The following is a 1,153,433-nucleotide window of genomic DNA, read 5'->3' as shown; positions in this document are numbered from 1 at the left end:
GCAAGGCTGTAACTCTCTTCAATTCTGTGAAGGCTGAGAGAGGTGAGGAAGCTGCAGAAAAGTTTGAAAGTAGCAGAGGTTGGCTCATGAGGTTTAAGAGATGAAACCGTCTCTATAACATGAAAGTGCAAAGGAAAACAACAAGTGCTGATATAGAAGCTGCAGCAAGTTCTCCAGAAGATCTAGCTAAGATGATTAATGAAGGTGGCTACCCTAACAACAGATTTTCAATGTACACGAAACAACCTTATACTGGAAGAAGATGCCATCTGGCACCTTCATAGCTAGAAAGGAGAAGTCAGTGACTGGCTTCAAAGCTTCAAACGACAGGCTGACTCTCTTGTTGAGGGTTAATGCAGCTGGTGACTTTAAGTTGAAGCCAAGGCTCATTTATCATTCCAAAAATCCTAGGGCTGTTAAGGACAATGCTAAATCTACTGTGCCTGTGCTCTATAAATGGAACAACAAAGCTTGGGTGACAGCACATCTGTATACAACATGGTTTACTGAATATTTTAAGCCCACTGTTGAGAATTACTGCTCAGAAAAAGATTCCTTTCAAAATATGACTGCTCATTGACAATGCACCTGGTCACCCAAGAGCTCTGATGGAGATGCACAACAAGATTAACGTTGCTTTCATGCCTGCTAACACAACATCCATTCTACAGTCCACAGATCAAGGAGTTATTTTGACTTTCAATTCTTATCACTTAAGTAATACATTTTGTAAGGCTATACCTTCCATATATGGTGATTTCGTTCATAGATCTGGGCAAAGTAAATCGAAAACTTTCTGGAAAGAATTCATCACTCTAGGGGCCAGCCCCATGGCCGAGTGGTTAAGTTCACATGCTCCGCTTTGGTGGTCCAGGGTTGCGCAGGCTCAGATCCTAGGCACAGACATGGCACCACTCATCTAGCCATGCTGAGGCAGCATCCCACATGCCACAACTAGAAGGACCCACAACTAAAAAATATACAACTATTTACCAGGGGGCTTTAAAGAGAAAAAGGAAAAATAAAATCTTTAAAAAAAGAATTCATTATTCTAGATGCCATTAAGAATATTCATGTTTCACGGGAAGAGGTCAAAATTATCAACATTAACAGGAGTTTGGAAGAAGTGGATTCCATCTCTCATGAAGGACTTTGAGGGGTTCAAGACTTCAGTAGAAGAAGTAACTGCAGATGTGGAAATAACAAGAGAACTAGAATTAGAAGTGGAGCCTGAAGATGTGACTGAATTTGCTGCAATCTCATGATAAAATTTTAAGAGATGAGAAGTTGTTTATTATGAATGAGCAAAGAAAGTAGTTTCTTGGGATGGAATCGGCTCCTGCTGAGGATACTGATTGAAGATTGTTGAAGTAACAGCAAAGGATTTCAACTACCACATAAACTGAGTTGATAAAGCAGTGGCAGGGTTTGAGAGGATTGAATTCAATTTTGAAAGAAGTTCTACTGTGGGTAAAATGCTATCAAACACCATCGCATGCTACAGAGAAATCATTTGTGAAAGGACGAGTCAATCAATGCAGCAAACTTCACTGTTGTCTTATTTAAGAAATTGCCACAGCCACCACAACCTTCAGCAACCGCCACCCTGATCAGTCAGCAGCCATCAATATTGAGGCAAGACCCTCTACCAGCAAAAAGATTATGACTCCCCGAAGGCTCAAATGATGATTGGCATTTTTTAGCAGGAAAGTGTTTTTTAAATTAAAGTATGTACGTTGTTTTTTTTGGACATAATGCTATCGCACACTTAATAGATTATAGTATAGTGTAAACATAACTTTTATATGCACTGGGAAATGGAAAAATCTGGGCAACTCACTTTATTGCAATATTTGCTTTATTGCAGTGGTCTGAAAACGAACCTATCTTGGACATATGCCTGTATTATTTCCTTACTTATGCTAATTTTAGGTTTAGTTTCTTTTTCTTTTTCTAGTTCCTTGAGGTAATTTGTTTATCCAAGATCTTTCTTTTTTCTTAATGTAGGCATTTATTGCTATGAACTTCTCTCTCAGATATGCTTTTGCTTCATTCCATAAGTTTTGGTATGTTGTGTTTTCCCTTTGCATTTGTCTCAAGATTTTTTTTTTCCTGAGGAATATTAGCCCTGAGCTAACATTTGTTGCCAATCTTCCTCTTTTTTTGCTTAAGGAAGATTAGCCCTGAGCTAACATCTGTGTCAATCTTTTTCTACTTTATATGTGGGTCACTGGCACAGCATGGCTGATGAGTGGTGTAGGTCTGTGCCCAGGATCTGAACCCGTGAACCCGGGGCACCAAAGCAGAGCATACTGAACTTAACCTCCAGGCCATGGGACCAGCCCCTCAAGATAATTTTTTATTTCCCTTTTGATTTCTTTTTGACTCACTGGTTGTTCAAAAGCGTGTTGTCTAATTTCAATATATTTAAAATTTTCCAATTTTCTTCCTGTTTTTGATTTCTAGTTTCATATCATTGTGGTCAGAAAACATACTTGATGTGATTTCAGTCTTCTTAAATTTAAGACTTGTTTTGTGGCCTAACATATGACCTATCCTGGTGAATGTCCCATGTGCACTTGAAAAGAACATCTAATCTGTTGCTATTGGGTGGAATGCTCTGTATATATCTGTTAGGTCCATTTGGTCTATAGTGTTGTTCGAGTCTGCTTTTCCCTCACTGATTTCCATGCTAATATTTTTGCAGTTTTTATGAAATATAATCACCAGAGCAAAAATTACCAGGTTATTTGATATTTACTTCAATTGGTTGTAATATGTTAATGAGGCCAATGATATTATTAAGAAGTAACTAATTAATGTATTAATCATTTTACAAGAATTATCACTGTTAAGTTTTACAAAAACACTTAAAGATACATATTGTTATTATCTCCAGGTGAAGAAACTGGAGCTTGAGAACTAAGATATTTATCCAATGCCACAGAGCTACTAAATGTGTAGCAATATATTCAAATCCACCTCTGTTTGAGTCCAAAATCTGAGTTCTAAATAATCAGGCTAATAATTCTATTGTTCCACAGAGGGTTTTTTCCTCCATTCCAGGACCAAATTGAACTCCTTTTTAACAGTTTAACATATATGCACCTATAATTACAATTTAAGATCTGGAAAGAGAGGGAAAATAGATTGCTTAAATTAAAATGATTATTACTATTGTTTGTTTGTTTTTTAAAAAAACTCACAATACACATATAGTGGTGACATCATTGAAATACTAACAGAATACATCTTTTTTTAGCATCTGATATTGCTTTTATGAGGTGGTCAAGTAGGTGGTCAAGAGATGATATTTCAAGGCTGGGAAGGCAATATATTCAAGGCATGGTCCATTAATAAGCATGAAGGTACTCTTTGGTGTTCATATTACTTAATCTCATATGATATTGACATTGATGACACTGGCTTCCCATTGACTTCCTTGGCACCATGAACCCTAAGCTTTCCTCATGTCTCTTTAGACATTCCATGCCAGTTTACTTTGTAGGTTTCTCTTGCTCAACTCATTTCTTTAATGTTGGTCTCCTTCATGTTTATGTTTCAGGTTTCCTCTTCATTTCACCTACGCATACCCCAGATGGTTCCATGCATGCTCAGGGTTTTAATTACAGTCTATATGTTGATGACTTTCAAAATTCTTCTGGACCTGAATTTCTCTCTTGTGCTCCATATCCACATACATAACTATATATAACTCTTATGTAACTATAATATCTCCACCATCCACCAGTTACCCTGGTAGGAATCGTGGGCATCATCTTTTATTCCCTCTTTCTCTCTCTTTTTCTATATCCAAAAAGTTACCAAGTCTTTTAGAGTCCACTTTTTAAATCTCTCCCAAATCTGTCAACTTCTCTCCATCTTTTGATTTAAATCTCCATCATTCTTGCTTGGATCATTGCAACAGCATCTTAACTGTATTCCTAACAGTACTTCCCTGCTGTGATCCATTTCCAAATACAGACAGAGTTATTTTTATATTGTCTGCACCCACTTAAGAAAAATCTCCAGTGGCTACTCATGGCCTTCAGGGTGAAGCTCCAAATCCTAACAAGGATAGGAATTGTGTTCAATAGTTGACATCAGCAACTTCATGTCTTCTCACTCCACCCCAGTGTCTAGTCTCACATCACGCTGTCTCTAACCTTTGTGACCTTGTTCATGCTGATACTCCTCACTGAAAAGCTTCTCCATCTTTCCCTTGCCTCCTTCTTCCCACCTCCACTTCTGGTCTTTGGCTTCTTATTCTTACTTGTCCTTCAGTTCTTAGCTCAAATATTACTTTCTCTGGAAAATTTCCTGGTTCCAAAGGTTGAGTTATATGGCTCTACTATATCCTTTCATAGCACCTTGTACTTAATCTCGTCCTAGAACTTACATTTCTTTACAGGGCTGAATTATGATTGTCTACACACTTGGCTTTATCCTACATAAGATATCAAGCCCATAGGCGTGAGGACTGTGTCTCCTTTAAGTGCCTGGCACATGGCACATAATAAGTATTTGTTATACAAATGAATGAATGGCACAATCCAGAGACCAACTTGACCTTTCAAAATTTAACCAATTGAGATTAATAGAACCCATATTGTTTCATTTAAATGATGGTATTAAGCCCAGTAAGATATGAATGAATTTAGACAGGATAATAGATTTCTTCTTTCTTCTTAAGTAAGTATAAAATATTAAAACTCAACAATTAATGATTCAACCAGCATGGGAGAAAAAAATCTCCCAGATAACAGATATAAGGATGCACTAAGCTTCATTTATTTAGAGGTTGACAGTTATTTAGAAGCTCTTGTTTAGTAGGTAAGAGAAGATAATTTGCCTTTGCCATTTCCTAAGTCTATAAATGGTTGATTAATAGTAAAGGATTAGCAGAGGAGAAGTTAATCAAGAGCCCATTCCTTGTTCTTGAAGTTTACAAACAAGCCTAAAGCTTAAGACTCTCACTTAAACCCTAACTAACATAAGCCCATCTGTCATTTCTGGTCATCACCTCTGTTCTATGAATAGACATACCTCATCACTTCCACCCACTGACAGGATGGAGTGCTAAGGAATGGAGCAGAACCAGGAGCAGTTAAGTGTGTGGTGCCTGGGCTCACTTAGGAAGGGTAAAACGTGTTTTAAAATAACAAGTATTATGACCCAGTTATTTAATTTAAGCAAGAAAAAAATACAAAACATCAGATTTTTAAGCATTTGAAGAGAAACGTTTCCCCCCTCTATCCAGTTCAAGTTATAGGGTAAATAGTTTTCAAATCTAAATGGAAAACTTTTATTTACTTTTTTACTAGGCGAGCATTACCCTTTGTGTGCTTTGCATACTAACTCTTTGGTATTCTTTCTGGAGCTACGTGCTTTGGGCTTGTCTATGTTAAGAGAGTTCTCGCACAAGTGTGTTCTGATCCTGCTGTTGTTAACTGATGCTGAGCAACGGTCCTGGCTCTTGTAGAGCCGTTTGCCTTTGCACTTAGCATATTGCACAGATGGGGAAAGCACACGGAGATTTTATCTTATCTGTGACCATATTTCCCATCAGCAGTGAAAAGCTAGAACACTTTCAAAGAAAGTTCTGTTTCAACCAGAATTTTCTCTTTGATCTTTAACCAATTATTTTATTACTGGGCTGTGTATTTATCTCTTATCCCAAAATAGTGTCAGTTGCGGGGAGGCTTAACATTTCTATCTTTGAATTCAATCCTTTTATTTAAGAATATCTGGGAAAACAGCCACTATTTTTTGACTGAGTCCAACCTATCATATGCATAAATTCACTCAATTTTTTTTAACTGTACTTCTCACCAAACTCAATACTTTGAAAAATATGTTGAAATCAATGCCTAAAATGCTTAAAGTAAGTATCCATCCTCTTACAGCATTTGGAACTAAGCATTTGGAGTTTCAATTTCAGATTGTTTTGCTTGTTTTAGTTGTATATTTTAATAAGATAGTGTCTTTAACATTCTGTAATTAAAGAATAAAATTCTTACTGAAAAAAAGTCCTAAAATAGCAAATATTTTGTTAGTCTGTAACATTCCAGAGTTTTTCCATAAAATGGTGTTTTTTCTTATTTGTACACAGATATAATAGTAAAGATAAATTTTAACTGAAGTCACTATGCTAAATTCCTGAGGATCCTATAGTTCAGTCTGCAGAGAAAAGTACACTGAACATTTAGGAAACCACTGAATGGTTTACATTTCAGTTCTGGGTCTCCTACCCAAAGAAAAAAATTGCAGGGCAGTCTCTCTCCTCTTTTGTCGTTCACTAATTGCAAAGTAAACAGCTCTCCACAGCAGTGAGACCGCTCTGAGAGTGGAAAAGTTCAGCGCTACACTATTTTTAGGAATAACGTTGGAAGTCGTTTGTTCTTACAACTGACCTGTAAATTTTGCGTATATTAGAAGATCTGGTAAGCCTAAGATTCCCAAGTTTATTTCTGGCAACTCAGTATACTGCGTTCATCGAACACTTCCTGCTTTTCCCTCCCCAGTCCTTCCTTACAGGCTACATAACAAATGCCTCAGAATAATGAATGACAGCGGTGTTGGAGCGATTGGCAGTTCATTCTTAGCGTCCAACAGACCTTCCATTTCAAACAACTGACCTACATCTTTTATAAATTAAAATGTTTAAATTACTTGGTGAGTAGTGGTTCTTATCTCTTTTTCTTTCTTACTTTTTATTCTGAACAAAAATTCCAAGTATACCAAAAAGATACAAGAACAGTATAATAATTCCCTTTTGCCCTTCATCTAAGATTCACCAGGCTCTCAGCATTTTGCCATGCCCTGTTCTCTCTGTCTCTCTGTCTCTCGCTCCCCCACTCTTCCCCATCTCTCTATATACTTATTGGTAGTAAATTTTTACTACATAAATTATTAGTAGTAAATTTAACTAGTATTTTTGCTGACTCATTCTCATATAACCATAATATAATTATAAAATTTAGGAAATTATTTTTATTGAAGTATAGTTGACACACAATAGCCTATTCATTTCAGGTGTACCACGTAGTGATTCAACTTTTATATACACTACAAAATGATCACTACGACAAGTCTGGTTACCATCTGTCACCGTACAAAGTTACTACAATATTTTCTACTATATTCCCTATGCTGTATGTTCCGTCCCTCTGACATTTATTTTATATCTGGAAGTTTGTACCTCTGAATCCCTTTCACCTGTTTCACCCAGTCCCCCAGCCCCTTCACCTCTGGAGACCACCAATTTGTTCTTTGTATCTATAGGTTTGTTTCTGTTTTGCGGTTTATTTTGTTTTTTAGATTCCACGTGTAAGTGAAATTCTACAGTATTTGTCTCTCTCCATCCGACTTATTTCACTTAACATAATACCCTCTACGTCCATCCACGTTGTTGCAAATGGCAAAATTTCATTGTTTTTTATAGTTGAGTAACAGTCCATTATATATATATATGTATATATACCACATCTTCTTTATCCATTCATCCATTAATGGACACTTAGGTTGCTTTCATATCTTGGATATTGTAAATAATGCTGCAATGAACATAGGCGTGCATATATCTTTTCAAATTAGTGTTTTCGTTTTCTTTAAATAAATATGCAGAAGTGAAATAGCTGGATCATCTGGTAATTCTATTTTTAATTTTTTGAGGAGCCTCCATACTGTTTTCCATAGTGGCTGCACAAATTTACGTTCCCAGTAACAGTGTACAAGGGTTCCCTTTCCTCCATATCCTCTCCAACGCTTGTCATTTGTTGTCTTTTTGATAATAACCATTCTAACAGGTGAGAGGTGCTGTCTCATTACGGTTTTGATTTGCAGTTCCCTGATGATTGGAAATTTTGGGCATCTTTCCAAGGGTGTGTTGGCCATCTGTGCGTCTTTGGAAAAACGTCTATTTGGATTCCCTGCTCATTTTTTAATTGGATTGTTTGTTTGTTTGATATTAGTTGCATGAATTATTTACATATTTTGGATATTAACCCCTTATCACATATATCATTTGCAAATATCTTCTCCCATTCAATAGGTGGCCTTTTGGTTTTGTTGACTGTCCTTTGCTGTACAAAAGCTTTGTAGTTTGATGTAGTCCCTTTGTTTGTTTGCTTTTTTTGCCTTTGCCTGAAAAGACAGATCCAAAAATTATTGCTATGACCAATGTCAAAGAGCTTACTGCCTAGGTTTATTCTAGGGATTTTATGGTTTCAGGCCTTACATTTAAGTCTTTAATCCATTTTGAGTTTATTTTTATATATATTGTAATAAAGTGACCCAATTTCATTCTTTTGCATGTAGCTGTCCAGTTTTCCCAACATCCTTTTTTGAGGAGACTGTCTTTTCCTCATTGTATATTCTTGCCTTGTTTGTCACAGATTACTTGACCATAGGAGAACGGGTTTTATTTCTGGGGTCTCTATTCTGTTCCATTGACCTATGTGTCTGTTTTTTGGGTTTTTTTGAGGAAAATTAGCCCTGAACTAACTGCCACCATCCTCCTCTTTTTGCTGAGGAAGACTGACCCTGAGCTAACATCCATGCCCATCTTCCTCCACTTTATATGTAAGATGCCTACCACAGCATGGCTTGTCAAGTGTTACCATGCCCGCACCCAGGATCCGAACCGGCGAACCCCGGGCCGCCGAGAAGCAGAACATGCGCACTTAACTGCTGCGCCACCGGGCTGGCCCATATGTGTCTGTTTTTGTATCGGGATCTTAGAGTTACGCTCATCTTCCCGGTGAGGATTTCCTGGGATGGGGAGCCCAGTGTGTGGCTCTCACTCATCGGGAAGGACCTCTGCCATCGTGATGTCCCTCCCACTTGTGGATCACCACCACATAACCTAAGAAAAGCCATGGAACTGACAAAGAACGTGATAGGTATGGGATAGTGAAGGAACAAACTTACATTGAGCAGATGGCCCACCAGAAATAGCAGAAAACAAAATTAAATAGGTAAAATCAGCATAAATTGTGAATGGGGGCATTTAAAGTTCAGCCGTAGTTCAGAATTGTTGTAGCTCCACGACGTCAACTACATTTTAAGAAGAATCTTTTAGTAACAGCATTAAAGTGGATGAGGTCAGGGTGAGCAGTAAAAATCAGCTACATATTTGTTACAATAATCCAAATTAAAATACTAATATTGAGAATAAAGAGACTGGGATAAATCCAGGAGACTTATTAAATGAGAAGAAAGAAAGGTGCAAATTTGCAACTTTGTTATCTAATTAATTTTTTACTGAGGTAACATCAGTTCATAACATTATATACATTTCAGGTGTACATCATTATATTTCAACTTCTGTATAGACTACATCACGTTTACCACCCAAAGTCCAATTGCCATCCCTCACTGGGAGACATATTTTATATAGAAAACAGTGGAATTTTTGAAGTACAGATTTAGGTTCAATATCTGTTCCCTCTCGTCTTCCCTTTCCATCTACGTCACAGGCTTACGTGTATTTGGAAGTGTCACTCCATCTTCAGTATTTTGCCCCAGTTTATTCAGTTGTTCTCCATAAGATTTCTAACATTTCCTGCTTGTGAATACTCTGATTTGCTGATACCATTAAACTCAGATACCCAGAATAGAGCATAGTATCTCACACGTGCCTGACCAGGACAGGGTGCAGAATTGATCTGAATATGATACTTACACTAATGCAGTTGACGTTGACATGAGACATTTTTCCTGCAACATCACATGATCAGTTCACATTTATCCTGTAAAATCAACTCAATTCCTTAGATTTTACATGAGGATATTCAAAGTCAGGCTATCTTCTAAATCTTTTTTTCAAATATTTTTATAGGTTATGCTCCCAAAATACTTTTCACTTTTTAAAAATATTTTTATGTCCATTAAAATGTAAAAGAGACATTCTAGGCATGGGCAAACTTTTAAAAATTTTTAGGGACATTTTTAAATCTGTAAGAGCACTTTTTTTGTTTGTTTGTTTTTTTGCTGAGGAAGATTCACCCTGAGCTAACATTTGTTGCCAATCTTCCTCTATTTTGTATGTGAGCTGATGCCACAGCACAGCCACTGACAAGTGGTGTAGGTCTGTATCTTGGAACTCAACCTGGGCCACAGAAGTGGAGAGCTCCAAACTTAACCACTAGGTCACCAGGGCTGGCCCCAGAGCACCTTTTTTCGGTATTACCTGACTGCTATTACATAGACTTGTAATGTGTGGGTCCATAATCGAATGCAATATTTATATGCACAAATTATTTTCTTTTACTTACATGATAAGAATTTACTGAACATGGTTACAGAAAAAATTCTAAAACCTCTATTCCTGACTTTACCCCTAGAAAGCAAGGAATCTGAAGTCATGAGATATAAATTCGCCAAGAAGCCAGACATTTTCTGGACACTCATGTATAAAGGCAATATTCTCACTACCAAATATGGCACTATGATGACAATTAGTCCTATAATGTCCTTTTAATGACCTGGAAAAGGAGTGAAAACTATCAGTGATGACTTACCAGACTTTCATCTTCTTAGAAGGAAAGCAACAAGTAAATATGGCAGCTTAAGACCATCTCCCCCCCATATGCACTTATGCCAATCTTATGTGACATTGCAACTCCTCTAGCATTATCATTTTCTTCTTGAAAAAAATTTGCTAAACACTGAAAATCCTCTCATCTCAATGACTTAGTGACTCAAGAATGGATGATCAAAGAGTTGTTTTTCTAGTAAATAAAACATTATTATTCTTTGGGCTTTATGGTAAAAAAAGTTTTACCATAAATTTCATGTTTGAACATATCCTCTCCTACGTTAAAAGTTTCTTCAGGAGTAAAAACACTCTTGCACTTCTTTTGTGAATAGTTGCCTATAGGTGGTTTCACAATAGATATTCAACAAATACTTTTTGTTAAATGTAAAAATCTGTGATGGCAACAAAGAAAACCCATCAATATGTAAAAATATATATGTGGATGCCTTTCAACAAGGGAGATGAAACCTTTTGGCATATGAAGATGAGATTGGTGATAGAAGGCAAACTCTTTTTTTTTTTTCCAATGGTACTCTGAATAAATAAGAGGGAACTTCCCAGCAAAGTGTGTAAGTCACTCGGTGGGGGGAGGGCGGGAAGAGAGGGAGAGAGAGACAGAGAGGAAGAAAGAGGGAGAGAGAGAGAGAACCACTAGAGGGCGGTAGCCCCCTCACTGGCCACAATGAAGTTTCCTGTAAGCATAACTTCCTATGCCTACAGATGTTTAGTATTTCTTCCGGCTAATACTTGATAATTGTCTTCTTCTCACAGCAAATATCTGCTATGTAATTTCACTAACTTTGAAATCCCAGTAATTTAGAGGTATAATACTTGGGAGCGTGAGACTGAATAAAACATAGAGAATTGTTGTATTTATTGTAAATTTGGTCCAAAATTCAGAAATAAAGTAACACCTTGGATTTGGGTGAGAAATCATTTCTCGCACCAAGCACTTTCGTACAAGCAAAATTTAGTCTGTGACCTGTCAAATGCTGGTTAAGATAGCTTCTTCTCAAGGCACACTTTGCCCTTTATCCTAGTGCATAGGCAGCTGCAACAAGAGAGCCAGTCCCTTTGCCCCAAATAGCTCTCCACCAGCCTGTCTCTCTACCTGAAATCTGTTAAGACAGTAGTTCCTCAAAGTGAGGGCTCCTTACAAGCAAAATTTCATAGACCCCCCTGTGATGACTCTTGAATTCTTAAGATGAGTAGATTTAAATATATACATACATATATAAACCATAAAAAAGATACTATAGAAAGATACTTTAACTTCAGGAACATGCTTTAATGAATTAATATTGTATTAGCCACAATAGCATTCATTTAAAAGACAGCAGTATACATATACAAAATATATGATTTAGTCCATTGACAGTTAAGGCTCTTTGCCGAAGCAAGTTCATGAACTCCTTGAAGTAAACCCATAGTGTACCCTTTACCTACAGCATCAGGTCTGGGATCTGAAAGAAGAGAATCACCAGGGCTGGCCCTGTGCCTAGTGGTTAAGTCCAGCATGCTCCACTTTGGTGACCCAGATTCAGTTCCTCAGGTGCGCTCTTACACCACTCATCAGCGGCCATGCTATGGTGGCATCCCACATAAAAAATAGAGGAAGACTGGCACAGATGTTAGCTCAGGGCCAATCTTCCTCAAGCAAAATGAGGAAGAATGGCAACAGATGTTAGCTCAGGGTGAATCTTCCTCAGCAAAAAAAAAAGAGAAGAGAATCATTGAATTTACGTGTTATCTCACTATACCTCCACTTTTAAGGTGGAAACATTATATTTTCTGGTTAGATTTTTTTTTAAACCTTACCAACTCTTAGAAATGGAAAATGTGTATCTTTCTGGATACAATTAAGAAATGCCACAGTTCTTGGCATTCATCAGTTAACACACCTGACATAAGTGTGTGTGTAGCTGCCTGCACCTGTTCTTCTTGTGCAGATTTACCAAGGTTAAAGTTTTTAAAATATCAACAGAAGTTTGATCTCTTAAAGACGTCAGTTCCAAATACAGTTTGTCTGTCTGACCTGAGCCACTTTCTTTGGTGTCCTCCTGAGTATGTAGCATGCATTCTTAGCTCAAATGTCCTGTGAGTTTTGACGTCATGGATGAAATTTGCCCGGCACCAGCAGCGCATCTGGCATCAGGTAGTTCTGCAGAGCCAAGATTCCAACAGGCGTCAACGGGCAGTGAGACGCCACCACAGTCCTGGGAAAGTCAAACTGTATCTCTGGGGAAAGTCCTTTGTACACTCTGCTCCTGCTTCTTGTCGGAATTTATCAGCCAAAGGACAAGGTTTTAATTAAATCAAATATATACTCACACATCCACACTTTAATTAATATCAGGGAAAAGGTATCAAATATAGTAAAGATCTTATATGATACTAAACTAAAGAAAACAAACTTGCTCAAAAGATAGCATTAAGAAGCCATCATATCATAAGGAGGAAATTAATGGCCTGTACTTTTCTATGCCACAAGCTTATTTTACTGTAAAATAGAAATGATTATTCTTACTCTCGTCAAATGTGGAAGAGGGGTCTATGAGTCAAACGCTAACAGAGAGATTGAAGCTTGTCCATAACCCATGTCAGTGTTTCTCTCCCTTCTCAAAAGTCCTCTTTGGAACCTCATGACTCCACAGTCTTTCAACACGCAGTGGTGGGACTCCGTCAGACGATTCTGGGCTGCTTATGCATTTGTGGGCCCTTGGCAGCGGATAGGACCCTCTGGAACTTGAGGGCCAGAGGTTGGGAAATGCTGATCCGGACTAACCTTCATTTTCTGAGGTCCAGAGAGATTAAGGAATTTGTACAAAATTACACATTCATTAGGGTGCGATAGAGCTAAAATACAAATCTCTTCAATCTTCGTCTCACACAATTTCCACTACCCCGGAATTACAGATGAAAGGACATAGAGTCATTGAAAGAAGATTCCTATGCTAATTCTGAGAACCGTGTTTTCAGGCAAATCCATCAGCTGAGTGCCAAAAGCACTGCTATGCTTTATCTCTGGAAACTCAGAAGAGTGTTCAGGAAACTTATAAATAGAATGGTTACAAATGGTTTGATGTCAGTCTTAAGGCATAAATAATGTTTAGCAGGTGTCAAACCAAGGCCTGGTTGTGTTTGATATTTTCATCAGTGACCTAGATAAGATATTGGCAATCTAGAGAGCCAAAATCTCTCAAAAGAATTTGACCTTTTAGGAAGCGTTCTATTGTCTTCTGCCCACAAATTCCTGCTCCTGCTCCCGTAATAAGTTCCACTTCATTCCCACAGCTCAGTTGATCTCACCTAGGAGTTAGCATACTTGATTAATTAATTACCACTAAGCTGTGAGTGACTAATAGAACTCCTCTTCCAGATGTCTTAGAGACCTTTAATTTTCAAAAAATGAGTTTACTTATCCAAGAGAACACTATTTAATGGGCAGAAATATGTATCTCTGTGCCGCTTAGTACTAGAACATTTCTTCTTGCCAAATATAACCATAATTCCTCTAAATTCCTTAACATTTTTTTAAAAATTCTTGAAGATTTCAAAATCACAACACTCTTTCTTGCTGAGCCTGAACTAAACCTCTGAACTCTTGTCAATATGATTCTCCAGGCAGCCACTAGCAATGGGTCAATGAGAACTCGCAGGCACACGCAGTAAACCCTATTTGCCATTTCTGACCCATATTATGTGAGTATATTCCTGCTTGGAGGCAGAGAATGCTATCCTATAACCTCTCAAAAACACCCCCTCCCACATAGTCCATTTTATAAAAAAGATAAGGTTATGTTTCTGTTTTGCTCTCCACTTCTTGTCACTTGTCAACGAGACGGAAGTTTGAAGAAAAAGAATATAGCAGCAGCTTTTGTCTGTCTCTAAGAGAAAGCAGATTCTTCTTCAGGATCACTCAGATCTTAAAGTTATTTCCTGAAGTAACCAAAATGCCTGCAGGGGCATGAAATTTTGTAGAGTGAAGTTTTGGCCATATGTAGTGTATTTTTAATGAATACACTACTTTTTTTTTTTTTTTTATAAAAATGATGCCACAAGTGAGGGCTTACAAATGAGGCCACTTCGAAGCAGCCACAAGTATCTGACAGGTCAAGAAAGTAGACTGTCTCATACAGGCTTTGCTGTTAAAAATACTCCAGTGATGTATTTTTTATAGGCAGGCGAGGGAAAATGTCCATAAATAGCTCTGGGGAGTTTGGCCAAGAAGCTGTTGCCAATAAAAATATTAAATTGACCATGATTAGAACTATTTCAAATGTAGTTAATACTCAAAAGGCAAAAATAAGAAGAAACTGAATTGTAGCAATATTTGTTTGTAGAATTATTTTGTCTATGTTGTGTATTTTTCTAAATTTTTCCACTGTTTCTCTTCCCGTTTTTGGATCCTATGATTTTCCCATCCGAAATTTTATTGTCATTCATCATCGATTTAAATGTTTTATTTCTTTTCTGTTCCAAAGTGTGGAATTTTTACCTTATCCCAGAAACTTTCCCTTCTGCATATCAAATCTTCACAGCAAGTCAATTTCTTTTTAAGGGAAAAACACTTAAATGGGCGTGGTGGGTTGGCAGGGAGACTTTCCGCTTTCAGATGCTGGCAATCCATGCCAATAAGACAGACACCCCTCATCCTGATCTAGGGTTCCCTAAGTGTCAGCTCTCGGCACTCGACCATGAACTATGACTTGACACCGGTGATCTCTAATCCTAACTCAGGTTTGTGACGTTTCACAGTGTTCTCCCTTAAGAACAGCCAATGCTGAGCAGACACCAAGCACAGATACTTGAAGAACACTCTCCTCAGTTCCACAGAAGGACCATGGTACACAGTCACGGCAGCCTTCCAAATTCAGTATCAACTGTGACAGTGAGGACAAGGCTTTGTAACCTCTCTCTGATAGCATCTCCCTAAAGAGCTGGAGATAAACCAAGACTTGAGTTGACGACATTTCAAAATGACAGTCTGATTATGGTGACTCCTAACTTATTAAGAAAGATACATATTTGTATACATGAATAGCCAATTAATTGGACAGACACTTAACTGGTTATAAATTTAAAAACTGAAAAGCTACTTGAATCAAAGTCTTAGGTGTTTCAGCTCCCTCCTCTGATGAATTTAGAAGAGTCTCTTTAACCCTTCATTCATGCCTGAGTTCATGAATGAAGGAAGGAGCAAGAAGAAAAGGAGGCCAGAGCACAGAAGCAGGACCAAGGCCAAGCTTGAATCATCTTTCCAGTCCTTTCGACTTTTGGAAGCTACCTTATTTGTATTTTCTTTGGACACAGACAGTATTCTCCCATGTCTTAAGTGTACATTCTTGTTCTCATGAATAGAATTTTTAGTCTATGAAACTTGAAAGTTCTCTCTTATATTTCAATTGTCTGTATGCCTCCTCTTTCACAGTTCTTTAGTAGATACTACAATAGAGGTAATTTTGGCTAGCAATTTTAGAGAATACATTCAATTTTAATGTAAAAACATCCTTCTCAAAATGCTTCCAAGTGACTCATATCATTTCTTCGGATACTCTGCCACCAAAGGCTACAAAAGAGGTTAAGTGTCAACAAAAGTTCCCTTTTCCTGTTTTCCTCAGTTAATTTCAGTTTCAAGTTCTTCCTGGGGATTTCAATGTAAACAAGAAGGAGTTTGCAATGATTTTCATAACATGGTCCTTGAAACTCTGAGCCTGATAAACATCTCTAGGGCTAAGTAGAGGTATGCAGAGTAGTCACAGCTGGATTTAATTTATTTTCTCCGTTTTTCCATAGCCTAACTTAACAAGACTGAGGTTCAGAGACACGGAAAATGGCCTTACCTCTTGGAAACACTGCTGAAGTGACACACACTCAACTCAACGGTTGAAGACAACCATGGCACCCCTCGCTGCCAGGTCTCTCAGGACACATTTGATAACTCAGAGTGAGCTGTGTTAGTCTTCAAAACAGGGTAGAGGAATGCTACTGGTTCGCTTTTGGCAAAACATATTCATTCTATACAGAGGAGAAGAGGGCAAACGGCGAGGCTCTGCAGTGTGGCTTATGTTCTTCACGTTTCACTCTGGCAAGTACATCAAAGGTTAATAACGCTCTGTAGAATTTTAATTTCCAAAACGCTCTCACATATGAGCTTAAACGCTCCGACAGTTAATTAGAAAACTGTACTGGCGGGTGTGAACACTGCTTGTTTCACACGCAAAATGTTTCCAGCAAACAATACTGGGAACTGAGCCAAGAAATGTCATTTCTCTCGCTTCATACTTCCATAATAAGTCTCCATCCCTGTACGCTTTCTCTGTTCCAACCTCTGACTAATCCGTCCACTCCAACTCTTTCCTGTTTACACTGTAAAAGAATGGTATTTAAAAAACCTTACCCCTTAGCAAAAGCACCCAAAAGAGAGCCTTGCTCAGAGCGACGTGTCATAAATGTCATTTTTGAAAATCTTTTAAGATAGATATCCCTTTATGAATTTCATAGATCACAAAAAGAAGTTAAGTTAAAGCTAAACCCAGCAACTGAGTCTCCTTATAGATGTGCCACTGTCAGAGAGCACTGAACATGAGCGCAAGATTTAAACGCTCAAAGATTTTACTTTATTTAACACACAGATTGCTCAGTCCTCTAATACACTGAATCAATATCAGTTTTTCAGGTAAGTTGGTCCTGGTTCGGCAGAACCTTCGATTTTTCTTAGTTTGTTAAATTGATCCTCTCCCGACCTAGATTATTGAACTTTGTGGGAGATGTTATTAGGCATAAGCAAAAGTGTATTTCTGAAATCTGAATAAAAAATAAACATTCACTCATATGGTAGGTGACGATCCGTGGCCATTTCTCTTATATAAACAAATTGCTCTCAACTAAGAAGTCCAGAAACATCCTCAAGTGACAGTGCCTGCAAAAGGCCAACCTGGAGTTTATTTTACTTTGCTCCTATTGTGGAAATTTTAAAAACCATCATACCATTTTTTTTTTTTTTTTTTTTTTTTGCTGAGGAAGACTGTCCCTGAGCTAACATCCGTGGCTGTCTTCCTCTACTTTATATGTGGGACGCCTACCACAGCATGGTGTGCCAAGCAGTGCCATGTCCGCACTGGGGATCCAAACCGGTGAGCCCCAGGCCACTGAGAAACGGAACGTGCACTTAACCGCTGCACCACCGGGCGGGCCCCAACGTCATACCATTTTTTAAAACTCTTCGTGTAGCGCTGGTCTGGTGGCACAGCGGTTAAGTTCACGCGTTCCACTTCTGCAGCCCAGGGTTCACCGGTTCAGATCCCGGGTGCCAACCTACACAGCATTTATCAAGCCATGCTGTGGCAGGCGTCCGCTGTATAAAATAGAGGAGGATGGGCACAGATGTTGGCTCAGGGCTAATCTTCCTCAGAAAAAAAAAAAAAAGCTCTTTATGTAGCTCTTCATAAATTAAGAAATTGTTTGGATGTCTCCTTAGAGGCATTGCATTGATTCAGTTAAGTTGTTTTCACTCTCCCTCCACTGAGGGACTGATTCTCATCCTGTGTTTTCAGCAAACGTTTAGAAAGACATTCAAATAAATCTGCTTGTCTTGTTTTCTGTCTCCAACATTACCCCCATCCTTCAAGATATCGCCGTCTTTGAGTTAAGCTGCCCTTGGCAAGCACAAACATTGTATCAGTTTTGGTCCCTACCAAATCTACCACTCTCTGCCGTCACATTTGACAGTTGGGTCAGTGTCCTGCCATTACTGGCTATAGAACCTCAAGGTCGCTGTTGACTGCCCCTAATTATATTTGGCCTCCCTTACCTTTGTAGTTACCAGAGCTTGCTGGTTCTCTTTATAGGCATCTCTCCGACAGGCACCAATTTCCATTCAGAGCAGTTCCTTTCACAAGCCTTTGTAATTCACCACCTGACTATTATCATCTTTTGCCCTTCTGCCTCTCTCCCCTTTAATCATCCTAAATGTTATTTGTCTGATAGTAACACATAAGAAAACAATTGTAACTGTAAGCCACAGTTAACAATAAATGCATAGTATCATTATTCTATAATCTTATTAAGTAATTAACATCAAATAACTTTTGTTTTTACTCTCTAACATCCAACACATCTGGGGCAAAGCTTGGAAGGTGAGGTCTGGGCACTCAGCCATATCGGGAAGAGTATTTCTGGGGTCACATTAGAGATGATTCACTCAACAAGACAGATGAGTGACAGCGCTGAGCCAGGAGGGAGTCCAGCCGTGAGTCTGCTCAAAGAAATGAGAGTACTAACACAAGTAGAGCAAGGTGTCAAACCTGAGCTCAGCCCTCAGCAAAATCAAAGCGTAGGATGAAGAAGAGGTAAGCCATTGCAGGAAAAGATGGGGTGAAGTGTAAAGGAACCGAGTCAGCCTCCCCTATCAACACCCCACACTTTGTAGCTCTTCTCTACCTTTGTTTCACCTCCACCCATTCACCCTGGACTCTCAGCTCAAAGAATTTTGCTTCCTCCACCTCCTTTCTTTCTTGCTCTTACTCCTCCTTATTATGTTGATCCACCAGCTTGTCTGGCCTTTTTGTTGTTTTTTAAGCTTTCTGTTTGCTTTACCCATTCTTCTGACAAAACCTAAAATATCCAGTTTTGCAAATCCATAGCTCTTCTTAGATGGAGAGGAGGGGAAGGCTGGGAATCCTTGGTCCTCTATAGCTCAATGGGAGTTCTCATCCCCGTTGTACGATAAGAGTAACCTAAATTGTTTTCTAATTTTTTTCAAGTCCTGTATATTAATTTATTTCCTCAATTGGACTAAAGATTCCTTGAGAGAAAGGAACACGTCTTATCTTCTTACTTTTCTTTGTAGTCTCTTGATGGCAATTAATAGCCACTCAACGCTCATTGATCAACGTACATATAAGATATATGTTATGAATGTGTCAAGACGTTTTAGCAGAGTTTTATTATATGTGCTACTGAACACTTAGGAAAAACTTTTGAAGCAAGTGAAAAATTATGCGCTTATGTATGAAACTTAAAAAGTCAAGTATAAAAGACAGGAAAATACATAAATCAATGACTTTTTAAAAGAATTTTATTTCAGTGAATATATTCGTGTAATACAATGCATTGGAGGGGGATTCCTACTATGCCCTAGTCATTCCTCTAGGTGCTATCCATGTAATAGCTCACTGGCTCTTCACAAGAATGATGAGTATGAAGCAGGGACTGTACTATCCCTAATTTAGTAATCAAGAATTGGAAGCACATAACAATACCTTGTCCAAGGTCACCCAGGGAATAAGTTATACAGACAGGATTCTAACAGGATATTTTGACACTTAACCCATGTTATAACCTCCCTACTCTGCTACTGTTTCAATGCAGAGGTCACTTGAGTGGACAAAGTGTGACCAACGACTCTGGTCATCATACTCGTGATCGTTAATTTTATGTGTCAACTTGACTGTGCCAAAGGGTGCCCAAACATTCCTCTAGGTATTTCTGTGAGGGTATTTTTGGATGAGCTTAACTTTCAAATAAGTAAACTGAATAAAGCAGATTTCCCTCCCTAACGTGGATGGGCCTCATCCGATTAATTGAAGGCCTGAATAGAACAAAAAGGCTGACCCTCCCCCAGTCAGAGAGAATTCCTCCTGCCTGCGTGGGACATCAGCTCCTCCTGGGTCTCCTGCCTGCCAGCCTCTCAGCTGGAACTATACCATCTGCTCTTCTGGGTCTCTGCTTGCCGAATCACCCTACAGATCTTGGACTTAGTCTTCATAAATGTGTGAGCCATTTCCTGATAATAAATCCACATAGATATAAACACACACATAGATATATACACACACATCATAGATATATACACACACATCCTATTGCTTCTGTTTCTCTGGAAAATCCTGACTAATACAGTACTTCATCTATGTGCTTCCATGGGGAGCTGAGTTTCTTTTTTGAGATCCTTGCATTTTCTCATGAGGAAACTATTTCAATGTAATTCCCTTAAAATGTAAAGACATGATTTACATTACCTTATGTTATAACTTAGTGCTTGAGATTAAAAGTCTTAGATGTTCACATGAATAATGACTTTGAACTTTAATTTTCAAGTGATCAACTTAAATATTTAGGGGCTCGGCAACAAATACTCATATCTCAATTTAGTCATATAACAAACACTCTAGAAACCCAGTTTTACTGCTGATCTGTTGCGACCGAAGTCTAGTAAAATGTGGAAATAATTTAGGATCGTTAGCTGTCCATTTATAGTAGTCCATTTTCAGAGAAAAAGTTCTTTTTTCATTCACTGTATTCTTCCTTTAAAATATTTAATCTATTCCCTGTACGTTGATTTTGCTCTTAGTCTCAACTGGAAATACTACACTCAGTTTTTCCTGCTTAAGCAAGTCTCAACTATTCCCACATACTTTGCAGTTTTTATTTGTAGGTTTGGTTGCCACATGAGCTTTTGTAGTTAATTTTTCAAATTAGAAATCTTACACTTGGGAGCCGTGCATTCATGCAGGTAATTGATCAAATATGTAATCTCATGTTGAAATAGCATCTCCAACTTCAACAACCTGTGATTTAGTTCCTTACATTGTTATTTCAAGACAATTGGTTCCTCCTACTGATCTGCAAGTTTTGACAGCGAATTTGTTTTTTCATGGTTAGCATTCTGAAGTCTAAATTAGATAAAAGACCAGTTATTTCCTTCACTTAGTGGCCTCTTAAAAATTGCTATTTGGGAGCCGGCCCGGTGGCATAATGGTTAAGTTCGCACGCTCCGCTTTGGTGGCCCAGGGTTCACCGGTTTGGATCCCAGGCGCAGACCTATGTACCACTCATCAAGCCATGCTGTGGCTGGCGTCCCACGTATAAAGTGGAGGAAGATGGGCACAGATGTTAGCTCAGGGCTAATCTTCTTCAGCAAAAAGAGGAGAATTGATGGCAGATGTTAACTCAGGGCTAATCTTCCTCAGCAAAAAGAGGAGGATTGGTGGCAGATGTTAGCTCAGAGCTAATCTTCCTCAAAAAAACTTGCTATTTGGAACATGAAGACTAGATAAATCCCAATCAAAAAATTAAATGTAACTCCTCAGGAATATAAACTGTTTATGGTTTCCCAAAGTTTTTATTTCTCTAGTACAATAATATTTATAAACTGGAAGCTTTATTCGCTTTGATTACTCTCAGCTTTGTGTTTTTTAAATTAAATCAAATTAAAGCCTTGTCTTAGATTTTGAAATATTTAGATCCCATCTCCCCTCATAATAGAAGGAGTTCAAAGCAAAGGGATTGCTTGATGGTATACAACAGAGGTTAAAACATCTAGAGTCAGTCATGAGAATTGTGTTAGTCTTAATGTCTGAAAAGGGAGAAAGAAAACAATCATGTTTCTATGAGACTACACAGCAGCATTCTGTACCGTTGGTTGGACCCAGTCTGGATGTGTGAGTTTTTTCGTCTTACACTCTCCTGTTTGAACTACCTTATAAAATTATAAACACATTCAACTGATAGTTGAATATAGATGAGATCTAGTTTTTAAAAGTGTAATTATTAAAATTAAAAAGTCTCTTACTTAACTGGTGATTTATTTAACGAGTCTCCAATTATTTTGGGGGAAGGATATCCACATAAATTAGGACAGACTCTTATTCAGCCTTGCTAATTATTGTGTACCATATAAAAGGAATCCAAATCACATAATTTTGTATTGTTACCGGTTGATTACTTTAGTAATTCTGCCTCTCCATATGGGAGTTATAGGAAATTACTGTTCAACGTCCAGGATACAATCTGCAGCGTGCTGTTATTATCTTCCAGTCACAGGTTTTCAAGATGTGATTCCTTTATAACTCACTCATATTCTCTTTCTCCCTTTTTCCCTCCAACCTCCTCCTCCCTAAAAAAAAGCCAGTCACATCCTGAACTTTCTCTTTTCTTCAGAGCATATCTTTTCAAACCAGCATTTTCTTTCTGGTGTGATTTGTTTACTTTATAACCTATGCAACTAAGTTTTTTTCATTGGCAAGTCCTAAGTGATAGCTACATAACAACGTTATAGCAACATTTAAAACACTTACGTGCCTGGGCGTGTATGTGTGTGCTAAGGATACAGCTGTAATTTTTCTTCTCCATTGTTCTGTGTGGTATTCAGTATAGATAAAAAAGTAGCTTAAATAATTACTCTAGTTCATTACCTTACAATTGGATGCCTCCTCACATCACAGAGGAATGGATCCAGTATTGGAAACGAAACTAGCATTTTACTGTGTGACTAATACAAACAGAATGATATGCTTGACAACTTAAAAACACAGCTTTTTTTACATGTAAGAATGCGGGCCTGGGCTCACAGTCACGCAGAGCTCACTTGGAGAGAGAGTGGGGAAAAATATCAGGACAGTTTAACTATAATCTGGAGTTTTTAAACATTCCATAGTACTTTAGTCTTAAGAACTAGGAACTTTGGCAGACAGTTGGTGAGATAAGACCAATTAGTATTGTTATAACTTAAAGGTGAAGACACAGAAAATACTTCCTCACTCGGGTTATCGCTTCTCTGACAAGATTAGGTGGGCTTTGGGGAGCCTATATAATCCTCTCTGAACCACAAATCAGATTACAAACCACAGGGATGATGAATCCATCTGAACTTTCCTCTTTATTTTAAAATTGATAATACCTAGGGATTTGTGTGGAAAGGAGGATTTTATTTCTTTAGGAATGATTCATCTAAAATTAACTCTGTCATAATTTGTGTAGGAAACATTCTGGTGTATCTTCAGGAAGAAATGATTAATAAAAATTTAAAACTACAATTACTCTTCAGTGATGGCCCATCTGAGGAGTAATAGAACTCTTTTGAGACGATTAAATGGACTACATCACAAATACATAGGAGGGGGAATAATCGTACTTGCTACTACTCATTCTTACTGCGTCAGGCACTGAGCAAAGCACTGTCTATATAGTATTTTGTGTAAGCTTTATAAAAACCTCTAAGGTAAGAATTCATAGTCCAATTGTACACATAAGAAAACTATAACTTGCTCACATCGTTAGTGCGTGGTTGATCAGAGACTCAAACCAAAGTCTGACTGACTGCCAACTCTGTGCCTGTAAGTTTATGCTGTGCAGCCTTATCATGTTAAATGTTCCCAACATCAATCTTAGAGAGAAACATAAATAACAGAAAGAATACAAACCTTGGTGTTTTTGAAATATATCTCACTTGTGTGAGCAATTGGAGGGAACTAAGATTTGTGGGTGGGAAGAACAATGCATTAAGGTAGCACTGGCATAAGGGCCAGACAAATCTCCCCACATCAGTGGCTTTAACAGAATGGTTTTGTTTTTATTTTCTTGCTCACATGAAGTCAAAACAGGGATATCTGATAAGTGGACAGCTTTGCTGCAAGAGGTAACTCAGTTCCTTCCTTCTTATGGCTTTGCCATCTTCAATATGTGGCTTTCAAGGGCACCCAATAGATGGAAAAGCAGAGCAGGTTCTGAATTGGAAGTTTATATGATCCAGGCCTGGTAGCCGCACATAGTTCTTCCTCTCATTTTCCGCTGGCAATAATTTAGCCGCATTGTTACACTTAACTCCAGGAAAGGCTGAGAGTAGTCTAGCTATGTGACCAGAAAAAAAAAAAGAGGCCAAGTTTGATGCTATGGCTTAGTGTTGTGGAGATGAGCACTACAGAAATATAAATATCTTTGGTAGTGGCAAAGAAACACTATTGACCATTTGCACAGTTAAGCCATCATTGTCTTTAATTTTCTTTACTTGTTCTTGTTAATGCTCTCTTATTTTTCAGCATTTAATTTTTGCTTTTTAGGTATTGAGAGGGAGCCACAAACTAATTTCAAAATGACAAAATGCACAAGGGCCGTGTATATGTGCACATGATTGTGTATTTGATTTGTCAAAGTTGCATGAATGGTATAAAGATCTGTTTTGTGTTTTGATTATTGCAAGGTTTTGTCTTTTCCACATGGCTTATACATATATTAATAGTAACTGTATTGAATTATTATATAGCAATAAAAGGATTGATGGTAAAATACCTGGGAATAAATTTAACCAGGGAGGTGAAAGACCTGTACACTGAAAACTATAAGACATTGATTAAGGAAATTGAAGACAACACAAATAAATGGAAAGATATACCATGCTCATGGATTGGAAGAATTAATACTGTTAAAATGTCCATACTACTCAAAGCAATCTACAGATTCAGTGCAATCCCCATAAAAATACCAATAGTATTTTCCCCAGAACTAGAACAAAGAATCCTAAAATTTATATGGAACCACAAAAGACTACGTAGCCAAAGAAATCTTGAGAAAGAAGAACAAAGCCAGAGGTATCACATGCCTTGATTTCAAACTGTACTACAAAGCTATAGTAATCAAAGCAGTATGGTACTGGCATGAAAACAGACACACAGATCAATGGGATAGAATAGAGAGCCCAAAAAAGCTCACTCACATATGGTCAACTAATCTATGACAAAGGAGAAAAGAATATACAACAGGGTAAAGACAGTCTCTTCAGTAAATGGTGCTGGGAAAATGGACAGCCACATGCAAAAGATATAAATACACACACACACACATAAAAGGGGAATGAAATCTTGCCATTTGTAATAACAAGGATGGATCTAGAGGGTATTATGCTAAGTGAAATAAGCCAGACAAAGACAGACAAATTCTGCATGATTTCACTTATATGTAGAATCTAAAAAACAAAACAAATGAACAAACAAAATGAAACAGAAACAGACTCATAGATACAGGACACAAACTGGTGGTTACAGAGGGGGAGGGACTGGGGTGGTAGAGAAATTGGTGAAGGTGATTAAGAGGTACAAGCTCCCAGTTATAAAATGAATACATCATGGGAATGTAATGTACAGCATAGGGAATATAGTCAATAACATTGTAATAGCTTTGAATGGTGACAGATGGTAACTAGAATTATCACAGTGATTATTTTGCAATGTATGTAAATATTGCATCACCACGATGTACACCTGAAACTAATAGGATACGTTATGCCAATTATACTTCAATTAAAAAATTATTTAAAAAGTGGAATTTATGCTTCTAGATATGATGGAGTAACAGGGACAACATTTGCTTTTCATCTTAACTAAAAACTGAATAATATGTATGAAACAATGCCTTTCAACACTGGACAACTGGCAGTGTAGCACTGTCACCCCTGATAGAAGAAAACAGACAAGGTGAGCCCTGTAATTGTCTCAGCTTACTGTCTGGAGGTATTTTCCAAGCCACAGAACAGGGAAGTAGAACCCAAAGAGAGCCCAGAGTTCTCAATGCACTGAGGAGACAGAGCTCAGAGTTCTGGGAGGCTAAGGCAGTTAACTTTGCGAGACAGCCGTCAGCTTCACAGAAGAGAGAGCTCAGGGCTCTGCAGAAGGCTTTCCTGAACTTTTTGGCTGAGTACTGATCTGCCCAAGTGTGAGAAGAAACTACTTATTCATGGCTTTAGAAAGCAGAAAACCAAACAATTCCTGGGATTCAGACAGAGCTGGGAAGTTTGTGCTCCCACCAGCCAGAGTGGAAAAAGCTTTTACTACACAGGCACTGGACAGAGTGCTCAGAAAGATACACCTTCATAGTGGAGCTGACTTAGAGCTGGCTGACTAAAGGCTGCTCTGACACATCCTAACAAAGCTAAATGCCAACTTGAAAGTATTAAACGAATCCCAAGTAATTTAGCTGTGTCTCAGAACAATTTCCTATAGCATTTAAAGGAATACAACAGGATATAGCACCCATCCGTGTAAAATTCACAATGTTCAGCAGCCAATCAAAAATTACAGCATGCAAAGAAGCAGGAAAATACGACCCAGTATGAGGAGAAAATTCAGTCAGTAAAAACAGACCCCAAAGTAACAGAGATGATGGAATGAGGAGGTAAGAACATTAAAAGAGCCATTATAAATCTTTTCTATGTGCTCGAGGTCAGCGAAAACATGAACATGATGCAGAGAGAAATGGAAGATATTAAAAAAGATACCCCTGAAACTTCTAGAGATTAGATATACAATATCTGAAATAAAATTATACTAGATGTGATTAAGAGCACGTTAGACACTGTGGAAAAGATCAGTGAACCTGAAAACACAGCAATAGAAACTATCCAAAATGAAGAACAGGGAGAAAAAAGATCAGAAGATAATGAACAGAGCATGACATGATGGACAGTGTCGCTGTTCTAATGTACATGTGTGTGGAATCCCAGAATGGGAAGAGAAGCACAGAAAACTGTTTGAAGAAGCAATTGCTGAGAAATTTCCAAAGTTAATTAAAAATATAAACCCAGGGGCTGGCCCCGTGGCCGAGTGGTTAAGTTCGCGCGCTCCGCTGCAGGCGGCCCAGTGTTTCGTCGGTTCGAATCCTGGGCGCGGACATGGCACTGCTCGTCAGACCACGCTGAGGCAGCGTCCCACATGCCACAACTAGAGGAACCCACAACGAAGAATACACAACTATGTACCGGGGGGCTTTGGGGAGAAAAAGGAAAAAATAAAATCTTTAATAAAATAAAAAAAAAAAAATATATATATATATAAACCCACAGGTCAAAGAACATCAACAAACCCAAGCAAGATAAACATAAAGAAAACCACTCCACAGCACAGCATGGATGCATTGCTGAGAAGTCCTGATGAAGACCAAAATCTTAAAGGCAGCTGGAGAGAGAGAAAAAAGAAAATACAGGGGAAAAAGATAGGAAGGACAACAAAAACTGGTTGTCAGAAACAATGCAAGCCAGAAGACATGGAACAACATCTGAAAGGAAAAGGAAATAAGTAAACAAGAACTTGCCAACCTAGGAGTGATACTCGGTGAAAATCTCTTTAAAAAATAAAAGTGAAATAAAGACATTTTCAGAAAATAAAAGCCAAGAAAATTCATCACAAGCAGACCTACAATGCAAAAAATGTTAGAGGAAGGACAAAAGGTAAATGGTACCAGATGGAAATTTGGATCCATAGGAAAAATAAAGAGCCCCAGAAGTGGGTAAAAGATGGCAAATTGTAAAAGGCATTTTTCTTCTATTTTAAATCCCTTTAAAAGATTTTTGATTGTTGAAGGCAAAAGTAATAATGCATTGCAGAGCGTATAACATATGTAGAAGTAAGGTGTATGACAAAAACAGCAAAAAGGGGAAGCAAAATGGGAGAATACTATTGTAAGCTTCTTACGTGTGGAGTGGTATAATATTATTTGAATAAACACTGTGATAAGTTTAAAAACATGAATATTATAGATCCTTTGAGAAACCATGAAAAAATAAAACAAAGAGCTGAAGCTAATAAACAAAGTGTGGAGACAAAGTGGAATACTAATAATAATTAATCCGAAAGAATGCAAGGAAAACAGAGAGTGGGAAAAAAGAGCAGGAAGCCAGGGCGACAAATAGAAAAGAAATAGTGAGACGGGCGATTTAAACCCAACTCTGCAATCCGACTTCTCGGGATTCAGTCCACTGAAATGAAACCTATGTCCACACAAAAACTTGTGAGCAAGTTTGTAAACTTTTATATACGTTGATATAAGCTATAAACAACTCAAATATCCATAAACTGGTGAATGGATGAACAAAATATGGTCTATCCACACAATGAAATACTTTACAGCAATAAAAAAGAACAAACTACTTATACATGCAAAGACATGGCTGAATCTCAATGGTATTACGCACAGGGAAAGAAGCCATTCACAAAAACCTACATATTATATGATCCTGTTTGTATGAAGTTCAGGAAAAGGCAAAACCACAGCAACAGAAAGCAGATGAGTGGTGGCCCGAACCTGGAGGGGCAGGAAGAGGGTTGATTACAAAGGGGCAAGGAGGGAAATTTGGAGACGCAATACAGTTGTTCTATATCTTGACTGTGATGGTAGTTACACAACTGTATACATTTGTCGACTCATTCAATTATTTATTTAAAATTATCCCTCAGTAAAGCTGACATTAAAACGAATTAATGATTTGACAATCACATCTTTAAAAATAGCAACTTGACATTATCAGCGAGCTAGTGAACGCCCTTGAAATAAGACCCCAGTGTGGAGAGAAGAAGGGTAACTCACTGGAAGAATGCGAGGGGAAAAGATCAGTAGAACCTATGTTCCAGGAATGCCGGGACTGAGGGTATTAATAGAGACCCTAATCCCTTCTCTATAGGAGTCTGTTAAAATATCCCTGCGAGCTTTGGCTACTCTCTTATCTAAACAGAAAGAATGACTTCATGACAGCTAGTTCACTAACTGATTTCATGTCGAAGGCATCAGGTAATACAGCAAGTTGGAATACCCGTGTATTTGCTACCTAGCTCCAAAAAGCAAACAAACAGGCCTCATTTGGCTAATCGAGGCCAACTGGTTTCAGTCTTAAGCAGTCACTGGATTAAAACAGATGACAAATGCTTCTGAGATGGATGTGTATAAACCATTTTAGAGCCTGAGGCAGGGCATATCACACTACAAGAGGGCAGCATAAGGCGGAGCTGGAAAAGAAGGCACACTTTAAACTAAGGAACAAGCTGATGGCAATGCCACACGGAAAGTTAGAAGGGGGAGCAGAGGAGGCACCTGTCTGCTTCTCAGGCTCATTAAAGCGTTTAGAGGTTGGATAGTTTTAAAACCTCTCTAAGCAGGTAAATGCGGTTGACTTTTTACTCTATCTGCTTACTATGTAATCTCTTATTTAGCCATTGAATTCTCATTAAGTTATTGGTATATGAACATTTTTAAAAATAAAAGTAATAATAAACACGATTTTTTAAAAGCCTTGAACAAGTACAGAAATGTAGAAAAAAGGAACTTGAAAGTCTCTCTTCCCAGTCCTCATGCCTATTCCCTTCTAGAAACATAAGCAATGTTCAAGTCTCCTGACTCGTACAAATGTGATCTTTATACTGTAGCACTTAATATTTTGAGATTTCTTATTTTTAATTCTTATACATATTTGTATCAACGAGCATCACTCTGATTTCCCCTTAAAAACCTTTGCTCTCCCATTTGCCTTGAGCGCTCTCCACATGTCAGCAAGCAGCACGCTCATTCATTCATATGTTCAAGGCAAGAATGTTGGAATCATTCTTGATTCCTCTTTTCTTTTTTAATTATGCGCCATATTTAAACCACCACCAAATATCTTCAGATCCACTCTCAAAATATTTGCAGTATTCCACAGCTTCTTACCATATCTGCTACTACCATGCCCAGATTTCAGCCACCATTCCTCTCCTCACTGGTCTCCCTGATTGTACCTTCACCTTCTAAAGTCTGTGTTTACGGAATTATGTCCTCGCCCTGTTAAAAACCCTCCCATGACTTTCTGACGCTGGAATGAAATGCAGGCTTCTTCATGGGCTCCAAAGCCTGACATCCAGCCTTTGGCTACTTCTCTCATCTCATATCAGACTTCTCTCCCTCTGCTTCATTTTACTCCAGCAAACTTGCCTCTTTGCTGTTCTGAAAACAAATTCAATGCATTTCCTTCTCGAGACCTCTTTGTTTGTTTTTTGATTTTATTCTACCTGAAATGCTCCTCCTCATATATTTGTGTGGCTCACTCTTTTATATCACTCAGCAGTCTGCTAAATGTCACCTCCTCAAAAAGCTCTTGTCCTAAAATGTCACCCCATCCCGTCACACCATCACTCGCGTCCCCTTATCCCGCTTTATCAGTCTTGATAGCATTTATCACCACTTGCAAACAATGTATGTACCTGTTTCATTGCCTGTCAGACACACTAAAACGTTAACTCCATGAGGGCACAGACTTAGTTTATTTGTCACAATAGTTACATGCCTAGACCAACGCCTGTCACAGAGTAAGCACTCGATAAATATTATTTGACTGAATAAATGAATCCTTCAGCACTTTTAGCTGTCTAGATGGTTTAATCAAGTGCTTCCTACTTCAATAAACTGGATGACTACTGGGATCAACAGGTACAGATCAACTGGAAATATCTGTTGTTTTCTCTATCAGAGATGCAAAGAAAGAGCCAACCAAAAATAACTGAACCACGTCTAGTACTGGTTTTTAATATCTCGTCAATAATCTAACACGCTAGACTGGGTGATTAATCACGTGTTAGAATCTTTGCCACAAAGCAGATAAAGAAAAAAAGAAAGAAAATAGTGTTAATGTTTGTATATTTCAGACACTATGTATTGGATCTATTCTTTTTGGAAACACAATCTCATTCCTAAGGAAATCTTGACAGATGTCTCCCAGTGGAAGTTTGGGCCCACCAGCATTAATCACACACTTGTTTGCTCCAGATACTATACTGGCCTTCCCGAGTCTTCAGGGCTGTGGTGTTCTATATTAAGCTGGATCACTCTGATCCAGCTGGTTCTGGAACACTGCCAAACCCAGGGACATCTTCAAAGGCCTTTGTAAATTGCCGGGTGGAACTGCATTCTCTGAGAATTTGTTTGTGTTCTTCACGATGGAGATGATACTCTTTCTTAACTTTGGACAACATTGTTCGATGGTTTTAATCTGTTTATATCTACAAGAATACGCTATATAAGTAAGAAAGGAAAACTTTATCACTTTTTACCGTCTCCGGTTTAAACAAATGAGATATGAGATTCAAAAGCACTCTCAAGATATCCCTGCCCCCTGCCCGGATATGTAACAATTTACTCCATTACTCTCATCCCATCCTTCATTTGGCAGGATGACATTTGGTAATCAAGTAAAACAGCCAATGAAGGGAAAACTTTTACTCTGTTCATGGTTTCCAGTGAAATATGGATTATGTTAAAATAAATTTAGGATTTTAGTCTAAAAAATCTCTCAGGCTGCATTAATGAAAAGATATCTTGATTTGGATATTGCCTGCAGGTTTTACACACTCAAGTGGTCCTCACTTAACAAGAAAAACAATATAAATCTCAAATATGTTAGTCATTTAGTAATCATATATCAACATATAATACCCAATATTTTGAAATTCTTGGCTATGAAGGAACTAGGACAGAAGAAAGGAACTTGCCAAAATCTGGGTTGTAAACCTTTTGTCTTGAGTTTAAAATATAATGAAATTTATCTAAAGCGGCATTCGTAATGGAACTAGTAGGAAGCAAGGGTGTCACAGTTGAAAGTCCATGGGGATTACCAATAATGGGCCTAAAAGTCAATAAACAAAAATGCCAGACTATTTTCTGGATATAGTTGTTATATTTGTGGAATTATCAATTGATCCATGTCAGAATTCCAGTAATAATAGGCCTTGTCAGGGCCAAGTTCTATTGTACTTATTCAGTTCTCCCATTTGGAGTGAGGTCAGCTTGGGTGTCTTCTTTAATCTCTCTTCTCCTGGTAGTGGCCTATGTAGACTGTTCCTTAACTGGAAAGCGTTCTGGGGTTTTGATGAAACTGTGCAACAAAACTGAGTGCTTCCCCCTGAGCTAAGCACACAGTGGGTACTCAGTAAGTCCTGTTTTCTCTCATTTATATGCCGTGTTTTCTAATTTCTGAAATGATGCTTACATTCAAGTTTGGATTCTATTTTGTATTATCTCATAGTTTCTAGAAAATGCCATGAAATAAACAGAACATACAGAAAAGCTTTATCCTTGAGTATCTCTGTTGCTACATGTATAGCTTTCATTAAGAACTCATTTATAACTTTCAAAGGAAAGATTACTCAGTGAGCAGTGATGTGGTAGAATCACAGTTAAAAGATTCTTGGCAATGTTATTTTGAAGAATAGAAATCTTTCCATATGAAAAAACCATCAAGTATGGACAAATGAATAGCTACTTTCTAATATCTAGCACATTACATCTCTTTCAACAAGGTTCTACTGTTCTTCCTATCTCGAGGGATCTCACACTTTACGGAGATCAAATAGTGGGTTCCACTTGGAATTCTTTGTCAGGCCTCAAAAGAAGGAATCGGTCTGAAGGAAAAAGAAAAGTTTGGTTTAGTTGATCCATGGCTGTATTTTTTGCTTGCTTATTTAAGGACCTGTGGGCAAATATGTAAATGGCTTCTTCCTTTACATGAGTAAATGTAATTGCACTAAATACTAATTTTATAAACCAATCACCATTGAGCTTTGAAAAAAAAATTCACCACTTTAAATCATGATCCAATGTAAAGATTTTTAAATTAAATCAACACACATTTATTCAGCACCTACTATGTGGCAGATATCCTTCCAAGACCCGGGGATACAGCAGGAACAAATAACAGTCCTTGTCCTTGCGGAGAGGACATTCTTGTGAGAAGGTTTATCTCAAGCCCCACTCAAGAGGGCTTAGTTACTCAACCACCTAAAGAATTTCTATACGAATCTCATCAACCAAGCTTACTTTCTAGCAGAGACTGTGAAATGTAACATTGAGATTTCTACATAACATGCAGATATAGCAAATAATTAAAGTGATTCAATGATATGATACTTTGCTTAATAGTCTTCTCCCCTAAAACAGATTCCAGAACCGAAGAGGGCTGAATGATGTGAAAGTGACAGATTGTGCCGCAGACTGTGATGACAAAGGATCAAGAGTATGAGACAGGCCTCTCTGCAAAATGGATGTTTAGTGAGAGAGCAACTTTAAAAAGTTTGAGCCTCTCAGCCTATCAGATATTTATGGAAGACCCTTGGGTTCCCAACCAAACTGCTTTCAGATTAAACAGAAATAATATTTTCAACACTATTTTTCGAAAATGATATAGGAATCATCTTCCCGAGGGGAGTGTTGATGTTCCAAAGGAAGAGCAGAAATTACAGATTTTGGTACACTTTGGTATATTACTGTTAAAAAATACACAACACTTCCCGTGGTTCCTATCTGCCTTCTTGGCCCTCCCTATCACCTCATTCCCCATTCTTACTTCCTTCCCTGTTTTTCTTTGCATTCTTGGGAAAAACACAGCAAAAATATCATTTATCTTTTTGAACCCATAAAACTGCAGATGCTATTTTAAACAGCTGTGTAGGTAATACATGGACATGGGATGTAAAGTTTGAAATCTTTTCATTTAACCCACAGACATAAAAGCCACGTGGATCTGTGTATCTGTGAAACGGGAGTCAAAGTGGAAGACTGACTCTGAGTGATTATTAGGAAAAGTGGGGGTTTCCCTTTCCCATCTCTCCCCAGTGTCGGGATAACATGAATGAAAAAACAGGAGAGATTATTCTTTTAAAAAAAAAGCATAATATTTTCCTTGCATTTTTATTTCCAAAATTTCTATTTCAGCCAAACTTCGACCACTAGCTGTGTAACTTGGAACAAATTGCTTAATCTTTCTAAATGTCAATGTCCCCATCTGTAAGTGTCAATAAAAATTTTAGCTACCTCAAAGTGTTGCTGTGAGAATACTCAGGTAAAACACTTAACCTAGAGCATTATAACAGTGGGCACACAACAAAGAGGGCCACTATTATCTGTTATTTCTCTTAGGCCAGATAAGCAAAAACGTATGTGGTTATACTGAGAAATATTAAACGAAAAATTAATGAATGCATTCTATGTCCTATCACTGCAGCAGGTGCTGAGGGGTGCATTAGTACACAAGATGAATGAACTCTGCCCTCATGGTGCCTATGGTCTGGAAGGCAACGGTGACATTAAACAATAATTACTCAAATTACTAATGTATAATTGCTATCATAACAAGAGAATATGAAGGAAAAGTCCAGGTGCTATAAAAGGGCAAATACAGGGTGTGGAGATGCATAACTTACCCTGGAGAGCCAGAGAAGGCTGCCCCAGGGAAGTGACATTTCAACTAAGATCTAGAGTCACCAAGAGAGATTTATAGAGGTGGCACTGATGGAATACAGTGAAGTAATTCAAATGTATAAATAAAACCACAAAAAAGATCTCATTTCAGCTGAGGACGTTTTTATTTTAAAATAGAAATATTTGTCAGGGTCCTTACAGTTTGAAACTATTATTATAGGGTATTACCAGATTATTAGACTCAATATGAAAATTAAGAAAATTTTATTTAGTGAAATCCATTTAAATGGATCAATTTGTTACAAATTTAGGTCGTGTATATTCAAAAAGCTAGAATTTAAAAAGCTCAATCTTACTAAACTTAGGCTTCTAAGATGTAACTTACAAGATGAAAATGGATAAGGTTTTATTTGCTTTGGGGAGTTCTTTATTCATCTGTGTTTTTAGGCATCGTGGAGTGGAAAGAACATTGACTCTGACGTCAGGAGGTCTGGGTTCTATTTCTGACTGTTACTTGCTCACTGGGGAGCCATAGGCAGGGCAATTAATCTACAGTTTCCTCTTTTGTAAAAGGGGATGCTATTTTCAGACACCCTGCACTACAGAAGCTTAGCAGAGGAGCGCTGTTAGCTCAGGAGACAACACAAGGGTATGATTGGGTTCAGAGGGTTCTGGAAACCTCATCCCTCTTTCACCTAAACTTGGTTTGCCTACTTTTCTGGCTTGATGACAGAAGAGGACCAGGAGTCTCGTTACCTTAAGATTGAAAGAAGAGAGAGAGAGAGAAAAGAAAAGATCAGCAGCTTTGGGTAACAGTGATGGAACAAATAACTAAGAGGGGCAAAAATTAACTTGAGAGTAAAGAGGACACGATTGGAACTAAATATTTATCACCACAGTTACATGGGAGTCTTTTATCTTCTGGGTGGTGCTTGGGGTCCTGTTGCCAGAAATAATCATACTACTATGAGAACCACTAAACTGCCTTCTCAGAATTTCTCCTGCATCTTTCTCTTCTTTCTAAGCAACTTTCTGCCTTGGCCATCCCATTCTCCTTTCTTTTTGTTTCCTTGTCTCTTCTCCTTTGTTTTCTCTTGCTATTCTTTTTCCTACTCCTTCTACATTCCCCTTTCTGTTGCTTCCTCCCACAAGAACGCAATCATTAATAAAAACCCTTAATAACCAAAGCAAAAATGTCTTTTAATAAAAGCCTTAAACATTACAATCAGTTATAACTATGTAGTACAACAGCAAATTTGTCAGCAAATAACATCCAAAGGTCATACTTCATGTCGCCCAGTACAACTTTCAAAGTTCATTTGTAAGAAAGCAGGATCCTACCACTCATATGTTGCCCCTTACAATTTTTTTAAGGGAAAAAATGTGAATAGTAAGCATTGTATTTATGCTCAATGTGTAGGCCACTCTGAGCTAAATATATCATGCTCTGATATTGTCATAATTTTATTGTCATTTTTCAGATGGGCTCTTCAAAGAAATTACTTATCAATCCATAATGGTTGTAATTATATAGATAAGAAACTAAACATAGATAAATAAATCTGAGGAAAAAAAATAGAAGATTGCCTTAGACTTTGCAGAACTAATCAGGGAATTTTTCAACTTCAAAATTAAAAAGTGAATTATTTTGGTGAAACTATCTATACCCAACAATATATTTGCATAGAAGATAACCAAATGTCATTATTTCAGAGATATTACTGGTTTCAGAATGCTACAGCAAGGAAATTCCTCTGCATCCCCACCATTTTGTCACTAATGCTCTACTCGCCAACCTTCTGGGAACAGACTGGCAGAGGAGGAAGCTCCCCTTTACAGTGCCAGAATCAGACGGCGTTGACAATCGATGAAGCTACAATGAAATGTTCTCCGATATTATCCTTTCAGTTGGAACTGATTTTTAAGAATTCGTGTCAGTAGGCAGGCCGTTTGATCAAGTCAAGTTCTTATGGATTGGCGAGGGTTGGGTTAGAAGGGAAGCCACTTAGAACAAATGAAGGAAGACATGAAACCTCTGGCTCTGTGGACTAAAGCATCTCATGTACTCCTCTGTTACTTAGTCTGAGAGAGTTAATGAAACAGAAGTTCTAATCCTGTAATCTGAGAACGCTTGAAATTGTTTCAATTCTCAAACCTTTGATAAAGAAAAGCTAATATAGTAATAATAAATTGGTGGCATATTCATGCACAAAGGAGAAACAAAGTGTCTGATTTATTCATCTCATAGAGAAACAAATATTAATAGAATCAACAAGCTTGCAAAAAGATGAAAAATATTTTTTCTGATGTTCAAGTTGAAAATCTGAAGTGAGAACTTTGATTCTTTGAGATTGGTTTATAGACTAGTCTTTCCTTAACAACCCGGAAAAAAAGTTAGAGCCCTTTGTCTGAAAGCTGAAAAAACAGGAAAAAAACCTGTATTTGTGTTTTGCCAGTATTCAAATCTAAATGACCTGAGGGATGGTAGATAGCACACCCAGGAGTCAATAGTTTCTAAGTTGATTGCCTCCTAGACTTCAGCAAGAGGCCTGGAAGTTTCCCTCTAAACAGAAGATATTAATTTAAAATGCTACTGAGGTAGGTAAGCTACAATCTTGGAAACTAGATATCTTCATGGTGAAGTATTTTAGTAATAGAAAAAAATGGAAATGAGGAAGTTTAATAAGGAAGAGAGTGAAAGTAAGCCGTGTTAGTGCTCTCCAACCCTGGCCTGGGGCAGGTGTGCTATGAGCATCACCCACTGAAGTAGTCATCCAACAAGGGAAGAGTCCATCTGGCTACCCCAACAGGATGAGGTTCTCCTAACTTCATTCACCCCTTCTTATTCTGATTCTATTCTTGATGAACAAACTTTAACCTAAATTTTATTTTTCAATTAAACTTTCCTGGAAGTAAAATGACCTGAGCATTCCAGATTGCTTCACAAGTATTCTATATTATAAATCAACAAGTTGAATTTCTGGGTTTTTCATTAGCTTCCAGTGAACTTTATTATTGGCAGGAATGAGTCCGCGAGAGTCTGTCTATTCCTTAGTTGAACTAATAAAGTGAATTTCTGAACATGCTCAGTTTTAATTGATGGAGACCTCACGAAGATTTATTTGCTCTGGGAGTTTCAATCTGGAAAAAAACCTGCCAAGTGTTTTCTTTTTTACCAACTTTTTAAGTGCAACATGGATGAACTAAAACCCACATTTCTTCATTTAACCTGAAAAATAGTTTGTGAAATCTTGTCATGAATAAAACTTATCTTTGTTTAAAACTACATGTACAACTAAAATTATATTAATGATGGTTATTGTTGAGGCTAGGTAATGGATACATTGGGAGTTCATTATATTATTCTATTTTGTGCATGTTTGAAAATTCCATGATAAAAAGTAAAACAAACAAAAAGACATAGCAAGAGACTGAAAATCCATCTTCAAAGAACTTTCTAAAATTGAGGGAACGTGATTTGTTTGCTGCCTGGATTTTCAGTGTATTTGTCTCCACAACAAGCAAAAGCTGAGCTCAAGTTACTGAAGCTGCGCTATCAGGTGTCCCCCGCCCCGCCTCTGTCGGTGGGGCGTCTTCGCCAGCAGGCACTATATTTGGATCTCTGTGTAACAGTTGATGCTTTGGCTCAAGTTGTAATGGGACCAACTCATTTCTTTTCTAGGAGGAATTGATACTTATTTGGCCCTGCCCAGCATATGGAAATATCTGTGAAATAGACCGGATTTTGATTTTCCTAGAGGTGTTTCTGCCGTCTTGATAAAAAGAACTAGAGCTTCTCTTTGTGTTCCAAGGTCTCTGTCCTCTTGGGTGCCAACAGGGTCTGTTGTTCAAAATTTATATGCGCTCCTGTCTTTGGGCCAGAAACACTTTAGTGTTACCAAGGCTAAATTCTGAAATGATAACACACTGATTTACTTATTATATAATTTATATATGATAGTATATATATAAATTTAATATTAAATTCTAAATATTATAAATTTAATAAATAATATAATTTATAAGTAATATAAAATTATATTAAGTATAACTACAAGAATTTTGTCAAGGAATCTGACCAGATAGGTATAAATAAAACTAGAGATGCCCTCAGTTTTTTTCTCCTGAAGATTAAATCCTACATAGAAAGACTTATCAGCCTAATAAATTTCATTAAAGGAGATATTCAATTGATGTCAATTTGGAAAATGTGCCTCATTTACTTCACTGTAGTAATCATTTTGCTTATGTTTTTCACAGTACTTCTTGTCATATTACCTTAACTGGTGTATTGAACGTGTTTGTTTTAAAAAGTTATCAAAAAACTTATCTTTTACCATTTAATACATCTTTCATTGACTACTCTAGTAAGATTCTTTAGGGCTGGCCCCACGGCCAAGTGGTTAACTTTGTGTGCTCTGCTTTGGCGGCCTGGGGTTCCCTGGTTCGGATCCTGGGCGCGTAACCATGCACCACTCATCAAGCCGTGCTGTGGCGGTATCCCACATAGAAGAGTTAGAATGACCTACAACTAGGATATACAACTATGTACCGGGGCTTTGGGGAGAAAAAAAGAGGAAGACTGGCAACAGATGTCAGCTCAGCGCCAATCTTCCTCACCAAAAAGCAAAAAGAAAAAAAAAAGATTGTTTAAGGTATATTGATATCAAATACCTGGATTAAGTTAAAAAATTAAATTAAATTAAATATTTGAAAATATCTAATAGTTTGGTTTTATCTAAACCAAATTTGTGGATACTTTATTTTTCAGATTTAATTGGGATGTTTGATTTTGTATTGATGGAACAACCACATATAGGTTCTCAAATTTTCCTTTCTAGAAGAAATTCATAGAGAAAACCAAATACCCTGTGGAGATTTTAATTTAATTTTTTCATTCTTTTTCACATACTGAAAAATAAGTTATTATTATCAAGAGGCCACTTCCTGTAGGGAAGGCTATAAATCTTAATTGAAATAATGGTTTCAGCTTAAAATGTTTGAAGAAAGTATTTCTTTTTATCAGGTTTAGAGATTCATCACTTAATCCTGAAATGACTTTTATTATGATGAATCTTTTTACCTTATTGCAGCTTACTCGTCTAACACTCCTTGTCAGTTCTAGGCAAAAACATAAAAATCTTCGAGGAAGTTGGCTTCCTGAATTAGAACCACATTGGGCTGAATCAGACTTGCTCGAAAAGAAAATTTCACATACAAACTTCCATAGTCTACTCTGTAAAAGCAACCACGTATTTCAGTAGAGTACATGTGCTCCACGGTCAAATTGTTTGGGTTCAAAATCTGTCTCTGCCTATACTAGTCAGCCAGACAACTGTGGGTTGTATTAACTCTGTCCCTTCATTTCCTTATCTGAAAATAATAGGACCTAGCTCCTGTGGTTGCTGTGAGGATGAGTAAGCCAACACTCAATATGTATAAAGGATTCAGGTGAGTATCCTATCCAGCTATTAGTGTGTTCAAAAGGAATGGTTATTATTCAAAATTTCAATTTATTTCAAAGATATTTGTTATATGTATATACCAATGTATATAGCAATATATATGTTTATAACAATGTTATGTATAGTAACATGTATTAAAAATGCTACTCCTAATTTTCAGTTTATTATAGAAGTAAAATGTTTTCATAGAAAACTTGAAAAGCACGAAAAGCAAAGAGAAGCAGAATAAAATTATACCCAGTTTCACCACCCAGAGGCAACCACGGATAACACTTATATCTAATTTTTCCATGAATTTTAAAATGTAAGTTTTAATGTCTAGTGTAATAATATTTAAGTAAAAATGGATGGACTTTGTTATTTATACATCATAAAACTACAGTTTTTTTGTTAAAGCTTTTAAATTCTGAGAAGAAGCAGGCATCAAACTTTGGCTAAAGTATAGTTTAAAAAATATGTTGTCATGTGAAATAATCAGATTATAAAAATATTTAAAGATTCCAGTTTCATATCTCATAGATTTAAAAAAATGTCTTGCTTACTTTCTTCATCAGTTAACTTTTTCACAGCTGGCAGAAAGTGGCTTTGATGAATTTCCCAGAGTTAATTTTATGAAATTAAATGCCAATAGGTATGTGCATATTACACACTGGCAGAATTTGATGTGATGTGTGAATTGGATATTTTCAGTGGAATTAAGTATATTTCTGGTTTATGTTATTGATCTATATTCATTCCTTCATATTATTCCTTATCTTAAATACAATTCTATGCTTGAATCAGATTTTTGATGAATTGATTCATCATTTTTAGTACTACAGCTCTTACATTTTGGCTAGGAATGGCATGTCTTAATGCATTCCACCATGACTACACATGTGGATACCCTCCAATGAAAATATTAGTTTCCTTGCTTTTCCCAGAGTATGTAAACGGATTTTAAAAACCCTTAGTAGAGGTACTGTTTTTTGGGTGGGGAAATTTTACTGTAAATAAGGCATGTTAAGATTAGATTTTCCCAAGGATCTTTCCAATCCAAAATACGACTTGTTTAAATGACCTTATTTGTACACTAGTCTTTTAATAAGTATGTCCTCACAGCTCCACCATTGATGGAGACAAGCATGGAAAAACATGAGAAATTCTAAACCCCGACAACGTGAAAAACTACCTAATGGATCAGTAGAGATTACATCGTAGTTTGGGACAAACCATACTTAAAAAATTAAGATTTAAAAACCAATTAATTTAAAATTAATTTTGGGCTAAGATAGGTTTATATTATCATGATGAATTTAGTCAATTCATGTGGTTTTTTAAAAAACAAATCTGTGTTGCTCTATTCTCATTATACATGCAATAAATATTCTCTAAAAATCAGAAATATAGACTTTACTTATATAAATATAGACTTTAATATAGACTTGACTTTATGAAGTAAAAAATTAATGACCTTCTAATCCCTTCTCCCAAAGATAACCAGGGTTAATACTTTATGTATACATAGAGAAATCTAGATTTAATAAGTATTTTATTTGTGATTCAGAATAATCACAATTGTTTCAAGCTCTTTTATTGATTAGAAAGTTGACAATGTGGAAAGATAACATTTACTTCTGGATTCTAAGTGATGGTAGGTTATACCACAACACTTTAATCTGATGGAAATGCTTCTAAAAACCCAAAAATGCCTGATGTAAAAAGTCATTGATTTTAAAAACCCAAAAAGCAAAAATCCAATATTTTTCCAAAAAATCAATTTGCCTTTAAAAACATATCGACGGAGTTTACGGCATGGGAGATGCTCAATAAATGTGCACATAACATTTTAATGATTTATGCCAAGGTGTCAATGCTAAAAAGAATCATCAATAACGTATCAGTCAGGGTCCTGTGAGAAAACAGATGGTACGTTCAAAAGTATTTAATTGAAGATAATTTAACAAAGGGACCCTGTATAGATGTGTGCACCCAGTGTATTTTCCAAAACGACCTGGGACCTGTTGTAAGTAAGGTCTATCAAAGGGAGCACTCTCACACTGAGCATTCCAAATCTTCCTTCTTCACTTTTTCCTAACTCATGTAGTGCAAATGTGCCATACGTTATGAGTACATGGAAAGCCGACAGTTTTTTAATTTATCTTTTTGGTTTCCTAGCCCAGTGCTTCTCAACTCTTTTTAAGTCAAGGCAAATGTGGAAACTGAGGAAAATGGATGACGCTTCTTCCCAGCCTGCTGGACCTCCCAGCCTGAGAACATTAATTTCTTGGCACAACCAACTCATCGGGAAGATGTGCCTCAGACTCATGTCTTCTTTCCTTGACTTTCTTCAAATAACATGTTTCTTCATACAACAAGCTTTTTCAATTGTTGACCTACATATTTTGTTTCTATCTCACCTCCAAAATCATGTCTTCTTTATCCTGTCAACCTCCCACTGGACTTCTCAAAGAAACGACGTAATCTGAGTACGACATCAGGCTGGCTAAACCTTGATCTTATCATGAGGAATACTCCTCGCCTTCTGAAATCTCAAACTTGAAGCTCCCCAGTGCTTTGTTCAGTGCCCTTAGTATCAACCCTTCTTATTCATACCCCTCACTTCCCAACTGGCTTTTTTTTCGCTTACTGGAGATTGCTGGTGAAATGCATAGTCCCTTCAAAACGTGCTCCTCTGCCTTCAATATCAGTTATTAATATCACCCCCCAAACCCAGACTTGAAAGCTTGAAGCTAGTTTTAAGAAGTTTAAACTTCTTTTTAACTTCTTCCTCAATCACACGTTTGCTCAGTGGCCCAGTCTTCATGGATTTGTTCGTGGAGTCGTTCTCATCCATTTATTCCTTTCCACGCTTTCTGTGCCTGCTGTGGTCCCGGCCCTCCTCCCAGGACTCCTTAGGAAGTTTTAGAATGACACTATGCCTTCTAGCTCTTTCTCCCTAGATTACCAGGTGTTTCTTTAGGTATGAGAATAGTTAATGCCTCCTCTCCATTAGATTTCAAACATGAAATACCTATGAGTGGTTTATTTCCCTTTCAGGATTTTAACTTAAAAGACAAATTGACTTAGAGTGATGTAGGAACTTTTTAAAAGGCTGGCACTTTGTAGTTTATTGGGTGCAACTGTAAAACTCATCACAGCCATGCAATCTTGTAATTAAAGTTTCTGTTATTTTTGAAGTACAGCAAGAGGATTCTGAGTCATACATTGGATAATGTTAGAGCAAACATTCGCACACTTAGGTAAATACTATGTTTAGATGGAATATTCTTTAAAACTCTTCCCGCTAAATCACTTCATCTTTTGATCTAATTTTTTCCACTACTTTAGCTTTGTGTGCACTGGTTATGACAAAGTGAAGCTTTTAATACGGTTTCCTTAGTGGCGAGTGCCTCATTGCTTAGCCTATAGAGTTAATGAGGCTAAGACACTGGTCTGACTTCCCAATGTATCAGTTATCTTCCTGCTAGACTGTCCTTCAGACCATGGCCAACCATTTCATAAATGTTAGTCATGAGGGAGACGGAGAAGCGGAGTCAGAATGGTTCCGTGGCAAGTCATTCTAAAACAAGTTAAGGCAGATGCCTCGCCGGAAGTGGATCAGGAGTTTCATCCTCTTTCATAGACAAATAACTCAGTGTCTATTTAATTTCCATAATTTGCTGCAGGTTGCACCTCTATGGCCCTCAACAGTGTTAGTTGCTATAGCTTTTTATAGCTTTCTTTGGTCTTTAAGCTGGGCGGCTTATTGAATCTACAGAGGGGAAGTGTGTTGAGATGAAAAGGACATGGTTTTGGAGGCAGACCCTCTGCTCTACTTATATTACTAATTAGTTGTGTGTCCTTGGTTATATTTCTTAATTTCCAAGTTTTTGTTTCATCCTCTGAAAAAATACCTACTCTATATGGTTGTAACAATTAAATAAGATAATGTGAATAAATCACCAAGAACATAGTACATGCATAATGAAGGTAAGGTTTTCTACTTGTCTTTTATGACACATAAATAAATCTAATCAATTGGTTAGGAAAGTTTCATGTGGCCACCATTTATTTAACAATTACTCAGTGCCAGGCATGTTGCAAGGTGCTTTATATCTATTGTCTCTACTCCTCATGACAACCACAAAAGGTTATTTCTAATTATCAATTCTTTTAAGATGAAGAAACTGAGATAAGTTGCTGCTGTCTGAGATGCATGGTTCTCACCTAAGCACAATACACAGTAAATTGGGGATATAGAGGTATATCTGGGGGATTGGTTTTTAAGCATTTCAGTTTAATAATTACCTGGAGGTGGGTAGGGAGTATTCGTTAAAAAGGCAGATTCCTGGGGCCCACCTGCAAAGATCCTGGATCTGGGGGAGGTCCGGGAAAATGCAATTTTAACCAGCCACAAATGTCATTCTGATGCAGTTGGTTCTTCAGGGGAAACGGATAGATATCAGCCTTCACATCTTACCTTAATCTGGCTCATTCACTCTCTACCCTAGGCTTTCAGCTGGGGGAGGAGGAGGAGGACTGAGAGGTAGGCCAGCATCTGTAGGCTAAAATTAAATTTGCAAAGGTAGGCAACACTGCCCCTACTCAATTCTTCCTCATCACCTCGAGATGATATTTCCAAATGCTGCCTGTAGTTCTCCATGTCTTTAGTCAACCTTTGTTGATCCAGCTCAATTTAACTGTAGCAGCAGCAGACAGATGAGGAGGAGCAGAGATGGGACCCTCATAGGGTAACTCCGGCCATGGTCTTGCGGAGCTGTCACAAGCTGTCGTCTCTTGCAACCTGAATTTACTTAACTGTAAATGGAGAAGACATTCATCTTATAAAATTATTGTAAGGATTACCACATTGTCTAGCACATGGCAGTTATTTGAAAATGGCCACTATTATTATTATTTATTTAATTTTGAGGTGAGATGTCAAACATGATAAAATATATTAAAGAACTCTGTAAATGAACTCTCACACTAGGAAACCCTTTCCTCCAACATAATCTTTTGGAGAATGTGATGAAAGCTATGGAGAAGTGCCATCCAGTGAAGATATAATGCGAGTCACACAGTAATTTAAAATTTTTTAGCATCAGATTAAAAAGGCAAAATTAATTTAACGTATTTTAGCCAAATATAAAAATCTTACCGTTTCAACATGTAATCAATATAAAAATTATTAATGAGGTATTTTATATCATATTTTTCATAATAAATCTTCAAAATTCAGTGTGCATTTTTACACTTCCATCATATCTCAATTTGGGAACTAAATTTTCAATGGTAATGTGAAATGTAGTCCAAGCCAAACAGTAAATTGTATTTAACGCTAATTTTTACTGTGCTTCAGTTTTAAAATGCAAATTAACTGGAATTGTATAAATCAAAAAATTCAGCGCGTCCATCGCGGTAGCCACATTTCAGACGCGCAGTCGCCGCCCCAGCCGGTGCCTCGGCTTTGGCAGAGCAGTTCCGGCGCTGCTCCTCTAGAATCTTGTTTGCACTTGTAGGGGATTCAAGGACCCCACGAAGTTCATCCTTGCATTACATGTCCCTTAGTTAAGACTTGTCTTTTTCACATTTTATTAGCCAATTTACAGTTTAAAACAGTCAACAAGATACTTTCCGTGTGTTTACTGAACATTATTCAAGTCTGCTTGTGAATAAATTCCTTGGGCTAAATCAAGCAACTTTGTGGAAACTGGAAAGTGGGCTATTGATTCGGACTTAGAAAATAAGCTGAGGTTGCATAGTGGTTGAATCACTTTTGGCCGCTACTCTATCACTGCCTTCTGGTGTGATCACAGGATTTAACTTCTAGCTATTAGGGTTACCGGTTTTCACCTTCCTGACCCACAGACTTCAGGGTCTGCACTTCTCAGGGCACGTAAATAAGCTCTCTCAAAGAACCAGGCAGTAGCCGCTGAACTTGCAGATAGGGATTGATCCCAAACTCCCTTCTATTTTTAGCTAGAGAAACTGCTTGCCAATTCAAAGTTTCTGGAGGGACAAATGCGTCCACTCCAAAGCAGACACGTGCAGCAAACCATTGCCAGGTACTGCTCCAAATGCCCTAAGCCTACTCCCACCGAAACTCGGGAGCGCCCCTGTTTTCCGCGGCGCCTTGCCTTCAGCTCGCCCCAGCAGGCCCGCGCACCAGCTCCCCGGCAGCCGACTCCGCCCGCTCGGGGCAACCTTGCCCGGCTGGGGGCGTGGCCGGGAGCGGAGGGGGCGTGTCCGGCCGGGGGCGGGGCCGGAGGGCGCCAGGAGGCGGAAGTTCCCGCGGGCCGTGGGGACAGCGCACGCACCGCGAGTCACTTGTCAGCGCTCGTCTGAGGTGGAGGCAGCGCCGCGCCGCGCCGAGGTGAGTGGCTGGCGGCCGGGGATGCGCGTCGCCGGTCTCCCGCAGGGAGGAGGGAAGGAAGCGGGCGCCGGGCGCGTGGAGGGAAGCCGCGCTCGGGAGGCGGAGGGGCGCGCCTCGGGCGGAGCTGCGCTTCAGGTGCTTTCTGGGCGCCGAGCGGCGGAGGTGGGAGGGCGGCGCGCGAAGAGGAGCTCCCGGGGGCGGGCGAGCCCTGGAAGTCCCCGTCCCGGGCGGCCGGGCGCGCGCGGCGGAGGCAGCGACGCGGAGGGCTCCCGGGCACCCCCGCACGGCCCGCGGCCGGGCGCCCCCGCCGGGGCTCGGGTCCCCCGCGTCCTGCGCGCATCTCTCGGGGGTGTGGGGAGGCAGCGGGACCGAACGGGGGAGAAAGGCGTGTTATTTTTTGTTTACTTTCACGCTGAGAAGCGTCTATTTCCTCCCCGATATTTACGATTGTGTAACCTGTTTGGGGAAAACTTCCCCGTGTCCCGAAATAAAGCTGGTTTAAAAAAACAAATCTGTCGTGATCGCCAGATTTATTAATACTTGCGTACTTCTTGGGGCTTTTCTAAGACGGTGCCTTCAGTGCGTTTGACAATAAGTGGAAAAAGGAAGGGCGTATGGACCGGGCAGGGCTTGGAAAGAACATTCGTGGCTGCGCTGGCCAGGGCAGGTCTGGAGTGTGAGCGCCAGGTCCTACCCCCGGGCCGCCTCCTGACCGTGCGGACGTCGGAGCCCGCCCGCCGCGGAAACAGCCCGCTCGGGAGCCTTATTTGGCAAACAGGGCGAGGCGTGAACCTCTGCTGGGAAACTGTCCCGGCGGCTGCTTTCATCCTGTGCCTCTGGCCTTTCGTTCTTCAGCCCTTCCTCCATCCTCTCTCAGTCTGGGGAAAAAGAGACTCTCCAGATAGTGCTTGTGAATTTCAGGCCCTTCTTGTCACTCTGAGTGGTCCTACTTTCCCCTTCCCACCCATTAAAGAAGTTGGGATAGAAGTGTGGGCGTTACCAAGCTTCCTTCCCAAGTCCTAGAGCAAAGACATTATTTAGACTTTCCCTGAAAGAAAATCCAGAGCTATACAGAAATTCCAACATTTTCCACGTGTTTGAAAGCAGAATAGGCTGCTCACTATTTCCTGCCTGCTTGGTATTTTAGGAGGAGTTTGGGCACTAATAACTAGATGGAGGAAACCTGGAAAAGGCTGATAATGTACTGTTGCTTAAGGATCGGAATATTTTAAGGCGAATGAAGCTAGCTGAGGGAGAATACTAGAAATAAAACCTCACTGACTAGAAATGAAATGATACTGGTTTTGTAGTGTGGCTGTGACCTTGCCAGTGCTAGAAAATTTAATAACCAATGGGAGAAGTCTGGAAGGGAACTCGCAAGTAAAGGGAAGTTGCATGTGCTGTGGGTTGATATATAAATTAAATACATTTTCTTGTAGGGAACAGTGGGGCCAGAGGAAGTTGAGCCTAACTTTCATAGTCTCCTCTTGACACAAGTTAAAGATTAAAAAAGGAGGGGCAGGCAGCCTGTGAAGTCTGTTGGCTGTACATGCTTCTGATTTGTATCCTGTGCCAATATCAAAACTGTCCTCCTGCACTGGGTCTATGAAAATCCTCCCTTATTATAGCAGGAAAGCAATTTAATTTTGTGGTTCCTCCTTGCCTCCCTACTACTGGTTTTTCGCATGTTTCTAGCAGTTTGACTTCTGGCTTGGCCTTTGGGTCTTTTTAGTGCTTGGTGCCTGTTCCATCAGCCCTGAAGTAATGTTATTATTGCCCAGTAGCTCAGGGTACCACCATGCCAGCGGAAAAGCTCATTTAGCTTCTAGGTAGATCTCGTGCAGATTTCTGCTGATTTAACTTTATTTAAGAACTGGACTTATTTGAAAGTTTTGCCTCATTTTCCCCTTATGAGAAGATGGAATGTTTGCCTTTAATACACTGGTTTGAATAACTACACTGCCACTTTTAGTTTGGTAGGATGGGATAGAAATTTTGAAAAAAATGGAAAAATATTTTAAGACATAATAAAAGGTGATGATTTGGTTGAACAGTGCAGATTTTCCAAGGAAGTATATCTTAAACAGCTTTTTTAGAAAAAATGGTTTTAAACTTATTAAATTATACATCTGTTATATTTCAAATATTTTAAAGGAGGGAAATGGTATGTTTCTTAGTATTACATTTTAGAAAATCTCCATTCCTACCAATTTCTCCCATCCACATCTAGCCACCATAACAACCAATACCAAACTCAAGTCACACTTTTTTTCCTTTAGTTTTTTATTATATAAAAGTACTATCGTGAGAGTCATTCTGAACACACTTAGAGCAAAACACAGAAAAAGGACCACTGAAGTGTCGGTTCTTTTCTAAAGCTCCAGTTCCCTGTCATGTGTTAAGATTAACCCTGTGCTCCTACCATGGTTAGTCACTTTTGTTCACCGTGTGCTCACTACGCACTCTCTCTCTTGCCTGATGTGTGTAGGCAGCAAAAAGCAGTTCTGACTGAAATCTCACCTTGCTGGAGTATTGCCTATCATTGCCTGACAGAAGGAAAAGTAAATATTACTTTCAGTGTGGAAAATGCCATGTCCATATAAAAGGAAAGACAAATTGTAATTTAGGATGGAGGGAATAGTTTTGTGCATTAAAAAACATCTCATTTTAAAGAATTTCGTATTTGGAAAGCATGAACGAGAGTCTATGAACGTGCAGTCCTTTTCATATGTTAGAGTAACTTAGAAGGTAAGTAAGTGACATTGAAGGACTCTTGCCAACTGCAGGCAAAAGAATGCATGAGGTAGAGGGAAGGGAAAATCATTTTCAATTAAAACTGAAATAGAATCTTGTTGTTTTTTATATATATAATGAAGTGTTGTAAAGTGCTTCGAGTTAAAGTTTGTATTGCAGGAAGCCACAGATTGGATCGCAGCAAGTTGCAGAACTGATCAAGTATCTAGAAATATAATTCTGATATGGAATTTTTAGACTCTGGAAATTGGCTTGAATTTAGAAATTGTATATTAGCTCACAGATTCCTTTTCTTAGACTGAAATGGGAACTTAATATGTGTTTGTGCTGTATTTCCTCTTATACCCCCAAAACGAAATACTGAACATCATTTAGTTGGGTTTATATTAAATACGTTTCAATATGTAATAGAGTTTCAAATAAACATTTTTGTTAACCATCTAATTTTCTTTCACAGTCTCTCATTTTCTGGGATTGGACTTTGAGCCATTAGAATCATGAGCAACTACAGCGTGTCCTTGGTTGGCCCAGCTCCTTGGGGTTTCCGGCTGCAAGGTGGCAAAGATTTCAACATGCCTCTGACAATCTCTAGTGTAAGCAAACTTTACAGATTTTGTTACAGATGTTCATTCACTGCTTAGTCCTGGAAACTTCAGGGCTGAGTTGTTGAATTCTCTGGATGACCTGTACTCTGCTTATTACAATTGCTTCTAGGATTTGATCTCAGCACAGTTAGTTATCTGTAATAAACGATGGTGCGGGGAGGGAATTTAGCAAGGATAATTGATTTCAATTAAGTTTATTTTCAGTTTCCCTTCATCTTATTAATAATAAAGTGGACAACATTTCACACTAGAGCAGACTCCAAATCTTTGAACTGCCACCAGTTTGTGGAATTCTCTGGGCCTTAGTTTCTTCCTACGTAATGTTAGAAGGTTGCACTAGGGGATTTTCATGGTCCCTTTCAGCTCAAAGCTGTTTATTAAACACTGTTGATCAATATGGAGTGAAATGACTGTTTGTGGTGTTATTTCCTCAGCTCTGGTGAAGGTGGTAGCCAACAGTAAAATGGCCCAAAGCTACTTCCCTTTGAAGAGGAATTGAAGGGCTTGGATCTCCAGCTAGATAGGCAGCCTATGAATAATTGAGATTTGGCTGTTCACCTCAGTATGCGTTTAGTTTGACTGTATTCTGTGTATATATTTTAAGGATCTGTTTTCATGAGATGATGATACCGATGAGGGGAGTAATTACAGCTTTTGTTTGTTGAGGCTTGACGACGTGTCAGGCACTGGTTCACTTTCATCATCAGTGGGTAATTATTGCTATTAATTACTTGTAAACTTTTCAGAGGATTTTTTTAATATATTCGAATAAATATGAGTATCTACTCATTTTACTTATATGGTAGCATATCGTACGCACTGTTCCACACCTTACTTTTTTCTCAACAAGTGCCGTGGAGAACTTTCCCTATTAATATATAAAGAGTTTTATTTTATTTATTTTTTTAACAACTGTATAGAATTTTATGGGGCCGGCCCCATGGCCTAGTGGTTAAGTTCACGCCCTCCGCTTTGGTGGCTCAGGGTTCGGATCCTGGGCGTGGACATAGCACTGCTCATTAGGCCATGTTGAGGTGGCGTCCCACATGCCACAACTAGAGGGACCCACAACTAAAATACACAACTATGTACTGGGGGTATTTGGGGAGGAAATAGAAAAAGCAGGGAAAAAAAAGAAGATTGGCAACAGTTGTTAGCTCAGGTGCCAATGTTTATTTTTTTATTTTTTTAAAGATTGGCACCTGAGCTAACAACTGTTGCCAATCTTTTTTTTTTTTCTGCTTTATCTTCCCAAACCCCCCCCCCCCCCCCCCCCCCCCCGCCCCGTACATAGTTGCATATCTTAGTTGTGGGTCCTTCTAGTTGTGGCACATGGGGCACTGCCTCAACGTGACCAGAGGAGCAGTGCCATGTCCTCGCCCAGGATCCGAACCCTGGGCCGCCACAGTGGAGCCCTCGAACTTAACCACTCGGTCACAGGGCCGGCCACCAATGTTTAAAAAAAAAAAAGAAAAAATTTTTCTTGTAGAGAAGTTACATTTATTTAACCAGTCCTCTATTCAAGGGCATTTATATTTGTTTCCAGTGTTGGTATTGCAAACAGTGGATACCATATATACATGATTTTCTTTGTATATATAAAATTTTGATAGGTTGTGCTGATTTACACTTTTGTGCAATGCAGGAAAATATCAACCCCCAGGGCCCTACCCCACCTCTCCCACAGCCTTACCAGCAAACTTTTGGATTTTTGCCAGTACCTTGCACGTATCATCTCTTTTAGTTCTCCTGCCAACCTGCGAAATAGTGGTGTCATTCCCCTTGTCCAGACTATGCTGTGAGCTCACATGGCTGATGTGGAAGAGGTGGCTTTCAAGCCATGACGCTATGCTGCCTCCCTAATAATAAACTTCCTCCTAAATTTGGGTAGATTATTTCTCTGATCAGATATTTAGAAGTTTATGGTTTTGTTATAATTGTATATGTGTAAATACATATATGTATATACTTACATTGCTTCTTACACTGTATGTATCCAACTTGATTTTGAAAAATTAAAAATAAATTTGTAACACTTACATATCTCTATGAAAATACTGGAAATCCCAGTTTACTAGTGAAGTTTTCCTTGTTTCTTGGCTGTGGACTTTTAGTTATCTTTAATTTATTGCTAATTTCTGTCTTGATTCTGGTTAATCAGATTTTACAAGGAAATCCATATACATAATCCACCCTGCAACTTTTAGGACTTTTTGTGGTTGGATGAAATTTTAAATGTAAAGTATCCATGTGAAAATGTGCCTTGTCATTTATTATTGTTTGAGCAAGGCCGGGTTTTTTTTTCTCCTGCTGAAGAGCTATTATGAGGAAAGGAACAATATTTGAATATTGTCTGTTTTTATGTTCTGTTAACATTATTTTATATTAAGTCTGAATATCCTACTTTATGATAATGGATTAAAGACAGTTATTGTTTAGTTTAAATTACTTCCACTTTTGCTTAAAAACAAAAAGCCCAGAAACAAATTGACACCTAAATGAAACAAACTTAATGGTCACTTTGTTGTTTGGTAATCCAAATGCAAATGAAATATGTAAATTTTGTGGTGCCTTGCCTTTAAAAAAGTTTTCTGTGCTTCAGTTTCCTGGCAGACAGTTTGAGGCGCTCGCTCCATGTTGTGATGCTGATACAACAGAACACTGTGTACATACATGTGTGCCCTCCCCTGGCACAGAAGAAATGCTTTCCTTGTGTAGACAGAGTGCTAATTAAAGGATTTTGAACATACTGATTAAAAGAGACTACGGTAACAAAGCTGCTGAGTTATTTCTGTTCTCTTACAAAAGTCTCGGCCCTCTCCTGTGACCTTTTTGGGCCTTGTGCAGTGGGGCATGCAATTCATTCTGGGCTGGAGAGGGTGGGAAGGGGAGGGGGAGGAGAGAAGGGAATGTTGGCTCAACTGTGCTGCTAGGCTGTTGGCCTTTCATTGTAGTTATTTTTAACCCCTTGTGTGGTTCAGTTTAAACATGCCTGGTAACGTTGCCTAATAAAGATGTGTGCTTAATAACTGATTTATATTGGTGTAGTAAGATTATTAATGTTATACCTCATCTTAATTAGTTCTCTGGTTGTATTTATTCTGCCTTAATTATGTAAAATTATTGGGATATTTCAGTAGTTACCAGATTATTTAATTAATAGTATCAAGAAGCAATTAAAACTTGAAAGCATGCCTTAAAACATTTAATTTAGTGATTCTCTTATTTTAATAATGTGTATGAAATTCTTTGCAAGGTCTGGCACATAGTATTCTCTCAGTTGTTATCTTTTGCAATACTATTATTATAAAATTAAAAAAATGACTTAGAGACTTGAAACATGAAGTCCCTCATAATTGTAGGAAACGTAGCAGTTGTTTTTTTGCTTACTGTCTGTCTGAATTAGAAAAGAAAAGAAAAACACAAGTTTGTGCTTAGCTAGGAACCTGCATGTTTATATTTAAGAGTTCAAAAGTATTCAGTTTTTCCTCTGGTCAGGTATTATGTTGAATTCCAAAGGACTATTTATGTTCCTTTATAACATTGGAACTCTGCGATAGCAAATGTATTTGAGATAAATAAGTCATTGGCTGCGACTTGAACATTCTGTTTTCTTGAGATTTTGGTATTAGCATATGAATATGCAACTATGACTGCATCTTAAAGTAGACAAACTATAAAATTTTAACATTTCATTCCAATTTGTTCATCACCTATATTGCATACTTTTTTAGTAGGTGGATTTCTAAGATAAGATTGGTAGTTCCTGCAAACTTTTAGAAAGATCCTCACATTGCTGTAACTGCCTGATCACATGTCATTGTCTGCAATTTCCTATCCTTAAAATGGACTGCTGGCTACAGGAGTTTGCAGACTGTCTTTTTATGACCCTGTATTTATGGAATTGCCTGGAAGCCATGGAATGTGGGGATGGGTTTCCTTGTAGCAGTGTGGGTTTGTTGATCTTTGCCAGTATATTTTATAAGAAGAAATAGGAGACTTGTGGCACAATACCAGGCCATATTTTGGCAAGTTGATGTTCCTCATGATGGAATTACAAGACGGATAATGTATTTGTGAATAACATCTTTCCTTTTTCTTGGTGAGGAAGATTGGCCCTGAGCTAATATCTATTGCCAGTCTTCGTCTTTTTGCTTGAGGAAGATTGTTGCTGAACTACCATCTGTACCAATCTTCCTCTGTTTTCTATGTGGGATGCTGCCACAGCGTGGCTTGATGAGCGGTGTCTAGGTCTGTGCCCAGGATCTGAACTGGCAAATCCCAAGCCGCCGAAGTGGAGTGCAAGAACTTAACCACTATGCCACTGGCGAGGTTCAGTTTGTGAATAACATCTTTTAAGTACATCATCCTAAAGTGAAATGTTCTGTGTGTTATTTTCTGATGTATGATGCTTGAGTTTTCTCTTAAATGTAAATATTTGGATTTCCCGAAGGTGATCTCGTAATTCTCCATAAACACATCTACGACCTTTCTTTTCAGGTAAGAATGAGGTCAGACGGTTTAATACTTAAATAGTAATGACTTTGATTTTCAAGAGTTAGGGCATGATCCGTTGTTACTAGCTCAAACAAGGTTTTAGTTGGATTTGAAAAGCAGAAATTTACTATTTCCTGGAGTATAGAGCCCTGATTGGGAGTATAACATAGAACAGAGCAAGACAGAATCCTGAAACACTTTGCTGTAAATTCATTCATTCAGCAGTTAAAAGGGATACTTCCTAGAAGCCATTGAAGAAGTCATAAAGTATTGGAGAGTACAAAGGTTGGGGAGAAAGAATAAGTACAGTACCAGAGACAGTGTCATAAGACTTGTCACAAGAACATATTTGATGAAATGACAAAGATAGAGTAAGTGTTTCTCAGTTTCAGTGGGCAGAGATCTTTTGTATTTGTGGAGTTTGTCTTCCTACAGGAGAAATTAATTGAACTGGTCTTTGAAGGATGAAATTTGAACACCTCAAAGTCAAGATTTTTTCTGTGTTGGTTTTCAGTGCAAAGTGAAGATGAAGCCTCTTTTTGCAATTGCTTGACTGAGTAAAGCTGTGAATCCAGTTGAGAGATTCTCCAGACAGGCCAGCTGCAGAGTTTTCCTCCTAGAGGAGGAGAGAAAGAGGCTTTTAGTCCTTTCAAGCTGAAATGGGAGAACCCTCCTACCTTGAATAAATGGGCCCATTGTTAATTTTAAGCTGTTGAGTATTTTCTTTTACATTCCCTCCCAACTACCCTGTCATTATGCCAAGTTAGAAAGTTGATAATTTCGTTTGTGTAACTATATAATGTATATTTCACTGTCTACTTTTAAAATATTAATTACCTTTTGTGTGGGGCTTAGGGACCTGCTTTTTCTACATGGCAGTTTTCTATCATTTGTGGTCACAAGAATCAAGAATCTCAAGATAATTCTGAAGATATTTTTCAGGTCTGTTATTTGTAAAGAAATGAAATCTTATCAGTATGTTTTATTGCAAATTAATAGTTTTAGAAAAAAGGGGCATGCTTATTTAGACTTTAATGAATGTTAGGCATTTTGGAAAGTTATTTGTTAAAATAAGAGGAATTTTACTGCTATGCAGGACATTTGTAGCTCATGGAGGAAACAATATCGTTGAGAGTGAGTGAAGTAAGAATAGCACTTTAGACCTAAGGAGATTTTCATCCAACCTGTTCACCTGCTCAGGAGTTAGATGTAATGCCGACCTACTTAAACTGAGATTACTGAAGCCCATGAACTTATTTTCAGTGATTTTTGAGAACCTTGAAGGTAAAGAGCTTGTCTTTATGAGGGTGTTGGTCAGGCTGCAGTGTGCAGATAGGGTGAGCCGGTTGTCTTTGTCCAAAGCATCCTGTTTATAAGAGTTCTTGCGCAGATTCCCATGGACCGCAGGACCAGTCATGGCCTTGTCCCACAGTTATGACTGCGTGGAGGAGAAATGTGTTAGGAGTTCATCTGGAAGCAGACATTGCTCTGGACAAAAAGAGAGGTCATATCTTTGGCGTCTTATAAGGGATAATGATGTTTCAGCTTTAGTAGGTGAGGCTCTAGGCCTTTAAGTAAGCTTTCGAGATGTAGAAACATTGAGTATATAATAAAAAACAGAACAAGACCCTAGCATGTGAAATATTAATATATGTATGCATTTGCAAATAAATGACATAGTAATGGGAATGAAAAGAGAAAACATCAGTTTAAGCAACTGAAGAGCAGTGAGCACGGTGACTCCTGACATGGGTATTCCAGAAGCAGAGCCACTGATAGCCCTGGGAATGCAGGGTTGGTTTTTTAATTACAGAGTGGGAAAATCGCTTTTCTAGCACAGATACTCTGTTTTTATTACGGTTTTTTTAAGGTAATAAAATATTTATGAATGGATGGAACAGACAGAATTGAATGAGTGTGTGAAGTTGGGTTTGGAAGAATTTTTCCTACTGTTAAAACTGAGTTTCTCAAATCTCATAATCACTTCCCCCATCTTCCCTCACCTTGTTTTTTTTCTTTCCTGTTGCATAAGTGGCGTTATCTGCCCTTCTGTAAATACTCAGATTTCTTTTACAGCTGATGTTGTTGCCCATTTTGTGTGACAGTTACTGGAACAGAGTTCATCGACCTCTTGGCGGTTAGTACTCCCAGCAGGCCGAGCAGTTGCAGCCACTGTCCCTGAGAGACCACCAAGAGACTGAAATGAACTGGGACAGTCGACAGGAGTGAATGAAAAAGAACAAGTTAGAGGGAAGGAGAAAAGAAAGAGGGAATTTTTAAAAGGCCGCAGGAGGAACAGTTATTTACTGGGTCAAATTTGGCACTCAGGAAATTTTAACCTTTTAAAGTTTGGTTAATTTACGCTTTTCTTTAGGTAAGACATTCATATGATTTGGAACTCAAAAGATGCTATAAGGTTTAGAGGAAAGAGTCTCCTATCGCCAGGCCATTCATTTCCTCTTCCTAGAAGCAACCTGTGTTAGCCGTTTCTTGTGTATACTTCCAGAGAAAATCTATACGGATATATGTAAATAGAAAATATCCTTACCACCCCCCTTTTCAACACAAATAGTATCCTTAAAAGTATACTTTTTTCACTTAACCCCAAATCAGTAAATGTAGCCTCGTTCTTTTTGTACAGCTGTGTTGCGTTTGGATTTATCATAATTTATTTCACCAGTTCCTAATGATGGACAGTTAGGTTGTTTCTAGTCTTTTATTGACACTGCAGTGTAATTTTTGCACATACATATATTTTGCCTATGGCGAGCCTGTCAGATAAATTTCCTAGAAATGGAATTGCTGAGTCAGAGGGTTGTATGGGTTGTATGCATTTGTAATTTTGATTAATATTGCTAGAGTGTCTCTCTAGAGACACTCCTACCCACAGTGTGAGCATGCCAGTTTCCTCATTCCTGTGCTAGCACACGTTTCAACAGACTTTGGTCTTTTCCAATCAGATAGGCCTGTTTCCACCTTTCTCCTTTTTATGGGGTTTGCTCATAAGTATTCTGCTGAGGATTCTGCGTTCTTAAGTGGTTCATTGTTTTCCATTTTGCCTGAGAATATACACAAGAAAAATGTGCTGCCCTTATTGAAATGACACCATTAGTTTCTAGGGATGCTGTTCTTTGAATTTATCCATTCAGAGCTTTAATAGTTATCTCTATCATTTGTTTCCTATTTCTAAACGGATTTCCTCTCTGTGTTAACATATCACTTCCAATTATATGGCAAAAGATTTTTTATGGAACAGTGTTTGGCATAGTGTTCCCGTCATAGACTTTCTGACAAATTAAATCACATTTAATAGATGCAAGCTTGTTATCTTTGGAGTTTGTCCAGTAACCTGATGTATTGTGTGGTTTTGAATCCCACTCTTCTCCAGCTCCCTATAAACGACCAGGAGACTGACTATAATGAGGTGTTCCTAATGGTCCTGGGACATAGCAAAATTCTCTCTTAGGAGCCTCACTGTGTTTTTATCATCAACCTTTGTGAGCCAGTTAACTGAAGTCACAATGGGTTATGGAGTGTTCCACAGCACAGCGAGTCGAGTCAGGCATTGTAAAGGATTACTGATGTGTGTGTGGCACAATGTATTTATTCATTTTGCCTGGATGTAAGCAGTAGAGTGTATATGTTGATAATCTTGGTGACAAAAAGAGTAAGGATGACAGGAATGTTTGTATTTTTATGTGCTTAAAGATGGGGGAAGGAGGAATTTCCCTTTAATGTGTTGCTGTAATTTTTTAAGTATCATGAGAAGAGCTTAGAACTGGATAAGAATTTGCATCATTTGTGATTTGAATTCTGTGACTTGTTAAACATTTTTCCTAGGATCCAGAAATTGATCTAGCAATGACCACTGTTCTTCATGATAACTGTCTTGGGTAAATTTTGATTTACCAAAAGAGGTAGTGGTTATTTTAATGACATTAACAATTGAATGCCGTATACCATTGATTCCATCAGGAATTTAAATGTTGTGATTTGGTTCCAGTGAGGATCCAGTTATTAACTAGTATTTCTCAAATGATTTCTGAGATATTAACTTTTAGAGACGGTAAAATTAAAAAATTTTGTAGGGTTGTCTAATGCTAGCCAGAGGAGATTGTGGGTATGTTCTTAAAGTATTTTTCTTCTTGAAAAAAGGTACTGGAGAACAAATGTTCTTTAGAAAACAAAACCTTTGTCCTTTAACTAGGGACCCTTAGAGATGTTCTGGAGAACAAGCATTGTTACACATGTAATTTTTATGATTTTGGACATTCTCTTGAAGTATCTCTGTGCTACTAACTTCCAAATATTCTACAAATGGTTCTTTTGATCTTTTAATACTAGGCATTTCTGTTTATATGTACCTCCAGCCATTCTGGAAGATTCTAGTTAGCTGGTAGCCAATTCTCAGAGTGATACTTTGATATTTTAGCAGATAAGGGTGTTTCCAAACTTCATCAATGGCTTATCTCTTCTTAGGTCGGTTCCTCATCCTCAGGCTGGCACCTTGCCCAAGCAGGAATTCTAAAATCCTACATTCAATACGTTACTACCCTCTTTAAGAATTGTGAGGGCTTCCCATTGTCTGTTGAATTATTGCTTAACTTGCCTGTTTGCGGTTCAGCACTGGATGTAAATGGGCCTACTTAATACAATGGAGTTTATGGTCCACAATGCCTATTTTGAACCCTGAAGTCCTTGGTCCCTTTATTCTTTGTGCCCACTACTTTTGTTTCTTCTTATCCCCAAAGCCCTACCCATCCTTTAAGGCACATACATATGCCAGGTGCTCTTCAAACTGTTTGAGTGCTCCACCTGACTTCGGTCTTCTTTCTTTCCTGTATTAAATAATAATAATAATAATGAAAATCTGCTGACATTTATTGAGGCCTTGTTATTGTCTGGGCCCTCTTCTGGATGTTTTGCACATGTTCGATTATTGGATTCTCATAACAACCCTCTGAGGAAGTATGATTTTATATCTCTGATTTACAGATGAAGAAACTGAGGGACAGACAAGTTAAATAAGATGCCCGGTGTTACACAGTTAGTAGTTGGTTGGGCTTAGGATTTGAAACTAGTCCAACTGTGTAGTAGTAATGCTTTTAACCAGGGTACTCTGTTTTCTGGGAAAAGATGGCAGCTTTCACTGCTGACAGCCAAGTTTGTGTGTGTGTGTCTTAGAGAGAAGACGTGCTGTGGAATCAAAGACCTGTATAAATGGGACTAACTGAGATTATTAAGAAGAAACGTGACTGGTTTCCAAACTAATCATCAAAATCATCAATGAGATTTTAAAAATGTAGATTCTGAGACCTTGCCCCAGACTTTGAATTCAGGATGTTTAGGGATTCTCACATGCTTTCTGGATGTTTCTCATGTACAATTTCAGTTCTATTTTGTACACTAATGTTTGGGAACTGTATGTAGCTGTGCTATTTTAAAAAATATTTTTATTATGGAGCTTTTATTACTTAGATCATTTAAGCAAAAAGATTAAGGCAGAGGTACAATGGAACTGCTATTGACTAAATAACGTGTCAGATCTCCTTTTCTCCAGCAACTACTCTTCCTATTTTTCAGAGTTCAGTCATCATCCGTCACATCCTTTTTGGAAATAAATGGCAGTTTTAATAATATATGATGTCAAGTTTTAGTTCTGTTTATGATGCTGTATCTTTGTGACAAAAGATTTAGAGGACTTTAAGATGGCATACTACTGATAGTGTTTTAATACTATAAAGTTTAATAATGAATGTTAAATTTATCAAAGACTTTGGCTATACTAGGTTTTGTTTTGCTCCTCATTATTAAGCTAAAGTGGCAATATTTAAATTAAAAAGAACCAGCTACGGTCCTGCTGAGGCCATGGACTAGAGATCAGTTAAAGTTTTGGTCTCCATATTAGATTTGACAGTTTAAGTACATATAAATAGGTCATATACTTTGTTAAATCAGGAACTTCTCTCACCAGGAAAAAAATCTACACTTTGGTCTTATTTTCTCTAGATCGTGTTAGAATTCCCAGTGTGTGTTCAGTAACTATTGACTGATGATCATAATGATAATAAGAGACAAATGGGAAGCTGGGTTGCAATAGAATCAAGTTTTTTCCGGATTTGTTTTGTTAATGTACATGATTGATGGTTAGAATTGGCTGATGAAACATTTTGGTTTTCTTTGTTTTTAGTCCTAGTCAGGGTTTAAGTTTCTAGGAAATGCCCCAGAAGTTACACCAGGTAATAGCCGCCTGCCTTCCAAGGTGTGGAGTCTTCCTGTGTGTCAGCCGGAATTTATTTTCTGTGTATTTGACCCAGCGGTTTTACTTCTGTGTTTTAGTGTCATACACAGCAAAGGATAACCCCTTGTCACGTTGCAGACAGTCACTTGGTGACTGAGGCCTAGTTCCCTTTGAGTATTATGGATCTTCTGTAGGAAGCCGTTTCTTCAAATGTTTCTCTCATGACACTTTGCCTCTTTTTATACCCCTGAGTGTTTGCCTTTAAAAGTAGTTCAGCTTTTAAATGTCTTTTTATGTATAACTCCTAGAAGTAAACCTTACACTTCAGATATGATAGGACTAGTGCAGAAGTATAGTTATTAAGTAAGGAGGCTGATTTTTGTGTGACTGGATAGTGCAGAGGTTAGGAGCTGCTCTGAGCAATGGGCTTGATGGTCCTTTCACTGTTCTCTGTACACTTTTGTCCTGGAGGTTAGGAGAGCCTCAGAGGGGCAGAGATTTGTGTGTGTGCACGTGTGTGCGTGCGTGTGTGCTATTTGCATGAAAGATCAAGGAACCTCGTGGGGAAGAATTTAGGAAACAGATAATTGAGTTATGTTCAAGCTTAGTTCTTGGAGATCTTTTTACTATTCCTCATTTTCTTTTAGGAGAGATGGTAAATTCTTGGTCCAGCAGGGTACATCCTCTTGGTATCATCTTCTGGCCAGTGCCCTTCCCTTGATGACTCATGCTAAGCCTGAGAGGAGCAGGTGTTAGTCAGCTCATATTTAGGGATCCCTTACTGTGTTCTAGGCCTGGGATACAGAGGGTGGGTCTCTATTACTGACAGAAAGGCACATGGAACCTGATATGGACTATAGGAAGGAGCTTGGACGTAGAGGACATATATGTAATCAGAGCCAGGAAAAGAGCACAGTAACCTGTGTGTTGACCATGCAGCCTGTGTCAGAATAGCAGGAAACTTCTAGACTGGGCTCCATAGAATACGTGGAGGAGACACACAAGTAGCAGCGGCAGACAAAATTTGTTATACCTCCATCTGGGCATGGTCATTTATTCAGTATCATTATTGAGCACCTACTGTGTGCTCAGTACTGGTCTAGGCACTGAAAATACAAGGATAAGCAAAACAAAGTTCTTAGTGTTATGGACCTTCTATTCTAGGAAGAGAGACTGATAACTCACAAGTATATAAATACATAAGCAGTGTGATTTAATAAGATGATGTGCTAGGGAATAATCAGGGGAAGAGGATGAGTGTCTGGGGTAAGGGTTTTACTTTAAATTGGGTGGCAAGACGGGCCCTTCTGACTGAAGAGGCAACAGTGACTGAAGAATAAGAAGCGGTCATAGGAAGAGCAAGGAGAACAGCACTGGAGGCATAGAGAGCAGTAGGTGCAAGGCCTTGAGACAGGAAAGAGCCTGGTGTGTTCAAGGAATAGAGAGAGGCCACTGTGGTGGCATGCACTGAGCAAGGAGGAAAGCAGAGTGAGACGAGGGAGGGAGGGGGGTCCATCCAGTGCCAGAAGGAGAGAGAAGGAGGTTCAGGGTGGGGAGGAGGATAACAGTGGGGCGTTGGTGGGACAGGGCGTGGGGACTTGAGAGGGAGTCTAATTCCTCTGGATCAGAGCTGAGCTTAGAGAGTGGGTTGCTGTTCTTGTGATCTTACCATATCTGCAAGTGGGTGTGTTTTTAAATAGGTTTTGATAGAAATTTCAAGGGGGGAATTCCGAACTTTTTTTTTTTTTAAGATTTGATTTTTTCCTTTTTCTCCCCAAAGCCCCCCGGTACATAGTTGTATATTCTTTGTTGTGGGTCCTTCTAGTCATGGCATGTGGGACGCTGCCTCAGCATGGTTTGATGAGCAGTGCCATGTCTGCGCCCAGGATTCGAACCAATGAAACACTGGGCCGCCTGCAGCGGAGCGCGTGAACCCAACCACTCAGCCACGGGGCCAGCCCCCCAAACTTTTTTGAGCAAAGGAATAACCACATAGTTTCCTTGTTGGCTATTTGAAATTAAAATACTCATTTTAATATATGTTTGTTTTGAAAAGTTATTTATAGTTAGAACAAGTACATTTTTATTATTTTTCATTGTTATTTGCACACTGATTAACACTGATTACATTTTCCTACTTTGTGTTCTTTTCAATGTTTTTATTATTACTGTAAGAGGCAGCTTGTTTCCCAGATGGCTTCTGTTTTCGTTTCCTTGTGATGTTACGACCTTTTCTACATCAGTAGAGCGATGTTGCATACACATTCAGGAGTTGTTTACAGATTATGCTGGTAACACTTTTGTTAGAGTCGGCCTCAAAGACAGAGTGAGTGTTAGGATGTTTATTCTAGGTCAGATATGTTGAGCTGAAAAAGGTTTTAAAATGTGGCTATTTTTAAAAAGAATGTTGTAGTCTATTGGTTGGTTAATGCACCCAATGCCAAAAGTTATGTTTTGTGATCCTTTTATCATTTCAGCTGGAGGGAGTTGATAAGTTTAAAGTTTTTCATTTCTCAACCTTTCAGGGAGGTCACTTGAGTAGGGTTAACATCTAATAAGAGAAGGCCAACAGTTGACAATTCAGTAAATTCAGATTTTCTTGCCTTAAACATTGTTAATGGATAAAAGTGTCATCAATATCATATCGCTGTAGTTCCGCAGTAAAACTCATATTACCTTAGCAAATGACATAACTTCATACTTCGTATTTAAGGTCAACTTTTTATAAATTCAGTGAAAGAATGAGTTTTCCTGTGAATTTTGGGGTATATTTGCAAAATAATGCTTTACAACCAAACTTATGATTATCTGTATTACATCAAGGATGATAAAATAATATACTAGTATAAAAGAAGTATTGCTTTAGATATAGTTTTCTTAATGATTTTTATCTTAAGATTTAAAGTAATCTAATAATAATTAATTTCTAACCTTAAAAAATACTCTTCATACAATTGTGATTATGTAATGATGGATGGTCAAGCATCTGTGAATATTTTATTACCAAAGCTAATATATTAGTATTGTATTTCTTATTGATTTTTTTTTTTTACAATGACTCTTTAGTGTTTCTATTTTCTCCAGACTACCATTTAAGATTATCTTTTTAGCGGACAATATTGTGCCTGCTCTTTACTGTAGTTGTTGCATGTGTAAGCTCTGGAGCACATGCCTGGGGCTGAATCCCAGCTTATAGTTTACCAGCTCTATAGATTTGGACAAATTACTTAACTGTGTCCCAGCTTCTTTAACTGTCAATTGGGGGTAAAAATAATACTTACATCATAGGATTGTTGAATTGAATAAATTAACACATGTGAAGTGCCTGGCACATAGTGGGTACTCAGTGAAAGTTACCTAATAATAATAAAGGTTACCTTATAGTAATCAATATTTACTGGTAATATCTAGTTGAAGCAGTTTTGCCACTATGATTGAAATAATATTTCTAGATCCATCACTTGTTAGATACTGTCATCTTCCAAATCAGTTCTGGTTTTATTTTCTGTAGGTTTTTAGATAAGATTCTTTAGAAGCTCCCTTCTCAACACGTGTGCACACGGGCGCACACACACAGTTTGAATTATTTCATGAAGCATCTTCTTTTAGAGGAGGTACATAATAAATATTTGTTGAACGAATGAGCCATTTCCTCCTCCTTTCTGTCATGAGCTGGCATAAACTCTCGAAGAGATTTGAAAGGAGACTTGGCACCAGTACTACCTCCAATGAGACATTCTTTCCACAGTGATTGCCGTTTACTATGGTTTTTTATCTTTTTAATTCTTTTAAAGTGACATGATAAGCTGTGTTGCTGGTGAGGTGGTTGCTCTAGGGAACAGTTTTCTTCTCCAGTGAAGAATAAGTTCAATGGTAAGAGAGAATATGTAAGTGGAATGTAGACTAGACGAGTTAAGCAGTGTGTCTGCCATTTGTACTGTCTCATTCCGGGAGCTTTTGCAACATCAGCAGCCTTCGTGTGTAGGTCCCTGTGCTCCTTCCTTGCCATCCTTCTTCTCTGGCCATAGCCAGCTGGAGCTGGGATGGGGGGCTGACCGAAATGTAGTCATCTTTAGACAAAGTTAGGAGAGGTGGAGTGTGGTCATACTGTTCACAGCTCTATGAATTTTATGAAATATAAAATTTAACTGCTCTGAACTTTAGTCACACAAATAAATATAAATCATTGCTATTTATTCATTGATTTATTTACTTATTCTGCAAATATTTATTGAGCATCTGTTATATGCCAGGCACTGTCGTAGTAAACTAATAAAAACAAGTTGTTGATAAATATGTGGGGCAAAACAAAGGTGTATAGGGAAACGGATGGTGGTTGAATGGGGGTTACCGATTTATAGAAGGCGAGCAAATAAGGCCTTGTGGATAAGGTGACATCAAGCAGAGATTTCAGGGAAGTGCGGGAAGAGCATTTTGGGCAAGGGGTAAAGACTCTGAAATGAGCGTTTGCTTGGCATGTTCGAGGTATGGCAAGACTCATAGTGGCTGGAGGAGACTGAAGGGGAGAGTGTAGGAGCTGGTTTTGGAGGGTTGAGGGTAGTTACTTCCCAAGGTTAGTTGTATTAAAATCTGCAGCAGGTTAGTTGATAGGACAGAAGCATTTTGCTTTTAGATTAAAATAAGACTTTGTCAACATACTGAGTTTTTGTTTGTTTGTTTTTGGAACACAGTACTGTGGTACACAGTAAACACTTTCTCTGAAGTGTGAAAAGTCTGTGGATTGCCATGTTATTTTATTCAGGACTGGTGTTAATTTTTAATAGTATTTATTTGAAGTTCAAAAGGTTGTAAATATTGGTATTTGTATTCGTAGTACTGATTTTTATATGTAAGAGGAGTAACTGATTATAAATGAGAAGTGGGGTCAGATTAAATATATAGTTTAGTTATAATAACTTTATGGAGCGGTGACTACTCATTTAATTTCATTGCCATCACCCTTACAATAGCATTCACTTCGAAAGGTAAGGCAAAACAGAGGATTATTTTTTTCTTCACTCCAAGATTTTGGCTCTGCCCTTCTTCTTCGAGTTCATAATGGAGATTGAGAAGTTTTAGTATCTGTTGGGTAATCATAAAGTAACATGTTAATATGTAAAATGATTCAGTCTGTTTACAAATTTGTCAAATGATATTGGAAATTGCCTTTTAAGTTTCGCTTTCAGAAACATTTCATGGGAAGCTTTGGTCTCATTACAATGGATGATCATGAAAACATTTCATTTATACCTGGCATGAATGACCTTTTGAAATCAACTAACTGATCAGGTGAACTGGTAACCATAGGTGACCTGTCTTGGCTTCTGTTATAGTCACTAGACTGTGTTTCTGTTGAAATTTTAACTAAAAGTAACTAAATATTTTCTTGGGGTGGGACAGTTTTTCCTAAGTGTATTTATTTTATCGTTATTAAACCTTCATTCTTCTTAAGACTTGTTTTATCACTAGACAATTATCTAGGTTATCCCAATTAAAAATTTCGTAATCAACTGTATTACCTTTTGCGTCAGTGAAACCCTGCCCTTTCATTTGCTTGAAGGAGGGGCAAGAAATGTTAATATTTTAGGATAGAGGTATATTTCAGATCATTTTGGGTATTTGGTCCAAGCATCCACACATACTCCTTCTCCAGTCCCCTCTCCCTTCAAAAGTTTGTGCATGATACTGTTTTGTGTCTGTTGGGTGGAGGCAGGGTGAGGGGAGTGTGGTAGAAGGGAGGGTTTGGGTTTCAGAGACCTGGACAGAACTCTGTTTCTGGCCATGTTACCTTTGGCGTATCTTGGGTGGCCTTTGACTAGAGCTGCTCTAAGTACAGCTAGCCTGCTGTATCCTGGAAACTAGAGAATAGTTTTAAAGGTTCTCAACCCTGGGCTAGGAAAAGACGATTTAAGTTCAATACAAATTAATGAATTTTGGCATGTAGTCTACCTTGGAGATGCACTCTGTAACCTTCTTGAACATTGTCTTGATTTGTGTGTCTAAGCATTCTTCACGCATTAAAAGTGGCCTGTGTTATTTGAGAGAGACTTCCTTTTTTGGAATTGACCTTTTTGACTTTTCCATGTTTATAGGTTTTTTTAAAACTTGAAATTTGGAGAAGAAGAGTAGAGTTGTGACTTTTAGTTTTTCATTTTAAACTGGGTTTTAAAAGTGGCCTGGAATAGAAGAAATGTAATAATACAGGAAAAATTTAAGAAAATTTGAACTGTGGTTACATATATTTGTAAAATTTTATTTTAGTAAAGTCTTCTATGAGCCTCCTTAAAAATCAATGAAAAGTTATTAATCAAATGAACCTGTATTCTATTTGTCATTTCATTTTTTGTAAGTGTACATATAAAATAATAGTTGATTTCTGACTACTAATTTTTATGTATCATTCACTTTTGATAGCAAGTCAAACGCACAAGAAGTTAAATGAAGTTTCTGTGACCAGTAGAATATGGTTTAGTGTAGTATTACTACTATACCAGGTCATAGTGAAGCTCACTCTGGCTGTAAGTGTTAGTGTATGAGCAGGAACATTAGGCCACTGGTTCAAATTTATAGTATCAGTGATTTCTAGAGACTGGTGTTTTTCATTTTGCAAAACACACTGAAACCACTATTTTGGTATGCTTTCTTTTTTTACTTTATTCTTAACTCATTGTCTTTCCCAATATTCATTAGTCAAAATGACGCTCTAAGGCAGTTTGTTGAGATCTTTGTATACCGGATTGTTTTCAAGGCAAACCATGATGAGAAGCTAAACCATTCTTAGATTATTCTCTCTTATATTAAGATATGGATAAGATATAGATAAAGTAGTCTTATCATATCTTGCATTATTTTTCACATACAACCTATTTATATGTCCTCACCCATATTGTCATCATTTTATGGTATTTGTCTTTGCTTTGATTCTGAGCTTTTAGTCCTGGCAGAAATACACTGGCAAAAGTTGTTCTAAGTCTAATTTTCAAGCTTCCGTATAAAACTTTCCACTGCCTTTCACCAGCTTTTGAGTTTTTCTTGCTCCTGGAGAAAATGTCACTAGGAGGATGGGAAGAAGGAAAAAGTTAAGAGTTTGAGAGGAAGCTCATTTTAATAGTGGGTTACTAAATTAGCAGCCGTCTTTTTATATAATTAATTCTTTAAACACTACTACTTTTATTCACCATGATGAGTTTATAGATAAATGTGGGCCACAGAGGATATACATAAGGATCATTCGTGTTAAGTGATTCTGGGTCTTGGGTAATTTTTACATCTCGGTTTTCTGTGTTTTAATGTTTGTTATTTTGTCCCTAAAAAGTAAGATCCAGTAAGCATTACTTTGAATTACCTGCCTCTTCTATTGAAATCTCCCATTAAGTTTCTTGATTTTAGGAACTAAATGAGTCAGCGTCCAGTTAGGAAAATGGAAACACTCTAGATGTCCTAAACAGGAAATTTTAATACAAGGAATTGGTAAACAGGTTTTGGCAGAGCAGAGAAACCAAACAGGGTATGCTGGGCAATCTAGAGATGAGCAACAGTGGGAAACCATTGCCATCCTTAGGACCAAGAGAGACAGTGGAAAATAAGGTGTTACTAGAGCCTGGACTTGGGGGGCTATCTGGCAGGAGCTGAAACCACAGAGAAGGCATCAATCCAGAGCTGGGACCATGGAGCCAGGGGCTGACTGACTAGAGATGGAACCATAGAGAAGATGGAGAAAGAAGAGGGAGAAAGAACAAGGCTTTTCTCCTCCTTCTACCCTCTGCCATCGTTTCTCCTGCTGGGAGGACTTTTCCAAGAAGCCAGAGCAGGGACCTGGGGAATGTAGTTCCTGCTGTGCAGGGAGTGGGCAAAGAACAGGAAATTGATCTGAGAGCAAATAGGCAAATGACCAGTACAGACAATAAAAAAAAGTGTTGATTTTTTTCCCCTGGAAACTGATACTATTATTGCTTTCATATTCTAAGACACTCCTCTTTTCCCATGGCTCAGGATCTCTTGTATAAGATGGAAATAATTATGATGTACATAGTCTCAGTTTTCAGGACTCCTTTATATTTAATGGTATTATGCTGTTATTACATTTGCTGAATATATTTCTGCCAGTCTCTTCATTTTTATTGTTTGTACATTTTTGACACACAGAAGTTAATCATTTTCATTTGTTCAAATCTTTTCCTTTATGTTTTTGTATGTCTTCAACGCTTAGAAAGTCAGTTCCCTTGAGATATTTAATAAATATTCCATCCTGTCATCTGCTTTTTTAGGTTTTAAACATTTTTAAACTCTGTGATCCATCTGGAATTAATTTTCGTGTGGGGTTGATGCATTATTTTAAGCTCAATTAAGACAGTTTATTCATTTTTAAAGATTACCTATGCTTTCAGAATCTCAATCTTTTCTTTTTAAATTGCCTTGTCTGTATTGGATTTCTTTAATTTGATAGATACTTATCTATAGTAATCTAAATTTTTGCTTATAGTTCTAAATAATTCCTTATTGACTGTAAAGTGTAGTTCTATTTTTAATCATCTTTGAAGTGGCTATCCAAAAGCATTTTACCTCTTTTTTTAAAATGAAAATGTCATGATTTGCATTACTTTTAAGACCTTTGGATATTAACTAACAAATAGGTGTGAGTTCAGTATGGACGCATGCATCTCTGTTTATTGCTTTTTATGTGCAAGTTCATAAAGGACTGTCACGGTTTTCATTTTTTTAACTTAGTTGTGGGAGACTAAAGTTACTGTGTTGAGTAGTGAGTGACTAATGTGTTTTGAACTTGGCCTTTTAAAATCAGTTGCGGTAGTCATATTCATCTGGTAATTGTGATATGGAACGTTGTCTACATTTAGTAGACAGGAAAATAAAAGTTAAAGTTTCAAAAGAAAGGAAGGGTAGATTACTTGCTTAATTATTAACTCCTTACCCTTTTCCTTGATGAATTTCTTGACTTATGAGGATATTGGAACTCTCAAAGTATCTAAATAGAGAGGGCATGAGTTTTATTTTATTTGCTCCTGAAATGTAGTGTATGATGAAGTGTTTGTACAGTGACAGAATAGTTAACATAGCATTGTAAAAAAACTGAGTTGTAAAGGAGGGTGAATGAGGAGAGAAGGTGTGTTTTAAAATGCATTATATATCAGAAAACATTCAGAAAAACTAACTTCTCGTATTTAGTTTTGAAGTAAGAGACTTTAGTTTTCAATTCCTCTCTAGTGTTAATTATAAATTTTGGTGTAATTGTTACTTATTAAATACTTCTTAATATAAGCCTAAAATATTTAATGTGGAAGAATTTGACATTATAAAAATAGAATAATGTAATGAACCCAATGTGTCCATCACTGAGGTTCAACACTGTAGCTAATTTCATTTTATCTCTATTCTCATTGACTTCTCCCTTCACTTCTGGATTCTTTTGAAGCAGATTCTAGCTATCATATTTCATCCAAATATTTCAGTGTGTAACTCAGATAATAACTCTTTTTAAAAAAATGTAATCACAATACCTTTATCATATCTGAAAAGTTGACAGTAATTTCTCAGTATCAGATATTCAGTGTTCTCATTTTCCCAGTTGTCATTAATAAGTATATATATCTGTGTATGTATAATAATTATTATTTTTTTAAACAGTCTGTTTGACTCAGGATCCAGACAAGGTCGCTACTTTAGGATTGGTTTATAAATTTCTTAAATCTCTCTTAACCTGTAACTTCCTCTTCCATAGTTCTTTATTTCTGCTAAAAAAAACTGGATCATATGTGTTATATAAAACATTTTATTTGATGGATAACTTTATTATAGAAAAATAAAGATGATTCATCATAAGTGTTTTCTAGACTTGTCATTTGTCTACTGTTAATGATTTTTGCCATATCCTAAAAATATTTGCTTACTATTTTCATGATTACTGTCCTGCTTTTAAAATCAAAATTCATACTTTATTCTCATTCTAATCATTCACATTTATGGAATCATGGATTTGATATCTTTGTTATGTTTTAAAATGCGTGTTAAGATAAAATTCTTCACCCTTGTACCCTCTAGAATCATTGTGAGTACCACACATTAGGAAACACTGCGTTAATATCAATGCCTCTTCTTAGTCTCGCCGCTCACCTCTTGTACTGAAATCTAATCAGTTACCCCAAGAGGGACCAATTTGAAACCTTAGATGTATTTCCTACATGTCTCCAGAAACAAGGTACATTCTGTGCAAAGTATGGTTTTACCAGCACCCTGCTAGTGAGGTGTTACCAATCTGAGATCATGGTATCTAGCCTGCTCAGCGCTTTTATCTTTCAGATTCGCATTCCATTACGTGTGACATGTAATTTTATAGGGGAAGGGAAAAAAAAACAGGAACCTGCTTCCGGGTTGTCATTGAAATCTTCAGTTTATCGTTGGTAAATGGAGTTAAGTAATGGCTGAAAGCATTTTTCTTTTTGTTGAATAGGAGTTAACTTTTAGGGAAAGTTAAATTTGAAGACTATAAATTGGGAAGAAGAAAACATAGTGACTTTTTTTGTTTCTAAAAATTTGTGGAGAAGCCATTTCAGTAAAATAATTTGTTTGAAAATATGAACTTTATGGAAAAGAGAATTTATTAATTTACTTTGTGGGGATCAGTATATTTAACTATGTTTTATATGTGAAGATGAGACTTATTTATGTATCAACATAAATACGCTGTAAGTAATTTGCAAAGCTCTTTCATATACACTTTAGTTGTATCTCATGTTACTCTCTGAGGAGTTATCATCTTCATTTTACAAACTAGGAAGCTGAGGGAAGCGCAGAGAAATCCTGTGTCTTGCCCATAGATGCTCAGCTGGTCAGGAGATACTGAGAATCATGATCTGTCTTAGGTGTGAAAAGGCAGTGGATTTGAAATCAGATGTTCTGGCCCTAGTGCTGTTTATTAGCTAAGCTATTTAAGCTTGGGCACTTTATTTCAAATCACCAAGCAACAGTCATTCTAACTGTAAATTGAGATAATTTGCTGCAGAACTTTCTTGAGAAGGAAATTAGATAATGTGTATGTGAAAGCAATCAATATAAAATTTTTAAAAATTTATAAAATGAATTCTCTTGTGAGTGCATATTATTGTCATTTTATCCATTTCAGTAATATAATCGTCAATAAATATTTAGAAATAAGGACTCATTGCCTTTTAAAGAAATTTTCATGGAAGTCTGAGTAATAAAAGAGTAAAGGAAGACATTCCTGTATGTTTCTAACACAATTTGGTTTCTGTGGAGTTCTTATTTCTTTAATTGGGAAATTAAAAGTACATTTCATTCATTTGGTGAATTTTGATGGTCTCTGGAGATAGAAAAATGAATCAGGTATGTTTCCTTTCCTTGAAGAGATTACAGACTTAAAAAGTGAATTTTAGCAGAACGTGGAAATGCTTTATCAGAGGATGAAAGAGTGCAGCGAGAGTTTGAGGGAGAGATCAGTCATGATCATATGTGTGTACCGGACTAGGCTCATATGCCTAGTATTTGTCTAGACACAGGGAGGTTATGCCCACATGGGGCTCTTGGACAATAAGTTGTCACGGGTGACTTTGTTGAAGCTTTACATGATTAGTCAAATGACTAGATAAAAGGACGGTTACCTGAGTTCAGGGGATCTTCCCCCACCAGGTGTGTCTCTGCTATTGAGAGGAAGGTGTGTTGTGAAGGAAAGGAGTGAAAGTGGAAAGAGAAGCTAATGTTTTGAGAACACAAGGTGAACACATGCCTCATGGGCATCTGTTACTTGACGAAGGACAGAAGAAAGTACAAATCACCTAGCTAAATTCTATTTCTGTCCTGTTCATCCATCTTTGCTAGTTTCCAAGGTTATTTCTCTTAGGCTTGTCCATTTAGTCCTGTTTGCACTCTAGGATTCTGATCGCAGTGTGTCTCCCTTTGGTTATATATTATTGTTCATATCATCAAGTGATTGTGTGTATCATCAAATGAAATGATATGATAAAATGTAAATAAAAGCGTTTGTTTCACACACTGCATGGCCAATGTAATATAAATGCTGTTGGGAAATTATGTGGTTGAAGTGAGTCAACAAGTGCATAAGCCTTAAGGAACATTATCACCTCCATTGGCTCTCCTGTCGCTTACGAAACATAAATCATGTGATGTTTGTGTGGTGAAGACCAATAGGTTATGCACCTGGGCTAACGATGGATAGAAGGTCTCAGAGTTCCTCCTCAAGGTCGCGAAGGCAGCACTGGGGAATCAGTGTGCTTCTCTGAGATCCCATAGATTCACCTCTCAGAAGACTCCTGTACATGTATGTACGTTTTGCCTCCATTATATTAGTTACTATTTCTCATGCTCCAACCACTCAGTACAAATCTGTAGGTTACTGCCTGTAAATATCTAGCTTAGTACTAGCATTTCTTTCCTTAAAATAGTCTTTGCATTTTTTATATTTGGAAACATAACCAAATAATAAAGAATACTGTCAAATAAGGATCCTTTAGCTTTTGGTAAACTAGATAAGCTTTTATATGCAGTTTCTAGATAAAAATGCTATACTTATTTATAGGGCTAAAGCTCTAGGAGGTAAAAGAGAGGTCTTTTGTGAGTAGGATACATTGGTATCTTAGACCATAAGTAAGCTTCTAGACCGAAATGCTGAGGTGACTTTTCTCATGATAACGTTGTGGGTGACAGACACTGCAGTTCGCCTGTCCAGTATGTTTCATCCCCTTTTCCTGACTACCAGTGCCCTCCTTTCTTTGGGGTGACAGTGGGCTTAGCTGAGAGGCTTCCCTTGGTAGACTCATTGCAGTGCAGTCTAAGTATATGTTTCCTAGCGTATATTTCTGTTTCCCTGAGTCAGCTCTCCTTCATTCCCTGTTGATTTCCTTCTTTTCCTTCTCAGGAAAGTGGGCCTGGTGCTTGGGCTTTCTTGCTACCAACTGTGACAATTAGAAGTAGAAGAAATCTCTGTATGTGAGTGGCTGAGGAGAAAGAACGAAGAGCCTGGGGCAGTAATGCCATTGTGGAGCTGCCTTGGACTGTCTACCTATGCCCTTCTCTTTACACAAAGAAAATACAATTTCTTTTATTTTTTTGCAGAGGATGATTCACCCTGAGCTAGCATCTGTGGCAGTCTTCTTCTGTTTTATATGTGGGTCGCCACCACAGCGTGGCCACCATTGAGTGATGTAGGTCTTTGCTTAACCACTCTGCCACGGGGCTGGCCCAACAATTTCTTTTTAATTAAAACCACTGTAGGAGGCTGGCCCCTTAGCTGAGTGGTTAAGTTTGCGCACTCCACTTCAGGGGCCTGGGTTTCACTGGTTTGGATCCTGGGTGTGGACTTACACACAACTCATCAAGCCATGCTGTGGTGGCATCCCACATGTAAGAGCTAGAATGACCCACAGCTAGGATATACAGCTATGTACTGGGGCTTTGGGAAAAAAGAAAAAGAGGAAGATTGGCAACAGATGTTAGCTCAGGGCCAATCTTCCTCATCAAAAAGTATGAATAAAAAAAACCCACTGTGGAAGGATTTTCTGTTATGTGTAGCTGAATATAATCCTAACTTTACTGCATAAGAAACATTTTTTTTTTATTTCACACCAGAGCCTTTGTTACTAAAAGCTATTAGTACTCCCAAGATAGAGATTTTGTCAGTGAACTTTAACCAGTGTGGAACTTGACCAGCTGAGATGAAGAGGTTATGAGAAGAAAACATAATTTCAATGTAATTTTGAGCATAGTATATCATCAAGAATCATGCAATTCAAGACCATTCTCCTCCTGAACAGTAATTTGAAGAAAATTTGGGATTCAGATGAGTTCTTGCAGTTTGGTTTGATTGTGGTGTTTGCAGCTTTCTTACCTCTTACAGCCTGGCCATTTCTTAAAAGGTATAGCCACTAAGATGGATGGCACATGGCTCGTATCCAAAGGAGCGCTGTGTTTCTCCTTGCTGATTTTAGCCTGCCTGTGCTCCCTTCAAAATATTCGTTATGAATGGAGACTCCATTGTGTTGACTGATCCTATGCTGCAAAAGTTCACAAATTACTTCATTGATTATGCATACCACGAGAGTTGTTCTGCGGTGGGGTGGGAGTAATCAGGCCTGCTTCTGGGTGCTTGTGGATGGACTGTGTGTGTTTAAGAAACTTGAGAGGTGTCAGGGAGTCTCTGGAATGAGGTTTCTTGGCTTGCCAGTATCCAGAAATAGCTGGAGCTCTTAATAAAAATGCATGTCCCTGTGCCTCACTCAAGACTTAGTGAATTATAATCTCTGTGGATAGAGAGTGGGAATCTGTGTTTTTAACACACAGTGCAAGGATTCAAGGACACAAACATTTGAGAATTACTCTCTAAGTCTTTTAGATTTCCTCAACCTCTTACGCAAGTCCCTCAAGTTGGGTGTTTCTGTTAAGATGACGAATTAACCTCTTCCTTTTGGCAATTGCATCCTTCGCTGTAGGCATTCGTTGTTGACACTGGTGTGTTCTAGCTTGCCAAATGGTGGTTCTGTATGCAAAATCAACTTTTAGGTTTAATGTTTGAGGAAAGTACTTTGTCTTAGAGTAATTGATATTACATTGAATTGAAACAGTGTTTTTCTAGTAATAGCCAGGGAGCTGTTTTGCCTTAAATGGTGCTTATCTGACTTGCAAGAGTCCTATTCACTCAGGTTTTCCAGAAATTCATATTTACCTTCATTTTATTGGGGAAATATTTTCTTCTTTCCTTTCATTTAATGAAGTGTTGATCAAAGTATCAATTTTTTAGTCACTCTTTCCCATACCCCTTTAGAAGTAAATGGAAATATAATTTTTTAAATAAAAAAAATTTATTGCCATCCTTAAAATAACTTGCCTCTCCCTTTGAATAATTTTGAAAAATGTGGCGTCACTTCTAAATCATATCTTTGCCATTAAATGCATACTCTAAGTAGCCATTAAACAAACATCTCTTGTTATTTTTTTGGTACAAAAATTTTACTTCCCAGTAAAATATATAAGGAAGCAAACCTTTTTATGAACCTGAATCTATATATCTTTATTATAGAACACTTGCACATTTTAAAGTGTTTGTGCTTTTTGAGTCATTTCTTCAGCAGTGCCAGTTTCTGTTTAGCTAGTAGGTATTTTTGAGGGCTTCTCATTGAGCATGTGTTTTGCATTCCCTCTCACCACCCCCTTATTTATTGGGCTGTTTTAGTCATTGTAAAATGCTTTGCCCTTTCTTAGAGCAAATGCCATAAAGGATTTGCCTTAAGGGCTATTATTTCTCCATGAGTTAAGGTGGAGTGAGAGGGCTCAGGAAGTGAAGCAAACTGAGAGGACAGCTCATCTCCCTTTATGGAAAGTTATCTTGCAGGAAGCATTACTCTGCACGCCACCCATTGAGAGTCAGGCATTTCAGAAGATGTCCCTTTTGGAATGGTCATAAAGGTGTGTTTTCTTCTATTGATGAAATACAAGTAGCCCAAGAAGATTTGGCAGTCCTTCAGTCTTGGATAGAGTGTGGGCCCTCTGTAGTCATGGAGGAATAGAATGGACGGGTGAGACAAGTAGTATCCTAGCAGCTGTGAACCAGGCACTGGTCAGTCTGGGACACTCTGTCCCTGGTCCTAGAACTTTACAGGCTGATTGGGAATGTTTGCGATCTTAGTTATGCAACATGCGGTCCCTATGAATGCATATGTGTATAATACATACTTTGGATAGACACTTGTATGTAAATGATAAATAGCACATGAATCATGAAGTCATTCTGTAGTTTGACTATCAGGTAGTTGAAATTTGTTGCTTTTATGGTTTTGGTCATAATATGATCCTTACTAATGAGGTGTAAAATATCAAGAATGTTGACTAATATCTGATAAGATCTCTTTTAAAACAAATATATATCTTTATCTAAAAATTAAAGTTTAATGATACTTGTAAAATATTCAAAGAATATAAAAGTGTACAAACTGTAAAGTAAACTTTGCTCAGCCTCTTCCTGCCTCCATCCTTTCCAGAAGTAATCTTTCCAGCTTTTTCCTCTTCATTTTTGTGCTCTAATGTGCACCACTCTCCCCAGCAAGTACATATTGTTTTGCAGCTTTCCTTTTGTTCTTTAATATCTGTGATGGATATGTTTCCAAGTCAGTATGTATAGGCATTTATCATTGATGTACATAATTTATGTAGCAAAGTCTTTGACATTGTGAGTATTCTTTATATCCAAAGGCTTTTTAAAATAAATATTTGCTTGCTTATTTTTTTGCCCAATACGTATCTTTATGAGGCCGTAAATAACAGAGAAAAATCAGATATAAAGTGTGGGTAATCTTATTAATGAGTGTTATGATGAGTTATCTACAAATTTCAGTTAAAATTAATAAACAATTTGAAAATGACCTAAACATTTTTGTCAACGATGACTGAAATATTGTAAACTCTGCTTATGAATGTTTTTCTATATACTTGATTCTGTGTAAAATAATATTCAGATGATTTTAGATTGCATTTTAAATCTTTGAAACTTAAGCATCTGCAAATAAGCTATCCATTCAATTTTTCTTAAGATTAAAAATATGTAACTAATATCATGTCAGTTATACCTCAATAAAAAATTTTTATTTAAAGATTTATAAGTAAAATAGCTAGAAATACAGTCCCATAAATGCTGTGTATTATTTGTGAAAATTCCTATGTCCTTCCATATAATAATGGATAAAGAATTGGTGAGATGACCCAAAGGAGTAGATGGTCAAAATTAATTTATTTTGGATATTGCATTATTATCTTTCTAAAGTTTCTCTTTAGTTTGATATTTATAATTCTATTTCATGTAGGCTGATAATAAAACAAGTCAGTGTTTCTGATAGTTACACAAATGGTAAATAACAGCAGAAGCCAATTTAGGATTTGAAAAAATGTTGTGGCTTGTCTGCTAATCATATAATCCAAATGTGAAAAATTGAGAGGTGATTCAAGAAGGTCAATGATTCTTTTAGACTACCATTTTAATAAATAGCAATGTTGCAGTAAATTCAGTAAACTAATTTGAGTTCTACCCAAAAGGTAGGAGTGGTTTCTCAGTATACCTTTCAGTTTCATGACTGATTCTTTTTGTGTACTATATGTGAATATGAATTTTGTACATAATATTAAATGACTCTGTACCATTTTTTCTTTTACATCTTTATTTGTTGGAAGCTCTTTATTTTCCATCTCTGTCACAAAGCAACATTTATCTATTTGAAGTGGAAATTTTTACATGCCAGTGTGAGCCTTGTTTGTGTTCACTAACAGAGATCCTTGATATATTGATTTAGGGATGTGGTCGCCTTTTCATTGTGCAAGAAAATGCAGTGATCATCACCTTATTCAGAACAAAAGCCAGAAACTGATTCTGCCTGCTAGTGGGATTGATTTAATTGGCATCTAGCATTTATACTTAAGACAGGAAACTTAACCCTCTCCCGAGTTTTTGAGCTCTTCATGTGTTTGATTAAATCATTTTCCGTGCATAACTTCTTAACTCTGACACTGATTATCCTTGTCTGATATTTTAAAGTTAATATTATCATATTATAGAACCTTTTACTGTTGCTAGTTCATACTTAAATTCCAGGACAATTTCCTTTTCTTTTTGGACTGACAACAAATTGATTGATCTCATACAGAGAATGTATGTTCAGTGTCTAGCTAACTTGCTGAATACATCACTTGCATATTATATTGCTATTCCTTCATGTCTTTGGAAATTTTCAGGGACAACTAATGTTTATAACCTTTACAACTGAGACGTGTCCACTGTTATTTTTTCATAGCATCAGTAAGATGAATGTCCATTTCATCACCAATGAGATCATTGAAGTTAGAGGTTTTCTTGTGCCAGAATTAGATAAAGGAAGGAATATCATTTTTCTAGTAAGATAGAAATCTTCAACCTACTTTAAAAATATGCTTTTAAAATAATTTCGTAATTGTCAATATTGATACAGTTTTTTCTGCTTTTAGATCTTGAGCTAATTCCAAAGGACATGTTTATTTTTAAGAATTGCTTTTTTCCCCACTATGCATTGGTAAGGAGATAATAGGACAAAATTAAATTTATGAAGCAGGATCTATATGTGTTTTCTAGCTTGAAAGGCACTCCAGATTTTTAATCAGATAATTAACTGGTTTTTATGTCAAAGTATGCTTTTTTACCCAATAGAAGTTTATTTATTTATTTATTTACTTTTGAGGAACATCAGCCCTGAGCTCACATCCATGCCCATCTTCCTCTATTTTATATGTGGGACGCCTGCCACAGCATGGCTTGATAAGCGGTGCATTGGTCTGCACCTGGGATCCGAACTGGCGAACCCCAGGCTGCTGAAGTAGAGCGCACAAACTTAACCATTACGCCAGTGGGCTGGCCCCAGTTTAGTTTGTTTTTGATGAGTTATAAACAGTATTCAAATACATCTTTGAGTTTCCATGATGGAAAGATAAAGGAAAACAGTACCTTATAATCGTAGTAGGAAATACATACTGCTGAGAAAATTATTTTCTGTGCATATAAATGTTGACTTTTAAAATACAGAAATGGAGTCATTATATATGTTTTGTAATCTAAATTTTTAGCAGCTTTACTGACATATAATTGGCATACAATATACTGCTCATCTTTAAAGTGTATAATTTGGTGACTTTGGACATATCTATACACCCACAAAACTATCGCTACAACCAAGAGAATTAACATAGCCATCACCCCCAGAAGTTTTCTGGGAGCTCTTTGTAATCTCTTCCTCCCCCACCTCCCTCTTCTCATCCCTGGCAACCACTGATCTGCTTTCTGTCACTATAGATTAGTTTGCATTTTTTAGAATTTTATATAAATGGAACCATACAGTATATACTCTTTTATTATTTTTTTGGTGTGTATTTTTTCACTCAGCATAATTATTTTGGGATTCATGTGTGTTGTAACTAACAGTAGTTAATTCCCTTTTATTACTAGGGGGATGCCTTTGTGTAGATATAGCAGAGTTTGTTTATTCGCCTGTTGATGGACATTTGGGTTGTTTCCTGTGCTTGGCTACTAATAACAAAGAAAGGTGCAGTGAACATTCATGTACAAGTCTTTGTAAGGGCATATGCTCTCATTTCTCTTGGTTAAATACCTAAGAGTAAAATGCTGAATTATATGGAAAGTATATTTTAACTTTTAAGAAATTGCCAGTTTTCCAAAGTAGTTGTACCATTTTACATTTCTGTTAGCAGTGTATGAGAGTTCCACTTCCTACAAATCCTCATCAACACAGTATGATCAGTGCTTTTTTTTTATTATTATTTTTAAATTTTTTTTTTAAAGATTTTAATTTTTTCCTTTTTCTCCCCAAAGCCCCCTGGTACATAGTTGTATATTCTGCGTTGTGGGTTCTTCTAGTTGTGGCATGTGGGACGCTGCCTCAGCGTGGTTTGATGAGCAGTGCCATGTCCGTGCCCAGGATTAGAACCAATGAAACACTGGGCCGCCTGCAGCAGAGTGCGCAAACTAAACCGCTCACCCATGGGGCCAGCCCCTGATCAGTGTTTTTAATTTTAGGCTTTCTAACATGTATGCGTAGTATCTATTTTTTTTTAATCAAGATGAATCATTAGGGTCTTCAACATGTGATGCACTATTCGTTTGGTTTTTTTAATTGAAGTGAAATTCACGTAACAAAATGAAACATTTTATAGTGAAGAATTCAGTGGCCGTTTAGTATATTCGCAGTGTTGTGTAACTACCAGCTCTTTCTAGATTCAAAACATTTCATCACCCCAAGAGGAAACCCCATACCCATTGAACAGTGACTCCCCATTCCCCCTTCTCCCTAGCGCCTGGCAACTACCAGTCTGCTTTCTGTCTCTTGCATTTACCTATTCTGACTATTTCATGTGAATGGAATGATACAGTATGTGACCTTTTGTGTCTGGCTTCTTGAATTTACTGTAATGTTTCTGAGGTTTGTTCACATTGTAGCAGATATCAGTACTTCGTTCCTTTTTATTGCAGAATAATAATTCTGTTGTATGGATGTATCACAGATTGTATCCATTCATCAGGTGATGGACATTTAGGTTGTTTCCACTTTTTGCTATTGTAAATACTGCTGCTGTGAACATTTATGTCCAGATTTGTATGTGGAAATGTATTTTCATTGGAATTACTACGTCATATGGTAGTTCTATGTTTAACTGTTTGAGAAACTGTGAGACTGTTTTCCAACGGGGCTGCACCATTTTAATTCACATGAGCAGTGTTAGGAGGGTTCCACTTTCGTCTCATTCTTGTCAACGCTTGTTATTGTCTATAGTCATCTTAATGGGTATGAAATGGTGTCATTGTGGTTTTGGTTTGCATTTTCCTGATGGCTCATGATATTGAGCATCGTTTTATGTGTTTATGGACGTTTGTGTATCTTCTTTGGAGAAATATCTGCTCAGATCCTTTGCTCATTTTAAAAGTGGGATATTTATCTTTTTATTTTTGAGTAGTAAGAGGTTTTTTTTAAACATATATTCCAGAGACAAGTCCCTTATATATATGATTTGCAAATATTTTCTCTTATCTTTTCACTTATCCTTTGAAGTGTGAAAGTTTTTAATTTTGATGAAGTCCGATTTATCTATTTTTTCTTTTGTTTCTTGTGCTCTAGGTGTCATATATAAGAAGGCTTTGCCAAACCCAAAGTCTCGAAGATTTACTCCTACATTTTCTTCTAAGAGCTTTATAGTTTGGGTGTTACATTTAAGTCAGTGATCCATTTTGAGGTAATTTTTGTGTATGATGTGAGGAAGAAGTCCAACTTTATTGTTTCACATGTGGATATCCAGTTGTCCATCTTTTGGTTTTAATTTATATTTCCCTAATGACTGATGATGTGTTGAGCATCTTTTCTTTTTTTTCTTTATTAGTTAAAATTTTTTTCAGCCTTATTGAGATATAATTGACATATAACATTGTGGGAATTTCAGGTGTACAACATATATTAAGGTATACATATATATATATAGTGAAGTGACCACAATAAGGTTAGTTAACACATCCGTCACCTCACATAATTAATATTTTTGTGGTGAGAACATTTAAAATGTATTGTCTTAGCAACTTTCGAGTATGTAATACAGTATTTTATTGTTACATATGACTTTCAAGCATGTAATATAGTATAATGTTGTTAACTATAGTCACCGTGCTGTTGATTAGATCCCAAGAACCTATTAATCTTTTAACTGAATTGAGCATCTTTAATTTGCTTTTTTTCCATCTGTGTATTTTTTTTAGTGATGTGTCTTCTACTTTTTCGCTTAACAGTATGCCATGGACTAAAATTTAAATATATAGACCATATATTTATTGACATAGAGATCTAATTCCGTTATCCTTTCAATTACTGAAGAATATTTAATTGCATGAATGTATTATACCTTTTTAAATTCTATACCATAAAGATGGTCATTTGCTGTTATAAAAGCTGCTGCTCTAAACGTCCTGCACTCTTATTTGATAATTTCCTTAGAGTAATACTTAGAGGTATAATTGCTAGAGCCAAAAGTTTATGTATTTTTAAGCTTTTTGCTAATTAATGCCAAGTTGCCCTCAAGAAAGATTATACTCCATCCGTGGGAGCATGTGAGAGGGTCAGAAAAGCCTTTGGAAGCACGCACTGACCATAGGATATCATCGCCTGCCTTCTCATGCTGCACACTGCATCTCGACTAGATCACACTATTTCCTGATTGTGTACTTACATGTCTCCAGGTCCTTGTAGGTTTTGCTCCTTCTGGTAGATGTTTCTCATGTGTTGTTGAGGCTTTTATAGCTATATTTCTTTGTACTTTTTACACTGTATGCCTGGAAATGCCAGCACATCTTTTAAGATTGAAACCACTGTGGCCCTCCTCAGTTTTTTTCAGTTCCAACCCCAGAGTATAAGTTTATTCTAGCCTGCACTGCATTTTATATGTTCATCTTTGAATTCCAGGACCTACCACTATGCCTGGCATATATAAGTGGTTTTCCTCAATACTGACTAGTTAAATTATGCTTGAATCAAATCAGATTTTTTACCCTTTTATATTCTACAGTATGTCTTTTATGTTATGCTATATTCAACTTGAAAAGCTTATTGATCTGATTATATTCCTAACTAGAAGCATTATACTAAAGATTCCACTTGTGTTTGTGAATGTAGATGACATCAATGCACATGTTAAAATAATTTTTTATTTCAGAATTTTTTAATCTCAAGTGACACCTCTAAGCATGGTCTTATTTTACTGTTTAGAATTGCAGAGTAAAATATTTTGTTAAACTTTAGCTTAAGACTTTTCTTAAGATTTTTTCATTAAGTTACAGTAACCTCTAAATATGGTTCGGTTAATTTGTGTTCTAAGTTGACCTTAACGACGTCTGCTATTAAGTAGCATGGCAGAAATTGAAATGGAGCTTAGTTATTTTTTAAAAAAGGTTTAGGGGCTGGCCTGGTGGCACAGTGGTTAAGTTTGCATGCTTTGCTTTGGTGGCCTGGGGTTCATGGGTTCCGATTCCAGGCGTGGACCTTCATACCGCTCATCAAGCCATGATGTGGCGGCACCCTACAAACAAAATAGAGGAAGTTTGGCACAGATGTTAGCTCAAGGACAATCTTCCTCAAGCAAAAAGAGGAAGATTGGCAACAGATGTTAGCCCAGGGACAGTCTTCCTCACCAAAAAAAACGGCTTAGCATTCTAGTGTTTGTCCATCTCCTTGAGGCTTGTAGATTTGTCCATTAAGCAATGAGAACATAATTTTCATGTAACTATCTAGGAATTTTTTAAAAATTAGAATCTTTTGAATGTTAAATTGAAATTATTAAGTAAATGTGTTACTTGCTTTGTAGGTAAAAACAGGAGTGACTATTCTATTGCCAGTAATAGAATTCTTGTGGAAATCTAATTAAATTGATGAATATATAAAAGGACGTTTTTATGAGATCAGTACAAGCTGTCTTCCAAGTAAAGTCTGGAGAAGTGCTTTATTCTTGCAGCTTGAACAGCACTAATGCAGCAAGTTGAATTATTGTGGGGCTGGTTTGGCCTGAACACTGATGCCCAGAAAATGTCTGGGCTGATGGCTTGCCAGATGTACATTTGACCTAATAAAGGAGAAACCAACCGACCACTCACTGCCAATTTCAAGTTCCATTTGACCTAATCCTAAAAACTAGAGCATAAATAGATAACAGCCTACAAATTCACTTAGTTCCAGAAAAATCAGATTTATCTAAATTTGTATCTCTCATTATAGTATAGTTCCTCTGCAGTTATTATTGATGGTAGTAAATAAAAAGGCATTAAAGTTTGAGTCTTCCTGATTTCAAAAGATTTATGCCCAGCAGGTGTGACACTTTCAAGCTCACAGCAAATGAGTGAAATGTGATTTCAGAATTGCTTAAGGCTACACGTTGGTTAGGCGTCTTTTTTCTGAAGGCTGCTTTAGATATTATTTTTTTGTCATGTGTATTACTTAAAGGAAGGCATTGTCAATGGATTTACTTGAATTAGCACTTTCCTGTGCTGTTTGTGTGTTCCTACTGATGTTGCTGAGCATTATGAGGGCGTGTCTTAACAACAATGTATTTCCTGTCAATAAAATCTTTCTGCTTAGTATTTTAAAGTGGAGAAGATAATTGATTTTTTATCCTACTAGTAATGACTGCCTTTTATTTAAAGAAGTGAAAATAATAATTCAGACACCTAATATCAGTATCCTAATAGAGGTAAAAAAGTAGAGGAACAGCTTATACCAAGTGAACTATATAAAACATGATAAGATATGATCATGATAGAAATATGGTTACCAATTTTACGATACAAAATTCTCTTTGGAAACATAAATTGACCGTGCTCATTTGTTAAGATAATCTTTTGGGGCTACTTTGACATTCCTATTAGAGAGAGAAAGGGGAAAAACATCTTAATGAATTATTCTGGAGTTCAGGGTTAAAGCTTGTTTGTAGTGTGGCTTGTCTACATATCATCAAAAAGGTTTATGTGGAGATCATGAAACAGCTTCATGACCCATAAAATAGGAATTTGTTTTGTGTTAATTATATATGTATTGCAACATAGAAGAATGTGTATCTAGCGTGTCATCCTCTAGTTCAAATCATAGATTTTGGACCAGTTGGCTGCCAGCATTTTTCTCTTCAAAGCTGCCGGACCGATGTGTGTACCTACATGCTGTGAGGGAGTTGACTGAGAGGAGTAGCTACATTGTTATATCTGTTGTTGGAGAATCCTTGTTGGGGAACTAAAGGGGTTATTTTGACACTGCTTAGCTAAACCTAGATGTTCAGCCAGTGATCCAAATGAGGAGTGACCTGGGCTTTGAGGTCAGGGCTAAGCATTGAGAAGCCAAATGTGTGTGCTTTAAAAAGCAGGCTCATTTGGATTGTACCTGCAGAGAGATGTTAGAGTTATTTTTATTCCTCACTCAAATTCAGTGGCTAAATTTAAAATTTGGGCACCCCCAGTAGTGATTTCAGAAGTCTTTTGCTCATGGCTGAAAATAAAAATTAAGTATATTTAACAGAGGTGCTTTTCTGTTTTCATATATTTCATTGAGTTTTTATATATTTTGCTGTTGTAATGATGTATTCCCAGCTCAGGATATTCATACATACTGATCTTCCTTTTGAAATTCCTTCTTCCTGGCTGACACTGGACTTCCTGAGTCACTGCTTGATGCCTACACTAATTGAGATGCCCATATTATTTACTCTCATGGTACCTTGCATTAAAAACGGGGAATACGTTTATGAGAATTATATTTAAGTACTATGATTTTACTAATTATTTAATTTGTCTACTTTCTATACTAACTTCACAAAGGCATAGCCTGCATTTATTTGTTCACTGCTGTCTTGCCTTCTTCTCATTGCCTCCTTGGTGTTTGACGAATGTGTACAGAATGAATGGATACACGCACGCATCCATTGTGAAATGGGGAGGGGAAACCAAAGCAGGAGGCGAGATCTCTGAATAATAAAGTTTTGAGGTTTTTCTCCTCTTACAGCTCTGTTTTGGATAAATTCTTTTTTTCTTTTTTTTTTTTTGAGGAAGATTAGCCCTGAGCTAACTACTGCCAGTCCTCCTCTTTTTGCTGAGGAAGACTGGCCCTGAGCTAACATCCGTGCCCATCTTCCTCTACTTTATATGTGGGATGCCTACCACACCATGGCTTGCCAAGCAGTGCCATTTCCGCACCCAGGATCCGAACTGGTGAACCCCGGGCCGCCGAAGCGGAACGTGCGCTCTTAACTACTGCGCCACCGGGCCGGCCCCTATGTTTTGGAAACAGGTTCTTCGATCCTTAATACATAACTCTTCACAAAGTAATTAAGTTTTTGATCAAAGCAGTTTTCACTTCATTATGTGACTTCATAATTATAACTGTTATTTTATTCTCATTTAGCAGATAGCTCAAACAACAGGTGTAAAAGCTATTAATGGTATAAATAGAGGGAGACGAAACTTTGCCCGTGGGTTTTAATTGCACATTATTTCATGGGGTTCTTTAGGTTGGTCTTTAGTTTGGTAGGTAAGTGGAGTAGTTCTCCTGTGAATGAAAGCATGAGCATTTACAAGTAATTTGAGATAAGATTGGTTAGACCAAATGTTCACCACAATATACTTTGTGTTAATAGGTATTTCTGGAAAAAGCGAAGCCATCTCTGTAGAAGACTTTCTTATGGTTAAGGGGCATGTAATTTGTTATCTTTTTCAACTGCTATGAGTACAGTTCTTTATCCAGTTATTAGAGATGAAACAAAGTGGAGGAGAAAAGTAATTATCCATATCTTCTTTCCTCCTTTCTTGAGAATGAACTTTAAGTTTCATTCTTTTATTTATTTGTATATTTACTGAATGAGTAATACTTTTGTAAGGTTCAAATAAGAAACAGTGTAGCAAACATATATTGTAAAAGATCTCTGTCACCTCTGTCTGCTCTGCCAGTTCCAAATGTGTAACCTCTGACCTCTGTCTCCTCTGTGCCCAGCCTCCAAGTCAGTAACCGTGTTTAGTAATTTTTTGCGTATCCTTTCAGAAATTTTTGTATGCATATAGAAACAGGTGAATTTATGTTTATTTTCCCCTTTCTAATAGAAATGGCAGCATTTTGTGCACACTGTTCTATACCTTGCTTTTTTCTTTTTAACTTAACCTGTGCTATATAGAGATCTTGCCTTGTCATCACTTAAAAGCTTCCTCATTGTTTTTCAGCTTTGAGTATAATTGACAGATAATTCCTCATTCTTTTTGTGATTGCAAATAACTTCACTGTGTGAATGTCCCATAACTTATCAGTAAGAGACAGTGCTGCATGCAGTCAGTTTTGCTCTAATGTTTGTTTTGAATATGTGACTTTGTTCCAGCATGACTGATGTATCAGGGAACAATTTGAGCATAATGCGAATTTTGCATTTGTGAATGGCTCATTTAGTCTGGGAGAAACACTAGGTGAACATAGGAAACCGCACCCAGCTGAACTGAGCTGCTTAGGAATGAATAAACACACACACCTCAAACATCTGCTTAGTTCATGGAATGTATTATGAGCCCCCTCCATCTACATCTGTTGTTACAACTTCCATTCAATTTCGGATAACCCGCCTTCCATCACGTCACAATATCCACCTCCCAAGCTACAGCCCGCTTCCACAGCAAACTTCCGGACTTTTTCAAGGTAAAGTCCCAGAGTGTTGTGTCTTTAACCCTCTTTTTTGCATAAGCCATATTTTCCCCATAAGCCATAGTTTCCCTATAAGGTTTTTGTTGCATGCTTTTGCATAGTGCAATGACTTTTAGGAACACATATGTCGCATTGTAGCAGGACTGAGTGTACATTATTTTACCCATGGTGTGAAGAAATTTGTAGGATAAATTTCCAGAGGTAGAATTGCTGCATCAAAAATTATATATATGCATTTTTAACTTTAATATATTGCCAAATTGTCCACCAGTCCTGTGGGAGCGCCTGCTTCCCACACCCTGGCCATGTGCTGTTAGCACATTTGTACTTTAGCTCTCCGATAGGGGAAAGGTAATCTTAGTGTTTAGATACTTTGCATTTGTTTTAAGAACATATATTTCCTTTTGTGTGGAAAACTCTTTTAATATAAAAACCTGGTACATAGAGAATCTAGAAGTGATAGTACTTTGACAGTGGTGACTATTTGTACCTGACTAACTCAAAGTATAATTTTTTTCTTGAATAAGTTACCGTACCTGTCAGCAAAATGAGCTCCTTTCAGAACATCTAAAACCTTATAAGAATATTTGCAAAGTTGTGATTTTATTAATGTCTGTGAGTTCTTTCATTAACTTTCAGCCAAAGGGACATGTGTAAACACACTTAACTTTTTAATAGACCTTCCAAACTAGGGGATCAATATCCATAATATCCAGCCGCAGGAAGTTTTACGTAAGTAATTCATACATTTTCTTTTTACAATGGGGAATTGAAGGCTGAGTAAAAAGAGGAAGAACACAAAAGAAGTATAAAAAGGGGCAGAAAAGATGTTTTGAGTATTCAGGCCTTCCTGTGTCATAAAATAAGCTACAGCAACTGAAATGATATTTATTTTTAAAGTTTTATTTACTTAAAGTTTTTATTTACTCTTACTAGTTTTTAAAATATAGGATATAAAGAAGAAAATTTTTAAAGTTGGCCGTAATCACATTGTCTCATCTCTCTGGTAATTCCTGTTGACACTTAGAAAAAAATGTTTTTCTAAATTTCTAAAAATTTTGTAGGTCTTTCAAATATCATGATGTTTAAGGCACGGAAAGTGGTCTTTGATGTTCTGATATAGTGTTATTGAGAGTGTTGTCCATAGCATGGTCAGTTTGTCATAACTTAAGTTCTGAAATTAAGAGTATTTGGAAATTTTATAGCAATTTGACCCAGTAATTTTATGTCTGTTGAATCTAATAATAAAAATTAGGGGCTTCTATTTTATGTATTTTAAAAATTAATTTTTCTGGTAATTTTTTTGTTGTATTTTTACTAAAGTATTGGTCTGAAACAGATAGGAGACATGAAACAACTGGTTCACAGGCGCTCTGAGAAGCCGTGCTGTCTGTGACTGCCTCGCTCAGCCATATGTGAGCTGCTCTTGCTCCCTCACCCGTCTTCTCAGAGAGAGGCCTCCATCCTTTTCCATCAAGGGCGAGCAGGGAAGATCCTCCACCGAAGTGAAAATGTGGGGCGGAAGTCAGGTGACAGCCGGGCTTGAAGGCAGGACTGGGCAGGCGGCTGCTCTCCTCCCCAGGCAGCCTGTGCCGGGGGTTTGGAGTAAGATTAGTTCCATAGAACTGCAGGGGTTTTGAATGGAGATAGGAGATTCTGGGCTCCGTCCTTTCCTGCCACTTTCCCTCTCTTCCTTTACTTCCTCTTTCCTATTTCCCCTTCTCCTTCCCCCTGCCCCTCTCTCTCTTCCTTTTTGGTCTAAATGGTTAGAAAAATTTGACTGAGAGTTGGCTCAGAGTTTGACTGACTGGCAGTTTAGAGTTAAACTTTCAGGGCGAGAGATTTCCCTCCTGGTTATCAGCCTAGTTTATCTAAGTAGGAGGAACAGATCGATGGGGCTTAGGGAATAAACTGTTCAAGAATAAAACGTGTGCATTAGGCTGCAGTGTGCAGTGTTATCTCAGGAGGACGAGTGGCAGATGACGTGTGGTGGGAGGGCAGCCCAGCTGGTAGTCACGAGGCGGACCTTGGATCATACTGCCTGGGTTCCAGCCCCAGTGCTGTGACCTTCCAGCTCTGTGACTTTAGACTGGTAGCTTAAGCTCTCTCTGCCTTCGTTTCCTCACTTATAAGTTGGGAATGCTGGCACTTCCTCTGCAGCGTTTTTGTGAGGTTAAATGAGTTAATACACGTAAGACATCTAACTCTCCACAATGTGGTTTTCCCTTTCCTCCTCCTCTTCTCCATTATTAGCATCAAGCCTGTACCAGGTAGCATGTAGAAATAGATACCTTTGTGGGCGTTGCTGCTGGTGTCGGTACTAGCCAAATATTTTACAGGAGGGGCACATTGAAAGTTTTATTGTTGTTTTTTAAATCAGCAAACAGAAATTTGTGATATCTTTTTTCAAGATTGGAGATACTGGATGTTGGGTATTTCTTAAATTATTTACTGTATCCCCATGGAACCGACAATCACAAAACAGAGGCATAAAAAGATAAATTGTGAGAGTGGCAAGACATTTTAGATTATGTGGTTCAAACTGGTGCCCCCCCCCCCACTTTTTTTCTTAAACATCTGAACAAGTTCAGGACAGATGAGTTCAGTGATGGATGAAGATAACTTTGAAAATAACTATCTTGAATGTTAATTCAGTATTTAAATGATCACTACAGAGGATTCCTTAAACTCTTTAGCAAGTAGAATTTTTTTTTTCTTGAGGAAGATTTCCCTTGAGCTAACATATGTTGCCAATCTTCTTTTTTGTATGTGAGCCGCCACCGCAGCATGGCCACTGGCAGACGAGTGGTGTAGGTCCCTGCCTGGGAACTGAACCTGGGCCACCGAAGCAGAGCGTGTTGATCTTAACCACTAGGCCACCGGGGCTGGCCCTAGCTGGTAGAATTTTTAATTGAGTAATATGGATATTTTTCACTAATCTCTTCCAAACTAGTATTGTTTTATTATAGCCTTTCACCATGTAGGAGGACAATGTTTTTGACGGTGTAACTTCACATTGGGACAAGAATAGCAGTATTATTGTCCAGGTCATGTGTGAATTTATTTTAGAGATCTGCCAAGCCTCTCCTCCTAGGTGTTTGTGTCTGTCACTTGGCCACCAGAAGGAATTCTTTTATTGCCAATTAAACCACCCAATCTCTGATGAGTGTCCGGTTTTAAAGGCCCAGAAGTGTGATTGCCTGTACCAGCTCACCACCTGAGACTTGCTTTGTATCCAACGCACAGGAAAGGCCACTGGAACATCTAACCCCAGACCTCCCAGAGCTCTCCCCCTTTTATATCCTCACTCTCTTTTGCTTGTTTCTCACTCTGTCTTTGCTGTGAACTCCTAAAATGCAGGTCGTGATATTGGCTGTCTAATATTCTAACTTAACGTGAGAGTTCATATTTATTACATGCAAAATGATAGGAAAATTGTGTTTAGTTGCACAATCTTTTTATTCCTGTTTGGAATGATTGCTATTACATCTTTATGGGACAGTTTACATATCCTGTGTAGAGATAATTTTCAGTACCCTGAATAATCAGAATTCTGTCTGGCCTGGGAGACCTCCTGCTCTCTTGTCTCTTCCATTTACCAGTGTCATCGCAGTTTAGCAGAAAGTTATTTTAGTATTGTCTTTTGAACCTATGTTTATTATTTATTTTAATAATATAAATCCAGTTACTCTGAACTCTAGCTACACTGAAACTCATTTTTCATTTTACGGCATTTGCTACAGTAAAGCAAAAATGTTTGCAGTCTCATTGAAATGCCTGTGCTGTGTGATGAGGATCAGAACTTCGTGGTTGCATTACTCTCATGGAGAAAGACCATTTACTGTGTGTAACTGAAATTGTGTAATGGTTTTCTTGTGTCTGGTCGTTTACTGACCAGTAATTTGTTGGATACTTACTCTATTCCTCATTTTCAGATTCATATCATCTCCTGTACAGTACCCATGGCATGTGACTGTCTGCCTTCTGCTTAGACTTACCCAGGAATAGGAATCTCATTACTTTGCAAGGAAACTATTTTATTTCTGGAATGTTCTGAATGTTTTCAAGCCCTTAACTGAGCTGAGAATTGAAATCTTTCTTTCTGGAACTTGTACCCATGGACCTTAGTTCCTGCCTCGAGGATTATTAGACTCAGACTTTCTAAAGCGGAATCTCTTGTAATGAGTCTCCATAGTCTGTACTTTTAACAAGCGCCCTGAGAGATTTTGCTCAGCCAGCTGTGGGAATCACTGCTTTGTAAAACACAGTAATTCTAGTCCACTGTTATATTATACACTCAGTCTTTTCAACACTGTCCATTTTTAAGTAATTCCTGGTATGATATAACTTCTGGATCTTTTACTGTTCTGACTGTGGTTTTTGCTCTGGTACTGCATTACACATAATATTCCTCATATGGTCTAAACATACAGAATACAGTGGGACTAACACTTTCCCTAATGTGGATAGTACTTTTTTTTTTTTAATGCGATCTAAGACTATATTACTACTTAAAAATAATTTTTAAAAAAGCCCAACAAACTCTTACACTCTTGACTCATGGGGATAAGGTACATAGCTTTCTAAAATCTCCCTGATTTTATTTTTGTGGACTCCTCATCAAGCCTTCCAAGTCCTATTGAATTAGAATTTCTCTTTGAGTAATTTGCTTTTGAATCTAAAAACTGGGTTGTAGATTTATTGCTGTATGTTGTGGATCTTCAAGTCAATAAAAAGCTTTTAAGTTTTTCTTCCATGGCCCAGCGTATCCTCTCTTTTCTACCCTGTTTTTTGACATCTACAAATTGATATACATACCTCCTAAGTCTATAAAAAGTTGTTGGAAACAAATACTGATCAGCTCCAACAAATGGAGCTTGTGTTACTGATTTCTTGTGATTGTGGAGTAATTATCAAGTGAAAATCAAGAAAGGAGATTTCATACATTTAATCAAATATCTAAAGATAGTTTTAGATTTGGGAGTGAAGAAAATAAATATGGTAAAAACTCCCTTTCAATTAGGGCTGGGTCATATCTGCCAGTTTTTTGCATTTGGGGTGTTTTACATAGCTTCAAGGAGAGAAGTTTTTGGTTTACAAATCACTTTGGTAGGGCAGAATGCCTCCCTCTCTCCTCCCTTGTTTCTTCCAAACAAAATAAAATATAATGAAACAAAAACAACACTTATATGAAAAAGTCTTTACTCTTGAAGCTTGCTATAATTCCTCAGAGAATTCTCAGTAAAATTTTATGTTTCTATTTCATTGGTTTTGTGCCAGAACAATTTTTAGTTCATGAAGTGTGCTGCCTGTGATTGAAAAATGTGTTGCAAAGTGTATTTCTTCCCTGAGTGTTTCTGAGCAGGTGGACATCACCTGTGAGTGCCCTGGTCTCTAGTTTATGTCTATAATGTTGAACAGTGAGGCTGGAGAACTCACGGGCTAGTTAGGGGCTTTTACTCCTGGAATAAATTTTCTAATTCAAGTAATATTTTAATATTGTATATTATTTTGCACCTTGCTTGGAAGCTGAGAAAATGACTTGTAATAATTTCCAGCAGAGAATAATAACTAAGCTAAGTGGAGAGTTACTACATAGATTTTCTTGGAAATGTATTCTTAATGTTTAACTTTTTGAGCAGTTGTTTGCATATATCGAGGTAATGTTAAGGCAGAATGTTAATTCACCTGTGAGATAGAAGAGAAAATGTAGCATTTTTCATTTGTTATCTGGTCTTTGTCATTTTACATGTAGAAGTGGAAGGTTTTGTAAAAAGAGAGAGTAGAGAAGTGCCTAGCATAGTGCCTGGCATGTAGTGAGTACTCAATAAATGGTAGGTAGTCTTATAAATATTATCTGTTAATTACACATGATTTGAACAATTAAAAAAATATGTAACTCTGTTACCTCCCCCTTTCTGCCCCACCACACACACTCCCACACACAGCCTATGAGTTCGTATGTATCATGTACTTATTAACCATTTACTGAAAGAATGGAACCCATGTCAACTACTTTAACATAAGTCAAATTCTTAAGTAAAACGTTGTTCTCTTGTCAATCACTAATGATCAACACTTGGTAGTACTGATAATTTCTGACTTACACAAGGAAAGCTCTGAATAAATCCTAGATTTATCTGTAACTTCTGCTAGTAAATTCTTGTTTTCTTGAAAAATAATGGCTTTAGTCTTATCCTTGTATTTGAGTGACTCTGAGCTATTACGCTGAAGGGAAGAGGTGGTTTGATCAAAGTGCTGATGTCCTGAGTGGGAAATACAGTGAAGGCGAAACAGGAGACAGTTTGCTTCAGATGTATTCTAGCAGGCAAACCAAAATCTTAGCGCCTCTGCTGCCTCACTCCCAGCCCTGTGTAGACTTTGCACAACCGGGAGCAGTGACATTGCTTAATAGACTTGCCCTAACTGCTGTCAGCACCCTGCCCCCTGCCAAATCTAGTGTTACCCAGAGCTCAGAAACATATGGTGCACCAACTGCACTGGAACAAGAATCATTCAGTGTTGCTCCAGTCTCTTTTAGTTTAAAAAAAGAAAAAAAATAGTGGCACTGACGTAAGAACATTTCCATTCCATTTCTAGCTGCTGTTTGCAATTGTGTGTTTGTTTTCTGTGGAGGGAGTGAAACATCTAGAGAAGATCAGTGTTTTGTGACTAGAGACCAGAGTGCTAGAAGTGATCTACCAACATTTGGTACTAATTTGATAAAAGCCAATTGTGCAGGCTAGATTCTTGGGCTGAGGAAATAAACCTGGGACTGCAAGAAAAGGTACAGGAGACCTTTAAGGATATTGACCTAAACAAAGAGAGCTGGAAGGAAAAGGATCCCTAGGATATTTTTTTGCTCAACAAATCCCAAGCAGGATAAATAAAATAATTCCATATCTGGAAACATTAATTCCTTGGGTCCAAGTGTTGGTGTGTCTTGGTTCTGAAAGGCTACAAATGTACCAAAAAAAGCCAAGGCCATGCTTCTTGGGACAGGAATGGAGTGAAGACTTAGGCATCCTCTTTAAGGGATGAGAGAAGTCCATGGTAGAAAAAGCCCTAAAAAGAATCAGGAGTTGACAAGCATGGATCTCCTTCTTGGAAACAGTATGGCATCTGAGAGTCATACTTATATAATGGAAGCAGTCTGTTCTAAGCAGTGACGTTTTTAAGGAGACCACTCTAGTTGATGTGGAAGCAGCTTGTAAACTTAGATTTTTCAGGAGTTGTTTATTGTCCCATCCTCTGCCCTCTGTTATATGGCTTTGGGCAAGCTGGCCAGCCTGGGCTCTCAGGTTCCCTGTCACTTTCTCCCTAATGTAGGCACCCTTAGCTACTTGCCATTCCCTGGAAATGGCAGTACTTTCATACCATCCTGTCTTTCACATGCTTTCTGTTTTTGCCTAGAGCACATGCATCTCTCCTGTTTTGTTTCTGCAAATTCCAACCCATATTTCAGCACTCAGGGCAATCATCGTTATCTCTGAGAACCTTCTTCATGCCACCTCGGTATATTAGTCACTCCAGTCTTGTGTTATTGATAACTTTTGTAAGTTTCTTTATTGCTCTGTAGTGTCCCAGAGTGTCCTTTACCCTTACTTGCCCCTCTGCCTGGAATGCTTTCCCTCCAGATAGTTGCATAGCTCTTTCTCTTACTTCATTTTGGTCTCTGTTTAAATGTCACCTCCCTGGGAAGTCTTCCCTGACTACTCTACTTTAAAAGACCATCTCCTGACATTTTCTATCCCCTTTCTCTGTTATATTTTTCTTCTGTAATACTTACTACTTCCTGATATTTTACTATTTATCTGTATGTTTATTTGTTGATTGTCTTTTTCCTCCTGAGTGAATTTAAGTTCCGTGAGGGCAAGGGCCTCATTTTGTTCCTTCTTGTATCACCATGCCTAGAACAGCCTGACACATAGTAGACACTTGGCAAGTATTTGTTAAATGATGGGATAAATGAATATTTGCTTTCCCCATTAGCGTAATAATTCATCCTTATAGTTAGCATCTGGTCTGTCCGTAATCGCTTGGTAAATGTATGATGAACGAATGAATGCATAATTCAGTATTAAGTACCAGAGGGCTCAGCTGCTACCGATGGAAAGGAGATTCTCATCTTTTACACTACTACGTCTGAAAAGAAAACATCATCTGGGGTCTGCAAAGTAGATAAGCTAGATTCTCTTCTTTTCTAGTTAGCTCTGAAACCCAGCCTTTTGGGTTTCTAATGCTGATATGGTTTTAGACTTTTGAAAAGCACCCATGTTTGCCATTTTAATGTTTTGTAATAGAGAAATAAGAATAATAATATGAAGTAATTGGAGAATAATACAAAATTTATTTTAGTGCCCAAGCGAGTAATGAATACTAATTGTAATGACTGTTTAGACTAATGAGAGATTGTGAAGTCTGTGTAAATATTTATTATGGTTTAGAGTTGAAAGCGACCCTAGAACATCTGATCCCTCTCTCTTGGACAGCTGAGCAGGATGAGGCCAGAGATGTAAATGACCTCCCCAAGGTCACAGGATTTGTTAGTGGTAGAGCTAGAATTACCCTCAGGTTTCCTTTGTAATACTAAGGACTGCAAGGGTCTGGATAACAGACGCTTTCATACACAGTTTGCAGAATTACAAATGGCTACAAATATTCTTGTTGGCAGTCTAGTGTCATGGATCAAAAATTTAATGTGCATACCTTTTTAGAAACCTTTTCTAAAGAAAAAGTCAGATGAGTGTGCCAAAATAAATGTATACTATCATTCATCACTTTAACATAAGAGCAAAAAAAAATGGAAATGAGTTAAATTATTAAATAATAGCCTATTTATTAAATACCTTTAATTTCCAGTGTGGTAACTGATCAGATGTTTATTGTGTGTGATATTTAAGTCCGTGTATGATGGGCCTAAAGAGAAATAACATGTATGGTCATTGCCTAGATGTAGTCATTGCCTTGAAGGATCATCCTTGTTGGTCTGCAAACCAGCAAACTGGTGGTTACAGTTTGAGATGAAATAAGGACAGAAATGAAGAGTAAGTATCTAGAACCTTCTGTAGTTTGACAGTTTGACAGAGTAATTTTATGTCTGTTTAATCTGATGATAAAAATTTGATCTTATATTTTGTATGGTTTCTTTAAATTTTGTTTTTCCAGTAATTTATCTTTATTATAGATTACAGAAGAATTGGTATATGGCCAGATAGGGAGAAAAAAACTTTCCCCACAGATGGTGTCTTTTGCTGTGTGGATAATTTGTGGAGCACTGCTTTGTGGAAGTTGCATGCACATGTGCAAAGTGAACTAGCATCAAACAGTAGGTGAGGGAGAGGTCCTGCCTGCTCTTGTCTGCGTGGTCTCAGAATTCCATGTTGAATTAGTGCCTTATTGGATAGACCCTTATTAAATGCTAGTGATTTACAGTGCGAAGATTTTTAAAGTTTTTTAAAAGCAAGTCCTTGTTTTTTTAAGGAACACTTATGTCATTAGCATGTGAAATCGTGGTTTTGCACCACTTTGAATAAATGTTAATTCTGCTTTGAGTTCTTAAATTTTCTTAATGCTGATGGATTTTTTTGTTTTGAAATATCTTTAGCTTGTGGGTTTTGAAGGCCTTGTGGGTTTCTCCCCTGTCATAGAAGTATGCTGGCACTGGTGGTTTAAGAACCACACTTTGAGAAATACTGTTCTAAGGTTTCATTAAATCATTAGTTCTTAACATTTTTTTGGTCATAAATGCCTTTGAGAATTTGGGGAAAGCTATGGACTGACTCAATGGAAAATACATGCATACTTGCACATAATTTGCATATAATTTCAGGGAATTCTTCTCATCGGTGAACAGAACCTAGTGAGGAGGGAGGGTTGAAATGTGTGAATTTCAGTGTTAATGTGTTCCCAGGTAGACTAGGAATTGACTACTTCGTTTTTAACCTTTATAGCTATCTGTGACATTTACCATTTTCCTTATTATTGAGTGAACTACATAGAAACACTAATTTCTCTGTAATTAACAAATGTGTTACCTTTTGCGATGTTTCTAGATGTGCACTTTTTTCGCTAACCACCATACTTTTCATATTTCTGGTATAATCATATTCACACATTAGCATTAACATTAACAACAAAGCACATTAAATCTCTGGGCTTAAACACATACAGCTTACTAGAAAATGAGTGTTGTGTGGCATCTTAATAGTGAATGCGAGTTTAAGATGGCATATTTCTATTTTTATTAGGATGCTGGTAGAGAAGAACAAAGGTGTTATTTCAGTAGAGAAGGACTCATCCTGGGAAATACATTTAGGCTAATAAAACAAACAGTATGAGCAGAAGCCCTGTGTTTGAATGAGGCGGCTTGGTGACTACATAAGGAAAGAGGCATAATCGCCCTCTCACTTCCGGTTGGTTTTGTAAGGCATAATGACACATACTTTGAGGTATTCTCCTCATTGCTGCCATATAAGGTGTATTCCCAGACTTTTGGGGAAAATTGATTACAGTTTGACTCATAAGCCAAAAAGTGAGGCCCATAGTTAAAGTAACCAGTGCTCTCATGAGTCAGGATTTTACAGATTTCCTCACAGAGACACGTCAGTTATTGCTTATTTTATCCCCCCATTCTAACTTACAAAAAGCCAAATCCTTTTATTTCACAGAGAAGGGAATTAAAATGAATCCAAAGTGGGCTCAGATTTTAAAGGGGCATGTTGACATTAGACATCCAGGCCAGAGATGGCATTTTATAGGTAACTGGGTAGCGTTTACAGGCTGGTCAAGGCACCAAAAGGCCATAACAATAAATAGGACAAGACAGGACAACGTTAAGTGCAGAGTGTGATATTGTAGGGCGGACTCATAAGCACTGGAGCGATAGTAAATAAATTGGGACTTGCAAAAAGCCTTACAGGTTATGTTTGAAAAAAAAATCACTTCTCAAATGTTCTTTAGTTCTGCTCACTTTAGTGGCTAAAAACTCCACCGCTTTTGTTTATTTGTGATATTTGGTGGTGATTGAGTTCACTCATCATTCATCAGGAAAACAAGTTCTGTGAGCTCTCTATTTTGGTGTAATGCTCATACATTCTTAGTGCTTTGGGTGGGTGGTGGTGCAAAAAGTCACATTCATGGTATTCTGGAAAGTATGTGGTAGATAAATACCTAAAAACTTGCAACCATAAGCTCATACGTCTGGATTTGAATTTTTTGTTTTACACTAGGTACTAGAAAATACATTTTAAAGCAAAATTAAGATTGCCCATTAATTGTTTCTTAAAATAAGACTTTTGTCAGTGCTTTCCTCTGCCTCAAGAAAATCCTGTTGGTTAAATTAATATTTTATTAGTATATTTCTCCAAATTTTGGTAATGGCACTGTTAGAAAAACAACAGCTTTTATTTTCCCATGGTTTAGTTCCCATGGTTTTTGGACATGGGAAGTTTCTGTTAGTGTTTCTTCTGTCGCTGTCATATTTATATGTTCCTTTTCTGCATTTACTAAGTCTGGTGGCATTCCTGTCATACCCATGGTGTTAGGGTCACACATTTCCAAGCACTCCATATTTGTTAAAAATATGTAGAAGGCTGGAAACTTGCTCATTGCTAGTGGCTTGCTATGTAGCTACCTGTCTCCTACTTCTTACCTGTAGTGTATAGTTGGATAATTAACCAAAGTAAACGTCTTTTGAATCAACGTAAGTTGTTCGTAGTAAACACTATTAGAATAGTGTTATCTATATTATAAAAAGATCTCTGTAATATACTTGGGCATATATATTTTCAATAAATCATTTCTATTGCTGACATCTGTTTTCTGAGGTTTGGCTGGCTTACTTCCAAGAGAAGGCAAATAGAGAATATGTGTGCATATTGAGAATTCCCTATGATTTGGAAGGGCACTTTTCATTAGAGAATTCTAACAGTACTGGAGTCACTATGGCTAAATATTTCCCCTCGTATGGAAAAGCTTAGGGCAACATAGTATCTGTATTAAACTATCATTTTAAGGAGAAATCTTAGGCAGTTAGACTTACTTAAAGTGAGATCTGCCATATTGGGTTCTAACTTTTAAAAGTGAAAGTTCCATAATGCTTTCATTGATTTTTGTTTGTTTTTTGCTATGAGTTCAATAATTGGTTTGTTTCTGGGATGTGCTCTTAAGAGGTTAACAACTAGTCTAACAGGTATATCTCTAACTCCTTATCAATCCCAAATAAGATAAATGGATAAGCTAAAATATGGATAAGATAAATTTTCTATTTAGTGCATTTTGAGATCTAAGTGTTATGCTATCTTGAGATCTAATATTTTATTTTCAGTGCAGTTTCATAAAAATGTAGGGCGACTTTTCTCTTTTGTTAAAAAGTTTTAAGAAGAAATGCTGCTGGAACCACGCATTTTTACAGAAGCTAAGCATTTGGAGGAAGTTCAGTTATAAATTTTATTTGAGTACAATAAAGTTAATGACAGGTTTAATGACACAAGTATTACTTTGAGTTAATTGGCTCTAAATCGTAGTTATTAATTGTAGTCATTTAGGTTCTTTTAGTTATTCAAAACAAAGTATAAAATCTTCTTCCTTCTACAATTAATTACTTTGATGTTTTGTTCAATTTAAACATTATTCTTTGCATGTGCACGTGGATGTGCAACACACCCAGAGACAAGGCCTGGATCTAGCTTGCCACACTTGGCATAGATACCTCGTGACCTTTTCATCCCTCATGGTCTTGGTTCCCTATTCTGCCTTCTGTACCAGGACCCTCCTTTGTTCCCCTTGCTATGTGTTCTCTTGTTTTCTTTCCTTCCTGTCCTTCCCTGACCCCCAAATCAAGGCTTCTTCACCAACATCACTGTGTTGATTCTTATCCTTTGGCCTCTTGGTGCAGTGGCAACACCTGACTGTCCTGGGAAGTGGTGATGTGAGGTCCCTATCCTGTGGGAATGGAGTTTGGAGAATTCAGACTTAGTGGTGAGCAGCGAAGGAGGACGCGGTGAGCTGGAGTTGTGCTTCTGTGGCACAGTGAGCTGTACTGCTCAGGGAGGGGAAAGTTTATTAGGGAGGCAGAGGGGAGAGAATGAGTGAAGGAGAGGTGTTTAATTTTCATTTAAGGAGAGAAGGGAAAAGCCAGAAGGTCTGACTGAAAAGCTGTCTATGAGGGCCCTGTAGGTCCCTCAAATAGGTGTCCCATGTGAATTGGTGGCGTAGTATAATTATAGTAATAATAATAGTTAACATTTGCAGTGCCTTGTGTGCTATGTGCTGTGCTGGTGTTTTATGTGATATGCTTAACAGCTCTGTGAGGCACATGGAGTTGCTGTCCCCATTTTCAAGGAGAGCTAGCTGAAGCTTAGCGAGGCCTAGTATTCACGTCACACGATTAGTAGATGGCAGAGCATGACTATGAACTTGTGTTTGCCTAACGTCAAGGCCTCTGCCCAGCACTGTGTTCTTACTTGCTGTGTGGATGTACGCAAATCGGTTAATCCCTTTGAAGCTTTTTTCCCCATCAGACTAAAACTACCTGATGGTGATAAAGAGCGATAAAGGGCCTCCCAAAGTCCCTGACTTACTGTTGATGCTCAGTAAATAGTCCTAATTACTGTTTCTCAGTTATTTCTTTCTGAGGGCAGAAAAAGACAATGTGAGAGGAGCTACCCCTCAAAAATGACTGGAGAAATTTTACCTTTGGGAATTTCATAGTCAAAGTGAGATAGGGGAAGCCCAAGTCTATAATGCCCTTTTCCCTTAAATCCTCCCTGACACCACACACACACACACACACACACACACACACACAGAGTCTACTGTCTGCTTACTGAAGACCAGACTTCCTTTTCAAGAGAAAACTTCTTGTAATCTGTGATTTTAGATAAAAGGGTTAAAATGCCTCCGTAGGGGTTTTACTCCAAGGACAGGTGATTGATATTAGATCCTTTCTTATCTAAGTTAATGGAGAGGCTCAGTAAAGATACCATTCTTTTGAAGAGCATACACTTGTCCTACTTTACCTTCATTTCTGCAACAGTAAACAGAGGCTCAAAAGTAGTTCCAACATGTGCATCCATGTATGCTTGCAACTTACGTGAGACCACAAAGTGGTGTTTTTAAAGAAGCATGCAGCTGCTATTAAGTTTATGGAAAAGTGGACAACAGTACTGAAAAGCGCATTTAAAGATCAAAGGAGAAGCACTTGCTTGTGATTGATTTGATTTCTACTGACCTTGACCCAAGAGCCTCCCAAAACCGCTTCCTTCCTACACATTGTGCATTTGTGCATTTGTGAAATACACATACACTTATGGCTGCCATATAATATGTCGAAGATTTGATGATGACAGAAAGTTATTACTGCTTCAAACAAATGCAAGCTATTTAGACTTGCAAAAACAAAGGAAAAAATGAACTATGCAAATAACGAATGATCTTGTAGTCTTTCCTTAGCTGCTCACAATTCATAATAATGCTACATCCTACCCAATTAAGGGGAAAAAGACGTTTATCTTTCTCATGAGTGGATGGCTTGAGGAAGTGGTTCTGGGGATAAAGGAAGCTCATAGGAGTGTTCAGTGAGATGCCACCTTTAACAAGTCTTCAATTTGTTTCTATGCGTTGGAACTTTCTCACTATACATACAAGATTAGTTCAGGCTCTTCATGCTCTTTAAATTGTGTGAGTAGAAAGCCTGAGTCTTGAATGATAAAGACGGTTAGAGATTTAGAAAAGATCTTAATGTCAAAAACCCAAGACAGTTAATATTACTAAGCTCAAAAAACTGTAGACAAAAAGGAGTTTTGACAGTTTAAATAATATGAAAGATTGTTTAAATAATATGAAAGATGGCAATCCGCATTCATTTCCATTTCTGAGGCTTGAGAAAGGGTTGAGATTAAATATAATTAAGCCCTTGATAACACTTGTTAGAGAAAGTTACCAAAGGGAGTAGTGACATCTTTTTGGGAGTCCTAGGAAAAATATATTACTAACTATCCAAAATGGGTGTGCATATTCTATTGGAAATGCGGTTTGATTTTTGATGTTATTTAGGTCAGTTCAGCCTAATGATTAATTGAAGATTCTCATTTTCACATTGGAATCTATTTTTCTCTCTTTGGTGAATTAAGTGTATTTCTACTAGAATTTAGCATATTAAACTGATGTCCTGATTTGTTGATTTCTTATTTTCTGTGGTTTAATCAGATATTTTTCTAATACCTATAATATTCAAGGCTCTCGGAGAAGAGCAAATTATGAAACATGTTCCCTGACCTTATGGAGCTTGTTTTGAAATTGGAAACAGGTAGGTAACAAATTATAGATGGTTTGTATTTCAGGCTTTAGTTTTATTCTACGTTGTAGGAAGCAGATGGTATTTGAAGTCTTTTCACCCTCATTTTATAAATAGTTGATATGATTGGAATTCTCCAGTGTGAAGTGGTAGTAGGGCCACCGTTATGGAAATGTGAAGATGGAGGAAAGACAGAGGACTATGGAGAGTTGAATATGGATGGTAGGGAGGTCTTTAGAAAACTCTTGCTGTAGGCAGTAGGCAAGATCAAGGTGACAGATGGTCATGGACTAGCATGGGGGAGGAAAGGAAAGACCGACAAAATTTAGTAATTTTCCTAGATGTGGTACCCAAGGAAGAGGCAAAATTCACAGAGGCTGTAAGATTTCTGTGCTCCACGATCTGAAAATAAGGTGGCAGTTAGAGTAAAAGCAGTCCTGAAAAGATATTCTAAAAGTCATTCTGAGAATTTGGTTTGAATATACTGAGATCATAGGAGCTCAGAGTCTAGTAAGCAGCTGGAACAAAGGAGTAACAACAATTTAATCTCATTATGACATTGGATTTGATTAGATTATTTTCTTTCTACATTGTTCATTGCCTTGATATTACTGCTGGACTGGAAGTATTTAAATTGCTTTTGTTGGAACATGTAGACAAATGCCCACAGGTTTCAGTGTTGTGTGGTAAGGGTAAGGCTACTTTATGTGAGGAGTGGTGAGGTGATTTAGCTGTGTTCTATTCTATTTCTGTTTTTTTTTTTAATGCTTGCCCTTCTTGGCTAAAAGAAAATCTAGGATAAATTATGTTTATACTTTGTCTCATTGTCAGGATTCAAATTTCATTTCATTTGCTCATTTTAGTAGGGAATGGATGACCCTTTGCCCTGCCAACAGTCTTGCAGACTGCTTCTTATTTTAGGTTTAGATCTGTACCTTTTTGCAGATAGCTCACAGATAGATAAACTTTTAAACTGGAGGGGACCTCAGAAGGCCTTTGAGATCATCTAATACAGCCCCCACATTGCTCAGATTAGGGATCTGAGGTCAAGGGAATAGTAATAACAGTGACCTTTATTGAGCTCATGTCTCACTTGATCATTCTAATAGCCCCATAAATAAGTCCCATAGAAGGTGGGGGCGTTGCTGGCTTACAAACTGTTTTCTTTGTAAATGTCCTTCACAATTTAAATAATTTAGTTCAGTGTAGAGAAGAACAATTATAATACTTCTGTTGTCAAATTAAATGATTTCTTTAATATTTAATAAAAAAATACTAATTATTAAAAGGCTGTTCACACCTATTATTTAATATAGTAAAACCATACAGTAGTTATCATTTTTAAAGACTTTTTTCTTACTCCCAAACACACGCATAAACGTTGCTTTTATATTTTAGTGAATATATCTGCCTATACAGTATTTTAAAAATATACTTAACAAACTTCTATCTGAATTATTTTCTTCTTGATCCTGTGATCCTGAAATCTGATTCATTTAATTTTCATTGAATTTTGGAACTACTTTGTCAACTGTTTAATATATAATAAAAAGTGTGTGTATGTGTACATATATATATATGCATATATAATAGCTATGTTGATAAATTTGATATGAGTTAAATTTTGATCTGTTTTGTTACTCTGGAAATTTCTTTAGTGTCAACATTTCATTAATTTTTCTTACCTTTAAGTATCTGGGGAGCTGAGAGGAATTGTTCTGTTATTTTGTTTCTATTAGTACAAAGATGAAAACAAAGTCACTATATACTGTATATGTGATAGAGAATATTTCACTTGAAAGGTGTGAAATCTTTTTTTATACTTTGTGTCTGTTAGACTTTACATTTCCTTGCTCAAATAGATACTTTTTCTTAGTACTAATTTCAAGAACTATGTCAATCACTTGATAGCTACATGTTAAAATGAACTGTTTCAATTTATGTTAATTTTAGTTTTTCGTAATTTCGCAGTTTAAAACAAACCATAGATTTGCCCGTATTGAATAATAAATACACAGCATCCACTCATTCAGCTTGTGTTTTGTGAAGGTCTGTAGTGTGTCAGGCACACTTCCAGCATTAGGGTGTGGTAGGCAGGAAACAGACGTGGGCCCTGCCTCCACGGATCTAGCTGTCAATACTGTTTTATTGATTTTAGATCCAAATACTTGTTCTTGTGTACTAAGAATTTGACAACCGATAGTAATCAAAACCTAACTGAACTTACAATATCTATTGTATTTATTGCTTTACTTCCAGATTATGAATTCCAGCACTCAGTACTTTTCAGTTTGCCGAGGGATATTTTTTTTTATTAAAAAGTGATTTTAATAAAATGTTCTCCAAGATATTTAGTTTTTTAAAAGTTGTAGTAAAATATCCATATCATAAAAGTTAACCATTCTAACCATCTTTAAGTGTACACTAAGTTGCTTTAAGTACATTTACAGTGTTGTGCAATCATCACCACTATCCATTTCCAGAATTTTTCCGTCATCTCTAATAGAAACTCTGTATACAATCTTTAGTTTTAAGTATTAGAAGAATATTGGTTATTTTCTTTGTTTCTATTTTTGGGCCTCATCTCACCTGTCTTCCATCAACCCAATATTCAGTGTGATCTGCTTGTACTTGGTGAATTCTGAGCTTGTCATTTGAATTAGAATGGTTTCTTTTTATTTGTACTTTTCCATTTTTTTAGGTATCTATTAAAATTGCATCATCTTTCATTTTACTGCAATTTTATATTTGCTTATTTTGGAGCAATGAAAAGATACATGTGAAGTTTGAGGGAGACCTAGCTAAATAATGTAAACACATAGAAAATTTTGTAGAGAAGGCAAGGAAGACTGGGGATTAAAGCCTGTGGTACACACAAAGTTTGACAGTCTCCGTTCCCTTCCCCTTCCGCTCAGTGCCTGGAGCAGGAGGCACATCCAGTGTAAAAGGTACTTGGGCCTGTGATCCAGAATCACTCAGTCCCCCAAACGCTGGATGTCAATCGGACTCAACAGGAAGAAGTGTTCAGTGGGTCCTCCATCTGTATTACTCTTTGTGTTCAAACAAAAGTAAAGCTGTTTAAAGAGTTTTAAAAATTATTTCTAAAGGAGTGTTAAATACCCTATTCACATTACATTCCTTTTCTGCTGAAATGTTTCCTTGACTTCTTCATTCATGACAGTCACACACTACTGTTACACAGTAAAGAAATGGAGGAATTATCAGGGAACCTTTTTCAGAAAATTATTTTAGATTTTTAGAGAGCAAATAAGAATTTAAGAAAATAAACATGAAAGTCATTTGAATTTTAACTTTATAAGCAAGATAATTTTTATTACTTTGTCTAATGGTATATTTATATACTTTTCCTTCAAAATAAGGAAAAATGTAATTTTCATTTATGTTTATTATTGTTTACTTTTTAAAGAGTGACACTTCTAAAGAAATCTCTTTATTACAGCTAAAGGATGGCGGCAAAGCATCCCAGGCGAACGTAAGAATAGGCGATGTGGTTCTCAGCATTGATGGAATAAGTGCTCAAGGAATGACTCATCTCGAAGCCCAGAACAAGATTAAGGGCTGTACAGGCTCTTTGAATATGACTCTGCAAAGGTAAATTGCTTTCTGTTTGGCTTTGAGAGAGAAAACAACACTGAGGAATGTGTTTTTGTGTGTCTGACTCATGGTGTTAACTAAGAAGCAGTTTCTGCTGCCATTATTTCAGGTAGATAAATAAAAAATAGAATGGCTCTTAAATTGGGTAATGAAGCAGAACGAGTATTGGTGAAAGCTTTTGGATTATGCATTCACATACTTATAAAAATTGTGTGTAGAGTTTTAGAGAATTTAAGAATTCCTGAAATTTCTCAGTGGAGCACAGACTAAGGATTCTTATTATAGGGTAAAACTCTTGACCTTAATATTCTGGGCAGTATATTAGATGGTGTTCTTTTAAAGTATGGTTTGGCTTTTCTTTTCCTTTTTTTTCCCTGAGGAAGATTCACCCTGAGCTAACATCTGCTGCCAGTCTTCCTTTTTTTGTATGTGAGCTACTGCCACAGCATGGCCACTGACAGACGAGTGGTGTAGGTCCGTGCCTGGGAACCAAACCTGGGCCACCAAAGTGGAGTGCACAGAACTTGACCACTAGACCATTGGTGCTGGCCCTGATTTCGCTTTCCTTAGTATGCCTTTTGCCCATTTTTTCCTAGATAGAAAAATAATTTTGTAATATACTTATTTGAAGTCCAGATTTTGTGAACTTACTGTTTTTTTAAAGTTACTCTGGCCTCAGTTATAAAATAGCTAATCATCTCATTGCTTATACTGCATCAGGGATTTTGAGCATCCCAACATTTGACCTGCATTGAAATCACCTGGATCCCTTGTTAAAAATACTGATAGGAGTCAGAACATCTGGAAGTAAGGATGAAGAAGTATATTTTAATATGGTCCCTGTGATTATTATGAATTATGAAGTGAGAACCTCTTCAGTATCTTGGTCTGAGGGGAAGGGAGGAGAAGGAGGGAATGGATGGAGGGTGCCTGAATGATAGCTCTGAACTTCAGGTTATAAGGAAGGTTCATTCCCTGGGTGGTTATGGAGGGTTGTAAGGAAGTTTGTTTTTTGCTGATTACAAAAGTGTTCTCTGTTCTATAAAATTTGGAAAACACCATTTTTTCTTGCAAAATATCTCATGGTCTTGCGTAAGTTATCATGTGTGTTGTAAATCTTTAATAGGGGAATAACACATGGTACTTTCCAAATATATTTGGCTATTGAACCTTTTTTTTTTTTGGAGTATTTCCTGGGACTGTTTAAAGGATATATACATGGTAAATTATATGTACTTGTCTGCAGGACAAGTGGTCTTAAAAAAGTTTTTATGTGGCCTGGCCCTGTTGCCAAGTGGTTAAAGTTCCACATAGTCTGCTTCAGTGGCCCAGGTTCACTGGTCTGGATCCTGGGTGTGGATCTGTTCTGCTCATCAGCCATGCTGTGGAGCCATCCCACATACAAAAAAATAGAGGAGGATTGGCATGGATGTTAGCTCAGGGCTAATCTTCCTCAGGAAAAAAACAAAAAAAATTTTATGAACTTAGACTTACTTTGATGTGTCATGACTTTCTTACCAGTTTCCTTTTTTGGGTATTTTTTTTTTTGTAGGAGAAATTACTTTCAGTAGGGCTGTTGTATTGAAGGTTATGTGTGTTTAAATTTTGATAGCTATTAGCTATACATTTTAACACATATATGAGTAATCAATGAAAAAAGTAACCATACTAAAAAGTTTTGTTTCGATAGTATCCTTTCTGTTCTATATATTGAGACACATAACTAAAAATTAAGTGAAAGTAGTCATTTTTATTTATAGGCATTTTTACTAAGTATGAATTTTGAAAGGGAACCAAGTCAAGAAGCTTAACTTGTCTCAGATATTGACAAAACAAAACAAATACAGATGATTATGGGCAATTTCTCAAATTCTGAAGCTGAAAGTTTCTGGAGGGTCTAAGCTCTTTTCCTGGACCATATATTGTTTCTTTCACACCAGCCTACTTGTTTTTACATTGTGCGCCCTATTTTATGACTCAGGACCCAGTATCTTAATTTCTATTGAAAACACTTCTGGGTCCCCTAAGAATAGATGAAAACCAAATGTTACCTTATTTGGATGCATTTCCTATTTAAGTAATCTGCTACTGACTCTAATAAAGATTCTTTAAAGCTGCTTAGAAAATCTAATAAACCAACTTGTTATAAACATTTGGAGATGCTACTTAATCTTGTCTTCATATTTCTGAATACAGATATTCAGGGACCCAACATGTGAGAGAATTTTAGAGTCCTGTTATTATTCATTGTAATTCTGCTCAAGTTTTTGAACACTTCTTGTGTTAAAAAATGTCAGCCTGAAAAGAGATTTGCGTTGAAGAGAATTCATGGTATACAGTTGACAATGCTACTGAAAAAAATACTTTTTTTTGCCTTTTAAGAAAAAATAAAACTTCGAAGAGTTATCTTCATTTCTTTTCTATACTAAGGCCATTCTCTTCCTAAGTTCTGTTTCTTTCTCATATCAAAGCAAATATTTTTCTTTCACTTATTTCTGAATTCGAACCACGGTGTCCAACCAAACTGCTCTGCATTTTCCTTCCAAACTGAATGAGTTACAACAGTACTTTCTCTGTGTTCTTTTCTTCATAACATGGACTTTTCTTCATGAATATGTAGTACTTTCCTTTACAGACTACAGACTTGCCTTAGTCGGGTTTGCCTAGAAGCAGAACCTGAGATGGGATTCATGGGCAAGTGATATATGCAGGGAGTTCTTTCAGATGTTTCTTACAAGGGAGTGAGTGAAGCAGGATTGGGAAGAAGAAACTGAGATGAGCAAAGATGTGGTTTCAGGGATGTCTAGCCTCAGCTTGATCCAGGAGGGAACTTGGGAACAAAATTGTACCACAGAGTCTATCTTGCCTTGAGGCAAAGGATCTGGGCTTTTGTCCTGGCTTCCCTGCATTTATTAGTCATTGTCCACCAGCTGTCCTGAAAGAATGTGTGTGTGTGTGTGTGTGTGTGTGTTTATGCAGGGGAAGGCTAGGAGGTAGCTTCTGTTGCTTCCACAGAAGGTTGCTGTTGTGAACCATTAACAGCAATGCAGAGAGCACCTCGGGGATGGGTGTACCAAACGAGCAGAAGGGTTCTAGAGGACCCAGGCAGGGCACCACCTGCATGTGCTGTGTCATTCCGTCCAGATTTGAGTCCTCTGCTTGGAGGATGAGGCTCTCTGTGACTTAGGCCTACTCAGATTGTCTTCTCCAGATCATCACACTCATCACTGAACGCCATGTATCCATTTAAGGCATGTTTCTTACCGTCCCACATGCCTTTATGTCCTCTCATGAAATTTGCTTCATCTGGAATGCCTACCCACCTCCCAGTACATGACTCCACATCGACAAACCTCATATCAAACCTCATCCTGCCCACAGTCTTTTCTTACTGTTGCAGCTCATTTATTTCTTTTCACCTCTGAACTCCATGACAGGTTTATACCATGCGATTCAGCGTTTAATTATACTCTGGGTATAACCGTGAATAACAATGCAGATTCTGTGAGTCACATACAAATAAACCTAATTAGTTAATAATCATACCTAATACTGTCTATGTAATTAACTAATTACTCCATGTATATTAGTTCTCTTTTTCTAGCTAGACTCCTTGAAAGCAGACTATGTTTTTTGCGCTATTTGTATTTGACATCTTGTGTAGTTTTGTGTTTTTAGTATCTAATAAACATTTAATGGATACTAGCATTATTTCCCAAACTTGGAATCATTTATTTATTCCACAAATAATTTTTAAGCTCTCACTGTGTGCCAGGCACTGTCGTAGGTGCTGGGGACACAGGAGTGAACAGACAGACAGAAACCCCTGCCCTCATAGTGCTGGCCTTGTAGTAAGCGGAGACGGACAATGAACAAGTAAGGAAAAACCTGTAGGATATCACATGGCCGTAAGTGTTATGGGGAAAAATAAAGCATATAAGGGAGATAGGGAGTGCAGCGGTGGAAAATTGCAATTTAAAATGGAGTGGTCAGGGGCTGGCCCTGTTTCCTAATGGCTAAGTTTGGCGCGCTCTGCTTTGGTGACCTGGGTTTGGTTCCCGGGCACAGACCTACACCACTTGTTGCCAGCCGTGCTGTGGTGGCGACGTAGATAGAAATAGAGGAAGATTGGCACAGATGTTAGCTCAGGGCAAGTCTTCTCAGCAAAAAATAAAAAATAAAAAATGAATAAAATGGAGTGATCGGGAAAGCCTTAGTGAGCAGGTTATTGGATTTGGGTCTTGAGTGTCCCAGGCAAATGGAAGAGCTGGTGCGGTGGTCTGTCAGGGAGGCCAGTGTGTCTGGAGCAGATGAGTAAGGGCAGAAGTGAGGTCAGAGGTAGATTTTTAGGGCCTTGTGGATCACTGTAAGAAATGAAATTGAGTTGTCCTGGACCTATAAGAAATTGTGAGAAAGGCTTGGAGGGTTAGAACTGCTTGGCCAGATGTACAGGAGGGTTTGGGAGAGAAGGGACTCCGTTATTGGGAAGAGGGGCTGGAGGAAGGAGCAGACCCAGGCTCTGTCCAGTGTGGACAGGGCGGCACTGCCCTTTCCTCTAGGCTGTAGACACCCTGGGTGACTACCGTGGCTGCTCGGTTCTGCTCCCTCCACACAGGAATCCCCAGGCACGAATGTGAAAGAGAAAACCCACATTTGTTTTTGAGATGAAAGTTACCAGCAGTTTTGCTTTGTGAACTTTTTTTGCATTAGGTATTATTGTTATGTATCTGTTAAAAAAAAAAAATATATATATATATTTATATTTAATTGATCTCTCCTTTAGGTCCAACTGCAATATCCTAGAATAGGATTTAGATAAGAAAAAGTGGGATAAAGGTACTCACATGGTTAAGGTTATTTTGCAACTGTTTTTTCTAACTAGTCTAAGTTGGAGGTATATAGTAAAGCAGGTGTATTGTCTCTCTGTGATATCCTAAAAAAGAAGACTTGACTCGCTCTATTCTGGGTATCCTAATGAATATAGAGTTGTGGAAGATTTCATTTTGATTTGTCTTTTATCCTTGGAACAGATTGGAAAATTGTTTTTTCTGCAGCTGGAACTGATTCTAAGAGTACTGCAAGTGGACAATGAAAATTTCTATTTAAAATTATTTTTCCTCTTGGGGAAATTAGGCAAATAGCAGTGTGCTTATTTTTAAATATCAAATGCATTTTGCCTATGCTTTTGATCCAAGTCAAAGTGGATCATTTTTTAAATTACATTATTCAGCTAATAAAAGGAAAATTACTTTCTACAGCTTTGATGTCTATTAACTTTATTAATTGTATTAGAGTTGGATTCCGTGAATAAGATTTTTAACTATTTCATTTTCTTTCAGTAATTCAATTCTCTCCACAACATAGATAAACTTGTTACTAACTTACTGTATGAATTGGGGCAAGTCACTAAACTTCTGGGTCCTAATTTTCTTGACTGTAAAATGAGGTCATGGGTGATTTCTAAGTTCCCTTAAATTCTGGTTCTTGTTCTGGTTTTTCAGCTTGAAATGGCTAAGTTCCCTTGAGCTTGTTGTTAGATCAAACTAACTTAAGCTTGCTTATTTTGGCTGAGAGAATCAGGAAATTGGACTTTCTTCTTTGGAGTTATCTTAAACTGTGCCAGCTTGGCTAAGTGACTTGTACTGCTCTGCTGACTTTAAGGTGAAAGGTAGGTCAGATGGATATTCAAACAGCATTTAATCGTTAAGAGATACTTTATATGTTTGTCCTTATTTTATATTTTTGAATTAATCCTCTTGGAATCGCAGAGAATATCTATATAGCTTTTCTAATCTTGCTTGTTTTTTACCATTCAGGTAGTGGCACATCTGTGTTTTGTTTTGTTTGTTTTGTTCCTTAGACTTCATTTAGTGTATAACTTGTTATGATTGGAAGTGAAAGATCTAGAACGATTGAGTTTTGAAAAATATTGATGTACTCTCTTTTTGACTCCCTCCTCTTCCTCATCCTTCAAACAACAAAAAATTGTCGGAGATCCAGTAACTACTACTAGTGAATGACGGATTGGAATAATTTAAGTTACAGGAAAAAAGAAAAAGCCGCTTTTGTATCAGACTGAAGCTATTAGCTATCTTTTGTTTCATTTTAGCAGATTGCTTAACATCCGTTTACTGTTAGCTTTATGGGTTCAACTCTAGTCTTCTTTTCACTAATAGGATAGGAATAGGAAGTATCTTTTTTTAATCAAAGTTTCCAGTTTCCTATCTGGGATATTTCAATTCATGTGAATTAAAAGACATTTAGTTCGATTATCTTTTCTTTTAATTGGAGTTGCATATTATCCCATTTCAGGTGACTTTTTTCCCCTTGGTATTTCACATGCTTTTCTAATGTCTGTTTTGCAATTTAGGCGTCCCTGTTTTTTGTTTGCTTGTTTGTTTGTGTTGGTTTTAGTTTTATTTTTTAATTCTTAGATTGAAGGATGACTATTTTCAGGACTGAGTCTGATTGCATTTCCTGCATCATTAAAATAAGAAGTGCCACTTAGGAAAGGGAAGGAGGACAAGCATGCGTTGACATCTCTTTCTGCAATCTTTTTTTATATATCTCCATTGAGAAAGGAGTTAACATACCCATTTTTCAGATGAGTACATTATGGCTTCTAGAGTTTATCTGACTTGCCTAACAAACCTAGGTCAGTTCAAAGCCTGTGCCCTCCCCACTTTCTTTGCTGTAGCAAGGGACTTCCTGACTATAGTCTCCTCATAAAATTTGATACATCAGGACAGTAACACAATAGGAGTAACTCTGACTCTGATTAACTTGTAAGCAACAGCATCTCTGTCCAAATGTACTTTTCATTTTCACTCTACCTCTCAGTATTCTATAATAAATATTGTACCTAAATTATTTTCTATGTGATTCATAAACCCTATATATTAGAATGAAAGTAAAAAAAAAAGGGGGCTAGGCTGGTCCCGTGGCCGAGTGGTTAAGCTCGTGAACTCCACTGCAGGCGGCCCAGTGTTTTCGTTAGTTCACATCCTGAGCACTGACATGGCACTGCTCATCAAACCACGCTGAGGCAGCGTCCCACGTGCCACAACTAGAAGGACCCACAACAAAGAATATACAGCTATGTACTGGAGGGCTTTGGGGAGAAAAAGGAAAAAAATAAAATCTAAAAAAAAAAAGAAAAAAGGGGGCTAACTAGTTTAGTGGGCCTCTACATAGGAGAGTTCATTTGGATACTGACTTGTGTAAATTGTTGCCTGTCCTAAATCAGAATATCATCTTTTCTTTTTCCTTTCCAAGTTTGTAAGCCTGTTGACTGTATTTGCTGATTTATTTCTCTACTAGAGTTTGAAGATTTAGTTCTTCAGCAGGCCTCTATCTTTGTGTTCCGGGAATAACTAAAGACTCGGGAATTTTTAAAAATATGTTTTTAGGAATATTTGCTCAATATGACACTGTCAATCACCAAATCAATCAGCAGACATAGAAGAGAAATACTTATCTCATAGCTCTTTTCCTTCAGTTCACTGGGGATAAAGATTGTTGAAAGTGAACTTGAAGGCTCAAGTTAGTTCATCTTTTTTGGTAGTCTGTAGCAATACGACAGTAGCAGATTTGGTAAATATGGGTTGGTCAGGGTATATTTTGCATTTTGAAATTCATCTCTTTGAACTTTACATCTTAAAAGTGTGCAGTTATTTTTTAACATAAAAATCTTATTTGTTCCTCCAAAGGAAAAGTTATTTCAATCTGTAATCCTTTGGGAAAACAATTCTAGGAAATAATACATTTAAAAACCTGTTTAGGGGCCATCCTGGTGGCACAGCAGTTAAGTTTGCATGTTCCACTTCAGTGGCCCGGGGTTCACCAGTTTGGATCCTGGGTGTGGACCTACACAGTGCTTGGCAAGCCATGCCATGGCAGGCATCCCACATATAAAGTAGAGGAAGATGGGCATGGATGTTAGCTTAGGGCCAGTCTTCCTCAGCAAAAAGAGGAGGATTGGTGGTGGATGTTAGGTCAGGACTGATCTTCCTCCAAAAAAAAAGCTTTAAAGCTTTATTGAAATTTTTAATATGTAGAATTTTTTGTATGTGCAGAATTTTAAAAGAAGGGGAATGATAATAACACTGGCTTTGAAATCACTGGCAAACTTGATAGAAACCTTGGTTCCACCACTTCCTAGTGTGTGACCTTGGGCAAGTTATATAACTGAGTTTCTGTTAGCCATTTGTAAATGGGCATGGTAACAACTGCCTTCCAGGGCTGTTAGAGAGATTGAATGAAATAGCACATGTCTAGAACCTAGGACATAAAGATAAGTTTCCTCTCCTTTCTTCTTACTTCTCCCCTTGTAGGTGAGTAATAGTTTTGTATCCATTGTAAAGTCACTTCTAGGAGATCATATTTATTTTGTTTCTTAGCAACAAAATGGCTGTGATTGGAGGGAAATAGGGAGAAAATGAGAGGGCAGTCTGGTAGGTAGTTATCTGAGTAAGCCAGGAGATGATGATGCACGTGTTAGAAGAAAGGATTGTTTAGTCAAGTGAATGATTTTGGATCATACAATTGAAATTAAAGCTTTTTAAAAGAGTGTGGTGGCTACAAACATTGTGCTTTACTGCCAGCTAACTGCTGCTTTGGTTCAAAATTATTGTCTTAACCACTAATTTATGGCAGCAAACAGAAACCGGTACGCACCTAGTCTTGTTTACTCTGCTAATTCCTCTTGTTTTCCTTAGAGGAACAATGCAGATATAGTTTCTCTCTTACTGTGGCTTAAGTCAGAAAGACAAAAAAATGAGTTTTTCTCTCACTCTCCCACCCAAATTTATGTGTATTCCCTTTAATTTCCTGAGTAGCATGTTAAAATCAAGCTAAATTACTAACTTTTGGACTGTGTTTTTATGATACATTTAGAAGTAATTTTCTCTTAAAACCCTTCATCAACACTAGTATGAATTACTTAAGTTTAGTGGGAAAAAAATCCCATAATGTTCGAAATTTTAAAAAATTGGACTTTCCCTCCAGATTTACCTTATGACTAGCAACCATAAGGGGTAGATATAAAAAGAGGCAGTTATGATTTCTGCCTTTAAGGAATTTATCATCTTTTCATTGGGATAAGAAGAGACAGAAAGTGTTACAGGAGTTCAGAGGGCAAAACCCCCTTCAAATAGAAGGTTTCCTGGAGGTGCTGAAACTTGGACCAGGCTTTGAGGGAAGAGGAGGAGATCTCAGAAGGAGGCATACCCTCTGAAGTCATGTGGAGGTCGCCTGTCCCCAGGTATATGTTGGGATGAGCATGTTGATCAATTGGAAATAGAGATAAGAATAAAAGGAAAATTAGATGAGAATACTGCTTTGCAAGGTCTTAGACACTGAGGTATTAAAAGTTTTCATCAGAAAAGTGCCATTTTCAGGGCAATATTTAGTGAGAGTGTTTGAAAGAAGGTGAAAAGACACCAGAGGCAAGGAGACTGGTCAGGCGAGTATTGCAGTAACTTGGCTACCTGAGGGCTTGAAATGGAAAACAGGAGAAACGGGAGAGAGGGGAACTTGTGAGCAGTATTCTAAGAGCCACAGGAATGCTGTGGATATGAGGAAAGAGGGAAGAGCCAAAGATGGCTCCGGTTCTTAGCCTGCTGGACCTGGCTCTGCTCTCCTTTCACCCTCCCCTGCTCTTCTGCTCACTGGAGTCTGGCTGCAGCTCCTGTCGTGATCCCAAAACTGCTTCTCACTGGAGGTCCCACAGATCCCTCAGACTCAACCTGGTCAGAGTGAGCTCTACCCCTTGGCTCAGCAGTTTGCATCTCCTGCACTTATCTTGGTGAACAGCCCACCATGCACCCATTACCCAGATGAGAAAGACTCATTCCTTGCCTGAACCCCTCACATTCATCTGTAAGCATCTGTTCAGTAGCATTTGTATACATCTCAAAACACACTGTGAATGGAACAAAATAAATCAGTGTGGCCTTAGGGTGTGGTGGTGGTGGGGAGAGGCACAGCTCCTAGTCATAGTATCTTAAATGGAAACCTTTACGATCCATTTGTTCAGCGTATACATAGTACATCGCTTAACAGTTGGGATACATTCTGAGAAATGTGTCATTGTGCAAACATCACAGAGTGTACTTACACAAACCTAGATGGTATAGCCTACTACACACCTAGGCTATATGGTACTATATACCATCGTATATGCGGTCTGTCATTGACTGGGAGGCCATTATGGGCACATGACTGGACTAAGTGAACACTTGCTGTGCTTATCACTGCGGCTAGAAGGGAAGTCCTCACACCTGCCTTCGAGGAGCTCACAGTGTGGGGCACTGGTTTCTAACTTTAAATAAGAGCCTTTTTCTAACATCAAATATTTCATGAGCAGCTCTTCCCCCACCACATTAATTGTAGTTTTAGTAACTGCAGATTTTATAAATACTGTATTACAGTTTTAAATGAAGAGGAAGACTTTTTACGTTTATATACAAGAATCTACGTTTATGTAAAAATCCAGTGTTTACAAGATTTAAGCAGACTTTAAACAGTGATTAGTACACAGATGAATTCATGTATCACTTATGAAAACTTGAAACTGTGTGCCAGTTACCTCCATCTGCTTCAGGTGTCGTTCAGAGGCTGGGAACCACTGGCTAACAACGTTTTAAGCCGTCTGAAGGTGGAGACAGGGAAGCGGAGACGTCTATCCACAGGCGAGACTGAGAGACAGCATGAGGGTGGGGAGGGAAAAGGAGACAGAAAGACATAGCAGCAGGGCTGTTGAAGGAGTAACATGAGAAGATTTTCCTGATCACATCTGCTTATCTGCAGATTAAAGGGACCATGATTCCACAGGATTGGATTCTACCAAATTACCCTTCATCATCATTTTAACAAAGAAAAAAAGCTTAATTTCATAGTTTTAAAATGAGAAGCATACAGTATTTCCTTGTATAGAAAGGAGTATCTGAGTAAGCACACTGAGTGGCAAGAAGGTCACACCCAGCTCTTGAGAGCAGAAATAATGTTCTATTTATTACATACTCCAGTGTCTACCACCATCACTTGGACATAGAAGATACTCAAAAAGTATTTATTGGACTGGCCCGGTGGCGCAGTGGTTAAGTTCCCACATTCTGCTTCCGTGGCCTGAGGTTCACTGGTTCGGATCCCAGGTGCAGCCCTATGCACTGCTTGTCAAGCCATGCTGTGGCAGGTGTCCCACATAAAATAGAGGAAGATGGGCACAGATGTTAGCTCAGGGCCAGTCTTCCTCAGCAAAAAGAAAAGGATTGGCAGATGTTGGCTCAGGGCTAACCTTCCTCAAAAAAAAAAAAAAAATTATTGCATTGAGTTGTAGAGAATGCTACTTTTAAAAGTGTAGTGATTTTTGAGCCAGCCCTGATGGCCTGGTGGTTAAAGTTTGGTGCTCTTACTGCTTTGGCTGCCTGGGTTTGGTTCCCAGGCCTGGAAGCACACCACTCATGTGTCAGTAGCCATGCTGTGGTGGCAGCTCCTACAGAAGAACTAGAAGGACTTACAACTAGAATACACAACTATGTACTGGGGCTTTGGGGAGGAAAAATAAAAAAAGGAAGATTGGCAAGAGATGTTAGCTCAGGGTGAATCTTTGCTGGCAAAAAAAGAAAAAATACAGTAATTTTTGCTACTTTTGCCTGATAAATTTAGAATAATTCACAAGAAGTTATTAGTGAGATAGAATGACAAACTGGTCATTCTTCTGTATTTAATGGCAGCAGTCTCCTTGGAGTTCCAAATACACTTTTTTTTTTTTTGAGGAAGATTAACCCTGAGCTAACATCTGCCGCCAGTCCTCCTCTTTTTGCTGAGGAGGACTGGCCCTGAGCTAACATCTGTGCTCATCTTTCTCTACTTTACATATGGGACACCTACCACAGCATGGCTTGACAAGCAGTGCCATGTCTGCACCCGGGATCTGAACCAGCGAACCCTGGGCTGCCAAAGCGGAACATGCAAATGTAACCGCTGCACTACTGGGCTGGCCCCTCCAAATGAATGTTTTTGCCTATAGAATCAAGCTTTTGAAAGGATTGAAATTCAAGTCATTCCCAACTGTTTCCAGTGGCTGTTGTTGCTGTTAGGGTCTCAAAGACTGGAATAGCTTAGGCTTTATATGAGTTGAAGATTAAATGAGAGTGCGTGGCTGTGCAAAAGATATATGCGGCCCAGTATCTATACTGTCAAACTTTGTAGCTTACTTTTTCTTTAATATATTTTAAAGCCTGCATTTTCACAGTAAACCAGCTTTGTGAACAGGTGTCTAAATGTTACTAGTTCTGATAATTTCTTTTACCAGCCATGATCCCTATTAACAGTCTTTCTCTGAAATTTAAATGCGTATAAAAATAGTCTTTCATTTATCTACTTTTGTGTGTGTGTGTGAGAATTTTAATTTCTTGGATAATACACCAAGAGTTCATGTCTGCCTTACAATAAAAATCCATAGATGATAATCTTAAATTCAGTGGCGGCGCCTCTTACAATTGAGTCTGCCTTTCTTTACTCTGTTTTGGCTGGAGTTTATAGCATTGTCTTCCTGTGTAATTCATCCTGTTAACAGTGAATCTGAGGGACTTTCCAGGTTCTTTTGTTTTACTGGAATTATGTTGTATAATCTGTGCTTTGAAATAACGGATTATTTATTAGTCCAGAGTGTTTTTGTTATCCTGAGACTATGTTTGGTTACCAAATTATTCTTAAAACCAAGAAAAGTATCTTTGTATTTGAAAGACAAGCCAGTTAAATGCCTGTTTCAAAGTAGGAATTTAATCTCTTTGACACACTGAAATACAGGAAAATATCTCTTTTCCAGATTTCATAGGTTCTATAATGCTTGTGTAGATTTCATTTTCTAACGGGAAGCCTGTTTGCTCTGGGAGGTAAAGAATTATCTCCGAGGGATCAAAGTGAATTGTTCCTTTATTGAAAGTTTGCTGTGATGTTTTGGATTTTGCATGTAATTTCTATTGCTGTATAATATTTACAGTTGAAATTATTTTGGTATTATGCCAAAAAGAGTTCATTTTTTATTCTTCCTTTAAAGAAGCTTATATTGGTTAGAACAATATTCGTGTTTCAAAGAACTTTAGATAATAGTTTTTCTTCTGAGATATTTGATGGAAAAAGTGTTAAAGGTAGCTAGGGAAGCGATTTCAGTCTTGTTTCTTAGTACACGGACAGAATTTAGTTAAGTAAAGCATATTAAAGAAAAAGAAACTGGGAGTTTTTGTTGTTGTTGAGGAAGCTTAGCCCTGAGCTAAAATCTCTTGCCAATCCTCCCCTTTTTTTGCTTGAGGAAGATTTAGCCTGAGCTAACATCTGTGCCAGTCTTCCTCTATTTTATTTGTGGGTCACCCACCACAGCAGGCTGACGAGTGGTGTAGGTCCATGCCAGGGATCCAAACTTGTGAACCTGGGCTGCTGAAGCAGAGCACGCCAAACTTAACCACTATGCTGTGGGGCCCTCCCCTTGTTTTGTTTTTGTTTTTTTTGCTGAGGAAGATTTGCCCTGAGCTAAGGTCTGTTGCTTATCTTCCTCTTTTTGCTTGAGGAAGATATGCCCTGAGCTAACATCTGTGCCAATCTTCCTCTATTTTGTATGTGGGTCGCTGACAAGTGGTGTAGGTCTGTGCTCAGGAACTGAACCCAAGCCAACAAACCAGAGTGCACTGAATTTAACCACTAGGCCACAGGGCCATCCTCCAGAACTGGTGGTTTTAAATTCTTACTCTAACACGTTCCTGAGCTGGGAACTTCATATACGTTAGTCATTTAATCTTCATAGCAATTATTGTCACAGATATTCTCACCCCACTCTACAGAGAGGCTCAGTAAGTACTTCACAGTCACACAGCTTGTAAGTACATACATCCAAATTCAAGCTCATTTCTGTTTCCCTCCAAAATAATGATTCTACAACATCACACTGTCTCTGTAAATAAGGAATTTTAAAGAGTATTTTTATTGTACAGTCATCGTAATGCCTGTTGTCTGAAAGTTCATTTTCTTCTTCCAAATACACCACAGTAAGAATTTTTGCCATTAAATTTGTTCCATAGGAGGCAGAGAAAGAGGCAGTTATGGAGACATTTGTTTGAGATTCCAGTAATTTCCAATTCCATGGAAAATATTAGCAAGGAGTCAATGCTCTTTGAAAAATTTGCTTTTTTAGAAGTTCACAGAATATTCTAGCGGTAATATTACCTCATTCATTCCTTTAACAACTCCAATGTATGCCTTCTCTGGATAAACTAAGCAGCTTTAATAATATCTTCATCTGTGAAACAGTTTTTCAGTTGAATTGCAGTGCATAGCCAAGTTCAAGTGTAGAGGACAGACTTCATAGCTCCACAGCATTTCAGACTGCGAAGCAGCTCCACTCATCAACCAGTGGAGCCTCTAGTCCACCGGCCGCGTTTGTCTCTAGCTATTCATCAAAACTTCTTTTTGATCTGTGTAAAGTAAACAGTACCAAAGTGACAGCTGTGTGACAGTGGTGACACGGGATCGGAGTTGTGCCGCAGGGAGGAAAAGAGGAACACACAGGTGTTAGCCTCTGAGCTTCACCTTCTCGCCCGGCCGGTTCCCCCTGCTCTGCTCTCACCGTCTCTTTGTGGTCTGATGACAGTGTGTCTTTAGGTGTCTTGTCAGTGTCTCCTGCTGAGAATGGAAATATGCTGGATTTAGCTGTAAACTGGTTTATAGCAAATACCATAACTATTAAGGAAAACAACATGTTTTCTCTTTTCTCCTACTTTAAGTTGCTCATTTTGCTGCATTTCTTTCTTTCTTTAGAGCCTTAAAATTCGTCCACTTGCCTCTACGGTGTCAAAATGTCCTCCGCAGATTACACATGTCTGGAGCTTGAATAAACCATATGTAACTGAAATACAGAAATAGGAAAAATGTTTCTGTTAGTTTCAGTGGACATAGAGACCTTAAAAATGCTAAAGTACAGCACCCCCCACAACACACACACAAACAGATGGGATGGTGGTGATGGCAGGAAGGAGCAGAGTAGCATTGTTCAGTCACCTGAAGTTTGCAGTTCTGAAAAGGAAGAATTTTTTAGACTAAGGGCAGTGAGAAAGTTTGCTGGAATCCTACAGAAGAGAGATCTTAGTTCAGAGTGATTCCAGTTCAGAGTGATTCCGTGATTAAAATACAGGGCAAGTTATAAGTTAGCACAAAAAGTACTCAGTTTTCCCGGGAATCAAATGAGATGAGCTGAGCTGGAGGTTGGGATCAAGCATAAATTAAGAAGCTTGAAAGAACTGTAAAAACCTTAGCAGTATGTGAATGAGTAACAGGATGATCTGAGTTTTCTGTGACTTACACTTATGCGTGTGTATATACACGTAATATATGTATGCATAATGTTACAACTCATCCCCCTGAATTCCTTTGTAGAGTAGAAAACTGTATATGTGCTTTAGGCTGCTGACTGCATTTTTCTGGCCTAAGAGGTCTTTTATGGGGAATGGAGAAATGTAGGGGAAGATTGGGGCCATGATGTGTGAGAGAGAAAGCACTCTCTTTTCCTCACTCCCTTTGTCCGTCTCTTTAACTACAGTGTCTTTAACTACAGTGGTGTGCTTGTGACTATGCTAGGATCATGGAATAGGTAGAGAAATAAATGCTTCTCTTAGTTCAGAAGCCTCTAATGAGAAGAAATAGATATTTTTATAATACAGGTCGACGATTGTCAGAATGTTTGTATATTCAAGTAGCTTCAGAGCAGAGAGGAAGGAGTCTGAGGAGGCAAAGCTGTCCGTGAGATGACGCGCGGGTTGAAGCTTGAATATGGAATAGGGGCTTGCCAGGGGGTCACAAACAGGAGGAGGAAAGAAGGGATTCTAGGAGAGAGGACAGCCTAAGAAAGCCACACTCTGTTCTGAGTCAGAAGTTGTCAGTATGTTGTCACTAACACTACTAGTCAGTGGTTCATTATGGCTGAAAGGTAGTTTTTGAGAGCACATGAAGACTGGGAGATGGTTAGAGGGTTAAGAGGGTTCAGATTCTTAGAAAAGATCTCAGCTGCCTTGAGTAAAATTTTGAATTTTGATTCTTAGTTAATGGGAAACTATCGAAGAGTTGTTTCGCAATACAATAACAACAGGTTTAATAATAATAGTTAACACATTGAGCAGGTACTATATGTCAGGCATTCTTTTAAATGCTTTACATATAACTCATCTCATCCTTTCAAGAACTCTGTGGGGCACAGGTGATATTATTTTCCTATTAAAGATAAGGAAATGGAGGGAAACCCTGCCTGAGGTCAGCCTCCAGGGTTACAAGCCCAGGTCTTCTGGCGGTGTGTGATATGTGGAGGGCCGAGAAAGGAGGAGACAGGTTAGGAGACTATTTCACAAGTGTAGGTGGGGCCTGCTGACGGCCTGGGATAGGAGAGTGTCTGGGCGGAGTGAGTTCTGGCTGTGAGGGTGAAGTTCCAGAGCTGGCTGAGTAACTTTCTGTTGAGCAGCTGTGCTGATCCGTGTCTCACTGCCTCCTTTCTATTGCTTATCTCCTGTTCTGTTGCTTTTGTTCTCTCTTCTCTTCTCCCATTAATAATGCTTATTAACTCATTCTTTTAACAAATATTTGTCAGGTTTTTAGTTGTTGTGAATCTACATTAATCCTTGTCCAGTGACAGAAAAAAGACAAAAAGTGGGATAAACACAGAACCTGTCATTCAAGTCAGTGTGAGAAAGGCCGTCAGCATGAGCAGACTCCTGGAAGAGCCAGGGTCATTTGACTGTGCCCTTCATAGGGCCATTGTGTATTCTATTTTTGGGAGTGTGAAATACTTTATGTCTGCTAACACGCACACTCCTTCCAAATTTCCCAACACTTTTGCCTTAAGAGAAAAAAACTCATTGATGTAAAACCTCGTTCACATCTGCTACTGGGCTGTCAGCTCCTAAGGACAAAGGCTGTGCCCATCTTGCTTTTAGCCTTGCATCCTGACCTTTCCTGTAGACTCGCCCCCTGGTGTGTGCTAAAATATTTGTTGAATTGAGTATTGCATCTGAGGGTGAAAATTTCCTAAAAGTGCCTTTACCACAAATTAGGAAGTGAAAGCACGCAAGAGTACAGAAATGAGTGAGGCTACTGAGCACATGTTTGTGACGCTAAATAAAACTATACTAAATTGTAGCCACAGATTGGCAAGAACAGTTTTATGGGGCAGCCCCATGCCACATCCCTCTCTGGGGACCCATAACTTTAATGTCTTCCTTTTTAGATCTTGTTTATATACTCAGCCCCTTTTTTCATCCATTACCAGCTGAGGAGTGAGGTAACTCATTCTCCTTTCTATTGCCTCCGCCCATTGTGAGAACAGTACTTCGTACACATCACCTCTGCCCACCTGGAGAGGGGGCTGATGGAAGATTCCGCTTCTGGCCTTCAGGTTACCTCCTCCCCTGGGCGTCAGAGTCTGTGCCCGATTCCTCCTGACGTGATATTCTTCGGGCCACAGTTGTCAACGAGCAGAGTGAGCTGTGCCATAACAGATCGTAGTCTCCACGTTCTCCCTCTTCACCTTCTGTCCTCAGGTGTGGCAGGTGCCCTGGGCAGGGGAGAGGCCTGCTGTTGTCTCTTACTGCCTGTTTCTTTTTTTTTCTTTTTTTTTCAAGATTTTATTTTGTCCTTTTTCTCCCCAAAGCCCCCCCGGTACATAGTTGTATGTTCTTAGTTGTGGGTCCTTCCAGTTGTGGCATGTGGGATGCCGCCTCAGCGTGGTTTGATGAGCAGTGCCATGTCCGCACCCAGGATTCGAACCAACGAAACACTGGGCCACCTGCAGCGGAGTTTGCGAACTTAACCACTCGGCCGCGGGGCCAGCCCCTGCCTGTTTCTTTTTTATCTACTGTTTTGATAAGTGAATGGAGTCAGGGAGATGGAATTTAAAACAAGAGTCCCCCCTTTGCTCCAATATAAATCAGAAGCCCTGCATTTGGGCCTTACAGGGGCCTTGCACACGTAAAGGGTTTACTCTTAACCTCTCCTTTGCCTGCAGTCTTGGTAGGCCGTAGCCAGCAGCAAAGGAGGTTTCAGCGATGCATCTTGCCTTCTGGGTGAGAGAAGGTTTGGGGACCGTCTGGTCAGTACACTTCATGGCCTGCTTAAGTGGCTGGTATGTCTCTTTGGGTTAGAAGAAATCTTTGTGCTTCAATACCTATACACTGAATCAATATTTCACTTATTGGCAATGAATCTTTTCCCTTTTCTTTTTTAAACCATTCACTCTGTTTTTACAAATTCAGCTGTTTCCAGTGATCTCAAATCCCTTTTATTTCATGTATTTAATATGTTAGGAGTGAATGGTATTCTTTCCAAGGCTACTGGTAAATTTAGCTTTAGCCTGAGTTGAAGAAATAAATAGGAAAATCGTTAAAAGAGAAAATTATTTGTCTTTCCTGGAAACAAAGCTTAATGGTTATAGTTGCTGATTTTTAAAATATATTTACTGGGATACCAAGTACACTTTGGCAATTCATTTCACGGTGAGGAAAGACATATGTGACATTTTCCACCTTGGAAAAATGCAAAAACGGACATTTGCATGTAGAATGGCTGCCCCTGGGATATATGGACTCAGTCATAGTAATCGCTGATATTGATTATATACTTACAGATCGAGGTGCTTTGAATACACTGTATCATGAAATCTTTTCAACACTCTTTTTTAGTACCGTGTTAGTTTCCTGTGGGTGATGTAACCAGTTGCCACAAACTGGGTGTCTTAATACAGCATTCCTGTGGCTCCATCACTCCTGTCTCTGCCTTCCTGTCACTCTGTCTCCTTCTCTTGGTGTGTCTGCGTCCCTCCTCTTCTGTATCTTACAAGGAGATTTGTCATTGGATTCAGAGTCTATTCAGGTAATCCAGGATGATCTCATCTCAAGATCTTTAACTTAATTACATCTGCAAAGACTCCCTTTCCAAATAGGGAACATTCACGGGTCTGGGTATTAGGACATGGACATAGCTTTTTGGGGACCACTATTCAACCCACTACAGGTACATACTCTTATTATCTGCATTCTCCAGGGAGACATTGAGTGAGTGGTGAATCTGTACGTCTCTCCAGCAGCACGCTGGGATGCCATGGTACTGTATTCTGCTCTATTTGTAGACGATCTGTTTTGAGGCATTACTTCTATGAGATCGAGTCCTTTATTTAATTAGGAATGATTTCACACTTGGTAAGATTTTTCTATTTGTTGCGTAGTATCTGTTTTGGGAAGTATTTGCATAGGATCCATTGGTGAATTCTCTTGGTGCAAAGATTAGAGTTATCTTGCCAAGATTAACTCCAGCAAAAGAAAGACAGCTCGCTGCTTTGACAGCAGCGTAGACTTGTTTTTCTGGGTTAGTGAGACCAGTCAGAAACATCAGAGTTCTAATCCTGACATTGCTAGCTCTAGGGCTAGGGGCGAGTTACTTCAATTCTTAGAATTTCTGTTTATTTATCTATAAATTAGGAGTCCTTATTTTGTAGAGTAGTTACATTAGTTGGAAAAGTTAAACCTGAGAATTTAGTAAGAAGTTTGCCTAAATTAAGTGTATAAATATTTTTTAAAATATAATTTCAATGTTTATGAATCTCTTCAGGCTTATTTAGACCTCTTTTTTTTTTTTTTTTTTTGGTGAGGAACATTAGCCCTGAGCTAACTGCTGCCAGTCCTCCTCTTTTTGCTGAGGAAGACTGGCCCTGAGCTAACCTCCATGCCCATCTTCCTCTACTTTATGTGTGGGACGCCTACCACAGCATGGCTTGCCAAGCAGTGCCATGTCTGTAGCCGGAATCCAAACCGGTGAACCCCGGGCTGCTGAAGTGGAACGTGCGCACTTAACCGCTGTGCCACCGGGCTGGCCCCTAGGCCTCTTTAGCTAGTAATAAAAGTTATACTTTGGGGGCCGTCTCGGTTGGTGCAGTGGTTAAGTTCATGGGCTCTGCCTCAGTGGCCCAGAGTTCACGTTCAAGTCCTGGGTGCGGACCTACACACTGCTTGGCACGCCGTGCTGTGGCAGGCATCCCACGTATGAAGTAGAGGAAGATGGGCACAGATGTTAGCTCAGGGCTAATCTTCCTCAGCAAAAAGAGGAGGATCGGTGGCAGATGTTAGTTCAGGGCTAATCTTCCTCAAAAAAAAAAAAATGTTATACTTTTTAAACAATTCTATATGTCGTAAATGGTGGAACTTGCTCCTTTAAATTAAAAAAAATGTTAATATGTCAGCGTCTTTTATTATCCATGTACATATATGGTATCTTTTTAAAAGCCCAAATAATATTTGCTTTTGGCTGTTTGTGGTGTCTCCCTCGGCACACTTTGGTTTGTTGTTTGGTATGTTTTTGGTTTTTTTTTAAAGGATCGTTCCACCTACCTAGTGCCTGACACACAGGCCAAAAAGGGAAAAATTACGAGAAAGAACGTTGCTGATATCACGTTATCAGATTGTTGTGCTTCCAGCATTTTGTGAGTGATAGCCCCTTCCTACGGAGACATTCTTGTCAAGGTTGGAGGTCACTGTTTCTGAGAGCGCTGTGTTCCAATTCTGAATAATATTTCCTGGACGAGAAACATGAGCATCCTTCATCTCATTGTCCTCTTCAGCAGATGCTTGTTGAGAACACTGGGTGCTGGATAAACAAACTGCCCCAGGCCCAGCGTTCTTGCTGCTTCTTGTTTGTCCTTCACAGTTGCCTAAGCCTGTGTGATAAGGTCATGGTGGTTGGATATAGTTTTCATCTATTTTGTGATGAAAAGAATTTTTTTCAATGTTGTCTTCTTATATCCTATTAAATAACTGACAACTGAGAATTTTTCAAAAATGTATGTTTTAGAAAACAGTGTTTTTTTTTGAAATTGTCTTATTTCTTGGCATCTTATAAAAACTCAGACTGTAGTCTTAATGTAATCTGCCCTAAATGGAACTGTTGGTTATATAATGTAAAAGCCTGTGAAGTTGTAAGCCCATTTGAGTTGTATTTGTAAATATTTGTTTTCCACTTTTGTGTAGCTAATACAAATGACAGGTGTAAAATTTGTTTCGACAATTAACATTTATGATGCTTGCTTCAGGAAGAGCATGTTGTCCCAGAACTGAGTGTAGTGATGAATTTTTAAAAATATTCTGAATCAAATGGTATTGTAGTGCTAATCCTGCCCCTGCTATTAATTTCCTCCTGCAGTAGAAAATGGTTTCTCCCCTCACAACCCATTTAAACATACTCTTCACCCCCACACGCGTTCGTGTGCACATACCTACATTTCTCTTCAAAGCAGAATAGTTTCAAAGTGGAGGTAACAATGGAGAAAAAGATGCACTGCACCTAGAGAAGTATATGTAAGTAGTATTTTTCCTCCTTATATTTACTTTTTTTATTGATATCAAACAAAAAGCTATATTTGGAAACCTCTGGAATTTACTCGGAAGAGGTTCCAGACACATTTCTGTTTGCTGATAACTCTTACTCGTTAGGGAAGTACATCAATGTGTTTAATTATTTATCTGATATTAAAGATAAGTGAAATCTTCCACCAAGAGAAGATGTTTTGAAACGTATGTGGCATTTTTGATTTTTATAACATCCCATCTATAATTTGAAGTAACTTTTAAAGTGTAAAGCTAGGGCCGGCCCGGTGGCGCAGCAGTTAAGTGCACATGTTCTGCTTTGGTGGCCTGGGGTTCGCTGGTTCGGATCCCAGGTGTGGACATGGCACCACTTGGCAAGCCATGCTGTGGTAGGCGTCCCACATATAAAGTAGAGGAAGATGGGCACGGATGTTAGCTCAGGGCCAGTCTTCCTCAGCAAAAAGAGGAGGATTGGCAGCAGTTAGCTCAGGGCTAATCTTCCTCAAAAAAAAAAAAAAATTAAAAAAAGAATGTAAAGCTAAATTTAATCTATGGTACGAGGTATGAAAACATCAGGGATGTAAAATTTTTAAACATTAATGTTTAGTATATATCTTACTTGTAGTTTTCACTTAATATGTTCAACTCCAGTATTCCTTTGGCAATAGGCCCTTCCTTTTTCAAATCTAAATATTTAATGGATTTAAGATATTAGAAACTACATCTGGGTTATGTTGTGGTTATCTCAATTAGCATCGTAACATCTAAGTTTACAGTTAACTGTTAGTGATTTGAAGCTTAAGGAAAAAGAGCATTTATCTAAAGTTGTGGTAAAACTTCAGTTTTACCCAAAACCTCAGAGCATGGCTAATTCTGAATAATTGAATTTTCTAGATAAGTTGACATTAAATACCTCAATTCTTTAAAATGTTTATTGTAACATTTTCACAAAAGACTTTCGGAAGTTGTTTCTTTGTGTGTTGGTTTCCTATGGCTGCTGTAACAAATTACCACAAAATTAGTGACAGATGCACCCCCACAAATGTATCATTTTACAGTGCTGGAGGTCAGGAGTCCGGAATGGGTCTCGCTGAGATCCCATTAAGGTGTGGGCAGGGCTGTCTTCCCTTCTGGGGAATCCAGGGGACACCCCTTCTCTTGCCTTTGCCAGCTTCTGGAGCCGGCCTGTGCGCTTGGCCCCGTTCTTTCCATCTTCAGAGAGGTGGAGATGAGGGAGTCTCTCCCGTCACACTCCCACACTCACTCCTCGGGCTTCCTCTTCCACAGTCGTTACGTTGGGCCCACTGGATCATCCAGGATAGCCTCCCTATTTTAAGGGCATCTGCTTAGCAGCTTTAATTCCACTTTAGGAGTACTTTACTTCCTCACTGCCATGTAATTTAACATTGTTTACAGGTTCTGGAGATGAGGACAGGGACATCTTTGGGAGGCCGTTATTCTGCCCACCACACTTTACCTTCTTAAAGTGTTATGTGTACTGAACTAGTCAGTTTTATGTAACTACATATAACTCTGCAGATTGCATGAGATAGGAGCTCCGACTGATTTATTTTATCACCGTCTGTTGTCCAGGAGTGAAATTTAAAGTCCCTTCCCGGCTTTTCTCAGCTTGGTTGGCGGCCTGCTTTGCAGCTCGCTTGTCCTTTTGGTGGGTGACTGCACTTCTCCAAACACAGCAGAGGTTTTCTGTGCCGGTCATCGAGGGCTGCTGTGGGGATACAGATAGAGATGAGTGCCGGACACCCTCTCTCGCTCCTGGGAAGAACGGCACCATTAAGTACTCTTTCACTCGTTCACTCTCCCTGTTACTGCAGAAAGGCCAGCTCCCGTCCTTCTTCCGTCTCTCACCTTACACAGCTGCTGTGTCTGATTTCCAGTCACTTAGGGTGCAGTTTTTTGAGACATCTGATCTTGATCAGATTCTAGTTTTGCCCTGGTCTGTTTCCTGTCTGCTGCACCCTTTGTTCTTTCACTTCTTTTTTCTTTATGTATAAGAGTACTTTTATTTTTTTAAGATGGAGAAATGGAAGTTTGAGGAACTTGCACAAGATTACTCATTGATGGCTGGATTCAGGATTTGAACCCAGGTTACTTAATCCAGGAGAGCCCATGCTTACTGCTCTATTGAGTTGCCATCTAACTTTTATTCCAAACCCTGAGGCTTTTCTTTTGAAATCCATTTGTTATGACATTTTAATAAAGAAGTCTTTGCAACTGGAAGGGAGAACCTTACATTGAACGTAAATTTATCTACTGCAGGAAGTTGGGAGTAAGATGGAATGATGCTTTCTCTCTGCCTTACCCCTTTAGAGGGCTAAAATGGGGAATCTGAGGGTAATGCCTACGTTGTAGTAGATTCAGTGGAAACAGTTCATATACACCTAATTTTCAGTTCACGAGGAGATAAGGAATTAGGCTGTTTTCATGACATTCTTCTGAGGGAAGATAAGAGAGGAAGTAGAAGGGTGAACCAAGAGACATCAGATATAAAGTGCCTGTTTACTCCCTGTGAGTCACTCACATTATTCTGCTTTAAAAACATGTTAGGAATTCGTCTAATCTTCTTCAGGGCACACCCGCTTCCCTCTAAGCCTAGAATGGTTCACAGATAAGTTGGTCTTTCTCAGCTCACCACTTTTGCTATGCAGTCACCTTGCCAACGGTGATTTGATGTCCTGGGCTGGCTGGCCAGGCTCTTCCTAGTCTGTCTGTTTCTTCCTTATATAACTGAGTTCCTGACTCACAAATATTTTACCTAATCCTAAACTTTCCATTGCCTTGGCAATATTTCTGTGAACTGACAAAGCTGCTAAGGTGCTAGGTACGTAATGATGGCCGCTTTGTCCTTCAATTCATGTTTTGCTTTAATTGACTACTCTTCTTATATTCCTACATTCTTGGTTTCCACAAATGATTATTTGCAGAAAACATCCATTTTATGTGGATTTGCTCTCTGTCCTAAAGTTTAGGACTCTGTATGCAGAGTTCATTGACTTTCATTTGCATGCTAATACTCTGTTTGGGGCAATAGAACTGCTGCAAGCTTCATATTCTTGTGTAGAGTGTGGAGATTCTGTACAGAGTGTATGCTTAGTTTCTAAATGACTCTGTGCTCTTTTACCTCTGTCTTAATATATGAGTTCTCATTTTCCTGTTAGATCGACTATTTGTCTGTATTCTGAGAAAAGACCCTGATGGACATGAGTTCTGACAGTAGGAACTTACATTTTTATATATTTACATTTCTTTAGTTTTGAATTTTTCTTTTTGTAGAAGGGACTGCATCAAAAATATTCTCTGAATTGAAAACTGTACTAGAATTCAGGATTCATGATAACCATATGAATGACTGAAGTTACTTAAAGATATTTGACATCTGAATAGTCTAAAATATTCAAGTTATTACCCTCTAGCAAAAGTGTTTTGAAAATACATATGATAATTTGCAGCTGGGAAAATTCATTTGAAACCTGAGAATGTTTCTTGGGTATGGCAAATTATTACTATCTGAATCTCCTGGATAAATGAATTGTTCTCTTTAGCTGAAGGAGACGACATGGTACAATGGAAAGAACATGTTCAGTGTTAGAGCTGAAGTTATCTCCTGGTAACATTTACTTGATTTCTGTTTTAGAACGTGCATGATTTAACATTTCTGAGAGTTCAGAATCTATTTTTGTAAGTAGCATCTATCGTAAGGTGCTAAAGATGCAGTTGTAGGTGGCAGCATGGTGTAATGAAAAAGTTTTTGATTTGTTGTTAGTCCAAGATTTAGATCTCTGTTCTGTCATTTACTAGCCATGGAGACTTAGAAAAATTTTGATTTCTTCTTCTTTTTTTTTTTGAAAAACAAAGTTTTATTAATTAATTAATTTTTGGAATGAGTAATATATTTATATTGTTCAAAATCCAAAAAGTACAAAGCTTTTGCAATGACAATTCTTTCTCCTCCCTACTGTCCCTCAGTCACCTAATTCTCCTGAGAGCAACCAGTAGCAGATGGTTAAATATATTTTGACACATCTGTGTATTGAAACACTGTGCAACTATATTTTTCCAGAGATGTTTTATACATGTAAGAGCAATACATATGTACATTTTCTTCTCTGTTCCTACAAATGGCAGATAATACGCGTACTGTCTTATATCTTGCTTTTTTAACTTTTTGAACTTCAGCTTATCTTATGGATTTCTCTATATCAGTAATAAAAACTTGCTCATTTTTAAAATAGATGTATAATGTTCCATGGATGTGCCAAAATGTATTGAACCCATTTCCTACTGATGGACACTGAGTTTGCTCTTAACAGTGTGCTTTAATGGTTTATTTTAAATAGGCTTCATTTCACACATGTGTGAATCTATGGGATAAATTTCTGGAAATAGAGTTGGTAGGTCAGAGAGTGTATCTGTCTTCATCTTTAGAAGGGAGCAGACCTTACAGATGTCAGAATGCTGTTGGTGTGTGCTCAGGTAACATTGCTTCTCTTTCGTCCCTCCTGACGCACGTATGGACGTTGAGGGGCCTGGGTCAGTGGAATGCAACTTGAGTCCAGCTTTTGTGAGACGCCATGAATGTCAGCATTGTTGTTGTCACTTTTAGTTTGCCTCTGCCCATAAAGAGAGAATGAGCCCTGTGGACATTGTTGTGTGGCTCCCTTCTCCAGAAGTCGTTTGTGTTTCAGAGACAGAAGCAGACATTTCCAAAATATCTTCATCCTTCTTCAAAAGATCTGATTCTTCACAATTGCATCATGTCTTCGATGTGTCATCATATCATGCCAAGATTGAAAACGCTGTCCTTGATTTTTTTAAAAAAGTCACTAGCAGAGAGGAAAGCAGCACTTTCTTGTCACCTTCCCCTCTGTCTCACCTGCGGTGTGTTTCCTTGGAGTGTGAGAGGCAGTCCTTGATAAGTGTAAGAATGGAAGCTGACCTTTATTATTTCAGTGTGTGCGAGTTTTCCTCAGGCTGCAGAAGATTCGGCTTCTTCTGCTTTTGACATATGACCATGTCACAAAAGTTTTGAGAATTTTTTTTTCTAGTTTGAGCTGAATTCTGGGTTTTAGGCACATTAACATTTCATAATAGTCTGTGGGTTGTGTAGTTTGCCTGTACCATAGATCAGTTCTTGAATGAACTTTTCTAGTTGCGTTCATTGTCTGAGGTGCACCTTCTCCTGGGTACATAGGAAGATGGTGAAAATGAGGACAAGAGCCATGTGCTAGAACACCTGTCACGTAATTAACAAGAGCTAAATCATTATTCTGATTTATACATATTAACTCATATAATACTCATAGCATCTTCCCTGTGAAATAATTGGTGTTCTTATTCACCACTTTATATATGAACAAAGTAAAGCACAGAAAGATTAGGACACTTGCCTGAGGTCCCCCCTTTCTGAATGGCAGTGCCGAGCTTTGGCCCCAGCCTGGCTGTGAGTCCACGCTTTCCCTCTACAGTCCGTGGCCTTCAGTTTAACAGGTGCATCTGTAGTGTGGTATTTTGGTATTCTTAGGGGCTGCTGAAATCTAAGTGACTAGCAGCTTAGCTTCCTCCTGTTGCCCATCCCTCGCTGCTCCTTGCTTCACACCTTACACACACATACCCTGCACAAATGCTGTGTGGCTCAGGTGCTCTTGTGGTACTAAATTTCGATTGTGCTTTGATCCTTCTGTTTTCTGGTTCTTTTCTCATCTCTGAAGTCAGTGCCTGTTTTTGCCCCCGTGCCCTGTCTCTTTTCTCACTTCTAATAGACCTTATTATCCTCCACTATTGTTCTCCTTCTTTCTGAAATCTTTTTCATCTTTGTCACCTATTACTTATCAGCGTTGTGTGGAGGCTGTAAACCCATTAGAGAGCACCCCTCTCTTTGGCACAGTGAGCACCCCTCTTTGGCACAGTGAATTGAACAGCCACTTTGCTCAGCTGTGTTTCTTTGCTCTGGTTGTCAGAGGTGGCTTTTTCGTTATTGAAAAAGAAGTTTTTGTTAGCTACTTTACCCATTCATTCTTAAAGATCTGTAAAGCATGCCTGGGCCAAGTTCTTTACAACTGCTAGGAAAACTGAGATTGGTAAATTGTAGTATAATCAGAAGGCTTGGAGTCTAGAGAGGTCTTACACATACTATGATTCTAAAATTCTTCAGGAACATAAATCTTCAGTAAAATGATAATGATACCAATACCTCATGTTTGTATAATGCTTTGCAGAATATAAAACTTCTGTTTATATGCTTCCTTGCTGAAGTCAGTGGTAGAATATCCAGCATACACACAGATACACAGACACTAATTATATGGAAATTATAATATAATAGTATATAATTATACAATGATTCAATAGAATTGTCATCTGAATGTATTTTCTTAGTTTGCTTATTTTGCAAGGTTTGATTCAGGACATGTCTGTGGTCTTAAATATCATTCTTGCCCTAATCTACGTTTGCATAAGAATTATTTTTCTATATAAAATACATTTTATTCTCACTTTCTGGACTCAAAGTTAAGACATTTCAGAAAGATTAATGCATTGTCTATTTAGTAGAAACTTTTCAGTTATTTTCTGGAATCTGAAGACTAAATGAATCACAGAGGATGAGGAATTTAAAAGACTTGTTAGCAAGCATTTAACATGTGCTATTGTCCTTGTAAAATTATTTTAAACTCTATCTGTTGTCACACACTGAAAGATGCAAGGAAACAATGTGGCTTTGGCAAGAGCTTATCACTTCTCAGAATAACTTTGGTGTATTATCTTGAGCAGCCTTTTAGCTTATTTGGCCCACTTCACAATATCCCAGAGACACCACAGATTGACTAAAGCTTTGATGACTTGCAGTTCCACAGACATCTAATTTTGGAACTCTAAAGGATTGGAATTCTAAAACTGTAATTTTGAAATTCTACGTGCCCAACAGCCGTTCTTTATACTTGAAGGGCAAAGGGGAATAGTTCTGGTAGTTGTGATTAATGATGTTTTTAGTATTTCTCTTATTAAAATTTACCTGTCATAATATTTTGGCGTGTTATTTGCACAAGCATTACTAGAAAGAAATCCATGAAAATAGTGTGTAACCTTTCTTGGAAATACACTCTGCCTGCGCTATGAGGTGGCTGTCCTTCTCAGAATAAAATTAAATAGCTATAAAAAGAACTAAGAGAATGAGAAGTGCCAAAAAAACAAACAAAAAGCATAAAAGCCTGAACTTAACATGGCAATTTAAAAATTCAAATGGAAGAGCAAACACTCAAGAAGAGTTTAGAAAAATTTTGAAGAACTAGGTAAGAGGATTACCTTACCATGTTTCACAATGTAAAGCTAAAGGCGTGTGGAACTGGTGATAGGAGGCTGCAAAATCCTTTTAGTGCTTCAGCTAGAAAAGATCATTCCCATCTCAGAGTTTTCTAGTTAGTCTGTCTCGAGCTCAGTTAAATCCACATTTTTGTTTTCACTGAAGCTATTTAAATTATTAATTAACATTTATTTAGTAAACCTGTTGTGTACCTATTTTATGTCAACCATTCTGCCAAATGCTAAGGATAGAAAAATTAGTGATTTGAATGAAGACTGATGGATTTACTGTTTGCCACAGGCCCCACAATCTACTTGTGCTAAAGCTAGATCCTAATGAGTTTATGAGTGTGCAGTGAATCAAAGGGCATCCCTTAGATTCTCCAAAATCCAGGCCCCGAAACTTTATGGAACTTAAAAAGCTCGAAGCAGAGGGGCTGGCGCCGTAGCCAAGTGGTTGAGTTCACGTGCTCCGCTGCAGGTGGCCCACTGTTTCGTTGGTTCGAATCCTGGGCGCGGACATGGCACTGCTCATCAAGCCACACTGAGGCAGCATCCCACATGCCACAACTAGAAGGACCCACAACGGAGAATATACAACTATGGGCCGGGGGGCTTTGGGGAGAAAAAGGAAAAAATAAAATCTTAAAAAAAAAAAAAAAGCTCGAAGCAGATTGCTGGGTTCCATACCCAGAGATTTTGATTTAGAGTCAAATCTTTCTCTCTCCATAGCCCATATATTTCACCACTGGCCCTTGTTTATTTCATCTCCCCAAATAATGTTAAGATCCTTGAAGAAAGGATTCATTTCTTCTTCAACCACGTGGTATCTCCTACAATACCCATAACAAGTCTTAACACACAAGAGATGCTAAAACATGCGTGAACGTGAGGAATTAAATCCATGCAACATAATGGTTACCTAACTAGCCACTATGTCCAGTATATGACCTGTAAATGAAAAAAGGGTAACAACTGATGTCAGCTCAGAAGGAAAAGTTTTCCTGTGTAAGAGGAAATGGAGGAGAGGAGGAAGTTTCCTGTCTCGTTGCTTTAGGAAATATGTTATTCATTCCCCACAGAAGGACTTTTTTCCTATATAGGGTCTGATGATTTTTTATGTTAAATAGGCAAAGATATTGCATAGTAAAATTTGTTTGATTAACGTAGGATTTTTGACTCTGCCTAGTGATTTTGAAGCTTGCTTACTCGCTGTTCTAGTAGGTGCCTACTGCCAAGGAGAGTGTGCTTCTCCAGCTGAGAGGGCTGGCAATATTATGTGTTTTACTGCGGTCATAAAACAAACACTTTGACGATTGTTTTTTATATATCATCGCAGTTAACTATTTTCAGAATTCGAGACGCTTCATCTCCTTTGTAAGTCATATATTCCATTTAGTGACAACTGTTTCTTGACAGTGTAATATATACTCTAGTAGACTTTTAAAATATCCACAAGTTGTCAGGTTGAGTGGCTGAGAGATTTGTTTAAAGAAATGTGGGCAACATTCTTGTGGTTGGAAAAAATAGGGAGAAAACGAAAGTATTGTTTGAAAGATGTTTTTAAAGGTTGTGTTATGAAATGGATTATATCTGAGATTTAGAGTTTGTTTTTAAAATAAAAATGAGGACAGACCATATTCTAACTCTGTAAATATTGTCATTTATAATAAATAGGAGTCACTTAGGATTAAGATTAACTTTTGATTATGCATTCCTTGACCTCAGTAGAGCGTTTGTTGACTAATTGACTGAAAATAGACATAAAAACCTCTTAAATATAGCAAAATATAGCAAAGTTTACTCCAGGTAAAATCTTATTTTAATATATACTATTATATGAATATAAGTCTGTGAAATTTTGCATATGAAAAAATATAAAAAAGAATAGAATCTTAAAAAAGGAAAAGAACTTTTTCCCTTAGATTTTGCTTCATAAAATAGTGGTGTTTGATATTAGCTAAGGAAAGATTGATCTGGCTTCATGCAGTGGCAGTAGGGAAACAGGCACAGAGGGCAGCATCAAGACCATCTCTGACATGGCCGTGGAGCCTGGAAGGGCAGGGCAGGGGGGTGACTTCAGGTCGTCTGATTTGATTAGTGGATCTGGAGCAGCAGGGGAGCAGACAGACATGAGGGGAGGTGTGTGTATTGGCAGATATGAATGTTTTTGTGGGTTTCCTTTGTTTTATTTTCCAGTAAATCTAATTTTCTTATGTGGTATTTGAGATTATTAGCCATAAATTCTCTTTTTATTTGTATGTATCACTAACGTTACTACCTTATTTCGTATTTTGAATCACCAAATATACTTCTTAAAGGTTACCTTTATTTTTATTGAAATATTTTATACAAATTATGTAAGAAATTGAAAGGCTTATATACAAAAAACCCCAGCAGTCCCTTTTTTTGCCCCTGCACTTACCTGGTCTCTTTCATCAGAGGCAGCCAGTTATTTCCCCTGGTACTTACCATTGTATTCCCGAATAATAATTATCTGCTTACTCTCGCATCATCAGATTCAGTTACTGTTCACTGACTTCCTGTTTTGGTGGGTGAGAATGTCACCTTCCTTCTGGCTCTACTTCTTTTGCCGTCTTGTCAATATCATCATTTTGGGAAGAATTATTTAACAGTACAGTTTTTAAATCCATATTTATTCTTCTCATTCTAATGGCAATATAAATATTCAGCGTCGAGCCAATGTTTGGGAGAATTCAGTGTATCAGAATTGAAGGAGAGAGCCTACAGAGTCCCACAGAGAGCACTTCCAGGCACTGTGGGCCCCCGAGGAGTGTGAGCCACTGCCCCGCTCCTACTACATGGAATAGCTTAGCGTGCCATGCAGTGGTCCTGGAGCTCACCTCTCCTCGCCAAATGGCAGAGCTGCCCATGTGTTGTGTTTAGTATTCACATGTTTGAAATCCAGTTCTTACATATATTAAGAAATTCAGCATTTCACAGAAGGCATGTGTAGACATAGCGCGGGAAGATGAATGGATTGGCTGAGCTTGTGGGGAATGTGAAAATATTTTCTGAATATACGTTTTGTACAAGAATCTCTTCTTTCACATTCTTCATATTTTATTTCTGTTGTTCCACAATTTTGTCTCCACAGATAATGTCTTTGCAATCACTTTGTCATAAAAGTCTTTGCTGGAATGAGACATTCATCTTCCCTTTTGTTATTGTGCTTCTCATCTTTCTATCGTCTTTATACAGTTCTCATCATTTTATTTAAAACTAGTTGATTGTTTTTCTTTCTGTCCCTTTTCCTGAGTGCATGCCATAATCCCTTTTAGAAGCCATTTCCCATCAAGAAATTACAAAATCCTTTGAGTGTAAGTGGCTTTCAAGTTAATGCTGTTGTTTTCCTTGTTCTCTGTTATTTTTTGTTTCAAGCACTTTTAAAGAAAATATTTAGTTGCTACTTTCTGTTTGTAAAACAATTACACATGTATTGAAGAACATTTGGAAGATACAGAAAATAAAAAACTCACTTGCTATCCAGAGAAAACAAACATATTTTGGTTTACGCTCTTCCAGTCTGACTATATGTATACACACACGCACACAAGTTACGCATTCTTTCAACACATACTTCAGGAATGCAGAGGTGAACAAGATATGGTACCAAGATATGGTATCATGAAGCTGCTGCACTAGCTAATAAAGGAGATAGTCAACCTATAGTAACATACTTATTTAGTTTTAATTTTGACAGATGCATGTGGTACAAGAGCACAGTTTTACGGAAGGGGGTAGTATTATCAAATTCATGAGCAAGTTTTGTTATTAAAAAAAATCTTCTGTCATAATATATAATAAAATGCGTCTGTAATATGCTCTCTATATAAAAACATAGTCTCCACTGTAAGTTTGTCAGATGTTATTTCCCCTAGGGAGATATAGAATTGTGGCTAGTAGAATTGAATACTAGTGTGAAGTATTTTTCTGCTTTTAACTTTACCTTTAGTATATAAACTTTTTCATTTGAAGTTTTTACTTCAGCTGCTACTGAAGTGCCAGAGGAGTGAGATAGACTGCTCATAATGAATTTGCCCATAAAAGGACCATACGATGATTATAATGTTAAGAGATTCATTTTATAAATACATGGAAATACTATGCAAATTATAGGCTATTTTATTTGCGGACTACAAGTCATAGTTATAGCGCTAGATAATTTGCATATGTTAAATCATTTAATCCTCAGAATAACCCAGTGAGATAGGTGATAACCTCTTTTACAGGTGAGAAAACTAATTCAGAGAAGTTAATTAAATCGGACTAACTTACTGTTGTGAAGATAGTATTGAGATGTAAGTCTTGCTCGGCTCCAAATAAAATCGATGCTTTTAAATTTCTTGATATTATGCTCTCTCCTTGTAATGGTGAGGTAGACGAGTGGGAATTATTATACCCATTTCTCAAATGAGAAAACTGAGGCATAAAAAGGCTAAGATTTCGAGTGTAGTAGCAAGGCAATGAAATAGTCGTCATCCTCTTCTTTCTGAACTTGGTTTTCTTGAACCCCCTGTATATGAGAACTCATCTGTATCCACCTCTCCCTTGAAGTGTCCTGTGGTGGGGTTGCCAGGAGGCCACTATAGTGCCCTGCTTATGCTTGTACTGCAACCAGGGAAGCGGTACTTTTATTTGTTTTATATATTGGACCTGGAAATACTTTCAAGTATGAAAAGGATTATAATACTAACCTAATTTGGGAATAAAAGTTTGGGCTTTCAGGTTTGATTTACTACTTTACTTTTATTCTAGATGGGATCATAAATAAATCAGTTCTCTGTTATATTTTTCCATAAAATGAACTGTCAGGGTCTTTTTGTTTTGGTAATATAAAATTTAATGAAAATTAAGTATGTAAGTGGATATTGATCTTGATTTTTTTTTTTTTTTTTGAGGAAGATTAGTGCTGAGCTAACTACTGCCAGTCCTCCTCTTTTTGCTGAGGAAGCCTGGCCCTGAGCTAACATCGTGCTCATCTTCCTCTACTTTATACTTGGGACACCTACCACAGCATGGTGTACCAAGTGGTGCCATGTCCACACCCGGGATCCGAACTGGCGAACCCTGGGCCACCAAGAAGCGGAACGTGCGAACTTAACTGCTGTGCCACCGGGCCGGCCCTTTGATGAGTGTTTTAATACAGCCATGTGTGGTTTCCTCTGCAAGTAGTTATGATGAAGTTTTTTGTCTAGAGCATTTCAGCTGTAGCAGTGAGCTTTGAGTCTATGTGTAGGTATTCATGCTCGGCATTTTTGGAAAACTAAAGAAAAAAATTCATATTATAGAATGAAGGATTTTGATTAGACTAGTGGGAAATTGTGACCGTTTGACATAGACCAAGTTATTATTGTTTGCCTATCAGGAAATCTGAAAAAAATGTTAAAATTTTTATTATGATTTCGATGTTGATACTATGTAAAGTCGGTCTACATGACCTGTTAAGATCTGTGTGATTCTTTCATTTCTCAAAACTTTACTGAGGATTTTGTCAGATTTCAGAAACTGGTCCAGTTTTCTTAGTATCCAACTTTATCGAGCATACACTACAGCAAATGTCTAGGTTACAGCAAATATTTTTGGTGACTCTGAAATGGAAAGTTGTAATTATCTGAACCGGACCTTCTATCTGGTGCTATTTTTACAAGGCTGCTCTATTCCTTCTAAATAACTGGTTTTTTAACGCCACACTCATCAATATTCCAGCACCTTTAACTGCTGGTCTCTTTCTTCAGAACTCACATAAGACACATAATTCGACAAGAAGAGCAGTGAGTCATGCCACATCTTGTTTTCAGAAGAACACCAAAGCATAAGCCTATGCCAGTGTTTGCTTTGGGGTAGGTTTCCCTAGAAAACAGGAGATCAGTGAGATGGTAAATTGCAATTTTATGTGACAGACAGCTGAAAACAAGGCCATGTGTGAAAGCAGCCAAACGCTTAGATGTTGTGCATGTCAAAACAGGAACAAAAATTATAATGCAAGTTTAATTTCCTTAAATATGGATCCCAACATTGAGGTATGTAGCTCACCCACAGCTTTGGGTGTGGCCCATGAAAACAGCTGCTAACTCTGACCTGTAATTATTATATTTTATTGCTATGGATGACTGGACCTTTGGGTTATAACCATTGATGCAAATGAGAGAGAAGGAGAACATGTTGCATGTACTGTAACATACATATTTTTGGCTTTGGCTACTTGTGTCTTCATAAGTTGTTTTGTTCATAGAACTTCAGTACTTGGAAGCACTTTTGGAGAAAGTTTTAATATGCTGGGTTTCTTGATAGAGTTTGAGAACAGAGCTTAGTCTCCAGCCAGTTTGTGATAGCTTCTTATCTGTGTGGACTGTTGCCAGTCACTGTGATGGTTTCAGAGGCATCCAAGGTCAATGCTGTGCCCCAGCAGTGCATGTGACTGCATGCTGTGATGATCCTCCGTGTTGTCCGTGTACCTTGGATTCCGTGAAGCACCTCAGGGGAATTCAGAAAAGGAGAGGCAGACGGCCGGCCCAGTGGCACAGCCGTTAAGTGCACATGTTCCGCTTCGGCGGCCTGGGGTTCACTGATTCGGATCCTGGGTGCAGACATGGCACCATTTGGCATGCCATGCTGTGGCAGGCATTCCACATATGAAGTGGAGGAAGATGGGCACGAATTTAGCTCAGGGCTAATCTTCCTCAAAAAAAAAAAAAAAAAAAGAAGAAGAAAAAGAAAAGAAAAGGAGAGGCATTGACTTCACCTTGGGGATTCAACACATCATACTACTTTCTCCTCCATCTAACTTTTCAGAAATGAATGTAGCCGTCACCAAGCCATGGACTGTTGTTAGTTGAAAGAATTGTTTAGAAGACAAGTAGTCTTAGTCTACTTTAGTTTAGACTTTAGTTTCACTCTGAGGATTTAGAGGTGATTCTCTCTGTTATGGCTGATTTGGAACTGGTTCTCTCTCCCATTTTCCATCACCCTCAATACTCCTCCATTATTATAGTAGCCAAGTGACATTTTCTAAACTGAGACTGGTGAGGTGACTTTCACAAAAATATATTGAGTTTAATGTTAGATTCTTCCTCTCTCACTAAAGCCTGGAGCCTGAAAGAAGATTATAACCACCATTTATGTTTAGTTTTCAAGTCATGGAGGATGATAAATATCACAGCTGACACTATGATAGTGTCTGTTTATATGACAAACACAATTCTAAGCACCTTACAGACATTTTTTCATTCAGTTTTCACGATAACCCTCTAAGATAGGTAAGTATTGTTATTATTCTTATCTTACAGGTGAGGAAACTAAGAGAGAGAGCTTAAGTTAACCTAGGTTGAACAACTGGTAAATGGAAGAGTTAGGATTAGAATCTGGGTAATCTGCTTTTAACTCTGTGAGATACTGGACATTCCAGAGGCTGTGTTACGCTGCTTATCAAAGTGACCAGGCTAAGACTTAACGTGAATTTTTTAAATTTACCTGTGGTTTTCTTGTCTTTGAGGCCAATGTTAGTGTCGGGTTTATTTGCCAGTCTGTTCTGAGTCATAAGTAATGACATAAGTAATGACGTAGATAATAACTACCTTGTCATAAGTAATACATTCCTAAGAGAAATAAAAGAATTAGCTAATGTAGACAGATGTTCAGAATGAAGAACACTGTATGATACAGACCGTGTGATAGAGGTGTTCGTGTTCCCCTGAACTTGGAGGGACCTCATGGGCCATTTGGTCCAGCCTTCTCTTACGAAAGATCCCTGAAACAGTGATACAGCTCCTGCGTGAACATCACCACTGGGCAGCCCATTCCAGTCAGACAACTCTAATTAAGAGAAAGTCCTTTTAATTAAAATATCACTGTCAGTGTTCAGCAAGAACATTTTAGAAAAGCAGCCAAAAGAGTTAAAAATCAGAATAGTAATGGAAGAAAAGAATCATTATCTTGAAAGGAATCAGGAACTTTGATGCCCAAGTTACATAAGTATTTTTTCATTTGTTGTAAGTATTTTTTTTAAGACCACAGTATCACTGTGTGTTTTTCTTTGCACTGGTTCTTATCCTTTGTGAGCTCTCAGGTCCTTCTGTGAGTCTGTAAAAAGAGGAAGTAAATGTGGTAGGACTCTCCTATTCCCGTTCTCTGGAGATCTCTCAGAGGCTGCTTACTGCCAGCATCTTCAGATGTCAGGGAGGCGTCAGACTGGAGGATGTGTTTTTCTCTCACTAATGAATCTAATACACATTTAAGATTATTTGTTTTAAGAGTTAGGTATTAGCGTTTGGCTTCTCTAAATTTTCACACATTATCAAATAGAGAAAATTTCTCTTGTCTAGTTCAGTGTCTTAGTACTTGCTAGAGGATGTCAATGTTGGAAAAGTACATACAGTAACCTACGGTCAGCATTTCTGTTCTTCTCAGTTACTATAATTCTGTCGAAAGCAAATTTGGTGAGGTTAAGCTTTACAGACCTGTCCTGTCCATAACCTTGTGTTAATTGTTGTTGCTAGGTCTCTATATTTTGTGCCTTTTAATGCAAAGTTAAAGGTAGTGTAATATTGTTTTATGCATGGCTATTTCAGTTTAGTGAGCATTTGTTGTGTCACCACTATTAGCCAGCCATCATGTTTATTATATGACCTACCAAGCTTTCAGACCCTTCTGAGCTCCCAGCCTTTGAGTCAAGATTAGTGTTTATCAAACTGAGGTTTATTGTGTGTTCAGTTTTTTGAATCAGGACCAGCGTGTCCCCTCTTCCCCTTTTTGTTTTGTAAATGAAACAGACTAGAACAGAATGTATGTTAATGGATTGATTGCGCATGAAAATATGTTTCATTGGTTCATATTTGTACTAAATAGATCATGATATAAAATATATTTCTGACTGTATATTGTGATAAAAAGTTTGAAAACAGTGGTCTGTGTCCACGTTTCTCAAGTTTGTGGTCCCTGGACACTGGTGCAAGTCTGAATTGTTTGTTCCTGGTCTACAATTGAGATAAGTACCGAAGCCGAGAATAAGCATTTAGAAATTTTCATAGCAATTTGACATCGCTGCAGTTTTCCAGCTTTTGATCAGTGGATTTGTCCCATTGAACAGGTGTGGACTAGTCTGGTGGTGTTGAATTTTCATGTTGAGTCACTTATGTTGTAAGTTGTGTACTGTTAAGAAGAGCTATTCTAGGCTCATTTTCTAATGTGTTAGATTCAAACAGTGGTGGAGGAATGTTCATCAATCTCTCAGGGTAATAAGCTTACCTTTTGGTAAAGTAGGCGGAATGTGTTGCTAACTTGCTACACTGTCGGATTTTCTTCCTGTAATGACAGAGGTATCAGAGTAGGGAATGCAATTTATAACATTTTATTTCATCCCTTTGTTTTAAAAATAATAGTAATACTCTGTTAACATTGGAAAGCTTTAGAATTCTAACGTAGCTTGAATTTTACAACAAAATCCATTGTTATCAATCAGAAATATAAGCAATAGTCTTATTATATAAACAAAATTTAGTCTCCATAAACAAAAATAAAGTTTCCTAATAAATATAAGAAACAATTGAATGTGTTCCAGTCCTTTCTACGTGATAGTATAAATGTGAAGTTAATCAAAAATAATATAAGAACTTGTTAAAATGAACAATTTGAACATTTGCTGGCTTTGAATTTTCCTTTTTTATATTTAGATATTATCATCTTGAATACTTGAACTAATTTAATGAGATTTGGTGATGAGGATATTGGACAAGATTCTACTTCTTAACTGTAATGTGAAATTAAGGGCTCATCTTAAAGTTATTAAACAAGGATAGATGTGGCTTATCTATGGCTAAAAGAGCCACATGAGATCATTAATTTTTAAATTCCTTGACTCTGAGTAACTACCTCCAAATTTTTAAAAAACCTAATCCCACCCAAAATTATTCAAGTATTAAGTACATGGAAAAAACTAAGTTGAGACTATAAAGAATGAGTTTTCATTTCATGTGCTCTCCACCAGACAGTGGACTGACTTTGTTTTCCTAATAAGGCTGTGCTAAATGCTGGAATGCTTGTCCCCTTAAATTTTATTGAATACCTAAAAATACCCACTTTACAAAAAAAGTTTGCAATTTAATGTGTTTAGCCTAGACAAGAATAGGAAAGGAGATGTATCTGAAAAAAGTTAGTGGCAAAATTATGCCTCCAGTATTAGCATAGCACAGAGAACATATAAATGTGGACCTCAAAGAGCGTTATCTCACACTTTGGATGTCTGAAGAACAAATTAGGTATTTTGCTATTTTCCATTTGTATTTTGTCTTGCTATATTTAAGATTTGGGGCAAGTTTTAGTCCCCCTGTCTTCCCCTTCTTTTACTTAGTAAGTAGGCTTATACAGTTCAGACATATACAGACTAATTTATTGCTCAGCACTGTATTTAGATTTAATCTTCTTTAATTGGATATTTGGGTTTAGCTGCCTTACAAAATGGGGTACTGTGTTTAGGAATACTTTCCCATCTTACTTAGAGGAGTAAGAGACCAGGTCCTCCTCGTGGCCTAAAGTAGCGTGTGGGTTCTGGCTCCCAGGTGTCTCTCTGGCTTCACCTCTCCCTGCCCTGCCAGCCGTTGCTCCCCTTCCAGCCCCAAAGGCACAGTCCTGCTTCGGAGACTTTGCACTTGCTGTTTGGTCTGGAATTCTTGACTGCAGGTCTCTGCTCAGATTTCTTCTTACCGCAGAGGACAGCTCTGACTCCTTTCTATAAAATAATGGATCCCTGTCCCATCTTACTTTATTAGACTCCGTTGCACTCAGTACCGTGTGACATACTTTTTGCTTGTTTGTTTTTAGTCTGCCTCTTCCAAGTAGAATGTCAGCACCATCAAAGTAGACATTTGTCTGTTTTATTACTGTTGCCCCACCTCCTACAACAGAGCCTGTTTTGTTAGGGGATCAATAAATATTTGTGGAATTAATTAATAAATTAATGAAACATTATTTAAGGAAAAGATACAGCACAGTTGTTGCCCTTGAACTTGAAGTAACTTTGGGTATAATACATATTGGTCAGGAATGAGAAGGTGCTTAGTTAACATAGTTCATGGTAATATAGAAAGCCATACTAATCATAACAAATCTGGTGGTTAACAGGAGCTAGATTCTGACTATAACCCAAGAGTGTGTGTGAGATTCAAAAAGAATGGAATGCTATCAAAAGTGTTATTATTCAGTGACTAGGTATATATGTAGGTATATTTATGTAAGTAGATGTATATCCAGTGATGAGGTATATATGCATATGTAGCCAAAACCAGATTGAAAAGGAACCATCATGGTTATTTCTGCAACCTTACGTGCTCAGTATACAACACTGTATCACCGGGCATGTCAGAGCTGCAGTCAGATTCGTTCTGGATTATTGGTAGCATGTCGCCATTGATAATTGTAAGTGGGGACTGTGATGCTAGTTCCTTTATTTTCTCAAGAGCGTGAGAAAGAGGACTTATAAACATGAGGTTCTTGACACATACCTACAAGAAGATCGAGTGATGTGGCATCTTGAGATCTGCATGGCCACTGACTTCAGAAGCTGGTTGTTATTTCGAACAGAACACCCCGTTTAGCACCATAGATGATGTTCATTAAGGAACCTCTAGCCCCATCCTGCTGGAAAATGAAATCATTAGAGAATTCCTTTTGCTGTGGGGGAAAATACTCCTCTTCTCTGGAAAAATAAAGAATAATGAACTGAAGGCTCTTGTTTCTTTGTTTTTGCATGTTTAGTAAGCTTTAACTGAGAATTTTCTGAAATTCTTATTTATGTATGTATTTCTCAAGCTGTAAAATGTGCATTTTCTATAGATAGAGAAATAGGTAGATCTACATATGTCATCTATCTCTATGTAGCTATATATTAACTACTTATATATATGTGTGTGTGTGTGTGTATTACAATGAGAATCTCCTGTGTTTAGGTGAATTAAACCAAAGATGGCATTCTGTAAATAACATGATTAAAAACAAATAGTTATTAGTTAATAGAAAGTTAATAGTTATTCATTGTTTGAAACCATTTCTCTCTGAAGTTTTTTACCAGAGTTACTTTTGTGATTTTCATCTCATTTGGTGTTATTCCTAAAAGGCAGAGTATGAGTTGCTTATCTGCAGGATTTGAGTTCAAATCCTGGTTCTGCCATTTTCAAATTCTAAGTCGTGGATGAATTACTTAACCTATTTGACCTTCTGTTTCCTACATTTAAAAAGAGAACAATACTACTTTCTCAGGAAGAATAAATGAGATAATTTATGTAATGGACCGAATGAAGTTATTGGCATTTGGTAGGTACTCAATAAGTGATAGTGTTTCCTCCGTTTCTAGTTTGTTGTTGTCTTCTCTTGAAACTTATGCTGGTAGATAATTTGCTTTGATTATAACAGTATGCAACCAGAAACAGAGAATAATTTCCAGAACTCCAGGGTCTAATTTTCTATGTAAGGGAAAAGTAGTATCTTTCACCGCTTACTTCGTGCAGTCACTCTGCTAGGTGTGTTACATACATGACCTCATTCCATCCTCAAAACCATTCTGCAAGGAAAGGATTACTGTCCTTGTTGTACCAACAAAGAAACTGTAGAGTGGCTAATTAATTTTGTTGGTAACCTCCATTTAGCTATTTCTCCTATTTCTCAAAAAACTTCTCTATCAGGGAAGAGCTTGATAAGAGAAAGCCTGAATATGAAAAGAAGGATCTCTCTGTCTGGTTAGGGTTGTAGCTTTTCCTAGATGGAAGAAAAAAGTAAGTAGACAAACCTCAGGTTATGAATTGTGCCTGCCTATACTATGTTCACCCTGCTCTTTAGCATCTGACCCTTATCCAGGCTTTCCTGCAGCAGTTCATTTCATATGCATCGCTAGAAGTCTGTGAAAATCCAATTGTGCATATGGTTTGTTATTGATGTCTACTCTCTTAATATTAATTTTAACCACATTTGTTGTTCAAACGTATTTTAATAGTGTCACAAAAGAGCTATAAAAATTTAGATGTATACATGGAACTTAATTTTTCACATGCAGATTATTTACTTTGCAAATCCTATTATTTTCATATTAGTAATGAAGTACTGTGTTGATAAAAATGTTTTTTCTTTGTCTGATTGGAGCTGGGAGAGAAGATATACTAAGTAGAAGTCATTACCATTGTGCACAAAGGAAGATATAAACCTAGTAGGTTTTCAGAGAATGCAGCTCTGTTATAGATTGCTTATTTCTATCAGTCTGAAAAGTATTACAACCCATGCCTGAAATGAAATAAGTAGAGTTTCAGTGGAAAACAATGGGAAAGAAGGAAATTGTACTTTTCACCTTCTCTTACAAAATGCATGGTGTATCCTTTTTAGTTGTTCTTTTCTAATTTTTTAAAAAACAATTACATTACTAATGATTCCACTTATAATACGTAGAAGCAGAAGATGAGCAGTTTTTAGTAGCCTTTATCATGTTTTAGCAAGTGAACTGAGGTGCTGAGTAGCAGAGTTTAAAATAGTGCTTAAAATGTCATCCTTAATCCAATAATCTTAAACTTGTCCCTTCACCAAGCTTCATTATCAGCACTGTGTGGTGTGAATTTCATTTGAATGGGTAGTTTGGGAAGGTTAGGTGGGTTGTTTAGTTGCAAGTCGTATGAAGGTTTGAGGCAGAGGAGTTAAGAGGAATTGAAAGGTAGTGTCCTGCAACCACAGAAAGAATAATGAGAAGCTAAGCTCTCGATTCTTATACCTGTCAGGGTCTGAACAAATTATAATTAGGGGTTTTTCGCTATGTGGAATGATTATGAAGCTTAGCGTCCAAAAAAGCCATGGTGATGTCAGACTGTTTCCTAGAAGGTTTGGTATAATCAAAACTGTAAAATGATCTAAACCAAGGGTTGGCAAACTATGACCTACAGGCCAAAGCTAGCACAACCCCCTTTGTCCCCCGATAAAGTGTTATTGGAACACAACCATGCTCACTCATTTACATTTTGTCTGTGTCATCTTATTTGCTATAATGGCAGACCTGAGTAGCTGAATCGAGATCCTGTGACCTACAAAACCTAAAATATTGACTCTTGGCCCTTTACAGTAAAGTTTGCCATTTCTTAACAGTGGGTGGGGTATATAAAATAGATTTCTTATGTATAATCTTTTATTGAAATAATACTTTCATTTTAAAAGAGTTTTACCCATAATAAAGATGAATCATCCTGATTAACCTTGAACACATCTAAATTATTGTACAATTTCTTCAATATTCTTTTTGATAGAAATTATTTTATAAATACTAGTTAGAAAAATGCATTTTTAACTTCAATGATTCTGAGGTTTTGAGTGTAGACCTGAAGCACAATGGACAGATGAAACTTTCTTCTCTGATAAAGATTTTCTTGTGAAAATAAATATTAAGTAAAAACATAAATTCCTTCCATCTAAAATCATGTAGAATAATGTGAAATTTTGCGTTTATCACTATATGAAACTGTCTTATTTGTTGACTTGTTTATTATCTGCCACCTCCATTAGGATGTAGATTCCAGGCGGGACCTTCTTTGGCTAGTTTACCACTGTGTTCTCAAACCCCAGAACAGTGCCTGCGGCTCAGTAAATCCTGATGGCTGGACAGGTGAAAGGATGATCTCAAGTGATGGATGTCAAATAATATATAAAACTGTCACCAAAACTAGGTGACAGTATTTAAGTTGATCAGTATTAGTTTGCATTTCTGAAGATCTTAATAACATTGAATTGGTGAGCTTCAATCATAGAAAATAAAGCAGCATATCATGAGAGGAAGAAATCTTTGTTAATTTCTTGGCTCCTGTGGAGTGAGATGGATGTATTAGAGGGAGGATAATGTGGAGATTGGCATTAAACTCTTTAGTGGTCCAAGTTATTTAACATTTCTACGCTTTATTTCTGAAACTTAAGCAATAAATTGTATATAAACCTTTAATTCAGTGTTGAACTCCTAGTAAGACCCCAATAAGTGGTAGCTGTAAGGCTGATGTTCTCATTATTTGTATAATGGGAAATATTTTATCATTTTAAATTTAGCCTAATGCTCCCTTCTCTACCCCGCTGTCCCCCAGTTTTTTCTCCTTGAAAATAGTGTAACCGTGCAGGTCAGGGAAACTCAGTAGAAGTCCCTCTCTCCCTCCCTCCCTTCTTCTCTCCCTGCCTGTCCCCCCTCTAGCTTGATTTAGAACTGGTTGATGAAAATTTCTCCTCAAAGCCCATCAGCTGCTGTGACCACCTGAAAAGGATCTTTACAACAAAAGCCCTCACCCTTACCTAGGGAAGTAATTGTCAAGTGGGGACTGCCTGTTCTGGATTTCTCAGAGCCATACCCTATTTCAAGCCAAGCCCAAGCAGAAGGGGTCCCATGTACCCAGATAGGCTGGAGCAGTTCCCTTGCTTCTGTCTCCCATTCTTCAAAGTCTGTGCAGATTTGGGTTATTTCTTTCTCTCTAGAGGGAAAAAATGTATTTCATTAGTTCTCATAGTAGGATAGAGAAGATACAAAGAGTGAGAAAGAGAAAGTGAGATTGTGTGTGAGTGCCTGTGTATGTGGTGAGTACCATCTTTTTATAAGCTACTGGGTTTTATAACATGCTGATATAGAACTATTTTGTACTTTTGTTTATAGAAAATATAATCTTTATAAATTCTCATATCATTTAGAAAAAACCACTGATACATTGCCGTAAGTGATTTAAATGTTTGAGGTTTGAGTTGTTAGGAAAGTAGACTGACTGGAAGTACAATAAAATATGGGGAAATTGTTTAAAGAGACATCCCTCTGCACACTTGAGTGCTCACTTTTTCCCCTCTGGAGTGGCTTTGTTATTGCAAATTGACAACTTTGCAATTAAAGTGATTAATGACATACCCTAGTGTTTATGGGTCCTGAGGTCAGTGAGCCCAAAGATGGCCATGCTGTGGGAAACTTAGATGGGGCTCATCTCACAGAAGATGAACTAAAAATCCTCCTCTTTTCTGTGTAATTGTTTATGAGTTAAGTATATGAGGAATGGTTGAAGGAGTCACCAAGACATAATGAGTGATGCGAATAATCCTTATCAGTCTAGTTCTGTTGCCTGAGTCCTCATTCTTAAACGCTAATGTGAACATTCATTGGCTACTTTATTAACTAAAAACATGTTATCTTATAAAGCAGTATTAGAAAAATGCGTTAAACTAGTTAAAAATATAACTTAAATATAACACCATTCATTAGGTGTTCATCAGATGCAGTTTTACTTGATTCCTTTGAATCTGGTTCTCGTTAGTGTTACTGCTTGTTGATGGCATTATTTTTCCTATCCATTATGCTAACCAGGGCCTCACAATTCTAGTTTCTAATACAATGCATTATAGCTTAGAACTCCTTTCAACTGTTTAGCTAGAAGTTCTGAAACTGGTTGTAATGCATCAGGGATTTTTATTTTGGATACTGCTCTTAGCAAAAATCAATCAATTTTCAAAATAGATGGTTCCAGCCACACTGACGGCTTTGTTCTTTGAATTCCGTGAGTTGAGGATAGTACTGGGCCAAGGCACTAGTCTCTCACCATCATAGCTTACTCCTGTACAGTGACTTTGCACTCGGGGAGGAGAGAACAATAGGCAAATTGTTGAGCCCATGGCACTAAGCCATTTCCAGGATCTCTGCTGGTTTGAAACACACACTACACAAAAGTGACTTGTGATGATCACTGTGATTGAAAGGGAGAGATTTTATCCCATTGCGTATTTCCCAGGATTGAAGAGAAAAATGTAGGAATAACTTTGAATAATTATACCTTAGTTTTTAAAACTATTTAAAAATCTTTACAAAATTATTTACTTTTAAGTAATCCATGACATTTCTAAAGTAAAGGAGCAGATGGTTAATCTAGTAATTTTCTAAAACAAAAAGAAAAAGAAACTATAAAAACTTTAATTTTGAGAAATAGTTTTCCTCATTCGTATATTAGGATTTTCTCCTCAGAGAGTATAGGAAATATATATTTCACTTTGCTGAAGGAAATGAGATTTTCCTGCATAAACATTGATTAAATTATGCTCCTAGTCTTTGAGTATCTTATTAAACAAAGTTCAAGAAAGCACTAGTTCAATAAGAAATATGCTGTATAACAAAAGATCCTGAGGATTTTATGGATTGTACTATTTCTTTCCCTTAATTTTAGCTGCTTGTAAGAGACTTAAGTAAACATTTCAGACTTACAGAGGTTTACTTTCTTTGTTTCTTTAAAATAGCATTTCCCAGAGGGTTTTCCCCTTCCTAACTCCAGTCTTAAAAAAGGGCTCCTAAATAAATGAGTAACTAAATAAATGAGTATTCCATATTTCAAATGGGTATGGACAACAATTCACAGTATTTTCTTCTTTAGGCGTTTAAAGGCTCTGAGAAGTCTCGCGGCTAAGATGCTTATGTAGCTTCAAGTTTTCCAGATATCTTTGATAACAACACCTTATTCTTTTCTTTTGTGTTTTGGAAAGTAGTTTTCTAGGAGGCATGCTTTGAGACATAGTCTTACTTATTATAAAAAGTAACACATATACATTGTATAAAAACACACAGAAGAGAAAAAACAAATATCATCCACAGAGAGCCTCTACTAAATTGTTGGTGTGTGTTTCCATCTACTTTTTTCCGTGTACCGATATGCTATATATGCTATTTTATATCTTCCTTTTTTCACTTACCATCACAAAGTAAGCGTGCTCTCACGCAGTTGTGAGAGTGACTTTAATCTCTGCACAGTGTTCCATCGTGTGGTTATATTACAGTGAACCACTGCCTCATTGTTGTGAATTTGATCAGTTGTTCCCAATTTTTCACTAGTGTAAGTTATACTGTAGGCAACAAGTATGTTTATACATAAAGTCTTTTCTATATTTCAGATTATTTCCTTATAATAGATTCTCAGAAGTTGATTATTATGTCACAGGGCATGAGCTTTTTCAAAGCTTCTTATAAATAAATGCTAAATTATTTTCCAGAAAAGCCGTAATAATATACAACTCTTCCAGCAACATATAGAGTATTCTCATAAGCATTATGTATTAATATTTTTTAAAAATCTTTACACATTTGAAAGCAAAAGGTGGTGTATCTTTTTGTTATTCTGTGATAATCAGTAAAGTTTTATTCTTTTGAGCTAGTGTTATTACTATTCAGTAATTTTGCAGATTTCATTTGTCATGTATTCTAAATATTCTGAACCACAATAGTTTTAGCGTCATAAGAGTATGTGATTACATTTAAATAGATTTATCTAGCCTCCTGATCTTTTAAAGTGTAACTAATGCACGTTATAGATTTTATGTACATATACGGTGTGTTAAAAATGTTTTTCCAAATATTTTTAGTGTGGACAGATTGATTACTTCTGTTTACTCCAAAAAACGAACACGCTAAAATGAAGACCATTTTAAACAGGATTCAAAAATTACATGGTTTAAATTGTGACCTGCTGTAATTATTCAAACAGAAGTCGGACGAGTACCTGATTGGCTTGTGATAAAGTAACTCTGAGGGACCTTCTAAGTTTCAATGATTCTATGACTCACTGTGTTGTTATTTAAATATTTAAACCAACAGAACTAATTTTTATTGCATCTAGTGTCAGCTGTGTTATTTGATGTTTAATTATAAGCCATCTATTTTTTTCCTTCCAAATGATTGTGTTTTTAATGTGCAGTGGACTCAATCCTGGGATCCTGAGGGCGTGTAGCCCCTCTTTTCTCTGACTGCTTGTCTTAGTTCATGCTGTTGCATGTGTGAGATTTTATCAGAAGGCAAACAGGGCAAACAGATTTGAGTTTCAGATTTTAAAATTTTTTTGTGAGTTCAAGATTTCAAGCAGTTTTTTTGTAGAACTTTCACTCTATAAAGTACGTTAGGACTCATTATTATTCTGTGCTTTCTCCACAAAATAAGAAGTTAGACTTCAGAATTAATGAAAACTAACCATTGTGGTTTTGTTGTTGCTAACACTGTTTAAGTAGGAACTAACACCTAGAAAAAAACTAAGGGGTTTGTTTTCTTGGACATAGAATATATGCATTTTATTCCATTTGGAAACCTAATGACTGTTAAACATCTTGTTCTTTTTTAGAGATTGTTTTTATATTGCTAGATGAGCTCCATGCACCTTTTAAGTGTCCAGATACATAAGGATACCATCCTCTCTCTTATGGCAAACTTTCAACAATGCCTTGGGTGGTTTTAATAAGTAGATCCTTTGTGATTACATCTTATTGTGAAATTTCAATGAAAGGAAGATTCCACTGTTGTGTACTTGAACTTGTTTCCTTTGCTTGTAATCATAATCCTGTAAGGTAAAAGAGAAATTGTCCATTTGAGAGTACACATGGTTGTGCAACTGCACACAGTCTAATTCTGTTCTCCAGTAACTGAATGTTAGCATCCTTTGTGGCCTCTCATTAGGTTAGCCAATTATTCAGTCAGTGCTTGCCCTAGCTAACAAAATTAGTTGTTATTGGAAAATTCAATTGCTGCCAAAAATGTTGATTGGAGTTCATTGCTAGGTTATGCTCGTAGAGACCAAATATCCTTTACAAGCGTTTTCTATTGGTGATCTGTTATCACTATAAGTAAAATGATCTCATGGTTTGTATCTTAAAATTATTATCACTTATAATTTACCTACTACGGTTGCATTTCTTGAATTCTGCACTTGATGTCTTATCAGGTTTGTGTAAGAGGAGTGAAATTGCTTCTGGCCTAAGTAAACATAACATATACCTTAATACTAGGTAAATCATTAGAAGTTTTCCCAAACATTTTGTTACTGTCCTTGACTACAGCCAGGGCCTTGTAATATAAAAGAACTGTTGGCCTTAGCCCCATCCTAGTGATTTACTTTCTCTAGCTTTGAAGTTCCTCATCTGGAAAATGAGGATACTGATAGTTGCTGCTTTGCTTATTTGTCATGAGATAATTGCTCCAAATCAGTTATTGTTACTATTAGTCCATGATAACCAAAGAGACGGTAATAATACAAAAAAGCATATATTAAAAATAATCTGAACTTGCAAATAGTCAAATTCTGTGCATGGATTTTTGTGCTTTCCTTGTTCTCTGTTTTCCACGCTTATTACTGATGACCTCTATGACATGTCAGGCACAGTGCTGATACAGAGACACAAATGGGACATGGTCATCACCCACTGAAATTATAGCCTAGAGGAGGAACTTACAGTTTAGTTTTAGTATAACAAATGTATTAACTTGCATAAGGACTTACAAGTATGAGTACGAAATAAATACTCATTCGGTGACCCAATTCAACCAGAATTTACTCACTATCTTCACAGAGGAACCCAGTAGCCTATGGACATATTCATGGATGTCAGGAGAAAAGGCACATACTGTTGGAGACAGAGATTCGGCTTAGATGAGGAACCCCTCAAGGATCAGAAAGTCACGCTTATTCTACTTTGCCCTTTTGGATGGGGAATAGCCTTAATTTAAAGCTTAAACATGGGTTCATCAGCTAACAGGATTGGTGTTTGTCTTCCCTCGTTTGAGTATGTAGAGAACTAATGATTATCTAGGATGAAAGGGTATTGGATCTTGCAGCATTTGACTTACATGAACTAATTAGTAGTTTGTAAATAGTCAAAATCATGAATTAAGAAACTATAAATTCTGATGGTTTAGTATACTAAGGTATATAATAAAAATTCCATTAATAAGATTTCGAGTTTGCAAAAGTCATTTTTTTCTCTTTTTCTTTTTTCCCCCTCAGAGCATCTCCTACATCCAAGCCTGAGCTGGTTCCTGTTCAAAAGGTGCGTTTCTATCCTAGTATCACTAGGGTACCATTTGATAGCCCCTCTTGAACCCCTGCAATTTCATTCCTGTCTTAGGCCATACTCACAATTTGTAGTTTCAATACAGTTTTCTTCACAGTTCTTTTCCTTTAAAGATAACAGGGGAAAATGGAAATTAACGTATACAGGATTACCATCTATAATTATACCTGGATGATTAAAACATTATTTCCAATGTCATATGTTATCAATAACTTATGTCTCAGTTTCTTACATTCACTTTTAATTTGCCTATCTTTATTCACATTTTCTAAAGAGAATAAGCGGTTACTGAAAATGAATATTACAATAAGTCTTTAATAACATTTTGTTTAATAATAAGTTTTTAATTATGTTTTCAGAGTATTCTTAGATTAGGTTATTGGCAAGTACCCTTTTCTCTCGTATATATCCTCATTTTGTCCCAAACCATTATTCATATACATCTGGTTTATGCTTTTTGGAGTTTTCTCCTTAATTCTCCTTGTGCCTTTCCATTGAATTACTTATTATATTGATTTGCTGAGGCATTAAGCTATTTCCCCCTCTCAGCTAGCTTTATTGTTTCTGTAAGATTAATTTAGATCACGTTTTTCTTCTTAAAATTAAATTTAATAGAACCACCATTATATGCTTTAAAAAAAATTTCATTGTTTTTCTTTGGAGATGGTAGGGTGAGTAGAGATTTATTCTTAAACATCATAGAAACTTAAACTGTTTTTTTCTCTTAAAGTTTATACTTGCTTTGGAATAGGGATTTGCACACACAAATTCTGTTAATTTTAGGAGAAATTGATCTTTCTTACTAGCTTTTCTTTTTTTTTATTTTTTTGCTCATGGTAGTGAAGAAACATCTAAGATCATTTTTTTCCTTCTATAACTATTAAATATTTATTTTGGAAAAAGGAAAGAATTTTATTCCATCTCTGAATGATATCTCAGAACATTCCAGAAAGAGAAACAGGTGGATTGCAGGAAAGGGAAAGGATTGATTTTTTTTGTTCATTTGTTTGTTTTTTTGTTGTTTTTGTGAAAGCAACTTCGTGATTCAAAATAATTAATTAGAATGTGCACATTTCTGAGTTAGATGAAAATCATCTTACTCTTTTTTTTTTAATTGAAGAGTTAGAAATGTGCTCTTCTTTCTGCATGAATCAAATAATTCTGCTCTGGAGAGTAATTAAACCTGTTTGAAAGATGGAATTTTAATTGAGACTCTGGATATTTTAAAATAAACATTTCAGTTAGAGATATTTTGTTTATTATGGGGTATTTTTAAAATGTTCCTTTGGAATATGTCTCACTTGACACTTATGATGACCTTTAGGCTTTATGATAGCTTTCCTGCTCTATTTCCCAAATGTTTTGAAACTCCTTTCGTTTTTATTAAAAAAATATATTCACTGTGTGCATCTGTATTATGCATGTTGGGACCCATTAGCATGCATGTTATGCTATATCAGCTCATTGTTTTTATCTGGAAACATGTAAAGTTTGGGCTGCTAACATGATTGTGTTTGTCTTTTAGAAACTAGCTGTGTGTTCTTTTCAGTGAATCCATTTTGCATGTGTTTGGTGTGTTTTGTGTATGTTTATTTTTATTTTACATAGGGAGAACCTAAAGAAGTAGTTAAACCTGTGCCCATTACATCTCCTGCTGTGTCCAAAGTCACTTCCACCACCAACATGACCTACAATAAGGCACCCCGGCCCTTTGGCTCTGTGTCTTCACCAAAAGTCACATCCATCCCATCACCATCGTCCGCCTTCACCCCAGCCCATGCGACCACTTCATCACATGCTTCCCCTCCACCCGTGGCTGCTGTCACACCTCCCCCATTTGCTGCGTCTGGACTGCATGCTAATGCCAATCTTAGTGCTGACCAGCGTCCATCTGCACTGAGCGCTGGTAAACCTGCAGTTACTGTCCCACGGCAGCCCACAGTCACCAGCGTGTGTGCCGAGACTGCTCAGGAGCTAGCAGAGGGACAGAGAAGAGGATCCCAGGGTGACAGTAAACAGCAAAATGGGTAGGTGGCCAAGGGTGCTTTCTGCTTTTATCAAAACTCTTTTTTCAGGCAATTTCCAGGAAACAATCTACATTCCCCCAAATCAGCTGTTCTTTGAAGGAAGGAAGGTGAAGTTTTATTTGCTTCATTAACATGTAGCTTTATATTATATACATACAGCACTTTCTGCGAGGCAATTATAGGTTAATCGAAACCTAATTATGCATTTTGACGTGTCATGAACCATGTAACCTACTCCATAACTCTTTTTCTCCAAGTCCTAGCACAGCATTGAGCAGCTGGCACTTATAATGCAGGGCGAATCTTGAATCTTTCTTCCTCAGTTTTTCCATCCTTTGATTAGCCACCTAAAGTTTAAACAGTGTTACAGTTGTGTCAGCTTATGTCTCTCACTCTGAGGAGAGAGGAATGAGGAGTTGGTGAGAAGCTTTCTTTCTAGGAAATAATCTTAAGAAGACAGAAAGCAAATTGAGTTTTAACTCATGTCTATGCATCCTGCATTAGTTTAGGTCAGATAGCTTGCAACACGCTTTTCAGATAACCTTAAGCTAGAATTTAGTCTTTAAAAGCAAATAATAATGGCAGAACAGTAACATTAAGGGGTACGTAAAAAACATCAGAAGCAAATTAGAAAATATTTTCATTGTAAAGATTTTTCTAAAATGAACAGGTTTAAAGCAGTGGACAGCAAATATGTAATGTCAGCAGAAGTTTTTGAAAATCTATTCCTTATTATTTTTCCCTTTTTGTGGTATATTTTTTGAAAAATTGGTTGAAGTGTATTTTCAATGGCCTCCATTTATAAGTGGTCATTTTATTCTTTTTGGAATTCAGTGACCATACTCTAAGCCGAAGTCATTTTTGTAAAATCATTTTGATCAGATTTATTGTGACAAAAATGTACTTTAAAAGGAAAACAAAGGGAAATAATCTGCATGCGTGAAGCTTTTTACCGATGCCAGTTCCCAGGAAAATATAATTAAACTAATTGTGTGGATAGGTCTTTTCTGAGATAATCCCTTCCGAATGTTAATTCATGTAATGAAGGGGCTGTGCTTTCTGTAGCGCTGCTGCCATGGCGACTCTGGGGCCCTGACAGCGAAGGTGGCAGGGCTCCAGGCTGCCGCTGAGAGGGAGAGCAGGTCTGGAGGAGCAGCTCCCAGGCCCACAGAGGGTTTTGTGGTTGTGGGTGGCTTTTTACAGTTCTGCTGTGTTTATTGAGAAAAACGAATCCCTCAAACAGTGTTATTTCTTCTTTCATGTGAGGAAGAGAATAACATAGTGTTGAGGTGTGTTTGGTTATATTTTTTTGTATGTCTATGTTAAGACGGTAGATTTTAGAGTAATTGAAGTAGATATCCTGAAAAGACAGATGCTGCCCCTCAGGTGCTAGCCCCACAGAAAACTAAAAGCAGAAGTTTACTCTGTTTATTAAATTTCAGGTTTGGTAGAAGAAAGTTCGTTGAAAGAAGTGTTTGAGCTAAAATCTTTTCTCCTTACTAACACTTCTTGAAATTTTGTAAGAAAGTCTTTTTTCTGGAAAATCATGGAAGTATAAGCAAGTCGAGGTTATGAAAAAGTACGACATTTAAAACACGTGAAAATACCAAGCTTAAATTTTGTGTTTTATAAGCACAGCTTTGGTGATTAAATTTGAAACACTTTAAAGCTTATTATTTTCAAACTATAACTGTAGGCAGTGGTATGGTTATAGGGCCGCTATGGTGGCTTCTTAATCAGTCGACGTGGGATTATGGAGCATGTGCCTGGTGTCCAGCACTGGGCAAGACTCAGGAGAAAAGGGATTATTACATATTTTGCATCATCAGCAAGCAAGTTACTGCTTTGCATTTAGAAACTGGGTGTATTTGAAAAGAGCTTGACTTCAAATGTTGTCCAGCTGTTAGGACAAGAACTGGATTTCTGTGAAAGCAACGTGTGGTGTCTGAAATTCTAAGACAAGTTTGCAGTGCCCTTTCTCTTACTGTGTTTAGATTAGTGAAATCAAAAATAGATCACACCCTTTACTAGGCAGTCATGTGTCGTTTTGAATAGTAGGTGTTTTGTGACATTGACGAATGCATTTCCTACATCAGACGTCAGATGGTTTTTCTGAAATCATTGTCAGATTTTTTACTAATTATGTGATAATTAAATTTCCCATATTTTTATAATGTTACAAAAGGTCTGCAACAAAGCTCTTTCAAAGTTGAGAGTGGTTACTTTTTATTAATTAATTTTTATTTTATAAATAATATATTGCCAGTAACCAAAACTTTAAGAGTTCAGAAGAATTAAAGTTAAACGCATAGTTATCTTTTTCCTCAAAGTAGGAGGACTGTTAGTTTCTATGTGATTTAAAGTAATAGCTAATGTGCCTGTTTGAGAGACATCCCACACAAATTTCTATAGGATTAATAAATAGAAGACACAAATGCTTATTAATTAAGCATCATTACTGAGAAATAGTTATTCATCCTGATAGTATGAAATCTATAATTATGTTGATATTTTTAGAATGTTTCTTAATAATACCACATAAGCATTCCTGTTCTTTCTTATAAATAATAATGAACAAGGCGCTTTAAGAAAGTTTTAATCTTTCTTCTGCGTACACAGATAGTTGGTCTCGGCTTGCTGTTTTCTTTACTACTCTCCTTCCTCTCCTTAGAGGAAAATGGGCTTTATATTCCAGACTGGAGGGGAGCTCTTTGCGTCAGGTAGCTGAAGTGATTACCTTTTTCCGTTTCCAAAGGCCTTTGCATTATAATGTGCCACTGCTTTCAAGAGGTAAGTCTTTCATAGAGCCTTCCTAAATGTCAGTTTTGTTGGACTGCAGTCTCTTCTAACAGTTCCTATGTGGTATTTTGAAGAATCTGGCCTTGGAACGTACAAAATAAAAAAACAATATGGTAGTAATATTTTTAAATGCTTTTCTTTTTGCAGAAAACACAAGTGACAAAGTTAGTATCTACATTACTGGAGAGGAAATATGGTGATTTATATATGAGTAAACAGCATGAATGCCTGATTTTTGCAAAATTAAGTTAAATTTTGCAAAACAGCTGTAACTTAGAATAACCACATTTAGTGTTTTCAGTAGGTTTGGTTTGCATTGCTATGTTGTGGTGAATTGCTTTATAGTAATAAATGGTAGTGTTTAACTTTTTTCATAAAATATATGTGGGGTTTGCTGTGTAATGGTTTAAAAGAGGTAATGCTTGTGGGAATGTAATTTGTATCAGTTGAGACAGAAGACAACGATAAAGATAGATGGAGAAGAATAAAGATACGTACCTCTAGTGAATAGCATATATAAAACTAAGTTGATTTCCAAATTCATATCAAAAACCAGTGTTTCCCAGGAAAGTCTCTAAAAGCTTTATGAGTTTTCAAACAATATTCCTGGAAGGTTTAGACCTCTGTATGTGCAGTTGTGTGTTACTGGATGATAGAAAGTTATACACCTTTGAAATTAGTTGAGAGAGATAATTACGAACTTACTAATGTCACAGTTAGTTGGCATAGGCATTGGGAATCACTGTGATCTAATTTTAAAACCTTGCTTTTATGTCTGTTAGTATTGACAGTAAACAGGCTGGTGATTACTAGCTTTAAAAATTGATAAAAATCACATTAGATAAGAACTTAAAGTAATTTTGTTTTAATGGAGTTATGATTATTCTGAGCATGTGGAGAAATTTCTTATCACATTGTAGAGCAGCATTGGAAATAGGGAATATCAGTCTTAGACACACCCACGAGAATTCACTTTGAATTATGAGAGCAGCTTCCTTCTGGTGTGGCTGTGGTCTCACTGACAGGATGGTTTCATGTTGTACACACCTAGGAATACTATGCACCAGTGTACTGGTCAGACATCCCCAAACCCTCATTTCCTGTTGTCTAGTTAAAGTGAGATTCTTATACACAAAGATTTTAACTAGTTACTAGATTCCAACATAACAGTTTGACTTGTAAAGGAGGAAAAATAAGACTTGGAAAAATAAATTTAGCTTTTAGGTTAATTATAATCATTTTTTAATTCCAGATTCAGATTCATTAAGTTATTAGGTGTTATTGTGCATTGTGCTAGGTCTTCCTAAATGCATTATCTGATTTAATTCTCTTTTAGACTTTGAACAATGAGAGGTTATGTAATTTTTCAAGTCATGTAGCTTGTAAGTGATAAAGATTCGAGATTAGGTCTTTGGAAGCCAAAGTTTGGTATGCCTTCCTCTGCATCACCTGCTTGTGACCCGGGCTTATTTCTGTTACTTGAAATTAGTGTTTGTTTTTAGTGATTATGGACTTGAGGAAAATTGAGTGAATTGAGGCTATATGAGTGAATAATGTGCATAAACTACAGCCAGGTTTGATAGCACTTTCCTTGTTTTGAGCAGTTGGGGAATCGATACTAACAGCAAACCTGTACTTATACAGTTTTTTTTTTTTGAGGAAGATTAGCCCTGAGCTAACATCTGCCAATCCTCCTCTTTTTGCTGAGGAAGACTGGCCCTAAGATAACATCCATGTCCATCTTCCTCTACTTTATATGTGGGACGGCTGCCACAACATGGCTTGATGAGCAGTGCCACGTCCCCACACGGGATCTGAACCTGCGAACCCCGAGCCGCCAAAGCGGAAGGTGCGCACTTAACCGCTGCACCACCAGGCTGGCCCCCTATATAATTTTTAAAGTGCTTTCAAATATGTTAAACACATGACCTTACCAGAGGTCTGAAAGACAGAGAAATTGTAACCCATTTCACTGTTGAGGAAAATGAGGGTTCTGTGACTTGCAGCTTGCCCAGGGCACAGGCGAAGTGGGCAGCACAGCTACGGTGAGAAACCAGGCCATCTGACTGTCACCTTGGCACAGATGCCACTGCCGTGTATGGTTGCTATTTCATTAGGGTACATTTTCTAAAATACGTGAAAATATTTGTTTGACATATTCAAGTTGACATCTTCCAGTTAAAACCAATCAACCCCCCACTTGCTGCCCCCACCACGCCATAGAACATTTACCCCCAACTTCATGTTGACATAAAGATTTTCCTAAACTTTCAAATGTTTAAATAGATGTCTAAAATTCTACTCTGTTCAGGAGAAGGTAATTTGGAAAATATCCCTGCTATTTAAAATAGCAGTGCAGAGGAGAGAATGCTTTGCATTGTGGCTACAGAAGAATAAATACCTGTAAACTATTGAGATCGACTTAGTCCTGCGTGTCACTCCCATTCAGCAAAACTCAGCCCTCTGCTGAGTTAATGAAACTGACTCGAGTGTGTGGAAATATAGCGTAGCTACACTGCACGGTCTTAGTGTTCAGACTGCGGGGCAGTGTTTCTTACTACATTTATAATGAATTAGTAGTTACTCTAACTAAACTTCATTGCAGAAGGATTGATTCAACAGTGTGTTGACACACTTTATAGAGTTTAGTCTTCGCTATCCATGATGGAATATGAATATATTTGTTTCTAATGATTCTACGCTTCATCAGCTATGTGAATGAATTATGTTTTGAGGTTTCCCTCTTCCGGTGTTACTAACCTCGTTCCTTAACTGTATCATATCAGACGTGCCCTTCTGGGCAGTAATGAGGTCTCTGCTGTTACAGAATGGTGGAGTTCCCACAAATCAGTTCTAAACTTACTGGGATATGCTTGCGAATGAGGGCAGTGTAATGCCAGACAGGAGAGTATGAAAATTGAGTGATAGTTCATTATTTATGACCCAGTGTGTTTCTTATATTTTTTCATCATAATCATTACATTGCAAAAAATTAGAGAATATTTTCAAATAGCTTATCATTCCTTTTTAATATATGATTTAGGATAGTTTATGTGAGGAGATTACACTTGCTATTAATATATACTTGTATTATGTGACAGTGAAAGATTTTCTCTTATTCTGATCGGATTTTAAAAGTGGTTTCTAAAATGATCTGTTTCTACATCTTACCATCTAGTAATTATTTTATTGTCTGCCTTTTGTTAGGAACATGGTAGGAACTTAGATTCGTGATAAAATGGATTTTATAGAAACTTAGAACTTTTTTTTTACATAGTGGATCTCTCTCCCTTGGTATTAGTAACTTGAGACTTGAACTAGCATTAATATATAAAATTTTTCTCAGTGTTTTGGGAAACAGAAAAACATTTATAAAACTGTTGTCCAAATAATAACAGTGTAACAGGATTTTGACTAACATTTGTTCATTTTTGTTTTTGTGTGTTTACATGATTATTTTGAAGCATGATGTTTGTGTAACATCTTCACATAAATTCGTTTCTAATTTCGTTATTTCATTTTGTTTCTTTTCTTCTTCTTTTTGGCCTCATCTTTGTCTGTTTTCCATCATCCTGGGAACATCAATGTCTTCTCTGCTCTATAACGTCTTTTTGTGTGTATTACTCCTCCAGTAACCCTGGCACTGTGTAAGTACCTAATCACTGGTTCCTTTTGTAATTTTCATCGTTGTCTCTCTGTAACTTTCCATCTTGCTTTCAACTTAACACCACCAGTGGATTTTTAGTGTCTTCTCATTGCAAGAATTTTCAGATCTGTTAAGGAGCCTAGGAAACATGTTTAACATCCTAGAGAGCTTCATTTGAATCATTGAGTATATTCAGAACAACCATACTTCTATAGTGGAACAACCTAGTAGGCTGATAAGTAAGTATACAGACGGTGTGCACTAGAGTTAGAGGTGTAGTTTGGGCCTCCTTGGTTTAGTATTTCTTAAAAATTTGAATGAACTTGCTAATTTTGAATGTCTCTATTTTGAAATAAAGTATTTGCTCTTGATAATTAAATTTATGTTCTATCCCAAATACATTTTTAAAAATAAAATCACTGAGATTATTCTCTTCTTTAATCATAGAGTATCAGAGTCTAGAGTTTCGAAGCCAGAAAACACTAAGTAAATGTTTAGAAACTTCTATCACTTAACACAAGACCTTGAGCTGTGGTGAATGTCACAGAGTATAAGGTGCACTGTACTTTTTGCAAGGGTGTCGTGGGTAAAAGATATTTTTCAGTGGCGTCATTTTATTATTCTTAGTATCATAGCTTGACACTGCTGTTTTGTATTTTTATAGACCAAACCTATAGTGGCACTAAAATTGGCACCACTATAAGAGTCAGCTACACTCACTCACTATATAGAAATGTAGAACTATAATAAGTAGCTAAATAAAAGGTTTTTCAAATTGCATAAGATAAAGTGTCGTCTGTTTTGGAATTTATATCTGTTAAAGGAAGTGTATTTATAAGGTAATCTGTGCCTATTATTTCCTAATTTTTAAAAATTTTGTCTTTTAAAAAGCATTAGGTTTTCAATATTAGTAAAAGGTATTTCAGATATTTCACTCTGAAATCTTGAAATAGTACCATAAATTATAATAATAAGTATAATGGGTATTACTAATTTTGTGTGTAAATACTATTGATTCTGTTATGTATGCAGATGACCCATAGTCTTAGAACATGCATCACAAATACATTTTCTAGTAGTCATAGACGAACACATTATGTGATCATTACTGTACTAGTATGGGTTAGTTACCGTGGAAAACACTACATACATTACCTATCTTACATATTCCTCAAAATAACCCTTTAAGGTGGATGCAGTCTCCATTTGTCAGATGAAAGTTACTTGACTTATCTACAGCACACACTGAGTGGAGGATGTGGTACTTGAAACTATTGTGTCTGACTCTAAAGCCAATGTTAACTTGAATTCTGTCATGTTCTTCACTGGACACAAACTCTTCTTGTGTACCGAGACGGTTTTGATAGTGTGACTGTTAAAATGACAGCAGTCCTTTGGCAGGCTTAGAGTACTGTGATTTTCTCAGGAGTTCTACCCAGCAGGTGTTGCCACCCACACCTGACACTCTTAGAGTGGTTTCTCTCCTTGGGTCTGTGCCAGTCGTCTGCTAGTCCAGAGTCAGACTCTTCTGATGTTAAATTCGTAGCCTCGGAAAGTTTGCATTTCTCCTGTTTTTGGGGGAGGGAGGAGAGAGGGGACGAGTATGTATTATGTTCAGTAGATCTTAGGTTAAAGTGTAAAAACAGTATACATTGTAAATTCCTTAATATTTATGGTTTGTTAATAGAAAAAATGAATGTTCTTAGCAAACTCAAAGTTCTTAAACTCTGTAGTTTACAAATCCCTTTCACATATATTATCTCATTTAATCCTCAGAACAATGCTACTTTGTGATAATCTTGTTTTATAAATGAAAAACTGAGGCTCAGTGAGATCGACTTGTCCAAAATCAAGCATCTGGCAAGTCACAGAGCCAAGATTTACCTCTTGGTCTTTTGATAGGTGTTTCGTTGGTTTCTGATCCACCACAGCTCTTCTTCATTCCGCTCGTCCTGCACTCACTCTATTTAGAATGAGGGATATCTGTACAAGTGAATGAGAAAACTATAGAAAATGGTGGTCTGGGCCTTTTCAAAATTGTTTTTGGAATTGCTGGTTTAGCCTGTATGAAACCATTTTTTGGTTCCTGGGCCTAGGGAAGATATGATCATTTAATTTTGTGAAAGTCAGTACCTTTAGCAGCATATCGATATTTAACAGTGGTTGTAGTCCGTATCTGTGATTTATTAGGCATACAATACAAGTAATTTCTAAATATTTGACTTTAACTACTGTGTACTTTTTAATTTCTTATTTTCCTTCTTTTCTTATTCTTTTCTTTTCTTGTTCTTCATGTTGGAAATCTTTCTTCTGCTGCCTTCTTCTGTCAATTAAAAGGAAAATCCCGCCTAAACGGTAACCTTTCTGTTGAATAGATACTTATACTATCATTTTATATTAGTGTTTAAGTACCTTTTGTTTTTTTACTAATTCTTTAAAAACCTAGTCTACTCTATTTTAGAACAATGTCTTTTTTTAAAAAAAAAACTGAGGCTTAGTAGCAAAATGTATAAGAGGAACATTGAGGATTAAATGTATAAATGATGAATAATTTGCTGGTGGATATTTTTGTCCTTAATATAATTAAAAATATTGTAATTCTTTTTTTCTTAACCCTAGCCCACCAAGAAAACACATTGTGGAGCGCAACACAGAGTTTTATCACATACCCACTCACAGTGATGCCAGCAAGAAGAGGCTGATTCAGGATACTGAGGACTGGCATCCAAGGACCGGAACAACCCAGTCTCGCTCTTTCCGAATCCTCGCCCAGATCACTGGGACCGAGCATCGTGAGTGCATATTTAGGGGTTCTAATGGATGCTTGTTCTTTGTCATAGAGAATAGCATTTAGATTGATAGACAGTTATTGGAAAACAGTAATTTTCCTGAGACAGTTTGCTTTTAAATTATGCCATGCATAATATGGGTACTGTAAATAAGAAACTAGCCCAGGAGTCTTACACTGAAAAGTGTAGTAGTGGTAGTAGTGGTAGTAGTAGTAGTTAGTAGTGGTAGCAGTAGTCATACTGACTATAGTATATAGCCAATGACAACATATTATGGAATTTTTTTAGTGGCACTCTGCAACTTGACCATTTGGTATTGATTCGTATAGGTAATTGCTTAAGTGACTTTAAAGTTAAAAAAAGCTTACTAATACTGAATATTGCTTGTTGTGTTTCAGTGAAAGAATCTGAAACTGATAATACAAAGAAGGCAAAGTAAGTTGTCCGTCTTTTTGTAAGTTGAATGCTTTCCTTTCATGAATGGTCTCAATTTGTTTTTTCACGTTTTCAAGTGTAATGATATGGCATATTGTCTTTGCAAGTAGAAGCTAAGCATTTAACTTTGGTGCCTTTTGTGGGACTTAAATGTACAACTTAGAGATTTTTAAATTAGTAGAATTGTGTGGATTTTCTCTCTATGCTTCTTTTCTTTTGTATTGCAGTAAGTGAGCAGCAGGTGTATTTGGGGGTGCTTTGCTAACACTACAGATCTCTGTGTATGAGTTCAATGTGTTGTCTTGCAGTCACTTTATTTTGGGCATAAAAATTGATGTTTCCCAGAGGGCTCTATGAATTAATTTCTGTATTTCTAAAAATGCTCTCCCCTTAAAATCTTTGCTATTAAATAAAACAGCTATGTGAAATTAAGCTTTATAAGGCATGTTTTCTGCATGATGAACTTAGAAACTTTTCTTTCTCTTTCTTATGACTCTTCTATCACTTTTCTTTTCTTTTCTCTTCTTTTTTTTATTTCCACAGGGAAAAGATACCCCTTCACGTCTTTAGTCCCAAATACACAAAATTACGTGACTGGCACCATGAAGTTTCAGCACGTGCTCTTAACGTACAGTGATTTATGAGCCTTGCCCCCCCAAGCAGCCAGCACACACCTTTTCATTCACTTTGTTTTCCGTCTTCGTAGCAAAATCTGTGTTAAATTTGCCTTATGAAAAAATAGAACTTTTTCTATACTCTTCTAACCATTTCCTGCTGTTGTGAAAATGGGAGGATGAACATGTTTTGTGCTAGTAGGTAGCTCATAGATGTTAAACTAAGAGAGCAAATTAAAGGACTAGATCTCTTCAGTGGATTTACATCTTTTTCCATTGTTATTAGGATAGTGACCTTGGAAAAGGAATTCTTTTCGTAAGTTGAATTTGGTTGGTCGTTTGAAGCAGAGATGGATGAGCAAATAATGTCCTTGTCTAATTTGGAAAATACTTCCTTTATGTTACTACATTTTCCAGGATTACTTTTAAGTTTATTATTATGTAATGTTCTAAGTGGGTTGTAAATTATTCTAAATAAACAAATATGAGGAGGCAAGACAAAACAGAGAAGAATTTATTAGAATAGAGTTCATTATAGGTTTGAATATCTTTTAAAGCAGGAACTATTCAGGATGGCTGTATGAAAAGGAGGAGGCTCAGATTTGGCTCCTAAAAACGGAAAAAAGAGAATGCTGCCCCTATTTTCAATGGGGAAATGCAGTGTTCTTTTGGTTGGTTAGTTTCAAAAATCCTATTTTCTACCAAAGGAAATATTTCTAAGCCGGTGGATGTTTTTAGGGTATAGACAACTTCTAGACACTAACTAGTAAGATATAGAAAAGATAAGTTTGCTTTGTTTCTAAATTAGAGAAAATGAACATAAAATGCAATACGAATGATTCTTTATGTGACATCAGAGAAATATTTTACTTAGTGATATAAACTATCGTGCATTGCTACTGTTCGTAGGAAGCTCTGTTTTGGGCAAAACATGCAAGCTAAATATCTGACTAGAAATGCTTTCTGTCTTGTAATATAATGTATTATATATTAGATCTAAATTCAATAATACATGCATTTTGAAGTTTGGAAAAGTATTGTAATAAAGTTGCATTTCACTTAGCTTTGTACTTGTTTTCTGTTTCCTTGAAGCTAGTAACAATACCATCCAAGACTGTTAGAATATTACTTGGGTAAAATAAATAATTCTCTTGACCTTTCATTGGGAAAACATTTTTAATGTTCCTAAAATGTGAGTATGGAATATGACAAAGGCCCATATTCGATTTTTTTCCTGCATTGTTATATTATTTAACATAACATCTTATATGAGTAGCATAAGATCAGTTAGACTATGGCACAAAATAGAGTTAGTCTTTGTTTGAAGATGATTACTGAAGAATCTTGCCTGCATTCAAGGTTCCATTTTTCACTTTTCCAGGTTTTCTTCACTTTAATGTCACCATAGACTAGGACAACTACCTGATAATTTGGAGAAACTAACGTTAATTTCAGTTAGTGATTGATTACTATTTGAAATTTGGCATGTCAAATTCATTTAAAAATAGTTCTAGGATGTATCTGTTCATTTTCTACTACATAATATATTAACATGTCTTTCTTTTATTGCATCAGCTGTTCTTCACATACTGCTTGTGATTTTATGACTCGGCCGTCAGTTCCGGTTATTACTGTGTCTCTGGCCTCTATAAGAAAATCTACTTTCTTAGGCCAGGCTTTCCTATACCTAATAATTCTTCATTGATTTCAAAAGATGATGTTTGAAAGAAGACAGAATCAAATTCTCATGAAAATCAATGGTGTGGGTATAGTAAACATGATATTTTCCACCAAGAATCAAATTTCTAGAATAACTACAGAGTTGAGAGAAAGAACTACTAGAAAGAGACTTTGAGGTAAATAAAAGAATTTTTCCCTAATAGAGACAAGAGAACCTGTATAGAAATTTATAACTTGAAGTAGGTACAGATGAAAATAAGAATTTCATACCTTGCCTAGTTAAAAATAAAGTATTTAATGTCTCATGAAAGCAGAGACTTACTTAAATGGAACGATTCATATTTGAGTATGAGGGTGAATATTCAGCCAGCATCACAAAGGACATTCCATTTGACCCTGTCAGAGGTTGAATTCCTGTGCTCAATTAATCTCCTGGGACATCTTATATTCCTAGCTGAAAGGCTAGCCAAAAATTATAAAAGCTTCTTGCAAAAATATTATTGCAAGTCTAGTGACCTGATTTATAGCTTGTTTTTGTTTGTCTCTCTTATACAGACTTTCTTTATCATAGGCTTGTTTTTAAAGTAAAATTGGAAAGTTGCTCTTAACAACAATTTGTCAACATTTTTTTTCTTAAACTGTTTTACCAGTCAGAAGATGGAATGTCTCCCACACAGTCAATAGTTTTGTTACCTCAAAAAAGTTATTATTTGTGGAAACAGAAGCCTACTCATTTTGTACATTATTATACCCTTAGGAAGTCTCAGATAAAAATCTCTTAGTTTGTTAAATAGCAGAACCTTCTTTTATTCAAATTTATTCAGAACTATAGAATGAAGTGATCTTCCCCAGACAAATAATTTTGCAATTGTTGTGTTTCTGATGTATATTTAAAGTCACATAAGTCATTAATATTCCTTCATTGCCTGCATTCATTCCTTGACGTGAATAATTACTGAATAGTGCTTGAATGCCAGCTGCTAGGGATTCAGTAGTGAGTAACAGGTGAATATGTAAACATGATGACCTGAGATGATTGTGTTACCAAGATAATCAAATAAGTTAATATAAAGGAAATTTGGCATAGGCAGGGGGGGTTACTTAGATGCTGTGGGCCTCTGAGGAGATGACCTTAATGTGGTCACCCAAGGGAAGAAAAGGGGTCCATCACATGATCTCTTGGGATCAGAATGGAAACGAGTGTGGAAACCCTGAGGTGGAAAGGAGCGTGGCAAGCATTGACCTGAAAGGACAGTGTGGCCAACATGTGGTGTATGAGGGGAAGCATGATACAGAAATAGAATGTTTATGCATATAGGCAGATGACACATATTCTCAATACTATTCACAGCATTTTACCTGAGAAGTTGTCTTCTTATTGTATTTAACGACTTCCAAGTAAAATTAAAACATGAAGAACCAAGGAGGTTATTTTGCTAAATAAAGTCCATTCCCCTAGTTAGTGCCAGCCCTGGGCATAGTTATCACTTTAATGCTTTTCCCGTTGAGACCTGTTGAAGACCTAAAAGAAGGAGGCATTAATACAGTGCTTGTTGGTGATGCATGTAGAGACTAGACTGCCCTGTAAAGCATACATAAAGATGTTCAAAATCAGAACTTTCATGTATAGAAATCTGACAGATAATGCTCTATTTGTACTTTAGCGATGAATTCGACAATTTAATCCTCTCTATATAAACCTGTCTAGAATTGTTTGGACCCATTCCTTTCACTTATCCCATTCAAGAAAATTCCTTAAACCAAGTAAATATTTCCTTGTTCATTCTTTCCAAAATAGACGTCAGCATTTTTTTGTGGTTATCATATTAAGAAACACAGAATGATAAATTCTTGGTCTTAGATTCAGATTTGTGGCTGACTGCTCTCTGCCCCTGAGTTTCCACTTCTTTAAAATCTGCAGTGAGAATCGGTGGTGGACGCTCTGCTGCCCGCCCAGGCACTCTGTCAGTAGAGCACTTGGTACCCTGCTGCTGGCTGTGCCGGGGTCAGCGCCTTCTCATACCACTTCCGTGGCAGCACTGCCCCCTCCAAGACCACAGCCTTCCTGGGGCTGTCCACACGCAGTGAACTGACCGGGAGGGGGGCGCAGTGAGAAGCCTGGCCGTTTCAGCCCAGCTGGGGACAATTGGGAAGGGCCCTTCCAGCTCCAGAACTGCTGTGCGGTCAGCTGACTGCCATAAGTCCTGTATGACAATTCAACGCCTCCTCCTGCATACTCCTGCTTCCTGGCTTCCCTCTTTCACAGGTGTTGGTCCTAGCGGCCCTTGTTAATAAGCACCCTCCATTCTAAACTCTGTCTTGGAGTCTGCTTTCTGGAGAACCTGATCTGCCACAGAATCATCATCTTTTCGATCCCAGTTTGGACCACAGTTGCACAGGTTCTCAAACAGTGTGGGCCTTGTCTTCATCTTCTCATCACTCTCTGTCTTTGTCACTTCTCATCCCTTCTCCTTAAATCTTCAACCCAGACCACAAACACTGTTTAGGGAAATCATTAAAGTGAAAGATCAGGTAAGTGCAGCCTGAAAGGTGTATGGAAGTTAAAGGAAGATACATTTACTTTTCTTTGGCTCAAGTAGAGGATGTTTATTTATTGATTGTATCAGAAGCATCCCGGGAGTAGGTGAAGGTATTGGGAAATCAAATATAGTCAGGGCGAAATGAATGAATCAGGGAATGAGAAGCTTCAAAATAGAAAATTAGCATTAGCTGAGTAAATGTAATGAACACTTGTAACTGGTAAGCAGCACTCAATAAAATATTATGATTTTGTATAATTTTCCATATGCAACATTTAGAATCAAATGTGTTAGCCATTTAATCAGTCACTTAATAAATTTTGTTTGAACACCTCTGCCGTTTTCTTCACATCCTTAAAAATTTACCCCTAGTTCTCCTGAGGGAGATGCTGCTCTGAGTAGCCTTTGGGAATGTGTAGGAGGATAATACTGTATTATTACAGATCTTATGAGGTCAAGAGGTGCTGCAGGAGGCTAGGGATGCTCAAAGTAATGCTCTGAATAATCCCACAGATTGAAGCGTCTTCCTGCCCAAAATGCCAGTGGTGTGCCAGAGAATGACTGGGCTGCGTGCAAATGCTCTCTCTTGAAAGGGTTTCTTGTTTCTTCCTAAAACTCTGACCATACAGCCTCACCCATAGTGTACTGGCCCACCCTCCCTGGGAGGAATGATCCTCTCCCTTCTGGAATAACATCCTATAGTATTTTACCCCTCTTTGGGCACCTCCATTTCTAATCTGTGTTATGGATATTTGTCTGCATGTCCCAAACCTCCAACTGCAGTATGTGCTCTTGGAAGACAAGACTCTTAGTATGATCATACTAATTGGAAGGAAAAGGCATTTTTTTTTTTTTTTTTTGAGGAAGATTATCCCTGAGCTAACATCTGCTGCCAATCCTCCTCTTTTTGCTGAGGAAGACTGGCCCTGAGCTAACATCCGTGCCCATCTTCCTCCACTTTATGTGTGGGATGTCTGCCACAGCCTGGCTTGCCAAGTGGTGCCATGTCCGCACCCGGGATCCGAACTGGCGAACCCCAGGCCGCTGAAGCAGAACATGTGCACTTAACCGCTGCACCACTGGGCCGGCCCCAGAAAAGGCATTCTAATAAACATGGTGTTTCTTCCTGGATGAGACTGTAGCTGTATAAGTAAAGATCTATACATTCAGTATATAAATCTGTATATATAAAGGGTCATTTGTGTAGAAATATATTTATAAATGTAATATAAATATACAAATTTGATTTGCAAGTGGGTGTTAGGATTTTAAGACTCTTCTCTGGTAAACTACTTCTTAAGAAGTACATTATATTAGCTCAGGCTGCCATAACAAGTTGCCACAGACTTGATGGCTTAATAACAGGTATTTATTTTCTTACAGTTTTAGAAGGTAGAAGTCTGAGATTAAGATCCTAGCAGATTTAGTTTCGGTGAGGCCTGTCTGCATGGCTTGCAGATCCCCACCTTCCCCTGTGTCCTCGTGTCGCCTTTCCTCTGTGCACACGCAGAGAGAGCAAGCGAGCTCCGGTGTCTCTGCCTCTTCTTCGGAGGACGCCAGTCTTATCAGGATTAGGGGCCCACTGGTAGGATTCATTCAACCTTAATTACCTCTTTATAAGCCCTGTCTCAAAATCCTGTCACATTGGGAGTTAAGGCTTCAACATATGAATTTGGCGGTGGGGGCAGGAGCGCACAATTCAGTCCATAACAAACACAGCTGCCTTTCTGTACTAATACTCAATTTGACAGATTAGCATCCCAGAAAAAGTTATTCCTCAGTAGTCACTGACTTGGACCCATTTGAAAGTGTTGCAGCTACGTTGTGGTGCCTCCTTTTTTACTTTGGATGACATGTATTTGTCTCCACCTCCTGTATCCCTAACTAGAGTAGAGACTCTGTGAAACAAGGGTTTTAGTATCCTGACCATATTTGGCACTAACTAATGGTTACTAATTGTATATAATTGCATATTTGTCAACTCCCTCATTCTTGAGTTTTAGAGAAATTGTTTACAGCATAGTATACATAACTTTTAATTGAATATAAATTCAGTATAAGGTCAAATTTTCATAAAAATATCAAGACATTAATGTCTTTACTGAAGGTAAAGTGGAATCATACCTAAGTTGTTTGAAAGGAGAATTGTTGTGTTTTTGGTAATCTGATTGGCAGTGGGTGACACTTTACCCCTGATATCATCTGTTTCTTAAATAGTTGTGGAAGATTTTTTTTTAATGAAATGAAAATTTATTTCTTAATTCATTTTCCTTTGTGTTTTTGGCCTGTCTTAACATGAATAGTCCAGTGGCGCCTGTGACAGGACGATACCTGACTAATTGTAGAAACAGGTGTATGAGATGCTTAGTGCTCTGATGGGAAGAACCAGTAGATGTAGTTTTATCGTTGCTAAGGACATGCTTGAGGTTGAGTCTAATCTACAACATTGATTAAAAAGAAGCAACAGCCATATTATCAGTAATATATTAATAATGGAAAGCTAGTAATAATATGTGGCTTACCAGGATAGAGAATTATGGGAGACCATAGAAGATTTCATTGAAAGATAATTCTTTTAAAAACATACACCTAAAATATATCATGTGTCAAGCAGTATATAATTTAAGTTAAAAGGTGATTTTCTTGATCTCACTATTTTCTCTGTTTCTATTATATGGTAAAATATTTATCTAATAAACAATTTTAAACTTTTCATGCTTATATAGGTCTATATAAATGAGCATAAAATAGCAGTTTAGTAAAAAGATACATGAAATTACCATGATCAAAACATACTTTTATCTCTCCTTCTCAAAGAATAGTGGGTTCTGATTTTCTCATATATTATGATGAAGAATTGATAATGTATGATATGGATTTCCAGTTTTCAAAGATATAAAATACTCTTTAATTGAGAAGTGACTGCCTCTCTTCTTAGAAGGAAAACAGTTCAAATTCCAGTTACCAGTTATATTACACAAAAATGAAACAGTTATGGGGGAAAAATCCTCGTATAGGCTATCCCATAGCAGTAAGTCCTGTCCACATGATTTCCAGCTGAAGGCCCTCAGGACAGATCCTAAGTTACTTCTTGAACAGAGACCTATCACCTTTGTACATTCATTGAAAATTTAGGAGGCAGAAACTACATAAATATTTCCAAATATACTCATTTTACAGCAAGTTTTAAAAAAATGTTAGCTTGTTCAGATATTCATATGACCCACATAAGGTGGATTAATGAAGAAACACAGTTTGCTGACTTGTGCCATGTCTTCATTATTGCTCTGTTTCACAGATATACAGGACTCTGTTGCAGATCCTTATTAAGACACTTGTCGTTTGAGTAAATCACCTAAAACTACTGTCCTTTATATGCTAGGCAAAGAAATCAGGAATCATTCCCTAGTTTCATATTCTCACATAGTCTCATAGGTAAGAATTAACAATCGGATTTTCCCAAAAACGCAGAACAAAAGGCATAGTCTAATTTTTAAAAATAAAATAAAACAATAACAGCCAGATAGAATCTCTTAGCTGATGCCATCGTATACATTCCTGCAAAGTATGTTTGCCAACCTAGAAAAAACCCACAGGGTATATAACCAAGCAATAATTTTTTTCTGTTGCAAAATATGAAATACTTGTAATTTATCTCCTTTCCTTTTCTTCTGGTAGATTATACTGTCCTATGCAAATACTGGTTTGGTAACTAATGTAAAGATCGCCATCTGTTGAACATAAGTAATTATTACACTTTAGTTCCTGTGATAATATTACTTTAAAATTATTAAAGCAGGAAGCGTAGTTCCTATCTACCTTATGTATTTTCACACACAAATTGTTTAGTTATCGAAATACTTGTGTACTTTTACCAAATTGAACTAGGGAGACTACCATTCATGAAAAATTTTTTTCGTGAAAATCAGTAATATGCAAAAATTGACTTTCATTGCCCAGAATATGCACTAAGTTCCTTAGAAGTTTTATTGGACCAGCGATGCTTCTCTTATGATGCTGTTTGGATAAATTCTTTTTGTTTGCTTTTAGAGAGGCAAATTACACAACAAAATTATTGAATTTAAACGAGAAAAGGAACGTGTCTTCTTGACTAAAACTCAGTATTGAAGACACGTTGAGTATTAAAGACACATTTACATTTCTTTTAACTTCAAAGGAAATCAAAACTTAATAAACTTACTGAGGAGCATTGACAGTTGACAATCTTCGCCATGATGGAAGCCTTAATTTTCTATCTTTTGCGGCTATTCAGTTTTACATACTTCAGTCACTTTGAAAGTTTCAGAAGCCCAAGTTTTTCTACCTTTATGTTATGTGAAGGTATGTTGAAGGTATTATGATGGTAGAATTTTATAAAATAAAGTTGAAATAAGATATTACATAATACAGTATAAACTATATGACAGGTATGGATATATAGACATCTTAATTTTTCTCTTCTTAGTCAAATTAAAGAATTCTATTTTCAAGTTACATTAATCTTAAAAGCAGTCTCAGCTGTCCGTGTGTCCTATTTTGTATTTCTCTATTTTTATACCTATTAACAGGTATATGTTGAGTGCTGCTTTCATGTCCAACTTTGTGATAGGTGTTCCTCTCCCACATGCACCTAATTAATTACCCTCAAGAATCTGTATTCACTTCTGGAACAGAAGGATGTGTTAAAACTAGGATGACACCTCTGCAGTGTCTGAGTTAATGGTCCACTTTTATTTTGTCTTTTCACATGCTTTATTCTTTATCCTTATATACTAGTAATTCATAAGAAGAAAAAAATGTCTGAGAATAAATTTCTGAGAGATTTTAATGGTATCAGGTAGTTGTATATCACTGGTTAGATAATGGGTGAATTTGAGGTTTTAATACAGAGAAGCAACACTTTTAAGTAAACTTTGTGGACTCACACTTTCCTTTTGCTTACAGCAATGGAATCAAGTATCTCTTGTTAAAATCAGCGAATCTCTTGGCAGATATTAGCAGGGATTTTGAAGCAGTACCACATGCATGTTGAGAAAATGTACCTCCACACACAAGAAAGTCATTTAAGTGTGAAAGATAATGAGGCAATATTAATTCAAGAGATAAAAAAGCAAAAATGTGAAGTGATATTGTCAAGGGTTATTATGAAATTAATAAATGCTCATTGTTGAAAGGTATAAACAAGAAAAGAGAATCACCCAAACCCAGAGGTAAATACTGAAAAGATTTTGGTTTGTTTACATTCAGGAGGGGCTTGAAGCCCCAGGTGGAAAGTGATTCTAAATGAGCTCTGTGTAGTTTCTTTTTCTCAGTGGTTTATAGTGCAAGTGTGTAGAGAACCTACAAGTGAGATTTGCTAGGTAATGCTATGTGAATTTTATTTAAAAATAATTGGAAAGAAAATACAGAACTGGGAACAGGTAAATATAGTGCTGATTTTCAAAAAAGAAAAACGTTAACTTCTAAACTATAAACTAGTTTGAACTGGAGGTCACCTAGAGAAAAGTCCAGAAGGCTTTCTTAGAAGCTCAGCTAGTGAGCACTGGGAAGAGGAGGGCAGGATTGCCAAGACCAGAATTAAGTTCTCAAGAAACAGATCACACCCAGCTTAATACATTTGGGATAGACTGGGTGAAATGTTAATTTTAACCAGTCAGTCATCAAAGAAAGGCTCTTAAGATCCACTTGAATTTAATAATGAAATGAGGCTAATGATCATCAGGTTTTTAGATACATAACATATTGAAGGAGTTTAACCAAAGGATATTGTTTACAGGATCAGTCAGTGACTTGGATGAGGACCCCTTTAGCTTGGTGCCTAAATCTGTGGGTGTCATGAAGAGGGGAGATGTAGCATACATGCTCCGTCACTGGATCATCCTTCAGAAATAGTTGGGAGTCTAGGAAAATGGGCCAAATCAAGCTAAAAAAGAAAGAAATTTAATGTGGTTATGTGCAATTTAGATCAGATCATTTTGCTCTTCTGGGACATATTTGGTGGGGTGGGAGATAAGATTAGCAAAAACAAATTTAAAAATTTAAGAATTTTAGAAGAAAATAAACCCAACATGACTTTGTCATGTTGTGTGGCTCCCAAAATTACAAGGCAAGCAGTAGTTCTATTCTGCACTAGTAAAATCTCCTGGCGTATTATGTTTAATCATTGGTGTTAATCTCTAACAGTTAAATAGATAATCCCAAGAAAATAACTGAAAAATCTGGGACAATTAAGCTGTCTTTCGGTCAGAGGCAGTCATTATTTTAGCTAATAATTTGGGCTAGTTCCTTGACCTGAGAAATCCACCGCTGTGTCTTCTTCTTCCCCAAACATTCTGCCTTGGTCATAGGCCTCATAGATTAGCCATAGTCCCTGCTCATGTTTATTATGTGTTGTATTTAATAAATAAGTCCTACAAATGCTTATGAAGTACTTATTGTGTGCCACTCCTGTTCTAGGTGTTTGGTTTATAGTATAGTAGGGGCAAGGTGCTGTCATGGACTTACAGTCCAGTGGAGCAGACATTCAATAAAGTAAATAAAATAGTTTTATGTTATTATGTATTCTATAAAGAGATAACATAGGGCAATATAATGAGTATAATGGGGAGAGGGCAGGAGAGGAGTAAAGTCATTAGACACTAGTTAGGGAAAAAAAGATATTTGAGCTGAAACGTGGATAACCTGAAGTTAAGCAATCAGATATGCAGGAGATAGGCTCTCCAGGCAGAGGGAATAGCAAGTGCAAAGGCCCTGAGACAGGAATCAGCTTATTGTGTTTAAGGAACTGAAAGAAGGCAGGTATGACTGCAGCACAGTAAATAAACGAGAGAGTGATGAGGGAGAGATTGAAGAAGTAGTTAGGGGTCACATCATTTATTACCTTGTTGGTTCTGTTAAGGGATTTAAATTTTTATCCCAATAAAATAAGAAGCCAAATAATAGCATTTTAATCATGAGCATAACATTTGGTGTATGTTTTTAAAAGATCACTCTGAATACTGTGGAAAATTGATTATAAGGGAGAGTTAATGAAAGCAGGAGGCTAGTTATGTGTATTCCCTTAGTTCAGGCAAGAGATGATAGCGGCTTAGGTCGTGGAGGTACTAATGGAGACGTAGAGAATTGGGTGAGTTTATATTTTAGAGGAAGACTGAAAGGTGTGTGGAGATATTGGGGAGCGTGAGTGATGGATAATGGAAAATTGCTGAGTCGTGAATTTGGTGAGAATTCAGTTGCTAAGAGTCGGCGAAATTGGTAAGAGTCAATTCAGTACAATAAAAATACTAATAGAATCAAGAGGTAGAGGGGTAAGTGAGTTAGAAATAAATGTGCTTGAGGGGCTGGCCCCGTGGCCGAGTGGTTAAGTTCACACGCTCCGCTGCAGGCGGCCCAGTGTTTCGTTGGTTCGAATCCTGGGCGCAGACATGACACTGCTCATCAAACCACGCTGAGGCAGCGTCCCACATGCCACAACTAGAAGGACCCACAACGAAGAATATACAACTATGTACCGGGGGGCTTTGGGGAGAAAAAGGAAAAAATAAAAATCTTTAAAAAAAAAAAGAAAGAAAGAAATGTGCTTGAAATCCAGATTTTAGATATGTTATGCTTGTTGATGAAAAAGTAGAGGTTATGAATTCTGGAGTGCATGGCTGAGGTATTCCAGGCCTAGGAGTTGACCTTGGAGGAATTATCACTGAAGAGAAGTCAAAGGATTTAGCACACAGATTATTCAGTGATTCCACATGATCACATTGAAGTCGTCAAGAAAGACCGTTGGAACAGGGCAAAGAGGAAGGCAGTGAGCCAGGGGCTAAAGTAGGCAGTTGGCAAGGTGGAGGAAAGACAGTGAATGGGTAGATAGTGAGTGGTTGTAGTCTGATGACACGAGCCTCAGAAGAGTTGGGATTTTGGAGGACTGAAGATGACTTGATGCTAGAAACAGTAACAGGCGGGCACTTGCTCATCTCCAGGTTTATAAACATACAGGGTTTGAGAGAAAAGGAACCTCTCGTTTCGAGGGACTGCGAGGAAGGTGCAGAGTGATGAGGGTACAGTAGAATGACAGAGGGCTTGTGAGGGCTGAGAGGGGTGGGCACTTGATAGATCAGAAGATACGTAAAACAGTAATCAGTCCAGGAGGTAATGGATGACCCAAGCAGTTTGCCATTCTGCTTGTGGCAGGTAAACAGGGACGGAAAGTAGGATGGGATTGATCTTCATGGTCTGTTAGAGGAAAGTGGGCTCTAGCGTGAAGATCTGTGAGGGCAGGAAATTGAAGTGGGCAAGGATGCCTGCAGCAAGTGGGAATTCAAATGGTATTTTGTTGTTGAATGAATGAGTGAATGCAGTGAGTGAGTGAATGGCAAAGCTCAGGACATCTGATCCAGAATATTTAGCAAGAGTGTGTGTGGCCTGGCTTTTGTTCTCTAGTGCTGGCAGAACACTCACTGGAACGTGAGGTGCTGTGGTAGTGTTCTGAAGACACCGGTTCTCCAAGGACTCACGGTGGGTGGCTGTTGAATAGTAGGCATTCAGACAGATTCATTTACATTTTCAAATAGGTAACAGATTGACTCATCACAATTTGTTGAACAATGCATCCTCTTATCCTGAATCTGGAAAAATATTTTTATCATATGTAAATTATTTTTATAATATGGGGGTTATGTTAATAACCCCAAAACAGCAGATTTTTGCCCCATAGAAGAAGCTGTTCCTAGCTAGTAGAAATTGCTGCACTCCCTAATGGGAATGGTCCAGTGGAGAAATTGATAACGCAGGGTGAGAAGGGCTGAGGTGAATGGTAAGTGCCCTGCAGTTACTGAGAGAGTCAGGCTTCTATCAAGGGATTGTTCCAAGTGATTTTTAAGTTGATGTTACCCCTTAAAATCCTTATATTACAGTCTTGTGCTGTGTAGCGATGCATTGGATCGGTGATGAACCACTTATACGATGGTGGTCCCATGAGATTAGTGCCATATAGCCTAGGTGTGTAGGAGACTGTACCATCTGGGTTTGTGTGAGTACACTCCATGGTGTTCGCACAGTGATGAAGTCTCCTAAGGCATTTCTCAGAACATATCCCCAGTGTTAAGTGCAACATGATTGTATATAGGCATTCTTTTATAGACATAATATAATATGTACTCATTCTTTACCTATCTTATCTTTAGACCCATTGTTACATTTTCTCTAAAGAGATCAAGGAATAATATAGATAACCAAAGAGTTCACATAATATTAAGACAGGACGTGTAATAATCGTGAAATCCATTAGGGAAGGCAACAGCAGAGAGATAGATGAGAGTTACGGCAGAGTTTGAAAGGTGTGAAGAACATGAGATGTATCAACAAAGAGCAGATTTGTCCTCCAACACAAATAATAAGTTCCAGTTCCTTCAGAGATGTCTCTTTTTGTTTCCCTCTTTTCCTTGCTTCAGTAAACTGGGAACCTCAGGAAAACTTCTTTCTTTGAGTCAGTTCATTTTCTTTGCTCTCTCAAAAAGTAAACCTCGTTTTTGGTGGTATTTTCATGTTTTATAATTTACTTCATAATCTTTTAACCTCTAACAGTCCTCTCTGCTTCCCCATGTGTAAAGGAATGATGATTTTTAAATTCTCTTCAAGATGCCATCTATAATAAATGTAGAATTCACAGGCTCAAATAATGTTTTTAGGCTGCTGCAGACACAAAGGCTATTGAAATCAATTAATAAATTCAGCTTGTGATTAAGAGTACCAGAAATTTCCAGCTGAGGTTTAGTTGATTTAATTTTCCAGAAGGGAGATGATAGTTAGAAGTGCACATACTCACCATATGTATTGTCACAAAGCCAGTGGAAGATACTCATTTTTCCAGACGACTAGCAATTTCCCTGACTGAAATGAATAGCTTTGCTATGCTAATAGCAGAGTACTCCAAAAGTACAGATGCAGCTGTGATCCTGGTATATTCCACTGTCTGCTTAACAGTATTATTGTGTGAATGTTTGCTTTTTGGAAGAGTGAAAATGCCAAGGACAATTTATTGTCATTTTTCTCCTTTACCAGCTGTAAAATACATACTTTAAGGTTTCCGAATTTTTCCTGTTATTGAAAACTTGCCATGTGGGGATGTAATATATCATTCTATTTGATTATTTTATGATATTTATATGGAGAGTGAGGAGGCATTGAAGTTTTTAGTTGGAGACTTGAGGTTTTTATGCTGCAAAAGAAAGTTTCTGCATTCCTTTTAGAGGTTAGCCTTTGTGAAGAATTTTTTTCTTATATATTTTGCATATCATCCCATCAAAATATGGATGAGCCAAATTAACATTTTGAAATTTCGTTACTGGTGGAGAGCTTTAACATCATGCAACCAGGAATAGCCAATGAAATAACACTAAAAACAGGCATATGTGTAGGGTCAAGGCACAGAAGACAGGAGACTAGAAGGAGTGGTCAATTGGGTCAGATACTGAGGCTAAAAAAAAATGAGGAATGCGAACAAAAAGACACAACTGTATGATTCCACCTATGTGAGATATCTAAAGTAGTCAAATTTATAGAAACAGAAAGTAGAATGGTGGTTACCAGGGTCTGTGGAAAAGGGGAGTAGTTGTTTGGTGGGTAAGAGTTTCAGGTTTGCAAAATGAAAAAGTTCTGGAGATCTGTTTCAAACAGTGAATGTACTTAACACTACTGAGTTGTACACTTAAAATTGGTTAAGATGGTCAATTTTATGTTGTGTTCTTTCCCACAGTCAAAAGAAAATGAGGTATATAAATTGTCAATTGAATTTAGCCACAAAAGGTCATTAGTGACCTTGGCAAGAATATGGTTTTATGAGGTTGGGGAATGAGGCCCACTTGAGGGGTTGAAGAGTGGCAGGCAGGTGAGGAAATGAAGGCGACATGAGTTAACTGTCATTTCACAGAGTTTGGCTGTTAAGGGGACTAGGAAAATAGAAAGTGAAGGTAGTTTTGTTTTTGTTGTTTCTTTTAAGAGAAACTATAGCATTTTTGAATGGGGACTCAAAGCATGCAGTGGGGAAGAAGGAATGGAAAATGCAAGGCATTCGAGGTAGATCAGATGAGGCCCCTGAGAAACAGGGAGGAGCTGGAGTACATAGCATACGGGTGTTGCTGTTTGACAGTTGTCACGACTGGAGCGTAGAGAGAGAGTTCTTCTCGCTGGTCCTGCAGGATGGTCAGGAGCCAAGTTAATGACATGGGCAACCTCATGCCTGCCTTGCCTGGACACCTTGCTAGCGTGGGTCCCCAGTGAAAAGCATAGAAAGACAGTGCAGAGATTGTGCAAAGAAAGACAATTGCAGAGAAAAAGAATGCACAAATAGCTCTCTGTTCATTTTTCCTGAGAAAAGCAGGCCAAAAGGCTGCAAGCCCAGCTCTCCAGACATATCTGGGAGGGAGAAAGTCTTCATACCTTTCTCTGGTGAGAAATGAAAACTCACTTAAGTAACAGACAGAGCAGAAAGTTTGGCTGCTACAGAGGCACTATTAATCAGAGCTCTTCCAACCCTAAAAGGAATAAATATTAGCAAACGACAGAATGAGAATAGATGTTGATGTCTCTTCCGTATTAAATAAGATAGTTTAAGATTTTGTGAAGTCTGCTATTTTTAGAGGTTGGCCAAACAAGGGACTAGGTAATCAGTGTGTGTAACACATGGGAAACCGCCCAAGTGCATTTGTTTGGAAACTTGGAAATCTGGCAATAGAAGGTATTTCATGAGTTATATGAACTTTGTTCTCAAGTGGCAATCATTGTTCCAGTCAACAGAGTTCTCATTCCCTTTTCTTACTTGTCCTTATTAGATATTAATATTTAGACATTGATAATTTTAACTATATATTTTTTTAGAATATTGATAATTCTTTATATTATAAAGGACATTTTTAAAGATATTTTTGGAGTCCTAGTCATTTCTTTCAGGTTGATGATATGCCTTTTCTTACTAAGACAGTAATAACCTGTTTAACCTGAATTGTGATACAGTCTCTAGAAGGTAAAAATATGATCTCAGAAATATAGTTGTGCCTCCATATCTGTGGGGGATTGGATCCAGGAACCCTCTCGGCACCAAAGTCTGCAGATGCTCACATGCCATGTATAAAATGGCTTACTACAGTGAACACAGTCAGCCCTCCATTTCTGTGGGTCTCCATATACGTACACAGAGGTCTGACTGTATGTTTCAGCGAGTTCTGTATTTGAAAACAGTAAATTTCATTCATGCATTTATTCAACAAACACTTATTTGTTGTTTACTTTGTGGTAAGCACTTTGTTACACTTCATTTATAGCAGGAAACATAGTGGTCCGTAATCTCAGGGAACTTCTAATCTAGTGAGGGAGTCCAGATTTAAACAAATAATCACACAAATTGTACAATTACAATAGTAACAAATTCTGTGAAGAAAAAGTACAGAGTCCTGTGAAAGCATATGATGTGGGCAACCTAAGGTGATTTAGGGAATCTGAGAGGCGTCCCTGAGGAGGCGGCATTTAAACTGAGGCCAGAAGGACACTTAGGAATTAGTCCAGTGAAGGTGTGAGAGAGGAAGTGGGTATAGAAAACGAGAAATAGATGACTCTGCAGAGGCCTTGTGGTGGGAAGAAGCTTGGCCTGTTTCAAAGAGAGATGGACGACCAGTTGGACTGGGGCAAGCCTGAGGAGAGGAAGAGCTCCCTAAGATAAGGCTGGGAGTAGGCAGCCGAGGATGACAGTAGTCCTTAGAGCAGTGCTGGGACGTCCAGGCACAGCTGGGATCCCGTTGATGTTGTTCACTTTGCTCTGGTAGCTGTGTGGAGATGGTATTGTCTGGGACAGGGAGCAGCAAACCTGTTCTGTGAAGAGCCAGATAGGAAATGTATGAGGCTTTCTGAGCCATATGGTCTGTGGCAACTGCTCACCTCTGCGTGTGGTGTGAAAGTACCGTAGACGTATGCAAATGAATGAACCTGGCTGGGTTCCATAAAAGTTTATTTACGGATGCTGAAATTTGAATTTCATATAATTTTCATGTGTCATGAAATATTACTATTCTTTTCATTTTTTAAAAGACATTTAAAAATATGAAAACCACTCTTCATTCACAGACCATTCACAGACAGGTGGTGGGAGCACTGTGGCTTCAGAGCCACGGTTTGCTGACCCCTGTTGGAGGACGTACATTGCTTGTTCTTTCCACTGTGTCTGCTTTGCCCCTGAAGTGCTATTTTAGTTCTACCATGACGTTTTTCTTAAGTTGTCTGCATTTCTTTTCAACACTCTGGTAAAGGTATGACCGATACTAAATGAAAAATGGGAAGATAACATCTCCTTTTCTGTTTCTTTATCCTAGCCTTACGTTTTGCACTTGAAAATCAGTATAACATGACTGTCCCATTCTATTTTTTATCCATAGGCCCTTTTTTAAAAAAAATAGTGGGTAATTTTTTATTTTTCCTTTTAATTTTTTTCCCAAAGTGTTATTCTCGGTGCTTTCTTCTTTCAAACCTCACACTGAGTTTTTCATCTTTTCTTTACCTGGTAGTAGTTCTAAAATTGAATTCTGGCATTAAAAAGAAAAAAGGGTACAGACATCAGAAAAACGAAGTAAAAAATACTCAAAGCATGCAAACGTTTGTTGTGTGACTAGATGGAAGACGTTGTTTACATCAAGATAAACAACATCCATGTAATTTCGGATATGCAAACAGCGTTCTGAGCTGAAAGGAAATGCCTAGTTCCTTTCTTGTTGTGCGCCATTCAGGCAGCTGCCCCACAAGGAGCTGGAAAGCAGGATGTGGTGGAAGTAATACGGACAGACCTGCCTCAAATTGCGCTGACCCTTACTAGGTATATGATATTGGGCAACTTAATTTCTTGAAGCCTAAGTTTTTCTGAAGCATGCAAAATATGTAGTATATGGAAATTTCCACCCACCTTTCTTCCCCTGTAAGCATAATCTTTTCCCACGTGGAAGCAGCCATGTTAAAAAATTGGGGGGAAAACAGCCTGTATTTGGTGGTGTTGAGGGTGTCGGTTTTGGTTTTAACCTAATGCAGATAGGAAGTTAAAAAGAACCTAGCAGTATTCCCAAAATGAAACCAATGTACACTGAAAAGGTAGTGAAGATGATAAATTTCGGTACTTTTCATTAATCCTTCCTTTGCCTTGTTTATTTTACTTCTGAAAACCTAGGTTTGACAGTTCTCTCGAAGACCTCCCTCAGAGTGGACCTCACCCACCTGCAGCTTCTCAGGTTTTACATATTGGTGGCCAAGTAGCCACACTTTCTAAAGTAACTACGTATTCTAGGTAGAGTTTTTCAAACTTCTTGGGGTGTCTAAATTTTAATGCTGGTGGTGAAATTAAACACTAAAACTGACTAAAAAGGAAAAAGTGATCATAGATTACAGAACTGACATGATTAACATATAGGCAAGAGAGCTTGGCACTCAGCCCTGGCACACTGCTTTTACACCACGTCTATATTTTACATTTTTTGGTTTAGATTCTAAGTTCTAATGTAGAGTCAAGAAATCTGTGCATTTTATTTATTCACTGTGATTTGGAAAGTCAGCTTTCTTGAGTTTGTCCTAATCTCCTTTCCTGAATTAGAGCGTTCACCTCTAAAAGAGGAGCGATAGAGGTCATAGGTTCCAGGTGCCTAGACATATTCTAAAGATATTTAGGTTAATTCTTCTTAGAAGATTTTGCTGGACTCTGCTGGTACTAAGTCCTTTTATATTATTGTTTGTGATACAATATGATGAAAGAAACTCATTACAGTTTCCTTTTCTTCTTACAGGAGAAGGATGATTTAGCTGATTTATTTTTTTAGTTGATTTTTTATAGACTTAAGTTTTTTGTTATATTCACCATTACTTCCCCCAAATAGTAGCCGTTGCCACAAAGATGCAGAGTAATTGAGAAACTCAGAGTTGAATCACTTGCTAAACTTAGTTCTTCCCCTTTGCGTGACGCTCACATTACCCTCTCCTGCCACTGATAGCATCTTTGTTTTTTCTCTTTCCAGCCCCCATTCTTTCTTTTCTAGCCATTCCCAACAGTTTTTAAAACATAGTCTACAATTCAATTAAATTATAGACTCACAAAAAAGTTATACTTAATTCTGTATAATTTTTTAAAAATCGCTTGCCACTGTGTTTATTTTGCCTTCTGATGGTTTGTACAGTTGTAGGCAGTGGAACTAGGAATAATGGATTATTAGATTCTTCTGACAGGGAGAAGAAACCTCTGTGAACCCCCACGGTCTTAGATGTCTGAGCGCTCATTAACTTGGGTTGAGTTTGGCACATCATTACTTTATGTTGGAGGTGGCCACTGTTACGAATTTTGAAAAAGTGATCATAGTATAGTGAGTTATTCATTAATAACTTGCACCTATAAATGAAGAAGACTACAGGTTTCACACTATGTATTTTAGACTTTCTTTTTACTTTACTTAATAAAAAAGAAATTTTCAGTTCAAATTTGATAACCAATTTGGAAATCATTAAAGTCCTAATGATGGAGTGTTACTTCCTCTCCAGGTGTTTGACCTTTTCTAAAAGACCAAGGGAAAATTATTATTATTTTAAGTAATGAGTTCTGAAGATAAAATTTTGTACCAGCATTTTTTAATCTTTACAGAACTTACTGAAAATAGAAATATAGAGCATCAGCAGAGGTGATGTTTTAGTCACATTCACTGTAACTACTGTTTATTTTACAAAGGTGCTTGCCCCTGCCCCAATAGCTTTACTCTCAATATTTTAAACAGTAATTTCTGTTCATATTAAGCTGTATTGCCGCTGCTTACTAGGCAGCCGGTTGTACCCACTTCTCCTGAAAACACTAGTCTCATGAAAATGTCAGGCCCTGGGTGTGGATCACCCCTAAGGTAAAACACTTTCTCTAGAGACTTTTTTGAAAAATCGACATAACTTTCCTTCTTTCTCTGCTTATAGAAATTCAAACTTCATGTTTAGATTTATTTTCTACTTAGTTGTTGACAAATCAATCTTCAGATGTGTTTGATTTAATTTTAAATAGGATTGGAGACATGAACTTAAATACATTCATAAGTGTTTGTGTCTCAAAAATCAGTTTTATGGAGGATTATATGTCAAATTTTAATTTCTCAGAAATAAGCAACAGTGAATAAATGACTGAACTCCTCTCACACTTCTGACATGTCCCCCTTTTAGAATGTCGGAATATTAATGCGGGATGGTTGCTATCTTATCCTCATTATGCTGCCTTTTCTCACTTTCCTTTTTGTTCCTCCTCTGTCCTTCTTTCCCTACCTGTCAATTTAAGCAGTTCCCTGAGAAATGTGGCGGCAGGTTCTGTGGAAGGTTTTCGAGACTTTTCTGCCTTCTCTTCTCCTGCTAGATATAGCGCTGCGGTTCTGAGCGGTGCAGCCGCTACCGTGTCTGCTGCTCTTGCTGCGAAAACCAGGTAGAACTCACGTGCAGTGCCTGTCTGGTGTGACCCCAGCGCTTGCCACTGTCCCGCAGTCACCTCAGAGAAAACATGCCTGTTTGAAACACTCACAGCTCTATTATGAGATCTTAATCGTACTGGGGACGTTTTCTCTAGGTTGTGGATCTGTACATCCCACCATGTGTATTACTGATTTTTCTTTAAATTCTCCTTTTATCTCTTTCCGTTACTACCATTTATATATAACACTTCTCAGTTGTGTGGATTGTTGCATGTTGTGTGCCTGTTGACTTTTGGGTTTTTATAATTTTTGGTTTTTATGTCTGGAACAGAATCAAGCATAAATAGGTATTTTAAGTTTCTATTGGTTTTATCTTTTCCCACAAACTGATTACATTTGAGGGTGATCTAAAGCCTAACTATTCTCTGCAATACCCCTTCCTCCCAAAAAGGAACAAAACCTTTTTACTTTTGTGGAGTTTAGTTTTTACGTAATTTCTGGTAGTCTTTACTGTTTTAAATGCTTTCTAGAAGATGGCCTTGATCAGTCTTGGTGAAAAATTAATCAAGTCTATGCTAATGAGTAAAATAATGTGATAGACTCTTAGCCCTTCTTTCTTCTGCTTTGTTCTGTCTGTCTGTCTCTCTCTCTTTCTCTGTCTCTGGAATGCTTCCAATCATAGACTGTGAAAACTTCTTTCTGCTATTAGTAGTGTGATTTTTCCACTTAAAACTCTTTCTAAATGCTCACCAGGCTCTCCAGTCCTGAAAAATATCACTCCCTCCTGGATGCACTTTGCATCGGCCCTGTGTCCAAGCCTCTAGCTTTTTCTTATCTCCAGGCCTCGAGGAAGTCAACTGGCTCTATCCATGTTAGGAGAACAAGGTACTGTGGGAGGGGATGTCACAAGTGGTGGTTTGCTGTCAGAGACGCTGCTTTCTGTAACACTTAACCACCACATTAACAGGCCAGATGAGAAAATCCTAGAGCTGATTTGTGTCCAGTTTTAAATTAACTGTAATTTCAATGCAATGCAAATGCACAAGCACGTTATTTTGTATGATTATTAACTCGCTTTTTAACCCTTTGTGACATCTTTTATTAGCACACTTGATGTTTGGTGTGAAGTTATGAGTGAACCCTGTCTTTTATTGCATGGATGTAGCTGTACTAGAATAGTCACATGTTCAGTAAGATATACCTTTATACCTTTTGAAAAAATGAAGAAGAGTAAAATAATTGTGGCTGCTATCTTACAGTTTTTAAATATGAAGATTTTACTTGGGCAAACAACTTAATTTTCACTGTTTCTGGGAGATACTGAAACATAAATTGTTTTTTCTCCTAAATTTAACAATTATGCCAAAAATTATAGACATAATTAGAAAACTAAAATATCCAAAGTGTTTACTAAAGGTATAACCTGAATGAAATAACGGTATAGCATCATTTCTGACAGAACATAAAATTAATGGCAGAGGACAACCATGACTACAGTGAGTAAAAGCCTAGCATGACACAGGCTGCCAGTGATCACATGTTTGTATCCTATCCACTGTTACCGAGGTTTTCAATACAGTTCATTATAATGGTGGGTAACTTCTAAGGGAGGTATTTAAACAGGAAGAGAGATCATCGTACATTTTTCTCTAAGAAAAAAATACCTGAAATTATATTGTATTTGTGGGGTTGTGATTGTTTTGTTTTGTTTTTTTGAGGAAGATTAGCCCTGAGCTAACTACTGCCAATCCTCCTCTTTTTGCTGAGGAAGACTGTCCCTGTGCTAACATCCATGCCCATCTTCCTCTGCTTTGTATGTGGATGCCTACCACAGCATGGCTTTTGCCATGTCTGCACCTGGGATCCGAACCAGTGATCCCCAGCCTACTGAGAAGCAGAACGTGCGAACTTAACCAGTGTGCCACCAGGCTGGCCCCAGTGATTGTTAAATGAACAGAAATCTGTCCTTGTCAGGGCTAAGTCTGCACAGAGACAGGTTACTGACCACGCTTGGAATTAAAGTTCCCTTTGAGAACCTAATGGAATCCTCTACATCCTCTCCCCAGAAAAGCACCTATTGCATTTTTTTTTAACTAAATGGCCAATGGTGTATTTTGATTGACATCAAATGGAAATGGGACAGGGAAAAATACTGGTTCTGTGAAAAAACCCCTTTCTCCATTCGTGGCATGCTCATTCAGCTCTTATCTTTTATTCTAGTAAATTATTTTGCTCTCACTATTTAAGAGAAAAAGAACAACATAAAAACCCTTGCGTATCTTATTTGATTGGGGAATTTTAATGTTTTTCATTTATCATTGTAAAACCAAGGGTAATTTTATAACTTTTTTGTACATAGCTATTTCACGTAGGGCAATCTGTCTTTAGGAAGGGATAGATTACTCTAAAAGAAATGAATCCGAGATAGTTTTCCCTTCAATTCAGGCATGTTGTTGTTTAAATAAACCCTTGTTTAAACAAAAAAAAAGGGTGAGCTTGCAGTTATGGACTAACTGAAGCTATCCATGGACCCACTCCTAGAGCAAGTGTTCGTAGTCATTATCAGTACTCTTTATTTATAGCAATAGGCACACACTAAACACATTTTGATATGTGGGAAAGGGAAATGGTCTTGACAAGGTAAGCCAGTGGCGTTCTGGAAGGCGGGAACGCAGGGTTTCCTGAGGAGACCTTGCTGACTCAATGAGAAGGGTTCCAGAAAGAGCTGTCGGGATGGTGTCAGAGATATTATATCTGATCTTTTGCCTTTATGTGATGATAATCTCTAAAGTTATAATAAAGTGTAGTATAACAACAAACTTGTTTGTTTCTATTGTAGTATATTTAGCATTTTGAATTTTGGTACAAAAAGTCTAAGTTAAAGAATTTTGCTTAGGAAGATACAAAAAATTTTCTTATAAACACAGAATCCTGGAAGGAAGGAGACTCATGACTCCTCTATATGTCTAGGTCCTTTTTAGAATTCTGACAGAAGAATTCTATTAAAATAAAAAGATGCTTACAATTATACCTTTTGAGAAATATCCCTTCCCTACTACGTCAGAGTCTGTGTATTAGTATATCAATCTTTTGTAAGCCTTTAGCTAAAAACTGTTTCGTTTAAACTTTGATAATTAAACCTACAATGTACAGTTGGCTTTTAAAAAATTTAAACAGGTAATTAGGATAAAACTTCTAACAAAAGTTTTTCCTTTGAAAGTAGGTTTAAAATTTCCAACTGCTCCTAATCTGCAGCTGAAGTTTACTTGTTGAAATAGTTAAACAAATGTGGGAAAGGAATGTAAACTCAAGATAAATCAGGTTACTGACACTGAAAGTTAACTTTTCTTCCTTTTTCTCTTTTCCTCATTAGTTCAGTTTTGAAAAGAAACCTTTGATACTTTAGTATATTTTTCTCCATTTTCAGTTTTTGAAATTTGAAACAAAAACTTTGGTATTCTTGAGATGAAAGTCGTAGTAACTTAAAATTTCACTTCAGTTGCTTATCCATGTGGCAGACTGATGACAGTGACTATATTTGATTCTTAGCTTCTGTGGTATTAGCCAAGTGCATTTATGGATTTACTCTGGTTTCCTCATTAAAATCTTGTAGAAAGCATTTTAATTTTGTTTAGAATTTAGGTATACCTTAAACAAATTAAATTTAGAAAAAATATATATGCGTCATATTTCAGAAATAAGATACCAATCTCATTTAAGTAATCATGCCATACTATACTATATTAATGTTAGTCATTAATTTAAAATATTTTGCTCTTCGTGATTATTAATAATATTTTATTCCAAAATATAAAATAATGTGTCCAATGACTTTAATTCTTAATCTTTAGTATATGATACCTAATGTTTCTGTATTTTCTTTAAATAGTAGCTAATAACTATAAATTAGAAAAAAAGTCAATAGATTTTTAGAGACCTAGACATCGTATATTCGGATATGTGATTGTCTAGATAAAACCTAGTGGTGTTCTATTACTACGTTAAATGTTTTAAGTAAATAGAGATCAGTTTCCCTGGAGAATATTGAACTCCGCTGATCCATACTGAATTTAAATATAAATGGAACAACTTTCTTGCTCATAACTTAGATTTTTACAAGTTCTTTATAGTATACTGCACACCCTTTGTATCTAAAGAGTACTGTTTAAGATTTAAACGTCTTAGGACTTTTGGGAGAGAATGTATACAAGACTGTGCAAAGGATACAATAAAAAATGAAAACATTTTTTGACTTATGAGATACTTATTGCATGGGAATTTTAAGAAATATTGTGTGTTATTTAAAATTGAGTTGAGGAAGCAAGATTGTGTCTGATCCCAAAATTCTGGATCAAAACTATCCACAAGCTACATTTAGAAGCAAAATTATTAGTACAGATTAGAGGTGTTTATTAGTAAATGTACATATCGCTAGATATCTGAGCTAGATGTCACAGGATGTATCATTTCTTGAGCATCAGCTCTGTGCTCAGCACTGTGCTAAGTACTTTACATGTGTCATCTCATTGTATTTTGTATAATCCTAACAATAACCTTGGAACAAAGGTAGTATTTTTATCTCATTTTACAGATGAGGAAACTTACCAAGTTTAAGTAACCTACCCAAGGTCATAGCAAATGCCTCAAACTCAGATAGTTTATAATGTAGAGGTAGAGATGAGATATATAAAGTGGTAGAGTGTGGACGAGATACATAAAGAAGTTACTAGTAATTTTTTTAAATCCTCTCTATTATGAATCGAAACATAACTGTATGCCTCACAGTTAATATGTGCCATGAATTGAAAGAAGGAGTGTCTTTACTTCAAGAAGATTGAATGATTAAATAAAATAATATATGTTAATTGCTTAGCATGGTCCACAGTGCATGATGGATGTTTTTGTTACTGCTACTACTATTAATTATGGATAGGATTTGGACTGGTGCGGAGGGAGAGTGGGGGGCACGCCGTCTATGTAGAGCCTGGAGAGACAGAGGAGAGGGAAGGTCAGAATATCGTTTGTATAGCAGAGTGGGAAGAGATAGGATTGGAAGGTTGGTTGTAACTACATCTTAGAAAGCTTTGGGTGTCATGCTGAAGTGTAACTTGGCCCTCCACCCTCTACGATATCTCCATCCTCTGCTTGAGTACCTTCTGGAGAGAGGCCTCTCACAAAAGGGGTTGTTAGGAAACAGATTTTTTCCTTTGGACGATTTTTCATATTGGGAACTACTTCCTTTCGTTGAACCAAACTGTCTCATGGCAGATTGGATTCGACATTAGCAAACAGAATATAGCCACACTGAGTGGATCCACATGTCACGTGTGTGAGAACTGCTCTTAAACGTCTCCTGAGTTTTCTTCATACGCTGGGTCAGTATTACCAGTTCCCTCAACCCGACTTCACTGGGCTTGGCACTGATTTCCTATCATCCTGTTCACTTTTGTCTAAGTAAGGTTGTCTGGCAACTCTCCTGGAATACCTTTTAATTCTCTCAGGTTATTAAACATTAAATGATGATTTGGGTTTTGTTATTATTTCCAGACTATATTTTTGTTTTGTCTGTAACTTATAATATTGCTTGGTCATAAATTTTTCTTCTTAGAACTGTGACTATATGGATTATTAGTTATTTTTTTCAAATCTACGTGAGTAATTAACCCTAGAATTAAAATAACCTGTATTTCTCTGTTACTTTCAGAAGTCATTTATTTGTAATGTATAAAAATATTGAAAATGTCTTTTATTATTTGAATACATTAATTATCCTTTTCACATGTTAAGCTCGTATTCTGTGCCTTAGACTGTGCTAAGTACTTTGTACGTAATTCTCTTTTTTAAGCCTCATGGAACTCTTATGAGCAAAGTATTAGCCCCATTTAAAGTTTAGGTAATTGAAGCTTAGAGAAGTAAAATAATTTGTCCATCACAAAGCTTTTTATTAAAAGGCACTATGCCATAATGCTTAAACTCTGTCTCATTAATGTTATTTATTGTGTCATCTTTATTGATTCTTGTGTCATCTTTATTGATAATTTTGTTCATCCTTGCCATTAAGTAAGCAATTTTTCACTTTTTATTTATGATAAAAATTATTAAAGTGCTTAAATTTTTCATTTTATAGTAGGTTCACATCAACTAAGTTTTAGTTTTTCATTAAACTGATTAGAAATAATAAAAGAATTTGATAGCTCTATTACACTTGAATTTGAGAGAACAATAATGGGGAGCAATGTTTCAAGAAAGTTAAAATAGCTCCAATATGATTTTTCAAAACTATTTAGTGTCAGAGTTGCCCCAAGGCCACCTCCAGGTTTGCTGATTGACTAGGGGACTTAAAGAATTCAGTATAGTTGTACTCATGGCGAAGATTTATCATAGCGGAAGAATACAAAGCAGAGTCAGCAGGGAGAAAAGGTACCTGGGGTCAGGTCCAGAAGAAAAGAGGCCGAAGTTTCCAGAAGTCCGCTCCCAGTGAAGTCACACAGGATGTGCTTGATTCCTGCGGCAGAGTTACGACAAAATATGCAAAGTGTTGTCTACCAGAGAAGCTCATTGAAACCAAATACTTCAGGCACGGTTTTTACTGGCACTTGTCACACAGGCACCGTGTCTACTTCATACCAAAATTCCAGACTCTCAGAAGACAGCAGGTGTTTAGCATAAACCACGTTGTTTATATAGTTCAGGCACAGTGAGCCTCTCTTATCTTTTTTGGAAAACTCTATGTGCCTATGGGGAGCTGTTTACAAGCCAAGTTCCCAAATGCCAGTCAAAGGCCAACCTTGTACACAGGCCTTCCTGAGCATGGGCAGCCTCGGCCTTCTTTGTTAGGTCTCATCCGAGATGTGGGAGGCACTGGGGAAGTTAGGTGTTCTTGTTCATTTGGGAGTGAAGTGGACTTGAGTGAACTGGACATTTCTCTTGGTAGAAATAATCTCAATCTAGACAGTATAATTAAGCTTATTTATTTTAGTGAAGTTATTAATATAATATCCTATCTTTGTCAAGCTGTTCTTCTGGCTGTCAGTTTCAGCTGTTGAATGAATTGAGTTTCTGTGCATGGAATTATTTAAGTAATCAGTACCTCAATTTCTATTAAAAAGTTAGTAGGATGTATTATTATCGTTATAACAACATTATTATTAATATTATTTTATTATATATTATAATAGTAACAATATTATTAGTGGTATTAGCATTATAATACTTCACTTGAGAGAAACTGCTATGGTATTGTATCATTCCGAAGTGCATATTTTATAATGTGAGCTACCTAAAATTGTTTTTTTGGGAAATGATGATTTATAATTATAAATAACAAATGACTGGGTAATAAAAGCCATATGATCGGGGCCAGCCCCATGGTTGAGTGGTTGGGTTCATGCGCTCCGCTTCGGCAGCCCAGGGTTTCACCAGTTCGAATCCTGGGCGCAGACGTAGCACTGCTTGTCAGGCCATGCTGAGGCGGCATCCCATGTACCACAATTAGAAGGACCCACAAGTAAATGTACAACTGTGTCCCAGGGGGCTTTGAGGAGAAAAAGGGAAAATAAAATCTTTAAAAAAAAAAAAGCCATATGATCTTAGAAATCAAACTAGAACCAGCACAGATAAGGCCTCCTATTAAGCTAATAACTCTGATTGAGAGAGGACAGTGGCAGTCTCGTCTCTCGTTTTCCTGTTGTATGAACACAGAACGCTGGATGTTCTGTTGGGCTGGGGATGTTGTCTCTCGTTTACTGCTGTGTGGCCCGTGCATGGCACAATGTTTGGCGTATAGTAAGTGCTTAAATATTTACTGAATGAATAAGTGACTGAGTGAGAATGTGAGTGAAAAGAGTGACTTGTGAGATGTCAGGGAAACTGAGTTCATAAAATCTTAGAAAAATGTGGAAAGGGGAAAAGAAACACCTGTGCCGTTTCATAGAGGTTATCAGGGATTCTCCAATAATTGATTGTTTTAATCTAGATGACTCTTCTGAAATGTTGCAATCAAGAGGAATAGGAAGAGGAAATTAGCTTATTATTTAAAAGGATTGACTGTATAAGTTTTTCAATAGCCTAATTTCTCATGGTAGACCTTTTGAAGAGAATTTCCAAAATATTGAACAAATGCAGTCTGACTCTTTTCCTTCCTTTTTTCTTTTCTGTTTTAAAGAGGCAGTCCCTCAGTCATGGTTTTAGTGTTTTTCTTTTTTAAAATATCAGTTAATAAATGTTTTTGTTTTCCTTAGAGATTTCATAGATTGAGGAAAGAAGGTGTAATATTACTAAGTCAGATTGCTACCATTTCACCAAAACATTTCCTTATTTTCTTTCCAGCAACACCCAGGAGCCTTCTCAGCAGCTGCCTGTGTCCGTGGCTTCGGCACGGAGCATGCCCGAGAGGCCGGCGAGCCCAGCCTCCGCCAGGGCAGGGGTGGCCAGCCTCACCACCGCTGCCGCCTTCAAGCCTCTGGGATCCAGCAGCGCTGTCAAGTCTCCGGGCTGGCAGCGGCCTCACCAAGCAGGTGCGCCAAAGACATCTCTCGCCTTAACTGTAATTATGAAAATGTGTTCTGGGATATATGATAGAATTCACTGATGAAACCTATTTTCAACCATCTAAGATTTTAAAAGGACTGCAATGAATTGCTATGTGTTTTTCTCTCTGAAGTGTCTCATAAGTCTCTGTGTGTTTCATAGAATTGTCATTTGCTTTTAATCATTATAGAGTTGAGTGTTTCCTTATTTCCTAGATTACTCAGGGAGCACGTGTTAAATTGTAAATTTGGGGTCTTCTTAACAAACAATATTGTTGGAAGGTAGCCTTGGTAATACAGTGTTTTAGTTTTGATGATACATACAAAATAACAGCAGAAGCATTTATTGCCATCAAATAGTTACTGAAGCAAGGATCTTTTACTACTTGTCCTCTGCAGATTTACAAGGCAGATGCAGAAGGAGGACATGTTACTAGACAGAGAACGTTTGAATGATAGGATGGAACAATTTGGGCTCAATCTGGAAACCTGAGTCTTCATTCACTTCTACAGATAAATAGCTTTAAACAAAGTCACTTAACCTCTTTGACCCTCTGCAAAATGAGGGGAGACTGAATGATCTCCTGTTTCTCCCAACATGAAGAAAATTTATGGTAAAGGACTGTAGTGCCTCCCTTAGCAGGAAGATGGGACTGTGTGTAAATGCTGCAAATCCCGCCTTGGCCTTCGTCCCTGCCCACTCTTAACATTCTCCCTGGATGGTCTGTCCTCCCGATTCCTTCTACTGCCTAACCACTGATAATTGACAGTCCTCTCTCTCCTGAACTCCGTATCTGCAAACTTGTTGACCTGCTTGCTGTTTCCAGGTGGCACCTCAAATGCAGCATGTCCAAAAATATCATGACCCCTCTCTGGGAGTGGTCCAGCCACCCCGTCACCGGAGCTAGAATGTAAGCCTGTGACCCGCCTCCACCCCCTCGTCTCACAGTAACTGACACCTCATGATTCCACTTCTTAGTATTTCTCAAATTATTTTCTCCTCTCTGTGGGCAGAGCCATTACCTTGGTTCAGGCCCTTGTCATTGCAAACAACTTCTAACTAATTTGCTGTCTCCTCTCACCACACCAGCCTGTCCTCTGCTCAGCCAGTGGTCTTTCTAAAGCTCTGATCTGCCTACGTTACCCTCCCGCTGCAGATGCTTTCCTGTATCTCCCATTCCTTAATTTACCACTTAAGACCTTTTTCGCTCCAGCCCCTGCTAACCTCTCAGTCTCGTCCCCTGCTTCTCCCAGTTTATAATCTGTGCGGTGGTCTTACGAGACATGCCACCTCACCTAGCTTTGAAAGTTCTGTCTCTGCAGAGAACACACCTTTTTACCTCGTCTCCTGTATAATTCTAGTCTTTCCTCATCAGCTGTGGGATGAGATTGATTGAATACACAAGGGGCTGCTTTTAAAAATATAATAGTTTTAAGAATTGGTCATTATTATTAAAAATGTTTTTACAGTTGCAAGTGTGGATTTTTAGTTAATTTAATGAGGAATCCACCTTTGTTTTGTATTTTCCATAGTGTTTAAATATATTAGATACTAAAAACTTCATTTATTATAAATAAGTTATCTTTAGAAAAAATGCCAATTATTTATATAGTTAAAATTTATTTTCTAGTGTGATTTTGTATAGTTTTGAATTACATTACAAGGTACTAATTTTGCAAAGAAGCTTGAAGTTTTGTGCTGTGGGGGAAGGATAGGGCGCTGCATGCCATCTAGACTATTGTAAAGAAAAGACTAGTTTATTACTTTTGAAAACTTAAAATATTTAGACTAATATCACTAGCTTCTGAAATTTCTGGACTATTAATTAACTTAGCAAGACTTATTCTCATGGGAAAAAATGCTGACAACTCAGCCTCATACATTTTTAGTTGTTTCCATCCACTTAAAGCTTATCTATGATGCTGGAGATTTGCTGTAATTATTTTGTGTGTGCATTAGTATACAGAAAGTAACTTTCAGAACAATTCCTTTGGCGTGGTAATTGAAAGGGAACAGGAGAATGTGTCCTAAAAAAGCAGGGAAAAAACTAAATTTCTGAGATGGAAACTGAAGAGAAAGGCACAAAGTTCTGTGGAGGGCAGAAAGTCTATGTACTGCTTTGGGAAATTCAGAAACTAAGGTCAAAATACCACTGCCTATTAAAAAGATTCCAATCGATGTGGAACTCCTGGAGAATACACTGCAGCAAAACTACCACAAGAGGGCGACAGAATTCTTTCTTCTCTGAGTCTAACTTGTTACAGTCATCAAAGCAGGCAAATAACACAACTATGATCGTGATTCACATGGTTAGTATTTAAAATATACTTTTTACAGAAAATTAAGTGAATTTAATTTGAACAGCTATAACAGTATAAAACATATACATTATATAACGTTATAAAGCAATATTATAAAAAGAAAATGAGTTGCCACTGTGAAGTCATAGCTGAATTACATCATGATGCTTAGCTCAAATCAGAAAATATTTGCAGAACTCCTGCTGTTTATCTTGCTGTAGGTGCTTCAAACTGGCCTTTAATGAGTCATCATGTTATAGAAAAGTTACTCATTTTACACTATTTCGTCTAAGTTCTAAAATAAATATGAAATTCCCAGCCGCTCAAATTCTTTCATTCTGCTCTACCATAGTAGAATATATCATAGCAGTATACCATATTTGAAAATGGAAGGAAAACACCTCAGGATCTCCTCTTAGTCTTTGACAAATAGTTTCAGGAGCTTCCTACTGCAGATGAAAAAGGTCTTTGGTTTAGGAGGTGATGGCTGTCTCATCGTGGGTTCTTATTTTCTTCACACTCCTGTGAAAACTGCAGTGCCAGCCAGAGGGCTGCGGAAGCTGGGCAGGTGAGTTGCTGGCCTCTGTGGCCTGAGATGCAGCACTAACACAGCTGGCACTGCTGCTGCCACGCTGGGGACTTCAGGCTTCTTTCTCTAGAGAATTCCTCGCTGTGCTCTAGTCTGGGTGAAGAAAAAGATTTTTTACCCCACTACCCAACCTACACCAAAGAGTGCCTGTTACCAGCGATGTCATTTTAAAATAATTCTGCAGTCCAGTGGGAAGCATGGGCTCGAAATCCCTGAAGTGCAGTCTGTGACCCACTTAGGTGATTATGAAATCAGTTTAATGGATCATGGCCAGTATTTTCATAAGCAGTGAAATAGAAAATATAAGAATGTTTTAACTTATTAAGTATTTTAACTTAGTATTGTATAGTAATGAGGATAGGTATTAAGCTATGAAAATGTGGTTTTAGTTTATGTATATGTAAATATACATGTATACACACATACAAACATATATTTTGGGTCAGGAGGTGAAGTGTATTTCTTACTGTGTTTTATAGTTAAGAAAAAGTTTAAAAGTCACTTATTTAAATAAGTATTTTAGTCATACTTTTATCTATTGGGTAACAACTAATGTAGTTTTGAAACGATAGCCAAAAAAAAGACTGCATTGAAAGGGCTAATTGAAATTTTAAGACCTACTAGCATATTCTGAACCTATCATGGGTTTCTCTTACCTCCACTGAAGTTCTGACTTTCAACCTCAGGTCATTTCGCTTGTGGTGTTGTATAGCCTGTGTTACGCAGAAGTCTTAGAAGAATGCAGGAATGCTGTCATAGGAACTAGGTGTTTATGTGCAGCATGATAGTTTAGATTGGATCATCTTCCTTTCTTTAGGCATATAGTTCAACATACAGTGACTGATAAAGAGCTGAATATTCAGGATGCAAAATGTTCAAAAGTTCCTAGTCGGCATGAAAGTATCAAGATACAAAAGAAGTAAGACTCCAAGCTTGAGTTGTAGATAGGTCAGCAGTGCTACCTCCTGCTTGCCCCATGTCTTTGGTAATACTTCCGTAATTCAGGTGCAGTCATCCCTTTAGAAACATTGACTTGATCTAGAAAAATACATAAAAGGTGAGATTTTTCAGAATTGGGGCTTTGTACTTTTTTTTTTTTTTGAGGAAGATTAGCCCTGAGCTAACATCCGTGCCCATCTTCCTCTATTTTATATGTGGGACGCCTGCCACAGCATGGCTTTGATGAGCAGTGCCATGTCCGCACCCAGGATCCGAACCAGCGGACCCTGGGCTGCAGAGGCAGAGCATGCGAACTTAACCACTACGCCACATGCCAGCCCCTGTACTTTTTTAAACTTATATTTTAATTCACTATGTTTGTATGTCTAGTAGATTTTTTTAATGTTTGAAACCTTCATATTGTTTGTAAGTAGATAGAGATTTTCAAAACCTTTGTAAATTTACTGGTATAAGTTTAAAAATACGTTCCTGTGTTTATGTAGGTGACCTAATTTGCTATGTAATGTTTTCTCTAGATTCTGATTAGGTTATGGATACCAGATTAGGTAATTTTTGTTCATTTGATGCAAATATACATATAAAATATTGCTATCTTATCAAATACAATCAGATGTTTTTCACGTATCCAGTCTTAAAGTCCTGCAGAGCTGTTATATGTTGGAAGCACATCAGTTTTCTAACTTTAGTTTCATTATGCACACAATGAGAGTGACTAATTCATTAGAACATAAACAGTGTTTTGCTAGGTCAGGCTTATTGTTCGTTGCACCCAGTTTGCAGACAGTGGTGGCTCTGAAGGACAGGAATGCCTGTCCTGTGGGGTGCGAATTTCAGAAGGCCAGGGATGTTCCCTGAATGGAGTATTTTGAGCCTTCAACTTCTTTATGTCTTAAAGTAAGGATCTAAAAAAGTCACATATGGCACTGTTGTGCAGCTTAAATGATGTAACATGTTGAAGTGCTTGGTACATAGAGGGTACTCAAGAAAGCTTAAGTTTTTACCCCTATAGAAGGTATAACCTTGTAGTGACAGCATTCATAACTTACAGTGTTACCATCCAACAGAACAGTTCTCCTCATGTAACTTCCCTCCTTGAGAATGTTTTGGGCTCTCTGCGCCCACATATTGAATGTTTGGCTTGTGGTCCTTTACAGCTCCACGCCAACCTTCCTCTGCAGTCTCATTTTGTAATATTGTTCCTCAGTTCCAAGTGGTCGAGTTGCACTAAAGTTCACGAGTTCATACCATTCCTTGGGCATATACCTCTGTGCTGTGGACAGGCTGCTCCTGTTATTTGAAAGGCTTTTCCACCCCTCTGGCCCTGGTAAATTTCTATTCATCCTTTAAGACCAGATATCATCTCCTTTGTGAACCTTTCTTGAGCCCTCTAAATGGGTGCCTATTCTTTCTCTATGTTCCTACAAAGTTTTGATGATGGCTTTTTATAGCATTCATCATATTCATTTTAATTGTTTACATAGGTATTTTTTACCACTGTTTTTAGATCCCCTTGAGGACAGGGATCATGTCCCACTAATCCTTGTTTATAGCCCCTAAACCGCCCCTGGCACAGTTGATAGGCCCTCAGCAAATGTCAGCCAGACAGCGAGTGAGTGAGTGGATGGGTCAGTCTGATTTTGGATGTCGTCTTCATATGATTTGAGGGATTCAGAAGGCGTTGTTCTTTCCTCCTACCAGACTTGAAATTCCCACAGCAGTCGCTGATCAAAGGTGCACATGCTGTCTGCCAAAGGCTGCCATTAAAAACCGCACATACGCTTAAGGAGAAGAGGACTGCGTTCTCCTTGAAGCATTAAAGTCCCGTAAGACTTAAAAGTTGTGAACATAAGCAGTACCATAACTAGTACAGTGTTATTTATTTCCAATAAGTAAAAAAACTAATAATCAATCTGCAGCCCTGTCATAAGAATTTTTTTCTCAAAAAATATGGGAATTTATGACATATGAGGAACCCAGCATTGGAGTGCAGAGGAAATATTAGGGATATTCACCTGTTTTGTCACTGTGGGCAAATTAACTTGGATGCAAGGCACCAGTAAATAACAGAATCCAGCAAAAAGGTGCAAAGAGTTAAATCAGGTTACATGGTCCAGGTCAGAAGGTGTGGCAATCTGGATCAGTGGAAAGGAAGAAAGACCGATAAAGTGCCAGTGATAGAATGCTGAGGTAGAATATATATATTTGTTTATAGTGGAGTCATGATGCAGGAATAAAGTGTTAATGTTTGTGCCTAAAGTAAAATCACATGTAGCTGATGCTCCCTGAGTATTGTTAGGAAGAGGCCAACCTGGAGCAGGAACAACATACGCAAAGGCTCTCAGAGAACTTGGCTTCCAAGAGGAAGGGCAAGGAGTCCAGTGTGTGCAGGACTGTGCAGTGGCCAGAAAGTTGGATGGGTTCATAGGGGCCGGTAAGAAAGGGCTTTGAAAGTAAGAGTGTGGATTGATGCAGAAAGGAAGCTATTAAAGGATTTGTAAGCTGGAAAGTGACACAATCAGATTTGCGTTATTAAAAAATCATTATACTGTTAAAGTGTTTAAAAGATCATTATGACCTCAGCGTAAAGATTAAGAGTGGAGTCCTAGAGACTATTTCAGAGATTGTTGAAGTAATCTGGTATAGAGATGATGATGGTAGATATTACCCTGGGCAATGGTGAGAGGAATGGAGAGAATTCCAAGAGCAGAGAATGCAGAGTACTTACACACCTGACTGGGTGCAAGTTCTGAGCGTTGCTCTCCCAGGGAGCTTGGTTCCCTGTAGAGTATTTGTCCTTCATTAAAACATTGGTAGAGGGGCCGGCCTGGTGGCACAGCAGTTAAATGCGCATGTTCCACTTTGGTGGCCCAGGGTTCGCCAGTTCAGATCCTGGGTGCGGACGTGGCACCACTTGACAAGCCATGCTATGGCAGGCATCGCACATATAAAGTATTGGAAGGTGGGCACAGATGTGAGCTCAGGGCCAGTCTTCTTCAGCACAAAGAGGAGGATTGGTGGCGGATGTTAGCTCAGGGCTAATATTCCTCAAAAAAAAAAAAGAAAAGAAAAACACCTGTAGAGGATTGTATTTGGCTTGGAGAAACTGTGCTTGGTTCTGAGTAAGTCAGACTATGGTACAGAAAATTGGTTGAATGTATCTTTAGGTTTTTTTATGTAATGTGTCTAGTTAAAAAATATAAACCTGAGTGGATGGCATCTTGTACTTGAGAAATACAGTTTAGTTTTATAACATAACTAGTCTATTTTTGCAGCATTTCCTCAGACGAGTGCATTTATTTCCCCTAAATCAGCATTTTCTACATGTTGACTCTTTAAATTCTTTACGGTTGCAAATAATGAGATTGGTAGCTTTGGCATAACCCTCAGTGCCTTGCTTGCCTTTGCAGGGAGCACTTGCACTACATATTGTTATGGAAGTAAACATTATGAGATGGAAAAGGGGCTTCTTCCAAGACAAAAGAAGAAAAATTCTATAGATCCCCGTTAGTCAAAAATTAAACACTCATCTTGTTATTTGTATGTAGTTCAGAAAGCTTTCAAGGACATAGATAGGCTTTAAAATTTTTTTTTATTACAGTTTTTTTTCTTTCCCACTTTCAAAATATGTTGATTTTGAGAGCATTTGTAGCACTACTTATATGTATTGACATTATCATAAGTATTTAATAAGTAACTTATAATTTCTTACTCAAAAAATCATTGAGCTATACAATATTGGCTAATACTCTAATCACCGTTTTCTATAGAAAACAGTGTGTCTTTATTTCACAGAGCCGTTGAAAATGAAAGCTTTGTTGTGTTTTCTTTCACAGTCGTTAGTGTTGTCTAGCTGTGCTGAAATGTCTGCTTTGCTGTTTTCATGAGCAGTTCTTACAACGTGTGAGAATAAGGCCACCTTCATGCTGTCTTTATTGTATGTGCGCACAACTCACTGTTTGTTCTTATGTCCCCTGATATTGGCAAGAAGTTGCTGGATTTCTTTTTTCTTTTTTTTTTTTTTTACTTTTATTGTTAAGTATGTCTTTGGAGACAGACATTCAACCAAGGAAAGTAAAGACATTTCGTTGATATTATAGTGACGTACTCAATACACTAGTAGTATTAGACATTCTTAACCTGATGCTTCACATTGAACAATATTAATTTTGCTATATTCTACTTGTGACATCGTTCTCTTTATATGTATCAGGTAGTATGTATATAAGCTTTTTATTAGTGAATTTCTTTTTTCTTTGTGAAACAGTTTTAATATATGCAGTAAAGGCAAGGGCTCCTAATTGACAATGAGATTTGTACAAATTGGTGATTCTTTTTTAAACTGTCAACTGTATTTTGAAGAAGCACATGCAAGTAAAGTGTAAATAGAAAAGTTGGGATCATTTGAAAGTCTTTTAAGAACAGTAAATTTCTTTTGGTCAATGAAAAAGGGAAAAAGGCACAAACTTACTTTTCAGAATGAATATTTGGTTAATTTTAGCTCCTGTTCCTTCCTGTCCTGGGGCATACTCACCATTCCCCTTTTGCCTTTTGGAACTCAGGAATAGAGTGAGTAGTCTTGAAGGGGTCAGACAACCTCATCTAACAGTAAAATGGTGGGTATCATTGATTAGTGGTAATAATTATGGTTTTATAATACTTTTAACTTTTAAAAGTATCATTTTATTCAGAGTGTACAATAAGATAATGTCATTAAGATTTTAAATGGGCATCATTTTACCAATGAGGTGACAGAGTCTGAGAGAAGTCAAAAGAATTGTCCAGAGTCCTATGGTGATTTGAACCTAGCTGTTTAACTAGATAGTGCATTTTCCTGTATCACCAGTTAACATCAGTGAATATGTTTTGGGAGACTAAATCTCTTAGGGCTAGTGTTGAAAGTATTCCTGCCTTGCATAGGAAGGATAAACTAGGTGACTAGCAACTGCTAAGATCTGTTTCAAGTAACATTTTTTTTTGCATCCAAACTCTATTTTTAAAATTTAGTTAAGATTCTAGTTAATTTGACCCTCTATCATACTCTGCCTCTGGTGTGTGCTACATTTTAGCAATAAAGAAAAGCTTATTTATTCATTATGGACAGAGCTGGAGAGATCTGATGTATTCTTACTGGTTTTTTTTCAAGGAAGACTCAGATATATTTGTGAGATCTGATTAGATCAAAGACTGAATGATGTGCATCTCGGTTATAAGTGCATATAAATTCTATCTTTTATTTGAAGTCTAAAGGAGATAGGGGTGAGAAAGGAAATTACTGTTTCTACAGCCATCCCAAATTTCATTGTAGGCTTTACGCTACAGTAATAAATCGAGATAACTAGATTTGTTTAGCTAAGATGGATAGATTTATTGGTTCCATTTTAAAATTTTTATATGAATAAGTAAACTGCTACCAGTTGCGTATGTTTCATCTCTTCTAATAATGTTTTATTGCCATCTGCTCCCCTGCATTTTGACATCATTAAACTAAACAGTCCGCTTGCCGTGAAGACCGGACTGGAGCTGTCCATTGTCAAAACCACGGTGTGAAGCATGTAAATATGCTCTGTCTCTTTACACAAGAAGTTTTTATTTAGAATCATGACTCTCAGATAAGAAAAAATAAAAGTAACAACCATTAACTGTCTTATTTTTCTTTCTAAATGTCCTCTTACTGAAAGTTATTTCCATGTTGGAAGCTTTCCAGTGGTCTTGTGAAAGTTCTTTCTCCCAATTTTCCTTTTATCCTGAGATTAAAATTTTCTCTTATATAAGGGAAGATACCTGGATTTATTCATATATGCTTTTCATAAAGAATTATTCCTTCTTATTCATGCATATGGTTTAAACCAGGAGTTGGCAAACTGTGGTCCTTGGTCACATCTGGCCCACCACCTGTTTTTGTAAATAAAGTTTTATTGGAGTACAGCCATGCTTATTTGTTTACATGTGTTCTGTGGCTCCTTTCGTGCCGCAGTGGCAGAGTTGAGTGGTTGCAATGTAAATAATATGGTCCACAAAACCTGAAATACTCACTCTGGCCATTTACAGAAGAAGAATGGCCAACCCTAGGTTTAAACCATAGGAATAAAAAAAATTATGCTTGATAATTCTGCACAGTCGATGCAAACTTTATTGAAAGTTATGAGCACCCTTGGCAGCATTAATCCTAAGGCACTCTGTTGTGTGTTTACTTGTGAGCATCACTTGTAAGAAGAAAACCTCTGGGAGCAGGTAGCTTTCATACCAAAAGAGTTCCTACATCTAAAACATTGAATGTATTTTCTGAGCAGTTGCTGAATGAGTGGATACTTTATTTTTCTTAACCATGTAAGATCCTATGTCAGAGTTTAAGAATAATTGACATTGATGAAGCATTTCTTAAACATTCAAGGAACTGTAAGTAAGCACTTATGATGCCTCATTTAAGCCTGGCACACTTTGAGGTGGTTATTATTGTTGCTGTCTTACAGATCAGGAGACTGAGACCCAGCATGATGACATTTCTGAGTTCACAATGCCAGAAATTAGAACTAGGAGCCCAAGTGTATCTTAACATTAATCTTTATGCTAGATGTACTGCTTCAGCATAAAATAGCTGACCAGTGTTCTCTGCTTTTAAAAGATGTGAAATTCAAGCATAGCTTTGGAAAATGATAACAAAGTTTCATTTATTTCGGAGATCTAATGACTTTCCTTGAGAGAGAAGTCTTAGAGAATTAGTAGTAGTAATAGAAATGGAAGGAGTATCCCAGGTTTTAAGTTTTCTGGTAGCCTGTAATCATCATTAGAGATATTGTTGATTTTGTTTGACGTGGAGAAATCTCCTTAAATTTTCTTTTCCTTTCTGTTTCAGTATTTTTGCCTACATTAAAAGAATTCTATTTATATGAGCAACTCAAACCTGAGATACATTTCTCCCTTATTTGTGAGATGGGCCTGCTTTCTCACTTATAGAAATAGATGAAAATTGGTGGGAAAATGGTAAAAGCCAAGCCCATTTGGGTTTCATGTTACTTGGGAAATGAGATAAGGATTTTAGATATAATGTGAGTATAAATAATTTTAATATAGGTCTTTATGGTTTTCTCATCTGAATATGAGCAAAATTCTACAAATTTAATATTTTCAATAAATTCTTACCTTCTAGAGTCTGTATGAGTTCGCTAGTGATTCGCTTTGGTATCCTTGAGGTCGTGAGTCACTACCCAGATTGTTTTTCTGTGAATATTTTATCTGCGTTTTTCTTTTTTGTTACTTTTTCTTTATTCTCCCCCTCTTTTTTTTTTTAACATAGAGTCTGGACTTGTCTTTCCATTATAAAATCAGTAATTGAGACAGTGATATGGAGATTATTTGGGAAATCACATAAGATATATATAACTAACTGATAAATAAAAAATTTGTTGATTTTTAGTAGAATCATGGCAAAACCAGTCATTTTAAGATCTCATATCTTTGTCTGCAAGGTATGGACTGTTTTTTTTACTTGTAACTCTGACCAAATGGAAGTTTTCTGTGTAAGGTCAGTTAGTAGGGAGAAAAAGGCAACTCTGTGTATCCTGAATTTTGATGATGTGTGATGCAAGAAATTATGAAAGAAGAGAATGGAACCTAATCCAAGTCCCCACACTCACTTTAATTAAGACACTCTAGATCCAGTTTAATCTGGGTTCTTAGAGTTGAAAGGCTGGTTGCTAATGGAAGAAACTAACCTCCTGAAGTTGTGGAAATATTTGATACTCAGCCTTGGGCGCACCTGTTCCAATTCTTTATGGCATACATACCAGCATTCTCCACTGCTTAGAGAAACGATAATAGTTTAATCTGTCCAATTTTGCTTTTAATCATTGAATAAAAAAATCCTTGATTCCATTTAATAAAATTTGCACAAACCTCTCTAGAATGTACTTTCCTCTGATCCTAGATCTTGGCTTAACTTTAAACCTTTTCTGTTTCTACTGGATATGATTTCATGCCTGGATTATGAAGAGTAGACTGTTGTTTATGCTTCCATCATAAGGAGCTTGACAGATAGAATGCACAGATTCTGTGCTTCTCTTGGCCACCATCTGTTTGAGATGGTTGGGGAAGGGCAGAGAAGAAGGCACTTGCTGTGCACGATAATAAGCAAGTGTGTTGCCATCACTGCCACCCAATTTAGTATGTGTAAAATTTCTACCATACCTTTGTGAACATACTCTCTGAGATGTTGAATTACAATATTTTATCTCCCCAAGTGCCCGCATGTCACTTTGATGTAGCGTAGTTATTTATATGAGTACAACATTAGCCTGAGCGTTTATAACAGGAATACCCCTCCCAGTTGAGCCAGTTGTTTTTCACACCATAAAACCTCACATCTGACTTCTGTCCTTTTGAGACTGTAGGCATTTGTCTCTTTTTCTTTGGCGAGGGTACATTAGTATTTTTTATATCAGTCTTATTTATGATTTAATAAGAATGAAATATTCCAGGAATTAAAAAAATATTTTATGGTTATCCTAGATTTACTGCCAAAACTTTCTCTGCTGCTTTATCTTAATTCAAATGTAGTAGTTGAAATATTTATACCAATATAGCGTTTGTACAGCAGAATGGATTCACCATTCTAATGCTACAAGCCTGTTTATCCTTAGAAAAAATCTTGGCTCTCTAATTCTATTTCCCTTTCTGAAGCAGAATACATAAATCCTCCTAAATGTTCCTCAAAACATGAAGACTCTAGCCTTATATCTGTATGTTTTATTTCAAGAATTTTGAAGCCATTAATTATAATGGCTGAAAAGTATGGGCAGCCAGGTTTAGGGAAAGAAAGTTAGATGTCTGTAGGAAACTCATCTTTTATGGAATACAGGAAGGGCTTAAAAGTGAGAATCTAAGCCATTAGGCACCCCAGGGCAAATAAAAAATAATGCTTTCGTACATCATTCCTAAATTTATCCTAGCAGACTCGTTGAGGAAATTAAAATAGCAGAAATTACTCTTCTCAGTTATCACTATCACCTCCTGCTGAAATGGTCCAGAAGTTAGTACTCAGGTTCAGATCACATTTGGGGAGATCTCCCTTCGTGTTTTCATGAGTTAAAGCCATGACTAGAAAGAGCTTGGCACACAGTAGGCACATGATAGCTTGAAGGATGAATGCGTAGGCACACAGGCTTTGGAGGCAGACAGAAATGGTTTTAGATCTCAAATTCTCCACTCTCCTGGAAATGCACTCTCCTGGTTTTTCCCCTCCCTCTCTCTGTCCCCAAGGTGTTTATGTCATTTGCCTTCTGCCTTAAGAGTTCTTCTCTTTTTATGCTACTCTTTCCCTGAACAATCTCATTAACTCTCACAGCCTCAAATATCATCCTCATACTGAAGACTCTTGACTCAATTCTTCTAGCTCAGATCTTTTTCCTGGGTTCATACATTCAATAGACTGTCTGTACTTAGACGAACCACAAGCACTACCAACTCAAAAAAACCCAACTATGAGCTCTAGGAGGGAAGGGACCGCACATGTTTTGTTCTCTGGTGCACCCGTGCACAGCAGAGTGCCTGCCACATTGTGGGCTTTCAGTATATCCTAAGTGAATGAATATCTGTAATTAAACTCATCATCTTTCCATCATTCTAGCACTTATCCCATTATGACATAATTGGCTGTTTCTGTTCTCTTACCATCTTTAAACTCCATGAGAGCATAAATCATGTCTGTCTTATTCTTAGTGGTAAAGCCTAACACGTTATTTGGTACAAAGTGGCTGTTCAAAACACATTTGCTTTATATTATTGTTCTACATGTCTGTGGGAAAGTCATTTATCCTTTCTAAGCTTTGTATTCTTGATACATTAAATAGTAATAGTAATACCTTATATGTTGTTGTAAAGATGAAACAATTTAGTATGTATAAAATTTCTTTTTTTAAAACTTTGTACTATAGAAAAAAGTTCAGATGTAAATGTGTGTATATATGTGTATACACACACATATATATAACTAGAGACTTGGTTTCTTCTACATGTATATTGCAAGGAGTGGGGAGATAAAGTGAATTACAGATGAGAAGAGCTTGAAGAGACAAACAACCAAATGTAATGTATGGACCTTATTTGGATCCTGATTAAATTGTGTTGGGATGTGTGTGGTAGGCAGAATAATGCGCACTTCCTGCGACAAAGACATCCCTATCGTAATACCCAGAACCTGTGAATATGTTAATATTACATGGCAAAGGGGAATTAAGGATGCAGATGGAATTACCATTGCTTATCAGCTGATCTTAAAATATGTAGATTATCCAGGTGAGTTCAATGTAATCACAAGCGTCTTTAAAAGTAAAAGAGGGTGGCCAGCCCTGGTGGTGCAGCAGTTAAGTGTGCACATTCCGCATCGGCAGCCCGGGGTTCGCTAGTTTGGATCCCAGGGGCAGACATGCCACTGCTTGGCAAGCCATGCTGTGGTAGGCGTCCCACATATAAACTAGAGGAAGATGGGCACAGATCTTAGCTCAGGGCCAGTCTTCCTCAGCAAAAAGAAGAGGATTGGCAGCAGATGTTAGGTCAGGGCTAATCTTCCTCAAAAAAAAAAAAAAGAGGGAGGCAGAAGGGAGGGTGAAACTGATGCAATGTAAGGACTCAACCTGCTGTTGCTGGCTTCGAAGGTGGTGGAAGGGGGCCATGACCCATGGAATTTGGGCAGCCTCTGGAAGCTGGAAAAAGTAAGGAAACAATTTTCCCTGGAGCCTTCAGAACACAGCCCTGCCAACACCTTGATTTTGGCCCAGTAATATCCATGTAGAACAGTAAAACACTACACTTGGGTTGTTTTTAAGCCAGTAAGTTTTTAGTAATTGTTAAAACAACAATAGAAAACTAATAAGCGGATAATCAGAAGAAAATTGAAAATTGGCTGGTTATATGATGATGTTAAAAATTATTTTATTTTAGGTGTAATAATGGTATTATGGTTAGGTTTTTAGAAAAGAGTACTGTTTTAAAGATCATACTGAAATATTATGTATTAAATGACAGACCTTGAATTTGCTTCAGAATAGTTCAGAGATGGCAAGGGAATGAGTGGGATATAAATGCAATATCACTTATGAGGTGAGAAATTATGAAAGCTTGATTCCTCCCCTTTATTAAATTTTACTGGTTTTTAAAATAATGAATTGGTTCCTTAGCATCTTCTAAAGAAGATCAATGCAGTTTTTTTAAATTCTGGAGTTATTGTGAGCTCGTGGGTTTAAACATATTTCCAGCGTTTCAGTCGTTTGTGGTTCTTATTCTTGTTAGTGCTCAAACTGCCCCACGTGCTTCTTGGAGTGCATTTGAGACAACTCTCGTAGTCTTGGAGAGCTGCTCTGCTGTTTTAAGTTGACAAGATATTCTAGACTTCCCATGTTCATTTTTTGCCCCAATCCTAGAATCAGCAGTTTCTCTAAGGAGTCTGGCTCCTTTTAGTGGGAAGACAATAGTTTTGGTGCTGGGGTTATTCATTCTCTAAACAAAGATTTATTAAGCAATATGCCAGGGACTGTTCCAGGTGTTAGAGATAGAGCAACGAATTAAATAGACAGCAGCCCTGGTCTCAAGGTGTGGAGAGATAGATTTTTTAAAAAGAAATAAAAAAAGTGTATGTAAGATGGAGATGAGCACTATGGAGAGAGGTAAAACAGTTAAGGAGTATAGAGAATGCTGGTTTGTAGGGGAAGGGGTTGCTGTTTTCATATAGGATGGTCAGAGAAAGCCATGTTGATAAAATGGCCTTTGAGCACAGAACCTGAAGGAAGTGAGGGAGCAAGCCGTACAAATGGCTGGAGAAAAGATTTCCAGGCAGAAGGAATAGAAAGTACAAAGACCCTGAGTCAGAAGCATATTGGCCATTTAGAGAAATAGCAAGGAAGCCAGTGTGCCTCATATATAGTGGGCATAGGGGTAATGGCAGATCAGATCAGAGAAAGAGCAGGACTAGATTCTGTAGGACCTTTGGTTTCAGTTCTGAGTTAGAAGGAAGCTATTGGAGGGTTTTGAGCAGAAGAGTATCATTATCTGACCTAGTTTTTACTGACCTCTTGTTGGCAAGGGTGAAGCAAGATCTATAGGCAGTCACTGCAGTAAGTCAAGCAAGAGATGGTGGTTCTTAGACCAGGGTGTACCATGGAGGTGTAAGAAGTCATCAGGTTATGTGTAGCTCATATTGTCATGAGCAGTTCATCTTCCAACACCAAACTTGCTCACCTACTCAGTGGTGTGTTCAGCAATTCAAAAATCTAGTAGGAGTAACCTGCCTTAGAAGATACTAGCAACATCACTTTTCACTTAAGTTTACTTTTTGGGATATCATCCCCCAGCCCCATTGACTTACATTACGTTTCCAAGTAAAGTTTGACAAAATGTAGTATTTTTTTACCTAGCACGTATCAGTACTAAGAATATTTTACTGGGAGTTGAATAATTTGACTTGAACCAAGAGAGTTAACTGATGAATTTCATGCCTGTGTGAGTACGTTCTGGTGAGATGATTAACATGTACACTATAATCCTCACTACTTGGTTTTTTTGAGTGTATTGGTTTAGAGTTAACAGCCTTGTTTGAACAGGGATAGAAAACAAAAATGTCAAATAACTCACCTTATTCTTAGTGCAGTTAGAAAACATCTATTTTCAGAGAATTCACACTTTGTACTATCAGGAATTCTGTTTATCTTAATCTGTTTTTTCTCTCTGGAAACTGTATAAACAAATGCCTTTTAGTGAGTTCAGCTATTTTTGAAGCATATAGTAAATAATTAGATAGTTTCCAATTCCTTATATATTACATATTATTTTATGATGTTATATATTACACATGTAATATATGTATACATAACACATAATATTATAATATTATACAAATCCCCAATAGTATACTTATGTGGCCCATTAATGAAGTTACTTGGATAAACTTGATAGTCACTTGGTTAGGGCCTTTCAGTAATTAGAAGAGAAAATTAAATCTCAGGATAAGATTGCTTAAAACTTGTGTTAACTAATTTGCTAAATAATGCAAACCTCAGTCTGCTTGAGGAAAAATGAAATTAAGATCTTTCTAGGGTAAAGAATTTTCACTGTATCTTTCCAAATGATGTATCACAAAGATTTACCCAATAACAGGAGGTAGGTGTTCTACTAAATTAAGGAATATTATATGGTCCATTTTTTTAAAATTCCTTGTCTCCAATTTATAGTCCATAGTCCAAAAGAGATGTTTATTTGTTTGTAGTAAATTAAATTTCATGTTTAATAAGTCAGGAGTCTGTTTGCTTTTTTAGAAAGTATTACCCCTTAGAATTCTCAGTATATCACTATGACAAATATTTTAGGAACTAGCAACTCAGCATATTCTGGGTTGAATATATTTTACTTGATTAAACTGACAACTTTACGTATTATATACTGAGAAAGTATTCTAGTATGCTGCTAGGTTTCCCACTAATTTATGTTTACTTATTTAATGATAATCTTTGTAATCTTGGGTTTGACTATCATGGTGCTGAAAAACAGAAGCATAGAATAAGTATGAATGTATGTCATTCTAAACCTGTAGAAGACTTGTCAGTGACAATTCTAAAGTTAATCAAAGATATTCTCACCAACACTAGTTGTTTGAAGAGTAGCTGGTGACTTTACATTTCGGGTAAGTTTTGTGGTGCTGAAATGTATTTGATACAAAAGAAAAAAAATTAATTTTCAAACATGGTCCCAGTGGGGTAGAGATTAGCCACAAAAGAAGCCAAATTTAATAGAAGTTGCTCAAAATTAAGGTTAACAAGGAAAATGCATCAAGAACTGACTTCCTTCTAACGTTCTCGTGACACTTTACTGACTCACTCATTATTCAGTTTGAATAAGTCACTTCAATTTTTTGTGACTTAGATTCCTAGGTTATGAAATGGGGCTAATTCAGTGCTCCTATTCAATAATTCTACTAGAAATTAAAAGAAAAAACTATTTTTTCTTACAAATAAGTAGATTATCATCTGCAAACTGCCGTCTCTAAAGAGATGTATGTTTTTTTCTACGGAAGTGATTTTTATGCTGAGTTCTGTAAATTTGGAGCATTTGGTCTCTGTACTGCCCAGGCAAGACTGTTTTTCTCCGTCTGGGAGTGCAGTTCTCCACAGAATTATGAAGGAAGCAGGGCTCAAAGTGTGATGCTTCCTCTCTCCCCAGACCTCACCTTCTCACACCTCCCTTTCCCAGTAAGCCAGGCGAGCAGAGGCCCAGGCTTGGCACCTGACGGCTCAAAAGTCACCCGTTGCTGTGCTCGAGTAGTGAGAAATTCAGTCTGAAGAAGTGAAGCGTCACTGTGTTCATTCGGGAAATAACTGTGCCTTGGCAGCGTCCCGGGCCTGGTAATTAGCAGGGCTTGTGTAGCGTTGTGTGCGGGCCAACGTGCTAGCAACACAGCAACAAAACGGAGGTGTGAGAATTTCTGTCTTATCCAAAGTGGTTAAAATGGGGCCGTAACAGAAAGCAAGGTTTTTCTTCCCAAGAAAGGAACAGCAGCAAGTTTAGAGTCTTTTTCTATGTGTTTAAGACACAGTCACATGTTTCGTGGTTAAGAATGGCTTCTCATGTTAAATAAGTTCATTCCCCAGGTACCTTCTCCTTGAGGCACGGACCAGATGGATTATGTCCCATTTTACAATGACTGATGGAGAATTACTATGCTCTTTTATTGCTAAAAATGTCTCAGTGACTCAGTACTTTAGGGCTTATGCATAGATAATGTGATAAAATAAAGGCATATGGTAGATGAAAGGGTTTGACTCTCTTTGAGGTCTGATTTTCAGATTTTTCAATTGGTAACTTTCCCACTGTTTGAAATCCTGAAGCTAATCCACATTTTTAAAATATCTGTCTTAACAGTGTTCTTTAAAAAGGCAAAATGAAAGTGATTTGGAACATTCTCTTTCATTTATTTGATTAAATATTAATTTTTTGCTTTCTATTTGTAAAGGCAGTTTTCTGGTAGTGGGTAGAAAGAAGTATGTAGTCTGTCCTCATTTTTTAAGAGTTTATCATTGACTTAGGAAGGAAAAGATACTACAGGATATTGATAAATACCAAGTAAATTATACAGGCGGACTTGTTATAGATGTTAAAAGGAGCGAGAGAACACTTCTGGCTGGGATGCTCAGAGATGCTGGGGAAAAAAACGGACCTCCCGTGAGCCTTGCAGAATGGGAAAACTATGACTGGTAGTGGAGAAAGGAACGTTTCATTGGCTGAGGGTCATGGAAGTAGGGTCTGGCATGGCATGTCCAAGAGACAGTGAGTAGACTATGGCATAGCGTTTAGGAGCACAGACTCTGGAGCCAGACTGCCTGGGTTCAGGATTGCCCTTTATTTGCTGTGTGTCGTTGGGCTGATTTCTTAACCACTCTTTGCCTCAGATAGAGTAAAAAATGGTGCTAATCGTGCCTAAATCATAGAGCTGTTGTAAGGATCTGAGAATAGTGCCTTCAGATAGTGATGCCCAAATTAAATATTAAATAAGTACAATCGAGTATGTTGATGAGGACAGGGATGTAGGTGAGCATCAAAGACAAGGCTTTAGCGAAGATTAGGGTGCACTCACTGAGGAACTGGACTGTCAGGACTGCGTCTAGTTTGCAGTGGGGAGTTACGGAAGCTTTACAAGCAAGCAAATAGGACCAGAGTAGTGTATTTGGAAAAGGAATCTAGCAGAATAGGTTGAAAAAGAGACAGGCAGCAGAGAGGCTGGTTTGGAGACTTGCAACTGTCCAGGCTTGAGGGATTCAAGACCAGGACTCAAAGGATAGAGCGTGGGTTTGGATTAAAAAGAAGGGACAGACCTTGGAAACATTTACAGTGAAACAGGTGTTAGCATCTGGGGACTAACTGTCAGGGCTGTAGGAGGCAGAGGGCTGCGCCTGAGTACGTGTGAGAATCCAAACCTATAGGAATTCTTAGGAGGAGCTGGTAGTGTGTGCAAGAAGGTGAAATCCGTTTTGCATGTCTTGAATTTAAAGACAGGAACAGGTTTTGGCATTGAAAAATGCATATCAGGCGCTCCGAGGGAACTCAGGCCTGGAGATAGAAATTGAAGGCTCACAGAGGAGGCAGTTGTGCTGTGCTGAGGTAACAAGGAAGAGAATGTGCAAAGTGAATTATTACAGTGATTTTCTTTCCCATTTCTATAAGGGAAAATGTGAGTCCAAGAGAATGAAACCATGTTCCTAGTCCAGTTGACTCACTGGAAGCATGGGCAATAGTAGGCTCCCTGGCCTGTAAAGTGCTGTTTAACAGCTCAAGTGCCGGGCGGAGCACTGTAGGAGATGTGCTGTGTTTATAAACGGGGTTTCTGGATCTGTAATTGCACATCATTACAAACAGGCTTTCTTCCGGTGAGGGAGAGTTATCCTTTCAGTTTTCCTAATTAATCCTATCCAGTTCTAACCACAACTTTAATATGTATCCTGTCAATATGCACACAGACAGACAGACACTGTGTTTATTTATTTATATGCTTTTCTTAAAAGTTGTTCCTTTTAAACCTTTTCAGTGTCTTTTTCTTCCCTTGCATTTTAATTGCCTATGGGTAAGGAGCAGGCCTTCCATTGGTTTCCATCCCTCACAGTTTTCACATTCATTCATTAATGTGTTGATTCCAGTTTATTTATTCATTTCAGATACTGTATTAGTTCTAGGGTAATGAATAAGACATAGTTCCTGCCCTCAGGGAGCTTTCTATCTAGTTGGAGAGGAAAAGATACATATATGTTGTAAAAGCAATAATAAAGTCATGCAGAGAAAATTATGAGAACGTGGACACGGAGAAACATTTAATGTGGATTATGTGGAGGGTGCAGTGGGGAAAGGTGGTTTAGGGAGGATTTTTGGAGCAGTGGACTTCTGGGCTGAATCATAAACAATAAGTAGTGGTTACTAGGTAAATAGGAAGAAGGGTAGAGAAATGACAGTGATGACAGCCTGTCGTGTCTCTTTCACTGTGTGGTAATCCTGGATTTTCTTTTCTAATTATTTCTGTAGTCACAGTCCAGTGTTTGGTACATAACCTCTCTATAAATGTGAGTGAGTGAGTATATAAGCAAGTGAATAGATTATTTTGTTAAGTAGTATTATCATTTGATTATTAGAAAAAGTTTATATTTGGCTTATTCTCGTTCTGATCCTTCTGTATTTTAACCCCAGCACCTTCCACTGGAAGAATCTCAAACAGTGCGACTTCCTCAGGAGCAGGGGCACCAGCCAGCTCAGCAGGGGGGCAGCCCCAGCCAGGCGACCAGGATACTTTAGTGCAGAGAGCCGAGCACATTCCAGCTGGGAAGCGGACCCCAATGTGCGCCCACTGCAACCAGGTCATCAGGTTGGTTGTTTGTTTTTGAAATTTTCTTGAAAGTACTTAATACCAGTATGGATTTCTTTTTAATATTCTGAAAGATTTGAAATTTTCTTAGTGAAAATATTCTTGGCCATATTTCTATGTAATAGTTATTACTGAAATAGATAAATATGAATATATAGATTTGTTAGAATCTATTTTAATGAAAAGTAATTCTGAGCTCTGTGAAAATAAAACTAAAAATGCCCATTTTGTCAGTTATTAATTCCTATCAGAACTAAGGAAAAATAATGATTAATGTGGCCCTTCAGAGAATAAAATTTTAAGACTTGAAGGGACCCTTAGGATCATTTATCTGAACTTCATTATTTTACAAATTATAAAAGTGAGGACTTTCATTCAGATGAAAAATGACTAGTGACATAAAATAAAGAACTTTGAGCCCTAGAGAAAAGAAATTGGATTTTCAAATACCTAAGCACTGAGAGATATAATTACCTTCAGATCTATTCATAAATGCTTTAAATTTTAGATCGGTCATAACCTGCTTCTTTAAAATGTTTTTTATCCAAATCTATTTTATTGTCTCTTAAATTCCAAGAAAGAAAAAAGGCCCAGAGATCTTAAATGAGTGTACTGTCCTGGCATTTACTAAATCTCTGAGCATTTCTTAATAAGTGGCTTTTAAACCGTTAGGAGGTAGAGGTGTGGGTGTTGGCTCCAGGGAGCCCCCCAGCAGGACCTTGTTGCCTCTTGGTGAGTGGCTTTGTTGGCAGTGACAAATGATCGGTTGAAATGACTGCTCAAGCTCTCTCCTCATTTTTAATTTATCCTGTTTTGAAATGGTTGAAACAATGGCTTCCCTAAAGTTGAATGAGGTTGAGACTTGCTTGCATTTTCCCTGCCTCTGTTACATAATTATTGTCTAGGATAATGTTTCTAGTTAATACTCAAAATGGAGACAAGCCTCACTACCTTATTTAAGAACCAGACATAAATACTCTCCTCCTTAACCATTAAATAATAAATGTGTCAAGAATACAGCACACAGTACGTGATTGCAAATAAAATAGCTTTTGTATTTTAAAGGTAGTCCATGTTCATTGTGACGTTTCAAAAATATAGAAAAACAGAAAGCAAAAATAAAAGTTCATTCATAATTTCACCTCCCCAGATAACTGCTGTTAATATTTTAGTTCACACTTGAAAACACACACACAGAAGGACAGATGTTTTACAGAAATGGAATCGTGATATCGTATTTTGCAAGCTGTTGTTTTTCACTTCTGTTGTGTTTTCCTCAGTGAGTACCTGCTTGGTAAGAGCTAGCCAGTGGGCTGGGGCTAGTGATGGTGGTTATGGGGAGAAGGAGAGAGTCAGTAGAGGTTTCAGAGTCGAGTGCAGTGTCCAGCACCCAGAAGGCGCTCGGTGAGCGTGTGACTTGAAGAGATCACACGTGACTCCGGACTTGCCATCGTTCAGGCCATAGTATCGATTTGGCTAGAGTCATTTTCTGGACAGTACTACTTTAGGGTTACTGCCTCACAGAAATATTTAAACTGTTAGAAAATCTAGTGTGGTATTGCTTTGTCCCCAAAGCGAAACAATGTTTTTAGTTACTAACTGTATTTTTTAAGTTTAATGTTAATAAAGTAAAAGCTCTGACTTGTAACATGTTTCTGTAAGTTAGGGCACTTTGGTTACCTAGACTGGTATTTAGGGATAAAATATTCTGGATAAAAACGCCGTTATGAAGACAGGATTCACGGCTGCTATTTGTGTGCTGTTGTAAGCAAGTAATTACTGGATGGGTTAACAAAGCGTCAAACTGTATAAGTTGCTGATTTCTTCTTGTTGTGTGATTATCAAATTCTGTAACATCCTGTAATCAGTACAGCACATCTGAAAAACTTAGTATGAAGAAAATATGAAGATCAAAACAGAAATTACATTCCCCACCCATACCTTCCTTGGTTTCAGTTTTAATGCTAGACCAGGATGTAATTTTAATGCATCATCTTCCTGCCATGTGAAATAAATATATATTATGTTAACAACATGAATGGCCATCACTTTCTGCCCCCTCATCTGTTAAATTTTGTATTGTCTGGATTATACCAGCACTTGTTATCAGTTAAGCGTTAAAGCTTCATCTCCTAGGGAAGTTAATAGGACCAGGTATTAGTTCATGTCAAGCTCATATAACAGTAATTAACGTGCGCATTTGCTTGGTGCTCAAGTGCTACTGCAGCTTGAATAGATTGTGGTCAGTTCACAGACCTCATCAAAGTATAATTCTAGTTCTTGGCCTCGGTTTTCAGTATCACTTAACCAGAGCAGGGAGCCTTAGATCAAGTGACATTCTCTTGGACACCTGTTTTAAAAACAAGCTGCAGTTGCAGGCTTGATAGTTTGAATATAGAATACTGCAACCTGGCAAACTCTGAGAAGTTTAAGATTCCTTTATAATTTATTTGTTTGTAATTTATATTGTTTTATTTTGTATTTATTTTCTAAATATTTAAAATTTTCAAAAACATTTCTAAAGAAAATATATTAAAAAGGGAAATCCATTTTGGTGGATTTTGTTTGTTTTAACAAAGTTAATTGTTTTTGGAAAACCTCGGAAACCTAAATCACTCAACATTAATACTGAACTAGATATCTCTTATAGAACATATTTAGCTTAAAATTATACACATCATTTTATTTGGATCTAATGTTTAAAATTTTTTGGTTTATTTGAACCTCGAAAAGATTATACGTGTTTTGCCTAAATTGTATTGTTTAGGCATTACTTGGATTAGTTGCTTTTACATATGGATAGGGTGTTAAATTTTAGGAAATTTTACTGAAGCCTTGATTAAGGTTGCTTTGGAACATTTCCAGTCCGTTTATGGTGGAAGTACCATGCCTTTGACCTTTATATTCATGAATGGACTGACTGTTGGAGTGCTGGTATGAAGGGAAATAGAAAATCAGGCTAATATAGCCAAAACCACATTTTAGTGTCCCTTATAGAATGGGCTTATCAAAACTCTAGCTTATTTCTTGACTGTTACATCTAGTGGCATTAAAATCTATTGACCACTTGTATTACTTGGAGTTAAATGCGCCATTCACATTTAGCTTCTTATCATCTTTGTGAAAGACAGAAAGAATTTATGGTGCTCGAATTTCTTCTTAGATATAGACTGCTTTAAAAAAATAGCCACAATCCTATTATTCCGTCTTTGCCTGCAGCACAGCATCAGAACAATTGCAGTCAACCCATTGTTTAATCCAGTGAGAGGGAATTTTAACATTATTGATTTGTTTCTTGCTCAGTGATTTTCAAACTTTGCTCATAAGCAGAGCCATCTCCGTTACCCCAAGGAGAGGCCTCAGAGTTTTTTGTCTGTCTCACCATCCACTTCAATCTCTGAGCGCTCTTTTATTAATAGGTTTTATTTTCCCTTCTGGTTAAGATTTTACTCGAAAACAAAAGCTTTCTTGGCTTAATATGTTAGCTCCTGAATTTAAGGAAACAACCAAAGACACAGACCAAGATTTATGAGCAAGACGTAGACCAAGGTTTCAGATTTACTGTAGTGAAAAATGCGAATGAACATAAATCTTCAGCATCTATGTGATGTAATATTATAGTGCCATTAAGATCCTCTTTTCAGATAGTAATAATAATTGTTTAATGTGTTCTTAGCATATGCCGAATGTTACCCTAAGAATTTTTCCTGAATTCTCATAATAACTCTGTGAGACCATTGCTGTTACTGCCTTAATTGCACAGATGAGAAAACTTAGGACAGAGAAGTTACGTATTTGCCAGAAGTCACATAGATAGTAAATGAGAGAACCTGAATTTGAGCCCAGATCTAACTTTAAATTTTATTCATGCTTTGAACTATAACTATTTAAGAAAATGTTTATAGTATTATATTAAGATGAAAAAAAAGAAGTACAGAACTCTAAATAAAGTATGGTTCTAATTTTGTGTAAAGAAAATAGACACCAAGATATATTAATATGTATACTATACATAACTATTATGAAGATGTATACATATAATCATATATGCTACTGTATTAAATCAGGGAGAAAAAACAGCTTAAGGAGACCTGCCTTAACTTGAGTGTAGCAGTGTACTTTTCTTCATAGTGTTTGAACATATATAAGTGAGAAAGACGAGAGTAAATAATAGATAGGTTGAACAATTAAAGGTTCTTACCTCCCCGCCAAAATGACTTTGTACCACATGCACGCATTCTTAGACTCATATAGATAGCCTGGGGTTCACTTTTCCGGTTTCTTATCTAATGTAGAAATATAGTCATTTTATAAGCAACATTCATTGGGTGTTTTGTGTGCCACCACTTTTAGGCACCACTGATATAGAAATCACAAACATGTTCCTTTAGCTTAGTCCATATTATGGACTGAATTGTGGCCTCTGCCGAAATTCATATTGAATTTGATAGGGTTCAAGACGTAACCCCCAGAACCTCAGAATGTGACTATATTTAGAGATAGGGTCTTTAAAGAGGTAAAGTGAAGTCATTAGGGCAGACCCTAACCGAATATGATTGATGTCCTTATAAGAAGGAGGAGATTAGGACACAGACGCCCATAGATGGCCGGCTCTAAGCCAAGGGGAGAGGCTTTAGAAGTTAACCCTGCCGACACCTTGATCTTAGACGTCTAACCTCCAAAATTGTGAAAAAACTAATTCCTGTTGTTTAAGCCACCCCTGCTGTGGTACTTTGTGAAGGCAGCCCAACAAACTAATACAGTTAAACACTCCAGTAAAAAATACAAACAGGCAAATCAACGACCATGTCAACATGGTAAATCTGATAAGATAGATCCAGAATCCTATTGGTGCGAAGGGGAGAGGGGATTATCCAGCTTCAACAACCAGTTTCTTTTGTTTGAAAGGAATGGCAAACAATTAAGGTTCAATAGTCTACTTATAAAACAACACTTTTATACAACAAAAGTCCCTTGAAAACTTAGCAAGTGTTATTAGCTAATACTGAGACAGTAGTCATATTACAATATATAAACGTATCAAACCAACAAATTGTACACCTTAAACTTATGCGATGTTATATGTCAATTATATCTCAATAAACTAAATAAATAGTAAAGAAAAAAGAAAACTTATGTGCAAGTTGTCGTACCTGTTTTCATGTGTATTTTGTCATCTGATAGAGAAGTTAAAGCCCTGGCACAGATAACCCTAACACAATAATGTCAGTACCTGAGCGGTACATACTACCCTTATAGCAATATAAGAAATATATATGTACGACCCTTATGTCCCTAGTAAGGAGTCCTGAATCATGGTACTTAGGAAAAGTATCTATATCTATAGGGTTCTAAATTGTCACAGTTGTAAAGTTGAAAAATCAGTCTTGCCTCAGGAAAATATGTTAATAATGGAAATCCATTTTGGTGATCTATATATATTATTCTTTTAGTAGCCAGGTCTCTTAATTTCCTGACATCTTCTACTTTAGTGATCCCTCTAGCCGACTTCAGCCACCGAATTTCAGTCATACCCTAGATCTTATCTTTACCGTTAACTAGAGTTCCTCCATAATCTCATTTTTAAGCATCCCACTTACTTCAAGAACTATCACCTGTATTTTCGCTCTTTCTCTATTACCTCAAGTCCAGCAATCCTTTGACCACCCCCCACCTCCCACCTCCCAGCAACTTCTAATTCATTGATCCAAATACCTTTTCACTGTCTCTCAGGTCCTAGTATCCTCCCTTCCCTTTTTATCCAGTCTGAATTCCATAGTCAGTCATTATAATTAATACTCACTCCTTTGTATACATCCTCGATTCCTTTGCCCATCTCTCACCATATTCACTTAACTAAATCACTAGCCTGGATAACATCAACTGTTGGTCTACTCTGCCCACACCTGAACTGAAGGATGTGCTGGAGGGAACCCACAACCATACTAATCAGTGTCACTTTAAATTCTTGACTGTTAATCTCAGGTGTGTTCTTAATAGTGACAAAAGTTCTCTAGTACGTTTACTTTCCCACTCTCCCAGAAAGCAATTTCATATCTTCTCCTTTCTCCTTAAACTTCCAATACCTCCTTTCCTGTCCTCACTGTCAGCCGATGACCTTGATTCCTCTTTCATTCTTTCATGTAGGAAAGGGAACAAAAAAGACATATGACATAAGGGTCAGCCTGGTGGCGCAGTGGTTAAGTTCACACATTCTGCTTTGGTGGCCTGGGGTTCACCAGTTGAGAGTCCAGGTGCAGACCTACACACTGCTTATCAAGCCACACTGTGGCAGGCGTCCCACATATAAAATAGAGGAAGATGGGCACAGATGTTAGCTCAGGGCCAGTCTTCCTCAGCAAAAAGAGGAGGATTGGGGGCAGATGTCCGCTCAGGGCTAACCTTCCTCAAAAAAAAAAAGGCACAACATAGAGAAAACAAAAAACAAAATGGCACTTGTAAATCCTACCTTATCAGTAATTACATTAAATGTAAATAGATTAAACACTCTAATTAAAAGACAGTGGGTGGCAAAGTAGATAAAATCATCATCTGACTATATGCTGCCTATAACAGACCACACTTTTAAATTAAAATATACAAATAGTAAAAGTATAGAAGAAGATTTATCATACAAATAGTAACCACAAGAGAGCTGGAGTGACTGTACTAATCAGATAAAATAGGTGTTAAGAAAAGACTTGTTACTAGAGACAAAGAAGGACATTTTATAGTGATAAAAAATTCAACCCATCAAGGAGGTATAACAATTATAAACATACATTCATCTAACAACAGAGCCTCAAAATACATGAAGCAAAAACTGGCAGAACAGAAGGGAACAACATAGACAATTCAATAATAATAGTTGGAAACTTCAGTACACCATTTTCAATAATGGATGTAAGGCCTACACAGAAAGTCAACAAGAATTAGAAGCCTTGAACAACACTATATACTAAATAGACTTGACAGACATCAATAGAACAGCCTATCTAACAAGAGGAGAATATATATTCTTCTTAAGTGCACCTGGAACATTCTCTCCAGGATAGACCATATATTAAGCCATAAAACAAGATTCAATAAATGTAAAAGGACTGAAGTCATACAAAGTATGTTCTCTGACAAGAATGGAATGACATTAGAAATTGATAACAGAAGAAAATGTGAGAAATTCACAAATAAGTAGAAATTAAACAATACACTCCTAAATAACCAATGGGTCAGAGAAGACATCACAAGGGAAATCAGAAAATACTTCCAGATGAATGAAAATGAAAACATACAGCAAAACATTCAGTGCAGCTAAAGCAGTGCTTAGAGGGAAATTTATAGCTGCAACTGTCTGTATTAAAGAAGAAAATTATCTCAAATCAATACATAACCTTCCATTTTAAGACACCAGAAAAAGAAGAGCAAACTAAACCTAAAGCAAGCAGAAGGAAGGCAATAATAAAGATTACAGAGGAAATCAATGAAATAGAGAATTTTTTTTAAATAAAAAACTCAATGAAATCAAAAGTTGGTTTTTTTTTAGAAGATCAACAAGGTTAAACAAATCTGTAGCTAAAGTAAAGAAAAGAAGAAGACTCAGATGACTAAAAACAACACAAGTTATTCTCTCACAGTTTCTATGGGTCACAAGTCTGGGCATGGCTTAGCTGAATCCTTTGCTCAGCATCTGCCCAGGTGAAATCCAGTGTCAGCTGAGCTGCAGATCTCGTCTAGAGGTCAGGGTCCCCTCTTCCAAGCTCAGTTAGGTTGTTGGCCAAATTCAGTTCCTTACAGCTGTAGGTCTGAGGCCCTCAGCTTCCAGAGTCCACCCCACCTTAGGGAGTTCACAACATGACTGCTTTGTTCCTCGGCCAGCAGGGGAGCATCTGCTGTTGCTTTTTAGCTATCTTAGGGCTCACCTGGTAAAGCCAGGGCCCATCTAGGATAATCTCTCTTTGATACTGAGCAGCAGCTCACTCTGCTCACTGTGATCTGAGCCAATTAATCACAATAAGTTGGAGATTGAGAAAGGAAGTTTAATTAGATTAGCCAGCTAATTGGAAGACAGATAACTAATGACTCAAAACCCGTCTTCAAGGTTTACAGAATCTTGAGGCAGTTATAGGGAAGATGGGCAATGAAGAGGGGCTTCAAGGATGTTGGGCTCCAGGCATCACTGGCTCCAGGAATCACATTGTTCTATTCTTCTGTCAGCTGTGATGGATACGTTGTAGGTGTGTTTCCCACCTGTGGTCAGCCTGTTCCTGGAGAGAAACTCATAGAACAAAGTTTTAATTTATCCAGGTATCAGGGAGTACATACGTAAGTGGAGGCCATAAATCAGGAGAGCATGGGAATTTTTTAAAGTACGTGCAGAGCAGCGAGTTGTCACACAGGGCTGGGGCCATGTAGCAAAACAAGATGGCCTCACTTTTGCTAACTTACATCTTGATTAACTCAGTGTCAGCTGATTAGGGAACTCAGTTACATCTGCATAGCCCTTTTTGCCACGTGAAGTAATCTAATCACAGAGTGATATCCCATCATATTCACAGGTCCCACCCAGGTTCAAGGGGAGGGAATTACACAGCCCATGTACACACTGGGCAGGAATCTTGGGGGCCATATTAGAACTCTACTTACCAAACCTTCTCTTCTCCCTGTCTTCCCCTTCTCGGTTAGTGGTAGCTCTATTTTCTCAATTGCTCAGACCTCATGTGATCTATCAGCACATCCTTTTGGCTCTAAACTTGTAGATACATCCAGAATTTGAACACTTCTCACTGTTTCTAAGACTGCCACCCCAATCCAAGCCACTGTCATTTCTCACCTGGGATAATGGAGTAGTTTCCTAACTAATCTATCTGCTTCTGCCTTTGCCCTCTCCCTGTCTATTATCAACACAGTAGCTAGAGTAATCCCAATAAAACATAAATCAGATCATGTTACTCTTTTGCTTGAAATGCTATAATGGCTTCGCTTTTGGTAGAAGCCAGAATCCTCACAATGGCCTAAAGGCCCTGCACAGTTCCCCTCCCCCCACCTCCTTATTTCTCTCTTCTTATTGCTGGCTCATTTCTCCCTTGGTCCCTCTACTCCAGACACACTGGCCTTCTTGCTGGTTCTTGAATACCCCGGTCCCCTTCATCAGGCCCCTTCACTTGCTGTTCCCTATTCCCGGATTCTCTTCCCCTAGGTTTACGCAGAGCTCACCTTCACCTCCTTCAGATCCTTACTCAAATATCAAGGGGGCCCTGGCCACCCTATTTAAATCCTCCCACCCCTCCCCCTGCAGTCGCCCCATCTCCCCTGTCTGCTTCATTTTTCTCCCCAGCACTTGACCTCTAACATACCAGATACTTTATTCATTTCTCTTATTGGTTGTTTCTCTCCCGCATACTAGAATGTAAGTTCCACGTGTGCACGGCTTTTTCTGCCTTTGTTTCTTGCCACGTTCTCTGCTCCTAGAACAGTGCCTGGCACATATCACTGCATTTAGTAAATATTTGTCCAGTCGATGAGTGAACTTTTTAAAAATATTTGGAGGAATGTGTGATGTTAGTCTTGCCAAGGTGAAATTATATCCCACTTGTCTTATTATATAGAATCGCATTTCTCCTGCTTTTCTGATTTTATAATAACCTCAATATAAAGAACTGACTGTAATTGTCTCTAATAAGCTTTTTTTAAAATTATCAATTAATGTTACCTTTTTTTAGAACTTGTTCTTTTTGTTGACTATTATGTTTGGGCTCATTTTACCTGTGCATTTATTCTTGAGGAGCAAGTCATTTGTGCCTTTAAATAAAAAGCTATAGTTGGCCTCACAACCTTTTAAATGCAGTGTTTTAAGAAGCTAGGAATTGAAGATGATACTCAGTGAAAGGAGAACTATATTTTTTAATGTTCCAAATTGGAAAGTTTGGGCATAATCCACTAGAAGTGAAAAATTAAGGGTGTCAAAAATATGGTGTTTCTAAATTTTAGGAAGGATTCTTAATATTTCTAATTTCAAATATTGTAAATCTTGAAAGATAGTCACTGTGTGTTACTCTCCTCTCTTCCTCATGTGTCTTTGTGTATATTTGTGACTGTGTGTGCAATTTCTCCCAATAGTCTTTTCTATTTCACTCTATTCTTGAACTGTTTGCTCATGCCAGGCCCTTCCTACAAGTTGACTATCATAAAACTGGCTTATACGTGTTTGTTATTTATTATATCTAGTTAAGTAGAATATCAGATTCCATATTTGTTTTTGAGCAGGTGAGTTCTTTGCTACATGGCTTTGTTTTTAACTTTTGTTGATTAACTTCTTTTGATCTTGTAACTTCTTTTTTTGTTTTTAACTTGTATTGATGCAGTGGCTTTTGGTTGAATAATATTTTAATCTGTAGTGGCTGGGCCCTGGAGGATTCCAGCCTTACAGTTCGTCATCCACATGATCTAGGAAAGTTGGCTAACTTCTCCTGTGTTTTCTTCATCTATTTATAGAGTTAATTTCCATCACTGAGGATTGTGGTGAGAATTAACTAACAAAGGGAAGCGAAGAGTCAGCATTTGATTCTGAAGCTGAATCCCTGTTAGATTAGGCCTGTGGAAATTTGCAGTGCCTTTCACTTCCTGACTGCTTGTAAGCTTTTCTTCTCCTCTTAACTCTTCCTTGGCATCCTTCCTTACCTTTCTTCTTTTTGCTTTTTGGCATAAGTCTCACAGAAGATAAGCAGGGTAAATGTTTCATGCCACAGCTCCTCTCTCTCAGCCGGTCAGTGCCTTTACTCTCTCCCTCTCTTCTCTTGTCAGTCAACGAGTATTTAGTGAGGGCTCATAGGGCGCACGGTGCTCTAAGAGGGAGCTGAATGCTTAATTCCACTTCGCAGTTATCCAAGCCTGTCCCACTTCACAAATGGAAACCCAAGCCTGCCTGGAACAAGAAGAACTTCTTCAGTGTTAATCCTGTGTTAATGAATTTGTTAAATTAGTCTCTGCTGACACACAGAAGACAGTACTTTGTTATATGTAAGAGATTTTATTGTCTAATCTGCACAGAACTTCGAGGGCATTGATGAGGAAAGATGTTCTCAGCGCAGCCAAGGAGTGTCAAGTTAAGCCAGTATCAGCACTGAGCGTGTGTGTTTGAGAAAGATCTGGCCGGAGCAAGGGTCATTTTCAACTCCCCTTTGAAAGGTGCAGAGGGAGTTTCTTCACTATCGTTAAGATCTTTCACTATTCAAATCTGATAAAGAAATTAAGGAAATATCTTAAAGTTATCCTTTCAATGGATGATCGTTTTTATTTTCAGTGGACTCTATTCTAGAAAGCTTTTAAAAACACTTAAGAATACATGAAATGTAAGAAAATCTAAATTACAAAAGGGAGCACAAGAAGAATGAAAATCATGGATGGAACCATTAAAAATGAAGACTGGACAAAAATTTGTCATTGAGACTGGACAAAACCTGCAGTGACGTGCATATTTGCCTTTGGTTAGACTAAATTTGTCTTTAGGCCTTCTAATGATCAACAAAAAAGGAAAGTTAATTTTCCAATTTACTATACAATGAGATAAAAATAAACGCATTGCTCAAAAGAAGCAAAATTATTCTGGTTACAAAAACCTGCAAGGAATTTCTCCAAGGAGTCCATGTGAAACTGACCCTGAGTTGCAGGCAGGGCGGGGGTACTGTTGTAGAGCTGTTTCCTGTGACAAGTGGCCCTGCAGACTCATGTGTCACACCGAGTGCTGGGCGCTGGGCACTACAGGAATACTCTGTGGACTGGGGCAGCCCAATATGTGTGATCGCAGAACCTGGTTCTCTGCGGGTCTGACTTGCGCTAAACACATATTTTAGGAAATCTGGAAAATGGATTGCGTGTCATTGTTTTTAAATGTCTTTTTTTTCTCAGATGAACTTTGTTAAATGTTTGCTAACAGTGATAGACATGTTTCAGGAGTGAAGCTCTTTACTCCAAGTGCATACCAATACTTAACGCTTTAACAGAATGTGAAGTTTGAGGTTGGATTGACTTAATTTGCAAACTGAAAAGCTAAATAAGGGGGCCGGCCCTGTGGCCGAGTGATTAAGTTTGCTTACTCTGCTTCGGCAGTCCAGGGTTTCGCTGGTTCGGATCCTGGGTGCAGGCCTAGCGCCGATCATCAAGCCATGCTGAAGCAGCATCCCACATACCATAACTAGAAGGACCTACAACTAAAATATACAGCTATGTACCGGGGGGCTTTGGGGAGAAGAAGGAGAAAAAAAAAAACTAAATAAGGACACTGCCTCAAGGGGCCATCTAACCTTATGGATGGCTGAAGATAGGCCCTAATAAAAAATTCACCCAGTAAATTGTTTTGAATCTACCCTAATGTCCAAGACAAATGGCAGCATAAAATCCCCGAGTTCTACCACACTCTTTGTTACAGTCACAGTAAAGTTAGCCTGGCAGATTTTTCAAGCCTGTATAACCAGATACCCACCTGGTGGAAGAGCTCAGAACACTCTTTAAAAGTTGTCTAGCTTTGAGCATTGTGACTCCTTAGTTTATCTCTGAAGGTAGAGTACTTGCCAGATATATACTGAGGAAATGAAATGAAGGCACTTGTTAAGTAGGACTGTTATTTATAAACCAGTTAAAAATTGAGGGACAACCTGCCGAATGGAACATACTTGGTTACAGAACAGGTGACCTGTCGCCATTTTTTTTTCCTGGCAGGAATTGGTTAACAAAGGCATTCCTTGTTAGTGATAATAAAACTATAGCACCCTGACATTTAAAAAGTAATAATAAACTACTTGTCTTAAATGCTTAGAGAGCTGCATGCACTAGCTCATACAAAATGACATCATATTATTAATAAGAAACAAGTTAACAAAAACAGGGGCTAGCAAACACCGTCTTGGACCACACAGAACACGTTTTCATCATTCGTCAAGAGCCTTTCTGCTTTCTTGACTCTTGCAGAATTAGGTGCTGGTTCTGAGTAAATATCAATGTATTTGCAAGGAATTTCCCAGTGGGAAATAGGTGCTGAATACCAAAGACTGTTTATTGTCAAAGACTAAAAAATGCTTCGACTTTGTGATGCTCATTACTGTGACTTTTCCTGTTAACATCTGCCTAGAAGTCAGGCATCCAAGGCTTACGAACACTTAGCCTGTGGTCACTCAGTGAGGATCAGTGGTGGTCATGAGGTCAGAGACAGTGCCGGTTGACTAGAGCAGCATGCTAGAATCAGGAAAGTCAGCTTCTGGCCTTCACTCACTCAGGGGTTTGATGATACGTGTCATATCTTTTGAACGTTCCGTATCTCAGCTTCTCCGTCTGTTAAACGGAGTTCATAAAAACTGCCCTGGTCTGTCTCACAGGAGTGTTGCAGGGACAAATTAGATAAATGTAAAAGTGCCTTGGAGGTAAAGCCACTCTGTGAATAACAATTAATGAGATGTAGCTACTGAAAAGTATGTTGCCGAGGCTACACTCGTTCATCTCCGCAGGCTGCCTGACTAGATAAGGCTTCGTAATGGATTCCTGTCAAGCAAACCAAACCCATCTTATCAGTTCCTGACTGTATAGTATTTAATGGAAAAAAATCTCTTAACAAATGCGTTACCTTGATACAAATGTACATTAAGAGTCAGTCATGTTTGAATTCAATAAAACCTTTCTAAGTAGCTTCAGACGATCTCTAATATCCAGTTTACAGTTTCTGTAGTCATTTTGGAGGGTGAGGATTTGACGGGTTTAATGAAGTTGAGAAATAAGTATATGAAACCTTGTGTGGGGAAGAGAAGTTAACTAGGATTTTTTTCTCAGGTAATAATTATTACTGTTTTTAAGCCTCTGACATTACCAAATTGAAATTTTTCCTTTGTTTATTTTATAAAAATGTTAAATTCTGGTCTCCATAAGCCATATATTTTTTTCTGGTGACTTCATTTTCTGTCCAAGTTAACATCCTCATTCGCAGTCATACTCATGACACAGACAGACTCACTCACTGCAGCTCAAAAAACGTAACCACCAGCTCTTTGAAGACAGAAAGAAGTGGAGGCGCTGACCTTTCTTGAAGGAATCCCTTAGGCGCTCTGACTCCTCTGCCCTTTCTCTTCACATAAACGCACAGAGAGTTCCTGTGTGAATTGACTGCACCCATGTGTTCACTCCTCGAGAAGGAGAATTGAGCAAGTATGTAATTGTTTGGACATTCATAAAAGAAGTCCTATGCAGGCTCACTTTACAAACTTTTGTTCCTGAGCCAACTTGATCTCTTTCTTCGGCAGGGGACCATACCTGGTGGCACTGGGGAAATCTTGGCACCCGGAAGAATTTAACTGTGCGCACTGCAAAAATACGATGGCCTACATTGGATTTGTGGAGGAGAAGGGAGCCCTGTATTGTGAGCTCTGCTATGAGAAGTTCTTTGCTCCTGAATGTGGTCGATGCCAAAGGAAGATCCTTGGAGTAAGTATTGGAAACGTTTTTATTCTGAGTGAGTTTTCATGCAGGATAATTTTTTGTTATGAAACCCTTCCATCATTTTTGCTTTTTATTTTCTTCTTGCTTGATTCCCTCTCTGCTTTCATCACTGTTTATTATTGTAAAGCAAAACTAAATAGACCCCTGTTGAAGTATATCGGACTCCTGGGGTTAAGTTGTCTTTGGTTTTGTCTTACTGAGGGCTGGTTTGTCTAGTGAAAGTCTAACCACTGTGGGGAGAAAATAATTTACTGCGGGTGTGCCACCTCAACAGGACCCTGTTTGCTCAGGAATGAGGAGGTCGCACAGGACCACACACATCAGAGTTCTCAGAACTGACACCTCCACTGTTTTAAATTAAATTCCATAGCTTTTATAAGAGCAGCGTTCCCCCATTTGTCAGAGTTCAGGCACAGGGCACAGATCTCATGAAATACATAAAACATGAGGCTTATAAATGATATTTTTCTTGAATGCATATAATGTTTAAAAATATAACCTCAGTTTTATGAGAGTGTACATGTGATAGAAAAATAATCAAACCACACCTTTTTTTTTTTTTTTTTGCAAGAAGGAAGTCATTTAGGAGTCAGAATCATAATAAATAATGATGAATGAATGAATTTCCTGCTCTGGAATACCCAGTTTGCATCTACAAAGTAAGGGTTAGGCATTTCCTATGGGTGACCAGGAGTTGGAATTTTTTTTTTTAGAAGCAGCCAAAAATGCGTGGTCTCATACAAAACTCATACAGAAGTTGAAAATGGCATTGCTGAATTCTAATATTCTCAATATGAAAATATAATAATGAAACTCTAATTCATATCAGTTGAGAGAAAAGGTAGTATGAATTATTGAGTAGTCTTAATTTTAGAAATTAGGACCCATCTTTAAATGGGTCCAAAACTTTGAGGACACTTAAATTGTAAATACACCACATGAAATATTTCTGTATTATTAATTTGTACAACATGTTGGTAACAAAAGAGTAGAATAATTCAGGCTATTCCTTCCCAAATGACAAATAATTCATAAGTAGAATATATATTAATACTGTTTTAGTATATAAAAGTTTTCTGTGGATTCTAGAGTAATTAATAAAACAAAGTCAGGTAAACCTCTTAGAAGCAAATGAGGGTCTAGGAAGTGGGCCTTATGCTCATTGCTTTAGAGATGGACCAGAACTTCACTGAAGGGACAGATTCTCTGGATTGTGTTTTGGTGGTTTGCTTGCCTACTGAAGAAGGCATGGTAATCTTCTCGAGGATAGAAAGGAAGTGCGTTCTGGAAGCCTTGGGAAATGATTGGACTCACTGTACGTTTGTTGTACATGTTCATGGTGATCTTTTCGGATCTGCACAACTGTCATTTCTTCCTCTTGTCCTTTAGTAGTGAACTATGGCATTTTCTTTAGCTAATGACTTATTGTATATCACTTTATTTTCTTTTGATGATTTTTTTATTATAAAAGAAAATATTTCACTCTACAACAATTAGAAAATACAAAAAATGTAAAGAATAAAATTAAAATGACCTATACATTTACCAATCCCAGATAATTCCTGTTAACCTTAGGATGTATTTTCTTCCAGTTTGCTCTTTAGAAGTAATTCATTTAGAAAATTGTAACCATACTTTATGTATAGCATCCTCTTTTTTTGTAATAAATGTTATGGAAATAATTTATTAACTATTCTTCAAAATGACTTTTAATGGCTCCATCTCTCTCAACCTAAAGAAATGATTCCTTGCAAAATCAACTTCCCAAAACTTCTTTTCCTAATTAAAATCTGGCCCAAGTCTTTGAAGCTTGGTCTGTTTACCCATAGGGCCATTGTTGACTGGAATCCATGCATTATGGTTCAAATTTTAGACACTCATTTGAGCGTGTGCTTAGTGCAGTCACAGCTGGTTTCCCAAATCTAAACACGTGTTAAGCTGATTGGATTACACTGATTATGTTATTGCTTCCATAATGCACCAAAGTATAGGTTTGTTTTAGTTTTTAAATGTTTTGCCCTTCCTCCATGACATTTTCAAGATATAACTATGAAACCTTTATAAGTTAATGTTTCCTGACACCCTTTTGAGAGAAAGCAGAATGTGTTGCAGCTTACTTTATTTACCACATGTATAATGTTTAAATACCACAGTAATCATTCTTTAAATAAGTTTACTGATGTTGATTTGTGAAGAACGCACATATTATATAGTGCATCAGTTTAGATGATTGGTGAGCCTCTCGTTAAGTGTCTCCTGTTACTTAGATGAAAAGCTCAAGGCAAAGACACAGCCTGTGTGTCTACTTTGGGTCCCTTTAAAAGGGTATATTGGTCCCATTAGTAGAATAAGCACTGGTGTATTGTCTTCTTTCTTGACATCCAATTACCTTTCTGTAACAGGAAGTCATCAATGCCTTGAAACAAACTTGGCATGTTTCCTGTTTCGTGTGTGTGGCCTGTGGAAAACCCATCCGTAACAATGTTTTCCACTTGGAGGATGGTGAACCCTACTGTGAGACTGGTAAGGTCCTGAAGCCGTTCGTTTCTTACATTTTGAATAAAGATAAAACGTTAACCCTTATATTGCTATAAAGTTCAAAGGAAATACTAGGCAAAATAGTTTCCCTAATTATCTTAGGAGCATTTAATGTTAGTCTAAATATATAGCAAAAAACTATGTAAAATTTTTATGTGACTTTGTCAAAACATGTTCCCAACGTCATTAAGAGAAGTGAGCATGTAAGCATTACTTAGAAAAATATGTTGCTTGAATTCCAATAATTTATGGATATAAATTCTACCAAATCGTGCAGGTTGAAGCCATCTCTTACACTCCAGTAGTGAATTTTCAGTGGTTATAAACATGAGAAATGTTCAACTTTTGAACAGGATATTGATTTCTCTTTAAAGCAACTGTCTTGACAATAAATTGGAAATCCTTTGTTACTGTTCCTGAATGAGAGGGTAATTCTGGCATGGATTGCTTCTTGGTGAAATTGTTTTTAATAAACTAGGCTCTAAGGACCAGACTACTACATTTGTCTTATTACCTAACCTGTGAACATTTCCTTTTCCTTCCCAAAGGCTGTAAGTGACCTTTCATAACACTTATTTGTTAATATTACCCTTACTTAGATATTACTACCATGCAGATCTAGTTCAAAAAATAAAATATTTTTCCTTTATCATGCCCCACCTCGCTACCGCTGCTTTCCCACTGTGGAGTTTTATTGTTGTTCTACCTTGAGATTCAAAATTGAAAATTAGGGGCTGGCTCAGTGGCACCACAGTTAAGTTCACGCACTCTGCTTCAGTGGCCCAGGGTTCATAGGTTCAGCTCCTGGGCACAGACCTACACACACTCATTGAGCCATGCTGTGGCGGCATCCCTTAGACGAAATAGAGGAAGATTGGCACCAATGTTAGCTCAGGGCCACTCTTCCTCACCAAAAAAAAAAAAAAAAAGAATTGAAAATCCCTCAACCCCTCTTTGCCCATTGAATATTTTCTTATTTTCACGTTTCTTTTAGCTCCTTAGTTAGGGCCAGTCTAGATCTATGCCATACCAGATGCCAGGAAACCCTATGGAAATTCCAGTGAACTATCCCATGGGCCGTTTTGGGACAGGCTGGCTACAAGTTGCCTACCCTGATTCAACCAGAATATTTCACATTTTGTAATTCACTTAATTCTTTTAAGAAAGAGCTGTTTGTTTTAGAAGCTTTTCAAGACCTTTTGGCTAACTGGCAGATAGCCTCTATCTAGCCAAAACACATATAACCTATCTAGCCTTAGTATCACATTTAATGTAGCCTAAGAAGTCATATTTTTTAAAACCGAAAATTGAAACCAGCCTGATGGCACAGTGGTTAAGTTCGCATGTTCCACTTTGGCGGCCCATGAGTAACACAAGTAGTGAGAGTAGCCACAAAAAAGAAAATAAAAATGCTGATGAGTTCTAATTGAGTAATAGTAAAGAAACGTCCTGTCAAAACTGCTTTCTTCAGAAGGAAATCCTATTAGTATTTTATAAACCTGTGATCTGTGTCTAGTAAGTGGTGTTCTCTGGTTAAGGATTTTCAGCATAAAGTCATAAAATTGAAAAGAAAATACAGCAAACAAAAAAAGTGGCTAATACTGTTGTGTTACAGTCCAGCTAGAAACTCAGTCATGGCACTTATTCATGGAAGTTTCCTGTGACTTTTTTTTCCCCTTACCAGGTCAGATTCACTGTGAAATTTGCTAAAATCAGATATTTCTTCTTGACTTAAGTTCATTAACCTTATTGTTGCTAGTTATTGGAAGTTCTCTTGTATTTTGTTGAAACAGTCATATCTGTTGTTAACTTATCGAAGAGTGTTGTTCTTCATATGTATTTGGGTGTTTAAGTAGTTGGAGAAAAATGAGAAAAATGGAAAAATATAATAAAAGATGTTAAGTTGTGTAAATAACGCTTACTGGGGTAACCTGAAATATGCTGTACATATATCTCAAACCAAATATTACGCCATCTGAAAGTTTTCCAGTTACTACTAACTTTACCCTCATCACCTCCCTTAATTCTAAGTTGTGGCTGCTTTCTAGGAACTATCATTCTAAAGCTTTACCGTGTTTACATTATGTCTCCCACACCCCTGCCCCCATTGCAGATTACTACGCCCTCTTTGGTACCATATGCCGTGGGTGTGAGTTTCCCATAGAGGCTGGCGACATGTTTCTGGAAGCTCTGGGCTCTACCTGGCATGACACTTGCTTCGTGTGCTCAGTAAGTAAACTCCTATTTCCAAATTAAAGTGGCTTAGTGTGGCCCGTTCTAGCCTAACCATGAAGTGGCAATAACAGTATCTTTCAGTCCTTCAAACCTAAAAATATTTCTACAGTGATTGTGAAAGTTGTTTATGAGAATTTTTGGCGCCTTTTGAAATTATTTGGTGCAGAATAAGATGCCTACCCCTTTAGAGAAAATCCTATTTTTAATACATTTTTGTTTACAAGGAGAAGCTATATATTTCTTAAAACAGAAAAGTCCTTTACTTTTTTTAAAACTGTTTTATTGGAATGTTTTAGTAATTTTTGGAAACATATGTAATTCTTGAAATAGAGATAAACAATTATAAAAATCTATTATTGAATAAACACTGGAAGTAAATTATATGTTGATCCATTTCCTTCCTTAGCAATAGTCCATGAATATTCTTTTCTTTTTGAGACTATAATAAATATATAGTAATATATTTACCTACTTCATTTGATACTTTAATATTTTTAGTTTTATTTTTAATATAATGATAGATTCAGAGATTAACGTTAACCTAAGATGTGTATTTTTTAATTTAGAAAGTAAATATCCAGTAAAGTTACTCTGTTTAGATGTTTTATTTTTTTATTAGAGTTAATATATCTAATATTTTTCAATACTCATTGTATGACAGGAAAAAAGTCATGTTAATTGAAGTTGAATGATTTCCCCAAACGTTACCATTATTTATCTCATCCATCTCTTGGACTTCGTAAAATCCATAAAAAGTAACAGCTTTTAGAGGATTTGCCTTCTTTCTCTGGTAGAGCTGCTCACGAGCATTATAAGTAACAAAGGCAGTAGGAGAGACAAGAAGACATAAAAGTGGATAGTTAACTGACTGTGTAATCATCCGGCGACCAGATGTTGACCAGGGTTTTCACTCTAAGAAACAAAGAAATTAATTAAAAAGAAATCTCGGGTATCCTGTACCTGTGTATTTGGGGGCTTGGGAACATTTGGCAAAGCCACATTGTGTTTTCTTTTTGAATGCTTTGGCTCTCTACAACAGGAGGCAGATTTAAAGCATTGGTTAGAATTTGGGAACAGAAATTATATTTAATGTGACCTCTTTATGTGTTAATTTTTTCATTAGGGCTAAGTGCTTCACTCCCAGTAAAGAAAAATAATGATCAGTGACTTAAATAAATTAGAGTGCATTCCAGGAAAAAGTCATTCATTCTTGCTTTTGAAAGATTACATGAAATATCGTAGTAACTGTGAAATGCCCAGGTGTCTAATACAGCCAACTGAAGTGATTTGTCATATTGTCTGTTGAGTGAAAAATCATTTTCCCCTTCTTGTGTATAAGTGATAAAATAATGATATTCCCTTGAATAATGCTTCTTTTTCAGGTATGTTGTGAAAGTTTGGAAGGTCAGACCTTTTTCTCCAAGAAGGACAAGCCACTTTGCAAGAAACATGCTCATTCTGTGAATTTTTGAAAGTCAACAGTTCAGGAGATGAGAAGAAATTTAAAGAGAAAGAGGAGAATTAAAATTACCAATTAGTTTTTAGATTTAATATTTATATGGAATTTTGAAAAATAATAGTGGCCCTGAAGGGATAAATTTCAGCTTTAAAAACCAAGTCTATGAGGAAGTATTTGGCTTTGTAAAGTAAAGACACAGTTTGGCATTTATTATTACTTTTTTCTGTATTTTCTGTCCATAAAATAACTTTTATAAAAATCAACTTCCTGGTTGACTATTAAATTCATCTTAGAATTAATTAATGAAGAATTAAATTTTAGAATAAAAACCTCCAACCTCTGTGCTGAAATAATTATACTTTCTTTCCTTGTTAGGTAGTGATGAGCAAATCTGTAAAAGGCAGTGAAGATGCCTTACACTTTATCAATAAGTGAAACGTAGTATTTTTTTTTAAATGGTGTTTATCTTTATAGCAGTAAATAGGAATTTAAACAGAGAATTTTACCAGTGGTAGGTGTCAGTTTTTTAAACATTGTGTGTACATTTTTTTACAGTTGATCATTCCAGTAGGAAAGGACAATGAGATTTTTGATCAAAATGTGTCATGTTAATAAGAGATGTTATATTTTTCTCTCATCCCCCTCCCCTAAAAAGCCACCATATAGCTTATAAATCTCAAATTTTTGCTTTTTACTAAAATACGGATGTTTCTATTCATTGTGTATGTTTTATCACCTGTATTAGTCGAACTCCATTTAAATGTTTTCCCTTCCCTCATGTTGCGATAAAGAGCTAATTGAATGACTTTGGACTCTGACAGTTTTCTCTCTCTTTAAAGAGAATAAGTAGAAAAGAATGTGGTTGGGAATTACGGTCAATCAGAGGATTGGATCCAGAAGTTTTAAAAATTCCCCCTTTTTGGACAGTGAATCAGTTAGATGAGTTTCAGAGTTATGTACTGACTGATGAAGGTTTGAGAGCTCTCTTTGCAGAATAATTCTTTGTCTTTGATTCTACATTAGAAAAATAAAAGATGGGCTTGGAGATATGATAAAATCTAGATTTTGTTTTTGGCCCTTCTCTCTCAGTAATAAGTGAACCACTTCCTGAATGTGATCACCAAGTTTGGAAAGTTTTCTTCACAGGGGTTTGGTCATCTGAGAGGGGAATATGATTAATAACTCAAACTGGCCCATTATTTCTTTTCTTCATTGGAGGAGAAAAGTTATGTAGATAACCACATGAAGACAGAGAAACAATTATGGCAAAATCACGGATCCTCTTTGCCCAGTGAGAAAAGAGATGGTGGCGTTTGATAGTTTTCTCTTTGTTTCCAGAATGGATGAAAGCCCAGGATCGCACTGAGTTATAATTTAAATCTGTTTGGGGCAAGGTGCTTTTAAAGTTGAGACAGAGCCCCAGGTCCTTCCTGCCCCGTCCTCAGTGACCTTTCACCTCCATTGTGTGCGTGTTTGTTGTGGAGGGAGGGCTTAGCTAAGGTATTTGTTTAACCTCCCTAAGAACTTCCCAAGGCATCTATCCTGAAAGCTGTTAATTTATGGTCGAGCAGATTAATATTATATGCAGATAATAGTTAACTGGGGATAAAGGAATGAGAAGGTGTCCCCCTTCTCAAAGTGGCAAAGTGAATGCGTCACCAGTGGCAATCCCAGCTCCCTCCTCCCCTCCGTTGTGGAGGGAGGCAGGACGGTGTTGTTGAAGTGCTGGGACTGAATCGTGTGTTATTTCTCATTGCTGCTGAAAGCACCCTGGGAAGACGTGCTGGCTGGCGTGGACTGTCACGTGTCTCAGTGTCAGTCTGTTGCTTATACAATAATAAAAGGAGTTGGGGGTTTTGTTTTGGTGTGGTAGAGGGTTTTTTTTTTGTTATTTAGTTTTGCCTTTATAGATTATATGCCAAGATAGTATTTGATAAGTCAATGGCATTTGGGTATTTCCTTCAAAGAATTTTATTTGACCTGGATTTCTTACAAAATTATCTTACATTAAGGATATAATTTTTATTAGACTTTTCTATGTATTATTCGTGGAGCGTAATGTTGCATTTCTCTAAGTTTTATCCCTAAAAGGGTAATGTTGCTTCCTAATTTATCATTTTGTCTTTGTGCTTTGTCCTCCTCTTCCGTGGCAAAGCTTTATCTGCTCCAAACCAGTTAATCCTGTGAAACACATACTGATTATAACCCAGAAGAATCTCTGTATTTTCCAGTGGGGAACGCCATATTCAATACACCAGCATTAATCTTTTAATAACTGGCAGAGCACTTTATTCTTCTGGTGAGCTCCCTGAGTATTTATTTTTCTTATTATAAATATTCCATGTCAGTAGTATTTTTCTAATTATTACCTCTTTGCTATAGAGCATTTACTTTTAGTCTCTCTGGATGTATATTTTGGAGTGGGGTACTCAGTATGATATGGATTAAAATCACAGTACGTGACTCTTAAACACCCCCTACCTGGATTTCTCAATTTCCAAATTCAGTGATAGGTTGAGATTTAGAACATTTCTCTAGACTTGCAAGGACTGAATGTTGCCCGCTAAGGTAGCAGCCTAAGAGTGATGCTCCCTGCTTATGCTTGCAGCAGCATACATGTTTCCTACTGATTCACGTTACATTTAGAGTCAAAAACTAAAACCTAATTATTTGATCACAGTATTACGATAAATAAAAATAAGAGTTTAAATCTTGAAAATATTAGTGCAGCGTTATATTTAAAAATTATCTACAACAGAAATGTGTTCTTGGTACCATTTTCAAGGGGACTATATGAGAACCAGTTTTATAGACAATAATTCCCGCCTCTCCCTGCTCAAGTGTGAATCTTGTGTTCTGGTAATTTTTATGATATTTGGAGTTTGGTCATCCCTATTGGAAGGAGAGGCTTTTCAGACATCAGGGAAGGGAAAATGTACTGAATCGTGTTACGCAAATCTAATGGGGCTTCAGTTTGTGCCCCTCCATCCCCCAGATGTAGGGTATTGGGTTTGGATTCTCAATGTATCATTAATATTAATCTCTGTCTTCTGTTTCTTTAAGTTTTTAGGTTTGTATCTGTCTGTGCTGTATTGCTTTTGGATACATTTTCTAATTAAAAACCACATGAGAAATATAATCAGTATAGTAACGCCTTGATGTACACATAATAAATAAATGGCTGCAGTGATCTACACGAGCTCTCCTGGGGTGTTTTTGGGGGGCAGGGGATTGGTAGCCGGTAGTTTCCATGAAGTCATCATGGGAAGAAGTCATGTTCACAGAATAGGATGAGAGGAATAATTCTTAGAAGACTCCGTCTTCTATGACCTTTGCTTATCAAAATGTCTCAGAAAAAACACATTTGAAAATACTGCCACATTTATTCTACTTTAATTCATTTTTATGTTCTTCATGTAATAGGTACACAATAAATCTTTGTGAATTAATAGATAAATAAGCTCTATTGTCTTTTAAAAAATATTTGTTGCTGAAATTATTCATTGGAATAACCTGTTATATCTAGCAATATATTGTATATCGTATTCAAACAACCTAAGTCCCCGTCTACATTTTTCGTTGGCCACAGTATGTTACTTCCTGCTTAACTCATCCTGATCTCATTAGCTCACTTTTCTGTAACTAGGTCGGCCCACCTATTCCTCGTTTGTTTATTGACTTGAGTAAGATTTTTTCCCAACTGTATAAAGTTAAGAGGAAATATTTCTGTTGCAGACTATATATTGGAAATAAAACACAAATTCAAGTCTATTTGCTCACAGTATATTAAACTCCAGAAGCCAAACTTATAAGAGCATCAAGTCGGCATCTGACATTTTAATAGCTGCTGTTTGGTTTCTATCAATCACGTCATTGCACATTAAAATGCACCGACAAAATAAGAGATCTGTCATTCCTTCGTTAAGAAACAGTAATCCAGGACAAGATTTATAGGCGTAAGACTCAACAGCGTGTGTTCACAGTAAACCCCCATTCAGTGCTCAGACCTGAACAAGCCTCGCTGTCGTTCAATGCTTTATGCTCAAAACCTCCCCAGTATAAGATTATCAAAGGTTTTCTTACAGAACTATATATAAAATCCTTTTTGCCAGCAAAAGCTTAATTTAGGTTGGCGGTTTCCCTCTTGGAGTACTCTCAGACAAGATCTTGGTTATATCAGAAACACGTAGAGACTGATGTATTATTAGCGGGCCTGGTGTTAATTAGGGAGAATTACCAGAAATAGTTTGCTTCGTGGGAATTTATTACAGAATCACACTTGACTGATGGCAGAATAGGAGTTGCTGAGAGAGAGCAGCTCCCACTCATAACTGCTAATTAATAGGGTGCCAAAATTCCGCAGAGGAGGTTTCATCCCAAGTGTGGGAGCCTCACAGGGAAAATGGTTCCTTTGCAGTATTTAAAATTTAACAGAGGAAAGGGGCCGGGACCCATGGCTGCCCAAGAGAAGTCGCAGACTGATGCAGTTCTGTGTTGTTCTTATGAATGAGAGCATTTAAGTCAAGAAGCACGAAGCCCAAACGTTTGTGAAAGAATCCCTTTCCCCCCGAAAGTCAAAAGTCGCCTGTGTGTTTATCATACTTAGGAGACATGCATAGTGTTTTCAATGTGGCAAGTGTCTGATTCGTTCAACTGTTCACTTTATGAAGAGAATTTAGAACAACTCAGTCGTCTGTGGTATTATATTACTGACCTTTTGCTCTTTAGTCAGTGATTTAGGAGCTGTCTGAGTAGGTGGCAAGATTACATCAATGATTAATAAGAAAGGTGTGGCCTCCACACCTTGAACACAGAGTTGGGGAAAAGCATGGCGTGCTTAGTGCTTGGTGATTGGCATTAATGGCAGAGCACTGAGGGAGCCCTATTAAAGACAAGTTTGCCAAGAAGGAAGTTTTTCTCCTATGTCTGTGACTGCGTGTAATCACATACAATGAAACTTGGAGCCGTTGCTTAGTGTAGAAGAATAAAACATTTCCATGTCAGAAAACCACTGATCACTGACCTCAGGGAGAAAAATTAAACAATTTAGAATTCACAGAGAGTATAATTTTTCACTTTCTCTTCAGGCAAATATAGTTCCCAAGGAAAACGACTTCTGTGCCAGCTCCGTGAACTGATTGACATGGTCCCTAATGCATCCATGTTTCAAAGGACAAAGTTTTCTGTTTAATGATTGGGTTCCAAATTAGTTTTTCATCTTCATGTTCTAAATTGTCACATTTGCTCTCTAGTTCAAATATACTTAGGTTTGTTTTTTCTTTCTTTTCTTTTTTTCTTTTGCTTGTAAAGCACACACAGCTGGTGCTATTCTCTAAGCACTTACTCAAAAGTACCATTGTTTGTGTAAAGTATTTTAGTAGACTATAATATCTTCAGAGGTGTCTTTTGATTTTTTTTTTCATGTAGTGTATTGCTGATATGCCAAATTGCTCCCTTGGTAAATAGGAAAGTAAATTGAACTTCAGTGACTTATCATACCAATATTAGTTTTTGTGTAAATAAAAATCTTTGCTTAGGTGACCCTATATTGATGTCATCTGACCCTGGAGCTTTCTCTGTCCCTTGAGTCTCAAGCCTCCTTAGTTGAATGAAATGGACAGCAAAAGAATCCATGAGCTTTTCAGGGATGAACTTTGAAACAGAAGTTAAATTAATCCTGGCTTCATCAACTGAAACTTACCATTCATTCTGCTCTGTTAAATTATTATGCTACTGTTTAATAATTTTTCTGGTACCATTATAAATGCTTGAAATAAAAATGAATTTAATAAGCAAGCTGAGAAGCACTGAAGCGAAGCCTGTGCTTGTGCCCCCGAGGAGAGAGAGAAATCAACGATGTGAATCCATTATAGATTTCTCATGCCTGAATAGTCAGGAAGTTCTAGCTGATCTCTAACGTCAACATAGAGTAGAGGTTGAGAGTATAAATTAGAGCTTAGGGGGAAAAATGTGTTTGATTACTCCTGGTGGGTCAGACTGGGTCCCATCATGAGACAGAAATCACACAGTAACTTAACAGGAGAAGTTTAGTATAAAGAATTGTTAAGCTGTGAGAGGAGAGCAACCATGAAAATATAAAGAGAACTCTAAAGGGTAACCTAGGGCCAAGGGAGAGGACCCGAGGAAGGACAGCCTTCGAAGGAGGCCCCCTCCCCGTGGCTGAGGGTCAGACCTTGTTGGCAAAACCATGTTTGCAGCCCCCAGGGACAAGTTCTCTGGGTTGCTGAGGCCAGAGTTGGTCCTCAGTTGCTTCGACAGGGAAACCACCCTCTGGAATACAGGTAAGCTAAGGTTGGTGTGTGGGTGTGCAAGGGAGTTGGGGTCCTGCTGTGGGCGTGAGGCCTGGAATACACAGTATCCACTTTGAGAAGGCTGTGGCACCAGGTGGTCACCCGGCCTAGGCCAGGGAATAAAGTCACCAAGGGACCATGCACTCTGGATGCACAGCTGGGGCCGAGCTCCACCAGATGTCTCCAAACACGGGCACCGCAGACGGACCATCCAGCTGGAGCGAGGGAAAGCAAACGCGGCACCTGGAACCAGGAAGAGCAGCCATTTATTTCTGCACCATTCCTTTGGCTTCCTTGGCTGACGGTCAACAAAGCTTGACACTGTGCTCCCTATAGGAGAAACGCTTCAAGAGTCCAGTCCACTCTCACAGAGCAGGTGCTCAGGGGGACGTTTGGAACCAAAAATCAGTCAGTTGATAATTGGCACATCTGAGTACAAAACAAAACCTTTAGAGTCCTAACTAAATTGAAACCTCCATTATCCAGACCACCAATGCATATTGATGGTGAATTGGAAAGTCAAACATGAAATTCTCCTAACTTCATTCTTTGTTGTCCAAATCCTCTGATAATTATTACACCTTCAGTATGCAAAGTAAACACAATGCTGCATTGATTGTGTTTTTCAAGGTCTGCGCTCTAAACTTCCAGTATAATTGAACAGTTCTGAATATTTCAGAAATTTAGTTGGATCTATCCTAAGACATAACCAAAGAGTTTTTGTAGTGAGTTCATTTTATTATACTGTAATGCTTTTCCTACAGTTAAAATGAGTAAAACATTCTTAACTGAAGGTTTGTGTTACTTAATAGAAGTTTTTCTGTATAAACCTGAACTCCTATCATGTAGAAAAGTAGATTTTTTTCATATTCAGTAATAGAAAGCAAAGAGATTAGCAATTTCCCCTTCACAATAAACTAAACCATGAAGAATCAAGCCCAGTGGATCTATAATAATAATTTATATTTGTTGTATAGTCATTGTAATTTGTGTGGTGTATTATCTCATCTGGTACACCAGAGTACACTAAACCCTGTAAGCTTCCATTAATGGGAGCAAGTCTGAGAGTCAAGTATTTTAAACCCACATATTAGAGAAGAGAAGATGAAAACTCAGAGAGATGATTCTCTAAAAGCATGGTCAGTTACTGGCAAATCTGAGACTTAGACTTCTAATAGAAACAAAATTTACTATTTCATCCACATTGTCCTAGAGTCCCTTTTATTAATAAGGGACAATTCCTATATATTCAGTTAGTAAAATGCAGATTTATGAATTACTCAATTTTGATAGAATATATAAAACTTAAAAGCTGCGTCTATCTGACTTGTACACTTGCATGCCACACAGATGTCAATATTTGGGAGGTTTGCAATTGGACCATCTGTTCTGCATGGGTATATGTGACGTGGTTGAGCCCTCTCTGCAATGCACCATTTGCTGTTCTTTGTGTTTTTGCTGTTTTAAAGATGTGCAGGAATAATGGGAGTAAGTTGGTTTGAAGTGTAGATAATACCAAATGTGATACCAAACAAATGAGAAAGCTACAGGAAATGCAATTGAAATTACTTCCGGACACAGAGGTCAAGAATACCTATTTAAAAGATGTTGGAAAACAGGTCAGGATGGTTGACACCTAGTTCATTGTTACCGTGCAGTGTGATGAAGTTAGGTCCAGTCCGAGAGTCTGAAGAGTGGAAGGTGGAAAAGGTGAGACCTGAGGGAGAAACTGCATATACGGCCAATTATACTGACAAGGTTGCCTAAGATTCTTTTTTTACTCAGTTGAAATAAAATCTCTCTGCTGTTTGGCAATGGCAGGCACTGCTGCTAAGTCCACTGAAGCATAGCTGGAAAATCCAGCTGCCCTCACATCTGTTTTGCATGACCTTTCAATCATCAGCAAATGCTTCTGCCGCTAGGAATGGAAGCCTGGGTAGGATATGGCTGTGTGACTTTCTAAGCTATCGCTATGGAAAACATATTGAAAGAAAATTCACGCATGCCATGCCCTGTGCCCAGAAATTATAGACTTGTCTGGGCAGTGTTAAGGTTTTGACCCATCAAGAGTGCTCACACCTGCTTCTTACATTCAAGTTGTTAATCCTTTGTTCAGAAAATGAGACATATTATGAAATATGTGAATGAACTGCTATGGCTTAAGTCTTAAGTGTGTAGGCTCTTAAACTGGTTCAAACTGAAATAATGTTGATGAAATAATGTCTTTTAGACTTCTAACGATTACATTTAATAGACGTCAGAAAGCTGTATGACTTGACTTGACTCTGAGATTATTTAAGAGCCATGACTTGGTTACAGTGCTTGCTTGAGTTCCACGTTGTAAAGAAATGATCTGAAAATAAAAAAGAGGGGAAAAAAATCACTAAAGAATCGGGGCTGCCCCAGTGACATAGTGGTTAAGTTTGCGTGTTCCACTTCAGTGGCCCGGGGTTCACAGGTTCGGGTCCCGTGCGCGGACCTAGCACCGATGGTCAATCTATGCTGTGGTGGCATCCCACATAAAATAAAGGAAGACTGGCACACATGTTAGCTCAGGGCCAATCTTTCTCTCACACACACGAAAATCACTAAAGAATCTCTTGAAAGGATTGTAATAAAGGTCACTGTCACGCTAGTAGATTTCATTCTCACACTGATATGGTGGGAACCCTTGGAAAATGTTCAAGAACACAGTTCAGTCTATCTTAGGACCAACTTAAGCTGTTGTCACAGTAGAGCATCATCAGTTATATAGTAATTATAGTTAAATATTTGAGCCACGAGCTTGGGAAGAGAAGACTTGGCTTAGGAGCAACACAGGCACTGGAATGTGATAGACCTGAGTATGAATCTTGATTACTCCCAGGTTGAACTTATATTTAGGGTTGCCACAGGCAGGCTAATAATTGGGATTGCCTCCAAATCAGTGGCGTTGCTTTTTTGTTTTTATTCGATATTTATGTAGAGGGAGGGCTGAGCACTTTGTCAGGAGAAAGCAGGAGGTGGAGGGTCCCTGGAAGCAGAGGTCAACCTCCAGTTAGCTCTGCCCCACGCTTGTCCACCCGCCTCGGCAGAGCAGCCCTCAGCAGGGGGTTCGCTGGTCTTGCTCCAGAATGTCCCTTCAGAGTCTCACTTCCGGACTCTGAGCTGTTCATCCAAGAATCCCGTCCAACCCCATGGAGTTCTCTCCCCAAGAATCACCCTCATAAATTACGATTTTCTCCATCTCATCACGTTTCCAGGGGTGCTTTAGAGCTCCTTGTGGACTGCCACCCTAGGGAGGTGACCAGAAGACCAGCTTCTTTAACTAGCATTCCCTCACTTAGCAACCTTCTGACCTTGGAAAAGCCACAGAACTTGGTTGAGCCTTGTTTTCTTTCACTAGTGTGTCCCTTCACTATCTTGGAGGATAATTCTCAAATGTCTCAGAGAGTTGTTGCTACACTTAGATAGTGTAGTGAACACACCAGAGCTACAAACAACCTATTCAGCCTTTTTCTAGGAGACAGTAAGAGAGATTGCTCAAAAAGCAAATTCAAGTTGTTAGCCCTTTGTTCAGAAAATGAGACATATTATATAATACTTGAATGGACTGCTAAATCTTAAGCATTCCCAAATAAATTTGGAAATTGCCATCACCTATCTCAGAGATTCACAATGCACCTTTAAGCTGAGTAGTCGTGCCATGAAAAAAACAAAAAGTTTTAACTATGTATTTCCCAAAATGTATTTGGGAAATACTGGCTTACCCTTTCGTCTTTTTTTTTCCTTAGGGTAAATGCCCCTAGTCATGCCTGTCTTCACTTTTTGGTTTTTTTTGGGGGGGGTGAGGCAGATTTGGCCCTGAGCTAACATCTGTGCCGATCTTCCTCTTTTTCTCTCAAGGAAGATTGTCACTGAGCTAACGTCTGCACAATCTTCCTCACTTTCGCATGTGAGACACGTCCACAGCATGGCTTGATGAGCAGTGCGTAGGTCCATGCCCAGGATTGTCTTCATATTTTAAACCAGGGGTTCTCAATTTTGGTGTGTGTCAGAATCTTCTAGAGAGCTTGTTAAAACTAGACCGTTGAACCCCACCCCTGCATTTCTGATTTAGCAGGCCTGGAGCAGGGTAAAAATCTGCATTTCTACCAAGTTCCCAGGTGAAGATGATCCTGCTGGTCCAGAGACCACTAGGGGAAGCCCCTGCTCTCCAGCTAGACCGCTGCTTCTCACTCACTATGCAACTGACCTGAGGCTCTTGTTAAAGGCGATCCTGGGCCCACCCTCTGAGGCTGATTCAGCAGGACTGGGATGCAGCCAGTAAGTTTGCATTTCTGACCAGCTGCTGCTGGTCCACGGCCCACACTTGGAGGATGGGTTCTCCTGCTTGGCTGTCCTGAAACGAAACAGTGAGGAGACTTCAGATAGAAGCCAACATTGTCTCTCTCCCACTTGGGTCTAAAACCAGAGACTCATGCTTCAAGTTCTGAAAAGTAGATGAATAGGAAAATATGATCTGCTTTGGGAATTTTGCAAGTTTCTTTCGCCTTTTTTTCCTTCTAGGATATCTATGGGCCTCGTGGAAAGCAGAGCAGACACCACAGATCTGGCCGTTGCCTGAGCTGGAGCACTAAGTGCCAGCAGTGGGTGTGCAGCCCTGCAAGGGAGTGAGGAATTAAATGAAATCCTTCATGGTTTTCAACATTCCAGATGAGGAGTGTCAATTTTCCTAACCTTTAAAGATAAACCTCGAGGTGGGGGTGTGCTCACAGTAAGTCGTAGAGGAGCAGGCACTGAGCCAGGAGCGATGGTCTGGGCGTTGGGTGCAGTGGATCACTAATTCCTTCCGACCCTGGGAAAAGTGGCACTTCACCGGTCCTGACCGGATCCTCCTTCTCTATAAAAATTAACTAGATCCACCGTTACCACACTGTTTGTTTTACTCTCTTTTGAAACATCTTCAGAACCCAACACAGAAAACAGGCAAGAGGTAATAACATTTGGCACTTGTATTTCTTAATTTTTTAGCAGAAGATACTTCTAATTTGTGAAACCGCTGAAGCAGCTCTGGCCTCCTCAGGTTCTCAGGAGCGAGATGCGCAATCGCTTTCACAGGAAGGCCCCTACATTTCTTCTGCTGAAACGCTGAAGCCCCTGCGGGCATCGTAGATCTGCGCTCAGACACACCCATTCGCTTTCCCTGCAATGACCTCGGCTTCTCCTAAAGAACTGTCTTTTTTTTAAAAAAAAAAATCATAATCCATTTTTTCAATGTTTTCCCTCCTAAAACTCACAAGTAGGGTTTTGGTTTTTTTTTTCTTTTCGAACGATTGCAAACGACTTCAGTGTGGGAGGAGGAGGTAAGAGGAACGGTGCCTGCAGCCACACAGGGAGGTCTGGGAGTCGCTTTGTTTTCTTAGCTGTGCTGTGCAAATGAACTGAAGGTTTAACACTTAGGTGCTGTTTGAAGATATAATACAGCAGAGCCCAGAGTCGGGAGTCCAGGAACGCGGGCCGGCCTTGCCCACGGCCCCCGGCACAGCTGTTCTGAGGGCTGCGGAGCTAAAATTTGTTGCCATGGCTTAGACCTAAACAAACCCGTGCCTGTTCTGGTCTGCGGATCATGTTCTTCGAGGGCAGCGCCGCTCGCTCGCTCCGCGGCCATCTGCGGGACACCGGTTGCCGTCCTGCCTCGCGTCCCCCGCTCGAAAGCGCGCTTTGTTCCGTGATGGAGTGCCTTGTCACCTCGCGGCAGACGCCACGCTGCTGGAATCGGCCTGTTCCTCCGGCCTTTCTCCAGCTATACTGGAGCCTCTGTCCTCAGGGACTTTGCTGTGGGACCACCTTGCAGGCGTTAATACTTTTCCCACTAAACCTGCTTGGACAGAGGCCAGCGTGAATGCGGTACTCAGAGTAATGGAGATTCCAGAAGACCTTCAGGTTGGCGTGGAGGCAGCAGAGCACAGCATTCCCCCTTTTCCAACAGGGTCTCCTCTTTTAATTTCCCATTCCTCTCTTTCTCGCTCTGCCTGCCCACGCTCTGGGAAATGAGTCTCCTGTTGGTTTATTCTAGTATAATGATCTTTGGCCATACTTTTGAGTTCCCTCCATCTCAAAGGATTCAGAAGCAATTTTAAGGACCAGGAGGTCTCCCAGGAAACAGTAAAATAACGTTACTTCTAATTCCATCCAGCATAGTAGGGAGCTAGAAAATACATATACATTCTAGTATCATTATAAAGCATAACCAGCAAGAGAAAACCACAAAATTTACAGACAATTCTAATTAGAACAGCCGCTTACGTGTGCACACACACACACTTTGCGTGTATTAGTAATGGTGGTATTAAGTTATTTTCCTGGCAGCTGTGAGAAAGGTGTTGTGTGGGTCTGCACAGTCAGATTCTAAAGATGCAAATAAGTGTCACCCTGGGAAAGCCTCCTGGCCCCGGATTCTTGAAGGAATTTATTGTGGTTATCCTTGTGTGAGATCCTTGGGTACCAGATGGCCCATGTTTTCAAATTCTGAATGGGTGGAAAAGACCATCATTTGTATAAAATCATGTTTTATATCAGCTCTAAAAGCAAAGTATTAAATCTCTTCCCAAAAAACATTTCTGCAAGGGAGTTGAAAAAATATGGCCCACATATGTTGGTGGCTCATCCACTCTTTCACACATTTATTGAACAAATATGTGTTGGAGCACCTAGAATTTACCGTGCACCGTTTCGGTTCCTGGGGATTCAGTACGAGTCTCTTCCCTCCAAAAGCTTGCAATTCCGGTCAGGAGTGACACAATCAACACGGCAGCAACTGAATATGCAGAATCAGATGCTAAATGAAGTGAAATACGGGTGAGGGAAAAAAAGTGTAGGTGTGGGTGAACCAGACAGGAAGGGAGGGAGAGAGCCACGTGGATTTTTGGAAGAAGGCTGTTCCAGGCAAAGGAAAAATCTTGGCATTTTCAAAGAACAGCAAAGAGCCAGTGTGGCTGGAGCAAGTGGGAGAGAGAAAGAGGAGATTGGGGAGGGGGAGAAGGGGCTCCGGAAGGCCTCAGGGGCCTGGTGGGCCATTTTTAGGACTCTCTCTGGCTTTTGCTTTGATGATAAATAGTTAACAAGTCCTTTCGGTTGGTGTCCGTTATCCTCTCTCTCAGTCCCCGCTTCTCAGGCCGGTCTTTGGCAACTGGTGGACCACATTCCAATGTCTGAATGAATGAAGGCCCGAGTGTCTGTAGCGTTACTAACAACCTTTGACTTTTACTGTGATTTGCTCACAGGGCAGGGCTTCCTGAACAGTATTTTTGGCTTGTAAGAGAAATTATGTAGCTCTCATCTTGATGAAATTTCACAAGTCTGGACTCCCTTTAATTTCCATAATACAAAATTTAGTAGTCTCCAGTTTTCCTTTTCTTGTTTCTCGCTGTTTCTGGGCCTGGAGGAAGCTTGTTCTCACTGGGACGCTGCCCTATAAGATGAGCCTTTGACGACCCCTTGCTCAGATCAGCTCATCAGCACTTGGACGGGGCTCCCCAGAGGATTCTTGAGGCTGGAATGAGTGGGAAGTAGGTGAAATGACCAGATGTTAAGTAAATTGCTGAAGGCCCAGGAGGCTCCGTGGATGTCCCTGCATCCGCAGGCGAGGGGGGTAACCTCTGCCTTCTTCCCACGAGCCCCCGGAAGAGGTGTTGTGGAATTCACTTGAAATTAAAAATGAAACACTTGCATTTTGTTTTGTTGTCTTGAGGGGGTTCTAACCGCTGTTCAAGAGACCTGCAAAGCTTTTGGGAAATCACATTTGGAATCCCCACCCCAAACATTTTTACCGGGGAAAAATAACTGTCAGGAGCAGTTTAAAGGTAAAAAGGAGTCCCCAAAACATTATGAATGTGTGCATGTCAAGAGAATGTGAAGACATGAAGCCTCCATCTTGGTGTGGGGGATTGCCTGGTGGTGGTGGAGGATGGGAAGCGCCCGTGTGGCCGGGCCCCTCAGAGCTCGTTTAGCACCATCAACACAATGGCTTTCTTGGCTGTGTCCTCCTCCTTCCTGCCCTTCGCTTGTCTTCTTGAGTTACTGTCCAGCTGGACAACATTCACCTTGTTCTTCAGACTGCTTTCTGGCCACGTAAAGTTTTCAAAGCTTTATAGACAGTTCCCTTTAAGCACACACAAGAAAGTTTTATACGCATGACAGTATTTGTTCCTTCTAGACTCCAGGTACATTGTGTGCATTTGCCAACTTGCGTGGCTAGTTTTTATGAACTTCAGAAGGTTATGAACAGTTGACAGCAATCATTTGTTGCAAGTAAGAAAGGCTCATGGGTGTTGTGTCCTCCATTACCACCCACCTTGACCATTCATCAGAATAATTCCCCCAAACACTTCTCTCTAATTCTGTCTCCAGATCACCACCTCTATGTGACATCATGGGAACTTAGTGCAAATAAATCTCCAGAGAAACCTATGCTGGACGGATATTGAAATGGATTGCTGCAGGAGGGCATTGCTTATCTCCTCAGAGAGCAGTGTTTATCACCAGAGTGAGGCTTTGACGAAGAACACTCACGGGGCTTCCGTGTGCCTCGGTGTATCCAGAGCGTTTCACCGTCAAGTCTGGACGTAGCCTGGAGCAAAATTAGAGCAGGATCTTATTAGCAGCTCAGAACAAGGGCCATGTTTTAGAGTACAAGAGGAAGCAGCTGTGACAATACATTCTCGTTATTATTATTGATATTGTTGTTTAACCAGCAGATGGAAGAGGCTCCTGGTTGTGACTATTGAAATTGGTGCCTGGTGATATTGAAAAAGCAACCATCAAAAAGATACCTCTTTCCCAAGTCTCTGAATCATCCTGCATGGAAGTTTTACGTCACTGCAGGGGGATTGTCCGGCTGTATGTATGCGACGATGCTTGGGATTAAGCAAATTTGAAACCTATACAATTTCTGAGAGTATCCTCTTTTCAAATAATTTCACTCTTTCTAACTGAGGGTAGAAATTGACAATGGGAGTTGATCATTTTCAGCACATTCTCTGAAATCCAGAATGAGACAAAGGGACAGCAGACAAAATACTTTAGGGGATGGCAAAAACAAATGCTTATGTAGGATTTTACTAGATGGCAAGCGGTGGGATCAGAACTCGCATCAAGATGTCTGTCTTCATGCCCGTGTTCTCTGCCCTCATCTGTCAATCAGGAGTGTTGGACTCAGTTGCTGACTTCAAGAACAGAGTAAAAAGAAAATAATGTGTTTGGGGCCCTAAAATAAGTCAGGGCTACATGACAGTCTATCAGAATTTTTATCCTTTATCTCAGAAATTGGAGACAAGCAATGTGTCTACCCGCCAGTAGTGATCTTTATATGGCCATCAAGTTTAACAATTTTTACACATAGTTCAACTATAAAAATTCTATAGAGTTTACACTCAAAAAGTCAGATTTCTATCTTGTCTCAAAAATGAGAGAGATTTGGCAGCTCGTGGCCTTCCTAGTTGGCCCGGAGGTGCTGGAGCCAAGTGGCTGCCGTCCCTTTTCCCGGCTGGGTGGTTGGTTTGCTCCTGGACCACTGCAGGGCTTCACTCTTCTCCATCACCTGCCGGGCCGCCGAACCCTTGAGTGCGGGGCTCCTCACTGAACAGTGAAGAGCCGCGGAGCCCTCTCAGGAGGAGAGAACATGATTAAAGAAGAGTTTTAAGAAGCAAGAAAAAGAACAAGGTGATGCATGAAAAGAGATCTTTAAATTTGCTGCGTGTGGCCCTTTACGCGATCGCTAGCCGTCTTTAGAATTCACTAACCTCCATTCAAATCTGCCCGCTGAGCCAGCTCCTCTAGGGAGCACAGTATGATTTGTAAGTTCAAGGAGCCAACAAGTGTGGGATGTTCGTGTGGGGAGGTGCTTTAGCAACTGAGTCCAACTCTTGTTTTACAGTTAGGAGAGAAAGGCCCATCCAGGAAAAGCGAATGTACCCAAGGAGGCCTGGCAGGAGAGCTGCTCTCTGTTGAATATGCGTGAGAAGGTTCATTCATTCGTAAGGCGTAAAACGATGCGCAAAGGATCAGGTTTTGAGTGAAGGTCCTAAGGGAAGTATACATTATGCCCAATGAGCCTGATTTTTTTTAATTCCTTTTTTCCCTCTTTTTTTTCTTTTTCATATTTCTTGAACAGGAAAAAATCCTTTTTTTTTCCTTAAAGATTGGCACCTGAGCTAACAACTGTTGCCAATCTTTTTGTTTTTCCTGCTTTATCTCCCCAAATCCCCCCAGTACATAGTTGTATATCTTAGTTGCACCTCCTTCTAGTTGTGGCATGTGGGACGCCACCTCAGTGAGGCCCGCCAAGCAGTGCCGTGTCCCCACTCAAGATCCAAACTGGGGAAACCCTGGGCTGCAGCAGTGGAGCACGAGAACTTAACCGCTTGGCCATGGGGCCGGCCCCAGGAAAAAAATCTTCTGCCCCCCCCCCCCCCCCGCAGGGTAATTCTCCCTGGTGGGCTGTTCTTCTCCACACACACCTGAATGTGTCGAAGGTCTTGGCCCCCTCTCCCCCACTTTTTTGACAGAGGATAATTCAGCCTAGTCTATGAGAGAAAACCAGTGGCCTGGAAAATAGAAAATACAGTCAACTTTTGGTTCTGAGGCTTTTGGATTCTATGTAGCATTAACATTTCCAAAAAAACAAAACACAAGGGCTGTCAATTTTTAAATTTTCCACAGATTGACAACTCTCATTTTCTGTGGAAATCATTACATAAAGAAAGACCATTTTAACAGCAAGGAAGCTGAAAGGACATAATCTCAGAATAACTGACAATTTTTCCTGATTAGAGATTGCTGGCAGTCTAGCCCTGACATACACGTATATATTTGTTTTTATGTATATAAATGTTACCTGTATAAATATATCTGATTTTGCTCTGAATGAGTGGACATTTTAACATAGCCTTGGATTTGAGAACATTTGTTCTAAACAGCCTCCAACTACAAACTGAAATGTTTATTGTCACTATGATTAAATTTTCATTATTGCTTCGTTTTCACATCAAGCCATGTCCCTAGTTTCTTTAAAATCTGAAAGCCCCTTCGCAAGCCATCCTCAAGCATACTTCTGTGCTTGTAGACATCCACTTGTAGATGTTTACAGTCCGAACTCTGGGCCACTTCTGGGTGCGCTCCTAAGACCCTGCAGACAAGGAGCCGTCTGCCCTGTGCTCCCGAACTCACAGTTCTGTCTGTGGTTGTAGTTTGATTGCGTTTAGTATAAACTGTGCCGTGGAGGTGAATTTTGCCTGCTGGTGGTCACGGGTAAGGCAATTACGAAGTCTGACATTTTTCTTGGAATGATTTTAAGCAAAATATCATAGTTCCTCAAAACCTGTCTGCAAAACGCCAACAAGTTAATAGTCATTTATGTACAGAAGGAAAAACTTATGGCTGCCAGACCACCTTCATGTGGGAGATTTGGCCATAAATTTTAAATATCCATTGTGAGAATTATATTATGTGCAAGGAAATCAGCATCCTGCAGTTTTACAAGTGGGCCTGGAAGGGCATAATGCACAAAGAAAGGTTTAACAAGAAGTGCAAGCAGAACAGGCGAGTCAGAAGCCATCTCTGAAACTTCTGGCACCTCCTCCAAGGCTTTTGGGAATCAGCACAGTTCCTAAGGCATACTCAAAAAAAAAAAAAAGAAAAGACAAAATGGTGGCATGGGGTCTTGAATGTCTTAAACACAATAGCTACCGGTGTTGAACACTTCCTATGTGCTTAGTTTCTTAGTGGATCGTCTAACGGAAGCTTCGGAAGAGCCCTGGGGTTATAGGTAGTGATGCAGCTGAGATTTACTGAGAGAGTGGTCACTTACTTGAGTTCTTACCCTGGTAGGCTGGCCTGCATCTGGCATCTGTATCAAATCAAAAAAGGCGCTATATAGAGGTAGACAAATTACAAAAGGGGGCTCCACTGGGCAAAGGCGTTACGTCCATATAGCTCCCCAAGGGGGATTCAGCTGAGACATCCTGCAGTATAGGTGTCATCTTTGTAACAGAAGAGAGGTGCCCCTTTTTTGGAGCAGACACAGCCCTGCACCGGGTCATAAGGCTTGGTGAGCAGAGGGCTGAGTTTAAACTCCAGTTCTTACCTAACTCCCCCTGCACCTTGATGTTTTACACCAACTGCCCTAGCCTGGCCGCATGGCAGGTAGAGAGTCAAACCCAGGCAGTGTGACCCTGGAGGTCATGCATAGGTGCGATTCTCCATCACCTCTCTTATTGATCCTCAATACCCAGTTCAGCTCACTGGGCGGGTATCTTTATCATCCGTGCAGAGGACCAATGTTTCCTCTTTCCTTTTCCTTCCCACCACCATTCCATCAACCTAGGCCACATAAGCATTTCCATCCCCAGTGAATGAGACAACATGAATCCTGCCTTCACAGCATTCATGTTGATGCTCATGGTGGTGAGTGCTAGTAAAGGGAACACAAAAGAAGCTACAAGTGCACAGGGAGGGGCAACTGACCCACACTCTGGCATCAGAGAAGACTTCTGGGTGCTGCCTTGGCTAAGCTGATAACTCCGGAAGGAAGAACAGAAGGTAACCAAGAGAAGGGTGGGGGCAGGGGCCTGTGATAGAGGCAGAGGGGTGGGCTATGGAGGCAAGCAGGGAGCAGATCATGAGGGACCTGTGGGACCCTCAAGGAGTCTGGACGTTATCCTAGGGCTCAGGGAAACCGTTGAATGGTTTTAAGCAGAAACGCGGCTCTCAGGTTTGCCTTTCAGAAACTTTATGTCTTCTGAAATAACAATCCTGTTTGCCCGTGCAGCCACGTGTTCATGTGCCCTTGGGACTTTGCCTTTGCTTTATAGTCACCTTGTATAACAAGATCTTATCTGGTTTCTAATAATTTCAAATAATTTTCGAAAACATTATCAAATCTTCCCCCAAAGGTTAAGTGACTTACCCGGGGTCTCCTGACTAGATTTGGCCCGCCACTGTCCTCCACCATTACAGAGTTTAGCAAAATTCCGTTGACATACTTATATTTCTGCAATGCCTTGTTTATTTGCTGGTTCCCAATCTGAATATAAGCTCTACGAGAACAGGGACCTTGTCTGTCTTGTTCATTCACATAGTAAATGTTCAGTAAATCTTTGCTGAATGAATGAATGAATGCCCCATGGCGAGTGGCCATGCTACTCCCTGTTATCTAACGGCTCCCAGCAGGTAGTCCGTGGGAGCTGACAACAAGGCATGAGTTGTGAATTTCCTGCCACTGAGTGAGAGTTGAGAACAGGCTTTCAGGTTGCACACAGTTAAAACTGTGTTTCATGCAGGCTTCCCTGGTGTTGACATTATGCTGTCACTGTATTTCCTCTTAGGGAGTCTGTGCCCGTTCATGGCCTCGTGCTGAATAAAGTAGAAATTATTGGAGATACTCACCAGCCACTGGAAATTAGGGCTTTGGCTGCTTTGGAAGAAGGATGCCCAACATCGTCTAAGTCTGGGAAGAACCTAGAACTGAGACGTCTTCACAAACCCATAATGTTTTAATGTTTCTCTTTACATCTCATATTTTGGGTTTCAAACTGGATTACACATTGGACCCTGTCAATTCAAGTACTTGTATTTCTAGATGGTGAATCAGGTTCTAAATTAGTCGGGAGTAGATGGTCATTCTTTGGCCGCTGTATTAGTTTCCAATTTTTGCTATAACAAATTGTCACAAACTTAGTGTCTTAACACAATTTACTTATCTTACAGTTCTGGAGGTCAGAAGTTGTTATATTCTGATTTACAATAAAAAATATATATTTAGTCTTTGTCCCCATCCCTGGCACAGGGCTCCTAAAACGCTTGGAATTTCCTAAGTGATGAAAGCAATAAAGGTGTCTTTTGTTACCTTGATGAGGTGACTTTTGGAAAGCACCTAAGGAAGGGCACTGGTCATCAGAGGAACCAACCATGTGGTTGGAGGATTAGAACTTTCAGTCCCATCCCCCTGGCCTCCTGAGAGAGAGGGACCAGAGATTGAGTTCGATCACCAATGGCCAATGATTTAGTCAAGCGTGCCTATGTAATGAAGCCTCCATAAAAACCCGAAAGGATGGGATTTGAAGAGCATCTGTCGGTGAACAAGTGGAGACCAGAGTAGAGTGATGTACCCAGAGAGGGCATGGACGCTCCAGGCCTTTCTCCATGCCTTGCCTTATGCATCTCTTTCATGTGGCTGTTCCTGAGTTACATTCTTTTATAATTAACCTGTAATCTAGTAAGTAAGCTGCTTATATGAGTCTGTGAGCTGCTCTGGCAAATTAATCAAATCTAAGGAGGGGATCGTTGGAACCCCTGATCTGTAGCCGGTTGATCAGAAGCACAGGTGACAACCTGGCCTTGGGATTGGCTCCAGAAGTCGGGGAGGGGAGCAGTCGTGCAGGACTGAGCTACCTCCAGCTGGTGTGGGGCAAAAAACATGTAGGAATTGGAATTGGCACCACAATTGTAGTGGTAAAAATTGGATCTTAGAGGGCTAAAAATAAGGGTTTGGCAGGGCTGTGTTACATTCCTGGAGGCTGTAGGGAAGAATTTATTCCTTGCCTTTTGCAGCTTCTGGAGGCTGCCTGTATTCCTTGGCTCTTGGCCTCTTCCAGCAATTGCATCACTGTGACCTCTGCTTCCATCATCACATCTCCTTCTCTGACTCTCCCTCTTTCCTGTATAAGAACCCTTCTGATTACATGGGGCCCACCTTCATAATCCAGGATAATCTCACCTTCTCAAGATCCTTAATTAATCGCATCTTCAAAGTCCCTTTTGCCATGTAGATACTATGTTCCTAGGTTCTGAGGATTAGGATGCCGGACATCTCTTGGGGACCATTATCTGCCTACCTCAGCTCCTATGTGGTGGTTATAATCAATTGGTTTAGAAAAAATGGTGTGGGTTTTGGACTTGAATTAGACCTAATTCCAGTTCATCTCCACCATTTACTAGAAATGCAAGCTTAGGTATGTTACTTAATTTGTTTAAGCCTCAGTTTCCCCATCTGTCCAATTGGAAGAATATTACCTTACCTCATTGAGTCATGATCTTTATAGACAATAGTACATGCCACTGCCTGCACCTAGTAAACACTTTAAATGTTAGATATTATCATTGTTAATTTCTTTTCCTTGAGCGGGCATCCCTGATAGCTCATGATTCTCTTTCAGTTGGGGAGATTTTTCAGAGGTTTACCATGGTATTTCACCATTTTCCTAACAAAGATTTTTGTTAACTTGGAGTTTCATAGTTTTCATAAAAGGAAGTTATAAAATACTCCATAAAAGTAAGTTCAGAAATAGTCACTGAGAGCAATACAAATTTTCAAAAACTGCTTTTAATTCAAACAAGAATTTTATTTAATTTGGGGCCTGGGTGTACCCCCAGAAATATTTTTAAAGTACATCGCTCCAATTTCAATGGGTCCAAGGGTCCCATCAGCTTCGGGTGCTTGTGGTCTTCATCAGAATCTGCTTTCCCCTGTCTTTGAGCCTTGGCAGAAATTGCTTCTAGACTCATACTAGAAATCATCATCATGACGTATTTAGGACTCACATTGTAAAGTAGACTGTGCGTCGCCTAGTCTCCTCTCAAAGGCTAAATTCCCATAGAATAAGACTCATTTCCTGCTGCTTTTTTCCCAACTGACTTTTGGATAATCAATTCCCTATAAATTCAAAATGAGATGCCAATTTGTCATAAAAAAATTTTAAGAGATCCTCAACAGCTGCCTGAACTTGCCTTAAGGCAAAGTTCTATTCTATCCTTTCATTTCCTCTCTCCTTATTGGAGAGCAGGTCCGCCTGCGGCAGTGAGAGCTCTGTTCTTTGCTGACAACTGGCCCAGAGTCTCAGCACAAGCGCTTAGGTCTTTGTGCGTGTTTTGAAAAACTTGAACAGGAAAACAATTTAAGAATGATAAATGCAACCCCCCTTTTCCCCACTCCTCCAGCGCGCACATGTTCACACATACACACAAACACACACACAAGAATGTATGAAGAAGGATCCCTTGAAGCCCAGAGCAGAAATGAATTGCCAGGACAAAAGGAATAAAGCATTTTGAGGTCATTTCTAGAAGTTCTGAGCTTCGGACAAGGACAGTTCGTGGCTTAAACACCTTTGCTGTAAGCGTTACCAATCTAAAGTACGATTATTGAGTAATGAAACTCGGTTTCTAACAACATGCCAGAAATTCTCCATCCAATGATTGGCAATTATCCATCCACTCATTCATTGCACTTATAGATATTGAGTTCAATAGATATTGTTAAATGACCAGAGGTTTTACCCGTGAGAAGTAAATGTTAAACCCTCTGATCATACAGTAAATATAGCTTATTGCTTTTACAGAATAGATGGTTCCTGAAATATTATGTGAGTTAGAGTTTTAAGTTATCGTTAATGCCTTAGAAGACTTAGTCATTTTAAGCTTCCTTGCAGTAAATCTTTCTGTATAACTGATATGTTTCAAAAGTAATTGGGGAAGTATTGACACCAGGATAGACAAACAGATCAATGAAAACAGATGATCCAGATTCAAATCCACGAACACATGAAAATTTGATCCATATCAGAGGTGGCTTTTGCAGATCAGCCATGGAAGGTCATCTTTCAATAAATGGTGCTGCTATTATTGATTGCCCATATAGGGGGAAAATTGGATTTATACTTTAATTATACACAAAAGTGTATTTCAACGTATAAAGATAGAAATGTAAAAGTAAACTTTCAAAAGCGCTAGAATAAAATATAGGACACTTTTTATTACTTTGAGATAGCGTAAGTTTTAAAATATCAGGCCCCCCAAAAAACATTGATAAATTCTTCATTAAAATATAAAACCTAGGTTCATCAAAGATCATTTTGAAAACTTCTGACATTTAAAAATGACATTTTTAAAAAAGTCAATTTTTTAAAGAATGAACAATATAATTTTGAAAATATTGATACGCAGATTTTAGTTGTTATTTATGACATAAGATGACTTTTCCCTGTCACAAAGAGCCAGGACAAAACCTATTTAACAGCACAAAAAAGCATAAGCTTTGGGGACAGCCTACCAGCTCTGGACTCCAGCAGCGGTTGACGTTCTCTGCAATCAGCAAGAAATCCGCTGTATATGTTCTGGGTGGCCATTTGTGAACCCATCCCGCTTTCCTGCACTGGGCCTCAGGTGCAAATTACCTGAGGACATTGGAGCCTCTCAAGATACCCAGTTTTCAGTCCCAGAAAGAGTCCTGGTGCTATTAGTAAGGCATTCTGCTTGAGCTCCAAGGAATGAGCCCCTCTCCTGCACTTATTGGGTCTAGGAGTGGGTATATGGAGGCAGGCACTGATGCTGCAGGTATTTCTCACCTCTTACCTTCCCATACTCTTGTATCTGTGTTTGGTCAATACCCAAGTCAATACAACCCGATCTATGAACATAGTTCACCTCTCCATTTATTCAAGTCCCTTTAAAACTTTCTCAATAAAGCTTTACAGATGTCTACCTGAAGTCCCTATATAGCTTATGTTACATTTATTTCTAGGACTTAAAATTTTTATCACTATTTTATATGATGTTTTAAAAATTACGTTTTCTTACTGTTTTTTGCTGGTGAAAAATGGTGATAAAATGACTTGGGGAATTTTCTCCCTTTTTTTGTTCTCAGAATGGTTTGTGTAAGATAGCGTGACTTCTTCATTAAATTTTTTGTAGATGTTTCTGGTACAGCCATCCGGGTCTAGAGGATTGGTTGGTTGATTGATTGACTGATGGATTGAATGATTTGAAACACAACTTTTAATTTGATTTCTTTAGCATTATAGGATGTTCCAGTTAACTTATTTCTTGAGTAAATTTTGGTAGGTTACATTTTTCTGTAAATGCATTCATTTTATCTATATTTTTAGATTATTGGCATAAAATTGTTTTTAATATTCTTCAATTTTTAAGTTTGCAGCATATGTGGTAATATTCCTTTTTCATTTCTGATAGTCTGTAAGTTGTATCTTTTTGCTTTGATTGATCAAAATCTCATCAAAGGTCTATTGTCCTCATTATCACTCTTTAAAGAACAAACTTTTGTCTTTGTTGAATCTACTATATACTTGCTTCTATTTAACTGATTTCTGCTCTTGTTTTTATTTTTTCTGTGATCTTTTAAATTCTTTTACCTACTCTAACTTCTTGGGATACCTATTTTGCTCATTAATTTTTAGCTCTTGTTTTTTCTACTGTATGTATTTGAAGCCCCATATTCCTTGTTTTATCTATCTATATCCTTAAAATTGGAAAGTTAGTGTTTTAATGATTATTCCATTCAAGATGCTTTCTGATTTGACCCTTGAATCATTTATAAGTAAATTTCATAATTTCCAAACACTGTAGAATTCCAGTTATCATTTTGTTATCTATTTCTAGCTTAATTGCTAGAATTTATGGTTTGAGAGCCGACTCTATATGATTTCATTCATTGAATTTGTTGAGACTTGCTTTATGGCCAAGATATGTTTAATATTTGTAAATATGACATGTATTTTTGAAAAATATGTACATTCTACGTTGTTCTTACTGTTATATGTATGCCCACTAGGTCACATTTATTAATCAGGTGGTATCTTCTCTTTACTCTTATTGCACTTTTGTTCATTTGTTCTATCAAGTTACTCAGAACTCTTGTTTTAAGTATTTCTCCTTTCAATTCCGTCATTTTGCTTTATACATTTTTTACTGAGTTATAATTTATTGAGATATCATGTTAGTGTAAGGTGTACAACATGATTCAATATATGTATAGATTGTGAAATGATCAGCACAATTGTAACAAAAACTTTTAAGATGTACTCTCTTAGCAACTTTCAAATATACAATACAGTATTATTAACTGTAGTCACCATGCTGTAAGTTACACCTCCAGGGCTCACTCATTTTATAACTGGAAGTTTGTACTTTTTAACGCCTTCACCCATTTCACACACTCCTCAGCCTCCCCAGCCCCCACCTCTGGCAACCATCAATCTGTTCTCTCTATCTATGAGTCATTTTTTGTTTTTTAGATTCCACATATCAGTGAGATCATAAAGTCTTTGTCTTTCTCTGTCTTACCTCAACTGTAGGTTTTCATCTAGAAAAGCAACATGACTATAGCTATGAGCTTGGGGAGATTATTCTGGCATACTTTGTATTTGATTGGCGTGACTGCAGCGATGCACATTTAGATGCCATTGAAATAGTTCAGACAGCAACAGAAAAGAAGGAGTCAGGAAAAAAATGAGGAAGTTTGTGATGACAGCATCAGCATTGGGCTAGAAGACAGATATTGGCATGTGGGGGCATCTGTCTGACCAGGAGAGTAAGGGGCTGGCAGATGACAGCATGGGCATCATTTGTCATTCTCTTAGCTCCTTCTCCTTTCCTCCTCCGTCTCCTCCTCTTCTTAAAAAAAGGGAAACATTCCTTCACTTGCAATACCCCTTTCAATGTCCAGTTGGCCGTAAGTGCCTTGCAGGTAAGGAATTTCTCTCTTTTGTTCACTGCTGTAGCCTCCAGTTGGGGCCAACCCACAGTTGGAGCCCAGTAATTATTTGTTGAATGAATGAAGGAAGAAGAGCTGGTTTGAGGTCGGACGTGATGACTCCATTTTGAGATTTGCTGAAGGAAGTTCAGGGGCCAAAAGGATACACAGAGAAATGTCTAAAAGGAGGCTGAGAATATGGGCCTGGAATTTAGGACCAAAAGTGTTGAATAAGGAGTCATCTGCATAAAACTGATAGCTGAAGCCTTGAGCGTGGAAGTCAAAGTAGGGATGAAAATGAGCGACGAGAACCTATGATAAATTCAGAGGGACTTTTCAAGGATACAATACAGTACTATTAACTACAGTTACCAAGCTGTAGATCACATCTCCAGGACTTACTTATTTTATAACTGACAGTCTGTACCTTTTGACCACCTTCACACGTTTCACCCACGCCCCACCCCCTGCCTCTGGCAACCACCAATCTGTTCTCTGTATCTATGAGTTAAATTTTGTTTGTTTGTTTTGTTAAGATTCCACATGTAAGTGAGATCATACGGTATTTGTCTTTCTCTGCCTGACTTGTTTGGTTTAGTATTTGCCCTCAAGGTTTATCCACGTTGTTGCTAATGGAAGGATTTCCTCCTTTTTATGGTTTAAAATATTATTTATATATATATCACATCTTCTTTATTCATCCATCAATGGACACTTAGGTTGTTTATTGGCTATTGGAAATAATGCTGCAGTGAACATAGGGGTGCACACATCTTTTCAAGTTAGTTTTTTTGTTTCCTTTGGATAAATACCCAGAAGTGTAATTGTTGAATCATGCGGTAGTTGTATTTTTTTTTTGAGGAAACTCCATACTGTGTCCCATGGTGGCTGTAGCAGTTTACATTCCCACTAACAGTGCACAAAGGTTCCCTTGCCAACACTCTCTTCTTGTCTCTTTGATAGTAGCCATTCCAACAGATGTGAGGTGATATCTCACTGTGGTTTTGATTTCTATTTTCCTAATAATTAGTGATGTCGAACACCTTTTCATGTACTTCTTGGCCATCTTGTGTGTCTTCTTTGGGAAAATGTCTATTCAGATCCTCTGCCCATTTTTCTAATTGAATTCTTTGGTTTTTTTGCTATTGAGTTGTATGAATTCTTTATATATTTTGGATATTACCCCTTATCAGATATATATGATTTGCAAATATTTTCCCCTATTCCAAAAACTGGTTTTTATTTTGTTGATGATTTCCTTTGCTGTGCAGAGGTTTTTACTCTGACGTAGTCCCGCTGGTTCATTTTTGCTCTGTTGCCTTTGCTCTTGGTGTCAGATCCAAAAAATCATCGCCGAGACTGATGTCTAGGAGCTCACTGCCTGTGTTTTCTTCTAGGAGTTTTATTGTTTCAGGCCTTACCTTCAGGTCTTTAATCCATTTTGAGTTAGTTTTTGTGTGTAGCATAAGATAGTGGTCCAGTTTCACTCTTTTGCATGTGGCTTGTCCAGTTTTCCCAACACCATTTTTTGAAGAGACTGTCCTTTCTCCATTGTGTATTCTTGGCTCCTTCATCATAAAGTAAGTGGCCATATATGCACAGATTTATTCCTGGGCTCACTATTCTGTTCCATTGCTCTATGTGTCTGTTTTTATGCCAATACCACACTGTTTTGATTACTATAGCTTTGTAATATAGTTTGAAATCAGGGAGCATGATGCTTCCAGCTGTGTTCTTCTTTCTCAAAGTTTCTTTGGTTATTCAGGGTCTTTTGTGATTCCATACAAATTTCAGGATTGTTTGTTCCAGTTCTGTGAAATGTCATTGGAATTTTGATAGGGATTGCATTGAATCTGTAGATTGCTTTGAGTAGTATGGACATTTTAACAATATTCTTCCAATCCATGAGTATGGAATATCTTTCCATGTATTTATTTATGTCTTGAGTTTCTTTCATCAATGTCTTACAGTTTTCAGTGTACAGGTCTTTCACCTCCTTGGTTAAATTTATTCCTAGGTATATTATTGTTTTTGATGGAGTTGTAAATTGTATTGTTTTCTTAATTTCTCTTCTGATAATACATTATTAGTGCATGGAACTCCACAGATTTTTGGATATTGTTTTTCTAATCCTGCAACTTTATTGAGTTTGCTTATTCTAACAGATTTTTTGTGAAGTCTTTAGGGTTTTCTGTTTATAATGTCATCTCATCTGCAAATAGTGACAGTTTTACTGCTTCATTTCTGATTTGGATGCCTTTTCTTTCTTTTTTTCTTTCTTTTTTTGGGGGAGGGGGCCTAATTGCTCTGGCGAGGATTTCTAATACTGTATTGAAAAGAAGTGGTGAGAATGGGCATGCTTGTCTTATTCCTGATCTTAGAGGAAGAGCTTTCAGCTTTGCACTGTTGAGTGTGATGGTAGCTTAGGCTTATTGTATATGGTCTTTTTTATGTTGAGGTATGGTCCCTTGCTTTATGCATTTTGAGGCCATATTCTGAAGTGCATACAAGTTTAAAATTGTTCTATTTTTCTAGCGAATTAAACATTTTGTCTTTATTAAATTACTATTTTTACTTCAAATTATGCGTTTTTTTGCCTTGATGTGTAATAAGTTCCCCATCCTGGGGACGTTGCTGAGACAGAGCCAGCTTCCTCATACAGCACAGGTGCTGTGAACTTGGACTGCGAATCCAGGCAAGGGCTGGCTTACCCCTGCCTCTCAACTGTAGCCTGAGGATGTGCCCGTTTGTACCCCAGCTTGTTGTGGAGAGGATTTCTTATATATGATCTTTTATCTTGTATGGATCCAGGTCTCTGGCTTCTTTTCCTTTTGACTGCAAGGATCTTAAGGAAATGTTTGCAGACATGAAATTCTCGGAGGAAGAGGCATCAGCCATAGTATTAAAACTATATAGATGAGGAATTTAAACACGTGGACAAAGAGAACAGATTAGTGGCTACCAGGGGAAAGGGGGTGGGGGGTGGGCACAAAGGGTGAAGGGGTGCACCTACAACACGACTGACACACAATAATGTACAACTGAAATTTCACAAGGATGTAAACTATCATAAACAATAAAAAAACTATATAGATGTTGAAGGGCTTTTTGTTCTTGTATACTATTTAAATAAATTATGCATTTTATTTGGAAGTAGTTAGAAGGATGGCAGACAAACGCACTGAATATACTAAGTGCTGTTTTCCAGTTTCAGCTACAAATTAGTCTTTAATAAAAATATTATTACATGACTAGCATGTGGTGAGCTCAGTATTCAAGTCCAGACAGCCTGACTCCAGAGCTTACTTAAGTTAAGTGGACACAGAGAAAAGTTAAAGTTAATCAAAGTAAGAGCCCCCCTCCTGATGGTAGAACATCCCTGTATTTCTGTATACCATGTGCCCTCTGAGAGCACCTGTTAGAAAACCGAGTCCACATCAAGCCTAATAAAGGCCTCTCAACTGAGTTCGCTTCTTTGAAATTCAGCAAAGCTGACTAAAACAATTCACACATATTGCTAGAGAAATTTTTCATATTGTCAGTAAATATTTCAACAAAACATTGTGTTCTGTTTAACATTACACAAATATATCACATAAATCAACGTTGTTTTTTGATTCACAAGGTACATTCATATTCTCTACAGCAGGCTGTATTTAAACATGACTTCATTTTCTTTGCCTCACTAAGAACACAATATGTGTTCCCTTTCCAACTTTGTTTAAAGCAAATAAACTGTGCATCATATTCTTAGGTTTATATATTATTTTTAAGTGTCTGTTAAGGAATTGGAAGATTTTCCCAGTCCTTAATTTTATGCTGGACTAAAACACCTATCTCCAGGCCCCGTCTTCTTGAAACGATTCTTTTGCCTCCGGCGCACTTAGCGCGAGTAGGTATGATGTTTAGAACATTAAATACATTTATTTTCTCATCCACAATGAAGCCATTTTTATAAGTTTTTAGTAAGTCTGTCCTTTAGAATTTTGTCTTTTTTTTTAATTGTGGGAACTTTGATCCTATTTGCTCTTGATCTGATGCTTACAAGAGAATATTTAATGGGTTGGTGGCATTTTTATTGCCCTTTAAACATTTAATAGGTTTTCTGCATAATTTCTCAATGTGTTCTTGTTTGTTTATTTTTTTATATTTTTGGTATAAAATTGAAGACTTATGGTATTGAATTTTATGACACTGGCACAATTCCTCCTCCACAGTTGTAGTATATGCTCCTACTATACTCATATTTCTAGGGGCTAAAATATGAACTTAACAGTGCAACATGGCCTTGATCCATAAAGTTTATATTTGGATCACTATTTCAAATTGAAAACTTTTTCTTTATTAAACTAATAAGATTATAGTTTTCTTTTATTTTAATTGTCACTTACTATAAATATACTGGCAAAATCTGGGACTACATTTTTAAATAATTTTTTAAGTTCAACATCAGTTTCGTCAACTTTGTTTTAATTGCCCAACTATGTTCTAAAGGAAATGGCACCAGGGTGGAAGTCAGGAAAGTCAGATTCTAGTCATAACACTGGGTTTCATTCAGGTGCTCTGTGATCCTAAGCCTCAGTTCGGACTAGGTCAGAGATTTCCAAATGTTTTAAGATGAAGACTTTATGTTTACAGTATGGAAATCAGAACACAACATCTGAAAAAGAGTGGAATGTATCATTTTAGTTGTTACTTTACAGTTCTGAAATAGTACAGTTTACTTGATAAAGCAAATTAATCCTTGTAAGAGACTGGAGAGAGCTTTTTCAGTTGTTTGGAATGGCTTTTGCTCTTCGTGGCTAATTTGCAAGCACACAAAATTATAAGCTTAGGAAGTAACTTTGCTAACAACTCTTGCAGATCAACTTATAAAAAATTCCTATCAGTCTGTGCACCGATATCATTTCTATTGATATTGACATTAGGAATTCAGTAAAAATAAAAGAAATTTAAAGATGCAGTTTTCAAAAGTTTGTACTTTAAATGAGAATAATCCTGAATGATGATACTATAAGAGAGCTTTTATTTGGATTTAGACTTTGTATAAAGTGAAGAAACACAAATAGTTTTGTTCTTAATTCTGTACATGAGAAAGTTCGTTGCCATGTCTTCTTTTGTCCTTTGGGAAATGCTCCGAAAGAACCTGACTGCGTATCACAGTTGATTTCAGACAAGCCGTTTCATGCATAATTCAGAACCCACTGTCAGGAGACAGAATGACATTCTGTTGTGTTACGGAAAAGCTGAGAGTGAATGTCCACTTTATCTTTTGTTCTCACTCTCTGAAGTCTAGTTGTGAGCAGCACCCACTCATGTCTTCGGGCACTTCCCTTCTGGTGACCTAACCCAACCTCCGTCTGCCCCACAGCCATTCCCAGGAGGCCCGGCTGCCCTTCCCGGGGGAACAGCTCCCTGCACCTAATGAGGTTGCCTGGGGCATCTAACAGGGCTCTCACCCATAAACCTCCTTACTCCCCTCCTCTGCTCTCAGTTTTGTAGCAAAACTTGGAAGTTCGGGTGCCCACTCCTTCACACTGGTTGTTTCAGGCCACTCCTTGCTCCTGTTTGTCCTGAGTGGCACCCCACAGCCCAGGCCTGAGCCCAGCCTCGCCTCACCCAGGCCTCCCGACGCCTAGGGAGTCCCCGTGGAAGTCCAGAGTCCCACTAAGTCAGGACCAATGATAATTATCACATCGCTCTTTTAAGTTGAGTGAATTCTAAATGGAAGATGAGTTTATATTTTAAGTCATTTGATGGTGATTTAGGCTGTAACTCTTTCAGTCCAAAGAAAGACAGAAGACACCCCCGAAATTATCTTTTTTCTCCCCTACCAGTCTGTAAATAAACTAAAATCCTTTAAAAGCTTGCTTTTCCATGAGCATTTATACAAGTCTTCTTGGGAAAAACTTGACCAAAGCCCAGGTAACAGTTTTGAACTCTATTTTGTATGGATACTAAGTTAATTAGTGCTTAATATTTTTATTCTTGATGCCTTAATGAATAATTCATACACAGTTGTAGGATTGAAAGGATCTTTGATTCATGTAGGTGGGCAAACATCTGAAAATACTAGAGTAACTCTTCTTTTATTTATTCTTTCATTGTTTGACAAAACGACATTTATAAGGCATTTACACTCTATAAGATTCCATAAGGGAAAAGCTTACGATCTAATGAATAGGTCAAAATAATAAAAGCTCATACAAATATGTATTTTTCCCTCCTTACATGGTTATCATATGTATTTATTTATCTTCTTGCAGTAAGGACAAAAATCCCTTTTAAATATACTGTTTTCACTAAATCATGAAAAGTGTTTTATGGTACAATTCCATGTAAAAACTTCAGTTCTTAGACTGTAAAATATAGTATTATACCTTGAATCTTAAACATTCTTGCTTGTGAGCTGAAAATTAGGAATCAGGATCCAGCCAAGCCCTTCCAATTGCTTTTGGAACAGGTGCTGGGGCAAAGCTGTGAAAACAGAAGGCCGAGCGCCAAGAATTCCCATGGCCGTCAGGAACGGAACAGACAAAACCAAAGGGTGGTCCAGCCTTCACTGCCAAATGACATAGCTCACTCTAATCACTGTATATTTTGAGAGCAAATGCACTGGAATAACTAAGCTTTTTTCCTTTATTTTTACATTTTTAAAAATAGGAACTATGACACTTGTGAGAATTTTCTGTATTCGAAAGAGAAATTATGGGGAGGGCTCTGAAGCTGCGATTTTTCATTAGGAGAGGAAAGAAAGACATAGGTCCCTGCCCCTCGGAGTACCGAGTCTTCCAGGACTCCAAGGGTCATCCCAGCTGGAAGAGCTCAGGGAGGGGCATCTCTCCGGGCTCCTACACAGCACTCCTGCAGCTGTCACCACACTGGGGACTGTGGCCCTTTCTGGTGCCAAAACCCTCTGGTTACTTTCCCGAGTGCTGCTGCAGGTGCTCAGCACTCAGGAGCCTCTAATCTCATTTTGCTCCTTTGACCAGTCAGTTAGCATCTCTGGGGCTCAATTTCCTTATCTGAACATAGGATAAATAGCAACAAGCTCACCTACTTCACAAGATCAGATAAAAGTATGTATACAAATGGACTTTTATCTTGCACTTTCTTTTTTTTTTTAGTTTTGTTTGTTTGTTTTGAGGAAGGTTAGCCCTGAGCTAACATCTGTTGCTAATCCTCTTCTTTTTTTTTTTTTTCCTGAGGAAGACTGGCCCTGAGCTAACATCTGTGCCCATCCTCCTCTACTTTGTTTGTGGGACGCCTGCCACAGCATGGCTTGACATTCGGTGCATAGGTCCACACCTAGGATCGGAAGCTGTGAACCCCAGGCTACCAAAGTAGAACGTGTGAACTTAACCACTGTGCCACTGGGCCAGCCCACAAATGCACTTTTAAAAGCAGAAACCTAAGATGTGAAGGTAAGTATTTCAATTTGCACTGTGAACTGCCAGTTGATATAATAAGATGTGCTTAGAAGTTTGAGAGAGAGTTAGAGAGAGAGATATCATGAGCACAAGAAAGATGTTGGTTAGGAAAGAAGAACTATATTGGGGCTGGCCCCATGGCCTAGTGGTTAAGTTTGGCATGCTCTACTTTGGTGGCCCGGATTTGGTTCCTGGGCGCAGATGTACACCACTCATCAGCAGCCCTGCTGTGGAGGCATCCCACATACAAAATAGAGGACGATTGGCGTGGATGTTAGCTGAGGGCAAGTCTTCCTCAGCAAAAAAAAAAAAAAAGAGAACTATATGCAAGGTAAGACCAAAAATAAAATAAAAATAAGAGGAAATTAAGGGGAAAAATAGACGACAAGTCAGAAATGTGAGACGAGCTCTGACACTGTCTGTGTACAGGTTGTCTGGTTACAAACAACAAAAACAAACTCCAGATGGCTGTGCTGGGGTGAGGAAAGCAGACAACAGTGAGGGACTGAGAGGGTGATGACAGGAACAAGGGGTGAGAACTTACAAGTGATGTGGGGACAGCAACCACATTGCAAACTCCTAAAACAGAAGTATCTATTTACTTCGTCTTGTATGGACAGGTACCTAATTGGGTGTAAGAATAACTTTTAAATATTTAAATAAGCTCAGATTTCACAAAGTAAAAAGAAATACACCTCTGACAATCATAAGAAAATGAAAAGAAAATAAATCGTTTATTGGAAAAGTATTGACCAGTGCATAAAAATCTAAGGAAAAACTGAAGGATCAGATCTGACTGCAGGAATGGCTGGAGAGTCTCTTCAGGGCACAACTAGTGACAATCAAGGTGCAGGGTGCTGGCCAAGTCCTTTTATTCCCTCCTGCCCAGAAGAGGAGAAACAGCCCAGAGATCTTATATGTTGGAATTTCATGACTTCTTTTAACTTTCATTTTGACACAATTTAGACTTACGGAAGAGTTGCACAGATAGTACAGAGGGTTCCGGTGTACCCTTCACCCAACTTCCCCTAAAGTGAGCATCTTGTATACCAGAGTACAGGGGTTAGAACCTGGAAATTACGTTGGTACGATACCGTTAACTAAACTGCAGACCTTATTTGGGTTTCACCAGTTCTCTCGTGAACGTGTTTCACCTGTACAGAATGCAAGCCAGGATTCCGCATTGCATTAATTGTCGTGTCCCCTTAGTCTCCTGCGGTCTGTCTGTGGCAGTTCCCCAGCCCCTCCTTGTCTTTCGTGACTTTGACCCTTTTGAAGAGCATTGGTCAATTGTTTTGTAGAATGTTACCCAATTTGGATTTATCTGATATTTTCTAGTATTAGCTTGAGGTTTATGTATTTTTGGTAAAAACACCACAGAAGTGATGTTGTGCCCTTCTAGTGATGTTGTGCATCATATCAGACTTTGTGTAATGTCAATTGGTCATCTTACTGGTGATCTTAACTTCGCTCATTTGGTTAATGCGGTGTCTGCCAGGCTTCTCTACATAACGTTGCTATTTTTCTCTTAGCTATTAAAAAATGTCTTGTGAGGAGATACTTTCAGAGGATGCAAGTATGCTGTTTCTCATTGTACCTTGCTCACTAAATTTGACATCCATTGATGGTTCTTGCCTTAAAACAATGTTTGCTTAATGGTGATTTTTCTGTTTTTCTCATTCCTTCTCCATTTATTGAGAATTCCATGATTTTTAAATCAATACTTGATTCGGGGGTGAAATGATACCCATATTCGGGAAAACAATATTTTTACTAAAAACAACAAAATTTGGTTATTGAAATCCAGGTTGAATTACTGAGGCTTCCTATAGTTAATTGCTCCTAATTAGTGCCTAACATACTAATTTACTGAATGCCTCCAACTATTTTAGCCTTATGAGATTCCATTAAAACAATCATACAGAAGCTGGGAAATTGGAAAGATACTTTGTGACAACTAAAAGACTTATATAGCTGGGGTAATTTGGTATGACGAGATAAAGACCACAAAATTAGAAAACCGTTATGACTGAAGGAATCCTGATTGAATCAAATGATGCTTATTTTCATCAATTAATTATTCAGACTTGGTTGGCATGATATGGGAGGAAATATGTTTAAAATAGATGTAAAAAGGATGTAGTCCCTTCAGAAACCGGAGTGCCCACTGTAGGAATTGTTCCAGGCGGACCCGGCTCTCAGTAAGGGTGAGGAGAGCCTTGCAAAATGATTTGCCACCATTTTGATAAAAGTAGAAAGTGCACAGAGGCTCCGAGCTCCAGCCTCTAAGTCAGGAACAGTCCTGGGGGAGAAAAATTAAGAGCCTAGAGTAACCAGAAGGTGTTAAGGAGGCAATAAAACCTTTTCCTCTATATGGCAGCCAGGAACTGGCTGGAGGGGAAGGTGCCAGGGGCCATGAAAAGGTCCAATAACTTGAACCTGTGGCATTATTTCAGATCACAAAGTTGAGTTGGTGTAACTGATAAACACGGTGCGTAACATGAGGAAAATATTCCTACTTTATGGGGTCGTGGGGAAAATGAAATAAAATAAAACATGCTTAGTGGCGGCTGGTATTCAGTAAACAGTGAATAGATAGTATTCATTTTCACAACAAACATCCTTTCATGTAGTTTTACACGTAACCATTTTGGGCCTTAGTCTTTTATAGTCTTAAAGCAATTATACTAATGACTTCTAAAGTGCCTTTAACTCTGAAAGGCTATGGCTGCACTGCCATACGTGGGGAATGTAAAACAAAAAACTGCAATTGGACTTTTATCAAGACTGACCCAACTGCCTTCGTTATTTATTCATTAAACACTGGCTGCGTAACAGGCACCATGCTGAAGGCTAGAAAATTCTAAACTAAATAAATAGCTCTCATGCCCTGACTTACTTCAGCCTCACATTCTGTTTTGACAGAGGAGCTTGCAGACGAACTATTAACATGGCATTTGGTAGAGAAGTGGAAGAAAGGGGTGGTCCCCCCCGCGTGAGTAAAGGCTGGCCTCCGAGGAGTGAAGATACGAGATCTGCTCCACGAGGAGTCGGGAGAAGTCTACCAAGCGGAGAATAGCACCGACCACGTAGAAGAGGGTGTTTGAACAAAGGCACAAAGGCATGGGAGTGTGGAAGTGGGCGGTGGCTTAGGGAAGAGTGTTATACTTTGGTGTGTGGGGAAGAAAGCTTAGAGTCAAGTTAAGTTGGGACCAGACTAGAGTTTGACCTCTAAAGGCAGCAAGGATCCATTGAATATTTTTATGTAAAAGAGTCACACGATAGGTCAGTAGTTTACAAAGAATCTGTCAGCAAGGTAGAAAATGAAATTAATGGGGCGTGGCTGGAGGCTGAGAAAACAGTTTAAAAGACTGTTTCAACAATTCAGGAGGAAGCAATGACTGGAGCTAGGGCAGGAGCCACAGGAACAGAGAGTGGGGGAGGGGTGCTATGAATATTTGGGGACTGTGGCATCTTCTATGAGTTTCACATCTATAGTATGACTATAGGAGTATTTATACTAACCTTTTTACTGAAAAGAAATACAAATGCTGTGCATGTGTGTGTGTTTTAAGCATCAAAATGCTGAAAAATTAGTAAGGAAATATCAGGCCACAATCGATGTAAAAGGCAGTAACCAGAAAGGTAGGCAGAGCTGTTTTGCTGAAGCTAGCTTAACGTCTCAGGGCCTCGTGGAGCGGGAAGGGCAGAGCCCTCCTAATGTAAAACCGGTTCTGACAAGGAAATCCCTAATCTACGTGGGACCTCAAGGGGTTAATGCCACATGTGTAAGGATGTAAGAGTGAACCAATAATCAAATCTCTCTGCACCTTCCTCTCCCCCCACCTCAGAGAACTGGAGGAATTGCAAGGAAAGTTATTGGGCAAAGCAAGTTACGGAAAAAAAGTAATAAAGCAATCCCTGAGAAGATGCAACCACAAGCCTGTCCTAAAGAATTTCATAGGCAAAATTCACATCTTCTGGGAGGCCTCCAAATGTTCATGCCTTGAATTTATCCTAAAGTGTTCCTGAACTCGTAGTCCCCCTGCATACCGGGCCGAAGTAAATACAAATCCCCTTGGGAGAAACCCACCTACATCCTAGGCCTCAAAAATTTCCTACATAGAATTTTTCAAGGGAAAAGATAGTTCACAAAGATAATCAAGTGCACAAGGGAATAAGGTGCCGTGGGGGAGAAACACCAGAAACAACAATCAACAAAACAAACGTGTATATATTTCAAATGTTGGTATAATGAAACATGGATTTTCATGTAAATGTGAGTATAAATTTATATGTCTAAAACAAATCATACTTAAAGGAAGAGAAGACAAAGCTTAAAAATACCTTCAAGAAACAGAAAACAGGGGCTGGCCCTGTGGCGCAGTGGTTAAGTGCTCAGGTTCCGCTTCGGCGGCCCAGGGTTCACCTGGTCGGATCCTGGGTGCGGACATGGCACTGCTTGCACTCCATGCTGTGGTAGGCGTCCCACGTATAAAGTAGAGGAAGATGGGCACGAATGTTAGCTCAGGGCCAGTCTTCCTCAGCAAAAAGAGGAGGATTGGCAGCAGTTAGCTCAGGGCTAATCTTCCTTGGAAAGAACAAAAAAAACCATTTTTTCCCTTGAGTTCATAGTAGTTTACGTCATTGTGAGATTTCAGTTGTACATCATTTCTTGTCTGTCACCACACAGGTGCTCCCATTCACCCCCTGTGCCCACCCCCCACCCCTCTTCCCCTGGTAACCACTGAACTGTTTTCTTTGTCCATGTGTTTGTTTATATTCCACATATGAGTGAAAGCATCTGGTGTTTGTCTTTCTCAGTCTGGATTATTTTGCTTAGCATAATTCCCTCCAGGTCCTTCCACATTATTGCAAATGGCATGAATTTGTCTTTTTTTTCCGGCTGAGTAGTATTCCATTGTATATATATACCATATCTTCTTTATCCAATCACCAGTCAATGGGCACTTGGATTGTTTCCATGTCTTGGCTATTGTGAATAGTGCTGCAAGGAACATAGGGGTGCATATGCTACTTTGGATTGTTGATTTCAAGTTGTTTGGATAGATGTCCAGTAGTGGGATAGCTGGGTGTATGGTAGTTCTATTTTTAGTTTTTTGAGGAATCTCCATACTGTTTTCCATAATAGCTGCACCGGTTTGCATTCCCACCAGCAGTGTATGAGGGTTCCCTTTTCTCCATACCCTCTCCAACATTCGTTATTTTTAGTCTCAGTGATTACAGCCATTTTAACAGGCATAAGTGATATCTTAGTGTAGTTTTGATTTGCATTTCCCTGATGATTAGTGATGTTTAACATCTTTTAATGTGTTTATTGGCCATCTGTATATCTTCTTTGGAAAAATGTTCATATCCTCTGCTCATTTTTTGATCAGGTTGTTTGTTTTTTTACTGTGCAGTTGTGTGAGTTCCTTATATATTATGGAGATTAACCCCTTGTCAGATATGTGATTTGCAAATATTTTCTCCCAATTGGTGGATTGCCCCTTTGTTTTGATTCTAGTTTCTTTTGCCTTGCAGAATCTCTTTAGTCTGATGAACTCCCACTTGTTTGTTTTTTCTTTTGTTTCCCTTCTCTGAGAAGACATGGTATTCAAAAAGATCCTTTTTAGTTCAATGTCAAAAAGTGTACTACCTATATTATCTTCCAGGAGTTTTATGGGTTCTGTCTTCAAGTCTTTGATCCATGTTGAGTTTATTTTTGTGTATGGCGTGAGATAATGGTCTACCTTCATTCTTTTGCATGTGGCTGTCCAGTTTTCTCAACACCATTTATTGAACAGACTGTCTTTTCTCCACTGTATGTTCTTGGCACCTTAGTTGAAGATTAGCTGTCCATAGATGTGCAGTTTTATTTCTGGGCTTTCAGTTCTGTTCCATTGATCTGTGTGACTGTTTCTGTACCAGTACCATGCCATTTTGATCACTGTGGCTTTGCAGTACATTTTGAAGTCAGGGATTGTGATTCCTCCAGCTTTGTTCTTTTTTCTCAGGATTGCTTTAGCAATTCTGGGTCTTTGGTTGCCCCATATGAAATTTAGGATTCTTTGCTCCATTTCTGTGAAGACTGTCATTGGGATTCTGATTGAGATTGCACTGAATCTGTAGATTGCTTTGGGTAGTATGGACATTTTAACTACGTTTATTCTTCCTATCCGTGAGCATGGTATCTCTTTCCATCTCTTTATGTCATTATCAATTTCTTTCAGTAATGTCTTATAGTTTTCATTGTATAAGTCCTTCACTTCCTTGGTTAAGTTTATTCCTAGGTACTTTATTCTTTTCATTGTGATTGCAAATGGAATTGTATTCTTGAGTTCTCTTTCTGTAAGTTCGTTATTGGAGTATAGAAAAGCAACTGATTTTTGTAAGTTGATTTTGTACCCTGCAACTTTACTGTAGTTGTTAATTATTTCTATTAGTTTTCCAATGGATTCTTTGGGGTTTTCTATATATAGGGGCATGTCATCTGCAAACAGCAAGTTTCACTTCTCCACTCCCTATTTGGATTCCTTTTATTCCTTTCTCTTGCCTAACTACTCTGGCCAAAACCTCCAGTACTCTGTTGAATAAGAGTGGTGATAGAGGGCATCCTTGTCTTGTTCCTGTTCTCAGGGGGATGGCGCTCAGGTTTTGCCCATTGAGTATGATGTTGGCTGTGAGTTTGTCATATATGGCCTTTATTATGTTGAAGTAATTTCCTTCTATCACGATTTTGTCAAGAGTTTTTGTCATAAATGGCTGTTGGATCTTGTCAAATGCTTTCTCTGCATCTATTGAGATGATCATGTTTTATTCCTCAGTTTGTTGATGTGGTGTATCAGGTTGATTGATTTGTGGATGTTGAACCATCCCTGTGTCCCTGGTATGAATCCCACCTGATCATGATGTATGATCCTTTTGATATATTGCTGAATTTGGGTTGCCAAAGTTTTGTTGAGGATTTTTGCATCTTTGTTCCTCAGCAATATTGGCCTATAGTTTTCCTTTTTTGTGCTGTCCTTGTCAGGCTTTGGTATCAGAATGATGTTGGCCTTGTAGAATATCATGTGTTCATGTGTTAGTAAATGTTCCACTTTCCCTAATTTTTTGGAATAGCTTGAGAAGGATAGGTAGTAAATCCTCTCTGAATGTTTGGTAAAATTCCCCAGGAAAGCCGTCTGGTCCTGGGGTTTTATTCTTTGGGATGCTTTTGATTGCTGTTTCAATCTCCTTCCTTGTGATTGGTCTGTTCAGATTGTCTGTTTCTTCTTGATTCAGCTTTGGGAAGTTGTAAGAGTCTAAGAATTTATCCATTTCCTCTAGATTATCCATTTTGCTGGCATATAGTTTTTCGTAGTATTCTCTTATAATCCGTTGTATTTCTGTGGAGTCTATTGCTATTTCTCCTCTTTCATTTCTGATTTTGTTTATCTGGGCTTTCTCTCTTTTTTTTTTTGTAAGTCTGGCTAGTGGTTTGTCAATTTTATTTATCTTCTCAAAGAACCGGCTCTTGTTTCATTGATCCTTTCTACTGACTTTTTTGTTTCAATAGCATTTATTTCTGCTCTGATTTTTATTATTTCTCTCTTTTTGCTGACTTGGGCTTTGTTTGTTCTTCTTTTTCTAATTCAGTTAGGTGCAGTTTGAGATTGCTTATTTGGGATTTTTCTTGTTTGTTAAGGTGAGCCTCTATTGTGATGACTTTCCCTCTTCATACGGCTTTTGCTTCATCCCACATGACTTGGGATGGCATGTTATCATTTTCATTTGTCTCCAGATATTTTTTGATTTCTCCTTTAATTTCTTCAATGATCCATTGCTTGTTCAATAGCATGCTGTTTGGTCTCCACATCTTTGTCCCTCTCTCGGCTTTTTTCTTGTAATTAATTTCTAGCTTTATAGCATTATGATTGGAAAAGATGCTTGTTATTATTTTAATTTTCTTAAATTTATTGAGGCTCGCCTTGTTTCCCAACATATGGTCTTTCCTTGAGAACGTTCCATGCGCACTTGAGCAGAATGTGTATTCTGCTGTTTTTGGATGGAGTGCTCTATATATGTCTATCAAGTCCAGCTATTTTAGCTTTTCTTTTAATTCCACTGTTTCCATGTTGATTTTCTGTCTGGATGATCTATCCCTTGATGTGAGTGGAGTGTTGAGGTCCCCTACTATTATTGTGTTATTATTAATATCTTCTTTTAGGTTTGTTAATAGTTGCTTTATGAACTTTGGTGCTCCTGTGTTGGGTGCATAGATATTTATAAGCATTATTTCTTCTTGATGGAGTGTCCCTTTGATCTTTATATACTGCCCCTCATTGTCTCTCTTTACCCGTCTTATCTTGAAGTCTACTTTGTCTGATATAAGTATTGTGACACTTGCTTTCTTTTGTTGGCCATTAGCTTGGAGTATCGTCTTCCACCCCTTCACTCTGAGCCTGTGCTTGTCATTGGAGCTGAGATGTGTTTCCTAGAGGCAACAAATTGTTGGGTCTTGTTCTTTAATCCATCTCACCACTCTGTCTTCTTATTGGAGAACTCAATCCATTTATCAGAAAACCATTTTTTAAAAGTCTTAGCAGGTTTTAAAAAGAACCAACCAGAACTAGACAAATGATAATTGAAATTTAAAATCCAATAGCATTAACCACAGCCACAGCCGAAGGCAGAATTAGTGAAATTAACTGGGGATCTGGAAAGGCCTTATTGAAAACAAGAGTTTGCAGAGATCTGGGGCAAGAATATTTCAGGCAGAGGGAATAGAATAGCAAAGAACTTGAGAAGCAAGGAAGCTTATATGTTAGAAGACAGACAGTATAGTGAATGAGAGAGATAGCAGCAGAAGTTGAGGTTAAAGAACGAAGTAGAGACCATATCACATAGGACTTCGTGTGTTCATAGAGATTCTTGCCGTGTGGAGTGGGATATTATAAAAATTGTGCTGGAAGCCACACACACTTTTAAGAGGTTTTAAGACAAAGTGTGATTACATTTTAAGACTAGCACTCTGACTATTCTGTGTGTAGAATGGATTGTAAGGGGGTGATAGTGGAAAGAGACCCTTTAGAATCCTATTGCATTGGTCTCCATGAGAGGTAATGGTAGTACTGATGAAGGTAGAAGAAAAGATAAATACTTGAACATGTGATTTATGGAGGGGCTATTGGGAGGCAATTCTCTGTAGGTCTTGTATTTCTGTGTGTCTTGCAAGAAGAGGCACTGATGGTTTTTGTTCTGGACTGTCTCTTTTGGACAATATCTCTCTCTATAGGAAACAGTCTTGGAGAACAGAAATATAATGCCTTCCCCTGGAGCAAATGGCAGGCATACTTACTGGCCATTATAAAAAAATTGAGTTCTCCAAGTTCAAATTTCTCCAGGAAAGTGATCCACTGTGTATGCAAGTGTTACCTGGCCCTCTTTGCAATGCCCTGTGGGAACTGGAGCTTGAGGAAGTGGTGCAAGAAAATGCTAATATTCTAGCTATAGCTAATGAGTAATAAACTCCTTTGTCTCTAACTCAAAATTTGTATGTCTACTGGTAGCATCCATAAAACTGAGGCAGGCTAACTCGGTAGCTTGCAAGCAGGGCAAAATATCAGATCCTTCACAGTTCTTGACAAGAGGTTTAGACTTACCAATGAACTGTACAGTGACTAGAGATCCAATAAGAAATGAGATCTTGTAAGAGGCGAATGCCCAGTAATGGAGAACCCAAGAGAGGGGATCCTTGGAAGTTTATATAAGAGACAGCCAACCATGAGAAGGAGAAATCAGACCCTCGTCAGGGGTATAAGAACAGAATTTTATCCTAGGAAGATGTTTGATGAGATCAAGAGAGAATTTCAGTACCAGAAGTATGTTGGAATACCAAATAGGGTATCAAAAATTATTTAAAAAGAAATCCCATGGGAAAACACCCAGGTATATGAACTAAGGCATGCAGAGGAAGGAAAACTCAGACAAGGAAACCCATGAGAAGTTGAACAATGTGATAAAATATTAGACTAAGAGGTTAACATTTGTAATTTTATTTGGCAAAGAGTAACGGAAGTGGAGAGTCAGAGGAGTATAACTGGCACACTGTAGAAAGAATGTGGGGACAGAGCCCTGACCTAGGGACATTGACCCCTCATAAACAAGGGAAGTACCTCGATATTCAGCTTTACCAGAGAGGGAGGCAGGTTATGGTTACATTTAAGTACTCACCGTCTGCTTCAAACCTGGATTGATCTTAGAATTAAGGGTGTGAAATGGGCAGCCCATCTGCGGAGGCTTGAAGAGCCAGAAGTATCGGAAGAGAAAGCAAGAGTGAGAGAAGTCCTCCCTTGACGACTCCATTCTCTTGCATAAATGCCTTCATGATTCTTAACATTGCATCCCAGAAATATTCCAAATTTGTTTCTCATCTCTACCTTTTGCATGTTGTAAACATTTGAGATGTACAAAGACTATGTCCTGAGCCCTTTTGACTATTTCTAGGATGTATTTCCCTTTTAAAACCGATTTCTTGAGTAAGTTAACAGTTCTGTTAGGAACAAGAAGTAAGAGAGTCCCCGACTAGCTGTGGCTTAAGCAATAAAGACATTCCATGATTTCACACAAAGGAAAAGCGAAGGTAGGCAGTTGCAGGTTTCATGAAGAAACAGCAATATCACCAAGAACTGCCGTTCTTTCTCCTTTTCTATTTACCATCTTTCATCATGGTAACAATTTGACTGTCATTGTCCTCACTCAGCTGGTTGAAAGCAGGAAGAAAGGGTGACAGTAGGTCTTTCCCTCATGAGGCTCAGTCTTTTCACCTGGGAGGAAAACCAGTTTTCCAGAAGCAATGAGCTATCTCTAACATCCCTTTGGCTAGAACTGGGTCCATACACATTAGCCCAAACGGGGTCCCATGCCTACCCCAATCACTAGCAACAGGAAAGGGATTACCATGACTGACATGTCTCAGATTTTGCTGCATATTGAAATCATCTTTGGAGCCTTAAAAAATACTGATGCTTGAGCCTCACCTCCAGAGATCCTGATGAAATTGTTGTGGGGTGGGGCCCAGTCATCAGATTTACTTAAGTTTCCCCAGTGATTCCAATGTGCAGCCGAGGTTGACAACTATTACCTAAAACACCAATCATGATCCCTCAGGGCTGAAAGAAGGGCCTGACTTTACAATTTCAAGAGCTCTCACCTGCCATCTGAAAACTGAGGTAGAAAAATGGCTGCTGGTGGCCTCAGGTTCACATTTTTTCAACCTAGCCAACCCAGTGGAGAAAAGGTACTCTTTGCCAATATTGTCAGTAAAAGTCCAGGATTGAGTCCCGTGGGCCTGTCTTCGGGTCTGTGCCATCCTTGAGCCAATCATTATGGCCAAAGGGATAGAAAATACTAATGGACCGATCCTGGGTCCTGTGCCAGGAAAGGAAATTACACCAGTGGAACCAAATAGACTGCAAGTGGGAAAGGGGAAGAGATTATTCCCCAAAGGAACATGTAGGTGCTGTTATTAGAAAAAGAGGAAAGGAAAAAAACCAGAGGCTCACTAATGCTCAATATATACTTGTTGAATGAATGAGTGGAAGAATGATATTATTGCTCACCTTTTCCACTCCCACGTGAGCAAAGGGAATAATTAGCAGACTTCACTCTCATTTAATCTGAGTTCCATTCTTCAGAGTGACCCTACTGAGTCTCAGGACATGGATCTTTGAAATACAATTTCGTTTCTCTTCATGTGCTTAGGATGATTATTTCTAGTCTCAGGCAGCGAAGTAACTTCCCCTGTACAGATAATGAGGACACTTGTATGAAGAAGGACATACCTTTAGTATGAAATAAAATTGAGTATTTTTGTTCAAGTTCAGCCCTCTGGCCATGACAATACCAATTGCACGTCTGTAATTGTCAAATATTTAGTATCAGAGAATACCATACCACCTGATTATCAACCCTTAGTAAGCAAACGTATTTCCATCTGAAAATAAATTGTTAATAGCTTCACAATGGAATCAAAGTATGACTTTATTGTTGACAGGTCTTTGTAAAAACCAAGGAAGTCCTATTGTGGTTCATTATCTGTCTTTGTGGCCCCTTTGAGCATCAGCGTAGCTCCGCGTTACAAACTCTGCAGGCCCTGCAGGAAGCTCAGGACACGTGATGAATAGTCAAGAGGAAGTCAATGTTAGGAAGCCAGAAGCATTTCACTGAAGCTATATCCTGACTCTGTGACGCGCTCACTACGGACTAACCGGTAACTTCAAGGTAGTGGCTCTGCCTGCTGAGTTTTTTCAAGAGTGGTCCAAAAGATATAAAAACAATCATTTTCATAGCACAGCAGCACCTTACATGAGGGGGCAGTGAGGTGCTTCTTACAGATCTCCAGGAAGGGAGAATGGAGGAAAAAATGTAATTCTCTCAAGACCACTGGTGACTCTCAACGCAAGGCAAGCTGGGAAAGGAGAAATGCTGATGAGTCTTGTGGTTTTTTATTTGTTTTTTGGTTTATTTATGTGTTTGGTTTTAATATAATAGATGAAACATGTTCTTGCTAGTTTGCATTGGTCTGTTGACTCAGAGCAAAGAGCAAACGAATGGAGGGTTTCATTGTCTTATTTCATCGCAGTACCTTGAATGGAGGAATCCCCTAGGGTCAACATTTCTGTACTTTCACAGGAGCCGTGGAGGGGCGGGAGGAGAAACAGGCAATCACGTAAGGGTTAACAATGCAAAAGACACGGAACACAGGGGTTGAATTCGGTCTTCGTCCCTGACATTCTAAACATAGTCAATTCCAACCAAGTCAATTGTACACGTAATCCCTGATTTTTATGTGTACATGAGAGCATCTCAATCCTACTTACATTCTGCTTCCTTTTTTAACCTTTCACTGGAAATTTAAGAAAGATAAATACATACAAAGAAGGATACATTGTTTCATATTTCTACCACTCAGGCTTAACCAATCTTAACATATTTCCTTCTTTCTTCCATTCTTATTTTCCTTTCTTCAACTTAAGAAAGTTTTTTTAAAACTTTCTTGCTTTTTAAAAAATATTATACATGTTGATTGTAAAGAATTCAAACAATGCAGAAAAATACAAAAATGAAAGGAAAAACCCTCCAAATCCCATACCCAGAGATAACCCTCATTAACATCAGGTGAGCATCGGTCGCAATATTTTTCTATGCATATAGATATGTAGAAATCCTTTTCTAAAACTGGAATCATGCTATAGATGCTACTTTTTTTTTTTAAAGATTTTATTTTTTCCTTTTTCTCCCCAAAGCCCCCAGGTACATAGTTGTGTATTCTTCGTTGTGGGTTCTTCTAGTTGTGGCATGTGGGACGCTGCCTCAGCGTGGTCTGATGAGCAGTGCCATGTCCGCGCCCAGGATTCAAACCAACGAAACACTGGGCCGCCTGCAGCGGAGCGCACAGACTTAACCGCTCGGCCACGGGGCCAGCCCCTATAGATGCTACTTTTAATATAAACATAAAAGTGTTTAATTTTACTTGAATGTTAATAAAAAGGAGAAACTGAAATGGAAGAGAACGAATAGTTGTACACATACATACACATACGCACATATGTACGCTTAGGAGATATTATTTCCTAAAAAACTATGCTAAAGCTAAAAAATAATTTGCAAATAACTTTTAAAGTTGGCGTTGTCATGATTTTTTTAAAATTGTTTTAGTAGAAATTGATCCTTGGTTGTGAAAGCTAGATCATAATACCTCTTTTTCCCTCCTTCACATCCTGATTTTTGTTGTTTACATTATTGTTTTTCTTTGCCCAGGTTTATCATGTTAACATTCTGTTCTGTGGAACACGTGCCTGTTCTTAATTAATTCCATGTTTAAATTTACTTAGTGCTACCATCAGCACTTATCACAGCTTTCTTATTTCTGTGTATTGTGATTCAGCTCTTAAAGGCTGGATTTCATTGTTGTGATTTTTTTTCAGAAGAGCTCATAGGGCTGTAATCTTAAGTTCCTTTCTTTATCTCTGAGAATTCTGCCCGTCGCATTTATATTTGAACATCTTGGCTGGCTATAATAATTACGAGTCATGTTTTCTTTTCCTCAGAACTTGGTGAACTTGCTTCACTGACTTCTAGAAGTGAACTTCACTGTGAATTAGATTAAGAGTCTACACTGATTTTCTCTCTGAGTAGATTTTTTTTTTGGCCTGTAACCTGAAGCTCAATAACCTAACTGGGGTGTGTGCATCAGGCTTAAGATTTCTGTACTGAACTTTCCTGACATACAGTCTGTATCTACAAATAGCATTTTCCCCTTCATTTTAGAGAAATTTTCTTGTATTATATTATCTTTGAATGTATCTTCTATTCTTTTCATAGGCTCTTTGCTTCTGATCTCAATTATCCTTATTTTGGAATTGACCTCATCTTCCCAAGCTGTTATCTGTGTTTCTTTTCACTGCCGTAGTTCTTTTTCTCTCCCTTTGCTGTGTAATCACGGCTTTACGCTCTTGTTTATTATTGTTGTTTTGATATTCTTATTCAGGTGAACAATGCCAAGCACTGAAGAGGAATCTCCTTCTGTGTTTTGGATTTTATTTTTTTCTGGCTTGAGGGTTGGGGGGGGTGTGTGTGTGTGTGTGTCTTCTGGACGATTTGTTCCTACTCCTTTGGTTCATTTTGTTGGTGGCTTTTGTCGCGTCTTGCTCTTTGGATGTTTGTGGGTGGCAGAGTTGCTGTGCTGTTTCCTTTTGTATCCTTCCTGCCTGGGAGACTCTCCACTCTCTTTGCTCTCAGCATGGTGAGTGACAGCTGAACTCTGTGTACAATATCTGAGGGTTTGTCTTTTTTCACTTCCCACCTGCACCTTGAGATTCTAGACGTTCTTACCTGCGTTTTCTGTACCCTCAAGGAGTAGCGGGGAACAGGAGTGGTGTGCAGGTGTGTTACATGACCTGGGTCCTGCACATTTTTTCCGAGATTTTATTACATAGCCTATACAAGAGTTCACGCCAATTAATTAGGACTTCATACCATCCACCCTGGGGAGGACTCTTGGGCTTTGAGTTGTTTTCTGTTTCACCCATTGCTCCCCTTCAGCCCTTTTCCACTATTCCTCAGTCAGAAGAGGAATTAAATAATAAAACCAACTCGGTTTCCTTTCCTCCATGCTTGGAAGTTTTTGTGGGAATTCTCGGATTTTTGTGAACCCACCATCATGGTTTCCGGAAAGCTGAGGGCTGGCTTCTGAGCCAAGCTATGTCTTTTACCATTGCTTCATTCCAGAATCAGCTGCTTCTTATTGCAATAGATTCTGCCTCTTTCCTTATTTGGTGGTTTGACAGATCTTTTTGTTGTTGGTTTTTACATTTTCCTGAATTATAAAAGGCAGCTTTAGTAGAGTGGATGGAGGCATGAGCTCCGGAGCCGCACCGCCTGCCTCAAGTCTCTGCCACTTGCTCCTTTTGAGACTCGGGTCAGATATTTAGCGTCCATGGTGTTAGTTTCCCAGACTGTCAAGTGCCTTTCCCAGAGGATTGTTATTAAATCAGTTAATACATGTAAAGCTTTTGGAACAGTCTCTGGCATATGATTACTTTATGAATATTAGATAATCTTTTTATTGTTATTACGGCTAACTTTGTTAAGGATTCAGCAGTGGAAAATTCTTTTCAGTCTGCTACCTTAAACTAGAAGTCTTTGATTCTATTCTTTAGGTCGACATTTGCTCATCTTTTTGAGTCTATGACACACGTGTGGCCTGACTGAATCACACAATGAGGTTACTCAGAGATTGTACCCGTTGGTCTAAACTTTCTATTTACCAATTCAAGTCATATAAACATGTGCATTTTTCCCCTTCTTCTTCATCTTGTCCTTTTCTCAAAAGGATTATGTCAAATGTTGAGAGTGAAGAAATTTATGACTTTTGGGATTTTATTAAGCACATAACAGTATCTAGCGTATATCAGGCACCAATCGATGTTTACTGAATATCGGTACCTAGAATTGCTTCCCACTTGGGTTTCTTATGCCCCTCGAGGGGTCCTTTGAGAGTCCATGCCATTGTTTTATGTAATTGTGCATCCTGAAAAGAACTAACCTAACTAGTTACCTAGACATCATCTTTTATTGTTGTGTAAGTTTAACATGGTGTATTTTCAAATATTTATTTTGGGGCCGGCCCGGTGGTGTAGTGGTTAAGTTCACACCCTCTTTGCAATCTTGATTTCATTTCCTTTGGACGTATACCCAGAAGTGGGATTGCTGGATCACATAGTAATTCTATTTTAAAATTTTTGAGGAACCTCCCTACTTTTTTCCATAGTGGCTGCACCAATTTACATTCCCACCAACAATACACAAATGTTCCCTTTTCTACACATCTTCCCCAACACTTATTTCTTGTCTTTTTGATGATAGCCATTCTAACAGATGTGAGGTGATATCTCATTCTGGGTTTGATTTGCGTTTCCCTGATGATTAGGAATGTTGAGCACCTTTTTATGTGTCTGTTGGCCATTTGTATGTTTTCTTTAGAAAAATGTATATTCCGTTCCTCTGCCCATTTTTTAATCTAATTGTTTAGGGTTTTTTGCTATTGAGTTGTATGAGTTCTTTATATATTTTAGATATTAACCTCTTATCAGATATATGATTTGCAAATATTTTCTCCCATTCCATAAGTTGCCTTTTTATTTTGTTGATGGTTTTCTTCACTGTGCCGAAGCTTTTTAGTTTGATGTAGTCCCACTTGTTTATTTTTGCTTCTGTTGCCTTTGCTTTTGGTGTCAATCCAAAAAATCATTGCCAAGACTGATATCAAGGAGCTTACTCCTATGTTTTCTTCTAGAAGTTTCATGGTTTCAGGTCTTACATTCAGGTCTTTAACCCATTTTGAGTTGACTTTTTCTGTGTGGCATCAGAGGTCCAGTTTCATTCTTTTGCATGTGGCTGTCTAGTTTTCCCAACACCATTTATTGAAGAGTCATCTGAAGTCTTGCTAGAGGCTGAAGGCTTGAGTTTCGTGACTCACTCTCATGGCCAGCAAGTCAATGTGGGTTTTTGGCAGGAGACCTCAGTTCCTCCCCATATGGGCCCCTCTACAGGCTGCTTGAGTGTTCTTCCAGCATGGCAGCTGACTTCCTGCCCCCGAGCGATTGATCTGAGAGAGAGAAAGCCAGACTGAAGCTGTTCTTTTTACGATTTATCCTTAGAATTCATATAGCAGCCTTTGTGCCATGTTGTGTCTGTTACAAGTGAATCTTCACTAAATCTGATCCGTATCCAAGAGGAGAAGAAGTAGCCTCCATCTTTTGAAGGAAGGAGTGTTAAAAATTTTTGTGGACACATTCTAAAAACCATCACAACTAACGTTAAAATAAATACCTAAAGATAGGACTTGAAGGACCAAAGGATATGGAACATGTTAAGGCTTATACATATTTCTGAATTGCCCTTCAGACAACTTGTACTAATTTTACTCCTATAGCTGTATATGCGTTTCTATTTTCCTGAGCCCCGGAAAACAGTGAGCATTCTCTTTAAAGCCGGGCCTCTGCTCATCCAAAGGGTGCCTTTCTAAGAATGAGAAAAAGATATCCCTTCTCTGGGCAGACACAGGCCCCCACCAGGGTGTGTGGCTTGGCAAGAGGGGTGCCAGCTGATTTCGGCTCCCCTGGCCTCCTGGGCTTGGTGCCCTTATGCAGGCCACAAGCCGCACACTCATGCTCAGCGGCTTTGTTGAAAGTTTTGTTTTTTTCTGAACTAAACTACAAATTTGTCTTTTTTCTACTCATTAAGGCAGATTTGATTTTTCTTCTCATCCTGATCATTAATGAATGAGACTGTCTAATTTGCAGTCTAAATTTATTATTATGCATACCTGAGATTAATACAAGTTTACTTCCTTAACAAATTATCATATCCACATTTTATTAAACTGGGCTGGGTTTCTTATCCCTGCTTGCCCCATCTCTTGCCACCCTCCTAAATAAGGACAGGACTGTGTCACCATATTATGACCAAACCGTCTGCAGAAGAGATTTTTCATTTTCTTATGACACAGGCAAGATTGTCAAATGCTAGCCAGGAAAGTTAAGTATGCACTTATAAACATCAATTGCCCTTGACCGTATTCACAGCTTCTGCTTTTTTTCCTCTCTACTTTCATTTCCTGTAAGGGGAGACGTGATAAACCACAAAACTGGCCGCGAATCCTACACCTGCTACTTCTTGCCATTTGGATCCTAACATTTATCTTTCACAAAATATACAAGCATATTTATGCCACTTGACATAAAAACACAACAGCCTATTCACATGTTTTCTATTATAAAAAAATATTTAAATTACGATTTTTATGCTGACTAAACCAGGCTGTAATTACCATCCATTATAATGTGATCCACTGTGACCTTGTACAATATCAAGCATCAGTTTGTCAGTAGTTTTTTACTGTTACTTTCAATCATCACTCATTCCACGTCCTTTTGAGGTTGGAAAATTTCTTCGTTAACTGTTAAATGAAAGATTTTATAATTAAAATTTTGGGAACCTTGACTAGTATAAATGTGGATGATATTGCTAAGCAGTTTGACTATTTGAACTGATCTAACCACAGTGGTGTTTTTTTGTAGTAAATTGACCATTCAGTTTAATTATAAATAGTGAAACTGTTTATGTGGTTAGCATAGTGGAAGCCAGAAACATAGCTGTTGTTTTCACCTCCAGTATTTGGGTATGATATTATCATATTCAGTTCTTCATTAAATCTACACATGGCAGTAGGTGTCAAAAAGCAACAAGAACTCAGATTTACTTCCACAAGACTCATGGGAAGTATAATTGAAACACTACTTAAAATGTAATTGCTTTTCCATCAGAAAATTTAAAACCGAATGATCACTTTTCCAGGTGTCAAATAAGCATTGCATTAAAAAAAGGAGCGGCAGAGTCACTAACGCTTATTAGAATATGTTCTTTACATCAAACAAATAAAAATGAGTTCCGCTATCCCGAAAGCACACAACCTCACTCGTAAAAGAAATAGGAATGGTTACCTCTAAACAGACATAGGAGTTCAATAATTTTCATGAAGGTGAGCATATTCTAATATGACTAAGGCAAAGCTACTCATGACTTAGACTCTGTTCTGAAATAGTCCCATCTGATCATTAGATCAAGCAAAACTATTTTAGTTTTGATGGAAATCTCAATTCTCAATATCATCTTTATTATGTTGTAAGAAATATTTTTTCCCTCTAAAATGTTACTGTCTTTGCTTAGTTGTCAACCTGGACTTTACATCAGTGGAGCGAATGGTGTGAGAAAAGCTGTAACCGGGCCAAGAGTTTTGCTTAAATCAATTTCTGTTAAAGTGCTTTCTCATTTATCACCTCGGAAAGGGCATTTAACAAAGGTCCTCTGATGTCACTTTTGTCAGAGGACCAGGTACACTGCTGCTTAAACATTAGCCTCGCCTGCAGACTGAGGCATGCGGAGGGGGCCGTCCTCAAACCTTGATCTATGTGAGGAAATGAATTTATTTTGGGAAGTAGTGAGCTTCTTTTTCTAAAATAAAAATCTATCACTTGAAATTAACAGTTTCATTGCAGGGTGAGAACTTCAGCGTGAAGCATGATCCAGGGGATTAAGATACTCAAAGGTTAAAACAAATAGGTGGGTGGATGACTGGAAATATCCTTTCCAATGCAACAGTATAAAAGGTTTTATGTGTACTGTGAACCTGGAATATTTGGATCTTGTGGGGGAAAGTTGACTTTGCTGGCAGAGTTTCCCGACGTTTTTTCTTCTTGTTTTTATGTTGTATTGGTTTCAAACTGGACTTCAAAGTAAAGTGAAGGTTTTTATATATGTGGAGAGTAAATCATTTCTAGGAACCATTTTCGTGAGTTTAGTCATATTCATGAAAGTGAGCGAAGTCCAAGGAGAAAGTAAGAGCGTTCAAGGGGAGATGCCACCCGTAGTAAATGATCTGAAGACTTAGGGTAAAGTTGTTTTGAGGGCAAAATGCATCTGAATTAGTCCCTCCATTCTCAGTATCACCTTTTTGGTAGTGACATTGTGTGGATACACCAAATTAGAGGCAGGCAATAAATTGGAAAACACAAGGAAAGAGTAGAGTATGCCTCCACCAAACCCAGCCACACCACCAATGTTTATTGGAACTTTCTTTTTTAATACCACTTGGAATCTGGAAGGAAAGAGAGAAAATCTTTTCTGTTTTATCACTTATGCTGGATGTAGTCAGGAAAAAAGGAGCACCCATGGGGATTTTAGTATTTACTTCTGTTTAAATGAGAATATGAATAGAGCAAGAAAAACGTGAATATGTGTACATGTGTGGGTGCTCACGTGTGTGTGTGTACACCCCCACCCCCACCCCAAGAAGTGGCTGTTGTTCAGAATGAGGGAAGCAGCGGTGAGATGCTGCATGGAGGGAAATCTGTGACTACAGACCAAACCTCCAGGGTGAAACATATTGACTTTTTATTTGTTTCTTGAAAATGCTCTTTGAAAAATATACAGCACAATACTCTGGCACGTTAGGTACCCAAATGTTTGTTAAAAAAGTATAACCCAAGTTCCTCTAGGCCCCCGACCGTTACACCATCAGCAACAACTCCAGCTCTGAACTCAAGCTGCAAGAGTTTCAGGCCCCTTCATGTCTCACCCAGCGATTTCTGGGACTTTGAAAGGAATATCGTATTTGAACTGAAAAGCAGTTGTGTCATGCTCTCTACTCCAGCCCCCTTCGTGATTTCTGCAGATCAAAAATTGCTTAAGGGGTTCAAATGACAATGCTAATATCCTTACTAAGCTCTAGCCTTCTGATGTTCCAAACAGGGCTGCCAGTATGACTGTGTAGGACCATAAAGGTTTTGCCCTGCACAACCTCAGGGAGCACTATTTCCATACACTGTAATGTGAATGACACTCCCTAGAATTGTGCTACAAGGTGGCTTTGCTTGCACATCCTTGGGCATCAAAAACTGACCCTGTATTCCCTGGAGCCCATGATATGTTGATGGCATGTGTGTTGATACAGAAATGGGGAAACTGCTTTTTCCCTCTGTGCCATGACACACTTGGACACCTGAGCACTGAGGTAACACTGCTTGCATCCTGTGCCTTCCAAAAACAGCAGCTTCAACCTCTGGACACAGCCTCCGGATGCACAAGGTCCAGTCAAGTGCAGTGGAACCAAGATTCGAGAAGGGCAGATTGCTGACCCCTTCGCCTAGTCTTAACTCCATGTACACATGAAAAACTTTCGCTCAACTATTAGAGACCTTAACACATCTATTTATGAGGCATACTTGTCGTGTTGACTTCTTGTTTGAGATCAAGCTTGGACTCTTACCAGAATTTGAGTAAATGAATAAATGAATGAGTGACTGGATTTTGGTATCCACATATATGTTTATATGTGTGTGTGTATTAAATAATTATATATATTATATTTATTAAATGCATTAAATATATATTGTATTTATTAAACTTGGTTTGTGAAGGAAAAAAAATGAAACCCATATGTGGTAATAGTTGCCATAGTGGAGTTTGAACCTGAGATCTCTCATTAATGTCTGTTGGAAAGGTAAGTTAATTATTTTAATTATTCCTGTTTTCTATTTATTTAGACCTTCTCTCTGTATGATTGAATGGAAAAAGCTTTCAGTTTGATACAGAAACCTCACAAAAGTTCCTAATAAACAGGCCATTAAATGGACAATAGGAGACAGCCCAACATATTCTCTAGAGGAATTCTAATAATTTCAAGGTTCTGTTTGGTTTGCTTTAAATGGTGGATACCTAATGGTTCCCAGGGCATTTTTAATGTAATTTACTTTTAATTTTAAAACAAAACCTTGGCTACTCTTAAGCCACAGGGAGAACTGTGGTTTTCTGTTTGAGGGTGAATTAACAGTTCAAACACCCTGTCGTTTCCAGAGCTGTAACTCCCTGATGGGAAGGTCAGAGCCTCTAGGCAGAAGGCAGGAATCTACATTCACACACCTATTCAGCCCATGGTCCTGCATCCAGGAAGTCTGTGGATGCAAGTTAGTGTGGATACAAAGCCGTTTTGCTCTTCGCGTAGTTTTTTTTAAGCGTGTTGGTTCTGCCCAGTCTCTACGACTTCTTTAACGTCTCCCAGTTTACCATTGGATACACTCATTGGATTGATCGAAAGCTTTTGAAAAGTGCTCTCTATTATTGATAAAATAATAGAGGTAGATAGATAAAAGCCTAAACTCCTCAACCTGCTAACAAGGCCCTTAATAATGTGGCCCCAAACTACCTTTTTCCCTGTTTTCTAACATCTCTTGCTGTATAGTCTGTGCTCCAGCCAACACGAAACTTAACGTCATTGCCCATAAACATCATAGAGCACCCTTCTGACATTGTGCCTGCCGTTCCTTCTGTCAAGAATGACCTGCCTTCTCTTCTCCACGTAGGATTGTCTTATTCATCCCTCTCTTGCAATCTTTAGAGCTGTTCATAGATGGTCAGTTTCCCCTGCTTTCAGGCAATTGGTAGGATTGCTCTTCCCCATCCTATTTAACTTAGACACGGTCACGTGACTTGCTTTTCCCAGTATGTTGTCAGGTAGAAATTTCTTGGCAGAAATTTTGAGAGGAATGAGAGTTCCTGAGTTCCCTCCCCCTTTGCAGCTATCAAGAAGGCACGTGCTAAGATGAAATCTGTCCCCTGATCGCCAAGAGTCTATGCTGAGCAGCAGTTCCCCAATAACCAGAATTGGCTGTGTAATGTGAATGAGATAGAAACTCCTGAGCCTGTGTTAAATCACAGAAGTTTTGGGGTGTTTGTTACCATGGCTTACCCTCACCTCCCCCAACCGATGCAATAACTGAACCCAGTTCAAACGTGAGTGTATCTCCGAGGCCTGCTCCACACCTCCCCTCAAAGGCACATAGACCCCCAACCTTCCCAGGGCTTTCGTAAGGCTTGGTACGTAACTTCCTTGTTACACTTGCCACATGCTCGGTGATGTTTGTTTACGTGACTGTTTCCCCTGTCACACTTTGAACAGCCCAGGAAAGGACCATATCCTAGTCACCATGGCTATTTCCCCTGCCGTCCGTCCTTTCTCCTTTTCTGGCACACTGCTTGGCACATGGTTGCTATTTAATAACTGTCTTTAAATAAATGAGAAAAGGGCAACAGGAAACCCACTTTTCTCTTGTGATTTGAAGAGGGTTTTTAAACATTGCCTTCATTCAAACAGGGAAAATAAACTCATCAAGTTATCAGGCCAAGCTTTTTTTGTTGTTCATTTAAAGTCAAGAATTATTGATTTTATTTAAATACCTATTTTGTCCTAAGAGAATTCCAAAGGATAATAGTCAATCATTTTATTGATAATATTTAAGATCAGCACCAAAATCTGCAGCTGATATAATCAAATTCTCTCTTACTTCACTCACATTAAGTTAATCATCAATACTGTGGTTGTTTATGAATGTTTCATTCATTCAGTAAATATTTATTGACTGTCTATGTTGTGTCCGGCACTGTGCTAAGCAGTGTGCTAACCGAGATGAATAAAACACAATCCCTAACACCAGGGAGCTTACAGCTTAGTGGGATGTAAACAGATAATCATAATACAGGGTAGTAGAGGCCAGGATTGAGACACCCACAGGGCGTTATTGATGAACACAGAAGCATTAGTCCAGCCTGAAGAGTCTCACCAGGAGAGTGACAAGATCCCTTTCACAATCCTGCTACTTCACTCTGGTTGCAAGACTGCTGTTTTTATATGATGAGGGTCTGACCTTGTGCAAGGAGGGTAGAATGGAGAGAGGAGGTGAAATCAGAAGGGGGTTGGGTCGAGGGGAGAATAAGGAAAGGCAGGAGCCAAAGATGACCTCTGGGTTCTACCTTGCAAGATTGGATATGTGATAGTGCGTAGATTAAGACCACAGCAATAGAAGCACATTTAGATATAAGTTAACAGAATGATCTGGACATGTTGAGTCTGAGGTATGGGTGGGACATTCAGGCTCTATATCCTGCAGAAAATTGAAGATACAAGTCTAAGCTTAAAAGATATCTCTGCTGGAGAGGCAGATTTAGAGTTACCAGCAGTCAGCTGGTACCTTGAGAAGCCAGCATGTAAAGAGCGGCAGAGGAAACTGGAGAAGTTCACACATGTAGTAGACTCATGGTTCTCATCAAGGGAGAAGGGAAATAATGTCTCAAAGGGGGACACTTTTGGTCATCACAATGATTAGAAGTGTGCTATTGGCATTTAGTGTCTATAATGAAGGGACAGTTGTACATAGTAAAGAATTATCTTATATTGCCTATGACTTTTGAATATCTTTCTGGACACTGATGCAGGTAAAAATTGGTCTAAGTCTATTTTCTTTGTAAACAGGGCTTTTTTCCCATGGTTTCAATATACATTGATTTTTTTTCCAGGTATATAACCACCTGATAAATAATTGCACTTTTTTATGTTTAGAACTTTACCAAGATTTGCTTACCATTTTAGAAAATCATAAAGTTAAAGGCAAGATCATTCATGGTATTTGAGTGACGACTGTATCAATGTACATTGTAATTGTCATAACTGGTAATTAAAGATACAGTTTCAAGAATATGATTACTTAATTATGGCTTATAGAATAGCAGAATCAAAGTATTTACATATTGAAATATGTACTAATTTATTATAAATTACTCCCTTTTCATTTATAATGGAATATTTTACTGATTATTTTTAATTGTATGTGTTGTGAAGATATTCTATCAATTAGCTTAACTTCAGGAGCACTGTGCTTCTTTCTCAGTGGTGCCTGATATGAAATAAAACAATTTGTCCTTTATTTTTGATGGTATTTCCTTGCCTGCCCTTAAGAATGTCACTGGTGCTGTGGGCTCCTGAGCCTTCATAGGGATTGTCTCCTGTGCTCTGTAGTGTGTATATCATGCAAGACAGAGGCTTCTGCATCATCTTTAAGGAAAGTTAGGAGTGCTAGCCTTCAACAGAGAGAAATGGGCCACTTCCACAGGCCCAAGGGTTCGGTAGGATCTGAGATTTCAAATTTTTTTTTTTTAAGATTTTATTTTTCCTTTTTTTCCCTAAAGCCTGCTGGTACATAGTTGCATATTTTTAGTTGTGGGTCCCTCTAGTTGTGGCATGTGGGATGCCGCCTCAGCATGGCCTGATGAGCGGTGCCATGTCCGCACCCAGGATCCGAACCAGTGAAACCCCGGGCCACTGAAGCAGAGCGCACGAACCCAACCTCTCCACCACGGGGCCGGCCCCTCAAATTTCTTGAGTGCACTGACTGAGATGTTCTTATGCCAAGTCTCAGGTCCTTCCCAATCATGGTGCTGTAATCAAGCTGACTTGTCAGATTAGAGAACACAAGCTTCTGAACTTCAATCTCTTTCCAGTTAAGTTCAAAGCCTGATCTTCTGCTTTTTCTTCCCTCCAGCTGCAGGAGATGAACCTGGTTGTCAAGGAAGGTCTCCTACTTGCACTTTTTAAATGGTGATCAATCACCGTTGTCGTCATTGTCATTTTCTAATACATCAATAACGCCCAGCAGCAGCCATCTAATTCCATGGTCCTTATAACCACTATTTCCCCCACACTTCTCAAATGCCTGAGATAATAGCACCCTTCAGTGCATTCCCTTCCACCAGCATCCCGTACTCCTTCACTGCTGGTGAACAATTGCATTGCTACATATGCCAGCACACTATATTTGACCTCTGATTCCCCCTCCAAAACTATAGAACTGTTCCTAGGACCACTTCCAGTTCCAAGTGCTAGGTTGGGTTTCCTGGAAACAGACTCTGAGATGGAGATTTGCACGTATCAGGTTTATTGGGAATGTTCCTGGAGCAGCGCCTGTGAGGAAGGGACGACTAGGGGCAGAAATCAGTTGTAAAGGAGGCCTCGGTTGACCCCACAGGGAGCTCTGCAAGTGGGGTGGTCCTCCAGAGTTGTCCCAAATGGAAGCAAGGGGGCCCAGGGACATTAAAACACCACAGGAACCGGTGATTAAATGTAAGCAATCCCTGAGAATAAGACAGAGCTTGGGCGAGGCAGCTACATTTGGCCAAAAGTAATTCCCAGAGAGGGATGCAGTTATGACCCATAAGCAGCCAAATTATTATTAAATTATTAACTCTAGAATTAGGGGGTAGGTGGGGAGGGAGAAGTGCCTTGGTCCTAGGGGGTGACCTGGGTGGTGCACTGCAGCATCATGACAGTTAGGAATCACTACTTCAAAGGTACTAGGAGGGGAAAGGGACAAGAGGATTTCAAGGAAAAGGGAGAGATGAACCGATTCATGTCCCTCCCTGCCCCCTGTTCATTGCCACTTTCTAATTCAACCAAGATGTTGTGGAAAGAGCATGGGCTCTGGAGTCAGACAGAACTGTTTTCAAATTACCGCCTGAAGCTTGCTAGCTGTGTGACCCTAGACAAGATATTTAAACTTAGACTTCAGTTCTTTTTTCTGTAAAATGAGGCTAAAATAATTTCACACGGGGCTGTCATAAAGATCAAAATTTATGAGGGGGCTGGCCTCGTGGCCTAGTGGTTAAGTTAGTGCACTCCGTTGCAGGCTGCCGAGTGTTTCGTTGGTTCAAATCCTGGGTGGGGACATGGCACTGCTCATCAAACCACGCTGATGCAGCATCCCACATGCCACAACTAGAAGGACCCACAACTAAGAATATACAACTATATACCGGGGGGCTTTGGGGAGAAAAAGGAAAAAAATAAAATCTTTAAAAAAAAATTTATAGGGGGGATCTCTCAAGATGGTGCTGTAGGCAGACTCTGAACTCACCTCCTCCCATGAACACAACCAGGTTACAATTATTTTTGGAAAAATTACCCTGGAGAGAAAACTGAAAACTGGATAAAAAGAACCCTCATAAGGGACAGTCCTGATTGAGGCGGAAGAGGCAGAAATTCTTTCTGGAGAGAAAAAAAGCCAGTTTGGTGAGCAGCAGAGATTCACAGCCAGCCAGGCATGAGCCACCCTAAGGTACGCAGCCCTCCCTGGAGAAGTGGGGACTTTACTGGGGGTCCATTACCACTATATGCTTCTTTCAGACTCAGCACAACCGAGACAAGTGTCCTACTATCTGGCTTCACTAGCTACTAACTGTAGTGTGGGATACCTCCAGAAAAGCTATGGGACAGAAGCCGAAAAAACCTGGCTCTTAAAGGACCCATCCACAAATTCACCAATCTCAAAGAGCAACCTAAAATCACCAGAAAGAAGGATATACAGTCCTTTGGTGAAAAGAGACTCACCTGGAAGGCTCTGGGTACATCTCAGTGAGAGGTGAGACCTCTCCAGAGACTGAGACACTGGTGGAAGCCATTGTTGTGACCTAGTACAGGTGTGCTGATACAGTTGTTCTCAGATGCCATTGAAGCTCTTCCCCTTGTCTGCTAGCCCAGGGGTCTGCCACACCCACTAGAGCACAGAATTAATCCAGCTCAGCCAGGGCAGGCAGCCTCCCCTAGGAACCAGCCCCACCAAACAGAAAGCGCTCAGGCTACTTGTCAGCCTGCATAGACTAGGTGCCTTGATCCCCTACAGGGAAGCAAGAGGGTCTGCCTCTGTGAGGCAGGGCCTGTGTGAGGACCAGGTGAACTGTGGGGTGCATTGGTGGAGAGGTAGGGGCCTCTGCATTGGGGCAACTGGATACACTTGAGGAGGTCAGGAAGTGTGCACCAGCCAAGACTGTGTTGACAGTGTATTTGGACCTGTGAGGGGGTGGGGCTTATCAGTGGCAGAAGACCTGTGCTTCACCAACAGCCACAAAGAGGATTGGCCCCACTTTCCAGAGCCTGAAACAATTGGGTGCTCTTGGGCCTAGGGCCAACCCCACTCAGCTGCAATCCTAAGAGAGCTGACAACAGCTTTGCAGGCTGAGGCCTACAGCAACTGTAAGGCCCTGAGCCTAGCAGCACACTACACTGGGTACCTACCCAATTAACAGGAAAACTGCAACAGGAGTGTGGTATTAGACCTGGTAGTCAACAGTGCTGGGGCTCCCCAAACCCAATTTACAAACGGCTGGCCAGGGAGGGAAAGCCTAGACTCCCTGAGTAGCTGCAGTAAGAGCAACCTGCCACAGCAAAAGGACACAAGTAGCCCACACAGGGGTCACTCCTGGATCATTTGGACTGGTGACAAGAGGGAAGCACACTGCTGGGCCTCAAAAGGCATCTCTTACATAAGGCCACTTCTCCAAGATCAAGAGACATAGCTAACTCATCTAAAACATAGATATAAGCACAGAGAAAGAGGCATAATGAGGAGGCAAAGGAATACATTCCAAGCAAGGGAACAGGACAAAACCCCAGAAAAAGAACTAAATGAAACAGAAATAAGCAATCTACCTGACAAAGAGTTCAAACAGAAACTCATAAGGATGCTGACAGATATTGGGAGAAGACTGGATGAACACAGTGAGAACATCAACAAAGAATTGGAAAATATAAAAAAGAACCAATTGGAAATGAAGAATACAATACTGGAAATGAAAAATTCACTAGAGGGTCTCAATAGCATAGTAGATGATACAGAAGAACGGATCCGCGAGCTGGAAGAAAAACTAGAGGAAATCACTCAAGCTGAATGATAAAAAAGAATTAAACAGAATGAGAACAGTCTAAGGGAACTCTGGGACAATATCAAGTGCACTAACATTTGTATTATAGGTGTCCCAGAAGGAGAAGAGAGAGACAAAGGGGCAGATTATCTATTTGAAGAAATAATAGCTGAAAACTTTCCTAACATAAGGAAGGAAACAGACACCCAAGCACAGGAAGCACAGAGAGCACCAAACAAGATAAGTCTAATGAGGCCCACACCAAGACACATAATAATTAAAATGTCAAGTTAAAGATAAAGACAGAATCCTAAAAGTGGCAAGAGAAAGGCAACAAATTACATGCAAAGGAAAGCCCATAAGGCTATCGGTGGACATCTCAGCTAAAACCCTACAGGCTAGAACAGAGGGGCACGACATATTTAAAGTGCTGACAGGAAAAAACCTACAGCCGAGAACACTCTATCCAGCAAGATTATCATTCAGAATGGAATGAGAGATAAAGAGCTTCCCAGACAAGCAAAACTTAAAGGAGTGTATCACCAAGAAACCAGTTCTACAAGAAATTCTGAAGGGACTTATTTAAGTGGGAAAGAGAAAACCACAAATAGAGATAAGGAAATTACCAAAAAAAAAAAAAAAAAACCCCACCAGGCAATAAAATCACTGGTAAAGGCAAAGATATAGTAAAGGTAGCAGATCAACCACTTATGAAGATAATATGAAGGTTAAAAGACAAAAGTATTAAAATTATCCATTTCAATGATAAGAGGGTAATAGATAGACACACACAAAACAAGAGAGTAGGTATGATTTCAAAAACAAAATGTGGGAGGAGGGGAGTAAAAGAGTAGAGCTTTTAGAAAGAGGTCAAGCTAAACAGACTATTAACTCAATATAGATTGCTATATAAGTAAAATACTATATAGGAACCACATGGTAATCACAAACCAGAAACCTGTAATAAGTAAACAAATAAGAGGAAAGAAATCAAACATATTACTAAAGAAAGCCATCAAACTACAAGGGAGGAGAGCAAGAGAAGAAGAAAGGAACAGAGAACTAGTAAAACACCCAGAAAAGAAAAAGTAACAAAATGGCAATAAATACATATTTATCAATAGCTACTTTAAATGTCAATTGACTAAATGCTCCAATCAAAAGGCAGATGGTGGCCAATTGGATAAAAAACAAGACCCATATATATGCTGCATACAAGAGACACACTTCAGACTTAAAGACACTCACAAACTGAAAGTGAAAGGATGAAAAAAGATACTCCATGCAAATGGCAAAGAAAACAAAGCAGGGCTAGCCGTACTTATATCAGACAAAATAGACTTTAAAACAAAAACTGTAACAAGAGACAAAGAAGGGCACTGTGTAATGACAAAGGAAGCAATCCAACAAGAAGATATAACACTTGTAGATATCTATGCACCCAAAGTAGGAGCACCTAAATATATAAAGCAATTATTAACAGACATAAAAGGAGAAATAGACAGTAACACAATAATAGTAGGGGACTTTAACACTCCACTTACACCAATGGATAGATCATCCAAACAGAAGATCAATAACAAAACACTGGTCTTTTTTTTTTTAAGATTAAAAAATTTTTTTTTCCTTTTTTCTCCCCAAAGCTCACTGGTACATAGTTTTGTATTTTCAGTTGTGGGTCCTTCCAGTTGTGGCGTCATGGCCTGATAGGCGGTGCCATGTCTGCACCCAGGATCCAAACCAACAAAACCCTGGGCTGCTGAAGCAGAGGACTTGAACTTAACCACTCAGCTACGGGGCCAGCCCCCAAGGAAACAATGGTCTTAAGTGACACATTAGACCAGATGGACTTAGTAGAAAAATATAGAATATTCCATCCAAAAACCACAGAATACATATTCTTTTCAAATGCACAGGGAACATTCTCCAGGAATGATCACATATTACACCACAAAACAAGTCTCAATAAATTTAAGATCGAAATAATACCATACATCTTTTCTAACCACAAAGGTATGAAACTAGAAGTCAACCTCAGGAAGAAAATCAGAAAAGCCACAAAGATGTGGAGATTAAACAAAATGCTACTGAATAACGATTGGGTCAATGAAGAAATCAAAGGAGAAATCAAAAAATACCTTGAGACAAATGAAAATGAAAATAAAACATACCAAAATCTACGGGATACAGCAGAAGTGGTTCTAAGAGGGAAGTTTATAACAATTCAGGCCTACCTCAACAAACAAGAAAAATCCCAAATAAACAATCTAAGAGCACAACTAAATGAACTGGAAAAAGAAGAACAAACAAAGCCCAAAATCAGCAGAAAGAAGGAAATAAAAATCAGAACAGAAATAAATTAAATAGAGACTAAAAAAAAATGGAAAAAATTAATGAAACCAGAGCTAGTTCTTTGAAAAGATAAACAAAGTTGACAAAGCTTTAGCTAGACTCACCAAGAAAAAAAAGAGAGAAGCCTCAAATAAATAAAATCAGAAATGAAAGAGGAGAAATTACAACTTACACCTGAGAAAAACAAAAGATAATAAAAGAATACTAGGAAAAGCTATATTCCAACAAATTGGATAATCTAGAAGAAATGGATAAACTCTTAGAATCGTACAACCTTGCATAACTGGATCAAGAAGAAGCAGAGAATTTGAATAGAATGATCACCAGTAAGGAGATCAGAACAGCAATCAAAAACCTCCCGAAAAGTAAAAGTGCAGGACCAGACGGCTTCCCTGGTGAATTCTACCAAACATTCAAAGAAGACTTCATACCTATCCTTCTCAAACTCTTCCAAAAAATTGAAGAGGAGGGGAGCCTCCTAACTCAATCTACAAAACCAACATTTTCCTGATACCAAAACCAGACAAGGACAACACAAAAAAAGAAAATTACAGGCCAATATCAGTGATGAACATCGATGCAAAAATCCTCAACAAAATACTAGCAAATCGAATACAACAATAAATTAAAAAGATCATACATCAATCATGATCAAGTGGGTTTCATTCCAGGGATGCAGGGATAGTTCAACATCCACAAATCTATCAACGTGATACACCACATTAACAAGATGTAGAATAAAAATCACATGATCATCTCAATAGATGCAGAGACAGCATTTGATAAGATACAGCATCCATTCATGATAAAAACTCTAAATAAAATGGGTATAGAGGGAAAATACCTCAACATAATAAAGGCCATATATGACAAATCCACAGCTAAGATCATTCTCAATGGAGAAAAACTGAAAGCTACCCCTCTAAGAACAGGAACCCGACAAGGATGCCCACTTTCACCACTCTTATTTAACCTAGTATTGGAAGTCCTAGCCAGAGCGATCAGGCAAGAAAAAGAAATAAAAGGGATCCAAATTGGAAAAGAAGTGAAACTGTTACTATTCGCAGGTGACATGATTTTATATACAGAAAACCCTAGAGAATCCACTAAAAACCTTTTAGAAATAATAAATGAATACAGTCAAGTCGCAGGATACAAAATCAACGTACGAAAATCGGTTGCATTTTTATTCACTAACAAGGAAGTAGCAGAAAAAAAAATTAAAACTACAATCCCATTTACAATTGTGGCAAAATGTATAAAATACCTAGTAATAAACTTAACCAAAGAGGTGAAAGATCTGTATACTGAAAACTATAAAACGTTGAAAGAAATCGAAGAAGACACAAAGAAATGAAAAGATATTCCATGCTCTTGGATTGGAAGAATTAACATAGTTAAAATGTCTATACTTCCTAAAGCAATCTACAGATTCAGTGCAATCCCCATCAAAGTTCCAACATTTATCACAGAAATAGAACAAAGATTCCTAAAATTTACATGGAACAACAACAGACCCCAAATAGCCAAGGAATCCTGAGGAAAAAGAACAAAGCTGGAGGTATCACACTCCCTGACTTCAAAATATACTACAAAACTATAGCAACCAAAACAGCGTGGCACTGGCACAAAAACAGACACACAGATCAATAGAATAGAACTGAAACCCCAGAAATAAACCCACACATCTATGGACAGCTAATTTTCAACAAGGGAGCCAAGAACATACAGTGGAGAAAGGAGAGTCTTCAATAAATGGTGCTGGGAAAACTGGACAGTCACATGCAAAAGAATGAAAGTAAACCATTATTTTATACCATGCACAAAAATGAACTTAAAATGGATTAAAGACTTGAATATGAGACCTGAAACCATGAAACTTCTAGAAGAAAACATAGGCAGTACACTCTTTAACTTTGGTCTGAGCGGCATATTTTCAAGTACCATGTCTGATCGGGTAAGGGAAACAGAAGATGAAATGAACAAATGGGACTATATCAAACTAAAAATCTTCTGCACAGCAAAGGAAACCATCAACAAAACGAAAAGACAATCTAACAATTGGGAGAAGATATTTGCAAACCATATATCAGATAAGGGGTTAATATTCAAAATATACAAAGAACACATATGTCTCAACAACAAAAAAACCAACAATCCAATTAAAAAAATGGTCAAAAGACCTGAAGAGAGGTTTCGCCAGAGAAGATATACGAATGGCTAACAAGCACATGAACAGATGTTCAACATCATTAGCTATCAGGGAAATGCACATCAAAACTACAATGAAGTATCACCTCACTCTGGTCAGAATGGCTATAATTAACAAGACAGGAAACAACAAATGTTGGAGAGGGTGTGGAGAGAAGGGGACCCTCGTACACTGCTGGTGGGAGTGCAAACTGGTACAGACACTATGGAAAACAGTATGGTGTTTCCTCAGAAAATTAAGAATAAATCTACCATATGATCCAGCTATTCCACTGCTGAGTATTTATCCAAGGAACTTGAAAACACAAATGCATAAAGATACATGCATCCCTATGTTCATTGCAGCATTATACACAATAGGGAAGACTTGGAAGCAACCTAGGTGCCCCTCAAGGGACAAATGGATAAAGAAGATGTGGTATTTATACACAATAGAATACTATTCAGCAGTAAGAAATGATGAAATCCGGCCATTTGTGACAACATGGATGGACCTTGAGGGTATTATGCTAAGTGAAATAAGTCAGAGGGAGAAAGTCAAATACCGTATGATCTCACTCATAAGTGGAAGATAAAAACAATGACAAACAAACACATAGCAACAGAGACTGGAGTGGCGGTTACCATAGGGGGGAAGGGGGGAGGGAGGAGGGCAAAAGGGATGATTAGGATCATGTGTGTGGGGATGGATTGTGATTACTCTTTGGGTGGTAAACATGATGTAATGTACACAGGATTCGAAATATATTACAATGTACACCTGAAAGTTATGTAATGTTATAATCCAATATTATTGCAATAAAAAAAATAAATCTGAAAAAAAAAGATTCATGTTTACCGAATTCTTACTATAGATACAAGGTGCTCTTCTCAGTGCTTCACATTAACTCACACGTACTAACCCTGTCAGAGAGAGATTATTGCTACTCATTTCACAGATCAGGAAACTGAAGTACAAAGATGTTCAATACCTCACCTAAGATTTCAAAACCAGTAAGCGTTTTTTGGGGGATTTGAACCCACATAGTTGTCTTTGCAACCTTGTCCTTTTACTATTATTGTGTACTGCCTTGCTTTCTTTAAGTAAAATATTTTATTGAAAGAACTCATGAACGTAGCGTGCCTGCCACAAATGCACTCAATAAATGTTAACTTCCTTCCAGTTTCCTCCTGGATGGATTTCTGGAATTGTCTAGGTTGGTCTTCTGGCCCCGTGCTCAGAGGCCTTGTGTGATAGTGTTCCATGAGCACTCGAGACCAGAGCCTGTGTGTTTTATTCATGCAATGTGTTCATATATTGATGTGTTGCTGCAAAATAGATGCTCAAAACATTTATTAAATAGATAAAAGAATAAAGGTAATGGATAATTTTAAAAGATATCTTTTGAAAGTATTCTATAACATGATTGTGGTGGTGGTTCCCCTACTGTATACATTTGTCAAAACTTGCATTGTATGCTTAAATGGGTAAATTTTATTGTTTGTAAATTATTCTTCAATAAAGCTGATTAAAAAATAGTTTAAACTCTTAGAGAAATGAAAAAGCAGCTCCCTGTAATACGTTTAATCGCTATGGGATGCTGAGCAGACTTTTCTGTCGCTAGAAATGGAAGCTACTAGCACAATTAGGTCATCCATTGCGAAAAGATTAAGTTTCTGGTTCAAGCAAGATAATGTAACAACTTGGGCTCAATGTTTCTCTAATTGATTTACTGTTTCCTCTCTGCTGCGTCTGTTATCCTGAGAATACTTTGAGTAAGTTTTAATTTTAATTTTAAACATGACTTACTAAATTTTCTAGGAAATTGAACTTCAGTGGCACTGTCACATATTGGCCACATCCATAAAGCCCTATGGACAGGAAACAGCATATTGTTTTACAGCCCCAAAGAGTCACATAGAGCAGTCTCAATCAGCCGTGTTAACATGGGAAGAAATTCCCCATTAACGACAGGAAGTCTGCAGTAAGAAGACTCCTTCAGATGTTTTTATCTTTTATTTTCTGAGGGTTGGAGGAGGAGTAATTTCAATAAGTAAATTTGTCTGTTTATTTATTGGTGAGAAAGATTAGACCTGAGCTAATATGTGCTGCCAATCCTCCTCTTTTTTTTTTTGCTTGAGGAAGATTAGCCCTGATCTAACATCTATGCCCAAGCTTCACTGATGAGTGGTCTAGATGTGTGCGTGGGATGCAAACCCGTGAACCTGGGTGGCCGAAGCGGAGCATGCCGAACTTAACCACTAAGCCATGGGGCTGGCCTCCGTATGTTTATTTACTTAAGGTGTCAAACTCTAAGAATTAATTTTATGTTATGGCTATGAATAATATCACTTATAACCATGTCATTTGACGTGGAAATACAAAAAGATATGTAGTTTCAAAATAATCAATGCTGAGAATAAATCTTGAAAGTTTTTATTGTACAGAAGCAACTTGGTTTTCTAGAATATTAATTCATTTTGGTATTTGATCTCATGCTAACAAGAAAAAATGCGATACTGGGTCTTTCAAAAGTTTTTCATAACAGGATTATAGATATAACTTTATCAAAATTATATTGGGCCAAATATGATGGATCATGTTGTACAGAATTCCTGGTTTGTTGTTGTCTCTCATATTTTCATTTGTTCGTTTTTAAGCAACAGAATTACATATTTTTCGTTTTTGTTTTCCTAGCCTGATCAATCAGTTAATGCCTGCTCACTGACTAAGTGTGAACAAAATAGACTGTCAGGTGATTTCAAGAATAGCCATGGGGCACACTGAAGGCCACTTAGGCAGCTCTTCCCCGTGGAGAGGCAAGGTTATTGCTGGAAGAGGCTCCAGAAATCTCAGTCCAACGAGTACAGTTAATAGAAAATGAAACTGAAGTCCAGAGACGTTGTGGTGATTTGTTCAATGTTATCTAGCAGAACTAGACCTGGAATTTAGGACCCTTGCATTCCAGTTCATTTCTCTTTTAAATAGCTGATACTGGTCCTATGGATTTTTAAAATCATCAGGTAAGCACTCACTCATTCAATAGTAACAAATATTTACTGCACTCCCATATGTCAGGTACTGTCCTAAACATTGGGGACAAGATAGTGAACCATACATATGTCCTACTCTTATGAAAGCATGGCTTGCCAGGTGGTGCCATGTCCACCCCTGGGATCCAAACCAGCGAACCCCAGGCCACTGAAACAGAACGTGTGTGCTTAACTGCTGTATCACCGGGCTGGCCCCTTGGTCTTTCTTTTTTGTAAGGACACGGCCTTTTTCACCTCCATATAAATTTAGAAATGGCATGTCAAATTCCATATACCCTTGTAATATTTTGATTAGATTTATATTTAATGTATAGATCAGTTTGGGAGAAATTAGCATCTTTATGATATTGAAGCAATCCATGATCATGATAATTTTCTCCATCTTCTTTAATATTATCCCAGAAAACTCTATAGTATTCTTTGTAAAGACCTTTTAAAGATTTATTTCTAGGTGCTTTACATATTTTTTTATAGTATTGTAAATGGCACCTTTTAAAAATTACATTTCTATTTGCTTGTTGCTGGCATATAGAAATATCTGGTATGCATTGCTTAACGATGGGGATATGTTCTGAGAAATGCATTATTAGGTAATTTTGTTGTTATGTAGACATCATAGAGTGTACTTACACATACCGGGGTGGTACAGCCTACTACACTCGTAGGCTACTAACCTGTACAGCATGTTACTGTACTAAATACTGTAGGTACTTGTAACACAATGTCCAGTATTTGTGTTAACATGTCTAAACATAAAAAGTTCCGGTAAAAATATGGTATAAAAGATAAAAAATGACACACCTGAATAGGGCACTTACCATGAATGGAGCTTGCAGGACTGGGAGTTTCTCTGGGTGAGTCAATGAGTGAGTGCTGAGTGAATGAGAAGGCCGGGGACATTACTGGACACTCCTGTAGACTTCACAAACACTGGACACTTAGGCTACACTAAATTCATTTTAAAAATTTGTCTTTCTTCAATAATAAATTAACCGTAGCTTACTGTAACTTTTTTACTTTATAAAGTTTAATTTTTTTTAACTTTTTGGCTTTTTTTGTAATAACAGCTTAAAACAAAAACACATTGCATAGCTGTACAAAAATACTGTCTTTCTTTATATATTTATTCTATAAGCTTTTTTAATTTTTTTATTTGGAAACATTTTTGTTAAAAACTAAGACACATACTCATTAGCCTGGGCCTATACAGGGTCAGGACCATCAATGTCACTGTCCTGCACTTTCACCTCCTGTCACTCCGGCAGGTCTTCAGGAGCAATAATATGCACGGAGCCATCATCTCCTATGATAACAATGCCTTCTTCTGGAACACCTCCTGAGGGACCTGCCTGAGGCTCTTCCTGAGGAGGTGTCACTCTTCAGAAATATGTCCATAGTGGTTTGCTTGGTTTGTTTCTTTTTTCTTGTAGATTTGCTTGTAAACAGATAACACATCATAAACATTCCTCTCTATTAAGGAAAATCTTTTGGTGTTGTGGTCCAGGTTTTCAAACTTTTTAAGGAGCTTGTTGAGGTCTGCAAATACTTTTTCTAAACCCTTTACTGTGAATTTTCTTGGGAATTCTTCTTCTTTTTCTTCTCCTACCATTTCCTTTTCTCTTGCCTCTTCTTCAGCTATGCATCCCTCTTCCAGTTCTAACAACTTCTCACTAGTCAGTTCCTCAGGAACCACCTCTAGGAGCTCCTCAATACCATCCTCATACACATCCTGATTAAAGTTGTTTGCCATCTCAACCACAGCCTTGTTGATTTTTGCAACCTCCTCATCCTTGAGAAATCCTTTGAAGCTGTGGACAAACTTCCTGAGTGTCTTCTTCCAGATGCCGTTCATACACTCCTTGGTGACACTATCTTGAGCCCAAGCAAAGTTCTTGATGAGGTCGTGGATGTTGTGATCTTTCCAGAATTGCATCAGTGTCTTCTTTAGTTGCAGCAATAGCCTGGGCAAATGTCCTCCTCGGGTAGTAGGCCTTAAAAGCTGCTATAAGTCCTTGATCCATCGGTTGTATCTAAGAGTTGGTGTTTGGAGGGAGAAACACCACTTTGATATTGGGATGAAGATCATCAATAAAAGGAAGGATGTCCAGGAGCATTATTAACAATAAGTAAAATCTTGAAAAGTATGCTATTCTCCAAACAGTACTTCTCCATTTTGCTGGCAAAGAAATTCAGGAGGGCATCTTGGAAGAGGAACTGGGTCATCCATGACTTCGTATTGCTCCTGTAGTGCACTGACAAGCTTATTGATATGCTTGAAGGCCGTGGGTTCTCACTGCGCCAGATCACAAAGGGTTTCCATTTATAGCCTGCAACATTGCTCAGAAGGAAGACTGTTATTCTGTCCTTAAAAGCCTAGAAACCTGGCATTGACTTGCCCTCCTTATGGATGAAAGTCCTTTCAGGCATCCATTTCCAGAATAGGGAGGTTTCATCCATATTGAACATTTGCTCTGGCAAGTAATTTCCCTCCACAATCAGCTTGTCTAGAGTTTCCAAAAATTCTTGAACTGCCTTCACATCAGCACTCAATGACTCACTACTCATTTTCACATTAAGTAATGAATAATGATTGTTGAATCGTTTACCCAGAGCTAGCAGTAAATTCAGCATTGTAGTGGGGTCCAGCCTTTGAACATTGCAAACAAACTTTTTCCCTTGACTGTGATTGTCATAGTGCTGAGAGGGATATGCTTCTGTATCTGGTCTTCAATCCAGGTGATTAGAAGTTTCTCCATGTCTGACATAGGCCCTTCTTGAATGTTAGTCTCATTGCCTTCAATGAAGCAGATCCTTTAACAGCTTCCATCAATTTGTTCTTGTTCTTCAAGATCATGGGTGTGGTAAAATGGGACATGCCTGACTGGCAAACAGTAGCCATCACTGACTTTCCACCTTCGTAGTCCTTCATCACTTTTAATTTCATTTCCAGATCAATCACTCAATCTAGCCTCTTAGGGAAATATTAACAGTGGATTTTTTACACTTAGGGACCACAATGAATGAGATTAAATCAAGCACAAGAGAAAATGATGCAATCAAGAAATGCAGTAAACACAAGATGTATGAAGCTGCTGCTGGCGTAACTAGGCAAAGAGTTTTACAGTAAACTTTTTTTATAAGTAAAAAAATTACACTCTAAAGTAACGATAAAAGTCCCAGCATCAGGAAACTAAAAACTCCACCCTCAGATCATGGTAATACCACCATTTTGTGAACATGCATCCTATGAAGAGCCATGATGATTGATTACCATTGCATAGATCATCAGTTACCTCACTTCTCTTCCCCTCCAATCATCTATTCCCACACTTCAGACCACCTCATCCCTTTACTGCATAAATATCCCTAATCCCCAGTTTCTGAGGAGGCGGATTGAGATTGGTTCTCCCACCTCCTTGTTTGGCTGCCTTGTGATTAAATCCTTTCTCTTTGTAACTTGTTGTCTCAGTGATTGGCATAATCCTATGGTGTGCAAAATTAACCTGGTTCGATAACAATAGGATTATAAAAGTTGGAATGTTTAAAGTAATATTGTATGAGGAGGTTATATCAACTTTGCCTGAGTGCTTTTTGAAATGGAAGTTGTGTGTAGCTGGAAATACTTCCCCTGCCCAATATTATATGACCAAAACTTATTGATAAAGCCCTAATGGAAGTTATGATTAGAGGTATAAGAATTGATGGAATTAAGAATAAGTTTTGTAGGAAAATTGGTATATTTAAGTGGGTTTTACATGAAATGATTGTATCTCTTTTGCCTGATTGTATTATAGATTACATTGTGGGGATAGACATTGTGTCTCACTGGGAAACCTTTCCCCTGCCTGATATTATAAAGCAGAGCACAAAATCTGCCCTTTGGCAATGTTAGTTAAACATACTAAAGGAAGTCAGTAAAGTTGACTGAGCCCACACAGTGTGGGATTAAAAACTAGAGGCTGATATTCAAGGAGGAGTTAATAGAAAAGACAATAACCACTCCCTACCCCAGGGTAGATTGGTCTAGGGTTGAATTGTACACTTAAAAAGAAAACCTTTGTTAAATGCTTTGTACACACTGTAAAGGTATGACACATTGTCCTAAAGTCTTAAAGCATAAAAATCTTTTGATTTACCTCTTAAGTTAAAAACCTCCCTGATATAAAGAAGCAGTTGGAAACATGTAGCTAGAAAGGTGGGTCACCCTCTTCTATCATTCAGACTGTAATCCAGTTCCAGTTCTTTGGGGAACTGAAAAAAACCCAACCATCTCTGTCTTATAAATCTCTGCTGGACTCAAGATGTGACTCTAGAAAGCAGTTCAAAGTTCATTGGTCCTTTTCCAATCCCCAAAACTCCCCTATTCCTCTCAAAATGCTCACAGATGTTGGGATGTTGGAGACTGATAAGGTAAATATGCCCTAGAAACTCCATCTTGGAAAAAACTTAAATATTTCTCTGTGCCTTTGTGATGTAGATTTTCTACTCCAATATTCTCTAGGACCTGAGAACCATTCTTGAAGTACAAATGTTTCTCATCAGAGGAAATAAAAACCTTTAACCATTCAAGCAGGTAAACTTAATCTTTCCAACTGCTGAAACAAAATTTGGATCCAACTATTCTGCTATAAAGTAGTGAGTTTTGTGTTGTACCTGATTCGTAGCAAAAATTTAACAGAAGCTATAAAGTCTGTGTCTCTGTCTGTGTCTTCATGTAGGTCTGTATGCATATGATGTAAATGTGAGATATTTTTCCACCTCCCAATGGTATGGCCAAAATTAAGAGCTCTATTTAATTGTCTTAAAGTAAGTGCTTATATAAATTATTCCTAAATGTAATAGAAACTAACCCAAAAGTTTTTCAACCTAACATGGTGTAAATTAATCTTTGTTGAATTAAAGTTTATTTAAGTTTGTCGGTTTGATTGAAATAGGCACGTCTTCATAGTTATCAGCATTGGATATGGTGCAGATATGCAAGTTTTTATTCTACCTGGGTTTATTAGTCAAATAAGCTCATGTTATCTCCATTAGAAAATTTGTCAGCAAAAACAATAACTTAAAATGATAGCTAATTTTGCCTAATGTCTCATGAAGTTTTTGTGGGTAATCTAAAAATAGTTGTTGGGAGCAAATGATTTGATTGTAAGTGAGATAAGAGTTTATAGATAAAATTTTAACAATAATTACATTTTATGACATGTATATTTACTTCCAAGATCTCTTTGGTAACTTAAAACTTTAAAGTTTTGCTAGATGAAATTAAGTGATGGGAAATGCACTGAATCTCTAGATAATTTCCAAATAAAATAAAATATCAGATGTTAATTACTAAGTGTAGGTTTATCTATTTTTGGTTTCTTATTACAGAGAAACTAAAAGGTGTTTGGATCTATTAATAAACATGTCTTGTATTTTACTAAAAGATTTCACTATGAAGTAACATGTTTCTAAAAGTTATGAAAAATATTTGTAACCTCACTAAGCCACAGAACGTTAACGTAAAAGACAGTTCGTAATTGCTTACTTCTTAATTTTCACTAAAAACTAAGGTTTCTAAGAGTTAAAAATTCTAATTAATATATGTGACTAAAACTACTAAAAATTAATAAGGAAAACATCTTTATATTCAAGGAAAGTAAGATGTATGTTTTTGGTAAAGTATGTATGTATGTTTTCACTAAAGGTGTAAGAAATAAAGATATTTGTGTTTGTTAAAAGGTTTATAGAAGGTTTGTAAAAAAAAAAAAGACAACTCTGAGAAAAGAGTTTTGTTCATGGTCAGACCAGCTAAGATTGAAATATATGTAATTAAGCAAATGAGTTTTAATATCAAAAGCAAGATGGTGCAAAATCAGAATTTGTTTTTTTCCTCCTCTCATAAAAGGATAATTTTCTTATAGTCTGTTCTTGACAAAGAAATTATAAAAGTTTTTTTTTTATTTTGGAGTAAGTCTACCTAAAAGACAGAAAAATCTATGTTTTGTCAAAATATAACACTTCCTGTGTTCAAAAAGGCTGAGGTCTCTCTATTAAGGTTTTAAAAAACTGTTTAACTTTCTCTGTTTGCCTTTAACATCTTCTGTTGTCAGCTTGTTTAAATAGATAACTAAGCATTGTTTCCTATTTGACAAAGTGTTTTAAAACATTTTGATATTTTTGACAAAGTTCCCCAAAATTCAAACTTTCAGAATTTCCAATGGGCCCCTGGGACTTCTCAAAGAATTTGTTCTCTCTTTCTGTAAAGAAGGAGATAGTAAACTAATTAGGCTTATTTGGTATGTTAAATTATGTGGGAAACAATTTCAAATAAATGATAAATTTCCTTAGGTGACATTGTGTGGGTAAATGTTACTAATAGAAATATTTTTTAAAATTATATAACATTCCTAAAATTCTGATCTGCTGTAGTTAGTCATAATTCTAATTATTATCTCAAAATGTTATATGTGACAGAAATGGTCAAGTTCCTTTGTCAATTGCCATTTTTAAGTATTCTGTCATTTACAGACAGTTATTGTTTTACTCTGACGTTTTTGCAAATATCTTTCATCTTCAGAGAGATTCATGGAAAAGACTCTGACACTTACTCTAGAATACAGGTTTCTGATAAACTTTTAGACCATAAAACTGAACTAGGTAAGAAATTATAAAACTCTAATGGAGAAACTGATGACTTCATGAAACTGCTAACAAACAATCAAGATCAAGAGATGATCACATGGGCCGGCCAGGTGGAGTAGTGGTTCAGTTTGCACAGTCTGCTTTGGCAACCCAGGGTTCACAGGTTCAGATCCTGAGTGTGGACCTATACATCACTCATCAAGCCATGCTGTGATGGTGTCCCATATACAAAATAGAGAATATTGGCACAAATGTTAGCTCAGGGACAATCTTCCTCACATACACACAAAAAAGTGTTGATTATATGGGACTAAATGAACTAATGAGGATGACTATAATTTTTATGACTTTCAAAAAATATATTGCCAATTTTTTTTAAATGTTTTGTTTTTCCAGATTTAAGGAAAACTTTTTCTCTTAAGCTAATTATGACATAAAAATTTGGTAAATTATACTTTTCTGAGCAAAATTAAAACATTTATTTTTTTCTCCCTACCTGGTCCCTCCAGAAACTCTTAATGAGTGAATATTCTTAATTTCATGGCCATATAGTTATTTGCATAAGTTCAGCAAGAATCTGTTCTCCTTAGAACACAACTGGAAACATTTGTTATATTACCAAGGCTTTGACTGGAATGTCATATTTGAGACATACATAGACCCAGATATAACCAGATAGCTTTAAGGAACAAAGATTAACTTCATGAAATAAAGTCACTTGAAAATATTGGCCTGGGACCCTACTTACAGGGTTCCTATCAGCCTTATCAAGTAAGTAAAGAAGGTTATTTCCTGGCAGATGCAAAGACTTATTTGACAAATTGGTTAGTCTTAATTTGGCTATCTTTGGTAAAAATGAGGGTGATTTTAGAGAGAAAAATTGTATTTTACTAGAAAATTATAATACACATTCTAGTTCTGTTAATTGTCTTTGAGGTTTTTTGTTTTCTACCTGTAAACTGGGCTGGACCCTGAATTCTTCTAGTCTCCTAGAGTATCTGGCTACAAATCTCCAAACTAACATTTTCAGCTTTTTCCATTCTTTCAATTTGGAATCATTGAGAACTAAAACTACTTTTTCCTGCAACCCTGAAAACTGAGGCTGAACAATTTGATATAAACTTGAGAGAGATCACCATGATAGCCCATGATTAGACAATCTTCATGTCTGTTGTTGTATAAGCCACTCAAAAAGATACCTGAAAACTCGATGACATCATCAGAGACATTTCAAACTGGAAAAGATGCTTCAACCATGACATCTAGAAATCTTCTTGACCAGCTATCCCCTGGGCTGAGAAACTGGTTTATAATTTGCTCCAAACATTAACCTTATTTTTCTTTTTGTTTCCATAGAAATGTTTCTTAAAATACCTGATTGCTTGCTTACACAAAATAGGCTTAACCTTAGAAGCCCACTTGCATCACCAGCACCTGAAATGAATTTAACTGGACTGACCGATTATCAGGACCAAGAGACACATTCAGTGAGATGGAGCAGTCTATCAATTCAGCTTCTGGACTATGAAACTTCTTGAAGCTTCAAAGTTGGGACTGTGGGGGATCAGAATTTGCCACTCAAAAATGTGTCTCTTTGGTTTGACTATTTTTAAAAACAAAAGACTGAAAAAGAAACTTTGATCTTTCCCTTAGCTGCCTAAAAGAATTTAAGAGAGAAGGCCTGTCCCAGGAAGGAACTATCACCATAGATAACTCCAGGTGTTGTAGACTGGGAGGAACCTTGCTAAGCCCATTTTTATCAAAGTTCTCTCTCAGGTCACATTGTCTATAGATGGCCCAACAAATATTAGTTTATCAAACATTTGCTTTTCCATCTCCATGTAAATTAAAAATTCCTCCCCTCTGAATTCCCAAACCACTACCCCCAACATCCTCTTTGTTCTTAACTAAAGATGGTATTTAAGGTGGTGGCTTTGGTCATTTAGGTGAGTTACTCAGATTTTCTGGGTTTCTCTCATGTATACATGTTATAAAGCTTTGTTGGATTTTCTCCTGTTATTCTGTCTCATGTCAATTTAATTCTTAGACCAGTTAGAAGAAACTAGAGGGTAGAGGAATAATTCTTCATCCTGTATACAGTGCATGAATGTAATAGATTTTTATACATTTATTTTGTATCCATCAGCCTTACTAATCTGTGATTTCTAATAATTAATCTGAAGATACTTTTGCATTTTTCTACATAGACAATCATAGCATCTGTGAATAATCACATATTCCTTTCTTTCCAATACTTATCCTTTTATTTTTTTCTCTTGTCTAATTCTGCTGGCTTGAACCTTTTATGAGTATCAAAAAAAATTTTAAATTAAAAAAATTTACCTTTCATATAAATATCTAGAATATAGGGTATAATTATGTGAAATTGCTGCACTGACTACCACCTGATTGATTCAGAGTTATCTATCATATTAATTTGGTGGTCCCCACCTGAAGAGAAAATCGTAAATCAAGTCAGACATAGCTCAAAAAAAAACATACAAACTCTTACCTTTTCTGAATTTAGAAAGTGATATTATAATTTTAAAATTCACCCTTCTAAGGAAATTTACTTGACTAAAACATATCTTTATTTAATATATTTTTTAAATGAATATGTCCTTTGAATTATCCTGTCCTTTCCTACTTCTGGGATTTTTCAATTGCTCCCTCTTCTAAGAAGACTCTTCTCCCTTGCTTTCCATATCGTGCCCATCACCTGTGCATTTAGAACTTTTGTATCCCAGAGGTAGGTGTCTACTTAACTCTCACTCCACTAGAGAAACCTTCACTGGGCCCCAGATTATATGCAGTAATGGAGATCTATTCTTCAGAATGTACTCAAATCTTTACTGAGGAATTACTGTGTGCCAGGTGCTGTTCTAGGCACCTGTATTTTGCTTAAGTAAGCATCTGTTTGTGTAATTCTTTAATGATTGGCTTTCCTAATAAATCATAGGCACCATGAGGGGTGGGGACTCTGTTGTGGCCATCATTGTCTTCTCCAGAGTCTAGCTTACATCTGGCATATAAACCTCTAATAAATATTCACTAAATAGATAACATATTCAAGAAGTCATTTTGAGGCTGATAATTAGACTTTTGGCTTCAGGGCCTACATTAAGGCCATAAATTTATTCCACACCGATTGTCTTTATCTGTGCTATTCAAAATGATGTCCCTGGCAGGCAGTATCAACACCGTCTTGGAGCTGGTTAGAAATGCAGAATCTCAAGCCCCAGCCCAGAACTACTGAATCTGCATTTTAACAAGATCCCCAGGTGATTTGTATGCACATTAGCATGGGAAGCCTTGCTTTGCAAGTTGCCTGCTGGATTACCTGATCTAGGATCCTTCCAGGAGTTTAATCTTTTTAGGCTGTGCCTGACTCTTTCTAAAAAAGCTGAAAATCCTCCCACATCCAGTTACTCGGCTGTCTCTAAAACATGCTGAACGTCCTGGGAATTAAGTACAGGCTGTTGTTTTTCTGGTCAAAGGACAAGGATTTCCTTCAGGAGCACAGTCAATTCAGGATGTAGATGATCTTTTTAGAGAGGCCTGAAAACTTCTCCTTCCTTTTTTCACCAAGAAAGTGCTGGGAATATTTGGGAGACAGTATGTTCAAACCCATCATGGTCTGTGTGATACCAATCCTCTGAAATGCAATAATATTTGCCTTAAGTGGTAGAATGCTGGCAATCTTTTCTGTGTGCTTGAAAATAGCGTATACACCACATTTGTTGAGTGCAAATTTCCATATATGTTTTTAGATCATACTTTCAAGCTGTCACATATGCATTCCAGGCAGCAGTGACCAGGAAGGCAAAAAAAAGGGCTTCTCTAAACCTAGCTGCTTTTAGGAAGACTTGGCAGAAGCCCCATACAACGTTTTCCTTATATGTCAGTGGCCAGGAATTAGTCACATAACAATACCCAGGTACATTGGAGGCTGGGCAACATAGGATTTATTCGAGTGGCAGTATGCCCAGTTAGGAATTGGGGTTATGTTTCCAAGGAAGAAAGGGAGGATAGATATTTGTAGGCAACTAATAGTACTTGTTACATGTAGTACAGACATTTCCTCACCTCATTAACATAATATTTACATTTCTATTACTTGCTAGCTGAAACCTGGCTCTTTTTCTCCCAAATACCACCCACTGAGGGAGCGGAGGTCTGACCCAAATTGCTCTCATTTCCCAAAACTATTTCAAGACCACTCATTAATTCCTTTTCTTTAAAAGCCCCTTGTCCACTTGAGCCATGTGTCATTCAGCTACATCGTACTTTCTCTGTGTCACTGTCAACATCCCAATCACAGTCCTTTATTCACTGAAGACTTGAGATTCTGGGTCTTCCTCTCCACTCCCATCCCTAGCATCATCCCTTTTAACTTAACGTTCACGAAGAACAGTGGTTTTCAAAGTATGGTTCAGGGATCCTGGAGTTCTCTGAGACCTTTTCAGGGAGTCTGTGAAGTCAAAACTATTTTCATAGTAATTCTAAGATGTTATTTCCCCTTTTCACTATTATTCTCTCACAAATGTATAGTAGAGCTTTCCAGAGACTACCTGATGTGTGATTCATAAAAGGTAAAGCAATGTTACTTTTACCTCTAATTTTTAATTTTAGAAAATAGTTATTTTTCATAAAGATATGTTATTTGTGTTAAGATGTAATAATCTATTATTTTGAAATGAATATATAATTTTTTAATTTAAGTTTTCAGAGTTTAAATTTCTTATACAGTAAATATACATGAACAAAATCTTTTTGGGGTCCTCAAAGTTTAAGAGTGTAAAGGTTTCCTGAACCAAAAAGTTTTAGAAATACTGAGGTAGACCAAAAAAAATCCAATATCTCAGCCTGCCAGTTCCGTGCCTTTATTGAAAGCATACTTACCCCATGAGTATAATGGAAGAATAAGGAGCAACAATTTGTGTCTGATCTCCACATTCAACTGTCCAGCATAAGCAACTTCCTTCTTAATGTCTTCAATTAGATGTCTCATGGATCCTCAGGCTCATCACGTCAAAGGTAAATTTCATCACTTCCTCACCAAACAAGTTCTTCTTCACTTTTACTGTTTCAGAAAAACGGCATCATGATCCACCCAATGTCTTTTTAAACTAGAAGCCTCAAAGTAATCCTTCATGCTCTCTTTCCTCTATTTCCATATCTGATAGTTTACCAACTTCTGTCATTTCTCGTATTGTTTTCTTTGGTGTTCGTCTTTTTTACTTTTTACTTTTTATTTATTTTAATTGAAATATATTTGACATAAAACTGTGTAAGTTTAAGGTACAGCATGTTGATTTGATACATTTCTATATTACAATATGATTGCCCTTGTGGCATTAGCTAACGCCTCTATCATGTCACATAATGATTTCTTTTTTTGCAGCGAGTCTGAAGTTTATAATATAGTATCGTATTCTATAATCTCCATGCTGTGCTTTCGTTCTCCAGGACTTCTTTATCTACACGTTGCAAATTTGTACCCTTAAACAACATCTCTCCTATTCCCCAAATGGTCCTAGCCCTGGTAACCACCATTTTATTCTCTATTTTTATAGGTTCGGCTTTCTTTAGATTCCACTTAATACAGACAATATCATACAGTTGAAATCCTGACACTTGTGACATCCTGGATGGACCTTGAGGACATTATGCTAATGAGATAAGTCGAGAAAGACATTTCTAGTTTAATGGCTCTTGAATCTGTCCTCTGATCTTCAATCCCAGTGTCACTACCTTAGTTAAGACCACCAACATCTCAAATTCTGGTTACTGTGACAGACTTCCAAGTGTCTCTTTGTTCCCCTCAAAACTATATTCCACGTCTCACTCAGATTGATTGTGCTGAAACAAATCTGACCATGTCATTTCCTCACCAAAAATCTTTTATTGACTCCTTACTCATTTCAAGGTAAAGTATAAACTCCTTAAGATAGCTATTGTTTAGTGAGCCTACATTATTTCCTCAAGACAACCCTATAAAACAGATACTATTATAACCTTTATCATCCTCTTTTGAGATCATGAAACTGAGGCATAGAGAGGTTATGTAACATGTCCAATGTATCAGTCAGGGCAACAGATCCATTGTGAGTTACAGGATAAGGAATTTGTTATAGTATGAGTATATACAGTATTATGAGATGTTGCAAAGCATCTGAGGGGTCACCAGCTAGTCAATAAGAAAAACCAGGCACCATCCAGCCACCCAAGTGGGACTGTGAGGGTACTGACAGAAAAGTCTGTGGGTCTGCAGTCAAGCATCCAGTCATGGTCCTAGGGCTGCTCCTGGTCAGAGGAGCCAGAGTTGAGAAGAGCTGGAACTGGACCAAAGGAGAGTGAGGATGAGCTGGAACCCTCCAGGCACTTCTGTATCTGTCCATCACTATATCCAACTATGATGATCTTCAGAGGGTAAGGCTGCTGCTTCACTTCCATTTCCTAAATCTTGCTCAAGTTCCTTATCTGGCCAATGCTAACAGAGAACCATCCAGGGAAAGAGAACGTGAAATACGATTCTCAAGTTAACCAAGCTGATAGAATGATCCAGCACACCTAAAGTCATCAAGACACAGCTTGTAAGTGTCTGAACCAGGATTTGAGCATAAGCAGCCTGTCTCAGATTCTGTAACGGTCCATCTTATTGTGATCTGGTTCCTCATTACGTTGCTTACCTCTCCTTTCACAGATTCCTACTTCATGTCCATCCTCTACTTTAGCCATACTGAACTGTCCCTAGTGCCCTGACTGTGGATGATCTCTCTGACTTTTGGGCACAAGCACCAGAACACTCTGCCTTTCCTCGCTCTTTGTCTGGTTAAGTATTTTCCTTTTGGGTTGCAGCTAGGCTGTCACTGCCTCCGGAATGACTTTCTTATCCCCTAAAGACTGGTGTAAGTATCCCTGTGTGATACAATCTGATGCTTGATGCTAACTTAGGACTTAAAATGTACTCTCTACCAGAGCAGAGGCCTGTCTTGCTCACTGCTGTATACCTAACACCTAGCACAGTGGCTAATAAATCATGAATAAAGAACCATACTGCTTAGTAATTTCTTATTTATTTAACTCCTTCTCTGGACTACAAACTCAACTGAGACAAGGATTTCTGTCTTGCCTAATGTATCCTCAGCATCCAGCATAATGTCTATTTGTGTAATATATGTTGAATTAATGAGGCAAAAAACCACTGAGAAAAGCTTAAAATTCAGATAATCAATTGAATGTGTTCTCCACCTGGTAAATTAGGTAAACAAAGACCTTGTGAAAATTAGCTTGGAATTGAATATTCTTAAGCCTAGATTATTAGACTCATTAATCAATCTTCTCTGTTCATCTTTTCAGGCAAAGCTACTAAGGTAAATTTATACCTTAAAATTCCAGGCTATTCTGGTTTTAGTGACACAGCAGTCAAAATGTGACTTCTTAAAAATATTCAGATGTAGCCAACAATAAGGATAAATAAGTTATCACTATTAGAGAATGAGAAAAACACTCTGACTTCCTCTGAAAATTCTTGCTGATTATTCTGTTTGACTTATTACTGGGAGGGCTGCACTTAACAGTTCTGCTTGCTCATGAATTCTGATAAAGTCCAGGGAATGAAGTAATTATGGTGCCCGTTCAGAAAGAGGCTGCAATCCAGATGTAGGACATAGAAAGGTAGAGTTACTAATGTGTTTTCTATGAAAATACATGGTTTCAATAGGAAAACCAAAGTGAAAGAATATGCTGTACATTAAAGTGAATCCTAAATCTTAGAAATCCCTCTATGAGAAAAAAAACATGGAGGAGGAGATTACACGGACTAGAATACGATCTAGGAAAAGAGATGTAATGTATACTTCATGGCTATATTGGAATGCCACAGGTGAGGAATACAAACATTTGTTAAAGGCAAAATCAATAGTATCAGCCACCCAGGGCAAACACTAGGAGAAGATAAGCCTTTGAGAGATAAGGGAGAAAGTTTTAAATAAATGATTAGCATGTCATAAAGTTTTACTTATTTTAAGATTAAACAAAAATGTTAGTTAATCATTGCAACTGGAAGTGTTAATGAGTGTTTATGAATCAGGGTTCTGTTTCTATTCTCTTATGAAGGATAATTATTTGTTTAATAAGACTTTATTCCTTGATGATGAATGTCAACAAATGCGAGTGTTGGCTGAGCCTGGGTGAAAGATGAGATGTTTATAATATGCACACGATTGTGGACATTCAAATGCAGAACTGTTTTGTTTGAACACATGATTACGGTTAAAGTAGAAGTGTAACCAGGGCCATAATTCATGACACATCAATTCTTTTTCCCGCTGTAGTCATTAGTTTTTCTCCTTCACAGTAACACCCAAATGACTGCAACAAAACAGACTATGACTCAAGCATTTGGTAAGACCTTGCTTCACAAGAAAACAAAAACTAAAACAGACAAGATATTATGAAAAAGTCCTGTGAATTGCAGTTTAATGAATTCCCTATACTTATAGAACTACATAGCCAGGCTATGGGGGATTCAACTGTCTGAATCTTCTTTCATTTCCATATCGGTTATATTTATATTGACATATTATAAATATACATTATATAAATTAGTCAGACCTAGGACCTAAATCATTTCCTGAGTTAGTTTTAAAGAAATGGAAATCTAGGGGGTCGGCCGGGTGGCACAGCAGTTAAGTTCACACATTCAGCTTCTCAGAGGCTTGGGGTTCGCTGGTTCGGATCCCAGGTGCGGACATGGCACCGCTTGGCACGCCATGCTGTGGTAGGCGTTCCACATAGAAAGTAGAGGAAAACGGGCACGGATGTTAGCTCAGGGCCAGGCTTCCTCAGCAAAAAAAAAGAGGAGGACTCGCAGTAGTTAGCTCAGGACTAATATTCCTCAAAAAATAAAGAAAAAAAGAAAAGGAAATCTTGGTATCAGGGCTTTCCATCTGCTACTGTATCAAGACTGTATTATGTGTAAGGAATATGGTTGAATAGAGTCCAGTCTGGTCATGGTTATATAGAAACAAATGCTGCTTTTTAACAACATAGTAAAACTTAGGAATCTTCAAATGAGAAGTCTATTCTCTCATAGGTATGCTGAAATAATGCCTACAAACTATTATTAATTGAGAAGTAAAGCGATAAAATAGAATGGAATTCTGAGGTTAATGTCTTTTTGGTGTAATAGATAGTAAAGCTTGTAGATAATTGGATTCCTAACCTTGTCACCTCCCTGTGAGCATCACATGCGCTATATTCTATCATACTCTCAAGGAGACGTCATCCTGGAACGTGAAGGTCATTAAAACAACAATAGCAGTCACAGAACAACATCTTAGTTAATACCTTGGCTACCTCTATACTAATTTTATGTATATTATACACTTTGCTTTCATGATGAAAATTCTGTGTAACAACACAAAAATGTTAAGTTGCTAAGTGTAAAAGCATGAATATCAGTAACTTTGAGATTATGAGTTGCAGATACAGTAATAATTCATGTGAAATGTTCTACTGAATAATTTGAAAGTCATTAAAAGCCCTCACAATCATTAACTTGTGTCAATTGCCTCAATTCCTTTCTCCTCAAAGTACAGTGACTTGGGCAGCATAAGTGGCAGCTTTATTAACCAGTGTTCAAAAGCAAAAGTAGCCTTTCTCCAAGGAGGTTTCTCACCGCCCACAGGATATTCTTCATGCTTGTTCAGTGTCCTTTGGCTTGTTAGCGTCGCTCAACATACCATCTCTGGTTTCTGTGTGATGTGCGCGGTAGACTACTGTTGCTGATGTACCAGGCTTCTTGTCAGCTCGAGGCCTCTTTCATGCAGGGCTGATACTTGGAGTCTGAAGGATGATCTGTCCCTGTTTCAGGACTCATGTTAGAGTACCAGCATGGTTTTGCTTCATTTATTCCTCAATTCTGATATCTATCTACCTGTCTCCAATACATAGAGGTCAGAAAAACATAGTACGATGCCAAAGTGGGATTCAAATTGCATGATTTATCTATTTATTAAACATGTATTAATGTTGGTTAATATGCTACAGAGTGTGTTAAATGCTGGAGACACAAAAATGCAAAAATATAGCCCAAACCTCAGGAAATTTAGCAACTAGTAAAGGAGAAAACTGAAATAAAATTCAATATAATTGCAATGCTTGAAAACTTTCAAGAGAAGGAAAGGGAGATGCTAAGGTAAAATATTTCCTCACTCTCTGTTAGTACTGGAATTTCAATCAAGCATAAAAATGGTATCTTTAACATCAAGTGATATCGAATGTCCTCTGTGGTATCTGCATGATAGCTCTGTCATTAACGTTTCACAGTCTGAGATATCATGTCTGTAGGTAACAGCAGTGAAGTAACTTTAAGGCAGTGACACAGATGGTAGAGTATCCTCAATCATTAACTGTTTACCTCTTTTTGTTTCATAGTAGAACAACATTCTAAGATAAGTCCATGGTTGTAGGAAGACATTACTAACAGGAAAAAGAACAAAATGATAGATTCAGTTAGAAGTACTTTACTCAATCCATGCATTAGCTTGCACTGTTAATTATAGATAAATGTGTGGCAGTATTCAGAAGGTCTAGAGGGGTGTTGTGGTTAAGAATGTGAGTTCTACTCTGTAAAAAACCTGATTTTAAATATCCACTCCATCATATACTTGCTCTGTACGAGTTTACTTAATTTCTTTCTTTCTTTTTTTGGTGAGGAAGATCAGCCCTGAGCTAACATCTGTGCCAATCTCCCTCTATTTTGTATGTGGGATGCCACCACAGCATGGCTTGATGAGTGGTGTGTAGGTTCGAGTCCAGGATATGAGCCCAAGAACCATGGGCCACTGAAGCTGAGCACACGAACTTAACCACTACGCCACCAGGCTGGCCCCAAGTTTACTTAATTTTGTTCATCAAACTTCATTTTCTTCATCAAAAAAATGATGGTGTTAATAGTATTCATGATTAAATAAGATAACAAAGTAAATGCTATAGTACCTGGTACATAGAAGCAATCAACAGATAATAGCCATTATTTCTATAAAATTATTGTGTTTATTTTTATTTCAGTTCACCCCCAATTTTATTTTATTTGGTCTGTAATAGAAATGCGTGTGAGAAGAATCAATCTGTCCTTTTTCCTGTATAAGAGCACTTTGTGTTTGAAACAGTAATGCTGTGAAATTGATATTAATTGTCATCTTATATTATTTATCATTCCTCATGTATTTATCAAATCCTTATATGTGCCAGGTGCCAGATTACTAATCGTGTGTCTGTGTCCTCAAGGAGCTTTCATTTGCATCAGGAAACATCTTGGAACATCGCATCTTGTTCAGATACGAATGCTATGAAAATCTCTCAACATTCTCAGCAGTATGATGATTTGAGGACTCTTTTCTAATACTCACAGATGATAGTTATGAATTGAATATTTGTGACCCCCAAATTCAGATGTTGAATCCTAACCCCTAATGGGATTAAGAGATTGGGCCTTTGGGAGGTAATTAGGTCATGAGGGTAGAGCCCTCCTGAATGAGATTAGTCACTTTCTTTTTCTGCCATGTGAGAATACAATGAGAAGTCAGTCATCTGCAACCTAGAAGAGAGCCCTCACCAGAACTCCACCTTGCTGGTACCCTGATCCTGGACTCCCAGCCTCTAGAACTGTGAGAAAGAAACTCCTGTTGTTTAACCCACCCAGCCCATGGTATTTTTGTTATAGAAGTCTGAATGGACTAAGACAATAGTTTTTGAATTCCTGAGCCAGAAATGAAGCAATTTTATCCCTGAGACGGTAACTCCCATGCCTGACTGAAATTCCAGCCCACACCCTCCTCATCCTACACCCAACCCAACTACTACTCAGGTTGGTCTGGCAATTTTGTGCTTGGCCGTTGCTTGCCCTGGCCTCATGGTAAATAACCTTGTGTGTTTTTTCCTTCATTTAAAATTTTTCCCCTATTTTTCAGCTTTTATAAATCCCCAACAAAACTCCATGTATCCTGCTGCTTGTTATACACCATTTTCAGGATGTTGTTTCATAGGAACTTTTTGAGTGGCCAATACAACTGGGAATCTACAGATGGTTCTAGAATCCAGCCTCATGATTCTAACATAATTGTGAAGTTTTATAGTTCTATCCTCCTTCAACAGCAAAGATATATAGAGCACCTCTTACGTGCTAGGCACCGTGCTGCGTGTTAAGAATATAAAAAGCTATAAAATATACGAGAATGGTAATGCTGAAGTGTGAGAAGGAGTGACTAATAAGCCTGGGGAAATGAAGATAGATTTTATGAAAGAAAAGACATTTGACTAGGATCTAGAAGGTGAATGTTGGATGACGAAGGGATAGCGGTCAGGGCGCCAGACGGCATCCCAGCCAGGAGAAATTGTGGGAGGTGTGAAGACGTTTGGCAAGCAGCCTGTGAGTCTGCAGTGTTTGGCAGGAGATGTGCTGGAAAAGGATGCTGAGGTCAGATTGTGATGGGCCCGGAAGGTCTACTGGGATGCATGGACTTACTTTGTAGGCAAACAGGAACGTCGAGATTTTGTAAGCAGGTGAATTATAATCAGATCTTCAACATTTCACGTATTCTGACTTACTATGTAAATATCTAGCTCGACTTAATGAATAGTGCTACTTAACCAAATCACAGATCTGCTCTACGTGTTAAAATAGAATTCTGCCAGAGAGAAAAGATATATTTTAGAACATAGTTTCTTCAATTTCCTTCCTTAATCTTTCGCTTCCTCATTCCTGTTATTTTTTGTTATTTGGAGGACTTCTTTTCTCTTTTGGTTCTTTCCTCCTTAGACTTTGGTTCTGTCATTTTCCTTAACATCAACAGCAGTGTGAAACTTCATGATTTGTTGAATGTTGCCAAGGAGAGCTGTGGCTTTATCCTGAAGTATGCCCCGGAAACCATCGATTTAGCTATTTTATTTTGTGGTATGGAAATCTATATAGCCTTCAGTGCTCTAGTATGAATATCCCCACAGTGTATCATTTCAATGCCTACGATATTCTTATAATTAGGAATGTCAACAAGTAATCCCTAAAATGTCTTCTTTTAGTTAAGCGCTTATACTCAATACTAGTTCTAACATTAACACAGTGTTAAATCTTTATACATTCATATAAAGCAGTCTCTGAATTCATGGAACAGAGGTTAAATTTCTTTCCTCCACTAGCTTAAAACAATTCTATTAATTTAAGAACATACGTTGGATAGAATAGGCTATTAGTTAATGAGCCAAAACCCATTGTTTTCAGGTAGTTTAATTGGAGACTTGCTCTTCATGTGTTTTTATTCCCTAAGTTTTCTGTTCTTTTTTCTAGTACTGAAGGAAATAGTTGCTGTATATTTCTTCCTGAGGCACACACTGTAAATATACTGTGAGTCAGGAAAACACTGAGAAGTTCCAAGGTTGGCAAATCATTTTAGAAGGAAAAAGTCATCAGGAACATGAGACTCCAAAGAAACAGATGTAAGAATTACTTTTTATAAGTTTTGTTGCAAAAAGTTTCCCTAATTTTCCAGTTTTAGGAATTAGGTAGGTATATGGATCAGAATGGTTCAGAGAAAAAGACGCTTGGGCTTTAGAATTTAGAAAAAGTTTTGAAAATTGAAATGACATTGTATTTAAATCCAGTTTCAAAAGGATTAATTTGTATCAGGCCCTGGATAATGTGGCTGCATACAAATAGGCGGGTATTATATCTTCATTTATTAAGAAAAATTGGAACAATGCTGACAGCAAAAGAAAGTAAAATCATTTTAGCATTTCTACTTCAGATTTTTTTCATGGCTTGTTTCTGTTTCAATTGAGAAATTCTATTTTTCTTGAACTTACATACTAAACAACATTAATTTGTTATAGAACTAGAATGTTTGTTATTTTTTCCTATGTCTAATTACAGTTCTACATAAAAGAAAATAAAGAGAACAGCAGAAAATAGAGTAGAAGCTTTAGGAAAAGGATGGGAGTAATTTGATGTGTATTTTAATTGAGAGATTACAACTGATGTTTTATGCACCAGAATGAATTATCAGCAATATATTCATTCATATTAATATTTATTATTTAACAGTCATATTAATATTATTAACATGAATATTTGTATAAATTATATAAATTACATTTATGTTGATATTTGTATTAATATTTAAATTATTCACATTAGTTATGTTAAATATAGGTTCAGAAAGTAGAAAGGGGTCTTAGAGATTTTTGGTCTGCCCTCCTACCCACTGTAGGAACCTGCTCTGTCATATCACATCTCTACCTCTGCTTGAAAGCTTGTGATGGAATCTCATGACCTTTGATGCAATCTGCTATACAACATGAAAGAAAATCTGATTTTGAGCTAAACTCACCCATATCTAGCTAGCAAAAGTGGTTGTGTTAAAAAAAAAAAAACAAGGCTAAAGAGAGTAATAAAAGATAGGGGAGGGTCCTCAAGAAGTTCATGACTTGGCAGAGGGCCTCGCCAAGGGCATTAAATGCAGACCCAGGAGTGGGAGTGGGAATTTTAAAAGCCACAGATCCTATTGCTTCCCATGTTCCTGGCACCATCAGCTTTTCCCCAGCTGTTACCTTTCCAAGGAGCTCAAGAAACTGTTTAACAAAATATAGAGGAATCAAGTACTTTGCCTTTCCACAATTTCTAGGGTCAGGCTCACACATTATCTTAGATTCAAGATCTTTAGGTATTTTTGTCCAGTGTTTGTTCGTTGGGTACTTAAAAATGTTCTCCCTGCCATAGAGTAGTTTAGTTCACTGAATAAGCCGGAGGTGCTGTAGCCACCCACACTGCCTGGCTTCATATCCTGCCTCTTCCGCTTTGCATGCTCTCTAACAACTCTGTGCCTCGATTTCCTCATCTGTAAAATGGGAATGGAACAGTACAACCTTACTATGAGACCTCAATGTGTTAATACGTGTGAAGTACTTAGTAGTTGCCTAACACATGGTAATGACTCAATAAATTTGGCTTTTATTATAGAAGCTACATGTTTCACCAATACTTACACATTCTCATATTAACAAGTAAGAATTTATATACTCTGGTGGTTAAGAGGTTTAATCTCTTATTTCATGTATGGCAAGTCGATGCGTTAGCAGTGGGTTATAAGACAACCACGGCGGTAGGAATCACAGGGAAAGAGTCGATTTCTTCCTTTTGCTGAAATATTTCTTTCACTTGATTCTTAAAATATCTCAAAGAGACAATCTTTTATTCCCCATTTAGGGAGAAATGACTCAAAAGCACACATTCTAGAATGATACTTAACATAGGACGCCTCGATTTATAATAAAATCTTAATGGTGGGCAGATCCTTTACGGTTTTGGAAGAGGGGGAAGTGGAAGAGGGAAAGATGTGGGAGGAAGGTTATGGATGAAGAAACAGTTGGAGGAAGGGGAAGCTGACAGCACAGAAGCGAGCTCACCAAATCACTGGGTTTCTCAGCTCTGCCCTATTTGCTACGTGTAAATTCCCCAAATAGCAGAGCTGGGAGAATGTCTTCCTTAATGGGAAAGAAGCCTGAGAATTCTTTGAGAGTTCTTGCTTTTGCTGCCCTGGTGTCCTCTCCTGAGACATTTGGAACTTTTAGATGATTTACTTTTACAATTGGATAAAAAAGAAATTGTGCTTTTGCCCAAATTTGTCATTCCACCAAGCCTCTCTCCCCCCCCCCTCATCTTCCCAATGGCTCCTCCCCCAGTGGTCCCTACTTTCTTTAAAAGCACCACCATCCCAGGCGGCAAAGCAGGGAATAGGCTTCTACAACGTTCTCCATCCAAGTGTCTTTCAAGTCTGCTGGTGGTCCTGGAGGCCATGTCACTATCTTGGTTCAGATCTTCACTCTTTACGTGACAGACTCCTAATTGGCTCTGTGCTTCCATTTCTCCCCCTCTAGGTACCTCTAAATGATCTGAAGATCCAAATCTACCATTAACTCCTGGGTTTAAAAATCTCTAATGCTTCCCCATCACCTAACGAGGACAAACCTATTACAGCATATCTGACAAGGCCATTCCTGAACCCTGCCCAGTCTGAGTCACCTGCTGCATCTTTTCCTCAGAACTGGGGTAGGAGCATTGAGCTACCAGCTGCTCCTAAATGCACTATGCTTTTTCATACTGTTCCCTTTGCTTAGGATGCTATTCTCTTTCTAATCATCCTTTGATCTCTAAAGATACCTCAGGACCGTGAGAAAAGGTGATCTCTGTGCAGTTTCTCCTGACATTCCCGGGCAGAATATTTCCTTTTTCTGTGCTCCAACAATTGTGTGTTCATGTATTGATTACCATACTTCTCACATGTTCTAATTAATATATATATGTGTGTGTATATATATATATATATAGCTTGTCTCTTCTCCTGTCAGTTTCAAGAAGGGATGGACAGGGTTTGAATCTCAAACATCAGGTAGTGGTATGTCATAGATACTCAATAAATGTTGATTGTTGAATGGCTTATACTCCAGATTCCCCATCCCTGCCTATTGATAATGCTCCTTCTAAGCCCCACCTCAACAAGGTTTGCTTGATTGGCATGTTTTGTGATTCTCTCCCAACCAGAGTGTTTTTTTGAAAAATGAAAACCTGGGAGGCTGGCCTGGTGGTGTAGTGGTGAAATTCACACGCTCCACTTTGGCTGCCTGGGGTTCACAGGTTTGGATCCCGGGTGTGGCCCTAGCATCGCTTGTCAAACCACACTGTGGAGGCATCCCATGTACGAACTAGAGGAAGATTGGCACAGATGTTAGCTCAGCAACAATCTTCCTCACACACACACACACATGCACCCCATGGAAATTTCTTTATTCTTCTGATTTGGACTTTTTAAAAATATCTAATAATTAAAAAAATTCTATAATTGTAATTTAATTGGAATGGAATCTATCTTCCCCACCCAGAGATGCCTGTATTCCCTGGATCAGTGTCTTATGTCCAGCAGATGCTTAGAAGGATATTTGCCAAATAGAATTAAGCTAAGGAAAGCCATCCTTAGTACAGCTTCTGAAAAGATGTGGATAACCCAAACACACTCTGTGCCAACACTTTTCCCATAGTGTCTGATTTATTTTGCTATAGTCTGTGAGGACTAGAAGTCTAAGAGGAAAAAATATATCTGTCATATAAAAGTTAGTAATTCACACAGTAGAAGAAGTTGCTTCAATCAAATTTCTTCCTTTAAACCTAGTTAATGTCAGAGGATGGGATGATATGAAATTTGAGGAGCAGGAGGAAGGTAATTTAGGAGCAGAGAGGACTTGGGGTGAGGGTTAAATGGGTGTCTTCTACCCTGGGATTCTTGGGACAATAAAATGAGTACTGGGACCAGGGACTAGAATGGAGTTTGAATAAGGGAGGCAAGATAATGTCAATGACAAACACTACCTGTTTTAAAAATTTCTAGTATCCTGTTACACAGAACTTCCTACTTTCAATCTGGAACCAGGAACCAGAATGCAGGTTAGTCCTGATAATATTAGGGTTCAGATACACTATGGGGCAAACAGACTTTAGAGGGGACCCTAACATTTCTCTGGGTACTATGTGCTACATTTCACAGACTCATCAATATATGCCTGGGGCATGACCTGCTCCCAAGTGGGAGCTGCATAAAATAAATTTTTACACAATTGAATTTAGTTTCCTATTAAGTTCAAGGGGTTATATTTAATGTCTAACATAAAAAGTTTTAATGGGAATATTTTAAGAAAAGGGAAGAGTTGAAAGAAAATGTAGGCTAAGAATTAAATAGACCATAGAAATAGACGTGAAGAAAATTGGAACACTATTTCAAAGTGAAATTGTATTATTTAAAAATCGCACGCTTGATGGTGACTAGAGAGGGTTTATCAATATATTTGGAAGACGGAAAAATTTAACAAAAGGAGGAAATTAATTCTGGAGGATAGGCAGCTGAAAGTCACTGGGAGGAAAAAAATATTTGGAAGTCATTCGATAGCTCCCGGGGAGATGAAATTGGCAAAATGGCTGATTTAAAAAAGTTAACAATTCTCCCCAAGTCTCCTGAGAGGCTGTGGACTAGCTTAATTTATATTCACCTCCTTAGAGAATGTTTCAACACTTAAAGATTTAGCAAGGAGACCACAAAGTAAAGACGTTACATCCTTCTCCAAAATAAACACTACTAATTGTAAAGTTTCATCATATACAAATGGCAGGGGTTTTCTTTTTATTAGTTTTTGTTTGCTTGTTTTTGTTTGTTTTTCACAGTTTTATTTGACGAAAGGAAATATTTCATTTCCCTAGGCGGCCCAATTATGTATCTTTCAGGGTTCCTAACGCCCCCGTCCAGAACTGCAGGCATAATTTGATGTATATGAGTATTTTTTATGAGGTGTGTCAACGTTGTATCAACTTCTGAAAAGTGTGAATGGCCCTGAAAAGTTGAAACCCACTGCACTCGGTCATCTTCGGGAGCCCCTTCCAGCTCTCCAAGGACAGCCGTTCCGCGAACCTTTGTTCATCAAACCTAGGTTGCGTTGAAGCCCCTTCTCCACACGACCGAGCAGGCACCCAGGACCGAAACCGCAGCGATGCCCTGAGCGGCGGCCGCAGCGCGGGGAGGCAGCCCGGGCCGGGCCGGGCGCGGTGCGGGCGTGAGGCGCGGGCTCCCGCTGCCCTCGCCACGCCTCGCCCGGGCGGCGGCGCTGGGGCCGCTCCAAGCGCGTGGAGAAGTGTAATCCCTCCGCTAAGTACTTGGCTCTCAGTCTCCAATCACTAGTGGGAGCTGGAGAGGGCAAGTGAAAAAAAAAATTCCAGCGGCCGCCGAGCAGCGAGAGGGAAAAAAAAAGTCCCGCGGCGGCGGCGGCAGCGGCGGCAGAGCGGCCGCGGCGGCCAGAAGTTGACGGGGCGGCGGGCGCGGGGCGCGGCGGCGGCGGCCCGACGGTGCGGGGAGGCGGCGCCCAGGACGCCGGTGCCGAGCGCTCGGCGGGTAAGGCGCGCGGGCTCGGGGGCCTGGCCCGGGGCGCGGGCTCGGCGCGGGGGCCCGGGCAGGACGGAGCGGGCGGGGGGCGGCGGGGTGAGGAGGGGCGGCGGCGGCCCGCGCTTTGTGCGCCGGCGGCTCTGCCGGGCCCCCGAGGCCCTGTGCCCGAGCGGGCAGGGAGCGGGCAAGGGCGGCGGGCGGGACACGTGCGCCGGAGCTGGGGCAGGGGGCGCGCCGGGGCGGGAGGTGGGACCTGCAGCCGAGGGCTGGCCCGGGAGGGGCGCGCGGGGCAGCGCGGAGCCCGGGAGCCCGGCGAGGCAGCCCCGGCCCGGCGTGCGGAGCCACCTGCCCCGGCCGCTCCCGGGAGCCGGCGCCGCGGGGGAGCGCGGGGGGTCGGGGCCGGGCGGGACCGGCCGCCTCTCGCCCCCATCCGCCGCGCCGTCTCTCTCGCGCTCTCGGTGTTACCCCTCCGTCGTCTTCCCGTTCCCGCTGCTCTGTCTCTCTCCCTCCCCAGCCCCTCGGTCTGTCCGTCTGTCCATCCGTCTCCCTCTCCCCACCTCCTCCTCGCGCGCCGTGCCTCCCTCTCTGCCGCCGCATCTCCTCGCGGGCTCCCACACTCTTTGGTCTCCAGTCCAGGCTGACTTTCCGCTCCTTGTCTCCCTGGCGCTCTTTGCCTCTGCCTCTCGCTCTCTGCACCCATCCATCTCCTAGTCCCCGTTCCTGTCACAGCCCCGTATTTCTGCCTGTCCCTCGGCGTGTGAGGGTTTCAGACAGAGGGAAGATCCTCCGGAAGTTGTCCCGGGCGGGCTCTTAGCCCTTTAGAGCCGCACCGCGCCGGATGGAGTCTCGGTCCTTCAGGTTTGCTCTCCATAGAATGGGGACACACTGGTTTCCTTGAGTTATTAGGGATTGCCCTTTTCTTAGTCACCTTTCCACCAAGGTGAGTCAGTGGCTGAGCAGCCACAAAGGTGCCAGTGAAAGAAAACAGAAGAAGAGAGGTGTGTTATTCCCTCCAACATATAAAGAGAACGTACCAAACGTATCTGCAGTGAAGCAGAACCACCTGAGAAAAGGTTCCTGAATTCTGGAAAGAAACACAAAAGGCTCCACCAATAATGAGAGGAGGCAGCGAAAAAGTATTTGAAAATAATTAGAAAGAGCACTTATGGGAATTCCTTGCTATACTAAACTCATGTCAACTAATATCTGTTTTCTTACGTATATTTTTAGGATCCTAGTGACAACTCTCCTAATTATTGTTTTGGGAAAATTATGGGAAATGTCCTGTGTCAACTGGGACATTTGTCTTTAAGAAAATATTCAGTCTTTGTACTCTTATACCTCTTTACACTCTGGTGATCAAGAAGAATTATTTCTAACTGCAAAGAAAATAGGAAAGGATTTGTCAGTAATTTTAAAACATGAGACATTCCAGAGATCAATAATGTCTTTGGAAAACTTTCACTATAAGGATGTTTTGAAGGATATTACATCTTAGTGAAATATGCAAGTTATTACACACTTAGATCATTGTGCGATACAAAAAAATGGTGTGTAAGCAAATCATAGTAGTGATGGTTTTTTATGGGAAACATAGCTGCGAAATTAATTGCTCTGATTTTCACTGTTTTCTTTAGTCATGCATAATGTACCTTTGTTTTTAGCAAAATCTGGCCTAGGGCTGCAAAACTTGATACAGTGTGTTGTTTGTCCAATCTGAATTACCATTTAGAAAACCACCTTTTCCTTTTGGTCACAAGATATAAGTTGATATGATCTCATTACTCATATGCTGGGGTCTGCTGATGAATTTTAATGAGACTGATTTGTGATTTTAAGTCAAAATGTTGGTTTTTGGTAAGTTAAACTCTTGATTTATGTCATGTTAGTGAATCATCACTATTTCTAGGGGCTTTGCCACCTTGTCTGCCAGGTGCTGCACACCATTTAGCCCAGGCAGGGGTGTCTGAAGCTCCCTGTTAGATTATCATCCCTGTGGGCCGTGCTGCCTCTACTCATGGCATGTTCATGTGTGTCCCTCAAAATGTTGCAGTCATAAAATAATATTTATGAAGAGGAAATTGACTTAATTTTTCCTCATAAACTTTGAGAACTGCGTGAGATGGCCTGATAAATTAATTTTATGACAGTAAATGCTGATTGTGTTACTATTTGTTTAAAAATCTAAGTTTAAAAATATGAGGACTGTTTTGTCTGGACTACTTTCTCATTGAGGTGAGAGAGTGTTCCTTTTCTTTCCTTCTCTGAATTTCAGATGCCCGGCACTGTGCTAGGCATAGGATAGGTTCTCAAAAAGTCCTTGAAGATCTATTTGTTCTCTTGCAATTTGTCTAGAACGTGTGGTACTGATTCTTTGTAGATGCAGTAGCTCGAGGGAAAAATATTAGCATGGTCTAAAAGCACATCATAGAGTGAGGGATGAGAAGGTCTTAGAAAGCGTCTCATCATACACATTAATGTTAAAGATGAAGCGAATGAGGCCCAAAGAGTTTGAAAACCATGGTTAGAAACAGACAGTGAAGCCACGTGGGCTATGGAACTGAGACTGTGTCACAGGTCTTTTCACTAGAAGTGGATAAATCTGTCTATTATTAGAAGTTAACAGTTACTATCTAAACTGAAGATTTCTCATGCCAGCCAATAAAAGCCATGCATGAAATTTGTCAATTTGTGGTAACTGATAAGCATTTGTTATACATATGCATGGAGGTAATATTTATCTTTTAGAATGTTGATCTTTAAGTTCTGTTATGTGCTAAGCATTGTTCTGGGTGCTAACTTTGTCATCTTGGGCAGACTCATTATTTCTATCTGCAAAGAAGATGTGAGCTCTCTGGACTTGAATTGTCTCCTCTGTAACTTTGTGTTTGTGTGTTGAAGGGGGATGGGGAGAAAAGAAAGGAAGTTTGGACCAGATTAGTGGCTCTTTTTGATGTTTTTCTTCAAGACCACCGATTTAAGTCCCAGAACAACTGGAAATTCATCTGTTTTACATATCAGGCTTCCTTTGGAGCTCTTGTTTGAAAAAAGGCTAACAGTTTAAAAAAAGCTCAAAGACCACTTCACTTGATGTTTTCCAATCTCCCTTCCAGGCCTTGAATTTCGTAAGATACTTTCGAACTTTTCAATCTGGGTATCTCAGTATGGTTGGTGAAAGTATTAAGGGTGGAAAGAGAAACTGATTTTTCCTGAGAGATGCTAGTTTCAGGTTTCCATATGCCAAAGTTGGCATGATGGTGGAAATTCAAGTAGAAGTGGTGTGAGATAGAGAGACAGGCCAGAATTCAGGGGAGGGCGGGGCCAGGGCTAGAAATGCAGATTTAAAAGTCATTCACATTGAATTAATAATTAAAATTGAGGAAACATCAAACATTTTAGGGATAGATTCTGGAGAGAGAAATAAATGAAGATATAGATGTGGACAAGAAGGACGTTTTATGTTACTTCTGAGTATTTTTGAAGCTGATCTATAGTATTAAGAAGAAAGGATAATGCATAACTTACATCAGGCAATAATCTGCTTTCATGATTTTTAGAGCATCCACTTAGAGCCAGTTATCCTAATGGTATTTATTTTTACTTGAATATTTGAGTGCCTACTCTCTGCCTGGCATTATTATATGCTTTGGGGACACTGCAGCCCTAAGAGACACAAAGTCCTTGCTGTCGTTGAACTTGCATTCTAGAGGGTGAAAACACGACTATAAACAAGCATACAAGTAAGATCATTTCCAATAGAGAAAATTGCCATTAGGAAAATAACAGGGTGATATGACAGCAAGTGACTGAGGCTACTTTGTATGTGATGATCAAGGAAGGCCTCCCTAAGGATATTCCTGAATTACAAGGAAGAGCCAGCCCAGTGAAGCTCTGGGAGAACTCCCTGTCAGAGGGAACATCAGGGCTGTCTGTAAGGCAGCAGCAAGCTGGGCACACGCTGGCCAGTGCGGTTGGACGCAGGCTATTAGGGGAAATGGTAGGAATGAGGTCAGAGAGATAGCCAGGCCCATGTTATGAAGTATGTATTTTATTCACAGTACGTCTGATTAAACCACCCTGGAGGATTTTTAGCAGAAGTGAACAAATATGACTTAGCGTGTCTGTCTGTAGGGTGAGCAAGAATGTCTGAAGTAAGACGATGTGGGAGGCCATGAGAAGGATCTAGCTGAGAGTTTGTTGGTTTGGCCAAGGGTGGAACCTGGAGAGATTGATCAGACATTGTTCTTATCACTGAATAAGAGTCACTAAGTTGAATCATCTTTTTTGTTTCCCCTTGATCTGTCTTGCAGCAACCCACTGGTTCAACAGTTGCTTTTAATTTTAAAATTCAGACTTCAGCACCTTCTCTCAGTTTCCAGATGTCACCTCTTTACCTGCCTCAGATATCTCCTGGGCTGCAAGCTTCTTGGCTCAGAGACTGTAGTATGTCCCGGGAGGTGTTGTGGTAAGATTCTGTAGGGCTCGGGTGATCTTTGGACAACCTGGGCATGCTTGGCTCTTTCAACTACTCTCTCTTCACTTCATTTTGCATAAAGTTTATGTTCTAGTTACAAAGTAAAGAAAGCAAATCAGAATTCTGCTAAACAGCTTGAGTGTCATTTTTCTCTAGCCCTCACCATTGAAAACTTTGGACGCTTCTTGAAGGCCTTCCCGGTAAAGTGCGCAGTGTTACATATGGATGTCTCTCGTGGATCCAGCCCTCTGCAGAGAGCTTGGTATAGTAGGCATTCAGTCACTCTCTGGAATGCTGTTGGGTGCAGTGTATTAGAGACTCATAGTTTTGATTCAGCTGACTTTATTTTTCCTGTCTTTCAACAAATATATGGCTGCATGTGCCTTCAGCTTTAGAAGATGTTAAGTAGCAAGTTTGGAAATGATATTTCTGAAGGTTGTATTTACTTATTGGCTAAAGCGAAAAAGATACAGGCCAATATATCTCTTTATAACATTTCTTGCCTGGCTGTCTTGAGATAAACAGTTTACTCATTTTTATAGCAGATAAATATGGATTTAAACAAGTACAGACACATCTGTCACTAGTTAATTTGTTGATTTATGGATCTAAAATGATTCCAAGGAAGTCTGTAATGATGGTGCCTTTATCTAAATTAATCTCCTGATAGAAATCGGGTGAGTTTCATCTAATACACTTTAAAACCATCTATAAAAGGTACTAAATTATCATCAGTTCTTTTCCTGGAAACAAGCTTCTATTCTGCTGCTGTTCGATAAACATTTAGCTATAATAGTGCACATAATGGGGATTGTCCCCAAATCCGTCCTCTTATTACGGAATGAAGTGCTCGACTCAGTGGGATTGCAGACACCTCGCATCACCTTATTTTTATGTATCTAGCAATTCTGTTTGTTTCTTTAGATCCCTTTCAGTTAGTCAAGAATCCCTTCTGTATCTGAACATCTTCTCTTCCTGTCTAGCTCCATTTTGCTAAAGCCTCGTGCATTATTCCCATTGACTTCTATGTCAGGTAACTTCTGTTTGCCTCTCCAGATCCACTCTCAAACCTTCTACCTTGTACTGCCTGCCCAGGAGCATACCTGGCTGAGCTGCTCTGATTTCCAGATGGCTCAGGTCATGGGGAAGCCCCAGCAGGAGATCAGAGGGAGGGTGGAAGAGGGTCTTTATTCTCTGGGCTCCTTCCCTGCTAGATCAGCTTGAGCTGCCCGTGTCCCTGCACTGAAGTCACTGCTCCTCGTACGGGAGCCTTTTTCATGTCACTCTGTCCTTCCAAATTCCTGTAATCTCTGGAATAGCTCCTCTGCTTTGACTCCCTGATTGACGCCACTGCCCTTCAGGTTCTTTTACGCTCCTGCCTACACCTTCTTAAATTGTTTGTTTGTAAATAAACCCTCTTCGGCTTATCAGAAGCTATAACAATTAAGGTCCCATTTTCTGTTGCTTGAGCTTCCGAGAGCCGCCTCCTTTTCAGAGCCTTCTTGGAATGTTAAGAGCAGTTGGCCCCCTTACTCTGTTGGACATCTGCTTTCCACCGCAGATTATATGCTTCTATCCATGCAACAATGGCCTGGAAAACCTAAGGTGTTGTTGTATAAATACTTTTCTGTCAACCTGCTTATTGGTTTAAACTTTCTAGTTAATAGTCCGTATACCTTCTACACGTGTTGTTTGTTTCACTCGCTCCTTTACTCATTCGTTAATGCAGTGCCCCTGTACAGAATCACTGTTTAAGCCAGGCACTGTTCTAGGCGTGTGGAAACTAAAAGGGCAGATGTTTGCCTTTATTTGTCATGAGGACTGGGGAGGGGGCAGGAGATAAAAAACTGAGTGTAATATTTACAAATCAAGTCTGTAATTAGGGCTCTGAAGGAAGTCAACAGGGAGCGGAGGTAGAGACTAGTAGAAAGGACTGTCATTTGCCTGAGATCACGAGTAACTGGAGGGCAGGGGCCTTTCTAAGTGGCTGTTGTTGACCTGTGTCTGTTACGCAGGCTCTTTGTATGTGAATATGAAGCTTTTCCCAATGAGACAAATAATGAATCTTCTTGGTAGGAGAATTAGAAATTGCAGGTAAACCTACAGAAAATAAATTGCCTTATACCGTTACCTAAAATTAATATTTTGACACACATATGTATATACTCTTTAAGAATTTACTTCTGCATTTGTATGTATTTTTAAACAAAAATAAGATCACATATATTGTTTTGTTTCTTGCAGTTTTCACTTAATCATACATTGATAGCCCCATTCTACATGACTTTATTCATTTTGAAACATATTTAATGTATAATCTGATAGTTAATGATAATAAGGTTCTCAGTCTCCCTGCTGGTTATATTTATTAGAATTTTTAAAACGTTAAATAGGCATGAGGAAAAAAATGAAAATGATCCATAATCCCACTACACAGATAACTTCTAGAAATTGAGACTCTTGGAACTTGAGAGTATGGAAATGGACTAAGTCATATAGATTTTTATTTCATCAAAACTCCTTTGAATTATGATCTCTTATAAAACTAAATGACAACACATGGAAAATAATTTAAGCAAACTTCTCTCGTCTAATTATTACATTCTAGAAATTTTTGGGCCTAACACCATTGCTAGTTATTTCTGTCTCATCACATATTAAATGAAAAATTGGAGTTTGAAGTAGGATGAGCTGTTTGACTAATGCAGGTAAGCAGTTTACATGTAACAGGATGTTCTGCTTGGTTGCATTTTTCTTCCCAGTGTGTTCCAAAGAACAGTGGTTTTGTGGAATGTCAGGTGTATAGCCCAGGAGGGATCCCGTGGGTGGCAGCGTGATCTGCTGGTTAACTGTGGGGACTCCGGAATTTGCCTGCCTGGCTTTCAGTCTTGGCTGTCTCACTTGTGAGCTGTGTGACCTGGGGCAAGTTACTGAACCTTCTGTGTCTCAGCTTCATCATCTGTAAATTGGAGATGACAATACTAGCAATTACTTTGTAGGGTTGTTTGAGGCTTAGAATAGGGAATGTTTGTAAAGTGTTCAGAACAATGCCAGGCGCATAGTAAACACCACAGAGGCATTTGATGAGTAAATAAATGATCAAAGGAATTTGGGGATTGCTGGTATTTTAAACTGCAAGCCTTCTCTCAGCCTTTATTATGCTGATATGCATTGTGACAATCCCAAGGAGGAGTGTTTGACCGTGAGATTTGTGTTTTCCCTGCATATATCATTGGACTAATGTTCCTCAGAACACACTTTGGGGAAAAATTTATACAAATAACTGACTAAACATTTCGCCAGCATATTGTCTCTTGGAAGAAAGGGGTCGTTCTTATTGCCAGGACTTGTTCCTCCACCTGTCACACCTGGTGTAGAGTAGGAACCTAGTTCTCATTATTTTTTTGTTCTCCCCTCCCCCCTTTTTCTTTTTAAAGGTAAAATGAATGATTTTCTTCATTGCCCAGAGAAAGACTTGCTGCCAGTATAGATGTGACTGTACTCGGGGGCTCACTGAGCCCAGGGTTTACAGGGTATAATATTTTCTAAAAAGTTACTTGTTATTTTTTCTAATAATAAAGAATACATATTCATTGAAGTGAACTTGGGAAATATAGGGAACTGTAACAAATAAAAATCACTCCCTCTTCTACCACGCAGAGATAGCCACTATTAACATTTTGGGTGTTTTTTTCTTTACAAAATTGAGAAGCATAACATAATATGGTTTTGTGTCCTGCCTTTCTTTTTAACTTTATTTATATAATATTCTCAATCCAAGACATGCAGGGAATTCTGCCCCTCAGATGATTGGTAATCTACATTTCAAAAGCACTTCCTTCCTTACTTACCGAATTCTGTGGCCAGAGACAATATGAAAATAAAATAGTGTATGTAGAATGAGTTTCTCTCTCTATTTAAGTATTCTCGGAAATTGGAACCACCTGGTAAGCAGTTGGCAATTCTGTTTAAAAGACCTGGAGTAGGTGACCTCAGGTTGCTTCATTTTTATGAGTCATTCCAGTGTTCTAGCCAGCAGCCAGATGGACACAGACGAATCCGTGACCAGGCTGCTTTGGAGGCATGACTTACTCATCAGAGTGACTGTGAGTGCATTTAGATGATGCTGAGATTAACTAGGAAAAGTTATTCAGGGAAACTGGAATTATTCCAAAATAAACTTAACTATTATTTAATTTTTAAATGATAAATCTGTTCCCTCCATTGCATGTTGGAGGTTGGGTTCTAATATGCTAATATGGAGGGCAAACATCATCTCTAAGTATTTTATCTTGTCCTGTAATTTTGAATAGGAAATAATATTGCATAATGTAAAGACTTTAAAAATACTAATTGTGTCGTAAGTTTTCCTCTGTGTACTTCATAAATGATGGATGCTGTAGTGATTAAAATATAACTGCATCGTAAGTCCTTTTTCATTCACAAGTCCTTATTCAACAATTTTGAATCTTCATCCCAGTCAAGATGAAATCAATCACTCTTTAAAACACTTATCTGTAACATCTGTAGCAAATGAAAATATTTAAACTCTTTCTGAAGAGGAAAACCATGCTACACTGTTTAATTGAATTAAATTAGCTTTTCATGGAAATTTACCTAGGAGCTGTTTCTGGAACCAATTTGGAAAATGATCTTTGTATTCTGTGGCATTTATGTTTGATTATGTTTTTCTTAGTAATTCTCAATGGACCTGATTCACTCCTTGCTTCTTCAGTCATCAAACCCTTGCGATTTTTGTAGGCAAATTAGGCATTTCCTACCACATAATTATGCATATTTATGGAATAATGTATGTTTCCTCCTTAAATATAGATGGTATAAGATATTCTATAACTTAAAATTATCTAAATTTTATCATTGTAACATTCTATAGAATATGTTAAGGCTGAGATAAAATAGTCGTGTATACATTAACAGCTTACAAGAAGTGTTTTATAGAATTTGTTTTGACACCTTTACTAATAAAAGCAGGTACTGTTTTTTATAAAAATGACAGAAAATCCAAAACCCACTTGTGAGTATACTGCCTTGAAACAATCTATATTTCAGGCACATCAAATGTTTTGTGCACTACTTTTTTGCATTCTCTCTTACATTGTAGTCTGTTGTTTTACAAAGCAGTGAAGAAATGGAAAATTGCTTTGAAAAACTCAATGTTCAGGTGTTTTAGCTGTAAAATTTATCATTTGTGATGAACAGTATGGGAATATATTTTATATGCTTGGTACAAGGACTATAACTTAATGCATTTACTTCTTGAATGCTTCAGATTTAGCAGTTTAAAGATAAAACTAACAACCTTTGCTTTAAACCTTTGCTTTATCTGCCAGGAGCTGAATGTCAGAAGCAGCTCTTTTTCTACTCAATCCTGTGAATACGTGAAGACTGTTGCATTGTCTTTTACTCTCTTCTTCCCACTCTCTCTCCTCCCCCTTCCCTTCTCTTTTTCTCTCTCTCTTTTGCAGTTGATTTGAAAACACTATTTCCCCTGACTGCTTGTTCTGAGCTGGGGGGTTAGAACCTTCTCGTTTCTAGGATCCTGAACCTCTAGACTGTTTCCAGGGTCCTCACTAGCTTCACCATCCTTGGACTGATTGGAGTTTTGACTAAGTGTGATTGGATTGATGACTTGGTGTTCAGTAGGCGTAACCTTAAAATGCTTTAATAATATCATAGACTGATAATAACAGCAAGATGCATTTCTATTTTGGTATGAAATCACTTACTTAAATATATCATTTTGCTCAAACTATTTTAATGAAATGTCTGTTTTAAACATTTAAAGAAATGCATGCTCATGGCTAAAAAAGCTAAAAATGGAACAAGACATATAAATACACTGTAGATGTTACTTGGATCTAAGCAATTTTCATTCTTTTATACAATCTCTTTGATATACAGCAATCTATAATTGCATTATATAGGTTTTCATCAAATACTCTCTAGCTCCTATTTTATTTGAAATTTCATGTATTTAATAAAGTTGTGGTTTGAAAGCCGTTATTATGCATTCTTAAACATTTTTCTTATGACTTACTAGCATGCAGCCTGACTTACCGTGAGACTGTAAATTCCTTTTTTGGCTCATCTCTCTTAAACCTGGACGTTATAATGCAGTTTAACAATAATATTTTACATCTTTAGTTCATAAATAATGTCTTTCTTACAAATGGAATTATTAAATATTTATGCAATATGAATGAACTTGGTGCCATACTGTAAATTAAAGTGTGTCAAAGAGATAATCAATTCTTGCTCTTAGGGGAAATATGTTTAAAATCACAGATGATACACTATTGAAAAATAAATACAGAGCACAAACAGACTGAAAAAGGGGAAGACAGAATGGGAAGTGGATGAGAACATTGATGAAATGCTAAGGTGGTTCAGTCTGTTGTTCCGTCTTTAGGCGATGCCATCAGGGGATGTGTTAGGGAAAGCTAGGATTGGTCTTGCATGATTTCACTTTCAAAATTTATTATGTATCCTCCAAATATCTTAGTTTTCCTCAGTGTAAACTACTGCCCTATTCTTGGAACTGATTTGTATTTTTTAGCTTGTTTAACTTCTTGGCTTTATGTTTCATTCCTCAACCAAATTGTGTGTTCTAGTTTAAGTATAGCAGCAGTTCCCTAGGCCTCTTTTGGCCTTGTCGGTACTCTCCATCATCATATAGAGTCTGTGAGTCTTGACATCTATGCTGTTTCCTTGTAGCCTTTACCTTTCTGGACTGTAAGAATGCTGACCTTTCTTGTTTTCCTTCATAGGCCTATCCTGTGGTCCTTTTGATCATTTATTTTTATTTACTTGATTTCCTCAGTTTCTAAACCTATTTTTCCTTCCTTTTAGGTGAAAGTAGAGTTATAGTTTTTTCACTCAGAAGTAGATATTTTTGGAGTGTTAGGCTGTGTTAGACAGTTAGTATGTCAAGTAAAGATGAACTATGGTTTCAAATAGGTTAAAAACCATGTTTTTTGTTCTTCAGTGATGTCAGTGCCATTGTTAGCTTTGTTGGCCATGAGAACACATTAATGGAATGACTTTTAGGCTCCTTTTTGTGATAACTAAGGCCCATTATCCTGAGAAGTACAGTCTGCATACTTCCTCCCCTACATGCATAACCCTATAGTTTTCCAGTTTGAATCTTTTTGATGTTTTCCCCCTAGTAACTCGTAAAGTTTTGGAAATATTGTAGGTTATCCTACTGACTTGGCATTTCGCATATTGGAAAAACTTAGTATCTTTTGCAGACCTGGAAAATTTAATCTACATTTCCTCTTCTACATCATTTATAAAGATGTTAAATAAGACCCCTTCCAGCCCCTTCCCTGTTTCTAGTTATACTGCCGAAGTAATGCCTTTTTCACCGTCTTCCTTGTTTCTCCAGTAAAAGTTCATCTAATCCTACAGTAACTCAGTTCTTTTTAATAACTTTTGTGATGGTACCTTCTCAAGGGCTTTTTAAAAAAATAGAGTAGATTATGTCCACTGGTTCCTCCCTCAAGGCTCCACACAGCTTTTAATTTGCCAAGACATGATTTTGTCCGAAAAACATCAAACCTAGCCCCCATTGTTTGCTAAATTCTTCAGTGACCTTATGCTTTAGCATATGTAGACTTCACAAATTTCTCAAATTGCCGAGGAATAATTTTAACGCTAGATTGGGGAAATTTGAAAGAGTGTGGATGAAAGAGATGAAATTTAGCATTAATGTGGATGGTTGAGATACAATTGTATATAAGCAAGCAAAAAACAAAGAAGTTACTGTGTTTGCGTCTTTCCGGTATTCCAGGCAATGTGCTAAATAAGCCCATCGCGTTTCATCGCGTTTGTAGTAGTGATCGTCATCTTCATTTTAGAGACGAAGGAACTTAAGGCACAGTGAGGTTGAGCAGGTGGTAGTCCAGGATTCTAACAGGCCTGTCTGATTCTAATTCCGTGCTTGCATGTTGGAGGCCTGTTAGGGACAGATGTTGTGTTAGTTACTGATGATACAGAGGTGGCAGACACTCAGCCCTGATTGTCCAAGAACTTGGGAAGACTCCTGAGGGAAGGAAGAGACCTTTTCGTAATGACTGCATGAGGTGGTAATTGCATGTGGAATGTGTGAAGAGCACAGAGAAAGGTTGATCATTAAAGATGGTTCAAAGTAGAGACTTGGAGTATTGATCATATTTTGACAAGAGAGGTGGATAAAGAGAAAAATGTTTAAAATCTTTGGAAAAATATATTTTGAACCTTAAATGATATAATCTTTTTTTTTTCCAGTTACGAAACAGAGTGTACTGTCAGTGTTTTTCAGAGCCAAGTTACCACATCTTTACTAAAATTGACTTCCATTTAATCCACATATTTTGTGTGTGTGAGAGAGAGAGAAGGGGCATTTAACATGGGTTAAACGTAGTAACATTTTAGTGAATTTGGAAAATCAGATAACTCAGGTAATTTGCTAAGACTATAGAGATGCAAATGATGAAAAAAGATCATTTAAAAATGATCAATTTATCTGAAATTACATTTTAAAACTTAAGACATTATTTTGAAGGAAGCTCAATAACGTATACCTAATAGACATTGAATTATGGAGGTTGGCAAAAGTTCAGTTGTTAGAAGGGACTGGAAGGGATGTACTAAAAACACAAACACCTTCAGGGGGAGTTTGATCTTGAAACTCTTGTAGGTATTTTTTCTAAAATGTAAATGACTCTAGATCATCGTCTGTAAGAGAGATCTCACCTGTATTTTATCTCTTCTACTTTGGTTTGTTAGAATGTGCTAGAGTGGATGGAAATAAAATTACTGCAGTGGTTTTCCAGGCTGGTGTGTAACCTGCCAAAACTGACATTGTCTGCGCTTAGAGGGTTTGCTTCATATCTTCACACGTCTTTTCCAGAAAGAATTATAAAATCTCTTTGTTTTGAGTGTAATTTTGTTGTTTTCGCAGGGCAAAATGCAGTGAGGGTCTTTTGGCTGTGGCTGTGGAGTTTAGCTGAAGCAGAGTTATTAAATTAATAAAGAAATCTTTAGTTTCCAAAATAACTGGATTAAATGTGTATTTAATCTGGAGCCAAAGTACCATAAGGAAAGCAAAGTTTAAAATGGATTTAGGCATTAAAATGGTAAATTAAAAAAAATTTAATATTACAAATACTATGTGTATGTTAAATCAACACATTTTCACTAGTCCAGTAATCACCATTTGATTTTCCAAAGGAATATAAATTTTACAAAAGCATAACTATGCTATAGTATAATTTGTAACAAATAGAAAACTTCCTTAGTGACTCCTTATATTCCAAAATACAATTTTTCCATTATGGAAAATTATATTTATGTTGAACATAAATAATCAGATATTTGCTTCACTAATGATCCAGATTATTTTAAAATCATGTTACTGGATTTAACGATGCGACCTCTGTTCTGCGACCTTGTGTATTCTGGAGGCTTGTTATGCATGTCAAGGGTATTTCCTTTTATTTGTTTTAATTTTACCTGCCATTTAAATCATTGAATGACCCTTCATAATTTTATTATGAAACCATATAATAAGGAAGGACTAGTTGATTATTTTTTACTTTAACTTTCATAATCTCATATAATTCAAATCTTCTTTGTGTTCTCATTTCTCAGGTCAAATAATTCTTGTTTTGCAATTTCTCATCACAGTAATGGATGAGGTAGAGTAATATGTTTCAATACATTTATTGTTCTTACTTTAACATTTTACATCTGCTTTCTCTTTCAGGGGAGGGAGGCAAGTAGTATGTTGAAAAGAGCACACGATTGGGAGGGAGGAAATGTTATAATTAGTTTTGGAGCCTCATACTGATCACTTAAATAAAAGATTGGCCAAGCTCTCTAAGGTCTTTCTGGCTCTGAAAGGCTGTGATTCTGTAACCCAAATTGGCAAATCTTATCAGAGTTCAGAATTATAGTGTGGCGTTAGTTTCTTGAGAGCGAGGCACCATGACTGTTTCATGTATGTAGTTTTTTTCCTTCAGGTGGTTTTTGGAATTTCAGAGACAGAAGGGAATAGTCACAAATCACTTCCCTTCCAAACCTTATCACCTCTGAGATTTTATAATTTCTCTACATGAGAGACTGCTACTTACAAATCATATAATTATACTGTGTACCATTTTACCTGCTTTTATAAATAAACCCTTTACTGGGGGGTCCCAGATAATTTTGGTCAGTGGGAGGTAATTCTGCCGCAATCAATACTGTACTCCTTTCTTGGAATTATTTTCCAAGAACTGTAAGGCAGTTGTTGAAAAAGGTTTTGTTCAGAAGTCAGGTTCAGTTTCATATTTAACTATATTGGATTATAATGGCTAATTTTATAATAGATAAAATATGCAGAGCATGCCAGCAATATGGTAAATTAGTTTTTGTCATTGTAACTTTTCATTGATCAATAAGACGTGGTTTCTGAGTACCTGTGTATTGGTTACCTTTGTTTCTGTGATCCCCCCTACTAAGTATTGTCTTTTAAAACCCTTTTTAAGATAAAAGCAAAGATTGAGTTAGGTTGAAATGTTGTACAGTTAAACTGATTCTCTCTATAAGAAATTAATGCCCATTCTATTCCTTTTCTTAAAATCTTCTTTTTTCATATTGTTTTAGAATTGGTCTAATGTTCAGCTTCCCTTAAAATGCCCAGGAAAGTTGATATATTATTATTTTCAAGATGATTACTAATTTCCTTTTTTTTAAGGAAGATTAGCCCTGAGTTAACATCTGCTGCCAATCCTCCTCTTTTTCCTCAGGAAGACTGGCCCTGAGCTAACATCCATGCCCATCTTCTTGTACTTTACATGTGGGACGCCTACCACAGCATGGCTTGCTGAGCGGTGCCATGTCCACACCCAGGATCTGAACCGGCGAACCCCCGGCTGCCAAAGTGGAACGTGCATGCTTAACCGCTGCGCCACTGGGCTGGCCCCACTAATTTCCTTTTAAGAACTGTTTTTTTAATGTAGCAGCCAACTCCGTTATTTTTATATGTGTGAAGATTTTGGTGGTATTTTCTAGATTCTCCATAGCAAATTTTTAATCCCAGCCTGCTTCTATGCAGCCTTTTCCTACAGAATGTATGTGTTGAAAGAATCTGTGCTAACAGGAAAATTATGCTTATCAAGCTAAGTAAAATATAATTGAGAAAACAAATCATCAGTGTCCATGAAAATTCATCCTGCAGCATTTACTATTCTGATAAATTGGGAAGCTGCCTCTGAAAGCTGTAGAGCTGCTTCATTACACGAATTGTTTGCTCTTATGAGATAAGAGAAACAAGATAAGGACAAAATAGAAGTTTTTAAGAAATGCTGAAAATGTTCTTGTCCATAGCAAATGGATTAGGGTTCACGATACTAAAATTCTTGAATCAGAAATGAGAAAGACTGTGAAACAGGGTAAGGCAAGTCCCTGTCGTGTGGACTCTTGGAAGTTAGATTGAAAATGAGAAAAATAATCTGACTGTCTTTATGCCCACCATGGATCACTTTATTTATGATTTTCTCATACTATTTTTTTTTACTTGTGTTTTTCCCTTCTTTTGAAATCTGATTCATATTTCACTTTCAGAAAATATTCTATTAATCTCGTCCCCTGGACTCATTTCTTCCTTTTCTCTGCCTGCACCCTCCTCCATTCCTAGGTACTCTGCACTGTATCAATTTGTAGTTGCTAGTTCCCTGAATTGTTAGTGTAATTAGTATCCTCATCATTTTGACTATATTGAATGCCAAAAACTGCTCTCTGTTTCTCTGTTTTTCCACATATTTCACAACATGGAATATAACACCCAAAAGAGGTTTGGTCACTGTTGATTGACTAATTAACTTCCCTATTTTGTATGGTTCTAACCTTTATTTTGTTGTAATTGTGGAAATTTTCACTTTCATAATATGTGAGGAGCCTCAGGATTTTTTTGAAAGAGTGTCATTTATTGTATTTGTTTTAAAATACATCCTGGGACATGAAATAGGAAAAACAATTTTCTTGTATATTAAAGCCAGTGTAGATGTTCTACCCTGGACTTTGTGGGCAAATGCATGGGTGTGTGTCCTGGCTGTCGCACTCGGTGTCCTCATCTCTAAGTAGGGATGTTGAGTACCTACTTAGTGAGGATGTTAGGGAAAGTAAATGAAGTACCTAGAACTCCGCCTGGCATGCGGTAATTCACAGTCAGTCCACATTCACTCTTGTCCTTTATTTTAGATCTGTAAGTGGCATTGGGACTCAGCTTACTTTACTGTGTGTCTGTACAAGATTGTTCTACTAAAATAGAATGAAGAAAATTTACAAAGTTAATTGATCACTTTCTGTGAGAAATAATTTTCTTACAAAATGTTTCCAAATGCAAAATTTTTTAGGTCACAGATATTCATATTAAAATATACGTGCTTAGTTGGAAACAAGAAGCTCTTAGAAATAATAAAGTTATTTCCTTCTCTTTTTGTTCAGTTTGGGATCCTTCCATCTCTATTTCAAATGCTTCTAAAAAACAAAAAGTTTACACTTTATTTCTTACAGAAATAAGAGGATACATTGTATGTTTTTATTAATTTGAATGATATTTTCCCTTGGATGAATTATGAAAGAGTCTGGTTAACTTTGGAATTAGTGGAACTTGAAGAGATGTTAAAATTAAGCAAGTGTGTAGTTGCATGAGATGATCGGTTTACACTGTTGCAGAACCTTAATTAAAGTTTTATTAAGCTGTGTAAACCATGAACCAGTTTGGATTTGAGAGTAGATAGACATCTGTTTCAAATATTATTACCACAGTTAGAAATTAATAGCTTTTTTTCTTTCTGAATGTCTGAAAGTTTCCCTTTTGAAACTTTTGTCTCTTCACTGTTCCCTTTGTATTAAAATATTTTTGAGATATTAAGATTATTTTAAAAATCACACTTACAATCTATATAATATCTATACAAAAGAAAAGCAGGGGAGTGTTTGGAAGTATTTTATCGAAGAACAATAGAACAAAACCCCTCTTTGTATTATGTTAAAAGCGAGTTTCTATAGTTATGCATCAGAAGCATTTAAGGCAGCTTTCCTGATTGGGGACCTTTGTGCCCCCTTCCTCCCTCTCTCCCTCCCTCCTGCTTTTTTCTTTATGAAGTGAAGGCTATTCTAGGTAAATTTTTGCATCATTTTGCTCACTTAAGCAAGAAGCATGAAGTGCCCTAATTCTCTTTCTTTGCCTCAGTGAGATTAGAAAATTCTTCGGCAAATGCATTTCTCTAGCTAATTGTATACGTGTTTTATTCTTAGTTCTGGAAAGGAATTTTGATATCATATTTCACTCAGAATATTTAATGCTATCTAGGGGAAAAAATCAGAATTTAAAATTTCTGTTAAACTATGCTCACTAAAGTGGTAGAAAAGAAAGCTTGTGATATCTCAAAGTTCAGAATTCATTCATTTTCTCTGTTGCTTGCCTTGGTTCTGCAAGAACGGATTATTAAATAAGTACATGTTCCATGAAAACTTCGTAAAACACAGGAACAGGTCAAGAAGGAAAAAAATCACCTGAAATTGCACTGCTTGGAGTGTGTTGTTACCATTTTGATATATTTCCTTTACTCTTTCTTATGTATTATTTTTAGATATATTTTAAAAAACTAGAAAGTTACCATCTTAATTTTGTATTTTATTTTTGCTTGAAATTATATTATGAATGTTTTCTCATGTCATTAAGTCTGCTTCAAGATATATTAATTAATGACTGGAAAATATTCATTTGTTTGAATTTTTCTTATTTGTCATCATAAAGAATGCTGCAACGAACATCTTTATGAAAAGATCTTTGACTATTTATATGAAGGCTTTTATATGTAACACCAAATTGCTTTCCAGTGAAGTCATTCTAGTTTATAATCCTACCAGCCAGTGTCTGTATTTAATTTTACTCATATTTTTAGGTGTGTCAATAAATAGTTCAAATTTATCCATGAAATCTCCATAAAGCTCAGGAAAAAAGACAATGTAAAATGTGAAAGACCTGACCAATAAAGTAGTTTTGAATAAGTGGTAACTTGCTTCATGTTATTTTAATTAAAAAAAAAAGAAAAATAAAGAAAAATAGCAGTTTTTCCTACTTACAAATACTGACCATTCCCTTTGATATATAATTACATTAAATTTACAAAAGAAATGCAGATTAACTGCAATCACTTTTTTGTTATGGTTCTGAATTTTAATTTGTAACAATAGGAATGATTAAAGGAAAAAGCTGTTAATTCACACATAAAACTTGAAGTTAATGGCAAAGGTGACCGAAAAAAATCTGATCCAAATTCTTATTTGATATGTAAAATAAACTTTAAAGTGGTTTGTGCTTTGTGAAGATGCCCTCATATTGTAGCAGAGCTACAGAAACTGGTTTACCTCATTCCTGTTCTTTTCTTGCTTTAAAGAAATGTATGTTTTTAAATGAAACATTTCTTCCATATTTAAGGGCATATAACATATGTACATTTTAAACACGAATAGAGTGTACATATATAACATATTTGTACATTTTAAAGACTGAAAGACTATTAGTCTAACTACTTCTACTAGTCAGCTTATGAAACAAAGCAGTACCAATACCTTTTAAACCTCCTGTGTACTCAATCATATTTTGCTCCTTTCCTCCCCATCTGAGTAAACACTAACCTGAGTTTTGTGTTTATTATTCACTTATTTAAAAAAAATAATTTTACCATATATGTGTATCTCTAAAGAATATATTTTTGAGCTTTATACAAATATTATTCTGTAGCTAGTATCCTTTATCTTTACTTTTCCCCTCTTAAACTTACGTTTCTACAGTTTATCCACGTTACCTGAAGCTGTATTTTTATTTTCATTACTTTGTCATAGTCTGTTGGTGAACACGAGACCACAATTTAGTTTCCCATTCGCTTTTTGATGGATTGCTTTTAGATTTCTGCTACTGTACAGAACGATATCATGAGCTGCTTGTATTGTCTCTTGGTGCGCAGATAGAAGGTACACGGTGGGATTGCTTGGTCATAGAAAAGGTGCATTTTAAATGTGTAAGATAATTCCATATTATTTTCCAAAGTAGTTCACATTCTCACCAGCAGCGTATGATAGTTCCCATTGCACCACATCCTCACGTATGCTTGATATTGTCAAATGTATTAAATATTTACTAGTATCTTATTGGGGTAACGTGGTATCGTATTTTCTTGATTGATAATGATGTTGAGCATATTTTCATGCATTTTATTTGTCCATTTGTCTTCCCTGACCCCTCTGTTGCCAACACTTGAAATGCCTGTTCATATTTTTTGCTGATTTTCTGTTAGATTATTTGCTCTTTTCTTAGTGATTTGTATGGATCCTTTTGCTTATTCTGAATACTGTTTTTTTTTTTTATCAGTTAAGTGCATTGCAAACATCTTCTGATTTGTGCTTTGTTTTATCTTTTTGTGTTAACTTTTAATGAGAGACATTCTCATTTTAATGTGGCCAAAATTTTCCGTCTTTTCCTTTACTGTTTATAATTTTGGTCCCTTATTTAAATCACTCTTGCCCACCCCAAGGTCATAATGATATTCTCTTACATCTTTAATCCACCTGCACTTGAATTCTGTTTGTGAGGTATTAGTTAAGTCCAATTTCATTTTGTTTCCACATGTGTAACCTATTGTCCATTCATTTCAGAGTGATTGTCCACTCATTACAAAGTGATTGTCCGTTCGTGTCGGCTCTGTTGTATGTCAAATTTCTCCCGTCTCCTCTCTGTCTATGTGTGTACACACACACACACACACACGAGTCCATTCTGAGCTTTTAAATTTTGTTCCATTAGTCTGTTTTTCTATCCTTGTGGTGAAGCTGCACTGCCTTAATTATGGAAGTTTATTGTGAGTATTCATACCTGGTCAGACAGTTCCCTTCATCTTTCCCGTCCTCTTTAAGAGAGCCTTGGCTATTCTTGGTGCTTTGCTCTGTGTATACATTTTATAATAAGGTTCTCAAGTTTTTTAAATTGCAATTACAGTGAATTTAAGTATGGATTTGAGGAGAGTTGTCATCTTTGTGATAGTCTTTTTACTAAGAGGTATCATATTTCACGTATTTTTTTGTAGCATTTCACTTAGGATAAGAAATATTCTTCCTAGAGATCTGGCACATATTTTGTTAGGTTTGTTCCTAAATACCTTATTTTTTTTGCTATTGTAAATAGAATTTTAAATCATGTTTTCTCATTTTTTGTTGAATAGAAATTCACTTTCTTCTGTATGGGGATCTTATATCCAGCCACCTTGTGAATTTTTACTATTAATTAATATTTCTTTAGATTTTGAGGGGTTTCCTATGTAGAAATTATACTCCTTATGAATTATTATTCTTTCGTTTCTTCTTTCCAGTCCTTGATGTTTTATTCATTTTTCTTGCCTGAGTGTACTGTTTATAAATTATAATAAATGATGGAATAGAAATAGTGATGGGGTATATTTTTCTTTTCCTTATAAAGGACTAAATCTAACATGTCACCACTGAGAATGATTGATCAAGGTTTATATACATCTTTATCATATTCGAGAGATTTTCTTAGATTTCTACTATACAGAGTATTTTTTGTCTTTGTCATAAATGGGTATTAATTTTTATCAGTTATTTTTCTACATATTTGAGATAATGACAGTTTTCCTACCTTCCTTTAATCTTTTTTCCTAGTTTTATTGAGATATAATTGACGTATAACATTGTGTTAGTTTAAGGTGTACAACATAATGATTTGATATGTATAAGTATTGCAAAATAATCCCCACAGTAAGTTTAGTTAATATTCATCACCTCACATAGTTAAAAATTTTTCTTCTTGTGATAAGAACTTTAAGATTTACTGTCTTTGCAATTTTCAAATGTAGAATAGTGTTGTTAACTATAGTCACCATGCTGTACATTACATCCCCAAAACTTATAACTGGAAATTTGTGTCCTTTAATCATTTCATGTGATGGATTACATTTATTTATTTTATAATGTTAACTGCTGTTATGTTCCTAGGATAGACTCAGGTTGATCATGATGTATAGTTAGTTATCTTTTTAATAGTCTGCTAGATTTGGTTTGCCAATATATCATTTAGGCTTTTTGCATATATGTTCATTAATGAAATTAGCTTTTTTTTTTAATATCAGATTTATTATTCCTCCAGCACCCTCAGCTCTAGGCAGCCACTAATCTAATTTTTGTCTGTATAGATTCGCCTGTTTTAGAGATTCCACATAAATGGATTCACGCAATACTTGATCTTTTGTGACTGGCTTCTTTCACACAGCGTGATATTTTCAAGGTTCATCCATATTGTAGCATGTATCTAATTCCTTTTCATTGCCAGATAATACTGTATGAATATACCACATATTTATCCATTCATTTGTTGATGGACATTTGAATTGTTTACGATTTTAGACTAACATTAGTAATACTGCTATTAACATGCATGTCCAGGGTCTTGTGTGGGCATATATTTTCATATATATTTATGTGTATGTATATATGTATATAGGCGTAGAGTTACTGGGTTATATGGTAGGTCTACATTTAACATTTTGAGGAACTTTCAAACTGTTTTCCAAAGTGGCCTCAGCATTTTACATTCCTACTGGCAGTGTATGAGAGTTCCAATTTCTCCACATCCTCATTGACGTTTATTATTATCTGTCTTTTTGGTTATAGCCATCCTAGTGGGTGTGAAATGGAATGTCGTTGTGGTTTTGATTTACATCTTCCTGATAGCTAATGATGTCAACCATATTTTCATGTGCTTATTAGCCATTTGTATATCTTTTTTGGAAAAATTTCTATTTAGATCCTTTGACCATTTAAAATTTTTTTTTATTATGTAGTTGTGTTCTTTATATGTTCTAAGTAAAAGTCTCTTATCAGATATATGATTTGAAAATATTTTCTCCCAGTCCCTAGCTTGTCTTTTTTACTTTCTTGATGGTGTCCTTGGAAATAGAACATTTTTTGATTTAGATGATGCCAAATTTATCTGTTTTTTTCTTTTATTTCTTGTGCTTTTGGTATCATATTAAGAAATCATTGCCTAATTCAAGGTTATAAATGTTTACACCTGTGTTTTCTTGTAATTATGAGTTTTCACCTTCATTTTTGAAAGATAATTTTGATGGATATAAAATTCGTAGTTGACAGTTTTTTCTTTTAGCACGTGAATATCATAATCCCAGTGCTTTTTGGCCTCCATTGTTTCTGATTAGAAGTTAACCATTAATCTTACTGCAGTTTCCTTGTATGTGCCAAGTCATTTTTTTGTTTTACTTTCAAAATATTCTTTGTCTTTCATAATTTTTACCAAGATGTGTCTGGGTGTGGATCTCTTTGTGTTTATTGTGCATGGAGTTTCTTGAGCTTTGTGGATTTTTATGTTTGATTAATGTTTTTCATCAAATTTGGAAAATTTTGAGTCATTTTTTCAAATTTTTTTCCTCTTTCTTTCTTTCTCTCCTTTCTTTTTGGTAGTCTCATTACACGTATGTGTACTTAATGGTGTCCCACATTTCTCTGAGGATTTTACTTTTCATATTTTTTTAAACCTGTTCCGCAGGTTGTGTGATCTCTGTTGATCTGTCTTCTAGTTTGCCTACCCTTTCTTCTGCCAGTTCAAATCTACTGTTAAGCTGCTTCATCACTTTTTCATAACAATTATTGTACTGTTCATCTCCACAATTTCCATTAAAAAAGATAGTTACTAGCTCTTTATCAACACATTTATTCCTTTCTGTTTGATGAGATGTTGTCATCATACTGTCCTTTATTTCTTTAAGCGTGGTTTCCTTTAGTTTTTGAGCATATTTAATGGCTACTATGAAAGCTTTGTTAAATCTAGCGTCTAGATCCTCTCACAGGTGGTTTCTGGTGCCTGCTTTTTTTTTCCAGTGTGTGGGTCACTTTCCTGTTTCTTTGTATGTCTTGTAATTTTTGGTTAAGAATGGGGCATTTTAGGTAATATATTGTGGCAAATCTGGAATCTGAGTCCTGCCTTCCTCTAGGACTTGTTTTTGTTATTTGTTTGTTTGTTTAGTGACTTGGCTGGACTACTTTAATTAAGTATTTTCCTTAATGAGGTGAAGCCTCTGCTGTCACTTCTCAGAGGTACAATCTTGGCTTGAGCGCAGTTTTCCTGGGGTAACAGTGGTTTTACCAGGGCTCTTTTTGACTGTCTCTTTCTCTGATTAAACTGTCTGCCTCTGTTTTTATCACACCCAGCTGTTAGGCTCCACTTGTTGCTGGCTCATAGTTTTATCGTTTGTGACAGTGCTCTGAGGCATACATTTCTTCACGGTCTCTTATAAAAAATTTCAGGCTACTTGGCAGGGGTAGTTTTTTTTTTTTTTAATTTTTAATTTTTTATTTTTTTTAAAGATTTTATTTTTCCTTTTTCTCCCCAAAGCCCCCCATACATAGTTGTATATTCTTCGTTGTGGATCCTTCTAGTTGTGGTATGTGAGACGCTGCCTCAGCGTGGTCTGATGAGCAGTGCCATGTTCACGCCCAGGATTCGAACCAACGAAACACTGGGCCGCCTGCAGTGGAGCTCGCGAACTTAACCACTCGGCCACGGGGCCAGCCCCAATGGCAGGGGTAGTTTTTGAGGTGAGTGTTTGAAGTTATAATCCCAGGAGGCCTCTTCTCAGCTCTTTCCCTAGTTTCCTCTGGTTATCTAGTTAGCCTATGGTTTAGCTTATATCTCTCATGGAGCTACCAGCCTCCTCTTAATCACTTACCACTAAAATCTTCGTTGTTTCTAGAGTGTCCTTAGGTTTGAACTATCCCATACCTGTGGTTTTAGTTAGTTTCTTTGGCAAGAGCTTTGAAGCTCTCTGTTCTTAGGGATTACCTCTCCCACTGGGCAAAGTCTCTGAGCTGCAAATCTTGAGTGTAGAAGGGGACAATGGCCTGCTTCTCTTGGAGTGACCACAGTTTTGGGCTGAGGTGGTAGCCTGTGGTCTTCTCATCTTGTCATCTTGGTTCTTCTGGTGTGGAACCTTTCAATGATCACTGAGCTGAGTTGAGGGCCTTCAGAGCCCAATACTCTCTGCCTGCCATGCTGGGTGAAGAGCCTTCTCGTGCGTGCTGGCTGGTGGAGGAAGGAAGCACCAACCTCTTGGCTCCTCTCACTGGGAATTTAACCATTGCAACTCAGAGCTGGGGGGGTGACAAATGCTGGTGGCTTCTCCTTCCTGGTGAGATAGTGTGTCCCTTGACTGGGAGCTGAGGGAAGACGGGTCCTCATTTTCTTGGCCACTTTCACATGGAGTGGAGCTTCCCTCAGATTGAACTAGGGGTGGGAACTGAGGATGGGGAAAGAAGGGGCAGATCTGTGGTCAGGTGCCACAGACTCTCACTGTCCTTGCCAAGATTTTAGTATATTTTCTTGAATAAATGTTTCTTGATTTGCATTATGCCCTTAGGACAATTTCCACAGACTTTAAATGGTTTTTAAATTTTTAAATAATTTTCACCAGTTCTGGTTTTTTGACTGGGGAGTAGGTCTGTGGAGTGCCTTATGCTGCTGTTCTGAAAATGGATTATTTGAGATTAGCTTTTAATTTTATTTCTTATTGTCCATGAGAAGTTTAGATATCGAAGGTCTGCTAGCCTAATGGAATGAGATGGAGAACGTAACTTACTTTTCTATTCTTTAAATGAACTTGTTTTTATGGACTGAATGTATCTCCCTCAAAATTCGTATGCTGGAGCTCTACCCCTCATGTGATAATTTTAGGAGGTAGGCCTTTGGGAAGTAATAGGAATTAGATGAGGTCGTAAGAGTGGATCCCTCATGAATGGGATTAGTGCCCTTATGAGAGTCCCAAGAGAGTTTCCTCTCTCTGCTCTCTGCCACGGGAGGATACAATGAAGTCGACAATCTGCAACCTGAAAGAGGGCCCTCACCAGAACTTGACCTTTCTGGCACCTTGATCTTGGACTTTCAGCCTCCAGAACTGTGAGAAATAAATTTCTGTTGTTTATAAGCCACCAGTCTTTGATACTTTGTTAGATTAGCCTGAACTAAGACACTCGTATAATGTTAACATCTTACGTTCCTTGAAAGTTTGATAGAACTTTATAAAATCATCTGAACTTGTAGGGTTAGTTTTAAACTTCTGATTCAATTTCTTTATTTGTTGTAGGAGTTTTCTGGCCTTCTATTTTTCCTCGTGTCAGTTTTTCAAAGTTAAATTATTTTTTAAGAATTTGCTTCTTTGTCTGAAGTTTAATATATATTGGCATAAAGTTTGTAGTGTCTCCAGTTTATGTCTCTCCCCAGATTCATTTAGTTCTACCAACCCCTCAGACCATGGCTACTCACCCTACTTTCTTTTTAGAGTGGCCACAGTACCAGCTCATGCCATTCTCATGGTCATCAAACCCTGGCCATTTTCCTCATAACCTTGTCTTTGACAACATAGGTTGTCTTAGCCTCCTCTTCTCTGCTATGGTGCAGGCTTCAAATGACCTTTTGGGTAGGACCACTGCAAATCTAAGGCAAAGTCTGACTCATCTAGATCTCAGGGTCTCAGTCTTCCCCAGCAGCTGCCTAGAGGGGCCAGGTCGCATAGCCTGGATATACAGGGGAATTCTCATGCTGTGTAACAGGCACTGACCAGTGAATAATAGGAGATAGGAAGAAGATGGGAGATCCGTTGCTTGAGAACCCATTATTTATATTCCCTAGGACATTGTCTTCATCAAAGCAACAAGGAATGCATTGCTGTATCTTCTGCTGAGTGCCCAACCTGCTCTAAGCAGAGACAGACACTGAGCCCTTGATATGGCACTATTCTTGTGGGAGAGGAGATCAGCCAGATACTTGGTGGCAGATGGGTTATCTTGGGCACCTTTGACCTTGGAAAAGAGAGCAAGTTGTCTTTATCAGAATTGATATGTACACCAGATAGAGGTTTTTTATTCCCCTTCAGAGACCTGTCGATATCACCATCTGAGTATGTAATCCGCTGACTGAATGCCTAAAATATCAACATGGTACCCTACGCAACATTTCCTTGGACTAAGGGAACTATTTTATACTTGATCCCGTGGTCACAGGACTCATGGATCTTACCATGTTCCCCAGGACACAGAAGCGTCTGGATAGAAGGGGAGAGTGCCCTGTGGAATGGAGGAAAGGTTCAGTGAAGGCAGCAACTTGAGGACAACTCTGTGGTGTTGGACGCACTACATATGGAGCTGAATTGATAGCCAATAGATAGTGCTGACTTGGTGACAGATTAAAAGAATCTGAAAATCAAGGGGTGGCAGTTGGATTTGCCTTTTACCATCAGTCACAATAACCCACTTGCAGACTTTGTGCTTTCTGTTCTGCAGTCTTAGCCTCTGCTGGGTAAAAGATCCTGATTCCTATTTATAATACCATGAGACTGTCCGTGACTTCCTAGGGTTCCAAAAATGTAGTGATTTGAGCTAGTTAAGCCTGCTGTTGACTATGATTTCGATTACATTCAGAGGTGTATACTATTGAAGGCTCTTAGAATATTGGAAGACTCACTTTTTTTTTTGGTATTTATTTATTATTTTTGTGAGGAAGCTTGGCCCTGAGCTAACGTCTGTTGCCAATCCTCCTCTTTTTGCTTGAGGAAGATTGGCCCTGAGCTAACATCTGTGCCAATCTTCGTCTGTTTTATGTAGGATGCCGCCACAGCTTGGCTTGATGAGCAGTGCTAGGTTTATGCCCAGGATCTGAACCTTTGAACCCCGGGCCGCTGAAGCGGAGTGTGTGAACTTAACCCTATGCCACCAGCCTGGCCCAAAATATTTTAATTTTAATTATCATTAGTAGGAAACTAAAAATAGATGCTTTCTTGTCTTATAAAAATAGGTTACGTTGAACATAATTTAATTTTCTTTTGATTACTCAGTCATTATTACGGACATACTTTTTAAAACTCTGCTTTTATAAAGCCTGCTGATGCAAATGCGCAGTTTTTCCCTGCCCTACGTGTTCTCAGGACTGAATTCCATTGTCTGATTTTTGTCAGTTATTAGCTGGCTGCAGTATTTTTGTCTCCAGTGGGCCCATGCCAATTCCTTCTCTCCTCCTTCCAGTCTCTTCTCATCACCTCTTTTTCCATGGCACAGCACACACAACACATACACCGCTTTGGTACTTCAAGTGCTTGAAAAATTGGAATTGTGTCCAAAATAGGAAAAAATAAGGGCATTAATCTTAAGCCAAGAGATTCTACTCTGAGTAAAGTATCTAAATCTTCTTGTATTTATTGTCTGGCATCTCAGTTAACTAGTCAGTGGCCTTGTTTTATTTACTTTTCAGTCTTTGGCTTTCCAGAGAGTTGAATTTTCTTATTAAACATAATTTAGATTAATTGAGATGCTTCTGTTAAAATATAACTTTAGGGGCCAGCCCACTGTTGTAGTGGTTGGGTTTGCACACTGTGCTTCAGTGGCCAGGGGTTTGTGGGTTCAGGTCCTGGGTTCGGACCTACACACCACTCATTGAGCCATGCTATGGCAGCATCCCACATACAAAATGGAGGAACATGGGCAGGGATGTTAGCTCAACAACCATCTTCCTTAAGCAAAAAGAGGAAGATTGGCAGCAGATGTTAGCTCAGGGCCAATCTTCCTCACCAAAAAATAAATAAATAAAAATTTTATATATATATATATATATAACTTTAGATAGTTACATGAAGTTTTTGAAGCAGAATTGACTATGAAAACATATTAAAGAAAATACAACTGTCTTCTTTAAATAGTGTTCACTAAACAGCCATATATACACAAAACTTACCTGAATAGTATCCAAAGCAATTTAATTGGATTCTTTTAGAAAATTATTGTTTCAACGCAATGGCATTGTTTAAATAGTAACAAAAGAAGGATAATATAGTGTAACTAATTTGCTATGGAAGGATGTATAGAAAACTTCTTATTGAAACATTTGGGTTGGGGCCAGCCCTGTGGCTTTCTCTTGGCTTTGGCTGCCTGGGTTCAGTTCTCGGGTTCGGACCTACACCACTTGTTGGTGGCCATGCTGTAGTGGTGACCCACATACAATATAGGGGAAGATTGACGCAGATGTTAGCTCAGGGAGAATCTTCCTCAAGCAAAAAGAGGAAGATTGGCAACAGATGTTAGCTCAGGGCAAATCTTCCTCACCAAAAAAATATAAAATAAAATAAAATAATAATTTGGGTCTGGATTAACATTTAAAAGAGGTAAAAAAAATTACACCACACTTGAGTTCACTAAAATGGTTGGTGAGTTAGATGATGATAAGCAGATCTATAAAATGTTTAGCCTCAGATTTTTTTTTTTTAAGATTTTATTTTTTTCATTTTTCTCCCCAAAGCCCCCCGGTACATAGTTGTGTATTCTTCGTTGTGGGTTCTTCCAGCTGTGGCACGTGGGACGCCGCCCCAGCGTGGTCCGACGAGCAGTGCCATGTCTGCGCCCAGGATTCGAACCAACGAAACACTGGGCCGCCTGCAGCGGAGCTCGCGAACCTAACCACTCGGCCACGGGGCCAGCCCCTAGCCTCAGATTTTGCTGTTTGAATTTTGTGTTTGATAGATTCATACTGCATTTGTAAAAGTGGTGATCTTTGCATTTTTGGAGATGGTCAATAAATTGTCAGGCCAGGTTTACATGAGCCTTTAAAAATGCTGTCTGATTCTGCAGGCATGCCATGCAGTGAGTAGTATTTAGGTGACATCGCGTTTGTAACAGTACCTACTGAGTCTGTTCTGTTGAACACTGTTTGGTAAAATTGCAGACTTGTGACAGATGTTGGGGTATCAGTGTGTTTCTGAATAGCCTGGACAGCTAGTATCAGTGTATACTGAACAGAACCATATTTTAAGCCTTTCTCAGGTTGTATACCAATAGGACATATACAAATAGGAAATAATGCAAATATTTGAGAAGAGGTTTGAAATTTTTTTTTTTAAGTTTTAGGTTGAGTAGGGATCAGGATTGAATGAATGGAATAAGGGACAGTATTTAAACACATCTCTTGATAGGACATATACAAATAGGAAATAATGCAAATATTTGAGAAGAGGTTTGAAATTTTTTTTTTTAAGTTTTAGGTTGAGTAGGGATCAGGATTGAATGAATGGAATAAGGGACAGTATTTAAACACATCTCTTGATTGCTCTTTAATCTTGTTCAAGACAGACTTTAAGGTTACAGAAATTTTCCCAGAAAAGGGTATTCTTTCTGTGCTTTCAGTTCTTATATGTTGCTGTCATGTCTTTATGGGGCTTCCTTGAGTTTCTATTGATTACATATTTCCAATAATTATTTCCCACTGCCTCTTGAACTTGTTGTGTGGGCTGTAAGGAGACAACAACAAAAAAACAACCTCCAAAGTAATTTTTAACTATTTTTAATTTATCTTTAATCTGTCATTGTGGTCAGGTTGGATAAGATTTACTTGTTTATTTAAATATTTAATGTAATATGGAAGTGTGTAAATAGTTTAACTTCTGTTGGAGTACTCAGAAGTCGAGATATATGTGTGAGAAATAAATATAATTTAGTTGGAACCATTATTTCTCTATTTCCATAATATTTATTTTAAAAGTGCTGAGGGAAAATTTTCATAAATAAATATATTCCTGAAGTATCTATTCTGTAAGCTGAAAGTAGTATTATTGCAAATGTGTTGTATGGAACAAATGCTGCAACTAAATATTAAATATGAATTCAAAAGGTATTGGGAATTATTGACGCAAAAATTGTGGGGGTGGTGGGGGTGGTGGTGGAGGATGTGTGTGTGTGTGTGTGTGTGTGTGTGTGTGTGTGTGTGATTTCTGGGCCCTTTCTGAGGAGATTCTGATTGAGTAGGGTTGGGATGGGCCCCTGAGTTTGTATTTTTAGCAGTACCCTAGATGATTCTGGTTATTAAGTGTGTTTGGCAAACACTTGCATGGGTTGGAGAGTTAAACTGGCAGATAGTGTCTATTGACCGCAGCTGCCAAACAAAGAGCAGTACTTATGCTGTGGGATGAGGACTATTGTCCACGTTCATTAGTGGATGTATTTATAATACCGAGGATGGGAAATAGCTATAGTCATGTCACTGCGTTGTGTCATCATAATATCTAGTGTTTAGTTAGTGTTTGAGATGTGCCAGATACTGTGTTTGTTTATATAGCTTATGTGATTATTTTATAGATCTCATCTAATTTTAATCTCATTTTAGAGATGAGGAAACCAAGACTCTGAGAGTTATGACTTAACTAGGGTCAAATTTAGTGGGCAGTAGAGGTAAGATTTAAACCCAAGTAGTCTGTTGCCAGCATTAGTATTCTTAACCACAGTGTAGGTATATTGCATGCTTCCATTCCCTCCTCCTTTGATAAGAGTTGACAGTGCCAAGGTCCTCAGCCACAGCTTCCCTGTAATAAGAAAGCAGTTCTGGTAAGAGTTGGTGTTGGCTGTTGGGAGATTTGTGAAGGGACTGCTACCATTCCCAATTAAATCTGTCCCATACCTCTCAAAGAATGCTCTGGTGTAAAGAGAGATGCAAGGAGCCTGACATGGTCCTATGGTATCCCCCATTCTTAGCTGGGAGTCTCCAAATATCAGCTGAAAGTTGCACATAAACCACCCCCCCTGCCCCCATTCTATCATATCAAGCCACTCACACACACATTTCTTGAAGCCAGGCAGCCACGTCCTTCACCTTTATTTCTCCTTACTGACAGACCCTTGGCATGTTTAGCTGCCTCAGCCCTAAGTGATAGCTTCTGTGGTGACATCTGCCTGTCAGTCAGAGCTGCAGAGCAGAGCGTTCAGTCAGGGCGCTGAAGATCTGAGGTGTTGACTGTGGGGAAGAGGGCTGCAGAGTGTGCTTTACCCTTTGAGTCCTCAGGCTTATAAATACTGAAGATTTCTCTCCTCCTTCTCTCACCCCCTGTGTTTTAAGGCAGATGAATTAATCTTAGCGTTGAGAATCTGTTCACTCACTTTGCTCCTCCAGAAAGCAGCATCCAGAGAAGAAGACAGAAGACACGCAGCATCCTCAGCAAGTTATGTGGCTTGTGTGAGTCACTGTGGTTTTCATCTAAACCTCATGGAACATCCCGGGCCCGTTTTAGTGTAGTTTCTCAGACTATCCCTGTAAAAGCTTCTCTCTCCAATCCGATTTGAAGCGAAAGGACAACAATGGCTGGCACTCATAATATACTTCTAGAATGTAATTTTTCCCTGCAGCCTCCCCCTCATTCATACTGAGTGAGGACTTTTTCTCTCTATTGTTCTCTTGGTGGCTGGAAAGATCCTGTCTTTGGGAGGTCTGCTGAATAGACTTCAGTGACTCTGTTGGATAGTAACACCGACCCAACTTTCCATCTCCAGGGAGAGAAGATGTTGGGAAATTCCTTCAGACTTTTTAGACAAAGAGGGAGTGAAAGCCAAATTTTGAGGAACAGAAGATTTTCACTTTTGTTTGATTTAAAATGAGTATGTATTTTTTAATTCATTCTGTTTTGAGTGCATTTGATTCCACAGATGTCACTTTTTTTAAGTGGAATTCAATCAGAATATTGAATTTAGTAGTATTTGCAATTGGAATATGTGTTCTCTATTTAGGTAGAACCAGAGGATGATCCCAAATTTCTCTTGTTATTTGCCTTTATACCCTCTTTACCAAAAGGCCTTCTTTCATTGCTGTGTCTACAGAAAGAAATTCTATACTGTTTTCAGCACCTCATTGGCCATGTGAAGTCAGGAATTGCTCTTCTAGCCAGGATTACACACTTAGAATCAGAGATGTCATTTGTGTAGGAGGAGCTTTTGGATCCAGATGTGAGATTTTGTATTAGTTTAGGGTTTCTATTTGAAGAGTGTGTAGGAGACAATTTGTTTTTTTGCCGTTTCAGGCGTTGGGAAATAGCCTGAGTATAGAAGTTTACTTGAAGGATTATTTATTTAGACATTTACTTGTGGTGGGAAGCAAAATTATTTCAAGGTCTTCAGTTGTTTTACTATTTTCTTTGGTCAGCAAATGGCCTTTGGGTGAACCAGACAAGGACTATTCCGCCCCTGACAGGAGTCACGCTCTCTTCTAGAATGTACGTGGGCGGCTGTGAGGGAGTGAGGTCAGCATCCCGGGTTTTCGGGCCTGCCCCTGCCTCTCGTTGCCCGTGTGACCTTTTCCATCTTTGGACTTGGTCCTCAGCTGTAAAATGGAACTGCCATATCACCGACACTATTTGCCTTCATAATTGGGTTTGTTTTGAGGATAAAGAGAAGCTATGTCATTTTAAACTATAGAACAGTTATCTAAAAAGTAATTGTTATCTTAAAAGTTACTTAAAACTCTCGTTTTTTGATATAGTCACTATCCTTGAGGAACTTAGAATTAGTTTGTGTGAACAGGATTTACATTAAACAGATATTTAGAGAGCAGTGTAAGATAGCATACAAGCAAATGCAGTTCTTTCTCAGCAGTTTCTGTATTCTGTAGGAGATCAGGAAACGGGGAGATGGATGTAGGTGGATTAGCAGAGGAGGCTGGCAGGAGAAGGCGGGATGTGGGCTGGCTGTGCAAGTGTGGATAGGGCAGAGAGTGGTCATGGTGGCAGCAAGGAAGGTAGGCAGCTGATTAACCTGATTGTGCCCAAGTGCTGTGGAACTGAAAATCGTCTGCCTTCATGTGCCATCCAAAGCCCTCCACGGTGGTTCCCCATGGTGCCTGGGGCTCAGCTTACTCTGTTGCACATAATAGTTCCTCCTCCTGGAATTCTTCTCCTCCTCTCCTTCTCATTCCTGTCCAGTGTCATGAATCTCATGACTGAAGTGTCATTACCCTGGTGCCCTTGCTGCACAATTCAGCCTTCCCTCCTCTGCCTTCCTACAGTACCTTCTGGAGGGCTCCATTACTTATGACACTTAGCATTAGCTGCTGTTAGATACGGTGCCATGTGGTTTAAATCTGTCATTTCATTTCATCATTATAACAGCTTTATGAGTTAGGTAGTATTATTATTCCTCTTTTATAAATAATAATAAAAATCCTTGAGACTTTGGGAATTTAATTTGTCCAAGGTCCTCTAGCTAATAGGTATTGGGACTTGAACTAAAGCCTATGTACCTTTTCTTCCCAATGATGGAGAATTGAAAGATAATTTTAAAATATTTGATTTTAAGAAGTTTTTACATAGAAATGAGAGAAAAAAATGAGACAAAAATAGACTTTGGAAACTTTCCCCATTTTCTTTTTTGGTGAGGAAGATTGGCCCTGAGCTAACATCTGTTGCCTATCTTCCTCTTTTTGCTTGAGGAAGATTGTCACTGAGCTAACCTTTGTGCCAGTCTTCCTCTATTTTTTGTGAGATGCTGCCACAGCATGGCCTGACGAGTGGCGCTAGATTTGCACGTGGGATCTGACCCTGCAAACCCCGGCCCGTTGGAGCAGAGCACACAAACTTAACTACTACGCCACTGGACCAGCCCTTCCCCGTTATGTTTTTCTTCCTGAATTTTGCTGAGGCAGTAGGTAAAATGAACTTTATGATTAAATAAGTAAAGGATAGATAATGTGTTCAGATAATTGAGTTAATTACAGCTGACTTAGGTTCTTATGAATGTATTTTGTCTTCACTGTGTGATATTTGTACTATTTAAGTCTGAAGAATTCTTTATTTTAGTTGTAGGATTATGTTATTTCATATTTTACAAATGAATTGAATATACATCGAGGCAAATTGATTGTTTAAAAGTGATTTTGTTTATTTTTAGCTGGGAAGAGCGCTTTCCCTGGGGGTAAGGAATGTTTTGTATTTGGTTATAGGTGTAGTCGTTGCCTACTGTGATGGTGGTGAGAGACAGGTGCTGTAGACATTGTGTTTACTGGATGTTTGAATTACTACATTTTCCAGGTCATTGGTTCTGGCTGAATCCCAAGCATTTGTGTTGAGATTGGTCTGGCCTAGGACTGTGCCAGAAGGACTGTTCCCCTTGACAGCAGGGCTGGTGGGAGGCCTGAGAGGCTCGCAGAGCTAAGGAAACTGTACCACTCTGGCAAACTCCTTAGTGGGTTTTTTTTTTCAGGTATCTTTGTCATCTCAGAGGTTCACTCATCTAGCCTAAAATTATCTTTGTCCAAGGATGTCGGTGAAGAGAGAGATGAGTGAGGTAAAAATAGGAGACTCTGGTAAATGTGGAATTTGAGCTGAGCTTTGAGGGATGGTAGGATTTATTAGGTGTGTTGCACAGAGGACATGAGCTTAGACCTAGAACTGACACCATATTGCGAGTTTTACTGGATATTGTGATAGGATTAGAGGAAGATGTTTCATGAGGTCATTAAGGACACATTACAATTCGAATGTACAGAGAAATGTGTACTTTATTTTGTGTGTAATTGATCTGTACTTTCTAGTAAGGCTCATTTACTCATTGCTTCAAAGGGAAAAAATAACTATTAAGCCAATCCAGATATAAAGTAGTTTGAGTTTATAATTTAAGCAGTCTCCTTGGGTAATAATACGTCTCTCTAAGAAACAGTGCTCATCTCTTAGATATCTCACCCTTCTTCCTAGCAGTTCTCCAAGATGGCGAGATGTACGGGCTAGTGGGTAGGGCAGAGTTATGGACCTTGTGCCATTGCCCGTGTCTCTGGGACCACGTCTCTTGTTTCCCTGGTTGCTGAATGCCCTATGGATCTCCAGTCCCCATGCTTGGGGCCAGTGAACTCATGGTCCATTCTTTTTTATTTCTTTCACTGAGTACTCCCTGGCTGACTCCAGACTTCTCCTTGGCTCTTGCTGGACCATGGAGCCCTTGAAGGTCTGATTGTGACACTTCAGGGTCATGTCCTGAGTAGCCCGTCCGGCAGACCTAGAGTTAGAGGTACCTCAGTTTATGGCAGGGATGTCCCTCGGAGAAGCTTCTTGGCCAGATTCCTTGCTATGTTTGCGTCTGGTCCACCCCACACAGTAATCCAGCCTCAGCGACTCCTCTGCCTGCCTGTGAACTGTGGTGTACTTTGATATGGCTCCACCCCAGGTCCTTAGCATCCTAAGACACTCAAATGGGAAAAGGAGCTTGTGAGCAGAGTGGGACTATGAGAAGTGAAAGAGAATCAACATGTGTCTACTTACCTTGGTTTCCTGCCTCTCTCCCCTTCTTTTCTCACAATTCTTCCAATGTCAAAAATGGGCAGAGTTCCTCCTTCCTCTTCTTAGATCTTCCTATGTAGGATTCTGTAGTTCAGCTCAGCAAAGGTGGCAAAAGAAGGATAAAGGGGGGTTATGCAGTCTTCTCGAAAGATAAAAACTTGATTTACAGAGCTTTTGTTTTGCTGGAAAACCTTATTTCTTGAATTTTAGAAGTTGAATATTTCTTCTATCTTGATCTTTGTATATGTAATTCTTCTACAGTAAATCTTAATGTCTCCAAGATGGAAGCTTGGGACAGATTTGGGAAAAGGTCATGTGCTCAAAAAGTCAAAAGCGGGGCCGGCTCCGTGGCCGAGTGGTTAAGTTCGCGCGCTCCGCTGTGGCGGCCCAGGGTTCGGATCCTGGGCGTGGACATGGCACCACTTGTCAGGCCACGTTGAGGCAGCGTCCCACATCCCACAACTGGAAGAACCTGCAACTAGGATATACAACTATGTACGGGGGGGTTTGGGGAGATAGAGCAGGGAAAAAAAAAAAAAAATTGGCAACAGTTGTTAGCCCAGGTGCCAATCTTTAAAAAAAAAAAAAAGTCAAAAGGTAAAAAGCACATTAACATTTCAGAGTATGTTTGTTACAAGTGGTACAAAGTGTCTTAGAAAATTGACCCAGGTTTTTTTAACCAGATTTTCTAAACTGTATTCTGTAGGATTAGTTAATAGTATGCCTAAAATGATTCCTTCCAAAAGGGATATGTGGCCAAACAGGGTATCTCTGCCTCTTGAACAGTCACAACAAATATTAGCTTATTAAAGGTTCTGAAAAGTCCCGCATAAAAAAAGTATGTGTTAAATCTTGATCATGAGGCTTTAGAAAAAATTGTTTAATACCTGCTGATTCTTAGTGGAATACAGTTTTTAATTATGACACACCTAAATACAGGGCAGGGTCCTAGCCATGCCAGTGAGAGCCTAAAACCAAAGAGAAATCGGAGATTTGAACGGCTGTTCACACAACTTGCGTTGTAATGCTTTTTTGCTGAGGACCATTGCCGAGCCTCTAATGAAGATATTTTTCAAAGTAAATGTATGGTTCAAACCTGTTCACTTAGTATTTACTTTCAGCTGAGCTCCAGGTAGAAATCATTTTCTGTGGGTACTATTTTTTTGTAAAGTGGTTTATGTGATGTGGAAACTATTTTGTAACACATGTGCCTAAGTAGTGAGCCTTTTGTAAGATCCAATTAGAGTTTTCTCTTCCGATTAAATGTGAGACTCTGAAATGTTGTTTCACTTGGCTGTAGGCAAACAAATTCTCTTGGGACCTCTTTTGCGTCAGCTGTCTGCAGACCAAGAGTATAATATTAATAATATTTATGTTTACATAATTCTGGAATTCATTATAGACAGAAATAGCCAGAATGTACACTTGTCTGAAGTAATGTACCAACTAATAGTGCTTATTTAAGAGTTCTTCTATGACCTACAAAATGAATAAATAAATATGTTGTGCCTGTTAAAGGGATAGATTAAGACTTAGAATTATGGAATTAAAGACACAAAGAATTTGGATCTGGGAGGAACTAAGCCAGTGCTTCTGTGTACCATATATCAAAGCAGAAAAAATTTAACTAGAGAAGTTAAATAACAATTTTAAGATTCTGTAGTGAGCCCTGAAATATAATTTTACCTTGGTTGGTAAGCTGAACGATGATTTAACATTCAGGTAATTTTGTATTCGGATAAAAGTTACACTGAAACTCAAGGGATCTGATTCCTTTTAAGATCTTAACTCAAACGCACATTATGGATGTGAAATCCCATATTGTCTCTAGATTTTATTCATTGAAAAGAAGTGTATTTGCAAAACATAGAAATATGTGAAGAAACAGCCTCGACTTTTAATTTATTTTGAAAATACAAATATTTCGTGATTGACCATAAATGAAAGATGCAGCTTTGTTGCAGAAGACTTTAATCCTCCAAATGGAGTGGTTTGTATTCATGAGCCACAAAGGAACAAATTTATAATGTGGTATAAATCATACTTATCCTGGTGTTCCAAACGGTTGAAATGAGTTTTAAATAGAACAGTTGCAGAATAATTATATTGTTCTGTTGGGGTAGGAGAATTACTATGGCTAGTAGTGTGAAAAATGGGGAAGCAGTGTGTATGCAGATGGAGATTCTGGCAAAACCCTGGCGTTTAACCTAAAATGCCCTAGGAATGAATAAATCTGGTAGGTTTTTTTCCTAAACTTTTATTCTTTATGTTGAAATCTCCGTATCATAACACATAGTAGCAACTGAATAGATATATATAGAATGAAGGAAGAAAATAGATGAATGAATAAATGTAGATCTTGAAAATTGTAGCCAATAATAATGTAACAGAGGATTTTTCCATACAGTTAAGGTACTCTCAGTTCCCTTACAGTATGTTTATCTGATATTTTCATTGCCTGGATATAGCACTAAACCATATATATTGGAATCCAGTGCCAGATGAAAACATGACACCCAGTAAAGCTTGACCTTCAGATCAACAACGAATAGTTTCTTAGTATGAGTTTGTCACAAATATTGCATGGGACATACTTACACTAAAAAATTATTCCTGTTTATCTGAAATTTGAATTTAAGTGAGTATCTTGTATTTTTATTTGCTAAATCTGGCAACTTTATTACTGCATGCTGAATTTTACATTATTAGCAGTTGATATTCCTTTCTCTTATTACATTAAATACATTACTATTAAATAAGTTCATAATGAGTAATAAATATCAGATAGCTGCTGGTTATTTTTGCATTACAATAATTATATATTATAATGAAAGTCATCTATATGAAAATAATCAAATTTGATATAAAGCATTTGGTGTGGTTTTTATTATAAATGCCTGTGTCTTAATTCTTGAATTAAAAAACCACTGAGAGAGCGAGTGGTGAGAATCCAGTAGAGAGAAGTTGTGAGTGTACTCTCGGTCATACATCAATTAACTAGTGAAATGAATCAGACTTGGGTGATTAAGAATGATTTGATCGAACTTCAAGGAGTCGAACGTGGTGATGGCGAATCTCCTGAACGTGGCAGCCATGCCTGAGACTTTGCGCCTGGACAGAGTGACAGAGGCTGTTTTGTAATCTGGGGAGAATAGAAAGTAAATTCAGTCTGGATTCAGCATTATGTTTCCTGGAACTTTGTTTTATATTGCTTCAGCATTTGAAATAGTAAATAGTAAAGAAAAGTTAAGAAACTTTTTTCATTGCAGTGTTGTACTTGTAGTAGTTGTGATTTTCTGTTTTTTTGTTGTTACTTTGTAGCATTTCATAAATTAAATGAACATCATATTTGTCCCTAATGCTATTTTAAAGGTTTTTTTTTTTGCATTTTATTTCCTATGCAGGCATTATATACCCAATATAAACATTTTGGAATTTACAGAAAATCAGAAAAATTTCTCATGACTCCATTACCCAGAAAAAACCGCTAGTATCATTTTGGTGTTTTAGTCTTTACCTTTTTCTCTATACATATTTTAGATTGGTCATCATTGTTGTTTTATATTATATAAAATTATAATTTTAATGGCTACTTAATGTTGTATCCTGTTGGTGTACAATAATTTACACAGTCAGTCCAATACTATTAGACATTTAGATTGGCTGCAGTTTTTTTATTAGAAGCAATGTTGAGATGAGCAGTTTTAGCATGTGGCTTTTTATATGGTCATGATTTTGCTTTAGGCTAGTTACCAAAGGTAAAATTTTAATGATTCAAATAAATATATGCATTATACAGTTCTAGACATATACTTTCAAAATTACTATCTGAAAGGATTGTGCTTACTTTTTGTCAACACTGGAGGTGTGTCACAATTCCTGTTTTATTTCACTGTTTCAGCACTGACTTTATTTTCACAAGTTTTTGCTAATTTGATAATTTAAAAAGACTAAAATTTTACATTTCTTTGATTATTACTATGATTGAATCTTTGTAAATGCATTTGATGACTGACTTTTTTTGTTCATTTTACTTTTTATCATATTTGAATCAAACTTCAGAATAGCCATGTGTCTAGGCTCGTGAAGGGAGCTTGATAGAATGCTTATTGCTTGAGTAACGTGTGTAGGTAGAATGTTATATAAAATTGTCCTCATTGAGCATTTTCTAGTCTCACCTCCTTTACACTATCATAATAATAAAAAACCCCCCACAAGTTTGCTTGATATGAGGTTACTGTTACTCTGTGAAATGTGCAGCCCGTCAGTTCTTTCATAATGTGTGAGCTTCAGATGATGATATCACTTTCAAGTCTCTGAAGATTGTGCCGACTGTGAGTCAGAGAGTACAAACAATGAATATCTAGTACAGCTGCTGTCTCCTTTATTACGAAATATTCTCATTAAGTGCTTTTTTACATTCATGTATTTTCCCTCCCTTTTGTGTACACTGCACAGTCCCTTCCTGCCAACTTGTGGAAAAGAGAAACAGTATTTTGCATGAATAATTTTTATCCTTCTCTTTCAGCAGCACATTTGTTTTACTCTTCAGAAGCAGTGGCCAAGAGTCTGAAGGACTCGGGAATACTGGTCAGCTTTCTACTGTAGGAAAACCAGTTTTTGCATAAAGCTAAACATCCATCTGGTCTCTGCCTGTATCCAAGATTTGAGGCAAAAGTACAGCCAAGTGTCTCCCACGAGGAGAGGGAGGGACTCAGGTGGCAGCTGTTATTTGACTCTAGAATTGGAATTCTTGAAGGACGTATGTGTGTCAGTGTCACCTGTCAGTTGTTTTGCAGATGTTTAAAACCAGGACAGAGCAAGTGAATTTATAGCTTTTTTGACCCTAAAACAGGTTGGCAGTAGATCCAAGTGGCACAGTCTTTTTCTGTCTTATGTGCCTTAAAATAAAAGTCTCAGGGAATAAGGAGAGAGAATTATGTAGGCTGTTGCTATCTATCGACTCAAGAAATACAGCTTTTTGAGTCATGTTCCCTTGTCATTCTGCATGTTGTCATGCATTTGCTTCCAAGCCGATCAAAGTATTTTTACTGTTTTGTGTTAAAGACCTGTTAGAATTTGTTCAACACTTGGCACTTGTTGGGCATATACCGTCTTTAATGAGTACCATATTAACTTGGTTGTACTCAGAATGCTAAGCAATATGTGGAACTTTGAAAAACATGTAACTTATGACACCATAAATAGGTATATAATCAAATACTGCCAAATATTTGAATAAGTCATTTTGTTCCTGACTCTTGGAGTAGTGTCTAGTCATTTTCCAGGATTAGAAAATCAGTGCAAGAGGAGAAGGTGTAAATTTGGTGTCTGAAAGGGAACTAGCAGTAAATTGTGTTGTGTTCTTGTCCCAAGGTCAGGAATACAGCAGGTTGGGATGCAAGCCTATATCAAACATTTCATCACAGAGATAAAGCAAATGCAATTTGATTTGTATTTTATATGGCATGTAGAGCCAAATTTTAAAAAAGTCTATTCTAAAAATATATAAAATATGCTTCATACCTAAATCTCTTTTACTATAAAGCTATAACCTAAACTGTGTTTCTTGGAGCTGTTGATTATGAGTAAAGCCAGAGAAGAAATATGTGAAGTATGCCGTCCTACTGGGGTGCATTGTGTCTTTTTCATCCTTGTGTGTCGAGTGGCTACCTCAGTGTCAGGCACATAGTAGGGTAATTATTTGATGCTAATTAGATTAATTTGGCATTATTCTTTAAAGCATGGGTCAAATATCTTTGGTATATATAGTTTACATATATAAATTATATATTATGTATAGTATATAAATTATTTATGTAATAATACCTGTAAAATTATATAAATTATGTACTATATTATGTATAAATTCTATGTAGTTTATATGCTTTATATATACTTTATATACTATATGTATAAAAGAGAAATCAAATATCTTTAGTTGTATATATTTTGTGTATATAAATATATATAATCTTTTTTATATTTCATAACATAGTGTTAAGAAGTTTGGGTAGAAAATTTATCGATTATAAGGAAAAATCTGATGTTTATATGATTCCCTCTGAAATGAAAAAAAAGTAGCATAATAAAGGTGACTGCCATTAGAAGAAATAGAAGTTTATTTCTTATTCACATAATGTCCAGAACAGGTTTTCCGACCCAGTGGATGGTTCTCTGACTTGTGGTTCAAGGACCCAGGCTGATCTGATTTTATGGCTCCATCATTTCGCATATATGGTTTCCATGGTGCTTATGTGCATCAAGCCAACTGAAGGGAAAGGGCCAGGAAATTGCACACTGGAGGTTCTTGTGGGCCAGGCCTGGAGGGGCTGCACATGCTTTTGCTCACATCCCATTGGCTAGAACTCATGCACAGCTCCTCACCTAACTGCAGGGGACTAGGAATAGAGTCTAGCTGTGTGCTAGACTGTAGATAATCAACCGCAACTCAGTCTTTATAAATCAGTTTCTTTTCATTCTTAAATAAAATGACTCCAGTATGATTATTATACTCCAGTCAAGGCTAATTATTAAGAGAACTTATGGCTCTTTAAAAAAATTAAGCTTATACTGAATGTTTGAGTACAAAATTCCTAAGTTTAAGAACTGCTAAGTTTCGATACTTTGGTCATGACAACTTTCTTCAATGCTAGGGAGGGAACTTTTGAATCCAAATATTTTCTCTGTCTAAAAGGCCCACCCACAATAACATTCATTTCCAGAAGGCAATGATTTATTGCTCCCTGTGAATGAGCGGCAAAAAAAGTTTTCTACTGAAATATGGTGCCAGTGTTTCCATATAAACACGATTTTATCATATTCAGAGATGTGTTAATTTATTTTTTCGTAGAATTTATAGGTTTTGAGATGTAAATGGTCCTCATAAAGTTCTTGTGCAGTTTGAAAGCATGAAAATATTTAACTTCTATAGTTCAAAAATGGTTGTAGAAATGATAGAAACAATATCTAGAGGACATTTAAAGGTTTTTTTCTTCCAGCTTTTGTGCTCTGCTTGCCCGAGGATATTGTTTTATATTCTCATTCATTAAACAAACATTTACTGGGCACCGACTGTCTTCTGTGTGATGGGCACACACTTAGTCCCTAATTGTCCAGAATTCAAAGTCAGTTAAGGGAGAGAAGCTTAGTCTATGACCTCTAACACATCCAACTAATTATACAGGAAATGGTAAAGAGGAAGAGACTAATGTTTTTGAGGAGAGTTCGTGTAGTTTTCATAGAGAAGATAGCATCTTGGCTTTGAATAATCAGATAGTATTTGCCTGGAATAGAAAGGATTAGCATATTCAAGGCAAAGGACCGCATGGGCAAAGTGATGGAAGTTTTGGAAAGTCACGACACGATTGGGATCCTGGAATTAGCTTCGAAAGGCTGGAAATTTGGCAGTGTAGGGGAGGCATTGTGGGATGTGTGCTTTCCCGATAGGTTAGACTGGTTTTACAGATCATACTGAGGCTCTTTGCTTTTTTCTGAGGCACTGGGTAGGTGTGTGCGTTTCTAATTTGGGCGATGATATAGTCAGATCTCTATTTTAGAAAGATAACCCTGTTAGCACAGCCAATGAGGTGTTAATGTTGAAAAGACCGGAGGCAGGGAAGGAAGGAGGAGGGCAGCCGCTGGGAGTGGAGAGCTCGAAGTGTCCAGGAGAGAGTCCACAGGTAGATTGCCAAAAATTTGTCATCGGTTATTTTCTGCAAGTGGTTTTTTGGTTTGTCATGAGAAATTCAGAAGATATGGTAAGTAAAATTGTCATGCATTTGATCCAAACTTTATTAAATTTACCTTAAATACAGTTTATAGACTTTGAATCAAGTCCAGGAAAATAAACATTAAAATATACAAGAAGATTAAGACAATCTTTATTGCAACTTATTGTGACAATATTTGATGTTTTACTCTAAGGCTTCTTCCCTCACTTCATCTCACATAGAGATTTTAACCATTGTTCTAATTTTAACTGATAATTACACAGATATTTACTGAGCACCTACATGTGCTCAGAGATGATCTAGGTCATGAAGATAAATTATAAAACTCCTGCCTGCATGGAGTTTAATATTTTCTTAAGGGAGACGGATAATACATGAAGTAAACAAGAAAATCTATGTGGTGGCAGGTGGTCATAACAGCTATGGATAGAAACAAAGCAGGGAAGGGACACGGCAACAGTTGAAGGGTCCATTACTTACAGAACTTACAGAACCAAGGAGGGCATTTAGAGAAGGTGAACTTGAGGAGAGACCCCAAGGTCATGAGGAAGCAAGCTCTCTAGATTCCTATGGGAAGGACTTCCAGGTAGAGGGAACAGCTGTGTCAAGGCTGAGGCAGAAACCTGCGGGGCCTGCATGTGAGGAATGGCAAGAACGGCAGTGACGCTGGAGGAGCATGACGGGAAGGAGATGAGGGCCGAGGGCGATGGGGGCCAGATCACTGGAGCATGTAGCCTGTCTTTAGGATTTTGGCATTTTCCCTGAGTTAAACAGGATAGAGAGTTTTGAGAAGAGAGGTGCCACCATCTGACTGAAGTTTTGAAAGGATGGCATTGGCCGCTGTGTTGAGAGTAGACTGTCATGGGCCAAGGTGGGAAAGAGTAAGGACACTACCTCGACAATCCAGTTAGACCAGAGGGATAGGGTGGAGGTGGTGAAACGTGGTCAGATTCAGACTGTATGCTGACAGACTGCCTTTGTGGTATGAGAGAGGAGTGGAGGATGACACTAAGGATTTTGGCCTGTACAACTGGAAGAAGGGAGTTAGCAAAGTCAAGATGGGGAAAGTGAGAATGTGGGATGGAAATATCAGGGGTTTAGTTTTGGACGTCTTTAAGTTGCTATGGCTATAAGAAATGCAGGTGGAAATGCCGAGTAGGCAGTTGCTAAGTAGACTACCCTGGAAGTCTGAAGGTCAGGGTAGAAGTTTGAGTACGTTGTGATCACATTTTGGAGAAAACAATAGAGTTAATTTAAAACTGGTTGCAAATAACTCAATTATGATCTGTTCATAAATATTTTAAAAGATTATAAGATTTAAAAATGAGCAAGGATATGTTATAATGACGAGAAAAAATGGATTGTTTTTATGAAGATGTATTTCTCAGTGACCTTTGTTTTATTCATATTATCTTAAAATTATTTTTCTGTACCATTCTCATTTTTATAAATCCAGAATTTGGTAGAGGAGAACTTCAAAGATGGTTTATATTTAACTTGGATTCAGAAAATAAGCTTTCCTGAACCCAGAGCATATTACTGCCATACGTAAACGTTATGCTTACTAATTGTTTACCTATGTCCTTATTCTGCCTTCCAGTAATAGGAGTTTTTGACAGGGTCACATGGTGAGTGCCAAAGAGCAGAACGGCCTGGTTGTTTAGTGTGTGGCTCTGGAACACATCGTGGGTGTGCAGTGTATTAGCTGGCTGACCTTAGGCAAATTACTTACCTCCTCCTGCCTCGTTTTCCTTATTAGTAAACTAGAGATAATACAAGTATAGGATTGTTGCGAGGATTAAAGATGTTAATGCATATAAACTCCATAGAACAGTGCAGGGCATATAGTAAGTGCATAAATGTTAGCTATGATTATTGGCTATTGATTAAATGGTTACTATATGTCAAAATTTATACTGGATGTTATGCATATATTATTGTACTATAATTTTAAACTGTATTTTCTGTGCAGAATGTATTTACTGCACAAAAGTACAGCATTAATGGGGAACAAAATTTTAAAAAATTCTTGTGAACTCTACCACCTCAAGGTAATGTGGTATTTTCATTTCTTTCTTAGTCCCTCTCAGGCCTGTTCACTTGCATATTTAATGTATCTTTTTGTCATTTTTCCATGTTGTTATATGGTCATAATGATTATACATTTTAATGTTACAAAAATTATGTAGTTATATCTCTGTGGATGGATATTTGGACTATTATAATATATATAGTGCTGCTATGTAATATTATGAATTATGCATATTTTCCAGCAAGTAAGTCTCCTTATTTCACTTTATTTCCTGAGGTTATATTCCTAAAAGTGGAATTGCTAGGAAAAGGAATATATCTTTCTTGCATTGGAAATGTTTTGCTAAGTTTCTTTCAAAACTTTGCAACATATCCTTCTATTAATGATATATACTCAGTATTGGTAGTATTTTTTTGTTTTGCCAGTTTGGTGGTTATTGGTAATATTGGCAATTGTTATTGGTAATATTTTGTATCTTGCTAATTTGAGGGGACATTGTGATAAAGAACATGGCCACTGGAATTAGCTGGTCTGGGTTTTAATCTCAGCATCACACCTGACTAGATGTGTGAGCTTGGGAAAGTGATGTGTCTGTTCCCAGCATGAGTTTACTGGTCTGTAAAGTGTGAGTCATACTGTAGCCAGCCTAATGTGGTTATTGTAAGGAATAAGTTAGATGACATGTATAAAAAGAGCATAGTCTCTGACATTTTTTAAGGTTATTATATTACACCCAATTTTTCCTTTTGGTACTTTTGGCTACTAGCATGATCAGTTATGTTGAACAGTTTTGGTGTCCAAGCTCATCCCATTCTTTAAAGTGCAAGTTGTTTTCTCTTCCCATGTGTCTGTCTGTGTAGAAGTGGTAATTTCACACCTGTGAAGCCTTTTGAGAATTCTTGGCTGGTGTAGGAGATAATAGTTTAATTCTGAGAAGAGTGTACCGCAAAAACCCCTAGAGAATTTGTTTTTGGGAGCCGAACTTTTCAAATACTGTGTCATTTTCCTTTCACGGTTTCAGAAATTTCCCCTTTTCATTCTTTGATTAGCCCATATTCTGTCTCTGCTGTCTTTTAGGTTTGTGGCCTTTGGCATATTAGCCTCAACGCCTCAGTTTCTCTTCCTGGTGTGCAAAATGGGACTCCTAATATCTCCCTTGTAGGCAGGGCTAATAATTAGCCATGTTCTTTTGTTGCGTTCAGCTAGTATCATTCTGATTGATCAGTGCCTGTGTCTAATTGGTTGCTAATTATTTTTAAAATTTCTCCTGCTTCCAGGGTTGCTGTGTGGATGGGAGATAGGGTCTGCAAATGCACCAGGGTCAGGAGGTGATGCTGGCAGGTGGGTGCGCCTCAACAGAAGGCATCAGGATCCTACAGAGAACCTTTTCTGATGGCTCCACACTTTTCCCCTTACAACCACTTTCACGGGAGTTTCTCATAGTGATGGAATGTGGTATATGCCTCAGATGCACTGAGGTGGAAAGACTGGAAACCATAATTCTGGGTGGGTGGTTCTTCACTATCGCTTCATGGTAGGATCACCTGGGGGACGTTAAGAATTAAGTCAGAAACTCTGCAGCTGGGCCTAGGCATCAGCTTTTTAGAAAGCTCTGCAGATGATTCCATTGTTAACCTAGGTTTGAGGATGAATACCCTGGATTATTTTTCTGTAATAAAATCAGTACTACTCTTTGTATGCTCTCTTTTTCATTACTTTATTAGGACTCCTTTATAGATATCCTTGTGGTCAGGTCATTACAGTACCTTTGTCTTGTTCTTTTATTCATGCTCTTGCTATTTTAGTTTAGCTTTCTAGGTCTCCTTATGGATTCAACAAACAATAATATCCAATATTTATATACTGCTAATTTTGTGCCAGGCCCTGCTCTAAGAACTTTATATGTTTAACTCATTTAATTTCCATGACAACTACATAGGATAGGTACTGTTATCACACTCACTTTACACATGAGGAAACTGAGGAGTAACAAGGCTGGATATCTTGCACAGGGTCGTACAGTTGGTCTGAAGCTGAGCTGGACCTCCTCGTTGGTAGAGTCTAAGCTCTTGGCTTCCAGGCTGCAGTGTCTCTGTGGCTGAGCACCTGCTGTGAACGAAGGACTGTTCTGGATGCTGAGATTAAAGCAATGAATAGACATACTGAAATTCTCCTCTTGGGGGAACATACAGTCCGGTGGAAATTCTAAGGTCGCTCCTGATTTTTAGTCAAGATCTGTGTCTCAGAAAATGTTCTACCACTGGCTATTCCCTCATCCCATATAATTACTTATAGTTGTGTATAACTGAAAGTATATGGTATCCTTCAAGAAAAGTTTTATTAGTCTAGACTTATTTTGGGGGATGTTTATAGGAAAAAAAAATCCTACACCCATTCTCTACACTTTCTCAAGTCCGTTTAGCTTCCTCTTATGGGCTGCCCTTGGGCTAGAGGGCACAATGTTGTGGTTAGAGCTTGCCCAGTCCGCTCAGAGTGAAGGACCCTAATGTTTCCCCTCTTTTTCTTTAACTAGAAAAACTCCGTGTCCAGGCTTTTGTTAACCCTCGTTCACCTTTAGAACTTCTCTTGATAGCATCTCATTCTCTCTGAGCCCTGTTAAATGATAAAAGCGGCTGATGAACTAAACCTGTTTGAGCTAAAATGGCTGAAAATAGCTTTAAGGAGCTACCCATTCTGATACCAGTTGCCTTTTAGCAGGAGTTTCCGTGTGAGCTCCACAGAAGGATCGGTGTGGGAATTTCGGGCAGTGGGGCACAGCCAATGGGAGTATTTTTAGCCCTGGGGCCCTTTCATCACCCCCTCCAGTCACACCACTTAAACAGCTGCTTACTCTGTGTGTGTGTAAACAAGTTCTGCTCCCTCCTCCCCAAGGACCTAGATTTGAGACCCTTATTCAGTCCTTCACAAATATAGCATTGGTTGTGACCTTTCCCTCTAATCTGGATGCTCTTGAGATTTTCAAGTACATGCTGACAGAGATTTTGTGGGAATGTGTATCTGTTTCATGGTGAGAAACAAATCTTTTAACAAGGGGCTCACCCAGTGCTGTACATTTGGACACAGTTGGTAGTACTTTTGTAGTGGTACAGAAGTTCCCTAATGAAATTTTGATTTTTGAAAGGTTGGCTTGAAAACACTTTATTCAGTTGTAGTCAGAGGAACACTTTCCTGCCAAAGGAACCGTCCTTGAAACAGTCTGTCACTCTGAGCTTTTGTTCTCTCCTGCTCATTCTCCTTGGCCCCATCCAGTTTGCCTCATGATTCGTGAGTAGCTAACAAAAATTGAAATTGCCTGGATAGGTTGTGTTTCCTACAGAACTGTGAGATCTTTGAGGCGTGGGAAGCACATCTTGTTCAGAGTAGCACTGCAGCATCTCCCCCGGCGATACACATGTGGAATATACGTGTGGAAAGGGAAGGGAAGCCAGGAGGAGTGTTCCCAGGGTGCTAGACCTGCCTGCGGACAGCAGACATTTTAAATCACATGGTCTGAATCCAAAATTTATGGTTTAACTTCACCAGAATATCAATTGTTGGATAAATTTAAAGACTATTGGAATATATGCCATCCACAAAAAAACCTTTGTTTTCTTGGAGAGCTTTATAGAGGTCATGATTTGAGAGTGATTTACCCATCGATGAAGCTGACTGCTGGTCTGCTTTCCAGTGGGTCTATAAACCCCAGGCAGGAGAACGCTTTGTTCATTGTTCATTCTTAGAACTACGCAGTGGGTGCAGTGGGACGTGTGTCTTAAATTACTTAATGCCTTATCATTAAAACATATTTTTCTCATAAAGAGACAGTAATGATTTGCATCAACAGAAACTTTGTCTCTGAATATTTGAAAGAGATCAGAACTTTTTAAAAGGATACTAACTTATTCTCAAAGAGCAGTTGTACCTAGGATTCTTAGCTCAGGTTGTAAAATATAAATAAGAGTCAGAAATGTACATATATTTTCAGTTCTTATAGGTGTTAACAAAATCACGTAGATACCTAATCTAATTTATACTCAGAAACATGCATTAAAAGAGGTAAATTTAAACTGGTTAGAAGAAAGAACCTGATTCATTTTACTTTTAGCACTAACTTCAACCAAATAACACATGTTGTTAAAATTGGAGTTTTCAAATATGCGGTATTCACAATAATTAGAATAATGGACGCTGAGAGATCATTAGAGGTCACGATGTGCTCTAACTCTTACCAGCTGTGACAGGGCATGCCATTGCCATTCCTCAGATTTTGCCTAGAAGCTTTAAAAGAATCTGTTTATAAACTGGAACCAATACTTAAGTGTCACTGGATTAACACTTCAGAATTTCATGTTTACACATATATTTCACAGCTCTCTTTAATATACTTTAAAGCTGGCCGAGACTTATTTATGTGTTACACAGCTATAGTGGGTTCCATCATCTATAGCTACTTTCTTTTGAAATTAAATTTATTGCCACAGAAGATTGTGGCGAAAATAAAGCCAAAAGGTGTTGCAACCTACTAATTGAAAACACGTATTTTGTAACTAGTAAGCGTTAGTAAGCACTTAAGAGGTAAGATTTTAAGCGTTTTTGAAGTTTAATACTAACACAAAATAAAGATTTAAAAATATTATTAAAATTTTCTCAAAAAATAATTTTAGCTAGAATGTATATGTTACATACAATCTTTTTAAAGACTTAAATCTAAATTCTAATCCCAAACAGAATTCCTGCAAAAGAGTTAAGGTTTGGCTTAAGATAATGTGGGACATTGTTCTTGCCTGTGAGGATCTTAAAATAGTTGAAATTAATAAGAGTTCAACAAACAGCAGTACACGTAAGGTATTGACGTCAATCCCGTAAAATATTTGAGCACCTACGATTTGCTAGGTACTGTGCTAGACGATACGGATATAGGAATGAACAAGATGCAAGTGCGAAATTGTACAGATTTAATTAGAAATGCAATAAGGACAAGGTTCATAAGTGTTTTCTTCTTGGGGCCTGGGTGGAACCATGCGTCTACAGCTAGTTAAAAAGGGTTGATTTTAGTAAGTTTGTGCATCTATTTGGGTGGTAGGTAAGCGACTCTTCCAGCTCCCCTCCCTCCCCGTCCCCAGTTCATGAGACTCCAGTGTGTGTGCTGGTTCAGTGCTGTGGGGGGGGGGGGGCACTTGTTTTACTGTGCGGTGGTTGCTGCTTGTCTGGTTTTTACTGGGTTGGGAGCTTCTAGAATGCAGAGACTACTCTTATGTTTACAGTCCACAGCTTCCCAGCCCATTGGACATATTTAACTGTGATTGGATAGATGGGTAAATTAATAAGTTGGAAGGAAAGGGGGAAATTGGAAAAGAGGGAAGAAACAATAAAGAGGAAGGTGGACAGGGCAGAAGAGAAAGAGAACGGAAATAGGAGAGAGAACGGGAGCTGGCTGGCCACCTCGCTTCCGTGTCTTCCTCAGATGAGACTTGCTGTGACCTTCTGTCCGGGGCTATGGGGAGGGCATGATAGCAGGGGCATTACAGTAGGATTTGGGCTGAGGTGGATCTCTAGGGCTCATTGTAACGTCGCTGCCATAGGCTTCATAGCTGGGTGACTAGTTGGGGTGCGTTCCAGGAACGCACTCGAAGCCAGCAGGTAGGGGACCTGTTAGCCCCAGCCTGGTCGTCGGAGCAGCAGCATTATTGCCTGAGCAGCAGCTCAGCCGGCGCAGGATCCCAAGGCTTGTGTGGGGCAGCGCTCTTCGGTCCAGTCTTCCTTCCCCAGTGCTGTGGCAACCTCCCTGTCAGCTAAGACTTGAACGATGATTGCGTTTGAATGGGAAATGAGATTCCTAAGATTTGTGCTTTAGATAAAATTATGCTTTTGCCTCCCAGTTTAAAAAGCATACATGTCAAAAAAGAAATGTTTTCAGGTTAACTTTTGGTACAACGTTTCCGCAGGCAGCTACTGTTTGCCGTACTGTAAGCTTTCCTATTAACCAGAAGCTCTTTGAAATGCTTAGTTGAAATATTTTGAAATCATTTGTTGTTGAGGTTGTGTTGCCCTTTCTCAGCCTACATCCTAAGTTCACCTCACTGAAGAGCAGCGTAAGGTTTTAAAGAATTCTGATCAAAGCTACTTTTAAAAATTTTGGTTAAAACTAGAATAAAGTGGGCAAAGGGAATGGGTCCCTTCGCCTTTGACGGGTCGGTGGGAGAGCTGACAGTGCAAAGTTAGCTTTGTCCCCTTTCCCCCTATGCTTCTCTCCTGATGGCCTGCCAGGTTCTGTGGACGGACATTTGTGAGCTATGGGAAAGATTTTGGAGCAAAGCTGTTTTTTAGATCTGTGTCTTGAGGAGGTCTGCCCCTACTTTAGGGAACCGGTGGCTAGAAAGTGATTCTTACAGACAACTAGCAGAATAGAAGGAAATAGTGGTCGCAGTTTATGAAGAAAAAATAAAAAGACCTGAGATTACGTACTGAGAACTTTTATTGCATACACAGCCCAAACTTTCTACATGGCAGAGTACTGACCTTGCATTTAGTTCTCTGGCCTATTTTCTATCTGAGATAGGGAGTGCAGAAAAGGTTAGATGTGCCTGTCTGAGCAACCTACAGATGGAAGAATAGTTTATCTTAGTGTCCTTTTCGTTTTTAGAGTTCAAAATCTCATTTGGTATTTAAATTTCTTTCAAAATTGTAGTGAAGCAAAATCAAATGTATAATTGAGCTACTAACTCAAATGTTTAACAGTTTAAACCATTTTTGTCTGGATTTTGATGCATTTACTTAACTGCACGATTCTCATGAGCCTGATCATTGCCAACACTTTCCCATGCAGCTGTTCGGGAGGAAGCTAAGGAAACCTTGCTCACCATAAGTTTCTCCTTCTCCGTGAACTCCCCAGTTAATGAGATGCTCCCTTCTTTGGGCTGGTATACAGCTCTGCCGTAGCACTTCCTAGCTGGTGATTGTTCTGTGTCTGGTTTCTTTAGTGGACTGTGGGCATGTAAACAGATCAGAAGTCTTAATCGCCCTAGGAGCTTCCAAACTGCAGACACCCGTGTGGTGCCTCCATGTGACACTTGAACTGCTCTGTTCTTGAACATCCTAGTTATTTCCTAAAATCTCATTAGATCCAACAAATTATAGAATCAAAACATTTTTTTACTGTCTATATGGTGTTTAGAGACTTAAGTTTGTTTGAATGAAAATATTTAATTGTGAAAGAGGACAAGAACCTTATTCAAAATATTTGATTCACAAAAAGCTTTTCTGTTAAGTGGGAAAGTCAGTGGGGGAATTTTGGTGCTAGACTTTTGAGTAAGAACATTTTTATATTAGGTAAGTTTTATTTTGGTCTGTGAATTTAATAAAGTTATATGTAATGTTCAAATTACTGTCTGTTTTCTACAAAATTTTAGATGCTGATTGTTGTAGATATGAATAGTCCATTTGACTAATTTAAATTGACATTTTCTTTCATTGGTATATCAGAATAATTTTGCATAGAAACAGAGAATTTCAATTTAAAGTGACTTGAGCAGGAAAGGAATTTCTAATCTCTCTTGAGTGGATGTCTAGGTAGAGTGGGGCCAGGGCTGATTGAGACAGACTGGAGACTCAGTGACGTCATTGCAGACTGGGTTGGTTTGGTTGTTGTTCTGTAGTCTCTGATATTCTCTGTTGGCCTCATCCTCTGGCTGTTAGCACCACATACCACCTTCAGCTATGAGAACATTTCCAGAGGAAGAACAGGAACCATCTTTTATTATGCCTCTGTCTTAGCATGGAAGAACTCCTTTCCAGAATCCCCACAGCAGGCTTGGCCTGTCTTCTCATTGGCAAGAATTAGGCCACTTTCCCATTCCTAAACTATCATTAACAGGGGAAACGGATGACAGTGAGTGGCTTAGAATTATCATTTGTGTTGAAATGGATGTTGGAGAGTAAATCTGAGTGGCTACTGTAATGGATGAATCTGTCCTGTGTGTGTACAGATGTCAAAGTGCTTTGCTGAATATGGAAACAAAATGGATTTCACATGATCTCATAAATATATATTACGTTTGTGGAGAATTTAAAAAAATTTTACAACAAAGGAAAATTTTTTCTGGTTTTCTGAACATTGGAGCCGGGCATGTTATAACATTTCTTTTTTAATTCCTTGCCTTTGCAATAAGGATATTACTTTTTAAAAATTTCTCTCATGCCGTTGTTTACTGGGACAGGATCTAAAAGTTTATTTTTATTTGTGTAAAAAAGTATATTAAAAATAATTTCATGAAAAGAATATGAAATCATATTTTGTTTCTTGTTTTCTTTGATAATAGCCAGTCAAGAGATAAATGAATTGCTGAAGGGTACTGAGTGTAGAATTTAGGTTTTTGAAGATACATTGTGAAGCATAAGTGAAACTGGTTACTTAGAATGGACTAGCTGGGGCTCTCGCCGGGGACTGTGGCCGCAGTCTCTTGGTGGTGGAGTTGACAGCTTGGGAAGAGTGTTGAGGTTCGAGGAGGGTTGCAGGGATGCTGCAGATGTTCCTCATCTGTCTGTGCCGGCATGTGCACACCTGCAGCGAGGGGGTCGTCTTCTAAAGTGTGTGAAAGCTCACTGGGGCCAGACTGCTTCCAGATTTACCTCCTGCTCACTCTGTTCTCTTTTCCACTGTGCTCTTCTGCTGCATCCTTGCTCTCATTTGTTTAAGCCGTTTTTGTAGGGGAAGTCGTTCTTGTGGATTTTGGATTTTCTTGTAATATGAAAAAGAGGGAATCACTGAGTTTTCTATTAAGGAGTTTTTTCTTTTCTATTCAGTTACCGTTACCATTAGTAAGGTGGTTATAAAGGAAACCTAGTGAATGTATTCTTTAGGGAATACCAGTGAAAGAGAAACATCTGGAAAGTTCTGTACAATAGTAAAAATGGAAACAGATGCATAATTGCTACCCTGCCTCCTGTCAGAAGTCTCTGTTATTAGTAATTTAGGAAAAATTTTATTCTGCCTACCCACAGGGAAAGGTAAATATATACTCATAATATTAAATTGTTGAAACTGAAGTGAATAGTTTTATATTAATCCTAGAGATTTCAGTGAACAATCTTACATTTCCAAGAGTAACAATTTTGCCAGTAAAATTTAGGAATTCAAATATAACAACTTTGACATGACTTTCAAAACAGATGTAAATTCTTTAACTAAAATAATTTATATGATTAAAAAAAGTAGCATAATACTACTTTCAAAATGATATGAAAATAAACCCCAAATACAGAATTCTAAAAAGAAAACCTGTGGATTTTTTAGCAAGTAGTTTTTCTAATATGAAATATAATCAGATTTGGCTGATGAAATGAATACTGTTCCTGAATGGCGTTCTGTTTAGTAGGTGTTCTCTTTTTCCCATTGCTCCCCCCCCGCTGTTTCTCTGCTTGAGCTGGAGGGGTCTCAGCAGCAAAGGCATCTGCTTTCCTAGGGTCAGAGTTTTCAGTGGTAGTTCCTCTGTCTTTGACATAAGACAGTATGGTTATATTATATGAGGTCTGTATTGCCCTTTGGAAGTCTAAATAATCCTTTTAAAGTCAAGTTTGTATAAAGGACTAAACTCTCTTAAACATGTTATTTATGTTTCTGTGCTGTTTTTAAATTACGGCTTCTCAGTCATTCACAGATTCTACAAATGGATGTCAGGTACCTGCAGTGAGCTAGGCACTACCACAGACAAAAGTCTTTTGCCTCATGGAGCTTACATCCTTTAAGTCCTAGTAAATATTCACTAATGCCCTCCTTCAGAAGTGACTCTCTCTTTCTTTTTATTCCCCGAGGAATTCATTTTTGCTATTCTCATGGCAGCCAGCAGTGCTTAGCTTCTAATGTAGCAGTATTCAGGTGTATCTGTCTGGACTAGAATGTGAAAGATTTAGATATGTATGTACTTTTACATGCAGTTTTTGTGGTTAAAAGGAAGGAGAGAGTGAAAAGTTGCTAGATAAAATGAACGGGATGAGTATTAAAGTTAGCAGCGAGCCAGCACCGTGTAATGGAGAGATGACTGGAACGTGAGTCAAAGGACATGTCATCACCTAGTTCCATGAATTGGTGACTCACTTGCTGCTCCTTTCCTCAGTGAACTAACTCGTCGTAACAGTGAGAGGGAGTGCCTGCCATGTCAGCTTCACATGACGTGTTTGTAAACAACAGGTAAGATCTTGTGTGAGAAACTATTTTGACCTAATATACTTAAGGTCTTTAATTCCATTATTTCAAGCATTTTATTAGTAAATGTGAACAAATACTGTGGATTTGTGGCTTTCACAAAATAATGTTAAATTATGCATAACTTCTAATTAGTTGGATTGGTAATTAAAGGATTGTGTGATCTTGGTCTTTGCTTCACACCAAAAGCTACAGAAAGCACTGTGGGAAATGGTAGCGATGATTGGATGAACCATGCCTGCTGTGAAGTTGAGATGCTGTTATTTGATTTGGACAGGAGTCATACATGGTAAGAAGTTGGATTATTTCCAAGGACAGAATTATGTTCTGCTGAAATACATTTTAAGGAAACCATTCTAAAGAGTCAAATGTAGATTTTTCCAAAGTGTATTCTACAGATGTTAATGATTGCTCTTTGATTCCAAGGTTAAATAATTTTGATAAATAATGTAAAACTGTTAATTTACTCCAGAACTTTTCAGAATTTTTAATATGCTAGTGTGTATAGTGAAATTGTAAGAGGGCATATGAAAATGTGTAGCATTTTCCGACAATATTGAGAATGAATGTTGTCCCCTCACAGAACATCTATTGACAGTACCCTAGGGCATTAGTCCTTGAAGTGTGGTTCCAGGACCAGCAGCATTGCCATCACCTGGGCCCCACCCCAGACCTACTGAATCAGAATCCTGAAGGTGGGGCCAGCAGTCTGTGTTTTAACAAGCCCTCCAGGTGGTTCTGATGCATGTGAGAACCACTGCGCTGGGTTCCCGGAACATAGTTTGGAAAATAAAGATCTGCTGAACTTAAAATATACATGCTTTTAAAAGAAAGCCACCATTCTGTCCTGAGTAATGATGTTTAGGTCTCAAGATTTCATGCAGAAGTGTGCGTATGTCTATGTATGTGTGTGTGTGTGTTTGAAATCATCAATGAAAAAAAGTAAACGCATGCTTGCCAAGTAGAAGAGGTGTGGTAGAGTGAGAAAGGTGTTGAAAGTGTATGATTCAGGATTTAGTAAAAGTGAAATTGGATTAGATTTAGATTATATATCTGACCCTATATACCACACCCTGACTACTTCAGATTTATACTTTCATAAATTGAAGAAGTGCATACTTGCCCACTGTGGATTAGAAAGTAAAATTCCTCAGGATTTTAATTTTCATAAGGAGGTGTGTTTTTTATCATTTTCTTTAAGCTTCCTGACTCTCTCAATTTATTCCAGGTCATAATTTCTTTATGGTGCTCTTCTCAGGAAGTTCTTCCAACAGTTACTTATTGGCTGCTTAGTAGGGGCCCGGTAGGCACTGTGCTAAGTGCTGGGCATACGTTGGTGAATACAGTGCTGATCATCACAGAGCGTGTAGTGTACGGGAGGGTAGAGGTGAGGAGACAGGTATTGCCTAAGGCGGGCAGTGCTCTGGTCAGGAAGTCCAGGATGCCAGGGAAAAAGGAGAGACGCATAATCTAGACCCTGGGCGTTGTGAGAGGTTTCTTAGGGGAAATGTAGAATAAAATACAGTGATGTGATGGATGCAGTTCATTAAATTGCCCAGTGATTAACTTGAAAAATAGTGCAGGAATATTGTAACACATTTCTAAACTTGGGAAGAAAATGAGTACTTAGTTTGGAAGCATATCTTTGAGCAGTGGGAAGTTTATGTAAGATAAAACTTAGTGCCTCTGGGGGCCAGCCTGGTGGCATATGGTCAAGTTTGCATGCTCTGCTTTGGCGGTCCCAGAGTTTGATGGTTCAGATCCTGGGTGCAGACCTACACACTGCTCATCAAGCTGTTCTGTGGTGGCATCCCACATAGAAGAACTAGAAGGACTTACAACTAGGATATACAACTATGCACTAGGGCTTTTGGGAGAAAAAAAAAAAGTGGAAGATCAGCAATAGATGTTACCTCAGGGCCAATCTTCTTCTTCTTCAAAAAAAAAGAGTTGAAGGGATCAGTTGAAAAAAAAAATTAGTACCTCTATCTTTTGTAGGTTGAGTTGTAGGAAAAACAAAGACCATAATTATCCTGAATAAAAAAACTTTTGGAATTGTATCTCAATAAAATAGGAAAAACAAAGACCATAATTATCCTGAATTAAAAAACTTTTGGAATTGTATCTCAATAAAATACATGTGTAATGATGGAGTTCTCCAAGCCTCTTCTAAGTAGTATGTTTAGGCTCTCATAAGAAAGAAAATTTGTATTAAATAACTTGCATATATTTTTATAGTGAATTTCCCTAGAAATAAACAATGAATTATTTATTGGGACATCTTCAAAAGGGAAAATTCCATATTTAGGAAAAATTTTATTTGAGTATTTATGCCTTAAAGTCTTTTTCAGGAATGTTAGTATGTGGACACCAGGTGTGATTACAAAATTCTATCCATATGTGTGTTTACATTTATGTGCTTCAGTATATTTTGTGTTTGTGAATATAATCTGTCTCCTTAGAAGATCAAGCTGGTCATACTGTGTCAATAAAGCTAGTCTTAATTTTAAAATTCCAATGTTTAAAATATTTGTGAGTCACTAGTTTTTATTAATTTCTTGTTAATGATGTCAGCATCATAGGTAGGATTTGATTTGGTACAGTTTATAATTTTAGAGTCCTCCTTCCTCCTCTTTTTTAAACTCTTCCAGATACTGTTGCTACTGGAGCTTCCTTTTGGAAAATTTACCTCCAGATACTGCCATGATGTCTGAAATAGTACAGGTGGATATTAATAATGTTAATCATGTAAGTATGTATTAATTTTGGGGGAATTTACTGCTGGCGGTAAATGATTATCTACTCCAGACACCATTATTATTCCAGTTAATTAGAGTTTCTAAGGGTTGATGGAGGAAGGTTTGTTTGTACCATAGAGCAACTGATTTCCTTGTTTGATCAGGTTGATCTCATGCAGAAAGGGAGTATAAAAGTCACACTGCATAGGTCATATGCTCACTCTACGCTAACATTGAGCATGACGTTTCACTTTCTGTGCATTACAGTGTTCTCATCTTTAAAATGTAGATACACATAGTCCCTCCTTCATAGAGTTATGAGAATTAAAAAGGTTAATTAATATGAAGTGCTTAGAATAGTCCTTGGCACTTAGTTGATGGTCAATAAATACTAGTAGTTATCATGTTTCATTTGACCTTCAAAAACCTTTCATTATTCTTAGGGTAAAGAAAATATCCTTAACAAGACCCATACAACAGCCCCATTATCCGGCCACCGTCTGTTCTCCACACTTATCCTTTTTTTCCCTGGTCCTTTCAAGCTACTTTCCATCTTTGGAGGATTTTGTATCTGTCTGTTATTCACTCTCCTGAATCCTTTCTTCCTCATCCTCTCTTGGCCAACTGATTATTTTCTCATGCTTCATATTTGAGCTCAAAAGGCACATCCTTAGCCTAACCTTTTCTAATATTCCCACCAGTCCTCTGCCAGAGGCTGCCCCATCATTAGCTGTGTTCCGTATGGAATTTTAACAGTTTATCATTACAACTGGGTTATTTCTAGGCTGCTGAAGTGGAGTGCACCGAACATTTAACCACTAGCCCACAGGGCTGGCCTTGAAAAAAATATTTTCAATATTTGCAAATTGTGCAAAATAGAAGTATTATTGTGCTTGAAATATGCTGATCATAGTATGAATGTTGCCAGTCATTTTCCATTACACCTGGGGATTTAAATATCACCAGCTGGAACAGCTTCCCTGGGCTGCCATGGGGCTGTAGGAGGCACCGTTGTGTACCCTGGTGTGCAGCTGCAGGTGATCACCCTGAGGCAAGTGCCTGGGGGGAGTCATTCAGCGTCAGGATAAGTTGGACGCCCAGGCTTCTGCATGAGCTTTTCAAGTACAGATGTGTCTGGGGGACAGGTCAGTTCCATCAGGTAGTATTCGTTACCTGCTTGTTTTCCTTTCCTTCTATCCTTTTTTCTCTTACACTTGTCTTACTGTCTTCCCTCCTCTTAGTGTTTCCCCTTTCTTTTTCCTTCCTTCCTCCAACTTTGCACACTTGAGGACTACTGTTTTTCCCCCTTTACCTCCTCTCTGGTTTGAAAAGCCAAGGGAGCCTTTTTTTTTTTTTAATCTCTTTGAAACTCTAAGATTTTTGTGTGCTTCTTTGAATTCTTCTACAACTTTGACATTGGCAGTGAAAAACTGATCAAAATTGAACCGCTTCAAAGACCTTAAATCTTATTTCACTTGGAGATTAAGGTTTGGCGTAGGAAATGGAGTTCTGTACTTTAGAACCTTATGAACCAGAACCAATAAAATGGTTCACCAGAATGGGTGTGTTTTATGCTTTCTGGATCACTGATTATCCAGTGCAGAAAGTTCAGCGTCACCAACACACAGCTGTTAGCAGCTCTTCCATATCTTCCTCTGAAAGGGAATTGGCAGTGCCTACGGTAGATATTTTGCTAGTAAAGGAGACTAATTTTTTCCCCACTGACTGAACTCGACAGTTCTTAAGAATGAGGCTGTCATTAAAATCGCAGAGGAGTCTGAACAACTGTGCGCTTTGTTCATTTTCTTTTCTTTGAAAGTATCCTTCAGAGGTAGGGTATAGTCTTTTCTCCTCACCTCGATGAGGTGTTAACGATTTGAAAACCGTTTGCTTTTTCAGTTTAGAGGCTTGTTTTGGAAGACATAGATTTTATTGGTTTGTCTGAGTCATCTTTGATTATGTAGACAGTTGTAAAGATTTTCCTCTAAGGCGTTTTTATTTTTTATAGGTTTCTACAGGTTATCTTTACAGCAGTTTTTAAAATGTCAGACACAATTTGCTGATAGGTTTTTTTGTTGGCAGCAGCATGCACACGGATCTTCAACTCCAAAGTCATTCCCTGTGCGTGCTAACACTTTGTCTGAAGTTATTTTCTTAAAGAAATGCTGTTTAAAAATGAAACGATCTTCTAGTAAGATTAACAGCTTTTCCGAATTGCAATAAATTATATCAGTTGACAAAACATGTTATGTTGTCATAGCAATAATCTCTTTGGTGATAAGCATGTATGTCCCGAAAGAAGGAATAATATATTTTTAGATGCCAATGTATATTGAAAATATTTATTAAGTGTAACTTTTGTAAAATTCTACTATTTAAAGATTCTATCTCCTAAGACCATGCTAACTTTTAATAAGTGAGATGGGGCTGGCCTTGTGGCCGAGTGGCTTAGTTGGCGTGTTCTGCTTTGGTGGCTCAGGGTTTCACCGGTTTGGATCCTGGGTGTGGACCTAACACCACTCATCAAGCCGTACTGAGGTGGCGTCCCACGTAGGACAACCAGAAGGACATACAACTAGGTACTGGGGGGCTTTGGGCAGGAGAAGAAGAAGAAGGAAAAAAAAGAGTGGCAACAGATGTTAGCTGAGGTGCCAGTCTTTAAAAAAAAAAAAAAAAAAAGAGAGAGAGATTACTAGCCATTTAGATGCCTCATGTTTCCTATTAATGGTAGTTAATCTGATGATGAAAATAATTGTAAATGGTTTTCAGTGTTTCTTGATATACATTCTAATCTTAGTTTATGGGAAGTTTTTCCTATCGAAACACTTAAAGGAGATGACTGTTGGAAAAATTGAAGGACATTATTTTCATAGTAACTCACATATATGTAGTGCTTCAGTCTGCATATGTGCTTTGTTAAGGGCTTGGTGCAACAGAGTAAAAAAGTGCTTAGGAACTTGGTTTTTAAAAAAATAAGTGATTTAATTTAGTGGGTGATTAGGTTTCTTAGGCACATGGTACAAAACTCAGAAGCTGCAGAGGTAAGCTTCCTCCTGCTCCTGTCTCCCATCCACTCAGATGTCCTCGCCAGAGACAGTTACTGGGACCAGGTTCTTGATATCCTTCCAGAGATTGTGTGTGTGGGTGTGTATACATGTGTACATAGACATATATGTGACACAGAACAGTGCGTATAGCATGTATATCATATATAATATATGTATTTCTTGCTTTATAAATACAAATTAGAGTAGCTATATACAGTGATCTGTATGTTGCTTTCACTTAACAGTGTATGTGGTCTGTCATTCCATATTAATGCAGATAAAGCCGCATCATTCCTCTAAGTGCTGCATATAGTTCTTTTAACAGCAGTGTATGGATATGACATGGTTTGGTTTTTCTAGCCATTTGTTATTTGTATACACTCATGCATGGAGCTGCAGGAACACTTCCTAGAGCACAGAGCTGCACGCTACAGAGTTTGTACAGATTTTCCACGCCCACCTGCATGTGTGAGTAACTGCTTCGCTGTCTGCTACCAGTGAATGGGTATCAAACTCTTAAAGTTTTGCAAAGCTGGTAAAGAAAACATACTATCTCTTTAATGTTTTACTTTGCATTTTTCTTATTATGAGAGAAAGTTTGGCATCTTCTCATATAGTTAAAAAACACTTATGTTTGATTTTTTAGTAAAATCTTTGTTCACATTGATTATTTTTCATGAATTATTGGTCTTTGTTCTTGTTTAGTTTTTAGGAGCTTGTTATGTATTGTGGAAAAAAATAGCCCTTTGTGATGATTTGGAAATAATAACAATTTGTATTTTGACTTGATTTATGATTTTTTCGACCTTTTTTTGCCATTTACCATGTGCCAAGCACTCTTTTAAACCCTTTAATTTGTCCTCATAAACTTATTTAATCCTCAAAAAGATAAAAATAACCATGAAAAGTTAAGTAACTTGCCCAAAGTCTCACAGCTACATTGAACTCGAGTCATCTGACCCCAGGGCCTGCCCTCTTAACTCCTATCCTGTGCTGCCTAAGTCTCTTCTTCCTAGTGACCAAAAGTGTAATGTTTCTGAAGTTTTAAAAAAAATTCTAATTCAGAGTATTTTTTTTCCCTGATATGGGCAACTCCTTATTAGCAGGTATACCTTTTAATTATATATATATTTTCCCAATAGAACTACAGGGCTGATTTACTACTCAGTTCAAAGTAAACCTGACAATTATTTGTTCTTGTGGTTAGAGAAGCGTTTTTAACTCAAATTTTTGTATTTGATGCAAGAAATATTAGGCATGGAAGAAACTGATATCTGAAAGGTGATGTTCATAAATAGTATATTTTGATTTATCTTTTTCTGTCTGAAAAAATTAGAATACTTACTATGATTGGACTTTTGGTGAGGTGCGAATGTTAGACTAGTAGGAATATTTTCGGCATTGCAGAACCCTAAGGCACGTGACATGTAAATGCGGAGTCATGTTTTTATGGGGTTCCTAACTTCAGAAAGGTGGGCATCAGGCCAGAGGCTGTCTGGTATTCCCCTTAGAGATAAGATAGGTCCCTTAGATCTCTGTTATTCTCTCCTGGGTACCTGTTATTGAGCAAGACCTTTTGCGAATAGTTGATTTTTTGTCTTAAATATAAAAAACTTCTTTAAAAAAAGATACTGCTGTTTTACGTGCTAGCAATTTTAAGAAGTTTGTTGCCTTAAAAAGTGTAAATTAAGGGCTTATCTACAGTGATGTTTTATGGGTCTACCATAGAAATCAGAAAGTTGTGCAGTGGGTCCCAGAGGAAGAAGACACTTTCACTGGGGAAGGAAAGGAAGGCCGGGAGGGAAAAGGCTTTGAGGATGAGCTGGCAGCTGAGCTAAATCTTGGAAGGAGAAGAGGAAGCAGCCCTGCCCAGATAGGGCATTCCACGCGGGGGAGACGCGCCATCTGTCTGAGGCGCTGCTCAGGGTTCAGTGTGGCCAAAGGGAAGACAAGGCACAGGTAAGAGCTGAAATTGGTTGCCTCTGGCACAGTGCTGTGCAGCAGACATATAATGTGAGCCAAGTATGTAGTTTAAAATTTTTAGTAGCACCTTACAAAAAGTAAAAAATAAACAGGTGAAGTAAATTGTAATAATTTATTTTATCCAAGCAGAAGAATTGGATGGGAGTCAGGATAGCTAGTATTATGTGGGATTTTTTTTTAATTTGTGAAAGAAAAGACTTAAAAATGCTGTAAGCTGTGAGGAGGGACTCAGAAGAATAAAATAATTCAAAATATAGGAGACGAAGTAGGGAAGTATAGATGGAGAGATTGGTCTTGATTGGCAAAAAGGAGAACTTTTCCTCAAAATAGGAGGAGGCAGTAGAGGAGGGCCTATAAAGGGGAAGATTTGTCTCTCACTGGAGAGTGTGGAAGTCTAGGGAAAATTAAAAATGAACTTTCAAGTGTAACGTTTCAGGAAGAAGAAACTTAAAAAAATCCAGATTGTTTGTAAATGAAGAACTCTGTTATCTGTGTTCAGCTTTCAGCTTTCCCCTTTTATAGTAACAGTTCTTCACACTAAAGAAATGGCCTATGATTCTTTAGGGCTGTAGAATATAGATGGCAAGAAAGGTCATGACAGAAACAAAGGCAGCTTTGTTTAGATTTTGGTGGGATGATTCAGGGCTGATCATGCCCCAGCTTTAAGATAACTCATAAAGGAAGGGATGGACGTGCATTGATAGGAATTCTAGATGTCAAGCACATGGGAATAGTGAGGGAGAGGAGTATGTGAGGAGAGAAAGAGGCACTGACTTGAGTAGTGGAAAAGATGAATGGATAATAAAATCTTTGCTCTGTTGCTTTAAGTCATAGTTTTTTCAACTTTTTAACAAAAATATCTATGTGTTACAGAAAATGCATCTCTAACGTTCTTAAACAATGAAAGAGATGTACTGGCTCACAAAATAAAAAAGTTAAAGTGTATCAGGCCTGAGGCAAGGTTTGATCCAGAGGGTCAGAGTGTCATCGGGATCCAGCTCTGTTTTCTGAAATACTCTCGACTCTGCCCTGCCTCACATGTTTGTGCCATCTCCAGGTGGGACGTCCTCATTGCCTCACATCTTCATGCCATATTGTCCAGAGTAAGTGCCTAGAGCATTCATCCCAGAAATTCTAGTGAAAGTGCTGAGACTCACTCTGATTAGACCGTGGGCTTCATCCATGGGGCTGGGCATGGAGTCAGGGGCCCTGGAATCACACACGTCCCCAGTGGAAACTAGGGCTTTTTGGGAAGTGGGAAAACAGATGTTGACGATACAAAGAAGAGTTCCCATAGTACCAGTGGGTAGGGTCAGTGAACACACACCCCAGGGACCTTGGACAAGTAGCCTGAGGCACAGACTTTTTTTTTAATGTCTCTTGTTTTATATTAAATATTAATTATAATTTTATATTATATTCCATAATACACTTAAGTATAAATAAAAAATTGTGTTTAATTCTTTGACTAAAGTGAATGCTCTAAAGCTATTATTTAACCTGTGACTTCAAACATCCTTTGATACCAATAGGTATTTGTAAGTAAGTCTTACATAATTTTTACCTAATAGACTCTTTAATACAAACATTTTGATGTATAAAATAAAGAGAACACTCAAAGATATTTATGAAATATTATATTCTAGAGATATTTTAAGCCATGGTTTTTATAAATTATTGTCCACAATAATTATGCCACAATAATTGTGGCAAGTTATCCACAGTTCACTTCTACTTACAGTGACACATACAGTCTTGGGAAGTAGCCGCTTCTTGAGTATTAATAACCAGGGTAAAAATGTCTGAGGATACTTTATTTTTTGACATGCTGTGTACCCTGGGTCATTAAACTTAGTCTGTAAATGTGTTGAGTGGCTGGAATTGTCCTGCACGACAGTTTAAAAACTAGAGTTGAACTCTTACCCCCAGGTTTCCTCTGAGATAATTAAGGGATGAAAAATAAGAGAGAAAAAGAATCTGTCTTCATTAATAAAAATGCCTCACTGAAAGTACTGTTCAGTACCTTTTAAATTTAATTATATTTTCATTTTACATGTATACACATACACACACACACTTGTGTCTGTCTGTTTTTAGGAAATAGGTATCATTTACTCTGATACCCAGATCTCGTATGAGACTTGGATAGTAAAGAAAACTGTTTTCAAGCAGGAATAGGATTATTATATGCCAGGTACTGTTTTAATGTTTAAAATATAATCACATTTAGTATTTATATCAACCCTGAAAAAGTCAAGTTCCAGTCTGAATAAATAACTTGCCCAGAATTATTCACATAACTGGAAAAAAACAGTCAAGCTAGAGAACCCAGGGAGCTGGAATCTGGGGTTCATGGTCTCAACTACACACTGTTTTGACTCATAGTTGCTCTATTAATAAAGAGTAAACCCTTGCCAGGTAAATCTGTGGTAGTTTATTATGAGACAATTTGTGGTGATACTGTTCATCGACTTTTCTGGTTTGAAAATGAACAGTCAGCCCTGTGTGTGAGCTCTGGCATCGGAGCAGGCTGTTTCCCAGAAGCTCACATCTGTGCTGGACCGTTTGAAGTCATGCTTCGCTGGGTCTTTGATGTGTTTCTTCTGTCCAGGTTCCCTTCAGGTGTCTAACTTCAAATGAATGGTAATGGTGCCATTCTTCACGGATAACGTAATAGAAGGGAGTTCTTTTATCCTTGGTATGTTGGTCATAATGTGCTGGGTTTTTAGAGAAGTTTATTTTAACTAATCAGACTATTGAGTTTTAAGGCTTATCTCTTGGTCATTGTTTTATGTGTTTAGTCTATCAATGACAAATTAGATTAGAAACGTTTAAAAAACATTTTGGGGGCTGGCCCCATTGCTCAGTGGTTAAGTTCGCATGCTCCACTTCAGTGGCCCAGGGTTTCACTGGTTTGGATCCTGGGAATGGACTTAGCACCACTCATCAAGCCATGCTGAGGTGGTGTCCCACATAGCAGAGCCAGAAGGACCTACAACTATGTACTGGGGGGCTTTGGGGAGAAGAGGAAAAAAAAAAAAAAAAGAAGATTGGCAACAGGTGTCAGCTCAGGTGCTAGTCCTAAAAAAAGAAAAGCATTTTTGGAAACACCACCTGCTCTATTTAAAAGAAGTCTGGTGAGTAAATTTTGTTTTTGTTTCAGTAAGCAGCGACTGGGTGGAAGGCCTTAAGAGTTATCCCTCTCTAGCCTCATTGAGATGCAGCTTACCTGGACCTCCTTTATTTTGGAGACTCATCTCATGCTTCTGTCAATTCCATACTGCACTTCCAGTCTTGTTGGAATGGTAGTGAAGGATGAGCTGTGGCTGGAATCCTAAACGAAAAACTTTGAAGAAATAGTAAATACAAACATACTTTCCTATTTTTAATCATCAGTATGATTTGAATAATCATACATTATTTGAAATATTTGAATAATTATTTGAATAATTTAATTGTGGATTGTTTACTTTGTCATTTCTACCATTGTGGCTTGTTTTTTCTTACCTCCTCCTCAAATCCCACCCCAGCCCCCTCTCTTATAGATACAGAAAATGGAGACCAATCTTAAAGAAAATAGATTTGTTGAGAGGATTCAGAATGACTCAGAGGAAGAATTGAATCATGAGGCTTTAGGATTGGAGCCGGTTGTCTGTTGACCTGTGTCTAGACATCCTTCTAGTGGGTGACTTATCTTTGGTCACCTTCTCTGCTCAAGGTTACAATATCTGGGAGAAACGCAGGTCAGTTCCCCACCCAACCCCTTCTCTGGGCCAGAAAGATGGGATGTACTGTGTAGCGAGCCTTGCTGCAGAAGACTGTGGAGATGGAGTGCCGGCAAGGTCTCTCCCTCTCTGCCATCTTCTTTGCCTCTGTCTCTCTGGAGTCCATGCACACTCCCAGACACAGGCAGGCTAATTCAATGCAGGGTTTTGCTCTAGGGAAGAAAGACATGCTGAAAAAAGAAAGAAGTAATGGCTCTGGATTCCAAATCAACTTCATATTGATCGGTGGATAATTCTCAGTGAGCCATGTTTTTCACTAATCAGGAGTGCAAATTGATAAGATTAATGAATGTGGCTGAGAGGATAACAGGAGGCCAGAACCTAGAAACCATGTATTTCTACCTGTGCTTTTCTTCAGGAAGAATCCAGAGAGGAAGGAGGAGGAAGGATTCGATTAGTAATTGTGCTGGTTCTTCCGGTTTAGCTCCTGTGAGACTTCTCTGCTGTTACAACTAAGAGAGCAAAATAGAATGTTAACACTAAAGGACGAGAAAAAGAAAATCATCACGGAATGCTGATAGTTAGAATTTTATAAAATATTATATCACAGATGATGTACAGAGGATTTAAATACATAATTTAAAGAATTTAAAATAATTGGGTAGAAAGTTATACAAGGAAGTAGTTTTTTCTAGGCTGTTTATATTTATTCAAATTTATTCATCTATTTATTTTTGGTGAGGAACTTTGGCCCAGAGCTAACATCTGTTGCCAAGCTCCCCCTTTTCGTTTGAGGAAGTTTGTCACTGAGCTAACATCCGTGCCAGTCTCCCTCTGTGTTGTATGTGGAACACTGCCACAGCATGGCTTGATGAGTGGTGTGTAGGTCTGCACTTGGGATCCGAACCCATGAACCCCGGGCCACGAAAGCCGAGCATGTGAACTTAACCACTATGCCACCGGGCAATTCAATATCAGAATGTTTTTGGATTTTAAGGCAGTTCAAAATAGGTTGTTAAGTCAGAAACGATGAGACTGACAGTAACCAGGAAATTCTTATTTTTAAGAAAGACTGTTTTCAGAACTTGGGGAGACTGCTCTTTGTTTCACTCACAACCTAAAGTTTCTACCTTGTGTTTATATCCTCTATTTAAATTTTATGAAACCAATTTTTAAAAATTGATTTATTATTTTTTTATTGTCTTTATTGCAGTAAGATTGGGTTATAACATTCTATAACTTTCAGGTGTACATCATAATATCTTTCAAATTCTGTGTATATTGCATCATGTTTAGCACCCAGAGACTAATTACAATCCGTCACCACACATGTGTGCCTAATCATCCCTTTTCCCTTCCTACCTCCCCCCTTCCCCTCTGGTAACCACCAGTCCAATCTCTGTTGCTATGTGTTTGTTTGTTGTTTTTATCTTCTACTTATGAGTGAGATCATATGGTATTTGACTTTCTCTCTCTGACTTATTCCACTTAGCATAATACCCTCAAGGTCCGTCCATGTTGTCACAAATGGCTGAATTTCACCATTTCTTATAGCTGAGTAGTATACCATTGTGTATATATACCACATCTTCTTTATCTATTTTCCCTTGATGGGCACCTAGGTTGCTTCCAAATCTTGGCTATTGTGAATAATGCTGTGATGAACATAGGGGTGCATGTATCTTTATGCATTTCAGATTCTTTGGATATATTTTCAAGTTCTTTGGATAAATACCCAGCAGTGGAATAGCTGGATTGTATGGTAGATCTATTCTTCATTTTCTGAGGATACTCCATACTGCTTTCCATAGTGGCTACACCAGTTTGCACTCCCACCAGCAGTGTACAGGGGTTCCCTTCTCTCCACATCCTCTCCAACACTCGTTGTTTCCTGTCTTGTTAATTATAGCCGTTCTGACTGTAGTGAGGTGATATCTCATTGTAGGTTTGATTTACATTTCCCTGATAGTTAATGATGTCGAACATGTTTTCATGTGCTGTTGGCCATCTGTGTATTTTCTCTGGAGAATTCTCTGTTCAGATCTTTTGCCCATTTTTAAATTGGATTGTTAGTTTTTTTGTTGTTGAGATGTATGATTTCTTTGTATATTTTGAATATTAATCCCTTATCTGATAGATGGTTTGCAAATATCTTCTCCCAGTTGTTAGGTTGTCTTTTCATTTTGTTGTTGGTTTCCTTTGCTGTGCAGAAGCCTTTTAGTTTGATGTAGCCCCATTTGTTTATTTTTTCTTTTGTTTCCCTTGCCTGATCAGACATGGTACTTGAAAATATGTTGCTAAAACCGATGTCAAAGAGCGTACTGCCTATGTTTTCTTTTAGACGTTTCATGGTTTCATGTCTTACATTCTAGTCTTTAATCCATTGTGAGTTGATTTTTGTGCATGGTGTAAGTTAATGGTCTACTTTCATTCCTTTGTATGTAGCTGTCCAGTTTGCCTAACACCATATGCTCTTGGCTCCCTTGTCACATGTTAGCTGTCTGTAGATGTGTGGGTTTTTTTCTGGGCTCTCAGTTCTGTTCCATTGATCTGTGTGTTTCTTTTTGTGCTGGTACCGTACTGTTTTGGTTACTATAGCTTTGTAGAAGATTTTGAAATCAGGGAGTGTGATACCTCCAGCTTTGTTCTTTTTCTTAGGATTCCTTTGGCTATTAGGGGTCTTTTGTTCTTCCATATACATTTTAGAATTCCTTGTTCTATTTCTGTGAATAGAGATTGCATTGCATCCATAGATTGCTTTGGGAAGTATGGACATTTTAACTATATTAATTCTTCCAATCCCAGAGCATGGAATATCTTTCCATTTCTTTGTCTTCTTCAGTTTTTTTCAACACTGTTCTATAGTTTTTGGTGTACAGATCTTTCACGTCTTTGGTTAAATTTATTCCTAGATATTTTATTCTTTTTGTTGTAATTGTAAATGGGATTGTATTCTTAATTTCTGTTTCTGTTACTTTGTTGTTAGTGTATAGAAATGCAACCTATTTTTGTATGTTGATTTTGTATCCTGTGACTTGACTGTATTCATTTATTATTTCTAAAAGGTTTTTAGTGGATTTTTTAGAGTTTTCTATATATGAAATCATGTCATCTGCAAAGACTGACACTTTCACTTCTTTTCCAATTTGGATCCCTTTTATTTCTTTTTCTTGCCTGATCGCTCTGGCTAGGACTTCCAATACTAGGTTAAATAAGAGTGGCAACAGTGGGCATCCTTGTCTGGTTCCTGTTCTTAGAGGGGATAGCTTTCAGTTTTTCTCCATTGAGAATGATCTTAGCTGTGGGTTTGTCATATATGGCCTTTATTATGTTGAGGTATTTTCCTTCTATACCGATTTTATTTAGAGTTCTTATCATAAATGGATGCTGTGTCTTGTCAAATGCTTTCTCTGCATCTGTTGAGATAATAATGTGATTTTTATTCTTCATTTTGTTATTGTGGTGTATCACGTTGATTGATTTGTGGATGTTACACCATCCCAGCATACCTGGAATAAAACCCACTTGATCATGATGTGTCATCTTTTTAATGTATTGTTGTATTTTATTTGCTAGTATTTTGTTGAGGATTTTTGCATTGATGTTCATCAGTGATACTGGCCTGTAATTTTCTTTTTTTGTGTTGCCCTTGTCTGGTTTTGGTGTCAGGATAATGTTGGCTTCGTAGAATGAGTTAGGAAGCTTTCTCTCCTCTTGAATCTTTTGGAAGAGTTTCAGAAATATAGGTGTTACGTATTCTTTGAATGTTTGGTAGAATTCACCAGGGAAGCCATCTGGTCCTGGACTTTTATTTTTTGAGAGATTTTTGATTACTGTTTCTATCTCCTTACTGATGATTTGTCTATTTAAATTCTCTACTTCTTTTCATCCAGTTTTGGAAGGTTGTATGATTCTAAGAATTTGTTCATGTCTTCTAGATTATCCAATTTGTTGGCATATAACTTTTCATAGTATTCTGTTATAATCCTTTGTATTTCTGAGGTGTCTGTTGTAATTTCTCCTTTTTCATTTCTGATTTTATTTATTTGAGCCTTCTCTCTTTTTTTCTTGGTGACTCTAGCTAAAGGTTTGTCAATTTTGTTTATCTTTTCAAAGAACCAGCTCTTGGTTTCATTGATTTTTCTGTTGTTTTTTTAGTCTCTCTTTCTACTCTGATTTTTATTATTTCCTTCCTTCTTTTGATTTGGGGCTTTGTTCTTCTTTTTCCAGTTCCTTTAGGTGCACTGTTAGATTGTTTGTTTGAGATTTTTCTTGTTTGTTGAGGTAGGCCTGAATTGCTATAAACTTCCCTCTTAGAACCACTTTTGCTGTATCCCATAGATTTTGGCATGTCATATTTTCATTTTCATTTGTGCCCAGGTATTTTTTGATTTCTCTGTTGATTTCTTCATTGACCCAGTTGTTGTTCAGTAACATTTTGTTTAATCTCCACATTTTTGTGGCTTTTCTGGTTTTCTTCCTGTAGTTGATTTCTAGTTTCATACCTTTGTGATCAGAAAAGATGCTTAGTATTAGTTTGATCTTCTTAAATTTATTGAGACTTGTTTTGTGGTGTAATACATGATCGTTTCTGGAGAATGTTCCATGTGTGTTTGAAAAGAATGTGTATTCTGCAGTGTTTGGATATAATGTTCTCTATATATCTCCTAAGTCCATCTGGTCTAATGTGTCGTTTAAGGCCATTGTTTCTTGATTGGTCTTCTGTTTGGATGATCTATCCATTGGTGTAAGTGGAGTGTTAAATTCCCCTACTATTATTGTGTTACTGTCTGTTTCTCCTTTTATGTCTGTGAATAATTGCTGTATATATTTAGGTGCTCCTATGTTGGGTCCATAGCTATTTACAAGTGTTATATTCTCTTGTTAGATTGTTCCCTTTATCATTATGTAGTGCCCTTCTTTGTCTCTTGTTACAGTTTTTGTTTTAAAGTCTACTTTTTCTGATATAAGTATTGCTACCCCCACTTTCTTTTCTTTGCCATTTGCATGGAGTATCTTTTCCTATACTTTCAGTTTGTGAGTGTCTTTAGGTCTGAAGTGTGTCTCTTGTATGCAGCGTATATATGGGTCTTGTTTTTTTATCCAGTTGGCTCTCCATGCCTTTTGATTGGAGCATTTAGTCCATTGACATTTAAAGTAGCTATTGATAAACATGTATTTGTTGCCATTTTGTTGCTTTTTTTCCCTGGGTGTTACAAAACCAATTTTTATTTATGATATTCTCTAAGTATAAGCAAAAATATTGGGCTCTAGTGCATTTACCTGTAATCTTTAAGAAGAAATACTAAATGAGGGAGTGTTATTATTTTGACTTAATAGAGGATCAAGATATAGGGAAGGAATTTAGAGGAATTCATTTCCCCCCAAGAATGTGTATTTAATCTTTGTTACCTTATCAAGTATATCAAAAGATGTCTTGCAAATTGCAATAGACATAAGCATAAAAATATCCAGTTTAATATAGTTGAAGTATTGGTAAATAAGTGCAGTTCTAGCCTGTCATTATCTTTGGATTCAGTTAGGACTTCGAAGAAAAGTAAAGCTAAATTTCAGTTAAGCTTTTTATTGAGTTTATGAAATCCATTTTAGGAGGGGAATTAAAATTCATAGAATTTCTATATAACAGTTCTCTATAATAATCCCCCAAAGTATTCAACAGGGCCATTTTTCAGTAACAGAAGTATCAAAAAGGAGAAAAAAGTTATTTTAAAGAATTGAATACTGCAGGGATTGTCATATATTAGTAGTGAGGTACAGTTTATTTTATGTTGGGGAATATGATCCTGGCAGAGTGGAGCACAAGTGCAGATACCCCAAGGCAACAGTGTGACTGACATCCTTGAATGGTAGCAGGGAGGCCAGCCTGCCTGTAGGGAGTGATCCAGCGGGGCGTACAAGGGGACGTTCAGAGGGATAACAGGCAGCTAGATCATGTTCAGACTTGTAGGCAGTCTTAAGGACTTTGCTTGTATTTTTAGTGATGCAGAAAATCATTGGAATGTTTTAATCAAATGAGTAATATGAGTTGTCATTGGTTTTTAAAAGATGGTTCTGGCTGCTGCCTGGAGAGTAATGTTAGGAGAGCAGATGGGAATCGAGAGACCTGCTGGAGTCTCCTATACCAGTCTGTGTGAGCCAGGTTGGCATGAGTGAAGCTGATGAGAAAAAGTAAAATTCAGGAAGCATTTTAAAGGAAGAACTGGAAGAATTTGAATTGGATGTGGGAGATAAATGATAGGGAGGCATCAAGAACAAGTGCAAGGATTCTTCTAGATCAAAGGATGAGGTTCCCATTTATGGGGCCAACGGAGACTGAGAGGCGAAGGACTGGGTGAAGTCAGGAGTTCATTTTTAGACATGTTGAAATGTCAATTGAAATGGATATGTGAGGCTAGACTTGAGGGAGGAGAGTGGCTGAAGATAGAAATTTGAGTTTCATTAGCCTATAGGATTTACCTAAAGCCACTAGACTGGATGGGACCATTTAGAGAATGGGTGTAGATAGAAAAGAAATGTGAAGACTGATCCTAGCGCATTCTGAGGTTTGTAAGTTGAAGAGATGAGGAAGAACCAGCAAAGGAGGACGAAAAGGAGTGAGGGGAAGGGCAGTCAGGAGACTGTGACTCCAGGCAGCCATGTGATGAACGTATTGTGAGGGAGTGGAATTGATAACCTTAGTTAAATCCTGTTTAAAGTACAGCAACATGCAGGGTCAGCGGGTGACCTTGAGAAAGCAGGCTGTAGGGTTGAGAGAAAGCCTGTTCGGGTTGGTTTCAAGAGAGGGAAAGAGTGAAGGAAGGAATTGCCAGGCAGCAAGTGTCAACAATTCTCTTGAGGAAAAAAGGAACTGAGAAATGAGTGGTATTTGGAGTAGGAAATGAGGACAAGAGAAGTTTTTGTTTTCTGAAAAATAAAAGTAAATCCAGCATGGTAATGATCCAGTAGAGAAATACGAGAGAGAGGGGGGAACTGTTTTACTGCTGTCCTTGAGATACCAGAGGAGATGGGATCTAGTGCAAAAAAGAGGGGACTGTGGGAGAGGTGGTCTTGGATAAGCACGCAGACTGTTTGTTCTCCCTAGGAGGAAAGGTGGAACGTGTGGTCACAGATGCAGGTTGGTAATTAGGTGTGGTGGCCATGATAAAGTAAGAGGGTTTTTCTGGTGTGTGTTTTATTTATTTAGTTAGCTAGTTTTTGTTTTTTAGTTTCTGTGGGCTGTCCTAGACAGAATATTTAAGGGTGTGGGAACGAGAAGGAAGGGGGGGCTGGGGAAAGAAGGCAGTCCTGGAAACAAAGTGAAAGGCCAGTGGTCAATGGATTATTGTAACAGCTCTTGCCTGTCCTAAGATATGTTGTATTCTCTCTCCATTTGTTTCGACCTTTAGTCCAAAGCTACAGTGCATAGAGGGCTTGTCCCCGACTTGCTCTTTCCCTTCCTCCTGGTTCTTGCTGATAGCTTTCCTTTGGTCTGCACTGCACCGTGAGCAGAAGGGCTCTGTGTGCAGCAGACTTTGACTAAAGAGTTGAGACGAGGGAGATTACCACATAACCCTTCTTGCCTTTATTTTTAAAATCCTTCATGCTTCAGAGCAGTTGATCTTCCTCTTCTGTGCCATGGATCTCTTTGGCAGACGAGGGAAGCCTGTGGGTCCCCTCCTCAAGATAATTTTTAAATGAATAAAAACTCAGAGTATTACAAGGGAAACCAATTAATGAGATCGTTTTTAAAAATCTAAAAGGCAAATGTGATATAATAATATGTGAGTCTTTATTGTGCGTTAAGCAAGTTCTAGTGGTAGGTCGCATGACTGCCTTAATTTGAAAGTACTTAATAAATAAACAATGTTCCGAGATATCTGTAAGAGCTAAGATATGATATGAAATGTTTGTGATTGCCGATGGTGACAAGGTCATTGGTATTGGTACTGTGATTTGTTGCCTACTTTCATAATTAAAGGAAATACTAAATTTCAGTTAAACGTTCCTAAAAAGAGAGATGAAATCTTTTCCCCCATTATGCATTCTGTGTCTGAACCTTTCTGAGGGTCTGTGAACCTCAGGTCATCACTCTTGCCTCAGAGGAAATAGTGCACCTCTTCTGTCAGAGGCTGATCCCGCTGCCTGTGGTCTGGCCTTCTACCCCTGTTTTCTCTGAGACCTGTTCCGTACAGAGAGCCCAGGTTGCTTTTATATCTTGAATCTCTTTTTCTATCTGGATTTTTTTCCCTTTCCTGCTTGGAATATGTACTTGCATTTCTTCTATCTTCCATTTCCCATTAGGGCAGTGAGTAGCCTTACTTGCCTGGATGTGGCCCGCACAGTGACTGGCATGTACTCTTTAAATGTGTATTGTAGAAGGTGCTCATTAAATGTTTATTAAATAAATAAATAGATGCTTCTATTTCCAATGGCAATTCACAGACTTTTGTGTAAATTAGCAAATATTACAACTGTCTTCTTGCTGGTGAAGGGAAGATTCTCATAGGATTAATGAGCATTAATCAAGCCCCATTGGTAAACTCAGTAGATTATGTAAATTCATCAGTCAGTCCATGAAAGTCAACATCCTCACAAAGGGATATGCCAGACTTCCAAATTTAAGTAATGTTGATAAGAAAAGTTGAGATTAACTCTTTGTCAAACCAGTTCATTGGTTTCCATGAAAGCTGGAGAAAGAAGGTAATGTTGAATGATTTATAACTTGCTGGGCTTTAGAATTCAGAAATACGGTTAACCCAAATTTCTTTAAGTTGCATGTGTAGAAATATAGTTCTGATTTAAATTTTGCGGTAGATTCATGTAGACACGAGTTATCTTAGATTAAAAGCTTAGAATTCAATGGCAGTAGAATTTAGTTTTGGAGAAGTATTCACTATTAGTATTAGAAAATGCTTTTTGTCCTTGATATGAAGTTACTTTTGTTCTATCCGTTCCCTGAATTAATTTAGTTTTCTTGTAGTTCAGTAACTGATATTCTCTGAACACATACTTCTGATTTATATAGCTATTAATTATATTTTATCTGTAATATTGGTTCTATTGTTATTTTATATTCCTTCCTTCTTGGTTACTTGAACTTTTGTGTATATGTGTTTATACCAACACACATGAGTCAACTGAGGTAACTGCAAAGCTGTTAGTTCAGTGCTCGCCACATAGTAAGGACCAGACAATGGCATAAGGAACCACAACATGCAGACACACATTTATTCTCTCCACCTAGATTACGAACTTGTGTGGAAACTCTGTGAACGTGGGACCTTGTTTGTTTTGTACATCTCCGTCTCCCAGATGCACTTGCCACAGTGTCTGGCCCGTAGTAGGTTATCAATAAATATTTGTTGCATGAATGTAAGCAAGCCCCTAAGGAGCAGTGATCATATAGGGTGGGAATAGAGATGAAGAAAGTAGAGATTTTCTGGTAAATCGTGCTAAACGTGAACACATTTCCCCTTCTTACCTATTTGTACTCAGGGCAATTAGTATTTCTTACAAATACGTAATGAGTATGGTTAGTGCAGGTGGGTGAGGTGTGGGGAGGTACAGTACTCAGCCAGCACACACTGGCTTGGCTGTCTTGGTCCTTTATGGCCAGCCTCCATTCTTATTGGATATATGTAGGCCATATCAGTTGGACAGCGTTTTGAGTATCATCTGTGGGCTTAAGTGAATATTTGGAAGAAAAGTTATTTGAGTAAGCTGTATAGATAGAAAAAAATATATACACACACACACATATGGACGTTACTATGTGTCTAATTTTAAGCAATGGTAGAAATTTTAGCATATATTCAATATAAACCATCTATATATTAGAGAACCTATAAACTAGTAAGCTATATTTTAATATTGCTAAAAATAAGATATTTTAACACTTAACGTGTTGCGTTTTCTAGTTCCAAATGGTAATGATGGTAGTGAAAGTACATAATTGGTTTTATTACATATATGTACTTGCCAGTTCAGTAGGGGACTCAAATATTTTATAGGGCCATGAAAATTAATCGGTAGCATTTTCTTCTTATAATGACGAGCACCCACATTAAAATTATCATATTCCATGTAGCTTATTTTTTTTTTATCATCTTTGTCTTAATTCTCCTCCTTAAAAAAAGGCAGAGCAACTACTAGACTATATATAATTTTATACTTGCCAATTGACCTTCCCTCGGGGGCTACTGTAGTTTTTATAAATAGCTTGCTGACTTCGAAGAAACAGAGTTCTGTTCTTAGGAACTCATCTGGAAAGGGCATTGCTTTGGGGATATGGAGACCATGTGTGGAATTTCAGCTACAGGAAAAATTCTGGGATTTAGGCAAAGAAATATTGGGTAGTTTAAAATTGAAAGTCCATTTGTGAAAAATTGATTTGCTCTTAATGCCATATTTTTTTTTTAGAAACTAATATATTCTGGACTCATGGTCTCCAGTCTGGGGTTTTCAGACTCCCAGGGACCTACAAACACAGATTGGTACCACTGGTCATATGCACTGATTTGCAGTAGTATATTCTTGATTTATTAAACATGAGCAAATGTTATTTATTACTTAAAAAGGGCAATTTGTTTAGTTTACTCAATTTTTCATAACATGGAGTTAATGGAGTAAAAATAATAAAAAATTCCCTTGGGAAAGACTCGTGCCACTTTGCAGCCTGACCTGTACAGCTGCCGTACATGTGAGTTTGTGACCTCTAGAGATTTTTATTGATTGAATTAACATATTCAAAAAGCTGAGAATACAAACTTTTTAACTGAATTTTAGTTTTTTTAAAACGAGATAATTGACACATTTCAGGTGTACAACAAAATGATTCGACACTTGGATGTATCGCGATCACCACAGTGTCTAGTTAATATCCATCACCACATATAGTTACAGTTGTTTTCTTGGATGAGAGGTTTTAAGATTTACCCTCTTAGCAACTTTCAAATATACAATACAGTATTATTAACTGTAGTCACCATGCTGTACATTATATCCCAGGACTTAATGTATTTTGAAACTGGAAGTTTGTACCTTTTGACCAGCTTCACCCATTTCTGATTGTGAATGTCAAAGTTTAATGAACTACTTTTTATCCTGCATTAAAATTTTTGATGAAAGATGCAAGTGGTTTTATGATATTTCTGTAATGAGAATACATATGGAGGTTGGTGTATCTTGTATTATCCTTAAAGCAATGGATGTGTGATACTGAGTTCATTTTTCTTAAAGTAACTTTCGTTGTACTTGGATTAAGAGATATCCAAAATAAGCTTTGCTATTTTCAGGGCCACTGGGTTTTTTTGTGTGTTTCTTTTTACTTTTCTTTTTCCTTGAGGAGGGGGGAGGTGGTCCTGGTTAGGCTATCAGCAGTAGCCGCCATCAAGCTGCACACTCTCTGAACGTGTATCACAGTGTAACCCCCAGTGTCTCCAATCGTTGTAAAAGCACTATACCTGTTACTGAAGACTGAGTTTGTATGAATTCATTTTGCAACATTAAAAAAATTTAAAACCAACATTAGATGCCTAGTTATAGAATTGCCCCAGTTGACAGTCCAATTTAATTTTTAAGACAGCTTTGCTCATCACATTCTTAAATGACTTAAATATGCTGATAAGAAATTTCTCAGTATTCTGGTGATTCAAAGTCCTTTTCTTCAGGGTGGTGTTTTAAATACCGAGCCTAAATTCTTACTGCAAGTTAAACTTACTCTTATTCAGCCTGTAGTTGAAGGAAGAGTGCTGTTTGAGTTATTTGCATTTCCTCTGGGCTCACTTCATGTTTGAGGACTACTGTGAAACTCTGTATTCTTGCTAGCTGTCTATTTCTTCAAACCCCATGCTGCCTCATCTGTTTTATAACAGTTCTCTAGTGTCCTGAAATGATAAAAAGTTGATATGATACCCCACCGTAATCCTATTGTAATATAAAGGAGAAATTAAATGAACATTTATTTTTTATAAAAAATTTTAGGGGCCGGCCTGGTGGCTCAGCAGTTAATTTTGCACGTTCAGCTTTGGTGGCCTGGGGTTCGCCGGTTTGGATTCCGGGTGCAGACATGGCACCGCTTGGCAAGCCATGCTGTGGTAGGCGTCCCACATATAAAGTAGAGGAAGATGGCACGGATGTTAGTTCAGGGCTAATCTTCCAAAAAAAAGATAAAAAAAATTTTAACAAATACATTTTCAAAAACAACATGAATTTCAATATGGAAAAGCTTGGGCGTGACGTATCAGGAATAATGAAGTAGTTAGTTTCCTGTATGTGTGTGTAGCATCACTGTGAAGACCGCAGCTACAGGTGCAGGCTAAAAAAATTTGTATCAGCAACTTAAAAGCAGTTTTGAGATGGAGGGTGCAACTTTTTGATATGGTGAATCGATTTTGACGAGGCTCTGAACAAAACAAATCCTTTGACTCACGTAGTTGTTTTTCTTGAAAAATTCAATGTGTATTAAAAATTTTCCATAAGTACTATGTGTTTATGTAAAATAGGGTAAGGTTCTAGACTCAGATAATTATAAACATATTTTTCACCCTCATGACTCTCTAGCCATTCATTCAGAAGTCGTGAGGGACCCGAGAAAATTCTGTTTGAAACTCTCCTTTGTATTACAGCAAACAGCAAGCCTCTCCTCGGCCCATGAAAAGCAGATAATACTCCCTAGTCATTGTGCAAGCCCAGAACGCGAGAACTTATTTTAAAAGAAAAAAAGGCCTGGCCTAGGTGATTCTCCTGAGAACTTTTGCTCTAGGCTAAGCTTTTAAGCTTAGGCCCTACTTTCTAAAGCATCAGTTTCTTTTTCCTCTTCTTTAATCTATCTGCTTTTTCTATCTTATACTTCAATATAATCAGTAAAGACAAGGGATTCACATTTATCTCAGAATATACTTAGTATACATTGAATGGTGTGATCTCTAATAATCTATATGTAAAATAAAGTTTTAAGCAAATTAACAGTTGCTACTACACCATTGTGGGTGATTACCAAAGAGATCCTTTCATCTTTTTTGAGTGGAATTCCACTTCATGTAAAGATTGTTTTATTTTAAAATGTGTGGGGGATTGATAATAACACCAAACATTTATAGAGCACTTATCTAAGAGTTATGATGTTGCTTACCTTATCTCTTATTTTTAAGTCTGCTAACCATCTGATGAAACAGATATTATTAATATCTTCATTTTACAAAAAAGAAATCAGAGCCATAGAGGGGTTAATTACCTTGCTCAAGGTCATGCAACTATTAAGTAGAAGAGCGAGATTTAAACTCGGGTTTCTGTGACTCTACAGCAATTGCTCTTAAATTGCAGTGGTGTTTGGGTGAGTCTTTTCAAAGGTAGATCATCACTGTTAAAACATGTCTAGCACAAACCTATAGAGAAACTTTCCCTATTTGTTTTCTAATAACCTGTTTTTCTGTACCTCCTCTTATTTTCCCTTCTTTTGAGTCAAGTAGATATATGGGATATAAAAGTAAATTATACAGAGAAATTCTACTTGGTGTTAGTTAAGTGTCAAAATGGCAATGAGAAATTGATGAGGGCTAAGTACTTCAATCTTGCCAACATCATGATGCTCATCAGTGATAAGCAAGTGAGTCTAGTCTGCCTGTGTGGTCTGGAATAGAAAGAGGATAGAAACTATGAAAACGCTGCCACGTACTTAACAAAAACTGTATGAATAACAAAACCCCAAAGGCAGAGGATAATACTTATTTTTCGTTAACCACCTTCAACTTCAGCTGATGGGAAAGCCTGTTTTTCGTCTTTCTGGTGCTAGTTACCAGCCAAGAAGCGGGGTTTGCATTGCTGCCACTGGTGGCGTCTGTGACTCCTAGATAAGCAGTGCTTTCTAATCTCCTGTGGGTTCTTTCCAGCATTAATAAATGTGTTTAAAATAAATGAAGTTATATGAATGGATCAAATGAGTGCTTCATGTGCTTGACAGTGAAATGATCAGATTTTAACTTACATTTAAAATTGACAGAGGCTTCCCATTAAAAATAGCATTTGGTTGCAGTTGCTGACACAGCCTCTTCCAATTTTCTGGTAAAAGATCAATGAAGACCCAGAAAACAAACAAGCCAATAGAAAAGACTGACTCATTTGCTAGGAATTTTGGTGCCACTTCCTCCACCTACAAGGAGCTGGGGCCTGGGAAGAACAGGCTTGTCTCATGAAGCAGCCCAGCCAGTTTCAAGTGGGAAGTGTAATTTGCTGCTTGTGTAACCTCTGCTGCTTGCTCGGATGCCCATTATGAAAAATGAGGCAGCTCTCCATCTGCTGCAGGGGTGCTCTTTTTCTGAGGAAGCTGTAATGTTACCATCCCTTATGCCTCCATTCTCTTACGTCTTTATGCATCCGTCCTGCAGCCGTGAGAACGTAGAAGGTGGCAAGAACGTGAAGGACTGGGAGAGTTGGAGCCGCCGACTACTGCATCCTGAAAGGAAGAGGTCTCTTCAGGTAGAGGGCCCAGGATGGGAACGGAGAACTGAATGGTAGGCATCTGAGTCTTCAGGTGATCCTTTATCAGACCAGTGATGTTTAAGGAGAAGGCCCCTCTGCAGTCCAGAAGACCAGCTATAAATTAATGCCTGACAGTCGCTGAGAGTTGGGTTTATAACTCTTCATATCTGTCTCCATTCCTGCTACAGCAGTGAAGTGGGGTTTCTATACCCATTGAAGAGCCCAGTGAGCCAGGCCAAGCCCTCTGATGGTAGACGTCATCATCATCAGAGGAAGAGGAAGTAGAAAAACTCAGCAACGTTGGGCCTGTTAACAATGCTCCACTTCAGGATAAAGGCGTATGGTCCTGACGATGCAAGAGAAAGGCACATTTTTGGAAATATTTACAATACTAGAAGAACATTTAGAAAACAGCATAACAGAGGGTAGATGATATGGTAGCTATGAAACTGCAGCAGAGAGCTGTAAGGAGAGAACAAGCTCATGTTTTCATAAAGGTCGGGGAAGATTGCAAGGAACACAGATTAGGAGAGTGGGATTTAGGTCTGCAGAGGAGGCAAGAAAGAATAATTAATGTTTTGAAAAACTAAATCAGTGCTGTGAAGAAGAAACTTGAGGAACTTTCTTAGATTTCAGAGAAGGATCAAGAGGTGAAAACAATGAGGTAAGAGATAAACATAGGGAGAGAGAACTGAAAACCCAGTCTAAGAAAGATAAATATAAATGGCTGATAAAAATGTGAAAAAATCCAGCCTTAGGGTTATGCAAAGAAATGTAAATAAAAATAAGAGTTCTCCCTTTGTGCCAGTGAAATTAACAAATATTAACCAAGTGACACACTTTTGACATAAGTTCAGTGAAAAAGTGCTGCTTGAAATGTACAGTCATTTAGATAGGTAACATTTTCTTAAAAAGCTTAGCACTTTATCTAAAGGAATAATGTGTATATAATAAGGTTTATGTATAAGGATAACAGAAATTGGAAAAAATCTAGTAATCTATGAGAGGCTTAAATGTAGTAATAATTTATAGCCTTAAAATCGTGGTTTTGAAAATATTTAATGATGTGGAAATGTCCTTCCCATACACTATAGTTTTAGAGTTTCCCAGCTGGATGCTAATAGATAAACAAGGAAAATATATGAAGTCAGAAATAAATATGGGAAGCTGCTTGCTCCCTAGATTTGCTATGACTTGCTTTCTAAGTCGTTTATTATGATTTGAAAAGTCATGATAAATGTTAGCACCTTATAGGCTCTGAGAAATCCTGTAATAAAGGCATCTGCTAACTTTGCTTAAACTGTTTTATATCATTTTATACCACAGAACACTGTTTTTAGTGGAGCAGATTTTAATATAATATTAACATCTCCCAGACGAATGTTCTTTAAATACCAGTTTGGGGAACAATATATTAAATTAAAAAAATATATTTTATATGAAATAAAGGTAAATATACAAAATAACTTAAAATTATCTCTGAATAGTTGAATTGTTTTGTACTTATATGTAACTCTTAAATTTTCTTCGACAAGAATTTCTTCAATAAGCGTGCAGTCTGGACTGGCTCCGGGCCGAGTGGTTGGGTGCACGCACTCTGCTTCAGCAGCCTGGGGTTTTGCCGGTTTGGACCCTGGGCATGGATGAGGCACTACTCGTCGGGCCATGTTGGAGCGGTGTCCCACATGCCACAACTAGAAGGACCTGCAACTAAAATATACAACTACTTACTGGAGGGATTTGGGAGAAAGAGCAGGCAAAAAAATGAAGTCCTTTTTTTTTAAAAAAAATACGAAAATATGGCAAATTTATTTAAAAAAAGAAATATGAGGAACTCCAGCTATAAAACTTAATAGTTATTAGACGATATAAAAGGGAACCATCATTCTGATGGAATTCGTGTCATTAATATTTGCCTATTACAGAATTTTGGATTAGGCCTTTATTTTGAAATGTGGAGAGAGAGATTTTGAACAAATCTTTAATGATACAGAGTTAGTTCCTCCTTAACTGTGAATGATGAGTTCCATTAGACCAAAAAATTGAAAGAGTTATTGTGAGTCAAAGTAGAGTGAAAATAGTTATTTTTTGTTTCTTTATTTTGTTTTAATCAAAGAACTGAACACAAACTTTATCTAACCCTAACCATAGGAGAAAAGGGGACGAGAGTTAGTTGCTGTTGGTGATTGAGGGTGTGTGTATGTGTGCGCACACGCACTGTATGTGTGTTTAAGCTTCTTCCTCATTTTCTTCATTTTTAATAGATCAAAGTGAAAGAGACTGTAATCCTATCTCTTCAGAGTCTTTCTCCACCCTTTCCAAATCAACTTAAATTTTTCTAATTATTCACAGATGAGATTAAGTCCAAAAGAACTTTTTTTCCTGTTATTGTTCTATTTCTCTCCTTTTTCTTTCACAAATGACTACTTTTCTTTTTGCAGCTACTTTAATAGATAAGCATGTCAATATAGTGTACTATTTCCATAGTCATATTATTTTATTAATGCAAGAATTTTAGACTAACAGAGGCAAATCTGGAAATGATTTAGATCCTTGCCTTTTTGAAGAATTGAATTGTGGTCCCTTCAGACTGTCTAGAGCAAATTAAATTGGGAGGTGAGAGAATTAAGCTTCAAGAGGCTACACTTTGTGTTAGAATGGGTAGTAGTCACTTTAAGTTGTAAAATGAATTTGAAAAATGCATGTTCTAGTTAATAATTCTTTTTTAAAACGCAGCTTTGCATCTTTTCTATTAGCCAAGTTAATTTTTTGTGATTTAAACTGAAGACTATAGCACACAATGTTAATAGCCTTCCGGTGAGGGATGTTGTAATGCCAGAGTCAATAATCCAGTCTTCTTCTATGGACTGTATTGTGTATAGGGTACAATAGCATTTCTTTCCCCACGTTAATTTACTCAGTAAGACATGATTTCAGAAGACCCTGTGCACACTTATTTTTAGAACATTCAAAGGTAGAAAGTAGTGGAAACCTCATGTGGTCCACTCCTGCATTCTTGATTTGGTGAACACTTTGATCACTGTAGTGTGGCAGTTTTACAGCCAAATCCCAAACCAGGTGGCATAAAGATGATGAACCTTGAAAACAATGAGGTTCAGTGACAAGGCTTTTTAAAAGAAGAGTTAATATGCAGTAATAATAATAATTGAGAAATCTGTGAAAATAGCAAAACATTTTTGAGTTATTTTGGCCCATAGTGTGAGCAGATGACTTCATTGCGTATCAGTGACTAAAGGGTTGTGTAGTTAGGATTTCAAAAGTAAATCATTTCCATTTTATCCAATGAAAAATCCTCTTGTTCCCGGGTCTTCAGGAGCTCAGTTAATAATTTGTGTTGCGATCAGTGTGGTTTTGGGGATTTTCATCTGCGACTAATTAGAACTTGGTTTTTTAATTTGAAATTCCTCCTTCTTGGTGAAGCTCCCTAATTGGAATAAGAGAAGCAAATTTTCCTGCCCCCATTGTCCCTTCACCAATGATTCCCTAATGCTTCCTAAACTGGATGAAGTACTGCTGATGAAGGCAAAAACTGAAGGTTGAAAGAATTAACGAGGCTGTTACTTAAATTTGTATCCCAAATTTTTCACTAAGAGGCGAAAATTTCTCTCCTTTGGGTAGGGAGGAAATGAAGTTGAGGTCTGAGAATTACAAGATGTATGCTACAACCTTGAAGAATAAGAATTGTGTATTTAGAAGCATTTAGCGATCCAGAAAACATCATTAAGATGCTGAGTAAATACTATTTCCAAAATAGTTATCAGATGTTACAGAATGAGATACACATAATCCAATAAAGCGGGGCTCTTGAGGAAAAGGGACATTTCTTTTTTTTTTTTTTTCAGCTGGGAAGAATTCGCCCTCAGTTAATGTCTGTTGCCAATCTTCCTTTATCTGTCTCTCTGTCTTTTTTTTTTTTTTTTTCTAATTTCCCTCCCCAAAGCCCCAGTACATAGTTGTTAGTTCTTCTATGTGAGCCACTGCCACAGCATGGCTGCTGATGGATGAGTGGTGTGGTTCCGTGCCTGGGACACTGAACCTGGGCTGCCGAGGCAGAGTGCGCTGAACTTTAACCAGTAGGCCATCAGGGCTGGCTCTTCTTATTTATTTTTTAATTCCTAGGTCTTGAATAACAGTTTTAACATAATGGGTTTGCTTAAGCATCTATCAAAAAAATAAATAAAACTGAGGCATAAGGATTCCATGTATAAACTAAATAGTTTGTATATATTTTATTAAATTTTTTTCTATGTATTGGTCTCTGTAGACAGGCATTGTTTTTTTAAGATGTGTCTGCTGCTTAGAGATACTAATTTTTATTCTCAGTTTTTGTAGGTGTTTGCTCTTCCTCCTATTAATCAGCACTGAGATTATACTATAGTAAATTCTGTTTTATAATAGTTAAGACCAGCTTTGGAGTTTGGCAGACCTCGGTCTGCTTGATTCTAGGCATTTCTGCTGCTAATCCATCCCATGAAGTCCGCCTAAAAGTTCACTTTCATACGTCTGCCTGCGTGTCTCTTTCAGAGATCTGTTCTATTCCGTTCTGTTCTTTATCCCTTCGTGTGTGTGTGTATTTTTCACTTTCATCTTGAGAGTTATAGGTAGTATAGTGCAGTGATAAGGTAAAGGACACTGCAGCTAAACTCATTCCGATTCCACTTCTGCTACTTACCAGTTGGATCAGCTGGGGTAGATGATTTAATCCCTCTGTGTCTCAGTTTCCTCATGTGTGAGGTTGGGATAATAATATCGCTGACCTCTCAGAGGTGTTGTAGGATTTAATGTGCTAATACTTGTAAAGTGCTTAGAACAATGTGTGGTGCTTATCTAAATTTCTTCGTGGGTCTTTGAAAGCTGATTAGAACTTGCTACCCCGTTTCATCCCAGAGTATTTTCTGAGCTGGTTTGATGTTCGAATTTCACTCTGACCTAGTTTGAGTTCTTCCTTTGGCGTGCCCCACCCCGGCCCTGCAAGTTCCTAGAACTCTGTCCACACTGCTCCAGTAACCTGAGTTCTCACTGTCAGAGAGGGTCCATGTCAAGCCTCCTCTCTTACCCTTTTCTTCCTTCCTTACCCTATGATCCCTGACCTCACAAAACACGGATTACAGAGTCAATTGTAAACTTTTTGAGTGTAGACAAAGAAATTAGGCTTTTGTTATCCCCAGACATTCTTTATTACAGCACTGAGAAAACAAGTTACTTGATAAACACATGGTAATTGTAAAATTGTGTTTGTTGCTAATCTATTTTCCAAAAGAGAAATTTAGATATGATAGATAATGATATAGGTCAGAATCGACTTACACTATTTACAGTTTCAGTTGTGCATTTACTAATAGATTAGGAACAACCAGAGATTGTTCAAATTGTGTATTCCCTGAAACCTGGTGTTTGAATAAAATAGGATCATCGTAAGGCTGAATTTCATTCAGGTAGGTGAATAGTTTGTGTTTATTCCTTATTAGATTTTGGTTGTGAGGAAATTATCCGTTTTAGTAGAAATAATAATAGTAGAAGTTAACTGTGCTTACTATGTGCTAAATACTGCCTGTCTGCCAACACCTAATCTTGACTGAAAAGCCATTAAAAAAAAAGACAAGATGACTTGGGAGATTCCAAATTGAATTATAAATTTTGGAAGCATATTTTTTAAATGGAAGATTCTAGTTTAGAGATTTTTGTGTTTAACAGAAATGTTGCTTCTAGACAGCTCACCAGGCTGTGTCTGGCTCTGGAGGATACTGGTGGCTGGTGGTCAGCAAATGAGGTGGGACACTGGAGGACACTGTCCTTGGCAGCGTGGCATGGTGAATAACAGTACTCGGGTTTTCTTTTCCACTAAAAAATCTCTCTAAGATCTTGAGGCGATTCAAAGTGAAAGGTGAAGAAAATAGTAGCACCCTGTATTTATTTTGCAGTTGCTCTTTGGTTTCTAATTTAGGTTGTGTATTTTCCTTTAATGTTTCATTTTGACATAATATATTTTAGAATGGACTTTTCTTGTGGATAAACATTTTATGATATGATTTTCCTCAAGTTCTAGGCGGCAATGTGGCTGTGTTTTATTTACTTGAATCGTTTGTGATGAGAACCAGACTCAAACTTATTTCAGAAATAGTGTTAATTATACAAATGAAAGAGGCAGATATCTTTTTGATTCATCTGCACGTTTCAGAGTGGCTCTGTAGTGCATTCCTGAAACCATATCTAAATAATCATACAACATCTACTAATGTTGGTAGATATTTTATACTTGCTCATTGGAGGTTATATTTAGTTAAATGACCACATTTATGAGATTCAGTAATGAGATTCAGTACATGGGGAGCTAGTACAGTATATAGTAATGAGGTTAAAGGTTATGGAAGACGGATTCAAATATACCTGATGAATTGTATATTTAAATTGTTCTTTTAAGTATTGCAGATTTTGGCCTATATCCTACTGGTAATTATAAAACAAGACAGAAGTAAAAAAGATGGTAGATCAGGTTATGTTCAATGTTTTGAGTGGTCAAAATTCAAGGAATATGTGTTTTAACAGCAATACTGTAAAGGAACAGTGGTCTTTGGCTCAAGTACCCCCCATTGTAATTACTGGAATCCAGGCTCCAGAAGACCCTCTATTTGGGGTGCAACTTCAGAATTGATCTCAACCTTTCCCATTTTGTGTTTCCTTCATGGCAGGTGAGAAGTAATAGTGGCAGGTGGGAGGATGTCAGGATGAAAATCAGGATTAAAAAAAGACTTCTCATTAAAGAATCAATATTAAGGGACTGTTTAAGAGGCTTTAGGCAGACGAGTAGAGGGAGGAGGAGGACTGGGAAGTCATTTTGGATATTAGGGTGACCTGAGTTCCCTGGGAAGGAAATGTTTGTTAAATACTATTTCTGAGTGGTTTTGTTTTGTATTTCTTTTACAAATGGATCACTTAATAAAAGTCAAAGACTTATTAAAAGACTTAAACTGTGTTTAAGTAGATCATTTCTTAGAATTTCTGGACTATAGATTAGGGACTTAGTTATCTTAGGTTATTGCATTTGAAAAAGGGGTACCTGCTCAAGATACTATATTTATATAATTTTGGAAATACTAGGACTAGAGGTTAAAAGTCAACAAAAAGTCAAACTTACTTGATTGCCTTTTAATCAAGTTTATTTACATCATATTTAAAATTGTAAATAAGGCTAATATTCAGAAAATCTTCAACTTACTATTTTTTCTATTTAAATATATATTTTATATTACACCTAAAAATATTTTTAACAGCTTAGTGGTATATGGAGGTTTGTTTCATAATTTGTAGATGATATACTTCAATACAATAATTTACAGAATTTTGAGAATTTTCAGGTTTATGGATCTAGTCTAGATTAATTCAGAAAAGTAAATGCAGATTTAGTTATTTTTATTTATTATAACTAATATAAGAATGTATTATATAGTTCAAAGTGTAAATCTCTTCCTACTGTTTCTTAAAATCTTCTAACAGTTCCCATGACCTCCAAGATGAAGTCCAGCATCTCTATTACAGAAGCCTGATTTTTTTGGTTATTGATTTGTGAAGCTTCTCTATGTCCCCAGTCTGTTCTCTCTCCCCTTCCTAGTAGGAGTTATATCACCATTGATCTTCTCAAGCTCTCTACTTCAACTGTACCCTGTCGCTTTTTAGAGAATGATCATTGGTTTTCTCTAATCAGGAAATACAGGTCATGAGAGGTGTCCACCAGCTTTCTGCCTCATACCAGCATCCACCTGTTTCCACACACTCATGAGGCCTCCTTGCTTTCTAAGTTTAAGGATTCTCCCTTCTGCCCCGAAACAATATGATTGAGTAAGAATTCAATCATATTCTCTCTGTTTCCTCTCACTCTCCTCCTCTCTTGTTCATCTCTGCTAACGCCTTCTTTATAAACTCTTTCCCCTTAGCAAAACCCTTCCCTGACCCAGTGTCAACCTCTAAGTATTGCTATAACTCTCCCTCTGGAAAGAAGTAGTCTGTGTTCCTGACCACCCATTCATTGTTTACTTCCTGGAAGTAGCTGGAATTGCTTTCATCAGGTTGCTAATGACCATTGATTTGCCAAATCCCATAGACACTTGTTTCAGGCCCTGGCATATCCCCTCTATCCAGTGGTGCCACATATTGAGCACACAATAAATATTAATTAAATGAATGACATTTTTCACTTCTATTATCTTCTCATTTTATTTATATGACTTCCCCTTCTCTAGGCTCTTTTACTGGCTCTTAAATGTCTATGTTCCCTAAGGCTCTGAGAGACCACTTTGTGTCTCACTCTGGCCTTCTCTGGATCGACACCCCATTCACAAACGTGCCTCCAGATATACAGCAGGTCACTCACCTGAAGTCTCAATCCTTATTAAGGCTTTGATCTTTTTGCATGTTCTGTAGATACCTCAAACTCAGTGTGTCCAATTTTGAACTCATAATCAATCCCATAAAATGTAGTCCTTTTACGTTATTACCTGTAAGGGACATCCCTGTAAGTGACATCACCAGACACGCAAACACCGAACCATACATCTGGGAACAACTCTCTTGCTGCCTCTTAGTTTTGAGCCTTCGTCTTCTCTTTATTCTTACATCATAGGGCCTTGGCTCAATGCCATCTCCATTTTCACCTGGAATGGCCTTAGTTAGGTCTCCCTACCTGCCTCTCTAGCTTTCGCTATCTATGTTTCGTAATTTTTTTCTTGTCTTTTTTTATTTTTTTTAGCCTAAAGAAAACTTTTTAGAATTTCACCAGGATGCGTAAGATTTTTTTTTTTTTTAATATTTGCTTGTGATCTCTTGGGAAAACAGAATTTTTCAGAACCTTCAAGAAGTGATTGACGCATTGCTGAATACATGTTTATGGTTTAAATATAATATTGTATTTTTGAAGATTAGTTTTAGATGCAAATTAAGATCATAATGTACTTATCAATAAAAAAGAGGGCTCCCCACTGTCATTGGCTTTGGGTGTGAGGAGATTAATGGGATAACAGTTCCTTGAAAGCGGCCACGAAGTGCCCTTTGTTTCCAATGTTGAAGGATAGGTGTGACTTTACCAGTTGTATTTGAGAGAAAGGCCGTTCTAGGCAGAGGGAAGACAAAAGCCAATGCTTAATGCCATGAAAAAAGCAGGGTGGAAATACTCTTGGAACATGAAAATAAATGTTTTGAATTTATGTAAATGAAATTGACTCATTAATCAAAAGTATTGTATAAGAAGATGAGTATATATATTCAACTGGTCACTTCAATTTATTTAGACAAATATTTCATCTCAGATTCCCGATTTGGTAGACTAGACTTGATGGATTGAATGCCACACTTTAATTTTGTCTGTAACTCCTGAATTCTCATCTGCTTATTTACCTAGTAGTCTGAGTCTCCTTGGAGTCATTATTAAAAGTTAAATGTTAGAGCTCTCTGAGGACAGGGCTAAACGTTAAGAGCTGTATCTTAAATTTCTCTAAAATCTCTTTTTTTTTAAAAAAAGCTGTAGTTTGTCTAACAGTTTCTTAGTATCTTATACACACATATACACACACCTATAAAGGAGGAATGATAATTTGTATTTCTATTTGCTAGATAACTTGTGAATCTAATTTTACTCTTTCTTTAATGTAAAAGATAAACCTCCATAGCTTTTCTTTTAAAGTCTAGAATCATTATTCATATATTGTATGAAAACAATTTTACGCTTTTTTTCTTCAGACCTTTTTCCTTTATATTACTAAGCACCAGAAGAAAGTCACATTTTTCCTGTGATGCCAAAATTTCTTCCAGATCACATGCTGAAGTACCCTTTCCTTTTTCCTTTGAGGCCCTTCTTAGATGATCAAATGTAGACTTTTAAGTATATATGGCCAGCTCTTTAATCTGAGCAACTTTGTCTAAATTTATACTATTCAGATAGCATGTATCTTCGATATTCAGCTTTGCATATGGGCTGTACTTTAACCAGGTAATATTTATTTTTCTTCTTCTTTCAGATTTGCCTGAAATTAGAGGTGTGTTCCATCTATATTGTATGGGTTCAAAAGACCTGCTTGGTTTTGAAATACTCACTCCTATTCAATATAAAATAAAATGTGACTGTGTTTCTCTAAGTTTGTGTACTTTTCCTAATTGGTAACATTTTAATTTGTTATTTTCCTTGAGATCACGTAAGCATTTCTTTTAAAAATTTAGTTTTGATAAAATGGTTCATGTTTTATACACGCTTGGCCTTTATTTGTGTAAAGAAGTGAAGCTGAATGATTGTAAAGAGCAGCAGCACCACTTTCCCCATGAGATCTGGGCAGTATTTGTGTAAGCGTAACAAATATCCTTCAGAGTGGATGAATTATTACTAGTACTTTCAAGGTGATATTTAGCAAGACTTGTAAATGTAAATTTACAGAAAGCCTTGTAAATGTAAAAAGTTACATTACTTATGGAAGAAGTTGCAGAGAAATTTAGATTTTAAGGAAAAGAAATTTATCTTGTTGTCCTAAACAGTGTTTTAAAACTCCCATTTTTATAAATTCTGACTAGTCTTAACTTAATTTTGCTTTTGAACCTTTGGATAAAAACTCATGTACATGGGTTCCTGCAATGTGAACTTAGTGCCATATTTGGGCTTGTTTTTGTGATTTTTCTTTCTCTAAACTTGGAATGCAGTCTTGAAGAATAGGTTTTTGGCTCTCAAGGGCCATCATAGTTCTTAATCACTGTGTCTGTGGAGTGTCTCGCTGATGTAGCTCTCAGTGTATTGACTTCCTCTTCTATTTCCAGCCAAGATTTTTTGAAATGTTTCAACCAAAAAAAACCAACAAACGAAAAACTGCAGTTTTACAATTTGTGATAGAAAACATCTTTACTTGGTTTATGCTATTTGCTGTGTGATTATGGGATTACTGCTATAGTAGAAACTGTCGACTTCAAGTTATCAGTGTGCCTTTTGGATTAATAGCATCCTTAGCTTTTATTTTTTCTCAGTCCTTTTGCTTGCTTCATTATACCCTTAACGTATATCTTTAAGAATGGAGAATTGGGAAGAAAAAGAAATGACTTAATGTTTCACCGTTCAATGCAACTTTTCTTGAGTATGTGAGAGTAAATTTAAAAGTTTTTATTACAATGAGGCTTTGTGTTATCTGTGGATTTGATATTCTTCTGGCAAAAATTATCCTCTGTTAGCACAGTGAGTTGATAATTGCTCCAACATTATTGAAAGTCTTATATTGGATTCTGACCTTACTCTGGAAGCTTTTTCTCTAAAATTGAGATGATACAGAGAAGGTGAACATGACTCAGAGTTTGGGATTTCCCATGTCAGCGCTGGAAGGTGTCTTGTTGTATGCTCTTGAAGAGCAAGTATGGAGCTGTGGAAATGGCCTTAGACGTGGAGCTGAATAAGCTGAGTTCTCAAGTAGACTCTGTTGTTTCCTATGAGTTTCAGACACTCGTCTGTAAATAATCATTTTTTTTTTTTTTGCTGTTAAATGCTGCATGTACGTTATCTTTTTAAATTTTTATAGTACATGTGAGCTAGGCATCATTATCCCATTTTTACAGATGAGGAAACTAAGCCTTAGAGAAGTTAAACAGCTTGCCTAAGATCACACAGCCAGTAAATACAGAGCTGAAATTCATACCCAGGGACTGTCTGACTCTAAGACCTGCCTCTTCACTGCTCTGCATTCTGCTCCTTGTAAAGTACCATGTGGTTATTGTGAAGATTAAATAAGCAAATGTGTGCGTCCTTTGTAAAGTAAGCTATTAGTCTTGGTATAGTAAAATATGGACATATTTGGACCTTGGAATTGTTAATCCCTTCTGCTATTTTAAAGCTTTACATTTCTTTCATAATTTTGTATATAAATATTTTACACCTTCAGAATTGTTAATATTCTGTCAATGTCATGTTTCTTGATCTATGAAGTACTCATATGTTATTTTTCAAAACCTTTACTAAGAGAGAAGGAACTCTATGATTCCCTCCCATCCTGTATTCCCTGGATTTTTGTTCTGAAAAAGAAATCAATGGTTTTGCCTTAGAATCGTCTTTAGGATTTTCTGGACTTCAGAATTTAATAATTTATTTTATTATTAACTTGTAATTTCATGCTAAAGAACAAGATCTTTAACATGCCACTATTTTAAAAAATAATACAAGGTAAACATATAAAAAAGGATTGATTGCTTTAGTAAGAATACTGAATAGTCAAAAAATTTCAAACAACTTAGTTTACTACCTATAAACATCAGCTATTTTGAGTGTTGAGCACTACTGAAATACTTTAAGGTCTGCTTTACTTAGTATGCATTGCTGAAATACCCTAAGGTTTGATTCTAGAATGCTTGAAAAATTTTAAATTGCAAGAGGAAAACAAATGAGTGCTTGCTCATGTTGTAACACTTTTCTGTAATTTCCCTCAATTTTTGAGGTTGTCCTCTGGTACCTTTATTCAGGTTAGGAACAGATTTTAAGTACTCTTGATTCCAAGTAATTTGTTTAATTGTCTTAATGCTATCTTTATAATGATTTTAAGCTGTGGCGCTCTGTGTGCAAGGGCCCGGGGCTGGATAATTGACAGCCAAGCGGTGAGGTCTGCTTTCTCTTACTGGCCTCTTGGTAGCCTCTGTGACTTCACAAGGGTGTTTTAAAAAAATCGTTTAACCTCTAGTAGCTTTGAAGGCCAAGTTCTCGAGTATGGTTTGGGAATTCAAAAATGATAATTTAAGTAAAACTAAGTGTAAATATTTGTAGACAAAGCCCTCAAGTCTAAACTGTTGTTTAAATACCCTCTAAAAGTATAAAAATGTTTTTCAAAATTATTTTTTAAACCCAGGAGCAATAAAGGATGAAAAGTCCCCATCAATGTCATATGTTTAGGGTTGGTTACAGGTATTTGTTTGAAATATAAATTTTGAAATTCTAGTTTTTGATTAAAGTGAGACTATATGAAATTGTTAACGTTACTTCTCAGATGGGAAATAGAGAAATTTCTCCTTTGTCTTCCATACATAGTATGAATTGATGTCTGCTGGTTTTTGTTATATGTATCTTTTATTAGCGATTTCAGGTGTTTAGCATAGCCCCATGTAAACATACAGCAATAGAAGGTGATTGTTTTGCCCAGACAGTTACTTAAAAATGCTTTCTGTGAGCCTAAAACAGAACTTTGATGAAGGATATGAGAGATTACTCTCTGCTCCTAAGAAGTTTGGAGTGAAGAAATTTCAGTTTGATACAATTCAAGGGTAATATAAGTCCATACTGGCTTTGAGAGGTTTGTAGGATAAGTCTTCGTTTATTGGGAAACCCAACTGATGAGCTTGTCTCTGGGGTCTCCCAGGACCACCTCACGTGTGCCTAGACTGTATCTAGAAATATCCTATCTGAATTTTGTTTGCCTTATGCCAGACTTCCTGGGTCAGCATTGATCAGTCTTGTATCGGGTGTTCCTGATGACATTCTCTCACCTCTCTCGTCTGTCTGGCCAGAGCTTTATTTGTTCTGTCACCTCAGAGACTCTCCCTTGAATACTGACCACCTTACTAAATGATCCTCAATCTGTTTCTCGTTTTATCTGGGCCACTCTTCTCTGGTTCGCCTGTGTGCCCGAGCTTTTGCTTTCCTCCTCCAAGGACCTTTGTGTAGCTTGGATCTTCTACCTGATCTTTCTGCTCCTCCTGCTTTTCTAAGTCTTGCCCATACTTCAAGGCTATGAAATCTGACTTTGTAACCTCATTTATGTTACTTATTATCTATTCCTTATTGCCTTTAAAAAACATTGTCATAGAAAACACGTAACATAAAATTTACCATCTTAACCATTTTTTTGTACTGTTCAGTGGTGTTAAGTATATTTACATTGTTGTACAACAGATTGTCACAACTTTGTCATCTTTCAAAATTGAAACGCTCTGCTCATTAAAGAACTCCCCATTTCTGCCTCCTCATGGCCTCTGGTGACCACCATTCTACTTTCTGTTTCTGTGAGTTTGACTACTTTAGGTCCCTCATATAAGTAGACTCATACAGGATTTGCCTTTTTGTGACTGGCTTATATCACTTTGCATATGTCCTCAGGGTTCGTCCATGTTGTAGCATGAGACCAGCATCTCCGTTTTTAAGGCTGAATAATATTCCACTGTATCTATCCACCACATTTTGTTTATCCATTTATTCATGTGTGGGCGTTAGGGCTGCTTTCACCTTTTGGCTATTGTGAAGAATGCTGCTATGCATATGGCTGTGCAAATGTTTCTTTGAAATCCTGCCTTCAGTTCTTTTGGATATATACCCAGAAGTGGGATTGCTGCATCAAATGGTAATTTTATTTTTCATTTTTTGAGGAACTGCCATACTGTTTTCTATTGTGGCTGTACCATTTTATATCCCCACTAACAGGGTAGAAGGGTTTCAGGTTCTCCACATCATCTCCATCACTTGTTATTTTCTTTTTTTAATAGTAGCCGTCCTAATGAGTATGAGGTGAAATCTCATTGTGGTTTTGATTTGTATTTCCCTGATGATTAGTGATTTTGACTATCTTTTCATATGCTTGTTGGCCATTTATGTATCATCTTTGGAGAAATGTCTATTCAAGTCCTTAACCCATCTTTTAATTGGGTTATTTGTTTTTCTGTTGTTGATATGCAGGAGTTCTTTATATAATCTGGATATTAAACCGTTACCAGATATACAATTTGCAAATATTTTCTCCCGTTCTATAGTTTGCCTTTCCACTCTGTTGATTGTGTCCTTTACTGTGCAGAAGTTTAAGTTTTGTATAGTCTCATTTGTCTGTGTTTGCTTTTGTTGCCTGTGCTTTTGCTGTCATGTCTAAGAATTCATTGCCAAATCCAATGTCATGAAGCTTTCCTCCTATGTTTTCTCCTAGGAATTTTAGTTTGTCTTATATTTAGGTCTTGAGTCCATTTTGAGTTGATTTTTGTGTAAGGTAAGGGTCCAACTTCACCCAGCTTCTTTCACATGTGGATATGCAGTTTTCTCAGCACCATTGCTGAAGAGACTGTCCTTTCCCCATTGAGTGGTCTTGGATCTTTTGTCAAAGATTATTTGACCCCATACGTGAGGGTTTATTTCTGAGCTCTCTGTTCTGTTCTGTTGGTCTATATGTCTGTATTTATGCCTATGCTACACTTTTTAAAAATTATTGTAGCTTTGTGCTATGTTTTGAAATCAGGAAGTGTGAGACCTCTAACTTATTTCTTCTTTTTCGGAATGGTTTGGGCTATTTATATTGCCTTTTACAAGTCAATACCATATGTAGCTATTCATGTTTGTGTTTCCTGGACTTGTTGCAATGTCTGGCACACAATAGTTATTTAGAAAATACTAGTTGAATTACTGCTGCAAGCCACTTTTGCACTGAATTTGTGTGCTTTGGATTTTGGGTGAAGGGCTGCTGATCTTCTCAGATAGTTGTGTCGTACACAACCTATATTCCATCTGTGTTGGAATGAAAGGAATGCAGCTGAGTAGTGAAAACAAATTTTCGCTACAAAATAAGCAGATGAAGGAAACTACAGTGTCAGAATACTTTTCATAGTAAAAAACTATGTAATTCTTAGAGATTTTCTCTGAGAATGTAAAGACTCCTTGAAGTAAGAGGATAGAAAGTATTCTGGTACAGTATGAATTAATATGCTTAACCTATTTAAACGAACTTTTCTTTGGTGAATTTTTTTTAAATCAATGATGATCTGAATTCTAAAAAGTAAGAACATAGTGCATTCAAAAGCTTTCCTCCATAAGTGATGTAGTTTCAACATTTATTAAAGCCCTGGTGAATGAGAGGAAATAAGAATATTTTATTGCTTTTTGCTATCTATGAATTCAGTGCCCTAAGCAAGGAAAGTGTTTCATATTTTAAAATATTTCAACAGAGACAGTTAAGTTAATGAATGGACAGATGTTCACTTTTCTTCAAATTGTATACCTGCAGTGCTCCTCTTTGTTAGCTGATAGCACACCTAGATTATCAGTGGTGTAAAGTGGTTTACAGTTCCTGAAACTGAATCAACATTAGTTCCTATGAGATATATACTCTTATGATTGGGCCATAGGAATTTCCATAGGAATTCTCTGGAGACTTCCCTTTTGTCCTAGTGTCTGTCTTTGGGCCATGAGCATTCTGTTCCCAAAGAGTCAGGGCAAATTATCATTTGGGAGTAAGACATGGAGTTTCTCTGGATACTCAGTGCTTATTGTGAGAATTGTCACCCCAGCAGATTGTCCAACCTAAAAAGATGCTGGGGAGCAAAAAGCAAGCAGTCCCCAGCCTGACAGTTTCATTTTATCAGGTCTGCTATTCTTTTGATTTGACTGTTAGAAACCAGAAATTTACCTCTGTACTTTCATGAGTTTAAATTTATAGGAAAATGTCTGGAGGAGTTGGGGCCCCTGATCTAAACCATGTTCTCTCACTCCTCCCAGTTTCAGAGAAGGTTGCCAGTTTCTCACAGTCAAAATTCATTTTTTTGTCTGGATTCATTTTTTTGGGAGAGGTGGCGAAAAAACATGGTGTCATATGATTTAGATATTTGTGCTTGATTCTAAGACTTTCACAAATTAAATATACTGTTCCTGTTCTTTGATAGTCATGAGTCACCAACTCTTTAGAAAAAGAGATTATTATGAGATAGTATAAAAGAAAGAAAATAATAAATATTTTGTTTTTGCAAATTGTAATATTGGGTGATTGACTCAGAATCAAAGTTCCTGGCGTATATTAGGCACCCAGTATTTATTTATTCAATGAAGAAATACAATTTTAATGTAAACTACACCTTGAAAATTATCTAATCCACTCCATTAATCTACTGAAGCTAACATTTATCATTGAGTGTTGGACATTTTCAAAACACCGTGACTTTTTAGAGATGAGGGAATTGAAGCACAGAGGAAGTTTAGTAACTCTTTATCTAAGGCCAAGATGAGACATGTTTGTCAATTTTTTAATTCCTAGTTACTTATCGAACGTCTGGTCTGTACCAAGACTGTGTTTCTGAATGAATTGGTCTTATGTAAGCATTTCAGGCATGGCTGCCTACTGTACGTGTTTCAGTTTGATGCTCTTTGTAGAGTGATGTGACTTATGTTGATTGTGTCATTTATTAATGGTTTTTGTGTGTGATTTGAATCCTTTTAAACTTGTGACAACTTTAAAACACAGGGTTAATAAAAAGTAAATTAACTAATTTCATATTTGGCATAATCTCATATAGATGTGTTTTCGGACTATTAAAATGTTCTATTTTATGAATCCAGATAAGGTCTTTTCTGATTTGGAGTTAAATACAATTGTATTCTAACAAAATTCTATGGTAACTTTGAACTATATATGAAATTCCTTTTTTGTTGCTTTCAGATTGTGGGAGTTTTATTACGTTAAACATGGCAGTCAAGTCTCTTTGTCAATTTAATTCATATATTAATTTGCCTACTATATGATATCATTATAATGAAAAATGTTGTTACAGTCTTATGCTCTACCGTATTTGACCACACAGACATTTTGCTTTTAGTCTTCTTCCTTATTCTGTCTCTCTTGCTTATGTGTTTTAACTGGAAAAAACACATTCCATACCTAATTAAGATCTAATTGTGGCTTATATAAATTGTGGCTTATATAAATTGTGGTTTATATATATTTATATAAATGTAGAATAGGGTATTGGTGATGTGAATACTAACAAAGGGCTACGAAAATCTGATTATTTTTCTTACTTTCTATTTTTTAGTAAATATACTTGGTTAGAAAAATGTTATAGATGAAAGTCCAGTTTATATATTTAGCCTCAAAGTCTGTGGCTATCCTTTTAAATAAGTAAAATCTTTACTTTAAATAATATCCTCAAACTACAGGCCTACTTTGACTTCATATTTGCTACTTTTTGGAAAGATTTCAGACAGATTTCATATGGTATCTATAATTCTATTGGACAGAGTAATCTCTTCTCATGTTTAAAGGCTAGCAGCTCAAAAGTTAGAACTTTCAGATGCAAAAGAGCAAATATACTTTTTTTTTTTTCCAATTTAATATGCATTACCGTTGGCTCAGCATTTGAGTTGGTAAGAGATCACCCACAGTTTTCTCAAGCCAACAGATTAAAGCAAATAGCAACTCAACATTTTTCCCCTTTGTTGACAGGGTGGAATTCAACTTACTCTTTCTTAGATGTGAAAGGAAGGGAAGGTCATTTCATGCTTTATTGATAAAAGTAAGGTCATAGTAATTGTTAAAGAGTTTAGGATGTTTTTTAGGCGTCATTTTTGCTTTTTGACATTCTGACTTTGTGGTATGCTGAAGTCAACAGAAAGATAATATATTTTATACAATGAATGGAATGTACAATTGTTCCTTTAATTATCAGTAAAAACACATAAGATAAGGAAGCTGGTGTAAATCAACATGATAAAGTGCATGTGGATTTGTTATATAATGAGAAAGTAACTTGTGCCTTTCATTTGAAATGTTGGCTTACACACTTAGTCTGTTCATCAAACATTTACACACTTGGTAATAACCTTTTCCCAAATATGGCTGATATCATCATGATAACATTTTTCAGGTTAATACAAACTAGATTACAAAATTATGCTGTTTTCAAGCAAATCCAATCCATTATACTTTCGGGCTGATAGTTCTAGTTGGCTTCACTCATGTGAGAGGGCAAATGTGAAACAGGTGGTGTGGACATCAGAGGCCCCCCCCAAAGAGAGTGCCACAGACCTGGGTGACTGTTCACTGGTAGACTCTTTTCTAACCAGTTTGTCCTTATGTGTAGCTACGTTTTATAGTGTGCTACAGTGTTCAGGCAGTGTTACAAATACTTCATATATATAATCAATTTATTCTTTACAACAACTCTGTGGAGACTGTTAAGATTCCCGTTTTATAGATGATAAAACTGAGCACTGGAAGGTTATGAGACCTGCCCAAGATTACACGGCCAGAAAGTGGCAGAGCTGGGATTAAATCACAACCTCGTGATCTTTACTGCTAATAGTACACTAAAAACCTAGAATAGTATCTGAACAATTACCCTGTAGCTGACCCTTGGTTATCATACATCAGCCGACAGCTTCTGCTAAAAACTCACGTTCTTGGCCAAATCCTTCTTTTATGTAAAACCCTTTGTTTCACAAATATCTCTTAATTTTTGACCACCTCATTTGCTTTCAGTTAGAAACAAATGTATAAAAATTATTTGTGTGGGAATACCAGAGTAACGACTCTCCTTTAATCTCCACAGTTCTGTCCATGTTTTTAAAGATTTAAGTTATTGTAATGAAAGGTGAAGATAATATTCAATAAGAGAATATAATTTTTACCTTTCGATTAGTGAGTCATCATATTTTTAGTTTTCTTTTAAGAAAATTGTTCTAGAAAATGCTTCATTTCATGTTTCCTGGAATATTTACTCAATATTATAAGATTAATGGCAAATCCTATGAGAGGAAATCACTGCATATTTCTCTGAAAATTAAATATTTAGGAACATGAGTTAAATGCTTGTTGGCGTGCAGAAGTTCACTTTCACAGCGTGACTGGTTGTAGAGGCAGGAAATGCTGATCAGAAAGCCTTCAGAGTAGCGTGTGGAGCAGGAGATCCGAAAACCTGCCCACGAGGGCTGTGTTATTTTCAAGTGTGTTACACCTTGTTCTTCTGTATAAACCTTTCTGCTCCTTCTGTAAAGAAAGGTAGTACCACCCACCTGGTGGCAGCCACCTGAATTATAGACGTGGGACCGGGAGGAAGTAAAAAGGCTCTAAAGGCTTTCAAAGCTAAATCTCTTGATTGCCGCCAACTACACCTAAGGTGAGCAAACACCTCTTCAACGTGAGACAAAGTGTTAGATGAAGAAAAAGAACAACGAATGTGAATTAAAGCGTTTGAGGATCTGGAGGTCAGAGAATTTATAAGTCAATTTAGAAGTGAAATCTTAATGCAACTTGAAAAGAGAATAGAATTTTTCATGGGTGCTTTAGTGAGATTGAGCCAGTTAATTCCCCATAAGAAGAAAATAAGAAAAGATGACAATATGAAAGAGGTGACTTGACGCTTGTTCTGTGTGAACATTGCAGAGTGAACTGGTTCATAATGATAGGAAGATGTGCTTTTATTTTTCTTAGATCTTTTCTAGTAACAAATGGGCCATAAGAAGAATAAAAGTTACACTTCTTAATGTGTTTGACTTTAATTTGCTACAGTGGACTCTATCAAACTTTTTATACTTTAGGGCCTGGCCCCATGGCCAAGTGGTTAAGTTTGCGTGCTCCGCTACAGTGGCCCAGGGTTTCGCTGGCTCGGATCCTAGGCACGGACATGGCACCACTCGTCAGGCCACATTGAGGTGGCGTCCCACATGCTACAACTAGAAGGACCCACAACTAAGATGTGCAACTATGTACCGGCGGGATTTAGAGAGATAAAGGAGGAAAAAAAAAAAAAAAGATTGGCAACAGTTGTTAGCTGAGGTGCCAATCTTTAAAAAACAATTTAAAAAAAAACTTTTTATACTTTAAATCTTTACTACATATACTCAGTAAGGTTTTCAGAAAGGTACTTATTCCATATTTATAAAAGATTCCATTGCTTGCTTAAAAATGACCATTTTAGAAGATGACAGCATAATTTTAGGTAAAAAATGAAGAAATGATGCAATTTAGAAGTATTGTTTTTACTGCTTTTTGAGCTATCAATACAACTTAAGTTTTTCCCCTGGGTTAAGTGTTTTGAGGTTAAACTTTCAACATGGTAAAGTCCAGAGCCACTACGTTATGCCATTATACTGAAAAACCCACATTGACTTGGGTATCAGAATCACGGAATTTTCCTCATGGGGAGAGTTCGGTGAGAAAGCAAGCCAGAAACAGTAGGTCTTGATCTGGCTGCTGTCTCTGTCTGAAGGATAGCACGTGGGGCTTGGGGCAGGGCATCAGCAACTTCCAGAGGGAGGAGTTTGGAAAAGGTTTCTCCTGGTTTTTGAGTCTTGCTTGTACTTGTTGGTGGGATCAGAGTTCAACCCCAAGGAATTTACCAGGAGTTGGGATGGGGTCCGAGAACTTGTCAGAGGGCTTGGCTTCAGGGATGGGATTTCCTGCTAGTCAGTGAACTGGAATAAATCAGAAAATCTGGGAGAACCTCAGCCTATCGACTGTGCCCTCATAATTCTGTTGGGAGAGGGCATGCCGCCAGGCTCCTTTCCCTGGGAGTGAGATTTAGAATTAAAATTTAGACTACAGGATCAATCTCAGTCCCACCCCCCAAGTATGTGTAAGGCTTCCAGCACATTGCTGGGCTTTGTGAAGACAGGCCAGAACAGTGGGAGTTGCTCAGCCTGTAAGATAAAATTTGAACATATTATAAGACAGTGAGATCAAGGAAGGTAGAAACTGAAATGCATATATATTTCTCTAGAGATATCAACTATCAAATTTCATTTTATATGTTGTCTAGAAATATAATTAATAGGACAATTAAAACAATATTTTTAATAGTGAAAATAATCCGTGCTTATTGTAGGCATAGAAGATAAAAGGAATTCTGTCAGCTCAATGTTAGCATTTAAATATTCCCTTTTCATCTCTCTGTCTCTCTCTGTATTGAAATTGGAATCATATTGTCTTTATTCTTGAATGGTCTTACAAAACACAATTTTAATGGCTGTACAATCTTCCATTGTATTGTGTCAAATTATATCTCTATAATATATTCCTGAAGTGGAATAACTAGGTCAAAAAATGGAGAACAGTTTTTAAGGTTCTTGAACCATACTGCAAAATTTCTTTCCAGAATGCTCCATGATTTATATCTGTTTCAGGAGTATATGAGGGGACTGGTTTCACTGAGTATTATTTTTATGAAAATCTTTGCTAATTAGATAGGGGGAGTTTTTTATTCTGTTGTTCTAATATGTTATTCTTTGATCCATTCTGAGGTTCTACTTTCTTTTTTTTAATTTCTGATAGACTTATTCCACTAGACATTTGTATTTCATCTTCTGGGAGTTTCCTGTTCATGTGTTTGCTAGTTTATCTATTACAGTTTTAGCTTATTATTATTTTTTTTGCGATCATTATGTAATTAGTATTCTTGATTCTTTGGCTGTCATGTCACATGTTTTTATAGTTTGCTGCTTACCATTCAATTTGAATGAGTTTACTGAAGTATAGAGGCTTCACACTGTATATTCAGGTATGATGAATTTTTCTATATAATTTCTTCTAGTTTCCAGATTTAGAAAGCCAAAAAATGACCATTGTGATGGTAATAATAGTTAATAGATGGGACATGTACTATACTTCTGGACCTATTCTGTCATCCACTCTTCATAACAATTAGGAAGTAGTTGCTGCTAATAACTTGTTTGCAGATGACAAAACCAAGACAGAGAGAGATTAAGTTACTGTCTGAGATAACCCAGTAAGTAAATGGTAGAACTGGCATTTGGACTGGTCATGTGGCTCCAGATCCTGTGCTCTTTACCACTACCTCAACTCCCTGGGAGAACAGAACGGACAAAGGTATTCTTAAAATGACTGAGGTATTAATGGAAAGCATAATGGAAGATGATTTATTTAATACATGAATTTGATTCTCATTTTTCCAATATTCACTGATTTCTTTTTCTGTTGATTGTTCCAGAAGACATTTTTAAAAATTTCCATTATTATAGAATTAGAGCAATATCTTAGGAAAATATTTTGTCTAACCATAGTTCATTATGATTTTCAGTGTCATCAAATCACTGTGTGTATGACAAGACTTAACTAGACGATGAACAATTAGTTTTTAATACAAAGTTTGATAAGTTAAAAAGAACCCTGCACATTGAAAATACTGTAGTTATACCAACCATATGGATTATTCACATTTCCTAGATTAACTCTGAATTTGAGTAATTATGGATTTGTTTTTTGTGACTTTCATGCAGTGTCTAAGAGAAATGCTTATCACACCAACAAAATAATTTTTTATGGAGCCTCTTGTTATTTAAAGTGGGAAAACAACCAGAAAATCCCTCTAATTTTATTAGTGTTTTTTTACTTTTTTTAAACATGCAAGAAGTAAGTATATCCTTGTCATTTAGTGAAAAATAGAATTTTCCTAGCAGGAAAACTGAAAGTTGCGTGTCTTTGATTGGTTTCCATTCAAGAACTGGCAGAATCTCAGAGAGTACTTTCTGAATCATGGTTGTCTCTATATATTTAAGGCAGAACAGCTAATTTGGCCTAAATATAAGGAATTAAAATTATATTTTAATCAACTTTTCAAGATAGAAAACTGCTCTTTTTTCTTTCAAAGGCTTGTGGGTGAAAAAGATGCAGCCCAAGAGCTGTGGCAATGAAAGGAGCTGGGTTCAAGTTCTAGGCTTAGGCGAATATTTACCCTCTCTAGGCCTCCTTTCCTTCAGCAGTAAAATAAGCCCATTGATTTCGCCTCAGTGGATGGCTGTGGTCCCTTACAGCTCTAAAAATAATCTTTGTGGAATTGGCTGAGATCTCCTGGAGGAGTTTACAAGTGAAATGAAAGACTCTTAAGGGTGAGACAGTCTCAACCTGGCTGTGCACCTGACCAAATTTGCCAGGCTTTGAAAAATGCTGATTTCCTTCTCTAAAGGATTGTGATTCTGAATTCTAGATTCCAGACTCGGGACTGTATATTTTTAAGAGACTGATTTGTGAATCTAATGGGTAGCCAAGTTTGGAACTACTGGTCTGGAAAAGGCTCCAAGGTTGCTGTCTTTTACTCTTCTCTCTCTCTTGCAGGGCTGGGGAGGAGGACATCTTTCTGTGGACTGTTTGATTTCCGTCTTCCTCAGAGGGGAGTGTGATAGTCATTAGTGTCTTTTCTATTCCAGGAAGCAAGAAGTATTCTATCACCAGGTAAATGTTTTCATATGGGACCACGTACAGCTCTGCTTTATCTTGGAAACAAGAAACATTATTCTCTTAGCAGAGTTTAGCCTGGGGGTGGGGAATAGGAAAGGAGATACGTAAAGGTTTAGCTGGACATTTGCCGATTGCCTTTCCCCTCCGTTATTGTTGTTTGTTAAACTATTTCTCAGGTGCTATGGGAAGCACTCAGCATACGTTGTTTCATTTCATCTCATCAACAACTCTTTAAAGGAGAGGATGTATTATAATCTATTCTTTTTTACAGATGAGGAAAATCAGAAGCAGAGACTTTGTTTACCCGGTGCAGATAACCTGGCTGGAATTGTAGAATAGTGATTTGAATTTAGGTCAGTCTGACTCACAGTATTTTTAAAAGATACAGTGTCTGTGGTTTTCCAATAGTGTTCTTAAGACCTCCTGGAGGATCATGAGAAAGAGGTAAAATGGTTTCTATAAAGAGCATTTATCAGATATCATAATTATAAATGTAGGAATTAGTAAGTTTAAAATGTTATCACTGTTCCAGTTTGGGTGGCAATGCAACTTGAATGGATAGCTCTTCACCTTCAGAATTGCTTATAGGTAAGTGCAAAATTGTCACCAGGCAAAATTATGAGACCCAGTGGGCTCTTTTGCTTCTCCTCCTTCTCCTGCCGCTCCTCCAAGTTCCTTGGGTTTTTAGGCAGTACCAGTTCTGAGCACAGGGCTCTTTACACTATCTCCCCTTTCTGGCAGCGTCCCATAGAAACATTTAAACCTGGACCTGGAAAAGTAATGGAATTCTAGTTCACCTCCCTTCTTCCACTGATGAGGCAGCTGTGTTAGCTGGATTCCAGTCCAGAGTTCTTTCTTTCAGAAGATGATTCTGGATTGGAGGTAGCTTTTTGGGACAGAGTATCTGTGAACTCTGAAGACTACATGCCAGAGTTGTCTGTCTGTACATTTTCTGGACCGTAACTTCATCAGAGTTTCCAAGGAGTCTGTGTCCAAAAAACAAGACAGAACAGAGAGTTTTTGCATTCCATCACGGTGGCATTCTAGATGGTTTTATCTTACATTTTCCATCTCTGCCACTAATCAGATATTACTGTGATAGCTCATTCTCCAAGGCTTTTTCATTCATTACTAACACACATGCTCATTTGTTTATACCTTTCTTCTATTTTCACAAAGTATTTGAGATTGTTCATGTAAAATATCAAATAACTTGTTAGTAATAATTTGATTTTGATCCAAGGGGAATGCATTTCAAAATGTAATATATATATTAATACATTTCATAAGCATTTCATCTAGTATACTTCCTTAAAAGATGGTTTCTAGATGGAGAAGTCTTTATTGCAGTTTGGTCAATATATATAAAATATAGAGATTTTGAGGTATAAAATATAGGATGCCTATTTAGCTTGACTTTTTCTTTCTAAATTATATTTGCTTCATTGTTATGATTTTGCCAAGCTTTAATTTGACTGTTTTTCTAATCTAGAGGTTGAAAACTTGAATGCCTTGGGGTTGATAGGAGTAGGGTTGGTTCAGGGCGGGACAATAGGGAGTAGTAGGAACTATAACAGAATAGAAAGTAAACACACTGCTGAAGATTTTACATTCACATTGTAGGAAAAACACTGATAACTTAACAAACATAGGCAGGGGAAGATGTCTCTGACCCCTCTTCTACTTCTTTTGTGGAACTAAAGATATGTCAATAATTTGGATACATTTGCAATTAAACTATTATAAACTAAAGCAATTGATTTTTCAGTTATGCTTTGAGGAGCATGCCATTTTTTGATCCATATCTCTGTTCTTCATTAAGCTGAAAATTCCTGGAGTAGATAGACTCCCCAGAACCTACCGGAGTGTTTGGCACACAGTAGGTGTGTTGAAAACACATTTAGTAGTATAGTCAGTTCCAGTCCCTTGTTATTCCCCAAATCTGTCTACTCCTGTGCATCTCCACCGTCAATACCCTGATCTGCTGTCTTTTGCCTAAATCACTGTTGTAACTTATAACCTACGAAAAGATTTTTTCTGGCTCTGGTGTGATCCTTGTCAATCTCCTTTCCACACTGAAGCTAGAGAGATCCTCCAAGGATTCAAAACTAATGATATAATTCCTTCAATTAAAAGCCTTTAATAGATTTCTAATGCTTTTGGGGTAGAATCTTAATTAGCTGCCTATTCATCTAACTTCATATAAAAAACTGACCTGAAGTCAGCTAAATGGAGGATCCCCTCAAATCAGATAGGAATTATGACTCCTCTAGGGAGGTATCAGAAATTTTACATAACCTTGTTTAGGTGTTACAGAATTTTTAGACATTAATAAGATAACATCTTATGAAATATCAACTGCAGAGTTAAGTTTCATATTTACAGATTGTGGCTTGTTAATTGCAAAAATGGCCCCAGTTCTTCCCTTTTCCTTGTTTCTATCTCTGCAATGTGACTTTGCAGTTCTTCCTATTAAGAAGTGGAGTCTGTTTCCCTACCTCTTGAGTCTGTGCTGGCCTTGTGATTTGCTTTAGCTAATAGAATGTGGCAGAAGTAAAGGTATGCCAGTTCCCAGCTTAAGCCTCAAGAGCCCTTGCTTGCTTCTTCTCTCTTTTGGAACCCTGCCACTGCCATGAGAACAAGGACAGAATAGCCTGGTGGAAGGTGAGCAGCCAAGTGGATCACAGCCAAGCTGTTAGACTTGAGGCCGGCCATTCCAGACTAGCTACCAGCCAGCTGACCCTGAAACATGTAAGAGAGTCCACCTGAGATGAGCAGAGCCAGCTACCCAACCTGCACCTGACCACACCTGTTTGAATGAGCTCAGTTGAGACCTGAAGGACCTTCCAGCTGACCCATAGGTTCATGAGCAATAATTAATGTTTGGAGGCACAGTTTTAGGGTAGTTTATTTTTGTAGCAATAGCTAATAGGTACACAAATATCAGTGCCTTTTCCATCCAGTCACTGAAAAGAAGACTCAATAAAAAAGGAGCTAATTAGAAATGTTGCATCTTTATTAGAAAATCATCATTATCGATGTTTAGAAGGGTCTGACAAATGCATCTGCTTATTCCTAAGAATTTGCATAGAATGATGGTGGAGTTTGAACATTTTCCTATTCTGATTTGTTTTTTGACTGGAGCCATTGGAGCTAACATATTTATTACCAGAGAAGAAACTCATAGAAAAGACATTTTGCCAAAATAGCTATCATATCAGTTTTGAATACAGTGTTCAATTTATATAGAAAAAGAACATGACTTTCATTTCTGACATTACAGCATAATAACTATTTTGAAATATCTTTCAGAATTTTTAAAATATAGAATATAAAAAGGGCAATCTAATGTTAAATATGACTTTTAAATGCATTGCTGAGCTAGCAAGGGAAGTCAACAGAGGCCAAAAATAAGAAAACGTGAATCTAGAAAAATAACAGTTTGGATCTGACAGTCTGGTGACCCAACCCTGAAAGTGTGGTGTTCTCAGCAAAAGAGGATGTACTTGGATTAAAACTTTTCCTACAGAAGGAAGCTTATTAAAAGTCTGGAAAATAAGACAATAGAAATAAGTCCAAATATATCAGCAATCACAATAAATGTAAATGTACTGCAAATGTAATATAATGTTCAAAGGTAAAGATTATCTCACGACATGGAAAAAAATCCAGGGCCGGCCCGGTGGCACAGTGGTTAAGTGCGCACAGATTCTGCTTCAGCAGCCCAGGGTTCGCCAGTTTGGATCCTGAGTGCAGACATGGCACTGCTTGGCACGCCATGCTGTGGTAGGCGTCCCACATATAAAGTAGAGGAAGGTGGGCATGGATGTTAGCTCAGGGCTAATCTTCCTCAGCAAAAAAGAGGAGGATTGGCAGCAGTTAGCTCAGGGCTAATCTTCCTCCAAAAAAAAAAAAAAATCCACCTATGTGCCATTTACAAGTACCATGTCTAAAACGTTAAAAAATGGCCAGCCCTATGGCGTAGAGGTTAAATCTGGTGCACTGTGCTTCCACAGCTGGCTTCATGGGTTCAAATCCGAGGCATGGACCTATGCCACTCGTCCAGCCATGCTGTGGCTTGAAACCATAGAAAATAGAGGAGGATTGACATAGGTGTTAGCTCAGGGCTGATCTTCCTCAAGCAAAAAAAGAGGAAGATTGGCAATAGATGTTAGCTCAGAGTGAATCTTCCTCACCAGAAAAAAAAAAAGGTAGAAAATAAAAAGTGAAAAAATATATATCAGCCAAATAACAATAAAAAGTAAGCTTGGGTAGATAGAACATAAGAAGTCACACTTTAAGATTAACATCATTACTACAGATAAAACAAGGTCACGACGTTTTGGTAAGAAATTCAAACATCCCGAAAGAGACAGCACTTCTTAATTTGTGTGTATCTAAAAGCATGGTTTAGATTTTTTTATAAAACTAAAATTAAGTGAGTTCACAAGTTGAAGTTAACAAGTGAACCTTTTCAGTAGATTTGAATGTAATGCTCTTTGCTATTGACTGACCAACAAGGTCCCAAATCAGCAAGCATATAGAAGAGTGGAGCCACACAAATGTGACATTTGACATAATGGCTCTGTGTTGTGTACTGCACTGCAAAATTGTTGAATACACATTCTTTTCAAATTCATGAGAAACATTTTCTAGAAGTGACCATAGATCTTCCAGGTAGCTGAAGACAATGGAGGGTAGTGTAGTAGGTAAGCTCCCCAAATCTCCTCTCCAAATGATATGAAACAAATTTACAACTACTAAATTTCTATGCAAAAGTACACTTTCAACATTACTTGAAGACAGAAGATGTAGAGATGGAGGTAACGTGAAGCCTGCTGTCCTGCACACTCCTGGTCCACTGTTATGCTCATGGGGCAGAGCTTTGCAGTGTACAAACGCAGCCTGAGGACAACTGCTGGGAAGAAGAAGAGTGATGCTTACGAGGGACCCTGAGGAAGAGCTGGAGAGACCACCACAAGGACTAGATACAACCCAAACCTGAAAACACTAAAAAAGAAACTGGGAAGATCAGAGCAAGACTTCAGAGAAAGGATTTAAAAGTCGGTGTTATTTAAAGGGCCAGACCAACAATTTGATGGGAAAGTTTGAGACATGCATGGCTTTTCAGGGAGGGGAAAAGGGAAAAAGGAAGTAAGAAGGGTTCTTTGGCAACTGAATGGTGAAGGAGTAAAGAGGGAAGGGGGTACATTTTGGGTTCTACAAAACAAAAAACCACAGTCTTGAAGGACTGACAACTCCCACCCCCACCCCCAAGTCAAATAAACTAACAGATGGACGAAACAAACCAGCTGAAGCACCTGGACTTTGCCAGACTGACAGAAAAGAGCACCCAAAATATTCCATTATTACAAAATGAACGAAAGGAAAGTAAAATCTATACAGATCTATTGAAGAAAATTGGGAAAGGAATTTTCACGGGAATCAACAACATAATCAAGTGGAGGAAAATACTTCCCCTGTCCTGACAACCAACCAAGAGGTAGGAAAAAAAACTATGTCTGCAATCCAAACAGAATTCAATATATTAAACGAGCTTTTAAGAATATGAAACCCAACTTTAACTTAAAAACCAAAAAGGAAAGATGAAAAATAATGTAAGTATTGAACTCAGGAAATAAATGGAAGAAAAAGAGAAAATTATCTAGAAAATAAAGATAAATTACAAGGCACCCAAGGGAGAATAGGCTCAAATGAAAATAAGACATATCAAAGAAAGGCAGTATCAAAGAGAATACAAATGACATAAACAGCAAAGTAAATCAGAAAGTATTGGAAGTGGAGGGGCTGGCCCCCTGGCCGAGTGGTTAAGTTTGCGTGCTCTGCTGCAGGCAGCCTAGTGTTTTGTTGGTTCAAATCCTGGGCACGGAACTGGCACTGCTCATCAAAGCATGCTGAGGCAGCGTCCCACATGCCACAACTAGAAGGACCCACAACAAAAAATATACAACTATGTACTGGGGGGCTTTGGGGAGAAAAAGGAAAAAAAATCTTTAAAAAAAAAGAAAGTATTGGAAATGGAAGACAGACAATGAAGGAATAATGTAATATAGCTCCTTTCTTTCCTTCCCCTCTTTCATTTGTACCCTCTATGTATGTGTAATTAAAAAATACTGTGTGTATCTACTGATCTTTTTCACAGTCTGATGGTGGTACCAGGGCTGATGGTAAATTACAAGTGGGAGGATGGAGGAAGGCCTTCTGGGAGATGGTGCTTTCTGATCTGGGTCTCAGAGAACTGGGGAGGATTATTGACAGGCGAAAATGGGGAAGAAGAAGATCATTGTAGGTGAAATTCTCTTACTAAAGGCACAGGGGCAGGAAAATGTAGGCTGTGTTTGGCAAATGCAAGTAGTTGTGACTATAGGATGGTTTATCATCATAATAGCATGACTAATAACAGTCATGACAGTACTAAGTGCTCTCTATGTACCAGGCACTGTTCTAAGCACCTGGTAAACATTAGTTCATTTTTTCACACTTGTATGAGGTAGGAGCTATTATTAATCATGTTACAGATAGGGAAACTAAAGCATGGAGAAATTAAGTAGTAACTTGGTCCAGAACTGGTAAGTGATAAAGCTGGGGTCAAGATAGAAGAAGACTGACTGTAAATTTGTGCTTGCACCCATAAATAAAGTGACCAGTGACTCCAAATTTCTAGGCTAGTCTGAAGTTCAAATATTTTATTATAAGGTTATTTCATGGGATTGAATTGTTTCGTTGGATTTTATTGTTAGAAAACCTAATAATGATAGCTCTCTAAGGAAACTACTTTCTCTATTATTTCTTACTCTGAAAACCTGACATTTTACCAGTATTAAAACATTCTAAATTTTATATTTTGCAATACTAAACTGAAATAAGAGTAATCTAAAAAGTAAAATATTGGCTTCAGGAGCCTTACTTTGCTTAAGTGTATGCTGGAGCCTCGAAGAATGAGAAAGAAATGATAATGAAGTCCTTTTAGTATGTCAGTGCAGGACTTGCTCATGTGAGATCGAAGAGAGACCTCCCTCCTAATGAATTTTTATTGGAAGTAGTACAGTGGTGATGTTCCAAATGTGTTATCCAAGAAGGAATGTAATGGAGTTTTAATAAAGATATTTTATCCCCTGCCTTCCTATATTTTTCTTTCTTTCTTTCAAAGATTGGCACCTGAGCTAACATCTGTTGCCAATCTTCTTCTTCTTTCTTTTTTCTTGTTTCTTCTTCTCCCCACAGCCCCCCAGTACATAGTTGTGTATTTTAGTTGTGAGTGCCTCTGTTTGTGCTATGTGGGACGCCACCTCACCGTGGCTTGATGAGCGGTGCTATGTCCGCGCCCAGGATCCGAACCAGTGAAACCCCGGGCACCAAAGCGGAGCTTGTGAACTTAACCACTCAGCCATGGGGCTGGTTCCCCTATATTTTTATCTTAACTTGCCTGTGGTTAAATTTTTTTCAGTCATATGTCACAATATATCTAGAATTTATCAAATATCTTCTACATGATAGGCGTTTTCTGAGTCAAATGTGTCTAAGCCCTCTGATAACTGTGTTATCTCCATTTCCCAGATGAAGAAACTGAGGCTCAGATTAGTAAAATGGAAAGTTAAGATTGAAATTTAGGTTTGTGCAGCTCCAGAGCTCGTGCATATTCTACTCTGCAGTGCTGGTTCTGGTTCTTTCAGAACAGAAAGTGGTCATTGGAAATAATAAAGGCTTTACTCTTTGTTCTGATAGGAACAGAGGAGGTGCTGCTTAGTCCTGAGCCTCCGTCAGGTTCTCCATTGGTGCTGGTGTCCTGCAGAGAGCTTTCCCACACACAGTAACTGTCATGTCCCACAGCCTTAGTGTTCCCAAATGGGGAACCTGAGAAGGAGCCAGGTTTCCTGTGAGCAACAGATGGTAACTGTTTAAATGAGCTAAACTCTGGATCTCATCTGTGAAGTGATTTTGAGTTTTTGTGGGGTGGGTGGGTTTGGAGGACTAGTCAAGGGAACAAGCTAGTAACAAGATTTAGGAGGAGGAAATAAACAAACCCAATTTGTCTGTAGCTTTTTTCACTCTTATGTGCTCTTTAATCACAGTCACATGGCAGCTTGTATTTTTCTGTCCCCTCCTCCACCCCAAAGAGAGGGGGAGAGATGAAGAGCATGGCAGGAGTTGAAAATTGTAGTGTGTTGGCATCCAACAAGTGAGTTTTGCTGTGGGGTAAGTCCTGTGGCTTGTTTTCTGCCTTCGTGAATAGAGCCTTTCCATCTTTGCCAAGCCTGCAGTTAATGCGGTCAAGGGATTTATTATGAAATGTACTAAATCTTGGCATGGAGCTAATTGCATATAACAAGAAGCGTGCTAGAGGCTTGGACCTGAGAAGTGACACATGCAAAAAGCATTCTCTTTCTGATGCTGCTGAAAGAGGTGTTGTGTAGGGGAATGTCTGCATGTCTGCGCTTATTGCTAATGAGGTAACCCCTCACCCAAAGCATAATTCTGAGTTACTTGGTAAAATAAATGCAGAGTTTTCTCTCTCTCTCTCTCTCTCTCATCCTCTCTCTCTCGAATATTTATGAACATTTGGCAATTGAAGAATGGATGTTTATTTACTAACTCCGACTCCACTTCTAGAACTCCTCCTAAATCATAAAAAATACATTCGTGGCCATTTAAATTACATAATCATGGCCTAGAATGATTCTTATGTAAAGGTATAAAAGGCAAGCAGAGAAGTTGTACTAGCACAGGCTGCCATAACAAAATATCATAGAGTTGGTCTCTTAAACAACAGAAATGTATTTTCTCTTAGTTATGGAGGCTGGAAGTGTCAGATCAAGGTGCCAGCCTGGTAGGTCTGGTGAGGGCGCTCTTCCTGGCTTGTAGATGGCTGATCTTTCACTGTATCCTCACTTGGGGTGGGCAGGAGGGGAGACTGAGAGAGCAAGCATGCTCTCTGGTGTCTGTTCCTATAAGAGCACTAATCCCATCCGCAGGGCCCCCTCTCATGACCTCATCTAAACCTCATTACCTCCCAAAGGCTCCATCTTTAAATACCATCCCGTTGAGAGTTAGGGCATCAACATAGGAATTTGGGGGGGTACACAATTCATTCCATAGCGGAGTATTTAAAGGAAAAGACAAATACTGCATCTTTTTAAGCCCAGTGTATGTCCTTCAAAATTTGTCCTTAAAACTTTATTTTAAAATTTAGTTTAAAAGTAGTAAGTGAATAATTTAAAAGTAAAAATTGAATAAATTTTAAATTCTTTTCTATTGTTTTTGTGAAGTTTTGTTGTATGAATTTTCTCAAAGCTTTATTGGGATATTTATCTTTGTATTTGTAACAACACCCTAATGTATGCCTTGTATGTAGTGGGTGCTTAATACTTGTTTGGTATATTAGAAACTTAAACACGTTTAGCACTTTCCCATAGTACATACCATGTTCATCTTAATTTACTGAAATATACAGAGACAAACCAATGAAACTTGGTTCAATGAAACAGTCATATCCTCTCTTGAATATTATGAGAAATATTTTTCTACAGATAATTCTCTTCCCTTCTGATGTCAAAAGCTGGTTTACAAAGTGCGTTTAGGAAATAAATGTAAAGTTTCGTTCATATTTTCCTAGATTAGTACTTTTGTGTGCATGTAAGGCTAAGACCCTGATACTCAAGAAGTAAGTGGGAAGAGAATGATTGTGGCGGCTTCCATCATACGGTTAACACTAATCTTTTTGGTCCTAGTGGTTTTTGGAGTGGCAGTAAATCCTGAGCTTAAAACAAAACATTTGTGGCCACAGATTTCCCTCCTGGCACAGCAACAAGGAAATGTGGGAATGAAAGTGTGAGTAGCATTTGAAAGAAAAAGGTAGCATTCAGAAATAGAACAACTAAGAGATCATTTATATGATCCTTACAACATTGCGAATTCTTTAATGTCTAGGGCTTACTGGGTCAGTCTGAATTTTTATCAGGTGCCAAAAGTTGGCATTGATCAGGGTGATAAAAACCCGATGATTTACAGAGTAGGAATGGTTTGTTTGCTAGTTCATTCATTCAGCATTGATTTACTGAGGTCCTCCTGGGTTTGAGGCACCAAGCCAAGCAGTGCGACAGAGAGATAGACAAATCAATGATAGCTTTTACCCTTGGGAACTTAATTTTGTATTTACTTAACTGATATTAAATTGAATCCCCCCTACATATACAGTACTGTCCTGCCTCTTGGGACTGAAAATACAAACGTCATTAAGAAAGGTCCTTTTCAAAAAAGCTTATGTCTCATCTAGGAAATACACATAAACACATAATTGCTCTTAGTTACTAAGTTTAGTAACTTGAGGTTTGGTGCCAGGTCTAAATAGAGGTTAACATTCAAGAAGAACATATGGCTTTCCACAGCATTCACCAAGTTTGGGATGTGTTATCCCAGTAGTTTGAGTCCTTGCTACCCAAAGGGTGGTCTGAAAACCAGCAGAAATGTCAAGACTTGAGAGAGATACTGGAGGTGCTGGATCTCAGGTCCCACGTCAGTCCTCTGGAATCCGTCTACAGTTTAATAAGATCTCCAGGTTGTTTCACATGTGTGTTGAAGTTTAGGAAGCTTTAACACAAGGTTTGACTTGTACTCATAATTATATAGCTGAGCTGTTTTATTTGCACATGTGTTCTTTCAACAAGCATTTATTGAACACAAGGATTTATTGAAAACATACCAGATATTGTACTGGGAGCTGAGGACAAAAGAAAAATGAAAAAGAATAACTTTTAGCCATAAGTAATAGTTAAATAAATTCTATAACCTGGTAAATAAGTAATTATATCAGTATGGAGGGTAATGAAACTTTAGAGAGGACATGATCCCTGAATTGGACCTTCAAAGATCCACAAGGATTTGTTTAGGAGGAGAGGGGAAACTATCCCAGATTCTTTTCTCAGATTCCATTTATCTGTCAACTTTTGAATAGGTGAATTCCTAGAGATAGGTTGTCGAAAATCTTTAAGAAATTATTAGGTAAGCTCCTAAATCAAGGTTTGAATATTTTGGCACATTTTGTCAATGGGTTGAGGCTATTGTTTCTTAAGGAAATGTGATATAATAAAAATGGAGTTCAGTGTGAGTAATTTTACATTCTGAGCCTCAGTTTCTTCATCTGTAAAGTGGGAATATCGGTTCTACAAGGTTTTAATGAAGATTGCAGTTGTAAAGAATTTAGCACTATAGAGTATAATAAATTGTAACTGTTATTAATGACTATAAGAACAATTTACTTTTGTTCTTGACAGACTTGCTAATTTATATTAGCAAAAGGAAAATACAGTAATGTGACATGTTTAAAAATATTCCTCAATAATATTAAATAATAAATAATAAATTTTCCTTTATAATCTGAGACATGAGAAGATTAAAAAATGAGAAATAGTAAGTCATAATGTCCAAAAACTGAAAAAATGTGTTCACCTTGTTAAAGGGGAAACTCTCAAACTTAACATTCTCCTTTGCCTCTAGACTCTGCCCTTCAGTGTTTATAGTCAATCCCAGGATAGGCCGTCTCTGTCCGTAGTAATGGGCCATTTCGGTGCTTCTTAATGAGGCTTTACCCCAGTGCCTTTTAAATATTTAAATGGTAAATTTGTAGAAAATGGACTTACCATGTTGTGTGTGGGCTTCCCAAGAAGAAATACATTCATATTCCTAGAGAAAATATGACTACTACTACTTCTTTATTTCACAAATTTGGGAAACATTTAAGTACCAAGCTGATAAAAAGCAGCTGAGTCTTTCTCACATAAACAGAAGTTGAAATTGGCTTTCTCTAATCGGTGAGAAGGAAGTGTTCTTCATTCAGTGCTCAGGAGCTGGGTTCACTCAGTGTTCTATAGCTGGAGCCTCACATGACTTGAGGCGAAACTTCTTAGTGCCTCCCCATTCCTATAAAACGGTCTCCAGAGAACCACCAGTAGAAGGCAAAAGGTAAATGGAAGGTACTGATCTGAAGAAAGGCGAGAATGGTGGAGAGAACCTACTGCTAAGTGGCATAGTCAGGAATGGATAACAACGGAAAGTGGGCTGAGGTACACAATTTGAGTCCCACAGTGAAATGTGCTGCTCAAGGTAAACAGTCCATTTGTGTTGTCTTTGGCAGTTCTTGAGAACCTTGTCATGTTAATGTAGTTATTGAAATTGGAAATTGTAATGTTGCTCTCATATTTCACTTAAAAACAGTGCTGCTAACTCCCACCTTGAAAGACATCACACGTATTTCATAAGCAGGGTACTCTAGTATTTTAGTAACCCCACAAGAAGGATAGTGAAATGAAATACTGTAAAAGCACAACTGATCTGCATTTTCTTTTCCCAACTTGCTTGCAATGAAATGCATGATGTAAAAATAACCCACTACCAAGTTCTCTTTACAAATGCACAAATGGTACTCATTGTGTGTCAGAGATCACCCTGGGTGTCTGTGACCTTGGCAGCATTTCAGGGGTTACATTTTCACATGGATCAACTGTTCTTGAACAGTTTCTCCAATATGTTGGCGTAGACCAGCCTCTCCTAAACAGTGAGCATTTATACTTCTTTCCCCACCTATTTCCCCTCACCAAACAGCCATTATGGCCTTTATAAAAGAAAGGAAAGGAGAGAGAGAGAGAAAGGAAGAAAGCAGCCCTAATTACCATTTATGTAGAAGTTTCCATATAGCCTCAGGGCAATGTTGTGATCTTAGTTCATATTTGTCCCTTTTTTATTTTAAAGGATTGGCTCTTTAAGGATTTCCTTTTGAGAATAGTTTATGTTGCTTATTGCTCCCAATAGAACAGTTTAAAAGATATTTATAAAACAGGACCTGCATTTTACTTGACACATCTTTTGATCACTTTTATCATAGGGAAGAGTTGTTGATTTGACTTTTGGTTATTTTGGAATTATTTGAAGAAGGTAAAACTTGTATTTCTTCAAACTTGGTAATCTTAAGCACTGAATACTGAGAGAAGCTGCCAGTTCTTTTTCTTTTTTGTTCTTTCACATTTTAGCCTACTTCTTAAAATGGCTATATAAATAGAGTCCTTTGATCGTTATTAGGTTTTTAAAATTATATCAAATCCATGATGAAATTACAAATTTCTTCCTCTTAGTTCTCTGAGGATTAGGCAGAACAGTTATTCTGCAAGTATCATGATACAGAAGAATAATAGTAGAGAAGAAAACAGTTAATATCAGTGTCTTTAATGTAACTTCTCTTTGGAGAGACTTGGTAGAATCATGTCCAACTTTTAATGTAAACAAGTATCACAACATTCTTTTTTCTCTTGGTTTTACATTTGTATAGCTGGTTCAAAGTTGAAAATGTGTTTGTTCTTGAAAGGAAAATATCCCTCATTGCTTAGATTAATGGTGCTTCAAGACATGTTTATTCAAAGATGGCAGCAAAGAGGTGAATAGGCTAAATACTCCCCATTAGAGATCATTGTGTCATACACAACAGATGCAGCCAGTGGACTGTTTATGTAGCTGCCTTCAATTTTTCTTTGATTTATAATCTCTGAGAAAGTTGAAATGTTTTGTCTCTATTTTTCTTTTTAACAAAAGTAGGGAGATTTTAGGTAAAAACCTGTTAATTCTAAAGATCCATTCATGAAGAAGGCTTAGTTTGCTGTACTGCAGCTCTGATGTTAGATTTTATATTCAGGTTCTTTCAGGAGTTGCTGTATCAGGCAGTTGAACCAAGGAAAAATATCTTGATTTTGGTGTCTTACAGGCTGCTTGCAGGTATATACATAAAATGTATTGATTAGATTTAAACATATGGCACTTCTAAGTAATCGTTAAGAAATACTCTGGTCTTTATGAGGTGTATGACATTTGTCTTTTTGGTGGATATCAGAAGTATGCTTTATATAGCACTTAATTTTTAAAGGAAAAAAATCAGAACTTTTCCTAAACTGTTATGTTTCTTTTGTGTTCAGTTACTGGAAATCATCAGATGAACATTCTAAAATAGGCAAAACCGATCGTACCATATGTTTTATTTAATGCTAAGATGTGATACAAACATAGCAATCCTAAAAGGAAAGGAAATTAACCTGTGTGTATCTGTAGGGTTTCTCGGGAGAACTTCTGGTTGGCATTTGAGTTGAGTTCTGTTGGTGACATAAATATGTTTTGGAGAGTGTCTTTTGTGACCACTCTCACTGGTATGACTTTTTATATGTAACAAGCAATCTTTTATCAGGGATAGCAAAAAGACTTTCTACTTCTAGAGATTTATTTTTCATTTCATGATGTAGTCCTGGTTAAAAGCTCTTTGGAGATTTATAAAAAATATATCTTCACTAATACTAACTCGAAGAATAAAAATGAATAATATCTTTCTTTAGAGGTTTGAAAAAATGTTTATCCTCTTGTTTTGTTGAAATTGATGTAACTTCTCAAATCAGTGATATATATGTCTGTGCATGTGTGCAGAGCCCATGGGTACAATATTTTTGAAAGTTAAATCTAGGCTTCATCTGTTCCAGTGCAGAGAGAGAAGAGTGTGAGAATGGAGTTTGTTAAATTGACGTTTGATAGTTGTTTTGTGTGATTGGTCTTCTGATGCTCTGAGTTTGCTGTATCCAAATCTGAAAGTTCAAAACTAGCTCTAATTTGAGCTTGATCATTTTTTCACCAATTAGTTACAAATAGCATTTCTTTGATTATGTTCCAGTGTTAGGAACTTATCAAGCTCAAAACTACTAAAAAACTACTAAAAAAATAATAAAGCTTTCTGGAGTGTGTTTACATATATAAAATGCCTATAAATTGATTCTTGAATCTAAACGACAATGTAAACATTTTGGAAAAAATGTAATTATGTAGTTCTGATACTCTTTTTGCATGTTTTAGGTTACATTAAGTTTGTAGAGTTTTTCAGGAGTTATTTTTTTACTTGTCCCAATAAGAAAAGCAGATGTTTGCCAAAAATTGTTGGCTTTTAGAATATTAGAATATGTTTTAAAATGATTAAGTGCACAGACTAAGACCCTATTGTATGGAGAGTCTTGGACCAATAAATTAATCTATATCCTGAATCAATAAGTGAAATGAAGAGATGGTACTGATTTGAAAGATTATCTCTTGTGTATTTATAGTTATATGTAGTAGGCAATATTTGTAAAAGTCTGATTTATTTATATCTTGGCTTACTCATGAATGTGAAAGGGTTATAGGGAAACCTGAGATATTTTACCTGATAGGATTTCCATACTTAAATATCAGCCAGTCAGAATGGATTTGAGGCCTCAACCTTGTTTTCCTAAAGCTCTCTGATAAGAAGAGCTGCCCACTCCCCCTGACTAATCCTGGCTCTGCTGCTCCACTGTCATCAGGGAGAGGGGGATTCAGGCCCCCCCCCCCCCCCCCGGCTGAAATGACATGATGTGGCTTTTGGCCCAGCTCTTCCTGCTTATGTAGGATGACCTTGAGTGGACTCCAAAACTTCTTGTGCTCCCAGTGTAAATAAGTGATGGTGATATCTGTTCCTGCACGACTCGTGGAGATTCAGTCATTGTAGGTGATGTGATGCATTTGAAGGCATTTGGCAGTTTTGGCTGCTAAGGAATTGTTCTTATGTTTTCTAGTCATCCAGAAAACTGGAGCATTTGTACCTGCCAACTACCCCTTTTTTAGCACCCTCTGCCCTCAGTGTGTCTGGTGTATTTTAGTAAAACTGGTAAAAAATAAAAAAAATTTGAAAGAAGGAAAAAGTCAGCTATAATCCTGTATATTTATTTCTGTTCTTTTTTCTATGCATTTAAAAAAAGAATTAAAAGCAATAATGTGTATATTCTTTTGCATGTTTTTTTTACATATAATATTAATACATACTATTTTTCCCCCCAGATTCTTTCAAACATTGTTCTGTATACACTGATGGATGTGTAAGATGTTCATTTAGGGAGGTGTACTGTGGTTGGCTTAACTCTTCTTCTGTGCTTGGATGTTTGGATTGTTTCTAGTTTTGATGTTATAGATAAGTGCTACAAGGAGCATCTTAATCCATAAAATTTGATCTGATTGTGGCATGTGTTCTTCATATTGATTCTTAGCAGTGGAATCACTGAATCAGGGAGTAAGTACTTTAATGCTCTTGATAATTACTGAGAAATTATTTTCTGAAAGATTTTAAATGTAGTTTAAATTTGTCCCTTGGACTAGGCATTCTCTTGGCTTTTCACATTTTAAACACTCTACATTTTTCTAGGCCTAGTTCTTTCAAAAACCCTTCCCAGAGTCCCCCAGCATGCTTGAAGAATCTCTCATTATCCCCAAATTTACTAATTTAATTTAAAAATTCAATATATTATCCTGAGATAATAGCAGTTATAGTTGCATTAGTTTCCTGAGGCTGCTGTGATAAATCAACACATCTTAGTGACCTAAAACAACAGGAATTTATTCTCACAGTTCTTGAGGCCAGAAGTGCAAAACCAGTTCCACCAAGACTAAGTCAAGGTGCTGTCAGGAGGTCTGTGCTCCCTCTGGAGGCCCTGGGGGACAGACAGTCCATTCCTTGTCTCTTCCAGCTTCTGGTGGCTGCTGGCGTTGGTTGACGTGTGACTGCATCTCTCTTGTGTCTGCCTCCATGGTCGCATTATCTCTCCTCTTCTGTGTGTGTGTGAAATCTCTCTGACCCACTGCCTTATCAGGATGCTTGTAATGGTGTTTAGGGTCCACCTAGATAATCCAGGATAATCTCCTCATCACAGGATCCTTAATAACATCTGCAGAGATCTTACCATATCAGATAACTTTCACAGGTTGTAGGTAATAGGACCTGAGGTCTTGGGGGACTGCTATTGAGGCCCTATGATATCTATTACTGAGATGGGTAAGGAACTTTGAATAGGGATTTGGATATTTCTTTAAATCTTATGTATTGTTTATAGCCAAATAACTGATATTACGGAAATGATCTAATTGAATATGAATTGTGAATATGAATATAAAGATATGAAGAGCTCCAAGTAGGATTATCTCTTACTAGTATCCTGTGACCTCCTTTTAAAGGTGGCATATTTATATTTATTGAGATATAACAAAAGAAGAGTTTATATTTTGTAATTGATGTATAACATCTTTCATTAGAGACATGAAATTTCCTATTTCAAATTCATGAAAAATTACTGAGAAAATTTATTATAGTTGCTGTCAAAATTAAGCAAGATATTAAGACTTTTCTTTTTAAAATGGGAATGTTTCTACTGGAATTAAATTAGGCATAAATACCTTTGATGTCAGCTGAGTGTCCCTGTTCACCCACATGTGGTGTAGGTATAGCTTCAGGTGTGTGTTTCTGACCATCTATACCAGGTCCAGAGCTCACTGTTCAAATTGCTAATGTACAGTTCCAGAAAATAGCAGGTTGTCGCTTCTAGACTCCCACTATGAGAGAGGAGCTCAGGGGAAAGTGGTAGAAAAGGCAAGGGTTAGAAATAACCTGCCAGTTCTAATCTTGAGAACCGTTGCATAAACAAGATTGGAATGAAAACAGAGGTTTTTTTTTTTAAATTTGGAAACCTGTAACTTATCCAATCATAACATTCCATGCTGAGTGCATGCACACTTTTAGAAAGACACCACACTGTAGTGCACTGGGTCCCCAGCTCTGCTTCAGTACTGGCTTTGTGTATAACTTCAACTTTAGATGTCAGTTGGCTGGATGGTGTATTTTTATATTGCCTCCAGTAAAAAAGATAAAATAGCCAGCAAAATATAGTTAGCATGGCAGTAATACATTCTAAGAACATTGTACATGTTAGTCAGAAGGTTAGATCCTGTATATATAATGCAAAATCATAAAGGTACAATTTAAGTTTTCATATCTATATACAAATATTTAGATATCTTATACAAATATTTAGATATCTTAGTGCTTAGGACCAGCTAAATACAATGGAAGTGTATTAAAAATAAGGGCAAAGTTCTGAGAAGAAAGAAAAGTTAACCAAAAAAGCAACTTAAGATAAGCCCAACATCCTAAGCCTGATTATTTTGTTCAAGAATGCAAATGTCTATATTATTTGAGGCAGTAGTTGGGACAGGAAAGAAACTGTATTATTTGAATAGTAAGAATATCAAGTAATAAGTTATTTGCTTCCTAGGGGCATGAAAACAATTTTGATTTTTTGTTAAGGCAAATGTTGGAACTCAAGTAACTTACAAAATAAAGTATGCTTCTAGTTATATTCAGAATATGCTCCTGGCCCATCTGTCTGGAATCTTAAAGATAATTTACCAAAACACAAAGCAAAACAAAACAACAAAACCCCAGAATAGTTAAAGTAGCTCTTAAAAATAGGTCCCAAGATTGTAGGAGCTCCCATGATTCTGTCCTGTGCACATGCATCTGAAAAGTAGAAAAAGATCTTGTAACACTAATGGGCTGAGAGCCTGGAAGGCCTTGGGCAGAGGCCAGTGAGGCACACTTTGCTGTCAGTGTCTGGGTGGAGTGGGTAGGGGGCCTCAGCTCATCATAGGTTGAAATTCTCAAGAGTATTCTCTTCTTCCTGTGAACATTGGGCATAAAATTATCCAGTGTTTTTCAAATTGAGTGTTGTGACCTATTAATAGGGTTATGGTGTCAATTTAGTGGGTCTCAACTAGCAATTAAATAGATTACAATAAATAGAAAATAGTGCTTCACATATAAGGATAAGCATTGTTTTGTGATTTTTTGGTTTATATTCTGCAACATAATGTGCAAATCTTCTAATAAACTGTTCTTAGATCTGTCTTCTTAGTGGGGAAGAAGTGTTTGATATACCACTAGACCTTTGTGTTCAGATCTTGGGAGGGGTGGAGACACTATGTGGCAGCTTATTACTGGTAGATAAATGGAGTGGGAGCAGATACAGAATGCTCTAAAGTGACAAACTATTTAACATGACTGAGAGATTTTTCCCTGTATTCTTGACCAGCTAGTCACTCTCCTGAAATTGTGAGCTCAATCAACTCAAAAGGTTGTCTATAATCTAGGAAATAGAAACTAAAAAGCAGTGAAATACCACTTTATACCCGTCATATTGGCAAAAAAATATCTGATATCCCCAAAGTTGGCCTGAATGTGGCAAGAGAGGAATTACTTTCCATTACTTTGGAAAGCAATTTGACAAATCTTGGTGAGGTTGAAGATGTGTGTATCCTCTCACCCAGCACTTGCATGGCTCTGTGTCTGCCGTGGAGGTCGGAACTCTCCCGCGTGTGCACAAGAACACTTGCACCAGGGTGTTCAGCGCACCATTCATACATATAAGTATCCCATCTATAGATATATATAGATATATATATACATGACTATGTAGATATAGATGTCTGATCTCTGCTGTTCTCTGCTTCATTTCAACAGTGGAATAGTTAAGAGGGTATTCGAGAATGCTTTCTTTTTTCTTGCTTGTTCTCAATTCACGCTCTGTAAAGGATGTATGTGTGTGTAAACAACTTGACCATCTCTCTGTGGAGGAGCAAATAGCAAACTGAGGTTTATTTATGCTATAAATACTCTGTAGCAGTGGGAATGAATGAGTTAGGTCTACCTGTACCAATGGGATACTTCAAAAAAACACGGGGAAGACAGAAAAAAGCAAACTGCAAAGAACTCACATGGTATCATGCTACTTATGTAAAATTGTCACCCACAAAATAGAATGGTATCTGTTATGTCTAGGCATTTATACACCTAAACAAAAACAAAAAACCTGAATGGAAATAATATTCTGAGGTTCGGTTATTTTTGTAGAGGGAGAGAGTGAGAAGGATGGTGGTGGTACTTAGTGGTATTTGGTGATGGTATCTTAGCTATTGTCTGAAACGTTCTATTTATGACACAAAATAAAGGTCCTGAAGCAAAAAGGGCAAAATGTTAATATTTGGTAGATACGGTTAGTAAGCATATGGTTGTTACATTGTTTTCTGAACTTTTCTCTTTGTCTGAAATATTAAACTTAAAATGTAGTCTATCCTATTTTTAAAAAGTAGAATCCTTTAATTTTTGAGTTACAGATTAATACATTCTTTGGAATTTCCACATTTCTTTGAGCACATTCACTTGTAATTTAATGTTTTGAAGAAGAGGTGAACTGTATCTCAGCAGTCTCATTTGCTGCTCTCCGCTATGCTCGGCATCCTTTCTGTGCAGGAACAGTTAGGAGAGTAACCTGGAGTGCTTTGATGCTTTGTTCTCGCTTATTTGGTCTCTGCGAACTGCTGAATTCAGCCTCTGCATCCTCGGCATACGTTCACTAGAACGGAAATTCCGTCGGGGCCGGGATTTTGATCTCTGGCTGACCCGCATCTAGAGTAGTTAATCCCTGGCACTAGTAGGGTTTGGTAATGTTTGTTGAATGAATGAATAAAAGGATGAATAATGACTCTCCAGCTGTGAATGCTTTTCCATAGCCTGTTGGTTTATGCAGGTAGCATGACTAGTGCACATTACATGCCAATGAAGTTGTGGTAAAAGACGTCAGGAGGGGCTTCTTTAACAATCCATCCTTAGTTGCCTCCTAGAACTTACTCTCAGGGCAGAGTTTCTTTCCCTGGACAAACTTGTGAGCTACCTTTCTCCCCCTTTTCATACCTGGGTTTCTGATTAATTCAGAGTTAAAACAGTGTCCAGTCGGACTCCGTGGAACGAGTGTGTGTATACCTGTGTGTCTACAGTGTCCGCTGGTTTCCAGTTTCTGTGTTTGCTTTTGTTCTGGCTGCTGTTCTGTTTTGTTACCATGTTTCACATAGTCTTAACAATGCAAACTGCCTCAAAAGGTTTTTGAAAAAATTAGGATGATATTATTTCCATAGAAAATTATATTCCTGTAAAGTTGTATATGGCTTACTTTTTATTTTTTGAAAATGCAATCATTTAAAATGTACTTGGGGTCCAATCTTTTTAACAGACTTCAGTTGTAAATTTTGTAAAGCGAATGGTTACTTAGTGTTATGTGCTGAGTTGTGTCCCCCAAACTTTATATGTTCAAGTTGTAAACCACATACTTCAGAATGTGACTGTATTTGGAGATAGAGTCTTTGAAGGGGGTAATGAAGTTAAAATGAGGCCATTGGAGTGGCCTTAATCCAATATGGCTGATGTTCTTGTAAGAGGAGATTAGGGCACAGCCAGTACGAAGGAAGACCATGTGAGGACACAGGGAAGACGGCCATCTGCAAGCCAAGGAGAGAGGCCTCGGAAGAAACCACCTCTGCCCACACCTTGATCGTGGACTTCTAGCCTCTAGAATTGTGAGAAAATAACTTTCTGTTGTTTAAGCCGCCCAGTGTGTGGTATTTGTTATGGCAGAAAATTAGAAAACTAATACGCTTGGTAAAGTGAATGCATATATACACATTTGTCTTTTATTTTGTAAACCTAAATTTTAATAGACAATAACTTGCCATTTATGTCTTACGGAAGTAAGAAATCCTTATATTAAGGAAATTAAAAGATGTCAGAGGTGTATTTTATACAATAATACTTTATGTTTATATCATTCTTTATACTTTAATACAGTGTCATACACCATTGCATTAAGTAGCAATCTGACATCAGTGACTTGTTTTAAAATACGTTCCAGTGCGTCACAATATTTCAGTATCTGGCCGTATGACTTACAGATGTACAGTTCTATAATAATAATTAGTGCCTACAGCAGTGACTTGGAAGTACTAGCATCTTTTAGGTGCTCTGCCTCCTCAGATAGATTTAATGTCAATTTTATTCTAAAAAATAGTAAACAACATATGTTAATAGCAAACAGGGATTCAGGATATCAAGTTAGCTCAAATTGTCATTCCTTGCATCAGTTAATTGGTAAATGTTATTTATTGCATTGACTTTGTGGTAACTAGCTGCACTGGTTTCAATTCACCCACCCCAAGTGATTTGTGAATTACTAGTGAGAGAGATCAAAGATAATAAAATTTTGATCAGTAGTAAAGCTTTTTTTTGCTTCTAAAATGAAAGATGTGCTGATAATGTAAAACATTATGTTCTCTGGTAGAAAGCATGGAAGAAAGTTCTCTGAGGTTTTAAGATAGATTATGAAACTTGAGTATGAAAAGGGTTAATTTTGAGCCTTCTCACTTTTCAGCATTGGTTTGCTTTTATTCTACAGCATGGCAAATATCAAAAAAAGCAAGCTTGGATTATTGCATTCCTCTGTTATTTGTTTTTCTTCATCATCCCTCAGAATTCTGTGTGTATACTTCAAATGCTGCAAGAAAATAAAAGCAATATTTTATGTGAAATAGTCTACCTTGAATTTTGAGTACTCTATTTTTAATAACTCTGAGCTTTAAAAGTCTTGGAATCTTTAAATGATTGCTACTTTTGCCAGAAACCAAAGAACTGTTTTGGATAAACTGTTTTAAAATAGATTACTTCACTTAATTTGTATAGTATTTGTGAATTTCTTTGCAAACACTGTCCAAAGATGGAGAAATATTTCCTTTAGTTTAAGATGGTCATGATTGTTAGAATGTCGTGAACGTCTCATCTGACCTAATAGCATGAGTCAACTTAAATGCGTTTTCTCACTTTTCTTCATTAAATAGTGAATGATGTTTCATTTTTCGTTGGACTGCTTTGGACAGTCATAGCAAATTTCCCAATTTTAATCATATTTGTAATATATAAACTTATTACCATTTAGTACTACTTCTAGTGAAGGCAACTGGTAATTAATGCAGAGCAGTTAATAGTTTAAAAACTACAGATCTTATAATCAGTTTATAGTCAAAAACAACTCTTGCTAACTACAAATATTGTTTAGACAGATTACTTAGTGAAAATTAATCTGTATTTTCTGTTGACTTGGATTTTATGAAAATCAGGCCTCTTTTGACTAATCAGACCTTACATCTACATAGCCTTCCTTCCATTTTCCCCCTTTAATTAGCTCCATTATATGTGTAGCAAAACCTCCATTATGTATGTACCAAAGGTAGTTGGGGTGCTTATGTTGCACTTCTGCGTTCCTTTGCATTCCTGGCAGCTGTGGTGCTGAGGGCTCCCTCACAGAATGCGGACCTCCCTCTGGCTGCTGCAGCTTACCTGGAGCCTGAGTGCATTACAGCGGGTGTGTGGAGGGCAGGGCGTTATGTGTGTGTGTGTGTCTCTCTCTGATTTTCCTTGCATTTACTTCTCTTTCTTGATGGAAAATTTGGCATTTTTACATTTGTTAAGAGAGCAATGATATATTTTACAATTTAAAGAGTAGAGTTCCTCTTTTTTTTTTTTTTAACTGTTCATCCTGTTTTTTTGCTAATAACAGAAATTTGTTTCCCATTGGGAAAGTATTAAGCTACAAAGGAATATTTAATGGATTATAAAATTAACAAAGTAATTTTGATGATTTTAAAGAATTATTTCACAGCTAAGGTTTGTTATTGTCAGGGAAACTCTTATTTTCTGCTCAGCCAAGATTTTTCTCTTCTGAATAGTGTTTGGATGTAATTCACATTATCTCCAGTGACTCCACTTTTTCCTGGCTGCTAAAGCTGAGTAACCCTTCAGATTGATATTTTCTTTCTGTAGATATTTTGATAAATCAATCAGTTTTGAGACAAGTCTAGTTAATTTAGGAACGCAAGTGGGTAAGTGCCTTGAAAATGCCTCTGGAGACCAAATTAAAATTAAAACCTTTTTTCCCCCTTGATATTTGTTATTTTTGTTATGTAAAAAAGCCCAGTTCAAATACCAGTGCATTTCAGACCAGACATTTGTTTGAGTTTTATATGGGCAAAAATCACATAAAATATTCACACTCAAGGTGCAACAGCCAAAAGTAAAAACATTTCATGACTCACTAATAGTCTACCTGACTGCTCATCTAAGAAAGACACATCCTTTCATTTTGTGTCTCTCTGGCCTGATGGTGAATGCTGAATTAAATACTTGAGGGCAATCATGTGTCTTTTTTTTTTTTTAAGATTTTATTTATTTATTTATTTATTTCCTTTTTCTCCCCAAAGCCCCTCTGGTACATAGTTGTATATTCTTCGTTGTGGGTCCTTCTAGTTCTGGTATGTGGGACGCTGCCTCAGCGTGGTTTGATGAGCAGTGCCATGTCCGCGCCCAGGATTCGAACCAACGAAACACTGGGCCGCCTGCAGTGGAGCGCGCGAACTTAACCACTCGGCCACGGGGCCAGCCCCAATCATGTGTCTTTTATCTTCAATTTTTAGGGAGTAGCTCACATTTTTGGCTCCTTAATACAAACAAGATCTTTTGTGTTGTAGTTTAGTTAATTTATGGGTTTTGCAGAGCAACTTTTGGGTTATAATCTTTGCCAGGATTATTTTACCTGCATTCAGGTGGATATTGCAGAATGTTTCACCTGCTGTCACCTTGAAGTCCCTCCCAGCACAGTGTTTGCCCCACAGTGCGCAGCTTCAGATTGGTAACTCTGGGATGTGTAGTAGCATCAGTCACTTGGGGAGGTTTTTCAGAATGCACGTGCCTGTGCTCCATCCTAGATGTAACACTTTTGAATTTTAAAAGTGGTAGCTGGGCATGTACATTTTGGAAAAGCCTCTTGGTGTATTGTGACACGCTCCCTTTTGTGTGTGAAGAGACATTGATTATACCATAAACCCTGAAAATATGTCATTGGTAATACTCCTCTTTAAGTGAGAGGAGGGCACGTTTTGTAGTTTCTGACCCAGAATGGCTTTGCCTATGACAGGTGAAAGGGAATCATGCTATATTAACAGGAAACAAAATATTCATTCAGCATTAAGTCACTCAGGTGGGAAATACTTACTTGGGTGCCTGTTACGTGCTAGGAACATTGAGGATTCAGCACTCAGACCACAAACAGGGGAATTGCCTGTGCATACGCTCAGTCTTCTCTCTCCAAAACAACTCTCGTCTCCATCCCCTCTTTACCTAAATAACTTCATCTGTTAAGATATAAACCAGAAAACGCCACCTTGTTTCAGTGAAGCCCTTACCAGGACCTCTAGGTAGAATTAGAGGCCAACACTATAGCTCTCTGGAGTCTTAGCATATTGCTGTCATCTGTGTATCATACTGTATAAAAATGTTCTCATTATTTATTATGGCTACTTGTGCATGTCCCCCATTAACCTGTGAATTCATTCAGGGAAGGGACAGTGACTTGTCTACTAGCCTGGGAAACCTTTGCGTCCCCAATGCTGAGCATAGCAAGTGGTCTGTGTTTGTTGAATGACTACTTTTTCTATCTATCCTTAGAATTAATGGGAATGCACATGTCTGGGGTCTTTATAAGTTAAAAGGTCATCAGGGAGGGTCCCTTCCAAATAAATATGGGAAATTTCATCTGTTAACCCTGAACAGAAGACAGAAAGATATTTTTCATAAGAATTGTGCTTTATAGACTGAAATAGAAGATTTGACAGTATATTGAAATTTCAGAGTTTTGTAAGAGTAAATTTAACATATTACTTAGTGTGTGTCTGATATTTTACACGCTGTGTTTGAATTTGGCTTTTTGGTCACTTGCTAATTCATTCAACAAGCATCATTTCAGTCTCCTTAAAGCATGATTATTGTGTATCTTCTGTGATGCTCTTCTTTCCTGGTTTTCTTTCTGCTCTCATCTCCTCGGTCTCTCTTCCTTGCTTTTCATCCTAAGCCTCTAAATGGTGGAGCTACTTGAGGTTTTGTTCAGATAAACTTTTCTTTCTCTACGTCATTCTCTGTAATGATATCACCCTTTCCCAAGGCTCTCCATACCATCTGTATGTCAGTGATCCCCAAATTGTGTCTTCACTTTGGTCCTCTTGTTATAGGCAGTAGTTCCTTTCAGAAGCTCAGTCATGAGTAAAGGGCAGACTGATGGATATCTGCAGATGAAGACAGGACTTTTCATCAACTCCAGTGGCGCCTCATTAAGGCAGTCATGTCAGATATCTTCCCTCTTTAAAAGATTTATGAAAAACCCATATTCTTTGCTTTATTAATTCTTCCATATTTGTAGTTCTTATCTACTCCTCATGACCTTACTCTCTCTATTGGTTTCCTAGGACTGCTGTAAGAAATTACCACAAATTTCATGGCTTAAACAATAGTTTTCTCAGTTCTGGAGGCCGGAAGTCTGAAATCAAGGTGTTGGCAGGACCGTGCTCCCTCTGAAGGCTTTAGGGAAGAGTCCTTGCCTTTTCCTAGCTTCCACTGGCTCCTGGCAGTCCTGGGCTTTCTTTGGTTTGTAGCTGCAACACTCCAGTCTCTACTTGGCCTTTTTCTCCATGTTTTTCTCTGTATGTCTTTTCTTCTTATAAGGATATGGACCATTAGACTTAGGGCCCACTCTAATCCACTATGACTGCATCTTAATTAATTATGTCTGCAGAAGACCCTGTTTCCAATGTTCTGGGTGGACATGAATTTTTGGAGGACACTAACCCACTATACTCTAGGTTTATCCATGCCGATACCCAACAGGAGAGGCAACTGTCATGTACAACTAGAGTGCAAAATCTGGAAAATGACTTACAGACTCTGCCACTTATGGGTGTGTGGCCTTGGGCAAGTTACTTAATTGTTCTGTGCTTCACCTTCCTCATGTGTAAAATGGAGATAATAATAGTGCCCACCTCATGAAATCATTGTAAAGATTAAAATATTTACCGTATGTAAGGTGCCTAGAAAAATACCTAGCACAAAGGAAGCGAATTTTAGTGATAAATGCTCCCACAGTCAGTCTTGCTTAATAGGCCTGTGAAGATCTTTCCTGAAAACTTTCTCCCAATTTCATTTCTCCTTCTCCCTCTTCCTGACCTTGCATGTTGTTTAGTTGTTTTTCCGTCTCCCGGTAATCATCTGTGCGCTGTTGCAGGAGGCATACTGTGGCAGAGCAAACGGCCTTCGCACACCTTCCAGGTCAGTTCTGGAGCGACCGGTTCAGAAACCTCTGCATGGCTGAATGGCTGGAGACTGTGGGGCCTATTGTGTCTCCAGATGCCTGCGGTTGCATGGGAACCCTGGAATGTTAATTAATTTTCATGTTTTCCTGTAAGTTACTTCTGTAGCTGGAACAAAGAGTTTCTGAGCTAGGTCCCAAAGTGGCATTGTCGTTCACTAACGCCCTTATAGGAAACTGTACCTGAAGCTTTCCTGTCATTGTAAAGAGCTTGTAAAAGGCATTCTAGGTTTGCAAAGCTAGTTTAATATCTGCTCCCAGGTCTCTCCCTGGAACTTTGGTGACATAGTCACACTGGAGATTCTCGGATTACTTCAGACTGTGTGCCTTGCAAGGCTGAGGCAGATTTATGGCAACTAAGGGACCCTGAGATAAGGGAAGGCACTCCCACTCTCATCTTTCCTTTGAGAACCTTCTGACCTCATTAGAAGTGATTTCACTTCAAAGCGTATCTCGTTTTATATTTTTCTCTGTAGTATTTTTTTTTTTTTCTCTCAAAATTGAAGAAAAAATCATACCAAGTATTTCAGGTGATGGTAGTGTTCTGAGCTTGCTTTGGGACTCCAGCTGTATTCGTTGAAGTAAATTCAAATCTTTTGAATTCTTTCCTGCCATAAGAGGCCAAGGCAAAAAATAAGGCTCAATCAAGCCAAATAATTTATATATGTAAGTTTGGGTGTTCAGTATAATTTGTAAATGTCTGTTGTTTAGATTTGATTACTTATTTATACTGTAACTTGAAGTTAAACTGCAGCATTAAAAATTTAAGATAATTCAGTTTAAAAATTCTTTATTGATAAAAGAGAACTTTAAATTAAGTTGACTCATCCGGTACTTATGTCAATCACGTGTATGTATCCTGCTTTTCACCTCGTTGACTTGTTTTTGGATATTTGGTACATACTAATGTATTCAAAATAGACTAGTTCCTTGTCTTTGTACAGTTGGATGAGCCAAGAAAATTACTCATTCATTCATTCATCAATGTTTATTTAGAGTATAAATTTTGCTGACTTGGTGCAAGCCTCTGAGATGAATGAGATTCAGACTTTTGCTTAATGAATTTAGAAGAGAGAATTGATGTGTAAATCATTAAATTACTGTATAGTATGAAAAGGGCAAGAGATGACAATGATTGACTCTATCTAGGAATGAGAGTGGGGAGGAGTTTGCTAAGAGGAGGTGGTGACACCTGAGCTGTGTTTTGAAAAATAAAGGAAGCTTATCGTCTGATAGGAACAGAGAAGAAGTGCCATGCACCATAAAATAATCATGGTGTGTTTAAAACTATGAGCAACTTGGTGTTGCTGGAGTTTACAGTGCATGGTGGTTCTGTTTCTTCCTCTAGTAGCTATAGTCTTTGGTGTAGTTTATGGAAATTTAGGAAATTTTATTGACCTGTCAAATCATTTGAAGAGATAATGTAATATCAAATTAATTAATGTCTGCACAAGTGAACACAGATTAAGCCCTACTAACTGATATCACAAGTTAGAGATTTGAAAAGTATTAGATAATACTATGTCACAGCATTTTCAGTGTCCCTTCTGCTCCAGTACATCTATGTAATGCACTCCCAGTAGTAGTGGTGGTTCACTGTGGCAATAACTCGTGATGTTGGGCAGTGGTTTGGGGATACGCCCACATAGAGGAGTATATTTGCTGAGGTCAATCTAGTTCTTGTAGCAGATAAATCTCCAAATACAGATGGATTAACACACAACATACTTATTTCTCACCTAAGTAAAGTACAGAGTGAGAGTTTTTATTGGTAAGAGAGTATGGGGTGGGTGGAGGTTAGGTGGGAGGAAGTGGGCTTGGCTCCATATAGTTGCTTAGGGATCCAGGCTGATAGATGCTGCTCTCTCTTCGGCATGTAACTTCCAAAGTGGCCTTGCGTGTCCCCAGCCAAGTGCCATATGGGAGAAGAGAGAATGTGGAGAAGGCCCAACAGCTTTTTGTTTACCTAAGCCCTGAAGTGACATGCATAACTTCTGCTCACGTTCCCTTGGTGAGAATCAGACACGAGGCCCAACCTAAAGGCAGAGGAAGATGAGAAATGTGGTCCCCTCCTGGACCACTGCTTTTCAACAGCAAGTCAGTGCTATAGAAGATGACCACAGATCTTTGGTGGACAACCAGCTCCCTCTGCAACCAGGATGTATTAGAATCCCTGGGGGAGTGAGAGGGTTTGGGGATAGTGTGTAGTTTGAGAAAGCCTTGCAGGTGATTCTGCTATGTCCTCTTAGGGCATTTTTCTCTTCTCAACTTATTTGAGTGTTACCACTAGCCCAATGTCTTCCCATGCAGATGTGGATCCTGAAATTTAGGGAGGGTAAGTCTTGGACAGAGTTAAATGTTAAACTTTGGTTTGGTGTTTCATGTACATCATTCTGACTTTGTTTGATTTTTCCACCATTGTGTGCTTTTATTTTTCTGGTTTTCCAGCCAATTTCCAGTCCATTTTCCTTAAAATTGTTTAGAATTCTTACAGCTCCTACACAAAAATCACTTTTAAATACATCCAAAAAATTACACCGTTTTTGGGGAGAGGGGACAATCCTTGGAGTCATGAGGATTTGATTTAGTTTTTTATTTGAATGTAATTTTCTTTATACTTAGTGTTAAGATTTCGTTGGGAAATAATTTTCAGGTAGACATCATATATGTATTATTTAGCTCATAAGCAGAGATTAAGTGAAGTTTCTGCTTTCCATCTCCATTTCAACAACAGATGCTGTGAGATTTACATTATTAACTTGTATACTTACTTATCTAAGAGGCAGTAATGAGTCCTAAGATTAACAACAACAACAACAAATCCTGGAATGAGATTCAGAATTTCTACCACTGCTGATAATTTTTGATTTTGCAAAAGTCACTTCCTTTCATTAGCTTTTGTCAGGATGGAACTGCTGCAGTAAATGAGATTCGTAGTGTGACAGATTTGAACCACAGACTCCAGTCCTCTTCGAGCCATTTGATTTAAGTATGTAAATTTTGTTCTGCTTTCTTAAGAGATTCTGTTAAAGAATGGTAAAGAGATGGGCCAGACAATAGGTGATGTTTTAGAAGATGATTATTTCTGGTTGTTGTTCCATTGTTTAATGTTTATTTTCACTAATTAGTTGTGTGTGTGTGTGTGTGTTTGTGCACATGCATGTGTGTAGAGCCTACTGTGTTTCAGATGCTATGATAAGTGCCAGGTGTGGATGGATAGAAGGTGCTGTCATGTAGCTTATGTTTTAGTGTAGCACTCTTCAAGAGAACTTTCTGAGATGATGGAAATGTTGTATATCTTTATTATTCAATATGGTAGCCACTTGCCACATGTGGCTTTTGAGCACTTGAAATGTGGCTAGTGCAACTGAGGAATTGAATTCTTAATTATATTTAATTTTAATTCATTTAAATTTAAATTAACTACTTGTGCTGGCTTGTGGCTATCTTATTGGACAGTGCAAAAATATACATTATTAAAATAAACACAATACAAAATGTAAAATTGCAAGACTGATAAGTGGTGTGAAGTAGACATATATGGTGCTTTGAGCACCTGTAAAGGTTTATTTGACTTACACAGGCGGGTCATTAAAAGCTTAAGTTTGAGTGAGCAAGATGGAGAGAAGTGGATAAATTTGAAGGATAGATAGGGTATAAAATGGACAGGGTCTGATCGTTGTTTTGAAAAATGGAGTGAAAATAGGTGGTTTCAAAATGACTTATAGATTTCTTGCTTGTGCAACTGGGGATGAGGCTTATTCACTAAGAGAGAACACTGAAAAAGGACCAGGTTTGTGGGTGAAGCAAATGATTGGTTTTGTAATATTGGGTTGGAATATACAGGCCTGAAGCACAGAACAGAGGTTTGGGCTGGGCATAGACATTTGGTAATTGAAGCCGTGAGCAAAGATGTGCTCACTTAGAGAGCGTCAGTTGAGACGATGAGAGGGCTCAGGACTGAGCTGAGGAGCTCCAGTGCTTCATGGTGGCTAAGCCCGTAAAGGAAGGAGAAGGATGGTGGATCCTGAGAGGACTGAGGAGTCAGTGAACTGGAGGTTCCAATACAGTCAGAGTGATAGAGTTGATAGAGTTGAATGAGTAGGGTTGGAGGAGAAAAGGTGAGGGTTTCTTTAAAATGTTTGACTAAGAGCGTTTTGAGATGGAACATTTAGGGGTCGTGATAATATTCAGGATCAGCCTGTGGGAGCGGCTGACCAAAATAAAGCAGAGAAGGTGGTCATGGGATTACGGAAAAAGAAACCGTACAGATTAGTTAAAGTGAAAACAACTTAATCCCATTTTGACTAAAAAGGCAGACTAAAACTCTCTTATTAGAATTATAAAGTATTAAAATGTATTTCATAATGTGTGTATATTTAAGTAGTAAACTTACGTTATGTGAAACTCATTCGTTATGGTACAAAATAAAGCTAATGATCACATAATATATCTTAGAGAGGTTTTGATCATTCAAAATTTGAAGGTTTGCTGTAGAAGGTTATTTGAAAATGATTAGAGATGATTTACCCCATTATTTAAAGAATTTATACGACCTCCTCAACCTTAGCAGGTACCTTATAATAAAATGCCTTACTTTTGCATTTGTAGCTTTGAAGGTATTATTGTAAATTAAATCACCTGTCCATGCTTTGAAATCCTTAAAACTGAGTATTTGATCATCCATCTTTCACCGGCATTGACTGTTTTTAGCTACCCTTACATTTTTTTCTTCCTTTATATAATTATCTAAAACCACAACCTAGAAAGAACATGAGTTATTTGAATCTTATTCTGAAAAAGCCATTGAAGTTTTAATACCTTTAGGGAAATAGATAATTATCAAAACCATTTTGAATCACTCGCTGAAGCAATTCTCACCCCTCCCCTAGTCTTGCAAAAAGCATACATAAATTGACCTTTTTTTGGGGGCGGGGCGAGATTAGCCCTGAGCTAACATCTGCTGCCAGTTCTCCTCTTTTTGCTGAGGAAGACTGGCCCTGAGCCAACATCCGTGCCCATCTTCCTCTACTTTATATGTGGGATGCCTGCCACAGCATGGCTTGCCAAGCGGTGCCATGTCTGCACCCGGGATCCGAACCAGTGAACCCTGGGCTGCTTAAGTGGAATGTGTGAACTCAACCGCAGTGCCACTGGGCCGGCCCCTAGTTGACCTTTTTAGTTTGGGCTAAGTTGTAAAATATAATTCTAAAGTTATTTTGTAAATAATTTGGATGTAATTGTCCAGTTTGACAAATGTCACATGTTCTCTTGCCTCTCTTTAAATAAATATTGTTGAAATCAAGACACATTTAATTATCATAATGAAGATGATAATATAAAGGAATGATATAAATGATGGTATAAATGAAAATACCAATTCTCAGTTATGATTTATTTGATTTTTTAAAGTTATTTTTTATACTTAGCACATTATAATCTACATTTTTCTGTGGGGGTGCTGATGGTAAAGTATTTGATTTTAATGTTCCTTTTTTGTTGTGTATTTGTTTCTTCTTTTTTCTTTTCTTTTTTTGAGGAAGATTAGCCCTGAGCAAACATCTGCTCCCAAACCTCCTCTTTTTGCTGAGGAAGACTGGCCCTGAGCTAACATCTGTGCCCATCTTCCTCTACTTTGTATAAGGGACGCCTGCCACAGCATGGCTTGATGAGCGGTGTGTAGGTCTACACCTGGGATCCAAACTGGTGAGCCCCAGGCCACTGAAGCAGAATGTGCAAATTTAACTGCTGTGCCTCCAGGCCAGCCCCCTGTTCCTTCTTTTTTTATTAAGGTATAATTGACATACAGCATTATATTAGTTTCAAGTGTACAACGTAATGGTTCAATATTTGTATATATTGCAAAATGATCACCACAATAAGTCTAGTTTGCATCTGTCACCACACAAAGTTACAGAATTTTTTTTTCTTGTGATGAGAACTTTTAAGATTTACTCTCTTAACAACTTTCAAATATACAATACAGTATTATTAACTGTATACTACATCCCCGTGAGTTGTTTATTTTATAACTGGAAGTTTGTGCCTTTTGACTCCCTTTAACCATTTTACCCTACCCCTCAACCCCCTAGCCCTGCCTCTGGCAATCGCCAATCCTTTCTCTCCATCTATGAGATTTGTGTGTGTGTTTGTGGATTCTGCATATAAATGAGATCAAACAGTATTTGTCTTTCTCTTTTGGACTTATTTTACTTCACATAATGCCCTCAAGGTCCATCCAAATTGTCACAAATGCCAAGATTTCTTTCTTTTTTATGGCTGAATAGTCCGATGTGTATGGTGTATGTATGTGTATCACATTTTCTTTTTCTTGCTTAGAGAGATTTGCCCTGAGCTAACATCTGTGGCCAGTCTTCCTCTTTTTTGATGTGAGCTGCCACCACAGCATGGCCACTGACAGATGAATGGTGTAGGTCTGCGCCTGGGAACCGAATCTGGGTGGCCGAAGTAGAGCATGCTGAACTTAACCACTGGGCCACTGGGGCTGGCCTGTGTCACATTTTCTTTATCCATTCATCCATTGATGGGCTCTTAGGTTGTTTCCATGTCTTGGTTATTGTAAATAGCGCTGTAATGAACATGGGGGTGCATGTATCTTTTCAAATTAGTGTTTTTGTTTTCTTCAGATAAATACCCAGAAGTAGAATTGGTGGATCGTATGGTATTTCTGTTTTTAATTTTTTGAAGAACCTCCATACTGTTTTCCATAGTGGCTGCAGCAATTTGCATTCCCGCCAGCAGTGCACAAGTGTTCCCTTTTCTCCAAATCCTTGCCAACACTTGTTATTTCTGTCTTTTTGATAATAGTCATTCTAACAAGTGTGGGGTGAGATCTCATGGCGGTTTTAATTTGCATTTCCTGATGATTAGGAATGTTGAGCGTTTTGTCGTGTGCCTAATGGCTATGTGTATGTCTTCTTTGGAAAAATGTCTGTTTAGATCCTTTGCCCTTTTTTTCTTTTTTTCTTTTGAGGAAGATTAGCCTTGAGCTAACATCTGCCGCCAATCCTCCTCTTTTTGATGAGGAAGACTGACCTTGAGCTAACATCTGTGCCCATCCTCCTCTACTTTATATGTGGGACACCTGCCACAGCATGGCTTGACATGCAGTACATGGGTTTGCACCTGGGATCCGAACTGGTGAACCCCAGGCTGCTGAAGTGGAACGTGAGAACTTAACTACTGTGCCATCGGGCCAGACCCCCCTGCCCGTTTTTTAATCAGATTGTTTCTTTGCTATTGAGTTGTGTGAGTTCTTCATATATATTGGGTGTTAACCCTTTATCAGATGTGTGATTTGTAAATATTTTCTCTCATTTGGTAGGTTGCCTTTTCATCTTGTTGATGGTTTTTTCTGCTGTGCAGAAGCTTCTTAATTGGAGCATTTAGTCCATTGACATTTAAAGTAGATGTAGATAAATATGTATGTAGTGCCATTTTGTTACTTTTTCTTTTCTGGGTGTTTTAGTAGTTCTTCTCTGTTCCTTTCTTCTTCTCTTGCTCTCTTCCCTTGTGGTTTGATGGCTTTCTTTATTAATATGTTTGATTTCTTCCCTGTTACTTATTTGTTTACTTATTGTAGGTTTCTGGTTTGTGATTACCATGAGTTGCTATATAATATTCTATGTTTATAGCGATCTATATTGAGTTGATAGTCTCTTTAGCTTGACCTCTTTCTAAAAGCTCAACTCTTTTACTCCCCTCCTCCCACATTTTATGTTTTTGAAATCATATCTAATCTCTTGTTTTTTGTGTGTCTATCCATTACCCTCTTATCATCGAAATAGGTAATCTTAGTACTTTTGTCTTTTAACCTACATATTATCTTCATGGGTGGTTGATCTGCTACCTTTACTGTATTTTTGCCTTTACCAGTGATTTTATTGCCTTTTTTTTAAAAAAATAATTTTCTTATCCCTATTTGTGGTTTTCTCTTTCCCACTTAAATAAGTCCCTTCAGCATTTCTTGTAGAACTGGTTTCTTTTTCTTTTTTTAAATTTTTATTGAGATTATGATATTTTACATCCTTGTGAAATTTCAGTTGTACATTATTGTTTGTCAGTCGTGTTGTAGGTACACCACTTCACCCTTTGTGCCCACCCCCCACCCCCTCTCCCCTGGAAGCCACTAATCTGTTCTCTTTGTCTACATGTTAAACTTCCACATGTGAGTGGAGTCATCATACAGAGATTGTAAGATTTCTCTATCTGGCTTATTTCACTTAACATAATGCCCTCAAGGTCCATCCATGTTGTTGTGAATGGGACAATTTTACTTTTTTTATGGCTGAGTAGTATTCCCTTGTATATATATACCATATCTTCTTTATCCAATCATGAGTTGATGGGCACTTAGGTTGCTTCCACGTCTTGGCTATTGTAAATAATGCTGCGATGAACATAGGGGTGCATGAGATTTTTGGAATTGCTGATTTCAAGTTCTTTGGACAGATACCCAGTAGTAGGATGGCTAGGTCATATGATATTTATATTTTTAATTTTTTGAGGAATCTCCATACTGTTTTCCATAGTGGCTGCACCAGTTTGTGTTCCCACCAGCAGTGTATGAGGGTTCCTTTTTCTCCAGAATGTCTCCAACATTTGTCACTTTTTGTTTTGGTTATTTTTGCCTTTCTAATGGGTGTAAGGTGATATCTTAGTGTAGTTTTGATTTGTATTTCCCTGATGATCAATGATGATGAACATCTTTTCATGTGCCTATTGGCCATCTGTATATCTTCTTTGGAGAAATGTCTGTTCATGTCTCCTGCCCATTTTTTTATTGGGGGGTTTGATTTTTTGTTGTTGAGTTGTGTGAGTTCTTTATATATTATGGAGATTAATCCTTTGTTGGATATATCACTTGCAAATATTTTTTCCCAATTAGTGGGTTGTTTTCTTATTTCAATCCTGTTTTCCCTTTCCTTGAAGAAGCTTTTTAGTCTGATGAAGTCCTATTTGTTTGTTTTTTCTATTGTTTACCTTGTCTGAGAAGACATGGTGTCTGAAAAGATCCTTTTAATACTGATGTCAAAGAGTGTACTATCTATATTTTCTTCTAGAAGCTCTATGGTTTCAGGTCTTATCTTTAGGTCTGTGATGCATTTTGAGTTTATTTTTGTCAATAGTAAAAAAGAATGGTCAATTTTCGTTCTTTTACAAGTGGCTTTCCACTTTTCCCAGCACCATTTGTTGAAGAGACTTTCTTTTCTCCACTGTATGCCCTCAGCTCCTTTGTCGGAGATTAGCTGTCCATAGATGTGTGGTTTTATTTCTGGGCTTTCAATTCTGTTCCATTGATCTGTGCACCTGTTTTTGTACCAGTACCATGCTGTTTTGATTACTGTAGCTTTGTAGTATGTTTTGAAGTCAGGAATTGTGATGCCTCCAGCTTTGTAGAACTGGCTTCTTGATGGTAAACTCCTTTAATTTTTGCTTGTCTCGGAATCTCTTTATCTCTCCTTCCATTCTGAATGATAACCTTGCTAGATAGAGTGTTCTTGACTGTAGGTTTTTTCCTTTCAGCACTTTAAATATGTTGTGCCACTCTCTTGTAGCCTGTAGGGTTTTGGCTGAGAAGTCTGCCGATAGCCTTATGGGCTTTCCTTTGTATGTCACTGTTTGCCTTTCTCTTGCTGCTTTTAGGATTCTCTCTTTATTTTTAATTTTGGGCATTTTAATTTTAACATGTCTTGGTGTGGGCCTGTTGGTGTTCATCTTGTTTGCAGCTCTCTGTGCTTCCTGTACTTGGACATCTCTTTCCTTCCTTAGGTTAGGAAAGTTTTCAGCTATTATTTCTTCAAATAGATTCTCTGCCCCTTTGTCTCTCGTTTCTCCTTCTGGTATCTATAATACGAACTTTAGTGTGCTTGATATTGTCCCAGAGTTCACTTAGACTGTTCTCATTCTGTCTAATTCATTTTTCTTTTATCTGTTCAGCTTGGGTGATTTCCTCTGGTCTTTCATCCAGCTTGCTGATCCATTCTTCTATATCATCTACTCTGCTATTGAGTCCCCCTAATTTATTATTTTTCATTTCCAGTATTGTATTCAAATCATTTCTGATTGGTTCTTTTTCATATTTTCCAATTCTTTGTTTGATGTTCTCACTGTGTTCATCCAGTCTTCTTCCAGTATCAGTGAGCATCCTTATGAGTTTTTGTTTGAACTCTTTGTCAGGTAGATTGCTTATTTGTTTCATTTAGTTCTTTTCCTGGGGTTTTGTCCTGTTCCCTTTCTTGGAATGTATTCCTTTGCCTCCTCATTATGCCTCTTTGTCTGTGCTTATATCTATATATTAGGTGAGTTGGCTTTGTCTCCTGATCTTGGAGAAGTGGCCTTATGTAAGAGATGCCTTTTGAGGCCCAGCAGTGTGCTTCCCTCTTGTCACCAGTCCAAATGATCCAGGAGTGACCCCTGTGTGGGCTACGTTTGTCCTTCTGCTGTGTCAGGGTTGGTCTTACTGCAGGTACCCCGAGAGTCTAGGCTTTCCCTCTCTGGCCAGTTGTTTGTAAATCAAATTTGGGGAGCCCCAGCACTGTTTGCTACACGGTCTAACAGCACACTCCTGTTGCAGTTTTCCTGTTAATTGGGTAAGTACCCAGTGTAGTTGGTTGCTAGACTCAGGGGCTTACAATTGCTGTAGGCCTCAGGCCTGCAAGGCTGTTGTCAGCTCTCTCAGGATTGCAGCTGAGTGGGGCTGGCCCCAGGCACAGGAGCACCCAACTGTTTAAGGCTTTGGAAGGTGGGGCTGATCCTCTTTGTGGCTGTTTGTGAAGCACAGGTCTTCTGCCACTGATAAGCCCCACCCCCTACAGGTCCACACACACTGTCAACACAGCCCTGGTCTGTGCACACTTCCTGAGCCCCTGGAGCATACCCAGTCGCCCCACTGCAGAGGCCCCCACCTCTCCACCAGTGCCCCCTACAGTTCACCTGGTCCTCACACAGGACCTGCCCCACAGAGGTGGACACATGCGCCTGCCTGTAGGGGATCAAGGCACTCAGTCTATGCAGGTTGACAGGTAGCCTGAGGGCTTGCTGTTCGAAGAGGCCAGTCCCTATGGTGGGCGGCCTGCCCTGGCTGAACTGGATTAAATCTGTGTTCTAGCAGGTTTGGCAGACCCCTGGGCTATCAGGCTAGGGGAAGAACTCCAGTGGCATCTGCCAGGGTGTGTGTCAGTATGTCTGTACTAGGTCACAACAATGACCGCCAGCTGTGCAGAAGCTTTTTAGTTTGGTGTAGTCTCAGTCATTCAGTTTTGCTCTGTTGCCTTTGCTCTTGGTGTCAGATCCAAAAAATCATCGCCAAGATCTGTCAAGGACCTTGCCACCTATGTTTTCTTCTAGGGGTTTTATGGTTTTAGGTCTTAGGTTCAAGTCTTTAATCCATTTTGAGTTAATTTTTCTGTATGGTATAAGATGGTGGTTCAGTCCCATTCTTTTGCGTATGGCTGTCCATTTTTCCCAACACCATTTATTGAAGAGACTATTCTTTCCCCATTTTATATTCTTGGCTCCGTTGTCTTAAATTATTGACTCTATGTGTGTGGGTTTATTTCTGGGCTCTCCTTTCTGTTCCATTGATCTATGTGTCTGTTTTTATTCCAATGCCCTACTGTTTTGATTACTGTGCCTTTGTAATATAGCTTGAAATCAGGGACTGTGATGCCTCCAGCTTTGTTCTTCTTTCTAAGATTGCTTTGGGTATTCAGGGTCTTTTGTGGTACCATACAAATTTAGGATTATTTGTTCTATTTCTATAAAAGTGGCATTGGAATTTTGATAGGGATTGCATTGAATCTGTAGATTGCTTTGGGTAATATGGACATTTTAACAATTCTTCCAATCCATGAACATGGAATATCTTTCCATTTATTTGTATCTTCTTCAATTTCTTTTGTCAATGTTTTTTAGTTTTCAGTGTGCTTGTCTTTCACCTCCTTGGTTACATTTATTCCTAGGTATTTTATTCTTTTTGATGCAATTGTAAATAAGATTGTTCGCTTAATTTCTCTGACAGTTCTTTATTAGTGTATGAAAATACAACAGATTTCTGCATATTGATTTTGTACCTTGCAACTTTACTGAATTCATTTATTACTTCTAACAGTTTTGGGGGTGGTGGTTTGGGGCTTTCAATATAAAATATCATGTCATGATTGTTTTTCTTACTTCATAGTTCCCAGTTGTTTGTGTAGTTGCAGAATTTCACTTGTTCCTCTTACCAACGGCTCTACAAATCACAACAAAAGGGTTTTTTTCACTTAAATTATTCTAGAATTATAGTTGCTATTCTCTAATTTTGCTCAGACTTAAGTTATGAGGCAGTTCTCTTAAAATTGTACAAATATACATACATCACAGCTCATTAATAAGAAATTATGTTCTTTATTCTCATAGGTAGGCTTATCTTAAATGGTAGACGTAACAAGAAGGTAGTTTTACTTGTTATTATTCATAAAGAAATGTAACTTCCTTCTTTAATGGATTTAAACTTCCTTATAAGCTCGTTCTTTGCTTGATACCTGGCTATTAAAAATATAACCTTGCCAGTTAATTGTACTTTAGCTTCTTCTGGCTTAAGCCACTTTTGGTTGACTGATTCTGTTTGGTGTGAATACTTAATCTTTTATTTTCTGTTAACCCTTCGAATATTGCTTTGTAAAATCTCAGCTGTCTTTCTTCTGTGACAATGAGTCTATTCAGTGTTCTCTCCATCATTGTGAGTTCTCTGCTGCTGCGGGCCTGGTTTGATACGAATGTAGATATGTGTCTGTTGAAGGGTGACTGGTTCTCTCTGGCCTTTTGGATCAGCACATGGGCATGTACCACTGAAGTCCATGATCCCAGCTATTTCAGTTTTGAAGACCTCAAATAATGTGATCCTTCCTCCTGATCCTAGGCCTCTGCCAGCCCACCAACACTCTCAGCTAGGTGTGCCTCTTAGTGGGACCTGTGGGAAGTTCTGCATCCCTTGCAAGCCATGCCTAAACCGTGGGTACCCAGAAGCACTGTCTTAGGTACACCTAAGTGCCACCACCCTCTTCCAAGCTACATTAATATTCCCATGTCATGTAGGATGTGGATTTGAATTGATAATTGGTCTTCTCCTAGGGCAATTGCTTTCACATGGTTATGTTATGAAATAGAATAACAAATACATTTAAAACTATAACATGGAAAAAAAAGTTTTACAGACCACTGCTTTCTTTTCCTTGCTACTTGAGATACAAGTTAGTATTTTTTATATTATTGTAATAAATTTTTAAAAATGCTGCTTGTGGGGCTGGCCCCGTGGTCGAGTGGTTAAGTTCGCGAGCTCTGCTGCAGGCGACCCAGTGTTTCATTGGTTCGAATCCTGGGCGCGGACATGGCACTGCTCATCAAACCACGCTGAGGCAGCGTCCCACATGCCACAACTAGAAGGACCCACAACGAAGAATATACAACTATATACTGAGGGGCTTTGGGGAGAAAAAGGAAAAAAATAAAATCTTTAAAAAAAAAAAGTGCTTGTGACCTGGTAAATTGATTTGTGTCTTAATAATAATTCTTCACCCGAAGTTTAATAAACATTGTTTTAGAGGCCTGCAGCCTTCCCAGGTCCTACCTGAGAGTTGAGCTTCTAGGTGAGATGTTCTTTGGGTGCCTTATACCTCACTGGATGTTTCAACAGATACGCTTCTTTCCTCATCCTCCCGTCTGGTCTTGTGAGGTCACTCACTTAAATTTGATCTACTCACTCTCTGTCTGTCTTTCCTTCCTGCACTCTCCCATGGCTAAAAGGGGAGACCTTCTTCCTTCTGTATGTTGGGGGCTTCCATTTTACCTAGGCTGAGCCCTTTATATACTAGGGGTAACCTCTATGATCCAGTCATCACTGTCATACTGATATGGGAATTACCAATAAAAACAGCTTACTTTAATTTTCTAAAAATGTCACCCCGAGACCATGATTAGGATCATGCTATTATATTAGAAGATACTTGGAGTCATTTTTTTCTACTTAAAAGTGGGGACAATGCTGTTATTTTGCTATCGTATTCTTTATTCTATTCTTCGAAAGTAGTTGTCTTTCAATTGTGTATGAATATTAATGTTTTTAAACTCTGTTAGATTATTGGGCCACTAGTGGAAAAAGTATGTTCTTGCAACATGTCTTTCACTGTTCAGCATTTCCAGGAGATTCTTCAAACGTAGTTTTATATGAGGCTTAAGAACAGATGTGGTGGACTTAGTTATCTTATAACTGAAAGTTTGTGCTTCTTGACCACCTTTGCCTGTTTTACCCACCTCTCACCCTCTGGCAACCACCAGTCTGTTGTCTCTCTGTATGAATTTGTTTTTTTGTTTTTCTAAGTCCTGAGGATGTAATGTACAGCATGGTGAATGTAGTTAACAATACTGTTTTGTGTATTTGAAAGTTAAGAGCATAGATCTTAAAAGTACTCATGACAAGAAAAAAAAGTTTGTAACTACATGTGGTAATGAATGTTAAATAAGCTTAATCATGGTAGTCATTTTGTAATATATACATTTATCAAATTATGTTGTATATCTAAAACTAATAAAGTGTTATATGTCAGTTATATCTCAATAAAAAAATGGAATCATAAAACAAAACCAAAGCCAATTTGGAGAGTACATTGAAAGAAGAAGAAAAGGGATGGATAGTTGTGTTTCCTATATTAGTTAAAAGGCATTCTGACAAATTCTTCTAAATGTAGCAACAAATAAAACCACCTTGCCAATAAGTAAGGAAACCCCTCTTTCTAAAGACCAGTTATTTCAACTTTTTTTTACAAATGCAAAATATTGCCCAGAATTTTTAAGTTTTTCATTGCTTTTTGATTATTTTTATTGGAATGCTTATTGTCTCTTGTTAAATAGCTACATTAATTATACAGCTGGGGCCCAACTTCTCAACTTTTTCCAGAAGAAGCCCCCAGTTTCCATTAAAGAGTTTTATAAGGGCTTCCCACACGTCGAATTTCACACAGCGGGCTACACTGGCTTGTTATAAAGGTCTTTGAATGTAATGCCAAGGCCTCCCACTAATTGTTTTATGGGCTCAGTGTGGGATCTGCATCCCTGACTGGGGAAGCCCCATGTTAAAGGACTGTGGGAGGGAGGAGTTGTCAAACATATCCAGAAAGAGCACTAAAAAAACCTTGGTTAGCTGTGCTGTTGTTGCCAAGGAGCATAAGCAGAACACAAAACATGCCTGATGTTGACTGATTTTAAACAGCGACCCCGGTTTCAGAGAATACTCACTTCATCACGTTTTGGGAGGAAATCAAAGCACAAATAGCTCCTTAATTAATTCGAGTGCTCATTTGAAATTTTGGCACTGGTAAATTATTGTTTTCCAAATGGTGAAAATCAATACAACTCACTAGATATTTTTGTGTCTTCTTTCAAGGGGAGATAACTCATCACTGTTACCTGTGAGCATTTCGTCTTGGAATAATATGTTCAAAGTTGTGTGCTTCATTATCTTTTCTCCTCTGAGAAGGTTAAGGAAGCGTGCTTCTGTTAACTGTTAAATTGCGTATGTCTAACCCTGTTGAAAATAAGTAACTTCTAAACTTTAAAGAAGAATTGTAGTGGCAGAGTTGAAACTCCCACCCCTTCAGCAGGCGCTAACATTGTTTTTTCTCAGTCTCAAGCAGTCTGCTGGGCATTCTGAACCTGTCTTTCCTCTAGAGGCTGAAACAGGATATTTTTGAGGTACAGTCTGACCTCAGAGAGTGCTTTTAGTTTGGTTAATGTTGACATGTTAACAGAATTATTTGAGCCACACTTCAGTGGGCTTAGAGCAGAAATACTGTATTCTGTAGGATGATAAGTACAACCTGTCTCCTTGCAGGTTGATAGCATTAAAACTAAATGACGTATTGAGATTTTTGTGAATTTTGAAATATCTTTTTGGCAGTTGGTGAAGGAGAAAAATAAGTAGTCCTTTTTTGTAACCAAAATATGCTCATGTTAAAAAAAAAAGATTCTCATATTTCAAATAAGTAATCTTGGATTAGCAATTCTTTATGGAGAAAAAATTATAATTCTCCTTACCATGTTTCTTACATGTATATGTAACATATGGCTATTTCTTACGTGTGATGATACTTATATGTTACTCTGTTATACTATTAATACAATAGCAGTGTGTAATGTATAGAGCAAACCACAGGTAAAATGTTATATTAAGTGAAAAACTAGTTCGGTTTTGCACACTACAAAAGGTAATTTCAGCAGTCTGTTAATAGTCTTTTATTAGTACAACATCCTATTTTCCTTTCAGAGTTGGTTCTAGGTTTTGCCGAACTAAAGCAGGAGAACGCTGGATGTGATTTCCTCATCACTGTGATTCCAAGAAATTTTTATCTCGATTATAATACATATCATAATTATCTTTATATGTAAAATAATTTTAGTCAGCCTTCTATAACCTACTGTATGAAAAATTGCTCCTCACAGCCGGATTTTATCTCTGGATGACCCCTTGCCATATCTTTATTTTGAATAAGAGTCAACTTAAGTATGATCCGTAGAACCAACCTTATTACTGTCTGTTAAAGATAAATGTGAAGCTACCTTTACCCCTTCTTCTGTGAGCTTAAATTTGTCATTTGTTATTCAGACCCCAAATTATGCAATCTTTTAGCCATTGCCAGCATTTCTTCCCTAGGCTTAACTAAAATTTTCCGTTTATTTTGAATTCAGAAGAGCCAAGTTGCATAGAGTTTTCACCACTGCTCTTGTACTGCCATTAGATTCTTATATCCCAATGAAACTCACATCAATAGTGCTATTTCATTGAGTCATTTTCCAGTGTGGGTCTCTCAGATGCTTGCAGTCTTGCAAAATATGCTTGTGTGTAATTAATCTATTTTTATACAGCTTATTTCTTCACCAGACACTTTGCTTTATAATGTTGTATTGAATATCCTTCTGTGCATTTTTTATACACATGATGGTGAAATTTGAAAATGAAAAACATTGTGCCACATCAGTAATAGAATACATAAGAGTGTTACGAGTTATTTTCAATTAATATTACCAGTTAGCATATGTTTAATATTTTCTCAGTTCCAAATGTACTTCATGTATTTTTTTAATCTCTTTTAATCCTTTGGAGGTAGCCTTATTCTATTCCTATTTGCAGATGAGAAAATTGAGTCTTAAGCAAGTTAAGAAACTATCCCACAGTCACATAGCAAGTAAGCAAAGTTGGGATATGAATGCAACAGGCTTATGTACTCTGAAATTTTATGTTTATGAAAGGAAGTATTGAAGTTGAAGGGATTATTTAGATATTCTGATTCATTTTTTGGTGATTGCTGTCTGGTTTACAGAGACTTCTCTAGGTAACTACTCATAGTAGATGCACAATAATCATTGAATGAATTGCAGGGCCCTGGGTTCAAGTTCTGGCGTTTAGACTGGATACTGATAAATGATAGAGCCTTCTCAGACTTAGGTTTCTCAGATCGAAAAATAATAAATTTAGGTGTTGGGAAAACTGGACAGCCACATGCAAAAGAATGAATTTGGACCCTTACATTATACACAGAAATCAACTCATATTGGATTTGAGTCTTAAATATAACCCTGAAATGGTATTACTCCTAGACGAAAACAGGAGAAAAGCTTTGTGACATTAATCTTGGCAATAATTTCACTGATATGACACAAAATGTACAGCCAGCAAAACCAAAAATAAATAAGTGGGACTACATCAAACTGAAAAGCTTCTGTGCAGCAAAGGAAACAAACAACACAGTAAGAAGGCAGCCTACAGAATGGGAGCAAATATTTGCAAACCATATATCTGATAACAGCTAATCTCCAAAATATATGTGAAACTCCTACAAGTCAGTAGCAAAAAACCCCCCAATAACCCAATTGAAAAATGGGCTAAGGACTTGAATAGGTATTTCTTCAAAGACATATATACTTGGCCAATAGGTATATTAAAAAAATGCTCAGTGTCACTAGACATTAGGGAAAAGCAAATCAAAACGACAAGGAGATATCATCTCATACCTGTCAGGTTGGGTGTTATGAAAAAAAAAAAAGACAAGAACCTTGCATACTCTTGGTGGAAATGCAAAATGGTGCAGCTACTATGGAAGACAGGATGGAGGCTGCTTACAAATTAAAAATAGAGCTGCCATATGATCCAGCCCTCCCACTGCTGGGTATTTATCCAAAGAATTGCAATCAGGATCTCAAAAAGATATTAGCATACCCATGTTCATTGAAGAACTGTTCATAATAGCCAACATGTGGAAAAAACAAAATGGCCATCAACAGATGAATGGATAAAGAAAATGTGGTGTATACATGGAGTACCATTCAGCCTTTAAAAAGAAGGAGATTCTGCAATATGTGACAATATGGATAAACCTTGAGGACGTTATGCTAAGTGAGATAAGCCAGTCAGAGAAAGACAAATACTTCATGATTCCACTTACATGGGATATTTAAAATTGTCAAATTCATAGAATCAGAGTGGAATGGTTGCCAGGGTTTGGGTGCAGGGGGAAATGAGTAGGTGTAAAGTTTGATTTAAGCAAAGTGAAGAAGTTGTAGGGATCTAGTCGACGATACTGTATTGTACACTTAAACTCCCTTAAGAGGGTAGATCTCACGTTAAGTGTTCTTACCACAATAGAATAACATTTAAAATAAAGAATAGGAAAAAATAAAAACAACAAGTTTAGATTAACTGTTCTTTCAGACAGAGCTTTTTGTTCAAAAGAAGTCTTTTCCAGAAGCTGTTTCTGTAGGATAGATGAGATCAGCATGTTCTTCTTGGCGATGAAATAGTGGGAGGAGGGAGTGGTTATAAAACTCACTTTGCTCTGTTTGCCCCTATGCCTCAGCTGTTTGAAATCTACAAGAGGAGATGATCGGGGCTGGCCCCGTGGCCGAGTGGTTAAGTTCACGAGCTCTGCTGCAGGCGGCCCAGTGTTTGGTCGGTTCGAATCCTGGGCGCGGACATGGCACTGCTCATCAGACCACGCTGAGGCAGCGTCCCACATGCCACAACTAGAAGGACCCACAACGAAGAATATACAACTATGTACCAGGGGGCTTTGGGGAGAAAAAGGAAAAAATAAAATCTTAAAAAAAAAAAAAAAACCACAAGAGGAGATGATCTTTCAGTTCAAAGATAATTTGGATTCTAGATCTGCTTAACCAGCATCTTTTGAAAGGTGTAGCTCACACTTGGACTGAGCCTTAGGAAAATCTACAATATGGAGATAAATAACATGATGAGTAAACTACTCTTGGGGGGGGAGGGGTTGCCTTCGGCACTCAGTTGTTTCCAGTTATTATGGGATCCAACTTAAGGATGTTATGTCTTGACTAGCATATGCTGTTTTGGGGACTGTGGTATTTGCTTTCATTTTTGGAAGAAATTCCTTTTCCGTCTGAGAATAATTTTCCTTTCCTCCCTGCCCTTAGGCATTTAAAACATTTACTTGACACATCTGCATTACTCCTATTTGGCAACTGTAGTTACTTGTCTTAATTTTTCAGGACAAGCAAAGTAAAGTTGGAGCTTTAGGCTCGCTGAAATCATCCTATCAGCTGAAATATTTCCTTGTATAGTGACTTCTTGCTCTTATATTTCTAGGCAAAACGTAGCGTACTCATAAATTGGAGGAAAAGAATAAATATTTTTTTGCTTTACATTTTGCTTTCTCAATGTTATAAAACTTGGGGGAGGTAAGGTTTAAGAGCCTATTGGAGACCTAGTCCACTGCTACCTTAATTTAAAATAGAGACAGTTAATGGCGTTTTGCTTCTTTTTATTGTAAATATATTCTTGTTTACCTCACCATAATCTCTAAAAACAGAGACCATAAAAAATGGCAGAGGCAAAAGTCTCAGATATAGGATCAGAACTTGTCCCAAACTTGATTGGTGGGGTGAACTGTTTGGCTGCCTCCCCAACCTTCCTTTGCCAGCTTCTCTCCTACCAACGGTCCTTGGTTTCTTTCTGAGTATCAGTGAATTTCCAGGGAAGCTGACTTCACCTCCTGCATGCAGTTGGGATCAAGACAATCAGTGTATTTCATCCTTCTGGCTCTAGTGATGTATGCAGGGTGGGTATGTGACCTAAGCCAATTCAATCAAAGTGAATCACAGAGCTTTCATTGAGTGTTTTAGAACAACAATGCCTTCTTTCTTGGTGAACTTGAGCAAGGGGAGTATTTGGCCTCAGGAGTTGCTGGCCTCTCTGTTGGAATAATGAGCTAAAATGGTATAGTGGAGAAATGGGTCCTTGGTTATTTCATTGAACCATTGGATCAAGCCTTACCTGAAGCTCATACCTTATTTTAAGCTCATTCTTAACTTTTCAGTTATTGGAGCCAGTAAAACTTCTTTACGTGCAAGTTAGTTTGAATAAATCATTGGAACAGAATGAATTTTGCCTGACACATCAGAGCCTTTGGTTCTTTTGCCTGGACTTTCCTAATTTAGTTTGCTTTCCTAGAAGTAAAATCTCCTGTCTGCTTGGACCTTAGTTTCCTCGCCTATTAAATGAAGAGTTTATTGGACTGTACAAAATATCTGATGGATCACCTTTTTTCTCTACTTCCGAGAAGTGGAACTCATGTCTGTTAGATTAGAAATTTGTCAGTCTCCCTCTTCCTATTCACAAAGATCCATCCTGCTGCCGTCCAGACTCTAGGAATGTGGATTCCTCCAATACTATACATAAAACAGCATGAATGTCATAAATGCTTCAGGTCAATTTCACAATCTGTGATTACCTCTCTCCTTTTTTACCTCAGAAGTAAATTTTTCTTTAGAGATGCAAGTTTTGAGAAAGATATAGACATAGGAATGATGAAAAGGTATTATTTTTCCATTACTTTTCCTCTTAATCTATAATTAAGAAACAACACATGACTAAAGGGAAGCTAAGAATTAATGATGGCAAAGGTAAGCAGTCTGTCCCAATATAAATCAGTTCATTTTGCTGTTGTTTTTTTAATAACATACTGGCTTCCTAACCTTAGCCAGCTATATCCTAAATGTTGTCAGTAGTTAAAAAATTATTTGAAAGTGGTTTCACAGATAAGCCCAAATCTTTCACCTAGTGTTAGAAAAACAACTCAGAGCAGATGCCTTAATATTCTAAATTCATGTCAAATTCACATGTAAAGAAAAGCACAGAAGTGCTTTGAAACTTGGACATGGTACTGGGGGAATTTCAGTGAGAGTTTGGATATTCGTAAGGACTTTAACCATCTATTCAAAAAGAAAAGGTAAGTACCAAGTAGATTTTTAAGGCTGAATGGGTGGTGATTTGATGATGGTGGTGGTGGGGGGTGTTGGTGAGAAATAACTTTTATTGGACGGTGACAGGCAGCAATCAGGGCTTTATAAGAATTCAGTGAATGGTAATTTGCAGCAATCCAATTTCATGCAGCAAAGATTACCTGCAAGGCACAAATTTCTTTTCTTTTTTGAAAATGACAGCTGTGATATGTGTGACTCAATGATGAATGACTTTGAAATACTGTTTATGAAAAATAGGTGTGCCACTCCAGATTGCGCTGCAGGACATCGTCTGAACAGATGTTTTACAGATTTTGAAAATTGTGTATCAAATTCTTTTTGGCCTTATCCGTAAAGAAAAATTACATGATCATATTTATGCCTTACATGGCTCTAATTTTTCTGTTGTGCTTGCTAGCTATACTTTAGCAATGAGTTTTCCTGCATTCTGAAGTATTACTTAAATTAAAGATACTTAAATTTTACAATTTTTGTTTAAGGCCAACCATAATATTAGCCTAGAGGAGTTTGCCCTGGAGTTCTGATGCGTCTGCCATTTTGGATGGATGCTCCAGGGACCTGTCTTATTTTGTTTCTCTCAAAAACACCTTGTTAAATTTGGTGATCATGTCCAAAGTCAGCAATGCATGCTGAGTTTCATGGGTTATTTGGCTGTACATTGGGTTGCATTTTTTAAAGCTGTCACTATTTTCATTCAATCTTATAGTGTTATATTGATTTATGGTTTGTATGTGTGTGCGTGTGATGGCTACATTTTCTTTTTTGTAGTTTAAAAAAATAGTTTAAAATAGTACCTTTAAATTTGTTCATAAGGTGAAAATCTAGTAGATAACTTTTAGAAAACAGTTGACCTCAAGTTACCTTATGTGTTGGCTTTTAAAAAGCATGTTTAATTTAAATCATTTTGTTTTATTTTGAAACTTAGTAAAACGATAATTTTTCCTGTGGTAGAATAGTAGGAGTTACTTTTAAAAAGATATTTCCTTTCTAAAAATTGACCTAATATTTACTTTCTTCGCTTGAAAGTTATTTGTAAATAATCCATTCATCCAAAGTTCTTGAGTTTCCCTGACAGTAGCTAGTAAACTCAGATGATCCTGACACAACCAGTGCAGGTCACAGGTGTAGAGCACGAGCAAGGGGCAGAAGGCCCTCATGGACACTCGCTGTTGGTCGCTGATGAATTGATTCACCTCCAAACCTGCATTAATGCATTGACATTTTCAATTAAATTCAGCAAATACTGACAGTATTGCTATGATCAGATTGTTGGGCACCTCCAGATGAGAAATAGCTGTGGCACATTTCCTGTTCCTCATGGAGCCAATGGATTACTAAAGGCATAAGGCAAAAGCAAAAGTAAACAATATTCAAGATGTACATAGAAACTATACAAGACACAGGCATTCTGTGAGGGCTCATAGAAGGGCAGGGTCAGAGGTGGATAGGGAAAAATAAAATCATTGTGAAGGAACCAGTGCTGGAGATGATTATTGAAGCATCAGGCAGCCTTTTTGGTGAGAGGAGATGGGAGGAAGGGCATTCAGTTGGCAGAAATGGCTGGAGTAAAGATAGGGAGGTAAGACACTAGGAAATGGCGGAGAAACGGAGTTTCAGAATTGTGTGCCTTCATGAAGAAAACTGCCATATAGTAAGTCTTAAATGCCAGGTCAAGAAGTGTTTTCTTAATTTGCCAGGCAGAGGGGAACCATTCAAGGTTGAAAAGCAGTGACTTGGAATTGGGCTTTATAGAGAGCAGTTGGAACTGTGTTTAGGAAGAACTGGAATGCATTCGGAAGTTGCGCAGATAGTAAAGGGCTGAACTGCATTGTGGCAGAAGTAATGGAAAGAGACAAATTCCTGACACGTTGAGTATGTGGAATCCATTGTATTTGCTCACTCTTGGATACAGAGGATGAGGGAGACTTGCCTTAAGGATAGCTCCAAAGGGTTGAGGCTGCGTGTCTCTGGAATGTTGGTTATTTTATTAACAAAAATTGGGAAGTCAGAAGAAGGAGATGTTTGTGGAGGGGAAACATAGGAATTAGGTAAAATGGGCTTCACATGTGCTTTTTTTCCATAGCTCTGGTAGGAAAGTCTCATCTGATTGTTAAATGTGTGTGTGTTTTTTAAGTATTAGTATCTGCAAGTCGTTCTAATTGGTATGTGAAATTCTTTTATAAATTTCTTAGATTTGGAGTTATGTGCAAAAAACCCTATATTATTCTGCGTGATGGCAGACCAGTTACATTTTAGTCTTGGCAAACTAAAAACAGTTCAAAGTGTTGAGATCTCAATCTACTTTCTGACTGATCTTCTGGGGCAACACCGGGTGGGACCACCTCTTGCTGTGTTGTCATGCAAATGAAGTGAAAGGCCTGAAGTTTTTTCTAGAATTCTGCTGTAAGACAAGAGGAAAATATTGTTTGGCCAGATGCTGTGGAAATAAACAGCTGGCTGAAACTGCTGCCTTTTTGCCTTAGATATAAAACATGTTTTGGAAGATGTATAAACCAGGGTCCTTATTTGTGCTTTTTGGTCTTTGGTTCATACTAGATATTTTACCTGCTTATAGCTTGGTAAGCGCTTTTATGTACCAATATTCTTTACAAATGATAACATGCAATTCTTGAATTCTTAGAAGGTCCTAGACCTTATTGAAATGATTAGTGGGTGATATAAGGTGACTCATAATAAATACTTCCTGTACTGCAATTAATATTTAATAATAATCAGTTGAACAACAAATAGGGTAACTTCACTAAGTCAAACAAAATCTATGGCATAATTTAGTTGGGTGTTATATTTCTATTTTATAAGTTTTACACTTGCTGTATTTTCCAAATGTTTTAGATAAGGTTAAAGTGATTTTATTTATTCCCTTCAGATTCATTTAAAAAAGCAAATATAATGATTTATGACACAACTCACTGAATAGTTTTCATAGCACATTTACTTGAAACCAGCCAAAGCCAGTGCCTCCTAACAATTCCAGCTTCCTCAGACTGCGGAATGTGAGACTTGGCGAAGATAATGGTTTAAGAGATTCCCAAATGCTTTAGTACAATGAGTGTCCCAGAGCACTTCCCTTGCTTCCCACTGAGGTTTCAGTTGTAGTCAGAGCCATCATTAAACATTTGCTTGGTATTTCTTTGGGGGTTGTGGCATATTTTAAAAACTTGGACAGGGTGACACGCAGTGGAGAAAAGTAAATTAGAAACAGTTGGAACATTGAGTATGTGCTAGGAGCTATGCTAAAACTATTTTCTCTGTGTTCTCACATCATATTTGCCCCTTAATAAGTTTTGTGTCACTCTCTTATCATCTCACTGCTAAAACTGTTTTTGCAAAAGTCATGAATTACCTCTTTTGTTGCAAAATCTATTGGCCTCTTTTTAGTCCTTCGGCTGTATCTCGGATCATTTGCCGCTTAGATGTTCCCTTCTCAGAACTGCTCTCTCGTTCTTCTAACCCGCTTCTTACCACCTGTGCCGCTGCTGCTTGGTTTCCTTTGCAGGTTTCTTCACTTCCTCTGCCTCCCTTGTTGGTGCTCTGAGAGTTTAGTCCGAGGCTTTCTTCTCTGGCCGTCTCCTGGTTCATTCTGTCTACTTTCATGACTTCATTTACCAGTACTAAAAGCTGATGGCTCTCATGTTTTGTGACCCCACAGCAGGTCTCTCCCCCAACACCAGACCCTTGTGTTGTAGGACTTCTGTGCATGTCTCCACTAGGAGTGTAAACAGGAGCTGCAAGTTTGACCTGCCCCATGTCCCAAACTAAACTCATCTTCCCTTCCCCTGCCGGATTTACTTCTCTTCCTGTGTTTTCTATATCAATAAACTTCACTATTATTCTCCCTGTCGGTTGCCACAACGAGAAACTGAAGAATTGTCCATGATATCTTGACTGCTGTCTGTTTCCTCAACTAAGTTTTTAAATCCTGCCTATTTGCTCTCTTTAATACTTGTTGCGTATGTCCACCCTTCTCGATTTTGATTAGCACAGCCTTGGTTTAGTATTCTGTCACTTCTTATCTGAATCATCATAACTGTCTCTTAACTGGTCTCCGTGTAGCCAGTTTTGCTCCTTCCATTCTGGTATCTATTTTATAGTCAAAGTGACTTTTGTAAAATTCATTCTTGAATGGTTCCTCAGAATACAGCACAGAAACCTCATTATGGCATATGAGACTCTTGAATATATGGTACTGCTTAGATCTTTGAATCTCATATTTCATCACTTGTTCTGTGATTAACTCACGGTAGTCTTCAGCACCTATTCCCTGCTGTTCCAGGTGAGCTCTCCTTCACTTCTTTGTGCTCTTGTGGCACACTGTGTTGAACTCTAAGACAACATATTGCAATCATTTGTTTTCTTTTATTTTTTCCTGAGGAAGATTTTCCCTGAGCTAAACATCCATTGCCAATCTTCCTCTTTTTGTTTGTGAGCCACCACCATCGCATGGCCACTGAGAGACGACGAGTGGTGTAGGTCCACGCCCAGGAACCAAACCCTGGCTGCCAAAGTGGAGTGTGCAAGACTTAACCACTAGGCAACCAGGGCTGGCGCCAATCATTTGTTTTCTTATTCTTCATTACACTTTTAGTATTGATGGATAGGGACTATGATTTTTTTCCATATATACTTATTTCTTGTAAGTATTTAGCATAGGACTAAATATTGTAGGTATGCAGTAGAAATATTGAGTGAGTTAATGAATCACTAAAGGAAGATCAATAAAATCTACATTCTACTCTCAAGTATCTCACTGCCTAGGGAGAAGTTTTGCAGGTACAAATGATTTTTAAAACCCATCAACAAACAATTACAATATAGTGTGGTATGAGCTATTAAAAGTCATGTTTTCAAGTAGGAAATGACTAAATGCAAATATCTCAAGGGACTGTCTCTTCAAGATATGTAATAGAATTCCACAGAAATGTTCATAGCATTCAACTGTGTTTCTTTGAAATGAGGCCTTATTCTAACACTTAGATTACTTTATTGACTTTTTACAACTTTACCCTGTCTCTTGTTTTGTCAGTTTTATGAGGACTCAACAAAAGTGAGAAAGGATGTATTAAATTTTTGGATATCTGTTTGGCTAGCTAGGAGGCCTGAGGGTTATTGCTTATTTTTCTTTTCCTTTCTGAAACTATTACAGTAATTTCTATTGTCTAATAAGATTTCAATTGATTCTGGCCTCTGACTTTATGCTTTATAATTAACTCACTAGTTACAAGAATTATAGTGGTTTTTTTTTCCTATCTAAAACAATTTAAGAGGACATAATGCATTTTTAAGAACTTGGGCCTGTTACTTTTATGATCCCCTAGATTTAAAAATGCCATTGTGGTTTAATTTTCCTCATAATAATGGAGCAAAATAATGTTGAAAAAATTAATGACACCTTCTGATTTTAAATTTTAAATGACTGTGTGTCAGGGACTGTTAATGTTGCTTAGAATAGTGAGCACTTGTGAACATTAACTCTGTGATGGCAGGGGCAGGATCTTTGTAGCTGGTTTTCAGATCTGGGCCCTAGAATTCTGAGGGTGTCTAAGGAGCTGAGCACGCAGAGAAGGCGAGGAGCGGGCGTCAGGCTGCTGGTGAAGTTCTGCAGCCCTTCCTTGCATTTTCCGCTTTTCGCTCATATCAACTGCTTTTATCTGTGATCTATTGGAGTTTTTAAAAAGATATTATTAAAGGGGGAAAAAACTTCTAAAATACCTTGAAAACCATTGGTTCACTTGATGCAAATATTCAAGGAAATCACCTTGTTGACAATTGAGAAAACTCACAAAAATAGAAAATGTGTATTTCTTTCACTGACTACTCTTTACATGTGTCACCTACAGTAACATCCTCAAAGACAGTGAGGGGAGCTGTACATTTAAAAGTACTAGGCAAGCAGAGGGTCCTGTCTCATCTGTTTTCCATCAAAGACTTTCAGTTGCCACGTGCTGTTTCCATTGTCTAGTCATTAGAACCTGTGAACCAGGGCCTGACAAGGTTGGGGGCATGAGGTGGAAATTTAGGGGATGGTGAGAAACAGAATTTTAATGCTTCTTAAGAGCAGAGGAAAGGGTTGCTGATCTTCTCAGTGTCATGATGTTCATATCATAATGGTAAGTAGTTTCGTGCCAGGAAGCTGAAGGGTTAGGTCAGAGTTTTATAGAGTTTTTGGCCAAAGGCTGTTCTAAGAGAAAAGTTAATGTTTAAAGGTGCTGACCATTGCCCTAACTTACTCTTCCATTCTTTTGGTCCCTTACTTCTCTCCCCTGCCCCAAATAGGGTTATCCTAGATGCAAAAATCCAGGCCACTACCATAGTAACCACACAAATAGAGCACAAAGGGGAGTGCTATTTGCTTTAATTTCATGGTGATGGAAGGAAAACTACACGTGGAGATGCATATAGGTGACATAGTTGATGGTACAAAAATGTGTCTATAAGTGAGAGGCTGGAATGGACTTTGCCTATAAAATAATTTGTTTCTTAAGAAGCAGAATCTAGGGAATAACAGCATCTTTTAAACACTTTAAAAAGTTGGCAGTGTTGATTCAAAATGCTATTTAAAAACTCACTTTCAAAATATTTTTTTGGGAAACTATAACTGTCAATTTGAAGGATGAGATTCTTTTCAGCAGAGCTTGTAAAAATATCCATTGCCATATGTGAAGCAGGTTTAGGGCAGTTTATCATGGATAGATGAGTTTGTCAAATACATACACACATCCACCCCTTTTTTGGCCTCAAAGGAGAAATTCCAGGACCATAGATAAAGAAATATTGTACATTTTTACAACACTTCTCACAGATAAGTAGACATTTTATTAATACACATATTAGGAGGAAACAGTAGTTAAAGAATAGGGATTAATCATAGTTGGGTCAAAGATAGTATTGGACGTTATCAAGGTTTCCTGGACTTGGTTAGAGTTGGGGCCTTAGCAAATGGTTGATAAGAACATCATTCAGAAGGGTCTGACTCATCCTTTATTCTGCCAGTGATTTTACAAGGCTCGTCATCTTCAATAAAGGCAACCTTACTGGGCTCACACCATTTTAGTAGCTACAATAGCTTCATTTCTAATTATAAAAGCAGTATGTGTTCATAATTAGAATTGTCTTTGGTTTTACTACCCAAAGAGAACCTCTGTGAATACTTTGGTGTGTCTTTTTTTTGTATGATGGTGCATGTCATATACAAAAGATGTATGTATAGTACATTTTTATATAGTGTGCATACAGAAATTAAAATTGGAATCAAACTGTGCATATGGTTTTATAAACTGCATTTTTATTTCATTCATTTAACAATTATTCTTTGTGTGCCTGCCATAGTCTAGGGATTTTCTGTCTCATTAAATGTTCCTTGAAAGCATGACATTTAATGACCTTTTAATATTCCATTACATCATGATTTATTTAACTTTCTCTTATTGTTGGACATTTACATTGTTTTGGTTTTTTTGCTATTATAAACAATATTAAATCATTATCTTTTTACCTCTCTAATTCTTTTCTATTTCAGTATATCTGAAGCATTATTTCCTGAAGAAAAAGTCCAGGAAATGTAGTTATATCCTAATAATCTTCAGTTTAATGGCACTATGTTTGGGGAAAATTGGATGAACTTAAGCCTTTATAGAGCCCAAACAATGGGATGTTCAGGAGAAAATGTAAGCCATAGTTACCATGATCGCCTTTTCAGTGATCCAGCATTCTGGATGGCTTTTAAGTGGTCTAGACTTCAACATCACTTTAGTGTAGGTGTATCAAGTCTCTAACATAGTGTGATTGCCCAATATCTAACAGATATTTGTTATGACAGAGGTGTCATTGTGAAGTGAGTCATTCCTTTCTCATTACTGTTCTCAGAGATATCTGAGATATCGCAACACCCAATTCTTATGCATAAAACAGCTTTTTGAGCCTAATTATCTCACACGCTTCTGGGTCATTGATGCTATAAAAACATTCCACTGCACCATGACTCCACTGAACAAAAGATAGGAAAAATTTAAGAGAAAAGAAAATTCCTACAGTGCATACATATTCTATTGTGATGTATGATAATCAACAAAATTTGCTTTTATTAAATTTCCAACTATGTATGGTATGTGGTTCTTTTAAATACACCTTGCAGTAGTTAATGGCTATAAGGTGAAAGATAACCCATATTTCTTTCTCTCCCTTCTCTCCCCTCCCTCTTCCGCTCTTGAGTATGTGTGTGGGTAGGTGTGTGTGGGTGCAGGACGCACTCACATATCTGTTTTTTCAAATATTCCATTTGGTTCATTTCAGTCATTTGTAGTATCCATAAGTACTTAGTCACATGTTTAATCTTCCCATGAAATGCTTCAGAGATTCATCATATGAAATCATAGGTTTCTCTTTAGTGCTAAGTCGTAGCAAATTCTCATCTTTTTAAGGTTGATTTTGTAGAGTGTTAAATGGTATTTAAATTTCCTTTAGATATGAAGCCATTTATTTTTCTCCTAATCACTTAAAATAGCAAGAACTAATCAACTGGAGTTTTTCTCATTTTTAGAAATACCCAGTCTACCCCTGACTTCACGTGCGTGTTTCTGCCTTTAGGTCAGTGGGAACTTTTTCCAGCCATGTTTTCTTTTTTCCCTTCATTCCTAATTTCTCTCAGGAACAAATGGTAGTATAGTTAAGCATTAGAAACTTGTTGCTGAAGGTGCTAACCTAAACATCAGTGCCAGGATACGACTGAGACTTAATAGACTAATTAATTTGTCTACTGCCCCCCTGACCTGGGAATTACGTATAATGGGCTGTACTTATGGAACTGAGAGTCTGGGATCCAAAGAAGAGAAAATGCAACTTTTGTGTGCTTTATACATCAACATGCAATTAATACAGTGTTCTTTTAGAAAAAAGATTTTTCAAAATGGAACTTTATTCCACCACATGTTTTGAAAGTACAATACTGCAAGATTCTGTGTGTCTTTTTGTTTTAGCTTTCTATCTTTTTGATTTATAGTAGTACTAAACAAGACCCTCACATTATTTGATCCAAATATGCTGTTGACCTCTGGAGGAGCCAATTGTCTAGAATGTCACAGTTGCTGTATTATCTATTCTAATGTAATATGTTCTCCTAACAACCACAAAAACTCCTAGAAAAAATAGGAACTTAAAGCTTGAATGATATTTTAAAAAGTGTTTGTGTTCTGAATTCCTGACTATGCTGTTCATGCTTCTTTCAGTAAGCAGATTAGTTTTATTTCCTCATATTTCTTTTCTCACTGTTTCTTCATTTTAGAGACAGTTAAATATACTTCAAGGGCAGTTAACATTTGACTGCCACTGAAGTCGTGGCTCTGGACAGAAGCTGAATCAAAAAAATCTATTTGTATTAGCCTGTCAGTGTATGGGTTATGCATCTCTTTGGATCTTGTGAACTTACGGAGGTATCAAACTGTTTCCTGTTAGGATTTTATTTAGAATGGAGTTTTAATATTTTGGTAGTTTGTGGATTTGGAAGCATTTATTAGACCACCAAATGTCTCTTCAGCACATGGCAGGCACTCTTCTAGGCACTGCTGATGACGTGGTGAACCAGGCTGATGGTTCCCAGCTCTGCTGAGGCTTACGGTCCAGTATCGGAAGTCACACACAAAGTAAACCCAAGGAGTAGTGATATCACTCAAGACAAGGCTGCCTACTTACGCACACAGTGAAACAGGGTGAAAGGAGAGAGTGACTGGTATGTGTGAGATGCTATGTTAGCCGAAGAATTTAGGGAATGGCTTTCAGGGAGGCAACATTAGGGCTGAGAACTAAACAGTGCGACAGTAGCCTTTGGGTAGATGCTGTTCTCATTCAGTTATTGGCAGTTACTTTACCTGAAAGGACATGCAAGATTTCATAGACTTCCCAGCATAGGCGTAATGCGTGGGTGGACGTGGTGGAGACTCAGAGGACCTTAGCAGGATGAACAAAACAAAGAGATAGTGGCATATGATTCACGGGGAAAACCCTTTACCTTTCTAATGTTCTGTTGCCTCTAGTAGTGGAGTGAAAGGTTTAGTTTTTTTGTGCATTTTTTTGTTGTTGTTAAAATATAATGTGAGCCTCACCTTGAATTTTTTTTTCATGCAGTTATTTATTATTTTGTTTTATAGGTTTCAAAGTGGTCAAGAGAGTGAATGTATCTGAAGTGGATCTGTCTTGTATAAATCAGCAGCAGCATTGTATGCAACAGATATCAGCAGCATATTTATCTGGTTGGTATTCTAAATCAAGTTTGCCATGATATACACCTCATAGAAATTAAGTTGGTGATATTAAGAGAAAAACTATAAAATGAGTTTGTGTGTCAAGTTATATTGCGGCAATTCACCATATGTCTAACCAGGTCACATAAAAGTTAGTTAAGGTGTGAAAGCAGTAATTTAAATTCCTCGGGGCGTGGAGGGAGGCACTAGTGAAGGCAAGAAGTCAAATGGCATAGAGGCCAAACAGAAAGAGTGACTGTAGACTTTATTTACTGCCTTCAAGTGAATTTCACTTGTACCCATTTTCAAAGGGAAGCCTGATGAACAGGTCTGTTTGTATCCCCTCAGTTTGACAGGTGGGGGTGGGCAGGTGAGATGGAATTCTGTTATCTCTGAACACTTAGTGTTTGAAAGACATTCCAAGATCAGTAGCTAGATAAACATGGTTTCCAGTTTAGGCTTTAAAATATTAATCTTGACCTGTTTCTTCTTGTTTTTACATTGAGAACTGCAGTTTTAAAGATAGAAAAAAGTATTTAATTTATTCCAGAACTAAGAATGGATTTGACTTTCAGTAAAGATCATGTTAAATGTTGATATTGCTCAGAGTCCTTTCCTTGGCTCTCCTCTCTTCTCCCTCAGTTTAATTGTTTTCATCCACACCTGGGCTTTCAATGGTCATGATTCCATTCCCTGCGTCTCTTAGGTCAGATCCTCATAATTTCTCAGTTATACTCAAATAGCTTCCTAACATCTATCCCCTTTTCCTCCTTCCAAACTGTCTACCATTCCATCAGCTGAAGGGATATGTGATCCTACCACTCTCCCCTCCGTGACCCCCAGCGCCTCCAGGATTATGCCCTGTGGCATATAGGGCCCTTCAACTTCATCAAATCCTTGTCAACGATTCTCCCCTTGTCACTTGTCACTACCCTTTCTGTACCTACACGTACAGCCTATGAATTTTCTGTAGTTCCTCAATTTATGTGCTGACTTGTTCATGCATGATTCTCTTCCTTTGTACTTGCTGTTCCCTCTTTCTTGAATGCCATTCCTCCCTTTTGTTTACTTGGCAGATTTTTATTTAGCCTTAATGATTTCATTTAAAGCAACTATGTCTTTCTCTGTCATACTTTCCCTAGCAGAGTTAGGTAGTTCCTTTCTGTCCTCCCATAATGCCTTGAATACATTTCTGATTTGATTCTCAATATCCACCTTAAAATGTTTTCATGTCTCTCTTAGTGTTCTGTAATCTCTTTATGGACGGATCTTAAGTATTAGAGATTCACTTGTCATGTGTTGAATGAACAAATTGATAACTGCTCTATGTTTAGTACTGTGCCATTTATAGTAGAAGAAAACTTAGAGGAATATGATTTCATTTCTATCCTCATAAAGTTGTGATTTTATTTGGTGGGCAAAGAACACGTGAAATAGGGAACACAACATAAAGCATAGTATACAAATGAATTATTCATATTTTAAAAGTATGGTATATGTATGTGTACATACACACAGTGGGTGGGGGGACGGGCAAAGATCAAGTTTAAGTTATGAGACAGGCTTCGTGGACTAGATAAGAGTTTAATGGGATAGGGAGGGAGCTGAGGTTGGAAACAGCACCATGGTCTGAGGTTGAGCAGAGTTGTAGCTATTGGATTGATGAGTGCTTTTCCTGTGCATGTTTTGCATAGCTTCTTTTTAGTACATTTTAGATAGTTTATATGGGTTTAGTAGAAAGGCAAATGGTGATCATTTTAATTTGTAAAGGGACAAAAATAAAATAGGGGAAATTAGAACAATGAATGAAAGTTGGAATGGATACTGGGTATGTATTAGAAAGAGATTAATCCATTTAAAGTGAAATCGGGAGTGAATAATTAAGTCCTAAATGCAGATGTCCCAGTAAGAAGTAGAATGATTGACAATAGAAGAATGTTACAGTGACAGTAAGGTAGGACCTCTCTTTGGCTGGCTTCTAAAGAACAGTTGTGAACAGTGTTTACTGTTGAGATCCAAAATGTTATGGCTAGAAAACTGTTCATCCTTGTTGGGAAAATGAAAAGAAAACCAGAGATAAAAACAAAAACAGACAAACAAGCCAGATTCATTAATTTTCAGGTGAACAGTGAGAAAGAGTTTAAATTGAGTGGGGCATGAGTGTTTGATGGAAGAGTAACTATTTTCCTGTGGAGTCAAAAAAGAGAAAACCAGTGAGAGTGTGCAGAAGGATCACAAACTGAACAAGTAATTAAGTTACAAAGGGTGAAATCTATAGCCACAATGCAACTATACATTTCTCACTTGCATGTTAGTTCCCTAAGCACACTGAAGATAATGCTGACTCAGTCTAGGATGTATGAGGCAGAAAGAAACTTTAGGGATCTCATAGCTGTTTCATTTCCCTCGGGTCCTGAGGTCCCTGGCTGGCCGTCACTTCTGCACTTTCCATAGTTTCTTATGAGTGTTTTGTATATGATATCCAGATTTTTTAGCTGTACTAGCAGGAGAAATAGTAAGAAGTATAGTAACGATGCTCTGGTCAACAATGGACCACATGTACGATAGTGGTCTTGTAAGATTAATACCATATGTCCTAGGTGTGTAGTAGGCTTTACCAGCTAGGTTTCTGTGTTCACTCTCTGATATTCACACACAACGAGACCGCCTAATGACATATTTCTCAGAATATATTACCATCGTTAGTGACACTGGACTATACTTATATTCCGTCTTGGTCCAGAATCACTTACATTTTTAAAAGTCCCTTTTTGGTCCTTGGAAGTTAGGATGGAAGCTTCTTGAATTGGTAGCTTTGCAAATGTAGGGGGATGCCAGCTTCAAGATTGCTATGGATTCTGAGGCACCATAGAAAATAACTGTAATAATAGTTACATTTACTACATACCAGACCCTCCTTGAAAGCACGTTATAATTTCTTCTATGCCCTATTTCTGTGAAAACCCTATGGGAAAGGGGAACTAGGGCAAAGAGATTTGCAAGCTTTGTTTAAACCCTCAGACAGTCTGATTCCAGAATCTGAACTTTTTAAGTGCTGTGTTCCCTCTACCATTTGACAAATAAAATTTTTTTTAGGGCTCTGACATCCTAAATTGGGAATCACCAGCAAGGGATTAAGAAAATTGATAATGCAACCACATGCTTAAAGTGATAGATTCTGAAGAGAATTCTGTATGTGAGCCAAAAGGAACTACAACTACAAATTTAAAATTTTCCCACATTTCTCCTTTGCTTTAGAATTAATTTTATAGCTTCTATAATTAAGGAGTAACCCAACACTGTGAGTTAAAATCAGAGTAATAACTAAACTCTTCAACATAAAATTAATAGTTCTTGACAATATAGTAGTCTGTGATGTTATTAGGTTGTCATGAAAACTTAAAAACTACAATTTGAAAGTGGGCTTGACTGCCCAATGTACTTGTGTATTTTCCTAGACTAATGCAGTATAAGTTTGTGCTCGATTTTGTCAAGTTTGTAAAATTCATAAACTTTGTTTAGAGTCAGGTCCAAAGCAAACTGATGACTAACATTTGCTACCTAGCCATAGCTTTCTTATTTTCTCTTAATTCCTTGATAGACACAATCACACAATCAGGTAAGGTGGCATATTACTAACAGGATTTGGTAATATGTAGCAAAAAATCTCATTTATCTTTTTTACAGTTTTTAGGGTTAGTGGTTTTATTTTCTGATTTTCATAGTTTGATGTAACTTTCCAGAAATTTCTTTGGAAAATGTACTGTTTTGGTTTGATGAGTTTTAAAGCCAAAGACGTTTTGGGATACCTTTGCCACAGCTGAAGGAAGCCAATACTCATGAAAGTACCTTGTGAATGTCAGCAGTATGCTAGTTGGTCAGTGTGGCCCGTGCTTCAACTGGAGTTGTTTGTTTCGAATCAGATACTATTACAAGTTAAAATTATACTACCCTGATCCTTTTTTTCTTTTAGGAATGAGCCCAATAATAGTAATGCATTTGGGGGTCACTATTATTATGCTGTAAAAATCAAACATTTATGAAATAACAAAATAAGAATTGTTCAACATACAATTAGACACTGGGTCTGGTTAATTTTTCCATCAAACTTCTTACAAACTCAGGCTTTTGCAGTATTGCTTATGAGCTTTTCAACGTTTCATAGTCACTAGGGATAAAAATCTCTGTAGTCTTGCCAGAGCTTTAAGTTCTTAAAGGTCTTTTTTGTCTTTATCAGAATCGTTGAACATGTGAACAAATGGTGTTTACTGAGTTGTACAGTACATACAGGCTGTCTTAAAATGAGGCTGCTGGGTGGCTAGTTAGCGCATGTCGCTCAGTTCAGCATGTTTTTTTTTAAAGATTGGCACCTGAGCTAACATTTGTTGCCAATCTTTTGGTTTTGTTCTTTGTTTTTTTTTTCTTCTTCTTCTCCCCAAAGTCCCCCAGTACATAGTTGTATATTCTAGTTGCAGGTTCTTCTAATTGTGTTATGTGGGACACCGCTTCAGCCATGGTCTCATGAGCAGTGCTAGATTCGCGCCCAGGATCCGAACCGGGGAAACCCTGGGCCACCAAAGCAGGGGGTGTGGACTTAACCACTTGGCCATGGGGCGGCCCCTCAGTTCAGTGTTTATCATATCGTCAGCTGTGCACTCAGGCCGCTGTAACTGCACTGAATTTGTTCCTCTCCTATATGCTGAAATTGAACAAGTTACCAAACTCTGTTACTCGATTCTCTGTTGGTCTCCAGAATTTATCCCTCAAGTTCATTCCCACTTTCACAATCCTATTCAAGGCTTCATCCTTGCATGACTGGATTTTGGCACAGACTTTTAACTGATTTCTCTTCTTCTGGTTTTTCCAACCCTCTGCAGGAAAGGTGCTCTGAATTTTGAGGTACGTGGTAGTAGGTACATTATAAGGATGCAGCAAATGCTTATTGATGGGTTAGAAATGAGTTCTCAGAGGTAGCAAGTGAGATGCTTCATTTGGATGTTGAGACTTCTAATGATGAAGCTGTATTTTATTTTTTCTGTTTGATGAAAAACCCTGTGAAATTCAACTAGGTTCTTTCTCCAGGCACCTGCTACATTTTAGTCGTAAAACTTACACCCTGGCTCTGGCTCTCCTATAGGTGATAAAAGAAAAAACCCTGCTGCTTACTTACTTTGAGTGAATAAACATTTAGGAGTTCAAAATGGTAAAGTTAAAATTGTTTTCTTTGTGGAGATTTTCTATTTTTATTTGTAAAATATATTTAAACATTTAAAAAAAATTATGAAAGTTAGCAGGTGGTGTGGGCAACATAAAAGAAAGAAAAATTAGCATTTTTATAGGACTTTTTCACATATCTATGAGATTGTTGAGTTGATAGTTTATGTTTTGGGGCTTATTTTCAGTGAATTGCTCTCTGTTTTCAAGAAGAAAAATAAAATGCTAACCTAATTCTAGTTTGTTGCTTTATCATCACAGTCTTTCGTTAAACTTAAAATTGTTGATGCTGAAAAGTGTGCAGCCAAAGTTACGGGAACAGTCCCCAGCGTCTATTGTTTTGTGTTTCAAACATCACTCATCCATTTCCAACAGGTGTTCTGCCAGCTGTACCCAAAACGTTTCAAATGATTTAGAATCTATTTCCACACTTACTTTGTTTTGTGGCTGTTTACTGTAAAAAGAGTCTCTGATTACATAGTTCTTTGGCACAGCAAAAGACCAGAAGACAGAAAAGCAAGTCTAATTTGAGGTCTACCTGCATGTTGTTACTGTTTCGGAAGATGGAGAAAGTGAGAGGACTAGGATTGTTTTGTGGGTAACACTGGTGCTGATAAATGGATTTTTCTTTTAATATTGTATATTTTGGCATGTATATTTACGTTGTGGCAAGAAAGAATTTAAATGGGGTCAGAATAATTTTATTTTTACAGCTGCATGAAAGTACAATAAAAGAGTGAATTTTCAGAAATTTTAGAGCTATGAGGCCTATTAAAATGGAGGAAAAGATCTCTTGTATTTTGTTCTTTGATGAAGAAATAGAAAGTACACTAAGGTCTTTTCTGTCTGTAAACATATCTAGTTAGTGATCATAAACGACTGGGAACAATTTTATGTAGGAAATTTTATGAGTATATCACACTTTTGTCAAGGTATTAAGCTTTAAAGCTTCTGAATATTTAAATGGTTTGTGCTACTGAGATTAAACTATTCTTTGTTTACTTCTTATTAATCAACCAAATAAACAAGTCTCAATAGGCAGGAAATGAAACAGAGCTGTTTCCCATGCTGATAAGTAGAGTTTGCCTTCAGCTATAAATAATCATGGTTGAAACATCTCATTTTCAAACTGTGGTTATGTGTAACAGATACCATGTTTAAATGTCATCTTATAGCTGATATCAAATTTAACTCTTGCTGTCACTTTATGGCATACCATTATTGGACTGAATTCTAGCCTCAGAGTACAGCTCCACATATAAGCAGGTGTTAAGAAATGTTGCCTTAGAGTTGTAGGCATAGGATGGAGTACATCCATGCACATAAAATGGTCTTATTTGTAACATTGAAAATGTGTTTGCATTTTGTGGGCAGAATAAAACTGATTGGGAGCTAGGGAAATACCTAATACTTCCTCTGCGTATGTACCATACTGTATTGTAGAAACTTGTGATCTAAGGCCCTGCAATATCCTCAATGAGCGGACCTTCCATTACTAAATTCTGACTTTTCCCTTTCACTAGAAAATTAAAACAACCAGCCCTCTCCATTCCAAAGAATATGCCAGCATATGTGCTCTTGTGTGGTAGTAAAAAGAGCTGGCCCGAGAGTCAGTCACCTGGATGTGAATTCTCGTTCTTCCCTTCACTACTTGTGTGAAGTTGAGTAAGCTGCTTAACTTGTCCATTCTTCCATATCTTCACCTCTGAATGAGGATGATAAGAGTTCCTACTATATAGATTTGTTTGAAGTTAAATGAATTAATATGTATACAGTGCTTAGGACCATGCTCTGCACCAAGCAAGTATGGCTTAGCTGTTGTCATTCTGATGCTTGGTCCTCTTATACTTGATGACTATAGGTTGAGAAATAGTATTGTGAGAAAGTGGAACTTCATATATGGTTGTTTCTCATGGTCTTCATTTTAACATTAAGGAAACTGAAGTTGAATGCTATTAAATGACTTATTCAAGATTAAACAACTACATAATGGCAGATTTGGGACTAGAATTTAGGCCTTTTCAATGTCTTGCATCTATTCTGTTTTTATCTCAGGTGTGTTCAAATAATTTTAGTAGTTATAATTTACATATTTTGTGTTCAAAATTTCTCTTTTCTCTAATTTAGAATTTCACCAAAATGGTTAAAATGCTGCAAATGTATAGAGTGGAAACTATTTAATATTCATATATAGTCATGCATCCTTAACGACAGGGATACATTCTGAGAAATTCATCGTTACACGATTTTGTCATTGTGCCAACATCACAGTGTATTCTTACACAAACCTAAGTGGTATAGCCTACTACACACCTAGCCTATATGGTACTAATCTTAGGAGACTACTGTTATGTATGCGATCTGTTGACTGAAACATGGTTATGTGGTGCATGACTGTATTTTAAAATCATATTAAAAATTCTCACTTGGAAAATGGTTTGTATATTTTTCTATAAAAAGGATACTAAAATAAGGAAACCAGTCTCCTCTTATACATCTGCCAGGGTCTGAAACTACTTAACATTCTGTGCCATAACAAGTGATAGCAGTTTTTTAATACATAGGTAAGCTCTTAAAATTAATAATGCAAAAGCAAAAATAAACAGGTGGGATTACATTAAACTAAAAAGCTTCTGCACAGCAAAGGAAACCATCAACAAAATAAAAAGGGATAGAATCAAATAATTGCAAATCACATAACTGGTAAGAGGTTCATATCCAAAATATATAAAGAGCTCACACAACTCAATAGCAAAACACCAAATAATTTGATTAGAAAATGGACAGAAGATCTGAATAAATGTTTTTCCAAAGAAGACATACAGCTGGTCAACAGGTACCTGAAAAGAAGCTCAACATCATTAATCATCAGGGAAATGCAAATTAAAACCACAATGAAATATCACCTCATACCTGTTAGAATGACTATCATCAAAAAGACAAGAAATAACAGGTGTTGGTGAAAAGATGTGGAGAAAGGGGAACCTTTGTACACTGTTGATGGGAATGTAAATTGGTGAAACCACTATGGAAAGCAGTATGGAGGATCCTCAAAAAATTAAAAATAGAACTACCGTATGATCCTGCAATTCCACTTCTGGGTATTTATCCAAAGAAAATGAAAACACTAATTCAGAAAGACATATGTACCACGATCTTCTTTGAAGCGTTATTTATAATAGACAGTATATAGAAACAACCTAAGTGTCCTTCAGTGGAGGAATGGATAAAGAAATTGTGGTGTATATATATACAATGGAATATTATTCAGTCATAAAAAAGAACGAAATCTTGCCATTTGTGACAACATGGATAAATCTTGAGGGCATTATGCTAAGAGAAATAAGTCAACCCAGGAAAGATAAATACTGTATGGTCTCTCTTACATGTGGAAACAACAACAACAACAAAAAGCCAAGCTCTTATTTACAAAGACTAGATTTGTGGTGGCAAGAGGCAGAGGGTGGGAGAAATTGGTGAATTTTCTTTTTTTTAGTTTAAGTAAATTGAATGATTAAAAAAATTAATAATGCATTGTTGCTTTGCATTTCTCTAGAGACCAGAATTGAATTCATCATGCTAGCAATATAGATATGTATAACTAAAGAGAAATTGTTTTATTTGTTTAGATGTCCTTGTATAGTTTCCTTCCAAGGTCTAATGATTTACATTGTAATATTTGCAAAGCTTTATGGTTCACAGTAGGGTGTAGGACAGTGACATGGTGATGTTTGTACTTTCTGGGTATTTTCAGTGGTAAGTGAGGCTTCCTGAAGGCAGACCTATAAAGAGGCCCTAATTACCTGCCCTCAGTGATTTTTTTTGTAGTAAACTTTTTGCCTTATTGTAGTGCTACCATAATGTTTGTGGTGCAACCTGTGTACCTGCATTGACTGGAGAGGTTGAATGGCTTGGCTGTCTGGGACATGTAATAGATCCCAGCCTTTTTCCGTGACATCATTATTATAACAGGCTTCTTGGAGAGTATGAACAGCAGCTGCGCACTTTTGTGAGTTTTACATTATGAACCAAAGCAACGTTTTCAGCTCTCTACAAGTGATAGGGCAGCTTGATGCTTAACAAATGAGGCCAGACTCTGAGCTGTGAAACCGTTAACAGATCGAGTAATGACATGGGCTCTGTGTATGGAACATTTCATAACACAACAGGAAAACTGGTGACTGTCATTTAGCACACGGGCTAAAAGGTTTTTCCTGACTTCTTGTTCAGTATAACTTTGCAGAATCAATATAGAATTGCAATTTGTGTCAATAGATGTTGCATATCTTCAGTTGAATTTTATTTTGAAACTTTAGCAGATTTTCCAGCATGTGAGTATTCCATTTTCCAGCCTTCTTGGTCCTTGAAGATCAAAATAAAAATGCTTATTCTTATCATCAAGGTTAAGAATCTAATATGATGGGGAAAAAACTCTTGATTAAACATCTATGGATGGGGCCGGCCCGGTGGTGCAGCGGTTAAGTTCTCACGTTCTGCTTCTTAGTGTCCCGGGCTTTGCCGGTTCGGATCCTGGGTGCAGACATGGCATTGCTTGGCAAAAGCCATGTTGTAGTAGGCGTCCCACATATAAAGTAGAGGAAGGTGGGCACAGTGGGCCAGTCTTCCTCAGCAAAAAGAGGAGGATTGGCAGCAGTTAGCTCAGGGCTAATCTTCCTTTAAAGAAAAAAAAAATCTATGGCTTATTTATGTATAGGAAAATAGATATATCTACTTCTAATTTGTATAGTAGTTAAGCAAAAATAAATAATTTTAGCAGAGAAGTTGATTTAACTCTTATAGGCCTACCTAAAAAGTTCTTTACAATACTGTGTTTGTCAGACTATAAGTATTTTTGAATAATAATTTATTACTGTGATTTGCAGTAACAAACTATATGCCTTCCATGTGTCTGTTTTCTGTAGTAAGAAAAAAATAACTAATAACTGAGATAATGTCTTTTCCTGGGATATTTAAAATTCTGCAGAGTATCTTAACCAAGAGAGATCAAAATTCCTGAGTTGGGACAGTTTTTACAAGAATATCTTTTCTAATTCCCTATTTCATTATACGTCTAGACTCTTAGAATATCAGTGATCTCACAAATATTCACGTGCGGTCTTTGCTAAGATTAGTGAGTACTGCCATGGAATATTAGTGAGTATATTTGAGTTATCTCTTAGAATCTTTCAGTAACAAACTCTGGCTTTTTCTGGTTTTTGTCATCACTGTTTTTGAATGTGGATTAGTTGCTTCTTGTTTAGCAACGTAAGAATGTAAATTATTTTTTTTTTCTTTTTCAGATTCCCAGTAAAAATGAAAGGAAAATTGTTTGTGGCTTTTAGAAATATCAAATCTTGAATTTGTCAGAGAGTAGTAATTCTAAACATCTATCAGTTTCCCATTGTTTTCATCTCTCACTTCCTTTGAAGTGGGGATTTTGTGGGTGAGGCAGCTAACACGTAGAGGGTAGAGGGAAGAATGGCTCTGGGGGAAAACTTCTATAATATGGCTTTTTACAAAAGGCACTGGAGCAAATTTGAAATAAGCTACATATAATTGATTTTTCAGTGGCAAGAACTGAACCTTTGGTACATATTGTTAAGAATAGCCTAAAATAATGAATTTTGAATTTACAGTTTTTACCTTCAAACACTTAAATTACTTTATCCAGTCAAGCAAAAAAGTCAACATTAATTAAATACGCTGTTTCCCTTTCAAATGCTATTATTTTGAGATTAGAACTCATAGTTTATGTCTTGATATTCAAAAAGGCAATTTCAGGGAAAGGACCTAACTTTAATAGAAAAGATGTCAGGTCATAATCTGTGTATTCTTATGATTAAATTTAGATTGATTGCTATCACTCAAAGATCAGAGGTCTAGTGGTATGTATATTGAATAAATCTGGGAAGAAATTCTCAACACAGCCATTTTGTGAACTTCCTTAATGAGTGAAATTTTTTATTTAGGAAAATTCCAGCTATAACCACTAGATTGGCTTAACACTGCTAACATGCTTATCTCATAATAGAGATAACTTTAACAAACTTGAGGAAGTGAAAGATTTGTTGGTCCAAGATTGCTTAGGAATTTTATTGCTTAGGTATGGGATAAGCGCATCCTAAAATACAGGCACAGTTCTTCCCAGATGCTTCCTTCTTTGAGCTAATTAGTGACTGTCGTTCATGTGTATTGATCTTCTTTAAATTAGATTGTAAGGTCCTTGAGGGCTGGAGCATTTCTTTACTTGTATCCCCCTGTGATTTGGGGCAGAGTAGGTGTTCAGTGCCAATAATGAAGTAATGTTCTTGCTAGCCAACCAGGATTTTGGAGCCTGGTCACATGCTTTTGTGTGATGGGACCAGCCAGACTAATACCCAAGGATGGTGTAGTAAGATTTAATCTTCTGGCCTGTCTTGGCTCCTTTAGCACTGTTCTTCTTGCAGTTTCATTCTAGTCCTGGAAAAGAGACAGGCTCCAACCTGCACCTCTCTGGTCTTCGTGGCCTTAGTCCTGAACCACATTTGCCCTAACAGGCTTAATTTTCCTCTTCCAGTACTCACACATTCAGATCATACTCCTGAGACTAGTACTGCTACTTACTACTACTGCTAGCTACAATTTATTGACTGCCATTAGGTGTTAAGGCTTTTACGTATGCAAATTCATTTAATTCTCACAGTCCTGTGAGATGGGCATTTTACATGTGGGAACAACCAACGTGTCCAGTGACACACACCAGACTTGGTAGAGACAAGATGTTCACCCAGGATTTTCTGGTTCCAGGCCTCTGCCTTTAGCCTCTCCCTGGTCAGAGCGTGTTTCCGCATCAAACCAGGCACTTGCCCTTCTCTAATGTAGTTGGGTGCTTACAGTGCAAACCCCTCCAGAGTGCCTTAGTCCATACCAGGTGGTAATTTCCCCAGCAATACCGCCAGGGTCACTCAGAAAGGTCCTAGAAGAGCAAGCCTGTTGAGAAGCATGAAGGAGACCTGAAATGAGGAATACAGAAGAAAGGCCAGAAGATGCTAGAGAGAGAGAGAACGTTCAAATTCCCTCACTCTCTGGCCAGAAGCTCTTACATTTCCAAATCAAATACTGTATTCAAGCATAAAACCAGTATTTCTGCTTAGAAGTAAATGAGTTAAGGAGGGTTTTTGAGGTATCTAATCTCTCTCATTTAGATGGAAACTAAGAACAAAGAAAAAAGGAAAAGACACCAGGAGCATAAAGAAGAGATGGGCTTTGTACTTCTTATCCTTTAAGAGTTCAGAGGCCCATACAACCTGAGGTCCTTCTTAGCCTCTTGACCTTGGGCAGCTTCTCTAACTCTCGAGCTTAAATTTTATCACTTGTAAATTGGAGATTATAATGCCAGGATCCAGGCTGCCCAACGGAATCTCCTGGTTTTTTGTGTGTCCCCCCCCACCCCATTTTTCTTTCTTCTTTTTTTAAACTACAGATGTCTAGGTTTCAGCCTAGATTTTCTAAATCACAGTCTCTGCCTGGGCTTGTGTCTCGGTGGGCGATGAGACAGGGGGTGGGGAGGGAGGGAGTCGGGAGGCTTGCCTTGCTGAGGATCCTGGGCGTTGTCTTCTGGTGGGTAGGGAGGCAGTGAGAGTTTTTAAGCAGTTTATTAGTGTTCTCTGACAACAGTGAATGAAGATAGGCAAAAGATATGCTATCAAACAGGTGATTAGTCATCTTTATTTTTTGAAATGTATGACTTAGATTAAATTATCAATAAATTGTATTCTGAAAAGAATGAAAGGTGAAGTCTGTTAAGACACTAGACTTTTCAAGTTTGGAGTTATATTTCTCATTTGTCTACAAATGAAAATTCATTCATTCTTTTCATTTATTCAGGAATATTGTGTGCCAGGCACAAATTATGTTACTTCCTCAGAGAAAATAACTTACTCCTACTAAGTTGTTACCTACATGTGGAATAATTGAAATAGGTGATTTTGAATCAGGTGAAGAAAGATAGCTACCTTAGGATCTTTTGATTGATAGGAAAGACAGACCTCTCATTTATACATTCCTCTTACATATTCACATTTAAAGACAACTGTGGTCTTAAAAATTATTATATTTTATATTATATATAAAATTTAATTATATATTAAATTTAATATCCTTTATTATATATAAAAATTATATCACAATTACATTAATTTTTTAAATTTTTATTTTTTAATTTTATTTATTTATTTTTTAATTGCAGTATCATTGGATTATAACATTATATAGCTTTTGGATGTGCATCATAATGTATTTCGAATTCTGTGTAGATTGCATCATGTTCACCACCCAAAAACTAATTATAGTCCATCCCCTCACATGTGAGCCTAATCACCCCTTTTGCCCTCCCCTCTTCCCCTCTGGTAACCACCAATCCAATCTCTGTCGCTATATGTTTGTTGGTCATTGTTTTTATCTTCTACTTATGAGTGAGATCATGTGGTATTTGACTTTCTCCCTCTGACTAATTTCACTCAACATAATACCATCAAGGACCATCCATGTTGTCACAAATGGCCAGATATTAATTTTTAAAAAAAAAAACATTTGGTTTCCTGATCAAGTACAGAAGAGTGTGCTGTGCATTGCTTACTATCACTTTGGCAGTTTTTTGTCTAATCTCCAATTCCTGCTGGGTGTGATTATGTGGAACAGGTTATGTTTCTTTTCCAGAAATCATATTATGGGGAACAAACAAGTCTCCTTTAGACTTTGGTTTTAGTACTTGCCATTGCATTCCTTTCCTCATGGCTATTAAAATATTCATTGGGATTCCCTTTGTGGAACATATTTTTCAGTAAGGTAGAGGCATCTGAAGCTGGTTCAGCTTTACCAGCAGGCGATAGGAGACAAGAGTGCCTGCCGTAGGCTCTCAGTCACTTTCCTTTTGTGAGAACCAGAGATTGCAAGAGTAAACCTACTCGCTCAGATTTATGAAATTTTCACTGAATTAATTGACACTTAAAGGATCGAGACAGGATGGTTTAGTGGAAAGAAAAGCAGTTTTGGATTTGTAATCATGTCTTCAAAAGGCTACGGATTGGAACTGGCCTGGTGGTGTAGTGGTTAATTTTGTGTGCTCCACTTTGAGGGCCTGGGGTTTGGTGATTCGGATCCCAGGTGCAGACCTGTGCACTGCTTATCAAGCCATGCTGTGGCGGGCATCCCACATATAAAGTAGAGGAAGATGGGCACGGATGTTAGCTCAGGGCCAGTCTTCTTCAGCAAAAAGAGGAGAATTGGTCGCGGATGTTAGCTTAGGGCTAATCTTCTTCAAAAAAAAAAAAAAAAAAAGGCCTACGGATTCCCACACCTTCCTAAGTTCCTTAAGTAAATTTCTTAGCCAAGTATCAATTTTCTCATCTACAAAACGGATGGATTAATTCCTGTCTGATGGAGCTACTGAGGATAAAATGACTGCTAAAAATAAGTGTTAGACTTAATATTGAGTCTTAATGTTATTTTCCTCAAAGAAAGGTTTTCAATCTCTAGATATGGGATCGTGAATGGGCACATCACATGTGTGTATCATACAGCCAAGAAGTTCTTGTATGTTTTATTTATTTTTATTGACTTCAGTATTTAAGAGCGTTTTTAGGTTCACGGCAAAATTAAGGGGAAAGTACAGAGACTTCCCACATACTCCTTGCCCACACACGTACCTAGGCTCCCCCATTATCAGCATCTCCCACCAGAGTGGTACATTTGTTACAACTGATGAACCTACACAGACACTTCGTAATGATCGAAGTCGTTGGTTTACATTACAGTTCGCTCTTGGTGTTGTACATTCTATGGGTAATGACATGTGTCCATCATTCCGATATTATAACAGAGTATTTTCACTGCTCTAAGAATCCCCTGTGCTCTGCCTCTTCATCCCTTCCCTTCTCCCCTCATTGCCCTAATGCATGGAATCCACTGATCTTGTTGCTGTTCCCAAAGTTTTGCTTTTTCCAGGATATTATATACTTGGAACCATATAGTATGTAACCTTTTCGAATTGGCTCCTTTCACTTAGTAATATGCATTTAAGTTTCCTCCATGTCTTTTTATGTGTTGAGAGCTCCTTTCTTTTTAGTACTCAATAATATGCCATTGTCTGGATGTACCTCAATTTATTTATCCACTCGCCTACTGAAGGACATGTTGATTGCTTGTATAATGTTTATATTCTTATTTGATTCTTTTTTCTCTACTCATTTGAGAAAGATTTAAGTTGTAGAAATATAAATGTAATAAATACAGTCAATTATACTTTACTCTGTAATTCATTGTTATTACATTTTTCTGAATATTAGTCAGGGAATTTATAATATTGCAAATGCAAAATGCAAATAGAAAAATGAAACCATGTTGTGTAAAATAGACTCCAAGTGATCTGGAAAAATATACTGAGTTCTCATCTGACCCTTTATTCAATATTCCTTGCTCCATCGTTCTTATAGGTTGTAACATTTTGTTTTTGTAAGAGATTTTCTATTTCTAGTCCACTTTTACATCCATTAATGAAGTCCATCCTCTGCCAACTCTATTTAAGTGCTTCTGTGTATGGCTTAGACCCCTCCATTCCCGGCACCTCTCTGATGTTGAACCTTCAGTTGTTCTTCTCTTTGTTGTTTGTTTAATTTTTCTTCCTTCGAAAAGAGGGAAGCTCTTCTCCTTAAAATTCATCCTTGTAATAGACTATTGGTAGGTTCAGCTCTTTGAAACAGTGTTTTTATACTGTACTTTTCAGGAACATCCAATGGCTTTTTCTCACACCCAGAACCTGGAGATCAGATGGGAGATGAACTAAGATGAACTAAATGCCTTCATCCTTTCTCTTTATTTTTTCTCCCATCAGACCAAACGGATTTACTCCTTGTATCCCAGAACAAACCTTGCTAATTACCATGTCTTGGCTTTGTTCATTCCATGTATAAGTGAAAAGAGTGAGACTGACTGTATTTCAGATCGTGACTATAGGAACTGGGCAGCTTTGGCTAAATTATTGAACTTTATACCTATACAATGCAGATCATTATGGCTGCTACATATGGCTGCTCAGACTGTGCACTGCACAACTTCAGGGACTCTATTCATGTAGATTACAATAAGTAGAATGTATGACCTCCTTTGCAAGATTCTTATGAAAATTACATGAGCTCATAAAGAATAGTTTAATATAATGTAAAGAGTATGGACTTAAGAGCCCAAGTTCCTGGGATTATAACTCAGTCTTTCCACTTATTGGCTATATGATCTTGGACAAATCATTTAATCTTTACTGTACTTCACTTATCTTTAAAATGGAAAGAATAGTGCCTCCCTTTTAGGAATATTTTGCAAATCAAATGTGTTAAAATTCATAAAGCACTTAGAAAAGTTCCCAGCATGTATTAAACACCCAATATATGTTGCTATTTTTCTTATTGTATGAAAATTATTTACTGTGGTGTGGAAGCTCCTTGACCAGGAGTTGTTGTTCTTATTGTTATGTAAGACTTACTCTTCACATTCATGATCCTTCTCCACTAGGTCTTTCTTAACCCCCTTATACTTCAGTTATCTTTCCTTCTTCAGAATTCCTTACAGCAGGAATTATAATAGGTAGGTGATTTAGCTTGGAACTTATGATACTTTATAGTAGGCATACTTACTCTCTTGACTTAAAGTGGAAGACACCTGAGGCCAGGCCCCTGCTCTGTACTTTTATGGTGTGTTCAACTTTTAGCACCTTCTGCCTTGCATGTGACTGCTGTTAGCTGAGGATGAGCCGTGTTTGCCCTCTGCTCTGAAGGGAGTTTCTCTTCTCAGAGCTGGAGGCTAGGGAACCAGCAAAGACAGCACAAACTGTGTCATCATAGTTTTTTCTTTTAAGTATTTTATAATGCATTTGATTATATAAGATTAACATAAACAACAGTGAACAATTGAAAATGTAATGAAACTGTAGGATATATGATTGGACTAACAGAAAGCAGTAGGAGTTTAGAAAAGAGCCATGTGTGTAAGAGCTGAGTTAGTGAGAAGAGGCTTCCTGTGGGGGGCAACTTACATGGAGCTGTGTGTGAACAGATAAAGCTGGACTGGGCCTTCAGAATGCTGATAACGTTAACGCTTATGTTAATACTAATATTAACCCTGAGAGCAAACACTAAGCATGCTATGCTAGGCATTGTTCTTAGTGCTTTACGTGTATTAACATATTTAATTCTTACAGTAAATCTCTGAGGCAGGAGGAACTCCTAGTATCCTTCTGTTAAAAATGAGGAATTGGATGTTGCCAATAGATTTTGTTTAGTTGTGATCATGATTACAAGTTTTATTTCATTTCACAAGTTCACAATGAAATGAAAGCCTTCACGATTCCTTGAGATCCAACATTTTGAAATTTTATTCCATCTTATTTTCTTTAATCATGCCTTGTAATCTTTCTTTTTAAATAAAAGTTCTTTTTATGATAGCTGCCTTCCCATAAAGACATAATGTAATTACCGACAGCAGTGCAGAAAGATAAAAGGCTTTCATGTTTCGGAATGTGGGGTAGCTTATTTTATAACTTCTTTTATAATTTAGGTCAGCACATCAGATTTTAATGGTTTCTTATTTGTCTGATTAAAAACAACTGGTAAAGCTCATCTCCAGTCAGAAAAAGAACAGAGTATTGAGCTTGCAAAATATTTACGGTGGTAGATTTCTGGATTTAATGTCTAGCTACTTGGGTTCCAGTAAGAGAGTAAAACTTGCTTTTTAACAACTTTGATAGACTTGGTGTGCTCTTGTCAAACTTGGTAACATAAATCGTGGATCATTGGCAAATCCCATCATTTTTTTTTTTGACAGACCTTTGGGGGAAATAGAGTTTGATTTTTATTGTGTTGTTTAAAGGAAAATATAATTGAAATTAATCTACCACTTTTTTCACTCATCAAAGAGATGGTCTCAGTTTCCATTTGATTTGTTTGTTACTACATCTTTCTCTAATGAGATGTAGGCTGTATTCGTTGTGACATCAAAGAAAATTGTTTAGTTTCTAATGGAAATAGAAATTGTTTAAGAGATAGCTAAAGATGAACAGACTTGATTGTGATAAAGAGTCTTTTAAATTGTGGATTACTGTGTTGATACACACAGCATTTAGTGATTGTTACTGGTTTATTCATTTGCCAAAATAATGGGTAAACAATTGATGGGCAAGTATTGTTGAGTCCTCTAATTGGGGCCGTTTTCCGTGTGGGTGTCTGCCTCTCTTTCTTTCTTCTCATTTGCAGATCTTGTGGATTAGTGTTAACAGTCCTGGGAGCAGGGCTGTGAAACTCGATGCCTCACCTGGGAGGCCTGCCCTCCATGGCGGTCTGTGAGGTGTGATTGTAAAGTGTGAGACTGGTTTCCACTTTATGGACACACTGTGCACATGGAGTTGGCCCTCTTTTGGGTGGTTTTTTCTTTTTGCAGTATGTGTGAGATTGTGTGTAGGAATTCTTTGTGGCTCTTCCTTTTTGTCTTTTTGTCCTAACAAGACTGCAGGATGAATGAAATGCGCTCTAGCACTTGCCCTTCTGAGTTTGCTGTTTCATTTGCTGTTTCATTTCTCCGTTCTGTAATTTTTCCCATTGTCTGCCCTATAACTTTAGATGAGGAACATTTTGCTTTGGACCGCCTTTCCTGTGTTCCTTTAGCTCATCACAAGGATGCTTCAGAGATGATTGTGTGATCATTCACTTTTTACTCAAGTCTGGAGGTAACATATAACTTCAATTAGTGAATTAAAGTGTTTGATCAACTGTTATAAGACAGTGTTCCAATTTCAGAGAGGTAACAGTGTGAAACCATGCTTATGGTGATGGTAATATGTTACTGATGTAAGATGTATCTTTTTCAAGGATGTTAAAATGTAAAAAAAACCAAATGCATGTTTTTGCATCAGTGAAATATGGTAACTTCTATTAGGTCCTGGCTACTGTGGGTTGTCACTAACATTTGATAGGAAGTAAGAAGCATAATATGGATAGAATCAAGATAAACAAATGTATGCCAAATTCCATTCTTTGAGCATTTCTGAAAACAACTCTTTTCAATAGGCTGTTATTAATTATGGAACCTGACTACTACATTTGTTCTTAAAATATCCATAAATGAAAAGGAAAAAGAAAAAAAAGTGAAGCTTTTTACTTCTTAATCCATCAATTCATCATCCATCAGCATTCTACTAAAAAAGCAGTACTAGCAGCAATAATGTTATCTTTGGATCATTCACATATGGTCAGTAAAACATGATGTTTAATATCACGAGCTTTAGAGGAAAGTCGACATAGGCCCTACTTTATACTAGGGTCTACTTTGAGACTTTGAGCAAACTACTTCATTTCTTTCAGTTTTCTCAGATAATAGCCACACTTTCCATGTAGAGCTGTCTTGGGGAAATTGTTAGGATGAAGAAGACATATGTCTGGGCATATGAGATGTGTATTAGTCTGCTAGGGATACCATAGCAGTATCCCACAGACATGGTGGATTAACAACAAAAATTGATTGTCTCACGGTTCTGGAGCCTGAAAGTCCAAGATCAAGGTGCTGGCGGGGTTGGGTTTTAGATAGAAACCAGCCTTAATGAGATAGGGCCATCTGCCAGGCCCCTGGACCAAGAAGATAAGGCCCCTAACCAATCTGCAAGCTAGGAGAATCAGAGGCCAACACGATCCACATTCCACAACCTCTGGACCTTCCTGGGCTCATGCATGTGCCGTAGCACCCAGGAGTCCACTGAAGGTGACCCTGGCTCCATTAGCATAGTAAAAATCACATCCAGGGGTGGAGAGCTAGCATGCTAATGATACATGCTACGCATGAGGTGGCATGTCAAAGAACAGCTCAGGCACAAGGAAAACCCTGCCTCTACATGCCGTGACAAGGCACTCCTGCCCAGCCTTTGCCTAATAAAAGCCCCACAATCCTGTTCCCTTATGAGCCAGTCACCTACCCCTTTCCTTTCTGCACTGGCTGCCTTGTACCTCTCCTGTGCACAAGCCAATAAACTTTTACTTTTCTACTCCCGTGTGTTGTCTCTCATGATTTCTATCCTGGGGGGACGATAAGAACCCAATTTTCCAGTAACAGGTTCATCTGAGGGCTCTTTCTTGGGCTTGCAGATGGCAGCCCTCTTGCTGCGTCTTCACATGGTCATCCCTCTATGGGTGTGCATCCATGATGTCTCTCTCTGTGTGTCCTAGTCTCCTCTTATAAGGACCACAGTCATATTGGATTAGAGACTGTCCTTACAGCCTGGTTTTAACTTGATTACCTCTTTAAAGGCCCTGTCTCCAAATACAGTCACATTCTGAGGTCCTTAGGGCTTCAACATATGAATTTGGGGGAATGCAATTCAGACTGTAATAGCAGGTCCGCAGTGTTAGTTGTTATTCAGAAATGTTTATTGCTTCTGTAAGGATTCTCAAGTGGTGTTTGGTATCAAAATGAGTAGTGTTAGTGTAGTGAAGTAGGAGGACTCAGCTCAGGTGACATGGTCAGGATAGGTCACATGGCACATTAGGGTTAAAGCTGGGTGATGAGGAAGGCAGAGCGAGTTTAGGCAAAAGGTCAGGAGTTATAAATAATGTTTAAAATCCTGAGTTTGCAATGAGCATAGTATGGTTGGAAAAATGTGAGAAAGCTAATTTGGCAGGAAAAGAGCTTCACATTTGGAAGTCATGAGATGTTAAATGCCTATAAGATAAGGGGAGACCAGATTTTAGAGTTGCTTGAAAGCCAGGCTGGGTTTTTTAACTCATCTTCAAGATTATTGAAATGGAGGGTGACATGAAAAAAATTTTAGGAGGGTCATAAACAGTTTTTTACTTTACAAATTTCTGTATATTTTTAATATGAAAAGTAAGCATATATTCACATATTACTCATGTAATTAAAATAAATACCTTTTCAAAGCATTTGAAATGATCTTGTTAGCAATCCATAATAATGGTTAGGTCGTTAGGAGTCTCATGAGACCTGTGGAGCTCCCTGAAACTATGTGTTCAATTGTCCCCCCACCCTGTGATAAGTTCTAACACTTAAGGACCCTTCCCAGACCAGTCAGTTTAGAATCCTGAGCAATCTATGAGAGAGTCGTTCAGCATTTTACCAAGACTCCTGGAAACTGAATATTGCTTTGGATTATTAAAATATTTCTTCTTACATTTCTTTTAAATACTTTTACCGTTATTGTTGTCTGAGCCACATTGGGTATCTTTATAAGGACAGCATTCTTTCTTGAAATGTAATGTAAAATTTCATTACAAAATATGTAGTTTAGGTTCCATTTCATAAAGTTAGTTTACTTCACAGAGCTTTGGAAATGTTTTGGATAGAGAAGTTTTTGATCTTTGATTAAAATGTCAGGTAATAAACATATTAACGTGAATTGAGATATACCTGAAATAAAATCTAGGATAGAGAGTATGGCTTAAGTTACAACTTGGAAAGTTTTGTGCATTATTTATTATTTTTGAAATCCCCTTAAAAGTAAAAAATCAAAAAGTCAATGTTTTTTGTTGAAAATTAGTTTTCAAAGATTTAAATGTTAATTGAATTGTCTGCATGTTTTCAGTGTTGAAGTAAAAGCTTAACAGCTCTTGAATTATTCTTTAAATTGGAAGTTAGTTTCAACATATATTGAAATATTGCATGATCCTAAGGAACCAACCCTCTTAACTTGTTAGAATTGTCTGGGATGCTGAATTTTTGTCTCTTTTTGCTAATACAAAGGGCCAGAAACTTAGCGAATCTTTTTGTTTTATGATGGCAGTTTCTCATAAGTCATCTTTTAAGAGTCAAATTATACCTCAATAAAAGGAAATATTGTATCTGTGTTACCCATTTTCACTGAAATATCTCCTCATTATAGCTATGGTATTAAGACTCTTGTACCTTAAATGTAATTTCACAGCATAAATCTCCTGTATGCTAGACCGTTTAAGAGATCCTTATCTTTGGACCTTTATCTTTATCTTTTATATTGTTGTTTTTCCTGCTCTTTGTGTCAGTGAACCATTTTCAGGGACAAGCAGAGTAAGTGGAGTCAGTCTCTTGATATCTGCTTGTTTTTAGAGTAGGTGATAGTAACATTAGAACATAAGAAGAGAAAACTATTTGGCATTCTGAGGCAAATTAGATCTAAGGGTCTGCTTTAATTTTAAAAACAAAAGCTCTACTGTTTCTAACCAGAAAACCAAATATCTTGGAGTTAAACATGGAAAATGTTTATAGTGTTGTATAGTTTTATTACTTCGGACAGAAGGAAAACAGTTTATTGGGTAACTTTCAGCCAGTAAGAAATTTTATATGGGTCAACAATCAAGAGGTGAACAAAAAGTATTTTCTGGTTTAGGGAGAAAGAATTGATACAGGGCTTGTGATACTTAGCCTTCACTTTGAAACGTGTGATCTTTTTTGACTTTTGTATGAAGGTGGACATCTAGCTAAATAGAAAGGTTTTGTGAGTTAGAATTGTCCTTAAAGTGAAGGGGCCCTTTTTACCCTTCTTCCCATTCTACCCCTTCTACAGATTAGGATGCTAATTTGATGGCTGGAACTCAAGCAGCTATCATGAACTAAGAGCTAGCAGTCACATGTTGAGGATGGTGAAAAAATGATATAGAAGGAGACTGGGTCTTTTAGAATTGTGGAGTTGTCATACCAAACCTGTCTATTACCTGGGGATTTTGTTTATGAGAGAGAAATAAACTTCTATCTTGTTTAAGCTACTGTTATTTTGGGTTTTCTATCACTTATGGCTGAACATACTCCTGACCCCAGCTGTATCTGGTCCTGGAGTCAGTAAACTACAGTCTGCAGACCAAATCCAGCCCACTGTTTGTTATGTAAATAAAGTTTTATTGGAACACAGCCACGCCCATTTGTTTACATATTGTCTATGGCTGGCAGTGGCTGCTTTCCTGCTTCAGTCACAGAGTTGCTCTGTTAGAGATCATGTGCCCCAGAAAGCCTAAACCATTTGTTATGCAGCCATTTATAGAAAAATTTGCTGATCTCTGATCTAGTCTGTTGATTGACTTCATTTGTTTTCCTTTGAAAATTTCTCTTATGTTTCTTTTTTCTGTATTTGTGGGGGTCCCTTACCAGGCTGAACATTTTTACCGAACTGCTTTAGCTGTCTTGTTAAGAGCTTCTTTAAATCATTTGTAATTTTATCATTTATCCATTCTATCAGATATACTATAACATGGTAAGTTTTCTTAAACATAGTTCACTTCCTGTCACGCTGATCAGAAACTTTCCATGACTTCCCATTTCCTACAGCATCAGGTCATAACATTTTTGCTTGTCTTTTATGATTCTTTGTATTCTTGCTCTACTCTAGCATGCCAACATTATTTCCTATTCATTTAACACACTTTTTAAATGCCAACATGTGCTAGGAAACCTGACACAAATCCGCAGTTCTGCTTCTCCTTTGCTTGTCAAATAGTAGCAGCTCTGACTGATCTCTTTGCCACTAGTCTTCCCTGTTCTGGTCTATCTGAGTTTTCTGGAATGCAGTTCTGATCATGTCGTACTCCTGATTATAACCTTCAGTGACCCTCCCTCACCTCCGTGGCATGCTGTGCAGTTGAAATCTCAGTTGGCAGCATGAGTGTACAAGGCCTTGTCGGATCTGGCCCTTACATATTCTTCTTTGAGACAACCACCTTTACTCTATCCTTGAGGAGCGCTTGCTATGTTTTGCATTTCTACCCAATTTCTGATCCTTTTGCACATGCACTGCCTTTGTCTGAAGTATCCTTCTTTCCCTCCTTTTCCTGCCAGCCCTTTTCTGCAATGATGTGTCTGTATTAACCCTTCCTAGATGAAGCACAGATGCTGCCTTCGTTGTGAGGTGTCTCTGCCCTCCTGCGAAGTTCGTCACTGCCTTGTCTGTTTTACCATAGAGCCTGTGCGTTCTTCCTCTTGAGCACTTGTGTTTATAATAGTTGTTGCTTCACATGGTCACGTCGCCTCCAGTAGACAGTGGCTCCTTGGATTGAAGTTTTCTGGTTATCAGTTCTCCTTGCGTCTTGCAACTTTCCCTCATGCCAGTTATCCTAGTTGTGTTTTGTATTTCTTTGTGTTGTTATTTGATTAATATCTTTCTAGTTCACCACCACCTGACCCCAGGCCAAAACTGCAACTTTTTGGTCACTATTGAATTTTCCAATGTATAGCTAAGTACCTGGCGTACAACATACACTCAGTACTTGATTGTTGAATGAGTAAAGTAATTTATTGAGGGCAAAGACTTTTTTTTTTCTTTCGTGGTTGAGTCTGTGTCACATGGCACAGGACTCAACAATGTTACTTAATTACTAATGAAGTCTTGAAGAGTGCATTTTTAACACAGAGTTCTTTTCTTCAAATAAAACTTAGCAGAAGTCCAATATATGAAAGAGATAAAAGCTGAGCTGCCATGTCTGAATACCCTCCCCCAACTCCCCACTGGGCTCCTGAGGTAACTTCCCAGAAGCCCTCAGACCTCACCTCATGGTTAGACGATGGATGGGACCCACTGTTAGAGTGGAAATAGCACTGGCTGTAATGGCAGGTGAGCAGTGTTTTTCATCAAGCCCTGGCTATAGCTCAGTGACTGGGCCAACCCTTTAACCACTTTGAGACTTGGTTTTCTTATCTTTGAAGTGAGAATTTCATGCTAAATGTTCTGGGTATTTCTTTCCAGCTGTGTAAGTGTATGTAAAAGTTTCGGGTTTATTCCAGTCCTTGGTCCTCACTTAGATATTTTGTCTTATTGGAGTACCCTTGCGTCTGCCTTACCCTAGTGCTGCTCTCAAGACCAGGTCAACTTCCAGCTCATCTAAGAAGTCTTCTTGAGCTGCTTCTTTGTGTAGTGCACCTATCACAGTCGTTGCCCACAGCGCATAAACTGGAACCTGACATAGTTTCCCAATACAGGGTTTCCATGCAGAAGCATCTATTTAGCAGTATATTGGCCAGACCCCCATTTTGCTTTCCTCAAACAACCTAATATTATTTCAAAATATTAAGGCACATTCTCTCCATATGAATGTTATTTACCTTCTAAAGCTATATACATTTTATTGGAACACTGTAGAGTGCCTTTTACTGATCAGTTACCTCAGTTAGCTTTATCTGCTTAATTGCAGAGACCTCATCTTCTTCTTTTTCTTAAAAAATTTGTGGTGAGGAAGATTGTCCCTGAGCTAACATCTGTGCCAGTCTTCCTCTATTTTGTATGTGGGATGCTGCTACAACATGGCTTGATGAGTAGAGTCTAGGTCCACACTTAGGATCCGAACCCATGAACCCTGGGCCACTGAAGTGGAGTGTGTGAACTTAACCACTATGCCACTGGGCCCGCCCTGAGACCTCATCTTATATTTATATTTACCTCCTTTCATTTGCTATTTACTTGTTGACTGATCATTTGAAAATTAAACACCTATTTAGTTATTCACGTTAGGAGAAATAAAGGAAAATGTGCTTTGGATATTATTTGGTGAGACTGCAATTCAGTGAGATTGTATTTACTTAGACAAGGGGGATAGTCCATTAAACTTTGTCTATTTTTTATTAGATAAAAAAGCAAAGCAGAAGAGAGCCCTGCTTTTGGAGTCAAAGACAGATCTGAATTTGAATCAGAGTTCTGCATACCTCTGGTCATATTTTTAAATGGGGTAACGCCTCCTTTCTCAGGGCTGTTGTGAGGATTAGTTGAGCTAACATGTCAAAAGCCCAGTAGGCACCTCTCCCCGCCAAGGTTAACTGCTTATGGTATTTCTTATCACTGGAGAAATCTGAGATGAGCTCCCTATGGTCAAAGAAAAAGATCTAGATATTCAAGAGAGTCCATGCAAATCCAAATTATTTTCTGGCCTGGGTTATGCAATATGTTTCAACTTGAAGTTACAAGCTGTTTTTTTCCTTCAGGCTAATTTTCTCCTAGTTTCAAAATGCTGAAAGAAGTTGGAGAAAATATGGAGAATTAGTAACTTTGATTAAAGCTGTTCAAATTTTGAGGGGCTTATTTTTATTTCTGAGTTTATTTGGTGGTACACTGAAGAAGTGTACTTCCTGGTGAATGTATTTCAAAGAAAATATAGTTTGATTTAGACTGAGAAAGTAAATTGTGTGTGTGTGTTCTCATGTTTATGTATATGCACAGGGGTATTGATATGATAAACACGTCTTTAGGCACTCAACAGCTCTGAACAGTATTGAAAGCAGCAACCCTGTGATCTAACAATGGAACATTTGTGGAATTGGAAAACACAGAGAAACATTGGAAAGTAAGTTCATTGGTACATAGGGAAAGCATTAGCCAGCAAAGCACTTAGATAGAATGGACATGCGACCACACAGTTGTAGAAAAAAGATTTTGAATCTCTCAACACAAAGTCTTGGCTTTGGACTCCTTTAGTTTAAATATTGACTTTTGAAATGGGATGAAAGTTGATCTGTGCCATGTTGCAATATCTTTCTCGCCACATGTTAAGTGGCAATAACATAGCCTTGTTGGATAGCTAGTACTGTGTTGTTTCTGATTTACAGCCCTGGTAATTTTTCTTGTTCTGGGCATACACTGCAAGGGAACACATATTAAAGCTAAAATTAGCTTTAAACCTGCCTAAGTAAAAGTGAGAATTCTCCTCAAATAACCAACTTATGAATATTTTGATTTTAAAATGGTGTTTAAATATATAGATTTTATTATCTTTCTAAGAGAAATTATCAAAAGAATAAAAAATACAATCATAGAAACAAAAATAGCATCTGGGTAATTACAATGAGTGATAGTTCAGTTTTAGGAGAAAACAGAACACTTACATACTCATGAAAAAATCGTAGTGTAAAAGTTTTGCTATAACAAAAACAGGCATATGTCTGCTTATTCAGAGTGTGAAGAATATACTACAGAGGAAAGTGCAGACTTTTGAATAGGTCACAATGCTTTTTTCAGTGAGTACCCATTATGCAGTGGATATTATTTAAGTCATGAACTCTTATATTGAGCTATATGGAAAATCTCCCAGTAACTGGGTATTTCCAGAACCTTCACTTGGCTTTGTATGTATGGCGTAAATGTTCTCAGGAGAGTTTATAACTTAATTGCCATGCCTGAGAAATTTTTGCATTTTATTAGCTTTAATTTAAAGTACACATAAGAGTTGAAAACCTAAAGCTTAATGACTAACTTCAGATTATATGCAGTCATTGAAAAGTATTTGATATGGTAAGTTTATACTGGAAAATTTTCATGAACATAGCCAGCTACATCCTAAAAGATGGTGAGAGAGTTAAGGAGCAGGTTCTGGAAGTTCCATGAGGGAAATGAGGGCCCTGGGTGAAATGTTAGTCAGTCTGTAATGAAACAATTATTTTATCTTGGGAGGTAAACAAGAGGAGGCAGAAAAGCCAGTGTGAGATATTTTTGTGTAATACTTATATGTGGGAAAAAGATAGGAATCCATGACAAAATATCTCGAAAGCTGTGTTATGTTTAAGCTCTGTAAGTTTACAGAAAAATAAAACCATAGAATTGAGTCAGTTTCCACTTATATTTTTGACCAAGACCAAGCCTTTTTAGACCTTTCGTGTACTCTTCAACTCAGACATACAAACACCTTTAACATCTTTGTTGGGCATAAGGATTAATGGTATTCAAATTGAGAAGGCTCCTAGAACCAGAGCCATTAAGAAAGTAGGGACTATTATAAATACAACCTTATTGTTATAGATTAGGTGCACCAACCACATTTACTGTAAAATAACTTTTTGTAGTTGCATTCCGTTTTCTTATTGACTTCTGTCGTAGAACAGACAGCTTTCATTTGCAAGTGTTTTTGTCCACATGAAAGAGATTACTTTTCCTTTATTTAATAAAATAGTAAGAATCCTCAAAATTCTGGTTGTGGTACTATAAGAGCTCAAAATAAATCAGATGCAGAAATTTATTAGAGACCATGAGACATCACACATAATGGAAGAATGACCATATTCTTTCTCTCACCTGGAGGATATCCCTGTAAGGGTAGTGATAATAACATTTTAGTAGTTTGATTAGTTTTCCCATTAGCTAGCTGTATAAGTATCAACTATACCTGTAACTTTACATGAAGAAAGATTTTGTTTCTTTTCCCTTTTGTCATCTTTGGATTTTCCTGTCATGTCTCTAGACATCATTACTTAGTAATATTTGTGTATTTATTATGCTTTGTTTGTTCAGAAAGGAAGAGGTAGCTAGAGACCAATGTGATTACATCTTGCTAGTTTGTAATGGTGACTCTACCTGACTCACGTCTCCCTCGCTCCTCACGACCAGATCTCACTGAGCCTCCACCAGGAGGAACATTATAATGTTAAGCTCTGGGACATGGTGAGTAATTTTTTTAAAAGTAAGGCCAAATTTAATAAAGCTATTTTTTATGGCTGTACTTTAAAATGAAAATGCTATATTGAGTTCTGGGCAAAATAAGTTTATCTAAAAATTAGATAGCCTACTCTATCGAATAGAAGAATGTCCTTGAGAAAATTTACACTGCCTTTTTAGACACTGAAATGTTAGCATTGGGGCATAGTTGAGAAGCAGCAACTTCAAAGTAACTTTATACTCCTTAAGTTGGTTTGAGCTTTGATCCTCATGCTAAAACTTGAAGGCAGCTCCTGGTTGGGCAGAGACAGGCACACAGCCTGTGGGCCTCTGGCGTTTGAGACAGGTCTAGGATCCGTCCTGTGCTAAGTCAATGGGAACTTAAGACCTTTCTTTTTTTTTTTTTTTTTTTTTTAAAGATTTTATTTTTCCTTTTTCTCCCCAAAGCCCCCCGGTACATAGTTGTATATTCTTCGTTGTGGGTCCTTCTAGTTGTGGCATGTGGGACGCTGCCTCAGCGTGGTTTGATGAGCAGTGCCATGTCCACGCCCAGGATTCGAACCAACGAAACACTGGGCCGCTTGCAGCGGAGCGCGCGAACTTAACCACTCGGCCACGGGGCCAGCCCCCACTTAAGACCTTTCTTGATTAGTGAGTTTTACCACGGGCACTGTCACGTTCTCACACTCTGTTCTGTGTTCCTAAGTGATTAGGTCTTTGCCGTATGCCTTGGGATCCAACTCTATCCTGTACCCCAGTTTCTGCGGCCAGATTTCCCTGATGTTCTACGTGCTTCTCCCTGCTTTACCTGGTTACCTGCTTTGCGGATCTTCCAGCAGTTTTTCAGGGCAGCCACAGTGACCTATCCGTCCCAGCCCTCCTTGGCAGCCTCGTTCCTGTGATCCCTGTGACTACGTTCTGACGCCGGAACGCTTGCTCTTTAGAAGCCTACTATTGCCAGTTGTCCATTCTGTTCACAACCCGAAGGCCTTTATTTTAAACATCGGTTAATAGTCTCAGAAAACTCATAGCCCATCACAAAGCCTTTTTTCTTTTTTTTTCTGTTTCAGCCTGACACAGTCCTGATTATTTTGAAAGCATCCTATTTAGGATTGGGAGCCTGTGTTCTTGCTGGAGTAACAGAATCAGTGGAGCAGAAACCGTCCTCCTCTGCTTCACTCGTCGCTGTTGGGTGACAGAGTTCACTTTTGAATTGTGTTTGTTGTTGTCCTCCCTGCTGGAACGTGAGCCCCATGTGGGCAGGGAATTTTGTCTGCTTTGTTCCCCTCTGTATCTTTGGTTCTCATACCAGTGCCTGACACACAGTATGTGCTCAATAAATATTTGCAGACCCAAATTCTAACTTTGTCAAATAAGGTATCTTTACGTTTGGAAGGCTGCCGAGGAGACAATGATCCCTTGATCTCATGGCCTTGTGGTTCCTCACATGTAAAAAGAGTGTGATACTTTAATGAGTTTTTAAATGTTGTATACTATACTTTTAAGTGTTTTAATATTTACTACACTTAATTATAATTACAGGTTTACCTTTTAGTTACTTGCAAGCCAGGGTTATGTTTTATTTTTTACAGTCCTTTAAATTCAAATTTTTTTTTGTAGGTGGTAAACTTATTAAAATCAACCATACAACCATATGTTATTAATGGATCCTAAGACACACAGTTTTATAGGTTTTAGAGTGCTGAATTTGGGATATATCTTAATGTCATGTGACCATCACGGCATTTTTTTTTCTCAGTGCTACATGAAATGATGATGTGGTGCATCGTGTAAGTAATGATGTTTTATATTTGCTGAAATACTTTAGTTATGTTTTGAAGTTTTGGATAATTTTCGAGAAGTGTTAAAGTTTCTTTTCTAGAGTAATTTGTTCCCATTTGAGCCACAAAGCTACTGACAACCTTCACAAAAATACCTGATAGTTTTCTTTCACATACTTCATATACTTCAGTTACTCTAACAAAATACTGTTTTGGAGGGGGTTTGCTGTTACTAAATATTGAACTAGAGGGAGTGATTGATCAGCCGGCAGTGATTTCCAGGGACTCCTTCTGACATAGCATGTAATGGAAACCTATCCGTTTGCAATTTGACAAATGAAACCAGCTCAACTGCAGAGATTCAGAGTGTTAGAACTCAGTAGGGCAGGTTGCTGAACATATTTGTTCTCTAAGGGCTTCTGGATTAAGAAGCTCTGATCCTGAGAGTGCAGACAGATTTGAACACCAACCCAGACGTTTCCGAATGTGTGACCTGCTCTGTAAGATACACGTTTCATTTCTTAAAGAAACCAGAGGTGCCCTACGGACGCCTATTCACTTTTTGATAGCGTATTAGAATCATATGTTAAACAAGTGTTTGTGGGGATCTAGAATATATCCCCCAGGTAGGGAGGCGAGAGGAACTGTGTAGAGTTGTCAGGTTTTAGAGAAATTATTTGATGCCTCTGATTCACTGACTGACTTTGTAGAGAGTCACCCAGCCTCTCTGGACCTCATTTTCAGTACTTGTGAAATGAGAGAACTGGACCATGGAATACGATAAATAAAAATGACTGTTTTCCTTCTAGGAATGGATGTGCTTTAGAAAGGTTCTGTTTGATTTAAGTAAAAAAATTATTTGAGCATCTGTTGGTTGGAATAGAGTGATCCTGTTGGTGTTCAAACTTAACATGTTTATTAATTGAATTAGTCACTACTGAAAACTAATCTTACTAAGGTAGTTTATTATTCTACTTGTCACTTTAAAGGAAAGCAATTTAGTCCTCACCTCTGTCACCTATGTCAATTAACTGCAGTGTTTAGTTTCACACGACAGTTAAAACATGGTGGATAGACATCTGTTATCCTAATGTAATTCAGAGATGCCTCAACTGCAGGCAACAACTCCATATCTATTTCCCTTCTGATCTTATTGAGCCTGGCACCACAAAGATCAGATTTAATTACCATTTTTCTCTTATTGCTTTTTTTATTGATAGACTTACTGCTTTCTTTTTTTTTTTTTTTTTTGAGGAAGATTAGCCCTGAGCTAACTACTGCCAATCCTCCTCTTTTTGCTGAGGAAGACTGGCCCTGAGTTAACATCTATGCCCATCTTCCTCTGCTTTATATGTGGGACGCCTACCACAGCATGGCTTTTGCTAAACGGTGTTATGTCTGCACCCGGACTCCAAATTGGTGAACCCCGGGCTGCCGAAGCAGAATGTGCGAACTTAACCGCTGTGCCACCGGGCCGGCCACAGATTTATTGCTTTCAATTTTTAATATTACAGAATATGTCGGATTGTTTAATCCAACAAAATTCAAATTTTTTAAAGTGTTTAATAACTTTGTATGTAAATTCCAATAATGAGATTAACATACATTTTATTAACAATAAAATATAGTCTAATTAAATATATTTGCTACCACAAAATTGAAAGTGAGGACACAATTTATATCTTATTTGACCCTATAATTTTAAACTAATATAGGTAGTTTTTGCACTTAAGATATCTCATATCCTAGACAAAGGTGCTATAAATAAAAGTTGTAGAAGTAGAATATGATCTTATTTAAAAATAATAATTTTAAAATAAGTTCCTAAATGATTTTAAGATCATTTGATTTCTTTTGACATTGCATTATATTGTATTTGCATTGGTGCTTTGAGTGTTCATTTATTATAAATTTGTCCTGAGAGTCACTTTAGATATTAGAGGAAGTATTCAAACTAATGGTATCACTGCAAAATGTGGTGTGTACAACATTCAATTTAACTCTTTAATATTCTGCCTTTTTTCCTCTGCGATAAATAATAAAGTAAAAAAAAATCATTCATGTTATAAATAACATGAAGTCTTCTTTGAAGAAATTTTGTGAGTCATCTTTACAAACTATTTTGGCAAGAATTATATCTGCTTAAAGTATATCATTTGTATTCAGTGTCTTTTCTCCTCTTGCTGGCTCTAACATTAGCTAAATTGCTTATTCTTTCTTTAAAAAGATAACTTTATTATGGTCTTTTTGAATAGAAAAATATCTGCTCATTATGAAACATTTGAGACATCTAGACAACAAGAGTAGGAAAATGGATCTATTCATTAGTTCCATCACCTCAGATGACATGGTTCATTTCTTTCCATTATTTATTCTAGGGGTATACGTATATGCATATTCATAATAAGTATTACCTATATTTTTGTAACTTAATTTTTTGGTAATATTCTAATATTTCATCTTGAGCATGTCTCAAGTTACTAAATTTTGTTTGAAAATATGCTTTTAATATTTGCATAATATTCTATCATTGGTCACTTAGATTTCTTCCATTTCTTTGTTATAAATATACATAATTATCTTTGAGCATAAAAACATGGTTGAAAGAGCCAAATTTTGGAGTCAGACATATACAGTTTCAATTCTTTTGGTATAACTTATTTTGGATTTATAACTTTATATTATTCAGTTTCACCATTTATAAGATGGAGATAATGCTGACCTGGAAGTATGTAAATATTGGAAGTACTATGGCGAAAGCATTTTCATAGAACCCTGTTCATAGTAGCTGCTAAGTAAATATCAGTGTCAGTGATAATTGATAATCATTAGTCTTTGATAATTGTTCAGAATTCATTTACTGAATTCAAAATTCAGTCTTTTAATCTATAACTCTTGCTTTTGATAAATTTCTAAAATTGAGTTACTAAAAAAAAGCATTTGAAACACTGACATTTTAAAGACTCCGGCCATACATCAAAATTGCTTTCCAGAATGTTTGTTTTAATTCATGCGTCCATGATCAGTGGCAAGTGTGCTTTTTTCCCCACACACTTGCCAGTATTGAATATTATCAGTACTGCTCCTAATTTACTTAGCTGGAAACTCTCATTGTTTTAATTTTCATTTGTTTCATTGCCAGTGAAGTTAAATTATTTTCATGATTATGGTTCTTTTCTGTGAGTTATCTCTATATGATTTTGCCTATTACTTAGTATTTTTCTTACCAATTTGAATCTGCTCTTTATTTTTTATTTTTATTCTTCTTTTTCTCCCCAAATCCCCCCAGTACATAGTTGCATAGTTTTAGTTGTGGGTCCTTCTAGTTGTGGCATGTGGGATGCCACCTCAGCCTATTCTGATGAGCAGTGCCAAGTCCGTGCTCGGGATCTGAACTGGTGAAACCGGCCGCCGAAGCAGAGTGCGCGAACTTAACCACTTGGCCACAGGGGCAGCCCCTGTGCTCTTTATTATATTAAGGCTATTTAAACTTTGCCATATTTCTGAAAAGGTATTATTCATAGCCTAGTATTTGTCCTTCATTTTATTTATAAAAATTTTTAACGTGCAATTTTTCTCTCTCTCTCTCTATATAATTCTCTCTCTTTCTCTCTCCCTAATGAAGAATCCTTTCAAATACTTCTCTTTCCATGCTGAACCTTTTTCAGCAGCCTTTGCTGACTCTCTCTAGCCTTTCTTAAATGAGTTTTCAGGGCACCCCATTTTCTAGTCTTCTCATGCATCCCTTGTCTCTTTCCCAGCTCTGTCCCCAAATCACTGATGTGGTCAGATGACCTACCTCTTATCTGCCTCTTGCAGGCTCCATTTATGTTCTTATCATGATATCCTTGCTGTGTCCCTCATTTTTACCTTCACACATCCCTGTGAAGCCTGAACAAGGCTCTGATATCTAATATTATGCCACAATTTAGCACTTGGTTACTTTATTTTATAATAGCTTTTCTTTTGCTAATTAGATCAGTCTCCCCAGCTGCATTAAAACTTGCTTCAGAGTAGGATTCGTGGTTTGTGCTTTTCTGTGTCCCCACCTTTCCTGGTATAGCAGGGACATACTGAGCGCTCAGTGAGCACTTGTTAATTTACACAACGGCAGATAACTGTGTCCTGCCCCCCCAATTCCCCAAGACACATGTTTATTTTTACCTAGGCACAAAGCAGCTAAGATAAATGAACTATAAAGGGTTGGGAGCAAATATTTTGGAGTTGGGTGCATTTTGTTTTCTCAGTTGTGCTCTGATTGATACAGATCCCGCATAGCATCAAAACAGAGCCAGACCACTTCACTGACTCTGAAGAGCCAGCAGACTACTCCAGATTGTTATTTAAGGTGTCATACAAGGTGTTGGGGCTACTGCAGGCGGTAAGGTCTCCGCAGGATGTGGGCTTTGGCAGTTGGCCAGGTGAGTAGGAGTGGTGTGTGTCCTTGGCCAGTATTGAAAATAGGACCCAGGATATTGCTTGGTTGTGAAAAGTGCAGAATGACTAACTCTGTCCAAGAAACATCCTCAGCGTTGTCAGAGATTGAGGTCCTTGTTTTGAGACTTGGCTAGTTTGGTGACTGAATCTGAGCATCTTTTGTCTTTTTTTAATACCTTGAGGTTGTATTACTGACCTCATTTTAGTTTTTTTTAATGATTTCACCTAAAGATTTATAGACAATGTCTTTAAAAAATTTTTGTTTTTCTTTGTAAAGTTTCATCAGAATATCTTCCTATTTTTAGTAATTTTTATGACATTTTCCATATATAACCAAATGAGATGTAATAATTTGTGCTTTTCATTTTTCTTATCTCTAGCTGTGTAATAAATCATTTTATTCTGTAGTGGCTTAAAACCACAACAACTGTTACCTCTCACAGTTTCTGTGGGTCAGTAATTTGTGTAGGGTTTGGCTGTTTGCTTGTGGCTCGTGGTCTCTCGTGCATTTGTAGACAATGACTGGAGATGGGACAGCGGGCAGCTGAAGCCACTGGGGGCTGGTTCAGCCTCTCTCTCTTTTCATGTCATCTCAGGGCCTGTCCATGTGGTCTGTCTGCATAGGCTAATTTGGGCTTCTTCACAACCTGGTAGCTTCAGAGCAGTCACCCTGCTACCATGGTAGCTCAGTGCTTCAAGAGGGAGTATTACAGTGAGCAAGGTGAGAGCTGCATTGCCTTTTGTGATCTAGTCTCTAAACCACGTATCTCCGCTTATGCTGTAGTCAGAATGTCAGGTGCAGGAATATCAACTCCAATGGCTGGTGGTAGGAATGTTAGAGTTACAGTATAAGAAGAACATGGAGGGCTGGGACATGTTATTGTGGTTATCTTTGGAAGACATAATCTGGCACTGTCCGTCCTCTGACCACAACCATTTACAGCCCCCCCACCTGGAAAATATGCTTATTCCTGCCCTCAAAGCTCCTATGTCTGATTCCATTACTGCGTTGGCTTGAAGTGCAGGACCTGGACTTCTAATCAAATCCAGGTGCAGATGAGGCTCCTTGGGTAAGGCTTCTTGAATATTAGAAACACTTGAACTAGACGTTCTTCTGAAAGCTTTGAACTAAAGAAATAAGTTGTCTGCCCCTCACACACCTCACATTCAGTGGTGTGACAAGCACAGGAAAATTCTATAGTCCTTCATGTTCCAAAGGCAGAAATGAGAGGCTTTATATTCCGTAGCAAATCTGAAACCCAGGCAGTGCTGTTGCCATTTACTTAATTTGGGCTCAGTTTCTTCTCTGGGAATTGTTCTTTGTGACTCCTGTCTCCTCCCACTGTGTTCTTGTTTCCGTCTTTTGCATCATCATTCTTTTTCCAAAAAACATGGCCTGTATTTGTAGCTGACAAGTTTTCTCAACCTTCTTCTTGGGGATGGAAGTTTGGGGGTCCAAAGCCCACATTTTATTTCGTATTGTTTTTGTTTCCTTTTAGCTCCAGCTGGTGTAATTTAAAAAAAAAATCTTTAGGGTTTCTTATATATCAATTTATAATCCACTCTATTAGCAAAAGCCAAACCCAGAAAATTTTTGAGATAGTCTCTCCTTTACCAGGGCTCCCCTGTGAGGCTGCAGTGGGATAACACATTTAAGATTCTCTGTAGTCCTGTTGTTTAGCGGAGAAAGTTGGCTATGTGTGTCCTTAAGATTCTTCGAAGGCCTTTTATCTGTCTTCAAGGATCTATGAGGGACCACCTTAATACTCCTGAGGTGTTAATAAAGGATATCTGTAGATATACGCTTACCTTTATTTGTAGACCAGGTCTTTTTTTTTTTTTCTGCAGGGGAACATTCGCCCTGAGATGACATCTGTCCCCAATCTTCCTCCTTTTCTGTTTTTCCCTCCCCAAAGCCCCAGTGTGTGGTTGTATATCCTAGTTGTAAGTCCTTCTAGTTCTTCTATGTGAGCCGCCGCCACATCATGGCAGCTGACAGACAGGTGGTGTGGTTCTGTGACCAGGAGGCGAACCCGGGCTGCTCAAGTGGTGACAGCACCTAACTTTAGCCACTTGGCCAGCAGGGCTGGCTCCAAACCAGGGCTTTCTGACCACACCTGGCATTTTATCTTTTCCTTGAAGCTTGCTCTTATTTTGAGACTGTTTTGCTCTCTGAAGCAAAAGAAATGAAAAATAGTTTTATTTTCAAACCCAGAAAATTGCCTCTTTTTTATAGTTCCTCCAAATTTTGCTGAAAGTCAGTTTCTTTTTTATCTCATGTGTCTCTACCCACATCTTATCATAAGTGACAAAAGGAAGGCAGGTGCTCCTTTCGGTATTCTGCCTGGAAATCTCCTTAGCTACATCCTTGGAGTTCGTTAGGTGCATTTTTGATTTTCCACATTGCTGTGGACAGTGATGTTGCTAAATGCTCTTCAAATGTGTAACAAGAGTCTCCTTTTCTCCACCTTCCGAAAACATAACCCTTATTTCTCTGGAGCCCTCACAGACAAATTTTTGAGGCCCATCGGGCTTCCACCAGCAGTCTCCTCCAGGCTTCCATCTGCTGTCTGGTTCAAAGACCAGTACCATGTTTGTTTGCTTGTTTGTTTAATTGAGGTAACGTTGGTTTATCATGTATAAATTTTAGGTGTGCATCATTATGTTTTGATTTCTGTGAAGACTATGTCATGTTGGCCACCCGATACCATAATTTTGAGTTTGCTTTTTTTTATCATACCACTTCACTTCTGGTATCAAAGTATTTTCCAGTGATCTATTGCTTTTAAACAAATAACTGCAAAACTTAGTGGTTTAAAACAGCAAAACTGATGTTATCACCTCTCATGGTTTCTGTGAGTCAGGATTTGGGGCAGAGCTCAGCTGGGTGGTTCTGGCTCAGGGTTTCTCATGCATTTGCAGTCAGATGGTGTCTGGAGCTGGAACAGTGGTGGCTGAAGCAGCTAGGAGCTGTCCAGGCATATCACTGTTCTCAAGGCCTCTCTGATTTCTCTGCATTGGGTAGCTTGGTGTTTCTTACGTCGTTGTGTCCTCTACATAGTCAGACTGCTAAAGGGGCAGCTAAGTCTTCAACAACACGGATTCTGATGAGTAAGGTGGGAGCTGAATCACACTTTATCACCTGGCCTTGAAGCACATAGTCTATTCACTATAGTCTTAAGCTCATCCAAATTCAGGGAGAAAGAATTTAGACCCTACCTCTCAGTGGGATATAAGAAGAGCATTTGGGATGGGAGATATTATATATGATTATGTTTGGAAAATAAAATCTATCATATTTCTTTGTATGCAGTCCCAGGTTACCTCCAGTGTTACAGAGGATAGATCTAGATGTTAATAGAGATATAGATAGAGCTTTTTATGTTCAAAAAATTTTTTTGAACTTAACATACTTGCTTTCATCCTCGAATTTTACTGTGTTTAAATATCTAGTTATAGCATTTAATGGGAATCTAAATTTGATGTTTTTCTCTTGGCTAAGCCAAAATTATGATTGTGGGTGGTGCGTGTTTTAAGTTATATCAAGATCTCAGACATGCAGAAGTTATGAATGGTAATAGTTTTAACTGGCCAGCTATTGAAACCTTGTGTTTTTGTAAGCAAAGAGAAAAATGTTCCCCTAAAATGAAATTACATCTCTCTCTAAAGTCTAGCTCTGCATAAGTACTGACAGATTGTCCCCGTGATTCTTAAAATTAATCTTTTAAAATATCAAGAACCATATGGTTGAACTTCATGAACATGAACAGTGAAAACTTCATTAAACGTGACGAATGTGCAGCTGCTGGCATCTCCTTTCTTCTTGGTCACACCGGCTTAGTTTGCCTTGTGTCGCTACATGAGTGAGCGACGTGCGCTTTGGAAAATTTTTGACTGTTTAGTCTGCATAGGCTGCACCCTGCTCACTGCATCTTATTACTTTAGTTTCCCCTTTGCTTTCAGCAGCAACGCTATCCAGCTCATTTTTGCAGGAGAGCCAGGTCTGCAGCAGCTTGTGAAAGGCAGGGACCAGATAATTGCTGCCCGTGTGAAACACGACTGTGTCTTCACAGGGCTGTCAAGGACCAGGTTCTAGTAGCCCTCTGAAAAGGATCAGAGGTGATGTAAGATGAAGGGAAAATGTCAGAATAAATCATCACAGTTCACTGCCATTATTGTGTCTAGGAAAGCATACCACTTTCTAGCCATCAGCCAGGCCTACTGACGATGAAAATTCAGTCATCACAAATTTAAAGGCCATGTTATTTGTGAATTATTCACTATATTTTGAATGGTCTTTTAAAATACATGCAGAATATGGTTATGATATAATAAGTTCCAACATAAGATTGCTTATTCCATGTCATAGTCATAATTTTGCCTCAGTGATTCACCCTCAGGTAAATTCTCCGTGATATGATATGAATTCCAGCAAGCTGCCTAGTGAAATTGGCAGTAGGTTTGTTCATTTAATTTCAACTTGAATTTTAAGACTTTTAAATTGTCTTTCAAGCAAAGGAAGTTAGATCATCAGGTAAATAGAAAACCTATAAAAGCAACAAATGACAAAATAATATGAAGACATTGAAAACTGGATCATAAAGTCACATAAAAGCAGCATGAGGTGAGTAGATAATTGGAAGGTCAGATTTTGATAAAAATATCTTCGCATCATTTCAATTTACTTCATTTAGCATCTTAATTGTACTACAAAAGGTAGTAACAATTTAGTTTGGTTAGTGTGCTCTTATTCATGAAAATTGAAATTGTCATTCATTTTAAGTATTACTTAAAATGTCTTATTTCTTAGTGTTTTACCCAATTTGTAAAACACTTTTTTCTAAGGATGTCGGTAACTCATTATCACAGTAGTTATTGTGTTAAGTACGTGTATTCAACATTGTGTAAGATCAGATAAACCAAAACTTATTAATAATTTTAAAGCAAACATTTTAGGCCATTATGTTTTTTCCTGCCTCCCCTTCCACCCATCCTGCACATAGTTCCACAAATCTCATCATGCCACTCTGCTTCTTGAAACTGCTCAGTGGCTTATCATTGCCAGGGTGATAAAAGTTAAGGTACCTCTTCATGACAGACCAGGCCCCTTCCTCCCTTTCTTGCCTTATCTCCTGCCTCTCCCTGCTCTGTGGCCTCTGCTCTGTCCACAGAGACTTGCTTGTCATTCCTTGCACAGACTGCACCTCTCCCACAGGTATGCCTTTGCTCAGCCTCTTTTTGGAATGCACCCCTCCCCTACCTCTTCTCCTAGACTGATTCTACTCACCCTGTTAAAACTTAGTTCCAAAACCACCTCTCCTTCCCAGTGAATTAGGTGCTTACGTCTTACTGCCACTTATGCATGGCTCTCACGGTGCTTTTCCTACTGTGTATTATAGCTTTCGCTTGTGTGCTGCTTGGAGGCAGGTGTTGTGTTCTATTTACTTGTGTATGTTTTAGGTGTCTGGCATATTAGATATTCAGAATGGTTTACTGAAGGAATGAGTGATTGAATGAATTTATGGCCCTATTTTATTTTTTGTTTGAATCTGCAGTCTTTAATCATCACATCCTCTTTCTCATTGATCCACCCTTCTTGTTTGAAGCATAGCACCACCTCTCATTTCACATCTTCAGGTATTTCTTATTTCTTTTTATATCACCAGGGAGGGAGAGAATGGCAGTCAGGGCTTGGAAGTGTGGTGTGTATTTGCGGAAGCTCCTTCCAGCACTGTCCTGCTTTCATGGGTCCTACCTTCAACAGTAGGAGGTTGATAAGTGTTCATTATTCATTCTTTAATTAGATGTTTGTTTAACACCACAAGGAAAGGTACTTTGAATATGCAAAAATGCATAAAACATAGCTTCTGATGTCAATTAAGACATTGTCTACTAGAAAAGGGAAGACAGGTACGTAATACAAGTTGGGAAGGCTGTGGGTTTTCGTAAAGGTACAGAAAGAATGCAAAGGCTGTTTTGAGATAGAGAGATTACCTTAGTTAGCTTTATCAGATAGAGATTTAAGAAGAAAGGTTTGAATAGAAATTGTCATTCCTTTTTACTGACATGCTGTGAATTCCATGACAAATGGACTGTGTAGAAAATTTGTCTACTGCCTTAAATTCCTTTAAGGAAAAACTGGTGGTAGTGTAATGTTTATATATGCAATTTTGATAAAAATACTGTTTGGGGTAGTTAAATGAAGGAATATCCTAAGTTTATCTTCTATGGAGTGGTTGAATTTCTAAGTAAAATCCCTTCAGGTAGGTAGTGTATTTCAATATGCTAATAGAGGCTGGAGGAGATGCTCTGTCAGCAGAACTCTTAGGACTATAGCACACAATTAAATCAGTTTTCAGCTAATTGGTTTGCTTTCCTGGAACGTGACCAGGACTTGATTGCTTTTGTTTTTCTTAAAATTTAATTTAGGTTCCTTAGTTTATGCATGATTATTAGCTGTTAAACAATAAGAACTTAAATTGACACTAAAGTTTGGGAAGTGAAACATTTTACTGCTATTAGGATTCTTTATTCTGTACTAAATGCAGTCCAGGAAAAGGTATTCTGTGTATTTATTTGAACAATAGAAATGTCATTGCTGCCTGATAAATGCATCTGAATATTTTAACCCATGTAAATCCTAGTAAATCAGTCCTAGTAAATCAACCCTGTTTCTCCTCAAAGATTGTTTCCCAGTGCAGCTCTGGTGGGTGAACTCTTGCCAGAATTAAACCCACGAAATGATGTGCCATTTACAGCAGATGAGATCACGTACTCATGTGACCCACCTAGAGGAATCCCATGGTCATTGTTACAAATAATCAAAAAGAATAATGTAAGCAAAATTCAGATACCATCTCAAATGTTTTGTGTATCTTTTTTTCCTCTCAAGAAATACAGACTTATTCACAAATTATAAGCAAATGTATTCTAGAATTTGCAGGGAGAATACATAAAAGCAGTGAATGAGCAACGGATATAATTGCATTGGGCATTTCCAAAAGAACTAATTTTCACCTAAATTATTTGAATTAGAGGAAAGCATTTCAATAATTGCTTTTATTTTTGTCGTTCTTAAGGAGAATTTGCTTTAGAAACTAACATGTGTTGCTCCTAACCTGTGTTGCTCCTGTTTACCAAATATCCAGATAGAAATTAAAGAATTTAGGTCCGTGATGGAAATTTCAGATGAAATTTTAATCTTCTAATGTCTGTTTATCTCACTAGACTAAAATTTAAGTTCCTTACCATGGCCTGAGCTCATGCTTCTTCACCCCGGCTGCGTGTCAGACACGTGGAGAGCTTTCAGGACTCCTGGTCCTTGGCCGCTGTGTCAGTGGTTCTGATTCAGTTGGTCTGGGATACGGCCTGGGCAGCTGGAGTTGCAAAAGCATCCCAGGTGATTCTGATGTGCAGCACAGTTTAAGAACCACTGGCCCAACGCACCCACATCATTCAGTTACTGTCTAATTATTTGACTACATTGTGTACCCATTTACCTTTTTTTTGGTCACTTGAAGACCAAGGCCTGTTCTTACCCAAGGATCTTGCCATTAGCAATTCCTTCTGCCTGGAATGCTCTTCCTACAGATCTGTACCTGGCGGTCTCCTCATCATTCAGGCATGAGCTCCAAGGGCTCTGCTTCAGGCAAGGCTTTTTTTAATCCCCTTGCTTAAAGCTTTCTTGTCCCCAGCATTATCATATTATTCTGTTTTACTTTTATTATGGCATTTTTTTTACATAAGATATTATCACATTCATTTGTTAGGCTTTTCCCCCACTAGAATGTAAAGTCTGTTGAGGGCTTGTCTGGCATGTCTGGTTCACCATCATAGTCCCAGCACTTAAAACAAAGACTGTTTATACGAAACGAAAACTTATAGCAGTTGCTCATAAGTATTTTTTGAGTGAATGAACAAAAATGTTGATAGAGAAATGACTGTTGGAATATACATAGTTATATCTTTTTCTCTCTCCAAAAAAACAAACCCAAAACAAAACATGGGATCACATTTTAAAAATTACAACAAAGCCATAGGATGAAATGAGTGAAAATGTCAGCAGGCGAAGAAGAATTAAACCTGGAAATGTGAGAGCCCCCAGGACTGAAAACTTAAGGGTAGTGATACTAAGACTGGACCAGTTCCGCCGCTTGAGGCTCTCGCTCGGCGGCCATACTTTGGGTCTTACCCATCCCGAAGTGCTATACATTTGAAATCTTCATGTATTTTCTGGTTAACTTCTTCTATTTTAAGAACTCATGTATCACCTTCTCCAAAAAGCCTTCCCTGAGCTCATTCTCCAGGAAGAGTTAGGTTGTCTGTGCTCTGCTTGTTTGTAGCATGGCCATTATGTACTGCCTTATAATGATCTGTTCAGCAGTCTTCTCTCTCCCTCACCAGCCTCTAGCCTCCCTGAGAACAGGAATTGTGTCTGTAGTGCCAAACCCACAACAAGTACTTGGCAACTGTTTTGTTGAATGAAAGCATAAATACAAAATATGCTACAAGAAGCATTAGAACTGCTAATTAAAATTACAAAATGGACTTTTCAGGAATATAAGTAAGTTGAAGTAGTTTTTAATAGAATAAAGCGATAAATACGGGTATTCTAGGCTAATTGGGGGGTGTGATGTTATGCACACTTAGCAAATTAAGAAAACATTGGTGCCAATAAGTCTGAGCACTGGCTTCCAACTGATACGTGGCTTGTCATCTGAACAAGATTTTCATCACTCACTTGGGGCTTTTTATACATTATTTACCCTTTTGGATAAACTTCTTTTCAATAGCTGCTATTCAGATAGATGTATTTTCCAGTAACACCTGATATGCATTTTAAAATGTAGCTTTTAATTGGTATTGATTGCCAGTAAGCCCAGTGATAACTTTCATCAGTGTACTTTGAACTTTCTTGTTCTGCTGAAAAGAAAATGCATCAATCTTTGGGCATATAAATATTTAAAATTCTCTATGTAGAGGCCCTGTTAGGCTCTAAAGGGGCTATTGTCCTGATTTTAGCACTTAAATACTGCTTAGGCTCGCTCTTTCAGGTGGTACGCTGGTTCCAAATTTGTACAGGGCTACGATGCATAATTTTACCTGAAAGCTGAATTAGTAGGTTTTTCGAAAGGACAGTCATGCAGTTGAAATGAATCTATTTTCATTAATATTGTGGAATTGTTTGTTGCCTCATTTTCTGTCACAATGATGATGGTAAAACAGAGAAAGAAGAGTAGATACTCAGGACAGAAGTGCTGGTCAGGTTCCCAGAAATCATCCTGAAATGCAGTGTTAGCATTGCTCTCCTGCTGGCAGCCTGGGAGCTGGTGCCTGCTTCTGTTTAGGAGGAAACACTACCAGTGCAAATCAAGCTTTTTGTCACATTTCTAAGAAGGAGGCAACAAGCAAGGAGAACACAGTGTCTTAATACTAGAGTCCCAGCATCCACAGAAGTTTTCCTCCTTTGAATTTGAGTCTGCGTTCCCACACAGTTGGACCTAGTTCTGCACCAGCTTAAATATAAACCTGTAGAAACAGAGTTTTAGAGAAGGTCGTTCCATGAAGAGAACAGGAGGGTGGGAGTGCAGCTCCACGGCATTGCCAGTGAACATGTGGTCTCCCGTGTTAGGGGTGCGTCATGTGGGGTTTGTGTTGTGGGCAAAGGGGAAATGAAACCAACAGGGTAGGTCCAGGTCGAGATGGCGGAGAGGCTGTCTTCTATGCTGAGAAGTTCGAACCCTCCCTTGTCGGCGATAGAAGGTGTTGAAATGTTTTTTTTCAAGTGTAGTAACTAACAATGTAGGTGATTGATGGAGGGGAAGGAGAGTGGTGACAGGAAACTAGCTTGTGATCATTTCAGTATTTAAGGTTATATAAAAGCTAAACCTGAATTTTGGTAGGAAGAGAGGGAAGGGAAAAGGGGACAACTCGAGATATTTCAAAGGTGGACTCTTGAGCGTTCAGTAAATTATTGGAAATATGGAAGAACAAAGGGGGAACACTGAAATTTTTAGCTTGGGTGACTAAGTAATAGTACTGTCATTACTCTAAGTAATGGTAATGTGTGTGTTTGTGTGTGTTGCCATTATCAACAAAAAGATACATGCCCTGAATGGGAAGACTTCAGACCGTCCCCTAGGAATTATCTTTTCCCAAAGGAAAATGATTTCTACTGAGATATGGCCCCTCTGGTGTTACTGAAAAGTATAGTAGTAAGGGCTGAGGATTTAAGGTGAAAAGACCTGAATTCAGTTTTTGTCTATACCTCTTTCAAACTTCGATGTGTTGGGCTGTTCCCTTAACCTGCTTTGAACTTCCGTTTCCTCAAATGTAAAGTAGGGAGACTTTCTCAGTGGTTGTCCTGATGATCAAATGAGTTGTGAGATGTGTACCTGCCATTAGGAGATGGACAGTGAGAGGGTCTCCCCCATCGACGTGGATCCCTTAACCCTGAGGATACGTTTTTCGGTTCCAGTACCTCTGAAGTATTCTCTCATTTCTCTGCTGGTGTTATTTAAGCATCAAGTCTAAGTAGCTGATTGTCTATGCTTTTCCACACACAAATATTTATAGGAAATAATTATTTTGCTTCAGTGGTTCAATACAAGCTGTCTTAAAACAAAAATCTAAGGTTGATTTACTAAATTGACGTGCTATTTGTTAACGTTATTTCCTCTCTTTATTGGATCTTGAAAAAAAAAGTATAAAAATGTTTCTTAGTCTGACCTTTTCTACTTCCAGTTGCCCCTTCTCAGCCCAGTTCCAGCTCTCTTCTTGATCAGTATAGGCCAAATACCAAAACGAAGCAAATTAGGGGAAGGACAAAGGAAAAACCCCTCCACCTGCACTCCCGTGCAATATTCCCCTCCTCCTGAGTTGTCTGTTAAAATTGGAGCTTACAACAACTAGAAGGATTGCTTCAGTCCATCCCAGAGTGAGATTTGATTAGCTCTTGGAGATGTATTGTACATGACAGTATTCATGTCCACTAAAATACAGAGGCAAAAGTGAGATTTTTCTTTGTCTCTTTTTCTGCGTTACTCCATAGTCATTTTTGATATCACATTTCAGGAAAGTTTCAGGCCCTGTCAAGTAGGACAGCCAGTAGAAATAACTGCATTTTATATGTGAACCAAAGAAGAATAATGGATATCTTACTTATTTCTTCTTAAAATTAGTTTGCTTCATTGTTTTTTTCCCCCTCTTCTTTTTTTTTGAAATAGGTTTTAACTTAAAAAATGTGGCATTAAATTGAATAATTATATTCCTCAGCTTTACAATTTAAATCCTTCGTATGAAAGCAAATTCATCATAGAGCAGTAAAATAAACCAATGGTGTTTTTATTTTATTTCATGAATGATGAGACCTAATGTACATTCCCATTTTCAGTGCCCAGTTAAATTTAATCATTCAGTGATATTTTTATGAGCTACTGCCATATGATTAATGAATAGTAAGAAAGGGCAGCTTGTATGTGGTAGACAAGTATTTCCCTCCCGCATTGAGTTGATTTTTGGTGAATCCTTCCTGGCTGGGGTTTCCTTCTCTCCGTCCTAAGCCGTGTATGGCGTTAGCTTGTCTTAGGAATCTCCCAGCCTTTCCTGCTCTCCTTTCAGCTGACGGAGACCTCTCTGCTGTGGGTGATTTCAGCTCCACCTTGCCTGCCTTAGAGGGGGCACTTTGTACTTCCTTGAGATCCCAGTTCCTCTGCCCAATGAAATATGCTGTAATTTTTTCTAGAAATAAATCTTCCATGAAATTAATGTCCCATTGCTAATTATAGGTACCTGTATGAATGGAAAAGATCCTTGAATGAGTTCTTGAAAAGGAAACAAATATTGAGTGTTCAGCTACATCTTTATGATGAAACAAAACAGTTTTGTTTCAAATGTGAGATAATCATGTGTCATCTGGATATTAAAACTCTTCAGAGATTACAGGAATTAAAAATTCTCATCCAGGTGCTTATTGTCACATAGACCTAATCTAATTTTCATTTTCCAGTGATAGTAGAAAGATTTGAGTTAGTAAGGATTAATTCCTTAACTTTAATAAATAGATACTAAAGATATGTGATGTCTTTAAGAACTATATACTTTTTTAAAGGTAGAAAATGCTTGAAATTATATTTAAATAAATACTTATTATGTTAAAAAACACTTTTGGGCATTGTTCTTAGTATTATATAAATATATATGTGGCTCTAAGAGAGAAACAATTGGAAGTACTGATATGTAGCTGATAATTCAGCTATTATTATTATTAAGCATGAAGAGACATTAATATAATTTTAATACAAGTCCAATTAGCAATAACTGTCATATAAAAATAACTTGATATTCCTGATACTTTCATTCCTTATTATTGCCTTATTTTATTAAACATAATTGAGCTTTATTATTGATTCTGGTTGTGTGTGTTCTCTGTACTATGAATTTCAGAACAATTTCTTTTTACAAATGATAAAATGTTTTAGTTTGGCATTAGTTGGTGTAATGTCAAATAAAAGTTAAAAAGGACATGCATTCTTGGCAATGGGTTTTTTTTTTAAGTATTTTTTTCTTTTCAATTTATATACAACATTGTTCTAGTTGAAAAGAACAAATGACCTATTTATTAGTTGTACAATCAATACTGCCCAAACTAGTAACGGATAAGTACTTAACAGTAAACTGGCAGCAGTAAAGGTTCGTAGACTTATGTATGATTTTTCTCTGGGATCCTGGGAGCCCAAAGTATTTATTACTTCAGAACAAAGAACCTTCGAGTTAAAGGTAAGTGACCCTGTATATGATATGACTAGTAGTAGGCCAATAAAGAAAAAACAAGGAGCAAATAGGCCATGGTTTACTTTAACTAGGCACATTGTAGAGTCAATTTTCTTTCTCTTCATTTATGCTGAAAGTCATATATTCCCTCAGGTCTTTTTGAAAAATGATGACAAGCTTGGATTATTAATAGTTTCCTTGTACCCATTTGCCCCTGAGGAGTGTCTTATTCTTTATAGTGTTGGATGAATTTGTGGTATTCATATCTGATTAATAATATTTTTAAATCATTCACTACATAATCAGCTTTTTGCTTTTTTTACTTCTGACGTCAAGGAAGCATTAAATTAAAGCATTGATATAACTGGATTACAATTACAATTTTCTGACGTTGATCTGATAGAGTACTTTATTATTACCAAACTAAAAATATCAATGTAGTAATTATCATAATACTGAACAGAGGATTAACACATTCTCTTTGTCACTGCGTTTTTAAAAAGTTTCTTTCTTACTAAAAATTCTGTTGAAATTGTATTGGAATCTAAATTAAGTTAGTTTAAAAACTGAAACAATATCCTGATAAATCAAGTATTTCTAATCCCTCACCTTTCATTTGTTTATTAGTTTATTTGTTTATTCAGCTAACAAGTGAGTGGCTGTATCTATGCCAGGTACAACTTTGCTGGGCCCATGAAAATATGTTTTAAGCTTTATTTGGTCCTAGAGTTTTCTGAAATTATATTTACTGGAAGTGAAGAGTCAATAGCCAAAAGGCCAAAAAACACATAAAAAGATGTTCAACATTAATAGTCATTAGCAAAATGCAGAATAAAACCACAATGGCATCCTACTTTATATTCACAAGTATTGGTGTAATAAAAAAAGACAGGTAATTATAGGTGTTTGTAAGGGTGTGGAGAAATTGAAGCCCTCATACATATACAATGGTGCAACCACTTTGGAGAACAGTTTGACAATTCTTTAAATGTTAAGCATGAAATTACCGACTTACATAGCAATTTCACTCCTAGGTATTTATCCAAGAGTAATAAAAACATATGTTCACACAAAAACTGTACACTAAAATTCATAGCAGCATTATTCATAATAGCTCAAAAGTGGAAACAACGCGAACATCCATCAGCTGATGAATTGATAAATAAAACATGGTGTATCTGTACAATGAAATACTATTCAACAATAAAAAGAGATGAAGTACTGATTCTTAGTGACACATTAAACTCATTGCTGAAGAAATTAAGGTTATATAACTCACAGTATAACTTGAGAAAGATGGAAGCTCCAGTTGGCTTAACTTCAAACCCTCACTTAACCTCTACTCTGTGATGAGTTGTTGCTGTTGTTTTTGTTTGTTTGTTGTTTTAAATCATTATCCTCGTCTTTCTTTCTTCTCAAGGCCAAACTCTTGAAAGAGAGATTTTATTCCATGTCTCATTTCACTTGTTTGCCTCCCACCTCCAGGGGAAACAGCTCAGCCACCACTGCTCTTTCTTTTTTAATATCTACTTTGCTGAAATATAATTCATATACCATAAAATTCACCCTGTTATAATGTACAATTCAGAGATATTTAGTATCACAGTGCTTTCTGAATGTTGTATATAATGGGCTCTTTTCAGTCCCTTTTATATTTCATCTTTCTGGGGCGTTTTAGATCATTGACCACTCCTCCTGAATACTTCCTCCTCTTTCACTCTTTTTCTACTACTTAAATTCCTGGCTGTTTTACAGTCTTTGTGGGCTTCTCTTCCTTGACTGACCTTTTAAATGTTGGTTTTGGGTTCCTTCTCATTGCACATGCTGTCACTGAGAGACCTCATGACTTCAGGAACCTCATCTATTGATATGTGGCTCACAGATCTCTGTTTTGCTTATTTATACAACACATTTATTGTGCATTAGTATCGTTGAACTTGCATTCTATTGGGAAGAGACAAGCAATAACAATCAAATAATAAAGAAGGAAGTTTGCAATTTTGAATAGTGTGGTAGTGGTAGACTTCACTGAGAAGGTGCTGTTTGAATAGAGACTTGAAAGAGGTGAAGGAGTTGGCCATGAAGCTGTCTGTAAGAAGAACGTATCAGGGCGGCAACAGCAAATAGAAGGACACTAAGGGCAATCTTGTCAGGCACGTTTAAGGAATACTAGCAGAACAAGGGGCTGGAGGCGAGAAAATGGGGGATGCTGTAGTCAGTGCTGTCAGAGACCTAATTAGGGGGCAAACCAAGTAGGGTTTTATAGATGTTATAAGGACTTTGGCTTTTACTCTGAGTAAAACAGGGAAGCAGTGCAAGGTTTTGAGTAGAAGTTGAATATGATCTGAATGAAGATTTTTGGTGACTACTTTGGTTTCTGTGTTGAGAATAGACTATATGATGACAAGGCGTGAAGCAGGAAAACAAGGATAGAAGGATACTGAATTGATGCAGTCTTCACTGCTCCTGTATTCTAGATCAGTATATTTAAGTGTCTGCCTATTGAACATACCCACCTGATAGAACACACACACCTCAAGTTCAACGTGTCTGAAACTAAATCCATCTCTTCTTCACAGCTGCTAGTTTCAGTCGTTCCCTCTCTCTCTCACCTCTGCCTTCTCAAAGACCCAACTGCCCAGAGGAGCCACCTTTGACTTTTTTTGTGTGTTTATCTTTTTTTTAGAACAGTTTAAGGTTTATAGCAAAATTGAGAAGGAAGTGCAGAGATTTCCCGTATGTCCTCTGCCCCACACATACTTAGCCTCCTCCACTGTCAACATTCTCCCACCAGAGTGGTATGTTTGTTAGCATTGATGGACCTGCGTTGTCACATCATAACCATCTAAATAGTTTATAGTTTACCCTTGATGTACATTCTGTGGGCTTGGACAAATGTATAATGACATATATCCATTATTATGGTGTCATACAGAGTATTTTTATTGCTTTAAAAATCCTCTATGCTCCACCTATTCCTCCTTCCCCTTTCTGCAACCCCTGATCTTTTTACTGTCCCCATAGTTTTGCCTTTTCCAGAATCTCATATAGTTGGAATCATACAGTACGCAGCCTTTTCAGATTGGCTTCTTTCACTTAGTAATATGCATTTGAGGTTCCTCCATATCTTTTCATGGCTTAATAGCTCAATTCTTTTTAGTGATGAGTAATATTCCCTTGTCTAGATATACCACAGTCTATTTATTCATTTGCCTACTGAAGGACTTCTTGGTTGCTTCCACCTTTTGGCAATTATGAATAAAGCTGCTATAAACATCGTGTGCAGGTTTCTGTGTGGACTTAAGTTTTCAACTCCTTTGTGTAAATACTAAGGAGTACAACTGTGTGGTAAGAGTATGTTTAGTTTTGTAAGCAACCACCAAACTGTCTTCCAGAGGGCCTGGACTATTTTGCATACCCAGCAGCAATGAATGGAATTTCCTGTTTTTTCACATCCTTACCAGCAGTTGGTGCTGTCAGTATTCTGGATTTTGGCTATTCTAATAGGTGCGTGGTGGTATAGTATCTTGTTGTTTTAATTTGTATTTCCCTGATGACATATGATGTGGAGCATCTTTCCATATGCTTATTTGTCATCCGTGTATCTTCTTTGGTGAAGTATCTGTTAAAGTCTTTAGCCCATCTTTGAATTGAGGTTTTTTGTTTTTATGGTTGGATTTTAAGAGTTCTTTGTATGTTTTAGATGACGGTCCTTTATCAGATGTGTCTTTTGCAAATATCTTCTCCCGTTCTGTGCCTTGTCTCCTCATTCTCTTGATATTGTCCTTCTCAGAGCAGAAGTTATTAATTTTAATGAAGTTTTACTTATCAATTATTTCTTTCATGGATTGTGCCTTTGGTGTTGTATCTAAAAAGTCATCACCATACCCACAGTCACATAGGTTTTCTCTTATGTTATCTTCTAGGAATTACAGAGTTTTGCATTTTACGTTTGGGTCTGCAATCCATTTTGAGTTAATTTTTGAGAAGAGTGTAAGATCTGTGTCCAGATTCATTTTTTTTTGCATGTGGATGTCCAGTTGTTCCAGCACCATTTGTTGAAAAGACTGTCTTTGCTCCATTGTATTACCTTTGCTCCTTTGTCAAAGATCAGTTGACTGTATTTGTGTGAGTCTGTTTCTGAGCTCTCTGTTCTATTCCAATGATCTATTTGTCTATTCTCTCTCCACTACCACACTGTCTTGAATACTCTAGCTTTATAGTAAGTCTTGATGCCCAGTAGTGTCAATCCTCCCCTTCTGTTCTTCTCCTTCAAGATTGTGTTGGCTATTCTAGTTCCTTTGCCTCTCCATATAAACTTCAGTATAGGTTTGTCGATATCCACAAAATAACTTGCTAGACTTTTGGTTGGAATTGCATTGAATCTATAGATAAAGTTGGAAAGTTCACGCCTGTGACTCTTCATGTGTTTCTTACCCTTCAATCAAAATTGAAGATGAAACCTTGTAAGTTCTTCTTAATAGGGCATATCAGTTATTTTAATTTTGTCCGATCATATCCACTGATTAGTATGTTAGTCTTATCTTTTTGCTAACTTTTAATAGTCAATATTAAAATTCCTGCAGTTGCTTGAGAGAAATGCAAGATAAGACTCTCTCATTCCTCTCTGACTTTGTGAGGGCACTGCTTAGTCCACTGCACTGCCTGGCCGGGGCAGCCTCCACCTCTTATTTAAGTGCCTGATAGAAAGGCAGTATGTGGTACTGTAGTCCAGACAGACAGATTGGGGCTGAATCCCAGATCTACTATTTATTAGTTATATGACTTTAGACAAGCCATTTAATAACTCTGAGACGCATTTTCTTTATCTTAAAAAAGACCAAAGTGTTCCCATGTGTCAGGGTTGTTTTAGTGTTAGAGATAATGTTTCTAAAGCCCCTGTTAGACAATAATCACTCAGTAAATAATACTATTCCCTCTAGGCCACATGTTTGGGGAAGACAAGGGAAGAGACTTAACGAAAGTCTGTAGTTTTCAGACCCTTTGTGCCAAATGCGTAATGCCATGCATCTCCCGTTGCGGTTTCATGCAGAATAGTGTCACTGCCCTCAAATCCCTTGTGCTTCCCCTGCTCATCCTCCCTCCCCCCCAGAACCCTTGGCAACTGCTGACCTTTTTCCTACCTCTATAGTCCTGCCTTGTCCAGAACGTCGTAGAGCTGGAATCAGTATATAGCCTTTTCAGAGTGGGTTTTTTAATTTTTTTTGTGAGGAAGATTGTCCCTGAGCTAACATCTGTTGACGATCTTCCTCTTTTTGCTTGAGGAAGATTGTCACTGAGCCAACATCTGTGCCAATCTTCCTCTATTTTATGTGGGATGCTGCCACAGTGTGGCTTGATGAGCGGCACTAGGTCCACACCTGGGATCTGAACATGTGAATCCTGGGCCACTGAAGCGGAGTGCATAAACTTAACCACGGCCCACCAGGCCAGCCCCTGGAGTGGCTTTTTTCGCTTAGTAATTGAATGGATAGTTTTAAAGGAATCAGTGTCCAGATTCTTAACTTCTGCATAAACTCTTTATTAATACAGATCTGGCTAGAAGTAATGCTTTATTTACAACAATCTTTCTCTTACTTTACAAAAGAAAGGAACACCCTTATCCATCCCAAATCATGCAGGGTGCGTTGCCCTGGAGTCCTAGAAAATTTAACAATTTTAAAATTTCAATTAATACCTTAAATTTTTGTTGCAGAAAAGTATGATAGAGTCAACAATTAAAGACTTTTAATTATAAAATATATTACATAAAAATTCTATGAGGAAGTGAGATGGAAATAAAGGTCAAGAAAATAAAATAATAATGTAAAATTTTCAACCATTAAAGAGTCTGTTCATGTATTATTTAAATGGATGATGGTTTTATTAAGTTCCTATGGATTTAGATTATATTGAATGTTCCTAAAATAGTTGATACAAGTTTTGTTTTAAAATGTCAATATTTCCAGTAGGGTGGAAATTAAATTCTTTGCAAGTACATATTTGACCACAGGTGAGAAATTGTAGAGTTAACTTGGTAATGTGTGAGTGGTTACATAGTTTTTCACAATTCTTTTAAGGATCTGTGAACGAAAATAGTGAAGACTGCTAGCCCGCTGTATAAAACACAAGTTTTTAAACTTGTGTATAAACCCCCTCATCACTTTTCTCCTTCTAGTCCTTTTTCAAAAAAATTTTTTAATCATTTCCTGCTTCCCATTCTGTGTTCCAGCAAGAAGGAGCTCTTTGCAGTTCCATATCATGCTTTTTCCTGCCTCTTTGTCTTTATTGTGTTATTCTTTCCCTCCTCCTTTGCCTCACTGCCTTCTGCTCGTTCTGGAAGATGCAGAAGTCTCGAGTGAAGAATCACCCGTCCTTCCCCCACTTTGTGTTGGCCAGACGCTCGTGTTCCAGGCTCCCTGCTTACCCTCTTCTAGTCTTCATCACCATACTAACACAGTTGTGTAATTAGCCTTTTTTTCCTCTGAAGTTGGACTGTAAGGTCTCTGGGAATAGGAACTAAGTTTTATCTTTGCCTCCTCAGCACCTAGCTATATACCTTTCCTAGATTAAGTAAATTTATTGGGCAAATATTAGTTAGTGAATGAAACAAGGAGAGGTGGATTTCAATTGTTAGAAAGTTAATTCTTGTGCATAAACTTCTTTGGGGAGTCAATTAAACTGTAAAAGGCTGTTTTAGTTTTATGCTAGTTATTTTTCTGGCTGTAATATTTGCCCTTACTGATAAGGTTTTCAATAAGATTTCACGTGAAAAGGGGATTTTGAACCTAAAAATGAGTTTGAGAACCACTCTTGTAATAGAAGGAACACAGCATTGTGAGCAATGAGGCAAGGACTGTAGTTTTAGCTCTGCCACAAACTTGCTGTGTGACTGTGGGTAAGTTAACAGCCTGGGCGTCTATTTTCTCATCTATAAAATGGGTAAGTGACCAGATTATTTCTAAAGTTTCCTTCACCCTTGATTTAATCAATAGAGAACACTTCAGTAAAAAAAATATGGACTTGATTTACTTTCTAATCATTCATACTGTGGACATTATATGTGGTATACCTAGATAATGCTGACCTTGTTCATGTGACCTACAAACTATATAGGATCATGGCTTAGATTATATCTTTAATAGAATACGTAAAGTAAAATAATTCACATTGTTGTGGTTGGAAATCTATAAGTAGTTAGTATGTTGAGTCATACAATTTTCACATTATATTTTAGCTTCTTTCACCAAATACATAATTTGATCTGATTACTATTATACTCTCTAGTCCATTACTGTCATTCTGGAAATAAACTTATTTGTGTTGAAATATTTCTTTGTGGCCAGTTACTCAGTTGCTGCAGCCTATTCAATGAGAAACAATATTAAAAACAATTACAGGGGCTGGCTCCGTGGCCGAGTGGTTATGTTTGCGTGCTCTGCTTTGGCGGCCCAGGGTTTCGCCGGTTTGGATCCTGGGCGTGGACATGGCACCACTTATCAGGCCATATTGAGGCAGTATCCCACATGCCACAACCAGAAGGACTCACAACTAAAAAAAAAATACACAACTATGTACTGGGGGGATTTGGGGAGAAAAACAATTACAGTAATGCTTTCTTACCTCTTTTGGGCATTCATAATATGTAGTAATTCAGTTTCACAAAGCTTGATTGAATGACATTTAGGTATGACTTTATAAAGGGTTTGAGATTATGTTGTTTGGCCTAAACAAAGGCAGTATTTCCTTTCTTGTCTTCCACTCCACCCAACCCCCCTGTTCTCCACCTGCTTGAGGAAAACTATTTCTTCAAACCTCATAATTGCTCTTCTGTGCCTGCTTTGGGCCTCAGGAAAGGCCCATAGCATCTGTAAAGCTGGCAGCAAAATGGTATTTCCAGGCAGGCACAGGGTTGCTGGGTAGTGAGCCAATCCACAGCTTTGTCTGAGCAGCTGAGAACTTTGACGGAGTATTACCGCGGTGTTCAGTAACACAGACCTGTGCCATGAGCAAGTCAAGCACAGAGCAAGTGTCAGGGTCAATATTTATAGACCACTACGTAGCTGCCTTGCAGAGAGAGAAACACGCACACAGAGGGCAAGGAAAGAGAGACTGCAGGGGAGAGAACTTTAATTTCCAATTTTTTTTCTTAAAAAAAATTCTTTTTAACTGTCAGGTTCACACTTCTGCTGAATCATAACCCTTTGCCGCTGAGCTATGACAAGAGAGGAAACAAAAAGTTAAAAGAGCAAGCCTGCCCTAAGTGAGAAGGTAAGTAGCTAGCCAGTTCAGGCTCGCTTTCCCTCGTAAACTCCATCTCCCTGTGGGCTGCTCTGCATCGGTGAGCAAAGGGCTGCGCCGCATGTTCAGGCTAATAGGGAGGGGCTGCTGCTGTTGGAGGGTGTGTTGGTGGCAGCGTGGGTTTGTGTCCTTCTCTTCAGAATGCTGTGTACATTCATAGTACACTTAAATAGCCTGGGTGGTGGGAATGGCTCTCAAACACTAATTTTATGTTGTGTCCTGTCAGTAGGTTTCTGTTTATTCTGTCAGACTTGAAGTCTTCTGATTGGTAAATTCCTGCTTACTTTTATATCAGTATTAAAATATAAATCTTAGTAAGATTATAGCAGTGAATGGTCTAGAAATGGAATAGGGGAAAATTCAGATGAACATGTGAAGATGTAATAGACACTGCCGAAATGTGCAAGCTATGAATGTGTGCAACGTGCAGGCTTTTGAAAAGAAAGCCAGTGTCCATTTGACAGTGCACTAAAGTGAAATAGTGACTGCCTTTGGGAATGGAGAGACCCGGGGGTGAGCCTTCTTGATCTAAGAGGCAGAGGCTCAGCATTTAGAAGAGTTTCTCACGTGTCCAGGTGACTTGGTTCCTTACAAAATGTGACTCCCTAAAGACATTAAATTACCATCTCTTGCTCCACATTGGTAGTTGGTTTCTCCCTTTCATCGCAAGCAGCACTTTTACATACGTTTGTCAGTGTGTTCATACTGCTGTTGTATGTTCGTTTTTCATCATTGTTTTGCATACCCTAGATCAACGTTAAAAGCGTGGTGCTGAAGGGGACAGAAAGAAATTGTTTTCTGTGTATTTTCTGATTTAGAAGACCCATGAAATTTATATAGTTACATGTTTGATGTCTACTACACATGGCACGTGAAGTGACTATGTTGCTTCTCTATAAGTGTGGCATTAACTAAATGAAACTTACAACTGACATAGTGAAAGGTTCCCTGTTGTTGGTTTTTGAATTGTGGAAGATAAACATTAGCATGATACTCAAAATTTTTAGGTTCTAGATGGTGATTATAGTTCCAAAGGGTTTTCCGTACTACACATTTAGATTAAAAACAAAAATAATATTAAGGTTTCTGTGGAGCTTATACTGTAGGCTGGCAGAGATACAAGGAAAAACTGGTAGTATGGCACAGGTCTGGTGTTAGGGCTGGTATTCAGGAGCCAGCCGGTCCTAAAATGGGGTGAATCGCATCCAGAACAGCAGTGGGACAGACCGAAATGCAGAGTGGAGTGAGGCCAGTAGTTGTAGAGTATCACTTTTGTTGAATCCTGTGTAATTTTTAAAATAATGCAAAATGTTTCAAAATCACTTTTATTAATTCAGAAAAGCCCTAAGGCTAATCTAATATCTAAATTTAAACTATATTTTAACATTCACTTCTTGTTTTAGCCTCTGAATCAAGCTTTTTCTTTGTACTTTTGCTAGTTCTGCCTACCAGTTTATTAATGGGTTTGATTTAGATTTTTCATAACAATATGTTTTGAAAATGCAACCGTGGTTAATCTAGAATGGGCATTTCTCAATTAAATTTTGCTTTGCCACTGCCTGTGGATAATAACTCATGATCAAGATTTTGATTTCAGTTCTTTATTCAATATCTTTTATTTGTTCACTTTATATGTTGCTTTAATACATGATACTGCTTTCTTACACTTTTTTTTATTGGTTATATTTTTAGTCCTTCTAGTATCTTGTTTCTGAAATACTCTTTGGAAACTTTGGGCAGAAAACAAACCGAGTAAGATTGCTACAGTAATAAGAAACTAAAAAAAATCGTCCCTTTAATCAAGAGAGGAAAGAGAAAATTGTGATATTGGTTGATAATGTCTAAAATGGGATGTGCTTTGATTGAAGGTTGGTTGAGCATTTTAAAACTTGAAATACCTTCTCAGTATTATTTTTGGCTTTAATGTGAATCCTGATACTGGTTATTTTCATATCTGTAAGTAACATTTTATATGCAGGCATATTATAAAAAATGAACATGGGACCTTTTGTATCGTGTGTTAACTATCTCTTGAAGCAAGAGGCCTCTATTGGGGCTCCCTGCTCCTAATCTCCTTTGCTGTACCACCAGTCGGTCTGCTACATTGCCCTTCAAGGGATCAGTCTCCCACCCCAGGAACACTTCGCTTTCCTGTTGAAACCCTCCCATCCCAGGCTCTGTCTTGCTCGTAGATAAAGGTCAGGCCTCTTGGCACAGTGAGTCTCTTCTTGATTTAGCTGCTACTTTTGTTTTGCGTTAACCTTCTGCCATTCCTTCTGGGCTGTTTTCCACATCTCTCCTGCCCACCCATGAGAGTGTGCTCCTTCCTTCTCTTTTGTGCTCCAGCAATATCAAACATCTTGTATTTCTCAAAACAGTCCATACAATTTTACTCCTTTCTGGAATTCTGTTTCTCCCTCTATCTTGAAAACCCTCTTCCTGGTTTTTGCCTTCCAGCCTCAATGAAGGCATCCCGCTCAGGAGCCCTGCAGGCCCACTGTCAGCCTCTGTGGCTTGGCCTCCTGTGTAGCCCTCGGTTGGTCACAGCACTTTGCAAAGTCTGACAATATAATGTTTCGTGCTTCTTTTTCGGGATGAGATTGTAAGCTGCTTGTGGCTAAGTTTTAGAGTTTATTCTTTTTTCTTCCTCCAAGACCTAGCATATAACAGATACTCAAGAACTTGAACTAAAGAAAAACTTTATATTTATTTTAAACCTACTTTTCTTTGTAGACTTTTTATTTTAGATGGTAAATGCTTTTGAAACAAAAGCATTGTTTTTTAAAAAAAGTATTTTGTTTCTCTTTCTACCACCAATCACAGTAACATGTATGTGTGTTTATCCAGGCAAGTAGATATTTGTTGAACTCGTAAACTTATTTGAATATCAAAATGTCCAAATATCAAATGTCCAGATATTCAACTTTTTTGAATATCAAAAAAGTCCAAAATGATATTGGTTAGCACATGCAAATTCAGGATATATAGCCCCAAAATGTTGTTGAGTTAATTTGATGAAATCTGTCAGTAAAATCAGCTAGTTGCTGCTCCCATGTTGACCACTGTGCTACGTTAAATGATACCGTAGCAAACTGAAGACTCTTACACCTTCCAAAGGCCCAGAGAGGATTTCAGGAGCTAATGAGTCTGTCCTCAGGCATCCTAGAGAATTACAGAGTGGAAAGGCTCCGGTGTTACTGATAAAGGTATATCTCCTAAGTTTATTTAATATTGTAGAAGTAGTTAGAGATTTAAGGAAATAATGGAAAATCATGGCTTAAAAATTCTCAAACCTGAAAGGTGATATTCCATTTCAGTCAGAAGAAGAATTTCTTCCTCAAAATAGAAATATGGAAAGAAAAGGATGTCAATATTTAAAAAAGTAGTTGAGAAATAGCAGCTGTTTCTTTTAGTTCTGATACTCAATAAAAATAAATTTTATCTTTGTCTTTTATTTCCCCACATACATAAACATACTTACTTTGCATATGAAATGTTTTGTGTACTAGAAACAAAGGTAAAGCTCCATGCACAATTTGGAGTAGTTCACAACTTTTTAAATTTTGATTATTTTTACTTCTTAGCGTACTCTACTGGCAGTTTCCACGACTGTTGAAGCCTTATAAAACCTCTTCCAGACACTGAATATAACTTTTTGTTTGTTTAACTTTGAATCGTATCTTAGGAATGAAAACAAGATTGGTATTTTCATATGAAAACTTGGTAGGGTTTTAGTTTGCTTGAAATGGACCATAATTCAATCTGAAATGTTTCTTCAGATGTATTTTGCCCCCATAGCTATCCTGTAGTTAAATAGGTAAGGAGAAAGTGCCTTACCAAAGAGTTATAGGTATAAATTTTATGTCTCTTACTGGCATATCAAATAATATAAATATTGTAAAACTGGAAGGGTGGGCGTTTGTTTAGTCATGGATGGAGAAATGTACCTAGTTCCCATCAGCCAGTCATGGGAGAAAGGCAAGCTTGCCTCAGTATTAAAAGATTATGCCAAAAACAAACAAGAGCAAAAGAACACCACCACCACCACCAAGAAGAGGTCAAAGAACTTTGTGATTGGCATGAGGCATTAAGGTATTTGCCAGACAATAAAGTCTTGTTTCACTGTTTTTAGCAGCTTAGCTTGCCAATCAAAGTTTTTCTATCACTGCATGACGTGGAATTCATAGAACGTTGGAAGAGGAGAATAAAGTAATCATGGAAGTGGAACCTTAAAGCTCTTCTACTTTAGCTATTTCATTTTATAGGTAGGGGCAAAGGTGGTACAAAGAGATAATGTAACTTGCCGGACATCAGCTTTTAAAGTAGCTAGTTAAGATTTGTATTAAAAAAGGAGAAATACATGGGGGCTGGCCCCGTGGCCGAGTGGTTAAGTTTGCGCCCTCCGCTGCAGACGGCCCAGTGTTTTGTTGGTTCGAATCCTGGGCGCGGACATGGCACTGCTCATCAAACCACGCTGAGGCAGCGTCCCACATGCCATGACTAGAAGGACCCACAACAAAGAATATACAACTATGTACCGGGGGGCTTTGGGGAGAAAAAGGAAAAAAATAAAATCTTTTAAAAAAAAAAGGAGAATTACGTAATTATAATGCTAGTGTTTTATCATTGCAGCTTTTCCTATCTGTAATTGCTCTATTTTTATTCTGTATATTGCATACAAAGCTTACTTTGTCATATCAGGTGGTGTCTTGTATTGTGTTAGACTCCTTTGCATTATTTCATAACTGCTGAAAATTGAAGCTAACAGTTATTGCACCCAGTTGAGATGGAGTATTTTTCCACACATAACCATAGTTAAAATATATCTATATTTTAACAACAGATACTCTTTCTGGCTTTCCTGATTTCTCAATTCTCTTTAGTAGTACAATCAGACTTATGCCCCATAACCTTCTCCTTTTCGCTAGAACATGGCAGATAATCCTGAACCAAAAGATAGAAACTGCAAAAACCAATTTTATGCTTTGTATCTACAAGATTCTAATAGGCAATATGTGGTTATATTTTGTTTTATAACTTTGTTTTAAGGTGATTATTTGTTCTGTTTACAATTGGAAAAATTTTGATTAAAACAAAATATCAAAGAACCAAATGTGCTTTTCCAGATTATGTTGACTTTCATCTAGGTTTCTTTAAAAAATGTAAATAATTAAAGAGGCAGGGAGGGGCAAAACCAGCTTGTTTTGTACCTGTCATTTTCCGGTAACACTTTGCTCCTCTATCCCTGTCCTCATCACTCCAAAGAAATTGGGGCTCTTTGCTTCCTTGGGTTCTTGTTAATACTAAGGTCATTGGAAAAAGATCACGTGTATACTTAAAGGTGAAAGAGTTTTTGAACAAATAGCTGAAGGTTGTTGTCAGTCTCAGCCTGTGACTTCTGGACCTTCCTAGTTCCCCTTCCCTCACATCAAAATCAAAGTGACTGTCTCTACCCACCTCCCCGGTCAATGGAGAACGTCATTACCCCTTAGTGAATGTTTTCCATTGGACTGATACTTTGCACTTCAACTATATGTTACCTGTTTTGAACTCTTGCCTGTTAAGAGATTTATAATTTTTAAATCTTTCCTAATTTGATAGAGGAAACAAATATTTATTTAATTTATATTTTCAGTTACTAGTGAACTTGAATCTGAGGGGATTATTATTTTTTATTCTTTATCATTCATCTACTTATATGCTTATTCTTTTTCAGAGGCTGTATTTCTCTTATTGGTTTGGAGGTTTGTTTTTAAATCAAAGGATATGATTTTTTAAAGTTATGTTGGTTGCAACTGTTTTCCCAAGTTTTTGATTACTTTTAATTTTGTTTTATATGTTTTGAAACATAGTATGTTTTGAAATATCTTTATTTAAATCTAATCAATGTTTTCTCCATCTCTTTTGAAACTTAGAAAGCTATCCAGAAATAGGAAAAATATTTTTCTACATTTTTATGGTTTAATTTATTTAACAGTTAATACTGTGATTCACAAGGAATTTATTAAACAAGTACTTCAGTACTTTTCTTAAATTATTATTCTCCTTTCCCATTTTTCTTGTGAAGTCACTTTTATCTTGTACTCTGGAGGTACAAATTTAAATCTTTGTGTTATCTCAATTTGTAATGCATTTAAAATTGTATCTCTGTGGAACAGAAGTTCATGTTTCTTGTTCAATGAGAGTTAAGCATTGGAACATGCTTGAGTATTGCTGGATTTAACTTGGCATGCTCCTTGAAATTACTGCAGATGGAAGGCTGCATGTGTTACCTATGTTAAAGCAGACCTAATAAGAGTGGGAAATTATGCATTAATAACAACCACCATTTATCAAGGATTTCTAGATATAGATCTGGCATTCTGCCAAGAACTCTATATGATTTTATTTAACCCTTGTAACAGACCTTTGAATGATTTATTCTGATTTCCTTTTTCAGGATAAAGAAACTGGGACCCAAAATGTAAAGTAGCTTGATCAGCCTCACATAGCTACTGAGTCATAGGGTCATGGCTGAAACTCAGATCTGGCCAAAGTCCATCTTTTAAGGAAGCATTGCCAAATAGAGAAATTCTGCTTTTTGCCATAAGTGATACTAGACATGGGTCTGTAGGGGTCATATGGCAAGAACTTTCCCAACTTGGGCTGCCCTGTGAAAAACTGGGCTCAGGAGCAGTGACTTTCAAAGGATAGAGGCAAGTCAAGGAAATCAGTGATATGAGGAGCCTTTTATTATTTGGGGTTATCACGGAACATCTTAAGATGGACTGAAATAATCCTATACTTTAAATCAGTTTGGAAGCAGCTAAAAAAATCTTTTAACTTCAAATTTTAGTAGCTCTATTGATTTTATCATTTTCTTCCATTCCAAGTCACCTTATACCTCAGTTCTCCTTCATATGCTTAAGGCACCAACCCCGTTCCCTGCCTCACATAGCTGCTCGTGACCTCACCATGAAAATTGGCAAGCATCTGCCAGGTCAGCAGGGAGTGACTGTTTGATCTTGGTCCCTGTTTCTGGAGCCATAAGTTTCATTCAGGGGATAAATGAGTCTACCTAACTGGCATCCTTCACTATCATCTCTTATTTTAAGCTGCTCAGTTAAGAGACTCACAGTTGTTGCTGTGGTATAAAGCTTTGGTATTTAAAGCAGGAAAGGAAATTCTAAATATTTTGGTGTTATTAGGACTCACTACTTATATGCTAATTGGTTACCTGGAACGATGTAAAAGAGAATAGCTTGATCTGCTGCGCATGGACATATGTTATAAATAACATTTGTGTTTGTGTAGAGGGGTATCCATATAGAAAAGTTTATACAAAGACATCATTGGCAATCTTAATTGTTTGTTATACATTCGGTCGCCAAGAAGTAATTTGTTTTGTTCTTCTTTTTAACTCAAGGCAAACAATTTTGCTTAAAGATAATAGAGGATTTTTCTGCCTTGGGTCACTCTGCCCTTCATTGATGCACTGGCATGTCTGTGGTGAGATTTACACTGCTCTTCACTGGGGTTTCATTTTATAGCCCTGCTTGGGAACACTTGAAAGTAAATTTTACCTTTTAGTTAATGAGCAAGGGGTTCTTGTATTGTTATTTTGGAAAAGTAAGCATCAGTCAGTATCTGTACTAATGAACAATCTTAAAGATTAAATAAATAGGTTGTTCATATTATTCCTCCTCTTTTCAATCATTTTTTAAAGTTTTCTTTATTATAAAGACAATTAGAACTGCACAGTGTATAGTTGGAACATCATTCATGTATGATTTCATACATTAATTCCCCAAGTAAATATTTTCTTTTTCCTTATATAAAATTTACTTCACTAAGAGTCTCTCTCTTTCCCATTTCTCTCTACACCAATTTTAACTTTATCAGTAAATTAATACATCATTATTCACAGTAGCAATTTAGCTTACTAACCTTGAGATCTATTTCTGTGTTTATTGTCGGAAGCTTGTTAGCAAATCAAACTTGACAATGATAGAGAAGGACGGCGTGTTGACCCAGGACACACCGTTCTACTGAGTAATTCACAGTTCTCTGAATTGCACAGTTTTTGGTTTATTTGTTTTAAGTTGGCCAACATACAGTGAGTATAGTCTTTGGAGTTACTCATTATACTCTACGTGTAATCCTTTTAAATTATTGTTGGTAGAATAGACAGTTATTTAGGATTATTTTTTTCTTGTCCTGTTGCAGTCTAAAGTAGATTGGTACAGCTTCCAAAGCACAGTGTGGGTATACAGTATGTCTGCTGAAACCGTGTGCTCTTAAGTAGGGGAGCTGGTTTTGTGGTCATTTTGAAGCTGTTCTCGTACTGCATGTTCCCTCTAGTAGAAAAGAAATGTGATATTTATGCTAACATGATTAGACTGCATATGATTTGCTAAGAGGTTGAGAATCAGTTTTTTAAATTTTGGTTAGATTTTAATAAAATGTTTTCTGTCATATATATGTTTCTGTTTATTAATGGTATATTGTCAATGATATTAATTGATGCTTTTAGAGACATAAAGCCTACTTCAGATCAAACACTGGTTTACAAACATCATCAGGCATGTAGAACACACAGGTGGCCAGTTGTCCTTTGTGCTCTACCCATGCTTGCTGTAAGGCTGCTCATTTCCGCATGGCGGGCAGTTCAGCAAACAGGCTGACCTGGGGCGACCTGATGGCCAGCACAGAATCACCCTTCCGGCTTGAGCCATGCAGGCCCTCAGTCCCCTCTCTGTTTCCCTCCCTGTCTTCCCATCCTCCTTGTTACCATCTCCGTTTCCCCGCTCTCTCTTCTTTCCCCTCTCCCTCCTTTGTTTCCTCGTTATTTTTTATCTTGTTCATAAATATCTTTTGCATCTTAGCCAGTTATCTATCATACCAACTTGTTACTGATTTTTTTTTTTAACTTCAACATTATCTTCTGTCTTCCACCAATTACCCAGTTATATCAGAAAGCTCTTTTTTTGTGTGTACAATTTGAATAAAACCTTTCCAGTTTTAGCAGAAATATTAAATGCCTGGAAGTAAGAGAAACTTGTATCATAAAATATGTTAAAGTACAATTAGTATCTTTCACAATTTCCCTAAAGTCATTTTATACTTAATGATAACTCGGTCAACATTATGCCATGGATATTTGTATATATGACAACAATATCATTTAACCCTTACAGTAACTCTATGAGGTGGTTTTTATTATCCCTGTTTTGAAGATGCGGGAATAGAAATTCATGGAGGTTAAATAATCTTGCCTAAGATCACACAGCTTGAAAAGCAGGAGATGTGGGATTGGAACCCAGTTCTTTCTGACTCTAAAAACTTTACTGTATAGTGTATGACTCTCTTTTAAAATAGGTAATTTCACTTTCCTACTCCTGCAAATTTCTAAAAGTTTGAGAAGTGGCACAGCAGTGCAGGCCACTTCCCAGTGTAACAGAGGTCCAGCCCAGAGAGCAGCGCTGTGTTCCCTACGAGAAAGACAGAACTCTGTGGATATTTACAGACGGAAAAAGCAAATCTTAATTTTAGTTTATTATTCTCATTTTGTTCCATATTTTTCTCACTTTTGTAACTTTACTAAGGTTTCTTTATGCAAAGAGATAAAAGAACAACTATATAGGAAAGTATATTCTTCCAAATAGATCCACGCTATGCTTTAAAATGTTTTGAGGCGGGTTAAGGTTAAATCCTCATCTGTGATGTGTAGTGTCTGATTTCGGTTAGACTCTAGTAGACTTTCTCGTTAGTTGTAAATCACAGCAGGTTGGCGTGAATTTTAGAACCCACCATTATGAGAAGAGGTATTTTCAGATTATTTGGAGATGAGTTACATTACTTATAGATTAACTTTTTACCTTTGCCTTCTGCTGCTTTTCAGGAACTTTATTAGAAATTATGTGGGGCAGGAAATGACTTTTAAACAAATAAATTTTATTCTTGGTCTAGTTAAGGAACCCCCTTTTTTAAGTTAAAGACAGTATGGAAGAAATTAAAACTATAGATAAAACTGACCTTTAGAAATTATCTGTTGATTTTTCCATGACTGTTCTGGCCCCATAGTTATAAGATATAATTTGAGATTATTATAAATTATAACTCCTATTTGTAAAATGTTTTATGCCTTAAAAGAATTTTAACACCAAGTGTTTCTTTGGACCTTTGCTCTGCCAAATGCTTTGAAGCAAGTACATGCATTTTGTGAATGGAAAAATTAACATGAAGCCAGGGTGGGTGAAGATCCCGGACTGAAAAGGCAAGTGTTTTGACCTTACCAGAATGGTTATTAAACTTGATTAGGTAAATCATAATATATGAAAATGTGAAGAAATAAATGTGTAATTATATGTTAACCCGTACGAGACACTAGTAGAAATAATGAGCAACAGGTGCAAGTTACTTAAGAAAAAAGAATTATGAGAGTGTTAACATTGAGAAAATTTTATGAATTTAATTTAGTTGTTTCTGAAACTGAGAAAAGAATTAATATGATTATAGTGGCAGAATACCTGTACTGAGCTTGTGGAATTATGTGGGAGTCTAGTTTGAGAACCACTGAATTATCACATAAAAATTCTTAATCAGAATATAGTGTAATAGTAATATTTTCCTAAAAATTTTCATAAGCCGTGTTGGTATGTCAATAAAGAGTTTATAAGGAATCCAGGCCAGTTTAAATAAACTACTGAATGTTGTCTCACACCGTATGGGGTAAAGTGATGACAGTATGACTATGAAGAGTTATAGAAACTATGTAAAAAGTCGTAAAACTTTGAATGGAGTGAACTTGTCAAACTAGTTTTCTTTTCCCTTAACTCTCTCTGCTTTATTCTTGCTCTCATCATCTGCCATGATATGCTGTGGGCTTCAACTTTTCAATGAATCCATCCATGGCAAACATCGCCAGCCCATTGGTACTTTCTTCTTCATCTTGTTTTTTTGTGAGGAAGATTGTCCCTGAGCTAACAGCTGTGCCAATCTTCCAATATATTTTTGGTATGTGGGATGCCGCCACAGCATGGCTTGATGACCGGTGTGTGGATCCACACCCGGGATCTGAACCTGTGAACCCCGGGCCACTGAAGCAGAGAAGGTGAACTTAACCATTATGCCCCGAGGCTGGCCCCAGTTCTCCTTTTGAGTCCTGGTGTGAGCCTTGAATTCAAGCTGCCACTACAATCAGTGGTAAGTCATCCATATGGAAATTTAAAATTGCTCCCTACTCACCTCATGCTGTAAACAGAAACAAATTATGTAAGGAAGACAGACTTAACTATGAAAAACAGTACTTTATAATATTTAGAGAAGGATATATTTATTATTTTAGGGTAAGATGAGAATTTCTTTAGAGATAAACAGAGCACCTCATAAAGGAAAAGATTAATAAAGTCAACAACAATAAAATGAAAAAAAGTGTGTTCATCAAAGGATGCTATAAAAGAGTAAGAAAGGCTAAAAACTGGTTTAGTGTATAGAATAAAGATCCAGTGAATCAATAGAAGAAGTAAAATCACCCAATATAAAAATGAATAGGATTTTCAAAAAGAGAAACTCCAAAGAGTCAATAAACATGAAAACTTACTGAGCCTTGTTAATAATTAGAGAAATGTAAATTAAAACTAGGCAGGAAACAAATGAGGGGTTACCAGGGCGTGGGGTGGGGTGAGGTGAGGGTGGACTGGGGGAGGGGCGAAATAGGTAAAGAGGATTAAGAAGTAGAAACTTACAGTTATAAAAAGAATAAGTCACGGGGATATAATGTGCAGCATAGGGAATATAGTCAATAACATTGTGATAGCCTTGTATGGTGACAGATGGTAACTAGACTTATCATGCTGATCCTTTCACAATGTATATAAATATCGAATCACTATGATGTACACCTGCAACTGATAGGATAGTGTTTGTCAGTTATACTTCAATAAAAAAAAAACTGGAATGAAAGCTATTTCATATCCACTGTGTTGTTAAAAGTATAGGAGTCTGAAGTATACCAAATATTCGTTGTAGATATGAAGCTAAAGGAACTCTCATGTACTGTTAATGGGAATGTAAATTGGTACAACAGAATTGGTAAATTGCAATTGAACATGGTGGGGCCGGCACCATGGTCAAGTGGTTAAGTCCGTGCGCTCCACTGCGGCGGCCCAGGGTTTCGCTGGTTCGGATCCTGGGTGCAGACGTGGCACCACTCATCAGGCCACGTTGAGGCGCTGTCCCATATGCCACAACTAGAAGGACCTGCAACTAAGATAGACAACTGTGTACTGGGGGATTTGGGGAGATAAAGCAAGGGAAAAAAAAAAGATTGGCCACAGTTGTTAAAAAAAAAAAAAAAAGAAATTGAACATGGGTATATTCTTTTGCTCAGCAATTCCACCCCTAGGAGAATATCCTATAGAAATTCTTGCTCGTATGCCTCAGGAAATAGATATAAGATTTTTTATTATAGCCTTCTGTATAATAGGAAAACGCAAACAAATAAAAACTTTTTTTTTGAGGAAGATTAGCCCTGAGCTAACATCTGCCACCAATCCTTCTCTTTTTGCTGAGGAAGACTGGCCCTGAGTTAACATCCGTGCCCATCTTCCTCTATTTTGTATGGGACGCCTGCCACAGCATGGCTTGCCAAGCGGTGCCATGTCCGCACCTGGGATCCAAACCGGCGAACTCCAGGCCGATGAAGCAGAATGTGTGAACTTAACTACTGGCTTTTCTCACTATGCTCTAGATATTTTTGCCACCATTGTTGATAATGGTGATCTGTCCCTGACCACTGGTATTTCTGCCTCTCCAGACTGATTGCTTGTTCTAGACTCTGGGGGTGAGGTCTTGTGCAATACCCATCACTTCTCTTTAATGCTTGGACCCTGAAAGTGTGCATTCTGTTGCCGACTGAGAAGAGGAATAGCTGGCTTCCTGCTCTTAATTGTTAATTGCTCTTGTTTCGAGGACCCACAGCATGTTTTCTTAGGCCCTAAAGTGTTACAAGTTGTATGGAGTCATGTTTTCTGGTTTTACCTCTCTTGTTGTGGAGCACACGTGCCACCAAGGTGGATGGATCAGTGAGGGTCACATTCACATTTCTCACGTTATCACCAGAAGCATCTCTGCTCTGACTCTCTGGTCTTATTGCCAAGTCTAACTTATCACATCACTCCTTCCCTACAGATAAATTCTCACTCAGGCTTCCTGGTTCCACCTTGAAAATTTGCTGTTACAAATTCTGCAGTTCTCTTATAGCTTCAGCCTTGCAATCGATCCATCCATCCATCTATCCATCAATCAGTGAATCTCAATCCCTCCCTCTCCTTCTCTTTCTCCCCACCTCCCTCTTTCTCTTTCTTATACCCACACCGTACAACCCTAGATTCTCAGACGTGCTGACATATATCAGAACTCTCATGCATTTTGTGGGTTGCATTTGAATTACTTCTCAGGGGTTCCTTGGGCCCCAGATAAATCTGGTGGTGCACTACATAGCTGGAGAGAGTTGGTGGTCCTAAAAAATGTGTAGCTGCATGTATCAGCATGTGAACTCTGAACCCAGCCTGGATCCCACTAAATAACGGTAACAATGATAGCAGCAGAAGACAGCAGCAAGGGTAAGTACATTTTATACATTATTTCATTTAAATTTCATTAAAATCTATGTAGTAGGTTTTATCCTCCCCATTTTATGGTTGCTGAAACTGAGACTCAGATTATATAAATAACTGAAATTTGGATAGATGGTAAAAAGTGGAGCTCTGCTATAGAATAGAGCTACCTGATTTGAAAGCCTGTGCTCTTAACCACTAAATTAGATAGAATCTTTCTTAAAACAAAGTAATTTCAGTACATTCTTTTTCTCCTCAAACCCAGTACATAGTTGTATATCCTAGTTGTAAGTCATTCTGGTTCTTCGAGAACTGCAGCATGGCTTGATGAGTGGTGTATAGGTCCGTTCCCAGGATCTGAATCAGCAAAACCCAGGCCATCAAAGTGGAGCGTGTGAACCTAACAACTCAGCTACAGAGCTGAGCCCTCTCAGTACAGTCTTTAAAATGTCATTTAAGATACTCTTAGCAGCTGCTTTTTTTTGGTGAGGAAGATTGGCCCTGAGCTAACATCTGTTGCCAATCTTTGTCTTTCTGTGCTTGAGGAAGAGGGACCCTGAGCTAACATCTCTGCCAGTCCTCTATTTTATGTGTGGGTCGCCACTGCAGCATGGCTTGATGAGTGGTGTAAGTCTGAGCCCAGCCTCCAAACCTGTGAAGCTGGGCCACCAAGGTGGAGTGCACTGAGCTTAACCACTACGCCATGGCGCCAGCCCCAGCAGCTTCTTATTCTGAGTATACCACCAAAATAATTATGAATTTTTCTGTAAGAATATAATAATTTGTTTGAAAATAATGGCTCAGTGTGCAGTTTATTTTCATGGGAAATGTTTGGTTTAATGATACTCTGTTGAATTGGATGATACTCTGTTTTGGGGATCCATCCTGTAAAAACTGGCTATCCTGTCTACTAAACTGGAGTCCTCAGAAGCGGCAGCATTTCCCTGACCAGTAAAATCTCTCTGGTCAACATTTGATTACTTTGTCATTAAGGAGTGTTAAGCTTCCATGAAATATTTCAATTAAGTGTAATATTTCAGTCACCTCTCCCCCTGCATTATAAGTGGTATATACTTCTGGCTAAGAGATAGCTTCATTTTTTGAGCTTGAGTTATCTTGTAGAATGATTCAGCGAAGAAGGAGAGTGACCGAAGTTCTATAAGAAGAAACATGAACCTTTATTGTCACATTGCAATAGAAAAAAATGAAATCACCTAATTGTTCATCCACAGTAGAATAAGTAAATAACTACACACATAAATAACTGTACAGTTATGCGAGCAAATGAATGCAGTTGAATGAATGAACTTGAGCTCCGTTTATCAACATGGATTAATCATTAAAACATAGTATTGAATAAAAGTAAACTACTGAAGGACACATGAATTTGTAATATTATTTATAGAAAATGTTTAAACATTCCACAAAATAGTATATGTGGTTTATGGACACAGGTATACGTGTATACGTAAGATATGTATACATCTACACACATACATATGTTAATATTCCTGACAATGGTAAATAGTAAAATCAGGTGAGTGATCACCTGTCAAAGGAGGAGGGCATGTGAGGCTGCAATTGGCAGCACAGGAGCTGTCTCTGTAGTGTTTGCTTTCTTAATCTTGATGCTATTTACATGGGTATTCGTTTTATGTTCTTCATCCTTTTGGCATTACTGAACTATTACATAATAAAAAAGCCAAGCAAATAAATTTTCAGCTTTGGGATGGCATGGAAAAATCAATATGCTCCTCAAAAAGGTACTGATAGGGCATTAACTTTTTAAAATAACCTTATTTTCTTGATTGTCAAAAAAAAATAATAAAGAGAAGCCAAAAGAAGGAGGAAGAAAAAATGTAGACCACATGCTTTTTCCCCCTCTGCGTTATACTCCATTATGTGCTACATACTCCACAAATGGTTTCTTGAATATCATCTTTCCTCAGTTCCACGAAGCCAACTTCAATTTATTAGTAGCTTTTTTGGGGAAGAGAAGTTCTACTGTATTAAATATACATATATGCATTACAGGTATACATATATGCATTGTAAGATTCCAATACATGAAATATGTTAATATTACATATGTGTATGAGTATAAATTAAGAAAGAGTAAATTAGGATATTTTCCCAAACTTTTGCTGGAACAGTTGCCACCTACCCAATAAAACTTAATTTTGTAATGAACTTTCGTGCCACAGTGAGACCGGGCTAATTTTGCTAATCTTTGTTAAGTTAGGATGGATTTTTAAAAAATTATTTCTGTTTATCAGCTAGTGTACTATTTGATTGAAAGATGTCTAGGCTTATGTTTTACCAAAATAGGTATTTAGTTATGTGTAAGATTTTTTCCTCTGTGACCTAATGTGTACCTGAGTACCCCCAAACAGTCCAGACAAAACAAATGTGTTTTTGCACAAGAACATGTGTTATTCCTGCAGTATTGTAGACACTGTTGTTAACGGCATTTTCTCTCAGTCTAAGGGGAGTGTTCTTCCACATACTCCTCTTTATCTTATAATGCATATATGTTTGTTTAATGAGGGGGAATTTCTTCTTCCTAAAAGAGAGCTCATAGTAGATTGAAGTTGACATCATGGAATTGAGAAAATAGAATATTTAACAAACATTTATAGAGTATGTGGCAGGTTCAAGCATCAGTTTTCAAGAGAATCTCTTTCTCTACTTTGATACTTTATCTGAGGAAGGCTTCACCGTTTGATAAGAGGTTGAAAGGGTAGGCTCTGAGGGTAGAGGGCCTAAGCTCTGAGGCCGTCTTTACTGCCGAGGAACTGTGTGAACTGTAATGAACTAGCTTCCCTTCTGGGGCCTCACTTTCCTCATTTGTCAAGGAGGATTCTTCACTTAAGAAGAGTTCCTCTTTCAGTGTGGAGAATGGGTGAACTGGGGTTGGGAATAAAGTCAAAAGGCAGGCATACTACAGCAGATTTAGACCTAACGAAGACATGAACAGAAGCCAAGGGCTGGAAGATAGGGGAAACTTTAAAGACTTGAAAAAAAAAAAAAAAAAGCATAAATCCAACAGATTTGAGGGGCAGAGAGAAGGAATAATGACAGATATTTTCGTGTTGTCTGACCTGGCCAATTGGATGGATGCTGGTATAGTTTATCGAGACAGAAATATAGGAGGGGCCCATTTTCGAGGAAGTACTTTACATCTCTGTGTGTAAGTATAGTTATCTCAGACTCAGAAAATTATGCTCATCATCTCTCCTGCTGCTGACAGTCTGTACATGTCACTCCTGGAAACTGTTCACTTACAGTCCAGTGGATGGTTGTTCATTGGTGTGTTTTCTCTCCTGCTGGAGTAGGTCCTGGCTTGCCCTAAGTTGTACCCTTTCTGTTTTGTGTCCTTTGCTCTCATAATCATCCCAGTTCCTTAAAGAAAAAAAAAATCCAATACTGTTGAATTTTCAAAGAGAATGGAGTTGGGAGTCTCAGCTCCTCGGAAGTTACTTGGTCATATGAAGTTCCATTTAGCTCCTCCTTTAGACCAGCTCTTAAAATCCAGGGAATTGGAATAATGTTCACTAGGCACCAAGAGTTCTCTAACCCTTTAATCCAGGGCAATGGTGTATCTTTACCTGATGTCATATAGTAAGAAAACCACTCAAATGTTCAGTAATACCTAGGGAAGCTTTGTTTCAGGGAGAATTTTGGTGTCCACATAATCAAACGTATGTTAGGCTTATATCATGTAATGTGATGAAAGTGCTAGGGTCCCCCTCATCAGGCATCAGGACATAGTATATGTGCTTAATTTCTCATATTCTGAATATATGCTTTCTGTCATTTAGGAATTGCATTTAAATGCAAGTAACAGAAACTGGAAATAATGGCAGAAAAATAGAAGTTTATTTCTCTTTCATATAAAGAAGTCCAGAAGTAGGCAATCCAGGGAGGGCATGGTAGTTCCATTGGCGTCAGGGATCCAGTCTCTTTCTAATTTTCTTCTCCCCCAACCTGGCATATGGTTCCGTCTTCAAAGACACGTTATGGTCCTTGGTGGCTGTTATCATTCCAGCTCCTCATGGCTAATTTCTAGGCAGCAGGAAAGAGATAGAGGTGGAGGTGAGGGACAGATCATGTGGACAAACCTCCTAGTCAAGTACTTTCTGGTAAGCAGCAATTCAAGATATCCCACCTCTGGTTACATTTCATGGCCAGCTTTTAATCAAATGACCATGTCATGGTCTTTTAGCTGGATCCCTGACAAACCAGGATTCTGTTGCCAAGGAAGAAGGGAAGAATGAAAGTGGGTGATGACTAGCCTTCTTTGCCTTAGGTATTCTACTTGAGACATTGATGGAAGTATTACATAGATAAGTAGAAAAATGGACATTGCTCTTTGCTCACAAATTTTATATGCAGGTGCCACATTCTGAAATTTCCCTGATGGATACCTTTAAAGTTCATTAGCCATTTGAAAATGAAAAAAAAATTTCCTGCTCTTTTGTCCTTCGTGACACATTTAAGTTAAAATGCTTGGTTCCATGCAGGTATTTGAATATCTATTCCCATGAATATGTTAGACACTTGACGAACTGAGGGATCAACTAAGGAAGTTTATGTCTGAATGTACAAATATGTCCAGAACTTTAGGTCTATCACAGGAAAGGTGTATGGTTCAGGCAGAAGGAGAAAATGAGGCAGTAATTTGTCCAAGGTCACAAAAGAATAAATTGTGAATTACTTCAATAATTTACAGTGTTATTAATCCACAAGAAATTGATTCTTGATATATTTGATTCATTTCTAGTCTTAAGCATAGACACCAAACCTAGTCTTTAGATACTTTGATATGACTATACCTATGCTGCTTTTAATTAATAGTGATTTTGAATTAATATTAGCATAGAATAGTTATTTTTTTGTGTGTTTCCAGCTGTGTAAATACCCTTACTTTATAAGCAGACTAAATTTAATCACAGAATGTAACTATGCTAGCAGTATTTACAACTTCATTGTGGACCCAATGTTTTAAACATCTGTCCTTCATTTACTATATTTTAAATATAGACTGTTATAACACAGGCAAAATTATAAGTATTTACACAAAGATGCTTTAACACAATCGTACTTGGAGGAAGGAACAAAATTTCCGAGAAAAGAGTTTCTTAATAATTAACACAGTTTGGGTTAGTAACACTGTCATCCATGAAAACAAATAGAAGTCTATCAGAAATAAGAAGGCACTTTTAAGAGAGCTCCTGGAAGACTAAACTTTATAATAATATTGAAAATTTAAAGGGGAGATTTATGTTGTTGTCTTTAAATGTCTCTGTTTTGTGTTAAATAAGTTATGCAACTTCTTTATTAAATAACTAGCTCTTCAACTGGAAAAACATTATGTGATCTTTAAGGTGAATTAGGAGGATGTACAAAATAGAGAAACAAATTTGGTAAATATGACTTTCGAGTTATTTTTCCCACCAAACAGTGACTCTGTCTCTGTCCAATTTGATTATATAAAAGTCGTAGTATTTTGATTTTATGGTTAACTTTTGTGTTTGAGCCCTGCAGAGCTAGTTCCTCATGTATTTCCTCCAACTGATTTTCTTTTGGATAAAATTATTTTATCTGATTTTCCTTTGAGAAAACACGGACATTTGCTTCCTTGGCTGCCTTACGGGTATGGGCGAGGACAGGAGGCCCCAGCGCTGAGGCTTCACAGGAGGCAGCCGCCCCACGCGGCGATGCCTCCGGGCTCGCTGTTTGTGCTGGGGAAGGGCGGACGTGCTTGAGGGAACAGGCCCTGGGACAGCCTGCTTCTCAGGATTGCCATGTTCTGTTCTTCTGTACACATGGGAGCAAACAGTGTTTTTAACGGCGATTACAGAAAATTAGGAAATGTAAACTTCTCGAAAAGTACTTCTGATACCCAGTGTTGAAGAAAACAGTAAGGGCGAAGGGCTGATGAATTAGAGAAAAGAGATTGTTTGAAGTCCTCAACCTACACTGAAATCTAGATGTCTGTTGTACTTGTTGCTTTATATTATAAAATTAGCATTTTATCATATTCTTTATATTATAGATTTGCTTTACGTATGTGTGTATTATCTTCCCTAAATAGGTTGTCGTTGTTCTGTGGAAACCACTCTATTTTACTTCCTTGGGATCTCCTATAGCATCTAGCATCATGTCAGATGCTTTGTAAGCCTAAAATAAAGATATTTAACTGGATCTAGGGGGCAAATTTGATTAGTAGTGGTTCTTTCATGCAGTGTTTTAAGGATTCTGAGGCTATGTCTGTGTGAGGAGAAAAAAAACATAGAGATAAATTAGGCCAAGGACTCTTTTTTATGTATTGCTATATATCTGCGGCTTAGAGTAGTATCTGATAAGTTGTAAGTACTAAATAAATGCTTGTTGAATGAATGAATAAATGATTCTGCAATAGTTGAGAGAACAAATAAGAATGGCAAATATTTGCCATTCTGTCACTAGACTATCGTAAAGTTTCTTCTAATTCTAAATTCTATGATTAATATAAATATTTGTTAATTCAGCAAATGTTTTATAAGCATCCAAATTCAGAAGTTGGACTATCTTATAATTGATAGAATCTATGAAAAAAATGTAGATTCAAGGCTATTAAGGATAATTAAGCTAATAAAAACAGTCTTTTCTGGGGTTCAGCTACCGTGATTTAAGAAACAATGAAAAAACACCTCACCTATATTAACTTGATGAATCTACTTAAATTTTAGTATCATGCTAAACTCCAACTAATATTCAGTTAGTTAACTGACATTCCTCCTCAATTTGTATTGCAGTTTATACAGAATGAAAGTTCATTAACTTGGCAGTGGAATGAGGTTCGGGGATGATTGAACTCTCTATTTTATGTAGAGTGAGATCAGAGTAAGACCATCATTATAACATCAACATTCCAAAAGAGACTTCATACATTTTTTATCTCAATTATTTGCACATAAAATGGATTCCTAGAAATTAAGTGATTAGGATTGTAAATTTTTACTACCAGAGTTAATTAGTACTCAGATCTCTTGATTTCAATACTGATACGTTTTTGAAATGTCAGTATTTTCCAGTGATTTTTCCCCTAAATATTAGTTAAGGAAGATAGTCTGCTAAGAACGAATGGTTCTGTGCTACATGGAGTCTCATCCAGAAGGGCTATGGGTGGAGCGGGGGGAGTTCATTTGTCCAGTGGACTCCTTGATACGTGAGGAGAAGGGGCAACCATAATAGTGGCCCACAAAGGATGATCAATGGACCCCTAGCAGGTCTCCAAGAACCTTTTAGGACATTTGTGAGTCAGTAGTAAAACTATTTTAATGATAATACTAAGAAGTTATTTGCCTTTTTCACTGTGCTGACATTTGCTCTGATGGTTCAGAAGTCCTGGTGGGGAAGACTGTTCCACCTCCGCACCAGCCAAGGCAGTGGCCACAGGCTCACAGTCACCAGTGTTCTTCACTGCCACACCATTGAAGGAAGAAAGAAAGAAAAATGAGCATTTAACTTGAAAGTGTCCTTGATAAAGTAGTAAAAATTATCAGTTTATTAAATCTCAACCCTTGAGTACATGCGTTTTTAATATTCTGGGTGATGAAATGGAAGTATGCTTCCTCCTTCTGCTGCTTACTGAAGGACAATGGTTACACTCAAGGAGTTGCTGCTGAACTACTTCCTTTTTAATGGATCATCATTCTTAATTGAAAGAATGACCGACAGACAAACTATGAAAATTTTGACTTGGATATTTGGTGGACATTTCCTTGAAAATGAATGAAGTGAACCTATCAAGAAAAAGAATTGACCATATTTGTGCTGCTGATCAAATTTGAGCTTTCGGGTAAAACTTCAGATAAAAACTCAAATTTTGGAAAACTTGTAATTGCCACCATGAGCTTGAGAGTTTCCAAATATTTAAAATCTTTTTTGATGACATTGGTGCTGATTTTTAACAGATGTCATTTTTTTTATTATTCTATAAGGAAATGTGTTGACATTTGCAAGTTTCTCATGACTCGGTGAACTGATGTTTTCCAAATTATCGATAGATGGTGTTATAAAATTATGCATGAATAAACGATCTATTCAAAATACAAGGTAGTAGAATGGATTTTAATGTAACAGAATAGAAGTCTTTCATTGTTATGGTTCAGATTCTACATTGCAACTAAACGTTAAGAAACTACTACATCTTGAGTTTTGGTGTAGTATTAAGGAAGAGTATCCACAATATCTGAAAAGCCTATTAAAATGTTTCCCCTTTTCTAATTCTCTTTCTCTGTGGGAGACAGGATTGTCTTTCATATATTTCAACCAAAACAACTTATCACAGCATGTGGAATGCAGAGGCAGAGTGGAGACTCTACCTTCTCTTAAGCCAGACACTTCTCACCAAATTATTTTTATTTTAGGAAACATGGTTATTTTTCATGAAAATATTTATGGTAACATATAATAGGTTTATTATTGTTATTTTAAAAGGAATTAATAAGTATTTTGTAAATGTCCATTTTAATTTCTAATATGGTAAACACATCAAAAGAAAAACAAACATAAGCAAAAATAAACATAAACAAAGATTCCTTCAAGTCTTTAATACTTTTTAAGAATGGAAAGGAATCCTGAGACCAAAAACTTTGATGCCACTTCTGTAGCCTCTAGACTAGAGCAGCGGCCCCTGTGCCTGGGTCCACAGTGATAGCGCTTAAGGCGTTAGTGCTGTCTCAGTGCAATTGTGGCCATTTTGTTCTTTCTGTTTATTGATACATTCAGCAAATCATTCCTGTGTACCTCTGTCCTCCAGATACCTTGTTAGGTGGTGCAAGTTATTTCAAGGAGATTCTGTCCCCTGCTTATTTTTAAGCTCCTCTAAAGCCAGGTCTATGTGTTATACTTCTTTTTATTTCCCAAATTATGGTAAAGTTGTTGAATATTTGGTTTCCAGATAAGGAGATATAACTTGGTGTTTGTTTTCACCGTTTGTTACTATGACAGAGACTGGCTAATATTTGAACAAGCATATCCTTTTTGACACTCTCCTTTCTGGTATGTTTGAAAGTGTGGAAGAGGTAGCTTTCTTTGCAGCATTTTGTATATATGCAATTATGTTCAGTTGTAGGGAGAAGAGACAAGAAGGACATGGGAAGAGAGAGAGATGGAAAGCTTTAACAAGGTGTTTGCAAAGTGTTTTCCACATCTGCCCCTACCTTTTTCAGGGCCTGGGGGAAGGTACAGATGGAGAACTGCATACCATATGTCAAAATATTTAACAGTTATAAATTAAGCTAACACACTGTTAAATAAAATGTTTATACTCTTGCCCTGACCAATATACCATCTAGAAATTAGAAAAATATATGTAAAACAACACTTTATGCCAGATAACTGTGGATAGTACAAATTCAAAATGATTCTTTCCACCAAGGACTATGATTTATTCTACGGAGACCCAGCAGCACCAACCACCCAGAAGAGTAGGGAAGAGGATTTATCCTCATTTTTTGTTCTTTCAGCCTTTTCTTCTAAATGTTTGACAAATACACAGAGAAAACACCAACTTTCTCTTCCTTGTATAAGAGGAGGCTCTTTCATTCCTACCCGAGATCCAGCTGTTCCTACCTTGTGCTCTTCCCTTAACCCCACTGTTCAAGACATCACAGAAGATGCCCCAGTGAGGAGTCCACAAGGTTTCTCTTCAATTCTTCAGCAAGCCATGCAGGCATCTCTCCTCCCTGGCGACGTGGCTCTTCGAGTTTCTCAAATGAAACTGAAGTTGGAAGACCAGGTTCTAGTGTAGATTTCCCAGATTTATCTGAATTCTGTGCTGGACTACTGCTGCTTTGGGAGAGATGATTTGACCCTGGTCCGTGGTCCACCACCCTCGTTCTTCCCTGCCGCCTACTTCCTGCGCCACAAGGGGCTCTTCTTGCATGTGTATGGACACCTCAGCCCTCCTAGCTAAATTCTGTCTCACATGGGCAGTAAGTAGTGGCTCTTGGCCATCCTTTGGGCCTAGGATCATACACTCCGGCTCTTTGGGAAGAGAGTTCCAGGGTCCCAGGCACGCAGGGTGTGTTCTGAAAGAAGGGATGGTAAGGTCCACAGAGGCACATCTCATTGGAAATCTGGATTCCTCGTAGTTGGTGGGGCATGCAACCAAAGGGAGACTGGAGCTGGTACCTCCATACTGCAGACCTCAGGACAGGGATCTCGTTTGTTCAAATCTAAGGACAATACTGGTGTGGACCATATATTACTTGTATTAGAATGACCAGATATGCTTCTTAAAAATGCAGATTCTTAGGTTCCATACCAGACTTAATGAACAGAGGAGCATAACACAAATGTAGATTTTAGGAGTGTTGCCAGTCACAGGTAATGTTTGAGGTGTTTCCTGGGCAGATGGATGAATTTTCACCTAGCATCAATATTTCATTGTGACCTTTAAAAATTTTTTTAAACATGTAATCTAATTTAATTCTCTCAGCAACTCTTCAAGGTTATTATTCCTGTGTTTCAGAATGTTGTAGTGCCATCGTGGAATTCGGGTCTTGAAATGACCTTAGGATTTATCTTTCTCTAATGCCAAGGTTCTACATTTTATTCATCAGGACTGCAAATAGTATTGTTTATGGAACACATGCTCTATAGTTGTGGTGACTGTAGAGATTAGATATACTTATATCTACCACAAAAAAGACCAGAACTATTGTGAAATGGGTAGACACATATAGAAGGCTTCTTTGTGGGGGAGGAATCTTCTCCAAATTTTAAGGAAAATACTATCTTCAATAAAATCACTTCACATTAAGTAAAGCAAATTTTATTATACAAGTTAAACTAGAATATTATTGATGAAATATAAAGTAGTTATTACAGAATGCATGTTAGTCCCTTATGTGTATGTAACAATGTAATAAAATTTGCATTTTAATTTTGTTGATAATTTGCATTTACAGGGCTTTTTTTCTCAAGAAATAACTTTAGGTTTCCAGAATAATAATACTGTCTATAGAGGTTGAGTTGGGAATTGTATGGAAATACCTATATTGTTTTTGGAAAGTATATTTTAAAAAGAGTGAATGGTCAAATTTAAAAGTAACTAATAATAGTTGCATAAAACCAATAATGGAGCCATTTACTCTACTCACTTTAAAAAAATTGTGGTCTCAGGCTCGTAAAGTGCCATTTAGTAGCTGGGGGCCAGGGGTGGGGGGTTGCTAGTTACTACTAACCGTACAGTACTCTAGTTGTTTCCCAGAGTTAATGTTAACTACCACAGATTTGTAATTTATAATGTGAAAGTATTTTAGTCACTGGGATTACCTGGATTATTTAGTATTTTTCATTTCTGTGAAATACTGAATGGCTACTTGTTCATGGAATTATATGAACTTTTTGGGCAGCTTTTTTGGGAATTATTTCATAAAACTGAAATGTCTTCCTAATGATACTGTTTTTCTAAAAAAAAAAAAAAAACCAAGTATTCAATTTTGTCTTGTGTAGACAAATCAACATAGTATGGTTAAGAAATGGGACCTGAACTGGAAGAGTTAATCTCCAAGTTCAGCTTGAGCTGTGTTTACTGATCCTTTTCTGCTTCTCGTTAATTGGCACCTTGGCCTCTGTACTAATTAATGGGAGAGCAAGGGGCAGGTGGCGCCGTTTTATTTTGATAATCCTTGTCAGCAATGTCTGTGTAATCTTCTTGTTTAATTATAATGAATGTGCATTTGGGGTGCATGAACTTTCAACAGCTTTTTTCTCTGGAAGTTCACCGGTCAAGGACGGTTTTGCAGCTGTCAGACACTGCTGCATATTGCATACAAAGCCAGTTGTTTTACCACTTCACTTACTAATTCATGCAAATGGAAGTCACTCATGGAGGTACTACTGCTTCCTTAAAACTATATGTATAACTGTATCCAGAGAAGTTAAAGAAATCTGTGCTTCCTTTAATTGTGCCGCCTTTTTTTTTTGAGTGAGGGTAAGAAAATTTGTTTAAAGAGGGACATTTAAGAGTACTTAATGGATAAAAATATTAGAGTAATGTTTTCTCTGGAAGGAAGAGCCTAGGCAGGAAGTCAAAATAAATGAAACTGATTTACTTAAGAATTTGCAAGTTTTAGCTGTGAAATGACTAGATAAATGATTCTGTTGGAAAGTAGGTACCCACTAGAAGATGCCTGTTTTGCTCATTTCCATTTTAAAGAGACTGTTAACGCTTTCAAGTATAAAGGTGAGTTTAGGTAAAATAAATTCATAATAGTTTCGAAGTTTGGGGACTAGTCTTAAAATTGTGTTCCAAGCAATGCATTATTTATTTGGGGGAGGTGGGAGAAGAGGAGGGAGGAAGAAGTCAAAAACACCTCCTCGGCTGTTAATACCTTGAAACTTAGTGAAGAGGAAATAACACCCAATTTATAAGAACTCCAATGTAAACAAACAGGAGCTATGGTAGGAAGTAGCACTAGGGCCAGTTTAGAAGACTTGCTCCATGTTCATTTTTCAGATAAAACTTCCTGTTCTAACTCCTAGCCGTTTTGGGCCAGACTAAAACCAAAATAAATCTTTCTCAAATGGTAAAAGAAAACATTTTAATTGGGTGATATTTTTGGAAAACCAGAAATAGTTACTTCTGCTATTGGTACCTTGATGAAATTTAATGTGTTATTCAAGATAAATGGGTAAATTTATATGAAATCGAATGTTAATGATATACTTAGAGGTTAATGCATAATAACGAAATTTGATTATAATATTTTTGTGCCTAATCAGAGAATTTTGACTTAATTTAAATTGTAATTAAAATGAAAATCTCAATTGTGGTTTTCACCTAAATCTGTGGTTCTCAACCCGGGGCACTTTTGCCCCCCAAGAGACATTTGGCAGTGTCTGGAGACATTTTAGATTTTGGCCCCTGGGAGGAGGTACTACCGTCATCTAGTGAGTAGAAATGATAGGTGCTGCTGTTCACCCTAAAATGCACAGGGCAGTCCCCCACAGAACAAGAGTGATCTGGCCCAAAAGGTTAATATTGCTGGGGTTGAGAAACCTGCCCTACCTAAATGATCCCTTCTACTGATGAAACACTGCTTATTTATAATCAATGGGTTGTGAAGATGCTAGAAATTTCCTGAAGAAATGCTATACATTTAAAGAAACAGTCATATGTGGGTATGCAAGTATTGGGTTGTATGGGCTTAACTAATAAATAACACATTCCTAATATTTATTTTTTTCACTCCTTTTCAAATTATAAAGTGTCATACTGTAGGAATAAAAAGTGACTCACTATGTGAGGTGGTCGATGTTAACTAAGTAATGGTAAACTAATGGTTAACTAAAATGTGGTGATCATTCACAATGTATACATATATCAAATCATCATGTTGTACACCTTCAATTAATACAATGTTATATGTCAGTTATATCAATAAAATTGGGGGGAAAAAGTGACTCATGGGGAAAGTAGTCTGTGATACCGTAGGGGAGATATCAGTTACAAATTCTTTATAGGTTTTTTTCCCAGTTTTTACTATGTTTATATTCAAAATGGAAGAAAGTACAGTACTTCTTGCCCTGGGAGAGTGCAGTGTGACCAGCAAAGGTAATGTGTGCCATGCTGCGTGCTGTTGTGTTTATAAAGCCTGCGTGGTGTCCTTGGTGGGGAGTAGCTATATGTTAGAGATTTTCAGGAGGATTTTAACCCAGTGGCTACATTCAGGCCTCAGTTCATCTGATTTGAAAAATTTGTCCTCATCTCTTGTTCATATGTGATTTTTTTGTTAACTTATGATCAGTAGATAATATTTAAACCAGGTGTTTATTTCCTATGAAAACAATAACTTGATTCTAAATTAAACAGTTTAAATTTTGTCTGCTCATTATTTTTCCTTCATAACATTAACACAAATAAATATGTGCTGAGTAGTATGTATCAAATGCCCTGTTTTGGCCTTTTGGTATTCATCGCTGCTCTAAATCAGTTCAGAAGTCACTATATCAGTTCTTACTGACTTCCATGTATGACAAGGCAGACATACTATGAAAAATTTAAAAATTATGTAATATTTTACACATGTAATATATATAAGGCATATGTAAGTGATGGAGCATAAAAATATTTCTGATCCCACCACTGTATTTAAGAAATTTAAAATTAACATTGTTAATGCTGTTTGAATATTAGCTGAAATAGAGAAGTTTGTTTGCTTTTTTAAACTGGTGTGTTCCTGGGTATTATTGGCAAAGCCTGTTATATTTACAGAGTTCAGCAGAAAATTAATACATACCGAGTATGTGAGAAGTGGGAAAGATTTCTGTTAATGTATGTATTCCCAAAAAATAGCATTCCAAGTAAATGAAAAGTAACTTGTTTGAAAAACAGTTCAGTAACTTTTTGTGTCTTACTCCCTGGGAGAGAAGGCCTGGGGTGGGCACTGTGGCCAGCCGTGCTGCAGAGGCCCTGTGAGGCGCAGGCGGCTGTGTCCGCAGGAACACCGAGGCTCATTCAGCTCGTAACTGCAGTACATTTTATAAGGAAACCTGTGTCTAAAAATAGATGCTGAATGAAACTTCTTTTAGAGCACAGGGCCATATGGTTGTTAAAGGGCCACTTTGTTTTATTGGAAAGAAAGTATGAAAACTCCCCATTTGGAAGCAAGTCTTAGTAGTGGCTGTTAGAAAATACCTTTTTGTGTGCTGTTACTAGGCAAGTGTTCCAAAACAGATGGGTTTTCTAACCACATTGATTAAATAACTACCTTAATCAGCATTTCCCCAATTCTATTAGGGTGTGCTTCTTTTTGAATGATAGTAAAAATCATATATAACTGTTTGGCACAGTTTTTTCTTGTAAATTTTGGCACATGTTCTGTATTTGAAACAAAATACGAAATTGAAGGAAGTTGTGTTGAAGTTCTAAGTGACCTTTGCTATTTATTCTTTAAAAAGTCACATGATATGCCAAGTCCAGAGTTTTAATGTTATGTTCTATGACAGGAAAATATTCTTATTTTTATGATGTTTAGGAGCCCATGTACCCACAGAGTCCATTTCTGTGACATCAATGCAATTTCTGAAATTTGAGTTTATAAAAAGACTATGGGAATTGAGTTCTAAATATGACTTTATTAAAATGATATTAAAATAATATATACCATAAAACTATTAATGCTAGTTTAAATGAATTAGAAAGACTTAATGTGGAGTCTGTTTTCCTTATTACAGAGGAAAGAGAACAACCTGATTTATTGTTGTAGGAAGAACTGTGCTGTGGAGAAGCAACAATGTCTTGAAGCTCAGGTTAGATACAGTAAATGGGAACTACCCCGTCTGTAGGGTCATACTCTAAAGTTATAATTGAGGAAAACTTCACATACTTTCTTTACCTCCACGAGCACAGTATATCTTCTTTATAGTAAAATAGTAAAATTGCCATGAACTTTGTTTTCCTTAATGTGAGAGTATTTCCCATTTCCAATGAAAAGCCCATAGGGCTCAAAATAAATGAAACCGAACATGTTTCCAGTTTAAACACCCCCTACCCCCAAAACTTTCCTCCATACCTTTCTTCCGTCTCCTCAGAGACCTCCGCCTTCTTCTATACAGCACATGCCTGCCAACAAAACTTCTAATATGGTAAAATGTTTTAAATTTATATGTTCTTTCCAACTCTTATGTCAGAGACCCTTGAACTTATTTCAGATCTAGAAGCAATGATGGCAGGCCTTCAACACTCACTTCTTTTAAAATGTGTTTATATGCATTTGTGTAATACATTTTCGGGTTCCCTGGCTTTGAAACGTATTCCACAAATGAAACAGACCTCTCACACAAAATATATTTTAATATACGCATGTTTATAGACACGAATGAGAAAGTATATATTATAAGCAGTTCTAATGTGAGGACTTAAATTTTGTGCAATATTTTACAGGTTACAAGCTTTCACATATGATATGGCATTTGTTCAGTGTGACAGTATTGTGAGGCATAAGGGGATTTCTGTTTTATAGCAAGAACGGATGCTAAAAAGGATTGATTACAGGAGACCTGGGATCTGTGACCCTTAGTCCAAGGCTTTCCATTAGACAACACTAAAAATTCTATTTTAAATCCCAGCAAGATGACACTGCTTATTAATAGTACTGTTGAATTCAGAATTGCTGAATTTGTAATTTAGCCCATGAGGCCAACACTCTTAGCTACTTAAATAATGATGATTGTAGTAGCTAATATATTACAGTCTGTATTTGCACACTACATATTCTTTGTGGAATAAGCGAATAAGTAATATTAATTTATCTGATCTTGCTTGTAGAAAACTCCCATTTTCTTTCTGATAATAAGCGGTGATTGATTTTGACAGTTGAAGATATTTTGTGCATTCTAGATTAAAATTTTATCTGCCGGGTGAGTGACTTGGCCTTTAGGCTTCCGCCACTCTCTAGGATCTGCTGTCTCCTCCCTCCCAGGTCAGTGCTAATGAAAGCTTAAGAAGCCTCATGGTGTTGGAGAGGGGTTTCTCGTCCTGGTAACTTCCTCTGTCATCCGTTGCATCTGCTGCTCCTAGGGTTGCCTGCCTGGTTACTCAGTATGTGGTCCAAGCCATTCCAGAACACAATTAACAAGAGTTTATTTTATCTGTAAATACAATATGAACACAGATAATTCAAGTTACTTTATTCATTCCATAAATGTCAGTTGTGCCAATTGTGTGCCAGGCATAGTTATAGATGCTTTGGACATTGTAGGGAACATGACAAAGTACCTGCCTCCCAGGTGCTGATATTCAGGAGGAGACAGGCAATAAATACATAAATGAAGATTATCAAGCTGGATAGAGATAAATGATCTGAAGAAAATAAAATGTTAGAAAAGTTGGTGGTTACTTTTCTTAGGATGGTCATCGACTGAAATCTAAATAATGAGAATAAGATAGAGGAGTAAGTGTAGGAATCATGAAAAGGAAATTAGTGTGGTATGTTCAAGGGATAGACAGAAAGCCAGCATGCATGGAACATTTTAGACAAAGGGGAAAGTGATAGGAATTGAGGTCAAAGAAGCAGGCAGAGGCCAGATCATGTAGGCCACAGTATGAGTGTGGTTTTGTTTGTAATTAGAGGTTTCAAGCAGAGAAGTAATATGTGATTTACACTTTGTGGATGTTACCTTGGTTGCTGAGTGGAGAACTCAGTCTGTGGGAGAACATAGTGGAGCCACTAAGAGGAAGCCCTTATACAGGTTTCTGCAAGATAGATCATGGTAACTTGGTGTAGAGTTTTGGCAGTGGAAGTGGGGAGGAGTCGTTCAGTTGGGGATGTGTTTTGGATATAGTACTACCAGCTCTTGATATAATGGATTGGATATGAGAACCTGAGAGAAAGAGAAGAATTAAGAAAGACCTAATGATTTGTGAACGGAAAATATCTCTTGTAATGAGTAAAAATGGTAACCACTTGGCTGGCGGGCTGGCGGGCTGGCGGGCTGGCTGGCTGGCGGGCTGGCTGGCTGGCGGGCTGGCTGGCTGGCTGGCTGGCTGGCTGGCTGGCTGGCTTGCTTTCATTCGTTCATTCATTTTTGTGGAAGTATGAAGTATCTTGATAGACTCAACATTTTGCACATGAATTGTTTCCCGAAGTTACTGTTTCAGTAACAGGTTCAAATACACTTAGAAGGAGAGAAGGTGAATGTGATGAGTTTTGGAGTCGATTTCTAAATTTTAGATTTTTTGAATATCTGTTGTAGAACTGTGACCAAAGTCTCAGTTCACTGGAAAGGTTTTTTAATATCTGTTTTACTGTTGTTTAGTTTATCAAGTAAAGGATATTACTCAGTTTTGTGCTATGAATTTGAAAGACTTGCAACAATCATAATAACTTCTTTTAAGATAGCAAATATAATTGTTAAACATTTGTTTAGGTTTTATTATAGCTAGCATAAATTTATGATGGCATTTTTATGTGTCACAAGTACACTTGACAGTACCTCAGGGCCCTTGTATAATCAGTGTGTACAGTACATCTTTGCTCATTTTATAGAACATAACTTTACGTATTACATGGAGGTTGATATCTGAATCTTTTATAACATTTTCATCATATGTATGGTCTATTTGATTCTGTAATCTTAGTCAGGAATTTAACCCCAAATTACAATATTAGGAGCAATCCTAATATTACAGACAGCTATAAACTTTAGAACACAGTTGTAAAACTGTACCTTTGTAAGCTTACAAAATAACTCTCTGTCCATACTGACTTTATCCACTTTAAGCGTGATTTCTTACCATTTCTTACTCTAAGTACTTTATATCTTATGTTCTCACTGTTGTTACTAGTATTTTCCATTTTTGCAAAAAAAGTTCCTTTATCATTCGTGTAATTTTTCGATAATGTTAAAAGTTTTTTCCCTGACGTCTGTATTATTTTACATAAAAATGGCAATTATCAGGATTATTCTGAGTCTCATTTTTCTAAAATGTTTGGTGCAGTGTCCTACAGTTATATATATATTTTTAAAGTCTGTGATTTTTAAAAATGAACGGCAGATTTTTTTGAACTAAATATTGAAAGTTATCTGTAGTCCAGGTTGTTGGTTTTTTCTCTATGGCCGATTTAAAAAAGGAGTAGTACTCTTTAGTGTTAGAAGATCAGCTAACTTTGTTTGTAATAAGTGATGAAAAGAAATATTTGTTTGCAAACCTAGAAGAACTTGTTTCCTAATTAGCTTATCTTTTTCTTATGTTTTACTTTATTAAAAAATAGAATTAAAAATATGAACTGATTCACAGATTGATTTCTTAGAGTCTGAAGTGTTAAACTTATCTGAAGTTATCTGATTAAAAACATGGAGGAGAGAAAACCAAAATTTCTCCATTTCTCACAACCAAAGCCCTACAAGCTTTTCCCTCAGTGTGTGATTCTGAGGGGAACCCACTTGCTTCTTATATCTTTCTTTTTGGACTGGATGATAAACGCTGAGCCATCATGTCAACCCTCTTCTGAAGATGTCCAGAGTAACAATAAACCTTTGTGATGAAAATAGCACAGGGTAGCTTTTTACCAAGTTAAAAATCGTGAACTTACATATTATCTATATTCCAGTGTACTTTGCACATCAGCAGTCTTCAGCTTATTGATTGGGAAAACATGAGTTAAAATAGATTATCTTAAATAGAGTCTAAATGATTTCACTTCCAGTCATACTTTAATCTCCAGATTACTCAGATGATTAAATTGGTAGATGAGATGCCTGCTTTTTTGCACGTATACACATATATTGGATGGTATGGTCTGTACTTTTTATTAGGGATGCCAATAATTGATGATCTTTTATCTGTGTATTACTTTTTACTTGACAATGCTTTTTGCTCTGTCAAAGATTGTCTTGCAGAGGTAAACTTTCCACAATGGAAGAGCCACCAGAGTGAAAGAGAACACACTATTACTCAAATGAATTAACTTAATGAAGATCATTTCTTCAGTGCGGAGGCCACAGGAAGGCAGAGCCAGCAGCATTTTCCCCAGGAGGTTATATATAGGATGATTGGAGACATTCTTAAAGACAATGAGGCACTAGCATTTGTTGAAGAGAGAGGCTATTTCACTCTGAGGGCTCACGCTGGAATTAACTGGTGTCATTTTGAAGGAGGGTTTTACTAATTGGCATCTCCCAATTGTATATAATGCCAACACCTTTTTCTATTAATTATTTCCCATAACGTGGCTCAGTAAGGCAAATCTCCCTGCAAACTTAGAAAGGTTTAAGAGGAACTGTTGCGATTTAATTAGTTTCCAAAAGCCCTATGTGAACTGTAACAGTTGGTTGGTATTATTTGTGTAATGTTTTGTTGTTTGACGTTGGCTGCATTATGCTCATGCATTGTGGTGATGGCCTGCTGAGTAATTGCGAGGTTCATTACACTACCAGGACTGTCAGGGCGTTTATGGATATTCGTGTGCAGTGAACCCTTGAACTTGAACTGGTCATTCTTGTCTTCTGCTGGAATTGTGTTCACTCCAAATGGCAGGAGAAACTTTAATTATGAAACCAGAAAAGAGGCAAAATTACTAAGTTTAAAATGGTAAATGGACTGTTAAGTAATGTACCTGCAGTTTTTCACCTCGACTATAAAAATGTTATCTGGGCTCTCAAGGAAACCCATAATTCTAAGTTTAAAAAAGTTTTAAAGGTGCATTGTTTAGTGGTAAACTTGTATTTCCAAAATTATGTGTTTTTGTGTAAAAAGATGCTAGGAATCCATTATTTTTACTGTAGGAATTCCATTTATAGACCAAATATTATTAAAGAATTGAAAATATTAATTTGAAGTAAAAAATAAGATCCAAGCATTGCATATCAATTTGAGAACTTTTGAAAATCTGGAAAAAATTTAAAAAGCAAAATTCAAGAAGTGTGCATATACATATTTATGAACATGTAATTATGTGTCAACGCTAAAGGATATATCACAATAATTGGAATGATCTCTGTAGGAGTGTCCCTCCACTAGACTTTTCAGTTTTTGAGAATACAGATGTTTTGTTAGTTTATCTATGTATCCTGTCTTACGGTGCTCAATGTTTAGTGCATCTTCAGTGGAATTTTGTTGAATTGACTTGAAGAGATCAGCAAGAATATGGTATATTAGAGAGGGTTGCAATTGGAAATACAAAGATATGACTGGAACATGGTGTGCCTAGAGATTGGTGGCAAGAGATGGAATTAGAGAATTAGGCAGGGCAGATGCTTATCGGTTCTCAGGTGCTTGGATCGTATACAGAGGATGTTAGGGAGCCGTGGCAGGATGTTAAGCAGCTAATCACTCTGACAGCAGTGTGGAGAATGGGAATGGAGCAGGAGTAAGAAACGAACTCTGATTCACCTAGGCTGGGATATGGTATCCTGGAAACCTGGGTTGAACAAAAGGGTTAAAAAAAAAAAAAAACTCTTAAAAAAATTAATTGTGGTAAAATACACATAACATAAAATTTGCTATCCTAATGATTTTTGTGTTGCAGTTCAATAGTGTTAAGTACATTCACATTGTTGGGCAACCAATCTCTAGAACTCTTTTCATCCTTGCAAAAGTTGAAACTCTGTCTTAGTCAGCTCAGGCAGCTATAACATAGTAAAATAGACTGGGCGGCTTAAACAACAGACCTTTATTTCTCACAATTCGGGAGGCCAGAAAGTCCAAGATCAAGGTACCAGAGGATTCACTTCCTGGTAAGGGCCTTCCTTCTGGTGAGAGACTGCTGCCTTCTTGCTGTGCCCTTACATGGCAGAGAGAGAGAACACAAGGGAGCTAACTCAGGTCTCTCTTCCTCTTCTTGTAAGGAGACTAATCCCACCCTGGGGGCCCCACCTTCGTGACCTCATCTAAACCTAACCATCTCACAGAGGCCCTACCTCCAAATATCATTGCATTGGGGTTTGTGACTTCAACATGAATATCATAACAATACTTATCTTTTTGTGACTGGCTTATTTCACTTAGCATCATGTCTTTAAGGTTCATCCATATTGTAGCACGTTCATAATTTGCTTCCTTTTTAAGGCTGGATAATACTTCATTGTATGTATATATCTCATTGTATTTATCCATTTATCTGTTGAAGGACACTTGAGTTGCTTTCAACTTTTGCGTATTGTGAATAATGTTGTTATGCACATGGGTATAAATATCTTTTCAAAATTCTGCTTTCAATTCATTTGGGTATATACTCAGAAGTAGAATAGCTGGATTATATAGTAATTCTATTTTTAATATTTTGAGAATCTGTCATACTGTTTCCCACAGAAGCTGCACCATTTTACTTTCCCACCAATAGTGCACAATGGTTCCAATTTCTCCACATCCTTGCCAATACTTATTTTGATTTTTCATAGTGGTCATCCTATTGGGTATAAGCTAGTATCTTATTGTGGTTTTGATTTGCATTTCCTAATGAGTAGTGATGTTGAGCATCTTTTCATGTACTAGTTGGCCATTTATATATCTTCTTTGAAGAAATATCTGTTCAAATCCCTTGACCACTTTTTAAGTTGGGTTGTTTTTGTTGTTGAATTGTAGTCATTCTTTGTATCTTCTGGATAATAACCCCTTATCAGATGTTTGATTTGCATATATTCTCCCATTCTGTAGGCTGCCTCTTCATGCTGTTGATTGTATCCTTTGCACAGAAGTTTTAAATTTTGATGTAATCCAATTTATATATTTTTTTAAACTGCCTCTGCTTTTGGTGTCATATCCAAGAAATCATTCCCAAATACAGTGACATGAAGCTTTTCTCCTATGTTTTCTCTAAGAGTTTTATGGTTTTAGTTCTTACATGTAGGTCTTTGATCCATTTTGAGTTAATTTTTGTATATGGTATGAAGTAAGAATCCAACTTTCTTTTATGCATGTGGATATCCAGTTTTCCCAACACTGTTTGTTGAAAACACTGTCCTTTCCCCATTGAGTGGTGTTGGTAATATTGTTGATGCTCTGTATGTACTGTTGGAAGAAGGGAAAAAAAAGGGCCTTTAGTGCATGTAAATGAGGGAGTGAACTAAGAGACAGAATCTTGGGGAGAGACTGTAGACTTTCTAAATAAGTTAGTCTTGGAGGTAATTCCAGGAATAGAAAGGTGAAACCTTGTCATATCAAGAGCATAGAAGGAGGAACTTAGAGCAGCTCCCTGAGCCAGGAAGAATATACATACAATGTTTTGTTTGTTTTTGAAGGATATTGAAATATACAGGAGCGAAGTGTTAAAAGCATGGACAAAGATGAATGACAGGCACCTCATGCTAAGGAACTATAAAGTGTAGTGGGGAAGACAGCATGCATAAATAATTATAATACAGGGTAAAATAATAAGATAAATGTCATAGAAGAGATCCTGATAAAGTACTGTGGAAGTTTAGAAGAGGAAATAATTAGGTCTGCTGAGAAGATCATTTGGGTCTTCCTGGGTATATCCATCAAAAAATTTCTGAGTTGAAAGCAACACAAACCAACCATGATTAATTTACACAGAAAATAAAGTTATTAAGAGGATATTTGCTAGTTCTTAGACTCTCCAGGAGGATATGAGAACAAGGTTTGGAAAAGATACAACCTAGAGCAATACTTAAAATTCCACCCCAGAATTTATCCTGTAATGAGGACATCATTGGTACCACGGCTTAGCGTAGACACTCCGAACTATGCTGCTCACATCATCACTGCTAGGTCTAGATGGTGCCACTAGAACTAGTGATGCTGCTTTTGGAAAGTGAATGTAATTGCTGCTGCTCCCCCCACAACCAGTCAGAATGAGTGCCCTCAGGTCCTTTGTGAGCTTCCTGTAAAGTCTGGGACAGGTGCATCTGATTTGGAGGATTTTGGTCATGTAGTCGGGTCCTGCCTACAGGAGAAGTGAAGAAAGCGAGTATCTGACTTTTTAAAGCTTCTCTTTGGTAGAATTCTGCCTCAAACAAATGGAAAATGCCCAACACATGGGAAGTGAGAAAGGCTTCAAGCTAGGTGGCTGCAAAGTATGACAGTGTCTGCAGAGCTAAGAGAGGTAGAATTTGAACTGCTGTAAGAGAAATAGTGATATTCAGACACAGTGGCAGTTGGCAATATGGGGTGGCGGTTCAGAAAAACATTGAGCCTGGTAGTTGAAGTGATATTAGCTGAAGTCTAGACATTACAAGGGAACATGTTTGAGAGAAGAGCTCTTTGGGAGAGAATCATGATCACCTACATTTATGTGAACGCAGAGGAGGAAACTTGGATGGATAGGCCCTTATCATGAAAACCAAAGGAAGAGCCGCTAGCGAGAGCTCAGTGAATTGTGCTTGTTTAACCTGCTTTTAAATGAGTGAGGCTCTTAGGAAGGGAAGTAGTTGCAGTGCCCACTGTTGCTTAGGGATGAAAAGGATGAAGACTAAGAAAAATTCATTGGATTTGTTGACCTTTGAAAGAATTTCGTCAGAATGGTGGAGTAGAATCCAGAGGGCAAATAAAGATTTAAATGGAAAAAGTAATTGGGATGAGAGTAATTGGTGGCATCAAGGGTTAGGTACTTTAGGAAGAGAGAAATAGGACTTGTCAAAGGAAATGCTCTCGAAAAGATTTATTGAGCACCTACTATGTAATCACTGTTTCAAGTGCTTAGGGCATGTAAGTGGACAAAATGGACAAAGATCAGTGCCCGTGGGGTCTTTACATTCGGGAGGGGTGAGGGGAGACAGATAACAATAGATCCAGTAAATAGGTAAATTGTATAGTGTTTAGAAGGTTCTGAGTGCTATGGGAGGAAAAAAACTAAAGCAGCCTTAGAAAAATTTATTAGACTTGTTGCCCTTTGAAAGAAGAATTTCTTTAAATTGGTGGAAGGTAGAGGTCCAGTAGGGTCAAGTAGGGATTTGGGGATGGGGGTGGTTGTAGTGGTCAACAGAACAGTAGGGTAGGCTTCACTGAGGGGTGGCTTGAGCCGAGACTTGAAGGAGGTGCTAGAGGAAGCTGAATACATGGCTAAGGGATGAGTGTTTTAGGCAGGGGAATAGGAGACAGAAAGCTCTGAGCTGGAGCATGCATGGTGTGTTTGAGGAGCAGGATGAGGGAGAGGAGGAAGCGTAGGAGAGGAGCCCCATGAGATAACTGGACGCCAGCTCTTACAGGAACTTGTAAGCCACCACAGGGACTGTGTAAGAATGTGATAAGCGTCTACTCTAGGATTGAAAACTTTGATATTTTCTGTAGCCCAGCATGAGGTTAATCTGAAGCTTCTTAGACAGTTCAGAAAAACTTCAGGCTTACTTTCTTTAGGCTGTTTCTATTTGTAACAGCTTCCAGAAGAGATAATGTAAAAACCAACAACACAAAAAGATGATATTATATAACCAATGTGAAGTGAGGCAAGGTTCTTTATTGAAGAGGTACAAGGCAAAACTGTGATGAATCAGTTATCATTGTTTTCCCTAAATTCATAGAGTGAAGTAAAACATTTTGTTTTTCAATTGTTAATTTCTGATTATATGCATACTTTAACAAAAAAATTGAAAACTCTTGTTAAACAGGCGTTTCTGAAAGAGCAGCTGCTCCTTTTGAACTTTCTCTCTTTCCTTTTGGCTTTGCGCATCCTTTGGTGGAGGTGCTAATGAGATGTATTGAGGACTTTGAAGTGCTTCCACTGTAAACTTTTGGGAGACCTCAGAGTGGAATTTATGGTGACTATTTAAATCAGGTTGGTCATGTTAATGGGCCTTAAATCATCTGGATAAATGCATGTTTTACTCATTTTGGTTAAGGTTGAATTTGAGTGTTTCATTTGGCATAATCCTTACGATAACTGACTGCTTGACTAAATTTTTCACGTTTCAGCTGGGTGTTTGCTAGTAGCAGCCATTACCACACAGAGGGCTGGCTGACTGTCATAAGCCATGAAGAGCAAGGTGATCAGATAAAGGAATGCCTGTGTAACTAAGGCTTTTTTATTAGATGGGAGTAGTATAATAATTTCATATGTTTCCATTGGACCAGTAGAGAATTGTTTTTATGTCTAAATATATCACTGGTTTTATCTCATCATGATCATTAAAGCTCATCCTCTTTACTTCCATAATTTAAGCATCTTCTGTCATTTCATGCAATTTAGCAGCTCTGATTTTGCTGTAATACTCTAGACAGAGCACAGAAAGAAAGGATTTCACTAAGACTAAAGTCTGATTTCACTGTCCTGTGACATTCTCTGATTGAAGAATGTCTATACTGTGCGTTTCACTTTACTTATTGCTTACGAACTAGTTGTTTAAACGTTCAAACCAACCCCCAATCTCATGAAAATTCTCTATGTATGGAGTCTGTTAGAAAGGCTTTAATGAGATTATCAAAAACTGTTACTTCTCATAAAAAAATTCAAATCACTAAGCAGCTGTGCTTTATGTCCAGGGACAGGTGAAGGAAGATAAGGGAATTACATATGTATCTAAAAGAGATATGGTATGGTTCAGGCATCCTTTGGCATCTACCATCTGTCATTAGGAAAATATTTCAATATACACATGACTTTTATATCATGACTTTTGGTGGGTAGAAGAGATGAAAAGATTTAGCATGTCATGAATCTGAAGTGAAAATCAGGGCATTATTACTTCTTTTATTTGAAAATACTTTTACATCCACATAGATTTTAAATAAAACTTTAGCTTTCTGTCATCTTTGTATTTCTTCTAGCATTATTATTATTATTTTTTTGCTGAGGAAGATTAGCTCTGAGCTAACATCTGTTGCCAATCTTCTTCTTCTCTTTTTTTTTTTGCTTGAGGAAGATTAGCCCTTAGCTAACATCTCTGCCAGTCTTCCTCCACTTTATATGTGGGTTGCTGCCACAGTATGGCTGACGAGTGATGTAGGTCCGTGCCCGGGATCTGAACCCACGAACCCCGGCTGCCAAAGCAGAACACACTGAACTTAACCACTTTGCCATGGGGAGCCGCTAGCATTAATTTTTAAATTACTGCTAAGTGCACTAAGAAATGTCTAAATAATACACTGACAGCACTATTGTTGAGGCTTTCTATGGAAAAAGCTAGTATATGCTAAATAAAAACAGAACTTTATTATGAGTGTCTTCCCTTTTACTTTAAGAAACTTTTTCTCATATAATTCCTTACATACATATTCAGGTATTTTCCAAAGAGCAGAAAATAGATTTTCTAGGAGCTGTCTTCACATGGTGTGTGAACTCAAGCCATAGACCGTTCAAGTGTTTAAAGAAGAGCTATACTTTAACTCCTTTTATCTTTCTTTTATGTGTATGCTAATGTGCACTTTCCTTATTTCTAAAGTATATTCAGAGGGAGTTACAAGGAAACGTACAAGATAAAGTAAAATTGTATTGATCTTACCATTTCTATTTAAATTTTCAATTTGCTTATTTCAGTTCAAGTTGGATTTTCATGAATTTAAGGTACAATTGATTTTAGGATGAAACTAGTGATAGTATTCATCTTTAAGAAATTGATTTTGATATGAAACTGTGTTCAGATTTTTATAATGGTTAGCGTGGGATGCAAACAGGTGCTAGAGAGTTTGACTTTCTGCTCAGGGATGCGTTAGCACTAATTTGATAGAGATGATAAGATCCCCTGAATACCTTTGGAGTAGAGCTTTGGGTAAGTCAAGTTAGTAGCTTCCGTGGTTCATGATTTTCACAGTGTGTAACTTAATTCTGAGGAGTCCAGGGCCAAAGTGTTAGCAATTATGATAGTAGGACATGTCTGTTGTCTTTTAACCAGACAACAAAACCCCTTTCTTATGTAGTTCCTGACAAACGGAGCAAAGTAGATTTTCTAGAACTGCCTTCTAATGGTGTGAAGAAAGCAGCCTCTTCTATTAAAACCGACTCAGACTCATCTGGTGAGGGGAGGACTATGTTACATGGCTCTGGTGGCTTCATTCCTCCCTCCACTTTTTCTTTCTCCTAAGTCTGCAGAGTTGCTCATTATGCCTCCTAAAGCACAGGCTTACTGAAGGGAAAAACCTCTTTCCTCGGTTCCAAGGCACCTCTCTCGCCTTAGTTGCTTCACTTGTGAAATGTGGTCGGTACTTGCATTAAAGGGCTGCTGGGATGGTTAAAAAGAATGTATACAAGATGCTGCTTTAAATTAATGATAATGTATCCACTTTAATTATTATCATGACTTTTATAAATAAGTAATGACATGCTCTGGAGGAGGGTTCTGTCTCTCATTGGATCTGAAACCGCTGACCTCTGAATGCACTGGTGTGGCTTCCAGAGTATCTCTTGTCCCCCCTGAATCAACAGATTTGGGGTTCAGAGTATCTGACCCCTCTTTTGCTCCAGCCCTCAGAATTTCTGGCATTCATGTTCCCTGAATGAATTTCACCAGCCCCCAGAGTCTCTGAATCCTTCATCCGCTGAATGGACTGTTTCTGCCCCAGTTATTTCTAATAGAGCAAAAATATATGGGTCCCTAGCCGGTGAAGAACTTGTGTCTAATGTTATCAATGCTTAACCAGTTCCAGGCCTCATTGGCTCAGGCACATTCAGTGTTCTCTTTGAATGGGAATGGGAATAGTATTCCCTACTGCATAGGGAGGCAGTGAGAATTAAATGAGATATATGTGTTAGGTATGGAGCAAAGTGCCTGACAAATAGTGAAACTCACCAAGTGGATGTGTTCTCCTCCTCCTCTTCCTCATCCTATATTCTAACTAGAAATAACTATATTTGTCTTCCCTGGCTTCCTTGCTTCCTAGCTCCTGCCAAGAAATCTTCTTCCCATTTAGTTTTAGTTTCTGGTCTAAGATAATCATTGACCAGGTGACAGATTATTCTATAGTGATTAACAAAGAATAATCTCACGTTTTATGTATCACCTGGTTCCCTATTACTGGGGTGCAAGTTTGACCTTAGTAGCCTTTAGTGAAAAACACTAAACCAGGTAATAAATTGAACAGAATTATGCCTGTGTGGGGCTTATGGGTCCTGGGGCAGTCTGGCAGTGTGTTTTGTTTTTGTTTTTGTTTTAACTGTAGAGCTTGTCTTAGCATATTCACTGAGTTCATTTGCATTGGTAGTTTGATCATGTAAGTTGCCTTTCATTTTCTTCCTACTCTTTAATGTTAGTTGCCTTTTGTGTCTAGTCTTCTTATCTTGTATGCAGGCTGTGCATATCCTTGTTAGATTCATGGTTTGACGTGAGCTTTTAAAAAGAACTCTGCGATCTCTCAGTAGATGATATTGTCATAGATTTAAGATATCATTCTATTGTAAAATTCCACAAAGCCTCTTGCTCTGGTGGGTTTGGTTGTACTGATGATCAAATTATGCCTTCTGAGTACACACTGTTATAGTGTTTTAGGAGACTATAGTTTGGGGCTTATTCTTGTTCTTTTTTAAAAAGCTATCTCAAATCCCTTTACTGAGTTAGGGGGAGTAGCAGTGATAAAAGACCAACATTGAAAGCCTATGTCAGAAGATATTGTCGTGTCTTTCCCATAATGTTGGGCTCTAGCCTTGGTTAATAATGATAATATTTGTATTAGGTGAAAAATGGTTTATGCTGTTGCTTGGTGTTTCATTTATATTAAGATATGTTCAGAGTATTTCATAACAAATGTATTTCTTCTACTACTTCCTTTTGTAAAAGCCTCAAAAAAGATACTTTTTGTATATGGTTGTTATAAACAAATTTATAGTTTTAGTGTTTGAAATATATCCTTAAAGAACAATTATTTCAGAAAAGAAATAGCAGTCTGCTAAAGCCATTGAGACCTGGTTTATAGAAAAAGTTGAAATTTTAAAGCTGGAGTGAAATCTGGTTGTCCCTTTGTATTTGCGTGTGAGTTTTTTTTGTTGCTAGTGGTAACTATAGAGAATTTTTTTTCAAACAGCACCCTTTTGATAACAATGGTCTCCCCAAATATACTGTGGCATAGCTTTAAACTTTATTAAGTCTGTCTTGGACTCCCCCTTCCTCTCCCTGAGCAAATGGAAGAAAAGTTTGGCAGGCTCCATGCTGTGCCCTTGATTGATGTCCAGAACATCTGAAGGACTTTTGTGTCCTGCCTGCTCTCCATGAGTGCATAATGTGTGAATACTTAAAGAAGGTCAGCCCTTATCACATGTAATCTAGGCCTGAAAGCAGATCAACAGTGACAGTCATATCCCGTAAGTAAGAACACAAATCATCCTCTACATGCTTTAGACAAGTTGTGGGATATTTTTTCTCTCTTTTTACCACTTCCCTCTCATGGAGGACCTTGGCAGAGCAATGAAAGCACAGAGAAGACGTGCTCAGAATAATGTGTCCCTCTTTGGAGGGAGTAAAGGATTGTTTATTTGTAATGATGTGATGGTCTTTCACTGTGCAGCTGAAGGGAGCTTTGGGTTGTTAATGACTAGTGATGTGGAATGCTGCAAATTAGAACAGGGCAGGGAGGCAGGAGGCAGCCTGGGAGCCGCTGAAGTTTGGTCTTTATAAATGCCAAAGTCAGGAAAAAGTTTTTGTACACTTGAGGTCTGTTGTTTATTTTTTTCCCCCATAATGGAGTAACTTTTTATATCATTATGTAAGAGTATAGCTAAACATCAGAATAATAAAATGAATTAGCCAGTACAATTCGGACTGCACTTTTCTATTTTTGACACAACTAGTATGAAAAGTGGAAAAATATTTTAGTGCAAAACTGTATGGAATGGTAGGGGCCTAAAATGCTACAGCTTCTAATAGGAAGAAAGATAAAACTATTGTTTTTATGTGCCTGTGTATTTTAACAAAATTTCGATTAAAAAGTAAATGTTGTTCCAAACAGTATTAGCAGGGATGTTCAACTAATGAAGAAGATAACACTCACCTTATTGTTTTCATTCAAAATAATAATAATAGTGTTATATTTTCCTTGGATAAAAAGGAAAATGTTTCTCATCTTATCTCAAGAACTGCACTAGTTTCTTTTGAAATATAATCAGCTGCAAGAGGTAGTTGCAGTCAGTTCGCAGAGTGGAAAGTAAACGGCGGATCCCTCCTGCCACAGTGAAGGCCTTGCGTCCGTGCCCGCAGGAGGAGATCACAATCAAATGCTGGGCTGGGGAGCCCTCCCCACTTCTGCCAGTCTGCGTCTCCAGCCTCATGTCGCCGCTCTCTAGGCACATCCAGTTGCTCATGTTCTCTGCAAACACTGCTCTTGCCTGACTCAGAAAGAAGTGTCTGTGCTGTCTCTTCTCTGCTTAGGGTGCCTTTGCCCTCCCTTCACACAGTGAATTCCTGCTTATCTTTGAAGCCCCAGTTCCGAGGCGCTCCCCATGGTCCAGTCCCCTCGCCCAGTCAGATTGGTCTCTCTGTACCTCTGTCCCATGCCTGCTCCCTCAGGACAGCAGGCAGCACTGCGCGCCGTATTTGGTTGTGTGTGTGTCCTCACCCGTTACAGGGTCACTTGTGTCCTGAGGCAGGTACTGTCTTTTCAGTGTTCTCATATCCCACTCACAGTCCCCCAAATGCAGTTTAAAAACTGTATATATACATGAAATCAGGAGATATTTGGGCTTTCCATGTGAAAATAAGTCACAAGTTAAAATTGTTAAAAAGTTAGTCTCAATTTAAAACTTTTTAAAATACTTCTGCTTCAATTACAAGAATATTTAATGAATTAAGTAAAAATAAATTGATTAAATAAATATTTACCTTTGTAGGTATAGTTGAATTTTTAAAACCTTGATTTAACTTAAGACATGTATTTTGTATCCTTGTTTTAGTGTTCACATTATTTGTGACAAGAACAGTTTGGCAAATGTTACATTGAAGAACATTATTGTTAACAAGGGTTTTTTTGTCAGGCAGGAGAGGGCTTAGTGAGAGTCGTCGGGAAATTGCTGACCCTTTTCTGATGTCCTCCTGAGTTCTGGGCACTGTCCGTGTAGTTCATCGTCCTGAGTTTAAATGGTTGGCCCGGGCTTCTACAGGGAGCAGCGACAGGCTCGCTCTGTTCCACGGCACAGACCCCATGAATCTGGGAGGGGTGGGTCTATGCAAGGATTCTGCAAATGAGACATAGTGATGGTGTGTCCTCTCATGTTGGCAGCACTGTCTTTAGTCCTCCTTTTCTCCTTGCCTGCCCTTCTCTCATGTGTATATTTTCAAATTAAGACCTTTCTTTTTAATACTATCTCAGAGCTTGCTTTGAAGTCTTTGTACTTTAAGGTGAGTGGGCTAACTCATGCAAATCTGGACTGTTTTGCTGAGCCAGATTTCTGATCTACATGATAAGAGCTTTATTAGGTCTTTTGAGCGTAGTTGTCTGGGATCTAATTATGCATTTTATAGAACATCTCCTTCAGTGTTGGCGCCCAGTGTATGTTAAAATGATAAAGGCAAAATGGAAGGAATTAATAGAGATACATCTGAATTTCTTAGTATTATAAATGAAAGAAAGAAATCTGTATTACCAAAAAGTTTGACTAAGTGGAGACCTCTCCTCACACTTCTAATCTGATTTTCACTTCTCCTCACACACTTGGAAGTTTAGGTTCAGAGACGCATCCTATATGCTGAAATCCTAAACCTTTTTTTTAAATTCCTCAAACCAGTCAGTTGCTCAGAGGCCTTTCGTTATTTGTCTAATGTATAGTCTGAACTCTGGAACCTGCGTTCAGAGTCCTGCACAGTCTGGTTCCACTCTGTCCGGCTTTCCCTCCAACTGTTTACTAATGGAGCTGTCTGCTCCAGTAAGGTTTTCCTTCTCATGCTGTTGCACAAAGGAAATAGTTAATCCTACCTCTAATCCTTGCTCATATAATTTCTTTCCATCTCCTCTGTTGCTGTATAAGTTCAATTCATATTGCAGCATCCAGCTGTCCTTCCAATTTTTGGCCCAGTCTAATTCATTCCTTACTCTGATTTTCCGTCTCTATTCAATTTCAGGATGCTTCATCTTAAAATATCTTACATTTTTTACTTAGTTCTCTATTATATATATTACTTTTTCTGTGGTATTATAACTTCTTGAATGCATTTACTTCAGCTGTACATAGTACAAAATCAGAAATGGTTGCTGTTATGAGTTGTTTGGAACTGAATTAGGATTCTAAGGAGAGAGCAATGATTCTCTCTTTATGCTTTGAACCATTTGTGGACGCCCATATTGGGGAAATTCGAGCAGTGGGAGCTGTCCCACATTTCAGCCATTCACTCCTCGTCTCAAAGCTGAAGGCAGGGTTCCAAACTGGCATTGGAACCATGTTGTGATGTGGCTCTGAGCCGAATGTAGAAAGTTTGAAGAACAGTTTCTATTGCTTGGTTTTTGTCTGCTTTTCCCACATCTTACCTCTCTCCTCCTAATCACTCTTACTCATTTCAGAGGGTCTCAGTCCTCTTTCTTAGCGAAAAGGGATGTGAATAAATGATACCAAAAGACTGTTTCATGAACCACCCCCAACTTACATTTTCTTGACAAGTTGCATGGCTTCCGTGAAATGCAAAATATGTAGTTTCTTAAGCTTAGGATATTCCAAGATTCCCTATCTGGTTGGAAATACCGTATTTCTGTTAAATTGCATCTCATGAAAGCGAAGGTGAAGGATTGATAATAGCATTTGTAAAATCATGAAAAGCAGTTGTTGGGCTACCCTAAACTAGAGAATAGATTTGAATGGCACCTAGTAGGGTAGTGCTGGGAGGTGCCAGTGTGTGTGTGGTGGGGTAGGGATGTCTCTTAAAAAGGAGATGATGGCAGAGATTTTTTTCTAAGAAAATAATTCTTAAGATGTCAAGTAAACACATTCTGATGATATCTTAGATAGGACCGTTAAAGTGTCTCTCTGCTCTCATCCTCCGGAGTCCTTTATCGTGCAGGCTGATGAGGGTTAGTAACCACTTCTGTTTGCATCTCTGTTGACATTGCGCTTTCTACACATACTGACAACTCATTTATATTTCTTGCTGTTCTTTTATTATTGACAATTTCCAGAGTAAAATAAAACAAATAGTCTTTTAAAAAGTTCTTCAGTGTTGAACAAGGTCACTAAGAATATCATGTAAAATGAAATTTTACAGAATGTTCATAGTTTACATTGAGGCACAATTACAGTTAAAATCTGAAAAATTGGGTAGCTTACAGTGAGTTTGTTTACCTAAGATTGGTTAGGTTCACAATACTCCTGTTTTTATATATAGGAAACTTCAAACTATTGTCAGTTAAAATTGATTAATGCGTAGCTTAACTGAAATATTTTAACTTGAAATATTCATTAAAGATGTCGTTTCCATGTGGCCCTTTTTCATATTGGTGCACTTGAATCAAAAGCATTTGCTTCATTATTTAAATGTTGATGTAGTGTGAGAAAACTACTATGGTGTGACACTGATGTGTTGCAGTATTTCTATTATTTCATCCAAGAAAAAACTTTTATATCTCCTTATCTTTCTCAGTTCCTAGTTACAATTCTTAGCAGAGAAAAAACCTTGGCAAAAAAAGTAAGCTGTTTCCTGACGGCACGTTATAGGTGTGTATTGCTCTGAAATCCTTTCATCGCTGCCCGGGAGCTTTGGGGCGCTTTGGCACGGCCAGCGCAGAGCAAAGCCCCCGCATGTGCTGGCCCTTGTGTGGGCAGCTGGGTCAGGCTCCTTTTTTAAGAAAACAATCTGGCCCGGGGTCCTCACCGCCCTTTGTTGTCCGCCCCACGAGGTGATCAGTTGAAGTCTCGGTGGTGACAGAACCAGTTTGTAACAGGCTTGTCTTTCACCGTCCTGTCTCAGGCTTGCTGGCGGGTTCGCTGGCAGCTCTGACAAGAGTGGCAGCAGAGGAGCCTCCGTGAAGGAAGGAAAGGCAAGAAGCAGGAGGTTTAGACGGGCGGGTCACATTGACTGTGCTCCTGCTGCAGTGGGTTGGCTGGAAGAACTAAACTGGCAGCTTCACATTTCCGTGCTCGTTCTTCTGTCTGTGCACACGAGGGGTAAGAAGAGCAGTGGCCCACTGTACAGTGCTGACAAGGGGCTCCGTTAATGTCTGGTTTTGTGGCTTTTATCACAGAAGGGAAAGTTCAGGCCAGAAGTTCAATGGCTAAACATTTCCAACACCCATCCTCCAACTGCTCTGTAATTTTACTACTTTCTCCTTTAGGGCAAAGCTTTCTAGATAGTGTATATTAATAATTCTAAAGGGATTCAGAGTTTCTGTTTTCTCTAGGAATTAAGAATTAAATGCAGTCCAGTTTGGAACTCAAGTATGAAGCTGATTGTCAATATACTGTGACAGTTTATATGTGAATAATTTAAGAAAATAACAGTTCTAATAAACTTTGTTTTGATCATTTTAATTTGAATACTGTTATATTTTTATGTTAGTTAATTAACTTTGAAGTTCATTACAATTTTTGTTTGGATGCATTGAGTAAATCTCTAGTTTTATAATGGCAATAATTATAATTTGTGACTATGTCAGATGTTTATCCACATTTAAGAACAGGGGCTTGCCTAATGATTATTTTGTCCAGAACAGTTATTCTTGTATACATTTGACTAAAGGATAGCAGTTTAAAAAAATTATTTGAACATTTTAAATAAAGAAGTAATTATAAAAGTAGGTTGACTGTTTTCAAGTTAGGAGAAAGAGAACTTAATGAATATGAAACAACTACCCATGACAGTAATTTGCAGTGGGGTCGGGGGTGGGGGGGGCATGAGGTTGGAAATAAGGAGATAATGGCTTTATAAAATTAAACCAGGTGACAGAGAATATGTATGAGATTGAAACACATTTATAGTTTAACCTCGTGTACGTGTGAGTGCATTTTATAGAACCATTTGGCAATACTGTTTGTTTGAGAAGTAGGTATTATTAATTGGCATGTACTTTGATTGGCACTTATAAGAGTAATGTTTTCATCATCTCAAAGTATCCCATGATGTTATTAAAATATTGTATTTTGTGACTTGGCTCCATGAAAAAATGCTTTTAATTTCTGGTATAGATAAGTGTAACTCAAAGGAGTTTTGTATATTGGTACGAAGGAACAATAGGTAGTTAATTTACCTGGTGTGCTAGTTTATTTTTCAAAAATTGTTATAATTTGGTGCCTTCTAGAAGAGAATAGAAAGGCCTCAGGGAATCTGTTTCTTAAGAATGTTCCAGGAAGCTCAAAGCATGATGTATATGAGGTGAAATTCATATTCGTTTATTCATGTTACTACTATTTCTTGATTGCCTGAAGGTAATTTTTCATTTGTTTAGCATTTTCCTTGAAACATGTGAATACCTGAATTCGTTATTGAGCTACGTCAATAAAAAGCAAAGGGGCCATATGCTCCAGACTGAATCTTTGAATCGTAAATGGCTAGGCTTAGAATACACCTTAAAATAATATTGTATAGCAGGAGGAAGCCCAGAGACATTACTTGCCTTCCTTTAGGTAACATAACCTTTTAAACTCTCTGTCCAGGGCTCTTTCGTGTGTGTGTGCGTGTGTGTTTCTACTGATTTATTATATAGCGTAGTGGTTAAGAGTGTGAGCTCTGGACCCAGGATGCCTGGATTTGACTCTTAGCTCTAGCACTTATTTGATGTATAAACTCAAATTAGGCATCTCATTGGTGCTTGATTTTCTCAACTGTAAAATGGGGATAATAGTCATACATACCATAGGATTGATTTGATTACTAAATAAGTAAATACCCATAAAACACTTAGAATAGTGTCTGGTGCATAGTATTATCTGAGGGTTTGCTATTGTTAGTATCATTATTACTAATATTAATTTATGCAGAAATAGGAGACAACCAAGCTGGAAATGTAAATTGGGATGAGATTTTAAAAGAAACCGATAGCTTATTTTAGTGTGATTAACTCCTTGAATCCCAATTTACATTCCCAGGATTATGACCAATGAACTTTTCACTTTTTTCTTTTAAGGACGTTTTCTACCTGTAACTTTTATAAAAAATAAGCTTCACTGGGGCTGGCCCCTTAGCGCGGTGGTTATGTTCGCGTGCTCTGCTTTGGTGGCATCGGGTTCGCCGGTTTGGACCCTGGGTGTGGACCTAGCACAGCTCGTCAGACCATGCTGTAGCCCACACAGAAGAACTAGAAGGACATACAACTATGTACTGGGGTTTTGGGGAGAACAAAGAAAGAGAAGGATTGTCAACAGATGTTAGCTTAGGGCCAATCTTCCTCGCTAAAAAAAAAGCTTCATGGTTTTTATGATTTTGCCCTGATGAAGACAGAATGTGCAATAGACGGGGACTATGAATTTAATCAAGACTAAGCAATTTTGACTATCAAAGTTAAATATTCATTGACAGCTTGTAACTGTTTATGATTATTAATTCTGTGTGTGCTTCAGTGAGAATGATGATGGCAAAAATAGGTAAATGTGAAGTGCAGACAAATGAAGTGGCCATGACTCTTCAGTGGATGACAAAGCCAAGATTAATGTTCTGAGACCTTAAATCCTTATTTAAAGTGAATGTGCTTCAAAATGACAACTTGAGACGTTTAGAGAGTGTGAGCTTCAAGCTAATAAATATATGTTGTTAATTAAGTGGGAACCTAAAAGTTCTGTGTGGAAGAAATATATACAATATTCCAGTTCTGCCTGAAATGGTACACAGCTCTCTAAGTCACAGTAAGTGGAAAGGAGGACTTTTCGTGTTGGGAGCAGAGCAGCTAGAGCAGACTGTGTGTAGGGAGATTCATCTGCCTACATCTTATCACTGCTTAAATCTTATCGTAAATGTTTTACTTGAGGAGACACAGGCTTAGAAAAAAGGAAGCAAGGGTACATCTTGGTAGAAGTTTTGAACTTTATGTTGTTTGTATTGGCACATATGATTGCTTCAGAAATGCTTTTTTTTTTTTTTGAGGAAGATTGTCGCTGAGCTAACATCTACCACCAATCCTCCTCTTTTTGCTGAGGAAGGTTGTTGCTGAGCTAACATCTGTGCCCATCTTCCTCTATTTTATATGTGGGATAGCTCCACAGCGTGGCTGGATAAGCAGTGTGTGGGTCCACTCCGGGATCCGAACCTGTGAACCCTGAGCTGCCGAAGTGCAGTATGTGAACTTAACCACTGCGCTGCTGGGTTGGCCCCAGAAATGAATTTTTTAAAGCTAGGGATCATGAAATGTGGAATTGCCTTCTTTCTAAAAGTGAAAATATGACCTGTAATGGTGAAAATCTGTAGTGTTCATTTCTTCTTGAAATGTGTTATTTTAAGGATTGAGCTCTTTATACTACCTGCCCTTTATTTGTGAAACACTGTGGAGAATCACAGGCAATCCTCCTGAATACCGTGCGATGTGTCAACAGTGTCAAAGCATCGTGTCGGTCCCTACCATTCTTCTTAAGTTCTGCCAAAGGAATTCAGTGAGGGTCTAAAGGTGAGAGATTGACAGACCTAAAAGCTAAAGGACTCTCTGTTTGTTGTTCTAACACATTGGTGGCAACAATGTGCCCTTCCTGACGTGGATGGACCTCACGTTCTGGCATTTAAAAAGGTGAGATTTTTATTTAGCTTCCTGTTAAATGTATATGTGAAAATTTCTAGTTTTTTCCCCCATAAAATCATGGTCACAGATTATTATAGCAATCAGATTGAAATCAAAATTGGCAGGGGCCAGCCCCGTGGCCGAGTGGTTGGGTTTGCGCACTCTGCTTTGGCGGCCCTAGGATTTGCCAGTTTGGATCCTGGGCGCAGACCTAGCACCATTCATCAGGCCACGCTGAGGTGGCGTCCCACACAGCACAACCAGAAGGACCTACAGCTAGAATATACAGCTATGTACTGGGGAGCTTTGGGGAGAAGAAGAAGAAGAAGAAAAAAGGAAGATTGGCAACAGATGTTAGCTCAGGTGCCAATCTAACAAACAAGAAAAAAAGAATTGGCAAACATTTTTTTAAAAAATTGGCAGCCAACTTTTTTTTTATCTTAGTTTAGGAGAAATTCTACATCAATAAAGAGTTACAGGCAGAAAAGGTGAGATAGGAAGTAGGAATCAGCTCTTTTTGAATACAGGAAGATGCCCAAGCTCAATGAACAAAAATAGGTCCCGGTCTCCTTGGCCCCTGCAGTTTTCTATAACCCAGATTTTCCATCCTCCCTCCTTCATTGCCAGGTCCTATTCCATAGGTTTCCTGTTGAAATACTAGTATTTGACCTGGTTGACACTAATTTAAAGTTTAAAAAAATCTATGTTATTAAATAGTATAAGTAAAATTAAGGCAAATAGGGAATGCAGTAACAGGAGAATAACAAACAGGGCTGTGAAGGTGTAGTTTCACAATGAGAATGGTAATATTAGCTATAGGGCATCAATTTTTGGTAATATTTTTCAGTGAAAAATGATCCTTGTAACCATATGGCAAAATATAGCAAAAATCTGAACTGTTAGACCAACACAGCTGTTAAATGCATAAATGTGGTTCTGTGTTTAAAATGTTTTCTACTACAGCTATTATGTGGCACTTCCAACAATTAATCTCGGCTATTAATGGGCGGTAACTGCAAGTTGTGGTGAGCATCACAGATGTGAGAAACTTGATCTCGGTGGTGATTTACCTGAGAGGAAAGTGGCTGAACTGCAGTTCTCCACTTAAATTCTGCAGAGTAGATTGATAATAGACATTCGCATAAGTATTCAGTAAAAGCTCAAATTATTTGGTTTTACCTTTTTTATGAGAAGTGATGTTCTTCAAATAGTGGTGGCAATCATATATGTAAGTCATATCTATCCAAACATCTGTGCATACGTAATTTTAGTCTTTAAATTACAAATAGGTGAAGGCTTTTGGAAGAATAATAGTATTAAAAAAACCAGAGTAATTCAAATTAGGGTTTTTTTTTTTGCCTTTGTAAGCCAATGGAATCTGAAATAACATTTACAAATTGTTTTTTGATTTAGAACTGCCAGGAACAAATTTATGAATATGTTTTTCCCCCTAACTTTTCAAATGCTTATCAATTTTTAGAATTCGTATAGGACATTGGCAAATCTTTAAAATGAAGTATTGACATTTAATTATAGAAAAATTATCTTAATCAGCTAAATTATCAAGCTTTCTTATGCTACATTTTAGGTCCAGATGGGCTATTTTGGTCTTGATTATTAGACTTTTTTCCATCTGTAAAATAATGTCCATTATTTTACATTTTCCATCATAATGGATTTTCTTTTGTGTGGAAATGTTAGAACATCTAAAGATGATTTCATGACTACATGCTCATGAATAACCTATTCTTAATGCTAGCCCCACCATTTTCCTGTTAACACCGGAGAAGCTGTGGCTTTTGGATTAACTGATTTCTCTGCTTGATAGCATCTCTCCCACATTCCTTCAGTAATTAGTTAACTATTCATGTAAAATCACATTGTTAGTATTGATATTTTGGTTATAAAGAACAGAACCTTACGTAGAGAAAGAAGTTGAGTGGAGACGTAAAGAAGAGCCAAAGGAAACACAGGCCTCGTGGGACCCAGATTTTCCACTCACGTGTCTCTGGGGGGCCTCCTGGGCAGTCAGTCCTCTCTTCTTTCCTCTGTGGTCTCTCCCTTCTTTCTGTTTAAAATTCTGTAATGGACACACTGTACATTTAGGATAAAATCCAGATCCTCCTATCGCCGCAAGGCCTGGTGTCAGCGAGCCCTTGGCTGCCTTTGCAGCTCATCTCACTGCTCAGGGATCATCAGCCACATCCGCCTTTTACAGTCCCAAATGGTTCAAACCTTTTCTCACCGTGGGTGTTTCACATATGCTGTTTCCACAGCCTGGAAGGTTCTTTGCCTATCTATTCTGCTTATCCATTTGCTTACATGTCACTAAGTTAAATTTTCCTTAACAGTCCAAATTGAATGAGATCCCCTTGATATAATCCCTCATTGTAAGTTTTACTTTTCCTTTATGGCACACATCATGGTATATCATTACACACGTCACTCTCCTGCTGGAAGCTCAGCTTCCTAGAAGAAAAACCTCCATCTATTTTATTTATTGCTGTGTCCCTAGTGCAGAGCACAGTGCTTAGCATAGAGAGGAGTCTCTGTCCCTGGACATACTCATTATTTTGCACAAGACCCAAAAATAGTGTCTGCATTCCCTGATGTTCCAAAACCTTTTTTGTGTAGCTCTCTAGAGGTAACTGATAAATGTTTCACTGTCTCTTATTTTTAATTTTTTGGAGAGAGAATTTGATTGGCTACTGACCCTTACAGTAATCAAATGTAATCTGCTGGGATGTGAGTAACCCAATACCAAGATGGCCAGCAGACAGGAACAGGCACTGTGGGCAGGGGAACCTTTTCTAGAAGAGGTTTTGGATTAAGTTGACAATCAAAAACATCTAATATAGGTACTACTGTCATTTATAATAGCTATACGAATGCTTCCCATACTCCTTTGTTGATAATCAATTCCTGTTGCTCACTAAGTGACTTATTTATTGCATATGTGTTTAGAAAAATTATAAAAAACACTTTAATATTTTTTACCTGAACGTTGGTGTCCAGAAATGTTACTACCAAAAGTAACGGTAATATATTTCTGTAGTTTATACAGAATTAACAATAAATGAAGAGGTATGAGATTAGTTTTTTGCTTTGTTCATGTGGGAGCTGCAATGATGAGATATCAGCCAAGTGTGAGACAATTTAATATAACAAGTCATCTTAAAATTTTTTCCTGCCGTTTCTGTTTTTCTTCCCATATAAGCTGTGCCATGGCCACGAGCATGCAGCTTCAGAAAATCTGAGGACAGGTTTGTTTTGCCAACTCTGTATGAAACTATCTGTTAGGTTTGTAGAAATATTCATGATCAAACTATGTCTTTGCTAAAAGTCCTTAGCTTTATTTTGATTTCTCTCTAAAAGAAAACTAAGGCAATATTTTTTTCAAATCTGAAAAAATAATAACCTGCCAATTGTAATTGTGTATAACTTTAATGATTATGCACTTTTTTATGGGGCTAAATCTCAACTGAATGTTTGTCTTGGTTAGAGTTGATGTGCTCAGTTGAGTATTGTTTTCAAATTCCATTACAAAGTCTTATTATGTTCCTATTTTGGACATAAAAGGTTAATGTTGTAAGAGTAACATGCTGTATTTACCCATGAACTCTTAGCTCATTTGAGTGCGGGAATGAGTAACAGCTCACTGGAGGAATATTTGAGGGGCTCTCTGAGTTTAACTTAGGCTCCAAAATCAGCTGAAGTTATTGAGAACTGTGCAGTGACCTGGAAAACAGCAACAAAAAGGAGTTCCAGCCTGACATGGTAACAGAAGAAGGGTAGATGCCACTTAATTGAAGTTGCTAAACAAATTGCCTTTTTACTTCCACACTTTGTTGCACATATGATACATACCCACACACATATGTTTCTTATATATATGTTTTCATAGGATTATTACAGTTTATTGAAATCCGAGAATATCACTAAATATTTCCTACTTAATTTCCTATGCCCTCAGTGAAAACCTGTTCAAATTGGGGGATGGGTCTAAAGGAAAAGGACCCTCGTGCTGAGTCACGTGATTTCACAAACATATGACATCCTTTCAGTGGACATTTCTGCAGATTGTTTTTGGCCTGGATTTTATGAATATGCACTAAACGGTATATTTGTAATATGCACTTTAGTAGCTATTATGAATATTATTATTCTACCCTACTTAACCTCTTAGAGTGAAAAATAAAATTTTCTGTCTTTTTTTGTTAAAAAGACTTAATGACAAACATCTTGCAAATTAGATTTTCATATATTTCATCTCTTTCTTATGCTCAATTTAATCTATCAAAGCCACACATTGTAGAAGACATCTGGTATTGAGCTTAAACAGCTGGGTTTCATTTGTAAAGGTTTTGAGCAAATTTTGGTGCTGGCCAACAATAATAGAACAGTTGGCCAATATGTTTTCTTTGTGGCAGCTTGGTGCAGTGTGGCAGGAGAGACCTGAATTCAGGATCAGGTGATTTTCCGCCTCTTTCTATCTGGACTGGTGGGACCTGAGGGTTTTATGCAGACATTGTAGTGAGCGCTGGCTGAGGGCTTGCTGCAGTGACTGTTGGCTAGGAATCTGCCGGTGAACAGTGTGCTATCAGCATCCATCCATTTGAGAAACAAGGCATCTGCGGTTCTCCTCACACGTGGTTCAGTGTATTGCCTACATCAGAATCATTGTAGGTCATCTTTAAGATGCAGTTCCCTGTACCCTATCCCAAATCTACTGAACCAGATATTTGGGAGCTGAGCCCAGAAAGCTGCAATTGATTAAGCTACCCCAAGGGATTTGGTACACACTGGATTAGAGTTAATAAATTTCAGTTCATTCTTTACCTCCAGACGGAACCTCTAACCCTTCTTTTCTGACCAAGTGAAGAACCCATTTTATTAATGTGTATATAAAGGGGATTGTCAGAATTTGTTTCAAAAGTAACTTACCCAGATACCCATTTTAGATGTTCTTTCATAAAATATTACATTAGTATGACCTATTGTTTAATAAAACAATTGTCCTAGCGCTATTAAAATATTGCCCTTGATGGTAAGGGATAGTAAGTCTTAATTTGCTTGGAACAATCCAAGTATGAACTGAAGGATTTCTTGAAGAGTGAAAAAGAAATGAGAATCCCGAATTTCCTATCTCTTTCTCACACGTTAAGTAATTTCTGTCTCCAGGTGATCATTGAACACCTGATAGGCTTCTGGAAATGTTTTCAGAGTTTGGCGCTGTGAAATCACCATGTTGCTCGGGTACTCCTGCGCCCTGTGCCCATCTCCAGTCATATTCCACAGATTATTCCCAATGAAAATAGTTTGTCTTTGTGGCTATATAGATCATTTGGGGTACTACTCTGGAAATAAGCCAAGTCATAACTCTCTTCTTTGCTTCTGCTGGAAAAGTTGTATGCCAGAATTCTTACTCCTCTAGCTGAGTATCTTGTTTTGCTGGTTCTGAGTCCAGAATTGAGTTTTCCAGACAAACACTTGTGAGTTCCAGGGCGATGGAAACATACCCAGGGAGTGTGTGGTTGATGGGAGGGTTGCCTCTTTGGAAGTTAATAGGAAGTGACTGTCTGTTGTTAAAAGGGCATTAACTGGAAATGTACTTTTTACCTTATCTTGCTTGGGAAATTAGCACTCAAGATAGTCACTTTAGAGAGCTCCTGCATTACCCCAGGGACCTGATTTAAAATAAACACACACACACACCACTTAATGTAGGCAGGTGACACCCCAGAAATATAACATTAAAAAAATGCTTGGCATTGTCTCATTCCGTGGTCCGTGTCATGCATGAGCTACATCTGCAGCTTTTGAAAGTTGCTGGAGGAAGCTCAGCAATGCAGCTGTCTCTAATGTACTGTGAACCTTGAAGAGGAATTTCCTTTCAAGTAAGAATGGAAGTAGTTTGTGTGTGGGATGATGGAACTGAAGGTTTCCTTTAACAGAAATAAAGTGCCATTATATAAACAAACATCTACACAGCCTAAAGTAAACCCAGGAGAAATATCTGCTATAGGCCCCTACCTTCCTGTGTGAAAAAGAGCTAGTTAATTTTAATGATCTACTTGTGTTTTCTCATTTTCACAAGTGAGGAAAATAAGGCCCACAGTTGTGAGGTGACTTATGTAAAGTCTCGCTATTACTTTTAGAGCCAGAACCAGAACTTGGGATTTCAGAGCTTTAGTTCTTTTATTCTTTTAGGAATGGCATTTAAGTCTGACTTCAGGATTGCTGTTTAGGCTGAACATTTAGAAAGTCCACACAAAGTCTTTAACACATGAGCATTTTATTTGAGAGAGATTACAAAAACGTACACTGCCACCACCATGAATAAGTATTCCAGTATATCAATAAAGCTCAGACCGGTCACTTCTGCTTTGATTTTCTTATTTATTCTAATGCATAATAGTTTGTAAAAAGTGCTCTGTATTCAGCCACACTTAGGCAGCGTAATTTAGCGCTCATGGCAGTGAAGCTTTACAGTTTGTTCTGAGCATGATCACTCACCATCTGAGGTGAGAAGACAAAGTTAGGAACACATCTGAGTTATTTTCTAGGAAAAGAATTTGCATTCTGTGTTGAAGAATGGGTCATCCTTCCCTGTGTTCTCTTCCTGAGATTTCCTGCAAATGTTAAGCTAAAGAGATTATTAATAAGGTATCCTGAGTAGCCCTGACTATAAACAAGGAATGTGACGGGCAGCTTTACACCTTGAGAGTGCGTGCTGACACCTCCCCAGGCTTGTCTCCTAATGCTGACAAAACACGGTTATCAACCCTGTCCATCGTACAGGATCACTTGTACTGGGAGCCTTTAGATTTACACACTGGATCTTATGGTTTGGGGCAGTTGCTGTAGAATGTTTTAGAATAATTGATGAACTGTCTTTACCAGGTAAAATGTCTGTAGTGTTTATCCTGATTTTTCTACCTCTTCATTGACTGTTTCTTCTGTGAATCCAGACCATGGTTTTGGAAACTGAAAGAGAATATGTGGTCTTTTGTTCTGTGGCTTTGTTTTGATTCTTATATTTGCCAATTAAGGGGTTTGAAAAATCTGCTGAGGATTTCATGTCACCTGTTTGGGCTCACAAGATACTTGAGCAAAGTTACCCCCTAAAAGTTCTATAGTGTTTTCCTTAGTCTAGATTGTTTGTTAATCCTGTGGCTTTCATTACCTTATTATCTACAAAATAATCAGAAGGGTTAGGGGTGAAAAAGAAAGCAGCGTTTTTATAGTTACATTAAATACTAATCGTCTAATAGATAACTGACGTATTTCATTTGTGATTTTATAATTCACAAATCTAAGGATACAGATGTCAGCATTGTGATTTTTTAACTTGTGAATGTCTGCATTTGTAGATGTTAAGAACAGAGCGAGGGAGGGATGCTTGCTCTTCTAGATATAAACACTTACTATGGTTTTACAGTTTAGGAGCTGTAGTAATTCAAACAGTGTGGTGATGGCCATGGGCAGACATAGACTGATAGAACATAATAGAGAGTCACATGCATAAGGAAACAGTATGTGTCGGAGGGGACTCTGGGATCAGTGGAGCAAGGTGGACCGTATGAAAACCTCACCTCATACCGTGTGTGAAAATCAGCTCCAGGTACATCAGAAAGATAAATGTAAAATTCAAAAATTGGAAATGTTTGAAAGGAAATAATAACAGCTGATGTTCTAAGTATTCTTCTCAACACTTGACATATATTAACTCATTTGGCTTCCATAAAACATGAGATAGGGGCTTTTATTATCTTCATCCTATAAATGAGGAAATAGGTTCAGAGAGGTTAAATAATTTGTTTCTGGTTAGAAAGTTAATACATGGTAGAGTCTAGATTCAAATCAAGATAGCCCAGTTCTTGTGTCCATTCCATTAGCAGCTATGCAATACAACATCTTTTAGAGGAGAATATTTATATAACTTAAAGTTAAGGACAGATGCAAAAAAGACAAAAGATAAAATATATTAGAATTTCTTAACAGTAAAATTAATAATAGTTCAATACATCAAATCACAAGCGAAAGAACGGCCCACACACTTGGAAAGCATGTTGCAAGACATGTAACTGAGAAATATTTATAATCAATTTTATGTAAAGAATGTCTTCAAAAGTGAGAAAATACAAAAAAACAAAAGAGCAGACCATTCACAGAGAAGAAGATGGAAATATAGGAAAAGAAGCTGAATAAATAGAGAAATGCAAGTTAAATTAATATGAGCTACCACGTTATAGCCAACAGATTGGCAAAATAATTAACAGTCTGAGATTATCAAGCTTTTGCAAGGAGGTGGAGAAATGGGAACCCTTAACCAGTGTTAGTTGAAATGTAAGTTCTTTCAACCGTGTTGAAGAGTGTTACATCATTTATAGATCTAGATGGTAATTATGTAAAAAAATTCAGAAAGTTAAGCAATAATTTCTTAGATATGACACCAAAAGCACAAGCAACAATAAAAAAATATAATAAAATGAATTTCATCAATTAAAAAAAACTTTTTCACTTCAAAGTACATCATCAAGAAAGAGAAAAAGAACATATTTGCAAATCATATATCTGATAATGGACTTGAATCCAGATTGTATAAAGAACTCTTATAAATAATTTAAAAAAACTCGATTTTAAAAATGGGCAAGGATCTGGCCATATGCAAATGGCCAATAATCACATGCAAAGATGCTCAAACACCATTAGCTATCAGTGAAATTCAGATCAAAGCCACAGTGAGATGCTATTTCACCTACTAGGATCACTGTAATCAGAAAGATAGTAACGAGTGTTCTTGAGGATGTGGAGAAACTGGAACCCTCATACATACTTCTGGGAGTGTAAAATGGTACAAACATTTTGGAAAACAGTCTGGCTGTTCCTCTTAATGTTAAACATTTGGTTACCGTATGACCCAGAAAGATCAGTCCCAGGTATATATCCCAAGAGATATGAGAACGTAATGTCCACAAAAAACTTGTATACAAACGTTTATAGCATCATCATTCATTATAGCCAAAAAGTGAAAACAACCCAAATGTCCATCAGCTGATGATTGGATAAACAAAGTGTTGTATATTATATAATAGAATATTATTTGGCAATAAAAAGGAATGAAATGCTGATACATGCTGTAACATGAATAAACTTTGAAAGTGTTATGCTAACTGAAAGAAGGCACGTGCAGAGACCACATGTTGTGTTTTTCTGTTTATATGAAAAGTTCAGAATAAGTAAAACTATACAGACAGAGAGCAGATGAGTTGCCCCAGGTTGCCTGGGGTGGGGGCCCAGGGCAAGAGTAGGGAGTGCCTGTTGGTGGGTATGCTGCTTGTTTTGGGAGTGATGAAAATGTTCTAAAATTAGATTGTGATATGATTTCACAACTCTGTACATATACTAAAAAGCATTGAATTGAACGTGTTAAATGGGTGAATTTTATGGCGTTTGAATTATATTTCTATAAAGCTCCTGCAAATATTCATAGGGGTGATAAGTACTAAATTTAGCATAGTGGAGAATAAGGGAGGAGAGGGGCTGGTACTCATCTGGCTTTATTCTATAATATTTTATTCCTTAATGATAAAAAAAAGTGTTAAAGTTTTATAAAAATGAGTTATGACAACGCAGTATTCTCTTTTTTTGTATGTTTGCAGAATTTATTTTTAATAAAAGAGATAACCAGAAACAAAATTAAGTACATACCCACCCCTACCCCACCCCCTTTCAGCTAGAAAGCATTATGGCTTTTCCTTTTTCGCTAATAATTGAAGACTTTGGTTCCAGAAAATATTTTCTACAAATGAAATATTGAATTAGGGCTCCTACATTGACTATTGTTTGCTTTTTCTAATATCAATGATAATATTTTATCTCTGAAATCATAATTTTAGTGAGGCAGTTTTGTCATTTTATTAGTTGGTTTATGAGAACACTTCTTTGTGATTGAGTTACTGTTAGTTCTGGTTAAAATCAGATCATTTTTCCTTTGCTTAAAAACTTCGCAGAGTAGCTCACCTGCAACTCTGCTTACTCAATTGGGGGAAAAGAGATTTTCTTTGGACAGCTGCTGTTCCTAATGCTGGGTCTGGGCCTCATGGGAATCTACTAATTTGCCTGTGAACCTCTATCTTGAACTCTCCCTACGCAGATTAGAAGATTGTCTTGAGGACAGAGACCGTGCCTGGAGGCCAGGAGGCTCATTCCTGAATCCCACGTGCCCTTTGCTTTTCTCCTTGTTCAGGTGGCAGAAATGCCTTTCCTGTCATAGGGTAGAGTGTTGGGAAATTGCCTGTACTGACAAGCCCTTCTTAGATAGGAGTCATAGTCATAACAAAAACATTTTTTCCCCAGAATATTGTTTCATGTTTCTCCCACTCAGGGCTGTGGTCAGCATAGGGCAGGAAAATGACCTTAGGGCCTTGAGGTTTGTACATCAGAGTATTAATAACAAGTGGTGTTAAAGCTGATTCAGGGTAAGTTGGACTATAGTTGTGGCAGCATTCAAATACAGTTGCCCTGTAGAGTACAGGTTAAGTAAAAGTTCTTTCTTTTATCTCTAGAGCCTATAAACATAAGAGCGATTGGAATAGTTTAAACAAAAATCAAAAGATGAGAAAATGTGGGAAGTGAGAAGTTTATGTGGGGGAGTAGAAATTGGCACACAAAAGCTGGGCTGTGACTAGCTGGTGGTTTTCAAATTGTGGTCCCTGCATCAGCATTACGTGGGAACCTGCTGGAAATAGAAATTCTTGGGTCCCAAACCAGATCTACTGAATTAAAACCCTCAGGGAATGGGTCCAGAAATTTGAGTGTTAACAAGCCCTCCAGGTAATACTGTTATGTGGCTAAAGTTTGAGAACCACTGGACTAAATTATGGTGCTTTTTTTCAGTGCCAGGTGAGTAAGCTTGAACTTGATCCCACAGGCAATGGAAATTCGTGGAAGATTTGTGAGCAGAATTGTGGATGATTGCTGTTTTAGTAAGATAGTAGAGTCTTCTGCCTTATTTTTCTAGCAAAGAAATTTTAGTTTAGGGAAGTATAAAAATGCCACACTATCTAGCAATCTGATTTAATCCATACATTTCAGAAGGCTATATTACTTTGTTGTTTCTTAAATGTGAGAGTTGTTTCACGACTTAGTAGAAATTCAGAAGTTTCAAACTTACATGATTTTTATTCATTATAAATTATAGAACGATGCTTTCTTTTGTATGCCATTTTATTCCCCAAACTTAAAATGTTTTGCAGATTTAATAGGACCTAGGTGTACTCTTAAATCCTGAAGATATTATCCGAATAATTTTAGAAAATGGCTGAGGGCATTCTCTAGGTCACTTTACTGTGTAATTTTTTCCCAAGTATGTTTTGCATTTTAAATGTTTTCATTTTTTCTCTTAATCTTGTTATGTATCAGTAACACGTGATGTGTTGGCATCTTCTGGAAAAACACATTTGTTCCAAGTGAAAAGGACTAGGTTCAGAAAATGTAGTCGGCCAAGACGTTTACCCAACAGAAACCTATACTGAATCTAAAACTAATGTGCTCACATTTTCCATCGGAATTAAAATTGAGTAAAGCCAAGAAGACACTATAAGAAGTTTGCTGGTTTCTGCCCTGCACGAACAGCATTGACCAAATATGTCATTTAGTCCTGTAGATAATAGACAACGTGTTGAAAAAGATCTTTTAAATCTGAGATGTAAATCTTTGTAAATCTGAGATGGGACTGACTGCACAAAATCTGATTATATTACCCCTCGTCTTAAGGAGAGTCATTTAAGACTTAAGATTCACTGGAACGATTTTATTTTACTTCCCGATGGTCTTATTTTTGTGTTTAAATGGAAAGTTGGTATTAAAATGCAGTAGGCATTTTTACTCTTTAACCACCTAATCCTATAAAATATCCAGAGCGTATTAGACTTAGATCTTGTCGAAGAATTAATTAACTGTTTGGGAAAAGGCAACAGCCTTTTCTGATGGGAATCAGAAGAACGGAATTTCAATTATTGTCCTGCTACTAAATACTTACGTGACTTTGAACGTAACATTTAGTGTCTCAGAGGATGAAGGGATGTATTAAAATATTGAAATAGTTCATATGCAAAGTTGGTTTGGGGCACAAATATTGTATCTTTAAAATAAACATATAATGACTTAGAGAAACCATTTGTTAATTCCTTAATTTGTCATACTTTTATTACACAACTAATATCGTCCAATTTTGTAATATGCCCTGTGGGTTCCAGGAGAATATTCCCTGGTCACATTGTGGGGAGGAGGCAGACAAATACGAGGAATGCTTTGGGAACAGATAGGTGTGTATCTGACTTAACAACTCAGTTGACAGCTAAAGGCTGATGAGGAGTTATCTGGGCAAAGAAAGGAAGTGAACAAGTTCCAGATAGAGGAACCAATGTGAGCAAAGTCCCAGAGAGTTCTGAGAGAGCATGGTATGGCCCGAGGACTGCAGAGTTGAAGGTGAGGGGTAGTCTGTGGCTAATTTGAGGTTGTAAGCAGGGGGCAGAAAATGAAGCTGTGTGTGGGCCCGGACTATGAAGCACATACTGTTTCCAGTGGGTCGTATAGATCCATGACTGGCTTTTAAGGACGGAGTAACATAATCCTGTTTCCCAAACTTCCCTTTCAGTTAGTGGCAGTTCCATCCTTCTAGTTGGTTAGGACAAAACCCATGGTATTATTCTTAGGTCTTCTTTATCGCTCACGTAGTACATATAGTCCATTAGAAAATGATTTCAACACTATCTGTATTGGGCAGCCATGTGCACCACTTCAGAATCCTCTCTTGGAACTATTCCTCACTGCTGTCACGGCTGCAGCCACCAGTTCCATGAAGACATTGCCCTGCTTTGTAAAGATGGAATTGGGTACCTTCTCACCTCTCAGCCTCCTGCCCTGCAGCGTCTCTGATGTAGCACCTGGAACTCTAGCAGGAACCATTCTGTACTCAGGCACAACTTGCAAGGAAGAGGCAGATAACTGTCATGAGCCAGACATGACCAGTGAGATGGCGGGGAGGGGGTGGGGGATAGAAGCTGAGGGATGGTCTCTTCTTCTTCCCCCAGGATGGATATCCTGAGACTCATGTCTTAATACCTGTAGTGGGTGTGGACTAGATAACTCGTCCTCAAATTGCCATTTTTTTCTTCTCTGTTTCACAGCCCTGGTCATGTACTCCTGTTTCCTGGGATGACATTCCCAAATAAACTACCTCTATGCAAGTGGTTGTCCTAGGCTCTACTTGCCTGGGAAACTAAGGTTATGACAGTGCCTTAAAAATAGATTTTGCATCTGACCACTTCTCATCACCTCCACCACTACCACCTACGTCCAAACCACAATCAATGCTTGCCTTAATTACCACAGTAATCTCTTAACTGGCTCTCTGTTTTTATCTTTGCCCTCTATATTCTTGGCACAGCAGCCAGAGTAAAAGTTCCAACAAGGCCCTCTAGGACCTGTCCTCCTTTCTTCTCTGATCTCACCTCCCACTATTATTCTTCCTGCTGGACAAACTCGCACTTGCTGCTCCTCAAGGACACCAGGCGCACTTCCACCTCAGGACTCTTGCTTTCCCTTTCTTCTGTCTGGAACACTCTTCCAGTTCATAGCTCACCTTCTTTACCTTCCCTTCTCAAATATGACTTCTACAGTGAGAAAATTCTGACCATCCTCTTTAAAATAACAACCACTCCCAACATATTCTGTCTCCCTTCCCTGCTTGATTTCTCTCCATAGAACTTACCATAATTAATATGCTTTTGTGTTTATTTTGCTTGCTATCTCTTTTCCTCTAGTAACTTTAAGCTTTGTCAGGGCAGGGAATTGTGTCTATTTCTTGCCACTGCTACATCCTGGGCCCATAACAGAGCCTGGTACCTGGTAGGTGCCCAAAAGTTAAGCAAGTGAATGACTGTGTATTTTAGAACTTGTCATTCTGGGTGTAGTGAAGATGGTTAAAGCAAGAGGTAGGGCTATGAGAGCAAAGATTAGGAGCCTATTGCAGGCAACCAGGTAAAAAATGATGGGGACCACACTTAGCATCTTGTAACAGCATCAGTGGAGAATTGAGGAAGGATTACAGAAAAATTTAGAGGACTAAAATGATCGTGTTGCTGATGGATTGGGTATAATGGATGTTAGAGAGGGAGACATCAAGGAATACTCTCACGTTTCTGGCTTTGGCAGCTGGGTGGATGGTGGTTATGCCCTTCAGAGAGAGAATGAACAAGGAGCAGGTTTAGAAAGGAAAGGGATAGGGTGAAGAGGCTTCCAGAAGGAGGAAGGAGAACTTCAGGGTTTAAATATGTTGAGCTTTATGTATTAGCAAGACTTCTTAGCATGAAATGTATAGGACTAGAGCTCAGGAAAGGGCACTTGGGGGCTAACTAGTGCCTAATGAGGGAGTTGTGCCTTGGAGTAGGCTGGTGACCTTAAAAAATCAAACAAGGCAAACCCATATATTACTCTGTGTTCATATATGAGCATAGGGGTTCTTAGCTATTGTCACTATTTCTTTCCTAGACTACTAAAAAAAAAAGAAAGAGAAAACTTTGACAAAGAGAAAAGAAAAAAAAATTATCTCCTTGATTCATTTTTGTTGGTACATTTTGAAAGAATGAAAAAGGCATTTATCATAGGATGAAGTGTCTAAGTACCTCTAGAGTACAAAGAATTCACCTTTAGCTTGTCTTGGCTAGCCACAAACTCTATATTTTACTTCCACAGCCGTCTTCTTTTATTGAAAACATGTTGAAGTACTTTCTTTTTCCTTTAGTCACTGGAAATGAGTAAGTTCTTCAGTAAAACATCCAGAATGCATGTAATGAAAAATGTCTAAATGTTTCAGGTAAGATTTCTGATATATATGTATCTGTTCAGTAGTATAAATTTTAAGTGGTTGTGTTCTTCACTAAAATATTTTCATGTATTTTGAAGCTTAGATTTTTGCCAAAGCTTAATACCTCTAGTGATTTTTATTACCTTATTTAGTAGAGGAAAGTTGAGCATCTTGAACTGGTCTTCAACTTAAAAATTTATTAAGCAATTTGATTTCTCAAGGGGGCAACACTGTTGGAAAAGATTACTATATACAGATCTTTGGGCCAAATAGAGGATTGAGATGGGAAAGATACTACCCAAGGAAATTTATAGAAATGAAAACAAAATCACTGTCTGAACTGTGTTCGTGTCATAGATGGTACTGCACCTTAGGTTTGGGTGAAATCTTTGACTTATTTGAATTTAATCCTTCCTGTTAATCTCATGGTGACACTTTGTGTCACACTAATAAGATGTTAATGATCTCATTCTTAGCTTGCATTGGATATTCAATAGGACACAGAGGCAACGGGGGCTACACTGCCTGAATTGCCATCAATAGAGCCTGAATCCTGAATACATGAGCAAGATTTAAGCTGTGTTGTTGACAGTGAAATTATAATTCTGTATTAGATGGAAGAAATTCTGAGAACCACAGTTCAAGGGCCCAAGATAGTTCAGGTTTAATTAAAAGAACCTTCTATATTTACTTAAAAGAAGCCTGGGTATTTAAGGAAACTTTGAAAACTAGGAATAAATGTATTAGAATTCTCCACAGAAACAGAACCAATAGGATATATTTATATTATATATGTAATATTATAATATATATAAACATATAATTATTACAAGGAACTAGCTTACATGATAATGGAGTCTGACAAGTCCAAGATCTGCAGTCTCCGAGCTGGAGACCCAATGGAGCCAACGGCGTAGCTACAGTCTGAGAGCAGGCAGGCTGGGGACCCAGGGAGAGCTGATGTTTCAGTTTGAGTCCAAAGTCAGGAAGAAACCTGATGTTCCGGCTAGAAGGTGGTCAGGCAGGAGGAATTCCTCTTATATGGGGGAGAGTCAGCCATTTTGTCCTAGTCAGGCCTTTAACCAACTGGATGAGCCCACTCCCATTATCGAAGGCAGTCTGCTCTACTCTAACATCAATTAAAGCGTTAAACTCACCCAAAACACCCTCACAGGAACACCAGAATAGTGTTGGACCCAACATCTGGGACTCCGTGACCCAGTCAGTCAAGTGGGCACATGAAGTTAACCATCACAATAAAGTCTTTTAAATCTGTTCAAATTCATTCCGTCAATAAGCGTTTTAGGCATAGCTCTGGATTCAACAGAGGGTCAGACATTTAGAGTATTCTAAAGTAGAAGACAGGTGTCGGATAACTCTTAATAGAAAGCAAAATAAAGTTTTATAAAATAAAACACAAGTTTTTAGTGGTTGCTTTCTTCATTCTCCAAAATGTTTGTGTATATTGAAGCTAACTACATGGGCCTAAAATTGAGTTTCTTACACTGAACTTTAAATTATTAAACAGACATTAAGAAAACCATAGGCGTGCTTTTTATTCCCGTTTTTGTTTATTTCACAGTACATACTCAGCATAATCACAAAGTAATGAATCAATGAAAGCTTAGTCTGTTTAAAAAAAATCATTGCTATATCTAATGGATACCACACAAAAATAATTTCTTCAGCGTTTTGTGCCCTTGAGTTGCATTATTCTATTCTTGCATCGTCCTTGTGGGCCACTGTTTTGTGACGTGTGTTTCTGACTTCAGACAGTGTAAAATGTTTCTGTGTTTACTGGACGTGGTAGGTAAACAAAGTTTTGATTTTATTTTTTATTTGAAAAAGCGCAAGAGTCCTTATAAACTTAATTGTTTAGCCACAAAGCATAGCTTATTAAATAGTCATTGCAGGTGTGCCCCTCTCCTCAGCCCACCCCCACCCAGGCCCATCCAGACTTTAGGAAGTGAGACATACGAGGCAATTGGGGAAATGACTTTAAGAATTTGATAAATGTATTTACATTAGTTAGACATTTTAGAGTCAAATACAAAACAAAAATTATCTGATTAAACTTTTTTTTTAATTAAAAAATTTAAAAAGATTTCAGTGATTCAAGAATTCTGAATTTGGCTCATTTTGGAAACTATAGAATTAGCGACTCCATTAAATAAATATACTCATTTTCTCAATTTAATATTTGTCTCTTATTTTCTCCTAATTTCACTAATATATCTCTTATTTCTATTTGCATGATAATGACAAGGTAGCTATTTTCACAGTTTCCGAGACTTTATGCAGATAACTTTATAGAAACTTATATTTTCATCTCTCTTGACTGGGGGAACAAAAACTCTAAGAGAAAAGGGGGAAAAAGTCATTTTTGTGCATCTGGAAATAGCAAACGCATTTTTCCCCCTTTGACGGGTAACTTTTTCTGCCTGATTCAGTGAATCAGCTATGGTGGGTTTGGAGACATTTGTTCTCAGTGAGTTAATATTTGACTTACCAGGCCATTAGCATTTCCTAGGCTGACCTTGGAACACCGGCATTGCTGTGCTATCTGGTGGGCATCTCCCCGCTTTGGGCAGCCAGGAAACGTTGGAGGCGCTGGCTTCATCAGGAGAAGGCTATCTGTGTGATAACATTCCCTGACTGCTGCGTAGGATTGATGTAAAATGCAACACTTCAGTGAGTGCTTCCTTTGAAGACTCAAATCCAGTGTGAAAACCTTTTTTTTACGAAAAAAGGCTTGTGGCACTTTCATAATAGCTGGTCCTGCGCTGTTGATTTAGATCAAAATCATTTCCTCCCAACATCATAACCATTTTACTGTTCAGTGGTGCAGAAGGCATCCTAAAGAGTTGGTGACATGTTTTGGATCATTCAGAATTGGATGAGTGGTAAAAATAAAAATATCGCCAACAGAAGTGATACTGCGTGAACTTCTTATAAAGGCAAAAATAAAAGTATTTCCACACTGAGAATTTGCTTAAATGCTCTGATGATATGAACCATTCAGATAAACATCTCATACAAAACTGAATGTTTACAGTTCTGCTTAGTCTTTCTTCATGCCTACTCCACTTTGAGTCTTAATTGTTTTCTCTTTTAGCTTTTAGGGAGAGGAAACACAGCTTCTCTCAATGTTTAATGAATATTTATGAAGTCCTTTGACAATTAAGGACCCATTAAAATTCACTTCCAAAGAAAAGAGAGAAAAACACTTTTAAGACCAAAGAATGTAGTGGCAAGTAGAAACTCACATCTTTTTCCTTGTGAATTGTCAAGTCAGAAACACTCTGCAAGTGAACTAAGATTCTTTTGAAAATGATTATAGGCGATAGTTTGAGGATAGTAGACAAATTTGGTTATTACATAGTGACCTTACCTTTGCATTGACTATTGTCTTGTTGAGTATTTTTTTCTGAAGATACTTGGAAGTCCTGCCTCAGTATAGCATATCATAGTGGGTAGGAGATCCGGCTTTGGAGTCAGAATTTTTGTATTTAAATTTCAGTTTCAACTCTGTAACGTTATGACCTTGAGCAAGTTCTTAGTGTCTTGGTTTCTGTATTGTAATATGGGGGAAATATTACTACATGACTCATAAGCTTGTTGGAAGAAGCACCTGAGTTAACACACAGAAAACATTTAGACTAGTGCCTGGCACACTGGTTTTCTCTGACTTGAGAACTATTTCTTTGCAGTTACACTTCTTTGCCCTTGTTAGGGTTTTTTGGAAAGGTCTTTGTTTTCCCCTGGCTGAGGTGCTGCCAAGGAATAGTTAATAAATCCTCATTTGTGATGGGTAGCATTTTACCTTCCTTTTTTATTTCAATTTTTCTCCATTCTTTCTTCCCATGACCCAAGGCACTCTGTTCTGCCACTTCCAGCTACCTTGGACTGCAGCTCTTCCCTCGTTCCAAATATGATATATAGAATATAGGAATGCATAAATATATATTCAGTCACTTTCAAAAGCAGTATTTTGCGACTGAGAAATTGCTAAAGTCAACAAGGCATTTTGAGGCTAAAGCAGTCGTATCATTTTTGCTGTTACTCCATGTAAATCATTGTTATTTGGTAATGGAAATGAAACACCTGGATGTGAAATCAGATAATGGCCCAGAAAGTTCCATGCCTGTTCTCCATTATTTTAAATATGAAATAGAAGTATGTGTTGGGATGAGCAGAGAACTAGTAAAGCATCTATCCACATATTTCTCTTTCCGTGAGATTTAACGTTGGCAGAAGTAAGCACTGACCTGGAACCCAAAAATTTGTAGTTCTGTTGATAAATGTATTCCTCTAAAGAACATCCCACTTAAGTAATTTACCATCCTCCTTTACACTCTGAGGGCCATAAGATTAAATTTGTCTTTGTAGAGTGCTGAGTTGCTGTTATTTAACTTAAACCTTATCTTTAAGACAAACCTCATAAATTTGATAATAATTAGTCGTAGTTTCCATTGGAAATTTTACAGCTTTTACCATCTGCTCTTCTCAGCCTATATACAAAGAATTGGATCCATTTCACAGTAGCTGAATTAACTGTCATTTCTAATAATTATTTTCTGTTAGAAAAGTGCTACATTTATGATTTTTGAGATGATAGTGAATCTGCTGTGACTTATTCTTCAGGTTTTTAGATGCATCATAGGGAGACTTTCTTTTTTTTTTTTTAAGATTTTTTTATTATTTCCTTTTTCTCCCCAACACCCCCCGGTACATAGTTGTATATTCTTCGTTGTGGATTCTTCTAGCTGTGGCACGTGGGACGCTGCCCCAGCGTGGTTTGATGAGCAGTGCCATGTCCGCGCCCAGGATCCGAACCAACGAAACACTGGGCCGCCTGCAGCGGAGCGCGCGAACTTAACCACTCGGCCACGGGGCCAGCCCCGATAGGGAGACTTTCTTTTCATTTGTTATATGTGCATGATATAGTATTAGTAATGACCTGATGTTAGAATATAATCCTTTTTACCATTTAGTGGCTATTGTATACTTGGGTGTTTACTCCCAGTTTTGATTGTTGTTAAATTTGCCTTTATATTTCTAGCCATCTAGTCCTCATTGTTCCTGGGTCCACTTTGAAGTGGAAACTCTTTAGTTTAGAGAATACAGCTAATTATTTCTACATTTTCCAAGCAGGCTCTTGGTGCATTAGTACTAAGCAGTCAGTTTCTTGCTGTATGCTATAACGAGGCTTCTTTCTCCCATCCAGCCACTATCACAACCCCGAAGCCCATTTCCTTTCTAGTTGTGGATGCCAAGAGCTGAAGAATCAAAGTTGTTAGGTTGTCTAATGCAAAGAGAGAAAGAGAAGGACACCCAGATGTTGAGCTATGAATGTCTTGTAACTATAAAACAGATTTAATTTTTTGTGTGAATGGCAGAATGTTCAGAAAGCATGCAAAAAGAGTTCCTAAATTGTGTGCAGAAATGGAAATGTTCAGTGAATAAACTTCTCTCTTCCCAGGAGTCCTACCCTAATTCACAGCCCTCATTTAAAATTCCAGGAGCAACTGAGGCTTTGCTTGGAGGGATGAGCTTATTTCATGCTCTGCAGGAATCCATTGTGACTTTATTAGTATTACACTCTAGAAACGTCTTAGACTATAGTTAGCTTATCTTTTAGTCCATTATGATAATAGATATATTTGCTCATATAAAACTACTTTGAAAAGTTATAAAGTAATCTAGTTTTGTTTTAAGAAAATAAAGTTTTTACACTTAAAAACGTAAATGTCTTTCCTTCAAAAATTTGCAAAGGCTAGAATCAGAGTTTATACCTGGGTGAGCCAGTTAACATCAAACAATGAAATTCTTTGGTCACAAATTTCAGCTAATAATAATATACAAATTGTGCATACTTATTTGGGGTAAACACTGAGTACTGTTCTAAGCATTTTACGTATGTGAATGAATAAATACTGTTATTATCCTCATTTTGCAGATGAGGATATGAAGCTTCATGGAGGTTAAGTAAATTGTCTGAGGTCACACAGCTAATTATGCAAATCATGAATCAACTGGGTGACTCATGTAAATAAACTATACTCCTGCAATAAGAGGGTGATAGGTGATAGGCCAGAATGTATGCTTGCAGCTACTATTTCAGGTAGAGTAAAATATATAACATAGGAAGTTCCATGGAAACATCAAAAAAGATGCATGTATTTCTGATTGGGAAATGTAACATAGAACATGATGAAGGAGAGGGAAGCTGTTATAGACTGAAAGAATATTATGAGCAAAGGCATGGGAATATAAAAAACATGGTGCATATAATAAGAATTAGATGTGGACATAGAGTGGACCATGGACAATGAAGATGAAGCTGGAAAGATAGGTTGGGTCAATTCGTGGAGAACCTTGAATGCCTTCCTAAGAACTTTAGAACCATTAGAGATTTTGGTGTATTTTGCTTTAGCTTTTTGCTTTTGCAAGTTTGGTATGTGTGTTGTTATTTTTAGAAGGCAACAGTGCAAATAATGGATTATAAAAGTGGGAGGGAGATCAGAGAGTACGACAGTAGTACTGATTAGGGACAGGGATAAAGGGGATAGACAGGAGGGTTGCAGCCCATAGCTTGTATTTTGCCACAAGGGAACATGGCATACTCAGGAAAACCTATCCTTGCTACTGGGGGAAAAGACATCAAAGCTGCACACATCTGCTGGTGGTGACATCACAGTGTTATTATTGAGTGATTTGCTTAAAGCAGTTATATGGAGTAGTGAAAATCTCAGCACAGCCTTAAGACTTTATATCTGAGCCTCAGCCATTTATAAAAATGAGAATAATTGTACCTACCTTGCTGGGCTCTGGTAAGAATTATTTGAAAACATGCTTTCGCATGCTCTTACAACAGTGTTTCACCTGTTACTACCCAGTAAGTAGTAGTTTTCTTCCTTTCATTTGCGTATCATTTCAGTGGTTGTTATTCACTTGGCTGAAGCATACAAAGCACATTGTGATAGCCTTTGTATACAGGCCGGGGTTAATTGACAAGCCACTTTCTACAAATGATTTTTAAATTGTCTTCATACATTTTAAAGTGAGTATCCATATTACCTATATGTTCTCTTAATTTTCTTCTTATTAAAAAATAGGAAATTAGAGTCCAGTGAAGTTATATAACTGGCTTTTCATGATTATATATCAATGGGAGAGCTGAGGTAAATGATTAAATGTAGGCCAGTTTTAAAACTTTATTAACACTTTATGTGGATGTTATAGAATGTATGTGTGTATGATTTCTGAATTTATTTAACACACACATGTATATTCATGTAAGTATCTTGCAATGTGTAAGATCCTATGAAGATATAAAATATTTTAAAAAGTAGTCCCTAATATTACCTAGCAGTTGATAATAAGGTGTAAAGTGAATTGAATGTGGTGTACAGGCAGGGCATGCTATTTGTAAGAGGCATTTATGTAAAGTGCTCTGGAGGCAAAGTCCACGTGCCACACCACACAGACCTAAATATCAGTAAGTAATACTGGTGCACTTTATGTAATACCTAATGTTCTGTAGTGCTGTTCCTTTGAGTAGTCCCACATTTGTTTACCAGTACTAGCAGGAGCCACGATAATGGAATTTCCACATGTCTTTTCTTCCAATTAGTGAAATCAGTTTATAAAACAAATCAGAAAGTGGCAAAAATTGACTGAAAATTGGAAATTTGAATTAGTGCCAGTAGGTGTTACCAGTGATAAATACCAGCAGGTCATTTATCACACTCTAGAAAATACACTTGTGTGTGCATAATTTTAGACCGATATACATCTTTAAATTGATTCTGGATTCTTGTAGTGGCTTTTTATACCTTACGTAGTTGGAGTGAAAGATGTATCCTTTTCTGTGTTATAAACCTCACAATCTTTACTGTCAAGTTTTAAGCCATGGATTTCTGAAAAATGAACTAATATTTATTGGGCATTTACTTTATCTCAGTCATTGAGCCTTGTGCCAAGTGCTTTATATAGCATTTCATTTATCTGAGCAACAACCATATGAGAAGTAGACATTATTACTCCTGTTTTCAGGGTGGAGAAATGGAGGTCTAAGAAACTAATGAATTTGCTCAAAGGCGTGCAGCTAATCAGTGGCGCTGGGCATGGTCTGCACCCATGTGCTCTTCTGTAAAGTGCTGTGCAGGCCATGCTGCCACTGGAGACCGTGTTCAGAATCTTCCTCTCTCACACTCAAGTTCCAATGTTCCACTCCGTATTAACCTAAAATATAATTTAATTGAATTGCCTCTGTCAAAGCGTCTATTTCTTGAGTTTGAAAATTATATGGCTAAGGGACAGAAGGAATGTCAGAAAAATTCAGCTGCATTTTTGCAGTTTGTTTTCAATTTTAAAAGTGGAGAATTTACCAAATAGCAATTTAGTGTTACAGTAGAGCACACATACAGCCCTGAGGTGACATCATAATTATACATATGTGTGAGATAATAGCATTTGTACATTCTCTCGTGTCCGATGATCCTTGAAACCTTTAGGGAAGTTGTTATATGTGTTGCACGCCGACCGAGTGCCTGACACTCTTCTAGATGTGGAGGGGTCATCGCTACCACAGACGGAGAGCTCTTGCTCTCTGCAGCTCATATTCCAGTTGTAATATTCTAAATGTGTCACCTGAGTGTGAAATAATTGTACATTTAAGGCCTCGTGTGAGACAGATACTTTCAGTTTCTCCATATAATATTTTTAGGTAAGAAAAAAAGGTCTGTTAACTGTAACCCTTCTTTAAGACCTTTATATGAGAGAAATCTGACTTTTCTTAATTCAAAATTGGCTGTTTTCTGAGCATGAAGGAAAAGCTGATCTGTGTTAGGAAATCAAGAGTTAAACTAATTTCAAATCAAGACATAAATATAATTAAAGAAAAGCTTATCTCAATATAGTTAACCTTTCAGTGTTCAGATATGAAAAAGAAAAAATCTCAAGAAGAAACAGAAAATAATACCTATGATAGCTCACAATCAGAATTCAGAGCAAAGCAAAGCAAACAAAAATCAGCCATGACTGTCTAGTGCCACATTTGGCAAACTCTTTTTCTTTCTTTGATTACTTTTCGAGAATGTGAACTGTCTGTGTGTTTATTTTACTCTCATATTAATGAATCATTTCTTCTTAAGTGTTTGTCAACATTTCATAACTGGCAGCATCTAATGGTACTAGATTAATTAAGATTCTGTACCTTAATTTTGCATTTAAAGAACAATTAAAAGCATTAAAGCATAAATTTACATTAATAATTGCTTTCACATGTATTGGGCACACAACACTTTTGTGAGCAATCTAGTGTTTCTAAGTGAAAATCCCTCTTTAGATCTCAAAAGGCATCAATACTTATATATTTTTTCTTTCTTTTTAAAATCATCGCTTATACACAACTACCTTCTCTTCTACCATAGTTAAAATTTCTTATCTTGAAATATCTATAAATTTACGTATCTCTTTCTAAAGACCAGTAGCCAGTCATCTAGTACACCAGTTGTCAAAGTATGACTCACAAGCGTAATAATGTTAAGATGTATGATTAGCATTTGCACTGATGGTACAAAAGAGATGGTGGGTAGAGCTGCTGGTAGGACCTTAGCACAGAGCAAGGCTGAGCACCAAATTCTACTAGCATTCTTCACTGACGTGCACTCAAAGTAAAAACTAGCCACCAAACCAGCCAACCAGCCAAACATCAAACCAGCTAACCAAACCCAAACAGCTAGCTTCATTTAGTAATATCCTGAATGCAGCAGTAAAAATTGATAATTTTATTAAATTCCAACCTCTGAGTGAATGTCTTTTTAATATTCTGTATGACCAAATGTGCAGTGTACATAATGAAATTCTTCAGCGTACTGAAGATTAATGATTACCTTGAGACTTTTTTCATGAAATGCATTTTTTTTTTTACTAGAAAGAATGACTGACAACTGTGGTTACTGGGACTTGGGTATTTGCAGGCATGTTCTCAAGAATGAATGAAGAGAGCCTGTCACTTCAAGGAAAACAATTGACAGTATTTATTGCTAATGATAAAACTCAAATTTTCAAGCGAAAATTAGGATTTTGGAAAGCTTGTAATCCTGTAATTCACAGAACTGATCTGCATGAGTGAGCGAACCAAAATTTTTTCTCCAGATGATTAATGCCCATTGTTTTATATTCATGCATGTGTTAAAAAGTCCATTCAAAGTACATGATAGACAGTAGATTTTAATTTATCAGAATATAAAAATTTCATTGATAGGGTTTGAGATTCCACATTGCAACCAACTTTTAAGACACTTCTACTTGTCCAATTTTTGTGTAGTATCAAAGAATAACCACCATTATATGAAAAAGCTGTTAAAATATTCCTCCTTTTCTAACTACATGTCTGTGCCATATATTCTTTATATATGTCAACCACAAGAACATATTGTACATCTAATGAAGAAGCAGATGTCCAGTTTCTTCTATAGTCACGCATTGCTAAATGACGGGGATTTCGTCATTGTGGAAACATCAGAGTGTACTTACACAAACCTAGACGGTATAGCCTACTACGCAGCTAGGCTATATGGTACTAATCTTATGGGAGCACTGTCGTATATGCCATCCATCGTTGACTGAGACATTATGCATTATGTCACTGTATTAAGTCAGACGTTAAAGAAACTTGTAAAAATGTAAAACAGTGCCACTCTTCTCACTATTATTTTTTTGAAAATATGTTAAAATGGATAGGTTGTTATTTTTAAATGAATCATATATTAAAAACTGTTCAGTTTTAATTTCTAACATGGTAAATATGGATACCTATAATCTACACAAACAAAAATTTGATGTCCTCAATGGTTTTTAATAATGTGAAAGGGGGGGCTGGCCCCGTGGCCGAGTGGTTAAGTTCGCGCGCTCCGCTGCAGGCAGCCCAGTGTTTCGTCAGTTCGAATCCTGGGCGCGGACATGGCACTGCTCGTCAGACCACGCTGAGGCAGCGTCCCACATGCCACAACTAGAGGAACCCACAACGAAGAATACACAACTATGTACCGGGGGGCTTTGGGGAGAAAAAGGAAAAAAAAAAAAATAAAATCTTTAAAAAAAAAAAAAAAAAAAAATAATGTGAAAGGGTCCTGAGAACAAAATATTTGAGAATTGCTGTCTGTAGTTGTCATTGCTCTTGAAAGTCGCAAAGACTAGAGCTTGAATCCCGCCTTTGCCTACTGCTCACTTGTTTGTTCTCAGGCAAATAACCTCCTTCCCCTCATCTATAAAACAAATATTTTGAGAATTACATTATATGATCTATAAACACACACTAGGGCATAGATAAATGATTATATCTCGTGTAATCCTTGGAAAAACTCCTTGAAGTGTAAGTACCATTACTCTGAAGTGTTTGAGACCAAAGGAAATTGAGAACTTGCTTCAGCTCAGACAACTAATAAGTAGCAGAACTGGGATTCTTATATTTTATTAATATAACATTCAATACACCCTTTTCATGCTATAGATATGAAAAAAGAATGCTTATCGGTATATTCTAAGTTATGTAGAACCATAACGTATTTGAAGTGGAAGGAAGGTTAGAGAACATATCTTCCTACATCTCATGTCACTGATAAGGTAACCCAGGGTACGCAGATATACTGTCGTGACCCCTAAGTTGCTTTGAACCTGGCAGCATTTTTAACATAGTTGTTCCCATCCTTTCTTAGCCTCCTTCTATTCTTCTTTGCTTGGCCAGATTAAAAGATCTCAAGTATCTTTGGCAAGAACTCTACTTACCCATCCTACGTAGATGCCAACGGAAACAAAAACAAATGAGAAAGAAGACAAAAATGTTAATAGTAAATAGCCATAACCTTCTATGACTACTGGCTGATGTTCATTACTTCTATTAGTAACAAAATTACCAATAGATTTTTTTTTTCAGTCCTTAGGAACTCAGTACTCATTAGAAATTTAGCTGACGTGATTTAAAAAGAGGGTGTGTGGGGAGACTTAATATGTAATTAAAAAGCAAAAGGAACTGGGAGTGTTTGGAACAGGAAAGTGCATGTGACAGTCAGGGTCAGACAACCCATCTCCTCAGAGCAGGCTAATAAGATTTCAGGATCACGCTGTTTTTGGTGGTTTCTTAGGAGGAGGGCATAGTACTGTGCTATGCGTGCTGATGCCTCCTGTCTTCACCCACAACCCGAAGATACCTTGTGGAGGATGGAATGAAGGTTTTGGTACGACCAGTCTATTACATTTATTCTTTTTGTGTTTCTTCAAAATTTCTTTTCATTTTACTATTACTAAGTAGAATTATAAACATAAACTTAATCGATTGAGTTTATGCTGTATCAGAGTAAAATTCAACCTTTATTTAAATACAGTTTGTGTAAATATTGAGTTCAGAGGAAATGACAATTATTTGGAAATTCACAACTACTGTTCATTGTTGGCCATTTGTCCTGTCATTTTTTTTTCCCATTCTCTAATATAATATAGTCTCCTTTCAGTCTATTCAAATCCCTTTCTCAGTAAACTCATTAATGCAAACTCAGTAGCATAAATAATTTTATGTGTAGGTAATATTCCCTAAATATGTAAGTGTAGATGCCAGCCTTAAAATCTGCCTGAAACTAGATGCATGAAGTCAGGGATACCCATATGTACATCCATCTCTAATATATAAAGATGTATGTACTTAGTCGTGAATGATTTCCTGTGTTCGTAGTCAGGCAGGCTTGGATTTATTGTTATTCCTCCTGTCCATGACTGCTTATGATCTTAGGCAGTAGGAGGTTAGATGTCCTTTTCCCAAATTCTTTATTAGGTAAGGATAGAGTTGAAAGTAGTTAGGGGTTTAACGTGTTACAGTGTTTGGGAATATTTTGGTTACTGGAGCAGCCACTGCTTGTTTCTGCACACGATTCCTTTCTTTAGAAACAACCATTATCACTCTCCTTGTTACCCATCCAGACAATGTGGTCATGGGAAAAGCAGTCACTGTGTGGCACTACTATATTATGGTGTTGACTCAGGGTCATTTCCTTCACACTAAATTTCTAATCTAGACAGGTATGTTTGGCTGTCTTTTCTAGTGATCTAATTCATTCATTGGCATTCCTTCCACAAACATTTCCTGAGAACCTATGTTTACTGCCTAAGCCTTATTTGGTAAATCATCACTGTGCTGATTTTCCAAACAAAACATTCTGGACATTCTGGAGATTTCCAAGTCAGTAACCTAGCCCAGGCTAGAAATCATGATTCTTAGACCTGTTTGGAGTGTAGTTATCCTCTTACACATGTGACTTGGCCTATTGTAAGAGTTGGTGCTTGGTTACATGTCTTGTATGTAAGTTACTACATTTTGATATAAAGGCACAAGCATAAGCATCTCAGGTTTTCCTTTCATGGTTCCTTTGCCCTTTTTTCCCAGTGCACTCATTTTCTCTTTGTCCTAAAACTCCTCTTCGGCGGGGTTCATCTAGGCTGGGAAAACTACTCTTTGTTCATAACCCCGGAAGGAACGTACGAAGGCAGACCATCCTCTGAGAGAGACTGTGGTTCTGGCTGGGTGTCTGGGTATGTGAGAAGAGATGGGATTCAGCAGACTAACAGGGCAGCTCCCCTGAGACACAACAAGCAAGGATGAAAGTTCACAAACAGGAGTGTATGTCGAGTGGAGGGGGGCAGAGGGGACATTTCACACCTGGTGTTTCCTATCTTCTCAGTGGGAGTGGGAGGGAAGAAAGGAGACATCTGGGCCTTCAAGAATACTGAAGTTTTTGAAAAGCCTTTGGGGGTTGGGAGACAAGATAGGAGGAAGGAAGGCAGAAAAGGGTCTCAAATCAAAAAGGCACATTCTACGGGTATACTGGAGTGGAGAGAGCGCCTGCCCAGTTTCCCCATGCATTGTGGAATATGGCCACTAAAGGCCTGTGGGTTTGCTGCTACTGAAAAGAGAAATAAAGCTGAAAACCTAGGCATGTGTCTCTGTGAAACATAAGCAAATGTGTCAGCCACTGCCAGTGTCACAGCAGGAGCGTGGAGTGCCATGGTGTATCGCTCTGAGCTTTAGCTTGTCACCAGGGCACGAGCATTCAGGTGCTGGGAGATGGACTGAGAAGAAAAAGGAAAAAATGTTTTAACAGTTTCAGTTTTTTGATCATTAGCTGGGGGAGTTGTTCAGTAGTGACACATTTTTGAGGTTTGGAAAATACTAGGAACATTTGGCAAGAAGAGACAGATTTTGTGGGAATAATTTGTGACTTGTGGATCATCACTGTGGACATATTTGTGGGATGTGTGCATGTGAAAAGGAAGGTTATATATACTGAATCTTTTGAATGAATGTTAATATGGTTGATGATGATTTTTTTAAGTCTAAATTGATGCGATGATTTTGGATCATTAATAAACATAATCAGAAATCTATGACTATTAGGTCATTTTACTAGGAGGCAGAATTTTTCTAATCTTGCTTGGGAACTCAGTCATTTAATGGCAAGAATTTCCTTCCAGTCACTATTTATTTTTAAGATTAAGAACATGTCACATTTAAGTTGCTGTTTGTGTTTAATAGAGATTTTGAATGACTAAGTTCATGGTTTTCTAGCGTAAGCACTGGAAATTTCAGATTTGAAATACTACTGCCGTCTTTCTGTCCCAACATTGTTACACCAGCAGTCAAATTATGTAAGCGTTTCCCCAAGAGCAAGTGACCATTAATGTGAACCAGTTATTCTTAAGCATTTGTTGCTGTTATCCTAACATTTAATTTTTTTCTGGGTTGTCATAGTTTTCATGATGTGACAAAAACTTATGTATGTTGAAAATTTTATTGTTGTTCAACCTGTTGTATTGTCAGTGAAGTAGAACAGAAGAGGTGAGACTGGAGAAAACATTAAAGGTTTACTAAGAGGTACCAGTGAGTTTGATGTTACCAGCAGAGGTGCTTTTGAACAATACTACTAAGGAATAGAGCAAATGAGACTTGGGGTGTTTTTAACAATTAGTCAGCATTAGTGTAATATTCCTCCAGGGAGTGTCTGTAATGCCCACAAGAATGTGTTGGTGGAGGGATAAGATTCCAGGCTAACCTGCACTTTCTTTCAGTAGTTGACATAACACACACCTGTGTGTTCTCTTCTCTGACCTCAAGATTGTTTTGAAAAGCTTCTGACATCTGGAAGTGTGAAAAAGAGCAGATTTTGATTTGCTTTCTGACAAGTAGGAAAAATAAGTTCTAAATGTCCTGCTTTACCTGTATATGGGTCTTTCAGTAAGGGCCTGGATTTATCTCATATCCTTCTAATCAACTGTGGAATAAGCCTCCAAGTTTCCATGATAGATGAGGGTTTTCCTTGAAGCATTTTAACATGTGCGAGAGAGAAGTATGTATATATAGTTACATAATAAATGTAAATAGATGTAAAATAGCACTCGTGTTTCTTTTTCTTGGGCGGAGTCATTTAGAAATTCTCTCTCAAAATAGTTGAATTGTTTGTGAGTAGGAATAATAAAGAAAACTGACCTAATTTAACTTTACTTTTTACATAGTGATAGGCAAGATTTTCCTTAATGTACATTTGCTCAGCATCAGTATTACCATAAATGTTGTCACTTCAGAGAAAATATCTATCAAGTAGCAGTAAATTTACTTTGAACTCAGATTACTCTGCAGTAGCTTCGGTAACTGAATCAGTTGGCCTTTAAGAATATATTTTATATATTTATATTATAAAATTAAATGTTCAATTTCTTCTCTTTCAGCATCCCTAGGATCCTACATTGATTTTTGTTAAATTCACAGATTTTTCTTTTCAGAATTAAGCTTCCCTTGGTTTGGCATCAGCAACTTATTCCTTGCAGTCTATTTAATTGAGTAGCCTCTGCTGTTTATGCTAAAATGCAGATAAATGGCTTTCAGCACATTGTTTATAGTTTAGTAGTTCCTGAAGTGAGTCAACATTATCTGCTAGCGTCTCCATGTCATAACTAATGATCTCTCTGCTTATACTTTCTTGCTAGTGAGGAGACACTGAACTCTACAAGGCAAGAGCCTGGCACGGGGGTGGGGTGGATTGTTTGGGATGGCGCCTATTGGACAAGGCTTGTTTTCCCCCCTTATTGGTATGAAATGGGAAGAGAAATATGTCCTTTACCACGATTTTAGCATGCAAAAAAGCTGACACAAAGGGCCATATTCTAAGGGCTGGGGTGAAAAATTTTTAGGAAGTAGTTGTTAGAGGGATTTGTTTTATTCCAGATTATCTGTCTAATTAATAAGTAGCACAAGTTTAATACTTTCCTGGCCAAGCTATTTGACTTGATGATAGAGAGTGTGAGCTGTCAGGAAGTGTTCAGATGACCACCAAATAGCTACTATGGTTTGAAGGATGAAAGCAAATATTTTTTGTCTACCAAGAAAGATGGGAAGAAAATAAATAACTTTGTTAACTAATCATTTATCATAAATGGGGCCTATTCATTCTGAAAAATCATCATGCTCTTTCTTTAGGGAAAAAGCTAAACCAAAGAAAAAACTATGTGACTTCACCCTGAGTGAGGATGAGCGGGCCTGATTACCATAAGCGTTAAAGGCCTACAGGTTTTACCAGTCTCTCATTCATCGAATAAGGAGAATGCTTGCCTCCCATGTTGAATTATCTTCTGGGTTTTTAGGTAGAGAATGGGGCATTCTGTATGGCAACACAGAGGATGGTTTTTTAACAGCTGAAGTATCAACCCTTACATTTTCGTAAAATATTTTCTTTCATCTCATTTGTTCTTTGTAAATGTGGAAAACCTTGTAACCGAAGTGGCCATTTAGGATAGACATTGTCCTCTGCTCTCCCATATTATATTATTATTTTAGGGAGCACTGTGGTCATTTGGATGGAACTTAACTTTTTATTTCTTGCCTTCTTACTGGAAGTTAAGATCACATACCCAACTTATCAAAATATTGCAGGGTGAAAAAATGTAACACACACAGATATACCTGCCTTGTGTTGGTGTGGCTTAAAATATAGAAACATGTGAAGAAAGGCTTATGAGAGAGAATTATTTTTCATGCAGCATCTTAGATTCAGGGTTTTTGTTGTTCTTTTTTTGTTGGTTGTTTATTGTGAGATCCCATACGCTAATTATTTAAAAGAGGAGGAAGGAAACATTTTGACCTTCGAATATAATGTGTGGGTGGGTACATTATTGGCATAAATGAGAAGATGTGAATTTGGATAAAGAAATATAAAGAGGGAAAATTTAAAGGTAAGATCAGTAGGATGTTTCAAAGCCTTGGCGACTCAGTCTTCTAGCTTTATACAGTTAAAAAATAAAGAAAATAAGATGGTTTTGGGAGGATGTTTTGAAAACTGAAGCCATTTGTTTATGGAAAGAAGGACAGCTTGAACAGTATCAGGCCAGAATGTTCCACTGTGTGCCATACCCAGATGTAAGATAACGCCATCGTTAGAATAACACAGTCTCAATTCAGATCTTTCCTTGGTGTTTCTGCCCAAAAGTCAACAAGATTGTCCTTTGGCAATCTTATTCCTATAAACCAAAGCAAAGTGGATGGTGGTTGAGAATCTTAGCACTATTTTAATGGCCAATTAAGTATAATTTCAGAAAAAAAAATTTTTTTTGTCTTAAAATTACAAGAGTCTGTATATTTTCTAGTCATATACATACCCAGGACCCAATTCAACCATCTTATTTTACTTTGGTTGCACAAATGGGGACAGTTAGGAGACTATGAATATAACATTTTGTGGCATAACTACTAAATCTTGGCCCTCCTTCACTTGGCCTCAAAGTCTTACTTGGAACTTTAAATATAGTATTTTCTCTAACACGTATCTCTGAATATAAGGGAAAGCTATAAGACTTGTCAGATTCTGATGACAGAGAATGTTTTTATAAACACAGGAATTTCTTTTGACCCTATTGCTCCTAAGATATATCATACAGAGTTTTTTTATTTTTATACAGTGCTTGGCTTAGCAGGTAATTAGTATCTCATCAATGAACACAATAAATTATTAAACATTTTCTTTAATATATGCATTTAAATTATATTTACATTTTGAAATTTATATGTTTTCTTCATTTCAGCTCTTTTTGTGTATATAAATAATTTTTTTGTTTTTGAACCATCTGCTGTTAGGAAACAGTATCTGTTTTTTGAATAAGGTTTTAGATTATTTATTGAAAATGGCACAGATACTAGCTTGGGGGACAGATGGTTTTGTGTTTATATAGAGTATGAAAGGAAATAGAGTGAAAGTTTTAGTGTGAGTGAATGGTCAGCAGTCCTTTTGTGACAAAATAACAACAACGAAAAAGGTAACTTCTATTCCACGCGAATTAGATTTTAAGGTTTGTGAACATGGTGGCCATTTCTTCTTCATTTCTGTGAAGCCAAAGTGCTTTGTAGACAGCCTTATGTATGATACATATTTCTTAAAGCAGCTTGGACTTGCTGGTAGTTTTATGCTGGTTAAAATACTATCTTATGCTGGTTTAGTGATACATGATAAGTAGGATAGTTGTGTCTTAAATATAAATTTTATATAAAAAATTTTAATGAGTCAAGTCAAATGATATGGCGGACTTAATACAAAGATAAAATAAGTGGTAATCATTTGGTTTCAGTTTTCCCAATATCTTCAAAGGTTCCAAATCATGAAAGGAGTCTGACATTTAGTATAGGTAAACCTCTTTAAAGAAAATTTTTAAAATATTTATGTAGCTGATCAACTTGTGAAGTTGTGCTTTATTTTAAAATAAACTTAAGAGTTGCATGCTAAAGTACCATTCTGAATGTCAAAGGGTAATATCAAAAAATAGATTTTAGGTATTTTAATGTCATATATTTTTCTGCCTTGCATATAAATCAGAGGCAGCTTTTAACCATCTGGAAATGTTACATAATATACTGTGGTCAGTGACTTTTTTTTCTTTCTTTCTTTTTATTTATTTTTTTGATTCTAAGGTTTCCTTTCTCTTACCTTTCCACTGTCATATGCCATGTATCCTGAACAAAGCTCGCTGCCTGACCGGAATAATCTCTCTTGCCAGCTTATAATCAAAGGGAGTACTGAGAAAAACAGCTGAGCTGTATTAGGCAGCCCCAGTCTGGACTGCATTTCTTAACTGCTGAATAACACATCACAGGTGCAGGATTAGTGCTGCCCACGGTGCTGGTCTTTTTAGTGGAAACCCCTGGCAATTCTGTGCCTCCTCCTCATGTCTCATCCCAGGGAACCTGGCAACGATCTATCAAGCTTACAGAAATCAAAAGTGAGTAGTGGGAGAAGCTTTCTATCTTACAGAGGCTGTTTTTCCCTCCGAAAGATGTAGGCAAGATCAGTTAAGCCAATTCTGGCACACACACAAAAAGATGATAGAACTTAGTCTTTCTTGGTATGGAGGGTGAAATAGAACAATTCAGGGGGTGCAAAAATTTTATGCACAAAAATCACATGGCAAGAAAATGGAGTTCAGCTTAACTGTCCCAGCAGTATATAATTTAGGTTACTTTTAAACTACTAAAACTTTCATGTATATTATTTTAACTTTTGTGTTGTGTATGTGTTGGAGTGGGCATGTGTGTTTGCCTCTACAGATTTTCCAGCACTGTCGTGGTTAAAATCAAGTGTCGTGGCTGTGTAAAGTGCTTGTGGCATAATTTAATTTTTGTAACTTTTGACATTCTGAATTTTTCTGCTGTGACATATAACTCTAGATTCGTAGGTTGTGAAAGTCAACATTGCTTTCTCACAAATGTGGTTTTTAAAAAATGCAAAAATATTTATAAAGTAAAAATTAATGATTTAAATATTAGAACAAATGAATGTTTTGAAAATATAGTTACTAAGTCAATTACTTTTGATCAAGAAGATTATAAGTTGCTTTAGCAAGGTAAAGTATACGTACACTGAGAAATGAAGGCAAGTATATTTTAGTAATTGAGGTCATTCTTGGCGTCTGTCTTAGAAAACTTTTCTATGAAGCATAATACATAAATGTAAACAAAGCCATGTAGATAATACTGCAGGTTTTGAACAGTTTTTCTTTAAATTTTTTCTCTTAAACTCTATAATGGCTCTCTAATATTTATGTTTTGTTTTAATTCATTTTGTTGCTGGTTATCATTATTCCATATTGTATCACCAGAGATAGATCTTTAAACTCATTAGTGATAATAGTGTATTCTAAGTTGTTTTTAGAAAATATATTCTATATATTTTATGCTTGAAGTATTTAAACATTTGAAATAGCAATGTATTTGTATTTTTAGGTCAATATGCAGCTTAACTAAGGTATCCATTAACAATTATCCAATTAGAGGATACAGAAAGGATTAGAAGCAGAGAGATCCTAAATGCTTTCGAGGTTTTTTTCTTTGGGGAAAAAGAATAGCATGAATGTGGTGATGTGGTTTCTAATCTGTCTGGCTTCATTGTTACTTCTCTTCTTTACATATGTGAGTGTGTTCACAGTAGTTGTACACATCATGCTGTCTTGGGAGTGCTTTGCAAAGGTGCAGAGTAAGTTGTGTGGCGGCACGTTGAGCATTGACTTTGATTAGCTTCAGAACTTTGTGAAGCAGAGCACTGACAGACTCGTCACTGAATAAAACTGTAGCTCCTGCTTGGCAGTCTGCCAAGTGCTAGTTGATTCTTTGACATTATTGTCTAAGAGGCTATGGTTCAGTTTCTCTTCCAACAACGTGGATTGGTACAGACACGGTAAATATTTTAAAACACAGAGATATTTTTAATTTTTAATCATCCTATCATCTGTGATTATGCTATTTTATGGATATAGATTCAGTTTGATGTTAAATTGTCTTTAAACATCATGGTTACTTCCTTGTCAAGTTTGTTATTTCTTATATCGATGCTTATATTAAAATACTTATAACCATGTTGTGTTTTAGAGTATTTTCATAGATTTTTAATTGATATGAACATTTTGGTTGAGTTTCTCCAAATTCAAAACCTTATTAAAACCTGAGGGAAAGGCTAGCTGCTGTTTTGCCTTCAAAGAGTGTGAATGTGCTGCCCTCACGATCGATTACTGTGCCGACTCAGGCTCGTAGCTAACAAATGTGTGTGTGTGTTGTCTGTTCACATTTATGTAAGATTTAATCTTTTCGTGGTTTGCTCTTGCCATAATTTAGCATCCCATAAACAAAACACTTGAAACTGAAGCTTTCGCTTTTTATCCAGATGTTTTGGGGTCTTGGCAGGGCTTTTATGATGTAAAATGTTGAAAACATGATTATCCTACAGAACTTGGGTGATGTGGTAATGTGGATATGTGAGTGTGGTGAAAAGAGGAACAATTGCCAGTGAATGGAAACATGTAGAAATATTTTATGATAAAAGCCCTAGCTTCTGTAGAGAGCCAGCACATCTCTAACATTTTTTATTTAATGTGTTTTGTTAACCTGCTCAGTAGTGTCAACAATGAACCAAGGAAATGAGAAGCTGTCAGTACCTTTGGTGCTTATGTTTTCCATAAAAGATATTGGTTGATTACTGCCACCCGGAGTAATCTTTCCTGCTGTGCACTCCTACCGAGGACTTACTCATGTTTGACAATTATATGTGGCGTTATGACATCTATTTCATTGTTCTCGTATATGGTGTTTTGATTTTCCATATGTGGTTGATTTGTCTCCCCATGTTCCATGTGTTGTTGATTTGTCTCACCAGCAAGAGTGTTATTTTACTGAGGGAACTTCAGGTGTTCTGGGCCATTGTGTTATGTAGATGGAATGGATTTAATGATTATTTGCTAAATGAATGTACCACAGGAAAAAAGAAAATTAAAGACAGTATGGTAGTCGGCCTTGAACAGACTTTCAATATGCTTCTTAAGCTAAAAAGCTCTCTATTTTTATAGACTTTTTGCTCACAGTGATGAATCTAGAAAGAAAGGGAAACTAAAAGGAAGTAAAATGAAGCAAAAGAAGGGAAGTTGAAGAGGAAGAGAGAATCTGGACGAGAGAATGAGGATGGGGCGAAAAGAAAAGGAACAGAAGTAGAAACGTGGGCGATGAAAGAGTGGGGAAAAGGAACAAAAAAAATGGAAGTAGGAGAAGAGAGAATACTGAAGAATGAGAACAAAAAATTTGAACAGTCAGCTTCAGCAGCACAGAAAACAACAATGGTTTACTGTTACTCTCTCTGTGTGCAAGGGACTGTGGTAGGCACGTTACCGGGAAGACCTCGTCCAATTCTCACAGCAAAGCAGTGAATGCTGCCGCTCTCCTGTCCTCTGTAAGGAAGGTTAATGACTTGCTTAACCTTCCGAGCAAGAAAGTAGCTGAGCTGGGGTGTGAACTCTTTTGTCTGTTTTACCCCATATCCTGATCAGGTCTGGGTGCACAGCGTGGTGACCATACCTGATTCTAGTTTCTCACCTGGCATTTCATCCCTCCATAGCATGCCCAGGAACTTACCACCACTTCTTCCCTTGTCCCTCTCTCTGACTTCTAAGACTCTTGAAGCAGAAACATTCCTGTGCAAGTAATGTCACAGCTAATGATAGAAAATCTACTCTTCCCTTAGAATACATGTGCTTTTGCTTTGGTATTTTTGAATTGAAATTGTATTTATATTTTATTACTTTTCAAAAGAGTTTGGGTACATATCCCAACTTTTTATTAATGATTGGGTTTCATGTTGTTCATATATATTTTTTCTAAGTTTTTGTTGCAAACAATGTAGAAAATTTATTTGAAAATGTATTAATATAATGGGGGGGAGGGTTTTTTGAATTGAATAAGCTTATTAGACCATAAATTAAACCGTTAAACTGAGTTAAATGATTCAAGGTTTAAGTGATAAAAATAAAAATTAGTTATCTATTTAAATCTACTATTGGAGATCACTAAAGTTATTTTAAAAATTAATATTGTTTGTAAGCCTGATTCACGTTTTATTCCTGTGTGGTATAAACTCTTAGTTTCAACCAGTGTATTTAAACCAGTTTTGGCTGAGATAGGAAATGGGCATTGATCCACATTATTTATTATCATAACAGTATGGATAGGGGTATCATGGATCATTCCCAAAGCATCGCTGGCCAGTTTATTTTTATTTTTTTTTTGAGGAAGATTAGCCCTGAACTAACTACTGCCAGTCCTCCTCTTTTTGCTGAGGAAGGCTGGCCCTGAGCTAACTTCCGTGCCCATCTTCCTCTACATGTGGGATGCCTACCACAGCATGGTGTGCCAAGCAGTGCCGTGTCTGCACCCAGGATCCGAACCGGCGAACCCCGGGCCGCTGAGAAGTGGAACGTGCGAACTTAACCGCTGCGCCACCCGGCCGGCCCCAGTTTAGTACTTTCAGATTTCTCTTCCACTAGTGTTTTTACCAAGACACTTAAACTGCAAACTTGTGTGATATGAATGTCAATTTCTCTTCTTGCTCCTGCCTGCCCTCTGGTGAAGATGGGGTAAAACAGTGAAGACACTCAAAATTTTGGTAATTTTTAAGATATTCAGAGCTAAAAGAAAAAAATGAAGAAAGGAGAATAGATTACTAGTAGATCCTGTGGCACAAAATAATCATATGTCATCTTTCAATAAATTTGAGGACTCAAATCCATTTCTAAGTACATTGTGTGTTGAGATTTAATTTTCCTTGAATTATCTCTATTGTTCATAAAGATTGTTCTCTGTGTGTTTTAATGTGACAGTGGATTCTGATAGTCGCTTCACTGTGGTGTATAAAACAATCTTTTATGTCACAATCTTAAAATGTTTTACTTATGGTGTTTGTGAAGTGATAAGAATGTTACTGAGGAAAAATAATTAAAACTAAATATAGCTAAAGCATTCTTTAGGATATAATGGATGAATATAGAACTTAAAATTTATTTGTTGCTGAGTCATAGTATTGGAAATTTTTTTTATTATATTTTACTTTTGTTCTGTTTTCTGCTTTTTCGGTAAAAATCTTATTTCATATTCTTTAAAAATTGTATGAAGAGTCCATAATATGAAATAATATAGAAATATTTTGAAAATATTGAACTGATTTATTAAGTATATATATCAAAAAGTGAGTTATTTCGTGGTGTTTATACCAGACTTCCAGCTAATAATTGTCCACTGATTCCAAGTGAGTACTTTAAAGAAACTCTTTATAACGCTGCCTTATTTCCTAACTTATATAAGAGATGCCAAAGAAAACTTGTATATGACTATATACAAATATACAAAATAGCTAAAAACACGTATATAACTGTAACGTGTATCCAAGGAAAGATATTCAAGATGTTTAAGAAAGAATGGAAATCACACTATTGCATGCTGATCATTAGGTTATTTCATGAAATTTGATTAAGTTGCCTGAAAATCTATGTGTGAAATCTCTTATACATGGAAGTCGTTAGGAATATAATTTAGTTGTGATTTGTAAAGAACACACACACACATACACATATGTCTGCAAGTAACTTGTGGTTCATTTGCTCTCTAAAAATCTAGTCCTCTGAAAAAATGAGAACCACTTTTAAATTGGCTTCTACATGACCTACTTTTTATTATCATGGTAATTTGAATAGTTAACTTCCTGGGTTAACTATAGTGTAACCAGCTAAGCTAACTAGGCAGCATATGAAGTGTCTAGATTCACACTATTAAGCTAAGGATTGCTATCAGAGGGAGAGATGGAGAGGTGGGGGGTGGAGGAGGGTAGGAGGGAGGAAAGAAACTGAAAGATAGAATGAGCTCCTAAAGAGTGTTTTAGTTAGTGTAGTATTTATTCCTAAGAAATTTCTAGATAGTTTGTCTTTTCTCAGTTTTTTCTCTTAGATTTTTCTGTCAGGTTTATTTATAATTCTATTACTAAAATGTAAAAAAAGCCAGGGGCTGGCCCAGTGGTGTAGCACTTAAGTTTAGCACTCTGCTTTGGTGGCCTGGGGTTCGAAGGTTCAGATCCCATGTGTGGACCTACTCACCACTCATTTAGCCATGCTGTGGCAGGTGTCCCACATATAAAATAGAGGAAGATGGGCACGGATGTTAGCTCAGGGCCAATCTTCCTTGGCAAAAGAGAAAAAAAAGCCATAATTGCCTAGAAAGCTATTGGGAAGAAGTAATCAATTTTGTTGAAATTCTGTTCAACTTAATTAAGTAGAAACTATTCACTATTTAGTTTTCCCTGGTGTAAAAAATTTTTTAAAAGTTTTCACTCACTGATTTAGAAAATACAACATACTAAATTATACATAGTTTCTTTAATGGTTAGTCTTCTTCCAGCTGTTTTCAATAATTATCTTCTTTTATATAAAATTTAACACAAAATCAAGTAAAATTTGGATCTACTTAATAAAGATCTTATAGTATTTAAATAAGCTAAATCAAATTTTCTGTCTTAAAGTCTGCCTTTCTCTTGTTTCAAATGGAAGGATACTAAAAATATAATAAAATGTGGAAAATACATTTTGGTAACTATCTTAGTCAGACATTTGATATTTGAGATATATCTTCATTATTGCTACTCCACTGGTCATCCGGATGTTCACATTTATCATAAATACATGTTTTTGTCATTCCTTCTAGCTCTTATTTTAGCATTCTTATTGTCTGGCTAAATTCATGTTTTTATAAAATGATTTTTTTGTGTGTGTATGCATGTAATTGCCTTTTTTATGCCTTAGCTGATGTGTTCTGTCTTGTTTTGGTTCCAAAATTCCTGGCTTGTGTGTGTGAGGCTGGCTGGATTTTACACAAATTCAGTATGACTTTATATGAAAGTGATCCTTTTATAAATCTTTTTTCATAATTATAGCAGTGGATAAAAGTCCAGTTTCTCATTGTCCCTTTTCTCAAATATGGACTAGCTATTAAGAAGATCTTAAAAAGATTGAATCGGTAGTTAAAAACTTCCCAACAAACAAAAGTCCAGGACTAGACAGCTTGACTGGTGATTTCTACCAAACTTTCAAAGAAGAATTAATTCCAATCCTTTTCAAACTCTTCCAAAAAATAGAAGAGGAAGAATACTTCCAAACTCATTTTACGAGGCCAGCATTACCCTGATACTGAAACCAGACAAGGACACAACAAGAAAGAAAATTACAGGCCAACATTCCTGATGAACATAGTTATGAAAATCCTCAACAAAATATTAGCAAACCGAATACAACAAAGCATTGAAAGGATCATATACCATAATCAAGTCGGATTTATTCTGGGAATACAAGGAGGGTTCAACATTTGCAAATCAATCTGATATACCACATCAACAAAATGAAAGACAAAAATCATATGATCATCTCAATGGATGAAGAAAAAGCATTTGACAAAACTTAACATCCATTTATGATAAAAACTGTTAAAAGAGGGAACATATCTTAACCTAATAAAGGTCGTATATGACAAGCCCACAGCTAACACCATGCTCAATGGTGAAAAGCTGAAAGCATTTCCTCTAAGATCAGGAACAAGACAAGGATGCCCACTACTGCCACTTTTATTCAACATAGTTTTGTAAGTGCTAGCCATAGCAGTTAGGCAAGAAAAGGAAATAAAAGGCATCCAAATTAGAAAGAAAGGAGTCAAACTGTCAGTATTTGCATATGACATGATACTATATATAGAAAATCCTAAAGCCTCCACCAAAAATCTATTAGAACTAATAAATAAATTCAGTAAAGTTGCAGCATACAAAATCAATATACAGAAATCTGTTGCATTTCTATACAGTAATAAAAAACTATCAGAGAAATTAAGAAAACAGTCCCATTTACAATTGCATCAAAAAGAATAAAATATCCAGGAATAAATTTAACCAAGGAGGTGAAAAATCCGTGTACTGAAAACTATAAGACATTGATGAAAGAAATTGAAGAAGACACAAATAAATGGAAAGATATTCCGTGCTCATGGATTGGAAGAATTACTATTGTTAAAATGTCCATACTACCCAAAGCAGTCTGCAGATTCAATACAATCCCTATCAAAATTCCAATGGCATTTTTCACTGAAATAGAATAAGCAATCCTGTAATTTATGTGGAACTACAAAACACCCCAAATAGCCAAAGCAATCTTGAGAAGGAAGAATAAAGCTGGAGGCATTGCACTCCAATTGCAAACTATATTACAAAGCAAAAGTAATCAAAACAGTATGTTGTTGGCATAAAGACAGACACAAAGATGAATGGAACAGTATAGTGAGCCCAGAAAGAAACCCATGCGTATATGGTCAATTAATTTATGACAAAGGAGCCAAGAACATACAATGGGGAAAGGACAGTCTCTTCAATAAATGGTGTTGGGAAAACTGGACAGCCACATGCAAAAGAATGAAACTGGAGGGGCTGGCCCCGTGGCCGAGTGGTTAAGTTCACGCACTCCGCTATAGGCGGCCCAGTGTTTCGTTGGTTCGAATCCTGGGCGCAGACATGGCACTGCTCGTCAAACCATGCTGAGGCAGCGTCCCACATGCCACAACTAGAAGGACCCACAACGAAGAATATACAACCATGTACGGGGGTACTTTGGGGAGAAAAAGGAAAAAAAAAAATAAAATCTTAAAAAAAAAAAAAGAATGAAACTGGACTACTATTTTACACCATACACAAAGCCTAATTCAGAATGAATTAAAGACTTGAAAGTAAGACCTGAAGTGATAAAACTCATGGGAGAAAATGTAGACAGTAAGCTCCTTGACGTAGGTCTTGGCGATGAGTTTTTGGATTTGACACCAAAAAAAAAGGAAAAATAAACAAGTGAGATTACATCACACTAAAAAGCTTCTGCACAGCAAAGGAAACCATCAACAAAATAAAAACAGTGTATGAATGGGAGAAATAATGGCAAATCATATATCTGACAAGAGATTAATATCCAAAATATATTAAGAACTCGGACAGGGCAGGCTCCATGGCCTAGTGGTTAAGTTTGGCAGGCTCTGCTTGCTTCGGTGGCCTGGGTTCAGTTCCCAGGTGTGGACCTGTACCACTCATCGGCAGCCATGCTGTGGTGGTGACCCACATAAAAAATAGAGGAAGACTGGCACAGATGTTAACTTAGAGCTAATCTTCCTCAGCAATAAATCAAATACAAAAACTCATATAGCTCAGTAGAATTGTTTTTGTTTTTTTGGTGAGGAAGATTGGCCCTGAGCTAACATCCGTTGCCAGTCTTCCTCTTTTTGCTTGAGGAAGTTTGACCCTGAGCTACCATCTGTGCCATTCTTCCTCTAGTCTTTTGTATATGGGATGCTGCCACAGCATGGCTTGATGAGTGGTGTGTAGGTCCACACCTGGGATCCCAACTGGCGAACCCTAGGCCACCGAAGCGGAGCACATGAACTTAACCACTACAGCACTGTGCTGGCCCCAGAATTGTTTGTTTTTTTAACAAATAATTCAATTAAAAAAATGGTCAGGAGATCTGAATAGACATTTTTCCAAAGACATACAGATGGCTAACAGGTATGTGAAAAAATGCTCAACGTCTCTAATCATTAGGGGAATGAAATCTAAACCACAATGAGATATCACCTCACAACTGTTAGAATGGCTATTAAAAAGATGAGAGATAGCAAATGCTGGCAAGGATGTGGAAAAAAGGAAACCCTTGTGCACTGTTGGGTGGAATGAAAACTGGTGCAGCCACTATCGAAAACAATATGCAGGTTCCTCAAAAAATTAAAAGTAGAACTACGGTATGCTCTAGCAATTCTACTTCTGGGTATTTATCCAAAGAAAATAAAAACACTAATTCAAAAAGATATATACACCCCCATGTTCACTGCAGCGTTATTTACAGTAGTCAAGATACAGTAACAACCTAAGTGTCCATCAATGGGTAAAGAATGGATAAAGAAGAAGTGGGGGGCGTGTGTGTATATGTGTATGTATGTGTGTGTGTATATATATATATATATATATATACAGTAGAATGTTATTCAGCTATAAAGAAGAAGAAAATCTTGCTATTTGTGACATCATGGATGGACCTTGAGGGCATAAGCTAAGTGAAGTAAGTCAAGCAAAGAAAGACAAATACTGTATGATCTTGCTTATATGTGGAACCTAAAGAAAACCCCAAAGAACAAAAAGCCAAGTGTATAGATACAGAGGCAGGGGTTGGGGTGGGTGGGCAAAATGAGTGAAGAGAGTCAAAAGGTACAAACTTCTAGTTACAAAAAAATAAGTTCTGGGGATGTAATGTACAGCATGGTGACTAGAGTTACTTGACAAGAAGTAAGTCTTAAAATTCATCCTCACAGGAAAAACATTCTATAATTATGTATGCCAATTGGTATTAACTAGACTTATTTGTGATCATTTTGCAATATATGCAAATATTGAATCATTATGTTGTACACCTGGGACTAAAGTAATGTTGTATGTCAATTGTAATTCAATTTTTAAAAACCTTATCTTTTTTTTCCAGATGTACATCATAATATATTCCGAATTCTGTGTAGATTACATGGTGTTCACCACCCAAAAAATAATTATAGTTCATCCCCTCACTTGTGAGCCTAATCACCCCTTTTGCCCTCCCCCACCTTCCCCTATGGTAACCACCAATCCATTCTGCATTGCTGTGTGTTTGATTGTCGTTGTTTTTATCTTCTACTTATGAGTGAGATGGTACGGTATTTGACTTTCTCCCTCGGACTTATTTCACTCAGGGTCCGTCTATGTTGTCACAAATGGCCAGATTTCATCATTTGTTATGGCTGAGTAGTATTCCATCATGTATAAATACCACATCTTTATCCATTCGTCCCTTGATGGGCACCTAGGTGGTTTCCAAGTCTTGGCTATTGTGAATAATGCTGCAGTGAACATGGGGTGCAGGTATCTTTATGCCTTTGCATTATCAAGTTCTTTGGATAAATACCCAGCAGTGGGATAGCTGGATCATATGGTAGATCTACTCTTAATTTTCTGAGGAAACTCCATACTGCTTTCCATAGTGGCTGCACCAGTTTGCGCTCCCACCAGCAGTGTACAAGGGTTCCCATCCCTCCACATTCTCTCCAACATTTGTTGTTTTCTGTCTTGTTAATTACAGCCATCTGACTGGAGTGAGGTGATACCTCATTGTAGTTTTGATTTGCATTTGCGTGATAGCTAATGATGTTTTCGTATGCTTGTTGGCCGTCCGTATATCTTCTTTGAAGAGATCTCTATTCAGATCTTTTGCCCATTTTTTAATTGGGTTGTTAGTTTTTTCATTGTTGAGCTGTATGAGTTCTCTGTATAGTTTGGATATTAACCCCTTAACTGATATATGGTTTGCAAATATCTTCTCCCAATTGTTAGGTTGTCTTTTCGTTTTGTTGATGGATTCCTTTGTTGTGCAGAAGCTTTTTAGTTTGATGTAGTCCCATTTGTACATTTTTTCTTTTGTTTCCCTTGCCCGGTCAGATATGGTACTTGAAAATATGCTGCTCAGACCGATGTCAATGAGCGTACTGCCTATGTTTTCTTCCAGAAGTTTCATGGTTTTGGGTCTTACATCCAAGTCTTTAATCCATTTTGAGTTGATTTTTGTGCATGGTGTAAGGGAAGGGTCTACTTTCATTCTTCTGCATGTGGCTGTCCAGTTTTCCCAACACCATTTACTGAAGAGACTCTCCTTTCTCCATCATATGCTCTTGGCTCCCTTGTCGAATGTTAGCTGTCCATAAATGTGTGGGTTTATTTCTGGGCTCTCAATTCTGTTCCATTGATCTGTGTGTCTGTTTTTGTGCCAGTACCGTGCTGTTTTGGTTACTATGGCTTTGTAGTAGATTTTGAAATCAGGGAGTGTGATGCCTCCAGCTTTGTTCTTTTTTCTCAGGAATCTTTTGGCTATTCGTGGTCTTTTGTTGTTCCATATAAATTTTAGGATTCTTTGTTCTGTTTCTGTGAAAAATGTTGGAACTTTGATAGAGATTGCATTGAATCTGTAGATTGCTTTAGGAAGTATGGACATTTTAATGATGTTAGTTCTTCCAATCCAAGAGCACAGAATATCTTTCCAATTCTTTGTGTCTTCTTGAGTTTCTTTCAACAATGTTTTATAGTTTTTGGTGTACAGATCTTTCACCTCTTTGGTTAAATTTATTCCTAGATATTTTATTCTTTTTATTGCAATTGTAAATGGGATTGTATTCCTAATTTCTCTTTCTGCTACTTCATTGTTAGTGTATAGAAATGCAACAGATTTTTGTACTTTGATTTTGTATCGCGCAACTTGACTGTATTCCTTTATTGTTTCTAAACGTTTTTTAGTGGAATGTTTAGGCTTTTCTGCATATAAAACCATGTCATCTGCAAAGAGTGACACTTTCACTTCCTCTTTTCTAATGTGGATCCCTTTTATTTCTTTTTCTTACCTGATTGCTCTGGCTAGGACTTCCAATACTAGGTTAAATAAGAGTGGCAACAGTGGGCATCCTTATCTGGTTCCTGTTCTTAGAGGGATAGCTTTCAGTTTTTCTGCATTGAGAATGATCTTAGCTGTGGGTTTGTCATATATAGCCTTTGTTATGTTGACGTATTTTCCTTCTATACTCATTTTACTTAGAGTTTTTATCATAAATGGATGCTGTATCTTATCAAATGCTGTCTCTGCATCTATGGAGATGATCATGTAATTTTCATTCTTCATTTTGTTAATGTGGTGTATCACATTGATAGATTTGTGGTGGTTGAACCATCCCTGCATCCCTGGAATGAAACCCACTTGATCATGATGTATGATCTTTTTAATGTATTGTTGTATTCAGTTTGCTAGTATTTTGTTGAGGATTTTTGCATCGATGTTCATCAGTGATATTGGCCTGTAATTTTCTTTTTTTGTGTTGTCCTTGTCTGGTTTTGGATACTGTTGGCTTTGTAGAATGAGTTAGGAAGCCTCCTCTCCTCTTCAATTTTTTGGAAGAGTTTGAGAAGGATAGCTATTAAGTCTTCTTTGAATGTTTGGTAGAATTCACCAGGGAAGCCATCTGGCCCTGGACTTTTATTTTTTGGAGGTTTTTGATGGCTGTTTCGATCTCCTTACTGGTGATCAGTCTATTCAAATTTTCTACTTCTTCTTGGTCCAGTTTTGGAAGGTTGTATGTTTCTAAGAATTTATCCATTTCTTCCAGATTATCCAATTTGTTGGTGTATCGCTTTTCCTAGTATTCTCTTAATATCTTTTGTATTTCTGAGGTGTCTGTTGTAATCTCTCCTCTTTCATGTCTGATTTTAATTATTTGGGCCTTCTCTCTTTTTTTCTTGGTGAGTCTAGCTAAGGGTTTGTCAATTTTGTTTATCTTTTCAAAGAACCAACTCTTGGTTTCATTAATTTTTTCTATTGTTTTTTTAGTCTCTATTTTGTTTATTTCTGCTCTGATTTTTATTATTTCCTTTCTTTTGCTGATTTTGGGCTTTGTTTGTTGTTCTTTTTCCAGTACCTTTAGGTCTGCTTTTAGATTGTCTATTTGGGATTTTTCTTGTTTGTTGAGGTAGGCCTGAATTGCTATAAACTTCCCTTTTAGAACCACTTTTGCTATATCCCACAGATTTTGGCATGTCATATTCTCATTTTCATTTGTCTCCAGGAATTTTTTTATTTCTCCTTTGATTACTTCATTGACCCAAACGTTGTTCAGTACCATTTTGTTTAATCTTCACATCTTTCTGGTTTTTCTGGTTTTCTTCCTGTGGTTGATTTCTAGTTTCATACCTTTGTGGTGAGAAAAGATGCACGGTATTATTTTGATCTTCCTAGATTTATTGGGACTTGTTTTGTGGCCTAATATGTGATCAATCTTGGAGAATGTTCCATGTGCATTTGAAAAGAATGTTTATTCTGTGGTTTTTGGATGGAATGTTTTGTATATATCTACTAACTCCATCTGGTCTAATGTGTCCTTTAAGGCCAGTGTTTCCTTATTGATATTCTGTTTGGATGATCTATCCATTGGTCTAAGTGCAGTGTTAAAGTCCCCTACTATTACTGTGTTACTGTCTATTTCTCCTTTTATGTCTGTTAATAATTGCTTTATATATTTAGGTGCTACTATGTTGGGTGCATAGATATTTACAAGTGTTATATTTTCTTGCTGGATTGTTCCCTTTATCATTATGTAGTGCCCGTCTTTGTCTCTTGTTACAGTTTTTGTTTTAAAGTCTATTGTGTCTGATATAAGTGCTGCTGCCCCTGCTTTCTTTTCTTTGCCATTTGCATAGAATATCCGTTTCTATCCTTTCACTTTCAGTTTGTGAGTGTCTTTAAGTCTGAAGTGTGTCTGTTGTATGCAGCATATACATGGGTCTTATTTTTTTATCCAATTGCCCACCCTATGGCATTTGATTAGAGCCTTTAGTCCATTGACATTTAAAGTAGCTATTGATAAATATGTATTTATTGCCTTTTTATTACTTTTTTTTTCTGGGTGTTTTAGTAGTTTTTCTCTGTTCCTTTCTTTTTCTTTTGCTCTCTTCCCTTGTGGTTTGATGGCTATCTTTAGTAATATGTTTGATTTCTTTTGTCTTACTTTTTTGCTTGCTTGTTATAGGTTTCTGATTTGTGATTACCATGAGGATCCTGTTTAATAGTGTATGCACATAACAGTCTATATCCAGTTGATAGACTCTTTAGTTTGACGTCTTTCTAAAACCTCTACCTTTTCACTCCCCTCCTCCCACATTTTGTTTTTCATATCATATATAGTCTCTTGTTTAGCATGTGCCCATCCATTACCCTCTTATCATTTAACCTTCATATTATCTTCACAGGTAGTTAATCTGCTAGCTTTACTGTATTTTTACCTTTAAAAGTGATTTTATTGCATGGTTTTTTCTTGTTGTTTTGTTTTTTTGATAATAATTTTTTTGTTTAATCTCTATCTGTGGTCCTTGCTTTCCCACTTAAATAAGTCCCTTCAGCATTTCTTGTAGAACTGGTTTCTTGGTGATCAACTCCTTTAATTTTTGCTTGTCTGTGAAGCTCTTTATCTCTCCTTCCAATTGGAATGACAGCCTTGATGGATAGAGTATTCTTGCCTGTAGGTTTTTTCCTTTTAGCACTTTAAATATGTCATGCCATTCTCTTCTTGCCTGTAGTGTCTCGGCTGAGAAGAAGATGGGCTTCCCTTTATATGTCACTTGTGGCCTTTCTCTTGCTGCTTTTAGGATTCTCTCGTCATCCTTAATTTTGGACATTTTAATTATAATATGTCTTGGTGTGGGCCTCTTTGGGCTTATCTTGTTTGGAGCTCTCTGTGCTTCCTGAACTTGGATGTCTGTTTCCTTCCTCAGCTTAGGAAAATTTTCGTCTGTTATTTCTTCAAATAAATTTCCTGCCCCTTTGTCTCTGTCTTCTCCTTCTGGGACACCTATAATCTGAATGTTAGCATGCTTGATATTGTCCCAGAGTTCCCTTAGACTGTTCTCATTCTGTCTAATTCTTTTTTCTTTTTTCTGTTCCGCTTGGGTGATTTCCTCTAGTCTTTCGTCTAGCTCGCTGATCTGTTCTTCTGCATCCTCTACTCTGCTATTGAGTCCCTCTAGTGAATTTCTCATTTCCAGTATTGTGTTCTTCATTTTTGATTGTTTTTTTTTATATCTTCCAGTTCTTTGCTGATGTACTCACTGTGTTCATCCAGTCTTCTCCCCATATCTGTGAGCATCCTCAGGATATTTTGTTTGAACTCTTTGTCAAGTTGGTCACTTGTTTCTGTTTCATTTAGTCCTTTTTCTGGGGTTTTGTCCTATTCCCCTGCTTGGAAAGTATTCATTTATCTTCTCATTATGCCTCTTTCTCTGTGCTTATTTCTATGTATTAGGCCAGTCAGCTCTGTCTCCTGATCTTGGAGAAGTGGCCTTATCTATAAGATGCCTTATGAGGCCCAGCAGTGTGCTTCCCTCTTGTCACCAGTCCACAAGATCCAGAAGTGACCCCTTTGTGGGCTACTTGTGTCCTGCTGTGGTAGGGTTGCTCCCTCTGCAGGTACCCAGGGAATCTAGTCTTTCATTCCCTGGCCAGCTTTTTGTAAATCCAGTTTGTGGAGCCTCAGCACCGTTGGCTACAAAGTCTATCAGCACACTCCTATTGCAGTTTTCCTCTTAATTGGGTTGGTATCCAGTGTAGCGGGTTGCTCGGCTCAGGGGCTGCAATTGCTATAGGCCTCTGGCCTACAAGGCTGTTGTCAGTTTTCTTAGGAGTGGGGCTGGCCCTTGGCATGGGAGCACTCAATTGTTTCAGGCTTTGGAAGGTGGGGCTGATCCTTTTTATGGCTATTTGTGAAGCACAGGTCTTCTGCCACTAATAAGCCTCACCCCGCAAAGGACCAGAGGCTTCAACACCATCAACACAGTCCTGGTCCGTGCACACTTCTCAATCCCCTTGAGTGCACCCCGACACCTGCACTGCAGAGGCCCCCACCCCTCCACCAATGCCCCCCACAGTTCACCTGGTCCTCACACAGGCCACGCCTCACAGAGGCAGACACCCTTGCCTGCCTGTAGAGGATCAAGGCACCCAGTCAACGCAGGCTGAAAAGTAGCCTGAGGGCTTGCTGTTAGGTGGGGCCAGTCTCTAGGGGTCTGCCTGCCCTGGCTGAACTGGATCTAATCTGCGCTCCAGTGGGCATGGCAGAACCATGGGCTAACAGGCCAAGGGATGAACCTCAATGGTGTCCACTGGGGTCCGTGTCAGCATGCCTGGACCAGTTCAGAACAATGGCCCCCACCAATGTCTCAGTCTCAGGAGAGGTCCCTCCTCTCACCAAGATGCCCCCAGAGCCCACCAGGTGAGTCTCTTTTCACCAAAGGACTGTCAGCCTTCTCTCTGGTGATTTTAGGTTGCTGCAATGAATGAGTTTGTGCCTGGGCCCTTTAAGACCCAGGTCTTTTTGGCTTTCACTGATAGCTTTTCTGGGGGTATCCTTGCTGCAGTTAAAAGCCAGCAAAGCCAGACAGTAAGACCCCCGTCTCAGCTGGGCTGAGTCTGAAGGATGCTTATAGCAGTATCACCCCTGCTCTGGACCTCACTCCTCCAGGGAGGGCTCGTACCTTAGGGTGGCTCCCGCCTGGCCAGCTGAGAAGCTCCGCTGCTCCCACAGGTGGCTTTTTTTCTCTCCAGCAGGAATTTCTGCCTCTTCGGCCTTAGTCAGGACTGTCCCTTGTTGTGGGGGTTCTTTTTATCCAGTTTTCAGTTTTCTCTCCAGGGTAATTTATTCAAAAATAGTTGTAACTTGGTTGTGTTCCTGGGAGGAGATGAGTTCAGAGTCTGCTTACTCTGCCATCTTGACGAGATCCTAAAAACCTTATCTTTTTAACAGTGTTTTTAACTTCTAAGGTGAATCTAATCAGATTTACTCATTCTGCTGCTTCTCTTCCCCCTTGTCTTCTGTCTGTTAACCTCCAAATTATCCCTCAATTACTTTAATTTTATTGGTGATTGGAGATATTGTGATTTATGTAATAATTTTCTTTTCATAGGGAATGAGACACATGTAGATTAATTGATTCTTAAGGAGCAGTTGTATATGTTTATGTAAATTGCTGTCTTGGTTTGGTTATTTTGGCAAAAGCAAATGAAGACCTCTCTACTTGTCTCAGATTTGTGTTTAACCATCCATTTATTTAATAATGCTAATTAAAAGGAATCATTTTACCATCTTACTACCTTGGCTTGCTCAGGCCACCTTGTCTGAAGGCAACCTTGCGTGTTCATTTAGGATGTTAGCTGTTAACTCGGTTTATAGAAACAGTTCTATTAGGGGCTGGCAGTACTTTTCTTGTCTTCTTGTTCTTGTGAATGTGTTTCTGGTAAAACTGCATCTATTCTGACTGTATGTTAAAGTGCTAAGTATTTTTAGAAAGATTATTCAGCGATATTTCGTCTTCACAATCTTTATAGAAAGGCTGGTTCTCATCTGATTTGTCCAGTGTTGGAGAGCCAGGATTTGACTCTAAAGGCTGCTTGGAGCTGCCGAACTCAGGCATGTTTCCTTAACGCTAACTGAGGTAGTTAACTTAGAATGTTCTACAAAATACCATAAAATGGATTGTTGATAATTTGCAATATAGAATGCGATATGAAGATTTACTACAAATTTAAGCACACCTGTACGCGAACACATAAAATATGGTAAACTGTTAAGTGGATTTAGTGTTACTACCACGCCAGTGTTCATTGGTCCCATGGTGAATCCCATATTGAAGCGTGGCTGGGGAAGTTCCTTCTTCTTTGCTGGATTTTCTTTTCGATTTCCTGGTTCTTCCTTGTTCTCTGATGTTCTTCATTCGACATCAGGATATGAGACTAATTACTTCCCTATTTTGTACTGGGAAGCAATTTGCAAATGCATTTAGATAGCTCCAACTGTTATCTGTTGGTACTTCGTAAGTCGATGCTGATATAGAAACAGGATTATAGCCCTTTTGAATGCAAACTATGAAAAATTTCATGATGCAAAATATGAAAGTCTCATGATGCAAAATTCAGTATTCCTTGAGAGAGAATTAAATTTTCCACGAGAAGTAGGATCTTCCTATATTTCATCAATATCCATATAGATATGAATCCTCCTATACTTTATCACACACAGACATACGCAGGCTACAATGGGCTTATCATATGAGATATGTTATTTCAAAACCTGCTATTGTTTGTTTTAACATAGTTTAAAGTGCTCTATTTTTTAACGCATCCTCCCAACTTCTTCCTCCCCAGTAGTGACTGTACCTACACCTTTTTACATTCTTTCTTTTGGTATTTTCCTCCATACCTCTAAACAAATAATTGTATTGCTACCTGTAAATTATTCAATTTTAGGCATTTCCTTTTACTTTGCACTATCAAAGCTTTTACTACCCTCACACCTGCTAATACACAAATTTCTGTCCCCCATCCTGTGTATATAGGAGTTAAAATGTTGTTTGTTTCCTCTGTTCCCACCACAAATTCATTTCTGAGCTCTCAGTTGGAATGTAAAATACCTCAGTTATTCTATTAATTTCAACTTGTTGAACATCCTTCTCTCAGAGTGTTTTGATATGCCTTCAGTCATGCCTGGCTGTTCCTTAGGTTCACTGCAGAGTTCTTACCTTTTATCCACCGTTACCACTATCTTGAGAGTACACTTCCCTTTTCTCTTGGGTTGGATCTCCCATTAGCAGGAATTCATTTCTTCTATTTTCTTGTTTACACCTTCATTAGGGTGGAGCATCTCCTCCAATAACTTCTTGAGAAAAGTGCATGAGAGAGAAATTTTTGAGACCTTGAAAATCTTAACATGCCTTTTTCCTACTCTCATATTTCGTTTATAGTTTGCCCAGGTATTGATTTCTAAATTTGAAATACTTTTCCATCAGAATTTTGAAGACATCACTCTATTTTATTCTACTTTCCAGTTTTGCTGTAGAAGTTCAGTACCATACTTATTTTTAATCTCCTTTATCTTTATAGATATGTGTGTGTGTATATATATGTATACATATACACACACACACACACACACACACACATACACAAATAAATTTAGGATCTCCCTTTGTCTCCAGTGTTATAAAATTTTACAACATACTTTGGTGTGGGTCTGTTTGTATATTCTCTGAGTCCTTTCAAACTAGAAAATTATGATTTTCCGTTATGGGAATCTCACGGAATTTGTTTATTTGGTAATTCTGTGCTCTCTCTTTTCTCAAGTCTCTCTTTCTAGAGATGCTATTATTCAGATGTTGAATTTCCTGGATTGATGCTCTGATTTACCTAACTTTTCTATCTCTAGGTTTTGCCCTACATTATGGGAGCTTTTCTAATTTTTGTCTCAACTCACCTACTGAGATTTTTATTTATGTGATCATATTTTTAGAGTTCATTATTTGTTTATCCCTTTTTGTAGCAACATGTTCTTGTTTCATTGATAAAATGTATTTTTTATGATACTGACAGTATTAGTAATAGTTTTGTAGTCTTTAATTCCTTCCCTGTTATATTTTCCCCAAGTGGCTGTTCTCTGTGTATTTGTCTTGTTTGTGGTCTTTCTTCATGCATCCAGTGCCCTTTGTGTAAGAGAATGGAGACTATAAAAGCTGATGGAAGCTCTGTACATGTGGGCAGCTCTTGTTGCTAGTGGGCTTCACTGAAGGATGATATTGCAGGGCTGTTTCACTGAGAAATTTCCAATATCCCTATCTTTAGGTATTTTGTTTGTTCTTGACCTGGTCAGATTCCTGAGTCAGGAAGGCATAAGCTCGGCTACACTGAGTTCTGGAAGCCATGTAGGAGAAGAGGACTGGGACGTCAGCATCCAGGGTAAATGTTCCCTGAAGGTTTGCAGTAGGTGGTACCCCTGCCCTCCTTTGTGCTTGCTTTCCAACAGTCCTTCACCTTGACAGTAAAAAAGGAAAATAAGGAAGGCATCTGAGTGACGTGTGTCTTAGATGTACCCTTCCTGGCTCCTGGGGGGGTTGGGAAGAAATGTTACTAGCCTGTAGGGAAAGGCATAGGGCAGCAGAAGCTCTGACTACTTCTACAGTGGGTTTTAGGCCTCCTTCTGTTTTCAATACTCCCTTCACTGTCACTTCTTAAGCGTGACTTGTGGTACTGCTCTGGAGCCTTTTTGGGGGTCAGCTGGTGAAGTTGTCTTGTGTCTCGGCTTCACCCCTTTGGCTGAGGAACCTTTGTTGAATCAGTTGCGCTTGTCCTTCTGCTTACCAGGTTTTCATCCCTAGTTTCACCTCTGGATCTCTTTTATATTGTAGGTTCATTCTTTTAAGCCCCTTTTCCTGTTATTGTAGTGCAATTTCATAATTAAAATACCCTGTAATCTACCCTTTTCAACAAAAATTAGATTTTAACATTCTTTCTTGTCAGTAAATATACTTCCACATCAGCATTTTAATAGCTGCATAAGAATCTCTTTTTAGAGATCTAACTTATCCCCTATTATGATAAACATGGGTTGTTGTAAGCAATATTGAAAAGAACCTCCTTCTAACTAAATTTTACATCATCCTTTAATTTAAATAAACTTAAAATGTGCGAAAATCATGAATCCTTTCTTAAAATGTTTGTTACAAAATGACATCTTATCTCCAAGAGCATGAGGATGATTCCTTTTCTAATGTAGACCATTTGGTGTAAACATTCCATTTAACAACGTTTCCCACCAGGTAGTAAGTTCTTGTAGGTTAATTCATCCTAATTACCCAGGCTGTGCTTGGAACAGGGTAGGCACCCAATACCTATTTGCTAAGTCGACATATACATAATAAATGAATTTTTGTTATTTTGTTTTAAGACTTCAAAGAGAAAGAGGTCTGGCATGGAAGGAAGCATGATGTAATAAGTTTTAAAAATCTTATTTTCATCACTGAGTTACTTTGAGGTAACTTAGGTCATAAAGTTAGTAAGATTGAGATGTAAAAGGAAGGAAGCCAGCACGGCAGGGTGCTGTGTAAACATCCCTGCACCCATGCGCTGGATACAAGCGGGACCTCCGTGATCCTGCAGGCAGACGTGTGACAAATGGCTTAAATACAAGATGCTAACATGGACTGTGTTTCACTCTACTTTATTTTGGAATTTAACTTAAGGATGAACATTCTGTTCTCTAGAGATAATATACACCTATTGGGATTAATTATGTGGTTGGATTAAATAAATACTATTTGCTTAATCTAGTCCCAGGTTTCTCAACGTGGAGTCTGCACATCATCAGTCTTGGAATCGCATGGTGTCTTGTTGAATTTGCCCTTCCCTTGGCTCCCCGGAGACCTCTGGGATCAGAATCCCTGTGGGTGGCCTGGGAGTCCTTCCTCATATGCACGTGACAATCAACATGTCTTCTCTAGACCAAATACACAGAACTGTTTCAGAAAGTTAGGTTCACATCTTATATAAATTTGAAAACTCTGATGAAATATTAGAATTAACAATTAGAGAGAATTCTGATAAACTGATTTAACATATTTTGTTGCTTTTTCCTTCAATTATTACTCTCTAAGAAGTCAACTAATTAGCTTAACATATAGAAGCTCAGGAAAAATCATCACAGATCTTTTTTTTCTGAATTTCTCATTCTGTGATGTAACCAATGACTAGACACATTAATTTGTGGTTTAAAATAAATGCACACTGTACATCTATTATGTATATTGCCCTTCTGATCTAGAATTTCAATTTTTTAACCCAACATCTTGTAGCTAATATTTTTGTTGAAATTTGATTTAATTATAAGCAAGCTTGATGTCTTGTGAGAGAGACTTTAAATCAAGTATTGCTCAGAGTGACAGTTTATGCAGTGACATAGCATGTGTGTGAGAGTTCTTACCCCGTGCCCGACACATAATAGGTATCAGTTAGTGCATGCCCCCTGCTCAGGCATCATTAACTCCCAGAAGTGGTGGTAAAGAAGGAAAATAGGAAAACTATCTCAGTGATATGTCACCTTGTGTTAATGAAACATTGTCTTAATGTTTAAAAGGTAAAAAATTTGATTCTCCACTAATATTAGCTAACATTTATCAAGTGTTACTATGTAACATACACACTCTAAGCTTTTGACATGAGGTAGGTGCTTATGATTATTTCCATTTTAATAAGAGAATGAGGCACAATGACATTATTTACAAAGTTATTCAAGGTCAACTAATGGGTAAATAGGAAAGCCTAATTTTGAACCCAGAAAATCTGTCTCTAGAGATCACAGCTACTATCATCTCTTCCTAACTACAATAGGTAGGCACTGTTGCGCATAAAAGCTGATGAGGAGGATGTATCTTTTGAAAGGTATTTTAATGATAACCAAATTTTTATCTTCCTACCCAATTTTGCAGATTAAATATTTCTAATAATTTCTTTTAAAAATACATGCTATACCTAAAGGAAAGAGAGCCCTAAGGTAAAGAGACTGGTAGAAAGACAATTTTAGGGCCCAAACAATCTGAGTTTAAATGCTGGCTTCGTGATTTATTAGCTGTGTACAAATCACTTAAACTTCGAGTCTTAATTTTCTCATCTGAAAATGTGAATGATAATATTCACCCATAGTGTTACCATACAGAGTAAAGATAATCTCTATAATAGTGTCTCATTGAGCTCCTTGCATTCAACCAAATAAAGCTGTTATAATTTAATTGTATAAATGATTTCTATGTTCTATATGAGACATATTATATAGAAAGTATAATTTTTAGTATCAACAATATCAAAATATCTGATTTCTGTTTAAATCTTTAAGAATCATGAATACCTAATATTTTATTTAATCTCATTATTCTTTGGACAGAAGACTTTGGCTGGGCTGTCCCACAGATATTTAAACTCTTACTTTTTCTTCTTTTCAGCAAACTTCCTTGATAACATGCTTTTGCGAAGTTCAGGAAAATTAAATGTGGGCACCAAGAAAGAGGATGGTGAGAGTGCATCCCCCACCCCTCGTCCAAAGATCTTGCGTTGTAAATGCCACCACCATTGTCCAGAAGACTCGGTCAACAATATTTGCAGGTTGGTCATATAAATTGTTTAAATCTAGTTTTAACAGAAAGTCATACTTTTTCAACTGTAGAATTGTAGGCTGGTGTTTCCAAGAACGTGTTTTGGGGAATAGTGCCTGATCCCGTTAACTCTCAGAGCTGTGCTGTGTTTAGAGAAATACTGAATTGCATTTTGCCCTGAAATGGTGTTCTGAGATTCTTCTGCCTTCCTCCAAACATCACACATGCACATAACCTTACAGCACCGTCCCAAGCTCCTTGTCAAGGAGCAAAACCCAGTTATTTTCTTTCAAAACACCTCTTCCCCAAAATAAATTCAACAGCAGAGGGTGTCGCATGTGTGTGGGGTTTTGTTTGTTAGAACTGTTCATCATGCTGATGGTGTTAGTGTTTTGGAAAGAACACCTAAGCTATTCGGAATATTTATAAACTGACTCTGGGAAGCGATGTCATGGTACAGCTTATGTGAGTCCACCAGACTTTAGGAAAGACATTTGCAAAATACTAGAGAATAAACTCCTTCGTAGATAAGCTTGTTTGTATAAATACTTTCTAATATTTGAAACTGGACTATTTGCCTCTTTCTTCCTTACACATCTTTTTTCAGCCACATCCATTTTGCTGGTCACTATAGTTATGTTTACTCCCCAGGATGAGGACTACAGTGGGTAAAGAGGCATAGTCTAATGAGGCCAGAGTGTGCCCAGGGAGAAGTGGCTGAGTTAACCAGACAGGTGTGGATCTCAGCAGTTAAAAATGTCAGAGAAGCAAAGTCTCCCTCAAGAAGGGTAATGGACCCACAGAGGAAGTTGGGCTGCTAGGTTTGAAGTCCGGGCAAGACATCTGGGCAACCATTCAGGGCCTCATTATCCAGGAAGGAACATGAAGCTGAGTTGAATGCTTTTTTCTTCCTGAGACCTTTTTTCCCCAGGCTTTCTATGAAGTGGGATCTAATATAAGCTTACCAGTGTATCCTGAAATATATAGTTCAAGGAATGTATATTAACTGAATGACACAGAGAGGAAAGTTGGATGTATTCGTAAGTATATATCTCATTTAATCAGCAAAACAACTCAGCATGGTAGGGAATGCTTATTTCTTACCATTACACATAAGGAATTCAGGACCCAGAGAGGTCCAGTAACTTGGCTCTTGTGCGATAGAAGAAAGTTGGGATCACTGAGTCTTGTGCCAAAGTAAATTATTCCAAAGCTCAGACAGTGTTTCCTGGGAAACACTACTTCTTTGCAGTAAACAGAAAAAGTACCGGGAAAATTAGAGTTTTCTGAAGAAAGGGTAATTAGCAGTTGGAAGAATATTAGTGGGATATCTTACTGTTTTGTCTGGGTGTGTGGTAATTGAGAATAAATCTGTGTCATTTGAGCTGTAGTTCTGGTGATCATATGTTCAGGCTTTCCAAAATTATCCCAATTTCAAATATTTTGTTGTGTTTTCCTCATAGGCCATCGAAGTGTTGTACGTTGACTGGGGAGAAAGTGTTCAGGCAGGGTGAACTGCAGATTCTCTGTGGTGGGAAGGAGAAGCGTGCGTGTTCCAGGAAGACTGCTTTCCTAGAGTCCAGGCCGTAGGCGGAGGTGTGGAAGGAGTTGAGCCTGGAGATGGGAAAGATGGCCTGTGGCCTGGTGGGCTGTGTTAAGAAAGCTGGTCTTATTCCTGAGGGTATTGGGAAGCTGCTGAAGGGGATGTTTAAGCAGAGGTAGCAGTGAGATTGATGTGATTTGATTTGCTTTTTTGAAAAGTTTTCTTTGTTGCAGAGTATTGAATGTTTTAAAGGGAGACAAAAGTGAATTCAAGAAGAACAGCACTTATGTGAGAGAAATTGAAAAGTGGATTCAAGAACAGTTCACGTGAGAGAAAATGATCTTGGACTAGGGTGGCGCTGGTGCAGGAAAGAGTAGGATGTGTTGGAGAGATATTTAGAAGGAAGGTTTTATGTTGATGAATTGGATATGGGAGGCTCCACAAGTTTCTGGATGTACCTTTAGATGCATATTGTAGCCTTGTAATGAAAGTGGACAGAGGAAAATCACATGCCAATCTGACATGCTAAGTTCAAGGTTTTTGACACATCCAAGTGGAGCTATCAGGGAGTAGGTAGTAGGATATGGATTTGGAGCTCAGATAAGATGTCAGGGAGAGAGTACAGAGCGAGTAGAATGTTAGTTGGTTTTTGTTGTGAAATGAACAACCTCAAAATTACAGTGGCTTACAACTAAGGACATTTATTTTTTCATTCATGGGTCTACAGTGGGCTGCAGCTGCGCTGGGCTCTTCTGGATCTGTGGGCTTGGCTTTCGCTGCTGCTTGAGTTCAGCTCTGCTCCATATGTTTCTTCATTTTGTACCAGCAGCTACTCAGGGCATATTCATTCTTGCACGAGTATAAGGGAATGACCTCTTAAACATTCTGCTTGCATCATGTCCTCTGACATTCCATTTACCAAATCAAGTGACATAGTCAAGCTCAAAGCCAAGGGGAAGCCATGACTTGGGTAGGGCATTGAGAACACTGAAAGAATAATCCAATCTACTGGGGAAGGACTGAGCCATGAGATGTTTAAATGCTTGACTGAAGGAGGCTCTCCCCAGGAGCCTCAGAATTAGCAGTAAAGCAATGAGTATGGTGTCACTGAAGCCAAGTTATAGAGGGAGGAAGTGAGGTCAACTGTGTTGGGTACTGTTAGAGGTCAAGGAGGATAAGGAGTGAAATACAGCAATCAGATTTATTGACCTTGATAACTGCAGTTTGGAAATATTTAATGTGGAAGTAGAAATGGAAGCCAGATTGGAATGGCTTGTGAATTATACGGTTTCCAACCTTTGATTTATGATAGCAAAGAAAAAGAAAACAAGAATATAATTTTTAAAAACCCAGCAACAATAACAATGGAACCCATCAAAAAAACATGGGTCTACCATGACAGTCAACATGAATTGGTTAACTTGTAGAAGTCAACAGAAAACTAACATTTATTGAACTTTTTATAAGTACTGGCATATTTACTTTCACCTATCTTTAATCATCACAGCATTTCTATAAAGAATGTAGCATTATCTGTATTTTCCAGGTGAGAAATCTGAGGCTCTGAGAGGTTAAGTAATTTTCACTAGGTCACTGTTCATGCCAATATGATGAAAAAAATTGTGAACGAGTTTCCTAAGTCCTGGATTCTTGACCAACAGCCAAGCCCTGACACTGGTTCTCAAAGGAGCTAATATTTGCTCTTGAGTAAAATGCACATCTATTTTGTTAATGAAGTGTTGACTGCAGTTGAGCTCCTGTGACCTGAGATTAGTCATGTGTGTGTCGCAGGGACTACTTTTGTTCATGTGCTGTCAGACCTAGAATAAACCCAGGCCTTCTGCCTCCGTTCCTGTAAGCCCATGCTCTACTCTTTGACCTCCAAATCAGTACTTCTCAAGCTCTCTCTGGAGAAAGATAGCTCCCCGCCCCCAAGCCTAGTAAGTTGTGCACTGATACTTTTCTAAAGTACAAAAAAAATGAATTAATAGAAAAATAAATTTAAAATACTTAAAAATTCATGCTCCATTTTTTATGTTTTCTATTATTCAGATTCAACAGATCTAAATTATTGCCGTACAAGTTTCAGTTTCTGTGTTAATCTCCTCACCGACCAGTAACAAGCAGTTTGCCGACCTGCGGGGGAACATGTTTTGAGTAATAGTGCACTAAATCTACCCCCCCAGATCACAGGACAAGGGTGTGCTTGCTGGAGGCTCAGATAAGGGCTAGTGGAAGCTGTCTGGCCTGAGGCCTTGTACCAGGCAGATCTTGGCCAAGCTGGGTGTCCCAGGTGGATCTCATGCTCATTACCTACCACTCCCACTTTCCTGGAAAGAATTATCTGAAAGTAGCCCAAATCAAGAGTGTGTCATACCTAAAAGAGATTCTGAAATCCCACATGATAATTCAGAGAACATGTGCAGAGTTTAGAAGGTTTTTAAACTCTTCATAATATCGTTGATCACTACCAGCCAAGGCCAAGGCCGTAGTCATTCTTGGCCTCGAGTCCTATCAGGTGCAGATGTGTCTGCTTCCAAAATCCATGCTGTTTCCATTGCCTAAAGGTGTGCATGTTAGAGGATATGGTGCAAATGTATCATGCTGAATACAATATTAGAACCTTGTCTTAGATCCATAATTCAAAGTAAGGGGTGAAGCCATTGTCCTATCTCCCTCAAGATAATATGTCTCCTAAATATCTTTCCAGGTGTTCCTCTGCATTGTTAATCCTTCCCATTCCATTTCCAGATTGGATTTAGGACCCCAGACTATCACTGCGTGCCTTGAACGCTGCGAAGTCAGCTTGAATAACTCTTTTTTACATGATTTTCACCATGCCGATGTTCCATCTTATTTTCCTGTCCTAGCAGGTGTAATTTCAGCCTTGTTTGTTTATTTTTTCCCTGTATAATCTGGTGCCACTTTACCTCTCTTCTGTGTTTTACTTGACTTTGTCTGTGATAGTCATTTTTGTCCCTGTGTCACCACTCTCTCAGGTTCCTCCATTCCCTCACAGAAGTCTATCAATTTCTAAACATTATTTTTTACTCTTTTTTCAGAGATTATTTTAAATAATTCCTCATTTATCTTAATGGGTTCTGGGCAAAAATTCTCCCCCCGGACCAGTTTTCAGGGTTTACAGGTGTAGTAAATCACATCAGATGTTTGCACAAAGGATGTGCAGATGACACTGGGCTGCCTAAGTGAGGAATGAGCAAAATCTCCGACTGTCCCTTGAGGAGTCCCCGGGCGGAGGGGACACCTCAGGGGCTGGGACCTCTTACACAGTTGTGTTAACCCAGGGCTTCTGGACCTCTTGCCAGGTGTGGTGGTGTGAGTTTTCAGACAGATGCTCCTGACCCAGGATCTCAGCGACTTTAAAGTACATGTTGTTCTCATTTGTTTATACATCTTCCCTTGCATCCAGTGTATTCCACTGTTGCCCAGGCCAGCTGAACATTGAGCTTTATGATTTTTTTTCCCCAGTAGATGTTCAGTTCAAACCATTGCACTTATGAGAATGAGAATTATGAGGTCATTAGGACTTGTACTTTAGTTGGAAGAGGCTATGATTTCAAATTCACTTATGAAGTCTTCTATGAGGAATACCTCTCCTTTTGTGCCTCTCATTAGTCATAAATGAAAATGTTAAATGGGCCCTTTTGTTGTTGGACTTAATAGAAAGTGAATAGACTAGGCTCTTTAAAATTTATGTACATAGAGAACTATTGGAGATTTTGGAGCAAAGATGGAAAATGTCCCATTTCTCAAGCAGTGCTTGACAGATGGGCTCATCCAGAGGAGAGCGGAGGTGTGCTCAAAGGCTGCCCCAGCAGTCTCTGGAGAGGTGGTAAGGATCTGCACAGGGCGGTGGGAGAGAGTATACAAATGCTTGATTGATATAAAAAATGAGAAAAATTCAAAAATATCTTGTTTCTCCTTGAAAAAAATGAAAAGAACCCTAGATCACTTGGTCTGGCTGCCAGAGAAGGATGTATGATAGCTACATGTTCTTGAGAGTCAAGTAAACAGGCACTTCTCACGTTGGAACTTCGTCATTAATGTTGTCCCTTCACCTTCCTCCAGGACGTGACCCGCAGAGGAGAAGCCTGGGAAGGGGAGCAGTAGTGGCCGGATATGTTTTACCCACTTTCCCTCCACCGCTGTGGGAATCCACCCCCCTAAGATGATAAGGAAGGGAAAACAACAACGTAAACCTTAGGATTCTCTTACTGTGGGAATTGCTACTGCTCAACATTCTTCTTTGCTTTTTTCCGCTGTCAGTAGATAACACTCAATGAGCTTATGAGTTCTCTCTCTGCTGCTTGAAGGTGAATCGTGGACCCTCCGGGGAGGGGTGGCTGTCATAGACGAAGGGCTCCTCCTCCAAAGCAAAACTGCATCTTCCTCACTCTTGCCTTCTCAGTATCTAATTCTGCCCAAATCACAGGATGCTCAGTAAATGTTTGTAAAAGGAACTTCTGTTAACAAAGCCCTAAGCATCTTTCAGCTGTTTTAGTTAACTAACTAAAATCTATGTGATTTAAATAGCAACTCTAAAAGTTATATACATATCTTTGAGCTTACATGTGACAGAAAACTTTGAAATCTTTCTTTATTCCCTTGAATATTTTAGAAGACAGAATGTTCTGAAGGACCTATTTACAAAATAACCTAAAAATCAAGCAGCTTTTTCAAATTGATTCTGACTGAAACTTAAAAGAAATCTGAAAGAAATGTAAGAATTCTAGTCTCTCTCACATACTAAAGAAAAATTAGAATAGATATTGATCAGTCAAGAGAGCTATTAATCCTTGTGGGCCAATGCATTTGAGAAGGTATCCATTTCTATTATTAGTTTTTGTTGAGAGCACAAATTTAAACCATTTAATAATTTTTATTCGACAATGTTTAAATTATTTTAATGCTTTAAAATTTCCTATTACTCTAAGCAAAGCAGGTAAACTCTTTTTAACTAATACTTAAAAAAATTCCTTTATAGTTAAATTAATCTTTATAAAGATCTAAATGAGTTAGAAGAAAAGTTCTGCAATAGTGCCTTCTCAGCTGGGGTGGTGATGTTTCTGAACGACCCTGGGGTTTGCAATTCAGGAACTATGATCTTAGTGGAGGAATGGAATTAAAGGGACCAAGCCTAGGGTACACCTTCTAAATACTGTATTCACTAAAACAAAACAGTTAATAGATCACTTTATTATATAAAGATGCCGTCAATGCAATTTTACACATACTATCTAATATTCTACAAGAACTAATGAGCGAATTGGGGTACAAAAAAGCTGTGTCTAAGTCCACTTGATCACGAATGAGAAGTCAAAGCTGGTAGGTTCTGGATGCACATCTACTCAAAAGAGTATCAGTTGGTCCCTCAAAGCTTTAAGCCAGGTGCAGCCTTTCTTCCCAGCTTTCAGGGAACGTTGACTGTGCACACTGAAGGTCTCTTGAGGCAGTCAGTCCCCTGATGGTCTCTAGATAGCCCAGACATCTCTGCTTTTGGAATATCGGATTCAAGGAGACTTGAACCTATGGTTCCATTCAAGTGTTGTAACAGAGTTTTACTATCACTATATGACATCATGCGACGTTTAACTTCTTAAATGCTTTGCTTTTTCATGAATTAATAGTATGTTAAGAGGCACTCAGAACTCATGACTGATATCTTTGTATGCGCTCTTCTGTTTTGTCAGTTGCTTTTGAAATGTTGCATGTATTGTCATTTTTTCAAATTCATAATCATCACTGTAATCAAATGATTGATCCTACATTCCTATGTACATATCACTACTATCAGTTTTGTTTAACAGTATTTCAGCTTTTGTTTCCTCCCTGATTTTTCATCTCTTCCTGTTATCGCTTTCAACACTCTGGGAATGACGGGGTGATAATCTATATAAAATGTATAAAAGCTTACCCATGGCAACCGGGCAGCAGAATGTTGAGCTAAGCCGAGGGGAAGGGTTCGCGCTTTCCTGACACAGCAGCCATCTCTTGGTGGTGGGGAGGTGGCTCAGCTCCGCTCTGGAGTGTAGCTGTGTTTACATCTGTGCCTGCTGCAGAGCTGAAAGTTCTCAAGTAATTCCTAAGGTTCTGTAGTTGTGCTGCTAGTTTCCAGTTAATGTTCCTTACTGGCTAACAATTTCAGTGAGAAGCTAATGAATTATTTTTGGTTTGTTGCGGATAATATGGAATTGAAATGGTTCCCTCAGCTCCTTGCCTGTCCTCCCACCAAGTGCTTGATTCCCATCCCCGTTTATCACTGGGGGAATGCCAGCTCTTTTCTCCAGGGTCTCTTTCCTCTTCATCTCCTCTTTGTATTTTAGCTCCACCCTCTTCAAAGACAAGGGAGTGCATTTTTAAGGCTTGGATTTACTCTCCCTTACGTTTGTTTACATTTCATAGGACATTATAACAGTAGTTTTCCAACAGCTTTCCCAGCTTTTTCTGTTCTTGTCTTGATTCTTATCAGTTGCCTAAAAGTACATTTCCATGTACTCAGATTTTGAACAAGGGGAACTCATGATTAAGGAGAAATTAGTCTTTTTGGATTTAATATATTGTATCAACTTTTCTAGCCTCTATGAATTCCTCATGTCAGAAAATTAAGATGACTTTATTTCTGATAATTCCTGAATTTTACTTTCGATGAAAAATGTAAGTTAAACATATAGTCTAAATGTGTAGGAAAGGAATAAAAAAATCCCATGGGTATTTTTGCTTATATTGTTTAAGGTAAATATCTAAGGGATAGCTCTGTTATTTACTGCCTTCAGTGTTTACATGCTTTAGATTCTTACAGCAATTTCAGTAAATTGGCTAAAAAGCTCCAAAGAGTTCAGAGCATAGGCTGTTCAAAGGCAGTCTTTCTCCACAGCAATATTCATGCATTTGACCTTAGTCTAACAAAGACATTTATCACTGGCTTTTCCCAGCCGTTCATTAGTATGTTTGAACTTTGCTGTGCTAGTTCTTTTAAACTGAGGTATTTTGGATTACTTGAGGCTTATAAAGCAAGTAAACAGTTCTAAGGGTGTTGATGATAACTGAAGGGTTAGTGTATGGCAGAATGTTGCTACCACTAATGCAGAATAGACAAGCACACAAATCATGGCTGCTGCCATTCTCGGAGCTTCTTCCCCTGACCTTCCAGGATGACACTGTCATATCTTTCTGGATGCTGAGCATGCAAATAGATGAGAAGAGGATGGAGACAGAGTTTCGTGCTTTATTTCTTAGCACGTGCAGCAGTGGTTTATGACTTAGATTGGGAGCCTGCTGGCATTCGTCACCCAACTTGTGAAGACAGTAATGTCTGTTTATAACTAGATCTATATGTAGTAGTTCTAGTTTTTCATTTTTAGTCCCAGGTGGGGATAGTGGAAAATGTGTGGGAATGAAACAAGAGGTTCTTGCTTCTGTAACACTTTGTTTTGCGACCTTGTACAAGTTTATTATTCCCTCACAACTTTAATTTCCTCATCTGTAAAATAGAAATAAGATTATTTTCTTCCCATTGCTGTTGAGAAGATTAAATGAGATAGAGTAAGTGAAAGTGTTTTTAAATCTAGAAAACCATACAGAAATTAAAAATATTGCTTCTTTGCCTTCCATAGCCTTGTTAAAACCCCTTCTTTCTGTTGTCTGTCCTTACTCCACCCCTAACTTCAGCCCATATGATATTTTCGTATAATAGTTCAGCACAGAAGCAGAGGTACCACAGGGCAGAATCTTGGTCACCTCAGTCATGCTGTGCTGGTCCTGGCTCCTCCCCTCTTTAGTTTGTGTGCCGTAGGGAGAGAGAACTTTATTTCACTACCTCAGAGCAAGAAGAACCAGCATAGATGGTCACCTGCATGGGTTCAAACCCCTGCTGTGCCTCTCACTAGCTGTGTGGCCTTTGAGAATTTCCTCAAGCACTCTGAGCCTTGGTTTCCTCATAGAGGTGAGGGTAGTGCTACCTCCTCACAGAGTGTTTTCTCTGGGTTTGCGAAGGTTATACCTGCAACATACCAAAATAAGGCTGTTGTAATCGGTGTGCATGGTTGTTAATGGGTTATGTTATATGGGGATTTGGGATCCTTCTTTCTGGTAAGTTTCTGGACAGAGGAGATATTACCAAATGTTTTATGATGATTAAAGCAACTTTCATAAAAGGAAGTTTTGGGATTCTCTTAACAGATTTTAACCTGTAACGATAACTGACTTCCTCCTTGTTTATAATGAACAAATGATAAACATCTCCAATTCCTTTTGCCCTAGACACACACACAGATGCACATGCACACATACACAAACACACACTTACTTTGCCTGTTTGGTCTTTAGCACAGATGGATATTGTTTCACAATGATAGAAGAAGATGATTCCGGGATGCCTGTGGTCACTTCTGGGTGTCTAGGACTAGAAGGCTCAGATTTTCAGTGTCGGGTAAGGAAGAGAACTTAATTCTGCTTTGTAACCTTTCGTCAGCTGGATTCCAAATGGTCAAGTTTCAAGCATGATAAAACAGTTGTTTTTTTTTTTTTGACTAGCCTCTTCTTAGTAATTTGGACAATAATTTGAAAATTCTCATTGGGCCAATTCTTTATTCATTTTGAAATCAAATATTCTTTTTATTTTTGCTGTTAACTTCTGGCTTAGTGACCCATTAGATCATCTTGCTCAAATTCCAATTTAGTGAATTGCAATAAGTCCAGCTTTCTTTCTCAGTTTATGCCATGCACACTGGTTATTACAGATATAGTAGTAATTTTGTTGAAGTGCAAAAGTTGCGCTAAGATAATACACGGTAATTTGAAAGAAATTACTTAATAGAAACATTTTCAACATGTTTGAGTAAAATTATAAGAATTTTAAGTGAGTTCGCTAAATAGTGTTAATTTCTTAAGTTTTAGATTATGTGACTTTGAAATTTAGGGGAACCCACTAACAGCTGTTTGAGTTCAATTTCAGGACACCCCCATTCCTCATCAGAGAAGGTCGATTGAATGCTGCACGGAGCGGAATGAGTGTAACGAGGACCTGCACCCTACACTGCCGCCCCTGAAAACCAGAGGTGAGGCTCCCAGGCCGGAGGGCCTTAGGCTTGAAGAGCATAAAAACTTGAAGTGCTCTCTCTTTTCTCGATGAATCTCCCTGTACCATTTTCCACGGTGTGGCAGAGGACTGAGGCGGGATGACACAATGAAACTTACTCGGAGACGTGTGCAGGTAGTTCTTGGGAAAATAGTCATGTGAGGCTTTACTCCTCGGCATCTTATTTCGTGGACCTCCCCTCACTTCTTCCAGAAAACTACAGTTTCTAGAGCTGGTGGCGTGTTTCAGGAGGGTGGAGGAGGGGACGCTGTGTGAGGCTGGCCCCTACACGTCATTCAGAAGGTGTGCTTCACTCAAAAACTGCTGCTTGGCTACATTCATTCTAAAAATAAGGACCTTATAAAGGACTGAATCAGATTATTTGCTGGATGGCATCTCCTTTGTTCTATGCCAGAGCGACTACTTTTAGTCAAATCATATACGTATCATATATTGAGAAAATATCTAGAAAATTTAATTTCAGGTCTTATACATTTAAGTGTTGCTCTTTAAATACAAATATTGCATCCCCAAAGACTTTTTGTTAAAAGCAGCTGCCACATGGCATCCTATACAAGATAGAGGAAGGTGGGGACCAGTGTTACTTGGGGCTAATTTTCCTCAGCACAAAGAAGAAGATTGGCAACGGATGTTAGCTCAGGGCCAGTCTTCCTCACCAAAAACCAACAAACAAAGAAAAAAAGCAGCTGCCACATTTTCTTTCTCCTCTTTGCTCTCACCACAAAATAAATGATTTGTGGTAGTCATAAAGTCGGAAGTCCCAAGTCTTATGTAAGTGGTTTAAAATGATTCTTCATGATTGATTTTATTTCTTGAGAAGAGATCATCTTTCCAACAAAATATAATAACATTTCCTGATTTGATGATAACGTTTTACAACACTTGTTCCTACTATAGCCTAGAAAGCTCAATGAGATTGATTCATAATAGTTCACATCAAAAATCCACAGGCAGTTTTTAAAATTTTGCCAGTCAACATGCTGGGTGTTAGGGATATAGAAATGGATGAAGAAAATTCTTCCAAGATGTGCCCACTAGGATGTGAGAAGAAACATGTAAATTATTGAATAATACTTGGTCAGGAATATCTCAGCAGTTGAGTTAGATTATAAAGTGTATTAAGGACACAGAAGAGTGAGTGGCTCACTCTGGAGTGGGAGGATATCAAAATAGCTTCATAGAAGTGATACTTGAACAAAACTTTAAGGGTGAACAGGACTTTGCTAAGTGGACAAGGCAGGAATAAAAATAAAAAAATTAAAATGGCTAACATAAGCCAAACATTGTGTAAATATTACATTAATTAACTCATTTGAGCCTCATAACAATTCTATGAGGTACTTAGGATTAGTATTCCCCATTAAAAGATGAGGAAATTGCAGCACAGAGAGGTTAATTAACTTTCCCAAGTTGCACAGCCTGTGAGTAGCAGTGACTGAATAGGCAGTAGTTAAGTGCAGAGGTTTGGCTTGTCATATTTGAGAAACATTTGCAAAATACAGGCATATGAAACAGCATGACTGGTTGGAGAAAATCTCCTGATTAAGTTTTCTGAAGGCTCACTATTCAGAGTGGACCTGTGGATCAGCCGTGTTGGTATCACTTAGAGCTCATTAGAAATACAGAATCTCAGGCCCCCCCAGACTACTAAACTGCCTTTAACAGGATTCTCCAGGTGATTTACGTGTGCGTTAAGGTGTGTGCTACACTTTTGGTAGAAAAAGACATGACGTATCTGTGGATGTGGCTGGTGCCATTGTGTCTCCATGGGAGTTCGACAGCACCTGCTCAAGAGAGGTGCACCCATGGCAGGTTGCTGCAAAGTTCTAATGTTGACTTTCAGTTTTGTGGTTACTTCCTGTGACCTAGCTGCAGACAGCGTTTTGAATTGCGCTGGCCCAGGAGCTCCTCTTTGGGGAGTGGGGCAGGGAGGGGGTGAGGAGTGGCTGGAATGAAGAGGGAAGTGCTAGAGTTCAGAATTTCTTTCCTCAAGAAGAGATTTTTCCCGTTCGAAGGGAAGTGATGTGTCCCAGAAGTAGCAGGAGGGTTTAGGAAGATTCTGACTCTCCTTTGAAAGGCCGAAAGGGCTGCAGTGCATATGTTGTCCTGTAGATGGAGCCAGAGTCTGGTTAGGACCAGCAGGTGAGGGGGTGTTCTCTGACGAGGCTGAGAAGGCAGGGACTTTCAGAAATAGTGGAGTAAGTCTGTAGAGAACTGAGGGAAAGGCTGTGTAAAGAAGAGAAGCAGCGTAGAGAAGACAAGTCCTTGGTCCAGGGCAGGGTGTGAAGGGGGATGCAGGAGTGGCTGGTGGGTAGACGGAGGATTTACCAGGTGACGGGCTTGGCAGGCATGTGGTGGCCTTAGGGTTTATTGCTTTGAACTCTGAGGGTCCCAGGTATGCCTAGCTGAGGTCTCTGCAGATCCGCCTTACCCTTTTTGGTGCAGTCATTTTGGGGTCCAGGAGAAATCACCGTGGGCCCGCCTGGGGGTCTAGTGGTTAAGATCCGGTGCTCTCACTGCGCAGCCCAGGTTCGTCTCTGGTCAGAAAACCATATCTCCTGTCTGTCAGTTGTCATCCTGTAGCAGCTGTGTGTGGCTGTGATGCTGAAAGCCGTGCCACCGGGATTTCAAACACCACTAGGGTCACCCGTGGTGGAGGGGTTTCGGCGGAGCTTCCAGACTAAGACCAGGAAGGAGAACCTGGCCACCCACTTCCGAAAAAAATTGACTGTGAAAACCCATGACTAGCAGTGGAGCATTGTCTGATAGAGCTCTGGAAGAGAGGATGGCGCAGAGAGACCTGGCAGGTTTCTGCTCTGCTGCACACAGGGTCACCAGGAGTCAGAATCAGCTCGACAGCACTAACAACAGTGAGAAGTCAGTGCAGCCTGTGGACTGAGACACTGCGTTTTATACATAGCCATATCATGGAGCTGAAAAAAGGATTTATTACCCACAAGTCCTTGCAAGTACGTGGCACGCCCGGGGCCACACAGCAAGATTGTGGGTAGAAAAAGAGAGGGAGTACCAGTGAGTGGACCTGGGCCTTCACTGGGGTCAAGGGTGGGGGCCTAGCGTTTTGCATGTTCACTCAGTGAATTTAAAACATGTGAGTGGGAATTAGGTGCAGGAGGGAAACGTGGGGTCACTCAAGTAGTTAGTTATCTAGGTTACCTAGGGCTTTCTGAAAGGGGAACTTCGTGGGTGGGGCGGCCTGGTTTCTTATCTAGCTGTTTTACTAGTGTAATACTAGTGTAGTGCAGTATTTTACTAGTGTAATACTAGTGTAGTGCAGTATTTTACTAGTGTTTTGCCAGTGTGTCATCCAGCTGGCAATATGATTATTTGAGATGGATGTCTTTGAAATGGATCCTTCGCAATCAAAAGCTTAATGTCAAGCACTTACACTACAACACCCCGACCCTCTGGTTTATACTCCACCCACAAGTCTTGCTCCAGGCACCCCTTGTCCACCTCTTGGCCACCCTGCAGGCCTTGGGGTCTGTGTACCAGCTCCTTGGTCCACCCTCAGAAGGACAGGGGTGGAGAGAGGGCCTCACGGTTCCCGGACATAGGCATGGGGCATTTAGGCAAGAAATTCCAGACTTCTAGGCAGTGGCAGAAGGATTAAATGGAGAGTGGGAAGGGACGAGTTCTGGGGGGACTTGTCCGCTGGGTCCTGCAGACCCCTTGCTCTATAGGAAGCGGCACAGTCGAAGGGAGGCTGAGCCTAGACCAATTTTCTGGCCTACGGACAATGAAAACCATCATCATCATAACTGTGGTATTTGCTACTGTGAATGGAGCGCTTACTTGGCTCTTTTGTAAGAACTCTACATATACTAACTCTTTTCATCCTCATAACAACCCAAAGAGGAAGGCACTATTATTACTATTACCCTCATTTCACTGACATGAAAGCTGAGGAACTGTGAGGTTAAGTCCTGTGCGAAGGTGACACAGCCGAAGTGGTGGAGGTAGGAAATGGGCCAGGGACGGCATCTCACCGACTGCCACAGAGAGCTCCGCATGGCGTTCCCAACAAAATGCTTCCACCTATTTAAGACTCAGAACACTCTACGTCAAGAGAAGTTAGCCATTTCACATAAGAATTGATAAACAGTTAATATGATTACTTCACAGCCTTCTGTTTATTCTGTTCGCCTTGCACAGGTAAACATTTTGTCTAGTCTCAGAATATGGTGTTAGAGCTCCCTTGCATGTGCGCTCGCTCGCTCGCTCCCTCTCCCTTCTCTTTCCTCTTCTGCCCTCTAATTTAACATCTCTTAAGTCCCAGGTGTGTACTAGGCCAGTGGTTTTCAAACTTTAGGTGCATCAGAGTCGCCCATAGGGCTTGTTAAAGCATAGAGGACCACCCCCACCCTGAGTTTCTGATTCCCTGGATCTGCGTGGGCCTCAATAATGTGCATTTCTAAGCAGTTCCCAGGTGATGCTGGTGCTACTGGTCCAGAAACCACACTTTGAGAAGGGCTGCACTAGGTGTTGCCAAGTAAATTATTATATATTATTTAGTAGATTTATTATAAATCTATATGTCAAATTACTATAAAGCGGAGACTGTGTTACTAAAAGAATAGAGAGCTGAAAACTCCAGCTCACCATTTTTTGTTGTTGTTCTTGTTCTTTAATAATTGCTCTTCCAAAAAAGTTAAATGATTAACCTTATCACAAAGCATCTGTATTACTAGGTGCTAAGTAATAACAGGCTTAGGTGAGGTTCTGTTATGAGAGATCAGACAAGTGCTAAGTGTAAGGGTAAATGAGTACAAATAAATTGTCCTTATTGGAAACAAGTAAATGCAAAGGCCTTTTCTACCAATCCAGAGTTTTCTCAGATTGTTTTTTTTTTTAAACTTAGGTGCATTTGGCAGGAAATTAGAGATATGCGATCACATTCAACAAATATTTATCAATGTATATTTATGTCCTTGAAATTTTATTTGTCATCTTCTGTTTCCAAAAAGAAGATGCAGGGTGGCCAGAATGCAGCTTAAATTCTTTGATGGATAGCAGTTTTCCTTCTGCTTTGCTGATTCCATTTCAGCACCAGCAAAGCAGGATAGCCCTAGGGTAACATTCTTTCTCCTGAAGGAGGAAATCAGAAAAGTAATTAGATCAAATGCAGCACCTTCCTCATAAACAATAAAATATGATCTGGGGAGCCCAGTAACACTGCAGCTGGTGCTAAGAGGAGGAAGAGATGTCTGTTCTGATGGAGAGGCTGGTGGGCAGAGGTCGTGGTGGCCTGCTGTCTGGCTCCCTGCCGCAGAATCAGCAATGAAGGGCACTGGATGCAGGGAGGAGCGATGTGTACCCAGACTCGCAGCATCAGATGGTTTGACCAAGATATTGTGAGTAAACTGTTCTCTTGAAGTGGCATGCAGACGAGAATTTGATGAAGATTTTTTCCCTCCCCAAAAATTACTTCTTATAGTCACTTCTTTTTATCATTTTTTTTTAAATGAACACTTAAAGTGGAAAACTGGTATTAAAATGAAATGAACAGGAGCCCTTGCTTTGTTAAATGGGATCCTCTAATCTGGCTTTTACAAAATCAACGTTCATTTGATTTTTTGAAATAGGTATAAGTTTGTATTTTAAATATGGAAATTACTCATATATACTACATGTGTACTTCATAGAAAATGTATCATAAGTAATATTCTGTTTTGAAATATGGTAATTTCAATGTAGTTTAAGTCAAATTATATAGTATTTTCAAAGTTCAAGTTTATCTTATTTCTTCTCTTACTCAATTGAAAAATACATTCTGTGCAGTTTACAGATGTGTTTTAAAATGCTAGTGTTTAGCTTAGTTATTGCCAATTACAAATTAAACGCTGTAGGTAGCAGGTATTTAACCAGTGAAACAACTCCCTTACCCTCCACCACACAGATGGGTTGGATGTGTGATAGTCCAGAATGCAAAGAGGAGCCAGACTTGCTTCTGAGATGTGTATTATGTCCGTGGCAACATAAACCAGCACGCAGGTCTGAGCTAAGTTCCTTGCCAGCGCGTGGCTCTCACATTTCTTGAAATGTTCAGGTCCTAACTATTTTGGAATTTCTGCTTAACTTTGTATTTGGGACAGATGAAAGGAATTGAGAAACTGTGTTTCTTTCTCATCGAACACAATAATCTGGATTTTAAAATTCTGTTGTTACCTCCTTTGTTACCAGGAAATATAATCCTAAATATTTTATGGAGGAAAATAACTAGAATATTATATCTTTGTTCTTATAGTGAATTTATTTCTAGATGTCACTATAAGAGAGAATCCCAATAGATGATATAAGTAAATTACTAGTGCAATATTATTTGTTGACTAAAGTCCTCTGACAAGAATATGCTTTTCAGGCACTTCGTGCTCTCTTAATAGGAAGATGTCTCCAATTTATCCATGATTATAACATTGAGAGCACATATAGAGATTCCTTGAGGTAATCCTATGTCCATGATTCTTTCTAGATATATGTTTTTTCTTCTGTTTCTTGGTTCAGTTATGAACTATCTTCTAACTTTATAAAAATAGTCCTGGCATTTTAAGTCCTCACAAACCGCTTCATTATCAGAGAGGAGACCAGCAGTGACAGAATGCTATTTTGTTAGGAAGCCCTGGTGATTCCTACTTCCCTCTCAGTGAGCCAGACTTCCCTGGAGAGTTCTCCGTTCCACTTCCCTGAGCACTTGGACTGATAGCACAGGTAGAAGTCTGCGGCCCTAGAGAGAACTGCGGGTCTGCTCCTTTTCTGATAGGATCTGGAAGGGTTCACTTTCCAAGACCCTGGCAGTGACGGGACTGTTTACATTGTTAAGGCTCTGAGCACAGGTAATGGCAGATGAAAACATGACCAGAGTGACCAACAGAAACAAAAGGTTTATTGATAAGGATCACCTGCTATTCAAGACAGAAGACAAGGAGGCAGTAGATGGGGCTGCAGGGAGGAGGGTTATTGGAGCAAAGAAGGAAAATGGGAAGGTAATGCTAGCCTTAAAAAGAAGTGCTTGATGGGAAGGGAAGAATTCCTCAGATCCTTTCTGGTCTCATCGCTGTCATAAATCAGAAATCCAACAAGATGAGTAATAAATACAGCGTTCTTACAGTTCAGAGTGTATTCTGCATTTGGAAAAGTAAAAGGCGGTGAGGCTGAGAGTTTTAGTAAAATTACATCGCTTGAATGAAAAAGTCCTCTGTGTCCATATACTGAAAACATGTTGTGTTTATGGAGTTAGCTCCTCTAGTTTTGATTGACTATCCAGCATTCTCTTTGGTTTTCTGCAAAATCGGGCTTTTCGTTTTTGTTATCCTTGAAGTGGGACATCCATTTTAAGCTAAATTTCCAGCGACAGTATTTGCATGTCTGTGTGCCGTGCTCTTTGTACGCCTGTATCTGTACGGACATCGTGACTCACCCCCTGGCTGGTGGAGGTATGGTGCTCTCCTCAGGTTTATTTGTTAACTTTGCCTATGACCTGAGGCGTGGGGAGAGGGAAAATTTACTGACAATTCATTGTGTAAAATCTTAGCCTGCTGAATTTTTAGAGCCTACAAGTTATTTTCAAGATTTCCTAAGCAACATTTTTCAGAGGACACATGTGCCGGTTGCATCTGCTGTTGGTGTTACATCCTGAATGGCCTTTTGGACGTGTACTGTAGTGGGTCACGTCCGTGAACTCCTTTTTTCTGGGTCATTGGCAGTGTTCCTGAATTTAATATAAAACAGCTTTTTTTAATGGTCTCTCATTTAGTCTTTTCAGATGCAGACTACTCTATTAATATTTTGCAAGTATTGTAGATCATAAATAATTATTAAGCATGTATTTTAGACTGATAAGTTATAACATTAACCATTACAAGATTTGGACAAGAAATTAGTATAAAGAACTGTGGATTTTAGTGTATAATAAATAATCCAAACTTTCTCTGAAATATTTCAAAGATTTATTTTCACTTTATATGTTCATGTTAATTTCCTGATTTTGAGACTTACGTTGTCACTTGGTAAGACAATGTCCTTGTTCTTAGGAAGTGCATTCTGAAGTGTTTATCGGTTAGGGACATTGTGTCTGTGACTTCAAATGATCCACAAATTATACATACATACAACTAAATAAACATAAACATGAATACAAAAATATATATATATACATGTTTTTATATATAGTGAGAGAGGTAGACACACACACACACTGAGAGAGCCAGAGAATTATAAAGCAAATATAGTAAAATTTTAAAAACAGGAAATCTCTGTGAAGGGCATATTGGAGTTCTTTGTCCTTACAGGTTTTCTATAACACTGAAATTATTTCAAAATAATTAAAGTATATCTTCACATTGACGGTGAAGTAAAAGTTGTTATAATCTTTCTGAAGGATATTTTGATAATATGTATGAAAAGCCTTAAAATGTATATCCTTCTACTAATAATTCTACTTCTAGGAATCTAAATTAAGGAACTAATCATTGACATGTACATTGCTGTACGTGTAAGAGTATTCATCACAGAATTTTATGTATTACAGCAAAGTTGTATTATAGCAAAATCTTCACAATCTCCTAAATATACATCATTAGAAGATTGACTTTCTAATTAAGATGTGTCTATATGTATACAAGATAGTCTTTAAAACTCACATTGCAGAAGAAAAATTTATTGTTTTGGGACATGTTCACAATATTACAAGTGAAAATTGTATAGTTATAAAGCAATTATAATCATTTTTCCAATTTTTTATTGTATTTATTTTTCATTGTAAAATACACATAACATAAAATTTACCATCTTAACTACTTTTAAGCCTTCAGTTCAGTGGTATTAAATATGTAGATAATGTGCAACCATCACCACCATCCATCTCCGTAGCTCTTTTCCTCTTGTGAAACTGAAACTGTATACCCATTAAACATTAACGTCCCCATTCTCCCTCCTCCCAGCCCAGCCAGCAGCCACCATTCTGCTTGTTATCTTTATGGTTTTGACTACTCTAAGTACTTCATATAAGTGGAATCATACAATATTTGTCTTTTTGTGACTGGCTTATTTCACTTCACATAGTGTCCCCAAGATTCATCCATGTTATAGCATATGACAGAATTTCCTTTTTAAGGCTGAATAATATTCCATATGTGTATATAGAACCACATTTTGCTTATCCCTTCGTCTGTCAGTGGACACTTGGGTTTCTTCCATGTTTCAGCTATTGTGGAAAATGCTTCTGTGGATGTGGGTGTATATAATGCCTTTGTGTGAAGCATTTTGCTCATGAACTGGTTTTATTCATTGAAATGATATTGCAAAGGCATTCACTAAAATGTTAGTAGTAATTTTTCTAAGTAGTGAGGTGGTGGAAATTTTTTTTATTTTGTTTTAGTTAGTTGGTGCTTTTCAGGTTTCTTTATGGAACATATAATACTTTTAATTAAAAAAAAAGTTACATTGGGTGGGATAAGGTCCATGCAGTTAAAAGATTTCAGCACAGTTGGAAAACCTCTTGTCCATAGTAACCTTTTACAATAATACCTTTTAAAATTAAATAACAGTAATTACTCTCTCACGGATATTTGGCGCCCTTAATGAGAATGGTGCTAATTCTATTATTATATAAGTGCACCTAGTTTTAGGTCAGTTTTTTCAAAATATTTTGCAGAGACTACCTGCATGTAATTCACCTGGGATTTTTAAAAAAATAAAATGCTTTGAATAAAAATCTCTGGGGTTAAAGTCAGTAAATATGCATTTGTATAAAGCTCACCAAGTCATTCTTATTTCTATCAAGTTTGAGAAATCATGCTGCAAGTAAATCTGATTTGTCAAGACCTGGAGTTAAAACAACATGAATAACATTTAATAATTTGCTCTCTAAAAGGATCACACAGTAATTCTCTGAGTAGAGCATACTCATTCTTTTAAACTATGATGCCATTTATGAAAAATTTAGCTGTGTAGTTTTGAAGGGCATCTTTGTTTAAAGTGATGCATATCCATATATTCCATATTTGACAACATTTGAGGAATTCTGTCCCTTTGAATCCATCATAAGATGACTTTGTGTTTTATGTACAATGAATATAGATTCATTTTTATCCAGATTCGTGATATAGAATGCTTCAGAAACCACATGAGAAAAGCCTGTAAACCCATCAGCTGGATCTGAAATAAAGATGAACTGCCTGCTTATGTTTTAGGGGCACTGATCCATTTACATTTGTTCACTTTGTGTATGTGTGTTCTGTGTTATTCCTTCCGGAGAGGAAGAAATGCGTGCTCTTGAAACAAGTGCCTAGTGAACAATGATTGATGCTGGTTGGACTGACTTAATTTTGAGTGTGTATATATATATTTATCAATTAGCAGATTGAAAGCACCTCTCACATCCTGCATATGGAGCTTAGCAAGTACTTTTAGGAAAGAGTTGCTTCCTAATTTTTAAGTGGAAATATTCTCCATATTATGTCTCTCTTTCTTTTTAATTTCAGATTTTGTTGATGGTCCTATACACCACAAGGCCTTACTTATTTCTGTGACCGTCTGTAGTTTGCTCTTGGTCCTTATCATTTTATTCTGTTACTTCAGGTAAGTTTCCAACATGCAGATGTAGGGTTTTGAGTTTATATTATCTTCCTCACCTACTATCCTACCTGTTGATGTTTTCACCACAGCTTTCTTTGACCCAATTAGATCATAGATTTCACTGATAATATCAGTTACTACTGATAAACATTTGTCCCAGTGAAGCTATTAATAGATACCTATCTCATTTCTGCTTCAAACATCAAAACCATCCAGATACATTTCACCCCTGGGGAAATTTGGGTAGTTAGGGAATTCAGGAGCTACTTATTATGAGGTTTTATTCTAAGCAGAGAAATTGAACTTAGAATTGCTTGAGTAATTCCTTATTTCCTGAGCTAACAATTTCCCCTTAGTATTGAAAGATTTTAAAGATAATTTATACATTAATTATTAAAATAAGTTCGGTTACTATATTAAAATATGCAGTTACAAATTATTTTATGTCACCTAAGAACTTATTTTCTAGTTTGTGAAATATCAAGCACCTTTAAATTCACAGCATTTGCCTTTTGTAATACTCATTTATGATACTATTCTGCAAATGAGAGTTGATTGAAATAAATCCATTTCTAATCAGAGACATTATAATTATTGACAAAAATTTTTTAAAGTTTTAATTTATTTCATTTATCTATATTATCGCTTTATACTACCTTAGATGAGAGAGTTAGCTGTAATGTCTTTTGTAAACCAAAAATTTGCATCTTTATTTAATTAGGGACCTTAAAGGGAAAGATCTTAGGGAATGAGTACTGGAGCTATAAAGAAACATTAAGGGAATGTAACCTGCTTGGAAATAGGCAATTGAAAGGAAGAGAGAAGAAAAATTATACATGATTGAGACTGAGTAAAATCAGGTAATTTATTTTAAAAAATAGGTTAGCAAAATAATTGTGATTTATATTTTGGAAATCATAACTAAGGGTAATAAATACTGAGCATTTAATCTTGTATCATATTTATGTGCTAACATAAAACCTACTGTGATGACTCTTTTTTTTCTCTAGTGTTTGCCCCATCATTGCAGTCTAGTGTCTAAGACTATCTTCCTTTATGCATCTTTAGGTATAAAAGACAAGAAACCAGACCTCGGTACAGCATTGGGTTAGAACAGGACGAAACATACATTCCTCCCGGAGAATCCCTGAGAGACTTAATTGAGCAGTCCCAGAGCTCGGGAAGCGGATCAGGCCTCCCTCTGCTGGTATGAGAAGAGCACATCTTGAAAGTGAAGGAAATGTCTTCTAGGAGGAAATGTCAGTAATGACAGGATTTCATTTTACTGAAGCAGATAGGACAGTGGACAAAGAGAAAGCTCTGTGCAGTCAGTTAGACATCAGATCTCAGATGAGGACTTCCTGATAACATTTTGACATGTTGGGGGTAAGGTGATTGTTTTTTAATGTCAGTATATGGTTACAATCCAGCCCCTCAGACGTTCTGGTAAAGAGCAGATTAGCAAGCATTCAGCGTGGGGCCATCTTCCCTCTGCTTTCAGTAAGGATAGCATTACTGCAGTTTGGCCTGGCTTTTGAAGGCGAAGTATTACAACCAACTGGGACCTGAGTCCTCCCACAAGGGAAGAAGGCTGCATTTCAGCTGGAGGGTTTATGTTTCCCAGTGAAGTCTTGGCTTTTCCATTCAGGAGAGGTTTAATATTTTGGTGGTCAACACTGCCAACCTTGGAGAAAATATATACCGAATCCAAGGCACTTGCTTTAATGAGGAAAACATTTGGTCCCTTTATGGACCATGCAAAAAGATTGTTGGGACTCAGGATGGAAATAACAATTTTAATGAGAAATAGTTTCCTTAATAAACTCTTAAGATAGATTTTCCTAATCTTTATTGTCTGGTTCTGACTGAACATCTTGTTTACTTGATTCCTTTGGTGACTTTTTATTTAGTACTAAAAGTAACATTTTTAAAAATCTCGAGCCAGGAATTTCTTTTATAAATCTTTTTTTATTGATATACAAAAAAAGCTGTATATATTTAATGTATACAACTTGAAGAGTTTGGAGGTGAGTATACATCCATGAAACTGTCACCACAATCTAGGCCGTAAACATATCCATCACCTCCAAAAGTTTCCTCCTGCCGTCTTTATTTGCTGCTTATTATTATTATTATTTTATGATAAGAACACAACATAAAATCTGCTCTCTTAGCACATTCTTAAGACTACAATACACCATAGTTAACTGTGGGCACTGTGCTGTGCAGTAGAGCTCTAGGACTTGTTCATCCCGCATAACTGAAACTCGGCGTGCTTTGACTAACATCTTCCCTGGAGTTAATAGACCAGACAGAAAAGCTCTTATGAGGGGGTCATTATGACGAAGCTGATGCCACTTAGGATGTAAATTCCTTTAAGGTAAAAGTTTTTATTATCAAATTGCTTGACTTTTATTTTTAGAATTTAATTAATATATACAAATGCATTTCTTTTATTTAAAAATCTGTATTGTTATACTTTTTCTAAAAAGAAAAGTACAAATATCAAAATCCCCTTTGCTATTAATGAATCAGATACTTATGCTCTTGGAATTGAAAACTATTTTTCTTCTAACCCATCTTTCTTATTACTGTGGAGTTATCTCTCTAAAATTCTTGACCTTTCTGTGTTACTTCCCTGGATAGGACATCCTAATGCCCAGCGGTGTCATGGGCCTCCTTTCCTAGCTGGGCGTGTAAGGCACCCCTCTCCTCCCACCTTTCCCCACCTGCTCCTGAGCTCTAGCATCAGCCTCGAGCAATTGTTTCACAGATACAACATGTGTTTTTAAAGTCCATGTCTTTGCAAATGTAATATCTTTCTGGAGAGTTCCTCAGACTTAAGGCTCAAGGCTACCTCCGTTTTATCTCTATGGCAACTTACCCCAGGCTGAGCCGGTCCATTTATCTTCTGTCGTAACATTCTGCTTATATTACCTCTGCAGCAGTTTAAAACAATGCTGGGACTGGCGTTCGTGCAGCTGTGTCTTTAGCTGTGTCCCCTCTGAAGAGGGGAGACCACATTGTGTTCCCTTTGTGTCCTCAGTAGAGGACCTGAGTGATTAAAGGGACTGCTCAACCATGTGTTTTAAAAAGCTTTCAACTCCAACGTTTATTATCTATGAAAATATCATTTTATTTCTATAATCTAGGTACCAAAAAATAGTGTTTGGCTGTTAAGCATACAGTGGTTAAAGCATCCAGATTGCCAGGATTCCAGTCCTGGCCAGACACCAGGCTTTACAACTGTGTCCTCATTTAATGCTCAGGGCAGCCCTGTGAGGCAGCACCAGAAATCCACCCCGTGTCACACATCGGGACCTGGGCCCAGATGGTCAACTGCTACAGCGTGGAGAAGCCAGGGGTCAAACCCAGATGCTCTGCCTGTAGGATCTCTGCTCTTAATGTTCGAGAGATGTGAACCAAATGTTGCTTAAATAAAACAAAGAAGAGTATTTGATAGGGGCAGGATGGAAAGGAAGAGCCTATAAAACCTAGTTTAGTGAAGAAAAAGTCTCAGTATTAGAGAAGTTATATTTTCAGGTTGTTGATGTTATAATAAATCTCAAAATACAAGTGTATTTTTAATTTCTGAATATAATTTAGTGAGACTTTTTCTAAGTTATTCCTATTCTTTCGAGCATTGCCAATTTCATCAGTATTTTCATTAAGTTATAAGAAGATATGTTATCGTTAGAAAAGAAGCAGATGGAAAACTATTTACATGAGGAAATGTTCCATGGCTTTACAGAAGCAATGCTGTGAATTAAGTATAATATTTCTTTAACAAATGGAGAAAGTCTCCTCTCAGGTCAGTGAGTTAACTCCTTGTGGATTTGGCTCTGAACGCTCAGTGCTCATGGTGCTTCTGTCCCCTCACGTGGGAATGGACATAGACTGACGGTTTGCTCACAAAGCAGGTTGACTCCTGAAGGGAGTTCCTTATTTCCTTCAGGCTGAGTGGCTTAATGGCATGTCAGCAATGCTTGAATTTTTCAATCTTCTTAGAAAAACTTTTTAAAAAAGACTCTTTTCCCAAAAAGCTTTCAGTCTGATATTAGTGCTGTTAATTGTTCTGGCAATAGCTGGCATTACCTCTTGAATTGATAAAATCGGCCGTCATGCAAAAACAGAACCCATCCTAATTGGTAGACATCTGTGGCAGGCAGAATAATGGCGCCCCAAAATGTCCAGCTCCTAATCCCTAGACTCTGTTATTTTGCATGGCAGAGGGGAATTAAGATCAGTAATCAACTCACCTTGAGATTATTCTGGATTATCTGGGTGGACTCAATGTAATTACATGGTCCGTAAATGTGCAAAAACAAAAAGAAACACTTTGTTTACTTGAGGCAAGGCATATATCTGCAAAAAAGTATGTTCCAGTGTTCTGATCAGATCTTATAAGAGCTCTGTGCTGGGTTCTTTGTGTATATCTCACAAATTATGTAAATAGTCACCACTATTTAGCCCTTTTAGTCATGGAGTTCTTAAAATATTTTACTGTAAGCGCGAATGGGATAAAGAGCATGTATAAAGAGTCATTTAACCGCTATGCCACTTAACTGTCATGTTTTTTTCTCGTTGTCTCTACTACACTCTCTAATTATTCAGAGCTCTCTATAGCTTAGATTTCTCTCCAGCTCTAAGCTATTGTTTTACCTGTCCATTTTACATTTTTTTCAATTGAGACCATGATGGTTTATAACATTGTGTAGTTTCCATTTTACTTTTTCGATTGTGTTAGTTAACTGTTCCACTTCAAAGCGTAATTTTCAATAATTCTTGCTGCTTGCTTGTTTTTCATTCCATCTTCTACTTCTTTACATGTTTCATGTTGCGTTCCTTAGCATTCCGTATCTGAAAATTCCAGTTATCTGTAATCTGAAGATTTAATATCTATTTGGGTTGTTTCTCTTGACTCTCATTTATAGTGGCTATTTCCTTTTGTTTTAAGGAATTTATACTGTGGGATCTTCTTTTCCTCTCTCCTTTCCTTCTCTTGCTCCATTTTCCTTTTTCCCACCGTCACCGCACATCCTCTCAACCCTGCCTCCCTCCCCTCCTTGGAGATTTCTTTTGTGAGCCCGACAATGCATTACAGTTTTTTATTTCTTATATTTTACCCTTGATCAAGTGGTATGGTGGCAAGAGTTCCTTCAGAGTATCTTGTATCTCACCATCGTGATGGAATGAAGTTTTCTGCAAACGATTTCCTCAGGAGAGGATTTGTGTTTGTGTTTGCTGGGAGCCATGGTGAGCTACCACCCTAGGGCAAATTTAGTATCATTTAGTGGTCCCAGCTTCATGCTGGGGTCCTAGTTTCAGTTTCTCTAATTTTAAAGAGTCGAAGTTTGTATTCTGTATCCCAGTGTTGGTGTTATTCCTTCCCCAGACAGCAACCTGGCTTTTGTATATGCTTAATGCTTATCTTTCCCTGCTCTGGTCTCAACTCTTACTGCCCTCTTTCCCTCCCTTCCTCCCTCCGTCCCTCCCTGCTTGGAGATTTCCTTTATTTCTTTGTGTGCCCAACAATGCAATAGACGTTTGTTTGTTATATTTTATCCAAGTGTATAGTGGCATGAGTCCCTTCAGAGTATCTAGTTTGGCACTATAGTGGTGGAAGTGAAAAATATTCTCTTCTGCCACTTACTGTGAATGCTTTCAGGGTTTTTTCTCTATGAAAGTGGTAATAGGTAGAATGAAATATTTAATAATTTGGAAGCAGTGTTTCAAACATTCAGAATCCACAATCCATCTCAAATACATTTCAAAGAGGGCAGCATGAATTAGTAAATACTAATAACTCATCTATATAAAGAAAAACTACTGACTAAATATATTTTACATGCAGTAATTGTTTCCTTTCTGGAAAAAAAAAAAGATTAAACAAATCTGGAGTGCTGTGAACATACTAACAGAGCGTTTTGGGATTGAACAGGTCCAAAGGACGATAGCGAAACAGATTCAGATGGTGAAACAGATTGGCAAAGGTCGCTATGGGGAAGTCTGGATGGGAAAGTGGCGCGGCGAAAAGGTAGCTGTGAAAGTGTTCTTCACCACTGAGGAAGCCAGCTGGTTCCGAGAGACAGAAATCTATCAGACGGTGCTGATGAGGCATGAGAACATTTTGGGTGAGTAGAAGTCGGAGAGCAATGTTCAGGGTTTCCTAGCTATCCTCTGTTTTTCTGTTAACCTCTGCGTGTTAACCCATCTGTCTAGACCTGTTATGAAATATAGAGACATTTTCTTCTTGGCACGAGCCCAAGAACGTCATAAGCTTCTAATGGGAGACCTCACAGGAGGAATGACTAAGACTCTTCTACAAAGGAATGGTGGACTAGAAATGGAATACGCTCAAATGTTTTTTTTCTTCTGGGACAGGAAATGTAAATGGAATACCAGAATTTCTTAGGGTTTCTTCGGGATTTGCAGGAGCACATTTTTGTTTAAATGTTGTGAGAAGTTACAGGAATTTTATCTGCTGGGTTTATTTATATCCAGAATTGATTTCCTTTTTATTTTCTCAAGTTAGAAATGATCTAGCTGGAGCATTCCAGGGGAAAGAGGGTAAGCTAATTGTGGAGTGTCCACCTTGACTCAGGACCCTGTTTTGCAAACAGTGGCTTATGTGTTACTATAATACCATGAACTATTTAATGTTAACTTAAAATAGTTTAAATATCAACTACTGATTGGAAAGAGATCATGTTTTCAGACACAAACTCTTAATGTTTCTCTACCTCTACTGTTTTGATTGCCTCTGATTGGTATTAGTAACTTAACACTGTCATAGGCGTAATCAGAAAACTGAATGAAATGCTACGCGAAAAACCCTATGACAAAGAATGATAGTTGAGAATGTGAATTATTCCTTATAATATTCAGAAAACACTTTGCTCTAAACCTTTCTGTTTTTTTTCCTTTTAGGGTTCATTGCTGCAGATATCAAAGGCACAGGGTCCTGGACCCAGCTGTACCTGATCACAGACTATCACGAAAATGGCTCCCTCTATGATTATCTGAAGTCCACCACACTAGACACTAAGTCCATGCTGAAGTTAGCCTATTCTTCTGTCAGTGGCTTATGTCATTTGCACACTGAAATCTTTAGTACTCAAGGCAAACCAGCAATTGCCCATCGAGATCTGAAAAGTAAGAACATCTTGGTGAAGAAAAATGGAACTTGCTGTATAGCTGACCTGGGCCTGGCTGTTAAATTTATTAGGTTAGTATCATGGTGTACAGTACGCTTTTTATGAATCTTTTCTATCACTTTTTATAGATTATACATTTTGTAGTTCAGAGCTTCTGGGATATTTAGTGGAGGGGGAATTTTATTAGCCTTGACTTTTCTTTGGAGGGAAAAAGAAGAAACATTTTATTTGCAACACAGAGTGTTTGGGTCAGTCCCATTGTTTCTGATGTCATCAGTGAACTGGCTTCCAGACAGTGTTCACATTAAGTTTGCAGCTGTCATGAAGCTATTCAGAAAAGAGGTAGCTAATGTCTGGGATTATGTGATCACAATTCTGTGTGACATTTTTAAGTAAGAGAAGGTTTCGGGAGAGATCTACAGATTATGAAGTGATAAAGACTGTGGTTTTTTTGGCATGATAAAAGATAGATAACTTGCATAGGTGTTCTATGAAAAATTTAGAAACTAATAAGGAAACACAGCCATGATTCAGCACTATCATATTGTCACTTAAGCAGTGACTATGGCACTGGACACATAAACCAGCACGTGTTATGAACGGTGGTCTTCAGCCCCCTGGGGGCTTCTTGGAGTGACACCTACTGGTCATTCTGCCTTTGCAGAATGGGGAGGGGGTGCCTAATGTTAGGGCTCTCTTTTGCTTACCCTCCCTCTAAGCGAGCAGCTGCTTTTAGCTTGCACATGATTTGATTGAAAGAAATGGTTTCTCTGCTTTGAAAACAAAACCAAATGAGTTTGCAAACCACTGGTATAGAGGGGTCATCATATACCTACGTTTTTAAAAACTCAATTCAGGCTTGGCCTTATTAAGTTGTTGGGCCCTCTCGTGGATTTTTTCCAGATGACTCTGTGAAATATGGAGAAGGGAACAAAGGAAAAGCCGTGTAGATTTAAAAAACTCATGAGAAAGGACTAATGGGTTGGTATTTTGACCCAGAAATGAAGACTGAGGTGTCATTTAGTAATAGGCCCCACATATAGGAAGGCCGTCAGCATTGAGAGGATGGCAAATTGAGGTCCTCCATCTTTCAAAACAAAGCAGGAGGAGATGATTTGTACTATCAATTTAAGATAGAAATATGAAACTCCTGCCAATAAAGATTGTTAAATCCTCGCTCTCATCTGGATTCTTTTTTCTGATCTACAACCTTTTTCAAATCTCCTCTACCAAAAAAATTCCCACGGTGTTTCTCAAATTACCAGCCTCTGTCCTTTTCTCCCCTTGAATTTCTCCAGAGTTCCGAAGAGTAACTGCTTTCCTGATTCAGTAATTCATAATATCTTGTAATTTGGCTTCTCCTCCATTCCCTTCTGAAGCTCCTTTCCCAAGGGACCCCCCTGCTCTTTGTCACCAGAAGCCTTTCCTGTGGCTGCTCTACTCTCCACAGCGCCCCAGCCCTTCTTCCTTCTGTTATTCCAGGTGCACCTTCTCTCTCTCTCTGGGTTCTGCTGTCTACCTCTTAACTGTTTTCTCCCTGCTATATTTCCTGCTCTCTCTGCTTTCCTTCCTGGTTCCCAGTTTGGGTTGATCCATCCTAAAATGTGAGATGCCACATATTTCCTTTGTTCTCTAAGTTTTTGGTTTGCTCAATTGAATGAATGCTGTCTCCATAATATTCCCACTTGAACTGGGCAGTTTTGGGTCCTCTCTACCATTTTTCTAGACTCTGGAGTAGAGCATTTTGTAGTTACTTCCTCTTTGTCTTTCCCATTTCCAATTTTTTCTACATGCTGCTGCCAGATGTATTTTGAGGAAGATTGTCCCTGAGCTAACATCTGTGCCAGTCTTCCTCAATTTTGTATGTGGGATGCCACCAGAGCATGGCTGCTACCGAGTGGTGTAGGTCCACACCCAGGATCTGAACCCGCAGACCCAAGCCACAGAAGCAGAGCACACTGAACTTAACCACTGGGCCGTGGGGCTGGCCCCCAGATGTATTTTCTTGAAGCATAATTTTGGACATCATCATAACTTCATAGTTTCCCACAGCTTTGGGTTAAAATGTAGTTTCTATTCTGAATATTTTATATGTTCTCATACCTCCAAGTGTTTTTAACTTGGTTTTCTCTTTACCTGAATACCCAACATCCCCTCCTCTATTTAGATAACTGCTACTTATCTTCACAGTATCTTCCTTTGGGACAGCTATTATTATGACCTCACAAATCTGACTTTAGTCAGTCTTCTTATATCCTCCCCGTGACCCTGTGCATACCATCGTGACATTTCTCATGCTGTTGTGCAGTCATCAGTGACTGCTTATCTGTCATTCCCAAGGGAGGCTAAGCTCCATGAAAGTAGATACCGTGTTTTCTCAAATTTGCATCCCTAGTGCCTTTCCCTGGTGCCCCTTACTTAGGTGTTGCTTCAAAATTTTGTCTAACGGATAAATGAATGATTCTGTGTGGACTACAGGATGAAGACACAAAGCGCCTTTTCTTAGCTCCAGAGAGCCTACACCCACAGGATTGAGTCCGCCTTTCTAGTGTTATAGCCCACAGACTCTCCAGCGTGCCTGCTTTCTTCTGTAAGACTGAACTCCGTGGGTTTTCTCCACATGCACTTGTTTGCCCCTGCCTTGCTTTCCATGCACAGTCCCCAGCTTGGAATACACGTGCTTCTCCAGGTACCGCAATCCAATCTCGGAGTTGCCTTTAAGTCACTTTATGCATCCCCCAGCAAGGAATGATGGCATCATCTTCTCTACTCCTCTAGTAATTTCCTGGCTCTTGTCTTCTTGATATTATAATTCTTTTAGTACATGCCTCATCTTTCCTACTAGCCATGGGCATCTTGAGAGCATCATCCATGCCAAATTATAGGTATTCCAACATTGTTTTCCATCAATAATTGAGAACTCATTTTCTTTATAGAACTTCAAGTAAATAAAGAAAGTGCATATCTATTACATTTCTGAAACTTAGTTCTGTTTAATGTAAGGGAATGAATTGAATGACCTCTCAAATTTCATGCAAAGCCTGTTTCTAGGAAGTGGAGGGGAATGCTTTAAAGGATAATTCAGAGGTTTATCTGGCATATAATTGACTAGTTCATCAAGAGAGGGAAGATGTGAGGATGCTGGCTCAGATGTGCTGCTGTAATGGTCGCTTGATGCGCAGACCTCACATGGCTAAGGAGGAGCAGCAGGACCATTTTAGCTTTCAGGGCCTCAGTTTCCTCCTCCATTAAATGAGGTTGCATTTGATAATATCAGAGGTCCTTTTCACGTTTTTATTTTCTATGTGTCAAAAGAACTTTGCTCTTCTCAATTTTTGAGCCTCACTTTTAAACCTTGCTTTATATGCTTCTTTGGTTTCCACTCTTTTCCTAATTTGGGGTGCATGTGTGTGCACACAGCTATTTAGAGCATTTTATTACAAGAGGGGTCAAAGCTAACCCAGTGTTGAGTTCTCAGACTTCATATGTGAACTTCCTGTGAGAACTTAATCTTTACCCTGGTCTCTATATGGTAAGTGTTCTCTCAGGCTTTTAGGTCATTTCTGGGAGGTTCCCAGGGAAGTTGAGAGCCACAGAGAGAGTGGACTGTGCTTTAGAGATTTCCTGCTCATATAAATTTTTTGTCCTTCATGCGCTCTCTTGAAAATGATGTAAGTGCTGATGCATTTCCTGCCTGCCAGAGATTTAATCCAGGTGATGCTGTGGCAGACGTTACTATTACCCCAAACCTCCCTTTGGAGGAGAAAACAATGACACATGAAATCCTGGAAAGGAACTTAGAGGGCTTTTCACTTTTCACTCTGAGGATCAAGCAACCCCTCTGGTACTTAGGTGTCGGAATAATATATTTTCTTAGGGGGAAAATAAATCCTGGCTTAGAGCTTCTCAGGTATTAAATTTTAAATAGGAAACCTACAATGAAGACTGGGCTGTCACAAACATCTCCCAGTTGATGATCATCAAATTGTCCAGGTGAGGGGAGACGGAGGGGCCCAGCCAGGAGGGACTGAATTTCCTCGCAGTCTTTCTGTTGTCATTATTTTGAGCACTGCTTCTGGTTTGTATACTGAGTGCTTTTTTTTTTTTTTTTTTTAGTGATGTGGCTAAATGACTTGCTAAAGTCACAGACCAAGCTAATTAGTGGCAGAGTCAGCACTCCTAGGCGAGGTTTCTGCAGCCATACCTACCTTCTGTTGAAGACTTTTTAGTTCTAAAATTTTGTTTCTAGGAAGCCCTGAGATCCCTCAGGATTTAATCATAGAAGCAGTGAGTCCGTTGGGAAGTGCTGCGGAAAACTCTCCTCCTTGGTTCCCATCTGACTGGGCAGAGTTCACTGCAGCGGGTCGTCCCGTGGCTGCTTACAAGATGCTGCAGGAACACGAAGGGATGTGCGGCGCCCCTTCTTCTGAAGCCTCGTGATGACCTTTGATGCTCCCAGAGGTCGTTTTAGCCTTTCAAAGAGGTGATGCCATATTTTCCAGCATATGTCTTGTCTAGTTAATTTCCAACATCAGTTGTCAGCCACAGACAAACCAATGGGCTCCCTCACGTGTCTTCTGCCCCCCTGCCCTCTTTCACTGTTCTTTAAAGTTCAGTTCTTATTTTTAAAAAAAAGCTTTTTAGATTATTAAAGGTGTACAGTGTTTGCTTCTCCTCTTTCTCTGTTACCTTTTTATCTCCCTTCTCCCCCTCTCTCCCTTTCCTCTCTGTTTTAGGCATCAGCAACACCCAGCAGAAGACCACCCGCAAGTGTGCAAAGCCTCAGTGAGGGAGAGCCACCTTGCTGGCGCTAACAGCTCAGCTCCCAAGCTGGCATCTCAGGGCCCCGTGGGCTCTGCACGTGGCTCTCATGAAACTCCACCTTCAGTTGATGGTACAGTGGGAATGCACGCTGTGCTGGACCAAGCAGTGGCTTTTTCCTTTACATGACACTCTGGAAAGAATTCCTGCTATGGATTTATAATTAGGAAGCTTAATTAACATGAAAGATATTTAATACAAAACAAGGTTAAGACAGATACTATATTTTTAAAGACCCCATTTATTCCCTGCCATCAAAATAAACATCTTTTGCCTGCCCTTCATCCAGTGTGTAGTGGCCGAGAGTCTAAGGCATGCCCTGTTCCACTGAGTCCTGTGGGGAGCTCAGGTCCAGTCTCTAGTCCACCCAGGATCCTAGCTGGAGGCTCTGCTGGCAGCCTCTTTGCACCCACGGGAGCTCCATGATCCCGTCCGTCAGGGCTGTCACCCCTGCAGTGCACACACGCCACTCTAGGCACCAGTGTCAGACCAAGGGGGACACTGCGGAAAGCCTGCTGGGTCCAGGCAGTAAGGAGGTACACTGTCTGTAGACAGTAAAACTGCATGAAATTAGCACCATGTGCCAAGATTCCCAATGATGTTAGCACTACATCCCCAGCAGGGTGCGTTGCTGCCACCATCCTTTCCTTGGTATGCCATCCTGGCACCTTCAAAAGAGAAGAGGAAGAATATCTTCTCATTTCCTTTCTTTCTTCTCTTCTCTCTCACTGTCTCACAGTCTCAAAGTCTTTGCTCCACTCCCCCTGCCTGAAGCAGTTGCCTTGGGAACTCTCACTTACTTTGTGTCCTTTTGGATGAGAAGAGCCACTCAAAGTGTGTGCACACCAGGACGCCCTTTGGTCATCAAGGTAGACCTCTTATTCCACTCGGCTGGCATTTTCTTTATCATACCACTGACATCCAAGTGCTTTTGGTCAGAAATTAGAACTTTTGTTTTCATGCCTTTTTAAGTAATCCTAGCTGAGCACACCTTGCATTCTGAGATTCAAGTAAAATTACGCTTTATCGTCCCTAGTCCTCCCAGCACAGTCGGGGACGCAGTGTCATCCACAGCGTGTCGGGGCATCCTGAGGAGCCTGTCCTCTTTGCCATACCAGTCTATAGCTCCGCTGTATCTTGTCCCTGTTCCCCATGTCGTAGCTGCTGATTCTGCTCTTCCCAAAACACCATCAGCTCAAGCTTGAAGAGATCTTTACTGGGATATGTTGTAGGGTATTGAATTTAATCATGAAATTCATGCTGTCAGAACAATTTTCCTGATTTTTTGTTCCTTCAGGGCCTTAACATCTTGTCCCGACCCTAGGCCAGAGGGGAGAACCCCTCTTCTCCCTCGCTCACTTGCCCCTTACCCCACCCTCCCAAGTTACTGTTCGTTTCTTCCTCAAGAAAACTTTAGGTGCTTTTATTTTATCCTGTCTGAGCCCTGCTCTCCCTAAACTTCATAAAGAAAAATGCCTGTTAAAGTATGATTCTAAAATAGTGTTTTTTCCTAGAGAGGAATTTACCCCAAATCCCTTAATTTAGTTTATTTTGTTCACATTATATATATATATATATATTTTTCCCCCAATTCTACTTAAGTCTGTATCACACTGGTATTCACATTAACAGGGACAAAAGCCATGTTGGATCTCTTGGAAGTATTAATTATAAAAACATAAATGGGTAAAAGTGCCTGCCCCTGTGATTCTCTAAACCCAGCTCTTCACTCGTGGCCCCTTTGTGCAAATGCATCCCACCCTGCTGCGTGGAGGAGAGAAGAGAGGCCGTGTTTACTCTACCGTGAAGACAGCATCCATGTCTTTGATGCAATATTTCCAGTTCTCCCTGGTGGAAACTCATCTTCTCTGTAATTTTGCCCAGTTTATTTAGACGACTTTTGATCCTCAGACCCTTATGCCTCTAACAAGTGCCTGAATCCTTGAAATGAAAATTTTTCTAGGTCCTCATCCTGCTGAGTTTTTTCATTTATAATATATTTAATTATAATATATTTTAAACATATAGAAAGGTATAAAAAGTAATGAGGCACTCATGTAATACCTTAACATTATCAAATGTTAACAATTTGTCTTATTTTTGCCTCGTCTTTCTTCTGAAAAGAATTCCGATGTTGGAGATAGCCCTGTTGGCATTCTGTTCGTTATTTCACTCTCCTTTTTCCCTCCCAGAAATAACCAGTATCCTGAAGTTGGTATTATCTTTCCTGTACATGACTTTATAACTTGGCTGTGTGTGTGTAGCTGTGCAGTACGTAGGATGAGGCGTGGCTTGGGGTTCATTTCTCTGGCTCTGCCCCCCTTGTGCAGTATCCATCTTTTCTTGCCGACTGTCCTTCTCGCGCCTCCCGGCCCCTCCATGGAAAAGGAAGCGGGGAAAGCTGAAGGAGCGCGCGCCTTGTCTGCCTTCTTTCTCCTTCCGTGACTCAGCCCTCTTCGTGCGTGCTCCGCACTCTCTGACTCTACTTCCTGTCTCTTTTCTTCATTTCTTCTTGCTGGCGCTGTGTTAAATCCCTTTAGTTTCTATTTTTGATCTTGAAGATTAATAGAAGCTCAGTTTTTCTCTGCCCTTATTTGGGAACAGGTAAGAGGATGTTTCTGAAAACCTGAGAGAGAAATGCAGGTTAATTACTTTCAAGTATAGAAACGCTCCTGAGGGAAGAAGAGACAGAGTTGTATGTCTTGGAGGATCTGGTACTTTAGAATATCAGAGGTGAATTACTTACAGTGAGCGTGTGTGTTGTTTAAATGTACTGCTCAGGCATTTGCCGCTAGGTTAATAGTCATCTCTTACAAAATTAATTTTCTTAACAAAATTCTTGTATGTAATGTTTCATTTTATGGTCTATATATAATAGAGGTTTTTATATTTCTCTTTAAATTATCCATAGCGAAGTTTATTGTAGAAAGACCTTCTCCTCCTTTGGTTTAAAGTATATTCTTTACCTATCATGTGCAGAGCACACTGTGAGTGGAGATGATTGGGGCTGTGTTCCCTAGGGACATACCAAACAATGACAGACGAGTTTACAAGCTTAGGTTGGAAGATGAATATTTATTTATGTACTGCAAAGGAGGATATTTATGCAAATACTCTGAGGTAAGATATTTATTCGAATACTATTAGGAAGACACTTGGGTGGGGAGAGGAAGCGGGGGAGGGACGGGAACATGCTTAGCCCATTTGATGGACAAGCAAAATCCTTGACTGTGTGCTTTTTTTCAGTGTTTGAGGGAATGAGAGGTTAGAGATGAATATGTATATAGTTCAGCCGTCACAAGTCTTAATTCCATCATCAGGTAACAGTTACCTTTCAGTTTGCCAATAGGCGTCCATGTCACAAATTTCATTAGCCCTTCCTGACCTCCCAAATCCAAATAAAACATCAGGGAGCTAAGAGTGAGAATGGGAAGGAGTTGCCTAAAGTCTTCATCAGCTGTGGTCAGAGTCTGTCTTTGGCCTACACGCACCCCTTTGGGGCCCATGCTAAGACTGTGCTTGGTTTCCTTTCTCAGTGCGTGTTCTGGAATTAACTTAGGCCCTATGCTCTCTTCTTTCCATCTGCAAGCCCTCATGTTTGTTTCTCTTCATAGAAGCCAGACTTCTCTACCTGGGCCCACCACCGTCTTCCTCTGATGATTCAAAATGATAAATTATAACACACGCATACAACACATTAATGAAATACCACTGTGTGCTCACATAAGAGGTGTCCGCGGGTAGAAGAGGAGGAAAGAAATTACTTTATTCAATTGAAGGTGGAGCTTTTGCAGCATCTTTTAAATCTGATGTTTTTCCAGTTTTTGTTAAGCCTCTTCTTGGCTCACTTTCTTCCCTTACCATTTACTATTTAAATATAAGATGACATTATTCTATTACATCTTGCTGGGAAATACTAAGAATTCACATTCTAACCTCTTTTCCTGGTCTTCAAAAAGAGCCCACAACACTAAGACCTGCATTTACAGATGGTAAGGAATACCAGCTGTTTAGTTTGGGTCATTTTTCAAAATTTACGCTTTAACTTCTATTTTAGGAAAATAGCTCCTTCAGAGTTCCTCCTGGAAGATCGTGAGGGGACTAATGAGTATGCTGGTGACACGTCTGTTGGAATAGCTTCTGATTAAGGATTTTAGCTGGAAGTGAATTTTAAAAGGTTCTAAGATTGAAGCTTTATAAGGTTTAGTAAATGTAAACAGTTCTGAGATATAAAGAGAGGAACATCTGCCAGCCTTTAAATTTTCCCAAATGACACTAGATATTTTATGTTTTAGAGGATAGAGATTAATGCAGTAAGATCAAACCCAGAGATTTTGTCCAAAAGCAACTAGTGTTTTGGTAAGTTTGGTATTGTCTGTGACGCAGATGATAAATGGACTATTTGGTGTGCGTAACCATTTTCCATCTTGAGGGGAAATAATATGTAAATGCTTGAGAGTCAGTAGAGTGTAATGAAAAGAAAATAAAGCACTTCTTGGGAATTAGGAGTTAGGAAGGTTTATTCAAGATTTTCCACAAACTTCAGTTTAAAAATGAGTTTTGGTACCTTTTCTGTTTTATAGTTGCTTCATCCACCAAAAGTGGGGTTCACTGGGGCTGGCCCAGTGGGGTAGTGGTTACATTTGGCATGCTTTGCCTCAGCAGCCCAGGTTCTCAGGTTTGCATCCCAGACATGGACCTACACTACTCATCAGCCATGCTGTGGCAGCGACCCACAGATAAAGTGGAGGAAGATTGGCACAGATGTTAACTCAGGGCCAATCTTCCTCAGCAAAAAAAAGAGGAGGATTGGCAGCAGATGTTAGCTCAGGGCTAACGTTCCTCAGCAAAAACAAAACAAAACTAGGGTTTAGTTTCTTAGTTCCTCTAGTGCCTATTGAGGTAGTACTTGTTAATCTTCTCATACATGCTTAGTGCTGTGCTGGCAGTGATTTTACACATCTCGTCTCATTTGACTGTCAACCTGTCAAGCAATAGTAGTTCAATAGCTTCGAGACGTGGGTTCAGAACTCTGGCTCCAGCTCCCTGTGCTGAGGCTGTGCTTCTCAATGCCAGTGTGCATATTGATGTCTGTCCATCCTGAATTTTCTCCCAGTCTATGGGAAGTAATAAAATGGTCACACTGTGAAATTTTCATGAAACTAAAGATATTATATTCAGTTATTCCTTTCCTCTTTTGATTATAAATGTATGTTATTTGGTTTATGAAATAATAGTGATCATAGAAAGCTTTTCTATAGGTCCCTGCTTATCAAAGTAAAGCACTTGCAAGTCTGATGTCCCTTCCTTCCCCCCCTTTTTACCTGTATGTAGATTTAACAGTCTCATAACACTTGGCTTAAAAAATACTGTCTCAAACCAAATTGGCATGTGCACATGCCAATTTTAAAAGCAAAGCTATTAAAATATGAAGAGAAGGAAGGGATTTTTTAGACATTCAGTAATATTTAGCAATTATTTGGAGTTTATATTTTATCTAGAGGTAATGCAATCTTATATGTTGCAAATTCATTCTAATTGTCATCTTCACTGGGTTTTCACCTGTGAACATTTAATATTAACTTTTGGCAAGAGATATTTTTCAAGGAAATGTTGTCCCCTGGAAGGCTCTCCTTTCCCCCGTCTCACTGAACCCTGGTTCAGGAGTCACTTCTATTTGTTATTTGTTGGTCCTCCTCAGGGCTGATAGTGCTTTGCTGTACTTTGTCCTTAGTGACACGAATGAAGTTGACATCCCGCCCAACACTCGAGTTGGCACCAAACGCTACATGCCTCCAGAAGTGCTGGATGAGAGCTTGAATAGGAATCACTTTCAGTCATACATCATGGCCGACATGTACAGTTTTGGACTCATCCTTTGGGAGGTTGCTAGGAGATGTGTGTCTGGAGGTAAGTAACAGTGGAGCTTCTACAAATCCTTTCTTTCTCCTAGGAATCAGAGTTATTGCATTGTCCACAAAATCAGATTTTCTTTTTATTTCCCCCTTTTATTTCTGTTGATGGAGTCACAATCCTCCCAGGAAATGATATTTAACATCTTAGAATGATCTTTGACTGCCTCCTTACCTCCACCTACTACTGATAAATGTCTTGTAGGCATACTATCCTCTTGCCTTTTCAGAGATCACCCCCTTCTGCTCCATGTATTGTGTTCCTTCTCTCTTGAGCACTTCCTCCAGTAGTTGCTCCATCAAGTCAACCCTCCTCCCTACCCCTTCCGGCTTCTTCTTACCAACCTGCTGGGCCCCATCCACAACCCCAATGCCCCATTCCCTCTGACTTCCTCTGCACAGATGAAGGTAGAGACAAGTGTGGGTGGGGCACCCATTCTTTAAACCCCTACTTCTTGATTTTCTATACTGCTTCCTCATAAAGCCATTTGAAGTCATCAGCTTTTAACAAAAGGAAATTAAAGCATGAGAATATTATTATTGTTCCTGGGAATATTTCTACAAGCATAAGGATTCCTTAGTAAGACTAAGTAAGAAGGCATCCTTAAATATTCAGAGGTTTTATTATTATTGCTTGTAGAATTTTGCTTACTGCTGCACAATCCATCTTTGGGTAGATTCCCACACGTTTTAAGTGACGAGCTGAGTCTTAGGCTCTTCAGTGTCAAGTACCCTGTTTCTGGTTCTTTCATGGTTGTGCTGGTTAACAGACCTTGATGCCACTGCGCTTCTCATGATGGTCAATTTGAACTCACCGTCATGAAAACTTAAGCTTGCCCAAGATACAGAAAGTGCAGTGTACACTTAAGTAGCACTGAGATTTGTTTTTGGACCTGCCGTCTATTATCTGTGGACCTTGGACAAGTTACTAAACTTTGCTTTGATTTTCTCATCTTAGAAGGAGGTGAATTATTGTATCTGTCTCAGCGGTTGTTGTGAGGTTTCAGTGATTATAAAAAGAATGGAAACTGCCTGGCACATAAATAGCACTCAGTACATGTTAACTGTTAATTAAAATTTTCATTTTGGTTGGTAGAGCCTTAACTTATCTTTAGATTCATATTTAAACATAAGGAGAGACAGTTAATCGACAGCGTTTACTCTTTGGTGGAAAGATCGTCTTCAGTGCAGTGCCTTCCAATCTGGGAATTCTGAGCCTTCTACAAGCGTTTAAAACAGAGCACATTCCCTCTAAAGTGAGGGAACTCTTTTGTCCAAAAGGAAAGTTAACGTAAGAAATTTTTCCTAACCAGATATTGAATAAATCTCTCATCATAGTTATGAAGAAGTAACCAAGAAAATTAACGAATCACATGTGCCTTGATTTCATGCTTTATATAGATAAGCCTATTTTTAAATAATAAGCTTACACTTGTGTAATTAAGATAGGTTTGGAGAAGCTGAAGGAGCAGCAGAGTACAGGATTACTTTTCCAATTGTGTTTTCCTGAATATCTAAAGCAAAGAGGGCCACAGGAAGCCTCTGTTTGAAAGCCTGTGGGCCAGAATACAGGTGAAATGAATCGCAGCTTAAAAACAAGCCAGCCTCATGTGAACAGCACGGTACTAATAGCGTCACTAGGGCTGTCTGCCTGTGGAGGTTTGAGAGGTACTCAAATGTTCCCTGATCTCTGTATGACATTGACATGTATTTGTCAATGCCATTAGAGTCCCATCTCCACTCCATACCAACTGTATGGCCTTGGGCAAGTTACTTAATCCCTCAAAACCAAGTTTCCTCCTTTGTCTAATGTGGATCATAATGCTATCTCATAAAGTGTGTGTGAGAACTTAATAAGATAAATTACATAGCACACCCACTTCCATGCCTGGTATGTAGTAGGCTCTCAACAATGAGTTTGTTTTCTCTTTCCAGAGAGGCAACGCACAAAATTCTGTTCCCCAATACTGTCCTTTAGGAGATATTGGAAGTTTGGGGGCTTGTCTTTCTAGTCCAGATACTTTTGGATGAGTAGATACATCAAGATGTAGGCGTTACAAACTTCGGAAGGAAAGAGAAAATTTTGAAGTTTCAGGAGCAATTAAATGGCAGCTAATATGGAAAATTTTGATAAGGAGAAAGGAGTAAGGCCCATGGTTCAAAGACAGACTTGCCACCACCCGTGCATCAGTCCATCCAGGTAATGGCACCAACATTAGGCACTGAGGAAGATCAGAGATGAATTAGGTAGATACCGTCTTTGCCCTCCAAATGTTTCTAGAGCCATTGTCTTGAGAATTACAAAGGGAGGAAGAGCTGGAATGAAACGATGTCTCACATGCGTTAGACCCTGTGCCTTTATTACCTCATACAGAGATGAAACACAATGGAAGGGAGTGTTAACATAGATACCACGCGTAATTATGCTGTGCGGGCTCTGCGGGGCACAGCAGGAATGGTGAGCTGGAATGGTCTGAGAAAACTTTTGAACCCTCTGGTCCTTTATGATTATATATGGGTTTAAGTTTACGAGAAAGGGCATAATTCACACTTACAGGTTTTGTCATCAGAGTAAACCCCCAGTGAATTAATGATGCAGTAGATACTCTGCCTACCTGGTGGTATCATCTGTTCAGATGAAAAGCAATACTTCTATAAAAGATGATTTAGGATGGGGAGGATGGGTGCCCTGGAAAGACTGTTCAGAGCAGCATCCTCTGAGGACAGAGGCCACTTAGAATTATTGTGAGGAGTTCATCAGATAGGATTGGAAAGAAGACACAGGCAACCTGCTTTCTTAAAGGACACGAGGAAAAAGGTAGAAATTAGGAAAAATGAAATGAGAGAGAATTTAGCGTGATGAATGCTGTTTCCCTAAAGATGACATAGATTTGTATTTCTTAACCCTTCCTTCAACAACACTTATTCTTTTTCTAACAGTAAAGTATTCCTTGTAGAAAGTTTGGATAAATACAGAAAATTTAAAGAAGAAAATAAAAATCAGACAGTCCTTACACCTAAAAAACCATGGTTAATATTTTTAGGTGTGTATCATTTTACAAATTTTAAATGTGCAGAAATGCATTCTTATGAGAAAGCAGAAAAAAATGTAAATCTGACATTTTGTTAAAGTAGGATACAGTGCCAGATTTATTATGAGGTTCATAATCTCTACTGCAGTAATAGAAATAGTCACATATTATGCAGCATGAGTTTGGGATATGTCTGCCAAGTTTACGTTGAGATTTAATAACAGTTTTTTTTAAATTTGGCATATAAGAGCCTTTATAAAATTGAAAATAAATTTGAAGCACTTGTTTTATTTAGCTTTTGGAAATTAGAAAAAAGCTTGAAGACCTATAATAATATGATTTATTAGGCTTTTTATTCATTTTTTAAAATTAGATTGTCATGTGGGCACATTTTTTTCAAGATTTATTTTGTTGTTTTTCAACCTGAGCTTGTCTTTCGTACTGAACCAACTTTTCTTTGAGAACAGTATGTACACCTGACTTTTATTTCCACTTCACAGAAAATAACAACAGTCATAAAACCATATTTTCAGGTATAGTGGAGGAGTACCAGCTTCCCTATCATGACCTCGTGCCCAGTGACCCGTCCTATGAGGACATGAGGGAGATTGTGTGCATCAAGAAGCTGCGGCCCTCCTTCCCCAACCGGTGGACGAGCGACGAGGTGAGGCCTCCGTCACCATGTGGCTGTGACCAACTTGTAAACAGACTTTTTCTCCGTTTGCCAAAACCCCAAATGTTCATTACAGGGATTCTTCTTTTTCCTTGTTTTGATGGTGATGGAAATGTGCCTCATTGCAATAATTTATATGGAGCTAAGTGTGGTGTGTTAAATTATCTATTCCTTTTTTCTGTTTGATTTTATTACTTCCAGAATATATCCAGTGGGTCAACGTTCAGCCTGCCTAAGCGATAACATTATTTCACTTATTTGTGGTGTCCTGACACTTGCATAAAGGCTGTAATTTCTCTCTGTGTGTTTTTAAAACATGATGAATTTTCCTTATGACAAACCCGCATACAACAGTCTCTCATTTTGATGAGAGGCAAGAGAGGCATCTGAAGAACGCAGTTTTCTGTACACAGAAGTGGGACAAGTTGGCTGCTGAGACTGCTGACAGCTATGGATCTGTGTTAATAAGGATGATAAAGTACGGTGTGAACAGGTCCAGTTCAGCTGGGCTCTAAGGAGGTAGTGGTGAAACCTAAGCAGGTCTAAACGGAGCTGCTCAGAAGGAGGAAACGAGTCGGCGGGCCTGGCCTTTCCTCACTCATCTCCTCCTGCTCCCCGGCCTCTCCGTCCACCCTCTCAGCCTGTAAACTCACTCAGAGCCCTGAGTGCCCTGGCAGCGAGGAGTTGGAGGCATCCCTACTGCCTGTGTGTAGTCATCAAACATGTAGCAAAGCCAACGCAAACCAATGGACAGGGCGTGTTTATAAACTAACTCTTCACTGTTAAATGCATTAAAAATCACCTGTGGGTCATTGGCTTTGTGTCTCATTACTGAAATGCTAAATAATACATGTGTTTTCCAACGAGCTGTGCAGAAAGCTTTATGAGATGCTGGAATTATATTATTTCGAAGGTGGTTATGGGCATTGGTGTTACTCGAAATCCCTTCACTGAGGATTTCTAATGAAGTGAAATTGTGCTTTTCAACAGGAAGACCAATAATTGATGTACCACAGAGAACACAGGAGAAAGTTTTAGTGAGGCTGTGCACAGGCCATTAATCTTGTTAAATGGTACAGTGTGATGCTGTTATTGTAGCAGACGGCTGTGATTTAGGAATAACCGTGTGTGTTTGAATAGTATGGAACTAGATAAAAGATTTAAGCTTATCAAGTGTTATAAACAATCTGGGATTGTGGAGTGGAATACAGACTCCCTGGGTATTTCGTATTTGTTTAATGTGACTTCAAAGACACTCTTTTACAATCGGCAAAGCCACCTGCTTGTTCCTATCACAAGGAAGACATGAAAATCTGTTTTAGTCATTTAAAATTTGCAGAAGAAAATAAGTTTTGTGGAATTTTATGTCTACGTGGTTTTAAGAGTATCTTTTAAAAATATATTCAAATTTCAGAAATCCAAAACTAAAAGCCAATATCAGGTACCAACCATGCACATAATCCATTGATGTAGTGTTACTCCAATTTTCCTTTCTTTTCCCACAGTGTCTAAGGCAGATGGGGAAACTCATGACAGAATGCTGGGCTCACAATCCTGCTTCAAGACTGACAGCCCTGCGTGTTAAGAAAACACTTGCCAAAATGTCAGAGTCCCAGGACATTAAACTCTGATTTGAGGGGAAAAATAAGCATCTCTGGAGAAAGCCAGTCAATATTCTTCTGTTTGTGGGCAGAGCAAAAGATCTTCCAAAAGCATCCATAGTACAAGCCTTGAACATGGTCCTGCTTCCCAGTGGGTTCAGCCTCAACTCTCAGTGAGCAGCCTGGACAAAGACAGAGAAGTTCCCGGAAACACGGATCCGTTGTGTCTGTGTGTAGGAAGGAGAAGCCGCTTGGGTAACTTGTTCAAGATACGATGCATGTTGCTTTCTAAGAAAGCCCTGTATTTTGGGATTGCCTTTTCTTTTTTTTTTTTTTCAAAAAATGCTTTAATTTTGCCAAAATAAATAATGTAGATGTTTTAAGGTTTATAGTTTAAATTCTAACAACAAAAATTCTTCCCAGAAACTCTGCTGGAAGGTAAATTAAAGTATGTTTTTCCATTGGTGAAAATGTGTTGCACTCTCAAACCAAAAGACAGTCTGTGAAATTGGAGATCATAGACTGAACTCATCTTGAAAGGCCTGGCCCTTGCCGCCTCCGACCACTCTGGCCAGCCCTGCCTTGAGGCTGCCTCAGCAATGTGAATGCACCTGGGTACAAACGCCACCTGCCTGGGACCACATTTTGGGATTCCCGCAGGTGACCTTTTGGAGCTTCAGAAGAGATGGAACAAATGAAGGTTTTATGTGACTTTATTAGAACTAAGCGTTGAAGCTATTCTTCAAAACCACTTTGTGTTTCTGATTCTGTTAGGCATTTCTTTCATGGTGAAATCCCTTCCTTTTCATTAAACACAAACAAACCGTTGTTTATGTGCAGACAGTTGACTCATGCGTGCTTTTGACCTCTCAAATGAAAGGATCGATATTCAATAAAATAGCCATCAGTTGAGTTGAAGACAAAGCGCTTTAAAATTGAGCTAATTTGCTCTTGTGCTGTAAGGAGTTCCCATCCACAAGGTAGGGAGCGAGGGAGGAGGTGCAGGGGCCCCAGGGAGAGGAGGCACCCCCTATCTTGTACAGATGAAGACGGTTTCTTCTTGTTATTGTCTGTCTTTTTTGTGTCTGAGTTAAGGGAAGGAGAGGAAGGATATGTCAGTTTAATTTAACTAAATTTTAATTTAAAAATAGATAAATATAACCTCCTACTGGGACAGCCGAAGAGAGCTGTTGGAGGCCACAAAATATTCTGGCTGCTGTGATTTACTATTCTAGCATAGATATGGATCAAATATGTCCATCTTAAGTGATAATTTTACATGCTAGGAATGCTGACTCATTTTATTGTATTCTCATGATGTTCAATTCACTTTCTAATTTATTATTTTTTTCTTCTCTGTGGCACTTGTGCAAAACATGTCTTCACCTACTCAGTTATACAGGGTTTTAACTTTTAGGCAACACAAGTCAAGTCGTTGACAGGGCCAACACTCCTTAGCAACAGGAACCGAAAGTTCAGATTGTACACATCCCTCTCAACTTGATTCATTTACATTTTGTTGCTGTGGTTTTCCTTTGCTTCTTAGAAATTCTGTAGTGTTTAGTAAAGAATTGGGAAGTAGTTCTCCTTGGCCTTTTTATTTTGACGTTCCTTCCAGAATGCTCCAGGGGGCACTGTTTTATAACACATTTCACTACTTGGTAACTGAAAGATGGAAGGTTTTTGAAAATCGGACAGCTGCATGAAAAATGAGAGAATGTTTTTCTCACTTCTGAAGTGGACTTGCAGCTGGTGACTTGTGCATCCAGAGAACATCCCAGAACAGAGAGTGTTGTGAGTTGTGTCTACAGTTTGGGAGAATCATAAGGAGAAACAGAGTGGTCTGTACTCAGCATCCACTTCCCAGGGTTTCATAGCCGCATTGTGTTTGTAACAAAGAAAGAAGATTTTCTTAATCTTTGAATAGGAAAAAAATTTCTGTCTTTTCAAAGATGAAAAACAGTTGGTTCCAAATATTCTTGTAATCAGAATGCAGCTTTTATTGATGTTAAAATAGCCTGAATAGGAACGTAAAGGTTCCTTTCCCTTGTTTCGAGTTGTCTTCTTTGTGACAGCTTAGAAGGAATGTGTGGCTAGAACTACGTGTGATGATCATCTGAGCCGTGGAGAGAAACTTCAGTGCCTCTAATCAGATCGTCTGCAAACAAGTACCCTTTAGGCCAGTTAAGTGGGGACATGTTTGTGTTTCTCAGTTTTCCCTACGTTTAAGTGAGGTTGGGCTTACCTCTTAGATAAAAATGTGTTTTCTTTTTGGTAGGCTCTTCTATGTGAATAACTTCAAATTAGGATATTTTGTGAGGAAGTGATGATTTGAAAGTAAACTAGATTTCTAGAGAGGCATTGGTTCCAGTGAAGAATGGGAGGAAATTAAAAGAGTACCCACATTTCTTCTATATTATTTGTTTAGTTGCTTTGGAAGAATCAATAGCTTACTTTCTAATGCTCAACCAGATTCACGATGAACATTTAAAAGTTATCCCTGAGATACTTAAAAAGACCCATTTAGCTGTCATAATCTTTCAATAAGACAAGAATGTTTTTATGAACAGATTTTTCTATCTTACTGAAATCCACCTTACGTAGGGAAAACTAAATTGTTCTTATCGAGACTACCTACTCACTTCCGAATAATCCTGTTTGATTTTTACGTTTCTAGTGGCTCAGAAGTGAATTTTATTTCACTATTTTCTTTTGTCTTTGAATAGGATAAATGAGAACATGGAAATTAATAATGTAGTTGATTGCTTACTTTCAGGACTATTTCAAAGACTAAGATTTTCTTCTAATTGCTCTCCCCCCAAAAGGAATCCTAAATATTAGTTGTTAGCTAATATAAGTTTTGTATGCTAAGATATTGAGGTTTATAGTTTATGTATGTGTGTGTATATTATATAAATATATATGTATATATAAATATTATGTTCAGTTTGGAGTCTGGCACAACTCCATTATGTGGATTAGAGAGTAAAATATTATGGATGATAAAGTACTAAATGAAACCTAATATTTATTTATGAAAGTGTGTAGATTGTTAATTTACAAGTGGCGGTGCTGTGCACACTGTGTGTGAGGAGACAGGCCTCTGACCGCCCAGAAAGCACCGCTCAGAAGTCACGAGTGACCATTCTTTTCATTCTCAAAACATAAAGCTTGGTAGAAAACAGGCTAAGATTGTATTTGCAAGGAATTCTTTGAGGCATTTCTGCTGTCTGTAGTCAGGTAATAGCAAGTACTGAATAATGACCGAGTTTCACGTTCCTGGAGTCATGCATATGCATTAGAAGTTGCAGTGTTTTATGTTGTGGGTCTGCTCTGGTTCTTCTCTGTTTGTAGGTGGAAAGGCACTGAAAGAAGTACAGTGTTTTAAGCTTGAATTGTTCTGTAGTTATATCTCCTTTGAAAACACAGTCACACAGCAGTGGACGTGAAAGCGTGACACAAGAAGTGATTTAATTTAGCAATTATGATTCCTCTTGTAAAACAAAACAATAAAACAATGCCATATTTTTTGGAGAGAATTGGCAATATATAAGGGGTTTTGTTGCCTGTCTGTTTCAAAAGAAGACTCCTTTGTGTTCTTTTGGGAACCAGTGCCTTATTGAATTTGTATATACTGTAATTATTCAGGACTAGGGAACAAACAATTGTATTGTATTTGTTACAAATTGTATATGGCTTTGTTTTAACATTCCCCCAAATAAAATGGTTTCATTCTCCCCTTGGAAAGAACATGTCTGCTATTTTGTAGTTCTGCCTGTTTTCTGTCTTTGAAAATGTCACATCGTAACAGGCGGGAAGACAGCCATGAAGGAGAGTGACGCAGGTAAGTCTGTACATTTGGTGGCAGGAGAGCAAGAAAAATGGTCTGATGGCTTCTATTTTCTCTGTAATTAGGAGGCACAGTCATCTGTTGAGAGGGAGGGGAAAGGTAGGGAAGTCTGTGGTTTGAGAGAAGTGAGAAGGTTTAAAATTGCACGGTGGAAAATTACAGCCAGATGCTGTGGGCAATGCCGAGGGCCGGTTGAGATTGATGGTCCTAACTGTGTGGCCTCTAGACTGCCAGACAGCCTGTGTGTGAATCCAGGCTCGCTCACTCCCTCAGTTGTGTGACAGTAGGCATGTTCTGACCTCGGCAAGACTCAGTTTCTTCCCCTTGAAGATGAAAATAATATTAATGTCTACTGCATGGAGTGGTTCTGAAGATGAAATAATCCATGCACCGAACATGAGGTAAGCACTCAACCATTGCTAAATATTATCTATTATTACAAATTCACAGTGCCACTTTTCTGATTTTATTTTTCTATCAGTAACCCAAACGTAGGCACGGAGTCTGCAACAATTGGATCCATTCACGGTTGGGCTTTATTAGGCGTGTGCAGCAACAGATCGTGCAAAATAAGAATCATCATCAAGGGGATGGCTGATGTGGACCGGAGTAGGGAAGGGAGCTAAGAGGCCAAAGACACTGGTCAAAGGACAGGGAACTGTGATGGGGTTGAAGGGGTGTGTTAGCAGTTACTGGGAAAGGGGCTGTGGTCAGGACCAAGATTTCAAAGGGGGAGTAGCAAGACTAAGGACAGCTGAGCGTGTGTTCACAGGAGTGGGTGGGTTTAGTTAGTGGTCAAGATTATTGGTGATGAGAGAGGAACCCAAAAGCCGGGCCTTTTCCGTCTGTGTGGATTTGGAAGCCCTCAGGATGGTGACAGTCTAAAGAGAGGAACATTGTGAAGCAGAATCCTCTGGGGCCCCAGGAGAAAGCTAGGCAGGCAGTGAGGGCGGAGAGTGGAGACAGACGCTGGAGGGCCTGATGGCCTCGCGTACAAAGGAGTGGTCTTTCTCGCAGAGGCCGCGATCTGGAAGCAGCAGGACAGTGTGCCAAAGACCCCGTCCTTCCTCCCAACTATGAGGACTGGGTGTGCAAGAAGGAGGCCCTTGCCGTTGCCCCTGAAACAGTGAAAACCCTCTGCAAAGAGAGAGGGCGGTGTGAGGTTATCTTCTCCTGGGCTGTGAGTCCCGGAGGGCGGCTGGGCAGGTCAGTTCTGTGCAGATCCACTGGAGGCTGCTGGGTCAGGGGTGAGGAACCCAGAATTGTCTGGGCGTGGAGAGTACGGGAAGCCTTGCATCTCAGTTCCTGGGGATTCAAAAGTTTCTCTGGTTGGCTGTGTTTAGCCAGCTGCACTTAGGCCGAGAGACGTCCTCCCAGCGCTGGGTGGGATTCAGAGCGACTCGGCTCACATCCCATGGTTTTCCCTTTCTCAATTCTGTGGACGTCTATAATCTGAGCCCCAATCTGCTCCCCTGTAAAGTGGGATAAAAATACCCATCTCACAGGGCTCTCATAGGAACACGTGAGATGAATATGTGAAGAATGTGGTGGCCCTATGCCAGGCACATGACAGGTACTCGTAAATACTGCTTTTCCTGGCTGACATAGTTTTACAGGATGTAAAGCTAGCAACACATGGAACAGCCAGGGTGTGCTGTGGGTACACCTCTCCTGCCCTCTCTACACCCACTTCTATACGCTGTGGGCTTTCACAGGACTAGAAGGCAGATGGATAGTAGATCCCAGCTGTGGAGAACAGGTTCTTCTCTTGGCATTGGTCATTTTATAAGTTGCAAGCTTGGTGGTTCCTTCTGGTCATGGGAGCCAAGTACAGAAGACCTCACTCTGAGAAAGACTTCTGTTTCTGCAAAGTAATTCCTACCCTAGGTTTAGTATTAATCCACCTGTAGGGAGCTCTGGGACAGACGAAGTTTCTATGCTCCGTGCCTGTGTGCTGGCCCTGAGGGACAGACACAGAGTGAGGCCAGATCTCAGAACTCTGCGGCGACCTCGACTCAGACGGAGTCTCAGTCAGGGCCCTCACTGGCTTGACTGAAAATGTTTGCATGCTCTCCTAGGCTCATTTTCTCAGCAGGAATCCAGCCACCAAAGCTCCAAATTTGGGGTCAATGGGTGGTATCGGGCTGGGTCTGTGCCGCCACATGTTTTCCATGTAAAACACTTTTGCTCTTTAATTGAATTTTCATTCTTCTAGATGGAGTTGAATTCTCTGATTAAGCCACAGGACCCAATTCTGTCTTTTATTTTACCCAGGTTCCAATCTCCATATTGTCACTACTTGCTTAGTCCTGACAAACCCCCGCTGAGAGTCAGTCTTGAGTCCCTGCCAGCCAGCCCTCAGGAGGGGCCTTGCTCCCACTCTGGCTGAGAGAAGGGGTGGGAGCAGTGGCGGTCCGTCTCAGGACACTTCCTTCTCCAGTGGCTCTCACTAAGGGGGGGCTGCCGTTGCTTCCCTGCCTGCTCCGTAGCTGCTTTCTCTCCACCCTCGGAGCCGCCCCCTGCACATAAAGAAGTGACCAGTGTCCTGTTCCAAGCTGAACCTGTCTGCGGGGCAGTTGCTGCAGCTCCGGGCATCCTGTGTGCCGGGCTCGCCTTTCACTCCTCCCCAGAGTGTAGTTTGCAAACTTCCTTTATACTGGCCCTCTGAGGCTCTCTGCTCTGGACCGCCAGCTCCCCGGGGCGTTCTGATACAGCTCTTCCGAGACAGGGGTCCCCCCTCACCTGCCCAGCCATATCACCTGGGAGCTGTAAAACCCTCCGTGCCCAGGCTTGGCCCCGGACCCAGGCAGTCAGAACCTCTGGGGGGGGGGGGGGGGCGGTAATCAAGGCACCCCCGGGGCTAACACTCTTCAGGTGATTCCAGCGTGCAGACAGGCTTAAGAAGCGCTTCTAGAGCTCGCCCTGCCCCTGAGGGAGGCTGTGTTCCCATCCCTGCAGAACCCAGGCGTTCTCGCCCTACTGAAGGGGCACAGGGGCTCCCCGCGGAGGAGGCTCCGTAAGGGGAAACGAGGGAGGCAGCACTCTGTTGCTTATAAATATAATTTATTACCTGTTTAAAAATTCTTTCTTACATTTTATACATGTTGGCTGACAGAATAAATGCAGGCAATTTACAAACGAAGGGACTGCAGGAAAAAGGGGGAGGGGGGAGAAGAGGCACACCCAAAGCTGGCGTCCCGCCCTCCGCCGCCCGGCCCAGAGCACCCTCCGCCCGGCTTCTCGGGAGAAGGAATTGCATAGAAGATACAGCAAGAAGGAACTCCACGACAACCACAGAAGTGTTCCGCATCTGAAAAGCCAAGGTTGTGTCGTCGTGTTTAAAACAAAGACGAATGGCAAAGCACGAAACCCCAACCCGACGTTTCTGCCACTGAACTGCTCAGAGGGAACAGCCGTGGGTGACAGGCTCTCGGCACAGACGCCGGAGATTTCTCTCTGAAACAGTGGTTGTCTTCTTTAGAAAGAGCAAGGAGGAAGGTCACCAACTTGCTAAGGTCAACAGCAAACTCAATGAACACACACAACACGGTGACACCTAACACGCACCGGGGGCTGCTGCTCCTGCGGTGGGCCCGCTGCGTTCTGTCCGGAGGGCGAGGCCTCGCCGGGAGCGGCACCGGAGAGTGGGAAGGGGAGAATGGCCGCACCATCTGCTGGGTCTGCTCGCTCCTCTGCCTTTCCCAAGGCCTGGAGGAGTACACAGTTTCCGCCCCTGCACTACAGGTGTCACAGGAGACTTGAAGACATAAGAGGGCAAAGGCATCTCCCACTGGCTGTAGGTTTCTTGGTCTTTTATGCTGTTCTGAAACAGATTTGTTTTAACATCTAGGACGTAGCTCAGGCCACGATTCTAGGATGATGCCTCACTGAGGTGCTGAGGCTCATCGATCTTAGGCTGCCCATCAGCCAGACCTGCCTCCGGTTCACATTCTGAGCCCCAGGACTGAGGGTCAGGCCACCTGGGTCAGTGCCGTCAGGGTCGGCGGCAGCCCCGATGGGCCAATTCCAGGAGGCCTTTGGGATTTAAGGTTGCCAGGTAGGATTGGAGCATATTCATCAGGGCCCCTGAAGTGTTACAGCCTTCAGCAGTTTATAGCTTTGCTGAGGCACAAATCCGAAAGGGCACGTGGAGAGGGGTGTACAGGAGCAAATACTTCAGCTGGTGGGCAGCTGACTATGTCTCAGGGCACCTGCCTTGGTTTCTACTCAACAACTGGTGGGCCTCGCCTCTCCTGACCTTCCGCAGGGATTCCCGACTTGGGATTCTGGAAGATCTCTTCAATACACAAGAGTCTGAGGACACAGCGGGCTGGGAACCAGCCTCCTACAACCGCCTGGTCTCGTGTGCTGGTACATTTGCGGAGTTCCTGTCGGCTCGTTCTGCTGACGCTTCCCTCCACCGTGCTAACATACGTCTAGGGGCAGACATTACATTTGGTCGAAGGAGCCCATTAACAGCCCACCACAGATCAATACAGGGAGGTGACAGGCCCACTGGAAAACCTGGGAGCCACAAAGTCTTCTGAGGGCAGATTTTTAAAGTAGGATTTCCAAATATGGGGGCACCCACAGGCTGAGAAGACTAAAGGATCAGGAAGTTAATTATTGGGCTTAGTCTGTAGAGAAAACCCACCCAGAGACATAGAAGGCCATCTCCCTACTTTTCAAAAAGAGCAGGTTTTCAGGCATAAATTCTGGAAACACTCACGACTCCATTTGGCTTACTTGACCTGTATGGACACCAGCTTAAATTAACATTGGTTACAATGTATTTATTCCCCTTATGCCTTATTCCATCAAAAAAAATCATTAGAGATGCAAGGGAAATCTTTCAAAGTGATCGTTACAGCCAGAGATCATACAAATAGTTTTTTAGGGTAGAGAAACAGCACTTCATTGGAGAGGCAAAGTTCTAAGGATTTCAGTCAACATTAGCTCAGGAAAGTCTTTTAAAAAAAGAATACAAAAAAACCCAAAAAAAGCAAAGTGTAATAGTTGGTCCTATGAGGCACTCGAAAGGTAAAAAAAGGTTTTATTACCTTGAGATCATCAATAATAAAAATATTTTTCCTTATTGATCTATAAAATCTAATGCTCGTTGACCATTATCATCTTTACAAATAGTTGGCTTTGAGCAATGACATTCTGATGCGCTAAAGCTCCTCTGTTCTCAAAGAAGGTCCTTCCCTCACTGGTCTTGGCCTGGTACTGAGGTGTCTCTGTGAAATTGGTGACTCATTCAGAGCAACTGTTCAGCAAAAGCTGAAACATTCAACTTGAAGACTGAAAATTCAACATGTAAACTTTGCCTACTTTCTTTACACTCTCTTGCAGGTCCTTCCATGGTGTTGATTTGCTGGACCCTGTGGGGGCAGACCTTACAGTGGCAGAGGCTTGTGAATTCTAGGGAGACGGTGGTCACCTTCCTGGCTCCCTTCCTCCTACGTTGATGAGGGGAGTGGGTGGCAGACAACACAGCAGCTGTGTCCGTGACAGAGACCCACATGAGGACACAGAAGACTAGAGCCTGTCTGCTCCTCTCCAGAAGTAAAAAGTCTTGATTCCACCATCTGCATGCTTCCTTGTAAGATGTCTTACTTATAAGAGAAATACTTTAAAAAATTATTATTGAACGTGGAGTTTCCAGAGTGTCCTGAACTCGTTCCTAAGGAATGGTTCTACTATTTGAAAGTTGTGAGATTAAAATCTACAAAATAATAGGATCTATGAAAATGACTAATGTATGCAGGTTAGCATCGGGCCCCTGGCCCACACTACTGCCCTGCCTTGGAAGCCCTCACCCTGCTCGTGTGCAGATGGAGACTTTTCTGTGTAAGGGAGGAGAGTATTCACACTGTCTGTGAAAAGGCTGTCAGCTGTGAGCACCTTGATGCTACACACTTGGCATCACCTTGTGCCCAGTTATCAACTCCGAATCCAGTTTCTATTCCTTCCAGATCACTTTAAGGAAATCTGAATGAGTGTGGTAAGAAGGAAATGAAAACAGGATGAAACTTCTGCCTTTAGATCCCCAAATTCAGAAGAAAAGAAAACTTCTTTCTTCACGATTAACAACCATGATTTTTGCTCCCTTAGACATAGTGTTCTCATTTGCATATATAAAACTTATTTCTTTCTAAGGGATGCTTCTTACATTTCCAAAAATAAGTATTATAGAACTAAAAGTAAAGAGACTTAAAACGGATGAAGCCCGATGAAAGTACAAATGCTAAAAGTGACAACTCTTCACTGACTCTTCTGTGCAGATTTTTATGTATTTCTCTTACTAAAAACCAACTTGAGACACGTCATGTATGAAGGAGTTGATGACCAGGCTCATTATGACGTGTAATTTTTGATATGGGTAATTTAAGTGAAAAAATGTGAGAATAAGAAAACTATATTTGAAGTGAAAATTTCCCCATATCTATTTGTCATAAAGGCCCTGTTGATTCTATGGGTATTCATTCCCTTTGTCAAACCACTTTCAGCGAGTTGTTATATTAACTCAGGGTAGATTGTGTTACTCACCACTAGGTGGCACCATGGCCAAGTGATAGGTTTTCCCATCCAGATGAAGTGAGCCGGTCTTCCCTCACAAGCTGTCCAGAAGCCCGAGGAGTGAGAGGCAGGACAGGCCGCAGAGAATGGGATGAGGTGGCTGCCTATGAAATGAGCTGTTGAGTCTGGACCTGCTAAGTCTGAGAGCAATCTAACAGGTATTACTTGACTCCAAAGGAGAAGGAAATCAGAATTTCTAGTGAACATTATTTGCCAGAAATGGTGTGTTGTAGGTACGGAAGCTGCCATGCGCTTGCTGGGGAGCGTGGCAGGGTTCTCTGACAGATGACTGCCTCACTTATAAGGAATCAACTTTTCCCTTTTCTGGTGCTGGGATGTTGAACCAAAAAACGAGAAGCGTCTGAAATGAACCCCCAAAGCCCTCAGTAATGGCTTCGATAATATACTTCCTGCTTTGTTGAATATTTCTGTGTTCATTACTTATTGATAACGTTTTTTAAATAAAAGTTTTGGAATTAATTTATCTGGATAGCTACATATGTGCTCCTCTCTACTTCTCACTAGGCGTGGAATTGCCTTTGAGCATTCTTCAGATTTCTAATTCTTGATTCCCATGGGTGACAGCCCCCCAAACCAGTAGTGATGAGCAGTCTTGAGAAGTTATTTCAAGATGCAGCAATGGACAAGAGCTCTCCTTCCTCCTCCTGCTTTTAAAAAAATACCTATTAAAATTTTTTTATATAGAATACAATTTTCCTATCTTTTGGTCAAATATGCATTGGTACAAACATTATCCATTGAACTGGTTTATTACTGCAGTCTCTCCCTTTCACGGTAAGTGTAACATATTTTTATATATGGTAAAAGGGGTGACCAGAGAGAGACAGACTGTAGAATATATCACTGAAACAGATGATAAGAAAGAAAAGGCATGAAAGAAAAGGCTCCACTCCAAGGTAGCGATAATTCCTCAAAGATGAGGCTGGAGGAGCCTGGGAATATCAAGAAGTCACCAGAATAGTCAGGAGAGGAAATAATGCGGAAAGAAGAGAGAAAATGTCTAAAATTATTTCTAATTCAAATACAGTGAGCAGCCTAAATGGCACCAGCCCCAAAGGAAGCCGCAGCCACGTTTTGGAGGATCTGATTCATACACATGGGCACTTGTTTTTCAATCTTGGTTTGGCCACTGGGCTGTCCCCACCTGCGGAACGAACTGGGTTGCAGTGTTAAAACAAAGAGCCTGTGATGGTCCTAAGGAAATACCATAGTTTACACAAAGTAGTCTGTTGACTATTTTTCAGTTAAAAATGTTTTTTAATCTAAAAAATTTTGACCACAACAATAATAGAACATAATTTGCAACTAGTCAGGAAGGCAAGTGGTCCCAAGAGAGGAAAGAAAAGGATAATAAAGGGATGCCATCTCTCAAGAACAGCAGAATGTGTTGACATGAGACATGACTTGAAAGCATAACAAATATGTTGCAGGTTACAATTATCTTCCAAGACGGAACTATTTGAAAGGCATAATGGAGCCTGGGCAACAGACCCTCTAACTGATCCAGGTCAGAGCCCGCTGTGGTCTTCAGACTGACAAAGGAGCCAGGAGGCTTCACCAGGGACACCCAGCTGGAGATGAGCTAATCCCACCCCTTCATTGTACGGATGAGAAAACCGAGGTCTGGAGCTTAAGAGACTTTCCTAAGGTAGCACAGCTAGACAACGACAAACTCAGACGAGGACTGGTTTCCTGATTTCCTCCAATCACACTGCTTTTAAGGTAGACAGAGTGGCAAGGGGAGTCAATGTGGGGTCACGTGACCCCAATGTTAAGTGAATTTAACAGAGAATGCTTCTCATGACAAGACTCAGAGAAGAAAGACCCTGCCTGAGCAAGCAGAAAGAACAGACTGACAAAGCCAGGAAACATTTCCTCCCTTTCTGGGGCAGAATGATGGGAGAAAGAGAAAAGGCCAAGGAATCAATGCCTGTTGACTTCAACTGGTGACCAGGCCCACGGTGGTGTGTGAGCAGGTGAGGCAAGTCTCGTCAATACCTAAATACTACCAGTACTGCTAACAAAAACAGGAGTGAAAAGAAAATCCTGTTACTAGAATACTCGTAAATACTCATCAATAATAATAATAATGATAATAATGAGACCTTTTTTAAAAAGCCACTTCGAATTGGATACGATAAACACAGATGTTGTGAAGAAATGCATGTTTGTGTGGTTGAACACGGATCGCGTCTTCCCTGCAATGCTGCAGCTCCGTTCCCAGAGGGCGCCGGGGGGGGGGGGGGGAGGGGGGGCCGCCAGGAATAAGGAGTCAGTTATTTCTCCTTCACACTTAGATTCTCCACTTCCCTGATACAAAGAATAACACTGGTTCTACAAGTTCTGGAAACAGAACACCAATGGGAGGATTATCTGAGACACTTGATGCACGTGATTTGTAGCAAAAGTCTGTGACTTCTCTGTAAATTACTAATCTGAAATAGACACAACAAACGGTCCACAGCTTCAACTTCAAACGATTTAAACAAAAATAGAACAAGCCATGGACAGTGTCTGCATCCCTGTCCAATTTGATGTAAACAACGTTTGTAGAAATTGGGTTTGTTAAGAAAGTTTATCCATATATCTGGATAGCAATAAAAAGCGTTTCCTAGGAAACTGTAAGATCCTGTACCACACAGCATACAGCCCAACTAAGAGGAAAATTAGGTTGATTTCTAAATTCAAGGTACAAATTTACACAATTCTTAACTCCCGTGACGATGTCCGAGTAAAGTGGGCGTGTATATCGGTCATTGTGTCTGTTGTCCTCTCTCCTGCTGCCATGTCGCCTGTGAAGCTCATTGGTCTGGTCTGCCTCTCCTCCTCAGCTGTGATCCCCCAGACGGACACAGACTCCCTGTGCATTCTTGTCCTTCATTTTCAGTCCAAGCGTGGGTCAATACTGCCCTTCTGCTGCTAAAGACACTACTGTTTCATGTCTTCCCATTTCTTCCAAGACAGCTGCCAGCATGCTCAGGTTTCCATCTGGGAAGTTCTGTGCTTCCCAAAGATCCAGGATTACGCCAGTTGGGCTCGATTTGGTGGCAAAGTAATTCAAGTACCTGTAATTGGGAATGGGAAAATGTGCTGAATGGCGTGATTTATGGATCTATTTTTCTCTTCAGTTTTTACTCAACCTTTCTGTTTCTCCATTTGTCTTTTTAAGTATCCTGGTCCCACTTGAGTAACTGTGGTTTACAGAGAGCCATCCTAAATAACTAGCCCATACTTAATTAGATCAGCCCCAGACAGGAGACGTGATGTTTAACTTTGTTAACCTCAACTCTGAGTAAGATAATTTAAGAGACAAGATGTGTGTGGGTCATATCCTAAACAGGAAATCGTGAGACTTATGTTTTCTTTCCAGCCCAGGCTCTGATCGTCTCTGACAGGTCACGCCCTGTCTTTTGCTTGGTAGTGACGGCAACACTCTACAAAGAAGAGGCTCCCGAGGTCTCTTTATAACTGAATATCAGTGCTGTGTTTAGCATCTTAGTTACCCATCAAGCATTAGGTCCTGCTCAACGGGAGATGCAGAAGAATCATTACTTTAGGGAATGGATACGTTAATACTTAGGGGGATATCAGTTTTGCAAAGTGGATCACAAAGCTTGATATTTAACAAATGTCAAATAAGCCCAGAATGTCTCTCAACAATGTGTTTGCAAGTCCATGGTGCAAGATACAAAAAAGAAGCTTAATACATGTTTGCAGAATGAAGAATAAATAGATGCATGGATGGAAAAAAATGAATGCTGGCCCCTGTCTAACAGCTCTCAGTCTTGGAGCCTGGCCATACCCACCTGTCCAGGTTTAGCTTATGGGCCAGCATCCTCCAGTCATGACCTCTCGTTTGTGGGGCATCCAGGCTGCTACAGAGCTTCTGCCGGATAGGGGGAGGGATGCTGAAAGCACTGGGTCCTGTCATGGTGGTGATGGTGCTCGCTGGATCCAGCAGAGGCAAATCGATGCCAGTAGGTTCCTGTAGTTCAGGCACAGGAGCAACACAGCATTATTTCTGAACACAAAAGCAAGTCTTATGGAACCAATCAACATCTTGCCTTGCTCTGAGCGATAAGAAGAGAATGAGTGCTATTATTCTCCTTAGTCAGAATGGCTTCCTCCTGGCTGAAAGCTGTGATTTGCTCTGTGTAACCTGGCTGAGAGGATAGCCACCTTTTAAGCTGACTTTGCAGAGCCTTGGATTTATGGGTCTTCAGTCAGGATGGGGCTCGGTGGAGAGCTGTGGTGTGAGCCAATAACAGCTTTTCTAATGGGATTCTCCAGGATGAGACAGCAGAGACGGAACAGCAATGCTCCCAAAGGTGTAGATTTCAGGAAGGGAGAAATGTTCAAAAGGGCAGTTCTTTGAGAATGAAAGATCTGAGATTAGAAGGCTGAAAGTTCAGAGCTTCTAGAAACTGTCTGACCCTGAGGGGAATTCCCCGGGCAAATGCCGAGGTCCATGGTCCTCTAAGCTCTGCAGAGGATGGCTCAGGTTCTGCTTTTGTTGAATGAAATGCAGCACAGCTCGCCTCTAAATGATATCAAATTAAGACTAATTTTTTAAAGAAAATGGTGAACACAGTATCTTGCCTTAGGGCATGCTGCCAACAGCATCCTCCAATGACTGTACCCCTTATTTTTTTTAGAGCTAATTTTAGTAGAGAAAAACATAAATTGGCTCTTAAAATAGTTTCAGCTCATAAAACAGCACAAATGTAAAATCTGAATTTCATCTGCTGGAGAAACTCTAATCATTTTCTGATCACTTCTGTGGTTGGAAAAGCAAAAGCAAATGTTGCCTGGAAACTATTAAAGCAATAAAAGAAAACCTACGTAATCTACTTTAAATGTCACCTCTCCCTCCTTTCTTAAGGCAGGTAACTCCTTGGTGTACATAATTAGTTGCTGGAGGATAAACAGGCCACACATGGTTTCAGCCATTGTGAAGGCTCTGGTGTCTTACAGAGCACTCAGCTCAGGGGGTCAGTGCCACCACTGCCCAGAGCCCCCCAGCCTTGCTGCTCCTGCACTGCAGGGGTCGCCGCTGTCTGTGTCCCCATGTTGACTGACAGCGTGTTCTGCATTCCGGGGGCAGCTCACAGCTAGGCCTGTGTAATCGCACTGCACAGGTCCGTCTGGGGGCTTGGGGGGCACGGCAGAGCAAAATGAAGTTTTTGCCATAATACACACAGTAGTGTTGGCTGCAACCACAGTATTTGGCCTCAAAACCCAAAGCCTGGCAAACTGAGATGCTGAGGATTCCTTCTGCTCCTTTGTGTTAACTCCACCACATACCAGGATTTCAAAGGTTGGTATGAAACACAGAAGCAACCAATGGGAATTGTGGCCCTGAATGAGGCCACAAGCCGCAGATCTTTCCCCGCATCGGGCACAGAACTCTTTTCAAAGGACCGTGAGGAGCGAGGGCTCCTGACCTTGAGGACATAGGGCTTAAACAAAGGGGACCAAGAGCGATCCGAGGGCCCGGCTCGGTGTTTCTAAGGGATATGTGCTGGGGAGGTCTGAACCCAGGGGCCCAGCACTTATGTGGGATAAAACGAAGTAGGCGTGGGTTGGGGAGGTGGAGGCGAAGAGAAATCACAGCTACTTCCACAACTAGTACCATCGCCCACGTGGAGGCCCTGCTCGCTTCCTGTCTGGATGGTAACAAGAGGACCTAGAAGGAAACCACCAAACCCCCAAGTACCACCCCACCCTGACCATACCGGGCTGGGCTGGGGGTTAAGTCCACACAAGTAGGGGTCTGCTTTTTGTAGTACTGGCTCGTGTCCCCAGAGATTCCTCGCACTGTAGGCCATATTAACTCCTTCCTGCTTTCCTGTTATCTGTCCCCATCTGCCAGACTAATCATCTTAAAGCACCTCACCGATGTTTCCCCTTTTCTCTCCTTCTCTCTCTCTCTCTCTCCTTCTCAGTAAGAGGTGTTAAATGCCCCTCCTACCACACGGAGTCCCAGTGCTTCATCGTGCAGCCAGGCTCCTGCACCACCTGCTTTAGTGGCGCTAGGAGGCCCCAGAGGTGACATGTGCAAAGTGCAGAGCCAGGCCTGGCACGGACTAGGGGCCGCACACCATGGCTCCTGCCGCTTGACAATCTCAGCCAGCCTCTCTCAGGTTGCCTTGACATGACTAAAGCTCGACTCAGCCTGGACCACTCACTCTTCCAGGTGCCTTTTTTAAGGATGCCTCTCTAATAGTTGTTCTGCCCTCTCCATGAATCTCTGTCGGGCAAACCCCTGAAAGTCTGGACCAAAGGGCATGTCCCCTGAGCCTCCCCCGGGAAACCCGCCCAAGGGCATCACGTGAACCCGGAGACATCCTACAGCACAGTTCATGGCTCTCCTCAGTCCTCAGAGTCTGCCCTATGCACGTTGGTTGTATTTATGTGTTACTTCCATTGATTTCTCAAATTCTTGGCAATGAGAGTGTTTTTGTCATCCTGAGAACCACTTTGAGACTCAGCACAGTGACCTGCACGTGGAAGCTTCTCAACTCCTATTGGTTGAAATGAACCTACTTTTCCTGATACAGAAAGAGGATGAAGCCAGTTCCTGATAGAAGCCCACGCCACAGAGTGATGTGTTGAGCTTCCTTCCAGTTACATGTGGAGAAGGGCACGGCTCTTCCCTCTGTCAGCTCCTGAGGGAAGGCAGGGGAAGGCGGGCCTGCCTCTCAGGAAAGTCCGCTCGTGTATTCGTCTTGTCGTCCTTTTCTCTGCGAATAAAGCACCGTCACCACTTCACGTGGGCCCTCAAGTCCTGAGCCTCAGCCCTGGTCACTGGCCTGATGATGCCTGTGTGGATGACACAAGCTCAGTAGGACATCATTTCTCGTCTCTCTTCCCAGAGGGCTGACAACAGCCATGGAAGTAAAAGAAAAATACACATACACATTTACATTTAAAATTTCCTCCAGTAATTTCAGTTGCCATTAGCTCTTCCTTTACGTCCAGGTGAAAGCAGAGTTTACTCCCACGGAATGCTTATTACAGTCACTGTTTATGATATTGGTACCATCTGTCTTTGACGTGATGAATACCTTAGTTAAACATAAGATTTTTCAACGTTAGCCAAACAGCTGCTCTGGGGGGCGCACACATTTTCAGCGCGTCACAGTGGAAACAACCTTCCACTCCCACGTGCCGACTCTGCCCAAAGTCACTTGGAAAAACTAGATTTTCCCAACAGTCGTTTTGAACAAGTTATGGAAAACGGAAGAGGCGAAAAGATGGGATGGTGGTAGCAGAGTGATGTTACTTTGTACATTTTTAGTATTACTCCTCATGCACAGAAAAGTGCTGCGAGTCCGTAGTCAACAGGGGTTATAAGGACTTCGTCAATGGCTAAAACTGAATAGGAGGCCTGAAGAGACTGTAAGTTTCTCTCCCGTCTACACCCTTTTTTCTCTGGGTGGTGATGGGTAGCTGCCCCATTATTACTGCCCCCATTCCTCTAAAAAAGAAAGAAAAAACCTTCTAGCATCATTTACATTTTGACATTAATTCATACTCATACTTTTATTCTTCCAGACATTTTCATTCTTAAACTTCATCTCTGTGAGACTTAAAGCTTCTTCTCTGGTTAAGGAGTCTCTGGCCAGAGTGCCCAGAGAGGACCACCCGGCCGGCTCTCGCCATCACCACGGTCTCTGTCAAGCACAGCCTGGCCTCCCGGGGGCAACAGGTCCTCCTTCTCCTCCTGACTAGAGAGGCCAGGGCCGCATGGCACTTTATCAAGGGCTGCTGACTGCCTTGAGTGGCGGGGGCTGGGGCGGGGCGGGGGCAGCACATTCCTGGCAAGTCAGCTCATTCTCAGGAGACAGGATGTTGGAACTGCAACCCCAGCCCACCGGCCAGCTTGCCGCATGACCCTAGGAGGGAGCCCTGTGCAGAAAAAAGACACCACAAATGGAGACTTTTCTCTGGTCATGCTTTGTCAGTCACAGCGTCCCCCTGCTCAGAGCTTTGGATGAGGATCCGGGTCTCAGGGTTTCCCAGAGCCAATGGTTCATCAGCGCAGGGCCCTGCTCCCCAACATCAGTACCCAGCCCCACACCTCCCCCGCTGTGGGCCGCATGCACCCGCATTCAAAGGCTCACCACAACGGTGGGGCTCAGTGACCCAGAAGTAAAAGCAGCACAGTGCCCTTTAATCCCCAGAGTCATCTGACTCCGGTCATTTCTGCCCCTCCCTCTGTTAAATGTGCCTGTCTGTCACACACGGGCAAAGGCCTCCGACACGACTGAAGGGGTGGCCTCTCTGAGCTGACCAAATTGCAAAAGAAATCATCTTTCCTGTATGGTGGCACAAGAAAGACAGTCCTCCAATTGTGATCACCCTATGCAAAGTGTCTTCTCGGTGAGGGGGTGGCGGACCGAGCCAGGAAGGGCCGTCAACAGCCCCTTTTCATTGGCGGCTGCATCTGATCCACCTTTTCATCCCACAGCAAACGCTCACACTGAACAGAGAGCAGGCATCAAAGGCGCAGGCCTCCTCTCCCCCTCCAAAATCCTGCGGCCTTTGTTGTCACTGGAGCTGGGTGGTTATTGAACTTTGCAGACCTGCTGGGCCTGGAAAGTGAAAACACCCTCCAGAGCCAGCAGGGGTGGTGCTGGGCGCCTGGGAGATAGGGCCTGCGCATCGAAGGCCCGGCGGTTGCCATGGCACCCTGACACCGAGATCATTCCTTATGAATGTCACCGAGGTCTGTGACTAAAGTTGTTTATGAGTCAAAAGTCTCATGAAACTACAGGAGGAAATGATGACCGCACCTCAGCAGGCTGTGGGAAAGAAGGATGGAGCCTCGTGCAGGCTGACGTGCTTCTCCCCCTCAGTTTGCTAAGGAAGACAGTCTTTAAATCCAACATGTGGAGCGAGACAGGCTGAACATAGTGACATTTCATTCGTCACTGTGCCTGAGACAGCGAGGGAGAAGTCATCTTCTAAATCACGCACTGTCCCGCTGGAGTTTTAAAATACGATAATCCTGTGCTTTGTGGCTCAGCGAGCAGCACAGCTCTGAGCGGCCCAGGAGCTGCTGCCTCGACCATTCTGAAGGCTTCTTCTTTTCCCTTTGTTCCTCCAGCACGAAGGGTTTCACTGTGCAAATACAGCCTCGGGGCCAGGTAACAGATAAGGTCAGGGACACCTACTCTCCGTACAGAGGAGTTTTAAATAGCACTGCTCATTGTTAGTTCTGCAACGTGGAAGTGTGAAAGGCCCAAGTGAAGCGAGTGGAGATCACAGAGAAGAAAGGTGAAGTGAGGGCCACCAGGCAAAATGTGCAGTTCCTATTTCTGGACCATTTCTCCCATCCTGGGGAAAATGGCATCTTTTCTTTCTTTAAAAAATTTTCTTTTATTATTTTTTATTGAGGTATAATTGACATACAACATGACATTGGTTTCCGTGCACAACATAATGATTCAATATTTGTATATATTGCTAAATGATCACCAGAGTAAGTTGAGTTAACATCTGTCCCCATATATAGTCACAGAATTTTTTTTCTTGCGATGAGGATTTTTAAGATTTATTCTGTCAGCAACTTTCAAACATGCAGTAAAGTATTATTAACTATAGTCACCACGCTGTGCATCACATCCCTGGGAGTTTTTATTTTATAACAGGAAGTTTCTACCTTGTGACTCCCTTCACCCATTTTGCCCACCTCCTAGCCCCTGCCTCTGACATCTCTTCTTATATTTGGAGAATGAGGTATGAGAGAGAAGGGAGACCAAGAGATTTCTCCTTCCAACATGGAGAAAAAAGGAGGGAAGAAAGAAGCAGGGTGGGCGTGGGGGGAGGGGGAGGCCCATCTCTCTTCCTCCACCCCAATCGGCAGCCCCTGATTAGGCAGAGGGAGGCGAGATCCCAAAGGAAAGCAGAGGAAACAGAGGAGAGACAGACGGAGGATGCAAGCGGGCACCGCATCAACACAGGGCACGTGGTGCATCAAGGCTATGCTGGGGAAAAGTCACTCCATGTGCATGCCACTTAAACCTTAAACTTGACATTCAGATCTGTTGTAAAAAGTTAGAATAGGATCCTTAAATTTATGTCATAAAGCATTAAAGACTTGTTTTCAAAAAGGCTTCCCTATCACATTCTGTTATGTATCTAGTTCCCTGTGTTCATTAACAATATTATTGCATTAACAAACAGGGCCTCTAGAGGCTTCTGAGGACTTCCCACAGGCCCCTGTTGCGCTGCCTTTAGACATGCGCTCTCCCATCCTTACCGCCATTCTCTGCCCCGGTTTGGGTTCTGGGGCCGCGAGAGCGCCTCACCTCAGACACGGTGCAGCTCAGCTGGAAGATCTGCCCCTCTCCTTCCACCTGCCGCACGCAGAGTTTGCACACCAGCTCCGCCGTGTTCAGGCTGAATCTTTCCAGAGTGAATGTGCAGTGGAGGCTTCGTTGAGACCCACTCCAGATATGGTAGAAAGGAATTTCCTAAAGGATAAAAGAGTGTCAATCATAAAGGAGGGACTAACGCTAAAAGTAACCATCAGACACTGAACTGCCAAGTACTCGCATCAGCACCACCCACGTTACCTCATTTAATTCTCACCACCAGCCTCTGCGCAGCACATCCTGACCCCCTTTTCCGATGGAAAAACGGAGACCCAGAGACGTTAAACAACTCAGCCAAAGTCCCACAGCTAGTAAGCGGCAGAGTTAACATTTGAACCCAGAGTCAGCCTCCAGAATCCGTATACCTAACCAGTTGGCCATTTGTCATTTATAAAAAGAGCCGTTGTAAATGATTTTTTATTAAGTTTAAAAAATTCCTAAAATAAAACCTCGACACTCCAGTCGTTGCTCATTAAGAGGAATCCCTGCCGTGGTATTCTGGAGGAAAGCAAAGAAAGTCTCCCTGGGCACGCACAGAGCCGGCTCCTCGCGGGGCGGGCGGGGAAGCCCAGCTCACTGGAGTCCGAAAGCGCAGGCTCGGTTCCCTGCGCAGAGCAGTCCTTGGCCCGCAGAGCACCACGCCTCTAACAGACGCTGATTTTCTAAAAGTCTAGACCTCCTTACAGAGCCCGTTCTAGAATCCTTCCTCAATAAAGAAAACAAAGGTGGATACACAAAGAATGGGAGAACGTGTGGTTAAGCGCGGAGAATTCAGCATGAATGAGAACACGCTCCCCTCGCTGGCTGGGTGATGGGGGACGAGGGACTCAACCTCTCTGTGCCTCCACTTCCTCCTCTGCGAAAGAGTCCCCGAGTCCCAGCCCTGCTGGGGTTAACTGAGAGACCAGAGGAGAGCCTGGGCGCCGGCAGATGGCAAGAATTCAGCCAGGCTTAGCCTGAACTAAAGTCAGATTATCGTCATTATAAAAATAGTAGTTTCCATTATGATTGTACAAAGGAGATTGTTCATAAAAGGGGAATATTTGTGGGCTTTTAAGGCAGTTGCAAAACAGGGAAAAACAAAAAACGAAGAGATTTAATGAGAAAGTCAAAGGGCCTGATCTGTCCGTCGAGGGCTGAGTTATACAGAAGAGTCTGGCACGCAGCCCCCAGCCAAGCTCGGGCGCTGCTAGCGGACTATCAGGTTGGTCTCTCACAACTTATGTGTAAGTACTAGACAAATCAGAGGAAGAATGGAGCTGGAAAATCTTCCCTGCTCCTTCTCGTATGTTCACTGACTTGTATCAAGAAATTGCACCCAGTTCAGCGCAGCGCTGGGTGCCGGGTGTCTGCTTTCCCACAAGGAACGCTGTCATTTAGTCAACTCCTGACCAGGTTTTATTTTTACATGCTGATTCAGTTTCCAAACTGGGCTTCCTTTCAAGTTTGCCATGTACAGGTATTCTCGTCGCAAGGTTGGAGCCCAATTTGTGTGACGTGGGATAACATTCTTGTTTTTCCTATGAAAGCATTTTGAGGCAGTTTTTTTTTTTTTATCAATTCAACATAAGTGTTTACTCCAAAAATGAAATGATGGACTTGGAAGTCTTACGTGCTAAAAATAAAACAAATGATAGCACAATTATGTGAAGAAGATTTAAGACAAAAGTATTCCTTCAAATATGTCTAGAGTATTTTTCAAAAACCTAAATAACCCGAAACTATTTTGGAGAAACAAGTACTGATGTAGGATTAACTTCAAGGAAGGGAGTACTGACGTCCGAATAATGTCAGTCCTCTTTCTCGGAGCTGGCTCTGCGCTCTGCCTCACTTGGCAACCTTACCTGATATTTAGCCAGCAGTTTGCTCTTCCAGAGGGAATGGGCGATGTCGTGAATCGACAGGCGCAGGTTGTGGGTGCTGCCTTTAAAATGAAGAGCCTTGGGTTCTTCCAGGAGCTGTCCTCCCATCTGTCTCTCAAGCTGCAAAACTTCCTGCGATGACATGCCCAAACCACAAGCAGATTAGCGAGGCGAACCTCGATGACTGAATCTCACCTCTTCCACCGGCTTGCTCATCCGAGGAGCAGGTTTCCCCACTGTGCCTCCCCCACACCACACCTAACATGCAATACGTGACTCCCACGTCTGCAGCCCTGAGCCCCTCCAGCCGAAGCTGCTGCCAGTTTGCATGGACTGCGTCCTACTGACCGCCCACTGGGTTTCGGCAATCCACACCCGCTGCTGTGGGGCCAAATCAGTAGTCTGCACTTCCCCACGGACAAGTGGAACATTCAACAAAACGCAGGAAAATAACAGTCAGAACCCCAGACGGGAAGAACCCTAAGTGAAAGAAACAAGTAGATAGAAATATAGCTAAACAGATAAGTAAGTAGATTTTCAATGAACTTTTAGGGAAAGGGGCAAATAACTAGAAAACAAACCAATGTCTTCGACTTGGTAAAACCAACTAACAAACAAAAATTTGGAATGTGTTTTGGGCATTTTTTCAGTCTTGTAGTTTCTTTACCTACAGAAATAAGATAAAATTTTTGCTTAAAATTATCTATTGCTTGATTTCCAATTATGAAAAAACTTAAAATATGCTCATTAAATGTCCTCCTAGAGGAAAATGTACTGATACAGATTAGGAAGGTTTTTCAGCACCAAACCCTGAACTAAACAGTAACTCAGGCTAAATTTTGAAAAGAACCCCCCATTTCTCAAGAACTGTGGCTGATCAAAAAATTTTCTTTGTAACTTTACTTATACTGTAAAGGTGTAGAATGAAGACAAATTCCATATATAGGTCCATTTCTCAAGCTAGTTAATGGGAGTCAATGAAACATTTCCAGCTACAGCTGTAATTATCCAAACAGCATCTAACCGCAGATTATCAATGAAGAACATATCCGGGGTATCCTCTGCTGTCTGAATCATCCCCGTGCACACTTTGCTCCTCTCATGCTTTAAAAGTGTTAGTGATACAAATATACAGGCAGTATCTGTGACCTTTTTCTTTTTAAAATATGGGTTCAGGAAAATAATGGATTTTATAAAAATAAAAAAGCAAAATACAACTTTCTTCTTTGGTGAGATTTCAATTGAAAGTATGGGATTCAACTACACAGGCGATGACTCAGGCCATCCCACACCCAGGGACTGGTACCTGCCAAGGTACCAAGCACAGATGGGTCACAGCAAAGAATGGTGAGTATGGGAACCAGACTGGGAAGCGCAGAGCTCACCAACATCATTGATCAGATGTAAACAGCTCATTTCAAGCTGCTGCTGTAGCGGTTCTTAGCATCCATCATCTCTGAGTCGGGCCACTACTCTGAACCACGCAAGCTGTGGAAAGGTCCCACAAGGTGTAGGAAATACTAGGATAACGTGGAATGTGGTCTCAGACAGGGACCCCTCTAATTAGTGTCTAATGGAAGAGATGAGGCAATAGCATGGTGACGAGACACAGCACGGTCCAGCTGCTGGAGAATATTGATGCTGAGAGTATTGAGCATTGCTGGCTGATGAGTAGCTATTGTGACAGGAGCCTGAGCAGTCAGCCAGCCCTCAACCAGTCAGCCGGCCACCTGGACACATATGTTGTGTCATTGTGGCCTGGCTCTGCTGTGCCTGTGGCTGGGCAGGCTCTGAGGGTCCCCAGGAGGCCATACAGATCCACCCAACCCAGAGTTGCACATGGTCCTCATGGAACGCCCTCCCACAACACTTCACACTCCATTCCTCAACAAGAACCTGGCCATGTGGAAACGAAGACGGATAAGAAAAGTGAGGGTTAATTGCAGTTTCTTCTGCTTCAGCAGGAAGGCATAATGAGCTTATGTTGATCATGCTCGGTGTCTAGTTAGCATAATACAGAAAGCTGATGTTCCCAGTGAACCTGGCACCTGACAAATTCTAACGCTAAAATGATGTTTGTTTATAAGCCATTAGAAGAAAAGAAACATAATTAGAAATCTTTGAGATTACAGTCATGCCAATCAATCAGTTCTAGCTTCTTTCCAGTACACTCTAATTACCTCATCAAGACGTCTAAAGAGCAATCGATAGTAATTATCTGATTACTATAGATCTTCATTATGTCCAAATTATCTCCCTGGGATGTCTAAAAGAAGATGCATTGTATTCGGGAGGTAATTGCACCCAACAATGTATACTCCACACCCCATTCTTACAATCAACATAGATTGCCAGAGGATATGGAGAGCATCATCAGTTTTCTTGGCAGGGAGGCCCACTGAAAAAAAAGCCTATGCTGCCTATTGATCATGACCTTGAAGTCAAGAAATCTCACACCACATTTTGAGCGCAAAGTCTGGGCAGGAGTCGGCCCGAGAAATAGGCTCAGTCCTTGGCTTCTTCGGCATTTACCTCAGACGTCATGGTAAAGCGTTCTCCCTAGTGGGGAAAGAAATTGGGCTGGCTTGAGCCCTTTTTTGAGAGAAAGGACCAAGTAAAGTGGCATTTTAAAGACAATGGGGCCAGAGAACATACTCTCTCCATACTTCTATGCTCTCCATCCCTCTACTGACCAGGAATGACAAAGAGCTGAGAGGAACCTGACTTTTCCCCGCTTGGATTGGACATGAACCTGGTGAAAGATAAAGTGCTCATCAGGATGCATCGACGCTTAGAGCAGAGGTCCCTCAACACGTCTGATTGCATATGCCTGTCAGTCCCAGAGCTGAGCATGCATTTTGTTTATGTCTCTTCATAAATTATATATCTCTATTAATACATCAGTTTGTTAATATATTACATTATAAAATATGCATAAGGTTAAAAGCTAAGGCGGATAAACACAGAAGTACTAATACTGTCTTTTTTTGCCCCAAAGTTTCATCGGCCCAGGTGTGTGAGCTCCACGTTGGACACTGCGGGCTTGGACAGCTGTCCTTTCACACAGACCTTTCACACGTCCTCCTGGAAGTCAGCCCGGGAGGAAAGGATTCCACAGGAACAATCTTACAAAACTGACATTTAGTGCTTTTTCCTGAAAAGTAGCAACTTTATCATCATCGTCAGGATGTTCAACTTCAAGGAAACATAACAAAGTGCAGGAGAAGGCAACCAAAGCGCCAATTTAAAATATTAAAGTGCGAACTAAACAGCTACAATCGATAAATAAAACAACTCCTCGGAAACTAACGTCATCTAAAACCACACAGGAGCCGGAGGGGACTTGTCACCTGCAGCGAACGCCAAGAAGTCTGTGTCAGAAGACAGAGCAGCAAGCCCCCCGACGGCCTGGTCAGGCCCCGGGTCCACACTGTTACGGTTTCAGTAGCATAATTTCAGAAACTTTATAGCTGATCTCACTTAAAAATACCGTAACTTGGATTTCAAAAAGCTTGATTTTCTGAATTCCTTCTGTATGAAATCATTTTGGTTATTACACATATGATACAGATCCGTAAGAGAACATAAAAATAACAGATGTGTGAATCCCTAAGATATAGCCTTTCAGTTAAATGCTTTCCTCTCCTTAATCTTCCTGGGAGCCTTCCTTCGACATCAATGGAACACACATGCCCTGCTAGGAACCATGTCAGGTTCTGGGCACACACACGAGTGAGCGCCTGTGCCTGCCTCAGACCACGCACAGTCGCGGGGGAGACCCACACGCGGAAGCCCAACACATCGTGCTCAGCTCTAAGACCGCTTCCAGACAGGCTGCTCTTGGGTCCCAGTGGTTAGGATATATCGCACACCTTGAAAGAGAGCAGGAACACAATATGCTTAAGGTCAAAAGATTTAGGAAGTCTTAAGAAAAATGCCGTGACCTTGGAATGAAATGCCATAATAGGACTTAGGATCATTTAGACTCTTTGTTCTCAGCAATATAAATGTCACCTTCCTTTACAAAGGTTGTCCCCACTCCTGGCAGCACCCCCACCCCAGGGCCTCGTTTTGAGTGGGGGTGAGTCTCCCTGTTGCTTGGATGAGCTTGCTCTGCCTCTGTGAGAAAGGGTCACTTTCCGATTTCCTTTGTCAATTCTATCTCCACCCCTCCAACTTAACCTTGAAAAGACTCTCTCAGGGGTCAGTTATCGACAGAGGTGTGTCTAGCCCATACCTTCACGGGAACACACACGCACCCCAGTGGTAAAGTCACCAGGAGTAGGCCCCTGTGCAACAGAGCCTGGTGCCCCGCGGGATCTGAGCAACCCCGTGGGATGGCTGCTTCCCCAGTGCGTTGGCCGCCCCAAACCTCCTCGGTGGCCCTAAGTGAGGGCTATATTGATTCAGGGACCATGTGAGGGATTGCTCCAAAGGCAGGGACAAGGGATCCCACAGTAGAAACAAGCAGCTTTCACAATAACCTCTTAAACCAAGGCATTATCCATGCCAAGCCATCAGCCTGGGCTTCTGAAGAGCCACAATAAATCCAAGCTGTTTTAAAGGCCTGTGCGTACAAGGAACCCTCTGGCCTGTACTCAGACTCTCCCAGGCTCTGAGACACAGGCTCTGCCCTCCGGAAGGCCTGACCGCGCGAGGCTAGCGGGAGAATCCGTCCCACTCCGCTGGGCTGCGGTCCTCCCGGGACCTCGGCCCCGCATCCCGGCGGCGGACGCGCCTGCGCACTGCGCTCCTGTTCCTCCGCCGCCGCCGCCTGGTCCTGCCCAGCCAGGGCAAGTTCGCCTGAGGGCCCGTCTCACAATGAGCGAGAGCACATGCGAGCCTCAGGCGACACAGATGCACACACTGAGGTCCCTGAAGTGCATGTCGAAGGATGTGACAAGTCTCTGCCCGAGTGCAGAGCAGGGCCTCTGCGCCAGGAACCGTGTGAGGTGCCCCCGGGCCCGGCTCTGTCCTGCACGCTCGGCTCTCCCCGTCCTTGGCCACCTTGCTCTGCTCTCCCCGTCCTCGATCGCCGCGGCCGGCCCCTGCTCAGGACCCGCCTCCTGTCCCCCGCCGCTCCGCATCCGCCCCTCCTCGGGGCGCTGGGCTAGCTTCCCGGCTCTCCGGAGGTGGTGGCCCTCCTGGGGGGTTGCTAGCCTTTGGCTGGTTCCTCTCTCTCTCTCTCCTTTCCCTCCACCTACTCTCCTGTCACTCCTTTCCTTGTCTTACTTAGCAGCCAGAGGAAGGAAGAAACAAATGACCGAGCGTACAGCTCCAGCCGCAGTACCACCCCTCTGCAAGAGCGGCTGCAGGAGGGTCGGTCGAGGCTTTGTTCGGTTGGGCTGCTCCTTCCTCGCTGCTGTCTGGTGCGGGGTCTCCGCACACTCTTTAACCCTGATGCAGACCCACAGCCTCGAGCCGGCGGTATCTACTGCGCCAAGGCCCTGGGGCCAGCGCCAGGAACCCGAGCAGGCGGAGGCGGCGGCGTGCGGGAAACACTGAGGTCGCCCCCAGAAGGGGCAGCAGCAACCTCGCGTCCGGAGGGAGGGCGCAGGCGGCGTGGCCGTCCCGCTCCCTCGATGCGGAGGGACCACGCTGCAGGCTTCGCGCGGGCGCCAGACCACGCACGGGGGCCAGACCACGCACGGGGGCCGAGGCGGGCAGGTCAAGCCCCGTGACCCCCCTTCGTCAGGCTTCTGCCATGCGGACCCGAGGCTCCCAGAGGCACAGAGGGCAAACCGGCAGCATGCCATGGCGAAACCTCAAAAGGCAAGCCTCAAGGACTATGCTGGCTGGAGTTAAAAAAATCCCACCTCCCATCAGATTTTATGGACGCTGCCTTGCTCCTGTTCATTCTTTAATCCTGTGTGGAAACTCGCCCTTGTCATTTGGCTACTATGGCTGTCGCCGCCGTCGCTGTCACAGCCGTGGGCCTGTACTCTTCCAACAGAGGCCAAAGAGAGAGCCCACTTTCAGCGCTCTCGGCTCCTGGCTCTTGACTCCTCCTCTGGCTTCCGGCCTCAGGCTGCAGAGCGGCAGTGAGGACGCCTGACTGCCAGCCGGCCTCGCCACCTGCTCAGGGCACAGCCCCTGGGGCCGGCCTTGCTGCGCCCCTTCTCTTCCTGGGCTCACCGGTGCTGTGCTCCCCCCTGAGCTGGTCTGCCTGCCGCACCTCATCCCTGACTAGAACAAGGCTGGACTCCGGTGACCGTGCAAACCTGCCGTCAAGTCTCTTCGTTCCGAGGGCTCTGCCTGCTGCTCCTGCAGCTGCTGCCGCAGCCGACGCGTGGTCTGAGCTGCCACTTCCAGCCTGCCCAGTCAGAACTGTTTGTGACACTTCTAAAGCAAAATGCCAAGGGTAGCCTCGGAGAAGCGGCCACGTCACTTGTCCACCTCTGCGCATACTTCTGAGGAAAGGATGATCTCTCACATCTACTATTAGGAATAGGGCTTTTTAGGTTGTTCTAGAACTTCTGAAGTCACCCTATTTCTTTTCATCCTTGAACATGTTTTCTTTTCTAAACTTCTGTATAGCTTTCTATTTCTGCAGTAAGAACTTACCATAAACTTAGTGACTTCAAACAACGCAAATTTATTGCCTTACGGTTCCGTGGGTCAGAGTCAGACACAGGGCCCACTGGGCTGAAGTCAGGGCGCTGGCAGGGCTGCCCTCCTTTGTGGGGGCTCTGGGGGAAATTTGCTTTTCTGTCTTTTCCACCTTCCAGAGGGTGCCCACATTCTTTAGCTCATGGTCCCCTTCCTCCATCTTCAAAGTCAGGAATGGCACACCTCTCTGATGACCAGAGCCAGGAAGGTTCTCGACTTTTAAGCACCAAGTAATTAGAACAGACCCACCCTGGCAATCCAGGATCATCTCTCCATCTCAAGTCTGTCCTCAATCGTATCTGCAAAGTCCCTTTTGCCATATAAGGTAACATATTCAGAGGTTCTGAACATTGTGTGTAGATATTGTGTGTGTGTGTGTGTGGGGGGGGGCATTATTCTCGCTGCCACAACTTCTATTTTCTCTTCTCTCTTTCTTCAAAAAAGAAAATTCAACATGGCAGGTCATTTGCAAAATATATGATAGGGCCAGAGCCAAAGTCTCATGAGACGATGATAAAGATGGGAGAAATTTAGAAGCATCAAAAAGATCCCTGTCCCCAAACAGCTGAGCAACTAGCCTGCCCCCAAACCTGAGCTCACTCGCAATTAGGCCACGATTGGAGCTGATAGTTTCACTGAGCAATTATCTTCAAATGCCCTTAAAATTAAATGCCCACCTAGGGGTAACTAACACTATCGAGTTCGCATTTTGTGCCAGGAAACTTAACAACTTTAATCCCCTTGAATCTTCTAAGGGCCCTTGATGTAGATCAGATGAGGGTCCAAAGAGGTCCAGTTCAATGACCAGGGCCCCAGAGCCGACAGGCGGCAGAACCAACTGAGTCAGCCAGCCTGACTCAAGCTTTCCTTCTGTCCCACACTCCCCTCCATACACTTAGCAGGGAAAACACATTTATAACCTTTAACACATTTTTCTTGTTATTGTTATCTACTACATGTGTCACATGTATGAATATATTAATTTAATTCCAGAGACCAGAATCCTGAAAGTGTGAAACACAGGTCAGACTACTTTTGAGGTTGTTAGAGGAAAATGGAAGAAAAGATACAGTTAATGGGGCCAACCCAATGGAGGGCCAGCCTTTGTGGGCCCAGAAGAGGTGGGCCTGAGGTGTTCTGGGGTGGGAGGGTCTCAGCTTGCCGTGGAGCGGCATCAGAAGGATACTAGTGAGGAATGCATCAGGTGGCAGGGTGAAAATAAACCTTTTCCAGGCTCCCTCCCACTGCAGCCCAAGAAACCGAGTCTCACACAGTCCTCAACTGGACTCCTACTTTCCACATTTTTCTCCTGTCTTTTCACATAACAGGATCCTTCACAGGGGTACTGCGCTCTGCCACAGACTGGAGCAGGGCACGTGAAAACTAAAGAAATCCAAGGAGAACTCTTCTCCGTGCCAAATGACCACATAAAGACAGCCAACGTATGTGAATGCACATCATTTGGTTTGTGTCACATACACAGCTGTCAGAAATTCTATAAACATCACACACGGCCCATATTGTATGCAAATAACTCCTCTTTTAGGTTCTGAATCTCAGAACTTAGTGTAAACCCCTTTATTACAAAAGAAGCATCTCATAAATGATACCCTTATGATGGAGGGCAGAAATTACTTTATGTCAACGTAGATGTGTGCTTCTCCCTGGGTGTTTCAAAACGTATCCCAAATATAACCTTGTTCTCTATTAATTTCTGGTCTATTTATATTAGGATTTAAGTCTTTGCAAACAATGAAAAGAAAACACCAATATTATTACTTTAATCTCCTGAAGAGGAGGAAAAGAGAAACACCGTGACACACCCAGCTCAGTCTCTCCAGTAGCCGTGAGCTCTGTATCTGAGAACAGAATTGGTTCTCAACTCTTCCCACAATTCTTAGCATCTCTGTCTTTGCTCCCACTGGTCCTCCCAGCATGTGCTCAGGAAAAACCCCACTTGGAAGGTGTATAAAAGCATTCTGCTGTCTCCCAGCTGCCCTGACTCTTGCTCCAGTAGTCACCGCTAGCGTCCGAATCCTACATCAGTGCTTCCATATTGCTAAATGCAGCTTTTAACTTTCAGGTGACCATTTTTGTCCCCAGGCTTAGCAAAACTCAAGGAAATTGTTACAGAAGCTGCTGAACTCAAAGAGGTGGGTAGGGAGATGAAAGAATGCATCAGGGTTGCTTGAGACTGACTGATGCGGTGGTCTCCTTCTCCCCCCCACCATCCACATGGACCATCTAAGCACATATGATAAAAAGAGGGAATGAATAGTCTTGATGTGTTCAGCTCCAGACATCGGGCCATAGCCTTTTTCTAAGAGCTCTCCAGACTGTGGAGTTCTGACCCCTGAGAATGAGTGCTCCGCTGGGCTCCCTTGCTGCCCTGGTCCAAAGTTCCGTGAGGGTTTCTGCAATTCAGAGGAGTCGCCAGTACACAGCAGTCACTGTAAGAAAATATCATTTCTGGCGAGACCTGCATTCGGGCATCACTTGCTATGCTGGAGATGGAGGTGGTGGAGGAGCTGGATTAAAACGTAAACAGGAAGGTAAAGCTCCTTTTCATCAGAGCCAGACTAGGCGAGAAGAGGCTGAAATGAAAAGTTTGCAGGGTAAAGGGCAGCAGCTGAGGGAGCCTCCCTGGAGTGGTGCAGTAGGTGTTAGGTCACTGCAAAGCATGACGGGGCTGTGATGCAGGCAGGGACTGAGGGAGAGTGGGAGGGACTGGGAAGCAGTGCCATGTGAAATCTGATGAGTCAAGAAGAGGTAAATAAAGGACTGTGGAGAAGCCTGGGAGGCCCAGCTGACGGCAGACATCTTCAGAGTATAATAGACGCAATCAGAAATTTATGGGTTTTTAAAGCGAATCAACAGCCTGGAAGTGGAAGTGGGATGATGTGAAGGCTACTAGAATAAACTTGGGCAAAGGAACTGTGATTAAATGTTGACCTTGAGTTTGAGAGGATGATGGGAATAAAATGTGCAGGGAGAAGGACCATGAGGCAGGTACTGCTAGGGTGGGATGTGTACTGGAGGGACTCTGTGCTAAGGAACTGAAATGGGTAACAAACAACAGAGTAACGGAATAAAGAATAGCAGAAGAGCGAGCTAGCCCTTGAAGTAGAGCAATGCCATGGAAGTGCTCGCGGGGTGTGAGAAGTGCTGGAACTTTCCCCTTGGCCTCGTGACCAGCTGGAGGGCGTGGATTCACTGCCTGGATTGTGAGCGGTGCCACATTACCTGGAAGATCCAGTTGCAGTGAACGCGAGCAGGTGAAGGAATGGGAGAGAGAATGACTTGAGAATGTAGGAAATTTGTCCTTAATAGGATTACAGTTCCCCAAAGACCTGTGAAAGTGTTAGGGTAACAGTTCTTAACCTTGGCTGCACAGCAGAATAACCCAGGGAGTGCTAACAAAACCCTCAATAACCAAACCAATTAGATCCGAACCTTTGGGGTGGGACCCTGGAGCGAGTCGTTTTTAAAGATCTCCAGTGGATTCCTCTGTGCGTGGGATAGAGAACTACTGACTTGGGAAGAGCGTGAGTGAGGGCGGGGTGGGCCTGAGGAAGGGGGAGGTATTTGGAAGGAGCGAGGCAAAAGATGGTATTTATGGGTAACAGCGGTTAGGAAGCAGGGCGTGGGGAGAGACTGGCGGGGAACAGCGGCAGGCAGTGTGCCAAGACGGCAGAATTTAGGTAATGAAGGGCCTTTCTGAGTTAATCAGCCCCAAGGTTCCAATTCAAGTGTGGGTGTGAGGCAGTGTTGGCGGACTGAACTAATGTCTCGTTGGCATGTTGCACAGACCGTTTAACTACAGCTCGGGTTTTGGTATTTCTGCATTATTAAAAGGCCGTGAGGCAAGAAGGTCCTTCCCATTATTCATGTTTGTCTCAGCCTAAGAGCTGGATCCCCAGATGCTGAGAATTTATAAATGTCTATTCGGAAGGCCCTGGCCATGAGACAAACTGCTCTTGGGCTGCTTTCACTGCTTGAACCTGTCAGTCTTTGTCGGTGTTGACCATTTGCATCACTTTTCACTAATTAAAATAATCAAAATTATTTTAGAAAATATTACCTTTTTTTTTGCATGGATTTGTGTGTGTCTGTTGGGAAGAAAGGTCAAGAGGTCCTGAGTATAAGAAGTAGGAGAGTGAATATAAATAGGTGTATCAAACATTTCAAATAGGACGTAAATCTTCTACCATATGCTGTCTGCAACGATTTTTCTTAGAATTGTTAAAAAGATTTGCTTTAGTGAAACTCCATGGCTCCCCCCCAAACACAGTTTCCCCTAAGAAGAATTTCAGCCTGGGATGATCTCTACCCTGACAATGTCTTAGAAGTATCAGATTTGCAAGGAACATGAAAGAAATAACCTTAAGCTTTACACCAGAGCTGTGTGTTCGCATCATTTATTACACTTCAGAAACTCCTCCGGGCTTGACCATCAAAAACAGATCCAGCGGCAATCCCAGCGGCAATCCCATCGCCTCCCCTCCATGGACCCACCACGCGACACCCAGTTTTCATGAGCTGGAAATACTCTCTGGATGGAAACTCTAGAAGTAAATATCCTGATTTTCAGAAAAACTATCTTCCCTTTCCACTGCTGCTCTTCCTCTTCTGCGTGCTCACCCTCTGGAGCTCCTTTGCTGGCTGCCCTTCACCCTCCCTCACAATGGTGGGGCTCCCCTTGGTCCCTATCTCCAGGGTGCGGCTCTTCGAGCAACCCGCTTTAGGAGCAGAGAGTCCAGACTGCAGCCAGCTGCCCGGGCAAGAAGCCTGCTTTCTCCACTCAATAGCTGTGTGACCTAGAGCAACTTACTTAACCTTTCTGTGCCTTGGATGGCACACCTATAAAATGAGGATAATGGTCTCTTAACAGGGCTGTTGTAAAGATTAAATAAGATAATAAAAAATATTTAGAATCTTGCCAGGCACACAGGAAGTTCTCAGTAATGTTTATTTCATTATTATTATTTTCTCCCTTCACTCTCCCTTGATATTCTCCCTGATCCCCATGGATGACAAACATCAATATTATAGATTTGGTTCCTGCGTCTCTGTCTCAGGATCTGCTGTCCGTTTGGAGAGACTCACCCATATTTCTAATCTTTGTCCTGATGCCTAACTCATACCTCTAACTCAATACTCCAAAAGCAAAAGCACCATATCCACACTCGAATGCCACCTGCCCCTGAGTTTGCTACTGTTGCTTTGAGGCAGACTTGACCCTCTGCTCACCCACGCGGGGTCAGTCACCAGGCCTGTAAGAGCTACTTGAACAGGATCCGTGACACCGATTCCCTTCGTCTCACTCCTCTGTCGTCACGTTAGCTCTACCGTGCTTTACTTCTTAACTTGACTCTGTCTTTCCACTGATGTCAGACTAATATTTCTTACGTATTTCCAATCATGTCTTTCTTCTCTTTAAATCTCCCCAGTGGCTTTCCATTAACTCAAGAAACTAAATCTCAACTCCTCCCTCTGGCAGTCAAGGTCCAATCCCAACAAAACTCCTATCTATGGTTCCAGGATTACTGGAAATAACATACCCGTGTAGACTCTGTATTTGCTCTTCCTGTGTTTCTTCATGCTGTTCCCTTCACCTAGAAATCTCGTATTTTTTTCCCATTACTGCTGGTCAAACCCAACCTTCCATTAGGGCCAATATGAAATGTTAGCTCCTTTCCAGCTTTCCTCCAGATAACATGATGCCTCCCTCTCCTGAACCGGCACAGAATGTTGCATTCACCTATGGCACTCCTCACACTCTGACTCGTCTCCTAGTCTTTGGCGTACTTCTTTTATTCCTCCTTCTAGATCATAACTTCTTCAAAGGCACTTACTATATCCTTTAAAGCTTCAAGTGGGATTAAATACATGGCAATAACAGCACCAGGAATTAAGCTCATTTATTCTGCAAAGCAGCAGCCTGTTGTCAAATGCTAGCGCTCCTCCTCACAGCGCCCGTAAAAGAATGGGCGAGCATATGAGCGAAGCGGCACACCAGAGGCACATACAGGGTGAGCAATTACGCCAATGCCTTTCCTGGGAAGAACGCAGCTGAGATAAACATGGAAGCAGATTATTTACCAACCACAGGTCTCCTTGCCAAATTCTTCCACTTCTAAATTTTTCATTAAAAGAAATCAAGGAAGGTAAACAAAAGTAGCCCTTGGGAGGGATCAGCATAACGGAAATAGCCCATTTATCAGCATGGCCTCAGAGAAATGTCTAATTTTTTCTAATTGCTTTTTTTGGGCCCAACACTTGTGTTCACACACGTGGGTGCACACACACATACATGTCCTCTCTAGGTGTGTGCAGCCACACCAGACCTCGGCTCCGGTGGGGAGGTGAAGAGGGAGGGTCAGGCCGGAGCCGCTTACCTTCAGGGCATCCTGGGTGTCGTCCAGACAGTAGACTCGGACGCTGTACTCCAGGGAGGAGCAGCAGAGGGGCCCGAAGATGGCCAGCTTCAGGCGCTTCGCGGCCGCTTTGGTGGTGGACTGGCCGACCAGGGCGTAGGTGCTGAGGTTCTCGGTGAGCAGGTGGCACGCCTCTGCGTCCAGCTGAATGTAGCAGGGGGTGGTGAAGTTCTCCTCTCCCACCACCACCACGTCCTGCGGGACAAGAGGGAAGGGGCCCTGCTGAGCCGCTGAGCATCCTGCTGCTGTGGGGGTGGTGGCCGAGGGGACCTCTTCTCCTGAGTTTTGATTATTCTTTTTCCTGCTCTTTTTGTTTCTCAGGCTTTATTACACCTCTATCTTCATTCTTCATCCTTCTGTCCCTTACTTACCTTGCCCTTATACCGATAGTATTCTCGACATAAATGCCCTTTATGTACTATTTTTTGATCTTCCAAGAATCTACATTACTGGAATCTACATAAAATTCCAAAAGAAAGTCATGGATTATCCTTTTAACTTTAGTGTACCCGAGTTCATTATCTGTTTCTGAGAACTTAATGTTTTAATCTCTAAATTTCATATTTAATCCCAAAGTACTATTTTATTGCAATGTCATTATAGCATCATAGTTTTTCCCCTAAAAATCTAGTCTTGAAAAGAATTAGAGAAAGTAAGGAATTATGCAATACCATTCTACTATATTCTTCTAAAACCCATGTGCCGATTATTTTCCAGAGCAATACACTGCTTTTCCTCAATAACCCAAGCTGCTGGACTCTACGGAAGGCATGATATGACAAATCCCATGCCTTTCAAACACTTTTCTCTGTTATTTTTCATGCAAGCCTTTAAACAATCTACCCTTTTAGACTTTGACAATATTTAGCAAGAAATAAATGGAAGTGATGAGTTTTGTAGAAATAGTTACAAACTCAAACAGGTTTTGATTTATCCCAATGGCTCAGGCTACAGAAGAAATCATCTGAAAGACCATCCGTAGGATCCATGACCAAGGGTCGAAATTCCACACGCCTCCTGGAGGAACCGGGTAATAGGAACGTGGGAAGCAGGTAGGGAGGAAGGCACTAAGGCATGGTGGAGACTGTGATGAAGCAGAGCACAGAGCAGGAGCCTGACTAAAGAGCTGTCTCCGCTTGGCTGCAGCTCATTGCGGCTATGCAAGAATGCAGGCCCAGGGAGGACAGAGCCTTTAATTTTTCAAGAGAAGCTGGAAGTTCAGATTTTTGTGCAAAATCTTCCAACTTTTAATTAATGCAAATTTAAAAGAAAATTTCATGTGGGAGAAATAAAGCAGATGTGTGGGAACGATTCAGCCTCTGCTTTAGGCTACTTAACCTCCACAGAGGCAGGAACTATATCTACTTTGCTTCCCACGGTGTCTCAGTGAGCCTGGCTCATGGCAAGCAATGGTTATTTGTCAAAAAAGAAAATAAATGTTTCATCATAAATTGAGTCGCTGGGGCTGGTAAAAGATGTGAAAGAAGTTGCCACCCCAGGTGGCTGTTGGTTAGTTAGGCCTTGCAACATCATCTGAGCTATGGTAAGAGCTGTGTTTTAATAGCATCCATGAAATCATTTCTGCAACTGAACCTGTACCCAAAGATGAAGCTCAAACTGAACCAGAAAAGAGAGAGAAGGAAGGTCAGCTCCTCCAGGTCTACTCCAGCCCAAGAAGGACACTTGGAAAGAAGCTGCTTTCTCCAGCAGGGCCAGGGCAAGCCTCAAGCACCATCTAATGATGGCCCATTACAGACAGCCTCCTAGAAGCTGTGGCCAAGAACAGAGTGCTCCATGTGGCTGCCACAAGCACGAGCGTGTTTTCACGAGGACTGCCCTCTTCGACTCTTCTCATCTCTTTATTTTATTTTATTTTTATTATTGTTGTTACTGTTATTATTAGTCAAGTTCAGAAATGGACAGGTTTTAGAGTATTAGGCAGAGAATTGCGCAAACAATTTAGGATCACTTCAGATCAAGACTTTGGGATGTTTTTGAGATAAATCATTTAAAGCTTAAATGAAACTGAAGTTAGGTCTGCTCACATCTGGTCTTAACAAAAAGTACATCCCTAAACTTCAGCCCTGGAGTGCAGGTCTATTTAAACAATAAATACTCTTTATTCAAGGGATAATAATGAACATAACCAAGCTTTTTCTTTAAGGTATTAGGTATAAAATCTTCATGGTAAATATAACAAATCCTTTCGCGATTCACTTTAGGTGCTAACTAAAGGGTACTGATGTAAAGCAGAGGGTCTGTTCAGGACACTGTCCTTAGGTGGTGATGATGGCGGCAGCCACAGAGAGCCAGGATGCCACAGAGGGTCTCCATTCTAGTGGAGCTGGGGAGACACGCCCTTGCTCTTCTCCCAGGTTAAGTTCAGAAGAACCATATTGCTGGTACTTTTCTGCAAGTAAGTGCCTAACATTTTCTGACCCAGGTGCAATGTTCCTCTACCTGCAAGTTTAATATATTTATATATATGTATATTTCCCTTCCCAAGATAGAGTATGTATACGCCAAAAGGCACTTGTGTAAGACTCTGAGTGCACTTTCCCTATGAGTTAGCTCATGCTTGACTACCATTTTCTTTGTGCCTATCAGTCAGCAGATAAAGCATTCGGGAACCAGTTCATCTCTCTGTCTGTCTCTCTCTCCCTCCTCCTGCCTCCCTCCCACTCTCTCCCCTGTCTTTGTCCCCCCCCCCGCCTTTCATTTTGAGTGTAAGCTAAAGTTCCATCCAGGTTTTGCTTTGAAGATAAAAGCTGTCCCGTAATTGTTCCTGCTCATCTGCATGCATTGCTCCTGGTTCCATCTTTGTCTCAGCAGAAGCTCACCTCCCACTGCCCCTGTGCTGCCTGGTTCTTGAGCTGTATCTTCCAGTCCTCGGTACTGGGATCTGCGCAGTGATGCATGGTGAGGATGACGGGGCGGGTCAGCAGGGCTCCTGGGGGCCCACAGCTCACCACCGGGGTCAAGAGTGTTTGGGTGTCTTCCATGGGTGGCCTGGGAGGAGAGTAGAGAACAGCATCAGTGACATAGTATTTCCATAGTATTTATGTACTAGGTACTCATTGAGATTTTAGATCTAAAGTTGTACAGACAGTTTCTTCTTGGAGTTTCTTTTTTGGGGGGAGTGAGGCAGAATTAAATGGGAAGACATGCTCTTTAAACCAGGACTTTTTAAAGACATGCTCTTTAAACCATGCTCTTTACTGCAGGACTGGAGGTCTCTATGACAACGGTGAACCTGCCAGCATCTCTTTGATCCCCTCCCCTCAGACAGAGGTCTGCCCTTGGTGACTTCCTCTGAATTCATGTACAGATACTTTCAGGATGGAATGAGAAGGAACAAAGGCCTTATGAGGTTACATAACCATCTTTTCTGATAATACTTGCCACTGGTCTCACAGGGTTTTAAATACTTTTGTGGTTTTAGGACCAAACTTGAAAAATACTTTAAAAAAAAAAAAAAAAAAACTTCAGAATAAGGACACCCTAGAGCTCAGCTTCTTCCAAATGACTTTTGGGAGTAGTTCAAGCTGGTACAGCAGCTTCATTGTTTCAAATATGACCAGAAAGAATATAGAACTGTATTTCTCTAGTAATTTCAAATGAAATCTCTCTACCTGTGTACTTCATATTCTGAGAATCTGGGTGGAAAGAACCTTAAAGATCCAAAAATCTTTATTTCATATGTTTTTTTAAAATTCCCTTAAATCCTTTCCCTAATAAGATTGTAATCATGAAAAGGCAGAACTTAACTCAAGCTATCAGTGAGGAAGTTGTCCCAAGGTGTTGAGTGGATTGCCCAAAGTCTCATAATGAACGACAGCTACTGCTGGGACTCAAACCAATGGCTTCTCAACGACAATACTCAAACCACTCTGTCAGAATAGCGTGGCTTAAGAAATCATGGACTCTATTTTAGAGGAGGAAGGACCCTTGGGGCCAGAAAGCACCACCTTCCATCCAAAGCAGGAGCCTCTCTGCAATATGCTGATGTGTGGTTAGTGCTTTAGGCACAACCAAAATTGTAGTCTGCTACTGAGGGGTCACCTCATCTACCATCAATGCAAACTTAGAAAACATTCTTACTTAGAATGAACACAATCTGCCTTCCTGACATTTCTCTCCATATATCCTTGACCTGCTTTCTCTCCACTTTGGCATGAAAACTTTTCAAATATTTAGAGATTGTTATGATGTCTCTAAAAGATCTTATTTCAGACCAAACATCCCCAATTTTTTCAAATTTGGATAGAAAAGTGTGGTTTCCACATATCTTCCTAAATATCTATCTTTATTTTCATATAGATGTCTGTCTGTGTTTCAATGTCTTCACTAAAGCGGGGCATCTTGAAATGAGTGTAATATTCAAGGAGATAGCATAGCGGGACTCCTATTTCCTTGATTTGGAATACGTAGTTACATCAGTGCCTCACACAATTGCTGCTTTAGATTATTCTCAATCAAGTAATTATTTATAAATATTATTTTGCAGGCTTCAGTAGATGGGAAGATGGAGACGATATAGTTAAGTATCTCCTTTATAAAATGAGGCAATGAAGCCCCAAGAAGGTTAAGTAATTTGGTAAAGCTAACCGCCCTATGTATTCCTAACAGGAAAGGCTCTTAGGCTAAATCTCTATAGTTCTGTGGTTGCAATGATGGCTTTTGAGCCTATGTACAGAAATTTATATTTAGGTATTTAATTTCACCTTAACAGTTTCAGGGAAAACTTCAGGTCATCCATTTCTTAATGCTATGTCTTTCCACCAAATATTGGCTATCTCTTCTGGTCTTTGATCCTCCATAAATCTGATATGCCTGCCATTTATGTTCTCATTCCAATCATTGATAATATTGTAATATAAAAATAGGTCAGCAACAGAGATCTTTTCAAGGATGCTGCTTTAAACCTCGCTCCAGTCTGACACCATACTTTGAGTTATTTAGTTCAGCCGAATATAAGCCCATTAAAATATACATTGTCCAGTTCACATCTTTCCATTTCATTCACATGGATATTACAAGGGACATATCGAATTCCTCTATAATTGCAATGGCCACTTGAAATGGATTTTTCTCTAGTCTTTATCTGTGGTTTATATATTAAATACTACATAATCTAAAAGTTAGCTTGCATCTTCTGGCCTCATGTAGCACTCAGTGAATGATAGCAGCACTTATTATTTTTTAAGATATTGTTGGAAAACAATTCTCCATGGATCTCACATGTTTTTGCACTTTCTTGGCTGTCTATTCAAAGCAATTATTTAGCAATCACCTTGGAAGAGAGATAGTGGTTACCTCTGGAGCAAATGGCAGGTATGTCTACTTCCCATTATAAAAGACTCAGGTTCCCTAAGCTCGGTGTCCTTTCCTGGAATGCAACCACTGAGTATGTAGATGTCATCTGACCTTCTTTGCATCACTCTTTTGGAACCGGGACTCAGGAAACTGGCACGAAAATGATGATACTCTAGATAGTGCTATTGCTGTGAGTAATAAACTGTCCTTTGTCTCTGACCCAGGAGTCTTGCATCATCTATTAGCAACCACAAAACTGTGGTAGCCAACTTGGTAGCTCACAAGTAAGATTAAATCATAGAGATTCCTCGGTTCTTGACAATTATCATCATCAGTTCTAAGACCTCAATTAAAATTTGGCAGATTGTCCCCTTCGTGAAACTTGCTTCCTCTCTCATGCTAAAATTTCAAGAGGATCTCATCAACCCATGGCTTTTCTTTCCTTACATTTAGAAAATCAAAACAATTTTTATCTCCTTTTAGTTTTTTAATACTGTCTCCATTCTCACAGAGTAAGAACACAGTTTTATTAAATCTAAAGTTATTGAATTACTTAGAAATGTACTTATAGTTGGAATCATAAGGTTATTGGCAGCTTGAGAAGTCATTACTGTCCCCTTTGCCCCATCGTTTTCATTTTCTCTTAACCCAGTTTTTCTTCCTTCTTTCCAATCTGAAATTCATTCTCTTAGAACATGAGTAAGGTTTGCTTTCATTGTGTCTTAGCTGATATTATACTATCTGCCCTAAGCAGTAACTTTATTCTTGCTTATTTCTACTTTTCCAACCAGGGCAAGAAAAAGCACTGATTGCCTTTTCCTGAGCACCACTCTTACCTTTAGTTACAAGTGTGCCTTGAGAAGTGAACATTAAACTTTAAAGGAAAGAGACTAAAGTGGAATCCATTTCAAGTGGTCCTTGCAATATTGTTGGGGATTGGAAACATCTGTCTCCTAGTCCACTGTTAGCAGCCGGGGCTGGAGGCAGGAGGAGGAGGGGCTCTTCTCATCATTGAGTTGGAACAGAAGGGAGAAGACTCCCTGCTGGGCCAGGGAGCTGTCAGACCTGAACTCGCCAAGCACACCCCTGGCATGCAATATTGATGGCACCATTCTTGGAGGAGCGATAGCAAGGGAAGGAGGGGGCAGTAGGTGTCAAAAGAATTTATTAACCCAGTGAGGTGCAAAAATGTAATGAATAGGGAAGCGGTGAAGTGGGATTCATAACAGGGAATGAAAAACAAAGAAGAAATAATGATAAAAATCTATTTTTGTTTTCAAGCGAAGGAACTAATGTTGAACTTGGAAACATTTCCAAGCATTTATGGAAGGAGTGACTTAGAGAAGGTTCAGATTTAACTGTGTGAAACCAAAGGTCAGCGTGTTTAAATCCACACTTCCTTTATTTACATAAAGTGAGGATATTAAAATACATAAAACAAAAATAGTAGAAAATAAGTATAATCAAGTCTGATTCATGTGTTTGCAGAAAGGGGCTTCAATCCTTTATGTCACATGTGTTGTCTAAGATATTTAAGGAAATATTCTATAAATATTAATTGCAGACAACATGGAAATGAACACAAAGCAACACTTAGCTGCAGAAGCAGCAATTAAGTAGAAATTCACTAACGAACAATGACTAAAGTTTTAAAGGCTTTTCGAAGTCTATCAAGGATAATATGGTAAATGCTGGATGGGTTCCGGGGCCTCTAGGACAAAGCCCTCAGAGCGGAGTTTTCGTTTCCCGTCAGAGAGAGTCTCTCATCCTTCGCATGACATCTTTAGTGAAGAGAACGTCTCCTGCACAGAAGCGCGTAATTTACAAACGTTTCACACGAGCGGCTGCATTTGCTGCTCAGGGCACACCTGTAAGGTGGTTAGGATAAGTAGTTCTAGGACCTCTTTTTCCAGAAGAGGGAACTGAAATCTAGAGATAGTAACACACGTGCCTAAGGCTGCTAAGCTAGTCATAAGCAAATCTAGAATTCAAGCACAAGTCACTTGGTTTCTTTCATACAGTGGCGTATTTGGGGTTGCTCATCTGGGTTTAGGGCCTTGAGAAATGTTTTCTTTCTGTTTGCTAGAGCAGGTTCAAAATTGCTTCTTGAAAAGAATTTGTCCACCTCACTGTGGAGACAAGATGCCTTCTATTACACACATGTCCTTTGTCAGGTCCCTCAGGAGGACCATCCCACACTCGGCTCAGCTGCCTTTTAAAGCAGTCTCACATATGACGGGCAACTTGAAATATCTGCACTCTGGGTATGTGACAGGGAATATCGAACTCACTTGCTGTCAGAAGCTCAATTGAGCAAAAAAAAATATTTATGGAAGGCGCTCTGAAGGGCATGCCACCATTTCCCTAGACAGGCCAAAATCTATCCCTGGATTAAGCTGGAACAGCTAAGCGTTGTGCCCTGCACTGAAGTGCCGAATCCTTGCGGAATTATTTTACTGAAGTTATAGTTGGGCCTTATACCATCTACTTACATTGAGGGACGCCAACAGAAGAGGCCCTATGAAACTCATTGCTGTTTTTATTTCAAGGACGTTGTTCATTGTACTAACAAAATGTCTTCTTTATGAGGAACCGAAGGAGAAATAACTGAGCTTCTTCCAGACATGTTTTTTCCTCATGTGCACATGGTTCTTGCAATTTTCCACACTCCCCCTTGAAAGCTTTGAAATAATAAATTCATGACCTATTGCCGGGAAATATGGCAGAAATTACGCCAAATATTTTATATTCTAACTGCTCACCTGACTTTATTATCTTATCTTTTCTAATCTTATTTTCCCATTTTCTCATTTTTTTATCCACTTATTTAAAATTTTTTTCCTCCCATTGAAAAGACAGTATTTTCATAAATCTTTGAATACTTTCTTTTTTAGTAGGATTTCAATAAATAAACACTGTGGAGCACAGTGAGAGAATAAGATTTGAATACACCTGGACTCTACTCCCTTCTCCCTATATATTTAGTCTTTTTAAAGTGTTCCCTCAGATGAGGAATTTAGGACTCCGCCTACAAGGAGAATATCACTGAATTTCAGTGAGAAATGACAATGTCAACTACTAGTTTACAAAGTTCCAGACAACATGTTAAAATAATTGAAAACTTTCTGCTATATGATTACCTACATAAGAGAGTTTTGGCCTGCTATCCTAACACATTTCTTTATAATATTGTCAGTAGATTATATATATGATAGTTTGCCTCACCACTAACTCACACCTTAAACCCTTCCTACTGGGATTTCCTCCTTAAAAAAAATCCTACAGGCCATCAATGTCCTGTAGTTGATAAATCCAGTCTTCTTTTTATTATTCTCTTTTTTCAATTCCAGTTTTACTAACACCTCTGTCAACCACTTCCTCCATCTTGAAACTCTTTACTTCTGATTTTTTCCTACTATGCTTACAATCAATTATTCTTTCATTCAAAAATATTCACTGAGGAGCCACTTTATGTTAAGCACCGTGCTAGATGCAAACTCTTTGTCTGCCTTATCCTGACACGCTCTATTTAGTTTTGCTCGTCACCCCCAAACCTGAAACAGGAGTACTTCCCAAAGTTCTTTCCGCAGTTCTCTTCCTTCTGCCTCTGCGCTTTTTCCCTCGGTGGCTCCATCACCGGTGACTTTCCGTCTGCCTCTCTAGCACGAACCCCGTTCCCCCTCACACACACCGCGCATATCTGAATCAGAATTTGGCCTCTCCTGCCTGGAACCAGTAGCTGCGTCTGAGCCCCTTCACGGCCGGCCGGCGTCACAGTCCTCACAGTGCCTGAGGCTTGATTCCTACGCGCGTTCTTTGTGCTCTGCCACTCTTTCGCAATACTTCTGATGGTCGTGAGATACTTTTTCTTCTGAAATATACTTCACTTTCCATTCCCCAGACTCAGGCCTGGCTCTTCCACTCTCCCCTCACGCGTAGATTATTGCCAGAGCCCACCCAGACACCCCGCCTCAGGGGGTCTTTCCGTTCCCTGCACCAATTCAGCCCACACACCATCACCAGATCAATCTTTCAAAAGCACTGCTATTCCTGTACCACGTTGCTGTTCAGAGACCTTCCACGGCTCCCCACAGTTTACCAGAAAAAGTTCTATTTGCCTTTATATTTGGAATGTCTAAATTGATTTTTTGGCCTTTTGAGAAAACTGCTAGGCAAGTACGGAACACAGAGAAAGGGAAAATTAATGTTCATATCTTCAATTCCAATTGTTTTTCAATAAGAAATGACAAAAGGTAAAATTTCAGTCTGCATCAGACTCATTTTTTGAACTGCTATTGGAAACAAGCAAAAAGGCCCATGTTAGAGCCGTTAATCGTGGAAATGGTATTCACGAGGGAGCAGAGGCTTTGCCACCTCTCCAGAGATCTGTGAAGGAGGTGGAAATCACGAGCACAGCCTTGCAGCTCTGCTCCCTTTTGGTCAGAGACAGCTTGTCCCAGCTCTGCAGCTCACTGAGGCTGCTCATCCGCCACCCAGGGCTTCCTCTTGGAGCATATTCGGTAATAAGGCCCCTCTTGTCACATTCACTGTGCCACGTGTAATTAAGTTCACGCCTCCCTTTAGACAGTTCACGTCGGCAGATGACCAGCTGGATACCATCCAGGTGGAAAAACACCCAGTTTTGAATGCAAGAAAGGGAATCAGAGAGAAAGGAAATGGAGAAAAATGATCAGAATTTTCCTATAAATGTCTTGAAGTAACTCATATCTCCTGATGTCCTCAGAGTGTCTTCTCTGAAAGAACTTCTATCTCGGATCACGTGAGGATAGAAACGGTCTTTAGTGAGCAATAAAAAGAATGCGCTATAACAGGAAGGCAGAGGCTCGGTTTGTGTGCTGTGGAGGAGGGATGGCATGTTAGAAAGTGGAAGAGGGCGGCGGTGGGGTGACCTGGGTGTGAATTCTGCCTTCCCTCAGTTGTAATCTGTGACACCTTGGCTGTGTGACTGAATTCCCCTGAGCCCTAGTTTTTTCATCTTTAAAGTGGAGCTTGTCATAACTTGCAGAGTTACAGTGAGGAATAAAGGAAATTAAAAGTACGCTGAATAGGTGGCAGCTCGCTTTGTATTATTACTATATCCTAAAACACATTCTTGTCAATGTGCTTTTACAAGAAAAATGCATCTAGTTCCCAACAGAAAATCATCAAGAGAGAAATTCCTCGTTTATTTGAGACGGTTATGTTCTCACGTTTGTTCCTTGCTTCATGGCCTCTCATGCATATTTTCTTTTGATATCTTGAGGTTCCTCTAGTTTCATTTTTATAAAGAGAACTTCTCTGATGCACAACAAATTCAACAGAGTAATTTCCTCCACACCTAACTTCAGGTGGCAGGCACAGCAAGGAGGGAATTCATAGTTCCCTTTTCTTTAGAGTCAAAGGCAGAGGGACCTACAAGCAGAAGTGTCTAGCTTTATCAATTTTCTGTTTTCTCTTTCCTTCATCCTGAATGTACGATTTTCCTGGTCAGGGTGCCAACTAAACCGTGGGCAGGAAACCCCTCCAAGGCCAGTGAGTGCTGGCCCTTTGGGCCCCACGGCCCTGCCACAGCCCTGTGGGCCGGCTCTTCAGCGAGAGACAAAGATGCTCAGACGGAAGGAAGAGACCGGGACACCTCGCTGCCTCTCAGCATGAAGCACAAGCCGATACTCTTTCCCTTTAAACACAATGTCTATGTTGGCAAAGGCCTTGAGGGATAATGTACTTAGTGCTAATTGACTCTGGACAAGATAAAGAAGAAAAACATGTAAAAAGATCTCGGAGCTTGCTAACCTTCAGCCCTCCTGCTGCAGAAGAAGGGTGCTCTGCGGGCCTGGGAATGTGACTTTGCATGGAGAATGAAAAAATGAATATTTGATGTAAATACAAGCCTTTCAGTGATTTTCTGTTGCTCAAATTTAAGGCCTGAATAATGCTCAACAAGTTTTATTATTTTCTCAGCCAGGCTGGTGTTTGTGCAGGTGAGAGTACACCCCCTGAGGATAAAAAGGTCCTGGGGCCTGCCGGTTATAAACACCAGTGTCTCCGCCAGAGAGCATTATAGAAGAGCTTTTCGGCTCCTGAAGAACAAGACTAAAAATGGATGTTTTCCTGAGGATGAGAGGGGAAGAGAAAAGGTACAACTCGCTGTAATGATCACCTGGTGCTGCGCTTGTCACTCATGCTTATGTTCAGAGCTCAGGGCTGAGGAGCCGAGGCCTTTCCCCTTGGGAAAAGCAGTGATAATTACATGTAAGGATCTTCATTTCAACATCTTTTATTTTAAGTTCTCAGTGTACTTCAGAAGCGTTAATCAGTCAGGCCTTTAAAGCACTATTTAACACACGCACTTTATGTGAGAACTAATCAAGAGAGACCACAGATGATTTGTTAGAGGCTGGATTGAAAGTGGAATTTAGGACTTCTGAACTCCTCTTGTTAATTTTACTTAAAATAACTTCATCTTTATAGTAATGACACATTCAGAACAGGGCCTTTTGATTCACTAGTTTTAATCAACCCTGGATCCATTCAGAAAGGCCCAATATGGAACTCTAAGTGCTAAACATAAGACGGAGGTCGGTAACACTGGAGCTAGAGAGAGCCACAAACAGAAGAATCTGCAGGTGAGAATAAAGTGCTAGCCTGCGGTGGGGGCCAGGTCAGGGGTTACAGGATTGTCTAATTCTTTGTGACCTTTACCCCTATAATGGGAGCAGGCTGGATTCCTGAGCCAGGCCACAGGAAGCCGATGCCTCCGTGTCTACCCACATATCTCTCTGGACAATCTGTGGATCACATTTCTGCCCATTTTTTCATGTGATATGGTCACACGTTCACTTGGGAAAAGATCTCTGGCCTTCCATCCATACTCAAGATCTGCAAAAGTGTCTGGAGCTTTAAAGATAAAGAGAAGTAAAAGCTGACCTTTTATAAGTCGGGAAAAAAAGGGTATGCCAGAAGTAGGACACTCAAGACAAAAATATGTCGGGTTTATTCTTTCTATTGTACAATTCTCCTCCAAGTCAGACACTGATAAAGTCAAGTGCACCAGAAAAAGCATATTTACCTCATATTTTCTTTCCTGAGGACAGTCACATACATTTCGTAGACTCTCCCTTGGGGAATGGCCCCAGCGGGAATCAGCAAGCTTACTCCTGAATAGCAAAAGAGAAAAGCAGTCACATAAGACCTATGAATCAAAAGGAAACTTCACAGATTGCCTTTGAAGCACGTGAAAGGGACGGAGAGATTTTGCGGCCACGTAGCCATAGGCCAGCTTTTTCTCTAAAGACATGTAAATATTCAGAGCTGCCCTGCTCTCCTTCCCTATTTGCTGTATTTGTTACCACCGCTCCCTCTGAACTGTTATGGAATTACTTAAAGGAATGATGTAATTTTTTAAACTCTTGTTTTATTTAAGGAATAGACAGATGGTTCCACTGTTGTTTTCCTTGTAAAGTGAGGGGAAAACCAACAACTGCTCTTAAAATTTCAAACAGCTGTAATGATGCATCGTTTCTAATAAAAAAAAAAATCCCCGCAAGATTCAAAGTCAGGGAAACGCCAACCTCAACAATATAAAAAAACCAGTTATTTCTGAACAATCTGGTTAGCATCAGTGTTTTTCCATAACAGAATAATACTTGGTGAAGAGCTTCTTTCATCACATGCAACTCTAGAAAGTGAACAGCAACTGCCAGTTTTAGTCACAGCAGGTCAAGCAGGCTTTTACTTAGTTGCTAATTGGTGCCATTTTGTAGGACCATTGGATTGAGCTCTGCTCTAAGTTAACTGTGCCTACGGCAGGGGTCTGCTACTTGAGCTTGCATCAGAATCACCTGGAGGACTTGCTAAAACACAGATTATTGGATCCTGTCTCCAGAGTTTCTGATGTAGAAGGTCTGGGGAATTTGTCGTTCCAACAAGTTGCCAGGTGACGCCAATGATGGTGGCCTTCAGACTACACCATAAGAGCCACTGGCCTGTACCATTGCAGCATCATCATAAAGGGGAATTCAGGGTGGGCAGCGACCTGCAGATACCGGGTTCCATGATTTTATTCCAATAAATGCAGTTTATTTCAACTCAATAAGAATTTATGGAGGATCACCATTAGTACAGTGTTTGACACTGTTGTGAATGCCAAGAAGTAAAAGCATTCTTGTCTTTGAGCATCTTATCACTTAATTAGCAAGGAAATCGAATATGCCAAATGAGCACAGGGCAATAAAAACTTGCTCAGCCACAATGAAAAGCCTGAAGAGGGGACGGTCCCATGGCTGAGTGATTAAGTTCACATGCTCCACTTTGGTGGCTTGGGGTTCACAGGTTTGGATACTACACACCGCTCATCAAGCCATGCTGTGGTGGCATCCCACATAGAAGAACTGGAAGGAATTACAAGTAGGATATCCAACTATGTGCTGGGCCTTTGGGGAGATTAAAAAAAGAGGAAGAGTGGCAACAGATGTTAGCTCAGGGCCAATCTTCCTCACCACCACCAACAACAAAAGAATCACCTGCAGAGCTTAAAAAAAGAGCATGAAGAATAAAGAATGGAGAGTTAAGGAGGAATAGTTATTCAAAGGCCTTTGTATAACGGGTTCAAAATGTTGAGTCATGGCCTTGTTGAGAAGGAAAGTCATGTGTGAGGGCTATACTGCTGTGGGAAGTGGACTGTCACACGAGGGTACAGATAGTTTGCTGAGGCACAGAGTGCCCTCCATGAGGCTGCCAAGCAGCCTCTTTCCAACAGGAACAATAGAATGTAGCTTTACATTTGCTATGGGGATGCAATAAAATTATGATGTAAAGTAACAAGAGTAAGGCCTGACACATATTAGGTAACTATCGTTACTCTATTAAATAAAATAATGTATGCAAATCGCTATTGCCTAGTACATATAAAGTATTTAATACACACTAGCTCCCTCCTCTCCACTGAAGAAGACTTTATAATAATTCATATATGAAAAAGTGACAGGAGTAGAAAAACAGGAAGGAAAGATAGAATCCAGTGAATATCACGACAAAACTGTTTTTGGAATAGTATAATGTTTAAACAATGGAAGAACAATAGAGTATATTTTGATCTACTCATTTGATAGACTATTAAAAGTATATTTAAAATCATGATTTAAAGAGCAAACAATAGCGTGAGAATTAATGAGAAAAAGGTGAAAAAAGAATTTTATATAATATATGATCTAAGCTATGCAAAATGTATAGAAAATGGAAAAATGATATTATATTAAGTATTTCAATTTATTAAAATATACTTTTAAAGGTATGGGGTGAAAAATTGCGAAGGCATTGACCTGGGGCACTGAATGAGAGCAGGAATCAGACAAGTTCATATTCAGACCTGAAGACAGATTGGTCTGTATATTACTTGGCTGTGTACACATTATATTCTTTTCTTATGAAGACTTTAAGTCAATCAAACTGTTTCTTATTGCTGTATTTGCAAAATGTTCAGCCTTGACCAAAACACCTAAGATAGATTCAGAGAGGAATCCACTAACCCTCTTACGACCAATAGTTCCAAGCCCATTACTAGTATTGATTAATGAATAGCAAACTTTAATAAAACATTATCAGTCACTAACCTAAATTCACCATTTAAGACCTTTATGATGCTGATTCCTAGAAGCAGATAACTAGGTAATAAACTGAAAACTAAATAATACTACAAAAGGACACATGATGAAATTGTGATTCTAGAGAGACATATCAGAAATAGGAGTGAGTACCTTATAAATATCTTGGGATTGAAGACTGTGGAATAAAGGGTTAAGTTGACACATGAAGATTTGATGTCTATTAGGATGTCCTCTGATCATCTAAAAGTTAGTATTCTGAAGTATTGCTTCCTGCAGTAAATTGGAACTGACCCACTGATATGCTTTCTAATTAATTTGTCCTTTTAAAGTGTGATGACAACAGTGCAGACTTCTGACTTGCTGTTGCCTTCTGAAGCTCTATTAGAAGCAGGTCAGTGACAGTCTAAATTACACCTTGGCAGAAAGTCATGAGTATAATGTTTCTAAAGGAAGTGTTTTCAGAGTTGCTGGAGGAAGATAAATGGTTTGCTGCTTTTATCTGAAGTAACGTTGGTTTACATTGAAAGCAGATTTGGGTTAGATAGGCTACATTTAACTTTTCGGGCATAATGGAAATAAGCAAATAAAAAAGACTTTGATACAAAAATATGTTTCCAAGATCTATCTTTGCAATCTAAACCTTTAGGAATTACCTGAATTGGGAACAATAAGGTGACCTCCGAGGGAGTTGAAGGTCCCAAACGCGGTACAGGATGGATCAGTCTGCCTTGCTAGACTCTGATTCTTCAGGCTGAGGGCCTCATTCTCCAACAAGGATTGGGTCATCTGAGGGGACAGCTTTGATGCAAACTCAGAGAGGTCATCTTGGGGGGTGACAGCACCTGAGGTGTTGTACACTTTGATTTTCAGGTTGGGAAGCGGATCCAGAATTGGAGAGTTGGTCATTGGGATTTTGTCTGAGACGTCATGCAAGGCATAGACAGGTCCTCTGTACATGGCCGCAGCTGATGTCAGGTCTGGGGGGACCGCCAGGAGATCTGAGTCAGAAAGAGAAAGCAAGTCCATTTGAATTCTCCATTCAGGCAACTTACATCAGTCAGACTCCCCCAGATACTTTCCGAGCCAAAAGCAAAGCAACTCAGTGAATATTCAAGATGTATAGACTCTAAGCTTCTGCTAAAAACAGGGCAATTAGATGACTGGGATCCATTTTATTATTGGCTACAAATAAATAGACAAGTTCATTCTATATTTTGCCTTGAAGTTTACTCATTGCTCCTAAGGTACTTTGCTATTTCAATAGATTGGATTCACAGACAGTGGTCCCCACGAGGTGACTGCTGGGTGATAGTTTCCCTTGTCTACACTGGATTTGGGTCATCTTTAGATCACCATATTCAGAGCAATACAAGATGTCTTGTCAAAAGGAAAAAAAAAGTGGTTCGAGAAATCAGTCAACCAATCCGTGTACTCTTTTCAAATAAAAGTTAAAAAGTATGAGAGAGAAACCTGTTCAAGAAGAAAAAAAAAGATAATTTGTTCTGTGAATGAAGTTAATACAGTAATGAACAAAACAGACCCAAATCCCCATCTTCACGGAGCTTCTGTTCTAGCTGAACCACATGGCCTGAATTTCACCGATTCTGACGCCACGCAGGAGACCGCTCAACGCAGAAGCCGCGGGTGTGAAGCACGCTGTTCACTGACCTTGTCTCGCTGCCTTGATGTTCACGGGCTGAAAGCCTCCGTTGAGCGCCGAAGAGTCAATGATATCAGATTCAAAGTCTCGATGGTTCTTCCGATACACAAACAGGGCGACAACCACAGAAATGGCCAGGCACACGATCACCGCGATCACGATGCCGACGTACAGGGCAACGTCGTCTGAATCAGGGGCGGCTGGACGGGGGAAGGAAACATTGGACCAGCTGGTTAGAGAAATTCCCCACAGTACATATACCTGTTGCTATAATTTTTTCAGACATTTATTGCCTTTTTTATAGGTTAATTTCAAATCTATTTCGAAAGCTATATAAAACAACTGTGGCCTTTCAGTGGAAAATTATCTCTGATTTCTTTTCGTTTCTCACTCTGCATCTATCCACCCACTAATCTATCTTAAGTTGGGCAGCATAACAGACTACTTAGTATGAGGCATAAAGAGAAACTGGAGCTAAAACCATCCCAACCCACAGGGAAAAAATGTTTATTATGAATTTCAGGTGGAAAAGTTTGGAAGGAGGCTTTGAATTTGCTGATAGTTCTTTCAAAACATAAATATAAACACTCTGTTAGAAATACCTGGCATCTTCTGAATCTGTATATTTATTGGACCAGAGTAGTTTCTAAGTATAATTCCCAGCCATGAGATTACTTTCCACAGCACTGCCCTCACTTTCCCCTGAAGCAGTGACGTGGTGGGTGGGAAGGGTAGAACTAAGCATAGCAGATATTAGGAGTGAACATGCTGGATTTGAAAGGTGCTTTCAGAAGACCCAGATCTGGGGAGCAGAGGTCAGTGCCGATAACTCTAGGCTAATACAGATTTCATGTTACCTCTGAGAACCCTGAGCTTCTCGTGGTCTCTTGTCAGAGATTCACATTTGAGCTACTCATTCCTGGAATGGAATATAGCTCCCTGGTGCACTGAGTAAGATAAAGCTCTGGTCCAGGAAGGCCAGACTGCCCCAGAAGGCAATTAAGCATTTGACCAACACAGTGTGTGGTCATTTGGGAGATGGTTTCTTGGTAAAGTAAGAAGAAAATTCCCATAAATGTTGCATGTTGCCTTGGTGGCATAGAATATGCTCTGATCCAACTGCAAAAAGTGACAAGAGCTGACAATTAAAATAAAACAAACAAAATTAAATCTGTCCTCAATCCCACGGCCAGCTTTAAGTCTCCATTTTTAGTTTTCTGTGACCCACAAAAATTTTGAGCAAAGTTAACTGAAGCGGCTCGGTTCACTGTAAAAGAGATGATTCAACTGGCATTTCAGGTGGTCAAGAACGGCCTTTTTATGCTCAATTTTATTTACATTTACATTTTGGGAGGACAGAATTTTCAAATTTGTAGGTCCCACAATCTCCTGAAAGTTGAGGGACCACCACTCTCTCCTAAGACTCACAGCCACGTGGTTTCTATTAGAAATGACTGGTCATTTAGACTGCCAGTGGCTCACGTGCTCGTCGACATCCTCACATCGTGGTATGTGACTCCCTGGCAGTAGAAAGGAATTTCCTATTGGAAATCACTCCATCTCTTTTAACATCTTGTGTTTAAACGTGAAAAGGTTTTTTTTTTTCAACTACTGTATTTCCCAAAGTTTCCAGAATCTCCACTTCCCCATCAATCAAGTCAATACTGACAAATCTTTCCAGAAAACCAGTGGCATCCCAAACGCTCTTGGTTGTGTGCACACCACTTCCAAGTGCTGATTTCACTTCTGCTGGGTTTATTTGAGACCCTGCAGCACATTCTGAACTTGGGTCAGAATATTATATCTAAACCCTTAATGTTCTCCTTTACCAAGCTGTAATTACTTATTCAACATTTATGATTTCTAACTCAACAGATCTGCATTTCCTCAACCCTTTACTTTTTAGCATCTGAATCCTGCCCTTTATTTATATCAGTATATTTCATGATATGTTTGTCAGCCACTGGGAGTGAAGAAAGGAATGGTAGACTGATAGATTGTAAAGCTGGCAGAGACTTGAAATGACCCTTTCTTCTCTTCAGCAGTGAAAATCTAATTTGTCTTTCATGTTAGAATATATTAGGTGCTTATTTCCTGTGTGCACATCTGTGATCCAAAGAAAGGTAAACTTGAACTGGGGGCAATAGTATTAAATGATTATTCAGCAACATAAAGACCAAACATCAAACTTACAAGAAAATCCATATTCATTCTGGGTTCTCTGTTCAGTTGAAATAGGATAAATGAAACCTTGAAAAGAAACAAAAAATGAAACAAAAATGGGAACAAAATCAAATTAATGAGGGAAACAAAATGAGAAGCATGAAAAATGGTTTAATTAAAAGAAAAGGAAACGAAACCTGTGGTCCTTTAAAATTCTGGTTCAGTACAGAATTATGATTTTGCATCTCCTGTCTGCTCTGGAGCCTCACTAAGAATTAATAAGTAGGCAGATTGAATTTCAGAGCAAAAACTGGTCTCGAGTCACTAACTTTGGAGTGCTTAAAGTCTTTCTTTTATTGAGCATAAACTCTAATGGATCTAATTTATTTCAGACATCAAGGGTCATTAGCATAAGGAAAATCTTTTTTCCTTATCCCTGCCATATGCTTTAATTCCCAGGACATATTCAGAAAGGCTCTCAACAGTTTTTTTCTTTTTTATTTAATCATAACAGCTTGCTCTTGGTCTAACAGAACTAAAGAAGACCTGTCGTCCTTGGTCAAAGGTTAAAGACCCATTTACTGAGCCGAGCCGGACCACCTCTCCCCCTCCATCTCAAATCCACTGTTGTTTCTCGCCCTCCCCCCCCATTTAATAGGAATCCAATAGGATTACCCAGGGGCTGGGCAGTTTGTCAATGCAATGGGAACTGGATGCTTTTTATTTGAAATCATTCAAAAATCAATAGGGCCCAGGGGTTATAAGGTTATTTATTTTAGGTCTTCAGAGGAATGGTGTAAATTGGGGAAAATAAAAACCTCACCTCAACAGTACATGCAGAAATCACAGTAGCAGTTTTACTTGTCTTTCTTTTTATTATATTCCACAGTAGGAAACAACATGATGATGATGATGATGATGATAACTAATGATAACAATAATAATGTGAAGCAGAAGATTGGGAAGAAACATTGGAAAAATGTGGAACATAAACTTTTTGAAATGGAAAATCTACAGAAATTTTTAAAGTATAACTTGTAACTGGCACCCACAGTTTCCTAATATTTAATATTCTGCAACATATGAATTAATCAAATGATACAGTGCCATTTGGATTAATCAAATCAAGATGAATAAGAAGCATGTGAATTAAACTTTCCTAGTACTCAAGGGCAGAAATGTAGAGAAACTGCAAGAATCACAATTAATTGGTTCAAAATTAAAGGTGTGTAATGCTTTAGTATTAAAGGTAACTCTAAATCGTGCCTCAGGTAGATCTTTTGTAGTTTGCAGAACACTCCGTTCTTACAAGCTCTTTCCCTATTTTGAGGAAATAATTCTGGAGGAACACACAGCGCTACCTTAATGAAAGCAAGGTTTGCTGTAGCACAGACAGGTTTGCTCTGAATTAATTTTTAATGCTTTATTTTAGAGCAATGATTGCAACCTCCTACTCAGTTTTATAAATATTATATTCCTTATTCCAGTTGTCTGAGTCCATGTATTAGGTTTGATTTTCATTTTTAAACACTTCTGTCTGGTAATAACCTTTTTCTATTTGCATTCTGTGAACTCAATAAAAGGACATCTGGGACATATACAGGCCCTAGAGAAAAGGTTATTTATTCTTAAAACTCAAAGACTTAAGGCAAAACAAGTTCACTGCTGCAGAGGAGACCAGATAACTGACGCCATAATTTTGGTAGGGATGACATTAAGTAGAGGGATGTGAAAGGATTTCTTTTTTGCAGGTGAGAAGGTCTAGAAGGTAGGTAACATAGAATATTTGGGGATGGTCTGATGTTCACCCTGAAAATTTTGATGAAACTCCGCTTGAGCCTGCTGGAGTAAGCAGAGGAGCCGTGTCTTCTAACAGGGGACGCCTATCTTCTGAGAAGTAGAACATGGTCTGAAATGTCTTCCTGTGAAGCCGTTCTGGGTTTTCCTTGGCTTCCATCCCTACTTCTCAACAGAATCCCTGTTCTTGACAGGCAGACCGAGGAATAACAAAAAGGAACTTTGTAATTTTGATTTCAATCTCAACTTTCCCATATTTATGTATATCTATACCACTCAGTAAATATTTTTGTGCCTTATGGAATTTATCTGAGACTTACACTTCATTCCAGGCACAGGACTGGAATCCATCCATCCATCAATCCATCCATTCATTTACCAAATACTCTTGAACCTTGTTGTATGCAGGTTTCTATTCTACTCATAGGGTCAATGACAAACAAGATAGGAAAAGTTCCTGCTTTCATTCTAGTTTAACAGAAGATAAGCAAGTACACAAAATAATAATAAAGATCATTTCAAATGTTGAAAAAGTTTAGAAAATAAACTTTTTAGAAAATCAAACAAAAGATTGGAGATATAAGGATGACCAACTTAGGGAATCGAGGAAGAAGTTTCTGTTGAAATGAAATTTGAGCTTAAGTTTGAATGATGAGAAAGAATCAGTCAAGTAAAGATCAGGAGGTAACAATGTTCCCTGAAGAGGGAGAGTAAATGCAAAACAAAAACGGAGTGTTTGGGGCTGCCCCAATGGCATAGTGATTAAGTTCGCACTCTGCTTGGGCAGCCCGGGGTTCATAGGTTCAGATCCTGGACGCCAACCTAGCACCACTCATCAAGCCATGCTGTGGCAGCATCCCATATAGAATAGAGGAAGATTGGCACAGATGTTAGCTCAGTGACAATCTTCTTCAAGCAAAAAGAGGAAGATTGGCAACAGATGTTAGCTCAGGGCCAATCTTCCTCACAAAAAAAGAAAACCAACCAAACAACAGCAAAAAACCCCAGAGTGTTTGGAGGGTGGTGAGTGAGAGGAAAAAGGGAGGCTATAGGCTGATGGCTGAGCAGCAGCCAGATCATGTAGGCCTGGTGGTCCATGATGAGGCATTTCAATTTTATTCTAAATGAAATGCAAATCCTGTGATCAAATGTAATTTTGGAAAGATCACTTTGATTTCTCTGTAGATAATGGAGAGCAAAGTGGCAGGATTTCGTGGATGGTTTCTACACACGTCGCTTGGGAGATGTCTATCATAGGTGGAACAATATATTTGATGAAGTGTTTGCATTTGAGGTTGTTCTAAAATGAAATAAAAATGCAGAAATAAAAATCTCACAATTAGTTATTCCTCACTGCCAATTAGGACCAGTCTAGCCAGACTGTTATTTTCCTACGTGGGGGAAAATTGAAAACAGACTGGTACTAAGTATATTCATCAATAGTTCAACAATCCAATTTAGTCTGTTATGAAAACACTGATAAAAAGTTTTGGAGACAACTCTGTAAAACTTTTCCCATCCTTTCAAAACACTTTTGCAACTACACAACTAAAACATCACTTAGGAGGCTGGGAATCAGAAAAGACGGGGATTACTCTTCCATTCCCTAAACAAGGGGAACACAGAATCACTTTCTAGAGTTTGTTTTTACGCTTCTCCATCTGATCCGTCTCTCAAGAACAACAGGGGACATTTTCTTCAGCTAATGAGATGACCCTGCTGAGAGCAGTCCTAGCAATAATGAAAAATAACATCTCTGGCAGAACACAGTGCAAAATAATTGTTTTTAGTGTCACTACCAAAAGCCTGGTTCATAAGTTAGGGATTTCAGTTAACTTTCCCACTACTTGAAAGTAAGGCCAGATGATAAAACACCCCAGCTGTTGGCCAAGACGGTGAGCCTGAGTTTTCCAGTCTCGCGGACTTCAGTTTGAACCCTAGCTCTGTCACTGCCTTAGCTGTGAGAGCTGGGTCAACCTACCTCAGTTTGCTAAGCATCAGTTTTCTAATCTGTGTAAGGGGATATGATGCTCACTTTCATATAGTCATGGAAAGGATAAACGAGATTTGTAAAGTGCTGGGACATTGCAAGCGATCAATAATTGACAGCTATATCAATATCACTATGATGCCCATTATAAGTACACTAAGTTGCTGGGCTCCTCAAGGATTTCATTTGTAGAGTTGGCACAGCCTATTATTTAATGAGTGACCTTCAGAAATTTGTTTACATTTCAGGTTCCCCAGTTAATTATGGAGACAAGGAGCCCAGATTTTCGGAGAAACCATGAGCAATGCACTCTTTTAATTACTGTATACTCTTTCCCACTCTCCTTTTAAAGAGGTTTATTCCTGGCCTTTGTGGCTTCTGGCAAAGACATCGTGGCAGTTTCAGAAGCAAATTTCCAGGCCAGTGTTCAACTTGATGCTAAAATGGTTTCTCAACCAGAAGTGGTGCCGCTTCTAAAGGGGGAGTTTGGAAACGGGGCAGGGGAGGTGCTTCTGGTCGTCACAATGATTAGGGGGGTTGTTTGTGGCATTTAGTGAGTGAGGGCCAAGGATACCGAGTATCCTGCAACGGGAGGAACAGTCTTGCCAGGGAAGAACTGCAACAAAACGCCCCTCCGTGGATAACAACTTTCAGAGTCATCTCTCTTGGACCAATCCACCCAGTGCAGGCCCGGGGCTTGCCTCTGGGGAGGGCGCGGGGCTTGCCCTCTGGCTGCGGTGGCCTCAGCAACTGCAACCAGGGGACACCAACCCCAGAGCAGCATTTCTGCTGTGGGAAACGCCCAGGCCCCATGACCTCTGTGTGTTTTTTGTTTTTTTTTTTTAATTTTTAAAGAACATTTATTTTTCAAAGGAGAGATTTTCTGGACCTGGGAAGATAGGGGTTGGAGGAAGTTTGATTCTGAAAGAAACTTGAAGTAAGTCAAGGCATGAACAATCTGAAAACCAGACCAGAGCAGGCTGCCTTAAATAGTGAAATGTTCCCTATGCTAGAAAGCCATCTCATAGTTGCTCAGAACATCACTTTAAGAGATGATCTAATCCAACCTTTTTCAGGTGAGGAAAACGAGTCCCAAAGATGAGAAGTGGTATTTTAAATTTACCAAAAGTGTTGAGAGTAAAATTTGGTTTCCACCCTCCTGTCAGTAAAGCTGGCGATGTGCAAGTTTTGCATTGTCCAAGTCTGGGTGGCCCCAAGCACCTTTGTGTTGACTGTAGATTTGGTCTGTTAATAAAACAATTTTCCAGCTGCTGGTAAAGTGACTTAAGGAAGGAGTGACTTTTTCTAAGTTTCACAAGGTCATCCTTTAGAGCGAGATGAGGTTGCCATACTTTTCAGCTGATGTCTGTTACAAAAGATGAGAGCCCATGGCCACGTATCCTAAGAAGGAAAGCGAGCTTCCCTTGGTGGTATACAGCAGTAAGCAATGCCAAGGTATCCGGAAGGCCACGGCTCCGAGTTGTGCAATAATATGCCTGAACATAGCCTATCTGGTGCGTTTATATTTGGGAAGTCTCAGGAACAATGCCAGAAACTACATGTAAATCGTCATTTCCCCAATAAACAGCAACTGCTTTGATTTTTCTAGTCTTTTAAAAATAATTCTTTTCATGCAATGTGGGTAATAGACAATAGCCAAAATGATCAGGACTTTATGACTAATTTTTTAAAAATATAACACAAACTTTTTATGCCATAAGTAGTATTTTAATAGAAAAACTTATCAAAATCTGCTGATGTGAGAAATGTCAGACCCTCTGAGCAATCACTGTCCAGGTTTAAATTCCTCAAAATCGAATCTATGCCTGTAGGAACTTGCAAACCCCCGGGAGTTAAAATAGATCATTGATTAGAACGTCTTTCTCTCTGCAGCCTAAGGAGGCAGAGCAGAGAGGGGCGAAGGGACTTGCCTCACATCACACAGCCGGTGAAACAGCACAGCCGGGTCGGATCCCAGCTCCCCGCTACAGCCCCACCAGGCTTTGTAAGGACTGTCTGGGCACTAATTAATAGATTTAAATGACGAGGGACAAGGAAATAATAGAAAAGGGCTCGATACATTCACGACTTCATTTGCAGTTCATTTATTGAATGAGGTAATGCTAATTATGTAGACTACAAAATATCTCTCCATTTGAAATACTATCATTGACATTCATGAGGAAGCTAAAACAGAGAGATTTTTGCCCTTAAATGAAGCAACTTCTAGTGTCTTTTGTTTCAAGTGTGGAGCAAATGAAGACGTGTGCACCGAACAGGCCTTTCTGCTCTGAGGTACCTGGAGAGCCAGGCTCGAGCGACAGCAGAGTTCATGCATCACACTCACACTCTATTTGGCATAAAACCCTACAATAAGTAAATAGTTAAAGGAGAAACGTTATTTCTCTAAAGAATGATGCCAACAAGAAAAAAAGAATAAACATCAATAATTGGAGGGACACCAAGCGTCAGAAGAAAATCACATTGTAAAGCAGTGAAAAATTGGACGATCGATCTCGTCAAGATGGGGGCGTAAGCAGACTCTGAACTCATCTCCCATGAACACAACCAGGTTACAACTATTTTTGGAAAAATTATGCTGGGTAGAAAACTGAAAACTGGATAAAAAGAACCCCCACAACAAGGGATAGTCCTGACCAAGGTGGAAAAGGCAGACATTCCTGCTGGAGAGAAAAAGCCAACTTCGGGAGCAGCGGAGCTTCTCAGCTGGCCAGGTGGGAGCCACCCTAAGGTTGTGGCAGGAGACCAGGTGAGAGACTATTGAACTAGTCCAACTGAGAGATGCTGGTAGCTCGGCCTATGGCGACATCAGTCAAGGACAAAGTGTCATCATGTCAGATTTGGAATGATCTTAGAAATATAGCATAGTAGCAGAAACCCTTGATAACTGGAGAAAATGGAATTAGCACACTGAAGAAAAGAGTGAGAAAGGACATCAGAGGATAGTGCCACAACATGGCTTGATGAGCGGTGTACAGGTCTTTGCCTGGATCCAAACCCATGAAGCAGAATGTGCAAACTTAACCACTATGCCACTCGGCCAGCCTCCAGATAACATTTTTACAACTATGAAAAATTGGTTGTTGCTTTGATCAAGTCATTGTATTATTTCCTTAAACAACTTTTGTTCCTGGTGTTAATAATAGACTATCTTTTCCATTGGCTAGATTACCTTTGTCCTTGTGAATGTCTTCTACCGCAATCCAACAGTCACTCAACACAATTTGCCAGAAGTCAATTCTCTCAGACACACTGTCTTGAGCTCTCAATCCCCCACATTCCAGAAGTCATTGCTTCCTTGGTAGCTGCCATTCTGGGATTTTCTCTTTTATCTTTATCCTGTGAATTCCTGTTGCTCCTTTCCTATGTCGAATATTCTGTTTACTCAGTCTCAGGTCTTCTTATAAAATTTAGTCCCACTTTGGGTAAAACACACCTTCCAATGTCTTTCTGAGTTTGAGTATATTATAGAGAAATTATTTGATAAATAGTGCTTAAAAATGTCTTTATCCTCTCTTCCACAATTGTGTTATATTTTGGCTGTGCATAAAGTTTTTCCTCAGAATGTTTGAGAAGCTATTGCTCCATTGTCTCCCAGCTACTGTTGAGAAGTCTGATGCCAATCTTATTTCAAAACTTTGCATATGAGCCATGTTTTTCTCTTTGTTACACTTTGTATTATCTCTTTATCTCAAATATTATGAAAGTTTATGATGATATGCCTGAAATTCTGTGGCGGAAACGACTTGTATCTTGTGAGTAATTCCCTCGTGGTTATAAAGGTTTGATTTTTCTCTAATCTGCAATGTAAGTTATCAATCTATCTTAATTTATTGGTACTCATGATTATAGTATCTTACAGTTTCATCAAAAATAGCTATTTTTTGCCTCAAAGTCTTGCCTGTAAGTGATTTCTTTGAATATACATGAAGCTGAAATCACATAAAATAGAACATCAGACCAAACAATTAGTTTCTGGAAAGATCTCTTCCAGGTTAAAGAGATTCCAAAGCAATCTGTAAAGAGTTCATCCATGATCATGCTAAGCTTAGCATTCCCTGGGGTATTTCATACATATTTTCTTTACCTTGTAATTCTGCTTTTCCCTATTCTCTCTTCTCTTTCCAAAATATCTGATCTCAGTTGACATAGGGCTTCTGATTTTTCTATTAATGCATGTCACTCAAATATGTGCATGCCTTGAAAAATCTGTGTCTGCTTATTCGATATTTAACTATTTTTTGTCCAATATGTAATGTCTATTCCTTTACCCTCTCTTGCATTTCGTTACAATGTTTCCTTCTACAATTGTTGGTCTTTAACCTTTTAATACACTTTTTTTAGTATTCTTTCAGCGCCTTCATAACTGCTAAATCCATTTATCTTCTCTCAAATTACTGAGCCCTGAATCATGTGAATTACTATTATGATAATTTGTCTGCATTTATTCCAATAAAGAGCACATGATGGTCTCTAAAAGAATAAATAAACAAATAAATAAAGCAGTAACAGCTGACAACCACTTGCTTCCAGCATCCAAGAGCCCACCTGAGAAAACATTTATTTCAAAATGGGACAGTTTGGGTTCAAATGCTGGTTCTTGCACTAACTTGTCTTGGGCGCTCGGTGGGCTATTTTCAATTTTATGCCTCAGTTTCTTCCTTTGCAAGATACAGCTATTATTAGGGGATTAACGAAAGTTCTGTTTGTCAGGTTAATTTCTGTACTTTTTGAGTTTGATTAAATTGAACTCAGGTCATTTTGCTTCAGCTTGGCCATGTCTAACCCAGTAGATTAGAGGTAGAAGCAACTTACACCACGGCCCAAGTTAGTGCATTAGGTGGAAAGTGAATAAAATTAAAATTATATCTGCAATTACTTTAAATTCCTAAAATATATGAGATACAGTAATTTTTCTGTCCTCCAAAGTTTGAGAACCACTGAGTCGGATTTCAGAAACACCTAAAAGGAAAGTCTTTATGTAGATGTTTGGGAATTTAAATGCTCTGTCTTTTGATTAACTATCTAATTCCTAGCGAAAAGGGAGGTGGGTGGAGATTATAAGGGGTTCCTGCTTGCCTTCAGGGCTTACTCATTATATTTCAATATGGAGCTGCTTCTACGACCTTAATACATGTGGACAGATTTTACGATATTGTGAGGATTAATTCATATCTTATATGGGGGTAGTATGTAAGTTATGAATACGACATAACTCAGTTTTAGTTTATAAAAGCATTAAGTGTGGTCTATAAAAGTAAGCATTTTAAATCATCAAGTTTTGGGGTAGTTTCAGCGTATTTATCTATCTGAAGTACACGAGACCCCTCCAGAAGACCTATCCTCATTTTACGATCCCAGCTCTGGAAGACTCTTGCTGTTCCTGAGGGATCCCCTCTCTCCTCATCCTGGCTGCCTGGTCTCTCTTTTTGCCAGTGACTTTACATTAAGTCAAAATATGAGATTTTTCTCACCCCAATCACATTTCTTCTGATGCAAATGTTCTTATTAAAAACCTCAAGCGCCATTCAAAATAAACATATCCAGATCTTTTGCTTTTGGCCTTTTAGGTTGGTCCTTATCTAGGAAGCCCATCAGGACTGCACTAATGATGTCAAAGGTCAGGTCCGTCAAAGACACTCATGGTCATTTATTATAATTTACCACTCTTCTGGGGGTTTATTTATTGACAGGAGCTTAAGGAACTCCGAATAAATGCATACATAAATTCTAGGACACAACAACAAAAACCGAAAAGAACATTTGTTTATCACTGCTGTCGGTTATCTAAATTGCCAATGCTACGTCCTGCTCCAGCCTTCCTAGGACAGTAGGCAGACCAGGCCTCACTAAACGGATCCACAGCCCTGTTCCTGACAGTAACAACCACGCCCTTCTGAAAATGACTAGAAGGGAATTCACATCTCAGATGTAAGTCTTCTCTCGGAGGTGAAGAATAAATGTCTGAAATTGAACTCAACAGCTGGGTAAAATCAAGCCTATAGATCAGTTGCCCAAGTGTTTTTAATGCAGTATATTCTCTCGCCATCAAGGCTCCTTAAGAAAAATAACAAACTATTAAATCCAAAGGCAATGATATTATAATCCATGGTAGTAAAGACATCTGATAGAAGAAGCAAAGTGATAAAGACTCAAAAATAGAGAGGCTGGTTTCTAGCATGTGTATCACCCTCTCTGCTGGATTTTTAGCCTTGCAGCTCCGTGATCCTGAAGGAGTCCATGTGGGGCTGTGGTTGTGAAAGGTGGCATCTTTCTTGGGGCCCTCAGGTTTCTCTCCACCCCAGGACCTGAGGACCTTGCATTTGTCCTCGTACACTCATCCGCCTGGGCCACCAGTGGCGTGAATCGGGTTTCTGTGGGCTAAAGTGTCTAACCACATCCCTGCTTTTGAAAGCAGGAAGATGTGTTACCAGAAAGGAAAAAAGCTAAAGCAAACCGCACTCATTACACCGGAGACAGCAGAGCAGTGTGTCGGGCAGCCAGTCCACATACAGAATATTTATGTGCCAGCTGGGACACTATGCATATCAAGGACTATACAAACACACTATGACATCAACTCCTTCCAAACTACAGATAAAAGCACTCACTGTCTGATACGCACAGTTACGCTTTGCTATCACACTGCTGTGTGGACAAGAATTTCACTGGAAACCGACTAGCACCTTCTCAGATGCCTACCACAGTGGTTATAAACACATCATTCTAAAGTCAAGAAAAGACTATCTGTAAGGTAAATTATTTCCCCACATTAAATGCACCTGGGATTCCGGGGGCCCTGGTATGCAGCGTGTCCACACCACAATTTACACGCGGAGTGCTCCCACTTCCTCTGTACGTGTGAATTAATGGAAGAGCTGTGCGACATATAAATTTTTTAATGAGTAGGAAGTGCTAAATTTGCAGACTGCATAGCATTTTAATTTCCCAAAGTCAGGAAGTTCACTGATGCAGACACAATTCCAGGTAGTTCTTGTTTGTAAATTGAAATTTTTAATTTGTCTACTGTGGCATAAACCCTCTTCAGCAGGAAGGAGTAATTCTAAATTCAGATCTGAACTGCTACATATCCCTGTGTGGGACTCCAATCGTTAAATGAGATTAAAAACTAAAGTCCATAGGAATAGCTGCAGTATGTAATAATCTAATTGAGTGTATTCATAAATACATATAAAGCACCATTTCTGGACCAAGCTACAGAGATAGCCCTTGGATTGCTATTTTCAAAAGGAAGAGGTAAGCACGGAGTAAACCATCACACGCCAACCATCACAAAGTGGACCTTACTACAAATTCCTTATAAAGATTATAAAGGTTAAAAGTCAACAGGTCTTGATAATACAATTGTATTTCAAAATAAAAGGTAAAGATGCTTATTGACTTAGCATTTTTGGAGATTTTCTTGAGTGCTTTTTTCTTCTTCTGCATCTCTTTCTCTGTGTCTAGCGTTCTCTCTCTCTCTCTCTCCAGAACAATTTTATGTAAATCCTATTTCAAAACTATATATATATATATATAGGGGCTATTTTCATATAATTTTAGGGATGATACAAAGAAACATAAATGGGTACACAGCACAGTGGACTTTCCATTACAGCCTTTGAATGAGACACAATATTCTGTAGTATCATTAAATAAAAACAGCTTAATCTGTTATTAATATTATTAATGATATCAGACATATCAGACATGTGTGTTTAGTTATTTTCAATAGTGAAAAACACTCCAAGTCACTGCCCTTTCTTGTTCAATGTAATCCATATCTGTAAGGATACCTAAAAATTCCAGTTATTTATTTTTTTTTTCCATTAACGATGTGCTTATAAACCAAAAATGTCCAATTTCTTTCTGGGACATTAAGTGACTTTGATGGCTTTTAATTACTCTTTAATAATGCATTCTACAGAAGTTCTTAATTTAAAGGCAGTGTTTCCAGTGCAGAAACTATTTTTTCAGGCCAATGAGCATCTATCCAGTGTAATAGATACATGATACACATTACTTCAATATCAACCAATCTGTACAGACGGCCTAAAAAAATTAGTGGGGCTTCTGAAATTGCTTAAAGACCATGACCTTGTTTCACAAATGAAATTATGTAGCACCACATAATGAATCCAATTTATCAAACAGTTTAAGGATAAGTATGGCTGCGAGGACAGAGTGATAGGTATATGATAGGCAACTGGGAAATAATGCAACACTATAACTCAGGTCCAAATCCTCGTGTCTTCAAAATCCTTTTATAGATGCACTTGATTTACTGGTTATAAGTAACTCGGGCCACCTAGGTTTTATGCAAATACTTTTTTGGTAATCTAATCTAATTTGAATCAATGTGACCAAATTCCCAGGATGAGTCAGTGCTAGGGCACCATCTCAAATCCCGACACTCCTGCTTCCGAGACAGCAGTTGGTCTAGCCAATCCTCAACATACCTTTTTTAAAAAGTCATTTACAATGATAAACATAATGAAATACTAAGTATAAAGAATATGGAGAATAGAAAGTATATTGAAAAAGAGAAAAATTACTTGTAATCTCTCTAGCATAAATGCACAAGTTTCATTTATCTTTTCCTAAGTTTGCAGTTTACATAGTTATGATTAAGTGCATATGTAGATCCATATTCTGCTTTTTCATGTTAAACCATCATCAATATTTTAGTGGCATATGATATTCCATAAGTAAGTAGTATGTATTACATTAGCCATTGCTCTAATATTAAACTTCTGGATTTTGAAGTTTTTACAATAAAATACAAAGAATGTGAACATATTTGTCACAGATCCTTTTGGGTATTTATATTAATTACTCAAAATTATTCATTGAAGTAGGATTACTGGGTTAAAGGGTGTGAACAATTTTAAAGCTCTTAACTCATATTGTCAAATCACTTCCCCAAATAATTGTAAAAATTTGTATTCCCATTAGCAAGATACAAAAGATTCTACTTTACCGTATATTCACTAACATTTAGCATTATCATATATTTACAATATTGAATAATTTTGTTAGTAACCCTCAAAGGCTTTTGATTAACAATTTCAATTGACACTGAGATAATACCTAGATTTCTAAGATGTCTTACACAGACAACTAACAACCTGGTAAACAATTTAGAAAACTTCTGGTTAATTCTTCAATGAAAAATGAAACATTCCAGAAACTATAAAGTCTAAGTAAAACAAAAATCTAAATTAAAACTATAAGTAAAAACAATCTCTAACATGTGTTACTTAGGCATAATGAGAAATGGGATTGAATTAAGAATGTCTTAATCAGACAGTCAAAGCCATTAATTGGACATTTTTAAATAAAGACTGAACGATATTGCAAGTTACATAGTTAACTTATATAACTCAACTTTCAATCTTTCTCTATAGTTATGATTTAAGTATGTCTCTCATAATCAGTATAAAATTGGATTTTTTTCCTAGAATTTTGAATTTCCCTTAACAGGTAAATTTAATTCATTACATTATCATCCCTGATATATGCTGATCCCTGAAATATACCACCTTATTCATTGTTTTCATTTACCACATTTTTCTTATTTCTTTTTTGCTCCTTTCTTGCCCTTAAAAATCTTATTTTGAATTTATGCATTTAACTTTTATGTGTGTAGTCAGTGTTAACATTTTAACTGGACCACTTGAATCAGTAAAGTCTTGTGCAAATATTATTACTGTTCTTTTCCTGAACAATACACGCAAATTAGAAAATTTTAACTTAGATCACACCTTCGCATACTCTTTGTTAATATTATCTATAATTTAGTTCCATCTTATTTTCAACTTCCTCTTAATTAATTAGTCTCCCTTTTTATAAAAGAATCAATTTTCTTTAGTACTTTACTCAGTGAGAGTTTTTGAGTAGTAAGCCCTCTGTATCTTGATTGTCTGAAAATCTTTTTAATTTTTCCCTCTTTAGTAATAAACGATTTTTCTCATTCTATCTTCCATGTGTTTTGATTTCCCTTTTATACAATCACTCGCTTTTTCTTTCTTTCTTGTATTCTGAGAAGTTTCATGACATCTATATTCCAGTTTACTAATGTTCTCTTCAGCTTTATCTAAAGTTGTCTCTGATCTGATCTGAGTTTTAATCTTCCATTGAGTTTTAACTTTCAATCACCATGTTTACAATTATAGATATTCTATTTGATGTTTTCCCAAATCTATCTGTCCTTTGTACAGTATTCTATTCTTTCATTTGTCCTTACATTCCTCTTAAAAATACTGTTGGTCTTCTTCTTATTTATTTTATAGGCTCATTCAGATTGCTCTATGAGGCCATGTTATGAGAGTACTAACTCACCTGTTTATTAGGTTGCTGACTCTCCCTTACAGCAGACTGTTCCCTTGGGTGATATGAAAATTAGTACTGTAAACTCATTTTCAGGAGTGGGCTATTTTTATCATAGACCAATGCACTTGGGTTGTGGAAAGAACTCCAGAGAATGTCTTGCTGTTTGCTTCTGCTGGTTCCCCAGAGGTTTCACCAATTATGTAAATTATGCATCTTTTGTTTTTTGCTCCCTATACTTTATTTTAGACTCCATACCAGAGCTGGGTGTATGATTGTGGTTTTATTAAAGCTTTTATTTAAATGAGGACTTCATTTTTCTTTTCTCTACCATGAATTTTCCTTTGGCTTCTCTAGGCTTACTCCGGGTGTGTAAAAATTTTCTAGTTATTTTTCATGGTGGGGCTAGCCATTTATGAATATAGCCACTTATATTCAGGGTTCTTGTTTTCAACTCTCAGCCTCAGGCTCTCTCACATGTGTGGTTTCTGCGTCCGTGCCAAAACTGAAACCCTAACTCCCAAGCCCTAGGACCTACATCCATGTCCAATGTCCCTCTTGGTTATTCTGGGGTCCATTCACAAGTTACCTTTCTAGATTTGAGTTTCTACTTCATCTCTTGCATTTGAGGATCTCTCTATCATCTTTCTTTCGAACTTGATTCTCTCTCCCTCACACACACACTCCATATGAGTATGTATGTCTTTTAAGTTTTAATATTTTATCCAAGATTTCTAGATATTTTGAGTCTAAGGTGGTTGTAATGAGGGAGGTGGTTAAGGAAGAGATGTATCTGAATATGATTGTTTTGAACAAATTAGTGAATAAGCATTGACAGTCATATTTTCTGAATATTTCACATTATATTGTTCTTAAGTACCCATTTGGCTTTTAAAACATACTACACCATAGTATCTAGGTAACTCTGCATTCTAGTGACATCCATTATGAACTCTGAATTTCTCCTACCTAGCAGTGTATCTACATTTATAACAGAATCATTTGTAGATAATTTTGAGTAGATTCGGAGTTGATATTGCATACCTGTTTCAAAGGTAAGTAGAATAGCTTATTTTGAGATAATATTGCAATATTGATGAACTGTTTATTTTTGAACTATTTATTAATACATTGAAGGCACCAACTCTCCTAAAGTAAATAAACATTAAATGATAATGCCTAAGTGTTGATTGCAACTTTCCAGGTGTCTTTTCTACTCCCATTCTTTTCCTTAATACAGGCCTTGTCCCTCTCGCAAGCTTGGTACTTTGACTACTGGAAAGTCTTTTGTTCTCCAAAGTAAGGGCCAAGAGCAATAGTATTTCTTTGCAAGACTTTGGCAGCAACACTATGCCAGAAACACCCAGCTTGCTGGTAAACAGAGACTATAGCTTTCACTGTAAAATACTATAATTACACAGCACAGCAATATCTCTGTGGTTTTTATCACTGAGGAAATCAATAGTAGTACAGACTACAATTCTGTCTTGCACTAGATTAGATATAGGAGGGCAGATAAAAGAGTTTATTGACTTAGTAGGGGCTGTTACTGTAGCAAACCAAAATTGTAAAAGGAAATAGCTTTTTAACTGACTGATTTTAATCCAAACACCCAAATGTTTCAGTCTAACAAGAGACTTGATAAAAAATAAACAAACAAAAAGGAATAACAAAACTCCCCTCTTTGTAGCCTCATTCCCCTTCCTTATTTACACACACAGTTCAAACCATCATTATTGGCAAATAGCCAATCATAAGAAAAAATTCTATTAATGCTGTTAGAAATAAGCCAGATGCTTAGGGGATGCTATGAAAGTCTTAATTTGAATATTTCATGTTTGTGTTTGACAGATGTCATAATCTAGAATGTGTCATTTTGTGTAAGTAATGAAAGACCCAATGTTGCATCTTGTAGGATCGTAGTCCTTGTTGAATAGCTTGCTTTGGAAATTTTTAAACATGCATAATAGAAGCAGCAGGCAATAAATCACCCAAAGTTGAAACATAATATTGAGAGAGGGAGAAAGAGAGAGAGAGAAACTTCAAAGATTGTTATTTATCAATCACATGAATCAATTTGTTCACCACCAAAGGAAGAATGCCAAATTATAAAAATGTTAAAAAGAATAACTTGTGTGGGGAATGTTTTTGTTTTAATCCTCAACTCAAACTCACGCCTGGAGGAACAAAGCTTGTATCGCTGAACAAATGGTTAGTAAAAGAGCTGTGTTCTTTTCCTTCCTGCGTTTCTGGAACAAACTTAGTGAGATGCACAGTGGCAGTTTCCAAGTCATACCCAGAAGCTGTGCTTTACACGCAGCAGCAGCCCTTCTCAAAGAATGCAACGTACCTTGCACAGAAAAATAAGAGGCCTATGGATTTTTATTCTGTCAGTAACATAATTGCATTTTAAGCAAGGTTTCTTTTTAAAGGTCTGTGTGTATACACTCTAGAAGGTAAAGAGAATTTCATAAATGTGGTGAAAATAAAATATTTTGTTCCTAAATGGCAAATACAAATACTTCTACACAAATATATTTGGTTGCTTGTATTCCAAAAGCAATTTGTAATGTGTTCTAAGATGTCAACTCTTGGCCACCATTAGTTAAGATCCAAAGACAGCACATCGTTCATCCACCCATCTGCACAGGTGTGATTTCTGAGCAATTCTTAGTGCCTTAATTCCTCGTCATGAAAGAGATGGTAAATTGTGTACACTGAAGGGCTCCTCAATATAGGGGTAATAGTTCACAAGTGTGGAAATCAAACTGCTATCTCATTAAGAAAATCTAGGGAACAAAGCAATGAAAAATGGGGAATATGTAGCTTATAGCATCCATTATATTCCTGAGCCAATCTTCTATCCTCATTTTTAAAACTTATTTTTATTAACACTATTTCCTTTAAATAAATGTAATTAACACAAACCCAGCATTTTCAAGGAGTTGTGAAGATGTTCCCACTAAACACTCGTAAATTGGTAAATCTACCATGGAAATGCTTCCTGTTCTTATATACGTTTTATGTTCCATGGGCATTTGTTTGGTAATGGCCATGAATTAGGAATAAATACCTTACTTTTTGGAAGTCATGCGACTCTATGAGGAGTGTAGGCTGCTCTTTTGTGCTCTAGTAAACCTGAGTACTGGTTTCTTGGTCGGGGAAGAACGACAGCCCATCCACGGAAATGACTAAATCACTCTTTGCTTATGGGAAAGCAACACCGTGTGTGTCATTTGGTAACTGGACACAGTTATTATTCATTTTGCTTCCTGGGAGATTAACTTTTTCAATTTAGAGAGAAAGCTAGGATATTAGTATAGGTATATTATAGCATTTTTTGTTGTTCAAAGAATTTTTAATTTCTAATATTTCCTTCAAAGAAATCCAAATGGTTAAATCTCAGGCCTCCCCAGTGTCTGTCGTTTGCTCAAATAGACTTACTCTGCATGCAAAGGCCATCCGTGCAGTTCTTGGATTGCAATACAAGGCCGTCGCAGTCCTTGCCTCCGTTCTTGGGGGCAGGTGCTGTACACTCCCTCCTGCGCCAGTGTGTGCACTCGGTCCCACAAGTAGACCACTTGCTCCATGAGGTCCACCTGCCATCCACTGTCACAAAAAAACCCAGCATCAGGTCAAAGTGAGAAGGAGCTTCTTGAGGGCAGAGGGCAGCAGAGCTCAAGTATAAATAAAACAAGACAAAAAACTGAAGAAAATGCCCCACTGAGGAATCCTGCATTCATTTCAACTGCTGAAAGTAGAGCATGCTCTACATACATTGTCTGGGCTCTGCGAACTTTCCTCACTAGGTGTGTACCCGGTTCCTCACTGACCAACAAAGGAAGCTTAATGAGACACACAGAAACTAAAGCTGTCACCAGGAGCTACCTAAAAGTAAGTCATGGTGGTGCCCCTTTTTCTATTAAAGGGGAAACTTCTGAATTTTCTATTGAAAATTAGGGGGCCTCTTTTTGGATCCATAATTCCTTTGTGCATAGTGTCATGTGGGCAGAGCAAGTAAACCTGTGTGGGGGTAAGGAGCAGAAGTTGGTAGAATGAGAAAGAAATCTATTTACCCACCCACTCATCCACCCATCTATCCATTCATCCATCCATCCACCCATCCATCCATCCACCCATTTATCCATCTATCTATCTATCTATCACCTATGTATGTCCTATATATTCTTTTTATTTTATTTTCATCCAGGTTACTTGATTCTGCTGAGATCTTCCACAATACCTTCTTGAAAAGACTATATTATTTTCAATTTACTGTTTCATGATTCCATTCCATTATTTGATGATGTATACATTTTTATTTTTATTTTAAAAATAGTATTTAGGCATATTCCTAATTTTTTGCTGTGATTCAGTCATTTAGAATTGACTCATTTTCTTCCCAATTTTGGTGGCTGCCTTGTCAGTAATTTCAATGATAATGAGTTGAGATACCTTATTTTAAAAACACACAACTTAAGTCCTAAGTTGAAAAAAATATATAGTAAATTTCACTAAGGTCATACTTTAAAATGCATTCTTTAAAGGTTCTTACATAAATAGGATAAAAATATTGAAATAAGACTTAAATTTTAAAAATTTTCCCTGAAATATGTAAATAATTATGATTATCTAGAATTCAATGTAAAGCAATGTGAACATCATTTATTGAACATCTAATATACATAACATCTTATACCTGGATATTGACAAAAATTACATCAACTCAGTCTACATAGTTGGAGAAATCTATATGATTTCATATTAAATTATTGTTTAAATATATTATGAATAATACGTATAGAGATATAAACATGGCCACATGAAAAAATGATGAAAGCATTAACATTTCAATCATACAGAGTTGGCTACATAAGCAACTCCCAGCTATTTGGAGAAAAGGCATTTGCTTTGACCTAGATCATGCCAAAGTACACACACACGCACGCACGTTTCCATTTCAACTCAAAATGCTCAGTGAATTTTTAATTGTGGGAGACAACACCTAGATAAAATATAGGACAGAATGAGATAAAGTATTGAAATTCTAAGCCTAGTCAAAATTTATTCCGTAAATAAAAGCTCTCAAGGGGTTCAATGTGGGATACTGTTTTGATATTTGGAAATCAACACTGGAATATAAAACATAGATTATATCTTTCTCTCCAGTTCATTTCTCCAACCCTTCTCTGAGAAAGGTTTTGTTAAAAGATGAACTGGACGAAGGCAAAAGAGAGGGAAGTAAGAAGACTGTATATTTAAATAATGAAAGTGACAATATAATAGCTATTCCAACAGAGTGCACTAAACTCATGGATTATGTCAAAATAATTGTAGCTTAACTTTTCAATATATTGTATAATTAGGCATTTTAGTGGGTTTTAGTTTTGGTGTTGGCAAATATTAACTTCTGTTTACCTAAGGATAAGAGCTGGAGACAATAGCACAGAAAGACAGGCAGAGGCAGAGGGATACAATCTTGCTGTAGGTACCACTGCAAACGACTCACAAAACAGGTGAGCCACATGTGCAGATAATAAAGAGCTGACTGCTGCGTATTTTCAAAATCCATTCGCTCCTGTGTAACAAAGTTTAGACTTCTCTTAATTCATTCCAAATGTTTTATTTGCCCTTGCCCAGAAACTGACACCAAATATCAAATATTTCAGTCTAAAATATTTTCTAAATTTCAGTTCCAATTAATTTCCACGGCTTTCTGAAGATCAAAGATTGTTGTTCCCAAAATGTGTGGCTTTCGATGCTGCTCAGATCCCTGGAATTATAGAAGCTGACATCTTGGCTCTGGCAGTTTTGTCGAGTAACAGAGAGGGATTAAATTCATAAGTGTTTAATCTCCTGTTTTATACTATTCTGCATGTTTGGGTAATAAAGTTAAGTACTCTTTTAGGGGAAAATACTTGATTTCCCAGCCATGTAGACATTGAACGGTATGATGGATTTAAATAATGTTTGTCACAGAGTCGGGTCAAGAATAAGGCTTTGTATATATCCCCTGAAGCACATGTCTAGAATGGGTGGAGATATCTGGAACGAGAGCACTGGCTTATTTACCTGGGCACAACGTGGTACAGGCTATTTTCTGCACACTCTGCCCTTCACAGAAGGCACCCCCATTGAGAGGTGCTGGGTTGGTGCAGGTCCTTGTGCGTTTCTGATACCCTCGTCCACAGCGGCTATTACACACAGACCACTCTGTCCAGGTGGACCAGCCACCATTCACTGGAAGGAGGTAAATAATAAAGTGTCGATTAAACATATGTGCATGCACACACAGACGCACAAACCACACACAACACCTAAACAAGAAGTCATCTCCCAAGTGACCATAAAAAAACCTAAAACTTCAAAGCTAGAAGAGACCTTGGACATCATTTCATTCAAAGTTTTGTTGCAGACCTGACGAATCTAAGCACACAGATAAATAAAATGAATTACCAACATTTACTCACCTACTCAGAAAAGTAAAGAAGACTGTTGCTGTTTCCTTGGCTAGTGTTCTTTCAAAAAAAAATACACCTCCTTACCTAGTTAAGCTCCAAAAATTACTTCTGACAGCTTATCTCAAATAATAAATGTTTACATTCTATGCCAAGGCTGCAAGTGGATCTGAAGCCTGAGAACTGGATAAAATCATTTAGCATTTTCTTAATACCAGATGATTGATTATTTTTCTTTAGCATACGTAAACTTTGCAACCTTTTCAAGATTTTTAGTCAGTTTCAGTAACTAATCAGTGAACCTGGTTAAAAAATAAAGTCTTACATTGCTGGATTTTTAACTGAGTAGCTATTTGATCAAACTGGTGATGAGTGGACGTCATTGAAATGGATATAGGTTTTGTGGATAGAGGCTAATTATGGTGTTTGAAGGAGCTGTCAGTGTGGGCGTGATTATAAAATCTATACTTTAATACAATGTTCACTATTTACCTCTGGAGATCTTGCTCTAGAAAATACTCTGATATATTTCAGCACTTCAATAATAAGAGTCTATGAAATTATTGTAATTAAGCAATATCTAACAAAAATTATTTGCTGGCAATTAAAACGTGACATAACTAGTATGTGCACCCCTCTCCTGAAAGAAAGGAAGAGTGTTAGCTATACACATCCTGTACGCACACATCACACGCCCAGCATTGCCTTTTCTAGAAACCTATGCCATAGGGAATAATCATGAAGGTGTTATATTTACAGACACAGACAAAGCATTTTTCACAACAGAGTTATTTTTTACATAAAGGTAAACAACTGAAAACAATTATAATGTTCAACAATAGGAAAATGGTAAAGTAAACCATGTACATTCCTGTGATTGACTCCTAGGCAGCCATTAAACATGGTGCTGTAGAAGTCTATTTAATAACACACGAATATTTCAACATTATGTTTTAAGTGAAAAAATATATTTATATCCATCCTTTATTTTAAAATTCTATCTATGCATAGAAAATACCAGGAGTATACATATCAGTCTTCTTTGAAGCTACCTCTGGATGGCAAGATGACAAGATTATAGGTATTTTCTTCTTTGACCTTTTCTGTGTTTCCCAAATTTTCTATAATGGATATATATTTGCCATCTAAAAATTATACTAACAAAAATAAATATAGACTCAAAGATAAAATACTGATTATATGTATATGTTTTTCTGTGGACTTCTGGTGAGCCCAACCTATAAGCCTTGGACAACATATTTTATGGGGCCATGAAAAGGACAAGCAGATGGTTGATGGGTAGAATTTCAGTCAGTGTTCCAAAAAGCAACTTAACCTGCTCGACTTGACAAAACTCCAAATGCTGGGGAATCGTCAGTATAAATTGCTTACCAGCATACTGGCAAGCTGATATTTTGGGTTATAATATATGTATGCTGCTCTTCTAGGAGTTTAATGAGAAGTGAATAATCATAAACTTTTACAGAAGGAAAGGCCTTTGAAGATCCTAGGCTTATTCCCTCATTTTACAGAGAAGGAGACAAGGGCTCCAAGCGTCCTGGTTAAGTGACCAACTGAAGGTCAGTTAGTGGTAGAACCGGTCTGAGAGCACAAGACTCCTGAGCCCGGGTCCCATGCTGTTTCCTGAACTTCAAACGCTGAAGTGACTCGTGTCTGATCCTAAAGACAACGTTTGGCTTGTATTTATGGATACTGAAACATGCTATACATAGAAAAAGAGATTTGCATGTATATTAAACATCTATATAGAATCTGCCTTCATTAGTTATTTGTGATTGGTACACGCTGTAATGTGCCCCATTTCTCTTTTGCATTTCCAATGCTGTTAATTAGTCATTCAGACGGTTTAGAAAAAGACAAAATGTAGGACACATTTCATTGTCACTTAAGAAAGGCAATTGCTTATAATTCAACATAGCCGTTATCTTGACTAGGAAATTAAACCTCAGAGTATTCATAGGATAAAAAAAAATAGTATGCATCTGTCTTGTGATGAAAATGACAGTTTTAAAGCCTCACAACATTCAGTCTTTGGAACATGACAGTAGTTTCTGTACTCATAACTCCCTGCAGCACGAGGACACATCCATCCAGAAGATGCTATCTGCAGGAAGTAAGTACCATGAGCCGGATACTTGACACTGGCTGTCCCTCCTTCCTAGTTATCCAGACACTAAGGCGCTGGAGTGTTGTTTCACGCTGAAGCAGCCATGAAAAGCTTCCTTATAGTCTAAGTGGCACCCGTAACATTCAGGAGGTGGCATAACCTCAATACCACCCAGTGTGGTTCAGTTTCCTCTGAGACAATGACTCATCAAGAAATGAGGACCTACTATGTGTCTAATACTTGAGAAAGACATAAATATGCAGAGCTGTCTCTTAGTCTACAAAGGAGCTTAAAGCTTAGCTGGGGAAAGGGAACTGCTTGTGAAATGATTAGAAAACCAGAGGGCTAAACCCTACAGGGAGATAAAAGCGTCATGTGCTACAGCAAAACTGGGTGTGAAATTGTTCAGTACTTCTGGAGAAAGGATAGGCTTAGAGATGAGAGGGATTAGAAAAGGCCAGAGAGTGGGAGGGAAGCTTCATGAAGAAGTCATTATGTTGAACCCAGTTAGGATTAGGGCCACCTGGTGACGGCAGCGCCTGTCTTCCTTCTGAACGCCCTTGATGGAGCACGTAAAGCAAGCTCCAGGAAGTCAAAGTTGCTCTGATGTGTTGGGGGAACACGTCAGCTCCAGTTCATCTCAGGCTGTGCAACCACGGGACTGAGCCAAGGCCCACACAAAGAGCAGCAGGTGGCTTTAAGCATCTTCATCTCCAAACTCACTGTATGACTCCGCAGTCCCGGGTCCAAAGAGGGGAAGGCTTAGGGAGGCAGGAACATCTCCCGGCACTGAGGTAGATTTCCTTCACTTTCCTATAAGCTGCCTGCCAAAGGGCGAGGATCGTCCAAGTCTAGTGTCTCTGAAAGTGTCAAGGAAGCAGTTAAACCGCACTGTCCATGAGAGAAGCTGAAGAGAGCAGCAATGGGATTGAAGGGGCCTCTCCCCTGATATCTTACAATTAAAACGAGAAACTGCAGTTTGACGTGAAATAGACTGAGACCCAAAACTCACCGTAGACGATGACAGTCGCAGTGGTGCTTTTCCTCTTGGCAACAATGTTTTTGGCGACACAAGTGTAGTTGGCGGTGTCTGAGAGGCGCGCCTGCTTGATGATGAGGTTGTGATCGATGGTGATATAAAAATTCCCATCTTCAACGGGGTCAATTATGTCTTCATTTTTCAACCATTCCACCTAAAGGTGCACCAGAGAAACAGATCAATCCCCGGGATGGAGCTCTTGATGGCTGCCTGGCCTAACTCGTGTTTTGCAACATGTATAACATTGCTCCATGTTAAGAACTTCTACAAACCGGGAGGAAGTAACTTTCTGAGGTCATGTTAAGCATCACTCACCTGCCAAACATGCTGATTCTGTCTGTACTACATTATTCTCAAATGTCAATGAACCAATTGGGAAATACAGAGCTCAAATTGTTTTCACTTTGCCCTGCAGGCGGGAACAGGCAATGCGCACTGCCAAGTTCAGAACCCAATCAAAAATAATAGGCTAAGCATTTCAAACTGAACTCAAACCTTTTGCTATTTGATTTGTTTACTCTTGGCAACTTACCTACTGCTTTTCAGAAAAGAACATAAGGACTATTAAAAAAGCTCAAAGGCATCTTAGACATCGTGTAGCTCTAATAAAACAACATTTGGATGATTTACGAGTAGCCTTGCTGAAACATAAGGATTAAATTTTCCTGAAAATGCACTTACTTTAAAATGGAGCAAACACATATTTGGAGATGCATCTAAGCCAAAATACTTGGGGGGGAAAAGTTTCTACCAACTCCCAATATAATCCAAATAGCATATAAGTCATACTTAAATCTTTCCTTTTGTGCATCACAAACATCAAATTTTTGGCTCATAATTTACTTCTGGGGAACTGGACCTCAGACAAGACTGTTCAAAACCATTGAACTTTTTTCTACACAAATATCAATTTAGCAACAGCAATATTATCCTTACAGAATAAGAGGAAGGAGATATATCTATATAAGCTGTCCTTATGGAAGATAAACTATTTCTTGTCCTGTAAATTGCTTCTTTTTTTTTTTTTCTATGCACAGGTTTTTCCATAAAGCAAAACAACATTGATATTTACCACATTTAAACTTTCCTTTTGCATTAGTGTGGATATGGACACAAGTAACCTTTAATAGTAAGGAGTCAATAGTGTTGCCATTTTCAAAATCTTAAGGAGCTTCTCTAGCACCACAAGAGGTCTGGAAATTAATCTCTAAATCTGTCAGTGGGCTGGACACTGCACAGCTCTAAATTACATCTAAGGCCAGGACTCTAAAAGGATGCTTCTCTAATCCTTAGAAGAGAGGCCACAACTTAAAAGGAAAAACAAAAACCAACCACCATCCCAAAATAAACCCATGAGGATGTAGATAAAAGCAACTATTTGTAATGATGTAAATTTTAAAATAGCTAAACATTCTTGGTATTTACATTAATGGAAATGAGAAAGAGAACGGAATCCACCTAAAACAGTGGAGTTTTAAAATATGCATTTTGTTTTCAAATAAAGACAACACATTCAATCAGGGCCATGCTTGGGTATAACTGATCAGATACTCACACTCACTTGACCCGGATTTCTGAAAATTTGGCCCTATGCGTGTAGTAATATGACCTTGCTAAAAGCGCAAGGGAGAAGGTAGCAAAATTCACACAGTTAGAAATCTACTTGATGATAATTGCACACTGATATTGATAATTTTTCAATCTAATCTTTACCTAGGTTAACTTTGCCCTTCTAAAGGAAGCTTTCCACCTGCTCCCCCAAGTTGGTCTTGGATTCCTTCTATTTGTGTGTGTGTGTGCGCGCGTGCGTGTGTGCATGTGCTCAGTTTGCTTTTCTTTCAAGGACTCTCCTCTGAAGGACGGCCCTCAGGATCCTGCACTTTGTGCCTGGAAGTGCCCAGGGGTTCACAGCTCCCGCCAACTTCCTCCTTCACTGTTGCTCACAGGTACCGAAGCCTTGTGTCCAATGGGGTCAGAATCCAAGTTGTTACTCTCCAGAGTTCCCCTGCAGGGATCTGGCTGAAGCCATCTCATGCAGACGTTGCCTGCGCTTACACTCTTTTTGGGCTTCTCCTTGTCTCTCCTGCTTGCTCCACCCACCTCCTGGGCTCTCCTGGGAGCACCTCCAGAACACCCACTTGCATTCACACCTTTGCCTCAGGGCTCACTTCTGGAGAACCCGACCTAAGTCATAACTGTTCAGAACTACAGTTTCTTCTATGCATGTAATACCAGTTACCAATAGTGATGTTATCCTGATCATACACGAATAAAGAGATCTCAAGGGGTACTGCAAACCACTTACTGATCTGAAGAGTTTATTACAAGGAAGAAGGAGAGCAATCTGCATCACTGACAAAAGATTGAAAAAGCCTTACACGATTATTGGGTCTAAGATCTTTACTTTCTTATATGTGACTCTGCATTTTCCTTGGGCATCTCTCGCCAGCATTGGAACAGTGAGGACCTCTGAGGAGCTCCGGAAGGGCTGGGCAGCACGCCTTCCTCTTCCCCTGCCTCCAGCTTCCACAAAGCAGAGAGAGGCTCTGCTTTGATCTGTCCTCCACGCTGGGCTCACCTGCATGCTTTGTTTGAGGAAGCAAAGGGTTCTTCTGCTAGAGAACAGCTGTCGGAATGAAGGGGGAAGCCAAGGAATGTGGCTTCTGGCAAGACCCCCATTCCCTCCACTCTCGTACTCCCGGCTGTGCCACCACACCCACTTTGAGACCTCATCTCTACAAGGAGCCAGGTCTGGACTGTAGGCCATGGCTCCCCTCCTGCACCAGCATCCTCATCCCGCTCTGCACATGCCCACCTCCCACCCTTCAAAAGCTGGAAACCCTGCCCTGCCGCCCCAGAACGCAGCAGCAAAATCCCTCAAACTGCAACCTCGGTTTAGATTGTGTTGTCGTGTTTCTCTAATTAAAACCGAGCTTTTCATGCTGCTGTGGTTTCTTCTGGAGACCTCTCAAATGGGGGATGTTTGATTTCCCAAATCCGATATGCCACCAGGCCTGGGGTTCTAGGCAGTGTCCTCCTTGTTCTGCACGGTCTATTCCAGATCCTTCTCTCCAAACCCTTTGCTTTAAATCTCATGCCATCTGATTATGTTACTCAATTCCTATACATTTTTGTAGTTGTTGACAGACCTCTGGACTCACAGTCATTTTATCCAGCACAAATTCTTTGATAATTTCTGATGATTTTGATAACCAAAGGATAACACTCTCCACATTCTGGCCCTCAGTTCCATGACTCTCCCTCTTGCAATGATCTTGGTCTCTGAATCACTCTCACTCAAAGTCTCACATTCTAGGCCAGAGGTTTTCAATCCTGGCTTCACCGTAGCATAACCTGGAGAACATTTACTTCAGTTCTAAATCCAACCCCGAGAAGCTCTGATTCACTGGTCAAGACTCCCCAAGGGGCTGTGATTTACTGCCGGAGTTGAAAAATACCACTCTAGACCCCTGCCTTTCAAATGAGATCCCTGGACCAAGAGCGTCTGTGTCACCCCGGAGCTTGATAGAAAAGCAGACTCTCAGGCTCTGTGTACAGGGGCTTACTGACTCAACATGCGCATCAGAACCAGAACCGCAGGGCAGGTACATGCACGGTAACGTCTGAGCAGCTCTTGTCGTCGCCATTAATCACAACCCCAATAAACTCACTTTCAATCAGCCTCTCTCTTCCCCATTTCCTCTCTTTCCTGCTTTCTCTAGGACCCCTATTTCAGCAAACCTCCACCAGAACCTGGAATCTATCGAACTTACCAACCTTACCTCTCACCCTCATGGCCCCTCTTCCCTCTGTACCAAGCGTAAATTCCAGTGTCTGACTTTATCAACAGTCCCTCCCAGTGTGCCCTCAACCCTCTCATCCATCTCACTTCCCCTCTCCCTTGGCCACTCTTCCCCACCCCACCCTCGTGTCCTGTGCACAGCCAAATTCATGATAACAGAACTCATGGGTCCCTAATTCTGCCAAAATATCCTATCCTATTTTCATCATCTGTTCACTGTCCCACGCTCCTAGACAGCTATTTCACACCTTCTCTTTTCTCCTTAAACACCACATCCCCCCCTCCTCGATTTCAGCTGATGACCAAGATTTCTACTTCACTGAGAAAACTGACAACCACAAGCTATCTTCCAAAGCTTCCAGGCTCCGCCATGTGCCCCAATTCTGCACCTTCTCCCTCTCGCTCCCGGGCCAGCTCTCTGTGCTCTATCTGTCACCTCTCATTTGTACTCTGCATCCCATTCCCTTTCTCCTATGTAAGGGCAAGTCCAGCAAGTCTCCTCTCTCTCTTAAATCATTAATTTTCCCTCTACACAGAATCATTTCTATCAGCATACCGACACGCAGTCGTTTTTCACAACTTAAAATGAAATCCCTCCCCACTCCTTGCTGCTTCCAGTTACCCCCACATTTCTCTGCTCACCTTACAAAACCCCTTCCAACAGTTGTTTATATTCGGTCTCTCCAATTCCTGTCCTCCTCAATCTACTGAATCTATTCTAATCCACGTTCCCCTCCACCAGGTCACCAGAACTGCTCTTTTCAAAGTCCCCAGTTACTCTCACTTTGTAGGATGTACTGGGGAGATCTTGGGACTCTCCTTACATGACTCAGGACAAGCAGCAGAGCTTGACCCAGTTGGTCCCTCCCTTGTCCTCACTTGCTTTCTCTGGTCATGGTGCTTTCCTGCTTCTTGTGCTACTTCACACCGCTCCCTAGAGCTTCCTTGGGTTAAGGTCTCTTCTCTCTATCCTGGCTCCCTCCTTGGACTGCTTCTTTTTTCTATTTTCTATCCATATGATGGTGACCTCATCAAACTCCCGCAGATGACTCCTAAATTTATCTCCAGCCCAAACCCCGCCCCTGAACTCCAGAATCATATATCCAGCTACCTTCTTGCACCTCCACTGGCTTGTCTAATAACGACCTGATGAACTGCCCTGCCAACCCGCGCTTCTCACAGTCTTACCCACCTCAGTTAACGTCAGCTCCATCCCTCCAGACAAAAGCCTCAGACTTGGCCTGACTCCTCTCTTCCTCTCCCTTGCCCATTCGACCACGTCAGAGCAGCATATTGGAATCTGACCACTTATCCCCTCACTACCACTCCCTTCCAGGTTCAAGTCGCCATCATTTCTTTCCTGGATCATTGCAACAACTTCCTGTCTTATCTGCTTTTCCCCTTGGCCCTCAGCAGTCTATTCTCAAGACAGTAGTTGGAGTGATCCTTAAACCCTAAAGCAGATCATGCTACACCTCATCTTCAACCCTCCAATGGCTCCTTATCTCACTCAGTGTCAAAGCCAAAGTCCTTACAAGTTCCCACAGTACCTTGCATCACCAGAACTCTCTGAGACCATCTATTTTACTGCCCCCTTGCTTGCATCTCTTTAGCATGCTGCCTCTTTTGCTGGTCCTTATACACACCATGGGTGCTCCTGCCTTGGGGATTTTGAGTCCGCTGGCGTGCCTGCCAGGAATAATCTTTCCCCAGGTATCAGCGTGGTTTGCTCCCTTCCCTCCTCTGGTCTTTACTCAGAGGTCACCTTCTCAGTGGGTCATTTCCTTATTAACCTTTAAAATTGTACCATCTCCCTCTAGCTGCGCCCCCAATCTCTCACCCTCTCTTCCTTGTTTTCCTCCACAGCACTCTCACCATCTCACACAGTCTCTACATATTATGTTTTTAGTTATTAACTGTCTTCTTGGCCAGATTGTAAGCTCCATGGATTTGGGTCTGGTTTTGGTCATTGTTATACTCCTCTGGCCTGGAAACCGGCATACAGTAGGTATTTACTGAGTCTCTGCCGAATGTACGAACAACAACAAGACATGGAGTGGCATCAGGTCTGCTATGCGCACACATTTTTAGGTTTCTAAAAGTTGGTGCTTTAACTGTCAAAATGAATATTAAATATATTTAGTGAGGGCTCTTTTAAACATTGCTTCTAAGTAAGTTCTGTTAGAGATTAAGAACAAAATTCTCCACTGCCTAAGGTGAAATCCTAAGAGCTGGGCTAGCCTGGCCTCCAAGTGGGCTCATTGGAGAAATCATGAGATAGAAGAGGGTCTCCAGAACCATGCTGGGAGCCTCCCAGCATCCCACTGCACTTATGATACGAGTCGAATGGGCAGTGTGGCCGCTCTGTTTTAGCTAAGGTGCCTGTGAACGTGGCACGCCCTCCACCCCACATTATACCCCTGTCTGCTGGAGAACGGAAGAAGGATGTTTGAGTAATTCTTCCAGACTCTCATCCAGGAAACACAGAATCTAGGCGATTGTAGTACACCTGTGCCTACAATACAGCTTCCCAAGAACTTTAATTTTCATAAACAGAGTCAGGCATCTTGTGATTTCAATTCCATCCTGCCACACTGAGTACCTACTATGCACCAGGCCTTGTGTCCAGGGCTACGGGATAAAGGGACAAACCAGATAAGTGCTTGCTTGTGGAGCTCTCTGGATGAGAAGACAACCCTATAAACAAATAACGACAATGCGATAGAGAAACAATAGACATATATGCAAGGAGGGAGGTAAACAGGTTCAAATTACGTGGGGAGAGGACATTTGAGGAGGAAATGTCAGAAGTAGTTTCTGTGATGGGTGGAATTAATCTTGCTGGGAAGGCAAAGAAGGGAACCGGAGGATGAGGAGAAGATTTGAGGAAGAGGAAACAGTCGGTGCTCCGGCTCAGGCGTGAAGCCTCTGGGGAGTGTGAGCTGGACCGAGGTGTTAACTGCGCAGTCAGGGAGTGCGGAGCAAGGGCAGAGAAGCGGCTTCCGGGAAATCACCCAGGGACCCAGGGCCTCGCTAACGCTTCTGGCCTTGGCCTGTATTGCTGCAACCCAGTGAAGGCTTTACAGTGAAGAGGCACGATGACACTTGCTCTAGGAATGACTGTTTTAGCGGGCAGTGTGGATTAGCCGGGAGGCACGGGGGAAGCTGGAGAGCAGTTAGAGGCCATTGCCATAGTGCTGGTGAAAGACCGTGGAGAGAGAATTAAGAAAGTAGCTAGAGGGCCCCGGAGAAAAGAATAGATTCAGAAAGTAATGTGAAGGGATGAAAGGAAGGGCAGAAGAGTTGACTGTTTGTGGAAAGGAGGGTGCAGGAGGCACCTCTTCGGTTTCTGGCTTGGGGACCTCTGTGTGGATCAGGGATAAAGGAGGCAGAAAAGATTTGAGGGCTGAAAGGATGACGCTGAGTTCAGATGTCGCAGATCTGACAAGGAATCCAGCAGCACAACATGGTTTCGATTAACAGTTAAATTGCTCAAAATTCCCATTATTTCCATGAAGAGAGTGATATTTTCCTCTCCGACTTCTGAAATACAACAGCGACACCCTGATGACGTCAAGATAGAGCTCTTAGATCAGCTCTATCTTAGCACAAGAACAGAACATGGGGATTGATTAAAAGGGTAAAACAACATTTATTTGCTTTTTGGCTTAGACAAAAATGATGAAATGTTAACTGAAAACTTAGGAGAGGATGTATGGAAGAGAAAACAATATGTGAGAAAAATTCTGTTCATCATGAAAGGAGTTGTCTGAATCAGCAAGAGGAATCCCTATAAGAACCTTATAAATATATCCTCTATTAAAAAACAGATCCTTTTCAGGCATTGTCTCCAGAAACCATCACCACCAGATAAGGAGACTCTCTTGGGTCTCCTTATACAAACTATGTAAAATCCCAAGAAACCACACAGTATCTTGTGTTGCGCTAGAATTTTATTGTATTGACTAGTAAGTAATTAACTATATTGTTGCAATGCTATTTATTTGTAACCTAATCTTGATTAATCAGGGGTCAGTACTCTGGTCTGGCCTCAAAATTCCTTTGAATTTTGCTCATTTCCACGCTTCTTGTTGATTTCACCCTGAGACTGTCCTCCCACCCCTCCCGCTGAGCAAACCCTCTGATTTATACATGGAGAAGTCTCTCTGAGTTGGCAGTTATTTTTAGCTATGTATAAAACATTCAAGAAGAGAGAAAAATAGGTTGAAGTTCAGAAAACAATAAAAGACTTCGCCCATAAACCATAACTTGTCAGGGCTGCCCTGAGGCAAAGTCCTGTTTCTGCCCTTGTAACTCAGTAACTGCGGGCTTTTCAATAATTTGGGGCATATTTGAAGTAATTGACTCAAGTGTTTATAAAGACATGGAATTTTATTAACAGGTAATAAAAACAGTTACAAGGAAATGTTAAGTTGTCCTATTTACATATTCTGTTGTTACATCTGGTGTTGGTGAATCCTATTGTGTACAATTGAGAATGTTTCTTTAAGAAGTAGCTCCTAAAGAACAGGCTCAGGGGCTGCTCTCAGGTCAGACTGGCTGGGTTCAAAACCAAACTCTGCCACTCTGTACCTCTCTTGGGCTATGCTCCTTATCTTCTTTGTGCCTCAGGGCCCTCACTTACAAAATGAGGATAATTCTTGAACCCATTCCATCAGGTTTAAGGATCAAATGAGTTAATACACAAATTACTTAGTAGCTCGCATAGAGTAAATATTCTTAAATTATTATTAATATTAGATGATTAGGGATATACTAAAGATGATGAGACAAAAGCCAAACCACTCTAAAAAATAACAGAGAAATGGTGTTCATCTAAAAACAAAAAGGAGACTAACACATCTTAGTGTCTGTATTCCTTTAGCCTTCACTGACATTTCTGTTGGGACAAAGTCAAGGTACCATTAGATCACAACTCTTTAAGATTGTACTAGGAATACATAAGCGATTAAGTATTAAATCGACCAATCTAGTTTGTATGCTAAACCTAAATATACATTTCCACTTCAGCTCTAGGAATCCATGATTCTAGAGCTGTCATTAGCATGCATTTACTTTAGAGATATTACAACATGACATTTTAATCAATCGGTATAAATATTATTTTCTAATTATTTTAGGTTATAAGCAAATCATCGCACTGCATTAAATTTTTAAAGGTATAAGTAGAATAGATTTTTAATAAAATAAATTTCATCGAGATTAATTTGAGAAATATTCATTATTGCACTTGGTAATAAGGCATTAATGATGGCAATTTATATGTTACTATTACTTTAATCTAGACCCGGACCATCCAGATTTGTATAGTTTTTATTTTACCTTTGTGAGTTTTCTACTTCTTTTCTCCTGCTACTTCAAGTCAGTCGGCATCACTGGTTTATTTAGTGACATCCTTCTCTACCCTGCCCCACCCCCACACAATGGCACACACATCATTAATTTAACACCTTCATCCAAGTCCCCCAGAGAAGAATTTCCCTCTGGTTTCCTCTGCTCTCCCAGTCGCCTCCAGGTGCAGGCGTGAGTGTCTTCGGCTCTCCTCTGCTTCTCTTTCTCCCTACACAAGAAGGATTCTGGGGCAGGTTGACTGGTCTAACAGGAGAGAAGAGATAGAAATGCGGGGCACACCCTGCGGTTATGGAATAATTACTATCCTTTGGGGTGAGAGAAGTATGGGAAGTGGCCTGGAGGGGGAGCAGGCACCCTGTAGTCCCTAATCCAAATCATGACCTGGTTTAAGAGAGAGTTCAAAAGCAGAACATTTTCCCTGCGCTGAAATTGGGAGGACAGAGAAGAGGGTGAGAAGGATGGAGCATTTTGGTGGAGGGAAAAAGGAGGAAACCAGGGTGCTTCAGTGGAGAATTTCCGGTACCTAACTATGTACTTTACGTACCTAACCTCGATTCCTCACGACAGCTTGGTGAGGGAGGTATTTATGTATCCACTTTTCAGCTGAGAAGAATGATGCTCATAGAGAAGAACCAGCACAGGCTTACAAAGCTTGTGAAGGAGCGTAGATCTGAAGGCAGGACTGCCTGAGCCCTGGGCCCTTTGTCTAAGCAAAGAACTAATAGGAGGCACCTGCAGTGCTACAGACTTGAGCATTGGCAGAGTGGGCTCCAGATTGTGTGATGGTGGCTGGGAGAGGCTGGGACACCAAGAAACAGCTTACTTACCCCAGGACATGGACAGTGCGATCCACGGGAAAGAGACCTGGGACACACCCTCTGTTATCACTACTACCTTGCTCACTCTTACAAGACCAACACAGGCTTACTTTCAGAGCTGACACCAGGACTGGGTGCACTTTGATTTCAGGGGTATCAGGGAAGCCTCTTTGTTCTCCAAAATGGCTCCCCAAATTTTTGGCAGTGACTTGAAATGTCTTTAAGAGAGGCCAGATTTTAATTTCACCATTAGTAGGTTCTCTTCACATGCAAATGACCTGGAGAAATAACATCTTAAACTAAACCATCCATGTTCCACTTCTCGGTGACCCGGGGTTTGCCAGTTCGGATCCTGGGTGTGGACATGGCACAGCTTGGCAAAAGCCATGCTGTGGTAGGCATCCCACAAATAAAAGTAGAGGAAGATGGGCACAGATGTTAGCTCAGGGCCAGTCTTCCTCAGCAAAAAGAGGAGGATTGGCAGTAGTTAGCTCAGGGCTAATGTTCCTCAAAAAAATAAAAAATAAAAAGTAAAAATAAAGTATAAAACATGGTATACAAGTGACTAAGGCAAAATCTTTTTCAGTTTAGGTAACGAGGAGTTTGAAGGTAAGAGGATTTCAAACTGAGATTCAAGTATCCAGCATTATGCAAAGTTTTCTAAGGGGTACACAAGCAAAAATATATTTAAAGGAATCAGTATTTGTATCTTTTAACTTCCATATGCACTTCACATTAAAACGAATTGCCCTAAGCACTTGCCCTCCACCTTTCAAAATGAAGTCATCTCTCACATCCCAATGCCCTCTACCTTTCAAAATGAAGGCATCTCTCGCATCCCAATTACCAGGGCACATCGCATGAGGGTGTAAAAACCTGCAGGTGCCAAACAGCCACTGACTGGGAATATTAGCATGGTAGTTGAGAGAGGAAGGGACTGGAGTGGGAGGGGAACAAATCCTTTTGCAAATTAGGTAGTTTACAATACTTTGCTTACATCAAAAGTGAAGGAGGGCCTCACACGCCAGTTCATGGGCCACTGAACATAAAATTTGATGACAGAACACTATGTGATTTTTAGCATATAATTCAGAATATAAGCCAAGAGTTGAGAGACATTGTTACAATATAACTCCATGTATTCCTATTTACTTATTTGAATCAATTATAAATGACAGAAATATAATTGATTTAATCCTGTCTCATTTCAGCAATAAGTAACATTCAAACATGGTTAATTGGGGAGAGATGACAACCCCATTCCTCCTATCAAAAGACGTATTTCCAGTAAAAATTCAGTGTTTATGCTAAATAATTATTTATCAAAGTTTGCAGTGTATTTGGATTCTTTAGACAAATCATGTACTAATCATAATGAATGTACTGACACCTTAATCCAAAAGAAATTTAACACTTAGATCTGTACGGTCATAAGAAATAAAATTTATACACATACTTTTATTACAGAGAAGTATTGAGTGATGATCAATAAAAACTTGCATGCATAAACTGTACTATACGAGGGTAAAGATCTATGTAGGAAATGGTGTAGAAATACAACTTAAAATAGAAAAAGGAACACTGTAAATATTCCTCCTATTAAAGAAGACTTTCTTCTCATATTTTGTTAATGGATGATGTTGGGTGAGAAATCATTATGGTGTTTGTATTCTGTTGGATCATCGTAAGTCATCCAACTGTTTCATTTAAAGATACTAAATATTTATAATATACCCAGACACAATGTCTTATGCCACTATTTAATTTTATAATGAAAATTTTAGATACCAACTTCAAAATGTGCAAGAGGAGATATATGTACTTTTAAGTCTTATGACATAGTATATGCAGTATACATTATATATATACTATTATATATATATTTAAGTCTTTTAGGGATATGCTAGCAAAAATTTGAGATCAGTGCACCAGGGCATGGGAGGGTGGTGATTCGGTCATCAAGAAGGGAATTCTGGGGCTGGCCTGGGGGTGCAGTGGTTAAGTTCGCACGTTCTACTTCGGCTGCCCAGGGTTTGCCGGTTCGGATCCCAGGTGCAGACATGGCACTGCTTGGCAAGCCGTGCTGTGGAAGGCATCCCACATTTAAAGTAGAGGAAGATGGGCACAGATCTTAGCTCAGGGCCAGTCTTCCTCAGCAAAAAGAGGAGGATTGGCAGCAGATGTTAGCCCAGAGCTAATCTTCCTCAAAAAAAAGGGAATTCTACCAGCAGAGAATGAGATAGGCTGACAAGTAGGAAGACCAAAGAACAGGATAACAGGAGTAGGACTCGGAGACCAGCGAATGAGACACTCCACATAATTCTCCTGGGTGCTTCTGCAGTCATGTATATTGCTTCATATTTACATAAGGCCAATGAGATCTTCCCAAAAGTCTGAAGGCCTAGAGTTAAGACCCAGGGGTCCCATCCACTAATTCTTTGAATTTAAGGAAGTCACGTCCCTTAAGCTCTAATTCTCTATCTGTAGAATAAGAATACTAATATCTGTCCTAACTCCCTCATAAGGTTCCCATGAGATATGAAAAACATATGTGAAGGCACTTTTGATCACTGCTACACAACTTTAAGCTGGTGTTTTATTATGATTATTCTTCCACAGAGTAAATAATTTATTCTAGGGTTTTAAGTTAGTGTCTTTACTAGTTTAAATGACTTTTATAAATTAATATTTAAGTTTAATAAACAAGAAAGAGTAGTACAAAATGAAAGATATTTCAAAAACAATTTTTTTTTTTTGAGAAAGATTGGCCCCGAGCTAACGTCTGTGCCCATCTTCCTCTATTTTGTATGTGAGACGCCTGCTACAGCATGGCTTGATAAGCGGTGTGTAGGTATACACCCATGATCTGAACCAGCAAACCCCGGGCCACCGAAGTAGAGCACGTGAACTTAACCTCTATGCCACCAGGCCAGCCCCTAAAAATATTTTTAATGGGCACAGTTTTTACCTCACAGCAGCATTCTAGCAAATTCCATTCTAAAGACACCTTCTATTTGCAAATATTCAGATGCTGTGATTCATCCGTGTTAAATCTAACTGAACTCTCTGTGCTTTGTTATTTTCTGAGGCAACATGCTTTTTTGGCAAGGATGCTGAGCAATGTGATATAGTTCTGGAAAAAGCAATCTTCTCATTGTGAGACCTTGTTCAACATTCAATCAAGGAAAAGAAATAAAAACAAAGTTGCCCTATGCTAGCTGAAAAATGTTAGCAAATTGGAAAAAGAAAGTTTATCCCAAAGACACAAACTTGAAGGTAGGAACCAGTCTCAAGACCATTCTCTACTCTGCCTTGCTGAATGTTGCACTCAGAAATTACACCCACTGGTCATTTCTACTTCTTGGGCTTTTGGAGACCCTAGTCATCAACAAATTACTCAATATTTTTGTGATCTTCCTTAATCTCAGCAGATGATATATGTTCTTCTTTTTTTTTTTAACAGGCCAAATAGGTCAAAAGATATAAACTCCTCTCAAAGCACTTCTTTTTTTCTGAGTGTCAAGTTACTCACAAACATGCACGCCTCCTCCATCCTAACAGCAAACCAACAACAAAGCTACCCTATGGCACGCTCGCCCTTCTTGGCTATGCTTCCACGGATCTCTTTCCCTTAGCTGCTGAACTGCGTGAGGGAGCAGAATACTCTGTCTCCCTCTGCCCGCCTGCCCATTCACTCTTCACTTTTCTGCTGTCTGGATTCACGCCCACCACTCACGCTTCACTTTCGGAGGTGACCAGAGGCCTCCTAAATTGCCCAATCCTATGGCATATTCTCTCCCTCTGCTGTTTTCTTGCCACCTGATTATCTGTCCTTTCTCAAACCTCTTTCACTGGTCCCTTTATTTCATCCACCATTTTCATATTGTCCTCCTCAGGGATCTCTCTATCATTTTGTCCCCTTTTAATTTTATAGCAGTGGTTCTCAACTTTGTGCATCAGAATCACCTGGCAAGTTTGAAGACCCCCTCATGCGTGGGCCCCACCCGCAAAGGTTCTGCTTTAATTGTGCTGACAAAGGGCCTGGGCATCAGGGTTTTTAAAGCTCCTTGAGGGATGCTACCATACAGACAGGTTTGTGAACAACCAGCCTATACGCACGGGCTGGGTGATCTCATTCGCTCTCATGGCCGTTAACTCAAAAATAATTAGCTTCAGTCCCAATTTTGTTAAGCTCCATTCATATTTCTAATTACTTTCTAGATAATTTCATCTGAATGCTCTACAAATATGAAAAGCATGATAGGTGCTCAATTGATCTCAGTCTCTCCTCACATCGGTCCTCTCTCTATAAGCCTGGTGCTCCTGGTCTTAATGGAGTCATCACCCGCTCATCGCTAAACTCAAAGCTTGTGCTCGTCCTCAGACCTCTCTTCAAAATCATGCCATTGACTTATAGTGGACCTCAAGTGTTTCTCAAACCTCGGTCCCCTTCTCCAGCCCCATTCTTCTAAAATATTGTGATAATATTTTAATTCCAACAATTCTCACTGAAAAGTAAATCTTAAAAACAATAGCATCAGAAAAAAAAGTTCTCCATTGTGCCATTGTTTCTAGGTTAAAACTCAAACTTCATGGTGTGCCACATGAAACCTTTTGCAAGCTGTCCCCAATTCTTGTTCTAGCTTCACTTTGAAAACATAATCCTCCTCTCTAGGCAGGATGAGCTTCCTGAAGCTTCCTCAGCATGTGACCATCATTAACGTGGCCACTCATATCTTTGTATTTTCTGTGAACTCTACCCAGAATGCTTTTCCCCTCCTTCGCTGCTGAGAGAATTCCACTCATTCTTCAGTGCTCACCTCAGAAGACACTTCCTTCCTGAAGCCTTTTTTGTCTCTCCTAAGCAAAGTCAGTGTTCTCCTTTTCAAGTGCGGCTCTAGCACTGTTTTCAAACCATTTGTCATATTGTACTGTAATAATTTATGTAGAGTTTGTGGACTCCTAGCCTGAGAGTTCTTGAGAGCATGATTTTATCTATCTATCTATCTATCTATCTATCTATCTATAGATATCTATCCATTTATATATATATAAACTATAGATATCTGTCATGATTTTATATATATCTCTCTAGATATATAGATGGATATAATATATACAATATGATACATTTTGAACAATAGATTTTGTGTTCACAGTCTAGCACAGTGCCCCAGCAGACACGTTCAAAATCCCACTGATTGTTCATCCAGTGAATATTTGTTGAACATCCACTCTGTAGCCTCACTATTCCTGGTAACTGGGATGCATCAACAAGTCAAACAAAGTCTGTTCTCCACGTGATTCTCAAGAGAGAAGAAAGACAATGTATAAACAAATAAACATATTGGATAATTTCAGTGGTCCTAAAGGCTAGAAAAAATAAATCAGTGTTATATAGTGCTTTAGATCGGGAGTCAGAAAACTTTTTCTGTAAAGGGCCATATAGTCTCTAAACAGCAGCCACAGACAATATGTAAATGAATGAGCACAGTTGTGTTCCAATAAAACTTTATTTACAAAAAGAGGTGCTGGGCCATATTTGGCCTGAAGGCTATAGTTTGCTGACTTTTGCTTTAGATGACAGGGAAGGCTTCTCTGAAAAGGTGAGTACACACTAGGATGTGGATACCTAGAAAGAGCCAATCATACTGAGCCAGAGTGTTCCAGATACAGAGAAGGGCAATTGCAAAAGTCATTGCTTGAGAAGCAATAATAAAGCCTTCATGACAGAAATGTGGTGCAATAATGAATATATAAACAGAAGCATGAATGAGTGAAGTTTACCCAGATAGAAAATGAAAAATGTTACCATAAGTGATAAGATTTGAAAAGAAGCATTCCATCAATTGAGATATGTAGCCACATTTAAAGAGCGGAAGCAAAGACATGAATTCACAGAAATATGAATCAGTAGGATCTACTCAAAATTTGTTTACTCAATGAATATCTATTGGACAGATACTATGCACCAAGGACTATTGTAGGCGCTAGAAATTAGACAAAATGTTTAATAATTACACCATCTAAAGTTACAGATAATCACAAGGTTGGATTCCATTGATTCTTAGCAACATAAATATTTTGACTTCTAGGAGCTGAAATATTCAGATGACTTCTAAGTACAAAGAGGTACTGTTCATCACAAAACTAAGAGAAGTACTATGATAAACCAAAACAAAAAGTGACCTGGAAACATATAGAACATACCAATTAATTTCATTTTAGGGAAATATTTTGGAAAAAATTCTTGGACATCTCCAAATGAAATATGTCCAGAAATCATTGATATATTCTAAAATAATGGAGCTGAAGTTGAGTTTAGTTTCTCTTGCACATTCTAAAATTTTGAAATTTTCATTATTTCATGAAATGTGTGGAGATTACACCACCACACAACACAAATAAATGTGCTTACTCTACTTTTGGAAAATTGATGAGATGATGCAGCGCTTTTTAAATAAATTACTTTTCCCAAAAGATATCTTTGTCTGGATATTATCTGATTAGCTCATGAAAGTCAATCAAATAAGGTTACACACAATTTGTGTCATTTTAATAAACTAAATTTAAAATACATACAGTCAATAAAACTTCTTTTTGTTATAGGAAAAACATGGGCTTTGGAGTCGGCCAGACTTAGCCCTGGGTCCCAGCCCTCTGACTTGCTAGGTTTGCAGCCTTGGGTAGCCTGGAAGCTCCCAGAAGCATCATCCTCACCTGTACAAAAGGACCAGCCCTCCCAGGGTTCCAGGAGGATTTAATGAGATACAGAAGGGAAAGCACCTGGAACCAGGAGGTAGTCAATACATTTAATTGCCTCTTCTCTAAGTCTAAGTGTACCCCCAACAGAGCTATATCTGCATAAATGTATTTTAGATGTTGATGATTCAGTGTTCCTTAGTGTCTCCATTAAGAAGTACATATATTTATATTCATAATACCAATCAGGAAGAAAAAATGGCAGAAATCTGTCTCTCAATTTTCCATCGCATATGGTTACTGGTGTTGGTTGACCAATCTTCATTCATAAAACTCTCCCAGTGGGGAAAGTACCCCTTATTTACAGCCTCAATCCCTGCTAGTGTATGTACCAGAAGAGATGCCATATTTCTAGCCTTCCTGTATGAGGACTGGTTCCCAGCTCTTACAGCAGGAGGATAAAATGGTTAGAAATGTCTCCAACAGTTAGGACTTTCAGTTCTATTGACGCCTCCAGTCTGGCACAAGAGCTCTCAAAACACTAACATGATTTTATTAATGAAGATGAGTGATTCCCAATTTGATTATGTTTTAGGACTGGAGCATATTGACCCCGGAGTGCATGTTCCCAGAAAAGACATATAAAACTGCCTCCCCTCCTGTGTGCAGTGTGATTTGGGGATCAACATTTTTTATGGCTCCTAGCTGCATGGTTTTAGAGTTTTACTGTTACTGATATTTTATAAAATTCAGAACTATTGGCTATATAAGTGCTGTCAGGAAAATGAAGTTTTGTGTCCAAACACGGAGATCATTTTTCAATGGCTCAAGCTTCCATAACCTCTTCTGAGCAGCTATGCCAGCCCTCGACAACCCTCATGTTTCAAAAATTCTCTATTATCTCTACCCTAAATACTTTATTCTTCAGTTTAAATTTAATTTTTGATTTATATCATCACCAAAGACTGAGAAAAGTGGATTAACATTCCCAGTGGATTATCCATTTATAGCTCATAATTAAATATGGGATAAATTATAATCCCCAGTTCAATCTTGACTTCCCATACTCATTTTCTCACCTTTATTCACTCCCCGCCCCTCTTTCTAATTAAACATCATAAAAGCTAGATTCCAAAACTTCCAATGTTAAAAGTATATAAAGTGAGGGACCCATTTCACAAGATAATTATTTTCCAAATATTATTTATCTCCACTATTTTTTTCATGCTTTATTACCAAAATTGTTTAACATAACCATGTTAACATAATCACGTTCATGTTTTACTATTAAAAAATAAAATACAAGTATTTTGAGCAGAAGGATGTAATAAAAATAAATCAACAACCATGTCCTCCTCTTGTCGCCTTATTCCTCCCAACGCCCTGGGCAAATGGAACATGTCCCAGGATGATTCATGTGTTAGGGGCTTTCTAGGAATGCCTGGCACTAGTATTAGCAATCATAAGTATTTCCAAATACATTAAATGTCTGCTCTCAGTTTTCCTTTGTTTTGCTTAAGCAATCAGTGCCATAGCAAGAATAAAGAATTTATAAATTAAAATTCCATTCTTATTTTCTGACCAGTTATAAAAGAACAATAGTGACAATATATTTGAAACCACAATAGTGTAGACATTATAAGAACAGTGAAGATGTTTTACCTTTAGATGACAAAAGAACATTAAGCATATATGCTAGAGTGTATATATTTTAAATTCTAAACTAAACAGACAACTTTATCTAAAAAGTGCTTAGGGTACGCTTTGACTACCTTCAACAGGACTAATGTGTTGGTTTCATAATCTCTTCTCTGTACTGCCGGAATCAACACAAGGCTAGAGGCATCACTTGTATTATGAAACAATCTGGCTACAACTCCATCTCTCTAAGCCCCTGACAAGTGTGGACTGCAAATGCGAATAAAACAACAATAGAAGCAAAATCAATTTTTCCATTAACCAGAAAGTTCCAAAGTTAAGACACAACAGGTATTGTAACAAATTATAAATCTGATGGTGATTTACATATGTTTACAACACCTTCAATATAATCCTATAGGCCACATTTTGTGATTTCTTTCAGTGTGATCTTTTATCTCAATGAAGCTGAATTCTTTTAAGAGTTTTAAATACTTCTACTTAAGAACTTATTTCTTTCTGTAGTTCAGGGTAAATGACATACCTGCATTTTACCGATAGGGCAATATAAATTTTTTTAAAAAAAGAGAAAGAAAGGCCACTGGACTTCTTTGCAGAGACCCTTTAGAGATTGTCAGACTTTGATCGGGAAATTGCTAACAATGAGAGGCGCTCAGCCCCCCAAGTAGCTATTGGCACCCTTTGCCCTTTGATACATGAACTTGTTAACCATGTGACTGGTTCAGGGATTGTCTAATCATATATGTCAACAATAAAGAGCAAGCACCTTGCAGTTTCCTCTCCTATTCTATTCCCCTGTGAAAGACAGATGTGTTGCGTCTAATTATTCACTGATTGGTATCGGGAGAAACATTAACATAATTGGCACATTTGTTGTAATTAACAGAGGGAAACTGCCACATGCCACCCAACATGAAAAGTGAGTCCAGCAACCATTAGCTAGAAAAATCTACATTCATCAGAAAGGTTACTCTGTTAAACTCAAACTGGGGCCCCTCAAGTCAGAACCCTGAGGCTGAAAATGACACAACAGAGTTGAGAAGAGTGTGTACCCCTAAGAGAATGGAGATTCAGCCTAGAATTGTCCCATGCAGGTACATTCATCAAACAAATGGGAAAAGCAATTATGGGGCAATTATCAAATGCACACTCAGCCAAGCCAAGCTTCTAAAAGGAGCACTAGCTAGAAGCTGGGAGCCTGCCAAGTTTTACTGACTGGTTTAGAAGTGTCAAGTTTGAAGCTTTTCCTGTATTTGTTCGTTTGTTTGCTCTAACCTTTAGACCAGTGGTTCTCAAACTTTCTTGCATTTTAGGATCACCAGGAAAGCAATTAAAAATCTTGATAGCCAGGCTGCAAAGCATATCTATTTTATCATTATCTTTCGGGTGGGATATATAAGCATCAGTATTTTCTAATGATTCCTAGATGATCCCAATGTGCATCCTACTTTGAGAACCAGTACTGAAGACTGGTTCTGATGATCTTGCTAAAATGCAGATTCTAAGTGGCCTGGGGTGGGGCTTGAGATTCTTTCTTTCTAAGAAGCTCCCAGGTCATGTCCATACAGGTAACCTATGCATCACACTTTGAATAGTAGGACCTTGGCAATCCTAAAAGATATCTATAGCTAATAAGCCTTCTGTAGACTTCCACCACGTAGGATTTGGCTCCAACAGCTCCAGAGTTTGAAAGCCCAGAGTTATTTTCTTGTGGTTCCTCACACTGGCAACAAGTATCTCATCGTCCCTTGCAGGTGCTTCATATGACTAAGAAAATCTTCACTATAGGATGCAAATGAATGTTTTTTTACCCACAAAAATGGTGGATAAAAAGTGTCTTAAAGTACAAGAAGCAAAAGGCCGTTTTAAAAAAAGAAAAGAAACATTGCCACTCCGCCTGGAGCTATTGTGGAGATAATGTTCTAGATGTTCTCTCTTGCCAAGAGTCGAAGCCTACTTTGTTTATGCAGCTATTTGCTTTGCCGATTTGCAATAAAATAAGACACTCATTCACTTATGGGTTGAGCACTGTCCAACACACTTTGCACCTTTCTGTAGGTTTGTGAAAGTATGAGTATTTTTATGCTTTAAAAAGTGTTGCTCTTCAAGCAAGTTGAAAATATATCTTTGGACAATTGTAAAAAAAAAAAACAAAACAGCCAAAGGATAAAAAAAGCAAGTGGAAACTGTAGTGACATTTTGCTCAGTTGTAACTTCTGCAAAGCAATTTGCTAAGAAAGGGATTTTGTTTTCCTGCTGGGGAAGTACTCCATTAATTGCACATATGTCTGGCTCATTGCTTTTGAGAGCTGAATGTACACAGACCATATTGCAGAGGCGAACTCGTCTTGAAGGCTGAAAACTTCCATTTCTAAAATCTAAGTTCGACTAGGAGGAGAGAAAAGCATGGTGATAAGTGAACTAACAGTGACAACCACCAAAAGCCCAAATTAGAATGACTCTAGCACATAATAACTTCCAAGAGAGCAAAAAGGCACTGAAAAAAATACTAATTTTCCAGAGCAAAAGGGCTATAGATTGACAAGTCTGTGGATAGTTCCTAACCTATCTTTACTATAAATCTCCCTTTCAGGATAAGCAACTCTCAGCATTTCTTCTTATTTACCAACTAAGAGTGTGGGCGACTGTTGCTAAGTCTACCACCTTTGGAAAATACCCTCTTTTGCTCTCTCTGACTGCCATTTTTCATCTACAATGAGTTTACAATAAATAGTTCCTATAGGCAGTGGAGGATCATTAAAAGAAATTTCAAAGCAAGACAACTTATTGAAGAAACCGACACACTGTTTTTCAAGAAATAAGGGCTGGGGACATGAAAGGCCCTCCTGCCCATGATTATGGATGCCGGCCAGGTCACTGCTTGTTGCTGAAGCGCTGCTGAGAGAGGGACTGTATGTGAAAGTGGCCGAGGTCTACTGACCCCTGATTTTAGACCATCTGCTGAACTTTAGCACAGAAGATTTCATTTTCTTCTGAAAGTCCAAATATTTTCTAGATTTTATTCATTTAATAAAATCAAATTTAAAAATTGTGTTCAGGATTTTTTATTCCCATAGGAGTGAAAATATACCCTTTATTTCTCCACTTTTCTCCATCTCTTCTATTTCCACCCTAAGACAAGCAACCATCTTCTCTTGCTTAAGACAAGATCTCCTAAACAGTGGCCCTGCTTCCATTCTCACATTTCTAAAATCTATTTGCCATGCAGCAGCAAGAATGATCCCTGAAAGGCACATATCAGGGCAGGACAATTCCTTACTTAAAATCTCCAGTGCCTTTTCACACCTGCAGAGACGACTCCCCATCCCTGACCGTGTGCGTAAGCCCCGAGCTTGTCCTCCCTGCTCTCACTGCTGCCTTCCCGCCCCCTCATGGCTCCCTGTGTCTCAGAGACACTGGCCTCCTTTCCAATCCGTAACCACAGCAGCTCCTCCTGAGGATAGTCCGCTCCCCTGCCTGGTGCTTCATGACCCAGATCTTTTCAAGTCTGTCTCTTTCCTGTCATTCAGATCTCAGCTCAAATATTATCTCCTCAGATAGATTCTCCTTGGACTTTAAAGCGACTCCCAATCTCCAACAACCATCAACCTCTCAGATATGACCTTGTCTTATTTCCTCTAACTTGCAATTATCTGACAATATCTTGCTCATTTATTCTCATTCTTGTTCAGTGTCTTGTTTTGTTACCCTTTAGGAACTTTGACCGACTTGTATCTCCTGCGACTAGAAGAGTATCTGGCCCATGTTGACTGGACAATAAATATTTCTTGAATAAATGAATTAATGATTAAAAAATAAAACCTGCATTTTGTACCATACGCTCAAAGGAACCACTATGTACGTGCAGAAGTCATGCCACAAATCTATTATAAGTCAGAGAAGTTTTATTATTTCTTACCGTGTTTTAAAAATTGATGTTGATATTGTTTCATTTTATTATTATTTTTAATTTGGTTTATATGGTTATCTGGGCTTGTGGTGATCTCTGTGTATAGCTATTAGAGGATGACACTGGCAGAAAAACGCTTGGAGTGACCATGATAGAGAGGTGACGTTGGCAAATGTTGATTGGACCAATGCAAAGCTTACAAGGTGACTAGTAGTCAGGGAACCTAACACTTGTGCAAACTTGTTTGCAAGGCTGATAATAATCTCATAAGCAAAACCCCTTCTTGCTGCTACATACATGCTAGGAGAAAATTCCAACAGCTACTACTGGGCACTGAAAGCAAGGTCTCCCTCCAAATTAGCATTCAAACTCTCTTTTCTCTCCAAACCTCCTTTGCCTGCAAAGAATATAAAGCACAGCTTGGGAGGCAATGCACCTGCATGGAAATGCACCGATGCGAAGTTCCACTGATGAGAGAATGGCAGCGAAACATGCACATCTCTCATGAAACCCAGTGTTCAGTGGCCATATTAATAATCAATTCGATGGAGAGCTGCCGGACGCTGCACGGTTGGCGAGACCTCCAACTGCCTGCAGCTTTTTGCCCAGGCAGTACCAGCTTAAAAAATCTGTTCCCTGTTTATCAAGGCTAAACTCAGGAAAATAATCTATTCTTTTGCAATTCACCCCCTAGTTTGCCACTTGCTAATTAGAGATGCAAATGTTGATAAATAAGATGATAGTTTTTAAGCACAACTGGGTCAATAAGTTGAACACTGTAGCCTGTTCTTCCAATTAAACTATTATGAGAAATAGCTCAATTATAATTAGAGGAGCAATTATCCCCTTGTTAAAGGTGAAACAAATCACAAGTTTTGGGGAAAAATTGTTTTCTCCTTCTGCCATGCCAATAAATCTTGCATCCATTGATGTTTTGATCCCAGTAGTCTCCAGAAGAGATAATCTGGTGAAATAAAGCTTCTCTGAGTATATTTCTGGCTCACCATGTGACAGCAACATTTTCTAGGCATAAACTAAAATGAGCAAAGAGGGATTCATTTCACAGAGTGCTGCTATTACGCCACTGGAGCAACCCAGCGCTCGTTCATGGGCGGATGAATTTCCAGGCTTCTTTAGGGAGACGGGAAGGCTGCTGCTGAAAGGGAGGCACGGTCTCCCCAGAAATGAAGAAAAGTATTATATTTTTGGATTTCTCTTAGCAAAGCAGTTATTAAAAATACTAAGCAATACCATTTTAGAGTATTTCTGGAATTTATTTGTCTTTCTTTCACCTAGTCTACTTTTAATTTTAATATAATTATTATTAACCTGCCCTATAGTCCTTGGACCAAAGTAACCCCCAAGTTCCTTTATTCCCAGGCCTGGTGCGTTGGAGCTCTTCCAACTGATGGATTCCTTCACCCCACACTGAGTTTTCTCAGTAGGGTTGCATCTTCGTAGGTGAGAAACATCTTTTTTCTGGAAAATTCCATTTCCTGAGGTGCAGCCTCTGTGTCACTCCAACAGACCCTCTTTATTTCATTTAGTTAAATATACTTAGAGAATTGACTAAGTAACCTACAGTCTGTTGGTGTTAGAGATAAACATGAATAAAAACCCCCTTTTGTTCCTTCCTTCGCCAGAATCTAGTCAGGCAGGCCGAAGAGTAAACAGAGACCTTTCAACACAAGCAGTAGTTGCAGCTATATAAAATCATGGCATCTAGGGGCTGACGTTCAGTCAGTTGCAGTGGTTTGTCCATACCAGGTGTCAAATACTGAAATAGGGCTGTATCTGCTGCTGAATACTGGAGTGTCCCTCACCCCGAGTGCTGGCCGGCTCCCTGGAAACCCTGGGTTTATACCAGAAACAGTACAAGGCCCTTAGACTCTGCCCCTATGCTGAGGAAGCCAGTGGTTGCTAAATGTCTTTAAAGAATTAGATACAAAGAAAGGGCTTGGCAAGGAGACCAGAAGAGGCAGCAGCCAAGCCCAGAGCTCTGAAATCCTTGTACTTCCTCCCTGGGGTACCCACAACATAGTTTTCCTTAACCAGTGAGTACTGAGAGGAGTTCTTAGTCAAAACTGTCACCCCCTGGAGAGATGGAGTGTAAGGAACCCTTGGTTGGCCTCTTCCTCCCCCGAGACTTTCTTTGGCACTCTCTTTCCTTCAACTCTGAAAAGGTGAACTACCAACAGTGGCCTCAGCTCAAATCTTCTCTTTGGGAGGAAATATGAGGGCTGGTTCAAAGTCCTAGGACCACGATAACTAAATGGACAATGGTGACTTTAAAAGTCAGAGTAAGGACAGCAGCACATCAGGACTTGCTGTAAATATTTACATTAACAAGTCATTTGCAAAGTAGATATTTATAAGGGCGTTTCCTTGTTTTATTATTATTATTATTATTATTTTTGAGGAAGATTAGCCCTGAGCTAACATCTGCTGCCAATCCTCCTCTCTTTGCTGAGAAGACTGGCCCTGAGCTAACATCTGTGCCCATCTTCCTCTACTTTATATGTGGGACACCTACCACAGCATGGCTTTGCCAAGTGGTGCCATGTCCCTACCCCGGATCCGAACTGGCAAACACCGGGCTGCCGAAGCAGAACCGGCGCACTTCACCGCTGCGCCACCTGGCAGACTCCTCATTTCCTTGTTTTAAGGCTCCACAATATTGTCATTTGTAGCGTCTATGGACGTTAACCAAGCAAGTGGCTAGAGAATACAAGAGGGCATCTTGGTGATTCTTCACAGGACAGAAGCTTCATCTCTGCATACCCCACAGTGCCCAGGAGAGAAGCAACATGTTCAGTGACTCATTTGCATTCAAGAGTTTGAATTCAGTCTTCTGTAAATCAATGTGATAATATAATAGTATGAATAATGGCTGATGTTTCTCGAGTGCTTTCTATATGTTCTAAGTGATTTGCATAGATCATCTCATTTAAACTTCACAATAGTTGTGAAGACACACTGTTACGCAGTGTTACAGTCATGCATTGCTTAACAACGGGGATATGTTCTGAGAAATGTGACGTTAGGTAATTTTGTCATTGTGTGAACATCATAGCGTATACTTACACAAACCTAGATGGGATAGCCTGCTACACACCTAGGCTCTATGGGACTAATCTTTTGGGACCACTGTCATATATGCAGGCTGTCGTTGACTGAAATGTTATACAGTGCACGACTCTACCTTTATTACCTCCATTTTATAATTGAGGAAACTTAGGGACTGAGAATTGAAATATCTCGCCGAAAGTCAAAGAGTGGAACATGTGACACTTGGGTTTAAACCTAGTTTAAGGGAATTATTTTAACATTCTGTAGTGGAAACTAAAGCCCAAATAGGGGAAAAATTAAATGCTATTTATTACCTCAGAAATGCCTGTGCCATTGTGACTTAAGATTAGTAGCGTTCTTTAGAAGCTTACCAACTTGTATGGGAAGAAAGAAAATTATTGCCTCCTAATATTCTACAAAGAATCTACTTCGACGGTGGAGTTAAACATATAAAACAAAGATCAATCGAATCAATCAGCCGTGTATTCACTGAGCATTTACTATCCAAATTTGTCAGAATCATTCACCTTGGATACAAAAGAAGCACAAATCCTTGCCAATGTGGCCTGATATCTTAGGGACCAATTTTATTTATGGTAAAACACAAGAGTTTTACCTGCTGGTTTCCCTTTAAGACCAATATTTCATTCTATGCTTTTTATGCTTTTAGATTCCTCAGACAAACAAATGAAATACTGAATAATGAATTCATTTATCATTAAATTAAAATAATCTTACAATCCTTAACTCACCAACTTACATGTCATCCCTTTCTTTTTTAATTTATCTGCCCCTCTTAAGCAAATGACAGTTGTACCATGTCATATTAAGGTATTCATTAGCTTTCTGATCTTGGTGATTCTAAGGGTGTTGAAAAGAATCTACATAGAAGTTTATTAGCCTGCTCTTGAGCATGTGTATTTGATCTCTCTTCTGACTTCAAAAAGAAAAAAAGAAAAAAATACGCATTAAATATAGTTCTTTGAATGTCAAATGGGTATATGATTTTTGAGCTTGCCAAGTGTTAATTGGTCTCTTCCCCAGTGAAAATACAAATAAAATTCACAGCCAATTAGTTTGCAGTCTTGAATCTTTCCTCCTTGACAAAATGAACCACTTTGTTGAAGAGACTAAAAAATGAAGAAATTACTAGTATCTCCTCATTGAAAATCTTTGAAGGAATCAGCTATCCAAGAAACATCGAGTAAAAATGAGGCTATGGATACCCATGTTACTCAGGATATGGTTTTGTCCTTAAGGTAGTTTAGTGGAGGAGGTTTGCATTAGAATTTTAGAAATATAATTGAGGAGACTGATGCACTATTGTAATAAGTGAAATGAAATATTGAACAGAGAAGAGTTGCCTCCCTTCTAATCACAATAAATCATACTGTGTGTCAGTGTTGGAAGATAAGTTTTGTGTGGTTGGATAAAACATCTATAATCATGCAAAGTCTCTGATAAAATGTTAGAAAGCGCCATGGGATGCCAGTTACAAGGCAAAAATAGCTCTCTTCTTTCAAAGCAAAAAAGGAAATTTCATTAAGAGTGCCACTTTGAGTCTTTGCATTAACACATGGAATTATGAATGGGTGTAACAGAAAAACAGAGTCATTTTGTAAGGGCCTGGATAAATTTCTAATCAGCTTATTATGATTATTAATTTGGAAAGACCAATCAGATGTTTAATTTTGTTGTCGTGAGACCAGCTACGTGAGCTGACTCCCACCTTTGCTTGAACCTTCAAAAGACTGAAAAACTACAGAAATCTAATTGTAAATGCATTGTTAACTATTAAACATGTTTTTGGACAACGTTGCAAGTCTCAGTACTACTATTCTGCAATTTCACAAATAGGGAAAATTCAGGGCTTACTCTTACAAAAAAATCAGCTGACCCACATTCAGGCCCAAATTGTAAAATTACAAAAATTGGTTTTTTCCCTATATGCAATAAAGAATAACAATTCCAAAGGACTGAGTGTAGTGTGGAGGCTAACAAGGACCACCAAGACATTGGCAGCTATGTCATTTGTCAAATTAAAGTTTTTCTGGTTTCATAGGACACTGGATCAGCTAGGGCAATAGTGTTTGATGCACATTAGGATGTCTCCCAATAATTATAAAAGGGTAACATTTTTCAGAGTTTGGAATTATTTCGTAACAAAGAGAAGACACAGTATCAGATTATTTTCCTCAGCAGTATGCTCTAAGATGATGGTGAGTGTCTCAAGAGAGCATGGCTCTCTCTGTGGTCTTGTAGGCCTATCCCCCATGGACAGGCATTTTTAAGGGCACTATATTGTTTGGTGCTAATGAGTTGTTTTTTGGTTTTGTTTTTGTGTGTGTGTGAGGAAGATTGGCCCTGAGCTAACATCTGTTGCCAATCTTCCTCTTTTTGCTTGAGAAAGATTATTGCTGAGCTAACATCTGTGCCCATCTTCCTCTACTTTATGTGAGATGCCTCCACAGTGTGGCTTGACTGGCAGCATGTAGGTCCACACCTGGGATCCAAACCTGCAAACCCTGGGCCACTGGAGCAGAGTGTGCAAGCTTAACCACTACACCACCGGGCCAACCCCTGTTTGGTGCTAATGAAAAGTCATGGTATGAATCTGATGCATAATACTTCATTAGCAACCAATAGGCTTTGTTTTAGAAAACCATGAAAATGAAGAGCTTGATGGAAAGCTTACAGGATGAAACTAATTGGCGCTTGTTATTCCTCAAACATGTTTTTATTCATGATGTGTGAATATGGCTTTTAGGTATGTCCATGATTACATCGTGGAACAGGAAATACATATGTGGAATGCACCCGATCACAGACACACACAGACACATACACAGACATGCTGCTTACATTTTTTGCAATATTATCGAGAACAACAATAAAATTGACAGTGCATTATTAAGTCATACCATCTCTTTCTATGATAAGTGCCAGATAAAATAAAGCAGTGTTTCTAATTTCTTAAAGAGAATGACAAAATTAAACCAAGCTGCCTGTGGCTTTGTCCAGTGGGGCATTCTAATTGACTCCCAAGTCATTAATCAGTTCCCAATCAATCCATTTTGCCAGCAGCAGGCAGTTAGGACTCCATTACCAACCATTCATCATGCCATCCCCTAATTCACTGCACCATTAGCCATGGGTTAGGCCTCTGTTAGAATAACTAAGTGCCAATTCCTAAATGCAAAGAATTCTTGTTACCTCAGCCACTGGGATCCCTTCAGGTGGTCGACACTGGAGCAAGACTTCCTGTTCCAAGGACACTTCCTTTCCCAGAGGTTCCTGCTCAAAAGTCTTCCGCAGATCTGAAAAGCACAGGTAATAAAATATATGACAAAACTAATTAATATTTATTTATTTATAGAAAGTGCAATAAAAACTTTTCAGTTTAGTATTTTATATGTCTTTGCATTTTTTTAAACATATGTTGTTAGTACTGTACCATAATCTAGGTGATTACATTCTGTGTGGTGGAAATTATGAAATTCAGAGGCTATTAACTGTTCCAATTTTAGTCTTCACTAGGATGCTTTGGAAACTTCCATTTAGCAATTAATGAAATTTATTCATTGCATTTCCTCAGTATTTCTTGATAATCAACTATGATGATTTTTTTTGGTTTTTGTTTTTTGCTGAGGAAGATTTGCCCTGAGCTAACATCTGTGCCAATCTTCCTCTATTTTTTGGTACATGGGACACCTCCACAGCGTGGTTGGTGAGTGGAGTAGATCTGCACCTGGGATCTGAACCCACAAACCCGGGCTGCCAAAGCAGAGCTTGAGGAACTTTAAGCACTCTGCCATGGGACCAGACTCATGAGGATCAAATTTTTAATCAAAAGAATCCCATTGGCATGATTTTTATACATACATAGTCCCTTATGTACATAAATATTTTCCTCTTTCGTACATTAGATAGTATTAAAGTTGTAGTATCTCTGAGATCTTTTGATCAATAACTCAAAAGCAACTTTCTGTTTTAGAGTAGGAAACGGGATGTTGGAGTCCTGAAAGAATGAATATAACTTCCTGAGGTGTCTCAAACGCAAGGCAGGAAAAAGAACAACTACTGAGATGAGTCCATAAATCCCTCAATATGTAATTATGTGGCCATTCTTCAATTAGAAGATTAAAAAGCCATTTCTTCCCAATATGTCAAGTACCTAATTATGTATTTATATAGTTACAGTTGCTACAGCAATGTACAGTAGACGTCTAAAAACTGTTATAGATGGACACAAAAATGTTATAAACTAGCTTGCCATTTAAATACCAAAATTTAAAAAATGAATGATTCAGCCATAGAGCTTTGAAGCTGTACCAAAAAAAAAGCCCAAAATTTATTTCGTACTTGTACAGTTCAGCTTTTTCCAATTAAAAGTTATTAAGATTTTATCCAGTTGATTTTAATAAAAAATTAATGCATTGGTTCTTTCATCCCATGTTGTTGGTAAAAACTTAAGAACGTAAAAAGCACCATTTCAGCCTATGGAGCTAATGAGTGGGAACCTGCAGACTGGAGGTATACCCCCAATTGTCTTCCACAGAGAGATCAGAGGGCGCTGCCTGGAGAAACCACTGAGAAGAAGGTCCATTGTTACAAACTTGCCATTTTGTTGAATTTCTTGGCAGAAAAACGAAAAAATCTTCAAGAGCTTCGGGGTTGTGAGAAAATTATGGATCTATGTAGATCTGAGGTAAAACAAGAGACCCTCCAAATGGCTACACAATTTCCGTGAGAAAAGTACTTCTAATTTGACTATTAAGAAACTGAGTATATTGCAGAAATGAACATTTAAGTTCAGAGAGTTGTTAGAACTTGAAAGTTACCTAAACCGCGCACTTATTTTAGATATAAGGATCATGTTTATCAAATTACTCAAATCCTCATAGCAAAATAATCGTGCTGCATTAGAACCCTCTGGCTCTTGATTTGACACAGATTTTGCCATCCCACACACCCGTTTAACATCTCTTTTGGGTACTCTGTGCCCTTCCAACAGAAACGTTAAAACTTTTTCTACTCTTTTTCTTCTGATGTGGCAGTTTCTCTTTGTTTTTGATCTGCATTAAGACAAAAATTTTGGCTAAACACTAATGAAAAGTAAGAGCAGCAACTAACAACTTTTTGGGGATATAATGGTCTCGACAAGGTATATCTAGAAATGATTCTGAAAATCTTCCATCTGATGTGGGGTAGGGCAAAGACACTGACAGAAATGAGTTTTCAAATCAAGTAACACGTTAACTCGCTCTCAGTTATTTTTTCCTTTTTTTTTTTTTTTTGCTGAGGAAGATTTTCCATGAGCTAACATCTGTACCAATCTTCTTCTGTTTTGTATGTGGGTCACCTCCACAGCATGGCTGACAAGTGGCATAGGTCTACACCCAGGAATGGAACCCAGGAAGAGGAGTGTGCCAAACTTAACCATTACGCTATGAGGCTGGTACTCCACTTTCAGTTTTTAATCAGCATATCACAAAATAAGGCTGAGAATAAGAAAGAGTGAGGTATATATAACTAAATAGAACAAATTCCTTTAATACTTATTAATTATCTCCTTATGGTAGACACTTTATTAGGTACTTAGGATGAAGACATGTAAGATACAGAATCAAGACTAGAAAAGTAAGCTAAGATCTATTTATGAAAGGCTTTCTGCGATTCTAAGGAATGGCAAGCCCTCAAAGGCTTCTAAGCAAAGGAGAGAGATCAGATGTCATATTGTCCTCAGTGTGACAGATGGATTGAAGTGTTGGTTAAGAGACAGAAAGTAGTTAGGGATTCATTTGGATAGACCAGGAAGGATGATGGAGTCCTGAACTTAGCTGGTGATAGTGGAGAGGAAGAGGAAAAAGAAGATTCTGGAAATAAATAGATGATGTACTTGGGATGACCTAGGCATTTGCAGAGTGCTAGGAGGCAAAGGTACACTACATTCTTAGCTACTGCAATTGTTAAATTATTACCATCACCAAGTGAAATAGTACTGAATTTGGCAGGAAAGTGGGAAGAAAGCAAATTTATTTTGGTACGCGTTCAGTTTGGTGCGTCTGTAGGATATTCAAACAGACAAGTCCAGTAGGTCCAGATCATGGTTTCTCAATCTCAGCACTATTGACATTTGGGACTGGATAATTCTCTGTTGTGGGGTTATCCTGTGCATAGCAGGATGCTTTCAGAATCCCTGGACTCTGCCCACTAGACACCAGTGGCACCTCTCTCAGCAATGACGAAATCAATTCCTCTAGACAATGCCAAATGTCCCCTAGGGGAAAAAAATCACCCTAAGTTGAGAACCACTGGTCTGGAGTTTGGTAAAGAAGTCCTGGTAGAAGGTTTGTGCTTCCTTGCCTAGGAGACAGTTGAAGCGCTAGAAATACATGACACCACCAGGGGAAAGACTGCAGCATAGAACAAAGAGGACACCAACATTCAAGAGGAAAAGCTGTCAGCAAAAATGACATGGAGAGAGCAAAGAGGGAGGAGACAAACCAAAGATAAGTGTCAGAGGAGCCAGGAGGAGAATAAAGTTTTCAAAAGTTTGGAGGCCATCAGGACAAACGCAGCGAAGGACCCAGAGGGGAGAAAAAGCCATTGGTTTGCAAAATTTAGGAGCGAAGCGGGAGTAGAAGTCAACCTATGTTGAGAGGGGTAGCGGAACTGGGAAAATAACTATCATGAGAACCTATTACTCTTTTGTAAAATTTTATGGTGACGGAAGTCAGCAGTACCATTAGGGGTGATGAGTTTGAATGCAACATGGTGTAATTCTTCTTAGGATCCGGTGTCATTTTTGGCATAGTTTTCAAATTCCTGCCACATGAAGGCACATCTTATGAGGATCTTTGTTTCCCGATTGAGTATCGTGACTGCACGCTGGAAGCACGTGCATCCAGACACAGGTTCACCTGAACCATTATTGAATACAGTACAATTATTTTGTTTTAATGGTTTGGCTTTAAACTCTATGTAAATTTTATCTGATTTCTAAAATGATCTCATATTAACCCCCTACAAGGCAATACTTCTTCCTGAAAATTCCTTTTAATTCCTTCCATAAAACCTCTCTTCTAGCTTTCAGGTTGTGTAATGAGCGTAGAATATATTGGGCTGTGTACCACAGCAGCTGCTCCTTTCAGTACGCCTCCACAGGACTCTGCGAGCGGAGGGTAGGTAACATTTTAAACATATCCTTCATCATTTGGAGAGATGTGACAGAAGACAGGCCGGGTGCCTTGCAGGCAGAGAGAACACAAGGGTGACGAATGAATAAGCATGAAAAACGGACACTTGTCTGGGAATTAGATGTAAAACAGAATGATTCCGAATAATGTGGGCCTTCCCGTCAGGAAAAAAGATGAGCTTCTGCCCTTGGAAGACCTTTAGGATTCTACATTTCTGTTTTCTTTCCATTAGTTGTAAGGCTGCTACTAAAATAAGTATAAAGTCCTTTCATTATAACCCAGATTACTTTTGCAATGTCAACTTGGCCTCACTCTGATTGAGCCGTTGATTCCACCAATTAAAAGAAAAATCAGCTTTGTCATATGCGTGCATTCAGAGAGATGTTTACTTAAGAACATGAATATTGGCTTACTAAATCCATACAGCGAAATCCAATTAGCAGATGGAGAATCTGACTTGAAACTATACAGATTTCTATTTACCCTTGACACAGTAATCAAAGAAAGCCTTTTAGAACACACACATGTGTGGGAGCATATGACGTCTCACTTTTATTGTAGAATTTTGATGTTTTCACTGAATTCCTTTTGCACAATAATAATACCGTGGTTACAAATTATCTATGACATGGAATCTCATAATTCACAGCAGTCTACAAACACGAACTCTGCTTTATGACAATGTGGTAAACGGAAAGAAGGCTAAGTGGGGGTTTGAAGACTTTGTGGCCTTCTCCTTTCTCATTTGTAAAATGAAAGAAAACAACAGGATGTTTTTGAAGGTCTCTTTTGCCATATATAAAGACCAATGACAGAATAGACTAACATTTTCAATACATATTTTAGGGGAAAAAAGCTTCTACTTTGTCGAATAAGACACTTCCTGGTTGTGATGGATCTTTAAGGGGATATACCAATTATGAGAAATGACAGAAGAAATTATTTTTTAATAACTTACTAGTTGACGCATGTTTGAAGAGAATATCATATAATATTCCCCTCAGGACAGTTTTCATGGAAGTTTTGGACACTTGGATATACAACCAAGGGTTCAAGTTAGAAAATGGGGAAAAGGGTGGGCTCCAGAAGATTCAGTTTTAAAAATATCAGAAAATTCTTCGTACAAATCCAAGAGAGCAAATAAGGTACATCACAAGGACAGATGAAAAGTAAAGTTCTCATGATTGTAAATGCATTGAAAATTACTGTGACAAAACTAATTTTCTCCCTCCTTGGAGAGACAGGAAGAGAAATGCCTACCCCAAACAGCAAGCAAGAAAGCCCATCATGTCAATGTGCGCGTTTATGAAAGTGGACAAAAGTCATGTCTCCTTTGCAGGGACATCCCCAAGCAACTTTGCCTGACACCACATGCAAAGGGTGAGTGTGGCCTACAACCAAAAAGGCTAGGTGCACAGGCACAGCTTTGAGTATAATGGATCACACCACCATCCAAGCACCTGTGACCTCTGCTGATTTGGGAAAGAAACTAGGAGAAAATAGCAGCAAAGGATTTCCCTATGGTGTCTGGGCAGGCAGGCTGCTGATACTACCATCTGTGAAAAAGAAAATAAATATGTTCTTTCTCCAAGTTATTTTTATGTGTGAGGAAGATTAGCCCTGAGCTAACATCTGTGCCCATTTTCCTCTATTTTATATGTGGGATACCGCCACAGCATGGCTTGATAAGTGGTGTGCAGGTCCGCGCCTGGGATCCAAAGGCCGCTGAAGCAGTGTGCAAACTTAACCACTACACCACCGGGCCGGCCACTCAAAGTTTTTTAAAAAAGGACTCACATTTTTAAAAAATTTGTATTCCCTCAACAATGGTACTTCATTCAGGAAGATTTATAGAATAAAATATTTTTCAAAGACAAAATCTTGGTGATGTGATAAACTGATACTAAGAAGTCAGGAGTTTTCTGAAGGGTATACTTCAATAGACTATTATAGTGGAAATTAAAAATCTTTAAATTCCACAGAATAATAACATATAAAGGAAATATTATCTTATTAATGTTGGTTGTTTTTTGGTTTTAGACCTCACAAGGTTTTATGAATATTAAAAGAGATATTGAATCTGAAAAGTTTTTGGAAGATTACAAAGCACAAAACACACGTAGTAAATTACTACAACTATTTCTATTATTATTCAGAGAGTTCTAGAATGAAAGATGATTACTCATATGAGTAAATTTTCAACATGTCATTCTCTTATATACTTTGGCCATACGGTCTATAAACTATAGTATCTAATATTCCTTATTATTTTTATAGAATTTAAGGTTTATTCCTGTGTTTTTTAAACTGCATGTCATGACCCCTTAGAGGGTTATGAAATCAAGGTAGTGGATTAAAAATCAGCATTAAAAATTATGAATTTGAATAAATAGAGAATATCAAGATGTATCATGCATAGTATTATGTATGTATGTGTGTATGCACACACATACACACATATCTGTGTATTTGTATGTATGAGGAGATGAATATATGCTTAGTGGATAATGATATAAATATATTTTTTATTGTAGGTCACCTTGAAAAAGATTTGAAAGCAACTGGGAAGCAAGCTAACCTTGTGGTTAAGAATAGGGTCTTTGGCAGGGACAAACTTGGGTTCAGAGCCTGTCTCTACCACTTGACCAGCTGTGTGACCTTGAGTACATTGCCTAACCTCTCCTTGCCTTAATTTCTTCAGTTGGAAAATGGGTATGAAAATAGCATTACTTTACAGGATTATATAGGAAGAAATACCGATAAAATTCTAACATTATGCCTGGAATAAATATGTACCCAAAAAATAGTAATTCCCCACCCCATCTTTTCCCTATAGTATTGGAATTTTATTATGCTATATTACAAACATTAAGCATTATCATTATTAGTTAAAATAAACATAACCAAGTGGTACAAAACAATTACAAGGGTGGGAGGATTGAAGGTGTGACTTCAACAGTCAAAGTGTGACTGTTGATTGAAGGTGAGTGTCACAAAGAGAAATCCCAGGACTACCATACATCTGCTTGATAAAAATGCAGATTTCACACTTGGGCCCTGGGAATCTACACATTTAACTGATGTCACATGTGTGTTTTACACACAGTACTTAAATCTGAGAACCACTGATTGATTGATTGATTGATTATTTAAGGAACACCCATGATACGCAGGGCACTGTGCTAGGCCCTGGAGACACGGAGGCCGGGGGGGGGGGGGGGCTGGCGGGGAGGGTGGGGAGGGTGGGTTTGGGAGCCTGTGGGAACCAAGCCAGCTTGCTTCTGCACTGTGGCTCTTACCACCTATTTTGTAATGAGTCCCTGTTGGTGTTTCCACAGCATCAGGAGAGCTCACTCCTTTCAGGCAGACAGCTGCCATTGTCTCGCACACGAATGGAAACCTTGTGTGTCTAGGTGCCATGCAGGTAGCATAAATGGGAGAAAGTTAGGCACGAGAATTTTTCTCTTGAAACATGGCACCTACAAGGGCTGTCTTTTATTTTCTAAATATTAATAGAGACATAGGTACAAAACCACTCCACTTAACTTTTTACTCTTGCTACTCAGCTCTAGTTGCATGTTGCCATATAGGAGTGCAGGCTCAGTGTGCCACAGACTCCATATTTGATGGCTAACAGAAGCTAATAATGTGGATTATTACGTAAATTTTTGAAAAATTGTGTATGTTGTCAACGGGTTAAAATTTTATCAAAATACCTGTGTGGGCCAACATTTTGAGGGCCAAGCCAAAAGTTGGTGGGCCATATTGGGCCTATGGACTGCGCTTTGAGATGCCGGTCTAGCAAGTTTAGTGCTGAGAGTGTCACAGTTATCTTCATGCTTCTTGTGGCCTCTCTCCCACCTCAGAGAGAACACCCTAGGCTTTTCCCCACAGCTCCTCTCTCCGACCTGCGGGCTTAACCAAGAGAGCTGACCAAGAGATCTTGGTGGACAAATCTGCTTCTGTTAGTAGGATTGCATGTATAACATTTTCTGAATTAGTATTTTATAATTATTAGTTTATGCTCCCTTACCTACTTTCAGAAAGACTGTTCGGCATTAAACATTAGGACTTCAGAAGATTAAGTGACATTTTAAATAAATGGAAACTATTAGCACCTGAATCAAGAGAATCAAAGTTTGTTGATGGCAGAAAAGACACTTTGTCATCATTTCTGTAATTCCTGATGATGACATAGGAAAAATATGTCCCCACATTCTTTTCTGAACAAATGTCTTCCTTGCTACGGTTGCTATGTACAAAAACCTGAAGCTCTTTCATGGACAGAAGGAAACTGTCAAGAGTGGGCATGATCTGTGCTCAACTCTTGTTCTTTGGAGTAGAAATGGCGAATATTCGGTACCCTGCCTTCCCTTCCAGCGCACGTGTCCATAACTAATCAACCGTGATCATGATATTCTTTTCTGTAGAGTCTGGATTTAGCCTCACGATCCTCCCCAGCAGAGGACGCTGGGAGGCCACAACTAAGCAGGAGCGAGCATTCCAGATGTAATGCATTTACGTTCCCCACCTAGAGTTCACTGCACAGAACTTCCTGGATGAGGTACGTCTGCACAGTTAGCCATCTTTCTATCAGATGTTATATCACTGCTAAGTTTTGCCTCAGAAAGACAAAGCAATCTCAGCCAATTGGATGCTAAATTTATAAATTTTAAAAATTCCTTGAGGTCAAATATATCTTGGTGTTTGGTGCTTAGTACATGTAGATCCTTAATGAATGCCAAATTGATTCAATTTCCCAAATAATCTGGCCACCCCCTTTACTGAAGGTCTGGGAACAATTTCTCTCATGATGGACAACTGAAAAAGCCCTTAGAACTCACACAGTACAGCCCCCTTACTGCACAGACAGTACAACCAGGACCTGAAAGGCTAACTCACTTGTTCAAGCTCACCAGCTACCCCACGGCGTGGATCTGTTGAAGGACGAGTATTGCACTGTGGTTGTATTTGTTTTCTATAGAAATCACCACAAACCTAATGGCTTCAAGTGACAGACATTTGTTTTCTCATAGTCTGGAGGCCAGCAATCTGAAATCAGCCTCACTGGGCCACAATCAAGGGGTCGGCAAGGCTGCACTCAATCCAGGGATTCTCGGGGGGAAGCCACAGCTTGCCTTGTCTAGTCTGGTGGCTGCCAGCATTCCTTGGCTTGTGGCTGCATCCCCCAAACCTCTGCCTCTGTGCTCACACTGCCTCCTCTTCTATCTGTGTCAAATCTCCTTCCGCCTTTCTCTTATAAGGACACTTGTGATTGGCATTTAGGGCCCACTCGTATAATCCAGAATAACCGCCTCATCTCAAGATCGTTAATGTAAGCACATCTGCAAAGATCCTTTTTCCATGTAAACTAAGATTTGCAGGTTCCAGGGATGAGGCCCTGATATGTTTGGGGCCATGATCCAGTTCACCATGGGGTTACACTCATTGAGCCTGTATCCACCTGCTTGACTTTAATCCTGTTTCTGTACTTAATGAGGTTTATGTGCTTTGTTTCTTCATCCCTGAAGTGAGGATAATTAGGGTGCTTATCTCATAGCGTTATTGTGAAGATTAAATGAGGTAATACACATAAAAACTCTTAGGACAGTGCTGTTACATGAAAGTCTTCTCTAAATGTCCTTGTTTAGATACCCACTCCATCCGGCCTCAAATCAGTGTAGCTGTCAAACTCTGAGTTCATGGCTGCACTGATATTTAATTAAATAAATTAATTACTGTATTTATTTCTACCAAGAGGCCACGCTCCAAGTATGAGAATGAAGCTTCCTGCCTCCCGAATGGAGCTGGTCCTGACCCAGCGGCTCTAGACCCAGGGAAATTCTGTCCGTGGAAGAGTCCCACGCAGTGTTTATCTGCTGTTGGACATCTTCTGTCCTTTCTGCCGCAGGCCTGACCCTGCGTGAAGCAAATACAGCTGCCTGACTATGATGCAGATTTTCAAGCTTTCAAATAAACTTGCAATTAACTATTTTCCATGCTCAATGAACAGAGGTGCTAGACACATTTTAACTTCTCAAAATTTTGTTTTAATGTACTTTCAAAGGGTTCCTCTAGCAAATAAAATAATTCCACGGTCACATATAATAATAATAATACCTGCGTTCTTAAAGGGGAAAAATATACCTTTCTCCCAATAACGACAAAAAGGGCTAATTATGTCATCATATAAAGTATAACTTGTACTTAAACCACCAAATCTGGCTATTAGCGAGAAGTAAGTGCTGTGAACCAAGCAGTACAACCGATTTCGGGAGAGCTAGATCAGCGTTCTGAGCTTCGGGCGCTTATTAAAGGTGAAAAACACCTGACAATGCCACAGTATCCTAGAAAGTTGGCTACGGTTTTCTTTTCCAGGAAAAAAAGTATTTTATCATTGCTGGAATTTTTTAAAAATCATGAAAAAAATTTTTATATTCAGCCACTCGTGATTTTTAAATGTAAGGGACAAAGTAGATAAAAAAATGTTGGGTGGAGTTTTTTTACTTGCTTTTTCTTCTCTAATATTGTAAAATACAAAACAAAACAAACAAAAAACAACCAACCAAACAACAAAAATAAACCATATGAAGTTTCTTCCATGGTTAGAGTGAAAAGTCAAGAATTTTGTTACATATTTCTGTAAATCTGTACAACGAATTGGACTGCAAAGAGTAAAGTTTGTTTAAAACTCAGATTTACCATTTCCTAAACAAGTGACTTGGGCAAGTTACCTAATATTTCCATGCTTCTATTTGGTTATTTGCATAATAAGGACAATCACAGAACATACCTCAGAGGCCTGCTGGGGCATCACCCCGCGGGGCTTACAGCAGAGTCAGGCACACGCCAGGAATATTGACTACTAGAACACAGAGCTTTCTAAAGCCAAAAGAATGAAGACGAAAGACTTTGATTTTATTCCTGTAATTATTTTGTAACCTCTTTTTGCCATTTAAAAAACTAGTGTTTTTGACCAGTCCTGGGAATTTACCTCGGACAGCTTCATAATATCATAGAGTTCATATCCAGGGACGGAGGTTGGAATGACCTTTAAGCAAACCAGCAGAAGGATTGTCGTGGCAATGTCTTCAGATGTGGGGAAGCAGGGCTGTCCCTTACTGCAGAGACAGCCACTGAGGTCATTGAAACAGAGAAATCTGGGTGAACAAAGTCTTCGCAGAGGGGACGTACAATTTCAGTCATTCTTATTTATTTCTTGGCTTTGGGGGCATTTATAGAACAAACATAGTTGTATTCAGAAAGTTTTGCTAAAGAGTTTTTTTAAAAATAAATATTTTAGAGCTAGAACTCCAAGTGACATCCATTACAGAGAAAAGGAGGGAAAACCCCCCGCCATACAAGCCACGCTTATATTCACACTGCATCTTTAGTTTCAGAAAAAAATGATTATATGTCATCACCATATTTTTTAAGGTATGTTTTAGGGATAAATAATAAGAAACATGCCAACTTTATGGATGAGGAACCTGACATATCAGAAAGTTAAGGCTCTTTTCTCAGAGTACAAAAAAAATACGATTGCAGACAAGCTTTTTTGCAAATAAGCATTTTAGCCATAAACTTCCCTTTTCGTCCAGCATAAAACATTCCTTTAATAACACATCTTAGTTCAGTGGGCTACCAGCCCCCCTATAACACATAGATAGATGCTCACCCCCCAAAATATAACTGACAGAACAGTGTTCAATCAATTGGATGTCTACCTCTCAGAATAAATATGGGCTACAAATGTCTACACATTTGTAGGAGCTCCATGAATCTTGGGGACTTCTGTCCAAATACAAAAGTAAATGTGTTTTGGAAAAATACAAACTGATGCAATCAGATAGGTTTTAATCTTGACAGAGGAACCATACGATGAGCTATTTAATAGAACGGTTGAGATATATATGAAACAAGGAGAAATTATTATTAAAGACGTCTATTATCTAAAAAGTCTAAATTGTGCAATTAATCTCATCTATTTCTAAATTTGGTCTCTATAACTTACAATGGGCTTATTGGGGGCTGAAGTCGTTGCACAAGTGATCAAACCACAGCTCAGACATGCTTGTTCGTAAACAGGTAATTTATTCTGGTGCGCTGGCAAGCCTGCCGACCTCTACCAAGGCATTTGACATCAGCTTGCCAGATACTGTCACGGTATGACCCAAACTTTTCAGAACACCTGGGTGAAGAAATGTATTATTTGGCTAAATTATATCATTACTTTTGTTTTATGTCAAGTAGACAGGTAGGAAATGAAAAAGTAACATATAAGGCCACAAGTAATGACCCCTGTATATGAAAACAAACAATAATTCACAAGATTACGCATATATTTAATTGGAGAACTACCACCCCCAGTATGGAAATACTAATTCATTCATTCCTTGAATATCCTTATCGAGTTCCTACACTTTGCCAGGATCATTGCAGGCATTTGGAATTCATCAGCGAACAAGCCAAACGAAAATCTTGCCCATCTGGATCTTACTTCCTAAGTGGGTGAGGGGAACACACCACAAACCATGAACATAATAAATAAGTCAATATATAGTAGGTTAGAAGTTGACGAGTGCTATGGAGAAAATAGACAAGTACAAAAGTGTAACAGAGGTTTGGAGTGGGGAGAGCACAGAGGCAATCACTTTAGTCATCCGAGGTCCTTGGATTCCTTGGGCAATAAAACTTTTTTACTAAAAGAAGAAATCATTAGCATTGAATGGCAGCATCACTCTGTCCCGTCATATGCTTTCAGTTTAATTCAATTTCATTCCATTTATTTGTCTTCAGTTACCTAAGACCAGCCATGTGCAAGGCACTATTTTTGGACAACTGGGATATAACAGTGAAGAAAATAAAGTGCCTGCTTTTGTGAAGTTTATATTCCACTGGTGGAACAGTCAACATAAAAGAAAACAAATAATGATGAAGAGAAACGTCCTTAAGGAAAATAAAGCAGCCTTGGGGTTAGGAGAGGGCCGGGATGGGTCAGTCGGTTTTAGGTAAATTGGTCAGGGTTGACCCCTCTGAAGAGGTGACACCTCAGCAGAAACCTGAATGAAAGGAGGAAGAGAGCCACACTAGAGCTGGGGAAGAATGTTCCAGGTGGAAAGGACCAGTCATTGCAAACAACCTGTATCTGGAATGAGGGTACTGCATTCCGGAAGCAAGGAAACTGGTGTGGTGGTAGCAGACCAAGCAGCGAGGAGCGATGCAGGAAGCCAGGGCCTCCTCACACTTCTCTATAATAACAGTGAGCTGTAAAGTTGCACGTGTGGAAGAGGAGATATTTTAGTGAACTGCCACCTCACATAAAAGTCATTGTCAACTCGTCTTGTATTTGTACCCTTTGTGTTGGTTCAAGGCATGGAGTCCATTGCTAGACTGACCAGCTTCTCGTAGACCGGCTCTGTGAACTCAGGCAGGATTTTAAATCTCCCTTTGTTCTCAATTTCCTCAGCTGTGGAATGAGGACAGCAACACCCACCAGTTAGAGCTGCTGCAAGGAGCGAATGAGCTAATCCACGTAAATGTTGGTCAAAGGGTACAAACTTTCAGTTACAAGACGAATAAGTTTTGGGGATGTAATGTACAGCATGGTGATTATAGTTAACAATACAGTACTGTACACTTGAAATTTGCTAAGAGAGTAGGTTTTTTTTCTTTTGAGGAAGATTAGCCCTGAGCTAACATGGAGCACATGTGGCTCATCTTAATTGAGAAGTACTGTAAGTGTAAGCACATCAGATCTCAAAGATTGGTATGAGAAAAAGAATGTAAAGTGTTTCATTAACACTTGTTTATATTGGTTTCGTTCAAACGATTGTTTAAATATATTGGACTAAATAAAATGTATTATTAAAATTAATTTTGCCTTCTTCTTTTTACTTTTTTAAGGGTGGCGACTAGAAAAGGTTAAACGGCATATGCGGCTGGCGTTATATTTCTTTGGACACTGCTGTTCTGGGCAGTGTGCTAGACACTACAGACTGCACATATGAGCACGCTTGGTCCAAACTCACAGGTAGCTCACAAGGTGGTTCCGATCCCAGGGAGCTGGGGGAGGAGGGCAGGGAGGGCCTGATCCTCCTCAACCCTTTCCAGGAACTATCTTGTTCCTCTCCGTAGCCAGTGGCCTTTGTGACCATGGATGGCTGTGATTTATTGGTTTGCACACATGATAAAGAAAAAATCCTAAGGACTATCCTACCTTCCCAGGAAGCTGGATTCTCTGTGCACTTAAATCCACTATACCTCCCGAATTCCAGGACAAGGGCGACCACATGGAGCGCTCCTCCATCCTCAGGCATGGGGAGAAAAAGCACAGTTGAATTATATGTGAATCAGCAGAGAGTTTCAACCTGCAGGATTGACAGTCCAGGCTTGGGACATGAAATGGCAAGATAAGGAGAGACTTTTCGGTTTTTAAAGTTAACTTAGTATCAATGTGTTTCAAAATGCACAAATAAGTGTACGAATGGTTACATCTATTGTTGTGAACACCTATTGTCACCTACTGAGCATCTGCTTTGTGTGTGGCACCATACCATATGCCTTACAAGTTTATCTAGTTTAATCTTAAAAATAAGCCTATCATTTTCATTTCACGGTTGATGGAACTAAGGCTCAGAGGGGTTAAGGCCCTTGAGCAAGGTCACACTAGTAAGTGATGGAACCAGGACTTGAACATCAGTCGACGTGGCCCCAAATCTGTGCTCTAACCACTCCACTGTGCTACTCTTTTCACATTATATTCTTCCCCAACAACAGCAACCATGACACTATCAACAATCACAACAGCAGCGAAAGCAGCCATAGCGAAACCAAGACATTTCCTGGAGAAAGACAGTGTTTGCTAGAATTTTGCCTGAATTACAGTTTCCTATCTCAACACTCGGAATTTTCCTTTTGGTCTACAACAGGGGACACTGGAAGAAACAACCCCCTGAAACTGGCAGCTGTATTACCAGAAGGGTTCTACTTTAGACGGTCATTATAGCGTCAATTTGATTTCTCTCGGAAGAAACTTCTCTGTCTGCAATGGAAGCTACAGCCCCACCAGGACATTCGGCGCTTCCCTCTAGCAAATGTCAGGATTCCAGAGCAGGCTAGAGCTCATGCCTAGCTGAATCTGAACTTTCATACTTTCTTTTCTCCATTTGCCCTGATTGTCTCACAAACTTATTTTTATATTTTATATAGTTTGAATGTATGAAATATTATAATCAAACAAATAAATAGGGGGCTGGCCCCATGGCCGAGTGGTTAAGTTCACACACTCCACTATGGTGGCCCAGGGTTTCGCTGGTTCGGATCCTGGGTGCAGACATGGCACCGCTCATCAGGCCACGTTGAGGCGGCATCCCACATGCCACAACTAGAAGGACCCACAACTAAGATATACAACTATGTACTGAGGGGATTTTGGGAGAAAAAGCAGAAAGAACAAAGAAGATTGGCAACAGTTGTTAGCTCAGGTGTCAATCAAAGCAAACAAACAAACAAATAAATGAATAGTCAATATTCATTTCTGCATTATAGACTTCTGAAAATAGATCTTTTTCATGAAAGAACTATGGACCCCTCGATGGTACACACGATGAATATAAATCTAATTAGACGAGAGGTAATTGTACTTATTTAACCTTAGCATCACAGTTCTCTTCACCTGAGACAGTTGCACTTTAATTGCGGTTTACATGACGGCCATCTGTCAAATATTACTGGGTAAATCACCACAGCTCACTTGACTCAGAGCAAACTGGAAAGTCTGCAAGCTTCCTGCTACATTAGCCAGGACTGACTTGGTGGAGATCAGTTTTGACAGACGGAATTTGAGATTTAACCTTTTTTTCATCATGATGTAAATCTATACGAGTAAATCTTTACACACTGGATGGCATTCCTTGGCCACACACAGGTGAGTTCGGTTAATTAAGGAAGTACAAGCAAACTGCTCTTCAGTCTTATTACATGAAGATGGAAAGGGCTATAGGCAAATTAATCTCTTACTAGAAGAAGAGTTTGTTTTCTTATTTGAAAATGTCAAACTATGTTAAAAGCTGTGAAGTAAATAGCAACATTTATGTAACACGTTGCAAAGAAAGATGAGGTTCTTATAGGTATTTAATTTTTATGTGGAGAATAGGGATATACATAGAGAAAATTGTATATATGTACTTTTATATATTAAATATATATTTATTTATGTACATATGAAATTGGCACAACGAGATTCATCATTTGGAAGTATGCAGTCTTTAAACTTCAGCTTTTAGGCAAGGCAATTCAGTATGGGTTGTATATTGGCAATTTAAAATATTTATATTTGATTTTAATGAACACATAGCAACAAAAGAGTTTTATATCATTGTACCTTTTTTGATGATAATTAGAACCAAATTTTGAATTTATTTAAATATCTGACCAAAGTAATTAGTTTTTTCTTTTTAAAATGTTTGAAAGTGCCTTTTTTATTCATAAATAATAAAATAAATCCTTCAAGATTTGTGGTAGACGATTGTTGTGGATATTTTGGTATGCCAGTGAGATGCGTTTTCGGGACAGAGCCCACCTGTTGGGAGTGCAGGAGGTGAAGGCTCTCAGCCTCTCTCTCCTGGAATTGCCCTCAGTTGAGGAGAGCTGACTTTACGCAGCTCACACAAGCTGGTGGGGCTGGCAGCGGAAGAGGAGCCCACATCCAATGACTAGAGTATGTGGGGAAATAAAGGCATGTTCAACCTCTTTGCCTCCAGGTGGGACAACTCTGAAAGGCCACCGAGCTCCAGAGCTCCCTATGGGGTCATCATTTGTTTAGCTACACTCCAGATCAATTTCTCTCTCTGCCCAAACCTACTGCCTTCTCTTCTCCAAGATATGGTTCCTAAGAACACTCTTCAATACGTTGCCCACATGTGTGTCTCTTATCTCAGAGTCTGTTTCATGGAGAATCCACTTAAGACATGGAGAAAATCTCTTTAGGTATGCTCAGAGAAGAAAGGTTAACATAGAGTATTTTGATAAACTTCACCAGAAATTCTTTACAACAATTTTAATTCAACAAAATTTATCAAACATCTATGATGTTCTAGGCATTGTGCTAAGCACTGAAGAGATAAAGTTAAATAAAATAGAATTCTTCATCTTAAGGAACTCACTGTCATGAAACACAGACATTACAAGTCAGTATGATCCAATTGAGACAAGCCCTATATTAAGCATAGTGACAAGCTGCTCTGAAAGTATTGAGAACGGAACACTTATCACTCCAGAGACCCACGAGGCAGGAATGACTTCACTAGGGACATTTGAAAAACATCCTTCAAAAGGCTCAGGTCTTTTGAATCACTCTTGTCTTTCTTTCAGATCCCACATCCAATCTCTCAATAGAAGCCGCTCCTCTGTCTTTAAATACATCTAGAATCCAGGTCTCACCACTTCCACTGCTTCCAATCTATGCTAGCCTAACACTTCTCATAGCCAAAGCCTCATAACTGGCCTTCCTGTTTCTACCCTTGCCCCTCATGCTCTGGTGTCAACACAGCAGAAAGGAGATTCTGCAAAAATAGAAGTCGGATCATAGATTCCTCTGTCTAAAGTTCCTACCTCATCCTAAGAGCCGAAGAAGACACACTTTCAGGGTCTCAGGCCACCTCCACACTGCCCTCCCATCCTTACCTCTGGGCCTTTCCTTTCTTAGCTCATCTAAGAGTCTCCTCTCACTGTGTTCCAGCCACTTGGCCCATCTGGTCTTCTTGGAACCTGCCAGCACACTCCTGCATCAGGGTATTTGTACTTGTGCCACTTTCTCTTCCCTCAGCCTGGCTCCCTCCTTCCCCTCCTTCAGGTTTCTTTAACTGTCAACTTCTTCCAGAGGGATTTCCTGACCACCCTCGCCCAGCACAACATATCCTCCTTGCCTGCTTTATTTTTCTTCATACCGCTTCCATCTGCTCTGTTCCTGATTATTATTTATTTTATTTGGAGTTTGCTCTTCCTCACCAGAACATAATCACCATGAGGGCAGGATCACTACATGTTTTGTTTCTGGCTCCACACCCAACACCCACAATTGTCCCAAGAACAGAGTAAATGCCTACTAAATATTTGTTGAATAAATGAATTTTTACAAATAATGAAGGAAAGCAAAAGAAGGATGAAGGCTTTCACTATGAACAATAGTTGGAAAGCATGGAAATCAAAATATTGCTAATCTAGTGTGACTGGAAGGGAGAAATTCTTTGTGGTCAGAGTTGGAAACATAGGTTGCATGTGTAAACCATGAAACATGGTTGTTATGGGCTGAAGTGTGGCCCCCTAAAATTCCCATGTTGAAGTTCTAACACCTGGTACCTCAGAATGTGACTTTATTTGGAGATAGGGCTTTAAAGAGTGATTAACTTAAAATGAGGCCCTTAGGGTGGTTTTAATCCAATCCAATTTCTCTTTTATAAGAAGAGAAATTTGGACCTGGACCGTTACAGAGAGAAGTCTACGTGAAGACATGGAGAAGGTGACCATCGTCAGCCAAGGAGAGAAGCTTCAGAAGCCAGTACCGCTAGGACTTTGAGCGCAGACTTCTAGACTCCAGAACTGTGAGGAAATAAATTTCTCTTGTTTAAGCGACCCAATCTGTGGTATTTTGTCACAATAGCCCTAGAAAGCTAATACAAAGATATATGTCATTGTAAGGAATTTTGACTTTACCTCACAAGACACTGTCAAATTTTCAGCAGAGATGGAAGTGGGGAAGACTGCATTTGTGGTAAGATGGAGGAAGGACTGGAATAGGGATTAGCCCTGAGCCATGGATGTGAACTGGGAAGTATTTGCAATGGTTGGGATCCAGATCAAGGAGAAGGAAGGGAAGAGATGAGTACAGAATGGGGAGAGGCATCACAGCCAAGACTGTTGGGACTTAGTGACGCGTTAGAGGTGAAGGATATTGACACCCACTACAAAATGGAACTTAGTAAAATGCAGACATGCAAAGGGGATGAGATAGTAAAATTACATGAGTTTCAGTGGTCTTACACTTGAGAAAATTTCTCAGTATGGAATTTAAGATAGATTGTAGCAGCATTCGTTCTGCTAGAGGTGTGAATAGCACTCATTGAGAAAAGGGGTCTGCAGAAAGAGCTGCAGGCTACATCTTGTCTTGGGGATAATACATACACTCGCAGATTAAAGAATCTGAGAAGTTTGGCAAAGAAGAAACCTCTTGAACTTTGTCCAAAAAAAGTATTACCTATGTTTATTTGATTATAGAAGCCTCTTTTGTGAGGCACCTTTAACCTCTCCCTGAACATGAATACTCTAGAAATTAATACAGTTTGGAAGATAGTGGTGTATCTTGAAGCACTAGAATGGTTCCAAAATAAATTGAGAAGTTTTTTTCTGGATAGTCTCTATTTCCAATAGCAAAACTAGTCAACATTGTCTTAAGACATTGGCAGAATAAACTCATTAAAGGAATATACTTGGTTTTCCTATGACCTAATTATTACCAGATTTAAAAAAATTCATAATCTTTTGAAAGTAGCACTAATTCTTTCATGTCCCTAAGGGAAAACTACTCACTGCCTTGAAACAAAAACCAAAATATTCTAGGGGCCAGCCAGATGGCATAGAGGTTAAGTTCGCACGCTCTGCTTCAGTGGCCTGGGGTTTGGGGGTTCAGATCCCAGACACAGACCTACACACCACTCATCAAGCCATGCTGTGGCAGCATCCCACATAAAATAGAGGAAGATTGGCACAGATGTTAGCTCAGGGCCAATCTTCCTCAAGCAAAAAGAGGAAGATTGGCAATGGATGTTAGCTCAGGGCCAGTCTTCCTCACCAAATAAATAAATAAAATAAATAAATAAATAAATAAAATTCTAGTGACTTAAGGGAGAGTGTAGCTCAAACGCAGAGATCTGGGAGCAGTTTTTGACCAGGTTTCTTTGATGCTAGAGCAGTCAAAGTCTAAATTTTCCCACATTCCATCAGTTTCCGAAACCCACGGTGTTTGGGCACAGTGACTCACATGCGATGCGCACATAGGCCTTCCGGCTCTTTGTGGTGCCCGCTGAGCTCCAGGCCACACACTGGCACCAGTAATCTTCAGGCCCAAAGAGTTCTTCCACTTGCTGGCGTGAAATCTCAATGCTCACTTCCCGGACAATGAGACCTGATCAGAGAAAGGTGGATTTAAGTCAGGAGAAGATTTTACTAAAGAAATACAAAACATTATACCATAATTTTTCCCCCACTGATCCTTCCTGATGCCATAGATCAACATCCCAGATACCGTCTTTCAACTCCTCTGATTTTCCTCTGCCTCCAGTTACTTGACTCACAACTTTTTCATTCTCTTGTTTGCTCTTTCAAATCTTCCGGATTCGCCAGAAGATGAGAATGGAGTAGCTCTGCCACTTCACAGAATTACACCTTTCCCCAAATATTCACCCTTCACCAAATTATCTTCCTCTGTATACTCAAATGTGAACTTGAATTTCACATCTTCTAAGGTTTCTACCCTCAGTTGTATAGGTTGTGGGTAAGACATCCATGTGCTGCACACAGCTTTATGAATCTAAATCTTCTTAGGAAGACTTAGTTCAAATGAAATGAGACAGAATCATCTAAAACTATAATTATAAGTGCATAAATCATAAATATATGTGCACATGCATACCCGGTTTTATTATAATATCACCTAGCAATTTACAAATACGTGGTATATTTAACGACTAAATTACTTTAACAGTTGGGTTTCAGTTATTAAGGCACATTGCTTTTTTTGAAAGAAATACTAGCTTTAGTTAACAAACCTCTGCTATTCTATCCAAAGAATGTATGACTTCAAGGTTTTCATGTATAATATTTTGAAAGCCCAGATGTTTATAATCACAATGTAACAAAAATCCTGTTAGAGTTGCCTCCAGTTAAAATGCTAAAATATTCAGAATTTATTTCACAGAATTATGTAATCCTAAATAATAAAAATTGAACTAATAATCTGGGAGTATCATTTCAGGGGTATTTATCTCGAGACATCAAAGCCTATTTCAGAGTTTCGTTCTGCAATGTGCCTCTTCGCACTGAGCAGGAAGGGTCATCTAAACAACATATGTCGACAACTGTCAGGTCTCCACACACGCTTCCAGAATGGAGTGTCTCATGCGAGATCTAGCAGGGGCGCCCTTAGGGAATAGGAGAATTTTCTCTGGGTCAAGTAGGAGAACAGTAAGAAAGATTAAATGTGTTGCTTTGTACTGTTTATTCATTCATATATTCATTTATTCACTGAATAAATATTTATTAAGTATCAATTATGTAAAAGATATTGCAGTGGGCACTTGTGAATCTCTGATGAGTAAGGTCGCCATTGCCCTCAAAGAACTTATGTTATTGTGAGGAGGGCACAGATTAACTACAGATTACCCAATTTATTACTTTATTACAATTGTGTTCAGTGCTACAAAGGAGAAGTATAGGGACAATGAGAGCAAATAACAAGGGGACTCAATTTAGTACGAAGGATCCAACATGAGGTAGGTTTGGGAGAGGGACAGACTGTACGGGAAGAAGCCGGAAAGAGCATAAGCAGATTGGGAATCCCGGAGAAGACAACTAAGCCCTAGGCACAGAGAACAGCGGCATGAGATGAAGCTGGAGACAAGAAAGGGACCAGTCTACTACAGTCTTGTAGACCGGTGGTTCTCAACGTGCGGCCCCCAGAACAGTTTCATCGGCATCACCTGGGAACTTACTGGAAACGCAAATTCTTGGGCCCCACTCCAGACTCATTGAAAAAACCTTTGAGTCAGGCCAGCAATCCGTGTTTCGACAAGCCCTCCACGAATTCTGAGGCATGCTACAGTCTCAGAACCACGGTTGTACACCATATTTAGGATTTGGGATTTCCTTCTGAGAGTCATGGATATTATTAAAGTATTTTAAGCAAGTAGATGACATAATCAGACGAGAATTTAATATTTATATATATCATACGTACAAGATAGAGAGTTATTTCCAAAAAGTTATGATTTCTTAAAATATTTGATCTTGACTTCTTGGTATAGGTGACATGAAAGTGGTGTCATCTGGATATCCTAAAAAGTGTTCCAGATCTTATTCTAAAACCTAGCACATGCTCAAATGGGTAAAAGTGCCCAGGGAAATTAAGGACCACCCGACAGAAGTAGGTGCTGTCCCATGGGGGGGAATAAACAGTGTTTCCCGTCAGGAGCTGGTGGGGTGGAGTCAGAGAAACAACTAGCCCTTGGGGCCACTCACGAGTCCCTGAACTGGAAGGAAGCCCAGGAAAGTGGGTTTTACAAGCCAAAGGCAGGGCAAGATCCTGAAGGGATCAAAAAATTTAAGTATATTTAAAATTATTTTAAAGTTTTGAAAATTAGTAATCCTTTTATGTTTACACAATTATCAGTTTAAAAAGAATTTTCAAATGACCGGCACATCCCAACGCCCCACCCCTCTAAGAAAAGATTAGTATATTATTTTAGCCAATGTCTAACTAACAAAACAACCTCCACAGTAAAAATCCCAACTTATGAACACTACTTTCCTGGTCTCTGTTGAGGCCTCCCATTTTCCTCTTATTGTAAGTATTCTCATTTTCCTGATAGCTAGAAATTCATGCAAAGATGGAGCACAGCTCTTCCTCTTCTCCCCCAACCTTTCTTTTTAAAACACCTTCCGATGTGGAAGACTTTTGCCCGTTGTACTTATCGATACCTTCTCTCTTCGTGCAGAAGTTCAGTTACTGGAAACAACGCTCTTCGTTTAAATGTTGTTGCTGTGCATTTACAGTCACCAAAGGGCTGGCAAACCTGCAGAGCGTATTTCCTCAGCACCACGATGGCTCTTTCCAAAACGCAGAGCAGCAGCAAACGGGCTCAGGATATTAAAACCACACACAAATATTTTGTGTCCCAAGATGATAACTTCAGGTTTCAATGCCCCTCTCTTACTTAAAGCAATTACAGGAAACCTAATTAAATGCCAGGGGAACTGCAGGGGGACCACTGTATCCTTTAGCCCAAATAGGCTCATGGATGTTTCCGCTGACCACAAATCTGAAGCCTTTTAAGAAGCCACAGGCAGACCCTCCTGCTGCAGGGATTATTCACGGTATGAATGTTCTGAATTGTGCGGCCCAGGCTCCCTGTGGGCACAGGAGTCAAGCACACACCGATTTTTGTCTTCAGCTGCACAGACGCCCCATTCAGGAGGAGATGGCTCAGTTACAGTTGTGTACAGTTGTACTGCCATATGCCCAAAGTTTGCATTCCAACTTTTGGTCAACAACACGAGAACAAGAAAGAAATGAAGCATGAAGTCCCTAAACACTTACAGTTTAGAATTCCCTAGAATCAACTGCATTATTCAGACTCTGAGTTACTTGGTTGCATACCATCTTTTCATTGCCATAGGTAAGTTCATTACCATGACATTTTGTTCATCAAACCAGAGGCTAGTGGTTTGGGTAAAAGTAGGTAATATCCTTTCTCTTTGAAACTAAAATTTCAAATCTGCTTGAAGTCTTGAGATGGAAAAAGCAAGCTGCCTTGAAATTCGAAATGCCATCAGCATTACTTCCAAGGCAGGCTGCTTTGAAGAGCATTTGGGAACTTGAAATTGGTTTCAGGTTATTTAAGGGTGGGGGGGAAATGCTTCAGTCTACAGGATTTACTAGAGACAAATGCGTATTTTCCATCATATCTGATAACATCAAAGATTTCCCATCAATCTTCTTCCTTTAATAGCAGCATCTCGAGGATGGTTGCTGTTTGAAGTTTGCGGTGATTTGCTTTTATAATAGGATTCATCGTGGTTTGGGAGTCAGAGTGCAGGAAAGTAATTAGCATGGTATACCAAGAAGTCTTATAATGAGTGCGAACATGCACTTGTTAACAGGGAGTTTCAAATGATTTTAGAAATCCAGGTGCAAATGCAACCCTCTGATTGGATCTCTGTGAGATTATACCGGAATATGGCAATAAAATCTGGTAAATGACATTTCTTAATTATCTCTAGCATATTTTTAACTTCATAATAGTGGTCAGGCATCACAAATAGTGTTTTTCTAGGAGATTATTATAAAGTGATCACAAACACATGATAAAAACTGTTATATAATTATTCAAAACATTATCCATATTCCTCCAGAAATGTAATCTATAGTGCTGTCAACGTATATTAAAAGGCTACTAATGCTAAAAATTATGTTAAGTCCCAGAAATGTAAAGATGCACCAAACATTACCTCCAGCTTTGTGCTGTTCACTTATCTTGTATATTAGATAGGTGATCCTCAAAAAGCATGCATCATCTTAAAAGATTTTTTTAAAAGTGGTCATCAGGTCTGCACCTTCTGGTACCCGACGTGTTTCACTAAAAGCATCCTAATTGCACATTAGACTTAGGTGTTTTGTGTGCCTGAGTTGTACTTCTCATTCCTCCCAATTACTTTATCTTTCATGTAGCACAGGGAAGTCTGGAGGCATCATATTGTGCAGACCTGGCAATTCTACTTCTTCTAGCACTCTCCCTACTGGGAGAAGAGCTGCAGAGGTCACTCTACCAAATCTCATTATAGCACATTCGCAGTTAGGACTTGGGTTGGTGGGAAATGTACAAAGCTGCAGGTAAGGATGTTCTGGAATATATTACAACAGGTTATTGAATTAGTGTGGTCTCTTTTTCATGCTTTCATCCAGAGCTTAATCCTGTCAGTTTTCACTAATATGATCTGAAATATGAAACACATCAGTTCTAGACGTCCTAATATAAATTAAATCACACAAAAAAACCATCATTATTTAAAGGAATATCATACCATAAAGAACTGAAAATTATTTTAGCAATTTATAACTCTCACTAAAAAGATGACCTCTTGAAAGGCAGAACTTTACAATCAAGACATTGTTTTATGTTATACGTCATTTGACAATCTTTGAACTGTATCAGGAAAAGAAGACACTATAAACATATAATTTACTAACTTTTCTCCAAAATGTTTTCCTTGAATTTTTAATATAATATTTAATATATAAACAGGCCATTTAATTAACTAAAATTACTTTGTGTAATTGGGAATTACAACTTACCGATGTATTAGATGTATTGTGAGTATAAATTTGTTAAAATTACATTTACCATCTTTGTGATCAAGATAAATTTACCCAAAAGTTAGAGAATAACATAGTTGCGACTGAATGGTTCCAGAGATTTGCTTGGAAGCATTTCACACCTAGGTCATAGACCTGATTCCTTGTTATGTGATAATTTCTAGCCAGTTGGTTCTGTTTGGCATTCTATGTCCACTGCGGATGTGTGTTTGTTTTGTTATATTTTTGTTTTGTCTAGAACTGAGAAGGAAACATTCATTGGATTGTGTATCTGGAGTTGGGAAACTTCTAGTGCTTCTAGAAAGCTATATGACAGCCATAGATAAATACAGTTTTCCCCTTTGAAATTTGAAATTTTAATTGCAAGATGATACTTAAATAGAACGACAAATGATACTTACTCTGACAATGCCAACCCTCTTTTCCCCTTTCCTTCGCACGCGTGTCAGCTTTTAGACGTTACAGGAGAACAAGTTCTCCTATTTTTGATTTGACTTTCCAACCACCATCAAGCTTAGAGCTGCAAGTATCAAGGATAATTGGAGTGGTGGGCATGCAAAATATTCTCTCTTACATGTAGGTTTGTAATGAGTTGATAGAAATTAATCCTATCAGCTTTGGCCCATCATTTAATTCCTATTTTTAACCATCATGATGAAAAACCTTTTGAATCTCTGTTCCAAGAAGCCTTTCTGAGACCAAAATGGGAACTAAAATGCTTTCTGCAATTAACCTCTGCCTTGCGTGTCAATGTTCTTTAGAATATAAAGAAGCAGTTTTATAAAAACATCATGGCAATTTGTTTAATTTGGAAGGGCACGAAGCACATTCCACTGAGACAGCAAATGCATTACTCATCTGAAGATTTTTCCTAAAACATCAAATTTATTATATATATGTTGGAATGTATATTTCAACACTTTTCTTTGAAAGTATAATTCTTAATAATTATGTAAATCTAACTACTTGGATTCCTTTCTGTCCTTATTTCACACAATTCATTAGTAATTTCAACAGAATTAATTTTAACAAAATTTTTAAAAAGATTCCAATCAATAAGGCTGGGGAATAATAATGTGTTCTTGGAGATCTCTTTAACTGTGTACTTGTGAAGTATAGACCTGCTATTACTCTTGTCCAGTCATTCATTCAATAGGGATTTACTGAGACTCTATTCTGTGCCATGCACTCTTCTATGTGCTGTGGATACAGCGGTAAAGAAGGCAGATAAGGTCCCTGTCCTCCTGTGGGTGACACTCCATTGTAGAGACTGTTCTTCAGCACCTACTTCACACACGGGAGTCACCAAGGTAGCCATAGGGATGAACTGCTCACGATCCTTCCTTCAGAAGTTTATCGTCTGATACTAGAGATGAAAATAGGAGTTAACTGAGTTAAGGGACTCTGTCATACGCATTGTATATCCATCAGTAAAGTAATGGGCACAAATATTGTCTAGTTAATGTAAGCTAAATGAATGATTGGTACATATATAGCTGTAATACGAAGTAATGTTAAGTTCCAGATACAGGTAAATTTAATTGTAACTCAGAAGAGCAAAGGTAACTAGTATTTTTTGAACATCTACCCTGTGTCTCAGTAGATCTGCATACAAGTTCTTGGGGATCAGCATTGCTGTACCCATAATATAAGTAATGAGCAGAGAGCAGAATTTGAACGATTGTTGACACAGCCAATAATTACAGAAATCAGGATTTGGATCGACATTTGTCTGAATCCAACGTTCCTGTTCTTTTCACTGCACCAATATTTCTCAAGCTGTGTCTCAAAATAGTATTCTTTGGTCAAATAAGTTTGGGGATTTCTGCTTAATACATCTTCCTCTTAGAAACTCAGAACACCCATCAGGATATTGAAGGCATTGATCAGAGGTTCTGCCATAAAGAAGTCTGTTTAATCGGAACTGCCGCCATTTCTCTAAATTTATTAACCCATAGAACCCTACGGTCAACATAAACACACAATCTCATCTTTTTACAGCTTTCAGTGTGGTTTTGTTTAGCATTTTCCAGATGTTGATCTACTGAATAAAAGTCGTCCGTTACTTGGAAAATTCTGAAAACCCCATGAAGAAAGCTATAGTGAAATAGCTTCAGACGGAGAAACCAGGGAAAACATGGGGAAATGGAATATTTTAGTTTGATGCTGAAGGATAGTTTGGTTTAAAGACTTAGAGAGGAATCAGAGACACAAAGTCAAAAGGCAGAGATGAAAAATACGGAGAAGTACAGAAGTGAGTAGTTTCCGTGAACTGAGTAAAGACCATGGAATTGCTGCAGTGCATACCCACGTTTCGGTCAGCCATGGACTGCATATATGGCAGTGGTCCCATGCGATTAGTACCATAGAGCCTACGTGTGTAGTAGGCTATCTCATCTAGGTTTGTGTAAGTACACTCTACGACGTTTGTACAATGACTAAATCACTTAACGCCGCATTTCTCAGAACGTATCCCCTTTATTAAGCAATGCATGACTGTAGAGAGAAGAGAGATTCCTGGTGAGCCTTAAATGGCAGCTAGAAAAGTTTGTCCTGTGGAGTGAGGAGCCTGTGAAAATTGTAAATTGTAATTAGTGAAATGATATTTTTTTATTAAGATTATGATAGTTAACATCCTTGTGAAATTACAGTTGTACATCATTATTAGTCATGTTGTAGGTACACCACTTCACCCCTAGTGCCCTCCCCCCACTCCCCTTTCCCCTGGCAACCACTGATCAGTTCTCTTTGTCCATATGTTAACTACCACCTATGAGTGGAGTCATACAGAGTTCGTCTGTTAAATGACATTTTTAAATGACATTTTTTAAAATCACATATACTTTAGGAAGTTTAACCTGTCTCAACTAGTAAACAAGACTAATCTGATTTACTTTAATGGAATTTTAATCATTTTAATTTTAATTATTATCACAAAATTTTTCAGATCTATGATCTTACATGGTCCTTTAATTATAAGCCTTAACAGCAGTATTCTTGGTGACCCTCTGAAAACAGTCTGACAATGGAAACCAGGCACATATATCCAGAATAGTAACTATGCATACTGTGGGCTTTCATTTTGTACTTATCCCAAATGATTTAGAAACAAGCCATAAGAGCAATCACTTCTGGAATGACTGCCACTTATAAAGCTCACACACAAGATATTGGGGACGGCTATTTGTTTATCTTAAAGGCAATACATTTCATATTCTTAAGGAAATTTTTAAACCAAATTGTAGAGGTTCATTTTTTAAAAAATTCAACTCATCCAGGCCATATTATTACAACTGGGGGGGCTAACAAATATTCACCTAACACATAACAACCTAGTGATTTATTTAGATAAGAAAATAAATTCCTGTTCTGTGTTTACTATCTGGCTTTTGGAAAATCTTAAATTCTTCAAGACTTGGTTTCCCAGCTTGCAAGAGGCTAAAAATCTGTTTTAGGTTGTGAGAAAAGAAATGATATATTAGCTACAAAATTATTTGAAATCTAGGTGCCAGCCTGGTGGCGCAGCGGTTGAGTTCCCACGTTCCGCTTCGGCGGCCCGGGGTTCGCTGGTTCAGATCCTGGGTGTGGACATGGCACTGCCTGTAAAGCCACGCTGTGGCAGGCGTCCCACATATAAAGTAGAGAAAGATGGGCATGGATGTTAGCTCAGGGCCAGTCTTCCTCAGAGAAAAGAGGAGGATTGGCAGCAGATGTTAGCTCAGGGCTAATCTTCCTCAAAACAAAAAAAGTATTTGAAATCTATAAAATTCCTTTTAATTATACTGTATTATAATAACAATTATTTTGAGAATAAAACTATGTTCTATTCACAAAATTACCATTGGAGGTACTAATGTAGACTTCACAGAGGGGTGAGGCACCCTGATTGAAAATTATATTAGGCACATAGATAAGAAAGACATGGCTAGTTTTGGAAATTTTCAGCAGAGTTGGGAATTAGGTCTGGGTGGAAAGGTTGGTTGTCCAGGGCAATGCAGGTATGGCTACGATATTTAGAAATGGAGTTTGAAAAGCAGGAATGAGTTCTAGTGATTTGCATGTAAGTTTCTTGTCCTTCAGCCAAGTCACCTAGGATTTTACTAACCCCCTAGGATCCCCACTATATTGAAGTGTAGAGAGAGCCACCTACCCTGATGTGATGAGTGGGAGAGTCTACATATTTCAGAAACCAAAATGCTCGCACGGCTCATCCACTAGGAGTTCCTTATGTTGCTATTCCATTACACAGGTGAGGCAGGGACACCAAGAAACTGAAGGGAAATTACTAAGTAGGCTAGTTCTGACAAATTTGGGGCCTGACAAGCAAACTTCCATATTTTAATGAAGATTTAAAATTGATGAGTGCAATAACTTCTTCTAGAGTCTTTCTTTACTTTCCAACTAGAGATGAATTCTGTCAGGGTGGAGATATTTGTTTGTTACATGTGGTCTAGAACAATATCTGGCACATTGTAAACACACAACAGATATTTGTTGAATTAATGAAATAATATTTTCCCCAGGATGCTTTTACATACTTACTTAAAGGATATGTGATTATGTCCGAATATATATTAAGAGGAAAGGAACTTCCATTCATGATGGCAGTCATACCTCCTACCCTAGCCAGAAAGACATCATCAAAAGCTTTGAATTACACTTTGAACATGCTTGGCATTCACGCTAAGAGTGGGGGGGAAAAGTGGAGTTATCCTAATGCTTTTTAGAGCCTCCAAAATTGTTTATAATAGCTGCGTGAACACAGATCAGGACCAATGAAAGATTCTTTTTTCTCTTTCTTTTTTAAAAAGAAATCTAATATGCAAGAATGACTCATTAATTTACAAGAAGAACGAAAATTTTAACTTGTGAAATTTCAAGTAGAGATGAAAAATATTAGCATTTCATATTTTCAAGTCAGGAGTATGTAGTTTGAACTCCTGCCAAAACACCAATTTTCAATTTTAACTTTATATAGGGACTGAGAAATAACTGTGTCCCGAAATTTCCAAAATATTTCTATATATTCTGAGATCTTTGCTTCAAATCATTCTTTTATCATGCCAAAGGAGTAATGATTTAATGAAAACAGTGCAACCAATTATAATGCATTTAAATCTTCTTTTTTTTAATACAGAGAGCGTCTCTTTGTGCTTCTGATGATTCTAAGTTACATATACTTAGTTTTTGATAAACATAAGGCTTTACGGAGAATTCCAGAAGACAATACTGGTCCAGATACAATTAACGTGACTGACATATGATCTTTGGAGAAGGGTCTGGTTCTAATTCTAGTTCTTCCAGTGAGTAGATTTATGACCTTGGGAAAATTCCTTTACCTCACTAAGTATCACTTTCCTCAACAGAAAAATGGGAATTAAAATTCCTAAGTCAATGGGTTGTTTTAAGGACTAAATGAGGTGATACATGTAAAACTCTTAGCAGAGTGACCCCTTAATATGAGCAAACTCATATGATTTGAGAAGCTAGAATAATTTATGCTGTGCCAGTTACTAAATAACTCCCCTCATTTCAGAGGCTTTACAAAAATCAAAGACTATTTTTCCAGCACAAAAGTCTCCAGGGAAGCTGTCCTACACGAGCTTTCTCAGTGATCTGAGCTTCATCTATCTTGAATCTACATCCTCTCAACCATGGCTACCAGGATGTCTGAGCTAGGAGAAGAGAGCACAGAGAACTCACACCTGCTCTTAAATGCCTCGGTTCGGCAGTGGCAACACAACTTTCATTCACAGCCCGTTGGCTAGAAGCAATCACCTGGTACTGCTGAACTGCATGGATGCCAGGACATGTAGTACTCCTGTATGCCCAGGAAGGAGAGGAGAAATAGATATGAGTATTAGAAGTCCTACTACAGCAGAACTAATAAAGTTACTTCAATAAGAAAAACCAGGAACTGGATTTTTAAGAAATCACAATGACACTGAAATACTAAAAATTATCAGGTCAAATAAAATTTGGATTATTGTTTTTTGTGTTATGGAAGTCTATACTGACAGAGAGTTAAATATAGGAAAAAATAGAATATCAGATGAAAAGGAAGAAAACCAGATTGTTGTTCCTAGCTTGGCTACCATCATGAGTAACTGTAGGTAGGGCATTAAATTTCTCATTTTCTTAAACTTTAAATCAGTGAATAGGTAAAAAGTCTTTTCCCAGTGTGCTCCACAGGACTGTTATGAGATCAAAAGTAGTCTTTAAGAGAAAGTACCTTTATAGACAGACTGAGTGGCAAAGACTGCCAGCATCTTCCTGGGACCACAACTTGACCATGTTTTCTAGTTTCCTTTCCTTTAGAAGTAGCCGCAAAAGCAATGCTAATCAATAGAATATGAGTGGAAGGAACATGTACCTTTTCTTGACCAAGCTGTTGAAGAAAGTGGTGAGTGTCCTCTTTGCTATCTTTCCTTTTCTACTAGCTAGATGCAGAAGAGGATGAGGCTTGAGAGGATGGCAGAGCCACAAGACAGAAGGAGTCTGGGTCCATGACTGGTCAAAGGGAACAGACCTGCCCAACAACTAAGGGTGCCTTCCTGCAACTGTTATGTAAACAGATGTATCATTCTATCATGTTTGAGCCATTCTATCTTTGGGAAGGTCTAATTGTTACTGCATGTTAGCATAATACAGATTTAAATGATGTAGACTATGTATAACATGCTTGGCATGCAGTGGGTATTCATAAATGAATACCAGGAAATAAATGGATGAAGAAAATACTTATTAATCCCATAACATTTGGTCTTTTTTTTACCATGATTCAGTGCTTAGCTCCAAAATCCTAAAAAGATTTTTATTTGGCAACATCTTGTCAGATATACAAAGAAGAATTTCTATTAATTCTGAGAGTTTCCAAATATCTGAATGTGTGATTTTAATATTTATGCTCAAAATGCTATAAAACAGAGGAATCTGTGTATGTAGCAAAAATATTAATTTCAAAATGTTTTCCTTGAAATATTTTTCAAGATAGCACTTCCAACAAAAATGTTGAACAAACAAATTGATGGAAAACACTAGGTTATAATGTTTTATTAGCAGTATCACTTTCTTTATAATCAATCTTATTTTGGTGTTTTCACAAGACATAGAAAAACTTAAACTTGAACGACAGAAGAGTGACACCTGATTCTGAATATTGTGTGTAAACTGTAATATCTTCATGTCCATTCTGCACTAGCATCACAAAGAAAAAGAAAGAAGGAAAACGATTATTTCCCACCATGAGCTCCAATTCCCTGAGATATTTATGTAACTACATCATACTGCCAAGTGAACAGTCATGTGCCTGTTCATGTCTCCAGGCAAAGTTTTCTTCTCCTTCCTTTCTTTTACAAACATATCCTCTTCAAAGGATATATGCCTAGTGAATAAACACTCTCCAGGGAGACCAGGAAAGCTGACTATTTAATATGTACAGCTCAACGTCATGAGGTGTGGAATCACAGTAAGTCATATTTTGTGATTATACTAACACTAATAGATGATGACATATGCATGACGAGCCATGTTTTTAGTAAAGGGAAATTAGTGGATGGGACTACCCAGTCTGAAGGATCCATACCACGTGCTGACAAACAAAACTGGGCTTGAGCACAAAGTGGATATGCCATATAGACAGTAAATACATGCACCTAACATCACTGTGTATATTTATATGTGTATCTTTCATCAACTATTTTATTTTATCTACCAGTTGGAATGCATTTACTTCACACCCTATTATAAGCCCATTTAGTCACATTTCTGTCAGATCCCACTTGCATATGCAGTGTGGAATAAAGCAGTAGTTAATAAATGTCCTTGGAAATATGTTTAGAGATAAGTAATGAACTGCTGAATCTAATCACAAATGTACATTTTTACTCTCAGAATCCTAAAATAAAGATAGTTTGATCTATTACATACATATATGGAAAAAGAGAAATCAGTATAGAGCAACCATATAAAAGGAACCTGGTTTATTACTCTTGAATGAATATACTGTAGACAAAAAAAATAAAATGTTACCGTAACTGTTCAAAAAACCCTACGCAAAGGAAATACCAAATAAGGATGCAGAGTCAACCTTCCCGTCATGAGTGCTTTTGGGTCACAACTCCACAGGCTGGTGGCGTCGGCCCAGGCCCACACCGCGCGGAACTGCAGGACTCTCCGAATGCCAGCCCTCCCGCGCCGCCCTCTCGCAGGTCCTGCTCCGGCTGACCACAGGCTTGCTTTAATTTACAGCAAGATGGTCTGACAAGCACACTGGCAGGAGAGCAGAGATGGAATACAGACCAAGTCCAGATAAAAATCTGTTCACCTTGAAAAATACAAATAGGACTTTTAGGTAATAATGGACAGGGATGAAACTACTGAAAAATGGAGAGGAACAAAATCGCTTCTTTCTCTTAACAATTTTCATAACCCCCTTTATCTTCTATCCCCATCTCTCTCCAAAATCCAACATCTGTACACTTCCTACATCTATACTTACTTAAATAATATAGATTTATGTCCCCTGCACATACCTCATAAACGTCAACTCATCGCCACACCCCAAAGCTTCTTGCTACTCAGCAGGTTTCAGGTTTGTTTAAAAATCCTATCATGTGGGTGCTCCCTGAGCAGCACTTTGAACTTCCTCCGTCCCTATTAAAAGTGAAGAGGGATCTGGCGTCCTGAGAAAAATAGTGATAGCTCACGGCTATTATTAATATGTTCCTGACTATGAAATAAAGCACAGTGCTTTAAAAAAATTAGAACATATATGACAAAGTGAGGGAACAAAAGGCAAAAATAAAATTTAGCAGGTAAAAGGGACCACATACAATCTTGCCAAAGGTGCGTGTTTTACATAATGCTGCAGCTGGGACTTCACAAAGGAAATCTCTGCACTTTTTATTTCTGGTTCAGAGGATTTACATGCTCCTTCTAATGATCTGGGCCTTCAGCACTGGGTAATGTCTCCCAGGCCCCAGCTTAGCGCTCATGCAAAATTGAAGCACTTTGGAGGCGCTTTAGTAGCTGCAGATGAATCTCAATGTGCAGGAAAAGGCGTAATGGCTGTTTAGCACTTGCTAGGAGAAGCTGAGGAAATCAGGGGGAAAAATCTATTGAACTCCAGCCATCTGGGAAGCCAACTGAGAGCGACTGCATTAACAACGTGTTTACATTCCCATTGTGTTGCTAGGCCAAGCAAAAGGGTGTGTGTGTGCGTGTGTGTGCGTGCGTGTGTGTGTGTGTGTGCGTGTGTGTGCGTGTGTGTGTGTGTGTGTGTGTGTAGAGGAAATTGTCAAGTGAAGCTCTTTTGATTGTATTGGCTATTTCGGTTTGGTTTTGGCAACTATGTGGGGAAAGAATTTTCATGAGAAACGTGGCTGTCAGAGTTTTTGGGTCTCCATGAAACAGCATGAACTGTTAGAGTGCAGAGGTTGGCAAGGCTGCCATGGGCACGAGGAAAATGAGCAACATGCAGAAGCCTGGCTGAGCAGTTCTTTTCTTGTATTTGGCCCACAGTACAGTGCAACAGATTGGGGGAGCTTCAGAAAGCTAGGAAAGAACACTGGGGGATGTTTTCATTGCCTGTTACATTTATAGTTAACTTAGAAATATTGACCAAATGGCAGAAAATAGCCAGGTAAATGCTTTCATTTCCGGGCCCCATCACTGCTACTCACTGCCTCCATCATCATGGCCCTTTTTTTCATGGTATTTAATAGACCGTTTCCTAAAGCAGTTTTAGGTTTAAAGTAAAATTGAGAGGAAGGTACAGAGATTTTCCATAGACCTCCCACTCCCATACATGCATAGCCTCCCCTGTTAGCAACATCTCCCACCAGGGTGGTGTATTTGCTACAATTGGTGACACCAGGGTGGTGTGTTTGTAACAGTTGATGAGCCTACATTGACACATCGTTATCACCCAAAGTCCCTAGTTTACATTAGGGTTCACTCTTGGTGGTGTACATTCCATGGATTTGGACAAATTTAATGACATGTAACCGCCATTACAGTATCATGCAAAGTAGTTTCACTGCCCTAAACATCCTCTGTGCTCTGCCAGTTCATCCCTTCCTCCCCGAGAACCCATGGCCACCACTGATCCTTTTATTGTCTCCATAGTTTTGCCTTTTCCAGAATGTTAGATAGTTGGAATCATACAGTATTCAGCCTTTTCAGATTGGCTTCTTTAACTTAGCAACATGCATTTAAGTTTCCTCCATGTCTTTTCATGACTTGACAGCTCATTTTGTTTTTTTTTTTTTTTAGCACTGAATAGTATTCCATTGTCTGGATGTACTAGAGTTTATTTATTCATTCACCTACTGAAGGGCATTTTGATCACTTCCAAGTTTTGGTAATTATGAATAAAGTTGCTATAAACATCCATGTTTCTGTGTGGACATAAGTTTTCAACTCCTTTGGGTAAATACCAAGGAATGCAATGGCTGTATCATACGGTAAGAGTATGTTGAGTTTTGTGCCAAACCATCTTCCAAATGGCTGTAGCATTTTGCTTTTCCACCAGCAATGAACGAGAGTTCCTGTTGTTCCACATTCCAACTGGCATTTGTTGTGACAGTCTTCTGGATTTTGGCCATTCTAATAGGTGTGTAGTGGTATCTCATTGTTGTTTCAATTTGCATTTCCTTGATGACACATGATATGGAGCATCTTTTCATATGCTTACTTGCCATCTGTATATCTTCTTGATGAGGGGTCTGTTAAAGTTCATTGTCCTTTTCAACTGTCACATTAAGTGACTTTATCTTGACAGATGTTTAGTGACTATAGTGGGCCAAATGGTGGCCCCTAAAAAATGTGCCCACATATGCATCCCGAGAGCAGCTGAATGTTACCTTATCTTGCAAGAGGGTCTCTGTGGATGCAATTAAGTTAAGGTTCTTGAGAGCCTAAATTATCCAGGTGGGCCCTAAATCTAGTGATAAGTGTCCTTATTGAACCACACAGAGAAGACAAACGTGGAAGCGAAGGTGGTGCGAAGATGAAGGCAGAGATTGGAGCGAGGAGGACACAAGCTCAGGAACGCCTGGGCAGCCCCGGGAAGCTAGAAGAAACAAGGAACAGATTTTCCTCTGGAGTCCCCAGAGGGAGTGCAGCTCTGCTGGATGTCAGACTTCTAGCCTACAGAACAGTGAGATAGTAATTTTCTGTTGTTTTTAAGCCACGAATTTCATGGTAAGTTATTGTGGCAGCCCCAGAAAACTAATCCAGTGACTAAGGGCAGTTACTCTGTGTCTCTACATTCAAAGAGTAGACTCAAGAATCTGACAGAGTGAAAAGGTGAGGAAAAGCTGCCTGCCACGTGATGTTTTTCTGGTTTCACAAATGCCCCATGGAATGGGTGTGGAGAGGCAGCCTCTTAGTCACTAACGTCCTTTCATACAGAGGGCATCATTGTCTAGGATCATCAAGGCTGGGCTATAAAAAGAGGCATGTCATCCATTGCCTGCCATTCCTGGAATTGCCTTGTTCAGAACAATCCCCTGGGTTTTTGCAGCTAGATTTTAATTCACTCAAGCCCTAGATTCCCCCTCTTCCCTCAGAAGGCTGCTATCCCTCAGTCTGAGAAATTTAATAGGCAGAGACAGGCGAAAGGATCTTGAAGAAAGCAGGAGCTCTCTACCGTGTAACTCTATACCACAGAACTATCAAGGGGTTGCGTGAATTTATTCTACCGGTGAGAGGAGAACCAGAGCGAATGGTAAAGCACACTTTTTTCTCTCTCTTTTCCCTCCTCTCTTTGGTCCCTTCTAGACTGCGATCTCCTTAAGGGCATCAGGTCTTGGCTGTGTCTCTACTTACGGTACCAAGGAAAGCGTCTGGCCTGTGGTTTTTGAATGGAACATCTAAGTACTTCCGCTATACTCCGCTTTCACGGTACTGTCTCCTCAGGCCCTGGTTTTCATGCCTGGCTGTACTTTACCATCACTAGACAGCCTTGAAGAAGCAAACAGACGGATGAGAAGAAAGCTGTGCACTGTTCCCAATGAAACCATTCTCTCCTGGGGGCCAGGACATGGGTGTTTTCAGGAGCCTGCCCTGGGGATTGTCCAATGCAGCCAGGGCTCTCAGCTAATGCCCTGAGAGTTCCTTGTTGCTCTTGCCTTTCTGTTCTTGGAAATTTCTTCCAAAATAGGTTTTAAAAATCAGGTTAAACCCTTGATGAAATTAGGAATGAGTTCAAGACTTCCCTATCTGAATTGTTTTTTTATTGCTAGATTTTATACTTCCTGCATGCTGTGCTTGCTTTTCTGCCAGACCCTGATATTTTGCTAATTGTAGCTCTCATGTTATACATGCTGGTTTCGTATCTCCAAATAGTGCTTTTCAGAGGAATTGGCAAGAGTGGATATTTCAACAGGCATCCCCAAGATGGCTCTGAGAATCCCTGGTGAACGGATGACTCCAGATTGATGGCATTTGGGGGGAGAAGACTGAAGGGTTCAGAGCAAGAAAGCCCTCTTCCCTCAAGTTTTAGCATTAGGTTATTCATTCATCATGGCTTTTATTATTTTTTTTTGAGGAAGATTAACCCCGAGCTAACATCTGCTGCCAACCCTCCTCTTTTTTGCTGAGGAAGACTGGCCCTGAGCTAACATCCAGGCCCATCTTCATCCACGTTATATGTGGGATGCCTGCCACAGCATGGCTTGCCAAGTGGTGCATAGGTCTCCACCAGGGATCCGAACTGGTGAATCCCAAGCCACCGAAGTAGAAGGTGCGAACCTAACCCCTGCACCGCCAGGCTGGCCCCTGATCATGGCATTTTTTAACTAAAAAATTCTCTGCTGTGTCTTTAAAATGCCAAAAATACGTTGGAGCGAGGAGAGAGAAAATAGCATCAGGATTTTGAGCCAATTATTGAGAGTATATTGGATAGTAAGATTTAGTGATATAGAGCCCCAAATAGAATGGATAACAATTTATGACATCACAGGCTAAAAGGGACAACGACCTGGATCATTATCTTGTAATTATCAACCAGGTTTCTTTATATTTGGCACAATAGGTACAGACACTAAAAAGAACACCGACATTTTGAGAGAAAGCCAGGCTCCTTAGGAGGTTAACCCTCTCTTTTAAGCTGAAACTGTTTCTTAAACTTCCTTAAGCAAGATGATTAATCCATTTCATATTACAATCCAGAACTCTGTTAAGTATGTTCCTTCCTATGAAAATAAAGAACAAGAGCTCTCCTTAAAACCTTCACATATTTTAGCCAAAGGTGAGGTTAAAAATACATTACGGCTTTTAACACGTGCGCTCTCCTCACTTTGAAGTGGGCATATTAGAACTCCAAGCCACAGCATACGCATGGTTGCTGGGCACATGGAGAAATTGCTATAGCAACACAGTCTCTAGTTTTACTCCTGAAATGCCCTGTGTGAGCAGAAAGTAATTTAGATGAAGAGTGGTCCTGGTACTCCTGTTTCTTATTGTGGCCTCTTGTGGGCCTAGGGGTGGGTGACATTTGATTGTCTCTTCTCCAAATTTGGGAAAATACAAACATATTCACACTCAAATACATATGTATGTACTTATATATCTACTTATATGCATATTCTTGATTAAACTGTATTGATCAATGCTTTCATCTTAGCTGTGGGAGGAAACAGGACTAACGTATTCGAAGTAACCTTGCCCTAAGTGTTAATTGGCAGGGCAGAATTTCTTTGTGTTCATTACATTAAACTCTCACTGTGTATAATTTTAGAAAATTTCTGTTTTGCTCTAATGAAACACAGCCCACTAAAACTGCATTGAAAGGTGTAATGTTTTCTTGCCTCTAGTTTGCAATCATGTTCTGGGCAGTATCTATTCAAATAAGTACGTGTGATTAAAATTTTCTATACAGTACGTAATTCAAACATTAAAAATCTTCTGCATGGGATATAATTAAGTTAAAATTACACAGTTCTGCAGATATGATGTAGTCAGGGTGTTTTGGAGTATGTGCAGGGTCTATAATACAGATATTTGCAAATATTGGAATTACTAAAAATGAACAAAAAACAATAAAAACTTCATGAAAATGATAGATCAGAAACAAAAGGAATCCAAACAGGTGGCCTAAAATTTTTGAAGTACTCACTTCTATCTGTAAGTTAGGAAAAGAATGGAAACAAAAGCAGATTTATACACAGTGAAAGAGCCCACATCGCTCAGCCAGCCGAGACTATCTTCGTGCTAGAATGGAATGAAAGCAACAATTAAGCCACGTTTCTGTAACTGTACCTGAGATTATGTGGATCATGTTAACCCAGGTATTTAAAGACTTGAAGACCCTATGAAATAAGGATGAATCAGTTGTGAGCACTAACAAATGAAGAATAAGGAAAAGTATGTATTTCAAGAGAACTGATAGTCTGTCATCACTAACTGGTAACTACTCTTTCACCAAGTTATCAGATTGACTCAGTGGAAAAGGCTTCATGGACCACATGGATCCTTGCCAATTTTCTATGTTTATTTTGGGGCCAGCCTCAAACTGAAAAAAAAAAATTGTTAGTTTCCAGTACTGAAATAAGTACCTCTGAGAAGGGAATAAAATAAATAATTGATTTATATTCCAGAATCATTTATCTTCATTGGCAGAAAATATATTACAAATATATGGCTCTATTCTTGCAAAGACAATACTCCCATTGACTTAAAGAAAATATTATGGAATGAAGTTCAAATAGAGCTTCCAAATTTTATGCATCATTCCTAAAATTTAAACAAAGTTTCACTTGACTTCCTTTTGAAAATGTTCATTCTGTTAATAAGAACTGAGTTTAAAGTAATTCTTCTTCTTTTTTTTTGGTGAGGAAGATTGGCCTTGAGCTAACATCTGTTGCCAATCTTCCTCATTTTTGTATGTGGGATGCTGCCACAGCATGGCTTGACAACTGGTGTGTAGGTCTGCACCCGGGATCCGAACCCATGAACCCCAGGCCACCAAAATGGAGCTCGAGAACTTAACCACTACACCACCTGGCCTGCCCTAAAGGAATTCTTTTACATGGAGAATATCGATTGGTCGGATGTGTGTATTTAATGTGTAAAATAACTCTTCTTATAAAAGATCATGCTATCTTTATGTATTCCTCAAATTCATGAAATATTCCAAATGAAAACCTCATCAGTATGTCTCATAAATTTCCGTTACCCAATGTTAGCAGGATGCGTGGCACAAAAAAAACTTTTATTGATTATCTCCTGTGCTTAGTGCCTTGTGTTATAAACTTTAGAAAAGACAAAGCATTACAAAACACAGGTCATACCATACATACCATTCCAATGTAGTTCAAGAGACAGAGACTTTATATATTTAGATATACACGAATATAACTCTTCCATAAATAACGGGATATTGAATTACTAGAAATTGCCATTTTTGTACCTCAAAAATGGTTGAATATTGATGATTTCATATGGTTTAACCTAATACACATATCCAATTCACACTTATGAGTGTAATGAAAATGGAAGTACAAATAACAGAAACATAGACATGTCTACATATGACTTGGGGTGTTATAGAAATATTCATCCGTGACATTGCACCTGAGATACTTCTTTAAGAATTAGTAGGATTTTAACAGAGGCTGGATGCGGGAAAGCATGGTATAAAGGATCATTAATTCATACAACACATTTATTGAGCACCTACCAAGTACCTAACATCAGGTTAAACATGGGACTGGAATAATGAGAAAGACCGACGCAATCCTAGATTCCACGGAACTGACTCCGCAGCTCACAATGTTTGGACTGAAGACAAGAGAGAACTTGGGAAAGGAGACGTGATAACTGTTCCTTTCAAATATCTAAGATCAGTAAGAGGCCAGGAGGCGACCAGAACTGTTTCCTACAGTTCCAAATGACGTCAGTAGGACCACTAAGTCAAGATAACCCAAAATCAATTACACTCAATTTAAGGGAGAGCGTGCCAATAACTCACTGAGTTTAAACGACTGCTGTAGTCTCACAGCTTAAAGTGGCTGTGATTCTAAGACACAGAAGTGTGGAGTGTTTGCATTCATTTAATAAAATTTAAACAAATCCCGCCTAATTTCCCTCTGAAAATGTATGAGCAGCATTTCTTAAATTATGTCCTGGTGTTACAATAAGGTCTCATGATATTTTAATAGCAGTTCTGTGAAAAAGAGTTCAGTTGCCAGATAATATGAGGTTAAAAAAAGTTTTTTCCTGCGGAGCTTTCCTGGCACTTTTACATGACAATACACTTCATACTTTTCTCCCAAAGGGGAATGTAATTATTGCACTGTTTCTTAAATTATTTGACCACAAAGCTTTCTGTTTCTTTGGTTTTTTTCCCCAAACAGTACTTATACGACACTGGTGGTTCATGAAACACAGTTTAAGAGGAAAAACCAAATTGGCCTAGTATATAGGGCATGTCGTGGGGGAGCCACTATTAGAACGAGGCTAGCAAGTTTGATTAGGAAGAGAGTGTATTGAAGCTTTTAAATATATGATCAAGGAGGATGTGTTTTATTCCACGGACAAAGGAAAGCCATTATGTATTTTAAGAAACAGGGTAATGCAGTCACTTGACCTGTGCTTTAGGCCTATAACCACCCAGAGAATGGATTGCTGAGGAGAAAGGCAGGAAGATATAGAAGGCTACTCAAATAATCTACGAGGTAGATACAAAAGGCCTAGACTAAGGGAGTAGCAGCAAGAATTAAACATAGATGGATGTTTTGTGGGAGAATTGTGAGAGGGAATTGGTGATATTTGAAGATAACTTTGACTTTTGGAGTAAGGGATGAAGCCAAGATTTCTGTTTTTGGTGAGGAGATGGAGAGAAGAGGTATCCAAAATAGGAATACATGAGGAGAAAGAATTTCAGCTGTGACACCCTTGCAACAAATAGGGACCTGAGTGAGCAGAGTATATCTGTGGAAGCTCTGCTTTGAGTAAAGGTAATTCACTTAAATTGGTGCCCATTTAGCTTCTCTTCATCAATAATGTCTTTTTTTCTCTTAAGGCTCATCTTTTGCTATTTTGTCAAATGTTAAATACCCTCAAGAATAAAAAGAATCAAATTCTAAGCACTCTCTTAAGTTATTACATTTAAGAATCAGAAAGGACCACATATGGAAAACTTGTCACAAGGCAGGAAGGCAGATAAAAGCATGAAAGACAAATGTTTAGCTGACATTCTGAACCAGATTTTTTCCTGAAAAAAGGGACTACATAGCTCTTCTTCAGTCTAACTGTTCTGTGTTTGGTAGTTACGGCAGAATTTAGGGAGATACTGGGTACAGGGCCAAGAGCAAAGACTTTGGAATCAGAGAGCCCTGGGTTCATGTACTGGCTCTGTCACCTCCTAGCTATGTGATTTTGGGCAAGTTAGTGTCTTTGTTCTACTGAGCCTCAGTTTTCTCATTCACAGGAGAATCCCAAAATTATCTCATAAGCTTGACGTGATGATCAAATGATATAATACATGTAAGATGTTCAGTCTAAGCTTTAGAACTCTTTGTATTTATTGATAATGTTCTGCTAATGTGAGAATAATTAAAGATAAAAATGGAAACATCTTGAGCATTATTAAAATTCCAAACCAACTGAGGTTTTCTAAACTCCCTTGCTTTTTCATAGAGGGGAAATATTTGCTTTTCAATGGTGAGTCTTAGGTACCATGGAAACAAGGATTGCAAAGACTTCAAGTAAATAGAAAGCAAGCAGCCAAAGCCCAGTTTTTCTTAACAATGTAACCATAAAATTTTGAGCAGATCAAGATTTCTATGGAATTCTGAAGGAACATAGGTACTTATTACTATACTACCAAATCAAGAACTTTTGAATATTGAAAATTTCTAAACCATCTAATATATACTGCTTTCCACTTTGCTGTTTCTTTTATTACACATTTGCAAGAAACGCAAAGTAAAAGATGAAAAGGCAAACAGTAACAACAATGAATGATCTTAAATCAGCACATTTTATGATCAATGGTATAGCTTTCTCAGTGAGTACAAATAATCATTTGCTCCATACTTCAGAGCAAGAGAGTCTATTTAACATCTTCATAATTTAAAAGGAAGAATTTTATGAGTTAGAGAAGAACTTTTGTTCTGTTTTTTGGTTTTATTGTTTTGTATTTTTTCAATGTGAAGTTACCTTTGATGGAGATTTAATTGAACATGGTTGATTTTTCTTAGGTGCAAGGCAATGTATCTGATTGCCGCTAACCATGCTTCCAAATAGCATTATTCTAAGGCAGAGGTATCTATAAAAACAAACTCGTTTGCAATGACTTGTCTCTCTTATCATCTGAGAACCAATTTGATTTTTAAAAGGCCAAGAAAATTTCTGTGATTTGTAATATATTTCAAGACTATGTATTCTAACATTCCTCACTATCAAGAACCATTAAGTCAAGCCAGCCCTGATGGCCTGGTGGTTAAAGTTCTGTGCGTTCTGCTTTGGTGGCCCAGATTCCATTCCCGGGCACAGAACCACACCACTTGTCTGTCAGTAGCCATGCTGTGGTGGTGGCTCACATAGAACTAGAAGGACCTACAACTAGAATATACAACTATGTACTGGGGCTTTAGGGAGGGGGAAAAAAAGAGGAAGATTGGCAACAGATGTTAGCTCAGGGCGAATCTTTCCCAGCAAAAAAGAACCACTAGGTTCCCAACAAGACTATAGTCAGGCTGCAGTAAGTGGAGACTTGAGGACCAAAGTTGCAGATGAATCCAGCTTCAGAGGAAAAAACCCCAAAACAAAGAAGTTCAATTTCAATTCCATTCACAGTGTTTCTGATCTCACAGGAAAGCAAAGATTTCTAATATAAGAGGCCTACAAATTTCTCCCCAATATGGAAATAACATATTCACAAGATTAAAAATAATCAAGCAATAAAAGAAGTCTCCTTTCATCCCAGATTCTGAGCCGTCAACTGCTTTTCGTATATTTCTCCAGAAAATCCTAATGCATAGACACATAGACGTGTATCCTCTTTCTTTACATAATGAGGACATATTACATGCAGTGTTCTCTACTTTGGTTTTGCCTTCAAGTTTTATATGAGAGAATTTTCTATAGCCTCACATGTGGAGAAACCTCATTGTTTCAAAAAGCATTGCAGTATTCCATCCTGGGGATAAACAGTCCTCGATATGCTATTGCAACAAGAGTGCAATGGACAACTTGTATGAAAGTCTTTGTGCTCATTTGGAATTTTATTTTAGATAAATCCGAAATTTGTAATTACTGAGTAAAAGGGCATATACACTTAAATTTTTTGACAGGTATTTTCAAATTGGCCTTCAAAAAGACTGTACCGATTTGCAACCTCATCAACAAAGTATGAACCATTCCCTGTCCCACGTCTTCATCAACACTGTGCACTAACTACTTTGATCTTGACAAATTCTTCTTAGATGCTTATTTACCAACTGCATTGCTTTCCCTATATCTGCATGTTCAAACTCTGCCCAATTTTCTCTTGGGTTGCTGATCTTTTCCTTAAGTATATTTTAAGAACTAGTTGTATATTAATTAAATTAGCCCTTTGATTAGTATATGTCCACAGATACGATCAGTTTTTGTGTTTTTTTGGTCTGTTACTTGGTTTTGTGGTTTTCTTGCGTTGGATATTCAAATTTAATAATGCTTTCTTATAAGCCTTCTTGATTTTATCATCATTAAAAAGATTTTGCTCATCACTGAAATCAACCAACCAACAAAGAAATAGCCAAGATTTTTTCCTAGTGATGATGGTGATGACGAAAATGATGATAATGATGATGACATTAAGCCCTAATATCTAGAATTTGTTTTATTCAGGAGAATGAGATAGAACCCAAGATTTATTTATTTTTTACTTTTCCAACTGCCTAACTTGTGGTTTAAAAAACCAACTTTGTCAAATTACAAAATGCCTTAGGTGTTTGAGTATTTCCTGGTCTCTGTTTTAATCCATTAATCTGTGTGTTTTATCCTCTGCTAAGATAAAACTCGTTTAACTTCTTTAGCTTTATAATATGTTTATAAGAGCTGGTGTTCTCTCATTACATACACTACTATTTCAGAATTCTTCCAGCTATTTTCACAAATAATTCTTCACACAATGTTGGTGCCCTTATGGTTCATTTATAAATAACAAATACGTAAAAAATACTGCCTTTCTATCCAAGAACATGATATGTCTTTCTACTTGTTCAAGTAGAAAGTATTTTTTTGTCTCTAAGTAGAATTTAAAATTTTTGTTCTAAAATTCTGTAAATTTATTACCTCTCTGCCTACATTTTTTCTGTTAGATTGTTATTATAAATGATATCTTTTATTCCATTATAATTTGAATTGGCTACCTATACTTAGAAAAGTTGATGGGTTATATAGATCTGCTATCAGCAATTTTTCTGTATTCTCTCTCTCTTTTTTTTTTTGTGAGGAAGATTGGCCCTGAGCTAACAGCCATTGCCAATCTTCCTCTATTTTGTATATGGGATGCTGCCACAGCATGGTTTTGATGAGCAGTAGGTAGGTCTGTGCCCAGGATCCAAACCCACAAACCCCGGGCCACTGAAGTGGAACGCACAAACCCAACCACCACGCCACTGGGCTGGCCTCTGCATTCTCTTGATGTATTTTCAATTTTTTCCTTAGAAATTGAGTAAGTTTCCTAGCTATACAAAATCATACTATTTGTCAAAAATCATTTTTCCATTCTCTTTACAATTTTCACATTTTTCTTGCCAATTATCTGTCTTGTCTAATTGTACCCGCTAGTATGTTAAGAACAATACCAAATAATACTGGTATCTGTGGGCATCTTTGTCTTTTTCCTAACTTTAAAGGTAAAACACTCATCTGGATGCTGGCTTTCTTATAAAGGTTTGGGTGAAAACGAAAGACAACAGAAAGGTTTATTGCTTCTTACTCCATCCATGAATCTCAGGAGAACTGTGCAGGTAAACATGCCATATATTTTCATTTACAGTTGCTTTAAAGTGTGTTTTAATCATTGTGGTATGCAATATTAACTTTACGTAGAAATAATAAAAAATATTATGTTTTACAGAAAGAAAATGTCTTTTAAAAAAATACACACACACTCACACACAGATATTTAACACCACAGCATGAAGCTGGCAGAGGGGTTCACTATCAAAGCAGTTTTGTTTTTATTTCTAATCTTCTTATGTATGCATTTTCACCAATTTAGTAAAGACAAATCCAAATATGCTCGTGACTCTCATTTTAGCTTTTGTGATTTCTTTCTTTTTTCTCTTACCGTTAAAATTTGTGTGTTCGAAATCTTTACAAATAAATGAGCTGAAACAAATAAAACTGAATTCGCTTGAGATTTTGAAGACATCTGGTGGAATTATTTTCTAAGTAATTAGACCAAGAGGTGGGGCAATTCCCTGAAGTAAGCTCCCACACGGTTGAATACCCAGTTATTCCTACAGTCCTCAGCTTGCACGCAGTGAGCATATTGATTCACAAATTGACCAACAATTATATAGAGCTGCCACCTGATTTTCTAAGACCATTTGTGTTATTATGAGTATAGGCCTCACAGGCTTTTTTAAAGGATGCATCTTCTCAGCCCTCTCTCAGCCTGCTGTATTTTTTATGTTCCGTCACCTCAATACGCTCTTCATGTTGTTAGAGACACTGCATGCAGATCCCCCTCAGGTGCTGGTCTCTGCTTGCCCCTGGTTAATTCAATATTCGGAGGCAAATATGAATTAATTAAAATTTGGATTTTGAAAATATGTATCCATTTTAGTATGTAGAGATACCTAAGAAAGAAAATGAAGATATTTAAATGTTCCCACTTACGCCAAATTTGTCACTATTTAGCTTGGAAAAATTGATCAGTGAAGTCTTAATATTTAAAACATGTGTCTTAATATTATAAAATCATAGATCTAGAAGGGATCTGAAAGTTGAAAGTGCTATTCTCCCTGCTGGAGAGCAAAAACACTAAAACCACTGAAGAAAGATATATATCTTTCCAATTTAAAATAACTCCAGGAAATTCCATAACAATCTTACGTTACCCACCGAGAAGTAAAAAATTGCTATCAAGAAAGTTTCCTTGATAGCCAATCTAAATCCCACAGGTTATTAAAATCTACTTCATACGCTCTATGCCTTTAGCATTTTACTGATAATGATGATATTTACAGAACAATAAAGTCAAGAGTTTAACCATGCCAGGAGCAAAGATACCCTGATCAAGACCCACCCAGACTGTAGCTATACTCAACACTTCTCTTTCCAGATCTCAGACTATCACTACTCTCAATCACTCTAGATTTAACTTGAACTAAGAATTAGGTAATCAGGATTCATTTTTAGATGTAAGTTAAGGATACAGGATATTTTGAATCTACATTATTTACAAATTATTTTTAAAATATAAGGGAAAATTATGCATGTGAATTATCATTTGACAGTCACATAAGCAAGTATAATTTATCCCTAGTTGAACATGTTCTCCAATCCCAGGATATTGAGATCTGACACCAGACTTGACACACAAGTGAAATTCAAAGACATCTTTTATGGGGCATTTACCATTAATTCAGTGTGTTCACTCTCATTATTTACCTTCTTACGCATGAACCATGTTTGAATTCCATGTAGTCCAACAGGAGTCAAGTCAAGATTTATTCATCACGTTTGACTTTGCAATGCATGGAACGAGATCATCAAATCTTAACCAAACTGATTCAAAACTTTTTGCCAAAGGATAATAACTCCATTTTCAGTTTCACTAATTGAAAGAACAGTATGACAACACACTAAAGAAGCAAGTAAATGAACCCTCAGCAGCAGTCCAAATGCAATGCAAAACTCACCAGAGGTTTCGTCTACCCTCTCATCTACTATGTGGTCCTTCTGATGAACCCATTCACTATTGCACTTGAAGTAGATCTGGGTGGCAGGGCTGGCTTTACAATACAGGTTCACAGGCTTATTCTTCACAATATAAGCTTCTTCAGGCTCAATAAGGAAATGTGGCAGAGGCTCAGGAGGATCAGATGGAAAGGTTTCTGGGAGTTCGTGAAAAAAATCGTCGTCTGGTAAAACAAGAAGTGGAAAATGATCAAAACATTGTAGCCGCTTGCCTTTTACTTGCTACTCATTTAAAAATAATGACTCACAAATGATCTAATTAAGTAATTTGAGTGCTTCCTATGAATCAGGCAGTATGTTAGGTCTATTGACTGGTTGCTCACTTAAGGATTTAGATTATTATTCTCATTTTCACTTATGGTAAAACTCAACATTAGGAAGGACAGATATTGTGCCCTGAGCGCACAGGTAGTTAATAGCAGAACTGGAATCAGAATCTAGGTTTGTCTCACTCAAAACCTGTGATCTCCCCAATACAGCCCCATACCTCCCACTACTCAGGTCTACGCTTGAGAGCTGACAAAAGCCAAGGAGACTTTATTAGGAAACTTTGTTTGAAAAGTATAAGGCTCATAGGTAAACCTTTAATCCCGTGTAAGGAGCTGAGAAGGAACACTAGAAACATGAATTAAGGATCTTTAAGTTCAGATTCAAATCTATCATTATTTTCAAAAGATGCCACTGCATGACAGATTTATTCATTCAAAGCAGAAATATTTACTGAGCACAGAATTTTTCTGAGCCATGGAAGCACGGATGATAATGTCAAGTTAGCCGACAGTAGATCCACAGCTGAGCCTGGAGTCTAGCAATGCTGTTTGGTCTTATTCGGGAACTATACCTCAAATCTCCTATGTGTTATATGAGTAGTCAAACTTATTCTCATTAGAATATTGCTGAGCATTATCATGAAGAACAGCAGTCGCAGTTTTTATAACACTGAAAATTATCAAATATATCACTCCCACCCTGCTGTTCCACCACCACTGAATAAACAAAACCCCTGAATCACTGGAGATATTTGCACACTTTGAGGTATCTTTTTCTGCATGATTCCACATAAAAAATAGAAAAAAGTAAAAGTGCCTTGAAAAATCTCATTATCATATTTCACAAAATTCAAAGTAAAAAGAGTCTTTTCAACACGCTCCTGACAAATTAGGCCTAATAATTCTCTTCCTATGAGGGATCGTGTAGAACAAAACTACTATTAATTCCATAAGTTGATTAGGCACTGCAGGCTAAAATGTAAGGCTAAAACTCTGAGGTCAAGATTAAAACTTTTCACAAGTTCTTTAACAGTACCTATATTCAGTAGCAAATACAGGATACGGTATTTGTACTTGAAGACGTGTTGCTTGGATGTTAACTTGAAGCTTATTTCATCACTCATTCAGTTGTTGCCCTATTTTAGGAAATGCCCAAAGCGGACATTTGTCCACTAAGAAACCTGGCCTAAGACTTTTCATCTACGTCATGGGATAGCCGTCAAATAGTAATGACGTCTGGTCTCTGCCAAACTGTTTTGCAGTAAAAATTGGCTTCACCTGCATCACAGACAAAACTAGCTTTCAAAGCTGCTTCACAATTAGAAACTCCTGACACTGGAATGTAAATGATGCTTTCTTTTTCACTTTACTTCCTTGATTTGCTTTCTTCTGGCAGGGCATCATTTCTGGTTTTTCCACTGTTGAACATCAAGGACTCAACCTGTCAGCTTACTAAAGAATAACCTTGTTTCCATCAATTTCAGCTTCCTTAGTCAATATGCAAGAACACTCAAGACTCCTTAAATAAACATAGTTCAGAAAGGCAAAGGAATGGGGAACTGAGGTATTGACAGACCCATCAGCATGAAGCTGAAGTCTTGAAGGCCTTATTCAATTTTTTCTTCCAAAGCACTTACTGTTGTATGTAATGATGGACAGTGCTGATAATCAATAAAGCGCCAGAAAATATCAGACTCAAACGCTGTAAAATGTTAGCTGTTGTTTTAAATTATTATTACTCATAAAGGTAGAGGATCAACTTGATTTTTTTACTATTGGTGTATATTTATACAAACAAAAACGTGTATGTATTTCATAACGTATATTTGGTCAGGTATGCACATATAGAAAGCCTTTCTTTGAGTCATTGTTTCAGAAGGGGAGATCTGTTCCTTTGGAAGGAATGATGATTGCAGGTTATCCGATGATTGGTTACTCCCTTACCTTGTTCAATAATGCAGCAAAAGTGCTTATACCGTCACATCTACAGAAAGACAGAGGGCCACTACAAATTGATTACTCTTGCTGCAGAAGCATGTATCTATTTCTTCGGATTATTTTATTGTAAACTACTCAGAAGACTAACGGACAATGAGAAAGTCATACAGGTTTTCAAGTCAAAAAGGGCTCTGTTAAGTGCTGGAAAAAAGAGTAATGATTTAATGATGTATTTAGAAAAATATATGGACAAACTAATTTTGCATTTCCTTAATTTGGAGTTTTAAGACAAGAGGACCACTACAAGAAAAGAGAAGTAATTCTACGTCTTGGTTGAAGGCTTCATAAAATGTTGATTTTTCAAGGTGTTTGTTAAATAACACTTAGTATGTAACATGTCAAGGAATGATTTCTATCATTTGAAATGTTTTCATCATGTGGTAGATACAGCGTTTCTTTTACATAATATTCTAGCTTCCGTATGAACCTCGTCTCTTAGATTTGATCGAGAGATGCCTTAAGCAACCACAGCATATTAGTTTATTAATATTTCTTGTAAGATATGTACAGGATATTTAAGTCTATGTCCTAGATGAATTCATATCAGGCAATATGGCACATCACTTTTAGCACTCAATTCAGGTGTTGGGAATGACATTTATAGAGAAAATTTTTAAGACCCTGAGTCAGTAAGCTATGTATAGTGGGACAGTCATGACAAAATGCACATGAACTGATTATCAGTGGGCTCACGGCTGTTGCGAAATTCTTCCCTTCTTTATTTACAACAGATGGCCTGGGTACCATGCCCAACCGTGGAAATTGGCCCAGATAACAACTCCCTCATTAACTCCCAGGTTAAGTATGCTGAAACCACTTTCCTTGCTCTAGACAAAAATGGTAAATGTCAGCATTAATTTCCAGATGTGATGGTATTTCAGAAATTGTCTTTTTATGAAATTTCATGTTACCTTTTTTTCTAAAGTAAGTTTTGAAAATCAAATAAGCAAGCCAATTCTCTTCAACCAAAATTATAAAGAAAAACATCTGAGTATTTAAATATCCAGCATGGTTACTTCTATATGTATTTAACAAGGAAAAAATGATCATCTCTAAATACCATGTGTATTTAACAGGGAAAAAATGATCGCTTGCAAATGGTCATCGACAAATACCTCTCCATGAACATTTAGCTCTTCTGCACTTCCTTCACACACATATGGAAGAATCTCCTTTTCAGCTTTGACAACCTGTTTTACTCATCTATTCCCAAGTTTCAAAAGCCAGAAATACATAACATTAGAATGAAAGCTCTTTGAAGGCAGGGACTATTGCCATTTTCATTTTTACTTTCGATAAGTCTAGCATAGTGCCAGGCACATTATAGGAGGTCAAAAAAATCTTATAAAAGTATGAAGACTATGCTAATGGAAACTTTGACCATTCCTAAAAGATTCACAAGGAATTTTAGAGTTTACAGTGCCTCAAATTTCATGTACAAATATAAGGTGACATAACAGTAGTAAGATCTACAAACTGGACTGGCTACAAAATTTGTGTGGCTCAGTGCAGAATGAAAATTTGGGGATCCCTGTTAAAGATGTATTAAGAATTCTGAGATAGTGACAGCAGAGCACTGTCACTATTATTAAACCAAGTAGTGGGTCCTGTATGACAGCACAGGTCACATACCCATGAAGCTGGCCCTGTCTACAAATGTCAGTTAACTGAGCGTTCCACTTCATGGACTGCCTGAGAATTGAAATTACATCTTTATTAGTGGCTTTTCGTTTTAGAACTTACTTGGTATGTCTCACCTTCTTATGGTGATCAGATGTTTGCTAGAAGAAGGTATGGTTTTTCAGACTGAGAAACTCAGGCTCCACTCAATTCTCTAAGCAGGTGTGTTTGCAGTGGTGTGCAAGGGAAAGTGTGTGATTTCATCTGTTCGTGGCTTTCCCTTTGGATGTACTCCAGGCCCATCCATGGGCCTCATCCGAACAAAGTAAAATCCCTGCCACCCTGAGGTCAGCTCTTTCAGGGCGCAAGAGGACTGTGTAATCCAAGGGGTGATAAGGTCTAAGAGTCTCCCTTGAGCTGGCAGACTGTTTACTGAAATCAGTTCCTAGCACGCAATGCATTTTCCTACACAAATAAACCAGCTTTCTGATACTATTAAGGTCATGCTGCAAAAGTTGAAGCTATAATGGAACAATGTGATTTTCAGCAGGGAGTCAGTGAGTACATCCTCTTACCACTTTATTTCTTAATATAAATATCCAAAGAGTCTTCTGAGGTCTCCAGGGAGATAATAGGAACTCAATTTGTGAACAGCAACTTCAGCTAGTAAACTTATTCCTGGCAACATGCCACAGTCATCCTAAATTAGTATATGTTGTTATAAAGGCACAACCCAGATGCTGATATTGACAGTGTTGTGCTATTTGGGCAAAAATGGCTTGATAAACTAAATTGCTAAACAAGTTTTCTACATGTACTTTATTCAAATTATCAAAGTAAAATTTCCAAAGTTGGTTTTGTTCTGTACATTGAATTCAGTATTAACCTAAAGCTATGACTGCCATTTGAATTCAGATGTAACATTGTTCATTTTACTCTGCTCTAACACTTGACTTAATTTTCCACTTTCTACCATTATTCAATAATGATATTGCCATTTTTATCTTGACATCAGGTAAATCTCAGTATTTCCTTTTCTGTTATCTTATATATAGCCTTTTGTTTTTTTCACTTATACACAAGAACAGAAAGTTCTGCACCATGTATTATTTTTATAGACTTTCATTCCACCTAATTCTTGACAAAAAAATATTACGCTATGAACATCAATCTAGGAAGCTTTATATTGCTGGTTTTATTGCTATATATCAAGCCTCAATTTTCATCAACTTAATACACAAGTTTCCATATTTCTGAATCATAAGACTTAAACTATTATTGCTTATATCATAAAATATAGGACTATTATCTCTTTGTTTGAGACCTGAAGCGTATTCTTCTGAAATGGAATTTACTTCCAAATGATTCAAGAGCAATTTAAAATGAATGACTGCAAAGCTAATTTTATCTGCACTTGGCTGCCCATCCATCAGAGAGATAATTCATGATATATTACAGCAAAAGGCAGCTGAAATTAACCATTTGAATGAGACTTCAGCTTATTTTTAATATTTCAATTAAAATATCTTTTGGAAGACAAAGACTAGAGTCTATATTTCAAGCAACATATTAATGGATTCATCATCTAAATTTAAGTAGCTGAATATATAATGCCTTAAACATATTGCACAATTTGGAGGTACTGAATGATTTCTAACTCCAAAAGAAAATTATTTTTTCTGCTTTAAAAGGAATATTTTCCAAATCTGGCTCATACACAATTAATAGTGACATGAAGTCAACATGCTATTTGACACACACACACCTGTGAAACAGGGCCACCTCCTTCTGCCCCAGGTTAAGCTTTCATGATCTCTGACTTTTACTAACATAAAACCCTCCTAAGTGCTTTCCTGCCTAATCTCTGCCTCTGCTGAGATCATAGTCTATATATCTATATAGATGATATATAGTCTATATAGCGCTCTTAGAAGTTTTTCAAAAATACATTTACTCCCTTCTTCAAATAATTTAATAAATACAATGTAAAGCAAGATGATGTTTATTTTTGTTTATTAGATTAGCTAAAAAATATTGATGAGTGGTTAAGGAAATGTGTATTTGCATATACTGGCTGTAGTGTAAATGGGTATCACAATAGAAAACATTTGACAATACAAAGAGAAATCTAATCCCTCCAAACAGGTTATCCCACTTCTTGGAATCCATGTTACAGACATAATGGCATCAAAATGTAAATATATATGGATATATATATATACACACACACACACACAAAGATGTTCACTGTAGCATTGTTTATTTAAAAAAATGATATATTACAACAAAAGGCAGCTGGAATCATCTATTTGAATGAGACCTGAGACCGAGAACAACTAACAGTCAACTGAGGAATGATTAGATAATTATTTATGATACACCCTTCCAAGAGAACACTGTTTTGCCAATAAAAATAAGGAGGCAGATTTGCATGTATTAAACTAGAAAAGCGCATCCATTATTCACTAAGCAAATAAAGCAAGTTTTTGACCAATCTGCAGAATAATGCCACTTTTTGTTAAGAAATAAAGAAAGAAAGAAAGGAGGAAAGAAGGAAGAAGGAAGGAGAGAAAAAGTGTGTGATGGCTGCATCAATAAATCACATGAAGCGTAAGGTAAAGCCTAGAAACCGATGTGCAAAAAACTTAATGGTAATTACTTCCGGGGAGAAGAATTGGATGGCTTCCAGGGGATCTTTTACCTTCTATTTGAAGTCAGTTTCTCAAATGCTAGATTATGGATGATTTCTAAATTTTGTGTGTTTCTTGAGTTTTTATTAAAATTAAGAGAGAGAGAAATTACATAATCCCATCTGCAACCTCCTGCTTCAGCCTCGAGTAACCCCCACAGGTCTCTCCACTCAGTTAAGTGCCCCCACATCAATAGATGACTCCACAAAGCCTTCCATGATATCCCCACTAAAACCTGTGTTTACAGACCAGCCTACCTGCAGCTACACAGCGTTTATTTCATTCTGCCTGGTTTCATTTCATTTTTGTCTTATTTTCCATTGCCCTAATTTCCTCATCTCTATGACCTCTGACTTGGAACTAAGATAGTTTACTATTTTTCTCATATTTTGTTCAAAGATAAATATTTGCTAGGACTGTCCTAGTTGTTGTAGCTGAAGTTGTACTTTATCTCCCAATGAAGTCTTTTTACCTATAAAAAGAAATAATGAAATAAAAGATATTAAATTTATTAATCTGAATTCATACTAAAAATTAGCCTACTAGTCTGGTTATGCAGCTAACATGTTTGTAATTCACTAGTACCCGACTTTCACCTTAAAGTGCTTTATTTTAGGATGTCAGAAAGGTTCGCTAATATGTGTAGAGACTTGTGTAATGAATTAAGGAAAATTGCTACCATTTTCCTACCCGCTGTTAATGGTTAGATTTACAAATCCTATACTACTATTACAAACTTCAGGAATCTGAAGAATAAAACAAGATCACTCAGAAGAATATTATAGAAATTAAACAATTATTGATAGATAAATAAGACAATGTATACTTAGGGCTAACACTTGTTAGTTAACTAAAAGCATGATTTATAGTTTAAAGGAATTTAATAAAGATTTTCAAATTCCACACTATAGTATCTTCACATGACACATGCTGATCTCTGTCCCAGAATACTATCCGTGACGGTCAGTTTTACGTGTCAGCTTGGCCAAGAATACATTCCCCAGTTATTTAATCAAACACTAATCTAGGTGTTGCTGTGAAGGTATTTCGAGGATGTGATTAAATCCAAAATTAGTTACCTTAAGTAAGAGAGATTATCCTAGATAATCTGGGTGTGCCTGATTCCATCAGCTGAAAGGCCTTATAAGCAGAGCTGATGCCTCTCTGGGCAACACTACATTAGTGTTTGACCAAATAACCAGGGAATGTAGCCTAGCCAAGGTGGCACATAAAACTGGCCATCACACTTCCCACAACTTCATCGCCACCCTGTTTTGTAACTCTTACTCATTCTTCAGGTGTCAAACACCTCTTCCTCTGAAGCCCCCCTCCCCAAGTCCTGGCCATAAGCTCCTGATTCATCTTCCATTGCTCTCTACTCTTATTCTTTCTTTTTATTTCTTCCTCAGTAGAAGGAAAGTTCTGAGTGTTAGGAACAGCACTTATCTTATTCATTTCTGCATGGCCAATATCTACTCCAACGCCTGGAATGGACTTCAGGGTTTTTTTTCCTTTCCATTTGAATTGTTGTCCCTAAGAAAGTTCTATAGGATAGGATAGGACAGATGTATATAGGAGTTGCTCTATCAACAGAAATCGTGAGAAGAAATTGTTGCACAAAATATAACAGAAATATACATATTTAAAAGGTGGTTCTTTAGTATTTATAAGTACAGATCCAGTTCCCACATCAAAAATAACTATATCTATCTTCTATGCAAGTGTTACTGCCGTATATCATGAGGTGTATACCACCTCGGACTAAATATATTCCTTCACTACATAATCAAAGTTGAATCTAAAACATTTTGTGAGTGAGAAATAATAGGACACATCTGATGACACCGCCTCTTCAGCCCCTTGGCCTCGTTTGACACCTGACTTCACCGCACCACTCCCTTCTTTTGAAACTCCCTCCTGTCTCGGGGACTGTGCATTAGCACTAGATTGCTTCCCTCCTACCTCTTCGACCTTTCTCTTTCTTCTTTGCTGCTTGAATACAGTCAGATACTTACCAAGGTTCTCTCCTTTAGTCTCTCCCTTGGGCACGTCATCCACAACACTGACTTCAATTATCAGATCATGTCACACACACAACCTTCCACTCCACCCCGCTGCTTCTCAAAACCCTTCGACGCCTTTGCATTGACCGAGAAGGAAACCAGACTCTTTACCAAGGCCAAAAAGGACCCACCTAATCTTATTGTTGCTGGCCTCTGTGTCTCCTTTCCTGCCCTCCTGCCCTTTCCTCAACATTCTCAAGACAGATAGACCGGTATTTACATCTTTGAACACACGGAGCTCAATCCTACCCTAGGCCATTTGCTCCTGCTCTTTATTTCTCTAGGAAAGATCTTCTCTCCTTCTGGCCATTTAGGTTTCACCTCAAGACGTCTTCCGGACAAAGAGATTCTTAAGCACCCAATTTCAATCTCTTAACATCTCTCTTCAGGAACACATCATCATTCTTTTTCATGTCTTCAACAGTGTGCTAATTTTGTCTTACACACACGAAACAGTTTTTTAAGCATTCAGAATTCACAAGTAAGGGAAACAGAACATATCAGAATGCTAGGCTGAGATAGCGAAGGAGACAAATATCACCAAATTAAGAATAAGACTTCAATTCATATATTGGAAACTACCGAAATAAAATCTCTGGAAAGACGTTGAAAATAAGAATACTTGGCTTATGGGTACAATGTTCATCCATAAAATTAAGACCTAAAAATAATAACCATCAATGATAAGACCACATGGTTTATATTTTACAAACATGATCATTAAAAAACTTTAATCTGAGATTTCCCATACAGGTTAAAAGCTCTGTTTAGGACTTTGGCATTAAGGAATTATTCCTTAAACTGAGCAAAATAATTAATTAATAGTACACCTAAAAATACAGTAGTTCATAAATCCATAACAAAGTTCACGAATATAGGAAATTTCAAAATTATGAAATCTCAGTCTTTTCTAGAATTCTCCCAAGCTAGAAATTTAATTGTCTTTGACTCTTTTCTCTCTCTCACGTCCAACATAAAAACAATCAATAAGTCCTACTAATTTTGTGACCTACCTGCTTCTTGAATCTGCCTCTTTTTCTGATTCCACTGCCATCACCATTTCTTGCCAGAATATTTTCAAAGCCTCAGAACTGGCATCCTTTGCCTCCTGTCTAAAGGCAAGATCTGACTAAGTCACTCCTCTGTTTAAAATTCGAAAGCTCCTCATTTCCTGTAAGGTAAATCTAAGCTCCCAAGATGGTACACATGCTCCTCCATGATCTGAAGCTGACCAACATTCCACCGTCGTCTCTCACCACTCCCTGCCTCGTCCTCCACATGCCCACAGAGCAGACCATCTACCATCCTTTGGACACAACACACAGTTTCTATACCTGCTGTCTTCAGTGACCTTCCTCTCCTATTTTACTTGCTCTTCCTCAACCTCTAAGCCTCAGGCATCAGTCCTTCCAGGAAGTTTTCTCTGGCTTTCCTCACTTCCGCCAGATACAACCCACCTCTCCCCTACCCCTACCTTCAACTTTGTTAGGGGCATTATATTTATTTCTAACACTGCATTTTATAATTAACTTTGTAGCTAACCAACTGGCTTTTATTCATCTTTGTATATTTAGTGCTTATATAGTCTTTGGAACTGAATATAAAATTTTTGAATAAATGGCTGCAAGGCTTTCTGTATCTATGGAAGAACACATAGACTTTGGGTTCTCGTAGACTATGAATTGTGCTGTTTTTAGAAAAATAGGTGTTGGGACCCTGCAGACTTGGGTTTGAATCTCAGCACCACTCTTCACTATGTATGTGACTTTTGCCATTTCACCTCATCTCAGTTTCTGTGGCTGTGAAATGGGTAGGTACAGCAACATGGTGACAGTGCACAGGTTACATGAAACAAAGTAATAGGACTGATTTAACATAGAGCTGATCACAAATAAGATCTTCACATATGATAACTATTTGTATTATTTTCTCGTTGCACTGTATTGTGAATACTAAGTTTCTCTCATTTTCCCAAACATGCTTGACCACTAGCTCCTCTTGAATCCATCTTCTTGAGTGTCCTTTCCCTCCTGTGCTTAGGAAATGCCAACTCTTCTTTCCAAGTTCACCTTAAGCTTTATCTCCTCCAGGAATTCATTCTAGACTCTTCCAGCATGTGTTTGTGGCCTTATTTCTCTGCTAACACTGCGCAATATGCATTGTTATATCATTGCACTTGTCACACAGTAATATGTCATATTGACTTTTCTGAGCCCCACTACACAGAGCTTATTTGAACAAGATTATTTGTATTTCATTCAGGAATCTGTAGCACCCAGCCATGTTTGGCACATAGCAGGACCACAAGATAAATAAATAAAAGACGATGTTTGTTGACTGAATTGATGAAGAGGTATAGAAATTCCTAAAAGTGTAAGTTTCCAATTTTTTTTAATGTAGAAGTCAGTACTCTTCATTTTTCTACTCTGTAACAAATGAATCTTTAGATTTTGTGTTAGCATCTTTTTGAGAGTCCTCATTCTTTCTTGTGGGTATATAAAATCGTTTTATCTCACCTTAATTTTCTTTCTAAATTTTGGACATAATTTATAAACAAAATTTCAGAATTTGCTTTCTCATCAATAATTCCCATATAAACAAACTCCAGTTACTATGTCACTTCCCAAAATATGTTTATTTTCAGGTACTGCTTTGGAGGAGTCAGCTGGAGGTGGGGAAAGGAACACTGACCTGCGAGCTGGGAGCCTGGTGCTGGTCCTCGTCACTTTCCCTAAGCTTTATTGTTTTTTGTAAGTGTGATTAGGTAGGTAGGTTGATAGGTGGGTTTGTACAGTGTGAACAGAAGTCCAGATTGTGAGTACACCATGCACATAAATAGCAGAGCTTCGAGAAAGTGAGGGTATCTACAAGTTCTCCAGCCCAGAAGTCTGTGCTTCCATCATGACTGTGGATCAGGACTGTGGGAGGGAGGCCAGGGTTACAACGCGGAAAAAAGATGCTCAGAGAACGGTCTCATTTCTCTGTGCCCTGTCTCACAGGCTGGGTAGCCGTCACAGAACTGTGTAGGCGGTAGGGTGGGGGAGGCAGGGGAACATGGGAGAGAATTGCTTGTGGCTGTAAAGTAATTTGTTGCCTAATTAAATATCCACAGAGATTTTAGTCAGTACAACTGTCTCATTTTATAGAAGAGGACGCTGAAGCCCAGACACTTGGAGTGGCTTCTCTGAGGTGGCATGGCTATGAAGCGGCAGGAGCAGCCCTCTCAGGTCACAATCGACATTTCTTGGCTCCGGTCTATATTTTCTGATTGTGTAAGCTCTGTGGCGCCACCAAAATACCCCCTTCTAATTCAGCTGATAGTTTATTTTGTCTTCTTATTTTTGAGCTACCCCACAGACTATCATTTTTTAAAATGCTATTATTTATCTTTTCTTAAAAAATTGCAACACTAATATATTTTAGTTGGTAAAATTCTACAATAAAGAAACAAATAACAAAAATGGAAAGTCACTCCTCAAGCTGCAGCCCACTCCCCAAATCTACCTACCATTGAGACCAGTGTGCTTTGCTGTCGACCTTCCTCTATGCAGTTATTTATGGAGGCGTGTGTGTAAATGTGTGTGGATACACACATAGCATCAAACAAAATACAAATGGGACCTTGCTGTCCATGTTCTGTGTTGCCTATTGCTTTTCATAGTCAATTCTCTGCCTCACTTGTTCCATCACTTGCCAAGGTTGGTGCTGTCATATGCCCACTGTGTTCCAACCACAGTCCTACGATGTCTAGTGTAAGCTAACATCCAAAGCTGAAAAACAACAAAACAAAAAGACCGTTGTGCATTTATGGCTTTGGTAATGTTTGCATGACACCAAAATTTCTGCAGAAGTTTTATAACAAAAACAAACAAGCCCCACAACCTTTATTAATGTCATTGTCATCTTTAGTTCTGAGAACTGAATTCTGGATCCATGTATGTCATTTTAAAAATCGTAGTTTCCAGTTAGCATGTGATATAAATGCACATTCCATGACTTTGCCAGCAAAAGATGAATTCTGCTGGATGGGGCTGGTCTGGTGGTGCAGTGGTTAAGTTTGCGTGCTGTGCTTCGGCAGCCCAGGGTTCACTGGTTTGGATCCCAGGCTCAGACATACACCCTACTCATCAGGTCATGCTGTGGCAGCATCCCATATACAAAATAGAGGAAGATTGGCATAGATGTTAGCTCAGGGCCAATCTTCCTCAGGAAAAAAAATTAATTGTTCTTGTTAAGTGAGGGTACTGATTCTGAACTAATATTCTCACTTTTTATCCTTTTTGATGGAGCAAATGACATTCTTCCAAAATTTATTGTTTTGAAAGATAACATACTCAGTATACTGAAGAAGATGGTAAGGCTGTGAATCACCTCCAGTAAGGTACAGGGTTGGTTAATGTTTCACATTTCACCTCTGCTGACACTGGAAATCATAGCACTTGACACTGGTCACAAAAGTATTAAACCTTAAAGCAGCGGCACTTCCTTCTCCACGGGAGACCTCACTTCTCCTTGACACTTTATTCCTGAAATCCCTTTAGGCTCCTGGCCTTTCTCCCTGTCGTTAACCCCCGTAACTAATTAAATCTGGACAAGTCTTTGGTGAAAATAGTTTTCCTTCAAAGTTATTCATTCAAAGTTCCCCTTAAGGCATTCTTTGTCACTTTAGCCTTAGCCTGCCATCTTTACATGAAGTTGAAAGAGGTGAGCTATTTTTATAAGATAAAAAGTCTTTCAGGACTGAAATCTACCTTGATGTTTCAGATAAAGACTAGATTTTGAAGTATGACAAATGCTTCAGCATTTCTAGAAGTTTACAAGTAACAAAAAGTTCCAAAAACTCCTGTCTCAAAGACAGTTAAACTTTTCGTTATATTTGGAAGTAGTTTTATTTGGGGTCTATAATTAAATTCTCCGACAAAAACAGAGAAGGATTAACCAATCAGTATAGTTGAACTCATTCCCAATAAGTTAGTGTCGGGAATCATCTTGACCTCAGAATTGAGCAGCACTTTGAATACTGTTATCTATTTAGAAGGAGACAGAGTGAAGATCAAAGGAAATAAGGAATCAAGGCTGAGAATATGGCACTGCCTAAGTATTTTTTCTGCTGAGATAAAATTAAAACTTTCTAAGTTGCCAATTACTTTAAACCTACTTCTACATTTTGCAAATAAACAGAAAATATTACCTTTATTTTGTTAAAAAATGTAAAGATCAGGGATGTACCGTGTGTTGTTGACTCAGGGTGCTCAGCTCCAGGGCAAAAGATGGAACGAGATTTAATGATGGGCTCCACCATCACTTGCTTAAAGCCAGAGACTGTTTCTAAGAAGTTTTCTTTATGAAACCAATTTTTTTCTATATTATTTAATATTATATTGCCATCTCATTTTTTAGCCACCCTGTGGGATGCAACTTTTTATAATAAGCTCCCTTTGTTTTTCATAGATGAAAACTTGGGTTCTGAAAGCTTGAGTATGTTTCCCAAGACTATCCACCCATTTAAGGGAAGAGCTAGGAAAGGCATCCAGGTCTGGCTTTGTAAGCCTGAGCGCTTTTCAAGTGAAGCTGCCTCCCAAAGCATGAAAACTTACGATTTAGTAAATCATTGTCCACTATTCTCTTACAGTACTATCATTAGCAATAACATCGAAACAGCTCTAAAAAATAACAAATAGTTATAAAACACTTAAAAACGCCCAGTACCCCACCAAGAACTTTAGATTTATTCCTTAATTTAATTCTCACAACAGCATCATGGGTGATATCATTATCTCCATTATAAAGATGAAAAAAGAGAGGCACAGAGAAGCAAATTAACTTGCCCAAGGTCCACATGGCTAACAAGCAGCAGCAATTTTCTTTAACAAACACTCAACACAGACTTAGAGAATCACCTGATGAATAATCAGCTGTGTGGAGTTTCACAAGAGGGTGCCATAATCTGTTTATTAGTTATCGGTCAAAATGAGGAATATATAGATGCTATTTTTTCAATACATAATTTTATATGTACTGTATCTGCTGCTAGTCTCTTCAAAGACCACAAGGACATGTTATTATTGCTCTTTTATTTGGTTTGCTTTCTAATGTATTCAACCAACATATTTATAATAACTGTTTTAAATTACCTGTGAAAGCTATCCTTTAAGTTAAAGGAAAAAGACTTGCCAGATCATTGTCCACAATATAGAGGGAAAAAATAAAACACCCGGCACAGAATAGGTGTAAGCAATTTGAAAATTGTTAATTGCTCCAGAGAGTAAGGTATTAGCACTGTTAAAATTATTATCAAATTAAGTAATAACAAGCTAAGGCGATTTGCAAAAAGAATAAAAGGAAAATGTCCCAAGACATGTAATGCAACCAACTGCAAAATGTAACAACTTTTAGGGGTTATTCTTGAGCCAGAAATCTTAACCTGCATTTTATCCACCTATAAAGTGCTTCTTCAGAATATCTAAAATATAAACAATGATTATGAACTAATGTAAACTGGGGCAAAGGAGGACGCTTTGTGGAAAAACAGGGGTGCCAGGGTACAGCTCTGGCCGCTTTTGTTACAGGAGGTGGATTTCTTCAACTGGTATCCATTTTCCTTTCACCAAGGCCTCTGTTTCATCAAAGCTCCAAAAGAGAAATAGGAGTTGACAATCTTTACAAATATAACGGAGGCAAACGATCTGCGGAAAGGAAGAATAACAAGGTTTCCTCATGTTAGGAGGTGTTTTATCAGAAATGCACTCATGCTTGGAAAATCTAGGTCTTCGAGCACATGTGGCTATTCTCAGGAAAGCATACCCTTTCCGTCTTCCACTTCGGTGATCTCAAGGAGTGAAAAACCATTCTGTGAATGCAGCGAGTTCACTGACATTAGCAGCATATCATTTTCCCAAAGTCTGAGAGAGCAATGGATTGATTTCAGGGTTCACGGGGGGCAGGGCCAGGCAGCGCGGCTCACACGGCTCTCGGAAACAATATAAACTCATGGAGCTATTTCAAGGTCTCCTGAAGATGTGATAAACTACTGGATTGGGTTACACGCTTCCTCCTGCAGCGACTGTTTTATCCACTCCTCTCAGATAAGTCAGGCTGATTTGTTGTTTTCATGCTCTGTTTTTCTTCAAATCTACTTAAATAAGCAGGGTGACTTCAGGCCAGACCCCCGAACTCCCTCTTCCTCTGAACGGGTTCACCTGGAGTTCTTGTGGAATCATTATCCTTTTCATACCTTTCAGACTGACTGCTGCAAAAAGTGAATCCAAAAGGAAACAAAACTAAACGAAAATAAGATGGGGTCATCAAGGATATGCTGCTGTGTGCAAATGTGGATGCAGAATCATGCAGGATTTATGAAAATGTCTCCTCTGCAGCGGGGGCTGCGGGCAGATCGAATGCCTGTGACCCTGTAAGACTCACAAGTCCCTCAGGCCAGAGCACCCCTTCACTCTCGCCAAAAACAGAACCACTTCCAAATCAAAGCAAACAAAATCCCTCCGACAGTCAGGAGAGCCAAGAAACAAGGGAGCTATTTGAACTCGATTGTTTCTGCTGAAATCACTGCCAGTGCTTCAGGGAAAGCTTCCGCTTGTATGATCTGTCAGGAAAATCAAGCTGCCTTTTTTCATAAATTGGGAAATCAAGTTGAACCCTACTGAACCGAAGACTCAAAAAATATTCTCATGATTCCTATTATCAGTTTACCCATTCACTGCTGCTGGTTCTTCAGTATTCTCAGGGTACCAGGCTCAGGTCTAAAAAGTGTCCTTGCTGTTAATTACCTATAAACCTGATACTGCACATGACTGCCTGAATGAATGAGACATAATGTGAAAAACATACTGGACTCAGGATCAGAAGACCTACATTGTCAAGACATAGATACTCTCTGAGCCTCAGCTGCCTCACCTGTTAAATGGAAGATAATGCAATGGAAACATGTTGTTTGCCCTTGATCTATTTCCTCTTGTTTTGTGACAGAAATGTCTCCTACACTCTCAGGCCATGTGCTTCAGTTTCCCATTCGCTTCCACTCCATCCCATCAGAACATTCCCATCTTGTGACCACAATTACTGGTTCACGGCGAGCGCGTGACCATACGTGATGTCATCAAAATGAAATTTGAGATTTTGTTGTAATAGAAAGAAAATGATTGCTGAAAGGATTGGCTGTTAGTATGACATTGTTCCTGGCCATCTTGATGTGGGACGGAAAGAGCAAGCTTGAATGAAGCCAACGCAGGGAAAGGCAGAGCTGAGAGATATATCGAGAATGTGTTGAGGTCATAATTCGCGTCAATGGATCTGGCCGCAACTGAAATTAGATGTATCTAATTCTGGGATTTTCTGTTACGTGAACGACTGAATTCATTTTTTCTTTTTTGACTTAAACATGTTTGATTCGGTCTTCTTACACTTGCATCCTGAAGATTCCTAACTAGTGTGAAGACTAAACTGACATACCAATATGAATAATAGTTTTGGAAAATTCTTATTTGTTTAAGCATAAAAGCTAAAATCTTTGGCTTTACAAAACATATTTGCACTTTTATTCAATTAAATGGATAAGCTTAAAAAAAGTTTCCTGAGGCCAGCCTGGTGGTGTAGCAGTTAAGTTTGCACACTCCGCCTCAGTGGCCCAGGGTTCGCCAATTTGGATCCCAGGCGGACCTACACACTGCTTATCAAGCCATGCTGTGACAGGCGTCCCACATATAAAGTAGAGGAAGATGGGCACGGATGTTAGCTCAGGGTCAATCTTCCTCAGCAAAAAGAGGAAGATTGGCGACAGATGTTAGCTCAGGGCTAATCTCCCTCAAAAAAAAAAGTTTCCTATTCCATAGGCGCTTTACCAGGGCTTGGCAATATGATGAATAAGAAAATAGAACTAGTTCTGAAGGAGCTTACAGGTAAGGAAGGACACAAACATGTGTTGAATAATAAATAGGATACTGTAAAAAAGGTAGAAACTGTGGACTATATAAAATGCAAAGCTAGCATATTACACAACCCTAGGGGGTGCCATTCACACCACAGCATATGTAAATGTCATTCCCTGGAGCCATACACAGAAACCCTAGCTCAACTGTACCTCTGTCAGCTGGTAGATGGGGCCAGCCAAACTCTTGGACTAGCAAGTATTTTCAGTCTCCATAATAGTTCTTGGCTGTTGCATTGTTTAATGAACTGATCATTGCCCACTATATTTGAGTTTTCAAGGAGAGTTTCCAGGAGAAAGCTGGCACCACAGGTTTACCATTACACAAACCAGATGCAAATCTCACCGGTCTTCCTTGGCTGTGCTATCATTTGTTAGTGATCAGCTGGCAGAGACACCACTAAATCAAGCATCTGCAAACATAAAATGTCACATCTCAGGATTACAGAGGTCTTTGGGCAGTGGGAGATTCATTGAATATCAGATTAATGATTTGGCAAAACAAGTGGAGCTTTTAGGACTCAAAGGTCCTTTACAACAACATACTTTCACACTGTTGCCTCAGCGATAATACTTCATTTTAAGTGGCAAAATCAAACTAAAAGTAAATTAGTACCCAAATTAATCCAACAGCTGTGTGTTTTGATAGTGATTAATATGCACAGTATAAAAGAGGTTTTGTTTCTCTCTTGTTCTCAGTCACAAAAGAGAGAGAGGGAAAAAAACTGTTCTTTGATATAATGCCCCTTTTGAAGCAATGCCAAGGTAGCGCATTGCTTAGTTACAGAAAAATGATCTGAGACCTTCAGGGAGACTGCTTTTCTTTCCTGGTGGAATAACAGCCACAGTTCCCCTTCCACCCTAGGAGAGCTCATCTGATGCCTCGCTCCTAGAGTCAAACTCAAACCAGGCCACCTCCCCTTCCCAGGATGACACAGTTCCAGCCCCAGGGCTTGGTTTGCTTGCTTTGCTCTACTTAGATGCTGAATCTCCGTCTTCTGGAGCAAGCAACTGTAACCCAGCAAGTGAACCACGCTGGCCAAACTCTTTGGATAAAGTATCAGGATGATAAATCCATAGACAGTAGTGCCCCCTTATCCATGGTTTCACTTTCCGAGGTTTCAGTTACCCGCGGTCAATCACGGTCCTAAAATATTAGATGGAAAATTTCAGAAAGGAAGAATTTATAAGTTTTAAATTGCATGACCTTCTGAGTAGCATGATGAAGTCTCTTGCTAGCCTACCCAGGAAGTGAGTCACCCCTTTGTCCAGCATATTCACACTGTATGCATTACCCCCCTGTTGGTCACTTAGTAGCCCTGTGGGTTATCAGATCGACTGTCGTGGTATCGCAGTAATTGTGTTCAAGTCACCCTTATTTTACTTAATAATGGCCTCAAAGTGCAGGAGTAGTGATGCTGGCAATTTGGATATGCCAAAGAGAAGCTGAAAAGTGCTTCCTTTAGGTGAAAAGGTTAGTTTTCCACTTAATAAGGAAAGAAAAATGATCTTATGCTGAGGTTACTAAGATCGACTGTAAGAATGAATCTTTCATCTGTGAATTTGTGAAGAAGGAAAAAGACATCTCTGCTAGTTTTGCTGTCACACCTCAAATATGCATGTACAGGAAAAGCCTTAGTATGTATAGGGTTTGGTACTCTTTGCAGTTTCAGGTATACCCTGGGGGTCTTGGAACGTACCCTCTTTGAATAAGGGGGGACAACTGTACATTCACATCCATATTTATCAGCATATTAAGATTTGCCAGTAGTTTGGCTACATAGTCAAAATCACTGTCTCCATCATTCCCAGCCCAAACTCCTGCTGCTGTCTTTCCCAGGACCTGGAATTTTCTGAAGCCCCCCTGGCCTGCATGTCACAAAATACCAATGGTCTGGAGGCTGAAAGGGCTGGCTGGCTCTAAGCTGAGCTGGCAAAATACAACTGTGCTCGCCTGGCTTGTAGTAATATGCTGATGTTCAGAGCTGTGGATATTTTCAAGACCCATATCCCATTACTGATATGGGAGCATAATTCTACTTTTGGTATGATTCAATACATGGTGCAGTGAGGCAGTTTCAAATATGTCTATAAAGTTTTTTTGTTTTTTGGTTTTTTTTGGTGAAGAAGATTGCCCCTGAGCTGACATCTGTGCCAATCTTCCTCTATGTGAGAAGCCCTGACAGCGTGGCTTGCTGAGCAATGTGTATGTCCATGTCCAGGATCAGAAGCCGCAGACCCCAGGTTGCTGAAGCCGAGTGCGTGAACTTAACCACTGTCCATCAGGCCAGCCCCAAAGTATTCCATTTTTTAATTACTCAGGATGGTTGTTATTTTTATCTTATCAGCAATCAGCACTACAGTTGTGTTTGCAGCTCTGGTTTAGCTGCTAAAAGTCTTAAAACCAAATCTGTGGTCCCCTGGAAAGACTACGTAATTCCCCATGCTGGTTTTACAGAGAAGGCAGCGGAGCTCAGGGATCTGGAGCCCAGGCTGCTAGGCCAGGCGGCAGTTCAAACAAAACATGCGCTCTGTCCCTTTAACTCTGGAGCACGTATCTTGACCTTTTTGTGAGATGTTCCTACCACCTAAGGTTACTCTGAGGACTAAATGAGTTTCTTTGTGAAAAGTGTTTACAAGAGCACCTGGCATTGGGTACACATTGAATAAACATGCCATCATCATTGTGAATTCATTATCATTATGGCCTTGATTATTTTCCTGCCCCATCAACTTCCTCAAAGATTTGTCTTATTTACTGTGGTTTGTGTATTTTTTTAAGCATTGCCAAATTCCTTATCAAGCTGTCAAGCACAGTACAGTATAAACAAAACAATATAAATAATTTATTCCTTTAATTTTCTAACAGAAATAGTATCCAATTTTGCTCTTAAAAGCACATCCTCATCAAAAATTTTACTTCACAATGCTATTTGAAGATTTTATTTCATAATGCTACTTCTAATGGCTCAGACCATACTTGAAAGTGTTCTTCTTTATACTCAAACATGTGCTGAAATGTCAAGCTATCTTTTCAAACACAGATCAATTTCTAATATACATAGAGTTAAAATCACACATGCCCTAAATATCAATGCATATGAAAAGTTATGAGAATAAACAACACAAAAGGTAAGTGCAATGACAAGACCTGGGTTGTGTGGCACAACTGGTCACGTCTAGCAATCTGGGCCCCAGCTCCCATCTACAGGGCAAATCTCCCTTGTTATCCAGGATTTGACTGTCATGTACCAAGTAACTTCTTCCCCCAGGATTTCTCTATCCTAAAGAATTTCCTGAGAAGCAGTTTTTTCATATCCAAATTATAAGCAGTCATATATGTTTTCTTCCTCTACTTGAAAGGAAATTAAATTTGGTCTGTGGACTATCATGGAGCAAAGTGCTGGAAACCTACCATCTGGTCCTGTCATGAAAAGGGCCTGGAATCACCTACTTTTGAAAAGAGAAAGGTACAAGTTTACATTTTCTAAGAAATGAAGTCAAAGGAAGCATTATTTTATATTAATAAAATATATGCGATGTTGAAAACACCACCAACTTACAAATTGTATTTTACCCAAAATTTGTTATGAGTCACTATATCCTTTATCTTAAACTTCTCAAGGAATCTAAACTGCCTGTAGCATCCAACAATCACAAAGACAACACAATTAAAATCCCAGGCTTTTTCCTGGATTCTTCTAAGTCTGGAGAAATTGCTTCATATTCTAAAATCTCTCCTTTAAATAAAAAATCCAATACTAAACTAGTCATGCAGTTCATTGTAAAATGTAACAAGAAGCTACCACTGGTAGGACCTTTGTCAACAAAAGTGCTAGCTGGAAACCTAATTGTATAATAGTCTCCAAAGTAGTTCCACAGTAAAACCTTCTGTGGTTTTCTGATTAAGTCCAGTCAAACCCAACTTCGTATTATTATTTTTTTGTGTGAAGAATATTATCCCTGAGCAAACATCTGTTGACAATCTTCCTGTTTTTGCTTGAGGAAGATTGTCCCTGAGCTAACATCTGTGCTAGTCTTCCCCTATTTTGTACGTGGGACCCCACCACAGCATGGCTTGATGAGCAGTGTGTAGGTCCACATCTGGGATCTGAACTCACGACCCCCAGGCTGCTGATGTGGAGCACGTGAACTTAACCACTACGCCACCAGGCTGGCCCCCTAACTTTGTATTTTTTAACTGGTAAACTTATTTTTGTCACATTAAACAGCAGAACTGAGCACTGAGTTTGTTATTTTAAAAGAACAATAACTTTTCTTTGTGAGGCAGTTTATGCCAGAACATTTCTATGTGTGTCCCAGTTTAATCTGCAGCAATATCAGGTCTACAAGCACTGAGGAAAGCTATCACAAACCTAGCTCATTCCATCTTCACTAAGACCCTGTAGGTCAGGAAGGGAAGGGCTCAGAAATCCCCATTACATAGAATGATACTGTAGGGGAGGAAGGCATTTCCTCTACCCGCCGTGGTTTTTTCTGGCTGGAGAACGAATTAAATTCACATGATACAGAATAACAGGAGAAAATTAAACAAAGCTTTATAGCATGTATACATGGGAGAGGCTCAGGCAAACTGAGCAACTCACCAAAATGGCTGAAGCCACCACCTTAAACATCATCCTCAGCTAAAGACAAAGGAGGATGTTGGGGGTGGGGGGAGTCAGTTACAGGAGGTTACCAGATTATGCAGATTTAAGTCTTTGCCTTCCACATTGATTTATCAAGAGTTTCTAGAGATAAGGTCATCCCCCCTTCTTCCTGGTACAGAGAGGAAGCCACCTTTACAGATGGAGATCTCCTTTACAATGTAAATGTTTCTTAACAAAGGGTAAGTAAGTTCCACTTTTCGAAGTCTCTTTCCTGTCTGCAGTTTTCAAAAGTAACCAGCCCCAAATAATCCTCATGCCAAAGAGACATATCTTGGGGTGGCCAATTCCCGTCCCCCACAATACTGAGGCTCAGAAAGCTTCATAACACCCCCAGACCACACCTCTGGTCAATGGTAGGTCAGAACTAGCATCTGGGTCTTCTCACTTCTCCAGTCCTTTTTAACACTACGCCTTGCACCACTTTATTTAAATTTAGATGTGAGAAGCTACATATCTATACTTAACCTCTAAAATTTTGATCTCTTCTCCTCGAAAACTTTATTAGTTATTCCTAGAAAACTAGAATATACTAAGATTAATGATGTTTTGCTGATTTTATCCAGACTTTTGAACATTATTATTTATTATTCTAATTTAACATTATCTTTCTTTGTTCTAATGTTTAAACTTTTCCTGTAGGTTAATTTGGATGATTCATGTAGATTCCAGTTGTTTCAAGGAAATGAATTACATTGTCTATCAAACTTAGCCCATAGCGAGTGCTTAAAAACTTCTTTTTGAGTTGACCAGCTTCGATCTAAGGAGAAGTTTGTAGATTGTGTTAGCAATGGAATACAAATAGTATATTCAGAAAATTATTTGACATTGTCTTTCCCTAGAAATGGCTGACAAATTCATTCTGATGAAACACAGATACCGCACAGTGAATAGATGCTTTCAGAGATGCATTAGAGGCCATGAAAATAACCCAGACACAGTCTAAATTAGCCTCTGGTGTGCTGACAGCCTGTTCAGCATGGTGTATGAATACTCCTTTCATGATTTAAAAACATTTTGATGTCTAAAACAACATTAAATCTAGTTATCTGTGATGTATGAAATTATAATATATCACAACTGTGTGGTTCAATTGAATACTGAGGTATTTGGAAAAGCAAATTCACTGAGAGATAATAAGTGTATGTTTCTTCCCTTCTACCCATAGAATGTAAGTAAAACAACTCGTGTTTTTATAGGACCCTTTCTTTTAACTGTCAATTTCAAAACACTTCACAAATTACAGACTTACTTCTACATTTCAAGTCACTTTACGGCACTGGTAAGAATTATTAATTGATTTTAAAAATATAAATACATGAAAAAAAACAAAACTCAGAAACAAAAGAGGCAAAAACATTTCAGAGAGCAATCTGTTGAAAGGTAGGCCAGCTCTGATGACTGCTAATGGTTATTTATGACGCACTTCATTAAACCCTTGACTTTTTCAAGGGGCCCCCGTAAACCAGTTATGATTTATAGGTTTAGGAATGTGTTCTACTTTCAGCCATTACTCTCCAAGCCAAGTGTTTGAGACTTTCCCAAAGCCCAGGTAAGTATAAGGACCTAAGCCAGAAACACCCAATACAAACAGAAAGCAAACCACACAGGCAGTTTAAAATTTTCCAGTAGTCACAGGATAAACAGTAAAAAGAAACAAACAAAATTAACTTTAATAACATATTTTATTAACATATATTCAACATAAAAATTTATTGCTATTTTACATTCTTTTTCTTGTACTAAGTCTATGAAATCCAGTGTGTATTATATTTATAATTTTAGCCATCTCAGTTCGAGAGCTAAATTTTCACTGGAATTATTTGATTTGGGTTTGGTTTTCATAAAATTTATAGATCCATAAATATAGTAGATTCACATACCCAAAATGTTTGACATGTACTTAAATGTTTTCTAATAACTGAGTCCAGTGTCAGTTTTAAATTTAAATTAATGAAAATTAAATAAAATGAAGAATTCAATTCCTCAGTCACACTACCAATATTTTAAGTCCCTAGCGATTCATTGTAGCTAGGGTTATGTATTAGACAGTACAAATCTAAATAAATTAAACAAAAGTTTCAACTGGACCAGTTGGCAAAATCAGAGAAGATAATAAAGATGACATTTTAGAGGAAGAAAACAAGTAGAAATGGTAAATATGGATAAGGCTGCCTTTTGTAAATCTAATCTTTAAAAAAGTGTTTCCAAGATTATTCTAGCTTTTTATGACTTCCAGAATAATTTGCCATCTGTTTATTTGCTGTCCACAGAGAATAGAGGACACAGTTTTAAGGTTAGAATGAAGTCAATGAGTATTCATTTCAAATCCTCTTTATCAACAAGAAAAGTTTACTTTAAAGTTGAACTGTCCCACACACTGGCCACTAGCCCCACGTGGCTACTGGGCACTTGAAACATGACTAGTCCAAACTGAGAAGTGGCTTAGTATAAAACACACATTGAATTTCAAAGACAGCACAAAAAAAAAGGTAAAGTGTCTCATTAATAATGTTTTAAGACCGAATATATGTTAAAATGATCATATTTTAGATTAGATCATGTAATTATTAAGTTAATTTTACTTGTTTCTTTTTATTTTTTAATGCAGCTACTAGAAATTTAAAATTTCATGTGCGGCTATTTTTATTGGACCGCACTGTCTAGAGAGAGAGCTTGCATTTCCTTGCATCACTGAGTGGACCCATGAGGCTGAATTGCTTAGTTTTTGGTTTACTCTGGGCCTGTGATTTCTGATATTCACAGAACTCCTCCTCATCACCATGGTGCCAAGAAAAGCCTGCATATTCTTGGCCGCAGTAGGGCCTGATGACCCGGTTTCCTGTCGCTGGCTTTTGCAGGCAAAGTTAGAGTGGACTCCAGAGCCTGCATGAAAAGGAGGGTTTATCTCTTCTCATTTTCACTAATTGCTGTTTTGTTCTGTTAACCTTCTTCTGCTTGCGTATGTTTGGCAGCTTGATTTGTGCTTTTCATTGTTCAGGAGTTGCAAAAGTAGCAAAGTGCACCACCCATCGTGGGTGACTCCGTGCAATCACTGCCTGCGGTTTTGCATTTCTACCACAGTAGAACAAAGGCACCATAAAAAAAGCAGTACGTGAATGATTGTATGAATACAATAATCACTGAGTTGTTCAAAAGAATATGTAATTCAAAAGAATATGCAGGCCAAAGTGGGCACTCATTTCCTTAACAGGCAGGCAGTGTGTAGAAGGAAAGCTATAGTTTTATTTAAGCCTCAGTCCGTATGTTGTCTATCCAGGTATCAGTATGTAGCAGGGTCCTGAGACTGTCGGGAAAGCTGAAGGGGTGTTGGACTTCTCTGCTGCCTGCTCCGCTACACTCTCGTCGTGCGGGAAGGAGGAAGAGTAGCCTCCATAGAGTTATACCAGGAGATGCTAAGTGACTGCTTGGATCTGTGCAGCTTAGGTTGTTTGTACACGTACTGAAGTGGCATCTGGAAACCTCAGTTTGGAGAACTTATAAAGTGGCATTATCATATCAGGTTTTTTGGGACCTTCTTTGCATAGGTGCTCAACCACACCTGGCCTCAGCACTCCGTCTTAGCACACAGCACTGTCACCAATACCTCCGTGCAAAGTGACCCAGAGGGTGCTTGCTCATTTTGCTGAGGTGGAACACCACATCTGATGCCCATCGTCCTTCGTGAAGTTTCCTGGCACGTGTCACATATATAGAAAGTGTGCTTCCACACCATAAACTCTCTGTGTTTGGTCCTTGAAAGGAATTTTGCCTGTAGCTCTGGGCCTCTGATACAACACACTCTTGCGTGGCCCAGAAAACGAGGCGCAGATTTCTACCAGGCCTTGTAATAGCGTGGTAAGGTGCCTCTAAGGATGTCATGCAGGGAGCCCTTAGAATACGAAATAGTCAAACCTCATTAAAAACACACTATGTAATAACACCATTTACAAGCACAGACTTTCAACAGGAAATATAAAAGGACAGAGTTATACAGAATGATTGCCTACTGGAGGTCCATCACCTTCAGTACTTCCTTTGAAAGAGTTGATAAGGTTGCCTGTATGACTGAAATGGAAAAACAGCTAATATAATTCACCTTTTTAAAGGTTAATCTTGCTGGAAGACAAGAAGTTGAATGGCAGTTTATGTAAACACTGACGTTAGCACCACATGTAGGTATCTATGTATATTTCAAATGCATATAAACAACACTCTCTCTAGTTTTAAGAAATAATTGTTTTTCTAATTACTAATTCCAGTGAATTTCTAGAAGAATCAACCAAATAAATTATATAATATCTGCCCTTTTCTTTCAGAATTATTTATCTGAAATCTCTAGATAGAAGAGGTTTATCTTTAGAATAGAAGAGGTTTATCCTTGGGAATAGAATGTCAAAGGCATGGGATTTTGATACACGTATTTTTCTATAAAAATTTAACAAGTGTTGGTAGAGATGGACAGGAAAGAAGAAATACACTCAGGGGACTATGCTTAACATTTGTCAATTAATTTACTGCTTGAATAATATAAAGTTGACAGCATTAAATAGTTTGATATTTTCTGTTGTTGTTATGGCCAATATCCATCATCTTTCATTCATTTAGAAAGAATTTCTAAGACTTTGAATTAAATAATACCACATTTGTTGAGAGCTTACTGTGTATAGGCAGAGTACTTGGCTCAAGCACATGGCCTTCTTACTCCTTACAACAATCAGCTCAAGTAGGAGCTTCATGTATAGATGAGGAAACCAAAAGTAAGTGAGGGCAGGGTCCCCAAGGTCACGTGACTTGTATGTGGCTCCACAGAAAACTGAATGCTGTTCTGCCTGACTATAGAGCCCGATGCTTTCCATTAGCCACACTGCTACCATGAAAGGAGGTATCGATAATAAATATGGCAAGTTAGAGCTGGGGTGCTACTCACTACCAGTGGAGAGGGTATTAACCTAGGAATTCTGGTTGCAGAAGTCCTCAGGCAATTGTTTCCTAGCCATAGAAGATAATGGCAGATTTCTGTGTCAAAGGTATATTTCTCAGAATTTACAAGATGAACAATCACAGATATGATTCCAAGACTGATCTAATCTTTTAATGTCCTTACCTCCATCACTAAACTTAAAGTTACTCATTTCTACCACTCATTTCTACTGAGCCGACAGGCTGTCTTTCTGTTGACACAGCATTACTATGGTGATTATTCATTAAGTGAGTGTTGAGGTTGGTTTCTCAATCTTGGGGATATGATTTTCTTTTGATTGCTTGAAATAATATGTTGATTAAACTTAGGATTGATTTTAGTGAGCCAAAATTTTAGACTGAATAATGTTTACTGTAACTGTTTATCAATAAACAACTAGAAGCCTCTAATCTCTGAAGTCCTTGGCATTACACTTTGCTTAAATGATGTTCTAAATATAGATAGATAAGAAATCTACCAATAAAGAAACTATCACATGTTTTTAGTCATATAGAGCACAATTGGACTATATTTTAGTGACATTTAATAAAGCCACAAAATTCTTACTCATAACTCACCCTCCAACTGTTAACACTAATTTTAAGCAATTCACAAATAAATTATCCTAATTATGCAGCAGAACAATCTTTAAATCAGCCAGGCAAGAAATGGCACATGGCTGATATTAATCTTGTGATCCTTTCAGTCTTTTGTCTGATGACAAATCGAAAGACTATTCAGTGACCCCCTTCTATCTAAATGCTGAATTGTCCAAGTCCCTGGCCTTCTAAAGGAAATGTCATTACTCTCCTAGTAATTCATAATTCTTTATTTATATTTCTCTATGTATATATGCATTTCTCTATTACACTCTTCAGGTAACACGAGAGAGCATTAAAGGAAAAAATGGAAGTTTTATTTAAGATTATAAAGTTAAAGTAGGATAAAAAGTGAGCTTTTGTAGTGTTTTTCTCTGACTCAATTGTTGATTGAACAGATCAGTTGAGCTGGAAAAAAAGAAACAAAAATGTTTCATAATGAAAGAACATTAAGTGCTCAGAATTGTGAAAGGAATATTAGGTGGATAACTTATGATTTCATATATATTTGGTACTATAGTATAAGCTGTATATTATAGAGTTACCAGGAAAAATTGTTGAACAGGTTGGAAGGAAAATGCTATTTCTTTAAGCAACTCAAAGAACTGAAATTTGAATCAACACTTCAAATCTTGTGAGTATTTGACCAAAGACAATTTGTCTTAAATTTTACTTCTTTTCTCTTTCTTTCCCTGCCTAGTCTTATTCTCTTCCCTGACTTTAGTTTAGTTTGTAACTCATATGAACTTTAGTTTATAACTCATAAATCTCTATCTCTAGACCTCTATGGGTCAAGTGCAAGTTGCCATCTTGTTGGACACTGTCACATAAATATGCAGCTCGAATTTCCAAATTCAACCTGTCCATGGTGGAGAGAAGGGAGGATGTGAAAGAAAGCCGATATTTGTACGCACCTACCGTGAGCGAGGTAATTTATAGTCACACAAGCTTTATCTGATGCCCACCAGTCTGATTCTTTTCCTGTGTTCCTTAGCTCAAATATGGGAAATGGAATATAACTTTTCTCTTAAGCCAACAAAGTTTGAAACCTAGGAATCAAGTTCAACTCTTCCCTCCACCTTACTTATCACAACCACTCCATTTTCAAGCCATGTCAGTCGTACCTCTAACACGTTTCTCACGCCCATCCCATTTTCCTTTCCCACCAGCTGGATCCTCACAATCTTCATCCAAAACCACCTCTCTGTTTTTCTTGCCAGGAATGAAACACCACACTGTCTTTTTGTTTGTTTGTTTTTCTAAAATGCGATCTAATCATATTACTAACTTTCTGCAAAACCCTTTCATGTTTCCCCTTTATCTCTGGCGTTAAAGTCAATCGTCCTGTATCTGTGTTCAAAGTCCTTTATCACATGGGTCTGGTCCACTTTTCTAGCCTCATCTGACATCTCCCCACCCTACTCTGATCATCTAGGACTTTTATTCTCAGCCTTAATTCTTGGCCTCTTTTGCTTATCTTTAATCTTCACTTAACTTATTATAATCGCAACCCCTCCCTCCCACATGCAGCACTCCCACTTCCTCTTGCTCTGCTCCACATTTCCGCCCCTACAGCATCTGTCATCTTCTAACCCACTAACAATTCACGTATTTTTCCTTACTGTTATTTTTTATCTCACTGGAGTTCAAGTCCCACCAGAACAGGGGATTTTGTCTGTTTTGCTCATCTATGTATTTATCATTGCAAATGACTGCAAGAGTTACTAAAACTTGGTAAGTATTCAATAGATATCTGTTGAATGAATGAATAAATTTCCTAAATGATGTTATTCCTTGTATCTTCTGTTTCCAAGGCATCCTTGTCTCTTCACTAATTACTCCTTCTTTAGTCGACAAAAATCTCACCTATCCACAAACTCATAGATCTAACATTACCTTCTTTTTGAGAGTTTTCTTGATTCCTTAGGTGTAATTAGTCAGTACTCATCCCACGCCTACAGAGCACTTAATCTAGTCTAACTTGGGTTATGGTTTGCTATCTATTATCAAACTGAGAGCAGTGTATCTTCTTATCCATCCAGCCTTGCACACAGTAGGAGCTTAATACTTGTTCAATAAATTGTTGAAACAGAGTTGTAGATGAGACATAAACTGAGAAAAATAAGACGTGCGTTTATCAAATGGAGTCACCGTAAGGCTACTATTTTAGTTGAAAAACATCAAGGACAAAGGGAGAAAAGATGTAATTTCCTAAACCTGCATTAACTCTTCCAAGGGAAAGAACTAGGAAAGATTGAATCACTTGTATTAAGCCAGTAACAGGAACTTTGGAGACTCATTATCATCTAAGACTTTTAGAACAGCTGACATTGATTTTGGATATGCTTAAAAGGATAAATGCCATCTATGATAGCAAGACTTCTAGAGCATTATAATAGTCCTTAGTGCTTTTGCGACTCCTTTGGCCTAGCACAGCTCAGCTTAAGAAATCTAACAAAATCACAGCCATGGAATTTGCTTCAGGCCACTAGAGAATTCTGTGTGCTCTGAGATACTACAGTATGTCAGACGGTAATTAGACAATGAAATAAACCAGAGTTGGCATTAGAAAATAGGCAAGCATTGATTTTCTTTTCACTTTTTATTTATTAAAATGCTATAGAGGAAACAGATAAACTTTCTTGGCTCAATATTTATGACCAATTTCCTTGTCTTAACTAGGAAACATGAGTGCCTTCAAAGGTGAATCGAAAGCCTGTCTGTTTTCAGAAATGCTTCAGTTAAGCAGCTGTTTTCCAGCTATAACAGGCTCCTCACCATGATGCCGTTTGGTAAATTTTTTCCACAGGTTATATCTTGACAGAAATAGTGCCATAAAATAACTAAGAAATGTAAAAGATGAGAAAATCCAGACTACTTTTAAAAGTGACGCAAGCACACTTTCCATAAGGCAGACTTGTCCTTGTGCTTCCACATTTGCTGAACCTATAGTTATGATGAGAAAGAAAGAAAAACAATTAAACATTCTTTTGGTGAAATCAAATGAGATTGAGATTAGAATTGAAAAAGATGAAGCCCTTCGGTTACTGTAAAGAATGAAGAAGATGAAGCAGAATCTGTCAGTGAGGAGCCATGTCTGCATCTTCATCACCCGAGTTCACAACTTAATGCCTGTGTGACTTGGGCCAAGTTACTTAACTTCTCTCCTCCTCTATGGTTTCACTTGAGAAATGGGGATAATTTTATTGCCAAATTCAAAGCATTGTTATGTAGGCTAAATGAGTTAATATGTACAAAGCACTGGGAACACAGGGGCTATATGAGAGTTTGTTAAATAAATAGCTTTTCACAGAAGAAGGGAAGCTCAAAATCTCATAGCAGAAAACATACAGACACTTAAGAAGCAATAAATCAAATGGGTATTTAATTCAAATTTTCACCCAGTATAACATCTGTTCTCTTTCAAATAAAACATTAAAACACAATAACCCTTACTAACCTTTGGCAATTTATTTATAAAGACCACGATCTGCTTTTCTCGGTAAAGATTTTCAAATCACATGTCTTTCTGGTTTCTAGATTACAATGCAAGTAGCACTAGAGCCCAGACAATTACACTGTTTCCTATCAATTACCTCTTCAATATAATGCCTCCTGAAACCATTTCCTAAAACATGTAACAATCCTATCACATAATTGTGTAAAACCCAAGATACCCATGCCTGTTGCTTAATGCTAATTTCCTTGAGCTTCCTAAGAGGAATTGCTATTGACTAGTTTCATTAGGAAACGATTGACCCTTCTCCACTGGAGCATCCTCAGAAGAAATTCACTAAATACGCCCATATTTCATCTTTTGAATATCAAGGTGTAACAGGCATGCTGAAGGATATGGTTTATTTAATCCAAAATTAAAATTTTATAAGCTACATTACCTAAAGTAAATTGCTTAATATATTTAGAAGAACAGCTGCTTTCCAAGTGTTTGGCATCCATGTATTTGAGGCGTAAATTAGGTGAACCCACGGAGACAAGTGCAGACATAATGGTCTCCATGATATTTCAGGTGTTGTATCTAGTCCTCCCACACAAACCACAAACACAGAAACAATTTTCAAACAGGAAAGATTTGCTCTATCAGGTACCATTGATTCCAAAGAGATTTCTCAATCTTTCCTCTCACTTTCTTGGTCTACAAAATTGGGAAACAGTCAAAAACATTTTACAAGGTTAAACATCCTGACTTTCAACTTCTTCAGCCTTGTTTGGGTAATACTACATGCTTATCAAAAATCGGTATTTATTCCAAGTTCAAAAATACACCCAAGGCATCTTACAATAAAAACAGATATAAATATCACATAGCAAATAAAGCTGGAACTAATGTGCAGTTGGAGGTTTAAGAACACAGGGGAGACTTTCTTGTTCTCCTTCTAAGCAAAGCACTCCCAAATCATTCTACAGTGCTCAGAAAATGCAAATATAACAAAAGATGCAATGTCGATTTCTGTACTGTTGACTGTGAGAGATGCTCTAGTGGGCCTTAGGAAGCTATACAACCACATGAGAGGGCAGCCAAGAAAAAAAAAAGGTAGCAGGATTCTTCCAGCACTACTCGCAGCTAGGAGTAAGTACGAGCTGATTTCTGCAAAACCAGATATACCCCAAATTCAACTATTTCCAATGGTGTCCTCTGCTATCAACAGAGTGTAAGCCACCGTGATCTTTTATCTTGTACATAATAGCCTCCTTGCAGCATTCCCTACTTTGACTTGAAACTCCAAAACATGACTATCCCGCAATACCAGAGTACATGCTACAATACTACTTAAAGCCCCCTGATGGCTTCATTTTACCACGGCCTAGAATGCCCTATATCTATACAACCTGACAGTAGCTTCCCGTCCTTCCTTCCTACCACTCTCTCCCTCCTCAGCTCTGTTCCAGCCACTCAGACGTTTTTGGTGCTCCTCTAACACCTGCCAAATAATCTCCTGTCTCAGGATCATCTGTGGTTCTGTCAGCTCAGACATTTCTCCTTCCACTCTGCTCTCTCAACAACTCATCCAGGACCCCTCTCTATTGTCACTTCCCTGGGAAGCCTTCCCTGACCATGCTCTGTCTCCTCACTTTCTACTTCATTCTTCTTCGTGGCCAATATTATGGCATATGTTGATTTGTTAATATGATCTTTATCTAATTCCACTTCTCAAATGTCCTTAAAGTGTTAGTTCACTGCTGTACCTTCAGCTCTAGTGTGGTGACTAGAACGTAGTATGTCCTCGGCAAATGACTACCGAGTAACTGAGTGGACCTCCAGTTTACAGGAAATGAATGCTTTAGCTCTTAGACTATGCAGTTGAGAATGACAGACACTAACTCTTTTCACAAATGTGGGAGGCGGGTGGAATACTTCCATGAACTCCCCTTTGGCATTAAATCATGTTAGGCTTCAAAATAAGAAGGCAAGAGTTAAACACATTGTTTCATGTTGGTCAGTGAAGCAATTCTAAACATAACGGAGTTATTTTGATGACAATCTCTGATGGAATCACCATAGACGAGATCTGATTTCTAGTTGGTCTCCAACTGGCATCTTTTGGGAAATCTGAAGAATGGGTTTGAATTAGTCCTTCAATTATATCATAAGCATGTCTATATCCCCACGCATGCGCTGTGACCACTCTGATGTTAAGATAAGAGGAAGAGAAGTCAAAGCAGCATCCCTCAAGGACTTATCTCAGTGAATTAGGAAAACAATCCAAGAAAACAAAGGAAAAGAATATTTCAACACAGACCTACCTCCAACATTTTTAGAGATCAGGACAGGAGTGCAAATGAAAGTCCGCACACCATATGTCTAAACAGTTCAAGGCTATAAATCAAGCTAAAAACTATTAAATAAAATATGTGTTATCCTCTGATCTTGACAAATATACCTTCCAGGGATTTATTATATGGCTAAATTCTAAATTATCATCCTGTTGGTGCTCTGAGTTCCATGCTGAGGTCTGTGAGGGCCTGGGAAGAGCTGATGCATTCTCTTTCCACCCCCAGATCCCTTGGTTGCTGTGAGTGGCCTTGCAGGCACCGACACGGCCATCCCCATCCACATGCAGAAGCTCCATCCACATCCCTTACGAACAGTTGCCCCTTGGCCACCCCTTAGTCCTAGGGATTTGCACACTGACAGCAAGATTTGCCCCTGGGAGGACAGACACATGGAAATGGTATATGCAGGCCCCAGAATCAAGCAAGAGCCATTGGAGCAGAGAATTCTGGAGTCCTGAGTACCCACAGCATAATCTAGGAGAGGAGGTGGGTGAGGAGGGGCATAGCTCGAGGAGGGCCAGAATGGGGACCCCCTAGAGTGTGAAGCCCAGGGCAGCAGGCCCCCTCACTCAGGTCTATGGGTGGTATGGTCCAGCACCAGTCAGAATCTTTCTACAAGATAGGAAAAGAAGGAAGCAGAAGAGAACAGAAATCAAACACAGTACATAGGTCATAGAAAGTAAGCACAGGGTTTAGGAAAAAAATCACATTATTAATTCTCAGGAAGTTAAAAAAGTCATGGGAACTAAATGACAATAATACAATATGTTGAATTCTAACACTGAATATTTAAACCAGAACTTCAAGCATTAGGTCGTGGAATTCACATGGAAAACCACATAGATTGGAGTAATATATACTGAAAATACTTAGAGCCCAGGAAGTGACCATTTTATCCCATTTGTCGTTCATTTATCCACCTTGCCTAGGAGCTTGTCACATAGTTGACTCTCCATTAACATTTGCATAAGAAGTGACTGAACAAATATAAAGTTAAATTAAGAAAAAGGTGAGAGAAGATGACAGAGTAAATAAGCAGCCTTCTGAATCAACATAACAATGAATTAGAATTGGTTATTAAGGACATAATTGAAAAAAATATGTTAAAAGTTAGCTAAAACTAACAAGAAGAAACCATTATCAAAGCACCTTCTCTTAAGATTCTTTAATTTCATAGGAAAATAAATTTTCCACACTCTCAAACAGGGTGGACAAGCAACAATGGATTATTTTAAATGAAACCATTATCAAGAAATGTATAGATATTTTTACTGCAATGAAGAAGACATAGCACAATAAAATGCAAAGATGAGTGTTATAAAAAAGTATGTTAATACAACACGCTAATCTGAACAACCAAAACTGGAGCTGAAAAGGTATTTGACAACTTTCAACACTCATTTCTAATAAAACCATTGAAAATAAGATTAGAAGGGCATTTTTCTAATAGCAAAGTACCTGTTTTAAAATAGAAAGCAATATTCTCAATGGCAAAATTTTTAAGAAAGTCCCTTTAAATGCAGGAACAAAATAAGAGTGTTCACTACCTAATATTTTATGTTATTTATAATATATAATTATAATATATTACTTAATATTTCTTATACAGAGTGTTTTTTAAATAAAGGGAATAAACATAAAACATATTTGATTATTAATTCATTTTCTACTAATACCTTTGAGAGAAAGAGATAGGTATCTCTATAGCCTTTTTAAATTTTACCCTTGAGATATAAATACATCTCATATACATTTGCACACACACACATACACACACACATAATTTTTCAGTGAATACATTTGCTCTATAGCTTCTTTATTGAGCTATAAAATGATTCATAGTTTCTCCTCTAAGAAACAGTTTATCTGATATTAGCGACTTAAAGGAAACATTGTTTTTAAACATTAAAATTGTTCCCATGTTCTATATGAAAAAGTAGATACGCTGGTGTATCAATTTATGTTGGTTTAAAACAGGGTCAGCTTGAGAATCAGCAATCGATTTAGGCCTTTAGAAGTTTCTTTTTTTTTATTAATAAAGTAAGGTTTTTATATTTTTTATTATGATAGCTAAGTTATAAGTATACCATTCTGAATCAAATTACAGTCTTTTTGACATTGGATTAAACTTAACATAAAATAAACATAGCCTGCAATTACATAGGGTTTTCCTTGATTAAGTATTTTCAAATTACTTTTAAGACAAAGTAACGTAATTGACCGTAACACACCATACACCCATCTAACATTTTATTGTTAAAAATTCAAATTTAACCTTTTAAGATGTAAGCATTTTTCTTGAAAATATAGTTTCTTCTTACAAATTAGGGGAGAGTCACACTGCCCAAGGGTGTCACCAGGGCCCTAGACAAGTTTTGGTTGCCTGCCTTTCCTCTGGTGCTTTAGGCTAAATCCAATGACGTGCTGGTATCACTCTCTACTTGTAGGCCTCAGCTTGCAGAATTATTTAACATTAGACACACTTTGTGTAAGCAAATCACCATGCAGTAATATTCAGGGAATGTAATCAGTTGCTTGATTGTATTTTGGAATGCAGTCGCGCTGAGGGAAAAGGAAATCAGACAGCCATGACAAAAAGAGCAGGTAAGAAGGTTTTATTGGGGGCTGGATGGGGGGAAGGTCGTATTTAATATTCTTATTTTAAAATCACACTTTTCAATTTTCTGCTTTATTATGACCTACAGCCAATTACTTCCCATCAACACTGATAAAAAGATCTGTCCAACTGTTCAACATTTGCTCTCCTAATTGAATGATCAATTATTCAAATAAATGATTCTCCCTCTTGAGCTCAAGAAAAGTCTTGGTCGTTTTTCCAGCCCCAGATATAACACAGTGTGGAGAAACAAAGAGACCAAATCCAGATAGCATTCTAAATTGTTAAGAGAAAACCCCTCTAATTGTGCTAAGATTTATGGCAACCAGAAACCGCTTTGGCAGCTCATGGATTCTGATCTTTTCTGAGGCTGCTAATCTCACCTTCTCATAGTCTCTTTTGCTGATTAATTCATTGGCAAGTATCTCTGTGCTCCTTAAGAACATGCACTTTGTTAGGTAATGGGTTTTAATGATTAGTCTAAATGCACTCCTTCCTTGCCAGCAGAGAAAGACCTCTCCCTAAGTTATCTCAGCCCCAAGAGGACTCTGTCGGGAGCCAGGGTCGGGCAGTCGCAGGGGACTTCTCAGCTGACAGATGGCAGATGTGTTCTGCCTTCGCGCCCTACATTTAGATGGATTAATAGTAGCTGAAGGTCATTCTGTGGATTTGCTCTTTTAAAGACAAAATAACTTTTCAAAGACTCAGACTGCATGTGTAAGCAGATACTATCCATAGTGTTCATAATATTCAGAAGAATTCCTTCTAGATAAGTGAGAAATTTTAAATATATACACATGTATCCAAGCAAAAAGAGCTCGCAGCAGTGGGAACAGATTGTCCCCCCATGATTATTTTCACACAGAGTCTGCACAGAAGTGTTCTGAATGATTCTCATTCAGATCTTACCTGACACAGAAACTTATATTCTTGTCTTTTACTAGTTTCACCTATGTCTAAATGCACTGAGCTCATGGAAACCCAAGGTTTACAAGTTTATGTACAGAGTGGCGGGTCTCACTCTTCCCCAAATTAAGAATACACTGATGGGAATGAAAATAGTTTTTATTTTTCTTTCATTTTTATTATAATTGACATTCAGCTCTATATAAGTTTAAGTTGTACAGCATAACTTGAGAGGAAGTATTGTTTTTAGAATTCAGATTAGTTTGCAACTGAATTGTCTATATCAAAAGTATTCAGTAAATGCAAAGTACAATGCACTTTCAGAATAGAGACTAAAAATCAGATTCTCAGAGATATAATCTATTAATGGGAGGAACGTTTACTAAACTGGGCAGAATTTTATCTCAGATCAGGCTAGATTAAAGTACTGATAAAAGCCTATATAATTGTAACTATTTTTTGTGATGTCCTGAGGGTATTATGGCTGATAGAGTGGGGTTGGGGGGGAGTCAAACTTTTTGCATGTAGAAACAAATATGGCTTATGTAAATTCCAGTTAGCAATAGCTTCCTATAGAGAGCTTAAGAGGGATCACTACAATAGGAGCCTTATAGAGGGAGGGACTTTGTCCCAGTACCTGTAAGTGACTGACACATGATAGGTCTTGGACACAAATTTACTGAATGAATGATTCCAGGTAGCTATGACTATTTCAAACTGCATTTAATTATTCTTTCATAGTAAATTTGAGAGCAAGCATGTGATTTAAAAAATCTTAATTAAATTAATTTAAAAACCATAATTTCTAAAATTTTACTTTGGTGACTTCCCATAGATACTAAACACAGTAAGTTAGGGTTATTTAAGGTTACTTAGAAGCAGATGACTTGTGGACTTTGTGTTATGTTCCTAGAGAAAACATTAAATTTTCTTTGTAGAACTTAGAAACTTTATCTAATATTTTACGAGTATTTTCTTTTAAGACAAATCGATTGGCCACATGATTATGTTCTAGGTATGATAACGTTAAAATTATTACTTATTTTGAAATCAGGAACTAAATATTCATACTGAAGATCATTTATTGGTTCTGATACACATAATTTAAAAACTATTGGTGAGCAGGGGAAGGGGAAGTGGGGCAAGGAGTAGAGAGACCGTAAAGAAATAGTCTGATCAATAATAAATAGGATGCTAAGAAACACCCCAGAGACTCCATACCTCCAAGTTCACTTAAGTCTTAACGTACTTTACATTTCAAATCATATCTCACAGAACAAGTGATAGGATTACACTGCTAAATCCATAAGCATTGATTTTTGTCTCAGTCACAGATGCATGCTGTGCGCTATTGGAGAATCTGCTAAAATAGGCTTATGCCACACAGTGACTACCATGTAGCAAGCACTATGTCTATAAACTTGCTGAAGTCTTTAATAAGCAATTATCTAAGCTTTAGAAAACATAAACAACATTACATTATGCAAAAACCTCTCTGAACATGCTCATGGATCTTTCTTGTTCCTACCATTTTTCACTGTGGCTGAGGCTTTCCTATTCCCCAAGCGGAGTATCCTGCTTTCTAAAAATCACAGCACACATGTGTGAGCTTTCAAAGTGTTTTTAGGAAATATCCCCAGTGGACTCTGGAGAGCTTGCCTTCCGGTCAGAGAAAGAAGAAGTGCTCAAATAGGCTATTATTTTCACTGATAGGTTGACCCCATTCCTTGCGGAATTTTGGATTTAGTTTCACATGATTTAGTTTTACACGGTGGTAGATCAGGACTCAGCAGCCAACAGAATAACAAGGACTTGGCACTTCTGAGGTGTGATAAGGAATCTCAGGGAGTACAGGCACAAGATAAGAGGTGACAAGATGGCAGCGCTGCCTCATGTCTTGGTTAGCTCTGTCAACTACTCCAAGAGAAGGGCTGTTGGACGGGGCCCGTCGAGGTATAAGAACCAGGAAGAGTGGCTGAAAGACTGTGGCTGGGGGATGTAAGATGATTGTATTATGGCAGCACTTGCTGCATTTATCACTGTGCTCCTTCTCCATTAGGAAGCTTTGTGAAACATCCTCTTCAAAATTTCTCTTCTGAAAATTCTCTGTTCCTTACTTTATTCTCATGCCCTCTATGTTGACTTAACTCACTTTGATGGAAAGCAATCCTATTTTATCCCATTTTCTCATGCTTCAATTTTTGTTTTGGCTCTATTCTCATATCTAGTTTCTTTCCACGTACTTTAAATGTATCTTACAAATTATTTTGATTATTTATTATTTTTTTTGGTGAGGAAGATTATTCCTGAGCTAACATCTGTTGCCAATCTTCCTCTTTTTGCTTGAGGAAGATTTTCCCTGACCTATCATCTGTGCCAATCTTCCTTTATTTTGTTTGTGGGATGCTGCCACAACATGGCCTGATGAGCAGTGTGTAGGTCTGCGCCCGGGATCTGAACCTGTGAACCCCAGGCTGCCGAAGTGGAGTGCTCGAACTTAACCACTACACTACTGGGCCAGCCCCAAAATTATTTTGATTTTGATGTTTAAAATAATATAGAACATTTAAATCTATTTAAAAATAAAATCAAAGTTTGCATTTTATTTCTCATTAACATGGTCAAATTTGGGTGGAATATAAATAAAACATAATAAAGAATACCTAAGTTCACTAATATAATTATCATTATTACAAATTACTATTTTTCCTTATGTCTAAGACCTTTATACTCCTTATGTGACCATCTTTAACATAACTTCTTAAAATTAGTCATTTACAAAAAAACCAAGCAAACCAACACTGCAAATTAAATCCTTAGATTTGCTGTGATGCTATTTTTCCCATATTTCTTTCTATATATGACAAACAACTCCCTTTTGTGAATATGCTGGAGTAAAACCACACTATTCATTCAGAATTCATTAAATCATCATTTCTAATTCTATGATTAAGCATTTAGCTTCAGATTTTGCATGTAGCTAATAGCACTGATGAGCCCACTCTAATTAACTTAACCTCATTAAAGAAAGAATCTCTCTCCCAGGGACCATGAGACCAGAGAAATGTGAAAGTTCATATTTTGTTCAATTTTACCATGCCAATTTAAAACCTTCATTGTAATGAATATTTGTTATACATGCAATTTATACTAGAGAGAATTTTACTCAGTACACAGGAAAAGGAAATAATACCTAGGATTTAAATATTTTTAAATTCTAATATCTAATATCATTACTGTTTACAAATAAATTCTTCATGAGCTTTCTCTTTTAGAATCACGTTTTCTAAAAATTTTACTGCATTATCATCAAACAACAAGAAACAACTTGAATCTCTTACAGGCACAAAATGAGAAGTATGCTTTGCTTCAGAGAACACTCATCATTATTGAACATCTAGTGCTTCTAACAGAGGCCCTCTGAAGAGCTACATCATGAAACTGGATGTGTTGATTGTATATTTCTGTGAAATTATTCATGAAGGTCCTGAATGACTTGAAATTCACAGTAGATCTGCTGTGAAAAGAAAATATGTGTATGTGTGTGGGTGCCATGTTGCTAGAAGAAAATGGAAGTGGAAGGCACGACTATTCCTATTCGTATATCTTCTTCTTTTATCTTTTCAAATAAACATGTCTTTTCTAGCTTTTTCAGAAAGAAAAACACCACCACCACCACCAGCACCAGCACTACCCTTCATCTCTGTCTCTGTGATAGTCATCTTGAGTACTATTAACTTAATAAAAATTATTTAAATTTTTAAGATTATCTAAAGCTCAAATATTAGAATGTCAAATTAATTTGTACAATATAACTTGATATTTTACTTCCAAATTTTGTGTTTTACTGTCAATAATGGAGATGTGGAAATATTGCATAAAATATTTCATATACATTTACCAACTACCTAAATGGCAACACAAGTGCCTAAATTAAAAAAAAAAAAAAAAACCTGCTTAAACATTAAATGAAAACGATAGATTTACAAGGCTATTAAGATATTCAGACAACAGGGGCTTCTCATGCTAATACGAGACCAGTTTAATAGTGACTGGTTGTTGACCACACCCTGGAACATAGGTATGAGTGGATGTGTGTGTGAGGGGTAGCTGGTCTAGTAACAGAGTGTTACTAGAAGAAAGGAGTCAAGTGCAAACTCTAGGATGACTAAAGCATCTGTCTGCAAGCTCAGGAGCCCCACACAGAACTGAGTGAAAATCTGGTTTCCAGGTTTCCCAGCCAATCTGCTAACGACGTCAACGAGTTGGTTCAGGTCAAGAGGGGCCCATTTCAAAGTCCAGTGGCAGCACTTGGCACATGTAAAGTCCTTTTTACCAGTGGCATCCTCTCTGACCTGCAGGAGTATGTCCAGGTCTTATGGGACCTGAAGCTTAAAGAATTTGAGAGTCCTCATTAAGAATAATCCAAAATCATGGGGCCGGCCCCGTGGCTGAGTGGTGAAGTTCACACGCTCTGCTTAGGTGGCCCAGGGTTTTGCTGGTTCGGATCCTGGGTGTGGACATGGCACCGCTCATCAGGCCACATTGAGGCAGTGTCCTACATGCTACAACTAGAAAGACCCATAACTAAAATACACAACTATGTACTGAGGGGATTCTGGGAGAAAAAGCAGAAAAAAAAAAAAAAAAAAGAAGATTGGCAACAGTTGTTAGCTCAGGTGCCAATCTTAAAAAAAAGGAAAAGAAGAGAATAATCCAAAATCATGTATGTAAATTAAGACACAAATTAGATATTTTATTTAGAATGAGAATGGAAGTCATAAATTAAAAATCTAAAAAAATAACAAGCATCACAAACATCACAAAATTCAGAAAAGTAAGTTTTCCTTCTTAACTAACTGCTTGTCACACTTCTACAATATTGTTTTTGTTGCATTTGTTTTGTTGCATGCTCTTTGACGGCCTTTCCATGTGACAAAGGTTTTGCATTTAGCGTGTATTCATCTGACTTTATCTCATTTCTTCGGGTCATAATCACATCCTATAATTTCAAGCCTGTAGTCCATTGTCACGTTGGTCTTTGAAACATTTCCCACCGCTGCTTCCCTTTAGCCTCTTCCTCCTTAGCACAGGGCCTTGCTTCTCCTCTTGATGGCATGTAGCCCCTGGGCTGCCGAGTACTCCTGTTGCAGTTGCAGCGAATCGCTCTTCTCAGTTACACTGCCCCGCAAATACCTCAACGGGTTCGGTTTCACAGTCACCACTGGCTTCCCCCTGTCCCAGCTTTGCTATCTCTCCTGACTCCACTGTGACTGGCATCTCTGGCCTTTCCTTACAGCAAATTAGGATATGGAGTGGGAACCTTCAACCTGAAATCTTTTTGTAAGCAGTAAAGGATAGGTTACAACTGTTGGGCATGTGAAATAACTTTGTATACTTTGCTTAATATGAAAAAACATAAAAAGCTTACATTCAAATAAGTGCTCTCCCAATTTGGGAATTGGAAGCATCTTTATTCCCTTTAAATCTTCTAACACTTTCTGGCCCACCATGTGAGATAAACCTCCATATAGAAACATAGCATTCATATTCTCCAAAGATCTTTTCCCTTGAAGTTATAAACACCATCTTGCATATTTGATTATCTACTACCCTGCATGAGAGACAAGTTAGAACTATCCCGTGTCATTTTGCATAAATCAATCTTTTGGGAACAGATAATAGCTTAGCTTTTAATCATGCTTTTTAATGTTCGAGTAAACTGGCATTCAAAAGGAATTCATAAGGCATGGATGATCCATCCCCTAACTTGGGTAAGGATGTAGCATAGGGTCCCCAGGAGGAGTAATCTACTATCACCCTGTATCCCCTTTTGGCAATGGGATAAATAGCCTTGCCATCATTTGATTCTAAATTGATTCTCCTACTTAGCCACTGCTTTATCAATGCTTGACTGAATGTAAAGCTGGAAGTGAGCGACTTCCTCAGGGTGCACTGCTTTTGATGGGTTAGCTGTCAAACGCCCCATTGTCCAAATTACACTGCTACTGTAGATTTCCTGCTAAGAAACGATTTATTGTAGCATTGGGCTGTTAGTCTTGTGGGCTGTGTTAGTTTTGGGGTATCAAAATCTGATTAACTTACTGCAGATACACAGCAGTGCCTACTGTTGCTTTCCCCAAATTTCCATTTACCGTATTGTTAGCAGGATATGATAACAGAGGCTCTGTACAGGAAGCATCCTCACAATAAACAGTCAGCAATGCTGCACAAGCTGGAAGCAACATCAAAGCTGAAGATAAGCGTGGAAATAACAAATCAAAAAAGAGGAGAGGACGAAGAAAAAGAAGTGAAATCATCAACACTCTTATATTTTTCTTCTTCCAACAAAGGGCACATAAATTATCTGAGAGAGAAACATATATTTACTTTTAGCCAGGCATCTTTTCCGAACTGATAACCAGTTATAAAGGGATTAGCACTCCAAACTGCATGTGCATGGATTTTCCTTATTGTTGCTGTAAAATGCATGAAAATAGTGGGACGGTACAAACAAATCTCTTTCGCTGATTTAACGTTTTCTCCTTTTTAAAAACTATCCCCATAATAGTCATTCTCAAGATTTCTGTTTTGGTACGTTAGGAGTCAATTATCACTTTTACTGATTCAATACAACAACTTAATGATGAGTCTGTTCACCTTTTCCTAACTGCTTATTTATATAAATACCAAACTACAGCATACCAAGGAGATTTCTGTGATAAGGAAAATGCCAGGCTGTTTACTCCTTATTCAATGTGAGGCAGTTGAAGACTAGACTTTTTAATCATTACATTCAAGACAGGGCCAAACATCAGCTCTAATACTGCATTTGGGATAATATTGACTTCCATATTTGCTAACTTAATTGAAGCATGACAACTATCTCTAATATAAATGTCCCAATTTTTAATAAGCTGAGACATGGACATCCTCATTACACTGGCAAATAAGTGCACACGTAACCTTTTCATCTTAGTTCTCAATAAGACCCACTCGTTTCTTTATCACATGAGGATGCTCAAGTTTGTCTCTTGCATTTTTCGTTTTAAAAAGAGGACTAGATTCTTTCAAAACATTATTTTGCTTTAGTACACTAAACACTTTTGTAACGAGCGTTAACTAATTTGCTTCATAAAGTGTCATTTATTAAATTAGTAGTGTTGAAAAAATGATTTACTCTAAAAGAGAGTAATAACTAGAACAGTATGTTTCAAACCCACATATTTTATTGTACGTAAGTATAATTAATCATATATATCCCAAATATATACGTACATGTGGATATATGTAAGTTATATCTATGTAAGTTCACCAGGCTTTATAGGAAAGCTTGTCAATGGTCTGATTAAGGGAGAACTGATATTGACCCAACATGAAGCCCATCCCTGCCCTTTCTTAAGTCAACTTCACGTGGTAATTATTATCAAGGAACTATTGTGTACTAGGTGCTGTGCTTGGTCTTGCAAATGCAACACGCTTATGGATTGTCTCTGTCCTTAAAGAGTTCACAGTATAATTGAGAGACTGAAAAATAATTACAAATACAGGAAAAATAGAAGTATAAAGCAAAGGGAAAAAATTTTGCCTGCAAGAGAAGAGGTCAGAAGAGATTCTGTTTTGGCATAATCTTGAAGGACGACCTCCTTAGGTGGGCAGGTGGGTAAAGCGCCCTCTGTACACTGGCAGCGTTACTGAAGGAAGGCCAACAGAGGAGTCGCGGAGAAGCACAGGGAGTGTGGTAGAGCTGGAACCCAGGCCTCAGAGGCTCGAGGGTGGACAGACACTGGAGAGTAGATAAAGACTTGGCAGGTGGAATCAAGAAACTTCAATGACATCCTGACGAGAGGCCATTAAACAATTTTTTAGGGGAGAGTAACAGATCCAGATTTCCTTTGAAAAGTAATTACTCTGGTGGCTGTAAGGAGGAGGGATTGGAAGGGGTACAAGACAGAAAGGGGATGAGCAGGCAGAAAGGTCTTGCAAATCTGATGAGAGATTATGGCGGCCTGTACCCAGACAGTGGCTTTGGAGAAAATGAGCAAGAAAATTTAAAAGATCCTTAAAAGCTGAATTGAGAAGATCAGATCTTTGCTTGGATGTGGGTACTAGAAGAGAGAGATGAAGTGCCTGGCTTGGCCAACTGGTGCTACCAATAAGCTAGACAGAGAATGTAAGAAAAGGACAGAGTTTAAAAAGGGGAGAAGGCAGGGGCTGGCCTGGTGGCATACTGGTTAAGTTCATGCACTCCCCTTTGGCAGCCTGGGGTTTGCCGGTTCGGGTTCTGGGCACGGACTTACACACCACTCATCAAGCCATGCTGTGGCAGGTGCCCCACATATAAAACAGAGGAAGATGGGCACGGATGTTAGCTCAGGGCCACTCTTCCTCAGCAAAAAGAAGAGGACTGGCAGCAGATGTTAGCTCAGGGCTAATCCTCTTCAAAGAAAAAAAAAAAGGTAGGGAGAAGGGAGATGAGTTCCCTCACATTGCATCTGTGCCCAGAGGGAGGTCTGGGGATCATTTGGAAGTGGCAGTGGGAAATCTCCCAGGGTAAAGTGAAACGTCTTCAACCACTGGAACAATCATAGGTTCCTGTTTATATCATCCATTCACTCAGTGCTTTGTAGACTCTCAATTAAAGGAAGAAAAACTTTTTATGCTCATAAAGATTTCATTTTATTCCAAACATGCTCTGAAAACACAACTGCGCTGTTCAGGATTTTTTCCCTATTGTGTAGATATGTTGGATTGCTCAGACCTATAAAAAATTATAGATTACGCTTTGCAGAAAGATAGAAGAACATATAATGTTGTACTGCTCAACTTCATTTTGTTCTTGTAAAAAATTTATATTTTCATTAAAATTCATTTTTATCATCACTAAACAAGTAAGGACTAAAGCCAAATGGTTTTCGACGATACTTCATAGAACCATAGAACATAGAAAGAGGAATTTTAGTAGCAGAGTGTATTATTCTAGGGTTTTGCAATTAAAAGTGTCAGAAGTTCCCACTGCTACCAAGTAGACAGTTTTTACATTAGAAAGAGGAAACAAAAAAGTGCTTATAAATTTGCAAATCTTCACATTTTTACAACAAAATTATTATTTTTGCTGATGGCCAAACTTTATCTCCAGTGCTGGCCAGTGGCTGGAGGTCCAGTCCCATGATGATAACTTTCAGTAGGCAACTTACTTGAATGTCCTCCTGAGACCTCAAATTACACGTCTTTAAGAAATGCCCCTCCCAGGCTTGTTTCTTATTTAATATATTTTGGAGCTCTGCTGGGTCCAGAATTCTTTTCTTCGACCATATTTTAGTAATGGCCTGAGAAAAGTCAGGCTCTACCAGAATGACAATTGTTGCATAAACCAAAACCTAAAAGGAGCTCATGGGCTGAATCAGGTTCACACAGAGTTGAACCACCAAAAAGCCTCAGTCTTCACTAAACAACATCTAACGTTCTCTCTACATGAAGACTCTGTTAATGGTGCCACCATTACTACTGGTACACATTCTGAAACCTGTCTTGACGCATTTCTAACCACCCATCATAACTTGCAGTGTTTCTCCCTGTAATTTTTCTAATGTTTCTCCCATCTGTTTCTTCATTGTCCCCAGCTCACTCTTGTATTCTTACAATTTCTAAGTGGTCTTTGACACTATGTTATGCTCAGATACACTTTCTGCATATACTGCTGGCTGAACATTCTTGTCTCTACATCTTTTTAGTCTTATCTCCTTTACTACAACACTGATCTTTTGAAGCACTCAAATATTTCTTTCTTCTGAGCACATTTAGCACAGCTGCATAGTTTGGACATGAATGCCTTTGATGACTCCACTGTCTCTATCTGAAGCCCTCTGTTCTTCTCCATCTAATGCGTGTTTATCCTTTGAGATGCAGATGATGTCAGTCTCCCCAAGACAAACAAAATTCTGCAGGGCTGTGACTTACTAGTCTTTCTGGGGACAAGAACATTGATAGCTGGAGACACCATGGCCGTTCCTTGCCTTGTTGGGAGGGGTGGATGCTGGAGCTGTTTTCACTTCCCACCAGAAAGGGCCCTTGTCTTGTGCTCCTCTTATGCTTAATTTAATGCAGCAAAGTATTTTTCTTTTCCTCCATGAGGATCTTCTTATGGATCTTAATGGACAAGATGTCAACAAAATACAAAGGATATTATCAAGGCTTGGACATTTAGGGCAATTTTTAAACTTCTCTAAACTCTGATCTTCTAGATATACTTCTCTTTCACTCCTCACATACATAAAATGTGAGATTTAAAGAATATTAATTCAAATCTGGAAGAAAAAATTTAATTCTAACTCATAAAAAATATTTTAAAAACACATTCATGCCTTATGTGACACAGTACCCTATTTGTTTGAATTCAATATCTTTAAGAATAAATAGTCATACCTCAAATTAAATATCCTGACATTTCTAATTTTGTGCCACTTTCTGATCTAATTCCACTTTTAAAATGTAAATAAACAAGTGCTCGGAAATGCCATCACATGCAAAGCTAACATCTCAATATTAATAGTTTTAAAAATTATGCCAAGTACATTTTAAACCCTGTGTCTCTGTCACTGCTGACCTCACTATGAACTTTTGTAACCAACTCTGTTGAAGAGCAAAGGCAGATACGTTTTTTGCCTGTGATAACGCTTAAACATCAGTTCAGTGTAGGTTTTTGCTTTATCGGATGGAGATGTCCTTTCCAAAATATTTTGACTTGCAATAACCTGTCTCAAGGAGTTTGCTGTTCAGTGGAAACTGCCTAAACGGTTGACTGCTCCCCAAAAGCATGAGAGTCATTTCCAAGCTATGTTTTCAAGGCAGTTAGGTAGATAAGCAGAGCCCATAAGAACTCTGTTCAAGAGATGGATGGTTCTACATTTGTTCCAGAGGATATTTTTCATATTCAATGAATAAGCACATTTGCTGTAATACTGAAAACTACCTATAAGAGATGATCTATTTTTATGCAAACACTATAATCATTACACATCACATTAATAATAATATACAGAAAAGGAGTCTGAGAAATAGGAGTCCAGGAACAGGAAAGACAACGTAAATTAACAAATCCACAACAACAACAGGATAGCAAAGAAGTACAGTATTTACCAGTCTGGAACTACATAAAACTAGCAAATGTACTTCATGATGTTTATCTTTGCTATAATTTTCACAACATAAAACCATACCTTGATTAAAAGTCTGATCTATTATTCATAGAATCATTTTAGAGAATCTGTTTATAAGGTCTTGTTTCAAAACAGATGCAAACTAGTCATTTTGGAACAGGTAGGAAAAGCAAAATTCTCACAGTGAAACTGATGAGCAATTCCTTTTGCTACTTGAGAGAAAGACCTGACACGCTAATTAAAAAAGAAAAAGAAACTGGAGACTCTCCCATGTGACTCTCCACTCTGACTCTGCACTTTTCTGGGTTTCTACACATTGACTTTACATCACCATGGCCATGGAAAGCATTCGCCCTTCCTCTTCTTAACCTTCAGAGATGATTTAAAGAGTGATGACACCCACAGTCCTAGCATCTGGTGCAGCAGTGAGCCACACTCTGAGCATTTGCTCTGTGCCAGGCACAGGGCTGAGGATCTATTCTTAGTTAACTCTCCCACAATACTACTAAGTAGATCCTATTCCTATCTCCATTCTAGAATGAGGAAGCTAAGGCTTGGAAAGGTGACAGAACTTTGCACAAATTCACATAATATATAAGTGATGGAGTCACGATCCAAACACAGCCAGTGTGACTCCAGAGCCTGTGCTGTACCATCTCTCTGTATGGCCCCAGAACACTAATTTTTAAAAATGTAATAGTAGTTAATAAGCCCATATGTTATATAAAGAAGTGTTTTCCAGAATCTGCCAGTTAAGAGACCACTGTGCAATGGAGTCTTTTTTCCTTTTTTTTTTTAGGAAGATTGGCCGTGAGATAACTCCTGCCAATCCTCCTCTTTTTACTGAGGAAGACTGGCCCTGAGCTAACATACATGCCCATCTTCCTGTCTTTTACACATGGGATGCCTACCACAGCACGGCTTTTGCCAAGCAGTGCCATGTCTGCACCCGGGATCCAAAACGGCAAACCAGGGCTGCCGAGAAGCGGAACGTGTGCACTTAACCGCTGTGCCACCGGGCCGGCCCCCTGAACATTTTTTATAAATTTTTTTTGCCAGGTATAGGAAATGCTGGAAAAAGCTGCCCTAAGCATATTTCATGGATCTCCCAGTTGACAATTTAATGGGCCTGTTATTATTCAAAAACACTTGTCCTTAATCATACTAGAGCAATCAAGTGAAACAACGCAGGTTACATTGAAAGTACTTATAAAGCAGAGCACATGGTTGTACAAACTCTCAAAACATTCAAGGCTGCTGGGAAGGAAATCTGGTCCATTCAAGCACTAACAATCACAGTTCAGGCAATTTCCCAACATTTATCTTCCCACCAGTTCTTACAATGGATGTCTTACTGTTCAGTATGAAAAAAATCTAAGTATTTACGATGGAAGGTATGGGGAAGATGTTTGCCTAACAAAATAAAGTATAGGTCAATGAAACAAGATAAAATGGATGGATAGATGGATTTTTGTCTCTTTTCCTTCCGCATAATTAGGAACATGCTCAAATGAGAGCACTGCTGTCTTCTAGAACTGTAGTATCCTATATGGTAGCCACCAGCTACACGTGCCTATTGAGCACTGGAAATCTGGCTAATATAACTGACAAACTGAATTTTTAACTTTAATTTATATTAACTGATTTAAATTTAAAATTGACTGATAATTGAGTTTTTAGAAAAATTTTAAGTATCTTTGGAACAGCTGGCATATGTAAAGTCACTTTTTCAAATGCAAATTTCATGGAATCAAATACAGATCATGTATTTCCAACGAAAATATAGCATCTGAATTGAGATGTGCTATGAGTACAAAATACACATTAGATTTCAAACATGTTAAGAAAGAGAATGCAAAAATCTCATTAATAGTTTGAAAATATGAATTACACATTGAATAATATTGTAGATACATTGAGTTAAAAATAATGTTGAAGTAATTTTACCTGCTTCTTTTTACTTTTTTAGTGTGACTACAAGAAAATTTAAATTACATACGCAGTGTACTTTCTAGTTCTATTGGATAGCAATGTTCTAGAGGGTAAAGTTGAAAGTTCATCGTTGTCTTGAAAATAGTTTAAGTGTGCCCAAAACTTATGAAAATGACATTATTTCTCAATCATAATCTCCATTCCATTGGACAGTAAGATGTATCATTTTGATTCTTTATTAAGCAGAATCAGCAACTAAAAGAGAAAGTAGGAGACTCTGTGGAGTGTCTAACTCATGCCATTGCTCCAGACACCACGGGTGGGTCAAAGCCAGGATTTGGTAAAATGCTTAGCTGGAAGCTAGCCAGGCAACTTAGGCAAGGCACATTTCTAGTAGGGTCAGAACAGGCACACTCCCTAGAACTTCTGAACAGGGGAGCTTGAAACACAAAAACCCTCTATAGTGTTCTCATTCTTGGCTTCTACATTGTCAAAAGAGATAAAGTTATAACCTTACACTTAACGATCCCAATGGTGTTCCCTCCTTTGCGCTACACTGTAAAGGTAAATAGAACCAAACCAAAAAAATAAACCCATGAGGAAACAAATGAGATGGCTCAGTGTGTTAAGTGGTCTGAATTGAAGCCCAAGACCTGTGTGACATGGAGCAAAGATCACTATCTCCCTGGGCCTGTTCCCTCATTTCCTGAAAGAGATGGGGAGGTTCACCACCTCCAGAGGCCTGCTCTAGCTCTAAAAGTTGGTGATTCCAAACGGATTCTAGGAAGCTAACTCTTACAGAACGCTTTCCGTTTTTCATAGCATGCTCTATTTTTAATTTGCACCCACCTGATGACAGGCTTCTTAACCCCCTTTCACCAAGGTGAAATCTGAGACACAAAGAGGCTAAGTGTCCAAATTGACACATTTTTAGAAACCAGGGAGCCTGGGACTACAATTAATCTAAATCAGTTTCCAGTATATTACATTGATTGTCATTTTCTGACAATCACAGAAATCATGCTGAACAACTTTCATCCATTAAATCATTTACAAGGGATGGGCTAGACAGGCAGGTCGCTGCCATGTCTTCCTCTACGTGGCATCCCGCACTCTTTCCTTTTCTTTCCCTGTCAACACCACTTATTTTATATGTAAACCGTTAGACCTCAGTGAGACTATCTATTAAATATAGATAAAAACTACTTAGTAGACAGTGTCATCACTATTTTAATGATGACAAATCTCTTCTTTCAACTGCCATGTTGTACAAACTATGAAGTGATCCATGTTCTTTTCATGGGGAAAAAAGTACTTTTTAGTAGGTATTCATAATATTTTGTAATGTAGGTTGAAAAATAAATTAAGATATTTTATAGAATATGTCCTTGAAGCCTAGAAGAACTAAATAGCTTAAAAATGTACCCAATTTTCAAGCAAGGAGCCCCTTCCCCTGGAAACCTGGTTCATTATTGCATAATAGTATACAGTTATTTCTAACATTTTCTGGGAGTTGGTAGAAAATAATGATGTACTGATAACATTTTACGCTAAGGGAAAGTATTCCAGTTACAATGATTAGTCATTAATTAGTCTAAAAGTGGTATAAATTTTTGGCATAATTTACACAATTGGTGGAGCAGTTTTTGAGTGTTTGAATTATGTAAACACTTTTCCAAAAAGCTATATTCTACTAGAGAAATCTTATCACTGCTGATTAAAAGTGTCACAAGATAAAAATTAAGAGAATTTTAATTTATCAGATGTTTTTTATAAACAAATTGAGCTAAACCTTATTACTGGTTTGGAAGAACAGAGGCCATATTGATTTAACTACAACTATCTAAAAGTAAAAATCTCCCAGGAGACTATAAATAAGATATATACATCTCGCATCCCCCCAGGGAAATTCCTTCAGATCAGCATGCAAAGTATTAGATGTCCACAAACGCACCCTTTAACCTGGAAATAAAAGAGAAAAGAAACAGAAGGGATTTCTACCCTTGGGGAAATGCAGTAAGTCATTGGCTTAGATTTATTGTACTGCTCTTCCATTATGTGTCATTTGATGATAGAATGCAAGGTGGGAGTAGGACAGATCGAGGAGTCAGATGGTTCAGAAGGAATCTAAAAGTCACGCCTGTTGACTGCAACGTTACCTCTTCCATCAATATATTAGGAGTTATTATTTTAAAGAGGCCAAAGGATAAAACATAAAATGTTGAGTGAATGTAAGTAATTTGAATTTGCCAAGATGGAACTTTTGTGACCCAGTCATCTCATTGTAGATGACTGTAGAGTGCTGTTGGAGGAATCAAGAGGGAAACTCAAAAAGGAGGTAGAAGCTTCTTCCTTTCAGACGCTTACAGCACATACACTGTATGGGCTGGAGTGATAACCCCACAGGACCCTTACTACGTCTTAAGGTTCTCCTGGAGCATTTTCTAAATTAGAGTTATTCCAGTTGGCACTCTGGACTTGATTAGGAAGTGCCACTGAGTATCAGCAACATTTCCAAATATTTAATTTTTTGTTGCTTCTAAATATTGAATGAGGATATTATTCCTGGGGTCTAATTATTTACTCCCTACCCCTGAAATATGGATATGAGTATAATTTTACCAGGTTTATGTGGAGAATATTTAGCCTGCTGATACTTTCTTCCTGTGATCATTTATTCATTTGCAATTAAAAGCCTAAAATGGACATTTTTCCGATGTTTTATTATAGCCAGCTATTCCATAAATTACAGAGCAGCTTTGTAAAAAGGTAGAGTTCAAAAAGCAATTCCTGTATAATCTGCTTTTTTAAAGATAGCTTACTATATGTCTTTCCTCTAGACATCAACCTTGGAGGACAGTTTTGAATATAAATAAGATTAAACTTATGATAATGGCACTCAGTTTTGAAAACCTATTCTCTAATAGTTTCATTAAGAAATAGAAAAACAAATGAAGATACATGGCTGGGTAGCTAAGGCCATCTTATCTGCAAACCTGTCCTGAGTTATTGCATCGGCCGCAGTGGTGCTTTTGATGTACTGCGGCTCATGCTGATGCTGTGAATAAATCTACTATTTTCGGCAGTATCGCTACTCCTTTTGTTTTAAGAGTTAGCTAAGCTTGACTTCTGTACCCTGCTGCTTTCTAACTATCTAACTGAGACTTCTGCCCACTCCTGAAGCTTTATGAATAATTTGTAAAGCCACCTTTAATCATACGAAAGCAATTTTTGAAAGGCGGTAATGAAATCTCACACACTGGGGGCGGCTCACTGTGCAGTTAGTCCCTCCTTATACCGTGAATAAAATGTCTCTAAATTGGAAAACTCCTCTTGGTAAAACAGGATTGACCTTTATTTACCCTGACTGCCAAAAGATGAAAGCTGGAGTAAATAAACAGAGTTTACTTTAACAGCAAAAATTATAAAGTAATATTTTTCCATTGATTTCCAGAGATGGCCTATGAGCTGGGCTGGAGAAGTTCAATGCTGGGACAAGTACCTCCCAACAGATTTCTTTACATAAATCAGAAGGGATGACAAAAATATACGGTCATAATTCTGAAAAGGTATTTGCTATGTATTTTTTTCTCATCCGTCATTATCTGGGATTATTTTTATCCTTTGTTAGTGTTATCCTGCGGTTTGCTAGAAAGTAGGCTCTGTAGCAAGATGCTGGTTCAAAGCAATTCAGCAGCACAAGCAGCACTAGAAGAACTGATGAAAAAATGGAATACGAACCAAAAAAAACTAACCTCACTCTCTTCCATTGCTGACATCTCAAACAACAGGCTGTGAAAATGGTTTCATTAAAAAATAACAAGCCCATGCTCACCAGGGGATAGATCGGGGCTAACTGAATAAAAAATTCCTCAATCATTGCTCAAGTAGGTCAACTAGAATTAATTCAAAGGGCAAAGATTCACAGTGAGCCCCCTATTTCCCACCGGTCTGCTGCTTCAGCCCTCCTCTCTGCCCAGAAGGTAAATAGTTTGGAGAAGCCCTCCCTGGTGGGCAGGTCATTTGGCCAAGGCTCTCTTTACATCAGTGTGAAAGTGGCCCCACTACTAGTTTGAGCTCTGCGAGGGTCTACATTGAAATGCTAACAGACTGCCAATTGGATCCAAAGTTATTTGCCTCTTGGCAATGTACTTGGGTGATTTTTTAAGTTACTAGCTTCTTTTCCCAATAGAACCATTCATTCAGTTCGATGCTTAAAATGCCGATCACCCTCACGGTAAGGCTATTTTCCTTCTGCACAGGTTCTGATAAAGCATGATTAGCTTTATTCCTATATATAAGACTATGCTCTTTATTTTTAAAAATCAGAACAGAATTGCTTTAAATAGAGCTCGAAAGGTTAAATCTACAGAGTTCTAAGTCGTAGTGTCCTCCACGAACTGTCTAAGGGCACAGCTATCACAGAACAGGTCTTGTCTCTTTCGCTGGCATATCAAAGCTAAAGAACATTTTTCTTAAATAAAATGCAGCATGCTGCTCTAATGAAAATACGGTTCTCATCTACAGTACTAATTGGGAAGGTTTATAGCCCTGAGTTTTGCTATCAAAAGCATCTCAGTTCCTCCCACAAGGCAGATATAAAGTTTCCTGAATGCCCAGGGATTGACCACAAAGATCCACCACTTCTATCAGGCCACATAATTTGTGAAGCCGAGAGACCAGGAAAATGTGGGATTCCTTCTTCAAAAAATATTAAGTATTTCAACATAGCAACAGCAGAGCATTAAACTAAGAATGGAGCCCTCATAAGGGCCAAGACCCTTCAGGACACACACCCATGAGGCTGGCCTTGTCTCTGCGTCTCCCTGAGCTGGAATGATCATTCATCATGAAGCTACTTCCGTATTTTTCCGAGTCAGCCTTTGTGCTGAGAGCTGTAGGAAATAACCTGCAGACTATTATAAACAGATAGCTGATAACCAGGGCAAGAGGTTTCAGCTCAGGAGAAACCCACAGGATATTACTCTGAGAGTTTGTGTCTCTAGGACCCTGGGAAGCTACAGGGAAAGGAGAGATTCCGCTGTGCAGAAAACATGTGCTGACCCCACAGTTCTCAGAACACGTGGATTCAGGGTCTGGTGCTCACTAACTAGCTATGTGATCTTCTGTAAGTTATCCCAACTCTCTAAATCTCCTTTTTCTCACTTATAAGGTAAAAGGTAGTGGCTATGTGATTCCAAGGGTCCCTGGAATATTTACTAGGCCTATGAGATGAGAAAAAAGAGAGATGATCTATATTTTCTTTTCTCAGAGAGGGAAAGAGCTCTACTCTTAACGGACATTTAATTTTATAGAAGGGTGATGATGATGATGATGATACTATGTGTCAAACTTTGTTTAAGTGCTTTACATGTTACATTTAAGGAATTCAGTTTGCATTTAGCTCATCTAGCCTTTATAAATACTTTATGAGGTAGATACTATTATTATGCCTATTTTACAGGTAAGGAAATTAAGGTCCAAAGAGCTTAAGGACACTGACATTACTAAACTCCTATCATGTGCTAAGATCTGTGGCAGAGCCCATGGGTTCAGTGCATTCAGACCAGGAAGGCAGGAAGCCAGAGAAGGGAATGCAGAGAGAGGAAAGCCTCCAAGTCCTGTGTGTGCTATCTGGGTGCCCTAAGGAGGAGCGGGATACAGCAGGGAAAAGCAAGGATTTGACAAGTGGGAAGCAAAAGAATTTTCTTAAAGAACATAAAATAGGTGATTCTGAGAAATACAAGTGATTTACACAAAGTCAGGAAGTCCAAGAAATTCCAAGGTTAATTAATTGATGCATTTAAATCTTTGCCAATCTGTTATATTTTCAACTAAATTAGTATGAATATAAAAACTCACATTTGAATGAGTCTTTCTGTTAATCCCATTTCACAGGTGATTTTTAAATACTAACACTAGAGAGAAGTTGGTAAGACAACACTTAGGTACCTAAAGGATTTAGTTAACTATGCCCTAGACAAAGAACCTATTTTCTTCATATCCCTCCATATTTGTCATCAGACATTATACTAACAATTAATTTTCAAATAAACACCAAATATATTCTTCCAAACTAGAAAAATGTACAGTGGACAGGATACACTACAAGCAGAAACTTTTGTAGCTCTTTTGATGTATTTTGTCTGTGGCACTAGATGCCTAGGACAAAAATGTACACAATGTGGCCAAGAAGTACTTTAAAATTCAGCTCTTTGGACTAATGTCCATACACTGAAGAAATAATGTATGAGTTTTTACTGCCCTTCAACTTTTTAGATACAGACTGCAGGGAATAAAAGCACGTTTAAATTAGCTGTGCAAAGCAGAGAGCAGAGATCATCTTGTCCTCCAACATCTAGACAACTATCAAAAACATTTCTTTAAAACTCTCATCTATATTTTACAGCAGTAGTATTATTAATTGTCTGCATTCTGTTCCATCTTCATAATTCAATGTGTCCAGTTCTACATCTGTTCATAAAATTGGCATCTTTACGGCACCCTTGGGACACAATTTCCCAATAAAAACTAGCCAAATGTAGCTTTTTTTTTTTTGCTTCCTATGAAAAATGCTATGGTGGATAACATACATCCTTGCTCCCAAAGGGCAGAAAGAAAATTTATATCGCTAACCATATGCAAATTGAAACAAAGGATTCCATGCTTATAATCAAAATCATTTACCTGGGTCATCACAACGACTTAGGTAATCAGAAGAAATTAACTCACCAGCATTTTAATGAAAGGTATCTTCTACTGCCGAATAATTGAATCTATTCTGCATTTTACCAAAGTTGCAACCAAGAAACCATCATTGTCAATTGTGACACCAGTCCTGCCCAATTCTGATGGCCAGATTCTGAAACTACCAAATTAGGGAAAATAATAGCTTCAATTCAGAAGTCTAACTTCACTCAATCACTCATTATTCATTTAGTCAAGAATTATTTGAGTGTCAGCTACGCACAAGGCAAGAAGTAACGTTCTACCATAGCAGAGAATTCTCCCTTTCTGAGTGTCTGCATCATCGTAAACTATTGTTGACCTGCTAGAACTGTCCATCCGAAAATAAAACTTCCATTTTAATTACTAGTTTAGACAAAGCAATGAACGTATACCTCGTTTCTTGTTTCTGTTACAAATTATGTATTTCTAGAAGACAATAGGGCATTGATTTTCAACCACAAGTAAACAAGGCATCTGGACTTTGTCTTAATGAGATAAAATTTAGTCTGTGCTTTCTCAGTGGGATGGTTTTTGCTATTTAATTGGTAGCAAAAAACTTCAGCAGCATGTCCTTTTTCTGCCAACAGTGAATTCTATGTGGGAATGAGGTTGCTGCAGAAGGCTTTTAGATATAAATGCAGTTTTAGAACTAATTAGATAAAAATCACAGGAAAAATATTGCTTATTATTGGAAAAGAAACTGAAAACATTGTTTTACTCTATGAATTCCCTGAGTAACACAAGAAAAATATAGAACTTAGATTCTGTATTTCTCCACCGAAATCTTCCAAAATCAGGTTGACTTACTTCAAACATGCAATTTACATCACAGGTCTTTCTAATATCTTAGACAAAATTAGAATAACATATATGAATAGAAGCATGTCACCTGCAATGCCGTGTTCCTAAAATAAAAATGCAATCATTGTGAAATAACGGAAAAAAAAAAAAACATGACACAGGAATTATCATGCCAAAAACAGTATTCTAAAAATGCCAACGGAGACATGATTAAGTACAATTAATTTGATTTAAGCAGGGCCTGCTCTAGAAGAGAAACCTGTCAATGACTTCACAAAAAAAGCATTGTACTCCATACAACAGGCAAGAACTCTTTAAGTTATTGAAGACGAAGAAAAACATGTAAAATATTTGTTCTCCATTAACGTTTTCAAGTTGGAGCATGTCACTTCCCCGCTGAAAACCCTTCAATGACTCCCACTGCACTCGGGAGAAATGTGAAAGCCTCAGCGTGGCGACAGCTCCTTCCTACCTCCTTGTCTTCCTGTCTCCGTCTCCGCGCTGCATCTCCTCCAGGTACGCTAGTCTTCTAATCTCTCGGATGAATTTAGTCTTTCCGGCTTCGGGGCCTTTGCATTTATGTTCTTCCTACCCAAAGGTCCCTTTCCTTCCTCTTGAATAATTTCTAGGCATTCTTTAGGTAGTCAAACGGCATTTCTTCAGGGAAGTATGCCATCATCACTAAATCCAGAGTACTTTTTTCTCGTTATCTTCTCTAACACCCAAGAGAGGTTCCCTCATTAATCTTTTTCTTAGAATCCGGCTCCTTCTCAGTCCTTTTAGAAACTATAATTCTGAATGAAAGTAGGATTTTTATTTGTTTGTCTTTAATATTAGTCTTCCCCATTAGAGTGTGTGTTCTGCAACTACAGGGACTGTCTCTCCATTGTTTATCTCTAACCTAGCACAATGCCTGCACATATATTTCCTAAAATAACGGTTAGCTTCTCAATCACTGTACATGGTTCCTAACTTTGCTATACATAAAAGTAACTAATCTTTTACATATATAGAGAGAGAGACTGTAGTGGACAAAGCCTTTGTAGTGGACGTAACCTAAGCCAATCCCAATGAGTTACATCCTTGTATAATCCCCTTTCCTTGAGCGCAGGAGGACCCTTTGACTTGCTCCTGACTAAGAAAATACGCTGAAGGTGATGGAATGTCTCTTGCATGATTGGGTTACATTATATTATATAAGACTGTCTTAGCAGATAGAGACTCCCCATGGTGGCTTTGGTGAAGTAGGCTGCCACACTCTGAGAGGGGCATGTGGCTGGGAGCTGTGGGCAGACCGAACCAACAGCCAACAAGAACATGGGGCCCTCAGTCCTACAGTCATAAGGAAACGAATTACTCCAACAACCTAAGGGAGCCAAGAAGTAGATCCCACCCTCACCACATCAAGCCTCTGAAGAGAACACACCTCTGGCCAACACCTGCAGTGGAGCCTGGTGAGACCCTGAGCAGAGAACCCAAGGAAGCTGTGTGCAGATTCCTCACCGGCAGAAACTGTGAGACAACAAATGGGTGCGATTGTGAGCGGCTAATTTTATGGTAACTTATCATGCAGCAATAGGAAACTAACACAACTGCCAAAGTGGATCACATCCAAAGCCAAATTGCCATCAAATGCTTTCTTTCTTCTAATTTGTTCTGACTTTATCAACCGAGTTTTGGATGGTAGGGTGTATTCCTTTTTTTTTTTTTGAGATGATTTTCTCACTAAAAAAATCTATTTTTTTCCTCGAGATATAATCTTAGACGTATTTTTCTTTTCAATTTGTTTTCTGATTTGGGAACTCTGATTCGTTCACAACTGAGTGCCTACTATGTGCACCACAGGATGCGTAAGTTAGAGTGTACTTTTCTGGGGGATATTGAAGCTGTTGGAGAAAACCTACAGTTCAATAATATAAAACAGACTGGACTGTAGTACAAAGAACTCAACAGATACATTCAGTGCCTCTTTATGATATTTTTATTCCAATCTTCATCCCTGAGTGGCTGGGGTGCAGCCCCTGCTGGTGTTCGGGGCAGAACCAGTGGTCGTGGGCCTGAGAGAGGTGAGGCTGATGGATCAGAGCAGGCAGAATTATCTGACACTCTCCCCTCTCACTTGAGGCCAGGAACAATATTCTTTTCACCTGTGTATTCCCTAGACGCATAGTTTACATTCAAGCAATATTGATTTTTAATTGAAAGCCCAAGAGATATGGAGTATGATGGAGCATGTCAAGGGCAGCTTCTTGAAAGTGGTATCTTAAAATTGGTTCTTGAAGATGTGGACAGCAGTTAATAGCAGAGGGATTGGAGAAATAGCTTTCCTCCTGTCTTTATGCAATTTCACGTACCAATTACCTAGTTTTTTGTTAAAAGCTGTTTCTAAAAATGTATCATTCGTAGTTTTATTCATTTTGTGAAATATAATGCTACTAATGCAACATCTTCACTTAATTCCACTTCTGCCTACTTGTAATTTTTTTCAGAATGCTTTCTAATCAATGCTATTATGCAATATAAAGATACCATCTATGTTTCACTCTGTTGGTTATAGTTTTGAAATGGCTCCCACCCCATGTATAGCATCCATCAGATGTGCATTTCCAGGTTTCTTTCTTCTGCCTCGGCCTGCTGTACTGGCACACTGGAGGACGTGACGTGCAAGAAAGAGCTCTGGCCGTGACAAAGTAGACCTGAGTTTAAGTCTGGGCTCTGTGCTCAAGTATGCTTCTCTCAGAGACTTGTTTTGTGTAACAGGCATAATCATTCTCCGTGTGTTTATTTCGTGAAGAACTGCTTAGCCTTGAGGGGAATAAAAGTGCATGCAAATGGTTCCCCTTGTTTCTGATCACATGAGACCAATAATGGAGAGGAATAAACAGATAGTTCCAGATGGCCTTAAAGGTTTATAGTACCTAAGTGTTACAGAGCGGTTTTGAGGACAAAGATAATACATACAAAAACAATCTACAAACTATAGAGACCCTCTATCACTATATAAACATATTATGACACATATTTACTATCTGTTTTGTGATTGTACCCATACCTTCCTCCTCTCCGCTTCAGTTCAGGCTACGTCTCGATTATTATCTCCATTTAGGTAAATCTTTCTAAACTTATTTGAAATTCTGGTTCCTTGGCAGCAATTTCTCTAGAGTCCCTTAGCCTAAAGAGATTGCTCCTTTTTTTTCTAAAGTTAGAAACTAATCTAAAGTCTCTTTGGGACATTTCTTCTGTGGTCCTAACAATGCTCTAAATTTTGGGTTATTTACTTTTTCATGTATGAGATACCAACTCTTTAAAATACGTTGTAAGATATTTAAGATATCTTTTCAACTTGATGAGTATAAATTACTTCTATGCTCAGGAAGATGTCTTGGGGACAGATGCTCCTCCAGAATTAGACAAGCGCACCAATAATTAATAAGCGGAACACAGGAGTAAATATGGCAGGTATTAAAAATAAAAAAAGAGCAAAAGATTGCATCTGGTTGGAGAATCAGGTAAGATTTCTTTAGAGGAAGATCTTGAAATAAGCCTGTCGGTATTAATGAAATTTCCAAAGCCGGACACTGGGAGTTGAATGGAAAGAGAATATTCAAGAAAATAGCCTGAGCAAAAATGTGTTGGTAGAGTAATCGAGACCATATTCTTGAACAAGTCAGCTTTGCTGCAACACAGCCCCGTGCAGAGGCTGGGACTCACGCTTGGGAAGAAACTCAGTGTGGCGGTGAAGAGAAGGCATTTAATTTGGCAGATAGCGGGAAGCCACTGAAAGCTTGTATGCAGGGAGGTCAATAGTGCTAAATAAATATTTACTGATATTTTTGTTTTATTTCTACTACCTTTCAAAGCCTTGTTTCCCTTCAGGAGCCATTGTAAATGTTTTAAACATAATACTTTTATTGTGGAAACAAACTTAATACATACTTTCCATAGTCATAGCCAGCTGCAGATCAATCACTATTTCACAAGTTCCTTTCTTCTGGCTCAGATTCATCTCCTTCCATTTTCCTCAGTCTCTGTGTCACCACGCTGTCCTTCACTGCTCCATGGATCTTTACAATCCCTTGTTTCAGGGATTTGCTTCAGGTCATAATTAAAGAAGGAAACACTAGTGACTTTCCTCAGTACTGTTCCTTGAGTCATCTTTTAAAGTTCTTTCTCATAGAGTAATCAATAGGAGGACATTTCCAAAGAAGCCAGCATGGCTCACAGATGGATCGCTTTCCAGCAGTAGAAAGCTACCTTGGGGGAAGAAAACTACTTAGCCTCCTGTGTGGCAAGTACTTTAGACAGATATAACACAATAATTAAATTGCCGAAGAGTCAATAGACTCTAAAGGACTGGGAGGAAAACAAAAAAGCACACAGACATTCCCCTCCTCCATCTCTCTTTAAGAATAACTTTTATTTTATACCACCAACTAGAACAACAAATTAATAATGCAACTATTTACAACTCAGAAGTAATTTACAATGCCTGCTAATTTTCATAACGTTCTCCTGGAAGGGGTTTGATTATATCTCATATTTCAGTTAGATGTAACCACTAAAGGGAAATAGAATATTTTTGGACAAAACCGCCCAAAGTATGTAAAAAAAAAAATTAGTAGTTTGAGTTCTTCTTAGGAGCTGCTGGTATTGATGAAGCTAGTAATATAATTATTCAAGGGTCCACTTGGCTGAGCCTTATATTATTTCTGACCGTGTTGGATGTAAAACACTTCAGCATTCAGGCATGACCCTCACTTCTTCTTACAAGCATAAAACGTTGGAGAAAATCATATTCCAAGACCATAATGATACAGTATGAAGAGGATCAAAGTGGACCCAAGGTTCTAGGCCAAGGTCCAAGGATCCAAGGAGTTCTTTGCCTCAGACTACTCAGCTGTATGATAATGAGCCTCACAAGTTTTCTGGGTCCTCTGGTTTTCTCATTTATTAAATGAGCATTGGCAGGGGGAGTCAGCCTTTACGTTCGCTAAGGGTGCTACCAGCTTTAAAACTCTATGAAACGAATTTAGTCTGTTCTTCTATAATTCCTCTGCTCCTTAGTGGGATGCTGTGGATGGTTACTATGAGCAGCATCATATTTTTCACTCCTCCCAAGTTGCATCAAAGCAAAAACAATAACATATACAGTGCCAGAAAAAAAGAAATCCTTGAAATCACAAAATTTATTATGAAAGCTGGTCCAACGCCTCATTTTAGATGGAGAAGTTAGATGACCCGCCCACATCATACATTTGCTATGGACAGAACCAAAGTCCAGTCCTCCTGTCTTCTCACCCAATGCCAGTGTCTCCTAAACCTCAGCTGTGTGGGCTCCATGTTCACAATTTCTGATTTATTTGCTCACTACTTGAAGTATTCTTTGTGAATTTTTTCCCTGAAACATGAAATCAGTTCATTTTTTCACTTAAGTGCATTTATTACAAGAGGAATCTACATATTATCACAGTAAATTGGAACCTATATCAACTGCCATCAAGAGAAGGTTACCACGATATATACAATGAGCACAAAATGATGCTTCATCGTTTAGTTAGATATTTTTTCTTGCCATAGGCCTGGAGCCTAAGGCAAACTGTCTTTGTTAAAAACGAAGATTAGCAAATGTTAGGAGATGTCACCCATAACTAGCAAAAACAGGAGATTCTTGTTTCAAGAATTTAACGAGGACTGAAAAACAGAAACAACTCTACTTTCATGATAGATCAAGGCATGATTCCAAGATTACTTGCCTTCCCAATATCTTGACTTCTAAATCCACCCCCACATGAACAATTTACTAGTTCTATTTCCCATTTCCCTGCTTTCCAATGCTCTGCCACCATCCGTAGGAATACTTCATCTGTATCAGTATTAGGCTGAGCGAGAAGTTGCCTTCCCTCCAGTTAATACGCTGCGTTATACAGCACGAGCTTCTTGGAGGCAATGCCATGATCCACAGGTAATGTGGCAGGCTTTTCCAAGACCTTGAAACCATCTGAAAAGGTACTGTTTGATTCCATTAGGGCCAGTCCTGATTTCATTTCTGTAAAATGAAACCTGACAACTCTAGTTTAGGCATGGCTTATATGCGATGCAACTAGGGCAGACAGGATTCACAGTCCAAATTTATCAGAATGGCCAAGAAAAAATAGGATATATAACAAAAAAATAGGTCATCACCCCTGACCTCTTTTACTGTTAGTCCCATAAGCTACCTTACTTTATTAACACAGTTTATTTGTTCCTTATTTTAATGTTTAAATTTCTGAGCATAATTTAAAGCAACTCAAACACTGAGAAGTAAAATGCATGATATGCTCCTGGAGAATTAAAGTAAAATTCAAACCTTAATGACGAAAAATGTTAAGTAAACGGAATTAATATATTTTTCAAAAGCTAGCTCATTCGAAACTATATTTTCAGCAATTTCATTATTTGAAAAATATGCCCATTAAGAAATGCAAACATTTGCTTTTAAAATCAAAATAATTCAATGGTTGTAGATGGCAAATTTAACAAATCTAATGTTAAATGGGCATGTTTTAGAGGTTTCATGAAAGAGCTCTAATTTATTGGTTATACATAAATGATTGCACTTAGCTCCTGAAACTCATAATTCCAGTGAAGAAACAGAAAAACTACAAACACTCCAGAACAAAGAGAATGAGAGAGTAGACAATAGCAAATGAAGGCTGTCAAAAAATGAAATATGGGAACAAAATGATGAATTATTAAAAGCTAAGGTTTTAGATAATGAAGTTCTTATCTAGAATTCTCTATGCAGTACAGTATCACTTGACTACCTGAAGAGAAAAAAGATGTTTTCAGATATACAGAGAACTCTTAAAGTGTTATCTTTCACACTTACCTATTCCTATGAAGATACTGAAGAGTGTGTTTCACCAACACCGCAGAGTAAACCACACAAGAGGATATGAGGTATTTTAACAGGGAGAATATTCAGCAAAAGCGAGAGGCAGAGGGTGTTTCCAGAGCCACAGGCAAGGGGACCCTAGGTGGACAGCTGTGCAGGAGCCTCAAGAAAATTGGAGCTGGGACAGAGGGCAGAGAGCTCCAAAAGGGTTGGATCCAAGGGACAATACGCAGATTACATGCTGTGTTTGCCTTTACTGGGGGGTGTTTTAAAATTTAGTGGAAGTATTTGGAGATACATTAGTGTTAATCCTTAAGAAATCTAATGAGAGAGGGAGACAAACAAAGACAGAGTCAATGAGACAGAAACAGAGAGAGAGTCAATGAGACAGAGAGATAGAGGTGCAGAGAGAGGCAGTTATCAACTTCAATAAAAGCAAAAAGTTGTACAAGAGAACAAATAAATCACTATGACGGTATTTACAGTCATGAGACTGTAAACAATACTAATTTAACCAAAAAAATGTTGTATTACTATATTGGGACATAGAGAAAGAAAGCATATGGGGTGGAAAAGAAGTTATAATAGAGCTAAATTACAATTTGCAATGGTTGAAAGTCAGTCATAGATGCTAAAAATGTTAAGAAATAATAGAATAAATAGTGTATTTAGGAAAAAATGTGTAAAAACTAGAAGAAACAATTGAGTTGAAAGTGGTTGGCTCAGAGGTTTGAGAGGAATGGGTAAGGAATTGTTTGACTTTTAAAAAATGTCGCATATTTCACTATTTAATAAAAATGTATTACATATTTAACTGATCTACAAATTAAAATGATTGCCCCCAGATTGTTAAATGTATTGTTAACTACATCTATTGTTAAATAAATTGTTAATTTCTGTACATATCTCAGGCAGATATTTTATACCATTGAATAGAAAAATGTAGCAGGAATATTTCATTGTCATAGAATACTCATATTCTTCTCAAATATGCATATTCTTCTAATCTAAAACTGTTTTAAATGATTTAAGGTGTTTTTGAGACTTCTGAAGAATAATGCTTCCTGTTGTCTGGCCTAATATTCTCTGTCTACAAGATACCAAGGATTTTTACCTGCAATCTTCCTTCTCTGTTCCTTATCATATAAATGCACTTAGTCTGTTTTCATTAATGCTTTTGCCTTTGGAGTGACTCACATTCAACTGAAAATATTAAAGATATGATGAACTATAGATTCTTTTTTGAATTGCTCATCTTCTTTAAAACTTCTAAAGGAAATCTTGCCTCTATATATAGTGAAGTATTTGTTACCAAATACAAAAAGGAGCAAAATCAATATGATATGAAATATACTAATTTAACATTGAACTATTCAATAAGAAAGGGAATCAGGGTTGGCTACTTAACACAGTGAAACACTAGTGCTTAGAACATTGAGATATTTCTGATACAAAAAGTTGTCCACAAATGTCTCTCTGAGATTACATGATATACAAGGGAACAGGGAATATACTCACACGCACACACACACACATACATATGTATATATATTTTTTTAAGGGAAATAAAGCAAAAAAGAGAAAGGGACATTCCTAGCTACTTCAAGTATGAGGAAAGGGCAACTCCTTATAGTGTTTAAGTGGCCAACATGGTATAACCTCCCCAAAGACTAGAGGGCTGAGGATAAGAATCCCGTGTCCCTTTTGAGCCCTTGATTTGACCCACATTCACATCACTTAGAGAGACACAGGCAAAAGCAGCTGAGGCCAGTAGAGTTTCTCACGACCCTAATCCAAGAAGAGGCAGCTGAAGTGAGTAGTTTGACAAATTAGTTTTTTTAAACAAGTGAATTATATTCTAGATTATTAGAATTCCTTATTTCAAGACAATGCTAATACTTGTATCTTCACAGAGTTCAAAATGCTTTACAAGAACTTTCCTTTCTGTCAGATTAGTTCAACCTCGTAGAATCATTAAGAGGTTAAATGACAAACATTATTATCCTCATTCCAATAATGAGGAAACAGACTCAAAAAGTTAAGTGGCTTCTTTGCTCTTTGTTTAGCTTTTGAAAAAGGAGAAAATAGGTCTCCTTTCTTCTCCATCTAATTCTTTTTGTATTCTGTCAGTGATTCCCAATTTGCTTGCCTCAAACAACTCAGGGGACTCAGAATAATATTAAAGGGTCCAAATCCTCAGGTCCAAATGCAAACTCGGCGTTGTCTTCAGAAGAATCGCGAACATTCCCTACGCTTATGCATATACTTCTGTTTTTCAAATGCACATTGATGTTGCTCTGATGAATAAAATATACATTTGTGTAAAAGCTTTTTACTGAATTAACATTACCCTTTATCTCTGAGTATTCTCAAATCAATGAAAATTTAAAAGGTACCACTACTTATTCTGTGGATGTGGTCAAAATTTTTTGATGTTGAAAAGGGATCCTATATGAATAAAGTTGGGGAGTCCCATGCTCTCAGAGAGGCCCTCCTTGACCAGCCAAACTAAATTAAGCACCCGCTCCACCCACTGTTCTCTATCTTGGCCCCTTTTTCTCTTCATGGCACTCATCTCCACAAGCATTCCCTTTATCTTTTGACTCATTCTGGGTCCTCTCTGATCCATGCCTCACCCACCACAAGAGGGTGTGGTCCACGAGGGCAGAGGCAGTGTTGCTCTCACTCTCTGTCACGTGCACCTAGGATTGGCCTGGAGCAAGGAAGTGGCTGCATCCGGCTCTGCAGGTGTCACCTGAAAGGAAAACTGTCACACCCATTCTCCAGCTGGTTTGTGGCTCTACCCTCTTCGAGCGCAGACGACCACAGAATAAGCAGAAAACAACTATGCCAATGAAAATGCTGACTGCTAATGATGGTTTTGGGGTGCTCAGCATATCATGTTAGTGTCTTATATATGTATTGTATTTACTTCCTGGTCAGTAAGGTGGGCATTATGGCCTCTGCTTTGCAGATGACACAACGGATTGTCAGAGCAGTTAGGTATCATACCCTGGGCCACACCAGGAAGAGGTGCTGACGTATCTCTTAACTACATTTGCATGTTCCTAAAAACTGCCCTAATCCACTGGGTCATGTTGTCCCTGGTACCATTACAATTGCATGACAGCTCATACTAGGTCACAGCCTCGTTTATAAAAAAGAGAAGATCAACAGATTCCATCCACGGGGCTGCCTGTCCTCTCTTACTTTTGCGCATTCATTAAAACTCAACTCCTTCTCTAGGATTCAACAGATGTTTCAGCATTAACTAAAATCCTCCATTATTTTTTCAACTCCTGGAGGAAGGGAGAGAAGAGGGAGGAGAGGCGAGATGTTCACAAAGGGAAGTCTGTGATGCTGAATCAGCCTCGGAGCTGAAGCGCTGGCAGAACGATGCTGCTACCACCCAGAGCAAATGAAAGAGCCACTTTGTTAGTAATGGGGGAGAGTGTTAGGGGATGCGAGCTTTAGCTAGAAAAAAGTCAAGCCTCAGGCAGAAATCAGGGCAATTATTGAACAAATCTGGGGGCATCGCATTCACTCTGAACACTAAAGAGATGATGGCCTTCTGCTCAGAGGCAAACGACAGCATTCAAATGTGTGTCCCACCCGAATTCAGCCCCCGCCCCCTTTACCCAGTGGAAAGAATCAAAGGGACTTCTCCTTCAGCCTGGCTCTGCCCGGGGGTTGACAAATGCAAGATCAGCCCCTCCTCGTCACCACCTGGCTCCCTCTGGACCTTCTAATGGTTCAGAGGGCAGAGGAATAATGTAATTTGTCAGGAACGGGACAAACGTTGCAATAACAACGGCCACGTAAACTGAGCAAATGCTCGGTTTAATTGTCTCTACAAGTCAGCCTCGCAGGAGTTCAGCTGGGAAAGCTGATGATCTAAAAGAAATTATTTTCTTATCTTTTATTGAAAATTTCAAGGAAAACACATGCCACAGCCCCTCGGGACAAAGCAGAGAATCGGTGGGACACGGAAGACGGATGTGTTCCAGTGTCTTGACCCATCTAACTTTAGGATATTGAGGCTACTATCATAACTTTCTGCCTTAAATGACTTTATTAGAGAAACAAGATTTATGTTTCTGGTCTAGGAAGCAAAAGAAACTTGGATGTCCATAAAGGATCCTGCGTTAGTCACTCAGCCTATCTGATTAGGGGCACACAGGGCAGAATCTTAAAGAGAAAGTTATCCTCCTTTTGGTGGCCAGGTTTCTCTCTTCTTTGCAATTTACTTTTATACGTTCCCTTGAGCTTCCTGGCATGTTATATTACTTTTTTGTGTCTGTTAAAAGTTTCTGCAGGAAATAGTAACCCTCTCGTTTCCTGATTTTCAAAAATGAATGTACACATATGTTTAACATCGGCTCCCTCATATCCACTCATAAATCTGCACACTAGACCAAAAGGACATGCATTTTAAATAATTCACATATTGTGGTATGACCTTGTATTACACTGAAGGAAATTAGGCCAAAAGTCACAATTAAATTGGATCGCAATCTCTTCTCTTTATTCGTAAGTTTTAAATCCTCATGGTTGGCTAAGTGATGTCTAGGAGAATAGAGTTGCTTATTAAGCCGGAGCTTTCCTGATGGCTTTCAGCAGGGGCAATCATAGATCCCAGCCTAGTCATTATTTTCCCTCCAGCTGGTCCCCCCCGCCTGTATCCACTGCTCCTATCTTCATTAAGGACCTTCCCATTTCTTGCCTAACAACCGCAGGAGCCTCCTAAGTGGGCCCCCTGGCCTCTTGTCCTCACTCCCTCCCATCAGTTCTTCATAATGCTGTGGAATGTTTTTTTCTAAAACACAACTCTAATCATGTCATATCTATTTCTTCATTGCCTTCAGGATGCAGATGCCAACTTCACAGGTTGGCAGAGGGTCCCGCATGAGCTTCTTCAGTCTCATCTCTTGTCCTTACCCTTCTCTCCGAATATCTCATGTTCAAGGCCAAATGACTTGCAATTCATCAAAAGTAGTGTGCGTGCAGACTGCTCCCTCTTCTCAAAACTGTCCTTCTCAGTTCTCTTCACCAGGTTAACATCACTTTACACGCAATCCAACTCAGATACTGTCTTTTTCCTGAACACATTCTGTGCAGTACAGCTGTCCCGTCAGGGGTTCCCACTGGATCTGCTTCTCTTTTCTCACACTTTACTGTAATCTTATGTTAGCTTTTCCTCCACTTTCCTGGACTGTGAGTTTCTTGAAGGAACTGACCTCTATCTTGTAGTTGTTTTTCAAGTACCAAGAGTTGTGCCTGGCATACATTAGCAGACACTCCACAAATGTTGGATAAATGAATATATTAAGAGTATATTAAGAGCTGAGAGTCACCGTATTGGGTATGATTTGAGAAACTGGGAAGCCAAACGTCTCCAAAAAAAAAAAAAGTACTGATGCCTGAAAATCTACCATTCAGGATTTATTCCGTAAATGATTTATTGCCTTATCCCTGGAAGACTATTAAAATGTAAATAGTCTTGTAAGAGTGAGCACAGTGAGTCACCAACTCCTGACCTTGAATAGGTTTTTAGGTTCCCACTGTCACCAGAGAGAACTGAGGACATAAGACTGCAAGATATAGGTGGTAAGAGAAAGGGCAGATAGCAAGAGCATCAGGCCAGACTGTATAGGGAGCAGAGGAGAAGAAGAAAATTATATTTATCAGCTTTATAATTTTCCCCGACACCAGCTCTTGTTTTCCATCTACAAAGTCAGGATTCTCCCTGTTAACTTCACTTATGGGAATTGAACAAAAGTGAACAGGGTGATTTTTCTTTCATAGGTACAACAAATCTTGGTAAACAAAGAATGGAAGAATCCCAAGTGACTCTGATAAACCTACCTTCCGTCTTCACTACACTCAATTCCCGAAACTCATATCCCAACGCCCTTGCCACACTCAGCCTCCTGGTCTTACGCTGCCTTGAGTTTCTGGAGTTCTTACTTACTGTCAGATACTGAGGCATATCCTGTTCAGGTTTTCGTCTGATGTCTCCTCTGCTTCCAAAATCTCTCAGAACACCACTAATGCAACCCAAGGGGGCTTTTTCGTGTGCTCTCTGGAGGTGCTGACGAGAGCACTGCTCTATATTTCCCTGCATACCTCCTCAGCCCTGCTTTCTCAAGGGCCACCCATCGTGGAGCCCAGCCTCCAACATTTTCCCACAGAGGGCTACACTCCTTTCCAGAATTGCCGTTTATCAACCTCATCATTCAGATGTGATCTAACATCTAATTATTCTGATTACACTACTTTTGTGCAGAGGGTCTTATTACCTTTGCACTTTATTGAAGATAATATGATTTAGAATAGTCAACTGAATTCATTCTCCCAATGGTGGGAACAAAGGTTTTAAATCTACACAGACCAAGGAAAGTGTTTCCTACTACTGTCATACGTCTCATTTTTGTGCTTATAACAATAATAAGCTTTGCATTAAAAAAAGGTTTCTTCTAAAGAGTTGAGAACTTTTCCTCACGGCCTAATTGTGAGTACGCACAACAGCCAAGGAAGAAGATGGTAGAAGTCCCATTCCTGAGTCATGGGACTCCGCAGCTCGTCACTGTGGCCCCTGCACATGTGCAGGTGTTCGGTGAACCGCAGCACGGCTCCCTGGGTGTCCTTTTCATACTCGAGACACAGCCTGCAAATGGGAGGGATGAGTCCTCACCTTCAGGAAAAGTGCTTTCCTCATTTGCACTCAGACCCAAGTGAGCTGTCAAATTTCTCTGTACCTTACCAAATAGAGGAGGCACATACCAATTTTTTATGATCAGATCTAAGCATCATCTGACATAGCACATCAAATTAATTTATTGAGTCGCTCATATGGTTGGTTAAAATTCTGAAATTAAGGAGAGATTCTCTTATTAGCTCTTTAGAATCGCCCTAAATTTCTGATGTTTCAATTTCCACCTCTTTTTTCCAGAATGAAGGCCTTTTTGGAGAGGAAAAGTTACCAAAAAAAAAAAAAAAAAGGCCCAGATAAGATGAAAAAGTAAAGGGTCATACTAACAAAGAAATCAGGCAAGCATCTAAAGGTCTGCCCTGTCTGCAAAGTTGTCTCTGCTCCCAACACCTTCATGATTCCTTACGAGTTTCCAAAGACACAAGCTGAGTATCGAACTCAATTGGCTTTGCTATGAAGCCCGTCAGCAATGACTTGAATTCTGTCAGGCGATGGGAGGTCTTGGCTGAATTTACTGGCATATAATGGGAAAACGCACAGTATAAAGAAAATACCCAGCAACTAAGGTGCTTAGACCTAACTGTTTTTGCATTTGACATGAATATAGAGTTTATTACTGTGTCCACATGATTGTGAACACTTTTGTGATGCCAGTTTTTTCTAATCTTTAGCCTACAATATATTCTAATAAAATATACATGTACGTCTAAAAGATAATTTAAGGTAAATACCCCTCTACACAAGAATATGAATGCCTATAACCTTACCAACATGGAAAAAGGCAGGCAGAAATTCATAACCTAATATTTTAAGGTAATTTCTTTAGGTTCAGTAAAATGCCTTTGAACTTGAACAGATTTTCTTCAAGGAGGTTATAGAGTGCAGTGAAGGAGAAAAAATGATCTGGATAATTATGCTGAAAATATGAAGAAAAGAATTTTGTAGATTATTGTGACCTTTCTTTTACAAGTGGGAAATAAAATAAAGCTCAAATCTTCAGTAGAATAATATTTACTCATCATATTAAATTCATATAACCTTAAGCCTCTCCCTTGATTATAAATCCATCTGAGACTTGGCCATCACAGCTAAGGATTTCTTTCTTTTCTTCTCTTTTTGATACTTTAGGCTGAGCTGTCACAGACCCCTTTAACTCTTAAAGGGAGTACCGGAAGCATGAATGTAAAAGAACCAAGTAAATAATTTTTTAAAATAGGCGTGTAAAAGTTTTATTAGTCATTAGTATTTGTCTCAGCCTAGGCTATCTTTACTTACACCTCACTCCCTTCTTCCCATCACAACTCGCTACAAGTTCCCAAGTACATTCAGACAGCGATCCTCAAATTACTCAGTAACAGGAATCACGGAAATTGTGGCAGTGATTATAACTTCCTAGCCCTGACTTGACTTTCTGGAACCAAATCTCAGATGGGGTAGGGAATACAGATGATTCATAGCAAACACTTAGAGTGTTCCCCTAAAACACAGATTTCTAAGAAAAACAAAAGCAAGTCGATGAAAACTGGAATGAATACGTTAAGGTGATTATTCATCGACTGAGATGATATTCACTGAGGGTCTTTTAGGTGACAATCACTTTTCTAGTCCTGGGGCACTATTTACACACTATTAATATGGTCAGTTGTCTGGTTTTAATAAGTTCAATGCCTCATTTTCATTACAGCAATGCTGATTTTTAAAATAAGTCTTATTACATGTATCAGAACTTACTTCCAAAACAACCTTGATTAACAACCTTGATGGTCGTCCGCGATGAGTAATTAGAAAGCACGAGATAAATAGAGTGGATTATTGCTTGAGTTCAGGAAGTGCAAGTGTCAAGACCCTATCATTCTGAAAAGAGACAGTTGCTTTGAGACTACTTTTCAAGTGCTTTGAAAATCACTCTTTAAAATTGTTGCTTTCTCACTCTGGCAATAACTGAGAGATAATAATGTCCCTTTTTCCCCAACTCCAACTTCAAACTTCATCAGATTATGTAAAAACATTGATGGAACTGGGCATGTTAAGATTAAATATAAGAGGGGGCCGGCCCTGTGGCTGAGTGGTTAAATTCGCGCGCTCTGCTTTGGTGGCCCAGGGTTTCGCCGGTTCGGATCCTGGCTGCGGACATGGCACTGCTCATCAAGCCATGCTGAGGAGGCGTCCCACATGCCACAACTAGAAGGACCCATAACTAAAAATATACAATTATGTACCAGGGGGCTTTGGGGAGAAAGAGGAAAAATAAAATCTTTAAGAAAAAAAAGATTAAATATAAGAAAATAAGTGAAAGAAGCGAGTCTTTGGAATAAATTTATTTGTGAATGTCCAGAGGGCAGAAATAGAATGGAAGTTAGAAAAAAAATGGTTAATGGAAGTTAGAAAGATTTTAGTCAATGTAAGGAAGAACCTTTAAAAACTTACTTTATGGAATGGCCTGGCTTTCAGCAGAGACTGTTTTCTATGAGCTCTCAGACTAAGGGTTTTGAAAGATTACAGGCTCCACGTCAGAGCCTTTTTAGAGGGGTAAGTACCTGAAATGGTGGTGTGCACTGTAGCTTCCCTAAAGAATTAGAAAGGTTAATTTTAGGAAAGCTCACTCTTCAGTTCATCCTTGAAGTATGTTTGCCTTTCAGAACCAAGTAGAACACCAGATAAGTAAAGACTATCTTGGGGACCGTGATTTAAACAAAAAAATGAGGAGAGAAGGGTGGACATACGATGCAAAATCTATGCCACCCGGTATAAGCACTGCCTCGATTCCCCGACTCTAAGGGACAGAAAGGAAATTAACATGTGAGAATTAAAAAGAGAGAGAATTTGGTTCAAGATAAATGGGATTTTTCTGGCAATTAGAACAGTTAGGTCCAATTTGCTTAAATATGCTTTTATCAGCATCACAGAAATATGCTTTCACTTTCAAAACTTCTATGACATCATTATCAAAACGTCTGCATGCCATGTTCAAGGCACAGGGTGACCCAACAAAATATCTGACATAATTAAATAGCTTGTGCTTCTTGGAAAAACAAGCATTCAACAGCGTGTGCAACGTAAAGCTGTTTGAAAGGACCCAGCACCTAGCAAACGCCCATCCTGCCACATGGTAAACACGCCATAAAGATGTGTGGAATGCATGGTTAGAACTAGATGAGTGCTTGGGACAACTCAAACTTCTGTTCCAGGAATTTAGAGAGTGTTAAATCTCTCTCATTTATTTATTTAAACAGCCCTATGAGGTAGATTCTATGACACTTCTCTTACTGGTGAGAAACTGAGGCCAAGGAACTAGCCCAAGGTAAGTGTCGGAAACAAGAAATAAACCCAAGTGTGTCCGGTGCCCCAGACCACACGCTTACCCACTGTTAAGTCTCGGCTGAGTCATTTCCATACACTCTTCTTGCTCTGGCATATTTTTCTTTACATATTTCAGAATGAGCTCCATCAGCTCTCATTCATCCTCCGTAGTATGAAGAAACTATCGCTCTAACGGCACACAGAAAAATGAACCGTATATGGAAATGATTTTGCCAGGTGGAGATTTAATACATCTTTTTACATAAATTAGTACTCTAAGTCCTGAATGTGCATTAAGTTTAATCATTTGTTTTAAATGTGTCTCCCCCCACACACAGCTCTTTGACCTATATTCTGTTATTTTCATTATTAATAAACTCACAGTGTTTGATATCAGGCACTTGTTGCATAGTGATTTTCACATTTAGTGAGCAGGAAAAATCATCCTCTTGATGACCATTTTGTAATTCTCCTTCAAAATGTTTCCTTGGGATGTTCAGATTGATTAAAACTAATTTAGAGGAAGAAGGAGACAAGCATCTTCAGTTCCTAAGCTAATTAGCATCATATAAAGTCTCTGTAATTCACATAACATTTCGTAGTTGTATTTCATCATTCATTCGGTGATTATTCATGGAGTGGAGCCAAAGCAGGAAGGAAGTGGGAACAGCACAAAGGGAATAAGTAGGTGAATGTGCTTGCATAGGACTGAGGGCATGCCTCGGGCATCATGCCATGCCACGTCCAAACAAAAATATGGCAGTTATCTGTTGTTTTGTCAGAGCCACACCAGCTATTTCCTCTCCCCTGATCTGTTATCAAGCTCAATTAAAACAACTATGTATGAACACAGGAAATGCAAATCACATGAGAGACAGAGTTTGTAAAAATCCATACATGCTGCATCAATTTTATGCAAAGAATTCTGTATACAACGGGCTCTTTGGGATAAGCAGTCACTGTTTTGTCTTTCGTAACATCAACTGCAACAGACTAGGGATACACACCCAAACACCCCCTAAATAAATAATTATGGTTTATCCATGAAGTTTGCTAAATCCTTTATGAGTCTGTTAACATTTTTAGCATTATCTCCTCAAGACACTATAATCTTCTGTTTAACCTAGTATTTCACTTTATTTGAATTAAATGCATCTCCTCCAAACTTCTTAGAATGTTTCCAAATTCTGGAATTCCTAAAACGGGCTTATTTGCTTGCTAGGGGGTCAGTTCTTACAGAAGTTAAAGCAACAGAAATTTGTCCTCCTGTGTGTCTTTTCTGCACCTGTACTCCTCCTTACGGGCCACCTTTCCCTCCAAGCACCAGGTAGTCTTTGGCAGTTATCTCAAAGAAAATGACTTAGTGACAAATTAAGATATTTAATAATCACGTGAAGTGATTAGAAACTTTATTATTATTTCTTCTTTAGTATGGAAAAGTGATAGCTTAGGAATGAGCAAAAAGTCAGCGGGGAATGGTGTTTTGAATGGGCCCCATCCTCCAAACTCATCTTACAGTCAATTCCTCCCAGGTGAAGGAGCAGTGAGGACGCAACCCGCTCACCCATGACTGTAGACTGACAGCTTTATAGGCTTCGTCTTGCTATAGTGAAGCATTTACATATTCCAAAAACAAGTGTGTCCTCCTTTGAAACATCAGTCTGTGGTTATTGTCCTCTTTGAGAATTCAATTCTAAAATCACGCAAGTTTAATTAGAAACGCCATGACAAGAGGTTTTCACTTTCATTTGCCGATAGTTTTGGGAAATGAGGAGGACCTTCACGTCATCTTTTAAGCAATTTTTAGAACAAACCTGGTTAGGAATTTTAAGAAACATAAAATTAAGAAAGAAATGATGAAAAGAAAATGCATTACAAGTGATGGTGCTGCTATCTAAAATGTGCATCTGAACAGAGGTGCCAGGCCGTGGAGGGAAGGCATGTGCGGTAACCTGGGGCCCGTCTTCTAGCACGACATGAATATTGCTTACTGAACAAGACCCAGCTGCCCGCGCTCTGACTCCTGAGCATTTATAAAGAGAAAAGGTGGTATGAAACAATACCAGCCATTATGGAGTAAAAGAAAAGCTCTCAGCGCTAACAAGAGAAAATCTTACTTTCTTTAGAAAGATGAGAAAGGATTACAGGACAGTCCCTGCTTGCCATCACAATCAGAAGCTAACACCAGCTGAACACCCCAGACTAACTCCCTTCCTCCCTAAACTGCCACCCTCCCCACCTCCTGCCTCCCACGACTTCAGAATGTTTTTCTGCTGCTCACTTTCTGTATTACTGCCTTTAGTTTGTTTGGGGAGTATCCATCTCATTAGGTGAGACAATAATCTTTGATATTTTTGACATCCCTTAATTTTTTTTCTCATAGAGAGATATTTGGAAGCGAGATAATGTAAACAAAAATATAAACTTCCTTAGATTAAAGTCAATATTCTGACACCTGATACGTTAAGCTTTCAAATTTGTGATAAATCGTTGATGGAGATGAAGTAACTATATCTAGGTGATTTTTTGGTTGGTTTCTAAATGTGCCCTCTAGCTCACCCAGTTTTACACCAGGGAAATTCAGACAACAAAGTAAACTTGCTATTATGTAAACATATATAGAGACAGTAATTCTTAACTTCTTAAGATGATAAAAACCACTTAAGAACTCAAATAATTATCTGAAAACCTAGTATTTTACTCCATTTGCCTCTTTGCCCATAGATTCTTTATGATAATATGAAATTTGTTTTCTATTAAGCCATTTTATTAGTGATCAGAATGAAACCATAATTGATCTTACAGCTTGAGTCTCCCTTTTGAGCAACACTGCACACTCAAAAGAGGTGGCATCTCCTCTGATTCCAGGGAGAACATGCCACGGTTCTCAGCAGCCAATGCAGCTGGCTGCCAGCAAGGAATTTCTGGTAAATGCTGTTTATGTACACTCAATTAACGTAAACATTTATTAGTTTGTTTGTTTATATTGAGGTAATATTGCTTTATAACATTACATAAATTTCAGTTGTACACCATTATATTTCGACTCCTCTATACTCTAAATCATGGTCACAATAGAATCTAGTTTCCATCTGTCACAGTACAAGTGTCTCCCTTTAGCCCTTTCACCTTCCTCCCACGCCCTTCTCCTCTGGTAACCATCAATCTGTTCTCTATATTTATGTATTTGTTTGTTCTTGTTGTTTTATCTTCCATATATGAGTGAAATCATATGGTATTTGTCTTTCTCCGTCTGACTTATTTTGCTTACTACCCACAAGGTCCATCCGTGTTGTTGCAAATGGCAAGATTTCATCTTATTTTTTGTCTCAGTAGTATTCCACGTTGCATATATATCACATCTTCTTTATCCATTCATCCATTGAGGAACACTTAGGTTGTTTCTAAGTCTTGGCTATGGTGAATAACATCGCAATGAACACAGGGGTGCATGTATCTTTAAAAATGAGTGCTTTCCTGGTTTTTGGATAAATACCCAGAAGTCGGATCACATGGTTGCTCTATTTTCAATTTTTGAGGAATCTCCATACTACTTTCCATAGTGGCTGCGCCAATTTGCATTCTCAAGAGCAGTGTACGAGGATTCTCTTCTCTCCACAGCCTCTCCAACACTTGCTGTTTCTTGTTTTTCTTAATGATAGTCATTCTGACAGGTGTGAGGTAATATCTCATTGTGGTTTTGATTTGCATTTCCCTAATAAATAGTGATGTTGAACATCTTTTTATGTGCCTGTTGGCCATCTGTATGTCTTCTTTGGAAAAACGTCTGTTCAGATCCTCTGTACAATTTTTAATCAGGTTGTTTTTTTGTTGTTGAGTTGTATGAGTCCTTTACATATTTTGGATATTAACCCTTTATCAGATATATGACTTGCTAATATATTCTCCTAATCCACAAGTTGTATTTTCCTTTTGTTGATGGTTTCCTTTGCTGTACAGAGCTTTTTAGTTTGATATAGTCCCATTTACTTTTTCTTTTGTTTCCCTTACCTAAGGAGACATATCTAAGAAGATATTTCTAAGACTGATGGCAAAAACCACACTACCTGTGTTTTTTCCTAGGAGTTTTATGGTTTCAGGTCTTATATCCAAGTCCTTAATCTTTTTTGAGTTAATTTTTGTGTGGTCTACTTTCATTCTTCTGCATGTGGCTGTACAGTTTTCCCAACACCATTTACTGAGGAGACTTTTCTTCCTCCATTGTATGTTCTTGGCTTCTTTGTCAAAAATTGGCTATCCATACATATATGGGTTTATTTCTGGACTCAAAATTCTATTCCATTGATCTGAGTGTCTGTTTTTCTGCCAGTACCATTGTGTTGTGATTACTACAGCTTTGTAGTATACTTTAAAATCAGGGAGTGTGATACTTCCAGCTTTGTTCTTTCATTTTAGGATTGCTTTGGCAATTTAAAGTCTTGTTGTTCCATACAAAGTTGAGGATTCTTTGTTCTTTTTTCATGAAAAATATTGTTGGGACTTTGATAGAGATTACATTAAATCTGTAGATTGTTTTAGGTATTATGGACATTTTAACTATGCTAATTTTTCCAATCTATGATCACAAAATATCTTTCCATTTCTTTGTGTCTTCTTCAATTTCTTTCAACATTGTCTTACGGTTTTTAGTGCACAGGTCTTTCACTTCCTTGGTTAAATTTATTCCTAAGTATTTTATTCTTTGTGTTCTGATTGTAAATGGGATTGCATTCTTGATTTCTCTTTTTGGTAGTTCACTGTTAGTGTATAGAAACACAACTGATTTTCGTATCCTGCAAATTTACTGTATTTATATTTTCGAATAGTTTCTTTGTGGATTCTTTAGGGTTTTCTACATATAATATCATGTCACCCACAAATAGTGACAATTTTACATCTTCCTCCCCAATTTGGGTCCCTTTCATTTCTTTATCTTACCTAATTGCTCTGGCTAGGACTTCAATACTATGTTGAATAGGAGTGGCAAGAGTGGGCATCGTTGCCTTGTTTCTGTTCTTAGAGGAACAGCTTTCAGTTTTTTACCATTGAGTATGATGTTAGCTGTGGGTTTCTCATACATGGCCTTTATTATGTTGAGGTACTTTCCTTCTAAACCCATTTTATTGATAATTGTATCATAAATGGATGCTGAATCTTGTCAAATGCTTTCTCGATATCTATTGAGATGCTCATGTAATTTTTATTCTTCATTTTGTTAATATGGTGCATCACAACTGATTGATTTGTGAATGCTGAACCATCTTTGCATCCCTGGAATAAATCCCACTTGATTATGGTGTAAGTGATCCTTTTAACATATTGTTGTATTCGATTTGCTAGTATTTTGTTGAAGATTTTTGCATCTATGTTCATCATACCTTGGCTTCTAATTTTTCTTTTCTGTGTTGTTCTTGTCTAGTTTTGGTATCAAGGTAACGCTACCCTTGTAAAATGAGTTAGGAAGTGTCCTCTCCTTTTCAATTTTTTGAAAGAGTTTAAGAACATTCTTTGAATGTTTGGTAGAATTCACCAGAGAAGCCATCTGGTCCTGGGCTTTTGCTTTTGGGGAGGTTTTTGATTACTATTTCAATCTCGTTACTAGTGATCAGCTGATTCAAATACTCTATTTCTTCTTGATTCAGTTTTGGAAGGTTATTTTATTCCAAGAATGTATCCATTTCTTCTAGGTTATCCAATTTGTTGGTGTATAGCTTCTCACAGTATTCTCCTATAATCCTTTGTATTTCTGTGTTATCTGTTGTAATTTATTTTCTTTTGTTTCTGATTTTATTTATTTGAAACTTCTCTCTTTTCTTCTTAGTGAGTCTAGCTAAAGACTTGTCAATTTTTTTATCTTTTAAAGCACAAGCTTTTAGTTTCATTGATCTTTTCTACTGCCTTTATAGAATCTATTTGATTTATTTTTGCTCTGATTTTTATTATTTCCTTCCTTCTACTGACTTTGAGCTTCATTTCTTTTTCTGGCTCCTTTAGGCATAATGTTAGGTTGTTTATTTGAGATTTTTCTTGTTTCTTAAGGTCAGCATGTATTGCTATAAACTTCCCTCTTAGTACTGCTTTTCCTGCATCCCATAGATTTTGGTATGTTGTGTTTTAATTTTCATTTGTCTTCAGGTATTTTTTGATTTCTCTTTTGATTTCTTCATTGATCCAATAGTTGTTCAGTAGTATTTTGTTTAGTCTCCACAAATTTGTGACTTTTCAGCTTTCTTCTTGTAGTTGATTTCTAGTTTTATACCATCATGGTTGAAAACGATGCTTGATATGATTTCATTCCTCTTAAATTTATTGAGATTTGTTTTCTTTCTCAACATATGGTCTATCTTTGAGAACATCTCATGAATACCTGAAAAGAATATGTATTCTGCTGCTTTTGGATGGAATGTTCTATATAAATCTAGTAAGTTCATATGGTCTAATGTTTCATTTAAGGCCAATATTTCCTCCTTGACTTTCTGTCTGGATAATGTATCCATTGATGTTAGTGTGGTTTTAAAGTCCCCTACTAGTATTGTGTTGCTGTCAATTTATCCTTTTAGGTCTGTTAATAATTGTTTTATATACTTTGGTGCTCCTATGTTGGGTGCATATATATTAATAAATGTTATGCCTTCTCGACAGATTTTCCCCTTTATCACCATATAGTGTCTATCTTTGTCACTTGTTATCATTTTTGGCTTGAAGTCTATTTTGTGTGATATAAATACAGCTACATCTGTTTTCTTTTGGTTGCGATTGTCTTGGAGTATCATCTTCCGTCCCTTCTCTTTGATCTTATGTTTGTCTTCAGATCTGACATGGGTCTCATGGAGTCAGTATATTGTTTGGTGAATTCAATCCATTTACATTTAGGGTGATTGTTAATATATGAAGAGTTAATGCTGTCATTTTATCTTTTATTTTCTGGTTGCATTATATTTCCACTATTTCTTTTCCCTTTTGTTTCTGTCGGCTGTTTCAGTTTGGTGGTTTTCTGTGATGTGTTGCACAGTTTCCTCTTTTTTCATGTTTTGTGTTTTTGCTCTGAATTTTTGTTTTGTGGTTATCAGGAAGTTTGTACAAAAAGTCTCATAGATGAGATGATAGCCCTTTTTATGCTGATAGCATCTTATCTTCATTTGCCTGTGTAGGTTTCATCCTTTTCCTTTTCCCCTTCTTTGCTTTTGTTGTCAGAAATTATTTCTTTTTGTACTGTGAGTTCATTACCAAATTGAAGGAACTATAGTTATTTTTAATGCTTCCTTTCCCTTTAAACTTTATGTTATAATTGTTTACTCACCTTTTTTAATACATAGCTGCAATTTTATGATTCTGTTTGACTATTTATCACCTTACTCAAAGTTTCTCTAATTTTGCCTGTTTGTTTCAGGTAGGAGAGCTCCTTTCAACATTTCTTGTAAGGCAAGTCTAGTGGCAATGAACTCCCTCAGCTTTTATTTGTCTGAGAAAGCCTTTATTTCACCTTCATATCTGAAAGATAACTTTGCTGAATAAAGTATTCATGGCTGACAATTTTTCTCTCTCAATATTTTTAATATACCTTCCACTCTTTCCTGGACTGTAGAGTTTCTGCTGAGAAATCTGCTAATAGCCTAATGGGGGTTCCCTTGTAGATTATTGTTTCTTTTCCCCTAGCTTCATTGAATATTCTTTCTTTGTCATTGACTTTTGACAGTTTGATTAGCATGTGTCTCAGATAAGATTTTTTTGCATTGAGATAACTGAGTGTATTATTAGCGTCATGGCTTTGTATTTCTAGTTCCTTTCCCAGGTTTAGGAAATTGTCAGCTATTATTTCTTTAAGTAAGCTCTCTGTTCCCTTCTCTCTTGCTTTTCTTTCTGGAATACTCATTATCCTTATGTTGCCCTTTCTAATGGATTCAGATAATTATCATAGAATTTATACATTTTTGAAAAATCTTAGTTCTCTCTTCTTCTACCTGCATCATTTATAGGTTTCTATCTTTGAGATCACTAATTCCCTTTTCCGTCTGGTCTGCTGTATTTTCAATGCTTTCTAAAGCATTCTTCATCCCATTTATTGAATCCTTTGGCCCCTGAATTTCTGTTTGGTTCTTTTTTAGATTTTCATTCTCTTTGGTAATGTATTCCTTCTGTTCATTGATTTTACTCCTGACCTCACTGAACTGTCTTTCTTGTAGCTCCTTGAGCTTCTTCATGATAGCTATTTTGAATTCTTTATCAGTTAGATCACAATCTTCCATAACTTTATGTTTGGTTTATGGAGAATGGTTATTTTCTTTTTGTGATGTCATGTTACCATGGTTTTCCTTGGTGCTTGCTGAGTTATTTCTTTGCTGGCACATTTGTCGTGACAATCACTTTTCTTATTTAGGTATAGCTTTGTTTGTTTTGATTCAAACTTTCTAACCAATTGGAGATTTGAGGGCTTTAATCTGTTTTGTGTGGTGCTATACTGTTAGTTTTTTGTTTCCCTTACCTGAGGTCCTTCTGGCTATATTTGAGGAGCTGCAGGTTCCACCCTCCACTCCCTTTATTTGGGAAGCTGCACTGCTATGGCAGGGGGAGGGAGTTGGGGAGGAGGGAGTCAGGTTTTGGGGGCACATCTCTGTTGTTGTTTGTTACCTTGTGGCTGTAGGTGCTACTGTAGTCAGGATGTTGGAGTTGTATGCGCACCTCCACAGCTGCTACCAGGCTCTGAGCCACAGCCATGGGCCTGAGATCATGGGGCTCCACCTCTGCTATTGCTCTGTCCCCTTGTCTGCAAGTGCTGCTGCAATTTTCCGGCCAGAGTCACATATGTGCCTCTGCTGCTTCCCACTGGGTTCTCTTGGGGTGGGAGTGACTGATTCAGCTGCCACAGCTGGGCATCCAGGGTCCTGGGCACTGCCTCTGCTGTTCCCTCATTTTGCCTCCTCTGTGTGCTCTAATCCACTCACCTTTGTACGTACCAATGTGCAGATCTCTTGGCTTTCCGGTGTATTGGGCAATGAGTCCTTTGTTGGGTTATGAATGTATTACTCACTGTAGATTGAAGGGGAAGGACAAAAGGATCCTCTCACACCTCCACGGTGATGATGTCTCTAAAGTAAATATGTACTTACTGAGCACTGCTGTACATAAGACAGAGTGTTGCAGAAATGTGGTAATGCAGTCACCACCTCACTACCCCACAGACCCTCAAATTTTTCTTCTTTCAGAGCCTCACACCAGAGGAATTCATTCCTAAAGTGGTGCTTTCCTGCCATACATTGAACATTTATTTATAAAATAGTAACTAGTCTTGATGCTATAATGGATATACTGAATAGTATAAAATACCCAAAACAAAGGATCACAATAGCTCAATAGTTTTTATAGAAATGAGTAGCATGGATCTTGTTTACAGGAGTTTACAAATAAAAAGTACTTGATACATGACACAATATATCCATATTTTTGATGGCTTTTTTAATGAAGAAATGGCATTTTCAACATTTCTGCTTGCGAGGTCCTGAGAACAAATACAAATAATCAAATGTGAAAACAAAGCATTAGTAAGCACATGGAATTTGTTAATTTATTCTGCACTTACTGTGTGTCCGAAAAAAGATGAAACAGGTTAAATAATGAGTTTTATTTGAAAATGTTATGAATCTATACCCTCTAAAATACAATGCAAACTCACTGAACAAGTACCAAAACAGTAACTTTAGGCTCCAACTCCAGTTATTCTTAGGTGTTACATTCATTGGGGATGTCTGATATAAAATCCAGGCAAATTTAGTCTATTTTGTGAGAAATTTCATTGAGAATGTCAGATATATTTCTGTCAAAGGGGACACATAACAGAAAAATCAATATTTTCATAAGTCTAGAGAGTCAACAAATTTAATTTGTGCTAGTTACCTGCACTTGCACACTTTTTTTTAAAAAAGGAGATTGATAAATACTCCCCAATAAAACTTTCTGCAACTGTGTCTTATTGATGCATATGCTAAAATATATAAAATATCTTTTAGAGTTTTAAGTTGATTTAAAACATTTATTTGCTCGTTTTGTTTTCCTTTCTTTTAAATGGGAATCTCTTTTAGATTTTGTTATAACTGTAATAATAAAAGCTTCAACAAAATGTTGGCTTTAACACAAAGTTCCTGTAAACACAGTAGGATGCATTCACGTATCTTTTATGGAGGCATCTGTGCACCGTCATTGCGAATGACGTGGAAAAGATACATGAGACTTAAGGAAGAACCAGAAAAGGGAAATGTAAATAATCTTGGTTACAGTTTTAAAAGAGGTTAAATGAAGAAAATTCTCCAGTAAAGAACAAAAGCTACTTTGATCAAATTCTTTAAAATTGTATGATTAGCACTTGAGATTAGCAAGCTAAGGCCATCCAAGGATTTAATTCCTGGCCAACCACCTATTTCATGTTAAGATTTGGGGCTAGTTCTCTGAAAGATCTAACTATCCCCAATCTCTGTAAAATTCTAGCTCAGTTTTTTCACTCTATCTAGGCAAAAAGAAGCAATGTTTTCCCTCTCTCAATTACCAGACATTTACTTCTCAATCATTTCTGTTTAACAAACTATTCTGCATCCTCAAAACTTCCACGTGATCTTTTTGGAACAAACTTTTCTGACCCCAGTTACTCTAAAAGTCTCTTTACTACTGAATACCACTGTATAACTGTGATGTAGTCTTCATAAAGGTAAAGAAAGATCTGACAGTGAGGGATAAAGTCTGACTCAATGGCTTTGTTGACAGACAGAATGCGAGAAAATAGCAGAGACCTCAACAAGCTCACCTGTCTCTGTCACTCATCTCCATTCTCCATTTTTGGAATTTACCTATTTTTTTAACAAGGTTAGGAAAGCAAAAATAAATTAAATTCAACACATTTATTGGACATCTATTTGAATGCTTAGTATTATTTCAGGTACTCTGGTAGATTAAAGAAAAGATGTTCTTTTGGTTTCTGCCCTTAAGTTGTATATCTATTATTCGATATTTGATCCAAAATGAGAATCAGAAAGTTATAACCAAATTATTTCACACTTGCTTCTACTACATACTCTCTTTTTCTCATACACACACACGCACACACACATACAGTTAATTGTTAACACAATAGTTTTCATCAGAATATGAAATATAATCGTGTTTGGCAAGCAAACGTTCATGAATAATTTAAGGTAACTATTTCAGGCCCCCAAAGTAACACTCTTTTTATTGTGTTTTCCAAATCTCTCAGTAAAGCTAATTATGTTGCATGAAATAGTCCTTATCATATCTCCTATTATGGATTTTATGGTTCGTTTTACCGAAATACTTCTTCCCTTCTTTATTATGTAGGACTTGGCTGCTTTTTCCCGTGGTTACTTTACTACCAAGACAGGAAATCACGTTGATAATGTCCTATGGATCATAACAAATTCATCTATTCGCACGAGTAGAAGATCTGTGGGAACAGCAAGGGCCAGCCGAGCACAACATGTCAGATGCGCCGACTGCTCCCAAGACAGCAGGCAACATGCAGCAAAAAGAGAAGTTCAAGACCTCACTGAAGACAACAAGCTGCAGCAACAGCCTCCCAGCTGAGTGACATGAAGCCCGTAATGGAAACATTACTCGTGTAGGTAGGCACACATGAAATATTAATTTCCTGGATTGGCGGCATTTGCATAGTAATAATAAGTTCATCTTCTTGGTTTGTCTGGCCTCAATTAGCAATTCTATTGTCATACCTGAGATTTGGGGAAAGAAGGAAAAGAGAAGGCTGTAGAAAATGTCCCTCTGGAAACAGCAACACTAATGGAGCTTATCACTACCATCATTAATTTAATCAAAAACCTTGAGGCAGAGGGCTAGAGCAATCTGTTAAGAAAACATTTTCCAAAAAGAGAGTGCCTCCCATTTCAATTAGGGTCTTGCTCTTTTTTTCTCTTTGAAACATTCTCTTTCTCTGTTCTCCCTCCCCACCACATCCCCCCATCCTGCCACTGATTAGATCTGCAACTGGGGGCTGTATTTTTACTAAAGAATGTCTTCCTGCAAACTGACAATTTTGTAACAACATCCCTCTCCTCTAACCTTCTTAACTGATTTCTTTTTTTTGTTTTATGACATCTCAATTAGTTCAGACCCTCTCTGCCAAACATAAAGTCCTTGTATCTCACTGAGAGAATGCCCCAGAGAGAATGGAGTTTGTTTCATGGTGTGCATGTTAATATGCTATTCTCTTTAATTAGTTTTACAGATAACTGCTGGCAGTTGTATGTGAATTTGCACACACATGTGAGGTCAGGTGTGTTTCCTCTTCCACATACAAAAACAACAAAAAAGCTATGAGGGTGGTCACTAAGGATTGAATTCTTGAAAATAAAATCCCAAGGATGACTATAGGCATCTTGCATATAAAACAAAAATATCTATCCATAATTTGAGAATTGTAAATTTGTTGATTTTCAAACCTCAGGAGCATCATTATTAAATATACATAAAGTGGTGGTGGTCTTGGCTCAACATGAGACTCCTCACCCCTACCTCCAGAGAACAGTTTTACTACCGCAGAGAAATCCTTTCACAGCCCCCATTGCAATGATGACACTTTCGATATGAAAGGGTTACATCCTCTGCTGGAGAGAATTTCCTGAGCCAAAAATCATGGGACTACCTTAACAGGAACATCTCTTTGAGAGCTGGAAGAAACAAAACTGCATTTTGGACTTCAGTGACATCAGAGATAATAGTGATCTGACCGTGTGGCGAAGAATACGTGGGTACCACCTCCACCTGTATTCACTGGCAGCTTATCCAGTGGGTGCTTCTGCACGGTAGGAAGAAGTAAGGTGCATGCTCTCAGCTCACCTTTCCCAGTGCAGCTATACTTTAACATTTTAAATAACTCTAAGGAACACCATGGAATGATGAGGTCATGAAATGGCATGTAAGGGATTCTACCTATGGACCGCTACAAGATCTGAAAAAGCTTTCATAATAAAATATGCTCAGAAGACAAAAAAGAATGTTTTTATATTATTCTTTTCCATTCAAACAAATACATTTAGAGTTTTTGCTGTCTTAGCTATTTAAAATTGATTTGGAAATTGGGGAAAATAAATCACAAATAAAGATATTTTACAAAGCATTTAGGCAGAAATATCTTTTAAAATAGAAAGGAGACATCCAAAAATATAAGTCATCTCAGGCATTTTCTTTAAAAAGTGGAGATTCTGTGCCCATTCCTGACTGCCCGAGAGAGAAGTATTGTACGTGTGAACATCTGTGTTGGTGAGTGAGAGCCAGGCACCAGTAACTTTAAAGTAAACAATCTCTAACACCTCTATAATCTTCTGCAGTTGAAGACACAAACAACAGTGAAACGAGCACTTCAGCCTAGTGATCTATCGCTCCTAGAATGAACAGAAATACGCTCATGGTCTAAGTTAGGTCTTCACATGGATAACTATACAACAAAATTAATCAGTTTCTACAAACATTAAATATTAAATAAAAAGGCCAGCATTAATGCACATGTGAAAAGCTGTCATTTTCTACACGAGGGAAAAATTATAAAGAGCTCTATTTTTTTCTCTCTGATTCATATAATTCTTAGTAAATTATATTGAGGGATGAGAAACCTGGCAAGTGACTTCTGAAGGTAGTAAGATATCACTAAAATAAATTAACTGGAATAGCCCTTGACATCCCTCTCTCCCCACCCACCCCATATATACAGGCCTATCCGTAGAAATCAGAATTGAAATATCAAAATTATCATACATAAATATATACTTTTTAAGGTATGAAGACTAGGTAACCCTGATTTCCTCACATATGTCAGGAACTCTGCTGAGTGCTTTATATGTGTTAAAGTGCTCAACCCTCAGCAACCTTACAAGTGTGATAACCATCTTATTGAGGAAACTGAGGCACAGAGAAGTACAGTAACCAGAAGCGACTGGAGTGGGATCAAAACCTATGTACATTTAACCCTCAAACTACTCTATCTCTACAGGTGGGGAAGGAAGGGGTAGAGGATTCAGGAAATTTGAATCAGCTGTGCTCTTGCCCATTAAATGATCTTCATTTTCTCACTTCAAAAATGTCTAAATAACTTGAAGTTGTGGATTTCTATGTTACTTTTCAGCTCCAATCTGCATAATCTTCCCAATTGTAAATTGCCTCCTCCTCCCCTTCCCCCAGAAGTTTAGGGTCGAAAGGGCATTTGAAATCACCAAATCCAGCTCCCTCCCTCCATTAAGGAAATAGATAAGCAGATCTGATCTACAGCGATTTTTCTACATTAAAGCTTCCTTCAAATGAAGGGAACAGCGCATAGGTCATGAGACTGTTAAAGTTTAAGTGTTAGAAATATCTTCTTTTTGTTAACTTTAATCTACCCAGAGGTCTAAATATTGACTCACTTATTTGTTTTTTATATCCTTTGCTTTTTATACATCTAACTTTCTACAAACATAAAGAATAGGATTATTATGTAAAGTTTTGAAAAATATAGGAATACTATAAATACATAAAAAACCTACATAATTCTACCACCCAAAGAAATCTACTAAAAAAGAATTTCCAAGCAGTTATTTCAAAATATATATAGTTCAACTTTAATAATTAAACTTTGATCTAGTGACCTTTTATTCAACATTATAACGAGAACATTTATCCATGCCATTAACTATTATTGAATATGATTTTTATAATTTCTTCAGTTTATTTATATTTTTAATTTTTTATTATAACTTTTAAGAATTTTTTAATAACTCATATTCTGACTCATACCTATCAACATTTCCTTTATGGTTTCTTCTTTTGGTATCATCTACTTGAACTCCAAAAGAAGTTAAATATTTGCTTTTATTTTCTTGTGTAATTTTTATGGTTTCTTAATATTTCCCATGTTAGCTCTTTAATCTATCTGTCATTTATCCTGGCATATATTTATATGATTTGAGAGATGATGAATTTTGTGAAACCTCACAAATGATTTCCTCTATATAATAGGCCCTCAGATATTTGAAAACTGTAATCATGCCTATCATTTCTCTTCCATCCAAATCACAGTTCTTCTCTATGTTAAATATGATCAATTCTTTCTTTTTTCAAAGTGGTTTGAAAAGTAGCCTCCTCTGTTTGTTCTCAAATTTCCCAATTTTATTCGGAAGTGTGATGTCCAACCCAGGACACAATTTTTTAAATGTGCAATCAGTGTCCATGCATCTCAGGGCAGGAAATTATAGTTCCAAAAATGCAACTAAGATTAAATAGGGTTGTTGGCTACCGCATCATAACCTTGGCACGTATTCAACTGGTACTTAACTGAAATCTCCCAGATCTTTTTCACATGAACCACTACTGTCAAGCCCTATTTTCTGAAAATGCTGGCAATTAATCTGCAAGGCTTTCATCTACATAGCAGTATATGTGCGTTTGATATACGTTGTGCTTTCAAATGGTGATTGTGTTTCTGATTTAAATAAGATTATGCAATTACCCAGGAACATAGAAGGGGACTCAATGAATGCCTTTGATAGGAGTGATAACGTGGAGTGTACAGATGCTGGAGATCCTATTCAGTAATCCTTCCTCATAAACATAGTTCATCTTACTGCTGCATAGAAAATGTGATGGCCATATAGTGAGCAATGCTTTCATTTAAAACACATACCTATGGTATGGTAATAGGGATTTCAAGGAATTCCTTTAAGGATACCAAGAAACAAACTTAAAACTTCTCAGAATAAAAGAGGAGTTTCAGGCACCAAAAGAACTGAGCAGACCACTTTTTTGCAAAGCCTTTGTGATCGTCTTAAGCCCATCTATTCAGAGTAAAGGTCAAGTGGGCAAACTCAGCAATTCTATTTCCCCACAGAGCTGCTACACTTTTCTGTCCCTTGATGGCCCCTTCACTAGGAGTCTATTATCTTCCATTCTGTTTCCAGTACCACCCAGATCCTTAACTGGAAACCCACTCAACAGCTCCTTTCTTTCACGGGTTGACTTTCAGCTTCTTGTAATAGCTTCATGTCATACATCTAAAAGCTTTCTTCCGTTGCTCTGTTTGTTTAAGGAGGGCAACGTGAGAAAGCAGAACCCATCCTAAACAAGCCTTTCACTGGTAGACCAAAGGCAAGTAAATTTGCTAATGAAGGCCTCTTCTAGTTCATTGGGTGGCACTTTAAAAATAGCATTTAGATGACATGTCTGGAAATGTCTTTAAAGACTATCTTAAGAATTTAATTTCTACTTGAAGGAGCATTTAGCATCTTCTTCTAAATAACAGTGATTCTTTAAAAAAAAAACCAAACTGGAGTTTACTGTCTAATCAGACAGACTACAGGTTGTGTGTGCATTCTATCAAGAACTCATGGAGTGAAAGCTTTTTCCTGCCCCAGTACCCGTTTAGGTTGGTAGCTATTTTCTGTTTAAGTCTTAATCCAGATCAAGAAATCAAACACAAGAAAATAAAATCTAGTTGCTCTCAGCTGACAGCTACTTGGCAGATCAAAAAATCAAATTCTCCTACTTTCAAAGTTAGATGGAGAAAAAGGAGAAGAAAAAAGTTGCTTCGTGGCAGGCTCTAAGCTTTCCATTTAAAGATGTTTATACATTGATGTGATCAGAGTGGGGCCAAAGAAGTCACGTTCACAGCAGCAGAGTCAACACATCAAGTTTAGCTCAAGTTAGCTGTTTTCCTACATTTTTTACATTTCAGTGCATATTTCCTTGCCATTTCTTGACGGGTAATTCTTGATATGGAAGCACACATCTAAACACACACATATTCTTAACGAGAAAGAGAAAACAAACTAATGGCCAAAAAACGTGAACATGGGCTTTCTTCTGTTTGAAGGTTAATGTGTAACTTAACATCGATGTGTGGAGCAGCATGGTGGTATTTACTTATTTAAATTTCATGACAAAATGAATTCAAAATAAATGATTAAAAAAATGACTGGTTTACCTTCAGTCACCAAGTAGAAAAGAAGTGCACTTCCACAGGCCACAGGACCCAAATGGCAGAATTTTAGACAGGTTTTTATCCTATATCTTTGTCATATGACATTGTTTTACCACATTGCCATTGTTCTCTTCCCAATATTTAGGAGACATAGTCAATGAAGAGAGCAGTTTGAATTATCAGGTAGCAGTTATCATCAAATAAAATATATTCAAAAAGCCATTCCTCTCGCATGTTACATCATGGCCTGTTATTTCTGTAGGGTTTCCACCTTTGGAAGTTGCAGTGGAAATGATAATTGCATTGAAAGCAGCTGCCTTCTTAAGATGATGACAGACCAAGATTACATGGAGCCCAAGAACAGGAAAGAGCACAAGAAAGGAGCCAATGGCACATAGTTTACCAGAGTAGTGCTCGCAGGATGTTGCCCTCAATCCTTGACTTGGTTACAAAGACTCTGTAATCTGATCTCAGTTCACTTCTCCAATGTCATCTTTATATCATGCCTCCTCAACCACTCACACATCCTTCTTCACACAGATAGATCAATTTGTGGACCCTAGAAAGCACTATTTTCTCTCTAGCCCCTAAGTCTTGGCACTTGAATTTACTTCTACCTAAATTGTCCTCACCCTCTCACCCCCATTAATCCCAATTGCCTGACTAGTAACTCCCAGTCAACGTTCAGTACTCAGGCCAAATCCCGGTGCTACTGCCTTGTCAATTTAGGTCCCCCTCCTATGCAGTTTCACACCACCCCTTACTCACTTCCATGACACGTAACAGTGTTGGGATAAAGCAGAGTTTTTCAAAATGCATCCAAAGTTCACACGTGTCAGAGTCTCCTCAGAAGCTTATTAAAACACAGATTTCTGGGTCCCACCATGATCCCACTGAATCAAACTCTCTGGGAATGGGGTTGAGAAATCTGCACTTTAAATAAGTTTTCCAGGTCATACCTGTCCATCCTAGCTTCAGAACCACAAGAGGAGAAAATACATCCTTTGGAGAAGTAGAAACACAGATTGAAGATACTTTTGCTTTTTAAAATATCGAGAGAATAAAGGGTAAAGACTTAAAAATGGAATATACCCTTATTATGGGAGTAGAATCAACTACATCTCTGAAAGCTACAATTCTATGAATGATTTTCTTCCTTTTCTAGTCTAGAAAAATGAAATCATGCCCTATACATGTCAATTTCATTCCTCCCGGCAAGACACAGAATAATGACTCCTTTAAAAAAGACTGGAGCAAAAAGGTGTGTGTGTGTGTATTCAAGAGAAGTACTTTTAAGAGACATTTTAATTAACCCCAATTTAGTAGACAATGCTGAAACACAGGGGACTTAAGATACTCCCGACCTATAGCTTTTTAGTGATAATGATGATGATAAATGAGGCTCCATTCTCCGGTCTAGAAATACTTGCCACAGGCATGATTTCTGAACAACTTGCTTCCCTCACTTCTCACTGCCCCTGTATCAAGTAATAATGACGTCAAGCACAAGAACAGAAAACCCAGGGAACCAAATGAAAGAGATGTAAAAGGAAATGAATATAAATGAGGTTATGCAGCTCTGGAGACATTTTTTAAAACTCCACTTCCAATGAAGATAGTTTAGAAATTGGAATGACCCTCCAGGTTGGTTCTGCAATGAGTTTTCGTGTTTCCTGAACAATTTTGGTGTTGTTTCTCAGGTTTTAATTAGCAATGGTCACACCCTAAAAGGATTCTCACCAATTTCTCGTAGACTCCAGGCCATTTGCTCTCATTATGAAAGTCGGCTTTCATCATTCCTGCACTATTATTGATCTTAGCACAGTTGCTAATGCCAGCAATCATCTAATTATTTTCTGTGCAACATGGAGAATAAAAATAAGTTCTTCCGCAAAAACCTACGACATAATTTATTTTTAAAACGTCTGATGGCTTTTCAGAAAAAGGGAAATAACCATAAAGTTTTCCAAATGCTAAACTATTTCTTTGTGTGAGTCAAAAACATTGATTTTGGCATTTTGCCTACACCAAGAAAATCAGTGCTTTGAAGCCAATGAACAACTGGCTACTTACACAGAGCCTGTTATAATCTCTCACCCCCTACCTCCTTGGAAAAGCAGAATTCACAGTGGTTGGTCAGAACCCTATTTGGGGCTGGAATAGGCCAAGACCATTCAGAAGTTTCTAGAGCCAATTAAATAGCCCTGATTTACTGATTTAATAAAGAAATTCTGTCTTCTGACCTCACAAGGTCAATAAGAACAAACACCAATAAAAAGGAAATGTTTTCATTGAAAATATAGGGAGATCAAGCATGAGGTTTCTAATGTGATTCTACGAGGCACTAATTTATCAGTGAAATGCTCATGTGCAGACTACCACGTTACGTAAATTTTTACAAACAGGTTAGAAGCCAAACTACTGAATACATCGAGACTCTTGGGCCCATTATCTAACTTTCAAAGACACAATGGTTCTTTCTTTTATGTCATTAAGTCAATCACAAACTTGAAAAAGAAATTTAAAGTAGAATCTTCTGCCGATAGCTGATCACACTAATGGACTCGTGTATTCACTTCCTTTCTGCTTCACTGACAGGTACTGGTGGACAGTGGAGAGTCGATGAGTTCTCTTCTAACAGACTTGTCTTTATACTCAAAGAAATACCTCATTAAAAGATTTGATGGTTTAAGTGATGTAAAATCATGCAAATAATTGGCAATGTTTTTTAAAGCTATGGGATATGCTTATTATCATAAAAGCAGGTATCAATTCTGTAAAAATAAGTATTCACAGAAAAAGAATCAAATGGTAACAAGCTAGAATAATTCTTCCGTTTCATTATGGGGCTGTGCATGATGATCATGTCTTTCGTTACCATTTTTGAACATTTATTTTTTTCAACATTTTATTATAAATTTTTTCAAATATACAGCAAAGTTAAATATCTATAACATCTACCACCTAGATTTCCCCAGTAACTTTACTTGTTTTATCACATTTCTATACATCTATCCATTCCTCTATTTATTGACCAATCTTATTTTTGGATGCATTTCAAAGTAAATTATAGACTCCAGTCCACTTTCCCCTAAATATCTAAGGATGCATACCATTAACCAGAGTTCAATGTTTGTTTAATTTTTTAAACGTAATATTTACATAGAATTCACAAATACTAAGTCCAAATGCACTAAGTTTTGACAAATGCGTTAAAATTAAAATCCAAACACTCTACCGAGCGTGATCTGGCTCCAGCCTGTTTCTTTAACCCCAACTCCAGTCCATCATGTCTAGCTCCCTCATCTCCTCTTCTTTCTTTTTTCACACAAGCTGAGCTCCTGTGCACATGTTAAGCTTTCTTTTTTTTTGCCTCTTCTCATTCTTCAATTTTAAATATGAGCTCCTTAAAATGCCTTCACTGCCTGCCCATGTAGATTATGTCTTCTCAGTTATGCTCTGTAATTGTTCTTATCAACACTTGAATTATATATTTGTTTATGTTTCTTTATCTAATATCTGTGTACTTCACTAGCTGTAAGTTCTATGATTTCAGGGACTATATATTACTGATTCACTATGTCAGCTAACAAAGGGAAACACAGTATAGGTAGGCACACGGCAGATAACTGTAGACTGAATGAATGACAGTCTCTTTGATCTCTTCCTTCTTAGACACTACTTGTTCATTTTACATAATAATGGGCTATATTATTTCTTAGTGAATTTGTATGTTTATCTTTTATCTCTTCCTCCAGACAGTAAGCTTTTGAGTTCCGATACTTACTCATTTATGTGTGTTTATTAAGCACCTGCTCTGCACCAGACGATTAACTAAACACTGGGGGATTTAAAAGGGAAAGAGACAGAAATGTTTCCGTCATCCCACAACAGGAAATAGGAAACAGGAAACAGAGAAACGTAACACAGCCTGAAAAGTGCTTTGGGAATGCAAGAAGGGACATCTAACTTGGATCAGAGGTATAGGAAAGACTTGCATTGAAAGTGGCCTCCAAGCTGAGGCTTGGAGGAGGTTTGAGCCTCACTACATTTCTCTTACACACTAAATTCAAGACCACCTTCTCTCTTATGTGTGAACTCCCTTTCACTTTTATCAACATGGGCTGTGGAGCACTTTTCCCTACATGGAGAAAGAGCGAGTATTAATAAGGTGTCAGAGGGACTCTCACTTGGTTTCTAGCAAGCAAAATCCAGGAAAAGTTCAAAGCTATGACTATATTATCTTTCTCCCCATTGGTCTCCTTCTTGAGTATCCCACGGTGACTGTGAAGTTTCAGCTCAAAGAACTTATTATTTTTCTACTCTGTGCACTGGAGTCTAGCTCCAGAATTTGAAAGCACTTTGCAAGGGCCACTGCGCACTGAAGTCTGTCAAAGCCCGGTCCCTTCCAATATTTGTTAACTTCTCTCAGAGTTCAGTAACACATCACAGGAGATTTTTGCTCTTGCAGAAAAACATACAACAGGAAATGGGATAGGTTGAACAAATTTTGCACGTCCCACACTTTCACTTGCTCGTTTAAATTCATTCAATTATTAAATGAATATGTTTGCTTGTACCAACTGGTTTGGTAAGCACAAATTCCAGAGGTACAGTACAAGAAAGCAGACAAATGAAAGATTTTTAAATGTTACATGAATACTTACTGGTCTTCCCAATTCTTATATCCCTTCCAGGTAAGACGTATTTCCCAACGCAAAACAAATTCAAATGAATGAACCAAGTTGGACAGAGAGGTTGAAGTTCAGTTTTGCATAAGAGTAGATGAAAAAATCAAAATGTTGCATATTAATTGTACTGATGTTAGTGACACCATTGAACAGTCACCTCTTTTTATCATGAGGCTCATCATCTTCAGTTGAAAAGTTAGTGCGCCTGTCTTTCAAATGTACAGTCAGTTCCACTATAACTCATGTTTTGAAAATGCAAATTCCTGACAGGGAATAATTTGAGCATGACACAAATTTCCCCTTTGGTTATGCATTACTTTGCAAGTTAGTAACTACATATGAACACAGAAAAGTGCACCCAACTGAACCAAGCTACATAGGAATGCACAAAATGCAAACACTCCCACCACCCCCCCCCCCCAAACACGTACCAGCTATGTCAGTTTACTGCATGTATTAGGATCCACACTCATCCCTGTCTGCTTCTCCAGCTTCCGGTCAGATTTCAAATCACCTTCCTTCCACCTCTGCACAATAACTCTCCAGCTGCAACTCTTCCATAAGCAAACTTCAGGTATTTTTCAAGGTAAAGTCCAACTTTATTATCCATATTTTATTAGTTTCTATCTTTGTATGTGTGTGTATCTAGTTCAAACTTTGAGTGTTACGCCCCAACCCCATTTTTCCAATAAGTGCTTGCGGTTTTTATTTCCTAATTTTGCATAGTGAGGTGGGTTTTAAGAACGTAGATGTTGTGCTGTGGCAGAGTCAACTGTACAATGTCCCATGGCTACTTGTGCGATTTTTATGAAGTCCCTCTCCATAACTTAAAAGTGCCCTACAATATTAAGTACAAATGTAAGTTAAAATAATTTTTATTCTAATAATTTCCTGTGATTATCCATTTGCAGGATTGGTAATAAGTAAAGATATAAGAAATTATAATGTCTTTGATGGAAAAAAACATCCAAAGAGCAAGCTAACTGGAGCAATCATTAACTGGTGAATTACAAATAATAACTCAGGGGCCGGCCTGGTGGCGCAGTGGTCAAGTTCACACATTCTGCCTCTCAGTGGCCCGGGGTTCGCCGGTTGGATGCCGGGTGCGGACATGGCACCGCTTGGCAAAAAGCCATGCTGTGGTAGGCGTCCCACATATAAAGTAGAGAAAGATGGGCATGGATGTTAGCTTAGGGCCAGTCTTCCTCAGCAAAAGGAGGATTGGCAGTAATTAGCTTAGGGCTAATCTTCCTCGGAGAAAAAAAATAATAACAACTCATAGCCTATTTCTCTGAAATTCAGAAAATGTCCCTCTATTACATGACAGTATCTTCAAAAAGTCCATGAATTACTTTCTTGGAGGTGGACTCTGAAACATTTTTGAAGCTAGAAAAGATTCCTCAGTATGAGAGTGGGAAAAAACACAATTATGAAATTAAAAGCAAATTGTAATCACAGTAATTGTTCAAATATTACACTGAACAGTGCAAAGATACACAACTAACTACAGAAACTGCCCTGGATGAATGTTCTAGCTCTTGTCTGAGCATTTTGGAGGCAGTCAACTTGCTAAAAATGGAAGACTGGTCACTCACGATAAAAGGTCTTAGGTTGTTTCTGTTAATTAAATCTAGGAATAACTCAGAGTTAAATGAACACTTTCAAGCTACAAGGATAACAGAATATTTTACCAATATATACTAGAACAGGGCTAATTGGTCTATAACCTATAGAAATAGAGAGTTAAGCAAACCTCTTAAGGAAGAGTGTGGGGTGGTGTCCCATGATATGTTTTAGTTTTCTACAACACAGTCAATATTATGATCATAGAAATAATGATCTTTAACATAATTTGGTGGTTTATGTAGTTTCTAGTGTCTATTTTCTATGAAAGTTGTATCATGGGATTTTCATAATGCTTCAATGAAGGCAGGAAACATTTTTTGAAGTGCTCATAAACACTGAATAAACTGCTTTTAATTGGGCTTAGATTTCAGCTTGCCTTTTTCCTTCTCATAAAAACAACAGAGACAATGTAAAACAGCAGGTCTGCAACTTTCTCACGAAGGAAATAAAGGGGAAGAAACCTGACAGAGCAAATCCAAACCAATTAAGCAGAACAGCAACCAGTTTAAAGTGAATAAAAGCAAAGCCGAACATCAAATATAGGTCTAATATTGATGGGAATAAATTATGCAGCTCTAATTGTGAAATTTACATATGTGTATCATGTCAATTCTAATATGTTCATTATCTTTTATTAAAAATATCATTAAAAATTCATATTTACATAGCCCTGAATACTTGAACCATTGGTGTTATACAACCATAGTTCTTTTTGAATTATCTAAAATTCTCAAGGATTCAAAAAATGCAAAAGATTTTAAATTTTTGTGGTCAATATTTTATTTACTGAAGATTCACAAATCGTAATATTATATAAATGAGAAAATAAAAGCCTGTCCTTATTCTGTGGCATATTGTATTAGAAACCTGTAGCACTAGGGAAAAAGATCTAGAATTTTATAAGAAGTGCTAAATAATCTTTAATAAACGAAGGCGATCATCCTTCTCTCATATGTAGACATGATAAAACAAGAAACTATAAAATAAACTACTGAAAATTGTTGGTTAGCATAGATCACCATATTTTGTAGCAGGTGGAGTAAAATAAATAAGGACCGGTCCAATGCAGAACTATAATTAGCTTTCCTGCAAGACTGCATTTAGCAAACACGCTGAAGGATGTGATCCCTGGAAGGATACAGCTTCAGTGATAAAGTCTCATGCGATGCCATGATTCTGTAATAAAAGCAAAGGCCCAACTAAGAAAACATTGCTAAATTGTTTTGCAGCATCCAAAGAAATAAAACAGAGTGGCAGGATCCTTATCAGAGCCCAGGACTTCAGTGTGATTAATTCCACAATTTAGCTGCAGTTTATTGGGTTACAGAGATAAAGGCAGGGCTGCAGGTAAACTTTGCACATTCACGCTTCTAAATTCATTAGAAATCATATGAATTTTCTTTTCTACCACTCTAACAAAATCCATAGTAAAAGAAACTTTGCCACAGAAGAACTCCATTTACAGACACTGGCACTGTTCTAGTAGATCAGAGTTTTGGGAAGCCTATAAACATAACTAAAAAATCAGATTTGTTCTGCCAGGGATCACTCCATTTTTTTTTTAATGCAATTTTAAAGGCGTGCTATTTTTGGTGAGGAAGATTGGCTCTGAGCTAACATCTGTTGCCAATCTCCCTCTTATTTTTTTTCCTCCCCAAAGCCCCAGTACAGTCGTATATCCTAGCTGTAAGTCCTCGAGTTCTTCTAGTGGGATGCTGCCACAGGATGGCTGGATGGGCCGAGCAGGTCTGCACCCAGGATCCGAACCACACCCCAGGCTGCGGAAGCGGAGCGAGAACTTAACCATTCAGCCAGGGGCAGGCCTCGTGATTGCTCTATTGTTAACAAGACATTTCTCATAAAGATGGCCCTAGAGCTGAACTTGGAGACTCCATGACCACTTCAAAGTAATACGAGTGAAAATCAAAACCATAAATCTTCTTACTCTATTGACACAAAGCTCCCAAATAAGCAGGTAGCACTATTTAGCGGTGCAGCTTAGAAGGATGACTTCCGGGGGCTTTGGAGTCAAGATGACTGCTTGAGATCAGGTACCCTCCTACTTAATAATTCAACATGTAAAAGTCTTTTTAAAAAATATCTATAAGTGAAATAATCATAAAAACATACTTAAAATTACAGTACGAAGCAAAAATACATTACTCAAATTGAACAATATAATTGGTGAAAAATGCTTTTAACTCTTCACTGATAAACACTGAGAGCAAAAATACAGTTCTGACTTAATCATCCTTAAGAGATAGGTATGTTTTCATTATCTGCATTTTGCCTCTGAGGACTCTAAGTACACATTATCTGAGATGTGCTGGAATAGAAAATGCTTACCATATGTGTAGCTTCCTAAACAGCTGCTTTTCTTGATTCGATTAATTTTAAAATTTGCAAATAGTAGCTCTGGTTTCCGAAGATATTTAGTTTTCCAGAAATGAGCTACAGATACCTTCTCCTTTTCACATTAGCCGTAAACAGTGAGGAAACTCGCAATAAACCGAGGGCCACTGTGTAGTATTAGGTCTGTCCTAAATGCCAAGTGTCTTTCCTTCTCCCCAAGTGAGGAAGATACACAGTAGCTTTGTTTTTAATCCTCAAGTCCTCACAAACTCTATCAGACACTTGTCTCCTGCCCTGTCATATAGCAAGAAAAATTACACCTCTGTTGCATATACAAGTTCACCAGCGAAGTTTAGCTTATTTTTCTTTTACAGGCCCTTGCAATACGCAGTCTATTATAAACGGTCTTCTTCATCAAGCCTGGTCCCAACAAATACAGATAAATAATGAAATACCCTCAGCTTCTAGAACGTAAAAGATTTATAAGCACGGCTGGCATGGATGGCGTGAAGAGTTCAGAGGCCATTTGAACCACAAACTCAAGAGGAAAATATCTGGATCATTTAGCAAAAATAAGAGTGTTATGTGAGTTTTTGTTTTCTTTCTTTCCTCTTTTCCTTTTTATGTCTTAAGGCAAAGTTTATTTAACACGACACACAAGCATCCCCTTAGTTATCTGATATGGTTAGAGTCATAGATAAGCCTCTGTTAGATGAAAGAGAAGCACTTTTAGAAACAAAGCAATTTTTATTTGAACTCTTTTTGAAGGAAACTTTCCAAAAACATATCACATACTTCCTTATTAATGTGGTATGTTGAGAATGTAATTAAACCTTTTTTGATTATTTACAGCATCATTCCGCTAAGTGCATTCTATGGAACACTAGTTGTAGAAGCGGGATGTTAATGGCTTTTCAGGAAAAAAAAGTGTTCTGAGGTCAAATAAATTTAGGAGATGCTAATGTCAACTTGGATTTTTTTAGAAACAATGAACACTCCCATTCTGACTGGCTAATTGGATGGGAAACATAAACCCATATGTCAGAGTGTGTAGTGACCCCACCAGCGCTGAAATGGAGTGTCAATCTTTCTCTTACCATCTCATGACACTGCTCCTTCACCAACTCCTTATCAGGGGGTGAAATGTAAGAAGGGGAGAGAATAGGAGAGAGGGTGCAGGAAGAGAGGGCAAGCCAAGAGCTTACACGCCCATAATACTGATTGTTGCTTTTCCCTTATTCACATTTCTCTCCTGTCTCCAGCTCTCTGTGGCTACAAATTTGGCCAACTGTTGCTGCTTCTGTTTTCTATTGGCAGTTCTGCCGCTTCTGTTCTCTGTTTGGCAATGCAGCTACGCTCAGTTACTTTTTTTGGTATTACTGTATGGGCATTTTAAATCACAGATAGGCACACTGTTGTTGTACACGGACAGAGATGCCAGAAACACATGTAATGGACAAGGGGAGATACCAGATTATTTTCAGTGGGAGGTGACTTAATTGTGTTTGTTGGTTTTTTTCCCTATGCATTAGTATTAGAGAAGGGAATGAAATGAAAAAAGAGATAGCCTAGATGAATTTAGTCACATCTAAAAAAAGCATTTTGCTTTCGAAATGTAAGAAATTCAAATAAAACAGACCACTTTTTGTGTGTGTGTGTGTGTGTGTGTAAGAAAGATTGGCCCTGAGCTAACATCTGTTGCCAATCTTACTCTCTTTGCTTGAGGAAGATTGTTGCTGAGCTAACATCTGTGCCAATCTTCCTCTATTTTATGTGGGTTGCCACCATAGCGTGGCTTGATGAGTGGTGCCAGGTCTGTGCCTAGGATCCGAACCTTCGAACGCAGGGCCACCAAAATGTAGCACGCGAACTTAACCACTATGCCACCGGCCAGCCCCCAGACCACTTTTTCATACCCTTCATTAATAGTGTTAGTAGTGATAATTCATATCATTTACCATCAAGGGAGGATGTTAGGTTCTCTCCAATTTTCAATACTCTCATACCTATTTCCAATATTGGTATGAATTTTAATTAATAATTTTTAATTAAGAAATAAATATGAATAGAAGACTACTTATTTCTTTACAGTAAAAAGACGAGAGTGCATATACAGCTAATCTCATTTGCTTACAATTTTAAGGTGTTCTATATAGATTATTAGATGGCAGTAATGGTGATGCTTAAAAAAAGAAAACTAAAATTCCTATGACTTGACACTAAAGAAAACAGAACCAAAAAAAAAAGGAAGGGAAGCATTCCTGGAGTGCTTGAACAACATTTCGCCATGCCTCAGTGAACTTCTGAAAGGAATTCAATGACATAAAATATAAAGGGTACTGATCAGCAAACATAGCTCTAACATGGTTTTCTTTAGTGAATAAAACTTACACTTGATGTGTACGTCATAATTTTCACCTTACAAACATCAAGTAATTTTTATAACACTCCCGAGAATTAACAATGATATTTTTGCATTTATATAGAGTCACTCATTTGAAGAATCTAAAAGGACTTCACAAATATTACATTTAACCCATATTCATCTGATTTGAAAAAGAAGAGGAGCAAAAACACTAAGAAAAACTAGTCATGCCGTTAGAATTTAGAATTCCTGATATCTAAATTTGGGTTTTGACCACTCAGAGGTGTTCCTTCAGGGAGGTTGCTTAAATTCAAGAGCGTTTTGAGAAACTGGTTCAAAATGGATACAAAAGGGCTAATTTCAATTTAAAGTCATCAGACTTCCACTTCTGCATCTCCGTTCTATCCACTTCCTGAACAGTCAAATATGGCTGCCTCCTCATTATCTGCTTTAATGAAAGGAAGCCATGGCATTGCTAATGCAAGGCATAATATAGAAATCAGTCATAATGGACTTTGAATGAATTTATTACTCTCCTTTCAGTGAATTTATCTTTTAAAATTGTATGTTTCAAAAGACAATATTGAAATTGTTTTACATTTAATTAATAGTGAAGGAGAACTCTTTGGTTAGTGTTGATAAATCTGTCCAGAGTGTTTTTTCTTAAATTGATATTTAACAAATAAAGAAATTTCTAAATTACTTATTTTTGTCAGGTGTGACTGTTTTACATTAGTACTCAATTTTTGTTTATTCTAAATAACTCTACAAATCAATGTTTGAAAGGTTTTGTAAAAATAGGTATAATTACTCTGTTTTATATATATATAAATTATCATATTTAATAATATATATAAATTGTTCTATTTAATTCTTTCATAAAAATATAAGTACTGCTATCACTGGTTTATGAATGAATTAACTGAGGCACAGTGACATAATTTACTTAACTAAGATGATATATCTGCTGAATGGTGTAGTCAGGATTCAAACTACACAGTCTGTTTCAGGAGCCTGGGCTCTTAAGCACTGTTTCAGAATAAGTTACTTACATGAAGCCAAATAGTATAGGAAACCACTAAGACCAACAGATGCCAGGAAGGTAGATCAATGCATAATCCAACACAGAGGACGGAAAGGCAGGCTGGGCAAGTGGAAAGGATGTTTGACTTCCATTCAGAAGCCCAGTTTGGAGAATGGCTTGTATAGTCTACCAGACATGTGACCCTTTGCACTATGTCACCTTTTAGGGTCTCACTTACCTTAAGTATATGACACAGGTGAAGAGAAAGAGACTGCACCACAAAGTCTTAAGGGTCCCTACTACTTTGAACAATGTATAATCTCTTCTGCCTCTATCATTCACACTTGGAAAAATTTTGGAGAGGTAAAATAATAATTATCTTACAAAGAATAACTAGTAAGAATTCTAAATAGTTAGTGTGCTTAATAATTAGTATGTAGATACATCCTTTATTTTTTCTCTTACAAGTCCCATGCATGAATGTGTGCACACACATGCACACACACATATAATCATAAAAAGACATACCATGTATAGCTTCTTCCTGTACTATTTACTATGCTAGCAACTACTTGGGCAGGCGTTTCCTAGGTTTAGGGGACACAGTGATGAACAAGGCAGTCCTTGCCCTCAGAGAGCTTACATTCCAGGGGAGGGAAGATGTAAAGAGACAAGCTAATTGGAGATAAAGAGCCAATAGGAAGCTGGTGATATTTTAGTGGGGTCAGTTGAGGACTAGATAGGAAGAAGGAAGCAATCTTCCAGGAGAACATTCCAAGGGGAGGGAACAGCTAATGCAGGAAGCTTGAGCTGGGAACCAGCTTGGATAGACAAACAGACAGCAAGGAAGCCAGCGTGACACAGGCAAGAGGAGAAGGGAACATGACCAGATCAGAGGGGACACAGCCCAGCAGGGGCCACTGAGAGGTGAAGGAGGGCCTCAGACACCTTCGTTTATTGTTGCTGTTGCTATTTTTCAAGTGTAACTAGAAGCCACTGGAGGGCAATAAGCTCCCTATTTTTACCACTCACAGTATGAATTAGTATTCTAAACACTATTTCCTTAAAGACTTCTTAACTTTCAGGAGATTTCTTTGGATGACCTAATGCTATCTGCTACCCCAAATATACTTAGGTATTATATGATCCAAGCAATGGGCCACTCATCTTTCCCCCACCAGGCCTAGTGGAATCTAGAACCTTTGAGAATTTAATAAATAATTCTTCCTTTTGGAACTCACTAAAAATTTGATGTTTAACAATATTTCCCTTTTGCTATTCTACTCCTTTATTTTCAGCTTATACCTTTTTAGAGATACATGAAAATTGATGCTTCTGAATAGAATTTTATCAATTTTAAGGGATATAGCAAAATTTATTTTGACCTATACATTTGCTGTCTCTTTTTAATATTGTTCTTTATTGGGTTTCGGTGGGATTACTGAATTTTAAGTCTAAGTGGTGGTAGGCTATGACCTGTTCCTTCCTGTATGCTATAAATATTCTATTTTTCACTAAAGATAAAATCAAACTAAATTTTAAACAATTTTAAATTAAATCATGAATGTTTTATTTTATATACATAATTGTACATTAATCCATTAAGACTCCATCACCCTTTTTAAATATTGACGGTATGAATTCCTTAGTCTTCTATCAGGGAGATGGCTATGAAAAGAGTATATCTCCGTATACATACTAATAGTCAACTGAAAGTGTGAGAGCAAAACATTTTCTCCATATAGTAGACTGGAAATGGACAGATGGGCACCAGCACTGGGGTTACCCTGGTTAACGTGAGGTTCTAAACAGCACTGGTTAGACGGAACTGCTTCTCCTTAACCTCACCTTCCTTTATTCACTATGGGATCTTGGGAAGTTCACTGGAGGCCTCAGGAATTCCATCTATAAAATGGGGATATTTGCTTGTCTGACAATAGTCATGCAGAATGGACTGCTTTGTGAAGTCCTTTTGGAACCTGTATGGTTAGCCAGGGGGACATTAAATGCACCACAGGTTTAAGCAGAATGGTCCTCAGAACTGAAGCTGTGGATTAATAATTCTTTCCTCCGTTCACTCCTGGCACTCAGAGCCTCAGGTCTTGCTCTGATATTCATGTGTCTTAGGGGGATTATCACCACTCTGCAAATGCAAGATCTTGCTTCCATTAAAAAATTAACTGAGATATTATATTGCAACAGCCTTCAGTTATATTTAGAAATGTACAGAGAAGCATATAAATAGCTACTCTTGGTAGCTTTATTCTAAAGGAACCTTCACTGCAGGGTTTCGTAATGTCGGAGGTAACCAGACTGACAGCTGTGGAGGCATGAGCCTTGGGTGCGTCACTCCCGAAGGGAAGAAGACAGTGAATCCAATTAAAAACATGACAAAGCTGTCACCTCACTCAACTTATTTTCATTATTAGCTGCCTTTTGCCTTTCTATTTTTGCAAAGGAGAGAGTTTAGAGACAATTCATATATTAAATATGCATCAAACTTCAGGGGATGCTTTGCAAACTAAATTGCCAAGGTTTATTTTTTCCCTCCTTACTTGTAAGTATGTTTCATTTTCATTATTACTTTTTTCTGCTTCATTTCATCTGTACCCCCTCCTTTCTTTTCTTAGAAACATTAATTATAGGGATGAACCTTTTTTTTTTCTTTTAGGTGAATAACAGTGAAAAAGAGAGGGAGGTACAGTTGAATGCAGGTTAGGTTTCTGTTCCACACCATCTGGAGTCAGATAAGGCTTTGTTCTATCACCCTGTGATATCAAGAGCCAGAATGTAGGGTTAGCTTCTTTTTTAATGGTACCCTGTGACAGACTCAGAACATCAACTATGCAAATTCAGTAAGTTGATAGCCTTAGTAAGGTTGCTTTATACCATCTCATCAAGTGATCAATCCATAAATATTTTTTGGTTTGACAATAACGTATCTAACACAGAAGGAAGCATTTCATGGAAAAAGGTGCAAGTTCTTCACAATTTTGTTGCTAAGATGAGCCTAAAATTATTATAAAACAAAGAGTATATAATAATAAAACAATCAATGAGTTTTGTGAGCAATCTGAGTTAAGAAATCAAGATCAATGGAGTCATCCAGACACAGTCTTGAAAACCGGGGAGGTATGGCTTAAGTTACCTAATGCTGGATTGGTGTTTGCTGCAGTGGGGGAGAGGGCATGATTCAGATGTGAATCCATGTTATCATTAAGACAGTACCATCAGAAGTTACCTATCAAGAATAGCAAGTTTCTGGAAGATAAAAAAGAACCTGTAAAGAAGGGGTTGGTTTTTACAAAAGTGGATTTGGAAATATCTAGAATGAAGGACATATTTCTTCTCAAGAGAGTGCCTAAGAGAGACAGGCTGTCATTCAGAGCTTATCTGTTCTTAAGTAACCAACAATTTAAGATGTTATTTAGTCTAATTTACTATGATACGATGGTTAAAATGTAGTAAATAAGAAGAGCAGAGTGTAGCAAGAAGGAGCCAGAGGACAAACCAAAAGTAAGTCGTAAAGACAGAAGGAAAAAAATGTACAAAATAGAAGACAAGAATGCAAAAAGAGTTGTCTGAATCCATTCAGGGAAAATTAGCACCCCATATGGTGATACACTCTGAGGGACCATATAGTGTAATAATACAAATTTTTACCTACAGTAATTGCTAATAAGATATGCTCAAAATCATGACTAAGAAAATCTTTCATGATGCTTAATAGTACATCAGAGTAAAGCTAGAATTATTCAACTAAAAATAAGTATGATGTGTTTTTCATTATATTTTTTTAAAAAACAGTCTTAAGAAATAATTCAAAACACTTACCATACGACCCAGGAATCAATTCTTAGGTATTTACCCAATAGAAGTAAAAACTTAGGTTCACACAAAAACCTGTACACAAATACTTAGTGTTTTTATTCATAATTACTGAAAATTGTAAGCAACCTTCAACTGGTGAATGGATAAATAAACCATGGTACATCTATACAATGGAATACTACTTAGAAATGAAAGGAATTAACTATTAACATGTACAAGAACATGGGTGAATCTCAAACAATTATGTTAAGTGAAAGAAACAAGAGTAAGACGTTATATACTGTAGGATTATATTTATATGACATCCTGAAAAGGCAAAACTATAGGGACAGGAAACAGCTAAGTTGTCAGAATCTAGGAGTAAGGAAAGAGATCGATAAAACGGCATATTTTGGATGTAAAGAAATGTTCAATGACATGCAGCCCGAAGGTGGCAGATCCAGGATTTAAATTTAGGCCTGCCTAATTCCAGATTCACTGACAATGATAAATGTTCTATATCTTGATTGTGTTGGCTACACAACTGTGGTGGTTACATAACTGAAAGTGTTTATCAAACCTCATAGAACCAGAAACTAAAAGTGGTGTCTTTGACTCTACGTAAAGTATGCCACAATTTTAACAAAATCAGTTCATTCTCTGATTTGTAAATGTTGAAGCATTAAATATGTCTGTTGACTGAGTATGACTAGGGTACCACTCTTATATCTTGGCTATCCATTCACTAGGTGGTCCCTATTGCATTTCTCTATCATTCCCTATGCACAGTTCAGTAGACTAAGAGAAGCTTACCATTATCTGTGCTTATTTCTTTCTCTGTTTGACCCGTCAAGGATTGACTCTATATAAAAATTATTTTTTAAATACATTCATAGCATCTTGAACCATAGACTCAAGATAAAATAGTTCCTCTCTAGTGTGTTGAAAATGTTGTATTTTATCTAGAAACATTTGCTTAGATCTGAATCTAGTTTGTCCAGTAATAGCTGAATAGTTGGACATTAGATAGACAGATAAATAGATATTCTTATAAAATTCAATATCCAACTACTATGCTAGATTCATAGAAAGATAAATATTTGAATTAAACTCTAGTAAGACACAAAGGACAAAAATAACAACATCTACTATTTACGGAGCACTTGCTATGTGTCACACATTTTGCAAAGCTATTTACACGTTTTTAAGCTTGAAAACTCCCCAATGAGGTAGGTGATCTAATTCCACACTAGAACATTTAGCATTTGCCCCATGACACATAGCTAGTAAAAGTGCAAGTCTGAGATTGAAATTCAGGCCTAATTCTAGGTTCTTGAAACACAATGATGGAAAATTTAAGAGTCTACCACAAGGTAGACTGTGGAGAATATTGTAATAGAGGAAAAGGAATCTGTAGGAAAAAGGATGTCCTTCCAGGAAGACAGGGCTTGGAGCTGGCCCCACAGGAGGATACAACTTATATAAATAAGGTGAAAAGGAGGACTCTGCCAGCAGAGGAGACAACCACTTCTACTCGAAAATTTTCTAGCTAATGTCCAGTTGAGAGTGTGATTTCCCCTATGGTCAGGATCTTCTCTAACTCACAAAAGACCTAAGCCTGATTTCTGGGCAGTGTAACATAACTTCTGTGAAAGGGCACCAAGCTAGGTTTGTAGCCCCACATTCAACACTTGAAAATCCCATCTCCAGGGGCAATGATACAACCCAACTGGGCCTTAGCTCCCTCAACTGTGAAAAAAGTTCGATAATAATATGATCTGCCCTGTCTACAGTTTTGGATTGTTGCAAGGATAAAATTACATTATACATATATATGAAATAAATTTCAAACTCTAATGATAGCACATAATGGAACAATTTAAGGAAAGACTATTAAAAAACTCTCCATATCCTGCTTTCCTTGCCTGGCTTCACCAGACGGACAGTGTGAAGGGCAGCTCTAAATCAGTGTGGAGCTGAGAGAAAATGGTGGCAATGGATGCAGACATGTTATGAGGGTTCATAATGTTCACTATCGACAGTACACGACTTAAGATAGTTCAACTTAAAATTTTTCGACTTTACGATGGTGTGAAAGCAATACACATTCAGTAGAAATCATACATCAAATTTTGAATTGTGATCTTTTCCCAGGCTAGTGATATGTGGTACAATCCTCCATCTTGATGCTGGGCATTGGCAACTCCCAGTCAGCCCTGTGATCACAAGGGTAAACAACTGATACACTTAGAACCATGCTGTACCCATAGGAAGATTCTGTTTCTCACTTTCAGTACAGTGTTCAATAAATTGCATGAGACATGCAACACCATATTATAAAATAGGCTTTTGATTAGATGATCTTTCCCAGCTGTAGGCTAATGTCAGTGTTCTGAGCACATTTAAAGTAGGAGAGCCTAAGTTATGATGTTTGGTAGGTTAGGTGTATTAAATGCATTTTCAACTTTCAATATTTTCAATTTAAGATAGATTTATCAAGATGTAATCCCATTGTAAATTGAGGAAGATCCGTAGCATGAGAAAGTGTGAAGCAATGGAATTTTCGACATATTTTCCTTAGATAAATTACAACTACCAACAAAACTTGCAGACTTTTAACATGAAAGTCTGGTAATGTAGTAACACCTGGGGAATACATTTTTACATAGAAAAGCTGTCAGCAACAGATACACTCTTTTGAGATAAACATTTTAGCATTTCACGATGCACATTATTTAAAAATAAGAAAAAGACACTTTGTTCTGGACCTGGCAAGACCCAGAGGGAGCAACTGTGTCTGGAAACAAAAGTCAAGACCGCTGTTACCTGGCCTACCTCTGAAGAGCAAACCAACTAAGCCCCCACCGTGATGAAGTTTTCATCTCTGGCATTCTATTTATTTACATTCTAGGTCCCCAAAAGCAAAGAGGGGAGCATTGCCCTGCCACTAACACCAGAATTCCAGGCCTTTTATGACACCACCCCTTACCTTGATTATGTAGCCATCCTACCTATCATGTCTAGAATAAAGTAACGCCTTTTTTTCATTCAACAAATAGTTACTGAGTCCCTATTAATTTCCAGGAACTGGATTAGATCTGGGGCTAACAGTGACCAAGAAAACCATGTTTTCCCTCATAAACTTGGAAGCCACAAAAGACTAATGTCGTATAGAGAATATATGTAAAAGTACCTAAAATTTTGCTTGACTATAATATACAATGCATTTGTAGCGATGAAACAATAATATTAACTAATATTGGTTTTTTACAAAATAAAGACAATACTTGTGCCATAAAAAAAATGAAAAATTTATAATCCAAATAGTTGAACATCACTGACAGGGTGTTTGTAGCATTTAGAATTCTCCTTAAGTCTCAATCTAGAAGTCCTGTTACTTTGATCCTGTCAGTGGCAACCGAATAAATGATACATCTAAATAAACGGATCTACAGAGACCTTATTCAAAATGGCAGGCGTTGCTGATTTAAATGAAACACAATCCACCACAGCAACTTGAAACTTTTCCTCCTCACAGTTGAGTAAAGTGATGTTCATTTCCAGAAAAGAAACACTGCCAGAAACATATAAGAGAAAGTAGGCTGTCATTTCTGAAAAGCAACTGAAAAAAAAACCCAAAAGGATTATCACATCATCTCCAAATCCGTCAAAATGTAAAATCTAGGCATATTAATCATCAGGCGACAGTGATAGAGTAATGTCACTAATGTATATACTATGGGTAAAGAAGAGAAACTAGAAATTTTTGATATCACAAATATATATCAAGGAAATACAGACAAGACTTAACAGCTGCTAAATTTCAATAATATTTAGTCTTTTATTATTAAGAAAATATATTACCTTACTGCTTTTGTTTGTCTGAAATAAGATGGATGACAAGTAATAGAACACTTATAAAAAGGGTACTGTATCGTTTCTCATCTTAGTCAAGCCAGAAAGTAACTACATTTTTCAAGAAAGAATTCTTTCAGCAAGCCTCTCTTTAGTGCTATTATAAGCAGTGTAATATACTGAGATAAATGTTAAGTTATTAACATAACTGCTTCAGAAGTTGTATTTATTTTCCATCTTGTATGTCTCAAACACTTCAAAATTCTGTCAGAATTTCTGTTTTAAAAATCAATGTGACAATGATAGCTCTTGAAACATTATTCTACGTTTTAGTCAGAAAAAATGCCCTAGGAAGAAATTTTAAAAAATAACCAAAACTTTGCAGATAATCTTTTTTGGCAAATATTTGTGATTCTTTAGGCATAGGACATCGGTTAAGGCAAAGTGGTATTGTGTATAGTGCCTAGTTTTAGAATTGTCAGTTCTAAAACTTTGCTTCAATGCTGGATGTATTTTGTTTCCATATTTCAATTTTTCACGCTGAAATATTTTCTCCCTCTAAACCTCTAATGAGAAGTATTGTTTAATACAGAATGAATGTGCTGGAGTACTTTCTTTGAAACCCTGCAGTCAACCCTTTGCTTATAACTTTCTAATAAAAAAAAAACCCCACATACTTCATTTTCCCTAAAGAGCAGCATGAGATTTCCAATCCTTTGCTTGAACACATAAAATATTAAGAGCCAATTTTCAGCTGCACCTCTGTCACTTCCATTATCATTCTACACGTCCAGAGGTGATAATGGACTCTGTAAATTGCAGTCTTTCTCCATCCCAGACCACTGACGGTTTCACCAGGGGACAGTTCCACACAAAGGGTGGCCCAGATGTATGTTAATGGCACTGAGCAGCAAGCGGCAGACACCCCCATACAAGATAATGCGATGTGTTACCCAGAGGAAACACAAAATGAGCAGAAAACAATTTCCTTAGGAATTCAGTAAAACCAACAACAACCTATTCTTGCCCACAAATCAAATGTGTAACACCATCTTCACAGAACCCTGGAAACAAAGGTTTAAATATCCTCCTCACACCCCACCTGTGAAGGAATTGTCTGTCTACACCAATACAGAATGAGGACTCGTGGACACTGACGTTTAAAAATTATGGAAAAGGTTGGTATTTTGCACCAAATTTTTTTAGACATACCAAACAGATCTCCCAGCCTTCGCAGAATTCCCTTCAAACATGAAGTGAGAGAAAGGGTAAGGTAAAGGAAAATGCCTATCTCATCCACTGTGGAAATGATACCCACCTCTCTCTATGGTGGGCAATTTATCTACCAGAAGCAGCTGTCTTGGAGGAAACTGAATGGGGTTGACACTGGGGTTTTAAATAACCCTGTTTCCCACTATCCTAAGCAAAATAAAAATTATATTTTAGGGAAAATATACAGAAGGAAGTGATTTGGACCTAACTTTTCCCCCTTTCCACAGGCACTACTCTATTTGTCTCGCTCTAGCATGGGGTGAGCGTTCACGGACTGAACACACCTGACTGAGTCCTGATGCTCTGGGTAATGGGGTGGAGCTGGGGTTGGAAGACAAAGGTTGTGCCAAGAGGAAAGAACGCCTAGAGAAAGAAAAGAGACAGAACAAAATCAGATTGCATTGCCCAGATAATTAATTGCAGCTCTTTTACATATTAGACAATAACACACATGATTCATAATCACTGCTATATGCTAATAAAGCTAAATGTTGGATAGATCAAGGTAAGATCAATTTTAATTCTACAAACACATTCTGGGGCCAGTTCTATATTCTTCAAAGTAACCTCAGGAAAGCCAGACTACAAAAACAAAATAACACACACACACACACACACACAAAGAGAAAGAAAGAAGAAAAGAAGAAAAAAAGAAAAGAAAAGGAATCCAGTGTAATCATTTCTCTATTTATTAAATGAAGGTCAACATACTCTCAGTGAGCTTCACCTCTTCACTCCTCCCATCCCACTCCCTTCAGCAAACAGCAAGCACTCAAACGTACACAGGCCGTGTGCTAAGCAGGGCAAAAATGAAAAAGGTCCCCCAGTGACGACAGTCTTGAAGTGAAGACAGACAGGTAAGCAGATATCACAATACAGTGTGGTACTTGCTATCGGAACGGTATCTAAAGGCTGCTGCTGATGACACTTCACCATCTGCCAGAGTTCTCAGGGCCTATTCTTAGGATTTTACATCCTACTCCTCCATATCTCTTTCCTCACGAAAAATGAGGCATAAAATCAATGCATAAATTGAATTTTAAATTTACACATAAATATTTACGATTAAAACCACTGAAATCCAAAATTAGGCAAATCCACAGGGACTGGAAGCATATTAGTGGTGGCCCAAGGAAGGGAGGAGACAAGAATGAGTACTTTAAGGGTACAAGGTGTTCTTTCGGATTATGAGACAGTTTTGAAATTAGAGAAACACTGCACGAAATGCTACTGAACTGTAGACTTTAAATGGTTAATTGTATGCTATGTGAACTTCATCTCAGTTAAAAAAAACAACCAAAATACTTCATTTAAAATTTTGTGGCACTGTTTGAAATAGTAATTGTGAAAAATCACAAAAATTTACAGGATCAAGCAATCTCTCCTATCTGTTTTTCTCTTCATTACTCTCCACATGTAGAAAATTGTGTGATTCTCTTTGGGAAAAAATCAGAAACTTTTAATATACTTGGGTAATTAGAGCAAAGTTAATGTCTCCAAGACACTTTTTAAAGTTCATAAGATTGTAATAGTACAGTAGCATAACAGGAGGTACCATGATTACATATGTCAGTCTTCTCAAAAACTTTCTTTCCTATGAATTTTTAATGAAGCAAGTAATTTTTCAGGGTCATTGAGAGAGCAAGCAGTTATTCAGACATTAAATTTGTTCACAGTTTCTTGGCAGCTTTGCAAGAAAACAAGCAAGTGGGATTTGTGGAGGAGGGGAAATGGTGTGCTGAAGAAGATGTGAATTAGAAGTACTATATAATTAACTGCGGGCATGGATGAGTCACTCTTTAACCTGGCAGGAAATATCTAGGTGTTCTTGAACATAGAATGGGACTTAGAATTTACCATTTTTCCTGGTTGCTATCGTGGTTAATAACATATACCTCTATTTCTGAAGTGTCTACCTCTGTAAAACTCATTTTCTAATGATTTGAACATATCACTATCCAAATATCTGCAGCTGTAATGTTTCACAATTCAGTCTACGGAAAGAACATTAAGAAAGACACACTTGTCAATATTTGCAGCCCAGAATGAGACAGTCCTCAAAAACTTGAAAATAAGAAATTATATTGCCTTCTTAATGTTAAACTATGAAATGGAAACGTAATGGCATAAGAAAGGGGTACACAAAATGTATATATGTATTAAAAATAGTGTTTCAATCCCTGGAGATGGCAGAGGACCGTTAATCATCCATAGATCATATTAAAAGAGTGTCACAGAGGTCAATATTCAAAGTATCTTTCAAACATTGTTCAGGAGAGTATGAATTTTGGGCAGTAAACTTTAAGAATTTCTTCCCATTGGCAAAGTCATGTCTCAGCTGGAGATAGATGCAGGGGTTTCAACTGTTCCCTTTCCATTAACAAAATCTTCTCTACTGCATTTAGTGTCCATCTGTAACGGCCCAAAGCCATATGATTTATATAATTCTCCTTGCCCTGATTCCAAGCAACCTTTATTTCTTATTTCTCCATGCATATTTGCCTACTGAGAGAAAATGCTTTTGTCATACAGACCTTGATATTCTTGTCCTTGAGATATTCGTTTTTATTGTACATGAATAACTTGCCATTCTATATGATTTGACTTCCCATGTATCTAGACTATAGGAAGAGAATGCACCACCATGGTGCATGGGAGCATTCCACTCCATGTAATGGTTGCCCTTTTTCTTTTAAAGTGGAATTTGATTTGATATCTCAGTATACCCATGAAAGAGGACTGAATTCGCTGGCATCTAAAACCACAAGTGTGAGACCCAGGCCCTTGATGCTAGTTTATTTGCTAAGAGAATGGTTGCTGCCCCATGAGGCTTGTGGGTGACAGCTGGGGGCCTTGTCCCTGGTGAACAACACATAGCCCCCTATATTGCTGTGTGACTGCATGTAGAGGTGACTGTTCCCCCCAATTTTAATTGCTGTGTGCACCATGGTAATGATTATAATAAGGCAAAGAAACATCAATTCAGAATATAATATTAACAGACGAAGCAAACCACCAACCACCTAAGAGAGATTAAAACCACAAAATTAAGAGAAGAAAATCTGTTCAAGTAAAATAAAATTAGAGGGTAAGTTAATTTCACATTTAAATTCTCTGGGAATGAGGATGGTATACGAGTAGGATAAGAGGATTGCAGGAAAGTCAGTTGTAGGGGTTGAGAGCTCATGGAGTTGAAGGAACTTAACCTTAGTGATTATAGAAACAGACTAACTTGCTTTGAAAAACTCACCTGTCCTAAGTCTGTACATTGTCACTGACTGTGTCATTAGGATTTACTTTTTTGTGTATGTGTGAGGAAGACTGGCCCTGAGCTAACATCTCTGCCAATCTTTCTCTACTTTGTATGTAAGATGCCACCACAGTGTGGCCTGATGAGCAATATGTAGGTCTGCCCCTGGGATCTGACCCTGCGAACCCCAGGCCACCAAACCAGACTGTGCGAACTTGACTACTATACCACAGGGCCAGCCCCATGAACTTTCTTAATTTGAGGATGAAAGAGCTTAATTTGATTCTGATGTTCAATATAAATCCTGAAAAAAAGGGAATTATTTTTTTAGACTTGACTTTCAGATAACAGGTATTGCCTGATTTATGAAAAAAAATTCTTGAAGCCAAGATATATTAAAGAAATTACAAATACACAAGGACTTATCCAAAATTTGGACGTTGGAAATTTCAGATAAATTGAAGTGGGTGAAGTTATGTACTTACATATAAAGAGGAAGCTTGTTTTTTTAAAAATATAATTACATATTCTGTTATATTTAATAGGCATAACACATACCTTGATAAGAGATTTAAACAAATACTATTAAAAGATTGTTTCCTATGCAAATATGAAATAGGGATTTATTTGTTTAGAAAATTAAAAACAAATGAGAGTATTTCCTAGTCATGAGTACTTAAAACCAAAGAAATTGAATGAGTAACATGAGCAATAAAATAATACACTCATCTCTAATTTCAGTGCTGTCAGAAAATTCTACACATTTTTAGATACTTAACAGACTCTTGAAAGAATTATAAATTAATTGACATAATTTAAAAATACCTTTACCTACATGTTCATGCACACATTTAAAAAAAAAATCTATGTCACACTCTTCAATATTGTTTTTTAAATTCATTCAACTTGAATTCAGAAACATTAGGAATAGCACTCGCTTTCTCTTATTTCCTTTTTTTTCAGACCTGTTATGTACACTGATTATAAATAAATCTTCTTTAAAAGAAGAGAAGGCAACCATTTTCCACATAGAGTACAGATTCGTCCAGGGTGTGATATACTCTTTTAAAAAATGTATTTCTTGAAACAAGTAAATATGAACATTAACACCTTCTCTTGTCCTCTTTATCTATCTGCCAAATTTTGCTGTCAAAGAATTGTGGTGACCACATCAAACACTCTTACCACCTCTGTCACTTTCCATTTGTCTGGGAAAAGCACAAGCGATAACACTCTAAGGAACCAAGAAGACAACAGCACACAGCTTAAATTTAGGCTTCGGGTCTACACTCACCTTTCCTATTTGTCTGCTTTTAATGCTGTTAATATTTCAGCAGCTGCGGTACTGCAGTCAAAGTGAAATTTTTATCTATTTGATTCTGAATCCTTAGTCACAGACTTTGCAGCAAAAGAGAGAGTCTGAGAGAGAGAGAGAGTTTCCCTTTGTAAGAACTGACAGCTAGCAAGAAAATGGGGACATTAGTCCTTTGACCACAGGAACTGAATTCTGCCAACAACTAAAGACTTCGGATGGGGACATGAGCCCCTGATTGGATTGCCCCACACGCTGGACACCTTGATTTCAGCCTGAGGAGACTGGGCCAACCCATCCCTGGAGTTCCATCTTACAGAACTCAGAAATCTGAGCAAGTTTTCTTTGTGGTACTAAACTAGAAGAATCTATCCTTAGAAGTGAGTCCAAAATCTCCAGACTAAGATCAGTTTGTTTGCTTTATAGGAACAGGAGAAAAAAGTGAATAGCATATCATATATGATAGAGCATCTGGTGTTTAAAAATATTTACTTATGGAGATATCTTTGTGTTTTTATATACATGTCTTTCATGTTTCTGTTTCTGCTTGAACATGTGGGGGGGTATGTGTGTGCACAGTTTATCCACTCAATTATAATTTTATTACATTGCTTCAATGCAGTTTACAAGGAAATGAGGCTCCAAATTGATCATTATTAATCTGGGGCCAGAAATCTTTTTTATGGGCTTAAGAATTTCAAACTAACAAAAATGGAATCTAGGGTAGGAACGAACAGGGCTGCCCCATAATGCTACATTTTAAAATATTACAATAATATTTAAATATTACAATAATATTTATTACATTAAATATTACTTTTAAACTCTGTTCTGGCCATGAAATAGGAGTCACTGAGCTAAAAAGAAGGTTTAGGGGACATCTGTATCATATCTTTCTACCAATAGAGTTTTTGCTGAATACGCTTTTTCTGTTAGGTGAAAAACAAACATGACAATAGAATTTTTTGTTGTTTCCCCTGCATATCGGTTTCTATTTTCACAGAAGTTGACTAACATACTGCTCTAGTTTGCCTTTGCCATTCCTTCCTTTTTCTTTCTAAAACTATAAAATTTCTCTCTCATTTTTTCCCTCTCAACCTGAAAATATATAGCCCCTTCTCAGAGCTAACTGCAGAAATAAAAGGACTCAAGTAAAATCTCTTCTAAGGCCTTTCAAAATCAAAACTCTTATCTTTTCAGGATAGGTTGATTATAAAAATATGCATTCTCTGTCAGACAAGTAATTGGTACTCACAGAATTTTTGTTTAAATGAATAATACTGATGAAATTTTATTGAGGATTTACTAAAGCTTTATACGTGTTGCCTCCTTTAATCCAACGATTCAGTGAGGAAGCATTGCGATTACTATTGTTTAATAAAACACTGAAGTTCACGTGGCCCCAAAATTTAAATGGTATGGCAGGAATTTATAACCAACAGTCTAACTTTTATCCACTAATATATAAATGAATGAATGAATTCCAAAATTACAACTTCCTTTGGCTTGCTCTGAAAAGATTTCTGACTTCTCTTATTCTGCAATTCCAGAAAATTTATGAGGACATTCCTAGCACCTTTTCGTTTATACCCCAGCTCACCGCCTAGGAATTTTCCTGGGTTATTTACTCACTACATCTATTTCAAGAAAAAACATAAAATTAAAAGGAAGCCTGTGTCCCATTTGAAAATTTTCTTTGATTAGAGGCAAAAGAGGCACTTTAGAGTTACAGGCAAAAGTTCAGTGTTTCCCCCGTCCCTTCCAACTCTTGAATTTCCCTTCAAATCCCTAGTCTCTCCCTATGTTTAATATAGTAAAGTACACTTGAAATTCAAGTCCTATCATACGGCTTCATAATTGTTACTTTATGTTCTTTCCTATAAGAGTTGACTCTGAAAATGTACAAAATCATTCAGTAGATTGACCCTGTATCATTCCAGTAATCACTGTATTAAAAGTCCCTGAAGGTCCATTAAGGTATCAGACTATTCTGGCTCCAGACCTGCCATTGTCTATTTTGGTTCAATAATGATTATGCACATGTGATTGACTGAGAATATATCAGACTCATAAGTCACATTGTAAATGGACAAAATACAATAAATGTATACAAATAGACTATAATTACAACCCAGTTCAATATAATACATTTGATAAACTTCTTTAGAAGTTATAAATATTCTAACAACCTTGTAGATGACTCTGCCCACAGTTTTATCAAGGATAATAGAATTGGAGGCAGAGCAGTTAATGTGGGCTCCAACTCCTTCAGAAGTAAATGAGGGACTTGAATGTGGCATTAGATCATATCACATTGCCATGATGGTGGACCAGGTGATCGCAGCATGGCCTGAAAGCATTCCCCTAAAAGACTCCCACACAAGAGAGCAACCATTTATTGTGATAATATTTATCGCAATACAGTGTCGTGAACACATGCATTCCTTGAAATAACACTGTTCTCAACTTTGTGTGCAACTAGCACTCTTAGAAATATCTTTCCGGGCTGGCCCAGTGGCCGAGTGTTTGAGTTCACAAGCTCTGCTTCGGCAGCCCAGGGTTTTGCCGGTTCTAATCCTGGGTGTGAACATGGCACTGCTCATCAGGCCATGCTGAGGCAGTGTCCCAAATAGCAGAGCCAGAAGGACCTACAACTTGAATACGTAAGTATGTACTCAGCAGCTTTGGGGAGAAGAAGAAAAAAAAAAACCAAAAGAAATATCTTTCTATGTTTTTTTCAATAATTTTCTACATGTGTAACATATTTATCAGTTACTCATGGATTAGGAGTTTGTATGAACTAAAATTCATATAACATTAAGCACCTTACCAATTATTTTAAACAGCAATTGAAGTTATTTTTCATAATAGTCAATCAGTCAAAATATACTGACAGGTACTAACTTCTGATTCCATTTGTTTCTTGTGAAATTGAATTGTTATTTGAACCAAATACAAAAAAACTGCATTTTTGAAAAGGGATAAGTGTAATAAGCTACAAGAGCTTCCCCAACAGGACTGTGTGTGAGTAACTACACAGTACAAGCCTGCTTCTGAAACTGTCCATATGGATGGTATCAAATTCAAACTTTTTTTTTTTGGTGAAGTGTAAAGAATTTTTCAAATTCCCTTGCGATAAACTTGCTTTTTCAAAAGTACTATCCATTTATACATATGGATACACAAATACTAAATTTAAAATTATAATTATTTTATGTTATACATTTATATATAAAATACAAATATGTATTTATAAACATAACATATAAATATATTTAATAGCATTATAAAAACTTTTCTCTGTAGAACAATGTCAGCAGTTAGCAACGTGCTTGTTTCTCTTTGAATGGCAACTGTTTACGGATCTTAATTACAGCTACAAAATCCCTTTTGCCAAATGATGTAGCATAATGATGGAAGTGACATCCCATCATATTCATAGGTCCACCCACACTCAATGGAGAGGATTCTACAGGGTGTCTATACCAGGGGGAAGTCACCTTGTGAGCCATCTTAGAATTCTATCTACCACACACGTAGACAAAAGATGCTTATTGCTTACAAGAATTATAAACAGTGTAACATTTTCTACACAGGCACAATAGCTGGTTTAAAATATTTCAGATATTTTCTGATACTCATCATATTACATTCTGGAAAGCTACATTTTATTAATAGAAAATATTCATAAATCTTAATTTTAACTTATTCACAGTGACAACTCTTCTACTTAGTTGAGTACTCTAATGATATAAACAGATCCTCTGTTGATTCTTTCAGAAAGACTTGAAGGGAAGACTTCTTAATGTAGAATATCTCCTCCTCCAAGGACAGTGTAAGGCTTGAAATTTATAATAACCCACTTCCTATTAGACTGATTGTTCCCATAAAGTTAAGGTGTGATACAGTTCTTTTCCAACATGGAGCAGAAGGCAGGAATGAGTCGAGTAGATGTCAGAGGAGAGAGATTAGAGAAAGCAGTTGTCGCTTTCCTTGTGATTAATGTACTGTATTATGAACACATTATGATCAAATGTAGGTGTAAAAATATTCTCCTAAGTAAAATGATAAACTATTGTTGGCTCATTCAAAATACAATTAAAATCCAAAGAGAGAGAATCAAGTATTCACATTAATCTAAATACCATTTCCATTTTACCTGAGAAACATTATTTCAAGGTGATAAATGGAAATAACACTAGTGTTAAAAATAATACATTTGCATTATTTTCTGGTCAGTTAAGTTGTTTCTATCACATTATCCTTAGTTTTTTTTCTATAAAAAAAACGCTAAGACAATAACTCTGAGTCTTTAATTGGGCAAGTCCACCTTCAGCATACTGTTGCCAGTGCTCTTTCAATCCCTTGTGTAACCCAGCGCCTGCCACGAAGGAGGAAGTCAAAAAGAGCTGACTTCAGGGTGACTATCAGGGTGATGATATGGACGATGCTTACAACGCTGCTGGTAAAATCAGACTCCTTTCCCAGCTAACCCAAAATATCCTTTCATATGCAGAAACTTAGCCAAATAAGAGAAAACATTTCTTTGCTTCTTTTGATTTTCTCATTTTTATCTTGTGGTTATACGATTGGCAGTTGGAACTATTCATTGACTTTTTATTTGTTTACTGATTCCCACAATCCTTTTCTCAGTCAACTTGATAGAGCTTTGGGGTGTTTTACGTGAGGGAATAGAGAGAAAATGATATGCTGTAATACCATAAAATATAACCACATTCGAAATTGGTTATTGCTGCTTTTTAACTGTTATTGAATGGGCAAAATATTTCCTCAATATTTGCTCAATTTCCCTCCTTCTCTCTACAGTCATGTATCACTTAACGATGGGGATACGTTCTGAGAAATGCAATGGTAGGCAATTTCATTGTTGTGGGAACATCATAGAGTGTACTTACATGAACCTAGATGGTACAGTCTAATACACACCTAGTCTATATGGTACTAATCTTATGGGACCACCATCTTATGTGCAGTCCGTGGCTGACCAGAAATGTTGTTATGTAACACATGGCTATATAAATACCTCCTGTTTGACATAAGTGTGTGTATACAGATTATACCTAAGTGAATACACAGTAAATAATTTATAAATTTAAACAATGAAAAATGGAACATTCAAACCAGTCATAGGATAATGGCACAAGGTAATGGCACTATGGATTTATTTATAAATTCAAGAAATATTTATTGAGTGATAAATATGTTCCAGATACTATATTAGGCATTGGGGACAAATTCACAAACCAGACCCATTCCTGCCAGTAAAGGCCCTTATCAGCTTAAAAGCATGCTACCGGAGAACATGGGCAAGTTAACCTCGAACCTAAAAATGAAATCCTCAGGAAGAATTCCTAGTTCAAGGGTAAGTTACCGTAATACGGAAACACAGAGGAGGCAATTCTGTCTAAAGGGAAACACAGGGAAATCTTTCTGGATGATTTCAGAGTAAGAATTAACCCCTGTAAAGTTTTAGATCTTTCCCCCCCCAAAATCAATTATCATTAGCATGTATCATGGGTTTATGGGGTTAATCATTTAAAAACAACTTACGCAAGTGATTTTCTTCCAATGTATTCAAATAAGCAATGAATGGCGTTCCTCTTGTTGATAGGTATATTTAAAAAATTTAAGTGTACGTTTAAGTGTACTCTTTGATTCTCCAGATTACATGATTAAGGTAGATAGTCAAATTACATACTGCAAAGTCAATACATACATCCAGGCATTTGAACCAAAAAAACACACGGTTGGTGAACAGTTAGGGGTCATGAAGGGGTGAAGGCCTTGAGGCTGCTCTGCTAGTCTTCAAGTCTTTGAGGGTGGCAGTGTCTTTGATCTGTCTGCCTTTGAAACAAGGAAACCTGGAACTATCTCAGATGCTCATTTGATCTGTTTCTGGCAGGCCACGTAGTCCTTCAGCTGCCACCCTCAAACATGCTATGTTCGTGCCATAGGCTAAACTTTGGGCTTTCATGTTGGAGAAAAACCAGACTTCCAGTCACATGGAGGGCTAAAGAAAGGGCTGATGCATAAGGTCAGTGACTGGAGTGGCAACCAGGCTGTGGGATCTGATGCAACCTCCGCACGGGGGAGAAGTGGCCACAGGAACTATAGAAGCATCAGTAACAAGTGAGAACAAGAAGCTTCTGCTGCTTAGAGGCAGGCTGCTAGGGAAGAAGTAGGGGCAGGAGAGGTCTCAGCTTAGGAAGACACCAGGCTTTCCTGATTTAAAGGGCAAGAAGCCTAACTGTGCAATGAGCGGTGAACATGGAATAAGGCGCAAGCAGAGGTGGAAGCTCAGGTCACAAACCCTGAGGAAGAAGGATGCAGGAAACCATTGTAATGGAAAGCAGGAAAATGGAGCACGGAGCAGAGGACAGAGCTGGAAGCTAGGGAGTCTCAGTACTGAAAAATCCTCCAAGAAAACCTCTGAGTAACCTACATTACATACATGACTTGTGAGACAGAGAGAGCATAATGGGGCTTATGGAAACGTGGGACATAACAACTCTCAGATTACTGTAAGTGTAAAATCTCAGCCTGTGCCTTATAGCAACATTTACATCTGTTTAACCAATCATTCATGTACTCAACAGGCCTAAGTTGACTCAATTTCAAACCATAGTGTTGGATACTGCATACACAAAGATGAATAAGAAACATGTCCTGCCCTCTGCGGACAGTCTAGCGAGGGAAAAAGCTATGTGAACAAGACAGAGATTTCCGTTCTAAGTACTTTAAAACTCTACAACTATATTACTAAATTATTAACATTCAGTTAAATGATGGAGCATTTTAATAAAGTAAGTGCTGACCCTTACTGTAAATGAGCTTTCTCAGGAAGGGTAAAATGAAATACAACAATATCAGTCCTTCTATAGAAGCTGAAAAGATGAGTTTACATAGAGAACAACATGCTTTATTATTCACAAGCTGCCATTTTTATCACATCACAGCAAAGTGTTGGATATGTGCATGACGAGAAACATCTTATTTTATTGACCCAATAAAATCTGTTTGGAAACTCTTGACACTGAACCACACCATAAGGTTCATCTAAAAAGCTCTGTATTGGTTTACTTTTAGGGAAAAATATTTGGTGAAGGCTAAGTCGGCCTGCTGGGGGGAATCGGCATCATTGGCAGGCTGCACGATAATGAATTGGTTCCTACAGAAATGGAATTGTTACTGTTCGTTTTTGTCATTTAAAGTTGATTCATGTGCTGTATCTGGCATTTTAATCTTAGCATTTGAGAGCCATTCCATCTTTCTTTAAGACATGAGAATTAGTCAAAGACAGTTAAAGACGACAAGTATGGAGCACAGTCTCATTAAGAAGAGTCTGATTAGAGAAGTTTCTTTCCAAGCCTTACGAATTATTATTTGGCAGTATCCTGTACGGTTTGTGAAAGGCTTTTTTAAGCTAGAAAAGTAAGAGAATCTAAAATAGTGCTATTTTAAATTCTTTAACTTAAGAACATTATTGCATGTGCTCATGCATTATCCACAGAAAATTTAATTACATATAAGGTAAAAGTTCACTAATAATACTTCTAAATGTCATAGATCATTTCTTAATTATAAGTAAATTCACATTATTCTTTAATTGAAATGATTTGTGGGAATTATTTGTTTTAATTTCTCTTATAAATCACTGTCTTATTTTCTTACCATGAGCATGAAAAAAACTCCAAGCAGGCTTATGTTTCGACCTGAATTCATTGAAGGTGTCTTCCCACCTATCTTTCCGGCAAGTTGTGAAACTAAAGAACACTTTTTTAAGTAAATAAATATAAGAATGACTTTTAGAACTTAGAACATTTACCAGTTTTCTGAAAGGGGTTAAGTACTAAATTTCAACTTTGGGCAAAATAAGTGAACCTGAAGAGTTCTAATGTTCAAATAAGGCAACTGGGTATTAAATAATGAAAAAGAAATTCTTTTGGAGCCTTTCACAGAAAGATGATCTGGGCTGAATGTGCATCCCCAGCGACGGTGAGAAACATGTGACCCGAAGTCCCACATGAAAGCTGCACGGGTCGCCTGCGGGCTGTGTTAAGTGAACAATAAAAAATTTAAAACGAACGGCCACAAAGACTTAGGAACACTCAAGAGGAGAAGTGGATGAGTCATTTTGAAGAGATGCTGCATGTCATCCATCCGTGTCAGGGAATGGCTTCTCAAGCCATATGGCAGCCAGTAACTTCCATCTCCAGAAAAATGAAGGAATGTGGAGGATTTACCACGAAAACTGTCATATCGACACACTTTGAGGTGGAAAATTATCCAAATTCTCTAATGTAATAAAAAAAGATTAGAATATGTAGTCTCTTGAGTCCCTTTGAACTCTCAAATTATAGAAATCATTGTGTTACACTACAATATTGTATGGGATTCACGGAAAGTTCTAGCTGCGTCAATATGCATTGCCCTTCCTTCCATGTAGGAAGGAAGCCAGATAGTCCTCTCACTCCTAGCCTTCTGAACAGAGTTGGTGGTTCTTTAAGGTAGATCTGCACCATTGTTTTGGGTAACATGTGGGATGGATAAAAACGAATAGAGAATATTCAGTAGTTTATTCTAGGATCTAGAGCAACTTATATCCTAGAAATTAGAAAACCTAATGATGACAAATACATACAAATGGATCCAAAGCTCCAAGTTTTTTTTTTAAAGCAACAGTTGGATTTGCACATTTTATTTCACTTCTATTTCAGGGTCAGGACCAGAATTAAGCGATTTCCCCCTCTTTGTACCCCTATGCAGGCCGCAGAACATGTATTCTGTCTTCACAATATTCAGGGCTTCTCCTTCTAATACTTTGACTGTAAAACTTGACTGCCCCATATCTTGTCCTACACTTTCCAAAGTGCCAACAAGGTCATCAAGTAACCTTGATTCTCATGGGCCTGTATCTGGGCAACAGCAATAAGTGTGTGTTTTAACAATAGATTTTTACATGTAAACTCTTTAACACTGAAAACGTCAGCCCAGAGAGGAGAGATATTTTGAAGATCTCAAAATAAGTACAAATATGTCTAAACTAAATCCCTGCAGGTGATAAGTTAAGGTTCTGACATCCGTAGCTTAGTGAAAATTTTAATGAATTCGTTTAATAAACATTCACATAGCGCTATGCTATGGCAAACACAGTCCTAGTGCTGGGAAAACTGCCTTGAACAAAAGAGACAAAAATATTGGCTTTTATGGAGCTTGAAATCTAGCAAAGATAACAGACAACGAACAAGATGTATGATAACAATCAACATATAATACACTACATATACACTACACATATGTTGGACAGTAATTAGGAGATAAATCAGGGCACTTGTAACTTCTACAACTAATCCTTAAAATTAAAAGGAATAAACTCATTTAATTCCATTTTTCCCTGTGTAACCTTACTGGAAGCAGAGCAAGAAGAACAAAACATTGGCAGTAAAACTTTAGATGTTTAGGAAACATATCCCAGGCTTTGGAGACATTAATTAATTCTAAAGTCACTCAGTACCTACTACTACCTATTAGGTTCTATGCCTGAGTTGAGCTATGGATGGAAGGGTGAATGAGATAAAATAAATCCCAACCCTCAAAGACAAATCACACTATTATACTGTTATACTTTTAAAAGCCATTAATAAGTCTCGTAATAGTGTTATTTCAGTGACCAGAGATATTTTCTTTCTTAATAAACATGGTGGTTTTAAGATACGTCCACCAGTTCTTTGATGCTACTCCCATCAAGAAGTGGAGCCTAACTGCATTCCAGTTGAGTGTGGACCAGATCTAGTGACTCACTTCTAATGAACAGAATAAGGTGATGGACGGTGTCCAACTTTTGAGAGTGAGTCGTAAGAGCCACTGTAGTTTCCTGCTTGCCCTCCTGCTCTCTGTGAGATCGCTTGCTGTGTGGAAGCCAGCTATCATGTCGTAAGGACACTCAAGCCATGATGAGAAACTGAGGCCTCCTGCCAACAGCCACATGAGTGAGCCAACTTGGAAGCAGAACTTTCAGCCCTAGTCAAGCTATCAGATGACTCCGGCCCCTGCTGATAGCTTGACTGATACCTCACGAGAGATTCTGAGTCAGAACCAACCAACTCAGACCAACTCCTTTAAGATAACTGATCCTCCTAATCTGTGTAAACATAATAAATGCTTTTGTTTTAAGCTGTTAAACTTTTGGGTAACTTGTTATGCAGCAATAAATAACTAATGCAATCATGATTTTGAAGGGTAGAGAAGGCAGAGGATAAATAGGTAATGCAATCACCCTGTGTGTGTATGTGTGTGCATCTATGTGTGGAGAGAGTCACAGAAAGACCCACCATAAAAAGAGAGAGAGGGAAAGCATGTAGAGTCCTTGCAATATGCATTTATTTTCTTTTCAGATTGTCCTTGGAATTTACAATCATCATTCTGTAGCAACATAACCCATAGTTGGCAAAAATTGCTACATAAAGATAAGTTTTGAAGAACCACAAAATTATGTGAAAGTTAAATGAGGCCCTGTGTCTGCATACTCATTGCATAAAATATTGTTTCGAGGAAGGCCTCTGAAGAAGGTTCAGTATTTTAAAGGGAAGGATGCGTGAGCAAATAAACATGGATCCATTGATCATTTTAACTTGAACTACCTGGTGGGCAGAGGATGGACACAGCACCGGGAAGAAGATAGGGACCGCAGCTTTGGGTGAGATCCGGCCCTGGAAGGGCAGCCCCCTTGAGTAGCTCTTGTGTTGGGGGTGAAAGGAGGGTGGTGGATAGTAAAAGGCAGAGAGAAGGAAAAAAATGGCAGCAGTGTGTGATGGCAATAAATTATCAGAGCGAACAAAGTGAGTACTCAAAACAAAGTAACGCTATTTCATAACAGGTTTGAGGTGGGTCAGATATTTATCAAATTTTATGCTTAACAAACATTTATAGCTAGAGCAAGAAAATAAGCAAGATTCTGGTTTGACAAATATTTCAAGAAGGTGATAAAGCAAGCCCATTTCCAGCAAGTCCACATTATCTTTATGGTCTATTTGCTTAGCTAAGCGGAAATTACTAATTATTCTTTTTAAACTGCAAGGACCGGCCTTGTTAAAAAAAAAAAAAGAGAGAGAGAAGTATGAAATATTTAATCTCTCAACAAGATAGATTAATGGCGCTGAAAAACTTCTAGCTATCTATAGCGAATGCTGAGAAACACTTAAACATTTTTTTATCCTTTTGAAAGATAGAAAGTTGGAAACCATTATCCAAAATGAAGCCAAATTAGGAAATTTAGAAGTATTCTTCATACAACTTCTTAAATTTAAATATAGGAAGAATGGCTGAAACTTAAAATTCTTTATTTCTGAGGGCCAAGAGAGGGGGAGGGAGTCAGCCAGTGGTGAGGAGGATGGAATTAAAAGCAGAAAAGAAAGATTTTCCTGAAGAATGTTGATTTGGGTTTGAAATTAGATGGATAAAAATAATATAAACATATTATATTATAAATATAAATAAATAAGTGAAGGCCTCAAGTATCTCTGTTAAATATAAAAATAAATCTAGCTCTGCAGAAAATAAGAATTAGGGTCAGAGCACATTTTGCATATTTTCTGTTTATTTCCTTAAGAATAAGGGCACAGCCTGTTACTTACAAATCTATTAAAAATTTCCAAAGCCCTTGGAATTGAAAAGCATAGGTGTGCTTAAAATAGCTGCTGAAGGAATATCAAACAACACTTACTAAAAAGACCAGAATGGAAAATATTTTGTAGCTTCCATTTGATGGCTTTGCTGTAAAACAGTCTGTCATAGATATATTTAAAGAAAAAAATACTTTCCATTCTAAAGTATTTTAATTAATCCACAAAGTGTAAATTAAATTCCTGTGAGGAAGGAGTGAGAGGCCTTTCACTTCACATTTCCATCACGAGTTCCACTTTTCTAATTAAAGTTTCCAAAATATTCTTATATGAAATCAGTTCCAAAGTATTTAATTTTCTCCCTGTTTTGCCAAGCTCCCTCAGATATGGGGAGCATGAGGGATAGATGACTACTGACTTTTCAACTATATAACTTTTAAGCCATTGATGCAATGCAAAGTTGTCTTTCTTAGGTAACAGTTTTGTTTCATTATTCTCCACATATCTAAATATCATATGTCTCTGATGTGAACACATGACTAAAGAATGGAAACCCAAAATGAATGGTTCATTTTACCCTTTGCAGCATCATTGCACTGCAGCCTGTCCCCTGTGCTGAGCCCCATGGTACACATATAAATTCACCTTTCAATCATTCGTGTGGGTTAATGACATTGAGTAATAGCACATTAGCAAAGTGCCATTCCAGACACCAGCCAGGCATGCCAAACAGATCATCTGACAATCGTTTCAGATTCATTTTCCACGAACAGAAACACTGTTCAGGCTTATTAACTGGCAAATCTGCATAAGGCAGAGCGTAGAGCACAGAGCCTCCATTAAAAGTAGCAATCTATCTCATTAATGCAGTTGACATGGATATTTGGCCCATTCTATTGTTGTAAAATCTGAAGAAAAAAAAAGTTCCTGTTCAACGAAGCTGTCGTTTATTTGTAGCAAATTCTTATCATGTCCCTTATGCTTCATTGAAATAAAAGGATCATAAATTGGTTAATAACAAAATTGTTACTCAAATATCCTGTATTATGCTGCCAACAGTACAGAACATTTGAAATTTAACTCCTAATATGTTCCTCAAAATATAATCTGACGATACACGCACCAATGGTAATTAATGCTGACGCCTCATCTTTTGTATTTTGACTTTGTACTTACAAGTTGCCATAAAACTTACCCTTGAAATATGTGATCAGGGATCTGTTACACTGCAAATATCTGCAACCTACTTTTAATAAAGATACACTCGCCTAAGATTTCTGCCCTATCTCCATCCATGGTAACCTGGGGTCCTGGTTTATTTTAACACTTATGAATGGGAAGTTCAACTGTGAATACTGAAGTTCTCACTCTATAGCTGAGCAATACATTCCCTTTCTGTCTCTCGGGAGCGTGCTGCTTCTTTGTGCTGTATGAACAACCTGTTGTATCCTTTTGTCTTTTGCTGGGAAGCTTCCCTGCATCTATCTTCAGATTTCATGATAAGAGCAAATTCCATTTAGAATTCATCTGTCTTTAACAATGGTTACATTTTCTGCCATGTTCACTTGATACAGATATAATTTTATGTTAAATTGAGGTGACCTGTTCTTAAGGATTCATTTTCAAGAAAGCTATCAAAAGATGAAGTCTTATTAGAGATGGTCACTTACAGGAAGATTGTCAAAGGCAGTGACCTATGCTTCAATTACTCAAGAAATGTTAAGATCTCCGCTCCTCTGTGCCATATTCCAAGTCTAATAACACCTGCACTGAAAAGTTCTACTCGGGGCACACAGTAACCATAAGTGATTTAATTTGAGAAAGTGAGATCAGCGCAAAGTCTCAGAGTGGCAGAATTCTGGAAGGGAAATGTTCGTTAGGATAATAGTTCCCACCTGACAATCTGTTTCTTTTCAAGGTCCCACTCCCTGACAGAGATCGCAGAGTTTTCCGACCCTGGTAGGCTACAATTACAAAACACATTTTCCCTCGGCCTTCCATTTTCTCTATGTTGACAAAGACAGTGATATTTCATATAATCAAATTCCTTGCTTATATCACCTAAACTTTCAACGATAAATTCTTCCTTCAATGGTTCTGTACTTGATATTTTCCTTTCATTCAGAAACCATTAGTGCTATTTCTCCCCATTATGTTTATATTGCACAAAAATGTGCTTGCATTCCTCAGAAGCGATTTGCCTTCTGTGACTGGCCTTCTGCCATAAAGTTGAGACGTAATCAAACTAGGCTTGAAATATACAGATATATATTTAATTGTCACGCATATAGTTAAAAAAAGATACGGAATAACTGGATAGAAACCAATAACTTGAGGACCAGGAAATGCAGAAACATATAATTATACACAAACAAAAGCACAAAATAAAAGTAATGGAAAATAAAAAAACTTAGAAAAATTCATGGATTATCATGTACAGCTCAACACATTTCACAGATTGAACCCATTTGCTCATCCAGCACCAGATCAAGAAAGAGGACTTTACCAGAATCTCAGAAGGTTCCCCCCTTAGGCTGCCTTCCAGTCCCCACCAGCCCCAAGCGTTGCCACTGCTCTGACTTCTGCTCTGGCACTTTTTATGTTTGCTTTACAATGCCTTTAGTTAATAAACATGGGCTTGTCTGTATCATCAGGCACATTCCTGATGAAGGTGTCTTCACCTTCTTGCCTCTACCGCTGCCCACTCTGCACTGTAAGCAGCTTCGTCTGTGAGTTATCTTGGGGTTCTTCCTCCCGCTCTGTTCACTTGTAGCTTAGATCCAACGTCTCCGCTTTCCTGACAATGAGAGCATAAGCTAATTTTAAGTTAAGACTCTATACTCTCTTCTCTGAAAACTGACGTAAGATCGATGAGGAACTCCAGGGGCCCCATGAAGGATCTATAATTGAAGAGAACATGTGAGATCTGAATCTGAGACCCATTTTGTGTCTTGCTTCAGTCATTCCCTCCGTCTCCCAGTCTATAAAGGAGAGGTAATAATGACACCCGACTTGAAGGGCTGCTGAGAGAACTAAATGATGGCATATATTACAAATACGCTCATTAATCTTTGGTGGCTGGACCCTTCCGCTCCACTTCTGTTCTGTGACACTCAGAATATTAAAAAAGAAGTTCAGCACATTTTGCTCCTAGAAAACCTCTATGTCAGTATTAATTTTTTAATATAATTAAGTGGTCTTTTTAGTTTTTTAATTATCTCTCTGTCTCATTTGTTTTGCTTGCCTTTTCATTTTAGTTTATATCAAAATATTTAAAAATATAAAGTCAGAAGACACTCAGAATAAAAGATATTCTGCGTGATCAGGGCATTAAATTCACTGTCCCTCTCAACACACAAAAGGATTTTAAAAATCAGTTCTTTCATACTGAAACAAACAGCTACCCACCTGGGAGACCTCAGAACTCACTGGTATCCATCTTATGTCAGCCTCTCCTATTTTTCAGAAAAATAATTTTTTTAAAAATTTCTCCTTCTTGCTTAACTCTGAATCAAAGCTATTACCAGCTCCTTCATTTTCTCAATAGGCAGCAAGATCCCCAATAAGAACAAGAAGCCCCCACTGCATTTCTCAGAGGAATAAAGTATTTTCAAAAGTCCACGCAATTATGGGGCCGGCCCCGTGGCCGAGTGGTTGAGTTCGCGCGCTCTGCTTTGGTGGCCCGGGGTTCAGCCAGTTCGAATCCTGGACGCGGACATGACACCTCTCTTCAAGCCATGCTGAGGCAGCATCCCACATGTCACAACTAGAAGGATTCACATCCAAAAATACCCAACTATGTATGGGGGGGAGGGGCTTTGGGAGAAAAAGGAAAAATAAAATCTTAAAAAAAAAAAAAGTCCACGTAATTATGCCAGGCACATATTATGCTTCCCCGCAATACTACATACTATCAAGTCTGGCCAACATTCCTAGTCAGATAAGCAAATACTTCTGAACGAAGACCATAGGATGCGTTGTAAAACCTTAACAAGGCCCATTCTCTTTCATTAATATTCAGTAACTTAAGTCAGTTTGTACAACTCTTTACTTCCAATATATCATTCCATCTAACTGCATTGCTTGGTCTTTCCTTTTAAACACATCCTTTCTAGAACCAGAGAGCTGCCCTCTGTGCTTGTTGCAGTAAGAGCCCATCTTCAGCTGTGAGCCATGATCTTTCTTCAGATCTCTGAGACATGGATTCGTGAGCTCCCCAGTAAATATTTCTGTTTGAAAACAGTTGGCCTCCAGTCTTTGTAAAGTCTTAAAAGGGCTGGCATCTACCATCCCCACAGGGTACTTTGCAGTTGTAAAAGGGATGTGGTTTGGCGGTGACAGACAGTGAGCTATTTTCTTTGCTCCAGAAGGTGATAGTAGATTATAGGTAAAATGTTACGCAAATTAATAAAATCTTGCATAACCAAGTGAAATATAATATAACTTTTTAAAACTGGGGTGTCCATTAGTCTTGTCAGAGAACATTTCCTTTATCTCAATTTCCTTTTCTCAATTTAAAACCCCCCCAAAATTCATATTTTGCTATAGTTTCTAAAATGTCATAATTTTTTCATATGCTGCTAAGAACCATACATCTCACAATTACCAAAATACTAAAAAGCAACCAGAAAATCCTAGATGAAATAAAAATTGCACCGGCTGAAAGCAGCTGATGTAACTCGAAGCACTGGGGCCCAAGGGCCAGGCCGGAGCTCCAGTCCACGGCCCCTCCTGCTGTGGGAGCTTGGGCAAGTTTCTCACATTCTCTGAGAGCTGGTTTTCTCATTCATAAAATACACACAGTAAAACTTGAACTGCAATTTGTTGTGAGGATAAACAAAGACTATCCTTTGTTTTACCTGTATTAACTTGTGTCTCATGCCAAAAATTAAGTGTCCAATGAAAGTAAAGTATCATTAGCTACTAAATGGGGACTTAAAACTCTCATATTTATGTGTGTGTGCATGTGTATGAAAAAAAATCCCAAATACATATTGGTTTGGGATGACATTTTGTTCCGATCAGATCAAGCCAATGTGATCATGTACATGGTTAATACTTTTCTGGCAGGGGTTCAAAATTTTTTTTGGAAGAACAGTATTGCTTTGAAGAGAAGAAAGGCACATAGCTACTTCTACTAATATTTTACTCATAAAAATACATAGTTTAATATTAAAGAATGCATATTATTACAGTAAAAATTTTCTAGACATTTTTTAAAATTTAATCTTCTTAACCTTCTGAGGTGTATACTATTTTTATTCCTAATTTACAGATAAGAAAACACAAGCTAGTAGACATCAGGGGTCACCCTGACTTTCCCCCAGGTATCCCTGCATCCAGAGCCTGTGCTCTTCTCCACAGCCTTATGTGCGGAAAAGCAATCTCACACCCAGTTCATTCATTTGGACAGATCTAGAATCTGAGTTATGACTGTGACCATCGGTAGAAGTATGAGAGAGACAGCAAGGAAAATAGAGAATTAATTTTAGCTTGAATAAAAACGCCTAACGTTAACCACTATATGATGAAGTTAGACGGCTTATACATTTTGGGAAGGAGTAGATGGTGTGTAAGGATGCAGGGAGCCGTCCTTCTGAGACATTGGAGAGCAATTTGCCTATTGACTGTGACATGGATCGGGTACCCTGGGAGTGGTATTTAGCCCAGTGATTTTGTTATTTTTTTTGTTTTATTTTTTTTTAAAGATTGGCACCTGAGCTAACAACTGTTGTCAATCTTTTTTTTTTTTTCTGCTTTATCTCCCCAAATCCCCCCTGGTACATAGTTGTATATCTTAGTTGCAGGTCCTTCCAGTTGTGGCATGTGGGACACTGCCTCAACATGGCCTGACGAGTGGTGCCATGTCCAAGCCCAGGATCCGAACCAGCGAAACCCTGGGCCGCTGCAGTGGAGCACGCGAACTTAACCACTTGGCCACGGGGCCAGCCCCTCTTTTTATGTTTTATACTGTACATAGGCAGTCCACTAATTTGGAAATAAGATTGCACTGGGAGAGTTAAATTATAAAATCAATACAAAATAGATCATAGGAAAAACTGCAACATTACTTTAAAGAGATTCCCAATTCCCAAGCCAAAGACCTAAGTGATGATATTAAAACAACCAAGAAAAGAATATGTCTAAGGGGAATTTATGTGGACTCGAGAAAGGGAAAGCATCTGAGCACCTGAAGCTGGTGGAGCCATGCTCAGCACTGCTCAGGGGAGAGGGCCCCATGCTCTGCCAGACAGGTACATCCTTCCATGAGATGGAGGGCCCAAGAAGCCAGGGCTCCACACCCTCAAAACTAGAATTCCTTTGGACGGTCCTGCTCTGGTCCACATTCACCAAGCAGCTTTCTGAAACGATCACTTGCTAGACAACACACCAGCCTTTCTTCATCAAGTATGTGTTACATTTGCCTTCCCTAAATTTAGAATAGTATTGTCTTCATAAAAAGCATGATTTGTGTGAAAAGCCAGCTAGACACAATCGCCTTTCATTGCTGTTGTACTTTAGAGAGAACATCCTTAGGCATGATAAGCTCATACTTATACTCAAGAGCACAGGCTTTGGAGCTGCATTACTTGGTTAGAATCCCAGCTCTAGTGTTTACTACACATGTGACCCTGACCAAATTATGCAGCCCCTCTCTGGGACCAATAACAGTACCTACTCTATAGACAGATATGCAAATTACATAAGCTAATGCGTGGAAAGTGCTTAGAACAATGTGTGGCACATAGTTCTCAATAAATTTTAACTATTATTATTGTTGTTGATGTTATCGTTATTACTAGATTTTTAAACTCACTTCTATAACTCCTCAAACACAATACCCAGCACTGACCCTTCATTCGATGGTGATTTTTCTTGTTTCTCACTACCACTCTCCCCAAGATCACTCACCAACCGCTCCTCTTTTAATACCTCTACTACCTGACATTTACTTTCCATCATCAGCTAATGACATCCTGGACACTCTTCCACCTATTTCAGTGGTTCTGGATCGCTTCATATTCACCATATATTCTTCCTGTCATCTTTAGGGACAACAGTGTTGACACTAATGACCCTTCCAATATCTGGATGGTTGTTTCTGTTCCACGCTCTTGTAAATTAAACTGATGCATCTTTCCTCACAAGCAGTTCAGTTAGCCTAAATTAGCACAAGTGACTCTTCTGTATTTATTATTTCATTATTTAACTCTGTCAATAATAGGCACAACGGTGTATTATGTCCAGAATCCAGGGTTAAATTTTATTTGGACACCTACCTTTGGAACTGTGGTACAGACACCTGCTTGCTATTGTCCGGATGTTTGTGTCCCTCCAAAACTCACATGTTGAAACCCTAATGCCCTAGGTGATGGTATTAGTAGGTGGGGTCTTTGGGAGGTGCTGAAGTCATGAGAGTTGAACCTCATGGATGAGATTAGTGCCTTATAAAAGAGGCTCCAGAGATCCCTAGCCCCTTCCACCATGTAAGGACACAACAGGAAGGTGCCAGCTGTGAACCAGAAAGAGGGGCCTCGCTCAACCATGCTGGGATCTTGACATTGGACTTCCCAGCCTCCAGAGTTGTGAGAAATGAATTTCTCTTCTTTATAAGCTACCTAGTCTGTGGTATTTTGTTCTAGCAGCCTGAACAGACTAAGAGACTGCTTTATTCTTATGTCTGCTTGTATGCAGACTTACATGATTTTGATTTTCCAGGTCATTCCTGATTTTAAATCATCTCTCCTACTATCTTTATTTGTACATTCTTTCTTGTTATGTTTCTCTATTTCTGGTTAAAAAACTATGATCACTGCCCCTTTGCAGGTTCTATGACATGGAAGTTTAGACCATGGCTAGACCGCTGAGTATATGATTAAAGATCATGCCAGAAGCAAGAGGTATGTTTTGTACTCTGAGATATGGGACAGACAGTCAGTCACCCTTAAGATCAACGACTGCTAAGCCCTGTAATCAAGGCACAGGATAAAGAAATTAAGTTTTACAGAGATACCCTCAGGCTTGTTTTCATACTGCAATTCCATGGGGTTTGAGCAAGCTCCTTAAGGTAACTGTTCTCTGCTTCCTGAAGTTGTCATGAAACACTACAGTTTTAGTCATCTTTCAGCAGGGAATGAAATACAAGCACAATCTGAACTCAGAGACGCTAAATTTAGATCTTCCCTGAGTTGTCCAACCACCACAGCCTGCGGAGTGTTTAGGGAACAGTCAACCACTGACAGGCTGTGAAACAATGACAGAGGGAGGAAACTTTAGAAGTACTTACCAACACGCCCTGGAGGAGCAGCTGAGAGACCTGGGAATTGGCATTTATTTGACAAAGCGCAGACATTAGAATCTAAGGAGGTAGGTAGGACCTCTAGGCTATAGACAATATCTGCAGCCCAGGGCGCTGCCTAAGCACCAGGCAACTCCCAGACAGGGGCTGCAACCCCAAATCTAGTTTACGGAATCAAGGATTTTCACTCTGGTTGTCCATCAGAATCACTGAGGGGATTTTACCAAACACAACTGCTAGGCCCCACCCCAAGGAATCCAGATTCAATTGTTCTGGATGGAAGCCCAAGGATGAGTTTTTCTTTCCTTTTGGTGAGGAAGATTTGCTCTGAGCTAACATCTGTTGCCCATCTTCCTCTTTTTTTGTATGTGGGTCGCTGCCACAGCATGGCTGACAAGTGGTGTAGGTCCACACCCAAGATCCAAACCCCTGACCCCGGGTTGCTAAAGCAGAGCATGTCGGACTTAACCACTATGCCACGGGGCTGGTCCCAGGATGAGTATTTTTAATAGCTTCTCTGGATGATACTAACATGCGCCCAGGATTGAGATCGTGAAGTATAAACTGCAACAGAGGACAGAAACTGTGTTAACACTTGAGCAGACAGCAATGCCACCCTCAGTTACCTACATGGATATTTGGAACAATATGGAGGTTCCGAACCTAAAACTACCATCCAGTGGAAGGTCCAAAATGCCAAATGAACAGTTTTTGACAGAGATAAAAAGTCCTCGTATTCATAAGGAATAGCTTAACTTATAAGAGAACTAAGAGTGTGACTATATTCTTCACCCAGACCCCATCCACCCCACAAGAAAAAGGAATTTACTTTTCACAGGTATGATGGTTACTTTTCTGTGTCAACTTGACTGGGCCAAGGAGTGCCCAGATATTTGGCTAAACGTTATTCTGGGTGTGTCTGTGGGGATGCTTCTGGGTGATTTGAACATTTGAATCGAATCAGTAGAGAGAGTAAGGCAGACTGCCTTCTCCAGTGTCGGGGGCCCTTGTCTAGTCCACTGAAGGAAGGACAGAACAAAAAGGCTGAGTAAGTAGCTCTCTCTCTCTTTGTTCATCTTCCAGCTGAGATGTCAGTCTTCTCCTGCCTTTGCACTCAGCCTGGACTGGAGCTCACACCGCTGACTGTCCTGTTTCTCAGGCCTTCAGACTCACACTGGAACTCTATAACTACTTCTCCCGGGTCTCCAGCTTAAGGACTACAGATCTTGGGACTTCTCAGCCTTCACAATCATGTGAGCCAATTCCTTAAAATAAATCTCTTTTTGTATATATATATATTGATTCTGTTTATCTGGAGAACTCTGACATACAATGGGCCTTCAGTTTACTACTTCTGAAATACTTATTACTTTAGGAAATAGCTGCCTATAAATGCTAGTTGCCATGTTCTCAAAAATTAGCAATAAATGCTATCATTTGCATGTATATGATGGAATCTGGCTGAGAACTTTCTCAAAGGCCACCCCGTGTCATTTTTCTGCCCCCGTCATTTTTCTGCCATTGCACACAGCCTGCTTATTATGCCTCAGATGAAAAGAAAAAAAAGAGCATGTTAAGATGACCACAATGGAATTCACTGGAACAGCAGCAGGGAGTTCCAGCAGTTCCCACAAGACAGCCCTTTATAAGCACCAGCCCATCACTACCTTGTTTTCAAGACCTCCTGCTAATAGTAAATGCCTGGGTTTTGGTTCTGGTGTATTAGACTGTCCACTGGCAAAGAACTCAAGCTCCATTCAGGCATAATAAATCATCGGTCTCGCACTAGCAAATAATTCTCCCCGACTCCCTTCTGTCTTCCCCTTGACAGCTCATCTCCTGTCAAGTGAACTAAAAAGGGTATTAACGTTCTTCATTTTGCAACCATTAAAGTCCAATCAGCACTTTTCACATTATCTTTAACTCTTTCTCTTTATTTTATGAATGCTCACTCCTTAACTCTACCAAAACAAATGTGCAATGCACAAGAATGTGATTTTCCTCTGCTCATCATATTAAAAGGAACTGACCACTGGAAATCTTAAATATAATTATAATTTTAAGTTGGTAGAACATGACTTTAGTATAAAAACTGGTAGCCTGATAAGCTTTCCTCACTTCTCTAATCAGATACCGTCCCGTTCTAAGAATGAATAAAATAAAGCTAAGAAACAGATCTCTTTACAGTTCTATTTTCTATTCTCATTGATTCAGTTTGGCTCAGATGCCTCACAAACAATCACCCAATTCAGGCCTGTGCTGACCTGCAGGGTTCCCTCTCCTTGGTACAATCTCTCCATAGAGTAAATGCACCCCAAGTATGGCTGTCATCCCCCATTTTTACTGTTTTCAACTTGGATCCCATTAAGCGTAAGGTAAATCTTAAATGACTAATTTTAGTGATACACTCAGAAACAAAGAAAAAAACAAATTAAAGTAAAAAAGCAGTTCTTAAAGAATTATATATGATAAACTAAGTATACAGAGGAAAGGAGTTTCTCAACATTGTTCTCAGGGCACCCAATTAATTAATTAATTTGTTTATTCATTCATTCATATTCTAATATGTCAGGCACTGTTCTAGGCATTGGGGTTAAAATGGTGAACTAAACAGAGTTTTTGCCCTATAATAGCTTACATTCTAGTAGGAAGAGACAAACAATAAAGAGACAAAACAAATAACCATGTATATTTATTAGTACATCAAGGAGTGGTAAGTGCTACAGAGAAAAATAAAACAGGGTGGTGAAGAAGGGCCTCTCTAAGGAAACCTAAAGCAGTGAGGGAGTGAGCCAGGTGGGCGGGTCTATGTCGGGCTTTGTGGTTCATAGTTAGGCCATTGGTTTTTCCTCTGAGTGAAACAGGGAGTCATTCAATGACTTTGAGTAGAGAAGTGACATGATCTGACACATTAAAAATGATCATTTTTGCTGCTCTGTTGAGACTGTCTTGTAGCAAAGTGGGGTTTGAACCTTCCAAACTAATGTGAGAGACATTATTCGCGCTCAGCAGTTTCAGGTTTCCTTTTTCTGCCTGGGCATACAAGGGGGTACATTTCCCGGCCACTGTGCCTTTGGTGGGGCCGCAGGACTAGTGCTGGACAATGAAATGTGAGCAGTAGTGACATGTGTCAGTTCTGTGCTGAGACTTCAGGATTCTCCAGGCTCTCTCTTCCCTTGCTGCTTCACCTGGTGACACTGAGAAGGCACAGTCTCTGTCAGCCTGTATCCTGAGTGACTGTAAGGAGCTCCCTAGCTCCCCTAAGCTCGCCAACTTAAAGTAGACATTGGTGAACAAGATTTGATTTTTTTTGCTGTTAAGCCACTGAAGTTTGGAGAGTTGAGAGTTATTACTGCAAAAGCCTCATCTGTTTTGACAAAATCAACTAGCTGGGAGGCTATGACAATAACTCAGACCTGAGATGACAGTAGTTTGGACCAAGGTGAAAGGAGTGGAGGTGAGATTCTGGGGAAATTTTGGAGGTAAAAGAAAACCATTTGACAAATTCTTGTTATCTCTATAAGAAATTATTTTCAGGATTAAAGCATTTTGTAAACTTTTCTTCTTAGTTATAAACTGTTTAACAAATGACAAATATAATCCATCCAAGTATATATAATCTCTTTGGGCTGATGTAACATAATTATTATAAGTGGTCTCAAAACAAACACAGTGGAGAATATCTGACATTTATATTCTGCTTCCCTTTCTTTATAATGATCATAAATTTAGAAAAGAGTATAAATTTTCATTTAATGGAGCATGGTATCTTATTAATTACATGTTCTGGAAACGATTTCCAATAAAATCATGTATAATTAAAAAAAACTCACTGCATTAAACTGCACTGGGAACTGGACAATTTCGACCATTATAATGATACTAAATGAGCTGTGCTTAAAATTGTGCCTAAAGTTAAATACCATAAGCTATTTATTTAGCAAACATGTAGTACGGAAAGCATGATGTATGGGAAACTCTGCTAGGCACTTGAGTCATGGTCAAATAAAGAAATTATTGACCTTTCTAAGATCAATGTCTACTGCCCTAAGTAATCCACTTATAGTGTTTTTAAGATCATGATGTATAAGGACCATCATGTGATCCCAAGGTAAATTAACAGTGTCCTAATATCGTATAACACAACCTCCTTCCTCACAAATTAGTGAAATACTTCATATTTGCCCTGTGCATTTCACAGCTTTATAAGTACTTGAAAATGGAATGATTATCATACTGATGATTAGAATGTGGCCCCAAATTAATACAGGCAAGATATGCAACATATCTTGATTTTTAGTTATTTTTAAAGGGAAAAGGAAAAGACGTTGTTTTGATCAAAGCTTGTCATTTCTCCCACAATTTATTTTGTCACTACCTCTCAGTTATGGGTTTAAAAGGGTCGAGGCTATCAGGGAGGGTTCTGTAAACTACATTTCTGCTCAACTCAGACAGTCACTTCTATGAGTAATACTAGCGACAGAAGATTTGCAGGCTCAGCCATGCGTTTAATTACGCAATCTTCCACTATCTTTTCCATTAAGAATATTGTGATAGTTAAGAAAATGTTAGACAACATGAAATGATTTTATAAATTTATGTTGGAAATGAACTCTAAAAATATTTTTCTTAAAAATATCAGGTTACCCAAGCGGCAACCTTTTACTGAAATTTTTTATCTGATTTAATCAGCTTTGATTTTTTTTTAAAAAAGAACATTATCAGGTTTACCTTTTTAGTTTCTGATTTGTTCAAGTTCAAAATGTCAAATATACATAAAAGAAAATAAAATGTATAATTTCAGAATTTATAACCATTACAGAAGTTTTTATTATGTTAGCCTTAGAGTACAAAATGTTTCTGAAAATACTGCATACTCACCAAAGATAATATGAAAGCCTTAACATTCCTTTCATCTAAGTTTTAGACTATATGTAAGCATCATTTTCTAGGCTATCATTTCCTAATCTACAAAATATACGCATTCACCATCGACAGTCCCTTTCCTCTCTAACATTGTTTGACTCCAAATCATTGCCATGTCAATACTCTTTAGCATCCCTTCTTGACATTCCTGCTGCCACTGCCTCAGTTCAGGCTCTCCTCCCGTCCTTGAATAACACAGTGGTTTCCTGAGTATACGGTACTCTCCTCTCCAGTCTGGACTCATCCCCAGCCGCCTCCACACTCCCGTTAGAGTTATCATTCCCAAATGCAAATCTGATCCTTTGAGTCATTCCTTAGTTTAAAAAGTCTCTAATGTATTTCTTCTTCCAGATCCTGGAAGAATCCAGATGGTCCTGGATCCCACCGTCTGATTTGGATGCTCCTCCTCCATGATCCTAGCCCCCAGAGCATTTCTCTTTTACAGAACTTATCACAAAGTTCTATGATGATTCAATTCCATCTTTCCCTCTAGCCTTGTCGGGAGTAAGTAAAACATTTATTTTGGGGTCCTTTGTGTGTAGTATATTACCTTGTACCTAACAGTGAACAGTATGTGCTTGCTGAATAAACAAGGGAGTGAATGAATGGCCATCTCTAATACCTAAATGCAGATTTTATTAAAGGACTGAGGTAGCAAATTCTCTAAGACTCTATAAATATTTATTCCCATTTGAAAATATTCCCATAAATCTCTAGTAGATATTTTGCCACAAGAGATACAAAAGGGAAATGCTATATAAACTCTAAACTCTGTGGTATACTTTTTAATAGTCATACATAAAATCACTCAAAGTAAAACATTGCTTTTTGCCTAATTTATTCTATTTAGACAAAGAAACCAGACTTATTAGATTTATGAGATGGTTAAACATGCTGTGTATTGATTTACACTATAATAAATACTTATGTGCCACCAGAAAGTTTTTTGTTTTAAGAAAGAAACTACAAATGTTAAATGATATATTAGAAAACTCCCTCCTACCACATCCTGGTTATTTTAAATGGAATCTAAATTTGGGATCTAAGTTAAGAGAATACATGTAAGTTCCACGCAGCATAATTCAGAACAGGAAGTTTCCCTGGTAACCATATATAGCTTGGCAAGCAGTAAGAGAAACTATAGCCTTAGGTTCTGGTAAAGAAATAGGAAGTATACTTTATGACCTTGAATTCGTTATTAGTTAACTCCTTCTTCCTGGGCTATGGCATTATAATTTAGGTTTGTCTTTTCCATTTAAGTCAACTGTTTATAAGTAGGCTGAAGAAAATTTTAGTAAATCTCATCCCATTTTCTTCAAAAATATTCAGATGCTTTGTATTAGGAGTAATAACAGTGATAGTTTCTACTCTTCCTTTGGTTAACATACTGGTCCAATCAACACAGCAATCTTGAGTCTCCTTCAGTCAAACTACAGTGAGGCGAAATGACTTTTTAAACCCTCTATCCTATATTGTTCTAGAAATAACCATTCAGTCAATAGCAGGAATACTGATGTGAAATTTATTTCTTTAATGTAATTTCTGTGAACATAGATAAAGAAATCTGAAAAATAATGTACTATTGAATGCCATATATTACCACTATTATTCATATCATTGTTACTATTTAAAGTAACAAACAGAAATATAATGTTCTAAAGAGAACTTTTGTTAATTTACTTGATACAAATGCAAGAAAAGAAGACAGATGAATTACACTTTATACTCTCCCTAACAACAATAATCCAGCTCTTCCTAGCTCTGTTTTAGCAGATTTTAAAAGAAATTTTTTTAAGATCGAACAGTGCAATACTTCCATAGCTTCTGAATGTTAGTCCTTTAGTAAGAGGCGCACACCTAGCATGTTTTGAAGTACCAATGTCAGTTCTCTGGATTCTGTGATTCTTCACAACCAATATTCTAATTATTATATACGATTTAGGGACAAAAATGCATGTACAGGCAAATTCTACCATTAACAACAGGAACCCATAACACAAATTAATGGTAGCACATGCCCCTTAGTGGTTAATATAACATTTACAAAAGCTTTTTGTTAACTGTAGCAATATGCTGAAATTTCAGGACCATCTGGAAATAATTCTATTCACAGTCTCAGGAGGAAGCAGGAGTTGTTAGCACAGAATATTTCAAATATTTAGACAACTTCAGATAATGATAATGTTAGATAAAGTGGTAGCTCACTCTCACATGGACACGCATGCTCTCCAGCTTTCAGAGGGGCCCTCAGAAGAGAAAAGATCAGGTAGAAAAATGAGAAATTGACTAAACCATGCGATTTGGCAGATATGTACTTATTCTCTGCCATGTTAAATTGTGTTATGCACAAATGGGATGAGGGTATAACAATGTACTAAAAACGAGAGGATTTAGGGAAGGAAATAAGGAAGGAAGGAAGAAAGGAAATAAATAAGAAATATACTTTTCAAGGTCCAAGAAATTACGATAGAGTGATGCAATAGAGATGCCTGTTAAGAAAGCATGGGTCCTTCAATTTCTGGTGACAGGGCATTGCAAGCAGAAGAATCAAGGTGGAATCCTCTAAGGTGGAAAGTACATTAGCGTTTTTAAGGAACAGAATGAAGTCAAGTGGAGCTTTAGTGAGAGATGGTGAGGTACACAGTGAGAAAACGAGGAATGGGGATGGCATGTGGGACAGGAGTTCTGGGGTGAAGGAAGAAGTGGGAGAAATCAAGACTTCTGTTATGGTCAGCCTATTCCAGGTGGAGGTGTCAAATACGTAGCTGACTCTATGAGTTTGGATTTCAGCAGGAAGGTCAGGGCTGGAATTTTGAATTTAGGAGCCATCAGCATATAGATAAAATTTCAATCCATGGGACTAAATGAGATTACCTAAAAGATCATCAGAGACGTGGTACATAACTTGGACAAACATATGCAGAAGCCCTAATCCATAGATAGAGAAGAGAAGCGAGCCCAGGATGGAGCCCAGGGAGCTCAACACTTAACAGCTGTGGAGAAAAAGAAGCGTCAGAAAAGGAGACGGGAAAAAGGAAGTGGAATAGGGTGTCATGACAGTCAAAAGAAATATTTCAGGAGGGTGGAAGGGGTTGTGTTGGTCAAATTAAAAAAAAGCAAGTTACCAAAAGTCCTTACAGAGGTAACTAAAAGGAAAAAAGCCATTAAAAATGTGACAACGCTAAATATTTTGAACTTTTCAAGATATTTCTGCCATTAAACCTCCTAAAGTTCATAGTACAATAAGCATTCAACCAGTTTATTGCTTATCTGAATTGCTGATCCCATGGTGAACTTTAATTAATATATAAAAGGAGCCCCTACATTAATTTATTCTAATCATTATAAAATAATTAACATCTTGACTATGACTCAGATTATGCATGTCTCTATGAAATAAAAGCATAATTAACACCTGTATTAGATTCATCATCTGCATCTTAGTGAATGACCTTATTGCTTCAATAAAACCTTACTGAAATGTCAGCATAACCACAAATATAAATGGAAAAGAAAATTACCATTCAGTAGTTATCTCTCAATAATCTTTCTACTAAGGGGAAAATTTTTTTCTGAATACGTTTATCCATTCAGCCATATTAATTAAGAGAACATCTAAGAGATAGTCCATTACGTCTTCGAAGTTTTTAATTTGTGCTAAAGGATAAATAATGAAATACTTTAAAAGGTAAAATATTCTGTAAATACAGAATGCTTTAAATTGAGCAACGATTGAGTTATTATATAGCCAGACAGGTCTCATTCCACTGTACTAGATCAAGAACAGAATATAATTTATTTCTGTAATTTTTATATATTTTCTGTTTTTCCTGCTAGCTGAAAGTGTCCTAACGGCAGGGACTGTGTTTACCTAATTTCCCAATGTCTAGCTCATGAAACAGAGTAAGAACTTAATACACAATCCTGTGAATGAACAAATGAATGGGCAGATGGTAACACAAAAGTAAGACAGGGAATACATGAAATTGCTTCCCTTCTAAATGTTTAATACTGGCAAACACAAAACTTTTCAATGACTTCCCCCAAAAGCAGATATGTATACATATATATTTGTTTCATCCAGCCTGCTCATCACTGTGAGCTGGGATGAAATACGTATGTATGGAATATATAAATATATGTTTAAGGAATTTGCATGGAACAAGGAAAGAAATGTGAACACAGGAACTTAACTAGAGACTGATAGAGGAATCCCAGGCACAAATAGCAAATCTCCCCTGTACAATACTGCATTGTCAGTTAAAGATGAAAAAGGGACAGTATTTTGTAGAAGTGATTATATTCACCCATGGATAGAAAAAAAGTAATGCAGAATTTAGGATAAGAAGTATTCAGAATTAGGCAAAGAGGCCAAATATATGTTATTTTAACAAACTCTTTAAAGACCTATATGTGGAAAAACTTCCTATCTGTAAATGGAAAGTCAGCCAAACAGTCATTCTGTTTTCTAAGACAATTCGTTCTGTTAACTGTGAAGTTGTGATAGAGAGAGAAGACCACTAGACAGTCACAAAGAACTTGGACCCACATCCTGATTCCTTGACTCTGTAGTGAACTTGTTTATTAAGCTGTAGGGTTAGAAATGATAATAATAATAATTACCAGGTAATATAGTTCCAGAGATCAAATGAGACAATTTATTTGAAAACGCTCTATAAATTATAAATATTGAAATGTCTTAGAGTTGTGTTCCAAATAAAATGATTTTATTTCTGCATTCTGTTCTGCTCTATTTTTTTTACTACGACATTCCTGAGACATTTATCCATTTGTTCTATTCTCAAACAGAAACTGCCATTTGAATATCAGTATGTGTCCACATGCTGAAATGTCATTGTCACTAGCAGTGTTTAGCTAACACCAAGATTAGCCAGAAAATTTTGGCTTAGATCAAAATGTACATATAAAATAAATACACTGAAATTAGTACATTAGTTATCCAGCTCTATTTATTGTGCAAAATTTTATAGGAAAGTTTGCTTGTATCTGTGTGTATGAGGGAATGTGTAGTTGTGAGAAAGAGAAAGCAAATGGATGACAAATTTCTAATGTAAAATGGGATGTATTTCCTATGCTGTTTAAATAGGAATGTTTAGTTTTTTGGATGAATTATACTTTTATTTTATGTTTAGCCACATAATTTTAATAAAGTACTTTTTTTCTTGCACTATCTGAATAGCCAAGACTATGATAGTTAAGACTGTTTATGTGTGTTTGTTTCTATCATGCTTCTACCATTTATTGCTGATTTATTAAAAAATTAGTTTGCAGCATTTTCTGTATACTTTAAAAGTTGTTTCTGCTTCTTGCTAAAATTATATGTAACCAATTTAGCAGAAACCATCCATAAGTACTGAGCCATTCTCTTCCAGCATCAGAAACCTGAATTACCTGCTCTTTTCTGATAATCACTCTCAAAATATACACCAGACAGCTTAAAAGTTTTGTCTTTATGTTACTCTATACATTAAACGCGTTTAACTCTGTTTAAGATTCAAAAGTATATTTTATTCAAGGTAGAAAGAAACCTAAAATTTAATCCTTCATCCATATTATCACAGAAAAAATCTCAACTCCACCTTTAATGAAGATTAGGTTACTAGTGGAGAGGCCTGTGGTGAAGTTTAGTATTGTTTTAAGATAAGCTCATCACCTAATGAGGTCAGCAGTGCAAATTATTACAAATGCAGTGTTTAGCTTAGAAGAAAGTTTTCAAATAATTCAGATAAGATTTTTAGGCTTATTTTACCTCATTCTCATCTATGTATTTAAGCAGTTGTCCAAGGACTCCAATTTGATAATATTTGGGTAGCTAGTTTTTTACTACTAAATATATTTCTTTTAAATTAATAAATAATTCTGATTTTCATTTTATTTTAGTGAGGTCATAATAGTTTAAAACATTGTGAAATTTCAGTTGTACATTATTATTTGTCAGTCACCATACATATGCGCCCCTTTACCCCTTTTGCTCACCCCCGAACCCCCTTCTCCTCTAGTAACCACTAATCTGTTCTCTTTGTCCATGTGTTAGTTTATCTTCCACATATGAGTGAAATCATATGGTGTTTGTCTTTCTCTGTCTGGCTTATTTCGCTTAGCATCATCTTCAAGGTCCATCCATGTTGTTGCAAATGGGATGATTTTGTCTTTTTTTTTAAAGATTTTTTTTTCCCTTTTGTCGCCAAAGCCCCCGGGTACACAGTTGTATATTTTTAGTTGTGGGTCCTTCTAGTTGTGGCATGTGGGACGCTGCCTCAGCATGGCTTGATGAGTAGTGCCATGTCCGCGCCCAGGATCCAAACCAGCGAAACCCTGGTCTGCCGAAGCGGGGCGCACGAACTTAACCACTTAGCCACGGGGCCGGCTCCGATTTTGTTTTTTTTTATAGTTGAGAGTATATGTGTGTGTGTGTATATATATATCTATAAATACTACTATATATGCCGTATATATATATGGTGTATATCTACCATAGCTTCTTTATCCAATCATCAGTCGATGGGCACTTGGGTTGCTTCCAGATCTTGGCTATGGTGAATAATGCTGCAATGAACACAGGGGTGCATAAGTCTCTTTGAATTGTTGATTTCAAGTTCTTTGGATATCCCAGTAGTGGGATAGCTGGATTGTACGGTATTTCTATTTTTAATTTTTTGATAAATCTCCATAATGTTTTCCATAGAGGCTGCACCAGTTTGCATTCCCACTAGCAATGTATGAGGGCTTCCGTTTCTCCACATCCTCTCCAACATTTTTTATTTTTTGTCTTGGTGATTATAGCCATTCTAACGGGTATAAGGCAATATCTTAGTGTAGTTTTGATCTGCATTTCCCTGATGACTAGTGATGATGAACATCTTTTCATGTGCCTACTGGCCATCTGTATATCTTCTTTGGAAAAATGTTCACATTCTCTGCCCATTTTTTGATCAAGTTGTTTGGTTTTTTGTTGTTGAGTTGTGTGAGTTCTTTACATATTTTGGAGATTAACCCCTTGTCACATATATGATTTGCAAATATTTTCTCCCAGTTGGTGGGTTGTCTTTTCATTTTGTTCATGGTTTCCTTTGTCTGGCAGAAGCTTATTAGTCTGATGAAGTCCCATTTGTTTATTTTTTCTTTTGTTTCCCTTGCCCGAGTAGACAAGGTATTCGAAAAGATCCTTTGAAGACTGATGTCAAGGAGTGTACTGCCTCTATTTTCTTCCAGGAGTTTTATGATTTTACATCTTAAAGTCTTGAATTTGAGTTAATTTTTGTATATGGTGAAAGATAATGGTCTACTTTCATCTTTTGCATGTGGCTGTCCAGTTTTCCCAACACCATTTACTGAAGAGACTCTCCTTTCTCCATTGTATGTTTAGTTCTTTTGTTGAAGATTAGCTGTCCATAGATGTGTGGTTTTATTTCTGAGTTTTCAATTCTGTTCCATTGATCTGTGTGTCTGTTCTTGCATCTGTACCAGCTGTTTTGATTACTACACCTTTGTAGTATATTTTGAAGCCAGGGATAGTGATAGCTCCAGCTTTGTTCCTTTTTCTCAGGACGGCTTTAGGTATTCAGGAACTTTTATTGCCCCACATGAATTTTAGGATTTGTTGTTCAACTTCCATGAAGAATGTCCTTGGGATCCTGATTAGGATTGCACTGAATCTGTAGATTGCTTTAGGTAGTATGGATATTTTAACTATATTTATTCTTCCAATCAATGTGAATGGAGTATCTTTCCATTTCTTTATGTCATCATCAATTTCTTTCAATACTGTCTTATAGTTTTCATTGCATAGGTCTTTCACCTCCTTGGTTAAATTTATTCCTAGATATTTTATTTTTTTTGTTGCGATTGTAAATGAGTTTGTATTCTTGAGTTTGGTTTCTGTTAGTTCATTATTAGAGTATAGAAATGCAATTGATTTTTGTAACTTGATTTTGTATCCTGCAACTTTGCTGTAGTTGTTGATTATTTCTAGTAATGTTCCAATGGATTCTTTAGGATTTTCTATATATAGAATCATGTTATCTGCAAACAGGGAGAGTTTCACTTCTTCACTGCCAATGTGGATACCTTTTATTTCTTTTCCTTGCCTAATTGCTTTGGCCAAAACCTCCAGTACTATGTTGAATAGGAGTGGCAAGAATGGGCACCCTTTTCTTGTACCTGTTCTCAGAGGGATAGCTTTCAGTTTTTCCCCATTAAGTATTCTGTTGGCTGTGGGTTTGTCATATATGGTCTTTATTATGTTGAGGCACTTTCCTTCTATACTCATTTTATTGAGAGTTTTTATCATAAATGGATGTTGGAACTTATCAAATGCTTTCTCTGCATCTACTGAGATTATCATGTGGTTTTTATTCCTCATTTTGTTATTGTGGTGTATGACGTTGACTGACTCAGAGATGTGGAACCATCCCTCCATCCCTGGAATAAATCTCACTTGATCATGGACGGTATGATTCCTTTTAATATATTACTGTATTCAGTTTGCCAATATTTTATTGAAGATTTTTCATCTATGTTCATCACCAATATTGGCCTGTAATTTTCCTTCGTGCTGTCCTCATCTGGCTCTGGGGTCAGGGTACTGTTGGCCTCATAAAATGTATTAGGAAGTGTTCCATATTCTTCAACTTTTTGGAATAGTTTGAGAAGGATAGGTATTAAATCTTCTTTGAATGTTTGGTAGAATTCTCCAGAGAAGCTATCTGGTCCTGGATTTTTATTTTTTTGGCAGACTTTTGATTACTTATTCAATCTCTTGTGATTGGTCTATTCAGATTCTCTATTTATTCTTGATTCAGTTTTGGGAGGTCGTCTGCATCGAAGACTTTATCTACTTCTTCTAGATTGTCCAATTTGTTCACATATAGTTTTCATAGTATTATCTTAGAATCCTTTGTATTTCTACGGTATCCATTGTAATTTCTCCTCTTTTATTTCTAATTTTATTTATTTGAGCCTTCTCTCTTTTTTTCTTGGTGAGTCTGGCTAAGGGTTTGTCAATTTTGTTTGTCTTCTCAAAGAACCAGCTTGCAGTTTCACTGATCTTGTCAACTGTTTTTTTTTTTTTTTTTGGTTTCAATTTCACTGATTTCTGCTCTCATTTTTATTATTTCCTTCCTTCTGCAGACTTTGGGCTTTGTTTGTTCTTCTTTTCCTAATTCTGTTAGGTGTAGTTTAAGACTGCTTACTTGAGATTTTTCTTGTTTGTTAAGGGGGGCCTGTAATATTATGAATTTCCCTCTGAGGACCACATTTGCTGCATCCCAAATGAACTGGTATGGCGTATTTTCATTTTCATTTGTCTCCAGATATTTTTTGATTTCTCCTTTAATTTCTTCAATGATCCATTTGTTGTTCAGCAGCATGTTGTTTAGTCCCCACATGTTTGTCACTTTTCCAGCTTTTTTTCTTGTAGTTGAGTTCCTGTTTCATAGCATTGTGGTCAGAAAAGATGCTTGATATGACTTCAATCTTTTAAAATTTATCGAGACTTGCCTTGTTTCCAAACATATGGTCTATCCTTGAGAATGTTCCATGTGCATTTGAGAAGAAGGTGTATTCTTCTGTCTTTGGATGGAGGGATCTATACATATCTATTAAGTCCATCTGGCCTACTTTTCTGTTTAATTCCACTATTTCCTAGTTGATTTTCTGTCTGGATGATCTATCCACTGATGTAAGTGGCATGTTAATGTCTCCTACCATTATTGTTAATATCTCCTTTTAGTTTTGTTAATAGTTGCTTTATGTACTTTTGTGCTCCTGTGTTGGGTGCATTTATATTTATAAGCATTATGTCTTTTTAGTGGAGTGTCTCTTTTATCATTATATACTGCCCCCTTTGTCTCTCATTGCCTTTTTTGTCTTGAGGTCTACTTTATCTGATATAGTTATGGCAACACCTGCATTGGTTTGTTTGCCATTTTCTTGGAGTATTATCTTCCAGCCCTTCATTCTGAGCCTGTGTATGTCTTTAGAGCTGAGATGTATTTCCTAGAGGCAGCATATTGTTGAGTCTTGTTTTTAAATCATCTTGCCACCCTGTCTTTTGATTGGAGAATGCAATCCATTTACATTTGCAGTGATTATTGATATATGAGGGCTTGATGCTGCCATTTTATGAGTTGTGTTCTTGTTATTCTGTACTTCCCTTGTTTCTCGTCCCATTTTTGGACTGCCAATTCAGTTTGGTAGTTCTCTATGATGGTTTTCTCATGATTTATCATTGGTGTCTCTGTTATGATTATTTGTTTAGTTGTTACTGTGAGGTTTGTATAAAAAATCTCATAGATGATATAGTCCATTTTCTGATAGCCCCTTACTTCCTTAGTCTAGGACAGTTCCATCCCCTCTCTCTTCCCCTTCTAAGTCATTGCTGTCACACTTTATTCTTTTTTGTGTTGTGAGTTTGTGGTCAAAATGACAAGATTATACTTATTTTTGATGTTTTCCTTCCCTTTATCTTTAATATTATAATCATTTGCTGACCTGTTCTGATATAGCGCTGCAATTTTCTGATTTTGCCTGCCTATTTGTCTCCTTGCTCAAGGCTTTGTAAACCTTTTCTTTTTTTCTTTCAGGTATGAGGGCCTCCTTGATCATTTCCTGTGGGGGGGGGGGCGGTGTCTCGTGGCAATGAACTCCTTCAGTTTTTGTTTATCTGGGAAAGGTTTTATTTCTCCATCATCTCTGAAGGATATTTTCACGGGGTAGAGCATTCTTGGCTAAAGGTTTTTGTCTTTCAGAATTTTGAATATATCATTACACTCTGTCCTAGCCTGTAATGTTTCTGCTGAGAAACCTGCTGAAAGCCTGTTGGGAGTTCCTTTGTGTTTTATTTTCTTCTGCCATGCTGCCCTTAATATTTTTTCTTTGTCATTGACTTTTGCCTGTTTTACTACTATATGTCTTGGAGAAGGTCTTTTTACATTGATGTAATTAGGAGTTCTATTAGCCTCTTTCACTTGTAATTCCAGCTTCTTTCCCAGGTTTGGGAAGTTCTCAGCTATTGTTTCTTTGAACAAGCTTTCTACTTCTTTCTCCCTCTGGAATACCTATAATACTTATAGTGCATTTCCTAATTGAGTTGGATATTTCCTGGAGAATTTCTTAATTTCTTATTAGTCTTAGTTCTCTCTCCTCCTCCATCTGAAGCATTTCTATATTTCTGTCATCAAGATTGCTAATTCTGTCCTCCATTGTATCAGCTCTGCTATTCAAGGACTCCAGATTTTTTTTTTATCTGACCCATTGTTTTTTTCATCTCAAGCATTTCTGATTGGTTTTCCTTTATAATTTCATCTCTTTTGTAAAGAATTCACTCTGTTCATTAATTTTATTCCTGATTTCATTGAACTATCTGAATTTCCTTGTAACTCAAGGTTTTTTTTGTGATAGCTATTTTAAATCTGTAGTTTAGACAGTAAATTTCTATGCCTTCAGGATTGATTTCTGGGTGCTTGTCATTTTCCTTCTGATCTGGAGTATTAACATATTTCTTCATATTATTTGATTGGGTGGATTTATGCATTTGCATAGTGATAGTATCTGGTCACAGATTCCACCTGCTGCCCCTGGGGGGAGGTCAGGAGCTGTGTATTCTGACCCTGCCATGCTCTCTGGTGTCTGCGCCTGCCCTTTGGAATCGATGCTGACAAGGCCCATCTGCGATGGCCCGCTCACAGCTGCTGCTTTACTAACGTATGCATGGGTACTCTGGTGGGAGTCCCTTACTCTGGCTGACTGGCTGAGGGGAGGGGGAGGGGCGCTTTCTTTCACGTGTGTGATCCAAGGGGCTTTCTCACTCTTCCCTCACTATCTGACCTCCTGGGGTCCTGCCTTGATGAAGAGCCCCCCTGTCCTCCACAATAGCTTAGCCTCCTCTGTGTGGAGATTTCCCGTGGTCTGTGAGGGAACTTGGAGAGCAAAAGCGTTCCTACAGAGAGTGGCTCCTCCCCATTCTCTTCTCACAGCTGCACATGGCTCTGTGCCCTAGGTTGCTGCTGGGGAGGGAGAGGAGATCCTCTTTCCTCCTTCCACTTCCTCCTGGGGGTCCAGCACCTCAACCTTTAGATGTACGGCTGTGTGGGTCTCTCAGATGTCTTTTGTGTTGTGTGAATGTCCTCTGTTGGTTTATGAATGTCTTTTTCATTGTATCTTAGCAGGGAGACTCTCGGGGAAGAGGTCACTCTGCCATGATGTGACGTCACCCCTAAATAATTCTGATTTTGACCTATCCAGCCTGTTCTTTTCAACTAGAGAATAACTCAAGAATATCTGTTAAACCTCCATTATACGTTGGGGTATAGGTTGGAGAGAACTTTTAAAGTAAATATCTCATACTGAAGGGGCAGCTTTAGAGGTAACCAATGTTATTATAAGGTAATGTAAGCTTAATCCCAAATCAGAATAAAGATAATAATTCAATATAAGTTCAGGTAAATGTGAGACGACTATGGGCCCGGGTTATAGGGATGAGATGTTCCCAGAGCTAGAATCTGAGACCATATGGAGTAGAAAGGAGGTGTAAGGAGTTCCAAACCAAGAGCAAGGCTATAGCTCTGAAGGAGGAGTTCAGAAGACCTCTTTGGAAAACTGTGAGTAGAACAACCCAATTACTATGCGTAGTTCATGTCTGGACTGATGGCAGGAAATATACGTTAGATGAAGACTGTTGAACATGAAATTTCAAACTAAGATTTTATTGTGTATGTACACTCTTTTTAAAAAGTGTTTTCTAAATGTCTTTGTCCAACAATGCACTTCTTAGACAGTGGATGGAAACAATAGATAGTCAACTTTATTAAACTTTAACAATATTTTTAATCTGTGGAAAAATCAATAGCACTACAAAAAGTGAAAAATAAACACACTACATCTTTTTCAATAAATCTTTCTGTTAAATTTTTAAACTGTACTTAGCTATTGATTTCCAACTATGTACTGTAGGGCAAAAATCGCATAGGTTTTTAAGGTATACAGTAACTTGGTCAGGAATTTTGGAAATGTTGACCAAAGCTCATTGCATATTCCTGATTGTTTCACAGACCTTTGAAAATTAATAATCTGTTAATTCAGTTAAAGTTGGCTGGCTGGTCACAATATTCTGGCCCAAAGGCCAATCCTATTTTTAATAAACAATCTGAAGGCAAATAATAGATAGGAAATCTCCATTACTTTTCCCAGTTAATATTCTATTTCAATTACAATGTCATTTTTTTTTAGTTTTAAAAATTGAATCTGCCAAAGATGCCAAATATATGGTACATTTTATGATTAAATCAAAACTATGATATCAAAATTCAATAAGGAGATATTAAAACTGCAAGAGTCAGTTATCTCGGCTCACTCCAGGGTTCTTAAAAAATGATCCCCAGATTGAAAAGGGCAAGAAAGAAAAATCACTCACACGAATAGCGAGTTAAAAAAAAAGGCGACAGGCTGAATATAGCTTAAATCAGTGGATAGGCTTAAGCAGCAGTACCATTTGGTGAATGGAAAAGTGCAAACCAAATGATATTTAAATCTACTTACATTTTATAAGACAGCAAACCATTTATAATTTGATGATAGTGTCAAGGGTGGTCTGTGTGTTCAGATATTCCACTGGCATAATAATAATGGCAACTTGTGATTCATTCAAAGATTTCAGAAACTTTAAGAGAATTACTATTGATGAGATTTTTTTAGCTGTTAAAAATTGACCAAAGAGGTCCCATAATTTGCTTAAGGCATTGGAGATCTTTTCAGATCTTGTTGCCCTCACTACCCCTGTTATTAATTACAGAATTCAATGCTTTTATCAAAGAAAGTGCATGGAATGCCCCTGAAAGATGTACCTCTGTTTAGAAGGCTTTCCCACATTAAATGGAATTCTCAAAATTGGAGATGCAAAACTTAGCTGGGAGAAAGCAAATTCAGCAGAGGAAGGAGGGGTGTCTTCTAAGAAGCAATGCTAAAATTAAAACTTATTAAACTAAATCTTAGCTAAAATTAAAACTTACTTTAAAATCCAATTTAAAATAAAGATGTTCATCTAATGTATTCAGATGCTCTCAAAGTGGAGAACTGATACAATTTTTTAAGTTAGCGCCTATTGCAAATGTCTTCACCAACATTAGTACCCAGAAGTAACTCACTATTACTTTTCTTAAAATTTGATTGAAAATTAACTGAGGAAAAGTGGATTTCATTATAAATTAGAACATTTTATATTAAGACATATAGTCACCATATAGAAAGTTATTTGAAATTGAATTTATACAGGATATTTCTCCAAATGTAGTGAAAGTGACTCATTTATGTACACTTGTGCGTGTCATTTATACAGGCATTTCTAATTATTTTTAATGGAAATCAGCCAGTCATTAAGTTGGAAAGAGTTTTTCTATTTTCCTCCAATGTCCCACATTGATTTTCATTTTCCTTATTTCAGAGGGAACATAATCTCTATTTTTCTCTTTCCACATAATACCTTATTTTCTCAGCCTAACTGAAAGGAAGATCATAACATATTTCCCACACTCCTCTGTTAGCAATGTTTTTAACAATCAGATACTCCTGTTATCATCTATAACTTTTGCCAGTTTTAAGATAGACAAATTGAACCAGTATAGAGGTCAATTTCTGTTGGTCTAGAAAGGCTGCCCCCAAATTGACAAAGCCATTGTCTGTGACACCAGAAGGGAAAAGTTCATAAATTTCAAGATCAAATTAAGTACTGATAGCTTTTTGGCACTGATAGAACCTCTGAGGAAAAGGGTGGACGTTATACGGAGTTGAGATCCACATATTTATAATAAAAACATAATTGATATGTACTTATCATAAAGATCAGATTAGCATTACATGTGCTCTCTCCCTCTGGACCTTCACAACAATCTCAGTGAGTAAATTAGGACGTGGGTTGTAATTCATATCGTATGGACAAGGAGTTGAAGCTCCAGCATATTAAATGGCGGCCCAAGTTTAAACAGCTATTAAATGGCACATCTAGGATTTAAAATCCAGACTTTTGATGGTAAAGTTCATATTCTTTTAGTGGCCAACTCAGTCATCTTCATTTTTAAATTATGAATTTAGTGGAAGTCTCTCTTTGTCAATCACAGTACCAACAACAACATAAAGGATCAAAAAGGAAGAGAAGCTCTAATCTAAAGTTTTACCAAATTTCAAATACATGACCCAGGATCCAGAATCCAGGCAACAGTCTATTCATATGGAGAAATTAGAAATTGTTCAGGGACACAATATTAATATTAATAGCAACACTTTTCATTTTTATAGGACTTTGTACTTTTCAAAGTGTTTTACATACATTATCCCATTCATATTGCACATAGGAGTAATTCAATAAATGCTAATTAAATATAGCTTTTTAATGGAAAACTACTACAGCTAAAAAACTAAAAATCTGAGGACTGGGAGATTATACTATTCTGGAGAAAAACAGTACTGGCCATTCTATACATAAATTATTTTGCATAAATCCTTACCTATCAGTTTAGCAGAGTGGCATCCTCTGTTGACAATGTATGCACACTTTACGTACATATTTTAGCTCTTTCCTGATTTTCAAAGAAGGCATTTAGTGAGCCTCAGAAATTAGGATTTAACCAAAAGTGCCTAATGGTTTTTTCTTTTTTTCTGCCCCCAGCCAAACTAGGGAATAACTCAGATTGGCCAAGAAGAGGTATATTAATATCTGATAACAAATTAAAAGTATTATCTAAATTTCAAACTGTACCATACCTAAATATTATGGTGTGTAAAGTATCTGAAGAATAGAGAACAAGAAATAATTGCAGGTAATTCTTATTTTAATTAGGAAATTATGAAATACCCATCTTCAGTCCATTTGTAAGCTGTAACCTAAAATATTTTAAAGTATGCTACTAACAAAAGAATCACTTTTACCCCATCCTAAGTTTAAAATAAAGACATTATTCATACCCAGGAGAACCCTAATTTGATCACGTGACATAAATGTTGGGCACTAAATGACAATAACATTGAGGACAAGTATAACAAGAAATATACACTTAAGCTTGTTGTAAAATATAAATCCATGTTGATATATGTCATGTAAGGTATTTATAAGAGATTATATTCATTAATTCTGTTGTTATTCCACAAATTCTATATTATTAATGAGCTTTAAAAAAGAACTTGCCTATTCAACAATCATTCACCTGAGGTACATTTAGTGAACACTATGGGCCAATGACTCTGCTGGATCCTAGAGGGCGTGCTCACGTGGAAATGGTTTCCTAGGGGTGTAAACAAATTGTAAAACTTACTATAAGTGTAAACTCAAGGCACACAAATAATATTCTCTACATGCTCACTTATCACTCAATAATTTGATTCATTTATTATTTAAAGATAGGTGTTTATGAGCAATATAAACATAATGGTATTAGGGAAAGTTTAGAAAGTATGGCAAAGAAGAAAACAACACAAAAACTATTTTTATCTTAAGATGCTTTTTCCCAGTCTTTTTAAATATATGCATTTTATCGTGACTTACAATTTTATTCACTCCCTCATAAACATTTTCATATAATCCCACATAATTTTATAAGAAACTGTTAAATAGCTACATAATATTCCATTCAGTGAGAAAGTTTATTATAATCACGGCATAATGCAAAGACCACAATCTTTCAAATCTCATAGACCTGAGTTTAGATTTAGATAATTGCTCCACCACCATTTCACTTGTCTGTTTTCTTGTCTGTAAAATGGGAAAGATAACATATACCTTTCAGGCTTTTCAAATATCAGAGACTATTAATTAATGAAGCACCTATCACAGATGCTGAAACTCAGAAGAGAACTAAGAAATGACAGCTACTGCTTATTATTCCCTGAATGTTGTAGAATTAGATCATAATATCTTGAATAATTATTCCTTCTGGATTGTTTTATTCAAGTCCAGTTAGAACTTTGCCCACCATTTATAACGATCACTGAATTTATTTTCTAAGGTCAAATCAGAACTATTTTATAATAGTTATTTTGGCAGAAGGAAAGATCATTCAGGAGTCATAAGCAAAGAAAGGCAAGAGTAGTTGTACTTGTTAAACATTGCCCCCTGACTAGTTGACAAGCATTACATAAGAAACATTCTATCTTCTCTAAAATTATCAAATGCACTACTATTTATCAAAGTGGTCTAAACATTTAATTACATGCAGCAATGTTAGCTAATACTATCGCTTGATAATTCAATGATAGTATTAGCTAAGATTTGTTTTATGTTTTTCTTCACTGATTGACTGCAGCTCATACTTTGAGCCAGTCTTTACATGTTTGGAAAAAAAAACAAAGCAGCGGGCAATCCCTTCTGTCATATTATTTTATTCCTTCCAAAGTATTTTCAAACTGGGAAATGTAATTTTCTGGGGGTTGTGCATCATTATGACTGAGTTCAGATTTGCCTTTAAATATTTTATTTTGGAGTCGATTTATATAAAATGACATGTAACATCTCATGGAGACTCTAAGGTGGGCAAGGCACAGAGAGATGCTACTTTACCTCCTGAAACTTTTGCTGCAGTAAATCTATTGTCTTATTCAAATAAAAGTGCACTTCCCTATGCTTAGAGAATTTAAAAAATGCAACTTTAGGGGCCGGCCCCGTGGCACAGTGGTTAAGTTCGCACATTCTGCTTTGATGCCCCAGGGTTCGCCGGTTTGGATCCCAGGTGCAGACCAATGCACTGCTTGTCAAGCCATGCTGTGGCAGGCGTCCAACATATAAAGTAGAGGAAGATGGGCACAGATGTTAGCTCAGGGCCAGGCTTCCTCAGCAAAAAGAGGAGGATTAGTGGCAGATGTTAGCTCAGGGCTAATCTTCCTCAAAAGAAAAGAAAACAAAATGCAAGTTTAAAGCATTCTCTGTTGGTAGAGTGTTTTGCTAATGAAACCTCTTTCCCTCATGGCAACAAAGGAAAAAGAAAGTTTATCAAAGACAAGGTGAAATGTACTCAGATGAGGAAAATATTTTCAGGCATACAGTTTTAAAAATGTATTTTTTATTCTAGGTCAGATTTCATTCATTATGTTATTTCCAACTTGAATAAACACCAACTCCAGTGATTCTCAGAGCTCAAGCTGGGAGGAAAATTCTGGATACAATAGGTAGAAGTTGAAAAGTCAGCTTGATACCCGTAGGCAACTGAGGACCTGGTCACTGTCCCCTTCAGGATATTTTGAAGGCCAACAAACCACTCAACCGCTGTCCTCTCTTTAGAAGAGCTCCCAATGGCTTTGGAGTAAGGCTGGCTGTGGCTTTCGGCTTCATGATGGTTACTGGAGGGCATCCTCAGGTCCTGCTTCTGCACAGTAGCCGATGCCTCTGTGGGAAACCCTAGTGATCTCGGGGAGTGGTGGCGAGGGCAGGTGGCAGGACCCTTCTCTTCCCTAGAAACCTCACTCCCACGTACATTTTATGCAATCAACCCTGAAGGAAAGGTCAACAGACAGCTTTCAAATAACTGATTCACTTAACTACTGACATTGATCTGGCCCAGAGAAGTGAAGCTGTGGGGAGATAAAGGGTGGACCTGAGCAGTCAATCACAGGAAACCTAAGCTCCTTTAAGTCTTGTAAAGAGACTAAACACACACCGTAAGCTCCCTCCCTTCGGTAACAGACATCTGCCAAAGCCGTGAAGGTGAGTTTACACTGATGTCCATTTGGAAGATGAAGATGATGGGATGTGTGAGCACATACGGGAGGTGGAGGCACTGGGGAGGAAAACACAGGAGTGAAAGGACAGCTGTAGACCGTGATGAACAAGACAGGACAGGGCCGTGTTTCAGACAGGTTAACCAGCTACATCCTAGGCCATTAAGTGCAGACCTGGATTTCAGAAAACAGAGGGTACATGTGGCTGCATCCCTCCATCCTTCGAACACTCACTGCCTTTCGCAGCTGACTCATCAGGAGCTGAAGCACTCTGTAGGTAGGCCATACAGCCAGCCGACACGCAGACTTAATAGAAATGATAAAACTTTGGGGGTTTCTTTTGGTTTTGGAGCAGCCGTCTTTTAAACACCTAATTCACAGAAGGGCTGCAGTATTTCCTTTCAAATAGAAAATAAATGTAATGTCCATTTTGGTTTCATTCTTAGCACTTGTCATGCCACAAAGAATACCAGTGAGAGGCTCTCCAGTTTCAGAGGAGTTAAGAGTTCCTCCCAGACAATAAACCCCATGAGGATGGGGACCGAAAGTGTTTTGCTCACCATGGAAGCTCTGGTACTTACAGCACAATAACTGGCCGGTAAGAAGTCCTAAATAAGTCAGTCAGTTAATAAACAGATGAGTCCCTAAGCAACTACAGCTATCATAGCCACATTAATGTCTTTCCCTAAACTTTCTATACTTATTTCACGGATCATGTTTCTACGGGTTACTTTTGATTTGGCATAGAAATAATAAAATAAGTACCCTTGATCCAAGGTTCCTCAGCTGGATAAACAACAACTTGCTCTTATTTTGATTAAGGAGAGCCATTACATGTTTCTCCTCAAGCTATTAGTCTGCTAGGAACATGCTGTAATTTATAAGCCCTATCAAAACTTTCCCTTTAATGAAATGAATAGGAAATTAATGCAGTCAGGCAGAAAGCTCTTTTAGCTAATAGTTTTTAGCACTTTCTTCTTTGAAATACTAGAGAACAATTTTCATTTTCTGCTTATTTAAGGAGGGAAAATTCAGTCCCATTGATATCACCTTGATTGGGTTTATCTATAAGTATGGTATACTCTTTCTCTTGGGCAAGCCCTGTGCTATAACATCGAAAAATAAATGTCTCAGCTTCCTAACATTAACAGCTATTGTAAATAGTACTACATGACCATTAGCAAATAAACTCCTAGAATAATACTATTTCCTATGTGTTAACAAATGCCTATAGAATTTAGGAACTTCAAGTTAGAGTTGAAACACCGTATTCACAGGCATTAAAAGAGATGTGATTCTAATTCTGCCTGGAAACAGAGGTAAAAATTAATGTACTTATTTTAGTTCTGAGAGAGTGCTTTGTACTTGAAATACTGAAAGAGATGACAGTACAATTAGATTTTACTTTTTAAAGAGACATCTGCAGCTAGTCCTCTGTTGTTTGGGGCGGTGCTCTTTAAAACAAGGACTAGCTGCAGGCCTTTTTCATTGGCTCAGAACTTTGAGAACCAGACCATTATTTAGGGCTTTTATTGTCAGCAACTAGGATCAATCATTCTATAAACATAGTGTTTTTATATAATTTTATTATTTGATTAAGAAAAGTTGAAAGGGGTCTGCTTTCTAAGAAGGCTAATCATCTCCCTTTACAGTGTATTTTTTGTTACTAATTAGCTTAATGAATCCTTTCATAGCTAAAAGGTCATTTCCAGTCTTCCAAATATTAGTATTACTGCATGCTAAAGAGTGTAGACATCTCAACCCATGTTGTTAAATTAATAAATTCTTTGACTCTTGTTAATACACTTATAGTTGAAATAAAATAATTGCGAATGGCTTTAAAAATAAACTATTACTTGTAGAAATATTAAAAAGGCAGATTAGAATCCTAGGAGCATGCATAGGACCAAGGATTCTTTTGTTCATTACAGTTTCTTTCTCAGGATTTAGCTTTGAGGCAGTTTTGAATTTCACATCTGATACCACCTTTGAAAATATTCTTAGAGTGATGAATGACCTCTTCCATGTAAAACAGTTTTTGAAATATCTGTATATTTACCAAGGCTTCTTTCCTCTTATGTTGGAAAAGTTTATTTCTTGATTAGAAGCCTGTGGTGATGCAGCCACAGATAACTGTTACTGTAAAAAGAGAGAGGAGATTTATTTTCTTTCAATTTATAGAAATGTCAAATAAATATTACAAAGGAATCCTACTCTTTTTTGTTTTTTTGAGGAAGATTAGCCCTGAGCTAACATCTGCCACCAATCCTCCTCTTTTTTGCTGAGGCAGACTGGCCCTGAGCTAACATCCGTGCCCATCTTCCTCTACTTTATATGTGGGATGCCCGCCACAGCATGGCTTGACAAGCGGTGCCATGTCCACACCCAGGATCCAAACCGGCGAATCCTGGGCTGCCGAAGTGGAACTTGCACACTTAACCGCTGCACTACAGGGCCGGCCCCAGGAATCCTACTCTTATGTTGACAAGTCAGGCTTCTAAGAAGTGGCCTTCTTTTTAAATTCAAGAAATGTGGTTCATTAGTTTGAAGAATACTTATAATTTCAAATTCTTAGCATGGCAATGTATTGATAATACTTCCTCAGTAGTTTTGACACAAGTTAATGAGCCTTTACACTTGATCTTTGATTACATACGATCACCGACGAACATATTACTTCTCACACTTTGGTTAGTTGTTTTATTACATTGGATTTGATTCAGCCTTGATCACCGGGTAAAAACTTTGGATTAGAAACTTTGTTAGAAATGTTAACAAAATTAATTCTCAAGTAAACATTCTTTTGACTTATCCATAACTACAAAGAGTTCCGTGACATAATTACAGAACAGTTACATGACAATGCCTAATGTTTAGCTGAGGCTGGACAAGCTGCGGATGGCACTCAGTATGTGTGGGTCACCATTTTCACTATTATTAACAATGGAAGTATACATTTTCATTGTATGAAATGCTTAAGAAAATCGTCCCCCATAAATTCCTTTTAGGGCAAAGCATAGATTTTAGTCCAGGTTATTGTGAATACTACAGTGATGAATACACTAATGATATTACCGGAATCTTTAAAATTTCTAGTCTGCTAAGACCCCGACACATCTCCTACCCCAGATTTTTCAAATGATGTTATCCTGGATTCTGACTAGCTTTACATTCCCTCTTTCTTCATTAAAAAATTCTTTTGACTTTTATTAACATTCCCAAAATGTATTCCATATCTTTACTTCTTATTGAGGAAAAATGTTTAATTCATATCTTCCATTATCTTCAAATTTGTAATTATTGGACAATATATCTAACTTTTCTCTTTCTTAACGTTAATAGGTTGACATTCATTTTGATTCTTATTGTAATTTATTGTTTATTAGAGTCATTTGACATAATTCATCTTCTAATGCAATAAATTCAGTTTCATTTTTCTAATATTGTTTGGCTGCCATCAGGACACAAACCTTCTGAAAGTTATTGAAGAAGGGAAGCCAAATGAAATAAAACTCCAGTGAATTTATTAAGAGGCATTAAAATAATAGAATAGTAGCCATATGATTTAGGTACTTTTATTTTATTTTATTTTATTTTGAGGAAGATTAGTCCTGAGCTAACGGCTGCCAATCTTCCTCTTTTTCCTGAGGAAGACTGGCCCTGAGCTAACATCCATGCCCATCTTCCTCTACTTTATATGTGGAATGCCTACCACAGCATGGCGTGCCAAGCGATGCCATGTCCATACCCGGGATCCGAACCGGCAAACCCCGGGCTGCCAAAGCATAACGTGTGAACTTAACTGTTGCGCCACCGGGCCGACCACACTACTTTTTATTTTATTTCTGCTCTTTTTAGTTGCAGAATATGCAAACCATCGAACCAACTCTCTAAAAAAGCATAAAATAGCATGGCCTCCCTCTGTCCTCCTCTAAATTCTTTACTGTTGTCAGACATTTAACACTGCTTCTATCCTCCCTCGTTTCATTTTGCTCACGCTCAGTGGAAACTTTTCACTAGGATCCTCAAGGTAACAAAGCGACTTTAGGTTCAGAGACCTAAGGCATTTTCTTCTCTTTCACTTCAGTCCCTAATTATCACTTCATATCAACCTAAGAGGGACTTCAAATTAATGTCATTAATCAATCACCACCATTTAATATCATTAAGAATCCTGAAAACTTATTTTCAACAGTTTTTACAATGTATGCTTTTGTCTTAGCTCCATTCACATTATACAGTAAAGCAAGACTTCTGTTCTGGAAGCCCCACTGACATTTCTATGAAATAATGAACATTCAATGGATGGTAATATCAGATGGCTCTTCCTAGTTCTCAGCTCCTGGAAAAGGTTCTCCATTTTCCTCTGCCTTTGTGCACTAGGATTTCTTCCCCTTTGTTATTGCAAACAGCATTCTCCTCTGAGCAAATTTACCCACTGCTCAGTTCTAAATATAGCACAAAATAAACTGAAAACTTTCAACATTTCCTTAACCTCCTGTTTACAAATCCCCAGTTGTCCATTTGGAGCACCTGTCATTTCCTCTTGACTCCAAGTCTGTGACAAATAGATATAAAAAGAACATATACATTTGTTATACGAATCAATCTTTGTGAACTAACTTCTTAACACTACTCTTGAAAAAACTAGCATGAATTATAATCATGGCCACGGTACTGAATACTTTAAGGAGTATTTCATTACTGATTTTGTCTATTATTTAAAGGTGTGTAGAAAATTTTTTAAATGGGAGAAAAATACACATTATTTCAAGTCTACGAGCACAGTAACAAAATTGAGCTGCGGTTTCAAATAATATGCTGACACATTGGAATAAGGAGTGAAAAATTAACCTTGTGCCAAAATCAAATTAACAGCTCTTTAAAAAATGTTTTTTGCAGAGATATTATATATGCACACATGTGTGCAATGCCCTCACTTATATGAATCACTGACTAATGTCTTATGATGTCATACATTCTAGTTTAAATTTGGAGGTGGTCTGTTGTATAATTTTTATAATCTTTTCTTATGAAACTATGCAATTTTAATTTTTTTACGATTACTTTCAATAGAGAATTTCTATATTTTTTGAATTGTCCAAATTCAACCAGTCTAAAACTCAGAGGCTTAGCTTATTTAAATCCAAATATTCCTGATATTGTCTTAAAAAATAAAAATGACAATGCCAGACACGGCAGAGAATCAAAGAGAAAAATCAACAAATATTTACCTCAATTTCAGAACTTTGCTTCCTGCTTCAATTGGTCCATTATCAGAATTTGATTTTAATTCTTCATTAACAGAGAACAATTTATCGATTAAGAACAGTAGCAAAAGAACAACTTAAGGCCCCTACAGTGCTACCACCCTGGTACAGGTCAAAAGAACTAGGCAAACAAGAGGCCAATTCAAGAGTTCCTGCCCAATTTCCTTCCACAGCCAGGTCTTTATGAGCGAGCAGTCATGGAAAAGATCCTAGAAAAATAAACTGTGGAAACATTTCAGCAACTTAATTGAGATTTTGCAAGGCTCTCAAAGCCTGCATTGTTATAGCCCGCTCTCATCAAAGACCAGGATTCAGCTTAGAAATGGTGCTATTCAAACCCTGCCATATTAGCCATATATCTTAGGAATTTACTTCCTAATTATGCAGTATGCCTTATAAACACTTTTTTTGTTCTGTCATTGGGTGACATACTATTTTAAGCGAGTAAAGCAAATTGGTTTGATCATTATTATGAAAAGTTCTTCCTCAACACATGTCAGATTTAGGTTATAGGAGCATATTGCATTTTTGTTCTAGAAGTTTTAATGATCTCCAAATGAATTTATCACTTGCTATGCTACTGGGGAACATATGTGTCTACACAGCCTTCTATCTAAGAGCGAAACTGCCACCCCTCAGTTTGAAATACAAGAGATGCTGAAAAGGCAATACCATAGTTTCTGCAAGAAGTGAGAAACTGTGTCTTCTGGAAAGAGGAGGCACTAAGGTCACAACTTTGATTTTATCTCTGTCTCTGAGGAAGTCCAAGAGTAGATTGAAAGAACACAAGACTGAACTCATTTCAAGGTGAAGAGTGACTCTAAAGTGCGTTTTGCTTGGGAGTGCTGCCAGAACTCCAAGTGCCGACTTGTACCCTCTTTCCTAACACTTGGCAAAAAGAAAAGGATGAAAAACATGTTTCATTTATTTACTTCATTCATCAAAATTTTATTTTCATTATAAGTTCATCTTAATCTTAACAAATGGCTAATCTATTTTTATGACCTTTCCAGGAAATGCAGACAAAGTAAATAAGATTGTTATATGAAAATAATCAAAAATAATTTGGAAGTAAACTCACCAGGTGGTTGCAGGATCTTCAACTCTGGGGCACTAAGTTCAGAGCAATGGTGCCATGAGTGTATTTGTATTTAGGATGTTGTTTGTATCTGCCTAAGATGAGCAATTATCATAAATTACTACATTTGACTGATGCCCAATAGTACAGCACATTCCAGTCAAAATATGTCATCAAACCACCAACATTGCATGATGGTTTTTGCCCCTAGGTGACAGTGATGTTAAGCATAATACTCAGAAGTAATTTATCCTGTCACTCACACATTTTAAAGTTGCTATTTTGAAGGGTCTTTGATGTAATAACAGACTATATGCTATTTTACATTTTTTTTAAAAACCCAGCATGTTGAGTAAGGGCTAATTGCTAGAGAGGGAAAGAAGACCTAGCAAAATGACCTATATAGTTGGCCTAAACAGATGGTAAATCCGGGAAAAGTTAATCAGAAACCATGTCACCAAACTGGGTATTTTTCAATAGCTGTACTGTATTAATAAGAAGAATGAAATATGGGGCCAGCCTTGTGGCGCAGCGGTTAAGTTCACATGTTCCGCTTCTCGGTGGCCCAGGGTTCACCATTCAGATGCTTGGTGCAGACATGGCACCGCTTGGCAAAAGCCATGCTGTGGTAGGCATCCCACGTATAAAGTAGAAGAAGACAGGCATGGATGTTAGCTTAGGGCCAGTCAGCAAAAAGAGGAGGATTGGTAGTAGTTAGCTCAGGGCTAATCTTCCTCAAAAGAAAAAAAAAAAAAAACGAAGAAGAATGAAATAGAAAAAAATGCTTGCTTATGTATATGACAATGACAATATCCAAGATATATCTGATTTTCTTCCATGATTATTCTCTTCTAACACCTTCACTCTTTGATTGCGAGCGCAAGTACATTAATAAATATAATACAAGCAAAGTATAATATGACTGACATGAGTAATAAAAGGCATATGTATATACATTTATACACAAAAGACACATATACACTAGATCATTAGAAATTGCACTCTAAACCACCTGAAAAGCATTTTAATTTACTTTGAGGTACAGGGTGGGAACTCAATAAATATTTGAGGACTTAATGAACGTGTTGCATTTTTTAGTTTTCAAAAGTTTTCACTCTTTTGAATTTGAGACTACCAAACACACTAAAAAAGATTGGAGACCAAGCATTTTCATTTCTTCCCTAATATAATATCATACTGAGCAAATTAATTGACAGATACAAAGGAAAGTGATTATCTATTTAAACTGACTAAAGAAAATGAGCTAATGATATGTTATTAGATAATTAGGATAGATGAATGACAGCTGGTAACTCTGCAATGACTGAGTTCTTTCTTATGACAGCCCAACAGACCTACTCAATGAAATGTGTCAACCCTTCCTCCATTATCCTAGTTCTCTCCATTTTTTCCCCCTTTAACAATGTTGGGTGTCATTGCTTTAAATATCTTTTTCTATGTAGCCTCTGAAACTTTACATTTTCCTTTTTTCTGAAAATTCTTAGTTACCTTCTCTGATTTTTCTTCCTCCACAGACTTGTAACACTGAGCAGATCCTAAGACTCTTTCTCCGTCTCAGCTCTTCTTATCTCATCCTTCGCCTTAAAAAAACTCGCGCCTTCCCCTGATCTCAACTGTCACGTTGGTGCTGATGACTTCAGTTCTCTATGTATGGCCATTTCTCCCTCTCCATGCGCAGTCACATAATTCTAGTGTGCTGACATCATTTCCAACTAAAGATCTTTAAAATTCAGACATCAATTTCCCCTATGATTGTTTCTTCTGTATGAGTTCCTCTGTTTTGTCAGTGGTACCACAGTCTTTCCCATCGTCTTGTTCAAAATGCCACAATCAGCTACAACTGATACAGGGAACTCCTTCACTTCCATGGATCAATGTGAAGCAATCCATTAAGTAAAAATGTTTAGCATTAATGTTTCCTTCTTAGAATCTCTAAGCATTACGCCTTCCTTTCCATTACCACTACCAGCACATTAGTTAAAGACTTCAGGATCTCATACTTGGTTTACTGCAAGAACCTCCTGACCATCCAATTTTTTCTTCCAGTCTACTTTCACTTGGATCCATCCTTCCTATGATTTCAGATTAATCTCCCTATACCACACTGTCTTTATACCGGAGAACAGGGTTTAAGGGCAAGGTTGGGAACGCACGCACGCCAGATCCAACTTTCACTAGGTTACTAGTCTTGTAAAAGTTACCAGGCATTTTGCTGCCTTATTTCCTATCTATAACATAGGTTTGTTGAGAGAAATAAATGGGTTAATACGAGTAAAACACTTAGAAAAGTTCCTAAGACAAGAGCTCAATAAATGATGGCCACTGTTATTATTACCATTATCATCTCCCTCATTAAAACCTTTTATCAGCTTCCTGTTGCATTATGTGATAAAGCCCAAACCCCTTAACCTGGTAATTAGGCTCTGCACAGTCGGCCTCATGTTAATGACCCAGATTCAATGAATAGTATCTGCCAATATGAATGCTCTGGTCCAGTCAGGGGAAACTAATAAAACGTATCTTGAAATAATGCTTCCACTCTTGCTGTGACTCACGATGTTCCTCAATTCGCTTAATGTGTTTCCTTTTCACTCCACCTTTACCATGCATGCTGCTCATTCTTCAGTGCCCTAGTCAAGTCTCATTGTTCCAAAGAGGGTGGACCAGATCAGCATTTATTGTGGCCCAAACTTTCTAGAAAAAGGGTTCCTCAAATAAACTTAGACAGAACTGTACGTTATAAGCCATCTTGGAGATTAACAATGCACATTAATATTTAATAGGCTCCGAGAAGTCTTAAAGAACTTTTTTAAAACAGTGTCCCAAATTTATTTGAACATGAAAGATTGTTTTTTCCTTCTAGAAACTATTAGAAGTCTGGACATGAATATTCCAGAGTGTAGAAAAGAACTGAAAATCTTTTAATTTTTAAGCTGCTATATTCACTATTTCTCACTGTAATTCTAAATTTCAAAAGTGAGTTCAAATAAATCCTAGAGAACCAAGACTGTGAAAAACAATTTTCTATCAAGTAAAAAGTTCAACATATGATACCACTGGAATAACAATAAAAATATTTAATAACATCTAATTAAGTTTATCCTTGACTTGTGTCATTACATCAATTAGAAATGTTGAAAATCCAGAGGAAGACTTTAAAAAGCTTTTTTTAGTTACCATAAAAATATGTACCCACATTTTTCAGTGCAATTATTATGTTGTATCTGACAGCAGTCAAAGAAATATAATCCAATGTTGATTAAAAGTTTTAATTTCCTTATCCATGGATTGATTTCTTATAGACTCTTAGTCTATAATTACATGCTCTTTTGCAGACATTGCAGACTTTAACTCCTCATTTCTAGGCCCTGCCTTGTAGCTAGAAAAATTCCATCTTTATTTCTACTAAATAAACTATAAAGTGACGCAAAGAAAGGAGATGCTGAAATAGCAGAAACGAAGAAGAGATTTAATAAAAACGTGAAGACTGACATTCAGTCTTTTAAATAATTAATTCAATTACTCCTGCTTACTAAAAATGTATGTACCCTGCTATTAATTCAATTAAAAAATAACTGCCATCATGTAGACTAAAGATAATTATTAGACAATAAAGTGAGTTGACAGAAAAACACATTCCTCAAAATGTAAGATTTTATGAAAGTTCATTTAATTTTATTCTCATTAGATTAATATATTTGATGTTAGAATAGCAGGTCATTTTTATCCAAATAATTATTTGCATAATAGTAACCAAACATGAATAGAAATAATCTGAAAAAAACCAAGTAAATATTAATCAGCCACACTAGTGTCTAAATTGTTGTAGTTTTCTAAGTAGCCATAATCAGAATATTCCACAGAATTGGGTGTTTGCATTTGATGCCTATAATTACAATACTCTGTAGACAGACTTTGTTTTTCACCTGTGAAATACTTGATACTTACAAGACAAGAATCACAATGTGATCTCTATCTATATTTTATTTAAGGCCCAACAAATGGGAAGGGCACCTAAAATAAAATAACATCAGTTTTAAGACACCAATGTCACACATAAAGATCTGCATTTTTGTAACGGGAAAAGTCCTTTTAATTTTGATTTCCCATATTCTCTCTGACATGTTTCACTGTAAAACTTTTAACATAGATAAAAGAAAACTTTAATAGACATATATTTATTAGAAACAAAAATGTCCCTACTATCCATTTATAAATACTTTATATTATCAAGTAAACGATCATCTTTAAAAGCCTAGTTCAAATTTTATTTCCCTATTTCATTAAAACAGACCACTAGAGGGCAAGCAATACTCTGATCTCAGTTATAAATAAATGGATGGCTATAGCTCCTTAAAATAACTAGTTATACCTGGCTCATTCTGTTTTTCCTTCCTTCTTTTATTCTTTCATTCAAAAACTATTTTTCCTGTGCTTACTGTGTGCCAGACATTGGAAATCCAAAATTAGAGCAATCGAATGTGGCTTTCTCTATCCTTGGGTCTCTCCTCTCTATATATACATATGCATATATATTTGAAAAATGGTTTCAATACATTCCTTCAGTGTTTTATATTCCTTTGTAATTTCTTATCTTTAAAAATTTCACCATGAATACAGTGTGCTATAGTAAAATCACAGACCCAGACCTTATCAGACAAGTTGTAGTAGAGTAACTAGGACATCTCCAATACTGAACATCAAAGAGTAGCTTTTGGTATCAAGTATATTAATAAATAAAATCTATATCCCATAGAATATTCTAGAACCCTGTCCAAAATTTGCCTCAGCATTTTCCTAATTAAGTTGTCCCTTCTTTTATTAGGTGGTCCAGAATCGATACACAAAGAGAAAGGTGGTTGAGCTGTTGTCAGAGACAATTAAAGTCTTCTTCAGGTCCCCATTAGCCAGTGTTCTGAGAAACGGGTGGAAAGACTTCCTAACTTCTGTTGAATATAAAAGAACCTCGATACCCTGGGGATATTGATTCAGAAAGTCAGAAAGAATAGCTGAGAAGCTCGTTCAGTGACAGAGAAGTTAACGATTTTGTGATTCACCCAAGAGAAACTCCTTAAGCCTTTGATAATTGCAAGGCAGGTAGTGCCACTGCTGACCTCGTCAAATTAGCAGGAGCCAAGAGGTCCGTGGTGGAAGCCAAACCCAAATATACAAAGCAGAGTTCAGCAATAGCCACACACTTGCCACTGTGTCTGTACGTGTGTGTTTTTTCTAATAAGAGACTGCTTTCAGTCCTTGCTAATCTTAGCTTCAAAGAGTTTTACAGCTTCGACACTTCCATGGCACGCTAGGTACCCCAGACAGGGAAAATGGAAGCCGCTTCTCTTCCACATGCAAAATCAAGGCACACAGAACTAGTCTTATAAATGTTAAATGCTCAACTTAATCAAATAACATAGGAAAAAAAGAAGCCCAAGATAGAGAAATTGATGGGGAAATGTTCAACCACCAGGCACCATCTACATCCGTTTAGCCAGCAGCTTCTTCACTGAGCATTTACACGGGTTCATCCCTTCAGAAGATGCGTGCAGTGCTCCTGTTCAGGCTCCAGGAGCACAGCACTAGCCAGATCTGCTCTCACGTCTACATTCTAGACTGCACTGTTGCTGCCAGATGCCCAAAATATAAAGCTGATCAAACAGTCCCTTCCTTTGAAGGGTTCCCTCTTACGTGTGGAAGAAAGACATAAGGATTCAGAACCGTGCAATGGGAAAACTGATAAAAACCGAAATATGTGCCAACAACTGCGAAATGTGGAAGTTTTCTTCTGAGCATTACGGTGGTGGGGGACACATCCTGGGCATTGTCGGGAAGAAGATGTGAGGGAAGAAGATTGCTTTGTCACGATCGTCTTGTTTTGGAAGAAACTTGACGGATGAGTGAAGAATATTTGTCAGACGGGGAGGAAGCAGCAGGCCAGGCACTGGGCACCTAGTGGCTGAAAAGCACAGCAATACAGCATAAGTGGAAAATGGAAATAAAAACGGGCTGGAAAAGGAGGCAGGACCAGAATGCCAAGGCCTAGCATGCCCCCTGCCTACAGAGAACTGTGAATTCATTTAGCTGGTGATAAGCGACCATTTAATGAGTTTAAGCAGAGGTTCAAGCTTGAATTTGATGAGGCACACATGAAAAATATGAGAAAATTGTAAAAAGCATATGAAAAAAATCAATACTTTTGCATTTCACATGCACAAAAAAACACCCTGTTGAAGGCGTGAAGAAGGGATTGGAGTCAGGCAGGTCCTCCTATCCTTATAGATCAGGATATTGACAGAGAAGCTGAACGGACGATCTGCAACCAAGCACAGAGAATTTCTCATTCACAGCTAGTGACCGTCTCGTCCCCTTCCCCAGAACAACACAGTAAGGGGAACAGGGCATGGTTCCGAAAGGGTTCCAGTGTAAAATAAGGTAACGAGAGAACTACACTTTTCATCCTCATAATTCTTGGAGGTTCAATCACCCCAGGAAGGAAACTTGCATATAAATAACTGAGTGATTTCAGCATGTTTAAATTGATATCTGCTTATGACATGACAATAAGATGTCCTAAAATTTACTGTCTTACATTTCAATAGAGTTCAAAGATTCTTTACATGAAATATTTGTTTTGTTAATGACTATGATAAATTAGATTTACATCTTTTTTTCAAGCCAGGTTCATGGAAACATGCTCAGGTATTTGCTACTACTACTAAATAGTAATTTTGTTTTTGTTTTTAAAAATTAGGCTAACTGGAAAGAAAGTAAAACAAAAATTAATTTTTCAGGTAATAAAAATCATTTCTCAGAAGTGTTGACCCAATAATATAGTCAATATTTTTAAGGACATAAAAATCTTTGATAAATTAATTAATTTACCTTACAGAAGCTGTGTGTATATGTGCTTTACCCACTGGCAAAGGTGTCCCTCTGGAAAAAAAAAAGTACTATTTTCTTGATAGAGGTCTGCACCATGCCTCCACAAGTGGTTTGACAAACCTACTTCTTGTCATGGTGCTAAATATGTTAATCACACTGAATGACCGAGGCTAAAAGCAAAGTGACAGTTGACTGTGACTGCCATTAACCGTGGATCACATCCCGGCATGTAATGCAATTATATGGCAGGAAACAACTAATGCGGGCTGCTCTGGTGGGAGAAGGGAGAAAATATTGAATTTTTCCTTGTAATCTATTTACATCTTGCAATGGGGGCATTAGTCAGATTACGGTTCAGAATGCCAGGCACACACAGACCCGGTGTGCTAAGTGGTGCCTCCATTCATAACGTGATAAGAAGGTAATGGTCAGAGAAACAAATACATCATGATTCCACTGAGTCAGGGGCAATTTTCTCTCATAAACTTCCCTCTCTGTTACACTGTCTCAGGATACAGATGGAAATCTTTTAGAAATTTAAAGGTCTGCCAGCATTATTAAGTTCCAGCACTACTTTTCCATTTCCCTCACGAGGAGACACAAATTATGTTGAATTTTAATAGTAACTCATATTAATTACCTCACAGAGTTCAGGCTTAATATATATTATCAAGACACATGAACCAAACAGCATGAAAATGTACATCTCCTCAAATACTTTGTTTCTATAGCTGAATCTATTAGATCGCACCAAAGTTAACAGAGAAACAGGCAATGTGTGGTGGGCGGTACTAAGGCCACAGCTTTACAACAGTTTGGCAAATCCCTTTGGAATATTCTGGGTGTTTGAAAATTCAAACCTAGGATGTTTTTCTTGGATGCTTATGTACTATCAATCATCATGACAAACCTGTTCACTTGTTTCCCTGTTTCTCAAAGCAGTTTTCTGAGAATAACCTGTTTTGCCAATCTTAGTACCGCTTTCCCAGTTTTCCATGATCTCTTTGACCAGAAGGTATTTAAACAAGATAACTGTCCAAATATTTTTGATAATATATAACTCAAGATCAAATCTGTGATAGTAAGCTTGATTAGCTACGAAATAACTCAACTAACAAAAGCTGTTTGTGTGGGGCCAGCCCCGTGGCAGGGTGGTTAAACTTCTGTGCCCTCCACTTCAGTGGCCAGTTGGCAGGTTCGGAACCCCAGGTGAGGACATGCTCCATTCATCAGCCATGCTGTGGAGGCATCCCACGTACAAAACAGAGTAAGATTGGCACAGATGTTAGTTCAGAGCTAATCCTCCTTAAGTGAAAAAAAGGAAGACTGGCAACGGACATTAGCTCAGGATGAATCTTCCTCACCAAGAAACCAAAAAAAATCAGTTTATGTATTCAAACTAAGGAAAGAACAGAAAAATTTTATACTTCTAATTAAGGACAAACATAAAATAAATCCCGACATTTAAAAAAATGTGCGTGACCTTGATAAGCTTTTACTAATTTACAAAACTTTAGTGCTGTTGGTCCTTGCAGTGGACTGGAATTCTCTTTGTTCTGGGTTAATTCTTATGAGTCTTCCAGGCACCAAACCACCTCTTCTGAGAGGCCTTCCTTGGCAATTTCCACAAGTTATCATACGTTTCTATAATTTATTATACTTCCCTTCAAGGCACTTATCACAATTGCAATTAAATAACTTTCTATATCACTCCTCACTAGCCTATGTGTTCCATGAATGCAGGAACCACACATCAGTTTTATTTACATTGAATCTTTAGATACAAGAAAGGTACCAGACAAACAATAGGGTATAAATATTTATCCAATGAATAAATATATGAATGGTGATTTATTCCTTGATATTTCCCGATTTTAATAATACACTATCTTAAATGTATCTAATTCTTGTTTCTGAAGCCAATAATTCTTACATATAGACTGTCTGGCGCTAACAACTTCTTGAGGCATTCCTTCAATTTGTATAGAAAGACTAGAAGATTATTTATATATAGGCGACAGGAAAGAAGTCAACTGCTTTACATAAGTAACATGGAAAACTAACAATGATTCAACAATAGCATCAAGAATATCTCTCTTACGCAATATATCTTCTACTCATTACATGTAACTAATTTACTAATTGTAATCCAATTCCTAATTATAATACCTTCGTGGCACATGCTGCTTTCATATGTCTTCTCAATAAATTATCTCAAGGGTCTTAGAGTAAGGTGTTATTGTCCCTATTTTAGAGATGGGTAAATGGAGGCTCAGAACGCTAAGGATTCTGCCCAAATTTAAATAGCTAGTAGGTGACAACTACAGAATGAAATCTGCACAGGCTTATATTCTGACTGAAATCCCAATGACAGAATTCTAAGTGCATTCCATAGCTTGCCCCTTAAAATAAGGTATTTGTAGCTAGCAACTTACGTTTTCCTCAGTGAGCTAAAGTTTTTGTTAGCTGAAAAATATGGATAATTGAAAGCATCTAAAATTTTCTTTTATCATAGAGAAAGAAAAGAATGTTAAGCATGAATAATGCAGTTAAGTAGCTCTAATCATCTACTATGCATAGCCAATAGTTAACAGATGTTCAACATAGATCTAAGGGAAAAAACACCTAACATCCAACAGGATTTTTAAAAAATAATATACCTTAAAACAAAAATCAATTCTGGCTTTAAAAAAATCAATATCAGCAATTCTTACTTTTGGAGACCACATTTTCCTACTCTAGGGCAGTATGGTGGCTTCAGTCAAGTGAAACTTGGAAGTCTAAATCATGTATATAGATGTTGCAAAATTTTTACAAACAGTAACCAAACAATCTTTCAATGATGTGGTATCGTGCATGTATACATATATTAATTCTAGAAGTGCATGTGTGTATGCACAGATTAAATTTTATATTGTAACTTGTAAACTGTGCCTACATAAGACAATTCAAGTAAAAAATTAAATAACTATAACTGTACATGCTTTTGGTCTGGATCATCCATGCAGAAAAACTTTCATTATTTTCTTTCTCAATACTATCGTATTATGTTTATCTATATTTTCAAACTGAATCCTTAAAAATAATTCAGTTATAGTCAGTCATTTTATTTGGGTTAAAAAAATGTAATTAAAATTAGACATATTTGATATTTGACCAAAATAAGATATCTTGAATCGATCCCAAAATCCATAGCTCCTTACAGAAAATTCTTGAATGTGAATTCTGGACTGGAAGTTCTAAATATTAAGCAAATGAAAACAGTATTGACTGGGATAGAATAGTCTATGGTTTGAAATATCCTTCATTCATTCAACCAAAACACACTAAGCATTGAGTATAACGAGGAAGAGTAAAAACACACATGGCCCCTAGTTTTACCGAAATGGCTGGAAGTCGGGCCAAGTTTTCAGATTATGAAGATCAAATGCCTTCTTTTTGGAGACTTTTGGCTGGTGGGCAGTGAAGGTTTGGGGAGGAGTGTGTGACACCTGGTGGTGTCAGCTATCCTATTCAGAGTGGGCATATGACTCTTTGGGGTGGAGGGAGCAATGGATTTGCAACGTCTCCCACTGTTCCCAAGGCCTCCCCAAGCGCTGCCTCTAAGTTCACTGTCCTTGTAATCAAAGTAACATGCTCATCAGCCTGGATAATCAGTGTTCCATCAAGGTCTGCATCTGGTGTTTATCATCTTGGAGAGCCAAGCAACAGAAGGCTTCATTTCAACCACGCATTTTAAAATCTCTTCTTGGAATGACACTTCCTATGTGCCCTAAAGGACCCACAGCGAGTGCCAAGTTGCTGTGTTTCCCGTGGTACATACACGTGGGGAGCACTCTGAAAAGAGAACTGAAGTCCACAGGGTGGAGATTGAGGCGCAGCATGAAGCAATGAGCGAGCATAAGAAGGGGAAGAAATGTGCTCGCGGCTCACTCACTCACTCACTCACTGCTCAGTTTTCTCTTCTGTATATTGGAGGATAATACTTATTTTTTCCTTACTCAAAGACTAATTATGAAGGTTAAACATGATAACACATAGATATTGCTTTATAAATTATAAAGCTAGAAACAAACAACTACCAATAATGATAAAAATACTAAATTGTTATTCAAATGCAAGATACTATTGTCTTATTCCTTAAATCTAACTCAGAAAATCCTTACCGCCTCCTAATACAATGATTACTTCTTTGAAAGTTGGACTTTCATTTTGCTGTTCATTTACATTTTCATCTATGAATTCAGGGGCTTCTAAGCCCCAGTGATCTTATGTTGGAGTCACGCTTACTACATGTAAATCTCTGACCACCTGAGGTAGGGTGCCTAGCACACACAACAAAAAAGAAAAGGAGGGTGTTCCAGTTACATCATAAACACACACACAAAACTCAAAACTCAACACAGAAACTTGAAACAACACAGAAAAGGATAACCATAGTAAAGTGCTCCTAAAAATAGCATGACAAAGATACCAATTTTGAAAATTAAACTGCTAACTCAATGCAGCAAAGATATGCTCTTCCACGTTGGGATCATGCTATTTCTAACCCTGTCTTGGAAAAGGAAAATATTTTATGGTCGTGAAAAGTTGGAATTGAGGCACAGTATAAAAAAACGGGATACTATTAAGAAGAGACATCTGGTCATTCTGGCACGATCACATTTCTGTTACGGAGTGCAAATGCATGCTTTATGAGAATGTGCCATTGATTACTTACTCTGCATTTTAGCACTGTTTCTAAACATACTGTAAATTATGTTAAGTAACTCATTGAGTCTCTGATTTAGATTTTTTTCCGTCAAGCAGAAAGATAATGTTTGCTCCAAAAAAGAATAAGCCAGTAGACAAATCCCATTTATAAACTCTGCAAGTGACGTGAGTGACGTTAAAACATCTGGGAGATGTTAGAGACTGCATTAACTCTAATCATGGATCACGTTATGGCAGAATTTTTTTTTCCTTAATGAGGAGAAAAGACTGAGATAGTGAATGTGTTACTCAACATAACCCTGAAGTCCTTGTCCAAGAACTGATAAAGCACTAGAGAGAAGGCCTTGCCTCACCAGATTTCTAGAACTAAGACTACGCAATCTCCTTTATGTTTGGTCTATATGTCACCGGGGACAGTGTCTGAAAAAACAAGGCCCAATTTTTCACTCCAAATAAATCACAGGCTATTCAGCACCCAATATTTACATTGAGCAAGAAGACGATCCTTGTTCCCTTTCTTCTAGCAACACTCCATTTATCTATTAATTGACTAACCTAAAGGAGAGGTCACCATGACAAGACTCCATATACAATGATAAGATTTAAACTCTGTTTAAACTGTGTTATAGTTTAAACTGTAACATACGCAGGAAAATATGACTTAGTAATTATGCCACAAAATACAGTTAAAATATTTTTTAAACACCGACGTTAAGTACGCATATTTATAAAGAAAATTACAGGATAATCCAATGTCGGGGATGTAAATGTGGAAAAAGACCTAGAAAGTTCAGTGCAGCTGCAGGAGCTCACCTTGGAAGAGCTCTGTCATTTTCAAAATGCAGAACAACAGTCAGCTCACTTTAAAAAGTGCTTTTCAGCCATTTAATCTTAAAGAATTATATTTTTAGTTCATTTATAGGAAAGCAATTAAATGATATCTATTTTGTGTAGGGTTTACTTGGTGACTGAGCTCAAAGAATAATTAAGTAAAATATGACCATCCCTTTGAAGCAGAAGCTTTCCTAAGATATGTCCTTATAAATAAACTTCTGCAATTTTTAAAAAAGAGGCATAGATGAGGCTCTAGTGAAAAATAAAAATTAAGATTTAAAAATATATCTGCAACACATACAAAATATATTGACTTGGGTGTCTTAGTACTAGAGAATTTGAGAAATTGGTTTACAGTATTATTTCCAAAAGTGTTTTATTTAAAATTCACTTTGAAACTGGGAGAGAGAGAATTTGACTAGAGAAACAGTTCTTATTTTCTATGGATCACACTTTGGGAAACATTGCTTCAAGGTTAAATCAACATTTGGGAAATGTTGCTTCAGGACACAGACAAAGGGAGTTAAAGAGCATTTTATGATGGTGCTTGGGTACACTGCTAAGCTGCAAGCAGCTGGTTAAGAAAAGACAATTCTAGGAGAGTGCTGACACCTGAACCCAGCCAGAAGTGGAACTGGGTGCACAGCCTTAGCGCAAGGCCAGCACGGGCTTGAGTCCCCCAGAGAAGTAAGAATCCATTTGGAGGGAGAAACCAGAGATCTCCCTGTGGGCCATCACGCCACCCCATCATTCCAGGGTGAATAAATGATTTCCCCTTTTATAAACCATAAAATAGACGTAGGATTATTTCATCATCACTACCATCAGCATTATTTACACCCAATCACCCAAACATTGCTTCACTTACTAACTCAGAAAACTTCAACAGAAAAGCAAACATGGAGACACACCACACACACACACGCCCTGTTTTCTTTCCTTTTTTTAAGCCTTTCCTCCTCCAAGTGCTGAGTGAGGCAACAAGGTGACGGGAAGTGACTGGAGTAGGTACAACCCACCTGCGTGCCTGACTGCCTCACAGCAAACACCCTCCTGTGTCAACACAAGTGACGGAATGAATCGTGGGAGCACTCATTAAGGGTTTTAATTGTCCAGAATGCATAAGGGAACAGAAAGAGGAGACTTTTTATGAATTTCCCATTTCTTCCACTGTCTGCCCTACTTACCTTCAAACCTAAATTGCAACTCTAGTTGAAGGTATTTTGTCTTGCATAGCAGTGAATGTCTGCATCTTTAATAGAAATGATTTATAAAGAGGATTTGGAACATGCTGACTTCACAATGAAGAAGCTCCACTCCCAGAGGAGCCGTTAACCCAGACAGCCCAGTCCCCGCTCCCCCGGCAATCACACAAACTCCAACTGTTCTACCAGCAAGGCCAAGACGGACGCTGAGCCTTTCAGAGAAGCTGAAGCATACAGGCATCTCTGCCGACTCCCCAAAGTGTTCAGATGGATGAAGAAATGGAGGCCCCAAAAGGTAAATTGACTTTCCCAAAGTCACACAGTTTCTCAGGTCTCCAGATATCATTTAGAAAGAGATCTCTAAGACTTCTTTTTACAGATCACACCACCTCCACATACAGAATATGAAAGATATTTATAGGTGCATTGATGTTTTGTTGTGTCATTGTTCTAAGATACTTGAATTAATTCAAGACAAAAAGATGGGAATTATCGCAAGTAAGATTTAAACCTGAGTTAAGAATAAAATTCAAGACTTATCTTTTTCTTTTTGTGTGTGCGTGAGGAAGATTGGCCCTGAGCTAACACCTGTTGCCAATCTTCTTCTTTTTGCTTGAGGAAGATTGTCAGTGAGCTAATATCTGTGCCAATCTTCTCCTGTTTTATGTGGGATGCCACCACACCACGGCTTGAGGAGTGGTGCTAGGTTCATACTAGGGATCCAAACCTGCAAACTACAAGCATGCAAACTTAACCATTATGCCACCAGGTCAGCCCCAATTTTTCATTTTTTATGACTGATTGACTGTCATTGTATTTGTTCAGGTTATATTAGTTACTATTACAAACTCCAAAATCCAGAATAGTGAAAACCTGATAGAATTTCACACCTGAAATCTGATATAAATACTTTGATCTAAAGAGATATTCATGGGGCTGGCCCAGTGGCATGGTGGTTAAGTTCATGTACTCTGCTTTGGCAGCCCGGGGTTCACCGGTTTGGATCCTGGATGAGGACCTAGCACTGCTTGTCAAGCTATGCTGTGGCGGCATCCCACATAAAATAGAGGAAGATTGGCACAGATGTTAGTTCAGCAACAATCTTCCTCAAGCAAAAAGAGGAAGATCAGCAACAGATGTTAGCTCAGAGCCAATCTGCCTTACCAAAAGAGTTAAAAATAAAAATAAAAAGATATTATCTCTCTGGACAAATGACTGAAAATGGAACAACATGAAACTGAGATTTCTTGAGTCATCAAGGAAGTTGTACTTAAAAAATGATTTTTTGGTGGCTGGCCCTGTGGCTGAGTGGTTAAGTTCGCGCCCTCAGCTGCAGGTGGCCCAGTGTTTCTTTGGTTTGAATCCTGGGTGCGGACATGGCACTGCTCATCAAACCACGCTGAGGCAGCGTCCCACATGCCACAACTAGAAGGACCCACAACGAAGAATATACAACTATGTACTGGGGGGCTTTGGGGAGAAAAAGGAAAAAAATAAATCTTTAAAAAAAAACGATTTTTCAGAAAAAACTTAAAGTATATGCTCCTTTTTGATAATTTTGGTACTTTTGCTACTATGTAGCCTTAAAAGGCAAAGATTCTCCTCTCTGTCTTGGACCCCAGCAGAAACATCATGGGAAAAATGTGACAAAGGTACTTAGACCTTCATAAATTTTCCAAAATACTTGATAAATTGTGGACTCTAGAAAGAAATAATTGTATATTTTTAAAAGTTCCTACCCATTTTTATACATCACAGAATGCAAGGGAAAACAAAATGAGTAAATCATGGAAAAGTAAACATAATTTTCTGTTTAATTTTATCATTCAATTTGGCCTTGGCATGGTGAATGAGAAAAGCAGCAGTTACAAACTGAGTAATTCAACTTAATGAATATCAAACTGAAAATAAATGTCAGAAATGTGCATTTTTTTCTAAGAAAAAAATGAGGAAATTTTTTCCAGTAATTTATTTCTGGATTAATTTAATATTATATCTACATCATATTCAATTTTCCTAGATCATCTATAAATATGTCCCTGGCTGAACAGCTCCATGTGAAAAAAGATATTATTTAAGCATTCTGTAAAGGCATAGTTTATATATTTGATTTCCAGATATTAAATTATATGTAAACCATATTTGGAAAATACCCTTTCAATAAAAGAATTGAAAACAAAAAGTACATTTCATATATTTGTTCATATATTGGTACCCTACAAATGGCCAGGGGCTTTAAATAATCATTTCTGAAGTGCAATGCTAATATTTTTTCAATAAAAATAGGCAAGGCTGGATGAAAGCCATTCTGAAAGAAGGTATGAGAGAGAGAAAGCACCCACTTGTGTGTGTGAGAGAGGGGAGGGAGGAGGGAGAGAGACAGGGTGGAAAGGAGGGAAAAAAGAGAGGAGGAGGCAGAGAAAGAGGCGTCATTAAAATTTTAACAATGTAATCTTTATGAAGAAGTTATTAACATAAAAAACACCTATCAAAAAACCCTTAATTTTTGTTCTTTTCCAAGCCCATGGAGAAAAGAAAATGTCCTGAATTTTCAACTAGTCTTTTTTTTTCTTTTTAAAGATTGGCACCTGAGCTAACAACTGCTGCCAATCTCTCTTGTTTTCTTCTTCTTCTTCTCCCCAAAGAACCCCTGTATGTAGTTCTAGATTCTAGTTGCAGGTCCTTATGGTTGTCCTATGTGGGACCCACCTCAGTGTGGCCTGATGAGCGGAGCTAGATCTGAGCCCAGGATCCAAACTGGTGAAACCCTGGGCTGCCGAAGTGGAGCACGGGAACCCAACCACTCGGCCATGGGGCCAGCCCCGCAGCTAGTCTTTTAAAATTCAGAGTTGATAGTCAACCTCCCAAATCACAGTGGATTCTGTTACCATTAACCTTCAACATAAAGGGCTATTGCAACCCCCAGCAGAATTCTTAAAATCACTACGGGATTTTAATCTTAACTGTTTCTTTCTTTCTCTCCTCATAGTGAATTTGTATCTATATCAGACTCTGCTGGGGACAACAGCCTGTATTCCAAGTCTTATGTTTTCATAATTCTTCTATTCAAAGATTCCAAAGTCTTCTATAGTTTCTAGTTTTGAGCAACACAAGGGACCCACGCAAAGAATAAGAAATTAAAGGGTCCCTGACTTGTAGGCACATCTAGTAAATTACAGCGTATTTCAACCACACTAGCTGGATCTGGGGTCTATCTTTGCTTGGGTTCGCTCAAAGAACAGCCCAACAGAGAAAATTCAGTTCATGCAGCCCACTGAAGGACACTCTCAGGAGAAAGGGAGGGAGGGAACAGGAGAGGACAGAGGAGGAGCTAAGCAAAATTCTGGCCTCAACTAGAGTCAGGGTTCAGCTTCTTGGAGAGGGAGCTCTGAAGCATGAGCTGCCCACAGTTTTGTTCCCACCTGGAGGAAACCTACCAGGCAAGGCAGCCCCTGGTTCAGCCAAAGGCAATTCTTTGGGGAAAGGGACAGCTGTGAGCCTTGAGCCGCCAACATCACAGCAGCTGGGGGATGCGTGCACTGGGCCAGTAAAGGAGATCAGAACAGGGAACCAACAGCATCCACTGCAGCCGCTCCTTAGAGATCTCCCATCACCTCTCTTTTGACATAACTGATCATCTCTGCGTGTAGCAGAAACAGACATTAGAACAGACGAAAAGTTATGATTGTAGTTGGAATGAAATGTGGCTGAGCAATTGATTATGGGTAAACCTTGTGAAAGAATGCATGACTGTACTGAAGAGAGAGAGAGAAAGTAATAAAAATATTAGAAATTTTCAAAACAATGATTATACTAGTTTCACTAAACTGACAATGATGCTACTGTATTCAAAGTTGAAAGAATAAGATAATTAACAAAAAAATTTTCATAATTGCAGTTAAAATGATGTGCAAAAAAAAATCAAATGTAAACAGTCAATTAGAGTTCCAATTCCAAATACACAATAAATCAAATTGAAGCAATGTTATCTTTAGGAATAAATGTCAAAAATATCATTCCCCTAATAAGGTTTTCAAAAGCCTTAATTTCATCTCTATTAGAGGTATACAAATAATTTATTGATTTTTTTTCCAGAAGAAAAATGAGAAGAAATATATATCAACCCAGATAGGAGCCAACTAAATAAGCAGTTAGAAATTTATTACACCAGAGATGTTACTTAAATTCTAGAAATTATCACGGTCCATGCTTAAAATAATTATTAGTTTATGCCTGGCTGGTTCACCAGGTCAAATATCATGCTTTATGCAACGTTACCCTTCAGCTTCAGGGCACACAATGCTTTTTCCATAGTGGTAATGCGATACATGTTTGGAAAGCTGAATTGAATGGACTTTGGAAAACTACAGATTCACCAGTAGCTTTAATTCAACCAGTAATGGCTGAATCATCAGGGAGGCTCAAGGGTGTGAGGGTAACGTTAAAAGCTGCAGATCAGACAGGTCAAGGCTTCAATCCCAGCCCTGTATTTGGCTGTTGGACTTTAGAAATTACTTTAAACTGGCAGAGCCTCAGTTTCCTCATCTTCAGTACTTCCCTGGCTTGTTGAGAGGATTGAAAGAGAGAATGCATAAATGGCACCTTGGGTGTTTTAAGCAACTGGGCCTATTCTTATTGCTGTGGTTAGGGAGAGGAGAAACACGCACTTCACTGGACGTTGCAATCTGGCAGGCAGCTGGCAAATGCCCACCTGCATGCAAGTTTTCTTTGGCCTGTGCTGCCTGAGAAATTTCAAATAAAAATTGAGATTTCCGGCTTTTCTTGAAAAACTAGAAGCTGTCCCCATATCAGGCCCATTCTCCTGCAAGGAGAACCTGAAGCCTTTTTCGTCAGGCAGGACTGTACTCTCTGGTTTGCCACGGTCCCCAGCAGAATCTGTCACCCTCCACTGAGCCCAGTTCCTCACATAACCTCATTGGTCCCAGTAGGCACTGGAGCTTGTGATCACTGGATTTGCCCAGGAAGAACAAGACTCAGAGGCATGAAATACAAACGTGCATGGGCGCAGCTGAAGATGTAGTGCTCCATGGTAGAAAGCAGCTGGAACTGGGAGCCAGGGGACATGAGTTGTAGTCCCAGGTCTACATTAACACCTGTGTGAACTCCGGGCTCCATAGGGGTCTGTTTCCTCATCTGTAAAATACATGTTCTGGGTAGGTCAAGTTTCCGAACACAAGGCAAGTCACTTCCCCATCTGGGTTTCAGCTTCTCATGTGTTCTTTTTAAAAAATGATGCCAAATTAGTGGGTCATGAAGCCTGGCTGAATTAGAAAAAGCCCTCCCTCTACACGCCCCTGTCAAAAAAAGAAACACTGCACACAGAGTTGATGGAATACATTTGGAAGCTCAAATGCCAAAAGGAAGTATAACATACATAATAGTAGCAATTTCGAGAATGCCCTCCCCTGTGTTGCTGGCCTTCTGCATTAGTTCTAACTGAGTAAATATAACTAATTGTTTCCCCAAGTTTATTCTTCTTCCTAAAATACCAATGAATTCTCAAGTACTAAAGTAAATTAGATCTGTTTTATAAGTCTTCTAGAGCAAAATTCCAACCTTATCCTCTTACAATTGCAGAACTACATTTTGAAACTTGAAGACTATGGCTATTTAACCACTATTTATTCTTTTTGTGTTTTTCATTCTAGAAATTTTTAATAAAACAACTTTTGTAAATTCCACGAGATAAAAGGATGTGGAACACATGGAACTCAAAATGTATCACTGAAATTCTCATGCAAGGTAAGTACTTTTTAAAAAATAACCTTATGCAATTCTCATATCAACGAGCTAAGACTGTTTCTAAAAACAAAGAGATATATATACATAGCAAATATACCTTGCCTACGTCCAAGATACTTGTTTGGAAATATTACTTCTTTTCAGTCCCAAAATCTATTTTGACCCTTTCAGTTGAATTTCAACATGCTCTGAAGTAGAAATCAACCAAGACAAGTAAACCAACTTATAGCAGGTTAGAGTGCAGGCTTTCTCTGTTTCGTGCTCTGTCATTGAGTAGCTACGGAGCTTCCCAAAATGAATGTGTTGACAGAGCCTCTGAAAGCAGATGGCTATTTGGTGCCAATTCCCAGTAGTAGAATGACAACCAGCAAGAAGGGGAGAAAAGGAGGCAAAACCAATCTTGGTAAAATATATTCTACGTTTTTAAAAACAACTCTTGATTTCTACTACTTAAAAAAAATAATCTGTTACTGCAAGCAAACTGTTTTACCTCCCAAAATACCTTTAATAAAACATTCAAATGGCTTCACAGAAGAGTGTGCGTGCACAGGTAACGCTCTCTCGGTTAGTGGACACGGGCAAGAAAGTAGCTGTTCTGGTTTATCAATTATCCTCTTCAACTTCACGAAAGGGAAATAACTTTCCAAAAACACGGAACGAAGTATACTTAATTCTAAAACCACTATGAATATAAACTCACTTTTTCCCCTGAGTGATTTAGAAGGTACTGCGGGATCTTGCAGTCTCCTGGGAGGGTGATTATGCACCCCATTTACCCAGGACAATCCCAGTTTATGCTTGTTATCCAGAAATAATTCTTAATAGCTTCCCCATTCACTCACAAAAATGACCTAATTTACGCAATAATTATCTCCCTACCTCTGGGTCACTATAACGCTTCAGGTCTTTTATTCAACACACTGCAGATAGACAGACGTGTATGTTCAATGATAAGATTGTACCCAATTGAGAAAATGCTCAAAAAAGAGTTTACCAAACCAAATATAAGTAAATACACTTGTACACAAATTTTAGTCAAGACATACCTAAATTTAGGTTAGGTAAGTAACGAAAAAAATTTTTTTAATGAACAATAATTAGAAACAGGTTAAAATAACTAGACTAGAAATAAAACAAATGCGTTACTTGCAATATCTATGAAGTTTTAAATTTGTGTCTTAAAATCAAAATTAAAGCCAAAACTATTTAAACAGTCACCAGAAAAGAACAATATTCCAAACACTGTATAATGAGTTAATTCAAGTTAAAATAAAAAAGTTGAATATGGGCCCTAAATGGGCCTCTCATTTTCCAAAGTTGAAATAATATTCTCACAATAAGTCAATTTTGCTCTGTCTTGGGATCTCTGAAACTACTCACGAGGATGGGAAAATGATCCTAACATAGTTATATTACCAACATTATGAACTAACAACAAAAATGCAAAAGAATAATTATTTGCATTAATTCCTTCGTGAATAAAGGAAGTTGAAAGTTCAATTTTAGTCTTTTTAAAAGAAAACATAGCACTGAAGAAACCAATAATACGAACCAAGACGTGTGTTTAATATAGGCACAGAATCACGGCTTTTTAGGATAAAGTTTCAAGTCAAGTGACGATATTAAAAAATCAATATAAAAACTCTACAAATAAGTTCAGATAAATAAAATCAAGTGACAAGAGTTGACTGAACTCAATTCAAGGAATACGGCCAGCTTCAATTCCAACTTTTTAATAACTAATGATAAAAACACATGTATTAATATAAAAAAACCCAGTGTTTTTCAAATTTCACACTACTTCGGACTTTTCCTCTATTTTCTTGCCTTTGACATTGCATTATACCAACTACTTAATAAACTGTATTCAACGAGAAATAACAGATTAATTCACTTTTACTCACAAGATACATGACTGCAAATTAGGGCTTCTGAGTAGTGTTCACCAAACTAAGTTAATAATGTCAAATTAAAGAAAGACTTCTGATTCCTATTTGGTAAGCTGTGCAACCTTAGGATTTTTGAAATATTAGAGTAGCTCTCAGCCACTGTATCATTCTTCATGGTCTTCAAGTTGGAATTCTATAGAGATAACAGTATCAATATATATTTTTGTGTATAACATTTAACACAGTAAAGCATTCCTAATTGCTTTTATGATTATTATTTTCATATATTTTAGGAAAAACGAATTGTCTATTTTCATAGACATAATTAGCAGGTCAGATAAGACTAGTGTTTGTTAAGAATTATGAAGACTTTACTTGGGAGCATGGGGGTGATTTTTCTATTAATCTAAAATACTAAAGTTTCTGTATGTGTGTTTTTTAATACAATTACCTCGAAATTTTCACTAAGATCCACCACATGCCTGGCTGTAACACTCTACTGCAAAATCACTTTACACTCTTCTCCTACATTCTTCCCACATTTTTGTTTCACATTTCTAAAACCGGAAAATACCAGAACTTCAGAAATATTCATTGGCATCCCATATACTGTTTACCCTAGCAATATTCTTAGTTTCTCCAAATGACCAAAGACAGTAAGAAAAAGTTTAAAAGACTTTACTAAAAGAGAACTAAGTAAGGACATTACAGCTCTCAAACCTATTACACTACCAAATTCAAAATTAATATCTATCAATTATTTATCTATATTTTCAAACATTTGTGAAAGATGTTAAGCAAGACATTCTTACCTTTTGAATTTAAATTCTGAGTTTCAGAATTTTCACATAAATCTCTCTGGCACTTTCAATTTAAAGTTACGTGAAGAATTTTGGCTAATTATGGACTACATTTGACTTGGAAGCAGCTCTGCAGGTTGCCTGTGTTTATCCATTTTTCCCACCCACGGAGATTCAGGCAATGGGTCCTCCTCCCCTCCATATATCCTCTGAAGAGAACGGGAAATATCTACCATGGCAATCCTCTACCTTCAAGCACTGACATCATTTTGTAAACATCAGAGCACCAAGGAGACCATTACTCAAAATCCAAACAAGTTTTAAAATATGTAAAACTGCATTTAAAAGGAGACGACAAACCTGTACAACTTGACAAACTCAAACTCTGTTGCTGAGAGATGCGGTAACGTCTGGCCTAAAGCAGCTTAGCTACAGAGTATGTAATAAAACAGCTACATTTGAATTGGAGACTCATTTCGCACTGCAGAAATGTAATGTAGCCCCGGGAGAGCAAAGGCAAAGAGCTATGCAAGAAATCAGAGACCAGGGCTCTGTAACTCTTCACTTCAAGGCAAAGACAAGAGCTGTTAATTGGAGAAAGCCAGAGGGAAGAATTTCTTTCAAAATTGAAAGGGGAGGAAAATGTGAAGAGGTATAGAGAGCACAGAATCCCGCACAGCTATAACAAAACATTTTCACTGGCCTCTCAGTTAAGTGAGAGCATGAGAGCATGAGATACATTGCTTTATTCCTTTCTGGAAATTGGCTAAGGGTTTATCCCAGCAGAAAGTTCTAGCACCAAATCACACTTCTCTCTCCTTTCATCTCTTTCAAAATATTTTTATATCAATTTGCCATCTTGTAGTTTAGATATTCTATCTGTGATATTCTATCTTCCTAACAAGATTTTAAGTTTCCTAAAGACAGGAACCATATGTTCTACTATTCTCTCATTCACCTTGCTGCGATATAGCAATTAATATTTCCCGAATTATCTCAGCTGTCCTGGATTTTTTTCGCCATAAAAAAAGTTAAACTGAACCATGGTTTGAGAAAATATACTGCAGGTTAAAATAGTTAGAAATATATTCTAACTTTAACATCCACCAGTTCTAATCACTTCTTTCTCCTCCATGTAAATTTTACATTTCATTAGAATGCAGGCAATTACTCAGATGCTTTTTTACACTTACATAAACTACGGGCCCTAAGTCAGGCTTAGGTTAATTTACATGAGGAAAAACAGAACTCCAAGTAAGTCAAAATATGCAGATAAGTGACAAATCATGAAAATATTACTCCTTTTTTATTCACCTTTTTTTTTTTAATGAGGAACATCAGCCCTGAGCTAACATCTGCTACCAATCCTCCTCTTTTGTTTGCTGAGGAAGATTAGCCCTGAGCTAACATCGGTGCCAATCTTCCTCCACTTTATATGTGGGTCTCCCGCCACAGCAGGCTGACAGTGGTGTAGGTCCGTGACCGGGATCCGAACCTGCGAACCCAGGCAGCTGAGGCAGAGCGTACTGAACTTAACCAGTAGCCATGGGGCTGGCCCTTCAACTGTCTTTTATTCATCTGTTTTTAGGTAATTCTTGAATCTCTCTTCCATATTTGGTGTCCACTTTGAACAAGGACTGAGACCCTCTACAACCTGCATATATATTTTTAGATGGAGTTATCTTAAGCACAATATGTCAAGTGTGACTTAAGTTTATTTTAATTTAGCTACAGAGCTCTTTTCCTTCATATTTTTGAGGGCTGGCCTGTCCTGGTAAATTTCCAGAATAAATCTTATGTCTTCCTTTTAAGTAGGGCAAGATCTTGACACACAACTACTGTGGGAGCTGAAGGCATTTCTGGCAAGAGCAATGAATGAATGACTTCTCCACTTGTTTTCATAGTAATAAATATATGTTAGCATTAGGCAGGAAAACAAATATTGCCAAAAATACGTGCTAAGCAATCTGAGAATGAATGGGGTCATACACATGTATCATCACTCCTCTGTCCATTAGAATGTGTTAGCTTCCATGAGGTTCATTCACTCCCACAACACAAAACCAGCAAAAGTCTATGTGTACTTGGAAAAGAAAGAAAAAGAAAAAGAAAATTTTTATTTAGAAATGTAACAAACTACCCAGGCAATTATATTTTGTTGGGTTTCTCTAGTCTGCCTATGCCTATTATATAATAGAATTTCCTCTACGTTAATATAAACCAAAGCCTTTGGAGTACAGTTTAAGATGAAAGAAGAACATTAAAATAATAGTGCACCATCAAAACAACTTAGTTAAGTGTATTTCTTAAAGGGGAGCCAGTATTATAAATTTAAATTTAACATTTCTTTTATAACCTGATTACAAGTTTTTATTGTATAGACTTTATTGTATGGATCATTATTCTAAGTACCACTTAGAAAGGATGATGGTATTTTATTTCTTTTAGAAAAGGGTGAAAATTGAAAAATGCTATCACTGAAGGGAGAAATTTTGTGCCACAATTGGCAAATGTCTAATAAATTAATATACTAATAAATTTTAAATTGTATGTGAAAGTTTTGGGTTGCCTTAAATACAGAGTTTCTTTTGTTTTTATTCTTCATCATAAAATTACAATGGAGAAGAGTAACTTATGTAATTGAAATAAAAATTTTTGGTCACACATGATTATGAAATCAATGATTTGATGGCCTTTGAAGCCATGAAAATTCATTTTAGAAAAGAAACTAATTTTACATTCAATTTATTCATGTGCTACTTATTAAAATAAAGAGTAAATCTTTATTTACACCATAAACAAATTTTTTAATAACCAAAAAGTCTAATGTTATTAAATCACCCCTTTTCCAAAAATGAAGTCCAGTCTTGTTTCAGACTTCGCATCTTGATAATATTTAGGCATATGGAAGAGGTTAATTTGCATAAAAGGAATTTATTACATTTTCTTTTGTTTCCAAAGAAATCTTCTTTTAATACTGCCGTAGAGCTAGTTTTTGTTTAGATGTCTTTTGGTCTAAATTGACAGTCTTGAAGTCTTGCCTAAAGTAATATTTGAGTCTTTAAACATCTCTCTGGCATTCCATTATGGGCACCTGCTGCTGATAATTACAGGTCTGTCTCTGAACCACTTCCTCTGCTTTGTGTCAAGACAGGATTCAGGCTGCTTGATTACAAACAACTACCAGTTAGAGACCACTGCATAGCTCTCTGCGGTAATTATTCAGGGCAAGTTGGGTCTGCATTTACTGAAGTCTTAACAAAAAAGAAGCAGTTACTTGTTATAATTTCCTCTTTGCTGGCAGTGTAGCATAATCCATAACATATTTTGGTCATCTTAACAGTGCTTATGAGAATATCTGATTCAATAATGCTTGATAATGATACATTTCACTGTGCCATTTCCTAGCCTAGCAAATAAAATATCCTGCCTGAAGATAGTAGGCTGTGGTCCTACCTAAAGAACTTACAGACAATAGTCAATTATAGGGAAACAACTGGGTTGAATGTGCACCCAAAAACAGATTTATTTTTCTTGACTCTGGGCCGCTCTACCTCTAGTCACAAACTGGCCCCCCACGCATTCAGATCATATTCATACTATCATACTGCTACAGTCCAAATGTTTGTGTCCCCCCCAAATTCTTCTGTTGAAATCCTAATCCCCAAAGATGATGGTATTAGGAGGTGAGGCCTTTGGGAAATACTTAGGTCATGAGGGTGAAGCCTTCCTGAATGGGTTCTTGTAAAAGAGATCCCACAGAGATCCCTTGCCCCTGCTACCAGGTGAGGACACAGAGGGAAGATGGCCGTCTATGAACTAGAAAGTGGGTCCTTACCTACCACCTTAATCTTGGACTCCCAGCCTCCAGAACTGTCAGAAATAAATTTCTGTTGTTTATAAGTCACCCAGTCCATGGTATTTTGTTATAGAAGCCCAAACAGACTGAGACACATACTCTGTAAGAGACTTGTTTACTTCATAGTGGAGAGAAAGAAGAAGAAATACTGTATGGGGCAATTTTTGATACAACAGTAATCCCGATATAAAATAAAATTTCTTCACCCAATAGAAAGTCAACTTATTTTAGCAATATTCTATATGATAGAATTCTACAATCGAATCACTGGGAAGGTTCTCTTGGGGACAGTGGGGTACTGTTTGACTTGCAGACCTCTTTAAGTCCCAATTCTGTGTTTAGGCAACTTGACCAAACCAATTAGAGTTGAATGGTCCTTACATTGCTTACTCATCAATTGTTTGAGGTTTATGTCCTTCAACTACAAGAGAATCCAAGTTCTTTATTACTTAACAGCCTCAAATTACAGGGTAGACAATCTGAAGCTAGTTTCTGAAGTAAGTGTATGGAGCCTGACTTTTTAGGCAGAACCTAAGAGACGGTGAAACTTTCACTCCTGAGACTTCCTTGTTTTCCACCTACAACTTCATATTCAGCTTACTCTATCCAGTAGCTCTCAAAAGTGAGTGATGAAGAGAACCTAGAAAGTTCTAACTCTAACACCAGGAATAGCCACCAAAAGTCCCTCAAAGATGTGTTATTTATGCATGAACAAAACACGCATTCATCTAACATCATTCAAAAGGTCTACATGATATGCCAACCGTGTGTGTCAAGCACCATGTCACATACTCAGATACCAGAATGAACATGGTTCACGCCCTCTTCACACTGACATGCTGGCTGGGGACACAGGGAAGGTGAAAGAGTGATACTTTGGGGTGTGAAAAGTAGCTTTATGAAGGAATGAAGATCTAAACTGAGAAAAGAAGTCAGCCAGCAGGAAGGGATGGAACATGAGAGACTAACACTTGTTCATAGCAAAAGAAAGAGCATCAGCCGCCATCTCATGAGGTGTAAGAACAAATCTCTCTGTCAGCCACCATAAGAAGTTGAGATCCGATTCTAGACGTAATGGAAAGCCGTCAAAGAGTTTTAAGAAAAAGAGCTCTACAGATGACGTTCATTAGGATTTGCCTGGCTTCTGTGTGGAGGACAGAGGAGAGCGGAGCAGGACAGGAAGCAGGAAGAACCTTCTTCAGTGATCCAGTTGAGAGAAATGAACTTATGTGAAACACATTTAGGTAACATATGTCATATTTTCTAAAATAACATCATTAAAGGGTTGAATATGCATAAATGTTTGCAAACACGTAAATATATGAGACTCTATGAAATAATTTAAATTTGTGTGTGTGTGTGAGGAAGATGGGCCCTCAGCTAACATCTGTTGCCCATCTTCCTCTTTTTTTGCTTGAGGAAGACTGTCGCTGAGCTAACATCTTTGCCAATATTCCTCTATTTTGGTGGGATGCCACCACAGTGAGACTTGATGAGTGGTGCTAGGTCCGCACCCCGGATCTGGACCTGGGAACCCTGGGCTGCCAAAGTGGAGCGCTAGAACTTAACCACTATGCCACCGTGCTGGCCCAGAAATAATTTAATTTTTTATTTGTTTGTTTTAACAACTTGGCTTTCTGAATTGCTCCCCTCCCCCCTCAAGAAAATATTTACAAATAAACATACATTCTTACACAAAAGTGATACTGTTCATAACAATCAAAAAAATAAAAACACATCAGTAATCACACAGCAAAACTTCCTAAGACAGTTTAATGTCCAGAAAATTAAAATTTTGAGAAGCTTATCTTTATTAACCCAGAAAAACAAGTATAGCCTAGGAAAAGAGGTTATAAATACAATCCATCTTTTTAGTGGTTGTGGTTTTTTCCCCTTGCAAATCTTCAAAGAAAACTACTACAAACCAAATGTCATATACAGCAAGAAAAACTAAATAAGCAGTTTAATCAATCATTAGAAGACTTCTAGGTTGCTTCTGTTGGGTTCTTTAAAGGGAATAAGATCCTATAAAGATAAGAGGTTTTTATAATTATGTAGGGATTAAACCACACTCTTGATTCCAGAGTTCTTATTAATTTTCCCTTTAAAAAGTAGGCTGTTTCCTACGGTGCTGCACTAAGGGAAATGGGGGAGGGACAGAGTTAAAAACCAAGAGTGTTAAACTTTGCTTTTTGGACAAAGGAAATTACAAAGGAACCAGTGTTCAATGGGCCTATTAAACACACGGTGTTTCCTGTGTGGGTATCATTTTGGTGTGGTGAATGAGTTGTCCTTGTTTGTATATTTAGTTACTGCATCTATTATATTCTGCTTGCTCAAGGTCCACAATTGCATTATTTAGGGTTATAAATGTTTTGGGTTAAGTTCTTCCTATCAAGTTTACACATTTTGAGGAAAAAGGATTTTATGTTTTGTCTTATTTTAATTTTTAAATGAAGCATTTTAAATATAAAACAAAAGAACAAAAGGGATTATTTAATGTCACAGTGAACTAAAAAAGATAATACTGACTACTGTCTGAGCTGAGGGCATTTTCTATGTCCAGACTTTTTTCAAAATAAAGTTGTTACTTACGCAATGGTCCTATCGTAGGATCAGTAAATGCTTTGGTGTGTTAAAATTTCTGATACAAGTGAAGAAGATTAGTTGTTTTTATTCCTCAGGAAAGAACTTAAATGTTAGCAAAAAGCAAAGGATTTGGTAATTTTTTCCAGCCTTTTTACTAATACTTGTCTTTTCAAGTATAGCCAACATATATTGAAAAAAGTATAAACTGTTTTTTTCTATTGAAGTTTATTAGACACTAGTTTTAATGGAATATATTCTAGATTCAGAATCTAACACAGAAAAAAAAGAAATCATCTAAACTTGCTTGTCCTTAAAACTGAAACAAACATGTTGACTTTCCAAGAGTTTTAATGTACAATTAAAATTTCATAACTTAACTGGATATAAAAAATCTGATTTTAAAAGCTATCAATTTCTTTTAAGAATTTTACCTTTTGACAATACGCTTTTGTTGATTCATATGACATGTTTCCACCTGATGGTACCCCCAAATGAATGCAAACCTCTCATTCTTGTGATATATTTAATTACGTTCATAGGAGTGCCAAATGGAAATCACTGTATAGTGACTTACATCATGAAAATACAACAGCAAGTCTTCACTTTTGATAATCCTGTTAATCCTCACAATCCTATGATGTGAATATTATGATGATGATGATATTCTACTGGCAATTGTGGAGTGAAACTAAGAGATTTTAACCTCGCATGCAATTTGCAAGTTTAGGGTTTAGTAGTGTATTCACCTTTACCAAGAGACTCATGTAATGGCTGGCATTTCCCTAGCACAGCTGTCACAGGAATACTCTTGGTTGCGGACATGAATACTTTTTTCAATGAATTTTGATTAATTTCCTATGTCAGGAAATTATCAGGTCCACACATATGCATACATGTAATATTTTTAATTCCCTAACACTCGTAAAAAGGAAACGGGAAACTGCAAAAAAGAAAAAAAAGAGAAAGATCTAAAACCATTCACTAAACACGGTCCTGACAATTACACTAAAGAAAGGACATTATTAAAGATTATTTTAAGAAAAGTTTTTCAAGCATAAACAAATTCAGTTTAGCATCAAACCATACTATATATCACGTTCACGCAAGTTTTTTAAAAACGTAATTCTTCATACAAAAAAAAAAAGATACACTTGTAAAACTATCCAAGAAAGTAACAGTATATTAACATTGCAGAGTAATTTTTTTCCAATTCTAATGTAATAATTGTTGTACTTCAATCAGTCTAGCATCATCTTAGTTTCAACATAATTCAATTTCATAATACTAGTTCATAGATGTGCACAAATTTATTGTGTGGCCAAATACAATGACATTCTTTTTTCATCTTGCAATAGAATTAAGTTTTATGCAATAGAAAAGGAAAAACATACGGAAAATAGTCATTTTTAACAGATGTTTTAATATGGAAAACATAAAGTGGGTTTAGAATTAAAAATCAAAGCCCACTGGTTGAACTGAGGCATATTTCCATCTGTTATTAATGTTTGAGTTACATACGAAAGACGAGATTATTCATCAAGTCCCTCATGCAATATGTTTGTAAATGGGATTTTGGTTAGGAATTTAATTGCATAAATTCTGTCAATGCAAGCTTCCCATTCATTCAAAACAAGCCTTTACAGTGGTCTGAACTGAATTAGACCAGTTAACAACACCAAAGAGTCCTTCTTGATTTTATTAAGAAATGCTTGTATGAAAATCTGTGAACATAAAAGGGACATCTCTGTCACCCCATTATGATGAAATAATAGTAATTTCTTCTTTTTTCCTTTCTTTTTTTCCCTTTCAAGCAATGCAGAGTTATGTGAGTTTTTTTAATCATGTAAAGAAAAATTAATATTGAAATAAATAAATAAAGATGTGATCTCTCCGGTTAGACTTATAAATAAGTTCCAGGTTAGAATGATAAATAATTCTGAATACTAGAAAGCGTGATGAGAATTCAAGGGCCCATTGTGAAAATATGCACAAAGCTTATGCCCAAGTGATTGGGGTCATAAGCTTAAGCAGGGCTCCCCTCCCGACTGCTGCCTGGAGAGGGTTGCACTAATGGTCTGATAACGGGGGGTGGTCGGCACAGAGGTTCTCCTAATACTTTATAGTGGTGTGAGCACGGCAGCCCTGATGAATGACTGCCCTGTGCTGGACTCACACGTGAGATTACAGAGCAGCCCTCACTTCGCCTCCACAATGGTCTCACAGTTAACAGAACACTTAGAGAATTCTTTAAGATGAACTTATTAAGGATTCTTGGATTCTAATATAATTTTCAGTAAAAACTTTTGTTTTTCGGATGATTAAAATAGAAATTGGAAAATATTCAAAAGATAGAAAAGCCGGGGGGGGGGGGGGGGCGCGTTATATGGACACTTCAACCTTTGACGCCATTGCAAGCAACATCATATTGCTTTCAAAACTATTATCAGAGTAATCACCTTAAAATATTAACACATAAGAAGTTATGCCTCTGTTCTCTTTTCTTAGTTGCCTTGGATCGCCCCCCACATCCCCCCAATTACACACAGATCAGTCTAAGAGGGGCTTCCTATTGTTTCAAAATACCCTGAGAAACTGAACATGGAGGCTAATAGTAAAAAATTACTTTACTTTAAATGAATATCTCAAACTAGTGCACGTTAATATGTGCTTCTATGGAAACAGCGCTTTCTGGATGTCAGCTTAAGCTTCTCCATATGATTTTTCTCAAAGGATCCCTTTTAAACCCATCACGACCATTTATTATCTTCTTGTTATATAGACTGTTACTTTTGTTTCATCACAAATCTCTGCCTGTTTATTAGCAGCCCTGCCACTACTATCAGATGACATTTGTTTTACTTAATGTATGTAGTTTTAGAAAAAATGATAGAACTGCTCTTACTGCATTATATGAAACATTCCAGTGTACATTTAGCTGACACTGCATCAGCTGCTATTTAAACTGGGCTTAGCTAATGGGCTTTTAATGTCAGCAGGGTTACGTGCAGTTACTGGCTATTAGCAGAAATGGCTCCTTTCTATAAAAATCACTTTTCCTCAAGTGTGTTGTTTGAACATTCCTTTCCTTAATTTAGTGACTGTCATGACTGCAAAACAACCTCAAGGACTCTGGAATCCACTGTTATCTTTAAGACCCTCTTTTTAACCTTGCAATTCTGCATTAAACAGGCAACATCCTTCATTAGCATTTAGACTTGTAATCACAAAACTTTGTGAGGCACTATTATTTACTTTGCTATTTTAGCAGAATACTACGTAATTGCTATGAAAACCCTGTACAGTCCATGAATGTATCATATGTATGATAGAGAACATACAAAACAATTTTCAGAACACGAGCACTTATTTGCATCTTTTAAAATCCTAGTTCAGCAATGCCAAGTGATGTAGAAATGTATGGTAATAATTAATATATATTTATATATTGGGGTATTATATAAATATTTCTATATTAACTTGTATTTAATACAATATTGAATATAAGCAACGAAGTACGTCATCCTTCTATCCAGAATGAAATTCTGTATATCCTTTCATTAGCAACAACCTTTCTTCCCCCTCAATTAACTTTACCTTTCTTCATTGAAATAAAGCTTTCAGTGGATATAATGGAGAAACCTGGAAATAAAGCCACCTCCACAGCATCTGAGCGAGTCCAAGACAATCATATATTCTGCACCCTGGAAACATAACTCTATTTGATTAAGAAGTTGAAATATCATCCCGGAATTCAGGGAAGAGCAATACAACTGACCTCTCCTTCAATCAGCCCACATGAGAGGTCACCTCAGGCAGGATGCTTACCGGGGAGATGCTGTCTCTCCTGGAGAAAAAGCCCCGAGTGTGAATGAAGGATTTTTACCAGTGCATGCAGGAAAGCTGACGTTCTCCTTTAGTCAACAAATTGTAGTCCACTGTGTAGGAAAATACGGAAGTCTTCCTCCACGTGTTTGCAATAAGCTAGTGAAAGTGGAGATCCCCTAGTCTCTGTCACTTGGAGAACAGGAGAAAACTTGTTTCTATCAGATAAGCCACTGCACAAATGAGGATGGGGTATCTCTACTGTGCACTATGTAAATGACTCAGCTACTGGCCGAGAGCAACGCACTTTTTGCAGGAAAGGACATAATTTTTTAGTTAGAAACCAGTGATTGAATCTGATTCCCTATTCCATGACTACATTTATGAATTTTTTCACAAGTAAAAAAGTTTTGTTTTTATTTGTTTGATAGCTTCTGTTTGTTTTTTAAGGATATCGCCAGGGCTATTTGAAAATGAACTCTCCTAAAACAAAAAAAGTTATACATGCACACACAATTTGTGTAAGCGTGTGTATACTCACAGAGAATCACTGAACTAAATTTGTCTACTACTTGTAACTCTTCATTTCATTAAGAGTCTGCCTGGAAATACCCTCCTAGGAAATAATTCCGTAGTTATTTAATTCAATAAAAAATGACGTGTGTATCTTTCATGTGAACGTCGTTTCTAATAAATCCAATAAACTGGTTACCCCCATCCCTAATGGGAAAACATAGCTATTTTTAAAACTTTTCCTAGCCATCTTTCTATATTTTTCATCATGTTATAGTAATTAAACTCTAACTTTCTTCACTGTGGTCCTTTTAATTCCATATATATATATGATGCAAATATAAACAAAAATAAATATACATTTTGATCAATACATAAGAGAAAGACATTGGCAACTTTTTTTAATGTACTATAATTATACGAAAGATAAAACTCCACTTAAGCAGATTTTTTTCTGGGACAATTGTCCCTGAGAACTCCAATATAATTCTCAGAATGATATCCATTTCTGATGTACAGGTGAGATTTAAAACACAACGTTGGTATTGTTATTAACAACATTGTTTAACAGAGTAGCTCAGGAGATGGCAAAGCACTTTATAAAGACCACTGAAGGATTAATTATATATTCCACTAGTGGAATATACTATCAGATACAATGTATCGGTGTGTCACTGATTTAAGTCTAGATTTCTCACACAAGCAGGTCTTGCCCAAATAGTTCCAAGTAAAATCCAAATCTAACTTCTCTCCCATACACACCTTTTAAATACTTTCTAAATTCTTTTGCTATTTTAATTGAAATAGGTGCAGATCAAGACTCTATTTAGGCAAAAGCTTGAAGTCAAAGGGCCTGTTGCATAATATTATGATGAGATACTGATCTTAGGTCTCTATTCTGGATAGCACAACTAACAAATCATTTGAACATGCCTGTTTTTCCTCAGCTTCTGAGAGCAGTTACTGAAATGGGCTTCTGTTTTCCACCAAGCTGCGTGCTTGGCTGGTGAGGGCTGTAGTAGGCTGGGAGGGAAATGTCTTAGGCTCTTTCAACCCTTGAAATTGATCCGTAACACATTTTAAACCTTACACTCTTTCATCTTCTTAGGACGATCCAGAAGAAAGAAGGAAAGTCGCTAAAGAAAATGACAGGCAACGTAATTACTGTTTTATTCAGAATGACTTCAAGATTGCTTCTTGCTAAACTTGCGCACTTCCACTGGGTGGCTACAATGTGTATATTTGGCAAACTAGTCAATGGAAGATAAAATATATCATTTTCACTTTATCAACAGCTAAATTCAAATGTCAACATATTTCACACAGACATCATGCTCAAAGTGAAATTACCATTACTTACTATGTCCACCCAATCATGAAGTTTTGTTGTGGTAGTAATTTGGTTATTTATTTGGTCTACATTAGAGATAACACAGGTCTCTGAAAATCACGTATCATAAAACAGCAACAGGGCTTTTGTCACTATCATTTTTATTTCCTGTAAATTTTGAGAATACCATTTGCTAAAGAGTCCTCTTTGACCTAGTTTTGAAAGGATTTTTTTAGGTTCTTGAAATTCCAAAAAGATATTAGAATGATTTAAAATATTCAATCTGAATACAAGTAGCAAAGTTGCAAATTCATAGGGAATAGAATAGTCTAAAATTGCTCCCTTTAGTTTTTATCTTACGTTATCAATATAATTCACTATGCCTATAATTATAAGTGGATATTATTATACCACACCCCCTACCATTCTGCAGTAAACTTCTGTTGTCTAAGAGAAAGTACATTATGAATTAATTTAAAGTGATTACTTTTCTATACAAACGGTATACTTTACTTCTAGCTGCTCTTTTATATTATTGTATACGCTGATTTTCTTGAACTTTGAAAAACGCCAGCATTTCCACTCAGGAACATATTTATTCTTACAACGGGGCTGCAAATATTTTTTAATATGCAAGCACTAATCTGTTTTTATTGGAAAAGAATGTTCATATATAAGGTTTTCCTTCTGAATAGGAAAAAAAGAGAAAACAATAAATTATAGTTGAGTTCAAGCAGTCCGTGATTAAAGAATCAATTAAGACATTGACTAAAACTGAGAAATGGCAGCGCTCATCAATAAACCTGTTAAATGTGCTGAGAGAGTTTCTGTTGTTTCACGTCCTTAGTTAGAAGAGCAGATAACACATGTTCATCTACCTGAGGCATTTTTATGGCTCTCATAATTGCTGAGAAATGAAACTAGCCACAGAACCCAAATGACAATGACTAACAGAGGCAAAACCCCTATCCTCACGACATTTTAAAATAAAGATGACTGATAACTCTGGAGTTAAATCTGATTAATCCATATCATTTGTTACCATGATTGCTTTGGGCCCTCACAGTCAAAGTCAGAACCATAGCAGGCACATCACTATCATCAGGGCCCACCTGGCTCCTGTCCCCAACGTTCCACCACCCACCGGCAATGAGCTATGGTCGGTTATTTAAGGAAAACACGGTATTCCCCAAACACGGGGGTTTTCAGATGTTAGACTTCACATCTGCCACACATAGCACTTCTGAGCCACAGCTCACTGCTAATAAAGGATTACTGACATAAGGACAAATATCTGCATATAGGGCACTTTCAAAGCTATAGCTCACTTTCTAAATTATAACTTCAATTTAATGAATATCACAGTAACTCTAACACAATGAACTCTGAGTGGAAGGCTAGATACGTTTTAAGCACCTATGAAATCTAGAAACATCCTTCTGTATATTTCAAAACGTCATTATATAATCCTAAGGGAGCAACTTTTTGAGGGGCAGAAATACCGAAATTGAGAAACTATACTACAACTTCAACCCCAAACTTTTTTAAATTCTGAAATTATAACACAATATTTTATAACATTTTGTTCATAAAGAGTACAAGTATTTGCAACTTAATATATGTTTTGGGTTTTCATGAAAAGGTAGAAATTCTTCTGAGAAGTCTAATCGGGTAGAGAAGATAAAAATGTTTACTATTTCTGATCTTGTTAGCTCATAAAATTGTTACTATCAAATGTTTTGTTATTAAAATCTCCATAAATTTGGAGATGACAAATACTTAAAATGAGAAACTATAAATTATTCAATTATTGGATTTCTTTTTAAGAACTAGAAAAAGAAGAGGCTAGTATTTTAATAGCGCTCAAGGCAAACTTACTCTACTTCAAAAAAGTTGCATAAAAAATAGCACTGAGTTTCTGTTCTAGTTCAAACATCCTTGAAGTAAGTGATACTGGGACAATACCCAGGTCTCAGATTCATAGAGCCATCCTCCACAAATACAAAAGCAATAAAGAAAACAAATAAAATATGAAGTCAAAGAAGGGCCCATATGTAGCTACAAGAAGTTACATTAAAAAAGAAAGAGAGTAAGAAATTTGGGGCTCTGTAAGTGCAGACCAGGCAATCAAAAATTAAAAGCAGAATGAAACTACTGTAGGAGAAAGATCTGTCTTAACTTTAACAACATAAAAAGCCCCACAAATCTCTAGTTTTATCTTACAAGTTAGCCAGAAAACAACAGTTGCATCAAATATGAAAAAAATACCAATAACCATTAAACAAGTAGAAGTAATTAAATGTGAACCTTTCAAAATATACATTATCTAGATTGTCCACGTTGTTCTAAATTGTGATATTAAAACTTTCTATTGCAAGTGTGGTTTGAATATATGAAAGTCCTGGTGAATTTGCTTTGCCTTCAAGTCAACCTATTTTTCCATATGTTTCTTTGGGTTGTTTTAACATATTTGCAATGTTCTTTAAACTATACACTGTGTCTATTTTTTTTTTAAGAAAACTATTGAATTTGCATAAAATGCTAATTTTCCCCAAACCCTTATCTGAAATCCTGGGGCTTGACCTTTTTTTTTTTCATAAAAGTGTTTATGGATTTATGAAAAGTTATCTTTCAATATTCATTATAAAGATAGAAAGTCAAGAGTAGAGCTTATAGCCAGGATTTAACTGGCAATGACCTAACACGGCAGTTTGAGAGCGGGTATTAGGTTAACTTTCCCAGAGAGAGCAGAAAGGAAGAAATGAGGCTGTGAAGGGAGAGAGCTTCCCACAGGCTGTTCAAAGAACCACGCACAGCCCAGGAGTTTGCAGTGGGCCACCGTGGAACGTCTCCTCAGACAGCTCCATTTGCTGCCCTGGGGAAAGCAGTGTCAGCAGCAATCTCCACTCTGAGTTCAAAACTATTGACCTTTAATTTCTTTAACTTCTAGATTTCTTTGCCAGTGATTTACAGAGTTGGAAGCCAAAGAATACTGCTCTAAATACTTTACATGCATTAATTCATTCAATCCTAACGTGACACCAGTGTATATTACTTTCATTTTACATCTGAGGAAACTGAGGCACACAGACACTAATTAACTCACTCATGGCCATACAGCTAGGAGATGGTGGAGGCAGGATTACGAGACAGTGGTAGCCAATAAACTAACTGGCTGAACGGGCACACATCACTAAGAGTCTTAAGCTTGTGCCTCCCCAAAGACAGACCAGCATATATTAAATCTAAGTAGTATTTAATAGAAGACAGTCGCAATGCAAACTTGGCTTTAAGAACATCCCACTTCCAACCAAACTACCACTCTTCAGTTGCTCTGTGTAGAAACCTGGAAACTCCCCACCACCACTCACACTGGAACCCTAGCCTGAGCTATGTTTACCATCTCTGGAGGCTTCAATCTAGAAAGTCCCATACCTGTGCCCACTGCTAGATTCAGAAAGTGAATTATAATTACAGGCTGACAAGTCTGTCTTCCCTGAGGGCTGAAACTCTCTCCTTCAACTCTGTGTCCCTAACAAAGAGCACACAGTCTGGGACATAGCAAGTGCACAATAATTGTTTGCTGAGAACTTTCCTACTAATGCAATAGGCTGTCCAAATGAGCTAACAGGGTTTCTTGTTTGTGGGGAAATGTGAACAGGTTTATTTTTAACTGCTGCAAATATAAAAGTCAAACTAAAAAAGATATAGGCTAAAAGTGCAAGGCAAGAGCCTGGCTCAATCCCCACCCTCACTATTGTCCCCATTATCTTCCTGAAGTGGCTGCAGCCTGTAATTTTAATGTTTCTTCTGAGAGTGACTCCCTCTGCTGCCCCAGCAAAGCCATGACCTAAATCAGAAAAGTGCTAAATGCAGTGACGGCCTAACAGAGCACACGCTCCCTGTTGGCACTAATTGGAGAGCAGAGCATACATGAGAGAACAGTTATCTTTAAGTCTCAACCATAATTCTAAATAAGCTAAGAGGGTTTGCCAGTGGAGCTCATGCCTCCTTCATGTCCTTAGGGGGTTTGCTTAAAAAAGATCAGTTTGAATTCTGATCAGGACAATCGGCTCCCAGACTACAATGGGAGATGCTCAAGGACCCTGTTTTATTGAACTCTGAATCCCCAGTACCCAGAACACCAGGCCAGGGAGTCAATAAATGCTAACAATCTAATGGTTCCCTTTCTTTGGGATTGTTTGAAAAGTTTATTCTCTGAAGCCTGTCAAGCATTCCGTAAGATAGAATACATGAAATTATTTTTGTAAAGAAAGGTAAATTAGCCTATTTTTCCTTATTGCAAATTCCAAATGTGAATTTCTGAATTTGCTCCTAAAATGGAAAAATATATGGTGAACTTGTAATGAAATTCAGTTATCTTTCATGCCAATTGTCTATTTGTAAATGCACGAAGTAATTTTTACCCTTTTGAAGAAGCATATTATTTGTTTTTAAAAACATTATAAATTAACTTATGATAACAGAGAATTATCCCATTATAATTAGAGTCTTCAGTAATTTTCTGTTCTCGGTTTGGTGGTGTTAACACTCATAACACTAGTTGGTGCTAGATAAGCAGAATATCAGTGCTATGTAGTCCAGAAATAAAACACATTTATAAAACAGGAGGGCACTAATTCTGCAGGACACTGATCACACACACACACACACACACCCACACACACGCACACACTGCCTTTTCCTAGGAAAGTCTTTCATGCTTGGAAGTGAGAAACACCACAAATTCCCTGGAGCTAGGCGTTCCCAGCAATCCTGAATGAAACAATTAGGGCAGAGTCAGAAAGGAGAAAGTTGTTGCCTAAAGCCCAGAGCATCCCGAGGACCTGCTTAAAATGATGGCTGTCTTTCTCTAAGCCACACTTACAAAACACAGCACACTCACAAATAACACCCAATATGTTTTTATCTTAAACATCTGTTTTCTTGGCTATCTTCGAAGAGATACATATTTTCTAAAACTTTTAATTTTTCTAGTACTTCTCTAACAATAGAATAAAAATGTCATCCACATCGTAAAGTGCTTAAATTAATTTTCTTGCCCTAATTGCATATGTACTTCCATTCATAAAAATAGTTCATTCTATCAAGTCCTCAGCACATGGAAACCATACTTTGAGGGAGTAACTGCATCTTTTCTTTCCCTAGTGTTCTAGTCCAAAGAGAGAAGAGAAATGAGAAGAAATAAGAAGGAAAAAGGAGGTCTGACCATCGGACCATTATGAAAGCGTGATTCTGGGAAGAAAGTGTAACAGCGGTTCAACAGTACGCAGACTTGGGGAATGAGTTAGAGTGATGCTGATAGAAGCTGATACTAGAGTTTGTTGCTTTCTACATTTCTGATACCTAACAGACAACAAGGAAGAGCTGGCATCCTGGAACATGGAGGATAACAGAGATAGAAGTGGTGGAATGGTGTCTTTCAAAGACCACAAGATACAAATATAAATAAATGGTTTATTCCCCAGGAACTGAAAGAACTAAATAAACTAAAAGGAGAAGAACAGCACTGAAATGCACACACCCAACAGAACACATTTTATTTTTCCACTTAAGATCAGACGAGCAGGGTCAATCTTCAATCTTTGGCTTGCCTGGTCTATAAGAAGAAAAAAGTTCAAGTGGCAAAACTCAGTCTATCCTGAGTATCTTTTCTTTTAATCTCGTCTCCCTTCTTCTTTCAATATTAATCCATTTACAATCTCCTGTTTGATTATCTTTATTGATCCTTTTTCCTACCCAGTCTTTCTAATTTGGCTGTAGTAAGCTCTCGGCAGAGATCCTGTCTCCCGTTTGCCATCTTTGGGGACTTTAACTTGTCCTTTTCCCAAAGAGTTCTCTCACCCCATCCCCCTCGACTCCCCACTCCCACCCCATGGCTTAGCCCTTTGTGTGCCCAGTAACAGCAGGCGAATTCCACAGGGAGTCACGCGGTTGATTCCACAACTATTCATCAGGTTGCTCACTTAAACTTCCAAACAGCCTCCTCTAAGCACCCTTGGCTGCAGCCCCGAGAGCTTCTCGATTTCAAGAGACCTACAAGTTCATACGCTTCTCAATGGAGATTCCTTTATAAAATGGACAGATGAGCTCTGGAAGTATGCATAAGAAAACCAGGGCAGGACCTTGGGGATGGGAGGCATCTGGCAGGAAGGGAAGGAAGGATTTATGAGCGTGGCCACTTAGCGAGGCAGCAGGAAAATTTACTCCCGAAGTAGCTATTGCTAATTCACAAAGCCTTGCTAATCACTTACCTCCCCACCCGGACCACACTCGCCTCCGCCCAGCGCCCCCTCCACCTCCAACGCCCTTGCCCCCAGAGCCTTCGCAGAGCAGAGGCAATGCTGTCGGGGATCTCCACTGTCTGAGCATCGCCCGGGGAGTTGAGGCTACCGCCGCGCCTCCACTGCTCTCCAAATTTGGAAAGAAGTGTAACCGAGATGATGGGATCCCCGGATTACCACCTAACGCTGCATAGGCTCCCTCCACCCCCACCTCACCCCACCCCAAAGAAAAGTTGAGCTGCCTCCTCTGAGCCAGCGACCACCACAGAACGGGGCGAAAAGACCCAGGTGGGCGCTGGGCATGGTCAGAAGATTGGAGGCCCAGGTGACCCGAGAGAGACCCCGGGGGCGCAGCGTAGGCTCCTTCCTCTCCATCTCCTTTCCACGCAGCTTCCCCAGCGCGGAAGGCTGCGAGCTGCCGCTACTACTTCAAACTCGGAGGACAGGAGGCAGCTAGGAGAACTGCCCCGGTGCCTCTCCTCCTGCCTTACCCACCCTAACTCCAGGCCGCTCTTCTCCCTCTGCCGGGTTTGCCCAGGGCCGCGGACACTCATTTTAAAGCTTAGACGCATTAAATTAAAATGTCAGAGTTATAAACTGACTGGTTACCGCGGGGAGTTTCAGATTTGGTTTGAACAACCAGTCCGTTTCCCCCAAGCTCTGGGGGTGTAAGTTTCTCCGTCGCCTGATGGGAGGGAGACGCGCAGCGGGTAAGCGTGCAGGCGCGCGCACCCCCCGGGGCCTGCGGCAGGCTGGGTCGCGGGTCCGGGCGCGCTGTGCTATCTCCACAGAGCCCCGAGCGGCAGCCGAGGGGCACCGGCGCCTGTGGGTCCTCGGCGGTTATGGACACATTTCCTTAGCTGTGCGCCCTTCGACGTCGGGCGTGCTCAGAGACTTACTGAAGATCCCGCAACGCCAGACGTGGCACAGCGCGGGGAGCCTCTGCGCATCAGGATGCATCTATGGCATGCCACACAGCCACCCGCACCGAGAGTCTCTCCAAACCTCAGTGTGTACAATATGCAACAACGTGTGTGTGTGGAGCAGAAAGTGCAAAAGACAGTCAAGGCGCCCACATGCCCAGAGACAGATGCGCGTCCACACCCTGTGCGTCCCTGGTCCATCCGTGCCCATCTCGGAAGATAGATTAAAAATAATAATAACCAAAGCTTCTTGACTAGTTGGGAAAGTAGAATTTAAAGTGATTTCCAGTTGAGAGCAACGAGGCGGATTAAGGAAGCCAGGAGAACGGGGGAGGAGGAGAGGAAGAAGGAGGGAAGGAAGAAGCGAAGGGAGGTGGCCGCGGAGCTCGGCGGACCCCCTTACCTTGAGCGGCCGAGCCGGTGCCGCTGGCGCTGAGAAGGGCCAGGGCAGGTAGCACGAGCATTTGCAGCACGTATCCCAGTCCCAGTCCGCAGCGGGCCGCTGTCGCCCGCAGACCTTTCCTCATCGTCGACAGAGGTGTGCCGAGGGGAGCCACACAGACGCGCAAACAGCGGAGAGCCCCACCGGGCGGCAGCTGAATCCGCGCAGCGCGAAGCAGTTCGAAGAAATAAAGATAACCAAGCGCCACACTCCACTTTCTCCAAGGGCAGGGGCCAAAAGGGGGTGGAGAAGAGACGCTGAGGAGGAGTTTGGAGGTCCCTCTTTCCCTGTGCCTTCTAACTGGCGGCTCTGCGAGCGGCTGCTCTGCCCCCACTTGGGAAGTCCGGGAGGCGCAAGGCGGCCACCGCGCCGCTCCCGCAGCAGCAAGAGCAGCCGCAGCACCGCCGCGCGCCGAGCCTGGACTGCTCTCCGGGTCCCCTCGCCCGTGCCGAACGTTCACAGGCCCGAGGGTGGGGGGGTGCTGAGAGGGGAGTGGGAGGCGGAGGGAGGGAGGGAGTTGGGCACAGTGAGGCGCTCCCGTCTCCAATCTCAGTGTTCTCACACCAGTGGAGAAACGGCCCGGCTGCTGCTGCTGGGTGGCCAAGAAGGGTCACCTCTTAGTGTGGGGCGCACGGGTGCGCGGAGCTGCTCGCCGAGGAGGCTGGAGGGCGCAGCCCAACTCCACTGGGGGCTAAGCGGCGGCGGGAGCGCGCCCGCCCGCGTTATGTAAGCCGGGATTGGAGGGAGCTGCGCGCCCGGCGCCGGAGGTGGAGACCGGCTGGTGGTTTAGCCGCGGAAGCCCAGCCGAGAGAGACCAGAGGGAGGAGGCGGCTTCGGAGGGTGGGAACGCGCCTGCCTCCCGCCGTGCGCCAGACTCCGACTCCGAGAGCGCAGCGGGCGCGCCCCGAGCCACTTGGCTGTGTCCAGTGGAGCTCAACCTGCTGCCTGCCAGCTTCTCCACGGCGCCCGCAAAGCCTGAGCCAGACTCCCTGGGACTGGACTTGCTCCACGACTTCGGGTCTTGCGATTGATTAAGCTGGGTGCGGCTCGAGCTGAAGTCCTGCGTGGGGAGGAAGAAGGCATGAAGCTTGTACAGTGCCCCAATCGGCTGCAGTTCTGGGGTTGTCAGCGCCACTCAGACTGCTTTATGCTCTGGGCGCCTATGATATCTCTGTAGTGGAACAGAAACTAAAAGCTCAAGGAAAACTCATTCTTCAACAGAGCTTTATTTGCGTGCATCTTGGTGGCTGGCAAGGCTGAGTATGTACAGGGTGATGAGATAATACTGGGAGAAACTCCTACAAACAATGCACAACAAAATTTGTAGAGACTCGCTTAAAGTGATGGTGGAACCTACGACATGTTTTCCAAATTGCTAACAGTGTGTGTAAGGACTCAAACTGCTATGAATTTTTACCTTTTTTCAGGAAAGAAGTGTCTGGGTAGCTAGGTTGTGGATCCCTGTTGTAATGATGAGGGAGGAATGTAAGAATGGATGGGTAAAATAAGGGAATGCTAGACAAAAGGAAAGTGGATGGATTAAAAGGGCAGTAATACACTCTGGCACAGCTAACAAACTGGGAAGAAGAAAACCACTTCCCAAGATTAGTACATTTCCGAACTAATAACAAAAAATATATTAGGGAAATTTTAAGCTCTTGGTGCCAAGGGGACACTGTGTAAACACCCACATGGGCAGGAAGCTCGCGGCTAATCTTGGCTGTGGTCATCACTCACTCTGTTATCCTGGACAGGTCAGGTAAACTGCATGTCTCCATTTCTTCATCTGTGAAATATTTGATTAGATGGTTTCAAAGTTCTTTTCAGTTCTAACATTCCATAATTCTTCCTCCCAGCTCCATGCAAACCTTTAGCCAGTAAGACCTGTCTTGGATGAGTCTGATGGATCTGAAAATGTCACACTTGGTGAAGACATTGACAAATCTGGCCATTTCTTATTTCTATGGAGGCACTGCCTGCCACGCTAATATCTCTTCTTCACCCTCTTCAGCTTCCCCATACCAAGACATGGGGATATTTTGGTAAGAGAGTAGGTTCCTGCGCCAGACTGTCTGGGTTCAGTCCTCAGCATTTCTTATTACTAGTTGACAGATATTGAACGATAAAGCTAGGTGCCTCAGTTTCCTAATCTGTAAGAGGGATCTAGTGGCAGTAACTATCTAATAGGGTTTTGTGAGAAGTAAATGAGTTAAACTGAAATGAAGTGAGTGACACAAAATTGTTAGCTGCTGTGCTTACCATTGATGCAAGATTCCCTTCAGCTGCATGCTGTTCAGACCAGTGCTGTCCAACAGAACTGTCTGCACTGAGGAACAGGTTCATATCCATGCTCTGCAAAATGGCAGTCATTAGACACATGTGACTGTTGAGCGCTTGCAACGTGACTAGTGTGAACTGGGAATTTTTATATAATTAATTAATTTTAATTTTAATAGCCACATGGCTAGTGGCCACCATGTTGGACAGTGCAGCTAGGCCACTCACAACCTGTCATTTATTTTGAGGATGACAGCACCAGAAGGCATTATGATTATATTTAATATTTGTCTTTACAGTTTTTCTAAGAAGGGCAACAGCTTAAATACTAAGAAACCCCCACATAAGCTCACTATCATATTATCAACATCTAAAAGTTATTTATTTCACTTACAATTTTATTGCCTATCTTTTCTAACTAGAATTTAACTCTTTTTAAGGCAGAGACTATGTCCTGTTCATTATTTCACCCCCAGCTCCTAACACAGAGCCCAAAATTGGTTGATTGATTGCTAAAAAGGCTCGATAGGGAAGAATCCTCAGCGTCTAGTTAGTTAAACAGAATTAAATTGTCACATAATTCTGTTTGGGGCATTGAAGTGCCCAATGACAGACACTGCATAGAATTAATTCTTTGAAAGAAAAAATAAGAGACAAGAAGGGGAAATTCAGCCCACAGAGGGCAGGAGAATGGTCTGAGAAATGACCAGTAGATGAGACGGAAGGCAGGGGAGAGTGAGAGTGCAAGAACAAGGACAGGAAGAGCACCAGCAAATGGATCAGCTTTACCACGCAGGTGAGTTTCCTACAACCTGTGGTTGCAGGTGGAACTTGTCTTGTGTATCAACATCCTGCCTATTTTTTTCTTCTTCGTGAAAGAGATAATGCAGTGTTGCATAGGCTTATGAGCATGGGTTTGCTAACTTACCTCACTTAGATCTGGGCTCAAATGTCACTGCTTAGAGAGACTTTCTCTGACCAACTTACCTGAAATAGCACCCACTTCATCACCCTCAATTGCATTCACCTGCTTTGGTTTTCCATATAGCACTTATTTTATATAAACACATATATGTACACATATGTGTATATATCTACGTATAAATATACGTAGCTGTATATGTGTACATATGCCTATAACTGTATGTATATCTATATATACTTTCTAATAGAATGCATGCTTCTCAAAGGGAGGGATGTCTTCCCTAATACTTTCACTGCTATACACCTAGAATCTAAAAAGTTACCTGTCACATAATAGGTGGTCAATAAACATTTATTGAATATTGAATGGCAGATTGAAAGCCAATGGATTTTAAAACTGAACTAAGTCCTTGATTAAAACAATTTTTCCCCAAGACAAATTTTCAAAATATGACTAGGCTTTTCTAGTTGTTGAATAAAATCAAGTTTGGGCAAATTTTCACCAAATAGGAATTTAAATATGACTTTTTCAGGGTTGGAATATTGCAGGTGTTTATGGAAGAGACTGAAATTCATCTCATTTTGAAAAATAAAAAGCTTCATTTAAATCCATGTGCAAGGGCTTCCTTTTTCTTGGCGGCAGTGAGTGGAGAATTAACTCTGGGATAGTAAATCCCAGTGACAGGTGCTAATGGGAATTAAGCATGCAGATCCCCTGCACATCCCTCCAGAAAGCTCCAGCAGGAAAAGTATGCTAGTTAGCATACTTATAGGTGCCTAGTTATAATATTATTTACTCTAAACTAGTAAGGAAAAAGTTTCCCGCTTAAGGCTTAAAAAATAAAACATAATAGAAAATGTATTCCAGTTGTAGAAATATTTTCTTTCATTTTATCTCTCTCATATGTTTAATATCTGACTTTCTGTATTTTTTAAAATAAATCGTATGAGAGATATTATGAACTGGTGACGTAGAATACAGAAGATTTTAGTGACTATGAATAGGATAGTGATGAGGAAACTCTTTTCCTAACTAGGAGCTGAAGGTCCATTGACCTCAGGTAAAATTGTAGACAGACATCAACTAAGAAGAGCCAGAAGGTCCAGATTCAGTTGATTCAATCCCCCTTCTCTGCCTCATGTTACAGAAGGGAATTTGACCTGCCATAAACCACTACACTCTGGGCTTTACACTTTATATTAATTGTATTAGACAAGATCCTTCGGTTGCAACTGACAGAAACCCAACTCAAACCAGCTTAAGCAAAACATAAAAAAAGAATTTACTGCTGTCATAACTCAAAAGCCATGGATAAAAATATCTATATTAATAATGACTAACATTTATTGATCATGCACTGTGTGTCAGGCACTGTTCTAAGATCTTTACATGTGTTATCTCATTTAATCCTCAAAATGAGGATTAAAATAAGGATTAAATTAAAGTATTATTATTATCCCCCTTTTAAACATGAGGAAACAGAGTGGTTAAGTAACATTTTCCAAGTCCCACACAGTTAGTATTTATTGGTGTGAGTCTGAGTTTAGGGATCATGTTCTAGATCCAAGAACTTAAATACCACCACACATAGGACCTGTTCGGAGGGAAAGGGGAGGCCTTTCCTCCCAGTTTCTTGGTTCTGCCCTCCTCTGTTTTGGCTTCCTTCACAGACCTATGATGTCCATACTGGGATTTCTGGAAGCTCCAGATTTATACTGTCTTTACCATTATCACTCTCAGCACAGAGAACACTCCCATTCCCACCTAGGTGACAAGATCTCAGAATTATGTCCCTGGCTCATCTTGGGTCACATACCCATAACTGAGCCAATAACCATGGCCAAATGGTTAGAATACATGGCAAGTCCTGGATCATGTGCCAATTTCTGAAAAGTGGAAACTTGGAAAGTCAGTGGGGAGAAGGAGTTCTGCAAAAGAAAAATCAATATACTGAGAAAGATGTTTAATATGAAATAATAGATGCCAAGAAAATAGATGTAGGACAGACAAAACAACTACGCCTATTCTTTGGTCTAGGGGGAAAAATGCATTCTTATCTAGGCTTGAGTTTTGTGCCACACACATCACTGCAGCAAATGAAGGGAACTGGTTAAGAAGGACTGATGAACAGCCCCTAGTAGATTGCTTTTTCCATTGACTGGGAGAATTGAGGACTATTCAATTCAGTTTGATTCAGTTCAATTCAATTCAATTCAATTCAATTAAGAAAACTGTCGCTCAGCCCCTATTATTTTGAGGCTCTGTTCCAGGATCCCTGGGATGAATACTTATGAATAAGAGTCTTTGTGCACCAAAGCTTACAGTCTAACAGACAATATAGAGGAATAAACAAAAGGATTTCACATGAAGACAAAAATGTGGTGAGAATATAAAGATATGAGAAAATTTTAATTAGGAGACTCTGAGAAGATAATCACCTAGAAGTAAGACTTAATTAAACACTTGTATATCAGTAATGCTAAGCTTCACAAAAAGGTGTTGTATTTATCTCTAACAATAAGAAATCTAAGAGCAGGCAGTCCAGGGACACTATGGACTAAGAGCAGCTCAGTTATGCTCTTTTCATGGCTTGGCTCTGTTTTCCATAATGTATGCCTTTCATTTTCACAGTTGCTTGATGGCTTTTCCACCTCCAAGTATCATGCTCCACTTTCCAGGCAGGAAGAAGAATGAACAACAGGCCCAGGGAGAAGCATTCAGCTTAGGTGCCTTCCAAACATTTCTGGAAGCTCTCAGCCCAAGCAATTTCCATTTTCTCCTGTCAAATGGCCCTCCTAGACCAGTCACCTGTGGTAGATAAGGAAAAGGGTATTGTGAATGCTGACTGGATCATCTATGTTGGACGCAAGTCTCTTGGAGGGGAGGGACAAGATGAAGGCACGAAGAGAAAGACATGAAGACAGGAAATGACAGGGGATATTTAGAGAATTGCAGGTAGATGGAAAGTAATTCTTCTATCTCGGGAGGAGTGTTTTCCATCACAGTGGGAAATGTGAGGATGGAACAGACTGTTCTTCAGTCCACCGGAGGGTATTTACTGACCTTTTGGGAAGGGCGCAACACTGAGTTAGAGTCTTCTCCTCAAGGAGTTCGTAGTTGGGCTGTGGAGATAATATTTACGAAAAAGAAACAAGTAAAGCAAAAATTAAGGAAAAATGGAAGGAAGACTGAGAAGGAAGAAAGGCGAGAGGGAAAGGAGAAAGGAAGGGTGCAAGGAATAAAGGAAGAAAGGAAGGGAAAAGGAAAAGAGGAAAGAATAAAAAGTAGAAATAAAGGACAAGAAGGAAATAAAGTCTGGCATGATTTCTGCATTTGTGTAGCATGATGTAATTGCTATAAAAGGGAGACAACAATGAAAGGCTCAATAAAAATTATAAGGACAATTATAAAATATGTGATTTAGAAGAAGATTACTGGGGATAGATGTAGTAATTATTACTTACTAGAGCTTTCCAAATACCTCATTTTATTTTAAATCTTTCTGCCCAATTGGCCCATGGTCGTTTTTCTCCTGTTACAGATTGAAGAAATAAGATATTTTATGGAATGATGGGCAGATTTTGAATTGGAAAACATGGATTTAAGTCTTCATTTATCTAACTTATTTGCTCAGATATTCCTGTAACTTCTTTGCACTTTAATTTCTCTCTTATGAAAAAGAGGAACGTATGCACACAGAAAGTTGCCCCGAAGATGAAATGTGTGAGAAGGTGCTCTGTAAGGTGTCTCTACTTAAGACATTATTATGATATGTTCTATGTTGTCCATTGTACTTAATTTGCATGATCGTCCAAATAATAGCCTTAGTGGTGTGGCCCTTTCTATATGAATTATACGACCCTAGTGTAAACTTGGGGCTGTTCTCAGTATCCCTCTCTCTTTTGCCTACATCGTCTATTCAATTACTAAATCCATCCAATTTTACTACTTAATGGTCTCCAGGACCTATCCCATTATCTCCAGCCCCATAGCCACACAATGTATTGGCATGTTCCCCATGGGTTCTCGTAATTACTTCCTTAGTAGCCAGTCTGCTCTCACATTCAAATCCATGCTCTCCACACACCCAAGAATGATCTTCTAAAATGCAAATCCTATCTTTTTATGGTCATAAAAATCTGTTCAATGATTCCTCACTGTCTTAGTTCTCCTTTCCCAAAGTCCTTAAAAGAAGGAGTTCTATAGTAAACATAGTGTGCTAGTTGCATTATTCCTGATTCTTTACTTCTTCTCTGTTAATAGAATTGCCTTTTGTCTTTGCACCACCACCATAGGTGACCTGGACTTCCCTGCCTCACTGATGGTAGCTCCGCCATAAGACTGGCTTTTGCCAACGTGGGCAGCTGCTACAGTGTGCCAGTTCGTTCCCTTGCTTACTTCTACTCATTTTTATGTGCTCCTGCCACTAGTCAGTAGAAGAACATCCCTCAGGTAGCCCCCAGTCCAAGGTGGGTGAGAGACTCTTGGAGAGATGTGCAGCCTGGAACCTAGAGCCTGCTGTCTGGAGCCCAAAGCCTGACTCCTGCCCAACTTAACTGAGTTGTAGCAGATCCAATGACCCATGAGCAAGAAAAAAAATGCATATTGTGTTCAGCTACTGAGTTCCGGGGTGATTTTTTATGCAGCATTATCACAGCAAGAAATGTCTGATATGTATAATGTGAGAAATCATGTCCTCAGATTAAGTCCCCTGTAGTGCTAATAAACTAGTAGAAAATAACACAGACTACAGAACTAAACAGGGTGACTCTGAGAAGTGCAGTGGGAGAGGAGTGGCTACACAGCCATGGAGGGGAGATGAAAGGGCACTTACCTCAAGTGGAAATGGTCAGCAGAGTCTTAGATGAGATGACATGAGGCCTGGGCCTTGAAAGATAACTAGAATTTGTGTTTGCTGAGTTAGAGAGGATGGCATTCCAGGCAGAAGAAAGAGCTAGGATGAAAGCTGGAAAGAAGAGAACATATGTGTCAAATCCTAAGTGACTCAGTCTGGAGCCCAGAATGCATTATACTTAATACAATCACTAATGATAATTTTTTTAAAATTCTGTTAACATTTTGGAACACTCATTGGTCACACATTTTATATAATATATATATATATTTATTTATTTAATACACATAACAATACTGTGTATGAAGTAGCTATTATTATTATCTTCATTTTAAGCATGAGAGAAAATCAAGGCTTCGAGGATTTAAGTACTTGTTTGGGTAGATTAGTGTCAGAATAGGCTGTGAATTCAAGTTTATCTGGATGCAGGCAAATGTTGCAAGGTAAGTTTGGAAAGAAAGACAGGACCAGTTTCTGAAAGGCTTTTCGTGGCTTGTTATGTGGCCTATCCTACGTCATTCGTGTACTAGAGAGCTACCAAAGGGCTTTAGACAATGAGATGATATCACGACCATGTCTTGCATCAAGGTGCAAAATGGATTAAAGTGGGAAGAAAAACCACAGAGTCTATTCCAATCATCAAGATGAGAAGCAGTGAGAGCCTAAACGTAACAAGCTGTAGACAGAAAACGAGGCAAGGGGGTGTATATACGCTGTTCAATTGGGATGGTGGTTACTAATTCCAGAACATGGGATGAAAAATTTGTATCATTAAATATTCATGATATAATTAAGAATAAACTATGTAACCCTGAAAAGCTACTTGCAACAGTAAACTACCCTCAACTTAATTAAAGGCATTAAAGAACTGGAAATAAGATTTAAAGGGTGAGAGGGACATATTAATTTCTTAGGACTACTTGTGTTCACTGGGACTTGAAATGGTTTGTTCAAGCAATATTGTAAAGGTTCACCAACATTTGGGTTATAGAACTAGATGCTTTTTTCACAGTCCTTAACATCACACCTGGCACAGAAAAGGTAATCAATAAACATTTAAAAATAAATGAGTAACCTAATTTATAAAAAACTTTTATAATATATAACCTAACTCAGATGTTACATATTAGAAATCTTTTACTTTCAATTTTTCCTAAGTTTATAAGTTCATTGTTAGAAATGTGCTGTGCTTTATTTGATAGAAATGTCACAAATTTTGGTCTAGAATTCAGCCCACAAAATCCTGTTAATCATGTATAATTATATGGAAAACAATGATATTACACAATATATAATTCAATTAAAAAATCAAAATATAATTTATAATTAAATCAAACAAGCAAAATGTGATCTTTGTGCTTATGGTATAAATAAAGAAGAATTAGGAAGAGGTGTAAAATATTGAGATTTCTAAGTTCGTTTCATGATACTTCCAACCACTCTCAACCACAAAGCCATTCCTTCTACTTCGTGTCTAATTTCAATTGGAAGTAGGAAGATCTTATTTTCTTTATCATAGATGTTGCACTAGTGCTAACTAGCCTTATCTTGATCATGATTGGTTTTTGTTTGTTTGGGTTACTATGGTGAATTAAAAGGAATAAAGTAGGTAGAAAAGGAAATACATTTTTTCCTGATAAAATTGAGGAAAACAAATGAAAAACATCAAGAAAGAAAGAAGGAGTAAAACAATTCAAGTGAGAATTTTCCAGTCTTTTAAACAGGACTGTGTGAAACAAAAGTTAAAAAGAACAGGATGAAGTTAATAGAGAGGAAGAACAATGGTTTAGATTATGACCCACATGTCCACCAGGTGGCCCCACTGACCAAGAACAGCCTGGTATCGTAGGGTAGGATTCACGTGCAGCCAAGCATTCAGGTGTATGAGAACATTACAAGCAAAGCACTCAAGAATAGACCTTTGCAGTTATTTGCTTTCTTGTTTAAATGTGTTACTTCTCTAGGCTTTGAGCTTCTTAAGAAGGATTTTACTCTACCAGAGTAATATTTGAATTATCAGCATTACCTATCCCAATGCCCAATGCTTAGAAGACCCTAAGAATGGCTGCATAGTGAAAAAATAAATGAGTAAATGACATAAAGAATTTGCATGCATTTTAGTTTAATCAATGCTATTTTTTGTTACTGTTTGCTATGTTATTTCTTGTTAGGACCAGGAAAATCTTGATGATTATTGTTCTCAAAGGTAAATTTCACCTCACATTCCCCACACTAGTGAAGTGAAAGAGGAACTTTTATCCTTTTCTTTTTAAAGATCGGTACCCGGGCTAACATTTGTTGCCGATCTTCTTTTGTCTTCTTCTCCTTCTCCTTTTTCTTCTTCTTCTTCTTCTTCTCCTCCTCCCGAAAGCCCCCCAGTACATAGCTGTATATTCTAGTTGTAAGTGCCTCTGCTGTGCTATGTGGGACACCACCTCAGCATGAGTGCTGTCATGTCCGCACCCAGGATCCAAACCAGCGAATCCCTGGGCCTCCCAAAGCAGAGATAGGGTGAACTTAACCACTTGGCCACGCGTGGCCCCTATCCTTTTTTTTTTTTTGTCTGCTGACACGTTGCTTTTTAAAAATACAAGAAAAGGCTACAAATACTGCTGGTTATAGATTAGGAGGATGCTATTGACCAAATTTATGATGGTAAGAGATAAGGCTAAAATTTCCCGAGAATATTTAAAGTAAGTTATTTGAAGAGGAGTGCTGGCATCTGGAGACTGGTGTTGGAACCTCATCTCTGCCTCCAATGCCCTTGCCATGGCCAACCTCCATTCTCCCAGGAATCAAGTCTTTTCCCTGGTCCCAGCCTATTACCTGGGAAATTGATACCCATAAGTCTCTTTGCATTTGCTCATGACCCTTCCTCTACTTGAAATCCCCTTTCTCACAAGTCGATCAACCCTTCTCTAAAGTCCAGTTCAAATGCTAACTCAGGTATGAAGCTTTCCCTGAGCCCTACAGCTGAAAGTGCTCAGCTTTCTGAGGTCCACATGCTTTTGTATCACCTTCTATCATTATGTCTATAAATGTACACTTTCTACTAATTTATATGGTGTGTGGGATTCAATTTTGGGTCTCAGACACCTTGGACTCTAATAACAGCTAACTTGTTGGTTGCCATATAGTAAACAGATAATATTTTAAAAATGTGTCAATGAGTTCTTCTCTTTTGCCTTTCAATAAACAGAATAGTCCTTCTAGTCATCTCCAGGCAATCCTCTACCTGGGGAAGTAGGGAAAGGTGCAGGAAATGGGCTTGCCCATGGTTAGAGAAGAAATGCATAAGGAAATAATTCATATTTAGTTTCTGAACGCCAAGATAGAATTTCTATGTCTGTAGCCAAACAATGGGTTTAACAATTAGCTTCTATAGTGTAGAGCAGATGCCACTTCTAATTAAGATCCAGGCCATTAAACTTGCTGATTTAGAGGATATAATATGGGGAATCGAAAAACCCAGAAGTCCAAATCTCACCATGTCTATCTCCAAGTCCTGTGGCAAAAAGCAGAGAGAAAAAGGAGAGCCAGGAAGTCAGGTCGTTTTTGTATTACACTCTATGGGGTCTACTTATAAGGGAGGAGAGTAGAGAAACCCTGTGGGTTAAGAGGAGGAGGAGGGAGATCACCTTACATCAACATGATATGCCTCAGGGGAAAAAAATTAAAAAGGGAAACTCTTCTGCATTCTGAAGGCAATTTTGGGTCAGAGAGGCATACAGAATGCGCCGGATGAAAAAGACACACAGGGTAACACTGATTCGAAAGCGGTGGTAACTTCCACGACACCGCCTCTACGAGCCACTCTACGAGGCCGTGGGCGTGGGAGGAAGTCACTGTGTTCCCCAGTGCCGGCGGGGCTCAGCACCAGGATGAGCCACAGAGCGTCAGCGGGTCTTGAGAGGTCTCGTGTTTCAGAGCACGCGCTGTATAGAGAAAGTGCGTGGATTCTAACTCCTTCTCTGCCCTTTACGAACTTTGTGACCTTAGAAAATTTCATAAGTTTTCTACTAGCACTCTTGTCTGTAAATGGGGATACTCACAGTACCTAATGTTTTTGTAAGAGCTGAACAAATTTATTCACATTAAGCACTAATAACCATGTTAGCTATATTTAACGGTTATTATAATTATTATATTTCAGCAAATAAGTATCTATCTCTCAAAGATGTTTCAGAAATCTTTTAGTCATTTCACAGATATAAACACTTGCTATAGCAAATATATTTATAACATTTTGAATATTTTAATTCCTTAAATATTTTAATGTTACCTCCATTTATACAAATATTTTTACTTTCAAAATTGAAATAATATAATTTATGAATATTTAGTTTTAAAAGACTCAGTATATTGCATATTCTAAAAATTTGGCAAAAGAAAGCTTGAATAAAATGATTCGATTATGTGATTATAACATAAAAATGTGAGCAGCGTATGTGTTTATGTTTGTACCTTATGTTCACAAAGTCAAGATAATGCTCGCAGCAAAGGAGGCCTTTAAGGTCAGTTCTGTGGAGAAAAGAACAATATCAACAAATCCTCACAATGTTTTTTAAAGGGAAAAAACACACTCCAGGGAATGTGACATAATCGTCACAGGAATCTAAGCGACGGGAAAGGTGTGTATAATAAAAACGGCTTTTAATGCTCTTTATGACATAAAGGTAACGTTACACATCCACCAGGCTTTTCTAATAGTAGTTGTCGATTTGAGCTGTCTGCCATACTCTTTTACTTAATTCTACAAATGCTTGCATTTATGAAAATCTCACAGAATGAAGCCTGAATTTATGGAAAACTTTCAGAATGAAGCTTGCTGACCTACATGAGTATTTAAAGTAGCGATTTTCATCTCATTAGTACAAGGGGCTAACCAACTGAATATATCACTCAGAAAATATAGACAGATCCATTTTTTAACATGTCAGCCTTCAACTGAAAGATTATGTCATTGATGTATGTTTCAGGCCCCCCTTCCCTTCTCTACATGTAAGAGGCTCATGTGCAGAAACCTGCCCTTTTGGAGATAAAAATGCCTATTTGTAAGTGAACAGATGGTGTTGCTCAAGTTCAGAGACACGTCTTAGGCAGAGTCTCAGGGGAAGGAGGGACTGCAGGGGTAGGAGGGCTGGCATAGTTTGAGAAGGCCTCCTGGGTGACTCTGATAGCCTCCTGCCTGGCCCCCACTGTGCAGCACTGATTTAAAGCTCAAAGATACATAAATGTCATGTAGACACTGATTTGAGCTCCAGAGTAAGAAATGAACTCTTTTCCTCGTACAAATTTGTCTGATTGCATTTCTTTGCATTTTATGTCATAATTTTCAAAGCCTGAACTTCACAACAGTATCTGAAAACTGACTCATTTAAAAACTTCTTGTTAGTTCAAGTACTACATTACTTCCATTTGTAGGGTGTGCTAAATGGCAGGTCCCACATGGTCGTTTAAAGATCATTTCTATTTTGGGTAGGTTTCTATACATGTAGGTCACAATAAAAATAGATCACACATATGTGGCATTATAATGTGAGCAAGCTCAGCCACAAGTATTATTAGTGGAGCCACTGAAGTAAGCTTTGAGATTTAGAATAATTAAAATACTTACAGCCAAAACTACCTTTGAAAATTCCTTTGAATCAATCATGAAGACTAGTATATGTCTAGTGTATACAAATTTGCTCAGCAATTCTTTTCCATGCTAAAATTTAATGTCTTCTTGTTAAACTAAAAGAAAGAGGAAAAAGTCTATATGCTGATGTCTCAGCATTCAAACCAGTGTGACTTTCAGGTGGTTACTGAATCCAAAGAAGTGAGGGATGCCAGGGAGAAGCTCCGGAAAGTTACCTTGGTTTCCATCAGAGGGTAACTGACCTTTGCTGCACCCAATGGGAGTTGCCTGTGTTTCCCTGGAGACACCGGAGGTCCCCATCCTTGGGAGGGTGGGAGGCTAAGTCCATCTCCTTTGTTTAGATACTGTTGTAACCAGATGAATTTGGGATATCGAAAGAGAAGGCATTGCCAGAATTGGATGAGTAGGCTCTGGAAAAGATTGTGTTTGAATTTCTGGTTTGATAAGGCAGTGGATGCCTAGCCCTTCTAGTCCAGTTCTGAGCTCACCTGTTTCCTGGAGGGGCCTGTATATGTAAAGAGAGAAAAGGGTTGAAGCAAATGAGAACCATGCCAGAATCCAAGACAGTCCTGGGGCACAGAAAATCTATCCTATCTCTGAGGGCATGCCCGTCCACCAGGCTTAATACCACCTGGCCAGCAGTGGTCTCTGCATTTTGTATTCACCTTGTGAGGCAACTTTCCCTCATTTTCAAGCTCAGTAATTGGTATGTGATGGTGGTGGTGGGTTTTGCGTGTGTGTGTGTGTGTGTAGAGGGTATGACAACCAGCTCTTTCTTCTGGGATTCAGGCCAAACACTTCTGTTTCACTAGTTTCCCAGTATTTATAGGTAATGCTTCAGTAGATCACATAGACACACACACACACACACACACACACACACACACACACACCCCTTCTTGCAACCTAGGACTCCCAATTCCCTTCTAACATTTAATCTTTTAGACTGGGTCCTTCTACACCCATTTTTCCTACTACTTCGGTCTTTCCACGTTTCCCCTTTTTCTCTCCACTGATCTTTCGGCTCAAAAAAGAGCCAAAGTATGAGTGACTTTTCTATCATGATTAGAACTAGACCCTTGGGAACATAATTTTACAGATAAGGAAACTGAGTTCCAGAATGGCAAATTGACTTGTCCAAATCAAGACAATTTAACGATAGAATCAATACCACTAATCATGTCTTCTGATTTCTGGTCATATTGGAAAGATTCTGGAATAGGATATACCTGATATTAGTTCCACCTTTGATACTTACTAGCTGTATGATTTTGGGCAAGTTACTTAAGCCAACTAAGTAAACTTTGGTTTGCTTTTCTTCAAATAGGGAATAATAAAAGCTGAATAAATAGAGTTGTTGTGTGAATGGATATAAAATGACCTACTAGAATGCATGGACTATAGTAAGTGCATAATATGATTTTTCTACCAGGTTTAAGGCTTTTTCTTTTATGTCACGTCACTTTGCAATATCCCTTTTAGTTCACTCTTTTCTGCAAAATTACTCTTTTCTTCTTCTCATTTCACTGTCTTTTCTCTCGTTCAAGAGTCCATACTCAGAATTCAGAAATCTTTTCCAAACCAGTTAGTGACATCTTGAGTGTTCTTCTGCACCCCTGGGTGCTGAGGTGGCCCAGAGCTGCAGCCGCTCCCCTCCTGCAAGTGCTGGGAGTCTCTGAACCCCTTGCAGGACTTGACCTCTGCCAAGAACCGAGTCGTAGCAGCTCTGCCGTTCTCTGGCCTTTGGTAGAAAGCACAGAGCGTAGGAGGTAGTCAGTGGATATTTATGAAACGCATAAAGGAATAAATGACAATGAATATACAAGTTCTTGTTTCCCTCTCTAAGGAGGGTGGAGAACAAGGGTTTCTGTGCAAAAATCAGTGTCTTACATCTGGTGATCCACTTGTGGGCCCCTCTGCCGAGGACTTTGAAATAGCAGGCTCCCTTAACATCTTAGAACCAGCGTTCTCTCTAGGCTCTCCTGATTCTGTTTACCATAGAAAGGCCAAGATACCGAGGTTTAATCAGTCCTCTATAAGGACACTAACAAATTCATGGTCAGGGGACAAGGTGATGTTTAGGGGACATTTCTGAACACTTACTCCTGAATCTTCCACTCTTCCCCTAGCTCCCACATATAGCTAGAGTCCGCTTCATCTGGGAGTTTTTTTCTCACGCTGCCATCTATATCCTCTCCTAGGTTTAACTTTTTTTTTTTTTTTGAGGAAGATTAGCCCTGAGCTAACATCTGCAGTCAATCCTCCTCTTTTTGGCTGAGGAAGATTGGCCCTGAGCTAACATCTGTGCCCATCCTCCTCTACTTTATATGTGGGATGCTTGCCCCACATGTTGGAATCCCTCCAATAATGGATTCATTGGATGCCATCTTTTCTCCTGACACACATGGGGACACTTGGACATCTCTTTCCCTTCATGGTCAAATGTAGAAAACTTCACCCCAAATTCTTTATACCTTCTAACTCTGTACGAACCTCCAGTCCCAAAAATATGCCCTCTATAGTCAATGGCCAGACTGTGGAGGTGAAGCAATGTATGACCTCATTCTCCTTCTTCAGACTATCTGTTTAGCCCAGCCCTGCAGTTTCCCGATTTACTTCTTAAGACACCTTTTTACCTCATATGAGAGAAGAGAACTCATTAATGTACACTTATTATGAGGTTTCCGTTAAATTATTATTCATCTGCCATATCAGCTGAGCTGTTGTCTTCGAAATAATCACTGCCTCCTCCCTGAGAGAGCGATCGTCACTCTCTGCCTTGGGCACGTTATTTGTTTGCATATCTGTGTCCACTTTAGTGTGAAGACATCAGGGATAGCTTCCATGGTTTTGGGCTTTGTATCCCCAGATGCTAGCACAGTTCCTGCCACAGTAGGATCCTCCCACAATACTACAGCACTTGATTTGTATAATAGCTTAGAAATATACTATCCATCCATTTGAGATCTGCACACACAGAGTAACAGAAGGATGGTGTATTCCAACTCACCCTATCCATTTGTGTAGTTCTGCTTTTTCAGATCACCTGGATCTGGTGTTAACTCTGGCCTTTCAACTCTCATGCACCCTCCCTGTAAAAACCACAGTTCTGCTGTGGGACCCCTTGTTTGCCCTTGGAGATTTTCCATAGCAGACACACCAGTCAATGCTACCTGGATTATCAGTTCCAACTTTTGCCAGTCTTCCCATTTGTATAACCTCCCAAGACAAATCTCGAGTTACAAGACTGCTATATTTCTCCATATAACTCAGGGATAAACGTGAGGATGTGGCCGAAGACAGAAGGATAGATAACACAGAAGGCAATGGAGAAGAAATGGTTTGCCTCTTCTTTACAAAGGGCAGGGCAAGACAATTTGTAAAATTAGACTGAGTCAACTAAAAAGGATGACAATCTTGTAGATCCAAGATGTTTCGGGCTTGGCAGGTACCTTTCATTTCACCGCTACAACTTCTTGCCCCCCAGTCTCAGAGGTCTTCCATGGTCAGCTACCTAAAGAGAGCGCCCTTTTCCATCTCCACTCTTCACCGCTTTTTCTTGTTTCTTTCTTTCATCACACTTGCCACCACCAGACTTCTCCATCTTCTCTAAATGAAAGCTCTATGATGGCCTTAAGATCTTTCTATCTTCTTCGCCACTGATTCCACAGTGCCTCTCACAGTGTCTGACACATAGGAAACACCCAGTAACTACTTAAATATCTACATGAAAAAGCATCACTTTTAAGAATCTAGAATTTTAAATTCCCAGTTCACTCTTAGATAGTCTATCCTGAATTATTAACTATTTAGAATTATTAACTATGGCGATATTGACAGTAATTTGATATTTCCATTCAATGCAAAAAATTATTAGAGTTAAATACCAACTTCACCTTGTGAATACTATTTTAAAAAGACCTCACTTGGAAGAGAACATTTTAGGATGCGGCTGAGTGTTGATAGCAGGTATCAAACAGAAGGTAATAGAAGAAAAAAAATCCTACTGTGATTGTTGTGGTAAGGACCATATGAGACTGTGAGAACTACCCTAAGGGAATTATGTGCTCAGACAGTAGCAGCCTCAGTGGAATACATTTAGCAGAATGTACACCAGTGGCTTAAATGCTCTTATGAATGGAGTGTTACAGTCCGCACATTAATCATCCATGCTTGAGTGTCTGCCTAAGTGGATGATGCTCAATATTTAAAATGCCATACTTAAATATATTGTTGCTCAAATTGATGAAAACAAAAAAAGTTCTAATACTGTAATTAGTATGAGATGCAACACATTCTAATACATTTAATAAGATTAACATTTTGCTTCCTCATTTTCTGTGAAAAAGACATTTTCAAAGTGAAGAGAGTAGAAAAAGTATTTATTTTAAAGAAATTAAAATCAAGACAGACGATAAATCATCTAGGTGCTTTACATTTGCAGTGTCTATGTAAAGACAAATTAAATCCTAAAGCAGAGAAGAATGCATGTGCACATACAGATCTATAAACTCTTGTGATAGTTGCTGTATCAATATAAGTGGTACAGATGCCATAAGCCTGGAAAACTGCCAAATGTTACAGTACTTTCCAAAAAAGGGAATGGGTAAATCCTACGTGTTTCATTTTGGTAAGCTTATATCAATCCATGGAAAAATTCTAGGTGATTTGTGAGCTTTTATATAAGTTAAGCTTCCCTAGTAGCTGGCATGAGTCTTTAAGAAAAGTTTATATTTAAGTAACACCATTTTCTTTTGGGCAGTTGTGGTCTATATTAGCTCAAGGGAATGCCATAGATATTGAGCCAGGTTTTCTCTCTTTGGACAAGATTAAAGTTAAAATGTTACCTGTATAATAACTAAATGGAACAACTACAAACAGTGTTGTTAGTAAAACAAAGTCAATCCAACCACTGTTGTTGAATCTCCAGTGATTGCAGAAATGGACCCTTTAGACAGTGAATGGGAAGTGTCTTTGTTTGGGGGTTGAGAGGGGTGGGGTCTCACCTTAAAAGTACAGACTGCTTCTCCAGATTGTTAGTTCTAGTTAAACTCATTTGAGGCAGGGAGTCCTCAGGACGGTGTGGCACATGTTCCCATTGTGCTTAGTTCCACCACTGTCCAGAACAATTAAGAGGAATTAGCAATTCAGAGCAGCTGGGTGGAAAGTTTGGGTCCCAGTGAGTGGCACAGAACCCCTTCCTCCACACTCCTACCTCTTCTCTAACCTGAGAGTAGTCCAGACATTGCAAGTTGGGTTGAGCTAATGTGATCATGGAAGGTATCAATAGCAATAGCTATTAATATCTCTCAAGATTGTTTTAGAATGGATTATTTTGCTAGTGGAACAGTGGATTAGATCAGTCTTCAAACTTCCATAAGATCCAAAAAAGAGATCAGCTTGAGTAAGTATTCCTACATCTAACCTGGTTTCCTTTCTCACTTCCCCTTTTACAAATGTCCTTCTCTGACTTCTCGAAAGAAAGTCATACTTCCTTCCATCCTGTGTTGCAACCACTGCTGAATTGTCCTAGTGTAGAAGCCCCACTCTCAGCACTAAGTAAAATGACAATTACAAATTTTAGCGTTTAAGCTGAGGAAGTAAATGAATCTAATAATGGTACCAAATCCATTTGCAAATCACGTTTTCTAATTCTTTGCTCTCAACAAAATTGAAGGAGAACTTAATTGATTTGCTATTTGATGGTAGATCAAATGGAACAGAATTGATGGTGAACCCTATCTTATTCTAGCAATAAATAATGTCCATCCCTGGATACACAAATTAATTGGGGAATAAAACTATATTCGTCTCATTAAGAGATGCATTTCTAACAAAAATTTGCTCTTTAGGTATAATAATTATTACCAAACATAATATATTCATGTTGTATCACTCTTGGTTGTTTTACAAGTAATTGTAATTATAACTAAATCTAAAATAAATTTTTAACACTTGAGAGCCTTGTAGTCACAGGAAAATTTTTTTAAAATTAGATGTTAATTTACATAACTATTTTATTGCAGAGAAGTATGATAGGGGAATCAATAAAAACCCAGTAATTTATTACACCTTAATAAAATGTCTGGGCAAGTGGAATTGACATATGAGCTCAAGAGAAAAGTCATGCTGTTAAATTTCTGATTGTTGAAAGTTTTTCATGTATTTTTTAAACATGATTAAGAGCAAGTATAAAGTTGCTGTGATATTTAGATTCTGCTTGTTACATTTTAAAATGACACGAGAAATTTTTTAATGTCAAAGTTACATGTAAGAAAATATATAAATTCCAACTATTTAAGTTTTTATGAAGAAATTAAACATCAACTAAAAACTTTGTGAAGAGGTCTACAGGTTTTCAGAATTCATAGTACCTAATTATTGAAGCAAAAGTTTGCAGACTGTTGGACTAGTTCTAATTTATTGATAGGATGCTTCTTATCCACAATAAAAAGAAAATTCATCCAACTAATAAAAATTACAACCGAGAAATGAAGATTAATGTAAACGGATGGAACCTCAAGTGACCATCCAGTCTAGTTTTTAGGTGGCTGTCCAGATGGTATTTTTTTCTTGAATTTTATGAGCTGAGACTTATTTTTTTGTACAAACTAATAATTGTTCTACCACATGGACTTGTTATGTGGAAAGAACCTGCTGTGAATATGAATCTGACTTTAATTGCTTTCGGTTTTTATCTGTTGGAAAACTAATAACTGCTCAGCCTATAGAAAAATGAATAAATGTAATCGTCCAAATGTGTTTCAGTTCAAAAAATATATGTACTTATGGAAACAAACATATATAGTTATATATATTATGTGTATACATATGCTATTATTATAGTATAGGTATGTGATTAAACATTATTAATAATTATTAAATTATATAGTATAAAGATACAATGAATGTTGACTTAAATTTCTTGTTAGATTAATATATTACTTACATATACTAGTAGGCACAAGGTAAAAATTGTTGATTGTAAAATAAATGTTGATTTCATGAAATACTGTGACATATGTTTTCCCTATGCAGTTCAGTTTTTCTGTGTTTATCCCAACCAGTTCTTTTCAAAAATTCATGCAACTCCTATTTTATCTATTATTAGAAGATCCAATAAGACAGATGCAAAGTAATACATTTCAAAATTAGAAATTTCTTGACATTTTCTCAAATTATATTTATTATGCCAATGTTAATATTTGTAGCAGCAATTATCATTTAATAAGAGATATTATGGTTTATAATGGATTCTGATTCAGTTAGATTCTACAATTAACAACCTACTCAATTATCCTATAGTAATTAGACTTCAGTACATCAGATATAATGACTAAAAAAATTATTTATATCTGGGTTGAGAAAATACAAGCAGATGAAAATAGCAGCTGCCCTTAATAATTTGATATGATTTTGTTTTTTGTGTTTTAAATACATTTTTAGGTTTTTACTGAAGCACTTATTAGATGAGAGAAGATAACCAAGCTAGTGTGGTTGTATTATTATCCTAATTAAAATTGACAAGGTTCTCAATTTGAAATTGTTTCTCAGAAAACAGATGTGCATTCCTTGGATGTGCCATATTTTATATAAAGAGGACTCGACTTACAATTACAACATTATGCTTCTATATGAAAACCAGCCTAATTTATTAACGAGTATTTGCATTTAAATTGAGTACTTTGAGATCCTGCCTGAAAATTAGAAATATCTTGGTAATTGTTGGTTTTTAACAGTGAAATTATATTATAGCAAGGATCAGTTATTGTTCTGATCATCATGTTTTTACTTGGGAAATCTTGAGGTCCACATGTAGTGGGAAATGGTCACGCAGGTAGAAGCATACATTGTGAATGAGGCTATCCCAACTTAGGCATGTGACTTACTTATCCCAGTTGGTTTTAGATTTTAAGTTATCTAAATATGATGCTCAGATCATGAGAAGCAATAAACCCATTGCACACAATGCTGGTCAAATCACAATTACAGCACTGTGTTGACCCTTTGCCTCACAAATTTAAAAAACGTGTTTTTGTGTATACATACAATGTGGTGCTCCCCAAATGTAGGTGTACATTTCAGGAGGCTTGGCAAACTGGAATGCCTCCACAAGAAGGCATTCAGGATTGTAAAAAGTCTAGAAAGCATGTCATATGGAAGCAAATGAGATTATCTAGCCTTGAAAGAGTAGACGCAGCAGAGCCATCTTTCAATATTTAAACAACTTTGAAATAATATAGGGGTTAGATTTTTCCAATGTTGCTTCAGAATTCAGAACTAGGATTAGTAGTGAAAGTGAAAAGAATATAGAATTTTCTCTTATCATAAAAATTACTTTAAAAAGACCAGTTCTTGGGCAATGGAACAAATAGCCTCATAAGATAGTGGGCTACTCATGGTGGAGTTACCTAAGCCAATCATCTTTTAGAAACATTGTAAAACATATTCAACTCTAGGACTATCTCTTCTAACATTTGTATGGCTCTTTAAAATTTCTTTTAAAGTTCTAAAATTTGGGGTTTTGCACATCAATTATTTAGCAACTCCTTCTTTACTTTTATGTATGGTGACTAAATCATTTTAATCTTGAAGCACTTCCTTTCGCTCAATCAAGAAATATTTCTGGAGCAGTCACTATGTGCCAGGTGTGGTGGTAAGTGCTGGGGCAGAGTGGAGACCCAAATGAGGCACCGTGTCAGCCTTACGGAAGTCAGAGATGAGTAGGGGTGGACATTAGTCAATAGTCATCTAAACAAATAGGCAATTACAACTTTGATAAACGTTGTGGAGGAAGTGCACAGTACTTTGTGACCTTACAGCAAAGCTATAAGCTTCTTTCCATTTCACCGTTACCATCTAGTGCAGACCATGTAATCTCTTCCCTGGATTACCACAGTCTACTAACTGGGCTCCCTGTTTCCACGCATACTGCCCTCTAAACCTTTCTCAGTTCCACAAGGATAATTTCCCCAAAACGCAAATCAGATCACGCCTCTACCCTGCCTCAATCCTCCAGTGCTTCTCACTGTTCTAATGATAAAGATCACCATTCTTAATGTGGCCTGAAAAAACTTTTATAACATAGCCCATTTCTATCTCCAATGTTATCTCAAATCACTTTCCCCATTGTCTATACTCCAGCTACTCTGAAGGTTTTCAACACTGGACATTACTCATTATCTTCTGCAACAGGGCCTTTGCACATGCTGTTCTCTCTCCCTGCTAAGCTCTTCATCCCTTCTCTCTTTCCCTAGATAACTCCATCAAATATAAACTCACATGTTGCCTTCTTGTGCACAATTGTAAATCATTCACTCATTTACTCAACAAATATTCATTGAGCTCCTATTATGCTCCAGCATTATTCTAGGTGTTTGGACTACACAATCAAACAAAACAGTCAGACACTTGCCCTTGACAGAGAATAAACAAAGATTCCTGCTCATTTATACTCTACCTAGAAAGTTAAGCCATTAGTTAGATGCTTAGATCAAATCGTTACTTTCACTGGCTATATAACTGTATTCTCACAGATTTTTCAATGTTAAGGTTTCTAATAATTCTTAGAAATGTAAGACTAGATAGAAGACTATACAAAAAATGGTCCTTTGACAAAAACACACACTACTCTATATTTACAATTTGTAGAGGTTTTGGCTCATTTCATGCCCTATGACATCATAACTTAGTTGTAGTACACTAGTATATGTATTCATACATGTATATTTTGTGTATGTGTGTAATATCTGTATAGTACATATGCATGTGATGTATGATAACATGTATTGCATACTGTCCTCCGTGGAAGGACAGAGACTGATATCTGACCTTGAAGGTATTAATGGGTTTATTCAAAATTAGTCTTAATATTTTGGAAATTAAACTTATGTTTTATAAATAATTTCTAAATTTACTTCTTTTGAAGCAAGTGATCATTAATTAATTAGCCTATTAGTTATTTCTGGAAGGCTTTATCCGTTGCATTTTATTCAGCATTGGGCAGGAAGGGAGGCTTGTCCAAATGAGGAAACCTCACTGGGCTAGGAGTTTATAGTCCACCTAGAGAGACAACATAAACGAAACAATACGAGGCAGTATATCCAAAAAGTACAACAAAGTACAGTAAAAAGTGGACATAAAAGAAGAAAACAAGGAACTTTTCCTCACCCCAATTATTTCAATATACTTCCTTATTCAGCAAGATAAAAGCAGCACAGCCATGAATTTATGTTGTTACATCAGGTAAAAGTCACTAGCTAGGCTGTGATTTCTGGTAAGAAATACCTGCTAACTAGTGTTTTGTACTATTAAAAAAAAAGTGTAGAAGCAGCAACCTGGAATCTCTGGGAAGCTTCTGGGGGCTGTTGCTCTCAACTGTCGTCTCTTATGACCAGGACACCTCAGTTTGAAGGCTTCACAAGGATGGATCTTAGGAGAGAAATAGCCACTCCGGTCTGGGAGCCTGTCCCCTGTGTAGCTCACTGAGACGAGGGAGGAGGTGGAAAGCGGCCTGACGCCATCGCAGCAGCTGGGAACGCAGCTCTGCCGGAGGCACGACCCATGTAGGATCTCGGTGGCCACTGTAGCTCTGCTGTCGACCGCCATGGCGACTGCGCTGAGAGGCGAGGACATAGAGCACCGGGTGGAGAAAATACCGTGAAATGAAAGGACCATTGGTCTGGATAAAACTAGTCAGTAAAAATGGGAAATAAACTTCCGTGCGCTGGCCTTTAGCAGCCTCAGAGACTTCAAACAACCTTTCACCAAATTGCTCTTGAGTCCTTCAGAGTTGTAATGCTTTTTCTTTGGGTCACTTGATAATTTAAAATCTGTTATCAGTTGTGAAATAGTGTAAAAAGGCTACAGAAAACATATTTTTTCTTAAATGCCACTTAATCCAATAAAATTTAGGCCAAAAAACATATAATTTTAAAAGTTATTATCAATTTACACTGCTGATGAGATGGGCAACGTTCGTACTCTAAAAAGTTCTTTATTTGGTTCAAAGATTGGCCAAAACAAACATTTTCATTGGCCTACATATTTTCATAGGACTCAATCCTATTAGTCAAAGAACTTAACGTTACTCCAGGTTTCAGGTATTATTTATGCAAGATGATTTTGTATGTAGGGCACACAGTTTAAAAGGGTGCACTCTGTGATATTAAATGATATGAAAAATGAATGCTGGGAACAGAATTTAAATTTGAAAAAACTAACATGCTGACAATTGACAAATGGCCCAATTAACATTACAGACTTTTTACCAAGTTGAAAAATGAAAAGCAAACAAACAAAAATTTATTTGTATTAGAAGCAAAGTTTATAAAAATCATTTTTTTCCTATTTCACAAAAATGACAAGATTATTTTTCTGAATTCCTTACTCATGGTGCTTTAAAGAGAGCACGGTATATGTGATTAACTGCCTAATGATTTGGGTGAGCTATTGAAAAGATTTCTTATAAATTGTATATTTATATCTTGAATCACTCAGTGCCATTGGGTCAGTCTCTCAGGCATCTGAGAGCAGGGTGTCTGACTCATTGCTGTAGCCCCAAGGCCTGGACAAGTGTGGGCACACAGACCGTTAGATTCTCCAGACATTCTTGTTGAGTGTATGGGTAAAGGCTGCAACAGGAAAATGAACACAGAAAAGCAAAATATGACTCTGAATGTGGAAGCATTCTGGATGGAATATCAGTGAAATTGAGCTCAGGATAATGAAAGCAGAGTTTTGCCAAACTGATCATGTAACATGAATAGATCTTATAATTCTCTCAAATAATTTCTACCATCAGCTCTGTAATAAATAAACAGTGCTCTAAAGATGAACTTAAAATCGCTTGTAAAATCCGTAATCACAGGAATAGATATAAGGAAAAACTTAAAAAGAGCACGCCACTACTTTTTATTTTTTTGTTTTGGAACATTGGTCCTTGACAGGACAAGCTACCAAGAGAAGACAAATAAAAGGGTGGTGAATCCACAGCAAAACTGCAAAATAACATAGTTGGTTTTAACTCCTTCATCAAAATTTCTCACTAAAGATCAGTTCGTTCATTTGTTCTTCCATCTTCCTTCCTCCCTCCCTCCCTTCCTTCCTACTTTCCTTCCTCCTTCCTTCTCTTCCTCCTTTCCTTCCTTCCTGGGGAAACTGAGGCAAATGAAAGTTACATAAAAAGATTCCAACGTGTGCTTTGGGACTGGGACAGGCCTAAGGGGCTTTTGAGGGAGCTATTCACCTTAACAGATGCTAAGGACATGAGCGAGAAGAATATAGGGATTTGGAAGGAAAGGAGACCCTGAAAGATACCATTCCCTTGTCTTCCTTCACTTGCTCATTCCTTTCACGGTCTGTCTCTCCTATCACACTTTTACACTAACCCTGAAGCACTACCATGCATGAGAAATAACTTCCTTGATTCTCCACATTTTCTTGGTCCTCCAGTCACCTTCATTGAACAGAGAATCCTTCCATTGTTTCGTTACGTTTATCCAAATCTCTAAGGGGAATCAGAGTATCATCAAAAATCTCATATTAGTAGGTCTAATGCTAAGGCATGAAATATTGCCTCCTGTTTGTCATATGTCTCAGATGCCACATGTCTCAGTGATTCCTTAGTTCTCGAGGAACACTTTCTTCTTGAATGTAATACCAGACATTGTAGGAAACACATCAGATTGTGTCTCGACTTGTTGGCACTGCCTAGCTTTCTTGGAGGTGCAGCTCTTGAGAGCCTGGTTCCTTGAAATGACCTTATAGCACGAGAGCATGAGGATCAGTTCTCCTTCTGTCACTAAGAGTTGGCTGGGCATTACACCTGAATATCAGGGTGCTACACTCTTTTAAAAAACTAAAAAGTTACCATAATTAAATGATATTGGGCTGCTGGGTGCCAGATTTTTCAAAGCAGATTCATCTACAAAATCAATATGGACACATTTATTGCATTATTTCATTATACATCCATACCTCAAACATTTAACATGTTGTCAGGAATAATACTTTGAGCTCTTAAAGCTTAACCAAATGTAAAAGCAGGGACCCACAGAAAATTGAATCTCCCGTGAACCAATATATCAAATTGTAAGGTTTCTTTTCCTAGTTATTCCAGTGATTCCATGAAAAGAAAAGGAGCCAATAAAAATATGACTTAAAATGGGAAATGTGCCAAATGATAGAAGTATTTTTAGAAGAGTCAATGACCTTACAAAAACATCAATTATGTGGGATATACTGGTTTATTTAACAAGAAAAAAAAAAAAAAGAGGAGAGAGAGTAAAAGACTTACAGAAGATGGCTCCAGGCCTTTTGTGCAGAGGTCATGGGGCAGTGTTGTGGTTTATAAAAGGGTAATGAAGCGGCAGTGATAAAGGAAGTTTGTGCGTTAAAAGGGTATGTGAGTTGTGAAATCTGACTAGTAGTAATATTGTCTTATAGGGGTTATGATAGTTGAGTGACTAAAGTGTGTTAATCTGTGAGAGGAAACCATACGCTAGTTAAATCTATATTTTGTTTGCTTTGACCATTGAATTTGTGTTTAAATGATACTTAAGTGTCTAGGTAAAGAAGAAATATTTATCATCTGAATGTTAGGCTTTAAAAAATGTCTCTATTCACAACAGACAACTTTCTGGATTACCAATGTTTGTCTAATATAGACATGGGCTAGTCCAGCAAGCGATGCAAAAATAAATGCCAAAAACATTAGGGTAAAAAAACATGCATTGCATCATGCTTGTATAAAATATTCAATAGGGTATATTTAATTATTATAGGTTTATCTAAGTATTTGACTTGCATAAAACTTTTTTCCCCAATATATTCTACTTCAAATAATGTTGAAAAATACATCCGGTCAACCATGTAGAATTTTTAGGACATTTTTTGTAACCCAATTTAGTTGTATAATCAAATATTTTTATTTTACATAAACATTGTTAGATGCCCCTCCCCAAATAATGATCCAAATTCAATTATTTAAAATTATTAAGCCACTCATATATCAGGCACTGTACTAATGTACGGCTATGATATTTGTCAAATACATATAATATATACATACATAGAGAGATATACACACACGAACACATTCAATAAAAATGTACTCAATTGATCAGATTGTTATCTATATTGAATTTTCAAGGTGAAAAATCACAGGAAAATAATTAGATATCAGAAAATTAGGATTTTTAGCACCCCTATTTTAAATTAAAAATAATATTTCTAGTATAAGATCTGACATCAATATATATTCAGTCTGATTTTCCACAACTTCATTTGTACATGTTTATTTTAATTAAATTTGACTCCTGTGCTAAAATTTAGAATGTTGAAATTTATCAAAAGATCGTTTTTTTCTGAATATTATAACAAAGATATCATATTTCTATCAGTCTTATCCACATAAAAAATATATTTCAGTATGATGAAAGAAGACAAGAATATTATATTACAAAATTGAGCACAATCTTTAAGAATAGCAGTGTGGGTTAAAAGAAAAAGAAAAAGAAATTTCCCTTTGTGAGTAATAAACCCATGTTTGTTTGGTGAAGCAGTATTAATACTTGATAAGAGGAGGATTTAATATGTAATTTTAGATGACCAACAACTTGGATCAAACATCATGCTTTTTTGAGCAGCATATTACACTTACCAAAAGTAATTTCTTTTCTGTTTGGAGATGATCAGGACTCTTGCGAAAGTGAAGAAGCACAGAACTGATGACACAAGTCTGTGAGGCCCAAGTTCTGTATTTTGAAAGACGTCTAAGTAATGGGCTTGCTCTGGATTGAAATGAAACATGTTGAAAGTCATCTATGTCAGTCAGTTTGCTATGATCGCCGTTCACATATGAAGTGCTTTTCATGGCAAACGTGGGAATGCTCACCTGCCTAATTCCACAGGAAGGCACTGCAGGGGTGCCGTCTTTAGGTAATCCCGTCATGCCTCCCTTCTCCCTTCTATATTGTATATAGGAACAATTAAGAAACAAAATGTGAGTCCAGGAGGGAAAGATTATGAGATTACCTGATTATGAAATTTGTTTTCTAGTATTTTACCACTTTAGTGACTCATAATGTTAGAATGAATTCAGTAGGAAAAACCTCATCTAAGGATATCCCGAAGTAAGTTTATATTTGCTTAGGAGCTCAAAATTTCTTTGCTTTCTCATGACTTTTACTTTGTTATTTTGGTCTCCTTTCTTCAGTATGACCCATCATACTGAAGTCAAAGCTCAACAATCTGTACCCACAGGAAGTGGGAGGAGAGCTGTTGTTATGAACTGTGAAAGTGGCTGTCCCCAGAGGTAAGCGATCTGTGCATACTGAAAGGAAGAATGTCTAAATAAATAAATAAGATAAGCCAAGTAGAGTATTGCTGTGAACATTCTACAGAAACAAAATTGTGTAATGAATCATTAGGTTTCTTTGAGAATCTCTAAATAAATGCTAAATTATGTTAATTCTTTTTAATACAGAAGCAAAACTGGGTTTTTGAGGTAGACACTTAATTTTGTTAAATTCTCCCACATGCTCTACCCTCCTTACTCTATCCCTACCTCCCACATGCCACCTCTCTGCCCCTCCAGGTGCTTCATATTTTTGGTTTATTATTCGTTTTGTACATCAATCCACCTTTAAGTCTCCCACAGAACGTTTTTTCAGACACACATTGAGCCTTCTTAAAGGGCCAAAGTATGTGCTTTATAAACGTTAGTCCATTTACTCCCTAAAAACACTCTGAGATTTATAGTATCCTGTTTTACAAATGAGGAAACTAGACTCACTGAGATTAGATTACTTGCCCAAGCTTATGCATCAGAAATTGTTGGAGCCAGGAAGTAACCTCAAGTCAGTCAGACTCTAAACTTATACTCCTACCAGTACACAAAGTTTTAAAATTTAATTCTCCAGACTTCATCCAAGAGAAATCCTGTTACTTCATGACAGCATTCGGATTAGTCACTCGTTTATCTAGAAGTGCTTTCTACGTACTGTAGGGGAGGAGGACATTTCCTCTTCCCAAATGTGGGTTCATCTGGCTGGAGAACGAATTAAATTCACATGAGACAGAATAGCAAGAGAAAATTAAACAAAGCTTTATGAGGAACCATGGCCCGGGGACTTTCTTCTTCCCAAAGGAAGAAAGGGCACCGAAGAAGTGGGGTACACATAGTGGTTATATACCCCCAAACAGGGTGTTTCACATGTGATTGAAATGTCCCTTTTACAATAGTCACGAGGTTGCTCTGTCAGCACAGCTCTTGATGGAAACGGCAGATAGGTCTGCTGTCTCAGTGAGCGCTGCAGGGTGGCAGGTGTGTTACCTCGGGCTGGGGGGTCACAGATGAGCGCTGCAATCGGTTCCCAGCCTAAAGAAAGATGCTTAATCTTTAAGGAGATGCCAATGTTGGGAGGGAGAGGGAAGTCAGTTACAGGAGGTTACCAGAGAAGCACAATAAAATGCAGATTTTAAGTCCTGGCCTTTGGTATTGATTAAGAGCTTTTAGAGAGAAGGTCATCTCCTTTCTTCTTCCTGGTACAGAGAGGGAGGCACCTTTACAGATAGAGATTTACCTTACAAAAGTAAATGTGTCCTAACAAAGGGCAAATTCCATTCCTCAGAGCCTCCTTCCCTGTCCCAGTTTATCAAAAGCAATCAGCCTCAAATAATCCTTATGCTAAAGAGACATATCTTGGGGTGGCCAATTCCAGGTCCCCACAGTACCTTAGGCGAACTCTCTGTCAGAAGAGAAAGGATTAAGGAATGGAAGCACAGGTTTAAGTCCTGCTTGTGCAAATTACTTAAAGTCTCCATGTTTCAGTTTACTTATCAGCGTGGGGGTCATTGTGAAGATTAAGTGTGATATCTCATGTCATAGCACCTGGCACATAGGAAGGAAGCCTTTTTAGAATGGCTTATTATGCTATTATTAGGGACAGAGTCCTGCATCAAATAGGAAAGATGAGTGGATAGAATTTAACATCTAATTGAGAGACAAAAGACCAATATATGAAATGATTTTAGGACAATTGTAACTCATGTTAAAAGTTCTACAATAAAATATATATATATGTATATATTCCTAAATGAAGACTAAGAATAACAAAGTAATGAGAGGGAGATTGGGGATATGCTGAAAGATTTCTGGAAGCAGGTAGAATATGTCAAAAGGATAGTAGTATGTGAGATTAAGTATTTGAGATTAGGGCATGAGAGTTAAAGGAGAGGCGTGAGGGGCACAGAGCAACTGGAGGGCTCAACAGAAATAGAACATCGCGGTGTTTCTAGTTCATCTATTCTCCATGTAAAATAATAGCTAATATTTGCTTAGTGCTTTCTAGATGCCAGACACTGTTCTAAGAGCTTTGTGCTGATTTGGTCCTCATAGCAGCTGTAGGAGTGAGGTGCTGTTCTTGTTTCCTTTTTACCGGTAAGGAAACTGAGGCCCAGTGATGCTGATTGCCCTACTCAGGGTCACACATCTAGCGAGCCGCAGAACCAGGATTCCAAATCCAGGATTTCCAACTGAGGCGGTCGGATTCTAGAACCTAAACAGCTTCTAAAGAGGCACGTAGCACGCACTGACGGCAGGGGGTCGTTAACCACTGGGGGGTGTGCTGTGGAGCATGGCAAGCAAGGAGCAGAGACTTGTGCCACTTGTTATGTCAATTGAGGGTCAGCTCAGATGCTTCCTGCTTACTTCTTAAGAGTCAGAGGAGGTGAAACCTACCTTTGAGATGTAGACTGTGCAGGAATTGACTAGGAATTTTCCTTCAGAAGGGGATAAGCAAGTTGGATTAAAGGACTAAATCCCGCCTGGGAAACAAGCAATCACATAGAATAATAGAGACAAGGGGATGAGCAAGAGATGTGAATCACGTTACAGGAGTCCAAGTAGCTGGCCAGGATAAAGCTTGGGAAGGCATTTAGAGAGGAGCAAGATTTCGCCTAAGACTGTGTAACAAGCTACAGATGGACGTTGGAGGAAAAGGGAAAGGAAAGAAGGGAGGCCAGCACCGTAAAGCACCATCTTGAAAACCCTGAAGTTTTTAATCTGAGCAGCAAGTGGAACGGAAGTGCTATTAATATTAAGCAAAATTAGAAAGATGGAAAAATTAAGGTGAAATGGAGCAGATTTATTTTTCATAACATTGAGTGAGGGGCAAACTTTAATTCATTTGTGAAATACGTTTCTCTCTGAACAATTTTTATAACAGAGTTAAGTATTTCCAAACACAAATTTTAATGAATTACTTGTCATCAAAATATGAGTAATAAATATACTTGAAAGAGTATAAGAAAGAGATACTGAGTTTATTTGATGTTGGAAAAATAAGGCTCGAGAGTGACAACAATTTTCATACACAAGTTTCGCGTGTGTGTATATATATTATGTAAATATACAGTTAATATTCATATATAACATGGTGATCCACTTATCTTCAATGAATGTAGAGCGAGAAAACTTAGAAGAGAGATATTAAAGACAAGATCTGACTATTATGAAAAGTAGCCTCTCTGAATGTGTATTGTCTAAAATGGAATTTGTATCTGGCTGGACCATTTTAATGCATCCCAGTCGGAATGACCTGTCATGTTCTTGTTAAGTTATGCGGCTCTGGTTTCACTGACTTCGCTGTTGTCTACAGTTCATATCCACAGCGTAAAACTGCCCCACGAGGTTTGAGTCTGGAGAGCCGGGATGCTTCCTAAACTTATGTCAATGAGTTATCTAAGCCTTTGAACTTGGGAAGTCCAGGCTCTCCAGCTGCACTCTATGGTGGCCTTCCAAGGTAGAAGGTAAACAAGTGGTGACAGGACTCTGAAGCTCACCAAACCCCATTTAGAAAGCCCCATGGCGTGACCGCCTCAGATTCGCATTTGTGATCCCAACTTGAGAATCAAAATGTTGTCAGAAAATCCATGTTTGATTGCCTTTTCTTTTGTATTATGCAATCCCCAAATGGTTGTCATCGAGTCCCACCTTTGCTTTCAGTGGTCACCAAGGCAGGCAGACTGCTGAGCAAGACCCTCGGGTCCTTCCTCTCTGGTCAACATCTCAAAATTGATTTTGGTTGAATTTTATTTATTTCTCTAAAGGCTGATCCAGTTTGTGTTTTGGTTGTAGAGTTGGATTTCCTCATTTGATGCTTGTCTTTTCACATACATAATGTTAAGTGAACTCATCTTGAAGGGTGACAGCTGCAGTTAGGTTAGCAGAGAACTGGCCAGGGTATTAGCGGTCAGCTTGTACACAGAGCCACATCAACTCTTCAAAGCACTCAGCTTTCTGAGCAGCTTTGCTGGGGGCTGCTCTCTTAACTTAGGAGACTTGCATATGGTCAGTGATCTGCAATTTATCCCCGCTCAGAACCCCGCTGAATTTTATCAGAGACTGGAGTTAAGCGGTTTCAATCTTAGATGGTTCTCATCTGTCCTAATATTTATGCACTTATGCTCCCCAACTTAAAATGAATAGACTGCACTACAACTGTATAATTTCTAAAGGCACTCCTTAATTTTATTTCCCTCTACTTCTATTTACCAATCGTAATTTGGAGGATGAATGTTGAGCATAACTAGAGAATGGAATCTTAGTGTAACAAGGGCAGGGATTTCATGTCTGTTTGTATCGTGTTTTACCCCAGTAGAACAGTGCCTGGCATGTAGCAGAAAAGCAAGAAAATCTGTTGACTAAATGATAGTTTGTTTTGATTAAAACACACAATTTTGGATAAGAACATTGAAAATTATGTATACATCAGAAAATCCACACTTACACATGTGTGTGTGTGTGTGTGTGTGCACATCTCTTCTGGCAGACTCAGCATATCGCAAATAGCTGCAATGATTATATGATAATTTCTATTTATTATAGAATTATAATTGCTGTGTTATTATTTTTAATTCCTAATATATCACTGCCTTGCCAGGGGTTTTAGTCTGGCCTAGATTCTTGATTTTCATTTTGTTTTTTATGTCTGAGAGCAACAAAAATGTCCTGCCCTTTTTGTGCTCTTTTGCCACCTCGAAATCTGGTTTCAAGTACCCTCCTGGAAGACCTGGTTTATTGTAGTGGAGAATAGTGCAGTGAAGGAAAAGCAGGGTATAAGTGAAACAAAATCTGGGAGACGCTGACCTCTTTAGATGTAACATAATGGTGATTGGGTGACACCACACAGGACTGTGTCACTGTTGGTAGACAGGAAAGAAGAGAAAATTCCTTAATGTGGGACTTGAGCTAATGTTTACAAATTACCTACACAAAGCTCTGTACGTCCTTTTTTACTATTGCGTCCATATTATTGGTTGATCTTCCTTTCTTCCTTCTTTCCTTTCTAGATGTTCAGAGTGAACTGTATGACATACAGAATATTTTAGCGCAAGCATCCAGCTTTTTCTTTTTCTTTTTCTTTTTCACGGATTATAAAGCCACATTACTAACTGGGACTTTGTGTTCAGTGTTAGTTATGTGTTACCACAGAACTGAATCACATCCTCACCTCAGAAACGTTTACCTCAGATGGGATCATCAGGCAAGAAACTCTGAACTAAGGAGTCATATGTTTCTCAGTACTTTATGCCATATACTTTTGCAACCTTTAAGAATATAAGTCCTAAAAATTACTTTATATTTGACATTCTCTAAAATAGAAAAAATTGATGTTCCACTTCCCTTTTCTTTCAGAGCAAGAGACAGTGTCTTCAGGGAGAAAATCCAAAGGCACACATTTTTCACCTAGTAACTCATTGAAGGCAAATGGCCTTTTTATACGTTTGCCTTTTATCTGTGGTTGACATCTGCCCTACTCGGTCACTAGAGCCTGCTTTTGATGCTAACACCCTTCTTCTCTGAAACGGAAATGGAAATTACCTCTAAAAAGCAAAAAGAATACCTCATTGCCCAAATAATACGAGGAAAAATTCTTACTGACATGTTATAAGGGATATTTTTTCCCATTCCTCACAAAAAAGAAGGCCCACACATAAATGTAAAAAAAAAAATTCTTCTCTCGGACAGGGAGAATTATGCTTAAAATAGGAAAGAAAATAAAAACAAAGCATGTGAGTTAACTAACTTTGGTTTAATTATTTAAAAACCAGATATTTCTCCAGCAAATCTGAACACCAAGCTGTGTGCTCTTTCCCAGCATTTGGGAGATTTAGCTGTTGAGTGTATGTCCTTGGCCTGTGCAAAAGAGGAAATGGAGGACCACCGTGGGCGAGCTCTCCCAGGGCCAGAAGGACCACGTCGTTGTCACGAAAGGCTTCATAAATGTGACAATGGAAGCCTCTGTTTCCAACGGAAAACTCCTTTTTATATTTTAACTCCGCGGTTTCTGAATACTAAATAATCTCCTTGATACTGTTTCAAGTAAACCATAGAGACTTTTAGTGAGAGCTTATTTTTTCCTGAAGAAACAGTTTTCACAAAATAGATTAAGCACATGGCATTTACCAAACATGATTTAGACACAAAATTTTGAACTTGGCACCCATGTAGGCATCCAGAGCACATCAGCAAAGCCCAGAAAGAAGCCCAGGTGTCTGTTCCTCTCTCAGATGAGTTCTGACCTCTGAAGACAAATCCTAGGGCCCTGGGGGCAGACACTCCCTGACTCCACTAAGGGCTGATAAAATGATAATCCCATTTTGTGTTTCTGTGTTGAGCTGTGACTGTCCTTTGAAAACTGTCCTACGCTGGAGCCACACAGACTAAACTTTATCTGATTAATCATGCCTATAATGATGTGATTATGCTTTTCTCCATTTCTCTTCTCACATTTCTTATTAATTTAAAATTTTAGTTCTCTCCATCAATTACCTATTGGAGAATTCTTCTATGGACTTGTTCTGAGTGCTCCCCAATCCCTGGCCTTGGGCCTTTCCTGGACTACAATGAAGTGGCTTTCTGGTGAAATTCCAGAAAGTGACTAGCTTCAGCTACTTCACTTGTATTGCTGGCTTCACTGCTTGCAATGACCTGAAAGCTGTGAGAATGCTCCATGCCCCCAGATTGGACTCAATGGCCAATACGCCTTGCGTTTGGCCTGCTGACTCTGGCCCACCTCCTCCTCCTCCCCGTCTGTCCCTGAGCTACAACACGGTCGGGTGGGTGAGATGGAGACGGTCTGGAGTTCCAGTAACGCCCTGTACTTCCTTTCCAATGTGACCTGAGGACTCTGGGGGTGCCTCTCTACTTCCTCCAGCCTTGGCAAGTATACTGTCATGATGACAAATGTAGTGCTATTATTTTTTCACCAGCGAAAGTAAGTAAAATAATAAAGGCAATTACATTATTATTGTTCATCACTGGGTGGTCTGCTGATGTATTGGTGACATCTGGATAAGTAATAAAATCATGTGTATTCACATATTTTATATATTTATTCCATAAAATTTAATTTTCTTGCCTTCATCTTAATAAAATAACTAATTAGGTTATCATAATTAAAATGTTCATATTTTTATGTTAAACATTTCTTGAAGTATTATAATTCTTACATAGTTTTATTTTATTAATTTCAAGTCAGAGAATATTCTCTTGGCTGAGGCAGTAGCTAATGAAATAAAATTACTAAAGCCATATTTAAAATAGGAAATATACAATAAATTTGATGCTATGTTCATACATTGTAATGGAATCAAATACAAATTATCCTGATCACAGAAAATATTACAAAATATTTTATCTTACAGTTCACTTTCAGATCACAATTTTTATTCCTAAAGTAGTATATAAATCTACATAGAATTTGTTGATTTTTTCTTTTAAATATTTAATGCAATGATAGTACAGGATTTAAATAACATATTGCTCAACTTGGTCATATATATCTTAACTCAAGATTAAATCTTGGGGCCGGCCTGGTGGCACAGTGGTTAAGTGGCCACATTCCGCTTCTCGGTGGCCCGAGGTTTGCTGGTTCGGATCCCAGGTGTGGACATTGCACCGCTTGGGGCACCATGCTGTGGTAGGCGTCCTACATATAAAGTAGAGGAAAGTGGGCATGGATGTTAGCTCAGGGCCAGGCTTCCTCAGCAAAAAGAGGAGGACTGGCAGAAGATGGCTCAGGGCTAATCTTCCTCAAAAAAAAAAAAAAAAAAGATTAAATCTTGATCTGTAATAGCTAGAAAAGTCTCTATAGAAATTAATTTCAAAATTTGTATGTGACCTAATTTCCCTATATTTTATTGGAATGTCGTATGTAGCATAAAATTTGTTTTAATTTAGGAAAAAAACCCCAAGTCCCCTAAATTAAAAAATATTAAAAAAATTCAAAGTAAAATAATTGTTTGTTAGTTTTTATAACCTGTTGTTACCATGATTAATATTATTAATAGTTCATAACAAAAAGATACACCTAGCTCAAATTAAAAATTAATTTCATTTCTACAAACAAACATGATTCAATCTTGATTTGAGGATCTCATCGGTATATTTCCTTATTTCTCCTAATGAATTTTATATTGTCCAAATTAGTTCTAATGGTATGAAAATTTAGTCATCATTCTCTAGTGTGTCTGAGAGTCATTGTAAGATCAGATTAGAATCATGTTTCATCAAATGGTTCCACCTTTGAGCAGATCCGGAAAATATCTTATAATCTTGATTTGTTCCAATATCATTATTGCTGTTGGCATGATTGAGACCATATTTCCTTGGGACAGTTTCAAACTAGAAGCCATGCTTGGCACAGAGAAACTTTCTAGAATTTTAGCCAAAATTCCAGCTTGTAGACCCCTTCCTTTGAACCATTATGTGATCATCTTTAAAATCAATGCCTCAGACTGAAAGCTGTTTTCTCAGTTCTTCATTTCATTCAAAACATATCTTTTTTATATCAGGTAGACAACCAATAAAAATCTCTTTGACTTTGATGTGTATATTTTTATTTGGTAGTTCAATAGATTGTGTAATAAACATTGGTTGTTCAACATGATTTTTGTTCCTTACAAACTAGCTGAACTGTGAAACATTTTCTTTTTTATTTTAGATATGATACATTCTTTCACCTTAATGCCCTTTACATTAATAATGTTATTCTGAATTATTTATCCTAGAGAGTAATCATCTGTTTTAATATTTTTACCTGCCTTCACACTTGGTCATTCTACCGTCATATTTCTTGATCATTCATATTAAAGCTAGTCATTCTCCATTGTTTTCTGAAAATATTGCACTGCTATTGCATTATTGTGCTTAGCTAAATATTGAAGAAACATTATGAATCTTTGAAGAACAACACTGCCATGTTCTATATTGGCAATTACTTGTCTGTGTTGAATGCTATTGATTTCTTACTGTTTATTCATTCTTTTTTCCCTGATCTAGTAATTGCTTGTTATGGGTGTGTTTCAGTGCAAGTGATATTTCGTGTTTTATCCTTTTATTTGCCAGTTTAAGTGTTTCCAATCATAAATTAAGCCCAAAGTTGATCTTGAAGATTGGTTGTGAAAAATGTAATAGGAGAAACAAAACATTTTGCTTTTAAATTTAGAATATAAAAACCTATTTGTGTTGTGGGGAGGGAAGAATGTGAGTTATTGTTTAATAGGAACACATTTCAGTTTGAGTTGATGAAAAAGCTTTGGAAGTGGATAGTGGGAGGGTTCCACAATAATGAATGCATTTAACGCCACTGAGCTACACACTTACAAATACATAAAATGGTAAGTTTTATGTTATGCGTTCTTTTTAAACCACAATTTTTAAAAAGCCAATTTCTACAGTTTCTTTCTCCATTTGAAATAATTTTGGCATCCATTTAAATGTAAATATTCTGCCAGGATAATAGAAAGGAAAATAGTGATAATAAATTTGGATAGGATTATGTTTTATTATCATGCTCTAAGAATGATGTGATTACCATTTTCCAGAATTACTGTCCAGTAAACATAGTAAATGATCAAGAAGTTTTGTTTTTTCTTGCCTAATTTCCCAACTTCATGAATATAATTTTTTTCACATTCTAACAGGCAGTCCAGAGTCGCACTTGTTGGTTCTGAAGCCTAAATTTGATATGAGTAATTCTCTTTTTTATTCTCCTTGTTTTGATCATTAATTACATCATACAGTAAATAATATAATATGTCTGATTTAATCTGACCTATTCAAGTTGAAAATTAGGTAATAATTTTTATAATTTTATAATGCTTATTTTTATTATATTGATTATGGACTAAAGCATCATTAAAAATAGTAACTTCTCATTTGTGGATTTTATACATCATATTTGACAGAATTCTATTCATTGTTATTAATATTTTTAAAATTTTAATCTCTCTTTGAAGATTTCCTGTTTTTTTCTTTTCAGGATATTTTTTTCTCTGAGCTCCATTTACATATCTTGTGTTTCTATCATCATCTAGACTTCTGACCAATCGAAATGACCTGACAGTTTAAAAAATAGTGTAACTGCATTTAAAGAGCTCAAAATTGAATATATTTTCTGTCTTTTTTTTTTTTTGTGGAAGATTAGCCCTCAGCTAACATCTGCCGTGAATCCTCCTCTTTTTGCTGAGGAAGACTGGCCCTGAGCTAACATCCGTGCCCATCTTCCTCTGCTTTATATGTGGGATGCCTGCCACAGCATGACTTGACAAGCGGTGCATAGATCCGCACCCAGAATCCGAACCAGCGAACCCCGGGACAATGGAGCGGAACGTGGAACTTAACCACTGTGCCATCAGACTGGCCCCCAAACTGAATATATTTTCATCAAAAATGTATATTAAAGTAAACATAAAATGTCAAAAAGTTGAAATTATATTCCTTGTATGCATTGGTTATTAAGTAACTTTCTCCATAATACTTGATTGCTGCAGCTGGGAGACAGTACCCTGAGACAATGGAATTCTACCCAAGAGGGTGTGATTTATGCTTGTATCAGTGATCAATTCATTATGCTATTTACTCCTATAGCCCGAATTGGTCTTGGAATCAAGGGTAGATGTGGAAATGGCTCTTCTCATTACTACATCTTACAATCCACTCACAGAATTCTTGTTGCTTTCATTCTCTACAACTTGGAGTTATGTGGTCTGTAGCTCTTAGTTTCCAAAGGAGAGATACTCCACCAGGGCCACGACAAGAGGTCCATTGAATTGGACTGCTATGTGGTCATTTTGGACTTTTTGTGGCTTTGAATCCATAGGCAAAGAAAACGGGGGTGGGTGTCGCTTTAATGGGTGTGCTAATTAACAAGAAGAAATCGGAATCCTCTTTTTACTGGTGGACTATGCATGGAACCCAGTGGATTCCCTAAGGTGCCTTTTAGTATTTCCACATTCAATTGTAAAAGTTAGTGGAAAACTACAACAAGGCCGCAAAACAAAACAAACAAAACCCAAACAGGTAGAAACACTGAGGATTCAGATTCTTTAGGAATGAAGTTTTGGATCACTCTACCTGATGAAAACCACCAACCAGTTGAGGTTCTGGCTGGGGGCAAAGGTGACATTAAACAGATAGTGAAAGAAGGGTAACTATGGCTTCATGGTCAGTTATAGGAATGAGGGACATAAAGTCTGCGTACATTTTCCCTTGCTTTTAAAGTGTGCATGTCACCTGACTGTTTTATATAAGGCTGGTTACACTGTTTAATTTTGCAGTTTAGTCTTTAGGTTGCAGAATATTCAGGAGGAGATTTGACTGATTTTTAAGGAGGTGTTAAGAATTCCCAGAGTTGGATACAGTGATTGTTACAGACTGCATCACAGTACACCCACACCCACGGAGTAACAATGACTGTTCACATGTGTACCTCACCTTTTAGGGGAGAAAGTGATTTGTTTAAGTAAGATGTATTTTGGTAGACCCCTCAAAAAGTTGTTATCGTTGCGTAGAAGTTCAAACATATACAGAAGACAGGTGTTGAGCAGTCAAGGGGTATGAACTGTGCAGGTTACTAAGTTTTGGGTTTTCTGCTTCAAAGTCTTTGGTTCTCTGGTTCATAACTAGATTGCTATGCTGAGACCAGGACTCGGCAAACCCCAGTTCCTCTTTGCCAGTTGGGTTCTCCAACAGGGGCGCTGGAGGAGGACTGGCAGGCAAGAAGAAGAAGGGCTGGGCTCCATTATGTTTGACTTCCCGTTCCTGTCAGAGTCTCTCTGGCAAAGATTCTTCACTCTGGCAATGGCTGTTGCTTTCAGATTCCTGGTTTTGTTGTTGTTTGTTTCACATTCTAGAACCAATCTCCCATCTCCCTGGAGATACCAGCAGCAGAAAGCTAGTGTCTGCTCCCCAGATCTTAGTTCCAGCTCCATGGGGTCAGTCTTCCAACTTTAAACTTCTAGGTTCTAAAAACCCGATCTCTTCCTTTTGTTCCCCCAGCCCTAGGAGTGGCGGCTCCTTTTAGCAGTAACTATCTCTGGGTTACCGTTACGTTTTTGTCCTTTCAGTCCTTTAAAATCCAACAAATTTATTATATTAAACTCTTTCTGTGAAAATTAATGATATGGGTTCTGTTTTCCTGACTGGACCCTGATTACTACACTATTAAATATAAATATAAATATTCCTTAAAAATATTCAAATTGTGTATTAAAGTTAAAAGAAAAATACAAATTATAGTTAGTAAATATAAACTTTTAATATCAAAATTATTTAAGTAAATCTGAGATTTATATTTTAAAAAATAACATAAAGTCTTACTAAATATTTCTACAAAAAAGATCAATTCTGGCCCTAAATGTCCATCTGGTTATGTCTAGACTTAGACATATGAGTATTTAAGAGTAATATAAATTGTCTAATGCTGTAAAATGTTTCTCAGCCAGCATGTGCAACTATTGTAAATGCCACCCAAATTCGAGAGCACCTCCAGAGGCATTATAAGGAACACAAAGAAAAATGACAAAAATGTATGCTTGGCACTACTGAAACCAGTTCTTTGTTACACGGGCATTTATTTCTGTATGCTAACTAGAGGAAAGATTTGAGGAGAAAATAGCTTGTCATTTTTCTTACCCAAACAGTGTTAATACATCCTTCCCACTTGGGATCTGTGCTCTTCTCTTACGTCTGCAGCACCACAGCTCTCAAGCCTCGAGGCGTTTGTGCACAGGACCTGTTTTGAGGTCATAGGCCAAGAGATGCGGAGAAGTCTTTTCTGTATCTCGATGGTCATACTCCACCAGTGCTGAGCACAAGATGCAAGTGCACAGTTTCTCTGTGTGGTTTAACACAACTGTGTGTATGTGTGTGTGTGTGTGTGTGTGTGTGTGTAAATGTGTGATAGCATGGGGCCCTATAAAGCATGAGGACCAGAGCAGGAGCTGCTCTCGCCTAGGACCCAAGGACACTATAGGTCATCTTTAGTGTAATGAGATACTGCAGGGTTTACTAGATTTTATTTTTAAGACTCCATAATCTGTTTTGATTCTTCATGGCCTTCGTTTTCTTTTCTTTCTTTCCCAAGCATCAATCTCTCTTTCCCAAACTCTTCTTTTCTCTTTGTGTTTTACTCTTTCTCTCTCTCAGAGGGTTTTATTTCTTCACATTTCCATGACATACTCAATGCTAGATGTGTTTTGAGGTCCCCTTCATTCTGGACTTCCAGTCCTCTTTCATTGACCCATTTTTCAAAGCAGCATGTGACCTGTTTGCAGTTTTCACAATTCTAAAGCACACTTTGCAATAGACTCAGCATGTATTTACCAGGATCTATATCTCCCTCAAAGGCCTCCATTACAATTGAATGATTTGCTCCAGGAGTCACAGCCTCTGAACACCTCTACTGCAATTATATTCCCTTTGGTACTGGCCTTAAGTAGAGCAGATAATTCTAAGGATTCACTAGGGGCCTCCAGGGCCCTTTTCACTGTACAAAAGAGTTAAAAAGTCTACTCCTAAAATTATGAAAACTTGAATTTATGGCTGTTAGCACAATCACATTGCTCACCTCGATATCCCAATGGCTCTGGCTCTCCTCGGTTGAAGCTTGGTGAGCCATGTGACCTCTGAAGATCAATACAGAAGTCTTCTATTCTCTTTACTCCCATGCCATGGAGGCCTTTTGCAACAAGAAGCAAATAGGATTCCCTGATCCTCGGGTATCCAATTCAAGAAAGTGTCCAAAATATAGTCTTTGAGTTTTTCTGCATAACTGCATCCATCTCTCAGACAAAAATGTCCTGGCAAGGAGTCTGACCTGGTTGTCAAAATCTCGTCATGTTATGGTGTCCTTTCTTTCTATCTTAGGCATTCCCAAGTGTTTATCGTGAAGTCTCACCTCATGTCATAACTCTCTGGCCCCACACTCTCCTACTGTTAGACTTCTTTTACATAAATACTTTTATTTTACATAAAAACATTAAAAAATTTTAACGCAGTTTTCATTTTCAAACTTTTATGTTTTATTCCCCTTCTTATTATATACTGAACTCCAAAATTAATACCTATTCATCATTATTCCTTTAATATATCTACAGTTCAGATTCTAGGCTAGTCAAATAGAATTAAAATGCATTAATTAATAAAAAGACCATAATAGATTAAATAAATTAGGAGAGAATAATGTAAAACTGAGCACACACGTTAGACTAGAGCAAACATACATAAATACTTTCCAGGCATTTTACCAAAGTAATTATTTTTTCTGTATAGTGTAGAATTTGAAATATAATCCAAAGGAAACTTTAACATCTTTATTAATATAATAGGCCACTGAAATAGAATATACCAACATTCCATTTAGAATTTTTGTTTAAAAAACAATATTTGAACTTCTGTATAATCAGCTATTTTCTTCACCATTTGATTACATCAGAATGATTAAGTAAGCCTGATGATTCAGAAGCCACCTTAAAATCTTCACAGAATAATTGCTAAGTATAATTCTCAAACTTTTTTTTGTTTTTGCCAAAACACTATTCACGTGTGCAATAGAGCAGAACTTAGCGCTTTATTCTTAAGATGGGTGAACAGCCAAGTGCCTCGTGGAGGCTGAAGGGAGTACGGAGCGTGTGTCATTTGAAAACCTAATTTCTCCCTTCAACAATATCCCCAAATACAGTTGAAAATCATTAATTTTGTCTCAATTCTGTTGATGCACCTGACAATTTTTTTAAAAAAACCAATGATTGGAAATACTATTATAATCCAAATAAAATTTACCTGAGTTTGAACTTAAAATTCAGATATGTGATAAGGGCAATAGAGACTTTCTCTTAGAAGCAACAGGTAACACAGTCTCTCATTGATAATAGTAAACCCTAGGGAGAAGCCAAATGTTCCATATAAATCACCTATGCATCAAAAAGTATGCTTGCTTGGCTCAAAATCAAACACAGTTTTAAAAATAGGTGTTTCACAAATTCTGTGGCTTAAGCAGAGCCTTGCTTTAAGCTGGTGGTCTAAACTCAATGGCTTCCTCTCACCCTGGAAGCCCATGGCCTGCCTTTTGCTGACTCCTCCACCCTCATGCTCCAACTCATGACATTGCTTTGAGGACAATAATTAAACTACAATTTAAAGTGAATAAATTTAAGCCCCAAACTGAGACAGTCATTTATTTCAGGCATTGGAGATTATATTGACACAAATTAAGTTTAGAAAGTTCATCTGTTAAAAAAGACATGTAAAATTAAACATTTAGGAACTATACTCATCTTATGAGGAAATACACGTTCTCTTCAGGGCCTCAATTATTCACCTAAGGGCAGGTAAACAGAAGACAAGCTAAAACTTTCAGATTCTAGAATATCGGTTTCTGTATTATTGTTATGTACTGTGTGTCAATTACATGCAGGTAGTGTATTCTTAAAGAAATCATCTAACTTTTCTTGCACTCTCGTAAGTTGCAGCGAGGACTTTGGCATTGAATTTTAGGCAGATAATATATAATAATGACTAAAAATGTTGGTTTTAATACAATGCAAACCTGGGTTTTAGAATTGCGTCCTCACTAATTATTAGTTTTATATGTGCGCGTAGGTAAAAATTTCTCTATTTTTCTATTTCCTCACTTGTAAATTCAGAATATCAATAGCAGTATCACACAGTTATTTAAGGATTAAATAAGATAATGAGAGTAGAGATGGTAATTATTCTTGCTGTAATTACTTTTATTATCTCTGCACAAGTTTTCTAGAGAGGAAAATTAAAGAAAACAAACACAACAGAATGTCGGTTGTAGTTGAAAACGGCACTGAACTAAAATCAGAAGACATGGGTGTTAGTTTTGACTCCAATGAGAATTTACAGCTTCATTCAAGGACTCTGCAGAAATCAGTTAAACTGGACTTCTTTTTTGTTTCATCATTTGTAAAATGGGAAGATGATACATTGAGCCCCCAACTCATCATTGTGGGATAATTAGATAACATGTGTGAAGTTATGTTGGAAAGTACCAACATTCACCGTGTTTAGATTCAACTAGAAAGATGATAAGAATTGATATGAAAGCAGTTATATCATTGTTTTAAATTATGAAATCATGTACACACATGGAAGAACATAATGTAACAGATCCAAAGTTTTAATCAGTAAATAATGAAAGTGTGAGAACATCCAGCCAGAAGAATGGAGCATGACTGTGGCAGCTCCTGTGCGCCTGCCTCTGCCATACTCTCCAGGCTTGCAGCCTGAGATAAGACACAGCACCGTTTGATTTTGTGCTTATCATTATCTTGTGCATGTATTTATTACCGTGAATAATATATTTAAAAAATACATAGAAATGATATCACGTTTGTCTTCTGTGCCTTTTTAAAAAATCTGCTTTATGGTGATAGAACACGTACCATAAAATTCGCCCATTTAAAGTGTACAACTCAATGGTTTTTAGTGTATTCACAGACCTGTGCAACCACCAACACGATTTAATTTTAGAATATTTTAATCACTCCCCAAAGAAGCCCTGTGCCCATTAGCAGTCACTCCCTAGTCCTCGTGAGAGCCCCAGCCCTGTGCAACCACTTATCTACATTCCACACGACTTGCTTTTCCCTCATTGTGATGCTTCTGAAATTTATCCATGTTGATGCAAGTACCATTAATTTATTTTCATTGCTGGTTTTCTTTTTGTCTGCTTAATCTATCAGCCACTGGGAGAGATGTATTAAAATCTCCGCCTATAATGGTTGATTTTTCAATTTTGAAGCCATGTTATTAAGGAAACACACATTTAGAATGATCAGATTCTTGGTGATTTGAAACTTTTATTATCACACAGTGAACAATATCTCTTGAAGTACTTTTTGCCTTCAAGCCTATTTTATTTGCTATGAATACAGCTATATCAACTTTTTTCTGACTAGTGTTTACATATGTATCTTTTTCTACACCTTTACTTATGGTTTAGATGTGTCTCATAAAAAGCATATTGGCTGGTATTTATCAGATTTTGGGAAATAATCTTTTCCCTTTTAGAGAATTTAAGAGTGGAGATTTAATCAATTCATAGGTGTATACAACTGGGTGTGTGGATTTACATATATTTATCTTTGGATTTCTAGCCTGGCCTATGTTGGCTTAGGCAGTCAATACGCAACATAATAAAAAAGGCTTTATTCTTTTGGAAGGTTGATGTACTAGCTTTGGCTGAGAATATTTTTATATCTCAGCAAAGCAGGTGTCTAATCAAGGGAGAGCTAATGGTATTAGTTTAGTTAATTCATTTCTCAATTTAATCTCAAAATGGAAATTCTGAATATAAATGTTTCATAAACTGAAAGGAACATAATTTCTAGTGCTTTCCTGTAAACCCTGGAACAGTACGATGAAACAAATTTAAGCTGACAAGGCAACTTTTTAGAGGCAAAATGTGTGGGTGTCGGAGGCCAAGCATGTGTATTAATAATGTATGCACACAAGGGACTGGCCTGGTGGTGTAGTGATTAAGTTCCCGTGCTCCACTTCGGCAGCTTTGGGTTCACAGGTTAGGATCTTGGGTGCAGGCCTACACACTGCTCATCAAACCACACTGTGGTGGCATCCCGCATTCAAAATAGGGGAAGATTGGCACCGATGTTAGCTCACAGCCAATCTTTCTCACTAGAAAAAAGAAAGAAAAAATAATATACACACTTATGTTTGACTATAAATACTATTTCAAGCTACTGTTTCCAGACTTCTGAGCAAAACTTGATTTGTATAAGCAAAATGAAAGTCTCAGAAAGCAAGTTAGAATATATACTCTTGAATAGACTTAATTAACAGTTATATTCCAAGGAGTTTGAGTCCAAACCACTTCAGTAAAGAGCAATTACTATCAGGTGAGAAAGTATCCCAGAGTCAGATAGATCTGGGTTGGAGCTTGGAGCTCTTTTATGCTTTTTGGGCCTCGCTGGCTTCTTTTTCACATCTGTAAAATGGGGACTATGATGATACTTATCCCATCAGTCTCACATTTTTATTTACTGAAAAAAATTACTCTGTCACTATTATTTTATTATAAATGTTTATTGAATATTAACTCTGTACCAAACACATTGCTAAAAGCTTGTCTTGCAGTATTGGGTTTAATTTCACACAAATTTATAGGTATGTACCATTATTATCCCCATTATTCAGGTGAGGAAACAGAGCCAACACTGGAACCCTAGTCTGTCTAATTTCTTAAATGCTATGCAATGTTGTCTCATTGGACTATATTATATCCTGGTTTTCTTCCTACTCCCATGATTTCTTTAATTATATCCCTCCAAATAACTTCTCTTGTACCAGCCAACTATAGGCGCTTCCTAAAATCCCTGCCCTTAGTACTTTGTCCTTATCTTATGATCTCATCTACATCTCTAGCAATCACCTTTATTGATTCTTAAATTTACCTCTCCAGCCCTGAGGGCCCTCCTGTATTTCTGATTCTTGTTTTCAACTACCTGCTGAGTAGGATCACCTTGATGTCTTCACATTTCAAACTCATTATATCAGAACCTAAACTCATCATGTTTCCTTGAAAAACAACTCCTTATGTCTGGGATATTGCTATACTCCTAGTTGCTTGAGTTTGAAACCTAAGAAACATCTTTTACTTCTTTTTGCTTGAGACTAATATTCAGCCAGTTGTGAGCTGTCCCTTATGGCCACCACTGGTGTGTCTTTCCCGTTTCTTCTCCACTTTCTAGTTCTTCTGCATTTATTCTGGCTCATAACGTCATTACTTGGGCTATCCTCATCAGCTCTTGACTGATCTCCCTTATCTATTAGCTTCTTTTCTTCTGATCCAATCTACAGATAACTTCCAGATGGATTCTTCCCAAAGCCCATCTCTAATCATTCAGATAAAAACAAAGCAACAAAAGCAACTCACTAAACCTACAGGGTCATTGTACCTACCAACTTTACATCAATATGTTAAGAGGACTCTTCTAGACTGTCAAGATCATTCATAATTTGATGCAAACCCACCTTTCCAGGCTAGTCTTACACAAGCTCTTTTTCTCTTTTTTAAATTAGCCTACTCTGCTGGCAAACTAGACTATTTCCATTTCTTAAATATATCTTCTTTTTTTAAAAAATGTGTTACATGGTTTTCTAATACTGCTCTTTCTCGCTCTTTCTTCTCCTTTCTCCATTACTTAGCCCCATCCAAGTACCACATCTGAAACTATAACGTCTGTTCTAATAGGAATTTATACATCTTTTATGGGATGCAGTTTACTTAATTTGTTTTGTGTGGACATGTCCTATCTCATCTATTAAATTGTGACGGAGAGGAGATCTAACATGTAATGAATACTCTTATGGAGCAGGCACAGCATCTTCTCAAGAGTTGTGGGTGACAGAATTAACTTCATTTTGCAGATGGGGAGGCCCAGAAATGTCTAACAACCATTGGTGTTTTGAATTCTACTTTGACAGAATTCTGGCAAACTTTATTCTCAAGGCCAAGTTCCCATGTATTAAGAGAAGAATGATTCCTTAAGTCTTGCTACGACACACTTGTTTCTGATTTGACTTTTCATAACAGGAACATTTGCAGTGGTGAGATTGAACTGTGCCTGAAAATTTACCTATTTGACTTTGTTCTAATTTTCCTCAGCACTACTAACAGTGACTTCTTGCCCTTACATATAGCAGTTCTAAATTCCATGAGGAAGATATTTACAGTTCTCTAAATATCACTTTGGCATTTTACGTTTTGTAGGAAAGAGCTTTTCCATTGCAGTTCATAACACAGTTTGAGGTTTTTAAATGCCAGCTAGTGACTTAGAAAAGAGACCTTTCTTGGAGAAGTCATCAAGTTTGAGATTCAACACTGAGAAATGTGCAGAACTTTTAGGGCTTTCTGTGAACAGTGAAGATGTTCTTTGATGAAAGAACATAGGGCTCTAGCTTATTTACTTATTGGCTCAGAGGAGAAAGGATGGGACATCTGAATAAAAGAAGAAGGGATGGTTCTGTACTTTACTTTCTTTATATTTTGCTTACGTAATCATTCGGAACATTACACAGTGGGTAGGAATCAAAATAGATGCCCCTGGGAAATAGCAATTTTGGGATGTCTTGGTAAATGGTAAAGAATGGAGGTGTAGACTGCAGATGTAAACATTTTAAAGGTGGATCATATTGTCTGTTTCATAACCTAGAAAGAACAAGTTCAGGAGAATTAAGTTTTCACAACAAACATTTAGACACTCAGCAAGGCTTAAGATTTTTCTCAAATTATTATTGCAATATGATCAGTCTTGTTGACGTATTTAATGATACATTATAGAAATAGCTTTCATCTGTCACGTGGAGATTGTTTCTATGGTATTTTTGGAATTTAAATGTCAACAGTTTTGGTAGCTTTAAGCAAGCGTGGGCTACTGATGCTGGCATGGACATGTTGATAATTAAAGTCTCATCAAAGTGTAAGGCTTACTGTTCCCACCATTATTTAGGGAAAATAAAATTAAATGATTTAATTTTAGTTGCAATTGTTTCTTCAATTTTCCTTTATTGTTTTCCCATAACAACATAATATAAGATCCAAAAACACAAAATAAAACAAACAAAAACCTCTTTTTGCTCTGTTGCTGACATTTTGCCTTTTCTCAGAAAGCTGCCTTGACTGAAAACAACTCAAAGGCATTTTTGGTGAGCAGTGTGACCTAGAACAAAGATATCTCAATATTGTAGCAATTTTACATTTTATAATTGGTCCTGAGAGGAAATAGCCAGAGCGATATTTATGTTCATTACACATGTATGAAAAAGTATAATCTCAAACTAATAGGGAGTCACTAATCATGCAAAGTTTTAAGGGGATTATTTATCACTGTGTATTCGTGTATGTGGTGAATTGGTCTTAAGACAAGAAAATCCCAGAGAAAGACAAAGACATACTTTTTTTGAGGCTGTTAGAAGGTCAGTTGACAAGCTTAGCATCAAAACTTCTATCATTGGTTCTCTTCCCACTTTTATTTTTTCCCTGACTTACTTCATTCTTGACTTCAACTATTACCTACATGCTAATATTCCTAGAATTTCAACTAAGATTCCAACTCGTGCTCTCTCCTGAGCTCCAAAAATCTATGTCCAATTACTGTATTATGTTATTTATCTATTGTTGTGTAACAGATTACCCCAAAACTTAATGGCATAAAACACCAAACATTTATTATCTCACATTTTCTGTGAGTCAGGAATCTGGGCCCAGTTTAGCTGGGTCTTCTGGCTTAGGGTCTCTCACAGGGTTGTGGAGGCTTTGAATGTGGTCTTATTCAAAGGCTCAACTGAAGGAGGCTTGACTTCCAAGAGCACTCTCATGATCGTTTGCAGGACTCACTTCTTTGAAAGCTGTTGCCTTGAGGTCTTTCTCCATTTCTTGTCCCATAGGCCTCTCCAGTGGGCAGCTCATAAGTTGGCAGCTGGCTTTCTTTAAAGTGAGAGAGTGCGAGAAGGGCAAGCAAGAAGCCAATGTTACTGTAACCTAATCTTGGAAATATCAAGCCATCATTTTTGCTGTAGTCTCTTCATTAGAAGTGAGTCATTCGGTTCAGTCTGCCTCAGGTGAGGGGACTACTCAAGGACACGAAGACCAGGAAGCAGAGCATCCAGGGCCATCTTGGAGGTGGCCTGTCTACTGTACCAACGAAACATTTCCTTCCAGAATCTCATAGGCACTGGAAACTCAGCTCGTTCAGAATTGACTCCATTGATCTTGCTCCCAAAACTGCTTCTTCTTCTGTGATCTCTATTTTGAATATGGGTCATAGATTGTGATCTATACAGTTTCTGCTTCGTGTGTGGGGGGGTTTTGTATGTAAAGGGTTTTTTTTAATTAAGTTTTTTTTTTTTTGTCTGAAAGGTTGGTTGACATAAGCTTATGTTACTAGTTGAGAGATCCTGGAGCCAGAGTACAGTGGGAAGGGAGCATAACCCGGGTGTGTAATTCCAGGAGACTTCATGTTTAGTGAATTTTTGTCTGAAAGATCAAATAGCTCTGCTCTTTCTCTGTCTGGCCTGGCCTTTTTTACAAACGTGTGGCGTGATGATATCTGGCCTCCTCACTGATGCTGCTGTCACTCTCGTGTCAGTGGAAGTCGGCTGTCCCTCCTCTTAGTGCCCTGCTGTCCTGCCGCTCAGTGAGGCTGTGTAGAACTTGTCTATCCAGCACACTGCTGTGGAATTTCAGTGGGGAGAATGAAACAAGAAGAGTGCGTCCACTTTGTACTAGGGCCTTCTGTCAACTCCAGCTCTTATATTTTCACGTTATAGGCATCAAAATCTCCTCTCTTTGCTTCCTTGTGTTCTCGAGCAAAGGAGTCATAACATCTTTTGGATAGAATTGCCTTATGTATAGTACTATTTCTCATTAATGTTTTTTTGAATATGAGTGATACTCTCAAGTGCTGATTTCTATTTTTATATTATATTGATAATTTCTTTTGGGATCTGGAAAGACTTGGAGGTGAGGTGAATTAGAAATCTGGGTTCAGCTGGCTATTTTACACACAGTTGATTTTAAAAAAATGACTTTCTTTCTTGCCTTGCCAACAAAATTTGATTCTATTATATAATCTATTCTATTATAGGCTTAATAACATCTTGAATTTTTTTCCTGTCAGAAAGAATTATCCGTAAATTCCTCCTTCTCCAACCATTTATTTGTGTTTCCCAAAGAACTCTAGTAGATTAGTGAGAACTAACGTTGCCTTGATATCAATCGATTGCGTTTCTGGAAATAGCACTATGCCTATAACTTCCTTGCCACAAGATAAAGATCATTTAATTGGGTGTGATCTGTTGCTTTTTTCCGGAAACTTTCTGAGAGTTGAGGCACATCTTGGCAAGTCTCTGGTTCTCTGTAAGTTGTTACTTGTATGACCAAGGCCATGTACATTAATCATGTTTTATACAACGTATTCTTATGGTTTTTCCAAAATTTTGGTTGGCAAAGTTTTTATGCTTTGCTGATATCTAGTTTATCAATCAATGTAAATCAACCAGTGTCTGTATCTCTTCTTGACTTCTTATCTGCTAAAATGTTATTTGAGACTGGACTGCTCTGTAAATTCTTTTTCAATAAATACCCAAACAAAGTTTGTAGAGTCTTTGCTATTTCCTTGCCATTTATGAGCATAGATTTGGTACTAAAAAGACCAAATAGCCCCAGTGATCACAGCTGTAAATTTATTTGGAGAATATTTTTCTTACAAACTGTAGACTCCGTGAGTAGGTAGCAACGAGGGGTGCCCAAATGTTCACACCTGACTTGCTTATTGACTTGACTTTCTTATTTGTTAAATTTTTTTAGATGGTCAGAACCACTCTTCTTTTTTCCACTCATAAATGCTTAGCTTTTTTTGGTATTCTCTTTTCTGAAATTGAGCAAACATGTCATGGATATCAATTACATCAAGGTCTCACTTACTGCCGACCATTTCAAGCATTGATTTTGCTTTTATGCCTCTAGCATATGTCTAGAAGCATTTGTCTGTATCTCCTGGCTTGGCATTTCTGCCACTTCCTATACCTGTCAGTTGTCTGAGCCATTTAGTGGATTACTTTGCTGTCCTCATTTTTCTCAAGTACATCATAAACTTGCAACAGACAACCTTTGCAAGGCTGGTGTCAATCTGAGTGTTTTTCCTGTTCTGCATCCATTCTTTGCCTCATTATTATATAAAAATATGTTATTTTTGCCAACATTTTATATTTTAGTGCCAACAGACTGGTTACATTTTTCTTCACACTCTCTCTTTTCCTTCAATGTGTCCTTCTATTTATTATAGGAACATTTCTGTAGGTTAGGTCAGACCTCAAGTGTGTTCTCAGCACTTCCAGGCAATATCCACTATATTTCCAGGCAATTCACACTCACACTCTCCAAGTGGACTCAGCTGATGACTTTGCTTTTATTTCACTGGGAATATGCAGGCAATGAGAAAAAAACTTATCTTTCTGCCACCAAACTTTCCAGATACACACATCTGTATCTGTGTCCTCCATCTTTCCTTCTGCTGCAATGCATATGATAGTCCTGCTCTCGTTGAGGGCACTATACTTATGTATTTGATCCTATTCATTATCTTCTACTCAAGGACTTTTCCTCCTGTGAATATATCACCTCTTTTCTGCATCATCAAATTTTTCCTATTAAGGGATTATTCCTATTAGCATGCAAACATAACAATATTTTCCATCTAAAACAAACAACATACACACAGTGGTAGGGGAATGATTACTGCCATTTTTCAATCATTCGATTTTGACTTCAGTCAGATATATTAAAATTAAACATGTTACTGGTATAGATGCATTAATAATGTCACTTAATCTCATGGCAACAACTGTTTCCATGCACTGTATATACAAATTCTGCTTTGTTACGAGGTAGATATCAGACTGACCCAGAACATATTTATATTAATTCTTAGATTATCATCAAAAGGAAAATAGATTTAAAAATCAGAGGATTCTTAGATTCCTGAATCTAGGACAAGAATTTGAGAACATTTTTATATAAAAAGAGGGTGAAGAATTAACTATAAATGTCCAAATCTGCATTTGTTTGCCCTGAGCGCATCTTCCTGGTGGACATAGAGAAGGAGGACTGCTCACGGGCTTGCATATTCAGGATCTAGCCAAATGTTCTTATATGTTTTCATTATCAATGTTCAGTATTAATGACCGCTTCATACATCTTTAGGTCATGATTGTCAGTAATAAATATAGTATAATCCCTCAGATAGAATCAAACTTTGTGATCACTCAGTCAAGTTCAGGGAGTGGTGCAGTGCGATAGACACAGCAGAGAAAACGAAGCCCTAGGATCAAGAGACCGAGTGTGTCCAGGCTTTGTGTCCTTTCCAAACTGTTTTCCTCCTCTACAGATTGACAGTGTGGGATTAGATGATCCATATGGTCTCTTTTGCTTTGAAACACAAGGAATATTTTTTTGGCCAACAATAATTAAAACTAACCTTTTTTGAGTGCTTCCTAGTTACATTTCAAGGCATGATTATAAATGCTTAATATGGATTATGTAATTTAATCCTCATAACAGCCTTTTGAATTTGGTACAATTTATATCACTGATAAAGACACTAATGCTTAAATGGCTAATTAAAATGCTCAAAGGCTCTTGGTAAGTGGTGGAGCTGAGATTTAAACCTAGGCCATCCAAAACGAAAGCTGAGGATTTCCCAACCATCTCACAAGACTACTTCTCTCTATAATACAAGTGGAATGAAATGTTCTCTAATGAAGATCTGTGGTGAAATTAAACTTTGAGATTTTATAAACCTAGTTATTTCCTCACTCTCTACTCTCGCATTGCTGAGAGGCAAGCATCGCTTCCGGACGATGATTACACAGAATACAAAGAACCATGAGGCAAATTTTTGGCTTTTGAACATCTAAATTAGCTTTTTAAACTCAAGTCAAGGTAATTAGTCTTTTGAACTGGACATTTGCGATATGTAAGAGCCAGGGTTTTTGAATTTCAAATGGTTGTGCTCCTAGGAGAATTGAAATAAAGTTCATGTCCTTAATAACAGATTTAAAAGGGCAGACATAGGAACAAGACTATTCCTCACTAAGGAATTAGATAGAGTAGTCTAGACAGGGAAGAAGAGTCAGAAAGGAAGCAAGTGAGTTAGAGCCTCGGAAAAGGGATCTATGACCTATTCTCTTGAGGTTGAAAATTTTGGAGAAAGGGCAAGTGATAGAAGTCCTAGATAACTCTTCCAAGGAACTGGAGAGTGGTGGAGATTGTGGGTTGACCTTTTGGCTGGAACACTGTCTGTCTCTCAGAAGATCCTCACCAAAGGGGACTGTCTATGAAGTGGCTACCTAGAGCGAATATGCCTCCACAGAAGAGTCAGGGGGTCTGAGGCAAACTCAACAAGTTTTCTGAGTCGCTGTCAACATGGAGGAACACTGCACTTTCCCTGTGCTGTCACAGAGTGTGCCGAAGTTAGGGAAGAGGGACTTTTTAATTCTGGAGTAGACTCGAGTTAGGGACAAGGAGAATGCAGAGTGAAAGGGCAGCATCTAGAGGGACCAGGAAGCATGAGTGGTGATAACCAGATGTCAGAAGAAATAAAGAAGTATCAGTTAATATGGAGGAGGTTGTAGAATAACAAGTGAATGACTTCCCAGTTATCATGTAAGTGCCCTAGGAAATTAAATGTGTCCCAATAGAGAAAGAGGAAGGGATGTAGAATCTTGAAGTGACGTCAACAATCTTGAAGTGACTGAGAACTTTTTGATGATTGAGTTGAACTTATATGTTTGAGAAACAGACTGAAAAACTGGAGTTGACTAAATTAAGTTTTCTGTCATCATGTAGAAGAGGGGCTTGAAATAGAAGCCAAGTACAGTATGGAAGCTTTAAACCAGTGAAATAGTTCTTATGTATCCAGAGAAGTAGACTAACAATGTTAAAGAAGAGAGACTATATTGAGGAAGTAGGGAAAACTTCTCAGAGTACTTGAGTTCTGAGTTGAGCCTTGAAAGGTGAGCAGCATTATTAGGCTAAAAAAGTGGGAGAGAGGCAGGGGTGGAAACTGCATACAGGTGCAGACAATATGAACAAAGAAGGCACATTGTTGTGAAAATTACGGGTGTATTCAGGGACCAGTGTGACTGGCACATAGGGCTTTTGGAAGACGTAGTAGGAAATATAACAAGAAAAGTGGATTAGTGGCTAATCATAAATGGAAAATAATGCCATTCTTACCAGTTTTGGATGTTTTCATAACTGTAGACAAAGAGGCTGTGGCAGGGTTTTGAGTAGGGAAGAGATAAATTGCTTGCATTTTTGTAAGTTACTCTTCTAAGCCCCATGCCTGTTTATCTGACTTCCTACTTGACATTCCCAACTGTGTTGTGCACAGCCAGGTAAGACTAAGCCAGTTTGAGAGTAACTTCTTGACTTCCTTCTAAGTCTTCTCTTCTCTTCCCTGTTCCAGGAAGTGGTCCTCCCTTTCCCCCAGGGCTTACAACACAGTGCTCGTGTTTCAAATACCCCTTTATATTTACTCTTTTTTTTCCATTTTGTCAACACTTCCAGAAAAACTGATTTCAAATATGCACGCATCTCTTCATCTCCCCTGCCATCACTTCTAATCCAAATCACCAACTTCCCTCACCTAGATCCCTGAAATCGACTTTAATCTCCTCTTATCTTCCACTCCTGCCTCCTACAATCTATCTTCCCATTATGGCAAGAATACAACTTCTTTCTTTCTTTTTTTTTAAAAGATTTTTTAATTTTTCCTTTTTCTCCCCCAAGCCCCCCGGTACATAGTTGTATATTTTTAGTTGTGGGTCCTTCTGGTTGTGGCATGTGGGACGCTGCCTCAGCATGGCCTGACAAGTGGTGCCATGTCCGCACCCAGAATCTGAACCGGCGAAACCCTGGGCCTCAGAAGCGCAGCTCGGGAACTTAACCACTGGGCCACGGGGTTAGCCCCTAGGATACTATTTCTAAAACAAAATTGAGTTCATGCCTGCTCTGCTTGAATTCCTTCAGTCTCTCTTCATCACCCTTAGAACAGAATCTCAAAGCAACATTACCACCAGACTTTGTGTTATAGGCTCCTTTGATGCCTTTCCAGTGGCATCTCTTCCTCCTCTTACGTTACCCTTTAATCTGCAGCTATACTGACTTTCTTCCAGTTCCTCAAATGAGCTAAACTTTTCCCTGGCTGCTGGTATTTTCACATGCTCCTCTCCTCTAGCTCTCTTTCTGGGAACATGGCATATCTTTTGGTTTCAATTAATATCATTTCTAGAGAATTGTGCTTTGAATCTCAATCCAAATCAAGATGTTTTAACTTTCATCACATCTTTTCCTTTTTTACATGGCAGTTTGTAATTACATATTTATTTATTTGCTTATTTGTTTAATGTTTGGCTCCCTTGCTAGACTATAAGGCCCATGATCATATCTGTTCTGTTCTTTGATCAATCACCAGCTTCTAGCCCGGTGACTGGCACACAGTAGGTTCTTCTTAAATATTTGTTGAATAAGTGAATAAAAGAATGACAGTCAATGATGTGAGTGCCAGGTATCAAGTTTGAGGAAACAAAATCTGTTTAAAAATTTGCTGATAAAAAATATTGAAAGCTGGAAATTGGTGCAGTTGTAAATTACGGAAAAACAAAAGATAGAAATGTGTCACTTTCATATCCTGAGGAGGGTGATCTTAGACTGGTACAGCAGCTCCACACTCATCAGATTCCCAGATGCCACATATTTACTGCTTTGCTTTCCCAAGAGTGGCACTTTCTGAACCAAGATGGCCACACAAACTCTGCCAACAGGTCCACCTCCCAGGCAGCAGAGAAATGGAGTGGGAGGCAAAGGACAGGCTCCCTCTCATTAGGGAGATTTTCCAGAAGTCCCACAAAACACTTCTCTTTACATCTTGTCGGCCAAATATTAAGAGGTCATAGCTAGTTTCAAAGGGTTTAGCGTTATGGCTTCCAAGTTACAACTGGAGTTTTGTTACCAAGAAAGAAGGAAAGAATGAGAGCGAGTTTTTTTTTTCACACCTAAACTTGGAATCTCCCTACGAGCTCACGTCCCCTGACCTAGCCTGGTGGAGCAGAAAGCGATTCCACCCCTTTCTGAGTCTAGAGGATCATCCTCGCTGAGGGCTTGGTCTAGGCCTATCTTTCTGTCCCCCCCAGAAAACAGAACCTGAGAGCTCAAAACTAATCCCCCGGCCCTGTCCACTTCAGATCCATCAGGTCCCTGAAAACTCTTGAAATGCCTTAAGTTTGGGTTTGGACAATTAGTGGTCTCTGCTCTATGGTGGGTACAATGAACACAGAGGGAGTGAAAAAAATACGGCCTTCTTTTAGAAGTTCTGACGAGATGAGCTCTACTGTATCTCATTTTATGAGTGATAAAAATGAGGTCAATTAGAATGAATATCCGAATCTACATACTTCCTTACTTCCTGTCACCCTCATAACATAAGGCTCATTCGGGTCAACAAATGGTTTCACTTATGCTGACGTTTTCAACAAATTTCATTTGAACTAAAACTTTATGAGGAAATCACAAAACATCCTCAAAATGCTTAAGCAGTTTGCACAGTGTAAATATTTAAGACAAATATATAAACACCGACTGTCTCATCTTTCTTGTGGATAAATCCAAACGTATCAACAGGGGCAGTGAGCAGCCAGCTATCTTTGTTCAGATGTTGTTTAGCATATCCCCAGATGCAGGGGAAAACACATCAGGGGTGTTCTTTCATTTCTGCTAATCCTTTTTATCATTGCATAATGTTTCAAAATTTGGAGATATAATCCTGCTAATGGAAAATATGCCCAATTAAAATCTTATACATATAAATGTGTTTTGCTCACAGAACAAATTTCTAAAATATCAAAAGAGGATGAAATATTGAAATATAATCTACAATTTTTTGTCTCTCGCTACGCCTTATTTTAATTAAATAGCATTCTGTGCTTACAAAATATCTGTACAATGTATAGAGGTTCATCTTCTGATCATGTCCCTTGTTTTTCCTTTAGGTCAAATTTGGAACTTTCTGTTTAGTAATAACTTCTCATCTCAAATGGGAGATTTTGTCAAAATTCTATCACATTGAAGTGCAGTAATGCATCGATGTATTACCCACTCACAGTCATAACACTGTGGCAACAATAACAATAACCCAAATAATGATCAGTTATGGAGTATTTACAGAAGTGTAGATAGTGATCTTGGTACTTGACACACATTATTGAATTTAAAATGGTTGGTGATCATTTTCACATTTCATTGATGAGGAAACTAAGTTCAAAGATATTCATCATCATGTCCAAGAATATAAAGCTCACAGAATCAAGCCAAGCTTGTGTAACTCAGGTCCTACTTTACGCTACTCTAGATTCTGTGCTTCTCTGCCCTCCTTCCCTTTAATTTTGATGGACATGTGTCTTCATCTGCATTATATTCGTTAAAAGACCCAGAAGATATAACTAAGGACAGCTGGCTAATTTATTTGCTTTTATGGGAAGTGTGGGTCCATTTCTTATTAAAAATTCTTCACTTCGAGGTCCATTGGCTCAAGTAGGTTCAAGACAATGCTTCAAAGTGCCAGTGAACACCCTGAAGTTTTATACTGTTATTGGGGGAGTGTTCATAGCCTTCATCAGATTCTTACAAGGATCTGTGATTTCTAAACACCTAAGACTCTGGAAAAATCAATAAATATTCATGAATGATGATCATGACAAACTAGAAGAAATGTGTTCATATATTCCTTTGAAATATAGCACTGCTCTTTTTAAGATGGCTGAGTGAGTGAGTGGATGAGCCTGGCTGAAATATATCTGCTACCTTAGGTTACTATAGGAGAAAGGTTGAGTCGATATTCACTAGAAGCCTGTTGCTCCACTGGAAGATACTGGAGTGTGTGGTAAGAACGCAGGAACAAAGCTGTGAGGACTGAATTCTACTTGGACTCAGACTCTTCCCTCTCTGACTCTGGGGTAAGTTTCTTAGTAATTCTTTTCTTCAGTTTGCTCATCAGTTAAAAAAAATTGGGATGAAGGTATAAGCCCTGTCTAGCTAATAGGGGCAAATAAGATAATAGATATGACAAACAAACATGCACACACACAATTATTATTAACAGAGAAGTGAATCTCTGAACTTTCTTTCATTCCGGTTTTTATAATCTCAGAGTAGGCAAGTCATTTCACTGATCTAGGACTTTAATTCCTTTTAGGAAAATGAGAATATTTTCTTCCGTTCTGCCTCCCAGAAGCAGTGTTTGAAGTAACAATAATAAAAAAGTGATACCCAAAGGTTATTTCTTCAGTGAAGCCTACCTATCTGAAATAGCATCAAGTTCATTAATTCAGCAATGAACTAGATGCTTAAACTAGATGCTTAAACTGATGCTTAAATTAGAACTGGAATTAGAATAATGAATGAGATTCATTAACTGAGTAGTTTTAATTCAATAGTTAAATAAATTAAATAACTAATTTGATAGTTTTGCGTAATTCAGCAGTTCCTTCTTCCCTGGCCATGACCCACCCTTCACTCCTTGGTGTCATCTTAGCCAGCCATTTGTTTATTTCCCTGTTGTTCCTCTGCCCCACTACAAGGGATAACCTGGGAAATCTAGGGCTTTGTTTCAGTATCTGCAGTACCTAGAAAAGTGCCTGGAATAGAGTAGGTACTAACAAATATTGTTGTATGAATGTTGGATAATTTACACGTATAAAATGCTTTAACAAGATTGAGGCAAAGATATTGCCATTTACATGTAAAATTTTATCACAACTCCCTGGCTCTTTTCTCATTTCTGTATTATTTTTCTCCTGTGATTTTTCCTTTCTTCCCAGTTGTTAATGAGTTCCCCTTAATTTCTTATTATTTATACCACAAATCTCCTCCTTCATCTCTGTTGGGCACTGTCATGTTGCTGCTGCAAACCTGACACAGGAACCAGAGCTGCCTGGTGACAGTGGTCAGACTCTGGTTGTCAGTCATGTGTGAGCATCCTGACTCCACCACTAACTAGCTGTGTGTCCTAGGAAAACTAGCTGTGTGTCCTAGGAAAATTTGATTAACCTTTTTAAGCTTTAGTATTTTCTAATCTCTAAAATGTATTTTTCAACTTAGAATAGAGCGAGAGAGAAAATTGAAAAAAGGGAATCACAAAATTTACCTTGACTAGACAGTGGAGATTAGAAAATCTTGAAAAGGAGTGTTCATAGAATAACCTGGATGACAATTAGCAAAAGGAGTGAGTTTTAAAGTAGTGACATGGATTCTGGTCAGATCTAAGATTCAACAGCAGCCTTTGTAACTGAAAAAAGCTATTCTATCCATCAGTAGCTACACTAAGAAGCCCTTCTGTGGTTGTTCTTACTATTTGGACTTTGACAAATGCCCTAAATATGCGTGTTTTGGGGGGAACGTTCGACTACATTCTGAAGCGCATCAGGAGCTCCTATGTGGGCAGAGACACAGATTGTTGGGGCCATATGGACCTGTGGACTCTAAGTCTAGTAGCATACTAGGAAACCTTCACCGGGTGTTTCTGCCATCCAAAAACTCCTACTTGGTTCGTATTCCTCCTTCAAACCACAGCACATAAATCATTTCATGCTGAGAGCTCTAAACTTTCTCAATAGGAAGGTGAAGTACGAAGATATGTGGGATAATTCTGGGAGAAAATCAAGTTATTACAGATGCTATTCTAGTAAACAACTTTGATGAGGACAGAAAGTCCTGAAGTCAGTTGTGTGGAGTTAATTTCTCACTTTTGAATACTAATTAAATATTTTTATTGATGTCTTTTAGGATGATGAGTCCAAAAATTGGCTGGGGACATCTGGAGTGGTGTAATTAAAAAAGGTTAGGAAAATGTTACCGGTATTGGATGAGTCCGTGAATGTAATCTTCCGGCAAGAGTTGTGGTGAGATGTCAGTTTTTCCACATAGACTCCACAGATTTTAGCAGGACCGATGGCAAAAGTAAATGGCTTTTTTAAAAAAAAATTTTAAATCTATTTTGATATCTTGATAATCACATATGGGCCTTGATTCAGTTGGTCTTAATGTAAAGCAAATTAAAAAGCTGTGAATTTAAGTTATTTGCTTATTAACACAAAAAGGATGCTGCATCTACCTGCATGCATATTTGTATCTGTGTAGGTAGTTTGTCTCAAAATAACAGTAAAATTGTAACTGGTTTGGATTGTCACAATTTGGGTCTATGCCATTTTTTACTTTGTATTTGTGCGCCATTTTTTGTAGAGTTGTGGAAAAAGACTGCAAAGTCTGTTGAAAAAGAGGAGGTACACTTACTACGGATGCCTCTCCCTGTCTCCTCAGCACTCACTCTATCCACTAACGGACTCTCACTCTAAGCACCCGTGACTCCTGTCTTTCTCAGCTGTTTGTGGGGCAAGCTGGAAGTGCCTGTGTTAACACTTCGGGAGTAGATCTTAACCAATGCTGCACAGCAGATGAAGGATAAATACCCCAGCGTCCTTGCTCTTTGGATGGGATGGCTATGCAGCTTACTTTAAGGAGTCTCCCAGAAATTTCCAACAAGACTGAGCCCCAACTGTGCATCACGTTGTGATAATCTGCTCAATGGCACACTCTGTTGGAACTTCCTTTCCTATCTCACTCCCTCACCCAGTACTTATGCTTCCTGGAATCACTTCCCAAACAAACTATTTTCTCGAATCATTATCTTTAGGTCTTCTCCTAGAAGGAACCTAACCCAAGACAGGGAGTCATGAAGGGATGCAGAAGCATTGTGACTGGGATGGTCAGAAAGAGTAATTTATGGATAAGGCTAGACCATATTGTTTTGTTTGGTTATTCATTCATTGACTTATTCATTTATTCATCATTTACTTGGTGAGAGTCTGTAATGCGGTCATAACTAAAGTAGATCTTGTAATGACAAATAATACTTGGCTCCCATTCATGGGGAGCTCACAGTTAATGAAATATTAGGCCTTTGAAAGGATGAGAGAATTTCAAAATTTTTCTTCCTGTTCTAGGAACCAAACCCTAAATTGACTGCATGGAATAAGGGGGATTTGCTATTTTTTTATTTACAAATAATGGAGATTTTAAAAATAAGCACAAGGAAGAGCAAAAAAAAAAAAAAAAAAGACCCTGCCTACATGGACTACCATTTCTCTTCTACATGCAAAGAGAAATCAGTGCCATATGGACTCTCCATACCCAGCTCATAAGTGTGTCATTAGCGAATTCTTTTTTGTGGATTTCCTGGGTTTAAGATGCTCTGTAAGTACAAGGCATTATGTTCTCAACTCTTACTATATTTTTTCTTAAAAAATTACACAGTTTTTGTTTGAAGTGGCATGTAGGAGGGTTTTAGAAAACACATTTTATTCCCACTTTCTTGCTCTGTTCCCTCAGTACCATCTGGTACAAGGGAGAGCCTTCCTAATTGACACTAATGACTGGAAGATCCATTGCAAATTACTGAATTTTGCAGATTAGCAAACATGATTACAAAAATCAAGGCGTCTGCAGTGAATTCATGTACTTTTTTGAGAACTAAGAAGAAAATTTAAACACGTTATTAGAGCTTAATCTTTTAATATAAATAGATCCTTTATAGGGGTTGACTGCATCATTAGGGAACACTGGAACACAATGTTCTATGGAAGAAATTAGTTGCAATTTAATAAGAAAAGGTCTCATGCTTTATGCTTTTTCTGAACTCTACCAATCCACACTGCACGTAAACTGAGACTAAGGCAGAGTCATCCTGGGAGAATCTTAGCGGTCATCTGGTACCATTTGTTCTGATGCAGGAAAGGCTCAGAGATTATTTGTGTGTGTCTCTTTGTGTTGTGTCTTACTGCTTTATAATAACACTGCTTATGTTAATGGAAATTTTGTGGTTTGTAAACACTTTAAATGTCAGCTGTTAAGGCTCTTAATGTTTATTATTCTCAATTCCCATTCCTGTGTTATCCTTGCTCTTTATCGGGTAACAAAATCTCTCGCTTCCTCCTACACACCAGAGTAAATAGTTTAACACACACAACCCATATATGCATACAACTTTCTTAGGCCCAGCTGCGTGTGCCTTCTGCATCCTTCAGGAATTCAGTCATCAAGAGGGCTGGGAGGGTGAGGGAGGGAGGGGGAGAGTCATAGCAAAGATAATTTAGAGATCTTTTTTCTACCTTTAAGTATTGTAATATATAATACTCTGTGTTGTAATATTGTAATAGTATGTCAGCTTCTTTTCAAATAAAAAGCTCTTTGAGATCTAGTTGAAGTTAAGTGTGGAATTTTGAGCTTCAGAGGTTGTTACTCATACCTAGCTAGTTTTCTGATCACAAGGAATCTGGATGAAAAAGGTCACAGTGCGATTTACTTTACTGTGATACAACCAAAAGCCAGTAGGAGGAGCAGGCCCAGCAGAGGTGGTCAAGAAGTAACCCTGTGTACTCTCTCCAGCTGCAAAGCATGCTACAAAACATCCTGGCTTGCATGTGATACAAAGTTAATGCTTTTGGAACTAGAAGCAGGAGGAGCAAAGGATGTACATTCATCTGCTTGACGGTATGATTGAATTAAGAGAAATAATGTCATCTATTGCTTTAAAATAAATAGGAAGTTATTTTAAGCCATTACCCATTTTTCTTAGTCTAGGTTTCCTCTAATATGAGCTCTTAATTCACATATGATTCTTTAAAATAAGTTATCTTTAAAAATTAAAAAATAAAAGCAGTTATAAAACTTACTTTGTTCTGGCATGTTTATGATTCAGGTAACAATATATTAAAGTTACTAAAGAAGGAAATTAAGATAGAATGCAAATACATGACACAATTTTCCTTTTTTTTCCCTTACTGAATCTTTTGTAATCAAGTTCTGCTGAACTCTCTCATTTCTCACTGAGCAAGTTGGAAAATATTAGAAAAGATTATCTTATTCTTAGATATTATGTGGATTTAGCTTTTCTACCCCTTCACTGTAATTCTTTGAGTATTTTCTTCAAAGTTGTGTTCTCTTTTTTGCTGTTTTAAATACTGTCAATATTTTTCTTTGAAGGTTGCTCTATAGTAAGCATGTCCTGAGACTTGAGACTCCTAAAGGATTTCAGATTATGAAACGTTTAAGTGACTTAGTCACTGAGTGGATGATGCTTATAGTAACTAAAACCTCACAGATCTTTCCAGCAAATGTGTGTGTTCCGATTTATTAAAATTAACCCAGAGAGAAAATTTGATAAAAATGCATCATTCATTCATGTTCCTTAAAAACAAATGAAATAAAGCAAAAAGTAATCATTTTTTGAGCACTTAGCATGTGCAAAGCTCTGTAACAGTAGGAAAAAATCAGTCTGCATATGAATGGCTGGAATAATGAACTTTTTCCTATAGTTTTCTAGCACAAAATGTATTTATTTCATGGCATCTTGCTTTTTTTTTTTTAAGCATTTATATTGGTTCACCCCACTGAAAGAATTGGGAAAAACACGGTACAAAAGAGAGGTTAATTGCCTAAGCTTGCATCAGAAATGCTTGACAGCCTGTGGTAGCATGGAATTGAATCGAAAACAAACTACGAGTTGTCTGACGCAGCCTTTAAAAACTGTGGTGGATGAGGACGTGTAGCACATATTCAGAAAAGAAAAAGGACTCACTGACGCGCCAATCGCTACAAGAGAAAAATAGACAGTGAATGGACAGAAGCTCTAATCTCTTTAGCTAAGAAGAATCTTCTCTTGATTTGACTAGAGGAGTTGGAAAAGGCAGGAGCTGATGCTGAGTCTTGTTTTGGTATTCCTGTCTGTCATCGCTGCAGCTGAAAAGCAGTCATTTCTAAGAACTTGAGTGGTGTTTCTCTGCAGTCACCAGAATGTTTACCCTCAGGGATTCGGGCCCAACAACTCTAGCAACCAAATTGGCTTAAAGACATTTCATCTCAAAAGGTCTCTGTCATGTTCAAAGAGAGCAAATCATCTTTAATCTACTGTTTAAATTGAAAGTGAAAGACAGTAGACATTAACCTGAGGTCTCCACTCTAGTCGCATGGCGCTGCTGCGTTAGAATGCCCTGGTTACAATGACAGCCTATAACAACACTGCGCTGCTGCTGTAGCATGGTCATCATTTTCTGTGTGGACCTGGAAGATGGGATGCAAGTGAAGAAACACTGTAACAACCGCAGCTGATAATAGGACCCTTCTACTTGAGCCTTGGGGAAATGTTCTAAGCACTGAGGAAAAGTATTCAGACCATAAAAAGCCTCTGATTACTGTATAATCAGACTCCTCTGTACTTACGCAACACACTTTACCTTTGTCCCACTCAGATTCTTTAACAAAGGTATATATTATCCCATTTCAAAGATAAAAATATTTCTTTTTGCTATGACTTAACACATTAGTATTCTTAGAACCAAAATTGAAGAGAAGATAAAATAAATCGCTGAGGAAGACAGAAATTAATTCCTGAGTCAGGCTAAGAACGTTGTGCTTTTCAGTCTCAGGCTCTTGCTGATTCTGTCATGTCCTACTGCTGCTTTCTTTCAATCAGCCATCAATTTCTCTAAAAGGACTGTGTTTCTGTTCAAGATGCCAGCTAGAACAGTGTTTCTGAAGCCATGTTGACCTAAAACTGAGTCATGATGCAATGTGAGGCATATGGCCCAGGGTATCCAGAAGCAAAGGCCCAGGCTGTTTGTGGGGTGTCATAAGGGTCACTGGGATCACGATCTGCTTACTGACTTATCTCAGCAGCTTCTAGCCTTTGTAGTATCAGCTACTTATGCTATAGCTATATGCTCAGCGTCATACAAGACTCTCAAAATAAACCGCTCCTTAGACAAAGGTAGATAATGAGTCCTGACAAAGGAGGCACAAGCTTAACAGCATCCTAGTTCTTGGGGCTCCTCTGGCTTTGCGCCCTAGTTGATAATGACCAGTCTCCAAACTTCCAATCACCATGGTATGGAAGCAAGAACATGGGCTGTGGTTTCAAGTGCTAAGTGGTTGTACTTGACAGTTTTCTTTACCTCTCTGAGGCTTATTTGTTTTATAGGTAAAAGGGCATATTCACAAAGTTCACAAAGTTGTTTTGAGGACTTAATATTATAACACCCCTGGCACAGTGACTGAGAATGCGGAGCTCATTCAGTGTTTGTTCTTATTGCCTTCTCTTTTCAACTCTAGTAACTTGCCTGAGTTTGAATGTGTGTGCGGTGGTGGCAGAGGCTGTGCTTTCTTTCACACAGTCTCTCTAGCTCCAGAAAACATGCCTGGAACACAGCAGGAGCTCGAGAGACGAGATGTCTCATCTCAGAACAGCCTCTCCTGGCTCACAGTGCTCTGGACACACTGGCCTTCCCTCTTTTCCTTGAATCTCTCAAGCTCCTTGCTGTATTATTTTACAATTGCTGTTTTGTTGCTAGAGTGCCAGTCCCACAGCTCTTCATGTGGCAGCCTCCCACTTGTCGTTTGGATGCCACCTTGACTGTCCACCTCCTCAGTGAGGGCTTCCCCATTATGTTTATATATAAACAACTTCCTCCTAAGTGGGAGGTGCACTCCAGGTCCAACCAGGCTTTGCCTGCCAGGCCTCGTGGGGCTGGCACGCCCTCCGTACACCGCAGCCAGTGCATCGCAGTTTTCTGGAGGGAGTTGCAGTCAGGCCTCAGCTCCTCCTTCCCCACAGGCCTTCATGCACATAATTCTCACACCCATATCTGCCTTCCTAACCTGGGCTCCTCCACTCAGAAACCTCCTTGCTGGAAACCTTGGCCTAGGCACATGTACTATACTCAGCACCGTGTCCTCCTCGCCCTTTGGCCCTTCTCCCAGGCCAAGCATCTATAAAGAGAGAGGAGCCTTTTGTATGGGGCTCCTCTTCAGTGAGATGATTCCCCAATCTGCACTTCATCCATCTGACCCTCACCTTGTGCTGTTCTGTGGGAGAAAAATGGGACAGGTGAGCTGGTCCTCCTCTTTCCTCTTGCTTTCACTGTTGCAGTAACTGAAGAAAGGCTTGATTGTTCCTTTCACTTTGGCTCATTGTCCTAATGACCACCTCCATATGTGCTTGCTTAGCACTAAGAACTTACCACTATTTGAAATTATCTTGTTTTCTTATTGATCTTGTTTACTGTCTGCATTTCCTGCCTTGATTGCAAGCTGAGTGACTCTAAGGACCTTGTCTGTTCATTTACTGCTACACCCACAGTGCCTTGGAGAGTGTCTGACATACACTAGGAATTCAATAAAAACATGAGCACAATAAATGGGAGCTACATACCTGGTAAACCACTTCATCTGGGCTCTTCCAGCAGGCAACCTGTGTGCACCATGCTCTCCACGTGGGGCATAAGATTCAGGCCTTTAATACCAGTCTCAGTTTTCTCCATGTTCCTGATTTAAGATCTATATTATACCACATCCTTACTCCACCTGCCTAGATCTTTATCCCCTGCCTCTTGTAAGACCGCTTGAAATAACATCTCATATAACTTACTATGGTCTACGCTTACGATCTCCACTGCCTTGTCTGCTACTGATTGCTAATTGGCTAAGACATTCCTCAGTTGCTTGTTAATTGTTGCTTCCCTTATTAAATGCCCCATCTGTATAGGGCTTTCCTCTACCATATCCTGGGACTCTTACACATGATCCATTTCTCTTGTTACAAAAGGATGCTAAACTCTAAAGCAGAGGTCAGAATATTATGCGTGGGGGGTCAGATCCAGCATGTAGCCTGTTTTTCTACAGTTCTGGAGTTAAGAGTGGTTTTGGGTCGGCCCCGTGGCTGAGTGGTTAAGTTCGCACGCTCTGCTTCAGCAGCCCAGGGTTTCGCTGGTTCAGATCCTGGGCATGGACATGGCACTGCTCGTCAGGCTACGTTGAGGCGGCATCCCACGTGCCACAACTAGAAGGACCCACAACTAAAAATACACAACTATGTATTGGGGGGATTTGGGGAGAAAGTCAGAAAAAAAAGAATGATTTTTACATTTTTTAAAGTCTTGTTTTGAAAAAGGAGTATGGGATAGAGACAGTATGTGTCCAATAAAGCCTAAAATATTACTGTCTGGCCCTTTGCAGGAAAGGATTGCTGAACCCTGCTTTGAAATGCATCCAACCAGCTCCAGTGGTGCCAACACCCACAGATCAACTTGCTATCAGCCAAAAGGCTGTACTGATAAGGCCAGCGAACCTCCAAAGAAGGCTACTTCCGTAATTATGGGAGAAAGTAGCTTTACTGAGCTTGACTTCTATACCAGGAATTTAATCTTTTCAACGTGACTTCCTTAGCTGGGGGCCAAGTTTCACTTACCACTTTAAGTAGTAAGCAAAACCTACAATGTACTCTCTCTGCTCTTCTAATCAGAGCAGAAAGTTGGAAGCCTCCTTTGGACTTGATGGTACAGTGCTTGTGACCTCAGTTCTCTGTACCTTAGGTCCTGGTGGCAATTATCTGCAGCAATTTACTATGGAGCTTATAGAAGCTCATTAATAAAATAGACAGCACTGAGATAAGTTTCTAAATTCATGCTGGCAAAGATGAGAAGGGTGGGCTGAGGCGGGAAGCCAAGGGGACTATAAAACTAAAGGAGCCAATTTGCCAGGGCACATCCATCAGAAATATAAAGCTGTGTAGACCTCCACTGAGTTTTCTGTTGTTTTGATTAAAATACCTGAAAAAAGAGTTGATTGCATTTAGAAAGTATAGAAATGTCTTTTTGACTGCAAAGAGCGGTGACTTTCATCCATTCAACAAACATTCATTGAATGTCCACTGTTTACCAGGCACTGTTCTAGGTACTAGGGACGGAACAGTGAAAAAATAACCATCCCACCTTGACCAATCCTTTTAGTGTGGGAGATGGGCGTATGTCAGGTGGTGGTAAGTGACATGGGATTCAATAAAATAGAATAAGGGAGATAGGAAGAGTCAAAGAGGTAATGTTGCTATTTCACGTGGAGAGTTTAAGAAAAGCCTGGCTGATGAGATGACAGGAGAGCAGGCAGAGAAAGGAAGTGTGAGAGCTAATATTGTGACGAGAGCATTTCATGCAGAGGAACTGCAAAAGCCAAGACACTAAGGTGGCCAGCTTGCTCTTCAAGCAAGGAGGTCAGTGCAGCTGAGCAGAAGAAGGAGGGAGAGCAGAGAAGGCGAGGTCAGGGAGGCAGGAGTGAACCAGATGTAGAGGACATTCTTGCCTTTTATTCTGAATGAGATGGGAAGCAACTAGGGGCTTTAGCAAAGGATTGAAATGATCTGTCTTTGACATTTAAAGGATTGCTGGGACTTTTCTCTGTGGCGAATAGACTTGATGGGAGGCAAGGATAAACCTTGCGATTTTAGCTTGAAGTGCATTTCAATAATCCCAGAAATGAAGGTCAGGACCAGGGAGGTAGCGGCAGGGCCAGTAAGGAACTGTTGTTTGAAGAACGTACTATATTTTGATGTGATAACCTATATGCTTTTTGATGAATTGGATGCAAGGTATGAGAAAAAGAGAGGATCAAAGATGACTCCAAAGACTTTTTGTTCCAAAGAACAAATGGAATGATGAAGTTGATATTTGCTGAGATGGAGAAAAATGTGGAAGAAGCAGGTTTGGTGGGGTAAATTGGAAGTTTGGTTTGGGATTTGTTGATTTTGAGATACCTATTGGACAACCAAGTGGAGATGTGAAAGACAGAGATGGATACACATCAGAGAAGCCTGGGCTGTACATATTTGGGGGCTGTCATTTTTTAGTTTGTATTTAAAGGCGTGAAATGGAATGAGGTCCCCCAGGGAGTCAGTGTCTTTAGAGAAGAGTAAACTTCTGAGAACTGAGCTCTGGGTTGCAGCTGTAGAGCTGTAAAGGAACAAGCGAGGGAAGCTGGGGAGGAGCAGCCAATAAAGTGGAGAATTCAGAGGGATGTGAGCGTCAGAAACCAAGTGAAGGGAATATGTCAGGAGAGGTAGGATCACTTCTGTCGAGTTCTGTTGACATGGAGTAGAATGAACATTGGATTTAGCGATGTAGTGGCTAGCCATCAGTAACCTTTGGTGGAGAGATGGGAAGATGGTGTGGCTTTACCAGAGAATAAGAGAAAAGAGTATGGAGCCAATTATTTTCTTGAGTAAATTACTCTTTAAAGGAATTTTATGATAAAGGAATATAAGAGAAATAGGCTCACAACTAGATGGCATATATCTTCAAGGGAAATTTTTTTTTGATGAGGAAGATTGTCACTGAGCTAACATCTGTGCCAATCTTCCTTTCTTTTGCTAAGGAAGATTCGCTCTGAGCTAACATCTGTGGCAATCTTCCTCTATTTTGTATGTGGGATGCCTCCACAGCATGGCGTGATGAGCTGTGTGTAAGTGTGTAGGGATCCGAACTTGTGAACCCCAGGCCACCAAAGCAGAGTGCATGAACTTAACCAGTATGCCACTGGGCCAGCCCTGGGAAACATTTCTAAAGAGAGATATTTTAGTACATTTGGATGCTGATAGGAATGAGTAGCGAAGGAAATATTAAAAAAGCAGAAGAGAAAGGGTACAACGGCTAGAACAGTGTCTCTCAATGCACGGTACAGAGAGATTGCGGGGATTGGCCTTTGTTAGGCTCACGGAGCGCACCTCCATGATAAAAGGAGAAACATAGCTAGACTATGAACTGTGGCAGTAAGAGTGGGTGGAAATTCTTCGGCTTGCTCCTATTTTCTCAGTAAAATAAGAACTGAGGTCATCAACCAAGAAAAAGGATAGGAAGACAATATTGCAGGTTTGAAGAGTGATTGTAGAATGAATGTGAGCTAGGTAAAAACCAGGTTGGGAGCTGGGGTCAGATCAGGAGTGAGGCCACTGTAGCTGCTTCTGGGGCCACAGTCCCCTAAGCAGTGTAGATAGAGCAGAAGCCCAAAGGTCTTACACCTGTCATGAGGGGTCAGACCACCATTAATCTTCAGGTTCAGGTGATGTTACAGGCTGAACTAGGGTGGTTAGACAAACATAAATAAACACTTACCTAGCAACCTGGGCTCTTCATTTAACAGCAGAAAATAGTACCTATGCCAATTTGAAAAGCCTTAGAATAGAGTGACACCCACTGGCTCTGGGATGGTTGTGGGTTCTCTAACCATCCCAAGGCATAGACATCAGTCAAAGTCAGTGTTTTTTCCTTTGTGGGGAATGAGCATGGGGGTATGGTGGCAGTGTGAAGAGTTTGGGGAAAAATATGTAAGTAGTGAGTAATTGATCAAATTCCAAGCCTTATTTTTCCTGTGCTATTTTGATGGAGAAACAAATGCTGTAAAGCAACAGAATTCCGGGTGAAAAGCAAGATCTTAGCACTTCCACAAATCTTCTTCCTTTAATTGGTTTTGCAGTCAATCTCTCTAGACCCAGTTTGGATATCTCTCTTGTACTCATGTTAATAATTCGCCCAGGGTTTTGCAAAATTAAGCAAAATACAGCGAATGCTATCTGGTTAACAGCACCATTTCATTGTCGGTTGTTTGGTTATTTCTTTAAGACATGGATGTAGAAATTAAATGTATCCTTAATTTTATCTACAAATATTTTGTGGAGACTTATTTGTTGTCATCATGGCTTTTTATTTAAAGCGTAACAACTCTGAGAATTGAAAGAGCATGGTGTTACAACCACTCCTTCAACTTGAATTTTATAGACAAGATGAAATTTTTTAAATGCTAGAGTTTCTACTATATTATGTTTTAAATTTGCACTCTTAAATGACCTTTTTATTTCATTTACAATCACGCCAAAATGAGATTTTTTTCTCTTATAACATTTTTAAGGATTAGAAAAGCCTTTGTACTCAGTTAGCTCTAAAGATCAGTCTTTAACATTTAATAGATGTAGTGCAAGTACAAAAGGCGTAATCTCGTCAAACTCCTTATGTGGGATTTTCCTGCATTTCATAACTTAGAATTTTATTTTCTCATTACCCAGTAAGAATGTTCTTCAAGGCGAGACTTTGCCATTCTATATTCAACATATTGATATTTGGATTTGGCTGGTACCATATAAGACTTAACTGGGAGAAGCCATTAGTTCACAACTGATTTTGGTACACACAAAAATTAACCGAGGCTTCTCCTTAAATTTTACCTTTTAAAAAAATTACAGTGAGGGCCCAGCCCTGTGGCCAAGTGGTTGAAGTTCCACACGCTCCACTTCGGTGGCCCAGGTTCGCAGGTTTGGATCCTGGCTGCAGCCCTGCTACACTCAGCAGTTGTGCTGTGGCAGTGTCCCACACACAAAAAATAGAGGAGGATTGGTACAGATGTTAGCTCAGGGCTAATCTTCCCCAGCAAAAAAAAAAGCAATTAAAAATTTACTGTAATATATTATAAATCTATTTGCTGCTGTCTACCACAAAACCATGTTATGTGGGAGAATTCTGGGACTGGTGTACCTTGTGTATGTTACTTAACCAAGCAGAGTCTTCGTCTCTTCTTCTGTACATTGAAGGGATAAATGAGATGACTTTGGAATCTAAACTTTCCCAGCTCTAAGGTCCAAGGAATCCATTTGAAGTCACGTTTAAAAGAGAAGTGCCTGATATTTATATATTTGGTAAGCGAGACCTACCTTCTTTTTCCAATTAAGTGTCTCAGATTCATTACTAACTCTCCCCTTTTCACTGCCACCACTTTATTTGTGAAACTAAACATCTGGATTTTTGCATCACCTTCCAAGCTTGCTTTTCTGTGATGTCTATTCTGCACTCTATTAATTCATTCAGCAAATACTTAGTAAATGTCTGGTATGTTCCAGCACTATTTTGTCTCAGCAGATATGAAAGTGAACAAAACAGCCAAAAACACTTTACTTCCTAGAGCTTAGGTTCTATTGAAGAGAGAAAGACAATAACAAACAGGTAGAATACACATGTGTTGAGATATTAGGTCAGGACAATATACACACATGTACTGAATGGTCATATATGTAGAATGAGGAGAATAAGCAGGGTTGAAACTTAGGGAAACCCCGGTGGGGTGGAGGTACAATTTTAAATAGGGTGGTCAGGAATGGCCCACTGGGAAAATGACTTTTTAATTGAGGCTGCCCAAGCATTATTGTGAGTACCACGTTTAGTGTCAGACAATGCGTTGCCATAAGGCATTTGCAAGAGGAGAAAAATGTATAAGCACAATGTCAAAATTCAAGGAGATTACAGTCAAGTGGGGGAGATAAGCAAATGAAACATCCAGTGAAAAAGAAGTGTGTAGGATATAATGCCAAAAATGTGAGTCCAGACTCAGTCTCTGCCACTTTCTAGTGGTGTAGTCTGGGAAAATAACTTCATGTTGCTAAACTTCAGTGTGTTCATCCATAAAACCGAGATTATAAGAGTACTGACACCTGTGTCCTAAATAAAAACAAAGGTTAAATATGCTCATACATTTTTTTTGTTTCTCAAAGACAATGCAATAGCCAGCATACAATGAGTTGGAACTTAATATGTGTTCAATGATTAAATAAAAGAACAATAAATTACTTTTGAAGAAGTGATTCTTATTTTACAGTTTTACCCATTGGACACGAACAGTTCTATAACTTTTTATGGTAAACCTTGGCTACGCTTTTAAAATTTATGTTTATCTTGTTTTTAAAGATTGGCACCAGAGCTAACAACTCTTGCCAATCTTCTTTTTTTTCTGCTTTTTCTCCCCAAATCCCCCCAGTACATAGTTGTGTATTTTAGTTGTGGGTCTTTCTAGTTGTGGGATGCCACCTCACTGTGGCCTGATGTGCGGTACCATGTCTGTGTCCAGGGTCCGAACCAGTGAAACCCTGGGCCGCCACAGTATAACACGTGAACTTAACCACTCGGCCACGGGGCCAACCCCCAAGCTTATCTTTTGAATTATCTGAGCTATAAAAAAAATCTGAACACAATAGTCACTAGGAATTGAAAATAAAAACAATCTTAAGAACAGCACTGGTTAAAATGTTAAATCTGTTCTCTGTAAATATAACTTTCTATGAACAAAAATAAATATTAACATTAAATTCACAGTTATTTTTGTTAACTTCAAGGCTCTCCTGGGCAGCGTGAAAGAGTGTTGTTTTACAAAATGAGTGAATCTATTTCCTTGTGCTACATGAGGTTTTATTTTGATGACAATGAATGGCATCTCTAGTACCTATGTAACAGCTCTTTGCATCTTGCATTGGACCTTTGAAACAATTTTTAGATAGGGTAAAATTAGCTATGCTTCCTTAAATGCTGAAATTGGGTTAATCAAAGATGTCAATTAATTTCATATTATAAAAGAGGCAATATGAAAAGAATACAATATAAGTACTGTACATATTTGTTTACTACTCATCCAGTAGCACGACTATAAAGATCCACTATATAGTATAATGTGGGCAAAACAAGGTTACTTTTAATCTCACACTCTCACATTAAGAGCCATGTTTAGGATTGTGTGAAAAGTCATAATTCTCCCATTAAATTCCTATACCTAGTACATTTCCAGAATGGTGAACCTGACACAAACAAAACCCGAAAAATTGTTTTTGATGCATCTTAGCTTTTGCATCAAAAAATATTGAAATAATCACTGAGGGCAAATAGTTGTCTTTCAAAGCTGTTGTAGCTTTTATCCCCCTCACAGAATCCATCAGCTTTTGAAGAGGAACAAGTCATTCATTTGAAAATAGAGGTCATATCAGTAAAAAAGACAACACGTGCATGACTAACAAAATCCTCCCATTCAGGAGAAAAATTTTATTGAAATTTCAAATAAGAAGTGAACCCTATCTAAACACTTTCTGACCAGCAAAGAAAATGAACTCTATTTCTATGGAGATAGTTTGTGAAGCGTAACCTGTGGTAGATGTTATCTTTCTTATGCCCTTGCCCACCACTGGGAGGTGCATAGGTCATGAAGAAGCACAGCACACCTCATAAGGTTGAATTCACTTTGTGGGTACCCATCATTTTGTATGGAACCAAATATGTAATCCTTGAACCCAGTTATGACAATTTTGTTACCCTTAGACAAATCCTTATATTACATACCAGGAAATACTTTTTTGATGATTAAAAATAAGCATTAATATAAGTTGTTAGCAAACAAGTGTAAATCATACTGAATCACAGAAATTAACTACTCTATTTTCAAGCATGGGGCAGGGCTGATGTCACTTTAAATTTTTATATCCAGCATCTTTATTTGCTAGTCATCTTTGATTTTTTTCTTATATATTATGAAACAGGTTTGGGAAAATACTTGTAAAAGATACATTATAGAAAACTAAAGTTAGTAGATCATTTGGGAAATAAAAAGAAACATTATCAGAACTGGAGGTTATTGAAATTTTCAGTCCAAAAGTGACTTTGAATTAAGCTCTGCAGACAAAGTTTGACATTGTAAGAAACACATGAAAGGTAGTCATTTTAATCTTTTCAAGTTCTGGATATCAAGTGTGTTATAGATCAGATAATTAATTATATTTTTCATTTTCAGTCAAATGTTTGGCAAAGTGTGTGCTTTGCCATCCTGGAAAAACTTTTGATGAGGCTGCAGATTATGTGGTGTGGGCGACGTATTTTCCATTAGATTACATCAAACCCACATGGCCACCAGCCCTCTAATCACATACATAGCATACCGCTACAGAGTAATATGACTTGCTGGCAGTGTATGGAGGCAGAGAGCCATAAATAGTATTCATTTTCTACACACAAATTCTGAACCAGAGTCAGGCAGAGAAAAACCAGAATACCTTGTTTGTTGACATAATGAATATTGGAGGACTTGGATGGTATCTGAAGTCAAATGGGCTTCTTAGTATTTAACTTCGAATTAGGTGAGATTCTTTCCATAATGACAGAAACTTCCCAGAGGAATAGAGAAGAGCAAAAATATCCTTGATGTGAGTTTGTTCTCCTATGAGAAAGAGAAACAGAGAGATGGAATTACAAGTGCCCAGTTTCTCCCCCTATGCTTACTAGTTAGAAAAATCACTCCACCTGAGATGGAGTTAGAATATGGATAGAGCGGGCAGGAGTATTAGCTGATCGTGACTCCCTCCACAGGCAAGGAAACATCAAGAGTGGAGAAGTAGGTTAACCTTTGTTTCACCTAAAACATCTCTTGGATATGGGATTATAGAGTCAAATAAAGACTGGTGCTAGGGAGACTGTCACCAAAATTGCTATTTTAATGAATATTTACCAAGTAGTTGCCATGTGCAAAGGACAATGCTTTATACAGATGTTTGCAAAAAGACTGAGCTCAATAGATAGTTTAATTAATAAAGGAATGATATAAGAGCTCCAACTGAACATCAAAATCAAAGTCAAAAGTTAATTGAGTTAATTGGAGCCACAATTCCAGTTGTCTTTGTTTAAGGATTGGAAAAAGTAAAAGAAAACAAGCAATATTCGAGCTCCAATTTGCCCTGTCATGTATTTAATATCTTCATCTCTTTTGTGGTGCATCACAAAACATGGCCTCAGTTCTTCCCTGCTTCATGTATCCATGGTCTTTGCCATCTAAGTTTTCAGTGGTCTGGCATTGGCCACGTGGCTTGTTTGGGTCAGCAGGATGTAGCAAACGCAACCAAGCAGATGCTGGAAAAGTGCTTGAGCTAAGTGGATTGCCCTGTCTTGCATTGCTGCCATCACCACACCTGGTCTAGAGCCTGCTGGGGTAAAAGAGACATGTAGTAGAGTCAGTTTATTCCAGTTGTCCATTCTGAGACCTGCCTAGGTAAGCCCAATGCCAATAAAGCAAGTGTAGTAAAGTTCAGCAGATCCAACTAGAAAGCAACCCAGACACTTGGGAGTTGAAAGCTTATTGTTATATGCCATTGAGGTTTTGTGGTTCTTTTTAGACAGCATTATGGTCGCAATAGATTAATGGTATAGCTTCTTTCCATTCTCCCTCTCTCTCTTTCTCTTTCCCTCTTTCCCTCTATCTCTTCCTTCCTTCCTTCAACGATAAATCAAAATTTATTCATCACTTGCTGTGTGCCAGGCACTATGCAAAGAACTGGAGATACAAAGACAATAAGGCACTAATTCTAAGGCACTAATTCTGTTGCTTTATCCTTACTTCTCTACAATCCATGTCAATTCTCCTCTCTACAATCCATGTCTCTTATGACTATTGAAGTCAATAGGCTATCAAGCTGAGACGCTATCTGCAGCCAAGTATAATTTGGTTAATTGTCGAATTCAAAATCCTTTGAGCATCTAACCGAAGGCAAATAATAGACAGTGCTTAGTCATTACTTTTATTGTCAGCTCCAGCCTCATGTCTTGAAGCCTGGGCATAAAGCCATGTGCTAATCTGGAAGGTTGTTAGTGTCTGAAGTGCCATGAAAAAAAAAACATATCAAGTGGAAGATACTTTAACCATAGGAGTTGCTGGAGAGAAAATATATACTAATGTGTCACTATGTAAGATGAGATAATATAACTATCAGTATTAAAAGTTATACCTTTAATGGCCTTACAGAAAAAATCTAAAATATATAGATTTATATTTTGAGTAACATTTTTTTATTATGAAAAACTCCAAATATATAAATAGAATACATGTGTCAATAAAAGAACATAATTCAGTGCTCTGTGCCTGTTAACCAAGACGCAACAATTATCAACTCCAGGCCAATTTTGTTTCCTCTGTATCCACACTCACCTTCCTAGATTTCATTTTGAAGCAAATCCTGATCATCATATTATTTTATCTATAAATATTCAGTACATATATCTAAAAGATAAAGTCTTTGAAAAACAGTAATACCACTATCACACTAGAAAAATATGAATTACTTCTTAATATTGATGAATTCCACAGTCCACGTTCAAATATTTCCAGCTGTCTCATTAAAATGTTCAAATCAAGGGCCAAATTTCACACATTGTAATTGGTAGATATCTCTTTTGTGACTTTCAATTTTAAAAAGTTAACCCTTTCTCTTTTTTTTTCTTGCAATTTATATTTGAAGAAACAGTCATTTGTTTGGGTTTATGACAGTTTGAATTTCATTATGGAATCATATATTTCTCTGACTCTTGTATTTCCTGAAACATGGAAGTTAGATCTATGGGTCTGATCACATTTAGCTTAGATTTCCTTGCAAAAATGCTTCAGAGTTAGTTTTGTGTGTTTCCATTAGGAAGTACTGATGCTTCTCTTTCCAAATCTGTTAGTTATCAGTCCATTAGTTAAGGACGGCAAAATGGTGATACTCTAATTATATTTTCTTTCACTTGTTAGCCAGGACATAGTTATAAAGAGAAACTACTCAAGACATATCTTGTTACCCTGGGATGCAGTGGGTATAGGAAAAGATGGATAAATGTTTAATTTGTTTCTGTATTAACCAGTTTTCAAAATAATGAATTGGCGACCTTGCATCTTCCAAAGGAGAAGAATGAGTGTTCTTTTCTACTCTTATTTCTCTTTTATCTTCTATGTTCTTTCTTATTTTTTTTAAGGAACATTAATGGTCCGTGGGTTTAATCATATTTTATGTATTTTAATTCATTGGTAGGGGGAGATGCTTCATGTTGGCTACTGAGTCCTTTTAATTAGACCCCAGTAGTCTCTGATGGCTTCTTTTGCTTTCTGGTTGACAAAACGTTCCAGACTCATCTTGTACATTTTCCTCCCTAGAATTGGAGTCAGACATTTATTCAAGGAGCCCCTGGTTCCTTTGTATGGGAAGTGATATTTAGAGACTATAATTTGAGCACTAGTGGCCTGATGCAACTAAGTTCATCATAGTTTCTAGACCTTCTCAGTGGAAGAGCTAACAATGCATATATAATTTTTAATATGTTCATTCAGACTCTTTTAATTCAAAATCAGGACCAATTGAGTTAGAATTGTATAAATAACCTCATTGATCTCGTATCTGCATCTCATGTCAACCAATGTTGAAAATTCATTCCCAATGACTCCAGTATAATTACTCATTGGTTTTATTCTAAAAAACACATATTATTAGCACCACCAGAAAAACACGATCAGTGAAACGCTGTCAGCACTACCACCACCACCATGATCACACAAAGAGAGTTTAAAGCGCCAGTCTTGTCTTCTTCTTTTTGAAAAGCTCTCCAACTCAACAAGAAAGAGCCATCCCTCCTCACAGCTCTTAAAGTGATCATATAACAATTTTTAACTTTTGGTTTTTTGATTTTTCTCTATTGTTTCTCTATTCTCTATTTCATTCATCTCCAACCTAATTTTTATTTCCTTTGCTTACAGTTTTTTTTGTGTTAGTTTTAGTCTACTTATTTCAATGGCTCTGTTTTTATAGGAGGATTTGGGGGGATTTCAAAATGACTCTGAAGCCTCTGCCATTTTGTCTGGGACCAAGATAAGACATTTTAAAACTATAAGGAAATACACGTTTGTTTGTATATTTTCTGACAACACGTTTAGTATACATATTTTCTCATGAACTTTCTTGAGTAAAGAAATGTGATTCTATTGATATATCATTAAAAATGTACGCCATCTCTAGGTATTATTTATAAAATCAGTGACTATATTGAAGAAGTCTAATCAGTTAAAAATTATTTAATTTCCAAGTTTTCTATACCTGAGTTTATTAGTAATGATCAAATTCTGAATATATATTTATACACATTATGTACTCATATATACATATGAATACCATTTCCATATATATTTGTATATATTTACATATGCATTTATATACATAAGTATATACATATATTCATTTATATATGCATGTATTATATACATATATATAAATAATTTGTATTATTATATGACTGCTATACTTTCTTTTTTTTGAGGAAGATTAGTCCGGAGCTAACATCTGCCACCAATCCCCCTCTTTTTTGCTGAGGAAGACTGGCCCTGAGCTAACATCCGTGCCCATCTTCCTCAACTTTTTATGTGGGGTGCCTGCCACAGCATGGCCTGACAAGCAGTGTGTAGGTCTGTGCCTGGGATTTGAACCAATGAACTGGAGCCACTGAAGTGGAATGTGTGAACTTAATCGCTGCGCCACTGGACTGGCCCCTATGACTGCTATACTTTTAATGAGACACTGGGCTCTGGGAACCTTGCCTTTTTAGAGTGTCACATAAGAAAATGATAAACTCTGAAACATGTATCATTGATAATAATAACAAAAATAAACTTTAAATCTAAAAAATATAGGAAAGACACTTTGTATATATTGTCTCAAAGATTGAAACAATGTTTATAGGATGTCAAAGCTATGCTCCTTTTTTCCTATATAGCCCCACAGTCTCATTTCAGGGTTGGACATGAAGTACTTACATGTACCTTTATCATCCCGTGCAAAGAAGCCACACATTGCCCATATTTAATGAGAGTTGATTGAGGAACGTTTGAGGTGAGCTGACTGGATTCATTTTGTTTGTGTGGAGAAATCTAGGCATCCATGTGGAAAAAAAGAGTGAACAGAAAATGTGGTAAAAAAACAGAGAACTGACTTCACATAAAGATGTATTTCTGTAGGTTTAAGGGGCTGGTATGCTTATACCTCTTTCTAATTACAAAGATGATTCTTTGGGTAAAGGTTGCCAAATTATGCCATGTCAAAATGGCTACAGAGCCTTTCAAAGAACAAGTGCTGATTGACGTCGACTTGCAAAGCCTTAGAACAGGCATAAAGATGTCACTTGCAATCATGAGCAGAGGCATAAAGAACCTAGTGATGAGTGACTTCTCCATTCTTGATATGATTGATTAGGGAGAGTCGTATGTGATGTGAGAGTGATTGCTAAATGGGATAGCCTCTAGGAGAGAAGTCCTTTGCCCAAGAAGATGAATCTAGGAAGAGGATACAGCACTGAAAATATGAATTATGGTTTGGATTAGGAAGTGATAAATGAGATCCTTCTGTGGTTATTCAGAGGAACCAGGGGTTATTTAAGATGGTTAGGAAATGTAACTGTATCAGAAGATAGACAGCCACATGGTTAGAAGGGTCTTTAAGTACTTTAGTTGACAGGACCGTCTTTACTTCCCTAGCAGGAGCACATTACACCATTTCCTAAAGTCCTGGGGTCATCTGCATATCACAATTCTGTTCTTTCAACCTCACCCTAATCCATTACCCCAGGATTATCTATTGACCATCTCCAAAGAAGAAAAGAAATACTAATATTCTGAAATCTGGCTATGTGAAATTGTGAAACTCAATTCACACCTATATTTGTTTTGTTGTAGTGAAAAAGTTGTAGAATTTTATGAAGATTGATGACAGAGAGAGAGAGAGAGAGAACAGAAACCAATGAGCTCCACTTACTGCAAAGATTTCTCATTAATGGCATGATGACTAATTTTGATTTCTGCTTATGAAATTTCTTGGGCGTGTGATATAATGTCGTGGCCCTCCCTTCTCCACACTTCCCACCGCCATACTACTGCCCATGATTCTCAAACCCTGGGGCATGGTGTTTTCTCCCTAGTCTTTGGTTTCTGCTTCCCGCTGCTGTAAGAGTTTGCCTGTCTGTCTCAGT

The 1,153,433-nt window shown here is 38.2% G+C and overlaps 3 protein-coding genes and 1 long non-coding RNA gene across 33 annotated transcripts; 3 read left to right on the top strand and 1 right to left on the bottom strand.

Moving 5' to 3' along the window:
- The first annotated feature begins 45,984 nt into the window (after window positions 1-45,984).
- PDLIM5 (PDZ and LIM domain 5) lies at window positions 45,985-242,126 on the top strand. Of its 10 annotated transcripts, XM_070505357.1 has the most exons (16): window positions 45,986-46,129; window positions 49,341-49,476; window positions 105,753-105,904; window positions 155,418-155,460; window positions 157,093-157,511; window positions 166,576-166,748; window positions 167,144-167,180; window positions 186,209-186,325; window positions 188,336-188,473; window positions 189,213-189,344; window positions 196,788-196,975; window positions 218,049-218,223; window positions 232,503-232,683; window positions 235,101-235,221; window positions 237,350-237,465; window positions 238,854-242,126. In XM_070505357.1, exons 2-16 carry the CDS (start codon window positions 49,381-49,383, stop codon window positions 238,941-238,943), a joined length of 2,178 nt encoding a protein of 725 aa, XP_070361458.1. In that variant the 5' UTR covers window positions 45,986-46,129; window positions 49,341-49,380; the 3' UTR covers window positions 238,944-242,126. The 10 variants fall into 10 exon arrangements, with proteins under 10 accessions (XP_070361456.1, XP_070361458.1, XP_070361455.1 ...); XM_070505354.1 differs by lacking the exons at window positions 157,093-157,511; window positions 186,209-186,325; window positions 188,336-188,473; window positions 189,213-189,344 and adding exons at window positions 160,458-160,474; window positions 163,943-163,957; window positions 166,294-166,311; XM_070505352.1 differs by lacking the exons at window positions 186,209-186,325; window positions 188,336-188,473; window positions 189,213-189,344 and adding exons at window positions 163,943-163,957; window positions 166,294-166,311 and having other exon boundaries at window positions 157,420-157,511.
- A 91,461-nt stretch (window positions 242,127-333,587) lies between these two features.
- On the top strand, window positions 333,588-711,209 carry BMPR1B (bone morphogenetic protein receptor type 1B). Of its 17 annotated transcripts, XM_070505339.1 has the most exons (15): window positions 333,592-334,037; window positions 389,582-389,655; window positions 392,322-392,418; window positions 415,548-415,673; window positions 498,049-498,150; window positions 662,860-663,019; window positions 672,899-673,001; window positions 673,527-673,629; window positions 684,170-684,266; window positions 685,332-685,470; window positions 690,205-690,397; window positions 691,194-691,491; window positions 701,976-702,151; window positions 705,686-705,849; window positions 707,364-711,209. In XM_070505339.1, exons 5-15 carry the CDS (start codon window positions 498,120-498,122, stop codon window positions 707,487-707,489), a joined length of 1,590 nt encoding a protein of 529 aa, XP_070361440.1. In that variant the 5' UTR covers window positions 333,592-334,037; window positions 389,582-389,655; window positions 392,322-392,418; window positions 415,548-415,673; window positions 498,049-498,119; the 3' UTR covers window positions 707,490-711,209. The 17 variants fall into 17 exon arrangements, 16 of the variants coding, with proteins under 16 accessions (XP_070361449.1, XP_070361440.1, XP_070361446.1 ...); XM_070505345.1 differs by lacking the exons at window positions 389,582-389,655; window positions 392,322-392,418; window positions 415,548-415,673 and adding exons at window positions 553,925-554,019; window positions 659,711-659,824; XM_070505343.1 differs by lacking the exons at window positions 389,582-389,655; window positions 392,322-392,418; window positions 415,548-415,673 and adding exons at window positions 553,925-554,019; window positions 639,528-639,835.
- A 3,146-nt stretch (window positions 711,210-714,355) lies between these two features.
- UNC5C (unc-5 netrin receptor C) lies at window positions 714,356-1,072,584 on the bottom strand. 5 transcript variants are annotated; one of them, XM_014834219.3, is made up of 17 exons: window positions 1,071,257-1,072,581; window positions 862,260-862,481; window positions 834,280-834,423; window positions 814,255-814,358; window positions 785,682-785,862; window positions 782,156-782,323; window positions 779,528-779,692; window positions 761,977-762,033; window positions 759,792-759,983; window positions 758,777-759,121; window positions 755,588-755,675; window positions 746,043-746,211; window positions 743,164-743,397; window positions 730,139-730,288; window positions 728,229-728,393; window positions 721,719-721,897; window positions 714,356-720,977 (listed from the first exon to the last, which is right to left on the bottom strand). In XM_014834219.3, exons 1-17 carry the CDS (start codon window positions 1,071,378-1,071,380, stop codon window positions 720,812-720,814), a joined length of 2,853 nt encoding a protein of 950 aa, XP_014689705.1. In that variant the 5' UTR covers window positions 1,071,381-1,072,581; the 3' UTR covers window positions 714,356-720,811. The 5 variants fall into 5 exon arrangements, with proteins under 5 accessions (XP_014689705.1, XP_070361434.1, XP_014689706.1 ...); XM_070505333.1 differs by lacking the exon at window positions 862,260-862,481; XM_014834220.3 differs by lacking the exon at window positions 761,977-762,033 and having other exon boundaries at window positions 1,071,257-1,072,556.
- Window positions 1,041,197-1,071,239, top strand: LOC123283852 (uncharacterized). Its single transcript, XR_006524617.2, has 3 exons — window positions 1,041,197-1,043,355; window positions 1,048,730-1,048,823; window positions 1,068,795-1,071,239. It is a non-coding gene; the product is annotated as an uncharacterized lncRNA (long non-coding RNA).
- Window positions 1,072,585-1,153,433: the final 80,849 nt, after the last annotated feature.

Source organism: Equus asinus, chromosome 3 (genome assembly GCF_041296235.1).
Source record: "Equus asinus isolate D_3611 breed Donkey chromosome 3, EquAss-T2T_v2, whole genome shotgun sequence".
Lineage (NCBI taxonomy): Eukaryota > Metazoa > Chordata > Mammalia > Perissodactyla > Equidae > Equus > Equus asinus.
This window is presented reverse-complemented; position numbering and strand designations above follow the sequence as displayed.

Excerpts from the sequence above, each read along its gene's own strand:
- PDLIM5 (XM_070505357.1), top strand. The coding sequence starts at position 49,381 with ATGAGCAACTACAGCGTGTCCTTGGTTGGCCCAGCTCCTTGGGGTTTC. Across the intron at positions 196,976-218,048 it reads GCAGCGGCCTCACCAAGCAG|CACCTTCCACTGGAAGAATC; the intron begins GTGCGCCAAAGA and ends TTTTAACCCCAG. Across the intron at positions 235,222-237,349 it reads TGAACCCTACTGTGAGACTG|ATTACTACGCCCTCTTTGGT; the intron begins GTAAGGTCCTGA and ends CCCCCATTGCAG.
- BMPR1B (XM_070505336.1), top strand. Across the intron at positions 498,151-662,859 it reads ATCAGCAGCATATTTATCTG|CAAACTTCCTTGATAACATG; the intron begins GTTGGTATTCTA and ends TCTTCTTTTCAG. Across the intron at positions 673,630-684,169 it reads GCCGCCCCTGAAAACCAGAG|ATTTTGTTGATGGTCCTATA; the intron begins GTGAGGCTCCCA and ends TTTTAATTTCAG.
- UNC5C (XM_014834219.3), bottom strand. The coding sequence starts at position 1,071,380 with ATGAGGAAAGGTCTGCGGGCGACAGCGGCCCGCTGCGGACTGGGACTG. Across the intron at positions 782,324-785,681 it reads TGCGACTGTCATCGTCTACG|TGAATGGTGGCTGGTCCACC; the intron begins GTGAGTTTTGGG and ends ACCTCCTTCCAG. Across the intron at positions 779,693-782,155 it reads CTGTACCACGTTGTGCCCAG|TGGATGGCAGGTGGACCTCA; the intron begins GTAAATAAGCCA and ends TTTTTGTGACAG.